The sequence below is a fragment of the Anabrus simplex genome, chromosome 7, assembly GCF_040414725.1.
Source record: "Anabrus simplex isolate iqAnaSimp1 chromosome 7, ASM4041472v1, whole genome shotgun sequence".
In the NCBI taxonomy this organism is placed as follows: domain Eukaryota; kingdom Metazoa; phylum Arthropoda; class Insecta; order Orthoptera; family Tettigoniidae; genus Anabrus; species Anabrus simplex.
This window is the reverse complement of record NC_090271.1, coordinates 286,323,180-287,476,612: the sequence shown is the minus strand read 5'-3', so window position 1 is coordinate 287,476,612 and position 1,153,433 is coordinate 286,323,180. Positions and strand designations below refer to the sequence as shown.

Genomic DNA, 1,153,433 nt, shown 5'->3' with positions numbered 1-1,153,433 from the left:
CAACTTACGATGAACGAACCTAGTTAAGACCAACATTAGGCTTATTACTTCGATTTTAATACTCACTTTTCAGGCAATGCTGGTGGTATGCGTTAAGGCACAAGATAAGGCAATTGTTTATACATGGGTACATTTTGTTTTATAGCAACTTAATGGTAAACGTGGAATTTCAATTAATTTTGATATTTGCATAGCACAGAGCTAACAGAAAAATAAAAATGAATAAAAATTATTTCCATTTTCAACTAATAATAATGTTCTTGTTTTTATGTCCCACGAACTACTTTTGACGTTTTTCGGAGACGCCAAGGTGCCGGAATTTTATCCCGCAGGAGTTATTTTACGTACCAGTAAATCTACCAACACGAAGCTGACGTATTTTATCACCTTCAAATACCACCGGATTGAGCCAGGATCGAACCCGCCAAGTTGGGATAAGAAGGCCAGCGTCTCAACCGTCTGAGCCGCTCAGCCTGGCTCCATTTTCAACTGATACAGGCTACAACAAAATAGAGTTGTTTAAATACTGATGTATAATCAGAATAATTAAAAGAACATATCCGTACATTAGTCATGTTCAAGAATCAGCGACCCCGTTGGAAGAAATCAGAACATACATACCTGAATATTTCACTCTGTCATTCACTAACAAACTGTATTTACCGAAATATCTTGCAGCGTCTCACCAATCTTGGTAGGACACCAAATACACTGCAAGGATAAACTTTGGGTATTTCAGCCTAAGAGCCAACAGCATTTACAGGCAGTTCAAGGGTGCACAAAATCCTCGAATTAAGCTTCCAGAACAAGAATAGAAGTTTCACTCGAAAAAATTATTGGTTTCGCATTTATATTCATTTTAGTATAAATTTCTCATTTCATCGCGTTCTCTAAAACATTACAAAGAGGTCTATATGTCGTGGAAAGTTAAAATACAAACAATTTTAAGTATTTCGCGTGATATCCCTATTGTAAAAAGTCAGGTTGTCTATCGAGAAGTCGCTCCGTGGAAAGGATTTAAATTACATGAGAAAGTCCATAGAGACTTAAAAATGGCAGCACGAGAAGAATAGACATGACGGCCATACAGTAGAACCCACAGTAAGATTTGAAACACACAAAGACCAACCAGACGAAGTAGAAAGAGGAAATAAATCCATCTACCTGCCTACAGTGCCGTATTATAAGAATAAATAGGCGCTGGACAACGAAGAAGTGAGGAGGCTCATGTTCGGAGGGAGAGGGACAAACCCCTAGAAGATGACTGAGTTAATAAAGACCTTCAATATCAATACAAAGCAGTTCATCGACTGGGGGCTGAAAGCGTTCAGGGATTCTCTACTGATCCTCAGACATCACTTGCATTCACTCGACATTTAATTAATTTTTAACGAAATTGTTTTAGTGATTCATGGTGTGGGTTACTGTAGTCACGTCCTAGTTCGTGAACCATTGACAACGGCTGAGTGGCCTAGTAAGTCGTCCTGAGAGTCGGGATACCAGTTGCTATGGAATGGGAGTGGGCATCTTGGACATATTCTGAATCATGGCCCTCCTTGTGCTCAGGGGGCTGGGACTATACAATTCACCGGTGGTCTATAACCCGTTAGAGGAGAGATCCTCACTTGGACTATGTGCAAGTAGGGTAGCATCCTGCTTCATGAATTTACCGAGCTCAGAACATTTTAAGCAAGCCTCGGACCTATGGGAGTAATGGAGTCCCACTCCCATTTGACAGGCGAGGGACTCCTTGGAAACAACTTGGCGAACGAAATGGAATTCGATGGGAAGCTATCAATATTAATGGAGCTTATGGAATAAAGAAAGTAGAACTGGCTGAGTCAGCAAAGAGGATGCATCTGGATGTACTAGGAGTAAGTGACATTCGGGTAAGGGGAGATAACGAGGAAGAGATAGGAGATTATAAAGTGTACTTAAGGGTGTTAGAAAGGGAAGGGCAGACTCTGGGGTAGGGCTCTTTATCAGGAATACCACTGCACGCAACATAGTTTCTGTTAGGCACGCTAATGACCGAATGATGTGGGTAGATTTGTCGTTGGGGGAATTAGGACTAGAATTGTCTCCGTGTATTCACCATGTGAGGGTGCAGATGAGGATGAAGTTGACCAGTTTTATGAAGCATTGAGGGACATCGTGGCCAGGGTCAACAGCAAGGATAGAATAGTGCTAATGGGTGATTTCAATGCGAGAGCTGGGAATAGAACTGAAGAATACGAAAGGGTGATTGGTAAATGTGGGGAAGATATGGAAGCTAAAGGGAATGGGAAGCGTTTGCTGGACTTCTGTGCTAGTATGAGTTTAGCAGTTACGAATACATTCTTCAAGCATAAGGCTATTCACCGCTACACATGGGAGGATAGGGGTACCAGATCCATAAATCTGTTAGGAATTAACGAGTTTTCCGGGCATTTTTCGATGATACAGACCACTATCTGATCTGTAGTGAACTATCTCTAGGCCTAGGGTAGAGAAAGTGAAATCTTTCTGCTAACGAATACGGGTAGAAAATCTCCAGGACGAGGAAATTAGACAGATGTACATCGATACGATTAGTGAGAAATTTCGAACAGTGGACAGTAAGCAGGTTCAGGAAATAGAAAGTAAATGGGTAGCATACAGGGATACTGTACTAGAAACAGCAAGGGAATGCCTAGGAACAACTGTGTGTAAAGATGGGAAAAGGCGAACATCTTGGTGGAATGATAAAGTGAGAGCAGCTTGTAAACATAAAAAGAAGGCTTATCAGAAATGGCTCCAAGCAAGGGCCGAGGCAGACAGGGATTTGTACTTAGATGAAAGAAACAGAGCGAAGCAAATAGTTATTGAATCCAAAAAGAAGTCGTGGGAAGATTTTGGTAATAACCTGGAAAGGCTAGGTCAAGCAGCAGGGAAAACTTTCTGGACAGTAATAAAGAATCTTAGGAAGGGAGGGAAAAAGGATATGAACAGTGTTTTGAGTAATTCAGGTGAACTCATAATAGATCTCAGGGAATCACTGGAGAAATGGAGGGAATATTTTGAGCATCTTCTCAATGTAAAAGGAAATGGTCCTGGTAGTGTTGCTAACAGCCAAGCTCATGGGAAGGAGGAAAATGATTTTGGTGAAATTATGCTTGAGGAAGTGGAAAGGATGGTAAATAAACTCCATTGTCATGAGGCAGCAGGAATATATTAAATTGGACTTGAAACGGTGAAATATAGTGGGAAGGCAGGGATGAAATGGCTTCATAGAGTAGTAAAATTAGCGTGGAGTGTTGGTGAGGTACCTTCAGATTGGACAAAGGCAGTAATTGCACCTATCTATAAGCAAGGGAACAGGAAGGATTGCAACAACTATCGAGGTATCTCATTGATTAGTATACCAGGCAAAGTATTCATTGGCATCTTGGAAGGGAGGGTGCGATCAGTCGTTGAGAGAAAGTTGGATGAAAACCAGTGTTGTTTCAGACCACAGAGAGGCTGTCAGGATCAGATATTCAGAATGCGCCAGGTAATTGAAAAATGCTACGAGAGGAATAGGCAGCTGTGTTTATGTTTCGTTTTTTTTTTTTTTTTTGCTAGGGACTTTACGTCGCACCGACACAGATAGGTCTTATGGCGACGATGGGATAGGAAAGGCCTAGGAGTTGGAAGGAAGCGACCGTGGCCTTAATTAAGGTACAGCCCCAGCATTTTTATGTTTCGTAGATCTAGAGAAAGCATATGACAGGGTACCGAGGGAAAAGATGTTCACTACTGGGGGACTATGGAATTAAAAGTAGATTATTAAAATCAGCCAAAGGCATTTATGTTGACAATTGGGATTCAGTGAGAACTGATGGTAGAATGAGTTCTTGGTTCAGGGTACTTACAGGGGTTAGACAAGGGTGTAATCTTTCACCTTTGCTGTTCGTAGTTTACATGGATCATCTGCTGAAAGGTATAAAATGGCAGGGAGGGGTTCAGTTAGGTGGAAATGTGGTAAGTAGTTTCGCCTATGCTGACGACTTGGTCTTAATGGCAGACTGTGTCAAAAGCCTGCAGTCTAATATCTTAGAACTTGAAAATAGGTGCAACGAGTTTGGTATGAAAATTAGCCTCTCGAAGACTAAACTGATGTCAGTAGGTAAGAAATTCAAAAGAATTGAATGTCAGATGGGTGATACAAAGCTAGAACAGGTCGATAATTTCAAGTATTTAGGTTGTGTGTTCTCCCAGGATGGTAATATAGTAAGTGAGATTGAATCAAGGTGTCGTAAAGCTAATGCAGTTAGCTCGCAGTTGCGATCAACAGTATTCTGTAAGAAGGAAGTCAGCTCCCAGACGAAACTATCTTTACATCGGTCAGTTTTCAGACCAACTTTGCTTTACGGGAGCGAAAGCTGGGTGGACTCAGGATATCTTATTCATACGTTAGGAGTAACAGACATGAAAGTAGCAAGAATGATTGCCGGTACAAACAGGTGGGAACAATGCCAGAAGGGTACTCGGAATGAGGAGATAAAGGCTAATTTAGAAATGAACTCGATGGATGAAGCTGTACGCATAAACCGGCTTCGGTGGTGGGGTTATGTGAGGCGAATGGAGGAGGATAGGTTACCTAGGAAAATAATGGACTCTGTCATGGAGGGTAAGAGAAGTAGAGGTAGACCAAGACGACGATGGTTAGACTCGGTTTCTAACGATTTAAAGATAAGAGGTATGGAACTAAATGAGGCCACAGCTCTAGTTGCAAATAGAGGATTGTGGCGACATTTAGTAAATTCACAGAAGCTTGCTGACTGAACGCTGAAAGGCATAACAGTCTATAAAGATAATGTATGTATGTTTTAGTGGGTTTTTGTCCCAGTCAGCCTCAAAGTGGAGGAAGATTTCGAAATTAAAAAATATAGCCCATTTATTGGAAACAGTAAATCAAATAAAACTGGGCACTTGTTGTTCATTAACATTATATAAGCACATAGTACTACCAAATGCTTGGATCAAATGTGGATTTATATTTGCTTCAGCTATTGTCCGGTTTTAAAAAAAAATCGGGAATCTGGTCACCGTACCCTTGAACGACAATCACAACTATCACTGTCAGATTAACGATGATCTCACATTAACACACGTTTTGAACCGCCTCGCTCTCTTGGCTACAATAAATAAACATACGATCTTTATAAATAACGTTGTAGTTAGCAAGTCAAAGAGCAGTTCGCTGCTTTAAAGAAACAAACTGCTGACTTGCATCCCACTGAGCTGAGGGGAGCATCCTCCCTCACTCCAAGAAACCACTCCTTTGGCGCAGGACAAAGGATACAGTCACGTTCGAACAAAACTTGCAAAGCGAACAGTAAAAAGCAAGTTCAAGCTTTCACTTCCTGAGGGGTCGAAAGATCCAGGCTGTCGCTGCTGAAAGAGCAGCAAGCTTCAAAGCACTGTCAAGTGCAGGAAGATTCTCAACATTATCATAAGTAATATTAATTTATTTGTTTCCTTGTGGCAATTGTTGAGGAACAAAGCTACGCAATTATCAGCCTGTTATGAAATTAATCATGAGAGAAATGGGAAGAGGTCTGCAATGGAGTAGTAACAACAAGAACAACAAGAAAACAGGAAGTGGGTAGCTTGGCCTTTGCGGATGATATAGTCATACTAACAGACCACGTGGGAATTAGCCTTGCAGGTTTTTGAAATGCCAATATGGGACAGGTCATGTCGACATGACGTAACGACATTTTTTCAAGAAAATACAGAGCTATAATTTACTATAGGAGGTATAATTAAATTGTAGGCAAACAACCTTAAACAACCTTATTACAGTATTTCACTCTATACTTGGGGACAAAACATGACTGCCTGAGTTCCTGGAAGCGAACTGGAAGCCAGCAGTCAATCAATCACACCCAGCACCCTGCTGAGTTCTAAGTGATCTTTGTTTGGTGGAGAGAGGTTGCCAGACCTCTTTCTTTCACAATCACTTTAGTTTTTACCCTTCCTTCGTGTCCAGTGCAGCAGACGATTTGGCAACTCTGGGTACAGTAGACATAGTAAATGCTATAAGTCACTATATGTCTTTTCACGAGAGTTTAATCCTGATGTAAACATGGTATGTCCACGCCTTCGCCGAAGAAAGAGTTTTGATTCGCTGAGCGTGTAGTACCGACCTCCACCCCGTCAACGTCCCGTGTTCGGACGTACAGGGCTGCGCATCGCATACGACAACAGTGCGAACATCTGAACTTCTGAATAAACGACTAAACCTGGATTCTGTTGTGCCTTCATTTCTCGTTCTTTAATCACTATTTTATAAAAGAGAAATATACGAGGGTCGAGTCGAGGCAACTATTTCTTTTCTCGCAAACGGGAGACAACACGGAAAATCTAAGATACGCATTTGGAAATATAGGACATGTACTTATGCATAGTGCCCGAAGTCATATTCGGACTTCAGGAGATTCTCGTAGGAAAGTGACAGAACACAGACCATTGGTAAATATTGTTTTATTATGGTATAGACAGCAAATACACAAGACTACGTACAAAGGACAGATCTCCACTGGTCACAACACTGATTGATCACCATTACCCGTAGGCCTATATCTTTGTCCATGAACACTGGACAGCCTGGGCGAGGCAAATCGGCAGTTGATACTCTACACCGTTTGAACGTCTCCATCCACCTCGCTACGGTTCTGTAGGGCGTAGCATGCACACCTAGTGCTTCCCGCAGCTCTGCATGGCATTGGCGTGCATTTCTGCCGCGGAGAACTGCTATTTTAATATCGTTGCTCCTGCTTGTTGACGTCCATTTCGTGACGCTCTCACTCACACACCGAACTTGGGGGCATGCTTAGACCCACACTGTTGTTTACATACACCATCTAGTGGCACCATACGCAAGCACATACCGTACGTTTCCAAATGCATATCTTAGATTTCCGTGTTGTCTCCTGTTCGCGAGAAAAAAAATAGCTGCCATGACTTATAACTCGACCTACAGTATGTATATAGGCTATACCTTTATACATGACAACCATATTTTAATTTGATTACGTATTCTTCCAAACTCTGTACATGTAATAAACTAAAATAAAATAAAATTAATGCGACGTACTACTTTTCTTGAAGCTCGTATACAGTCGAGTGAGTGCGACGGTTGCTTCTCCAATCAACTACGTCTATTGTCGACGTGCAAAGGCAAGGTCCTCTGCCTATTTGTTTACATCAGCCCCGCGGTGTAGAACGCAACGCGTCCGCCTGTCACCCGGCGTCCCCTTGTTCGATTCCCGGTCGGGTCAGGGGTTTTTACTTATAAATGATTAATATCCCGGAACTGTTTGTGTCGTCCTAGTTGCTCCTTTCCTCACATTCAACACTTTACATTTTCGCCATTTCCAAATACACGCAGGTTCACAACACATGATGCAAAGTAAGGGCAAAACATCTTCTTAGGTCGACGCCCCGAATAAATAGAATTTTGAAAAAACTCTCGTGAAAAGCGGTATAATAGACACCGGGCTGCCGTTGGAGAGTAGTAGTGTGAGGCGAGGTCAACAAGTTTTGTCCCCAAGTATATCATTTTGAACATACAAAGTTTAAAACCCGTATTTTACTTCAATTATAAACTTTTGCCATATTTTGTAATATCTGAAGCCATAGCTTTTCTGTTCGACTCAGTAAATTTATAACTGTTTTCCAGGTCTACCGAAACTAATTTGATTAATAAATGTTTAAACCACCTGAAAAAGAAAAACACGTGGTCACAGAAACAACTTAATTAAAATAGAATGACATGTTTCGTTCTGAAAAGAACATCATCAGATTCTATCAACTACTTACGAACTTGAAGTCTGGGACATACCTTCATGAAGTCCTGGAGAAAGAGCAGGACTTCATTAAGATATGTTCCAGATAAGTTTCAGAAGTGAGTTGTTAAATATGAGGGAAAAGGGCGTCCCGCATGCTGTTCTAACGGGACAGTAATTCAAATGTGGAAAATCCCCTATATTACAGAGCACCTGGCAATCCTAGTGCGAATAGTCAATGCATAGCCGCCAAGACTGACCTTCAGCTATCTTACGAGAAAACAGTCCTCATGACTAAAGACATATCAGCCTCATCAGGATCAGAATACACCTTACTCATTAACAAGATGTAAAAATGTTTAAGAGTTAAAATATCTAGCAGAGTAGATCCGTGAGGAACTGAAAAAAATATCAAAGAAGGACATCCGACCCAAGGATTATAACGGAGGAAAATGCCACAGATTCAAACAGGAACGATAAGTTAAATGGGCGCTAACCTGATATCAACCATAAAGTCTATAATTTACCAAAAAATCATAACAAATTAAGTTACGATTCAACCCAAGCAAATATTATAACATGGCTTAAGCAAACTAGCATCGTAAAGTATGTTGCTAAACCGAGTAGAATGGCGTGTTAACGCCTCACGAATGATTCTAGCTATAACACGTTTCTCTTTATAAATGACAGAAGTTTAATCAAAAATAATTTGATGGTCATTATGCATGGCATGTTCTGCCACAGCAGACTTCTCTGGCTGGCAAAGACGTTAAGTGCCTGCGATGTTCTTTAAATCTCCTTGCCACTTTCCCCACAGGTGAGGCGATAGAAATTGCTAAACACCCCAATAATTTCAACACAGGTGACGGCTATATACTGAGTAAATCATGGATGCCCGCCATAGTTAAGTCGTCAACATCCTTCTCGTTGACTCTGGAAGCATTGGAATGGTCTATATTTCTAATAGGGTCTCTCTCTATCTTCAGTCTGGTTACTATGGAGTGACAGTTGCCATGAAAGAAAAAATGAAATGGCGTATGGTCGTTTGATTTGACTCCCATAGGCGACCTGTGCGTCATGATGAGGATGAAATGATGATGAAGACGACACAAACACCCAGCCCCGTGCTAGCGAAATTAACCAATTATGGTTAAAATTCCCTACCCTGCCGGGAATCGAACCCGGGACCCCCGCGGCCAAAGACCAGCACGCTAACTATTTAGCCATGGAGCCAGACACAGTTGTCATTACATGCTTCGTTACTGCTCTGAAGACGATCCTGGTCGCAGGATCGAAACGCGTCAGAAGATTATTAACATTACGCGACCTAATATCCCCATTTAGCGGTATTGAAAGTCTACGTATTAAGATTACTTAGCTAATCATTCTCCCCCCTCCCCACTACCCCTAGCAAATTGCCGCTAAGTGGAGGAACAAAATACAGCAGCTCATGGCAGTACAAACACAGAAATTGGCCTTCTCACTTGCACAATGCAGAAGAACTTGAAGAGTTAAAAATTTCATCCCAAGATTTAGACTATTCAAGAAGCATTATCGGCTCAGACCGTAGCACTCAAATTTTAGAATGGTTCTAAAACTGCTCTATATTTCTTGGAGGGACGAGGCGAATTCTTCTGCAACCGAGTCGCATAATTTTACCAGAAATGGAGTCTTTATCTCCTACATGAGATCATTCGTAAATATCAACAGCCTCTATCGGTATTCAATCTCTTAATTCCGTCTCATAAGGAGCAATGCAGCCGGTCAACAGTCGCATTGTTCCAAAGGTGAAATGGTCGGCAGTAGAATGAAGCAAGAGAAAAATATGGAATATTAGGTTGCGGTATATTAGCTTATGACTCGTCTGAGGAGGAAAGATAAGGCGACACAAAATCAGCCGCACAGTACTACAGGAATGGAGAATGATGTGAATATAACAGAGATAAATGTGTCCAAGGAGGCGAGCCGCACGCTATACAGTGATGCATCAAGTCCGCCACAGAAAGTCGCATTTGGCTTAGAGCCCACCATCTGTCAGCGGTACAAACAAGGCCGAATTAATGCAAGGAGGAGGTCCGGTGCTGTGTTCATTCAATTGTAGTAGTATCATCAGCACACAAAACACGAAAAAAAAAAGGCTACCTCCATTACCATCAGCCTAACGACAAATTCCAGGCTGTCAACACAGAACATGTTACCTTAAAATCTTGTTTTCGAGTTAGGGGTGCCTGGACTTGAAACTTGCGTTTCTAAGGCTCACATTTCAGGTTCATATCAACTTGACTTACGATAAGTACCGGTAGCGCAAAGTGCATACTTAATATCAGTTACGTATAGAATAACTACTGTATGGTGCGATAGGCTTCGGCAGCCGTCATATTTCCTATGTTTTCCTGGCACGGTTGAAAACGGAAACGGGCTGTGGATTTTCATTTTCACAGAACAACTATGAACATGGTCTTGTACAGTAGCGTGCTACCCACTGTGCGCTGATGCTGCCGTACTACTGGTGACAGAAAGAGAGATTCGATACGGTTCTAAGCTCGCAATGTACACACGACGTTCTCCTTAAACACAATGCTCTCCGTGGTCCGAAAGCTCTGCACTCTAACCGGCCAACCGAGCAGAAGAGGTGGCCATGGCTCGACCGTGGCTCTACGCCTCTGTATTCGGGAGACGGAGAAAGGCTGGTCCCCACCGCCGGATGTCCTGAGAATGGTTCTCCGTGGTTTTCCATTCTCCTCCAATAAAGCGAATGCCGGGGCAGTTCCTAGTATAGGTCACGGTCACCTTCTCCGACACAAATCTCCTGGCCTGACAGACTACGTCATCGTCTAGGAGGCCCGCCTCCCCCATCAGGGTAGGAATTACAACATATTGTAGTAGTAGAAATGCATGCATATGAGATAGTAGCCCTAAACCTACGATAGTATTTCGCCGAAAGAGATTCTTCAGCGAACCTAAATTATCTTTTGACATAAATATGTCTTACAACCGGGATCAACCGAATATCTGTGTAACGAAATAGTATCATGTAACAAAATGTGTGACGCGACGTTACCTAGCAACAGTACCTTGAGAGCTGCACAGGCCATGGAACTGTATGAGTCACAGTGAAGCGAAAGAGCTAACACAGTTTGCAGAAAAGCGAGGGAGCACTGACGTTCGATTGTGATTCCGAAGCTCTCCTGCACTACTCAGCTAAGTGTTGACTGGGATACATTACTTAAAATAAACTTCTATAATCGCAACAATAAACCTGACCTTTTCAAGATATTCCGGTTTGATTTATACTGCGCTCGATATAATCAGTAAGTTTTATTTTCTTATATTTATTTATTTATTGAAAGAAAAACAACAGGTTATAATTTTTGTGTTACAATTTACAAAGGTATATGGTTCAAGCGTAAAAGCTACGATTTACAATTCCTCGGATGGGAATGAGTGTATTATCATTTTTTTTAAAAAAATCCTGTTATTCATTAAGCAAAAAGTAATATAATTACATAATGCAACAATGACTCTGCACAGTGTTGTAGTGTGACTTTCCCCGTTCACTGAATTTCTGAAAATAGCATTTAAAATTTAACGGGCCTTTGGTGGTAATAGCTAGTCTCTAACGGGCGAGAGCGAGTTTAATCACGAATGAGGACATAATATATTTGTTATCAAAGATTAAAGTACAAGGGCAATGTAAATGTATCTACCAGATATCTATCGGTATGTATCTATCGGTATGCCTTCAAATAAATTACCTCGCTCATTTTATTCCTGGTATGCATGATTGGATTGTTGGTGAGTTTATCACATAATTTAAACCCAAAAAACTATAAGCCACAGCTTATTCACCTTAACTCCGCATTATATTAGAACTGTTTCTAAAGCATCTCTTAAGATGTAATAGTGAAAATTGTCATACATTACGTACATTATAAAACCATCTGAAGTTAATGGCCTAACTCTCTATTTCATCCGGCCAAAATACATAAACTGTAATGAACATAAAAAACGTATTTCTTACAAGGTAAATTGAAAATGACGTGAATTTCTGCAGTTTTTCTTTCATTGCTTTCTGCCTCCATTTCAAACTCGGGTATCGCAGCAGTGATCGATAGTGACTGGGAGAACTTCGCCCAAGCTTCACGGCCTGTGACGTAGCCACAACGTCACTGTGGTTGAATAACATACGCTGCGTTCATCGCCTGCCAGTCCGCCCGCTTAGGCCGCGTGCACACCGTGCGCGCTTCCCATAGTGTGTCGCGTGTAGCGTGAAATGCTATGCACAGCGCAAGGCGTGCTTGCTGTTCACACCGAAAACTCGACGCCTTGCTCTCAGCTTAGTTCGGCGCGAGGCGTTTTAGGGTGGTAACAAACGAATGCCGTTATCCAAGTGCACTAGAAACAGTTAACTGATGGATAACAGTTACTTAAAATTGAAAATTAGAAAGAAGTATCGAAAGTGGGTTCATGAATTTAATGAAGAACGAATTACTTTCGGAGAATTCCATCGTTTGTACAGAGATGCAAGACTTTATCGCGATAAATTTTATGATTACTAAAGAATGACAAAAAATACTTTTGACCTTCCAAACCTTGCAACTGAAATATGGTGACAAGTAGTAGAGACGTATTGAGAAAAATTCAATTTTCCCAATTCTCTAAGAGCACCGGGCAGCAAAAACGTGGACATTAAATTTCCGGCTAAATCACGCTCTTTATAATAATAATTATAAATAGTATTTTGCAATATTGTTACAATTAGCATACACAATTTATCATCGTGACAAAAATGGAGTAAATGTGTGACAAATATAATTCATAAACAGAAATATTTACTTCCAAGCCCACTACTAGCCTGCAGAGTGACATTCTTCATTGGCAAAATTATAAACCGATATGACAGAGTCTGGGAGATTCTATGCACTTTGTCACAAAGTGTCCGGCTACATGGCTAAATGGCTAACGTAGTGGCCTTTGGTCACAGGAGTTCCCGGTTCGATTCCATGCAGAGTCGGGAATTGTAATCATAATTAGCAAATTCCATTGGCACGGGGGCTGGGTGTATGTGTGTATTCATAACCATTTCATTCTCATCACGACGCAGGTCACTTACGGGAGTCAATTCAATTGACCTGCACCTGGCAAGCCGAACTTCTACTCGGACACTTCCGACACTAAAATCCATACGCAATTTCATCCTGTCACAATGTTAAGCCTAGTAAAGTGTGACAGTAGAAGTAATATTACTGTATTTTTGTTCACTGTAGGAATGCTATAAAACTGTTGTAGATACTTATAGTCCACTTATTTTGCAAAACAGTTACATTTTTATAGTTTTTGTGTCTTGGGTTCCATATTTCTTCTCTTTGAAACACTGAATCTCCTTCTTCCAAAGCTTCAGAACCATCTAGGTAACGCTAAGCAATTAACCAACACTGCGCGTTGCCTGGCGCTTCGCTTAGCTGGAAGGTAGGCGTTCAGCGCAGCAGAGCGCGGACGGTGTGAACACCTGGCTTAGGAACAAAGCACTCGTTATGCTTAGCGTGACGCTTAGCGTCGAGCAACACGCGACACACTATGCGAAGCGCGCTCGGTGTGCTCGTGGCCCTACAGTGCTGAGCGCCCACGGGACGGAAAGCCCAGCGTGAGCTCCTCTGGTCTAGAAGGATATGTTTCCCGCCAAGCAAGTTGGCTGCGCCGTTCAATATCAAGGAAATGGACAATGCCATACAACTCAATTTTTAAGGCAAAATATTTTTCGATGTAGCTTTTGTACTGAGACTGATTGTTCTAGCTTCTATAGTTTCCGAAAAAAAGTGTACCTGATTATTTAAAATATGTCATTAATAATAACGTTATTTGCTTTACGCTCCACTAACTACTTCTTCACGGTTTACGGAATCGCCGAGGTGCCGGAATTTAGTCCCGCAGGAGTTCTTTTACGTGGCAGTAAATCTACCGACACGAGGCTGACGTATTTCAGCACCTTCAAATACCACCGAACTAAGCCAGGATCGGACCTGCCAAGTTGGGTCAAAAAGCCAGCGCCTCAATCGTCTGAGCTATTCAGCCCGTCAAAATAAAAGACTCCCTAGCTCTCGGAACCTGATAGCGTCGGGGTCGGAAAAGAACAAGAGTTGACCAAGGGTGGTCCTATAGAATATATGAAAGTGAGCAGTCTGGCACAGGTACGTGGAAGCAATGCCAGAACTCAGCTAAGGGCACCGTGGTCGCCAATGCACGCTTCAAAGTTAAGAGACCCTGGGGCCCCTTTTCACCTTTTACGACAGGCAGGGGATACCACTTCCCCCCTCCACAGGGGGTTAATATATTATAAGTCAGCGGAAAATTCACGCAGTTTCCTGTTACAGGTCACTCCGTGTCACCTTTGTTGTTTAGAAATGATTTCAGACTATAGTTTTGAAGGTTCGACGTTTGAATCCTGGATCTGATATAGATTAAAAATCAAGTGTGAGGGCTATAAAGGGCTGCAGTCAATCTTCTCTTTTTTTTTTTTTTGCTTTACGTCGCACCGACGATAGGAAAGGAAAGGCCTAGGAGTTGGAAGGAAGCGGCCGTGGCCTTACAGCCCCAGCATTTGTCTGGTGTGAAAATGGGAAAGCACGGAAACCCATCTTCTGGGCTGCCAACAGTGGAGTTCGAACTCACTATCTCCCGGATGCAAGCTCACAGCTGCGCGCCCCTAACCGCACGGGCAACTCGCCCGGTGCAGTCAATCCCGTGAGGGAACTGAGTACTGGTAGTTTGAATCCTCGTACCTCGGACATACTCGAACTGGGCTTCGTATTTTTTTTCCTTCATCTCAGGTAAATGCCAGAATGGTACGTTACCGCAATAAAAGTGAGTCAAGTTTCAATTAACTTTTAAATTTATCCCCCCACCCCCCTGATGTTTTATTGCTCTTCAGCAACGATCTAGCCCGTTACCCTGTAACTACGTTGACGACTTTGGTTAGACCTTTATCAGTGCGTACCTTCCCCATATCTGCCGAGAGCTGTCCTACTGAACAGTGCGCCTGCTGTGAGAATTTAATAAACATCAATATTTAATTAGAACAGAGAGGTCTGTCACATAGGAGGATCAGCTGATTGCTGTCAACAACATTGTTTGTCGAGTAATCAATGGGGACCTGCAAATTGACTGCAATGCTGTTAATGTTAAATCAATATTGATACACGGTCCACCAATCAGAGATACCTCCAATTAAAATAAAAATATAAACTCTTCTGTTGAATTAGCCTGTGTTTATATTTTGAGCCATGTCAATCTGCTGTCTCCGAAGGGATCACTAACGGATATGCCACAACTCTCCTGACAGGGCATTCAGGCAGAGTAAGTACAACTTAAGAAACAGGATTTTTATCTCTAACGGCTGCTGTTTCCTCTATGTATGAAGTCTGTGCCATTTTGATGGTTTTAGGTTTTGTAGGACCCCCATGGTGTAGGTGTAGCGTGCATGCCTCTTACCCGGAGGCCCCGGGCTCGATTCCCAGCCAGGTAAGGTATTTTTACCTGGATATAAAGGCTAGTTCGAGGTCCACTCAGCATGAGGAGCTATATGACGGTGAGATAAGGGCCCGAGTTGGCCGAGAGGATTCGTCGTGCCAATCACGTGACACCTTGTGCTATGCAGGCCTTCGGGCTGAGCAGTGGTCGCTTGGTAGGCCAAGGCCCTTCGGGGAAGTTGCGCCATGAGGTTTGTTTTCGTTTTTTAGGAAACCATTCCTCAGATGGGCGATACTTCTATTGTAAGTTCTTTTCTCGAAGCTAAGATACCACTGCAGTCTCACAAACTAGTCTTAAATTCCTCCGAGTATGTGACACCTGCACGGAGATGGAATTTAGTGACTCTTGGACGGAATAGTCACTGTCGCGGGGAATTCTTGGTTTGGACGATGAAGACAATAACACTTGCAGGAGAAAGATTGACGGGTGGATTTACTCTCGTTGGGGTTCGAAATAATGGGGAAATATTTTCGACTATAGAACTGTTAATTTTTTTTTTTTTTTTTTGCTAGGGGCTTTACGTCGCTCCGACACAGATAGGTCTTATGGCGACGATGGGATAGGAAAGGCCTAGGAGTTGGAAGGAAGCGGCCGTGGCCTAAATTAAGGTATAGCCCCAGCATTTGCCTGGTGTGAAAATGGGAAACCACGGAAAACCATCTTCAGGGCTGCCGATAGTGGGATTCGAACCTACTATCTCCCGGATGCAAGCTCACAGCCACGTGCCTCAACGCGCACGGCCAACTCGCCCGGTACTGTTAAATATAAGGGGAATGCTAACCTAATTAATGCAAACAGTAAAGATTCTACACAAGAAGGCATAGTTCAACGTACACGATAGAAAGATGACAGGCTGACACTTATAATGATTAGAACTATTACATGACTCGCTTCCTTTAAACAAAACATTCAAATATCTGGTATTTGCTCTGCCCACGTTTCATGTGGTATAGGCCTACTCCGACGTTCTGTTCCTGTGTGTTTCCCATGATGACTGTACTAAGAAGAGTTGCAGAAAATGAGTTCTAACACTGAAATAAAGTGTTTCCGGACCCAAGTCAAAATAACATATTTTCTTCTTCCACGTGTGAGGAATGTGACTTGAAAGTCTGGCCGTATCTTCCCGACACATTCCGTAAAACAGTTATTATAAGTAGAATTCGAATATTAGGTGCTAAAATTCTTATTTTATTTGCTTAAAATAGTCTCTCAAATATGAAAAAATATGTTCTAAAAATATTTTAGGCAGATTCAATTTTACGTACTTTAATAAGAATTTGTAATTTAAAATACCATTTTTATTTTGCTAAATTGATAATAACTTTTTAGGGGAAATATAAAACAAGTTTCATTCACATCTTTGCTACAAACGCCCTAGAATATAATTTATTTTTTTCGCTAGTGGCTTTACGATGCACCGACACAGATAGATCTTACGGCGACGAAGGGATAGGAAAGGCTTAGGAGTTGAAAGGAAGCGGCCATGGCCTTAATTAAGGTACAGTCCCAGAATTTGCCTGGTGTGAACATAGGGAACAACGGAACACCATCTTCAGGGCTGCCGACAGTAGGATTCGAAACCAAATCGCCCGGTTGAGAACAATATAATTTTACCATCCAATGTGAAATGGGGACACTCCTGTAATCCCTGGTTAATTTAGGGTGACTAGAAAGCTAACACTTTCGGCGTAATGCGTACAATGAATAAACGGAAAAGCTGAAATATTATCACAGAATGAAATGAAAAATTTAGTGTAAAGCAGATCAATGGACACTGACCTCCGCCTCGTGACAGACAAACTACTAGCATGCTTACCGCGGGAGTATAGTTCACTGCTTCCCACTTTTAAGATTTTGTCTAAAAACGACTTCAAGAATAAAGATACTGAAGAGGAGTCGACAAATATGTTAGTTCATCATCATCATCATCATCATCTGTTTACCCTCCAGGTTCGGCTTTTCCCTCGGACTCAGCGAGGGATCCCACCTCTACCGCCTCAAGGGCAGTGTCCTAGAGCTTCAGACTCTTGGTCGTGGGATACAAATGGGGAGAATGACCAGTACCTCGCCCAGGCGGCCTCACCTGCTATGCTGAACAGGGGCCTTGTGGAGGGATGGGAATATTGGAAGGGATAGACAAGGAAGAGGGAAGGAAGCGGCCGTGGCCTTAAGTTAGGTACCATCCCGGCACTCGCCTGGAGGAGAAGTGGGAAACCACGGAAAACCACTTCGAGGATGGCTGAGGTGGGAATCGAACCCACCTCTACTCAGTTGACTTCCCGAGGCTGAGTGGACCCCGTTCCAGCCCTCGTACCACTTTTCAAATTTTCGTGGCAGAGCCGGGAATCGAACCCGGACCTCCGGGGGTGGCAGCTAATCACGCTAACCACTACACCACAGAGGCGGACAAATATGTTAATTTCTAGGAATAAATCAAAGGCATTTTAAATCGATTAAGGGATAAAATATAGGGATTATAGGAATATAGGAAAATATAGGTTTCAATGACAATATAGTATTCTTAGGCACCATAGGACCACCTCTTTTAACTTATAAATACATGAAACGTGTAACTTCATTTTAAGTTATCTCTTCAGGAACAAAATAGGTTTTTGCCTAAAATCTGCGGTCTAATTATAACATAGCATCCACCCTCCCCCATGACGTCCACACTTCTCCTTTTAAATGTATCAAGTTCGAGTCCCTCAAAACACTGACATATTAAATGCAGCAAAGAAAAATATGTAATTTACTGATGTCTGAAATACTTAGTTCTACAATCGCTTTCAAAGTTCGGTAGATTTCCGTGATAAAAACTTTGGCAGATTTCCGTGATGGAAAGCTATAGGCCAGGTTCTGAAAAAAGAGCACGAGAACTAGTTACCAAATACAATATTTTCTACTCGGTACGGGAAACAAAGTGCAATTTGATAAGTAATGTAAACTTTCAGCTGATTGGACAACTCTATATACATGACATATTTCAGGATGGTAAAAGAATTAAATATAATCAATAAATACGTGCATATTCACTCAACTCGCCTTCCCTTGAGTCTTCAGAAGAAGCCAGGAAGATGCGAGGTCGTCAGCGAGTTTCCAAATGCGTTTCACGCACCCGAACACAATTCCTCTCAAATGCAGGAGGAAAAAAAAATGGCAGGCATTTCAGAAATAGCGCTCGACTGTCTCCCTCCCTAATCTTTGTCCCTCAACCCAACCCATCCTATCATCGTCGTGCCATCTGTTCGCACAACATCGATTTATCAACCCATGAAGGACGCAGAGGCGATGGAACGTTTCTAGATTGGGAAAGGGAGAAATATGAGATTGACAAATCTATGGTAGCTCCTGCCCAGTGCTGTCTGTCAGTTGCAGATAGTATCCTAAATTGGAAACCCATGTGTTTCCCAACAGTTTCAATACCTACGTACGAATAATCTCAAGCCCCTCTCCGATATGTCGGTCTTAATGACACGGGTGGCTTGGTCAATCGTACAAATGAATAGCGGGAGCAATATCAGGGAGTACTCCAGAAACAATGCCAATATAATAGTAGAACCCATTAATCTGGACTATAGCTGCAGTCGCTTAAGTGCGGCCAGTATCCAGTATGGTTTCCCATTTTCACACCAGGCAAATGCCGGGGCTGTACCCTAATTAAGGCCACGGCCGCTTCCTTCCTCTTCCTAGGCCTTTCCTCTCCCATCGTCGCCATAAGACCTATCTGTGTCGGTGCGACGTACAGCAAATAGCAAAATAATAATAATAATAATAATAATAATAATAATAATAATAATAATAATAATAATAATCTGGACTAACTGGGGTATAAAAAACGGATTAACGTAAATAATCTAAAGAACTGTAGAAAGTGCACTTAAACTCCCTTTACAGCCAAGTCACAGCATAGGCGCCGACAATATGGGACCAAGAGCATTGACTGCGACCAAAAATCTGAGCTTGAGAAAATTGTTTATTTATTGTAAGTTTGTTTGGCTACATAATTAAAGTTGTCCTATGTGAAAAGAGCGCCTTATAGGCTATCAAGGTACATCATTTCAAATTACAGTCTTATCCTGCAGTCAGGTTTGAAATCTTGCTTTTTCACAGGTTTTTCCTTATTTTTCAAAGTCCGACTTCCCAGAATCCAGATTTCTGAGGTTTTACTGTACTCTACAATGGCAATAGAACAGTGTTGTATCCTGGCTCAGTCCGGTGGTATTTGAAGGTGCTCAAATACGTCAGCCTCGTGTCGGTAGATTTACTGGCACGTAAAAGAACTCCTGCGGGATTAAATTCCGGCACCTCGGCGTCTCCGAAAACCGTAAAAGAGTAGTTAGTGGGACGTAAAGCAAATGACATTATTATTATTAGAACAGTGTTGTAAGCTGAAGAAAGGAATAACTCCACGACACATGCATAAGTTGGGAGTTTATGTGTCATAACAAGACAGAACGTAAATTTTAAATGGAATACCAACCACTGCAACGTATTCTTCTACTTGGAAAACTTCACGTGCATTGGCGAGGAAGCACACAATTACAGTCGCTTTAGCAAAAAGCTAGTGAACCGAGCGAGTTGGCCGTGCGATGTCGGCAGCCCTGAAGATGATTTGCCGTAGTTTCCCCATTTTCACATCAGGAAAATGATGGGAATGTACCTTAATTATGGTCATGGCCACTTCCCTCCCAATCGGAGCCGCTTCCCACCCTTCCGTCGCCGAAAACATTCGATGTGTTAATGCGACGTTAAACATGCAGCAAAAAAAGAAAAAGCTAGTGACAGTATCACTGGACGATGAAAGTTCGTCTAAGTAACATGTCTTGCTCAATTGCCTAGGATGATAAGTGCCCCTACTGATTCAGTGAACTGGTTTCGCAAATTACTGAAATTTATAAAATCCACTGGACAGAAGTGTTCCATTATTTTTAGGATTCCCATGAGTAAAACTGATAATATATTGACAGGGCGGACCAAACATCACCCGTAGTACATTATATGAACCTAGTCAATACGGACCAATTAAGGGACCAAAAATGGTCAAATTTGTCGAATATCCACTGGAGCCATAAGATGGTAAGGTGCTATTAAATCGGCAATAGTTTAATGTTAAGCAAATGTCTTCCAACACTGTCAGTGGAACCATTTCAGAAGTGGTAAGATGCCATTCAGATGACAGACCGATATTCAGTCAGCCAGCAAATAATTTTATTTTCCTTTTTTTCTTTCTTACTTTCCATATAAGTTTTACATACGTGTAAGGAGGTCACTGTCACAAGAAACTGTAATCTATATACGAGACAGGCAACCAAGGACAGCTATCACATCCATGGCGTGAGCGAGGTGCAGGTACTACTTGAGTTACGCTGAGCGCCTTTCAAAGCCTTCCCTTTCCTTTAGCCGATACCTTCATTCTTCTGAGACACTGACAATCCCTATATCTTCTCCCTTAAAACATTATCATCAACATCATCATCATCATTACATTCACGAGGCCTAAAATACATCTACTATATAAAATGAAGTGACATTTGAACGATTCCGTATAAGGCACGACTTCAATACTGTACTTTCGTCATCTAACACTGGAGATTTTTTTTTTTTTTTTTTTTTGGGCATAGATATGTTTTTAGACTGGGGTTGTACTTGGAATTAGCGTCATCAATTTCCGACACCACTATAACCATGGCAACACTAGGTCAGTAGCGTCATCTTCTCACTGTACACTTTCTTCCTGTAACTAGGAGCTTGAGAAAGTCTCGTTCTCCTCCTCAGTCTAGAATTAAAATCCTTCGTGTGGGCGGAAAACATTTTTTGCTATTTGCTTTACGTCGCACTGACACAGATAGGTCTTATGGCGACGATGGGATAGGAAAGGCCTAGGAGTTGGAAGGAAGCGGCCGTGGCCTTAATTATGGTACAGCCCCGGCATTTGCCTGGTGTGAAAATGGGAAACCACGGAAAACCATCTTCAAGGCTGCCGACAGTGGGACTCGAACGGGCGGAAAACAAACCGAGAGCCTTGGAATAAATGATAGGCAGGCTATCACTATTATTATTATTATTATTATTAAACGACAGGAAGACAATTAAATTTGTAATTGTAGGGTACGAACATAGACTAAAACGTTTTAAATAGGGATATTTCTAGGGTAAATGAGGACATGCAGCAAAATCAACTGCACGAGACGAAAGCATCTGAAACCGATACACTAAGAATTTAAGATAAGAGATTGCTCCATTGGCTGGTGTTTGATGGGCGACTGGAAATAAAATTACATTCCTATATAAGGAGAAGGCGGAGAAGAACGCATCCTTTCATAAATAAGATATGCTGTTCCTATAACTTGGCACTGAAAGAATGGACTGATGGGAGAGAGGAATAAGGAACAGCCAGCGATGTTCCCGCGGCCTGTACGGGTTCAGACATTCTTATGCTCAGGTTGTGAGGAGTTCAGCTCATGTATATTCTCAGGGTAAATACTACACTTCTTTACATGTAGACAAAATTCGATAATGATGATGACGATGATGGGTGTAGTTGTTTAATAGTTTTTTTGACCAAGTATTGAATTGTGTTAAATTTAACGTTCGCATAAGGTAACTGTAACATAACATAGCGTATAGTATTCTACTGAACTGCATTCGGGAGATGATGGGTTCGAATTCCACCGCCTCCAGCCTTGAAGAAGGTTTTCCGTTGTTTATCATTCTCACACCAGGCAAATGGTGGGGAAGTACCTTAATAAAGTCCACGGCCACTACCTTCCCAGTCCTAGCCCTTTCTCATCGTTTCGTCGTCGAAAACCTTCGAAGTGTTGGAGCAACGTTAAACCAATGGCAAAATTTACAAAATAAAAAAATAAAAAACGAAACACGTTTCCCTTTGCGAAAATCAAATGTCTCTCGGCCATGGTCATCCATCAACGGCTGCTAATTTCAGATGGGCCGGGCTGAGTGGCTCAGGCGGTTGAGACGCTGGACTTCTGACCCCAACACGGCAGGTTCAATCCTGGCTCAGTCCGATGGTATTTGAAGGTGCTCAATACGTCAGCCTCATGTCGGTAGATTTACTGGCACGTAAAAGAACTCCTGCGGGACTAAATTCCGGCACCTCGGCGTCTCCGAAAACCGTGAAAGTAGCTGGTGGGACGTAAAGTGAATAACATTATATTTCAGTATCAATTTCAGATGACCGCCATCCATAAGACATAGCCTGCACGGTTACTAGGCAACAATGTCTGGCCATCCATCTATTCCTTACATCACAGTCTGCATGGTTGCTAGGTAACAATGTCTGGCCATCCATCCATACCTTACATCACACCCTGCACGGTTACTAGGCAACAATGTATGCCCATCCATCCATCCATACCTTACATCACACCCTGCACGGTTACTACGCAACAATGTCTGTCCATCCATCTATTCCTTACATCACAGGCTGCACGGTTACTAGGCAACAATATCTGGCCATCCAGCCATACCTTACATCACAGTCTGCATGGTTGCTAGGCAACAATGTCTGCCCATCCATCTATTCCTTACATCACAGCCTGCACGGTTACTAGGCAACAATGTCTGCCCATCCATCCATCCATACATTACATCACAGCCTGCACGGTTACTAGGCAACAATGTCCGGCCATCCATCTATTCCTTACATCACAGTCTGCATGGTTGCTAGGTAACATTGTCTGGCCATCCATACATACCTTACATCACAGTCTGCATGGCTGCTAGATAACAATGTCTGGCCATCCATCTATTACTTTCATCACAGCCTGCACGGTTAAGGCAACAATGCCTGACCATCCATCTATTCCTTTCATCACAGCCTGCACGGTTGCTAGCGTTACACTTACGTCACACAAACATTCGTAACGCAAATTTTTAGGTGACCCCCAGCCATAAGACATAGTCATGTCCAACAAAATCTACTGAACATACACATATATAATAATGTATGGGACTCATGAGTCTCGCTGAGCATTAAACTGTCTTGCTGACACCATAATCACAACACAGCGCTCAAATAACTAGATATACAGGGTGTTCGTATTGGACCGAGCAAAATAGCACGATGTGAAAGGGAATATCATACGAAGGAGATTATAGATACAGACCAGATAGGTACACGCATGCATAGAAATGGCGTCCCGACATAAACCATCAACACTGCTCCACTCCAGTAATGAATAGGAGGGGACAGAATGAAGGGGTAGAGCTGAAGGCCACTCCACTACCGAAAAGGAGGAGAAGGGAGTGAACGGGTAGTACTGAAGGTACAGTGTGTGTATTGCTGCACATCCACCACTGTGCCCATTTCAATCACAACAGTCTTGAAGCGGGCTGTTTATTATCCGCGAAATTTTTACTGATACTTCATTTTACGGGGGTGAGGAATAAGGAGGGGGCTACCCCGGTTCCGGTAATACTGCCAACTGAATGGAAATGAAATATGAATTGAATCGCTAGTTGCTGTACGTCGCATCGACACAGATAGGTCTTACGGCGACGAAGGAACAGGGAAGGGCTAGGAATGGGAAGGAAGCGGCCGTGGCCTTAATTAAGGTACAGCCCCAGCATTTGCCTGGTGTGAAAATGGGAAACCACGGAAAACCATTTTCAGGGCTGCCGACAGTGGGGTTCGAACCTACTATCTCCCAAATACTGGATACTGGCCCGAATTGAATCGATAATATGATCGATTGATATGGATTTTCTAAACCTTTATTATCATAAGCCAACAACCGTGTCACACACACATTATATAACATTTCTCGATGCGAATCTTGTTCCTAGCATGAATTCTCAGAAATATCACTTTCACAATCGTCACTGCTATCTGCAATACTATTAATTACAATATCGTCCATGGTTATTTCCATGACACCGTCGTGCCTCCAGTATTCTAGTTCTTTCACCTTTCTCCAATACCCCTCCCAATCTGCAGCAGATACTGAATGGAATACCTCGATGGTCAGTCGTCGTAAGTTAGCTGTTGACATGTCTCCCGTGATATTTTCCTCACACATGTTCAATCCTAACCTATATTTTGGCTTCTCTGTGTTAACAACAACAGTACGTAAAGTGTTACAATTATACCGCCAGATGTCTCACGGCGATGCATCACTGACTCATACTTTTTGTGTCAAAGGTTGCCAATGCGAATCTCGAAGATAACCAAGGTCTATGGATTCAGCACTAGGGAGCCAAAGTATCACTAAAAGTTTCGCGGATAATACCTGTAGCAATACTGTACGTTAAGCGAGAAGGTGGGGCGACGCCATGCTTCGTTTATGCCGGGACGGGACACCATTTCTGTACATGCGTGTACAACCAACACATACTCCGGTAATGCGAAAAGTTGTCGGTAATACAATGCGGCATATATGAATGCCCAGAAACACGTGTCGCTCACTGGATCACTCTCTCCCCTCTTCGTGCCCGGCTGAGTAGCTCGGACTGTAGAACGCTGGCCTTCTGAGCCCAACTTAGTAGGTTCGATTCTGCCTTAGTCCGGTGGTATTTGGAGGTGCCTTGTGTCGGTAGATTTACTGCCACGTTAAAGAACACCAACGGGACAAAATTCCGGTACCTTGGCGCCTCCAAAAACCGTAAAAGTAGTTAGTGGGACGTAAAATCAATATAAATACTGTTGTATTTTTAAAAAAATGCTATTTGTTCGTGGCCTACTTGCACCATATGTGAGGAACCTACGTGTATTTTGTAAATGGCGGAAGTGTAAAGTGTTGAATGTTGAATGTGAGGAAAGGAACGTTAAGGTCGACACAAACACCCAGTCCCCAGACCAGGGATATTAATCATTTACAATGAAAAGCCCCTGACCCGGCTGGAAATCGAACCCGGGGCCGCCAGTAAGAGGCGGACGCTTTATCCCCTACACATTATTGTCGTATTACTACTCCCCTCTTCGTGATTCGTCACAGAGTCTGAATATTCTCATTAGTCACTGGGACCCTGGGTATAATGACAAAGGAGTGCGTATTTTGAATGTTGAAGTACTAACTGATGCTGACCTAGATAATTATAAAACCTTTCCGGGTGTCTGAACAATTTCAAATAACATTTGCCAAAATGCTAATTATATAATATTATTATCATAATATATTTTTGAGAATTTGATTTAGGGTCTATGCTTGTTAACATTATTTTGGGGGGATTATATTCAAGTTACTGGAGTTCGGATTTTAACATTTATTTTCAAATCCCTCCTTACTCACAAATCTATGGAAAATAACTACTTGGATATCTATAGATAGTTGATTATTATCACTGTTTGTGAAATAACATTATTATTTCTGATCCTTCCGTTGCGCGCCTTGGGATATCGAGCTCTCATGCTCTTTAGCAACTCTGCTTGATGATCCATTTGAATTTTTAAAAAAATACCTGTATAATTCCGTATCGTCACTAAAGCAGGCACCCATAAAATGTAATATTCTCGTTACTTACGGTTGCAACTAATATATCCTTAATGGTCCTCGTCTCTCTTCGTCCTCAAGGAGTACCTTTAGGGGTCATGTGCACATACAACAGTACCTTGAGACTACATTTATCTTCATATATATATTGTTTACAAGTTGTTCTACGTCGCACCGACACAGACAGGTCTTATGGCGACGATGGGAAAGGAAAGGGCTAGGAGTGGGAAGGAAGCGCCCGTGACCTTAATTAAGGTACAACTCCAGCATTTTGCCCGGAGTGAAAATGGGAAACCACGGAAAACCATTTAAGGGCTGCCGACAGTGGTGTTCGAACCCACTATCTCCCGAATACTGGATACTGGCCGCACTTAAGCGACTGCAGCTATCGAGCTCGGTACATATTTGATTACTTCCTTTGTTAGGTGGGCGTGAAATAAAATAAACCCCCGCTCCTCATCAGTGTGTAATCGCTTTCTATGTGGACCCCTACTTGGCTCATGATATAGTCCCTTATTTCTTTCTTTCTTTCTTTCTTTCTTTCTTTCTTTCTTTCTTTATTCGTATCAGTAGCAACAAAACAATTATGACAAGGAAAACAAATCAAACGTATTTACAACATGTCTCTCCAAAATTAGGCGACGTTTCTGGCGTTGGTGCTGGCTAGTTCCAGATAAAACGATGAACACTGATTGTTGCTGCGTCATCTGATGTTCACCCCAGCTGCATAGGCGTGTCCTTCTCGCAGAAAACCGCACTTCTTCAGTTGGCCCTTGTATCTCGTAACCGCAACTCGTAGCCTGTTTAACGGCTTCCATGTAGTCGAGGATTGCTTATGGCCAGAGGTCAGTTTTTTTTAATCAAGTGTCACTCGGTCTGGAAATGTGTATTTTCATAGTAATCCAACCCTGGTTTTGTTTGGGTCTTCAGCTAGAGACATTGAAGAGCGCAGGAAACTACTCCTGAACTAGGCCGAGTTGATAGCAGCTGATATCCATGTAACTTGAGGGTCAGCTGAGAAGATGGCGATCGCGCCTACTTCATAACGCGTGTCAGGTGAAGTTATACCCGCCAGGGTAGGAGTTGGTTTTAGACACCCTGTGATACTGTAAGTTGACAAGTTTCATTGACGATAGCACTACATCACGACCTACTGATGCTCTTACTTCATTCCTTCATTCTGTCTTCTGTTTCTTTATGCTACTAGAGATAAGAAAACTGTCTGCAGATTCCTTCCTGGTTTCTTCCATGCTTTGTTTAATAACTTAACATTGAAATTAAGATAAGAGCAGCACGATGATGCTCGAGATTGCCATTTGACATTGTTCCAACAGTTGGGAGTAATGAGGCCAGATGAACAGAACCCTAAGCATAATGTAACGTTCTGTCTTATTAAGACCAAACAGTGGACAGACATGTCACTGGTCTCTTTATAGCTTGCCATATTCGCCAGCTGGAACGTTACCAGCATAGGACAGCATCTTCAGCCCACTAACAAGTTAGTGTATGATAATGTACAGTTATTTACGTCTTCTTTAATCGACTCATTCTTCTTTTTATCTCCGTATCATCAGACACACCAGTATTAACTCCGTGACAAATTTTCTCCTGTTTTTAAGTAAGCTTAAGTAATATAGGACCGACAAACATCAACAGCTCGATGTTAAAATTGCCCCTCGTTTCGGTTAAATATTCTTTAATTTTTGATGCAAAACTGTGTCAGTGAGTTGCTACATATCGCGAAAATCCTACTTTACACAAATATATTGTGCGAAACGGGAGGAGTTTCGCCACTACACATTTAGAAACGTGGTGACTCCCTTGGTTCGGTCTGAGTGTTTTATCTCAGTGTTACAATTAACGCATGGTAATAGATTTCAAGTAAAACTTACTTTGAACACACCCTCACTTAAACAAAGAACATTCTCGAACCCACTATCTCCCGGATGCAAGCTCACAGCCACGCGACCCTAACCGCATGGGCAACTCGCCCGGTGTTATTATTATTATTATTATTATTATTATTATTATTATTAATATTATTATGCCAATCAAAGAAGCGAGTAGTTGCATCGACAAGGCAGTAGCCTTTAGAATATTGATTATTATTATTATTATTATTAGTCTATTATTATTATTATTATTATTATTATTATTATTATTATTATTATTATTATTATTATTATTATTATTAATACTATTATTTATTATTATTATTATTATTATTATTATTATTATTATTATTATTATTATTCAAAAGAATACATAAGAAGCGAAACAGTCAGTTTATTTGGAAACAAGTGGGTTTTTCTTACATGCTTTTAACTTTTTTTGTGTATTACCCAGTATTCCAATTGTGTGTACCAGAACTTGGTGTACCAACTGAGGGTTATTTCTGCAGTAGTGCTGAAGCTGTTGAGGAAAGTCGTAAATGTAGATTTGTAAATACTGAGTGTAAATATGTCATTTATTTTAGGTGACGGGATTGTTATATGTTGGGTTTAGAATGGCAAGGCATGACGGCCGCTTTCTGTATTGCTAGAGCTGGTTTGTGAATAAATTCAAATCTTCCTGGTAATAATTAAAGCGGCTTTCTAAAGAACTTCAGAAGACTGTAGGTGCCTCTAGTGATGCACACTCCCACAATCCACCTAGATAAGCAGTGTGACATATATAAAATGATATATTCTTGCTCATTATATTCTCGCTTAAGCGCCTCTACTTTATGCCTGGCCGCAATCTCGATTCATTAATGTGTGTCAAACCCAAACCATCCCCTTCAGGTACCCATTTGTTCGTAATATGGACTCATTGATGTGTGACAAACCCAAATCATCCCATTCAAGTACCCATTTGTTCGCAACCTGGACTGTTCGTAATCAGGACGACACCAGTAAGTCAGACCAGGGAGGACATGGTCGGTCATTCCGAGTATTGTTCCCTTCGTCTGGTTTTCACATGCACCTTCTGGAATACGAAACGTGAATGTTCCTCTCTAGACGAGTCCCGAATATCCTAGTACTCCATTAAGAGGATATAAAAAGGAAGTTAGCCGTTAACATTCAGTCAGTCAGTCTGTCTTGGAGTTCGGCAGTCGGATCGGGGTGGCAGTATAGTGTCGGCTGCCGTCAGTCTCTCAGCGATGTCAGAGTATCTGAGCGAAGTACGTGTGTGTACTGCCTTGGAGTACAGTGTGTGTACTACCTTGGAGTATGGTGTGTGTACTGCCTTGGAGTACGGTGTGTGTACTACCGTGGAGTACGGTGTGTGTACTACCTTGGAGTACGGTATGTGTACTACCGTGGAGTACGGTGTGTGTACTGCCTTGGAGTACGGTATGTGTACTACCGTGGAGTACGGTGTGTGTACTGCCTTGGAGTACAGTGTGTGTACTACCTTGGAGTATGGTGTGTGTACTGCCTTGGAGTACGGTATGTGTACTACCGTGGAGTACGGTGTGTGTACTACCGTGGAGTACGGTGTGTATACCACCGTGGAGTACGGTGTGTGTACTGCCTTGGAGTACGGTATGTGTACTACCGTGGAGTACGGTATGTGTACTACCGTGGAGTACGGTGTGTGTACTGCCTTGGAGTACTGTATGTGTACTACCGTGGAGTACGGTGTGTGTACTGCCTTGGAGTACGGTGTGTGTACTGCCTTGGAGTACGGTATGTGTACTACCGTGGAGTACGGTGTGTGTACTGCCTTGGAGTACGGTGTGTGTACTACCGTGGAGTACGGTATGTGTACTACCGTGGAGTACGGTATGTGTACTACCGTGGAGTACGGTGTGTGTACTACCGTGGAGTACGGTATGTGTACTACCGTGGAGTACGGTGTGTGTACTGCCTTGGAATACGGTGTGTGTACTACCTTGGAGTACGGTATGTGTACTACCTTGGAGTACGGTATGTGTACTACCGCGGAGTACGGTGTGTGTACTGCCCTTGGAGTACAGTGTGTGTACTACCTTGGAGTACGGTGTGTGTACTACCGTGGAGTACGGTGTGTGTACTACCGTGGAGTACGGTGTGTGTACTGCCTTGGAGTACGGTGAGTGTACTACCGTGGAGTCGGCGTGCGGAACAGCTGTCCTGAGTAGAATTGGAGCAATGTTTACTGTCGCTGTTATGAGGACCACTGTAGTGCTAGCCAGCACTGTTGAGTTGTTGCTGTTATGTACCCTCTGTTAAATTGGTGGGATACATATAAATAACCTTAGATATGCTGATGACACCACCCTGTTGGCAGAAAGTGAAGAACAACTTAAGTATCTACTAATGAAGGCGAAAGAAGAAAGTGCAAAAGCTGGACTAAGGTTGAATGTCAAGAAAACAAAGATCATGGCAACTAAACCTATCACCTCCTGGCATATAAATGGTGAAACGTCCGACTCGTTGGCTGAACGGTCAGCGTACTGGCCTTCGGTTCAGAGGGTCCTGGGTTCGATTCCCGGCCGGGTCGGGGATTTTAACCTCAGTTGGTTAATTCCAATGGCACGGGGGCTGGGTGTGTGTGCTGTCTTCATCATCATTTCATCCTCATCACGACGCGCAGGTCACCTACGGGTGTCAAATAGAAAGACCTGCACCTGGCGCGCCGAACCCGTCCTGGGATATCCCGGCACTAAAAGCCATACGACATTTCATTTCAATGGTGAAACAATGGAGGTTGTTCCTAGTTTCATCTACTTGGGCTCCAAAATAACTGCTGATGGCGATTGCAGCCATGAAATTAAGAGACGCTTGCTCCTTGGGAGGAAGGCAATGGCCAACCTTGATAACGTTTTCAGGAGTAGAGACGTAACTTTAAGAACGAAGATTCGTATAGTGAAGGCTATGGTCTTCCCAGTAGCAATGTACGGAAGCGAAACCGGGACAGTAAGAAAGGCTGAGCGCCGAAGAATAGATGCATTTGAACTATGGTGTTGGAGAAAACTCCTTAGAGTTCCGTGGACTGCGAAGAGATCTAATAAGTCCATATTACAGGAAATCAACCCAGGCTGTTCACTGGAAGGTCAAATACTCAGGCAAAAACTAAAGTACTTCGGTCATATCATGAGAAAACATGATTCACTGGAAAAGACCTTAATGCTGGGGAAGACTGATGGTAACAGGAGAAGAGGGCGACAACGGATGAGCTGGATTGATGACATCAAGGAAGCCACGGCTCTCAATTTAGAAAGACTTCGGAAAATAGTATACGACAGGAAGAAATGGCACACTTTGGTCTATGGGGTCACGGAGAGTCGAAAGCGACTAAACGACCAACAACAACAACAACCCTCTGTTTAGTTGTCATTGTTGAGTAGTTCGGGGTGTTTGAACAAGAGGGTGGTGGACTTTCTCTCGAGTCGAACCAAGAACAGCAATCGTGTGTTGTGGAGATAAGCAGCCCTGTGTTCAAACCGATCTACGTCCAGCTGTTGTACGTGAAGAGACTGAGCGTACGAGCAAAAGTTAAAGGTGGAGCTTGTTAATAAGGATTATCGCCCGTCCAGGTAAAGACTGCACAGCTGGGCTCCTGCTGTGAAAGACTCGTAAACAGACAGCATTGGGGAGTCTGGTCATTCATGGCTGAATATAATTGTCTGTGTGTGTACTTAACGAGACAATCTACTATTAAATTAGAGCGATAAAACAGTGTTTTATTCGTATTATTATATAGTGCAATACATATTTATAGGTAAAATGCACTGCACATAATATAGGCAAAGCCCGTTGCTTGCAGCTTGCCTTTCACGGAAGACTGGCTCTATGCAGATCTGATACCAGTTCAGTTGGAGGTCTTTACTTTGAAGTTGGAGTTGACTTTTTTCACTGATTTCACGGCTTTGAAATTTATCTTCCGTAGCTGGATTTGAGAAAAGCAGAGACTTCAGCGCTTTTCATTCTGCAGTTAAAATACATAATTACGAATAAATAACGTTCACGTCTTGTTTTTATACTTTTCTTCTTTGAATTGCGCGTGACAGTGGAAACAGTGCTCATATTACCAATCTCGTAGTTTTCAACATTACAGCAGTGCTCGTATCTATAAAAGCGTTCGGGATAAAGGATTTAAAATTGAGTTGAAATTGTGACCAACTGTAAAACACACTGGCGGGAAATCGCAACATAAAGCAGACGTTAGTTTAGAGGAATGGAATTCATGTGAAGAAACTGTGCACGTAACAAATTTATCTGATTAAATTTTCCAGGTCACAGGCTCAAGTATGCGCGATAAGAGATGATGGTACCACGATTTTGAAATGTAAGCACGCAAACGTACATGCATTGTGTCCTACAGGTGCCGTATGTCATTTTGTGGAATGGAGCTGCGACTCTTGCACCTGGTCAATCAAATCAGCAACGGTTAAGGCTGGTATTGGATGACGGTAGATTTGTCGTCCCATGATGTACCATATGTGCTCAATGGGCGAAAGGTCTGGTGATCTCGGAGGCCAAGGCAACTGGTCGGTACTCAGTAGAGCACTTTGGGTGACAACAGCGGTATGACGATGAGCGTTATTCTGTTGGGCCTTGAATACTGCGAAAGAATGCCAGTACAACCGGTTCAATCACCAGTCTAACGTATAAATCCGCTGTCAAATTTCTTGGAATAACGACGAGAGTGCTCCTCCTGTCAAAGGAAATCGCTCCCCTGACCATAACTCCTCGTGTTGGTGCAGCATGTGGACGCCGCAGACAGCTTGGTTGCAAGCGTTCACACGGCCTCCTTCTTACCTTCCTACGGCCATCACTGGCACCAAGACGGAAATGGCTATCATTTGAGAACACAAGAGACCTTCACTCCGCTTTCCAGTGATCTCTAGTTTGAGACCACTTGAGTCACAGATGGCAGTGATTCGGAGTTATTGGTATGAATGCTACAAGACGTCTGGCTTGGAGCTGTTCCTCAAATAATCGATTTGTTACAGTTCGCTGTGGCAGTCTGGTGCTAAATGAAGTTTTAATGGCTGCTGCAAATGCAGTACGATCCACCCCAGCCATGCGGCCGTAGTGGCCGTGTGCGGCCGGACCCCAGTCTTGAGACAGTCTTCCCGTGACTATTATTGCCAACACCAACGAACTGCTGACGCATCCCTGCCAAGTCTTTCTGAAATATAGCGGAAAGAACGTCCACCTTATCGTAGTCCTGTTAGACGGCCTCGTTCGAACTCAGTAAGCTGCTGATACTGCCTTATTGGTGTTGTATCCATAAAGACGCACACAAAATGCTGTCAATTGTGTACACTGTTTTATTTGCAGGTTATTTACACATATTCTACACACACGCACTAATAAACTGTCATCTAGAAACAAAACACTTCTACGAAGAAGAAGTAAAAGAAGAAGAAGAAGAAGAAGAAGAAGACTGCCACAACAGCATGTCAACGTACTACCAATCACAACATAAATTCACATGCTTGATTAACGACTTGGACTCACAACTCTTGTTAAACAACTCAACTCTACCCTCAAGACTGCCTCTTTATATACGTTGCCTGGCCAGGCTTCTAGAAGAATAATATGTCACAACATATTTTCTCGTAATTCCTGGAGTCCCCATTAGCCTATTTACAATGAATGGATTTTTCTGTAACTCTCTAGTTCCGAAGTAAGTTGTTCTGGACCATTACTGTGTGTTGCACAACATTGCGGTGGATATATACATAATATATACAGGTAATAATAAATATATACTATTAATTACGTGTTCTTACATTAAATAGCCGGCCCCGCGGTGTAGGGGTAGCGTGCATGCCTCTTACTCGGAGGCCCCGGGTTCTATCCCCGGCCAGGTCAGGGATTTTTACCTGCATCTGAGGGCAGGTTCGAGGTCCACTCAGCCTACGTGATTACAAATGAGGACCTATCTGACGGTGGGATGGCGATCCCGGTCAAGGAAGCAAAAAATAACGGCCGAGAGGATCCGTCGTGCTGACCACACGACACCTGGTAATCTGCAGGCCTTCGGGCTGAGCAGCGGTCGCTTGGTAGGCTATGGTCCTTCAGGGCTGTTGCGCCATGAGTTTGGATTGGTTTGGTTCTTACATTAAATAATGCCTTTGCTGGCGAGACCTAGTGTTTACAGTTCACTGTGTCTTCTAGTATGGGCTAGAGCAAATTTGTTACTTTCATTGATCTGTCTCTGTCTTATCCTTGGCTTTAACAATATGAAAGTAGTGCTAGTAATGCCGTTCCTTATGTAGCCAGTCCCTGCTATGAATGGTGTGAAAATGTTGCTCATAGGGTCAGTTGGTGCATGCATTTCAGTGGGCTCGGCAAACAAATATGTAACAGCAACTTCTGGCTCAGTGAGGAAAACAACGGGAAACTACTTCACTCCTCATTTCCCTAGTACGCCTCTTTAGTGACGCCTAGGCCATCTATGACAGCCGATGCCAGAGCTGTTGAGGATCCAACCAGCCTTAGGGCTGAGGACTGAACATACATTAAATAAACCCATATTAATATACATATAGCTGATGTTTCATGACATAACCTCACAAATAATACGACCATGATTTATACCAAACAAAGTTTGTACACAACTACGTAAATAAATACTAAGGGATGTAAACAACTTCATAGCCACACCTCACTAGTCTTAATAATAATAATAATAATAATAATAATAATAATAATAATAATAATAATAATAATAAATCGAGCTTGATATTTTCATTATTTACCCATGGGTTAGAGAATATTGTTTCCAAGTTATACTAGTCCATTACACTTGCGTCAAGTGTAGTCTCAAGTACACATAGGCTAATTGATAAAAGTTCTGTCTAATATTTTCTTGCACAAATCTTTTACTTCTCTGAACCTAACGACAATAATATTTTAAAAAATATATATAAAATGAAGGTAAAGTTGGAATTCAAGAGGACAAACTGGGACAAATACTTGTTTATAGACAGAGTTCTTAGGGAGATATGTTTGATAAATGTCCAACTTCTCTGAAACCATTTAAGAAAAGACTAAATAAATCATTGATGGGGAATGTACCACCTGGACGACATCATGATGAGTCAAAGAACAGTCTGATGATTAGCCCCTTGGTAACATGACAAAAAGTGAAAACAGATTGCCAATATCGTTAACGGTTTATAAGTTACTTGAAGTGAAGTTCTGAGCCGTCTCCCCCTCCACGGGAAAAATAATGTGGCCTTTAATGGGTTAAAGTTAGAAGCAAAGCCCTTTCAGCTCACACATCCTCCGCTCGACTAGAATCAACCTTTCGCTCGAGTCAGATGGAACTGCTGCCGTGCACTCGACAGCCCTGCTGTGAACATGAATCTAATTATAAGGTCAATGATAAAAGTAAACACCATTAACGAGATGTGCTGAATGAGCTGACCTGTAATGAACAATGAGGCGAGGAAATGTCACTGCAACTCGGAGAAGATCTAAAAGCAAACCGTCGCACATCAATCGCTTACATTCCAAATAGTCGCAGATTCGAATTTTTCAGCCGAAGCATAATAGGGTACTGGTATCAAGACTGTTAGCCCTCCAAGAGTTCTTAAAGGTGATGTAATGAAATACAACAACAACAACAACAACAACAACAGTGAAAAGCACAAATAGTGTCTGAATCGTAAGGTAATCACTTTCAACACGGGGGTTTATAGAGAGAAATGAAAGAGAGGAGCCTGATGTAAGGTGGAAAGATTATGTTGCTACAGATGGCGAAAGCTCATTGGCTGAATGGTGAGCGTTGAGGTCATCAGTTCAGAGGGTCCCGGCTTCGATTCTCGACCGGGTCGGGAATTTTAATCGCGTCTGATTAATTCTGATGGCTCGGGGACTGGGTTATTGTGTTTGTCCCAACACTTTCCTCTTCATATTCAGTCAACACAACATACTGCCAACCACCACAGAAACACGCAGTTAGTAATTACATACCTCCATATAGGGTTGGGTCAGGAAGGGCATCCGGCCGTAAAACAGGGCCAAAGCCCCCCCCCGTATGGCACAGTTCGCACCCGCGACCCCAGAAATTGGGGAAACGCGATAGTAGAAGAAGATATCGCGAAAATCATACATAACACAGATATGATATAGATGTTGATTGCCATAGGGAACCTGGAATATTTGCCCGAATGAGTAAATTTATAATACCAACTACAGTGGTAGCACAGATATGTTGTAGGAAATAGGTGGAGTTTCACGACTGAACATTTAGAAACGTCCCAATATTCTTGAACTAGGCTATATCACAATTAAATGAGAGGAATTTAGGTAACTTTGTGTTTTACAGTTGTGTCTGATGTCTAGATATTGGAATTTCAGACAATGAAATGGCGTATGGCTATTAGTGCCGGGAGTGTCCGATGACATGTTCGGCTCGCTAAGTGCAGGTCCTTAGGTTTGACACCCTTAGGCGATCTGCGCGTCCTGATGAGGATGAAATGATAGTGAGGCGACATATTACACCCAGCCCCCGTGCCAGCGATATTAACCTATGATGGTTAAAATTTCCGACCCTGCCGGGAATCGAACCCGGGACCCCTATGACCAAAGGCCAGCACACTAACCATTTAGCCATGGAGCCGAACTTTAGGCAATAACAGATAGGAATTCAAACTTACTGAAGCGAGTGACAAGTACACGTTTGCCCGTATAACGCTCGTGCTATGAGATTTGCATGAACATCAGGACTAATAGGACCCCTAGAATGTATGTTACTCTCGCAACATTACAGAGGAACGGGCGGGCTAAATGACACTTCCTACTAAGCAAATTACTTTGCATTCTAGCCTACTCCTGCCTAAAATCCGTGTAAACCCTCAAATACTTGAAACAGACTTTCAGATTATCATGTCGTGTTGAGTACATACACCACTAGCTGAAGAGAAGTTAAGAACAGAATAAAAATGGTCAATCTAACACCAATGAGCCCATAATTTTACGATTTGCTACGAAAGCCCCCCTTTCAACTGAGCTGTAGTAGCCTAGGCCGTATTTGTTCCGCTGGTCGCATATGGTATTGTATAGCTGGTTTACATCGCACCGACACAGATAGATCTTATGGCGACGATGAGATGGGAAAGGTCTAGGAGTGGGAAGAAAGCGGCCGTGGCCTCGTGTCCTCGTCCTGAGGTGGTGCAGCTCTTTTCAGGCACACCCCCATTGGAGGTGAGCTGCATTTACCATTTCAACCACATACCAGCCCTCCCACCATTCTTAAATTTCCGGCATGTTCCTGGTGTGAAAATGGGAAACAACGGAAAACTATCTACAGGGCTGCCGACAGTGGGGTATTATTCCTTTAAAGTCCGCCTCCGTAGCGTAACGGTCAGTGTTAATAGCTGCCGTCCTCGGGGGCCCGGATTCGATTCCCGGTACTGCCGGAAATTTAAGAATGGCGGGAGAGCTGGTAAGTGGTTGAAATGGTAAATGCAGCTCACCTCCAATGGGGATGTGCCTGAAAAGAGCTGCACCACCTCAGGACGAGGACACGAGTTTACTTGTCCGGCTCCATGGCTAAATAGATAGCGTGCTGTCCTTTGGTCCAGAGGGTCCCGGCTCCAATTCCCGACCGGGTCGGGGATTTTAACCTTAAGTGGTTAACTCCAATGGCTCGGGGGCTGGGTATATGTGCCGTCTGCAGCATTAGAATTCATCACAGGTAGGGCCCCATCCTCATGGAGGCTCAAGTCACCTATACGGCGTCAAATTGAAAGACCTGCACCAGGCCTCTCCGGAGACCACACGACATTTATGTTATTTCCTTAAAGAATATGATAAACCTCCAGATCCCCTAATAACGTTGTGCACCACTCGCCTACAATTTCTATCCAACCATGGGAAATTCCTTCAGTATCTTCACCGAATCGGCAAAGCCACATCTCCCAAGTTCCGATATGAAGAAGAAACTCGGAGAGCAGTTCATCTTCTCAGTCGGTCGTAAAGAGGCCCCCGTACCCCTGACAGCCAAGTGATCAGCTATGCAAAGTTCTATATATTGTTGCTATACTTTGAACAATGACTTATAAATAGAGGAAATATTTTAAAGGAGCAGATATTCTGGAATCAGAAAGTATAATAATTAATAACCTCACAGATATCAGCCGGAAAATAAATCCTTTGTAGCTTTGACACATTCTGACAGCTCGATATTTGCATGCACGTCACACATCATTATCTTTTGTTATACGTGATTTAAAAAGTTAGAATACGTTTCCATTCAAGTTGGGCTTATGACAAGTGTCTGATATACAGGATCCCTGATTGGAGGAACCCATTCCATTCTTAACTCAGAACCAAATTGCCAGGTTGCGAAGAAAAACAATCCGAATTTCCTTTCAATACCACTCGACTAAGCGCCTCAAACAAAGTCTAATTTACCCTGCACATTTCAAGTGATGATGTTTCTCTTACTGCCGACCCACACCAAATGACAGGTATGCAGATATACAGGATCACCTTGAAGGAAGGCGGGGCTGAGTCGATGGTAGAAAATACGACGATCTTAACTGCTTGCCGATCAATGTCTTACTAGAAAATTAAGAAAATATTTCGTATTTCATTCACTTAGAATAATGTGTTACAATATGTTTCCCTTCTCCCAACCCATAACCGTTACGGACAAGCAGTTATTATTCTGACTGACTGCAGAATGAGCTTAGGATTAAGGAAACAGCTGGCTAAATGTAATGTCAGCAGTGTACTATCGTATGGACTTCGACTTTGACTTGTAATTACGGAGAAAGTTAAGGCTATTTGTTTTCTTAATGTTGCACCGACTATGAAACGTCTTACGGCGACGATGGGACAGGAGAGGGCTATGATAGGGAAAGAAGCGACCGTGGTCTTAATGGTACCGGTACCGCCATGGTTACGATAGTGTTGGGAAGTTGAATACACTGACTGCAGATAGCCCACCAGTCCAAAAACACGCCTGTGCTAAAACAGGCCAATGTAAACATAGTTTCGTCGAAGATTTCACTCCTTCGCCCGTTATCTAGTCGCAGGAAAGTAGCTGACCTTAGATTCCTATATAACGCTGTTAACGGTTTATTTCGTTCTCCCGAACCTGCATCCTTCGTTTACCTACATGTTCCAACTCGAAAATCTAAGATCAGTCGACCCCTTCATATTCCGTATTCCCGCCTCTCTCTCGTTCAAAGAACTTTATTTATCCGCATACCAACCCTCCTTAACTATTTATCTTCTGACAGGAACTTGGACGTTTTTTCTTCGCATGCCTCCTTTAATCGATTCTTCCATAACTTTATATAAGTTCTTCTCTCCGTTTTACGTTCAATCTTTAATTTTCCTCGTTGTTTCTTTTGCCTGCGTGTTTTGTTGTTAATTGGTGTCTCTACAGTTATTTTGTTAGTTTTTTTATTTTTTTCCTCTATTTTTATCATTAGATGTTATTCCCTCAATGTTTTTCCATTTATTTTTTATGTTTGCTATGTGCTACTCCATCGATATTTTTTTATTGCGGGACTCTGCAATTCGGCTTCTCCCTGTTTTGGTTGCTCAAGCAAATAAATAAATAAATAAATAAATAAATAAATAAATAAATAAATAAATAAATAAATAAATAAATAAATAAATAAATAAATAAATAAATAAAACAAATAAATAAATAAAGAAAGAAATAAAGAATAATGCTGATCTTGAATGTCAGCTCACTGTGTTAGTTTTGTTGCACCTTGATTGAAATTTACTTAATACCTATTGCACCATTCTGAGAGAACACAGGGTGGTCGGAGACAAGGTGAACCGTGTATATGACCCTTGGAGCTTTGGTCATACCGATAAATAATTTGGAAAAAAATACGTCGATATCTCGCACCGTTGTCATTTTATCACCTGCTCAATTTAGCCAATCAGATCGCTTCGCGGGCGAATTTAAATGTGCTTTACGAGGCGGTGTTGCTAAATCTGCACGTGGCTCGGTCGGGTTTGAGAGCCAGTGAGAGAAATGAGTATCAAACAATAACACACCGTGAGTTTCAGCCAATGCCACCGTAGCGTGCTTGCTATAAGCAGAGCCTATCAACAGGGAGGTCCTTGTTCAAGCCCCACCCCTGGAGAAGTTCATTTCTTCTATTAACGCTCTGAAGCCGGTCATAAGCTACGTGCAGATTTTGCAACACCGCCTCGCAAAGCCCATCTGAAGTCGCCCGCGAAGCGAACTGATTGACTAATTTCAGCAGCTTATAAAATTACAACGGCACGAGATATCTATTCTTTGCCAATTAATTATCAGTATGACCAACTCTCTAACGCTCATATATCCGATCCACGTTGTTTCCGACCATCCTGTATAGGCTACGTCCTAAATACTGTACTTGAAGTAATCCAACTTGTTCCAGTTTCGTACTGGCATTCTGACATACGAATACATCATTACTTAAAGTATTCATGATTTTATTTCTCTGCAATTATGTTACAGTAGTCCAGAAAATTATTATGTCCAATGCTAAAGGAGAGCTAGAAACTCTCTCTCTCTCTCTCTCTCTCTCTCTCATATATTTACTCTATACTCATTTAACAAGTGTTTTGTTCTCTTTTGCTATGCAAATCGGTTTACCAATTGTTGATAGCTTTTTATTGAACATCTGAATGGACTCCGTAACTGTGGCACACATTTGACTCAATATGCATTTTTAATACTCACAATGACACAGAACGTGATGACATCATTTGAAAATTTATCGACAATAAACAGAATTTAAAAACAAAAAGCCGTGGTTTGTTTGTTAACGTTCGATTGCTTTGTCACCGCTCTCCTTTGATCGACTCAATGTTTATTATGTGATGTGCTATTCATTGTTACCTACCCCCTGGCTGAATGGCCAGCAGAGTGGCCTTCGGTTCAGAGGTCCTCGGGTTCGATTCCCGGCCTCGTCGGGGATTTTAACTTGGTCTGGTTAATTCCTCCAACTCGGGGGCTGGGTGTTTGTGTTCCCCGTAATAAACATACTTCATTTAGATGCAACACATCACACTACAAACAACCAAATAAACACGCAATAGAGAATACAGTCGAAACCTACTATAACGACTCCGGAGAGACCACCAATCAACGGTCGTTATAGGCGATAATCACACAAACCGGTTATAACTACTCCGAACGGACCGCCAATCAACGGTCGTTATAGGTGATAATCGCACAAACCGGTTTTAACGATTCCGAAGGGACCATCAGATAACGGTCGTTATAGGCGATAATCGCACAAACCGGTTATAACGACTCCGAGGGACCACCAATCAACGGTCGTAATAGGCGATAATCGCTCTATCCGGTTATAACGACTCCGAAGGGACAATCTGTTAACGGTCGTTATAGGCTTTAATCGCACAAACCCGTTATAAATACTCCGAAGGTACCGTCAAACAACGGTCGTTATAGGCGATAATCGCACTAACCGGTTATAATGACCCCAAAGGGATCGTCAATCAACGGTCGTTATAGGCGATAACCGCACAAACCGGTTATAACGACTCCGAAGGGACCGTCGGTTAACGGTCGTTATAGGCGACAATCGCACAAACCGGTTATAACGACTCCGAAGGGAGCATCCATCAACGGTCGTTACAGGCGATAATTGCTCAAACCGGTTATAACGACTCAGAAGGGACCGCCAAACAACGGCCGTTATAGGCGATAATCGCACAGACAGGTTATAACGACTCCAAAGGGATCGTCAATCAACGGTCGTTACAGGCGATAATTGCACAAACCGGTTATAACAACTTGGAAGGGACCGCCAATCAACCGTCCTTATAGGCGGTAATCGCACAAAACCGCTTATAACGACTGCGCAAGTAACAGTCGTTATAGCCGATAGTCGCACAAACCGGACTTTCTTTGTTGTTGCTATAAGTGACATATCTGTAAGTTTCGGGCTGTACACTTATGGTTAATCAACATAATAAAGTTAAAACTTCAAAACACATAGGCCTAAGTGAAATACAACATAACTACAGTATTTGTGCACTGAATTCGAGAGGATTTCTTCTTCTGATCTTTACACAGCACGTAAACCAATAATATGCCAGCAAAATATACAATAATAAGTAAAAAAAGAAGTAGTTACAATGTAAATTCCATAAATAATGTCGCATACGATCTTGGCTAATAAATGAGGTGCTCTCTTTGTCCTTCCAAATCGTAGAAATCGATGAGTTTTATACACCAAATTCCTTCGCGATGCTGACGTTTCTTCCAATTTATAAAATTTCCATTTTCTAATTACCATCTTATGTGTGACCCTGTAATAATTCAGAAGGGAATTTCTCAAGGTGGTATTAATGGACCTTTATGTTTTTCTATCAAATATACCAATGATATGAGTAAAGAAGTGGAATCAGAGATAAGGCTTTTTGCGGAAGATGTTATTCTGTACAGAGTAATAAATATGTTACAAGATTGTGAGCAACTGCAAAATGACCTCGATAATGTTGTGAGATGGACAGTAGGCAATGGTATGTTGATAAGCGGGGTTAAAAGTCAGGTTGTCAGTTTCACAAATAGGAAAAGTCCTCTCAGTTTTAATTACTGCGTTGATGGGATGAGAGTTCCTTTTGGGGATCATAATAAGTGCATAGGTGTTAATATAAGGAAAGATCTTCATTGGGGTAATCACATAGTTATGATGGTATTTAGGGGTTGTAGTAAGGATGTAAAGGAGATAGCGTACAAGTCTCTGGTAAGACCCCGACTAGGGTATGGTTCCAGTGTATGGGACCCTCACCAGGATTACTTGATTCAAGAACTGGAAAAAAATCCAAAGAAAAGCAGCTCGATTTGTTCTGGGCGATTTCCAACAAAAGAGTAGCGTTACAAAAATGTTGCAAAGTTTCGGCTGGGAAGACAGGGTAGAACGGCGACGAACTGCTCAACTAAGTAGTATATTCCGAGCTGTCAGTGGAGAGATGGCGTGGAATGACATTAGTAGACGAATAAGTTTGAGTGGTATCTTTACAAGTATGGAAGATCACAATATGTAGATAAAGTTGGAATGCAAGAGGACAAATTGGGGCAAATATTCGTTTATATAAAGGGGAGTTAATGATTGGAAAAACTTACCAAGGGAGATGTTCAATACATTTCCAATTTCTTTGTGATCATTTAAGAAAAGGCTAGGAAAATAACAGATAGGGAATTTACCACCTGGGCGACTGCCATAAATGCAGATAAATAGTAACTGTTTGATTAAGTGTGGTTGATTTTTCTTCAAAAACACTTTCCGTTTCTTTTGCGACATCTTAATAATAAATATTAATGTTCTTTGCTTTACGTCCCACTAACTACTTTTACGGTTTTCAGAGACGCCGAGGTGCCGGAATTCAGGCCCGCAGGAGTTCTTTTACGTGCCAGTAAATTTACCGACACGAGGCTGACGTATTTGAACACCTTCAAATACCACCGGACTGAGCCAGGATCGAACCTGACAGGTCGGGTTCAGAAGGCCTCAACCGTCTGACCCACTCAGCCCGGCTTGCGACATCTTCATAGCGATGTTTGCCTCGAATATGTAATAGACAGACTGGTTTGAAATCCACACTGTACTGAAAACGTTGTTGTCAGTTTTCCCCAAATACCTAACAAACAAAATCAAATTTGGACGTTATAGCTGATACATTCTCCTAAAATGTGATAAAATACATAGTTTTATACGATATATCATTATAAGCTATGTTGTACTCAGCGATTTTTAAATACAGTGTTTACATAGGATTTGGACGGGACCGTTAGATTTCGCCGTTATATCCAGTTCGTCGTTAAAAGCGATGACGCACTAAGCGATTTTTTTTAAATACAGTTTATATAGGATTTTAGACGGGACCGTTAGATTTCGCCGTTATATCCAGTTCGTCGTTAAAAGCGATGTCGCACTAAACGATTTTTTAAACACAGTGTTTACATAGGATTTCGGCGGGACCGTTAGATTTCGCCGTTACATCCAATACATCGTTGAAAGCAATGTCGCAAAAGCGATTTCGACTGTATATTGCTCCACATAGGGTTGGCGTCAGGAAAGGAATTCAGCCGTAAAATTGGACTAAATTCATACAAACCACCGACCCCAGAAAATTGGGAAAAGGTCAGGAAAGAGAAGAGGAAGACGCAGTATTAAGTATTAAGTATGTTTCACCCATCTCTAATGATGTATTTGAATCAATCAGTCACCACCGATCTGCATATAGGGCTATCGCCCAGGTGGCATATTCCCTACCGTTTGTGTACCTAATCCTGTCTTTAATAACATCAAAAAAGTTGGAAGTCGGCATGTAATGTCATTCCACGCCAGCTCTACAGTGGCAGCACGCAACTTACCGCTTAGTCGAGCAGCTCATCTCCATACTCCTAGCCACAAAGTTTGCAACAATTTCGTAACACTATTCTTCTGTCATGTCTTGGCTGGCGAGGTCTAGTGCTTACACTGCACTTTATCTTGTGGTGTGGGCTAAAACAAATTTCTTACTACCTTTTTTTCAATTTACAATTAGCTTTACGTTGCACCGACACAGATAGGTCTTATGGCGACGATGTGGCAGGAAAGGGCCAGGAATGGGAAGGAAGCGACCGTGGCCTTAATTAAGGTACAGCCCCAGCATTTTCCTGGTGCAAAAATGGGAAACCAAGGGAAATCGTCTTCAGGGCAGCCGACAGTGGTGTTCGAACCCACTATCTTCCAATGCAATCTCCCACTTGCTCGGTTTTCTTACTCTCACTGAGTAGTCTCAGCCTCATCCATTGGTTTGACTACCTGAACGAGACTGAGATATGAGCGATTCAAGTAATACCATTTCTTATGCAGCTAGTCCGTGTTACAAATGGTGTGAAAATGCTGCTCATGGGGTCGGAAAAAGTGCGTCAATTTCAGTGGGCTTGGAAGACTTACATGTAACAGCAAATTCAGGCTCAGTGAGAAAAGCAACTCCTCATTTCCCTAGATGCCTCATCACTAACGCCTAGGCAATCTATGACAGCTAATGGAGGAGCTGTTGAGGATCCAATTGTTCTTCAGGCCGAATTCTCAACATGGATACAAATCATACCGGCCCCGCGATGTAGGAATAGTGTGCCTGCCGGTCCCCGCTTCGATTCCCGGTCAGGACAGGGATGTTTATACCTGTATCTGAGGGTTGGTTCGAGGTCCACTCAGCCTACGTGATTACAACTGAGGAATTATCTGACAGTCAGATAGCAGCCCCGGCCTAGAAAACCAAGAATAACGGCCGAGAAGATTCGTCGTGCTGACCACACGATACCTCGTAATCTGCAGGCCTTCGGGCTGAGCAGCGGTCGCTTGGCGGGCCATGGCCCTTCGGGCCTGTTGTACCATGGGGTTTGGTTTGGCTCTTGCATACAAAACATACTCTTTTGTCGGAAAGAACCCATAAAATATCCAGCTGATTTCCTGTTGATATTTCCCAGTTCATCAATAAAATAATCCTGGGGCGGGTCCCATACACTGGAACCACGCTCTGATTGGGGTCTTACCAGTGACTTATACACCCTCTCTTTTACATCCTTACTTGGGGAAGTGTGAGGTAACATCCCCAATGCGACTGCCAGTTCTCTGTAGCTCTCTGCGGTTTTTCCCGGAAAAGGATTTGTGAGTCAGGCTAGGGACCTCTCTGATAACCTGAGGGCATGTGATGGCCTCTCGTTGTATGATGCTTTCCGTTCGGTGTACCCGTGGATTTTCTTGGAGGCGAAACTAGAACGTGCCTATTCTAGACGCACCACGAAGACTAGAACTTCATGAACGGGTATATAAAAGCAGGCTCGTCGCAAACAAGAGTGAATGTTGAGATAGTATCATCGTGATGGAATGTTAGAGCAGTTATTGCTGAGAAGCGTTGGAGTGTTGAGTACTAGCTGAGTTGGTGCTGTGTTATTGTATTGCCGAGTGATATGTGTAGAATAGTTCAGTGTGTGGAGCGGTCATGAGAGTTAATTGTGCAAATTATCGGTCTTGTCTTGAGTCGAGCCAAATTGAAAGCAGGCGTGCACTGTGATACTCAACAAACGTGTATTAAAACCTGTCTGTATGAAGTTGCTATACGTGCGAAGCGGAGTGATAGGTGAGACTTGTGAATCAAGATAACGAAAGGATCATCCGTTCTAAATACTACGTGCGTGTGTACTGATTGCGTCATCCTAGATTAAATTAATCCAATAAAACTGTCTGTGTTTTATACTTAACAGTAGGAACTACTTTAAAAAGTACAAGTCATGCACCAGTTGTTAGTTTCGGAATAACTACGTGAAACGCTTCTTCGTATTTCCTCCAGCATTAATAATAACTGTACAGGTTTGATGTCCAAGAAATTCCATCACTTCGAACATTGATATAGAAATTAAAAATATGTTTTAGACAACTTTAGTCTCGAGCATAGCATTGTGTGTAAGTGAAACATGGACGATAACTAGCTCAGAAAGGAAAAGAAGAGAAGCTTTTGAAATGTGGTGTTACAGAAGAATGCTGAAGGTGACATGGATAGATCGAATCAGGAATAAAGAGAAAAGAACGGTATGGGCTGACGGAGGCATGAATATTACAAACAGATCAGAGTAGATGTAGGATGTGGTAGTTGCGTAGAAATGAAAATGTTAGCACAGGATAGAGTGGCTTGGAGAGCTGCATCAAATCTATGCACTGATAACCCAAACAGCAACATTAACTTTTATACTCTGAATTTCTGTTCAATCGAATAAATTATATTCCGTATTACACAACCTACTTTTCTTGCGGATCTCCCCACTTCAGCCCACCTTTTTCATGACCCGAGTGGGTGCAACTCCCTCACGACGTCCACACCTGCAGATGATCACACTTCAGATGATCAAAATCAAGTGGCAGTACTTAAAACTTTATACAGTGTATATCAATTCTAAAACCTTTGGCTCAAGAAATATTTTAAAATAAATAAAAATATGTTTAAAGGGAAGCACTTAACTCGGAATGAAACAGTAATCGAAATGTTTTACGTCAGCTATCTTCCGTAAGATATCTCGCTAAAAATAGATAATGATGTTGAAAGAAGGCTATGTAAATTCTGGCATACGTGTGGTATACGTATACTGAAGAGAACACTGCGTGATAAATCAGAAAAAAATTGTTATCAAATCCTAGCTGTACTTCCTATGCTATATGGTTGTCTCAAACCGCAGAGATCATCGACCTACAATGACTGCAGAGGCGATATCTCTCCCAAAGGAACTTATTGGGTTGGACGAGACAGATTCTTTCCACTGGTTTTCGGCGGTTTTCAGCAACGCAAAGATGGGAAGGGAACAGGAAAAGTAGTGGCCGTGACCATAATTAAGGCAGAGCTCCAGTATTTTTGGTCTGAAAATGGGAAACCACGAAAAACCATCTTCAGGTTTGTCGGCGATGGGATTCGAACCCACTACCTCACGAATGCAAGCACTCAGCTACGCGATACCAACCTCATGGCCAACACGCTGAACTTACAATAAGACCATGCACTCATTCTGTTTTTGAGCGACTTTGCTTTGTTACTGTGCGATAAAATTCAATTTCTGTGCTGCTAGTTGCTACGAACGGCTTTTCAGTTTTATTCCCACATTTACCTAAAATACAATATTTCAAAAAGTAAAGCGAAAACGGGCCTTTTCTATTCCTCCTGAAAGCAAAGATTTCCCTCTTACAGTTTGATATTAAGAGATAGCCTACCGTACATTTATACAGATCTGAGAAAAATTCATATCTCAATGTTTGGAAGTGGAGAATTTCATTGGTTGATTTTCGCCTGTAAGCCTTTCAGTTTTTAATTAAATATGATATTTTTGGTTCATCCTTGAGAATAGCTACATTAAAGAATTCTGAAAAATTTTAAGTGAGTCCTCCAATTAAGTTATCCAATTTGAAGTCAAAGAATGCCTTAATTCCTTGTTTATTCATTGACCAAGATAGTAAATAATGGAATTCAAATATACCTAGAGGGAGGTACGGAGCAGTCATGTCAAAATACTGTATGCCACGCCCACTATTCTGACAAGAGCATGCACCTCTTCACTAAAATAGAAACATGTATTACAAAAGACTGGGGATTTTTTCATGAAAATTGGTATAGAAACGATGGAAGATGAAGCTATAGAAGCAAAATGTCAAGATATTTTCGTGTAAAAAAAAAAAAAAATTATTAGGGGCTGATGTCTGACTGTATTAGTTCTTAAGAGGGGAGGCTCACCTTTCGCTAGATGTAATTAAAATTCAACGTTTTTAAACATCTAAGTAACTAAAAAGAGTATCTAAACAAAATATTACATAAATTCATTACATTCATATTCGTATTTTCAAAAAGACTATCTATATATAAAATAAGAGTTTTGTCTGTACATTGCTCAGAATTTGAAAATAATGGTATTTCTGTATCGGTCATGTCCATAGTAACAAGAAAATGCACTTTTTGCATTTCCGTAATTTCTGTCTGTCTGTCTGTCTGTCTGTCTGTCTGTCTGTCTGTCTGTCTGTCTGTCTGTCTGTCTGTCTGTCTGTCTGTCTGTATGTATGTATGTACACGCATCACGAGAAAACGGCTGTAGAGAATTTAATGAAAATCGGTATGTGAAGTCGGGGGATGAGCCTCTACAATCTAGGCTATAAATCATTTTACTTACGCTGAGTGAAATGGTACTTTAGGGGAAGGACTAAAATTGAATTCTCAACTATTTATGTTATTAGTGGTCTAATGAAAATCGGTATGTGAAGTCGGGGGATGAGCCTCTACAACCTAGGCTATAAATCATTTTACTCACGCTGAGTGAAATGGTAGTTTAGGGGAAGGCCTAAAATTGAATTCTCAACTATTTATGTTATTAGTGGTCGTATTTTGAAGAAAATGGGTATGCAAAGTTGGGGAATAAGTTGCTACAATCTAGGCTATCAATAATTGTATTCACGCTGAGAGAAATGGTAGTTTAGGGGAAGGCCTAAAATGTAATTCTCAAATATTTCTTATTAGAAGTGTAATCGATGAATGCTACATAACTAAGGTTATATAGAATTAAATTTCCTATTATTCATGTCTTATACATTATTTCCGTACTGGCTATGATCACAAAGATATTCATGAATTTGGATTTTTGCTACTAAGTTCATATCAGCGCCGAGTAACGAGAAAATGGGTAAACAGTATTTAATGAAAATCGGTATGTAAAGTCGGAGAATAAGAAACTACAGTTTACGGTATAAAATATTTTACAAATCACAGAGTCGAAAGAAAACTAAATGTGAAGGCCTACAATATAGAAAGCTCATAACATTGATCAACAATACCATTACATTGACCATTGTTTGTCGTGATGTGCTTTGTGTCTTCTGTTGCCCCTCATCTCCCGTAGATAGGATTACTGCTGCGTACAGAGTATTTTTTTATTTGATTTACGTCGCACCGACATAGATAGGTTTTATGGCGACGATGGGATAGGAAAGGGCTAGGAGTGCCTTAATCTTCAGCACTGCCGACAATGGGGTTCGAATCCACTATCACTCGGATGCAAGCTCACAGCTGCGCACCGCTAACCACACGGTCAACTCGCCCAGTCGTACAGAGTGTAACAGCCTGCCTGAATATTGATGGGAAGTAGCTGGGGAGTTAGATAACTTTCTCCTTTAGCATGCCATTCCCCTGGTTTATAAATTTTCTGATACTACTGGTACGTAACACACTGGATATCATAGCATTCGGGCTATTCAATCCCTACTCTGAGGCACTGATTGGAATGAACAGTGTGCATATTTAGCAGAATAACGGCAGATAAGTGTTCATGGCAATCTGCAGCCTGGTCATCTCAGCTCTGGAACTTTGGACTATTAGATTGGCACCGCAATCTAACCGCAGCACTGTTCGTTAAAAGTGATAAAACGTGCGGCTTTCCATTTGATCGAGTATTTTATATGATAGCATTGCTTTTAATCGCTACATTCATACTTACGTTTTTGTAATGACCTATGTTGATTTCAGTTAGGAAAACCACAAAGTCAGTCTTTCTGAGAATCCCGTAGCGAAGCACGGGTACATCAGCTAGTTAATTATAATTACCTGTTAAAATTGTATGAATATGCATTTTTTTCAGCCGAATATAGTTTGCACTGTAAAGGCAACAATTCATTAAATATTTACATGACTTTCATGAGGAAATGATTCAAAGATTTATAACACAAATATACTCAAAGATATTCCACCAGAAAATATATTTATCTTAATCGTTATCCTTCAGATTAAAAATAAATTATTTGTGCACTACGAGTTACCTTTACGAGTTTTATTAGTTTAGTCAAACGTCCAGCTCTTAGACTGAAACTTCAGTATTGCAGCCTTCGTTTCAGAGGACCCTGGGTTCGATTACTGAAGCGATCTGGGATTTTAACCACATGTAATTAATTCATCTGACTTGAGGACTTGGTGTTTGTTCCAATACAACAAACCACAGAAACACGCAATAATTAACATCGTACACTCCTCCACATAGGGTTGGCGTCAGAAAGTGCATCTGGTCGTAATAAAGGACCAAAGCCACATGAACTACACAGCCTTTAGCCTGGAGGATGTAGGAGAAATGGCAGAAAGAGAAGAGAATGTACTTCCACTGTCGTAAGTCTGAGATATGTGAAGCTCGTGGACTGTCACTAGGCTTACCTACAAGTCCCCAGTCCAATAGCTTGCCAGTTACGAGGAGGCCGGCAGTGGGCCTGCCGCAAGACCCAGCTACAAAGGTCAACCATCTCTGCGTCAGTAGTAACGAATCTCGTGAGCTACGCAATAGCTGTTTCGATTTCTTTTGACCTCCTTTCACGTTCAGTTTCCTTCTCCACGCTAAGTGAAAGTGAAGGTCAGTAAAGAATTGGAAGCATATCTTCCGAATATATATCGAGCATGTAAAGAGCGACTGACAAACGGAACACGTCACGATCTTCCATGATCACTCGGGGCATCAAGAAGAGAGATGTTCGGATGGTTATTATTTGCAGCTTTCGTGTTCCTTACCTTGAAATAAAATTAAAGTTCAACCATCGTCTACTATATCTAGATCTCTTAACCTCAACAACAGAATTCGTTAGCCTCCTTCGTAAAGTATCTTTATAACACTAACTCTTGTACCAAACGACCCGATTACCTCAACTACGGTACTAAATAATTCCATCAAATCTCACTTGAAACTTAACTATTCCCACAGTTCCTATTCTTCATCTGGCATGTTACCAGCTGCAATTTCTTGATGGATAGACACCGAGGTCGATAGCCGCAGTCACGTAAGTGTGGCCAATATCCAGTATTTTGGAGATATTGCGTTCAAACCCCACTGTCGGCAGTCCTGAAGATAGTTTACCGTGGTTTCCCATTTCACAACAGGCCACGGCCACTTCCTTCCCATGTCCAGTCATTTCCTGCACTATCGTCGCCATAAGACCTATCTGTGTCGGTCCGACGTAAAACAACTTGTACAAAAAAGTTGGATAGGGGATAACATTTGTACCTCTTTCGCAGTAGCATCGATATTACTAGTATTGCTATTATAGTCGTGTTTGCCGCATGAGAAATTCGGGAGAGGACAGAAATGTTTCTATAAATGTCGTCTGCGAAGGAAACAATGCAAGTTATCGTCTCTGCTTTCATCTGTCTCTGATTTAAAGGCTATATATTCCTTTAGGAAAGGAAAAGATTGGGGAGGGTTGGAGTTGTGTAGCCCCGTACTCTACGCTTCCGCCGAATTGTTTTATTTTGTTAAGAAGGCAGCCAAACTTTCTAGTGACGACTCAGTTAATGTAACTTTAAAGTATTTCAATCTGTCGAAAACACTAATTATACATTACTGTATCTCATGTTCGATTTTTTTCCGCACCTTTCTTCCGATGCTCATAGCTCACTTACTTCATCAAGAGCAGCCTACACCATATAACAGTAATCTGCAGAATTCAGGTGTCTATCACAACCAGTCTGTAAAGCGAGTAATGTAAATCTACCCCTCTTTCACTTCAATATACTAGAATGTGTCGCATTATGTATTACTACCCGCTCAGACGGTTGAGGCGCTGGCCTTCTGACCTCAACTTGGCAGGTTCGATGCTAGCTCAGTCTGGTGGTATTTGAAGGTGCTCAAATACGTCAGGCTCGTGTCGGTAGATTTACTGGCACGTAAAAGAACTCATTCGGGAACAAATTCCGGCACCTCCGCGTCTCCGAAAACAATAAAAGTAGTTAGTGGGACTTAGAGCAAATAAACATTACTTATTTATTATTCCGATCATTGAGGCCACCCGAATTCTCATCAGTCAATATGGACTCCGGCCATGTAATCATTCAGCGCAAGAAAATAATTTTTAAAAACCCACCAGTTGAACGGAACAATCACCCAGGTGATTACGAGATATAACATGTTGAACGACTGCGTGTCGTCTCTGTGGAGTAGTGGTTAGTGTGATTAGCTGCAACCCCCGGAGGTCCGGGTTCGATTCCTGGCTCTGCCACGAAATTTGAAAAGTGGTACGAGGGCTGGAACGGGGTCCACTCGGCCTCGGGAGGTCAACTGAGTAGAGGTGGGTTCGATTCCCACCTTAACCATCCTGGAAGTGGTTTTCCGTGGTTTCCCACTTCTCCTCCAGGCAAATGCTGGGATGGTACCTAACTTAAGGCCATGGCCGGTTCCTTCCCAATGCCTTGTCTATTCCTTCCAAACTTCCCATCCCCTCACAAGGCCCCTGTTCAGCATAGCAGGTGAGGCGGCCTGGGCGAGGTACTGGTCATCCTCCCCAGTTGTATCCCCCGACCCAGAGTCTGAAGCTCCAGGACACTGCCATTGAGGCGGAGGAAAAAACCAACCCTGGAGGGTAAACAGATTAAGAAGAAGAAGAGGAACGACTGCGTACGTCTTACACGCCGGACACATTCGTAAGCACCAAACAGACCTTCAAGAAGGACCAACATAAACCGAAAGATAATTACACACTACTTTTACATTATTAGTATTCATATTACGAACGCTTAAGATAAATGGTGTTATAATCTTCCACGTTTGTTTTTATCCATTCATTTCAAAATATTCCATGAATTATCTTGTAAAATGAATACATTATATACTATTTCGCTTGAAATGTATATAGATCAAGAAACTTTCTATTTGGGAATATTACCGGGTGATATAACGCTCATGCAATCCATTTACTATGAAAACAGGCGATATCCGGCCATAACGTTCTCTAATACCCATCTCCAAAGCACCGTAAGCGTTCAGAACCTACATGTCACATTGGTTAGGTTAACTACCACCGAAAATTTAAATCTAGCTCAAACGCAGTCTGAAAGTTTATTCCACTTTTCTGTCAAGTGTTTGTTAATAAGTTGATTATCTACGCAAATTACAAACAACTTCCTATCTGAAAATCTATTCTTTAGCGAACTCTTTTATTTGTTTATTTATTTTGTAAACGATATCTGCCTTATCAGTAATTCCAAATGTCGATTTACATCCAATTAGTTCTGGTATATTTTCGCGACGGAGGCTTCATATTGCCACGCTTGTTTTTTCATAGCATGATTGCACAGTCACTCACGTGTTATTGCATACAGTAGTGCCAATAACATTTACCATTGTACCGGTCGACATAACAGTCCGTGCACCATTAAGATAGTGAGAGAATGCATATCAGTACCACACAGTACTAAAATAATGTCACCGTTCTCATGTGACGCAATGCGCTGACCCAAGAAGTGTACTGAAATAATAAGAATCAAATGTACACGTGTGTTTGTGCTCAGGTTAAGACATAGCGTAATACACGTTGTATTTGACCGTGAATGTTCGTATCTTTTTCTTGCTGTCTGAAATGCAATATTTCCTACATGCACGAACTTCATGACGCAGTGAATACCACCAGTATTCTGCCACGCTGCACGTTACCAGTATTACTGCGTGGTGTAGCGAAGAAGGAAGAAAATATATTATAAAAGTACGCTAAACATAAACAACAGCATATGTAACAACTGGGTAGTTAACGGAAGACAGGTGTCGATCGTCATAATCAGGAGACAGTATGAAATTGTAAAGAAATATTTACGGAGCTGTGATGACAGATCAACGATCCTTATTATACTGCCTTTGCAATAAGAAACACTCAACGACTCTAAAAGATTCTCAATTTTACTTTCAAGTGAGAAATCTACTGTGAGAAGATAAAATACTCCAGAAAGCAAAATTTACCATGTTTCATTCCCAGGTCATTACAATTTTCACACATGGACTCGAAATATGTACTCTACACAACAAAGCTAATAGTAAAACCCAGTCAACAGATCAGAACAATGAACCAAAAGAGCGGGAAAGACAAGATTAGAAATGAAATAATCAAAAAGGAGGGTGGAATACAAATACCTGTTACGGAGGTTTTAGGAAGATGCAAGTTATAATGGTTTGGACATGTAATGAGGACGGACAGAAGGAGAACAGCAAGTGAGTACTTTGACAGAAAAGCGAGTGTGAAGAGTCCAATAGGGAGGCCAAGGATTCGATGGACAGACAGTGAAATCGGAGGTCAGCAAGAAAAATGTCTGATGGGAGGACATAGAGGAACAGAAACTATATTCTAACAGTAAGAAGTGGCGAGCGCCTGTACACCACACTCGAGAAAGTGGAGCATGAAATGATGATGATGATGATGATGATGATGATGATGATGATGATGATGATGATGATGATGATGATGATGATGATGATAGGAGGAGGCTAAAATGAACAACAAACTATTGTCGTTCTACGATTACGGCAAGTTCACATTTATTCTGCAATAAAAAATGAAATGGCATAAACATTCTTGTTCAATAGTGTGTTTTGTTTTTACAGGTATGTTATAGTGTAATATTTGTATTTAACTTGTGTGTTCGACAGCCTGAAAAGCGTTTAAGTTACAATTAACTGAGTCGACACTGGGGAGAAAGAAAGAAAGAAAGAAAGAAAGAAAGACAGAAAGAAAGAATAGGCCTAACTCACTTTTTCCGACCCGAATGAAATAGCTCTACATTGCGGTCCTGGAGAGCAGTTTTATATACCTTCTGAGCTAATTAATAATTGGAAGTACTTTTCTTGCCAATGAGTAACCTTTTATATCGTAGTCGCTAGTCTATGTACAAGAACTTTGTTTGTTTTTGTGATTGTTGTAATGACGATCAAAGAAGTAAAAACTAGATATGGAAGTAAAAAAGAAAAAATGAAAAGTACTAATATACATTACTTCCATAGGTGACAAGAGGACAAATTGGGGCAAATAGTCGTTTATAGGAAGGGGAGTTAGGGATTGGAGCAACTTCCCAAAGGGGGATGTTCAATAAATATAAAATGTGTTTGAAATTGTTTAGGAAGAGGCTACGAAACAACAGACAGGGAATCTGCCACCTGGGCAACTGTCCTAAATGCAGATCAGTATTGATTGAATTGAATTCACACTCCCCCAGTTACAACGCCTGTATACTTCTTGGGAAAGGCAAAATGCCTTCCTAATCGTGCAGACTTGACTTGCAGCTGCTGCGTGGCTGGCATGGATGGTCCAGGAGTGGTGGGGTTGGACTGAGGTAGGAGGTGGAACAGCGATGCAACCATCACTTTTGGTTGTCCCTCCTGAACTTATTCATGAAGACTGGCTTCGGTCTGTGTATGCTAACAGTTTGCTTACCTGTTGGGTCATAATTTCAAAATGCTCGTCACTGCGAGACAAGACTTGATATGATCCACTGTACGTTGGCTGTAGTGGTTTTCTATGAGCATCATGTCAAACAATGTTATGATGTACCCAAACCGTTACAAATAGAGCTATTTTTTGGCCAATGATTACAATATTGGTCTTTTGCAATAGTTATTAGAATCGAAATAGGTAATATAATGATCTCAAGTCCCTACTTTAAACTAATACAATTCATCGCACATATTCACGAAATTTTAATAATAATATTGATTATCAATCAATCAATCAATCACTAATGATCTGCATTTAGGGCAGTCGCCCAGGTGGCATATTCCCTACCTGTTGTTTTCCTGGCCTTTTCGTAAATGATTGCAAAGAAATTGGAAATTTATTGAACATCTCTCTTGGTAAATTATTCCAATCCCTAACTCCCCTTCCCATAAACTAATATTTTCCCCAATTTGTCCTCTTGTATTCCAACTTTATCTTCATATTCTGATCTTTCTTACTTTTAAAAACACCACTCAAACTTATTCGTCTACTGATGTCATTCCACGCCATCTCTCCACTGACAACTCGGAACATACCGCTTAGTCGAGCAGCTCGTCTCCTTCTGCCAAGTCTTCCCAGCCCGAACTTTGCAACATTTTTGCAACGCTACTCTTTTGTCGGAAATCACCCAGAACAAATCGAGCTACTTTCCTTTGGATTTTTTCCAGTTCTCGAATCAAGTAATCCTGGTGAGGGTATCATACACCGGAACCATACTCTAGTTGGGGTCTTACCAGAGACTTATATGCACTCTCCTTTACATCTTTACTACAATCCCTAAATACCCTCATAACTATGTACAGAGATCTGTATCCTTTATTTACAATTCCACTTATGTGATTTGCCCCAATGAAGATATTTTCTTATATTAACACCTACGCAATTACAGTGATCCCCATAAGGAACGTTAACACCATCACCGCAGTAATTAAAACTGAGAGGACTTTTCCTATTTGTAAAACTCACAACTTGACTTTTAACCCCGTTTATCATCATACCATTGCGTCCTGTCCATCTAACATTATCGAGGTAATTTTGCAGTTGCTCACAAACAATAATTATATTATACATTTCTAGAGCCGTGATCTGTATGCAGTAATAGGTTACAACGTAAACTTATTATTTTGGTGACTAGCAACTGTCGACAAGCTCGCTCTACAGTTATGTAGGGAGAGTTGCATGAATTATAGGGACTGGAGTTAGCAGTACCCCTAATGTTTATGCAGCTCGCATCGCAGGACGGTCGTGCGGCCTGGAAGATATAATCCACTCGCTTAAGGACGTAATACTCTAACCTATCCCAGCATGAAAATCCTGACTCTGTATCTATTGTGCAATGTTGGGAATAATGTGCTCTCGGGCTGTTATGACAGATTCATACTTCAGATGACGATGTTCTCTGACACAGTCGAATATTATATCTGTGACAAGCTAATCTTCAATAGTCAAAACCCCTGTGGCTATTACGAAAGAAAGGATGACTCGCCCATTTGCTTCCGCAAAACCTGACAAGCAAGCTCCTGTTATGGTTGTTTTTATGAGTGGAACGCGTCCTTCACATTGGCCGTGGAGACCGGATCAATATGTCATTATTATCACCTGGCTGCCTGCGTGAAAAATTCATCTGAACTACACTGCACACCTCCAATTTCATCTTACCGAGCTCGATAGCTGCAGTCGCTTAAGTGCGGCCAGTATCCAGTATTCGGGAGATAGTAGGTTCGAACCCCACTGTCGGCAGCCCTGAAAATGGTTTTCCGTGGTTTCCCATTTTCACACCAGGTAAATGCTGGGGCTGTACCTTAATTAAGGCCACGGCCGCTTCCTTCCCACTCCTGGCCCTTCCAGTCCCATCGTCGCCATAAGACCTACCTGTGTCGGTGCGACGTAAAGCAACTAGCAAATTTCATCTTGAGTTCCAACTACTGTCCGTATACTAAAGTGACTTTCCTGATTTTCAAGACTGTTATCTGCAACATTAATATTATATGAAATCATACAATATGACTATTATTAAAATTACATGTAGCATTTTATAGATAATATTCATATTTACATATCAAAATACCTATTTCGTTTAGTGTTACATTTATGAAAACCGGCGAGTTGGCCGTGCGGTTTAGGGGCGAGCAACTCTGAACTTGCATCCGGGAGATAGTGGGTTCGAACCCCATTGTCGACAGCCCTGAAGGTGGTTTTCCGTGGTTTCCCATTTTCACACCAGGGAAATGCTGGGTTTGTACCTAAATTAAGGACATTGCCGTTTCCTTCCTACTCTTAACCCTTTCCTCCCCCATCGTCAGTCACCATAAGACCTATATGCGTCGGTGCGACGTAAAGCAAACTGTTTAAAAAGATATTTATGAAAGGTGAAACAACGCAGTGAGTGACATGACTAATTTTCTTGCTCTTTTTTCACAAGACAGTATAAAAGAGTACACAAAATCTCACGTGTTCATATCATATTTTTAATTTTACAATTTTGTTTACGTCGCAGCAATGTAGACCGGTTTAATGAATAGTCCGTGGTCGGAATTAAGACACAGTCCCAACAATTGCCTGGTGTGAAAATGGGAAACCACGGAAAATCATCTTCAGGGCTGCCGAGAGTGGGGCTCGAACTAAAGATCTGCATTCCCCGCTTGGGTTCGGTGGAGTGAAGATAGTCGTGTAGTTACGTTTTACTCCGCTAGTGTGCGTGAGCTGTCGGACCGCGTAGCGCTAGACAGTCTGAGCGAACGCACGACATTCCCTGATTTACATTCGCATTCCCTATGCCATACGTTGCGAATATGGAACGGACGTCCAAAAACACGGTGGAAGCAAAACCTGCTAGGTGGGAATATGGATTGCAGAAGAAAGATAGAATGAATAGTGAAGAATAACTTTTGCTAGTAACAACTGCGAATGGTCAACATACAGGATATGTGTCATTTATAAACGTTGTACTTCCTTGTTGACGTGTGCATCTACTGTACTACCGGTACCTCACATACGAAAACAGAGCGGGTCGGTAGATGCAGGGTGAATCTCGGCCCACAACTGGCCATGGCTGGTCCGTGGTCCAGCAGCTCTGTACTCTGACCGGCCAACCTAGCAGATGAGGGGTGCTACGCCTCTGCATTCGGGAGACGGGACAGGGCTGGACCTCACGGCTGGCCCCAACCATCGGCTGTCCTGAGAATGGTTTTCCGTCGTTTTCCATTCTCCTGCACTAAGGCGAATGCCGGCACAGTTCCTAGTACAGGCCACGGCCGCCAACCCCCTCACCTTCTTCGAGCACCTCCTTCACCGTAACAAATCCCCCGGCCTGAGAGACGGCGTCATCGTCAATCAAATACAGTACCACACGATGTGCGTCAAATTGTGTACAACAGATCTTCGCCTCCTTACGGTTGTTTCTTAACGTCGATTCAGACAACGAATGAATAAAACCTTTCGATATGTATCTAATAATACTCATACAACGCATGTGGATTAGCCGACCGAGTTTTTTTCTTCTTGGATGACAATGGCAATAGAACGAATGAGAAGCTTTGACTAATGAAGTTTGTGTATTTATTAAAACAGAACCTTTCTGATGACGATCCCTTTGCGTATGGTAGAACAATAACAGCTCAGACTATCCAAGACTTGCTTTGCTAGCGAAGAAAATACTGCCTATTCCTACCTCCAATAACAAACCAAACCAACGCGCATGGCGCAACAGACCCGAAGGGCCATTGCCTAACAAGCTACCGCTACTCAGACCGAAAGCCTGCAGATTATGAGGTGCCCCATGGTCAGCACGACGAATCCACAAGGCCGTTGTTCTTGGCTTCCCAGACCGGGGCCGCCATTTCACCGTCAGATAGCTCCTGAATTGTAATCACGTAGGCTGAGTAGATTTCGAACCAGCCCTCAGATTCAGGACAAAGATGCATGACCTGGCAGGGAATCGAACCCGGGGCCTCCGGTTAAGACAGGTACGCTACCCCTACATTCCTTCCTCCAATACGTCAAGTGAATTAAAAAATCAGTTCAACTGGTAACCTAATCAGTGACAAAAGGAGCTCACGTAACTCAGACAGAGTAAAAGGTGCTCTTTGGATTCAAACTGTATTAAAACAAAGAAAACAATAATGGTGCTTGTTTGTGACGAAGCGGAAAGACAGCGCAAGTTAAGGTTCCGTGTCTACTAACATGACAAGTTGATCTCACAGTGTTAGCAAGTTACTTCTAACTGTAGAGTTCGCTGCATACTTCGTTGTAATATGTTTACATGTCCAAAATTGTATAGGCAGCTACTACCATTTCCTCGCTCCTTTGATGTCTGTTCGCCGCAACGTCGTTGACACTGCCCGTTAGTGCATCAGCGACCTTACCTCAGACTACATGCTGCAAGCCAACTCGCTCAATGTCGACTGTAAGAGGGTCGAGTAGTAGGTGGTTTGCAGACCTCTAGTTCGAACCCACTATCTCCCAAATGCAAGCTGACATCTACGTGACCCAAAACCGCGTCACCTCTCCTTCGGTGCTAACCTTTTAATCTGAGCACATACAGTATGTGCTCACGGTGCTTCATAAATCACTGTGCATTTAAAAGAAATACAATTTGCTTTACATACACCGACACAGAGAAGTCTTATGGCGACGATGGGATAGGAAAGGCCTAGGAGTATTTTTGTTCTTGTTTTTCTTTGTTTTTTGCTTTACGTCGCACCGACACAGGTTTATGGCGACGATGGGACAGGAACGGCCTAGGAGTGGGAAGGAAGCGGCCGCGGCCTTAATTAATATACAGCCTCAGCATTTGCCTGGTGTGAAAATGGGAAACCACGGAAAACCATCTTCAGGGCTGCAGACAGTGGGATTCGAACCCACTATTTCCCGGATGCAAGCTCACAGCCGCACGCCCCTAATCGCAAGGCCAACTCGCCCGGTGGCTAGGAGTGGGAAGGAAGAGTCCGTGGCCTTAATTAAGGTACAGCTTTTGCCTGGTGTGAAAACGGGAAGCCACGGAAAACCATTATCAGGGCTGCCGATAGCGGAGTTCGAACCCACTATCTCCATGTTATACATGCTATAACCTTTTCCGGAATTGCTTTATTTCAGAGCAATGCAGCAAAAGCAAACAGAGAAGATTTTTTTCCGTGGTTTCTATTTTCACAGCAGGCAAATGCTGGGGGTGTACATTAATTTAGGCCACGGCCGCTTCCTTCCCACTATTAGCCCTTTCCTATCCCCATCATCGCCATGAGACCTTTCTGTTTTGGTGCGACGTAAAGCAGATCGTAAAAATACATCCGAACAGAGTTAAGAATCAACAATTTAACTTTGCACACAGTGTAAACTTACAGTAAATGCATTCTACCCATAGCAGGATTCCACCTAGTGCAACACAAACAACTAAACAAAAGGATCAAAACCCCAACATAAACCACGTACAGTGCAATACATTCAGGCTGCCCCAAGGCATAATGAAAGTGAAGCCCGTGAAAGTGCAGACAGTGATGTGCTCGTCGTCGTTCCTGTGATATGATGCAAAGCAAAGAAAAGTCATCTACGTACAGGCCATGAAGGCCCTTGGAGGGGTGGAAGGTAAAGGCTTCCACTATCCGTAACCTCGGCACTATGTGGGGTAGAGTGGTTAACTCAACGCCGGGCCTCCTTTGCTCCAGGAATTAACCTGGTAGTCATTTTTGGTGTAGGCTGAGTGGACCTCAGGTCCATGTGCAAGTGGAAATCTTGTTTCCTAAATTTTTCGACTTCCTGGCGGAGAATCGAACCCATGTCCTTCCTGGTGAACCGAACACACCTTTACTTTTTTATTTTTCAACTTACTGTAGGTTATATTTTCATCGAAGTTAAAGATTATATGGCTTTTTTGTTGTGTGTTCTTTATCAACGTTGTATACTTTTTAGCCCAGCGTTGTTGTCTTACGCGAGAATAAGATCAGTTAATTCATTTTGTTCAGAGTAGAGATATTTTTTATTGTTTATAATTTTCGTTAGATTTGTGCTGGACAAAGCGGAGGAAGGACAGACTTTTCTCCGGGTACTCCTGTTTTCCCTGGCATCTTTCATTCCAGCAACACTCTCCAATATCATTTCATTTCATTAACCATTCATTAATCACTGCCCCAGAGGAGTGCGACAGGCTTCAGCAGCCGGCATATTACCTATCCTCGCCGCTAAATGGGGCTTCATTCATTCCGTTCCTGACCCGGTCGAATGACTGGAAACAGGCTGTGGATTTTTTTAATTTTCGTTAGATTCAATTAAGTGTATCCTTAAACATGATTACACATGAATAATTTTTAAGTTCACGAATTTAATGTTTTTGTCATAGCCTATCGATATTATTGGACACTTTTCACATTTTCTTTCCTTCTTTCTTAATCTGTTTACCCTCGTACCACTTTTCAAATGTCGTGGCCTCCGGGGGTGGCAGCTAATCACACTAACCACTACGCCATAACACATTTTCTTTGATGGTTAAATTATATGACGTTTGTGAGGATGGTTGCCCGGGTGTACTGTACTTCCTCTTAAAACAATAATCACCACCACCACCTTCATGGGATTTGACAGATTCAATTTGAAGCTTTCTTTTCAATGAGCATTTTACGAATAAACCCGATTTTGTAACTGATTAGTATAAATTATTTATTAATGCATAACTTATCAGGGAATATTTTTGGATACCACACAATTTGTTTGCCGGCTTCATTTGTAATTTAACTTTTCTGAGTCGATTTTCTTTGTGAATTAAGAGAGGATTAAAGTAACAATCATTCCCACCATCACAGTTAGCTAGAATTACATTATTATGATTAATTAACTTATAATTTTTATTAATTAACCTGTGATTTCAAAGTTTATTTATTTGCATCGCGTGTTTCTTTATCTACCTTGCAAATCCCTTTCATACTTTTTTTTTTCTCTCATAATATTGATTTCTTATGACTTAGCATCTCTGGGCTGCCTGCTGTCATATCTTGATGGATACAGTACTTTTGCATCCATCTCTTGGCACAGGCCAGAGCAAAGTGTAGCTTCCACTGAAGTCCCAATCTCATCCATGGCTGTGACAATATGGAAGCTGCTGGGGTATGGGTGGTGCTGATTAATGACATTCAGAGCACAGCCAGTGTGTCTAAGTGTCATGAAAGGTGTTGCTCATAAGGTTAGTTGTGCTACAATAGCACTGTCTGGCCCAGTGAGGAAAGCAATGGCAAACTACCTCACTCCTCATCATGCCTAGTACGCCTCATTTTGGTACTGCCATTGGTTGTTGTGGTTTCCCTATAACTGCATAGCATTTGGTTGTGCTATTTGAGGATCCAACCAGCCTCTGGGCTGATGACCTAACAGACAGACAGACAGACAGACAGACAGACAGACAGACAGACAGACAGACAGACAGACAGACAGCATCTCTGGCTGGTATAGATTGAAGAGTGACAGGTTCGATCCTCGCTCAGTCCAGTGGTATTTGAAGGTGCTCAAATACGTCAGCCTCGTGTCGGTAGATTTACTGGCACGTAAAAGAACTCCTGCGGGACAAAATTCCGACACCTTGGCGTCTCCGAAAACAGTAAAAGTAGTAATTAGTAGAACGTAAAGCAAATAACATTATTATTACTACTTTCTTACCTCTTCGTGTCCCATCATCTGGGCACCCCGGCTCCATGGCTAAATGGTTAGCGTGCTGGCCTTTGGTCAGGGGGGTCCCGGGTTCGATTCCCGGCAGGGTCGGGAATTTTAACCATAATTGGTTAATTTCGCTGGCACTGGGGCTGGGTGTATGTGTCGTCTTCATCATCATTGCATCCTCATCACGACGCGCAGGTCGCCTACGGGAGTAAAATCAAAAGACCTGCACCTGGCGAGCCGAAGTTGTCCTCGGACACTCCCGGCACTAAAAGCCATACGCCATTTCATTTCATCTGGACATCTAAACATCTAAACTGTGCTGGGCTTAAATACGAAAAGAGCAGGTAGCCTATATTTGACGTTATTTATTCGTCTCAGGGACAATTAATACGTTTAATCATCAGCTCCTAATTCTGGAGAGCGTGAGTACCTGCGACGTCCTGTGACATTATCAGATCTGTAGATTGGGACTAAGCCCAAGTGTCCCATGACTGGAAATAAACACTATCCCAACATCTGGCTGGAAAAAAAAGAAAAAACCCGCAATCAGGATAGCTGCTGACAAGCCTGGAGGGAATCTCGAATTTCCAAATGTAGCCTAGAGAGTCCCATTCCTATCAGTGTCATAGCACCTTCCCGCCTGGGTGCCTCGAGTTAGATTCCCGCCTCTGACACGAACGTAATATTATTTTGAGAAATACGAACGGACAGCACCCAATTGAGATCTAGCCTCGACCAAAAAAATACACGTAGGCCACGGTCCTTTTTTTTTTCTCATCCCTGGCTCCCAATACACCAGATCGACAGAAAATTTCAATAGAGTAGCACCAGGGAAGACTTCGAGACTGAGTCTACATAAATAAATAAACTAGCATAGCTAAAAAAAAAAATTGTGACTACTACTACCCGCCTTGTGTTTAGGCAGCCTTGACGTTTGAGATGCGGTAATACAGTCGAGTTGAGATTGGAATGCTCGAGTCCAAAACAAGTGTGAGTTATGTAGGTTTTCCACAAACTGAATTTTGACCTGCTTTTTGAGCGAAGACAGGTTTATTCACATTGCAAAATGGGCATAAGTCTCAGCATCCGAGACTGGAATGGTTTAGTCGCATATGTCTGCTTCCTTGCAGAGAGCGCGAACTTGACGATAGGGAATGGGTAGATCAACATTCCTGTCACTTACTTGAATTTTATAATGCAATAGCGATCGCGTTCCAAGTGTTACATGGGAAGCGTAACACAGAATTGTCCAACCAAACGATCGCTATGCTGTTACGTTATCCCTCACTCTCCATTCGCAGTGCTCTACGAAAAATTTCACTTTGTTTAATATCACCTGAGCTAAGCCAAAATATGTTTGCTTTATAAAAGTAACCGTAACAGAAACAGCTTCCCATCTGACACAGACAATAAATGTTGTAATTGTTTGGGAAGTATGGAAGATTCTACTGATTTAGTATATTTTCTTAATTTCCTAATCCATTTGCCTTTCAGGGTTGGATATTCCCTCGGACTCAGCGAGGGATCCCACCTTTACCACCTCAAGGGTAGTGTCCTGGATCGTGAGACTTTGGGTCGGAGATACAAGTGGGGAGAAGGTCCAGTACCTCGCCCAGGCGGCCTCACTTGCTGTGCTGAACAGGGGCCTTGTGGGGGGGGGGATGGGAAGATCGGGAAGATAAGGAAGAGGGAAAGAAGCGGCCGTGGCCTTAAGTTAGGTACCATCCCGGCATTTGCCTGGAGGTGAAGTGGGAAACCACTCCGAGGATGGCTGAGGCAGGAATCGAACACCCCTCTACTCAGCTGACCTCCCGAGACTCAGTTGACCCCGTTCCAGTCCTCGTACCACTTTTCAAATGTCGTGGTAGAGCCCGGAATCGAACTCGGGTCTCCGGGCATGGCAGCTAATCACACTAACCACTACACCACACAGGCGGGCATGCATGTATTTATTATTGTCGTTATTATTTTGCTATTTGCTTTACGTCGCAGCGACACAGATAGGTCTTATGGCGACGATGGGACAGGAAAGGCCTAGGAGTTGGAAGGAAGCGGCCGTGGCCTTAATTAAGATACAGCCCCAGCATTTCCCTGGTGTGAAAATGGGAAACCACGGAAAACCATTTTCAGGGCTGCCGACAGTGGGAATCGAACCCACTATTTCCCGGATGCAAGCTCACAGCCGCACGCCCCAAACCGCATGGCCAATTCACCCGATATTATTATTATTATTATTATTATTATTATTATTATTATTATTACTATTATTATTATTATTATTAGTATTATTCAGTTACCTACAGATGTACGCTACTTAGTGGTAGATTAAGTCCAAATAAAGAACGGAAATATTATTCTCTGGCTAAATGGGTGGCGTGCTGGTACAGGGGTTCCCGAGTTCGATTTCCGACCAGGTTGGGGACGTTAACATTCATTAGTTAATTCCGACAGCTTGGTCGCTGGGGGTGTGTGTGTGCTGTCTTTAGCCCCATCCTCTCATATGCGCAAGTCACCTAAGTGGCATCAACTCGAAAGACCTTCACCAGGCCTCTTCGGAGGCCACACGCCACATATCATTTAGTAGCTTAATTCATCCCTGCTGAAGACAATGATGAGTTCTCCTCCAAAGAGCTAATCGATTTTAACAGACTTATGTAATTTATAAAAAGTAAGAAATTTTCAAAAATTATTACATGAAGACGTTTGAGAAAGAGTAACGAATGTTTTTGAAGTGCACCTTCGTATCTGGAGCTGTATTATCAGCTAGAATTATCTACGACTGGTAAACACTTTACGTAATACGAAATGTATTTCTTTTTCTCAGACTGTGTGCTGTCATCGCCTTCTGTGCTAGTATCTTATTTACTAGTCGTAAATATATTTTTAAATGTTACGACTTGTTTACACTGATATTTAACACTGCTGTAATGTATACTTCGTACAGCCTCTCCCCCGTTACGTATACAGAAACAAGCTGCCGTGGGACAAGACATTCGTCATTCACAGATGGTGAAGCAAGACGTGTTTTACTGCGTAAGACACGCGGAACACATTTTAGATGGTGAAGTATTACATGCTAGGTTTTAAGACAATTTTACATTTAAATATAATAGATCCAAAATGCTCGACTACCTTGATTGAAATGGTCCTCCCGCGCCTCTTGCGGCACCAACAAGATGACACTGGGTTAAGTCAAACAGCTTCCACTTCTTTCTTTTTTATAAATACACCTTTTAAAAATAATCACAAACACTCACTGGTAACGATTCCCACAAAGGGAATGTCACAGATTCCACAAATGTGATAAACAATCTGAGGTTATTTTCACAGAGCACGATTATGTACGCGACAAACACGACAGTGCTTTAGCGGCACCCACAGAACACCTACTCCACTAGCGTTCGGCTTGGAACTGACGCGAGCTGGCTCGCAGGAGGCTTAGGCCGCGCTCAGCGCTGCGTCATTATTGGCCAACGCGCAGTTGCCAAATCTTCCGCCTTAACGGAGTAAAACACATCCTCAATGCTGTGTATATCTCGGGTCTTACGAGAAGAACCGGTTTTTCGCGGATTTTCTTTCATATGGACACCGTTCCTCCCTGTATAAGAGCAACGACGTATCGAAATGACCTACTTTACAGTTTTTACCATGTTAGTTGTCCGACTCGTTGGCTGAATGGTCAGCGTACTGGCCTTCGGTTCAGAGCGCGCCGGGTTCGATTTCCGGCCGGATCGGGGATTTTAACCTTCACTAGTTAATTTCATTGGCTCGGGGGCTGGGTATTTGTGCTGTCCCCAACATCCCTGCAACTCACACACCACACATTACACTATCCTCCACCACAATAACACGCAGTTACCTACACATGACAGATGTCGCCCACCCTCATCGGAGGGTCTGCCTTACAAGGGCTGCACCCGGCTGGAGATAGCCACACGAAATTGTATATATACCATGAGGGTACAACCTTAGTTCGGTGGTGTCTCAGGGTGGTCAGCCTCGTGTCGGTAGATTTTTTGGCACGTAAAAGAACTCATGTGAGACTAAATTCTGGCACTCCGAAAACCGTAAAAGTTGTTAGTGGGACGTAAAGCTAATAACATTATTAAGATAAAGATCGGTTCAGATGAGAGGGAAGGAAATTTCGTTGTCAACCTAACCTAACCTAACCTAACCTGACCTAACCTAACCTAACCTAACCTTGTCCTGTCACGACTTTGGTACGGTTTGCAGACTTAGACTTTGTGTAGGCTTATTGACTTACGCCATATGCAAATTAATATTTAATATATTTTATTGTGTGTATTATTACAGCGTGATTTCACTTCAGTCTGACAAGGCAAATACCGAAGAATACGGTTATAGTAACACGTAGGCCCTATATCCGGTCCCGGGTTCGATTCCCGGCCGGGCCGGGGCGTTTTAATTGTAACGATTAATATCCCTGGCCTGGAGACTGGGTTTTTGTGACTTCCTTAATCATCCTTTCTTTACACAACATTCCACACTACCGTCATTCCAATTACACGCAGGTTCATAAAATCTGGTGCCAGTAGGGGCAAAAGATCCACATGGGTCGACGCCCCGAACAAATAGCAAAAAAAGGGCCCTATATCAAAATAAAGAAAGACATATATAACGTTAAACCAAGTGAGTGTGAAAAAGAGTGTTCATTCCCTTAATTCTTCACTGAACTTGAAAACCGATTTAATTATGAATATCTTGATTGATCATTTACTTGGGTAAGAAAACCTCCATTATTGATACTTACTTGTACTGAAGTCCGCCTCTGTGGTGAAGTGGTTAGCGTGATTAGCTGCCACCCCCGGAGGCCCGGGTTCGATTCCCGGCTCTGCCACGAAATTTGAAAAGTGGTACGAGGGCTGGAACGGGGTCCACTCAGCCTCGGGAGGTCAACTGACTAGAGGTGGGTTCGATTCCCACCTCAGACATCCTGGAAGTGGTTTTCCGTGGTTTCCCACTTCTCCTCCAGGCGAAGGCCACGGCCGCTTCCTTCCCTCTTCCTTGCCTATCCCTTCCAATCTTCCCATCCCTCCACAAGGCCCCTGTTCAGCATAGCAGGTGAGGCCGCCTGGGCGAGGTACTGGTCATACTCCCCAGTTGTATCCCCGACCAAGAGTCTGAAGCTCCAGGACACTGCCCTTGAGGCGGTAGAGGTGGGATCCCTCGCTAAGTCCGAGGGAAAAACCGAACCTGGAGGGTAAACAGATGATGATGATGACTTATACTGAAGTTAGTTTGCTGATGTATATGTGTCGTGATTTCAATACGTAACTCGTCAAGTTGGGCCGCAGTGATGAGCCATTAAAAACAAGAGAATAGGACAGCGATATTTTCTTCTTGTGCTGAGTACTACAGTATTCTAATCTCTTGTCGCGCAGCGTTCCGTGATATTGATGGAGTTAAATTTCCACTAAAAGTCCAACTCGTTGGCTGAACGGTCACCGCTCTGGCCTTCGGTTCAGAAGGTCCCGGGTTCGATTCCCGGCTCTGCCACGGAATTTGAAAAGTTGAACGGGGTCCATTCAGCCTCGGGAGGTCAACTGAATAGAAGGGGGTTCGATTCTTAACAAGTTGCTTTACGTCGCACCGACACAGATAGGTCTTATGGCGACGGCGGGACAGGAAAGGGCTAGGGGTGGGAAGGAAGAAGCCATGGCATTAAGGTACAGCCCCAGCATTTGCCTGCTGTGTAAATGGGAAACCACGGAAAACTATCTTCAGGGCTGCCGACAGTTGGGTTCGAACCCACTATCTCGCGAATACGGGATACAGGCCGCACTTAAGCGACTGCAGCTGTCGAGCTCGGTGGTTCGATTCTTATCTCAGCCATCCTCGAAATACTTTTCCATGATTTCCCACTTCTCCTCCAGGCAAATACCGAGATTGTACCTAACTTAAGGCGACGGCCGCCTCCTTCCCTCTTCCTTGTGCATCCCTTCCAACCTTTCCAACCCCCTACAAGGCGCCTGTTGAGCATAGCAGGTGAGGCCGCCTGGGCGAGTATCCCCCGACCCGAAGTCTCATGCTCCAGGACACTGCCCTTGAGGCGGTAGAAAGAATGTAATAATAATAATAATAATAATAATAATAATAATAATAATAATAATAATAATAATAATAATAATAATAATAATAATGGCACATAGGCTACCTTTCTCAGTTCTTTGTTGTACGATCCCGACGCATAGAAGCAAGTTTCTTTAACACCATTTCCCGGTTCGCTTCAGGATCTTTTGTTTTGAATAACTGCACGAATCGGTAAAGAGCGTTATCACATTTCACTTTGTCATGATAACTACATGACTTCCTCGCCAAATGCAAGGAAGATTACAGTGTGACTCAATCACCTGGAGCACGAAATCTCGCCCGCTAGCAGCAGCAGACATCTTATGGGAGACCCAGTGTCTCCTTGAATACTGACAGCAGTTTCGATGGCGGATTCAACACACACGGTGAGGCTAACAGAAGGCTTGAGTCTGATGGGCCCCGCAAAGTCCAATTGATGGCTCGGTAGCTCGGCGCGGCGGATTTTGAATAGGACGGAAATCCAGCTGTGGCTGCCGAGCCAAGCAGATCCATCAGGTTTTTGGATGGACACCTGACCAATTGGACGGATGGATCGCTCGTGTGTGGCCCGCTTAAGACTACGGATAACTTTTTTTTCTAGTTGTTTTACGTCGCACCGACACAGATAGGTTTTACGGCGACGATGGGACAGGAAAGGGCTAGGAGTGGGAAGGAAGCGGTCGTGGCCTTAATTAAGGTACAGCCCCAGCATTTGCCTGGTGTGAAAATGGGACACCACGGAAAACTATTTTCAGGGCTGCCGACAGTGGGGTTCGAACCTACTATCTCCGGAATACTGGATACTGGCCGCACTTAAGCGACTGCAGCGATCGAGCTCGATCTCTACGGATAATTAAAAGTGACTAGTGAGTGGTCTGTCGCAGCAATAGCTAAGAATGAAAGTGATGATAGAGGAAGCGTGAGAAAAGCTTCTTTTTTTTTTTTTTGCTTTACGTCGACGCACATAGGTCTTACGGCGACGATGGGATAGGATGGGGCTAGGAGTGGGAAGGAAGCGGCCATGGCCTTAATTAAGGTACAGCCCCAGCATTTGCCTAGTATGAAAATGGTAAACCACAGAAAACCATCTTCAGGTCTGCCGACAGTGGGATTCGAACCCACTATCGCCCGATTACTAGATACTGGCCGCACTTCGACTGCAGCTATCGAGCTCGGTTGTCAGAAAAGCAACGGAAATGAAATTGCGTATGGCTTTTACTGCCGGGAGTGTCCGAGTAACGGAGGATGTATTGAACTCTGGAAGACCATTTATTTGCCTTTAAATTTACGCTTCCTTTGTGGCTGTACGCATGGAATTTTTTAACCTTGGAAATGTATAGAATTTTTAGAACGAAATCTGTTCGCAAAACTTCAATATATCACATAAAGTTAGCCTCCGTATAATGCTCGACAATTTTCAGTAGACAGGAAATCTGAAATGTGCCTATGAATCATCCCCTGAATCTTAAAACAGGAAGGACCTAATCCTGGAATGTGGCTACCGTTAGCAGAGAAGGAGGCAAATGACATGATCTTATTTAAAATTCTCACGTCCCCATGGTTCGAATTCGCTGTAAAATGGGATAGGATCATGCTATCAGCAAATGCAGGAAACTACAAGCCTGCTTGAATTTGGAGGGGGAGGAGAGACGAAGATGAAGTAGAATTATTTTCCGCAATTGCGATAAATGTGAGTCCACCTCTGTAGCGTGATTATCTGCCACCCCGGAGACCCGAGTTCGATTCCCGACTCTACCAAGAAATTTGAAAAGTGGTACGAGAACTGAAACGGAGTTGACTCAGCCTCTGGAGGTAAACTGAGTAGAGAAGTGTTCGATTCTCACCCCAGCCATCCTCGAAGTGGTTTTCTGTGGTTTCCCAGTTCTCGCCGAGATGATACCTAATTTACGGCCACGGTCGCTTCTTTCTCTCTTCCTTGCCTATCCCTTCCTATCTTCGCATCCTCCACAAGGCATCTGTTCAGCATAGGAGATTAGGCCGCGTCGGCGAGGTGCTGGTCCTGCTACTCATTTCTATCCCCGACCCAAATCTTACGCTCCAGGCGGTAGAGGTGGGATCCCTCGCTGAGTCTGAAGGAAAAACCAACCCTGGAAGTTAAATGGATAGTGAAATTAATAATAATAATAATAATAATAATAATAATAATAATAATAATAATAATAATAATGTTGTTTGAGTCATCAGTCCATAGACTGGTTTGATGCAGCTCTCCATGCCACCCTATCCTGTGCTAAACTTTTCATTTCTATGTAACTATTGCATCCTACACCTGCTCTAATCTGCTTGTCATATTCATACCTTGGTCTACCCCTACCGTTCTTACCACCTACACTTCCTTCAAAAACCAACTGAAGAAGTCCTGGGTGTCTTAAGATGTGTCCTATCATTCTATCTCTTCTTCTCGTCAAATTTAGCCAAATCGATTTCCTCTCACCAATTCGATTCAGTATCTCTTCATTCGTGATTCGATCTATCCATCTCACCTTCAGCATTCTTCTGTAACACCACACGTCAAAAGCTTCTATTCTCTTTCTTTCTGAGCTAGTTATCGTCCATGTTTCACTTCCATACAATGCCACGCTCCACACAAAAGTCTTCAAAAACATCTTTCTAATTCCGATATCAATGTTTGAAGTGAGGAAATTTCTTTTCTTAAGAAAACTCTTCCTTGCTTGTGCTAGTCTGCATTTTATGTCCTCCTTACTTCTGCCATCGTTAGTTATTTTACTACCCAAGTAACAATATTCATCTACCTCCTTTAAGACTTCATTTCCTAATCTAATATTTCCTGCATCACCTGCCTTCGTTCGACTGCACTCCATTACTTTTGTTTTGGACTTATTTATTTTCATCTTGTACTCCTTACCCAAGACTTCATCCATACCATTTAGCAACTTCTTGTGATCTTCTGCAGTCTCAGATAAAATAACAATATCATCGGCAAATCTCAAGGTTTTGATTTCCTTTCCTTGGACTGTGATTCCCTTTCCAAATTTCTCTTTGATTTCCTTTACTGCCTGTTCTATGTAAACAATGAAAAGGAGAGGGGACAAACTGCAGCCTTGCCTCACTCCTTTCTGGATTGCTGCTTCTTTTTCAAAGCCCTCGATTCTTATCACTGCAGACTGATTTTTATACAGATTGTAGATAATTCTTCGTTCTCGGTATCTGATCCCTATCATCTTCAGAATCATAAATAGCCTGGTCCAATCAACATTATCGAATGCCTTTTCTAGATCTACGAATGCCATGTACGTGGGCTTGTCCTTCTTGATTCGATCCTCTAAGATCAGACGTAAAGTCAGGATTGCTTCACGTGTTCCTACATTTCTTCTGAAGCCAAACTGATCTTCTCCCAACTCAGCTTCAACTTGTTTTTCCATTCTTCTGTAAATAATACGTGTTAAAATTTTGCAGGCATGAGATACTAAACTAATGGTGCGGTAGTTTTCACACCTGTCAGCACCGGCTTTCTTGGGAATAGGTATAACAACATTCTTCCGAAAATCGGATGGGACTTCTCCTGTCTCATACATCTTGCACACTAAATGAAATAACCTTGCCATGCTGGTTTCTCCCAAGGCAGTCAGTATTTCAGAGGGAATGTCATCAATTCCAGGTGCCTTGTTCCTATTGAGGTCACTCACAGCTCTGTCAAACTCTGACCTCAAAATTGGGTCTCCCATTTCATCAGCATCAACAGCCTCTTCTTCTTCCAGAACCAAATTATCTCCATCTTTACCTTCATACAACTGTTGGATATGTTCCTGCCATCTTTCTGCTTTGTCTTCTTTCCCTAGAAGTGGCTTTCCATCTGAGCTCTTAATATTCATACACTTAGATTTCCTTTCTCCAAAGGTTTCCTTGATTTTCCTGTATGCAGCATCTACCTTTCCCAGGACCATACAGCCTTCGACATCCTTGCACTTCTCCTTCAGCCATTCTTCCTTAGCTACCTTGCACTTTCTATCCACTTCATTCTTTAATCGCCTGTATTCTTTTCTGCCCTCTTCATTTCTAGCATTCTTGTATTTTCGTCGTTCATCAATCAGGTCTAGTATCTCCTGAGTTATCCACTGATTCTTAGTTGATCTTTTCTTCCTTCCTAACATTTCTTCAGCAGCCCTACTGACTTCATTTTTCATGACTATCCACTCTTCCTCTATAGTGTTTTCTTCAGGCTTTTCATTTAGTCCTCGTGCAACATGTTCCTTGAAACAATCCCTCACACTATTTTCTTTCAACTTGTCTAGATCCCATCTTTTTGCATTCTTTCCTTTCTTCAATTTCTTCAACTTCAGATGGCATTTCATGACCAACAAGTTGTGGTCAGAGTCCACGTCTGCCCCTGGGAAATTTTTGCAATCCAACACCTGGTTTCTGAATCTCTGCCTAATCATAGTGAAGTCTATTTGATACCTTCCAGTGACTCCAGGTCTCGTCCACGTATACAGCCGTCGTTTGTGGTGTTTGAACCAAGTATTGGCAAGGACTAAATTATGATCAGTGCAGAATTCAACCAGCCGACTTCCTCTTTCGTTCCTTTGTCCCAGTCCAAATTCTCCTACTGTATTACCTTCTCTTCCTTGGCCTACCACTGCATTCCAGTCTCCCATCACAATTAGATTCTCGTCACCTTTTACATATTGTATTAAATCTTCTATCTCCTCATATATTCTTTCGATTTCTTCATCATCCGCTGAACTAGCAGGCATATAGACCTGCACTATTGTGGTGGGCATTGGTCTGGTGTCTATCTTGACGACAATAATTCTTTCACTATGCTGGTCGTAGTAGCTTACCCGCTGCCCTATTTTCTTATTCATTATTAAACCAACTCCTGCATTTCCCCTGTTTGATTTTGTGTTGATAATTCGGTAGTCGCCTGACCAAAAATCTTGTTCTTCCTGCCAACGTACTTCACTTATACCAACTACATCTAACGTTAGCCTATCCATCTCCCTTTTCAGATTCTCTAACCTACCACAACGATTCAAACTTCTAACATTCCACGCTCCGACTCGCAGAATGTCAGTATCCATCTTCCTGATGATCGCCCCCTCTCGTGTAGTCCCCACCCGGAGATCCGAATGGGGGACTAGTTTACCTCCGGAATATTTTACCCGGGAGGAAGCCATCATCAGTACATCATTCATACAGAGAGAGCTGCATGTCCTCGGGAGTTAGTGACGGCTGTAGTTTCCCATTGCTTTCAGCCGTGTAGCAGTATCAACACAGCTAAGCCATGCTGAGTATTATTACAAGGCCGTATCAGTCAATCATCTAGACTGCCGCCCTTGCAACTACCGAAAGGCTGCTACCCCCCTTTCGATGAACCATTCGTTAGTCTGGTCTCTCAACAGATACCCATCCGATATGGTTGCACCTGCGGCTCGGCTATCTGCATCATTGGGACACACAAGCCTCCCCACCGCGGCAAGGTCACATGGTTCGCAGAGGAGGATAATAATAATAATAATAATAATAATAATAATAATAATAATAATAATAATAATAATAATAATAATAATGCCGGGCTGAGTGGCTCAGACGGTTGAGGCGCTGGCCTTCTGACCCCAACTTGGCAGGTTCGATCCTGGCTCAGTCCGGTGGTATTTGAAGGTGCTCAAATACGTCAGCCTCGTGTCGGTAGATTTACTGGCACGTAAAAGAACTCCTGTGGAACTGCATTCCGGCACCTCGGCGTCTCCGAAAACCGTAAAAGAGTAGTTATTGGGACGTAAAGCAAATAACATTATTATTATTAAATAATAATAATATTTCTAGTGCTCTAAAAAGTGCAGTAATGATTCTAGAAGATCACAAATACGCAATTCATGAATAATTTTGCAGGAACCGGCAAAGTGTAACGAACAGTGGCATATCTGGTAATAATGTAACCTATCGGTTACAGTGGATCTTAGTTGATGTAATATTTTATACAATGTTTGTTTTTTCTCTGTTGTGTCCGATATTACAGACCTTTCTGACAACGACCGTTAACTTGATTAACTAACTACAAAAGTTTTCATTCCATACCCTGAAGGGGTACGGAGAGCCTCTTAGTGGGTAACGCCTACTCTCAGGCCAGAGAGATTTGGATCGGTGAAGGTGATGATGATGATGATGCTTGTTGTTTAAAGGGGCCTAACATCGAGGTAATCGGCCCCTAATGGCACGAAATGAAATAACAAAAAGTTCAAATTAATCCACTAACCAAAATAAAATAAAAAATGTCATGAAGAATGAATGGATAGACATAAACCCAATAAAAACAAAAAACAAACAAACAAAACAGTGGATCAGACTCAAAAAAAGATCGTAAACAAAGGTATTACTGACCAAGGGACCACTGATAAAGCACAATGATACTTGTTGCCTATAGGGGTGCAAAATCCATGACTAAGGCCCCACGGAATGGTACATGTCGCGAGTAAAGTAGAACCATGGTATTTGTCATGTTGGGGTACTAATCAAAAGTAGCGAAGACTCACGGTGTTCCACACAAGACGGTACTACTCACAAGTATTATACTTCGTACAGGTAACGAAGACCTATGGTGTTTCTCACACAATGGCGTCACTCATAGCCAACGCAAACCGACGAGTTTCTTCACCTAGGTGTACTAGTCACGGGTGCCGGTCCCACGAGCCCCGTGGTGTTCCTCACATAGTGGGTACTAATCACCGGCAACGCAGACCCACGGTGTCGCTCATATAGTGGTACAACTCACAGGCAACGCCCAGACCCGCGGTGTTGCTCACATGGGTACGACGCACGGGTACTGGAAAACCCCCAGGCCAGGCTCTATACTGCTACTAATCACAAACCTATTTCGTACCTAATATAGTGGTACTACTCGCAAGTACAGGCAACCCATGTTGTTCCCCGCATGATGGTACGAATCAAAAGTAGTTTCATGGTCCTAATTCAATCATCCCTTGGTCGCCCCTTTTAGTCGCCTCTTACGACAGGCAGGGGATACTGCGGGTGTATTCTACACGTGCGTCCCCCACCCGCAGGGGGTAAATCGGTGGAGAAGGTGAGGGGGTTGGCAGCGGTGGTCTATACTAGGAACTATCCCGGTATTCGCCTTAGTTCAGAAGACTGGAGAACCATGGAAAACCATTCCCAGCACAGTCCTCTTCGTCTCCCGGATACTGAGTCGTAGCTTCCCGCTCTGTACACTCACTAATTAACTAACAATCACAAGTTGAGACTGAAGAGGAAGGTGAGAATACAAACAAAACGACATTTTGGAACGGTGCCCCGAAAATAGAAGACAACAATACCTCTGCAATCCGACAGTCTCCGCAAAAAGAAGGCTGATCATCTGCCGAAAACCCCTGAAAAAGTGAAACCTTCCCCCTGCCACCTACATGCAGGGTCATTTGTTCCACTGGTAAGGTGTTTCTCTGTATGAAGGCAAATGAGAACAGGTACAAACTTTTCTATGAGTTATGATTTGTTGTATCTAGTTTGGGTACTTTCAGTGTGATGTTAACTCATTTAACCCAAATCTGTAAATACTTCGTATGAAAGTAATTTTTTAAAATCTTTATTTTGAAGTAACCAACAGTATTTCAAAGAAAATATCCCATACCTTTCCATCATAAACATCAAGACTCACTGTAATCTATAGGTTACGCAGGGTCAGTCACTAGTTTCAAACTCGATGTCATATTTATTTTCCTAAAACTGATATATCTTGCATCCTGAAAACCTAAACTTTGTATTCAAAACACTTTTAAATGAACCGTGGGCCCGTGGAGGTTAAAACGTCGGTAGATGTAGACTGGGTCTCGGCCCTCAAGTGGCCACGGCTGGTCCATGGTCCAACATCACTGCACTGTCACCGGCCAACCGAGCAGAGCAGGAGTGGCCACGGCTCTGCATTCGGGAGACGGGACAGGGCTGATCTCTCTTCATGGGAATTCTTTCTCTTTCCCAGAACGAAAGCAAGATTTAATTCAGCTGAGGAGATCATTACTGCCACAAGAGAAGTCGCACGGGACCTTCTTGCCAATATCATTCAGCGATGTTTCCAGCAGCTTTACGAACGTTGGCAGTCGTGCATAGCGGCCAACGGCGGCAAACTCTTATCAATAAGAAAACATAGTTAAACCATCAAATCAATACACATATTACAGTCTAAAAATGTTATTAATGGAAAAAAATTTGAACATAAATAACTTGAAGTAACACACAAATAAGATTAAAATCACAAAATAAATGCACTTGAAAGAAATGAAAGCAGTGTTGATACTTGAGACAGTTTATGTGTTTGCGCTGATGAATGCTTGACTGGTTGAAACATGTTCACATTTATTCCATTAATAATCGTTTAAGATGGTAATACGTGTATTGATTTGGGGGTTAACTAAATAGGCCTATGCATTTCTTCTTTCTTTCTTTATTTCTTTCTTTGTTTCTTAATCTGTTACCCTCCAGGATTGGTTTTTCCCTCGGACTCAGCGAGGGATCCCACCTCTACCGCCTCAAGGCCAGTGTCCTGGAGAGTCAGACATCGGGTCGGGGGATACAACTAGGGGGATGGCCAGTACCTCGCCCAGGCGGCCTCACCTGCTATGCTGAACAGGGGCCTTGTGGGGGGTTGGAAGATTGGATGTGATATACAAGGAAGAGGGAAGGAAGCGGCCGTGGCCTTAAGTTGATACCATCCCGGCATTTGCCTTGATGAGAAGTAGGAAACCGCGAAAAATCACTTCGAGGATGGCTGAGGTGGTAATCAAACCCATCTCTACTCAGTTGACCTCCTGAGGCCGCGTGGACCCCATTCCAGCCCTCGTACAACTTTTTAAAATTTTGTGGCAGAGCCGGGTATCGAACCCGAGCCTCCAGGGGTGGCAGCTAATCATGCTAACCACTACACCACAGAGGCGGACTATATATTTTTCCTCAAGTTAGTCAATACGGATCATGAGCATGAATACCACTTGTAGTAACTTACTGTTCATAAATTTGGCACTTTGCATCTTTCTACTGAAAGAAATATAACTATACTCCGGTCACTTCACACACTGCTTTATTTTCTCCCCGCATCTCTAGAATAGAGGGTATGTGTTGCCGAATTTCCTCGTTGTGAGCACATGAAAATAAGACTATCTACAGAGAAAGTAGTGTAACAAATTCAAAAAGAGAGCTTGCTTCTTCCTTTTTTCTGTTAACAACACCTGACCATGAATGAAATGTAAAGGAGAATTATTATTTAAAAGTGTTTATAAATTGTCCTGCCTTTCTTCAGTCTTACCCATGGGCACCCACATAGCTTTCGTGTTTCGCCTACATTCTGAGGCTGATGTTGCTTCCTCTTACGCGTAATCATCAAAAAGACAACTCAGAACTTTGTTTAGCTACTTCCTTTCTCTAAGGTCGCATTTCCCTTTCTTCATTCTTTATTCCTTGCTCAAGTAAGGTTATTACTGAATAGAGTTCTCTATTAGACCAATTATTTCACTGATCAACAAACAGTGACTTTCAGTGGATATCTTTATTTTTTTTAGAATTTGCTTTACGTCGTATCAACACAGAGAGGTCTTATGGCGACGATAAACGGTGGATATCTTGGTGTCCAATACGCGTTCTGAGACAACTCGAAGGTACTGATTCAAAATATGCAAACCATTTGTCTCTATCAGCCACTGTTCTTGTGATATACATCAACAATTGACATATTTTTAACATTGTATCAAGGAAAACGACTCACTGACGGAAGTTTCATTAGAGCACTGATTGGTACATGGAGTACTAATGAGCATGGCTTTAGCTAAGATCAGTGTAAATGCACTAGATGGCATATATTGGATTTGTTTGTTAGATAGTCTTACACGTAGCAGAACAGATCTGGCGAATTTATGCAACCTCTGGACCACATAGTGTCCACTGCCACTGACAATAAAATAGAAGCAAATGAAAAATAAACGTTAAACAATGAAAGCAATTCTCGATCAACGCTGTTCCATAAAAAATAAAACTTTGTCAACATCTTCAAAATCTGACGAGATAGAGCAAAACGGTTTTCAGATTTAAAATCAGCATGAAAAACTACACTAGAAACAGTAAACATCATGTCAGATATCTGCCTCTTGTAAATCAGTGTTTTCCTTCGTGCCATTGTTATTGTTGTTGGTTATTTTGTCGTTTAACTTTGCATCAACCCGGATAGGTTTTCGGCGATGATGAGATATGAAAGGGCTAGGACTGGGAAGGAAATGCAGCCCTGGACCTAATTAAGACACAGCCCTAGTATTTGTAATTTCTGAAAAAGGGAAAAGCACACAAAACATTTTAAGGCTTGTCGGTGGTGGGGTTCGAACAAGCCATCTCTTACCACTCACCCAACTCACTCAGTGACGCAATATTATTTCCTATCAAATAGTAATAATGCTATTGTTTCGAATGGTGGTACTGTTTCAAACTATCCTGCATCTATACAGTATTATCAAAATACGCACAAAGTAATACAAAAATGTGCGAAAACATTCATAGTTAGCATCAGCTGGGGCTGAGTGCCTTCTTCTAAAGAGGGTACCTCAGTCTTTAGGTGTGCTTGCCGTGTAGCCTCGCACAAATATACACGATAAAATACGACTCGCGGACGCCATTAGCCCACGCAGTGTTAGGACCAGTCCCATTTTCTTGAATGCAGCTATTGCTTTGTCAACCTTGATCATTTACCCATTTTATTATGAAAATATTTGCAATATTTTCGTCAGAATGTTGCCACAGGTTTCAGTCAATTTTGATGATGTAAGCAATTATTGTGTCCAGTTTGCTCGTGTTTAGCTATAGCCCTCTTGATTCCTTCGTCTAAAATGCAATAATTCCTCTTTTTTTTGTAAGGCAACTATTCGAGATTAAGATCCATCCTGACTAGTTGGAAATCAGATGTTCTAGCTTCTCTTTTCAAATAAGATACCAAATCCCTGAAGCGGAAATTCGGTCTTTTTATCAGTCGGTTGAACTTAGAATACCATCCTTCAACAACATTGTTTGTTCGGTGTCGGTTTCCATGACAATCTCAGAGCTCAGGTGGCATTTGTAGACTGTCCGGTCATTGGTCGTCATAGTAGAAAAATATTTCTCAAATAAAATGAATAATAATAATAATAATAATAATAAAATAAATCACCCTCAACGTAGTGAAGTACGGACCCAGCTAGTAAACTTAAGTGAAAATGAAAACCTACAACCTGTTTTCCAGTCATTGACCGGGTCAGGGATGTAATGAGGGTCGCCACTCCCAAAGTGATTTATTAATGAATGATAGATGCAATGAAATGAGAATGGAGAGTGTTACTGGAATGAAAGTTGACAGGGAAAATCGGAGTACCCGGAGAAAAACCTGTCCCGCCTCCGCTTTGTCCAGCACAAATCTCACATGGTGTGACCGGGATTTGAACCACGGTATCCAGCGGTGAGAGGCCGACGCGCTGCCGTCTGAGCCACGGAGGCTCAGTAAACTTAACTATTGTGTGTTTATTAAGTCCCTTGTCATCTATGCAGCTACATACTCTTCCCGAATATTTTGAGACTCATTACCTAATTTCTTGCAGATATTGTCATACTGTTTCCTGTCAATTTCATATTCGGCTATTTTGAGACTCGGTGGTGGTGTTGGTGGTAGTTTTTATTGTTTAAAAGAGAAGTACAAGCAGGCAACAATCCCCTAGTAATTCTAACCAGAAGTGAAAGAGGAAAAGTCCGACACTTCAAAAACTGAAGATATCGACAAAGAAGAGCATAAACATGGCAGATTCCCACTCTAGGCATGGAAAACCTGATACTGTTTGCGTCGGAAGACAACAAGAGTTGATGGGAGAGGTCGGTCAAGAAAGATGAAAGTGAGGATCATGACATAAGTAAGTGGAAGCAATGTCAGATTCAGCTATACATTCCATGGTCACCAACTCACGGTCAGGGATGTTTATTTGAATGTATGGTGTAAAGATACATGTTCAAAACTATAAGTCAATAATAACGTAATTGGCTTTACGTCCCACTAATTACGTTTTACGGTTTTCGGAGACGCCGAGGTGCCGGAATTAGTCCCACAGGATTTCTTTTACGTGCCAGTAAATCTATTGACACGAGGCTGACGTATTTGAGCACCTTTAAACACTACCGGACTGAGCCAGGATCGAGGTTAGTACCTCAGCCACTCAACCCAACATTTAAAAGTCATAACAGAACGTTAACTCTTCACGGAAGGCAAGGTGACAAGAGCCGTAAATCTCTTTGCGAGTCGCCGCCTTTAATATGCATGAAAGTATACCAGAGAAAAGAGAGAAGCCGTAATTCTTAAGTTTTTCAAATCATATTTGTATGAGCTGTTCACTTTGAAGGTATTGTTTCTATGCCTGAGGGTTCTTAAGAGTATTTGACACTACTTGTACAATTGTTACATGCTTTGGGTAAATATAGCCTACGTCTACATGAGAAGTTTTCAAACATTCTTTTTTTGTTTTTTTTTGTTTTGTTAGCGGCACATTGTTTGGCTTTGAGGAACATTGCGGTACATCCGAAACAGTAGTCCTGCATTGAGAATTACATAAATAATAGGGATATGAACAATCATAACCCCAAAAATTTATACACCTCAACTACATACCAGTAGAGTGGACTTGGATGATGGTACTTGCGATTTGTTCTAAAATATTACAGCATAAAAATAATTTCCCTACAGTTACTGACAGAACATTATTATATTTTCAATTCCCATTAATTTTATCCTTCAGTTTTCGTGATAAATAAACAACATTACTGAAATATCCAGTACACATGCCTGTTTTAACATACATACATACATACGTTATCATTATAGACTGTTATGCCTTTCAGCGTTCAGTCTGCAAGCCTCTGTGAATTTACTAAACGTTGCCACAATCCTCGATTTGCAACTAGTGTTGTGGCCTCATTTAGTTCTATTCCTCTTATCTTTAAATCGTTAGAAACCGAGTCTAACCATCGTCGTCTTGGTCTACCTCTACTTCTCTTACCCTCCATAGCAGAGACCATTATTCTCCTAGGTAACCTATCCTCCTCCATTCGCCTCACATGACCCCACCACCGAAGCCGGTTTATGCGTACAGCTTCATCCATCGAGTTCATTCCTAAATTAGCCTTTATCTCCTCATTCCGAGTACCCTCCTGCCATTGTTCCCACCTGTTTGTACCATCAATCATTCTTGCTACTTTCATGTCTGTTACTTCTAACTTATGAATAAGACATCCTAAGTCCACCCAGCTTTCGCTCCCGTAAAGCAAAGTTGGTCTGAAAACAGACCGATGTAACGATAGTTTCGTCTGGGAGCTGACTTCCTTCTTACAGAATACTGTTGATCGCAACTACGAGCTCACTGCATTAGCTTTACGACACCTTGATTCAATCTGACTTACTATATTACCATCCTGGGAGAACACACAACCTAAAGACTTGAAATTATCGACCTGTTCTAGCTTTGTATCACCCATCTGACATTCAATTCTGTTGAATTTCCTACCTACAGACATCAATTTAGTCTTCGAGAGGCTAATTTTCATATCATACTCATTGCACCTATTTTATAGTTCCCAGATATTAGACTGTAGGCTTTCGGCACAATCTGCCATTAGGACCAAATCGTAAGCATAGGCCAGACTGCTCAGTACATTTCCACCTAATTGAATCCCTCCCTGCCATTTTATACCTTTCAGCAGATGATCCATGTAAACTACGAACAGCAAAGGTGAAAGATTACAGCCTTGTCTAACCCCTGTAAGTACCCTGAACCAAGAACTCATTCTACCATCAATTCTCACGGAAGCCCAATTGTCAACATAAATGCCTTCGATTGCTTTTAATAATCTACCTTTAATTCCATAGTCCCCCTGTATGGCGAACATTTTTTCCCTCGGTACGCGTTCATATTTTCCCAACGAATTTCTTTTGGTGGGTCAGCCATGCACTTTCAGAGTACACCAGTGCACCGCGGCACTTTCTTTGAGAACCGCTGGTTAAAGAACGGTATCCTATAAAGTCGTTAAAATTACTAGTGCTAAGGACGTATCTCTCTTTGTTGATCAGTGGTAAAATGATTGCAGGATCCAGCTTGACAGGGGCCGTCAGATTTTTAAAGTGTGAGAAGAAGGGAACCCGAAACCTGAAAATGAAAAATATTTGTATTTTCAGTTTATTATGAAATAAAATACTACGGCTTTTCCGTTTTTAAATGGCATATTAATCTTCCCTGTAGCTCAATTCCAAGTATTTAAAATATTTTTTAATAATCTGCTGTAATGGGAGTGTCACCACATACAATTTCTATGGATACGCGTTGAGTGAAAATACCCTTATTCAAAATTTCCGATCTTTCCAAGGACATTTTATTAAGTATGTAGGGCATATCTCTTCTATTGGCTTCTTGATTTGATCTGGCAGGCTGTTTTTTGTCTGTATTTCTGTATTCCTTGGATATCGTTAGTTCTATTGGGACATTTGGAGGTTAGTTCAAGATTTGTATTTCATTACTTCTGTTGTGTAACTGGAACTCATAGAGCATGCCTAGATTTAGTAATAGTATTTTTAAGATGAAAAAGCCTACTGAGAGGTATACTAGTGGAACTGTGACAATTATTCTGAAAGTAGTGAGGTTATACAGTACATGAAGGGATATCTACTCCTGTCTCTAGCACAAGCAAGAAGTTGCATGGATCAACTGAAAAATACTCCAATTTATTGAAACAGTGTATTGATGATAATGTGAAAAAAATATTTTTTTAGAAAGGTGATAGATAATTCATTATTGTGTAATGAGTGTTGCAAAATGACCTACATGTCAAGCGATGCAAAGGACTACAAAATCAAAATGAGAAAGTGATTAATGTAATTTGAACCGGAATCTATACTCTTTATTTAGGAGTATATGATGCTGTTGCTACACACAACAAAGGTAACGTTATAATGTAAGATGTGCTCCAGAAAATGGGAGAGATGCCAAGAAAATACAGGGTTACTACTATGATGTCGATAGACAATGAAAGGAAATTTGAATGCTGAAAAGAAAGAAAAGGAATGTGAGAGGCAAGACACGCAAAGAATGATATTTTTTACAATTTGTTTTAAGTCACACCGACACAGGTAGGTCTTACGGTGACGTTAGGGTAGGAAAGGCATATGAGTGGGAAGAAGCGGCCGTGGCCTTAATTGAAGAACATCCCCAGCATTTGCCTGGAGTGAAAATGGGGAACCACGGAAAACCATCTTTAGGGATGCCGACAGTGGGGTTCGAACCCACTATCTCTTGGATGCCAATTCACAGCTGCGCGCACCTAACCGCACGGCCAACTCGCCCAACCACAAAGAATGAAAGGTGTAAAAAGAAGGCTAGGTGATGATATGTCTACTAACAGTGAAAACCCCTCTTATGGTGCTGGACAACTACAAAGTTAGTTAAACTTTGAAACTCATTCCTTTGAGAACAGCTGGTTTAAAATATATATATATATATATATATATATATATATATATATATATATTATAAAGCCGTTAAAATTACTAGTGCTAAGGTCATAACTCTCTTTGTTGATCAGTGGCAAAATGATTGCAGGTTCCAGCTTGACAGGGGCAGTCAGATTTGTGAAGGGCAGGAACAAGTCCCTTGGGCAATCCATGTCGGACGAGGTTGGCGTTAAAAGTAATTAAACTCAGCTTCGGGTTGTGGAATACAGTTCCAGTTTAATTGTCAGTTGGTGGAGTAAATTTTCACGTCGAAATTAAAACGTAGGCAGTTTAAATTTCATGGTCCGGTTCTTTGGCTGAATTGTCAGTGTACTGGCCTTCGGCTGAGAGGGAGCCGGTTTCGATTCTCGGCCGAATCAAAGATTTAAGATGCATATGGATAATTCCTGTGATTTTGAAACTAGATGTTTGTGTTTGGCTTAATAGTCTTCTCTACATCTGCACACAATCCACCCCACAACAAACAATAACAGAAACACACAATAGTGAATATATCCCTCCACATAGAGTTGGCGTCAGGAAGGACATCCGGCCGTTAAACTGGGCCAAATAAAAATCAAGTGCTGACCCCAATATACTGGAACAAAGGCCAGGATGAAGAAAAGCAGAAGTAAAAATGTCAAGGAATTAAAATGCTTGCATGTGGTAGCCGAGACCATACAGTTATTAAAACCAGAGTTGGGAAATATTTTTACCACTCCTATTCCATCGTCGGCATAAGATACATCTGTGTCTGTGCGACGTAAATAAACTTGTAAAAGAAAAAATAAAGAAGATAACTGAGCTTCTAAATGTTGTTCTATCTTGAATGATTTCTTCGGTAGTACCAATTTCTTCGTTTATTTCCACTAACAAATTGTTGCAATTTTTCATGGATAGTGCTAGGTTTATAAGTGTCTCTGTCAACCTGTTGTTATCCATTTTCTGTAGGTGTATGTAGAATTCGAATAGCCTTTTTTCTGATTGCATCTGTGATTCTTTCTGTGATTTGATATATTTCCTGTGATTTCTTTTCAATCAAAATGCTACGTTCATATTTTAGTCCTAGGATTTTTCTGAGAATTTTCCTCTCTTGCTTTTCGATGTTGATAATCTCGTGATATCCCATGAACTCCATAGTACGCCATTAAAAATATCTATAGAGATAACGGGCTGTATGTAAAAATATTGGCTAAATAAGATATTCGAGGACATGCAATCGTGTACCTGTAGCCTACTTACTGTATGTGTGAATTCTCTGAATTAATTTCTGTACTTCTATATTTGGAGAGTTTCATATTTTATCTTTTTTTTTTGCTGTTTATTTTACGAATGATGGTGATGTTCCACCAGGCTGCTACTTTGGAGTATGTGAGGGAGATAAGAAGACAGCCGAACATCTAGGAATAATACCTGCGATTGTGACTTGTCAGTAATTGTAAATTTGTCTTCCACCATGGGACTTAAAATCCTGTTTAGAGTAATGAATAAATGAATGAATAGATGATGATGATGATGATGATGATGATGATTTTGTTTTACTCGCATCGCCCATACACAGGCGCTGCCGTATTTAGGGGTTTTCAGGGCATGTGAAGTTTTGCCTCCGACAGTGAGCAATGCAATTTGGCTGAAAGCTTGGCTTTATTATTAATATATATATAGTGGCTTTAATCCAGTTCATTTATTTATTTATTTATTTATGTTAATACAATGAGCCACGAAAACTTACGTCCAATGAAATATTCTTTATTTGCGACCAATGAAACCTGTTGAACGTGAATGTTTATGATGTGGCGGTTAGAGAGCTCGATAGCTGCAGTCGTTTAAGTGCGGCCAGTATCCAGTAATCGGGAGATAGTGGGTTCGAGCCCCACTGTCGGCAGCTCTGAAGATGGTTTTCCGTGGTTTCCCATTTTCACGCCAAGCAAATGCTGGGGCTGTACCTTAATTAAGGCCACGGCCGCTTCCTTCCAATTCCTAGGCCTTTCCTATCCCATTGTCGCCATAAGACCTATCTGTGTCGATGCGACATAAAGCAAATAGCAAAAAAAAAAAAAAAAAAAAAAAAGTGGCGGTTAGACGTTGTATTGCGTAGATCAGGTTCTGTGTGGCTTACGCTAATGTGATCTTGTTCTCAGTTTAAAGTTTATTTTGTTTCGTTGGTATTTCGTGCGTTCACTGTTTTTACCTGAACATGATTATACACATTTTCATTACCTCTTTCCTGTATGTTCTTGCCTCACCTTTTTATTTCAGTGCCTGGTCTAAGTTCGAGACGGAATGATTTCGATATGCTCCAATAACCAGATTATTTACACAGTGGTTGCCGAAAGTGATTCCCAACATGTGGGATGGTGGTGGTGGTGGTGGTGTTTATTGTTTTAAGAGGAAGTACAACTGGGCAACCATCCTCTACATAACACTAATCAGAGAGAAAAGAAATTGAAGCGATCCGGCACTTCAAAAAATGAAGGTATCAACCAAAGAAAGAAAATGAGATTTAATTGAATACTCGGTCACGGAAGCCAAGAATGTCACCACGATCGCCACATGGGTGACTTCCGACAAAAGAGCAGTGTTACAAAAATGTTTCAAACTTTGGGCTGGGAAGACTTGAAAGTAAGGAGACGAGCTGCCCGACAAAGAGGAATGACATTAATGGGGGAATGAGCTTGAGTGGATATTTTAAAGATAGGAAAGATCATAAAACAAGTCAAAGTTGGAAGAAAAGGGGAAATTGGGGGGAAAATATTCATTTATAGGAAGAGGAGTTAGTCATTGGAATAATATATCCAGAGAGATGTTTGATTAATTTCCAACTTCTTTGAAATCATTAAAGAAGATACACCTAGACAACTGGTAGGGAATCTGCCACCTGGCCGACAGCCCTAAATGCAGATCAATGCTGATTGATTGATTGATTGATTGATTGATTGATTGATTGATTGATTGATTGATTGATTGATTGATTGATTGATTGATTGATTGATTGATTGATTGATTGATTGATTGATTGATTGATTGATTGATTGATTGATTGATTGATTGATTGATTGATTGATTGATTGATTGATTGATTGATTGATTGATTGATTGATTGATTGATTGATTGATTGATTGATTGATTGATTGATTGATTGATTGATTGATTGATTGATTGATTGATTGACAGTACCCGAGGGTCAACTGAGTGGGCAGTAGTCACGTTGGCAATCCGAAGCACTCAATGGGCTGTTGCGTCCTGGAAATGTTGTCTTTGATATTTAATTGAATATATAATGGATGTGGGAGTGCTGCGATATGTTATGCTTCAATAGTAAATCAATTCATAGAAGAATAATGTCATTTGGGAGCCTTCGATGTTAGGCCCCTTAAAACAACAAGCATCATCATCATCTGGGAGCCCATGTCGCTCCTAAATACGAACCGATCAAGATAAATGAAAAAGTCATTTTCCGATTCAGTGACGTTGAATTACTGCGTAAAGATGGTTTCACAACAGCAAAGTTTCGACTATTAGCCAGTGATGTTATTGTCCATTCCAATGCACGGATCTGCTGCATATTCTGGTTTCACCCAGAAGGTAGCGCCTACGTTTGCTGCAGCCTGCAACACGGTAGTGTATTAGGAATTCCATACCTTTAAGGCGACGCCATCGCTGTCTGAACATTCACACGCAATTCCAGAGAGACAGCAAGAATTGTCCAATTAAATTGTAACTCATATTCAGTTAATTGGTTAAGTTATATGCGTATTTTACAAAGCATACTAATTTCGTAACTGAAAATTTAAAATAAATACATGTTTCAAACACAAGATTTCCTTAACTGGTGGTTTACCGGCCCCAAAATATCATTTTCGAGCGAAAGTTCTGATGTTATGTTCCACATATCACCTTAGTAAGTTTTACTGAGGATCATAACAAGTATTTTCAAACTAATAATAATAAGAAGAAGAAGAAGGAGAAGAAGAAGAAGAAGAAGAAGAAGAAGTTAATGAGGGAATTAATGGGGGAATGAGCTTGAGTGGATATTTTAAAGATAGGAAAGATCATAAAACAAGTCAAAGTTGGAAGAAAAGGGGAAATTGGGGGGAAAATATTCATTTATAGGAAGAGGAGTTAGTCATTGGAATATTATATCCAGAGAGAGTACGAAAGCTGGTGCCGGCACATAGTCTACTTCAACCGAATAGTACTACTGAGTGTGCTCAAGGCTTTATGTCCCCATCCGACAACGAATCACCATCAACCGCGTCATATGCTCCCACTCCATCTGAGAAGTGCGAAGAGGTTTGGAAATGTTACAATTGTTACGCAATCTGCAGATGATAAATTGTATACCATCACCTCTCCTTACCCCGCCGGCCAACATTCTAATGGTGAAACATTTTTCTACCAGCGGGACTCGAACCGGTTAACCACGGTGTCAGACCGTATAGACCATGTAGACCTGATGCCTTAACGATCATGGACGCTAGGCGGGCTTATAATAATAATAATAATAATAATAATAATAATAATAATAATAATAATAATAATAATAATAATAATAATAATAATAATAAAACCTCTGGTAACTCAGTTTGGCAAAATACCCCAGGTAAATAATTTCATATACTTAGGGGAAATTATCCAACCATCCGGATTAAATCATGTAGCAAACAGAGAGCGGATTTATTAATTACAGAAAGCCTACCGGGTGAGTTGGCCGTGCGGTTAGAGCTTGCATCCGGGAGATATTGGGTTCAAATCCCACCGTTGGCAGCCCTGAAGGTGGTTTTCCGTGGTTTCCCATTTTCACACCAGGCAAATGCTGGGGCTGGGGCTGTACCTTAATTAAGGCCACGGCCGCTTCCTTCCAACTCCTAGGCCTTTCCTATCCCGTCGTCGCCATATGACCTATCTGTGTCTTTGCGACGTAAAGCCATAGAAAAAAAGCCTATAGAATCATACAGAGCAAGTGCAACAAAATAATCAATATTTCGGAACGCTAAATTAAAACACTATAACACTGAATTAAGCCTAAAGCATTATACGCATGAGAAACCTTGATCACTGGAGGTAGATCACTCACCAAAACATTATAAAAACGAGAAAAGAAAATCCTTAAGAAAATCTTTGGCCCAATATGCCCGGATTAGCAAAGAAAAAGATGGTTGGTTTGTAGGATGTGCTTTTGTAGTGTTACAGAATAACAGTGAGGTGTATGCTGAAAAATGTAGACTATCTCCCTCATGTTCAGTCCTTCAATCAGAATTTGCGCTATAAAACAGGCAGTTATGTGGATTTAAAAAAAACACAGTTGTGCTGCGCAAATATCGAGTGATTCTCAGACAGCTTTGAGAGCAATCCAAGAAAAATATAACTTTCATCCGGTAGCTGTTAATATAAGATCACACATATTAGGCTACAGTAACCATATCTGCATGAAATGGGTCCAAGATACTACTTCTTCTAACGCCTGTTGATATATGAAAAGTGTCCTATGTCTCACGTAAAAAAGGAACTGAGGGAGTATACACAAGATATGTGGAACAACCAATGAATCACCAGCACAAACGGCCGGATAACAATGGACTTGTTCTTTCCAAATATTCAAGACAGACTACAAAGTAGGTTATTGCAACATGAACATATTATAACTCAGTTTCTGACAGGACATGGAAAGTTTGGATCTTACTTCGAGAGGATTAGAATCAATATTCAGAATCCCTACAGTTGTACCTGTGAAATGCCACAAACTGTTCCTCATCTTTTATTTCATACATACATACATACATTATCATTATAGTCTACTATGCCTTTCAGCGTTAGGTCTGCAAGCCTCTGAGAATTTACTAAACGCCGCCACAATTCTCGATTTCTTTTATTTCAGTGCCAAATATTTTACAGGAGTAGATAAGAATTATTAATGCATTTATACATGTGTAATATAGAATACCAAGCACCTCTCACTATGGAATTTCAGAGAAGAAGCTGTTATAAAATGTTTGTTAAATTTCTACAACTAATTTATAAGTCATCTCTATTTTAATTTCAATTGTCATGTATTAACTTAGTCTCACTATCTACAGCCCTCATATACTACTTGTAAAATAGGGTTTGCAACGGGATATTCAATAATAATTATTTATTTATCGTATGATAAATGTATGTACATATATAACTAAATGTGCGTAGTCACAAGTCCGTACAATACTACAACTCTAGGTCTAGTATTTTGACTCAATCAACTGCTTCATCCGATGTGCGGTGAATGTCCATTAGCTTTCCTTTGAAAGCTCGAATTGGGCAGTCAGCAACAATGTGGTGGATTGACTGAGAAGAGGCACCACAGTCACAATCTGCAGAGCTAGTCTAACCCCATTTGCACAATAGATAACCACACCTGCATTGTCCAGTTCTTATCCAATTGATGATTCTCCACTGTCACCTTGGAAGTTCAAATCCTTGTACACGTTTAGAAGGATTCTCAACTAAATGTTTGTTGACTACTGAAAACTGACCCCACTGGACTTTCCATGAACTGTTAACATGAAAAGGGGTTCTTTCAAGATCTGTTGCTGTACGCCAGGGTGGTTTCCTTGATTTCAGTCGTTTATGTTCAGTGTTTGCAATATCTTGATGGATGGGCAGTTGGGCGTTCTGCTGAATGTTTTTGCAAACCTTTAGGAGAGGTTCTGATCGTCTTTGGGCTGGAGGTGGAATGTTGCTGGAAGCCATATCGTGTTCGTGCTCCGAATGCATCCCGTAGTTATGCGCATTGCCTGATTGAGTTGTACATCAAACTTCTTAGTGCGAACGCTATTGATCAAAGAGGGGCAGCAGTATTCAGCAACAGAAGATGATAAGGCTAATGCTGTTGATCTTAGAACATGAATATTGGCTCCCTATGATGTACCAGCAAGTTTCTGAAGAATATTATTTCTAATTTTAATATGCATAGAAGGAGTGTGGATGAAAAGGATGTCTCCCGAATTACAGTACGTCAGCATTTTGAGAAAATATCAGAGATTATTAGCAAAAGACGACTGAAATTTTATGGCCATATTCAAAGAATGGACAAAGAAAAATTTACTAAAATATATTTAATTATTCCTCCTCATTAAAGTAAAGAATAATTAGATAATCGAAATTGAGAAAGACCTTCAAGAAATCAGCATAACAGGTGAAAGTATATGGAACAGGCCTAGCTTTAGAACGTAGGTGTACAAACATCATTTTGCTGAAAAACTCAAGTTGAGAACCACCGCTGCAAGAACGGAAGAACGGAAGAAAGAACACAGCGATGGGATGAAGAGATTCTGGAAGAGAAGAAAGCAATTCATCTGCTAAATAAGTTCAAAAAATAATTAAAATCCGTTTCATAGACGGATTTTTCACACTTTGATATTATAATTACCTCAGTTTTATATTAACTATGACGACATCAGAGTACACACATGCTCCATACAGCTGTTGATGACGCTGATCGTATATTTCTTTTGACCAATAGACGCATTCTGGGTTAAAAATTCTGACTATTTTACTGCGAGTGACTGGTCATCGTGGAAACATTTACGTGACTCTGTTCCTCTGCAAAGTAATAAAGAAATATTTCTAGCTGGTAGGTAAGTTTCAGAGGTAGGCAGCGCAGAATATTCACGAGATTTTTGTCATCCTTGGAGTGTTGGGATATAATATTGAATTGTTCACATTCTTCTTCCGACAGGCCGTAATTTCAATGATATACGACGTACGTTCCTTCGACACGACGAAATGGACGGGGAATATACCCCATGCAGTGCTAACAAATCAGTATTTCTGTTAACAGCTGCGAGGGTTTCCTCTGACTCACTGATTGACAACTTGGAGTGGTGTAGGGTAGGCGTGGGGTATAATGCCTTCCCTAGTTCCACAGTCCCTTCATCTCGGTGTGCCAAGTGTAGATAAACTTCCTCGTTAAACCCAGCGGAGAACAGTGGCTTAGTGCGGCTTCAATTAAAGAGTCTTGGGCATCGTACTTAACAACTACGAATAGTTAATGCGTGTAAAACTTGTACGCCCTGTGGTATCTATAATGATGTTTATGTATTTAGAATTAACATAATATTTTTTGACAATTGTGCTTTACGTCGATAGGTCCTAAAACGACTATGGGCTAGGGAAGGGCTAGGAGTGGAAAGGAAACAACCTTGGTCTTAATTATTGTACATCCCCAGTATTTGCCTGGTGTGAAAATGGGAAACTACGGAAAAACATATCCAACGCTGCCGACAGTAGGGTTCGAACCTACTATCTCCCAAATACTGCAGACTGGCCGCACTTAAGCGACTGCAGTTATCGAGCTCGGTACAGTAGAGTTCGAACCCACTATCTCCCGAATGCAAGCTGATATCTACGTGACCCAAACGGCGCGTCCACTTGCTCGGTCATGCATATAACCATACATCATTGTAGCGAAGAGGTTACAAAGATAGTAGCGGAAATAGTCTAGGAAATGCGCAGCTTTCGGACGAGACAGCGCCACGGACACTATTCAGCGGCTCGCGGTTTTGACTACTGTACTTACAGCTGCCGACTGCTATGGCATAATACATGAACTACAGATCTTTAAATTTCACTTCTATACGAAAATTTAATGCTTTTAAGTGCTGAAGGAATTATGGAACATGTTGACAAGGACAAAATGTATATCGATATATTCCAAGCTAATGAACACGATACGATAGGCATTGAAGTACAATTCTAGAGATCGCCGGATTTCAACAGACAATGAAAATTATCGAGTGAACGTTTTCAAAGGACAAGTTTGAGAAAAACCCGATAAAATCCCCTCGCGAGAGACGTATTCATGCATAACATTTGCGGCTCTTGCTTTTTTTTATTTGCTTTACATCGCACCGATACATATCAGTCTTATGGCGACGATGGGGTAGGAAAGGCCTAACAGTGGGAAGAAAGCGACCGGGGCCTAAATTAAGGTACATCCCCAGCATTTGCCGGGTGCGAAAATGGAAAAACACGGATAAACGTATTCAGAGTTGCCGACTGTGGGGTTCAAATCCACTATCTCCCAAATGCAAGCAGATAACTACGTGACCCAAACCGAGCGGCCGCTTTATGTTTATATTTTGACGTATCGTCCTATTTAATTCTCTGGAAGGTTTTTAACAAGGATAACCATTGCTAAAAATTTCATATCCACAGTTTAAAGAGTGAAGATATTTCTTTTGTTATTATATACAGTATCTGTGCCCTGCAGGTATGCAGCACTGTGTTACAAAATGCAATTTTACAGAAGAGATAAAATTGGTAAATTTTTACGGTGTTTGTTTCACTTGTCCATTTTCTAACGAAAAGCTTCGTCAATGTAATACATAATAACTTAAATGTTTTTCAACTATTCAAACTATTCACTTCTCAAATTATTATTTATTTCATTTCGTTTGGAAGTATATCAGACTTGATGCCTTTAACGTCAAACTGGCTAGCTCGCTTGTTATTGTTTTGTACCCCGAAAAAGAACGCAGAAAATATAGGGTATAGTTATAATGTATGGCCAAACTACCAGGACACTTTCCTCACGTGTAGAAGAAGGAAATATGTTATATGCAGATGAGTCCGGAAAAGCTTTATTTTCATGTTAGAACACATTTTCTAAAATTCCACACAGTACATTAATCCTGGGAAACGCACAGGAACAGAACACACCAGTGTACCACATGAACCGCTCAAAACGCCCTCCGTCAGCACTGATACATGCATGAACCCGCCGTCACATTTAATCCCGGGTGCGCTAATGTCTCTAAGGACAGCCATGTTTAGATTTTCATTTCACTTGTGATTTTGACCTTTCTTGATTACAGATAATAATAATAATAATAATAATAATAATAATAATAATAATAATAATAATAATAATAATAATAATAATAATAATAATAATAATCATCATCATCATCATCACCATCATCATCATTATCACCATCAACAAGTTAACTAATTTGCATGCGCTGAACACGAAAATGACGATGAAAAGTTCGTAACACGTCACGGTTTTGTGTTTTAGTATTTCCTTTATACATTGAATAAATCAGGTTTTTTATCTATTAAAAATGACTTTGTTCAAATTTCTGTATGAAAATATTTTCAAGGGTATCTTAGATATGATAGAACTGGTATATTGATAACTTACAAGCTATGAAGGCTTACAAAACCTACTCTTCATGCAATAGAATAGAGGAAAAACCTTATTTCTTCTCTCCTGTGAACTGGAATCTTCCCTTTGTAAAAACGAGCAATAATCGCCCATCATCGGGGAATCCCATCTTTCTTGATACCGTTGCTCCATTGTAGCAATGTTTTGGTGAAATCACTCTCCCTGCTCATCACTTACAGCCCCCAAGTTCTCAGAAAAGAAGTCTAAATGTGAATGTAAGAAGTAGATCTTCAGTGACGTAAGGCAGCCCATTTCTTTGTAGATGTTTAGTAACGTCTCTATTAATTGGCGATAGTTTTCTTCGTTGCGATTCCCTAAAAATCCTTTGACAACAGATGCAAAAGATTTCCTTGTTCATAATTCCTTAGGGTTGAGTTTTCTCAAAAACGATGCTTTTCAGCAGTTTTCTTACTTGTGGTACGACAAATATGCCTCTTTTAATTTAGCATCACTGATTTTAGGGAACAGAGTCTTTAAGTATTGAAAGGCTTCTCCGCTCTTATCTAGAGCTTTCACAAAAGATTTAATTAGCCCTAGTTTTATATGCAGAGGCGGAAGAAGTACTTTTCCACGCTGCACTAGAGGAGGATATTTAATATTATGTTCACCAGGAATATAAGCTTTTCTAATAGGCCAGTCCTTCACCACATAATGCTGTGCTGTTGCTCGACTGTCCCAAAACATAAAAAAAAAAACAACATTTAGTAAACCCTCCTTGTAATCCAAGCAACAAAGCTATGACTTTCAAATCGCCACAAATTGCCCAGCGATGTTCATTATAATTTACTGCATTAAAATTAGTGACATGTTTTCATGAGTTTCTTTCATAGCGACTGAATGAGTCACTAGAATGGTAGTTTTTGTATTGTCATTGTGTAATAAAACTGCGTTTAAGCTTAGTTTTGATGAATCTATGAACAGTCTCCATTCTTCTGGATAGTATTCAATACCTAATTCATCCATCAGCCCGATCACATTGTTGCACGCACAAACAGAATTTTCCATTACAAAATAAGAAGTCAGCTTATCATTTCGTTCTGTGAACACCAAAATCTTGGTAGCTCTTATGAAATCTAGTTCAGCATGTTGCTTGGAAATACCTAAATCCCTAACTAGATCATAAGTTTGCCTGTCGTATCAGATGAGGTGTTTTATGATGTTCAGGAATGTAGGTAGGATCAGCGGAAGTTGAAGGGTAGTCTGAGGATTCTGATTTTTCGTATTCCTCTGGAATGACATGATCATCCCCGCTGAGGGGATGGGGAGGGATAGGGACGGGAACCCCGGACAATGTGGCACGGGTCTTGTCACTGATGGCAGGTTAGGATGCACAATGTTACCTTTAGTTTTCCATGAAAATCCCTTTGTTTTTGGTAATACAGAAGTAACAGTTTTCCAGATGAGCGGTAGGCTGTCGCCAAATCATTGGAACAGCGACAGATATATTGTTATTTTTCCCCGGCAACCACTCTGTTAACTTCGCGTAACACGTTACAGAGCACACGTGTGGTGCCCCATTTTCATCTTGGGACAGCTACAATCTGACTGGTTAATCCGACCGACCTTCATTTTGAGGCCATCTGAATTGAACAGTGCAGTATTACTGCTACTAGGGTGTTATGGGCACAACGTGTTACACACTAAATGTCCTGTAAGTGCAGAGAATATCTTCTCGGATATGAATGTCCGGATAAGGAAAGCTCTTACCTGTCCGAAGAAAAAGAAGTGGCCCGTGAAATATGCCAGTAAACTAGCTGGCCTATGTTAACCAAGTGCAAGTGCGGTTAAAAAATGAGTGCTCCAGTATTATAGTGTGAACGTGAAAAGTAAATGGAAGAAATTAAGAGTGATTCTATTAAATGTGCTTAATTTATTTGAATCTTTAAAGAAAGTTTTGATTTTTTCTGCTTGTACTAGCTATTGTTCAATTACCAATTTGTTGTTTGTCAGTTTAAAAGTACAAATAAATAATTCAAAAATGATGAAACTATGTTCAGGTATGGCTCAATGTAAATCTTGTGTTTTATCTCCAAATTCTTCAGATCAGTCTCGGAAAGTAGTAACAGGTTTTACAGGACCATTTAATCTAGAAACACTTATTAAAAACATAACAAATCTTTACAACACTACGTCACTACTACGATCTATTGCCTATGTTCTTCCACACTCTACAGCATCGTGTGAGAGATGATTTAGTCAGCTTAACTTTATACAAGACAGATTCAGATTGTCATTACAAAAAACATTTTAGAGGTTCTCTTACTGACGTACTGACGTACTGAAGATACTCAGCTATGTGGGAAACAACATGGAAAGGAATGTGATTGTAGCGGGAGATCTGAATTTACCAAACGTCAATTGGCAAGGAAATGCAAACGACAGGAAGCATGACCAACAAATGGCAAATACGCTAATATGGGAAGGACAGCTGATTCAGGAAGTAATGGAACCAACTAGAGGGAAAAATATCCTGGATGTGGTGCTGGTAAAACCACATGAGCTCTATAGAGAAACCGAAGTAATAGATGGCATTAGTGAACATGAAGATGTTTTTGTCGTAGTTCAAAATAATTGTGTTAGAAAGGAAGGTCGTAAAAGTAGGACTATTAAACAGTACCATATGGCTGATAAAGCAGGCATGAGGCAGTTTCTGAAAAGTAACTATGATCGTTGGAAAACGGTAAATAAAAATGTAAACATACTCTGGGATGGGTTTAAAGCAATTGTTGATGAATGTGAAAACAGGTTTTGTACCTTTAAAGCTGGTAAGGAATGGTAAAGACCCACCTTATTATAATAGAGAAATAAAGAGACTAAGAAGGAGGTGCAGAATGGAAAGAAATAGAGTTAGAAATGGCTGTGGAAGTAAGGAGAAATTGAAGGAACTTACTGGGAAATTTATTCTAGCAAAGAAGGCAGCTAAGGATAACATGATGGCAAGCATAATTGGCAGTCATACAAATTTTAGTGATAAATGGAAGGGTATGTAGAGGTATTTTAAGGCAGAAACAGGTTACAAGAAGGACATTCCAGGAATAATTAATGAACTTGGGGAGGGTGTATGTGAGGATCTTCAAAGGGCAGAAGTATTCAGTCAGCAGTATGTAAATATTGTTGGTTACAAGGATAATGTCCAGATAGAGGAGGAGACTAAGGCCAAAGAAGTATTAAAATTTACATATGATAACAATGACATTTACAATAAGATACAAAAGTTGAAAACTAGAAAAGCGGCTGGAATTGATAAGATTTCTGGGGATATACTAAAGACAATGGGTTGGGGTATAGTACCATATCTGAAATACTTATTTGATTATTGTTTGCTTGAAGGAGCTATACCAAATGAATGTAGAGTTGCTATAGTAGCCCCTGTGTATAAAGGAAAGGGTGATAGACATAAAGCTGAAAATTACAGTCCAGTTTGACATGCGTTGCATGTAACCTTTGGGAAAGCATTCTTTCTGATTATATTAGACATGTTTGTGAAATTAATAACTGGTTCGATAGAAGGCAGTTCGGTTTAAGGAAAGGTTATTCCACTGAAGCTCAACTTGTAGGATTCCAGCAAGATATAGCAGATGTCTTTGATTCAGGAGGTCGAATGGACTGAATTGCGATTGACCTATCTAAATCATTTGATAGGGTGGATCATGCGAGACTACTGGCAAAAATGAGTGAAATTGGACTAGACAAAAGAGTGACTGAATGGGTTGCTATATTTCTAGAAAATAGATCTCAGAGAATTAGAATAGGCGCAGCTTTATCTGACCCTGTAATAATTAAGAGGGGAATTCCTCAGGGCAGTATTATTGGACCTTTATGTTTTCTTAGATATGAGTAAAGAAGTGCAATTAGAGGTAAGGCTTTTTGCAGATGATGTTATTCTGTACAGAGTAATAAATACGTTACAAGATTGTGAGCAACTGAAACGGAACCTCGATAATGTTGTGAGATGGACAGCAGGCAATGTTACGTTGATAAATGGGGTTAAAAGTCAGGTTGTGAGTTTCACAAATAGGAAAAGTCCTCTCAGTTTTAGTTACTGCGTTGATGGGGTGGAGGCTCCTTTTGGGGATCACTGTATCTAGGTGTTAATATAAGGAAAGATCTTCATTGGGGTAATCACATAAATGGGATTGTAAATAAAGGGTACAGATCTCTGCACATGGTTATGAGCTGTTTACGGGTTGTAGTAAGGATGTAAAGGAGAGGGCATATAAGTCTCTGGTAAGACCCCAACTAGAGTATAGTTGCAGTGTATGGGACCCTCACCAGGATTACCTGATTCAAGAACTGGAAAAAATCCAAAGAAAAGCAGCTCGATTTGTTCTGGGTGATTTCCGACAAAAGAGTAGCGTTGCAAAAATGTTGCAAAATTTGGGCTGGGAAGAATTGGGAGAAAGAAGACGAGCTGCTCGACTAAGTGGTATGTTCCGAGCTGTCAGCGGAGAGATGGCGTGAAATGACGTTAGGAGAAGAATAAGTTTGAGTGGCGTCTTTAAAAGTAGGAAAGATCACAATATGAAGATAAAGTTGGAATTCAAGAGGACAAACTGGGGCAAATATTCATTTATAGGAAGGGGAGTTAGGGATTGGAATAACTTACCAAGGGAGATTTTCAATAAATTTCCAATTTCTTTGCAATCATTTAAGAAAAAGCTAGGAAAACAACAGATAGGGAATCTGCCACCTGGGCGACTACCCTAAATGCAGATCAGTATTGATTGATTGATTGATTGATTGATTGATTGATTGATTGATTGATTGATTGATTGATTACTGAAAGCCCAAAAACTCCTATGCTGATTATGGAAGAAGCAGTCGTATTTTCTGGGTCTTTGTTTTCTCCCAATACCCGCTTAAAACGTATAGGTTTTCATAATTTTTGTGTCAAATTATCCCGGTTTGATTGGCCATCCCACAGGGGTTTCTTATTGCGTCTCATGTTCGAAGGCTAGCAAAATACTAATTCCCACACAAACACAAAATTTATGATTTACAGGCCCAAGCCCTGCATTTATTAAAGCTTGAATCACAAAGGACACGCGCAGAACCACTAAAATGTAAACACAGTACCACAAATTTGTACTTTAGACTACATGTGACTATGAAGTAAATAGCTCTCAAATCTTCCACCAAAGGTTCTGCTGCTGTAACAGATAAGGACCAACTGCATTATGCACGTCGACTATCCACTATTGTTAGTGCAAGGTCTCTCGTTCGTGGATGGTTCTGTGCAGAGGGAAATATATATTCTGTTTGGTCTCGCAGTTATTCATTTATTTATTTATTGAGGTGTCTACCTCGGTGGCAAATGGTAAACAAAAACAAATCATTATCAAGCACTAAATTTTAAATTTAAAAGAGGAGAAGACATTTTCCTTCTTATTCTTCTTATTCTTCTTTTCCCGCTCATGCGGGGTCTACGTTTTTGACAAGTCTTTTCCATTTCCCTCGGTCCCAAATGTTGTTTTCAGTTAACTGCTTTTCTGCGAAGTCTTCCCGCACGCAGTCCATCTATCTTCTTCTAGGTCTGCCTCTCTCCCTCCTGCCGTTCACCACCAAGTCAAGCACTCTTCTTGCTACACAGTTATCATCCCTGCGCTTAATGTGACCACACCAGAGCAACCGCCTTTCTTGAACTTTCTGTGATGCTTGAGTTACCTTAACACTGCCTCATATGAAGCTGTTCCTGATGTGGTCTTTCCTAGTAACACCACACATCCATCGCAGCATTTTCATTTCGGCTACATCCAGCCGTTTATTTTGTGATTGTACTATTGGCCAAGTTTCTGCTCTGTATATCATGGCAGGTCTCACCACACTTTTGTTGGTTTCCCCCTTCACTTGGACATTTAGTTTTTTTTTGCTATGGGCTTTACGTCGCACCGACACAGAAAGGTCTTATGGCGACGATGGGATAGGAAAGGCCTATGAGTTGGAAGGAAGCGGCCGTGGCCTTAATTAAGGTACAGCCCCAGCATTTGCCTGGTGTGAAAATGGGAAACCACGGAAAACCATTTTCAGGGCTGCCGATAGTGGGATTCGAACCCACTATCTCCCGGATGCAAGCTCACAGCCGCGCGCCTCTACGCGCACGGCCAACTCGCCCGGTGGACATTTAGTCTCCTGTCACAGAGGACACCAGACAGCGTAGCTGCCAACTTTTCAAAATCAATAATAGGAAGATTTTTAAATTTTTGGATTTCATCACATATATTGCGCCACGGTGTAAGTGAAAAAAGGACAGGATAAAGGGCATACGTATTTACAATTACAATGTGAATTGATCATTAAATTTAAAATCTTAAAATAAAAAACATAAAGGTTACAAGAAAATGTGCCTAATCACTCCATTATGACACATAGGCTACATACAAATAATAATACAGTCGAACTTCGATATCTCGAACCTCCATTACTCGAATTTTCAATCTCGAAAAAACTTCAATTTCCCGACCGTCTGTCCTATTCTTCACGTGGATTTATTTCTCTATTACTCGAAATTCGGTTACACGAATTTCTCGAAGCGAACATTTTCTCCTTTGAAGCGAAAAATACCCTGTAACTCGAATATTTCTTTACTCGTTTTCATTCCCCACCCTGAAGGGGTGGGACGGGCCACATAGAGGGTGACGCCCTCGCTCTGGCCAAGAGTTGCGGGCGGGTTGGGGAGGTTTGATGGATGAGGGAGGTGGGTAGGAGGATGTGAGAAATAGAGGAGATGGTAGGGGGTTGGGCCTCTTTACTGAGATTTATTGAATGTGCATTTCCAAAAGTTACAGAGAAGAATTTATAAACATAAACAATATTTTCATTATTAGATAATTTTAAAGAGTATAAGGGGTGGGTTGTTTTTCATACTACGCCTGATGCTATACAAAATATTGTGCTATAAATACATCTAAGAATAAGGACATTTGCAATACAAGAAATCGGTGGTTCTAATAGCATGCCGTTCTGAAGCGATTCTGTATCCTGTGCATTACAATGCGTCATGAAGATGTGATGCTTGTGTCCATTTCTTGATGCTGAGAGGAGGTTGAGGGAATTTATACGAGATTTTCTAAAGGTGTGAAGTTAAAATGAGTATTTAAGCCTGAATGGGTAGTGAGAAAATGGAGATTGAGGGTCTGATTAGCTGCAGCCTGAAGGTGTGTGAGAACCAGGTGTCTATTGTATGGATGGATATTTAGCAAGGATATTGTAATAAATCTGACAAGATCTTCAATTGAAGGGTGGGGAAAAAGTGAACGGGTGGGCGTGGTTGGTGGGTCAATAGTGCGAATCGGGGCTATGAATTCTGGGTGATTTGAGGGAGGTGTCGGATGTCCTCGACAGCGGCGAGAATAGACTGGATGGCTGCCCCCGCAAGTGTTACAGCGGGCGGGGTGTAGGGTGTTGGGGCGCTTGGTGGTGACATGATGCTGAGTGCAATGACCACAGATTGGATGATTTGCTTTGCACTGGGCCGTTGTGTGATTGTTATAGAGGAGGCATCTTTCACATCTGATTGACTGTGGAGGTGGAGCACGAGAAGGTTCGACTTTGTGATGGTGTCGATGTATCGATACACCACTGGCAAGCAGTCTGTCCACATCGGCTGGTGTTGGCAGAAGAATCCGCACCAGGAATGTTGGACCCTCGGCATTCCGGATGCGAAAGGCCTTCCGAGCAGGCACTCCCTCCGCACGGAGCTCGGCGAGAATCGTCTCTTCTGAAAGTGACGGATCCACACCACGGATGAAGCAACTTAGGAGATTATAACGTGATGGTGGAGGTGGTGGTGGAGTGGGTGGTGGTGAGAGGGGTTGAAGAGGGATAGTTGATCCGAACGGAGTTGATCCTATCGTGGTGGCGAGTTGGTGTGCTGCTATTTCCCCGTTGATTTGAATGATGATTCCTTTTGAAGTCTTCCTGATATCAGCGATGTCCTCTCGGCGCATGTTGTAGCGAAGAAGCGTGCAGAAGATGGCTTGAGGTGTCCGAAATTCTGGAGAAGGGTTAAGGAGGAGAAATGCATGTATGCCGGAAGGGGTTTGCTGGAGAAATCGGAGATAGTTGACGGGTCGTCTAGTGCCAGACGTGGAATAATATTCAAGTCTTGAGGAGGGGGGTGTAGTGGTGGTAGTAGATGGGGATATATGCTGTATGGTGGTGTCCATTGGAAGACATGTAGCGGCTGCTGTAGGCGTTCGCGGTGCAGGTGCCGAGTCCACTGCCAGGTAATGCGGAGCACGCGCTCACTCGGGGGCCGGTTGATGCGTCATCCTCTGGTACTGAGTCCGCGGGTTGTCCGGATGCGTAGCTGGATTTGCTGGCAGAAAGCGTGCGTCGTGATTTGGAGTTGCATAGCTGGACGGGAGAGTCGTGTGGAAGGCTACGGCGGCGGTGTCTACGGCGGATTGTCGGAAGCTGGAGGTGGAAGTGGTGGTGCAGGTGGCAGCTGTGGTAGTAGCAGGAGAATATGGCATGTAGGGGTACATTGTTGTGATTTGCTTCAGACCCCGGAGAGGCGTAAATAAGCAAGACTTGGTAGACACAGATCAGGGCTAAGCTGCTGACGATTCTCCTATTATGCAGTGCTACCGATGGGCACGTCCTGAGGTGAGACCTCACTGGTTTGCGTTTGTCCACCTGGCTAGTCTACAATTTTTAAGAAGCAAGAAACGTCCGTGGTTACTTTCCGTGTTGCAAACAGTCGGACGGCGAAGGACGATGAACTAGAATTTTGTGCAACATTAACGGTACAATACGGCATTTGTGGTTTGTGAGGAACAGGTAACAAGTAAAGAAAGGGTTACAGTGATGCTGGGAACTAATATTACGGGAACCGATAAACTCGAACTTCTAGTGATCGGTAAATCGGCAAAGCCTCGCTGTTTCGCGGATGTCAACTACCGGCCACGTACGAAAGCAAGCAAGCGGATGACAAGCTCCATTTAAGAAACTCGGCTGCGTGGTATTGACGAGACGTTTCAACATGAAGGGAGAAAAAGTTAACAGCAACAAACAGAGGAGACTAACGGTTTTTTTCCAAAGGTGTTAACGCAGCTATGTTTCTTGTTTCACTGCTGTGTGTACTGTATCGTTTCTTCTAAAAAGTTACTATAATAAGTGTTATAATTAAAGTGACGCCGTAAAAGAGTTTCATTGTATATTTTAAAGTATTGTTAAGATAATGTATTCAGTAAAAGCCCGTAGATACATATGATACCATTATATGCTATACATGCTCAAAAACGGTATTCTCTATATCTTAAAATATCTCGAAATAAAATTTATCTCCCGAGGTGATTCGACATATCAAGGTTCCACTGTCTTTGTATCAAACCGACACATGCAACAAAACACATAATAGTTTCCTTTATTAAAATGTAAAATAAACGGAAATTTAATTTTATAGGTATCTCTGAACACTTGGAGATAGCATTTGTTATGTTTTTTTTTTTTTTGGCCATAACATGAAGAGAAAATACCAGAAACTGTCACCGACACAACTCCCTGAAATACATTCAACTAATTAAAATTATGAAGTGAAAATAAACAAAAATGCACTATAATACGCGAAACTGCCACATACAAAACAGATCGGTATGTCTCGTACATTATTAACATACGACTTTGACACGGGGAAAAGCACAGAACCGCTAGAAAAACACGTGGCCTACAACTCCAACGTAATTACGCATAGAAACGATGGTAATATGCGCGAACCACACGATAAGAAACTCATTCTTACGTCCCGATTAACTGAGTCGCTAGCACATGCTAGCTTCTCATGCTTGTAGGACGATTGCCGTCCCGAATCCCCAGTCGTAAAGCATACATGCTGCTGTAGCGAGCAGGAAACACGATACACGAGGTGACGGACGATCCACTCGCGAAATAAAGCATCAAATAAATACAATTGAAAATGAGGTTGGGTAGATTACACAAGCATATAAGAATTTATGCTAGGGGAAGAGTGTTGACCGTACTGGAGGTTATGTTGGTCAAAAATAGGAAGAATTAAAAATAAATCGGAAAACCGGAAAACGAGTTAAAAAAACGGAACGTTTCTGGGTAAATCGGAAGGGTTGGCAGGTATGAGACAGCCTTTTCCAATTTAACCAGGCAGCCTGAATTCGGTGTGTAATTTCCAGATTTAGATTGCCATCATCAGATACAATTGATCCAAGGTACTTGAAACTATTACTTGCGTGGAGTTGATTTCTATCGATTTTCACACTAGAATTTTCCTTTACCTCGAGGCAGAAGTATTCTGTCTTATTCCGACTGATTTTAAGGCCCCTATCCTCCAGTGATTTTCTCCAGTGTTCTAGTTTAAGTTCAAGTTGTTCCTAAAAATACAATATTATACAATTTACACTAACACTTTTTCTATTAAACACACAGCTCATCCTTAATAAACTGATATTATTTACAAAATTCTCCTCATAATATCTTCTGTACTTACAAACATAATCAACACATATACAGTATGTGGAATTACTTCAAATCATACTATACAAATGTTATAAGATTAAAATTTACATTGCATTTTTAAAACCCATTTTAGTACCTAACAAGCAGAACGACTTGCTGCGTCATAACAAATGCCCCTTTTCCCAACGCATTCCAGAGTTCATTCAGAAATTCAGAGTACCTTTGAAACAGACAACCATTCTGAAATGCGAACTTTTTCAAGTTGCTCAGCGAGTGTTTCCATGTACCCAGCTACATTTCCACTTTCTGAAGGTCTTACATCGAGGATTAGTTCGTCCACAGATCCACTGTCCGCTGATCCACCCAGCAGTAAACTAACACACCTTTCATCTTTCAGCTCAGAAATTAAGTCACTTCTTGGCACCTGAGCTATTTGTAACTAGTTCTATTGCCATACTCCTCTCTAAAACATTGCTCTCATTTTCTCATTCATTTCTATAATCCAGAAAAATCTGTGAATGGTTTATTATTCTTTGCAATATGCAATACTACAAAGCATCTTCAAATTGGCAAACACATTAGGATCCATTTTCTTTACACACATAGCTAGGAGTGCTGTTTCTGGAAACAATGTTGTATTACAAGCTGCCACACAGTTTTTCTAGATCGTAGTCAGATGTAGTGCAGATGTCTGACTGTTTAATGATGGTTTGTAATATCCCCTTAAATTTTCTCCATACCTGCTGGAAGATTTCACAATGAGCAAGTCTGTGATGTATGGTATCACTACAGTTCCAACAAACGTGCACAAATCGTTTTCTTTCATATGATGCGGTGTAGCTTACGGTTTGCGGATATTTTATCGTGTATTACCCTATAATAGAACGCTAGTCAAGGCAGTTTCTTAAACCACTCTTCCTTGAATTTTCTATAACCTGCTTGTAGGCCTACTACAACTGCTACATTTCTCAATTCAGGTTTAACTTAGTTTGTGTCATTTGGTGATGTGTAATATGAATGTACCTGCAGTAACTGAATTTGATCTTGCAAAGGCTGTAGGCCACAAGGCACATCCATAGTCACAAACGACTATGCACGAATTAGGTCATTATTTTGCAAGATTGTAAGTCTTATGTTCAGTGTCTTCTGAATGTTGTAAAACAAAGCTGACACTAGCGTTTACAACTAACAGTCCTACTATAGCTCTTACATTTAGTATTTCTGGGCGGTTTAAATGTTAAGATTAGAAAATAAGTAATACCGAGGTCAACTCTGAGTAGTGCAACTCGATTCTCGCTGAGAGATCACGGTTTTACAGTGCTCGAAGAGGTTTTTGGCATAGCTACCGACGGGAGAAACAGTCTTATTGACATGATAGCCTTTCAACCAGCCAGCAATCAAGGACTGATCATAGACCGCACAATACGCTTCGAGTCGCGCATTGGCCAGGCCGAACAGGTGGATACCGAGAAGAAGTCGATTTACCAGCCAACCGTAAACCATTATAAAAGCAAATATCACCTAGACAACATCTCCATCCATGAACTGGAGACACAATCCCTAAATTTCTTGTACAGCAATGAAATTCTCTCGGTCCCAACCGGACACGACTTCACGACATCGCTATCGCCACAATACGAGGTTCAGTAACCATACTTCGCAATCATCTATATAGCATCTGACGAAACGTACATCATGCCACATTCCAAATTCATTCCTGGGCCTTGTGAGTGTCGTTATTTCTATGCGAAACAGTAGCACATTCACCAATGACTTGGCAGACATAATACTGTGTAGTCGATATACTTTGTCCTTGTAGTAGCCTCCTCATCGGGGAATTTGTACTAATGTTACTATTATTATTATTATTAATAATAATAAATGATATCAGTTTGGCTCGATTCTTGATGGCTCCGCTCCTAAAATTTTGGACTGGCTCCTCAATTCAGAGACAATTTGTACACCTTTGGTATACAGTAGACAGATTTCTGCTTTCTTCAAAGAATAATTAGTGGCACTTCCCGTTACACCTTCATCCATCTAGGATCAGAAATAGACCACTATTCCATGTTCCCCGCGCGCACCTCCAGCAACGCTTCATATTTTATCGTCTTTCCACAATAGCAAATGCCCTGCATGAATCTTACATCGGGCCAATGACCTAGCTGTTAGGCCCCTTTAAACAACGAATATCATCATCATCATCATCAATCTGACATCTTCTTCTCTTCAAAACCAAACTGAAAACTAAACTAAAGGAGTAAGCTCTCCATTCTCTGTTGACAGAACATTACTAGTGACACAGATATTATTTTATATTATTTTCCTCTTAAATGATCTATAGTGATGATGTATGCATGTATTGTCCCTTTGCCGGGGTCACTCAGCCAGCTGCACGAGATTTCCAAGAGTGGAACGTTCGTAGATCCGAAATTGCTATATCAGGACATTTAAATAAAATTATATTATTATTATTATTATTATTATTATTATTATTATTATTATTATTATTATTCTGAGAAATTAAGCACCCTACTTACTCAATAGTTCATTAAACCGAGTATAGTTCCACATCTATCTCCTCGTGATTATTATTATTATTATTATTATTTATTACCTTCTTTAAGAATTAGAGTATTATTTTCAGTTCTCTGTCCTAATTTTTGCATATACTACTGCACATTTATACATAAAGTTTCGAGTTAAATCTGTAAGGATTTAATTTCTTTAGGCTTTATTTTAAGTTTCTAAGTTATGTCCCTTTTATGTCCTACGTTACCATTTCTACTTCTCAACTAATTATAGGCAACGTTTACTCCTATCGTCAATTTATGCTGCATTTTAATTTTATACTCATTAATTGTATTATTTATTTTTATTACGAGACTTTCATCTTACTCACATCACTAAATCAACTAGGACTGTAAATATTATATCACTATGGCTCAATTTCTTTACAATACATTTCCATTCTTTACTACCTTCATTTTTATCAACTTTTATTCTTATCAGATTCTTCGGTGTATTCCCTCCTTTCCGAGACCTCGCTCAACTGAATTCAATCAAGCTCATAAAACAAACAAAATTACATTTAGTGTACTAAACCATTTGTTGGAAATATAGAGCATAATCCAATCACAAATCATAGTCCTGGGTTCGACATGATCAGAATCTCTCGCCACGTGAATACGTACATAGTTCCAAAAATCCAAATGAATAAACACAAAATCATGTATACAAGATCCCAAAATACATCACAACCACACCATCATATCAGATAAGAGTTTAATTATGGAAATAAATCTATTGTTATCTAGGTTTATAATTATTATTATTTCTTTATTTTTAGATTAAGAGCCCTAAGATTGTGTAGATAACCCTACAATGACGACACATGCAACTCTTAGCAATGGATGAAAACAAAGAATGTGTCGATAAAAACTCACGATCAGACACAAATCAGTCCGCCATCACCATGTACAATTACGGATAAATTCAGATAACACATGCTCAATCGTCCGAAATCAATGCTAAATCACGGCATACAAATCTTTAATTGTTGTTGAGTTCAATTAAATTGTTATTATTATCATACTTGAGCAACGTGTCCCCTAGTAGTCACCACGTGGTTATAATTCAATCCACCATTGCAATTCGCCCACTCATGCACCACATACTTTGCATGGATTCAATTCCATATCATTACAATCAAATTGTGCATCTTACACATATCAACAATCACCTTACAACCAAATTTAATTCTCAACAACATGTGTTTAATTATCCCGTCCTACTTCACTTTGCTTTTATTTTTCTGATTATTTTTTCCCATGTCATGAGAAATATTCCAAAGAAATAAATATCACGTGACTACCAAGGAATGAAATTAATGTTACGATCTGATTTAAATATTTAGGTTACGTCTCAACTTCAATCAATATTCTAATTTCGGTCATTGCTTTAATGTTGACTTCTGAAAGTATTATTATTACTATTATAAATATTATTATTATTAAAATATTTCATTATTATTATTATTATTATTTGGGCATCACTATTCCAGTGATAATCTTTGAAGATCGTAATTCGAACACATACTCAACTAATGAACTATTAACACCCATGCTCTAATTAACTAATACCAAGATGAAAGTAAATATCAAAACTTTTCTAATAGTAGAGAAATTAATTAATATAGAATACAATCTGACGAAAATCTACAGAAAGGAAAAACTAATATTTATTTGGTACTCATGTTTCTCGATGCAGAGAGAATCAGCTGGGATGTGTAGACGTTAAGACAGGTCCCATCTCTCGATTAAGTTGGATCGTACAATTTCATTGTGCTGGTTCACACAATCACTGCTTAGAAGTACATGATGTCCACAAAGTCAGGCAATACGAAGTTGTGGCGATAATTCCATGAAATTCTTATGGAGATCCCCCCTCACCGATTCATGACTGATGATCTTGCTCTCGTAGTTAGGCTGAAACTAAGATTCAAATTAGAAATTTGATCCAGTTGCATTGCATCACTAAGTTGTGCACTGTTATACTTGTCTATTTCTTGACGCAAAGATGTTCACCATTTAACACTCAATTTATCCTCTGGCACTTTGGAATAGTGTCCAATACTTATCACTCCTAGCTAATATCTTGATTTAATGTCCTACAATTGCATAACACTCGCCTTAAACTGCTTGGAGTTGTCTCTAGCTGACTTACGCACCGTAAAAATCTTCTATGTTGATCCACTTCGTATTCAACAAGTTAACGAATTCTCTCGTGAAATACTAATTTCTTCCCGGAGACTTGAAATGTTCCAAGTTTACTTCAGAACGAAGTCATCCACACGAAATCGTAGAATGAAATTGAAACTCGCAGTTAGAATACGAAGTCATCCACACGAAATCGTAGAATGAAATTGAAACTCGCAGTTAGAATACGAACTCATAAGACACTTTCAAACCAAGTCCATAAGATTACGTAGACGTATGTGAAGTTTCCAGAGGTAGTATACAAGACGTTGTTTCATCTAGACTGTTTCAAAAAATAATGTTCGTCCCTTCACATCTTCTTACTTCTTCAGAGAAAGAAAAAAGAAGAATGTTCGTTCCTTCACACCGTCTTAACATTACACCTCTCGATCTATGAACTTGTAAAGTGACGTTATCTCTCGATTAGAGTGGTAAAGATTTCAGCTTAAATGTGATTTGTTCCCTCTTACGAGATTACGGATCTTTATCGAATTCTGACACCCCTTCTCCAAATTGCTCGCATGACGTTAGCATACCGCTGTGACGTAGCCCGCGTGTCCTTGACCGATTGACCCAGTTCCGGTCCACATTTTCTCAATGGGACGGCCTGACTATCAGCTGTTAACTCAACCGTGCGTATAGATGAATAAAATGTAAATTAAACCAAATATCCTATCGTTAACCATAAGGTATCATTTGGATGGGTACAGTATGTATGTATGTATGTATGTATGTATGTATGTATGTATGTATGTATGTATGTATGTATAAACTGGAGAGGAGGACCAGTACCTCGACAAGGCGGCCTCACCTGCTATGCTAAACAGGGGGCTTGTGGGAGGTGGAGGCGTTCAGAAGGGAAGGAAGAGGGAAGGAAGCGGCCGTGGCCTTAAGTTAGGTACCATCCCGGCATTTGCCTGAAAGAGAAGCAAAGAAACCACGGAAAACCACTTCGAGGATGGCTGAGGTGGGAATCGAACCCCCTTCTACTCGTTTGACCCGTCGAGGCTGAGTAGACCATCTTCCAGCCTTCGTACCACTTTTCAAATTTCGTGGCAGAGCCGGGAATTGAACCCGGGCCTCCGGGGTAACAGGTCATCACGCTAACCACTACTTCACAGAGGCGGACTTTTGTTTACTTACTCTCAATATTTTATATCGTTATACTTCCTATATGTATCTGATGCAAGAATAAGAAGAGGAGTGCGGCAAGGCTGTCCCTTATCACCTTATCTGTTTAATATCTTCATAGAATTCGCTATTAGAACAGTAAAAGAAAAACCAAAGGGATATATTTTAATGGTAAACAAATTCATAGTATTCGCTTTGATATTGCATTGATAGTTGATTCAGAGCACGAAATGACTAGGATGTTCGGTATACTAAACAACACATTGGAGAAGTTCAGGCTAAAAATAAACACAAAGAAAACGAAAATGATGGTCGTTCAAAAGAAGAAGACTGCATCGAAAACAAACATTAAATTAGGCTGTGAAAAAAATAGATCAGGTTAAAGAATTTTGTTATCTGGGTAGTGTTATTACCAATGATAATCAGTGCCTGACAGAAGTCAAAAGAAGAATTGCTATGGCAAAGCAAGTGTTTCAAAACAGGAAAATCTATTGTTAAATAAGCACATAGGAATTGAAACCAGGAAGAAATTTGTTAAAACCTTTGTTTGGAGTGTGCTAACTTACGGTTGTGAGACCTGGACTTTGGGAAAACAAGCGCAATCAACACTAGAAGCTGCTGAAATGTGATTCTGGAAAAGACTGACAGGGACGAGTTGGATTGAAAAAAGACTAATATCCAAATCTTGAATGAAGTTAATGAGAAACAGACCTTAAGTTATTCAAAAGGGCAAAGGAAGCTAAATTTCTTGGGCATGTCCTACGACACGACACCTTTCTCCAGAATGTCTTCGAAGGAAAGGTCCTAGGGAAGAAGTCGAGAGGAAGACCACGTCTCTCATACTTGAGGAACATAATCACTCAGCTGGGTTTTGCTTCCTATGTCACGATGAAAAGGACTGCTAAAGACCGTGGGATGTGACTGCAGCGACAAGGCTTAGCCTTTAGATAATGGATGGATGTATCTGATTGCAAATAAATAAATAAATAAATAAATAAATAAATAAATAAATAAATAAATAAATAAATAAATAAATAAATAAATAAATAAATAAATACATTTTATTCTTGAGTACTATTGAGGTCTGCTTCTGTGGTGTAGTGGTTAGTGTGATTAGCTGCCACCCTCGGAGGTCCATATTCGATTCCCGGCTCAGCCACGAAATTTGAAAAAGTGGTACGAGGGCTGGAAAGGGGTCCACTCAGCTTCGGGAGGTCAACTGAGTAGAGGAGGGTTCGATTTCCGTCTCAGCCATCCTCGAAGGAGTTTTCCGTGGTTTCCCACTTCTCCTCCAAGCAAATGCCGGGATGGTACCTAACTTAAGGCCACGGCCGCATCCTTCCCTCTTCCTTGTCTGTCCCTTCCAATCTTCCCCTCCCCTACAAGGCCACTGTTCAGCATAGCTGGTGAGGATGCCTGGACGAGGTACTGGTCCTCCATTTCAGTTGTATCCCCGACCCAAAGTCTCACGCTCCAGGATACCGTCCTTGAGGCGGTAGAGTTCGGATCCCTTGCTGAGTCCGAGGGAAATCCAACACTGGAGGGTAAACAGATTAAGAAAGAAAGAAAGAAAGAAAGAAAGAAAGAAAGAAAGAAAGAAAGAAAGAAAGAAAGAAATAATAATAATAATAATAATAATAATAATAATAATAATAATAATAATAATAATAATAATAATAATATCATCAGTTTGATGGTATTCTTGCTGGCTCCGCTCCTAAAACTTTAGGTGGTTCCTCAATTCAGAGACAATTTCTGCACCCATGGTCTACAGTACACAGATTTCTGCTTTCTTCACAGAATTATTAATGGTACTCCTAAATGCACTTCTTTGTTACTTCACTTCCCGTTACATGTTCATCCATGTAGGACCCGAAGTAGACCACTATTCCACGTTCCCCGTGTGTGCCTACAGCAACGCTTCAAATTTTATCACCTGTCCACAATAGCAAATACCCCGAAACTGATATATTCATCTCTTCAGAACCAAAATGAAATCTAAACTAAAGCAGTAAGCTCTCGATCCTCTGTTGAAAACCTGCCGGAACATTACTTGTGTCACAGACATTATTATATATGATTTTCTTCTTGAACGGTCTGAATGACGATGTATGTGTGTTATTTCTTCGTCTTCTTTCGTTTTGGCTGACTATGGGCCATCTTCAGCTTCATCCGTTTCTGAGCTTAAACCTCGTCCAGTTCTCCTTCATCCTTTCACTCTGCAATCTCCTACTTTCTTATGTCCATGCCGCCTGGGTACGGTAGCTAACTTTTCCTTGAAACCTTTTCGTGGCCTTGATCCTTGACTTGTAAGCATCCCTGCTGCTGATTTCCGCTCCTTGTATTCCCATTTCTTCCATATCCTTCTTCGCTTCCTGGCACCAGCACACTGTAGTTACCCTGATCTCAAAAAATCTTCTTATCTGATTGGTCAGTCTTCCCGGATTAATTCTGTAGATATGTCCGAAGAGCATGCCTCTACTCTTCCGGATGGTATCAGAGTTCTTTTCCATCTTGAGATATAATTCTTGGTTTCCTTACTTTCTGTATGGCCCATCCTCTGTTCTTTGGGGTCCCAGTATCTTCCACAGAATCTTTCTCTCCACTAGTTCCAACTTATTGAACAATCCTGTTTTTATCAGGTTCAACAAACTTTCATCTACATACAAAACCTCCGGGCAGATGTATGTTATTTATTTATTTTTCTTTCTTTCCTTCTTTCTTTCTTTCTTTCTTTATTTATTTATTTATTTATTTATTTATTTATTTATTTATTTATTTATTTATTTATTTATTTATTTAATTCTTAATCCGTTTACTTTCCAGGGTTGGTTTTTCCCTCGAACTCAGCGAAGGTTCCCACTTCTACCGCCTCAAGCGCAGTATCCTGGAGCGTGAGAATTTGGGTCGGGGGATAAAACTGGGGAGCACGAACAGTACCTCGCCCAGGTGGCCTCACCTGCTGTGCTGAAGAGGGGCCTTGTGGGGGAATGGATAGATCAGAAGGGATAGATAAGGAAGAGGGAAGAAAGCTACCGCTTGTCCTTATGTTAGGTACCAACCCCGCATTTTCCTGGAGGAGAAGTAGAAAAACCACGGAAAACCACTTCGAGGATGGCTAAGGTGGGAATCGAATCCCCCTCTACTTATTTGACCTCCCGAGGCTGAGTTGACCCCGTTCCAGCCTTTGTACCACTTTTTCAAATTTCGTGGCAGAGCCGGGAATCGAATCCGGGCCTCCGGGGGTGGCAGCTAATCACACTAACCACTAAACCACAGAGACGAACTTCTGTTTTCTTACTCTCAATATTTTATATCTTATACAGTCAGTGTAAACTGGAGTACTTCGTATCTGTATCTGATTAGAAATAAATAAATAAGGTCCTCCTCTGTGATGTAGTGGTTAGCCTGATTAGCTGGCATCCCCGGAGGCCCGGGTTCGATTCCCTGGTTTGCAACGATATTTATCAAGTGGTACGAGGGCTGGAACGGGGTCCACTCAGCCTCGGGAGGTCAGCTGAGTAGAGGTGGGTTCGATTCCCACCTCAGCCATCCTCGAAGTGGTTTTCCGTGGTTTGCCACTTCTCCTCCAGGCAACTGGCGTCATGGTACATAATTTAACGCCTCGGCCGCTTCCTTCTCTCTTCCTTGCCCCTCCCTTCCATTCTTCCCATCCCTCCACAATGCCCCTGTTCAGCATAGCAGATGAGGCTACCTGGGCGAGGTACTGGTCGTGCTCCCCAGTTTTATCCCCCGACCCAAATTCTCACGCTCCAGGATACTGCCCTTGAGGTGGTAGAGGTGGGATACCTTGCTGAGTCCGAGGGAAAACCGACGCTGGTTGGTAAACGGATTAAGTAAGAAAGAAAGAAGGAAAGAATAAAGTTTATTTTTATTCTAGAGTATTATAGAAATAAATGTTAATAAGAAATGCGTGACTTAATATCAGTTCTTATGAATTTAATCGGTAGATCTTGGAATTCCATCGGTTGTTACGCGGATCGCTTCTTCATTATTTTATGTTAACCGAAGGCTCCCGTTTATCGAACCGTTTAGTTACCAGGCGGGTGAGACAGATGTCGTGTGCACTCGGATGTCAAATGTGCATCTGTGCTGCTCTCTCTTCACCAGCGACTGAACTACTATAACTGCAACATCACGCCAGTATTGGTTTGTTGTTTTTTCTTTATCTTTCAGTAGCTTGCTGTTGGTTCCAGCTTCTTTACAGGAGATAGGAGCTCGCCTTTGTTCACCATTGCACTGGGTGGGTGTTCATCAACGGTCCTGAGAACATCGCGGCTCATTTCGCCTCTACCTCTCCGAAATCTGTACCCCACTTTTAACAACGTTTTTTCGTTCAATAGGTACCGCTAGGGCAGCCTCTGTGGCGTAGTGCTTAGTGTGATTAGCTGCCACCCCAGGAGGCCCTGGTTCGATTCCCGGCTCTGCCACGAACTTTGAAAAGTGGTACGAGTGCTGGAACGGGGTCCACTCAGCCTCTGGAGGTCAAATGAGTAGAGGGGGGTTAGATTCCCACCTCAGCCATCCTCAAAGCTGTTTCCATGGTTCCCCACTTCTCCTCCAGGCAAATGCCGGGATGACATCTAACTTCAGGCCAAGGCCGCTTCCTTCCCTCTTCCTTGGCTATACCTCCAGATCTTCCTATCCCCCTACTAGGTCCCTGTTCAGCATAGCAGGTGAGGCAGCCTGGGCGTGGTACTGGTCCTCCTGCCCAGTTTTATCCCGCCAACCCAAAGTCTCACGCTCCAGGACACTGCACTTGAGGCGGTAGAGGTGGGATCCCTCGCTGAGTCGGGCGGGGTGGGGGTGGGGGGGTACAACCCTGGACGGTGAATGGATTTAGAAAGAAGACAGAAATTTTAGGAAACGTTTCTGGTCTCTGTCTAATATTTCGATATCTTTATTGTTACATGTATTCCAAAAAGTCGCCCGGATGCAAAACATGCTAAACGACCTTTTTTGTTTCGAATTGGAGTTATTGGTACCAATGGGAAGCTCTCAGCACTCCCTACATGACTGAAAATTTCCATTTGCAAACACTGATAAAATAGTTCGAGATGGCAAAAAAAAAAAAAATTCCATCAACTTGCAAAACCTGCTAAAACTGAGATGGAAGCAGATGCAAAAACTGCTACCAAAATGCATTTGCAAAACCTGCTAAATTACATAAGCAGCACGAACGCTCGTTAGGATGCATATGAAAAACCTGCTGATATTTTCGTTTAACACAGGCATAACTCACGTAAATCAATCACTCAATCAATCAATAAATTAAATAATTAATTATTCAATCAGTTAATCAATCAGTCAGTCAGTCAATTAACATTGATCTGCATTTAGGGCAGTTGCCCAGGTGGAAGATTCCCAATCTGTTGTTTACCTGGCCTTTTCTTAAATATGGCAAGGAATTTGAAAATTTTTGAACATCTCCCTTGGTGAATTTTTCCTATCCCTAACTCCCCTTGCTATAAAAGAATATTTGCCCCAATTTGTCCTCTTGAATTCCAACTTTATATTCATGTTGTGATCTTTCCTACTTTTAAAACACCACCCAAACTTATTCGTCTACTGATGTCATTCCACGCCATCGCTCCACTGACAGCTCGGAACATACTAAGTTGGGCAAGTCGTCTCCTTTCTCCCAAGTCTTCGTAGCCCAAACTTTACAACAGTTTCTTAGCGCTACTCTTTCGCTGGAAATCACCCAGAACAAATCGAGCTGATTTTCTTTGAATTGTTTCCAGTTCTCTAATCAAGTAATTCTGGTGAGGGTCGTCCCGTACACTGGAACCATACTCCAGTTGGGGTCTTACCAGAGACTTATATGCCCTCTCCTTTACATCCATACTGCAACCCCTAAATACCCTCATAACCATGTGCAGATATCTGTATCCTTTATTTACAACCCCGTTTATGTGATTATCCCAAAGATGGTCTTTCCTTATATTAACACCTCGGCACTTACAGGGTTTCTCATAAGGAACACCATCAACGCAGTATCTACATAATATCATGAAGAACATGCTAAAGTTATAAATCTTGGACAATAATGTATTATTCGGGACTAGAAACACTGGTCAGACAGTACCTTGAAGAAAACCCGACATTGGCATTTCAATTTCGAAAAGCTAAGAAACTGTTGATAGCGAAGAATAAAAGTAACATTATTTTTCTCGTTTCAAGGAGAATCGTTGTATATTTCCAATACGAACAGCCGAAGACCTTAAACAAAGGAGGGAAGTCTGTTCGGAACAAACTTCTTCCTAATTCTATCCCCCCTTCCCCCAGGGTATCGTCCTGAAGAGCCAAAAATTGAATTACTTCAAAGTATTACTCAGAAAACACTAAGGAGACAACTGGGAGGAGCTGGAAAAACTCACCTACTAGGCAATGAAGATGACAACGAGGATGGACGCTGAAGACGTTGAGATTACTTGACGTTTAGAACATTTCATTAACTCTGGGACAGTACAGTGGGGCACTTAGTGCCGCGGAGAATTTTTGTTCCCTGATTAAGTTATGTTGGCACGCCTGATAAGCGCCCACCTCCTGTGACTTTTACTTGACCTCGACTGTCTCTCTGTCAATGTATGTACTTCTTAGCGGTGTAATATTATAACTTACAATGAATAATAATTGAAATAAAATTAATAATTAAAATAACTTAATAATCATAATTAATCGAAATGTCCGTAGTACGGGCGCCAGAGTTCACCAGAATGGATCTCTCAAATTTTAATAAAGCATGATAATTATCTCACCCAGGGCGTTTACATAAATCTGTCTACTGGTACATCTGCTTAAGCCTTACCTAATCTTTTGAAAACGACTAAATAGGTAGGAACTGCACCTAGGTTCAGCAATAACTCAACTGATTCTAAAATAACTAACTATATTCTAAATAATATCCGTGCATGAACACCTCATCAACACACCAAAATATACTTAAAATACACACACAAAATACTGCTGGAAGACTCCATATTTACAACAACAACAACAAAAAGAGTGGGAAACCAAAAGCGAGGACAAAACTACTATTTGCAGTCAGTCCATTGAACAAAGCACATATGTATGCGAATGAATACCATTCACTGTCTCTGTGTATCAACATAACTTGCCTATTATCATTATTGGCACTTGTTTTATCACACAGACACTGTACCTTTATAATTCTGTGTTCACTGATTCTAACACTCGGTTTAAAGATACATTCACTCGAGCAACACCCGCTTGTTGTTCCAGAACATAAATTATGGAAAGTCTGAAATACAGTACCCCATAGCTCTCACAAACATATAAGACACCAAGCCGCTACAAGTGATATAATATCAAGTGCACAAGCACTTCACAGTTTGTAGGTCAGTACCACACAACAAATTCCACAAAATTTCACGTCAACTACGTTCCACACAAGTTATAAGGCAAGTCATGTTTCACCAAAATTTGAAGTCAAGTCACATCTTCTCTCACGTTCCACCAAAGATTTTAAATCAACTCCTCCGCTGTTTTCATTTAAGTCCCCCGTCGTTTTCTCACATGCCTAAATAGACCTCAGCTTCCCTGCTCTCATGTGATACGTCGAGAGTGATCCTGGCCTTCCAATCATCAGTGGAAGATCACCTTGCCATACCAAGACCACGCCGCGAACCTCTTCCGGGTCCCAATAGAATAATAACCAGGCCGCGTCATCAGATTCTGGGCTGCCGTATGACTTACACAACTTTCCGAGTTGTAAATAGCACTGTTTTCCCATCCGCTTGCACAAAACAAATTACTCACATCACATATGGAGACCTTCCAGCTTAAAATATTAAGAATAAATATACGCGAATGAAATGATAATGACAATTATAATAAGAATAATGACAATAATATCTCTTCTTCTGAATACGGTGCGGGTGTGTGATATATATACTATCACAGTAGTGACAGGTATTATAGCCAAATTAGTGTCTCCAGGACATTCAGTACTCCACCACACGGTTAATGTAACCTTTTCTTATATCGCAAGTATTAATCTTGAATGTTTTCTCAAATATAATTGTGTATTTCCTAAAATGTCTTCAAAGTGATAAACGAATTTTACGGAGGTCAGAGTGCGATAATATCAATATTTTTGAGGATTATTTTGATAATAGCTACGTGCTTGAATGCATGCATAATCTATAGTGAGGACATTTTTCGAGTAAATCAAGAAGCAGATTCTAGAGAACGTTTTATCTTCAAATTGGGAAAAGAACTTATATGAGGCCTTGGATGATGCACAGACTTCAAATCCCTGCTCCAATCGATTGACCGGCAGGTGCTCCGTCTGCCCAAGATCCATGGACTCCAAGATCACGGTTGTGTGCTCATAATGAAAAACGTCTGTATGTATATTCCATAGCTCGGTGTTTCGTCGTGAAATTAATAAGTGAAAATGATGAATATGTTCAAAGATATTCAAAGAATGAATATATACAAAACTATTTAAATATATTTAACATTTTTGTCTTTTATAATATTTACACAGTTATTTTCATTTCATAACCTCAGTATCTGGACTATCCTGTGCCACAAGGTTTAATTTAGACATATGCATTTGCATCTTTTATAAATACGAATTGTAATATGTCAGAGTTGCGTTTCCCCTCTTCTGGGATACTCTTCCAGGGTTAACATTATTGCAGATTTCACGTGTTGGCGATAAGTTTACAATAAACCACGCATAACGGATCATTTTTACAAAGAACGTACCCTTGCACTTGATTATGAATGAATGCCTGGATTTTTATTGCAACGCGTCTATTCGTGATATCCCTTTGCTGTGCAATGAGTGTATAACAATTGATGTACATGAGTTGCAGGATTGTGAGCGACTGCAAAACAGACCTCGATAACGTTATGTTGCGAGATGAACAGCAAACGGGGTGAAAAGTCATGTTGTGAGTTTCACAAGAGGAACAGTTCTCTCAGTTTTAATTACTGTATTGATGGGGGTGATGGTACCTCATAGGGATCACTGTTAAGTACCTACTGTAGATGTTAACATAAGGATGATCTTCATTGGGGTAATAACACAAACAGGATTGTAAATGAAGGATAGAGATCTATTCATATGGTTATGAGGGTATGAGGTATTTAGTGGTTGCGTAAGGATCTAAAGGAGAGGGTATATAAGTCTCTGGTTAGATCATAATTAGCCTATGGTCCCAATGTATAGGACGCTCACAAGGATTAGTTGATTCAAGAACTTGAAAAATCCAAAGAAAAGCACATAAGCTCTAAACTCCTTAGGCTTTTTAATCGTGAAATTACCAGCGTTTCGACTCAGTCTAGCAGCGGGCTCATCAGTTGGAATGCTACACCTTTCCAAGACGCAGGCGCTAGTGTGCCGTTGAGACACCACTGCAAGCCTCTTATGTAGGACAATGTAGTGCCTCCACTTGTATAAATGCTTGCCTTTGGCCTATATCAAAAAATAAGGTTCCTAGAAGGAAACCATAATTTAATTTCATTGACTGCAAATGTTAAAAACATTTAAGCTCTAAAGTCTTTAGGCTTTTTAATCGTGAAATTACCATTGTTTCGTTTCAGTGTAGCAGCGGGCTCATCAGTTGGAATGCTACCCTTTCCAAGACGCTGGCGATAGTGTGCCGTTGAGACACCACTGCAAGCCTCTTATGTAGGACAATGTAGTGCCTCCACTTGTATAAATGCCTATCATTTTTTAAAGCAACACTATTTGTTTGGGGTGATTTCCGACAAAAGAGTAGTATTACGAATATGTTACAAACTTTGGGCTGGAAGACTTGGCGTAAGGAAACGACTAAGCTGTATGTTCCAAGCTGTCAGTGGAGAGATGGCGTGAAATGATTTTAGTAGACGAATAATGTTGAGTGGTGTTTTTTTAGAAGTAGGAAGGATCAAAATATGAAGATATAGTTGGAATTCAAGAGGACAAATTGGGGCAAATATTCGTTTATAGGAACGGGAGTTACGGATTGGAATAATTTACCAAGGGAGATGTTCAATAAATTTCCAAATTATTTACAATTGTATAAGAAAAGTCTAGGTAAACAACAGATAGGGAATCTGGTACCTAGACGACTGCCGTAAGTGCAGATCAGTGGTGATTGATTGATTGATTGATTGATTGATTGATTGATTGATTGATTGATTGATTGATTGATTGTGAAGATGAATTTGGAATTCAGGAGAATAAATTGGGGGAAAATGAAATCGCGTATGGCTTCTGGTGCCGGGAGTGTCCGAGGACACGTTCGGCTTTCCAGTCGCAGGTCTTTTGAATTGACTCCCGTAAGCGACCTGCGCGTCGTGATGATGATGGTGATGATGATTAAATGATGATGAAGACGAAACATACACACAGCCGCTGTGCCTGCGGAATTAACCAACTGTGGATAAAAATTCCCGACCCTGCTGGGAATCGAACCCGGGACCTCTGTGACCAAGGCCAGTACACTAACCATTTAGCCATGGAGCAGAAAAAATTGGGGTAGATATTCGTTTATAGGAAGAGGAGTTAGGGATTGGAATAATTTATCAAGTAGTATGTTCCAACCTCTAAAATTATTTAATAAAAAGGCTAGGTAAACAAGTGATAGGGAATCTGCCAACTATGCAGATCAGTGGTGATTGATGATGATGAATACAGAATGTAGGTTATTACAAGTCGGCTTCGTGGTGTCCCGGTAGTTGGTCTGGCGCGAGGTTCTGGGAACAAATTCTGCAAACTAGGATCGTTGGACTGTGTTTAAATGTGAGAGACTGGTGTCTGTAGACATAGTAGGCCTCAGCTACCTGTGTGTCATTTTCGTTCCTTATTACGCTACCAGATGGCAAAGAAACGGATCTCTGTTGGACGATCGATAGCTGACTTTAAATTGATTTTGTCAGATAAACACCAAATGAGACACCAGAGGCCTTTTGCGTACTGACATCGAACGACTGGAATCTACTTCATCCTTCAGAAATCCGATTACCTCTTCGGGGTATGAACCCATGATTGTTTGATCCGGTGACCGACACTCTGTCATTGATTCTCATTGAGAGCCTATAATAATAATAATAATAATAATAATAATAATAATAATAATAATAATAATAATAATAATAATAATAATAATAATAATAATAATAATAATAATAATAACGAGGAGATACGTTGTTTAGCGACATCATCTGTGCATATTTATTGTATAAATGTATATGTTATAATTATTTCTCTTGTAAATATTTGTAGATATATATGTACCTATAGTTTCATAATCAAGAGGGTGACTCCTTGCTTAGGCCGAGTCAGCCCATTATGTTACCGGCACAAGCCGAGCCTTCCTAAAATGATGTGATGTAATATTTGGCCTCTTCGGCGATTTAAATTACCCGCCAACGCTACTGGTGTTCATTCTTCAAAGTATTGGACTACCGTATCTGAAGGAAAAAAGTTTTATAATTATGCGGACAGGTGTCATTACTTGAAGTTTTCTGGTGTCATCTAGTGAAGTGAAACTGAACTCTTCGAAGAAATTTGTCAGTTCTAAGATTGTATTGGTATCTTCCTTGCCATGGATTGGCATTCTTGCTTGTAATATGTTAGCCAGTCATCGTATTATTATGTCTTCCCGTTTTTCTGCCACCCAATCAGGTCCTTCTCCTCCCTCTTTATTCCAGCATGTTCCGCCCGGTACCTACAGGGTGAGTCAGCCGCGCCTGACATTTTATGCTTTTAGGCATCCCACCGAACGTCACTGGTGTCGTTATGGTCTATTCTCCTTTGCCGAATACCAAGCAACAATCGCCCTTAATCATTCACTGCACCATTACCGTTCCAAAAACGTGTACCGAATGCGACAAGCACTTAACACAATGCATCAAACTGTCATACGGTTATGTAAAAAGTACATGCCATTTATAAGCTTTCGGTAGGGTATGAAATAAACGCAAAAGCGATGGCATACTGATAGCAAACGTGTGTACATTTGTGAAGCGGAAGTGGTAGCCCATCTAGTAGGCTTTCGGGAAACATACTTGCTGGAGTCGCCGTGTTGTCAAAGGTTAAGTGCGGTGCTTTAAATACAGCTGCGTTTGGTAGGTGGGTTCGAATCCCACTTGATCCTATACATTTTATTCGCATTCTGTACTTCGAGAATCATCCACAGGGCCAATATATCCGAATGCCCTCACGTCGTTAATTGTTTTATCTAGTTAGTTAGTTAGTTAGTTATTTTGGCACATTTCTAGGCCATTAGGGCTGCTTATGTGGATGTTTTACAAGCAGGGCTGGACGAGGATAGAATGGTTGGGGGTTTGAATCCGCTTGACTGAGCAACAGCCTATTAGCGAATAGATGGCCTTCTGCAGTAATGCACGTCTCAGCACGCCGTTAAACTGCCATTCGGGGTCTTTGTAGCATTGTAGGTATTACGGATTCACAGGCTTCCATAATAGGGTTTCGAAGGCTTTCAGGATTTTCCGGCTGCTGAGCGTACGCTATATCCTTCAAATAGCCCCATAGTAAGAAGAAGAAGAAGATGAAGAAGAAGAAGTCCATTGGCGTCAAGTCGGGCGATCTAGCAGGTCAGGTGACAGGTCCTCTCATTCCTATCTATCGACCGGGATGTGTAACATTCGGTTGGTTGCGAACATATGCTGACATGTGAGAGATAGCTCCGTCGTGTTGATACCACACGGTTACACGCTTACCCAGGGACACATCCTCTAGCAGCAATGGTAGTTGGTCTTAAATAAATTGTAGGTACCGGGCTCCTGTCAAATGATCCTCAAAGAAATATGGTTCAATTAGGTGATCACCCAGTATACCACACCAGACATTTACTCCCCATCGTGCCTGAAATGCTGCCTGCCTTACTCAGTGGGGATTTTAAACACTCCTGTAGTGCATGTTATGACGATTCACAGAGCTATTATTATGAAATCGTGCCTCGTATGAAAATAAAAATGTGAGATACAAACGCTGTATCATTTGCCACTTGCGTCAGTACCCACGCACAGAAATCAACACGAGTTTCGTCCGTGGAGTTCTTGATGTAGTTGCAGGTGATACGGACGAAAAAAACTGGAATGCAATATCCGTACAACAGACGACTGGCTGATGTTGGCCTGTTGTGCTACTGCCCGGGTACTCGTGTGAGGATTCTCCCGGAAAGTGCCCAAAACCATCTCAGAAGTTTCAACGGACGTAACTGGTGCCTCTTTAACAGGACCTGTTCGGGAAAGTGACGAATTTATAAGAAAACGTCGCTCCACCCTACTAAACGTATTTGCGTTTGGTTGTTGTCTGTGTGGAAATCTTTTCTGGTACAGGCGCTATGCTTCCTGTGCGTTCTGACTTGCTTCACCGGAGACGAGGCGCATGTCAACATAGCGAAGAAATTACCAGGACTGCTGATTATGACAACAAGATCTTGTCTTTGTTAGCTGATCCCATATACAGGATTAACAGTCGTGATCCCACAACTCGCTACTCAAATGCGACCCTCAAATTGGTCAAGCAATCTTCTATTCCAGAAGATACAGCGAATAGTCTCCTTCCAGGGGATGCTATTCCTCCGAGATTATATGGGCTTCCCAAAATACATAAGGAAGGTGTTCTTCTTAGGCCCATTGTGAGTACGATTGGTTCCCCGACATATGCCCTTTCTAAATATTTAGGTAGTCTACTTCAACCACACCTGGGTAACACCCCTTCCTATATTAAGGATTCCACACATTTCATTGAGAAGTTGAAAACTATATCACTTCAGCCAGGCGATATCTTGGTGAGTCTCGACGTGGTGTCTCTGTTTACGAGAGTACCTGTTGATGGTGTTATGTCTCTCATTAATGATATTTTCACTGAAGAGATCGCAAGGCTTTTCTACCACTGCATGACCTCCTCTTACTTTCTATGGAATGGGAAATATTATGAACAGAGAGATGGCGTGGCCATGGGAAGTCCTCTCTCTCCTGTTGTGGCTAATTTCTTCATGGAAAACTTCGAAGAGGAAGCTTTGTCGTCGGCACCTTGCAAACCGAAGATCTGGTGGCATTATGTGGATGATACGTTCGTCGTATAGACGGAAGGTGAAGATAATCTTAGTCACTTTCTGGATCACCTTAATCGCCAGCACCCTTCCATTTATTTCACCATGGAAATGGAATCTGTCGGCAAAATACCATTTTTTAGATGTTCTCGTCACCAAGAAAGAGGATGGATCTTTAGGACACAGCGTTTATCGTAAGCCTACACACACCAATAGATATCTCCACGCAGATTCTCACCATCACCCTGCCCAGAAACATGGTATCCTTAAAACTCTGACTACCAGGGCCAGGAGGGTTTGTGAAGTGTCAGCTCTAAAAGAGGAAATTAACACCTTGAGAACCACCTTTGAGAGCAACGGTTACAGCAGAGCTTTGATCTCAACAATTCTTAAATCGACACATAATCGGACGTCTGTTAAAAAAAAAAGAGATGTAAAAGGAACTGCTTACCTACCTTACATACATAACACGACGGATCGTATTGCTAAAATCTTACGTAGTTACCATGTACGAACTGTTTTTGGAACGTCAATTAAGATTAGGCAACTCCTGCGACCAACTAAGGATAGTTTGCCTAAATTGCAACAACCTGCTATCTACAGAGTTCCCTGTACTTGTGGCAAGGTTTATATTGGGCAGACTTCAAGAACGGTATGTACTCGCATCAAAGAACATACCAGATGTATCAGACTCAACCAACCTGATAAATCAGCTGTTGCTGATCATGCCTTAACACCTGGTCATGATGTTTTGTTCCAAGAAGTGGATGTTCTTGCCCGTATAAAGCAATATCGCCCAAGAATTATCAGGGAGACGGTTGAAATACGTAAACACCCAGATAATTTCAAACGCGATACAGGCTACAACCTCAGTGAATCATGGCTACCTATTATCAGAACCATTAGAGGGTAATGCTTTACTGTTGCCATTCGTTGTCTCTATCTGGGGCTAAAATGGCGTCCCGTTTACATCTTAAGGCACCATTTCAAGTTCCTTGTTGCTTTTTTCCTAGCAACCTGTCATGCGTCGTTTCATTTCTCTGTGTCTCCTGATGAAGAAAGGCAAGGTTCCTTTCGAAACGCGTTGAGTGTGCTTTTATAATTAATTACACGGCATAAGCCCAAAAATATACCTCATGACTAGCTACACGGGCCGTGAAAATCTAAATGATAATTATTAGGTGTTTGCTTTTAAATTCTTCATGTAGAATTTCCCTAGTAATTTTAACTTATGTCCGCCTCTGTGGTGTAGTGGTTAGTGTGATTAGCTGCCACCCCTGGAGGTCCGGGTTCGATTCCCGGCTCAGTCACGAAATTTGAAAAGTGGTACGAGGGCTGGAACGGGGTCCACTCAGCCTCGGGAGGTCATCTGAGTAGAGGTTGGTTCGATTCCCACCTCAGCCATCCTGGAAGTGGTTTTCCGTGGTTTCCCACTCCTCCTCCAGGCAAATGCCGGGATGGTACCTAACTTAAGGCCACGACCGCTTCCTTCCCTCTTCCTTGTCTATCCCTTCCAATCTTCCCATCCCCCCGCAAGGCCCCTGTTCAGCATAGCAGGTGAGGCCGCCTGGCGATGTACTGGTCATCCTCCCCAGTTGTATCCCCCGACCCAGAGTCTGAAGCTCCAGGACACTGCCCTTGAGGCGCTAGAGGTGGGATCCCTCGCTGAGTCCGAGGGAAAAACCAACCCTGGAGGGTAAGCAGATTAAGAAAGAAAATTTTAAATGTAAACCCTCGATCTCCATCTTCGTATTTTTGAAATTCTCTCACTGAAGGGGCATTGTAATTTTTTACAATTTCTTTTACGTCGCACCGGCACAGATAAGCCTTATGACGGCGATAGGATAGGAAAGGCTAGGAGCTGGAAGGAAGCGGCCGTGATCTTAATTAAGGAACAGCCCCAGCATTAGCCTAGTGTGAAAGTGGGAAAGCACGAAAAACCATCTCAGGGCTGCCGACAGTAGGGTTCAAACCCACTACCTCCCGGATGCAAGCTCACAGCTGCGCGGCCCTACCGCACGGCCAACTCACCCGGTACATTGTAAAATATATGGAAGCCCGAGTGCGGTACCCTCGTTATGCTTTCACTCAATTTAAATTTTGGTGACTAAGTTTTGAACCTTACTTACTTACTTACTTACTTACTTACTTACTTACTTACTTACTTACTTACTTACTTACTTACTTACTTACTTACTTACTTACTTACTTACTTACTTACTTACTTACTTACTTACTTACTTACTTACTTACTTACTTACTTACTTACTTACTTACTTACTTACTTACTTACTTACTTACTTACTTACTTACTTACTTACTTACTTACTTACTTACTTACTTACTTACTTACTTACTTACTTACTTACTTACTTACTTACTTACTTACTTACTTACTTACTTACTTACTTACTTACTTACTTACTTACTTACTTACTTACTTACTTACTTACTTACTTACTTACTTACTTACTTACTTACTTACTTACTTACTTACTTACTTACTTACTTACTTACTTACTTACTTACTTACTTACTTACTTACTTACTTACTTACTTACTTACTTACTTACTTACTTACTTACTTACTTACTTACTTACTTACTTACTTACTTACTTACTTACTTACTTACTTACTTACTTACTTACTTACTTACTTACTTACTTACTTACTTACTTACTTACTTACTTACTTACTTACTTACTTACTTACTTACTTACTTACTTACTTACTTACTTACTTACTTACTTACTTACTTACTTACTTACTTACTTACTTACTTACTTACTTACTTACTTACTTACTTACTTACTTACTTACTTACTTACTTACTTACTTACTTACTTACTTACTTACTTACTTACTTACTTACTTACTTACTTACTTACTTACTTACTTACTTACTTACTTACTTACTTACTTACTTACTTACTTACTTACTTACTTACTTACTTACTTACTTACTTACTTACTTACTTACTTACTTACTTACTTACTTACTTACTTACTTACTTACTTACTTACTTACTTACTTACTTACTTACTTACTTACTTACTTACTTACTTACTTACTTACTTACTTACTTACTTACTTACTTACTTACTTACTTACTTACTTACTTACTTACTTACTTACTTACTTACTTACTTACTTACTTACTTACTTACTTACTTACTTACTTACTTACTTACTTACTTACTTACTTACTTACTTACTTACTTACTTACTTACTTACTTACTTACTTACTTACTTACTTACTTACTTACTTACTTACTTACTTACTTACTTACTTACTTACTTACTTACTTACTTACTTACTTACTTACTTACTTACTTACTTACTTACTTACTTACTTACTTACTTACTTACTTACTTACTTACTTACTTACTTACTTACTTACTTACTTACTTACTTACTTACTTACTTACTTACTTACTTACTTACTTACTTACTTACTTACTTACTTACTTACTTACTTACTTACTTACTTACTTACTTACTTACTTACTTACTTACTTACTTACTTACTTACTTACTTACTTACTTACTTACTTACTTACTTACTTACTTACTTACTTACTTACTTACTTACTTACTTACTTACTTACTTACTTACTTACTTACTTACTTACTTACTTACTTACTTACTTACTTACTTACTTACTTACTTACTTACTTACTTACTTACTTACTTACTTACTTACTTACTTACTTACTTACTTACTTACTTACTTACTTACTTACTTACTTACTTACTTACTTACTTACTTACTTACTTACTTACTTACTTACTTACTTACTTACTTACTTACTTACTTACTTACTTACTTACTTACTTACTTACTTACTTACTTACTTACTTACTTACTTACTTACTTACTTACTTACTTACTTACTTACTTACTTACTTACTTACTTACTTACTTACTTACTTACTTACTTACTTACTTACTTACTTACTTACTTACTTACTTACTTACTTACTTACTTACTTACTTACTTACTTACTTACTTACTTACTTACTTACTTACTTACTTACTTACTTACTTACTTACTTACTTACTTACTTACTTACTTACTTACTTACTTACTTACTTACTTACTTACTTACTTACTTACTTACTTACTTACTTACTTACTTACTTACTTACTTACTTACTTACTTACTTACTTACTTACTTACTTACTTACTTACTTACTTACTTACTTACTTACTTACTTACTTACTTACTTACTTACTTACTTACTTACTTACTTACTTACTTACTTACTTACTTACTTACTTACTTACTTACTTACTTACTTACTTACTTACTTACTTACTTACTTACTTACTTACTTACTTACTTACTTACTTACTTACTTACTTACTTACTTACTTACTTACTTACTTACTTACTTACTTACTTACTTACTTACTTACTTACTTACTTACTTACTTACTTACTTACTTACTTACTTACTTACTTACTTACTTACTTACTTACTTACTTACTTACTTACTTACTTACTTACTTACTTACTTACTTACTTACTTACTTACTTACTTACTTACTTACTTACTTACTTACTTACTTACTTACTTACTTACTTACTTACTTACTTACTTACTTACTTACTTACTTACTTACTTACTTACTTACTTACTTACTTACTTACTTACTTACTTACTTACTTACTTACTTACTTACTTACTTACTTACTTACTTACTTACTTACTTACTTACTTACTTACTTACTTACTTACTTACTTACTTACTTACTTACTTACTTACTTACTTACTTACTTACTTACTTACTTACTTACTTACTTACTTACTTACTTACTTACTTACTTACTTACTTACTTACTTACTTACTTACTTACTTACTTACTTACTTACTTACTTACTTACTTACTTACTTACTTACTTACTTACTTACTTACTTACTTACTTACTTACTTACTTACTTACTTACTTACTTACTTACTTACTTACTTACTTACTTACTTACTTACTTACTTACTTACTTACTTACTTAGTTTACCCTTCATGGTTGGTATTTCCCTCGGACTCAGCGAGAGATTCCACCTCCCCATCTCTACCACCTCAAGGGCACTGTCCTGGAGCATGAGACTTTGGGTCGGGGATACAACTTAGGACAATGACCAATACCTCGCCCAATCGGCCTCACCCGCTATGCTGAACAGGGGCCTTGTCGGGGGATGGGAAGATTGGAAGGGATAGACAAGGAAGAGGGAAGGAAGCGGCCGTGGCCTTAAGTTTGGTACCATCCCGGCATTTGCCCGGAGAAGTGGGAAACCACACAGAAAACCACTCCAACTCTACTCAGTTGAAATCCCGAAGATGGGTGTACCCCGTTCCAACCCTCCCACCACTTTTCAAATTTCGTGGCAGAACCGGGAATCGAACCCGGGCATTTCGGGGGTGGCAGCTAATCACACTAAACACTACACCACAGAGGAGGACAGTTTTGAACCTTCTAAATTTAAATGTTTCCTTTCGGCGTTTCTCTTTTCCTTAATCACTTTTAGTATGGAGTAGCCTCGTGCCTTATATTTTTCTGGAGTTCCGAGTTTCGGACTCCCTGCTACCTTCTTTGGTCTATTGTAAGCTTTATCTAGGTCTTGATCCTTTTCTATATTTTGTGGGGCTTTCTGCTCCTTTTGCGTTCTCCTAATACTTTTGGAATATTATCTTCTCACGTTAGTAACGGGTGTACGCTATGTTATGCGCAAACTCGACAGTCTGTGTAAGTGTAAGTTAAACCTGTCAAATGGACAACTGGGTTTAGAGCCGTTTGCTACTGCATTGTAAGCTTCTGCTTCTTAAGTGTATTGTTCTTTGGACACAAAGACTGTAATACAACGGCCGGCCTAAATCTTGAACTACGTAATTCTGTAAACCATTAGTAAGTTCTGCTCCCTAGGGGAACAGGGTTCTGACTCCCTAAATCTTTTAAAACGTATCGAGCCTGGTGCTCACATTTTGTGTAGTATACTTTACCTCCATGAATGTAATTTTGCTACCTGAGGCCTCGGATTCACCTCTCTCTGTGTATTAGATTGGTTTTGATGTCACTATGTATTTATTATGTGGAGTCCGTCTCCATGGCTAAATGGTTAGCGTGCTGGCCTTTGGTCCAGAGGGTCCCAGGTTCGGTTCCCGGCCGGGTCGGAGATTTTAACCTTCATTGGTTAATTCCAATGGTTCGGGGACTGGGTTTTTGTGCTGTACCCAACATACCTGCAACTCACACACCACACACAACACTATCCTCCACCACAATAACACGCAGTTACCTACACATGACGGATGCCGCCCACACTCATCGGAGGGTCTGCCTTACATGCTGCACTCGGCTAGAAATAGCCACACGAAATATTATTATTATTATTATTATTATTATTATTATTTTACGTGGAATAGAAAGAACATTTTACTAATGTTTTGGGTATCCTTCGATTTCTTGTTGTCCACCCACGCTCCATTCACCTCTTAGCTCTACGATAACCCTAGTGCAATAATATTAACAATAATAATAATAATAATAATAACCACGACTGATAAGCAAAGTTATCCTAAGGCTGTAAAATAAATCAAGAAAGGAAACCCTAAGAACAATGATTATGAACGTGCCTGTTATAAACACACTTTTCCTTATCGAGCGTGTTGGTTACTTGGCTTGAATCATATAGCTGTTAGCCTGTATTCGGGAGAGAGTGGGAGCGAACTCCACAGTCTGCAGCGCTGAAGTTGGGATTCTGTGCTTTCCCATTTTCACACCAGGTAAATGCTGGAGTTGTACCTTAAGGCTACGGTTGTTTCCTTCCTTATCCTGATCTCATCGTATCCCATCGTCGCCATAATACCTGCCCGTGTCAATGCAACGGAAAACAAATATTAAAAATAGAAAACACTTTTTCCTTCCCTCATGTTCTTTATGCAGTTAAATCTTCGTACAACGATATCTATAACGATAAAACGTTCTAGTATGAGCATTAATTCCCTTAATTCAATGTAAAGTTCATCTCGATTTTAGGATACTCTGGATAACGATAAATCTCTCTATTACAGTTCCTTTTTCCAGATATCGCTGACGTGCTTCCCTCCCGGAACTATGATAATACGAACCTTGAAAGAGTCAGGAAAACTTGTGAGTGTAATTTGAAGAGCAGAATTATGAATGAACCATCGTTATTACCGGCAGTAGCTTTTACGTCTTTTAAAGTACTCAATCATTTTCTGTATAGAGTTTTGGTTGTGTTCTGGAAAATCATTTTGTGACTCTCGGTGCAATAAAATATTTGTGTATTTCCCTGTCTCTAAAGAATATGAAACAAACTGCCATTTCCGATGTTTACAGTAGTGATGATGATGATGATGATCGTATCCAAGTATCTTCAAATGTTGTCCGGCCCCGCGGTGTAGGGGACAACGCGTCCGCCTGTCACCCGATGGTCCCGGGTTTGATTCCCGACCAGGTCACGGTTTTTTAACTGTAATGATTAATATCCCTGTTCTGGGGACTAGGTGTTTGTGACGTTCTTAATCTACCTTTCCTCACACACATCATTCCACACTACCGCCATTCCAATTACACGCAGGTTCATACAATATGGTGCCAGTAGGGACAAAAGATCCACATGAGTCGACGCCCCGAACAAATAATATTTTAAATAAAAATCCTCAAATGTTGAGAGCTCTCCAGTATGAAGCGGCCACAATAGCTTTATCACTGACTAATGAAGTATTCAAGTTATGTATCCACAGGGCAGTTTGGACAGTGACATAGATGCTCAAGATCTTGAATTGCACCACAGTTGCAGTCAGCATTCCGCTTATAAACCCCTTCTTTTCAGTGTTCCCTTGGTTGTAGGCATCCCAGTTTTTATCCTATTCACAGGGTCTTCAGGACAGGAGTTAGCCAATTCCAGTCGCATAGTGTGGACTGTTGCTGCCAGTACTGATTCCTAATTAATGAAATGAAATGGCGTATGGCTTTTAGTGCCGAGATGTGTCCGAGTACTTCAGCTCGCCAGGTACAGGTCTTTTGATTTCACTCCTGCGCGTCGTGATGAGGATGAAATGTTGATAAAGACGACACATAAACCCAGTCCCCGTGCCAGGTGAATTAACCAATTATGGTTTAAAAAACCGATTCGTCCGGGAATCGAACCCGGGACCCCTGTGACCAAGGGCCAACCATGGATCCGTACACTGTTTCCTAGGAACACTCGGTATGGCTGGTGCTGGCCTGGTGTTATTAATGATAGGGCCCGGATGTTTACGCAGTAATAGGTTAGAATGCAAATTTACTGAAGCGAGTAACAAGTCAAGTCTACCTGCACGGCGGTAATGCCATGAGGTTTGCGTAACTATTAGGGGTTAGGCACATTAGCAACACCTAGAATTTATGTTACTCCCACTACATTACGTTAGAGCGGGCTAGTCGATTTTTCCTACTAACAAAGTTATTTAGTAACAAAATTATTTAGTAGGAAATGTCGAGTAACATAAATTTTAGGGGCTCTAATGGGCCTAACCCCTAATATTTATGCAAACCTCATAGCACTACCGTCGTACGGGTAGACTCTACTTATTACTCGCTTCAGTAAGTTTGGATTCTAACCTATTACTGCATAAACACCCCGGCCCTATTAATGAAACTCCTCCGTGATCTGAGACGCTGCTTTACTACTTCATGATCATAGAGAGGATCACGGTTGTCCACCTCCTGTTTGAGTTCCTAAGTTTCAGATGCTACATCCCGTCGGACTGAAGGTGGAGCTATAGCTTTTCGACGTTTGTTGGTATGAGGCAGCTAGAAGCTGCACGGCACGTGTCCTTCAAAGCAATGTTCACTTTCTTGGAATAGACAGAGTTGACACACACTCAGAGAACAAGCATACTCAGCTGTAGAAAAGTGCCAGGGCAGAGGTTCGTACAATTGCTGGATGTGCTCCCCAGCTAGACCCCGTTAACATCCGTAGCAGATTATTCCTGGCTATGATCTTCATAATGACAAAATGACAATGCAGTAACAAAAGTACGATGCTGTGAATATTGTAGTGTCCAACTCTGTGGTGTAGTGGTTAGTATGATTAGCTGCCACCCCTGGAGGACCGGGTTCGATTCCCGGCTCTGCCAAGAAATTTGAAAAGTGGTACAAGGGCAGGAACGGGGTATACTCAGCCTCAGGAGGTCAACTGAGTACAGAGGGGTTCGATCCCCACCTCAGCCATCCTCGAAGTGGTTTTCCGTTGTTTCCCACTTCTCCTCCAGGAAAATGCCGGGATGGTACCTAATTTAAGGCCACGGCCGCTTCCTACCCTCTCCCTTGTCTATTCCTTCCAATCTTCCCATCCACCCCGCAGCATAGCAGGTGAGGCCGCCTGGGCGAGGTAAAGGTCCTCCTTCCAGGTTGTATCCCCGACCCAAAGTCTCGAGCTCCAGGACACTGCCCTTGAGGCGGTAGAGGTGGGATCCCTCGATGATTCCGAGGGAAAAACCAATCCTGGAGGGTAAACAGATTAGGAAGAACAAGAACAAGAAGAAAAATATTGTAGTTCTTTGCTAATATAAAAAATGGTTTGATCAAACAGAACAACAATGGGTCAACGTGGCAAATAACACTGTATAGTACCCTGTTGCCAACTGAACATGAGGTAAGATATTCTAGTTTTAATTTTTATGTATTCTTTGTGGTTTGTGCTCTCAAATTGCGTCTCCATCGGAATGAAATGAAATGTCATGAATTGTGAGGTAACTAATATAGTTCAATTGTAGGATGTTTACGTCGAAATGAGAATGCATTACGGATAAATATTCGATATAACGATAATTCCCTCTAAAAAAGTACTTTTCACTGGTCCAGCCGTTATCGTTGTTTCGAGATTTCTCTGTACTTTATAGTAAGAAAATTTCACGTCATCAAATAAGACTCATCCTGTTCCGTTCTCAGAAATAATTAATATGATAACGCTTGGTAATAAATTAAATGAGCATGCAATGTCATAAATCTTTGTCTATCACGGCAATAAAGACGACATGAATATGCGGTAAATGCTTGCTCATAAATCAGTCAAGGTTGTCGGACCTCACGAGCATTCGAAACGTACTCTGGTAGAGGAAGGCAAAATATAGCAGATTTACAATCAAAGAAAGAATAATAATAATAATAATAATAATAATAATAATGGTATTGTTTTTACGTCCCATGAACTATTTTTGTCGGTTTTCGGAGACGTCGAGGTGCCGGAATTTAGTCCCGCAGGAGTTCTTTTACATGCCGGTAAATCTACCGACACGAGGCTGACGTATTTCAGCACCTTAAGATACCACCGAGCTGAGCCACGATCGAACCTGCCAATTTGGCGTCAGAAGGCCAGCGCCTCAACCGTCTGAGCCGAACTTTATTAGTTAATTCCAATGACTTGGGGACTGGATGTGTAGATTTCATCATAGGTAGGGCCCCATTCTCACAGACCCGCAGGTCGATTATACAGCGTCAACTAGAAAGACTTGCACCAGGCCTCTTTGGAGGCAACGCTCCATTATTATTATTATTATTATTATTATTATTATTATTATTATTATTATTATTATTATATAATTCGCTAGGACCATCAAGGATCACGTTAAGTCTTGTTGCATTTGACAGTGAACTTGGCCTTCTTTAGAGCCCAAATTTCCTTCATTCCTTGTGAATGGGCCTGCTTACGCTCCTCTGTCCAAGGGGCACCGTGTCTTCTCTTCGGTTGCTCGTCTCGTTTTAGCCCGTTCGTCAATACTTTCTTGCGGAAGAGATCTCTGTTAAGGGCGTCTTCAGCTGAGATATGTAGCATTTGCAGGTCTTCTTTGGTATTTCTAAACCAAGGAATTGTAGTTTTGGGGTTTGAATCAAAAAGTGAAAGATTTCTTTAACTTTTATTATTATTATTATTATTATTATTATTATTATTATTATTATTAGCCAGTCCTATGGTGTAGAGCGAGCATGCCTGTATCTTATTCCAAGGGCCTGTCGGTCAGTTCAAGGTTTTTAAATCTGCACTGAGGAGTAGAATGGGGTTCACTTGAAACTAGATTTTCTCAAGCTCTTTGTTACGCAAAAAAAGCGCTCAGTGAGAATTCCAAGGCCCTGTGTTCGTGAGAAGATGACGCTAGAATTAATCGTCACCATCGAGTAAGGACATCAATTGTTCGAGGCCTGAGGCAGCGTGCATGGCAGGTGTACGAAGAAGTTCACTGCGTCTCTAAAGACGACCCAACGAGAAGAGTGGACATCATAGCCATCAGTAAGGAAGAGAATAAAGCGATGGTGTTAGATCCTACCCTTCACTTCGAGAGGGACCTGCAACAAGTTCAGGATGTTAATCTGGTAAAACACCGAGCTCGATAGCTGCAGTCGCTTAATTGCGGCCAGTATCCAGTATTCGGGCGACAGTGGGTTCGAACTCCACTGTCGGCAGCCCTGAAGATTGTTTTCCGTGGTTTCCCATTTTCACACCAGGCAAATGCTGGGGCTGTACTTATTAAAGCCACGGCCTCTTCCTTCCCACTCCTAGCTCCTTCCTGTCCCATCGTCTCCATAAAACTTGTCTGTTTCAATGCGACGTAAAGCAACTTACAATATATATTGTACCAGGAAAAATTGTGGGCAAAGGGCATGAGTAGGACCTCAGGGAGTGGAACTGGGTTTTGGAGCCGATACAGAGAAGGATAGTCTCGCAGAGCGAATAATAGATGGTAAATAATTTTTTTTTCAAAACAATTTATTAATTTCTCACCCTGCGGTATGATTGTTGACTCAAAATTTATATTGAAATTAAATGTTGAAAATAATCTTCTTGAAAAAAAATGGCATAAATATCATTGGTTTCAAAGTCTTTCATATGTGTGAATTTCCACCTAAAGTCTTTTTAAACCTAAGCACACTTTTATAATGGTAAATGGATATGAGAAATTATTAAAAGTTTTCAGTTCTCAGTTCGTCAATCTCGTTATACAGCATACTTGAAATCCTACAGTCTTTCTACGAGAAATGAAATTGAAATTAAATTTATCACTTTTGAGAAATTATGGAAATTGTTCACACGCGACACTGAAGTTTCACTGTTCAAAATAAATGAAAAAGTTTAGTCAGTTTGTTACTCACTTATGACAAGAACTGTTGTTACCAAATGTCGAAAGATGGACATCTGGAATGTTCCATGTAGAATCAGGATCGGCGATGTTGACGTTCCCGATGAGGTGATGACAGCAGGAACTGTTGAGTTTCGCACACGAAAATTCATTTAGTGCGACTGGTTATCACTTACACTGTTGAACACTATTTATGGCGTATGAAGAATCACAGTCCTTTCTGTACTAAATACTATTTACAGTCGTTATTGAAACGTTCTTAATCACACAGTTCACACTTGAAGAAAAAAAAAAAAGCAAGTCGATAAGCACAGTCTGTGAACACAGTCATTAAGTTAGATTTTCTGCTAATCCTGTTATATTAACTCAGAAAAGTTCTTACTTTTTCATTCAAAATATTGATGTGACGTGAATAAAGAAATATAATGCAATACTCGAGAAAAAAAATAAGTTCTGGTGATTCTTAAGTATTAGGCTCTGTAGAAGTTTAATGTTACTTGACGTTGCCTAAGTCCACACGTAATGAAATAGTTAATATTTGTACTCCAATAAGTTCACTCGTGTTACAGTCTTAAATGTCTTTTTAGGATTATATTGTAATCGCGACGCGACATACTAACTGAAGTGCGACGTCCTTTATCGGCGATAGAATTTCGCGTTCTGGAGATACGACGAAAGTACTTCTACCGTGACTGCGCGAACATACTGTACGCGGGCCGGTCTCTTCACTATCTCACTCACACAGTTGTCTGCTTGTCCTTGTACGGTACTGTACTGTACTGCACTGGTTTGCGGGCTATCTGGCCTTGACATATATAGATACCAGCGCAGGGAGGGGTGGCAGCTCTCTCTCGGCCATGTGACCGTAATTACGTAATTTCGTTGAGACTTTAAATTGTTATAACTCAACAACCGTTTGATGAATTAATTTGAAATTTACAGGGATTAACTTTTATGATGTTTGCTATAATTCAGCGTTTGTCCCGTTGAAATTGGTTAAGGTGTTAAAAAGCTGTTAAAAGAAAAATTCTTTCGAGAAATATCTCTAGGGGAGGTGAGCTTCGAGCGACAGGTGACGTCACTTGACTCCGCCTAGCGTACTCGTAGGGTCTGGCACATACTGGAACATTCTTTACATGGATGTTCGTACGTCGGTCGGATCTTTAATGCTGGAAATAACATTTCTTTCAATTAATATGGACCAGGACCTAGGCCTTCCTGGTACATCTTCCCCTTGGTTGGACGAAAAGAAAATACGCAGGATTTTCTTTTCCAGGCTTTACTCTTCCTGTGGTACATATTGTTTTAAATTGGCTGAGTTATAAATACCCTCGAAAGTGCCGTCCAATCTTACAATTTCATAAGCCCCGTTTCTCAATACAGTGCGGATACGGTAAGGACCTACGAATAGTGGACAGAACTTAGCGTAAATCCTTCTCTCAGGGTTGGAAGTAGCTGGTCTCCGTATTAAAATAAGGTCTCCAGGATTCAATGGTCTTCTGAACTTCCTATTACGCTGGCGTCGTTCTCTGATGGCGGCTGCATGTCTTAACCTGGTCAGCGCGTCGTTGATCTTGACTTGCTGCGGCACAATAGCATTTGGTAGGGCTGGTAATATTCTGTCCCAAGGTCGCTCTGGTTTTGACCCGTGATGTAGGCTGAGAGGAATGTCATTAGTAGATTCATGCACAATAGAGTTCATAATTTTTTGCATTACTGGCAAGACCTCGATCCACTTCCAGTGATGTTCACTGCAATAAATCCGACAGAATTTCGCGAGTTCTCTCATTATTCTTTCAGCAGGGTTAGCTTCCGGATGCCTAATAGAATTCATGATATGTCGAATGTTGAGTTCTTCCAAAGCCTGTTGGAATTCTACGGAAGTGAATTGCGTTCCGTGATCCGTTAGTAGGTATTCAGGCTTTCCCATCTCAGGGATGATGTTCCTTTTCAGCCTCCTTAAGATGTTACCGGCGTTAGCTTTCTGGATAGGCAATAGCATAGTATATTTGGAAAAGACATCCACAACTACAATGACATGTCTGTTCCCCCTGGTCGCCTTTGGCAAAGGGCCGTACAGATCGATTGCCATTATTTCTCCGGGCTTTTCCGGGATCAGCGGTTTGGGAAATTCCTTGAGGAGATAATTATTCGGTTTGATCCGCTGGCATAAATCACAGGACCGTAAAATTCTCCTAATGTCTCGCCTAAGATACTCCCATGTAAACCTCTCTTTAATAAGGTTGAGAACTTTATCCGTACCAGCATGGCCTGAAATTGAGTGACAATGCCATATGATAGCCTTCCTGATTTTAACAGGTGCATAAATCCTGCATTGCGTCTTGGCTAAGTCAATGTATTTCATAAGAATTCCATCCCTTAAACAGAAGTTTGAAGAAAGTCGTTGGAGACGTGGGAATTCATCATCATCGGCGGGAATCGAACCTGATAAAAATCGAATTAATTCCCTACAATTGGCGTCTCTTCGTTGCATCTGGGTAAGGTAACGAAGTTTGCGAAGACATTCTTCGTCATCATCAGTCATGATGTTAACTTCGTGAACTTCGATAACTTCAGCAGGGTTGCGGCTGAGGGCATCTGCTAGAGCATTCTTCCGACCAGGCCTATGTATTACAGTGAGGTCAAACTGTTGAATAAAAAGAGCCCATCGGGAAACTCTCTCATTTGTCATGTCGGATGACAGTATGAATGTCAGAGCTTTATGGTCTGTGTAAATCGTAATGGGATAGCCGTAGATGATTTTTTTCCAATACTGGAGAGAAAAAACAACAGCCAAAGCTTCGAGTTCAGTTATAGTATAAGACTTTTCGTGAGGTCGTAGTTTTCTACTTAGAAACGAGATAAAAAGTCTGTAATCGGGATTTTCAGGTCTCGCTTGATATAGCACTGCGCCTATTCCTACAGAGCTGGCATCACACTCTATGAAGAATGGAAGAGAAAAATCCGGATAAACTAGTTTAACAGAGTTTTTCAACATGTCCTTGGTGGCAAGGAAAGCTCGCTCACATTCTTCAGTCCACTTCCATTTATTATTCTTAAGTAGTAGTTGTTGAAGAGGAGCTACCGTCTCAGTGTAGTCTGGACAGTGTTGAGAAAAGAACTGACAAAGTCCTAGGAACTGTCTCACGTTTCTAATGCGCTGAGGTCTAGGAAAGTCAATGATACTCTTAATCTTGGCAGGGTTGGGTTGAATTCCATCACCACTAATTACATGTCCTAAGAATAATACTGATGTTTGGAAAAGTTGACTTTTCTGGGCATTTATCCTGAAATTCTTCTTCTCCAATTCCTGCAGGACCAGATTGACATCTCTCACGTGCTCTTCGAAAGTTCTCGAGGCAATCAAAATGTCGTCAACATAAATCGTAGTTATGTCCTTTACATCATCTGATAAGTGTTTTTCCAAGGCTCTGATCAAAACAGCTCCCGAGTTCTTAATTCCAAAGGGCATTTTGTTAAAAACATAGGTCCTATTTTCAAATAAGAAGCCTGTGAATAGCCTACTTTCAGCATCCAATTTTATGTGATAGTATGAAGAAGTTCCGTCAAGGCAACTAAAGAAATTCATGCCGTGGAATCTTCTGATAATATCCTTAAGTAGTGGAGGACGGTCATATTCTAAGGTCAGTCGGTCATTTAGGACCCTTGCGTCGAGGCAAATTCTAATACTACCGTTAGGCTTACGTACTATGGCCAATGGATTCAAGTACTTAGTTACGCAAGGCGAAATTATCCCATCATCTGTCATTTTATGAATTAAGTTACGAACTTCTTCTCGATATTTCTCGGGTACGGGATATGGTTTCTTCTGATAAGGAGACAAGTCATTTACATCAAGATGATATTCATAGTCAGCTATCTCTCCAGGCTTATCATCGAATACACATGCAAATTTCTGTAGAACGTCATTTTTAGCCTCCTCCAATTTTAATTTAATTTCCGGGTCTTCAACCACACTGGCTATTGACATTATATAATCCGGACCTATAATGGAGTTCTCATAAAATATGGACTCTGCATCGTCCTCACTTTGGTCACCCTTTCTACTTTCTGCTACGGCTGGCGCAACCTCGCTCACAGCGGGCTTAATAATGTCACCACCGGCTGCTTCAAAACGGGCTCCCTTCTCTTGAACTTCCAGGTCACCTCGTCCTACCAGCTGTAGTTCTACGGAATTATTCTGTAATCTTACGAGGTTGGCATCATAGTCAATGGTTCCTTTGTATTTGATCATAAAATCTGATCCAAGTATTAAGTTGAAGTTAAGACGTGATACTACCAAAAATATGTGTTCGAACATCTGACTGTTAATTTCAAACTCTAAAAATGCCTGGGATTTACATTTAACAATCTTATCAGGAACTATCCCTCTTACTTTAATTTGAGCTGCAGGTAATAACAAAACATTGTTCTGATCTTTAAGCGAGTCTACAAGCTTATCAGAAATTAAAGAAGCTTGCGCTCCAGAATCGATGAGCGTAATCACCTGTAGGTTGCCTGTGCGTACTGTTATGACAGGTAATGAACGTGTAATAATTGGCCTTAGTGTTTGTGCGTCTTCGAATAGTAATTCGGAATCGTCAATATGCCAGTAATTGATAACAGCAGTACAATAATTTGACGTTTCGTCCTCACCGTGTTCTGTAGTCAATCTCCCTATTGCGAGATCGGCGTTTTTTTTTATAGCGCCTGTTGGGTCAGGATCAGGTGATCTTTGTTCTCTTGGTCCGAATTGACGTTGATATTCCAGGGATGTAGCTCCAGGCTCATCAGGATTACGGTTTCTCTCCCTGATGTATTCCCGTGTGTCCTTCCATCTACTTTCGAGTTCTCGTCGTCTGGCCTCACGGTTTCCTTCAGGAGTGCTTTCGCGCTGTCTCCATGTATTCCTAGGTTGGTAAGGGTGTCTATCCTGATTCCTCTGACGTCTAAAATTCCGGAATCTGGTTGGGTTAGTAGGGCTTAATCTGCCTTCTTCACGTGTCCTGGGTTCCTCTCTCTCCGGCGGTTTTATTTCCGCAGAATTCGTATTTACTTCTCGACTCCTGTTAGTTTTCGGACTAGATTGGGTATTAGCCGTATCTAACCTACGCAAAGTAGCGTCAAAATGCTCCAATGTTTTAATGTTGGCAGCGACTAGTATTTCTTGCACATGAGGTGGATATTGAAGTGTCAGGATCTGAATAAGTTCAATATCTGGCAAAGGTGGATCTAAAAACTGGAGCTTCTTTAATTGCATTAGGCAGTAGTCTGAATATCGGGAAGTATTGACTGAAGTATTGTATTTGCTAGAGTAAAGTTGCATTTTTACAAGGTGCTGTCTTTCTGAATCCCAAAAGCGTTTAAGAAGTGCCTGTTTAAAGTCGTCATAGTTTTTAAAGTTGCTCTTAAAAGCTATGAACCATGATAAGGCTCGTCCTTCTAGAAGTTTGGATACTACTCGAAGTTTCCTATCGTCCTCTACCCTATTTTCCTCCAGGTAATCGTCGACATTTAACAAAAATTCTCGAGCAGTGTATTCATCACGTCCTGAAAATTTGACTGGTTTGTCATCTGGTACTTTAATAAGGGTTGTTGTGTTGTGTATTTCCCTCGACGAACCAGGAATTGTGACGTCAGTTGTATGTTCTTTAAGTTTAATTTGATTCATTTCTTCGGACAAATTTTTAATTTTAGAATTAATTGAGGTGTCTAAACTTTTTATTTCATTTCTCAAGTCAGTTTTAATGACTTGTACGTCTTTACAGAAAGCAGCTATCTGGGTATGCGTGCTATCTAGCTGTCCTGTAATACGCTTGTCGAGTTCTCCTTGCGTGCTCTTAATTAATCCTATCTCGCTTCGTAATTTACCCACGTCGCTCTTTAATGCATCTCGCAAGGTTTCCTGCACCTGAGCTAACTTTGCTTGAGTTTGTGAGATGTTACCATGGGATTCTTGAAATTCAGTTCGTAAATCTTTGAGTTCAGTAGAAAATGCTTGAACGGAAGGAAGAACATTTCTAAGATCTTTGTCTAAAGACTTGACGACCTCTGTCTTTATTTCTTCCTTAATAGACTCTAAGTTTTCAACAAACTGATCCCGCATGTTTTTCAATGTAGCTTCGACTTGTGCACTAGAATCAGTAAGTTTCTTTTCGAGGCGAGTTCCAGCTTCACGGAATCGTTGCTCGATAAGGGCACTAGATTCAGTGAGTCTTTTGTTAATGACTTTATCCGCTTCAGCAAACTTAGTATCCAAGGTCCTGTCAATTTTAGAAGTTAAGTCTTCAACCTTACTATTTGACTCAGTTAACTGCGCTTGAAGTTGAGTATTTTGTGCCTGCATTTGTTGTTGAAGTTGAGTATTTTGAGTCTGCATTTGTTCTTGAAGTTGAGTATTTTGAGCCTGTAGTTGAGAATTAGACTCTACCATTTGCGTATTAATTCGATCTATTTGTGTGTTCATTTGTGCTATCTGGTTATTCTGATTACTAATGCTAAGCCTGAGAGCTTCGATAGTTGCAAGTAAGTTATCCATGTTTCCGGAATATTCGAATAAGTCAAATACAACAAGTTCTTTGCAGTCAAATCCTGTGCTCGAGATATAATGACTTGAATCGAACCCTGAATGTTGCGACTATTACAAGTGCATCATTTATTATTATAGCACGGCTTCAAAATCGAGTCCTTGAAATTGCGATGTCATCTATTATTATAGTATGGCTCCAAAATCGAGCCCCACGTTGGGCGCCATCTATTATTATACTATCCTCTCTGTACCAGGAAAAATTGTGGGCAAAGGGCATGAGTAGGACCTCAGGGAGTGGAACTGGGTTTTGGAGCCGATACAGAGAAGGATAGTCTCGCAGAGCGAATAATAGATGGTAAATAATTTTTTTTCAAAACAATTTATTAATTTCTCACCCTGCGGTATGATTGTTGACTCAAAATTTATATTGAAATTAAATGTTGAAAATAATCTTCTTGAAAAAACAAATGGCATAAATATCATTGGTTTCAAAGTCTTTCATATGTGTGAATTTCCACCTAAAGTCTTCTTAAACCTAAGCACACTTTTATAATGGTAAATGGATATGAGAAATTATTAAAAGTTTTCAGTTCTCAGTTCGTCAATCTCGTTATACAGCATACTTGAAATCCTACAGTCTTTCTACGAGAAATGAAATTGAAATTAAATTTATCACTTTTGAGAAATTATGGAAATTGTTCACACGCGACACTGAAGTTTCACTGTTCAAAATAAATGAAAAAGTTTAGTCAGTTTGTTACTCACTTATGACAAGAACTGTTGTTACCAAATGTCGAAAGATGGACATCTGGAATGTTCCATGTAGAATCAGGATCGGCGATGTTGACGTTCCCGATGAGGTGATGACAGCAGGAACTGTTGAGTTTCGCACACGAAAATTCATTTAGTGCGACTGGTTATCACTTACACTGTTGAACACTATTTATGGCGTATGAAGAATCACAGTCCTTTCTGTACTAAATACTATTTACAGTCGTTATTGAAACGTTCTTAATCACACAGTTCACACTTGAAGAAAAAAAAAAAGCAAGTCGATAAGCACAGTCTGTGAACACAGTCATTAAGTTAGATTTTCTGCTAATCCTGTTATATTAACTCAGAAAAGTTCTTACTTTTTCATTCAAAATATTGATGTGACGTGAATAAAGAAATATAATGCAATACTCGAGAAAAAAAAAATAAGTTCTGGTGATTCTTAAGTATTAGGCTCTGTAGAAGTTTAATGTTACTTGACGTTGCCTAAGTCCACACGTAATGAAATAGTTAATATTTGTACTCCAATAAGTTCACTCGTGTTACAGTCTTAAATGTCTTTTTAGGATTATATTGTAATCGCGACGCGACATACTAACTGCAGTGCGACGTCCTTTATCGGCGATAGAATTTCGCGTTCTGGAGATACGACGAAAGTACTTCTACCGTGACTGCGCGAACATACTGTACGCGGGCCGGTCTCTTCACTATCTCACTCACACAGTTGTCTGCTTGTCCTTGTACGGTACTGTACTGTACTGCACTGCACTGGTTTGCGGGCTATCTGGCCTTGACATATATAGATACCAGCGCAGGGAGGGGTGGCAGCTCTCTCTCGGCCATGTGACCGTAATTACGTAATTTCGTTGAGACTTTAAATTGTTATAACTCAACAACCGTTTGATGAATTAATTTGAAATTTACAGGGATTAACTTTTATGATGTTTGCTATAATTCAGCGTTTGTCCCGTTGAAATTGGTTAAGGTGTTAAAAAGCTGTTAAAAGAAAAATTCTTTCGAGAAATATCTCTAGGGGAGGTGAGCTTCGAGCGACAGGTGACGTCACTTGACTCCGCCTAGCGTACTCGTAGGGTCTGGCACATACTGGAACATTCTTTACATGGATGTTCGTACGTCGGTCGGATCTTTAATGCTGGAAATAACATTTCTTTCAATTAATATGGACCAGGACCTAGGCCTTCCTGGTACAATATATATATATATATATATCGTAAAATAAGCCGTTTATACACCACGTCTGCCATGTCCATCAGCCAAACATAATATTCCTCTTGGCCAAGGGGTTGTCAAAGGTCTTCTGTTTGGATCCAGAGGTACCCTGCCGGAGAACACAGACACTATCCTTCAAAATTTTAAAAATCCTACTTACGTCATAGAGAAAATCTTAATACAGATCATAAGAGATTCTCTGCAAATTATACAGTTACATTTATACCTGAAATGTAATCTCTTTACGATGAATTTTCTAGAAAAAATATTGTTTCATTATTATAATTACATGCTGTAAGTAATGTATTCCGGACATACAGTATACAGTATGGTCCCCCTCACTGGAGGACGGATGATTTATTTTTCAATAAATCTTACTGCTAGACGAAACTGGTTTCTGTGGTTACAATGGTGTTGGGAAATATATCCATATTAAAATCTGAAGTCGGAAAGAAAGTTTTATGCAGAACATTTCGGACATATAATAATATCGCTAAAATAATCAAAGGATAACGATTTTCTGTGCATTATGAGACACCAAACCCCTATTTGGGGGAGCCTCCTCTCATTTCCCTACAAATAGTCCTCTCTGCATCCACTGATATTGCAGCCATTTATAGCACGCTTGCACAAACATATCTTGTTGAGTCAGAGGTCGGTAAGGTGATACTGAGCAGACGAGTCGTGTTTCGGGCTCGGTTATCGTGGGTCAACTAAGATAAAACAGGTCCACTGCCTTAGGACGTCGACAACGATCACTTCTTGTTTTAATAATAATTAGAGGAACCATGATGCTCCGCGGCATTCCTTATCAATAGATCAGATAACATGTCCTGATTTGAAATTGCTCCATGCGCTGCCCGGGCATTATTTTGATGGTTTACTTTTAGGATTTGTATTATATGTTAATTATGAGTGTTTTTTTAAGAACCTGCTTTACGTCGCACCGACACAGATAGGTCCTATGGCGACGATGGGACAGGAAAGGGCTAGGAGTAGGAAGGAAGTGGCCATGACCTTAATTAAGGTACAGCCACAGCATTTGTCTGGTGTAAAATGGGAAACCATGGAAAAACATCTTCAGGGCTGTCGACAGCGGGGTTCGAAACCACTATCTCCCGGATGCAAGCTCACATCTACGCGCTCCTAACCGCACGGCCAACTCGCCCGGTATATGTGTGAAGGGTTCTTTTTGGTAGAATTGTTTACTTGCTTTTCCGGCTTGAAACGTGTTGTTTTCTGTACATCCCGTACAGTTTGAATACATTGCAGTATTCTTTGTCAAGGCCACTGAAATACCCCTACTCGATCCGACGTAATCAGCCTCCCAGGCAGCAATCACACTACGAGAGTAGGAACCGGCAAATTCTGGCGAAGTACCTTAATTAAGGCCACGGGCACTTCTTTTCCACTCCAAGGCCTTTCCTAGCCCACCGTCGCCATAAGACCTATCTGGGTCGGTGCGACGTAAACAAATTGTAAAAAATTGTTGCGTTTTTCCTTTCTTTACTGAAAGCGAGACACTGATATTAGCAGCATAAAATTAATATTTTAATAGGCCTACTTTGGTATCAATTTAAGTTAATATTTTAGGAGACCTATTTGTATGCAAAAATAGCTCCTTGTCGAGTTTATTTGCCAATTCCTTCTTCCTGTTTTTCGTTCTTTATTTATTTATTTATTTATTTATTTATTTATTTATTTATTTATTTATTTATTTATTCTTTCTTTCTTTCTTTCTTTCTTTCTTTCTTTCTTTCTTTCTTTCTTTCTTTATTCTAACATCTGCGACCACCGCACGTGTTAAGCACGAAACAAATTTTACTTCCTTATTGATGAGAATTTACAATATTGAAATGCAATGTAATTTTCTTAGCATTATTCGAGTCCAATGAATGAATGAATGAAAACCTACAACCTGTTTTCCAGACAATGATCGGGTTAGGGATGCAATGAATGTGGCTCCCATCTTGCGGCGAGGATAGGAATTGTGCCGGCTGCCGAGGCCTGTCGTCCTCCTCTAGGACAATGATTAATGACTGACAGACGAAATGAAATAATAGTGGAGAGTGTTACTGGAATGAAGGATGGGAGAGAAAACCGGAGTACCCGGAGAAAAATCTGCCCCGCCTCCGCTTTGTCCAGCACAAATCTCAGATGGGGTGACCGGGATTTGAACCACGAAACCCAATGGTGAGAGGCCGACGCGCTGCCGTCTGAATCACGGATTCGAGTCCAATACTTGACTTCAAATGTTGAGACAAAATAAAAACAAAAAACTTTTCGTTGTCTAGGAAGGACACCTTTCGGGAGTCCTTAAGGGCTGGCGGCTACTGGATTCTACACTAATATAGGTCATTTTCGATTCCACCCCTAGGGGTTCTAGATGCGTCTTATTTCCACGGTATTTCTCTTCGAGTAGTATAATGTCGCATGTGTACGAAGTTTGGTTGAAATTGCAGGTTTGTCAATAGTCAGCGCCATTTCCGTTTAGCTTTGCCTATATCTTTACGTAAAGATATTGCTCCTTAACTGTATGCGACCCGCCAAGTACAGAATGTATTGCGGGCTGGTGTAGGGCTTCGCCTGCTGTTATTTGAGTGATCATTTCATGACTTGATTTTATGATTACTCAAATTTGACTTAACTTAAAGACCTATCAATGATTCACCGGCAGGTAATTCCGAAGAGATTAAAACTACAATGAAGCAAATTGGTCCAGTAGAACGGAGGGACGGCCTGGACAAAGCTGTTTTTAGTAATCTTTTGTAATATATAGATAATAATAATAATAATAATAATAATAATAATAATAATAATAATAATAATAATAATAATAATAATAATTCAATTTAGCATAAGCCGGACTGAATTGCTCAGACGGTAGAGCGCTGGCCTTCTGAGTTTAGGTTGGCGTGTTCCATCCCAGTTCAATTAGGTAGTTTTTGAAGGTGTTCAAATACATGAACCTTGTCAAAGAATTCCCGCGGGACACAATTCCGGCTCATCGGCTTCTCCGAAATTCGTAAAAGTAGTCAGTGGAACGTGAAACGAATAATATTATTGATTTTGTGTGGCTATTGCAGCAGGTTGTGAGTTTTACCAACAGGAAAAGTCCTCCCAATTATTTTAATTACTGTGTTGTTGGAGTGAAAGTACCTCATAGATATCGCTGTAGGGACCTGGATTTTTTTATAAGAAAATATCTTCTTTGGGGTAATCACATAAACGGGATTGTAAATAGTGGTTACAGATTTCTTCATATCGTAATGGTATATAAAGATGTAAATGAGAGGGCATAAAAGTATCTGGTAAGACCGCAATTACAGTATGGTTCCAGTGTATGGGACTCTCACCAGGGTTACTTGATTCGAGAACTGGGGAAAAACTCCAAGGAAAAGCAGCTCGATTTGTTCTGGGTGATTTCCTATAAAAGAGCAGTGTTGCGAAGTTTGAGCTGGCAAGACTTGGGAGAAAGGAGATGCACTGGTCGACCAAAGTTGTGTGTTCCGAGCTGTTAATGGAGATATCGCGTGGATGGACATTAGCTGACGAATAAGTTTGAGTGGTGTTTTTCAAAGTAGGAAAGATCACAGTATAAAGTTAGAATTCAAGAGGACAGGAAGAGGTTTAAAGGATTGGAATCATTTATCAAGGGAGATGTTAAATAATTTCAAACTTCTTTGAAATTATTTTAGGAAAGGCTAGGCAAACAACTGATAGGGAATCTACCGCCAGGGCAGCTGCCCTAAATGGAGGTCAGTGGTGACTGATTGAGAACAGCAATGGCAAGCTACCTCACACCTCATCCTGCCTAACATACCTCATTATGGTACTGCCGTTGATTTGTGCAGTTTTCTTATAGCGTTTAGGTGTGCTGTTTGAGAATCCAACCAGCCTCCGGGCCGAAGACTTAAACCGCCACAATTAGACTAATCAATTAATTTACTGTGATCCTGGCAGGTACACGCCCAATAATAAGGAACACAAATTATAAATACACTAATACCGAATGAATGAAAACCTAACACCTGTTTTCCAATCAATGACAGCGACAGGGATGGGATAAATGAAGCCCGCAACTTGCGGCGAGGATAGAAATTGTGCCGGCCACCGAGGCCTGTCGCACTCCTCTGGGGCAATGACTAATGACTGACAGATGAAATGAAATGAAAGTGGAGAGTGTTACTGGAATGAAGGATAACAGGTAAAACCGGAGTACCCGGAGAAAAACCTGTACCGCCTCCGCTTTGTCCAGCACAAATCTTACATGGAGTGACCGGGATTTAAACTACGGTATCCAGTGGCGAGAGGCCGGCGCGCTGCCGCCTGAGCCACGTAGGCTCTAAATACACTAATACTATTGGACTTAATTGCTATATATGGTTTTTAAACTAAAACATTTCACACGTATCATTTTCAAATACAACTTATCTTATTAAAATACTAAATTTAAGACATTCTACACATATAATTTCAAAACATCAACTAAAGTTACATTAAAAAGCTAGGACACTATTATCAATCACAAACAAAAAGTGTGTGGTATACACACAGTTCAAAAACAATTAGGGGAGCGTGTTTTTGAACGTATGCCATGCTCTACAAAACAATACCATATATTACCAACTAAACCTTTATTCTTTACCGTTGAAGTATACAAAAGAACATCGATGGATTCGCATTCATTTTCAGAACACAAACGGAAATGTACAAATAGGGGCGAAAACAAAGTGATAACAGTCATCCAGGGTGGATTTTATCACAGTTGGAGAGCTTCAGTATGGTGTATGTCCTTTACTAGCATTTATCACAGCTTCGCACCTATGTGGAATGGTCCGTATCAGTCAACGGAGGTCACGTTGCGGTATCAGGTCTCATTCTTCAATGAGAGCCTGCTCGAGGTCTTGGAGAGTCTATGGTGGAACAGGACGCCCACGAACACTTCCGTCAAGCCTATCCCACACATGCTCAATGGGATTAAGGTCGGGACACACTGCTGGCCATTCCATCTCTTGAATGTCCAGTTCTCACAAGACAGCTCTGGTGATGAGCGCTACATGAGCCTTGGCATTGTCGTGCATGAGTACGAATTCAGGACCAACACCGTATGCAGCAACCAACACATGCTGTAGCAGTATTTGCTCGATGTGCCCAGCAGCGGTAAGATTGCCACGGATGATGACAAGATCCGTACAACCATAAATACTGATGCCACCCCACACCATCAGAGAACCTTTTCCAAATCGGTCGCCTTCCTGGACATCATTTGGCATATACTGCTCACCACGGCGTCTCCATACACGTTGACGTCCATCACGCTGTGTCAGGGGAAATCTGGACTCGTCTGTGAACAACACAGTTCTCCGTTGGCGAAGTTGCCAGCTGACGTGGGTTCGGGAAAACAGAAGGCGAGCTGCGCGATGTTGCTACGTTAAACGGGGCACTGGAACAGGACGTCTGGGTCGTAAAGGACACTTCTCTTAACCTGTTCCTTACTGTGTGGTCAGACACCTTGACTCCAGTGACCTTCCCGAGGTCTTGTTGCAGTTCTCTGGCAGTTGCTGAACGACGCCGCAACGCACAGATGGTCAGATATAGGTCATCCTGTAGGACTGTCATGCGTCCACGACCATATCCAATCCTCCTTGTGAACTGGCCTGTCTCATTGTAGCGATTCCATAAGTGTTGAAAACACGACGAAATGTCAATCCTTCCTGGATCAAAGTGACGGCCGTTGCGACTTGAACCTCGTTAAGATGTCTCATGGGATGTGCTGGTTGACGTACAACGAGCTCAGATAACCGCAGTAGTCTCTGTACCTCACAACGACACACGGACGCACCACTATTCACTTTGTTTTGAGGGGTCATCTGACATTTTAGGGCCTACAGATGGAGTATAACTTCGATATGACATACCCTGAGTAGCTAAGGTCTCAAGGTATGCTGTACGACCGTTGGAACGCCATCTACCAAATTAACTTTCACATACCAGACGTTACAAAATATGTTTCCCTATTGTTTTTATTCGTAAACTGTGTATAATGAGGTACTGGTATACAGTTAATTCAGCTAAGTTGTCCACCTCAAATATCTTCTGATTCTTCAAAGATATAGACATTCTGTTTTCAAATTCTTAAGATGTATTAAGGGGCTCATAAAAGACTGTCCTATTCCTTTCCATCACATACGTAACTACCGAGAAACCTGTAGCAACTTTGTTCTTTTAAATATGAATATACTAATTTCACCCCGTAGAACAATTACGGGCCGGGCTGAGTGGCTCAGACGGTTAAGGCGCTGGCCTTCTGACCCCAACTTGGCAGGTTCGATCCTGGCTCAGTCCGGTGGTCAGCCTTGTGTCGGTAGATTTACTGGCACGTAAAAGAACTCCTGCGGGACTAAATTTCGGCACCTCGGCGTCTCCGAAAACTGTAAAAGAGTAGTTAGTGGGACGTAAAACAAATAACATTATTATTATTATTAGAATAATTACGAATCGAGCGACAAATTCGATGATGTGCTTATTTCGCAAATCCGGCGAGTAGTTTTGAAGTTATTAAAGGGTTTCAAATGTGTAGGCATTAGACAGGCATAATGTTCATTGGATACTTCGTATAATAAGCTTTAGGGAAGAAGAATGTCTTCTTAATGCATCGTCCACAGAGTTATTACCTAAATATTAAACGATTAATGTTCAGTCTTAAAAATTTTAATGTTGATTCTACACAATTGTCTTGCAAAGATAGATAAAATACGTTAACATGCTGCAAAATATGTCCAAATTGAAAGTAATTGTGTATATATCCTCATGCATTTAATGACTGGGAAATGTTTGTAGTGCTCAGTTTTTGTTTTTTGGCGGTGGAAGAGATTCAGTTTTGGACGTGTTGTAGCCGGAGGGATACGAATGTTGAATTGTGATAATTAGAGGTCGGAAGTTGAAAAACTATGAATTGCATAAAAAAGAGCTGTATAAAGGACTAAAAGTACACAAAAAGACCTTAAAACTGGCAAAAAGGACGTAAAATGCGATCCAAATTAAGTCATAATTTTAGTTTTAATTACATTTAATTACGGAATATAATGTTTAAAAATGCAAAATTCTGGTGGTATGCAACATTGCAAAAATAAATGAGTGAAATATTTCTTCTTTCGGACATTATATATTTTTAGATTAACATAATTTAAAAAAGAAAAAATCCGAGTTTATTGAAAGAAGTACTTGCAGAATTTAAAATGAATTCACCCGGAATTAATTCAGTGAACCCGCAATAGACATCCTGGGGAAAGAAATTGAAATTAGTATAACTGGAATCATATTCGGCTTAATGACACTAGGGTTGCAAAAATTGGAATTCGGAAATCTTACCTCAGTTGGCTTTGCAGTATATCACAATAGGTTCTTAGGTGTAAAGTATCCTCGGTTTTCAGACAGCACGTTGCAAAACATCGAGAAACTTCTTTCCACATCAGCGGATGAAGCAAATGAGATCCTCCTCTACAAAAACACTCACATCAAAATGTTCTCCTTCCAATATTTCACTTATCGTGTCCATAATTTTATGGCCCTGTTTATTTCAAGTATTGGCTTCATTTCTTCACTTCTTTTCACTTCATTTTCGTTTCATTTTCTCTCTTTCTACGGAGAAGATGTTTAAGCTAACGATGATTTGAGCTGTGAATTGACAGTAAACATGTAATTGAAAGAAGTTGAAGTTGCGAAAGAAGCCGTTAAGACATAAAAATCTTAAAAAAGGAGCCATAAGCTAAAAACACCAAAAAAGAGAAATAAAACCCACCATTTTCTGGCCTACAATGACCCAGAATGAACACAAATTATGCTGGGCCTTGTCTTCGGACACTCCAGAAAACAAAATCCTCAACTTGCGAGCCGTAGTGATAATAAATATGGACTATATACAACCGTAGCGTTACAGAAACAATGTCTCATCTGAGAGGAAGGACCAATGTATCTAATAACCTCGGTGTACGTCATAGTGCCGCCATCTATGAAATCATCGTATGGCGCGGTAAAGTATAGCTCTGAACTCTGGCGTCATTGCACGTCTCAGTGAGTTCTACAAGTATACAAAGCAAAAATATACAAAATAGTGAACATTTGAGGAAACTGAAGACCTCCCCTGAATAAGGAAGTAGTCAAATTTTCGAAAAGTGAGATTTCAGGGTGTATCATCACGCCTCTATGCTGTGGTGTCATTTCATGTCCTACATTTGAACTTCAAGCTGGTTTACAAGCAGCAGAACTTTGTCCTCCGTGGTGTAAGGATGGAACATCAGTTAATGCTTGTGTTAGTTCATCACCAGGTGTAATAGATCCTTTAAACAAAGGCCATAGACGAAATCTCATCGATATCTTCTTGATATTTTTATGGTTATTGTTGTTACTTTTATTATTACACTAATTTTATAGACATGATATGGGCTTTTGGGCTTATGCCGTGTGAATAAAACCAGGTGAAACTCTTTACGTGTTGCAGAGAACGCTGCTCCGCATCTTCAGAAGAAAATCTCGGCTGTTCCTGAGGAAGACTTCTACAATAATGAGAGTTTGAATTTAAGAATGCTTTATCGTTGGAGCTGTAGTGGTACGCTCATTCGCCACCAGGTGACTCGCTGTATGCAGGCACAACGCTCCAAGCGGGAGCTGACGACAACATTATTGTAGTGGTATACTTGTTCGTCACCAGGTGGCTCGCTGTATGCTGGCACAGCGCTCCAAGCGGGAGCTGACGGCAACATTAAGCTCCAGTTAAGATGTTCCATCACACCGTGTGTGCGTGAGGAGTAGCAGAGAGGACATCACACGAATCAGGGACGAATTTGGTAGGAGAAATAAATAGAAACTAATAAAATGAAATGCAACGAAAGACACCAAGACAGAACAGAACGAAGCTGAAAAATGGAAAGAAAATGTGTGGAGAAAATCAGAAGATGATAATGATATTATTATTACATTATCTGGTATCATTTTTGTTCCAAGAGCACGCAAAGGATTTCTCTTCTGTTATATACAAACTTGCACATTATTTTCCATTATATCTCGCTTCCAATTCACACATTACTTTTTAAAACCTTAAGTTATAACAATAAAATATTGTTTAAAACAGATGAACTCATTTGTACACTTGCATATGCAATTAGTTGGAGTAGTGTATACTACGCAATATACCCTAAAAATAATTTTCCTCTCTCCTGAAAAATTACTGATTTATTGGTTGCATCCTTATTCCGGGAGGTCTTAAATTGTCGGGGCGAAAACATTCGAAAAATGTCTTTCATTTTGTGAAGTGCAGTTAGGTCACATGCGCAAGAAATAGTTTCAAGATGATCCGAAACGCATTCGAGACGATAGAACGGCTCATCAGATTTCCATAAGGTCCAAAATCCCCAAAGCCGAGCGCCGTGAAGCGAGTTCCCTGCATCTGGAGATCTTGCCCCGGTGTTGCAAAGTGATTTAGAAGTCATGATTGCCATCATCTCATTGATAATAATAATGACCACGCGGAATCAACATTTGTTGCCTTCTTCTTTTAGCCCAGTATTCCTTCATACGTAGTGAATGGGTGTGTTTTCGTAGCTGGGACCATTTATGTCGGTTAATATTTCTCTCATCATCCTCAACACCCCATGTGAGTGTGATTTTTCTGATTCCATCCCCGTCCAGTAGATTTGGTGATCCTAATTCCTTCAGATCTGTTTGTACCAGTTTGAACTAGTGGTTTGATTCTATTCTATTCTAGCCGGGCCGAGTGGCTCAGACGGTTGAGGCGCTGGCCTTCTGACCCCAACTTGGCATGTTCGATCCTGGCGCATTCCGGTGGTATTTGAAGGTGCTCAAATACGTCAGCGTCGTGTCGGTAGATTTACTGGCACATAAAAGAACTCCTGCGGGACTAAATCCCGGCACCTCGGCGTCTCCGAAGACCGAAAAAGTAGTTAGAGAGACGTAAAGCAATTAACATTATTATTATTATTATTATTATTATTATTATTATTATTATTATTATTATTATTATTGTTACGGAGATATCCGTGGTAGGTAGAGGTGAAAGAAGGTGCGGGTGTGAATGGGTTTCAAGCTACGGAATTAACGTGCAATGTAAAATTAATTTAAAATTTAACTAGGTTATATTTTCTTTTCCAAAAACAAGAGATAACAATCATAACAGGTACAGAGTAGCAAAAATGTAGGTACAATATTACTGGATTCGGGCTCAGTGCCCTTACTTCATGACTCTTGGGCAATCAGCCCCGCCTTACTCCAAAAAAAAAATTTTAGCCAAGGGGCAGAAAACCCCATTCATGCCCAGGAGCACTGGCTCCAAACATTACACATAAAGCCTGCACGAGGCATACAGAAACAAATTTCAAAGAGCGATCCGCTCTCAAAATTGTAAGCCTATCACAAGGCCACACCAAACTCTACCTTCAAGCTGTCCTCTAAGGACGTATTCACAGGGGTAAAATACCCAACCTACGGAGGTCTATTACATGAAAAGAAGGTTGATTACATGACCTCTAAAATAACAATTTGAGAGGAGGCGAACTTGCACTCCTAATACACTTTGTTTTTAAAACCTAATCTGGCTCTGGGCCACTAACGCAAGGGCTAATCCCATACTACAGAGGTGACTTAGAGAAGAACACTTTACATTACATAAACGAAGAATAGTTTGAGAAAATAAGTTCACCTCAAAACAAATGTGAGTGGGAGCTCGAGAGGGTTAGCACTCTCTATCCCAATATGTAGCTTTACAAGAAAAAGATGAAAAGAGTAATTACATTTTAGGAGAAGGTTACATGATGGAAATGCTTCGAACCCGCCGCGAGTATTAAACTGCCGACCTAGCAAGAAAGGAAGTTATTAATAGGCCATTACCTGGTGTTGAACGGCTGAAGAAGAAAGAGGCGCTTCCCGCCTCCTGCTATGTACTTAATACACTGAAAGATGGAACAGAAGTGGCCCGGAGACCCCAAAATCAGCAGTTTAAATACTCTCGCGGAAGTTTCTAGGCGTTAGGGGAATGAAAACACCCGCCCACAATGTTTTTATTGGATAGGACCCCGCAACAGATACAAGTTGGGGGAAGATACACCAGATTGGTCAGAAATTACTAAAAGAAATTCGGGATTGGATAAATCTAAAACAAGGGGAAAAAGAGGGGTATACAGCCAACTTAAACAATAACAGAAAGAAATTTAACAAGAAACAAACTTTTGAAATAAAAATTACTCCAACAAAATAGTTCTTTGACTCCGCACTAGGGTGCGCTATTGTTGATCTTCAGTAGTGTCCTCTAGAAGAGAAAGTTCACACTTCTTACTTCAAGCGAAACAAAAACACATCAAAAGTGACACAGTTCAAAAACTCAAAATTTTCCACGTGGTGACATCTTCTGAGAAAGTAGAGAATTAATAGAATAGATAAAGTTCAACCTTCCTCCAGAAGAGGAGTTTCAACTGGCGCAACTTTTAAATAAACGGTGTAGAGGTGTACCGCCCGGTACAGACCTCCCCCCCCCCCCCCCAAAAGTTCCTCCAGGGGTGACACATGAAATCAGTTTGAAACAAAGTCCAAGTAATGATGTTGATACGAAGATAGATAGCAGAAGCATTTACAAGATTTCTTAATTCAGTTTCAAAATGTTGTTGTTGCAGGTGAATGAAAGTCTTTATGTTTGTAGAATTTGAATTTCTGAAGATAAACTTTTAATACTTAAAGGTGAAGAAACATTTTGCAATGTCCACCAAATATTGTTGTTGAATTCCCAAGTGTAGTTATTGCTTATGGTGACTGTCCATGTAGTTGATGTAGATTGAGTCGGATGGCCAGACCGGCCGTTGCAGCTTGCGTCCAACGGAGGCCGCTCGGACCCCTCAAGTACCCTGAGATACCGCTCGCCCGCACTATGAGGGGAGCAGAGGTGTTGAAGTACGCCGCGCCCGCGGTGAACAGATACAGGCTGCGGGCATGTAGCAGGTCGTGCGCCGCACATCAGCCTTGGCCGGGAGGAGAGCTCCGGCTCGCCGTGCACATGTCGTCCTCGCTGGAGAGGAGGGGGCCCATCCCCCTCCCCAGTCGCTGCACGGCGCTGCGCGGCTGCGGGGGCGCTGAAACATTAAAGCTAGGCGGCAGAATTGTGTTGGACTATCATCTTCTTTGAGGGTACAGGCTTGTGGAGAGGTTGAGGGGCCAGCGGCGTGTAGATATCCATGGCATTTACTATTATGAAGCCACAGTGTAAGGTGGAGCAGGAGACGGGAGCGTGGTAATGGCCGTGGCAAGAACAGGATGGCAGTTTAACGGGTCGGGGCAGGTTTTACACAAGGCTTACATCTAAAACCAAAATATTACAGAAGGGGCAGAATGCCTTAAAAGTGAAACTCAAAAAAAAATATAACCTTCATATCCTTTCAAAATAATATGAAGCAAGTTAACACAGAAATTACACCGGTTTCACCTGGGACAGGTGAACTCTAAATATCCTCTCGGTGGCTGGATTACTTAGCAATAAGGTAACCGGCGTAAGAAAATCGAGAATGATACAAGGCCCATGAAATCTGGGGGCAAGCTTGCCCGCGGGAACAAAATTTTTGACCATAACCTGGTCACCTACCTTCAAAGTGGTGGGTCTCCGTCCACGATCATACCTTTCCCTAACCTTTTCATGAGACACTTTAAGATTGGCTTTAGCCTTCTTCCAAAGATCTTTAATGTTATCCGGATCTATTGTCTCGGGTAGAATGTCATTCAAAGACCAGAGGTTAGAGAGCGGCGAGTTGGGAACAAACTTGAACATCAAAGAAGCTGGCGTAAACTTGTGAGATTCATGAACCGCCGAATTCAAAGCAAAAGCTATCCAATGCAGGGACGTGTCCCACCTGGAAGGATCTTCATGATGATAGGCAATGAGTGCGGACCTGAGATTACGGTTAACCCGTTCAGCCAGAGATGGTTGAGGGTAATAAGCAGAAGTAGTTACATGAGAGATGGACAAGTCAAAACAGAATTTACGAAATAAATTTGATGTGAACGCCTTAGCATTATCAGATACAATATATTGACACGGACCAAAAGAAGCAAAAATAGAATTTAAGCAAGTAATGGTTGACTGAGCGGTAGCCAGCTTAGTCGGAAATAACCAGGAAAATCTTGTAAAACCATCTACACACACAAAGATGAACTTGTTGGCATTGCCCTTTGACTGGGGGAAGGGTCCCACATAATCAATATACAGGCGTTCCATGGGGCGCGACGCTTGATGAGAAGACAAAAGGCCTACTTTAGTGGACATGGTGGGTTTACTGATCAAACAAGATTTACAAGCTTTTACGAGTTCCCGAATTTCACCGTCCATACCTTTCCATATGAACATTTCGCGAATCTTTTCACGAGTTTTAAAGATTCCAAGATGCCCCCCCAATGGGGTCTCATGATAGTATTTGAAGATCATAGGTACAAGAACCGCTGGAACAACAACTTTCATCAACTTATCATGCCTCGAAGGGCAACATAGAACACCATTCCTCAGAACATAAGGGACAGTATGTTCCCCAGAAGAAAGGGTTTCCATTATCGGAGCCAGCGTAGGATCTTCACGTTGGTATTTCTCGATATCCCTAAAGAGCATGGGAGCATCGGTTAGGATGGCATTAACCTCGGATAGTATGGACTCGGAAGGTGATGAACTGTCGACCGGTTCATGGGTCTCGACCTCGTTTGAAAACATACGGCTGAGTCCATCAGCCACAACATTTTCGGTACCTCTGATATGCCTGACATCGAATTGGAAGGCGGAAATACGGATGGCCCAACGGGCTATACGACCAGTACGACGCGGTCTACCTAAGACCCAGCTTAAGGCTTGGTTATCTGTCTCCAGGTCGAATTTGACATGTTCCAGATAGAGACGGAACTTTTCTAAGGCGAATAAGACTGCCAACCCTTCGAGCTCATAGATGGAATACTTGGCTTCTTGAGCCGATAGAGTCCTAGATGCATAGGCGATGGGACGCCTCCCTAGTTCAGTCTCTTGAAGAAGGACTGCAGCTACAGCTGACGACGACGCGTCCGTTTGGACGATGAATTTCTTCGAGAAATCAGGCATAGCAAGTACAGGGGCATTACAGAGAGCTAATTTAAGATCTTCGAAAGCGGCTTGTTGAGAAGGTCCCCACTCGAATTTGATGCCTTTCCTACGAAGAAGGTTTAAGGGCGCCGCTCTATTAGCGAAGTTAGGAATAAACTTCCTGAAGAAATTCACCATACCAATGAATCTAGCGATACCTTTGATGTCCTTAGGAGGTTTAAAATCACGGATGGCCTGTGTTCTAGAATGATCGACAGCTACCCCATCGGGTGACACAATATGCCCTAGGAATGACATAGAGGGCTTAGCAAAGGCAACCTTGGACAACTTGACAGTTAACCCAGCCTTACGAAGGCGATTCAGAACTTCTCGCAGATGATCTAGATGTTCTTCAAAAGTCTCGGAAAATACGACGACATCATCCAAGTAGTGATATAAGTACTCAAATTTGATGTCGGAAAAGACCCTATCTAGTAGCCTAGTGAGCACAGCTGCCCCCGTGGGGAGCCCGAAAGGCACGCGGTTGTATTCGTATAAGTTCCAGTCCGTGGCAAACGCTGTAAGATGTTTAGACTCTTCGGCAAGGGGAATTTGATTATAGGCCTGATTCAAGTCCAAGATGGTGAAGAACTTGGCCTTACGAAACCATGAAAAGCAAGAATGAAGGTCGGGAAGGGGCACAGATTGCAACACCACCTTCCGATTGAGAGCCCTGTAATCAATGACAGGCCTGAAGCCTCCTTGGGGTTTCGGGACTAGAAAAATAGGCGAAGAATACGCTGACTTAGAGGGCCTAATAATACCATCCTTCAACATCTGATCGATGATTTCTTTCAGAGCCTTCATTTTAGGTGGAGATAGCCTATACGGTGGAAAACGGACAGGAATCGAATCCGTGACCTCAATTTTGTATTCAATAAGGTCAGTAACACCAAGAGTATCAGAGAACACCTCGGGAAACGACTGACACAGTTTCCGAATACTATCAGCCTGCTCCTCAGGTAGATGTCTAAGGTCTAACAACATCTCATCCTGGGTAGGCGAAATAGATGAACATGATACAGAATTACACTTTAACAAGGGAATTCTACAATTGGACGCAAATTTGAATGTGCACGACCTACTCTGGAGATCGAGCACAAGACCAGTGTGAGAAATGAAGTCCGCTCCCAATATGATGGGGCAAGACAAGTGCTTAGCCACAAACAGTTTGATTTTCCATGTAAATTTAAAAATACGAATTTTGACCAGTACGGAACCTAGAATTTCTAATGGCGATGAATTAGCCGAAACATATTGAATAAGAGCTGAGACATGGTCAGGTAGTTTACAAACAGATTTCAATTTAGAATACCATTCAGCCGAAATAATCGAACAAACACTGCCTGAATCTAAGAGAGCTGTTATAGGCTCGTTATTTAACTCAATCTTAAGAAAAGGAACAGGTGCGGGGGTATCCGCCGCAATCCTAAGACATTCTTTAGGGCATTCAAAAGATGAATTTGAAGGCTGATTGTTCTCTGCATTTACAACCTGTTTACTAGGGGCTGAGTCTCGGGAAGATGGATTAGTCGACTCAGCCGATGCCACTAGTCACTTTTTATTATTGGCATAGGTGGAATTTGCACCAGAAGTTGAGCAGGAGGGGGTGCTATTTGAGTTTGGGCAATTTTTGGCGATATGTGAGAAGGCCCCACACTTAAAACAGCCTTGTGATGAACCAGCTCCATTATTTGCCCTACTAGACTCGATCAGAGGACACTTATTGCGCAGATGGTCAGGCGACCCGCAAGCATAACATTTACGAGGGGTGACTGATCGGCGAGGTGGAAGCCGAGTATTACTAAAAGAAGGCGGGGGTTCTTTTGCCACACGCAAGGAATCGGCATACCTAACTCCTTCCGCAGAGACGGCTAATGCTTCCAGTTCAGAGAAGGTTTGCGGGCACGCCGCGAAACACAAATATGACCTGTAGGGTGGTGAAATCCCTTCGATAATAGCTTGCACGATCTGATCCTCAGGGAAGTGGAGAGCAAACACCCTAGTATAAAACTTAATATCTTGGATGAAGTCTGCCAGGTTTTCATCCAAGCGCTGTACCCGATAATAGTATTTCTGAATAAGAGATGACCTCGCGCGGGCAGGAATAAAATTTGCAAGCAGATGTGCATGGAAATCTTCGATAGATGACTGTTCAGCTATGGCTCTTACTATTTTATCTGAGAGAACCCCAATAGCTTAAGGATAGATAATTTGCAAAATTTGACATGGGGAAAGAGAAAACACAAGGGCATGATCCTGAAATTCCACTAGAAATCTTAAAAATGAAATTACATCACTGGTGGTATTAACGGAAAACTTGGATATACCTCTGAGCAACATTGCCAATGGATGAGGCAAGCTGCTAAACCCGGGCGACATAGTAGGTAAAGGTTTCAATGGCAAGGAAGTTAATTCAGCACGTACATTGTTCAACGATGTGCGGCGTTCAGACTCGTTGTCCAATGGGGCAGAGATAGTTTGAGCAGCAACGGTTATCCTATTGCCTTCTCCCTTAGCAGGTTCTTCCTCACTACTTACATTCACTATGGTGGGCTGATCAGATTTGGGAGGAACTTCCCCAGTTAACAATTGAGTGACTTTACTAGACAATTCAGAGATAGTTTCAAGGAGCGTATTAGCTTGCTTCCTCTGAACGTCATTCACCTTCAGAGACAACAGATCATTAACTCTATTTGAAAAGTGATATAATCTGCCTTGCACACGCTTAATTTGGTTAGGAGACGGATCATTTTCATCAAAAAAACTAACTACGGAAGCTAGCCCAGTAATATTCTCCGTGATCGTGGAAAGAGAGTCGTCAATTTCTTTCTCTCCCAAATTGGGGATGGAAATGGGCAAATCAAGGGACTCTCTAAGCTTGTTAGTGTCTATTGCAACCGTGCCTCCAGATTGAACGTTTCTGATAGTTAACTCGTATATCAACTCCTCTTTGCGCAAATAGTTAAGGAGGAGAACATCGCGAGGGCCGGACATGATGACAGAACAATTTTAAAAAAAACTCAAAAAATTCCAGCAACTGAGAAAATTGTTAGAGTTCGAATTAAAGCAATGTTTAGCCGTCAAAAGGGGCTAAATTGAGACCCATTCAACCACGCTCTGCTACCACTTGTTACGGAGATATCCGTGGTAGGTAGAGGTGAAAGAAGGTGCGGGTGTGAATGGGTTTCAAGCTACGGAATTAACGTGCAATGTAAAATTAATTTAAAATTTAACTAGGTTATATTTTCTTTTCCAAAAACAAGAGATAACAATCATAACAGGTACAGAGTAGCAAAAATGTAGGTACAATATTACTGGATTCGGGCTCAGTGCCCTTACTTCATGACTCTTGGGCAATCAGCCCCGCCTTACTCCAAAAAAAAAATTTTAGCCAAGGGGCAGAAAACCCCATTCATGCCCAGGAGCACTGGCTCCAAACATTACACATAAAGCCTGCACGAGGCATACAGAAACAAATTTCAAAGAGCGATCCGCTCTCAAAATTGTAAGCCTATCACAAGGCCACACCAAACTCTACCTTCAAGCTGTCCTCTAAGGACGTATTCACAGGGGTAAAATACCCAACCTACGGAGGTCTATTACATGAAAAGAAGGTTGATTACATGACCTCTAAAATAACAATTTGAGAGGAGGCGAACTTGCACTCCTAATACACTTTGTTTTTAAAACCTAATCTGGCTCTGGGCCACTAACGCAAGGGCTAATCCCATACTACAGAGGTGACTTAGAGAAGAACACTTTACATTACATAAACGAAGAATAGTTTGAGAAAATAAGTTCACCTCAAAACAAATGTGAGTGGGAGCTCGAGAGGGTTAGCACTCTCTATCCCAATATGTAGCTTTTCAAGAAAAAGATGAAAAGAGTAATTACATTTTAGGAGAAGGTTACATGATGGAAATGCTTCGAACCCGCCGCGAGTATTAAACTGCCGACCTAGCAAGAAAGGAAGTTATTAATAGGCCATTACCTGGTGTTGAACGGCTGAAGAAGAAAGAGGCGCTTCCCGCCTCCTGCTATGTACTTAATACACTGAAAGATGGAACAGAAGTGGCCCGGAGACCCCAAAATCAGCAGTTTAAATACTCTCGCGGAAGTTTCTAGGCGTTAGGGGAATGAAAACACCCGCCCACAATGTTTTTATTGGATAGGACCCCGCAACAGATACAAGTTGGGGGAAGATACACCAGATTGGTCAGAAATTACTAAAAGAAATTCGGGATTGGATAAATCTAAAACAAGGGGAAAAAGAGGGGTATACAGCCAACTTAAACAATAACAGAAAGAAATTTAACAAGAAACAAACTTTTGAAATAAAAATTACTCCAACAAAATAGTTCTTTGACTCCGCACTAGGGTGCGCTATTGTTGATCTTCAGTAGTGTCCTCTAGAAGAGAAAGTTCACACTTCTTACTTCAAGCGAAACAAAAACACATCAAAAGTGACACAGTTCAAAAACTCAAAATTTTCCACGTGGTGACATCTTCTGAGAAAGTAGAGAATTAATAGAATAGATAAAGTTCAACCTTCCTCCAGAAGAGGAGTTTCAACTGGCGCAACTTTTAAATAAACGGTGTAGAGGTGTACCGCCCGGTACAATTATTATTATATTCTTATTATTCTTTAGTTTTACCCTCTTTAGGGTACATTGAGTCCACCATTTCTTTGTGTATTGTTTCCTCCAGGCCGTAAAGAATAATATTTCTTCTTTTCTCCTCTTCCGTTCTTCTGCTATCCCGACGTTGAAGTACCTGAACTTGTTCTTCTGATTTAGAATCGCTCTTTCTTCTTTGTCTTCTCTTATTTTCTCCTCTATTTATGTTAGTTCTTTGGTTATGCTGTCCTTCTTATCGTTAATTTGTTGATACTGCAGCTCGAACATTTCTTTGGTCTGGTCAGTCTGAGAAGCATCATGCACAACTTCCCTGATTTTCTCCATGTCCTCCCATGTCAGTGGGCCTGGGTTCATCTCGACGCCTCCGATGACTAATAAAGTAGCCACATTAACAGTTCTGTCAGTCCTATTCTTTTATTAACTCCTAATTTACACACTCCGTCTTGATCAACTTGACCCGGCTGTGCCATCGCCCTATCGCAGCACTCCTATACTGCTGCACTGTTACGCTCATACCGATTTCCCTGCACTTCCGCATCGTTACCACACACGTCTGCTCACTAGCTCAGCTCAGCAAAGTGTGTGAAGAGTATTACTGGTAAATACAACCCTGCCCTTTGAAGCGTCTGACCTTGTGATTTATTAACGGTCATAGCGAAGGCTACTTTTATTGAGATGTGTTTTCTTATCATTTGGAAAGGCACGGTTGGATCAGAAGGTGTCAGGTTGGTGCGGAATATGAGCACAGTTTTATGGGAATGAATGAACTTGGCAATGAAAATGTACACGCCTGAGTGAGTTACCACTAAGCCGCTCCGTTAATTATTCCCTGATTTGCTTTAAGATTTCTAATTAACATAATAACAGCATGTTTCTATAAAAGCAATTTATGAGGTGGTAAACCGGATGGATTTAAGGAGTTGTGGAATTCCATAGGGTAAAATTGAACGTTGTTTATTTCTTCATGATGGACAGATTTAGAACTGAGGGAAACCTTTTCCGCTCCAGGTAACAAATTGGAAATGACATATTCGTCAATTGTTGTACACTCATCCTTTTTTGGATATAAAGTCGCCGTTGAATAGAACTGCGAAACGTTTTGTTCCTTGATTTCTCTGGCATTGAATACGGTGGTAATAATACTATCGCTGGGTACAATAACAATGTTTCAGAATTTTGATCGCTTCATTTAAGTATTCTGTTTGAACTTCTAAATCACCGCTCCCCAATTTAAGTAACCATTCAGTGAAAACGGGATCATCATTTGCCCTCATATTTTGAGTTAACTTACGAATTCTAACACGAGACCAAAAAGGCGATCGTTTAACTGTATTTTTAACGATGGCTGTTCTAAAGGCATGTCTTTTTATTTTTTATTTTTGCCATTTGCTTTACGTCGCACCGACACAGGTAGGTCTTATGGCGACGATGGGACAGGAGACCCAGGAATGGGAAGGAAGCGGCCGTTGCTTTAATTAAGGTAGAGTCCCAGCATTTGCCTGGTGTGGAAATGAGGAAATCACGGAAAACCATCTTCAAGGCTGCCGACAGTGGGGTTCGAACCCACTATCTCCCGGATGCAAGCTCACAGCTACGCGTCCCTAAACGCACGGCCAACTCGCCCGGTGCTGGCATGTCTAACAACGGGTAACACCTGGCGGAAATATCCACCAAACTATTTTGCCTCTATAAGGGAGATGATTATTCATGGTGTCTTTTAAAAGTCTATCGACAACGCTTAGCGCGCCTTTCGGAACCATTGAAATCTCGTCCCAAATGATGAGGTCTGAGTCACGAAGAAGTTGTGCATCCTTGGTGTGGGTGCGGATCGATGAGACCGATGTATTCCAGGTGGGTACAGGTAGTTTGAAAATCGAATGTGATGCCCGTCCCACTGGTAGGAGATTGGCAGCATTACCTGTCTACGCAACTGGTAAAACAACTTTGTTTTCACCTCGTAAAATGCTGCACAATGTTTTGGTAGACAAATATTTTACCGGAACACCCCAGTCCGTCAATGAATCAACAATTGGGAATTTTATTTCTTACTGCATGTGAGACTTTCTCAGCTATTACCTTCTTCTCTACGTTTAGCTCTTCCTAAGCTGTTTTGCCGTTCATACGTTCTTCTTCTATGTTGTATGTTGCGCGAAGGTCTCGACAGGGGTTGGTAGCTTGAATTGGTAAGATTTGCCATAATATTTAAAATGATTCTCCAATTCTTTCAGTATGAAGTTGTAGGCTTCATGTAGCGTGTGCTGTCTCTGAAATTCTTCTGAAAGTGCGTCCAGAAATGTTGTCCACAACTCAGGTATATTAGCAGAACAGAATATACAGATTATAGCGAAAAGCCATCTCAATTGTGGTTGTCATCATGTGTCTGCAACCTACTGTAAGCATTCTTTACGTTCGGCATCGAAAATGACTTAGAGTAATTTTTCTGCAGCTTGTTGAAGTGAGTTGCAAAGTCTTCCATCAACTGTGCGTATATCATCAAACGACTGCGGTCCTTTGACGTACAGAAGTACGGAGGTAATATCTTTCGATATTGGCCGGATTGAGAGTGTAGGTTCGTTCAAAGCATTTTTTTTAATTGCGAATATTCCATTGACCTCCTGGCCCCACAAAATGTTCTGGAATTTCGTCATAAAGGTACTTGCGGACGGTAATATTCTCACTGTACAATTAAAAAAAAATGCCTTGAGTTTGGAATTCCTATCAAGGTTAGCATTAGCTTCGTATCCGGCCTGAAAGTACACCATTTGTTCTTCCGGTAAGTGAAGAGGGAGTCGCTCAAGTGTATGTGATCGTTGGGAAAGTCGGCTTTCGTGTAATCGCCATTATAACCTCCGGTAGGCTCACATAACGACAGTTCAAATAAATGTTCAGTTCGTCAATGGTGAGTTGTTGTTGTTGACCTTTAGAATCTGTACGCAATCGTAAAGCTGCGCAATCATGTTCTTTATACACGTAGTTGTAAAATTATTTAACATATTTGATTAAAGAACAATGGTCGAGATTGAAATGATAACGGTATTTTCCACTGAAAAATCTACAAAATAGACGCCGATTGTCAATGATAAATGATCGAACTGACATTGTAACCCCGTTATAGCGTCGTCTATAAATAGGGTAACCATTAACATTTAAATTAGTTTCTTCTTAAAAATCTTTTGGATAATTTTTAATACATTTTTGTTCCTGCAAGCATGGACTGCTTGGATTGATAATACTGATAGCTCCATGCATTCCTGAATAACTTTACAAAGTTGAGGTTCTGTTTCTTTACCTGGAATTTCTGCACGAATTAAAGAGTCTACATCTTCAATTAAACTAATTTATCTACATTTGACAGACTAAACAGAATATGTGCATGAGGAAGACCTCTCTTTTGAAATTCAGTAACTCAGACATAACCAATGACCACGCCTAGCACGTGTTTGCAATTTTAAAAGAAACAAATCACGTAACTAAATCAGGTCTATGTTCACATATTTCATATATTTCAATTGAGAGGTTTTTTTTTTTTTTGCTGGTTGCTTTACGTCGCACCGACACAGATAAGTCTTATGGCGACGATGGAACAGGGAAGGGCTAGGAGTGGGAAGGAAGCGGCCGTGGCCTTAATTAAGGCATTTGCCTGGTGTGAAAATGGGAAACCACGGAAAACCATTTTCAGGGCTGCCGACAGTGGGGTTCGAACCTACTATCTCCCGAATACTGGATATTGGCCGCACTTAAGCGACTGCAGCTATCGAGCTCGGTAGAGGTAATTTCAGTCCACTTGGAGTTATAAGTCATTTGAGATATAGATCGGGCTTTCCTAAACGGCAACAATGGCCATCGCGTCTTGAAAATTTTGAAGCATATCTCGAAGGCTGCCAACAGAAGCTGAAGGAAAAATGACAGGAATTCCCCCAAATGCCCGTCTTTGTTCAGCATCAGTGCTAATAAAGCCCATCAGACCTTAGTAACTATCAGCTCTGAGTTCATGTTGATGCGATCGAACGGGCCCCAACCTGGAACCTCTACTTTGACATAACTGACAACAATATATTTTCGAAATAATGTACTTGAAGTATGGAGGATACTGAAAGCATCTCTAACTGCTGAACGATAATAATAATAATAATAATAATAATAATAATAATAATAATAATAATAATAATAATAATAATAATAATAATAATAAAAATAATAATAATAATAATAATTTCGTGTGGCTATTTCTAGCCGGGTGCAGCCCTTGTAAAGCAGACCCTCCGATGAGGGTGGGCGGCATCTGCCATGTATAAGTAACTGCATGTTATTGTGGTGGAGGATAGTGTTATGTGTGGTGTGTGAGTTGCAGGGATGTTGGGGACAGCACAAACACCCAGCCCTCGGGCCATTGGAATTAACCAATGAAGGCTAAACTCCTCGACCCGGCCGGGAATCGAACCCGAGACCCTCTGAACCGAAGGCCAGTACGCTGTCCATTCATCCAGCGAGTAGGATTGCTGAACGATAGCAATAGTACAGTAACTGAGATGTGACTGTTCACAACGCAGTAGTATGAACTTCAACATGTGGCTTACCTGAAGTCCATACGGAATTACCACATTGGAAAATCAGCGGATAGCACATTGGAGTATAATAGGGGTTCAAGTAAGATATTTTAGTAAGAACACCAGTTCTTTAAGAATAGATGACAAAATCAACATTTTTGGTGGTGTTCCGCCATCAGTGACAAAAACTGCAGCCACCTCACTGGCTGTAGGCGCACTGGATCTTCGAGGATGAAATGCATTGCTAGTAGTGAACTGTAATTTAAAATCAGGTATAGTGTCAGCTATATCTTTTAGGCCTATATATTTATACAAATGTGCATAAGAATTATGTGTATCAAGCATTACTTGCAATGTAACCATTATTTCTTTGCAACAGTTTCTATTGGTTTCATTCTCTGTATGACATTGTAATGCGCTATCAAAATCTACAATGAAAAGGCCAACGTACGAGGTTGCAAATTGTCTAATATTTTCTAGGTAGTTCTTAGTATAGTCATCTTTCTGCTCTATGATGTTTTGAAGTTTTTCACGAACTTTAATTGGCTCTTCTTCACGCCTTGTGGCGACACATGGTAGCTGAATTGTCAATGAACTCCCCTGCAAACAACCTTGCAGAGCAATGAATGCACTTTTTGTCCATATCACCAACACTATGTGTTTGTACTTCTTGAGCGAAAAGACGGACAGAACAGTACTGTATGTTTTTGGTCGTTTATAAAGTTGTCTTCTTGCACTGATGTTTTGATGGTGGTGAACGGTAACTTGATGACACAAAGTTGTTATCTTTCACAAACTGTTGTCGTTGAGTGTTAAATCTGTCTTGTCTGCGATTGCGCTGAGCTCCTCCACCTTTCTGAAATTGAAGTTGTCTTTATTCAATTTCTTCTTCTGGGATCTTTGACACATTCCAACGGTGTGGAACGCCCTCTGGTTGGAGGTCTCCCTCTCGATCTGCCCGTTGTGCCCCTTGGCATCGTGGAATGAATTGGCAGATCAATGTTACTGAGGTTAGGAGCAATAAAATTATAAGATACGTACTTGATTTACTGTACTTCATTTTATACGTTTTAATTCGGTTTATATGCGTGATAAATTACACTTGCGCAAAGAATGTAAACAACCCCAACCAACAGTTGTCATGCGAACGTAATCTTCAAAATGATGTCTAATAATTGTGCCACAGTACCGTTGCCTACGTTGTGATTCAATGCCTTGAAATAGAGGTCGTAAAGGGGCCCATTCACAGTCGAGCCGGTTGGCGAGCCCGTCCATGTATAAAATCCACACCCCGAACCCGACTGGCTCGACGGTGACCATACATTGGCGAACCCGTTGGCGGATCAGTCCGCCAGTCTGTATTGCAAATAGTATGTGCATTGCCTAGTTTTTGTTATAGAGATAGTGGGTTCGAATCCCACTGTCAGGCAGCCCTGAAGATGGTTTTCCATGGTTTACCATTTTAACACGAGGCAAATGCTGGAACTGTACCTTAATTAAGGCCACGGCCGCTTCCTTCCAACTCCTAGGCCTTTCCTATCCCATCGTCGCCATAAGACCTATCTGTGTCGGTGCGACGTAAAGCCACTAGCAAAAAAAGTTTTTGTCATGTCCCAACGAAAACATCCCAAAGTGGCTGTAGCTGTTGCAGAATTTGTGCATTGATGAAGTAAAGAAGAAGAAACGTCTGTGGATGAAGGAATGGTTGAGAGATAAACCACGATTTTCACACGTCAGCCTATTAAGAACTCTGTGCGCACAAGAACCTGCAGATTATAAGAACTTTCTGCGTATGGATAGCGACAGTTTTTGCGAATTGTTGGAGTTGATTCGGCCAAACATAGAGAAACAGGAGACACACATGAGAGATACCATCAGTGCTGAAGAGAGGTTAATTGTAACACTGCGATTTCTAGCGACAGGGAGAAGTTATGAAGACCTGAAATTTAGCAGTGTAATATCTCTTCAGCTACTTGGAAAATATCATTCCTGAGACGTGTTGGGCAATCTTCGATACGTTGCAGTCGGAATATTTGCTCGTAAGTGGGCCTACACAATTTTGATTGTGATGTACTATAAGATCGTTTTTATATAACAAACGTAATATTCTTTTGAAAGTGATTAGTTTGGGAAATGTTATTTCACTACTAATACAGAAAATTTCACTACTGTAGTAATGTATGATACATACTTACAGTATTAACAACTTAACTGCAGAGGCGCGAGAGGCATGTATGTCATAGCAGAATGGTCCATAGGCTAATAATATTTGAAGGAGAGTATCGGGAGACCATGGATTCTTCTTCATATTACTATTATTATTATTATTGTTGTTGTTATTGTTATTATTATTAGTGTTTGAATGTCGCACTAACAGATGGAAGACATTGCGTGACGCAAGGATAGGAAAGCTCCAGGACTCGTCCGGTACATTTCAATAAATTCTTCCTGGAACTGCTTATTCTCCTCAAAAGTTATTGTTATTTGAGGTAGGCCTAATTAACTCACACAGAAACCAAATTAAGCTACAGACGAAACCACAGTGAGCCGGTCAGGTAGTGGCCAAACACACACTGACGGGTTGGCGAACCGGTCGGGTTCGCTGGCTTAGCTGTCGAACCGCCAACACGGACCCAACCTCGAGCCCAACCCTCAACAACCCGCCATACGCCTTCGAGCCGGTCAGTGCGACCAAGGTCACGAACCGGCTCGCCAACCCGCTCGACTGTGAATCCCTTAAGGCGCTATCGAAGTGGTCACACTGAAGTTCAATGCCGGGCCGCTAGGATCGCTTTATTTCCCCCTGGTTCGGACCTTTAAACGTGTTTATTAAATGAGTGGTTTCTGAATGTGTGTATTTCTCTGATGTTAAGGATTCTCAGTTCCAGTCATGTTTTTTTTTTTTTTTTTTTTTTTTTTTTTTTTTTTTTTTGCTAGGGGCTTTACGTCGCACCGACACAGATAGGTCTTATGGCGACGATGGGATAGGAAAGACCTAGGAGTTGGAAGGAAGCGGCCGTGGCCTTAATTAAGGTACAGCCCCAGCATTTGCCTGGTGTGAAAATGGGAAACCACGGAAAACCATCTTCAGGGCTGCCGATAGTCGGATTCGAACCTACTATCTCCCGGATGCAAGCTCACAGCCGCGCGCCTCTACACGCACAGTCATGGTTTTTTGCTGTGCTCCTTATTGTCATTCACGAGAAATTAAAGGTGGTGGAATTCCATTTCACTAGTTTCCAATGAATGTTCAATGTTCGTAACATTATGCGGATGAAGCATTAAGCATAAGATAAGACATCCAGCTGATGAAACTAGGCCTATGTTCCCAAGTTTTGATCCTAGTCACGTCATAAAAACCGTGCGATCCCAATATTTGCCACTGGACTTTCTTTTAAACAATGATACGGTGACTGACGATCATTTGAGAGGCCTAAAACTTCAGAAACCTTCAATTATGAAGCTGGTAAGGAAACTAACCAGAAAATTAATTTGTCCGACAAGTTTGGATAAAATGAATGTAGCAAGAGCTAAAATTGCATTTTCCCCTGGAATAATCTCTGGTTTGAAAATTATCTAGGTGATTTGTCCCGAGAGCATTAAAGACAGAGACAGTTTAAAATAAAGTATTTGTTTTATGGAGCATTTTATGAAATTGTTCAATGGGCATGACGTCTGCAACACCTCACATGGGACATATTCCACGAATGAGAACAAACCGGATTTTTCAGCATTGATGATGAACGCCTCAGTTGGTTAATTAATGATTTCCTGTCATATGTTAAGAAAATTAAAATGCATCCAGAGAAAACGAAAAGATTTACAAGGGAAACGTATCAGGCATTGGTCTTGCCTATTCAATCCACTGTGGCCTCCGTAAATTACCTCATAAGTATATATTTGCACAATGTCTTGACGAGAAGTGATGCCATCGAGCTCTTCTTCAGCCACCTAAGACGCCAAGCGAAACACAATGATACGATGGACTCAAGGTCATACCTTAACGCAATCGAAACAACGCTCCATGCAGGGATTATTGCGGCATCAAAATATGGCATTGTTGAGCTGAGGGATGAAGAGAAGACCCACACTGTACGAACCAGTTTACTACAATCAAGAGAGTCCCAGATGGATGGAAAAGATAGAAGGCATGGAAGTCGCGAGTATGTGCAAATTGCTCAGCTTCCTGTGCACATAATGTCTATCATTACAAAACACTTGCAAGGTAAATTACATCAAATACATTGGATTAATTAGTTTCAGGATCAATAGCTACAATGCCTGGTATTCCTGTAGCTATTGTAGCAGGATAATTGGTGCGTGTGGCAGAAGAACAAAGAGACTGTGAAGGCTGTTTAGAACATATCTATTCTCTATCTTTCAAGATCGAGGAGCCCTCTGATATCCAAAATCATCGTTCGTGGCACTTCTGCAGTGCACGACGGAAATTTTCAACTCTTCTGTTCAGTACTTACCCCGAAGACTGTTGCTCAAAATGTGTACTTTTTCCTGAAAGACATGTTAATCGGTAAAATTAAGAGTAGAAAGTGTAAGGACGAACATTTCTGAGACCTCTAGTTGACAACATTGCTTCGAGCCACTCAAGTAGAAGAGAGTAAGTTTTGAAACTTGCTAAGAGCCCGTCAATAGAAAAGTTTTAAAACTTCAGTGACCTATCCAAACAAATTAAGCACCGCTCTATAAAGAAGATACTCTAAATACTCTTTTTATTTAAGATATAATTTCCTTATTGACGTATACGGTCATGAACACACAAGTCTGGTCACGCTCCCAGAATTATTTGCGGCAGCGGCCATATTGGGACCAAAGGCCTCCACTGTACTGTGTGTTGTACAGTGCAGTGAGATTATGTTGTCGTGGATTATTGTGTCGCTCCAAATTGTCGAAGTCATTCATGTAAAGGGACTAGGTTATTCAGATTACAGAAAGATAAGAACAGGACAGCAAAATGGGTTCAAAATTGCCGACGTGATAAGTGGCAGCCCGCAGAACATTCGCAGAAGCGTGAGGTTAGTATAACCTTTGCTAGATAAAAATAAATAATCACCAACTTTAATTGGGCTATATTTACTTTTGGTGTGTAGTGGTTAGTGTTATTAACTGCCATCCCTGGAGGCCCGGGTTCGAATCCCGACTCTGGCACGAAATTCGAAAAGTGGTACGAGGACTGCAACGGAGTCCATTCAGCCCCGGGAGGACCGAGCTCGGTAGCTGCAGTCGCTTAAGTGCGGCCATTATCCAGTATTCGGGAGATAGTGAGTTCGAACCCCACTCTCGGCAGCTCTGAAGATCGTTTCCCGTGGTTTCCCATTTTCACACCAAGCAAATGCTGGGGGCTATGCCTTAATTAAGGCCACATTCGTTTCCATCCCACCCCTAGCTCTTTCCTCTCCCATCGTCGCCATACGACCCATCTGTGTCGGTGCGGCGTAAAGAGAATTGCAATAAAATGTATTACATTATAACAGTAAACTCGTGTCGTCATCCCGTGGCGGTGCGGCTCTTTTCTTTAGGCACACCCGCAATAGATGTGAGCTGCAGGTACCATTTCGACCACATACCATTGTTAAATTTCCGGCAGTGCCGAGGACGGCATTTAATTACATCAACCGTTACACTACGAAGGCAGTTCTCTAATACACGCGATTATTCCTGTTACTAGTAATTGCTGGCTTTAATACTTATTATAATAGGCCTAATGTTGTGTTAGGCCTTAGCCTATATGCAATTATTTAATTTTAACCGTTCATACTTCTTTGATCATTATATTACCTTTCTCGTGCTTTGGTACCCTACATTAGGCCTACTGGCTGAAAAATTGATGATAATTTTGTCATATAGTCTGTTCTTAATGCCATTGCAACTGCTCACAATACATGAAAACCGAGTACTTATAGATGACAAAATATATAAATGAGCATTATTTCACAATTCGCAAGTTAAGGTAAAACTATTAATTACTCGTAGCCAAAGTCAAAAAACTAATTTTAACAGCTTTCTTGTTCTTAAATGCATGTTTAAACCCGAAACTTGCCTGCATCCAACACGGAAATACTGTGGAGAACGCATAGATTTAGTTCCAATATGGCGGCTCCATAAGAAATGCGTGTCCTGACCTGTGTATATAGACCTTGACCCAAGGGGCTGGGCGCAAGAACGCGATCCTAGTGGCTGTATTTATAGCATAGGCAACGCACTGTAGGCTACCCTTCCAAAATGAAATGGACTATAGTTAAACAGACTGTAAATAGATGGCTCCTTCTACATGCTTTAAACAACGGAAACAACTCCAATAGCGTTGCTTACGCTATTACACAAGGCTGGAAAATGAGCCATGAGAAGTGGGGTCACCGAATTTAGTTTTCAGTTTTCCCTCTAGGATCGCCTTTCTTAGACACAAGTTTTGAATGTCTTCCTATGTTCGGCATGGATTTTGTGACAAGTGCTTGTGGAAATTCGCTAATATATGGCCAGTTATGATACTTACGGAGAAATCACGTGTTTTGAATGTTGCTGGTGATCCATTTTTGTTGTAGTGCAAATAATCCCGCCAATATGATATTAACGTGTCCTGTTGGAAACTTATTTACATCAGTATCTTAGTATGGACCCACAGTCAACACGAATGTATACATATTTACAAAGGTGTTTTAAAGTGTTTAGGAAATATATAGTTAGTTTATACTCACGTAAAAGCTATTACTTAAAATGTTGTATGTGTAATGGGTCTCCAGTTTAGAGTCACCATTTGAATCTTACATCCCTGCCTAGCCCAACTTAACTTTAACACTTTTTAGTTCAAATGTTTTCGGTCCAGATTCGGAATATTTTGGCACTTTGATGAAATATTCCTTGCAATATTGTCCAACAAAGGCTTGAGTAATTTCTGCAGCAACAATAGTGGCAATGTTTCGTTATTGCAGGTCCTGCACATGAGTTCCCTTAAAAACCTGTCTTTCAGGTAGTGGGTACAGATCGGTAGATAGTGTTTTCTTGGGAGATAGTGTACTGCTTCAATAACAAAATCGTAACACATTTGTATCAAAGCCCTGAAGAAAGCGTTAGGGTACCTTAACCCTCCCCTGTCTTGAAAACAGATTAAGCATACTGCAGGACTATCAGTTGCATGTAAGGTTAATATCTGTAAACAACTGCCACAGCTAGTTTCTTCTTCTGCCACATGTATCAAATATCCAGCTATCATTGCTAATGAAATTGATGACAGAGTAACTATAGATTCTGAAAACAGAAAAAAGTAATTATCACTGCTGAGATAAGGAACAAATCATTTGTAAGCACTTTTAAAAATGTTTGCTAAATTAATAACATGAAATTTTATGACCCTATATTTTCCTACTCTACTGGCTTATGTAAATAGAAGTTCAGTAGGCCTACCTTGAACTGGTTTTTCCAGAATTTGTAGAACATGAGGGAACGGTTGGCTGTTGAGAGAGCTCTTGCATTATTGTAGTGATAAAGTAGTGAAAACCTATTGAAATAGCTTAATTTTGTGTATATCTGATTCATTTAGTGCTGTTTGGTAGTGGTGTTTAGTGCTTGTTGGTAGGGAGTAGTGATATTTATTTAAATTTTGTAACAAGTAATTCAGTTGGTCTTCAGTAAATTACGTTTTCTAGGTTAAGTAGGTTAGCTAGGTGTACCTTGTTTCGAATTTAGGTTTAGGAAATACTTTAGGTAATAATATTAACTGTAAAAATATTTGTAAATATCTGTAGGTTCGTTGGTTGTACTTACAAAGGCAGATTATCATAAGGAATTTGTACCGTAACTTCTGCAGCAACTTCTCCGGTATTTCGTATAGATATCCGTTCAAACTATCGCGAAGGTAATAATTTACTACATTAAAAAACACGATACGCCTGTAAACTTCCATTTAAAAAGAAGTTAAAGAGATTACACGGTAATAGTTAACAGTTGTTGTATTGTTATTGATTATTGTCGCTCCTCATATTCAAATATTCCATTGTTGGCTACAGTCGTGAACAAAGGGTGAAGTGTAGTCAAGTAAATATAAATAAAAATCAGCTGACCTTGTATTCCATTCATTTGTACTTCTGAGTAGGTAGTTAGTATCCGTAATTTATATTTCGCTCCCTCGATCTTTCAGTATTTATGAGCGGTTAGCTAATAATAATAAAGTTCATATATCCCGGTAATTGCAGTTAAAGTTCCTGGAGTAGTAGTAGTAGTTTTGATAGAAATATTTGAGAAATTATTGTAGACAACCTCGTATGTTTCAGTAGGCCTAATTAAGAACACTTTTATTCTCCGTCCCGTGGAGTAGGGAAAATAATAGTAATCCACCAGCTGTAATAATCACATAACCACATTTCAGTAGAATTGTAGTGAAGATAAGGTATAATATATTAGATAGTATCTTACCAGTTATATTCGTGTTTTTCTTCGTGTACGGCAATCCTTTCGATACTTAAGCATTTAACCAAACGCAGTGTAGTGTAAATACATTGTAGTATAGATACAGTACATTTAGATAGTGCCGTATCTTGCCTGCAATATTCGTGTTATCTTTCGTGTGTATCTATTAGACCGTAATACTAATAATAATTTGTCTAAGCATTTAGCTTCGTTGGTAATCTTTGAGTACAGTAGTTCTTGCAAATTTCATTTCTGTTGTGCTTAGTAGTGACATACGGTACGGTACCGGTATCGTAATTAGGATACGTCTGAAAGTAGTTTAAAAATTACTGTAGTGTACTGTACAGTAGTATACGAGTAATATCCTATTAGAATTTAGTGTGCTTATTTTATTATTGAAAAATATTTGTGTAGTACTGGTGTAGTAGAGGTATCCGTAGAAACTCTTACTAAAATACTGTTGTTGTAATTAGGATAGGCTTAATTGCAGTTTGGAATTGTGTAGTTCTTGTGTATTACTTTCGATATTCAGTAATTAACAGCAGTTTTTATCCTGTTAGGGGTTGTAGGATTAAAAAAATAGAGCATGACTAAGTAGTATTGTAGTGTAGTTGTATATTAATTACCTTATTGTTGTGTACTATCCCAGACAATATATCCCTCCGTTCATTTATTTTTTGCAAATAAGTTATTTTATTTTTAATTTAATTTCCCCCCCCCGTAAAGAATGGCTAAGGAGCGCGAGTGTACTTACTGTGAGTGTGGTGAGGCATTGAGGGGTATGAGGGAGGAGTTGGAAAGTTTGAGAGAGATAATTAGGATTCTCACAGAAGACAGGAAGGAAGATAGGACTCCCTCAAACAATGTACAGGTTACAGTAGGTGTACAAGAGGGAGAGGAAGGAAAGGGAGGACTTGTAGAAGACAGGTGGTCTAATGTTCTAAGGGGAAGGAGATTGCAGGCTAAGGGCTCTATTCAGGATCAGAATTCAGGACAGGTGTCTGTGCGAAATCGGTACGAGTCACTCCAGGTAGAACAACAGAGGGAAGATGAGGGACAGGGAACTGTTGCTGAGATGCGTGGAAGTAGGAGGAAGGGAAAAGGTAGGAAAGGGAAATGTAGAGTAGAGGATAGGAAGAGACAGGTGGAACAGGGTCATAGGAAGGAGAAAAGGGAGGAGGAAGTAGCTTCTGCAGCAGTGACAGAAGATAGGGCTGACCAGGAGGGGAGGGGATCAGATGAGGTGGGGAGGTTTGAGGCTCTGGTCATGGGGGATTCCATCGTTAGACACGTGGGGAAAGTGTGTGGAGGAAAAGAAACCAGGGTAGAATGTTATCCAGGAATTAGGTTGAGGCAGATGTTAAGGAAAGTAGAAGAGAGGGAGGAGGGGAAGGAGAAGGTGGTAGTGTTTCACGTTGGTACCAACAACGTAAGGCAAGCTGATATAAGTACCAACATAGTTGGAGATGTGTGGGATCTGGTAAATGCTTAAAAGTTTAAGAAAGCGGAGATTGTTATTAGTGGAATACTGTGTAGGAGGGATACTGACTGGAGGGTGATTGGGGATTTAAATGAGACTATGGAGTGGGTATGTGGGAAACTGGGAGTGAAATTTCTAGATCCTAATGGGTGGGTAGGAGATAGGGATCTGCGCTCGGATGGCCTTCATTTAAACCGCAGTGGTACGTATAAGTTAGGAAATTTGTTAGGAAGGGTGATAGGGAGGTACATTCAGGGAAACGGGATGGCCTAGGGAGCGGTGATAAGGGAACAGGGAACTGGAAATCAAGTAGGGATGACATAAAATTGTTAGTGTTGAACTGTAGAAATATTGTAAAGAAAGGAATAGAATTAAGTAATTTAATAGATATATATTTACCAGATATTGTAATAGGAGTTGAATCATGGCTGAGAAATGATATAATGGATGCAGAAATTTTCTCACAGCACTGGAGTGTGTATCGTAGAGATAGGAATGGTGGGAGGGGGATTGTTCATTCTGGTGAAAGAAGAATTTGTAGGCTACGAAAAAGTTAAAGATGAGACACATGAAATTCTAGGTGTAAGGCTCATTTCTAAAGATAATAGGCAACTTGATATATTTGGAGTGTACAGATCGGGAAAGAGTAGCAATGATGCGGATTAGGAATTATTTGATAGGATAGTCAGCTATGTGGGAAACGACGTGGAAAGAAATGTGATTGTAGCGGGAGATCTGAATTTGCCAGATGTCAATTGGGAAGGAAATGCAAACGACAGGAAGCATGACCAACAAATGGCAAATAAGTTAATATGGGAAGGACAGCTGATTCAGAAAGTGATGGAACCAACCAGAGGGAAAAATATCCTGGATGTCGTGCTGATAAAACCAGATGAGCTCTATAGGGAAACTGAAGTAATAGATGGTATTAGTGATCATGAAGCTGTTTTTGTGGTAGTTAAAAATAAATGTGATAGAAAGGAAGGTCTTAAAAGTAGGACTGTTAGGCAGTACCATATGGCTGATAAAGCAGGCATGAGGCAGTTTCTAAAAAGTAACTATGATCGGTGGAAAACGGTAAATAAAAATGTAAACAGACTCTGGGATGGGTTTAAAGAAATTATTGAGGAATGCGAAAACAGGTTTGTACCTTTAAGGGTGGTAAGGAATGGTAAAGACCCACCTTATTATAATAGAGAAATAAAGAGACTAAGAAGGAGGTGCAGACTGGAAAGAAATAGAGTTAGAAATGGCTGTGGAAGTAAGGAGAAATTGAAGGAACTTACTAGAAAATTGAATCTAACAAAGAAGGCAGCTAAGGATAACATGATGGCAAGCATAATTGGCAGTCATACAAATTTTAGTGAAAAATGGAAGGGTATGTATAGGTATTTTAAGGCAGAAACAAGTTCCAAGAAGGACATTCCAGGAATAATTAATGAACAAGGGGAGTGTGTATGTGAGGATCTTCAAAAGGCAGAAGTATTCAGTCAGCAGTATGTAAAGATTGTTGGTTACAAGGATAATGTCCAGGTAGAGGAGGAGACTAAGGCCAAAGAAGTAATAAAATTTACATATGATAACAATGACATTTACAATAAGATACAAAAGTTGAAAACTAGAAAAGCGGCTGGAATTGATCAGATTTCTGGGGATATACTAAAGACAATGGGTTGGGATATAGTACCATATCTGAAGTACTCATTTGATTATTGTTTGGTCGGAGGAGTTATACCAGATGAATGGAGAGTTGCTATAGTAGCCCCTGTGTATAAAGGAAAGGGTGATAGACATAAAGCTGAAAATTACAGGCCAGTAAGTTTGACATGCATTGTATGTAAGCTTTGGGAAGGCATTCTTTCTGATTATATTAGACATGTTTGTGAAATTAATAACTGGTTCGATAGAAGGCAATTCGGTTGTAGGAAAGATTATTCCACTGAAGCTCAACTTGTAGGATTCCAGCAAGATATAGCAGATATCTAGGATTCTGGAGGTCAAATGGACTGTATCGCGATTGACATGTCTAAAGCATTTGATAGGGTGGATCATGGGAGACTACTGGCAAAAATGAGTGCAATTGGACTAGACAAAAGAGTGACTGAATGGGTTGCTATATTTCTAGAAAATAGATCTCAGAGAGTTAGAGTAGGTGAAGCTTTGTCTGACCCTGTAATAGTTGAGAGGGGAGTTCCTCAGGGCAGTGTTATCGGACCTTTATGTTTTCTTATATATATATATATATACATATATATATATATATAAAAATGATATGAGTAAAGGAGTGGAATCGGAGGTAAGGCTTTTTGCGGATGATGTTATTCTCTATAGAGTGATAAATAAGTTACAAGATTGTGAGCAACTGCAATGTGACCTCGAAAATGTTGTGAGATGGACAGCAGGCAATGGTATGTTGATAAACGGGGTTAAAAGTCAGGTTGTGAGTTTCACAAATAGGAGAAGTCCTCTCAGTTTTAATTACTGCGTTGATGGGGTGAAAGTTCCTTTTGGGGATCATTGTAAGTATCTAGGTGTTAATATAAGGAAAGATCTTCATTGGGGTAATCACATAAATGGGATTGTAAATAAAGGGTACAGATCTCTGCACATGGTTATGAGGGTGTTTAGGGGTTGTAGTAAGGATGTAAAGGAGAGTGCATATAAGTCTCTGGAAAGACCCCAACTAGAGTATGGTTCCAGTGTATGGGACCCTCACCAGGATTACCTGATTCAAGAACTGGAAAAAATCCAAAGAAAAGCAGCTCGATTTGTTCTGAGTGATTTCCGACAAAAGAGTAGCGTTACAAAAATGTTGCAATGTTTGGGTTGGGAAGAACTGAGAGAAAGAAGAAGAGCTGCTCGACTAAGTGGTATGTTTCGAGCTGTCAGCGGAGAGATGGCGTGGAATGACATTAGTAGACGAATAAGTTTAAATGGCGTTTATAAAAGTAGGAAAGATCACAATATGAAGATAAAGTTGGAATTCAAGAGGACAAACTGGGGCAAATATTCATTTATAGGAAGGGGAGTTAGGGATTGGAATAACTTACCAAGGGAGATGTTTTTCAATAAATTTCCAATTTCTTTGAAATCATTTTGGAAAAGGCTAGGAAAGCAACAGATAGGGAATCTGCCACCTGGGCGACTGCCCTAAATGCAGATCAGTATTGATTGATTGATTGATTGATTGATTGAGTCTTTGGAATTTCAATGACTCCATTCACTTGCACTTCTGACTCTTTTTCGTTGTTTATTAATGGAGGCAAATCGGATTTGCTACCATTCCTAAGTCCACATTGCCATGATTAGAAGCTGCAATGATGCCAGTCTGTAGTGTTGCTTCCATAGCGTAAAGACATTATCTTGTGTCCAACACGTCATTGAATCCTCCCTTTTGCCTTAAATGGCTAAAAAAGTGTTCAATGTCATCACTTGTGAAGTTCTGGTTAAGACATACTGGTAATGGAAGTTTATGGATAACAGATACTTGATGCATGCAGCTGTTGATAGAGTTGTGAGCACTAAAGCTTCTTTTGTGAATCTGTTGGGTTTGTCTGAATTTGTTTGAATGGCTTCAACGTATGAAATAAAGTCATTGGTCAACCAGGAGAGTCTATCATCATCAAGACTGCTGAAAATAAATTTATTAGAACTTCTGGAAGTAATGGCATGTGTAGTTGCAGATATCATGAATATCATGCCATGTTTGAAACATTTCAAGAAATTGTATGGTATCATTGAAGCTGTTCCTGTCACCAATTTCTTCTGGGCGTACATTCTAAAAACTCCTTAGGCCAGCAATAGTATCTGTCGAGAATATTACTTTAGTCCTTGTAACATTCATCTTTTCCAGATTTGTGGAGTATACTGCTTTCCTAGTTAATTTCCACATCGTTTCTGAAGATGATACAGCTTTTTCACATGTTCTACACTTATCACATTACCATTTACTTTAAAATTCCTGCTCAGATGTTGTGATCTTACATTTCTTAATATATGGGTAGGATCAAAACTAAAAAATATAGGCCTGCTGGGATCTAATGGGTGCTGAATTTGATTTACAAGATCTGACTCCTTTCCACACAAGGAATGAAACATGGCAACATTCACTTGACAATTGTCTGTCACAATTCGGACGACTTGGAATCCACAGTCTTCAACAACCTGTAAGGCCTCGCGTGTTAATTTGGCTAGTTGATCTCCTGTAGGGCTGTGTGTAGAATAATATGATACAGGAATCCTGTAATGTGTGGAAAGACCTTTGAACAGAATGGAGAGCAATTTATTAGCAAGCTTATCTTCAATACCGAGAGCATCTCTCTCTACATCAGTCATTCCAAGATGCATATCCAAATTCCTGTCGTAGACCAGCTTTGATTTTATTGCCATCTCATCTATGATGAGAGAACCTACTTTTTCATTATCATGCTGTAACGATTTTTTCGCTGCAACAAGACGAATTCGTACCAAGGAAGTAATTCCTGTCTCTCCTCTGGAATGGCCAATGTAATTTTTTAAAGATTTTTGGTGTGGTAGGTGCAAAATTTAAGAGATCTTAGGAACCTGTAGCCTGTAGATGACCTGTTGTACAGTGATATGCAGATCTTTAGAGTGTTCTCTCTGAGTTTACACTTTGATTTACAAAAAGCCTGAATCTGCTCAATCAAGAAATTTGCTTTCAAATCACCTTGTTCAGCTAGTCCTGTAATTTTGTATAGTTGACTGTCAAGTCCATGTTTATTTTTCATTTCTGAGTTGACTCACCCTTTCTTTAAAAGTTGCAATAATATGTTTCTGCTTTGCTATAAATGCTCTTTGCGTCCTACATTTCCTAGCTATTCTTTTCAGTTTCAAACCTTAGTGCAGTGTAGAAATAGAACACTGTGTGGCTGTGGTTTTATATAATGGTTCAGTGATAAGAACAGGTGGAGGGTCATTTTCTTCACTGGCTTTAGATGTGCTTGGTTTCACATGGAGCTCAATTTTCGTATGGGGTTTAGCTTCATTTCCTACTTCTAAAGCCTTTCTCTCGAGTGGTCTTCCTGTATGTGATTGTGTTTGTTTGTGCCCGGGAAAGTCTTGAAATACAGATGGAATGACGTTCGGAAGTAGGATTTTTAGTGCTGTGCTCACATTGTAATCTGAGTCCTTAAAATGCCTACTGCAAACAGTGGAATGTATACTAGGTTTCCACAGAGATCCAAGTCGATTTCCCTGCCGAGAAATTACCAAACACCATTTAGTTTTAAGTTCCTCGTCTTTCGAAAATCTATGAAATGAAATACTATACCGTTTTGAGATCTTGGTTTGCAATAAGGAACACTAGAGTACACCATGTTTTTTAAGTTTATCCGATGTTCACATTACGTAAATACGGTCATTTATTTCAATCACACAATTATAATCACCTGCACTAGCACAAGAAAGCTCGGAAAAATACAAAAATACGTCTTGACACGCTCGTGAATGTTTGAATGAGTACCTCGCCCGCGCAATTTTATGTCTAAGAAGCGCGCACCTAGCGGCAAAACGATGCGTTTCGCAAGCCAGAGCGGGAACCAGCTTCACGACCAGCGAGGCGTTGTATTTTCCAGCCTTGTATAATAGCGTAAGCAACGTCCAACCGACAGCTGGCGTGCATATTACTTAAACAGATTGTCAACAGATGGCACCTTCGACATTCTTTAATACAAATTTTTACACTCCTGGAATTTCTTCTTGTGCGATCTGTGACACGTTCCAATGGTGTCGAACGCCCTCTGGTTGGAATTTTGGTTAAAAAGATTATCAACAGTTTCTTCTACGATCTGTGACGCGTTCCAACAGTGTGGAACGCCCTCTGGTTGGAGGTCCAGTTAAACAGATTGTCAATAGATGGCGTCTTCTACATTCTTGCACAAATACAGTTTTTACACTTCTGGAATTTCTTCTTATATGATCTGTGACACGTTCCAATGGTGTGGACTCTTTCTAGCTCGTTGTCTGGAACGCCCTTTGGTTGGAGGTCTCCCTCTCACTCTGCCTGTTGAGCCCCTTGGCATCGTGGAATGAATTGGCAGATCTATGTTATTGAGGCTAGGGCAATAAAAGTACGCGGTACTTACTTAATTTAAAAACAGATTGTAATTCAATGGCGCCTTCTAAATACTTTTAAAACAAAGTAAACGACTCTAACCGACAGCTGTCGTGCATGTTAATTAAACAGATTGCCAACAGATGGCGCCTTATACGTTCTTTATGCAAATGAGGTTTTTAAAATAATCTTTTAACGAAAACATTAATTTTAAACGATTTGTTTATTTTTCGCTATTAGCGGAGTACGCAATCTTTAAAATGATGTCTCAATCATTTTGTTAAAGTATTGAGGAAGTTAGGGAGTACAGAGAAAAACACCTTTGAGAAATAATATACTGGATGTCTGTTGCCTAAGAAATTTTACTGGCTTCTGTAATTGGTTCTGATTTGTCCAGCCCTGATTTAACTTACTAGCTTCATATCTCATTTCACTTCCGTTAGCTTCATTGAAGAATGTTCTACCTGCTTTAATCTCTTAGAGAGAAGTACATCTTTGCATTTACTGAAAAGAGCGTATACAAGGGGAACTTGAGATAATACCTCTTTGTAATTTTAAGATCATCCCCAGTAGTAATGGATACCGGTACTGATATCTTTGGGAACACCGGAGAAATAAGAAAGTACCTCATTCACCACAGATAAAGTGACTGGTTCGTTGTCAAACTCTCGATGCGATGTATATCGAATCAATCAATCAATCAATCAATCAATCAATCAATCAATCAATCAATCAATCACCTGAATTTATGGCTGCCGTTCGGGCCTCAGATTCTCTACCAATTATTGTTCACCCAGCCTTTTCTTAAACGTTTTCAAAGAACTTGGAAATTTGTACTACGACTACTACTACTAAATGTTTTCATTTTTACCGAGGGGCAGGCGGGCTCCTAAACGGCGACGCCGTCTCTCAGGCCAGGAGATTTTTATCGGAGAAGGAGGTGTGTGAAGAAAATGAGAGAGTTGGCGGCCGTGGCCTATACTAGGAACTGCCCCGGCATTCGTCTTAGTGTAGGAGACTGAAAAACGACGGAAAACCATTCTCAGGACTGCCGACGGTGTGGGACCAGCCACTCTCCGTCTTCCGAATACAGAGGTGTAGAGCCACGGTTCCCACCCCAACTCTGCTTGGTTGGCCAGTCGGAATGAAGAGCTGTCGGACTACGGACCAGCCGTGGTCACCACTAATCTGTTCGGTTGGCCGGTCGGAGTGCAGAGCTGTCGGAGCAAGGATCAGCCGTGGTCACTTGTAAGCCGAATGTTTTTAGTAAGTTTTCATTCCCCACCCTGACGAGGTGGGGCGGGCCTCCCAAAGGGCAACACCCTCTGTCCAAGAGATGCGCGCGGGTTTAACAGATGTGATGGTAAAAAGCAAGGCTGTTAAAGAATGTGAAAAATGAAGGAGATGGAGAGAGGCTTTGCTCCATGTCTAAGGTTTTTTACTAAGAAAGTAAAGCACCCACTTGATTTTCCTTGAATACGTAACGATTGTAATGATTACAGTTTATTTCAAGAAAAAAATAACGAGCAAAAGTCACATTTTGTGAAAAGCAACTATTAAAAGTAAAACATCACTAAATCCACTGGGCGAGTTTGCCGTGCGGTTAGGGGCGCGCAGCTGTGAGCTTGCATCCGGGAGACAGTGAGTTCGAACCCCACTGTCGGCAGCCCTGAAGATGGTCTTCCGTGGTTTCCCATTTTCACACCAGGTAAATGCTGGGGTTGTACCTTAAACGGCCACGGCCGCTTCCTTCCCATTCCTAGGCCTTTCCTATCCCATCGTCGCCGTAAGACCTATCTGTGTCGGTGCCACGTAAAAAAAAAAATAATAACCCACCGGGCGAGTTGGTCGTGCGCGTAGAGGCGTGCGGCTGTGAGCTTGCATCCGGGAGATAGTAGGTTCGAATCCCACTATCGGCAGCCCTGAAAATGGTTTTCCGTGGTTTCCCATTTTCACACCAGGCAAATGCTGGGGCTGTACCTTAATTAAGGCCACGGTCGCTTCCTTCCAACTCCTAGGCCTTTCCTATCCCATCGTCGCCATAAGACCTATCTGTGTCGGTGCGACGTAAGTCCCTAGCAAAAAAAAAAACTAAAAATATAGGTATTCGTTACAAGTAATTCGATTACAGTTACACGGTTACTTCCCAACTCTGTCTATAGGTAACAACTAGCTGTTTTGAATTCGTCGCTGAAGTTTTTTCTTTTTTTTTTTTGCAATTGCAGCAGTAATGCCATCTATTGGAGATATGTGGCAACAGAAGATACAGTGCACTGCAGAGCACACCTCAACTACCAACAGTCGGTGTAAAGTTACTGTTGATCAGTTTTATGAGTTAGTACATTGCAGGCCAACTCTTTTAATTTTCTTCCAGCTCAGCACTGAATAAATTGCGACATGGTGGTCTAATCATTGAAATACTTGTGGGCAAAGTACCTGAAAATACCTGGAAAAAGCCCTCGTGGGAGGACAAGGAACATAATTATGAAGACGTTCTTTAGTTGTACTGGTCTAAAAAATTATGAAGAAGCTAATGCAAATTTGCTTTAGGTCGCACCGACGTAGATAGGTCTTATGACGACGATGGAGTAGGAAAGGCCTAGGAGTGGGAAGGAAGCTGCCGTGGCCTTAATTAAGGTAGTGTCCCATCATTTTTCTGGGGAAACCACGGAAACCCATTTTCAGGGCTGCCGACAGTGGGGTTCGGACCCACTATCTTCCGGATGCAAACTCACAGCTACATGCACCTAGCCGCAAGCCAACTCGCTCGGCGATTATTGTTTTGAGAGGAAGTACAACTAGGCAGCCCTCTTTAATACTAATCAGAGGAGAAAAATGGAAGGGACCCGATACTTCGAAAAAAAAAAAAAAGGTATCGGCCAAAGAAAGACACGGGCTAGGAAGGGCGTGAGAATTAAAGACTTCCTAGGCCTCGCAAACCTAATAACATCGGGGTCTGAAAAGAACAAGAGTTGACCAAGAGAGGTCGATTGAGATAGATGAAAGTGAGTAACCTGGCAAAAGTAAGTGGAATCAATGCCGGGACATAACTAAGGGCTCCATGGTCGCCAAACCACGCTCCCAACTTGAGAGCCCCTGAGTTCACTTTTAGTCATCTCTTACGACAGGTAGGGGCTACAGTGGGTGCAGTTCTACCAGCCCCCACCCTACAAGGGGTCTTGCTGTAATCGAGACATGCTGCGAAACGTGTAAAAATGAAATGAACAACAAATATCTGACAGAGTGGGCCGTAGCAAACGATATTTATAATCTTATCTTTTGGAGTAGTTGAGAAAATTATTTGCTGTTAGATTAAAGAGGAGAGTATATTTTTGACCCATAAAGGTGTATACAGTAGACCAGGGCCTCTCAAACGCCCAAAATCTCACGCGTGAAAACAGCGGCGCAGAGTTGCTGTGCACAGTGCATCGATCCCGCTCGGCTCGGACCAACGCTTCGTCTCTGGGCTACTCGGCTAAGCTCGGATCAACTCGGCTCGGATTTGGAGCGCTAAGGGGCAAGTTAGGAAGAGGGAGACAGGGGGAGCGAGCGAGACAGACGTGGGGAAAGAGAGAGACAGCGCTATTGCTCCAAATCGAGGAGTGGGGGTCTGCACTCTGGTCAACCAAGTGAAGTCGTCTTTTCACCGTGCACAACGCATACACCAGGCGCATGCGCCCTGAGAGGCCCTGCAGTAGACTCACGGAATTTTAATATGGACGGGACTGAACTATAGAAAAACTCGGACTTACCAATTTACGCGTAACGAAAAAAGAAAGGCTTATGTTAAACATTACAGCAAACTAGTTACGAAACCAAAAATATACAGATTGCCTTACACTAAAGGAAATTTCCAAGTATTTTGAAAAAAATGTTAAACATAGTAGAGTCTATTTCAGTACTGATGAACATAAAAACACGCATATTTCATTCCATTTGAACAAAGGACCGATTGCACCGGGAAGAATAGCATTTTTGTTTGCATTTAAAAAATATGCGACAAAAGAAAATGAGAAAGAAATGCACTAACTAAAACAATGAAGAGGATGATAATGTTTGCCCTAGAATATGTAGAATTTCACTGCATCTAGAAAAAAAAGTAAAGTGAAAAGTAAAAAGGGAGGATAATTTGTGGACCGAGCAAGTTGGCCGTACGGTTAGGGTGCGCAGCTGTGAGCTTGCATTCAGGAGATAGTGGGTTCGAACCCCACTGTCGGCAGCGGTGAAGATAGTTTTCCGTGGTTTCCTATTTTCACACCAGGCAAATGCTGGGGCTGTACCTTAATTAAGGCCATGATTGCTTCCTTCCCACTCCTAGCCCTTTCCTCTCCCATCGTCACCATAAAAGCTATCTATGTCGGTGCGACGTAAAGCCAATTGTAAAAAAAGAAAGATAATTTGTGGAATGAATATGAACGTAATTAGCTTTAAGTATACTATTTAGTGTAGCAATAGTCAAATAATGGTAAAAAGGTTCATTTAATGCAAGTATCAAATAAATAAATTGCAATCAGTGAATGCTCTCTCCCCAGTTTCAGGCAATCCGGAACTAGGGGATGGGAGAGTTCTGTTCTATTCTATTATTAATTACACTTTAAAAGATAATGTCAAGTGCCTTCTGTGTTGAAGAACTGCCCCGTTTCCGTGCAGCAATATAACGCCACCGTCTAAACAGCAGGTTGTCCATCGGTCTGTTGTTCTTTACAACGCATAGCTGTCTTTAGCGCGAAGGGTAGATATAGGGCAGGGCCTCTCAAACGCCCAAAATATCACGCGTGCAAACCGAGGCGCAGAGGCTCCGTCCACTGTGCATCGATCCAACTCGGCTCAACTTGGCTTGACTCGGATGGTGTAGTGCGCTGATAGACGGCGTGTTTATCAGTTAAATAGATACTGTAGGCGCGAGACAACAACATAATAATGGAGCAACCTGTTTCAAAGAAAGCAACGACGTACGAAAGTGCACATAAATATTTCGCAGTGAGGGGAGAAACATCGGAGAAGGTGAAGAAGGCGGAGACAGGTCGAACGGGTGAGACAGGTTTAGGGAAAGAGAAGTGGGAGTTTGCACTCTGGTCAACTTAGTGAAGTCGTCTCCTGCACCTTGCGCCGTGCAATGCACCGCCGCATACACCCTGAGAGGCCCTGCTGTAGGGGAACTGCGAGACTGCGTTCAAGGTCAGCCTTCCGTGTGTTGAGTTCAGCTTTCGCCTCGTATAAGTCACTCACATATTGGAAACAGACAATTTATTATTTTTATTAATTCGAATTTGTCCGCCTCTGTGGTGTAGTGGTAGGGTGATTACCTGCCACCCCCTGGAGGCCTGGGTTCGATTCCCGGCTCTGCTAAGAAATTTGAAAAATGGTACGAGGGCTGGAACGGGATCCACTCAGCTCGGGAGCTCAACTGATTACAGGGGTGTTCGATTCCCACCTTGGCCATCCTAGACGTGGTTTTCCGTGGTTTTCAACTTCTCCTTCAGGCAAACGCCGGGATGGTACCTAAGTTAAGGCCACGGTCGCTTTCTTCTCTATTCCTTGTCTATGCATTTCGCTCTCCCCCCTCCCCCACCCCCCGACGAGGGTTATGTTTAGCATATCAGGTGAGGCCGTCTGGGCGAGGTACTGGTCCTCCTCTTCACCCACTTGTATCCCCCGACCCAAAGTCTCACGCTCCATGACACTGCCCTTGAGGCGGTAGAGGTGGAATCCCTCGCCGAGTCCGAGGAAAAAACCAACCCTGTACGGTAAACGGATTGAGAAAGAAAGAAAGGAAGGAAAAAAAATAAGTTGTTCCAAATTTTCCAGCTCGGATTTAGGGGAATGTCTAACTATCGAGGCTCGAAATACCGAGTAAGTAAACAACTATGCAAGAATAAACCTTTAAAGTATTAAGAATACGTTGTAAGTCATGGGTCAAATGGTCAAATGGATCGTGAGGATACTCCCATAGGGACTACAAATTAGGCAAACTTGCAGCACATTGGGTCACTGAATAGGCATGCCCGCCACACACGTGGCCCATGCCAGTCTGAAAACGTGGACGAAGAGAGGGAGAAAGGCGGTAAGAATGCATTCATCGGTGATCGATGCCTAGAACAGGCTTGAACATTGTTGTGTACGTGCATACTATGGCTAAAATCCTAGGCTGTTTGTGGTTTTAACACATACAACACAACACAACACAACACAAAACACTACCAATTACATACACAGAAATACGCAATAGTGAGTGAATACATCTCTCCACATAATGTTAGTGTGAGAAAGGTAACCCGAACGTACAACTGGACATAATCTACTTGTAGTGGCGACCCCAAGTGATCGGGAGAAGGGCCAAGAAACAAAGAAAAGATTATTTTCAGTAATTAAATCTACAATAAAGGCATTATCTACCATTAATGCTTTCACGGCCCGTACTGATAGACATGATACTGTATAGTCTAGGCTTTTGGGCTTTTGTCAAGAAAACAAGGTGAAACTCTTTACGTTTCGCAGAGAACTTCGCTCCGCGTCTTCAGAAGAAAATCTCGACTGTTCATGAGGGAGACTTCTCCAAAGCATTGTGAAGATTCTCAAATCTCCGTATTCATCTTCACTTAAAGATACTAAAATATCCAATACCACACGAGTAAATGCTTCAAAATCTTCAAACATGTAAGAAAATGAATTAGAAGGTATAAAGTAGTCTAATTAATTCCATAAAATGACCAAATAATGACGAATATTTTTGAAAATTACCTAAAAAGTACAAAATGGCAAAACATGACAAAAATGACTAACAAATCGGCATTTCTACAGTGTGGGGACTATGATAAGGATTTCTGAGCAATTTGGAAATGTCTATTGTAAGCCAATTAAAAGATGTCATGTCATCAAACTCCTAGCTCTGCTTCTTACAAGAACTCAGTTTATATACTGCAGGTCAGTAACATCACACGTAGGAAATATTCTGTTAACATCGCACAATTAAGGAGTACTCCTTGTTTTTATTACTTATTTTGTGGCATACTCTTGTGAAATCCGTGTGTAATAAAATGAAACTTGTTTGTTCTTGGATGAATTTTCGGCATAGTGACCTTTGGTTCATAGAGCTCTGAGTTCGATTCCCGTACGGTACAGGGTTTTAGCTGCGTTTGGTTAATTCCTCTAGCTCGGGAACTGGATGTTTTTGATCGTATTAATACACACCTTCATTTACAACATATCATACCAACAACCACACAAAAGCACGCAATAGTAAAAACATCCTGTCAGTGGGATTGGTGTCAGGAAAGGCATCCGGCCTCAAACTCGGCTGAATCCACATCAGTACCAACCCTAGGATAACTGGGAATAAGGCTAGGAAATCATAGTTCAATTATACTTGACATCCCTTCAATTGCTATACATGTTAGGAGCCTCCAGAATGTCTTGAACCGGCGCCGGTCTTTGGAGTGTCACTGAACTTACTGTTATGGATTTCTCGCATTTAATCTCTCTCAAACGCCAACTGACAGCTCCAGAATTCAATACTGCAACCTGGAGCGTAGATGGCAAGCATCTCAACTAAAAACTCTATACAGCCGGTCTGTGAATTCATGTAATAAATAGTGTAAAATGTTTTTTATTTGCTTCTTACTGATATCAATTAGTAAACCTCTTTCCTTGAAAGACTGATAATCCCGTTTGTTCGATTGCATGAAGTGGTCTCCTGATCAACTTCAGCATGATATTGTATAAATCTTTCTTGTTATGTCTCTAAAATTACGTAAGCGGATAGCATTTTTCCCCGTTGGCGAGACGTACATATCATATACTAATTAATAACTTTCATAAACATTTCGTCAGGTGACAGACAGCTAAGAAACTCCAGCTCCTCTCTTTGTTTCCATATATTCACTTTTTGTAAACAGAATTCTTCGCTCACCGGTATTGCAATGAATTCAGAATAAAGTGAGTAACAGAAGGATGACTGGGACGTCCATCCTTGGTATTAAACAAATATTGATTGATGTGACACAGGGAAAATGAAGGGTTTATTTATTGACCTTGTGCACAACAGAATATGTTCCACTATTCTAGAGCGTTAAAAGCCACTGAAGATCATCATCTCAGACTGGGGGATGCTACACTGAATATACTGTACTTGTGTTTTGAGTGTCGCAGATGGAGAGGATAAAGGCGTACAGAAATCGTGCGAGGGACGGCGTAACCAGGTGTTTCATGTTTGCGTATACAGGTTGGTAGGAAACAACGTGTGACTTGGTAGAGTCTGATGATGTTCTTTTAAGAAACATGCCATTCTTTGTTTAACAGAGTGTATTTTATTCCTTATCTAATAATGTTTTATTTTACAGGTATGTTATAGTGTAATATTTATATTAACTTCTGTGTTCGCCAGCCTGAAAAACATGTGGGAAGTTACTGTACATTAGAGTGAGTCGACACTGGCGAGTATGGTTTCCTTCTTAACAAATACTTACCATTTTGCAGCTATTTTTGTCAATTTTGATGTATACGCCTCTCACTCCCCCTCCCCCGGTAAATTTTGTTGTCTATAATTGTTTGTGCCTCCCCCACTTCTAATTACCAATCGCTGCTACTGACTTCAGATAACTTGAGCAGATTTTAGGAGAAAACCAGATGTTTTGGGTGGAGGGGTCATCATGCTATTGCTTGAATTTGACAGAAGTATGACATTTTAAGCGAAATATGTTGCTGGCGTCGGTAGCATGTGGACGTTAGCCAGTTTTCCCAAATTTTCAAGAGATCTCCCGATTTTTTGCAACACATCAGAAAACCCGGAAAAACAAAAAATCTCCCAATTTTTTTCTAATCCAAATTCAAGGAAAATAAACAATAATGATTAATGGTACATAATATATTTGTACCTAAAAACTCTTTCCACGTCTCACTGTGTGGCGTTTTATTGGTAACATCACTCGTTCGGTATTTCCCCGTATTCATTTTAGGCTCGAATTACGTAATCTCTCCTCTCTTTTTGAACTCAAAATTGACGCTTGACTGCATCATTCGAAGGGAAATCCCCGACCCGCACATAGATCTGTATCCTGCTACGACTTCAAAATTGGCGCACAATTTCTACGCCTGATGAATAACTTCATCTACAGGAAGAGTATGAAGAAGAAGAAGAAGAAGAAGAATAGAGTGGCCAGAGAGTACAGATGAGTGAAATTGTATATTTTTCTTATGATAACTTCACATGAATATTACATTATTTAATTTAGTTGTATTATAACATTTCAGTGTCCAAGGCACTGCCGAAATTTTCATTAAAACTCCCAAAATTTTTACGTACAATCTACCGATATTTTATTTGTAGATCTGGCAACACTGACGTTAGCTTTAACTGTATGAAGTAGGCCTGTCAAGTCGCGATGGGTCGCGTGATGCAAAGCTCTCGATGCATAACTGAACAACCGATGCAATACGTGCCTCATACCGTTATCTCGATATCGTGTAGTAACGTCAGGCGCATGCGGTCTTCGTCTCGAGGCGGTGCTGGGAAGCGTATTGATAGCTCTTGATGCATTCTGAGTAACCGATTCAGTCCATGCCTCGTAATCCTATCTCGAAGTTTGAATCGGGATATAATGCACATGCAGTGTGTCATTCCTCGATTATACTTTGTTGATGAAGTAACGACGTTACGCCTACTTCTTTATAATCTACTTCCAGTCAGCTTACGTACTTCCTGCATTTTGCTTGGGGAAATTGTTAGCATGCTGGCCTTTGGTCCAAGTGGCCTCCGGATTTGATTCCCGGCTGGGTCGATATATTTCTTATCCCATCGTCGCCAATAGACCAAACTAAATCGGTGCAACGTCAAAACATTAGCAAAAAATTTATATACCTAAATATTAAGAATTCAAAATTGTGTAACTATTTCCTGACCTCCTCTCCACGAATCTGATTTAAAACTTGAAGGTCTCGATACTTCTCATGTGACATTTTCAGTTTACCTGAAAAATTATTACTCTTTTAATAATATAATAGTCTGCCTCTGTGGTGTAGTGTGATTAGCTGCCACGCCCGGAGGACCGGCTTCGAATCTCGGCTCTGCCACGGAAATTGAAACGTGGTACGAGGACTGGAACTGGATTCACTCAACCTCGGGAGGTCAACTGAGTAGAGGGGACTCGATTCCCACCTTAGCCATCCTCGAAGTGCTTTTCCGTGATTTCCCCACTTCTCCCCCAGGCAAATGCCGAGGTGGTATCTAACTTAAAGCCATGACCACTTCCTTGTCTATCCCTTCCTATCTCCCCTTCCTCCACCAGCACAAGGCCCCCTGTTCAACATAGCAGGTGAGGCAGCCTGGGAGAGGTACTGGTCCTTCTCCCAGATGTATCCCGACCCAGGACACTGCCGTTGAGGCGGTAGATGTGGGATCCTTCGCAGAGTCAGAAGAAGAAACCGACCGTGAAAGTTACACGGATAATGAAATGAAATATAATAAACCCTTTGATATTAAAGTTCGTAACCTCCTTTTCCCTCCAGGGTCGGTTTTTCCCTCGGGCTCAGCGAGGGATCCCACCTCTACCGCCTCAAGGGCAGTGTCCTGGAGCTTCAGACTCTGGGTCTGGGGATACAGCTGGGGAGGATGACCAGTACCTCGCCCAGGCGGCCTCACCTGCTATGCTGAACAGGGACCTTGTGGAGGGATGGGAAGTGTGGACGGGATAGACAAGGAGGAGGGAAGGAAGCGGCCGTGGCCTTAAGTTAGGTACCATCCCGGCATTTGCCTGGAGGAGAAGTGGGAAACCACGGAAAACCACTTCCAGGATGGCTGAGGAGGGAATCGAACCCCCCTCTACTCAGCTGACCTCCCGAGGCTGAGTTAACCCCGTTCCAGCCATCATACTACTTTTCAAATTTCGTGGCAGAGCCGGGAATCGAACCCGGGACTCTGGGGGTGGCAGCTAATCACACTAACCACTACACTACAGAGGCGGACCCTTTGATATTACAGTAACGACGGTAAACACTCCCTTGTGGAACAATTCTTTTTTATATATAAATGTACATAGAATTTAATACAATAGATGAATATGAAGGCGGAAATGCCAGTGTAAGCTCTGTCAAGGAAGAGGAATTCAGGTGATTCATTAACTTGATGTAGGCCTTCAGTTAGCATTCTTGAGACTTGTAATCACAGATGTTATTCATGCTCCAGTGAATGTTGCTCGATGTGATATGAAACAGAGATTCTCTGTAGGCACTCTGGCTTCCTTTACTGGTCGTGTCACGGTCTTTTACACACTGATAGAGTTTCTGATATCAAATAATTTAAATGTGAAGACTGCTTGTTCCAATCTCCCTACAAATTAAACTGTCTTATATTCTTCGACCTTTTTGATGCAGTTGTCCCCTCAAAGCACTGAAAATGCTTACACTGATAATGTTCACCCAGTTAATTGGATTGTGCTTTTAACTTATTTAAAAACAGTGCCCTTTCTACCTGTCTTTCTTCTATTCTTGCAGTTTCTTGATGTAGAAGGCTGCACTTCTTTTTTCTGTGATCAATCTGCCATGACTGCTTAATTTGTCCAGAATTTAATATTACCGGTAATTATTAATTTTGCTAGTGGTTTAACATCGCACTAACACATCGAAAGTTCCAACCCACCACCTCCCGAATTCAAACTCACTGTTACGCGACTCTTACTGCGCGCCAACTCACTCGGCATCGGTAATGGATTATTAATCTTATTCTTCAACGAGTTACCTTAGCACTGCAATGACACAACCATTCTAGGCACTGAAACAATTTGACGGAGCAAAGACACATGAAGGGTAGATATTCTAAAATCATATTACAACAATGTAAAATATCATAACACACTGAAATTATTGTAAGAAATTACTAGTGTTGCCTGTGGCTAGAAGCATTGATAAATTCATTTTGTAGGACAGAACATGTTCTTTCCCTGAGTGCATGGTCATAAGCACAATATTTGCCTCCATACAAAATAAAAACGGCTTGTAACATATGGATAAAGCTACAAGCGACATTAATCTCAGTTCAAAGACCCTTCATGAAACTAGCTACAGTAATTTGGCCAAAATGGACAAACCACGTTCTTCCACTGTGGTTTTCAAATATTTTATTTAATGAACATTTACGAGACATTTCGATTTATTATTTTTTTCACAAGTTGCTTTACGTCGCACCGACACAGAACAGATAGGTCTTCTGGCGACTATAAGACAGCAAAGGGCTAGGAGAGGGAAGGAAGCGGCCGTGGACTTAGTTAAGGTACAGCCCCAGCATTTACCTGGTGTGAAAATGGGAAACCACGGAAAACCACCTTCAGGGCTGCCGTCAATGGGGTTCGAACCCACTATCTCCCGAATACTGGCCACACGTAAGCGACTGCAGCTATCGAGCTCGGTATACATTGTTTCTCATTTAAAGTCTGAGTTGGGGAGTTTTTCACTACAATGACAGGCCCCATTTCCTACTATATGTCTTTTCACGAGAGTTTAATCCTTATGTTCACGCCTCCGCCAAAGAAAGAATTGTGATTCGCTGAGCGTGTAGTATCGACCTCCACCTCGTCAACGTCTCGTGTTCGGACGTACAGGGTTGCGCATCGCATACGACAACAGTGCAAAGATCTGAACTTCTGAATAAATGACTAAACCTGGTTTCTGTTCACTTAGTTTATTGAACACATTCATAATGCACTGCCTATGGTTACTTCTGAGCGGTTTTGCTCTTTTGTGCCTCACTACACGAGGTGGTCCTACTTCCTGCTCCATTTCTCTCACTATGAATACTGACTGCTGCTCCAAGATGCAACACCTTATCTCCACACTGTACAGCTTGGGACTTTCCCCTACTACGAGAAGACTTCCTGTAGTACACCACGCCTTAAGCTTTCATTTCTCGTTATGTAATCACCATTTTATATATGACAACCATATTTTAATTTGATTACGTACTCTTCCAACTCTCTAAATGCCATAAACTAAAATTAATGCGACGTACTACTTTTCTTCGAGCTCGCATACAGTCGAGTGAGTGCAACAGTTGCTTCTCCAATCAACTACGTCTATGCCCACGTGCAAAGGCAAGGTGCTCCGCCTATTTGTTTACATCAGGATTAAACTCTCATGAAAAGCGGTATATCAGTCACTGTCTAGTTTGGGAGTGAAGATTATAATGGCAAGCCCCCTTGCCTACTGCCAGTCGCAATCGATATGGGGAGATTTAATTACAAAGGCTCCCTTTCCTGATTCCACTTGCATTCGATTTAGGGAGTTTTTATTATAACGGCAGTCCCTCATGTCTGCTGCCAGTCACAATCGATTCAGGGTATTTGCATTATAATGGTCGGCCCACTTGCTTGTCAGACTAGACTTTGGAAGTTCTCATTATAATGCCAGAGTCCCTTGCCCACAGCCAGTCACACTTGAGTTGCTTAGTTGTCATTGTGAATGCAGACCCCCTTGCCTACTGCCGTTCATATTATGTTGTTCAGGGTTGTTGTTAGAATCGCAGTCCAGCTGGTGAGATTTCATTAGATATTGATTAATAGACACGGAAATTATAGGCACTAGTATGTTAGAATGCAAACGTATTTAATCAAGGCGCAAGTGTCATGCAGAAGGTCGTTCGTGATCTCTGGGGACGATGCTTGAAGAGCAATTAGCTTATGAAAAGCCATGTGTCCATCAACGATCATGTTCAATTGGAAAGTCGGCGTTTCTAGCTATAGCCCGACAATATAATTTCCATTGCAGCACACTTTTTCGCAAAGCTAGAATGTCTATCTTATCCAACTCCTCCTGACAGGCTTTCCAGGAACTATTGATAGTGCGTGGACGTCCATTTCCTAAAGCCCTTTTTAGGAGTCCAAATGCATAGAAGTCCATGGGTGACTCATTGGGTGCCTACAGCGGAATGTCAGTAAAGGAATTGCACGGATTCCAGTTTCCATCTCCAGTCTCTCTACGAACAGAGGAGTCGAACGAAAGGTGTGGCTGGATGCTTTATCTTGATGTACCCATGCCTCACTTTTCGCTCTCCCGTACAGTGCTGGGATATTGTGTTGTAAATGGGTGTTAAAAACTCTTGCTGATAGTGTGTAGAGCTCACCTTCGCATTATTAGCGACACTGCGAATGGTTAACTTGCCATTGTAGCAGCGATGACTATGAAATCCCTTGGATTTTCCTGGCATTCTTTGTACAATGTTTGATAACTTTTTTGTATCTTGGGTGGGGGTGGGATAGTAAATGGAGCTGGCTTTGTTACATTAACTAAGTTACACATATGCTTCGTCAAATGTCACCATATTTTAACATCTGTCCCCTGCCAGACAGCCGTCATACAGCTTTTTTGCGTCAGTGCGACGTTCCGAAATGTGACGAGTCAACAGCTTGTGAACTCGGCGCGTATGCCGCTTTTCTAATTGCATGCCCTTGTTGATTTTGGTGTTAACTGTTGAAAAAGATATCTCCAACTTACGTGTGATAGTCCTTCGGGGAGCAGGGTTACCACCTGAGACGAGATCCTTCGCTTTCCTCACTACTTCTGGTGTACGGCTAGCGGCTGGTCGTGGATTTGCCTGTTTTCTCCCCTCTGAAATTAAGCCCAGCCGGCCTTTGCCTTTATTTATTCTGATCCCGTTCTTTGATATCATGAAATCACGCTTCTTGCACATTCCTTGGATTACGGAATAGCTATATTTAGCGCCGGAAAGGGCTGTTATGTAGCCCTCCCAGTAAGGGTCAATATGCTTCGGCGCCTTTGCAGCCAATGTCATGAAACTACACACACGTTCTCAGTACTAACGTGAATCATCAGTCCTCGTTTAGTCCGGCTCCATGGCTAAATGGTTAGCGTGCTGGCCTTTTGCCACATGGGTCCGGGTTCGATTCCCGGCAGGGTCGAGAATTTTAACCATCATTGGTTAATTTCGCTGGTATGGGGGCTGGGTGTATGTGTCGTCATCATCATCATTTCATCCTCATCACGACGCGCAGGTCACCTACGGAAGTCAAATCAAAAGCCCTGCACCCGGCGAGGTGAACATATCCTCGAACACTCCCGGCACTAAAAGCCATACGCCATTTCATTTTACTCCCCGTTTAGACGTGCTCAAGTTGATAACAGCGCCGCCAGCGGCCTTTACACTCGTCATCAGATATTCCGAACGACCTTCTGTATACCCGCACGACGAATCTGCAGTGAAATTTGCATAAATATTAGCGATCTGGACTATCAGAAACCTGAAATTTATGCAACTCACCGACGTAACTGTAGAGGGGCTAGATGACACTTGCGCCTTGATCAAATACGGTTACATTCTAACGTGTTCGTGCCTGTAATTCCCATCTCTACTGATTAAGGAAACTGCGATAGAGTAAGGTGTAGTTTTCTTGATCCTCTTTTTCCATGATTCAGTAAGAGTAATCAATCAATCAATCAATCAATCAATACTGATCTGCATTTAGGGCAGTCGCCCAGGTGGCAGATTCCCTATCTGTTGCTTTCCTAGCCTTTTCCGAAATGATTTCAAAGAAATTGGAAAATGTATTGAACATCTCCCTTGGTAAGTTATTCCAATCCCTAACTCCCCTTCCTATAAATGAATATTTGCCCCAGTTTGTCCTCTTGAATTCCAACTTTATCTTCATATTGTGATCTTTCCTACTTTTATAGACGCCATTCAAACCTATTCGTCTACTAATGTCATTCCACGCCATCTCTCCGCTGACAGCTCGGAACATACCACTTAGTCGAGCAGCTCTTCTTCTTTCTCTCAATTCTTCCCAACCCAAACATTGCAACATTTTTGTAACGCTACTCTTTTGTCGGAAATCACCCAGAACAAATCGAGCTGCTTTTCTTTGGATTTTTTCCAGTTCCAGAAACTGTTTTATTAAGAGAGGCTTTACAATTTGGATCAAGATGGGGGGTGGTAATGGAGCTTGCATCTTCTTCACACAGAGCATAAGAAGGTACCGAGGAGCGTCATGAGCACGGTGAGTTTCATTGAACAGCATCAACTTCGTATCTCTACTGTGAAGAATGAATTCCCGCTTTTCAAACTCCTGCCCCACAATCACCAAAGCCACCTCACTCGTTGTAGGTGCGTTATATCGACCCCTATTTTCAGCTGGTGGTTGTCGGTCCGCATGAATCACAACGTTAAACTCTTGACCTTCTGGGGCATTCTCCAACGCTATTTTAAAATCTCGTGTATAAGGACTGTGATTATGCATAAGTTGTTGAATTTGTAAAACAAACCAAGGCTGCAGACATCACGCTTATTAACATACAACCACGTCACATGTCTTCTTGCGCATTCTTGAACCAGTGACCCGGAAACTTTAATTAAAGAAATATGTTACCGAGACAATTGTTTAGCCTAAATTGCATTCCTACAATCTAACATCTTCTTGGTGTTGGGATTTCATTTTCCACCAATGTACAAATATTTTCAGCACCATCTTCCCACATTTACATGGTGTCAGTGGAGCAGCTGGCCTCTGTTTAGACCTTGGTTGAGGGTTTCAGGCCAGGTGCTCTCCTTTCACCACACGCTAGTTCTATTGAAAATCCCAACCGACGTCACTGAGAGTCAAACTCGAGAAGTTCGGATTGAGACCTGAGAGACTAGAACGCCTTCAGGTTTGATCATGAGATTAAAACAACGTATAGACAATGGCATAATAAGTGGCGGAAATATTATTTATGGGAAGGGAAGTAGAATGGAACAGCTTACCAAAGGACATGTTCAATTCTCTCCCAAAAGATGTAAGTTACATTCTTTCACAGTCAGAATGAGGCCATGGCATGAGAAAGTAAGAATTCAGCAGGAGACATTATTATGAGCAACCTAATTCTAGATTTGTTTTTCTTGTCATGGTATTGTAAAGGAAATTATGGGTAAAATGCTCCGTTCAGGGGCAGAATTTAGGACAGGTATCAGTGAAAAAACGGTATGAGTAGCTGCAGGTAGAACAACAGAGGGATGATAAGGAACATGGAATGGATGCAGAGGAGGGGAGAAGTAGGCAGAAAAGGAAATGTAGAGTAGAGAATAGAAAAAGGGAGGTAGATCAGGGTCATGGGAGAGACAAAAGGGAGGAGGAAATAGCTTCTGCAGCTGTGAGGAAAGATGGAAGACCAGGAGGGAAGGGGATCCAATGAGGTTGGTGGGGTTGAGACTCTGGACATTTTAGGCATGTGGGGAAAATGTGTGGAAGAAAAAGAACCACAGAGTAGAGTGTTCTCCAGGCATATGTTGAGGAAAGAAGAACGTACGGAGGTGGGTATTTTGGCGACATGTGGAATCTGGTTAATGCAGCATGGGAGAAGTTTAAGGAAGTTATTATCAGTAGAATAGTGACTGGAAGGTGATGAGGGATTTAAACAAGACTATTTAGTAGGTGTGTGGGGAACTGGGAGTGGATTTGTAGATCCTATTAGATGGGTAAGAGATTGGGATCTGTGCTAAGATGGCCTTCACTTCAACCACAATGGTACTTATATGTTAAGAGGTTTGTTTGAAAGGGTTATAGGGGGGGGGGTATATTCAGGCAACAGTGTGGGCTAGGGAGTGGCGGTTAGAGCACAGAGATCTCAAATTCAAGGAAGGATGACATAAAAATATGTGTTAAACGGTAGAAGCCTTCTAAAGAAAGGAATAGAATGAAGTAATTGAATAGATATACTGTACTGTATATTTAACAGATTGAATCATGGCTGAGAATTTTCTCATCGAACTGAATGTCTATCATAGGGGCAGGATAACAACAGTACGAGGAGGAGTATTTATATTGGTGAAGGAAACTATAAAAAAGTTGAGGATGAGAAACATGAAAGTCTAGGAGTAAGGATCATCTCTAAAGACAATAAGAAACTAGTTGTTTTTGGAGTGTACGAACCTGGAAAGATGGCGCCAAAAATTCATCTCTACGCAGGCAGTCAAGGGCGGGGTATGGCAGAAGGCATCAAGGATGAGCTGCAGAATGAAGAAACTGAGGTTTTAGGAGTAATAAAACCAGGTGCCAAAACTGAAGATGTCCTTTCAAGTTGTGATCCTGTGTTTGAGAAGGACAATTATGTGGTGATTGTGAGTGGTACAAATGACATTGCTGCAAATGAAGGTGAGGAACTAATTACGACCCTCAGAGGTAAGATTTCCAAACTATCTGACTCAAAAGTAATTGTAGTTGATGTGCCACCCAGGTATGACCTTTCCGAGGACTCGTGTGTGAACAAAGCTGTACATGATGTAAATATAAACATCAAGAGATTATGTAAGGGTTTTAGAAATGTCTATGTAGTAGATACTTTACGTCTTGGCAGGCAAATGTTCACTAGACATGGGTTACATCTGAATGGTAATGGAAAAGCAACTCTCTGTAGACAAATTGCTACAATTATCAACAGAGATTTGCAAACCAATCTGTACTTAAGAAAACCCATACCACTAAACTGGCACATACAGGGAAACTTGCCAGAAAACCCAGATCCAATCAAGATCTGTGTACTGTACCGGTTACGACCTGCACATGTGTATTTTTTGATAATTAATTGTATTCAATCATCACGCAAGATATTCAGAGCGAATTTGGTTTGTTTACGTTCGGAGGAACGAGCAGGCGAGCCGGGGACAGCTGTGTGTGTGTGACGTAGCTGCAGGGGCAGGATAGACTACCCGCCTGACGCGCCACGTGTAGCCTGCTTGACATGGTATGTTCTGGATATGAACGTCACACCTTCGCGGACATTCGATTGAAAAAATTCAGAACTTCTCTAATAATTATCGCAGCGACTTGAGCGTTACGTCATTTTGAAGAGGATAACATAAACGTCTCAAATTGTGAATCTGAAGTAAATCGTCGAGGGATTCGCGAGATAATCAACTTCAAAGGGATCACGTTATAGGATGACGTAGGAGCCCAAACTGAATATAAGGAGAGCTCACTTTACCCAGATCAGACAGTCATAGCTGAGTGTTCAGCCTGACTCTCCACGCTGCGGTGTTCGTCGAAGTACTGACAGAGGCTATCTTCGAATATTTAAAGTCTTCATGTGGGACTTAAACTCTGACAGTCGTGTTGAACTTATCAATTGTGCGCGTGTGAACTCTAATGTATAACGAAGTCTTTATAAAGGACATTGAGTCTATCAGTCAAGTTGAACTTGTAATTTTTGCGAGTGATGAAGAACAAATTTTTCAAATTCCTTATTTGAACTTACAAATTTTGTGTGTGTGGGAACTCTGATTATGACAAGTCATGTATTGGACTTAAGTGACAACAGTTCGGTTGAACTTATGTTCTGTGCGCTTGTAGAAATTTCTCGATATAACTTACTTTCGTTCTTGTGGAACTGAGTTCATTACCACGTTGCCTGTGTGAAACTTAATCTCCGAATCAATATTAATTTAAATGGGACACTATTGCGATATACTAGGAACTGTGATATTTCTCTTTAAATATCAGTCAGCAGAACTTAATCTTTGAACACATCATTAATTTCAGTGTGACACTACTACGTTATACTATTAACTGTGACATTTTTCTTCAAATCTCAGTCAGCATAATTTCTTTAATAGACACGAGTATTTATGAAAGTGTTCGAACTTTCCCATGAATATTACTGCAAATGATTACCATGATAAAAGTATAATCGTGTGCTGCGACACAAGTGTTTCACTGTGAATTCAAACTGTTTTTTTTTATTCAATTCAAATAGAACTGCGTATTATTCTTCTGAACAGTGTTGAAATTATTTGTGTGTGACTGACAGCAGTATCTTTGATAAACTCTCGAACAGTCACCTATTTTATTCAATGTCAAGTGCGCCTAACAACGAACTGTGCTTTCATTTCAACCTTATTTCTTCGTCAAAGTGTTTAGTATTATTGCATGACTGACAGCAGTGTCTTTGATAAACTCTAGAGCAGTCATACATTTCTTTCAATGTCAAGTGCTAATTTATTTAGTGGAAAATCACCACGAACTGTGCCAAGTGCGTGAACAATTACTATTACTATTACTATTCATGAACTGTGCTTTATTTTCTTCCAATTTCGATGCTAATCGCATCTACATCTTTAGTGAACTTTTAAATTCTATCTACAAGATTAAGAGTGAATTCGACGGCATATCCCAACCATATTAAATGAAACAGTGCTGTTAAACCAAAGTGTCGGGGGCTGTGTAATTCTGGACACCCGTATAAGTTATGTGACGAGTGATTACCCCGCAACATCGTCGGAAAACGTTGTAGAACGTCCGAGATAGTCCAGAACGTCGAAAGTTCGACACTCAACCCCATATCAAACCGACTTGGGTGTTCCGGCCTTATCTCAACGAAGTATTGCCAACTTCCAGAACGTGTTCCAGCCCCGTTCAGCCTGGTGAACTGGGAGCACGGATCATTAAAAGGCGATGTTCAAGACAGCGACTATCAACAGTAAGGTGATGTGCACTTTGAAATGCATTTCCTGAATAAAAAACTATTATTCAATCTAATTAAAATTTTTCTTGTAGATAGGACCCTGCCTCCTGAACCAAGCCCTAGCTAGTAACCACCCAGTATTGCCCTGAGGACTACTTCATGCTAACTTTAAAGTTAAATCATAAAGTCGGGCTCTTTTACTTGTACAGTACAAGGATCTGGGTTCCGGGGAAGTTCTCAAATCATGAGTCAAACGTTACCCAATTGCAACAGTCAAGTTTTAGGGAGGAAGGGGGTCTGAGATTGCTCTTGGTAAACTGTCAGAGTATAGTAAATAAACAATTAAATTCGGTACATTGATGGAATCTTGTGAGACTGATGTGGTGATAGGAGTGGAATCGTGGTTGAGAGAAGGGGTGGGTAATAGAGAAGTATTCCCAGAAGAATATACAGTCTATCGTAGAGACCGAGGAGATAAAACGAGGTGGGGGGGGGGGTGTTTATTCTGGTGAAGGAAACTTATTGTTCACATGAATGGTTTACTGATGAAAGGGATGAAATATTAGGGATAAAATTAGTTTGTGATAATATGAAGGAGGTGGGAGTTATAGGAACATATAGGCCTGGAAGAGAGGAAAGAGACATGGAAATATTTGAGAAAATAATAGATTATACTCATAAAAACAAAAATGATATGGTAATAATTGGCGGAGATCTAAACTTGTCTGAAGTTGAATGGAATGGACCTGCAAGTGAAACCCATGAACAGAAACTAGCAAATAAGTTAATTTGGGAGGGAGGATTTACACAAGTAGTACAAGAACTGACTCGTCTCAATAACTTGCTAGATGTATTCTTGGTTAAACCACGGGAAATTGTTGATAAAACTGAGGTAATTGAAGGAATAGGTGACCACAAGGCTGTAATAATAGATGTAGGACTCGTACCAAAAATGCGAATTTGGGACTTACCTTAAATCACAATTCAGTTGTTGGATAAGTGAAGGGAATAATGTGGATACACTTTGGGCTAAATTTAAAGGAATCACTTGGGAAGGAGAGAAGAGATTTGTACCTGTTAAGAAGGGTAAAATGACCTCAGACCATGTTTATTATACAAGGGAAATAAGAAAATTAAAAAGAAAATGTAGAATAGTAAACAGAAAAATCAAAGAGGGTAGGGAGAATAGAGAAACTAGAAAACAGCTAATGAGGGAACTGAATACAGTGAAAAAGGAAGCAAAAGAGAATTATATGAATGGCATACTTCAAAAGGGTAATGACCACAAATGGAAATGGAAAAAGCTGTATTCATATATTAGGAATCCAAATTCCTACAATGGTGGGAGAAGGGGGTGAACACTATTTAACAGATACTGAGAAAGCAAATCCATTTAGTAGGAAATTCAGAGATTCAGTAGAAGATTGTCAGGAGTTGGAAACCGTAACAGAAGGCAGAGAGGGAGAGACACATAGGGAAACAAGAAGCTTCTCATTCACAAATGAAGCTATTTTCAGAGAAATCCAACTGATTCAGCAAGGAAAAGCAGCAGGAAGTGATCAAATTACTGGGGAGGTATTAAAGACAATGGGGTGGTACATAGTGCCTTATTTAAAATTTCTCTTTGACTATGTCATAAATAATAGTGTAATACCAAAGGAATGGAAGGAATCTATAATAATACCAATTTATAAAGGAAAGGGTGAAAAAAGGAGATCAGAGAACTACAGACCAATCAGCCTGACCAGTATAGTTTGTAAAATACTGGAGAGTTTAATATCAAAGTACATCAGAGGGATATGCGATGATAAAAATTGGTTCATGATGATTTAGATGGATTTAGAAAGAAATTTTTTTTGTGAGGCACAACTGGTGGGATTTCAGCAGGACATTATCATATCAGTTGGATTCAGGAGGCCAGTTATATTGCATAGCCATAGATCTTTCCAAAGCCTTTGATAGAGTGGAACATGGAATATTATTAAAGGAATTGGAGGGAATAGGATTGGACGTAAGGGTTATACGTTGGATAAGAACATTTCTAAATTCAAGGGTTCAGAAAGTCAAAGTAGGAAATAATATATCCCAGGAAGAGAAAGTTTTGAAGGGAATTGCACAGGGTAGTATAATCGGTCTGTTACTTTTCTTAATATACGCAAATGATTTAGGGAATAATATAACATTGAAAATAAGATTGTATGCAGATGACATAATTGTTTATAGGAAAATAAATAACAATCACAATTTTTCAGAATTACAAAGGGAGAGAGTATCCAACAATGGGTTGAAGAAAATAATATGAAGGTTAATGGAGGCAAATCAACTGTTACAACATTTACAAACAGGAGCTTTAATACTGAATTTGAATATACTTTGGATGAGGTGGTTATCCCAAAAGATGGCAAGTGCAAATACTTAGGTGTGAGATTTGAAAGTAATTTGCACTGGAAGGGTCATGTTGATGACATGGTTGGGAAAGCATACAGATCGTTACATGTCATAATGAGGCTACTTAAAGGATGCACCAAAGAATTAAAAGAAAAAAGTTACTTAAGTATGGTTCGTACATTATTGGAATATGTAAACAGTGTTTGGGATCCTCACTAAGAATACCTAATAAAAGAACTAGATGGTGTGCAGAGGAAAGCAGCAAGATTTGTAACAGGGGATTTCAGGAGAAAGAGTAGTGTATCAGAAATGTTAAAGGAACTTGGGTGGGAAACTTTAAGTAAGAGAAGGGAGAAAACTAGACTTATAGGAATATATAGAGCCTATACAGGAGAAGAAACATGGAGAGAAATCCGTGAGAGGCTTTGGTTGGAAAATAATTATATTGGCAGAACTGACCACAAGTACAAAATTAGAAGGAATTTTAGCCGGCGATTGGGGTAAATTTTCATTCATTGGGAAGGGCGTGAAGGAGTGGAACAGTTTACCAGGGGTAGTGTTTGATCCTTTTCCAAAATCTGTATAGATATTCAAGAAGAGAATAAACAGCAACAGAGAAAATAAATGAAATGTTAGAGGGCATTTGACCAGTGCAGGATATTGTAAATAAAAAATGTGTGTGGTTAAATTAATTCCATCCCCTGGTCTATGGAGTTTGGACAGCCCAAGTAGGGGACTGCCTGTAGGGGTGAAGTACAGTGGGGACTTCGAGGGCCCTGGGACTGCTACGGTAGCTGTGAAGGCCCTTCAGGAACTCTGAAAAGTGGTGGCAAAAGTGGCTCTGGTTAAGATGCAGCAGGTCTTTATGCTACTTAGCTTCCAAAATGGGTAAAATATAAATATATACAATGTTAATTTTAATCTTATACCAGTTGTATAGTATTATTAGAAGTAATTTCACATACTGTATATGAGTTGATTATGTTTGTAAGTACAGGAGATATTATAAGTAGAATTTTTTAAACAATATAAATTTATTAAGGATGATGTGTGTGTTTAATAGAAAAAATTATTAGCGTAAATTGTATAATATTGTATTCTAGGAAAATTTTCTTCGTCTCTTGTTAATTTAAAATTTAGTGCCTGACAATAATGTATTTTAGTGTACCATTTGCCATCGAGGTAGACACCTCATTTGCAAATAAAGAGATTTTGATTTTTGATTTGATGTTTAATTATTTGACAAGATTATCAGCTATGTGGGAATCAACATGGAGAGGAATGTGATTGTAGCTGGTGATCTCAAATTACCAAATGCCAATTGGGAAGGTAATGCAAACTACACAAATCATGACCAACATAAGTTAATCTGGGAAGGACAGCTGAATCAGAAAATGATGGAACTGACTAGAGGGAGAAATATTCTGAATGTAATACTGGTAAAACCAGATGAGCTCTAAGGAGAATCTCGATAAATAGATGGCACAAGTAAAACAGGCATGAGGGTCTTTAAAGAGTAGTTATGATTGATATTTAGAAATTTCGTGATCCATATTGAAGCGGAATTACAATAATTGAAATTATGTGGGAGACTACTCTCACAAAAGAAAAACCTGGAACTACCATTTCATCTACTTTTACATTGAATGACGATGTCCATCAAATCACCAATCTCTTTCGAAAACATAAAGTAAAAATTTTCTTCAGAACTAATAATAGGACTTTAGAAATTATACACAATTCAGCATCTAACACCTCTAACAGATTTTCTAAATCCGGAATCTATAGATTCAAGTGTATTGACTGCAGCGCCTCTTACGTGGGACAAAAAGTACGCAGCTTCACAACCAGATATACGGAGCACGTCAACATATAACAAGTTTTCTGCTAAAAGCCAACACATTCACGATGCTAATCATAAGTTCACTGACATAGAACATGACTTCGAAATACTTCAAATAGCAAACAAAGGGCCAATTATGAATATTGTCAAAAATTGTTTCATTCATTGCGATCAATTTTTCAACCCTAACTATAATTTAAATGAAATTTCTGAGAAATCTAATATTCTTTTTGATCTCTTAATTAAATGGTTAAAAAAAATATTAGACCGCCTAAAAACAACTCGATCTTTCAAACCATACGTAATCCTCATCATTTATCCCCACTCCCACATCCTTCCGCTCCACCTTAGCTCCGTGATGGTTCCTCCGCCTCTACCCCTTAACCTCATGATTGCATCTATCCGTCCAGCGATCAAACAGGCTGCTCAAGGCGAGTTCGTTTCTAGTTGTTTCTCGTCATTTCTAGACATTTCTTTTTAATCTTTCCTTCCTATCTTTTGCCTAATTCAGTTTTCAATTTCTTCTCCAGGTTCCAACCCCACATTAAAGTGAGAATGAATTCTTTGGGTCTAACCAAGTTCATCACATGCACGTTTATTTTTTGGAACCAAACCACAGATCAAACAAAGTATTAACTTCACATGGCATTAAAATCTACAGCGTAATTTCAACAAGATCAAAGAACTAAAGACATATACAGTACAAGCTGGACAAACCGCCACGTGTATACAACAACGGAGTCATCGACATTTTAAAAGGATTTCATTCTGAAGTGCAATATCATCATGTACTATATTTTATTTAATATTCATCTATGCAGGTGTTAGAGTGAGTTTTAAAGATGTTTAAAAATGGTATTGTGTTTGCCTGATTTGACTCGTTGGCCGATGATTGCACAAGTTTAGTGCCAAAACTAGTACCTCATGTGAACGACATGTGATAAATTCACATTAATAAATGTCTCTGTATTGAATAGGAGCCAACGGCCATATTGAAACATCGGATCCCGTGAGATCTCCGAAGTTAAGCAACATTGGGCATGGTCAGGAGTTGGATGGGTTGCCACGTGCTGTTGGTTGGGGGTAAGGGAATGGAGGAGCGGAAAGGAACTGGCCACCCTACCGCGCGTAAACTCCGGCTCAGGAACACCTCTGCGGAGGTCCGGACCTGCCTTCGGGCAGAATAACCCTTACCTTACCTATTGAATAGGAGGACCCCTGTTAATTTCAATTACTGTATTGTACTTATGACTGGTAAAAAAATGGTAAATAAAAATGTAAACAGTCTATGGGATGGGTTTAAAGCAATTGTTGAAAAAGATGAAAACAGGTATGTGACTTTGAAGGTGGTTTAATGTAACACTAACACAATGAAGGTTTTGGCAGCACAATAATGGGAAAGCACTAAGATTGGGCAGGAAGTGGCCGTACAGTCCCAGCATTTGCCTGGTGTGAAAATGGGAAATCACAGAAAACAATCTTCAGGGCTGCCAATGGTGGGATTTGAACCCACCATCTGAATGAAAGCTCACAGGTAAGTGACCCTAACCACAAGGCCAACTTGCTACATTAACAGGGAAGCAGGGAGACTAGGGAGGAGACGCAGGTTGGAAAGAAATAGAGATAGAAATGGTTATGGAAGTGACAAGACATTGAAGGAACTTGTTAGGAAATTTAATCTAGAGAAGAAGTAAGTTAAGGATAAGATGATGGCAGGCATAACTGGCAGTTGTACAAATGTTGGTTAAAATTGGAAGGGTATGTATACATACTTTAAAGCAGAAACAGATAATTTACCAAGAAAGACATTCCAGGAATCATTACTGAACAAGAGGAGTGCATATGTGAGGATTTACAGAAAGCAGAAATATTCAGTCAGCAGTATGTAAAGATTGTTGCTTACAAGGATAATGTCCAGGTAGGATTAGGAATAGTTATTCCACTAAAGCTCCACTTGTAGGATTCCAGCAAATTATAGCACATATTATTTAGATTCACGGACTCAAATGGACTGTACTGCCATGAACCATCTAAGGTGTTTGATAGGGTAATCCTGGGAGACTACTGACAAAAATGAGTGCATTGGACTAGACATAAGAGTGACTGAATGGGAGGCTATGTTTCTACAAAAATAGAACTCAGATAGTTACAGTAGGTGAAGCATTATCTGATCCTGTGATCATTAACAGGGGAATTCCTCAAGGTAGTATTATTGAACCTTTACATTTTCAAATACATTGCTCAAAGGAATTTAGAGGGACAGCATTTTACACACCTGCATTCTTTTTTCAGGAATGGCTGGAGTGAAACGGACATTTTATCTGGAAAATGAAACCTTTATTTAACTGAAATGTAGTCCGGCTCCATGGCTAAATGGTTAGCGTGCTGGCCTTTGGTCACAGGGGTCCCGGGTTTCATTTCCGGCAGGGTCGGGAATTTTAACCACCACCATTGGTTAATTTCTCTCGCACGGGGGCTGGGTGTATGTGTCGTCTTCATCATCATTTCATCCTCATCATGACGCACGCAGGTCACCTACGGGTGTCAAGTCGAAAGACCTGCACCTAGCGAGCCGAACATGTCCTCGGACATTCCCGGCACTAAAAGTCATATGCCATTTCATTTTCATTGAAATGTACATATCCTGTTCACTTCTTCACTTCACTTATTGAGTCTTTATGTTTTTATATACATTGCTCAAAGGAATTAAGAGGGGCAGTATCTTAAACACCTGCATATTTTTTTTTTTTTTCAGGAATAGTTGGAGTGAAACAGATATTTTATCTGGAAAATGAAACCTTTATTTAACTGAAATGTACATATCCTGTTCACTTCTTATCACACGTTAGTTTTATAACCAGAAATTCAACACAATGTCATAAACCAAAGTGGAAAGTCCATCAATTAATTCACATTGAGCACAAAAAGAAACATTTCAATAACTGGCAGGCCATCCATGTGGCCGTATCACTGCCTCATATCTTCGAGGCATGCTCCTGACAAGTCTTCAAACAGTTTCTTGTGCAATTCTGTCCCATTCCTCAATAAGGACTTCTGTAAGTTGCTCAAGAGACTGAGGTGCTACAGGACTGGTCCGAAGTTGTCTGTCCAGCATGTCCCATAAATGCTCAATGGGACTGAGGTCAGGACTCAGAGCAAGCCAGTCTAATGTTTGAATCACAAAGTCCTGTAGAGTTTACATGGTGGCTGCAGTTGAATGTGCTCTCGCATTGCCATGTTGCAGGATAAACTGGGGACCCCATTACAACTGCAATGGGCATAACATGGTCCAGTAAATCTTGTTGATGTACCTCTGAGCATTAAGTTGGCCTCTGATTATTTGAAGGTTTGATTGGACATCAATTGTGATAACACCCCACACCATAACTGAGTCGTAACCAAATCTGTAAATTTCCTGGACTGCTGCTTCATTATAGCATTCACCTCGATGACGATATACATGTATACATGTATACGTCCGTCGCACTGCATCAGATGAAAGCGGGACTCGTCTGTAAACAATACATTGCACCAGTGATGTAGCTGCCAGTTCCTATGGTCCTCAGCAAATCAAAATCAAACTCTCTTGTGCTGAACAGTTAATCAAGGGACTTGTTGAGATCTTCTTGGTCTTAAACCTGCCTCTCGGAGTCGGTTGCATATTGTTTGGTCACTGACACTGCAGTTGCTGCTCTTAGATCATTTTTTAGGTCCCGGGCAGTCGCAGAGCCAGTGGAGAGTAAAATTCACCACATGTCTGTCTTCTCTGGCCGATGTTTTACGTTTTTTCCCTTGCCATGGTTTTCGTCTGTATGTACCAGTTTCACAAAATTGTTTCCAATCCCTCCCAACAACTGATGAAGCCACATTAAGCTCTGTAGACATTGCAGAAATAGTCTAACCTTGCAGTAATGTCACTTCCCAAACATGTTCTGCCTCATTCAGATACCTCATTTCGACTGATGAAATGTACACAAAGAGTATAGAGATGTACTCTTTACTTACATTCACTTGATGACAGCTCCATGGCTAAATAGTTAGTGTGCTGGCCTTTGGTCGCAGGGGTCCTGGGTTTGATTCCCGGCAGGACCGGGAATTTTAACCATCATCGGTTAATTTCGCTGCCACGGGGGCTGGGTGTATGTGCCGTCTTCATCGTCATTTCATCATCATCATCATCATCATCACGATGCGCAGGTCGCCTACGACCGTCAAATCAAAAGACCTGCACCTGGCGAGCCCAACATGTCCTCGGATACTCCCAGCACTAAAAGCCAGACGGCATTTCACTTTTTTAACTAGATGACAGACTGAGACATTGCTTGTCCATTTCACTCTGAGGCATAGCACGATATATTTCACTACTGTGACAAAGCCATGGCTTTCCAATGAATTGTGGAGGATTACTCTCATTCTTAAAACATGTTGGAAGAATAACAGCAACAGTATATATCTTAATCATGGATTACTTAAATGGTACCTGCGATTAAATCCTTGACCCTCTAATTTTTTGAGCAGTGTATATATAAATGATATGAGTATAGAACTGGAATCAGAGATAAGGCTTTTTGCAAGCAATGTTTTACTTCTATAGAGTAATAAATAAGTTACAAGATTGTGAGCGACTGCTAAAAGACCTTAACAATGTTGTGAAATGGACAGCACCCAATGGTATGATGGTAAATGGGATGAAAAGTCAGGTCACAAAGAGGAAAAGTCCTCTCAGTTTTAAATACCGTGTTGATGGGGTTAAACTTCTTCACATGGATCGTTTTAAACACCTGAGTATTTATATAAGGATTGATCTTTACATGATGGCATTTACGGGGTTATAGTAAAAAACTAAAATGAGAAGGTATATAAGTCTCTAGTAAGACTGCAATAAGAGTATGGTTCCAGTGTATAGTATCCCTAACCAGGATTACTTAATTTGGGAAATGGAAAAAAATTCAAAGAAAACAGCTGGTGATTTTTATTTACATGTTGCTTTACGTCGTACCAACACAGATAGGTCTCATGGGGATGACGGGACAGGAAAGTGCTAGGAGTGGGAAGGAGGCGACTGTGGCCTTAATTAAGGTACAGCCCCAGCATCTGCCTAGTGTGAAAATGGAAAACCACAGGCTGCTGATAGTGGGGTTCAAACCCACTCTCTCCCGAATACTGGATACTGGCCACAGTTAAGCATCTGCAGCTATCAAGCTCGGTGCTGTGTGATTTCTTACAAAAGAGTAGCAGTGTGAAAATGTTGCAAAGTTTGGGCTGGAAAGTCTTGCGGGAAAGGAGATGAGTTGCTTGACTAAGTGGTATGTTCTGAGCTGTCAATGGAGAGATGGTGTGGACTGTGGAATGAAATTAGTTGAAGAGTAAGTCTGAGCAGTGTTTTTAAAAGTAGGAAGGATCACAATATACAGTTCGAATTCAAGAGGACAAATGGGGCAAATATTCATTTATTGGATGGGGAGTTAGGGGGTTAGAATCACTCGGCTCATGGGTCGATGAAGAACGCAGCAAATTGCGCGTCGACATGTGAACTGCAGGATACATGAACATCGACATTTCAAAAACACATTGCGGTCCATGGATTCCGTTCTCAGACCACGCCTGGCTGAGGGTCGGTTGCTAAAACTGAACGCGACATTGCGTTCGAAGGGTGGGAGCGTCACGGTTCATGCGGCCACGGCCCCCGCTGCATCTCCTGAAAAGAGCTTCACCCTGGTGGAGCTGGACCGGTCGACACCACCACTGAGACGGGAGGGTTGGTCCACGCAGCGTCTTTGTGTCTGCTGGCACCGGTTCGCTGCCCTTGCCCCGCGACCAAGCTCAAAAGTGTGTGCTGTGTGTGCAGCGACAGAACATTTTGTGCGACACGTACAAACCAAACACGACCTCAGAGCAGGCGAGACTACCCGCTGAATTTAAGCATATTATTAAGCGGAGGAAAAGAAACTAACAAGGATTCCCTTAGTAGCGGCGAGCGAACAGGGAAGAGCCCAGCATCGAATCTCACAGGTTCACGCTGCCGAGAAATGTGGTGTTTGGGAGGGTCCACTTATCCCGGGAACCTGCGGCGAGTTCAAGTCCTTCTTGAATGGGGCCACGCTCCGCAGAAGGTGCCAGGCCCGTAGAGACTGCTATGGCTTCCGGGAGGATCTCTTCTTAGAGTCGGGTTGCTTGAGAGTGCAGCCGTAAGTGGGTGGTAAACTCCATCTAAGGCTAAATATGACCACGAGACCGATAGCGAACAAGTACCGTGAGGGATAGTTGAAAAGAACTGTGAAGAGAGAGTTCAAGAGTACATGAAACCGTTCGGGGGTAAACGTGAGAAACCCGAAAATACCTCAACCAGGGAGATTCAAGCCTTATCCGCGCCTCTTCCCCTGCTTTGGCCAGATGGGTCCACCTCCCTGCATGGAGCAATCCAGCGTCAGGGTGGTAACGAGTTTCTACTCGGGCGGGTAGTGGTGGGGAGGTCGGTGGGCCGTACTTCTCCCCTCGTTGGACGTCGCGACCTGTTGGGTGTCGGTCTAAGGCCTGGGTGTGTAGCCTGTTCGTCCACGTCGCAACACATTTTCCAAGGCAGATGTTCGATAAATTTCCAACTTCTTTCAAATCATTTGAGAAACTACTAGGTAAACAACCGACAGCGAATCTGCCACATGAGCGACTGCCCTAAACACAGATTGGTGGTGATTGATTTGACATGTACATGTGTAATTTGTTTTTGGTTTCTCCACCCACCTAATTTGAAAAATAAATGTTATGATTCCAATATTAATACCCCTCCCCAGCATATACCGGGTACTTGTCACCTATTCTCATAATGGAGCAGTGACAACGTTCTCAACGAGCTTTTCCGCTACATACTAGTCCACTGCTACTGTGACAATCTTGTTCATTACCTACCCTTTGGCACTGCGATTCAGTTTCCTGTACCAGGTAGTGTTTCTACAGCTACCCTCAAACCAGAGGCGTAATGAATGTGATTCAGGCCCACTTGCCAAAAGAAAAATTTGGGCCCCCCTCAGATGAAACGTAAAACCTATGAATAACTAATATAAATGTAATAACAGCAAGTAGAACTAATGCTATATATTGTCAAATTATACGAACAAAGGGATTATTCATTGTTGTAAAGTTATTAAAAAAATCATGTTTTAATAGGTTTTATTTTACTGCCTCCATGGTTTAACGACTAAGGTGGTGAACTGTGAACACAATTGTACACCACTCAAATATTCGTACTTAAAATTAGTTTCATTTCTTAGTAACTGCAGAACTATACACTGTAACCAATGCTGAAATCACAGTTATTTGTTTGATTACAATCCAGAAAAATATACAAACAAAATTAAAAAAAAAGGATTGAAATAAAGTTTTAAAATATCTAACCGCCCAACTGATAAGTCTATTATTACCCATAGTGTAAGTATACCATGTTATAACCTTTAAGCAAAGAGAGCTCGTTCGAAACTGAGTTGACTTAATGTTACTAGGCTACATCAAGTTATTGTTTGAATTATACATTTTGTAAAATTTTTTTTTTTTTTTTTTTTTTTTTTTTTTTTTTTTTTTTTTTGCTAGGGGCTTTACGTCGCACCGACACAGATAGGTCTTATGGCGACGATGGGATAGGAAAGGCCTAGGAGTTGGAAGGAAGCGGCCGTGGCCTTAGTTAAGGTACAGCCCCAGCATTTGCCTGGTGTGAAAATGGGAAACCACGACAACCATTTTCAGGGCTGCCGATAGTGGGATTCGAACCTACTATCTCCCGGATGCAAGCTCACAGCCGCGCGCCTCTACGCGCACGGCCAACTCGCCCGGTCATTTTTTTTTTTTTTGTAAAATAAATGTGAGAAAAAATTAAATGATAAGCAAAATGTGTGCACAATACAATCTCAGGTACACTACATGTCAAGAATATATAATTTTCTAACTGAAATATGATATTTTGGTATCAATTTTCATTGTTGTAATTCTTTTTGAATAATTTGGTGCAAGTCTTTTGTGAGGAGTGTGTTGATGTGGTAGGGCAAGCATTGTTTATAAATGTGCTGTGTTACACTCGACACAGTTATAAGCTAGTTGTAACCAAATGACAGTTCCTCTACTGTATGTACAAATTGTAAAAACAATTTCGTTGTTATCTGATCTTCTGACATTTCTTTGTAGTGACATTAGGCTATATATAATTTTTATTTATTTGCAAGGAGTCTGCGGGGCCTCTTGAAGGCCCGGGCCCACATGCATTGGAGGCCTTGTAGGCTTTAAGATTATGCCCCTGCCTCAAATGGTCCAGCGATATTGGAGTTGTTCGTGGTCGTGCTGTACCGTTAGGAAGGTTGTAACAAAAACGGGATGGGGACATATCGGTATAGTATTTACTATTTGATGTGAGCTAAAGAAAGCCACCGTAACCACAAATTCTTCTTGTTATTAATGGTTTTGTTAAGATATCAGTAGTTAAAATATAGTCTGACTTAAATGTCGCTTTTTTTTTTCTTCTTTTTTTTTTTAATGTTGCACTGACACAGATTGGTCTTATGGCGACGATGGGACAGGAAAGGCCTAGGAATGGGAAGGAAGCGGCCATGGCCTTAATTAAGGTACAGCCCCAGCATTTGCCTGGTGTAAAAATGGGAAATCACGGAAAACCATTTTCAGGGCTGGCGACAGTGGGGTTTGAACCCACTATCTCCCGGATACGCGCTCCTAACCGCACAGCCAACTCGCCCGGTAAATGCTGCTTTTGGTACTACAGTATAACAAAACATTTAATCTGACGAATATGATTAGTTAACATTTTATATTCATAACCCTGAATATTTTTTTTAAAAAAAGTCAGATGTTTCAGAATGTTGATCGGCGATCTCTAAACGATATTAGAAAAACTTGAACATAAAAGATTTCCAATCTCACAGGACTGCTATAAGACTATAAAAATAACTAGAGATCTAGAACACATGCTATGGGAATAAATAAAATATACACCACTGTTATAAAAGGAATCTCAATTATAGGTAATGCCGACTCTATCCTGGTTCAGCCCGGTGGTATTTGAAGGCGCTCAGAAATGACAGCCTCGTGTCGGTAGATTTACTGATATGTTAAGGAACTCCTGCGGGGTACATTTCTGCTACCGTACCTCGGCATCTCCGAAAACCGCAAAAGTAGTTAGTGGGACATACAACAAATAACATTAACATTATTATCATTTATTAATTAAAAATAAAAAAGATCTTCGAGGCTTTCAATAATGTTATTGGCTGTACGTCCCACTAACTACTTTTACGGTTTTCAGAGATGCCGAGGTGTCGGTATTTAGTCCAGCAGGATCAGTAGTGTTTGAACCTTCTCGTTTTTTTTTTTAAGTTCTTTTATGTGCCAGAAGGCCAGCGCCTCAACCGTCTGAGTCACACAGGTTGGAGAGGCTTTCAACCTACCACCAGTCTACCATTACGGTATCAGATAAGATCAGAGCAAATCATGCTTCCATGGCCAGCCAGCCAGGGGAGTAACATCCTCAGAGAGCCTAGTCCGAGCGTGCACCCTGCTCAGCCGCCAGCTCGCTTTCATCTACCATGAGGAGCTCTGTCCGCGGTACACCACAATACCGCACCCAGCTGCCAGGAGTGCTCCACCGTCCAGCCTGCCTTTGCGAGCCCCGGCTCGCCCCAGCCATCAACCGCCAGCCAACCTGTGAGTCGCCCCGCGAGGTTCTCAGCGCGGTCCATCCTCTTAGATACCCTCTGAGAGGCACCTTTCTGTGGTCTGTCATATTCCATCCAGTTCTTCGACCGGTTGCAAGTCCAGCCCAGCCAACAGTCAGCCTGCTAGCCTTCTAAGGCTGGTCAACTGAAGAAAAGCAATTTGTCTCGTGCTCAGTGTGTGCCTGTTCGTGCCTTGTCCTGGCGCGATCCGTTAAAACTATACCTGGTACGACTGGTGCCCCCTGAGTGCATCCAGCCTAGGTCCTCTCCGGAGTTTGACCAAACTAGTGCTAGCTCCTGACTCCCCGCCAAGTCTCCTCCACTCCCCCCCCCCCCTCTCTTTTTCTCATCTTTCATCTCTTTTTGCTTATTCCCTTCTTTCTCACTGAATATGGCCATCCCCGGTGGATTGAGTAGCTGGGGCCCATATTCTGATTTCAACCTCCCTTTCGGTATCAAGTTCAACCCTACCGCCCTCTGCCCCTCTAAAAAATATCTAGTCAACCCTCCCTCCTCTGACATCTCACCTGCCCGCCTCAAAACTCATCGTTATACCATTGCCTCTGCCCTCCTTACCTCTGACAAGTTCATCCACCTTGTTGAAGAAGAGGAGACTAATCACAGTGTTTTCATTCACCCTACTGACCCGCAAGCCGCATCTATTCTTTCCTACCGTCTATCTGCCAGAGGCATCTCTTCCTCCACATTAAATAAATCACCCCAACCATCTCAAGAGTCTCCTAATGCAGCGGAAGAGGACAGCAGAAACGTAGAGCCTGTGGAAGAAGAAGACAACTCTACCGCCGAACCCGAAGAAGACCACCACTTCAAACGTCCTCTCCACTACACTCACAGGAACTCCTACTTCCCCTCAATCCCCTAAAACAGCTTTCTCATCATCCCCCTCGCCAACCATGGTCCCATCACTTCCACCCGGAAATCCGTCATCAATTCCATCGAACCCATCACCACCAAGCATATCGCCGCAATAGAAGAAACCCATTACAACCATATGATTATCACGCCCCCTTAACAACAGTTTAATTCCCGTCATCCTAAATTGCCTCCGTCATGCAAACATCCCCACCCCGATTCAGATAAATCCAACTGAAAACCAAGATGATCAAACCAAATCCACCTCATCACCGCCAAGTCTCCTCCCCCCCCCCCTCTCTTTTTCTCATCTTTCATCTCTTTTTGCTTATTCCCTTCTTTCCCCCCTGCCCGCCCACCCATCATCTTCAGTCCCTGCCCTTAAGCTTGCCCAACCTCCTCCCAACTCCACCAACAAGAAGAAGAACTCGTCGCAAACTTGCATTGCAGCCCTCTTCACGCCCCAACCTACCCTCCACCCCCCGCCCCTCCCTGGTCGTCCAGTGTTATAATTGTCTACAGCTACATCACATCTCTGCGTCGTGCAAGAATTCTACCGCTGCAATAGGTGCGGTGGACCCCACCCCCACACCGTTTGTAAGGAGCCACATGACCAGGCGAGGTGTGTCAACTGTGGGAGGACACCATGCTGCCTCATTTCCTGGGTGCCCATTCATCAAGCGGGCCATCAGGGCCCACTACAGGCACGCCAGATATCTAACCTCACCAAGTCATCCACCACCACATTTCAACGACTCCACTTCCCCCCCAGATTTACCCACCCTCCCACCAACCCAGCCAAGATATCTCCCCCCCTCATTCAACTTCTGTTTAGCCTTCTGTCCCCCCACAAGTTCCCTCAAGTCCCAGCCACGCCCTCCCGACAATCAATAGCAAAGTAACCCATCCCGCCAAGTTTCATCGCCTGCCCCTTCTCCCTCCTCAAACTTGCCTTCCTCTTCTTGTATAAATACAAAAAGGTAACACTATTTCTCCCGCCCTTGCCTCCTAGCACTAGTTTACTAGACTTCTTAACAGCTTAGCGAAGAGGGGGTTTCCATCTCTGACGTGCCGAACTTGTTTCGTCACGACAGATCGCTTTTCCCCCGCTAGTGCATCGTCGTGCTGGTGCTGTTGCGAGTTTTCGCAGACTTCGAAGAAACAGGTGAGTAGAGAGGCTTCTGTTCGCCTCGGGGCTCCCAGCTACTAGAAAGAAAAAAAAGAAGCTTCCACGGTCTGCGCGCTGTGTTTGGCAGGCAACGGTATGGCATGTTCCTGTCTCTATCAATGGTTATAGCGGTTCGCCACTGTACCGGCACAACATGTCACAGCTCCAGTCATGTCGTTGGAGCAGTTAAATATTATATCCGGAGAGTAGTAACCACCCTTCCACCTCACTCCGGTCAAAACAAACATCCGGAGTGGCCAGGGTGCTGAATCATTTGGCGCAAACGATGAACGCTTTTCGAGGTTGATTACGCATGCTCAGTTGCCTGCAAACAGATAAATTAGTCCTGTAAACATTTCAGCAAGGGTTACACATTAGAGAATAAAATGAAAACATCACCCTTAATTAAGATGTTTCACTGGCAGTCGTTTTCCAATTTAAACTAGCGATTTACAATATTGGGCTTGGCAGAACTTGAGTGAAGCCTACCTTTTGCAATGAAATGATTTCGTAGCTTAGTCTACAGTATGCATAATATGGAGTCAATATTGCTGTTTAAAAAACTCGTACAAATTTGGACTTGGAAGTGATTTCCTGGACAATAATTTCAAGAAGTAGTGATGACATACCGGTACGGCACATTAAGTACTTTTGGATGACGTATGGCAACCTTTCATTCTAGGCCTACTGCCCAATTTGTAGTGCGACCGTCGGTACAGTTTCAGAGCTCAGTATCACCTGTTAAAATCTTCATAACCTTTTATCACGTGATCTTTCAGTCATTGATGCCTTAACTGTTATCAAATGCATACTGAATTCCTCGCAGGCCACCTGTCACAAGAAACAAAACAAACACATATTATGGCAAGCGTTCTCCTCTGCCCATGCAGTTCTGAGCGTGTTTCTGCCGGTTCCTGCATTATACCAGCTGGGTTTGCGACGTCACTGGAACCATTACAGTGATTGGTTGACTGCGGTGACCGGCATATCACGGGTTGGCTGAAATGTCCAATATGGCCTCGCTCCAAATGTCGTGAATTGAAGTTGTGCTGTTATAATATCAGTAATAATAATATTTTCGTTCTTATATCTTTGTTTTTGTTATGAAGTGAAATGTGAAAGAGGAGTTTTTATTTTGTTTTATTGGATTGCTTTGTTTGGAAGATAAGAATTAAGACGCGGCAAAGGCTCATTACTTCGTAGATAAACGTAGCTTTCGTCATAGGTGTACACTTCGTACCTTAATAGAATTTTGAACATTAACCATTAGTACTCAGCTCGATATTACGGGCTGTTACCGACACTGTCCATATGAAGGAATGCTGCGCGTTAGTGATGTGCTGACTAGAATGAGAGAAAAGGAAATTTTTGGTTGTGATTTTAATAGTGGGAGAAATAGCCTTAATATTCCAGGTAAGGAATTTTCAAATTAAAAAATAACCTCAGTATTTAAACCGGGCTCTATTCTAGAAGGCATTTTTTATTACAAGGTTAGGTGTTTCAGTTGTGTGTGTTATTGTAAATAGTAGTAAAATGCAGTGGTTATATGGGTGCATCATCCTATCAAGATTAGGAAGATACTGCTGTTTATAGAAATGTAATGATGATAGTTTGGTAATGGCATCAGAATAGTAAATAAGAACCAGTTTCAAGGTCCAAATTGTGCGTTAAGAATAAGAGCTCTTAGCATCAGTGTTGTAAAGAACCTAATGACAGCTACTTGCCTCTGTAGGATTACGAAGATATCTTCAGGACCATATTTGAAATTCTTCTACCAATGGATGGAAGAAGCAGTAAAGAATCAGATCCTGGAAAGCAATCCCCAGATATACCATTAGGATTTAATAAGAATGTTCCTATTGGGTTGTTACACCGAGAGCTGGGCTACAAGCAGAAGCAGAGAGCAGTGCCTGTAGAATTTCAAGCTGCAGCTGAGGATAAACTAGTTACTAAGGAGTATGAGGAGCTGGTAAGTTGCATTTTTCTTATAAACCTTGTGAGTCTTGTTATCCAAGTTGAACTGTGTTTCTTTGTCATATAATAATAATAATAATAATACATAATTTTGCACAATGTACTTGGAATAATTAATTTTCAAAGAACTTTCTTAGAGAGGAACCTTATCTGTTACACCGTAGTAACTTACGTGATACCTGTCACATGGCCGTCCGCATAGTTCACACAGACACTGTATACCCGGGGCGTGGAACTTCTTCACACTACACACTATGGTGAAACCCATGAACAGTAAAGCGGGTCACTACATGTCGCAGCTCGTAGTTTGAATCCAACCAGTCTTATGACATCATTGCCACGGTCGCATAGAAATCGTCCCATATTTCCTTCCATTTCTCTTGTAGTTCTTGCAGTAATTGTTGATAGGCTTCAGTAGATGGCAACTGCATGTGGAGTTCTTTGTCATATGCCTCAACTTTAATGGATGTAGGCAGTCATCTTATTCCACAATACCATGCTGGCAAGGTACTAGCCTGGAACAGTTGCATGGATGTTATGTCCGACCAGTCTCATTTTTGAACCATGAAGTCCACTTTCTCCCAGGTTCTCCTCTGCCTCAGTGGACTATCCTTCAATGAGCTGAAGGACACGGTACTTCTGGTACTTCTCATTCTGAATTATTATTATTATTATTATTATTATTATTAGGCCTATTATTATTATTATTAACAAATACATTGCAATTGGGAAGTATCTTGGTGGCAGTGATCACTTACAATAGTGTGATAATAAAGTTGAAACATAATTATCCAACAACAAGAGTACAACAAGCAGTTTCATGCAAATAAAATGTTACAAGAAATACTACTAGTTTAACATTCGAAATCCAGCATCATCATATACAAATTCACACACAACTTAAGTATTTCCAGTGCTTAACACTACGGCTTACAGTACTATGGGTTGAGCTTACCACCATTACAACACCATCATATACAAATTTACACATACCTTTCAAAATTTTACACTATGACTTACAGTAGATTGAGCGATCCAATTACTAACTATTGTCTTAGCATTGTAAATACAGCATATTCATATACAAATTCACACATACCTTAAATAATTCAGATGCCTTAATACTACACTTTACAGTGGGTTGAGCGTTGCATTAAAATATGACACCATCTCATAGACATTTACGGTAGGCCTACACACAATTTACAGAATGCTGGAGTGTATTCTTGAAGCATACAACTCAAAATAAAAATATGGCTTTCTTATGCTGCATTATGTACCCAGAATTCCTCATTTTTCTTTTCTACACTTTTTTCATGGTCTCCATTCCTTTATGCATTCTCCATAGCACAATTTCATGATGTCTGGAGCATACGTTGGTGATGCTGTAGCTCAAAGGCTTCTATTCCTCTACATTTGTCTCTTCAGTGAGAGTCCTTGCTTCTACTCTGTAATAGAGTATGAAAAACGCGTACTATCGCAGTATTCAAGTTCTTATAATAAGAATATAATGCAGCCAAACGGCCATTATGGTACATAAACAAAATTTTATGATTTACAATATCCCAGTACCGGTAATGATTTTGTTCTCATTGAACATTTGTTAAAATGGTAGGCCTACAGTTCACATTGTTTATTGCACCAAAAAAACAAAAAACACTCTCTCTGTGGAGTCGGGTCGTGAAAACCTCGGCGCGTACATAGTTGGTGGTGAAATCCATGTACCGGTAGTCTGTTCTACGCGCTTCTTAGGTCGTTGCTTGGTCCTGTCCAACTTCGATCCAACATGGCGTCTGTTGAGTAGAAGTCTAGGTCAGTCTCTCCCCTTTTCCTTTGCCTGGTTAGGAGCATTTCCTGTTCCTGCTGTGTGGATGGGAGTGGCAGTCTGATTCTCAAATCTTCTATTAAAAATGTTTCTTTGGCTAGCTCGTATGCCAGTCTTGAACGTGACATCTTGGAGATTTTAGAATCCTTTTAAGGAATCTAGTCCTAACATTTTCTATGGTCTTTAAGTCGGTTACTGTTAGATTCTCTAGATTAGTTCTAGCCATAGGTTAGTACTGGAAGCACCTTGGCATAGAACGGAGTCGTGGCTGTGGGTTAGTACTGGAAGCACCTTGGCATAGAACAGTCGTGGCTGTGGATATAGACAATCTAGTGGGTTCACTGATATCATATATACTTATTATTGCTGCCATAGACCTCTCCCTTATATGGTTTCTAAATGAGGTGGTACTGGGCAAGTTTTCCATGCGGTTAGGAGCGCGCAGCTGTGAGCTTGCATCCAGGATATAGTGGGTTCGAATCCCACTGTCGGCAGCCCTGAAGATGGTTTTCCGTGGTTTCCCATTTACACACCAGGCAAATGCTGGGGCTGTACCTTAATTGAGGCCATGGCCGCTTCCTTCCCTTTCCTAGGCCTTTCCTATCCCATCGTCGCCATAAGACCTATCAGTGTTGGTGCAACGTGAAGCAAAATAGCAAAAAAAAAAAAGGGTGGCTGAAGTTGAAGTGTTATTTCGAGGTATTTAAACGATTTTACGATTTCCGTGTATTTCCCACTGCATTGTATTCTGTCGTATTAAATTCTTCCTCTCTTTCAGAAAACCATCTGCACCGTCTTGCTAGTGTTGATTACGAGGTTGTTGTTTGTAGCATAGTCTTCAAGTTTAACCATTACATCTTGCGAGTTCGTCTCTGTTACTTGAACTATGTCGTCTGCATACATATTATAGTGCAACTGAAGTGTTGTGAGTGATGTTTATGATATCAGCAATGGCTATATTGAATAGCAGGGGGCTGTTGCTGTTGTTTTCAAGAGCAATGCCTCTGTAGGCGTCAAGAGTCCTTGCAGCACTCCGTTTGTTTGCATTATAGGGACCGAAGATGTCTTGCCATCTTGAACTGTGACTATGTTGTGTGCCAGGATGTTATTTATCGTTATGGTCAGTGGATTATCTGATCCAATTATGTTTCCCAGTTTACCAAGGAGCATTTCTTTGTTTTGTAGGTGTGCTAAGTACCGACTGATGAGCCCAACTTAGCACACGAGGGCGAAACGCAGGCAACCAAGAATGAGTTAGCTGGAAAATTTATAATGTCCAGTAACGGACCACTATATTGGTATTATAAATTTACTCATTCAGGACAAATATTTCATGTTGCCTATGGGAATCAACATCTATTTATCATCTGATGACCAGGCAGGCATCAATTTTTGGAAGTGAGATGTAGTCTCCCATATTGCATTGGCACTGCTGGTGGCTTCAAGTAGCCTTTGCAGTGGCCTCCACGGTATGCACTAGCCTTGTGTCTTGGTGGGTGTGCTAAGTACCAACTGATGAGCCCAACTTAGCACACAAGGGCGAAACGCAGGCAACCAAGAATGGGTTAGCTGGAAAATTTATAATGTCCAATAACGGACCATTATATTGGTATTATAAATTTACTCATTCACGACAAATATTTCATGTTCCCTATGGGAATCAATATCTGTATCATAGTAGGTCGACAAAGACAGCGTAAAATTTCCCTTTTGGACCTCTTGTTGCATTCTATATACTGTCGATGAGGTTTTGAATTGCATTGAGGGTTCCCCTGCCTTTCATGAAGCGAACTGCTGTTTGGGTATCGATCCTGCTGTTTCTAAAATGAGTCTGTTCTCTAGAATCTTGGTATATATCTTGAAGATGTTGTTTTCAAGAGCAATGCCTCTGTAGGCGTCAGGGTCCTCTCTGTTTCCCTTGCTTTTGTAGAGCATCCTTATATCAGCCCATTTCCATATTTCTAGTAGGATATTTCCCTTGTTGTCATGCATGTGTTGAATAGGGTGGTCCATGTGTGTATCAATAGTTGAATAAGTTTTTTGTATGTTTTCCTCTCTTCTCTACATACTCTGTAAATATGGAGTTCTTAGTCATTTGCCATGCTCTGCGGAGGAGTTCCAAAGTTTCTTGTCTGAGTTTGTAACATTCGTTATCAAACCACAGTTTGTTCTTGGTGTCGATCAGATTTGTGCTTTCTTGAGAGTGCTCTAGAACAATGCCTAGTGCCGAGTCCAGTAGACCTTTAATCAATTGTGGGATTCCATCTAAGTCACTCATTCTCCTCTCGAGTATTTCTGGGCAAATTTTTCTTCTAATGCACTGCTGTAGGCTCTTCTTGTGTATGAGGTTTTGTCCGCCATCTCGATTTGAATGGCAGCAGGTATTTGTTTCCTCAGGATAGCAACTGGGTTTCTGTACATTACCACATGGATACTGATTGAGAGGCAATCTTCTTTGATGAAAACTAGATCTATAATACTACTGCCATTACGAGCTATATAGGTTGCTTCATCCGCCTGAGTTATTAATTTACCCACTGCGGGTGGGGGACGCACATGTAGAATACACCCGCGGTATCCCCTGCCTGTCGTAAGAGGCGACTAACAGGGGCCCAAGGGTCTCTCAACTTGGGAGTGTGGATTGGCGACCACGGGGCCCTTAGCTGAGTCTTGGCATTCCTTCCACTTATTTGTGCCAGGCTCCTAACTTTCGTCTATCCTGTCCGACCTCCCTTCGTCAACTCTTGTTCTTTTCCGACCCCGACGGTATTAGAGCATTCAAGGCCTAGGGAGTATTTCATTTTCACGCCCTTCGTGGCCCTTGCCTTTCTTCGTCCGTTACTTCATTTTTCAAAGTGACGGATCCCTTCTTCTTATTTTCTCTCTTTCTTTACCCCCTGTGGGTGGGGGACGCAGACGAATAATACACTCACGGTATCCCCTGCCTGTCGTGAGAGGCGTCTAAAAGGGGCGACCAAGGGATAATTGTATGAGAACCATGACACTACTTTTGATTAGTACCATCATGCGGGGAAAACCATGGGTCGCCTTTACTTGCGACTAGTACCACTATGTTAGGTACACAATAGGTTTGTGCTTAGTAGCAGCTGTCAGAGGGTCACTGTGGGTTTCCAGTACCCGTGAATCGTACCCATGTGAGCAACACCGCGGGTCTGGGCGTTACCTGTGTTTAGTACCACTATATGAGCGACACCATGGGTCTGCGTTGCCTGTGATTAGTACCCACTATGTGAGGAACACCATGGGAATACCGGCGCCCGTGATTAGTACACCTAGGTGAGGAACCCCATTGGTTTGCGTTGGCTATGAGTGGCGCCATTGTGTGGGAACACCATAGGTCTGCGTTACCTGTACGGCGTACAATACTTGTGAGTAGTACCATCATGTGTGGAACACCATGAGTCTTCGCTAGTTTTGATCAGTACCCCAGCATGACAAATACCATGGTTCTACTTTACTAGCGATAAGTACAATTTTGAGGGGCCTTAGACCTGAATTTTGAACCCCTTTAGACATAAAGCATACTCGATTCAGAATTGTGCTTCATAAGTGGTCCCTTGGTCAGTAATACTACTATATATGATCTTTTTTTGAGTTGGATCCACTGGTTTTTTCTTTTTTTTTCTTTTTTTTTTGTTTCATGTCCATCCATTCATTTTTCATGACATTTTTTATTTTGGTCAGTGGATGATTTTGAACTTTGTTGTTGTAATTTCATTTCGTACCATTAGGGGCTGATGACCTCGATGTTAGGCCCCTTTAAACAACAAGCATCATCATCATCATCAGTTATTAATTTGTAGCCTCCATCCTGCAGTATATCTAAAATGAGTTCTGTCCTATAGTCTCAAGTTCTGAGACTGTGTAGATTTAGATGTACCTAAGTTGCAAAATATCTCAGTTCTGTAAATGCCTGCCTAACTTTCTCGATACAGATATCTTGATTTTTTTGGCAAGCCACTAATTTTCATACACATCGCAGATATGAAACAATTGAAACTTTTTTGGAGTAGGCCTACTCTCTGGTTGACTTTTTTCTGGATGATAAGCAGTGGCGTATCCTGAATTCCCAACGGAGGCATGCAACTAGTAACCATGCAGTAGCACAATATATTTAGTAAATTCCCATTCTACTCACCATAATTACATGAAGGTGAATTCGACCCTGCGATTCTTTTTTCAGAATTCCTTGGTGACGTAGAAGTCCTCACATGCTTTCAACTCAACAAGATGATCCTTCTCTATTATTATTATTATTATTATTATTATTATTATTATTATTATTATTATTATGCGTGAATGGTCCCTTTCGGAACACACAAAGCTTTGTTTATGATTTTGTTTGCGGAGGATCCAGGATGCTTTCATCTGTTCACTAAAGATCCTCTTCCTTTCTTCCGTCCACTTGGTATCTGCACTTTTTGGTACTTTCTTGGTCGTCCAGGTTCCCCAGAATCCGAAAGCCTGGTTGTTGTTGTTGTTGTTGTTATTATTTATTTATTTATTTATTTATTTATTTATTTATTTATTTATTTATTTATTTATTTATTTATTTATTTTCCACACATTGTAGATACAGTTCAGGAATGGTGAATGGAGAAAGGGCATAGCCCCACATGCACGAATGTGCCTCCATCCCCACTATAGACATCATTCGTAATGCAGGGAGATGACTTTCACTTCAAGAATTGCGGGCGGAAGGGCCAATGTACACAATTTATAAAGCTCACAAAGACCACTATGGAGACCACTGGTCAATAGGAACTTTTGGATTTGTGCCACAGTCTTATCTTTGAAGTGTTCAGAAGTGAACATTGCCCTCATTTTGGATTTAAGTTGTACTGTATCAAAATATTATCCATAGATTTTCATCAATTTACTGAATTGTTTTTTAGGAAAATCACCAAAATTGATCATTTCTTGCAATCATTATGTGGTGCCCAGAAAAATCGTGTGAAATATTTCAGCTTAGAACTCTGGCCTGTAAGGTTTAATTATCTAAGGTTCAATATTGTGTGAATTTCAATCAAATAATTATCATTCATAATTATATATGTACCGCGTGTCAGAACTTTGACAACATTGTCACATAGCAATATTTTCAGGCGCAATGGCTAAATAGCCTGGTACTTGCATATATTTTCAAATTGATTTTATTTGGCATGATTTATGCAATATGAAAAATGCCCTTTTTATCTGATGAAATGACATCCTGCATTATGTTTTTAAATTTTTTTAAAATTTTACAATTTGCTTTACATCGTACCGACACATATAGGCCTTATGGCAACGATGGGTTAGGAAAGGCCTAGGAGTTGGCTGTGACCTTAATTAAGGTACAGCCCCAGCATTTGCCTGGTGTGAAAATGGGAGACCACGGAAAACTAATCTTCAGGGCTGCCAACAGTGGGGTTTGAACCCACTATATCTGGATGCAAGCTCACAGCTGTGCGCCTCTAACCGCCCAGTCAGTCCAATGTTAATTGACTTCCATTAGGCCTACATGTTTTATTAAACACTCAGCCTGTATTAAAGGATGATATACCGCAGACAGAGATAACTATGGCAATGCAGCATACCTTGCGGTTACTGTTTTTGCCAGTCAAATGTCGGACCCCAACTCTCATGGGCTACACACTCATATTGAAGTATTGGTACCACTGCTTCCAAATATTTAAGTTACCACATATTAAATATATTCATAGCTCTATGAAACTTGACTATTTTTACAGAGAGGCTATTTATTACTTCACTGAATGAACATCTGCAATAGATGTCTGTAGTTGTAACTCATTTATTTCCAATATGTTTGATATTTTTTTTGTAACTGCTTTATATGTGATTTTCCGTTATCTTCTGTTGTGGGTCTTAATGACCTGTAAAGAGCTGTAAGTTATGACTCTGCTGATTAATTAAAATTTAATTAGCCTATGAAAATATTAAATTTTAAGAACATATACTAAGTTTGTTTCAGAAATAGCACAGTTTAATAGTAGTAATAATAATAATAATAATAATAATAATAATAATAATAGGCTAATAATAATAATATTAGTAATTGGTACAGGACAGACTGTCTCATTCGCTGTGGAGTTTTTTTTTTTTTTTTGAAATTGTTCTCGTTTTGCTTAAAAGTGCATGGTGTCTGACACAATGTATTTCACACACTTTGTACGCAGACTTAGTGGTGATAACCTTGGACTGCAAAGCATGTAACGGTATGCTGAAGTTTGTAACCTGTACCCTTCCATTCTGTAGATCTCATTGCTGCAGTGTAATACACATGTTGTAGGACGTGTCCAAAAAATTTAGCTTTCCTCTGCTCTATAGAATAAATTAAGGTCTGTTTCTCATTAAAGTCATTCAAGATTTGGATATTAGTCTTCTTTTCTGTAATAATAATAATAATCATAATAATAATCTGTCTATGCATTTAGCTTTGTTGTTAAATCCTTGAGTAGCTCTTCTGAATTTCAAATTTTAATTGCAATTTTCATTTCTATTTGTGCGTAATAATAACCTATTGTAATTAGGATACGTCTGAATGCAGTTTAAAATTATTGTAGTAAAGTTAAATTATTAGAAATTAGCATGTTTATTTTATTATTGCAAAATATTTGTGAAGTAGGAGAAATATCTCTTTATCAACTTGGCTCTTAATAGAATTCTATTGCCGGGCTGAGTGGCATACAGTTGAGGCACTGGCCTTCTGACCCCTACCTGGCAGGTTAGATCCTGGCTCAGTCCGGTGGTGTTTGAAGGAGCTCGAATACGTCAGCCTCGTGTCGGTAAATTTACTGGCATGTAAAAGAACTCCTGTGGGACAAAATTCTGGTTCCTCAGCATCTCCAAAAACTGTAAAAGTACTTAGTGGGACGGAAGGCAAATAATAATAATGCTATTATTATAATATTGTAATTAGGATAGGCTTAACTGCAGTTTAAAATTGTGTAAATTTAGTGTTTTCCTTTCGATATTCTATAATTCACGGCAGTTTTCCCTCTGTTAGGGTGTTGTAGAATAAAATATAAAATGCCTAAATAGTATTGTAGTGTAGTTAGTATATTAATTACCTTATTGTCGTGTGATCCTTTTGTACTATCCTAGGCAATATTTCTTTTCTTTGCTTTTTTTTTTCCCCCCCCATAGAATAACTTATTTTATCTTTGCTTATTTTCCATTATTCTGTAAAGTAGAGTAAAGAATGGCTTAGGAATACATGTGTAGGAGCTGTGGGTGTGGTCAGGCATTGAGGGGTATGAGGGAGGAGTTGTAGAGTTTGAGGAATTAGGCTTCTTGCGGAGGACAGGAAGGAAGGTACGCCTCCCTTAAACAATAAACAGGATATGGTAGGTGTACAAGAGGGATGAGAAGAGAAGGGGGGAGTTGTAGAAGACAGGTGAACCATTGTTTTAAGGGGAAGGAAATTGCAGGCTAAGGAGCAGAATTTAGGACGGGTGTTGGTGAGAAAATGGTATGAGTCACTGCAGGTAGAACAGCAGAGAGAAGATGAGGATAGGGAACTGTTGCAGTGGAGTGTGGAAGTGGGGGGGGGAAAGGAAAAGGCTTGAAGGGGAAATGCAGAGTTGAGGATAGGAAATTTATTTATTATTTTTCATATGGCTTTTAGTGCCGGGAGTGTCCGAGGACATGTTCGGCTCGCCTGGTGCAGGTCTTTCTATTTGATGCCCATAGGTGACCTGCATGTATGGATGTGGGATGATGATGATGAGGTAGGGAGAGGGTGAAACCCAGTGTCGGCATGTAGCGTACTCCTGTCGAATAACACCAAGAGGTCTGTTCAAGGCTCTACGTCACCATCCGACGGACGAATTACCATCAATAGTGTCATGCCCTCACTCCATATGAGCACTGCGGAGAGGTTTGGAATTTAATCCAGGCTTTTGGCATACAATCTAGTGATTAGAAATTGTGTACCACCACCTCTCGTACTCTGTCGGACAACATTGTGATGGTATTTTTTTTCAAGCAACGGGACTCGAAGCGGCTAACCACGGGTCAGATCGTAGACTTCAACACTTTCACGATCGTGGCCACCAGGCGGGCTGGGATAGGAAAATAAAGATGGGACCGGGTCGTAGGAGGGAGAAAAGGGAGGAGGAAGGGGCGTCTGCAGCCGTTAGTAAAGACAGAGGAGACTAGGACAGGAGGGGGAATCAAATGAGGTGAGATTCCATTGTTAAACAAGTGAGGAAAGTGTGTGTGTGGAGAAGAGGGAACCAGGGTAGAATGTTATCCAGGAATTAGGTTAAGGCAGATGTTGAGGATAATAGAAGAAGAGGAGGGAAAGGAGAAGATGGTAGTTTTTCACGTTGGTACCAACAATGTAAGGCAAGCCGTTACAAGTAGCCACATAGTTGAGGATGTGTGGGATCTGGTTAATGCAGCACGGGTGAAGTGTAAGGAAGCGGAGATTATCAGTGGAATACTCTCTAGGAGGGATACCGACTGGAAGGTGATCGGAGATTTAAATGAGACTATGGAGTGGGTATGTGGGAAATTGGGAGTGAAGTTTCTAGATGGGTAGAAGGTACGGACCTGCACTCAGATGACCTTCACTTGAACTGCAGTGGTACGTTTAAGTTAGGAAGCTTGTTTAGAAGGGTTATAGGAAGGTACATTCAGGAAAGTTGGGTGGACTAGAAAGCAGTGAAATGGGTACAGGGATCTGGGAGTAGGGATTATATAAAAATGTTAGTGTTAGTGTTGAACTGTAGAGGTATTGTAAAGAAAGGTTTGGAATTAAGTAACTTGATAGATATATGGTTATCAGATATTGTAATAGTTGAATCGTGGCTGAGAAATAATATAATGGATGCAGAAATTTTGTCATTGTGTTCGACAGGATGGGAATGGTAGGAGAGGGAGTATTCATTCTGGTGAAAAATAATTTGTAAGTTAAGGATGACCGGGCGAGTTGGCCGTGCGCGTAGAGGCGCGCGGCTGTGAGCTTGCATCCGGAAGATAGTAGGTTCGATTCCCACTATCGGCAGCCCTGAAAATGGTTTTCCGTGGTTTCCCATTTTCACACCAGGCAAATGCTGGGGCTGTACCTTAATTAAGGCCACGGCCGCTTCCTTCCAACTCCTAGGCCTTTCCTATCCCATCGTCGCCATAAGACCTATCTATGTTGGTGCGACGTAAAGCCCCTAGCAAAAAAAAAAGTTAAAGATGGCAAACATGAAATTCTGGGTGTAAGGCTCATCTCTAAATATAACAGGCAACTTGATGTTTTTTGGGGTGTACAGATTTGGAAAGGGTGGTACAGACTCTCTCCAAATGAATGGAGAGGTGCAATAGTAGCCCCTGTGTATAAAGGACAGGATGATAGACATAAAGCTGAAAATCACAGGCCAGACAGTTTGACATGCTTTGCATGTAATCTTTGGGAAGGCATTCTTTCTGATTATATTAGACATGTTAAATAAATCACTGGTTCAATAGAAAGCAGTTAGGGTGTAGGAAAGGTTATTCCACTGAAGCTCAACTTGTAGGATTACAGCAAGATATAGCAAATATCTTAGATTCAGGGGGTCAAATGGACTGTATCATGATTGACGTACCTAAGGCGTTTGATAGGGTAGATCCTGGGAGACTACTGGAAAAATGAGTGCAATTGGACTGCACCTACTCAATAACGAGATCAGTACCAAGGAAATGTAAATCATCCAACATTCTTAACTATATGAACTTACAAGATAAGCAATACACATCGTTGAACATTCTAGAATGCTTGGTACAAACATGCCTGTGAACATACATAATTATTTGCCAACATCAATATAACTACAAAGCATACCACAAGAATACAGTGAACATTTTATCGTATTTTAATGTATTAGGCCTATATGTTATTAGTTTTTATCACATCCATATCCTAGAATGTTCTAGAATGCTTAGTACAGGGATGGCGAACCTTTTCCAACTAGTGTGCCATTTGAAGACTGGTTTATTATTCTCAACTGTCTACTGTGCCACTTGTTATTTTTGTTTGTAATGACCACCTTCCCCCCCCACCCACACCACCACCCCCACCACCACCACCACCATCAACTTCCATCCCTAATTCAAAATTGTGTTTCATATTATTACTTGTACCTACATGTATACATTGTAACATAATACATTTTATTGCATGTTTCTTGGTCGTATTTTGCCAGTACCGCAGTACTTACAGTAGTAGCCATATCATTTATGTTAGATTCACTTCTTATTTTCAATAACATACGAGAAGCACTTAGATCTGAAGCAAAACGGGTTCTAACTCTTGACTTCACAACATTCATTGTAGAAAACAGCTGCTCGGAGGCATATGCTGGCCCAAACAAGATAACTAACAAGTTTCTTCATGGCCCAAAACATTTGTGGCAGGCTGTTCCACTGTTCAAGTATTATATTCTCCGGTTTCTGAGAGAATATTCACCATCAACAGCACACTTGAATTTTACCATTGCTTCACCAAGGTGTACGAATTTGTTTACCCATGCACTGCTTTCTTGAAATTAGTTTAACTCCATTTCTAAATTGTCAATATCTAACCACTCAAAAAAAAATTGACATTAGGCCTAATATCACTGTGCCACTGTGCCTGCTGCCATTTCATGATGGATACAGTACTTTTGTATCCATCTCTTGGCACAGGCCAAAGTAAAGTGTAGCTTCCACCGAAGTCCCAGTCTCATCCATGGCTGTGACAATATAGAAGCTGCTGGGGTATGGGTGGCGCTGAGTAATGACATTCAGAGCACGACTAGTGCATCTGAGTGTTATGAAAGGTCAGTCATGCTGCAATAGCACTTTCTGACCCAGTGAGGAAAGCAATGGCAAACTACCTCACTCCTCGTCTTGCCTAGTACGCCTCATTTTGGTGCTGCCATTGGTTTTTGCGGTTTCCTCATAACCGCATAACCTTTGTGGGTGCTATTTGAGGATCCAACCAGCCTCTGGGCTGATGTAATATGAGGTTTTGAAATAAAGTGCGACAGTTTCTCCAAATCTCTAAATTAGGATAATCTCTTGGCAACTATTTGTCTTACTAAATTGAAAACATAAATAGTTACTCACGAAGAATAATTACGCGATGCTGGCAACCACACACATGCCAAACTTCACTAATCGACCTATGCAGATCAGCGAATGGCTCGTTCGCCACGCCTGACGTTTATTTCACTTGGCTCTCGGACCTATTAATGTTGCAGTGTTGCCATAATACACGTCCGAATGGAAGTAGAATTTATATTTTCAGTATTTATTGCTTAAACCTGAAACACTATGACGATACGATGCACGAGATACATATAGTGTATAGTACAAGACGTACATAAAAATATCACGGTAATATGTGCATGTGGTGTGCCACCGAAATCGTGTTCGCGTGTCACTAGGTGACATGCGTGGCATAGGTTCGCCATCCCTGGCTTAGTACATACCAATGAACGTATGCAACGATTCACCAATATGAACTAAACTTTACAGTGTACCTCAAGAATGCCATAAACTTTTTAAGTGTAGAAATTGTATTTCACCAAATTATCTATTACTCACAAACAGTACACCAGAATTTTATGTAACATATACATGTCATAGAATATCGATGCTTGTTTTTTAAACCAGAAGACACATCATATCAGTGTATATTTTATATATTGTATATTTTAATATTATCACTCATATCATGTGACATTTTTCATTAGATTTAGTAATGTTTTTAAATTATATGTTAAGTTAGCTTTAGATCCCATGACGAGGTGAGGATGACCTCTGTGAAGGTCGAAACTGCATACTGCATAGTAACAAGACATGTTAAAGTATTGATTAGGTGGAAGGTACCCATTCTTTGTGATTGTGAATACCAAGTATCAATACGGACATGAAACTGATAGATTATAACAGTGTCCAGTATTCGGAAGATAGTGGGTTTGAATCTCACTGTCGGCAGCCCTGAAGATGGTTTTCCGTGGTTTCCCATTTTCACACCAGGCAAATGCTGGGGTTGTACCTTAATTAAGGCCACGGCCGCTTCCTTCCCAGACCTAGCCCTTTCCTGTCCCATCGTCGCCATAAGACCTATCTGTGTCGGTGCGATGTAAAGCCAATAGCACATAAAAACAAAAAATCCCCTAGTTAGACAGAACCTCTTCTTACTAGAAGAAACAAACATTCGTAATGGACTGAAGACTGTTACAACACAATAGCTCAAAGAAATGAAATAGCGTATGGCTTTTAGTGCCGGGAGTGTCCGAGGACATGTTCGGCTCACCAGGTGCAGGTCTCTTGATTTGACGCCCATAGGCGACCTGCGCGTCGTGGTGAAGATGAAGTGATGATGAAGACGACACATACACCCAGTCCCCGCGCCCAAGCGAAATTAACCAATGATGGTTAAAATTCCTGATACTGCTGGGAATCATACCCAGGACCCCTACGACCAAAGGCCAGCGTGCTAACCATTTAGCCATGGAGTCAGACAGCTTAAAGAAAAGCAGCCTGGATGAAATGGAACTCTAAAAAGACCAAGGACAATTGGGAGAACTTTCTGGAACAAAAGAAACTGACAACCAAGATAATCTGAGCAACTAAATGGGACTTCACACACAACCAATTAATCCAAATGGAAGAGAGCTATGTTAAAAATAAATCCAGATACTTCTACAAAACTTTCAAGCAGACACTTGGAAAATACATTCCACCAGATTTTCACTTCAGAGACTCACAGGGCAAACTGGCTATTAACATCAAGGACAGCTGCTGCCTCTTAGTCCAGTACTTTAAGAACTTACTCAATTGTGATCCACCCAGCAAAGATTTTGATTATAAACAAACCACATCAAACCCGGATTCGTTGCCTCCTTCATAGAAATAAGTTTGTGAAATCATTCAACTTCTTAAGAATAATAAGGCAGCTGGAGAGGACTCCATTGTTGGCGAATTCTGGAAATGTGCTGGAAGCAATGCTGTGGGCAAGCTCACAGTGGAGATCATAAAAAAAACATCTTGGAAACGGAGAAATTACCACCTCATTGGACCTCAGCTCTGATTCCTCCTCTTCACAAGAAAGGCGACTTTACTGACCTAAACAACAACCATGAGGTTTCTCTCCTTCCGGTAACATGTAAGATTTTTTCCAAGGCGTTACTAACACGGGCAGAAAGTCAACTGAACAGTCAACTCGGAGAATAACAGGGAGTCTTCAGGAAGGGCCGATCCTGTGCCGATCAGATCATCAACCTTAAAACTGTACTTGCATACTCCAAAATGAGAAACCGGAAGGTGGTCATCACCTTTGTTGTTTTTCGGAAATCCTATGACTCCGTTGATAGAGAAACACTTCATAAAATTCTCCAGGAACTGTGATTAGACAACAAAACCTGCAGACTCTATTCTAGAAACCTTGACTAACCCCCATTTCAAGGTTACGTTTAGAGGCAAGCTCTCAGAGAGCTTCAGGATACAATTAGGGGTGAGACAAGGGGGTGGACTTTTGCCACTTCTCTTCAACTGTCTCCTTGAAAAGGTTGTGAGAGAATAGCCTAAAGAACTGGCCAACATGGGTGTTCAGAGTTGGATATCACGGATTTGCTGGGTACAGCAACAGTGCAGGTCATTTGCTTCAGAAGACAGGCAGCCAAAGTGGGTATTCGAGTCTCTTCTTCACCTACATCAAAGATGCTAGCTGAGAGATAGTTACTGCTAGAATGGAAAAATCAAGAGGACTGAGAAATTTAAGTGTCTCGGCAAATGGATTGAATGCAACTTATCAGAAAGAATGTCATTATCCATGACAGTCAAAAAGTTGGAACTGGCCTATCGACTAATAAAGAATACTTATAACAAAAAATGCCTGTCACTCAACCTGAAACTGAAGCACTACATGCCAGTCATATGACTGCATGCAATGGGGTCTTTCATTGAACCGAAAAGGAAGAGGTCTGATGGGGAGACTGGAAGACTGAGAGAGGAGAATTCTTAGGAAGATATTAGGTCCGGTAAGGAAGATGAGACCGGGCGAGTTGGCCGTGCGCGTAGAGGCGCGCGGCTGTGAGCTTGCATCCGGGAGATAGTAGGTTCGAATCCCACTATCGGCAGCCCTGAAGATGGTTTTCTGTGGTTTCCCATTTTCACACCAGGCAAATGCTGGGGCTGTACCTTAATTAAGGCCACGGCCGCTTCCTTCCAACTCCTAGGCCTTTCCTATCCCATCGTCGCCATAAGACCTATCTGTGTCGGTGCGACGTAAAGCCCCTAGCAAAAAAAAAAAAAAAGGAAGATGAGGAATTCTGTAGACAGCACAATTCTGAGCTCTACGAACATATAGAGAGGCTCTCTGATTGTGCTAGGAAAAGGAGAGGAGCTTTCTATGGACATATAGTAAGACTGCCTCCCAAAAGATTGACCAATTGCCTGTTCATCTTCTGGCAGAACAAGATGATTTGTACCACTTGGCTAACAGAAACTGAGGAGGCCATTAAAGAACTGGGAATGTTAGATCTTCAAGATAGACGTTCTGTACAACATACCCTGAAAGAAGTCCATGGATTTCAGCTACTCCAGAAGAATGGTACCCCGTGGACAGTTGAAAGAAAGGAGTTACACCGGCAGAAAATGTGACAATACTGGGCAAAAATCAAAGTCCAACAGTTGAACAAGCCCATTCGAGCCAAGAAAAATTTGTTCTTACGTTATTCTTTGCTGTATTTAGTTATTGATTTTAGTCTGCTTTTGCACTTTGTTATGCGATATGTTTCACAACTTTTCGTGCACAGTATACAAACACAGTATTTATTGGGTTTGTGGTATCTTATGTTTACGCATATTTTATGGTGAAAACCACATATGGCCAGTCGGGTAGTCACATGTCTTTGTTCTTGGCACTTTCTGGTCCAGGTCCTCTGTAGCATAGCAGATGTGCTGTAGAATTCCAGCTCTGTCTCTTCCCTTTTTCCGTTTCTGATATTTACAAGCTCTTGGTATGGCCTTGTGGACAGTAGATGGTGATGTGCTCTGATATCCTCAACAAAGTAGGTTTTTCTCATAAACCTGTATACTAGTCGCGAGGGTGCTGTTTTTCCTTTGAACTTTGCTTTGACCTTTTCAATTTTGATAAAATTACAGATTGTAAGATTTTCACATATTATGTGAATTCCATAAGTTACGAGCGGGGCTATCGCTGTGTTGAATGGTGTTTAAGTTCCTTATGGGGATCACTTGAGGTACATAGGAAAGCTCTTCATTGGGGTAATCACATAAATGGGATTGTAAAAAAAGGATACAGATCTCAGCACATGGTTATGAGAGTATTTAGGGGGTGTAGTAAGAAATGAACATCATGTTATTTGCAGATGATATTGTGATTTGGGGAGAAGACGAGAGGAAGGTTCAAGAACAGTTGAATGTGGTGAATGGGAAGATCGAAGAATGTGGATTGAAAATAAGTGTAGAAAATAAAACTCTTGTTATGACTAGATGGGAGAAAGAAGGGAAAGGTCAGATTAGACTTGCAGACAAGCCCCTGGAAGTAGTGGAAACGTTTAAATACCTGGGGAGTGAATTAATGGAGAATGCTCGACTGGATGCTGAGATTAGTAAAAGGATTCAAGCTGGAAGTTGTTTCTATCATAGTGTAAGAAACATGTTATGGGACAAAGATGTGCCATCAGAAGCAAAGGATACTATGTACAAGATGTATTATGTACCCATAACAACTTACGGAGCAGAAACTTGGACAATGACAAAGAAGGATGAGAGTCGAATACAGGCAGCCGAAATGAAGTTCTTGAGGAGTATGATACAGAAGAGTAGAAGAGACAAAATAAGGAATGAGAAAATCCGGGAAGAAATTGGAGTGGAAAAATTGAATGATAGAATAGAGAAGAGCCGACTAAGATGGTTTGGACACGTAAAGCGAATGAGCGACGAAACAATGCCAAAAAAGGTGATGGAAATGCAAATCCAAGGAAGGAGAGGCCGTGGATGACCATGATTGAGATGGAAGGATACCATCCAACGCAGCATTATAGAAAGAAACCTGGACTGGGACACAGTGTTGGAGGAGGAGTGGTGGAAAGACCGAAGAAAGTGGAGAGGAACCATATTTGCCCCTACCCAGCTACAGCTGGATAAAGGGAAATGATGATGATGATGATGAGTAAGGATGTAAAGGAGAGGGCATATAAGTCTCTGGTAAGACCCCCAACTAGAGTATGATTCCAATGTATGGGACCCTCACTAGGATTACATGAGTCAAGAACTGGAAAATAACTAAAGGAAAGCAGTTTGATTGTTCCGAATGATTTCTGACAAAAGAGTAGCATTACGCAAATGTTACAAAGTTTAGGCTGGGAAGACATGGGAGAAAGGAGATGAACTGCTCAACTAAGTGGTATGTTCTGTGAGCTATCAGTGGAGAGATGGCATGGAATGAAATTATTAGACGAATACGTTTGAGTGATTTTTTAAAAAGTAGAGAAGATCACAATACGAAGATAAAGTTGGAATTCTAGAGGACAAATTGGGGCAAATATTTGTTTATAGAAAGAGGAGTTAGGGACTGGAATAGTTTACCAAGCGAGATGTTCAATAAATTTCCAAATTCTTTGTAATTATTTAAGAAAAGACTAGGTTAAGGACACATAGGGAATCTGCCATGTGGACAGCTGCCTTAATTGCAGATCCGTGGTGATTAATTGTATCTAAAAGTAAAAAAAAAAAAAAAAAAAAAAAAGGAAGAAATTGAGATTGCTGGAAACTGGAGTTAAAGTTTATGTTGTTCTCACCCGTCTCAGAACAAGGCTTCGTATTTTTTTAAATTTTTGTGAAATCACATAAAATGTATAATGTAACTATTTAAAATAGTTTATTTGAATCCGCCTTGATCAATACACTCATTAAATGAAAGAAAAACTATTTATTAAACCAAACATGTTTCGGGAAATCTCAACCATTCCCTTCCTCAGTGGTCAGATCAAAGAACAAAACATTATCACACAATCTTTTGTTTTACAATTTAAAGAAGTATTGTCCTAATACACCATATCAAAGAGTAAAAATAAATATAATAAAAATGAACAATACATAGAATTTTGGTTGAACTGAATGAGAATACTATATAAATTTAGGATCTTAAAGTTTTTCTTCTTTTTGCTCCTTAAATGATCATATGCTAGTCTGTACAGTGGGTTATCTTCTGCACTTCTCTAATTTAAATTTGATTTTGTGCAAGGTAAATTTCTAAATTTTCCAAAACATTCATTAATTTTCCCTTTTTGGCCGAATGTAATAATTTCATGTCATTGGAAATGTCCGTAAATTTATGATTAATTTCAATCATATGTTCTCCCATTGCTGAATATCTTTTATGTTTAACCGCATTAACATGTTCTTTGTACCTTATAGCCAAACTTCTACCAGACTGTCCTATGTATCCTTGTTTACATGTTTGGCACGTTAATTTGTAAATTCCTGATTTATTAAATATATATTTATTAACAGTTCACATAAAACTACATATAATTTTTTTTTTTTTTTTTTTTTTTTGTGCACTGATGTCTCCTTTTCAAAATTATTAATAAATCACTTTTGTGTCATTCACAACCATCTGCCTTTAGAAATCATAGTCTTTGCGTGGGCCTATTACATTAATTTTTGTGAGTGTTTTTGAGTGAAGCTCTCAGAAGGAGGGTATGATGATTAGCTGGGTAACGAATGCACTCTTAAAAACAAAGACTGTGAATTCATGTGGAATGTTAAATGATCTCTTATCAATATTTGTGCGGAGTGAAGCAGAGTATAAGGGGTTACACTCAGTTCATTTGTGTACTGGGTGGTCCACCAACCCCTTGCAATCCAGTTTTATGCATCCCTTCACATTTACTACAGTTCTGAAAGACATCCGTCCCTCTCCCTAAACTGGGGTAATATAACGAGATGTGTGTTTACGGGCTAGAAGGCAGCAGGAATCATGAGCACCACTATTAATTCATTATGGATACCTCAAACAAACCCGTAAACTGAGTACCGATACGTAGAACATGTACTTTAAAACAGGAGGTGGACGCACCGACCGTGAGCATGGTACTGTATTGGTTGGGAAGTGGGCGCCGTAGGTAGTGTCGCAGTAGCTCATGTGGCAAGCGGGTGGAGAGATATGTGATAGTGGACAGTACTTGAGATAGGAGGTTCGAATCCTACATAAGAATTTTTTTTAACAGCTAGTTGTGTGGGATGTGGTAAGGTTGCATACTTGATAGTTTCCAAGGACTGATTTGTTTATTTGACTCTGTAAAAGACTGTATGTATCGTTTCATTGGGTATGGTGCTGGGTTGGACGAGGCTGTGGAGATGATGGTTTGTGGCCGGTATAGGCTGGGAAGTGGGCGCCATAGGTCTAGTGTCACAGTAGCTCACTTGGCTAGCGTACGGTAAGATGTGTGATAGTTGACAGTGCTCGAGGGTTAGAAGGTTCAAGTCCCATGCAAGTATTTTTTTTTAAAGCCGGTTGCCTGGGATGTGGCAAGGTTGTATACTTAATACCGGTATTTTTCACAGACTAATTTGTTTATTTGGCTCTGAAAAGGGCCATTGGAATGGAGCTGGATTGATAGAGGCTAGAAAACATGTGACAGGATTTCACTTATCCACGTTGTTTAACGCAGCACATGCTCGAAGTGACGACCTCCATGGTCGATACAGAGTTGCGTGCAATGTAAGGATCATCTGGCCGTTGCAACATCTCTGCCAAAACGGATCAGCTTGTCTCGGTGATGAGCTGTCTAAGGTGACACAGAAGCCGGCCATACACCAGTTGTTTTACCTGGCTCCACAGAATAAAGTCCAGGGGCATAAGATCGGGTGATCTGGCGAGCCAGGGGACAGGTCCTCTCCTTCCTGTCCATTTATCAGGACACGTCACATGGAGATGGTTTTGGACAACCACCACCCTGTGCGGTGCAGCCCAGTCGTGTTGACACCACATCTTGCAGTGGTCAAGGAGTGGCACATGTTCCAAAAATGGTGGTAGTTCATCTTGGAGAAACCACAGATAGCGTTGGCTGATCAGATGTCCCTCAAAGAAATGGGGACTGATGAGGTGATCACCCATGACTCCACACCATACATTCACGCCCCTCTGTATGTGAAAAGCTATCTATCGCAGCCAATGGGTATTATCCACGCTCCAGTAATACATGTTATGGCAATTAACGGTTCCATTGTTGTGGAATCGTGCTTTGTCCATAAATTCGGAACAAATATTACAGATTCCCTATGGGAATCAACATTTGTATCAACGTAAATAAGAGAGTCACTAGAAAAGCAGGATCAGTGTCCACATGCTGCAGGATCCATTGACAGAACGCCACCCGGGCATCGAAATCATGACCCTGGAGCTCCTGGTGTAAGTGCAGATGGTGCGGGTGAAAAGGTGGTATGCAATATCCGCATTACAGACGCTCGGCTGATGTTAGTCTCCTGTGCAGTAGCCTGTGTGCTAGTATGAGGGTTACGCCAGATAGTGTCAAACACAGCCTCTTCATTGTCAGCAGATGTCACAGGATGATCTTGAACAGGCAGTATCCTTCCCAGGGATGCAGTATCCCGCAGGCATCTTTCCACACTCTGAAATGTCGTGCCCGTCGGTTGTCGTCTATCTGGATAGCATTCTTGGTACAGGCGTTGTGCCTGTTATGCATTCTGTCTAGCTTCTCCATAGATAAGTAACATATCCACATACTCATCGCTGGAATACATCTCGAGGCACTGAATAAACTTTGTGTTGTGAATTGCTTTGAAAGAGGGGAGTTCGCGCAGCTACATACTTGCCTGCCATTGCATGTTGTTATCATTCCAATGGGGCATACTGATGTTACCACGAAGACACACACACAAAATGCTGTCAGTTGTGTGCACTGTTTTATTTACAAATTATATACACGACATTACACACACACATTAATGAACCACCATCTTGACAAACATTTGACTGCTACAGCAGCATGTCAACAGAATCACAACATGAGTACACGAGTTTCACTGGCAACTCTCGTTAACTACTCCTCACCCCTCAAGATTGCCTCTTTATATACATTGCCTGGCCAGGCTTCTAGAAAAATATGACACAACATGTTTTCTTATAATTTTGAGAGTCTACAATAGCCTGTTTGCATTATACATCATATATACAGGTAATAATACATTATAAACTACAGTGAAACCTCGGAATGCGAGTAACTTGGTTTACAAGTGTTTTGCATGACGAGCAAAAATTTAAAATAAATTGTAACTTGATAAGCGAGTGAGGTTCCGCAATACGAGCGTCACATGTACCTACGTTTTCCCCTCCCCTGTGCCTTTGTTGAATGGATGAACGAGATCTTTGGTCCTGTAGTGAAGAAATACCTTTCAGAAAATAATCTGACGCTCGAAGTCTTGCTGGTTATGGACAAAGCTCCTGCTCATCCTCCAGACCTTGAGTTTTTGAGGACGATTTACTGGAAGAATTCAAGTTTGCTGAGGTTAAGTAGCTTCCTCCCAACACTATTCCACTACTCCAGCCTATCGATCAGCAAGTCATTTCGAACTTCAAGAAGCTATACACCAAAGCACTATTTCAGCGATGCGTTGAAGTGACCAAAGGAACAAACTTTACCATCCGAGAGTTTGGGAGAAAGCATTTCCCCATTGTGAACTGCCTGAAGATCATCGATAAAGCCTGGGATGGAGTCACCAAGAGAACTCTCACTTCAGCTTGTGAAAAGCTGTGGCCTGACTGTGTTCTTGGACGTGACTTTGAGGGGATTGTTGGTGAAAATGAGCCGCCGATTGTTGATGAAATTGTGTCTTTAGGGAAGACTATGGGGTTGGAGGTGAATGACGTGGACATTAGAGAGCTGCTGGAAGAACATAGGCAGGAACTGTCCACCAACAAACTGATGGACCTGCATCGCAAACAACAGGAGGAGGTTATGGAGGAGATCTCGCGTGGGGAAGAGGAGGAGGAAAGTCAATAGAATATCTCACTTCAACTGAGATCCGGTAGAAGTGCAAAATGTGGGAAACGGTCCAAAATTTTGTAGAAAAACACCACCCCAATAAGGCTATAGCAGTACGAACAATGAGTCAGTTCAAAGACAATGCAATGTCACATTTTCATGAAATCCTCAAAAAAAGGCAAAAGCAACAGTCATTGGACAGGTTCCTCATTAAAGTTGAATGGAAAGGAAACAATTCCAGTGAGCCAACAGATAGCAATGATTCCGTTAGTAAAATTCGTGCTACACAGTAACTCTTCTCATGTCATCTCTCGTCTCCCTCACACCAACAATGATTCTATTGTAAGGTTGAATTTGATTTAAGTTATATTTTGCTTCAGAAATGGTATGAAAATAAATATTTTTTTGTTGTGGATGAATCATTGCGTTTCAGTTGTTTCTTATGGGAAAACTTGCTTTGATATACGAGCGCTTTGGATTACAAGCATGTTGCCGGAACAAATTATGCTCGCAAACCAAGGTTCCACTGTATTAATTATGTGTTTTTACATTAATATATATACAGCAGATGTTTCATGACATAACCTCACAAATAATACGATCATTATACCAAATAAAGTCTGGACATAACTACGTAAATAATAATACTAATAGATGTAAACAACTTCGTAGCCACACCTCACAAGTCATAACAATAGTAATCGATATTTCCATTATTTACCCATTTGCCCCTACCTGTGGTCTACGAAGCTTGGAACATGTACGACATAGCTAACACGCCACAGACCATCATCTCCTCATGTCCAACCCAGCACCATACCCAACGCAACGATACATGCAGTCTTTTACAGGGTCAAATAAACAAATCAGTCCTTGGAAGCTATCAAGTATGCAACCTTACCACATCCCAGGCAACTGGCTGTTAAAAAAAATTTCTTATGTGGGATTTGAACCTCCTACCTTGAGCACTGTCAACTATCACATATCTCCCCGCCCGCTTTCAATGTGAGATACTGCGACACTTGACCTACAGCGCCCGCTTCCCAGCCTATACATTACCGTGCTCCTCATCTGTGTTTTAAAGTATGTGTTCTGCGTATCTGTACTGATTTTACAGGTTTGTTTGAGGTCCCCATAATGAATTAATAGTGGTGCTCACGATTCAGTCAATCAGTCAATACTGAGCTGCATTTAGGGCAGTTGCCCAGGTGGCAGATTCCCTATCTGTTGTTTTCCTAGCCTTTTCTTAAATGATTTCAATGACATTGGAAATTTATTGAACATCTCCCTTGGTAAGTTATTCCAATCCCTAACTCCCCTTCCTATAAATTAATATTTGCCCCAATTTGTCCTCTTGTATTCCAACTTTATCTTCATATTGTGATCTTTCCTACTTTTAAAGACGCCACTCAAACTTATTCGTCTACTTATGTCATTCCACACCATTTTTCTGCCGACAGCTCAGAACACACCACTCAGTCGAGCAGTTAATCTCCTTTCTCCCAGTTTTTCCCAGCCACTTTGCAACATTTTTGTAACACTACTCTTTTGTTGGAAATCACTCAGAACCCATCAAGCTGCTTTTCTTTGAATTTTTTCCAGTTCTTGAATCAAGTAATCCTGGTGAGGGTCCCATACAATGGAACCTTACTCTAGTTGGGGTCTTACCAGAGACTTATAAGCCCTCTACTTTACATCCTTGCTACAACCTCTAAACACCCTCATAACCATGTGCAGAGATCTGTATCCTTTATTTACAATCCCATTTATGTGATTACTCCAATGAAGATCTTTCCTTATATTAACACCCAGATACTTACAATGATCCCCAAAAGGAACTTTCACCCCATCAATGCAGTAATTAAAACTGAGAGGACTTTTCCTCAACATCTGCCTCAACCTAATTCCTGGATAACACTCTACCCTGGTTCCCCTTCCTCCACACACTTTCCCCACGTGTCTAACGATGGAATCCCCCATGACCAGAGCCTCAAACCTACCCACCTCCTTAGATCCCCTCCCCTCCTGGTGAGCCCTATCTTTCCTGATAGCTGCAGAAGCTACTTCCTCCTCCCTTTTCTCCCTCCCATGACCCTGTTCCACCTGTCTTTTCCTATCCTCTACTCTACATTTCCCTTTCCTACCTTTTCCCTTCCTCCAACTTCCACACATCTCAGGAACAGTTCCCTGTTCCTCATCTTCCCTCTGTTGCTCTACCTGGAGTGGCTCGTACCGATTTCTCACAGACTTCTGTCCTGAATTCTGATCCTGACTAGAGCTCTTGGCCTGCAGTCTCCTTCCCCTTTGAACATTAGACCACCTGTCTTCTACAATTCCCCCCTTTCCTTCCCATCCCTCTTTTACACATGCTGTAACCTGTATATTGTTTCAGGGAGGCTTACCTTCATTCCTGTCTTCTGTGAGAATCCTAATTATCTCCCTCAAACTCGCCAACTCCTCCCTCATACCCCTCAATGCCTCGCCACACCCACAGTTCCTACACTTGCACTCTTTAGCCATTCTTTATGGACGAAAAGAAAAGGAAAAGTAAAATAACTTGCTTTGTGCAAAAAAAAATGAACGAAAAGAAATATTGTCTAGGATAGTAGATAGTAATTAATGTACTACTACACTATAATACTCCTTAGACGTATTCTATTTTTATCCTACAACACCATAACAGATAAAAACTACTGTTAATTCTGAATACCGAAAGGAATACACAAAAATTACACTACTCTATACTGCAGTTAAGCCTCTCCTAATTACAACTGCAGAATTTTAGTAAGAGAGTTTCTACACATACCTCTGCTATACTACACAAAAAGTTTACAGTAATTTTACAATAATAAAATAAGCATGCTAATGTCTAATAAGATATTACTCGTATACTGCTGTACAGTACACTACAATCATTTTAAACTTCGTTCAGATGTATCCTAATTACAATACTGGTACCGTATGTCACTACTTAGCACAAACAGAAATTGAAATTGCAAGTTCGAAATTTGCGTGAACTACTGTAGTCAAAGATTACCAACAAAGCTAAATGCTTAGACAGATTATTATTAGTACTATGCTCCAATAGATACACACAAAGATACACACGAATATAGTAGGTAAGATACTGTACTATCTAAATATACCGTATCTGCACTACAATTCTAAATTGAAATGTGAAAACTGGATTGCAAGCGGCTGCTGGACCACCTGGTATATTACCTTATCACCATTGATCTGTTTATAGCATAAGGTGTTCAGTTTTGTTCAAGTGTGTGCGTGTTTTTGTTTTTTTAAGTTGTTTACTATTCCCTCAACAAAAGGCAGTAGACATCATTCAGGTGTGTGTGTACTTTAATATCACATGGTTGAATATAATTGTGTGTTTTAATTGGGTCATTCTGAAATAATTAATAATAATTATATTGATAAAATAAACAATATTTTAGATGCAAGTCTTTTCTTCAATATATTTAGAATACCATACTCAGACATCTATATATTGAAAACACAAGGGCACTTCTTTGGGCGGTCCACTTGCAGTTTCTGCTGAATCGATTTTGATAAATTTTTCTTTTTTGCCTGTAGCTCAATCAATCAGTCACTACTGATCTGCATTTCCCCTTGTCCAGACCTTGCCAGGTCGGGGTGTTGGTGGCACATCTCCAACGTTGCCTCTCCTTGCACCACTCCTCTTTAGTAATTGTATTCCAGTCCAGTCTTCTTTTTCTGGTACTGTTCTTGACAGTCTATCCATCTTGCTCTAGGCCTCTCTCTTGCCCTTTTTTCTTTCTATCTTAGCCTCCAACACTTGTTTTAGTATCCTTCCCTCCTCCATCCTTGTAACATGCCCAAACCATCTCAATTTATTCTTCTCCATCCTGTCACTCAGTTTTTCTACCCCTATCTCTTTTCTGACCTCAACATTTCTTACTCTGTCTCTCCTTGTCTTCCCTACCATAATCCACAGGAACTTCATCTCACTGGCCTGAAATCAGCATTCACTCTACAGGCCTCTTTGAATTACACTAGCACTGATGCCTTTTCTGCTTTTATGCCCAATAGCCTGAAGTTATTTGAAACTGAATTTATCTGTGGCTTCTTAGGTCTTCATCTGCTTCTCTTTTCTTCTGTAATCAAGTCTATAATTTTCCTAGGTTACCTATTATTCTTTGTTTGGCTCAGACAGTCTTAGGTCCTACAACCAAAGCTGGTTCCTGTACACAGCTCCATCCAGTGTGTTATTTCCTGACTTCACTGCAAATTATTTCCCACCATTGGTTCCACCTGTTCCTGTAGTCATTACTTCTTGTATACATATATTTTGTCTCACTCCTGTGCCAGTGAAATGCTGTCTGAAATCCTTGATGCTTTGAGGAGGTACTTGTCATACCACAATCTGTCACACAAGTATGTCACTGACATGCATGATAGCTTCCATTTAAGTTGGCCAATCCAAATTTCAATACAGTAAACCCTGTGGTTTCGGACACCTCTGTTAATGGTATAAAGTCCCTGACAAAAGGTATAGGGAACACCATCGTAAACTACTTCTATAAAACACACACACTGCTAAACAGACACTGACTGTACGTCCCCTGGTTATGAATTTACGTCTCAGTCATGGACATTTCCTTTCAAGAACATCTAAAATTCTATTACAAAAAAGTAAACTCATCAACTTAGTTCTCTTCACATTGTAATTATGTAGCCAGTAGCAGAATTTTGTGCGTCTGAGAATGATTTTGTTATATTCCATTTTATTTCTGAATTAAGGAAACATACAGAAATTTGTTTGTGTAGTGATAAGTGTAAAATTTTCACACCAGGGAAATGCTGGGGCTGTACCTTAATTAAGGCCACGGCCGCTTCCTTCCCATTCATAGGCCTTTCCTGTCCCATCGTCGCCATACGACCCATCTGTGTCATTGTGACGTAAATCAACTAGCAAAAAAAAATTAAACAACATATAAAATCATTGTTACTCATTGGAAATGTAAGATCAGTATGAGGAAAACTGCACTGAATTTCATAAGTACCGTGCTGTATTATTAATTTACCCAGGTAGGTGACACAAAGCACTAATATTGTACTTTAATACAAGCATGAAAGAAAAATAGTTCATCAAAATAATACTGCAGATGATTTTTATTTGGGATCATCAGTCAATAGACTAGTTTGATGCAGTTCTTCATGCCACCCTATCCTGTGGTAACCTTTTCATTTCTACATATCTACTACATCTTACATCTGCTCTAATCTGATTGTCATATTCATACCTTGGTCTACCCCTACCGTTCTTACTTCCTTCAAAAACCAACTGAATAATAATGTTATTAGCTTTACGTTCCACTAACTACTTTTCAGTTTTCGGAGACATCAAAGTGCCGGAATTTTGTTTCGCAGGAGTTCTTTTACGTGCCCGTAAATCTACCGACACGAGGCTGATGTATCTGAGCACCTTCAGATACTACCGGACTGAGCCAGGATCGAATCTGCGAAGTTGAAACCAACTGAAGAAGTTCTGGGGTGTCTTAAGATGTGTCCTACCAGGCGAGTTGGCAGTGCGGTTAGGGGCGCGGCTGTGAGCTTGCATCCAGGAGATAGTGGGTTCAAATCCCACTGTCGGCAGCCCTGAAGATGGTTTTCCATGGTTTCCCATTTTCAAGCCAGGCAAATGCTGGGGCTATACCTTAATTAAGGCCACGGCCGCTTCCTTCCTACTCCTAGGCCTTTCCTATCCCATCATTGCCATAAAATTATCTGTGTCGGTGCGACTTAAAGATACTAGCAAAGAAAAAAGATGTGTCCTATCATTCTATCTCTTCTTTTCATCAAATTTCACCAAATAAGTCTCCTCGCAACAAATCAGTTCAGTATCTCTTCATTCGGGAATGTATAGTTCCGAAATTTCAAGCCGTATGCTGTATGTGCATCTCCCTTCCATACTGAGACTTCTCCATTATGAAAAAAAATTTCACAAGTACTATATTATTAATTTACCTAGATAGGCTACATAAAGTTTTCAATACTATCATACTTTAATACAAGCATGAAAGAAAAATAGTTGTTTTTACAAAATAATGCATTACTGCACTGCAGATGTATAGAGTTAAACCTTACTTTTACGTGTATCAAGGTGAAAGAGCAGATTTTACGTATAACTAAGAATTAAAGATAAAAACTTCATTGTTCCGTATTGAAATTATTGATGTTAAAAATTAAATAGTTGAAAAGGAGGTTCAACCTATTCAATACTTAAAAGAAAGAAATGCAGTAATCACATTCCTATTTAAATGGGACCGGTTTCGACCTTAGTCCAGGTCATCATCAGCCGTAAAAACATGTACAATGTTTATGAATATTGGAGGTCAGTTTCACACTTTGATAGGCACAAAGACACGACACCACATTCTGTCATGCACAAAGTCACAACACTATCAACTAATATACGAAGATCAAAAATGACTTGAAGTCGCAGACGAATAGATTTGTAGTAGAAAGCCGCCAGCTCCTGGTGATCAGCGCGGCACATTCAAGGTCATGCGCTGCGGTCGAACGCCAAAGTAGAGTGGAGAATATTTTGAAGGTCTAGAATTTGTCACGGTTGCGGAAAGTTAAGTACGTATATAAAAATATACGACGCAAATCAGTATAATTGAGTGAGTACTTGTACTCCTGCTAAGTTCTTGGAAAACAGTTGACTTGAAAAAACAATTGTAGAGAGAAGAAAAAATGTAGTAAAAAGCGCAATATCGGAAAACAAATGAAAACTTATATGCACAGTGCGCTATTTTTTAAATGAAAAATTTTTAGGTTATGATTGAAGTAGTCGAAGTTGGCGCAAGACAAGAGTTAAAATTTGAAAGAGGAGAACCGAAATGAAGGTCGTGGGTTTTTATTTTTTTATTTTTTATTTTTTTTTATATAGAGAAGGAAGAATAAATTAAACGAGGAAGAGTGATAGTGAAATAAGAGAAAGAATAAAAGAAATTAAAGTTAGATGGTAATGAGGAAGGATAAGATAGGGAAATGAAGGAGGGGTAGTTTAGGGTGGGTTAGGAGGGTGGGTTATTGGAGGTAGAAAATGTGGGTGGGAACTATGTAAGGCATGGAAAATAGAATTGGGGTTTTGGAATTTGGAATTTTTGAGAAGAAGAATTAGGAAGTCAAAAAGGATATTGGGTTTTTCAGAAATGTCGTTTAAATTGAAATTAGGGTTGAAGTACTGGTCAAGGTGGATAAAGCAATTTTCAGTAATGTTTAAGAGGGGGCCTTTGTTAATGATTTTAAGTATATTTATGTCATTGTCAATACTGGTGAAACTATGCTTGGAGTCTTGTATGTGCTGTCCTCTGGCAGAGAATCTGTTGTATTTAATGGCGTTGACATGTTCAGAGTACCTGATATTGAAGTTGCGGCCAGTTTGTCCGACGTAGGAGGAATTGCAGTTGTTGCATTTAAATCTGTATACACCAGATTTAGAAAAAGCATAACTAAGAATTACTTACAAATCTGGTTTAGATATTATGTCGTAGACTTTATTAAAATAATTTTCTCTAAGATTAAAGACATTATTTCAGAGATATAAATTAACAACACCGAGTGAGTTGGCTGTGCGGTTGGGGGCGAGCAGCTGTGAGCTTGCATTCGAGATAGTAGGTTCAAACTCCACTGTCGGCAGCCCTGAAGATGGTTTTCCGTGACCTCCTATTTTCACATCAGGCAAATGCTGGGGCTGTACCTTAAGTAAGGCTATGGCCGCTTCCTTGATTTTAGAATCCAGTCCTGACCAGTTATTTTATTTTAATTTTTGTCTCCATTTCATTTATTCAGAGAGAATGATTATCTAGTTGTACTTCCTTCTAAAACAAAAATCACCACCATCATGTCCCGCAGCTTCCTCAGTCATGAATGTCTTCTTTGACCTTGATCTCATTGCCTATCAATTTTCCCTTGCAAGATCAGCTTTAGGAGATGAAATTTTTTATGTCTGATGATATGTCCCGAGTAGGCTGCCTTCATTTTCGTGTTTATACTGATTAGCTCTTAATTCTTCTTCACGTGCTAATACCTGTGCCACGAAATCCGCAACATCCTATGACTTCAACCCCCTTCCCCTCTCATTCTTCCTATGTTTTTTTCTTTTTCTTTTTTTTCAGCATTCAGAAGTTGCTGATCCCCTACCACTTCCTAAAAAAAAAAAAAAAGACCTAAGATGATGAAAGGGGGGAGTACTTTCCATTTTAAAAACTTGGAAAGAGCACGGTTTTTTAGTTGAAGTAAAGGGTGGAGACAAGAGAACGAATGTAAACGACTTGAGTAGTTAAGCAGAGTCGCATAATTTAGCGCATTTTACGCCGAAGCATGCACACGCACCCCTGTTAGTCCTACATCAAAATGTCATAGGACCTTTTTTACTGAAATTTTTGTCAATTTTTCATATTTCTAGGTATTCCTTCCCAAAATCACAAAGAAAATTGAAATGAAACACATTTCTTTTTCATATTTCAGGGGGTTGTGGGGAGCAGTGTTTGGTGGGAAGTTAAAAATTTGAATTCAGTGACCCAGGAAATAAAGTTAGCCTATTTCCAAAACTACCTTGAATTTTTCCAGGTAAGGTCCCCTATTTGGACTCTTGCCTGGGCTATATGTTCCTGTCTTAGATGCTCAGCATAGGTACTACTTTTCTTCTTCCACCAGACTTTGAAAGCAAATATTTTGCCCCTTAATATTTTTTGAATATCATCTAACAATCACCAAGTCTCCTTCTTGGTTCTCATATTTCCCTTTGCAATGTGTATGTGTTCCAAGTAGCTCAAGACCGAAGACGATGGAAGCATATGGAAGAGGCCTATATCCAGCAGTGGATTGAAATAGGCTAGAAAAGAAGAAGAAGAAGAAAGATGTGTTCAAAATCTCTCCCACATCTGGGTTGGACTCTGCTCATTACTTCTCTCCATATCCATAGCACTTTGAGATTTTCAGTCATTGGCTTAGTTAACTCTTCCTACTTCAGCATGAACTATTTGACCTTTTCCTTTGGAACAGTTGATCGTATTTGCAGAGGTTGTTTCAGCCATAATTCACTCAACAGAAACCTATGCTGTGTTGTGAGAGGGTCACTCTGGGATCCCTTTGCTGTCAGCAAATTGTTTGAACATGTCATGATTGCACAAATTTAGTCATTTTGGGTCTGAGTTGCACATTTCTCATCTCTACCAAACTTCCACTTTGTATATTAGGCTATGTGTTCATCAAAGTCAAATTATTTGTAAATATTAGTTGAAGGACCTGGTCTCCCTTGACATTTCTGATACTGTTACTAAATCCACTATGGCAGTTGGGATAGTTGATGATGATGATGCTTGTTGTTTAAAGGGGTCTAACATCTAGGTCATCAGCCCCTACTTCTAACATGGCCATAAAGCTCAACAAGGAGGGCTGTTTGCTCATTTAATGGCAGTTCTTGTGCAAGTGTGCTGCATCATCTCAGAACTTTTGTTTAGTTATTATATCCTGTCCAACTTGTGGATCATACGTGTAGATGATTGATGCGTTCACCACTGCTGACTAGTGCAAGTTTAACAGCCATCAAACAGTTGCTAGGTGGCTAGGCAGAATAATGCCCACACTATTTATCTGTGTTGTTGTTGTCTTTGCAGAATATTGTGAAGCCATGGCTGATGTTTCTTGCCTTGCCTCCGTTCTACTTTGTTTTCTAGATGCGTGCATTATCTGTTCTACATCTCTTGAGAACCTCTTCTAGTTCTGCATCTTTGCCTCTTAGTGTACCTAGTTTCCTTGATGTGACTTGTAACTTTGACTGTGTTTTCACTTTTCTGTCATTACTTCCAAGAACAGCTCTCCTATACAATTTGCTTCACTTTTATGGGGAGGTGACCTATTCATTGGGCTTGCTTTTGCGGGGAAGCAAACTTTTCTTACCCTGCTTTTGCGGGGTGGTGACCTGTCTTGTTCTGTTTGCAGACATCATGAATATTTAACGAAGTTGTAAGCCAAAATAACCTCGCTTATCAAGGTTGGCACTGCTAATGATCTCTTCTGCCAAATGACCTCCTGTTGGTACTGGCCACCAAGAGAGCAATTTTAGACTGTTTAAAAATGATTAAAGAATGCATAATCAAACTTTTGTGCAATATTTATTGTGTGAGTGTGTATGAATGTTATCTCTAAAAATACTGTTTGTTTGAAAGATCTCAAGTAAGAACTATCACTATACTCTGGTAAAGTTGCTTGATGGTTAGGATGTGTTTGTATTGTATGCTGGAGCAATAATCCTGTTGTAATATAAGAAATCATATGTGTTCTTTTTATTGGTATCAAGCAAATGTAACTGTGTAAACTTCTACTGTTTCATAAGTTAACTCTCTGTTATGTTTTTTTAATGTAATGTTTGAATTTTTTATGAACAGCGCTGTGAACTGCCAGGAATTTCAAGATCCACATTTCTTATGGTGTTTAGTCCTGATGGGTAAGTCATTTGCCACAAACAATCTATTCAATCATAAGTTTTAGTTCTCATGAGTGTTATGTCGAATAACCATTCTCATGTTTCCAAATTTTTTGTTAAATGTACATTACTTGCTAGTTCAGACAGAAACCTGTATTTCCTTCTTGAGGATAGAATGCTGATACCAAATAAAATTGTTTCCTAGGAAAAAGGTAGCTTCTACCCATGGAAACCATAATGTCTACGTAACTGACCTTACAACTGGAAAGAACGTAAACACGTTATCTGGGCATCCACGGACACCATGGTGTATTGCATTTCATCCGTCATCCAATCAGATCCTTGCCTCTGGGTGCCTTGGCGGACAAGTCAGAGTATGGGATCTTCATGTAAGTGATGCTATTGAATGGTTGTTGATATTTAAATAGTGGAGACAGTCGGGATATGGTTATTGCATGCCATTTTTAGGAATAAGAAAGTACAGTATATTGTTTAACTCAAGTTTGAATTATTGCCAGTATTGAAGTCAGACAGCAGGAAATCATCTCTAGAAATTTATAAGGAGTCATGAACAAGATGAGGAAAAGCATAATGAGCAATACTATTGATGTAGATGCACAAGAGAGATGGAAGGAATATTTTGGAAACATGCTCAAGATGAGAGGAAACCTTTTTTGGTGACATATTGGATTTCACAGTTAAATGAGATGAGAACAGAAATGTATATTAAGGCAAAAATATTTTTGTTGGCAAAATTCTGTAAATAAGCAGAAAACTATTTACACGTCTGAACACAGGGCGTAAGTCAGAATGTCAGATTGGTATCTCTAATATAATTAACACCGTTTTGAGTAGCCATCAGGAACTAGGCTGGATCTCCTGAGAAGGCTGTTCGAGGGCATTCTTGGATAATATGCTGAACAGTTTGTCTTTCAGCACCACAACTACACTCGGGAGATGGAATTTTCTTCCATTTATAAAGGGAGTCTGCACATCTGCCACAATTAGTTCTGATTCGGTTTAGAGTACACCAAATTTTTCTGGCGAGCTCAAAACCTGGTGGCTTAGATGTGATGCATGGCATAGCTTGCTGTTCCGGTGTTGCAGAGGTCTTCCATAATTGCTTCCAGCTGTCAATCATGTTGAAATTACTTTCAGCAAGCTTCCTTGCAGTATTCAATGGAGGGTGGCGAGAGCGAAGTATCTTCCTGTTAATAACAGGGAGGTCAAGATGTACAGGAAGAGAAGAATTGTTGCACATATTATTGTACACCTTGATAAGTGCTTGTTCTCTTCTCACGGATGGAGGTGGTATGTGACTTAATGATGGTAGCCAGTATGTTGGAGCACATCTGATTGTCTCTGATATTAAATGCATGGTTTGGTTGAGCTGAGTATCAACAAGCTTAACATGAGCGCTGTTTATCCAGATTGGTGCACAATATTCAGCCATGGTATAAACTAGTCCAAGGGCAGATGTCCGTAGTGTAGAAGCTGTTGATCCCCATGCAGTGCCGCACAGTTTCTGCAGGATATTATTTCTGGTTCTGAGCTTGGCGGCAGTTCTGGTAAGATGTTCTTTGAACCTTAGAGTCCTATCTAGAATGACTCCTAGAAATTTTGGATACTTAGTATGTGAGTGTAATCTGCCATCAAAGTGAACTTTCAGTTCTCTATTCGCTTGTTTATTGTTGAGATGGAACGAAGCAACTACTGTCTTTGCTGCGCTTGGCTGTAACCTCCAGTCACGAAAGTATCCCTCATAGTAGATAGGTCTCTGGTTAGAATGTCCTCGGTAACTTTAAAGTCTATGTGGCTAACAGCAAGGGCCCAGTCATCTACGTACCCAAACTTCCTAGATGTAGTCTCTGACATATCTGCTATATATAAACAGAACAGAAGAGGAGCCAGCACAGAACCTTGTGGGAGACCATTATTAAGATTCCTCAGTGAGCTCATACTATTACCAATTTGAACCAGGAAGTTTCTGTTACTGTGCGTGTTGTTAATAAGATTTCCAATGTGCAGGCATGGAATGATTCGTAGAAGTTTGAGAATCAATCCGTGTCTCCACACAGTATCATATGCTGCTGTTAGATCAATGAAGGCAATTGAAGTTTTCTGGTGTTTCTGAAAATTAGCCTCTATGAATGTTGTCATAGAAAGGACCTGATCTGTACAGCTTCGGTGCGGGCAGAAACCAGCTTGTTCAACAGGTAAGTTTTTGAAAATAATATGGCAAATACGGTTATAAATCATTCTTTCCAGAAGTTTAAGCAGAGCAATGGGTCTATAGCTTTGAGGTTCATTGTTAGGTTTGCCAGGCTTAAGAATAGCAATCATTTTTGCCCTCTTTTATTCATGGGGTATATTGCGTGATAGAAGAATGTCTGTGAAAAATTTAGCAAACCATATTCTTATATTTTTACCACAGTTGAGAAGGAACTCTGGATGAATACCATCGAAACCTGGAGCTTTTCTTGCTTTCATATCTTTCAGTGCTATTGTAACTTCTTCTGGAGCAAATGGAGTGGAATATTCAGAATTTGAGGTGCATATTGTCTTGAGCTCTCTTAATGCCTTCTTAACTTTAATATTGTGTTGTTTATTTTGAGGAGCTCTTGAAGTGATGACTATGTTGGACGCAATTTGATTGGGTGTAACAGCTCCGTTAGTACGGTGTGGTGGTTTGCCTCCACCAAGCTTCCTAAGGAGAGATGTGGTGGTGATGGTGGTGATTATTGTTTTAAGAGGAAGTACAACTGGGCAACCATCCTCTAACCTAAGGAGAGACCCGGCCTTTCTACTTGATTTTTGGAAGTCCATGGATTCAACAGTTTCTGTCCATTTAGCACGTCTTGCAGCGTCAAGTTGGTATAGCAGTTCATCAGCTATTTCTTGGTCGTTACTTACACAGAATTCCCCATAAAGTTTCTCACATTTCTCAGTCCAGCCAGGGACATATTCCCTATGGTAGCCTCTTGGGACACATTTCTTTGCTGTACTTTTGATAGCACCAACAAATCGCTTGTAATTGGACCTTATGGAAGGAATCCAACCGACGCATTTATCAAGGTTTTCCGAGAACAGTGTCCAGTTAACTTTCTGGAAGTTCCATCTGGGGTGTGGAAGGGACCTTATTATTGGGATACTGTGACCCATTTCCAGAAGAACTGGTCGATGTTAGCCGTGTGGAAAGTCTGCCATAACCTGTCTCGACATTGGCAAGGGTTGGAGATTATTATCGGATGAGACAAAACACAGGTCGGGATTATAGTCTGTCTTCCAGGCTGCAGACCGCAATGTACATAGATCTGTGGCATCAAAGACAAGGTTGAGGTTGTGTTGTTCAGTCCAATCAACAAAAGCTAGTCCATTATCATCATTGCGAGAATATTTCCACATTTCATGGTGGCTGTTGAAATCTCCCACATATATCGTAGGATGACTATGAGTATGGAGTTCATGCGCAGGCTAAGTTATCCCCGGAGGTTTATAAATATTATCCGCAGTAACTTCTCCTGTCTTGGAAATAATCTCATGAATATCAAAATCAGAAGTAATAGAAATAACATATGCATTTTCTATATTGGTTCGTACGTATGCTGCAATACCGTAGACCTTGTCATAGGTGGCACCTAGTAATTCAAATCCAGATATGAAGCCTCTTGAAAGAAGTTCAGTTACATCTCCTGCATGTGTTTCCTGAATCAGGGCTATGTCAATGTTGTTATCGACCAAGATATTGTGTAGTACTTGGCATTTAGATCGACTAATGCCTTCTATATTCAACTGACAAATCGTCAGGCAATGGCCTATCTTTCTAGACAGTGGGACCTCAGAAGAACCATTTGTCAAAGACTTACATTCCATTGTAAGATGTGATTTATGCCAGGAGATCCAAAGGATTATCTGGCAACCAGTGTTGTTGCTCAGTTAGCACCACCCGGAGGACACGTGTAGGGAAATTTCAGGTAAAACCTACGGATGTTGAGCAACGCTGTCCCCGCAATCAGAAGTGTAGACTCTGAGTGTCAGATATATCGGAGAGGCCATACATAGTCTATCTTCTTCATGACTACCGTGATATTGGTGGCAAGTCAAACAAAATGGCTGACACTTAAGGCAAAGAATGTAAATCTATACTGGTATATCAAGTTTCTCTCTTCGTAGTGTTAGGTGTTCTGTGGTGTTATCTATGGATCGAATGCACCCAAAAACACAACAGTAAGAAATGTTTATGCCTAAAATAGGTGATAAACGATCATAAACTCTCTAGATAAGACTAACACACACTAAACACTTAATGCAGTGTCAAAAAACTGCCTAGAAACCACAAACGGAGCATAGTTCTAACGTATAGATGGAGATAAGACGCACAGAAACTACACTTGATCTTAAGTCGTGGCCATACTTAGTAATTTACCAGATAAGAAAATGCCATAGAATATGCATAAATATAAGGAAACATCACACAAATCTGGAATTATTGGTTGAAATTTGTTAGTGGCAGATAGAGCAAGAATGGTAATGCCAGTTTTTACAACCTGGACCCTTCTACGGACTGGGCTGGGAGAAAAAGTACAATAAATGGACGATTACCATATTTCATCGCATAATCATTGCCACCGTAGAATCATTGCATTACTTATTTTCAATACAAATATCAGATTTTAAAATTTCATCACATAATCGTCGCACGTCCAAATTTTGTTCATCAATCTGTTTAAAAGGTAAATGGAACTGCAATGTAAGTTGCATATGAAAGCACAATTTGAATATGTATATGGCTTATCTGCCCTTTGGCAACACAGTCACATTTGCGAGATGTCATACAACCAATACTAGCATACATACGATGCATGGCTTATTGGTAGTTTGGCAACGTGGTTGCGAGGTAGTGAACAATTTATTATATATATTATGAGTTTTTGTTTGAAATACTTAGGGCCTGTACTACAACAGCCAGTTTGCAGATTTATCTGGAAGTTCAATTGAAAACTCGTAAGCTACTACGACTTTCGTTTATGTGCAATCTGGGAGAAAATTTTCGAGGTTAGCTATGCCGAAGTTGTAGAGGCAGTTAAAACTCTTATCTTGGACTTCGCTCTTATAGGGGACGCTACTGTAAGAATCAAGATGGCTACACATCAAGATGAATCTACATCTGCATGATGCTGTACAAAATTAAGCTGTTACAGTGTAATCTGTGTATATATTTATAAAGTACCGTATTATCTTGAGTACTACTCGCACCGTTTTTTTTTTTGAAAATATCTCTTCCAAAATTCGGTGTGGGTCTTATTTAAAATATTGGGAAATTTATCTTTCCGAATGCGCGTAAATCAGGCATCACCGCCGGCGTGGCTTGGCAACTGCTCTCTCCACTCTCAGTATACGCTACTTCCGCGCTTGGTGTCAGTCCCACGCACGTTCTCAGAGTATTAACATGAATTCCACAAAACGTTTGCGATCTTCTACTGCGAGTGAGAAACTGAAAGTACCAGTATTTCGGGAAGTCGAAATTATTGGAAATCGTGCCACCGGTAGGAAATACGATATTGACAAGTCGTGTATTCATGACTGGAGAAAGAAGAAAACTAGTAACATGTAGTGGTGATTGTAGAACTTTGAAATGCCAGTGGACAGGACTGTGAATGTTAGGGTGCGAAAAGTGTTACCATTAGAACAGGTGGTAATGAAAAACAACGGTGTACGGTATTGTTGTGTATTCTTGCCAACGGAACCAAATTGCCGCCGAATCTTGTTCTCAAGCGAAAGACACTTCCTAAAAAACTACCCGCTGGTGTTATCGTCAGATCTCAGAACTCCAGCTGGATGGACAGTCCACTTGTGGAAGACTGGGTAAAGTGTGTCTGGCAACATCACCCTTGTGCATTATTGGACAAAAGAGCTTGCTTGTTCTCAACAGTTAGTGCGGCCACACAACAGACACTGTGAAGAAACCTATCAAGGATGGGAAAATCGACCTAGCAGTCATTCGGGCGGGATGACGTCAATGCTACAGCCGCTGGATGTCTGCGTGAACCGTCCGTTTAAAGCAACCTTGAAACAGCTCTATACAGAATGGATGGCGGCTGATAATCCCACACTGACTCCAACTGGTCGTATTCAGTGCTCGGAAGTTCAGCTGCTGTGTTTGTGGATTTTGACGGCATGGAATCGTAAATAATCGTAAATAATTTTGACATCACTTTTTTAAAAATGTTGTTCTTTCAGAATAAGGGTGCAGGTCTTATTCAGTGGTGGGTGGTATTTGAGCTTATACAGTATGGAAAATTCTAAATTCCCATGGAGGGAATTAGATATTTTTCACCAATAAAGCATGTCAAAAACATATCAGATGTAAGGCTTTTCAGGCGTTTGCTCTATTAACCAGCGTTTTGTCTTAGGTCTGACACTAGACTCATCAGACCTAAGACGAAACGCTGGTTAATAGAGCAAATGCCTGAAAAGCTTTACATCTGATATGTTGTTAAACGGTATGTCATGCTTCCTGTCCAGTAAAAACAGAATTCTGAAAGATTTCCCATGCTAGCAAGTTGTTGCTACTGACTATATGAGTTGCACACAAGCAAGTGAGCAGCAAGCTTCATGTGTAGCCGTGATCGTTAGGGCAACATCGTGTGCTGCTATGCGGTTCTTCGTGGGTTCGAGTCCCAATAGTTTAACATTTTTTTTTACCTTCTAAGTGTTAGTCGGTAGGGTACTAGTGGTGATAGTACACATTTCCTAATCAGTAGAATGCGTGTCAAAAGCATAGGTTCTATTCCGAATCTACCCTCGATGCACGTGTGGAGTAAAGGTTTACGATGTCGTTCATGGCGATTCGTCCGTCGAATGGGGATGTTAAGGAGATTATATTTCTTTGACTTCATAACAACTTGTTACTAAGTACTGTATTTACACTAAAGTGAGATAAATGCTTGCCAGTTAGTATTCTCACATTGTATTGAAAAGAAAGAAAGTAACTACTTATTCAATGAGCAAACAATAAATTGAATTAATAATAAAATTTATGATCCTACGCTGCATCAGTGGCATTAATCACGAATATGAACTTTACTTTCGCCGTAATGCGCATCCTCGTAAATAGTACTAGACAAAAAAAATTACATAACCTGAATCTTAACTTTTGCGTCCAGATTACATTTTCAGCCTTTTTATTTTCCATAACAGTTTCAGTTTCGCTATATAGTTAATTAATTTTAACATTTCTTCGTATGTGTAGATTTCAGTCCTAATTCTGTTTTTGACCTGAACTTCCACATTATAGCTTAATAAGAGTCTGATATTGGATTCTGGTAATACCATTTCAAAAGGAATAGAGGTAAACAAACGAAAACACCAGGGAACACGTTTATCACCGCGCTAAATTTCACTATATTTTCAGTATCCTTATTACCAACCCAATAAAAATATTACTACATCTTCCGCAATACAATACCTTTGTTAAAATCTGTTGGTAGTACGCAAGAAAATACCGTATTTACTTGCGTATTGGACCTTTTTTTTTCCCCACTTTTACAGCCAAAAATAGTCAAGGGGGGTCCAATATGGGATAACCTCAAAATTTTGTGCAGCGAACACATGACTTCTAGGTTATAAAGAGCTATAAATTGTACGTGTAAACATTCTATAGTACTAATATTTAACAAACTTAGAATGTATTTAAGTTATACTGGCTATTTTCGTCGGAAGGCAGTATTTCTAAATGTAAAAAGACCATAAATGGTGAACATGACTTTTAGGCCTACGGTACATATAAAAGTCAATTTCAGATACTCATATCACGTCATTTGTTACGTCTCATTAATTCCTCTGGTGAGGTTGACGTCAGGAAGGGCATACAGCCGTAAAAACTCTCTACAAAGATTTGTCTCACTCTATACTCGATCCCGTAGAAGAAAGGGATAAGGGTATCGTGTTATCATATAATTAAATATTGATACAAAAGAAAATGGCCAGTAATTTGTCTCTGTCAGTTCAGCAGTAGGCCTAGCACACAGTAAACCTGATTAGTGCTTTCATTTGAATTATCGCCTTGCGCCGCCAACTTCCCTGCCTTGCTGCCATTGTCGCCATTCTAAGTGACGTCATCTTCACTGCTATCTCTCGCCAGTCGTGTCAGCCATGCTTCATTCTCTTCATTGAGCCATCACTGCCGACTTGATGCGTCGCTCTAGCTAGCTCCTTACCGGCATTGACAATCGGATCCACGCACTGTAATCGGAGTAGTTACACAGCTTGATAAGTGGCGCTGGCGGCCGACCTATTTGCGATAGAAATGCATATTGCTTTATGGAAAATATATTGACTTTGATTGCCGATTTATCGTAATTTAGAGTTATGGAGAATGTTACATAGGTTAATACTTTTAAAATGATTAATCCTAAAGGTTACTTTTCTTGATATTTGCCAAAATGATGTCGTGAAATGAAACTGCAGGAAGATGACTTAGTCCAGCTGACGTTCTGATATTGACTCTGATTGCCGATGTATCTTAATTTAGGGAATAAAATAGTATGTTACATTGACTAATATTGTTAAAATGATTAATCCTAAAGGCTACTTTCATTGATATGTGCCAAAACAACGTCGTGAAATGAAACTGCGGAGGATGGAGTAGTCCAACTGATGTTCCTTAATTGTGAGGAATAATAGTAATCGTTTTTATTATCATGGTATTTAGATACATAGCAGAACTTACCACAATGCTTTTGTCATCTGATGTTAATATTGAGATCAAGAATCATTGTTCAATTAGAGTTTTAAAATTCTTCAAGCGCTACTCTCAGGAAGGGGGCTGGACAAAACATAAAAGTCTTAATTTTTCCATATTCGTTGTATGCATAACATAAATATTTTGACTCAAACATATTTAAATTTTAATTTAAATATATGTAGTTTCAGATTACATTTCATTCATACCTTTCATTAGAATATTAAATACCGGGGAAGTTGGCCGTGCTAAATTCAGACAGTAATTTTTACTTGAAATGCAGTAGGGTGGAACAAGTTGGCCGCGCGGCGTGCAGCTGTGAGCTTGCATCTGGGAGATAGTGGGTTCGAACCCCACTGTCGGCAGCCCTGGAGATGGTTTTCCGTGGTTTTCAATTTTCACAACAGGCTGTACCTTAATTAAGGCCATGGCCGGTTCCTTCCCACTGCTAGCCCTTTGCTATTCCACTGGCTTCATAAGACCTATCTGTGTCAGTGCGACGTAAAACAAATAGCGAAAAAAGAAGAAGAATTTAAAATAAAATTTCAGTGAGAGAAAAGTATTTTGGGTAAATAAATTGTAAACTGTTCTCTGCTCGATGATGATAGCAGTAGTGATTCTTACTTGTCAATGTTTAAATGTTAAAGTTCAGATTATCTTGGATAAAAATGTGTTGTGTTGCTGTCATATGGCAAATAAAACACCGCCTAAAGGATTATTCTATGAAAGAAAATTCATGGGTAAAAATACCTGATTAGCGTAGTTAGCTGCCACTCCCGGAGGCCCGGGTTCAATTCCTGTCCCTGCCACGAAATTTCAAAAGTGCTACGAAGGCTGGAACGGGGTCCACTCAGCCTTGGGAGGTCAGCTGTGTAGAGGAGGGTATTGATTCCCTCCTCAGACATCCTCGAAGTGGTTTTCCATTATTTCCCATTCCTCCAAGCAAATGCTGGGATGGTAACTAACTTAAGGCCACGGCTGTTTCGTTCCGTCTTCCTTGTCTCTGCCTTCCAATCTTCCCATCCCCAACATAAGGCCCCTGTTCAGCATAGATGTTGCGGCCGCCTGGGCGAGGTACTGGTCATCCTTCCTAGTTGTATCCCCCGACCCGCAGTCTCACGCTCCAGGGCACTACCCTTGAGGTGGTAGAGGTGGGATCCCTCACTGAGTCTGAGAGAAAAGCCAACGCTGGAGGGGTAAACAGAGTAAGAAAGAAAGACAGAATGAAGGTAAATACCCGAAATAGAAATGGAAAACTAAGACGAGAGTGCTACCTGCTTTTAGCCACTTCATATTTTTGTCCTGGTCTACAGAGAATTTGTGAAATGATAACGTTCCTTTGATTTTTTTTTTCTGTTCGGAATACAAAAAAGGCACACAACAATATGTATTCGGATATTTCCCAACACAGTTAAAGAAAAGCAAATCACCACACCATTAAAAAACGAATTAGCGCATAAATTAAAATCCTTGTTCAGGACGAAGTTACAGCGAGAAATCACTTTGTTCTTGTTTCCATAAAATTTCTGCTCGAAGTCTGAAAAGGTGCAGAAGAATGTCATAAATTCCAAGATTTCTAAACACAATTTAAAAAATATAATCAGCACACTGCACAATAAAAAATAAACTCAGTAGCGCATAACTATCAGATCTCAATATCAAGCCAACAAGCACCTCATTGCGAACACATTGCCAACATTTATGACAGCAAAACCATATAAATAAAACTGGAAATGCGGCAATTTGCGGTATACAGCTTCCTGTCAGTGGGTAGTAGGCCAGCGCTCCAGCGGCATTACAGTGAAACTCTCCAATTACAGCTTTATGCTGGGCTTCACAAGCGATTGTCAAGGCCGGTATAAGGAGCGCAGCGAGGGATCCACTCGGCCATGGAGCCATGCACTGCAATCAAGAGTATACGAGGTCCCGTCTTTTTGAACCTTTTAAAAATAATTTTGTTCCCGACTATAGCGTCTAAACAGTGTAAATCTATTCCCAGATGGTCTCTGATATTCCCAGTTGGTGTATATGTAGCAGAAGCCACTCCTTCCGAATAAAGCCGAGCTGGAGAAGGCATGCCAAACCATCAGCTGATAACTAGCGTATGTTATGAGTTGTACTTCCGAATGTAATACATAGTAGCTGGAAACATTTTGATAACTGCGGCTGTTGAAACACAGACCCTTATTTTTAAGTACATTTCATGCTTGATCTCTACATCAGGATTTGCGTAAACAGCTGTCCGTGAGATAAGACAGACCACATTGTTTAGGTTAGGTATATTATCGCCCTGATAGTGCTAAAAGTTTGACGGAAAAAATTAAATAAAGAACAGGAAAATATACCGCATTTATGGATGTCTATAGGTGTGGCGTAATGCGTTTTATTATCATAATGTTTAATTTCGTACGTCGTTGTCTCTTTTTTGATTAACGCATACCCTATTATGTTTTGTTTGGCGTCTCCAAAAATCGTTTAAAGTACATAGGGACATAAAATATTATTATTTATTAGGTACGTTGGCGAGTAAAACAATTGTTTTCATTGGTCAGCTTTTATCACGTTTTAAACTTACTTCTCTCCAAATATATACCTATACTGGCCCGAGTTATGAGATATTAAACGACCACTTTGTTAATGATCTCGCCTGCTGTATAAATAGCAACAACCACGAATATTTCTCAACTAAAGTAAACTCGTTTCCTCATCCCGAGGTGGTACAGCTCTCTTTAGACTTCTCCGGTGGAGGGGAGTTGCATGTACCGCTTTTACCGCATATCAACCTTCCCGCCATTCGTAAATCTCTGGCAGTACAGTACCGGGAATCGAAGTCAGACCCCCAAAAGCAGCAACTAATTGTGCTAACCATTATGCTGGCGGACATTGTTAACTGCAAAACACAGACATATAGCATGACTGATGCATGCTTGCAATGCGCGGGTTGGACACGAAGCTAGGCCTATTCATCTATTTGTGCGACGTCATCAGGGCTGCAGTAGACCTACGCTACAGAGGCGGACAATTCTTAACTACAAAACACAGATGTACCGCATGGATTAGACACGTTTTTATTGCGTAGGTCGTACGGACGAAACTATTCACAAATTTGTGCGATGCCATCGGAGCTGCAATAAGACTTGTACCCGCTTCGAAGCGGAATTGTAATCATTCTCTGACGTTGGGGGGTCTTATAGGCGAGCTTAATTTTTTTCATTTTCTTCGTCTCGAAAAGCCAGGGGGCGGGGGTCTAATACATAAGCAAATACGGTATTTAACTTCTAGTTTGCAAAACTGCAGCCTACGTATCTGGCTGTTTATCTGTCAGTCATAGTACAGGCCTTTAAGGCTGTAAGTTATCGGTTATCGGCAACATCGCCAGGAAATACCAGCACTGCGCACACTAAATTATCAGTAGTTTGAAAATGTGATCACTAGAGCCCGGAAGTTAGGCATTTATTTTTGATTAAAATAGGCAGGCAAAAAGGCACTTGAAATGCTGAAAATGGGCAGTGCTGTAATTAAAATAGGCATTTATTAGGAGTGAAAGCAAAAAGGATTCTTACTCGTTATTAATGAAAATATGTATTTTAATTACTCATTCATTTCTTTATTATCAATTTATCACATAATTAGCGTATTTACTCTTACTTTCCTTGGTTACAAGCAACAACAAGGTGCTTTTTCAAAGTATCAACTATCATAGACAGACGCCTGTTGGAAAGAACAGTTTTCATCATGGAAAGGGAACGTTCTACTTCCACTGAAGTGATTGGCGCAAATTTGAAACAAGCTGTTTCGGAAGGATACATGCCAGTTAAAACAGAATTTTCACCTTTCAGAACATCACAAATATTCTTCATTTTTTCATTGCCCACATTAGCACTCAGAACACGTTTACACTTTTCACTAACACTGCTTCCTTTTTCTCCTGGTGCTTGTAGTATTTGATTTACTACATCTTCGAAGATCGCCGTAGATGATACCAGCGAATCATCTCTTTTCTCCAACTGCAAGATTACTTCCGGTATCACACTATAATGTGATGTTATAAATGCCAGATCATTGCTGTGCTCTTCATGGTCCAACAACGTTTTAACCTCGCGAACTAAAGCAACTTCGTCTACTGATACTGCATGAAGTACTTCACGTATCTTGCCCAAATTGTTGCTGTAATATATGACTGCTGAGATCCAGGTTCCCCATCTGGTGAGAACTGGCTGTGGAGATAAGGGGAGCTCTGGGGCCACGTCCTTGAAAACCCGGATTCGGGAGGGTGATTTTAGGAAGATTTTCTTGGTATTCGAAACTAACCTATCCACGTGAGGATACAAACTTCTTATCTCTTCATCAATTATGTCTAGTCCATGGGCTAGACAGGTGAGGTGGAGCATTTTAGAAAAGAGAACTTTCAAGGCTGTAGCTGCTTTTTTCATGTAAGGTGCCGCATATGTGACAAAAAGTAGGACATCATCATACCATAGTCCATCCGGCCAGAGTAACATTAATGAATTTGTGAACAACTTTGCCACTGTGGAACCATTTGCTCTCTCCATCTCTTCTGTCGTCAAAAGAAATACTGATGATTGGTCAGTTTGCTTTGCTTCCATAGTTCCAATGATGATGTTGGCTATCTAACGTCCCATTGCATCCGTAGTTTCAGATCTTCTTTTCTGCAACTCTGCTTCGAATCTTCTGCAGAGTCTCTTGAAAGGAGATATTCAAAAACGTTTTTCTTAATGTGGATTCTGACGGAACTTCTTCTTTAGTGTACTTCTGCAGAAACGTCCTGAGGACTGATTTTCCAGTTTCCCAAACGGAGTTCTGGAGTCGAAGAAAGCTTTACATAGATCCAGGGAAACTGAGATTGCCTGCTGGATGTTGTAACTGCTGTTGATATTAAATTGATCTTAGAGCAAACAATATTTGACCTAGACTTATGTTTCGTTGTTGCAAAATGTTGAGTTATAAAGTCCTTTCTTTCGTGATTAATAGATTTTTCACAGATTTTGAAAAAGAGTTTAGCTCCATCAGTAGAAAGTGTATCCGAACCGAATTCGCGAACATAGCCACGTAATTTACCACCCAACGATGAAAGTTCAGCAGTAGACTAACAGTTTCGTTTATGTTTGACCTGTTAAGACAGAAGTGATTTACTCCCTTCTTCTACATTATCTTATCATTTCAAAATCGGAAATACCATGTAATTACGCATTGTCACAGCAAAAGGGGTGTGAGGAAGGAGAAGAGAATTCCCTCATTCTCTCTTTTTCCTGGTATTCATTATGCTTGTGCATTTCTTTCACTAATGAAGGTTCTGTTATTTACAGAGGTTAAATTAATGGGTTGAGAAAATAAGCTTTCAAATGCCTGAAAACAAACGATTTACAGGGAACAATATTCTAAATAGATATTTGTGATGGCAATATGTAATTTCATTTGTGCAACCTTTTTATCTTCGATGTACGGAAATCCATTATGTGCTTTTTAAAATGTGTAAATCGCAGAAAGAAATTGCATAACGATCAAAAAAGGCAAAACGGCTTTAAATCTTAAAAATAGGTAACAAAAGCCAAAATAGGCAAAAAAAAAAAGGCAAAATAAAAATTGTCTCTACACTTCCTAAATGCACAAAAACATATTTATCTATATCTGATTCTTCAATATATCCAGTCAGATAAAAAAGGCATTTTGCCTAACTTCTGGGCTCTAGTGATCACAAAACGTGCACAATTTATTCACCAGTGACATATTACGAGTTTTCATTTGAAATTAAGAGAGAAGAATTTTCACTATTAAGTTCACTATTTGACCTACAACTTCTTTGTGATTTTTGGAACTATCGACACGCAGTGCTGATCTCTAAATTTAAATAGTGCTTTATGAACTGCAACTGAACTCTTCAAAAACTTGCTCCGTACTACATTTAAATTCTTATTTTATTCTAGACTTCTTAATGCACAGTGCTCTCTAACACAGGTCTTACTAACATATTTGATCTACGACTTCTTCATGATTTTTAGAACTATCGACACGTAGTGCTGATCCTTAAAATTATACTGTGTATCTTGAACTGAAACTGTAAAACACGTATTTGATTTTAGACTCCTTCTTAGCATTGAAAACTCAACTAACAGTGCTCCATAGTGTGTTATAGTGCTTCGTTAACTACATCTCACGGTTTCATCTTAACTTCAAAGCACAGTGCTCCCTAAAGATTTTAGTGCTTCACCAACAGCAACTAACAGAATTATACTAACTTCACATTTTATTTATCCATGCATTGTTTTACACTTGCTTGTGATCGGCTGATGATGACCAAGAATACTAGTTGAAACCGGTACCAATTTTAATTAAATAGGAATGCAAACTTACATTTCTTGTTTTAATAGTATTGAAAGGTTGAACCATTTTATATCTCCTTTTAACTTAATAGTTTCATTTGAAATACAATATGCGACCGCCCCTTCCACGGCATTGCCCCGTAGATTAGCATTGGGAGCACTCTACACCCAGGGTCTTGGCGGGTTCTTCTTATTGTTGTGGGGCTATTTCATAGGGTCGCAGGACTTTGTATGTGCCTCAGCTAGCTAATACGTTCCGGCGAATAAAAATCGCATCTACGGTGGAAAATTGGATTCGGAATCCTATCGGGCAGCTTATTATCAAATTTCTATATTAAAGTTTTTAAGTCAATCGCTGTTATGTTTGCATCACCTATTTTCATAATTTATGACATGCTTGTAACAATCGAGACCTTGTCTTGAATTAAAATTGATTATACTAAATATGATCTTGAAATTTGAATTAATTTCATAAGTAAGGCCATGTATATCTATTTTATAATGAAAAGATGGAGATATTCTGGATCGGATTATATTTATTAATTTAAATGATCCTACTAGTTAAGATGAAACCAAAGTATAACCCAGATTTTAAATATTATTGAAAAACAAATTGGTAATGACATAAAATGGCTGTTGCGGTTTAATTAATTTATACCCAGTTCAACATAATTCAGTAATTTCAAATTGATCAATCCTCATTTTATAAGAGCTATTTGGAATTCCGAACCTAAGTCTATATTTATTCATTAACGTACCTAAACCTGGAAAATTACCATTATGACCGTTGGGCGCCACATATATATGTACCGTACCCAGGGGAAAATACCCTCTAGGACGATGCCTCCATTCCTGTATGAACATCCGACTAACTCAGGGTTGGGCAGAGTGTGGGTTGGTTGTCGATTGGGTCAGGATAAAAAGTCGAAGTTCTACACTATAATAGCAATCAATGACAGGAAATGGAGGTATAACACGAATGAGAAACAAACATAGGGGGTAAGATGGATTTATTAACAAATATCCCCGATCAAATCACACGAAAATAATTGAATAAAAAAAATAATAACTTGTAAAAAATGAACTCAAAGTAATGAAATAAATCGAAATTAAAAACGTTAATGGAATGATTGTACAAATCTGACATTAAAAAGAACAAGTTCAACAAAGAACATTTATATAAATCAAGACTGAGTATCTTCTAATAGTCCAATGTTTATGTTATATGGCAACAAGTGTACGCAAACACTGCCACATGGTATTTCGATATGGAGTTTCACACTATCGCATCCCAACGATACGGTTTCAAAATTAAGTTACTCCCGAGAGTCATCAAACTATTTCCGTAAAATCAAAGTTACATCATATGAAAAATTACGACGGAAAGAAAAAATACTTAAGACGCACCGGACGCTATGTAAGGTATGCAAAATACTAGGGGCAAATCCTACACTATATTTACAATAATTCAAATAATCAAACTAAACATATATATACATCGGATACCGAGTAAAGTCTTAAATGCTACACTGCTTCTAATGTGAATCCCGGTTCACTACAAAAGATCTAGACAGAACTAGATAAACCAACGATACATCAGCACTCGGGCTGTTCCCTTTAAAAACAACGAGACAAGGTATGCAATCACAAAATAATAAGGTAAAACCATCCTGTAAGAGAAAAACATATAAATAATCCTTGATGTCATGAAGAAAGCAATGGGCAACATTGCCTCCTTCTGCTGCGTTTGAGCGCTCAATAGCGCGGTCATCCGTCATGTACTTCCGGGTAGATTACGAGCTGTAAAGAAATATAGAACTCCACTACGCTAAAGATTGAATTTTGTCTCCCGAGACCGCCACAAGGAAATACTGTCTCTTTCACACATGCCGATAACATAGGCCAGGACTCAGCTTGCCATAAGATAACGCCCATCATCAACTACACGGAAACTCCCGTATATTAATCGCTTCTTAGCATGCTTGGGCCATTTAACAACATCAGACTCAATAGTCTGGAATTAACACTGTCCATTCTGATCACAATATACTCAGAAGACGCTAGGCAGGCGCACACATCTGCACAATTTCTCTCTATCTTGTCAGGCATACAATCGGCCTGCACCAATACATTATAATTAAGCATGCAATTATTATCTCATCATTCCTCATGAATCCTACTGGCCTTTCCACATAACGAGACGCTGTTCGAGTCCTTGGCAGACCATCAGGCAAACAGAATCCAACTTAACTTCAAAGATCTTAATTTAACAACGACGTTCTGCAGCTCCTTCTGGCAGCTTCTGTAAAACCATGCATCATGCAAAATAACTATACCTGTCTCTCTGAATAACCGAAATAAAATGACTTGATACGTGTTTGACGTAAAATAAAATGAACCTGTCGATCTAGCCCTTCTAGCATATATTTAAGGAAAACTCGGAATATCCTACGCTAAGTACTATATTTACAACAATCACTGATCCTATCAGTCCCTCATTTTCCCAAACATCTAATCATAAAGCAAAATGAAGATAAAATAAACATGCATTAATCTCGTATCCGAATCTACCATAGTAACAAAGTTAAACCAATACATGCCGTCAGGCTTACTTTAAATGAAAATAAAAATTCTATCTACACTGCCCTAGTACCTTAACATAACTTACATATCATGCCATATATAATACGTGCGTCTTACTTTAGATGACTCCCGGGGAACCAGGATAGCAGCTTACATCCCCACTAATTTTGGGATCTACACCATGTTAATCACATCCTTAACATGTGGGAATGCACTTCCTTCCTCTGCAGGCGTATCCATCATCTTGCTGGAAAACAATTCACTGGAACACAGAAGACTATAGTTGATAATCTCTTCGCTGCTTAATGCTGCGAGCCGAAATACCCTTTCTTTTACCAGATCAGCTAACACACTGATTCACATATATATATCACACTTCACTTAAAGGGTAAAATTACAGTTTTAAAAGCAGCCCACGGTTCGGTACGGAAGTTCCACGCGAATACGCGCCCGTCGCGAAATAGTGAAACACTAGCTCGTTTCCACAACACTTGTTACTCAGCGGTCACTACACCGTCTTTATCGATTAAAAGTAAACTCTATCAAAGCACAGTAAATATTACGACTGCACAATTTGAAGTATCAATGAGAACCAGTTACAATTTCTGGAATATCGCCACGTTAATTACAATCACCAGTCACAGAGTTGGTACATCCGCACTGTTCAAATTTTTCCTACAGAGTGCCGAGTTAGTACATCCGTACTGCTCAAATTTCAACTACAGAGTGACGAGTTAGTACATCCGTACTGCTCAAATTTCAACTACAGAGTGACGCTCTCCAGAGCTTGGGTTACTGAGGAGGCTTCGGTGACGCTAATAATGTTGGGGTTCCCGGGTATCTGAACCAACCACCAATCAGAGAGTTCGTCATGTATGATGATACCATACTTATTGTGATATATTTATAAAACACAGCTCAAACACTAGCAAATCTCTTCCACCAATTTCTATAATACATTTCCAATATATCTAACTTCAGAAACTGTGGAAAACCGATTGTCTACAGAAACTGACTTTATCCACAGAGCATGTTGGTCATCCTGGAATTAATATTTGGCGCGGTGTAGCCTCCAGGTTTGCCAAATCCTTAAGTTCCCATTGGCTGAAATATCCTGCTTAGTCAGCATGTAATACACGTGTCGATCCTTGCCCGCGCGTGGGTACGCTTACTTTCTCACGGTCATACGGAAATATGAAGCAATATCCAGCGACTTACAGTCTTGCTCAACATCCGGTATTAACTATCTTGGGATACGATATTTTAACATATTGGACTGTAACTTTTTATGAATAAATTTCACATATTTGGTCAAATAATATTCCAATTATTATTATGGGCCGGTCGGATACGGCTCAATATAGACTTCATTATGATCAGGCAGAGATTCAGAAACCGGGTGTTGGATAATACCAATATAGGTGGTCCATTATTGGTATTATAAATTTACTCATTTGGAACAAATATTTCATGTTCCCTATGGGAATCAACATCTTTAATAAGTGTTGGATTGCAAAACTTACCCAGGAGCAGAGGGTAAGGGATTGTTTCAAGGAGCATGTTGCACAAGGGCTAAATGAAAAGGCTGAAGGAAACACAATAGAAGAAGAATGGACAGTCATGAAGAGTGAGGTCTCTAGGGCTGCTGAAGAAATGCTAGGAAGAAATGAAAGATCAACTATGGATGAGTGGATAACATAGGAGATACTGGACCTGATTGATGAATGACGAAAGTACAAGACTGCAAAAAATGAGGTGGGCAGAAAAGGATACAGACGATTAAAGAATGAAGTAGATAGAAATTGCAGGACAACTAAGGAAGAATGGCTGAAGGAGAAGTACAAGGATGTTGAAGGTTGTGTGGTTGTAGGAAAGGTAGATGCTGCATACAGGAAAATCAAGGAAACCTTTGGAGAAAGGGAAACTAGGTGTACGAATATTAAGAGCTCAGATGGCAAACCATTTCTAGGCAAAGAAGACAAGGCAGAAAGATGGCAGGAGCATATCATCCAACAGTTGTATCAAAGTAAAGATGTAGATGATATGGTTCTGGAACAAGAAGAGACTGTCGATGCTGATGAAATGGAAATCCAGTTTTGAGATCAGAATTCAACAGAGCATTGAGAGACCTAAATAGGAACAAGGCACTGGGAATTTGATGACATTCCCTCTGAATTACTGACTGCCTTAAGAAAAACCAGCATGGCAAGGTTATTCCATTTAGTGTGTAAGATGTATGAGACAGGAGAAGTGCCATATGATTTTTGGCAGAATGTAGTTTTGCCTATTCCCAAGAAAGCCAGAGCTGACAAGTGTTAAAAATACCGCACCATTAGTTTAGTATCTCATGCATGTAAAATTTTAACACATATTATTTACAGAAGAATGGAAAGACAAGTTGAAACTGAGTTGGGAGAAGATCAGTTTGGCTTCAGAAGAAATGTAGAAACACGTGAAGCAATCCTGACTTTACGTGTGATCTTAGAGGATCATATATAGAAGGCCAAGCCCACATACGTAGATCTGGAAAAGGCATTTGATAATGTTGATTGGACCTATTTGAGATTCTGACGGTGATCGGGATTAGACACAGAGAATGAAAAATTACCTACAATCTGTAAAAAATCATTCTGCAGTGATAAGAATCGAGGGTTTTGAAAAAGAAGCAGCAATCCAGAAAGGAGTGAGGGCAAGGTTTCAGTTTGTCCCCGCTCCTTTTAAATGTTAATATAGAACAGGCAGTAAAGGAAATCAAACAGGAATTTGGGGAGGGAATCACAATCCAAGGAGAGGAAATCAAGTCCCTGAGATTTGCTGATGATACTGTTGTTTTATCTGAGACTGCAGAATATCTGGAGAAAATGCTGAATGGTATGGGCAAAGTCTTGTGTAAAGAGTACAAGATGAAAATAAGTAAGTCCAAAACAAAAGTAATGGACTGCAGTCGAACGAAGTCAGGTGATGCAGGAAATATTAGATTAGGAAATGAAGTTTTAAAGGAAGTAAATGAATATTGTTACCTGGGTAGTAAAATAACTAGCAATGGTAGAAGTAAGGTGGTCATAAAATGTAGACTAAATCAAATCAAATCAAAATCTCTTTATTTGCAAATGAGGTGTCTACCTCGGTGGCAAATGGTACAATAAAATACATTATTGTCAAGCACTAAATTTTAAATTAACAAGAGACAAAGAAAATTTTCCTAGAATACAATATTATGTAATTTACGCTAATAATTTGTTCTATTAAACACATACATCATCCTTAATACATTTATATTGTTTACAAAATTCTACTTATAATATCTGACAAACATAGTCAACTCATATACAGTATGTGAAATTACTTCTTATAATAATATACAACTGGTATAAGATTAAAATTAACATTGAATTTATTTACATATTTATATTTTACCCATTTTGGAACATAAGTAGCATAACGACCTGCTGCGTCTTAACCAGAGCCCCTTTTGTTACCACTTTTCAGAGTTCCTGAAGGGCCTTCACACCTACCGTAGCGGTCCCAGGGCCCTCAAAGTCCCCACTGTACTTCACCCCTACAGGCAGTCCCCTACTTGGGCTGTCCAAACTCCATAGACCAGTGGATGGAATTAATTTAATCACACACATTTTTTATTTACAATATCCTGCACTGGTCGAATGCCCTCTAACATTTCATTTATTTTCTCTGTTGTTGTTTATTCTCTTCTCGAATATCTGTACAGATTTTGGAAAAGGATCAAACACTACCCCTGGTAAACTGTTCCACTCCTTCACGCCCTTCCCAATGAATGAAAATTTACCCCAATCGCTTCTGCTAAAATTCCTTCTAATTTTGTACTTGTGGTCAGTTCTACCAATATAATTATTTTCCAACTGAAGCCTCTCACGGATATCTCTCCATGCTTCTTCTCCTGTATAGGCTCTATATAATCCTATAAGTCTAGTTTTCTCCCTTCTCTTACTTAAAGGTTCCCAACCAAGTTCCTTTAACATTTCTGATACACTACTCTTTCTCCTGAAATTCCCTGTTACAAACCTTGCTGCTTTCCTCTGCACACCATCTAGTTCTTTTATTAGGTATTCTTGGTGAGGATCCCAAACACTGTTTGCATATTCCAATAATGGACGAACTAGCACAAGCAAGGAAGGCCTTTATTAAGAAAAGAAATTTGCTCACTTCGAACATTGATATAGGGATTAGAAAAATGTCTTTGAAGAATTTTGTCTGGAGTTTGGCATTGTATGGAAGTGAAAGGATGATAACTAGCTGAGAAAGAAAGAGAATAGAAGCTTTTGAAATGTAGTGTTACAGAAGAATGCTGAAGGTGAGATGAATAGATCGAATCGTGAATGAAGAGTACTGAATCGAATTGGTGAGAGGAGATTGATTAGGCTAACTGTGAGCAGAAAAAGAAATAGAATGATAGGACACATCCTAAGACACCCAGGACTTGTGCAGTTGGTTTTTGAGGTAAGTGTAGGTGGTAAGTACGGTAGGGGTAGACCAAGGTATGAATATGATAAGCAGATTACAGCAGATGTAATGTGCAGCAGTTACTTAGAAATGAACAGAATAGCACAGGATAGGCTTGCATGAAGAGCTGCATCAATCAGTCTATGGACTGATGACTCAAACAGCATCATGTTCTTGCGGTCTGCTATAATAGATAATCAAACGTTCCTGAACTGGAAAATTTACGAGTAGGTACATTCCTGCGTGCAACCCTTGTACTTCACCTCTAGTGGACCCCACCATGTTGTGGGGGCGTATGTAGGTTTTCTTCCGTTTTGTGTTTATTAGATACTCTCGCATAGCTATCGACTGCTCTGGAATGTTTAGATGCACGTGTGTGTGTGTAAGCGACTTGTGTGCGTGAGAATTATTATTTTGTTTTTGCGGTTTTTGTAGAAATATTTTGTTTTTGAATATAATAATAGTGAACCGTTATGTATAGCAATTTATATACCAACACATTAACGTGTGAAGCATACATTTGTAATTACAGATAATTATAGAAACTATCGCTCCCTGGCTTTTTTCCCGCACAGGTCTGCAAGATTTCAGTCTTGAGAGACGCTGTTCAGTGTCCTGGTGAATGGGGAGAGCCGTACTGCTACATACCCTGGATAATAAATGGACAAGGGCTTGTTACCTTCTAATGTGAGGTGGAGCGATACAAAAAGTAATATAAATTGCAAAAGGTCCACTTTTTCAATACAAAATAATTATATTGTTCAGTTTGAATTACAACATTTTAATTCGGTTACTCAATACTGGTTTCGATGTTGTTAGATGTCATCATCAGCCGATCTTAGAATAAGGGCAAATATACAGCACAAGACATATTCACAATATAAAATACAATACATAACCCTTTACATTTAAAAGATCAGTAATTAGATAAAATACAAGAAATGATTGTGCTTGAAGGCAAAGGCCCTCTATTTATAACAAGATGAGATCTTGATAGTCTTTGTAAAACAATGAAAATGAAAACACTTAAATGTTGATTTTTTAATTAAGTCTCCGCCATGTTTTAAAACTTGAGGTCATGTGTGACGTTACTAGTTACAATGTCAATTGACCTTTGTATGAAGGTTTTAGTTTAAAGCTTGAATACACGTTTTTATAAATTCCTCTGTGAAAAGATGAGTTAATTGTGGAAAAACATATCCGTGAGTAGCAACATGTTGAATCGTATCTTCTAGATCTATAGTGTATCGTAATTGATCAGGTAGAGCATGTTACAAGCAAGGTCGTTAAAGATATTGTATGACCTGAGTTTCCCAGTCCAATGCGGGACCTGAAGCATGAAAAGAGATAAGGAACCCATTACGAAATGAGAAAATTAAAGGAGGAAAATAAGAAGAAGAAAGTTGTCATTTAGTAAGAGACTCAACTCATTCGGCTTGCTATAAGGTATGGAGTATGAAGAGGAACTGAGGGCCGGGACATGGGTCAAGGGCAAGGTGTAAGCTTATGTAGGAGGGGGGAGGGGAGATGGGCCTGAGGGAGGGGAATGAGGAGCGAAGGTGTGAGTGGAGTTGGGAGGGTGTTGCGGTAGGGGAGCATACTGTGAAAAGGTGTTGCGTGCGACACGAAAGACCGAGCTATTATTTGGAAGTTTGATCTTTGTAAAAACTGTAATGCGAGCATCAAAAAGACCTTTAGGTTTTTCAGAAATGTCATTCAAAGTAAAAGTTGAAAACATACTAGGATCAGGTTTGTCTTTTTGTATTGTTGATTTAGGACCATTTCTGAATAAAGACATATACAGGATCACTAACACATTTAACAAACATAACAACAACATCTCCTTCCGCACCAACATCAGAAATATGGAGGTCTTGCATAATTCCATTTCAGTAAACAAAACTAACCCTTTTTATAAAATCAGGAGAGTACAGGTTGGTTGTAATGACTAATTGTTCATATATCGGTCAAACTGGACGGAGCATCAAAATAAGATATGTGAAGCATGTTAACGCAATTAAGTGCAACAGGTTTTCCGCAGTGGCCAAACATGTACATGATTCAAAACAAATATATTAGTATAGATCAAGACAGAGATATTGGAAACTTTAAGTAAAGGCCCTTTACTTGACACCACTGAAAATTGCCACATACATCTGGATCAATATTTCAATTCCAACCTAAGTTTGCGTTGTTCAGCTCGAGAGTACCCCAAAGCTAAAGCTGTTGTTTATAATGTATAAGCATCAGCTCCCCATGCAACTCCAGTTAGCCTTCTCAGTAAGTTATTGGACTTCTTAATTTGACAGATGTTTGCTCAAGGTGGTAGCAGTAGTTCAGTGGCATGTCTAGTGTCACACCTAGATATTTTGGAGTGCTGTTGTACCAAAGTATTTGATTCCTGAACAGAACTTTCAGCTGGTAATTGGACTGTTTATTACAAAATGCTGATATTTCTGTTTACAGTGGGTTTAGATGGAGACAGCATCTTCTGTAGTTATCATCTAGCTTCTTGAGATCCTGTGAGAAAATTACTGCTGCTTCACTGAAGTCTGTTCTTTGGATTATTAAATTGATATCATTTGCATAAATGAGTTTTCAGGGCACAGTTTCTGGTATGTCATAAATGTACAGGTTGAACAATGTAGGTGATCAAACTGACCCTTGTGGCAGCATGTTATTCACTTGATGAAATCTACTCCTGGTGTTTTTTGTTGTAAACCTGGAACAGCCAGTTGTTAACCCTCAAACACACGCGTATGGGGTGGAATCCGCCCTGGGCCATTTTTTTTTCCTTGTGAAATATACAAATTTTTCTGCGCTCTCTCCGCCCTTGTACCTCTTCAAGTGGTTCCCCACCATGTTTTCACTCAATATCAACCAGTTCCTGTGAAACAGTCGAACAGTGCACATCGTAAATCACTGACTGGGGTAGATTCCACCCCATGCGTGTTTGTGTTCGTAAAAGTAGCAGTCTTTTCACAATGTCAACACTCGTGAAGAGTGAAGAAATGTGGATAAACTATCTCCTATAAGAGATGTTTATGAAATGATCGTCAAGAATTTTCAGAATAGGAATCTCTCCTTCAGAATATGTAACGTGTATTGAAAAGTTAGAAATTTCCATTACACGATTACACGCCATCGGGTACCTTAAGAGAGTCCAGGCTACTCCCGCCTGCAAGATATGGTATCAAGATTTTTGGACTTGCAGACTCTTGGTGGTTCAACACTTGTAATATAGAAGTGCATATTGGCGTACAGCCAGAAGGACCATATCATGTATCAAATTTGCAACTGATGTAGTGAAACGGTTAATTGCCCCCATCAATGGCAGTGGATGTAACGTATTTTTAGATAACTGGTTTGCGAGTATTCCTCTCGCTAAGGACTTGCTGAAGGAACACAATCTCTCTTGCACTGGAACTATGTGCCTCAATAAGCAGGAACTGCCAAGGAACTAACAGAGAAAAAGCACAAGGAGAAATATTCAAGCCTCTTTGCTTTTTCTAAGGACATGTCCACAACTTCTTATGTTTCAAAGCCGGGAAAAGTAGTTGTGGTCGCCTCGACAATGCATCATGACGACAAAATCGATCCTGAAACTGGTGTTCAACAGAAACCTGTCGTGATCACCGATTACAATTTAAATAACGGTGGTAGTGATGTCGCTGACAAGCTCAGTGGGACATATACTGTATCTAGAAAGTGTAAACATAGCCCACTTACAGTATTTTTTGGAATGCTAAATTTTGCAGCCATAAATGCTTTTATTGTTTACAGGAACAATACTGGACTAGGGAATACTGTAGTCAGAAGATTGCTTCTCAAAAAGTTAGGTATGCAGCTCACGAAAGCGCATATAGCATCTCGGGCTACTATACCGACCCTACCTGTCCATCTAAAGGCAGCGGTGAAGTGCATCAGTCGTAGTGTTGAACTCTCCCGCAAGAAACAACTGAGAACTTCCGGTCACTTTGAAGTTTGCCCTAGGAAAAGGGACAGGAAAACTCGAACATCATGCTGCAGTTGCAACAAGCTTTTCTGCATGGAACACAGATTCGTGTACTGTGAAGTGTGCGCTTCTGAGTGATAGACACAACACCACCACCTCCTCCCCCCCCCCCCCCAAACCCCCTACCATATATTTAAAGCACAAGACATTTAAGAACTATACTATTGATTGTTAAGATATATGAATTGTCATTCAAAATTCAATAGTTAACTAATATGTGTTTTTGGTACATTTATTTCATGAGAAACATTCTTTCTTATTTTGAGTTAACTTATTGCCTTTGCGAAGTTCAGCCTCCATGATTTCAGAATTTTTTCAAATAAACATATATCTAAAGTGCATTATTTTGTTTAACTTATTATTCCGTTCACTGTATTTGAGACAAAAAGTGGGTTTCTAAAAATTTTACTAGGATCTAAAATGCATTTACTAGAAACATGCAAATCTATAAATCAAAAAACGAGGTGTGCATGATTCATTTTGTAAATACAGCGGAGAGGAGTTTTCAAAGGAAGTATGCTCCTACATGTCGCAGAAAGAGTCATTCTCGCATAATCTATCTTAAAATATCAAATTTATACAGTAATTCATATCTTACATTACAATGATATGTGGGGTGGAAAGCACCCCAAGCATGTGTCTGTGTCCTAAAATCTGGCGCGTGTGCTTGAGGGTTAAGATGATGATGATGATGATGATGCTTGTTGTTTTAAGGGGCCTAACATCGAAGGTCATCGGCCCCTTGAGGGTTAAGGATGTTGTCACTAGAGCCCTGCGCGGATATACAAAATAGCATCCACATCCACACTTCCTTCATCACGCCCGAATCCGCGAATGGTTACCCACATCCGGAATGGTTATCTGCGGATATTGTAAATATTTAACTACAGTATATTACACCCAAGAAAAAAGAAATCTTCCAGGCAAAAGAAGAGGGGAAAAATGATAGAAGAGGCAGAATAGCAGTGGTACAAGATAGGATCACCAAAACAACTAAATTTTTCAAGAGACATTCCGCTGGAAACGTGGGAGCGGCATTTTGAAAGCGTTCTACAAGCATACGAAATGCGACCCTATCTTAGGGAGGAAGATTACTTGTTGACAATTAGCTATGAACCTTTCATGGTGGAAGATGTAGAACAAGCGTTAAATGCAGCAAAAAACAAAAAAAGCATGTGGACTGGACTGAATATATTATGAAAATCTCAAAAGTACTGCAACTAACCTCAAGGAAGTATGGACAAAACTGTTTAATGAATGCTTGAAACAAGGAAATTTTCCTCAAAATTGGAGAACCACCACACTTAAAGTACTATGCAGTGGAAAGCGAGACACGGAAGATCCAAATTCATATCGTGGCATAGCCCTAGAATATACACCTTTCAAAATACTAACTAGCCTACTAACAGACCGTTTATACACCCTAGTAGAGGGAGCAATACCAGAAGAACAGTTTGGATTCACAAAGGGAAAGTCATCCTTACGGGCAGTAAAATGTCTATTAGAAGAGATAAAAGATGCATTAAGAATCCCTAAAGGAAAGCTACATGCAGTCGTTTTAGATTACAAGAAAGCTTTTGATTTATTAAACAGGGTTATGATCAATGAGAAACTAGAAGCAATTACTGATAAAAACATCACAAAAATTTTGAGCAGTATACTGAATAACAACATGATACAGATAGATGACAATGTGGACATGTCAGACTCACTAGAGCAGAAGATTGGAGTATACAAGGAGATTCAATCAGCCCGTTGCTCATCAGTATTGCAACTGCGGACATTCTCAGGATCGTTGTTTCAGGAAATGTGAAAATATATGCATACGCAGATGACATGTTACTGGTGTCTCGTGAAATTAAAAAACTTCACGAAGCGTTCAGTAAAATGACATCATGGGCTACATGCAGTGGATTACAACTAAATGAGAAGAAAACGGTGACAGTGACTTTCAGAAAAGGTGGCAAGCCAGCAGCCAGTGATATAATGTACTACAGACGAGAATCACTAACAGTTGTCTCACAGTTTAAGTATCTTGGATTAACAGTACAGACAAACGTAAACACGTTCAGCTACCACATCAAGGAAAAAGTGGCAGTTGCCATATCTGCCTTGAACAGCATCCAGAATATACAGAAAGATCTCACTGATATTAACCTATGGCCTGACACTAATCTGGGACCAACTGCAAAAGAAAGACATCAAAGAAATTGAAAAGGTAAAAGCTAGATTCCTGAAAAAGGCATTGGGAGTATCTAAGTTTACCCCATCACGCTTGGTTTACCTGCTCGCTAGAGAATCCTTCTGATAAGGGCTGGTTTGACCATCTGCTGGTAAAGTGGCTGCCAGCTGCCCTGGAGGTAAACTACCTGGGGGTGTAAATGAACTGGTACTGTGGCTTGCGTGCAACCATCTCCGTGCAAGCGCTAGGTAGCTACCCAGAGCTAGACAGCGATATACGGAGTTGGCTAGACTGATTTTCAGCGACGTCTCGCTTTCGAGTGTGGTGCTATGTATTGTCAGATGTATGAAGCTCATTTCGATTGTCTTATTTTCCAGTGCTTGCATCTGCTGATTATCACCAAAAAGCCTAATAAGGGGAGTCTTAAGTGTTATGGACACCGATTTATGTCAAGCTTTAATCTATGAGCTTCAAAATCAATGCCTAATTGGGATTAAAATCTCGAAATTACATTTTCTTATACCAGTTATAACCTGTCATGTAAGGCAGCATTTTCGGAAAGTATTCTCGTAGTAGATTGGTCAAGTCGCTCACTCCGTAGGCCTAATAGAAGGTATGCAGGTTTTCATCGTCTTTCTAATTTACATTAAAAAATTTATTTTATTCCCTGCCGTTGTTCTTAACTCTCTTTTACGCGCTTCCATGTACGTATATACACACACATCTTCATTACGGACTTATTGCCTTTGAGCATTCTATCTGCAGGCTTCTGTGAATTGATTAAGTATCCCCACGATGCTCTATTTGCAACTAGCTCTGTGTCCTCGTTTAGTTCCACATGCTTCCATTTATTGATAATGCATTTCATTCTAATGTTTAACTTTATGAAGATAAGTTGGAAGGTAGGCCTGCCATAAATGTAAATAACTAATCGAGGTAAATATCCATTCATAGGAAGAAGAATTCGGGAATGGAATAGTTTCCAATTTCTTCAAAATCATTTACAAGAAGACTATGTAAACAACTGATAGGGAATCTGCTACCTGGGCCACAGTCATATAGGCTATATTAATCATAACATCACTTTCTATAATTAGCACTCATATAAAGCATTTTCCTAGTAGACATAATATTGTGATTAAACATTTCAATGAGATATATTAACAAAAGAACGTATGGAAAGAGGCATACAGATTAATACAACACTAATAATGAAAATAAAAAAAGATTAGTCATAATGAAGATTCGAACCTGCATGCCTCATATTATGAAGCGAGCGTGTTAGCCATTGCGCTACGAGAACACTTCGAATAAGTAGGATACACACTCTAACTTCTACGTAGCGTCTGAAAACTGAAAAAGTAGAAATTTAAAGCCCATTTGAAATGATTTCCAAATAGATTTTGATATTATATCCTTTTAGAGTTTCTTTGCGAATGCTTGACGTATAAAATGTGTTCCCTACGCTACCGATGCGAGAGGCTGGTGTGACAGTTTCAATTCAAGGGAAGCATTAATGTTCAAAATCCTGCAATACAATATTGATCACTGTTACAGTATCATGCTTTTTTCAGTATACTAAGCTAATTTAAGTTGTATGTCATCAGAAATACAGCTAATAATGTTCAGCTCTCAAAATTTGCCTGGCAGGTAAAGTCTTATCGGGAGATAGTGGGTTCGAGCCCCACTGTCGGCAGCCCTGAAGATGGTTTTCCGTGGTTTCCCATTTTCACACCAGGCAAAAGCCGGGGCTGTACATTAATTAAGGCCACGGCCGCTTCCTTCCATTTCCTAGGCCTTTCCTATCCCATCGTCGCCGTATGACATATCTGTGTCGGTGCGACGTAAAGCGGATAGCAAAAAAATAAGTCTTATTGGGCCCTCGAAGTGGCTGATAAATTACACGCCGGATAACTATGATTTATGCTGCCGATGGCACTACTTGGGAGTGGTCGAATGGAAACATCCTTTTACGCGGAGGGTAAGTTACGCGCTACCTTACCAGTAGATGGTAGAACCCGGCCTATATTGAAGATCTAAGGCTTAAATTATCATTACCCGCGTCAGGAGCATACCAGGGCCTATTACAGGAACTTCAGGACAAAAGGGAAGATATATGGCTAAATTTCTTCTTCTCAGACGCGATGATCAACAGGGAATGGATAATGGCTAACTATGAACTGAGGCACACCATGACTCATTTTGCAGTCCATGGTTTCCACTATAAAATCTGCAAGAGAGATACCTACCATGATCCAAATGAACTGTGTCAGTGTAAACTTTGTGGCGACCAATGTGATAGATACCACGTGATAAAAAGCAAACACAGACAAATCTCGCTGACAAAATTCTGTGATAGTTAAGTGCTATATAAACTATAGAACTATACATTGACAATTATGACTGTAAGTGTATTATTGTATGGCCATTGGCTGCATTAAATATTACAGTATTATTATTGCACCTAAGGTATTGAAACAGATAGATCTGTTAATATAATACAACAGACCTCACACCTGGTACCAGAACCCCTACAGTCACAGGTTTATGAGGGTTTTTTTTTCTTGTGACAACTACCGACGTATTTGCCTTCCTTCCATTAATTGTGAGTAGAAGCCAGTTAGTTTTGGGTCAGATTTATGGAATTTATGGTCTCAATGCTCTTTATCTATCTTCATTTTTCCATACCACTGTCGAGGATCACCTAACCATAAGCAAAAATAAGAATATATCTGAGTGAAATTCAATAAACTACATTATTTAGAAACTAGCAAGATACCCGTGCTTCGCTACGGTATTATACTGAAATTTATAATTGAATGCTTATTGTTTTATATATAATCAGCCGAAATTCGCGATCTGACTGGTTTTCTGAGAGAATCCGCCAAATTTCGCGATCTGACTCGTTTTCTAATAGATTACGGCAAGTTTCCTCCCATTTTTCAATCTTTCTTTCCAGGAATCGATTTCGTACTTCCCGGGCTAGGTCCAGGTATTCCACCCGGTCAGTTGGGTCCCTAAATCTTTGCCATCTTTTCCTATAAGCATTTTTAATATGGATCAAATCCTTGAGGAGATGCGGCGTGGTTTCGTCTTGGGTGCCTTGGCGGTATTATTATTATTATTATTATTATTATTATTATTATTATTATTATTATTATTATTATTATTATTATACCTGTTCTGGACCCCATAGCAAGATGCAAGACCGCTACTTGGCGGTAAATTACATCTGCTGCCATTGTCATTGTTGACATTGTGACCAGCACCATTGTCGTGCGTAGGCAAGTGTGCAGGATTTCTGGCGATACGAATGACATACTTCCGTGTATTATTGACCTTATTACTAGTGATGGGACATTCGATTCATTTTACTGAATCGATTCATTTGATACCGTTCACCTTACTGAATCGATACAGTGATCCGATTCACGGCTCATTGGTCACCGCTCCTACTGCATCTGTGTAGTATGTGCTGGTAAGACAGCAGGAACAGCATTCAGTGCTCGCAGCTGCCATCTGGTCTTCATACTATGAACTCCTTTCTTAGAAAAAATGCTAGTTACTCTAATATATCGAAGGTTTCCGGTGACGCAGGGTGGGAAAGGTTAGGATTAGGAAGGTAGCAGCCATGACCTGAATTAAGGTACAGTCCCAGCATTTCCTGGTGTGAAAATGGGGGAACTACGGAAAAACCATCTTAACTGCTGCCGACGGTGGGATTCGAACCCACCTTCCCCAGAATGCAAGCGCATAGCCACGCGATATTAACCACACGAGAACTCGCTCAGTCATTTTTTAAAAGTATTTTTCTATCAGCTGAGGATTTTTTTTAATAGTCATATTTTGTATAGGCTACCCGAGATGTACAGTAGCCCGCTAGTTTTCTGATTCAACATACTGTTATTGCGTCTGTCCACATATGATTGAAGTCTTGTGCAACGATGTGACATATGAACTGAGAGAATACTGAGCCGTTCTTCCCAATATAAAACAGGTACTTTTGAGTGGTCATGAGCATGACTCATAGTCATAGGGCAGGCTAGAGTCGAGTTTAATTGTCAAATGTCAACTAAGTTATAATACTAAGATTCATTAAACTAATAAATAGTATAACCTAATAGCCTACCTACTTACTAGCTACTTCAGAATTATGTTGTGACTACCTTTTTAACACTGCAAATAAATCCATCTATTATTTAAACCTCCCTGTAAGAAGAGGACAGTGAATGCAAATGGGTATTATTTTCAAATGAGCTGAGCTCGAGAGTCCATTATAGCATACGATTCTTTCAGTGTAGCATGGCTCACTGTATGTCTCGCTGCAGTGAGCCGATAAGGAGCCGTGTGTATCTTGTGTCTTACTGAGCCGCGCTCGTTCACGATTCTTTCGATGTGCCACGGCTCACTGTATGTCTCGCTGCAGCGGAAGCTCGGCTCTCCGCGTGTCCAGTGAGCCGATAAGGAGCCGTGTGTATCATGTGTCTCACTGAGCCGCGCTCGTTCACGATTCTATCGATGTGCCATGATTCATGTCCCGCTGCAGCGGAAGCTCGGCTCCCCGTCAACGTCCAGTTAGCGCGCCACTCAGCACTGTCTCTGGGAGTAAGCTGAATCATGTGCCGTGAGCTCGCCGTTCCTGTGAATCGATTCACTCGGACACTTGAATGAATCGATACACTGCTTCGAATCATACATTCAGTAGCCAACACTACTTATTACAGAGGTGAACAATTGGACGGTCAATCTCATTCCTATCGTTTATTTCAAAGGTGTTTAAATTTTTATTTATATGCCAGGAGAATCTACTGTAATCTAAGAACATTCTCCGAAGAAATAGATGGCTCTTGAAAACGAACCCAGGAAAGATTAAAAATGATCGGTTTATGATCAGAATAAGTACATCGAAAATCTACAGCCTGTTTCCAGTCATTCGACAGGGTCAGGAATGGAATGAATAAAGCCCCCATCTAGCGGCGACAGTTGGAATTGTGCCGGCTGCCGAAGCCTGTCGCACTTCTCTGGGGCAATGGATAATGCATGACAAATGAAATGAAATGATATTGGACAGTGTACTGGAAAGAATGATGACAGGAAAAACCGGAGTATCCGGAGAAAATCTGTCTCGCCTCTGTTTTGTCCAGCACGAATGTCACGTGGAGTGACCAGGATTTGAACCACGGAACCAAGCTGTGAGAGGCCGGTGCGCTGCCACCTGAGCAACGGAGGCTCCTTATAAGTACATTATGAACAGTAAAATCAACTGGACTCGCCTCCTTTTACACCCCACTGCCGTCAAGTTTATTTACCCCCCCCCCCCCCCCACAAAAAATTAAAAGAAGGCATGTTTCTTTATGTTTAAAGGAGATTCCAAACACCAATGTTCATGTCTATTACCTTCAGCTTTGGGATATAAGTATCCCCATAAAAATAATTCACTTTATTTCACTCCTTTTCACACTCCTCTCCCCCCCCCCCCCCCGCCAAGTGAATTTTCCGGCAAAAAACTCGTTTCTTTAGTAGTAAAGGATCTTCTAAATACCAATTATCACGACTCTAACTTCTTCAGTTTTTGATTTCTGTGTCCTCATGAAAGGAATTCAACTCCATTTTACTCCCGCCCTCCAAGATGAGTTCCCCCCCCCCAAAAACGTGTTTTTCTTTGTTTTTAAAGGAGATACAAATACCAATTTTCACGTCTGTAACAACTTTAGTTTTTATTAGATGAAAGTATTCTCATACAATTAAGTCAATTAATTTTTCAATTCTTTCACCTCCCCCCCCCCCCCCCCCACTTCATTGGATTTTCCGAGAATACGTGTTTCTTTACTTTTAAAGCAGATTCCAAATACTAAATTTCACATCTGTAACATCTTCATTCTTGAGATATCAGTAGCCTAATTAAAATAATTCAACACCATTTTCAGACACTTTTAACCCCTTCCCCTTCCACACAAGTGGTATTTCGGAAAACTAAAAATACACGTTTCTTGATTTTTAATAGAGATAAAAAATACCATTTTTCACTTCTGTAACATGTTAAGTTTTTTGAGATATACTGTACAAATTCTCATTTTAAAATTTCACCCCCTTTTTTGTTCCCCTTAAGTGGAGTTTCCAAAAACAAATCACCAGTGTTTCTTTACATTTACAGGAGATTCCAAATACCACTTTTTATGTCTGTAATATTTTACGTTTCTCAGGTATTCTGTAGATATAATCTTTCAAAAAATTCACCCCAATTTGTCACTCCTGTTTAACCGCCATTAATTGGATTTTCCAAAAACAAAAAAACACGTGTTTCTTTATTTTTAAAGATGATCCCATATACAAATTTTCAGTTGTGTAATATCTTCAGTTTCTGAGATGTATGTATCCTCATTAAAGGCATTCAACCCATTATTCACCCTTTTACACCCCTCCTATTGGGATTTACAGAACACAAAAAAAATACGTGTTCCTTTATTTTTAAAGGAGATTCTAAATGTCAGTTTTTACATGTGCAGACTTTTAAAGTTTTGAGATATAGATACAGACATTTTAAAAATTCACCCCCTTTTCACCCCCATTAATTGGATTTTCCAAAAACAAAACAAAAATACGTATTTCTTTATTTTTAAAGGAGATCCCAAACATCAGTTTTCAGGTCTGTAATATCTTCAGTTTCTGAGATATATGTATCCTCATTAAAGGCATTCAACCCGTTTTTCACCCCTTTTGATCCCTCCTATTGGGATTTTCCGAAAACAAAAAAATACGTGTTTCTTTATTTTTAATGAAGATACTAAATACCAATTTTTACATCTGTAAACTTTCAAAATTTTGAGATATAGGTACACTCATTTTAAAACTTCACCCCCCTTTTCACCCTCCCATTAATTGGATTTTCCGAAAACAAAAAATTCGTGTTTCTTTATTTTTAAAAGAGATCAAAAGTACAAATTTTCAGGTCTGTAATATGTTCAGTTTCTGAGATATGAGTACCGGTATCCTGATTAAAGGCATTCAACCCCTTTTTCACCCCTCCTATTGGGATTTTCTGAAAACAAAAAAAATTAGTATTTCCTTATTTTTAAAGAAGATTCTAAATGCCAATTTTTACATCTGTAAACTTTCAAAATTTTGAGATATAGATACACTCATTTTAAAATTTCACGCCCCCCTTTTCACCCCCTTAGCGACGGATTATCCAGAAATCCTCTCTTAGCGAGCACCTACATGTTAATATGAATGTATCCCCAAAATTTCATTTCTGTATGTCCAGTAGTTTTGGCTCGGCAATGATGAATCAGTCAGGACAAGTTACTTTATATATATAGATTATCCGCAGTGCCATACAGTATGCATCCGCCAAGACATCCACATCCGTGCAGGGCTCTAGTTATCATTTAGGTTTCTGATCTTAAGGTGGGGTAGGATGTAGCTTCAATTCATTTCAGATGAAGTCCTTCCCTCCATACTGTATCATAGGCTACATAGAAGTCAAGGAAGACAGAGATATTGTTCTTTTTGGATTGAAATCCATTTTTTGAGATAAGACGTAAGTGCAAGGAATTGGTCGCTGCAGTCTCATTAGTGATTGAATCTAGCCTCTTCAACAGGGATGACAGTTTAATGCTGGAGTGTTCTGTTGAGTATTAGTTTTTCTAGGATTTTATAGGTGGTGCAGAGTATTGCTATCAGTCGGCAGCTGTGTGATTGATTTGGATCTTTCTGTGGTTTTAAAATTACAATGATTTTGATCTTTTTAAACAAGAGGCAGTCCTCCGAGATGTAAGAGAGATGAAGAAGGAAGACACTGGGACCACAGTTGTGTAGGTTTAGGTTAAGAAGCATGGGATTGGGTTTCCGTTTGAATTCAGCTCCAACCTTTTTTTTAATAATTTCTTCTCCCTAGCCATTCTGGAGATGGAAACTAAGTTGTTAGCGATAGCTTACACATTGATACAGGAGTGCTTTTTCATTGGTATTGATGTGAAGTTCAACTTACCGATGAGGAAACAGGGTCTGGATGGAATGTGTGAAATTTAAGTCTCCACGAACCTACTACGCTGGCGTGGCAGGGGGAGAGGTGATACTCCCAAGTGGCGGATTGTGGGGGGTCCTAACCTTCTTGCCGGCGGACTTGAGGGAAATAAAATACCTCTCGCGGACCAAACACCCCCCCTTTCCCATTGTGGGTGGGCGACGCAGACAAAGAATACACCCACGGTATCCCCTGCTTGTAGTAAGAGGCGACTAAAAGGAGCGACCAAGGGATGATCAAATTAGAACCACGAGACTACTTGTTGTGATTAGTACCCACCATGCGGGGAACACCATGGGTCACTTTTACTTGCGTGTAGTACCACTATGTTAGGTACCAAATAGGTTTGTGATTAGTAGCAATAGAGTGTGTTGCTGGCTTCTACAGTACCTGTGATTCGTACCCCTATATGAGAAACACCATGGTTCTGCCTTGCCTATGCCTAGTACCCACTATGTGAGGAACACTACGGGATAGTGCGGGTCTCTGTGGTTAGTCCAGTTATGTGAGGAACGCCATAGGTTCGCGTTGCCCGTATAGGTTTGCGTTGTCTGTAAATAGCGCCGCAGTGTGCAAAACACCATAGGTCTGTGTTACATGTGCGAATTTCATTACCTGTGAGTAGTACCATAATGTGTGGAATACTGCGAGTCTATGCTACTTTTGATTAGTACCGCAACATGACAAATAGCACAGTTCTATTTTCCTAGCAATAAGAATCATTATGAGCGCCCGATGAGCTGGATTTTGGACCTGTTTCGACTACAAGCATCATCGATTCAGTATTGTGCTTTAGAAGCAGTCCCTTGGTCAGTAATACTATTATTTAACCCTAGTTTCTGGGATTGTGGGGCATTGTGGGTCGGATCCACAGATTGTTCCATCCATTCATTCTTTGCCCTCATGTTTTAGAATCTAGTCGGTGGAGGATTCTGGATTTTTAAATTGTCATAACATTTCGTCTCATTTTGTACCATGACCTAGATGTTTGGCCCCTTTAAACAACAGTCATCATCATCATCATCATCAAATTTAGGTCTCTTTGAGCAGTATCTAGTGATTGTAACAGTTCTGTGATTTTATCGGAATTTCCATCGCCCTGAATTCGCCTGGTACATACTCCTTCCAACAGCCTCACAGAGAACACTTTTTTTGATAGCCTGTTTAATTTAGCAAACAAACCATTCGTAGGAGTGGCTTCAATCCATCTGATATTAGTGTGCTTAGTGTATGCAGACCAATTAGCTTTCTGAAAGTTCCAGCAATGTTTAGGTGTGCACTGGAACACAGGAATCTGAACTCAAATTCTGTAAATTATAGGCTTGCATTGACTGTGAGGGAAATAGTTTAACTCATCTCTGTATTTCGAAAGTTTGTACCATCAGACTCGAAGATGTGATGCAGAGTTCAGGTAAGTAGTCCTGTTTCCACGTAGTAGAATGAAATATAGCTTTGTCTTTAGGATTGTATACCAATTCCATTCATTCTTATAGCTTGTCACCATTATCAGAGTTGTGGTTGTATCCCCATGCAGTGTGGTGGCTGTTGAAGTATCCAAGGATTGCAGGGTACTAGCGGGATAGGGTCAGGCCAGCTTATTACTGGAGTTGTAGGTATTTAGGTTGGTCATATTTTGTATCTGTATGGCTCTGTAGAAGACATTTGTTCAACTGTTAATGATTGTTAAAGTCTTTAATGTAAGTGGCAATACTGTAGTCAGAGTAATTTAGCATCAGAGTTATCAAGAGTCTTTGCTGAATGCAGAAAGGTTTGATTAAGATAGACGGAGTGACAAATCACCTGTATATTCGTCATGCAATGATGCGTGTTGTCCAATTTACCGTTCAACCTATACTCCAATGCTATTTTCAGGAAAACACTAGTAGATGGAGCAGTGGGAGTATGTGTCAGTGGATGAAACAGTAATCCTTAGTGAGTGTAATAAAGGCTTACAGCTATTTCTAGACAAGCTGCATGACACCGGTGAAGAAATGTGCTTTCAGCAAGATATTCATATCCATCCATTCATTCTTCGTCCTCATGTTTTAGAATCTGGTCAGTGGAGGATTCTGGATTTTTAAATTGTCACAACATTTTGTCTCATTTCGTACCATTAGGGGCATTAGCATTCAGTCCAACAAGTAAGCAAGTTTAAATACCTTGGTTGCCAGATTACTGATGCCGTAGATCCCGATTTGGAAATCAAGGCCTGTATAGAAATAGCTTGAACTACATTTAACAGAATGAATTCTTTGTTATTTGATGATGCTCTCAATTTTAAACTCTGGCAGCATATGATCAAATGCCATGTGGTGTCAAGATATGGACCCTGAAACAGCAGGCAATTAAGAAATTAGAAGCCTTCGAAATGTTACTTTACAAAAGAATATTAAAATTTTCCTGATTACAACATATAAACAATGAACAGGTGTTACAATAGGTACACAGTAAAAGATAATTACAGTTTGCTATCAAATACAGAAAGATACCCTACTTGGGCCATATACTTTGAGGTGAGAAGTATGAGGTTCTGCAATTTATTTTAAAGGACAAAGGGAAAGAGGGAGATGGCAAACATCTTGCCTTGGCAATATTAATTACTGGACAGGTATGCAGAGTATTGAACAACTATACCATCAAGGTACCCCTGGGACACAAAAGAAGAAGAAGAATAGCCGCACAAAATAATCATAGATAGACATGCCAACTCACTCCCTGGTTCAAGCAGGACACTCCCAAGTTTTCATACTTCCTGATCGCAGATATTGATTTCCCATTTTTGAGAGCATATTTGGTATTCTTATATAATTTTTTAACAAATCTGCACTTCACTATCAGTACCTGGAAAGAATTAATGTTCAGTGGGTATTGGCAGGGCACATGCATCAGCTGATGGTGTTCCGGTTCTCAAATATGACATCTCTAAAGCAGTGCTTATTTTTTCATTCCAAATAGTAAAGCTGACTGAAACTATTTTTTTACGCATTTACAAGGACAAAATATCAGTTCAGATCACTGCTACCTGAAAAAGAATTTTGAAATTAAAATCTTTTCAGCAAACCAAGTGCTTTGAGCAAAACTTCAGTTCAGACTTTCTGAAGAGGACGGTGGGTAGTCATGTTCTAAAGCTTGGATACGTGGAATATTTTTCCTGTTTATAAATTTTAAAAAATAAAAAAGAAGGTAGTATATCAACTGACTGTTCCTTTCTTCTATGCCTCGTACAGTCTAAAGCAGATAGAAGTCACTGATCTCTTCTTTGTTGCAAGGGGCTATACCGTGGTTCTTTGTGATGTGGCAGCAGAAGTATAAATTGCCAAAGCTCATTCTAGATCAGATTGTCTCCTGCGAAACCAAATATTCGGTAGCAGTATTTTGGCATCATTTAAATTGTGTACATTGCACTTAGAAGTACGCTCTTCAGGGTTACTCATATGTGTAAAGATAACCATTTCCTGAACATATTTCTTTAATTTTATATCGAAATTTGTGTTCTGTTGTGCCATAGTGTGATATTTTAAATATTCTTAAATTGATTCATATCCCATTATCAATGATGCATCTATACAGATAATTTGAAGTTTAGAGAAAAAACTGTGTGCATTATTCTGTTCAAACACACTCTCTTGTTCATTGTGTATAACACTCTTTTGGTGTTTTGGAAAATTATTACAATGCTAGAAATAAAGCTCTTTCTGCTTCAGCATTAAAATTGTCACCAAGCATTTAGTTATAAATAGTTCTGTGGGAGTAACTGGAAGGGTTGAATTCGTAGTGGCAGGGGATTGTCCATAGAAATAAATGGTACTGCTGGGTGAAATTCTTGTCCAAGTATGGAACAAAGAGCATTGCAGAAATTTGAACAGCTGATTTTATATATAGATCTTTGATAGATTGAGCATGATGTATTCTGTCCTACAGCAGAGCAATAATAAAGAGCATTCAGCTATCAGATGGAAGATTGACCATAATACAGCTGAGAAGTAAGAATTTATTGTGGTAATAAGTGATATAGCCTCTCCTTTATGAAGAAGTCTGCAATGTTATGTTTTTCTTTCAGGGAGGAAGCGAGGTGTGGACAGCTGATGGTCAGACAGTTATTGCCTCACTTGCATTTCATCCTACTGATCGTTTACTAGTTATAGCTACATACAATGAGTTGCACTTCTGGGACTGGAGTCAGCCTGAGCCTTTTGCCAAGTGTTACACAAATAATGAAAAAGAAAAAGTCAGGTGGGATATTTATATATTTATCATATTGTTACAAATAAAACACTGCCTGTTTTATCTCTTTAATGTATTTCAGGATAACCCGATAAATGTGCGTGTGTGTGTGCGCACGCACACACACACACAAAATTCTATTAAACTAAGAATGACCTCACTAACTAATTGCTGGCCATTTACAAGTCTCTCTTCTTTTTAGACAGTGGACTTGTTAGTTTTTCCTGGAAGACTGTAATTCTGATCGACAGGCTTTCACTTGTGTTCACAGGTCAGTCACCCTGTACAGCAGCTGCGTGCAGACCGTTAGGTTTGAACACAAGCCTACGGACCACATAACACACGATGACTGTTCCTTGGTTTGACTCCAGAGACAGTCCAGTTCACACAGTAGAACACAATGAACAACTAAACAGCAACAGTTCAAACAGTGCTAAACAGCAGGATAGTACTCCGAAAACGACCATTAACAGTGTTCCAATTACACTCTCAATTGCTGCTCCATTTGCTTACTCTACGATGGTCCCCAATTCACAGAAGTGTCTGTACACACACCACTCCAAGGCAGTACCCACAGTATTCCGTTCCGTACCAAACATTATTCTAACTCTCGTGGGACACTTGACAGCAGTCAACAGCCGTCCCAGTCCAGCTGCTCACTCGATACTCTGAAACAACAGCAACAACAACAACCCCTCATTCAGATTCCAGTGGGACTCTAGTGACAGCCAATTCCACTGTCACCCTCCGCCCGGCCACCGTACTCCAACACACCAAGTCCAATTCCGACTCCAACAGTGACTGACTGTTCGCGGGTAGCCTCCTTTTTATAGCTCACATGATGTGTATTGAAATATTCGCTGAAATATGTTGCTAGAGACAGAACATTCTCGCTGCACATTCCAGAAACACGTGGAAAACCAGATGAAGAGAACAATACACAGATAGGCCATCCAAGCCCTCCAGGCCAGCTGGGTGCTCCTCGGTCGGCTGACTTACTAGTCCCTTCCAGGAAATACTGAAAGGGGCTACCACAAGGCTGGCACGTAACAGTATATGTAGGTGGATCAAAAGGTTAGTTACACTAACGCGCCGCAGTAGCGCGCTGTGTGTTGCAAATGTGGGCACAGCGAAGAAAGGGACGGACACTGCCCACACGTCTTTTAGGCAGGTCGCTGTGGTATCTCGTCTAGTATTGTGTGAATAGCGGCCAAATGCAATGGCGCGTCAACTGGACGTTCACTCCAAATATGAGGTGCGTGCGACAATCCGATTCCTATGGGCCAAAAGGAAGAATTGCACAGACATTCATCGTGAAATTAGTGCTGTGTATGGGGAGCGAGCCATTTCCCGGCAAGGTATCGTAAAGTGGTATCAGCAATTCGAAGCCAGACACATGGATATCACGGACAAACATCACGAAGGCAGGCCCGCAACGTTCTGGACCCGTGCAAAGGTCAACAGTGTGAATGTGATCATTAGACAGAACCGGCGCATTAAACTGAGAGAAATCGCGACGCAACTGAACATGTCGTATGGCAGTGTGTTCGCCGTTGTTCACGAGGACCTTGGATATCGTAAGCTGTGTCAAAGATGGGTCCTACGTCTTCTCACCGTTGAGCACAAGGGGCAACGTTTCCAATCCTCCCTGGCATTTTTGCAACGCTATGCTGCAGACGGCAACGGGTTTCTGCGGCGAATCGTCACAGGCGACGAAACGTGGGTCCACCACTTCACCCCCCAGACGAAGCGAACATTAATGGAATGGGTGCACCACTGATCACCACAACGAAAGAAGGCCAAGGTTCAACCTTCAGCCGGTAAGGTTATGGCAACAGTGTTCTTTGGCATGGAGGGCCGAAAGGAATGACGATCAATGCGGCATCGTGTTGTCAAACGTTGCACCGGTTGCGTAAAGCAATTACAGAGAAGTGCCGGGGGAAATTGAGTGCCGGTGTGATTTTGTTGCACGATAACACAACACCTCACAAGGCCCGCCAAACGAGAGAACTGCTGCAGCGTTTCAAGTGGGAGGTCTGGCAACATCCACCCTACAGTCCTGACCTTGTGCCATGTGATTTTCATCTGTTCGGTAAGCTCAAAATGGAGCTCGGTGGTCGACGTTGCCAGACCGATGAGGAGGTGAAGGCCGCTGTCTCCGAGCGGTTGCAGAACGCTGGAGGAAATTTCTATGCATCCGGCATCGACAAGTTTATTGTGCGTTCGCAGAAATGTTTGGAGTCTCTTGGAAACTATGTGGAAAAGTGACGTTACAGTGTATGTCGTTATAGTCGTGTTGCTGTTGTATAGGTGGTGTAATAAATGGCCATAACTGGGAAGTGCAACTTATTTTCTGATCTGCCCTCGTAGTTGACTGTTCTATATTTTAAAATGTAATGGATAAGAATCCTCAGGACCATTGAGTAAAAGGGCATTTATTTTATGTTTGTAATCACCTAGTTATGACATCAGAAGTTGCAGCATGGAATAGCTCAAAAGTGACTTGACACAACAGGCTTGATTTTGTAAAATGCCACCCGGAGAAATAACTTTATTTTCGGAAGTATGTAATTCCCCAGGGGATTGCACTTTGAGAAGTGTCTATCACAGAACTCTTGGAGAATCTTAGTTGTGTCAGACTCGTGTCATTTTTCCTATCCAGCCTCTCTAGGAAAGACTGATAATTGTTTTGTCTTGTTCCTAAAATTAATTACCACCGCTGGAAATCCCGTTCTTTTGTGACCTCGTGGTATAGGTATGCAATACTTACGAAGTATTTAATTTTGCCATGCATATTTAATCCTTTACTTTCTCTACGCCAATTTTGTAACTCTGGTATTGACATCCTTAAGAAGTGTTAGCTCAAAGTTTTGTTGATACAAGCTTAACAGTTATCCTTTACAGCACTTTCAGAAGAACACTCACTCTCAATGTTTTTAATGAGTTTGTAGGAAATAGCAGGGTTTCTTTATTTTTCATATGAAAATTGGCTGCTGAATGTATTGAATGATTATCTCTAGAAAAAGTGAACTAAGCCTTGTTATTTATGTTATCAGGTATGTGGCATTTGATCAGCTTGGTCATAAATTGATCACTGGAATTTCAAATGCTCCCCTGGTTCAAACCCAGTGGGATCGTGTGACTGCAACTGGCCCTCACCCAAGCACTAACAACACCCCTACATCACAGTCATCCTCTGGTCAGAATCATCATCATGGGAGTGCACCAGATAGGGAACGACGTATAACAATATGCTATCGCTCGCTTGTGGAACAGTATGAGCAGCTGGTTCAGCGGTACTTTGACTTGTCTCGCTCAAGAACGATATCTACGGTAAGAGAACCCTAAATTTCAGAATTTTATTTTATTTTATTTTTTCTTTTCAGAAAAGCATGTAATTATTTTTTAGTGTAGTCAGATTAGTGTTTTGTATTCTGATGAATAGGTATTTCAGTATCCCATAATATATAGAAACATGTAGATATGAATTGAAAGTTGCCACATAGCCAACAACTGATAAGCAACAATCAGAATGTCTGTGGTTATGGTTTGACTCTGATAACTGATAAACTTTCTGAATATTTCAGATGTTAAGCATGGGAAAATGTGGTTAAAAAATATTTGGAGGGATCTACTACCTTGAAAGTATATCTTTTGCTTTTTCCAGTATACTCCTTTTATCCTGCATCATTTGTGGGGTGATTTATTTTATTCTCCTTCAGATTTGTTTCAGGATTTTTTTAATAATGTGTTTTACATCACACTGACAGATAGGTCTTATGGTGACGATAGGATAGGAAAGGTTAGGACTGGGAAGGAAGCATCTGTGGCTTTAATTAAGATACAGCCCCAGCATTTGCCTGGTTTAAAAATGGGAAACCACAGAAAACCATCTTCAGGGCTACCGACAGTGGAATTCAAACCCACTAACTTCCGGATGCAAGCTCACAGCTGTGCGCTCCTTACCGCACAGCCAACCTCCCGGTAGATTTTTTTTTTAAGGTAATAAGATAATCTGGAAGGAAATGTACCATCTACTATATGCAAACTTTTTCTTGAGCCCGATTTTTACGGAGTATGGGGTAAGGAGGGAGCGCTGACGGTTCCGGTTATACTGCCAACTAGATGGAAATGAAATCTGAATTATACATATTTATCGTATGATGAATCTATGTACACACATGTATATAGTTCAGGGTAAATGTGCGTAGTCACAAGTCCGTACAATACTATAACTCTGGGTCTCGCATTTTGACCCAATCAACTCCTTCATCCGTAGAATTGGACCATCGCTGCGCATTTGTCAATTGAATATTGAAGGGATTAGTCGAGCGAAATGCGAGTATCTTTCCAGGATTGCACTGAAATATGCAGTTGATATCATCGTGCTTCAAGAAATCTGAATTGAATCGATAATATGATCGATCGATATGAATTTTCTAAACTTTTATTATCTTACGCCAACAACTCTGTCACACATACTTTTTTTAACATTATATAACATTTCTCGATGCAAATCTTGTTCCTAGCATGAATTATATAGTTTGACTTTGCTGTATAAACAACATCAGTACTAGTTCATAAAGTGTATGCCAGATGTCGCACAGCGATGCATGGTTTGTGTTTCAAAGGTTGCCAATATGGATGTCGAAGATAACCGAGGTCTACCAGTTCAGCACTAGGGAGCTCAGGGCTCAAGAAAAGGTTCGCGTATAGTAGATAAATCTGAAATCTTTGAGCTTTTTGAGAAGTCCTTCGACAACTGCAGAAGTATTCGTCCTCTCAGAATTGCAAATACTTTCAAGATGAATGATGATACATTTTCAGTCCTTAACCCGCGAGTGGTCGCTATATGAGTATTTTCTTGCACATTATTTTTTAATGTGATATTACTTCACAGTGATGAAAGGGAGGTGACTGTTGCCTCTTCTAGCTGAGTTTAAAACTGTCATGAGTAGAGCGATTCACATTTGAAGTGTAAGTACCCCCTACCCTGGTCAGAACAAAGGTTCCTATGTGTCTGTGCGCGCTGCGTGAGAGTTTCTCTCATCGCACGACTAATGACGTTGGTGTTATGGTGAAGTGGAGCGGGGAACTTACTTCTGTTGTACGCGTTAATATTTGTATTATGAGCACTTCTTGTATTTGAAAATGTTATTGTGTTCAGAGACCTTGCTTTGTACGTAAATATTACTAGATATAAGACGTGTGAGATTTTATTTTTACCAACTTCCGGACGGAAGTTATTTTTATGTACATTGCATATCTTATTTTAAGTATTAATTTGTGTCTTTAATAAACAGCTAATAATTTCATTTTTATCTAAAATATATAAGGTAGAACTTGCGTTTCATTTCAGTAGTAAATTTCAGTCTTACGCCCCACACAACTGTGAAAAATGTCATTTATTTTATGTGAGAGAAAGTCTCACGCGCGACCACTCACGTTACATTTCGGCTAACGACCACTCGCGGGTTAACTAAAGCAGTTATTGCATCAACTTTGCTGGCAACCCATCTCACATGATGAAGGTATTGGATTTTTAGAAGTTTCTGTGTGGAATTCTAGACACATTCCTTTGTTAAGGGTAATAAATTTCATTCTGGTTGCTCCATATTGAACTGAGATTACATATGATTTATTGAGGTAAAATTTTCCACCTATTCAATACAATAAGCTTTTTGCAATCCAGTTACTACGTTACATTATGAAGTTCGGTACTAGTTTCGACCCTACTTGGGATCATCATCAGCCATAAATATTCAATTACACAATTTAGTCAAAATATCCTAAAACAATACATTTTAGTTAAAATAAGCAATATTACATTACCCACCTTAAAAGTTAATGGTGAAGAAATACGAAGATAATAAAACAAATATAAACTAATTGTAAAATGGCTACACCTGGAACCAAGTGCTATGGTACTAACTGTATATCTCTCATGTGAGTTCTAAAAGTATCGTTTTTTCCGTAGCACTGAATAAAATGAGCGCAATTTTGATGAAGGTTCATAAAATAAATGCTTCAAACTATGCTTTATAAATATATTTCTAAGTACTAATAGTCTAAAAGTGAGTCTTTCTGGTAGATTCTAGGCCTATGTTGAATTATACACTGTTTCAAAATGTTGGCATATATATGTCATTAGAGTAAAATTTGACACTTTGGAACTGAGTTTTTCATTAGAATTATAATAATAAATGGCCTTGAAGTGAGGAAAATAATTCATGTGCTTAGAATAATTCATGCGCTTAATGTAAATGGATGAAACCATATCATTGATTAAACTTCCAGTAGAAATCTGACAGACTGAGTGCAAGCACTGCGCATGTTGGTTGAATAATTGTTTGTGAGAATATTGAAGTATCAGTTCATTGCGGGGTCTATAGGATCAAATGCAGACCTGTAATATTTTGTGTGTGGGGCAGACCGGGAGGAATTTTAGTATTAGATATTTAGAACATACCAATGCCATAAGATACAATAAATTCTTGGCAATCAGCCAGAATATGCATGATTACAATAATAATTTCACCAGTACTGAACAAGGTATGGTATCCTCGAAATAGTAAATAAAGGCCCTTTATTAACATAATGGAGAACTGTTTTATTCACTTAGATCAAAACTTTAATTCTAATTATAATCTTAATGATATCTCGGAGAAACCCAACATTTTATTTGACTTACTTATTACTGTTCTCAGAAACACTATTCTAACAAATCAGAATTTGATTTTAAAGTTTAATTAAAGGTGCTTTTCCGAAACAATTATCCTCGTTCACACACCCTTCAGCCCCGCCCTAAAGGTAATCCTTTCTCCTCCCTCCTTTCCCTTCCCATGTCACATCCATCCCGTCTAACCCGCCCTTCCCCACCCCTCCCCTACATTTCATACTTCCTCATTCACGTTCTTACGCACCAGTTATGCACTATTAGTCACGCTTCGCACATTTCCGCGCAGGGTGAGTAGCCTTCACTTTGTTTTTTTATCCTCTCCCTTTCTTCTTTGCGCTAACTTTGGCTTTTTCTTATTGTTTATTAGATCCAATTGCTCCACAATGAACTGAGACTTCAATCTTCTCACAAACAATTATTCAATCACCACGCACAGTGCTTGCACTCGGTTTCACAGAATTCTACTGGAAGTTTATTCAGCGATTTGGTTTTATCCGTTTACATTCATAATCATCATCCATCATCATCATTTTACAGTTTCAGTTTCCCGGGTACTGTTGGCAAGCCTCTTCCATTCTGTCTTATTGAGATACATTCGGTTGTTAATGACGTCCTCCAGTGTCCTTCCCCGATCTGTAATGTCCATCTTTACGATGTCCATCCAGTGGGTTCTTGGTCTTCCCACCATACGTTTCCCTTCCACATGTCACTCGAAGTTAACATATGCTATCCTTGTTGGCTCCATCCTCATTACATGCCCAAACCACCTCAGTCTGGACATGCTGATCCGATCTAACAATGATGTAACAATCCCAGCTTCCTTCCTAATCACATCATTCCTCAACTTGTCCAGTTTGGTTTTTTGGATTGTGGATCTAAGGAATTTCATCTCGGATGCCTGCAATCTTGATGAGTCTTTCTTAGCGAGGGTGCAGGTTTCAATACCATAGGTTAAGATTGGTATGAAGTACTGATTGAACATCACCAGCTTTGATTTTCTTGGTACTTTGGGATCCCAGAGGAGTGTTCGTACTTGCTGGTAAAAGTGAGAGCTCTTCTGCACTCTATTTGCCACCTCTTTTGTGGCTAGTGTATCGCGAGATATTACACTGCCAAGGTATGCAAAGCTTTCCACACTTTCTAGTGGATGGTTTCCTAGCATGAAGTTCGCTGGTCGTCCCTCTCTGTTTATTGTCGTCACTACTGTTTTGAGTTTGCTTATCTTGAGATTGAACTCCTAGAACTTAACCTTCCATTCATTGAGTCTTGACTGTACTTGTTCCTCAGTTTCTCCCCAGATCATAACATCATCAGCAAAGGTCATTTCATTTAGTTCATCAGAGGTTTTCTTGATGTTCTTCATTATGTCATGCATGATGGTGATAAACAATAATGGGGATAGTGCACTGCCTTGCTGGCCTCCACTTTCGGTCTTGAACCAGGATGAATGTCCATCACCCAATTGCACACAGCTGATAACAGTTCTCATACAGCATCTAATCTTTCCCCACCAGTCCCTCTAGTACATTCCCTTTTCTTAGGGATTCCCATATCTTCTCTCTTGCACTGCTGTCATATGCTTTCTCAGTGTCAAGGAAAACCATAAACATATCTTTGCCTTTTTCCCAATATTTTTCCATTAACTTACGGTAGGCCTGTTGTGGACCTGTTAGGCCTGAAGCCATACTGTTCCTCTTCAAACTGTGGCTCTAAGATGACTCGCAATCTGCTCTTAAGATTTTCTCAAGAATCTTAAGCCCATGAGAAAAGAGTGTTATTCCCTGGTAGTTCAAGCATTTTTGGCAATTTCCTTTCTTAAACAGGGTGATAATGACACCCTTGCTCCAATCAGTAGGTATCTTGCCATCTTTCCAAACTGCATTGAGCACTCTGTGTAGCCACTGTAAACCCTGGACTCCTGCTGCTTTAATCATCTCCGTGCTGACTTCAACGATTCCTGGGGATTTCCTTGCGGCATCTTCTTAAGGGCTGCTTCTGTTTCTGCCAATGTAATGGGAGGTACCTCTGTGCAGGTTTCAACAGCTGGTTCTTTTGTTCTCTGATCTGCTTCTGTCCTGTTCAATAGGTGATCAGAATGATTCCTCAGAACCTCTCTGATGTCCTCTTCTTTCCTGGCCAGGTTTCCATTAGGATTCTCGCTGGGGGGTCTCTTCCCGCATCGCGCTCACTTGTTTCTCTCCCTGGCCGCCTTCTGCGTGACGTCACGTATTACCACTACAGTCTAAAATGGTCATAACTTCTGAACCATTCATGCAAATAATGTCCTGATAAGGTTATTGTAATCCTTATAAAATACTGGAGGAGGTCAAACAATTTATTTTGATGAGGAATTCAAGGATAATATAGAAATATTTACTTAATTTTAAGGAGTTACATTTTTTACCACGGACTATAGCATAAAATCGCTTCTAGAGGGCAGCCGGTTGGAAAGAGGTATATACCATCGGGGACTTTTTTTTGTAGAGATTTCTATGCTCTACAATTCGTATGCTTACACTTGGGGTCTATCGTTGATTGTTCACGCAGCGTAAGCCAAAAAAGCAAGTGACCAACCGTCATTTTTTTTCTTTCTACGTATTTACTGAATGTTGGATCACAGATACATAATAATTTTATAGTGGTTCACTACGTGAACAGTGTTCGTGTTGTCAGTATCTGAAGTAAAACCACTGTATTGATTAAAATGCAGTCAACATATTATGGAATCGTGTGTGGCGCTATAAATTGTCGGCACGTAAAATAACTCCCGTGGGACAAAATTACGGCACCTCGAGTCTCAGAAAACCATAAATGTTGTTAGCGAGACGTAACACAAATAACATTATTATTATTATTATTATTATTATTATTATTTTGCATATTATAAAGACAATAACGAAAACAACCATCATAGCCAGTTAGTTAGTTAGTTTGCTGCTGTGATGGCATAGCAATGCTTGGTTGTTGAAACACTTTATAATAAACTCTTGAATATCTCCATTATTACAGCTCGTACGGTAAAAATGTGTCAGATATAAATGACTGAATAAAAATCATATTTTCTATAATTATTGTTATGTGCTAATAGCCGGGCTGAGTAGCAACTCAAATGGTACAGCGCTGGCCTTCTTAGCCCAACTTAGCAGGTTCGATCCTGTCTCAGTCCAGTGGTGAAGGTGCTCAAATACATAGTTGGTGGGACGTAAAATCCAATAACATTAACATTATTATGTGCTAATAACTTATATTTCTGAATATATTTCGAAGCTCGTGAAATAATACAGTATCCGTGATCCGATATACAGTAAATATGAAGAAAGATACAGAAATGTTGTGCGAGAAGGGACCTGTTACTGGATCTCGGTTATTTCAAATTTCCCAATCATGAGTGTTCAAAAAACGTAGCTCAGTTCGAAATTTCATTTGGTGTGTTTCACAGTAAGACAGTATCCAGATGCAAAAACGTAATGAAAACTCTTATTTCTATTCACTATCACTATCAGCCATATTCAATCATTTCTACAATGTGGCCTCTTTAAGTCCGAAGCAAGATAAGTTTTCATGAGGTCTCTCCATCTGGGATGGTCTTGAGCAATGTTCTGCCAATTGATCCCAGTAATCTTCCGGATGTCTTTATCCCATCTGTCCGGTGGTCTTCCCCTAGGTCTCAGATGATCTTTCGGACTCCACTCAAGCACAAGCTTTGTCCACCTACCATCAGTTCTCCGAGCAACATGGACTGCACGCTGCCATTTTAGGGTAAACACCCTTTCTAAAATGTCACTGACCTTTGTGACTGACCTGATGTAATCTGCTCTCTTCCTGTCTTTCTTCGTGAAGCCTAGCATGAACCGTTCCATAGCTCTTTCTATTATTAAGTCAAAATTTCCAGTATTCCATGACAAAATAATTTGTCTCTACGTAAGGACCAGGACATTTATTAGGATATGGCATTTTAATGCAAAGAGTAAGGAGTTAGCACGGAGAAAATATGCCAATAAGAAGGTAAGCTTTGGGCTGGTTCATCAAGTAATTAAGTCTCCTGACGTACATTTTAATAATTTAATATCATTCCATAATGATATCGATATGATGTATATTTTCCTATGCCATTTGATATAAATATTTACTTCATCAGGAAATAAATTAATTATTTTGAGTTACGTGGCAATATTTTATTTCTTATCGTATTATATGTCATGTATTTGATAGTTGATGTTCTACCTGCTCAGAATGTGACGAAATTGAACACATTTTCACATTTTTAAATCTATTGGAAGTGCCGTTACATATCGAATCGGTCTAAACCAGACTATTATTTGATGAAAGATTGAGATGATGTTTCACAGGCACGAGAACTCTCAGGCTTTCTGTACTGCGCTGTGTACCTTACTCGCTATCGTTCATATCGCGTGACGTCATAGCGCTCCAGCCAATGGAAGCTTCAATCGCCGGAGTAGCCTAACTTTTATTCTAGTTACCTTGGGATTCTTAATTGCTTCAATGGTTTCAACCGAATTCCTTTTGTTTTTGATCTCACTGAACAGTACAAGGTGCGTTCCATAAATAATGCGACCAAATTCATAAAAAATTATTTATTGAATATATTCGTACAAATAATCAAAAATCTTCAAAATATTACGACGGCGGTATACAAACTGATAACAAAATCAAGTCGATTATAACGTGTACTATCGATTACAGGACAGATTCCTCTGAAAAGACTAAAACACCGCCAAATTCTTTGAGTTTCAAGAACATAACTATTACTACTCAAGTAATGATATTTACAATTGAAATAATAGGGTATCTAATCCTAGTTTATAACCCAATTTTCAAAGCTTCGTATCTTGCATCGATACACTTCTGGAGGCAGTGTTTCCATGCCTGGAAGGCCTTTTCCGGAATGTCCTTTAGGGCCGATTTAACATGCGCCTGGATTCTTTCAATGTGTTCCAATGTTTTCCTTTCATGACTCCTTTTAACCAAGGAAACAAAAAAAAAGTCAGCGGGAGCCAGGTCAGGACTGTAGGGAGGCTGGGGAACCAATGGGGTGTTGATCCTGGCCAGGAAGTCGTTGACAATGAAGGCGCTCTGACTTGCCGCGTTGTCGTGATGAACTTTCCACGTGTCCTTGATGTTGCTTTGGCAGCGCGAGACCCTCCTTTTCAGTCACAATGCGGAAAACGGTTGTTTTTGCCATGTTTAGAGTTTGTGCTATCAATTGAAGGCTCAGCCGTCTGTCAGAGTTCAAACAGTCACGCACACGTGTCACATTTTCGTCGACTCATGAGGTTGATGGCTGTCCACTGCGAGGTTCGTCGGTGATCTCCTCTCGGCCCTCCATGAACGACTTGTGCCATCGGAAAACTTTTGATTTGGACAAGCAATCAGTCCCAAAGGCCTGCTGAAGTAATGGAAACGTTTCGGTGGCGGACTTCCCAAGTTTAATGCAAAATTTGATAGCGTACCGTTGCTCTACAGAACGATCCATTGTGCCGTGTTACATGAATTCAAAACGGGCTTGACGGAAATGCACATCCTGACTCTCCGGCAGCTCGCTGCCGAATGAGACAAAGAGCGTTTGAAGCTAACACCCCCTTCCACCTAGCCCAGCAGGTTAGAACTCGCTGCGGTGTACAGTTGCATCAGAAAAAAAATTGGTCGCATTACTTATGGAACGCACGTTGTACTTTCACATTGCCTCTGCTGTCTTCCTTCAGTTTTTGAGTAAATTTCTTCCAGCACTTTATCTCCTCTTCTACTACTCTTTTAACTCTCAATTTCTTGTCCCAGTAAACTTGCTCGAGGTCTCTGATCTTCCTCTCGTCCCTTATCTGTTCTGGTTTGAATTTCTATCTCGTTCTTTTTATGCCATGTTCCTTTCCTTTATTGAGGATCTTACTCTCTCATTCCACCAGGGTGTCTCTTTTTCCCTTACTCTCGCACTTGTCTTCCTGCAAACCTCTATTGCTTCTTTTATCAAGGTGTTTTTAAATCTTGTCCACTCTACCTCACCACTTCTTCCGTAGGCAGTTGTCCTCTTACACGGTCCTGATAGTCGGTCGTTTTTCCAATTTGTTGTAGTTCCCACACCTTAATCTCATATAATTTTGGTTGTTATCTTTGGTACATTAATGCCTTTCAGATCTGCTATTAATAACCGGTGGTCGCTATTGAGGTTCTCACTTGGAATCACCTTGACATCAGTCACAGATCTACTTCTTTCTTTATCTGAAATGACATAGTCAGTGACAGTCTTGCTCTTTCCATCCCAACTGTAACGGGTAGTCTTATGACCGACTCTTGTGTTGAACAACTGTTTTTTACTACCAAACAGTTTCTTATGCAGAAGTCTAGGAGATATTCACCTTCTGAATTCCTTCTCCCATAGCCATGTGGTCCCATCACCTTCTCATAGCCATTCCTGTCTGTCCTGAGCTGTGCGTTGAGGTCCTCCGATGATGATTGCCCTCTCTTCACTGATGATCTCTTCTAGGTCTTTGAGAAACTTATTCTTTTCATCTTGATTGCAACCTGTCTGAGGGGCATACACTTGCACAGTGTAACGGGGCCCATGGGAGTAATATACATATATTATGTATAATAGTGCTAAGGGAAAATCTAAGAATAGTTTCCCTCAAGTAGTAAGATTTATGCAATGAACTAACTATCAAATTAAGAATGGAGGCCGTGATCTTAGATCTCCAACATGCATTGCTGAGTAACAAGATATTGGGCAAAGGAAAGGATGCTACATAACCTGGAAAGTTAAAGAAAAATGTAAGGAGGAATAAGGGACATAAGTGAAAATAGATCAGAAACCAATATAAAATTTAGAAATAGATATATATATATATATATATATATATATATATTGAAATAATAAATCAAACCTCTGACAATTTACATGAAAGGAGGACTATACAAATATAAATTTTTCCCAACCACTTACACGGATTACAAATTCATTATATAAAAAAAGAGATAAGATATCCAAGAGAAAGAAAGGAAAAAGAGAGAATGCTGCAGGAAAGGAAAGGGACAAACAAGGAAAGGATGAATACTGCAATAAAAAGAGAAACCCAGAACGACAAGAAAGGGAAGATGTTCAGTTAGCAAATTCAAGTATACCAGCTGAAAAATTATCTGAGCAAAATGCAAATACTATATGCAGGTCACCACCACTTCCGTTATCACACAGATTAACACTAGGTAACGTAGTTCTACAGCCGAATAATCACAATGTAGTTCCATTAAACAAATTTCACAATATCCCGAAGCACTGAACGAATAGAAGTGTGTGTACAGTAGAAGTCGCACAGTTGCCAATACACCACACGCACACTTCAAAAGAAAGTTGTTACGAAGGTCGTCAATGAAAAGTTTTAAATACAAAAGGGGCAAGTGAAATTTCGGCCTGGAAATGCCATGCTCCCAGTTTAATTTTGCAGGGAAAGTCTGTCCCAATGCAATTAAAAATATTTACAGTAAAGAAATCAGTTTGTCATACCTCATCATGAAGCAAATTGAACTGCCCGCAAATGAAGACTTCTGGGCACATGTAATTAAGGACGAAGTTGTCGTAGGATGTTGCTCCCTCCACACAGGCCTAAGTCCATCTCAATATTTCCAGAGGAAGGCCAGGTATTTATAGTGTGGAGTAGAATGAGAAATATATCTGGAAGATTCCAGAGATTAGTGAAGCATGCGCGAATAAACCAGGCGGTCACGTGACGTCAGCCGGCAAAAAGGAAGTTAGTTTATCGAAGATGGTGAAGATGAATAGAGTTCATGCAAAGTATGAAGTATGCAAGTTCACAGAAGTATGCAAGTTCCAGTTGGAGAAAAATGCAGTTTATATCATGATGAGGGTAAGTCCATACTAATCGTAGAAAAGAGGTTATGTGCGTGGCGAATTTCATAACAGTAGTTGCCGATGAAGGGAAGAGTCCGTTACATTATCCGCCAGGCAGCAGAAAAAAATCCAAAGGATTTTTTTTTTTTTTTTTGTTAGGTAGTTGCTGTAGTTGAAGTTGAAGTAGTTGATATGATTGAAGAGTGAAGATTGCTGGTAGGAGACGAAAAGCCGAAGATACAGTTGAATGGCGACGGCGAGACGGCCCCAGGAACAGCAATGGAGGGCCCTTCCAAAAGCTGGAGTGGGGGTCGACGGCAGCCGCAACGGTATATCAAAGAGGAAAAGTACTGCAAAACAGAACAAAAGGCGGCAGAAAAAATATCCAAACACAAAGAACATGCCTAGTCAGAAAAATAGGAAAACACACAGAGGTAGGGGAAGAAGGAGAAAAAGGAAAGGGCTAACGCGTTAGCAAGGGGAGAAAGTAAGGAGAGGAGAGGAGTTATGAATAGAAACATATACATATATATATAAATGTAAATATCACAAACGACAATAAAAACGAAGAATAATTTTAAAAGAGAAAAAGAAAATGGTTGGGAAGCATATTTACACTCCCATTACAACCTGTGCCGACTGGGCTGGGAGGGAGACTGGAGAGACCTGTGTGGAGGGGGAGAAAGAAAAAAAATCCATAAAGGGAGAAAAAAAGCAAAAAAGGAAGTGATGAGGTAGACAAACAACAAAGAATAAGGAAAAAAACAAAGAAAAATAACACTGGAAGCAGTAGACATTTCCAGACTAGAAGCAGAAAAGAGAGAGAAAAAAAAAATTAGAAAGAAGAGGTAATAACAAGAGAAGGAAAACACAGGGCAAAGGAAAGCAAGATGTGAAAGTTCAAGAAGGATGAAATCGCTTGAGCTGACTCAGATGAAGTTTCTTAGTGTCTAACAAATCAGTAGTAGATTGCAAAAATACAGTGACAGGGGTAGGGAAAGACAAAATACGGTATGGGCCAAGCCATCGAAGAGCAAGTTTAGCAGAGGTGGCATTGATTGCCGAGCTGTGCGGATGATTAGCAACGAGGACTAAATCGCTAATTTTAAAGTTTGATGGCTTATGACGAGGATTATAAACTTTTTTGTGCACTTGTTGAGCTTTTAGCAATTGATTAAAGGCGTCTTTCCAGAGTGGTGAAGAGGATGGCTGATCAGAAGATTCAAAAAGTTTGTGTAAATCCCAATTTAGGGAAAGAGGAGATTGAAGATCACGACCAAGAAAGAGCTTAGCCGGAGTTTGAGCAGTAGAACTATTGATGCTGGAATTAAAGGCCAACGCCAAAGAGGAAAGATAAGAATCCCAGTCTTTCTGAAAAGAACTATGAAATATAGATAAAGCAACTTCGAGATTACCGTGGTACCTTTCCACGGTGTTGGACTGAGGATGGTAGGGAGAAGTCAAAATACGTTTGATACCCAGTTGAAAACACATATTAAAAAAGACACCGGAAGTGAAAATAGAAGCATTATCAGAAACAATATTAGCAGGCAAACCGGTAATAGGAAAAATGTGTTCAGTGAGTAAATTGATGATATCTTGGTAGAAATTTTGCATAAGGGTCGGAGGACTAGAAATTTTGAAAATGCATCCAACAGGGTGAAAATATACAAGTTGCCACGAGAAGACCGAACAATAGGTCCAACTAGATCAATGAAAAAGGTTTGGGCAGGGCGAGTAGGTGGAAGGGCAGAATGAAGACCAGCAGACTTTATGTTAAAGGTTTAGATTTTTGACACAATTCACAAGTTTGAACAAAGTTGCGAATAGACTTACGCATTTCAGGCCAAAAGAAAAGAGAGGCTATACGGTTGCACGTTTTAGTGATGCCTAGATGCCCACCGACAGGGGAGGAATGATAATATTGCAAAATCATGGGTTGAAGAGCCTGTGGTAGCACCACTTTAGGAGAAGCTTTCTTGGTGGGTTTGTAGACCAAGAGGTCTTTAAAAATAGTAAACGGACCCTGATAAGAGGGGTCAGATAAAGATTGTTTGAGTTGGATGCAGAACTGATCGGTGAGCTGATGCGACTGACAAGATTGAAATGAAAGGGGAAAATCTGTTAAGGAAAAAACAGCATTAACAGAGGAAGTTGAAGGCAACATAGAAATGTTCAGGGCTAAATCCTCAGTGGTACTAGGCTGAGGAGCAGAAGTGTCAAATAAACGACTAAGAGCGTCCGCTACAGAATTTTCAGTGCTAGAAATGAACTTAAGGGAGAACTTAAATCTGGACAATCGCATGAGCCATCGGCCAGTTCTACCAATCTTAGGTGCATTGTGCAACAACCATGAGAGAGCCTGATTATCAGTCTTTACAAGAAATTCTTTATGCTCCAAATATTCAGCAAAGTGTTCAATAGTATTTAATAAGGCCGGGGCTTCACGTTCAAAGATAGAATATTTCCTTTCAGTAGGAGAAAGAAGTCGACTGGAATAGGCGATAGGTAGAGGAACATTATTAACAACCTGAGTTAAAACACCAGCAACAGCAAGATTAGATGCATCAGTATGTATTTTGAGACAATAATTTACCATACCCTCATTTGTTGGACATATACTGTGACCGTTCGTGGACGCCGTGGTTTGTAGATAACCATGAACTATCAAATTATTTGCCGACTAGTATTCAGAAGGTTCGCATGATACTCCACTCAGGGCATGGCCCTTTGAAGAGTATTCGGTCACATTCAGATAACGACGACTGAGCTATAGATACTGCCAATCATAAAATGTAAATTCTACACTAAGGCAAAGTTTTCAAATAAATCGCAACAGAAATTGGAAGGATCACATTTTAATTAAAAAAAAATCAATTGATTGAATATGAACAACTGAAATGAACAACGTAAAATAAATCATATGCATTCATTAACATTAAATAAGGACCGAGTCCATTTTGCATTGTCCATCATAAACCGGAAATAATTATTTAACACAAATTCTCAGAAATGTAGAATTTTATGGATATACCAAAGTCTATCGGGTCATATTATATCATTCACTCGCCGTCGCAAATGTTAATTGTACCTGTCTACTCCGCCTTGCCTTTCATAGTTATCATTGTTCCTATCTGACTAACTAAATATCGGTTAACTTGAACCCCCCAACAGATTTCAGCATTTATAAATGATCACACATGGCAACACAATACACATAAATGAGTAAAATGCACGTCGTTTCCACCCATCGAGCTGCTGGGCTGCACCTGAAATGAATCTTTATCTATTGGCATGAAAATATAAGTTGGTGCCGTCTGGACTGCGTCGAGGTCTGCCTTCACCGTCAGCTGAAATGCTACTACAGCATGAATCTACTATAAGCATCTACTACATGTACATCGATCGCAATAGGTGACTCTGATCTTAAACATAACTATCACTGAATTGCATTTTAAGACCCTAATCGTGCGCATATTCCAACATTTCATTACTTGCAACTACGAATCTTAATTTATTAATTCATGTACTTGATGACTCTCTTCAATACCAATGCCTAACGCTGGACTAGCTTGTCAATCATCTCACAAAATATGCGGCGGAAATTCTATTAACAACACCATTAACAACTTAACACGTCTCGAAACTCAATATAATTCGACACGCAAACCATAAACATCAACCTAAATTATCTCGTGTCCGCCACGCTTTATGACGACCCTACGCTCGTCATCTCATTGTATACCGCACAAAATCATCACATCCTAACTGCACAAGCAATATTAAGGAAGAGTCTTATTAACATTATACATGAATATTACCTAATACACCTTAATGAACATCCATATCACATCATGGAATTATACCAAGATCACGCACCAATATTTCACACACACTGTCACACTGCAACTTACCTGTAGTAAATGATATTATTTTTGTTTCACAGCGATAAATAATACGGACACAACGCAGTAAAACGTCTCATCCACGGTAATTGACGGCATACAATATTTACCCACGTATGATCAATCGCAACCCGACAAATACAACCGAAAATCTGTTAGATCGTTCAAGTTAACACCCCCTTGTCACCTACGTGACATTGACAAAAGGACTAACGCTACTAAAGCATTCTAGGAAAGCAAAAGATAGACAAGTACAATAACTTATCTGGCTTCTTCATGGTAATTCCGCAGCGGTTTAATCATCATTTTTGTAATTCCGTCCATTCCGGCAGAGGCCTGAGTCCGCCAGGGCACTATATTGGTTTAGCACTTCATGTTGTTCATTTACATTCCCTGGTCAGATAGTGATTTAACATCTCCGGCCGCCACCTGAAACTTGTACAATATAATTAGGAATACAATTTCACACTAATTGTATCTTCACTATTCCAGTTTGATACTGGCCTGAGGAAACATATAATTCGAGGTTTGCAAATGATTTTGGCTATTATATAACTTATATCTGGGCTTATTCTTTATGTTTATCAATTACAGAACCAGATCTTTAAGCTTGCTTCAATTATCTTCCTTCATACAGTAATCAGTTTGTAAAACACGAACTCCTTCCATTATTATTTACAATAATAATAAGTTGCTTTCCATAAGCAGAGAAATCCTATGCTAGCTATACATGTGTTTTTGACATTTGAGGAACTGAATAACAACTCTAACCTTCATCATAGAAGTTGCTAAAGGAAAACACACACTATTGTTCTTCTTCTTACCATGAAACACGTCAGCATGGGCCCATTAGATGATTTGCCATATGAAGTTTCATGCTAATCCATGGCCCCCTTTACAACTTCAAACTAGATATCATGTCTAGCCACATTCTTCTCAGCTGATGCTGACATTGTACTGAGCTCTTGCTTGTAGATAAAGCTGATCTTGACGTAATTCGACATATACCACGGGGTCTTGAGTTCGATCCACCGGCTCTCATCCATTATGTCTATTCTACACTTACGAGTTGTATCGGTTCTTTTATAAATATGCGCGTAAGCCGCACATTGACACGTTACACCTTTTTCCAAGTCATTGATACACATTTCATTTCACTTATGACTTTCAATGACCGGCCGACATATTGCTACAGGTCATTGAAAGGTCATAATACATTTGTGTGTGGGGACTTTTATCTGCAATTCTCGGCCATTGTTTGCATTGCCGTTAAATTATGTGCCTGAAACTGTGGCGATTTAAAATGTATCTTCTTGCCATTGTTACGTGGGTTGCTTCGAAATTCTGATTGGCTCAATAACCAAATTTTTGACTTGAGCGTGCGCAGTGTCGATCTTCAACTGAGCGACCCGCGGCTTGACTGGCTGAACGCCAGTCTGTTCCTGGCAGATCGCCAAGATGGACGCGTTTGGAGAAGTTGTGTACAAAATGCAATTGAAAGTTGTTGTAGTGGAGTTTGATAAACCAGGCTAATAGCCTCGTTAATTAAGGCATTGCCTTAATTGAAGCGCGATAATGTTGTGTGTTTCATATTTACAGTTTTTTTAATATTAGTGTGACCGAACTATCTGAAGGAGGGTTCTTCATTACAAAATGAGCTAGAATGTAAGCTATTGGATTACAGTATATTAAATTGGACACCCAAAAATGTAAGTACAAGTATCTACTTAATTGTTTCGAAACTGTTCTGCTGCCGGATTATTTGGAGAAGAACGTGTGTATCAAGCTATCTGCGACAACTATTATATTAGAAGAAATGTTTTGGCAACGCTGTTAATATTACTTCGTCTCTACTCCGCTACTGTAATTGAAATTAGGCCTATAGTTTATGGACCTGGCGACCACCGTTTATTCATTAAATTAAGCTGGACTTTCTTCTTCATCGGACATTTTAATGATATAAATTGTATCTGCTAAATATTAAAATGTAACTTAACGTGATTTTGGTAATGTTCTATATCCAAATTATTCTTATGGAGTAATTCTGGAACATGGTATATGCGCGGGTGAGAGACCTATTATTCCATTACTTTAATTTAACTGAGATTATCGTTGTGCTGCCTTTTTCTGTTTCTTAAAGTTATTATTATTATTAATTTTGTTGGTGGATTACTTTTTACATTTCTTGGTTCATATTTGTGGCATCCGATGGACTGTTGACAACGTTTTGAAAGACGTTATGTACTAGTATTGTTTTCGTAATGGCTCATTGTTTAATTACTTAATGGGGTAGTTTATTTCCGGTCTTATTCGTCCATTACCGTTTTCCAAGGCCTCCTAAAATTAAAATTGTGTAACCGGCATTTAAATCCTTTATTAATATTTTGGTTGGAAGAAATGTTAAATTTAAAAGACTATACATAATTATTGTAATATTCTGGTTATAATAAACTGGAATTTGTTCCCTATTTCTTGATGATACTTTTGCCTCCTCAGATTATTCGCGTCCGTTTTTCTTTCCTTCTTCTTTCATTATTGCGTGCCATGTTTTTATCTTATCTCCGGTACGCTAATTTTGTGTGGGCTTTGCCTGTTGTCTCTTTAAGTCGGATGTTGGCTTCGGTTTTGGGAAGCTGTATGCTTCGTGTGTACCATTGTTTTGTTGTCTGTGAAATTTTAAGTGTTTCCCTTCGTAATTTGTAGTTTATTTGAGACATATTTTTATTCGGGTTCGTGCGATTTTCTCTTGTGTCCTTTCAATTATTTACGTGTGGAACCTTTTTTTTTGGGTCTGCTATCGTTGCCTTAAATATTGAGTGTGTTTCCGTGTTTCGGGGTGATTGAAATCCTTGTGTACTGGTTCCGGAAGCAAATTCCAGTTTATTGTGATTAATTGTAGTATACTTACAAAGAAAAGCTGGCCAGTTATGTAATTAATATTTAATGCACGGATCCGTTTTAACATTTGTCATTCATTGATTCTAAGGCAAAGTGTAGCTTGTAATCTGAGTGTGTTTTCACGATTTTATTTATCCTAAAAATAGACATTTGTCTCCTAATTTAATGAGTTGAATAATTACAATTTTTATCTTTCTTCTATTTACTTATTTATTACTACATAAAAATTATTTTACGTTGTTATCCGAGTGCGCACTCATAGTATATTTTGCTTTGAAAATTGATTTTTATCTATAATTTAAAGACATTATTTACAGATTTATTTTTTTTGCTCAGCAGTTTTCATTCCTAAATTCTGTTTATATTTTTCCTAATTTTAAGTAAAGTTCAAGTTATTTAAACATTAATCTTGCTTTCATTTAGCAATCTTGACCTGGCAACCCCTCAAGTAGTTAGCTCGATCCAGTCCTTTCCCTTATGTTCTGTGCCCTCCACGCTGGTTTTGTTAATACTGCTCCTGCTCGATGGTAAGTATTTTGCTTCTTGTGCACATTTGGTTATATTCATGGGGTTTTATTATCATTACTGTTTTTATCTTTGTCGGGTTGCATATTTCAAAAGGTAGGGAGAAATCAGGAAATGGAAGAATGGGAGCATGCATCAAAAGAGATTTAAGCTGAAGAAAGGCATCCTGTTGAGATTGAGTCCAAGTAAACGGAACATTTTTACGTTTCAGATAATTGAGAGGCTCAGCAATGTGGGAAAAGTTAGGGATGAACCGGTGATAGAAAGAAACCAGGCCTAAAAAGGTGCGTGTTTGTGTGAGATTTTTGGGAGGTGGAATATTAGAGATAGCAGAAGTACGTTCGGGATCGATGGCTACTCCCTGAGATGACACAATGTGACCTAAGAACTTTATAGAAGTTTGAGCTAGGGAAATTTTAGAGGGGTTAACTGTCAGACCAATAGAACGTAATCTGGAAAGAACTTGGTGTAGATGAGACATGTGGGAGTCAAAATCTGGGCTAAAGATTAAAAGGTCATCAATATAAGGATAGAGAAATTTGTACTTGAAATCTGAGAATAAAGAACCTACTAATCTCTGCATGATTTGTGACCCCAAGTTCAATCCAAAAGGAACTTTTGTGAACTGAAAAAGGCCATTTGGGGTGATGAAAGCAGTAAGCCGACTGCTCCGAGAGTCCAAGGGGATTTGGTAGTAAGCAGAATTGAGATCTAAAAGAGAAAAATATTTAGCTTTAGAAAAAAAGTGGAAAGCGTTTTGCATTTTAGGAATAGGATAGGAATCATAGAGGATTTTGGAGTTTAATTTACGGTAATCAACTACCAGGTGCGAAGAACCATCAGGCTTGTCGACAAGAAATGCCGGGGATGCGTAATTGGAAGAGGACGGAATGGTACCATCCTGAAGCATTTTGTGAATAATGTCATCAAATTTTGCCATCCGAGGAGGGCTGAGATGGTAAGGAGGTGAACGAACAGGAGTTTGATCAATTAAATCAATGTGAGTCTGGTAAGTAACCACAGAGCCTAGTTTATCAGTGATAACATCAGCAAATTGAGATTTTAAGGCATCAATTGCATCTAGTTGGGGAGCAGTGGCATAAATATACTGATGACTGAAGACGTGGTTCATAGGGAAATCGAGGGGGTCCACCAAAGGAATTTGAACGTGTGGATTGAAAAAAAATGAGATAGAAGCCATAGCAGTATTATAAATAAGGCCAGTATGAGCAAAAAAATCATAACCGAGTATGACAGGGAGTGGGCAATTGCTAACCACTTGAAATTCAAATGGCCAAGAAAATTTGGAAATTTTAACACAGAGTTTTAGTTGACCCATGATTTCAAGAGAGTGTTGAGATATGGAGAGACATTTGAGGGTAGAAGGGCATAATTGAAGATGCGGATGTGTTTGTAAAAGTTGCTGGAAAAAAGAGAAACTGATTAGGGAAATCGCAGAACCAGAATCTAATAAGGCTAAGGAGGGAGTGTTATGTAACTGTACAAGAGTATAGGACTGTGATTGAGTACCAGAAGAGAATGCTGAAGAAACATGAGGCAGATTTTGCCCATGAGGTCGTGAGCTGCCTACTGACAACGGGAAGTAAAGTTTCCCAAGGTAAAATTGGTACAATCGCGCGCTAAGTGCTCTATAGCCTGACACCGATAACAACGGAAACGAGAGATATTACCCTGAGAAGGTAGACGAGTGGTAGAAGGCGTGCGAATTGTTGAAATGTTGAACTGGGGAGGTGGAGTGGAAGAATAATAAGAAAAGTTACTATGGGTATTTAGAACATCTAGTTGAGCAATACCGTAAAGCTGAGGAACAGTAGTGGGTGGCGAAAAGGGATTAATGATTTGACGGAAGGCTGGAGAGGCATAAAATCGAATAAGAGAAATGATTTCCTGGGGATGTGGAGCAATAGCTAACACGTCAGAATAGCCGATGATGGAGTCAAGATAATCATAAGCCGATTCATTGGGACGTTGATGACGTCTGATATACTTGTTACCGAGTTGTTGTCGGATCTCATAAGGTAAAAAATAAGTGTGTAAAACTGAACGAAAATGAGCCCAATCGTGAGAGGACTTCATATATTGAAGCCAAAAGTTACTAAGATGACCAGATGTTTTTGGGTAAAGCAATGAAAGCAATTGGGAAAACGGAGCTAAGTGAGTTTGTAGAAATTTGCGAAGTGAAAAAAGTCATTATGTCAAAGTATCAGGATCAGTAGACTGAATGACGGGTACCTGGTCAAGACATTTAGTGAGAATATGGAAATTAAGTGGTTGATGTGAAGAGGGGTTGTGATGATATGGAGATTCATAAAAATATTGCTGAGAAGGAGATGGTGGTGGAGTTCGCAAATCAGGAGTGTAGTGCTGTGCTGATTGAGTATTGTCGACAGAAGGCGGAGGTCCTGGTTAAGTGGAGGTTTCGACTCAGCAGTAAAAAGAGAAAGATCAGGATAGAGAGGGGTGTTAGGTGGAAGTTGGGGTGGTAGAGATTCAGAGCCTGCACTGGAAGAAACTGTCGTAGTAAAAGTACAAGATGTAGAAGTAACAAAAGGGTTATAAGACAGATTAGTAAAAGGATTGGGATCAGAAAAATTGAAATGAGGATCAAACGAAATATCAGAAGTATCGGAAACGTAGGGAGAAAAATTGTTGGAGAAATAAGCCATGTTGAAAAAGAGGAGAAAAAGAAAGGCAAAGTCTAGCGAGGTGAAATACTAAACCACCCAAGAAAAAAATATTAAGCAACTAAGGCCGTAACAAAGTGGAGATTTAAAGTAGTAATGGACTACACAATTCGAGTTTATGCTGCGATATATACTCTGCTACCATGTGCTTCTCTTTCCTAAGGTGAACTGTTGCCTTTATTACCCTCTCATTGATGTACTGGATCTCTGTAATACTATCTAACTCGTTTGACAATATCAATCTTACTTCATTTCTCATCTCTCTGTTGTTACCATTCCACTAGGATATAGTTCTTCCTCAACTCTTCCTTCCCTTTACATTTCCATTTAGTTTCACTGAGTCCTAGGATTGATACTAGCTGATGTACCCGTGTTTTGCTATGGGATTCTACATTGTATCTATGCAGAATTCTAGGTTAGGTAGTGTACACATTGTGACCAAGACTGTATTAAAATGTATAGCTCTTAACGTTACCATAGAAATGTGACGGGGAAATCACCAAATGTCTTTTCTCATATCAAGACTGGGTTAGGGAATTTTCATTGTAATTGTAGGCCCGCTTGCCTACCATGTCACAATCACGTTGGGGAATTTCATTATAATGGCAGACACTCACTCTCCACCTGCCTGTTTACATCCTCAGAAAGACTGTCTTATTGTTTTTCCCAACTGAAATAAACAAATACGTCAGTAGGAATGGCGCAAGTAAAAGCAATGCTTTCATATGAACTATTGTAGGTTATGATCTTCATTTCCGTATTGACGTTTAACTAATAAGATAGATTTTGAGGGATGTTCCACCATTCAACACATTGTAATATATATTAAATTATAAGAATACTGGTTTCGTGGGAGGTGTGCTAAGTCCCAACTGACGAGCTTAACTTAGCACACAAGGGCGAAACGCAGGCAACCAAGAATGAGTTAGCTGAAAAATTTATAATGTCCAATAACGGACCATTATATTGGTATTATAAATTTACTCATTCAGGACAAATATTTTAAGTTCTCTATGGGAATCAACACCTATATCATCTGATTTTTGGAAATGAGACATAGCTATCATAGTGCATTGGCACTGCTGGTGGCTTCAAGTAATTTTGATATCCTTACTATGTATCTTTAAAGAATAGAAGAGATCGAGGCCACTATTACGCGAATAGTCCCCACCACTGAATAATCCCCACACCCTAACTTTAGGAACGCTCATTTTGAACCATTAACTTTTAAGCTGGGTAATGTAATATTGCTTATTTTAACTAAAATGTGTTGTTTTAGGATATTTTGACTAAATTGTGTAATTGAATATTTATGGCTGATGCCTACAAGACCTGCCTAACAACAGCTATACATAACTGCATATCACAAGTTCAATTTCATAACGAGTTATCCTCTAACAAGTCCTTTAACTCGTTATCGATTTCGAATACAGCATCTTCATACGTCTTCATATGTGAATGCGGCATAACAGAACTGTACTAGACCAGCTTATGAACTTCAACTGGATTTGCTTCGGCATGAAATAGTGGTGTTCTTTTTACTGTTTTGACTGTGATCATTGTCTTATGAACATCAACTGGAATTGCTTCGGGGCAAAATAGTGTTAATTTTTTTTCTGTGATCATTGTGTTAGTTGCTTTTAGAACTTTATGGCTTAATTTTTGCACTGCTTTGCTAATTGGCTGATGATGACACTTCAGATGTGTTGAAACCCCTTCCCAAATGAACAGGTTGTAGCTTCTATTTGGTTCAACTTAACAACGGAATATTGAAAGGTGGATCCTTACTTCTATTTAATATTGTATATTTCTCTATTGAATACGGAACAATCATGAAGTTTTTAACTTTAAATGTTTTTAACTTTAAATAAGCTTTATCTGTCGATGCATCAAACTAATTTAGTTTTGTTTTTGCAGTTCGCTAATAAATTCTTTTCTTAGCATCTGAGCAATGTGGGAGAGAAATTCAGTTTGTTGTTTCTTGCCTGCTAATGCTAACAAACCTTTAAAATACAAAACAGCATGCTATTCTTAACTATATAGTATGGCAAGATATACACATTCTTCAAGTGTTCTAAAGTCTAACATCTTCTCATTCATTTTCTTCGTACACACTGCCAAAGGAGTTAATTCTGGCAAAGTTACTGCCATGCTTGCAACAACACAATTTTGATGTTGAAACAATTTAACATTCAAGAAATAAATCTCTCATGGCTTCAAAAATATTTTAAGCAAGCCGCAGATCTCACTCGTTTAAAGTTTGAGAATAGGTTGAGGATGTTTCGGCCCCAAGGCTTCTAATCATTCGCTTGACCGGATGAGACTCGTTTGAGCACCAACTATCCTGAGGGAAACTTCGGAGGGAACCAGCTACTTGATGGTTCAATTAGTCTTTCGCCCCTGGAAAGAAACAAACCACACCCTTCACATCTTGCAACACCATCAGTTGAATCAAATTTAAGCCTCTTCAGATCGTTAGCCATTCTTCCTTAAATTTTCAACCTGTGCACATTGCTATTTTTGGAACAGAAACACCTAATTCTGAAATGTCACCCCTCGCTTCATATGGTTTCAACTCAATACTTGGACATGAGTTTCTCTTTCCCACCAGTCTGCTGAAATAATTCATCAGCAAAATTTGTTTCAAATCCTGTGTTTCAGTATTTGATGCCCCATGTATCTTATTTAATATGGAATAAACAAAATATTTCTAAATCAACAGCAAAAGCACAGACACCCAACATAGAATAAAGCAATCCAGACAAAGAACAAAGTACTGCAAAACGGGGCCGATGACCAGATGTTAGGCCCCTTTAAACAACGAGCATCAAAAGCTAAACACTACAATAACAGCTAACATGCTCATAAAAGTGCACAATTGCAATTCGCAAGTGCACTGCAGTTACTAAGTCAGTTGGCTATGCAGTTTGTGTCTTATAGCTGTCGGCTTGCAATCAGGAGATAGTTTTTGCTACTTGTTTATTGTTGCATTAACACATCAAAGGTTTTCGTGATGGGATGGATGGGAAAGTAGCGGCCATGGCATTAGTCAAGGTACAGCCCCAGCATTTGCCTGGTGTGAAAATGGGAAACCTCGGAAAACCATATTCAGGATTGCTAACGGTGGAATTCTTCCGAATGCAAGCTCACAGTTGTGCGATCCCAACCACATGACCAACTCGCCGAGTAGAAGGTAAATCAACAACACTTGTAACTCAGTCGAATTATATATTTTTGAGGTTTGAGATAAATTTGAAACCTTGAACATTATAACAAATGTTTCTAATCCATTCAATCACATAAAAATCAGATCTACTGGCAGGTAAAACTTAAAAAACACCATAGTGACCTTTCTCCTGTTATTCTGTAATCTCTACGATTTTTAAATCTTTGCTCATAAGTGTCTTACTGTATATCTGGTAGAATTCTGTATCTACTGAAGCAGATATTCAGATGTCTATTCCACAAGAATGACTAATTTTATGGACAGAGTTTTATGTAAACATTTTTGCAATAATGTGCAATAAGTACCTATACCTGTATAGAATTGGTGGAAATTTTTTACAGGCATGACCATAGTGTAAAGTAACTGTCTACTAGGTTTGCACAAATCTCATCCATCTGATGATGGGAAAATGCCCACCCTGGGTTCGATTCCCGGCCAGGTCAGGGATTTTTACCTGAATCTGATGGCTGATTCGAGTTCCACTCAGCCTGCGTGATTACAATTGAGGAGCTATCAGATGGTGAGATGGCGACTCCGGTTTAGAGAGCCAAAAATAATGGCAGACGGGATTCGTCATGCTGACCACATGACACCTCATAATCTGCAGGCTTTCGGGGTGAGCAGCATTCGCTTTGTAGGCCATGGTCCTTTGGGGCTATTGTACTATGGGGTTTGGTTTGCTTTGGTTTTTGACGGTTGGCCTTGTGGTTAGGGCCGCATAGCTGTGCACTTGCATTCGGGAAATGGTAGGTTTGAATCCTGCCGTTGGCAGCCCTGAAGATGGTATTCCTTGTCCCATTTTCACTTCAAACAAATGCTGGGGCTCTGTAACTTAATTAAGGCCATGGCCGCTACCTTCCCAATCCTAGCCCTTTGCCATCCTTGCGTCACTGAAAACATTCCATGTGTTAGTACTCCTGCAAGCCACTAGCAAAAAATAAATCACTTCTTTACACTTGCTGGTATGTCCTTCCAGATCTCCACACACTACAAGAATGCAATTCCCCATTATTTCTTTTATTGATCTCCATGCTCAGTCCTGCATTTTGCATCAGTTTGCTTCCCATGTACTTGAAGCTTACCACAGTTTCAAGATTTTGTCCTCCAATATTTACAGTTCATTTCCCTTCTCTTTCTCCTCTTGTCAGTACCATTCTGTCCCCCAATATTTACAGTTCATTTCCCTTCTCTTTCTCCTCTTGTCAGTACCATTCATTGCTTTTCTCCCGTATTTTCATACCATATTTTTTTTTTTTTTTTGCTAGTTGCTTTACGTCGCTCCGACACAGATAGGTCTTACTGCGACGATGGGACAGGAAAGGGCTAGGAGTGGGAAGGTAGCGGCTGTGGCCTTAATTAAGGTACAGCCCCAGCATTTGCCTGCTATCCATCTTCAGGGCTGCCGACAGTGGGGTTCGAACCCACTATCTCCCGAATACTGGATACTGGCCGCACTTCATACCATAATTACCAGTGTACTTGCTCAATATATGCAGTTGACCTTTTACATCATCTCAGTTAGCTGCCCACATCACAATGTCATCTGTAAATATGAACCTTGCTCCCTATCCCCCGTATTTTGCCTTTATGTCCTCCACATCTTCACCCATTATTATTACCATTATGAATAACAATGTTGGCAGCACACTTCCCTTTCTCAGCCCAGGTACATTTTGAAACCATTCCGTCCTAACCATGTGGTCTGGGTGTTGCTGCTAGCACTATTCATGAAATCTGACTTTACTACTGTCAGAAGAAATTGTTAATTCAGTGTGATTTATTATACTTACTTCCTTCTTTCCTTTTACAACATCTAGGCCATATTGATGGTCCGTGGTATTGTTCCGTGTTTTTCCTGAGCGCAAAATTTAGTATTAATTTGATCAACTTATCCTATATCATGTCCGAGAAGATTATGGTATTTTTTGGAATCACCATGTTTGTGTTATGTGATTATCGATAAACAAAATATTATCTGCATCTGCACTTCCTTCATCCGCATACGCGAATGGTTATCTGCAAATATTGTATATATTTAACCATATTACACCAAGTTATTGAAACGGATAGATCTGTTACTGTAATACAAAAGGTCTCTTAGGTCTACCTGGCACCAGCTGCCCCCCTTCAGTCACAGGTTTATGAGAGATTTCCTCTTGCGACAACTACCAACACTTTGAGCGGTCCTCTTACAGAATGTTTGTTCCTTCCTTCTTCTAATTGCGGGCAGGAGCCAGTTATGCTTAGGTCAGACTTAGGACTTTGTAGTCTCAAGGCTCTTTATACATCACCATTCTCCCGTAGCAATGTGAAGGGTCGCCTGACCACAAGCAAAAATTAGTATACATGAGTGAAAATCAATAAACATCATTAAATGCATACATTATCATTATAGACCGTTATGCCTTTCAGCGTTCAGTCTGCAAGCCTCTGTGAATTTACTAAACGTCGCCACGATCCTCTATTTGCAACTAGTGCTGTGGCCTCATTTAGTTCTATACCTCTAATCTTTAATGCGTTAGAAACTGAGTCTAACCATCATTGTCTTGTTCTCTCTCTACTCCTCTTACCCTCCATAACAGAGTCCATTATTCTCCTATGCTGGCCAGCTGCTGAGGTAAACAGAAATGGCAAGTGCAAAATGGAAGAGACGTTTGAAAACAAAATAAGGAACTACATCAAAGATGAATCTCTAAGTGACATTAATATTTCAGATAGTAGTGATAATGATTCTACTCCTATCCTCCTTCATTCGACTCACGTGACCCCACAACTGAAGCCGGTTTATGTGTACAGCTTCATCCATCAAGTTCATTCCTAACTTAGCCTTTATCTCCTCATTCTGAATACCCTCCTGCCATTGTTCCCAACTGTTTGTACCAGCAATCATTCTCGCTACTTTTATGTCTGTTACTTCTAACTTATGAATAAGATATCCCTAATCCACCCAGCTTTCGCTCCCGTAAAGCAAAGTTGGTCTGAAAATAGACCGATGTAAAGAGAGTTTCGTCAGGGAGCTGACTTCCTCACACCAGGCAAATGCTGGGGCTCTACCTTAATTAAGGCCACGGCCACTTCCTACCAAGTCCTAGCCCTTTCCTGTCCCATCGTCGCCATAAGACATATCTGTGTCGGTGCGACGTAAAGCCTATAGCAAAAAAAAAAAAAATAAAGGCTGACTTCCTTCTTACAGAATACTGTTGAATGCAACTGCGAGCTCACTGCATTAGCTTTACTGCACCTTGATTCAATCTCACTTACTATATTACCATCCTGGGAGAATATACAACCTAAATACTTGAAATTATCTACCTGTTCCAGCTTTGTATCACTAATCTGACATGCAGTTCTGTTGAATTTCTTACCTACTGATATCAGTTTAGTCTTTGAGAGGCTAATTATCATACCATACTCATTGCACCTATTTTCAGGTTCCAATATATTAGACTGCAGGCTTTCGGCACAATCTGCCATTGAGACCAAGTCGTCAGCATAGGCCAGACTGCTCGTTGCATTTCCACCTAACTGAATCCCTCCCTGCCATTTTATACCTTTCAGCAGATATCCATATAAACTTCCTGTTCCCTTGCTTATAGATCAGTGCAATTATTGCTTTTGTCCAGTCTGAAGGTAGATGACCAACACTCAATACTATCTTACTACTCCATGAAGCAATTTCATCTCTGCCTTCCTGTTATATTTCACCATTTCACGTCTAATTTCATTTGTTACTGCTGCTTTATGGCAGTGGAGTTTAATTACCATCCTTTCCATTTCCTTAAGCGTAATTTGGCCCCCACTAGAAAGATTTCCTTGTACGTTGAGAAGATTTTCAAAATATTCCCTCCACCCTTCCAGTGATTCCCTGGGATCTATTGTGATCTATTATGAGTTCACCTGAATAACCCAAAATACTGTTCATTTCCTTTTTCTCTCCCTTCCTAAGATTCTTTATTACTGTCCATAAAGATTTCCCTGCTGCTTGACCTAGCCTTTCCAGATTATTACCAAAATCTTCCCACGACATCTTTTTGGATTCAACAAATATTTGTTTCGCTTTGTTTCTTTCATCTATATACAGTTCCCTGTCTGCATCGGCCCTTGTTTGGAGCCATTTCTGATCAGCCTTCTTTTTTGAGTTTACAAGCTGCTCTTACTTCATCATTCCACCAAGATGTTCGCTTTTCCTCATCTTTACATACAGTCGTTCCTAGGCATTCCCTTGCTGTTTCTACTACAGCATCCCTGTATGCCACCCATTCTGTTTCTATATCCTGAACCTGCTTACTGTCCACTGTTCGAAACTTCTCACTAATCATACCCTTGTACTTCTGCCTAATTTCCTCGTGCTGGAGATTTTCTATTCTTATTCGTTTGCAGACAGAATTTACTTTCCCTATCCAGGCCTAGAGATACTTAGTTCACTACAAATGAGATAGTGGTCTGTATCATCGAAAAATCCCCGAAAAACCCGTACATTCCTAACAGACCTCCTGAACATCATTATTTAGAAATTATCATTAAAATTATCCTCACTGCCATACAGTTTGAATCCACTAAGGCACTAACTTCGCAGATATCCCTGGATAAATCAGCTAGCTATTTTAAGTTCCAAGTAATGCAAGCCAAACGAAGGTCTTCCCTTTTTATGTGGATCATGTGATATTTTCAAGGTCTGTAATTATATATACACTAATTGATCATGTTGCTTTTGCTTTACAGATGGACAGAGGTACAGACCCAATGGATCTTGAAGCTGAAACGTCAAGTTCTTCCACTCAAACTGGTCCTGGTCCTAGCAGGCGGCGGGAGATGGGAACAAGCACTGGCGATGGTGGCTGTGCCACCAGTGGGAGTGCTGTTAATACAAATCTAAGTGATGTGCCTCCGTTTGACTTTGCAAGAGCAAGGGCTATTGTTGAGAGAATGAATGTTCAGGGAGACACCCCTCCAGTTGGCAGTGAATTGGAACCAGGTAATTGAAGATAAATAAAAGACTAGTCATGAATGGTTCAAAGATAATCCTAAAAATATAAATTTGGAAGTTCTAAACAAATAATTAGTTTAAACTGTTTGAGATTTGCTGATGACCTTGCATTATTATTCAACAATATTCAGGAAACTGAGCATCAGATCAGATCTCTGCAGAAAATAGCACAGAAAATAGGTCTTGAAATTTCTTTTCAAAAAACTGAAATCATGTTAACTGATCCACCACTCGAAAATAAAATTATAATTGATGATCATGAATTCAAAATTGTTGATGAATTTTAGTATTTTATGTGAAATTATAACTTATAATCTAAACGAAAAACCAACCTGGCAAAATAGAATATGTAAATTAAACAAATCAAATTGTCACCAAAAACACACAACAAAAAAAGTTCATTGATTGCAGCAAAATTAAGACATTAAACAGTCACACAGCCAAAGGCGCCTTATGCAAGTGAAACTACAGTAGAAGTCTGCTATAGCGAGTACAGCATGTAACGAGAACTACATTATAATCACAGTTTTGTCTGCCCTTCAAAATTCCTACATTAAACTGTGTATTATCCTTCGGTTACAGCGATAGCCCTATTACGGACGCATCCATTATTACGAGCGATTAAGGTGCATGAATTTTTCCATTACCAATATTTTTGAATCCAGCGATTATATAGCATGCAATCAGTCGTCTTCCGTATCGTTTCCTTGCTTTGCCCACTAGAGAGCTCTCTCGTCGACATTTAAAGTCGATGTCGGTGTTGATTAGTAATACCCATCGACTGCTGTTCCGTAAAGAAAAACGGAAATGAAAGAGAACATGTTTTCATAATAAATGCTTAAATAACATATCCGATAGCAGTTGTAAACTCGTTAAAAATAAAGGCTGAAGCAAACGATCGCTTAATTTTAATGACTAAATACTATAATTAAGTAAGAATGGGATACACCTCAGGATATGGCAGAGTGCATCATTGATTTCAGTGGATGGTTTTATATTTTCTTGCGTCTGTTTAAATTTCGAGAAGGCTTTTATGTAAATTTATAGAGAGAAGGTTTTCATTTCTCTACTGGCGCTTGAAATATGTTTTCATCATACATGCTGTATAGTTAGGTGACGCTGTTTGAATAAGAAAACTGAATTGTTTGCCACAAAATGTGATTGATCATCTTCGGTACTGTATTGTTTTCTTGCTGTGTGCACTTGTGAGCTCTCTCGTCGACATTTTTTTATACCAATATAAATGGTCCGTTAATGGACATTATAAATTTTCCAGCTAACTCATTCTTGGTTGCCAGCGTTTCGCCCTCGTGTGCTAGGGTGGGCTCATCAGTTGGTACCTAGCACACCTACCAATACGCTGGCTAGTGCATACCGTGGAGGCCACTGCGTAGGCTAACTGGAGCCACCTGCAGTGCCAATGCACTAAGAGACTTTGTCTCATTATCAAAAATTGATGCCTGCTTGGCCATCAGATGATATAGATGTTGATTCCCATAGGGAATCTGAAATATTTGTCCTGAATGAGTAAATTTATAATACCAATATAAATGGTCCGTTATTGGACATTATAAAGCCAGCGTATTGGTAGGTGTGCTAGGTACCAACTGATGAGCCCATCCGAGCACACGAGGGCGAAACGCTGGCAACCAAGAATGAGTTAGCTGGAAAATTTATAATGTCCAATAACGAACCATTTATATTGGTATTATAAATTTACTCATTCAGGACAAATATTTCAGATTCCCTATGGGAATCAACATCTATATCATCTGATGGCCAAGCAGGCATCAATTGTTGATAATGAGACAAAGTTTCTTAGTGCATTGGCACTGCAGGTGGCTCCAGTTAGCCTACGCAGTGGCCTCAACGGTATGCACTAGCCAGCGTATTGGTAGTTGTGCTAGGTACCAACTGATGAGCCCACCCTAGCACACGAGGGCGAAACGCTGGCAACCAAGAACGAGTTAGCTGGAAAATTTATGTCCAATAACGGACCATTTATATTGGTATTATAAATTTACTCATTCAGGACAAATATTTCAGATTCCCTATGGGAATCAACATCTATATCAGACATTTTTTAATCCAGGTAAAAATCCCTGATCTGGCCGGGTATCGATCCCTGGGTCGGCATTTTCACATCATCAGGTGGATGAGATTTGTGCAAACTTAGTAGATGTGTGTTGTTACACAATGCACTTGTCTGTGTCTGTTAGGTCATCAGCCCAGAGCCTGGTTGGATCCTCAAATAGTACCACCAAAGGTTATGCGGTTAAAAGGAAACCGCAAAAACCAATGGCAGCACCAAAATGAGGCGTACTAGGCAAGACGAGGAGCGAGGTAGTTTGCCATTGCTTTCCTCACTGGGTCAGAAAGTGCTATTGCAGCACGACTAACCCTATGAGCAACACCTTTCATAACACGCAGATGCACTAGTCGTGCTCTGAATGCCATTACTCAGCACCACCCATACCCCAGCAGCTTCCATATTGTCACAGCCATGGATGAGACTGGGACTTCGGTGAAAGCTACACTTTACTCTGGCCTGTGCCAAGAGATGGATACAAAAGTACTGTATCCATCAAGAAATGGCAGCAGGCAAATAATGCACTTACGGTCGTCAAATTAAGCACCAACACGTCACATGAGCTCCTGTTGTGCGATCCAAACAAACACACGCCCACATCAAAGACTGGCTTGAGACAGACATGCTAGGGCTGTGAAATTAAGTTCTGTACCAAATCCTAACCCAGGCCAGTCACTGCTGGTACATTGTGTGTGCAACGTTTCCAGAAACTCTAATTTAAATTTCTTATCTTGGGAATATTACGAATATAAAAAGAGTGACGTAAATGTGCTATTCAGGTTTCTTTAACACATATTTAATACGACATGGACTGGGACTTAGGAATAATTACGTAATAACCAGGGAAGCACTAGAGAGGGACGTCTTAACCAGTTTCGACTGTAAATAATTAACAATTAGATCAATAACTGTTAAAGAAGTATATTCATATATCATACTGATTACAAGAGAATGACTTAAAAGTTGCACTACTGCTAGCAGGCTTCAGCTTGACGAGTATTACTAATCGACTCCAACATCTCCTTTGAAGCTCCTCCTTGAAATAGCACCAGGAAAAAGAAGGCATTGAATGATTTTCAAGAAGAAATTAAAAGTACTGTTTTTATTGCTGTCTGCTGCTTTGCTGTAAGTTGTTCTGTTTTGGCATCCCCAAGAGGAATTTGATTTGCTAGTAATTGAATTGGAGATGTAAACTAATTTAATAGAATAAGGCAGAAAACAGAAATTAAATCTAACTTTATTAATGCGATTTAATGATGATTGAGGTTTGCCTTTTTTCCTTTGCGTGCATGTATGTGCGTGTGTGTGTCTGTGGAGGGGTTTATTTTCGTAATATATACATAAGGCCACACAATGAAAATCTTTGAGCAGGTAATTGACACACGCCTACAAAGTATCATTATTCTCACATCAAACCAGTGTGGCTTTGTTAAAGGCCGTGGAACAACAGATTTTATCCATGCTGTCCGGTTGCTGGCAATGAGGCACAGAGAGAAGGGAAGAACAGTCCATATGGCCTTTCTAGATTTAAAAATGCATTTGACCAAGTCCCTCATGAACTCCTCTGATGTTCACTCCGTAGCCATGATGTCCCAGAGGAATATGTCCATTGGGTTCATCTCCTTTACCACAACTCTACAAGCTCTGTCCAGTGTACAGCTTGAGTCACAGCACCATTTAACATTCAAAAGGGAGTTCATCGAGGACCCACCTTGTCACCACTCCCGTTCATCCTCTTGCATGGATATAACCGCCGACCTGCAAACACCCCATCCACAGACCCTTCCCTATGCGGATGCTGTTATATTAGCTAGGGACTCATGAAGCAAGTGTAATGAATTGGTTTCCGAGTGGAAAAGAAGGCTGGAAAAATTTGGATTTGCACCTAAATCTTGCAGCAGCAACAACAACAACAACAAAAACCATCTGGAATGTGGCACCCAGACAGATGGCATAGTATTGGTTGACAGCACCCCACTACCAAAGACATCTGCATTTTGTTACCTTGGCTCCTGCGTGACAGCCTGACAGTGATAGTCTTGTAGACGCTTGAGTTGGCGCCACCTGGTTGAAGTGATGCCAGGTCACGGGCATCCTTCTTGACCGTGAGAGTGTGGTGGTGATTATTATAAGAGGAAGTACAACTGGGCCACCGTCCTCTATTAACACTAATCAGAGGGAAAAATTGGAAGGGGTCCTGCACTTCAAAATGTGAAGGTATCGGCCAAAGAAAGAAGAAAGGCCATGTAGTGCTTGCAATTGAAATACTCCCTAGGTCTTGCAAAGCTACTACCATTAGAGTTGAAAAAAACAAAACAAGATTTGACCAAGGGATATAGAATAGGATAGATGAAAGTGAGGAGTCTGGCACAAGTAAGTGGAAGCAATGCCAGGACTTGGCTAAAGGCCCGTTGGTCACCAACCCATGCTCCCAAGTTAAGAGCCTGGGGGTCCCATTTATATGCCTCTTATGGCAGGCAGGGGATACCATTGATGTTATTCTACTGCCTCCCCCGACAACAGGGGATGTGACTGCAAGATCCTGCTGTGTCTCTTATCAAAAATCTACAGTAGAGTCATTCTCCCATTGGTACTCCATGGGCTTGGGAATGTTGGCCTGCGACAAAGAGACACAAGCAGATCCTGCACCTAATGGACGCTGGGAGTCACGCAACTAGACATGCATAATCTACTATTATGTGAGCACTTACATTCACTCCAGATGTCAGTGGCCTCAAGGCTGACGTAAAAGCGGTGGATGAACTGCCTGAGGTAGAATGAGAGCTGCAAGTGTTCACGCTGCCGATGCTGAAGACTGGGCAAAATGGTGGGGGAAATGCAAGAAAGCAGACAGACAGGCGGCCAATCCTTTGTTTTATTAATACATAATATAATACGTATCAGTTTTAACGCAATATTAATAAAACTGAGAGGATTGGCTGTTTGTCTGTTTTAGATAGGATATGAGGGATACTTTTGATTTGCACAGAAAAGCCATTCTTACACCCTGATACATGCTGTGAAATGTATCACACAAGTGAAAGTTTCTAAACTGTCAGGGAAGACTCAGCATCATGTGTATAAAATTGTATCATAAATATTAGTTAGATTGTTTTTGTACATGTTTATTAGCAAATTTGCCAGTTCAATATTTATACAGTAGTCGTAGTGGATTATGAAGTAGGGTAGAAAGTGAATTACAGCTCAGTTGTTTAGTGATCTTTATCCAGACTACTTTGTGTTCAGCCTTGTGCCATTTTTGCACTATAACCATCAGTTAAAGATTTATTTTTTCAAGATTATATAGATACCTACAAGCTGACCTCCTGAAATCAGGTATGAATGATTTAATAAATTTTAGAGTACTTACATATTTGCATTTTCATGTGTGTTATGAATAAAAATAATTTTTACAAAACATAATTACAGTCATGCAGCGCGTCGGCCTCTCACAGCTGGATACCATGGTTCAAATCCCAGTCACTCCATGTGAGATTTGTGCTGGACAAAGCTGAGGCAGGACAGGTTTTTCTCTGGGTACTCAGGTTTTCCCTGTCATCTTTCATTCCAGCAACACTCTTCATTCTCATTTCATACCATTTATCAGTCATTAATAATCACCTTGGGAGTGGCGTCCCCATTGTAATAATAGCCTATAACTAGTTCATTCATTACATCCCTGACCCGGTCAAGGACTGGAAAACAGGTTGTAGGTTTTCATTTTCATAATTACAGTCATAAGCAAAAATTTATCTGCTTGGCAAGGGATAATATTTGTGTAGGTTTAGTAATCTTATTTAGTAGGTGTAGATTATTATTTTGCTGGTGTTTGAACGTTGCACGAATACATCAAAGGTTTTTGGCGATGGAGGGATGGTAAAGGGCTAGGATTGGGAAGGTAGTGGCTGTGGCCTTAATTAAGGTACATTTGCATTGTGTGAAAATGGGAAGCAATGGAAAACCACCTTCAGGTCTGTGGGCGGTGGTGTGATTACTTCACTGATTAAAAAATGTGGAACTGAATTAAAATGAAACACAATATTAAAATATTCATGAAATAAAATGCTCAATTGTCGGACTATGTACTCACACTTAGAACTCACCTGTTTACTTACACATACAATAGTTGATGGGCGCCAGCTACAAATAGATAACATATAAGTTCTGGGAAAAGGAGATTGGTGTTCAGTTTCCCCATTAAAATGTGAGGTTATCTGATCTACTATAGAAATGAAACAATCAATTATATTTGGTAATGAACAAAATATATTCTTTAAAAATCGACTTTAACGAGTGAGATTTACTGCAATAAATAAATATAAAATAAAATATAAAACTCTGACATTGTAACTGATGGAAACTGTAGGCATTAAATTTGAAATCTTCTTGACCGGACATTTAAAAGTTATAAAAAAAATTTATCCCTCACTGTTCACTTGACTGTACCTCAAACACTTTGAGTGTTATTACGATGTATTCCTTTGAGTATTCCACCCTCTGCGGGTGGGGGATGCACATGTAGAATACATCCGCAGTATCCCCTGCGTGTCGTAAGAGGCGACCTAGGCGCGGACATGGATTGCGGTTTGGTACAATGTGTTGGACCTCCTGTGGATGGGAGTGGTTGAATACATTCACAGGTAATCCCTGCCTGTTGTAGAAGGTGACTAAAAGGGTCATGTGGCCATGGTCCCCTCTTTGTATTTTTAAATTTTTTTTTAGGGTTAGTTGTAGACCAATTCAAAATTTTTGATGTGCGTGCTGCGCAGAGATGGGCCTCTTACGTGTGTGGTTACACCCAAAAGCCCATATTTGACCACCCAGGAATCTTGCGGGTGGGAGCGCCATGTACCCTGGCAGTAGTATCCACCTGACAACACAGGTCCCCACACAGCCGAATGCCAGAAGGGCATATTATTGTTAATAATTAATTCTTGTTTCTCTATATTTAGTGCTCTGTACATGCTGTGGGGTACATGCTGTTGCGGGTGACTGGAGGAAGGGAGTCCTAGTGCTCATTGCCTCAGTCATCCCGTATTAGGCATCTTCCAACATCGGACCCAGGCAGTACCGGCTATGACCCGGTGGGTATTGCCTTGGCAGCTTGGTTCGGCTACAGAGACCCCTGATCAGAGTGGGTGGCATTTGGGGAGGATGATTTCGGGCATGGCTTCGAAATAGTCACCCATCCCAATGTGGTCCCCCACCAAGTCTTTAACTTTTGCTTCACTGAGAGGTTCAACTCCCTGGGAACATGCGCAGCATGAAGGAATGGAATTCAGCTTCCCTAGGTTTCTGGTTGCTAACCAATGGACATGATTTTAAGCTGATAAAATTGATCCTTTTTAGTAGACACATTGAAGGTGTCTACGGTGAACTTGAGGATCTCAAGAAGATGTGCAAAGGTAGTTTGCTTTTGATGACTCGTACAGCACTGCAAACTGATCAGTTGCTTAAGTGCGACCACTTTGGCGAAATCCCCATCAAAGTCGAGGAGCACAAATCCTTGAATCTGGTTCATGGAGTCATCTTTCATTGCGACCTTATTTTGAACACTGACAAAGAGTTGATGAAAGACATGAAGAACTGTGGCGTCACACACATCCGGCACATTACGCGCAAGATCAACAGTGAAGACGTTGCCACTGGTGCCTTCATTGTCTTTTTCAAGTTGTCAGTGTTACCAGAGAAAGTCAAGGTAACAACTTATCGTTGCGATGTGAGACCGTACATCCCGCCTTCTATGCGATGCTATACATGTCAGAGATTCGGACATATGGTATCTGATTGTTCAAATCAGTCTGTGTATGGTACATGTGGAAGAGTAGCTCACGGTGCGGAGGAGTGCACAACACCGTATAAGTGCACTAACTGCTCTGGTCTTCATTCTCCTCGGGATCGGAACTGTCCGACGTATCTGAGTGAGAAGAAGATTGCCGGGCTGAGTGGCTCAGACGGTTAAGGTGCTGGCCTTCTAACCCCAGCTTGGCAGGTTCGATCCTGGCTCAGTCCAGTGGTATTTGAAGGTGCTCAAATACTACAGCCTCGTGTCGGTAGATTTACTGGCACGTAAAAGAACTCCTGCGGGACTAAATTCCGGCACCTCGTCGTCTCCGAAGACCGTAAAAGTAGTTAGTGGGACGTAAAGCAAATAGCATTATTATTATGAGAAGAAGATTCAGGAGATGAAGACCCTGGATGGTCTTTCCTACCAGGAAGCACGCCGTAAGTTTAATTCCATGAATTCACCTGCCCGTACACTCGAATACAGCATGATAGCTCAGAGTCTCCCAGGTTCATATTTCACGACATCGTTACCTGTGATGATCGCTGCGCCCAAGGTGACTCTTGCTCCTCAGAGCAACGTCACAAAGAGTAAAAGCTCAGTCGGACCACCCCACCTTCAACCAACCAGAAGTCTGTGCCAGCTGGCAGTTCTAAGCCGGCACAGCAAGGGGGAATTCTAAGTCTCCCTTCGCCCCCCCCCCCCCATAAGGGGTCGAGGAAAGCCGTGCCCCAGCCAACGGAGGCGACATCGTCGACCAGGGCTGGGAAATCATCTCCCAGTCCGTCTACACTAGAAAAGGCGGCGAAGAAGAACGTCCTTACCGGGCGCTCCCTCACTTCCCCTGCGAAAGAGAAATCATACCCTCCATCTGGAGGGTATGAGTCTGCGCCAGCAGGTACTCCTGCTCCAAAACCTGCGCGTTCCCCTCGTAGGGGAACTTCCCACCCCCGAAAAGTGTCGAAGTTCAGGGCATCATCCCCGCCATCTGTTGATGACGGGATGGACGTCTCGCTGTCATCTATGTTGATAGTGTTTAGGTTCACGAGCGTATTGTCGATCATAACCTAACACTCCTTTTATAGTCCATACTATGGCACTGTTACAGTGGAATTGTAACAGTTATGACAGGCATCTTGCTGAGCTACGTCTGCTCATTATTGAGTACGTGGTGAGTATAGTCTGTATTCAGGAGACAAACTTCAGACCAGGTCTTGAGAACTTTCAGACTATACTCGACAGAACGATATTATGCTCACCGGGCGTCTGGTTCGTTCTTATACCTATAGTGAAGAGGTTCCTCTAAGGACCCCACTGGAAGCAGTTGTGGTGCGGGTACCGCTGCCTGTCATAGCAACAGTGTGTAACGTTTTATTTTCCACCAGGCCAGCCCCTTAACATAAATGATGTCACTGATCTTATACAAAGGGCACTAGGACAGTTTTGCAATTTGAGTGAACACTTTAGACTTTTTCAAAATAATTTCCACCACACTCAATACACTTCTCCATACGTCGAAACCAGTCACTGAACCAACTCTGCCACTTTTCTTTTCACACTCTTCCCATGCTGCCAGAAGCTCCTCGTCGGATGAAAAACGCCGCCCTTTCAGCTTCATCTTCACTTCTGGGAAGAGTGCGAAGTCACATGGGGCAAGATCAGGACTGTATGGAGGGTGATCAGGCACAATCAACCCTTATCTGGCAAGAAAATCCATTGTTACATTAGCACGATGTGCTGGAGCATTGTCGTAATGCAAGAGCCAAGTGTTGAGCCGTGACCTTGGAAAGAGCTGCTTGAGAACCTGAATGACCTGAGGCAGACAAGTCTCACTGTACAACTTTGCAGTAACTGTCTTTGTGTTTCTAGCACAGCCCGAGTCAGGATGCCCCGTTTAGTGAAGAATCCTGCAATCATCCTTTTCTTCACTGACCTTGACTTTCGTACAGTCACAGGAGTACCCACATCTTCAAACAGCCACACCTTGTTCTGGGATTTTGTTGGGACATTGTAATAATAAAGCTAAGTTTCTTCACCTGTAACAATGTACCATTTTCAAACTGTTTTAGCATTTTTCGGCACCATTTCACTCGATGTGTCCTTTGTTCCTCTGAAAGTGAATGGGGCACCCAAAGGGAACAAACCTTTCTAACATGGAGATGGTCATGTAGAATTGAATGAATAACTGGTGCAGGGATGTGGAGGGTCTCTTCTACCTGCTGATATGTCAACTGCCTCTCTTGCTGCAACATTTTCCTCACAGCTTCAATGTTTTCCTCAGTCACTGATTCAGATGGTCGCAAGAACGAGGATCATCTTCAACCCCAAAATTTCCCCTCTGGAACTCTTTGTACCAGCGGAAAATTTTTTTCCGATGTGGACAGTCTTTCCCCAGCATAGGAGCCATTTACTCCAGGAACTGGTCAACAGTTAATCCATGAGCAAAATTGTAGTGGATAATTGCGCGATATTCACCTTTAGTTCACACTGACATTTTAACTTGCTTTCAGTCCCACTGTTTGGTAACAACTGGTGTGAAGGTCGCACCTTGCTGTCTTCTAGACCGGTTTTCACCCCTCTTTTCATCCCTCACCAAAACAGGTGTCCAGCCAACCATTTTTGCGTATTGCAAAACTTTTCTAGTGCCCTTTGTAGATCAGGTTCCACCTCCCTTCCTCTTGTTGGGCGATTTTAACACCCATCACCCCATATGAGGCTCTGAGACGCCTTGCTCCCGGGTAGGATAGCTGGAAACATTAGTAACAGAGCTGGATTTATGTATTTTGAACACAGGGGAACCAACTCACTTTTGTGTACGTTACAGCACATATTCTCGCATAGATGGAAGTCTATGCAGCCGAACGTTGGTTCTGCTGTTTCGGTGGTATACTCATGATGATCTCTGTGACAGTGACCATTTTCCCATCATCCTTATTTTGTTGAAACAAAAATCTGTCGAGGCTCCTCCTCGATGCATTCTTAAAGATGGTGACTGGCCAAAGTACACATCACTAGCTGTCTTTAACGACGATACCAGGCGGACCGTCGGCGAGGAAATAACATCACCCAAGTTATTCTTTCTGCTTCTGAGGAGTCCATTCCTTCTTTCTCTGGGACTCCTCGCCGAAAACTCGTTTCTTTGTGGAAGGCGAAAATTGCAGCAGCTATCAAAGAACGCCGTCATGCTCATAAACATTATCGTAGGTAGCCTACTGTAGTCAATTTGGTAACATTTAAAAAACTGCGCGCTAAGGTGTGAGTTCTTATTCGCCAAAGTAGGAAAGCTTCGTGGGAGAGATATGTGTCGTCTATGACGTCACATAGTCGATCATCTCAAGTGTGGACTCAACTTTCACGATTTCGGGTATCCACAGAACATCTTCTGTACCGGGATTTCCATTGCAAGTAGTGTCGTCACTGAACCTCTCTTGATTGCTTACCATCTAGCTAGTCATTTCGCGGATGTATCTGGCTCTGGGAATTAACCATCGTGATTTCCTCACTCTGAAGCAGGAGGCAGAACGTCATCACCTTAGTTTTGCCACTCAAGCTCCAGAGGACTACAACTTGCCCTTTAGAGTGGGAACTCCACAGTGCCTTAGCGCTTTGCAAGGACACGTCTCCTGGACCAGACAGTATCCATAACCAGATGTTGAAACACCTTAGTGAGGATAGTCTACTATATCTCCGTGTGTTCAACCGAATGAGGATAGAGGGTGATTTTCTGTCTCAGTGGCTAGAGGGTATAGTAATTCCTGTCCTCAAGCCTGACAAAGATCCTAAGTATGCAGGAAGTTACTGACTGATTTGTCTTACAAACTGTCTGTGTAAGCTGTTTGAGAGAATGGTAAATTGCCAACTTGTGTGGTGTCTGGAAAAACAAGGACTCTTGTCCGAGTACCCGCGTGTTTTTCGAGCCGCTCGCTTAACCACTGGAATGAAATGTCATATGGCTTTTAGTGCCGGGATATCCCAGGATGGGTTCAGCTCGCCAAGTGCAGGTCTTTCTATTTGACTCCCGTAGGCGACCTGCTTGTCATGATGGGGATGAAATGATGATGAAGACAACACATACACCCAGCCCCCGTGCTGTAGGAATTAACCAATTAAGGTTAAAATCCCCGACCCGGCCGGGAATCGAACCCGGGACCTCTGAACCAAAGGCCAGTACGCTGACCGTTCAGCCAACGAGTCGGACGCTCAACCACTGACCACTCGGTATGCCTGGAGAGCTCTATCCAGGATGCGTTTATCTGCAAAGAGCATTTGGTAGCTGTTTTCTTTGACTTAGAAAAGGCTATGACACCAAATGGCGATATGATATCCTTTCAGTCTTGAGTCAGTGGAGATTCCGAGGTCACTTGCCGGTATTTATTGCAATTTTTCTTGTCCCTCTGTCTATTCCGTGTCCGAGTAGGGAGTACATATTCACAATACCATGTTCAGGAAAATGGAGTCCCACAGGGATCGATTCTTATTGTCACTCTGTTCGCGATTGCTATAAACAGTATTTTTGCTGCTGCTGGTTCAGCAGTAATACCATCGCTATATGTGGACGATTTTGCTCTGCACTATAGCTCACGTAATATGGCAGTCACAGAGCGACAATTATAGCAAGCTATTAGGAGAGTGGAGCAGTGGACCTTAGAACATGGCTTTCGGTTTTCCACAGCAAAGACGTCTGTTGTCCACTTTTGTTGTCAACATAGTCGTCACCTTCATCCCGAACTTTATCTAGGAAATGTCTCTATTCCCTAGTTGACACTTACCGATTTCTTGGGCTCCTTTTCGATAGTAAATTATCGTGGGAGCCACATGTGCGGCAGCTAAAATTGCAATGCACCAAGAGCCTTAATCTCTTGAAGTTTCTTAACAGCACTAATTGAGGAGCTGATCGTACGGTGCTCCTACGATTCTATGAGGCACATATTTTATTCAGGTTAGACTACGGCAGTGCAGCATATGGCTCAGCAAGACCAAGCATTCTTGCAAGACTGAACAGCGTCCACAACAGCTGGGTTAGGTAGGCGATGGGAGCTTTTCGAACAAGCCCCTATACCTAGCCTGCTCACTGAATCTGGTGTGCCACCTTTACACCTGAGGCGCCAGCAGCTTCTTCTGTCGTATGCTGCAAATTTGCGACAGGTGCCACTTCACCCAAGCTATCCTTGCGTATTCAATAATGGACACCGTCTACTGCACGCTGCTTGTTCTCGAGCAGCACGGCCGGATGGTATACGCGTGGATAGCAAAACGCAGATTGTTTCACATACTTTCGGTTCCTTGCCTTGCCTACCTCTGTGGGTAGTACGACGATGTGAAATAATTCTGGATCTGCACACTGGCCCGAAGGAAAACACGGACCCTTTGATTTATCGGAGGTTCTTCCTGTCTGTTGTTGGCCGGTATCCAGGTTCAGTTGTCGTTTACATGGATGGTTCAAGGACAGAAAGAAAGGTGGGCTGTGCGTTCATTGTTGACGATAATAGGTTTCTTTTTGCTCTCTCGGAAACCTGTAGTGTGTACACAGAAGAGCTCTATGCTATCTGCGAAGCTCTGTGGTTCGCATTGTCCGATGAGCGCGACACTTTCTTGTGTGTGCTGACTCCTTGAGCTCGCTACAGTCTATTAGACACCTGTTTCCCTCGGTTCCCTCTGGTGCAACGGGTCGAGGACCTGCTGGCCGGGTATTCGGATGCCGGCACCAGAATCATGTTTCTATGGTTCCCAAGCCACATGGGTGTAGAAGGAAATGAATTAGAGATAAGGCCGCTAAGGAGGCAGTTACACTGCCCCTGTTGCCTTACAAGGTTCCAGCACGTGATATTCGCACTCAGCTGAGACATCTGGTTATGTCCCAATGGAAGATGGAGTGGCAGGCCATTCCACTTCCAAATAATCTGAGAGCGATAAAAGGAACAACGAAGGTATGGAGGACTTCCCTTCAGTCTTCTCGGTGGAAAACAGTGGTATTATGTTGTCTTCGAATCGGCTACGATATCCTGACGCACTCCTATCTATTGAAAGGAGAACCCTCTCCGGTGTGTACTTGCGGCGATCATCTTACCGTGGTACACATCCTTACGGAGTGTGTGGACCTGGTCGATCTGCGCCGTAGGCTTAACCTCCTGAGTACAATCTCTCTCATCCTGCGAGATGACGAGCAGTTAGCAGACCTCGTCATCCGTTTTATGAGGGATAGTGGTCTTTTTTATCGTGTGTATTGATGTCCTTTGTTCTAGTGTATTTGTTTTAACTACGCTTTTATCCCATTGACTTTATTTTTGTGTTGCGTATTTTAACGTGATATTTTAACTTCTAACTTGAATTATATATATATCTGTACTTCCAGGCAATGCCTTATTCTGTTGTCACCTGTATTTTCTATTATTTTATTAGAAATAAGGCATTGCATAATAGGTCCACTGATTGTTTTAATCTCATAATCATTTTTCTTTACTATCATATATTATATCATATATCATATCATATATATCATATCATATCATATCATATCATATCATATCATATCATATCATATCATATCATATCATATCATATCATATCATATCATATCATATATCATTATGGGCCTATGACCTTCAATGTTAGGCCCCATTAAACAACAAGCATCATCATCAACCTTTGAGTTGTTATCTGCTGTAGGTATCTCAAGCCTAATTTGGTGATGTATACTTTTAGTTTCACAAACAAGATATAGTATGGCTTGAAATTATATTTACACTTCACAGTCAACTTTACAAGTACTTCACTGATAACAGTCTGCATAACGACGACTCAGTATTCGGCTGTCACCGAACTGCCACAACAATTACAGACTGTCCACTTCATTACCGTTTCGATATTGTAATCCAATCAATAAATGAAAAAAAGTACCAAGAACACGTTAATGCAGAGAAACATAGAAGGTTCTCCACAATGGGAGTACATATGAGCGAAACGGGCCATGGATTTACAGATATTAAACAAGACCTGGTAATTCTTAATAGACTAAACAAGAGAAGACTAATGAACAGTCTAGAAAGTATTCACATATTTCTAGACAAGTCAATTAACAGGGACAAGAACTTAAATGAAATAAATGAACAGAGAAACCTCTTATTCGAACACATATTGAGATACACGGAGTTACTAGGAAGATATCAAATACGCCCAGTGAATGCACTAAACAATCACAAGGCCGCTACGTCACAGACAGAAGCCGCCCCCCCGCCCGAAACAGCAAATGACAACACGTCCTTGCTGCCCTCCGTCCCTCCGAACCAAGCTAGCTTACAGACCACAGCATACTGCTACAACACAAGGTCGAGAACAGCAGATACAAACCCACACCCGTAGCATGGGAAGTAAAGAAAACCAACTGGACAAGGGTAAGTTTATATTCCCACATCTGTCAATACTAAATAGCTTCCCTATGTAATACGTTTCTAGGCGACCACTACTAATTGACGCAATCTTTTTCTGCCGGTTACAGGTCATAATACAGACGATCTAACTTAACAAATTCTCAAACACCAAATAGTAGACTTCATTCAACAGCGGGCCACACTTTTCCACCTAATAAGAGACAAGTGAATGGGAAGAAAACCAGAAGCTGTTTTAAGAAGACATAAACATTCCAACAGGAACATTTTACCAAAAATCTCCAAGTTTTTAACAGCAAGTGATTTTATTGGAAAAGCTCTCAGGACTTATAATGAACCTAAGACATTTTAGTCCAATAAGTGTTTTTAATATTAAATTTAATGTTCAACTAACAACTGCCCTCAATGCACTCTCCCCCCCCCCCCCCCTCCCTCCTATACGCTTTCTACTAACACCTGTTTTTAATGTTTTAATGTAAATTAATTAATTAATTAATTAATTAATTTATGCTATTTTTACCTAAGCTACAACAGCTGATAATGATTGCTAAGCAATCGAAACATGTTCTGAGATTATTAATGTCTTTATAATTAGGCCAAGGCTAAATAAAAAAGAGAAAGTATCGATTAGGTGGAACCTTTTTTCATTTATTGATTGGCTGACACAACAACTTGACCGAACAGATGCACGAAACACACTCCGAACATATTATCCACGTGGTCACTGATGATTAAGTATCCATATCACTGTTCTCCATTCGTCTCCTTTCAATTGACTCCATGGCAAGTCTCTCCATTCATCTCCTTCCAACCACTTGCTTCCAACTAACTGAACTCTCCAACTGACTGACCGACTGAGGTCTCTCCATCCAAATGACTGATGCTATAAGACACAGCTCATATATAGGCATAAGTTGACACCCACACGTCATTTGCCAAAATAGCAATGATTTTACGCCCACCCAACTCAAAGTGTTACAGGTTGTGGTGAAATAGCCTGAAGCAAACTAGGAACTTCCTAAATATGAGCTTATCGCTAAATGCATACAATGACAGAGCTATGACTCAACAGTCACGGTAGCAGTATTGCACAATGTGGTGCAATGTTTTAAAAGGTAGTATCACAAATAATATATCCATATATGATATTAGGTAGTAAGTCGCACTTTACATGGTTAATGCTAATATTCACACACACACACATACAGTACAAAATAAGTTAAATACAATAAAGCAAGCAATAATTAATTAATACAAAGCGAAATCAGATTATAGAATTGAATCAAACAGTAATAATAGTTACAATAATAGTAATAATACTATAATACAGATATAATAATAATAATAATAATAATAATACATTTAATGGGATTTGGACCGTTACAGTGGGATGGGTATAGATTTCACATTTCATTTTGTGTAATCCTGGCTTATTAATCCATACGGAGAACAGGTCCTTAACCTAGTCCTGTATATTTTTGTTTAGGTTTCTCTGCAAATTATGCTTTTTATGCTTCTTAACTTCATTCCGTCTTGAATGGCTTCTTAGGTTATACAAATTTCTTGTAAGGCTTAGTTTATTTCTGTCAATCATTACTTACAGTTTTTCAGGGATAGTGCTAAGGTTAGAAGTTTGCCAGCTTGTTGTTGTCTATTCTGTATAGGTGGCCGTATAATTTTAATCCCCTTTTTCTGATTGTATCTGTGTTTTGTTGTGGTTTCTTTTTCACCCAATTTCCATTTTCACATTTTGGTTTTCTGATTTCTAGGAGAATTTTCTTCTCTTGATTTTCAGTGTATTTTATTTGTGACCTGCTGAGTAAAGTGCCTCTTAGTTTTACAACTGTGTTACATTGTAATTTCACATTTTTAAAATATAGATTTTTTGTTGTATTTGTTCCAGGTGGTTTTGTAAGCTCTTGCGATTTTGCATTTCTTTCTTTGCTTGCTGATGTACCCCTGCTGGTTGAATAATTTTTCCCAGATGCTTGAATTCTTTTACTTGGAAGATTTTTCAGAATTTGGTGATTAACACGTTGAGGTCATGCTCACTTTTACGCTTTTTGAACCTCTGGACTGGCCGTTTTTCACTAATTTCGGATTTTAATATGAAATACTGGTTTTGAACTTAAGTATTTTTTTTTCTTCACCAAACTGTATTTGATATCATACTTTCTACTTCATATATGTAAAAACTGTAATACACTGTAATTGACGTTAGGCCCACCATCATCATCATCTTTGGTCACAGGAGTCAATTCTAACCTGGGTAGATAATTTCGCCCTAATTATAGAGAATGTGATTCAGAATCAGATGATAGTTTCAAATAAATTATTGATAGAAGAATTTAAACTATCAGCAATGACAATGAACACCATAACCGTGAATGGGAACATAGTATTCCTGAATTGAAAGAACCTGATACTTGTCTGTATTGTGGTAAAACATTTTGTTGTGTCAATATTCATACAGTTCGTGCTCATCCTGATAACCACAGGCAGAACATTACCCAGCGATATGGGGTGCAGGATTGATCCTCTACCCCGTCCTGTCAAAACTTATAATTTGGACGCAAATTCCGATTATGATAATTTATGCTATGGGAACAACAGTTCTTAGAAATTTAAAATGCCGTTAAAGATGAAAAAAAATTGACAGTGTAATAGAGACATTCACTGAATTTTTGCGTAGGGAAATATCTAAATGCAAAGGTCCTGAACATCCAGCAGTATAATATTTAAGAGCTCGAAAAGCTAGGCAAATTACACGTGTACTTTCAAAATATTCTACTTGTAGCAATCCTCAACACCAAGATAAACGGTTTAGGGATAAGACACGAAATCAGTATAAATATGATCTTATTCAACATTATTACTGTTATAGAAGAAAGAAGATCGTTCAAAATATTATGACAAATACTGAAGGTAAACAGTGTAAACTTCGTGCTTTGAAAGTATATGACTTCTGTTCAAATTCTATAGGCATAGAAAATCCTTCTGTTCTAAGTAACTATACTTCTTCTGATGATGAGGATAATGAATATGACTGTTCGGTGACAGACGAGGAGATTCAATAAGCAATGAAGGGAATAAATGTTGATACTGCTCCTGACCCTGATCAAGTATTTCTAAAGGTCATTAAGGAAATCAAATGTTCGAAAATCACCAGTATTATAGGAAATATGATGATAACCTGGGATTATGTTCTGCGAAATTTTAGAAGAGGTCGTACTATCCTGTTATTTAAGTCAGGAGATCCAAATGTAATTAGTAACTGGCATCCAATAACAATTTGTTCTATTTTAAGAAGGATCATTGAAAGAAGTCTGAAAAGAAAAATGAGACCTTTCCTTAATTTGTCAACCCAGCAAAGAGGTTTTGTGTGTACACCAGGTACATTCATAAATTCATCTTTGGTCTACAGTTGTCTTCAAGACGCGAAACTTAAAAAAAACTGTTGAATCACTTTTCTAGGTGCATCCAAAGTGTTCAATAATATTCGTCATAATCATTTGGAATATCCACTAAATTCAACATCTACTTCCAAGAAGCTGAGGTGTTTAATAATATCTCTTTTCAGGAATAATTCGATTCACATGGAATTAGATGCGACCACTCAAACAAAGGAAATTCAAGTTCATAGCAGAGTAGCTCAAGGATCGCCTCTATCGCCTCTTCTGTTTAATTTGGCAATTGATTTCATATTATGGGAGTTAAACGACTTAGAACATGCTTTTTAATTTGTCTACAATCTTGTACAAGATATCGACAAGATGGCAGTGCCACGTTTTGCTGATGATATTGTGTTAATATCTAAAGATAAAAAATCTGCGGTGTTTATGATTGACACAGCAAGCTAATGGCTGTCCAAAGTAGGACTCACTCTAAATACTTATAAATCAAAAGCTATAGTTATTGAGAATGGGCAATTGGTGAACGTTATCAGGACTATGAGTGGACTGCAGGTGTCATCTATTGATAAGCAGGAAAACCTTATTGGGCATTATGAGAGCATCGTGGGAAGCTTTCCTTCAACACATTAACATTTGTAACAGCCTGGACTTGTTGTTGACCCCGTTCTGGTACAAACAAGAAATTTTCAACAAGAAATAAAGGGTAGTCTGATAAGCCTTGGCTTCATTCCCGATGAACAACCTAAGGTACAGACTCTTTGGAAGAAACTGAGTGATCTGCAGTTTGAAACATGGAAAAAACTACCACACTGTAGAAAAGGTGTCTTGCGTTTTTCAGAATGGACACAAACAAACACCTGGATTACAACAAGGAAAGGGTTTTCAACTTCCCAATGGACTAATGCCATTAAAATGAACTGCAATGTGATAGCAGTACGAAGCATTCCCAATAGAAGCCAAGAAAACCGTTGACATCACTGCAACAAGATAGAAACCCTTCTGTTCTTGGTTTCTGCTCAAATGGGGAACTATTGAGAAATACAAAGGGCACTAGGAAAGTTTTGCAATGTGAGTGACGCTTTAGACTTTTTCAAACTAATTTCCACCACACTCAGTACACTCTTCTCCATACGTCGAAACCAGTCACTGAACCAACTCTGCCACTTTTCTTCGGTTACATTTTCACACTCTTGATCCCGTGCTGCCAGAAGCTCCTTGTCGGATGCAAAACACCGCCTTTTCACTTCTGGGAAGAGTGCGAAGTTACATGGGGCAAGATCAGGACTGTATGGAGGGTGATCAAGCACAGTCAACCCTGATCTGGCAAGAAAATCCATTGTTAAATTAGCACGATGTGCTGGAGCATTGTTATGATGCAAGAGCCAAGTGTTGAGCCATGACCTTGGACGGAGCTGCTTGAGAACCTGGATGACCTGAGGCAGACAAGTCTCAGTGTACCACTTCGCAGTAACTGTCCTTTGTGTTTCTAGCACAACCCGAGTCAGGATGCCCCGTTTAGTGAAGAATACTGCAGTCATCCTTTTCTTCACTGAGCTTGACTTTAGCACAGTCACAGGAGTACCCACATCTTCAAACAGCCACACCTTGTTCTGGGATTTTGTTGGGACATCGTAATAATAAAGCCAAGTTTCGTCACCTGTAACAATGCTATTGACATTATGCGAAGTCCCATTTTCAAACTGTTTTAATATTTCTCGGCACCATTTCACTCGATGTGCCCTTTGTTACTCTGAAAGTGAAAGGGGCACCCAAAGGGAACAAGACTTTCTAACATGGAGATGGTCATGTAGAATTGAATGAATAGCTGGTGCATGGATGTGGAGGGTCTCTTCCATCTGCCGATATGTAAACCGCCAAATTTCCCCTCTGGAACTCTTTGTACCAATGGAAAATTGTTGTCCGATGTGGACAGTCTTTCCCCAGCAAAGGAGTCATTTCCTCCAGGCACTGGTCAACAGTTAATCCGCGAGCAAATTTGTAGCTTGTAATTGCGCGATATTCACCTTTAGACCACACTGACATCTTAACCCTCTACTGCATGAATTATTTTTAGTTTTCGTTTGGTGAAGAAAATTTCTATACGATTTTTCACGATTTTACGCTAAGCTTTTAACATTCAAAGACCGAACATTACTACCTACTGGCCATGGGCACGTACTGCAAGGCGCAAGTACAACTTGCAGAACCGTAGGTCGGTAATGTCTTTGAGGTTGAGCCAGAGGTACTCCGGAAGCCTGTGGTAATGTGATGGGGAGGGCCCACGTAAAATAACGGCTGTTTTGTCTTATGTTATGTAAAAAAAAACAAGGCATCACTGGGATATGTGTTTAATTGATTGTACAGTTGAAGGTGTGCCGTAAAACTACCTCTGTCTACAATATTTATCCATTTATACAGGTGAAAAGTTATTTGTTGCCTAAAGGCAACAGTATGCAGTAGAGGGTTAACTTGCTTTCAATACCACTGCTTGGTAATAACTGGTGTGAAGGTCATGCCTTGCTGTCTTCTAGATCGGTTTTCACCCCTCTTTTCATCCCTCACCATAACAGGGATGTCCAGCCAACTGTTTTTGCGTATTGCAAAGCTTTCCTGGTGCCCTTTATAACAGGCACCGTCAAGTCAGGAGCAGTATTGCAGAACTTCTCAAAAACTCTGACAGATTTGAAGTCTCCGAAGAAGTGCACTGTATTTCTAACGATGGATTCAGTAAACATGCAGACATTGTCGCAATTGACTGGAAGAGAAACATCGGTGTTGTTCTTGATCCAACTTTAAGGTTTGAGAATAACAATTCACACGCCAAAGAATTTGATTCTGAAAAGAAGAGACACTACGACCCCTGATTTAAGTACTTTGAAGAACAGTATTACACACCCGCTAGTTGCTGGGAGGTGATTGGGTTACTCTTCAGTGCATCAGGATCTGTCACTAAATTTTCAGGTAATTTCTTCCTTCATTTTGGTGTTCCTGTTTTGTTTCTAAAAGATATTTGTTTAGATGTTTTACACTATTCATTGTCGGTGGTAAATCATCATTTGTATTGTATGTGCAAAGAAAAAAATAAAGTTTTCCTGATCATGGATAGCTGGATATCCTAAGATATGATTTTCTCTCTCTCTCTCTCTCTCTCTCTCTCTCTCTCTCTCTCTCTCTCTGAGTTTATTTGGTTTTTAGGCCTTTCAGAATTGGTTTTGCAAGTGATACATAAATATTATGTGTAATTTGTTAGCTCTGTTCAGTTGGTGTAAATCACTAAATACCACTGAAAATCACCAGAAAATATTTATTTCTGCCTTGTCAATACTATTAAAAAATTACGTAATCTTCATTAACAATTTTGAACATGTTTTGAGAACCCCACCGTTATCTTCACCAGTGATGAACATGATATTTACTCGCCTCAACATACATTGTAAACAGTTTGTTAGGTAAAAACAAGAAAGGTCATCTGTATGAAAGGTTTAAAAGTACGCTATTCTAAATAAGTTATAATAGAAGCATAATACTTGTCAAATAAATCAAATATTTTATGTAAAAACCACAAAAATTTTACAAAAATAAGCATTTCTTCTTACAATTCTAACTCTAAATTTTTGCTCTCAGCTCCTTCTGTTAGAAACGTCCTCCAACTTGCTAATGTGTTTTTGGTCGGGTATAATTTGTCTTTTTGCACATGATGTGGTTGCTTGTATGCATTTCAAGGTGTTGACCTTGACTCGTGATTGTTTCATTTACAGAAACGTGCAAACCCGTTATTGCAAGTTATTCTTGTGCCTGTGCAGCTGTTATGCTGGAACAGTGGATAATCACAGCTGACCGTATTTTAAAACCTTAAATTTTGGTCTATAATATATATGCTAACTTTAAAAGATGATGATGATGATGATGATGGTATGGCCTCAGCTACCGTGTGCAGACATTTTAATGGCAGAATAAACCAAATTTCTCTTGGGTGCCTGTAGCTGAGTTTTAATTAATTTTCTCGGGTAAACTTCAAATATGTCACCAGAGATCTTTTACATGCCGACATCATATGACATGAAGTGTAGTATGGACCTTTTTGCGCCCTTCAAAAATCTGACAACCGTTGCTGGGTTTGAACCTGCTATCTTGGGATCTGGAGGTTGATACTCTACCACTGATCCACAGAGGCAGCTACTTAAAAGATTGATTGATTGATTGATTTATTTATTTATTGATTTATTTATTTATTTATTTATATATTTATATATTTATCTATTTATTTATTTATTTATTTATTTATTCATTCATTCATTCATTCATTCATTCATTCATTTATTTATTTATTTATTTATAGAAAAATCTGTGAAAGAATACAAACTACATTACTAGATGGAATTTGAGGACCAGAATTCAGCAGTCTTGATGGCCCTATATTAGATCGCTCATGCTGTAACATTCAGACAGGTTTCTGTAGATCACCAGATGTTGTGGGTCCTGTAAATCCCCGCACTCGCAACGCTTTTCTTCAGTGATGTATCCCCATTTCTTCACATTCACCTTACATCGGGGCACTCCTGTTCTCAGCATATTTAACATCTTCCATGTAACATACGGCAAATGATAGCCCGCCGGAGGTACCTCCTCAACATTCTCCCTGTGCTCTTCAGGTAACGAATCTCGCCACAGTTAGAGTCACTGTTTAGTAGGTGCTGATGTAATTGCCACCATTACTGCAAGAAGCCCTTTCTTGATCTTAGCCTTGGAAGCCGTGGTTGGTGTCTGTACAGGGGATGTCGCGGATTAGATTCCTGCTTCTTCTCCATTTCCACAGCTGTTCTTCTCCGAATATCTGGTGGTGCTATTCTGATGATTTAATATATTTTACGGACAGGAGTTGGCCTTAGACATCCTTATAATCTATTAACTTCATTTTCCGTAGTGATATTTCCAATGATCACAAGTATAAAGATTGGAACTTTCCACCTAATCAATACTATAGGGTCTTTCACGCAAAGTGGGAACAAGCACACTTAATAACGCATAATCAAAGTAAAATAATTTTTCACCTTGTCACAGAAGATGCTGAAAATGTCCTCCACCTGTATCTACACATTTCTTGCTTGATCTAAGGAAATTTTCATTCATATGTATTAGTTCATCTACCAAGATAGCCTCAATTTCTCTCATGATATTTTGAGTTCATCTACATTGTAAGGGTTTGTTGCATAAACCTTATTTTTCCATTTTTCCTATAATTAAAAATTGCAAACTGTAAGATCTGGGGATCTTGTGGGCCGCAATGGTTTACTAATTACTCTGTTGTCAAAAATTTCCTCAATTAAACTTAATTGACTCGTTAGCCGTATGCGCGGTTGCTGAGTCTTGCTGGTATTATTCAGACTGACATTCATTGTCCATCAATTGTTAAAATATGCTACAAGAATGTCATTCCTGCATCTCTGCCCAGTGATTGTGATTTCAAAAACTATAGGCCCTATTAATCCTGTCTGCAGTTACTGCTGCCAATACTCCCATTTTCACACTGCAGATGAACTCAAAATATCACGAGAGAAATTGAGACTATCTCGGTAGATGAACTAATGAGTATGAATGAACATTTCCTGAGATGAAGCCAGAAATGTGTACATGCAGGTGGAAGATATTTTCAACATATTCTGTGACAAGGTGAGAAATTATTTTATTTTGATTTTGCGGTATTATATGTGCTTGTTATTTATATGCGATTCATACGGGCACTTTCCTGGCTCCAAGCTAAGCGAGTTGCCATGTGCTTGTCTGACCAGCTCGTCCATTTACCCGCTGCGCTGTTCCGGCCGACCGGCCGGCCCCACTTCGAGTGAAAGACCCTGTATTATTTTTTTATTAATTTTTTTTGCTAGTTGTTTTATGTCGCGCCGACACAGATAGGTCTTACGGCGAGGATGGGACAGGAAGGGGGTAGGAGTGGGATGGAAGCGGCCGTGGCCTTAATTAAGGTACAGCCCCATTGAAAATGGGAAACCACGGAAAACTATTTTCAGGGCTGCCGACAGTGGGGTTCGAACCTACTATCTCCCGAATACTGGTTACTGGCCTCACTTAAGCGACTGCAGCTATCGAGCTCGTTGTATTATTTATTATAAAGTACTTAAAGCATTTTTACATCGCAGTACTGGTTTCGACCGTATGTGTGGGTCATCTTCAGCTGATGAAGAACCTTGATCTTATTAAAAATAGCATGTACAAAGGGCACTAGGAAAGTTTTGCAGTGTGAGTGAACGCTTTAGTCTTTTTTCAAAATAATTTCCACCACACTCAATACACTTCTCCATACACTTCTCCATACATTGAAACCAGTCACTGAACCAACTCTGACCGAGCTCGATAGCTGCAGTCGCTTAAGTGCGGCCAGTATCCAGTAATCGAGAGATAGTGGGTTCGAACCCCACTGTCGGCAGCCCTGAAGATGGTTTACCGTGGTTTCCCATTTTCACACCAGGCAGATGCTGGGGCTGTACCTTAATTAAGGCCATGGCCGCTTTCTTCCATTCCTAGGCCTTTCCTATCCCATTGTCACCACAAGACCTATCTGTGTTGGTGCGACGTAAAGCAAAAAAAAAAAAAAAAAAGAAGAACCAACTCTGCCCCTTTACTTCGGTTACATTTTCACACTCTTGATCCTTTGCTGCCAGAAGCTCATCGTCGGATGCAAAACACCGCCCGTTCAGCTTCATCTTCAGAGTGTGAAGTCACATGGGGCAAGATCAGGACTGTATGGAGGGTGATCAAGCACAGTCAACCCTGATCTGGCAAGAAAATCTGTTGCTACATTAGCACGATGTGCTGGAATATTGTCATGTTGCAAGAGCCAAGTTTTGAGTCGTGACCTTGGACGGAGCTGCTTGTGAGCCTGGATGACCTGAGGCAGACAAGTCTCACTGTACCACTTCGCAGTAACTGTCCTTTGTGTTTCTAGCACAAACCGAGTCAGGATGCCCCGTTTAGTGAAGAATACTGCAATCATCCTTTTCTTCACTGACCTTGACTTTCGCACAGTCACAGGAGTACCCTCATCTTCAAACAGCCACACCTTGTTCTGGGATTTTGTTGGGACATCGTAATAATAAAGCCAAGTTTCGTCACCTGTAACAATGTTATGTGAAGTCCCGTTTTCAAACTGTTTTGGCATTTGTCGGCATCATTTCACTCGATGTGCCCTTTGTTCCCCTGAAATTGAATGGGGCACTCAGAGGGAGCAAACCTTTCTAAAATGGAGATGGTCGTGTAGATTGGAATGAATAGCTGGTGCAGGGATGTGGAGGGTCTCTTCTACCTGCCGATATGTCAACCGCCTCTCTTGCTGCAACATTTCCCTCACAGCTTCAATGTTTTCCTCAATCACTGATTCAGACGATCGCCCAGAACGAGGATCGTTTTCAACCCCAAAATTTCCCCCTGGAACTCTTTGTACCAATGGAAAATTGTTGTCTGATGTGGACAGTCTTTCCCCAGCACAGGAGTCATTTCCTCCAGGCACTGGTCAACAGTTAATCCACGAGCAAAATTGTAGTGGGCAATTGTGCGATATTCACCTTTAGACCACACTAACATCTTAACTTGCTTTAATCCCACTGCTTGGTAACAACTGGTGTGAAGGTCGCGGCTTGCTGTCTTCTAGACCGGTTTTCACCCCTCTTTTCATCCCTCACCATAACAGGGGTTTCCAGCCAACTGTTTATGCTTATTGCGAAACTTTCCTAGTGCCCTTTGTAATATTAAAACACTACTTGTTCTAATTTTAAATGACTAATTCTAAATTACATTGATGCATTGTAGTATTAAAATATGCTTGAAAGAGGAATTTAAAAGTCTAAAATTGTGCACCAGTTCATTATAATGTCACTGATCTTGATGTTCATTCACATACTCATTCATTTTATTACCGTATTATAATGTTGAAACTCTTATTTTAAGTCTTAAAAAGCGTCTTATTACTAAGTTAAAAGGTACTGTGTTTTGTAAAACTTTCGTCAGTAGGAAGTTTAGTAATAAATTATCCTATATCTTAATGTACTTGTACAATGAAAATTTTTGAGCGAATAAATTTAAAATCTTCTTGTGGTTTGCTCAGGGTCATTTGTATGAGTTTGATGTCCCATTATCTAAAGTGAGAAGTTAGAATCTAAACCATGCTGGTAGTGAGCAGATTTTTACAATGAAAGCCAAAAATGTTAAACAAGAAATGTCACTTAGAAATTGGTATTGGGAAAGAATAATGAATAAACAACCCTTGCTTTATATGAGCTGTTGTTCCTTATTGCTAAACGTGGTGAGCTGTACACAGTTGTACAGGAATTGGTTTTACTGGCTGCTAAAAAATTTTTAGTCTCATACTGAATGAATCAGCTTCTGAGAGATAACTTAAAGCGGAATATTCAAGATGAAATATCTACCAATGATGAAGACCAGTTAATTAAGTTTTGTTAAGTACAACAGAAATATAACTGCTTATTATCATTAACCTCAAAATCGAACCTACCCATCATTTCACTGATGACTTTAAACGGGTCCTCAAAGATACTGACATACAAAGGGGGTCTACAGTGCTGTTAAGTTTGAGAACCACTGCTCTAGTGTGTTGAACAATGTCTGTCTATCAGAACTATGGCATTGTATGCCCTTTGTAGTCAACAAACGTGATTACTGCTTCTTCGGTTTTGCAAATTTGTAGGATTGTTTGTAGGTTTAGGATTTGTCCTTTACAATATCTGCTGTAGTTATGTATATACCAAGCGAGTTAGCCATGTGGTTAGGGTCGCATAGCTGTGAGCTTGCATTCGGGAGAGGGAGGGTTTAAATTTACTGTTGGTAGCTCTGAAGGTGGTTTTCCATGGTTTCCCATTTTCACACCAAGCTAATGCTTAGGTTGCACCTTAATTAGTCCTTTCCTTGCATCGCCGACAACCTTTGATGTATTAGAATGACAGAAAACCACTACAAAAATGGTTATTTATATCTCTTTTGTCCCCTGTCTTGTGAATTGGGTGATTTAATGTACATTTCTAATCCTTGGGAATTTTCTTGGCATGCCAGATGTGCAGAAATATATCTATCTTCGCCTGACGCTTTGTTGTCATTTAGTTCTTGGATTATTTGTTTGAGTTCTTATGTGGAGGGAGGGCTGTTCAGAGTATGGATTTGGTGTGGGTTTTTCAAACCTTATTTATAGGTTGTATCTGAATTATCATTTATCTGTGAATTTTAATATTTTTGCTGTCCAAATTTCTGTATTTTTCATACAATTATTATTATAATTATTACAGAGCCTCCGTGGCTCACACGACAGCGCGTCGGCCTCTCACCACTGGATACTGTGGTTCAAATCCCGGTCACTCCATGTGAGATTTGTGCTGGACAAGGACAGGTTTTTCTCCGGGTACTCCGGTTTTCCCTGTCACCTTTCATTCCAGCAACACTCTCCATTATCATTTCATAGCATTTATCACTCATTAATGAATCACCTTGGGAGTGGCGACCCCATTGTAATAACAGCCTATATGTTTCATTCATTACATCCCTGACCTGGTCAGTGACTAGAAAACAGGTTGTAGGTTTTTTATTATAATTATTACAATTATTATTATTATTATTATTATTATTATTATTATTATTATTATTATTATTATTATTATTATTATTATTATTATTATTATTATTATTATTATCATCATTGGGCCTCCCTGGCTCAGACGGCAGCGTGTCGGCCTCTCACCGCTGGATACCGTGGTTCAAATCCTGGTCACTCCATGTGAGATTTGTGCTGGACAATGCGGAGGCAGGACAGGTTTTTCTCTGGGTACTCCGGTTTTCCGTGTCATCTTTCATTCCAGCAACACTCTCCATTCTCATTTCATAGGATCTCTCAGTCATTCATAAATCATTTTGGGAGTGGCGACCCCGTCGTACTAATAGCCTATATATGATTCATTCATTACATCCCTGACCTGGTCAATGACTGGAAAACAGGTCATAGGTTTTCATTTTTCATTATTATCATTATTATTTTTTGCTATTTGCTTCATGTCGCACTGACACAGATTGGTGTTATGGCGACAATGGGACAGGAAAGGCCTAGGAATGGGAAGGAAGCGGCCGTGGCCTTAATTAAGGTACAGCCCCAGCATTTGCCTGGTGTAAAAATGAGAAACCACGGAAAACCATCTTCAGGGCTGCCGACAGTGGGGTTCGAACCCACTATCTTCCGGATGCGAGCTCACAGCTGCACGCTCCTAACTGCATGGCCAACTCGCCCGGTGTTATTATTATTGTGGCAGTATAAAGACAGCAGTGGGAATGGATTATTCTTCTTCTTTTTTTCTTCATGGGGCCTCTAAATATTAGTTCCTAATTAGCGTTGACCTCGTAAGATCTTTTGCTACCATGTTTTTCCTTCATTGCCACCTAGATATACTTGCTCCCTTCACAAAGCTACAGGTTGTTCTTATTGGGTCTTCTTGGATTTTTTCTCTCTCTTCACCTGGTATTCCTAGAGTGGAGAGGCTGATTCTACCCAGCGCTTCACATTCAAAAAGTATGTGTTCAGCTGATTCCTCTGCTTCATTGCATTTCCTGCATATGTTGTCTTTTATTACTCCAGTTCTATGTAGGTGTTTTTTCAAATGGCAGTGTCCTGTCAACAGTCCTACTACCCATCTGATATTTTCTCTGCTGGGTTTCAACAGTATTTAGTATGCTGCTTGTCTGGTCCTTTTATCAGTTCCTTTGCAAGCCTGCATCCTGGAGTACTCCAGTTTTCCGTTTGTTTCTTTTGTACTCATTTTCCTATGTAGTATCGGGCTTGTCCATAGAAAATCCCGCATACAGGTTTTGGGCCAACAAAATGTGTTTCTGCCCCTTTTCTGGCCAGTTGATCTGCCTTTTCATTTCCTTCTATACCTGCATGCCCTGGTACCCACATTATTTTGACAATGGTGTACTTCGAGAGCTTCAGAAGAAGTGAGTGGCAATACCAGACAATTCTGGATATTATCTGGACTGCCTCTAGTTTCTTAATAGCCGCTTGGCTGTCCATAAAAAATGAAAATGTTCTTATTCCTGTATATCATTTTCAGATTTTCTTCAAGACATGTTGTGATAGCTATCATTTCAGCCTGGAAGACTGTAGTGTGTCTGCCCAGGCTCATCTGGATTGATCTCTCAGGTCTTTCCCCGTTGATCCCTCCTCCTGTGCCATCCCCAGTTTTTGAGCCATCAGTCCACCACATTGTATTTCTTTTTCAGTATTCCATTTGTTGATATCCCAGTCTTCTTTTTTTATTATCTGGGTCTCAAACAGATTTTCAAAGTTGTCCTTTGGTATCATATGATCAGAAGGCATGTGTAGAACTTCCTCTGTTATTACTCAGTCAATTTTAGTGTCGTAGATTGAGTCTTTGTGCATTCCAGCACCCTGATTGTGCCTGTGTATATGAACTCATTCTATCCTGTCCTTTCATGAAATTGCATAGTGATGGGAGGAGGTCTAGTAAAGTATTCAAGGTTTCTCTCGGCGTAGTTCTCATAGCCCCAGTTATGGCTATGCACGCCATTCTCTGTACGCTATCCAATCTACTGCCAACTTTTCCTTGACTTACTTTTTGCCACCAGATGATTGCAGCATAGGCCATCAACAGTCTAGTGATCATTGTGTATATCCACATTACCATTGATGGTCTTAGGCCCCATGTCTTCCCAACAGCTCTTTTACATGTATACAGCAAGTTCTTGGCCCGGGTTATGTTCCTTTCTATATGTGGATTCGAGGTTAGATTTTCATTTATTTTAACTACACCTAGGTGCAGTGCTTGTTCTTCCATATTGTTTATGAAGAGACTTTTAATTTTTGCAAATGTATTTCATTAATTGAAGTTGGCACTTTCCAAGCCTATTACCGATTGGTCAGATGATTTTGTATTGTTGAAAATGGTTACGCATGCAACAGTCATGTCCGTCATCAAGTTGTGATATCGCATCATTAAGACATATCGAATTCAATAAAGTATAGAAGGCACCAGGTTCCTTTACTTCAAAATCAAAAACAAACATTGGCACCCAACGTGGGGCTCTCAATAACCTGAGATGTTCAATACAAGCAAGATCATGAAATGTGAAATGCAGAAGTGAAAACAATGCGTCGCGATTGAGGTTAAGCACCGGAGTAAAAATACAACACATCCTGAATTCGTGGAATCATTCACGGATATTGCATTCTCGTTCATAACGAAAATCAGACCGCTGAGGCCAACAACTTCAACGGAGTGCAGCATAAATCAGTAATCAGGCAAGTACGATTCGATATTACATACATACAAAGAAGTAAAGACAAGATTTCAAGTTTTACATTCTTCTCACCATTCATTGCAAGAATCTCCGTGAGAGCGTGAGTCTCTTTGACATATACACCATCCTTGCTATATGTACGGCACTCTACTCTTAGATTCTAGATTCTCTTGCGCACTTTTTTGTAACATGCACATGCACTGATCAACATAATAATAATAAAATGATAATCGAAGTCCTTTGATCCTTCTGTTGTCATAAATAAAAAAGATTCAAATTCCTTTGTCATATAACCTCAATTCAGCAACACGATTCCTTTGAACTTATACATAACCTTCACGCAATCCATTCGAGCTTTCACAGCATATGTCGCAACTAACGAAATTGAAACAATCGCGTAGTCGAGTAAAAGGCATGTTAACAAGAATAATAAAGTCGATTACAGCTGACACGTCAAAATCAGAGGCGAAGTTTAGAATTAAAAAATGTGAAGAGCTATGGAATTCTTTTGAAGAAGTACAAATTAAAATTGAGGAAACAGAGATCACTGATGAAACAGCTGCACTACAGTTTCAAGAGGAATGTGAGGGAGAGGGAGAGCTTTTTGAATCTATTTATTTCCGTGCAGTTACGCAACTGCGAACGATAATAGATGAAGCAGGGGATGTTCAAAATAATTTACTAGCTCAAATGAACACGGCAGTAAACAACGCCGTTCATCAACAGGAAGTTCCACAACATCATAACAGAAGAATACATAAATTACCAGAAATTAAATTACCGGAATTCAACGGCGAATTCACAAAATGGTTGCTTTTTAAGAACAGTTTTGAGTCAACCATTCATAATGATACTCAACTAACAAATATCCAAAAATATCAGGATCTGATCGGTCTTCTGCAGGGCGAGGCACGCAAAGTCATTCAAGGTTTTACCATTACAGAAGAAAACTACACAAGTGTGTGGAACTTGCTTGTAGATACATATGATAATCAAATGATGATAATCGAGACACATCTAGATGAACTTTCCAAGTTTCCTACAGTTTTTAAAGAGAACAAATCTGAATCACTCAGGCAATTACAATTTCATATCCAAACTCTCATGGCTTCATTAAAAGCAATGAAGCAACCGGTACAATATTGGGACACATTGGTTATTCATCTAGCTAAGAAGCAGCTGGATTTCATTGAGCAAAGAGACTGGCAGGAAAGGGTGAAAGGCAACACTCCAGAGAAGATGCCAACATTGGATGATTTCTTGAAATTTTTAACTGAGCGTTCCCAATCATATATGCTGTTAAATCACAACAAAACCAAGGCATTGAGCACGAAGGCAAATCCGAAGGACAAACAACCTAGCAAGAAAGTTGTTATGACGACGACTCAGGCAAGCTGTAATCTATGCGGTGGAAGTCACCCCATTTTTACATGTGAAGAATTAATTAAGCGATCAGTTGAAGACAGAAGAAAACTGCTCCGAGAAAAAGGACAGTGTCAGAACTGTTTGAAACCAGGACATATTGCAAAAAATTGCAGAGGATCAAACTGCAAGAAATGTGGACTTCTTCACAACACACTTTTACATGCTGAGGAAGATGACAAACAGAAACAAAATGTTAAAGAAAATCAAGTGCCCATAAACCTGTGTGTCGAATCTCAGCATTCACCTGCTTCACTCAAAGTGAGCTTGGCGAAAGGAATAACATCACAAATACTTTTGTCAACAGCTTTAATTGATGTGAAAGATGTTCACGGAAGAAGAATGACATGCCGAGCCTTATTGGATCCGGGATCTCAGTCGAATCTAATAAAGGAAGGTCTGTATAAGAAACTTGGTTTACCGAATGTCAAGACAAACACACAGATCATTGGAGTAGATTGTTCCAAAGTGGGGGAAAAAAAAAGGATCACGAGAGTACAGCTCGCTTCAAGGAATGACGGATTTGAGGTGGAAGCAGAATTTCTAGTTTTGCCAACTATAACGGGACGATTGCCACAGTTGGAGATCAAGAAGGACAAGATTATTATTCCAAAGGACATTCGCTTGGCAGATCCCACATTCAACAAGCCTGGAGACATAGACATGTTAATTGGTGCAGGACTTTATTGGAAAATTGTCATAGGTCCACCCAAGAATGAAGCTGAAGGACAACCAGCTCTGCAAAACACCCGATTAGGCTGGATTATAGGCGGTGAAGTTTTTGAGAACAAACAGGGATCAGCAACTTTTTTTTTTAAATTTATTTTCCGGGTTGAACCGTGTTGTACTTGTACGCATATCACGTACAGTTTGCCGACATTTCGAATACATTGCAGTATTCTTTGTCAAGGCGACTGAAATACCCCTACTCGATCCGAGGTAATCAGTCTCCCAGGCAGAAATTACACTACTAGAGTGGCCTTGATCTTGGCCTTTTATATCCTAGCCTATCTGGCTGACGTAAGCCCTGGCTGTCTCGCGAGGCTTCTGGAAAGTTTATGTCACAGCCAGGTAGTGGGGGCTTGCCCGCGCTGTTATGTAATGGGGTTGCGGCCCGTGTGTTTATGTTGTGGTCTGTATGTCTTAAACTATGAATGATGGGCATCCAAGAATTACTGATTTTGTATCCTTCTTCTAAATTTATGTTATTCGGATGTTTCTTGATTTCGATAGCCTCGCGGATTTTCCTTTCCAGGTTCCAAGGGATAGCTGCTAGGATCTTGGTCTTGTCAAATGATATTCCGTGCCTAGTTTCGTAGGAATGCTTGGCTACTGCTGAAATATCAGTGTTTTGGTTCTTGGTGTGACGGATATGTTCTTTTAAGCGGGTGGAGATCAGACGTTTTGTCTCACCTACATAACAAGCTCCGCAGCTACATTCAATGTGATACACTCCAGGGGCCTGTAATTCTATTGTGTCTTTTACTGGTGGTAGATAACGGGCTAGCTTACGGTGAGGTTTATAGATAGTTTTTATGTTGTGTTTGTCCAGTATCTTGCCGATCCTGTCTGTAGTGTTTTTAATGTATGGCAGTATCGCTGTTTTCTGGCGGGTCAGTTCTTCTTTCCCGTTGTTTTCTCCTGCGGTGCTCTTTTCTTTCTTCTCTTCTGATTTTTTTAGGATTCGTCGGATGTTATTGAGCGAGTAGCCATTTTTCCTAAGGGTTTCCGTGAGGTGTTCTTTTTCTTCCTCGAGGTGCTCTGCGTCAGATATCGCTATGGCCCTGTTCACTAGTGATGTTAGGACAGCCTGCTTTTGTGATGGGTGATGATGAGACGAGGCGTGTAGGTACCTGTCTGTGTGAGTGGGTTTCCTGTATACCGCGCGACTCAGCGTCCCATTGGGGTTACGTATTACTAGCACATCCAGGAACGGTAGTTTTCCGTCTACTTCTATTTCCATGGTTAACTGAATATTTACGTGTATGGAGTTGAGATGGTCGAGAAATAGCTGTAGGTTATTGCTCCCGTGAGGCCAGATTACAAAAGTGTCGTCCACAAAATGCAGAAAACATTTCGGTTTCAGGGCAGATGTAGCTAAGGCTTTCTGTTCGAAGTGTTCCATATACATGTTTGCTATTATTGGAGAGAGTGGCGACCCCATCACAGCCCCTTCTGTCTGTTCGTAGAACTCCCCGTTGAAATAGAAATAAGTGGCGCTAAGGCATTCTTTAGCTAGTGTTGACAGGTCTTCTGGAAGTTTCTGATCTAATAGCGGAAATACTTCTGTTAGCGGCACCTTGGTGAAAAGTGACGTGACGTCAAAGCTTACTAATAGGTCCGTACTTTCAATTGATTGGTCCTTAAGGAGCTGGATGAAATGTCGGGAGTCCTTCACGTAGGTTTCAGTGTTTCCTGTATGTGGCTGAAGTAGTCCAGCTAGGTAACGGGCGATCTCGTGCGTGGGAGAGCCTATGGCGCTCACGATAGGTCGCAGATGTATGCCTTCTTTGTGGATTTTAAGCAGGCCATACAATTTTGGAGGTATCGGGTCCGAGGATATCAGTTTCTTCTGTATTTCGGCTGGGATACTGGAATTTTTTACTAGTGTGTGGAGTTTGTTCTTAATGCGGTTGGTAGGGTTCCTAATTTTCCTGTATGTAGAATCGGTGAGTAATTGTTCTATTTTCTGAGTGTAGTCTGTGCGTGTCATTATCACCGTAGCGTTGCCTTTATCTGCGGGTAGAATAATTGTTTCCGTATCTTGACGTCGTGTTTTTAGGGTATGAATTTCTTCTTTAGTCAAATTGGATGGCGGCGGCTTTGCGGATCTAAGTAGACATGATATATCCTGTCTGATCTCCTCTGCAGATTCGGTAGGAAGGTGCCGGATTGCAATTTCTACTTTGCTAATTATTTCTTCTACCGGTATACTATTCGGAGCTACTGCGTAGTTGAGTCCTTTTCTCAAGACCGAGGTAGTGGGTTCACTGAGTGGCTTATCTGTGAGGTTTACTATTACATTCTTCTTCAGTGGAGCAGGTGGTTTCGGTTTCTGTTTTTGTAAGAGGCGGTTGATTTTCTTGTTTTGCTTGGCAGTGGCTAGTTCCAGTGTACGCTGGGATTGTGTGTTGCTAATGCTGTCTACCGTGGTCCAATCATTGAGCGACAGAGTGGTGGCAAGTTGCAGGTGGAGATGAAATAATTTATTGTTGAGGTAGTCCAGAGTCTGTCTTGTGTCACTGATCCGTTCTCTGAGGAGTTTTATGCTGGTTTCGTGAAGAATACGGTCAGTCCGTCGGTTCTTGGTGTGATATTTCAGTCTCACACATGCTGGTATAATGCTGTTGTCCCTGCAGCGTTTCAGAAAGGCGAGTCGAGCCAGGTAGTTACTCATTTTCTTCCGAAGGTTGTCGAACTGCCTAGTAGCTTTGAGAATATCCTCCCCGTAAAGGTTTCGTATCTTAGAAGTGAAGCTTCCACGGTGTGAAGAATTATTTAATTTATTTTCCGGGTTGTACCGTGTTGTACTTGTACGCGTATCACGTACAGTTTGCCGACGTTTCGAATACATTGCAGTATTCTTTGTCAAGGCGACTGAAATACCCCTACTCGATCCGAGGTAATCAGTCTCCCAGGCAGAAATTACACTACTAGAGTGGCCTTGATCTTGGCCTTTTATATCCTAGCCTATCTGGCTGACGTAAGCCCTGGCTGTCTCGCGAGGCTTCTGGAAAGTTTTATTCTTCACGAAACCAGCATAAAACTCCTCAGAGAACGGATCAGTGACACAAGACAGACTCTGGACTACCTCAACAATAAATTATTTCATCTCCACCTGCAACTTGCCAGCACTCTGTCGCTCAATGATTGGACCACGTTAGACAGCATTAGCAACACAAAATCCCAGCGTACACTGGAACTAGCCACTGCCAAGCAAAACAAGAAATTCAACCGCCTCTTACAAAAACAGAAACCGAAACCACCTGCTCCACTGAAGAAGATTGTAATAGTAAACCTCACAGATAAGCCACTCAGTGAACCCACTACCTCGGTCTTGAGAAAAGGACTCAACTACGCAGTAGCTCCGAATAGTATACCGGTAGAAGAAATAATTAGCAAAGTAGAAATTGCAATCCGGCACCTTCCTACCGAATCTGCAGAGGAGATCAGACAGGATATATCATGTCTACTTAGATCCGCAAAGCCGCCGCCATCCAATTTGACTAAAGAAGAAATTCATACCCTAAAAACACTACGTCAAGATACGGAAACAATTATTCTACCCGCAGATAAAGGCAACGCTACGGTGATAATGACACGCACAGACTACACTCGGAAAATAGAACAATTACTCACCGATTCTACATACAGGAAAATTAGGAACCCTACCAACCGCATTAAGAGCAAACTCCACACACTAGTAAAAAATTCCAGTATCCCAGCCGAAATACAGAAGAAACTGATATCCTCGGACCCGATACCTCCAAAATTGTATGGCCTGCCTAAAATCCACAAAGAAGGCATACCTCTGCGACCTATCGTGAGCGCCATAGGCTCTCCCACGCACGAGATCGCCCGTTACCTAGCTGGACTACTTCAGCCACATACAGGAAACACTGAAACCTACGTGAAGGACTCCCGACATTTCATCCAGCTCCTTAAGGACCAATCAATTGAAAGTACGGACCTATTAATAAGCTTTGACGTCACGTCACTTTTCACCAAGGTGCCGCTAACAGAAGTATTTCCGCTATTAGATCAGAAACTTCCAGAAGACCTGTCAACACTAGCTAAAGAATGCCTTAGCGCCACTTATTTCTATTTCAACGGGGAGTTCTACGAACAGACAGAAGGGGCCGCGATGGGGTCGCCACTCTCTCCAATAATAGCAAACATGTATATGGAACACTTCGAACAGAAAGCCTTAGCTACATCTGCCCTGAAACCGAAATGTTTTCTGCGTTTTGTGGACGACACTTTTGTAATCTGGCCTCACGGGAGCAATAACCTACAGCTATTTCTCGACCATCTCAACTCCATACACGTAAATATTCAGTTCACCATGGAAATAGAAGTAGACGGAAAACTACCGTTCCTGGATGTGCTAGTAATACGTAACCCCAATGGGACGCTGAGTCGCGCAGTATACAGGAAACCCACTCACACAGACAGGTACCTACACGCCTCGTCTCATCATCACCCATCACAAAAGCAGGCTGTCCTAACATCACTAGTGAACAGGGTCATAGCGATATCTGACGCAGAGCACCTCGAGGAAGAAAAAGAACACCTCACGGAAACCCTTAGGAAAAATGGCTACTCGCTCAATAACATCCGACGAGTCCTTAAAAAATCAGAAGAGAAGAAAGAAAAGACCACCACAGGAGAAAACAACGGGAAAGAAGAACTGACCCGCCGGAAAACAGCGATACTGCCATACATTAAAAACACTACAGACAGGATCGGCAAGATACTGGACAAACACAACATAAAAACTATCTATAAACCTCACCGTAAGCTAGCCCGTTATCTACCACCAGTAAAAGACACAATAGAATTACAGGCCCCTGGAGTGTATCACATTGAATGTAGCTGCGGAGCTTGTTATGTAGGTGAGACAAAACGTCTGATCTCCACCCGCTTAAAAGAACATATCCATCACACCAAGAACCAAAACACTGATATTTCAGCAGTAGCCAAGCATTCCTACGAAACTAGGCACGGAATATCATTTGACAAGACCAAGATCCTAGCAGCTATCCCTTGGAACCTGGAAAGGAAAATCCGCGAGGCTATCGAAATCAAGAAACATCCGAATAACATAAATTTAGAAGAAGGATACAAAATCAGTAATTCTTGGATGCCCATCATTCATAGTTTAAGACATACAGACCACAACATAAACACACGGGCCGCAACCCCATTACATAACAGCGCGGGCAAGCCCCCACTACCTGGCTGTGACATAAACTTTCCAGAAGCCTCGCGAGACAGCCAGGGCTTACGTCAGCCAGATAGGCTAGGATATAAAAGGCCAAGATCAAGGCTACTCTAGTAGTGTAATTTCTGCCTGGGAGACTGATTACCTCGGATCGAGTAGGGGTATTTCAGTCGCCTTGACAAAGAATACTGCAATGTATTCGAAACGTCGGCAAACTGTACGTGATATGCGTACAAGTACAACACGGTTCAACCCGGAAAATAAATTAAATAAGGGATCAACAACAATATGCATGAAAATTAGCAATCAACAATTATCAGATCAGATGGATAAATTTTGGAAACAAGAAGCAATTCCAGAGATTCAACATTACACATCAGAAGAAAGAATATGTGAAAGACAGTTCACGAACACCGTTTCGAGAGATACAACAGGTAGATTCATTGTAAGGCTCCCTATCAAGCCAGATGTCATCCTTGGAGAATCAAGAAAACACGCACTAAACAGACTAGAATCATTAGTCAAGAGATTAAGCAGACACCCTGAACTCAAGACAGCTTATGCAGATTTCATGAATGAATATGAAAAACTAGGACATATGAGCTTGATTGAAAGAAACCAAAATCAAGATGTACCAAATTCATACTTAATACCCCATCAACCAGTGGTACGTCCAGATAGTGACACCACAAAGGTCAGAGTGGTATTTGAAGCCTCGGAAAAAACATCACTCGGGACATCACTCAATGACAAGCTCATGACAGGACCTAATTTACAGCGAGATCTTTTTCACATTGTACTTAGATTTCGCAGCCATAAGTACGTCATGACGGCAGATGTGGAAAAGATGTTTCGGCAAATCCTTATCCGATTGAAATAATAACATTAAGTTATTTATTAGACCACCTAATCAATACAAAATCGTCTTGGATGATTTACATAAATTTGTTAGCTAATAATGGGACATGTTTCGCCTTCCCTGAAGGCATCATCAGCCATAGTCTTAACCTTAAATTAAAAATAAGCGTCTAAATAACATGTAGTAATGAAATGAATTTTAAAAATCTTGAAGAGATTTGAAGTAAAATAAAGTTAAAAATAACAATGATGGTTTGAAAATACAATGTGATGAGATACAATAGTGGAAGTATTAACAAAATTAACATTAGAAGGCTGCTAAAATAAGTACAATGGATAAAACAATAGATTGTTATACAACAAGTAGTAAGATTGCATAAAAGTAAAGTTGATAGTCATGGCGGTTATAATTGGACGATGGCGAAAAATCTTATATAATCAAAGTAAAGAGGAGAGAATAAAAGTCAAAGTTAGTCGAGAGATCCAAAGTTCATCATGATCTTGAAGATCTATTGTTTTATCCATTGTACTTATTTTAGCAGCCTTCTAATGTTAATTTTGTTAATACTTCCACTATTGTATCTCATCACATTGTATTTTCAAACCATCATTGTTATTTTTAACTTTATTTTACTTCAAATCTCTTCAAGATTTTTAAAATTCATTTCATTACTACATGTTATTTAGACGCTTATTTTTAATTTAAGGTTAAGACTATGGCTGATGATGCCTTCAGGGAAGGCGAAACATGTCCCATTATTAGCTAACAAATTTATGTAAATCATCCAAGACGATTTTGTATTGATTAGGTGGTCTAATAAATAACTTAATGTTATTATTTCAATCTAATATCATCAATACGGACCAAAAATGATATTTATTACATGTAAAATCCTTATCCATCCTGAAGATCGAGCATTCCAGCAGATTTTGTGGAAACAGGAATTTTCAGCCCCTGTGAGGATCTATCGGTTGAATACAGTAACGTATGGAACAGCATCAGCACCTTACCATGCCATGAGATGCCTAAATGAATTGGCTACTCTTCATGAAAATGAATTTCCAGCAGCAGCAAAGGCTATTCGTGATGATTTTTACATGGATGACTGCTTAAGGGGAGGAGACATTCTAGAAGACGTGATCGGGCAAATAAAAAATATATTCAAGAGTGGTGGAATGCATTTGAGGAAATGGAGGTCCAACAGCAAAGAGATCTTGCAGGATTTGGAGAGCAAAAGCGACGAAGTTGAAGCTAGTAAGACTCTTGGACTCCTCTGGGACTCAGCACAAGATTGCCTTAAGTTTCGAGTTGAGCTGGCAAAGCAGTCACCAAGATCCAAAAGAGAAGTCGCCTCCAAAATCGCACAGATTTTTGATCCACTAGGACTCGTGGGTCCAGTACTGATCAAAGGGAAGTTGTTGATGCAACACTTATGGGTAGATGGATTTGAATGGGATCAGCCATTGTCTCGAGAGCACCTTCAGATTTGGAATGAGTACTATACATCATTAGAAAGACTGAACAACATCAGAATTATGAGAAACATAAATCCTGGGAATTGCTCTGGATCTTTTGATTTGTTTGGATTTAGTGATGCTTCAGAGAAGGCGTTTGGAGCATGCATTTATGCAGTTTGTCAAACGCAAAGTGGTCTCTACATTTTCAATTTACGTTGTGCAAAGACTAAAGTAGCTCCTTTAAAAACCATTTCGTTGCCAAGACTCGAATTGGAGGCAGCCCTTCTTCTTGTACAACTTGTCAAAACAACAGTGAGTGCTTTGAAAGAAAGAATTGGTCAGATCAGATTATGGAGTGACAGTACAATTGAGGACCGTTTTTGCAAAACTTGCTTTGTGAAAAAGTGAAATTTTTCAGGAGAGACAAAAAAATGTTTTCCAAGAAGGGCTTTTTAGTTATAACCTTTCTTTTTTGTTGATCAACTTTATAATTAGTGCTTATTACAGGGTGATCTTTGGGTTTTATTTAATTTAATAATTGTACACTGCATGAGGGTTCAAAAGTCAACAGTTCTTTCAAAACTTGCATTCTACACAAAATATTAGTGAAGAAAGTGTTAGTAATTTTACTAAAACATGAGTTATCTTGGTTTTTCCATCAATTAAATGTATTTAATAACAGTGTAAGTTTTACAGTACACCATTCCTGCAATTTCTGATATGTACACTCTGATGAATATCGGTATCCCCTGCCTGTCGTAAGAGGTGACTAAAAGGGGTCCCAGGGGCTCTGAACTTTGGAGCGTGGGTTGACGACCACGGGGCCCTTAGCTGAGTCCTGGCATTATTTCCACTTAATTGTTCCAGGCTCCTCACTTTCATCTATCCTATTCTACCTCCCTTGGTCAACTCTTGTCCTTTTTGGACCCCGACGGTATTACGTATGGAGGCCTAGGGAGTCTCTCATTTTCATGCCCTTCGTGGCCTTTGTCTTCCTTTGGCCGATACCTTCATTTTTCAAAGTGTCAGATCCCTTCCAGTTTTCCCTCTGATTAGTGTTATATAGAGGATGGTTGCCTAGTTGTACTTCCTCTTAAAACAATAATCACCACCACCGTCAGTTAATTCAGAAGGGAATGTTATTCTTGTTCTATGAAATTTGTTTACATGGACATTTTATCCACCTTTCACTCAAAATTATTCGACATCATAGTCTTCAAAATAATTTAAACATTGTCTTTGGCATATACGCTTTATGAATATAAAAGAAACCACAAAAAGAAAGGAAAATAGTATCATTCTAATTTTATCAGATATTTATTAACACCAACAAGAGGACCATTGTCGTATTAATTTTAAACCAAATCCATGCAGTTATAAAGATTAACAGTTTCAATGACTTCAAAATGAAAATCATTCCTGTAGAAAGCAAGTTTTGCTGTAACTCTTAAGTAGTAGAAAGCTAGTTTTGCAAAAGCTCGCTAAATTTTATCGACTATTACTGCAGCAAGAAGCATGTTATACAAAAACAGGTTTCACCATCCTATAGAGGACTTCAATATGAATGTGAATCAATAAAAAAGTAAATTTCCCATTTTTTTGCAGAAAGCAAGTTTTGCAAAAACGGTCCTCAATTGTTTTGGGATGGATTAACACTGAGCCAAGGCTGCTAAAGACATTTGTGGCAAACAGGATTGCAAAGATTCAAGAAGCCACTGATGCAACCACCTGGAAGCATGTTCCTTCGACTGAAAATCCAGCTGATCTTCTCTCAAGAGGAGTTACTTCAGCAGCTCGAAGATAAAAAGCTGTGGTGGAGTGGACCTGCTTGGCTTCGCACACGTCGTCAACAACCAGAGCATTCAGAAGACTTTGAAACAGAACTACCAGAGCTGAAGGTCACAGCAGTTACGTTGACAGCAACATCAACCAGCATTCTACTGAATAAATTCTCGTCATTTCCGAAATTATGCCGTATAGTAGCATATTGTCAAAGATTCATTTATAATTGCAAACTCAAGCCGCCAGAAAGGAAAAAGGGTTCACTAGAAATACAAGAAACTTGTAAAGCAGAGAAATAGGTAGTCAAATGGACATAATTAGAAGCATTCCCTCAAGTACTACATTGCTTAATTAATAATCAAGACCTCCCAAAGAAGAGTTCTCTAAAGTCACTCAGTCCGTTTCTGGATAGTGACGGATTAAGGTTGGAGGAAGGCTTCGTTTTTCGGAGCTAACATCAGAACAGAGACATCCTGTGCTTCTACCAGCAAATCATCACATCACCAGAATGATCATGCAAAATGAACATCGTCGTCTGAAGCATTGTTCCCCAGAGCAACTGCTACATGCAACTCGACAACGATATTGGCCTATCAGCAGCAGAAAAGAAGCGAAAAGGATTGTCGAGGTGCCTGAAGTGCTTTTGTTACCATCCTACAGTTACAGAGGTACGCATGGCAGATTTACCAAAAGAAAGGGTTACGTTAGTTGTTCGACCGTTTGTTACCACAGGAGTGGACTATGCAGGTCCAATATCTGTAAGAGAAAGCCACAGAAGGGGCGCATTCATACTTACAAGAGTTACGTAGCTGTATTTACATGCTTCAGTACCAAGGCAGTGCATTTGGAGTTGGTGTCGGAGCTAACGACCGAAGCTTTCTTAGCTGCACTGCAATGCTTTACGGCGAGAAGAGGTTTGTGCAAGCAGCTTTTCTCTGATAATGGGAAGAATTTCATTGGAGCAGCCAACGCACTACAAGATCCAGTCCTTTTTGGAAAAGGGGTCAACGAACATTACCTCCTCACTCGTTCAGCAGCAGATACAGTGGAGTTTCATTCCTCCCTGGTCACCCCACTTTGGGGGATTGTGGGAAGCAGCTGTAAAGATGATGAAAAGACATTTGCTGACTGAAACACAGGGACGCGTGCTAACTTTCGAAGAAACTTGCACTATTCTTTGCGATATAGAGGCTGTATTAAATTCACGTCCCCTTACTCCCTTGCCAAATGATCCAAATGATTTAGAAGTCTTAACACCAGCACATTTTCTTGTAAGTGACTCGATCGTGCATCCCGTGCAAAGGGATTTGTTGAGAGAACCTGATAACCGCTTGTCACGTTGGCAGCACTTGCAGAAAATTCGGCAGCGGTTGTGGTAGAGATGGCAGCGAGAATACTTGCAGGAATTGCAAAAACGTGTCAAGTGGCATGATACCAATCGACGTATTGATGTCGATTCTTTGGTGCTATTAATTGAGGACAACATCCCTCCTCTAGAGTGGCCCAGAGGTAGGATAGTTCAAGTTCACCCTGGACGAGATGGTGAGGTGAGGGTTGTCACCGTTCGGACGGCTGGTGGAACTTTCACCCGAAGCATCAAGAAAATATGCCCTCTTCCCATTGAAGGGAATGGCAAGGAGAACTGAATTTAAGATTTCCTGTGATATCTTTAACTTTGTGTTATTTTTCATCAACAATATAATTTCAATATTATTTTCTTTTAATGAAAAAAATATGTACGTATAGAGTTTTGTATTAATGCATATGTTAAGAATAAGTATTTTTACAATAGGTAGAAGATTACAATAGTTAGTTGAAAGAACTCCTTTCAAGGGGGGCAAGATGTTATGAAGAGACTTAATTTTTGCAAATGTATTTCATTAATTGAAGTTGGCACTTTCCAAGCCTATTACCGATTGGTCAGATGATTTTGTATTGTTGAAAATGGTTACGCATGCAACAGTCATGTCCGTCATCAAGTTGTGATATCGCATCATTAAGACATATCGAATTCAATAAAGTGTAGAAGGCACCAAGTTCCTTCACTTCAAAAACAAACACACACATATATATATATATATATATATATATCTTGCCCAAAGAGCTTCAGTGATCTCTTTCCCTCTAATTTTCTCCTTCTTGTAAAAGGGATGAGAGTTATCTTGTTTGAGTTGACGGATAGTTGTTCTTCCCGACACCAGTTCTTCACAAGGTTGAGTGATCTTTACATGAGGTCCTGGATAACACTCATTACCTTACCTCGTTAGCAGGTAGGGACCCTTTTCGGAGGCAGCCCTACCCAGGGACTGGCGCCCCTGCCTATGTGAGTCCCAGAGCACACTGACCCGGTGTGTAACATCTGGTAAGGGTTCCAGCTCAGGGTTACGAGTGAAGACCTCAACGACTTCTACAGCGGAGAAGGTGGACTTTGGTATGGTGGAGATGGCAGAAGAGGCAGCCCTGTATTCAGGGATTAATATGAGTACAACCTGCTGCCTTGTATGTTGAGGTGACTAGACACCAAAAGCTAAGGGAGAAAACCCTAAAAGAAAATCTCTGTCTGTGTTAGGCTCAGTAGGTCAACAGAGGGATTACTGAAGAAGTTGCTTTCAAGAATAATACAAGCCTCGGATGTAGGAATTCACTTCGACGACATCAGTTTGATGCGAATGACGGTTTACAACCCGATGTTACACCAGCTACCCAAACCAAACGAAGACAAAGTATCAGAGTGGGAACATTAAATGTCCTGACATTGACAAACAAAACTGAAGGGCTGGTCGACCCCATGGAAAGGAGGAAGCTTTTGATCATGGGCCTGAGTGAAACAAAGTGGAAGAAAACTATGTATGTGGACGACAGAGTCAAATAAGAAAACCTAAAGAAACTGCCTGGTGGAATGATGATATTAAAAAGGCTATCAATGACAGAAACCGTGCAAAAAGATCCTTATATCAAGCAAAAACGCGGGGAGATCAACATGAAGTAGAGGAGAAGCTGTCACTTTACAGAAAGAAAAAATTACAGGTCAAGCAGTTGGCTATAGCTGAAAAGCAGAAATGCAAGGAAGATCTGGCTACCAAAATAATGCAGGATGGAAATAAAAAAATTGTTATACAGTATTGTTAAGAATAAAAGAACTCAAAATGAATCTATCCAATCTGTAGAACTTCCTAATGGTGAGGTGACTAGGGATAAGACCAAAATATTACAGGAGTTCCAAAGGCACTTTGAAACTTTGTTGAACTGTTATGAAAATGTCACCCCATTAGACGACGAACCTTATGATTTTAGCAGCACATATACCACTAATCTGACATGGTTGGAAGTAGAGACAGCAATATCTAAGCTGAAAAACAACACATCAACTGGATCAGATGATTAAGTGTTGAGATGATCAAAGCACTAGGAGAGGTAGGACAACAGTGGATGTACAGGGTACTAAATAGAATCTGGAAAGATAATGTAATATCCAATGACTGGAAGCAAGGAGTCATCATCCCATTGTTGAAAAACAGGGATAGAAAGAAATATACCAACTACAGAGGTATAACTCTGCTGTCACATGGCCTCAGAATCTACGAATCCATCCTTGAGAGCAGGATTAGAAAATATGTTGAACCTACACTTGAGGAGGAACAACATGGATTTAGACCTAATAGATCAACTATATGTCTTTGCTGGAGAGATGTAGTGTTTACAGTGCACTATGTCTTCTGGTATGGGCTAGAATAAATTTGTTACTTTCATTGAATTGTCTCAGTGTCATCCTTGGCTTTGACAGTATGAAAGTGACTGAGGTATGAGCGATGCTAGTAATACCATTCCTTATGCAGCCAGTCCCTGTTATGAATGGTATGAAAATATCACATATAGGGTTGGTTGGTGCGTGCATTTCAGTGGGCTTGGCAGACTGATATGTGAGCAACTTCTGGCTCAGTGAGGAAAGCAACGGGAAACTGCCTCACTCCTCATTTCCCTAGTACGCCTCTTCAGTGATGCCTAGGCCATCTATGACAGCTGTTGGCAAAGCTGTGGAGGATCAAACCAGCCTTCGGGCTGAATACCCAACATACAACAGATCAACTATAGACCTCATTTTTGCCACCAGAATGCTATATGAGAACTATTGGGAGAAAGGTAAAGCACTTATAACTGTTTTTCTGGACATCGAGAAAGCATATGACCATGTACCACGCAGGCATATATGGGAATGTTTCAGACATAAGAAAGTGTCCGATGACATCATAGCACGAGTACAACAATTATATTATGAAAGCAAGTGTTGTGTCCAGGTCCAGGATGGAAGGTCAGGTTGGTTTGAAACGAAGAGTGGAGTCCAGCAAGGAAGTTGTCTTTCACCACTTGTCTTCATAATCATAATGGATGAAGTTTTAAAAGCGGTTAAGAAAAAGGATCCAACAACTAATGTCCTGGTTTTTGCTGATGATGTAATGGTATGCGGTGAGACAGAAGTGGAAGTACAAACTAGACTAGATCTCTGGCATGAAGCTTTTACAACCTTAGATCTCAAAATCAGCAAAACTAAGACAGTTGGCTTGGTGATGAGTAGAAACTCTCCAACTGTTCATCTAAAAATTGGAGATGAGGAGATGGATATTGTAGACAACTTCCAGTATTTAGGTAGTGTTCTCTCATCAGACAATACCATACATCAAGAGATTAGTAACAGAATACAGAAAGCTTCCAAATTCTATCACTCTGTACGTCAAATACTTTGGGATGAAACCTTTCCGTTATTTTCCAAGATCAGCTTGTACAAAATATATCTAGTACCTATATTGACGTATGGCCTGGAAGCAGCAACACTTTCTGGACCAACAAAGAGTCGTCTTCAGGCAACAGAAATGAAGTTCCTTCGTTCTTGCCTACAAAAAAACAAAAATGGATAAAATAAGGAATGTGGATATCTGACAACAGCTTGGATTGGAAACAAGCTTGCTGGAGACTCTAGAAGTGAAAAGATTGCAATGGTATGGTCACATGAAAAGAATGAACCCTCACAGGACTCCTTGAACATACTTTGGTCACAATGTTCCTGGGAAGAGACCAAGAGGAAGACCTTGTGATGTTTGGGAAAAACAGATAATGAAGGACCTTGAAATTAGAGATGTGATCTGGTGTCGCATATATGAGCAGCATCTGTGTATAGATAGAACAAACTGGAGGAGTCTCGTACACAACCGCACCCGGCTTACTGGAGCGAAGGAATGATGATGATGATGATGATGATGACCTTACCTCTTACCACAATCACTAGGTCATCTGTGTATCTGTGTAGAGAAACTCTGTTCGTTGAGCATAGCTATGATTTTGTTCACCACGAGGTTCCACAGCAGAGCACAGCCTCGGGTGGCTCTAACCATCAGCATTTCTTCAAACAGGGTTGCTTTTATCTTCCTTCCGCCTAACATGGATTTAATCCATTTGACGACGGTTTTACTCACCTTGCTCTTTTTAAATGCTTTGATCATAGAGTCATAGGTCGTATTGCTGAAGGCTCCTTCTATATCTAGAAATGCCGCCACTGCAATTTCTTTATATTCTAGGCTTTCCTCTAGTTTACAAACCAACTGGTGAAGTGCTACTCTGCCAGGTCTATATGCAAAGTGATTTTCATGTAACATTGAATTAAGTTGTACCCTTCTTCCGTTACATTTATCCAGAATTTTCTCCATTGCCTTCAGCATGAAGGAGGTTAAACATAATGATCTGTATGCTTTGGCTTAGGTATGAATACTGCTTAATCTTCAGACCATGATTTCGGCACGTACCCTAAAGCTAGACTAGCCCTGAAGAGGTCTGTCAGGGCATTGACGAGTATCTCCCGTCCTTCATGTCAGAGTATCGGAAGTATCTCATCTGGCCCCAGAGGTTTTATAGGGTGAAACATGTCAATTGCCCATTTTACATGGTTGTATTTTATTATTCTGTTGGCACAGTTTGTCTGCTCTTCGAGCTCCGGTCTCTGTTCCAACTGTTTCTTCTTCTGTCATCTCCTCAGCCTCAAGAAAGTGACATGCCATTAGCATCTCCAGCGTGTCCTTCCCCACCTGAGTAAACGATCCGTCTGGTTTCTCCATTGTCCCCATCTGATTTATATGGGTTGCTTTAAGAACCTTCTGGAGCCTTGCTGTTTCAGTGTGTGATTCCACTTTCTCACAGAACAGTCTCCAAGGTTTTCTTTTTGCTTTCCGTATCTTTAGGTTATACTCAGTGAGTTTTCTATGATATAAGTCCCACATGCCATCGTAACCTATAGATGGTATTCTATACAACATCGTAACCTCTTTTTCCATTTTGGCTAGTTTGTTGTTCCACCACCTTATTTTTGGTGTTTTTCTTTACTTTGAGAGGACAGTTGTCATGGAATGAGTCTATAATGGCTTCTTCTAATAGTTCCACTGCCTCATCCAATTCTTTCTATCCTCTCACATTAGTTGGAATTTTCTGTACAGCCTTCCCTGTATCTATCCCAGTTGGTTCTTTTTGGGTCTCTGTACATCTCAATCCCACATAGTCTTGCATCTATTGCAAATTGGATGTGCTGGTGGTCTGCCAATGATGGTTCCTCCAGCACCTTCCAGTCTTTTATAAAGTTTGCAATATGTGTAGTGCTTAGTTTTATTTATAAATGTAGGCTTGTTTCCTAGGGTTAGTATCGTCAACTCGGTTCCAATAATAAACTCTAGTAAAGACTTACCTCTTGCATTGCAGTTCGTCCTGTCCCATGCCGTGGTGGTGTGAATTCACATCTGCTCCAAGGACTAGGTGTTCGCCTTTCCTCTTTGCATTGCAAATTAGGTTCTCAACTTCTGGTGATGGGGGCAGATTAGTTGAGCCATATGGGAGGTATGCGGAGCCTATGGTTATTTCTCTGGGACCTCCCCAGTTTCCAAGTTTTATCCTGGCCGCCACTAAGTCCTTTGAATAGAAGGCATTTTAGTTTCCTGCTCACAAGTAAATATGTTCTAGGCGTATTCGATGTAGTATCATACATTAGCTTACCTCCAGATTCTGCCAGTCCTGCTACTCTGCCCTTAACTACCCATGGCTCTTTTATAAAAGTCACATCGATAGCCTCGGACTTGAACTTCCTGACGAAATTGGCCACAGCTGAATTTTTTGATATTGTAGGTTGGCCTCTAAAACTTTCAATACCATCCTTGCCAACGCTAGGTTTTGTTTTTCCCTTAATTACTTGAAATTTGATCTGCCCAAGTCCAAGCTTGGCCTTGAGGCCTCTCTTCTTGAGCTCTTCAAAATCTCTTTCATTAAGGGCCAAAACAATTGTTCTTCCTGTGTCATCAGTAGGTGTTGCATTCAGCACTCTCCACTCTTTTGTCGAAAGTTTGGTGTCATGCGATGTATCCTGACAAGCACATCATCAACCTTCATCTTGTCAGATGGAGGAGGAAACTTGGTGATGACCTTTGTAGTCTTCAGCACCTTCTTGGATTTTGCCACCTCCAAATTCTCCCGTTTCCAGGGGTTGCAATTGGCCACTGTCTGTTCCAGCCATGTTTCAGTTTCTTGATTTGCACAGATCAGCACCATTGCTCCACTTTCCAGCCTTGGAGACTCGAGGAAGCCCGGAAGGCATCCGTCCAACAGCGGTTTCATTTGCGCTATCAGAGCAGATGAAAGTTCCTTCACGTTTTCCTTGGGAATGGATTGAAATTTCTTAATTGGACTTTGGACTTGGAAGAATTCTGTTTTAGAAACCCTTATTTATAGGTTGTATCTAAATTATCATTTATCTGTGTTTTTCAATATTTGTGTTTTTCTGTTGTCAAAATTTGTGAAATGACATGTACCTAATTACAACCACAAAAACCACAAAAAATTGATCCAGAACGTAAAAAAGAAAATAGACGACAACAACATTATTGTCACAAAAGCGGACAAAGGAGGATCCACAGTTCTCCTAGATCAAAACACATACATTCAAAAAACAGAAGCCTTTTTTAAGGACAAAATATACACAATAGTCAACAAAGATCCAACCACAAGAATTCAGCGAAATCTAAAATCTCTAATAAGAAGTTCCAACTTTCTTTTCAATGAACAAGAACAACAAAAACTTTTTAACATGAACCCTAGTATTCCGACAGCCAGAGCCTTACCAAAGATTCATAAGAAGGACATTCCAATACGCCCTATCATAAACTGTAGAAACAGCCCCACCTATAAAGTATCAAAATTCATTCACGGCTTCCTCAAAAAACCTTACGTATTCAATAATAAACATCCTTTAACAAGTTCATTCACTTTTTGCGAAATTTTAAACAAGTTTAAGCTGCGACCCAATCACTCAATGTGCTCCTATGACGTCGTAAATATGTACCCAAACATCCCTACCAAAGAAACTGTAAGAATCATCAGTGATAATATCAATAAACACAGCGGCCTTAGTAAGATGGAAATTGAAGAATTCATGAAGAAATTAAATTTTGTCTTAAGCAACAACTTTTTCTCTTTCAATGGAAAGTTTTACCAACAAACAGGCTTAGCGATGGGCGACCCTCTTTCCGGCATCTTAGCAGACATTTATATGGACACAATAGAACACACAAAAATTATAACACAAATAAAAGGCGTATGTTTATGGCTGAGATTTGTAGACGATACTTTCGTAATTTTCGACAAAAACGTCACTAATAGTGACGAGATCTTGGAGTCCCTAAACAAAATTGACCCCAATGTTAAGTTTACTAAAGAGGATGAGGTTAGGAACTCATTAAACTTTTTGGACTTAACTATTACACGCGGACATAATACCTTCGATTTTGGAATATACAGGAAACCTACACACTCTCCCTTAACTATTATGAATTCATCCCTACACCCCAAGTCCCAAAAACAAGCCTCTTTCTATAATTTAATTTATAGAGCTTTAAAAATTCCTCTTTCTCCCAACAATTTAAAAATTGAACTGAAGTACATAAGGAATCTTGCTCAACTCAATGGGTTTAAAATAGATATGGTCAACCGTTTGATTAATAAAATCAAAATTAAATTGTCCACTAACCTCGTCCCAGAAAAACCTAAAAAAACTAGTTTCGCCACATTTACATATAACAACCCAGCCGTCCATCAGATCGCAAATACTTTAAAGAAGCCCAATATCAATATAACCTTCAGGACAGTTAACACCAATCAAAACACATTTTTTAACCACAACAAGGTCAATCACAATAGCAACCATTATTCAAGGTCCGGCATATATAAACTAACATGTACACAATGTGATTTTTCTTATATCGGACAGACTGACCGGAGCTTTAACACAAGATATCTGGAACATTATAACGCTCAAAAACACAATAAGTACTCAGCGATGAGCCAACATATGAGAGAAACGGGCCATCACTTTACATCCATAGAGAAAGTTCTTACCATCATTAGAAGCATAGGTAAAGGGAAATTAATGAATGAACTGGAAAATCTACACATCCTTTTAGACCAAACCTACAATAAAAATAAAAATCTCAACGACGTCAATGAAATTAAAAATCCTTTGTACGAATTAACACCTAGATTAATTAATATCGTGAATTCAGATCAAAACAAAATCCCTCAATTATTTAAATCTCCACACTCAAATGCTTCATCCACCATGCCAAAAGTTAAACCCGCCCATATCGCTTCGAGAAACTCCCCTCCAGCAACATCACACACGCCCATAGACCAGCCTACCCCCACTCTCCCTCCATGCCCCGCCCCTCCATTACCGCACCAGTACAACACCAGGAGTAGAAATGGTGATAAGACAGGCGCTGCCGGAACAGACAGGTCCATCTAGTATTAATTGAACAAGAAGTCACTTTACAGTTAAGAGGTGTTAATTTAATACATTTTATCACAACGTGTGCTCTAAATTTTTAATTCAATATTATTTTTCTACTTCATTACAGATATTCTTAAGATCCCTCCCAAAGACCAAAATGAAATGGCGTATGGCTTTTAGTGCCGGGAGTGTCCGAAGACAAGTTCGGCTCGCCAGGTGCAGGTCTTTCTATTCGACACCCGTAGGTGACCTGCGCGTCGTGATGAGGATGAAATGATGATGAAGACAGCACATACACCCAGCCCCCGTGCCATTGGAATAAACCAATTAAGGTTAAAATCCCCGACCCGGCCGGGAATCGAACCCGGGACCCTCTGAACCGAAGGCCAGTACGCTGACCGTTCAGCCAAGGAGTCGGACCCAAAGACCAAGCAACACATCAACGGGAACAATTTCTCACACAAGCCTGTATCAAGTATCTAGGATGTTCCTTCTCAATTAAGCAGCAGCCTAAAACTATGAAACAGCTTAATATTGTACTCTTGTCAATTCCTTGACGTTACATGAGATCCAAAGTCAAGACGCTAACAGTTTCATTCACAACATTCTTGACCAATCTACCTACAACAATCGGCTTTTTAAATCTCCACTTGTGCATGACAACACATTTAAATATTAGTTACGTCAAGAACATGAAAATGAAAATCGTGGGTCAAATAAGCCCCAGTTTTAATATCACCCTTTCTCAAGACTTATGATTAAAAAAAAGAAGAAGATCCATTTCATTTTATTTTTATTTTTGAACATTTTAAATTAACCAGAATAGAACTGCCAAGTTAAAACACATTTAATTTAAATTTATATTTTCAATCTTGACCAACCTACAAGCAACAATCAGTTCAAATCTCCACTTATTGTTGACGACACATCCTGTCACCAGACACGGTACGTCAAGAACTTAATATGATATAGGGGTCACATAAACCCCGATATGTAATCCTCTTTACCGAAAAGAAGATCCATTTTAGTTTTGGACATTTTTCATATTAGATAGATTAGGACCAAAAAACTTAACTGTATTAACTTATGTTACCCATCTTAAGAGTTCATTATGTTTGTATATATTGTATATAATGTATATATTGTATATATTGGTATGTTTATATTGGTTAAATAAGGTCCCAAACCTTGACCTAAAGGTTGTTTACAGGCTGAAGATGCCCAAAATAATGGGTGAAACATGTACCTGACCAAATAAGTCTACATAAAATCATGTAGATAATAACCACATTAAACGTGGAAAGTATTGAATAGGTGGTTTTTTATTAAATTATCCTTGATATCTTTGCCTAACTGACATTTACCTACATGTGCAGTTCAGGAAGCGCGTTTCATGTTGCACAAACAAAGACTTTTCTCGAACATTTATCACTGTGTCAGCAAGTACGAAGAGACTTTTGATTGGAGAAAATAAGTGTTAATGTAATTGGTGAATGTGAAAGTCGAAGGCAAATACTATATTCTGATTGGTTACCATCTTAGTGAGCGGAGGTTTATTTCGGTTTTCAACGTCATTTAAATGTAATAATTTCTTTTTCTTACGCAGGAGTTTATCCTCGATTTTCACGTTCACCGCTAACTTTGTCGAAATGACTTAGCTTTTCAGCTAAGATCTTCTATCTCTTGTTTCGGAGCCAATACCTTTTTTCCTTAACATTGTAACTTATAATGTAATTATCCCTCGGGTTTGCCTGCCCGTATTTCTGTGTCACATAAGTCTTGAAAATCTATGCACATTTCCTGAAGTGTTTTAGATAGTGATGTAAGTTTTCTGTACCTCTTTGTTCAGTTTTATTTCTGCCTTGGTGGGGATTGGGATTAGCCCTCATTTTAATTGGCATGTATCGTTGAGTAGTATTTCTAGATTCAAATTCTGTGATTACATTTATGTTAGTGCACTACGCATGTCTGCAGGCGTGTTTAAATCCTAAATAACAATCAATCAATCAATCAATACTGATCTGCATTTAGGGCAGTCGCCCAGGTGGCAGATTCCCTATCTGTTGTTTTCCTAGCCTTTTCCTAAATGATTTCAAAGAAATTGGAAATTTATTAAACGTCTCCCCTGGTAAGTTATTCCAATCCCTAACTCCCCTTCCTATAAATGAATATTTGCCCCAGTTTGTCCTCTTGAATTCCAACTTTATCTTCATGTTGTGATCTTTCCTACTTTTATAAACGCCACTCAAACTTATTCGTCTGCTAATGTCATTCCACGCCATCTCTCCGCTGACAGCTCGGAACATACCACTTATTACAAGTTGTCCATTTCATACCACTTAGTCGAGCAGCTCTTCTTCTTTCTCTCAATTCTTCCCAACCCAAACTTTGCAACATTTTTGTAATGCTACTCTTTTGTCGGAAATCGCCCAGAACAAATCGAGCTGCTTTTCTTTGTATTTTTTACTATTCTTGAATCAAGTAATCCTGGTGAGGGTCCCATACACTGGAACCATACTCTAGTTGGGGTCTTATCAGAGACTTATATGCCCTCTCCTTTACATCCTTACTACAACCCCTAAACACCCTCATAACCATGTGCAGAGATCTGTACCCTTTATTTACAATCCCATTTATGTGATTACCCCAATGAAGGTCTTTCCTTATATTTACACCTAGATACTTACAATGATCCCCAACAGGAACTTTCACCCCATTAACGCAGTAATTAAAACTGAGAGGACTTTTTCTATTTGTGAAACTCACAACCTGACTTTTAACCCCGTTTATCAACATACCATTGCCTGCTGTCCATCTCACAACATTATCGAGGTCAAGTTGCAGTTGCTCAGAATCTTGTAAATTATTTATTACTCTATACAGAATAACATCATCCGCAAAAAGCCTTGTAAAGTTCTTTCTGTTTTTAGGTTTTGATTTGTTTCTTTCTATTATGAGTTTAATTTGTTTCCTTTTTCTTAAAATAAATGTGTGTAATCCAAGGGCAATTACCCTCTACCTTTTCTTTCTTCACAAAAGGCTATGGTCCATTACCTCACAGGGTTCCATGCCACTTTCCATGTCCATTCTGTAGCTGTCATGTTTCCTAACATTTTGTTTACGTTTTGTGCTCCGATGCTTTGTTTTGAACCTCAAGTTTTACTGTGTTTAAAATTTCATTCTTTATTATTATTATTATTATTATTATTATTATTATTATTATTATTATTTTGTTTCGTTTCGTTTCGGCCAACTAAGGACCACATCATTTCAACTGTTTCCCTTGAGCTTTAATGTTGGTCCAGTATTCCTTCATTCGTATACGGTGTTGCTCCTTTCGCTCTTTTGTCCATGCCTTTCCAGTTTTCATTTTCGGCTTTGGTAGAAAACTCTGATGTTCTTGGAGTTTTTTCTTAAGTCGGACACGCTCCTGGATATCTTCAAATGTATTATTATTATTATTATTATTATTATTATTATTATTATTATTATTATTATTATTATTCATAAGTTATTCAGTCATATGTTTGCCCCTGTGATGATTCTTTTCCATTTGACTCGGTCTTGAGAAGCACGTGTCACCTCTGCGTAGGTTCACAAGCTGTTGGGGAAGGTCTTCACATAGGTCTCCCTTGGTCTTCCTTGGGAGTGCTTACCTGGTATTTTGCCTTCAATCACTGTTATTTATTTCATTTATTTATCCAATTAATTATTGTATCGATTGATCATTTTGTTTGTTTGTTTGTTTGTTTGTTTGTTTGTTTGTTTGTTTGTTTGTTTGTTTGTACCACTGGCGCTGTAGTCTATGAGTAGTGTGCCTTTCTCTTACTTGGAGGACCTGGATTTTCTTCCTGGCCAGGTCAGGAATTTTTACCTGGATCTGAAGGCTGGTTTGAAGTCCACTCAGCCCACATGATAACAGTTGAGAAGCTGTGTGATGATGAGATTACAAAGTGATAAGCATGAAAAATCTTCTCAGCCGTTATTCTAGGCTTTCTAGACCACGGCTGTTATCTCATCATCACACAGCTTTGTTTAACCCTAGAACACAAACCCTCATAATTTTTATGACGCATACGTGGCAACACAGCTCTATCTGCTAGGCTTTTCGCGCCATGTTGCTGTCCTACTCAGTAGTTTCCTACAATACCGCAAGCTTCGTCAGTGTGCATGCATTGTTAGAGTGAGTCTGTTGATTTCAAATTAAAGACTGCTGTGTCGTAAAATTTACGACGATTTGTGACTACGTATGCTAAACTTAGCAAGGTAAGTTCTGTAATAAAAGTTACATTACAGCACTATTCTGAATGAAATAAGTATTTAGAACCACAGAACTTATCATACACATACTGGGAAGTAAAGTGTGCTGTTATTGTTATTGCAGATGAGTATTACACGAAGAGATGACCCGAATTTTGGAGAAAAAGTTGTATCATTGATATTTAAAAAAAGAGGAAGAGTGTGGTTCGTGTAATGATTCTAGTTCTGATGAAGAGGTTGATAATGTACAGACTGATAACATAACGCTGGCAGATACAGATGAAGAAAATATACCAGCACTGAATACGGAAATAATCCCAGGCAGTCATGATGACTCCCCTGTCAATGTGCAACGAGGCCGTAAGCGCAGAAGACTTGAATCTGAAAAGTCCACGTTTAACATCTGAAAATGAAGACTACCGAGATGTTTACTCCCCACCGAGAAATGCAAATATCGTTATTGCCTCTAGGAAGATTCTAAAAGGAAGGAATAATCATCAGTGGTCTGCAAAACCTGCCAGTCGGTTACAAAGTTGCACTCCAAGTAGAAACATAATACACTTTGTTCAGACCCCTATTGGAAACACTAAGGAAGCAACGACTCCTCAAAATTCATTTTCTTTGTTCTTCACAGATGGTATGATAAACACAATAGTAGTCCATACAAATGAAGAAATAATTAGAAAGAGGTTGTATACAAGTCATCAACACACACACACACACAAAACCATACTTGCATGGAAGAAGTAAAGGAACTCCTTGGAATCTTTGTACTAACTGCAGCTTTGAAAAATAATCACCTGTCAGACCGAGAAATGTTCAGTACAGATTTGTGTGGTACTAGGTACAAAGCCACCATGAGTTCAGAGAGGTTTGAATTCCTAGTATCGTGTTTGCGGTTTGACAACAAGGAAACTTGTCAGGTAAGGAGGGAAAGTAATTATTTTGCACCAATATGTGAAATTTGGGAACAGTTTGTTCACAATTGCAGAACGTGCTATAAAGCAGGCCCATTTGTAACAGTGGATGAGCAACTGTTGGCTTTTCATGGAAGATGCCCTTTCCGCATGTATATCCCGAGTAAGCCCAACAAATACGGCATCAAAATAGTAATGGCCTGTGACACAAAGACCAGTTACGTGATAGATGCTATGCTGTACCTAGGCAAATGTACAAAGACAGATGGAATGCCTCTCGGAGAATTCTTTGTCAAGAAACTGACCAAGACTCTAAGAGATCAAATAGAAATGTCACAGTAGATAACTGGTTTACCTCAGTAAAGCTTGCAGATGATCTTTTAAAGGACAAACTGATGTTAATTGGTACTATTCGCACCAATAAACCTGATATACCACCAGAACTACTGTCGACAAGAAACAGAAATGTTGGCACATCTATGTTTTGCTTTGACGGTGAAAAAACTCTGGTTTCATTCAAAGCAAAGCCAAGTAAGGTAGTTTTTTTTATTGTCCACTGCTCATGACCAACCAACTATCAGTGACACTAGTCATAAACCACACATTGTAGAGGATTACAATGCAACTAAGTATGGAGTGGATGCTCACGATCAAATGTGCAATTGCTATTGTTGTAGCCGGAAAACCAGGCGTTGGCCACTGTGTGTATTTTATGGAATGCTGAATAGCACATGTGTGAATTTGTGGGTTATCTATTGTAACAATAATGAGCGTCAAGGTGGCCGCAGGTTGCCGACGAATGGCTTTCTCATATGTCTAAGTGAATAACTCACCAAGCCATGGATGGCGAAGAGACTGGAAACAACAAGCTTACAAACACATCTACAAGAAATTATACAGGGTGTTCTAAGTCATAGTTCATCTACCCAACGTAAAGGTTTGGTTATTACTGGTAAGAGAACTATTTGTCACATCTGTCCTGCTCGGAAAAGGCGAATGACGACAACATACTGCAGCGAATGTCACCGCGCGTATTGCAAGGAACATAGAGCAAATCTTTGCACTAACTGCTGTAAATGAGACACCAGGGACTTGAAAAACTAGGAATTAACACACTATAAAATAACTTACATGTTAATACATGCTTCTTATATTACATTTTGTGTGCAGTTACATTTTATCATCATGGAAATAAATAGTCGTAAATTTTACGAGGGTTTGTGTTTATATACTACCAAATTAGGGTTTGTGTTCTATGGTTAAGTGATGTCTTGCCTGGTGCCCTATACACTAAGAAATTGGGGCTTTTAATCATAATATGCCAAACACATTACATGAGGCATTAATCATAACCGGTCATGATTTTGGATGGTACATAGTGCCTTATTTAAAATTTCTCTTTGACTATGTCATAAATAATAGTGTAATACCAAAGGAATGGAAGGAATCTATAATAATACCAATTTATAAAGGAAAGGGTGATAAAAGGAAACCAGAGAACTACAGACCAATCAGCCTGACCAGTATAGTTTGTAAAATACTGGAGAGTTTAATATCAAAGTACATCAGAGGGATATGTGATGATAAAAATTGGTTCATGAGGAGCCAGTATGGATTTAGAAAGAAATTTTCTTGTGAGGCACAACTGGTGGGATTTCAGCAGGACATACCAGACCAGTTGGATTCAGGAGGCCAGTTAGATTGCATAGCCATAGATCTTTCCAAAGCCTTTGATAGAGTGCAACATGGAATATTATTAAAGAAATTGGAGCGAATAGGATTGGACGTAAGGGTTACACGTTGGATAAAAACATTTCTAAATTCAAGGGTTCAGAAAGTCAAAGTAGGAAATAACGTATCGCAGGAAGAGAAAGTTTTGAAGGGAATTGCACAGGGTAGTATAATCGGTCCGTTACTTTTCTTAATATACGTAAATGATTTAGGGAATAATATAACATCAAAAATAAGATTGTATGCAGATGACATAATTGTTTATAGGGAAATAAATAACATTGAGAATTGTTCAGAATTACAAAGGGACCTTGAGAGTATCCAACAATGGGTTGAAGAGAATAATGTGAAGATTAATGGAGGCAAATCAACTGTTACAACATTTACAAACAGGAGTTTTAAAACTGAATTTGAATATACTTTGGATGGGGTAGTTATCCCAAAAGATGGCAAGTGCAAATACTTAGGTGTGAGATTTGAAAGTAATTTGCACTGGAAGGGTCATGTGGATGACATTGTTGGGAAAGCATACAGATCATTACATGTCATAATGAGGCTACTTAAAGGATGCAACAAAGAATTAAAAGAGAAAAGTTACCTAAGTATGGTTCGTCCATTATTGGAATATGCAAACAGTGTTTGGGATCCTCACCAAGAATACCTAATAAAAGAAATAGATAGTGTGCAGAGGAAAGCAGCAAGATTTGTAACAGGGGATTTCAGGAGAAAGAGTAATGTATCAGAAATGTTAAAGGAACTTGGGTGGGAAACTTTAAGTAAGAGAAGGAGAAAACTATATAGAGCCTATACAGGAGAAGAAGCATGGGGAGATATCCGTGAGAGGCTTCAGTTGGAAAATAATTATATCGGCAGGACTGACCACAAATATAAAATTAGAAGGAATTTTAGCAGAAGCGATTGGGGTAAATTTTCATTCATTGGGAAGGGTGTGAAGGAGTGGAACAATTTACCAGGGGTAGTGTTTGCTCCTTTTCCAAAATCTGTACAGATATTCAAGAAGAGAATAAACAGCAACAGAGAAAATAAATGAAATGTTAGAGGGCATTCGACCAGTGCTGGTTAATATAAATAAAAAATGTGTGTGAATAAATTATTTCCATCCCCTGGTCTAAGGAGTTGGACAGCCAAAGTAGGGGACTGCCTGTAGGGGTGAAGTACAGTGGGGACTTCGAGGGCCCTGGGACCACTACGGTAGCTGTGAAGGCCCTTCAGGAACTCTGAAAAGTGGTGGCAAAAGGGGCTCTGGTTAAGACGCAGCAGGTCGTTATGCTACTTAGGTTCCAAAATGGATAAAATATAAATATGTAAATAAATACAATGTTAATTTTAATCTTATACCAGTTGTATAGTATTATTAGAAGTAATTTCACATACTGTATATGAGTTGACTATGTTTGTAAGTAAAGGAGATATTATAAGTAGAATTTTTTAAACAATATAAATTTATTAAGGATGATGTGTGTGTTTAATAGAAAAAATTGTTAGCGTAAATTGTATAATATTGTATTATAGGAAAATTTTCTTAATTTAATATTTAGTGCTTGACAATAATGTATTTTAGTGTACCATTTGCCACCGAGGTAGACACCTCATTTGCAAATAAAGAGATTTTGATTTGATTTGATTTGATTTGATTTGATTTGATTTTTTGTTGTTGTTGTTGTATAATCCGTTTTGAATTATTCTTTTATAGGTGCTGGAAATACTGTGAATAATCCAACTAGTGAGATGACTGAAAACTCAGCAATATCTTCTGAGGAATCCATACCGAATGAAGAAAATCATGCTACAGACAGGAATAGAAACTTAATGCCAGATACAATCTCACTGAATGCAGCAGGCACAATAAACATTAGTCGAACTCAAAATAATGCAGCAAATCCAGGTGTCACATTGAATATTCCTGTAGTGGAGAATAATAGACTGGCTAACACCATTAACATGATAAATAGTGCCATGAATGATATGCATACTGTAATCATCGCTGATACTGGAAGACAAGAGTCTCAGAGTGTGGAAAGTGATGCATATAATTCAACTCGAGATGTGGGTGTTGGTCCTCCTGGAGACAATAGAGTCAGGGTTCACATCAGGACCTATGAAGTGACACAGTCTCCTAATCAACCCAGATTCTCTTACCCAAGGACAAGCACCCCAGTAGAACGAAGTTCGGAGGTATGTATCAATTAGCTTGTATGTGGAATTTTGTAGTGATATCCTTTAAGAGTCATGTTTCGATTAATTGTCTAGAACCCCTTTTTGCCTCTTGCTATTCATGTTTTTAACTACTCCTGTTATTCCAGAAACTCTTCTACTTCATATGTTATATGGAATAAGTTTTAAATATGAAGTATTTAATGGAACAGGAACAAACAAGTTCATAAATATACAAGATAAGAGGCTCGGAACAGACAAAATGAAAAAAACGCACAGTAACTGGTCAGTGTGGATAGATAGAGAAACAGAAAGGAGAGACAAGAACAAACTAAAGTCATAAAAGGAAAAGGTCTAATACCTCTCCAAACTCGGGTTTCTGCAGAAAGTAGCCTTCTCCTCAACAACTCTAGTTTTTTGAGATCCTTCTCTGCCACCAAGTACATTTTTGCTCCTCGTTGTTTAATTCTCTTTATAAAAACTGTATTTGGAAAATGAATTCTTCCAAATGTTAGAAAATTACACTGCTGTTCTTAAATACAGCAACACCTTGATGAATTGTTTTTCAAGGGGAAGGGGGAAAATGATGATGGTTGCTTGAAAACGATAAATGCAGGTAACAGAAACTAGGGTGAAAGTAAAATAATAAAATATGGGTAATGTATTTGGACGTTTTTTGTCATATTATTATTATTATTATTATTATTATTATTATTATTATTATAACAACAACAGTAATGGCGTGTGGCCTCTGGAGCAGGTGCAGATCTTTCAAGTTGTCGCGTGATAGGCGATCTTTGTACCTATGAAAAGGCGGCTCTGCCTGTAAGATGAATTCTGATGCTTAAGTTGGCACATACACAGCCCACAAACCTTCTGAATTAACCAAGGAAAGTTTAAAGGAAAGTTAAAAGTCGAGACCTCTTGAACCGAAGGCCAACACACACTAACTGTTTAGCCATGGAGCTGGACATGCTCGTAGACCATTATACATGCACTCACTCACTCACTCACTCATTCACTCCGTAAGCTTCTGAGGCACGTGAAGTTCCCATGCCGATCTCACAATCCTCTTCCATTCTTTTCGATCTTGAGACTGCTCTTCCCAGTTATCAATTTGGAGGGTCTGGCATACCTTGTTGATCTCCTTCTTCCAGGTGTTTTGGGGTCTTCCTGAAGTTTTTCCCACTAAGAGATCCCTTGTATAGACCTACTGGTGCTCTGTTACCCTTCATCCTCAGTACATGTCCAGCCCAGCACAGTCTGTTGGATTCTATCATACCGTTTATAGTGTGTTGTTGAGAGATTGTGTAAATCTCATAAGTAGATCTTTTCTGCCAGCTTTGAGAGATGGGATCGAACCATGGGTCAAATATTTTTCTATAAACTTTATTCTCAAAGACTTGCAACTGCTGCTGCTCTTTCTTGGTTATACTCCATGTCTCAGAACCATACAGAAGTACTGGTCGAATGATTGTATTGTAGATAATCATTTTTGCATTCTTTGTTAAAAACTTGGAGCCTTATATAGGGCTCATAGACTAAAATGCCTTATTTGCATTCTTAATTCTATCTTGGTGTTCCTGTTGCCTCCGGTTTTGCTCATCGATTAATACCAAGGAATTTAAACTCCTCTACTCTTTTAAATATATATTTCCCAATCTTCAAAGGCAATCTGTCAACCTCCTTATGATTCGGTCTCTGTACAACCATGTAATGTGTCTTTGTATCATTTACCTGTAAGGCAGTTTTTGCTGCCATTTCCTCTAGTTCCACGAATAACCTTCCTTTCTAATTCATTGCGGCGAATAAGAACAATATCATCCGCATATGCAAGGACTTTATGTTGTCTGCCAAAATGATGCCAGCAGATACAAGAGCTAATTTGCTGATAATCTTCTCCGGTGCAATGTTGAATAGAAGAGGAGATAATGCATCCCCTTGTCTCAGATCAGTTTTATTCTGGAAGAAACTTGATTTTCTGCCCTTTAGCAAAACACAGCTAACATTACCATCCATACACAGTTTGTACATGTTAATTAATTTTATGGGAAAGCCAAACTCCGTCATGATGTTCCACAGCCCTTCTCTATGGATTGAATCATATGCCTTGAAGAAATCTATAAAGAGATAATGAACCGACTCCTTGTGTTTCCACACCTTATCATTACTAGTCTTAATTGCAAATGTATTGTCTGTAGTGGATCTGTTGCTACGAAAACCGTTCTGATAGTCCCCAATGACATTTTCAGCAAATGGTTTTAAACACTGTAAAAGAATAAAAGACAGAATTTTCTAGGCTGTGTTTACAAGAGATATGCCACAATCATTTTGAAGTTCTTCCTTATCCCCTCCTTCATGAATTGGACAGTAAGTGATTCCTGCCATTCTTTTGGAATAACCTCATCATGCCATATCCTTAGAATGATCTTATATATGTATTTATGTAATCTTTCTCCACCGTATTTAATAACCTCGGCAGGAATGATGTCACTACCCGAAGCTTTATTGTTTTTTAAACATGTAATACTTTGTAATACCTCTTGATATGATGGCTCTGGTATTTGTTCTTCTGAGGGGGAATTAGATGGTTTAGCAATACAGGTTTCTGGATCATCACAATTCAGCAAGGAATCAAAGTATTGCTTACACTAATTTAATAATTTGTCCTGATCAACAATTAAATTTCCAGGTTTATCTCTCATAATACTCGCTTGGTTGAAATCCTTTTTTAATTGTGTTGACAGTTCCATACATCCTCTTGATGTCCCTGTTTCTGTAGTCATCTTGGATTGATTCTATCTATTTGTTGTCTCAGGTAGACTTTTTTCTTTCTACGAATTAATTTACTACATTCTTTCTGTTTTTCTCTGCATAGTTCCTCAACATCTACATTCTACTCGTTGGCTGAACGGTCAGCATACTGGCCTTCGGTTCAGAGGGTCCCGGTTCGATTCCCGGCCGGGTCGGGGATTTTAACCTTAATTGGTTAATTCCAATGGCATGGGGGCTGGGTGTATGTGTTGTCTTCATCATCATTTCATCCTCATCACGACACGCAGGTAGCCTACGGGAGCCAAATAGAAAGACCTGTCCTGGGATATCCCGGCACTAAAAGCCATACGACATTTCATTTTCATCTACATTCTTATCAGACTGCAGCCACCTTATTACGACATATTGCCACTTCATTAACTGCATCTTGACATGCCTCATCGAAACATTTCTTTTTCTTACTAACACCTTTTTGTATCACTTTCATTGCTACTGTTGACATAATTTGTTTCACGTTATTCCACATTCGTTTACAAACTTCGTCATTTGTTTCATCAATGTCTTCTGTAGGATCTTCTCCCAGAATATCAAATCTATTTGCAATTTTCACATTATACTTTAATCTTTCATACTCCTGCTTCAGTTCCTCAGTGTAAACTTTGCATCTTTCCTCAGTCTGTGACTTACAAGAGGTTTTCAATTTAATTTTAACAGAAGCAATTATCATATTGTGATCAGATCCTATCTCAGCTCCTCTGTAAGCAATGATATCAGTTATGGAGCTTGTATGCCTGTTATCAATTAGTACATGATCTATCTGATTGGCAGTCTTACCACCACATGAAAATCATGTTTCCTTTTGTATTCGTTTATGTGAGAAAGTGGTACTTCACACATTCATGTTTGTGGATGTACAGGAATTTATTTTACTCTAATGGCATTTTCATTGCTTTCGTCATGCAGACTTTCCCCTCCTATTGTTGGCACAAAAATTTCTTCTTTTCCACCTTTTGTATTGAAATCACCCAAAATCCTTTTGACATCATGTTTGGGTAATTTATTCCACAATTCTAACATATCCTCATAAAAGGAGTCTTTAACATGATCATCCTTGTCGTTTGTGGGGGCATGGCAGTTCACCAGTGATATGTTAAACCATTTAGAATGTACACTCAATTAGCATAGTCTTTCATTCAGATGTTCAAAGGACAGCACTGACGTTATTAGTGAATTTTGGACACAAAATGCACTACCAAATTCTTGGGGTCCAGTTTCTTTACCACTCTTAAAAAGTGTATACTTCTCCATGTTCTGTATACAATTACCTAATAATCTAGTCTCTTGAATTGCAGCAATTTCCACTCTGTACTTTGTGACGTACCCACTCGGCCCACGGATGTGTGACAAAATTATAACGTGTCGAGTTACTTTAATATTAATATAAATAAATGATATCTCATTGTTTCTCCATAAACAATTTCCCATGGGCGCCAGCCTTCAAGCTTATGGCTCAAAAATGAAAGTTGATAATTAATAATAATAATAATAATATTATTATTATTAATATTAATAATACGTAATGAGACTCAAAAAACTCCCAGGGGTAGGGTGACGGAACACAAATCATTAAGTACACTAACTTGGAATTTAAGGATCATTAATAATAATTTCAGAAAATACAAATTAAAACAGCTATTTATTAGGATGAAAAACGTGACGTAACGGCGTATTAACGAAATCTGAAAACAAAAATTGAATGAAATAAACTCTAAGAAAATCAACTGTTGCGCGAAGACTTGCAGTAAGTTATACCATTAGCTCACCATTTGTAGACTCTGTTATCTGGAAGCTGATGATTGTTGGATCTTTCGTACGAGCTGCGTCATCTGTTGTTAGATTCCAGTCCTACTTCTGCTTTTCCTGCCTTTAACACTTACTACTGTACTCCTTACATAAAGTTGTAATGAGTCCTAATTTTAAATGCAAAACCACCATGGGTTATGTTCATGGAGAGAATACACTTGTATTCTTCCGTATTACGGAACAGTAGCGTAACTAAATTCATAATAAAAGCTCTCCTCCCCTATACTAGTCAAAACGGGTCTCCCGTTGACTTTACCTCTCATCATTGAGGTAACAGGTCCCAATGAGAGTAACTTTTGAGTAGTATATACTCAGATGCGAAGTGAACTGAGTTAAAGTCTTTTCTGATGTCCAGACGTAGAATCGTAAGAGTGTCTTCCAAAAGTACGAGTACGAGTGTGAATCTGAATACGAGTAACAACGTCCTCTCCAGCTTTTGTCAGCTTTTTTCAGTTTCTTCATCCTGGATGTCCGGCTCTGTGCCTAAATGGTTAGTGTGCTGGTCTTTGATCACAGGGGTCGTGGGTTCGATTCCCGGCAGGGTTGGAAATTTTAACCATCATTCGTTAATTTCGCTGGCATGGGGGCTGGGTGTATGTGTTGTCTTCATCATAATTTCATGCTCATCATGATGCGCAGGTCGCCCATGGGCATCAAATCAAAAGACCTGCACCTGGCGAGCCAAAAATATCTTCGGACATTCCCGGCACTAAAAGCCATACACCATTTCATTTCATCCAGATTCTTCAACCCTTTTTTTTTTTCTGCCATTTTTTCTTAACTCCCAAACTCTCATATGCAGACTGCTTTAAAATTGAGCACAAATTAGACCACTCAATTTCCACGTTGTCACTAACTGGTGTCATCTGTGTAAGATTATTGAGTCTGTTTTGTTACAGCCATTTTATACTGGGGTCTCTTAATAGGTTAACCTTGTAAGAAGTTTTAATTTCTTGTGTTGTTAGTTTCTTTTATATCATCTAGGCCTCAGACGAATAGGTGCTACTAATAGATAGTGGTCAGTTTCCATTTCAGGGCCTCGGTAGACTCTTGTGTCCAAAACTAAATATGCCAATTTACCATTACAAATTATATAATCAATAGTTGATTTCTGATTTTGTGCAGATCCTGTGTACTTGTGCCTGTCCTTGTGTAGGAATATTGTGTTTATGATCTTTAACTGGTTGAAGACAATGAAATCTATTAATTTTGTTCCATTGTTATTACAGGTTGTTTTTCCATTAACTCCGATGTTATTCTGAATTTTCTCATGACCAATTCTAGCATTGAAATCTCCCAGTAATAGTAGCATATCTTGTTTGTTAATTGTATGGACGATCTTTTGCAGATCATTATAGAACCCATCACTTTCTGTTCAGTTGGCCACCACTGGAGCGAATATCCCTATAACTGTAGGATAACCCCCGGATAGTTTTAGTCTTAATTGGATAATCCTTTCATTCCAAAAAGTGTAGCTATCAATTGTTGATCTTAATCTTTTGTGTACCATGAGCAGTACACCCACCTGTGCTCTAGTATGTCTGTCAACCCCACTGTAAAACTGTAAATATTTTACCATCTCTTTTGATCCCTGAAGCTTCTTTTTTGTTTCTGAAACTGCCCCAATTAAAATGTATTTTTTTGCGAGAATGTCGTCCAGCTGGTCATCTTTGTGTGAGATACCTTGTACATTCCAGATAGCACATCTAAAAATGTTTTTCTTCTTCCACTCTTTGTCCTTTTCTTTGCCATGTTCGTCGTCTTTATAATCCGTCCAGTTTTTCCTTCTCGTGTAAAACATGAAAGCAACCAAATGTCCTTCCGACAGGTTACTAGCCTGAAGGAAGTAAGACCATTGATGGGGGTGCAATCTCTCGCCCATGGACTGATGTAGTACAGAATTTCCTCTGTACTCGATGTAACGGTTATCCCGCCGTGACTCGGTCGCCAGAGCCTTGCCTATGGAAACGGGTTAGTTCACTGTGTAAAGGAAAGGTTGTCATTTGAGTAGGATAGGTTATAGATTGCACATCACTACTCCTTGAACATAATTCAAATTACTTATACCCCACAACTTGATTTTGGGTTTCGAATTGAACTTCAAAAATGGATTTTCTCAAAACTAGTAAATTGAGACATAATGCACTTTACACACCCACCCATCAAGTATAATGTAATCAATCATCATCATGTGCATTACTTGTTATACTTAAATGATTATAGATGTTCTACACACTCCTTTAAGATGTGATTTAAAATGTTTTAGTTCATATTTTGTTCTTGTTTATAGGGCTCTTCACCTAACCAATCACAAAATGTTCAAGACAATCCTCCTCCTACAGAAGGGCCACAATGGCAGCAGCAAGGTTGTTTATTCTCTAGACTTCACCAGCAAGTGCAGCCTACATCTCCTTCAGCTTTAGTTTCAGAAAGACCACGGAGGTTTTTTGTTTCTCAGCGTTCTGCTTTCCAGCCTCGAACGCCACGTGCTGACCAAGATGGTGAACCTCAAGAAAGACGTTATCTTTTCCCGATACGATCAGCATCATCTAATCCAATTGCTGAGCCAGTGGATCCTCCTGAACCAGAATCAGAACGTTCTAGTTCAAGATCTCCTCCTATTCCTACGCAACGTGCCAGAGTGGATATGACTGATGTTGGTGTTAGATATGGTATCCAACTTCTCAGCAGACATATTGACAACATGCAAAGGCTTTGTAGGTAAGAGATTTTCCCTAATATTAAAAACACATTAGAAAGAAAGTTCTTTAGTTAATTTTCTAAAATCCAAGGTCTCTGTGTTGAACACTTACTTAGAAGTGTTTTCATTATAATGTCATGAAAAGATTATTGTATTGTTTACTGATCTTCTTTCTGTTTTGTATAGGCTGATTAAGGACCACAATATTCAACTATTGCGTTTGGGGTGGGTTTTGATGTTTGCCCAGTAATTGCACATTCTCTAGTTGTGTTGTTCCTTCCTCTCCTTTGTTCAGTAGGTACCTGTCTTCCTTCTTGGCGGCTTGTCCTGGAACCTCGTTTGTTTAAGCATCCTTCTGAGAAATGCCCAGTCGTTTAAGTCTCTTTCTTTTTCTTCCAATTCCTGCAGATCTTTGCTTACTTCCATCTACCAAGTTGACTTGGTCTTCCTCTTTTGCTAGTAAGCAAGAAGCTGGTTATTCAGCCTGCCATGATGCATCCCATAGATGTATCCATAAAATGGTAGGCGTCTCTTGCTGGCCACGTCCGTGATTTGCATTTGTTCCCTTCCTTGATTGGGCCAAATATATTCCTCAGTATTTTTCTCTTCTGGATTTCAAGCTTGACTCTTCCTGATGAATATTAGACATTCTGAAGCATATAAGGCTACTGGGCAGATGACTGTCTGGCAGCGCTTCACTTTAGTGTTATGTTAGACACACTTTTTATTCTGGGTGTTCTTGGTCAGTTGGTATGCCATTTCTGGCTTGTTAACTCGAGTTGATAATACTACTCCTTTGGAGAGATTGGGTTCTAGCCATTCTCCCAGTTACTTAAACCTGTTTGGTTTTCGTGATCCTTCCCTGCTCCAGATGCATCATACAAGGAGATTCACTGATGTTTGCAATGTACAGTATTGTGTTTTCTAAAGTGAAATATGTAGCTCTACCTTTGCTGCTTGTTGTCTGAGAACTTTATAGACAGTTAATGGTTTTTCAGAGGCTCTCATGCCACAGCTTACTGCTGTTAACTGCTTGCTCCTAAAGGCCTGCTGCTTTAGTCACCCATGGATTATGTAATTGTTTCATTCAAGAAAGACATTAACCCTTTGGAGTCCAATTGATTTTCTACCTGCATCCTGCACAGGTCCAATTTGACATTAGGCAAATATGGGAAGGAAGTACTCACATAAGTAAAAAGGTGAATTTTTACATTAATAATACGAACTTCAAATTTATTTATTATCAAGTCAAGTTAACCACATTATCAGCGATATTTTTTCAAAGTATGGTACTTCCGGAAGGATTTGTTCGGGTGTAGTCCTGGGTTCCCTGGACAGGTCTCACAAAAAAATGATGTCTCCTTTCTGCCCCCTTTCACTTTCCTATCGGAACACACGGCACAGTCCTTGGTTTTTTTGTCCTGACGAGCATCTATGATGTGTAGCTTCCCGTTCAGTCGAAGTTCTTCGTCACAGCTGCTCCGTCGGCCGCGCTTACGGGCATTTTTATTCCTAACGTCTCCAACCAGCCCCATAATAACTCGGTCCCTGAAAGTCTTGTGATTCACCTCGGGCTTATTTTCTGCCTTTTGTTGCAAGTTATATAGGTGAAAACTGTTCACCAAAGCTACCTCCAACACCCAGAAGTACAATTTCCTCCAGCACTTCAGACTTTTCACTGCAAGACCATAAGATGAGCAGTTGTGATCAGCACGATCGACTCCTCCCATTTTGCCTTTGTAATCTATAATGGACCGGGCGAGTTGGCCATGCGTGTAGAGGCGCGCGGCTGTGAGCTTGCATCCGGGAGATAGTAGGTTCGAATCCCACTATCGGCAGCCCTGAAAATGGTTTTCCGTGGTTTCCCATTTTCACATCAGGCAAATGCTGGGGCTGTACCTTAATTAAGGCCACGGCCGCTTCCTTCCAACTCCTAGGCCTTTCCTATCCCATCGTCGCCATAAGACCTATCTGTGTCGGTGCGACGTAAAGCCCCTAGCAAAAAAAAAAATCTATAATGGCAACAGGCTTTAAAATTCTTTCTTCTCCTTGCCCATTACGGTTGTGTCTGACTACCTCCACCATTGATGGGTTGTGCCATGTACTAAGAACTGACACAGTGCGCTTGATTTTCCACGAAAATACCATGAACTTTTCTTCCTTCCACAGAGCACGAATTTCATGCTTCTTCAGATTTAGTCTCCTATCTTTCAACTGAGGTGGTAGTCCCTTCCGATTCAATAGCACAGTCCCAGCTAGATGAATTTTCCTTTTCAACAGTTCTCTTGCCAGTTCCATACTAGTGTAAAATCGATCAGTAAACAAATGATAACCTACAGCTTGAGTAACTTGAAGTACGTCTGTCACCAGCTGCAAAACTATTCTACTGCCAAATGTCAAATCAGGGAATAGTAAATTTAGCATAGTAAACGAGCCAAAGTAAGGAATCATGGACAAAACATACCCATTCAATGCATCACAATAACATATATCCTAATCCCCCACTTTGTTGGCTTTTGTGGATTATACATTTTGAAAAGGACACGCCCCTTGAAGCTTACAGTCGATTCGTCAGCTGAAAGATACTGACTTGGCCTATAAAATTCCAAAAATGACTTCCCTACACATTCTAAGACACTTCTAACTTTACTCGTTCTTGTTACCATTGTTGATGCACTTGATTGTGGAGGGGGTGAAACATGAAAGCCCCAGAATATCTGAAGAAATCGTTTCCGAGAAAAAATGTCCTTACAGAAGGTAGATGAATAGAGCCACAAATCTGAAAAATGTTCTTTTAGAGTTTTCCTTTTTGCACGTGCCATATTCAGAAGAACACCATGAAATGCCATCATTTTATCGACGGTAACATCGACCCAGTTCCACCATATCGAATGTTGCTGCAACGGCATATGTTTGTTAATACATTCTCTTACATACCTGTTAGTTTCCTTACATATTTCGGAGAACAGTGAAACCGGGAACAGCAACAAAAAGAAATCCAAAGGAGTTACCGGCTTCTTTCCTGTAGTAGGAGGTTTGTATCCCATAGCACTGTTGTGAGAATACTTGGAAAAAATACGGTCACCTTCTTCATAAACTTTCCATTCGTCACCCACTACATCAGTGCTTTCGCCACTATCTTCCATGTCATTTTCCTCCTCACTCGAAATATCATACTCAGATTCAGGAATACTAATGTCACCATCAGAATCCATCAACAAATCATCGTCAATATCGCCACTATCACACAACTGTTCGTAAATATCATCAGGCTCCATGCCGCGGCTGGTGGACGCCATGTTGGTAACGAAAGTAAACACAGCTGTGACAGTGAGGAACTATCTCCAAAGAAATCACAATTCAGCTTAAAGGAATGAACAGCAGATAGCAGAAGGCAAGAGAGAAATGCCAAGGCTGTATACTGCGTAAAGCTCGGCGCCATTTCTGCTCCAGCATACGAAATATATAACCTTAAAGTTGTGTCGGACTAGGTCCGACATAGGACCGGAACTGAAAATTAACGATGTCGGACTGAGTCCGACATTGGACCCCAAAGGGTTAAGGCTTCTATTACACTAGGCCGCCAGGCAGTGCCACCAGCTGCGCCACCGGTGACTCAGTTGGCGGCACGTGCAGGGCAGCCGGTGCCGCCGCCAATAATTCATCCCGTCCTACCATGGCCGACTTGATGCATGGCTCTAGCTAGCTTCCTACTGTTGTAAACAAGATAAGGTTTACAAGAACACAACTTATTTATTTGCTTCACACAGAATTCCACAGTATGTACAGGAATAAAACATAAAATTGTCTTGAAGCAAAGTAGATGATTAATCTTGAGAGAGTTTCTGTTTCTATACACTATGTACACTCTGAATGTATTTACACTCACTGCTATCTTGAAAAGATAGTTCTTGTACACTCTGAATGTATTTACACACACTGCTATCTTGAAAAGATAGTTCTTGGGAAAGATATAGTTCGTGATAGTTGAAAACTATCATTTGCACTAGCATGGATTAGCTAAGAGAGTTCCTTCTAACTTGAAGCGTCTGAGTTCATAAGCTTGTACTAAATGAAAGCTGTGTTCACTATTAGAGAATCTAACGTGTGTGTTGGAGCTTGAATGAGCTTGGGGATGTGTGGCATACAATATCGGGGCTCGACATGGATGAAGGAACGGGAAAGTGGAGTAGTGACCTGAGGTGAAACCTCATACTACCAGAATTCCGTCCACCTGGTCGAGACATTTTTAAGAGGAGTATCCTCCGTGTTCGACGTTCAGTGTATTCTGGAGCAGGACACTGGGGAGAATCCTCCTGAGTGACAGACAGGGAGCTCCTTATATACTGCACACGGCGTAACAGACACGCGCACTGAAGACTGCGCGTCGAGTCTCGAATGATCCACGCTTGCGTGCGTGCGGCTGGCTGGCGCTGAGCGAAGAAAGCGGAGGACATACAACACCTACGATAGTTCGGTAGTTCTCGCAGGCAGAGAAGTCTGGTCTCTGTTTTTCTCGCACTTTTCTCTGCGCATTGTTTTATTTACTCGAGTCTGATGGAAAGCATCCTATGCAACAGCAATCAATACCTTCGCCAGGAATAGTGAATCAACAACCGCAGATTCATTTCTTCCAGACTCAGTTTCAGCAACGCCAAGATGCAAACATGCCCTTACAATCTCCATCTGCAGACCCTTCAGTCACATCAAATGAAGATTCTGATACTCAAATGAGTGAACCTTTGCTGTTCAGTGTGTAGTATATGTAACTTACTGTACATACAAACACTCAACATAAACATGTAAAACAACTGGTCTTTTTTTATTACATTTTGGAAATAAATATTATTACTTCTAGTCACACTTTGGATCAATATCCTTTCGACAGAATAGGATAAGTTTGATATTAACATACAAAATTGCATTCAGTAATATGATTGAAAGAGAATAGAAGTAAATCTTCAATAAGAAATATTGAACTAAAATATTGATATTCTGTTAATATTTACTGCTCAAACTAGTTAATATTTCCTAATGCAATAAAGTTAATAACTTAAAATACAATTTATCGTTTTACTTACCTCAAAGTGACTACAAGCTTTTCTTCTGGTGTGATGCATTTTCTCATTTTGGTATGTCCCCGGTAATATCAACCTTTACCAATGACAATAACTCAAAGAAAGACGATTTAGACATTCTTAAGTAATTAAAAAATGTATTGTCATCTGAACACAGTTTATCAAAAAGTGTATAGTACAACCGTTTAGATTCCCTTAACGATAACATAGGGTGTACATGCATCTTTCTCTCCCTTTGCCTTCTTCATCAAAAGTACAAGGAAGAACATACACGTATATTTGTCGTCTGACATGTTCTCTCATCACTATTGCACAGTAGACTGACCACGTGGTGGTTAAACCGAGTGGTGGCGCGACTGGTTGCACCACCTGGCTGCCCAGTGTAATAGGCTCGCTATGATACAATGACCCGCCACGACTCTCCGCCACCCGTGGCTGCCAACGCAGTCGCGGGGCATGGCAACCAGACAGCAGCCAGTTTGTGGTGACGCCACCTGCTGCCCTAATCTAATAAGCTCCATAACAATCAATGCCCAATGACGAGCAGCGCCACCGGTAGCGTGGCTGGCTGCGCCACCTGGTGGCCTAGTGTAATAAGGCCTTAACTCTTTTCACTCTGACAACAGGCAAGTGGCTGCAGCTCCGATTTCGACGATAGATGAAATCAAGTGTTTATTAGTAGTTGTTCTGATTAAGGAAGACATAAACTATTTCCACATTTTGCTGGTGCATGTATGTTGACAATAAGAGGACACCAGATGTTTCTATTATTATTCGTTGTTTCAGTTAAGGAAGACCACTCTGACATGTTGCTGCCATTCCAATGTTGTGTGCCACACACCCAGCTACCTAGATGGTTAGATAAAACAACTGCGGTTGTTGGTTCAGAACAGATGGAATATTCTCTGGATCCAGGCTCTTAGGACCTACATATATTAAGCTTTAACAGACTACTTGGTACATAAAACGATAAAGTGAGGCCACGTACATTTATTAAAGCGCGGGTGAATAAGCATACACATAAAATTAGGGGAGAAAAGGAAGCCCAATAATTCAATAACTGATTTATACATATATTTTACCCTTCCAGCCTATGATTTTGGGCGCCGGCTATAATCCCAGGGTGGTATACGTGTGATCCCTGGTGATATTTCAAAATACAATAAACTAATCTTAAATTAATAAGCAGGAAGGATAAAAGAGAAAAAAATAATAAAAATGTTATGAATGAGAACCTTTTTGCAAACTAATTTATTTAAAATCTTTGGCAAAGTGCTAACGAAAAATAAATGACAACACTGTAAGAAATAAAATTCATTACTAAACTCTCACCATAACTATTCATCAGTGTTATGAACTCGGCTATATCCTTTGAATATTATCTTCCAATAAGCACTAATGCTTCATTTGTTTAACTTAATAGATCGGCTTGTTTCAAATTTAATTCAATTCCACTCATTAAATTGCTAAATCCTAAAAATAAAATAAAAACTACTACATAGTGGTTGAAACTTCATTACATAATTCCATGGATCCATATTTACGGCTTCGTTACAACAAATTTTTGCCGACATCAATTATTATTAATTAATTTAATTTTAATTACCTCTTATTGGGTTTCATTAGTAACTTACTGAACATTATTTTGCTGCACTAATTATACTGTTCCTTTATAATTTAGAGTTTTTTTCAATTAATAGATCTGTACAGAAAATTTGATATGTTGTACCTTGTACTTAGTGGCAGCCTGTAAATACAGGAGCTGGTTCCTAAATAAATGGAAATGCAGCAAACTAAAGTTGACCTGTGCAACCATTACAAGTTAATTTGAGTTATGTCCTCTAAAACATTAAATTGCATTTATTGCATCAAAATCAAATTATTAAATCATTGAATTTCCAAATATCAGATTATTAAATTCATTAATTCACCATGTTTCATGGCTTACTACATCTTATCTACAATAACTATCACGAAACGAACGCGGACTGACGAGTTCATCCGATATAACCACAACATGAGAAAATCTGATTCAAATAAAAATTTTCAACTTCACACATACATAACCAACTGTCTCAATATTAAGTTTCACCAACATGGAAACTATAACATTAATAATCACACTGAATAGAACAGAATCTGTAGTGAAGGGCCCTACATAATATGAATGAACACAAATCCCCCAAAATCTTACATCTACACTGGCTTTACTGCAATGGGAATGGAACCCCTGCCTCAAACGTAGCAACCATTGGAACTGAATCCACAGTCAATAAAATCACAATAACCACAAAACAGAATTTGCATTGCCAAGTACACAATAAATATATAATTCACACATAACAACAAAATAAATCCAGCAGTGATGGTCATCAGTGAACCCCAAGTCCATTGACCTGGTCGAGAGTCAAAGAGATGTCCCTCAGGACATTCAACTACAGTAACCTGAAATTCCCTAATCTTTAGCTAAAGTGATACCCAAATGACGTTAATTATTTAAGCAACTTTGTGTTGTGGTCTACCTGATCAATTGGAATTATATATATTTTTTAAAACATCGTAAATCTTTGATGACCCTATCTTGACAGGTATAGTCTTTAACATTCGAACGCTGTGCCCTGGAGAGTCTTGACTTGAAAATAAACATATCTGTTTTCTTCGCTCCCTGGCTATGTATCCGTCAGCATTCCGCGCTGTCTCTGCTCAAGGCAATTTCATTCAGTCTCTTCCAAATACCTCATTTAATATAACCTCCTTCAGGCTCATAACAAAATATTCCTCGCAATCTACATTCAGGAATTCACAATATCTTGCCTTCAATTGTAACATCCACTGGTTCAAACCTCACCAGGATATAAATATTATTCCTCGAGAATACTTAATCTCTTGCATTCAAATATCAACCTCGTCATATTTCATTCCACATTATCATTGGTTCTCTTCCTCTCACTAGCATTCTGAATGTTAAAATATCCTATCTCACACAAGGCACAAAAATGAACTCCATAATGAAATATTGAAAAACATGAACTAACTCACAGCACATATCGTTAACCTGACAAAAATCAAATCACTTATCCATGAGCGAAGACTCTAAATATAAACTGTAATATTCACTGATGGTCACCGTTTCATATCCGTAATATCGGGCGAGTTTGCCGTGCGGTTAGGAGCATGCAGCTGTGAGCTTGCATCTGGGAGATAGTGGGTTCGAACCCCACTGTCGGCAGCCCTGAAGATGGTTTTCCGTGGTTTCCCATTTTCACACCAGGCAAATGCTGGGGCTGTACCTTAATTAAGGCCACGGCTGCTTCCTTCCCATTCCTAGGCCTTTCTGTGTCAGTGCGACGTTAAGCAAAAAAAAAAAAAAATCCGTAGCACAACATAGATGAATCTTTCTCGAAGAGCGGAAATAATCGTGCAACATGCCATAATCCGCTAACATGCTGCACGAACTACTTAAAATGTACTAAATGCCATCTAATCTTATAAATATTGCATTAACACACGCTGATATTATTTCAGAAGATTATTTAACATATGCTTACGAATAGATTCTGAAGATGAAATTAACACTATCAGATGAAGATTATATACACAACCGTAAAACCCTAAGGCCACAAAATTAACTAAATCTAGCTGACCCTTGCTACGTATTTAAATCAAACAAATCTTTAACATTACATGCAAGAAGTTATTATTTACAAATTTACACAAGTGGCTAGTCATGCATGGTATAAAATTAAATAAAATCGGATGTACTCATCCCTGTCCGGTCAGCTCAGTGATTCAGCAGTGGACCATCTCAGCCATTGGGTCGGCCCATCGATGCGATGCTCACTCCATCATGGCGGAAATACAACCGTCTTTAGGGCTCTCCTCCATAATGCTCCAATTGAGGTTCATATTCCCATCACAGTTTGACGTACGGCACAGTCGGTACACTGGTGTCCGCACAGTCTCGATATTCACTGAGCATTAAAAAAATACAAATTAATTATGATACAAATTACAAAACACAATAAATAACTTCTTCTAAAAAGCATTCCATTCATGTAACAGTTTGATCAATATCCTATTCCCACTGGAATCTGTTATTCAATGTTAATTCAACCTCCAGCTTGCCCCGCATCTTCATCATTAACCAAGTTTAATACTTCTTGAAGAACAAGTCTCTCGGCACTTTACATGTTATAATTTAATCTGTGACAATTTAATGTTGTTAATTCCCTTATGGGAATTAAGTCCAGGATTAGGAAAAGTTATTACTCGTTTACATTGAGAAGAGGTCAGTCTACATGTTTTTTGGCAATGATCACTGAACACATCCGAACCATTCAATCCCGAAGCTGAGTGTGTTCTCCTCCTCAGAGCTTGGCGTCATCCAGTCCGCGTGCCTTGTGAACCAAACGTCTCAGGGATTCCCTGGCCTCACGTCCTGTCTCTGGTAGTCACATATCTAATCAGAAAAGATTGCCAGGATATCTTAATTGCATTTTTATAAATATTTGAAAATCTTATTTGCCTTTAATAATAATTTCTTATGTATTTAGTTATTCCACAGTGCTTTCACATTGGTATCTCTGCTACTGCATCATTTCCTCCTTCGCGCGATACCACATGATTTGTAGGTCCTGCCAACATAACTCAGTATATCCGTCTCATTTCAATCTCACGTTTCTCTCTTTTCAGAGTGGAAAATTCCATGACCCTCTTTCTGATGACATTTCTGCTGTCCTTTACATGTGTGCCATTAAAGATATAATTCAGAAGGCCGGATTGCTACATGCATCCTGCTTCAAGTATGAACTCTACCTCATTTAATATTACTTTTGACATTATATTATATGCCAGTGATGTGAACCATTTGGGTTCAATATAATTGAAAGTTTGTGGCACATGGCCAATGAACACTTATCAATTATGTACACATGGACTGGATAGAGGATATGGAATAGAAGAGAGGAGTACATAAGCTGCCGGTACAATTCCCAGAGTGTTTTTATTCGGTGGAATTTCAGGATTATGAGAGAGAATTTCAGTTACATCAAGTTCTCCCTCTTGAAATCACCCTTGTGATCATGCCATGGAAAGAGTACTATTATAATTTAAAATCTTTCTCTATACTATTTGTTTTGTCCTCTCAAGAAAGTCCTGTTATTCTTCATTGCCATGACAATGTTCCTGTGTAAAACCTTTGGGGTGGGGCTGACATAGCATGACGTGGAGTTAAAATAGAAAAAGGGCAATGAATAAAGAAAAGGAGAAAAATGCTTACGTCTGTCTACCTTGGGTGTTTGACATCATGATGGCAGAATGTTCTCCCACAAAACGAAAAGGAAAAGCAACGTACTAGTACATAAGACTATCAGATTAAAATTAGAAAAGCAAATCTCAAGGAAAGCAAGATAATTACCACACAATTGTTCAGAACTCAGTCACACATTTTGAGAAACACTATAGGGGGTTGATAGAAAAGTAAGGAGACCAGAAAGTTACCAAACTCACTCAATACACAAATAGTCTGCATATAATTAAAGCACCATAATAAGTAGGCCTAGCTCCTCATAACATTGAATACGACGGTAGGATCTCATCACTACTTCCATAAAGATATACACATTTCTGCGGCGTGTAAATGAACACAGTCAGGCTTCACTATATATTAGCCCGGCAGAATGTGGTGACTGATATACATTGGAGCATGCATTACCAAACTGTCTATGCGTACAAGGAGAAAGGGTCTCCAGAAAGCCATGGCAAAGTAAAGGGAACTGACACACAGCCAAATATCACCAAAATATCTCGCATTGTTGGTATTCAAGGTACAATAAATGACACAGAAAAGGGATAAACAACAACAGTAACAACAATGATACTGCCACTCGGAATCAGCTGGATGTACAAGAAAAGGAAGAATAAAACAAAAATGACTAAAACTAATTACATAAATGAATACAAAAGGAAACAATATATCAGGTTTTCGTACCCGTCAAGACACCAGCATAGACGAAAAGGACAAACATTTCTCCCAGCTGGGGTTAAATTATGAACTTTCCACTATAACTGTACAAGTTAACTTTCCACCTAGAACCATGCATTACATACCATACAAATTCGGAAGTCATTTGAGCATTCTTCATAATTGAAATAAGAATAATTATGCTTATTTTAGGAAACATAATCCCCAATTGGGACATCGACAATCTGGTTACCAAAATCATAGACTAGTTCATTCATACAAGAGGTCATACTTGAAAGGGACAACGGAGATTACTAAAGCGATATCACTGCCATCCGTTGGGACCATCATATTGAAATATTACATTAGTTGATAATACAGAATAGATAGTGCTACAAACAGCAAAGGGAATGAATGAATGAATGAATGAATGGAGAACATGTGTATGTATGTATGTATACAGTAGAACCTCGATAATTCAAAATCGGTTAATTCAAAACCTCGCCTAATTCGAAGCAGCTCTCGTTCCTGCAAACATGAGGTACGGTTTTGTATGTTATTTAAATAGTTTAATTCAAAATATGGATAATTCGCTATTCGAAGAACAATGTCGGTCCTGTTACTAAAATTCAGACTTTTAATTCGAAACTGCCTTTACAGTTTGAATAGTATTTTACAGAGTATTTTAAATTCAAAATTTCTCCGCGCCATGAAAGAACACGTCTTCCGGAACATAAAGGAATAACTTTGCGCACTTTCACCTACTTCGGCATGTCTACAGTGTGCTTCATATCTGCTGTGCTCGAGCGGAATCGTAATTATTTTGTATTCGGCATTTTTAGGAACGTCACAATATCACCACAGTCATATCACGTAGCAGACAGTGTGCAGAGAGGTAGAATCCGCGAACACTGGCGATGCATGGCTTATATCAATTTGTACGCACCAAACAATGTTGTCAATGCCGATGAAACTGCATTGTTTGTTTTATTTTTTTTTAATGCTGAGGCCAAACGGACTTATAGTTTTAAAGGAGAGAATTGCCAGCCGGGAAATGTTCTGTGTTGCTATGCAGTGCAGTAATGCACACGGAAGCGAGAGACTTCCTTCCCCTGTCATAGGAAAGTTCGAAAAGCCACGATGTTTTAAGGACGTGGGGCACTTTCCATGCCAGTAGAAGGGATATAAAAATGCAGACATCTCCGAAAACCGTAAACGAGTAGTTAGTGGGACGTAAAACAAATAACATTATTATTAAAATGCAGACAGTACAGTAATCCAAAAGATAAAGCATTTGCACAGGGGAGCCAGCATAATTTTTCCTCATCTTTGAATCGTATTTTACCGAGCTCGATAGCTGCAGTCGCTTAAGTGCAGCCAGTATCCAGTATTCGGGAGATAGTAGGTTCGGACCCCACTGTCGGCAGCCCTGAAAATGGTTTTCTGTGGTTTCCCATTTTCACATCAGGCAAATGCTGGGGTTGTACCTTAATTAAGGCCACGGCCACTTCTTTCCCACTCCTAGCCCTTTCCTGTCCCATCGTCGCCATAAGACATATCTGTGTTGGTGCGACGTTAAGCAAAAAAAAAAAAATCGTATTTTTCTTCCTTTCATTGTGCGAGGTTATGTTTGTCATTGTTTTATACAAGTGTATTATTTGGATAATGTAAATGCACCTTGTTGGATACATTTCTGAAATATTTTTTTCCATGGCATTTGAAAAGTTAAAACTGAGAATCAAGGTGATTTCATGCATTAATGGGTCTTCTAAGAAGTGCCTTGGCGGGAAATTTTACAAGTATAGTCACTGTACTGTTGTAATGTGGACAGAAGTGAGAGACTTTCTCCCCTCGTCACAGGAAAGTTCGATAAACCGCGATGTTTTAAGGGCATCGAGTACATTCCGTGCAAGCACAAGGCATCTAAAATGCATACAGTACAGTAATCCAATGAATAAAGCACTTGCTCAGGGGAGCCAGTGTAGATTTCTCCTCATCTTTGAATCATGTTTTCTTTCTTTTGATTTCATTGCGTGAGGTAATGTTTGCGGGTGAGTTATCCAAGTGCATTATTTGACTACTGTAAATGGATACATTTTGGAAATTGTTTTTTCCATGGCTTTTGAGAGCTTTAAACTGTGAATCCAGGTTAATTGCATGCAGTAACGGATCTTGGAATATATTCTGACGCCGCAAGGGTTGGCATTTCCGAAGTACGCGTTGGCGGTTAATTCAAAATCATGTAATTCGAAGTCCGATTTTTGCGTCCCAATGACTTCGAATTATGAGGTTTTACTGTATGTATGTATATGTATATATACACTGACTGACAGAGCAAATGCAACACCAAGAAGGAGTGGTTCGAAAGGGATGAAAGTTGGGGAAAAAACAGAGACGGCACGGACGAATAATTCATGTTTATTTCAAACCGATATGCAGGTTACACAATGCGCATGGCATCGACTCAGTAGGATGTAGGACCACCGCGAGCGGCGATGCACGCAGAAACACGTCGAGGTACAGAGTCAATAAGAGTGCGGATGGTGTCCTGAGGGATGGTTCTCCATTCTCTGTCAACCATTTGCCACAGTTGGTCGTCCGTACGAGGCTGGGGCAGAGTTTGCAAACGGCGTCCAATGAGATCCCACACTTGTTCGATTGGTGAGAGATCCGGAGAGTACGCTGGCCACGGAAGCATCTGTACACCTCGTAGAGCCTGTAGGGAGATGCGAGCAGTGTGTGGGCGGGCATTATCCTGCTGAAACAGAGCATTGGGCAGCCCCTGAAGGTACGGGAGTGCCACCGGCCGCAGCACATGCTGCACGTAGCGGTGGGCATTTAACGTGCCTTGAATACGCACTAGAGGTGACGTGGAATCATACGCAATAGCGCCCCAAACCATGATGCCGCGTTGTCTAGCGGTAGGGCGCTCCACAGTTACTGCCGGATTTGACCTTTCTCCACGCCGACGCCACACTCGTCTGCGGTGACTATCACTGACAGAACAGAAGCGTGACTCATCGGAGAACACGACGTTCCGCCATTCCCTCATCCAAGTCGCTCTAGCCCGGCATCATGCCAGGCGTGCACGTCTATGCTGTGGAGTCAATGGTAGTCTTCTGAGCGGACGCCGGGAGTGCAGGCCTCCTTCAACCAATCGACGGGAAATTGTTTTGGTCGATATTGGAACAGCCAGGGTGTCTTGCACATGCTGAAGAATGGCGGATGATGTGGCGTGCGGGGCTGCCACCGCTTGGCGGCGGATGCGCCGATCCTCGCGTGCTGACGTCACTCGGGCTGCGCCTGGACCCCTCGCACGTGCCACATGTCCCTGCGCCAACCATCTTCGCCACAGGCGCTGCACCGTGGACACATCCCTATGGGTATCGGCTGCGATTTGACGAAGCGACCAACCTGCCCTTCTCAGCCCGATCACCATACCCCTCGTAAAGTCGTCTGTCTGCTGGAAATGCCTCCGTTGACGGCGGCCTGGCATTCTTAGCTATACACGTGTCCTGTGGCACACGACAACGCGTTCTACAATGACTGTCGGCTGAGAAATCACGGTACGAAGTGGGCCATTCGCCAACGCCGTGTCCCATTTATCGTTCGCTACGTGCGCAGCACAGCGGCGCATTTCACATCATGAGCATACCTCAGTGAAGTCAGTCTACCCTGCAATTGGCATAAAGTTCTGACCACTCCTTCTTGGTGTTGCATTTGCTCTGTCAGTCAGTGTATTATATGATACACGGAGAAGGTTTCTTTTTCAATTGACAATAAGACAATACCATATGTTTCTGATATTAGTAGTCCCACTTAAGGAAGACATTAATTCTTTCAACTCTAACATGTTGCTGCAGTTCTGATGTCAGCAATAATATAACACCAAAAGTTTCTGTTGTTATTAGTTCCACATAAGGAAGACAATAACTCTTGCCATTCTGACATATTGCTGAGGCTCCAACGTCGACCATAAGACGACACCAGATGTTTCTGTTACTTCCTGCTATCTGTTGGTTAGTTTGTGAATATTGGTTAGTTTGTGAATACTTTATTGTGAATGTTTCTCATTGTAGTTATTTCTATGGTTCCCAATAGAGCATATTCCTTTGTTCCAAACTTTTTGCGCTTTCTTCGTAGTACTTTTCCTGAAGGAACATACTCGTCGGATGGAAAAAGGAATGTGTTGGAAGATGCTCATATAAACATTGGCATGTTATATGGACTTCTGAGTAATTTTCTTGAAAATTATTTAGGTTTTATCATTTTTCATTGCAATATATATATATATTGCCTTTCAACATTAGTAAGAAAAAATTAGAAATTTACATTCTGGTGATGTAATATTAACTCAGACAACTTTGTTTATATTCTTGTAACTTGTGACAGAAAACAAGCCCAGCATGCTTGGAATGTTTCAAGAAAAATCACTAAACACACAAACCAACCCCATGGTGCTACAGCCTCGATGGGCCTTAATCTACCAAACAACTGCTACTTAGCCCAAGGGCTTGCAGATAATGAGGTAATGCGGGTGCGACAAATCGTTTTGGCCAATATTTCTTGACTTTCTAGAGTGGAGTCTCAGTCTCACTGTCGGATAGCTCCTCAATTGTTCTCACATAGGTTTAGTGGACCTCGAACCAGCCCTTAGAATTCTGGTCTGGGCGAGGATCATACCCGGATCCCTTGTATAAGAGGAAGGCTCGTTTTCCCTTCATTGTAAGGCTAGCAAGAAATATCATTCTTGTAAAATACACACCGTAGAGAACTTCAAAAAATCCAAAGAAGCATGTTTTCAAATATATACAAATATGTAAAGAGAGACTGTGAGTTTGTGTCTGTGTAATGGGTAACCTCAAAAACTACTGGACCGATTTTGAAATTTCTTTCACCATTTGAAAGGTACCATCATTCCATCAAAGAGTTCCCTGAGAACCATGATTTGGTCTGTTTGGCATATTCTTCATCTTCTCCTCCTCGCTTAATTGCAGGGTCTGCACTTCTGCACTTTCTGATGCTATCTTGTGCATCTTCAGGAGAGACTTTCGCCACATGCATGTCATTGATGGTTATGAATTTCATGTTTTTGGTCCGTATTGAACAATATATAAGTAATAATAATAATAACTTAAATGTTTCCACCTTTTCAATACAATATATTCACAAGATTACAAAATTATACGGTACTAGTTTCGACCCATCTAGGGGTCATCATCAGCCGTATTGGAGCAAAGATCATTTTCGCCACAAATGATCTTTGCTCCAATACGGCTGATGATGACCTCTAGATGGGTCGAAACTAGTACCGTATAATTTTGTAATCTTGTGAATATATTGTATTGAAAAGGTGGAAACATTTAAGTTATTATTATTATTACATGCATGTCCTCCCTCAGAGTGTCGAGCCAGCACTTTTTTGGTCGCCCTCGTGGTCTGCGGCCCTCAGGACTTAAAGTTTAATGCCCTTCTCGCAACTGAAGATCCGTTTTTGCGTAGCACGAGTCTATACCATCGCAAATGATTCTCTCGCATATTCTCAGGGATTGGGGCCACACCAAATGCCATCCGATCATCCTCATTTCTATGTGGTCCAGTCTAGCGAGTCCCATTGGCCAGCGAAGCATCCTCATCTCCATGACATGCAGCTGTTGTTTGCGTCTCCTTGTGACTGGCCTACACTCATTTCCGTTCATTGACACTGGTCTAATGCTGGTCCTGTAAATTTTGGATTTCAGATACATTCGCACGCTCTGATCAAAAAGGACTCCTGTGACTTGGTGCCATTTCATCCATGCAGCGTTTATTCTGCTTTGAACATCTGGAAGTGTGTCATCATCCAATTGGATAAGTGATCCCAGATATTTAAATTGAGACGTTTTGAGAATCTCAGTGCTGTCAATATTAATTGACCCATCACTTTGTACCTCACAACTCTAGGTAGTCAGTCTTCCTGATGTTAAGTCGCAGGCCCTATTTGTCTAATGAGTTCTTCCAGCGTTGGACTAGTTGTTACAAATCTTGACGGGTTCACAGGTGACCATAACACCATCAGCATAGAGTAGAATCCAGGGATGTGATGTTAACATTTCTGTGCTGATGGTGTCGAGACAGAGAATGAACAGAATAGGAGATAGAGCCAATCCCTGATGAATGCCAACTTGAATGCGAAATGGTGCAGACATTCCAGCAGCTCATCGGACAGATCTAGTTGCATTCTGGTACAGGAGCTGGATCCATCGAATATATACTTCTGGTACACCATGCAGCCCAGGTGCATGCCAAATAAGATCACGAGGCACCCTTTCGAGATCCAAGAAAGTGATGTGAAGTAGTTTCTTCTTTTCATTGTGACTTTCTATCAAAAGACGTGTTGCATGTATAGCGTCAATTGTACCTGTTCCTTTCATGAAGCCACATTGGTTTGGGGCAGTGTGAACAATGTCATGAAGGTGTGCGTCTAGAACATGCTCGAAGATCTTCATTGTATGACAAAGCAAACAAATTTGTCTCTGACATCTCCTTTACCTTTCCAGATGTGAATCACAACACTGGTAAGCCAACGGTAACCTTGTTGAATAGGTCCACCAGGAATGTAGCTGCTTGTGGTCCAAGAATCTTCCACACCTCTGACGGAAGATCGTCCGGTCTAGTTGCCTTTCCATTTTTCATTTTCTTAATGGTGATTACCTATTTCAGCAACCATGATGGGTGGGGCTGGACTATACACAGAATTTACTGTTGGTATTGGTGGATGTAGGATTTCTTCATTGAAGACTTTTTTGAAATGTTTCTTCCATCTGTCAAGGATATCAGCTGGTCTTTGCAGTAGTTTCTGGTGTTCATCCTTCATGGTCATGACATGTCAAATATCCTCTGTGGAGCGGTGACAATTTTTTGCTAGTTGGCAAATATATTATGCTTCCTCTGGGGTACTTAGTTTATCATACATGTCTCTGTAGTATTCTTATTTTGCTTTTGCCACTTTGTTTTGCTAGTGACTTTAGTCGTCTGCATTATTGATGATCAGCATCAACTTATGAATTGAGCCAGCTCTTACAGGCTAATTTCTTTGCTTTAATGGCCGCTTGTACATGTTCGCCCCACCACCAAGCTTGCTTGTTGTTGAAATGACATCCAGGTTTTGTATTTCCCACATTGGTCGCGGCACAAATGTTTGTGTTCGAGGATTATTGTACAGGTCTCATTGACATGTTGTCCGTATTGTATAACTAAAGGTCCGAGGGAGGTTTTCAGCTGGGTGTAATGCTGGTTTATTTTCCACCCCATAATTTTCTCAGGGATTTTCTACAGAGATCGAGGCACAGTCTAAACCTGAGGAGGTGCAAATGATGTTGGGTTGCAATATTGTCAGATGGAATAACCTTAGTGTCAGTGACTGATTCAGGTCACGCCTTCATAATAGCCAGTAATCAATCTGTGTACTTCTTCCACCATTGCTTAAAGTAATGAGGTGTGACGGACGCTTTCTAAAAAACACTGTTGGCCACCGCCAAGTCAAATGCCGCAGCACAATCCAAGATTCTATTTCCATCCTCATTTCTCTCTCCAAAGCCCTGACCTCCATGTAATCTGTCATATCCATCCATATCTTCCCCAATGTGTCCATTAAAGTTACCACTAAATGAAGATGAGCTCGTTTTCCTCAAGAGATTGTAGGTGAGTGTCAAGGCTGGTCCAGAATTAATCATTTTCATCGTCAGCACATCCAGTTTGTGGGGCATAGCAGGAGATTACATGCAACAGTTTCATTCCACTACTAATCTTGATGGACATCAGTCAGTCGGATAAACAGCTAATGTCAGTGACATGATTTTGGATGCTAGGGCTTACAGCAATAGCTACGCCATTCCGGTTAGGTGTTTTCTCATGGTAGAATAACGTGTATCCTTCGCCTTGGAACCAGTCCACTTTGTTTCTTGGATGCAGGCAATGTCTGTGGGTAGGTTATTCAGTACATCAGCAAGTTCTTGACTTCGACTCTTCAGAGTACCAGTGTTGATGGATGCCATCCGGATTTGTTGGATTTGCTTCTTTAGTCCACCCCATCCTTGACTGGGTAGCCCTTGCCCAATTCTCACACCATTTAGGCGATAACAATGCGTGTCGCCTATAGTGGGGAATGCCCTTGCAGTTTTTATCTCAATATTTTTCTAGCCAGTGCATTTAGATGCAACAGATGTTTTTACCAGTTGGCTTGTTGCTGTAAGCCTGACATCGAACCCTCCTCCTTTACCCAGACTTGAGACTAGCAACAGCAACTTCAGGTGAAATATCGAATTTGTCATATGACGATGAGATAAGTTCATTTTTAGCTTCATGATGTGAAGAACAAAACTCGGTATCACGTTTTAAGGCCCTAAAATTAAACCATTTTTGAGATATTGGCACCACACTCCTCTGCTGTAGGAATCTGATGAAGAAATGACCTGCCGTAACCATGGCAACATCAGTACAGGGTTCTAGAATACAGGCCTGGTGGTCGAAGTAGACACGTGCGTGAGTGTAGATGAGGCCAAGTAGAAATTCTGTTTAAATATTTTAAACTTATAACTAGTGTTAATCTGTGAGATACTTATATTGTTTCTGGATTGACATTTCCATACTCTTAATTAGCATAATGATTCTGAATACAGTAGCACCAGAGAGTTGTTTCACTATTTATAAGAGATTCTGCTTAAGTACTGTATTTTAAAACTCATATAGACATAGCTAATCTGCTGAGATACTCTTATGGTTCTCTTATCACGATAGTAATTAAATATGTTGCAATTTACAAACTTCATCAAACAGGTCCAAATTGATACAGCTTAATTAAGAACTAGTATGTTAAAATATGTTATACATTGAATGTGTTCTCACTTGTAAAGTGAAGTGCATTGATTGGGTGGACCATTAAACCTAATACTAGTACTTAATAATTGAATATGCTGCCTAAACAATGGAGCATACCAAGTGTACTACTTAAAATTCGATTTCCCAGATAAAAGAACAGCACACCCATCAAGAATCATGGCTAGTGCATACTATGAAGGCCACTGCGTAGGCTACTTGGAGCCTATGGCAGTCAACATCTGTATCATCTGTTGGCCAGGTAGGCATCAATTTATGAAAATGAGCCAGTCTCTGATAGTGCATTGGCACTACCGGTGGCTCCAAGTAGCCTACGCAGTGGCCTCCACGGTATGCACCAGCCATGCATCTTGGTAGGTGTGCTATTTACCAACTGATGAGCCCAACTTAGCACATTGGGGCTAAATGCTGGCAACCAGGAATGAGTTAGCTGGAAATTTTATAACGTCCAATAACGGACCAACTACACTAGTGTCCAAAAGTTAAGCATAAGTTACGAGCAAGCAGGGCAACAGGAAATACACCACAAATCACACGGCGTATGAATCTACCAACCTTACGTGTTCGCTCTGTATAGGAAAGGAGCGTAACAGCAAAGTAAACACAGCCGGTTAAGGGAACAAGTACAGTACTCAACAAAAGAAATGATCCTTCAACCTCCACTCAGATATGTAATGCAGATCACCTGTAAGAATCATACACTCTTTATATGCCAGTCTTTGAATATCTTACATCTGTTTGAATTGTATGTTGTTCATTGATTGGAAGTTAATAGGATCTCGGAAAAAAAAAAAAAAGAAGAATCTACGGCCGCCTAGTGGAATCCATCAATGAAGTTCCAATCTGAAATGGAAAAAAACGAGGTGGTGTGAGAAACTTGGGCTGATAAGTAAAAAGTGTAAAATGGGTGTGAAGAAAACTTTAAACTTACAGTACTTAAAAGGTAGTTGTCCTCTTGAAACGGCTTGGCCTTCTCAAAGTTAACGGTCCCGTTCGTACGATCGAGTCTATTGTTGGCTCAGCTGTGTTTCCGAGGATGGAAGGAGTAGAGTGGTAAGGGGGCTGCAGGGCTGGTGGGGAGGGGGGAGTGGTAGTGAGTTGGAGAGATGGAGACGGGGGGTTTTTTAATTATAGAAGTTCTGACAAATATAGGGAATGAATGTTTCAAGTAGAATGTTCTTCCCCCCCCCCCCCCGATTTCATTTAAATTGTGAAACTGATCTAAATCAATGTGGATGCTCTCGAGAGCGTTGAGTAAGGTGGCTTTTTGCTCATAATGCAAGATCTTAAGTTCTTTATCTGTCAATGGTATTCGTGGCTGGATGCTTTATGATGTTCACTCATAGCTGAAAAACAATTATATTTAAGAGCGTTGCAATGTTCGGGTATCTTGTAACAAAATTGCGGCCTATTTGACCAACATAGCTGGAATTACAGGATTGGCATTCTAATTTTTTAAACTCCAGAGTTCAAATACCTGTTATTAATGTTGTTATTGTTGACAGTGTGTGGATTGAAAATGAGTTTGGAGATGGTGTGGGAGGTTCTAAACGCTATTTTGGTGTTGGTGTTTTTTAAAAATATTAGAAATTTGGTCAATTTTGCTGTTATTGAAAGTGAATATGGAAAACTTTTCTTTAGGAGCAGAATCTATTTCTAGGGTGGTCTTGAGTCTGCTCTTATACCTATTGATGATTCTTCTTAGGAAGGTTCTACTGAGACCGCTGTGTTCTGCAGTATTGTAAATAGTATTAATTTCTTTTTTGTAATTCTTGCGAGATAAAAGAACAGTCAATGCTCTGAGTATCATGCTACTGTAAGCTGCTTTCTTATTTATGTCTGGGTGCACAGAAGTTTGTTGGATGGTATTGATGGTGTGGGTGGGTTTCCTGTATATATTAAAGGATAAAGTGTTGTCCTAATTGTGCATAATGGTTAAGTCCAGATAATTGAGGGCTTTATTATTTTCTGACTCTATAGTTAATTTTATATGTGGATCAGTGGAGTCAAGAGATTCAAGTACTGTGTTGCTGTTAGTAACACAGGAGTCTAAAATAACAAATGTATCATCTACAGAATGTGTCCAGTGTTGAATGCTACTGCTACTAAGCACTGTACTATGTACCTTTGTCACAACTGTAATCAACAACCGATAATCTTACCAATGATGTGAGAATGTTCTAAAGGATCCCTGAAGCTGGTGACCCCATGGGAAAGCCTATCTGTTGGTAAATGACATTATTGAAAGTGTAGAAATTGTTATTTAATGTAAACTTCTCTTTCTATTGTGCCTTTGGAGGATGCAAAAAGTGATGGCTAATTCCACTAGAGGAGGAAAACAGAGTTCCTTGGACACATGCAAACTATCGTTGGAAGCTTTAGAAACCTTGATTAAGGATAGGAGATAGCTTGCGTTTTACTTCATATCGGACCTCTAGCTAATTCAGCTATGGTGGAAATTAAATCATCAGTTATCGTATTTAATAAACACCAATCCTCTTTTTATAATAAAAGTTGTAATCTTGGTTCAATACGGACAACCAATGAAGTTTATTGATGAAGTTTATTTATTTAACTTTAAAACAGTCATTTGCTTTTTATCTGTCCAACTTGTAATTCTTCTCCAAAACCACATTTCAGCAGCCTCATGATTTTTTCCTTCCTTTTCCCTAATGGGTAGCAAGCACGTTAAATGCTTTGGATAGAGCAATAAAGTTCAAACATGTTTCGACTCATTTGAGCCATTAAGAACTTGATAAACGTTGATTACAGTTGTGACAAAGGTATATAGTACAGTCCGTAATAGCATTGATCTGTTTAAAAAATTTAAATATTACATTCTTAGAGGTGAAGCTACCACGGTGTGTAGAATTATTTATTTTATGTTAAGTACGTTAATATTAAATCTTAGAGTAATTATTTGACCTGCGCACGCAACTTCTGGAATAAATGACACCTCGTTTGTGACCTTCGGGTCATGTTGTAAGAATTTGCATTCGTCATTTAACTGATGCTGTTGCTCATATTGTTTGCCAAACCTGGCTGTGTCTGATTGTGTGCACGAGTATCAATCTGTTGAATTTGTATTTGGATCTTGTTTTATTATTTTATTTATGCTTTTTTCGTATGGTGCTATTTCTTTTGCCTTCGCACCTATCCCGGCCCCTCATTTACCTTTTGGGCCGCCATGTTTTATCTTTCGTTCATCTAGGCTATGCACATGCCTGGGATTTTCCCCTTTGTGACATATTATCTCCTTGGTCCAGAGTCATTTTTCTTTTATCCTGTACTGAAATACTACGAATTTTATTTTTTAAACTCTGGGTTTTCTCCTTGATGCGTGGGGGTTGGAGGATCTGGGGTCATTGTTATTAATGAGGGTGGTGTGTGGGCATTGTTGAGTGAAAATGATGTGGAATATACTCGTTGGAAAGAACAACCTCTCTTTTGATCTGTTGCGCCATTTCAGATATGTAAATACTGGCACCATTTGAAAGGTATTGTACTTAATTGAGTGATCCCACAGTATGTTTAAATATGGTTCTTTGTGACCTGATGCTCACGGAATAATGTCGTGCCAACAACTCGGCCTGGACCGATTATTTATGTATGTATGTATGTATGTATGTATGTATGTATGTATGTATGTATGTATGTATGTATGCATGTATGTATGTATGCATTCTTTATCGTTTTTATTTGAATTAATTTCCTTTCCCTCCGCTTTCTTTTCTTGATTTGAATAAACCCTTTTTTCTTGTACTCTGAATTTTATTGCTTATAAATCTAGTCTCTTACTATTATTGTCTAGAGGCTCATTTCCAGTTCAAGGCTGATTGCATTTAGGCCTTTCTAGTCGCGATCTACACCTCAACCTTTGTTTTGTATCTTATTGGTACTGGGATTGAGTCTGCGATGCAAGGGGGTGTGGCTCAGCGGTAACAGAAAAGAGCACTTCAAGCGACCAACAAATCTTGCAAAGCATTTCGCAGACCAAAAAGCGGCAAGTTTCCGCAAGTAGAGGAGGACCTGCTTAAATATATGATTTTGTTATGCAACGTTGGATAAGCTGTTCCTCACGAAATGTTGTATTTTAAAGAATGAGAAATAACCGCTGAACATAGAATCAGTGTCTCGGATTTGAAGATTAGCCGAGGCTTGATTAATTATATGAAGAGAAATGGACTTTCTCTTTGACGAAGAACAACATTATGCCAAAAAATCACGAATGATTTCAACTATTTTCATCGCTTTGTGATTGAGAAGCGTAAAGTGAAGGAATATTTGATCTCCCAAATAGGAACCGCAGGTCAGGCGCCAATCACTTTCCATATGCCACAAAGTCGAACAGTCTATAAGAAAGGAACATTGAGTGTTATCGTACGTGCTACCGGAAGCGAAAAACAGCGGTGTACTGCAATGCTTGCTGTAACAGCTGATGGTAGAAAGCTTTGCACCTTACATTGTTCTAAAACAAAAAACGTTGTTTAAAGCAAAATTTCCACGAGTGATCCACGTTCTTATTCAAGAAAAAGGGTGGATGGACATGTCACTTGTACAAGATTGGATATGTACGGTTTGGGGTAATCTAGCAGGGTCCCTCTTTTGATGCCCGGCCCTTCTCATGTTTGACAGTTTCCTTGTTTTGTCGGTGTGTCATTGTTATTACATTACATGAATTGTACTTTTATTACTTCATGTTTATTTCACTTCAGGTCGTATTGTCAGCTCGTAACGGGAAGAATATTTTCCAGTGTTGGTACTTCAAACCCACGTGTTAACTTACCTGATGTGCCCTTATTTGACTTTTGAGAAAAAAACTCACGCTGGAATTTTACGCCAAATTACGATAACCACAAATGAGTTGAACCAGTTGTGTTTATATTATATTATATTTTATTTGATGTATCTTTTAAATGTAAATGAATTGTAAATAATTTTTAAATATCTGAATTCCTTCAATAATTTACGCATCAAAAGTTTTCGCCTGTATTTTTCATCAAAAAAGTGCGTTAATTACGTGAGAAAATACGGTATTATGCATTTTGTTGCGTGTGTCGGTGTGACATACCTAAATATGATTATTCATATGTAAGTGTCATACATGACAATGACTAGGTACATTTTCTTGCAACCATTTTTATGTTTTCTTAGTTTAAGATTTTTAATTTAATGGTCAATTCACATTGTAACTGTTGATATGTATGCCTTTTATCCTGACCTTTTTTCACTTATGTATGCCTTTTATCCTGACCTTTTTTCACCTAGACCGTGGTGGAATATATGGGATGTAATCCAAGAATTGAAAAACTTCCTATTTTTGGTGTCTAAAAGTTGGCAGGTATGAATTCCTAAATCGACCTCATCATCTGAGTGAGGGTTCAGCACAATGGATATTATTAAACACAAACTGCGAACTAAGATTGCCCTGAAGAACTTAAGTGATCTCGTGATGATATCTTTGAATGGACCATCTATAAAGGACTTCGATGCAATAAAATGTATTAATCGTTGATATTTTGGTGGGAAATTAAACAGGCACATGTAGTGTAATTTCAAAAGACGCTGACTTTGAAGGCAAATGGTGTATATTTGGGTTATTATCTTCTTATAAATAAAGTTGTAGGGGGTCCGCTGTCTGTAATTCCTTTTGTTTTGCCAAATTTTCAAATATTTATCCGCTTTAGGTCAACTCAAAACCGAATCAGTGGTTTTTACTTTTCATGCCTGTCTGTTTGTCTGTTCCACCATCACGTCGAAACGGCCAGATAGATCTCAACCAAACTTCATATTTAGAGTATACTCATCCCGGGGAAAGTTTCGATATGCATATTATTTTAAAATCTTTGAAAAGACGGTGGGGGGGGGGGTTATAGGAAAACGACAACGGTTTTCCTCCATTTTCTCTTATACTATTGATTTTCTGTAAACTCTGTGGACCGTATGTGAAAGGTCTCTTCATTATAAACAACTTTCGTTATGTTCATAATTTACCTTACTCTTCAAATGACGGAGAAATTTACTATTTTCTGTCGATACCATGCTCTGCATTGAGTGACCGACAGACCGACAACGAATATATGGGTTACCATGGCAACGTCTCTGACTGCTTGCCAACAGGGAAGTAACGTATTGCCATTTTCCTCATCATTCCTTTAAATTCGTGGTTGTTCCTTGGGTAGAAAGCAAGAGAGTCGTCAATCGGCCATTCTGCAGGATATTGGCGGAATATCATTGGAGGTTATAACCGTCCTCGAATAGCTTAAGTAATAACACAAATATTCATCTTCTTATCTGATTACCTAAGAATCCCTACGCCTAAATTTCTCTCCGATTACCGCTTTCTTATATCCATAACTCACACCAGCATAATTTATTGAGGAGCATTTGATGTTCCAATACATTCACTTGGTATTTACGTATTTGTCGTCATCCGGATGTCCTCAGTTATAATCCATTTTCTATTAATTTCAACTTACTAAACTGTATTATTTTCTTCCTTAATTACCACGTATGTATGTGAGTGATAATCCCGAATGCTGGACACTCTTTTCTTTGAGGAAATATTCTAAGCTATGCAAATGTATAACTTTTGGCCCAGGAAAATTCTGAAATATGGATGCAATTTTAACGACGGTGCAGACCTTCATTTCGGGGTAATTGGTGGCTAATCAGTAAGACGTATCACAAGTCAGAAAGCAAATGACGTTTCATTTTGGAGAGATCTACAAATTTTGTCCTATGACTTTTCGTCGTATTTCTATCCCTAATACGTTAAATACAGCTGTATTTCTCGATTTCAAGTTGATTTTGTACTTTTACACGTATATGTTATCATTTGGCACACTTATAGGAATGATAGACTCATGACATTCGGTACGCACATTAACATGACCATTGGCCATGTTATAGCCAAATTTTATGATTCTAGCTGTCATATGATTATCAAAGATATAAAGTAGTATGTGAAAACTGAACAAAATTTCACCCCATTCAATGACTCTAACTCAATCTAACCCATAAATATAGAAGATACGAGAAGATGTCATAGGACCAACCATGTAGAGCACTGAAAGGGGCGTCTGATGGTGAAGTCCGTTTGTAGATACGTCGTACAGTTTCAAAGCAGTAACTATCGAAATAAAGGTCTGCACTTCTAGAGTGTGTCTGTATACTGACAATTTTGGCGAAATTTCCGTACAGTTATCCGTTTCATGTGTAATAATGACCCTCTGCATATATTCAGTTTTGGTGTCTGTTTGTTTGTTTGTTTGTTTGTTTGTTTGTTTGTTTGTTTGTTTGTTTGTTTGTTTGTTTGTTTGTCTATAACTTGGAAACTACCGGATATATTTCCACCAAACTTGATATTTAGAATCCACCTGTCCTTTGGTAGGTTTTAGGGCAAATATTGTTTTTAAATCCCTGAATTGACTGGGGGATTATACGAAACCGAAACCGTGATTTTTCATTCCCACAAAATATACACAATCAAACTTAATGTAAATTTACCTGCCTTAATGGAAATTAATTTCTAAGCCTTTTTCCTCATGTGCATCATTTCAATACGAGGAGTAATAAAGGAGATATAATTAACGGACCATTTTCCGGTACAAGTCCCACCGGACTTAACTCAAGAGCGGGTGCGTGTAAAGTGTATTTTTTACAACTTGAAAACTACTGAAGATATTTGAGTCAAACTTTACATTTAACATCACCTGTCCAACGGTAGGTGTTAATTGTCAATAACATTTCATATTCCCGGAATGGACTGGCGGTTTATAGGGAACTGAAATGGTGATTTTACTCTTACACAATATATACAGTACAAGACCAACCTGACTGGAAATCGACCAAACGTGATCGAATTCCATCTCTAAAACTTTTTTCATGTGCTTTTTTTTGACAGGAGGATTAATAAGGGAGATATCATAAACTGTCTGTTTTTCAGGTTAAGTCCAGCGGATATAGCCCAAAAGGTGTTGTACGTGGAGCAGGTTCCTTATCTATCTATGTGAATAAAATCGTAACGACTGTGTGCCTGTACATTGACTATTTTCGTACAGCTACACGTTGAAGGGGTAATAATGACCGTCTGCATATTTTTTGGTTTAGTTTCTTGAAAGTCCTAATTTTTACACTCCTCACCGAAAACCCAGATTGCGGCATAATCTGCCAGTCGAAGAAGGATATTGAAATTCGGCAAAATTATACGTTTTAGCCTGTAATGGACAGAAAACTTCCAAGATCTTTAAATTTTTCCCTTTTTATCCCGAAGAATATCGAAATATGGAGGCAATTTTAATGATGGTGCAGACCTTCGGGAAGTATTATCACATAACGGATGGCACAATCCCTGTTCAATTTGGAGTGATCTACAACCTTGGTCTTACGACTTTTTGTCGTGTTTCTGTCCCTTTTACGTTTGATTTTTCTCTATTTCTTGATGTTAAGTAAATTTGGACTTTTCACATACATAATTCATACCTTCCATCATTTATAGGAAAGATAGAATCATCAAACTCTACACGAAAATTGGTCCACCCAGTAGCCATATGTGAGCCAAATGCTATGTATGTAGCTGTCACTTAATTATCCGAAAAGCAATGCAATGTGAGGTAATCTTACACAAATTTTACCCTATTCCACGTTTCTAACTCAATCTGATCCATGAATAGATGAGATATCATAAGACCAGCAATTTAGGCCGCTAAATCCGGCGTCTTGTAGTACAATCCTTTCTCGATATGATGTACCGTTTATCAGCAGTTAATCTGTAAATAAAGGTCTGCAATATTGTAAACAAGCACATACTTTCGTATGTCGAACTATATATATTCACTGATGTTGATTTTGTAGCGATCAAGAAAGGGTATGTCTGCTATTGTAATCAGTACTCCCCACACCGACTTTGACTGGCAGTAGGTATGGTGTCCTTCTCCAATTCCTGTGTAACTGGCATTAATAAGGCAGGCCTACCATTGTAATGAATAATTCACTCTTCTCGATTTGACTTGCAGAAGGCAAGGGAGCGTGCAGTTTTGTTCAAAACTCCCCTTACCCGATTGTGTTATAAACAGATGTACCCATCTAGAATGTGAACTCACCAACTTGGTGTGACTGGCAGTAAGCTGGCTGGCAGTTGGGAAAGGGGCCTGTCATTATAATGATAACTGCACAACTCAATTTTGACTGGTTATAGGGAAGTTTCCTGCCATTATATTAAAAACTCCTCAATTTGTAATACGTCTGGAAGTAGGAAAGGGGGCTGCTATTGTAACGGAAACTCCCCAAATCAATTGTGACCGCGCAGTAGGCAATGGGGCCTGCAATTATAATGTAAACTTCCCAACTCGATTGTGAATGGCAGTAGGCAAGTGAGCCTGTCGTTATCATCACAAATCCGTAACAAGCACTTTACATTGGAAACAACGTATGGGGACCTCTGCATGCTGTTTCTCGGATAACGCTAAGAGAAATGCTATTTTAAAACAATCTTATTTACTGCATGTACAGTATTTACTTCAATATTCATATACAATGCAGAATACCGTAGCACGGGTATATTTGCTAGTCTATAATATGAATTGTTTCTATTCTATTCTTATATGAATTGATAGACTACACTACTTAAGGGCACATTTCACAAACAATATGTAGCTTTATCTTAGTCTAACCTGTGGTCTTCATAATATTTATTTGCTAGAAAAAAGTGCTGGCTCTGGATAAAATGGGGCTGGCTGGGCTCATCAGTTGGTAGGTGTGCTATTTACCAACTGATGAGCCCAACTTAGCACACTGGGGTGAAACGCTGGCAACCAGGAATGAGTTAGCTGGAAAACTTATAATGTCCAATAACGGACCAACTATAATGGTGTTATAAATTTACTCATTCAGAACAAATATTTCAGGTTCCCTATGGGAATCAACATCTTTACCATCTGATGGCCAGGCAGGCATTAATTTTTGAAAATGATACTAAGTCTCTGATAGTGCATTGGCACTGCCGGTGGCTCCAAGTAGTCTATGCAGTGGCCTCCATGGTATGCACTAGCCATGCATCTAGGTAGGTGTGCTATTTACCAACTGATGAGCCCAACTTAGCACACTGGGGTGAAACGCTGGCAACCAGGAATGAGTTAGCTGGAAAACTTATAATGTCCAATAACGGACCAACTATATTGCTATTATATCCTCTTATGTTGAGAGATCGGTGCGCTGAGTGCAAGAGGGTTAATGATCCAGATTTCTAATCATGAGACTTGTGGAGTTATGCTTTGTGAAATTAGATATACTGCAGAATTTGGTAGAGAAATGGGTGAGTATTTGGAAATATCGAAGAGTAATATTTTATTTTTGTTTTCCTGTTCTGAGTAAGTACCAGTTGTAGGAAAACACTTTTCAGCCCATCTTTTGTTGGATATTATTGATAATATTGATAATTCCATGTGACCTAATACTGTGTTACAGGGCACGGCTTGAGATTCTTCAACTCCAACAAATACGGCGGATGTGGGAGGATCTACAAAGGCAGATTCGGTCTTTGCACATGGCTGTTCGGGAAAGTACCCTTGCCCTCTCTGGAACATCGGATACATCAGCAAATGCTGAGCTGCGCAGGCAGTTTGAAGGTTCGTCCGCTTCCGGTGTTGAACAAGTAGAAGGGATGACAAGTGATGGGAATGCAAGTCATATTCCTAGTGTGAGTCAAATGATGGAATCAGCTCGTATCAGTGATGGGAGTCCTCGACATGATCGCCCATCGGATGGAACATCTGGACCAGTTCCTCATCCTCTTCCTTTAAATCTGGTGAGAAATCTATTGGGAATTCAGCATGGAGAACATGTGATAAATGGCCAAACAACATCACATAGAAACTCTGATGGTAATACAAGTAATGGAATAACAGGAGAGAGAACCAACAGGTTAGAAGGGGAACAGTCAGATAGTAATTCGGACTGTAGAACTACTGGAGACTCAAATTGTCAGTCGACTGGAGAATTAAACAAACAACCCGGTGGTGGGGCAACTCAAATGCCAGTTACAGCAAGTACTAGTAGAAATTCTCCAACTTGCACTGTACGAATTTTGAATTTACCTCAGCGTATGAAAATCTTGACGGGGGTAGATTTGGGGTTAAGGAAGGCATGTCATCCTGCTGGGAGACAGTGTGGTGGTAACAGCAGTCAGAAAGAGCAAGGCTGCTCACAGAGTGCTAAATCAAGTGATGTGCAAAGCAGTGGTTCAAGTACTTTCCAAACAGAAGCTGGACTGACAGCAAATCCTTCACGAACTAGTTCCAACAACCAAACTCCAAACAAAAGCAGTGAATCGTCTGATAGGTCTTCTGAATCAAACAGGGATAGTTCTGGAGGGTCAGTTGCCCCAGGTTCAGGAGGTGCTGGTAGTTTTACTGTTGATTCAGGACGTACACGGACTGGTTTTTGGTTGGTATCCACCATGAGTAATGTTCCTTCATCTTCGTCTGGTATTTCAACTACAAGCACTGCTGGTTCAACTGCTGTAACTGTCCCATCATCTATTGGTCAAGCTGGTTGCAGTTCTAATACAAATTCATCAGGTAATCAGAGATGCCACCAGATGTTGCAGCAACGCCTTTTGCGTATCAGCCGCAAGGTTTACCTACGCCGACCTCGCTTATTAGCTGTGGCTCCCCGATCTGTTAGGAGACAGTCTGGTATGAGTCATCTAAACCCTTCTAGAGCACAGCAAGGATTGTTTAGGTAAGTTGTTTTACATATTTCTTCATTGACCTGTTATTATGCCTATTTTATTACCTTTTCATATCTTGCTACATATTACATCTTGTTTGTTGGATTAACTCCTAGTTAATATGCACCCCATTATTGCTAGCTGAGTTGCCTTAACACTGAGTTGAAGTTTGAACCAGCTATATTACAGACATGTAGATGATTGGTAATTGGTCCAACTCTGATAAATACCATATAAGATACACAAATAATCTGCACATTTTTTCAAAACTTGGCTCCAAAAAATGCAGGTGCATGCGTTATTCAAGATATGGTTTTTATCGACCTTATAATACCTAAATCATGTTGTAATTGAGCCTTGTGCATGGCTTCAGTAACCTAGTTTGAAGAGAAGTGTGAATAATGTGTTAAGTATGGCTGCAAGTACAATAAGTTCTTGTTATTGCTCAGTCATGGCTTAAGAAAAGCTTCACGTTACTTAAGATGCAGAGAATATTGGAAATAGGACAGCAAGAAGAAACTATGATACTGATGGAAGTTTTTTCTCAACTACAAAGAAGGCAAACTCTACTTCAAGAAACAAATAGTAACCACAGGTTGTCACAGGGTGTCCATCAACTCTATCTAGAGACAAGGCACCTGAAACCACAACTTCCACTTTTACATTTAATAGCAACAATATATACTAGGTCAGGGCAGAACAGCCTACAAAACCAACAACAACTCTGTCATTTTTCATAATACACATTCAGTTAATCAACAAAATAAGTTTTCAAAAGCAGGAGTTTACAGGCTCATACATCGGCCAGACAGGCAGAAGCTTTTAGACTCACTCCTCAGAACATGTTAATGCTTAGGAAATACAATAGGTTTTCTGCCATGGGCCAGCATATGTATGACTTTAATCATGAATTCATATCTATTGAACAGAATTAGGAAATACTCAAAGTGGCTAACAAGGGTTCATTACTCAACCTCATTGAAAACTGTTTATTCATATGGAGCAATATGCAAACCCGAATTTTAATGAAATCTCAGAAAAATCCTACATCCTATATGATATAATATAATTATTATAGTCATAATAAACACAGTTCAAATAAAAAATCAAAACCCTCCCACTCCCCAACTCTAACCTTCCGCCACACTCGGCATCCTCCATTTCCCCCTCATCCATCTGCCTCGCCATAAGTGAAGCCACGCCTCCCCTCCCCTTGTAACATGCAAAGGGCTAATATGAATAAAACATAAACACAGTAACGTGCAGTTAATAAAAATAAAAACACTGAGACAAAGGAGGGAATAAAGGGACACAATAACTTGGTCAGGTAAAGAATAGCACCCGCGGTACACTTACACCCACAACATAAATTCCACAAGGGTGTTACACACCCCGAGTCAAATTAAAACAGAAATTATTAAACCAACATACAAGAACAACAAAGATAACATACCTCAAATGGGTTAATGAGTGAAGAGCGAGTGTAGAGTGGATTATGCAAGGGTGACCACTGTATCAGAACCTACCTACTAAATTTAGAGTTTAATTCCAAACGGTCATCATGAAAGGATAACACCAGTTTTAGGAAAGGTAAAATTTAATAAAGGTATATAAGGATTACAGAAGGACGAATAATCTGGTTTGGTATAAGGATTAATTGGCAAGAAAAAGGAACAAGTTATTAATTTAATAAACAGAGAAGGATAATAAGAGAAAAATTAAACTAATATCTTAGTATGGTGAAAATACATCAATGTTCCCCAGGACCAGAAATCAGGAAGGGAAAGCAGAGGAATCAAACCCCATCATAATTAAGTAAGGGGAAGGTTAAAACATGGTCAGTACAAATCACCACTGACACATCAATCCCAATAATACACAAGGAGAAACACTCCTTAATTCAATATTATACATTGATTGGTTAGTGGTGAAACTCAAGCATTGGCAGAGTAAGTCAACCATGAAGTGTTGGAAACAAATATGAAAACGGTAACTATCACCACAAAATCTTCTAGTCCGATGTTAACTCCTAAATTCAATAATTTGTATAAATTAAAACGGGGAGAATCGCAAGGGTTGACACAGTAAGTCAACCATGAAGTGGTGAAAACAAATATGAGAACAGTAACTATCACCACTAAATCTTTTAGGCCAATGATAACTCAAAGGAGAGAACACTCCTTAATTCAGTAGTAGTTATTATTGCAAGTTATGAATCTCATTCCGTATTGATGGTTATCACTTTACAAAAGAAAATATTTATAAAATCCTCCTATCAATACAAGTCAAGTCATCTGTTAGATGAAGCAAAGTCTATACATGTTTCAGCCTAATCTCAAGGCCATCTTCCTCAAACCATCACATGACTTCCTCAAACCATCACATGAAGTTTTTTCAGAGTCAGATATTCTGCCATTCCATAAACAAATTGCATTTTCATCAGCAGTCTTTATGTATAAGCTAGACAGGAAATTAACCCATTCTACTGTTAACTTCTCCCATTTTAGTGAAATTCATGGATATGAAACTAGAGGATCATTAAGGATATATCCCTCTCATTCTAATTCAGTAAAGTACGGAGTGAAAGGCATAGAATCATCAATGTTTAGGGAATATAATGTGTTGCCTCCTGTTATAAAGAACTCTAAATCGGTTATATGTTTTAAGAAAAAACTGAAGGAATATTACTCTTTTACAGATATCTTAATATAATCTCTATATAACTTGCTTTAATTAATACAATAATATATATATTGTCCATATTTAGTATATTACAGCCATGCAATATCTGAATATACTTCTGAAAAATTATGATCCTAACATGTAAAAAAAAAAAAAAAAAAAAAAGAAGTACTTGTCACTTTACAGAAAAGCCATTGTATATGAAATGTAATTATTGTGTTGCCTTAAAAAAAAAAGTATGTACTGTATTGTCCCTATCACGAGCCAGAGGCTCATGGGACCTTTTGTCACCAATAAATAAATAAATAAATAAATCTTCAGTAGTAAAACAATGATTACATAATATACAAACAAATTAAAAATCGTAATGATTTGAAGTGACAGTGGTCATGATTAGTGAGTTAAAAACACATTGAGGTACAAAGTTCTCTCGTCTAATAGATCTTGCGGACTGTTAAATAAAAACACTATGCTGAGGAGTGTAGTGAGACCGTCAATACTACGAATAAAACGTGTATAACATCTGTAATGAGAAAAAAAGGAATATATGAGTGGATGAAGAACAAGTTAAAATGATGTACAAAAAGAAAACTCATATGGCTTACTTGTAACTAAAAGTTGTCGTCTCGAATGGAGATGACCTTGTCGGTCTCAGGTCACATTGACAACGAAGCCTGTGTGTGGCTTACTGTGTATCTGTGTCGATGTGGTTGGGAGGGGTAATGGAGGGGGAGGGGCAGGGAGGGAGGGACGTTGTGATTCGCGGAAGGAGGGTGTTGATGGAAGGGCGGGTCTTGTTCTAGAATGTCGGTAGTGAAACTCTTTTTTATTAATGAACTGTTCACAGATGAGCGGGACAAAGGTTTCCAATAAAATATTTTTCTTTTCGTTGATTTTATTTAAGTTATAGACGGGATTGTTATATTGGTCGATATCTATATATATATTCTCTAGTATATTAAGTAAGGGACCTTTCTGTTCGTAATGCAGGATCTTTAAGTCTTGATCAATTGTTGTGTATTTATGATTTTTCTCTCTACAATGTTCGCTCATGGCTGAGTAGCGATTATACTTTAGGGCATTAAGATGTTCGGAGTATCTTACATTGAAACTGCGGCCTGTTTGCCCAATATACGTTGAAAGACATGATTGGCATTTTAATTTGTATATTCCAGAGTTAGAAATTTTTTTGCTGTTGACAGTATGAGAATTAAAAAACATTTTTGTATTGGTGTGAACGGTCTTGAAAGCTACTTTTAACTTGTGCTTTTTAAAGATGTTTGAAATAGGATATATATTATTATTATTATTATTATTATTAAAGGTAAATGTGGTGAACTTCTCTTTATGGGAAGATTGTTTTTCTAAGGTGGTCTTGTGTTTATTTCTAAATTTATTGAGAATTTTATTCACGAAAGCTTTACTGAAACCATTACCTTCGGCTATTGCATAAATGGTGTTGATTTCCTTTCTAAAATTCTTACGGGATAAAGGAACATTAAGAGCTCTGAAAATCATACTGTTGTAAGCCGTCTTCTTCTGTGTCCCTGGGTGTAGAGAAGTTTGGTGGATTGTGTTTATTGTGTGAGTAGGCTTCCTGTAAATATTAAAAGAAATGGTTTTATTCTTAGAAAAACAATCTTCCCATAAAGAGAAGTTCACCACATTTACCTTTAATAATAATAATAATAATAATAATAATAATAATAATATATATCCTATTTCAAACATCTTTAAAAAGCACAAGTTAAAAGTAGCTTTCAAGACCGTTCACACCAATACAAAAATGTTTTTTAATTCTCATACTGTCAACAGCAAAAAAATTTCTAACTCTGGAATATACAAATTAAAATGCCAATCATGTCTTTCAACGTATATTGGGCAAACAGGCCGCAGTTTCAATGTAAGATACTCCGAACATCTTAATGCCCTAAAGTATAATCGCTACTCAGCCATGAGCGAACATTGTAGAGAGAAAAATCATAAATACACAACAATTGATCAAGACTTAAAGATCCTGCATTACGAACAGAAAGGTCCCTTACTTAATATACTAGAGAATATATATATATAGATATCGACCAATATAACAATCCCGTCTATAACTTAAATAAAATCAACGAAAAGAAAAATATTTTATTGGAATCCTTTGTCCCGCTCATCTGTGAACAGTTCATTAATAAAAAAGAGTTTCACTACCGACATTCTAGAACAAGACCCGCCCTTCCATCAACACCCTCCTTCCGCGAATCACAACGTCCCTCCCTCCCTGCCCCTCCCCCTCCATTACCCCTCCCCCTCCATTACCCCTCCCAACCACATCGACACAGATACACAGTAAGCCACACACAGGCTTAGTTGTCAATGTGACCTGAGACCGACAAGGTCATCTCCATTCGAGACGACAACTTTTAGTTACAAGTAAGTCATATGAGTTTTCTTTTTGTACATCATTTTAACTTGTTCTTCATCCACTCATATATTCCTTTTTTTCTCATTACAGATGTTATACACGTTTTATTCGTAGTATTGACGGTCTCACTACACTCCTTAGCATAGTGTTTTTATTTAACAGTCAGCAAGATCTATTAGACGAGAGAACTTTGTACCTCAATGTGTTTTTAACTCACTAATCATGATCACTGTCACTTCAAATCATAACGATTTTTAATTTGTTTGTATATTATGTAATCATTGTTTTACTACTGAAGATGGCCTTGAGATTAGGCTGAAACATGTATAGACTTTGCTTCATCTAACAGATGACTTGACTTGTATTGATAGGAGGATTTTATAAATATTTTCTTTTGTAAAGTCAGTAATAGTTAATCATACGTAACAGAATAGAATAAGTGATGATATTGATGATCATCAAACAAGCCAAGGATTAAATGAGTAATCAATAAATATCAGCACAGACTAAACTAGCCTGAGCTCAACCGAAATCAACACCAATGTGTCACTGATTGCAATCAAATCAGACAGCAGATATCTTTCCGCAGAAACAAAACATCTCACAATAAACAGTCACAAAGACAATGAGAAAAGTAATCACATGCGATAAAACGTGTGACAAATCACCGCAATAATAGAGGAGATTTCATTCTTCTCATTACATACTTCATTATAAATAACGATTACCACCGCAAGGTGAATTACGTTAAAGGTTAGCTTACAGAACAGAAGGGTATGATAAGTGAAAGGCCAACAGAATTTAAAATCAAGGTGAAATAATACAATTTAAGAAATAGACCAAAAGTGTCCCGTTAAAATAATTTTATACGAATAGTATCTTGGCATTAAAAGAATTTAAAAAAGCTTAAATAAAGGATACGGAGTTGCCAGTGGAAAGGTACAAGTTTGAATGCTTTCAAAACAGGATGGAATGGAAATTACTGACCATGGAAAATACTTAAAGCCACAAACCAGCAGAATAATAAGTTTTAGGAAAAGGTCAGTAAATTAAGTTAACAGAAGCAGCAGTAATATAAAATATACTACGCCCTTCCTTCATCCAGGTAGGTCTACGTAAAAGAATTTCCCAACCAGCTTCTCAGGGGTTGTTGCATTGGCGATGTAATTTAATTTTTTTAATCGTGGTATCCAAAGAGAACTTTGATGCGTTGACACGGCTACTCATTTTCAACCTAGCACTTTATTCATTAACTTTCTTTTTTACCTCCTTGATGGGTATATCCATCCGATTCATCTGTGATGGCATTCACTCATCAAAAATCTTGGCTACAAACAATAACTTATTCTACTATGATACTTATAAATAATCATCAAGTGATATTTTCTTAAACTAATATTATTTATTAACAAATAAATATCTATAGAAATTAGTAAACATTAAAACCAGAAGAGAAAAATAATGCTGATACTGTATTTCCAAATGCTTATCCTACAAGTACGTATTGCTGATCAGCTGATCTTACATTAACCCAACAACGAAAAAAAAATCTTTCTTACTGTCATCTTCAGCATATGGTTATTCAAATTAAACTCTTTACTTTTCTTACATCTCATAAGTAATGTCTCAGCATAGCCTTCCCTTTTAAACATATCTCTTACTTGAAATTAGAAATATTTCCTATGATATTTACATCGACTTTGAGTCATACATGTTCCAACATAAGTGCCTTATAAATGATCTAACTTCAAATATAAAATCTTCCTGAACTGGGTTTCAACTAACATTCATTCTTAATTATCAATCTAATCTGAATATCATCATGGACTTTATTATTTATGCCTCGGAAAATGGAATGGGTTTCTTGTAACATGCAGCTCAAGTTACGCTGCTAAAAATCTGCTATATTTAATTTCAAAATTATATCTACATTTCATATTTTCAGTATATGCATAATATTAACAAACTCAGACATGTGACATTTAACTCATTTACTACCTGTGTGCCGTTAAGATGCATTAAAACTTTCAATAACCTAGGATATATTACATTACATCTCATATCCTCTCTTGTATGCCACTAGCCCAAGTCATTTCATAGCTTTCAACTCTGATTTGGTTCATCATGAAGATTACAGCTCCATACAAGGTGATTAACTATCATCATAACCTAGTATAACATCATTTATTTACAGTATTGAGGTTACCACTTAATTTTAAGGACACTTCCTCTAAAGCACTACTTTGTCAATTTATATATTTTTCATCTAAACAGTGTTATGTAGCTGAAGATGTTGATAATATATGAAACATGTACCACTTTTAACCATTAAATTGCCTTAAGCAATCATTGTATCGACTAGGTGGAAAATAAATAAATACTTAATTGTGAACATGCAATCACCTCGATTCACGGTTTAAACTTTTCAGATGCCATGGAAAAAACTATTTCCGACATATATCCAACAAGGTGCACTTACAATGTTCAAATAATGCACTTGGATAAATCACTGACAAACATAATCTCATGCAACGAAAGAAAAAACATCACGCAATTCAAAGATGAGGATCAATTATGCTGGTTCCCCTGTGCAAATGCATTATTTTTTGGATTTCTGTACTGTTTGCATTTTTAGATGCTTTGTACCAGCATGGAAAGTGCGCGGCACCCTTCAAACATTGTGGGATAAAGTTTCTTACTTCGATGTGCATTGCAACGCACTACGATGACCCCGATCCCCCACTCTTGTACGATTCTCTGGCTGGCACTTTCTCCTTTAAAACCATAAGACCGTTTGGGCTCACATTAAAATAAAGCCAAGCAGTTTCATAGGCAATGACATTATTGTTCGGTGCCTACGAATTTATTATATGAGCTACGTTTTTTCGTTAACTGTCGGCATCGCCAACGTTCGCGGATTCTGTTTTTCTGCACACTGCCTGTTGTGTGATACTACGGCGTTCCTTAAAAGATTGAATACAAAAGAATTCCGATTTCGTTCAACTTAGTAATCGTGAAGCGCACTGTAGACCTTCCGAAGGGAGTGTAAGTGCGGTAAGCTACAGTACCCCTCCACGTTCCGGAACGCGTTCTATTCTGGCGCGGGTAAATTTCGAGTTGAAATTACTCTGTAACATACTGTTGTTTTAAAATGTAAAGGCAGTTTCGAATTAAAAGTCTGAATTTCGGTAATGGGGCTGACATTGTACTTTGAATTATGATTTATCCATATTTCGAATTAAACAGTTTAAATAACATGCAGAACTGTATCTCATGTTTCCGGGAACAAGACCTTCTTTGAAGGCGGGATTTTGAATTAACCGATTTCAAATTATCAAGGTTCTACTGTATATCTACATTTCATATTTTCTATATATGCATAACGTTGACAAACTAAGACGTGTGACATCTCATTTATTGCCTGTGTGCCGTTAAGATGCATTAAAACTTTCAATAACCTATGATATATTACATTACAACATCTCATATTCTCTCTTGTATGCCACTAGCCTAAGCCATTTCTTAGCTCTCAACTCTGATTTGGTTCATCATGAAGATTACAGCTCCATACAAGGTGATTAACTATCATCATAACGTAGTATAACATCGTTTATTTACAGCATTGAGGTTACCAGGTGACTACAATCCAATATATTAACTCAATATTTCATCTTCATTATGCTGGAATTGTGATGGGATCCCTATTCTCTAAGACCATAACCTTTCTGATATATTCTTGGGTAAGTATGATCCTATTTAATCTGTATTACTCCTTAACATATTCCATTTCTTCTTAATTACGACGACGTATGCCTCTTGACATATTCCATATTTCTCTTCATTCAATTCTTCTACCTTAAAATATTGCACTTCATATCATATTTCTTCTTAACATCAACTCCACATTGCAAAAATATTTCCCTCGATGTATCATTTGCTTCTGTTTCCCTTCATAACAACATAGGATCCATCGCTTCTTAATAGCTTATAACCTTTACCCTATCTGATAACGTTACTCTTACATAACAGCCTTATGCTCTCCTTCCGTATCACATCTTTTATTTATACAACGGTCTCTTCTTAATTCATTATACATGGACTAACACATACGTTAATCGTGAGAGCTAGGCATGTCATAGGAGTTGATTTCGTTGATCACAACAGGCACATAGATTATTTCACACTTTCAAAAGAAACATAATTAACTCTACTAAACTACATAAATATCTTAAAATAACAAGAAACTTATCTCATTTCTTCACCGGTGTTGGGATGGACTAGACTGCATCACTACTGCCAGCGAATTTCGGGACTGGCGGCGGCTCGGCTGTTGTCATCTGGGCTCTCGGCTCGTCCTAGGTTACGGTATGTCAGGCGGCTCAGAGTAATCCATTTCCCCTTGCAGTTAGAACTTCTCCATGACTCTTGGCTCGTTCATGCAAATACAATAGATGATTTGGATCAGACAAGACATCGTAAAGAAATCTTCTCTATAGCAATCTTTCAATTGATAATAAATGTTGGCCCTGTATAATTTAATCTGGCCTCTAATTTCTTTAATACGATTATCTTCTCAACTAGCTTCGTAATTAACTAACGGCAGTATAGATTTATTTATTTTCTACGGGCTATTTTATAGTTGATCTTTAATTTGCTCTTTTGCTTCTCCGTGCGGCGATTGCGTAGGCGTAAAATGCTCTACTCTTCTCCCAGTTGTATTTTTCGACGGAAAGCGTTTTCTTACTTCTTTGTTGCTACTGGATATCGCTAATTTGGATAACTCCGCTTCTTAATACATTTCCAGATCCGTATTTTCTCTTTCTGCTGAATTATAAGATATTTTTATTATCTGGGCCGAGTAAGATGTGAACACTTGGATTGCTGAAAAAGTAGTAGTTCAGTTTTTTTTGTCCTTCTAAACAATCACCAATATTTTATATATTATGGTATTCTGCTAATCTGGATTTCTGTGACCTTGCATGCTTATTTACTCTGTTTGATGCCACCACTGGCCATTGCATTTAATGAGATCTGACTAATATTCATATGTAAGAGATAGCGTCATGGTACAATACTAACATGGATGCCAGTGGTCCAAGGGAGGTTGGTGTGGAAATGGAGATCGAAAGATAAGGTGATAGATTTACATACCAATCAGATGAACAGAAGAAAGGAGAAATAAATAAACCTTTTACAAAATTCCCACCCCAAAAGGAGGGTGAAAACCGGGATAAATCCCGGAAATATAATGCAGTCTACATAATATTTCTGTCTCGTAGAAAGAACAGAGATCAACTGCCAAATGGCTACCCTAAATACTTCCCAAGGCCATCTGCACATCGTTAGTATTACTAAGAAGGGCAAGAAGCAAGAAGGGGGGAGATATACCAATCACGTGCAGGGCACAATACAGGACTATACGGAGAATGATCCACCCAGTTTGCATACATATTAAGAGGGACATGATTGAAGAAATTCTAATGTTAAAATATCCTTATCACTCTCCCCTCCCCAAAACCCCCCACTGGGAATGCAAAAGAGTATACTACAGTAATAATAATATAACATGTGAAGCAGATCGCAGATTATACAAGCGTGAAGCAAATCACAGATTATACAAGCAGTAGGCATTCATTAATGAAAATAGAGTCCAAAGGCATTCGAAGGTGGTAGATAACGTGGCCAATCTCTCCAACACGCATAACCATTAAGATGAAGATAAGAAGATGATGTTAAATTCCACCAGAACTCAGGTATGGTGTAACATGTTCAAAGTCTCTCATATCCCAAACGTAGAGCTCCAGAGGAAACACTGAAACAAGAGTGTGAAGGCCACAGCACCACCAGGACTACAATAACGTAATCAGTACAGAGTTATCTTTAAAATACAATATGCCATTACAGAAGGTATCATGCCAATATATATATATATTTTTTTTTTTTTGCAAGCATAAATTTGGAAAAAAGAAAGGATAGATTTACATAGAACTAGCTAATATACCCGTGCTTCGCTACGGAATTCTAAATTTTATACAAAATTCTAGGTTAGGTAGTATAAACCTTGTGAGCAAGATTGTATTAAGTTGCATAGCTCTTAAAGTTGCCCTAGAAGCACGACGGGCAAGTCACCAACGTCTTTTCTCATATGAAGACTGGGTTAGGGAATTTTCATTGTAATGGTAGGTCAGCTTGCCTACCGTCAGTCACAATCAGGTTGGGGAGTTTTCATTATAATGGCAGACACTCACTTTCCGCCTGCCTTTATAGATTCTCAGAAAGACTCTTAGTGGTTTTCCCAACTGAAATGAACATGGGTCATTACAATGTCGTCAGTAGGAATGGCGCGATTAAAAACAATGCCTTCATATGAAATACTCGATCAAATGAAAAACCACACATTTTCTCACTTTTAACGAACAGTACTATGCTGCCGAACTAACAGTCCAAAGCTACAGTGCTGGAATGACCAAGACGCAGACATCCGTGATCCGTGAACAATCTTCGTCCTTTTTTCGGCGGGGGGGGGGGGCCTTCAAATAGTGGATAGTCCCAGGGAAAAAACTATGCCCGTTTACTTGTCTGTTTCCTGGGAGTACCCGATGAGTCGGAAAATCTCAATTCACTACACTGGCAGGGGAAAGAACTGTCTGATGTGGAGGCAATTTTTCCTCCAAGCCAGAGAAGAAACCACATCTTCGCTGCTAATTTGGAATAAAATTAATGCAGATTTAATGAACGTGAAGAGGAAGAAACTTTTCTTAAGAAACGGCTCTTTTCAGGGTTGAATTTTGAGTTATTTAGTGAATTGTGGTACTATAATTTGGAATAGGGCTAAATTGTAATTCCAGACCAGTTCATACAACTACTCCTACTACTACTAACTGAGCCTCTGACTCAAGTGCGCACACTGCTCTTTCAAAACATTGCGTCAGAGTAGGTATCGAATAGCTGGCATACTATGATGAACCAATGTGTTACGTACCAGCAGTATCAGAAAATGTATGAACCAGAGGATTGGCGTGCTAAAGAAGAAAGTTATCTAACTCCTCAGCTATTTCCCGCCATTATTCAGTTAGGCTGTTATACTCGGTACGCAGCAGTAATCCCATCATTCGGAGTTGAATGTCAGCATAAGAGACAAAGAACATTACAACAAACAACGATCAGTGTAATGTTATTGTTGATCTATGTTACGCGCTTTCGATATTGTAGGCCTTCACATTATAAATTGTCTTCCGGTTCTGAAATACCACTCTTTATCATAGTCGGTACGGTAAAACTGAATAAAACATAAATGATCGGAAATTATATTCTTTATAACTTTTGTTATGTAGTACTTTTCCATATGACCAAGAACATAGGTACGCTATTTAAAAATTAAATTTTAGGTGCCTTCCCCTAAACTACCATTTCACCCAGGGTGAATAACATTGTTTATAGCTTAAACTGTAGTTTCTTATTCCCCGACTCTATATAGTGATTTTCATTAAATTCTGTTCACCCATTTTGTCGGGGCTCGACGTTGATATGGACTTAGCAACAAAAATCCAAATTCATGAATATCTGTGTTATCATAGCCGGTACGGTAAAAATGCATAAGACGTAAATGATCAGAAATTTAATTCTATATAACTTTAGTTATGTAGTATTTATCGATATGACCACTAATAATATACATATTTGAGAATTGAATTTTAGGCCTTCCCCTAAACTACCGTTTCACTCAGCGTGAATAAAATAATTTATAGCCTAGATTGTAGCGGTTCACCCCCCAACTCTACATGCCGATTTTTATTAAATTCTCTTCAGCCGTTTTCTCGTGATGCGTGTACATACATACAGACAGACAGAAATTACGGAAAAGTAAAAACTGCATTTTCTTGTTGCTGTGGACATGATCGATACAGAAATACCATTCTTTTCAAATTCTGAGCAATGTACAGACAAAACTCTTATTTTATATATATAGATGTTACATGCCTACAAATGAGTAAAATTTTCATCATTCAGAAATAGAAACAAAGGTTATATGCTTGAGACATTAATTCTTTACATTCATTAAGAACCTCCTCTCGAGACCGAGTTATAAAAATGAAATTTTTCAAGGGATGAAAATAAATAATAACTTCAGTGTTACGATTTGACCATTACAACAAGACTTCTTATGTAACTCAAGGAAACGTAAACCCACATGAACTCCATCTCCTTGAACCAAGCAGTCTCAATAATAAAATATATAACAATTTAACCAGAGGTTTACTTACATTAAAACTCAGTCAAGTAAACAGGGCATTACCCTTAGAACGTGCATTCTATAATAATAATAATAATAATAATAACAGGAATCAAAGGTAACCCACAGATGAAATGAAATAAAGTTCACAACAGCATGAAGTAGGTTTGGCTGGCATAAATACAGAGCAAATAAATGCCCAAAATATTTAATCATGAACCAACAACTTTGCATGCCTGTGTGTTCACGATATAGCTTTATCCACAGGCTCAAAATGTTTTAAATACTTCACATGCAAGCACACACTGTATGGATCTCGCCAAGGGGATAATCGAACAAAACACGACTGAAGACCCCACAAGATTAAGGAGAATAGACCAAAACGCACACTACACCAATCAAGGATATGCGAGAAAGCAATAGGACTAGATTCCATAAGTGATGTCAGGAGGCATGCGCTCATACCAAAACTCGATGATTTTGAAAGTTTACATTTGTTAAATAGTCTGTTGACAGTGCACTACACCAATCAAGGATATGTAAGAAAGCAATAGGACTAGATTCCATAAGTGATGTCAGGAGGCATGCGCTCATACCAAAACTCGATGATTTTGAAAGTTTACATTTGTTAAATAGTCTGTTGACAGTGCAAGTGAAATTTGCTCAGTGTAGCTGTATGTTGTGCTTCGTGAATGAATGAATAAATAAATAAATAAATAAATAAATAAACATAACACAATTTGAGCCAAATGGTACATAATTTTAAGAAGAACAGAAAAAACCCACAATAACGATCAAATTATCCCCAAAACAATGGTCCAAATACACATCATGAACACAACCTTTTCTCAAACAACCCCAAACAGATCACCATTCCACATATAACATACTTAAGAACATATCACTAGAGCCCTGCACGGATGCGGATATCTGCGGATTTATCCGTGGTTATTCGCGAAGTTAGTGTCTTGGTGGATACAAATTGCATGGCAGTGCGGATAATTTTGCCGATAATTTCTAAATAATGACGTTTATTGATTTTGGCTCAGGTATATTCATGATTTTGCTCGTGTTTAGGTGACCCTTGACATTGGTATGGGAGAATAGTGATATATAAAGAGTCTTGAGACCAAAGCCTACTTGGCTCCTGCCTGCAATTAATGGAAGGAAGGAACAAAAGTCATTAAGTCAGTAGTTGTTGTAAGAGAAAATTTCCGATAAACCTGTGACTGTAGGTGTCCTGGTGTCAGGCCTATTGTATAATGTTAACAGATCTATTGGTTTCAATACCCTGTTTGTAATATACTGCAGTTAAATATTCACAATATCTGCGAATAACCATTTTGCGGATGTGGATAACCATTCGCGGATGCGGGTGCTGATGAAGGAAGTGCGGATGCGGATATTATTTTCTATATCCGCGCAGGGCTCTACATATCACTTCAGAAGTATATACCATGCCCTACTTCAAAACAATAAACAATCAGTAGAGAACATTGCACCAATTTTTAAAAAAGGACATCAAATCTTCAGCACAACTCCCCATAATACCATGAAATACTTACTAGGGCAAGGAATCCACCAAAACACCAATCTCACACAACACACAAGGAATAGGTGACGAACACAAAGATTGGGGCAGTAGAGAACAAATTAATGCAATCATGAAACAAGTTATACATCCAAGGAAATACAGCATGGAAAATTTGAAGAATAGCACCAAATGATGCATGCCCTCTAATCCCAGATATGAACATCAGCAGCAGTCGATGAGAAAACATCAGCTAATAAACTTCATCAGAACATGCCAGATCCCAGTATAGGATAAAAATACCAAATTTGTACAATAGTCTACAAGATCAAGATGCCAAAAATTTGATAAAAGTTACCAGTAATAATATCCAAAAGAAGATAATTTGCAAATACTAGGTTCAAAGAGCAAGATCAATAGTACAGAGTGAAAGAGATATTTCTTACATATTGGCATAGGTAAACCCACTTTACCATGACGCAGTCTCACACATAATAGTAAATGGTAGGCACCAGTGGTGGTTAGAAGGGTGCAAAAAGAAGGAAGAACATTAATAACAGTTAAATTAGTAGGAAAAGCAAGAAAGAAATAATATTAAGTCCATAGGTAAGCAATGTACATCCAATTATGTCCAGGAAGGAAAACAGAAGGAGATTAGGTGGGGATATTTGGAATTCCATAGGTGTACAAGAGCGCTCAAAGGTTAATCCGCACTAAATCTACTACAACTATTTACAATCCAACAATAAGGATGAAAATCAATTTCTTACTTGAATAAAATACCACAGAGTGGCAAGGTTAAGAAAATATAATTTAACTAACAAACCCACAGAGAAACAGGACAAGGAAAGACTATGGAAGGGTTATACATCAAAGGTTCAGATAGAAAATGAATGAAATGGGTAGGTGGATATCCTCTTGGCTTAATAAAATGAATAACTGACTGCATTAAAAATCAGATGATCCGATACAATTCGAAAAAGAACTTAACGTTCCACATCAGAATACACCAAATTCAGAATGATGTCGGAGGCCAATGCATACCCAAGAAACGACAAATGCCCTAAGAGGAATTACCTCACATACCGGACGTCCCATATCGTCCGTAATAACCTTGCCTAACACTAGGCATCTCAAAGTTAGATAAAATATACATGCTGAGGCATGGATATACGATGACAGTTGTCGGTTTGACAAGGAAAAATATCAGAGTCAGTCTCGAACACCCCATAATCAACCCTCCCCGCTGCCAATATGTACACCAGATAAACCCATACTTATCTGAGAAATACATCTTGAGCAACGATATAAAATGAAATGACAATAACCCAACACAAGGTTGGCTACATGCCAGAGCATGAATTCAGAGCAAGAGAAAAGCTAGACAGGTACAGAAAACATTTATCAGAACCAAAACATTAAAAGAAGAAAATTTGGAACACAATAAGCAATACTAACCACTACCCAACAGAATCATAGAATTAAGGATCCTCCAGAAGGTACGCAATAAGATGTTAGACAATGGAGATAGTGAGAATGAGGTACAATTTAGTATGGGTAATAAATTCAAGGCACCAAAGTACTCAGAAAAACAGATGTATGACTAGCTTAATAAAATTTTCACAGTTACCCACATAAAGCAAGGGACATCAAGCAAAACATCAATGGAATGTCAGAACTCATTAACATGTCCAGACAGAGACATCACTAAATTCAATACTGATTGAGGCTAGGGCTTATGCCTAAAACTATCCATCAAAATACCAGTAACACATAACAATAATAAATGTTTAAAATAATATTAGGGCAATATACCAATGATCGAAAATTAAACAGGTGATAGCACAAGGGCAAGAGCAAAATTTTCCACAAGAACCAAACCAAACAATAATATGTGAAATAGTTAACAAGAATAATTTAGAGTCGCTACGAGATAACACACATACATGCACACAATCATCCAAGGTCCCTTACCAACGTGACACAAACGGTAATTAGAAAGGTTATGTAACCCACCAGTGTCTTATGCATAACCCACTCTAATACCAATAACTACAAATAACATCAGTAACATTAGAAACCTGTACCAAACCAGTCACAGACAAAAGGAATAAGTATCCTCAGTACATCCCCCTAACAGGCCTAATTCAAACATAGAAGATAAGGGTATGTTAAAAACTCATACATATATAACGTAAGATGTAACTCGAAAGACATTGAAAATGGGCTAACTGGCATAACACATAAAGGTTTCAAGGCAATATTATAAGAGGAAATAATTTGAAATTCACAAAACCAGAATAAGCAGAACACCAAGGTGCTGAAATAAATGACATGGTATAAATATATTAAACTATTTTAGACATATCAGCATAAATTCAGGCAGCTGCTTAGAGAAACATAATATGAGGTTAGCCCTAGATGATCAAGATCTCCAAGATGTTCACCAAAACTGCATAGATGACACTTCACATGAAGCTGGGTAAATAGAGGCATAGGGTGGCATAGATCCACATAATGTTTCAGTAAGAAAACACCTAATAAGGTAGCTAAGAGAACAATCAGGTCAAAAAACAAGTTACATTTCCAATACCATTAATAAATTAAAATAAAGACCACAGACTTACTTGTTGTTGCTCCAGAAGACCAGGAAGAATCAAATTAAAATAGCAAACCCTTTAAACATGTTGATAACCACCAAACCAATTCCAGAATGATCAAATCAAAAGATAGTTCAAACAGATAAACATCCATACTCCATACAAATATGCGAGTAGAGGAGAAACCAGAACACAACATGAAAATAAAACAAATAGGATTAATAGGATGCACCAACCAAGATAACAAATAAGCTAAATACATTAACAGAATTAGCAGTTTTAAAATATAATACATCCATAAATGATAGGATTAATTAATTCAATTTCATCAATCAGATACTCGAGGTCACCATTGCAATGTTCTGCTACCACTGTAACGTGCCGAGGGCTAATATGACCAATTAAACATTAGAACTTAAAACTAAATACAATGGTCTTATGCTTAAAATTTGTTTACAAAAAGTTGAGCTTTAGGTGATATTTACATAGATTTAAAATGTGTACATTAATTAAAATCCAGAATTTGTGACAAGGACTTGGACCTTAAGATTATTATTAGGCTGAAGATGCCCAAAACTAGGGTGAAACTTGTACCTAATTAGTATATGTAATTCATGTAGGATTTAATCACTACAGAATATAATTGTATTGAATAGGTGGACAGTAAATTTATTCTTGAAAGAATTTTACTTATCAGTATCCAGTATTCGGGAGATAGAGGGTTCGAACCCCACTGTCGGCAGCCCTGAAGATGGTTTTCCGTGGGTTCCGATTTTTCACACCGGGCAAATGCTAGGGCTGTACCTTAATTAAGGTCACGGACACTTCCTTCCCACTCCTAGCCCTTTTTCATCCCATTGTCGCCATAAGACCTGTGTTGGTGAATCGTAAAGCAGCCTGGAAAAAAAAAAAAAGAAAAGAAAAGAAACACAAGGAGAAACACTCCTTAATTCAATAATATACATTAATTGGTTACTGGTGAAACTCAAGGGTTGACAGGGTAAGTCAACCATGAAGTGATGGAAACAAATATGAGAACAGTAACTATACCACAAAATCTTCTAGTCCGATGTTAACTCAAAGGAGAGAACACTCCTAAATTCAATAATTTGTATAAATTAAAACGAGGAGAATCCCAAGGGTCGACACAGTGTCCCATTAAGATAATATTATACAATTAGTATCCGACATTAAAAGAATTAAAAACAGCTTAAATAAAGGATACAGAGTTGCCAATGGAAAGGTGCACGTTTGAATGCCTTCAAAACAGGACGGAATGGAAATTACTGACCATGGAAAATACTTAAAACCACAAACCAGAAGAATAATAAGTTTTAGAAAAAGGTCAGTAAATGAAGTTAACAGAAACAACAGTAATATAATATAAAATGTACTAACGTGAATGTCGGTGATCCAAGGGAGGTTGGAGTGGAAATGGAGATCGAAACGATAAGACGATAGATTTACATACCGATCTGATCAACAGAAGAATGGAGATACAAATAAACCTTTTATAAAATTCCCACCCCAAAAGGGGGGTGAAAACCGGGAGAAACCCTGGAAATATAACGCAGCCTACATAACACGTCTGTCTCATAGAAAGAACAGAGATCAACTGCCAAATGGCTACCCTCAACACTCCCCAAGGCCATCTGCACACCGTTAGTAATAACAAGGAGGGGGGTGGGGGGAAATGGACCAATCACGTGCAGAGCACAATACAGGACTGTACGGAAAATGATCCGTCCAGTTCTGCGTACATATTAAGAGGGACATGATTAAAGAAATTCTAATGTTAAAATATCCTTACACCCTCCAACCACCGCCTCTGTCCCTCCTCTTGTTCCTTCTAACACACGTCTCCATTTCAACAGAATCAGTGTTATATGTATCTTGGGCATGTATGCACACTTTGGCAACACGACTTGAAGGACTGAGTCTCGTAGAGAGTCACACAATAAAAATATAAAAAATTGATTCTCTTTCAATATGTAAGATCATTTACCTTTCCTTCTCTTTCAGATGTACCGTACGCAGAATGATCTATATTGACAAATACCTAGTCCATCATTGAAATATTTTGGATCTAAGATTTCCTGTTTTACAAGGTCCTTTCAGCGAAACATATTTGTCACCATCTTAAGCACTTTAATCACATGAACATCCATTGGAGGCCAAGCCATGTAAGATAAGCCTTGTGAGATTAATGTTGTTGCCAACTGCAATGGACTTTCATCAGCTAAGTCTGTCAAGATCGTATTATATGCCGGATGCCAACACAATCGCTCATAGACCCAGTTTTTTCTTTTAACAATTTTAAGTATATGTGCGTTTCTAACATAGGACTGATTAATCTTAGTTAAGTATGTCACATTTGATATAAGCTGAACAAGTGGGCTTTAAAATCAACCAATTCTTGTAGTTAAGACTGAGTAAATCACATTTTTATTTTGTAATTTATAATACAGTTCATATTTTTTAAAGTGTTCATTTTAAGCATACAGATTAAATTCCTACTAGGCCTATATAAATTGTCAATTTTTGTTGCAATGGCTGAGGATGACCTTAAAGTGTTGAAACCAGTCCAGTGATGTATGTAAATATAACTTGCATCAAATATTAGTTTTGTATTGAATGAGACACACTGCAATTAATTGAAGAAGAATTCATTAAAACTCAATCAAGGAACTACTAGAAAACCTTCAGAAAACAGCTCCAAAAATATGAACCCCTGACCCTGCTGATGAAGGATGAAAATGGTAAGCTGGCTCATAACAATAAAGACAATGCAGAAATTCTGGCTAAATATTTCAACAAATTTCTAAATTGTGAAGAACCTACCGAACTCCTTCATTTGGACACCAACACCCAAATAAAAACACCACCAGAAAACATCAATCCCCCCACAATAAAGGAAGTCTACCAAGCACTGAATAAATTAAAAAACTACAAAGCGCCAGGAGAAGATCAGACCTTTGTGGAAATCTGGAAATATGCAGGAAGATCAGCAAAAGTTGCCCTCCATCAACAACTTGTCTCTATCTGGATTAAAGAAGAACTGCCAGAACACTGGACAACAGCCCTCATTCACCCACTGCACAAAAGAGGAGACAAAACCGACCCTAATAACTACAGGGGAATCTCGCTACTGGACATAACATACAAAATATTTTGAATAATCATCCTTAATAGGATAAGTTTACAACTTGAGAAAGAAATAGGAGAATATCAAGAAGGTTGCAGACCCTGGAGGAGCTGTCCTGATCAGATCATGGGTCTTAAGTTGATAATGGACTACAACAGGAGAGGAAACAGAGATATGCTGATAACATTTGTAGATTTCAAGAAAGCTTACGATTGCATCCATAGAGAATCTCTGTTTAAAATTTTAAGACACCTTGGACTACACCCCAAATTAATAAACATGATAAAATTGATTCTCACTAACACCAAATCAAAAGTGAAGTTTAGGGGCGAAACATCAGAGTCATTTGAAATTAAAACTGGACTGCGGCAGGGAGATGGGCTTTGCAAGTGACTCTGTAGTAGTACATTCTAATCTCTCCACTACGGTTTATACCATAAGCAACTCCATTCTATTTCACCAGGCCAGCAGCACAAAACAATAACTTCGTCCCGAGGTCTTTCATGTTTTCATTTATGGATAATATCAATTTAAAGTCTCACTAGCATCTCACACTGATGTTTTCACATAATATTCAAAGCTACATGAAGTTAACTAAACTAAAAAGCGAAAGATTCTAACCCGCAACATATTCCCAATAAATACAATAATTATCTACAAATAACTGCCGTCATTGTTGCCATTCAAATGCACCGTGTACTCCCCAATGAGTCTCCGTCTACGCCGACCAAATTCACCATACTGAATCCGGGACTTCAACCAGACAACTTTCAGTTTGACTACGCCTATAGAACCTCATTTGACATTCTAAAAAACAAAAAAAACAAAAAAAAAAAAAAAACAACAACTATGTAATATTTTTCCCTTCTCCCTGTGATTATAAACTAAGGTTGGACCGCTCTGCATATTGCTGATGTGTTAATGCTGCAATCATCATCCAACGACTAAAACAACGGGACGCACTTGATGCTAGACATTTTTATATCCTTTCTCACCAAGCTGCTCTCTTGTAAATATGTATATAAGCTGTAATTTCTCAACTGTTCAATTGGATATTGTAAATTTACTGTATAGTTACTCTGTCAACCTGTAATCGTTCAACCGACGGCAGTAATTAATGTTACGGACATTGACGCCAGATACTTTTTACCCTGTCTCCCCTGACTGTTTCTATGTAAATAGTTGTATAACGGTTATAATTTCCTATGCTTTTCTAATGAGTGCTTCAATTATTCTTCAGAGCACCACTGCTGGACTCTGCTAAAATACCCAGTGATTTTACGCATTGGTGCCGACTACTATGTCTGTAAACTTATATGGTTTAACTGTATCACCACTGAACAAGTTTTTCTTGGTTGCTTAATTTTCCCATTGTAATGTATCTTAATGTTTACAATTTATTTACTAATCAGATACCTGATTTTTGCCTTGAGGAGGTAATTTGACTGATGATGCCCTCAATGAAGGGCGAAGCATGTCTCAAATGGAATTAATAATAAATTCCTAAATGTTTAAAAATTTATATGTATTGAATAGGTGACACAATAAACCCCTTAGCATCCTACATACAGGCAGATGGGCTGTCACCACTATTATTTAATTGTGCTCTAGAAATGGTAATGAGGGAATGGTTTAGGAATTGTCCCCCAAAAATAAAGATTGGCCGAAAAATCAAAACAAATTGCCTGGGTTTTGCCAATGATTTAGCATTACTAGCAGTGGACATAAAAGAAGCAAACACGCCAGAACTTGAAAATATTTGCAAATAAAATTGGCCTCAAAATATCATTTGAAAAAACAGAAATTATGCCCCAAAAACCAACACAACTAAAAGAAGTTACTATAAATGTTCATAAAATCAAAATAGTAACTCAATTTAAATATCTTGGAGAAGTAATAACACATAACCTAAATGAAAAAATCTCAATCCACACACAAGAACAAATAGATTAGCTAAAGCACAAAAATTAACATGGGATATCTACAAAAAAGAAATGTTTATCAATAAATGCAGAAATAAAACACTACAACACAGTTATAAAACCAGAAGCTACATATGCAGCAGAAACACTTTTTCACCTGATTAAACAATCAAAGACTGACAGACTTCAAAAAATTGAAAGGAGGAGGTGAAGAACTTGTATCAACAAAAAATACCAGAATGATACAGTGGCGGATAATACCTAACAAAGTCGTGTACAAAGAGCTAGAACCCATCACAGATACTATGCGTAAGAGGAGACTAGGATTCTTTGGACATATAATGAGGATGCAGGATTCAAGACTTCTGAAACAATTAGGACAACACAATCTTGTCTCAAAAATACCACAACAGGATGTAAATGGATCAGAGAAGTAAGAGACGATCTGAATGAAATAGGCCTTACAACAGAAGATACCACAAATAAAATTGAATTCAAAACTCAAGAATACAAACGTCCACTTTACCCTTACACGAAACAAACCAACAACGCATATTTTCAACCAAAGAAAGGGCACGAAAATCGGAGCGTCTGAAGAAGTACTGGCAGGACCGCAAAGTCTGAACAATCCCTTCAAAGAAACCTGAACGATGGACTGACTAAAGTGATCCTATGCGGTCATAAAAACAGAATAATAAGAAGAACTAGAAGAATAATTCTTATAATTATGAATGTTTGTCAGTGCAGATCATAATAAAATTCTTATCCTACGAAAGCAAGGGTATTTCGAGGCCAAAAAGTGAAGCGTTCAGCCATTGAATATAGACTGCGTGATTATGTGAATGAAAAAGGCAATACAAATATGCCAGCTAAAATCTTTAGCCTCCCCTGTGAACCATGTGACTTTGTCACAGTGGGGAGGTTTGTGTTAAACAGATCTCTTAATCGCGGTTGGAGAAAAACTAGCATCGCTGTATGGTGTCCAAGTGATTACAAAGAAAAGGTGTTAAATTTTTGTCACTACATAATAAATTTCTGCCAGGAGTAGTTGTATATACTTCCTTTGTTTTTGTTCTTGTAGTTCTGCTTGTTGCTAAAAATGATAAGGCTGGAAATTAAATGACATTGATATTTTCTGTAGGATTCATTTCTTGTAAATAAAATGAAATTAAAGCTTTTAAATAAAAGAACCTCCTAAAATTTGGATGCTCATGTTATCTAATGGCATGGAGTATTTGTGTATGGGAGAGGAGACCAGCCAATTTGCAGTTAGGCCTTTGCCCATTGTGCATCTGTTGTCATATTCTGATGATTGAAATGTTACAGTCTGTAAGGCAACTCTTGAAACAATCATAATTGTTTTATACTCACCTGGTATGTTTTCTCATACGAAATAACAGCTGCAGTACCCGTCGTTGACGGGACAATCACTTACCATGTGCATGATTGCATGTTTGTGCATATTGTTCCCCATATTTTGAGACACATTAGCGAACATGCCTCTGTCAGTGGCTTGTTGTGACATACTTGCTTCCTTGCTTTCTTTTGGATAGGAAAGGGATAGGAGTGGAAAGGAAGCAGCCATGGCCTTAATGTATTGCCCCAGCATTTGTCTGGTGTGAAAATAGGAAACCACAGAAAATCATCTTCAGGGCTGCCGACTGTGTGGTTCGAACCCACTATCTCCTGAATACAAGCTCGCAACTACACGACCCTCACCGCTGGCCAACTCACTCTGTTTCCTTGCTCTCTGCGGCTCTTTGCACTTTTATATTCTTTTGCATTATTGCTGATCTTACTTCCTATATGAAAGAAAGCCATGCATCAGTTTAATATTAAAAGGTACTGACAGAAGTACAAAGCCTTTAAAACATTGCCGGAATGATCTCCATAGCAACTCCCTTTACAGTCTATAGAGTTAGTTACCTGCTTATGGGCTTCAACTTTCGCATGACTGCCACTCGTATTTCCCTTATATTTGGCTGTATCGGAAAAAGGTATAGAGAAAATTGCCATGAGTTATTTTTGTGTAAAACCAACCGTAAGAGAAATACATCTAGTTTTATACTTACGGCCTCTGCTGAAGCACATCCGGGTTTTTTTTTTTTTCGTGATGCCGTTAACAGACGCAGAAAAGTATTAAACTGAATTTGACAGAGGTACAGTTATGTCAGTATTCTTGTTAGAGTACAATATTAACCGACTGCAACGCCACATTTAAAAGCAATGTTATCATATGAAATGTTCTATCAAATGAAAAACTGCAGTTTCTCCCTTTTCACGGATATTTTTTATCTTCAATTTTTATAAAACACTTTTCTGTCTTGTTAATACTTTACATTTTATTATATTTATCTACCGTACATGTTTCGAGAGCTACTGCTCTCTTCTTCAGCGGTGCAAAAACATCAGACAAAATCCTTGGACTTCATACATTTGTACAATACAGTCATCAACAGAACAACTTATATGTAAATCTTGAAATTGTTAAAATATTTCATTTGTGTGTAAACTGTTCACTTACACTTACTGTGTCATTTAGTAAAAACTTTAAAAATAGAATAACTTTCAAATCTTAAAATGAATAAAACCTATTAAGTTAGTCACTATATACTAAAATTGAAAGTGCTTTCTGCTCTTTTCTTGAAATTTCTCCTTTCCTTAAATCCTTAATTACACCTAAAAAAGAAAAAAAAATCATGATATTTAAATTTCTAATCTGTAATTCAAATATCTTATTTGTATGTTGCCGTTGATGCTTTCAGGGCCCGTATCAGTATCATGTCTATCTTATTTGTATATTATATTCTAATAATTGTCAGTTAACTTACTGCTATAGTTTCAAAGACCTTTCATATAAGTCAGAATTTCTCCTCTTAATCCCGTCTGACCATGCGAGCCATTTTCTACGCTGGCATTATAACAGTGGCAAGTTCTAGAGCTGGAACAAGTAGGCCAGAGGCAGTGGTAAACACTGCTCTAACATTTTCCATTATGTGCTCACCCTGCCCATTCCTATCAGTGCCTCTTAGCAGGAATCGAATGGTTGGAATGCTATGATGAACCAGTGTGTCTCGTACCAGTAGTTATGAGAACATGTATGAACCAGGGGAATAGCATGCTAAAAAAAAATAAAAGAAAGTTATCTAACTGACCAGCTACTTCTCGCCAGTATTCAAGCAGGTTGTTACACTGAGCATGCAGCAGTAATGCCATCTATCAGAAATGAGTGGGAACAGAGGAGTTGAAGCACATTACAACAAACAATAGCCAGTGTCATGTTTAGTTTTCTTCAGACTCCTTTCATGATGTTCCTACACAATTTTTTCTCATTTTGCTAGTCATCTTTAAAATTTTCCTTGCCGATGTGGGTTGATGACCACTCAATTTTCACCTTAAGACTGTCACGACAAAAACCATTACCATCGCCAGTTAACACGATTGAACAATATTTCCATGTTAGCAATATTGGTATTGATATGGATTAAGCAACAAAAGTCTAAATTATGAATATCTCTGTTATTATAGCCAATATCGTAAAACTGTATAAGACAAAGAATCAGAAATTGTGTTATCTATAACTTACATAGTATTTATCAATTTGACCAGTGCGGTTTTTAATTTTCCGTCATCTGTCTGTGTGTGTGTGAATTAAATTGTAGGCCTTCCCCTAAACTACCATTTCACCCACCGTGAATAAAATTAATTATTGCCTGGATTGTAGTGCCTTATTCTACAACTTTATATATCGATTTTCATTGAATTTTGTCTGGCCATTTTCTCGTGGCTTGGTGTTGATATGGACTAAGCAAGAAAAGTCTAAATTAATGAATATCTCTATTATTGTAGCTGGTACGGTAAACCTGTATTAGACATAAATTATAAAAAATTGTATTCTATAACTATTGTTAATATAGATATTTGAGAATTAAAATTTAGGCCTTCCCTTAATCCTTCAGTCCTTCCTTCAATCAGCATAAACAAAATTATTTATAGCCTAGATCAGGGCCTCTCAAACGCTCAAAATCTCACGCGTGCAAATCGAGGCACAGAGACTCCGTGCACTGTGCATCGTTCCGACTCGCCTCAACTTGGCTTGACTCGGATGGTGTAGTGCGCTGAGAGCAAAGAAGCGTTCGTCGATAGACGGCTTGTTTATCAGTGAAATAGATAAGCGGAAGACAACAACAACATCATAATGGAGCAACCTGTTTCGAAGAAAGCAAAGACTTCGAAAGTCCATTTCAATCGAACTGGGAACTTTAGTATTTCTTTGTCAATCAAGACGATAAAGCCAAATGCTTAATCCGTGGGACAATAGTTATGTGATAAGTTAATCAAAAAGATCTATTTTCCAATATAACGGCTTTGCTCAAATTCTACGAAAATTTGTCGAAGGAAGATTTTCCTAAGCTGCATGTTTGGTTCCACATGCATATGTGAAAAGAATTTTTTCCTGCTTTGACTTGTACGAAAACTAGATTGCGTGCGAGTAGGCGTATTTCTGATTGTAATTTAAAGAAGGCTCTCAAATTGCTGTCAGCCGGTCCCTTGTTCCAGGCATAACTGGTATCATTGCAAAGATAAAGGAAAAGAAGAGTTAGAGAAGATAAATTGTCTGCTCAAACCAGATTGAAATAAGAGGGTTTTAACACCAATAACATTGTCCCATACAACAGTGTCACCGCTCACTGCACATAAACATTTCGCAATGAGGGGAGGATCACCGGGGAAGGTGGAGAAGGCGAAGACAGGCCGAACGGGTGAGACAGGTGTAGGGGAAATGGAGTGGGGGTTTGCACTCTGGTTAATCTAGTGAAGTCGTCTCCTGCACCTTGCGCCCATGCACTGCACGGCGCATACACCCTGAGAGGCCCTGGCCTAGATTGTAGTGACTTATTCCCTGATTTTACATACCGATTTTCATTACATTCTGTTTAGCATACAGACAGACAGACAGAGTTAAAGGAAAATTAAAAATTGCATTTCCTTATTACTATGGACATGGCCGATGCAGAAGTACCATACTTCTTAATTCTGACCAATGTACGGATAAACCTCTTTTTTATATACATACAAAATAATGTATAAACATAATTAAATTGGACATTATTTTTTCCTTGATTTTATCTTAATCTTTTCCTTATTATTTTTCTGTTGGTGTTCACTGTGCCATTGCATTTAATCACCTGATTCTTTAACAGGCATAATGAACCTGGGAGACGTCCATGGTTCATGCAGTCTGTAATGCGTTCCCAGCGTAGGAGTACCAATACTGCTTCCCAGGTATGTTATAGTCTTATTATTCAAAACTGGATCATTGGGTTTATAGGTTGTTTTAAATGATGGCATTAAACTTTTGTTATTCAACTTGGTATTGAGATAATGTCACATATGGACGACATTATAGCAGCAAACAAAATGTATTCATTGCCTGATTCAACCTTATTACCAGGGATTTGGTTTCTAAAATTATTGCATGCATCATGTTTAACAAGTGAGGGCTGCTAGCAAAAGATTTGCGCTATTCATGGTTTGAACTGTTGTTTCAAATGGTTGTGGTTGTTTCTGGGTTAGTTTCCAATAGCCTTTAGAACTGCAGCTTAGATGAGCCACCAGGATGACATTATTTGTAAATTTTGAATTTGTCCTTGATCTTTTGTTTTGATATTGTCATTTCTTTCCCTCTCCTTCCCACATTAGCTTATCATTGTAATTATCCTTTTGTGTATTTTTCTGCCTTTTCCTCTCGCCTTTATCTTTGATACATTATGTTCAAATACAGTATTTGTTTGCTCTGTTTCATCAGTCGACGTTTATAATCGTTTTTATTCATCATCATCATCATTTTACAATTCCAGTTTTCCGGGTACTGTTGGCGAGCCTCTTCCATTCTGTCTTATTGAGGTACGTTCTGTTGTTAATGATGTCCTCCAGTGTCCTTTCCCGATCTGCAATGTCCCACCTACCGGGCGAGTTGGCTGTGCGGTTAGGAGCGTGCAGCTGTGAGCTCGCATCCGGGAGACAGTGGGTTTGAACCCCACTGTCGGCAGCCCTGAAGATGGTTTTCTGAGGTTTCCCATTTTCACATCAGGCAAATGCTGGGGCTGTACCTTAATTAAGGCCACGGCCGCTTCCTTCCCATTTCTAGGCCTTTCCTGTCCCATCATCGCCATAAGACCTATCTGTGTTGGTGTAACGTAAAGCAAAAAAAAAAAAAAAGAAGTCCCACCTTTACAATGTCCATCCAGTGGGTTCTTGGTCTTTCCACTATCTGTTTCCCTGCCACATGTATCTCCAAGTAACATATGCTGTCCTTGTTGACTCCATCCTCATTACATGCCAAAACGACCTCAGTCTGGACATGCTGACCCAATCTAACAATGATGTAACAATTTCAGCTTCCTTCCTAACCACATCATTCCTTAATTTATCCAGTTTGGTTTTCTGAATTCAAAATCAAATTAAAAATCAAAATCTCTTTATTTGCAAATGAGGTGTCTACCTCGGTGGCTAACACAAGAAGAAAATTTTCCTAGAATACAATATTATACAATTTACGCTAACAATTTTTTCTATTAAACACACAGCTCATCCTTAATAAATTTATATTGTTTACAAAATTCTACTTATAATATCTCCTGTACTTACAAATATAGTCAACTTATATACAGTATATGGAATTACTTCAAATGATACTATACAACTGGTATAAGATTAAAATTTACATTGCATTTATTTATTTTTTTATTTTTTTTATTTATTTATTTTATTTACCCATTTTGAAACCTAAGTAGCATAACGACCTGCTGTGTCTTAACCAGGGCCCCTTTTGCCACCACTTTTCAGAGTTCCTGAAGGGCCTGCCCAGCTACCGTAGCGGTCCCAGGGCCCTCGAAGTCCCCACTGTACTTCACCCCTCCAGGCAGTCCCCTACTTTGGCTGTCCAAACTCCTTAGACCAGGGGATGGAATTAATTTAATTCACACACATTTTTTATTTACAATAACCTGCACTGGTCGATTGCCCTCTAACATTTCATTTATTTTCTCTGTTGCTGTTTATTCTCTTTTTGAATATCTGTACAGATTTTGGAAAAGGATCAAACACTACTCCTGGTAAATTGTTCCACTCCTTCACACCCTTCCCAATGAATGAAAATTTACCCCAATCGCTTCTGCTAAAATTCCTTCTAATTTTATATTTGTGGTCAGTCCTGCCGATATAATTATTTTCCAACTGAAGCCTCTCACGGATATCTCCCCATGCTTCTTCTCCTGTATAGGCTCTATATAGTTTTCTCCTTCTCTTACTTAAAGTTTCCCACCCAAGTTCCTTTAACATTTCTGATACATTACTCCTTCTCCTGAAATCCCCTGTTACAAATCTTGCTGCTTCCTCTGCACACTATCTATTTCTTTTATTAGGTATTCTTGGTGAGTATCCCAAACACTGTTTGCATATTCCAATAATGGACGAACCAAGTAACTTTTTTCTTTTAATTCTTTATCGCATCCTTTAAGTAGCCTCATTATGACATGTAACAATCTGTATGCTTTCCCAACAATGTCATCCACATGACCCTTCCAGTGCAAATTACTTTCAAATCTCACACCTAAGTATTTGCACTTGCCATCTTTTGGGATAAGTACCTCATCCAAAGTATATTCAAATTCAGTTTAAAAACTCCTGTTTGTAAATGTTGTAACAGTTGATTTGCCTCCATTAACCTTCATATTATTTTCTTCAACCCATTGTTGGATACTCACAAGGTCCCTTTGTAATTCTGAACAATCCTCAGTGTTATTTATTTTCCTATAAACAATTATGTCATCTGCATACAATCTGATTTTTGATGTTATATTATTCCCTAAATCATTTGCGTATATTAAGAAAAGTAACGGACCGATTATACTACCTTGTGCAATTTCCTTCCAAACTTTCTGTTCCTGCGATACATTATTTCCTACTTTGACTTTCTGAACCCTTAATTTTAGAAATGTTTTTATCCAACTTGTAACCCTTACGTCCAATCCTATTCCCTCCAATTTCTTTAATAATATTCCATGTTCCACTCTATCAAAGGCTTTGGCCTCCTGAATCCAAGTGATCTGATATGTCCTGCTGAAATCCCACCAGTTGTGCCTCACAAGAAAATTTCTTTCTAAATCCATACTGGCTCCTCATGAACCAATTTTTATCATCACATATCCCTCTGATGTACTTTGATATTAAACTCTCCAGTATTTTACAAACTATACTGGTCAGGCTGATTGGTCTGTAGTTCTCTGGTTTCCTTTTATCACCCTTTCCTTTATAAATTGGTATTATTATAGATTCATTCGATTCCTTTGGTATTACACTATTATTTATGACATAGTCAAAGAGAAATTTTAAATAAGGCACTATTTGCCACCCCATTGTCTTTAATACCTCCCCAATAATTTGGTCACTTCCTTCTGCTTTTCCTTGCTGAAGCAGCTGAATTTCTCTGAAAATATCTTCATTTGTGAATGAGAAGCTTCTTGTTTCCCTATGTGTCTCTCCCTCTCTATCTTCTGTTTCGGTTTCCAACTCCTGACAATCTTCTACTGAATCTCTGAATTCCTTACCAAATAGGTTTGCTTTCTCAGTATCTGTTAAATAGTGTTCACCCCCTTCTCCCACCACTGTAGGAATTTGGATTCCTTTTCCTTTTTGATTCACCGAGCTCGATAGCTGCAGTCGCTTAAGTGCGGCCAGCATCCAGTAATCGGGAGATAGTGAGTTCGAACCCCACTGTCGGCTGCCCTGAAGATGGTTTTCCATGGTTTCCCATTTTCACACCAGATAAATGCTGGGGCTGTACCTTAATTAAGGCCACGGCTGCATCGTTCCCATTCCTAGGCCTTTCCTATACCATCATCGCCATAAGACGTATCTGTGTCGATGCGACGTAAAGCAAATAGCAAAAAAAAACCAATAAAACCTTTTTGATTCCTATTTGATCAACTTTGATTTCCCTTTGCGGTCATTACTCTCTTGAAGTATGCCATTCATATAATTCTCTTTTGCTTCCTTTTTCACTCTATTCAGTTCCCTCATTAGCTGTTTTCTAGTTTCTCTACTCCCCCTACCCTCTTTGATTTTCCTGTTCACTATCCTACATTTTCTTTTTAATTTTCTTATTTCCCTTGTATAATAAACAAGGTCTGAGGTCATTTTACCCTTCTTAACAGGTACAAATCTCTTCTCTCCTTCCCAAGTGATTCCTTTAAATTTAGCCCCAAGTGTATCCACATTACTCCCTTCACTTATCCAACAGCTGAATTGTGATTTAAGGTAAGTCCCAAATTCATCAACTTTAGTTTTTCTGTACAATTTCTTGCCCTGTGTGACCCTCTTATTAAGCCTTTTTGGTACCAGTCCTACATCCATTATTACAGTCTTATGGTCACCTATTCCTTCAATTACCTCGGTTTTCCCATGGTTTAACCAAGAATACATCTAGTAAGTTATTGAGAAGAGTCAGTTCTTGTACTACTTGTGTATATCCTCCCTCCCAAAGTAGGTAACTTATTTGCCAGTTTCTTTTCATGGGCTTCACTTGCAGCTCCATTCCATTCAACTTCAGGTAAGTTTAGATCTCCCCCAATTATTACCATATCATTATTATTGTTTTTATGAGTATAATCTATTATTTTCTCAAATATTTCAATGTCTCTTTCCTCCCTTCCAGACCTTTAAAGTTCCTATAATTCCCACCTCCTTCATATTATCACAAACTAATTTTATCCCTAATATTTCATCCCTTTCATCGGTAAACCATTCATGTGAACAATAAGTTTCCTTCACCAGAATAAGCAGCCACCCCCCCTCCCATTTTATCTCCGCAGTCTCTACGATAGACTGTATACCCTTCTGGAAATACTTCTCTATTACCCACCCCTTCTCTCAACCACGATTCCACTCCTGTTACCACATCAGTCTCATAAGATTCTATCAATGTACTGAATTTTAATTGTTTATTTACTACACTCTGACAGTTTACCAAGAGCAATCTCAGACCCCCTTCCTCCCTAAAACTTGACTGTTGCACTTGGGTAACTTGAAATTCCTTACTTTCCTGAGTTTCATTTTCTAGTTGACTGAGCCAGCTTGAAGTACAGCTGGCTCTTTCTACTAGTTTTCTTGGTCAGTATTATAACTCAAGGGAGTTGTCTATTTTACAGTACATATCTTAAGATTAATAAAATCTAGAACAATATTTGCTATCTTTCGTTTACCTGAATTGTTTAGATGAAAGCCATGCTTTGTGTAACAGTGTCTCTCGAAACTGCTGCATTCAATTACCTGAGTATTACGAAAATGTTTACAAATTTTAACCATATCTGTATTAACTTTGTCCACTTCATTGTTCACACGCGAGCCTCTAATCAAATCATGCCTGTGGAGTACATTCATTACAAAGTTGTTAGTGTGAGTCAGCTTACCTAGTGTACATTTAAGTTCAGAAATGACATTCTTAGCGTAGTTGTGAGCTACGTCGTTCGTCCCGCCGATGATCACTACTGCATCACGACTTCCGAGATTTCTTGCTGCCTGCTCGGTGTTTTCCAATACCTTTTTGATTGAGGCCCCAGGATAGATGACGGCCGATACTGCAATATCTTCATTGTTCATTTTCTTCGCAATTCCCCTTGCCTGGCTATCACCAAATATAAGAATGTTCGACACTTCCGCTGGTGCACTGTGTGGGATTTTAGGCCTAACTTTGCCGCTTCTCGTAATGGAGTTTGCGCTATACGTTTGACTGCTTCCCATACGGATAAGTCCTTGTGTATCTCTTACTTCCCTCAGGGCTGAAAATCTATTTTTGGTATCAATTACAAAGTTGTCCTTATTTACCTGTACACTTTTCCTCCTAGAATCTGAAGCAACTTGACACCAAGCGCTACAATTCTCGGAGCCACCTGTGTTCTGGGTGTTTACTGGTACCAGTACTTTTGATTCCAGTAAACGTACCTTCTTTAAAATCTCATTCTCTGCTTTTAATGCTTGTAAATACTGTTGCAATTGTGGACCTAAGGAACTTCATCTGGGATGTCTGTAACCTTGATGATTCTTTCTTAGTGAGGGTGCAGGTTTCAATACCATAGGTTAAGATTGGTATGAAGTACTCCTTGAACATCACCAGCTTTGAGTTTGTTGATACTTCGCGATCCCAGAGGAGTGTTCGTACTTGCTGGTAAACGTGAGAGCTCTTCTGCACTCTATTTCTCACCTCCTTTGTGGCTAGTGTATCTCGAAATGTGACACTGCCATTTCATTTTCATTACTGAGCAAAAATATTACGCAGTATAGGTCGTGTAGCTGTGAGTTTGCAGTAGGGAAAGAGTGAATTTGTACCATCCTGTTGGCAGGACTGCAGGTTGTTTTCTGTAGTTACTTTCGCTCCAAGAGAATACTAGGGGTGGACCGCAATTGAAGCCCTGGCTACTAATTTTCTGTTAATACAGACAGTTTGCATGAGTTAGTACTACTTTAGATGACATTAAAGAAAGTCTTCTTTATTATAGGCTATAGGCTGATGACCTAGATGCTAGGCCCCTTTAAACAACAAGCATCAGTATAGGCCAGGGCCTCTCTAACTCCCAAAATCTCACGCGTGCAAACTGCGGCGCAGAGTTCCTGTGCGCAGTGCATCTGTCCCACTCGGCTCGAACCAACGCTTCATCTCTGGGCTAAGCTCGGCTCAACTCTTCTTGGATTTGGAGCGCTACGGAGCAAGTGAGGAAGAGGGAGACGGGGAGCGAGTGAGACCGGCGCGGGGAAAGAGAGAGACAACGCTATTGCTCCAACTCGAGGAGTGGGGGTCCGCACTCTGATCTACCAAGTGAAGTCGTCTTTTGCACAGTGCATGCACCCTGAGAGGCCCTGATATTGGCTATTGTTATATGGGGTCATTTATAATACAGATGTTGATTCCCATAGGGAATTTAAAATATTTGTCCCAAATGAGTAAATTTATAATACCAATATAATGGTCCGTTATTGGACATTATAAATTTTCCAGCTAACTCATTCTTGGTTGCCTGCGTTTCGCCCTCGTGTGCTAAGTTAGGCTCATCAGTTGGGACTTAGCACACCACCCAAGACACAAGGCTAGTGCATACCGTGGAGGCCACTGCATAGGCTATTTGAAGCCACCAACAGTGCCAATGCACTGTGAGAGCTACGTCTCATTTCCAAAAAATTGATGCCTGCCTGGCCTTCAGATAATACAGATGTTGATTCCCATAGGGAATTTAAAATATTTGTCCCGAATGAGTAAATTTATAATACCAATATAATGGTCCGTTATTGGACATTACAAATTTTCCAGCTAACTCATTCTTGGTTGCCTGCGTTTCGCCCCCGTGTGCTAAGTTAGGCTCATCAGTTGGGACTTAGCACACCACCCAAGACGCAAGGCTAGTGCATACCGTGGAGGCCACTGCATAGGCTACTTGAAGCCACCAGCAGTGCCAATGCACTATGAGAGCTATGTCTCATTTCCAAAAAATTGATGCCTGCCTGGCCTTCAGATAATACAGATGTTGATTCCCATAGGGAATGGTCCAATAACGGACCATTATATTGGGGGTCATTTATCCCAAGGATATTTTATATCTGTTACCAGGTTTTAATAAGGCCAATCCTTCCATGGAGACTAATGCCCTTTGCAGCTGTTCTAATGTGGAGAACAAATGCTGCTTGATAGATTTCTGTGTCGTTTCATACTGTCCCCTTTTTACCGGGCACACTCAGCCAGAGAGCGAGGGTCTCAAAGGTGGACCATTCACTGTCAAGCTTTACTTAATTTTGAGGATAGGGAAAGAAACAAGGACTGACGACAATAACACAAAAAGAATCAAACAACAGGTTTTGATATTTATTATCAGCTGGCACTAAGTGAAAAAAAGAAAATAACATCTTGTTATAAATCTTGATAGCAAGAAAAACCACCTTCTCAGCCGGTCCCTCTCTAGATACAGCTCTTAAATTTTTGATCCCATTTCGACGTTAAATAATTCTGTAAATTTACAAATTAATATTAGCCCACACCTGGCTTGACAAAATGCAAAAATAAAATTCTACATTGGGATAAAATGTATTTTTGGTCATACTTAAATTTTTTTACAAAATGAAATGAGCAGATCTCAATAAGCTATTTGCTCTGCAAATGATTTTAAACCTTTGAATTGTCAGATCTCTCCCTGATGACATTTATTACTTCAAAATAAAATAAAATAAATAATTGAATAAATTACGGCATCTAAATCCACTAGAAACAAATAATTGATCGCGTTGTTCTACTCATAGATAATTTTATGCCACATTATCTTGTTCGTAAAACATGAAATTATTCAACTTAAGTCAACAAATCTTATTCAGAAAATCATCATTTCAGAATACCTTTATCGGACTCATTTCCATTGAATTGTATTCAGACAATAATTATTCCTACAAAATTTCCTCTAATATTCAACTGAACAACACGTAAAGTTGACCTTAAACCTCTGACGCCTTGACAAAATTTAACATTTTAAGCTTTAGAACACAATGAACCTTTGTCCAAACGATTGAAATAACCCCTCCTTATTCATTGGCGTTTGAAATTGTAATCTTGTCTCAACTTAATTTTTAAATAAAATTTGCAAAGGTTAAACTCCAAATAAATTAAATCATCTCAAACAACGGTGTTAACAACCTGGGCCCAAACTGACCAAAACACAAGGCCAGGTCAAAACCACATTTCAAAAGAAGAAAATATATCGCCAGTCACAGAAATTAATACAACACACACATACCACATTCACACAAAGACACACGCGAATTATCTACAATGTTTACAACGAACTCTAATTCTTGATTTTTATGATTTTGATTTTTAACCCTGGACATGCGAATTCTCATGATGACAATATTGGCTAAAGAAAGATTTTATTTTCGACTCTCGGATATGTAATACCAATATAAATTTACTCATTCGGAACAAATATTTCAGATTCCCTATGGGAATCAACATCTATATCATCTCGGATATGTGACAAAACTTTAGTGGTCACTTGGTCAAAGATGATGTAGATTCCACAACGTTGGTTACAACAGCATTAGCAGTAAATATCTGGAAAATTGGTCGGCTACAGACACGCACATCATACAGGTCAAATATAGCATTCACGTTTATGCCTCATGAATGACGACTTTATTATTCCTCCATTCTACATTCTCAAATTAACGCGTGCTCAGCAACTGAAGAAAATACGTTTACCACTCATATATTCCTCAATAAAATTCAATAAATGGATTTCAACCATTCAACAACTACATTAATAGATCCGTCAGGATTCTGCCATATTCCAGGCCCATCTTCACTACAATTGAGCACACATGAACATCGACACAAAATCAAGCAATATTTACACTCATGACCCTTTATCCATTCATTTAACCCAAAATGAAATTCTTCTTCTTATCATTATTATTATTATATGCACAAGATATTACGTGAACCAAAGCTTGACAATAAGCCAGATGACTCTAACACATGTTAAATCCAACAAGAAGGAATTTACGTAGACATTCGGCATGCAAAGAAAATGCTGGAAATCTGCCCCATGTTGTTTCCTTATTGAAAATATTCCAAAATTCAAATTATTAGTTATCGTCGCGGACAATGATTTTTAATTAATGCTAGGCTATCAAATGGGACCTTTAGATTAGTCACAGGAGACACACACACATATCCTAGCTACACTAATAGGTTTTACCAGTCATTCACACTCAACCTGACAACACTACCAAATATCAATTACTACTGCAAATGTAGAAGAAATATCAACGCTAATGAATAAGCAAGCATTACTTCTACAAAGATGAACAGAGAAATTTTTTTTAAAAAGTACTTAAATGCATGATGGAACTGGATATCTGCCGGTGATCTTCCATCTTTTAGATGATGAACAACACTTAACTTAGCCTGTGGAGGTTCGTCAGAATCATAAAAGAATGACATTTCAAGTCCAACTATAGAATGCTCGTGTTCAGAATTTTCTGTACAATAATTGAGAGCGCCGATTCAGTCATTCAGCAGGAAAGCAGGAGAACAAGAGCGCAAGATAGCCAGACAGCACGAGAGTAAGAGCGCAAGAGAGTATCGCAAAACTAAGGTATTTATTAACTTCCTGAGGTAGGTGTGGCTCCACGTCGTCTTATAATTGGCTGCCGTCTTCCTCCTGATAGGTTATTATAATGCTGGAAAGTGCTCTCATTTGAAGACACTTGTCATGCGTATTCACCTCGCAGCGGCCTTGAGAGCCCTCACTGGGTCACGTGGCACAGCTGATCGCTCGATTGGAAAATCAATACTTCGCTCCTGGCTGGCTAAAACCGGTTTCCAACATGTGAACACATCTCTATAAGCCGGGCTGGAAGTATCTCGTCCATACGAAATAAATTATAGCCTGTTAGTTGACTGCACTACAAAATGTTCATTGTAGGCCAAATTTGATGGGCACAGTACATTGATGTCTATTGCTCTACATTGTCGGAATCCTCCATGAAAAGCCCTTGACCTCTCTAGAGAGTCAAATTATTCTCCTTCCTAGCAGTTTTCTTATAGGGCGTCGTCAAGTCTGACTTGTCTAAGATTGGCGCAACACCCATCCATTGATGTGGTCATTTCTGCCGTGGTCGAGTTTCATATATCCAAACGACCAGTGCAGCATTTTCATTACATTTCCATGGAGGGTTTGTATCTGGCCGTCTTCTACTCTGAACCGTAGAGTGCAATAACAGTTATAATAATGGATTTATACACTTTCCCCTTGAGAAGAATGGGTAGTTTTTTGTCGCAGAAAACTCTGATGACTTGCCGCCATTTCAGCCGTCCAGAGTTCATTTATGCTGGAACATCGTGAAGCGTTTTGCTGTCCTAGCTGATGCAAGAACCGAGGTATTAAATTGGTGTTTTTTTTAAAACAAGATCTAAGTCATTAACCTTCATGGTGCCATATGTTCGCTAGTCGCTTTCAAGGTAGTCGGTTGGTTTTCTTAACGTTTATCCGCAGACTGTTTTCATTCGAGCAGTCATTCCAACACATAATCCCTTTTTCTAAGCTCTGACAGGATTTATAAACAAGAAACACATCATCAGCATATGCGATTGTCCATGAATGAGGTCATTTTATTTTCAACATCATATGTCATTCAGCTTCTTCTTGCAAGAGGTTGCTAAGTAAAAGAAGTATTCCAGAAATACGGTATGTCGTATAATCAGGTGGTAAATGAGAGTTCTAAATGACATTCATAACTGTTATAAAAATGATTTCACCAGGCGAGTTGGCCGTGCGGTTAGGGGCGCGCAGCTGCGACCTCGCATCCGGGAGATAGTGGGTTCGAGCCCCACTGTCGGCAGCTCTGAGGATGGTTTTCCGTAGTTTCCCATTTTCACACCAGGCAAATGCTGGGGCTGTACCTTAATGAAGGCCACGGCCTCTTTCTTCCTATTCCGAGGCCTTTCCAGTTCCATCATCGCCATACGATCTATCTGTGTCGGCGCGACGTTAAGCCAATTGTAAAAGAAAAAAAAAATATTTCTCAAAAGAGCAACTGACTAAAGCCACCAAAGCCACAGTGTTCATAAATGTGTTTTCAAATCTGAACTGCTTACAGAACACTGCAAATATGTCTGTTACTGTGCCTTTAGCTTTAAACATACAGTAAGTCGTCCTACTTCTATAGATGTAAAGTTATAATTTTCTTTTTTGTATGGAATTGTGGCTTTGTAGGCATTGTATTGTATTGTATTTTTCTTAATAAGTGTCTGCTGGTTACATTTCAGAGGCCTCTGTTCTAATGGTAGAGGTCAATATAAAACAGCGAGTACACTTGATAGCAACGTACCGTCAATGCATCGTCATTTCTAAGAACTTCATTGTGTTTACAGGCACTACATGCAGCGCAGTCTGCTTCAGTAATGTGGAGAAGGATTTAGCAAGAAGTTCAGAAGCAGCTTGATGCAGTAAATCACAAGATTGAAGAAAACGAGATGGGAATTAGTGTGGAAAAAAGCAAGACAATGGTGACAAAAAGGAGTGAAGGGAAGGGAGCATTCAATTTTAGGCTAATATATTTGAAGTTGTTCCAAGTTCCAAGTTCTTTGGAAGGGAATCGATGGAGAATTCAAGGCTCGATATAGATATCAGCAGCAAGATACAACGTGGAAGTGATGTCTATCACTGAGTTTGCAAACTACTATGGAACTAACATAATATCAGTGAAGTCTGAATAAATGACTGTAAGAACATGCCTGTTATAACATAGACTGCCAAGACATGGTCAGTGGCAGAGGAGGATGAAAAATGAATATAGACAGCAGAAATTAGAAATAAAAATATAAAGGGGAAAAGTTGAATGTACAGTATATAAGCTGGGTTGAGTGGCTCAGACGGTTGAGGCGCTGGCCTTTTCACCCCAATTTGGCCGGTTTGATCCTGGCTCAGGCCGGTGGTGTTTGAAGGTGCTCAAATACGTCAGCCTCGTGTCAGAAGATTTACTGGCATGTAAAAGAACTCCTGCAGGACTACGTTATCTCCGAAAACCGGTAAAGTAGTTAGTGGAATGTAAAACAAATAACGTTATTGAATGTTTATAGGAGAGAGATGGTTTGGACATGTAAAATGGATGAAGAAGGAATGCTAAAGCATACTATAAAATTACAAACAAAATGAAAGAGGGATGAACGAGACTCTGATTACAATGGATATAGTGAAGAACAGTTCAAGGCTGCAAGACCTGGTCTTGGACACCTAGTATATTTCTGCAGGACAAAAGTCTGTCATCTCAGTGTTTCTGAAAACCGTAAAAATAGTTCATGGAACCTAAAACCAATAACATTAATATCTTCCTGGTTGAAATAATTTCTTCAACTTTTTACTGATATATCTGCTCTCTCTTGCTATTTAAGAAGATATTTGAACAAGATCTTGGCCATCAACCTTCATGATTCTGTCTGTTCGCTAGTTACTTTCATGGTAGTCGGTTGATTTTCTTAATGTTGTGGACAAATTGAATAAAAGGCAGAGACTAAATTTCTTAGTACCAAGTTTTAGTAACTCTTCTGAATGCCCATCCCAGGTTTCTCTGAATGGCTTGACAATGGCTGAAATAGGTTAAGTTTAGAAAAATAATTTTATGAAGTATGGTTCATTGTGTGGGTTACTGTAGTCGCGTCCTAGTTCGTGAACCATGGGCAACGGCTGAGCGTGAGCCATGGGCAACGGTTGAGTGGCCTAGTAAGTGGTCCTGAGAGTCGGGATACCAGTTGCTATGGAATGGGAGTGGGCATCTCGGACATATCCTGAGCCATGGCCCTCCGTGTGCTCAGGAGGCTAGGACTATACAATTCACTGTTGGTTCATAACCCACTCCCATTTGACAGGCGAGGGACTCCTTCGAAACAACTTGGCGAACAAAATGGAATTGGATGGGGAGCTATCAATATTAATGGGGCTTATGGAAGAAAGAAAGTAGAACTAGAGTGCCTAGAGTATGCATCTGGATGTGCTAGGAGTAAGTGATATTCGGGTAAGGGGAGATAACGAGGAAGAGATAGGAGATTATAAAGTGTACTTGATGGGTGTTAAAAAGGAAGGGCAGAGTCTGGGGTAGGGCTCTTTATCAGGAATACTTTTGCACGCAACATAGTTTCTGTAAGGCACGTAAATGAGCGAATGATGTGGATAGATTTGTCAATTGGAGAAATTAGGACTAGAATTGTCTCTATGTATTCATCATGTGAGGGTGCAGATGAGGATGAAGTTTTATGAAGCATTGAGTGACATCGTGATCAGGGTCAACAGCAAGGATAGAATAGTGCTAATGGGCAATTTCAATGCAAAAGTTGGGAATAGAAGTGAAGGATACGAAAGGGTGATTGGTAAATGTGGGAAAGATATGGAAGCTAATGGGAATGGGAAGCGTTTGCTGGACTTCTGTGCTAGTATGAGTTTAGCAGTTACGAATACATTCTTCAAGCATAAGGCAATTCACCACTACACACGGGAGGTTAGGGGTATCGGATCCATAATAGACTATATCTTAACAGACTTCGAATTCAGGAAATCTGTTAGGAATGTACGAGTTTTCCGGGGATTTTTCAATGATACAGACCGCTGTCTGATCTGTAGTGAACTAAGTATGTCTAGGCCTAGGGTAGAGAAAGTGAAATCTGTTTGTAAACGAATAAGGGTAGAAACTCTCCAGGACAAGGAAATTAGACAGAAGTACATGGATATGATTAGTGAGAAGTTTCGAACAGTAGACAGTAGGCAGGTTCAGGATATAGAAAGTGAATGGGTAGCATACAGGGATGCTGTAGTAGAAACAGCTAGGGAATGCCTAGGAACAACTGTGTGTAAAGATGGAAAAAGGCGAACATCTTGGTGGAATGATGAAGTTAGAGCAGCTTGTAAACGTAAAAAGAAGGCTTATCAGAAATGGCTCCAAACAAGGGCCGAGGCAGACAGGGATTTGTACGTAGATGAAAGAGACAGAGCGAAACAAATAGTTGTTGAATCCAAAAAGAAGTCGTGGGAAGATATTGGTAATAACTTGGAAAGGCTAGGTCAAGAAGCAGGAAAACCTTTCTGGACAGTAATAAAGAATCTTAGGAAGGGAGGGAAAAAGGAAATGAACAGTGTTTTTAGTAATTCAGGTGAACTCATAATAGATCCCAGGGAATCACTGGAGAGGTGGAGGGAATATTTTGAACATCTTCTCAATGTAAAAGGAAATCATCTTGGTGGTGTTGCGAACAGCCAAGCTCATGGGGTGGAGGAAAATGATGTTGGTGAAATTATGCTTGAGGAAGTGGAAAGGATGGTAAATAAACTCCATTTTCATAAAGCAGCAGGAATAGATGAAATTAGACCTGAAATGGTGAAGTATAGTGGGAAGGCACGGATGAAATGGCTTCATAGATTAGTAAGATATGCATGGAGTTTTGGTAAGGTACCTTCAGATTGGACAAAAGCAGTAATTGCACCTATCCATAAGCAAGGAAACAGGAAGGATTGTAACAACTATCAAGGTATCTCATTGATTAATATACCAGGCAAAGTATTCACTGGCAACTTGGAAGGGAGGGTGCGATCAGTGGTTGAGAGGAAATTGGATGAAAACAAGTGTGGTTTCAGACCACAGAGAGGCTGTCAGGATCAGATTTTCAGTATGCGCCAGGTAATTGAAAAATGCTACGAGAGGAGTGGGCAGTTGTGTTTGTTTCGTAGATCTATAGAAAACATATGACAGGGTATCGAGGGAAAAGATGTTCGCTATATTGGGGGACTATGGAATTAAAGGGAGATCATTAAAATCAATCGAAGGCATTTATGTTGACAATTGGGCTTCAGTGAGAATTGATGGTAGAATGAGTTCTTGGTTCAGGGTACTTACAGGGGTTAGACAAGGTTGTAATCTTTCACCTTTGCTGTTCGTAGTTTACATGGATCATCTGCTGAAAGGTATAAATTGGCAAGGAGGGATTCAACCAGTTAGGTGGAAATGTAGTAAGCAGTCTGACCTATGCTGACGACTTGGTCTTAATGGCAGAATATGCCAAAAGCCTGCAGTCTAATATCTTGGAACTTGAAAATAGGTGCAATGTGTATGGTATGAAAATTAGCCTCTCGAAGACTAAATTGATGTCAGTAGGTAAGAAATTCAACAGAATTGAATGTCAGATAGGTGATACAAAGCTAGAACAGGTCGATAATTTCAAGTATTTAGGTTGTGCGTTCTCCCAGGATGGTAATATAGTAAGTGAGATTGAATCAAGGTGTCGTAAAGCTAATGCAGTGAGCTCGCAGTTGCGATCAACAGTATTCTGTAAGAAGGAAGTCAGCTCCCAGACGAAACTATCTTTACATCGGTCTGTTTTCAGACCAACTTTGCTTTACGGGAGCAAAAGCTGGGTGGACTCAGGATATCTTATTCATAAGTTAGAAGTAACAGGCATGAGTAGCAAGAATGATTGCTGCTACAAACAGGTGGGAACAATGGCAAGTGGGTACTCGGAATGAGGAAATAAAGGCTAATTTAGGAATGAACTCTTTGGAGGAAGCTGTACGCATAAACCGGCGTCGGTGGTGAGGTCATGTGGGGCGAATGGTGGAGGGTAGGTTGCCTAGGAGAATAATGGACTCTGTTACGGAGGGTAAGAGAAGTAGAGGTAGACCAAGACGACAATGGGTAGACTCAGTTTCTAACGATTTAAAGATAAGAGGTATAGAACTAAATGAGGCCTCAACACTAGTTGCAAATCGAGGATTGTGGCGACGTTTAGTAAATTCACAGAGGCTTGCAGACTGAACACTGAAAGGCATAACATTCTATAATGATAATGTATTTGTATGTATGTATGTATGTATGTATGTATGTATGTATGTATGTATGTATGTATGTATGTATGTATGTATGTATGTATGTATGTATGTATGTATGTATGTATTGAACTTTCTTCAAAGGAAAAATTAACAATGGCGTCTCCAAAGACCGTAAAAGCAGTTAGTGGGACGTAAAACAAATAACGTTATTATTATTATTATTTTTTTTTGATTCGTTGTGCCCAGCTGTGGAGCGCGTTTGAACTTATTTTGCACAATGTTTCTTCTTCTTTTCTTCCCAATATCTCTTCATTTTTTCGCTGTGTTCCTTTCTGCGTGTTTCTGTCCAGCCTGTATTTTTTCTTGTTGGTTTCTCTGCAAATTTATGTTTGTTTACTAAGCTTCTAAATTTCATTCTTTCTTGAATGGTTTCGTCCTCGATACCCATTTCTTGTAGATTTTCATGTATTTCTGCTAACCAATTGTTGCGGATTTTCAGGGTTAGAGCTAGATTTAGAATTTTCTTTGTCAGCCTGTTGTTATCCATTCTGTGTAGGTGTCCGTAGAATTTTAGTCGTCTCTTTCTGATGGTATCTGTGATTTTTTCTGTGAATTGAAAAATTTCGTGTGGTTTCTTTTTCATCCAAATTCCATTTTCGAACTTTGGTCCTAGGATTTTTCTGAGAATTTTCCTCTCTTGTTTCTCAATGCTTTTCATTTGTGACCTGCCGCCAATGATCAGTGTTTCACCTAGATACTTGAATTTGTCTACTTGGGAAATTATTCCACAATTGGTGATTAATGGTTGATTGTCGAATCTTGATTTAGTTCCTTCCATAAACTGCGTCTTTTCAAATGAAATTTGAAGTCCGGTTTTTGCGGCTATTTCATTCAATTTTTCTATGGATTGGATTGCTTCTTGTCTGTTGTTCGAAAGGATCGCAAGGTCATCTGCGAAAGCTAAGCAGTCAAGGTGAATTTTGTCTTTAAGAAGTCTGCCAATGTTTATACCTTTAGTTTCTTTTCTCCATTCACGAATCACTTTTTCCAAAACTAAATTGAATAGTAGTGGGGATAGTCCATCTCCCTGTCGGACGCCAGTTCTGATTTCGAACGGTTCAGAAATTTCTCCCAAGAACTTAACTTTTGATGTTGTGTTGGTCAGAGTTTGTTTAATCAATTCCCTCGTTTTCCTGTCGACTTGAAATTCCTCTAGTATGTTGAACAGGGTCTGCCGATCTATGGAATCATACGCTTTTTTGAAGTCAACAAAGGTGATTACTGTTTGTTTGGTTTTGCGAATCTGTAGTATGGTTTTTAGGTTTAGGATTTGTTCTGCGCAGGATCTCCCTTTTCGGAATCCAGCCTGATAATCTCCGATCAGGTGGTCTGTTTGTTTCTCTAATCTATTAAGTAGAGCTTTAGAGAAGATTTTATATACGAGTGAGAGGAGAGAAATTCCTCTGTAGTTATTAATATCTGATTTGTCTCCTTTCTTGTGAAGTGGGTGAATCAATGCACATTTCCAATCCTCCGGAATTTCTTCAGAAAACCAAATGTCCTGTAAGATTTTTTGAATACTGTGGGCCAGTTTGTCACCACCAATTTTCAACATTTCAGCGATTATTCCATCTTCTCCTGGTGCTTTGTTGTCTTTTAAATCTCTGATTATTTGTTTGACTTCTTGTAATGTGGGGGGTTCTGAATCTGGATTAGGTGTTGGTTTTTCATAGGTGAATTGTTCCTTTGGAGATTCACAGTTTAAAAGGTCCATGAAATGGTTTGCTAGGAGTTCACAATTTCCCTTATTACTTGTTTCTAAAGTCCCATCTGTACGTTTGAAACAGAGACTAGGTGCCTGGTAATTGGATAATTCTTCTCTGAATGTTCTGTAGAAGTTCCGTGTATTGTTTTTCTTGAAATCTTCTTCTATTTCTACCAGTCTGTTTTGATCATATTTTCGTTTTTCAGATCTGATGATTTTTGAGGTTTGTTTCTGTGTTTTGAAGAATTCATCACGATTTTGATCAGTTTTATGGGAACTCCAGTTTAGCCAGGACCTAATTCTGACTTCTATGGCCTTGTCACAGGTGTCGTTCCACCACCTGTGTTTGCGTTTCCTTGGGGGATTGCTGATGTTTTGTGAAGCTTTCAAGAGTGTGTCCTTGAGTTCTAGCCAGTTTGAAGGAGCATCGTTGGAGATATTCGCAAGGAAATTGTCTGAGTTCTGTCTCAGAAATTCAGGGTCGATTCTTGGGTTTCTGATTGTTTTGGTTTTCTTCCTGTTGGGTTGAAACTTTACTTTAACATTATTATTATTATTATTATTATTATTATTATTATTATTATTATTATTATTATTAAAATTAACAATAGTTATCCCTCACCTCTTTTACGGGAACTAAGTAACTTTTAGGTGTGTTAGTGTAGTAGCTGCGTCTTATCGTCCTCCATCATTGTTTCATTACACCCGGGTGGAGACACATAGGAAGACAAAGGACAACTACCATGAACGCAAGTCATAGAATTATCGTAAGAATGCTGTAAAGTGATAAGCGCAATTGACTGTAGACTTCACAGGGTACTGTTCTATGATACCAACTCCTGTTGAGCAATGGAACTGCAGTTTCTAACTGAACTCAAAGCTGGGAGAGAGAGTGGTATTTGAAATCCATGTTAACTCCTGATTGTAAAAGTGGAAAATATGTTGACTTCCAAATTAACTTGGACTTGGGATGGAAAATGTTGAGGCACATATCATAAAATACCTTGAAGCTTTTCAAATGTGTGTATGTAGAAGAATTCTCCATATCTCTTGAGTGGAGATTACTAATACATAGCTGGTAATAAGATCCAGTACAAAGAATTGCTAACAATTATAAAACCCAGAAAAAAGTCTCATTTGAAGGAAAGATAGAAGGCCATTGTTTAGTCAGTAGGAAATTAACATCTTGGCTTTGCAACATACCTGTCTGGAGATGCACACACATTCATCCCATTGTTTTAAACTTCAATGCTTTGTGATTTGCTTATGTAAAAGTTTGATCCATATGGTTGAATTTCTTTCTGCTCCACTGCCATCTTGAAGTGGCTTGTAAATTTGATGATGAACGTGTTTTCAGACATGGAACCTAGTCTATTAATTTACGAAATAGAATTTTCATTGAGGCTGCTTTGTTCCTATCTGAACTGTTTATTGATTAGTAACATAAAAAGTCTAATTTTATCTCAATGTTATGTTTTACTGCATTTTTATCTACTAATGGAGGTTCTTGTGTTTCTCATAGGTTGGTTCAATAAATTCTGCTGACATCTCTGAAAATAAGAACAACCAGGCACCCAGGCAAGAAGCTAACAATGTTACAATGCAAGGAGCAGTTCAAGAGCAAACTGATAGCACCAGATCAAGACTTGGTCCACACATTCCTAAATCAGGTGAAGGCTCAAGTGGAAGTCATGGCTCAGGTGAAGGCTCAAGTGGAAGTCATGGCTCTGAAAGTGGTTCAGGGTATTTTATTTCTAGTCAAGACTGTGCTCAGCCTGGTCCAAGTGATCATAACAGTAGGACTAGTGCAGCTGCTATGGATAGCGATGGCAAAAGGTGTGATGCTGGTGGAACTGGAGTCCAGTCAAGTCACAGTTCAGCTATGTCTTCAAACAGTCAAGTATCAAGTGAAGGAGCAAGTACATCATCCGCACCAAAACAGCTTCCTCAATCAAATACAACTAGACAGGAAGGTGGTAGTTGCAATGGCAGCAGTGGACAGCAGGAGACTTCAACTTCAGAGGTTCGTGCAGTATAAGAGTGTATTCATTTTGTAGCATTGTTATTAAGATTACAAGTTTGGGATCATTCTTCATTTTACTACTTAGGTCCTGTGTTACATCAAATTATAAAATTTGTTTAGGGTAAGGGGTGATAATGAAGAAGAGACAGGTTATTATTAGGTGTTCTTAACAGGTGTTACAAGAAGGCAGCAACTAGACAACTTCACTGGAGGATCAACTCCAAATATTTATGTGATGTAAAAGATTATCCTGTTGTTACTTGTTTACTACTTCTATTTCTGGTTTTCTGATTATTAAATGGTAACATATTCCTTTCACTTTTAATATAGTGTTGTGATGTTTTCTATTTCTTCTACAGAAAGACTGGCTTTGTTGCTAAGGGATCTTTGGCATGTCAGGAATCTTGTGAATTCAAGATATTTTGTTGTTTATTATCATATTTTATTAATATTTTAAACTTATGTTTACACATTTCTCATTTTATATAAGAACTAGCTGATGTACTTGTGCTTCGCTACGGAATTCTACATTGTATACAGAATTGTAGGTTAGGTAGAGTACACGTTGTGAGCAAGTCTGTATTAAATTGCATAGCTCTTAACTTTACCCTAGAAACGGGACGGAGAAATCACCAAACATCTTTTCTCATATGAAGACTGTGTTAGGGAATTCTCATTGTAATGGTAGGCCCGCTGCCTACCATCAGTCACAATCATGTTGGGGAATTGCATTATAATGGCAGACACTCACTCTCCACCTGCCTTTTTACATCCTCAAAAAGACTGTCTTAATGGTTTTCCTAACTGAAATGAACATAGGTCATTACAATGACGTCAGTAGGAATGACGCGAGTAAAAGCAATGATTTCACATGAAATACTCAATAAAATGAAAAACCATACATTTTCTCACTTTTAACGAACAGTACTACGCTACCGATCTAACAGTCCAAAGTTCTAGAGCTGGAATGACCAGGCCGCAGACAGCTGTGATCCGTGAACACTCTTGGTCTTTTTTTCGGGGGTGCAGGCTCGAATAGTGGAGAGTCGCATGACAAAAACTATGCCCTTTTACTAATCTTTCCGATGAGTCGGAAAATCTCAATTCACTACACTGGCGGCGGAAAAATCTGACTTGGAGGCAGTTTTTTCCTCCAAGCCAGAGGAGAAACCTACTCACTGCTAATTTTGAATAAAATGAATGTAGAATTTAATAAAAGTTAAGAGGAAGAAGCTCTTTTTAAGAAATGGCTTTTTTCAGGGTTGAATTTTGAGTTATTTAGTGAATTGTGGCGCTATAATTTGGAATATGCCTAAATTGTAATTCTAGACCAGGTCATACTACTACTACTACTACTACTACTACTAAGTGAGTCTCTGCCTTAAGAGTGCACACTGCTCATTCAAAACAGCGTGTCAGAGTAGGGATCGAATAGCTGGAATACTATGATGAAGACCGATGACCCTGGATGTTAGGCCCCTTCAAAAACAACAAGCATCATACTATGATGAAGCAGTGAGTTACGTACCAGCAGTACGGTATCAGAAAATGTACGAACCAGGGGAATGACATGCTAAAGAAGAAAGTTTTCAAACTCCCCAGCTATTTCCCGCCAGTATTCAGTCAAGCTGTTATACTCGGTGCGCAGGAGTTGAGCGGCAACGTAAGAGACAAAGAACACCACAAACAATGGTCAATGTAATGTTATTGTTGATCAATGTTATACGCTTTCAATATTGTAGGCCTTCACATTTAGGTTTCTTCCGACTCTGAAATACCACTCTTATCATAGTAGGTACGGTAACATTGAATAAAACATAAATGGTCGAAAATTGTATTCTCTAAAACTTTTGTTATGTCGTACTTTTCGATGGGGCCAATAAAATAGATATTTAAAAATTAAATTTAAGGCACCTTCCCCTAAACTATAATGTAATCCAAGGAGAATAAAATTGTTTATAACTTAGACTGTAGTTTCTTATTCCCTGACTCTATACACTGACTTTCATTAAATTCTGTTAACTCGTTTTCTCATGCCTCGGCATTGATATGGACTTGGTAACAAAAATACAAATTCATGAATATGTGTGTTATCAAAGCCGGTACGGTAACAATGTATGACATACATGATCAGAAATTTAATTCTATATAACTTTAGTTATGTAGTATTTATCAAAAGGATCACTAATAATATAAATATTCGAGAATTAAATTTTAGGCCTTCCCTTAAACTACCATTTCACTCAGTGAAATGATTTTTAGCCTAGATTGTAGTAGCTCATCCCCTGACTTCACATACCGATTTTCATTAAATTCTCTTCAGCCGTTTTGTCGTGATGCGTGTACATACATACATACATACATACATACATACATACATACATACATACAGACAGACAGACAGACAGACAGAAATTACGGAAAAGTAAAAAGTGCATTTTCTTGTTACTATGGACATGGCCTATACAGAAATACCATTCTTTTCAAATTCTGAGCAGTGTACAGACAAAACTCTTATTTTATATATATAGATTTACAAATTTTGATAACAGTAGCTTATATCAAATGCTGTCTTCTTGGAGGTTATTTGTGTAACTTTAGCTTAACTGTATGGTATGTATGAAAGTCAGTGAGTGTATAACAGCAACAGAGATCTTAGAACACAGATTATTTTTCTCATATTTGCCATTTGTGTTTACAGTGGAACCTTGATTCTCAGTTTTTGGAGGGACTCTAGGGAAACAAATTACAATACAAGAAAACTGAAAATCCGGGAATGAATGAAAACCATCAACAATTTGGCTAAACATCACAATAATGAAAATCTTGATACTTAACATTCAGTTTTACTGGGGAAGCTTTGTCAGTTTTCCATGAAAACTTCTTTCAGGTCAGCAACTTTTATCAGCCAAGCTCATTGAAAAATATCTAACAGATAACTCTGAGCCAAACAACAATTGATCACGAGTAGTTTTTAATTCTCTAATCTAATTAAATAAACACATCCAATGCAAAAGTGTCCAACATGATATTGAAATCTGTTCTGTTTTTATTTTCCATTTTAATTTGGTCACCAGTAATAAACTGTGTGTAGTAAGTTTCTGGAAGTCTTTTATTGCATATATTAGGTCTACAATGACTTTTAAAGGTATGTTGAACTCGAGAATATAGTTTTGAATGTAAGTATCGATTCTCAGTATTTTGTGAATGCATTATATTCTATTCTACCCGTCACTAATCACAAGTAAATTGGAAAGGGAAAAATAATTCAAACTCCAGAAATTTTGGTTATTCATGGCCTTGAACTCAGCTGGAAAGCTCGTTGAGACACTTGCTCCACAAGCCAGTACGAGTAGGAAATGGTAAAAACTTCTAAAATATTATGCTGTGCATATAAAACAACTAGTTTTTATAAGAATATTTTAACATTTAAAAAAAAATAAACATAAAAATCAATTTTATATTAGGACCAAAACAGTAATAGGCAGTCCCAGAACCTCCCATGTTTTTATATATGCAAGGTGCAACATCTGTTCTGGTCTCAAGAGAACATAATTACATAATTGTGTCCGACCATATCAGAATACTAGATTTGTGATATTTTTATTCCTATTTGAAAGCCCATTGACTATATTGCACCCTGAAAGAAACACTGAAAATCTGCTTATTTAAAGATATGAACTTCATTAATGTTTCCGTATTGAACTGAGATCACCTGTGTGAATGGTCAGTTACAGATTATATATTTGTGACTCGCTTTCGCTCGTTGGGGGCTCTGCCCCCAAACCCCCCGTGTACTCCACATTACAATTGGACATTTCGAAATGGACTCTGGAGAAACGGTATGTGGCATCGACAAGCGGACTCTGCCAACGGACGGACCTTTTACCACCGGCTTCTTTGGTGCTATGTTTTATAGTACATTGGCCACTTATTGTATGGATAGGAGTAAACTTTTCGATCTGGCGCAACTTTCACAACTTGAAAAATTATTTTATTCACTTAATAGTCAGCTAGATTCTTGAAACTTTCATAGGACCAAATTTATACATCGCATAAATTCCCGGGACAGAAAGTGCTATCCAGTTTTGATTGGAATTACTGTTCAGGCAGAAGGTACTTCAAAACGAAGGTCTGCAACTGCATGAAATTTGCCTGAATATTTCGATACCTTCAGAGGTAAATGTAAAAGTTACAGAGTAACAACTATAATTTCACCACATTTCAATTTTCTGGTGCACCAGGAAACAGCATCCGCAATTTTGTTTGGCAGGGAGGGGTAAAAATTAAAAATTTTAACTTATTGGAATTTTTCACTGGGTTACAACCTAATATCAGATTGCCGATAGGGCCAGGGAATGTGCACGCTAAATAGTGCAGACTTTCATTTGGAAATTTATTGCGGCCAAACGGTAAGTTGTATCGAGATACGGATTGCGCCATTAGACTTCCCTTTTGGTCGCCTATATTACTGTCTGAGGCATTTTCTCATATCTCGCCTATTTATACCATAGAAAGGGGTAAACGTTTCGATCCATATGAAATTTCGTCCGCTTAACACCAGTTGAAAAATAATTTTGCCATTTTAGCAGACAGCTAGAGTCTTGGGGCTTGGCAGGCAGGTCGACGATGAAACGACCTAGAATTTTGGTTATTTGATGTTTTGCCGTATCTCCATGGAATTCACCATAAATTGCTTGGGAAACATTAATTATGCTGAAATTTGATTAGTGTTTCCATATATTCCTTCCGTCTTCCTGTACATTTAGGGCAGCTAGAATAATTAAAGCCATTCTGCGTATGGCCCATGGTTGTGCCAACGAGCGTGCTGAATTTCATGCATCTCTCTGTTTTATGAGTGTGTGAATCATTAAAATGATTTATGGGAATTTAACAAAATTTTCCAAAACCGGGAAAATGAAGCTCAATCTGAGGTGGAAGGGGTCGAGATACGACAAAAAGTCATAAGACCAAAGTTGTAGATTTCTTCATTTTAGGACCCGAAAGTGCAATCCATTTATTGATAGCAATTACCATTCAGCCACAAGATACCTCGAAACGAAAGTCTGCACCGTCATTAAATTTGGCTTAAGATTTCGAATTTTTTAGTGGGTGAAATGTTAAATATTAGATCTTCTAGCAACTTCTACGTCGGTTACAGGCCTGGATCTAGAGCATTGCTACTTTTTTAATTTTGTAGGGCACTGCATCATGGCGACCGCCATTTTGTTTGGGGGGATGGGGGCTGAAATTAAAATTTCAATTTTTTGGAATTTTTCCGTAGGTTACAGGCTAATAGCTATAATATTGCCAAATTTCAAGTTCCTAGCTCATCTGGAATGGTCTAACCCGAAATTAGAGTCCGATATTTTGATTGGGTGGTGGAGGGGGTAAATATTCAAAATTTGACCTTTTTGGAATTATATTTTGGGTTACAGCCTAATAGGTATCAGATTGCTGGCTGGAAGGGTCTAACACGAAATTTGAGTCCGGTAATTCGATTGAGCGGGGGGCCTAAATATAAAAAATTGGAACTTTCCGGGATTTTTCCTTTGGTTACAGTGTAATGGGTATCAGATTACCGGCTATAAGGGTCTAACACGAAATTTGAGTCCAATAATTTGATTGGGCGGAGGGGTGTAACACGAAATTTGAGTCCGATATTTTGATTTGTTGTGGGGGCTAAATACAAAAAATTGAACTTTTTGGAATTTTATCTTGGGTTACAGCCTAATAGCTATCATCGTCGAATTTCAAGTTCCTAGCTCATCTGGAAGGGTCTAACATGAAATTTCAGTCCGATAATTTGATTGGGGCGGAAGGGGGGTAACATGGAGAATTTCAACTTTTTGGAATTTTTCCTTGGGTTGCAGCCTAATAGCTATCAGATTGCCGAATTTCAAGTTCCTAGCTCCTCTGGAAAGGTCTAACATGAAATTTCAGTCTGATAATTTGATTGGGCAGAAGGGGGGCTAATTATGAAAAATGTCAACTTTTTGGAATTTTTCCTTAGGTTCCAGCCTAATAGCTATCAGATTGCCGAAAGTGGGGGCTAAATATAAAAAATTGAACTTTTTGGAATTTTATCTTGGGTTACAGCCTACTAGCTATCAGAACGTGGAATTTCAAGTTCCTAGCTCATCAGGAAGGGTCTAACACGAAATTTTAGCCCGATATTTTGATTGGGCGCAAGGGGGGCTAAATATGAAAAACTTCAACTTTATGGAATTTTCCCTTGGGTTGCAGCCTAATAGCTATCAGATTGCCGAATTTAAAGTTCCTAGCTCATCTGGAAGGATCTAACACGAAACTTCAGTCCGATAATTTGATTGGGCGGAAGGGGGGTAATATGGAGAATTTCAACTTTTTGGAATTTTTCCTTGGGTTGCAGCCTCATAGCTATCAGATTGCCGAATTTCAAGTTCCTAGCTCCTCTGGAAAGGTCTAACATGAAATTTCAGTCCGATAATTTGATTGGGCGGAAGGGGGGCTAATTATGAAAAATGTCAACTTTTTGGAATTTTTCCTTGGGTTCCAGCCTAATAGCTATCAGATCGTCGAATTTCAAGTTCCTAGCTCATCTAGAAGGGTCTAACACGAAATTTTAGCCCGATACTTTGATTGGGCGCAAGGGGGGCTAAATATGAAAAACTTCAACTTTATGGAATTTTCCCTTGGGTTGCAGCCTAATAGCTATCAGATTGCCGAATTTCAAGTTCCTAGCTCACTTAGAAGTCAGTAAGTCAGCCTTGTGGCTTTATATATATAGGATTTTATGGCTGATGATGACATTATATATGTCGAAACCAGTCCCCAAGTTGAATAAAAGGTATTTGTAACATAAACACGTACCTAATTAGTATTGAAAAGGTTGAACCTAATAGATATCTTATCGTTGAAAATTTACTTGGCGATACAATCGAAAAAAGTCATAAGGTATTTGTAACATAAACGCGTACCTAATTAGTATTGAAAAGGTTGAACCTAATAGATATCTTATCGTTGAAAATCTGCTTGGCGATACAATCGAAAAAAGTCATAAATAAACATCTAACTCTGGACATAATGCACATGTTTTACAAGCGTGAGCATTTGACAAAACTTGTTCAGTCTTCAAGTAGAGCTGTCGGAATGCGCTGTCTCCTTCCAATTACTGCAGCCACACTCTGCTTTATGATTTCTGAGGTTTCCCTAAATAATACCAACTGAATGCTATGCTAAGATGACTCCTCATGCATTTTCACCACTAGGTACTTTCCCAGTACAGTACGTGCTCTAATTATTGTCACAATGACAGGACGTTAATGCCAGATCCGTAGGTATGTCGTAGCTATCCTTTCGTGAGATGCTGTTTCTTGAAAAACGCTTGGTGGGACTTAAATTTCTGGACAGTTGATGCAAGAGATCATTTTTTCGAAGAACGGATAATGCAGGACTTTTAAAACCTGATTTAATTGATATCCTGGCGGGACCACATAATTTGAATGAATCATCAACATCATCAGTTTTCCACTCCAGTTGCCCGGGTGTGGTTTACGAAGCACTCTCCACTTCTGTCTGTCCATGTACCACTCTTCTCTGAAGACGACATTGCAGCTGACTCCTCTTGTTCCTATGTCCTCTTTCACTTGGTCCAGCCATCTCTTCCTAGGTCTTCCTACCGGTCGTTTTCCGGCCACGACTGTGTGTAGCCATTGTTTTGCTGTCCTTCCATCGTCCAGTCGTTCAACATGGCCAAACCATTTCAAACGGGCCCTTGTCACTTTTTCATTCAGGGATGGGTACACACAAGCTTCCTCCCTTATTCTTTCATTCCTTACCCTGCCCCTTTTTGTCTTCTGTACCATAGTACGTAGGAACTTCATTTCTGCGGCTTGTAGTTTGCTATCCACTTGTTGGGCTGTTCTGCAGGTTTCTAGACCATATGTTAGTATGGGGGTGAAGTATGATTGGAATAGAATCCACTCTGATCTTAAGGGAACTTGTTCGTTCCATAGGATGTTCCGGATAACGAGGAAATCGAAAAAATATATGAAGAGATAGAAGACTTAATACAATATGTAAAAGGTGACGAGAATCTAATTGTGATGGGAGACTGGAATGCAGTGGTAGGCCAAGGAAGAGAAAGTAATATAGTAGGAGAATTCAGATTTGGGCAAAGGTACAAAAGAGAAAGTTGGCTGGTTGAATTCTGCACTGATCATAATTTAGTCCTTGCCAATACTTGGTTCAAACACCACAAACAACGGCTTTATACGTGGACGAGACCTGGGGACACTGGAAGGTATCAAATGGACTTCATTATTATTAGGCAGAGATTCAGAAACCAGGTGTTGGATTGCAAAACTTTCCCAGGAGCAGACGTGGACTCGACCACAACTTGTTGGTCATGAAGTGCCATCTGAAGCTGAAGAAATTGAAGAAAGGAAAGAATGCGAAAAGATGGGATCTAGACAAGTTGAAAGAAAAGAATGTGAGGGATTGTTTCAAGGAACATGTTGCAAAAGGACTAAATGAAAAGGCTGAAGGAAACACAATAGAGGAAGAGTGGATAGTCATGAAAAATGAAGTCAGTAGGGCTGCTGAAGAAATGTTACATACATTATCATTATAGACTGTTATGCCTTTCAGCGTTCAGTCTGCAAGCCTCTGTGAATTTACTAAACGTCGCCACAATCCTCGATTTGCAACTAGTGTTGTGGCCTCATTTAGTTCTATTATACCTCTTATCTTTAAATCGTTAGAAACCGAGTCTAACCATCGTCTTCATGGTCTACCTCTACTTCTCTTACCCTCCATAGCAGAGTCCATTATTCTCCTAGGTAACCTATCCTCCACCATTCGCCCCACATGACCTCACCACCGACGCCGGTTTATGCGTACAGCTTCATCCATCGAGTTCATTCCTAAATTGGCCTTTATCTCCTCATTCCACATACCATCCTGCCATTGTTCCCACCTGTTTGTACCAGCAATCATTCTTGCTACTTTCATGTCTGTTACTTCTAACTTATGAATAAGATATCCTGAGTCCACCGAGCTTTTGCTCCCGTAAAGCAAAGTTGGTCTGAAAACAGACCGATGTAAAGATAGTTTTGTCTGGGAGCTGACTTCCTTCTTACAGAATACTGTTGATCGCAACTGCGAGCTCACTGCATTAGCTTTACTACAGCTTGATTCAATCTCACTTACTATATTACCATCCTGGGAGAACGCACAACCTAATTACTTGAAATTATCGACCTGTTCTAGCTTTGTATCACCTATCTGACATTCAATTCTGTTGAATTTCTTACCTACTGACATCAATTTAGTCTTCGAGAGGCTAATTTTCATACCATACACATTGCACCTATTTTCAAGTTCCAAGATATTAGACTGCAGGCTTTTGGCATATTCTGCCATTAAGACCAAGTCGTCAGCATAGGCCAGACTGCTTACTACATTTCCACCTAACTGGTTGAATCCCTCCTTGCCAATTTATACCTTTCAGCAGATGATCCATGTAAACTACGAACAGCAAAGGTGAAAGATTACAACCTTGTCTAACCCCTGTAAGTACCCTGAACCAAGAACTCATTCTACCATCAATTCTCACTGAAGCCCAATTGTCAACATAAATGCCTTTGATTGATTTTAATGATCTCCCTTTAATTCCATAGTCCCCCAATATGGCGAACATCTTTTCCCTCGGTACCCTGTCGTATGCTTCCTCTAGATCTACGAAACATAAACACAACTGCCTATTCCTCTCGTAGCATTTTTCAATTACCTGGCGCATACTGAAAATCTGATCCTGACAGCCTCTCTGTGGTCTGAAACCACACTGGTTTTCATCCAACTTCCTTTCAACGACTGATCGCACCCTCCCTTCCAAGATGCCAGTGAATACTTTGCTTGATATATTAATCAGTGAGATCCTCGATAGTTGTTGCAATCCTTCCTGTTCCCTTGCTTATAGATAGGGGCAATTACTGCTTTTGCCCAATCTGAAGGTACCTTACCAACACTCCACGCTAATTCTACTACTCTATGAAGCCATTTCATCCCTGCCTTCCCACTATACTTCACCATTTCAGGTCTAATTTCATCTATTCCTGCTGCCTATGACAATGGAGTTTATTTACCATCCTTTCCACTTCCTCAAGCATAATTTCACCAACATCATTTTCCTCCTCCCCATGAGCTTCACTGTTCACAACACCACCAGGATGATTTCCTTTTACATTGAGAAGATGTTCAAAATATTCCCTCCACCTCTCCAGTGATTCCCTGGGATCTATTATGAGTTCACCTGAATTACTCAAAACACTGTTCATTTCCTTTTTCCCTCCCTTCCTAAGATTCTTTATTACTGTCCAGAAAGGTTTCCCTGCTGCTTGAGCTAGCCTTTCCAGGTTGTTACCAAAATCATCCCATGACTTCTTTTTGGATTCAACAACTATTTGTTTCGCTCTGTTTCTTTCATCTACATACAATTCTCTGTCTGCCGCGGCCCTTGTTTGGAGCCATTTCTTATAAGCCTTCTTTCTACGTTTACAAGCTGCTCTCACTTCATCATTCCACCAAGATGTTCGCCTTTTCCCATCTTTACACACAGTTGTTCCTAGGCATTCCCTTGCTGTTTCTACTACAGCATCCCTATATGCTACCCATTCACTTTCTATATCCTGGACCTTCTTACTGTCTACTGTTCGAAACTTCTCACTAATCATATCCATGTACTTCCGTCTAATTTCCTCGTCCTGGAGATTTTCTACCCTTATTCGTTTGCAGAAAGATTTCACTTTCTCTACCTTAGGCCTAGAGATACTTAGTTCACTACAGATGAGATACTGGTCTGTATCATCGAAAAATCCCCGGAAATCTCATACATTCCTAACAGATTTCCTGAATCCGAAGTCTGTTAAGATATAGTCTATTATGGATCTGGTACCCCTAGCCTCCCATATGTAGCGGTGAATAGCCTTATGCTTGAAGAATGTATTCGTAACAGCTAAACCCATACTGGCACAAAAGTCCAGCAAACGCTTCCCATTCCTATTAGCTTCCATATCTTCCCCACATTTACCCATCACTCTTTCGTATCCTTCAGTTCTATTCCCAACTCTTGCATTGAAATCGCCCATTAGCACTATTCTATCCTGGCTGTTGACCCTGACTACGATGTCACTCAACGCTTCATAAAACTTGTCAACTTCATCCTCATCTGCACCCTCACCTGATGAATTCACTGACACAATTCTAGTCCTAATTCCTCCAACTGACAAATCTACCCACATCATTCGCTCATTTACGTGCCTAACAGAAACTATGTTCCGTGCAATGGTATTCCTGATATAGAGCCCTACCCCAGACTCTGCCCTTCCCTTTCTAACACCCGTCAAGTACACTTTATAATCTCCTATCTCTTCCTCGTTATCTCCCCTTACCCGGATATCACTTACTCCTAGCACATCCAGATGCATCCTCTTTGCTGACTCAGCCAGTTCTACCTTCTTTCTTCCATAAGCCCCAGTAATATTGATAGCTCCCCATCCAATTCCATTTTGTTCGCCAAGTTGTTTCCAAGGAATCCCTCGCCTGTCAAATGGGAGTGGGGCTCAATTACTCCCATAGGTCCGAGGCTTGCTTAAAATGTTCTGAGCTCGGTCGATTCATGAAGCAGGATGCTGCCCTACTTGCACATAGTCCAAGTGAGGATCTCTCCTCTAACGGGTTATGGACCACCGGTGGATTGTATAGTCCTAGCCGCCTGAGCACAAGGAGGGCCATGACTCAGAATATGTCCGAGATGCCCACTCCCATTCCATAGCAACTGGTATCCCCACTCTCAGGACCACTTACTAGGCCACCCAGCCGTTGCCCATGGTTCACGAACTAGGACGTGACTACAGTAATCCACAAACATGAACCATGAAGAAATGTTAGGAAGGAAGAAAAGATCAACTAAGAATCAGTGGATAACTCAGGACATAGTAGACCTGTTTAATGAATGTCGAAAATACAAGAATGCTAGAAATGAAGAGGGCAGAAAAGAAACAGGCGATTAAAGAATGAAGTGGATAGAAAGTGCAAGGTAGCTAAGGAAGACTGGCTGAAGGAGAAGTGCAAGGATGTCAAAGGTTGTATGGTCCTAGGAAAGATAGATGCTGCATACAGGTAAATCAAGGAAACCTTTGGAGAAAGAAAATCCAGGTGTATGAATATTAAGAGCTCAGATGGAAAGCCACTTCTAGGGAAAGAAGACAAAGCAGAAAGATGGCAGGAACATATCCAACAGTTGTATCAAGGTGCCAGAAAATAAACCTACTGGTCCAGATGGTCTCAGTTCTATCTTCCTTAAGAATACTGCTACGACTCTTGCCCATCCCATTGCTGTTATATTTAACTGTTGCTTCTTAGCCAGATACTTTCCTGACGACTGGAAAATCGCTAACATCACTCCGGTTTTTAAAAGTGGAAAGAGGTCTGATGTCAGAAACTATCGTCCGATTTCTATATTACCCACCCTGTCACTCATCTGTGAAAAGATTATCCACCAGCATCTTCTTTCTTTCACATTTCCTTATATATCATCCCAGCAGCATGGTTTTCTTCCTGGTAGCTCCTGCCTAACTAATCTGGCTGTTCTTCTCCATCATGCAACATCTGCTCTTAAAAATGGCGGTTCTCATCTGGGAGTGTGCTACATTGTTATTGCAAAGGCTTTTGATACCATAAACCACGTACTTCTTTCCTATAAACTCTTAGAACGTTTTAATATCCATGGTCGCTTCCTAACTCTCCTGCAGAGCTTCCTCAATACCAGAACTCAGTGTGTGGTTCTTGATGGGTTCGGTTCGACTCTTGTTATGGTACATTCTGGCGTCCCACAGGGCAGTGTCCTAGGTCCACTTCTTTTTGTCTTCTTTATTGATGATCTCATTAATACTATATCCTCCGTTTCTTGTGAAATTCTACTATTTGCAGATGACTGTAAAATATTCAAACAAATCGATTCATTATCAGAGTAAACTCCTTGCAGAGTGGGCTTGACTCGCTCTCTGAATGGTGCTCCACATGACGTCTTAAGCCTAATCCTACCGAGTGTTCCTCTATTTCGATCACGCTTCGTAAATCCCCTATTCTCAGTAAATACTCTCTCCTCGGTAACCAGTTCCCAACTCTAACAGAACAAAATGACATAATGTTGTTTGACAGCAAATTGTTGTTTGTCCCCCATATGCAAAAGATAACCTCATGAGCAATGTCACTTCTCGGTTTGTTGTATAGCTTTTCTGACGTCACCGATATCCACGCCCTCCAATCCTACTATGTATCTTGCATCCTACCGATTATTGAATTCGCGTCTCCTAGTTGGTCTACAACTTCACCCACTAATCTGAATCACATTGACCGCGTGCAGTCATTCTTCTGTGCCATTGTTAGAGTCAGAGTATCTGATTGTCGAAACTTGAGCAGTAATCAGATACTGGATAAGTTAAAGCTTCGCACATTATCTAGTCGCAGGAAAGTAGCTGACCTTAGATTCCTATATAACGCTGTTAACGGTTTATTTCGTTCTCCCGAACCTGCCTTACCTGTCCCAACTCGCAAAACCAGTACTAATTCGCCCCTTCATATTCCGTATTCCCGCCTCTCTCTCGTTCAAAGAAGTTTATTTATTTGCATACCAACCCTCCTTAACTCTTTATCTTCTGACAGGAACTTGGATGTTTTTTTCTTCTTATGCCTCCTTTAATCGATTCTTCCTTAACTTAACCTAGTTCATTTTCTTCATATTCCTTTTTTTCTCTTCTCATTGCTGTCCTCTCTCTTGTACATAATGCAATTTTTTTTTTTTTTTTTTTTTTTTTTTTTTTTACCATTACTTATGTGTTATATCTGTATTTATCTTACTGTGCCTAGCTATAAATTCTCTTCATTTGATGTTCAATCTTCACTTTTTCTCATTGTTTCTTTTGTCTTTATGTTTTGTTCTTAATTGTTGTGGCTCTGCAGTTATTTTGTTAGTTTTTAATTTTTTTCCTCTATTTTTATCATTAGATGTTTTTTCCTCATTGTTCTTCCACTTATTTTTTATGTTTGCCTTGTGCTACTCCACTGTAGATATATTTTTCTTTTGCAGAACTCTGTAATTCGGCTTCTCGCTGTTTTGGTTTCCCAAATAAATAAATAAATAAATAAATAAATAAATAACTAAATAACAGATGTAGATTATTTGGTTCTGGAACAAGAAGAGGCTGTTGATGGTAATGAAATAGGAGACCCAATTTTGAGGTCAGAGTTTGACAGAGCTGTGAGCGACCTAAATAGAAATAGAAACAAGGCACCTGGAATTGATGACATTCCCTCTGAATTACTGGACTGCCTTAGGAGAAACCAGCATGGCAAGGTTATTCCATTTAGTGTGTAAGAGGTATCAGACAGGAGAAGTCCCATCCGATTTTCGGCAGAATGTTGTTATACCTATTCCCAAGAAAGCTGGTGCTGACAGGTGTGAAAACTATCGCACCATTAGTTCAGTATCTCATGCCTGCAAAATTTTAACACGTATTATTTACAGAAGAATGGGAAAACAAGTTGAAGCTGAGTTAGGAGAAGATCAATTTTGCTTCAGAAGAAATGTAGGAACACGTGAAGCAATCCTGGCTTTACGCCTGATCTTAGAGGATCAAATCAAGAAGGACAAGCCTACGTACATGGCATTCTTAGATCTAGAAAAGGCAAAATTAGGAAAGAAAGTCTTAAGGGAAGTAGATGAATATTGTTATTTGGGTAGTAAAATAACTAATGATGGCAGAAGTAAGGAGGACATAAAATGCAGATTAACACAAGCAAGGAAGAGCTTTCTTAAGAAAATAAATTTGTTCACTTCAAACATTGATATAGGAATTAGAAAGATATTTTTGATGACTTTCGTGTGGAACGTGGCATTGTATGGAAGTGAAACATGGATGATAACTAACTCAGAAAGAAAGAAAGAAAGAAAGAGAATAGAAGCTTTTAAAATGTGGTGTTACAGAAGAATGCTGAAGGTGAGATGTATAGATTGAATCACAAATGAAGATATACTGAATCGAATTGGCGAGAGGAAATCAATTTGGCTAAATTTGACGAGAAGAAGAGATAGAATGATAGGACACATCTTAAGACACCCAGGACTTGTTCATTTGGTTTTAGAAGGAAGTGTAGGTGGTAAGAACGGTAGGGGTAGGCCAAGGTATGAATATGACAAGCAGATTAGAGCAGATGTAGGATGCAGTAGTTATGTAGAAATGAAAAGGTTAGCACAGGATAGGTTGGCATAGAGAGCTGGAGTGACATGGAGAGCTGCATCAAACCAGTCTATGGACTCAAACAACAACAACAGGATGGAGAAGAATAAATTGAGATGGTTTGGACATGTTATGAGATGGAGGAGGCAAGGATACCAAAACAAGTGTTTGAAGTTAAGATAGAAGGAAAGAGGGCAAGAGGGAGGCCGAGACAAAGATGGATGGACTCTGTCAAGAACAATATTTTTAAAAAGAAGGCTGGACTGGAATAAAATTACAGAAGAGGAGTGGTGGAAGGAGAGGCAATGGTGGAGAAATGCCATCAGCACTCCGACCTGGCAAGAGCTGGACAAGTAGAAATGAAAATGATGATGAGTAAATAAGTGTACCAAGTTTGGTTAAAATTGCTCCTGTGGTTTAGGAAGGGACGTGGAATATACATACATACTTCTTTCAACTTGAAACCCAAATTTTGAATCATAGTCTGAAATGTTTTCCTGTCTAACATCTGAAGTTCCTGGATGGACTTCTCTAGATCTCTATAATCTTCCTTAATCTATGCCATCATCGTCTTCTTGTTCCACAGGTAGTTGAATAACTTTTTGGTTAGTCTGGTTTTGTCCAATCTGAAGAAATATCTGAGGAATATTTTTCGTGGTCTCTGAAATTTTCTCTACATTTTTGTCGACTTCTAATATTGTTCCGAAGTTTCCAGCCGGTTTCGGTCTGGATTGGGCCCAAGATTTTTCATAGTATTCTTTTATCTAGGATCTCCAGCTTCTCCAACTTGTAATTCATCGAGAGGCATTTGCTGGCATGGAGACATTCTGTTTTTAAGACTGTTATAATGCCTTATTTTGACATTCCACGAGATGCATTTCTTGTAGATATTTATAGTTAGTCTATAAGCTCTCTCCATTTTTGAGATACGATTGTCTACTGCAGCTTTCTATAGTCCATTATTATTATTATTATTATTATTATTATTATTATTATTATTATTATTATTATTATTATTATTGTAGTGGTGGTGGTGGTGGTGGTGGTGGTAGTAGTAGTAGTAGTAGTAGTAGTAGTAGTAGTAGTAGTAGTAGTAGTAGTAGTAGTAGTAGTTCATAAGAAATGCTAGAAAAACACTGAAGGTTACAGAGAAACAGCAATAAATGAGGCACACACTATGTGGAAGCATGCTTAGGTATTAAAATCCATTTTTAAAATTAAGAGAATACAAAGAAAATGTTATGTAGTTAGTTTCCATGATTATTCTAAATGTCATTCTTGTGCTTCATTAGTCATTGCGAGCTATGATTGTTCGTCTGGAGAGGTTGGTGCAGCAGCAGAGAGAGCAGCGTGAGCAAACACGTAATGAACGGGAACGATCCTCTCAGGAGTCGCCCTGCCCAAGTCGGCGTACTAATGTTTGGGAACTGCGGGACGTCTCCAGCTCAGGTTCTCTTCGCAATTACAACAATTCCGGCAGTGATAGTGGTATGTCAACATTTTGATTTATCACTCACTTTGTATGAAAGGTGTTCATATTTGTATGGATTAAATTAACGGCATTTTGTGTGTGAAAGTATTTTATAATTTTAAAAATAACCTTTATACTAAGCATGAATTTTCCTTTTCTGTCTCTCCAGAGCATTGGTCATATCTTGTTTAACTTTGTTATAACTCTAATATAGGAAGTAGGGCCTAGTGCATATTTAAGGAGTGATATTTTTTCTCATCTGGTTCTTTTCAATATTTTAGTCCTATTACAAGATAGTGGTTCATGGTGTGGGTTACTGTAGTCACGTCCTAGTTCTTGAACTATGGGCAACGGCTGAGTGGCCTAGTAAGTGGTCCTGACAGTCAGGAAACCAGTTGCTATGGAATGGGAGTGGGCATCTCGGACATATTCTGAGTCCTTGTGCTCAGGCGGCTAGGACTATACAATCCACCGGTGGTCCATAACCCGTTAGAGGAGAGATTCTCACTTGGACTATGTGTAAGTAGGGTAGCATCCTGCTTCGTGAATTTACCAAGCTCGGAACATTTTAAGCAAGCCTCGGACCTATGGGAGTAAGGGAGTCCCACTCCCATTTGACAGGCGAGGGACTCCTTGGAAACAACTTGGTGAACAAAATGAAATTCGATGGGGAGCTATCAATATTAATGGGGCTTATGGAAGAAAGAAGGTAGAACTGGCTGAGTCAGCAAAGAGGATGCATCTGGATGTGCTAGGAGTAAGTGATATTCGGGTAAGGGGAGATAAGGAGGAAGAGATAGGAGATTATAAAGTGTACTTGACGGGTGTTAGAAAGGGAAGGGCAGAGTCTGGGGTAGGGCTCTATATCAGGAATACCATTGCACGGAACATAGTTTCTGTTAGGCACGTAAACGAGCGAATTATGTGGGTAGATTTGGCAATTGGAGGAATTAGGATGAGAATTGTCTCCGTGTATTCATCATGTGAGGGTGCAGATGAGGATGAAGTTGAAGTTGAAGTTTTATGAAGCATTGAGTTACATCGTGGTCAGGGTCAAGCAAGGATAGGATAGTGCTAAGGGGCGATTTCAATGCGTGAGTTGGAAATAGAAGTGAAGGATACGAAAGGGTGATTGGTAAATGTGGGGAAGATATGGAAGCTAATAGGAATGGGAAGCGTTTGCTGGACTTCTGTGCTAGTATGGGTGTAGCTATTACGAATACATTATTCAAGCATAAGTCTATTCACCGCTACACATGGGAGGCTAGAGGTACCATATCTGTAATAGACTATATCTTAATCGACTTCGAATTCAGGAAATCTGTTAAGAATGTGCAAGTTTTTCGGGGATTTTTCAATGATACAGACCACTATGATCTGTAGTGAACTAAGTATCTCTAGCCCTAGAGTAGAGAAAGTGAAATCTGTCTGTAAACGAATAAGGGTAGAAAATCTCCAGGACGAGGAAATTAGGCAGAAGTACAAAAAGAGAGATCAAATGAACACCAGATTTGTGAAGGAAGAAGGTGGCATAATGTTAACAAAGCCAGAAGAAATAAGAAATAGACAGAGTATTTTCAGAAGTTGCTGAACATAAGAACTGATGATAGTCATTCAGTGGATGACCAGGAAAGGCAGTTAGTTGATGAAGAAATGGATAAAGAAATTACAATGAATGAAATTGAAATGGCAGTAAGAAAGATGAAGAATGGAAAAACTGTTGGAATAGATGAAATTTCAGTGGAGATAAAGGCAGCTGGAGCTGTAGGCCTGCAGTGGACATATCAGGTTTTCAGGAATGTCTGGGAGAATAAGGAGGTCCCTGAGGATTGGCAAAAAGGAATAATCATCCCAATTTTCAAGAAAGACGATAAGAAAGTTTTGAAGAACTGCAGGGGAATTACTCTAATATCCCATGTTGCTAAGATAATGGAAAGGTTACTGGAAAGTAGAATAAGGTTGAGGGTTGAGAATCAGATACAGGAAAATCAGTTTGGTTTCAGAAGTGGAAGGTCAACAGTAGAGCCCATTTTCATTATGAGACAACTAATGGAAAAGCAATGGGAGTAGGGGAATGATATGGTAATGACACTCATTGACATTGAAAAGGGATATGGCAGTGTCCCCAGGACTAGAGTTTGGGACAGTCTAGTGCAAAAAGGTTTTGGACAGGGATTAATAAAAATGATCATAGCATTGTACAAGGTATGTTGTAGTTGCGTGCAAACAGAAATTGGCAGGACAAGTTGGTTCAAAATAATTAATAGGCTGAGACAGGGAAGTGTTCTATCACCAGTCCTGTTTACAATAGTAATGGATGACATCATGAGAACAGCAAAAGAAGCATATGGAGGAAGAGAAATGAACATGTTATTATTTGCAGATGATATTGTGATTTGGGGAGAAGACGACAGGAAGGTTCAAGAACAGTTGAATGTGGTGAATGGGAAGATCGAAGAATGTGGATTGAAAATAAGTGTAGAAGAGAATAAAACTCCTGTTATGACTAGAGGGGAGCAAGAAGGGAAAGGTCAGATTAGACTGGAAGTAGTGGAAACGTTCAAATACCTGGGGAGTGAATTAATGAACGCTCGACTGGATGCTGAGATTAGTAAGAGGATTCAAGCTGGAAGTTGTTTCTATCATAGTGTGAGAAACATGTTATGGGGCAAAGATGTGCCATTGGAAGCAAAGGATACTATGTACAAGATGTATTACGTACCCATAACAACTTACGGAGCAGAAATTTGGACAATGACAGAAATGGATGAGAGTCGAATACAGGCATCTGAAATTAAGTTCTTGAGAAGTATGATACAGAAGAGTAGAAGAGACAAAATAATGAATAAGAAAATCCGGGAAGAAGAAATTGGAGTGGAAAAAATGAATGATAGAATAGAGAGGATTATTATTTATAAGCTTCATTTTCCGTATTGATTGGATTCAATGCATAGGCAAGAAAAGTGTTGCACCAATCGATACTTATTTATTGTGAATGGATTTTTACACTAGTACCGGTTTCGGCCTTTCATGGCCATCATCAGCTAGTACATAACATTTATAGTCATTAGACAAAATTACAAAGATGTTACGTTAGATCATCTGGATGTCTAATGAAGAATGGAAGTAAAATATATTGCAGTATTGTTACGTTAATTGGTGTAGGGATGTGGCGACCCCATCGCCCAGTGGGAAACCACTGCAATCAGCTACCCGAGTATTGGCGGGAAAACCATAACGTTCGCGGGGTATGGAGGAAACGCCTACTCCCAGTCCTGAACAACTAGGATGAAATAAGGCAAAAAGCCTTCTTCACAATTCATCCTTCATCACCCATCATTCACCATTCATCACCTTGCCAGATCACATCTGGCATTGTAAGCCCTGACTTCGGTCAGAAATGTATTGATCATTGATCAGACAATCAGCCTATTATGATTAGTCTTCTAATGAAATATCCAGCGGTTTGGATACACACGATCATCAGATCCTAACAAAGACACCATTCGGATACGGTGGGGTGTCACATGGAAGACCAAGGTGAGTCGGAGCGCCTGCAACCCATTAAACAACATGCAGACCCATCCGATCAAGAGGAAACTTAAATTTAATAAATCAGGACAGTTCTCATATTTCGCTACAGTGAACATAAATTCATTAATGAAAGTGGGCAAATTAAAACATCTCACAGACGTCTTAGATCAACATAAGATACTGATAACTGCTCGTCAAGAATTGCGTAATACGGATCAAGATCCCCTTGAGTCAGGGATATCGCCTATACAAGGGTCCCCCAGGTGAAAGAGTTCTAAAGAGTGTTCCTCAGTTTGGAGTCGGCGTTTTGGTTCATACTAGTATCTTAGATTCAATTGAAGATTTTTCTTCCACCTCCCCCCCGAACGGCGTTGATGACAATCAAAGTAGAGAATAAAACGTACACATTGATAAACGTCCATGCTCCAACGAATGAAAAAAATAGGACCAACAGGGATGACACAGACAAATTTTGGGAAGAACTAGACCAACTATTATCATCCATTTCCGATAACCATATTAAAATCATGCTTGGCGATTTCAATGCTAAAATAGGCCGTGAGAAAATGTTTCGTAATGTTGTAGGTAAGTGGCCAGCTCATCATCTAACTAACAGGAATGTTCAGAGATTGATCGATCTTTGTATTGATCATGGGCTACTTTTGGAAACCACACGATTCAAACGACGACCACATAAACTGATGACTTGGAAGTGCCCTAATGTTAAATTAGGGGAGTTCCAAATTGATCATGTAGCTATGGATAAGAACTATCATAAGGAAATTTACAATGTGAGGGTCCTCCGTGGAGTGGACATAGATTCAGATCATTATTTGTCCAAAATTAAAATGAAATTAACTCCAAAAAAGAAACGCATTCTCTCCAAATGTAATAGGAAGAAAACATATGACCCTAGCTATCTCATTAATAAATTATATTATGAACAATCTAAAACCTATCTAAGTGATGATTTGGGAACAGTAATTAACAAGCTAAAAACCGTTGCTGAGGAAAACGCTCCCGTTAAAAAGAGGAAAAAACATGCTTGGTGGAATGAGGAGTGCGATGCAGCGATTCAACACCGACACAAGGCATGGTTGATTGATCAACAACGGAAAACAGAACAGTCACGCGAAGAACTTGTTACTGCTAGACGACATACGGCTAAAATCATCCGAAGGGTTAAGAGAAATTATCACACGGAGATGTTACACTCTTCTTCTTCTTCTTCTTCTTCTTTTATGACCACATAGGATCACTTTAGTCAGTCCGTCGTTCAGGTCTCTTTGAAGGGATTGTTCGGGCTTTGCGGTCCTCCCAGTACTTCTTCAGACGCTCCGATCTTCGTGCCCTTTCCTCAGTTGAAAATGTGCGTGTTGTTGGTTTGTTTTGTGTAAGGGTAAAGCGGAGGTTTGTATTCTTGAGTTTCGTATTCAATTTTATCTTATTTTTGGTGTCTTCTGTTGTAAGGCCTATTTCCTTCAGATCCTCTCTTACTTCTCTGATCCATTTACATCCTGTTGTGGTATTTTTTGAGACGAGATTGTGTTGTACTAGTTGTTTCAGAAGTCTCGAGTCCTGCATCCTCATGATATGTCCAAAGAATCCCAGTCTCCTCTTACGCATAGTATCTGTAATGGGTTCTAGCTCTTTGTACACGACTTTGTTAGGTATTAACCGCCACTGTCCATCTTTCTGATATTTTTTGTTGATACAGGTTCTTCCAATCCTCCTTTCAATTTTCTGAAGTCTGTCAGTCTTTGATTGTTTATTCAGGTAAAAGAGTGTTTCTGCTGCATATGTAGCTTCCGGTTTTATAACTGTGTTGTAGTGTTTTATTTTTGTATTTATTGATAGACATTTCTTTTTGTAGATATCCCATGTTAATTTTTGTGCTTTAGCTAATCTATTTGTTCTTACTTGGATTGAGATTTTTTCATTTAAGTTATGTGTTATTACTTCTCCAAGATATTTAAACTGAGTTACTATTTTGATTTTATTACCATTTATGGTGACTTCTTTTAGCTGTGTTGGTTTTTGGGGCATAATTTCTGTTTTTTCAAATGATATTTTGAGGCCAATTTTATTTGCAATGTTTTGAAGTTCTGATATCTGGGTTTTTGCTTCTTTTATGTCCACTGCTAGTAATGCTAAATCGTCAGCAAAACCCAGGCAATTTGTTTTGATTTTTCGGCCAATCTTTATTTTGGGGGGACATTTTCTAAACCATTCCCTCATTAGATGTTACACTCTATTGATGAAGAATTTACTCAACATAAGACAAGAGATTACTATAAAACATTTCGGCAATACCAAACTAATTATACTCCCCCAACACTCCTAATGAGAGATACTAATGGAAAACAGGCACATACTAATCAAGATAATGCGGAAATTTTAGCTAGATACTTTGAGAACTTACTTAACAGTGAGGAACCTTCAGAATATCTGCAATATGACACACATCCAAAAAATAGGATACCTTTAGAAAAGGTTACACCGCCCGTTTATAATGAAGTACGAGCAGCAATTGATTCTCTTAAAAATTATAAAGCATCGGGAGAGAACCAAATCGTCGCAGAGGTATGGAAGAATGCTAATGACCAAACCGTTCAGAATCTACATAAACATCTTATAGATATTTGGAATACTGCTACAATGCTTGAAGAGTGGAATATGGCAATAATTCAACCATTGCATAAAAAGGGTGATAGACCTGATCCAAATAATTATCGGGGAGTATCATTATTGGATATTACACATAAGATTTTATCTAAGATTATCTATAACAGAATACAGGGACATCTTGACTGTGAACTAAGGGAATATCAAGGTGGATTTTGTCCAGGAAGATGCTGCCCTGACCAAATCATCAGTTTAAAATGGATTATGAAACATCATAGATCTAAAAACAAAAATTTAGTTATTACGTTTGTTGATTTTCAAAAGGCGTATGATAGTATACATCGTGAATCACTGTTGAATGTCCTTCAGGAATTTGGTCTACATTCCAAACTTATTAGCCTGATTGGTATGACTCTTAAGAATACTCAATCTAAAGTTATGAGTTATCTAAATCATTTGCAATTACAACAGGCCTCTGCCAGGGAGATGGACTTTCGCCATTATTGTTCAATTGTGTATTGGAAAAGGTCATGCGAGAATGGACTAAGGTATGTCCTCCAAAAGTCAAAATTGGAAAAAATATCAAACTAAATTGCTTGGCATTCACGGATGATCTTGCGATACTGGCAAATGGTTTCGAAGAGGCTAAAGTCAATTGGAAGAACTTGCAAATGTAGCGAAAAAAGTTGGATTGCAAATTTCGTATGATAAAACAAAAATAATGCCTACTTTCAGAACTTTAAATTCAGAGCTATTATTAAATAATAATAATAAACGAATTGAAATTGTAAGTACATTTAAATATTTGGGTGAAAATCTCACTTGGAATTGCAATGAAAAACCATCAATAGAGAGCAGAATATATAAACTGAAGCAGGCACAATGGATAACTTAGCCTACATACAAAAAGAAATGTCTTTCGATTAATGCTAAATTTAGGCATTATAACTCTGTTATAAAACCAGAAGCAACTTATGCTTGTGAAACATTATTTAAACTCAATACTAGATCAACAACAGAACGCTTACAACGAGTTGATCGAAGGATACTCAGGACGATCATAAACAAGAAACGTCAGGTGGATGGACAGTGGAGATTGTTGTCGAATGAGGTTATCTATCGGGAAAGTGAGTCCATCACAGACACGATGAGAAAAAGAAGAATTGCCTTTTTTTGTCATATATTTCGACTAAGTGATAACAGAGTTTTAAAACAATTATTTAATTACTTTTGGAATAGTAAATCAAAAAACAATTGGTTTAAAGAAGTTCAAAGTGATTTGGAGGAGTTGAATATTACCATGCAAACCGTAGAAAACAGAGGCGAGAAAAGTATTTTGAAGAATAAATGCATCAGGCTTCCTCTGACCATATGTTATAACGGATGCAGAGAGGGCAGCCAGGTCAACCAGACTCAAAAGACTTTTTGGGAGAAGAAAAGGAAGACAAATTCGTTGTAGTCTGATTTAAGTGCTCCAATGTGGGCGTAAACTCTGTAAATAAATAAATTGTTATGTTAAAACATTTGTGATTAAAGGTTGTGGTGATGGTTACATTAAACTAAAACCTATTGAGTGTACATGGATATGAGTACATTAAACATATTAAAACATATAGGCCACAGCATAAAACACTTGACAAATTTTAACACATTAAAACATAGTATATATTTTAAAAACATCTATTAAAATTTAAGTTCATGTTGTGTAGCATTCACTCTTCAATCTTCTTGTGGTTCTTGTGCTGATTAGTTGTATTAGGTGATAGTCGAAAAATGTTCTATGGCTGATATACTTTATATTGATGTGTTGTAAGAACTCTTGTCATTAAAATTTTTTTGAAAATTGAGTACTGTGCAATTCAACTATTGATGTACTCCAGTAAGTTTTTTATACAGTAGAACCTCGATAATTCGAAATCGGTTAATTCAAAATCCCACCTAATTCGAAGAAGCTCTCGTTCCCGGAAACATGAGATACAGTTTTGCATGTTATTTAAATTGTTTAATTCGAAATACGGATAATTCGTAATTCGAAGTACAATGTCGGCCCCATTACCGAAATTCTGACTTTTAATTCGAAACAATAGTATGTTACAGAGCAATTTCAACTCGAAATTTATCTGCGTCATAATAGAACGCGTGTTCCGGAACGTGGAGGGGTAGCTTTACGCACTTACACTCACTTTGGTGCGTCTACATTGCGCTTCATGATTGCTAAGTTGAATGAAATTGGAATTATTTTGTATTCAACCTTTTAAGGAACGCCGTAATATCACGCAACAGGCAGTGTGCGGAAAAACAGAATCTGCGAACACTGGCAATGCCGACATTTGACGAAAAAAGCATGGCTCATAATATAATAAATTCGTAGGCACCGAACAAAATTGTCATTGCCGATGAAACTGCATTGCTTTCTTTTAATGCGAGCCCAAACGGTCTTATGGTATTAAAGGAGAAAGTGCCAGCCGGAGAATCGTACAAGGGTAGGGAGATGGGGGTCATTGTAGTGCGTTGCAATGCACATGGTAGCGAGAAACATTATCCCCTCGTCATAGGAAAGTTCCAAAATCCACAATGTTTTAAGGGCGTCGGCACTTTCCATGCCAGTACAAAGCATCTAAAAGTGCAAACAGTACAGAAATCCAAAAAATAATGCATTTACACAGGGGGAACCAGCATCATTTATCCTCGTCTTTGAATTGTGTGATTTTTTCTTTCGTTGCGCGAGGTTATGTTTCCAGTGATTTATCCAAGTGCATTATTTGAACATTGTAAATGCACCTTGTTGGACACATTTCGGAAATAGTTTTTTCCATGGCATTTGAAAGGTTTAAACTGTGAATCGAGGTGATTGCATGTATTAATGGGTCTTAGAATACTTAGTGACGCGGCAAATGTTTACATTTATGAAGAACGAGAGAAGTGCCATGGTGGGAAATCGTACAAGGATAGAGTCATAAGAAAGTTTGATTTTAAGGGCATCGGGTACTTTCTGTGTAAATACAAGGCATCTAAAATGCATAAAGTATAGTAATCCAATAAATAAAGCACTTGCACATGGGAGCCAGCATAGATTTCTGCTCGTCTTTGAATCGTGCTAATTCTTTCTTTCCTTCATTGCGTGAGGTTATGTTTGCCAGTGAGATATCCAAGTGCATAATTTGAATACTGTAAATGTACCTTCTTGGATACATTTTGGAAATAGTTCTTTTTTCGTAGCATTGGAAAGGCATAAACTGTGAATCAAGGTTAACTGCATGCAGTAACGGGCCTTAGAATATTTTGTAACGTGGCGAAGGTTGGTACTTCTAAATTGCGAATTAGCGGTTAATTCGAAATCACGTTATTCGAAGTCCGATTTTTGAGTCCCAACGACTTCGAATTAACGAGGTTTTACTGTATAGTATACTGCGAGACAGGGTTTGGTTTTGGAGCAGTTGGTGGCGACACCTCTCTCGTCTATGCACGTTATGTGGTTGTTATCTGTAAAGATAAGTTAATGTAAGTATAGTGTGCGTATGAAGGAATGCCTGGTGTATGTATGAAAATGAAAAGAGTACTTACTATTGTTGTTGTGGAGGTTGTGTACCAATATATTTTGAGACTTGCTGTGTTCTGCTACGAGTACGTCTGGGGCTCATGTTAGCTGTGGGGAGGGATGTAGGTGGAGGGGGAGGAGGAGTGGCTATTGTGGATGTAGGAGCAGGGTTAGGCTTGTGATTCGTCGGTTTGTTAGGACGTGTGTTTATTATTTTGAGATAGTCGTTCTTTATTGCAGGAATGGCTTTATCAAAGATGATGCTGGTTTTCTCTGTAATGTCGTTAATGTTATGATTGGGGTTAGCGTATTGGTCCAGAGAAATATAGAAATCTTTGGTTATGTTGAGCAGGGGGCCCTTAGCATGTATGTTTAATATCGTCATGTCATTATTGATGTCTGTGAAACTATTCTTAGATTCTTCTACATGTTGGCCTATTGATGAAAAATGGTTGTGTTTTACTGCATTTATGTGTTCATTGTAGCGAATGGTGAAGTTTCTGCCTGTACGTCCAATATAACTTGTCGCAGTTGTTACATTTGATACGGTAGACACCTGATTGGTCGTATTTATAATTATTATTGACTGTTTTGGTGTTGTGTATAGTGTTGGTGGTGTCGTGTGTGGTTTTGAATGCTATTTTCAGGTTGTGCTTCTTAAAACTATTAGTTATATTATATATATTGGTGTTGTTGAAGGTAAATAGGACATAATCTTTTTTGGGTTTTGCTGTTTTAATTAATTTAGTTTTAGGTTGGGATTTTATTTTGTGAATGATTTTGTTGACCATTTCTTTGCTGTATCCGTTATGTTTGGCTATATCGTGGATTAATTTTAATTCATTATTTTGATCTTCTATTGTCTTTGGGATATTAAAAGCTCTATATCTCATGCTATAATAGGCTGCTCTTTTGTGTGTGTTAGGATCAATGGAGTCATTTTTTATGGTATTTAAAGTGTGTGTGGGTTTCCTGTACATCTTGTAAGATAAGTGGTTGTCGTGTCTGGTTATTGTCAAGTCCAAGTAATTTAAGGTACGGTTATTTTCGGTTTCTTTAGTGAATTTAATTTGGGGGTCTAAAGTGTTAAGTTTGTCTAGTATAGTATCTGCACCAGTGGATCTATTTTCTATAATTACGATGATATCGTCGACAAATCTGCACCAAAAATATATATTATCTATTTTATTGATTGATGTGTGTTCTAGGTGGTCTATATATATTTCTGCTAATATTCCGGAAGCAGGAGATCCCATAGGTAGGCCTTGTTGCTGATATATGGTATCATGAAATCTGAAGTAGTTATTGTTTATGGCAAATTTGAGTAGATTAATGAATTCTTCTATTTCTAAGGTGCTCAAGTTGCTATGGTTTTTTAGGTTAGATTCTATTATTTTCATTGTTTGTTTGATAGGAATGTTAGAGTACATGTTTGTTATATCAAATGAAGCAAGGGTATGATGTTGTTCGATCTTTAGTTCTTTGGTTCTGTTGCAAAAATCTATCGAGTTTTGTATTGTTTTGTTCGCTAAAAAAGAATAATGCTTTTTCAAAAATTTTTGAATGAAGATAATTTATAGGTTGGACTGGCTCTATAGTTTATAATAGTCTCATGGGTACATTTTCTTTGTGTATTTTAGGGTAGGCTTTTGCGGATGGTAATTGGGGGTTCATAGTTATAAGTTTAGCAGATTCTGTTTCGGTGAGAAGAAAGTGTGTGTTTTTGAGTAGATTTTTTAAATTCCTTTGTTTGTTATTTGTTGGATCTCGGCGTTTAATTGAAAAAGTGTTGCTTGGAAACATTCTTTAGTCTTTGTTATGTATTCATTCTTATCCATAATGACCGTAGTGTTGCCTTTGTCGGCTTTTGTTATTAGTAGATTGTTCTGTTTTATTTTGTTTTTGAGTTTGTTTAGGTTCGATTTATTGGTGGTATTCATGTTTAGGTTATTATTGTGAATGTTATTGATGTATTGCGGGATCTTTCTACTGATTTTGTGTCTACTTCGTTTCGTATATCGTAAAACGAGTTCTGTTTCAGTAACGGCAGTTATAATATTCTGATACGATGATGCATTACCCCAGTTGTGTTTGGGTCCCTTGCTCAACATAGCCGTCTCTACATCGTCAAATGTGGTTAGTGTGAGATTTTTTATGGGTGGGTGGAATTTATGTTGGGAATTCTTGTTAAATCAATCAACTTATCTCCCTCGCTGTTTTTTTTCCCCTCCATATCCAAATGGACCAATCACTTTTTTACCGATTCTGTCATTTCCAACCTTTGCGTTGAGGTCTCCCATGACAATTGAGGTCTTCCACATCGGTGACTACTTCCTCAAGTGTACTGGGCTGCCTCTTCCGCAATCTCCACTATTCTAAAATCCATCTTCTCCACTGTAGATTCCGTTGCGGTCTTTGCTCGTAACCCTGAGCTGGGACCCTTACCAGATGTTACACACCGGGTCAGTGTGCTCTGGGACATAGACAGGAGCACCACTCCTTGGATAGGGTTGCCTCCGAAGAGGGGTCCCTACCTGTTACATTTTATTATTCCCACCAAACATATTCCAGCCGTTGTCTCATTATTATTTATTATTATTATTTACATATTTTACGCCCACATTGGAGCACTGAAATCAATACATTTGAGATAATTTCTTCTTCTTCTTCTCCCAGAACTTTTTCATCCTCTCCGACCTGGAAGCCCTTTGTGTGTCCGATATAGTATATTGTTTCCGTTCAACTGCTTTTAGTTTGAGACTTATGCTTTTGTTCTTCAAAATCCTCTTCTCTTTTCTGTCTTTGATTTGTTGCCGAGTTATACCCAATTCTTCCAAATCGTCCTGAACTTCTTTGAACCAATTATTATTGATTTTATTCTTCAAAAAGTAATCGAATAGTTGTTTCAATATCCTGGTGTCTGCTAATCTTGATATGTGACAGAAAAAGGAAATTCTTCTTTTACGCATTGTAGATATTATTGATTCACATTCACGATAGACAATGTTGTTAGGCAACAATCTCCACTGTCCATCAACTTGGTGTTTTTTATTAATAATTGTTCTAAGAATTCTTCTCTCAGTTTTCTGTAATTTGTCTGTTGTAGATTTTACATTTAATTTGAATAAAGTTTCACTAGCATAGGTTGCCTCTGGTTTAACTATGGAATTATAGTGTTTCAGCTTAGCGTTTATCGAAAGAGATTTTTTTTTATAGGTTGGCCAGGTAAGTCTTTGTGCTTGTTTAAATTTAGTTGTTCTGTGTTCTATTGCTTCTTTTTCATTTGTGTTCCATGTTATTATTTCCCCAAGATATTTGAATTTCTGAACAATTTTAATCTCTTTATTACTGTTCAGCTGAATAACTGGTAAATCAACTTTAAAAGTTGGCATCATTTCTGTTTTTTCAAATGAAATTTGTAATCCCATTTTTTTAGCTATAATTTCTAGTTGTTCAATTTGAAATTTAGCCTCTTCTATTGTATTTGCAAGTAATGCTAAATCGTCCGCAAAAGCAAGGCAGTTGAGTTTAATATTTCTACCGATCTTGATAGTTGTAGAGCCTGGCTGAATCGCTCAGATTGTTGAGGCACTGGCCTTCTGACCTCAACTTGGCAGCTTTGTTCCTGGCTCAGTTCGGTGGTATTTGAAGGTGCTCAAATAGATCAGCCTCATCTGGTAGATTTACTGGCACAGAAAAGAACTCCTGCAGGACTAAATTCCGGCACCTCGGGGTCTCCGAAAACCACAATAGTAGTTACTGGGACGTAAAGCAAAATATCAAGAAACAACCTTCAGTTGACAGAAAGTCTAGTGTATACTAATTGATAGTGGAATATCTCTTTCTGAATTGTGATATTTTATATTGTGACAATGAAGGCAGAGGGCTGGATGGTCAGTGATAATGCCAGCGAGAACCATATTTTATTTGTTATAGTGGAAACCATTTCTTTTCAGTTTTGACTGTAAGTGTTTAGCATCAACTTTCCTTTATGTCATACTCTGGTAACATCATTGGCTTTTGCAGAACTGTACCTGTAGTCTATCATCATCATCATCATCATCATCATCATCATCATCATCACAAGTATAACCTGTTATTTAATGTTTTCTTTCCCAGGTATTTTCTAAATTTATTTTTCCTGAATTAGTGAAGTTATATACTGTACATACATACATACATACATTATCATTATAGACTGTTATGCCTTTCAGCGTTCAGTCTGCAAGCCTCTGTGAATTTACTAAACGTCGCCACAATCCTCGATTTGCAACTAGTGTTGTGGCCTCATTTAGTTCTATACCTCTTATCTTTAAATCGTTAGAAACAGAGTCTAACCATCGTCGTCTTGGTCTCCCTCTACTTCTCTTACCCTCTATAACAGAGTCCATTATTCTCCTAGGTAACCTATCCTCCTCCATTCGCCTCACATGACCCCACCACCGAAGCCGGTTTATGCGTACAGCTTCATCCATCGAGTTCATTCCTAAATTAGCCTTTATCTCCTCATTCCGAGTTCCCTCCTGCCATTGTTCCCACCTGTTTGTACCAGCAATCATTCTTGCTACTTTCATGTCTGTTACTTCTAACTTATGAATAAGATATCCTGAGTCCACCGAGCTTTTGCTCCCATAAAGCAAAGTTGGTCTGAAAAGACACCGATGTAAAGATAGTTTCGTCTGGGAGCTGACTTCCTTCTTACAGAATACTGTTGATCGCAACTGCAAGCTCACTGCATTAGCTTTACTACACCTTGATTCAATCTCACTTACTATATTACCATCCTGGGAAAATACACAACCTAAATACTTGAAATTATCGACCTGTTCTAGCTTTGTATCACCAATCTGACATTCAATTCTGTTGGATTTCTTACCTACTGACATCAATTTAGTCTTCGAGAGGCTAATTTTCATACCATACTCATTGCACCTATTTTCAAGTTCCAAGATGTTAGACTGCAGGCTTTTGGCATATTCTGCCATTAAGACCAAGTCGTCAGCATAGGCCAGGCTGCTTACTACATTTCCACCTAACTGAATCCCTCCCTGCCATTTTATACCTTTCAGCATATGATCCATGTAAACTACAAACAGCAAAGGTGAAAGATTACAACCTTGTCTAACTCCTGTAAGTACCCTGAACCAAGAACTCATTCTACCATCAATTCTCACTGAAGCCCAATTGTCAACATAAATGCCTTTGATTGATTTTAATAATCTACCTTTAATTCCATAGCCCCCAGTATAGCGAACATCTTTTCCCTCGGTACCCTGTCATATGCTTTCTCTAGATCTACGAAACATAAACACAACTGCCTATTCCTCTCGTAGCATTTTTCAATTACCTGGCGCATACTGAAAATCTGATCCTGACAGCCTCTCTGTGGTCTGAAACCACACTGCTTTTCATCCAACTTCCTCTCAACGACTGATCGCACCCTCCCTTCCAAGATGCCTGTGAATACTTTGCCTGGTATACTAATCAATGAGATACCTCGATAGTTGTTGCAATCCTTCCTGTTCCCTTGCTTATAGATAGGTGCAATTACTGCTTTTGTCCAATCTGAAGGTACCTTACCAACACTCCACGCTAATTTTACTACTCTATGAAGCCATTTCATCCGTGCCTTCCCACTATACTTCACCATTTCAGGTCTAATTTCATCTATTCCTGCTGCCTTATGACAATGGAGTTTATTTACTATCCTTTCCACTTCCTCAAGCATAATTTCACCAACATCATTTTCCTCCTCCCCATGAGCTTGACTGTTTGCAACACCACCATGATGATTTCCTTTTACATTGAGAAGATGTTCAAAATATTCCCTCCACCTCTCCAGTGATTCCCTGGGATCTGTTATGAATTCACCTGAATTACTCAATTACTCAATTGTTCTTTCCCTTTTTCCCTCCCTTCCTAAGATTCTTTATTACTGTCCAGAAAGGTTTCCCTGCTGCTTGACCTAGCCTTTCCAGGTTATTACCAAAATCTTCCCATGACTTCTTTTTGGATTCAGCAACTATTTGTTTCGCTCTGTTTCTTTCATCTACGTACAAATCCCTGTCTGCCTCGGCCCTTGTTTGGAGCCATTTCTGATAAGCCTTCTTTTTACGTTTACAGGCTGCTCTCACTTCATCATTCCACCTAGATGTTCGCCTTTTCCCATCTTTACACACAGTTGTTCCTAGGCATTCCCTTGCTGTTTCTACTACAGCATCCCTGTATGCCACCCATTCACTTTCTATATCCTGAACCTGCTTACTGTCTACTGTTCGAAACTTCTCACTAATCATATCCATGTACTTCTGTCTAATTTCCTCGTCCTGGAGATTTTCTACCCTTATTCGTTTGCAGACAGATTTCACTTTCTCTACCCTAGGCCTAGAGATACTTAGTTCACTACAGATCAGATAATGGTCTGTATCATCGAAAAATCCCCGAAAAACTCGTACATTCCTAAAAGATTTCCTGAATTCAAAGTCTATTAAGATATAGTCTATTATGGATGTGGTACCCCTAGCCTCCCATGTGTAGCGGTGAATAGCCTTATGCTTGAAGAATGTATTCGTAACAGCTAAACCCATACTAGCACAGAAGTCCAGCAAAAGCTTCCCATTCCCATTAGCTTCCATATCTTCCCCACATTTACCAATCACCCTTTCGTATCCTTCAGTTCTATTCCCAACTCTCGCATTGAAATCGCCCATTAGCACTATTCTATCCTTGTTGTTGACCCTGACCATGATGTCACTCAATGATTCATAAAACTTGTCAACTTCATCCTCATCTGCACCCTCACATGGTGAATACACGGACACAATTCTTGTCCTAATTCCTCCCACTGACAAATCTACCCACATCATTCGCTCACTTACGTGCCTAACAGAAACTATGTTGCGTGCAATGGTATTTCTGATAAAGAGCCCTACCCCAGACTCTGCCCTTCCCTTTCTAACACCCGTCAAGTACACTTTATAATCTCCTATCTCTTCCTCGTTATCTCCCCCGAATATCACTTACTCCTAGCACATCCAGATGCATCCTCTTTGCTGACTCAGCAAGTTCTACCTTCTTTCTTCCATAAGCCCCATTAATATTAATAGCTCCCCATCGAATTCCATTTCGTTCGCCAAGTTGTTTCCAAGGAGTCCCTCGCCTGTCAAATGGGAGTGGGACTCCATTACTCCCATAGGTCCGAGGCTTGCTTAAAGTATTCTGAGCTTGGTAAATTCATGAAGCAGGATGCTGCCCTACTTGCACATAGTCCAAGTGAGGATCTCTCCTCTAACGGGTTATGGACCACCGTTGAATTGTGTAGTCCTAGCCGCCTGAGCACAAGGAGGGCCACGACTCAGAATATGTCCGAGATGCCCACTCCCGTTCCATAGCAACTGGTATCCCGACTCTCAGGACCACTTACTAGGCCACTCAGCCGTTGCCCATGGTTCACGAACTAGGACGTGACTACAGTAACCCACAAACATGAACCGTAACGTCTTTAAAATGAAAGCTATTATTTTTACATTTTGGAGAGTCCACTGTCAGCTGAGCCTGTAAAATATGTCCTCAGTTAGTACATCAAACAGTTTTTGGGGAAATGATTATTTATTTTTATAATCTGCCACTCACTTGAACTCTGTATGGAAGAATTTGAATGTTTTAAACCATATCTGATTTAATATCTAGGGCGTAAAAGTGACCAACCTGTGAAATTTTGATTTTGTACGTCGAACAGTAATGGAGGAATGGATTCTCTTTTAAGGGGTGAATGTTTTGAAATATTTATTAACATCTAGGATATAGAAGACAACACTTCATAAAAAAGTTACGTTCATGCCTGAAATAGTTTCAGAAGGATGGATATTGTGCATTTGAGAGACAACTACCATCTATACCTCTTAGGGGAGAAATGTTTCGAAGTATACGATATTTTATACCTAGGACATAAAAGGAAACCCTTCTTGTAAAATGACAACTTTGTACGCCAAACGGTTTTGGTGGGATGAATAATTTAGTTTACGGAGCTAACCTCATTTGGCACTTTAGCGGTGGAATGTTAAAAAATATTCTCTCTTTCACACCTAGGATTTAAAATATGTACTGCTTTTTAGAATTTTGTCTTCGTACATTGAACCATTTCGGAGGAAGTTTTTTAAAAAAAATCTTAACCCCCATTTAACTCTCTGAAGGGTTAAATTTGTTTCAAACCCTCTGCTATTTAACACTACAGTAAGATATCATTTGACATTTTAACTTCATAATTCAAACGGTTTCATATAAACGTATATTTTTGTCATCATTCCTCATCCCCCAGTCAAAACCCCTTAGGGGCGTATTGTTTTAAGTTCACTTCTTATTTGTATCCTCATAAAAAGAATTCAACTCCTTTTACACCCCCGTTAAGTTGATCCCCTCGTTGCTTGTAGGCTACAAGATCTGCCTAGCAACAACTAAACATAACTGCTTATCACACGTTCATTTTCATAACGAGTTATCCTTCAAGTTTGTGTATTAAAACAAGTCCTTTAACTCGTTATCGATCTCAAATACATCATCTTACGTCTTCATATATGAATGCGGCATAACAGGATTGTACTAGACCTGCTTATGAACTTCAACTGCATTTGTTTCGGCACGAAATAGTGGTGTTCTCTTTAATTGCTTTGGCACTCAATAGTGTTAATTTTTTGTCTGTGATCACTGTGTTAGTTGTTTTTAGACCATTATGACTTAATTTTTGCACTGCTTTGCTAATTGTCTGATGACACTTCAAATGTGTTGAAACCGGTCCCAAATGAACAGGTTGTAACCTCTATTTGGTTCAACTTAACAACGGAGTATTGAAAGGTGGATCCTTTCATCTATTTAATATTGTATATTTTCTCACCACTCCAAACAAATGAAAGAGCACGCACGGCACTGTTTCCGTCAAGCAGCAGACAGAATTGTGCAAGAAGAGGACTTGTCATTATACAAGTCCCCTTTTCCAACTTAACGCATGAATTTTCCTAGGTACCAAGTGTGCAGCAAGTCTTGTTGTTACGTTAAATAATGCTGAGTGCACTGGTATACACCACACAACTCTTAACTGAGCACTTCAATTCACAAAAGGGGTAGAACTATAAAAATGACTAGAAAATATTATACCACATATTAGGTAACAGAAGGAAGCAAAAAGAAAATATATCAAAAGTCATCAACAGAGATGGGAAACCCATGTGGGAAGAAAAAGAAGTTTTGAAAGTATGGAAAGAACACCAAAATCTATATGATGGACGAAATGAAACACATGAACCCAATGCAGTAGATGATGATAAAAGAAATATCACTATTACAGTGGAAGGGACGGATAAACGATCAGATAAAATAGGAAGAGAAAATCTACAAATATCGGATGTAGAAAAAACTGTATTAGGAATGAAAAATGGCAAAGCTCCTGGAAAAGATGACATCACAGAAGAAATAATTAAAGCTGTAGGACCCATTGGAATGCAGTGGTTGTATGGAATAATGAAGAGAGTATGGACTGATGGAGAGATTCCTGATGATTGGACATGGGCAATTATTGTACCTATTTTTAGAAAAAGTAATAAGGCACTTTGTGAGAACTACAAAGGAATAGCTTTACTGTCTGTGTCATTGCATGATGATTTATGAAATTATAATTTTAGTAAAAATCAAGAACAAGATAGATAAACAAGTAAGAGAAAAACAGCAAGGATTTAGACCTGGAAAATCAACTATTGATGCCATATTTACAGCTAGACAAGTAGTAGAAAATAAATGGGAATGTGGGAAAGACAACGCAGTTGCATTCATAGTTATACAAAAGGCTTGTGACACAGTTAGAACAGAAGAGATATGGCAGGGTCTGTATAGAATGGAATTGTCAGGAGAAATGCAATTCAGAAATAGAAACATGTATAACAAATGTCTAAAATGTGTTGGTGCAGATGGCAAAAAATCAGAATGGTTTAGAACAGACAGAGGAGTTTGACAAGGAAGTGTATTTTCACCAGTGCTCTTTAATATAGTGATGGACAACTGTATGAGGAAAGTTTACCTAAGGTCAACAACAAATGATATGAAAGTCATAGAGTATGCAGATGATGTGATGATATTGTGACGAGTTGGCGGGGTATTAAGGGAAATTAACACTAGACTGGTAGCTTCTGTACTAAAATTTATTAATTATTACTAATTATCACTTACACCTCAGTACACAGTCAGGATTCCCGACTATGCACTTCTCTAGATCTCTTTCTTGACGCAGTTTTTTTTACCATCCACGCTACAACACTTTGTACTGTTCTTTTTCTTCTCTCTCTGTTTTTCTGATCACAGAGTAAACAGGCGGACCAGATGGTGACCTTGCCAGACTCTCTCAAATTCCAACATGGCGGACACGGTAACCGTTACACTGCCCCCTCCTTAAGCCTGCTCGTCCCGAACTGCTCCACAATACGGTGCCAGATGATCCAGGTGAATAACCATCATGTTCCCTTGGGGAGGCCGCCGAATCCGGTAGACAACATCATTGATCCTGGTGATGATTGTATATGGGCCTTCCCATTCTGACTGGAGTTTCGGTGACTTCTCTTTTGTCTGCACCGGACAGTACAACCCCATATTGTCACCTTCCTGGAAACCCGCAGAGTTCGCCAGCATGTCGTAGCGGGCTTTCATCCGGTCACTGGCTACCCTTAGATGATGTCAGGCATAATCGTGGATGTCATTGAGCCGATCCACCAACTCCCATACATAGTCTGTCGCTGGCTGCTGCTGATCTGGTGCTGACCCGAACATTAGATCTCATGGCAGGCGGAGCTCCCTTCCGAAGACCATATTGGCAGGTGTCATGCCCGTTGTCTCATGAGTGAACGCTCGATAGGCCATCAAGAAGAATCGGACCCCCTCGTCCCAGTCCCTCTGGTACACTGAAACCACCTTCCTGAGATGCTCTTCGACGGTTTTCATAAAACGCTGCACCATGCCATCTGACTGAGGGTGGAGAGATCTCCGCACTCCTAAACGGTGCAGAACCTCTTGCATCAGCCGGGACTCAAAGTTTCTGTCTTGGTCGCTATGAAGCTCCCTCGGGACACCGAATCGGCAGAAGTTCTTGACCAAAACGTCGGCCATTGTCGTTGCCTGTTGGTTCGGGATGATGTAGACCTCTGGCCATTTTGTGAAGTAGTCCATGGCCAGGAGTAGGTAATGGTTCCCAGCATCAGATTTGGGGAATGGTCCCGCAACATCAATGGTGATCCCTTCAAAAGGTGCTCCAACGTTGTACTGCATCATCTGGCCCCTACTTCTGGTACGTGGGCCCTGAATCGCCACGCAGATGTCACACAGCTGACGCATCCTCTCAACATCATTCCTCAGATGCACCCAGTAGTTATGCTGTCGGGCATGATTTAGGGTCTTATTCACTCCCAAGTGGCCGGCAGTAGTGCCCGCATGCAACTCAGAACTTCTTTTCTCATGCTTCTGGGAATTATCAGCTGGACAATGTGCTTCTTTCCGTTGGTCGATGCCCACGCGCGGGTAAGTACCCCGTCACTAACCATGAGAGACAACCACTGGGCCCAGTACGCCTTATAGGTTGGACTGCATTCGGCGATGTTTTTCCATTCCGGTCTCTGCCCCGACTTCCCGTAACATCAGCCTGATGTCGTCATCCTTCACCTGCTCCCTCCTGAGGGCATCACGATCCCATCCTTCAGCAGTGGTGGCCCTCACGGCCCGGACGTCCACGATGTCCGCCTGTCTCTCCACTTTCTGGCAGAGTGCACAGTCTTCTGGATAGAGCGTCGGCGTTGCAGTGCTTCCTTTCTTCCTTGTCGGTGTTCGGTGGTGAAGTCGTACTCCAGGCGGCGTACCCAGCGAGCTGTCTGTCCTAGGTTTCTGAAGCTTAGGAGTCAGGTCAATGTGGAATGGTCAGTGCACAGATGGAAAGGCTACCCTTACAAATATTTGCTCCAAGGTCTTCACGATGGCCAGCAATTCCCGATGCATCACGCAGTAATTTCTCTCAGCTTTTGACAACGTCTTGCTGAAATAGGTGATCACCTTCTCCTGGCCGGCTTGCATTTGGAACAGCACCCCACCAATTCACACGTCGCTGGCGTCGGTGTCTACAATGAACTTCTCCCCAGGCTTGGGGTATCCTAGGATGAGTGTCGTACACGGGGACTCCTTCACCGTCCAGAAGGCATCCTCTGCCTCATTTGACAGTTGGAAAGATCTCCTCTCTTCGGTCAGCTGCGTATGGGGCTTTGAGATGTCTGCGTAGCCAGCTATAAATCTGTGGTAGTACGTGCAAAGGCCAAGGAAACTCCTTATTTCTTGCTTGTCCTTTGGCGCCGGCCAGTCCCTGACAGCTCTTGACTTCTCTGGATCCGTGGCTACTCCCTCTGATGACACGATGTGGCCCAGGTAGCGCACCTCCCTCTGGAACAGGTGGCATTTTCCAGGATTTAACTTTAGCTGAGCCCCACGCAGCCTCTTGAACACACACTGCAGGTTCTCAGCGTGCTCTCTGAATGTGCGTCCCACAATAATTATATCGTCCAGATAAACGAAGCAGGCGTCGTGAGTAGGCCCCTCAGTACTGACTCCATCAGTCGCTCGAAGGTCGCTGGCGCGTTGCAGAGGCCGAAGGGCATCACGGTGAACTCGTAGAGCCCTTGGCTGGTTGAGAACACCATCTTCTCTTTGTCTTCCGGATGGAGCTCCACTTGCCAGTACCCAGACTTCAGATCCAAAGTCGGAAACCACTGGGGTCCAGAAAATGTGTCCAGGGTGTCATCTATCCGAGGTAACGGGAAACAGTCCTTCTTCGTGATGTCATTCAACTTGCGGTAATCAACACAGAAGCAGAGCTCACCATTCGTTTTCTTCACCAGGACCACTGGCGATGACCATGGGCTGTTCGACTCCTCGATGTCTCCCTGCTGCTTCATGTCACCCAGCATCTGGTCGATTTCTACCCTTTTTGCCAGGGGTACCCTACCCTGCTGCCATTTCTTGATGGATATAGTACTTCTGTATCCATCTCTTACCAAAGGCCAGAGTAAAGTGTAGCTTCCACCGAAGTCCCAGTCTCATCCATGGCTGTGACAATATGGAAGGTGCTGGGGTATGGGTGTTGCTGAGTAATGACATTCAGAGCACGACTAGTGCATCTGAGTGTTATGAAAGGTGTTGCTCATAGGGTCAGTCGTGCTGCAATAGCACTTTCTGACCCAGTGAGGAAAGCAATGGCAAACTACCTCACTCCTCGTCTTGCCTAGTACGCCTCATTTTGGTGCTGCCATTGGTTTTTGCGGTTTCCTTATAACCACATAACCTTTGGTGGTGCTATTTGAGGATCCAACCAGCCTCTAGACTGATGACCTGACAGACAGACAGACAGACAGACAGACAGACAGACAGACAGACACCCTACGAGATGACTGTCGGATTGGAGTGGTATCGCCGGTGTTAATGCGATGGTACACTCTATCTCTCTTTCCGTAGTCGCCTTCGGTAGCAGTGAAGATGTCCCTAAACTCATGGATTAGTTCCTTAAGCTCCCTGAGCTGTCTCGCCTCCAAATGTTTCCAGGCATCAGGTATAATCATCCGGAGCTTATCCGATCCTTCGCCTGCTTCAAGGGCCTGTGCATCTTCGTCGTTCCTTGGCACGATGCGCATAACTGGTTCACAAGTCCCAAGCTCGGTCGCACTGGGTATCCTCTGCTCCCACGACGTCTAATTCAATATGCATACCGGCACGCAGCTTCATGCTGGAACAAGCGTCCTGGCCAGGTAGAGTCCTTGATCGGCGGTCTACTTACTTCCAAATATTTGAAAAAATGGAAGAACCCATGTCCGCTTACTTAAACAACATGGGTTCTTCCATTTTTTTTTAATTACTAGATAACAACAATGAGCTTTGTAATCTACTACGAGAGGTTATGGCTGATGAAGTCTCAAATGAGATGAAACGTTCCAGGATATGTTTTTATATTAAATAGTTTTCACTTGTAAAGTGAGGTGTATTAATTGGGTGGACCATTGAACCTAATATTGTTTCTTATTTTAAACTGTACCAGTACGGATCTATATGATGAAGTTCGTAAATTGTACTGTGTGGCCCTTGCCGATGCCTTCATTTTTCCAAGTGTCGGACTCCTTCCATTTTTTTCTCTCTGATTAGCATTAATAGAGTGTGAGGTGACGACTATGGTTCCGCCAGCGTAGTCTGACATTTTTTTCACTTACTTTTCTCAGGATCCTCACTTTAACCAGTTCTGTCAGATCGTCCTTGTTCTCTGGTATTAGGTTTGTGAGGCCTAGGTTGTCTTACATTTTCATGTCCTTTGTGGCCCTTCCCTTCCTCTTTTGTTTTCTAACTGATGTTAAGAGGAGATAGTTGCCCAGTTGTATTTCCCCTCAAAACAATAATCACTATCATCACAAATGAATGAGAGCTAACAGAAATGTTATGCCCCTGTAAAGAAAATTGATTTTGTAGAAGAGTGTTTTTATGTTGTGAATTTAATTTTATAACAGTGCTATTTTTTGTTGGAAAAATTGCAACTGGCAGCACACATTGTAGCCCATAAGTTTCAGTCAGCAGCATTTGCTCATTTGACCTGTTTTGAACATCTTTCCCAACCTTCTAAACATAGGAAGGAATGGTTCATTACATATTTAAAATATTTGACATTTACAGTTTGAGGAAATTAATGGGGATTTACTGGATATGAAAATGTGATTGCACACCTGTAGAAAGCATCTGTGGGAATTAAAACAGGAAGAAGTATCCAGGTACTACCGCAGACCAATAGGATGCATGTATTGTAATTATAATTTGAATTAATTCCTTATCTTTTACGTCTCACATACATATGCTGGTGCTGTTAGTGAAAGTATAATTTGTCTCAGAATTATTTTGGTACATAAGAAACTATATCAGAGAAGTCATCTGCAGTGACTGTTGACTATTCATAAACCTCATCATCATAAAAAGTGCCTGTTAAACGTACTTGAGATTATCTGGATCTTAAATGTGAGGTATTCATGCATTTCAAATCAAATCAAAATCTCTTTATTTGCAAATGAGGTGTCTACCTCGGTGGCAAATGATACACTAAAATACATTATTGTCAAGCACTAAATATTAAATTAACAAGAGAAGAAAATTTTCCTATAATACAATATTATACAATTTACGCTAACAATGTTTTCTATTAAACACACAGCTCATCCTTAATAAATTTATATTGTTTACAAAATTCTATTTATAATATCTCCTGTACTACTTACAAATATAGTCAACTGATATACAGTATGTGGAATTACTTCAAATGATACTATACAACTGGTATAAGATTAATATTTACATTGCATTTATTTATTTACTTTTTTTTTTTTTTTTTTTACCCGTTCTGGATCCTAAGTAGCATAACGACCTGCTGCGTCTTAACCAGAGCCCCTTTCGCTACCACTTTTCAGAGTTCCTGAAGGGCCTTCACAGCTACCGTAGCGGTCCCAGGGCCCTCGAAGTCCCCACTGTACTTCACCCCTACAGGCAGTCCCCTACTTTGGCTGTCCAAACTCCTTAGACCTTTCTCAGTCCAGTAGATCTAGAACAGTAGTACCATACTCATTGTTTGAAGTTCCCTCTGTCTCACTGACAGTATCACATGAATGAATACCTGTCCATGGCCCCTTGAAGACACTAAAATCAATCGTATTTCTTTGTTGTGTGTATCCCTATCCACTTTGCTTATGTTCTGTTTTTTATTATTTAATGCTCAGGAAGTGGGACTATAGGGTAGTCATTTAGTATACACACACATACATACATACATACATACATACATACATACATACATACATACATACATACATACATACATACATACAATGCTTCTTACAAACTGTTCATCGAATGCTCTCTCTTCAATTTCAGACAGCAGTCCTGAGTCAGAAAGACAGCAGCCTTGGGATCGTCTCTCAGCTGAAGAGAGATTATCGTAAGTATCCCCTTCTCCTACAGCCTGCTGGTATACTTTTGACATGCTTATCATTTTTGTTTTTAACACCTTCCCTATTGTTCTATTGATGGCAGGGTTGCGTTTTTTTTTTTTTTTTTCATTGCAAATATTGTGGTTCGAGTTGTGGGTTACTGTAGCTGCATCCTAGTTCGTGAACCATGGGCAACAGATGAGTGGCCTAGTAAGTGGTCCTGAGATTCAGGATACTACTTGCTAGGGAATGGAAGTGAGGATCTTGTACATATTCGGAGTCATGGCCCTCCTTGTGCTTAGATGGCTAGGACTATACAGTCCACCAGTGGTCCCTAACCAGTCGAAGGAGAGATCCTCTCTGGCACTATGTTTAAGTAGGGTAGCATCCTACATCACATAATTTACCGACCTCAAAACATTTTAAAGCAAACCTCGGACCTATGGGAGTACAGAGTTCCAATTCTATTTGACAGGCAAGGTTCTTCTGGAAACAACTTGGCTAAAAAAGCAAATGAAGTTGAATTCCATGGAATATGGGGCATATAGAAGAGAGAAAGTAGAACTGGCTGAGTCAGCAAGGGGGGATGCATCTGGAAATGTTAGGAGTTAGTGGTGTTCGTGTAAAGGGAGATAATTAGGAAGAAATAGGAGATTATAAAGTATTCTCAACAGTTGTTAAAAGACCTTGGAATGGTTAACTAATTTCTTCAAATTTTGTGTCCATTCTGAGATGATCCCCCAGAACTGGCTTAAGGCAAATACCAGGTAAGACACCAGATGGCCCCAAGAACTTCAGGTCTGTCTCTCTCCTTAGTCACCTTTTTAAACTATTTGAACGCCTTACTCTGAGTAGAATGACTGAAGCTGATTAATCAATAAACGGGCTTCAGACCAGAACGATCGTGCACAGACCAAGTGCTGAACCTTATTCAGTACATTCACGTTAGATTTCAGAATGGCCTTGTAACTGGTGTTGTTTTCATCAACCTGACAGCTGCTTATGATACTATCAACCACCGACTTCTCATATACAAGTTGTTATTTGACAGGCTCATACACAAGCCTTTAAAAATGACAGAAGACTTCAAACTTACAAAATTCATTCAACTCGTGTTACTGAACAGAAGATTGAAAGTACAACTTCAAGGTTAAAAAGAAAAAAGTCTGGAGGAAGCAGAAAAAGGTCTCCTATAGGGGAGTGTCTTTGCACCAATTCTCTTCAATACAGTGAAACCTCGTTAGTACGTTCCTCATTAACACGTTTTCCTGCTTAGCATGTCGTAAATTTGAAGTCTCGATGCCCATCGTATTAAATCTATATAAAAAATACCTCACTTAACACGTCACACTTATTTGCCTTTACTGCTTAGTATGATCATATATTCCCCAGACCTGAAAATGATTTTGTCATCCCTTGTGTACAGAATGTGATTTTCAACAGATATAAGAGCCCTCGCCAGGGGTTGGTCAGAGAAAGTTGCGCGATAGAGGAAATGATCTTGAATTCTCGAACACCGAATATATTGCACCTTGAGGGGCAAGCTGTTAGCTTCAGTCAAGTTGAGTTTTGCATCATTGATTGGCAGCAAAGACTTCACACTAGAACAAGACAGGACAGTGCTGAGTTAAAGCACAGTAATAGATTTCACTGTGTCTAGAGAGGCTGAAGTCAGTTTTCACTTGTTTTTTTCTTTGTTTTTTCAAAGCTGTCATGTTGACATACATGGCTTATGGCTGGGAGTCATCCAAAATTATGTGTCACGGAAGTTACCACCACAAAAATGTGTAAAGGAAGTATAACTCTAGCAACCGCCGCTGGTGGATGGTCATGACTGAGAGACATATGTATGATCATTTGATTTTCTGAAAGGGAACCAGGTGTTTATTTTTTGTTCCATGTTCTTTGTTCTATGGAAAGGTCTTTGTTGTAAGTGAGATTTTTTAATAACTCAGTGCACTTGATTGTGCTACTAGCCTATTTCACATTCCAATCAGAAGTTAGAAATTTATTTATTCAAAATCATTCTTTCCAACTTCGGAAACTTTTCTTCGCACACTTGTTTTCTTTTTCCGTTTCTATTTTGCTTGTACACATTTTCAATTTTGTCTCGGTTGCCCACAATAGTGTTCAAAGTAGAAGTTTAATGTTCGCGCCAACTCTACACGCTTAGGAGCTGGATTTCTATCTACTTCTTGAAGGATTTAAATTTTTTCTTCATTAGTGAGGGGTTTTACAACCCTTTCTTATCCATAGCTAGGCTTTCACAAGACAGATACCGTATGCACCACGCTACTGAACTTCTCACAATTATCCTAGTAGTCCATAAGTAGGCTGTCACGCGACAAATATACTCAACACAATAAATTGAAGGTAATTCCAATAATTGTTCTTGTGATAAGATGATTTAAATCAGTGTGGTACGACTGAAGTTAAAATAAGTCTATAGTGCAGCAATAGCAGATCTTCGACAGGTCATTTGTGGGTGCCGTTAAGTAATAAGGCTTCCATATACTGTAGGCCTCTCCCATTAAAAAGTTATGTAAAGATGCAGGCAATGGTAAAGCGGTGTACCATTCATACAAAAATACAAACTGCTAGTTTGACAGGTGAATCTGTCCGAACTAATGCCGAGTACTGCCGAAGTTTTGTGTTCAAGATGGCGGCCGAAGGCGCTTAATCACGTATGGCGAGTATAACCGTGTGAGAAATTCATGCTTGAACAAAGTGACCAGAAAACATTATTTAATTACCAACTGGTCAGAAACGTAAGGCTTCAACTAACAATTCAGTATACAATTGTTTTAGGAAGAAAATGATCTGCTATAATATGTAGGTACTGTAGCTACTTCTATGAGCCAAAGGGCAAAAGAATGTCATATCTGTTCTTCCGTATTTTTCACATCTTTTAATAATCTCTTGTTACTTTAACAGGCTCCAGTAGAGAATTATTGACATTTGTTCTCTCGACTTTTTCACACTTTTTAGTGATCTCCTTTATCTCTTGAAACACTGCACACATAATTTAACATGTACTAATATGTAAAATGATACCATCTCCCTGTTAAATAGTTTTTAATGGGATATATGATAATTTTTTTTTTTCCCCCCGCCGTCCCCTGCAGAAAGGTACTAACGAGGTTTCACTGTATTTACACTAATGATCAAGTTATTGGGCTGAATACCAGGCATTTCCTGTTTGCTGGTGATCTTGGTAATGGAGCTCAGTCCAGGACATTTTGGGAAGAAGAATCAAGGCTGCAGAACTGGCTCAGTGAATTGTTCCTGTGTTACAGGGACAACTGCGTTAAACTGAATACTAGGAAAACACAAGTTACACTCTTTCATCTATGTAATCGTGCTGCTAATCACAAACTTAACATCAGTTGGGAATAGGGTTACCAGATGTCCGTTATTTACCAGGACATGCCCTTCTTTTTAGCGTCTGTCCTGGCGTCCGTATTTATTTTTTAATTATTTGCTGATCGTCTGTATTTTAGTCTAATAATGTTAAAATGAACTTTTTCCAACTGGAAACCTATTTTCGTAAACTTAGACTCGCTTATTCCATAACCTTTGACTTCAGCTGTAGCTTGAACTTTTTAAATTCCTGTAGTCTTTGACTAGTATATTATCGCTGGTCGAAGTCGATAGTCGAAGTTGGCGATAGCATGTGGAAACGGAAGCTAAAGACAAATAATTTTCATCCATATTGCTGCTTAGTTGTGCCACAATCCTTGTGATCTACTCTACAATGTCTGTTGTGATCTGTTGGTAAGTTACGTTAAATATATCATGGGGAAAAGAAAGTGTAAGTTAACTGCTCAATTGGAGAAAAGATATAAATGCTTCAAAAAGGGCCGCACCGACGAAGAAGCCGTGTGTCTAATGTGTAAACCAGGAACGTACGTTTCTGTGGCTAATTGTGGAGCTATGGATTTAGAAAGACACATTACAACGGGCAAACATAAAGCCAATGTTCAAAGTGCATCAACTTCAACTTCAAATAATGTGTTGACATTTTACAAAAAGAACACATCACTAAACGAAAATGCGATTGCTGCAGAGGGAGTTCTTGTGTACCACAATGCTGTTCATCATGGGAGCTACAAAACGATGGATTGTATGTCTAAGCTTCCATCTAAATTATTTCCTGATTCCGAAATAGGGAAAAATATTCACTGTGCTCGTACAAAGTCTGAGGCCATTATCATAATGTACTTGGACCTCACTGTGTAGAAAGTGCCATTAAACAAGTCAAAGACGTATCATACATTGGTGTTTATACCGATGGCAGCAATCATATAAGTACATGTTAGGAAACTTGTTTAGAAGGGTTACAGGCACGTACATTCAGGGAAACGGGGTGGCCTAGGGAGCGGTGTGAAGCGAACAAGGAACTGGAAATCGAGTAGGGATGACATAAAAATGTTAGTGCTCAACTGTAGAAGCATTGTAAACAAAGGAATCGAATTAAGTAATTTAATAGATATATACTTACCAGATATTGTAATAGTTGATTCATGGCTGAGAAGTGATGTAATGGATGCAGAAATATTCTCACGGAACTGGAGTGTGTATCGTAGATATAGGCAACTTCATGTCTTTGGAGTATACAGACCGGGAAAGGGTAGTGCTGATGCTGATTCAGAATTATTTTATAAGATGATCAGCTATGTTGGAAATAATATGGAAAGGAATGTGATAGTAGCAGGTGATGTCAATTTACCAAATGTCAGTTGGGAAGGTAATGCGAACGACAGGAAGCATGAACAATAAATGGCAAATAAGTTAATATGGGAAGGGCAGCTGATTCAGAAAGTGATGGAACCAACTAGAGGGACGAATATTTTGGATGTGGTGCTGATAAAACCAGATGAGCTCTATAGAGAAACTGAAGTAATAGATGGTATTAGTGATCACAAAACTGTTTTTGTCGAAGTTAAAAGTAAATGTGAAAGAAAGGAAGGTATTAAAATTAGGACTATTAGGCAGTACCGTATGGCTGACAAAACAGGCATGAAAGAGTTTTTAAAAAGTAACTATGATTGCTGAAAAATGGCAAATAAAAATGTAAACAGACTCTGGGATGGGTTTAAAGCAATTGTTGAGGAATGTGAAGATAGATTTGTACCTTTAAAGGTGGTAAGGAATGGTAAAGATCCACTATATTATAACAGAGAAGTAAAGAGATTAAGAAGGAGGTGCAGGTTGGAATGAAATAGAGGTAGAAATGGTTGTGGAAGTAAGGAGAAATTGAAGGAACTTACTAGGAAATTGAATCTAGCAAAGAAGTCAGCTAAGGATAACATGATGACAAGCATAATTGGTGGTCATACAAATTTTAGTGAAAAATGGAAGGGTATGTATAGGTATTTTAAGGCAGAAACAGGTTCAAAGGACATACCAGAAATCATTAATGAACAAGGGGAGTGTGTATGCGAGAATCTTCAAAAGGCAGAAGTATTCAGTCAGCAGTATGTAAAGATTGTTGGTTACAAGGATAATGTCCAGATAGGGGAGGTGAGTAATACTAAATAAGTATTACAATTTACCTATGATGCCAATGACATTTACAGTAAAATACAAAAGTTGAAAACTAGAAAAGCATCTGGAATTGATAAGATTTCTGGAGATATACTAAAGGCAATGGGTTGGGATATAGTACCATATCTGAAATACGTATTTGATTATTGTTTGGTTGAAGGAGCTATACCAAATGAATGGAGAGTTGCTATAGTAGCCCGTGTGTATAAAGGAAAGGGTGATAGACATAAAGCTGAAAATTACAGGCCAGTCAGTTTGACATGCATTGTATGTAAGCTTTGGGAAAGCATTCTTTCTGATTATATTAGACATGTTTGCAAAATTAATAACTGGTTTGACAGAAGGCAGTTTGGATTTAGAAAAGGTTATTCGACTGAAGCTCAGCTTGTAGGATTTCAGCAAGATATAGCAGGTATCCTGGATTCAGGAGGCCAAATGGACTGTATTGCAATTGACCTATCTAAGGCATTTGATAGGGTAGATCATTGAAGACTACTGGCCAAAATTAGTGCTATTGGACTAGAAAAAAGAGTGACTGAATGGATGGCTATATTTCTAGAAAATAGAACTCAGAGAATTAGAGTAGGCGAAGCTTTATCTGACCCTGTAATAATTAAGAGGGGAATTCCTCAAGGCAGTATTATTGGACCTTTATATTTTCTTATATATATATCAATGATATGTGTAAAGAAGTGGAATCAGAGATAAGGTTGTTTGCAGATGATGTTATTCTGTACAGAGTAATAAATAAGTTACAAGATTGTGAGCGGCTGCAGGGTGACCTCGATAGGGTTATGAGATGGACAGTGGGCAGTGGTATGATGATAAACGGGGTTAAAAGTCAGGTTGTGAGTTTCACAAATAGGAAAAGTCCTCTCAGTTTTAATTACTGCATTGATGGGGTGAAAGTTCCCATTGGGGATCATTGTAAGTACCTAGGTGTTAATATAAGAAAAGACCTTCATGGGGTAATCACATAAATATGATTATTAATAAAGGGTACAGATCTCTGTACATGGTTATGAGGGTATTTAGGGATTGTAGTAAGGATGTAAAGGAGTGGGCATATAAGTCTCTGGTAAGACCCCAACTAGAGTATGGTTCCATTGTATGGACCCTCACCAGGATTACTTGATTCAAGAACTGGAAAAAATCGAAAGAAAAGCAGCTCGTTTTATTCTGGGTGATTTCCGACAAAAGAGTAGCGTTACAAATATGTTGCAAAGTTTGGGCTGGGAAGATTTGGGAGAAAGGAGACGAGCTGCTCGATTAAGTGGTATGTTACAAGTAATAAATCTAATTGTAGACCGTATTGGATATTTTTGGCTGATGATGCTTACTACTGTTAAGCGAAACATGTCCCATCTTACAACGCCTGTTGTAATGTTTATTTCCTAAATATAGGAAAGATAAGATAAACTATTATTCTTGTTTTAATGTTCATAAGTGGTATGTTCCGAGCTGTCAGTGGAGAGATGGCGTGGGAGGACATCAGTAGACGAATAAGTTTGAGTGGTGTCTTTAAAAGTAGGAAAGATCACAATATGAAGATAAAGTTGGAATTCAAGAGGACAAATTGAGGCAAGTATTCTTTTATAGGAAGGGGGGTTAGGGATTGGAATAACTTACCAAGGGAAATGTTCAATAATTTTCCAATCTCTTTGTGATCATTTAAGAAAAAGCTAGGAAAACAACAGATAGGGAATCTGTCACCCGGGCGACTGCCCTAAATGCAGATCAGTAGTGATTGATTGATAATCATGAGTATATAAAACTGTTTCCTGTGCTCCTGTATTATTTCGACTGCAGGAATGGAGGGCTGCAAGCAAAGTTACTTTACCTGCACAGTGTTAGTAATGAAAAAGTTGCAACAATCTCTTCAGTGGTGTTAGATGTCCTGCAATAAAATGGAATTTCGGAGAAGTGCATTGCTTTTGGAGGAGGTAACTGCAATACGAATTTTTGGTGGCCTGAAAAGAAGAGGAGATAATAATGTATTTTCTAACCCCAAATCTCAGCTTAATGAAACCTTGATTGGAGTAGGCTGCCCAGCACACATGTTGCAAAATTGTGTTCAACTTGGAGTTGATTTATTGTCTATTGACGTTGAAAGCATTGTGTTAAAAGTGCCCAACTACTTTTCTACATTCACCATAAGAAATGAAGAGCTAAAAAATTTTTGTGAATTTGTTGATGTGAATTACAAATCCCTATTGAAGCATACAAAGACTCGTTGATTGTCACTTTTTCCAGCTGTTGAAAGGATGCTTTAATTATATCCAGTACTTTGGTCTTATTTTCTGTCTGTGGATAACCTGCCAACAATTTTGAACAAGTTTTTCACCAATAAGTTAAGTGAAATGTATTTAATATTTAATATTTTGTCGTCGTGAAGGTCAGAGCTGGGAATATCAACTATGCATGTTAACAGGGTCGAGCTGTGGAACACATCCAGCAACTGTACAAACTACAGCCCTGGCACTTTCTTTCTCTAGCTGAGTATGCTTGTCCTGTGTGGATAAACTCTGTCCATTCCAAGAAAGTGAATATTGCTTTGAACATGTGCTGTGCCGTTTCTGGGTGCCTGAAACTAAAGTCAAAAAGCTGTACCACACTTGTGGCATAGCTCTACCTTCAATCCGATGGCAAGTAGCAGTTGAAACTGAGAAACAAAAGGAGGACAACAGCGTAAAACAGTGTATCAGATCATGGAGGAGTTTCATAAATAACATCAGCCACACAAAGTACTCTTAGGAATAATTACTGGCAGCAACAGTCCACACTATTTTATTGGAATCGACTAACTCCAGCACAAACTCCAAAATCTTGGCCTGACTGGATGTCTCCTTATAGGATAAGAACTGTAATGCCTAGAACCAAGGCTGCACTCAAAAGATGGGGTTATACACAGAATGTCAACTGCGACTGTGGTGCAATTCAAGATCCTGAGCATCTATTTCACTGTCCAAACTGCGCTGTGGAAATCCAAGACTTCATTACAGTCAGTGATCAAGCTATTGTGGCTGCTTCATACCAGAGTTCTTTCAACATTTGAGGATAATTGGATATAATCAGTATCGTCAGGAGTTAAAAAGGGAAGGGCATGGGGTAGGACTGTTCATCAGGAATACTTTTACATGCAACATAGTTTCTGTAAGGCATGTAAACAAGTGAATCATGTGGACAGATTTAGCTGTTGGAGGAAGTAGGACGAGAATTGTCTCAATCTACTCGTCATGTGAGGGTGCAGATGAGGATGAATTGGAGAAGTTTATGAAGCACTGAGTGACATCGTAGTCTAGGTCAGCAGCAAGGATAGGATAATGATAATGGGCGATTTGAATGTGAGAGTTGGAAATAGAACTGAAGGATATGAAAAGGTGGTAATCAGTATGGGGAAGAATTGGAAGGTAATAGGAATGGGAAGCATTTTTTGGACTTCTGTGCTAGTATGGGATTAGCAGTTCAAATACATTCTTCAAACATAAGGCTACTCACTGCTACACATGGGAGGGTAGTAGTATGAAATCCATAATAGATAAGGGGTGCAGAATTGTTCTCTGTATTGAGGAGCCAGCTCAAACATTCAGGAGCCAGCAAGGATCCCAACAATCTGATACCTATAAATAATAGAGTTGCACTACTTAGAGTTGACCTCACTATTATTTTTTCTAATGTAAACATTTAAACCGCCCAGAAATTAAAGAGTATAGTAGGACTATTATCGTAGTTGTCAGTGGTAGTGATAGCTTTATTTTACAAAATTCAAAATATTTTGAACTTAGACTTGGTAGGCCTATCTTACAGAATGATATATTTCTTGGTTGGTCATTTGTGACCATGGATGTGCCTTGCAGTCTTGCTAATAAAAAATATTTTAAAAACACAGGCCCACAGCCCCTGCAGGTTCAAATTCCTTTATTCCAAGTCCATTCATATTAGGCTACACATCATCAAATCACCCAAAATATTTGTTTCCAATAATGAACTGAATCTGTCTATTATAGCGTTCATCTGACTGTATCCTTGCTAACATGATGCTGAAGAGACTGGAAGAACACACACAATAGATAGTAGCTGCCCCATTGTAGGAAATCCATCACTGCTTCCCATCTCCAACTGTTCAGTTTTTTTCCTCTTCCAAAAAATGTGCACTCGCTCCACTCATTTTGTATACATAATGTAGTTCCCACCATTTTCACATTTTGCAAGTTGTTCCTTGAAATGTTCTGCCAACATTGAGAACTCACCCACACCATAATTTTTCAGATCAGTTCCAGTCAGTACTGCAAACGTATCACAAGGTTGTGCACTTCTCAACAGTTCCTCTGGCCAAAATCTCTCCAAATCAGTTTTTCTTTCTGCAAATTGACAGCAGAACTAGCAGTTGGCCTAGCTCCCTTGAGCTCTGGCTCTTGGAAAACTTCACCAGTGGAGGTGTTTGTAACAGATTTACTTTCATTTTGGCCTGGTGTATTTTTAAGTAATTTAAGTGGTGCTACTGTACGTTTTGCATGTAGTTCAGTAGTGCTGAGAATTAGCTGTTCCCTCCAATAAATAAATAAATAAATAAATAAATAAATAAATAAATAAATAAATAAATCCAGAGAAGAATGCATCATGCAAACAAATTGAAAGTCAGTGAGTTTTCTGGTAGACCTTATACCACAGGAGCTGCATTATCTTACAGAAAAATGATCTAATTCATGCTTGGTCATTTGTGACCATGGGTGTGCCTTGCAGTCTGGACAATAAAAATGGAAACACTGGTCCACAGCCCCTGCAGCATCAGATTCCTTTATTGCAGGTCCATTCACATCACACATTTTCCAAGTGCACAGTGACACATTTCCAATCAGTCACTAGAGCTGATAAACAGCCAACCATGCTAGCTACCTCAAAATCAAAATCTCTTTATTTGCAAATGAGGTGTCTACCTCGGTGGCAAATGATACACTAAAATACATTATTGTCAAGCACTAAATATTAAATTAACAAGAGAAGAAAATTTTCCTATAATACAATATTATACAATTTACGCTAACAATGTTTTCTATTAAACACACAGCTCATCCTTAATAAATTTATATTGTTTACAAAATTCTACTTATAATATCTCCTGTACTACTTACAAATATAGTCAACTGATATACAGTATGTGGAATTACTTCAAATGATACTATACAACTGGTATAAGATTAATATTTACATTGCATTTATTTATTTACTTTTTTTTTTTTTTTTTTACCCGTTCTGGATCCTAAGTAGCATAACGACCTGCTGCGTCTTAACCAGAGCCCCTTTCGCTACCACTTTTCAGAGTTCCTGAAGGGCCTTCACAGCTACCGTAGCGGTCCCAGGGCCCTCGAAGTCCCCACTGTACTTCACCCCTACAGGCAGTCCCCTACTTTGCCTGTCCAAACTCCTTAGACCAGGGGATGGAATTAATTTATTCACACACATTTTTTAAATTTTATTTACAATAAGCTGCACTGGTCGAATGCCCTCTAACACTTCATTTATTTTCTCTGTTGCTATTTATTCTCTTCTTGAATATCTGTACAGATTTTGGAAAAGGATCAAACACTACCCCTGGTAAACTGTTCCACTCCTTCACACCCTTCCCAAAGAATGAAAATTTACCCCAATCGCTTCTGCTAAAATTCCTTCTAATTTTATATTTGTGGTCAGTCCTGCCGATATAATTATTTTCCAACTGAAGCCTCTCACGGATATCTCCCCATGCTTCTTCTGTATAGGCTCTATATAATCCTATAAATCTAGTTTTCTCCCTTCTCTTACTTAAAGTTTCCCACCCAAGTTCCTTTAACATTTCTGATACACTACTCTTTCTCCTGAAATCCCCTGTTACAAATCTTGCTGCTTTCCTCTGCACACTATCTATTTCTTTTATTAGGTATTCTTGGTGAGTATCCCAAACACTGTTTGCATATTCCAATAATGGACGAACCAAGTAACTTTTTTCTTTTAATTCTTTATCGCATCCTTTAAGTAGCCTCATTATGACATGTAACGATCTGTATGCTTTCCCAACAATGTCATCAATATGACCCTTCCAGTGCAAATTACTTTCAAATCTCACACCTAAGTATTTGCACTTGCCAACTTTTGGGATAACTACCTCATCCAAAGTATATTCAAATTCAGTTTTAAAGCTCCTGTTTGTAAAAGTTGTAACAGTTGATTTGCCTCCATTAACCTTCATTATTTTCTTCAACCCATTGTTGGATACTTTCAAGGTCCCTTTGTAATTTTGAACAATCCTCAATGTTGTTTATTTCCCTATGAACAATTATGTCATCTGCATACAATCTTATTTTTGATGTTATATTGTTCCCTAAATCATTTGCGTATATTAAGAAAAGTAACGGACCGATTATACTACCCTGTGCAATTCCCTTCCAAACTTTCTCTTCCTGAGATACATTATTTCCTACTTTGACTTTCTGAACCCTTGAATTTAGAAATGTTTTTATCCAACGTGTAACCCTTATGTCCAGTCCTATTCCCTCCAATTTCTTTAATAATATTCCATGTTCCACTCTATCAAAGGCTTTGGAAAGATCTTTGGCTATGCAATCTAACTGACCTCCTGAATCCAATTGATCTGATATGTCCTGCTGAAATCCCACCAGTTGTGCCTCACAAGAAAATTTCTTTCTAAATCCATACTGGCTCCTCATGAACCAATTTTTATCATCACATATCCCTCTGATGTGCTTTGATATTAAACTCTCCAGTATTTTACAAACTATACTGGTCAGGCTGATTGGTCTGTAGTTCTCTGGTTTCCTTTTATCACCCTTTCCTTTATAAATTGGTATTATTATAGATTCCTTCCATTCCTTTGGTATTACACTATTATTTATGACATAGTCAAAGAGAAATTTTAAATAAGGCACTATGTACCACCCCATTGTCTTTAATACCTCCCCAGTAATTTGATCACTTCCTGCTGCTTTTCCTTGCTGAAGCAGTTGGATTTCTCTGAAAATATCTTCATTTGTGAATGAGAAGCTTCTTGTTTCCCTCTGACTCTCTCCCTCTCTATCTTCTGTTTCGGTTTCCAACTCTTGACAATCATCTACTGAATCTCTAAATTCCCTACTAAATAGGTTTGCTTTCTCAGTATCTGTTAAATAGTGTTCACCCCCTTCTCCCACCATTGTAGGAATTTGGATTCCTTTTCCTTTTTGATTCCTGATATATGAATACAGCTTTTTCCATTTCCCTTTGTGGTCATTACCCTCTTGAAGTATGCCATTTATATAATTCTCTTTTGCTTCCTTTTTCACTCTATTCAGTTCCCTCATTAGCTGTTTTGTAGTTTCTCTACTCTCCCTACCCTCTTTGATTTTCCTGTTTACTATTCTACATTTTCTTTTTAATTTTCTTATTTCCCTTGTATAATAAACAGGGTCTGAGGTCATTTTACCCTTCTTAACAGGTACAAATCTCTTCTCTCCTTCCCACATGATTCCTTTAAATTTAGCCCAAAGTGTATCCACGTTACTCCCTTCACTTATCCAACAACTGAATTGTGATTTAAGGTAAGTCCCAAATTCATCAACTTTAGTTTTTCTGTACATTTTCTTGTCTTGTGTAACCCTCTTATTAATCCTTTTTGGTACAAGTCCTACATCCATTATTACAGCCTTATGGTCTCCTATTCCTTCAATTACCTCAGTTTTATCAACAATTTCCCATGGTTTAACCAAGAATACATCTAGTAAGTTATTGAGACGAGTCGGTTCTTGTACTACTTGTGTAAATCCTCCCTCCCAAATTAACTTATTTGCCATTTTCTGTTCATGGGCTTCACTTGCAGCTCCATTCCATTCAACTTCTGGCAAATTTAGATCTTCCCCAATTATTACCATATCATTATTATTGTTTTTATGAGTATAATCTATTATTTTCTCAAAGATTTCCATGTCTCTTTCCTCTCTTCCAGGCCTGTATGTTCCTATAATTCCCACCTCCTTCATATTATCACAAACTAATTTTATCCCTAATATTTCATCCCTTTCATCGGTAAACCATTCATGTGAACAGTAAGTTTCCTTCACCAGAATAAACACCCCCCCTCTCCCTTTTTATCTCCTCGGTCTCTACGATAGACTGTGTACCCTTCTGGAAATACTTCTCTATTACCCACCCCTTCTCTCAACCACGATTCCACTCCTATCACCACATCAGTCTCATAAGATTCCATCAATGTACCGAATTTTAATTGTTTATTTACTACACTTTGACAGTTTACCAAGAGCAATCTCAGACCCCCTTCCTCCCTAGAACTTGACTGTTGCAATTGGGTAACTTGAAATTCCTTACTATCCTGAGTTTCTTTTTCTAGTTGACTGAGCCAGCTTGAAGTACAGCTGGCTCTTTCTACTAGTTTTCCTGGTCAGTATTATAATTCAAGGGAGTTGCCTGTTTTACAGTACATATCTTAAGATTAATAAAATCTAGAACAATATTTGCTATCTTTCGTTTACCTGAATTGTTTAGATGGAGGCCATGTTTTGTATAACAGTGTCTCTCAAAACTGCTGCATTCAATAACCTGAGTATTCCGAAAATGTTTACAAATTTTAACAATATCTGTATTGACCTTGTCCACTTCAATGTTCACACACGAGTCTCTACTCAAATCATGCCTGTGGGGCACGTTCACTACAAAGACGTTAGTGTGGGCTAGCTTCCCTAGTGTACCTCGGTGGCCTATCTTACACTTACAAATACTGAAATTTCTGAACTCATCTCAAGGCTTTCAGCAACCATTTTCAGTTTTCATAGCCTCTTGGATGATGATGGTGATGATGATTATTTTTAAAGGGGCTTAATAGATAGGTGTTAGGTAGAAGCTGCAACGAAATGACACGATAATTAACCCTTAATCGGGCGCGTAGCGGTCTAAACGACCGACCTCTAAAAGTTTTCGTCAGGAAATCCGTCTGAAGGTCAGCTCTATGTCCCCCCCTCCTCCAGACTACCTCCCCCAAGGGATCATCTGGCCACCTGATAGGGTAGCCCCTCGTCAGACACCCTGTAGACAGAAAGGTAGATGTTCGAGTCAGTTTGCGGTCTTTTACACCGATGCGCCCGTTAGTGTAACTTGTGTCTTGGTCATTGTGACCAGTGCGCGCCCGGCTGTGTTTAACTAGATTCGTTTAGTTTCGTGTCCATATACATCTCAATATGGATCCTGTTGAAGAGGAAAGGATCCGATTATTGATAGAGAGTGTTGAAAAGGAAGAAAGTGAAAGAATAACTGCATTTGTGAAAGACAGAGACAAAGCAGTAGGATGCCTATTGGAAGAAGTTGATGAGGTAGCAGAAGATACTTCCAGACAGCAGCTACAAAGTGATGATGAAGGTGAAACGGACAATCTTCAGGTTACTGACCATGATACAAATAGTGAGCTATCTGGTGATGATGGATGCGGTGCTGGTGTTTCTGAAGTGAATTTGACAGGCAAGGACGGTAAGACATAACGGCATGCGCACCCAACATTCGCAAGGACTGGTCGTGGACCAGGTCATAATGTTGTAACATGTCTTACAGGGCCTAAAGGTTTAGCCAGGAATGTTAAAACTCCAATTGAAACCTGGGAGCTATTTTTTCCAGACGATATTGTACAAAAGATTGTCGACTATACCAATATTTGGTTAAAACAATGACAATAATTCTTCAGTGTGTTCACATAAAGAAAATAGTGCAAAACTGAACTTGAATATGAACTCAAATATACGTAAAATATTGTATACTTCTCTCATATACATGTTTTTCACAAAGGTTGTAGTTATGCTGTAAGATTAGAAGTTTTTATCATTTGAAATACAAATATTTCTGAAAAAAATGGTGTTTTAATTTATGATTACTTATGCCAGAAATATTACAGTGACAATGGATGAAGGGGAGGATAAATATATATCTAGTTCAAACAGCTTCCATTTTACAAACCAGAAAAAATAAATAGAACGGAAAGTAATTTTTCAAAGCTTTCAAAATTTATTTGTAAATCAACTCAGTTTTCAACAAGTTTTTATTTTTCTAATGCGATCATTGAGTACGTAAAATGTTTTGAATATTATCTAAATAATAGTAAACTTACTTGCAACAGTATTAAACTTCAATATTTTTATCAGATTCCAAGGCCGTACAATAAATTATGAAAATAATCGCTGCGGTCTAAAAGACCGAGAGTGTTCGTCAGAAGAGCGCGCCCGATTGAGGGTTAAAACTTCAAAATGTATCCACTGACTAGAATCCAAATCGAATGATGAAAAAATGACCATGAATCCAAAACAGTCAGTGGGTCCAATTCACAATTCCTTATTTTCAGAGATGATGCTTGTTGTTCAAATGGGTCCAAAATCCAGGTCACTGCCCCTCATAATAGTAATCACTGGTAAACAGAACTGTGGCGATCCTCCTGTAGTGGTACCAATCACAGGAACGTAGACTCATGGTGTTTCTTGCATCGTGGTACTAATCACAGGTAATGTAGACCACCCATGGTATGTCACACACAATGGGACTACTCACAGGTAACACAAACCCATGGTGTTTCGCATGTAAGAGTACTAGTGATAAAAATCATTGTTATCCGTATTGAAGATACTGAATGTAGGATGCTAAAAGGTTTGTTTTTTCCACCTATTCAATACATATAAATTTTATAAATTAGGAATTTATTATTGATTCCACTTGAGACATGTTTCGCCCTTCATTGAGGGGATCATCAGTCAAAATATCACCTCAAGGTAAAAAAATCAGGTACCTGGTTAGTAGTTGACATGTACAAATTAATACATATTATTAATACACATACAAAAATTAAGTATGGGAAATAGTTGTACAATAGTTGGAAGACTGCTGATAATTTGTAGAGTACCGAGCTCGATAGCTGCAGTCGTTTAAGTGCGGCCAGTATCCAGTATTCGGAAGATAGTAGGTTTGAACCCCACTGTCGGCAGCCCTGAAAATGGTTTTCCGTGGTTTCCCATTTTCACACCAGGCAAATGCTGGGGCTGTACCTTAAGGCCACGGCCGCTTCCTTCCCACTCCTAGCCCTTTCCTATCCCATCGTCGCCATAAGACCTATCTGTGTCGGTGCGACGTAAAACAACTAGCAAAAAAAAAAAAAAAAAAAAAAAAATTGTAGAGTGACTTCAGCAATGATTCAAGTTCATCAACATAGTCCACATTACATTACATTACATTATATTACAGAAAAGTCCTACCGATACAATACAAGTTGTATTTAACAAGCCCATTAAGTTGACAGTACAGACCAAGTATGAAGTTTATAATTGGTAATAGTCCACATTGTTTACAGAATGTAAATTAGTGTGTTAACTAAAGCCTGTGTTTTATGCAGTGCACAGCAACAGTATGTTTGACCGTTTATCTACTGTTATGAATGAATCCATTTTGTGTACCAGGTAGAGAAGCAGCACCATCTGTTCCAATGTCAGCTACCTTTCACCGATAACTATTCTTAAATGTCAAGTTTTCCAAGTCCCATTTCAAGTCCATCCATGTACCCAGCTTCACTTCCACTTTCTGAAGGTGTGAGTAATAGGAAAATTTCTTTCATTTTGAATTTCCTTATGAATCTTACACAGAGAATTAGTTCTTTTAGATTGATGGGTAGGAGAAGGAAAAAGTATGAAAAAAACAGAAAAAGAGTTTTTTTGGGGGGGGGCTGAAACTTAAGCGCCAGTAGCAAAAACGCAGTCTCCGTCGCGACCAGGTACATGGGATTTCTGTACACCTGTAATAGACTACATAATCAGCTTTCAGTTCAGGAAATCTGTTAGGATTGTGTGGGTGTTCTGGGAATTTTTTTACTATACACACCACTGTTTGATAAGTAGTGAACTAAATATCTCTAGGCCTAGGATAGAGAAAGTTAAATTTGTCTGCTGACGAATAAGGGTAAAAATCTCCAGGATGAGGAAATTAGACAGTTGATTAGTGAAAAATTCCAAACAAGACAGTAAGCAGGTTCAGGATCTAGAAAGAGAATGGATGGCATACAGGGATACTGTAGTAGGAACAGCAAGGCAATACCTAGGATAAACTGTGTGTAAAGATTGGAAAAAGTTAAAATCTTTGTGGAATGATGAAGTGAGAGCAGCTTGTAAACTTAAAAAGAAGGTGTATCGGAATGGCTCCAAGCAAGGACTGATTCAGGTAGGGAATTGCACATAGATGAGTGAAATAGAGGGAAACAACTACAGTAGAATTCCGCTGTAACGAACACCAGTATAACGAAATTTTCAGAATAACGAATAATTTTTTGGTCCCTTCCTTTTTCCCTATTTGTTGTATGTTAAAATATTTCATTTTAACGAATTTCGTAGTTTCAGTTTAACGAATTAAAATTGAGCTCTTTTCATTACCAGCTTGACCATATTTTCTCAAATTAAAACCAAAATTCATCCTGTTTTATGACCAACATTTTTCTTGTTACATTATTTCGTTATTCAGACGATATGATCGCCATTTTCCATACATGCACCGTACGCGATCGAGAAGGCGCATTTTGTGTAACCAATACGCTTCACCCAGTTCTCACATATGGAACTTATTTGGGAAAGACTAACGGTGTCCGACCTTCGAACTATTGAAAATGTAAAGGCCCGATTTCGGAAACGAATACTGGGCATCTCCATGATGTCACCATCACGACTTCCGTATGAATTATCCAAAGAAACTTTTTTACGGGAAGATTTGAAAATAAGAATGCAGCTTTCACATACGCAGCGAGTAGTAGTTCTCCAAGAGAGAAAGAGAAAACAAGCAGAAATCAGCCTGGATTTTTATTCAGCTGATGCTATGATTGACCGCAGATGGACCGGTCCAAATAATGACGTGAGAAGTGCTTTGAATAGGCTGGCGGTACATGAGTTTCACCCAACGACATGAAAGATATAGACTGCTATCTGCCGACCATCTTTGAATCACTTTGAACTTCTGACAGCCATGACACTTGTAGGCAAAACAAACGACAAGTGTCATGGCAGAGTGACGGCAACGACATTAAAGATATATAGACTGCTAAACATACTCGTTACAGCGCCCCTGTCTGAAGCTCAGTGAACTACGACCGCCATGACAGTTGTAGGCAAGAGAACTGGACACTTTGAGACTGGCCAAGCCGCGTGTCACTTTAGCCTCAGTCGTATTATCAGTTCATGAGTAGATGTGGTTATTTTTGTTGCAAAAATCAAGTCCTATTTAAAAATAGCGAGTCCAGACGTTTTGAAGACACTGTTGACATTAATAATTAAAAGACTTTTAATGAAATAAGCCCACAAAATCTGGCGGCCGTTTGGTTGGAAGAAGATGAACAGTAGTATGTTGTAAAAATACGAGATTTTATTTTTCAAGATGCTCACGTCGTGCGCAGCATTTAACTGCACCAATAGCCATCAGAAAGGGATTAACGTTACATTTCACAAGTATGTAGGCCTATGAACAATTAGGTATTTGCGAATTATTTCAGTATAGGCCTAAACACAACTCCATATCCCATAGGCCATTCTAATCATGACACATTTTTTTCCTTCAAGGTTTCCTTTGAACAATACACCTTTGTTAAAGAAATGGTTGATTGCAGTAAGGAGAGACCATTGGGAGCCAACCAATTCAAGAAGATTATATTCAGATCACTTTATACCTTCAGATTTCAGGTAAAAATTATTATTAGCCTACAGCAATATAAACTCTTATTAGGGGAAAGATGCTTAGCTCCTCCAATATGTGGAGCCTAACATGTAAAGTAGATAAATTAAATCTAGAAGTTAAACTCTTCATTTATGAATTAATGAATTTAACTTTAAGCTCCTGCTGTAACTGCTAGGTCTTTCACAGGATTAAAGTCAGTGATAATGAGGTGAATGCCTTAATGGTGAAACAGTTTACCTATTACTTATCAGACACTTATCAAAAAGGGGCAGGGGAAAATCTCTGATAAAATCCTGAACCTGGTAACTAGGTTTGACAGCAGCTTTAACCTAAGCAGGCATTTTAGCAACTGAGCCACCACAGTGGCCACTTCAGTTATGATCAGAGAAACCAGTAAACTGAGATTCCAACAGGGATAGAACTGAAGTGCCATAGCATTTTTCTTTCATTACTGCTCTAACTGGCATCAAAGATTAGTAAAATACAGCATATAAACAATATTAATTCAAATCTATTTATGTTTTTCAGGTATGCTAATGACAGAAAATACCTGAAGGATAATGCTGTACCCTCAAAGTTTGACTTCCCTTCACATCTAAGGAAACTAATCAGTGGTAAAGCAGGACTATGTTGTTCCTCCTATAGTAGTACTAATCACAGGTAACGTAGGCTCATGGTACTATCATGGGCACTAAATTTCATATTGTCCGACTCGTTGGCTGAATGGTCAGCGTACTGGCCTTCGGTTCAGAGGGTCCCGGGTTCGATTCCCGGAAGGGTCGGGAATTTTAACCATCATTGGTTAATTTCTCTGGCACGGGGACTGGGTTTATGTGTTGTCTTCATCATCATTTCATCCTCATCACGACGCGCAGGTCGCCTACGGGAGCAGTAATGAAAGAAAAATGCTATGGCACTTCAGTTCTATCCCTGTTGGAATCTCAGTTTACTGGTTTCTCTGATCATAACTGAAGTGGCCACTGTGGTGGCTCAGTTGCTAAAATGCCTGCTTAGGTTAAAGCTGCTGTCAAACCTAGTTACCAGGTTCAGGATTTTATCAGAGATTTTCCCCTGCCCCTTTTTGATAAGTGTCTGATAAGTAATAGGTAAACTGTTTCACCATTAAGGCATTCACCTCATTATCACTGACTTTAATCCTGTGAAAGACCTAGCAGTTACAGCAGGAGCTTAAAGTTAAATTCATTAATTCATAAATGAAGAGTTTAACTTCTAGATTTAATTTATCTACTTTACATGTTAGGCTCCACATATTGGAGGAGCTAAGCATCTTTCCCCTAATAAGAGTTTATATTGCTGTAGGCTAATAATAATTTTTACCTGAAATCTGAAGGTATAAAGTGATCTGAATATAATCTTCTTGAATTGGTTGGCTCCCAATGGTCTCTCCTTACTGCAATCAACCATTTCTTTAACAAAGGTGTATTGTTCAAAGGAAACCTTGAAGGAAAAAAATGTGTCATGATTAGAATGGCCTATGGGATATGGAGTTGTGTTTAGGCCTATACTGAAATAATTCGCAAATACCTAATTGTTCATAGGCCTACATACTTGTGAAATGTAACGTTAATCCCTTTCTGATGGCTATTGGTGCAGTTAAATGCTGCGCACGACGTGAGCATCTTGAAAAATAAAATCTTGTATTTTTACAACATACTACTGTTCATCTTCTTCCAACCAAACGGCCGCCAGATTTTGTGGGCTTATTTCATTAAAAGTCTTTTAATTATTAATGTCAACAGTGTCTTCAAAACGTCTGGACTCGCTATTTTTAAATAAGACTTGATTTTTGCAACAAAAATAACCACATCTACTCATGAACTGATAATACGACTGAGGCTAAAGTGACACGCGGCTTGGCCAGTCTCAAAGTGTCCAGTTCTCTTGCCTACAACTGTCATGGCGGTCGTAGTTCACTGAGCTTCAGACAGGGGCGCTGTAACGAGTATGTTTAGCAGTCTATATATCTTTAATGTCGTTGGTTTCACCATAGTCTATGCCGGCGATCAGACTTTCATGAACCGTCCCTACATTGTGTGATAAACATTGCGATCGCTATCATTTCAGCAAGTGCAACAAGAGAACAAAATCTTCACTAGAATATGCTAAAGATTAATGTATTTTTTCTTTTAATGCACATTTGTACGCTATTAAATAAATAAATATGCTTCGCCCGTCATCCAATGTAAGACGTCACTCTATTAGCTGAGTAGGAGCGCCAAGTTTGCAATCCACCAATGAACGCTACGCTTTGCGCAACCAATAGGCTTGGCCCATCAACCAATGTAAGACGTCACACTATTGGCTGAGTAGGATCGCGATGTTTGTAATCCACCAATGAACGCGACGGATGCATTGCATGTTTCTTCTTCGTATTTAATTCGCAAAGCCTATTCAAAGCACTTCTCACATTCTCTTTAACTTCTCATGTCATTATTTGGACCGGTCCAGCTGCGGTCAATCAGATGAATAAAAATCCAGGCTGATTTCTGCTTGTTTTCTCTTTCCCTCTTGGAGAACTACTTCTTCTTGCTGTTAAGGTTATATCATTAAACCTGCAAAGTTCGTGTGCATTTCGTTAAATAAATAAGTACCGTACATATCATCGCAAATGGATAAGCAGAAGCGACAGCAGTTTTCGTTGAGTGAAAAACGTAAAATACTTGCGGAAGTAGAGAAAGGCGGAAAGAAAGGAGATGTAGCGAAGAAGTATGGCATTAGCCCGTCAACACTTTCTACGTTTTTAAAACAGAAAAGTAAGATAGAGGAAAACATTGATGCTGATGCCCTAGGTCCACAGCGTAAGAAGATCAGGACAGCCGACTACAAGGAGGTGGACCAAGCCGTCTGTACGTGGTTTGTCGAAATGCGGAGTAAAAACATTCCAATAAATGGCCCACTGTTATGTGAGCGTGCGCGATCTTTCGCACGTTCGCTTGGGTCACCTGAGTTTATGGGTAGTGCTGGTTGGCTTCATAGGTTCCGGGAAAGATATGGCATATCCCACAAAATTATAAATGGTGAAGCTAACGATGCCCCGAAAGAAGTTGCGTCTTCATGGCGGCTGGAGACTCTAAAGGATGCCTTGAAAGAATATTCGACGGCAGACATTTATAATGCAGACGAAACTGCTTTATTTTATAAACTAATGCCGAACAAAACCCTTGATTTTAAGGGAAATAAGTGTTTTGGGGGCAAACGGCTCTTTTGTGCACCAATTCCAATTGGGAAATTTGGGAAGCCAAGGTGCTTCAAGGGGGTGCCTCGCCATTTGGAGCATGTAAAAGTTTTATTTTTGCCTCCAAATACAACTTCAATTCTGCTGCCGCTGGATCAGGGTATAATTCATGCAGTAAAGCGGCATTACCGAGCTCGTGTAGTCCGTCGAATGCTGTGCAACGTTGCCACGAATAGAGCCATTAACATCAATATATTGGAAGCAATGCAGATGTTTAATGCTGCATGGAAATCCCTGAATGCAGACATCATCACAAACTGCTTTTTAAAAGCTGGAGTGGTTTTTACAGAAGACGTCGCAGAAAGTGAAGTGTTGGATGATGTGGAAACCGAGGAGAATTGGAAGCGTTTGTGTACAACATTGGATGTGCCATCTACAGTAAATCTTACCGACTACATCAATGTAGATAGTGATGTAATAGTCCACAAAGAAATCACAAATGAGAAAATTGTGGAGGACATTATGAATGATAGAGATCCATGCGATGAAGAGGAAGACAACCCCCAAAATGATTTGTGATCGACAGAGCTTGACTCTTCAGCAGGCAACGAACATGGCACGTAGCCTTCAAGATTTTCTCGTGTCACGAAGTGATGTGCCAGAATCTGAATTCATGTGCAGTGGTTGGTGACTATTTGGAACAAGCTTTTGTGTCTGGATCTGTTCAGAAGAAAATCACAGACTTTTTCAAAAAATGATGTTCTGGAAGAGTGTGTGTAGACTTGCTGGTACAATGTAAAAATAGATTTTCTGAAAACATCTGTCAGTACTGTAACTCTTATTATTATAATGGTATTTTGAAGTTATATAGATCCTGCAGCTGATATAACAGGGCAGATGACCTCGTAGTTCCGCCCCTAAAAACAACCATAACTAATGGAGATAATACTAGGTGAGTTCTTACGAATTGACTTATTTCAGTATAACAAAATTTCAGTATAACAAATTAATTTCAGAGGTCCCCAAAATTTTGTTATACTGGTATTTTACTGTAATTGTTGAATCCAAGAAGAAGTCGACCCCCTGCGGATGGGGGACGCACATGTAGAATACACCCGCGGTATCCCCTGCCTGTCGCAAGAGCCGACGTAGGCGCGCACATGGATTGCGGTTTGGTATAATGTGTTGGATCTCCTGTGGATGGGAGAGGCTGAATACATTCACAGGTAATCTCTGTCTGTCGTAGAGGGCGACTAAAAGGGTCATGTGGCCATGGTCCCCTCTTTATTATTTAACTTATTGTTTTCTTTTAGGGTTAGTTGTAGACCATTTCAAAAAAATTTTATGTGCGTGCTGCTCGGAGATGGGCCTCTTACGTGTGCGGTTACGCCTGAAAACCCGTGTTGGTATCCACCCAGGAAGCGGCGAGTGGGACCGCCATATACATTTGCAGTAGTATCCACCTGACAACACAGGACCCGCACAGCCGAATGCCAGAAGGACTTTTTTTTTTTTTGGTTCTGTATATTTAGTGCTCTGTACACGCTATAGGGTACATGCTATTGCGGGTGACTGGAGGAAGGGAGTCGTAGTGCTCATTGCCTCAGTCATGCCGTATTAGGCATTGTCCAACATCGGACCCCGGGCAGTACCAGCTATGACCAGGTGGGTATATCTTGGCAGCTTGGTTTGGCTACAGAGACCCGTGATCGGAGTGCGTGGCGTTTGGGGAGGATAATTTCGGGCATGGCTTCGAAACGCAGTCGCCCATCCCAAGGTGGTCCCCCACCGAAGTCTTAAACTTTTGCTTCCCTGAGAGGTTCAACTCCCTGGGAACATGTGCAACATGAAGGAATGGGATCCAGCTACCCTAGATTTCTGGTTGCTACCAGAACCGATGGACATGATTTTAAGCTGGTAAAATTAATCCTATTGAAGGCATCTACGGCAAATTTAGGATCTCAAGAAAATGCGCAACAGTAGTTTGCTTTTGAAGATTCGCACAGCACTGCAAGCTGATCATTTGCTAAGTGCAACCACTTTGGCGAAATCCCCATCAAAGTGGAGGAACACAAATCTTTGAATCTGGTTCGCGGAGTCATCTTTCACCGCATCCTTATTTTGAACACTGAAGAAGAGTTGATGGAAGACGTGAAGAACCGTGGCTTGACACGTCCGGCACATTACGCGCAAGGTCAACGGTGAAGACATTGCCACTGGTGCCTTTATTGTCTCTTTCAAGTTGTCAATGTTAGCAGAGAAAGTCAAGGTAACAACTTGTCGTTGCGATGTGAGGCTGTACATCCCGCCTCCTGTGCGATGCTATCAATGCCAGAGATTCGGACATATGGTATCTCGTTGTTCAAATCAGTCTGTGTATGGTACATGTGGAAGAGCAGCTCACTGCGTGGATGAGTGCACAACTCCCTACAAGTGCACTAACTGCTCTGGTCTTAATTCTCCTCGGGGTCGGAACTGTCCGACGTACCTGAGTGAGAAGAAGATCCAGGAGATCAAGTCCCTGGATGGTCTTTCCTACCAGGAAGCACGCCGTAAGTTTAATTCCATGAATTCACCTGCTCGTACACTCGACTACAGCATGATAGCTCAGTCTCTCCCAGTTTTGTCTTTCACGACATCGTTACCCATGATGATCGCTGCGCCCAAGGCGACTGTTGCTCCTCAGAGCAACATCGCAAAGAGTAAAAGCTCGAGGGGGGTGGGGGCTATCTCACCTTCGACCAACCAGAAGTCTGTGCCAGCTGGCAGTTCTAAGCCGGCACAGCAAGGGGGGAAGGCTAAGTCCCGCCCACTAAGAGGTCGGCGGGAGCCATGCCCTAGCCGGCGAAGGCGGCATCGTCGACCAGGGCTGGGAAATCATCTCCCAGCCCACCTAAACTAGAAAAGAAGGCGGCGAAGAAGAACGCCTTTACCGGGCGCTCCCGCACTTCCCCTACAAAAGGGAAATCATGCCCTCCATCTGGAGGGTATGAGTCTGTGCCAGCAGGTAGTCCTTCTCCAAAACCTGCACGATCCCCTCGTAGGGGAACTTCCCGCCCCTGAAAAGCGTCGAACTTCTGGGCATCAACCCCGCCGTCTGTTGATGACAGGATGGACGTCGCGCTGCAATCTACATCTACAGATGTTGATAGTGTTTAGGTTCACGTGCATCTTGTTGCTCATAACCTAACACTCCTTTTATAGTACACACTATGGCACTATTACAGTGGAATTGTAACGGTTATGACAGGCAACTTGCTGAGCTGTGTCAGCTCATTAGTGAGTACGTGGCGAGTATAGTCTGTATTCAGGAGACAAACTTCAGACCAGGTCATCATACGGTCTTGAGAAATTTAGGACTCTACTCAACAGAACGATATTATGCTCACTGGACGTCTAGTGGCGTGGGTATTTTTGTTCGTTCTGATACCTATAGCGAAGAGGTTCCTCTCAGGACCCCACTGGAAGCAGTTGTGGTGCGGGTACCGCTGCCTGTCATAGCAACAGTGTGTAACGTTTATTTTCCACCAGGCCAGGTTCTTAACATAAATAATGTCACTGATCTTATAGATCAGATTCCATGTCCCTTCCTCTTGTTGAGCAATTTTAATGCCCATCACCCCATATGGGGCTCTGAGACGCCTTGCACCTGGGGAAGAGAGTTGGAAACATGAGTAACAGAGCTGGATTTATGTATTTTGAACACAGGGGAACCAACTCACTTTATTGTACATTACGGCATATTATCGCATACACGTAAGTCTATGCCGCCGAACGTTGGTTCTGCTGTTCCGGTGGAATACACACAATGATCTGTGTGACAGTGACCATTTTCCCATCATCCTTACTTTGTTGAAACAAAAATCTGTCGAGACTCCTCCTCGATGGATTCTTAAACATGCTGATTGGCCAAAGTACACATCACTAGGTGTCTTTAATGACGATACCAGCTGGACCGTCGGCGAGGAAATAACTTATATCAGCCAAGTTATTCTTGCTGCTGCTGAGGAGTCCATTCCCTCCTTCTCAGGGACTCCTCGCCGAAAACTCATTCCTTGGTGGAACGCCAAAATTGCAGCAGCTATCAAATATCGCCATCAGGTGCATAAACATTACCGTAGGCAAACTAATGTGGTCAATTTGGTAACATTTAAAAAACTCCGCGCTAAGGCACGAGTTCTTTTTCACCAAAGTAAGAAAGTTTCGTGGGAGAGATATGTGTCATCTATGACGTCACGTACTCCATCATCTCAAGTGTGGACTAAACTTCGATGTATTTCGGGTACCCAAGGATAATCTTCTGTACTGGTAATTTCCATTGCAGGCAGTGTCGTCACTAAACCACTCTCGATTGCTAACCATCTAGCTAGTCATTTCACGGATGTATCTGGCTCCGGGAATTATCGTGATTTCCTCGCTCTGAAGCTGAAGGCAGAATGTCATCACCTTAGTTTTGCCACTCATGCTCCAGAGGACTACAACATGCCCTTTACGGAGTGGGAACTCCACAGTGCCTTAGCGCTTTGCAAGGTCACGTCTCCTGGACCAGACAATATCCATAACCAGATGTTGAAACATCTTAGTGAGGATAGTCTACTACATCTCCTTGGTGTGTCAACCGAATGTGGATAGAGGGTGATTTTCCGTCTCAGTGGCAAGAGGGCATAGTCATTCCTATCCTCAAGCCTGCAGTAAGTATGCTGGAAGTTACTGACTGATTTGTCTTACAAACTCCCTGTGTAAGCTGTTTGAGAGGATGGTAAATCACCAACTTGTGTTGTGTTTGGAGAAATAAGGATTCTTGTCCGAGTACCAGCCGCTCGCTCGACCACTGACCACTTGGTACGCCTGGAGAGCTCTATCCAGGATGCGTTTCTCTGCAAACAGCATTTGGTAGCTGTTTTATTTGACTTAGAAAAGGCCTGTGACACCGCATGGCGATATGGGATCCTTTCAGTCCTGCATCAGTGGAGATTCCAAGGTCACTTGCCAGTATTTATTGCAAATTTTTTGACCTTCCGTCTGTTCCGTGTCCGAGTAGGGAGTACATATTCGCAATACCATGTTCAGGAAAATGGAGTCCCACAGGGACCTCGGTTCTTAGTGCCACTCTGTTCACGATTGCCGTAAACGGTATTGCTGCTGCTGGTTCAGCAGTAATACCGTTGCTATATGTGGACAATTTTTCTCTGCACTATAGCTCGCGTATTATGGCAGTCGCAGAGCGACAATTACAGCAAGCTATTAGGAGAGTGGAGCAGTTCACCTTGGAACATGGCTTTCGGTTATCCACCACAAAGACCTCTGGTGTCCACTTTTGTCGCCAAAGTTTTCTTCACCCTCCTCCTGAACTTTATTTAGGAAATGTCACTATTCCTCAAGTTGACACTTTTGACCTTTTCGATAGTACATTATTGTGGGAGGCACCGTGGGGCAGCTGCAAGTGCAATGCACCAAGAGGCTCTTGAATTTTCTTAGCAGCATTAATTGGGGAGCTGACCGCACAGTGCTCCTACAATTCTATAGGACACATATTTTATCCAGATTAGACTGCGGTAGTGCAGCATATGGCTCAGCAAGACCAAACGTTCTTGCGAGACTGAACAGCGGGGTTAGGTTGGCGACAGGAGGTTTTTGAACAAACCCCATAGCTAGCCTGCTCACTGAATCCAGTGTGCCACCTTTACACCTGAGGCTCCAGGAGCTCCTTCTGTCGTATGCTGCAAATTTGCAACAGATGCCACTTCACCCAAGCTGTCCTTGCATATTCAACAACGGACACCGTCGGCTGTACGCTGCTTGTCCTCAAGCAACACGGCCGGTTGCAATACGCTTGGATAGCAGTCGCAGATTGTTTCACGTACCATCGGTTCCTTGCCTTGTCAGACAACCAAGTGGGGTACCTCTGTGGGTAGTACGACGTCCTGAAATAATCCTTGATCTGCACACTGGCCCGAAGGAAAACATGGACCCTTCGATTTATTGGAGACTCTTTCTGTCCATTGTTGGCCAGTATTCAGGTTCAGTCGTCATTTACACGGATGGTTCGAGAACAGACACTAAAGTGGTCTGTGTGTTCATTGTCGACACTGATAGGTTCTTTTTGCTCTCCCAGAAACCTGTAGTGTGTACATAGCAGAGCTCTATGCTATCTGTGAAGCTCTGTGGTATGCACTGTCCGATGAGCGCTGACACTTTCTTCTGTGTACTGACTCCTTGAGCTCGCTATAGTCTATGGATACCTGTTTCCCTCGTCACCTTCTGGTGCAGCAGATCCAGGACCTGCTGGCCGGGTATCCGGATGCCGGCACCAGAATCATGTTTCGCTGGCTCCCAAGTTACGTTGGTGTAGAGGGAAATGAGTTGGCAGATAAGTCTGCCAAGGAGGCAGTAACACTGTTCCCATTGCCTTACAAGGTTCCAGCAAGTGATATTCGCTCTCAGCTGAGATATCTGGTTATGTCCCATTGGGAGATGGAGTTGCAGGCCACTCCTCTTCCAAACAAGCGGAGAGCGATAAAAGGTACAACAAAGGTATGGAGGACTTCCCTTCGGGCTTCTCAGAGGGAAGCAGTGGCCGGTATACTAACGCACTCCCATTTATTGAAAGGTTAACCCCCTCCGGTGTGTACTTGCGGTGATCATCATACCATGGTACACATCCTTATGGAGTGCGTGGACTTGGTCGGTTGGCGCCATAGTCTAAAACTGCCGCATACCGTCTCCCTCATCCTGCGCAATGACGAGCAATCCGCAGACCTCGTCATCTGTTTTATGAGGGATAGTGGTCTTTTTTCTCGTGTGTAATGTTGTTCTTGTCTTGCAAGGAAACATCGGCAATGGTTAAGTTGCCAATTGCGATGAAATTTGGAAAACACATTGAGGTATACGTAAAAATGATGTCAGAATCAATTTTGGGTTCCGACATTCATTAGGGCCAACATAAATGGTCCGGCACACCATCATAGTGCATTGGCACTGCCGGCGGCTTCAGGTAGCCTACACAGCATGCTCCACGGTATGCTCTAGCCATGCGTCTTGGTAGGTGTGCTAGGTACCAACTGACGAGCCCAACCTAGCACACGGGGGCGAAACACTGGCAACCAGGAATGAGTTAGCTGGAAAATTTATAATGTCCAATAACGGACCATTTATATTGGTATTATAAATTTACTCATTTGGGACAAATATTTCAGATTCCCTGTGGGAATCAACATCTATATCATTCTTTAGGGCGTTAACTGAGGGGCCTAAAAGTTGCAACATTTCAAGTTCTGCGTGAACAGCGATGAATACCTGCTGGCCTATGCTTAGCTGGCACACTGTCTGCTTTGTGCCACACCTCTTCACCTCCTTCCCTAGACACCTCCACCCTTCCTTCTGGTTCGCCACCGCACGTTTCCCTTCTCCCCGCGCCTGCCCGTCTGCTTAGCTGTCGAAGAGAACCGGTGCTACACTTTGTGTACCCTGTGAGCCTTCCTCATATCTCTACTTTGTAATTTCCACATTGTATTAGTCAGTTTACGTTTTCTGAAATGTTTACAAAAACGTTTGCACCGGGCAAGTTGGCCTTGCTGTTAGAGGCGCTCAGCTGTGAGCTTGCTTCCGGGAGATAGTGGGTTCGAATCGCACTGTCGGCAGCCCTGAAGATGGTTTTCCGTGGTTTCCCATTTGTACACCAGGCAAATGCCTGGGGTTGTGCCTTAATTAAGGCCACGGCCGCTTCCTTCCAACTCTTAGGCCTTTCCTATCCCATCATCGCCATAAGACCTATCTATGTCGGTGCGACGTAAAGCAATTAGCAAAAAAAAAAAGTATGGTGCCTGTTGTTAATTGTGTTTTGTTTCGGTTTTCTTTTCACTATTGTTTAATGTTTCGAATAGACCAAAGATTGTTTTTGTTTACTGTCAGTTATTGACGGGGAGTTTGCCCGATGTAATGTATACAGAGTCATTTATTGTGTTGCCTTGTAATTGTTTGTTGTTGTGCCAGTTCGTACAATAGCCATTTAACTTTTGGCGTGTGTAACTGCCATTATACCCAGAAGACTGTAGTGTGATACTTGTTGAATACATAGACCTTCGTCAGCTATAACGGAAAAGTACTGGTAAAGTAAGACTACAGGTCTGCTTGTGATTACTGTATATTTTTGAAGGGCAGGAAAAGACCATTTGACACTCCATGTTATACGATTTTGGCATGTAAAAGATCTCTGGTGACACATTTGGTGTTCAATCAACAAAATTAATTAAAACTCAGCGATAGATGCCCAAGAGAGATTCTGTTTATTTTCCCATTTAGTAGGCCTACAGTAAAATGGAACATCAAAATTGACCGGGCAAGTTGGCCGTGCAATTAGAAGCGCACAGCTGTGAGCTTGCATCCGGGAGATAGTGGGTTCGGACTCCACTGTCGGCAGCCCTGACTATGGTTTTCCATGCTTTCCCATTTACACACCAGGCAAATGCTGGGGCTGTACCGTAATTAAGGCCATTCCCGCTTCCTTCCCACTCCCAGGTCTTTCCTATTCCATCATCGCCATAAGACCTGTCTGTGTCGGTGTGACGTAAAGCAAATGTTAAGAAGAAAAAAACACCACACATCAAAATTGATCAGTTGACAGTCAGATGGCGTCTTATTCTCGAAGATAGATGAAAGTGTAATGCAGCTAATGCAGCTGAGGGCACATCGTGCTTTCGTATTAAAGTGGAACCTAAATTCTCTACTTTTGGAGGGACACCGGAAAAAATAAACGTGGTACACAGAAAAACTGAAAATATGGGAACAAATTAAACCATCAACAATTTGGCTAAATCACAAAAATGAAATATGTATAATTATACAAACACTCCTAAACCAAACTACAGCCCCAATGAGCCTTCGCCTATTAAGCGACCGCTATTCAGCCCAAAGGCCTGCAGATTACAAGGTGACGCATAGTCAGTGTAACAAATCCTCTTGGCTAATATTCCTGGCTCTCTAGACAGAGGTCGCCATCTCACCAATAAATAACTCCTCAATTAAAGGTAATCACCAGGGCCCGGATTTCAATGACATGTCACCTTTTAATTGGTGCATCATAGAAGTTGCTAAGTTATATACAAATCCTGTAAGTATTTGATTTTAGGTCATTTTTTCACTTTTTGTGTCATTATTTTGTCATATTTAATTATTTTATTTTTCTTATTGGTTATTTTTAAATAAGAATCCAAGTTTTACGTCATCAAACAGTTCCTATATCTTGACGTACTTGAAGGTTTACATGAAGGTTCATCTTCGAAAATTTCTGCACTCAGTTGTGAGCTGAGTAAGTAGCTTTGTACATCCCTCACCTTTGTGTCTTAACAGGAGGTGAGAGCTAAGCTATTTTTGGGTGACCTTCAGACGAGGGCTAAGCCTTATCAGTTCACCAGGGAAGTGTGTTCACAGTGTGACATCAGCAGTGAGGTATTTTTGCCAGTGTACTCTATTTCCTTGTTCCTTCAGGTCAGTTTGTAGATGTCAGTTGTGTGTAACCATTTTTAGTGCGTGTTAAAATGCCAAAGATAAAACCACCCAAGGCAGGTTATTTGAGACAAATTGTCTCTGAATTCAGGGAAGATACCTTTTCTACAGATGGTGAAATACTATTCTGTAAAGTGTGTGAAGTGAAAATGCAGCAGCAAAAAGATTCACTGTTCAACAGCACGTCAGTTGCGACAAATATGTGCGTGGTATTCAAAATATCAGCGGAAAGGAAAGTACTCAACAGTTACTCATGCAAAACACATCATCAAGCAGAGGTACAACCTCAGCCTTTTTTTTTGAACTGTGTGAAGTTTTTGTCACAGCAAATATTCCTCTTCATAAACTAACTATTCGTAAATTAAGGCAGTTCGTAGCACAGTATACAGGTCATTCCATTCCGGATGAATCTACACTAAGGAAAAATTACATACCGCTCTGTTATGAAAAAAAACATTTCAAAGAATGTGGGAAAGAACAAGCGGAAAGTTTTTTGTCTCAGTAGATGAAACTACTGATGTTGAAGGTCGTTACGTAGCTAATGTTTATGTAGGAACCCTGGAAATAGATAATCCCGGAGAAATACTTTTGCTAACTTCTGAAGTCCTGGAATCTGTCAATGATTCTACAATATGTCGAATGTTTGACAGGGCCATGGTTCTGCTGTGGCCTGACGGTGTGAGGTACGATGACGTTTTACTTTTTGTGACCGATGCCGCGCCTTACATAGTTAAAGCTGGTAAAGCTATCGAAGCTTTTTATTCAAGAATGGTGCATGTAACTTATCTAGCTCATGCTTTCCACAGTGTGGCAGAAGACGTGAGGGAGAATTTTCTTGACATTGATAGACTTTTGTTGCAGGTAAAAAAGGTATTTATCAAGGCCCCATCGCTCAGGAAACTCTTTAAGTCACTAGCTCCTGTAGTCACACATTGGGGTACATGGATCAATGTGAAGGGTTATGAATTTCATGTTGTTGGTCCGTATTGAACTGAGAATAACATATGAATAGTAACACAGTAAAGGTTTTCACCTATTCAATACTAATATGTATTTACAATATTATAAATTACATGGAACTAGTTTCGACCCACCTAGGGGTCATCATCAGCCATATTAAAGCATAAACAAGTTTTGTCGAATCCTAAAACATGTTATTTTTAACTGTAATAATCTTATGGATTTATAATTTATAAAGTGAACTGTGTTACTATTCATATGGATCAATGTGTGCGAGTACTACAGCAACAATGTTTTAGCATTTAAAGTTAAAAACTTCGTGATCGTTTTAGCAGTGAAGCGAGTGATAAAATCTCTAGAAGCCCAAGACACCAGGGCTATCAAAATCACCCAAGAGATGTTTTCAGCTGACGATGTGCAGGGTAAGTTGGCATACATTAAGGCGAATTTTAGCTCCCTGCCGTCAGTATTACACGACTTCAGGAGAGAGGTGTGACAATCGAACAAGCGACAGCTTTGGTGAGAGCAACGCAGGAAGCTTTGGAAAATGTGCGTGGTGAAGTTGGCGAGTCGGCATTTTGGAAACTAAAATCTGTTTTTGATAAAAACACAGGATACAAGGTTTTGTGCTCAGTCGTCCAGGTGCTCACTGGGGAAGATTTCAGTGTAGTGGATATTGAAGAAGAACTGTCGCCAAGTGATTTAGCACATTTCAAGTGCACACCCCTCGTATCTGTGCATGTTGAAAGGAGCTTTTCGATATACAAGAACATTTTGGCCGACAATCAACATTCTTTTACCTTCGAGAATCTACGGATGGTCACACATATCTACTGCAACACGGTCTGAGGTAAATATTAAAACTTACATAATATGGCATTTTATATAGCTTTACAGTTAAATCTGCAACCGACGGCGATTACGATTATCTTTATAGGAACGTTGTTTTCCTCTTCAGATCATTTCTCTTTACGGAGTACCTGGTGTCAGAAGATCTTTGTACCAGTACATTTCGCTTCTAAGGAAAACCGAGATTCCAAAACAAAGAACTGACGTATTGCTATGTAAAACTTAGAGAAAATATATCAATTATCAATATTGTTCATATCTAGTAATGTATATAATTTAGTTTCAAACAACAATTTTTTGTTCGTTTTTAGGACATTATTTGATAATTTTAAGGTCATTTTAAAGGTAATTTTTTAGCATTTTTAGGTCAACAAAATCCAGGCCCTGGTAATCACATAGGCTAAGTGGACCTGGAACCAGCCCTCATATCTAGGTAAAAATACCTGACCTGATTGGGAATCGAACCCGGGCCCTCCAGGTGAGAGGCAGGCAAGTTAGACCCCGGAGCCAGGTTCAAACATCAATTACAGGTACGCAAGCTAAAAATCTTGATACTTTACATTCAGTTTTACTGGGGAAACATAGTCAGTTTTCGGTGAAAACTTCTTCGATCAGCCAAACTCATCGGAAAATCTAATAATGCCAAGTCAAACAACAATCGACCGCAAGCAGTTTTTAATTCCCTAATCCAATAAAACAAAGCAGATTAGATACAAAAAGCCCAACATGATGGTGAAATCCCTTATTTTTTTATTCGATTGTAATTTGGTCACGGGTACACTGTTCGGTTTCTAGAAATCTTGTACCACGTAAATTAGGCCTACTCGACTTTTAAAGGTTATGTTGAACTCTGAGAATATGGTTTCAAATGTAAGTATCGATTCTCAAAATTTCCCGAATGCATTATAGTCAATTTTGCCCATCACTAATCACACTCAAATTGGAAAGAGAAAAGATATAATCAAAACTTTAGAAATTATGTTAATCTGTGAAAATAATATATTTTTTGTTAGAAAGGAACAGTTTTGATTCCTGCCTAAAAGCTCAGTGACTATACAGTGCTGCGAGGGAAGTGCCGAAAACCTGTTTGGCAATACAATCGAAAAAAGTAAAAAAAAAAATAAGCATCTAACCCTGAACATAATGTACACGCTTTACACGTATGAACATTTGACGAAACTCGTTCCATCTTGAAGTACAGCTGTCAAAATGCGCTCTTGTCTCCCTCCGATTGTCGTGGTCACTCTCTGCCTTATAATTTCCGAGGATTCTTGAAATAATACCACCTGAATGTGATGCTAAGATGGTGGCTTATGCAAGTTCACCGCCGATCGCTTCTCCATTACAATAACAGTACTTGCTCTAATTATCGCATGACAGGACATTAACGCCGAGATCCATAGGTATGCTGTAGCTGGCCTTTGGTGAAATACAGTTTATTGAAAAACACTTGATCGAGAATGTAATGTTGTTGAGACTGAAATTGCTGGATGGTTGATCCGAGAAATCGTTTCTTCGAGGAACAGATAATGTGGGATTTTTACAACGTGATTTAATTAAGATGCTCCCCGGACCACGTAATTTGAACGAATAATCCGTATTGTAACCGTAAAAGTTTGTTTCGATGGCTAGCTGAACACAAGACTCAGCCCAGGGATGACCGGTCCTTATCTGAATGGTTACAGAGGAGAGGGAAGTAAGATAAGTATAATGAAACACTAATTTTAAAAAAAAGTTTATTCATGAAACAAAGTCAAAATTTAACATCACCTCAGCACAGCCGTTACAATGAGTACTTCTCCTTGGGGTTGAACTGGTCCCGATACATTGCGGGGTCGCAATGTCTGCTCATGATGCCACCATCTTCCGAGCCGGTCTCAAATATCTGGAAGGTCTCGAATATCTCGGGGGTCTGGATGGTCTAGGAGCATTCGTAGTCCTGGTTGTAACATGGCACTGGGGTATGAAATCGACTCAAATGAGATAATGGTTAGTAGCAATCTTTAACAAGTCACAGACTGCACTCAATTGTCTTCACAGTGGGATTTCACTGATTAGTTAGAAGAACACAGTCAAAATTGAACTCAAAATTAAACTTGTGATGTATTAATCACGTAAAACAAAAATCGCCTTTGTTCACATCTCATCTAAGACGCAGTTTCTGTCACCACACACACGACACTGAAAATATTCTAAGTCTTGCAGTGCATCGTAACACGCGGACTTAAACTTTCGCAGAGAGTCGAACTGACGACTTACATTGTGACCGCAGAATACCCAACAGCCGGCCGTCATCTTGGCTGTGGTACAAGGTGAACTGACTTGACAAGCGAAATGCCTGCCTATTTATTTAGTATCCCCAAGAAATTGTAATGGCTAATATCTTCCATAATTTTCAACAGATCTCCTTGAAACTTGGGAATCATGATTATAAAAATTTAGGCTACACAGTGATGTAATTCATTTCTTCATATCTTAATTCGTTTAGAAGAAATTAATGATGGAAAAGAATAGAACATTCCGTCGTCTGACGTAATACAACCTTGACCAAGTTCTCCAGTTGTGACGTCTCCCTTTCCCGCTGCTCGCAGCTGACATGCTCACAGGGGAAGCGTGTTCAGCAGGTAACATAACTCCACACACATCGGGGACTTTAACTGAGTATAGTATCACTAGTGATGAAGTGAATGCTTTGGTGTTTGCAGACGATGTGGTGATTTGGGAAAAGGGAGAAAAGGAAGTACAAAGGAGACTGGACATTTGGAATGAAAATCTGGAGTTCGGAATGGTAAATAGTAAAAACAAAACTGTAGTCATGCACTGTTGAAAAGAGAAAAAGAGAAGCCAAGTGAACATAGACGGAGAACGGTTAGAGAATGTAGAACAATTTACATATCTCGGTAGCATTATTAATGGAAGTAATGAAATCAACCCTGAAATTAATAACAGACTAAGTAAAGGTACATAATTTATCATCAAGTCAGAGAGCTTTTATGGGATGACAAAGTACCCAAGAGAACGAAATTAACATTATATAAACAGTATTTCATACCAATTGTAACATACGGACTAGAAACACTGGTAACTAATAAGAGACAAGATAGTAAGATCTAAAAATAGAAATGAAATTTTTAAGAACATTGGTTAAAAAGACAAGAAGAGATAAAATTCAAAATATTAAAATCAGAGAAGAGCTAAATATAGAACTGTTAATACAGAACATACAAAAAGCAAGATTGAGATGGTTTGGACATGTAAAAAGAATGGGAAAGGAACGGGTAGCAAGAAGGGAATTGAAAAGGGAAGTTAAGGGAAAGAGGCCAGTTGGAAGACCGAGAAGAAGCTGGATGGACATGATACTGTATAGGCTTTTAGGCTCATGCCGTGTCAAGAAAATAAGGTGAAATTCTTTACGTTTCGCAGAGAACTGTGCTCTGTGTCATCAGGAGAAAATCTCGACTATCCATGAGAAAGGCTTCTTAAACAATTGTAAAGAATTTCACCTTATTTTCTTGACATGGCATAAGCCCAAAAGCCTATACAGTATCATGTCTATAAGTACGAGCCATGAAAGCATCAATGGCAACAGGAAGGTGAATGGATCAGATTTGGAACGACAATAGAGAAGCTGGATCGGATGTAGCAGAAGTAATGGAGCAGGAAAAGTGGAAGGACTGAATGGAGTAGAGGAGGCTTGTTAACCACACTCGGGCGACCGGAGTGGGATATTGATAATAATGATGAATCCGGGAAATCATAGTTTCCAGAAACGGATAATTGAGGTTCCACTGTATTAGTAGAGATCTGTGAAATTCTCAAGACATGTCCCGCTAATTTTTTATCTGCAACTTTTCCTTGAATATTAAGCTCATTATTGATCTATTTGATCCCAAACGTACATTTTTTTGAGCTGTGAAGAATGCAAAATAAGCAAATAATGCAAAATCACACTAAATCGCTTTTTATGCAAATTCTGTATTTGAATTGGAATTTATTTTTTAATCACGTCAACACACACTGGCAGACATGTGGTTGTTTGTGTTCATAGCCTTCTTCATGGCACCCCAGTGCGTTTTTACCTACATTCATTGTGCTATGCAGTGTAGCAGTGTTTCCAGTATATGGGTTACATCTCTTGGTAAAACCTCATTAAAATATTTTTTCACCTACAACTTTTATACTATTTTTTAGTTTAAATTGGTATTTAGCAAAGTTTTTTATCACTGTAACAACAGAAATATGTCTTTCTCAAGGGATGATAATGAAATTCTGCAACATTTATTCTGATTTTTTAATGATTTTTGGTACACTTAACTTGGTAATGTTATCCGCGCCAACTGCTCAAACCATGCTTGAACCATTCCATGCTATGTACTCTCCAGATGTTTAAATGAGAAGAAAAAAAGAAAAAACGAAATGTGACTTTGCAAATGCCTACTACTGGTGTTAGGGTATATTCATGGGCAAGTGTATTTGGATCGTGGAGATTTTACATGAATGTTACCGAAAATATTGATATGTACATTTCGTGACAAAAGGCTGGAGTTTAAAAGATGGGACATGATAATGAAACACATCACTAGTGATAACCTTAAGCACGGCAAACAGAAGGGATCATTGAAGCAGCAGTTGTCCGTGGGAGAATCGCACATAGGCGAAGAAGGTGAAAGAAGATAAAAATGAATTTATTATTGACGTAACTGAGGCATTCTTGAATGCTGGAATTAGTGTTGAGAAGTTAGACAACCCCAAGACGTGGGAGTGGTACGTAAAAGGTAGCGGACCGAGCTCGATAGCTGCAGTCGCTTAAGTGCGGCCAGTATCCAGTATTTGGGAGATAGTAGGTTCTAACCCCACTGTCGGCAGCCCAAAAAATGGTTTTCCGTGGTTTCCCATTTTCACACCAGGCAAATGCTGGGGCTGTACCTTAATTAAGGCCACGGCCGCTTCCTTCCCACTCCTAGCCCTTTTCTGCCCCATCGTCGCCATAAGACCTATCTGTGTCGGTGCGACGTAAAGCAACTAGCAAAAAAAAAAAAAAAAAAAAAAAAGAGTAGCAAAGACTTGCCGTCTGCTGATTGCATATGAGAGCATTACCTTCCTATTCAGAGGATAAAAAGGGAACACGAGCTGAAGTTGAGCATTCAAGAAAAATAAACTTTTTTGTTTGCGAATAAACTATGGAGAAATCAGGGAACAGAATTTTTAATGTGTTGTTTTGCCTTTAGGTGTATAAACCGGACAACAAATATCAAAACATTTGCATTGGGACCCATAAAAGTATTAGCGCATTATTGCAGATCACACACTCTCTCTAAAACAAATGTCAGCTGAAGCCTTATATTTCATACATTGTTTTCTGGTCACACTCGTCAACCATGAAGTAAAATAATGTATAGTCGTTATGTAAGAAAATTTATTAGACATGAGAATAGCTATAAGAATTTTTAGATTATATGATAGCTAAACAGGTACCTGTTTTTGGTTTTGAAGTGATGATAAGGCTGATGATGCCCTTCAAAAGGGGCGAAACATGTCCCACGTTCATAGTTTAATGAGGAAAGAACATTAATCTTATGATTGATTGTATTGAATAGGTGGAAAATAACACACAATAAAATTTTACACATTTAAAAGAAGTTACTTTCAATTCGGATTAAAAAACAATGAATTTTACAACTTGCAATATCAAGGCCAACCAAGCTATTATTAATAAAAATAAATATCTGAACCTCAAAACCAAAGTTAGCAGAATCTTGAAGGACATCAAATTCTTTGTGTGAAACTTGGTTTAATTCCAAAATTCCTAAAAATTGTTCAAAGGAAAAACTTTCCAAACCAGAAGTCTAATGACATTCAAAATAAGATCAATAATATCTGGCTCTGAAATGAAATCAAATTGTTATGCTGTATAAGGGGAAAAAAAAAAAAAAAAATCATTTTTAAACTTACAACTTTATAGAGTGCATTTGACCATCTCACAACATCTATCACCTCTCGAATGGAATTCCTATCTTAGATACACTGATTTTAGATTACAGACTATACTTGAAAAACAAAAAAACTGTCTCAAGGAAGCCAAACTTAAGTCATTCAATCAGAACGGAAGTAAAAAGACACCCACCTTTTCTGCAATCAACACCCCAATGACAATCTTTCCAACACTACATTTTCAGATAGCAAAATGAGTCTGTTCAATAAGGGCCTAAAACACAACTGGCCTAACCCACATAAGGCAAATGATATTATCACTACAATAGCAGAAATTAAGTCGAATATAGACAAACAAGTTTCCTTTGAAAAACAAAACGATGTTAGATACAAAGTAAAAATAGATTACCCTCCCTTGTTAAAGAAATAGCTAAAAGTGATAATTCTACTATTTTAAAACAGACTCAAGATTTGAGAACCAAAATAAACAATATCATAGTAACAAAAACCGACAAAGGCAATACCATAGTTCTAATAAATAAACAAGATTATATTCTAAAAACAGAAGAATTCTTTGCAGACAAAACCCATACCACGATCGCTGAAGACCCCATAATAAAAACCCAATGCAGTTTAAAAACACTTCTTAAAAATTCAACTTTCTTATTTAATGAAGTAGAATGTCAGAAACTCATCAATATGAATCCCAAATTGTCTACTGCCAGATCTCTGCCAAAGATACATAAAAAATATGTCCCTATTCATCCTATTATAAAGAGCAGAAATAGTCAGACTTATAAAACATCACAATTTCTTCATAAATTTATTGAAAAACACTATAATATGTACAATGGTTACCCAATAAAAAACTTGATTGATGTCTGTGAAACCTTAAATAAATTCCATCTGAACCTCATCACAAAATGGTTTCCTTCGATTTTACCAGTATTTATTCGAACATACCAGTAAAAAAAATACTGTTGAAATTATAAAAAATAATCTGTCTAACCATAGCACCCTAAGTTCAGTAGAAATTGAGGAATTCATAAATTTACTAAATTTTGTTTTGTGCAACAACTATTTTACGTTCAATAACAAAATTTACAAACAAGAAGGTCTAGTTATGGGTGACCCTATATCAGGGATACTCGCCAACGTATGCATGGATAACCTTGAGCATAACAGAATAATCAATAATATTAACATTAGCAATAATCGATGAAAGATGTGGATGCCTGTCCGCTTCCTGGATTTTAATTTTGTCCTCATTAGTAAGCGACATCACAATTTTCCCAGTATACATAACTGAGCTTACACAAATATGCACCACGCTAGTCAGTTTCACACGATTATGTTCCTAATCCGTACGTAGGCTATCACGCGGAAAATATTTGCTACCCTTTACCTGCATCACTTAACACAGAATAAATTTCTAACTTCTGAGTGGAATGTCAAATACAAGCACAAATGGCTTTCTGGGTTATTCAGCAATGTCAATCCGCTTTACAGGCACAGTGTTGGTGCAGCTGGCATCCAAGGTTATGAAAGATATTGCAGGATATTTCAGAGAAAATCAACAACAGTGGAACTACGATATAAAAGTGAGCCGAATTCAGAATTTAGAAATTGTTGTTGAGATACAGAATCACCTGACGTAGATTTCAGAGAATTTTTACTTGTTTTGGCCTGTGTCCTTCAGCCTGATGAAATAACCATTTGAGGAAATACTTGCAAGTCATATATGCAGAGTGTCCCAAAAAAACACAGACAACGCTTAGTATGTTGTGCGGGAAGGCAAATTGATCCGTTTTCAAGAAGGAACCCATATCCAGAAACGCACGGCTTGGACGCTGTAGTGCTTCGAAGTGTGAGGTGGGTGTGCTTTCCACATGTCTTCAATAAACCCAACATGAGTAGCACATCGGGCTCATTACAAACGGCGTTCGAACTATATACCTGCTACGTCATTGCAGAGCCTACATCTGCAGTGCTGAGCTTCACGCACATGACCCAATACGTGCGGTTGTCTTTAAAGAATTTCAATCACTCCGTGGACGCGAGCAATAAGTTCCTCCGCTGACGTTTCAGGAGTGTCATACACCATACTCCTCATACTACCTACGTGTAACTGTCCGGCTACTCTTAGTCGTCTCTCGATGGCTACGAACATGGAATGATGTGAGGTATGTCTGTTTGGAAAACATTCCACATACAATCTTGCAGCCGCTCTACCATTGCAATCCGCTTTGCCATATGCAAGCACCACGTCGGTCATTTCTGCAGCTGTGTACTGGTACATGTCACACTGGTGTTAACAATGATACTGCACTGGCAGACTACAGTCCACAAGTAACGCAGTAGGATGCATGTCAACGACTGTGTGGAGGAATGTAGCGCATGCACAGGAATGTTATTAGGCTGAAGTCGTCCATCCGCAGTACACTGATGGCTAAAGGGCTGCATACCTTCCGTATTAAGACACCAAATCGGAACAAATTGTCACAACCGTCCTCAGATTTCAACGTTCTCCAGCACCCAAACCTTGCATTTCCGGACAGAGGCTCCTTCTTGAAAACTGATCAGCCTTGTCGGTGATTTTTGGGGACAGCCTGTAGACTATGTATCGCAAGACTACCCTAAGGAAGTTTGTTCAGCTCTTGTTGTCAACTACAGTAATGCAGTATAATGGAATCATTATGAGAAACCTATATGAATGAAAAACCCTATAAATATATACATACGTATGTATAAATGATATTAAATAGTGAGGATATACACACACTCAATTAATTACCCTTGGTACAAAAGTTGAGTGGTCTGTAACGAGCTAGGCGTTACAACATGACTAAGTGCTGCACCACAATCACCCAGTGACTTGCAGAGTTCAAGGCTACGCAGCATTGGAATGTCGTCACGCAGTAACTGCCTGAAATATGAAATATTTGGTTGTATTACTGACTGACTTTTATAAAATATTTTTATATAAGTATTGCGCCGTTCCCGCATCCAGGTTGAGTCACGTAAGATCCAGGCTAGCTCGAATACAATATCAATTCCTAAGTAAATCGGACTTCTGGGCTATGTGTTCCGCATCGAGAGGAAATCACTGGGTATGGTGTCAGAAAAAACCTAACCTTCGTGACGGATGACTCCTGTTCGATATCTGGTTAGTTTCCACATAACGTTCTATAATCCTTAACTAACAATCAAAAACTAAACACTTATCCTAAGAGGACTGACTGTAATGACTAGGGGGTGGATTTCTATGACAAGTCATATTTTTTCCCTTAACATTATATCTTATAGTCTTGTGTTTTCAACACGTTTCCAAGCATGATAATCAAAATTAAACAGGTTTTATTGGGCATATAAATGCATATTTAGGCTTTCTTAAGTTTTATGGCATATTTTGGTAATTTTCATTTGAATTTCGTTTTATAAAAATCAGAATAAGCTCTAGAAATTATTTTTCAGGATAAACTGGAATATACTACTGAAGAACCATTCTGAGGTAGTGTATGGAATGTATCTAACAGGTAGGAGCTATTGTTTGCTAGCTGAGTCAATTTCTGGAAACCGGGATATCGTTTACATGGAAGCAGAGGTAATTCTGCAGTTATTTGCCTTTGTTCTTATCTCTCTCTCCTTCGCCCTTCCCTCTCCCACATTCAACACACTGAATGACCTTGGTCATTAGGGAGATTCAGTCATTCAGTACCTTTCAATATGCCTAAAACGAAAGTCTCAATTTTTGGGAAGTTACGAAGTTTTGTTCGCGAGTTCGCTGAAAACATATTCAGTACGGATGGAGTGATATTATTCTGTAAATTGTGTGAGGTAAAAGTTACTGCCAAAAACGCTTCTCTGCAACAACACTGTAATACTGTAAAACATAAGAATTGTGTAACTAGATATTCTGCACTCGAAAATAGGCAACGTCTGCTATTCAAAACCCCGACATCAAGTTTACAGTGTTCACAATTTTCACAAGATCTCTGCAAGATGATGGTTTCGTCTAATATTCCTTTAAAGAAACTTAACAGCCGAAGCTTCAGACAGTTTCTTGAAAAATATACAAGCATCCTGTTCCCAACGAATCTACTCTCAGGAAGGACTATCTGACCCCTTATTATGAAGAGATGTTGGATATAATAAGGCGTGGCGTGGGAGACAGTAAGACATGGGTTTGAACAGACGAGACCACAGATGCGGATGGAAGATATGTAGCAAATGTGATCGTTGGCACGCTGAAAGAAGACCGGCCTGGATATACGTTCCTCCTGACATGTGAAGTGCTAGAGAAGACAAACCATTCCACCATTGCAGTCACACAACTGGAAGTTTCAGGTGCAGAATTAAGTGATTCAATGGATGTTGTAAAGTGCATTGAACAGGAATTAAAGCATGCGAAAGGAACAACAGCATCAAGGGTGTGTAGAAAATTAGAAAATGTACTGAAAAAATAGCGAACTTGTGTACCTGCGTCGAATAAGACACATTCTTTGTGGAAACCCTTCGTCTGCAGATTTCCAGGAGTTTTCTCCAAGTGATTTAACTCTCTTCAAGTACGCTCCCGTTACATCATGTGATGTCGAAAGAAGTTTTTCTCACTAAAAGACGATACTCAGCGACATCAGGAGGGAATTCTCATTCAACAACCTTAAGATGCATGTAGTCATAAATTGCAACGATTCTGATAATGGTGACTAGATCAGGTATGAAAGTTTCATTCAAATAACATATGTTTTGTGTATAAATTAAAACTGATTGAATATTGAACAGTGAAAGTGACTCTGGTGTTTGTCTTCCACAGAGTCCGTCCTTGCCTAGGAGTATGCAGTGTAACCTTAACAAGTTCATGAAATATTCATCATTTTAGTTGATTTTGGGTTAAAGATTTCAAAGAATTAAAACTTTGCAGCCTGTAGCAATCGTAATAAAAGTGTTTCTGTGTAACGTAGATGCTATTCATGAAGTCATATTTTGAATTTTATAGGTCATATTTTTATGTTTTTTAGGTCATAAATGCATACATATTTCGTACATTTTTAGGTCATAGAAATCCGTCCCCTAGTGATGACTTATCTTTCCTCTTGCTCCATCATTGTTGTCATATGTCCCACTGGCTAGGACATGCTGTGTTTGGGTTCATGGCATCCTCTTATCCTTTCGGAAACATCTTAGGTCATTGCCGGTCGTCATGGGCTGGATTTGTCAACTCGTGTCGCCATGGCCTAGCTAACTCCTGCCTCTGCTTCTTTAGCACATAATGTCTCTGGTTTCTTGCACAGTTGGAACAGAAAAGTACGTCAACATGGTCATTTTCATCATCTTACGGACACACAGCCTGCTATGATCTATTGCTAGTTAGTGACTTCCACTTCTTAAAATGATCTCTTATAGTGTTTTAGGGTTTTTCAAGATGTCTAGTAAGGCTTCAGTCTGACTGTAATATAACGCTTTCTATGTCTTGCATGCCCGTTATTATTATTATTATTATTATTATTATTATTATTATTTATTATCATCTAGCTTTTCAAGATTAAATTTTATCGTTTGATACGTCGCCTTGCTGGGATCTTGTGACGTAGTAGTGCAGAAGTTCTCCAGTCCGCCTGTACAATTTTATTCAACGGAGTTGAATAAATCCTTTATCGCCGATGTCTTGCAATGTTCCCGTGGACGATTATTATTATTATTATTTTATCTGTAATGTTAGTGTTCTCTCTTCAGGACTAGGCTGCTTCTTGAATTGATTTACGTGGCATTCTGCTAATATGTCTCCAGTGAAATCAAATGTTATTTTTCAATAATAAATTTTAACAATATTCTGACGTCTTTCTTTCCCACCACCTTCCATATTCCGTTCCCCTCAAGCACCTGATGAAGACATCATTATTTTTAACATTTAGGAATATTTTGAAGTTTTATTACTGACATTCTCATGGCTTAGACACCATTTGCGTTCCAAATAAACCGAGCTCGATAGCTGCAGTCGCTTAATTGCAGCCAGTATCCAGTAATTGAGAGATAGTGGGTTCGAGCCCCACTGCCGGCAGCCCTGAATATGGTTTTCCGTGGTTTCCCATTTTCACACCAGGCAAATGCCGGGGTTGTACCTTAATTAAGGCCACAGCCGCTTCCTTCCAATTCCTAGGCTTTTCCTATCCCATCGTCGCCGTAAGACATACCTGTCTCGGTGCGACGTAAAGCAAATAGCAGAAAAAAAGATGAAAAAAAAGCGTTCCAAATAAACTTCACTGCGAATAGTGAAATGGCACAGTATTAAAATTAATTTCTTCTTACCTTTTATACAAGTGTGCTTCAAATCACTCGGTGGGATCGTCTCTATCATTGCTGCTTTCATAGTCTGTGACTGGTTAGAATCCTTATTTTCACTTGCCCCTTTCTGGAGTAGATCATCTTCAGTTCCAACCAGAGCTGAATAAATTCCCGTTTTAAAAAATTGTTTTTGACGATATTGATTAGACCCACACACTTACAATCCACTCACAGATTATAGAATATGACGGCCGCTTGATTTTGCTACCTTTTGTCATCTCATGCTTTTTTTACCTACCATTCAACTTGCATAGAACCTCCTAAAATGATCTTTGAATGGCCTATTTATGGAGGCATCCAATGACTGTAAAATTTAAGACCTCCTGGGATGATGGCTGGACAGATCTGCATCATGTTTATTTGCTTTATCACAACATCCACGAAGTGGCTGCAGAAACCAATACCAGCATAGACTTCTTGTTCAATAGGGCTCCTGATATTAATTCAGCCTCCATCCTCCCTTTCTCTTGTACTTGGACAGGTTTGCCCATGAGGTAATCTTCTTTTATCAGCGTTCTCCTGTGAAATATGCTATACAGTGGAAGCATTCTGCCATGGGAGATCACTACTAACATAACAATACATCCTTTTTTTTTTTTTTTTTTTTTTTAATTTTCATTAGTTTTATGTAGAACGCTTTGATACATTTGGCATCAGTCGTCACTGCTAACATAATAGTGCATCATTTAATTTTTCATTTCTAGAGCATTTCTAGAGCATTGAGAAATTTAGGGTAGTGGGAGAGAGTAACCAAGACCAAAGCCAGTGTACAGGTGGAAATTCCTACCAAATGCTGGACAGAAGGCTGCAATGCAGGACATGTCCAGGGAAAAAAAAGTTTGGTCACTCTGGCATTGCACTAATATTGCTGCAGTTAACAAATGACCAAAGGTAACATTAACATTGACAATAGCAATAACATGTTATCTGGCAGCCAGTAGGAAATGTGGGTTTTACCATTAACTGAAATATTTCACTTGTTGCCTGAATACTTGAAAGTTCTTTTTACAGTTTTCTCCACTAACTCTCTTTTCCGATTATTCCCTCACCCCCTTGCAATAATAGTAAAAAATTAAGGTGGTACTCTCTGTTGCATTGTTTTATAAAAGTGTACTGTTTGAATCAAATGATTTAATAGACAGAGATTATCTTCTCTCAATCCATGACTAGTGTCATTCTGTAGCTTTAAATTATTTTCCTTTTGAAATTCCAAATTCTATGATGAGCAACACCTTGAATTTTGAAATAGCAAGGCCTATAACTTGGTGGTAGCTGAACATTTGCATCAAAGGTTACAAACAACATAACTTTATTATACTGACAAATATTTTCCTAAGAAGTGTTGAGTTTTGTTACTACTAATCGCTATTGCTTAAATTCAGGGAGTACATGGAGGAAGTTTCACTTTCCATCTACCAAGCAAGTTGGCAATGCAGTTAGGGTTGCGTAACTGTGAGTTTGCATTTGGGAAATAGTGGGTTCGAATCCCACTGTCAGCAGACCTGAAGTTGGCTTTTTGTGGTTTCCCATTGTCACACCAAGCAAAATACTGGGGCTATACATTAATTAAGGGCACGGCCACTACCTTCCCATCCTTCTGTCACCAAAAGCCTTCCATGTGTTTGTATAATTCCTAAACAAGCAAAAAAAAAAAAAAAAAAAAAAGTTCTTGATGGAGCCCAACCACTTTAGTCTGGTTCTTCCTTCAAGAGCCTCCATCATCCACTTCAGTATCCTTCCCTCTTCTGTTGTCTTAACTTGTCCAAACCATCTCAGTTTATTTCTCTTTATTCTGTGTGAAAACGTTTCTGCTCCAATTTCCCTCCTGATGTCCTCATTTCTTACCCTGTCCTTTCCTGTCTATCCTCGGCAGTGTGTTGTTGGAGGGCAAACTGAAGAAAAACAGAAAAAATCTAAACAATTTCATCTCACTGGCCTGGATTTTACTCTTCTCATAATTATACAGGCCTCGCTGTATATGTCAGTATAGGCATTATTAATACATTTTATGCATCACCTCTTTACATTTCCTCCAGATCAAATTCCTCACACTCTGATAAAATGCATTTCCCTGTCATATCCTTTTACTGATCTCCATGTCCAATTCTGCATCCTGCATGAATATTTCTAAATCAGCAAATTCTCATAATGAGACATTCCTTACATACCTGTTTTCTTACTGTTCCTGTACAGATCATCCCTGCAGAATGAAATGTATGTTGGGAATGAGCAGTATCGCCGTGGTTCGTCATCTGGGTCTCGACGTGGCCGGTCCAATCAGTTGGACCTAGATTGGGAATGGACTCGGGAATCAACTCGTCTGAGGGCAAGGTAATCAGGCGTATAATTTAATTGGAATGTGTGGAAATAATCTGGAATGAGTTACAATTTTTTAAGGTGGTAAGATTTTGAAGAACCTAAAAACATGAAGGCATCCATTATGTCTTATGCAAAACAATAGTGACCTAATTATAAAAAGAAAATCAAATAGAAGTACACATGTGCACCTTTGTGTGATATTTAGTTTTGAGTTGAAGTAAGAACTAATGACCTAGTGACCATGTATATTGTCATGAGCTTACCAGTGCAATGACTATAGAACACAAACAGGCATTTCAGATATTTGTTCATTCAAGTGTGTGCCCTGCTTGTGTTCAGGTGGATACCACTACCTCACAACAATTTTTTTCCCGAATAACAACAACTACTTAGGTTCTTTATTTAATGTGCACTAGAATAGAAACGCATTTATGAATTCATGTTTCGATCACCACCAGATTATGTACCTTGATTTTATTGCACATAAACCATTATCTGAAATGTTCATCCAAATATTTAGACTATTCACATATCACACAAAACCTTAGTTTTGGAAACATAATCTTCGCCTTTCATATCCCTGATTGAAACTCATCTTGATTAATGTAAATCATGTACTGGTTTTGTTGGAAGACTTTCATTTGTTTACAGTTTGTTCCTTCGCTGCTCCTCCTCATATTCTTGTAAGCTATTTGTTCTGTCTTTGTTCAGTTCTGATGCTGTGAGGTAACAATTTCAAAGTGTATAGTCCAACCACCGACTGTCCGTCCCTGACGTTTTTCAGACAGTGTTGCCGATGTTTAACCGTCCAATATGAACAAACGCAAACTCATAAAATATTTCATGCATACGTAAATCAGATTCTGTGTTAATGCGATGGAATGCGTACGGAAAAACTCGAAAATTACCTCTAATATATTGAAAGACAAGAATAGTGTAATCATAATAATAAAACGTTCCAATTAAAATTAACCACACTCGAAGAACAACGTAAATATAATAACAAAACATTCCAGTTAAAATTAAGCACATTCATAGAATAGAATAACCGTAGTTCAATAATAGTAGACTATAAACGTAATATAAAATAACATTAAAACCCAAACACTGTGAAGGGTATCACTGTAATTAAAATAAGTCAGAATAAAAAATAAAACCCTGAGAATAGTATCACCATGGTAATAAAATCATCGCTCTTACAAAAACACTTCAACGTGCTCATAGAACAGTAGTGCTGAAATAATAAAATATTGCAATAAAATAAAACAAATCATGACATATTAACTAATGCAATGGGGAATACGCTAAGTTCTGTCAGTATTTTACTTAAACTAGTCTTTCCTCCACTGAATAAGCGTGATTCTTCCAAAGAGGAAAGAAGTTTATCACGTGTGGGGAAATTCGCTCCTCATCTACTGTTATAACTATAAATATGTCATCTTATCGCATCCTTTTGAAATGCATCTAGTGATGTCTTGGTTTTTTCAGGAGTACACAGCACTTCAGAAGGTGTATTATTATGACAACTGATTTTTTTCTTAGTCGTTTCCGATAATCCACTGGTCATGTCACAATAACAACAACAACAACAACAACAAAAAGGCTTACACACTGTGAACACATGCACTTCATGCAGGCTAAAGAGCAACTGGGGCCATGTGTTTCTCTTCAAGCAAAACCAGGAGTACACGGTGCTCATGGCGACATGAACGGTGATTGGTGCTTGCTGTTAAAACTTAAATCTAGCGCACCAGTGACGCCAGGCATTGCAAACCGTGACAATTACTCTATCACCAGCAGAACTCTTAGTATTCTTTGCAGTAAAATAACTTTAATTAAAACAATAACATCAAATCTACAAAGGGTGTTGGTTTCAGTGATTTAATATTAAAAACATACAGCACAATGTGAATTTGTAATAGTGTTTTCAAGGTTATATCTATAGTTTCAAATCGCCACAGGTTGGCAGTGTTGTTCTCTCCTCTCTCTCTTCTTTACACCACAATCTGTCAAGGCCAAACAGCCAGCGGCTAGACTATAGTATAGAATATGGCTACAGTTGCACAGTGTGATGGTAATTCTGATGTTCGTGCAAATGTTAGATCAGAGAACAAAACCCGATTTGGAACAATAAATATTTTAACAATGAATGGGAAGGAAAATGAATTGATTGACCTAATGGAGAGATGAAAACTACATTATGGGATTAAATGAAGTAAAATGGAAAGGGAAAGGAAAGAAGAAACAAAGAAAGGGATACACCTTGTACTGGATGGGTAACAGTAAAGAGAAAGGAAATGGAGTGGGGTTTGTAGCGAATCAGAATAATCAGAATGTCGAACCAATAGCTGAAGTTATGTAAATGAAAGAATTATAATAATGCACATACATGTAAACAAGGAACTACTGAAGATAATACAGGTCTATGCTCCACAGACAGGATGTAGCGTGGAAGAAAAAGAAGAGATCCTCAATGATCTGGAAACACATATTGTTGGAAATGGGATCATGATAATGGGAGATCTGAATGCTCATGTGGGAACTGATAGAATGGGATGTGATAATGTTCTGGGCCCATGTGGGTATGGCGATAGAAATGAAGATGGAGAGAAACTGTTGGACTTTTTTTTATCAGAAATAACCTGACAATAAAGAACACAAGGTTTATGAAGAGGAATAGTCATAAGATCAGCTGATATAGTTAGAATGGACAGTATGGAACACTCATTGATTTTATACGAACATAATCCCCAGTGAAAGTATGTAAGGTGATCATAGATTATTGATTGTGGAATTAAAACAAGTAAAAATCCCTAAAACTGTATTGAAGAAGAAACCAAAGATCAGGATTTGGGAATTGGAGGAGGAGGAGGAGGAGGAGGATAAAAGAATGGCATTCCAAGATTGTATAAAAAGGAAGTTGTCTAACACGGAGATATGAAGTGCAGAAGAAGAGTGGGGCAATTCAAGACAGACATTTGTTGAAGCAGCAATTGAGGTATGCGGGAAAACAAAAGCAAAGGTTAAGGGAAAGGAGACATGGTGGTGGACAGACAAAATAAAAAAAGAAATAAAAGAAAGGAACAAGGTGAAGAAAGAAATGGATAAGGAAAAGCATAAAACGTATCAGAGGGAAGAAGAGAAGATAGAAAGGTTACATGTGGAATACAAAAGATTGGAACTACAAGTAAAGAGGAGTATCAAGGAAGAAAAGGAGAAATGTTGGGAGAGTTTACCAACAAAACTGAGCAAGGTAGTCGAGGAAATCAGAAACTATTATACAGAGTAATAAAATCAAAAAGAATAAATCAAGAAACAATCAAGGCATTAGAGAGAGAAGGTGGATCCATAGTACATGACGAAAAGGGTCTTCAGAAGGTGATGGCAAAGTATTTTGAAAAACTTTATAATGAGGATGACTGCTCAGAGGAAGAAGGAGATAAGAAAATGGAAATAATAGATGGAGAAAAAGGAGAGAACCAGATAACATGGTTGGAACTTCAAAGGGCAGTGAAAGCAATGACCAAAGGTAAAGCAAGTGGAAAAGATGAATTCAATGCTGATATGATTAAGGCAGTAGGAATCATTGGACTACAGTGGCTATATAGAGCCCTCAATGCCATATGGAAGGATGAAAGGATTCCTGAAGATTGGCAACAAGGAAGGAAATAGGAAGAAATGTGAAAATTATAGAGGTATAACCCTCTTATCACATGGAGTAAAAATAATGCAAAAAGTCTTAGACAAAAGATTGAGGGATATAATAGAAACATAAAGGAAGAACAATGTGGCTTTTGACCAAATATATCAACAATAGACTTGATATTTACACTGCAATTGATAATGGAAAAACATCTGGAAAGGAACATGGAAATCATATTCATATTTTCGGATTTGGAAAAAGCTTATGATACGGTTAAGAGAAAATATGTATGGGAATACCGACTGAAAAGGAATGTACCAAATTCATTAATTAACACGATAAAAATGTTGTATCATGAGAGTAAAAGCAGTGTACAAATGGGGAGTGGTGACTCTGAAACATTTTATACAAAAAAAAAATTTTAAAAAAAAGCTCTCAAGCAAGGAAGTGCACTGTCGCCATTATTGTTTATTATGGATGAAATCATGTCGTATCCTAAGGATTGGACAGGCTGGGGATTTGGGTTCGGATTTTTCCGGAGCTTAATCTTAGAAATAACAAGATCACCTTTACACATACGCACTTTTCCCTTCATCTGTATTGAACAGATAGACACACTTTATATATTTACAAATTATACAATTGAGAAACCTGAAAATCTTTGTACAGATACACTTATAGCTCTTCTTTAGATAGTCTCTCACATAGTCCTTGACTATCTAGTTCATTTACACTGTAATACTATAAGATCAAACCCTACGAAAACTTTGTAATTACTTAGCTTTTGATTGAAGATTTCTTCTTCCACCTGCGTTGTTTTTTATTCTTGACTTCTTCTCTGCGCCCACGATACCGTAGTCACGTTGAGTGATGCGATGTTAATTCAAGTGGATGTGTAACTCCGGGACTCGAACACAACACCCTCAAACTCCGTCGTTGATCAGAATAGTCTATCTCCCAACAGTTCTGACTAAAAGGTTATGTTCACTGATAGGATAGGCTTGCTGTGACACACAGCCTTCCTAACAAGCAGTTCCAAGTTCGTTTCCATTCTTTAGGCTCACAGCTACGACGAAGTGTCTTAGTCGTTGCAGCTCTAAGTCTTTGCACTAGCAACCCGCTAACTATGTTGTACACAGTGATTCCTTCACTGTCTCGCGTAACCCTTTACAATTTCTAGACCGTTTTGGCTAGCCACTTTTAACTAGTTCTCCGGCTCACTGTTATGTACATAACCTACAAATTCTGTACTATTCTGGCTCACAGCCACACACACGTTACTTCTACGGAAGCTAGACAGTTTCTCTCCCTTGGTGGTGTACAGCTACACACGTTGTTTGCCAGTGGCGTATACTGAGGGCTACGAAGGCTATCAGTGAAGCCCAAACCTCAAATGCGAGCGATGGAAATCTAAAGCACATTATATTGTAAGCATCTGACACTTTGTTCCATTCACAAACCTTGAAAGGAATGAGAAAACACGTCGCACGTATTTCTGAGAACAAGGCTTCGGAGACTGATATTGCAGCCCAGACTCTCGTCCCTTCCCATCGACTCGCCTCACGTGGCTTGCTCCTGTCCGGCTACAGGCACGGGGACCGGCGGAGGATAGCTGTGCTAGGCTTCGGTCCGTCAGATCGCCACTGCTATCACCATACGTTACTTATCGTATATACTTCCTCGCACCTCATCCTTCTGTCTTAAATATATAGATAACGGAGTGCTGGTATTTCACTCCCGTTTACTTCTACATCCTTGTAGGAAGACACTGCAGGGCTGCTGTTATAGGAGTAATATAGTTTTCTTTTTATTGGTAGATCTGCTAAAATAAAACGCAATCTTTCGGGTTTAGTGTTCTCTTTTGTTGGTTGGAATCGAACCCGTGATCATGGGCCTGACACCACCATTGATCTTCCGAGGAAGATAATTAACCATTGAACGATGGGTACGACTACTGTAAAATTCAACATTGATATTTAACGATAATTAATAATAATAATAATAATAATAATAATAATAATAATAATAATAATAATAATAATAATAATAAATAATAATGATAATAATAATAATGGTTTATGGCATCTAGATAGGCTTGGTGGTGACCTAATAAGGATAAAATGAATGGCGAAGACGTTATAAACACCCAGTTCCCAAGTCAGGGGAATTAACGGTATGAGGGGGTTGATTCTGAAAATTGAACCGGGGCCGTCGGGCCAAAGGCAAGCATTCTATCCATTTAGCCTCAAAGCTAGACTTCAATTTGCTAAACCTTAGGCTACCAACTCGATCGATCAGGTGTTGAGTATTGACGGTGGCAGAGGCCAGGGCAGTAGCTTGTGAAGCAGCCTTGACAACACAGCAGGCAGCTCTGTTGGCTGTTGGCTGCAGCTCAGAATGCTTAAGGCTTGATGTTCCCTAAACCAACTATCGAAAAGGGGTAGCCTAAGTCTAGTGGTAGTCCACGTCTTGATACCAGCATACGCCACTGTTGTTTGCACAGTATTCAGACAGATTCTTCTCGATCTGTGGTATCGTTCCCTATATCTTACGTTCGACGTTTCTCGAAGCTTTTCCCCTCTACTTCTGTAGAAGTAAGGCTATTTTAAGTCTGATTGGTTCACGAGTTCCTCCCACTAACTGATGGGGAGTGTCGTGGAATTCACTTGAACAATTTGCTTCTTACTGCGTCAACAATCTACGCAATATTTGCTTCTGTTCGCTTCTAGAAACACTTACAGAACTTTCTTTTGCGTTTTCTGTTTTACCCTGAAATTGAGTAGCTGACTATTGCACAACATTACACACACTGACTTGAGTTGCATCAGCTTCCTTCAAGTAAAACTTGTATGAAGTCTTATGCTTTGAATACTTATAACTCTCTTCCACTTAACAAAATTATCACTCAACGTTTGAAACACTATAACTTCTTGCTACTGTTACATGATCATATAAACTCTAGATCAATACTCAATATCCTTAGTCTCGGAGGTCGCGGATTCAAGGCTCACTCGAGTCCCTTTGCTCGGCACTGAGACATGAAAGGGGACGTGTCACAACACGCGGTCGTGACAATCATGAAACATGTAAAACAGAGTATCAGTAGTGTTAAGTGAATGCTTTGGTTTTTGCAGATGATGTGGTGATTTGGGGAAAGGGAGAAAAGGAAGTACAGAGGAGACTGGACATTTGGAACGAAAATCTGAAGGAGTTTGGAATGATAGTTACTGTAGTAAAAAGAAAACTGTAGTTATGCACTGTGGAAAAGAGAAAAAGAAAAGCCAAGTGAACATAGACAGAGAACGGTTAGAGAATGTAGAACAGTTTACATATCTGGGTAGCATTATTAATGGAAGTAATGAAATCAACCCTGAAATTAACAACAGACTAAGTAGAGGTACAACATTTTATCATCAAGTCAGAGTGTTTTTATGGGATGACAAAGTACCCAAGAGAACGAAATTAACATTATATAAACAGTATTTTATACCAATTGTAACATACAGACTAGAAACACTGGTAACTAATAAGAAAAAAGATAGTAAGATCCAAGCAGTTAGAAATGAAATTTGTAGGAGCATCGGTTAAAAAGACAAGAAGAGATAGAATCCAAAATATTAAAATCAGAGAAGAGCTAAATATAAAACCATTAATAGAGAACATCCAGAAACCAAAACTGAGATGGTTCGGACATGTAAAAAGAATGGGAAAGGAATGGGTAGCAAGAAGGGAATTGGAAAGAGAAGTTAAGGGAAAGAGACCCGTTGTAAGACCGAGAAGAAGGTGGATGGATCAGATTTGGAAGGACATTAGAGAAGCTGGATTGGATGTGGCAGAAGTAATGGAGCAGGAAAAGTGGAAGGACAGAAAGGAGTGAAGGAGGCTTGTTAACCACACCCAGGCGACTGGAGTGGGACGTTGATGATGTTGATGATGATGATGATGATGATGATTAGTATTGAATGTGCTGTAGAATTTTGATTATATCTTTCGTGCTGATATAAGAGTACATTTTGCTAACCATGTAGGAAATCCATTGTGATAGGATAGCTTTCTCAGGCCACTGCTACAATCACATCACTGCAGCTTCATGTTCCAAGAACATACAACTTCCGCATGGCGATTTAGTTTGCGGTTTTTCTCTATATAGTGAAACCTCATTAGTGCATTCCTCATTAAACGTTTTCCCACTTAACACGTCATAAATTTGAAGTCCGGATTCTCATCGTATTAAATCTATATAAAAATACCTCACTTATCGTGTCACGAATCTTCGCTATTATCGCTTAGTACGATCACATTTTTTCTAGCCCTGAAAATGTTACTTGTCATCCCTTGTCAAAGAAACGTGATTTCTCACGGAAGAGCAGTCGCCACAGTTACGTAATTACAGAAAAAGGCCTTGAATATCTGAACTTTACAGGTTAAGTAACTGCAACTGTTGCACCTTCGGGGAGCAAGTTGTTAGCCTCAGTAATGTTCAGTTTTGCTTGCCAGTTAGCAGCGAGATTGCTGAATAACATAGTGAGCCTATTTGTGCTTGTATTTCGGATTGCATTCGAAAGTTAGAAATTTATTTTGTGTTGAATGGTACAGTGAAGTGTAGCGAATATTTGTCACGTGATATGGTAGCCTACATCTGGATTAGGAAATCGACTAACGTGGTGCATATGTGTCTTGTGATAGCCTGGTTATGGATACAGAAAAAGTCGTGAAATTCCTTGCTAATGAAGACAAAATTAAAATCTGTCAGAAAATGGACTGGCGTCGCATCTAAAAGCATGCAGAGGTCGTGAATGTTGAACTCGCACCTTCGAGTTTCAACTCAATCTCTCAAGTTGATCAAAGTTTTGTTCTGTTCAAAATGGTGGCCAAAGTCATTCCTGCCAGTCACACATGATTAAGTGTAACCTCCAATTCATTGTCAAAGAGTGTGATCAGAGAATAATGTTAAGAACCCTCAGCTCCGAAATAAAAGGCTTCTACTAACACTTGTTTTAGAAAGAGTGTGATCTGCAATAATACTTTGACATTTTTATTGGCCCTGTTCATGTTTTTATATGTATTGTTTGATGTTTTTCATAATTTTCACTGCACTTGTTATTTTATAAGCTATCCCCCCTTATTCCAGCCCATTCCATTCCTCTCACAAATCTCAACTGGTTTTTTCTCCTTCATTCCTTTTCCCATATCCATACGGTCAGATTACTTCTTCCTTTCCTTGTCTTTCATTTCCCACCTGTGCATTTAAGTCTCCCATGATAATCACTTCCACATCAGTTACCTCGTTTCCTGGTTTCTTCAGGAAGTTCTCAATATTCTCCTCTTTGTTTCCTGCATACACTTGTATGAAGTCCTTCACTTCATTCCTCATTCCCTAAGTTTCATTATCCTGTTGCTGATGTACTCCCTTATCCACATACTCTTCCTACTACTTCATTCAACCCCATCATTTCTATACCCTTTTCCTCCATAAAATCTACCACTTCTTCTGCCTTTCCTGTCAGGGTCATAAGGTTGATTATGCCCTCCTTCATGATGTTGGCTACTGGTTGCCCAGTTTTTGCATTTCCCCCAGTGCCCAAGGAACTGCGCATCGCTTGCAGCAGGGGACACACTAACACATTCAGAGGAAAGTTCAGAAGTACCATATCATATATAGGCTATTATTATGGTGGAGTTGCCACTCCCAGAGGCATTTTATACCTACTGCTATGTGTAACTTTAGGCCGCTCCTCAGGTGTACAGATGCCTTTTGCAACTGCTTCACTGAAGTACAGATGCTGACAGGAAAAAGTTCTTCCGTTCTGTCTGCCGTTGGGATCGGGGTCCTCTTCCGCCATATAAACCGTTGACCATGTTCTCCTATCCAGTGAATATGTGTTATTTCCTTCACAAAAGCTTCACTTGGCCTCCAAAGGGAGGGCTCCTCAGTCCATAGTTGGTGTCAAGTTTGCTAATGGCCGGTTGATCCTTGGTCACACAGTCGCAAGTAGCCCTGTCTACTGTCACATACAGTAGCAGGATGATCCGAACCTGACAAATAAAATTGAAAAAAAAAAAAGTGAGTTAAATAAAATAAATCTGATTTTTAAAAACGTTGTCGATTTTTAAATAAAAATCATTATTTTTTTTTTACACCCTGGTAGGAAGAGGATTGAATGCCAGATCAGGAATACAAAAGTAGAAAAGTAGATCATTTTAAGTATTTAGGATGTATATTCTCCCAGGGTAGTAGTGTAGTAAGTGAAGTTGAATAAAGGTGCAGCAAAGCTAATGCGGTGAGCTCACACTTGCGATCAATGGAATTTTGAAAGTAAGAAGTCAGCTTCTGGATGAAACTATCTTTACGCTGGTCTGTTTTCAGACCAGCTGCTGTAAAAAAAAGTTAATTTGGGTGGACTCAGATTATGTAATTCATAAGTTGAAATTACTAGACATGAAAGCAGTGAGAATGATTGGTGGTACCAACTGTTGGGAACAATGGCAATTTCTTAAAAATAAAATATGTAACTATTATCAAAATCAGATTGACATTGTGAGTGGTCTCAGTTCCATAGACCATTGAAGAACTGTCCAGGAATTAAACTTTTAATTTAATGCAACATATTTAAGGAGCCTGAATTAATCGAAATTCTGTGTCAAACTTAACCAGAATTTTATGAATCTCTATCAAAAACAACTTTTTAACATAGTGCAACACATTTTTTGAGCCTTACTTTGATGCATGCATGGTATGTACATATCATTTTAATGTCATTGACACTACACTGTGTCTTAAATCGATTGAACTTTTAACAGAATGTACTTATGTAACCAGTCTTAACTTTGATTCTATGGATTGTGCATACATTTTTAAGACCATGGTGTCTGTACATTGTTTATTTTATTCGGTGTATTTGTTTGATTTGCTTTATGGCTGATGATGACCTACAGTTAAGTCGAAACTAGGCCCTGAACGAAGATGTAATGTAGACATTGCATAGTTTGTATTGAAAAGGTGGACCTTAAAAATAAAATATTTAACTATTATCAAGATCAGATTGACATCATGAGTGGTCTCATTTCCATAGACCTTTGAAGAACTGTCCAGGAATTATCCTTAGAGGTTGGTCTCAGTCATCAATCTGTGTGGCACATACTGACAAAATATCTTAACATGAGGAAAATTGTGTCCCATTGGGTTCCGCATCAGCTCACTGACGTACAGAAATGGCACAGGTATGCACTGGCTAGCATCCACCTAGACAGATACCGCAATGAAGAAAATGCATTTCTGCAGCATATTGTCGCCATTGATGAGACGTGGGCACGAGCCTCAATTAAAGTGTCAGTCGAACAAATGGCAACACCCAAGTTCGCCACATTCACAGAAATATCTACATGAACCCAGTTGGGTGAAGCTTATGCTAATTGTGGCATACGACTGCGAGGGTGTTATTCTAACGCATGCTGTGCCTGAGGGACAAGCCGTCAACGGTGGCTACTATTGCCGATTTCTTTAGCGGCATCTGTATCCGGCTATGCGGTGCAAACGTCCATGTTTACAGTGAGACGATTGCCCTATCATGTTACGTATCAAGCTCGTATTGCTGTGAACTGGACAAGTTGGCCGTGCGATTAGGGGTACGCAACTGTGAGCTTGCATCCAGGAGATAGTGGGTTTGAACTCTGCTGTCGGCAGCCCTGAAGATGGTTTTCCATGGTTTCCCATTTTCACACCAGGCAAATGCCGGGGCTGCACTTTAATTAAGGCCACGGCCTTCCCACTCCTAGACCTTTCCTGATCTATCATCGCCATAAAACCTGTCTGTGTCAGTGCGATGTAAAGCTTTTTTTTTAAAGACTATAAGGGTCCTATACTGCTCCATAACATTTGTTGTAAATAGGTCAGATAACTCGTCTTGATACGCATGCTGTAGTCATATTGTTTTGCATGCCCTTTTCAGTTGTTTTATGAAAATAGTATGCTGCAGTTCGTAGTCCGAATTCATCCATTTTAACATCGTCATGCCACCTGTTTGGTTAAAATCTATCTATTCTCCTTTGTAACCTGCAGTCATGATGTAAAGCTTGGTATTGTGTCGTAGAAGGCAATGGTATTTTTATTTGCAGTTCTTCTGTATAGAACGGTTGGCTTGTGAGCCCATAGTCTTGGAGCATTTTTTTGCCAGGCAGAGAACTTTTTTTAAGATACGTGGCCTTCCCTCTTTCTAGTGTAGCTAGGTTATCCTTCGATAGGTGTTCCCAGATAATGTCTAAGGCGTATGTCATGATGGGGTCTGTTTGTATGTAGACTCTTTTCCTCTCAACAGCATGTAGGTTATTATGAACGCTCTGCCATCTGTTGAATATATTTGGAAGCTGGGAGAGGTTAGAGAATCAAAGAGTATCTAGAAGGGAATAGTATTCTACCATGATCAGAGGAAGTGTATAATCTCTGGCTTGACAGGTAGTAATCAAACATGGCTGCATGCAGGCTAAAGATGAAAGTCACATATATCAGAATATTGCAGGCTAAAGATGAAAATCACATATATCAGAATATTAATGAAGGTGTTATACGCTTAGCAACCTGCTAAGTACAGAATGTATTGCAGGTTAAGCAGTGATGTAAAATAGCCAGGGGATATATTCGGGTAAATACCGGGTGTTTTAGATTTTTCATTAAAAAATCCTGTGTCGTGGTAAATTGAACCTTAAAAAAGGGTACTGGTATGCAAACTATTCTACATTAATATTTTAGAAATGTAACATCTTTAGATAGTTAATAAAATTTAATTTAATTAGAATTGGGATTTAAAACAGAATTAGAATTGGGAATTAGATCAGGAGATAAAATTCAATAGTTATAACCTGAAAGACTCAGAATTGAACTAGGCCTTTTGCAAGCATTGAGATAAAAGTTGGGGGAAATTTATTCAAAGCATTGGCCAAGTTCTACGAAAGGTGTAATATACAGTTTTCAACACACTGTATATGTTTTTCAAAACAGTTTGTAATATCATTCATATATAAAATAAATAGTCAAATAACAAAAAAAACCTAGTAAATAGAAAAGTAACAGTTACACTAAAAAAGTTCTAAAAAAATAGAGGCCTTACTTAATCTAGGTTTAATGAAGCTTAACAAATGTATTAGGCTATTAATAATCATACATAATGAATCTCTTTAGGCTTAGGCCTATATTCCAATTTACAATGAAAAATATCAGTTGAGCAGTACAACTAATCTGAGTTTTCGTCACTCTCAGTCTCAGAGATTTACTCTTCATCTGAGAGCGAAATGTGGCCATCATCACTGTCCTTGCTATTGTCGCTACAGGAAACTTGCATTTGATCATTATTGGTGTTCCCAACTTCTTTTTCACTGCACCCGCCTTGTTTCCTTGGACTCGTTTCTTTTCTTGGTTTTGGAGTTTTGTGTAGCTGATTCCAGTTGTGTGACAAGTAAGCTGTCTGTCCAGCCTTTTCAGTTGCAAGTCGGTTTCTTTTCTTAGAGTGGATCCAGCTGAATGTGCTAAACGTTCTTTCAATAGCAGCAGATGTTACTGGAGCGCCTAAAATTCTCACAGCAACATTAGCTAGCACACATGTTCCTTTCAAGCCCCTCCACCATAACATAGGGCTAATTGCTTTCTCTTTTTCAGTACCTTTTAATCCTTTCCAAAGAAAGAGCCGCTCCCACAGCCCCTCTTTGTCTCTGTAGTCCGCAATGTTTTGCCGAAGTTCAACTACTTTTGTGCCCATGCTATTGCCAACTTCACAGACAAACTCAGTAGCATCAAGCAGTTCAACAGGTTTCAAATTCCAACCTTGAGATGAAGGGTTCAGTAAGTCGGCAGCCAAGTGAATTTGGCCGACATCAAATTTCACACGTTTCTCCTGTTTGGCTAGCACAGTTTTCTCTTCAGATTTTTAAAGAGGGGATTCTGGAATTTCTTGCTTGAGAGTGCTGTGTAGTTTGTGAAACTTCATGAAAACATTGTGGATTATAGGGGTGTTGGACTCAGAGGCAGTAAATAAGTTCAGTGATTGGATCAAAAATGTTCACCAGCTTTTAAACTTGAACCCAAAACACTCCATCATCAAGTAGCTGCCTTTTCATTTCTGGTGTGATTTCAGCTTCCTCACTAACAGCAAGCTTTTGAAGCACAGATTTATTTGCTAGTAAACTTTGTAAACAAAACAAGTTGCTTCCCCACCTAGTCTGCCCAGGAAGTTTCTAAGATATTCTGTCTTCAAACATTTTGTCCAATTGAAGTCGGTCAAATAATGCTTTCAGGATGTGGCTATTCTTGATACTTTTCACTATGCTAATAACAGTTGCCATGAAAGATTTCACGGTGTTACATTTTAAAATATCTTCACATAAAAGATGCAAGAGGTGAGCAAGGCAACCAAGTGGTATGATTGACAGATATTTCTCCTTAACCAAGGCCAGAGCATCTCTCATGTTGGAAGCGTTATCTCCAATTACTACCAGAAACTTCTCAGAACCATATCTTTCATTTACATTGATCATCAACTCAGCTAAGTAAGGTGCATTGTGTCTGTTTTCCTTTGTTGCTACAAACTCCACAAAAAACGGTTCTGGTTTTGAGATGAAAAGTTTACTATTGACTCATTTCTGATATTACTCCAACTGTCACACTGTAAATGTAAGTGTTTTGAGTCATTTAGCTGGCTTGCAACTTCATTTTGTATTTCTGCATACTGAGCTTTGAGATATGAAGAAGTTAGACAATACCTGGATGGTGGTTTGTAAGGTGGACAAAGTTTTTTCAAGAATTCTAACCACAGCGGATGTTCAACCATAGATAACGGAGCTCCACTTATGGAGACTGCTTTCGCCAAACTTTGATTGAGGCTTTCCTTAAAAAAAAAAAAAAATAAAATTAGGCATGCCATATTGTTATTATAGCCTACAACAAAACTACTTTCTGATATAAAACGAGAAGCAAAAACAGCAAAATTAGGTGTCCAAGTCTGATAAGGAAGTCATTGTCCGCGAGCCTTTATTGCTGAACTGTCCAGCTCTAAACCGCTACAACGTCCTGTAGCGCTCGCAGAAGCAACTGCCTCCACAGGCAGTTAGCATCGTTTGTGACACCTAATTTTTCTGTTTTTTGTTTATATTTTCATTACAGAAAGTAAATATAAAAGTATGAAAAATCAAAGCCCATACAGTAATTGTAAACAATTACCCAAATTTGTTACTTAGGCAAATTGATTATGTTCAAGAAGATACTGCAGTTAAATGGGTACCGGTCACTAGACCTAATGTTTATGCTGTAACTGAACTTCTGTATATAGTATAAATAAAACAATTTATTTTACTTACATTTAATTGACTGTCCATGTGGTCCAAAAAGGTCAATAAGTCTCCTCCGCTAGCGCTTGATGATGGTTGAGGTCAACTAAAGGTGGAATGGTCACTCCTTCCAGATAGGCTACTCACATTGCCCGGGGATGTTATATAAAAAATTTGGCTGCTACTTGTACTCGGCCCTCGATTTGATTCTTTTGGTTCAAAAGACACATCTGCTTCCAATTCCTCTTGCTGTTGAAGATATTCAGGTGTTTTCTTTGTGCTGGATTTATGAATGGAATGGCCTACTTTTGTATTTACAGTGTTTGGCTGAACAAGAATTTTCTTCATTTCTTCAGGACATTTAAAGCATTTTCTGATATGATTGGTCATTTTATTAAAATTAGCATGATTGTATACAACATTACAATACTTGCAGAAAACACCGCCTTTGTTAATGTCTTTAAATAACTGCCAAGCTGGACTCTTTTTTTTTTTTTTTTTTTTTCTCACACTAATAGTTCACAAAAATGATGTTATGAAGTATTTTGATATAAAACACCAACTTAAGCTAAAGATCTCTTCATACAATTTCAGATAAAAGACTGAAATGAAAATCTGTTGCCAGTATAAACTAACAACTCCACTACACTGAAAAAGTTAGGTTAAGTACAGTAGGCATCAAACAAAGAATAGACAATGGGAGGGAAGTACAGTGTCAGTTTGGGGTAGGATGAGCTGAGCAGTGTTGCCAACCCACATGCTTGCTGGCATACATCTTCACCCATTATAGAGCCCACATACAGTAAAACCTCCCTATAACGGACACCTTCGGGACCAAAAAAAATGTCCGTTATGAAGGGGTGTCCGCCCGAGAGAGGTTATGAAACCGATACCGTTAAACATAAGTTGGAACACAATAACCCATGTATTGTATGTGTTAACAATTCTTGCAAATGTACCTTTAATTGTATACTGTATACAGTATTGTACAATATACTGCACTGTACTCACACGAGAAAGTTGCAGATGGGCTGCTGCAGCTGCGATGTGCTGTATTTAAGAGACAAAAACACTTCTATGGAAACCTCTATTGAGCACACTGTACACTATTACAGTTCACCATGTTAAAATTAAGAAGGTGTGATTTTTTCGAACTTTAAATCAGTATGTAGATGTAGCAATCTCTAGCACAGTACAGTAAAACATTAGCACTTGAAAAAATTGTTAATGTTTGTTTGTTTTGTCCATTTCGGTTTAGCAGTGATGTTTTTACTATGTGCAATTAAATCCTGGGTCAAATTTACACCTTTCTCATCGTTTTGTATAATAAAATTCTTTCAGTTGCTTACCAAAGCCGAGAGCCTCGCTGTATGAGGTTATTGGCAGCACATTAATTTCTATATTTTCTTCAAAGTCATCATTAGTGTTGTATGTCCGGCGCTCCCTTTCTCGCTCTGCCAGCCAGCTGCACGCGCGCCTGTGTATCATTCTGCTAGCTTCGACGCGCAGCCCTCAGTGCGCGTGCCTGACCATCGAGTGTACTATAAATAGGAGCTCCCTGCCTGCTCAATTGCCCACTCGCCCCGGTGTCCAGCTCCAGAATACACCCTACGTCGAGCACGGAGGCTACTCCTCTTGAAAATGTGCTTCGACCAGGTGGACTGAATTTCTGGCAGTACGAGGTCTCACCTCTGGTCACCGCTCCTTACCTGTTTCCGCTGCCTATGTTCCGTAATTCTTTTACAAGCCATTTTCATTCCCTAATTTATGCAAGCTCCCTTAGTTTCGCTAGGTGGAATTTCTTCAATCAATTGAACTTGCTTTTTAGGAATTCAGGCACTTCAACAAACAAGGACTCTCAAAGACATTTATGTTAGTGTGCCAGATAGTTCTCGACTATCAACGTGTCAATTCACAAAGACTATCTTTTCAAGATAGAAGTGTATATAAAGACTGTAAACCTGTACATATTGTATAAAGACAAACTTTTCTCAAGATTCAATTTTACTTTTTGCTTCAAAATAAATTTCAGTTATTTGTGTAAATATCATAAAGTGAAGCAATAAAAGTTGTGTTCTGTAAATTGCCACCTTGGTTACAACAATTAGCATCACATTCACTCCCGCTTTCGTCAGAATCTTCATTTTTTGTCCTTCTTCCCTTGGATTGACTGAAGAATTGTTTTCGTGTCTCCACTCTCACACTCTGTTGGAATATCTGAATCAATTTCGATATAGGTGTTCACTTGTATACAGTAACCTGCTGCATTAATCAACTCTTGTGTTGTTTCCATGCTAAAATTGAATAATTGAAAAAGAGGTTCAACGTATTCAATACATAAGAGAAAGAAATGTAGTGATTACATTCTTATTTAATAGTAATTAGAATTGGGACTGGTTTCGACCATAGACCAGGTCATCGTCAGCCAATCAAAACATAAAAACATGAAAAACAATGCATATGAAAAAGAAAAAGATTAAGTGAACTCTGGATCGGTATAAGAGGCAATATAAAATGATGATGGGGGTAGAAACTGTGAGTCACTTAAAAGAAAAAAGTGCGTAATTTTATGAATGGTAGTACTACACACACAATGATAGGTAAAGTCTCACAGTGTTTATGAACAGCAGAGAACGGTCAAATGGGTCAGCTTTTACACACCGTCAGGCACAAAGTCACAACACTATCGAAAAACATATGAAGATCTATCAATATGTTGAAGTCGAAGACGAATAGATTTATAGAAGCAAACTGCCAGTTCCCGGTGATCAGCGTGGCACACTCAAGGTCATGCGCTGTAGTTTCCATGCTGTCAAGAAGGGTATCCGATTCTATTTCAGGATGTCCACCACTAGTGGGAAACCCAGCTTTCAGAAAGCAGTTACGAATTGTTGGGGCCGTGACGTTTGTCCATGCATTGGTTATCCACAAAATTGCTTGGAGAACATTCAGCCCCTTTGTCAGTGTTTGAAGGGTTACTTCATTCCCGTTAAGCTCTGATACTATGTGGTTCATCACTAACTGTCTTTACATAACCTTGAAATTCTGGATCACTCCTTGGTCAAGCGGCTGTAAGCTCTGATACTATGTGGTTCATCACTAACTGTCTTTACATAACCTTGAAATTCTGGATCACTCCTTGGTCAAGCGGCTGAGAAACTGATGTTAACATTTGGTGGGAAAAAGACGATCTTCACATTTTGCAACTTAATTGTATCCGGATGTGATGCTGGATTATCGAGGAATAATAACGCTTTTCGCTCCTGGCGTATCATTTTTTCTGTCCAGTTGTCCTAGCCACTCTGTCATTAATTCTCTGGTCATCCATGCTTTCCTATTCGCTTTCCATTCAGTGCCAAACTTCGTAACGTCCATATTCTTAAAACACCTTGGTTTTGCAGCTTTTCCTATAACAAGGGGCTCATCCCGCTCTCCACTCATACTTGCACATATTAAGACTGTAAGACGTTCTTTCGTAATTTTTCCACCAGTACAACGATTTCCTTTGAAACACAAAGTTTTGTCAGGTAAAGCACGGAAAAATAATCCAGTTTCTTCGGCATTCAAAATATTTTTCGGAGCATACCTGTCATACCCGAGTATTTTTTCTTGCCAGTTTTCAGAAATCTCCATATTAACACTGGATGATTCTCCGTAAATCACTCTGAGGTTGATACCATGTTGCTTTCTGAATCTTTCTAGCCAGCCATTCGAGGCTTTGAAATCTCCAATACCTAATTCTGTCGCGAATTCTAACGCTTTTGCTTGTATCATTGGTCCTGACACAGGGACATTCTGACTTCTTATTTTAGCGAACCACTCTAGCGTTGCCTTCTCAATGAAAGCTCCACTACCACTTTGAAACAGTTTAATGCGCTGTTCGTTGCCATTTAAATGCCGTTCTTTCACTAGTTCCCCTTGCTTTTTCACAATTTTAGCTGCCTGTGTCTTTCCAATCTTAAACACTTCGGACAGTTTACGCACACCACACTTCTCACGTTTATGATAGTCAGTTATGCCTACCTTTTCTTTTAAAGTTAAAATCTTCTTCGGAGCCATGTTTACACCTAGTTACTAATGTAAAATTGAACGCATCAAAAACCCACGAGTCAATGAAAAGTAACCTGACAGTGAAGGTGCGAATTTCAGCGCTGTCGAGCATGTCAGATCACACAACTTCCGGAAGTGATAGCGTAGCTTAGTGCTGCCTTCCAAAAATGTGTACAGTCTAGATCAAAAGTTATGGTGTCTGCGATTCTTGGAAGTACCGGCTGTACAAAAAGTAAGCGAATACATACGTACAAGACACAAATACAGAATTTTTTGAAAAAGAAAGTGTCTGTTAGTAGAGGTTTAAATGGAGTTTCTCGTGGCTGTGGTGTGTCCGCGGCCGTATAAGAGGGGTAAATTAATCATACACAACACGACATTTAATTACGGACCTAGAAAATCGTCTGCCAATGAGGGGTGTCCGCCGGTGAGAGGTGTCCGTTAAGGCAGGTTTTACTGTACTACAAAAACTTCCTGACATGCATTTATATTAATTAGAGTATGATCTAAAAGATTAATATTTTTAAAAAATTGAATGAAAAATAACTTAAAGCACTTTTACCAAGCATTTAAAAAAAATCTCCTTTCTATTGAATATATTTTGTTACCTTTCGAGTTTTGGCATACACATATTTCAATTAATATGCATATAGCCTACTCGTATTACAAAAGTAACTTTTCCCTCCCACATCTTTGTTGCTCATCTCCAGTACAGTAATAAAACTCGACCTTCTCAATATCTTGGTTTTTATTAAAAATTTAAAACACAAAACAACCAAAAGGTTTTATCCAATATTTTATTTTAGTTTAAGGAAAAAATACACTTTCAGAACTAAGAAAGACAAGGTTACAGTGCCAAAACGTATAAATATCCAAAAATATCTGGACATCCATTTACCTTTTTTTTTTTAAGTTTTGAAGGATCATTATTGTTCCTGATTTCAATTTAAGGTATCAGATACCTGTGTTTCAGTCCTTGTTTGTCCAACACTTTATCAACACATCAAAAAGTGTTGTACAAAGCTCAAAAACTGAAAATACCCTCATTTCGGGTATTTAAATGATACTGGGTATATACCCAGGCAAATACCCTATTTATCTTTACTTTCCCACTGGGTATTTACCCAGCCCACATCGCTAGGGTTAAGGTGAGCCTTCGCCCGATCATTCAATGATTTGATTTTATGATTACTCAAAGTTGGCTGAACTTACAGACCTAGCAATGTCTCATGATTCACCGACAGGTAATTCCGGAGAGAATAAAACAAAAATGAAGAAAATCGGTCCAGTAGAACGGATGGATGGATTTGCCAAAGCTGTATTTAGTAAACTCTTTTAATATATAGATTATTGCAGCGGTGGCATTAGAAGGTCTTGGAACAACCTCCGCACTCACGAGACATGAGTCCTTGTGACTTTGACCCGTTTCCGAACTTGAAGGAACCCCACCGAGGCCACTGATTTCCTGACGTGGCATCTGTACTCCGCGCAGTAGGATGTTCCGTCGCTGTCATCAGCAGAGAACGGCTTCCCGACATTGAGCAAACAGTAATAGACTTTGTGGGTGACTATATTGAAGGAACATAATGCAGTTGTACTTGTTAGTTCATTAAATGTTGCATTTTGGGCTGTCATCAGCAGAGAACGCCTTCCAACGGTCCCTTACGGCTTCCCGACATTGAGCAAACAGTAATAGACTTTGTGGGTGACTACATTGAAGGAACATAATGCAGTTGTACTTGTTAGTTCATTAAATGTTGCATTTTATCAATATGGCCACTACTTTATTTACAGCCCTCATACTTATAGCGAAGTTAGAAACCTGCTTTACTGATATTCCATTCTGCTAACAATATTTTGATCACATTTGGCTATCATTTGAGAGAATCTTACCATATTAATTGGGACTGTGGAAGGAATAAAATTAAAATATGATCTCAATGTACAAGTAGGCATAGGATTGATTTTGTTAGGACTGGTAACAACCTGCTACAGGAGAAACAAAAAAAAGAAGGTATGAAATATCAAACCATCTGAATTCAGAAGTGGAGGAGTAGAATTTTTCATCAGGAAAGAATTGAGGAGTGCCTATTCAAAAGGCACTATTTTCACCCTAAGAAAGTTGTGGGAAAATGCAAAGAAATGCAATAAGAGGTACGTGGAATGTACTCGTGATCGGGTATGGTACAGCATTTAAGGAATTACATCTTTCTGGTTTGGATTGCTCATGGCATTCAATAGTATTCAACTACTGCAATACATGTGGATGAAATACTAAAGAAAATTGACCGGGCGAGTTGGCCGTGCAGTTAGAAGCGCTCAGCTGTGAGCTCGCATCCAGGAGATAGTGGGTTTGAACCCCACTGTCGGCAGTCCTGAAGATGGTTTTCCGTGGTTTCCCATTATCATACCCACCAAATGCTGGGGCTGTACCTTAATTAAGGCCACGGCCGCTTCCTTCCCATTCCTAGGCTTTTCCTGTCCCATCGTCGCCATAAGACCTATCTGTGTCAGTGCAATGTAAAACAAATAGCAAAAGTAAATAAAAAATTGAAGTGGGAATAGCACCTTTTGAACACACACTCCTCAATTATTTAAATTGCTGATTTGTATTGACCTAATGGACAGTTGCTAGAATTAAGACATACTGATATACTGGCCATTTGAAGGAATAAATGAGAATTATTCGGTGAGACTAATTAATATCCTAGAATAATTTAACAATAAAGATTCATAAAATGAATGAAATAGCAGTGTGAGTACTCACAGATGATTTTAAAGGTAACATCCGAGGGGGTAAAAGATAGGTGTAGGGGAAGATATGGAGGATTACAGGAATAGGAAATACTAAAATTAAGTAGGAAAGGATTATCAGTTGCAGATACAAATTTATTCTTAAAGCACAGGGTTATTCACTGCAATACTTAAAGGGGTAGGGATTTTAAATCAATAATATATCACAGCTGTGACACCAGGAATTCTGTAAGGCAAGTGTGTGTAAAAGCATTTTTCAATAAAACAATAACTACGTTCTGATCTATAATAAACTTTATATTGTTCATCCTGGTAGGAATACAATAGTGTATACAGTATCTGAATGGAATTGTCATCAAAGTAGCATCAAATATTCAAGAGTATATTCTGTTGCCAGGAAGCATACTGTTGCAGAATTGGAATGAGTAAAATCAAGCAGAAAAAGCATTAAATGTTTGTAGGAGTGTCTGGCTTTTTGGCTGAATGGTCAGCATAGTAGCCTTTGGTTCAGAGGGCTCTCAGCTCGAATCCTATCCGGAATGGGGATTTTTACTGTTTTGGTCATTCCTGTAGCTCAGGGACTAGATGTTCGTGTTCATCTTAATGCTCTTCTCTTCACCTACATTCAACACACTACCACTGCCGATCTCAACAGAAATACAGAATAGTAAATACATCTGTCCACATGAGGTTAGATTCAGGAAGGGCAGAAAGGCAATCTAGGCAAAAGCCACGTTAAGTGCTGCCTCAGTAAAATTGAGAAAAGATGATGATTTATGGGGATTTTATAAATATATAAGAAATATTTAGTTACACAATAGAGAAAAATTTTAGTGTGTTACAGAAGTGTACAAACTGCAGAAAAGGGGAAAATAAACACGAATTTGGATAAATCAAGTCCTGGTAGATCCAATTAAACACGGATGTGTTGAAAGAGATCCCGATGTAAACACAAATGAAAACCTTTCTTGAAATTTTCCAGATTTTAAAATTGAAAGATATGAGAAGGGCAAAATCAAATGGAATGGTGAAGTAAAATGGCATGGCAAGAATGAAATCATCCTTGTTATTGTGGCCTGGGTGTGATTTGTGAGCTTCCTCCATCTCTGTCGGTCTAGAAAGATCGTCTCATCTTTAACCTTCGTCCATTTTATTCCTCTGTTTATCATATTCCCTTTAACTTCAACCACCTTCTCCTAGGTCTTTCCCTTGGTGTGGTGCCCTCTACATCTCTGTCATGCTATTCTGTCACAGAATAATAGCTTGGAGTATGTGCAAGGAATCTTCTGACTGATTGAAAGCAGTAATCATGCGAGGAATAGAACATTTTGTGACATTATAGGTACTTCTTTGGCCAGTATTCTTAGCAAAGTGTTTGAACATTGTGGAAAAGGGAGTACAGTCATTCATCAGAACATCTTGGATAAGGGTAACTGGACCAAATTCCTTGTGGGTATCACGTTACTTTAGAAAATGTGTGAATTAAAGGACAGTTGCGCTTCTTTTAAATAATGAGTTGTAAAATGTTGGGAGTGGCTTATCCCAGAATACTCCTAACATAATTTTGGATGAACAAATTTATTATTTATTTTAATTTTTTAGCCAACATAGGACTTTTTTTGCTATTTGCTTTACGTCGCTTCGACACAGATAGGTCTTATGGCGACAATAGGACAGGAAGGGCCTAGGAGTGAGAAGGAAGCATCCGTAGCCTTGATTAAGGTACAACCCCAGCATTTGCCTGGTGTGAAAATGGGAAACCACAGAAAACCATTTTCAAGGCGCCGACAGTGGAGCTCGAACCCACTATCTTCCAAATACTGGATACTGGCCGCACTTAAGCGACTGCAGCTATCGAGCTCGGTCAACGTAGGACTACTTAGTCAGGTTTATGAAGTTTTTTCTTCTCTTTGTTAGTCATTAGTGTGCCTCCGTGGCTCAGGCAGCAGCGTGCCGGCCTCTCATCGCTGGGTTCCATGGTTCAAATCCTGGTCACTCCATGTGAGATTTTTGCTGGACAAAGCGGAGGTGGGACAAGTTTTTCTCCGGGTACTCCAGTTTTCCCCTGCCATAATTCATTCCAGCAACACTCTCCAATATCATTTCATTTCATCTGTCGTTCATTAATCATTGCCCCAGAGGAGTGCAACAGGCTTTGACAGCCGGCACAATTCCGAACCTCGCCACTAGATGGGGCTTCATTCATTTCATTCCTGACCCGGTCGAATGACTGGAAACAGGCTGATGATTTTCATTTTAATTCTTTGTTAGTCATTGACAATACCTCATCATAGCATGGATGAAACGTTGATATTTAAATATTACAAATAAGTTGAATCATTGTTCACCACGAATTCTGAAAATAAATTTGAAACACAACCTGAATGTTTATTTATTTAATTTATAGTGACCAGGGGAAAAGAGTCTCTAATATGAACTCCCTGAGGTCAAACAACAGAATAGGTCTGCAGTTTGGAAATATTGTTCATAAGAAATAGCATTTCTCTCTCTTTCCAGGCAGGTGTTAAGTTTAATGGTGGAGAGTTTAACACAGTTCTTTGAAGAAAATGGCTTATCCCATAATACCCCTCATGCTGTTCTGGATGAACAGATTTACAGTACGTATATTTTTCCATATTTATGTGGTATTAATCTAAACTGAACAAAAGATAACAGCATAGATAGATTGGATACATGAAATATGTTTCCTATTACTAAAAAGCATTCTCCGTGTCCTTTTCCAGATTTGTATGTTCTTCTTCAACTGGCTCTAGAGCTAACCGATCTCTTGCTGGCTCAGCTTGTCTCAACGAGGTAAATATATGCATGAGCCCATCAGGATAAAACAATGAAAGTTTGATTCTATTTTAATTGAATATATTCAGTATTTAGCCATGTTATTCACAAATTGTTGAGATGTACCATTATTTGATGTAAAGAATTATTAATTTTTCCCATACTATTCATTTTTACTGCTTCTGATAAGCTGCACTTCATATTCTTACGGCTTTTCTCCCTCATCTTGTCCCATAAGAACCCATATGCCATTGTTAAATGTTGTTATGCGTTATCTTTTTTCTTTTAGTTAGGGTTAGAGCATTCATTTTTATTTGGTATTTTGCCGTATTAGTCATAGGCTTGACATATGCCGAGATTATGTCTTGAATTAGCAATACATTAGTTAGAATATTTGCTATTGGACTTCGAATTCCACTGTCTAATTATCACAAACTACCAGGCAATTACCAGAACACTTGCCATGCTATATTCCAAGTGTGAATTAGGGAACCATTGTTAATCAGAAAAATGATCCAATTTTATTATTACCATAGTGTGATAGTTTCCATACAGTGATGTGTATTCATGAAGAATACTTCTTTCTTAAGCTTTCATTTTAAATTTTTAACACTGGGCCCATCTCCAATAAATTATGAAAAAGAAAATAGTTCCATCCTTCACATTCCCCTGAAACCCCAAATCCATTATACTGAATCAAAAACATTCCCACAGTCTTCCTCTCTTGTTATTTCATATGTAACTTAGCAGTTACAGTTAAGTAAAGTAGTAGAATATTGATAATAATTCATTAAAATTAGAAAGACATGTAGGAAGATCATGATAGGGTAGCTTGGGCAAAATGAGCAACAGAAAGGAAGGATGAGGGCAAACACATATACACAAAAGGACAAACTCTACATTTTCACATATTGCTGTCTTCATTGATGGGAAAGCTGTGTGAAAGCCAAGTTACATAGTTGCTGGTTTCTCACCATAGTGGCTGTGGTTTGAATCTCAATGCTCATGGGAGTTTTGAAATGAAAAGTCTCTCCCTGTAGTTCATTTAGGACCTAGGAAAGGATTTCTTTCCCCAACTAGAATGTGAATCCTCCTCTCTGGCCAGAAATATCAGCAGTACAGCCAAGTCAGTCATAAAACGTTACCTCGTGAAGTCATGGGCACAGATACCGTAAATGTTCAACAGGTTTTTCCAGGTTGAACTACAGTCTTGAACAGTTCTCTTTTCGGTTAACTCCATCAATTATTCATATGTCTTTTTCTCATCTGTCCAGTGGTCCTCCTTTTGGTTGCTGACACCACTTTACCACCAGCTTTGTCTATCTGTCCTCCTTTCGTCGGGCAACATGGCTGGTCCACTACCATTTTGAGGAGGGAGGCTGTTCTCTCCAGGTTGTCATAAATTTTTGTAACAGATATGACGACTGCCTCTTCCTGTCTTATGAAACCTAGCATGCCAAGATGAGTGGCTCAGACGGTTGAGGCACTGGCCTTCTGACCCCCAACTTGGCAGGTTCGATCCTGACTCAGTTCAGTGGTATTTGAAGGGGCTGAAATACGTCAGCCTCATGTCGGTAGATTTACTGGTTTGTAAAAGATCTCCTGTGGGACACAATTCCGGCACCTCAGCATCTCCGAAAACCATCAAAAAGTAGTTAGTGGGACGTAAAAATCATTAAAACTAGTATTGACATTTCCATACCTCTTTCGGCTCTTTTAGGTTTCTCTTTTGAAAATTCAATTTTTGTGTCCAGGTTTTATATTATTTATATATTTATATTATTATATTATTAATAGAAATGGAACAGATAAATGTATGAAAAGAATTAGGAAGTCAGATAAGAATACAGTGGAACCTCGATTCTCCATTTTTGAAGGGACCTCGGGAGAAAAAGTACAATATGCGAAACAGAAAATCCAGGAATGGATTAAAATCATCAACAGTTTGGCAAAACATCACAATAATGAAATATGTGGAATGATAGCCTTACAAATCCCTGCATAAATGAAATAAGTTATAAAGTCTCAAGACTTTAAATTCATTTTTATTGCAGCAACTATGTCAGTTTACCATGAACATTTCCTTTCAGGTCTGTAGCTTTGATCAGCCAAGTTGCCAAAAAATAAACTCCATAACACCAAGCAATATATTGATCACATGTAGTTTTTTTAGTTCTGTAATCTAATAAACTACAGCAGTTGTTAAGACAGAGGCACAGCTCAGAATGCCTGGTTCAGAGTAAGAAAATGGAAGTTGAGGAGCTAGAGAAGAAAGAAAGAAAGAAAAAGAAAAATTCTTAGGAAGATCCTAGGATCAGTTAAGGGAAAGACTGTACTTGCTGAAAGAGGGAAAGTGGTCTGCACAATCTTGCAGAGAAGACTAGACACAATGCGCAAGAAAAGATTGAAATTTTTAGAACAAAAAATAATTTTTCAACTAGCCTACATCACCAAAGTAAAGATGACCACAAAATTAGCTCAGGAAAGATATGGAAAAAGATGGGATCCGTACAGATGAGATCTGGAATCGAGTAGTGTTTCAAACTAAGGTTGGTGACTTCCAGTGGTTTCCAGGAACAACAATCAAAGGCCAAGACCAGCTGGTCAGAAGTAAGGAGGAGGAATCTCAGTGGGAGTATGAATCATTTCTGGGAGGAGGAGAAGAAAAGATGAACTGGTAAACCAGTTTCCCGTGGTCAAAAAGTAGAGCAAAATCGAAGGAAAAGGAGGAGAAGAAGAAGAAAATAAATCACATACGATACAAGAGCGCCCAACATGGTGGCAAAATCTATTGTTTTTTAAAAATCTTCCCTTTTTATTAGGTCACTGGTATATTATGTAAGTTTTTGTAAGTCTTGTACCGCATAAATTACCATTAGCCTATTCAACTATTAAAGGTTATGTTGTATTCGAGAATATAGTTTTGAATGCAAATATCGATTCTTACAAGTTCTCGAATGTATTATATTTGATTCTACCCATCACAAATTGGAAGGGGGAAAAAAAATTAAAAATCAAGAAACGTTGGTTTATTCATGACCTTCAGTGTCGGGCTGAGCAGCTTGGATGGTAGAGCACTGGTCTTCTGAGCTCAACGTGGTGGTTTCAATCTTAGCTCAATCCGGTGATATTTGAAGATGCTCTAATACATCAGCCTCATGTTAAGTGGAATTACCGGCACATAAAATAACTCCTGTGGGACAATATTCCGGCACCTCAACTTCTCTGAAAAAGTAGTTACTGGGATGTAAAAACCAATAACATTATTATGACCTTGAGCTCGGCTGTGAAGTGTGTTGGAATACTCGCTGTACAAGCCAGTAAAGGTGAGAAATGATACAAACTTAAGCCTGAAAGAAGTGCCGGAAACCTGCTTGGTGATACAGTCATAAAAGGTCTGGCAAAAATGAACTTTTAATTAACCTGGCACATAACGTAGATTTTTTACAGGTATGAATATTCGATGAAACTCGTTCTGTCTTCAAGTAGAGCTGTTGGAATACACTCTTTCTTCTTCCAACTGTCATGGCCACTATGCTTTATGACGTCCGTGGTTTCCCTAATCAATACCAGGCGAATATGATGTGCAAAGATGGCCCTGTAAGGAAGTTCACCGCCGATCGCTTTTCCGGTACTTACTCTATCTACCACAGCAGTGGGACATTGACTTGAAGATGCATAAGTATGACATCCGTTTCTTCACCCTTGTTATTTGATTATCAGTATAGGTAGTAAGTTTTTGTAAGTCTTGGACCGCATAAATTACCATTAGGCAGGCCTACTAAACTTTTCAAGATTATCTTGTACTCGAGAATATGGTTTTGAACGCAAGTATCAATTCTCAAAAGTTCTCAAATGCATTATATTATCTTCTGCAAGTCTTGAAAAATGCTTGATTAAGGATTTAACGTTTATGGGGCCAAAATTGCTGAGCGGTTGATGCGGGAAATCATTCCTTAATGAAACTGATAATGTGGGATTTTTAATGCATGATTCAATTAGGATGCATGCAGTACCACATAATATGAATTAATAATCTGAGAAAATGCTGTTTCTGTGAACAGATAATCAAGGTTCCGCTGTATGTGCAAAGAACACGATGACAGGCTAGTGTGCGTGGAAAGGAAGAGAAAAAGACTAACGTGAAAAGAAACGTACAAGGACAAACTCATATCTTGCACATACTGTCTTCTTCATACATAGCTTCTTCTTTCATTAATCCCAGTTCTGCCAGTTCCCTTTCTTCTTAACCCCTGACAAGCTCATTTCTATATTTCTCAACCTCTTCAGGAAGATGAGTCATGATAATTCTCTGTGGGAAGTGCAGGAATATGAAGTTTGTCTGTCCCCCTCCTTTGTGTTGCTCCCTTTATCCACAAGTAGCCTGTCATTATGTTCTTACCCAACCTTCCTAGCTTTCCTGCATTCGATCATGTGTATTTCTATGCTCATTTGTTGCATTCCTATTGTGTTGATGATGAACACAGAACGTATTAAAAATGTACATTTCTGGAAAAGAGGTTGCTAGAAGAACTGATATAAAAATCCTACATATTCATCATGCATTTGCTTATTTTTTTAAAACACCTATTTGAAGAAAATAAACCTATTAAACTAAATTTAAACAAGCACAAAGACTTACCTGGCCAACCTATAAAAAAAAATCTCTTTCGATAAACGCTAAGCTGAAACACTATAATTCCATAGTTAAACCAGAGGCAACGTATGCTAGTGAAACTCTATTCATTAAATGTAAAATCTACAACAGACAAATTACAGAAAACTGAGAGAAGAATTCTTAGAACAATTATTAATAAAAAACACCAAGTTGATGGACAGTGGAGATTGTTGCGTAACAACATTGTCTATCGTGAATGTGAATCAATAATATCTACAATGCGTAAAAGAAGAATTTCCTTTTTCTGTCACATATCAAGATTACCAGACACCAGGGTATTGAAACAACTATTCGATTAATTTTTGAAGAATAAAATCAATAATAATTGGTTCAAAGAATTTCAGGATGATTTGGAAGAATTGGGTATAACTCGGCAACAAATCAAAGACAGAAAAGAGAAAAGTATTTTGAAGAACAAAAGCATAAGTCTCAATCTAAAAACAGTTGGAATGGAAACAATATACTATATCGGACGCACAAAGGGCTTCCACGTCGGAGAGGATGAAAAAGTTCTGGGAGAAGAAAATGAAGAAATTAACTCAATTGCATTGATTATAGTGCTCCAATGTGGGCATAAAATATGTAAATAATAATATAATAAATAAAGTCATGAGCAATTTGCCATTGTTTGCTCATAGCATAATCAGGAAGCTAAAATGTCAGATGTCTGTAAAATGTTTTTTTCCACTCTATATACTGTATTTGACCAAAATTGCAGACTATTCAGAATTAAATCATCTGCAATTGAATGTTGACAGATCTGAGATAATGAAAAATTAAAATGTCAGATGTCTTAAAGAAAGAATCACTCTAATTCCACCCGTTTGTCAATTGCAAGTGACTGCTTAAGTTAGCAATTTCTGTTTCCCTGCCTCTGCTTGGCATAGGGTATCATCTTTTTTTTTTTTTTTTTTTTTTTTTTTGTCATAAAATTTCCATTGTCAACAACACCAGCACTCTTTGATTTATTTGTGCATATACACTGAGTGGCACAAAAATGCAACACCCAATAAATGATGTGTAATTATTGTGTAATTATCTATTTAATCAAAGTGAAGCACTTCAGCCAATTTTTTAAGACAGGGTATGTTATTCGCATTGCTTTGCGAGCAAACAATGAAGTGTTGATTGTTTATTGCACCAGCCTCATTTGTTTTTTCCCGTGCAACCTAGAAAACACATCACTGGATGTAAGCCAATAATGTTTTCCTGCTCTTGTAGCGCTTATTGTTGTACCTTTAATTGTTCCCCTTTCAATCATACATGTTTATAGGATCTTTTTGTGATTGTCTCAATCACCTTTCTGGAGTAAACATGCTGTTAAGCCCTGAACAAGCTGCGAAAACTGTTGCTTTGGTAGAAGATGGTCGCAGCATGCATTACGTTGCAGAAATGTTGAGGACTACACCTTTCACGATTTCCAGAACCATACGAAGGTACAGGGAAACTGGAGGCTTTGCAAGGAGACCGGGATCAGGCCCGAGAAGAGGAACATCGGAAAGAGATGACCGCTTCTTACAACTTCAAGTTCTCCGCAACTGTCACACCACCGCCGTTGAAGCATGAAATCGACTCCACGAAGTTCGATAGGCCAATGTTAGTGAAAGAACTGTTCGAAGAAGGCTGAAAGAAGCCAATATTAAGTCCAAAAGACCTGCTAATGGTCCGGAACTCACCAGATAGCATCGTACAGCTCGACTACGTTTCGCAAGGGAACATCTTGGCTGGATAGTACAGCAATGGGATCAAGTGTTGTCCACCGATGAGTTGCGATTTGGACTCTGATCACCTGACAGAAGAGAGAAATTCTGGAGAAGACCAGGGGAAAGGTATTCGAATTCTCATTCAGGACGTCTTTTCAGGGTGGTTCTGTGATGATGTGGGCAGGAATCAATACAGCTGCAAGGACGGATTTGGTCTTTGTTGTGGGCAGGAATCAATACAGCTGCAAGGACAGATTTGGTCTATGTGCAGAATGGGAGCCTTACTGCACATCGGTATTTGGAGGAAATCCTTCTGGAGCATGTTGTGCCTTTCGCTCCATTTATTGGTGATGATTTTACACTAATGCACAATAATGCACGCCCACATGTTGCGAGAATTGTGCAAGAGTTCTTGAATGAAACAGGGATTCATGCTGTGGCTTGGCCTGCTCGAAGCCCTGATTTGAATCCTACTGAGCACGTTTGGGACCAACTGAGGAGAAGAGCTCACCAGGACTCTTCAGAGGCCCTATAGGACCTACGGAACGCCCTCCTGGAAGAATGAGAGATGATTCCTCAACAGGACATGACCGCATTAATCAGGAGCATGCCTGAAAGGTGAATGCCGTCATTGGTTCAAGAGGTAGCAATACATGCTTTTGAAGATGCGAACAGAGGAGAGGACCCCGAGATCGTCTCCGAGGTCTGTAAAGTGAAAGTGTGAAGTGTATAACATCAAGACATAAGAGCATTACTTTTATGAGCTTACTTGAAATGTGCATCTCTGGCTTAATTTGTTCAATTTGTGTATAATCGTCTTTTCTTTTCATTGTTAGACACTTAGATGGGATCATACCACAATATTCTGTCATAAGATAGTGGATTAGTGTCATAAAAGTGTCATAAATTTAAAATAAATTTCAGTATTTAAAGAAATTGAAGTGTTGCGTTTTTTGTGCCATATTGCATGTAACTCTTCATTACAGTGCTTGTTGTACAAATCTGAATTTGAAAACTTGTTACTTCATAAGAAGCAATGCTATTCATTGCAGAAGATTTTTCAGCTTGTGGGAAATTGTTTGATACCTGTTCTGTAATTCCAAAACATTAATTCTAAATGCTTGGTCATGATTTCATTCCACCTTAAGTTTTCATTAATACCATTCATAAATGAAATGTAGCTTTTGATGATGAGCATAGTGGAATCCCGTTAGTACATTTTTGAAGTGAGCCAAGGATTTGAACATCTTAGATTTTAAAAATGTGATACTGAAAACACAAAATGTACAGTATATGAACTTTGAATCTAACAATCGTACCTCATAGTGAAATACAAATATTTACACTGTTTTGAAATACATATGCATGATTGCTTTGTTGGTTTCAATTTTAAAATTGTACTGTCCACCTTGTTTAGTAAAGTCATTACATCATCATCAGCTTCGAAACTACACATACCGAGCTTGATAGCTGCAGTCGCTTAAGTGCGGCCAGTATTCGGGAGATAGTAGGTTCGAACCCCACTGTCAGCAGCCCTGAAAATGGTTTTCCGTGGTTTCCCATTTTCACACCAGGCAAATGCTGGGGCTGTACCTTAATTAAGGCCATGACCGCTTCCTTCTCACTCCTAGCCCTTTCCTGTCCCATCGTTGCCATAAGACCTATCTGTGTCGGTGCGACTTATAGCAACTAGCAAAAAAAAAAAAAAAAAAAAAAAAAAAAACTACACATACATCATTTCACTATATCAGTTACCTCCATCACTTTTGACACCATGGGAATTGGTTCAGGATCTGGCTCATCATCACTTTCATCCTGCACTGATGCTTCTTCTGCCGTATGTTCAGGTATTTCATCTATTGTCGTCATTTCATACACTGGAAGATTGCTATTTTGTGCCAGTCTTCACTCTTGCAAAACTTGTCTAGTGTGACGTCATCCCCGAGAATACGACAAAAGCCAGCTGCATTGAAGCAGTTCCAAATGGTGTTTTGCTGCACAGAATCCTAGGTAGCCTTAATGAAATGTATGGCATGTAAGATTTACCTTCTTCAAAAGCAGTTTTAATCAGTTTATTTTTACTAACAGTCGTATTTAAGGATGATGGAGGAATGTAACTTCTGCTCTGAATTCACACGCTTCATATTCGGATGACAATCGACTTCTTGAAGAATTTTTTCACAGTTTGTTATTTGCTACACTTCATTTCTCTCCATTGCAAACATATAGATAATGCCAAGATACAGTGCACCAACAACACTGTAAGGCAAGCTATCATCACTGAATGATTGGAAATAGGTAATCTTTGATGACACTAACAAGACCACAAATGCTACTAAACTGATAATGACCGGCAGAGTTGGCCATGTGGTTAGGGGCGCACGGCTGTGAGCTTGCATCCGGGAGATAGTGGGTTCGAATCCCACTGTCGGCAGCCCTGAAGATGCTTTTCCGTGCTTTCCCATTTTCACACCAGGAAAATGCTGGGGCTGTACCTTAATTAAGGCCACAGCCGCTTCCTCCCAACTCCTAGGCCTTTCCTATCCCATCGTCGCCATAAGACCTATCTGTGTCGGTGCGATGTAAAGCCTCTAGCAAGAACAAAATAATTGATAATGAGCTCTCGACTGCATTACTATGCCTAGCTAAAGCAATCATTTAACCTCAGCTGAAGTGACACGATCTGAACCAGCAGCACTTGAACATAGTTCAGAGATCAGCTGTTAAAAGTTTTCATTGTTGTTTGCAGTAACAGGAAGACTCATACAGTCCAGGTGGAAAGTTTTAAGATTCGTAGAACGTTTTGAGTAGTGATCCTGTTGAAATTGTTAGGGCTTTAACGTATTTCCACAGCTTCCCATATAATCCTAGACCTGTAATGTTTAGTGTGGGTAAGAGCTCAAACATTGTGGAACACGACTTCATGACCCGACAATAAGACGTGCTCAGCTACTGCTGACTTGTCTGGCTGGTTGGGACGGATATTTCTTTGGTGTTCCTTGATGCGAATCCCAATGGACCGGCGTGTTTGGCCAATGTATACCTTGGCGTAAGTACAGGGAAATTTGTACACCCCAGTGTGTAATAGTGTATTAATATAATTTATATTACATGTTACCTGGTGATGAGTATTTGATAGAACAAAAGCTTTCTATGAAAAAATCTCAAATATAATATTTGAGATTTGTCTGCCCACTGACACACCACATTCACGTGTTTACACTGGTATCTATCATTAGATGGACGAGAATAAGTTTGTGATTTGTACAGCTTTTTAAGACCACAGTGTCCTTCTTCTTCTTCTTCTTCTTCTTCTTCTTCTTCTTCTTCTTCTTCTTCTTCTTCTTCTTCTTCTTCTTCTTCTTCTTGTTTTACGACTGCATAGGATCACTTTAGTCAGTCCATCGTTCAGGTCTCTTTGAAGGGATTGTTCGAGCTTTGCAGTCCTCCCAGTACTTCTTCAGACGCTCCGATCTTTGTGCCCTTTCTTCGGTTGAAAATGTGCATGTTATGGATTTGTTTCACGTAAAGGTAAAGCAGAGGTTTGTATTCTTTATTTTTGTATTCAATTTTATCTTATTTGTGGTGTCTTCTGTTGTAAGGCTTATTTCCTTCAGTGTCCTTAATTGTATGCTTTATATTGATTTATAAAATTTTGAGATGATAAACCATTCTGAGAACAGCTCCACAATTTCTATAATCACCATTGTTTTCTGCAATAACAATTTATCTTATCATTAGGGTTTTGATGAATTTATTAATGATGAAAGAATGCTCAGTGCTGTCCACGACGATTTCTTCATTGTTAATAATTTAGTTTGAGTTGTCTACAATGTTGAAACAACATGTTATTCGTAGTTGTTAAGACTCTGCAGCATATTTTATTTGGGAGAAAAGATTGTTGTTCGGTCAAATTAAAAACATCTTTAATTGCTTTTGCAGAAAAATGTCACTATCCCTAATATTGTACATCTTAGATTCATAAAATTTGGTACAGAACATTATGTTCCTACAAGTAACCCTGGATATGAACAATTCCTTCATTTGTTAGTATTTCTCAAATATTTAAAAATATATACAGGGTAATTCATTCCCAAAAATAGTGGGTTTAACTGAGCTGAGGTCAGTGACATCTGATGGTGTTAAAATGTGAAAACTCTTTGTTCTTGGCTTCCACCACATTAAAGAACTCCTGTAGGAGTTTCTTCTGTCTCTTAAAATCTTCAGTATTTGAAGAGACAATAAGTAAACATCATCACCAGCTCCTTCTGTGAATCAGTGGTAGTGTCAGCCTACGGATCCCAAAATAACAGGCTCAAACCCAGCCAAAGCAGTCTGATTTTTGAAGGACAGAAAGAAGTCCTATCTAGACTCCATGTCGTCCTAGGTAAGCATGTACCGAGTGAGTGGCTGTACGGTTTGGGTTACATAGCTGTCAGCTGGCATTTGGTAGATAGTGGGTTCGAACCCCAGTATTGGTAGCTCTGAAGATGGTTGTCCGTAGTTTCCTATTCTCACATAAATGCTTCACCTTAATCAAGGCCACAGTCGATTCTTTCCCAGTCCTAGCCCTTTCCTATCCCGTTGTTGCCATAAGACCTATCTGTGTCGGTGCAAAGTAAAGCAAATTGTAAAGGTAAGCCTGTAAAAGATCTCTGCTGACATATTTGGTGTTTACCTGATAAAATTAATTAAAAACTCTACCATAAATATCCCAACAGAGATTCAGTTTATTCTGCCATCTGATAGAGTAAAACAGAATGGTGAAATTGACTTGCAGGCTATTTCTGCATGTGTCAGCTGAGGCCATGCAATTATAATTATCATGTACAAGCCTGTATAAAGAGAAAGCTATAGCTTCTCGTTTTCATTTGCCACTTCCTTGTGGTTTATTTGAACATCTATTTACCAGTTTTGAAGCCTAAAAGTAATAATAATAATAATAATAATAATAATAATAATAATAATAATAATAATAATAATAATAATAATTTGATAGTTCTGAAAGGCTTGCCCTTCTAAAACTGGAAGCATTATCTCTTTTCCTTCGGTGTGAGAGTTTGAGATGAATTTCAAATTGGCAAATTTAATCGAACATATCAAAAATACACAGTAATACGTACTTCCATTTCTGTTTGCAGAAATATGCTGAATGTTTTATTTCCTGAAAAGCTTAATACTTATCTGCATTAAAGTGTTTGTTGTAGCCAGAAGACTCAATAATTAGAAGTTCTCATTTTTATAATAAAAAGAAATAGTGTTATTTAAGTTGTGGTTGTACTGCAAAACTAACATTCCAAGAATAGGTATCTAAAATCTACCTAATGAATGATATGATATCAAACAAATGCCATGCAGTGTTCCATTTATATGACTTTTGAAATATACATCAGTTGAAAAGTTTCTATTTTTAAGCACTCCTTTCTATAATTTCTTTTTGCGTATGGCTTGTAGTTCTGAGAGTGTCTGAGGACATGTTCGGCTCACATTTTTGTAGCTTCCTTACCCAGTATACCCCATGGGAGTGAGCTAAGTGTACAGTTTTCTGAGGGTGTTGTCTGTAGCCTCAAGGAAGGTACCATCCCATCATCCCCCTGTGGGTAGGGGCGGTAGAATAACACCCATGGTATCCCCTGCCTCTCGTAAGAGGCGACTAAAAGGGGCCCCAGGGGCTCTGTACTTTGGAGCGTGGGTTGGCAACCACGGGGTCCTCAGCTGAGTCCTGGCATTGCTTCCACTTACTTGTGCCAAGCTCCTCACTTTCATTTATCCTATCCGACCTCTCTTGGTCAACTCTTGTTCTTTTACGACCCCGACGCTATTAGGTTTGCGAGGGCTAGGGAGTGTTTCATTTTCACGCCCTTCGTGGCCCTTGTCTTCATTTGGCCGATATCTTCATTTTTCGAAGTGTCGGATCCCTTCCATTTTTCTCTCCGATTAGTGTTATATAGAGGATGGTTGCCTAGTTGTACTTCCTCTTAAAACAATAATCACCATCACCACCACCATCCCATCATTTGTCTGGAGTTGAAATAGGAAACCATGGAAAACCGTTTCGAGGATGACCAACGGGGGATTCAAACCCAGCTGTCTATAGAATATAGAACTGACCGTGCTGCAATGCGCTGAGCTAACTTGTTCAATATATACAGTTATATAAATGTATCTGTCTATTCATAAAGTTGTCTCACTACACCTCTGTAAATCAGTTATTCATTAATTTTTTTTTCTATTTGCTTTACGCCGCACCGACACAGATAGGTCTTATAGCGACGATGGGATAGGAAAGGCCTAGGAAGAGGAAGGAAGCGGCCGTGGCCTTAATTAAGGTACAGCCCCGGCATTTGCCTGGTGTGAAAATGGGAAACCACGGAAAACCATCTTCAGGGGTGCCAATAATGGGACTCAAACCCACTATCTCCCGATTACTGGATACTGGCTTTACTTAAGCGACTACAGCTGTCGAGCTTAGTAATTCATAATATTAAAAGCTGTCCTGATAACATGGACATCTCACTAAATATTATTACCATCAGTGGGGCGAATGAAACAGACTTATAATCCATTCCAGCCATTCGTCATTAGTTTACAGCTGTGAAATACCAATCATGCTTCTAGACTCTGTTTAATATGGTTAACCTTTCTCTGTATTTAAGTAAATGTTACTCCTGGCCATACACTTCCGAAATTGGTAGCCAAAATTTTGGATATTGTTTGGACTGCTAATCAAATTTGGCTGTTGATGTGTGTTTGGAACCAGAAGCATGTTATATTTGCATTGCAGTTGTGCTATTTAGGAAAAAAATACAGTGGAACCTCGATTATCCGATCCCGGAACCTACGTTTTCCCGGATCATACATTCAAATTACGTGGTCCCGCGAGCTTTGTAATTAAATCACATAAAAATCCTGCATTATCTGTTCCTCAAAAAAACGATTTCCTGTATCAACCGTCCAGAAATTTCAGTCCCATCAACGCTAAATCCTCAATTAAGCGTTTTTCAATAACCTGTATCTCACGAAAGGACAGCTATGGCTTTTTTATGGATATTGGCAAGTAGTGTACTGGAAAAGCAATTGGCAGTGAACTTGCATAAGCGACCATCTTAGCATTGAATTCGGGTGGTATTGTTTAGAGAATCTTTGGAATTATAAAGCGGAGAGTAGCTACAATAACTGTAAGGAGATACAGAGCATTTCGACAGCTCTACTTGAAGACGGAACAAGTTTCGTCTAATGTTCACACTTATAAAACATCCACATTATGTCCAGGATTAGATGTTTATATTTTTACTTTTTTTTATTGTATTGCCGAACAGGTTTTCGGCACTTTCCTCTGGGCACTGTATAGTAACTGGGCTTTCAGGCACGAATCAAAACTGTTCCTTCTTCCCACAAATCTTGCACAAACCTAGTATTTTAATATTATCGAGACCAGAACAGATGTTGCACCTTACATACAAAAAGCCATGGGAGGTCTTGGGATTGCCTGTTACTGTTTTGGTCCTAATATAAGACTGGGAATATTACGTTTTTGTGTTAAAAGTTAAAAAAACTGCAGTCATTTTATTTGTGCATGTTATATGTACAAAATAAATGGTTTGTATCATTTCCATCTCGTACTGACATGTGCAGCAAGCGCGCTTTCAAGCTGAGCCCAAGGTCACAAATAATCGTAATTTCTGAAGTTTTGATGATTTTTTTTTCTCTTTCCAATTTGATTGGATTAGTAACAGGCAGAATTGAATATAATGCATTTGAGAACTTCTGAGAATCGATACTTACCTTTGAAACCGTTCTAGAGTTCAGCCGTTGAAAGTCGATGTAGGCCTAATTTACGCAGTACAAGATTTCCAAAAACTGACTACGAACCAAATTACAATGGAAGATTAAGAAAAGAAGGGATTTTGCCATCATGCTGGGTGCTTTTGTATCTAATGTGCTTTATTTTATTAGATAAGAGAATTAAAAACTACTTGTCGTCGATTGTCGTTTGGCTTGACGTTATTAGATTTTTCGAAGAGTTGCCTAATCAAAGTTGCAAAAACTGAAAGAAGTTTTCAGGGAAACTGACGAAGTTACCCCTTTAAAACTGAATATAAGGTAGCGATATTTTGAACTCTTGTACCGGTAATTAATGCTTGATGCCGCTTTTGCGGTCTAACTTGCCTGCCTCTCATCCGGAGGGCCTGGGTTTGATACCCGGCCAGGCCAGGCACTTTTACCTGGATATAAGGGCTGGTTCCAGGTCCACTCAGCCTGCGTGATTACCTTTAATTGAGGAGCAATCTAATGGTGAGATGGCAACCCCGGTCTAGAGAGCCACCAGGAATAATGGCCGAGAGGATTCTTCATACTGACCATGCATCACCTCGTAATCTGCAGGCCTTCGAGCTGAGGAGCGGTCGCTTGGCAGGCAAAGGCCTATTGGGGCTGTGGTTTGGTTTGGTTTAGGAGTGTTCTAAGATTGTAATTATACATATTTCATTTTTGTTATGTTTAGCCAAATTGCTGCTGGCTTTCATTCATTCCCGGATTTTCTGTTTTCCTGTATTGTACGTATTATTTTAATGGTCCCTCCAAAAACGGAGAATCAAGGTTCCACTGTATAATGTATGGAATAATTTTGTTAATACTTTTTGTAGTTTTATGTACTGATGCTGACTGAAAAGAGAAATTTTAATACATACAATAAACATCAGAAATCCGGACTAATGTGAGGGCGCTGTGTGAAGAAGGCAATTCTCTTACTTTTGTTTTTTTACCCTTTCTTTCTTAGGAATGAAGATGATATTGTGATTTGGAGAGAAGATGGCATGAAGATTCAAGAACAGTTGGATGTGGTGAATGGGAAGATCGAAGAATATGGATTGAAAATAAGTGTAGAAAAAAATAAAACTCTTGTTATGACTAGAGAAGAGAAAGAAGGGAAAGGTCAGATTAGACTTGCAGACAAGACTAGGCAAATGCTGGGGCTGTACCTTAAGGCCACGGCCGCCTCCTTCCAACTCCTAGACCTTTCCTGTCCCACTGTCACCATAAGACCTATCTGTGTTGGTACGACGTAAAGCCAGTAGCAAAGAAAGAAAAAACTTGCAGACAAGCCCCTGGAAGTAGTGGAGATGTTCAAATACCTGGGGAGTGAATTAATGGAGAATGCTCGACTGGATGCTGAAATTAATAAGAGGATTCAAGCTGGAAGCTGTTTCTATGCTAGTGTAAGAAACATGTTATGGAACAAAGACGTGCCAGTGGAAGCAAAGGAAACTGTGTACAAGACGTATTACGTACCCATAACAACTTACGGAGCAGAAACTTAAACAATGACAAAGAAGGATGAGAGTCAAATACAGGCAGCCAAAATAAAGTTCTGGAGGAGTATGATACAGAAGAGTAGAAGAGACAAAATTAGGAATGAGAAAATCCGGGAAGAAATTGAAGTAGAAAAAATGAACGATAGAATAGAGAAGAGCCGATTAAGGTGGTTTGGGCACATAAAGCGAATGAGTGATGAAAGAATGCCAAAAAAGGTGATGGAAATGCAAATGCAAGGAAGGAGAGTCTGCGGAAGACCATGATTGAGATGGAAGGACACAATCCAACGCAAGAAACCTGGACTGGGACACATTGTTAGAGGAGGAGTGGTGGAAAGACCGAAGAAAGTGGAGAGGAACCGTATTTGCCCCTACCTGGCTACAGCTGGATATAATAATAATAATTTTGTGTGGCTATTTCTAGCTGGTTGCAGCCCTTGTAAGGCAGACCCTCCGATGAGGGTGGGCAGCATCTGCCATGTGTAGGTAACTGCGTGTTATTGTGGTGGAGGATAGTATTATGTGTGGTGTGTGAGTTGCAGGGATGTTGGGGGCAGCACAAACACCCAGGCTCCGGCCCATTGGAATTAACCGATGAAGGTTAAAATCCCCGACCTGGCCAGGAATCTAACCCGGGGCCCTCTGAACCGAAGGCCAGCGGACCATTCAGTCAACGAGTCGGACTACAGCTGGATAATGGGAAGCGATGATGATGATGATAGTAAAACGTCTGAAATGCGGACTAATGTGCACCGGATGGTCCGGAAAACACAAAATCCGGATTCATACAAAGACTCTATTAGCAGACCCGGCCAACAGCTCGAAACTGCAGATGACGATGATGATGATGATGATGATGATGATGATCACAAAGATTCTATAGAGTTTTATTTTACAGTAACAACATTACATACTAAATATACAATAATAACATTATACACTATGTAATATAATAATCCTGAATTCAGGAAACTGACCCTCAATAGGTTTGCCATAAGACAGAGTATTGTATTGTAAGATTTTTCCTTTTTTTTTTTTTTTTTTTTTTTTTTAGAGTATAAATGGTTTCTTAAAAGAAGCATGGATAATGCATGGAAGCCATCTTGGCAGTCATGGCTAGGCAGCTTTCCGTGAGGGCAAATCCCTTCCACAACTCAACCATCGTCCCCAGTATGGTACATCTTGCACACACTATCAATCCATAAACAGTGACAGAGTTTGTGGTTTTTTCTCCGTGATGTAATTGGATACTGGAAAATAAATTGCCTGTTTCTTGGAGTGCACACTGTGCAGCTGTTGTTCGCACCATTTTTTAACCCTTTCTTTCTTAGCCTTTCCCTGAAGGTTGTACTGTATTTAAGTACAGTATAAAACATTAGTCAAATATAAAAAGCAAACATATAAATAATGAATTAAAAATTAAGAGTTCTTAATTATCTTTTGTTATTAAGAAGGTTGTTATTGTAGCCTGTGTTTAACTTGCTGCATATGTTTCTTAGAAGAAATGTGCCTCTCCTTTCTAAAAAGTACAAGGTTGGTAGCTGTTGCTTCTTCCTGATGTTTCACATAGTGTATTACTTGTTAAATTGCCGTGAATGTCTTGTTGGATACCATGTCTATAATGTTGCTATCGATGAACTCGTGTTCTTCATTCCCTGTCATATGCTTGCTTAGTCCATTATTTACTATTTGTTCACATCCAAGAATTTTTTAAGAAATGTAATGATCTAAAAATCATCTTTGTCCTCTGTTTCTTTTGCACAAGGTTTATTGCTTTTTCCTACCAGCAATTTCCCATGCCATGTCTCACTGACCTTGTGGTCCAAGAATTTTCTCCATGACCGTGCTGATGTTAATGGCTTAACCCTTTCCCGCCCGCATTTTCACTCCGCTTATCCCCAGGTTTCAACCTATTATTTAGCAAAAACTGAAACGGTCCGTATTGTTTCAGATAAAGTTAAATACAGTAAAAACTATTGATCACAATGAATTCAAATTTTCAATAACATTAGAAAATATACCATCACATCCATTTCTCTGTTTATTGAGTCATAATGTGTTCTTCAACCCCCCCCCCCCTCCTGGTGATACTCGACACAGAGACAGACTGCATTTGTCACATTCCTATGTTGTCTGAATCCCTCAAAACCAATAATCACGTGCTTCTGGAAGTAGAATGATACCCATGTATATAAGATTTTATTTCATCTGGGCAAGTGTCTTCCCATTCTGTTTTTATTTTACCGGAATGCGACTGTTTGAATGCTACAATGTTATATGCGTAATAGGCTATGTCACTGAATAGTTTTTCTCCTCCTAACATACGTAAAAAACCAATCTTTCCCCTAATACTCTTTCCGAATTATTCGCAGGTTCAACATCATCCATTTAATCATTCGGAGTAACGAAACGTAATATTTGTGTTACCTGAATTGCCGTGGCATCGCCATCAGGTCCGAGTTATCGATATTCGTTTTCATTCATATCACTGTTATCGTTGATATATTATTCACTATTAAAAATTCACCTGCACCCCTAGTCAAGGATTCTGTGCCACATTTTTGGCCCATATTCAGCTCAGTTTCAATATACGCGATATTCAATCTCGCCATGTTCACGAACGAAACAGCTGACCCGCGCTCGCGGAAGTTCAAGACCGTTGCCTAGGCAACGTCAAGACAGATTATCACTCTTCCTTTATTTCCTAAGACTTGTAGATTGCACTGCGTGTTCATAAATGCCTTATAAACACTTCGCTGAAGAGAAAAATAAAAAAACTATCTCACAGATCGCAGACGAAAGCAGATAATGCAGCCGGGCGCTTTCGGGCGCTAAGGACCGGACGGCTAAATGAACAGTCGGGCGCTTTCGGGCGCTAAGGGCCGGAAAGGGTTAATTTCATCCCACATTTGAGAGACCCACATAAGATCATCTAACATATTCACATTTTAAATGCTTTCAGGAACAACTCATACCAACAGTCAATACTGTCTGTAGTTTTAGGTGATATGATCACTTGATTGATTCAAACTCTTTGATCCATTGGTTGACATAGTGATGTGACATTGGGAGGCCAAAAAAAAATCACTTTTGTTCAGTTCATCTGCAGCAGAATGCTTGGGCGCATTATTGAGCACTTTTCTTGGGAGATTGTTTGCTTCTAAAAAAAATATTCTACAAATGGAACAAACTGCTTATAATACCATTCCCAGAAAATTGCAGAGTTCATCCAAACACCTGGTTGATCTTTTCACCATACAGGCAATGAGTAGTTCTCCTGAATGTTTTTGAAATCTCTTGGCTTCTTCGCTTTCCCAATAACAGTGGAAGCTCGTGCATTCCCGTAACATTGCTACAGGCCAAAATAATTAGTCTTTCTTTTTTCTTGTACCCAGGGGCACTCTCTTACTGTTTTGAGGCCAGAGTTGTGCTCAGTAGCATTCTAAAATTCAACCCTCTTCCGTCACAATTATAAATCTCTTCTTCCGATACACCTGCATTGTCACACAGTCCATGTTAAAAAACTTTGACTTCTGTTACACCTTGTTTATTGGCCGATAGATTCTCTCCACTTATTTGTAACTTGCGCACACCATAGCAATATTTCCACTTTTCTGTCACTTGCTTTTAATTCATTAGAATCGTTTCCCAATGCCTTACAAAATCGAGGGCTTTTTCTTGTAGAATTGACTCTGAAATCAGCCATCTTTTTGATCTGTACTGAGTAAATCAAGCACTTCATTTACCTTATAGTTAATGGCTTTCTTCATCATCTTACGATGTATTTATTCCACTGGGTCGAGCACCGCTTCTCTCTGTCAGCACAAGCTTTCTTCTAAGCACTCGCTGTGCTCTTTCCTAATGCCATTTCAGCTGCTATCTTCTTTGCTGTGTCTCCAGCACCCAAACACGTTATTGTGTGATGCTTTTGTTTCATTATTACTACAGCCTTTTTTTCTTTTTACTGTGCTTCGATTGTGACGCTAATAAAAATGACACATACTGTGCATCTTCACTCTATCCACAGTGATAATAAATATTGTCCTGTAACATTCACGACTAACAAACTCTGAATGAAACGGGATGAAACGTGAGTTCAAGTAAACAACCTCCCCATCTCTCGCAATCCCAGTGTGCGCCTCATCCTTGTATTCCTTCTTATGCTACATTCCAACTCAGTAATGTAGTTTATTACACCCCGGCCCAAAAACATTAACTTGTCAAGTGCATTTAAAAAAATGAATCACCGTAAACCTAGCTGGATATGAGAGGTTGTACTGTATTTAACAAGGAATTGTATCTGATGGAGACTTTTTATTTCCTTTCTTTATTACAGACGAGAGTTGGAGCACCAGTGGGTTCATCGTCTACGAAGTCCAGTTGCTCTAGATGCTACTCTGGCTGGTGGAGACCATTCTACATCAAGTGACAGAAATCGTGATCGAGAGCACCGAGTTAGAGGGATGATGTACCGTAGGTATCATCGCCATAGGGTGCATGGTGATACAGGTTCCGAGCATCCGGATAGAGATCGTTCTTCAGATCGAGGATCAAGTCGTGGGCGAGGGGAATGTGGTAGAAGACTGAGCTCTCGTATGATGAATTGTCTTGCAAGGCATAATCATAATTTCACTCACCATTCAAACAACAATAATTGTAGCAACAACAGCAGTAACGGTAGTGGTAGTCATCAGACTCACAGTTCGCTAGGAATGCATCCTGGCCGATTGATACCATCTGGGAGAGGTGGAGGTCAGTCTCCTTCCTTCGATCGTGCTCCAGGTCGAGCATCACCAGCCCGTCGCACTGTGACAAATGACAGTAACGGCAGTCCTGGCGGGATCATGGTGAGGGTGCAGCAGTATGAAACACGAACTACAACAACGGCAGCTCAGAATACACATCCCACCTCAGTCACCAACACAACTGGTAACATGCCACAGCATCAGCAGCACGATGCATTCACGGTGCCCTTGGTGCGGGTAAATGACATCCTGATTCCTGACACAGCAGTTTTGAATCATCAGCCATGGTCTCGGGCACGTTCCCCGCCTCCTCGTCCAAGTTCACCATTTCGGAATCCATTTGCTTTGAACGTCCCACACGAACATCGTATGCTGGGTGCATGGCATGAACTTTTTCCCTATGGGTCTAGTAGCAACTGGCGTCCACGGTTTTTGCATCCTCGCTACATGGGTCATAGTCTGTATAGTGAGGAGCAGGAGGATGTGTATCATGGTCACCCTGGAGAAAACTTCAACTTCATCAGAGGTGTGTTATAATTTGTTATTATGAACAATTTGATTCGTGGTAAACTAGATTCACTGGTAAAAGCATGGGCCTCCTTTATTTTCTTTAAAATTGTTGTCATTTGTAGTTTTATGAAAATAATTTAAAGTTCATTGCAGTTCATTTAGTCATTCATTTATTTCATGATACATATGTAACATTGAATACGCACCAGCCAACAGTGATATGAAAAGATTTTTCTTTTTTCTTGCAACATTGTGTTTAAACTTCTGAGGCTCCTTTCAAATGAAACTGAAGAATTTTACAAACCAGTAAGCTCGTTTGTAACAGTATTTGAGTTACTGTACTTTACTGTGTAAAAATGTGTGTGCCGGGCTGAGTGGCTCAGATGGTTAAGGTGCTGGCCTTCTAACCCCAGCTTGGCAGGTTCGATCCTGGCTCAGTCCGATGGTATTTGAAGGTGCTCAAATGTGACAGTCTCATGTCGGTAGATTTATTGGTACGTAAAAGAACTCCTGCGGGACTAAATTCCGGCACCTCGGCGTCTCCGAAGACCGTAAAAGTAGTTAGTAGGACGTAAAGCAACTAACATTATTCATTATTAGTATTTCGTACAAGGCTTTCACAGAACTCATTTTCATCGATGAAAGATCTTTGACTCCTCGGAGGTATATTGACAAGATTCTAATTGAACATGTGGTACCATTTGTATTAATGCATGACAGTGCCCATTCTCAGGCTACCAGGATCATGGATGAATTTCTTCACTATGATGGATGAAATAGGAAGGCATGGCCAGTACGTTCCAGGCATCAACTCTATTTAACATGTGTAGGACATGCTAGGACAGAGTTAAGAGGTCGTGTGTATCCTCAAAAGCAACTTACATCAGCTCCAAAATACTCTCAACTCTCTACCGATCGTAGGTGTGCCTCCCACTACCTGGTGTTGGTATGTTTCAGCGCCCTGGTGGTCTCTCTCCTTCCTTGCAGCTTAGAAAAGTAGATAAACAAGGCACGTGTTCAGGAATCATTTTTGTGAGGCTCTGAGAGTCTGAGTTTGACAGTACACCTGTTGGAACTGCAGTTTAAAATTTATGTGCAATGTTTGATGTTTTAAAAGCTTTTTAATCATGTAACTGTTGGTTTTATCAATTGTATTGGTTGAAGAAGTCCCATAAAAGGGATGAAATTTGTACCTAAAAATGAGCTATTTATAAATGTTAAGAAGAAGAAGAAGAAGATGATGATTTTAAGAATCTGAAGTGATATTAAATAAGGTGGAACCAAAATCATTTCCTTTCGAGGTTATTGTATGTCAGTTAGAACCCATGAACAAGGGAGACACAAGTTAATATTTCGATTTCGCTTTCAGTTTAGTGCCACCATTGTTTCACGTAACAAGTGGTGACACATTCCAAATGATTAGCTCAAAAGAGTGGTAAATTATATGCTCAGATGATGAACTTGAATCTTATGTAAGGTACTGTGATGATGAAAAGTGGTCTTCATGATGGTGGTGGTGAAAGAGAAAATATTGTGACTACATCGATTGTACCTTCAGTTATGTTACATTAGATGTAATGTGGTCATACCTGGAAATTATATTACAATAGGAGTGGACTAAAGTCTCGATACTGAGGAATATTCCCATAAAACCCATCCTACAGACGACATATACGGACAAAAAAAAGTATTTACGGCTATTCCAGACAATATTTTAAAAACATTTCTCAGAATATCAAGTACAACTAGCTGAAAATCTACTGATCAGGTATGCAAATATGTTAAAATGCATGGAATATGGAGTAATGATTAATACTTCAGAATTTTGTATCAAAATACTGATTAGTACTGGAGATATTTAAAGAACAGTGTGTTTATACAGCTTGAGGATTGAGGAAGCTTGTTAGCATGCAGAAGACATATAAATACCCTTCACGCCAGGCATGGGGTAAAGTGAAGAATGGAACAGCATTGACGACTGTCATCCAGAATCTATTGAAGGGTTGAATTTGCATGTGATAGCAGTCACATAGTTGGAGGAGGACAATACCTGTTGTTATAAACACGTGGGTGGCCAAAAAACCAATGAATCATTTGGAAGAAAATTGATGCATTTTGCACATTTTAATGATACCCATTGTTTGGTGCTGAAAATAACAAGGAAAAACATAATGAAAAGAGTTTGTTTGCTGAAAAGCATTGTTTTCATCATTTCATAATTAGTTTACTGGTTTTTACGTGGTAAAACAAATTGAGAGACTATTGGTGGTACAGTTATTTTTTGCCAGTGATAGTAGTACTATATTTTCACTTGTATGCAAAAAATCTGGGCCATACTCGTAGATTCCAATGGTGTTTTTTCTTCTGTAAGGTTTTCACATTTATCTAACACCTGACTCCATCCAGCCCTTTCTGCTTCTCTCTATGACTGGCTTGATGTAAATCTGGAGAAACAAATAAGAACCAATGAATGATGTTACATTTGGTATAAAATGAAGAGCAGGGTCAGAAATAGCCTCCTTTAATGAAATTTGCTATGACTGGAGTAAATAAGTAGTGGTGGGTTTAACCCAGTGTAATACGGTTAGAAACTTGTATTGTAGAGAGGAGGGAGAGGGAGGGTTGGGTGTTGCTCTCCACTCATCTTTTAGGGAGAAGTACTAAAGTAACTTGTCAGTCATGTTGCTAGAAGTGTGCAAGTGGGAAAAAGTGTTTGACACTGGAGAAAACCTTTCATTACCTACCTAAATTTCCCCGTTCGTATATGGGCAAGATTGTAACTACAGGTAACTTGCTCACAAGTGTACGTAAGGCGAGACAGCCACATAATTCCAGCTGTGAGATTTGAAAGTTCCTACAGTCATCTTCTTCATCCATTCCCTTTTCCAGATTCTCTCTGGGTAGAGCAGTGTACCAAAGCCCTCCACCTTCCCCTCTTCTAGTACTTTATTGCTATCAACTCCTCAATTTGTCCACAACAGAGCTCCTCCATCTCATTCTCGGCCGTCCCCTAGGCCTCTTTGCAGACCCTATATCCATAAGTGTTCTCCTTGATATTCTCTCTCTTGGCATTCTCATCATGTGTCCAAACCATTTCAGTGTTGCTGTTCCTACAGTACATTGATTGATTGATTGATTGATTGATTGATTGATTCCTTATGCCTAGTCTTTTCTTAAATGATTTCAAATCGGTTGGAAATTCATTGAACATTTCCTTGGTAAATTATTCCAATCCCTAATTCTTCTTCTTGTAAACAAATATTTGCCCCAATATGTCCTCTTGAATTCCAATGTTATCTTCATCTTATGATCTTTTCTGCCTTTAAAAGCTACACTCATATTCTGTGCCATTTCTACCGACAGCTCGGAGAGTAACACTTAGTCTAGCAACTCGTCTCCTTAGTCCTAGTTCTTCCCATCCCAAATTGTACAATATTTTTGTAATGCTAATCTTTTTTTAGAAATCACTCAGAACAAATTGTGCTACTTCTGGATCTTTTTTTTTCAGTTCTTGAATAAATTAATTCTGGTTGGAGGCCTCATACACTGGAACCGTACTCTAATTGCAGTCTTACCAGTGACTTATACACCCTCTCCTTCACATCCTTACAATAACCCCTAAATGCCCTCATAACCATATGAAGAGACCTGTAACCTTTGTTTACAATACCGTTAAAGCGATTACCCGCAATGAAGATTTTCCCTTCTATTAACACCTGGGTACTTACAATGCCCCAACACTGTAAATAAAACTGAGAGGACTTTTCCTCGTGGTGAAACTTACAACCTGACTTTCACCCTGTTTACTATTATACCATTGTCTGCTGTCCATCTCACTGCATAGTTACTCTCTACTCGTGTCAGTTGTCAACTGTTTAAAGATGGCGGCTTTGTTAATATCCTACAAGTGAAGTGTTTTTGTTTTGCGATACGGTGATTAAGGTTATGTGTATATTAATTTGCGAATATTTGTAAATAAAAGTATTGTACCAACTGACAGCATCTTATGTGCATCTGTGTGGATACGTTAACTGGCGACCGTGGACAGGACTATTGAATCTATTGGACTCGAAAATGAAGAACCAGAGGACCGTTGTGCTGCTCAAACAGTTAACTTCCTTCATTCAGGCCCAGGCTAAGGACATCGGGGCCCAGTTGGGAAAATTCGAGAAGAAAATCGGGGCCCAGTTCAAGACCGGATTGACGTCAGAAGAGGGAGCTGAATACCCAATCGCTGGACAGGAGAAGAAAGTACGACGCAGCCCACAGTTATGTTTGACCTGCAAAGAAGCTGTGGGAGAGTTCGGCGGGCGCGGCGATGTTCACCAGCCGGGAGCCGACTGCAGAGGCGGCTGCGGGAGGGGACGCAGCACGCCGATGGAATGTCGCGGGTGTTCGACGCCGAGACCGAACACCCAAACGACACGACGGTGAATGGGCCGTACCAGCATGAAACCAAGGGCAAGGCGCTCGCCAACCACAGTAAGCTCCACGGCACCATAAACCGTCCAGGGAGGATGTTCAGCGTGGAGCAGAACCACGGGGAGGACCAGACGATGTCCCAGGAGATGGAGGCAGCGATGGCAAGGACACAGCCAGTGGGACCCCCTCTACGAGACGAAGAACCAGTGGGGTCGGAACCGACAACCAAACGAAGGTGACACCTGACAGAACACCAAGATATGAACGAGGGGAAAGCCAGCGGAGCTTCGAACGCCACGCGAGGACCTGCGGATCAACATCACCAAGAACTAAGACACTATTGACAGGACCCAGCAGACCCACCATGGGAAGGTGGTGGTCCCCGACGAGACCGCCGGGCTACGAACCATGGACTTTGACAATGCCAACAGGAGGGCTGTGTGAGTGAGGTAGCCTGTGTGTGGTTAAATAGTGAGGACAAAGGCAAAGTCGAAGAGTGTGACAGTGTGTGGAAATTGTTTCATGTTATAGGGGGGATATTGACGCAAGTGCGATAACAGGTATAACTTGAAAACAATATTCTCTCACCCATGGGTAACTAATGCAGATATCAAGCTCAAATTATTATTATTATTATTATTATTATTATTATTATTATTATTATTATTATTAGTAGTAGTAGTAGTAGTAGTAGTAGTAGTAGTAGTAGTAGTAGTAGTAGTAGTAGTATTTGTATGTATTTTATATGCATATAAATACACTAATACATCACATAGTGGTTATGCATTCATCATTGAGGTATTAAGAATTGTTTTCACTTCAGAGTTGGTGAAATATTTCAGGTAATCACAGAGGTAAATGTCACGCCTTAGTGTCAAACTTGAAGCCCTTCTTCGTCAAATCAGCCTTTGCTTGCTGTATATGCTCTTGCAATTCCTTAGCAGCATCTTCACAGTTGTTGAAAGTGTAGACTCTCCAAAGTACCACAAAAGCTGCATATACACCAAACATGACTAGAAGAATAACTGGCATGAATAATATGACATATCTTTATTCCTCAAAAACTGGCCATTGTCAAGTCACAAATGTGCCTCAGATATTTTCAAAAATACCAAGTCCAAACAACCATTCCATTAATTTGGTCATGTTTGTTCCAATGGCAGTACGGCGAGGGGATGTAAGACAGCCACTGTCAATATTTTCAAATAAAGGAGAACGGTTTACAGCATTTATGTGAAGAAGTAGTATGATAAACCTTCCGTAAACTTGAAGGACTGACATATGTGGCAGGAACCAATTTGGATTATCTGATTACTCCTAGCAACATCGTGTGATCATCGTGGCTACAAGATTGACGAAGGAAGTGAGTTACAGAGTGAATCGACGTGGTAATACAGATTTAATCAGGTAGACTAAGCTTCTGGGATATATTAAAGTCTCTACTTACTAATAGAATAGAGAATACTGAGAGAAAAATTGAAATTTTAGTGTTGAAATATTCTTGTTGTGAGAAGCCATCTTGTCAAAGATTTTAAACACACTAAGGTCGCACTCTACATTAGGAGTGTGTTGTGTGGCGGAGAATAAAGATAGTCAATCCACCATCTTGAGTCCTAAAGAGAAGAGAGAGACATGGAGACACAATCATATCAACCTCAATAACAAATCTCCCGGAGAAGATAATTGGAAGTTCAAAATCTGGTAATATTTTGAATTAACATTTTAAATTATATAGTATATAGTGAGTATCTTATATAGAGTGTACCATGCCTACCAACAACACTTCAGGAATGTCAAACAAAGAAATACTTCATAAATGTCCACAATACGATAATACCTTTGATGGTGATAGTGGTGCTGTCGGCTGTGATGGCAACTGCAAAAGATGGTTCCATAAAGACTGCACATCGTTGACAACTATGGAGTTCAATGCCCTCAAAAGCAAGAAAGGGAACTTGCTTTGGATGTGTAACAAATGCAGGAACCACCTAAAAACATATGGCATAAACACACCCTCGCAAGAAGAAAAAGAGGTTGGGAAAGATAAAGAAAGCCGTGGAAGAGAATAAAAAGACCTGCGACGAACTAAAGGACAAGATAAGAGGATATGGGAACACACTCTTGAAGAAGATGACCCTCATACGTGAGGCACAACTACAGCAAGCAGATTGCCTAGTAAATAATAAAACATCATACAGTTATGCCACAGTAACGTGCCAGAATATAGAAAAAGGTCACAAGTCGGACAGTACACAGATAAATCTTCCAACCGACAGCCTTCAACCTCGTGGAACAATAATCATGATGGGGAGAAGGGGAAGTACAAATGAACAAGTCAGACCTATTGTAATACAAACGAATAAGACCCAAGACCACCAGTTTGTAAACACTAGAGTACAAAGAAACGGAGTATAAGAGGAACAAAGACTGTCGGAAGTAAAGAACTCCAGTCTTAGTCAGCCTGGCTGTACGTTGGAGGCTTGTACCACAACACTGAAGCGGTGAAGCTAACGAAATACCTAAAGGACAACGGAATAATGGGTAACACACACGTAGAACAGCTGCCATCAAGAGGCACGAATAGCGCCCTCAAGGTTGGCATACCACTTGCAGAACTAGAAAAGGTGAAACAGTTAGATTTCTGGCCACAAGGGGTAACGGTTAGAAGATTCAATCTAAATTTTTATCGCCAGAGGAATACGGGCGTGGAACTGTAGGATCCTGATCACAAGAAACCCACTTGAAACCAAATTATCCGAACCAGACAACAAACAACCCATAAATAACAAGGTTAGAGTACTCCTATGGAATGTGGAAGGTCTAAGAGGTGTGATAAAATGATTTCCCAAACGATTTATTTAGAGATTTTGATATATGCCTCTTGACAGAGACATTTGCAACTCCAAAAAACAGAACCGATGTCCCAGGATACTATAACATACATGCTTTAGCAAAGAAAGATGTCAGAGGAAGACCATCTGGCAGGGTGGCCTGTCTGATTAAACCAAATCTGGCCCCATTCCAACTATTGATGACAGAAAACGACTTATTATTGGTCGATGCAAATATTGGTATAAGCATATGTGTATATTTCCGCCCTGACTGCAGTCCAATAGACATACTAGACTTTTTTTCAAAATGGCGCCCGGTAATGGCGACGTAGTGTTTTATCCTCCGAGTAAATTAACTGTAAAATGTGACGAAAAGTGCGGAAAATGTCGAAGATTAGTGAAAAATGGAATGTTGTGTGATTCATGTGATCGATGGTGGCATTATAAGTGCGGAAATTGCCCTAGAGACGTAAAAACTAATGAAAATGTTGACTGGATTTGTGAGCAGTGTGTTCGGAATATAGTTGGCGACGGCGTTGACGATGAAGCACAGAAAACAATCAATGAGGAATATAAAAGTGCATTAGTAATTATAAACATTCTACAAAAGGACAATGAGACTCTTAAAGTTGAAAATCAAGAATTAAAAGAAAGACTGCGATCGCTAGAATTTGGGACTGACCATTCTTCGAGTGATATACCGGTACCAGTAACAAACTCGAGCACGTGGTGTCAAGTAGTTAATGGATGGCCGGCTAAGAAGAAATCTACAACCGAATTTCCGGAAATAAACATCAGAAATAGGTTTTCTGCCCAAAATAATTCAATTCTGGAAGAAAGTGATCGCGCGCGTGATACCAAATCATCGCGATCTGTTGCCATGCCGACGTTAAAATTTAGGCCTAGATTTCAGATCCAAGACCCAGTTAGGCCTAAATCAGCAAAGGTAGCTGTGTTTGGTGATAGCCAAGGAAGGGGAATTGTGGGGGTGATAAAACGACGAGAATATAGCAGCAACCGGTGAAATATATCCAGGAGCTTCTATCAGCAGTGTCCTGGAAAACGTAGAAGAAGCAACAAGGAACTTCGGGAGCGGCGATGCAGTGCTTATCATCGGTGGGACGAACAACGTAGCTCACGGCGACGCCAAGAATGTAAGATCACAACTTAAACATACACTAGGGAAGCTGACCCACACTAACGTCTTTGTAGTGAACGTGCCCCACAGGCATGATTTGATTAGAGACTCGTGTGTGAACATTGATGTGGACAAGGTCAATACAGATATTGTTAAAATTTGTAAACATTTTGGGAATACTCAGGTTATTGAATGCAGCAGTTTTGAGAGATACTGTTATACAAAACATGGCCTCCATTTCAACAATTCAGGTAAACGAAAGATAGCAAATATTGTTCTAGATTTTATTAATCTTAAGATATGTACTGTAAAACAGGCAACTCCCTTGAGTTATAATACTGACCAGGAAAACTAGTAGAAAGAGCCACCTGTACTTCAAGCTGGCTCAGTCAACTAGAAAATGAAACTCAGGAAAGTAAAGAATTTCAACTTACCCAATTGCAACAGTCAAGTTTTAGGGAGGAAGGGGGTCTGAGATTGCTCTTGGTAAACTGTCAGAGTGTAGTAAATAAACAATTAAAATTCGGTACATTGATGGAATCTTATAAGACTGATGTGGTGATAGGAGTGGAATCGTGGTTGAGAGAAGGGGTGAGTAATAGAGAAGTATTTCCAGAAGGGTACACAGTCTATCGTAGAGACCGAGGAGATAAAAAGGGAGGGGGGGGTGTTTATTCTGGTGAAGGAAACTTATTGTTCACATGAATGGTTTACCGATGAAAGGGATGAAATATTAGGGATAAAATTAGTTTGTGATAATATGAAGGAGGTGGGAATTATAGGAACATACAGGCCTGGAAGAGAGGAAAGAGACATGGAAATCTTTGAGAAAATAATAGATTATACTCATAAAAACAATAATAATGATATGGTAATAATTGGGGGAGATCTAAATTTGCCTGAAGTTGAATGGAATGGAGCTGCAAGTGAAGCCCATGAACAGAAACTGGCAAATAAGTTAATTTGGGAGGGAGGATTTACACAAGTAGTACAAGAACCGACTCGTCTCAATAACTTACTAGATGTATTCTTGGTTAAACCATGGGAAATTGTTAATAAAACTGAAGTAATTGAAGGAATAGGAGATCATAAGGCTGTAATAATGGATGTAGGACTCGTACCAAAAAGGCTTAATAAGAGGGTCACACAAGACAAGAAAATGTACAAAAAAACTTAAGTTGATGAATTTGGGACTTACCTTAAATCACAATTCAGTTGTTGGATAAGTGAAGGGAGTAATGTGGATACACTTTGGGCTAAATTTAAAGGAAATATTTGGGAAGGACAGAAGAGATTTGTGCCCGTTAAGAAGGGTAAATTGACCTCGGACCCTGTTTATTATACAAGGGAAATAAGAAAATTAAAAAGAAAATGTAGAATAGTAAACAGGAAAATCAAAGAGGGTAGGGAGAGTAGAGAAACTAGAAAACAGCTAATGAGGGAACTGAATAGAGTGAAAAAGGAAGCAAAAGAGAATTATATGAATGGCATACTTCAAGAGGGTAATGATCACAAAGGGAAATGGAAAAAACTGTATTCATATATCAGGAATAAAAAAGGAAAGGGAATCCAAATTCCTACAATGGTGGGAGAAGGGGGTGAACATTATTTAACAGATACTGAGAAAGCAAACCTATTTAGTAGGGAATTCAGAGATTCAGTAGATGATTGTCAGGAGTTGGAAACTGTAACAAAAGATAGAGAGGGAGAGACACAGAGGGAAACAAGAAGCTTCTCATTCACAAATGAAGATATTTTCAGAGAAATCCAACTGCTTCAGCAAGGAAAAGCAGCAGGAAGTGATCAAATTACTGGGGAGGTATTAAAGACAATGAGGTGGTACATAGTCCCTTATTTAAAATTTCTCTTTGACTATGTCATAAATAATAATGTAGTACCAAAGGAATGGAAGGAATCTATAATAATACCAATTTATAAAGGAAAGGGTGATAAAAGGAAACCAGAGAACTACAGACCAATCAGCCTGACCAGTATAGTTTGTAAAATACTGGAGAGTTTAATATCAAAGTACATCAGAGGGATATGTGATGATAAAAATTGGTTCATGAGGAGCCAGTATGGATTTAGAAAGAAATTTTCTTGTGAGGCACAACTGGTGGGATTTCAGCAGGACATATCAGATCAGTTGGATTCAGGAGGTCAGTTAGATTGCATAGCCATAGATCTTTTCAAAGCCTTTGATAGAGTGGAACATGGAATATTATTAAAGAAATTGGAGGGAATAGGATTGGACATAAGGGTTACACGTTGGATAAAAACATTTCTAAATTCAAGGGTTCAGAAAGTCAAAGTAGGAAATAATGTATCTCAGGAAGAGAAAGTTTGGAAGGGAATTGCACAGGGTAGTATAATCGGTCCGTTACTTTTCTTAATATACGCAAATGATTTAGGGAACAATATAACATCAAAAATAAGATTGTATGCAGATGACATAATTGTTCATAGGGAAATAAACAACATTGAGGATTGTTCAAAATTACAAAGGGACCTTGAAAGTATCCAACAATGGGTTGAAGAAAATAATATGAAGGTTAATGGAGGCAAATCAACTGTTACAACTTTTACAAACAGGAGCTTTAAAACTGAATTTGAATATACTTTGGATGAGGTAGTTATCCCAAAAGTTGGCAAGTGCAAATACTTAGGTGTGAGATTTGAAAGTAATTTGCACTGGAAGGGTCATATTGATGACATTGTTGGGAAAGCATACAGATCGTTACATGTCATAATGAGGCTACTTAAAGGATGCGATAAAGAATTAAAAGAAAAAAGTTACTTGGTTCGTCCATTATTGGAATATGCAAACAGTGTTTGGGATACTCACCAAGAATACCTAATAAAAGAAATAGATAGTGTGCAGAGGAAAGCAGCAAAATTTGTAACAGGGGATTTCAGGAGAAAGAGTAGTGTATCAGAAATGTTAAAGGAACTTGGGTGGGAAACTTTAAGTAAGAGAAGGGAGAAAACTAGATTTATAGGATTATATAGAGCCTATACAGAAGAAGCATGGGGAGATATCCGTGAGAGGCTTCAGTTGGAAAATAATTATATCGGCAGGACTGACCACAAATATAAAATTAGAAGGAATTTTAGCAGAAGCGATTGGGGTAAATTTTCATTCTTTGGGAAGGGTGTGAAGGAGTGGAACAGTTTACCAGGGGTAGTGTTTGATCCTTTTCCAAAATCTGTACAGATATTCAAGAAGAGAATAAATAGCAACAGAGAAAATAAATGAAGTGTTAGAGGGCATTCGACCAGTGCAGCTTATTGTAAATAAAATTTAAAAAATGTGTGTGAATAAATTAATTCCATCCCCTGGTCTAAGGAGTTTGGACAGGCAAAGTAGGGGACTGCCTGTAGGGGTGAAGTACAGTGGGGACTTCGAGGGCCCTGGGACCGCTACGGTAGCTGTGAAGGCCCTTTAGGAACTCTGAAAATTGGTGGCAAAAGGGGCTCTGGTTAAGACGCAGCAGGTCGTTATGCTACTTAGGTTCCAGAATGGGTTTAAAAAAAAAAGTAAATAAATGCAATATAAAGTTTAATTTTATACCAGTTATATAGTATCATTTGAAGTAATTCCACATACTGTATATCAGTTGACTATATTTTTAAGTAGTACAGGAGGTGATATAAGTAGAATTTTGTAAGCAATATAAATTTATTAAGGATGAGCTGTGTGTTTAATAGAAAAAAATGTTAGTGTAAATTGTATTGTATTATAGGAAAATTTTCTTCTATTGTTAATTTAATATTTAGTGCTTGACAATAATATATTTTAGTGTATTATTTGCCACTGAGGTAGACACCTCATTTGCAAATAAAGAGATTTTGATTTGATTTTGACAGCCTGCAAAGTGCCTTCAACATAATCCTGCAAGGGGAAAGCATTATCTTTGCAGGAGATCTAAACTGCCCAATTGATAGAGCGAGTAGGCAAACAGAATTAATACTGAACTACCTAAATGAAGAGGGTATGATCCTAGTGAATGATTGAAATATGCAGACATACCTATGTCACAATGGTGGAAATGCAATTGATTTAGTGCTAATACAAGGATTTGAAGTAAAAACACAAAACTTACTAACGTATACAGGCAGCTCGGCAATGCGGAAACATGTATCATTGATTACAGAATTAAGACGCAAAAACTTAAAGATGATACAGAATGAACAAAAAGGGGCTAAGAGAAAACTAGACACCAATATCTTGGAGGATAATATAGGAGTAATGCAAGAAATACTGGGGGAAATCAGAAAAGGACAAATAGTTGTGGAATTATCCCAAATTTAGTACTATATCAAAGGAGCGACAGTGAATGCAACAATCACAGGTAGTGCGAAAAAATGGTTTGAGAGAGTTTGTTACCAAACAAGACAGCTAACTGTGGAGAAACTAAGAAAAGCAAGGCAGACTAGGGAGATAACTGACCTAGTAGACTATCAGAATATTAGAGAGGAATACAAATTTCTAATAAAACAAAAAAGAGTAGAATACGAGGAAAGGCAAAATCTTGAACTAATAAAGCAATTGAAGAAGATCCGTACAAAGCACTCCGCACAAGACAATAACGCTTTCCAACAGACATACTAATGGAGGTTTGGGAGGCACACTTGGAACAAACACTATGCTGCAATAACACAACACCTACAATCATTACAAATGATGGAATAGAACAGTGCACACCCTTCTCAGTAGCTGAAGTAAAGAAGGTTATTGAGGCCATGAAGAACTATAGAGCTGCAGGTCCGGATGGAATTTTTAATGAACATCTGAAAGCCTCAGAACCACACCTATTGCTAGTATGGACAGAGCTGCTGAACAGATGTTTAGAGACAGGGAAGATTCCATCATCTTGGAGGAAGTCAACCATAAAGATTCTCTCTATAAAGGAGAAGGAGAGGTGAATAGACCTGAGTCCTACAGAGGAATTGCACTGGAACAAGTAGGTTTCAAACTGCTTACAAAATTGCAAACCCAGTGCATAGGCACAGCAGTAGATCCGCTTTTACCAGAAGGGCAGTATGGCTTTAGATCAGGCAAATCAACTTTGATGGCAGCTGGAAATCTATATCAAGACATCCACCGAGCAATTGCCGAAGAATGAGGGAAGATGTATGTAGTTTTCATTTACTACACCAAGGCCTTTGACAGTGTAAACAGGACAAAAATGTTGAAGAAGCTGGAAGGTTTAATTGGCAGAACATGGCTAACAAGACTAGCAGTAAATATATTAACAGAAAATTTCGTACAAATAAGTGACAACCTTTGCACATCTAAATGGATCAGCCAAACTATTGGAGTGCTTCAGGACGACCCACTGAGTCCATTACTATTCAATGTTCTAACACATGATGTGACAGCCAAAATCAAGAGATACACTAAGAGTGTAAATGCATACATATATGCCAATGACATGGCATTGGCCTCAGAGAATAGAGATGAATTGAACTGCGATGGGTCTCATCACAGAATGGGCAGATGAGAATGAAATGGCGCTAAATAGAAACAAAACTGAGTCCGTAGTATTCAGGAAAGATGGTAAATTAGCAAAGCAGGACTTTATACAGTTCAAAGGTCAGAGGCTCAGGAATAACAATGCCTAAAAATACCTCCGAATCACAATTCAAGTAACTGGAACGTCTTTCTCGATACACGAGGGAAATAATAGTGAACCACACCCCACCCTTACCGACCAGACACCTACGCGTTAAAAAAATATTAAAAAATTTTTAAAAAAATTTTTTAAAAAAAACACAAGTTGGAGGAAGGCGTGGACCCCGACTAGGAGAGGCAGACAACAGCCCCGAACTGGAAACGGTGCTCTCAACCCTCAAAAATAAAAATAATAATAATAATATAAATAATATTATGACAGGGGCAGTACTACGGTTACTAGCAATAAACTCCAATTAAAATTAAAATGAGGGTTTATTGGCAAAGTAAAATTTAAAACAAGAAGCAGGAAAATGAGGTCAGTAATCAATACAAACCAATAGACATAAACGTGAACATACCTTCTCAAATGAACGTCTCAACATCGTGGCGTGAGCTCAACTTTACTGTTAATCGAACACACAAGATATTAAAACTGGCTCACTGTTTTAGTAATGACCTTGTTACATTAAGTATTAATACCTTTGCCGTGCAGACGGCCCAAAAGCTCGACCTTTTACGAGATTCACATTACTCATATCACACATCTTTATGCTGCATTATCCACTAAACAATACTTCTCACCTTCACAAAAGACGAAAGCCCACGCGTCCAAAGAGATCAAAAACAAGCGGGCCAGAGATTTAAAAAGGTATCAACATGGCTCAGAGAGCAGAATCTCTGGACCAAAGAAATAATAAACAAGGAGATTACAGGCAAGCGCGTAACTTAAATATAAGATAAACATGGCTGTCCAAGGCGGGGACACGACAAAACAAATAAAGCTGTACCGAGAACAAAATAGAAGGTACACAAGCAGGATTAAAAATGAAAATAAAACTAATCGACAGGTCATCTTTTCACTTCGCTCAGTCACTAACACTCATTCGAACATTCGCACTATGCCAGTGTCGGGAAGTAAAAATGCGAGCGGCCACTCGAGTTAAAGATCATACACCAATTCAAATAATATGACTCACCTTGTCACACTCATAGGTCTCGTATATTTCCACTAGTGTTGTGCACTACTCAAGCAATTAGCACAGGGAAAAGAGACAGAGAGAATCACGTACCAAAACCCATCAGGTCCGAGCTTCGTACGACCCAAATGAAACTTCTAGTTGTCACGAAAGTCGTACATTCATTGATGGCGAAGTACCATAAAACGCAGTGCACGAAAAATGCAATCAGTCGGAGACCAAAATTCCAAACGTATTATGATCATAATAACAAACATAGGCACTCACACACATCGCTTTCACGCAGCAAAGCACAAAGATGCACATCGATCAGCTATCAGTGACAGTAAAGAATGTCTTACAGACACCGCATTATCAAAGTTAAAAACTAAGACAGACATACCTGTTATATTCATACTTATCCTACGAAATGAATGCTAGTAAAGGCTGATTTTAAATATGTTAAATATCCATTTAAAACATAGGAAAGCTATACCGGATCACCTGGGCTCCATTCTTAATCAGTCTTATGTAAACAAGGCAAAGGTATTAATACTTAATGTAATGAGGTCATTACTAAAACAGTGAGCCAGTTTTAATATCTTGTGTGTTCAATTAACAGTAAAGTTGAGCTCACGCCACGATGTTGAGAAGATATGTTCATGTTTATGTCCATTGGTTCGTATTGATTATTGGCTTCATTTTCCTGCTTCTTGTTTTAAATTTTACTTTGCCAATAAACCCTCATTTTAATTTTAAATTGGAGTTTATTGCTAGTAACTGTAGTACTGCCCTTGTCATTATATTATTATTTTTTTTTTAGGGTTGAGAGCGCTGTTTCCAGTTCGGGGCTGTTGTCTGCCTCTCCTAGTTGGGGTCCATGTCTCGATTCCTCCGACTTGTGGTTTTTTTTAATGCGTAGGTGTCTGGTCGGTAAGGGTGGGGTGTGGTTCAAATGGTAGCAGATGCGTGCTCGACTAGGATATCTCCTTTCGAAATAGACTCGGACGAGATAGAACTGGAGATGGAGATTATGTTACATATATTAAGTGAAGCCCAAATTTCCCCTGACTTACCCTTATGAAGCCATTATATTTTAATTTTGAATGTTATCTGTAATTTATGTGTTGGGTGTTTACTAGCTTTGAGAATTAGTTTGCGTAATGGAAAATCAGAAAGGTTTAGAGATAAGTGACGATAGTGAGGTGTTCACGGGAGAATTGTCTAACCGTAAAAGAGATAAGAGGAAACGTATTGCTAAAACTGACGAATTGCCTGTGTCTGGTAGTAACAGTGATAGATGCACTGACAATAGGCATCCCATTGCATGTAGTAATCACGCCCTCGACGAGCGCCGTGTTGACCCTGTTTTCCCGAATTCTAGACCTGCTAGTGATTGTAAGGTAACGTGAACCCTGTGTTCAATGTAATAAGGAAATGGAAGTTGAATTTCTCTGGGGAAGGGAATGGCTCCAGTGTAATAGAGTTTCTGGAATGGGTTGAAGATATTGCTGAGTGTAACTCGATACCCTTTGACTTATTTATTCCTGTCATCCCCGGAATGCTGGAGGGCCCTGCATTAAAATCGTTCAGACTAATCAAAGGTAACGTTCGGTCGTGGGAGGATTTTGCCGTTCGTATTAAACAGCACTTTGGATTGTCCGACATGGACTACTGTTTGAGACAGGAAATTTTTAGGAGGACACAAGGAATAGGGGACGGCATCGACGATTATGCTACGGGCATTCTGACCTTGTTTAATCGGATGTGCGTAAAGGTGCCGGAATTTGAAGTGTTTGATCAGTTTTATAGGAATATAGCCCCCGATTACAAATTACATATAAAAAGATCTCAGGTTGAATGTGTAGATGACATCATCAATTTAGATCGCGAGTTTGAGTTCACACTCAGTCAAAATAAACTATACCGCCCACCCCCTTGTCCATCTGATTGTTCGTTCCCCGATGTTGCTTATCGTGCACCTGTGAAATCTGCCTCCTTTGGTACAACCCCTTCTCCACCTCGCCCTTTTAGTAGTCCCGATTGTAGGTCCAACCTTGTATCTCCACCTCAACGTTGTGTAAATGCTATTCAACCTTCAGGCCCGCCTGCTGTAAGAGACCCCACAGTGAGAAAGTGCTGGAATTGTGGGAAATTGGGGCACGTTTCAAGGAATTGTTGGTCGAAATCTCCTCTAAAATGTTTGAAGTGTGGTCTTGCTGGTGTCACTCAGCACGTGTGTCCTCGATTTAATTCTCAGCAGGGAAACTAGAGGCGCGCCGGCGTAGTGGCCCGTCGTTGGCGCCTGATGTTGGTGTTAATAAGAGGATCTGGGGCCTCCCCTCGTCTACACCCTGGGCCAAGATTTATATGGGATCACGCATATTCTATGCCTTGTTAGATACTGGTTCGTGTGTTTCCTTTGTCAACCAATCCCTTGTGTCTTCTAATGATTTAATGTATCTCCAAGCCTGTGAGAGCATAGGAAAGTTCAAGTCTGCTGATGGCCGTCAGGTATGCCCCATGGGTCGGGTCGAATGTCACATTAAAATTCATGATTTATCGTGGGATTGGACGTTCAATGTTGTTCCTGATCTGTCTGTACCGATTATATTAGGAACGGACTTCATGCTGGCTACTGGCCTGTCTATTGATTTTATCACTCGCACCTTTGCCTTCCGGTTTAAATCGGGCATAAGTTGCCCCTTTGAAGCCCCTTTCCAACATGCCACTGTATGCGCACTATCGAAATCTCAACTTCCCAATGCCTCATGTGATCTCACTGACAATCAAAGCCGTATGTTGAACGGACTGTTAGAAGAATTTTCTGATGTTTCAAGTGCTGAGTTAGGGTGTGCTAAAAATTTCTCCTACTCCATTGAACTCAAAGATGATACGCCTGTTAGGTCCCCTCCATTCAGTTGTTCGCCCCCAAAGTTATCCGCCATGCTTGAATGTGTTAACGACCTGATGGAAAAGAAGGTCATCAGTCCCTCCAAGTCACCTTATAGTAGTCCCGCCTTCCTAGTCCCCAAAAAAGAACGGTAGATTCATATTTATAGTTGATTATCGAAAGGTGAAGCGGAACATTGTCTTCGACAGCTTCCCTTTACCCACCATTGAAAGTGCAGTTCAGCGTTTTCATGGCGCTAAATTTTTCACCGTTTTTGACTTCAATTCGGCGTATTACCAAATTCCATTAGATCCTAAAAGTCGCCCTTGCACAGCCTTCGCCACTCCTTTTGGCCTGTTCGAATTCAATAAAGTGCCAATGGGCATCTCTATTGGTGGGCAAGCGCTCAGCCGTGTGATGGATTCGATCTTCGGAGATCTAAAATTTTCCTACGTCTTCAATTTTGTGGATGATCTTATTTTTTCTCCAAGCTTCGATAAGCACCTGGCTCATCTGCGTGAAGTTCTCACTCGCTTGCAGAAGAACGGTTTCACAATCATTCCGAAAAAGGTGTCTGGTCGGTAAGGGTGGGGTGCGGTTCAATAGCCGCAGCAATTGGGAACATAGACATCAAACAGCTACCACACTTGTCCCTGGAGACAGCCATGCGACTTTTCGTAATAAAGGTTGTGCCTATAGCCACATATGGTCAGGAGTTAATATGGGAGTTTCTTTTGAAGAAACAACTACAAGAATTGGAAAATCTGAAAGCGAGGTTCCTCAAGCGAGTTTTATGTGCCTCGAAATACACTCCATCTTGAATAGTTTGTGTATTGGTGAGGGAAACGTTTTTAGTGGAGGATGTAAGACTTCACCTACTGCTACCATCCACAAGTTATTGGGAACTCTTACAAGAACTGAAAGGAAAAAGAGCAGATATTGGGATGGATTTCTACGGGACAGACGCCATGATCAATCGTGAAAGGACACCCACAGGATACGACTTACTGCATACAGAGGTTTGCCATACATGGGTTTCATCATAAAGTATGCCAGACCTTGAATTACCATGAACCAGGCCCAGATCGCGTGTGCAGACTCTGTGACCAACACTGCGAGAAATATCATGCCTTACAGTGCAAGTTTAGGCAACAAACGATCACCCAGCTTGCCAATGAATAATGGACATGACAATTATCAAAAGTGCAAACAAACTTGGTGACAATAAGTGGAAGGATATTTTATTTACTTCTTATATGGCCATTGGCTGCAAAAAAATTCTTATTATATGCATATAAATATGTCTTGCTCTCTTTACAGATTGCTACCTGTAAATGTAAATACCAATGTAGAACACTGAGTTTGGAGGCCATTTTGCACAGACACTGAATATTTAAGTACTTTTTAAGAAAAAATGCAGAACAAATTCATGTATTACAAGTATTGAATAGGTGGTTTTTTATTTAATTATCCTTGATATCTATCCTAAATTCATGTATGCCAAAAAACCTTATGCACGATATATAGAATTACTGCTAGACATCTGCAAATGCTCCAAGAGAAAATCAAATGTGGCATTTCCTTTGAAGACGGAAGAGGTATGCATAAGAATCGTCCAAACGAACTTCAGAACATTGTGAAAGATTTGATAAGAAAACACATTGAGAAGCTACCAGGAGAAGAAAGCCACTACTTGAGACATAAGAATGAAAAGCTCTGCCTGAGTTCCAATTTGAATGTTCCTAAGCTGTACCAACTCTCTAAAGAAGAGAATCCTACAGTACAATGCAGTGAAAGAGCGTACAGAGATATTTTCAGGGGAGAATATAATTTACGCTTTGGAGTACCATGTTTGGACTCGTGTGGGTATTGTGATAGACTGTTCCTACAGACTGTTAACAGTGAAAATGAAACCGAAAGAAAGAAAATAGAAGAAGAGAGCAAACTGCACCATTTATGGGTGGGAGCAGCTTATTCAATGCTGCAGAAGGATACTGAAAAAGCTACAACAAACAAAACCTATGTTGTCACATGCACAGACCTCCAGCAGGTACTGTACTCTCCTACCCTTAAACATTCTGCAGTATTCTATCAACGTCAGCTGTCAGCTTACAATCAAGCAGTACATAATGATGGAGAAAATAAGGTGTGGATGTGTGTGTGGCCGGAAAATGTAGCCAGATGTGGATCAGAAGAAATAACCTCTTGCCTCCTGAAATACTGAATTTTCAATACTAAAATCGAGTGAAGAAAGAACTTAAGTGGTGTGGTTAGATCGATGTATAGGGCAGAATAATAACTGGAAAACTATTGTTTTGTATCAGTATCTGCTGAACTTGAAGTGCTTCACATCTGTGGAGCAAAAATTTCTAATCACGGGCCACAGCTTTTTGCCTTGTGATCAAGATTTTTGCATTAATTGAGAGAAACAAGAAGAACCACCTTGTGTACAAACCGTTTGAATGGGTCCAGGTAATAGCAACTGCAAGACCAAGCAACTCGTTTTTGGTTTGCTACATGCAGCAAGATGATTTCATTGATCTGAGTGCTATTGAAAAACAAATCCGCACAGATCCAAATTGCAAATTGACAGACTACGTTTGGATGAAGATATCCTCAGACTCTCCAACAGTACTTCAATGTCTCAAGAGCCATAACTACCTACAACCTTGGTACTACTCAAACTTAGCGTTACTTCTAGAGGTAAAACTAACTTCTCAGTTCCGCCTGTAGTAATCGGGAGATTGTGGGTTCAAGCCCCACTGTCGGCAGCCCTGAAGATGGTTTTCCGTGGTTTCCCATTTTCACACCAGGCAAATGCCGGGGCTGTACCTTAATTAAGACTACGGCCGCTTCCTTCCACTTCCTAGGCCTTTCCCATCCTATCGTCGCTAAAAGACCTATTTGTGTTGGTGCGATGTAAAGCAAATAGCAAAAAAAAAGTTCCGCCTGTTATAAGCTTGGATAGACTACCCAGACTGTGGAAAGACCCATTGCCTGTGTCTACGGAAAAGAAAGCTAATCTGCTAGGCATGTGTCGATACATTCCTGAAAAAATTCGAGGTTTTTATGAGAACCTAAAGACAAAGTGAAGTGACAGTGTAATGTTTATTCTTCATTGCAAAACATTCTCGCAACAATATTGCTAGTGTTCATTGAATTCCGTTCAACAATGAGAAGCTCTAATAATGGATAATGCAAATTAGAAGCATGGTTTCTGTTTCATTATTTTTAAACAGAATAAAAAAATAAATGATATTAAAAGCTATGAATATTTTCAGTAGTATAAACATTGTAACCTGCAAAACTGTGCTATTGTGTCTTTCTTTTCTTTTCTTTTCTTTTCTTTTCTTTTCTTTTCTTTTCTTTTCTTGGCTTAGTAATACATTAAAATTTACATCTCTAGTAAAATTATACCAATAGTTTACAAAATTATTCATATTAGGGCTAAAATGTTTATACAAACATGAACTGGTAGTCATATTACATTGGTGTATGTTTTATATGATGAAGTGTACACCATAATAATTATAATTGAGAGATATGCTAAAAATCTTTGTACAATACGCTTTGTAGTAAAGTGTATACAATTGTCAGTTTTTTAGTACTAAATAAGTGTAATATTTTTGTTTATACACAATTTAATACATTATTAAAAACAGATGGGTATTGTAATCAAGTTTCATGAGACTAAAAAACAGGTACTCAATTATAAGTTGTTCCACAAAACTATATACAATGATGGTGTTAGAACATTCTAATTGGAATACAGCTTTGTACTTACCAGAAATTATGATTAAATATAGTAATTGCCCATTTAAACAAAGTAGCCAGGTTGAGTTTATAGATCGCTGGTGTCTTGGCATTAAAAGCAAAGTACTAAAATAGAGTTTTTATATCAGCTTGCTTCACTTTTATGTCCATGATTGTCATAATAAATTATGATATGAGGTTGTAATAATGTTATTTGTTTTACGTCCCGCTAACTACTCTTTTACGGTTTTCGGAAGATATGAGGTTGATTAATATAACATGACCAAGGCTCTTGTTAAAACAGTGTGTCGAAAAAGGATCTTATATGAAAAATCCGTGGTTACGTAGGTGGGTCTAGAGCGGTCTCAAACCAAGACGGAACCTACAAGAAGAATAAGACGCGATTAGCATTACAAAAAGGAGGTGGGAAAAGATATATTAATGAAACATGACTCACCTCAGGTGCCAAGCTGATAGAAGTTAAAGAGGAACTGACAGACTAAACTGACCAGCAGTACATCTTGAGAACTACTTGTTGTCCTCATCCACACTCACTCATACAACACAAGAAGTGCAAACAGGACAACAAGTAGTTCTCAAGAGGCTAGGAGTAACACCAAACAATTACGCAGGGGAAAGGAAAGTAAGTGACAATTCTTCCAATAAGATGTTATACAGAAATACAATCAAAACCATAAACATATAATTTTTATCGTTCATTACAGATACACCAACGAGCCATTATGGAACGTTCGAGAACATTTTAAATCCAATATCACATCAAAAAGTGTTTCATCAACAAGTTTGTTCACAAACAATTTTACCCCATTGATAATATAAATTAATACCAATACATTTTATAAATGTTACTCCAGCAACGTGAACAAGTCTGTCGACCATAATGACAATTATCAACTGCAGAAAATATTCAATACTGTTATGAAGTTTTAATGACAATTATACAAGTTAAACAACGGGAATCAACACAACTAGCCAGATTTCAAAAGTTTTTTATTTTATTCTTATTTTAAAACATTTTTAAAAGATGTTCACTGGATGAGTTTCGGCGATAAAATGTTGGACTGAAGAAGATTTTAGACAAAAAGTGTTAGCTTAAGACATAATTTTATTGTTGAGTGACTTTTAAAATGTTATAAGATTGTCAATTAGTTTTATAGGAGTAATCTTGAACCAAAAGAATTGTTTTATGATCTTATACAATCTTAGATTAATGATAGTTTGGCTGATGATGCTCACGAAAAGGAGCGAAACATGTACCATGTAAACATCATATTAAATATGTAAGTTTGTAATATATTTTTATTGTATTGAAAAGGTGGCAATTGGCAAAACTAAAGGAATTGTATCACAAGTAGATCTTCAATACGGACAAGAAAAATGAAGTTTATAACCTGCAATAAATGGTATGTTCCGAGCTGTCAGAGGAGAGATGGTGTGGGAGGACATCAGTAGACGAATAAATTTGAGTGGTGTCTTTAAAAGTAGGAAAGATCACAATATGAGTATAAAGTTGGAATTCAAGAGGACAAATTGGGGCAAATATTTGTTTGTAGGAAGGGGAGTTAGGGATTGGAATAACTTACCAAGGGAAATGTTCAATAATTTTCCAATTTCTTTGCGATCATTTAATTAAAGGCTAAGAAAACAAGAGATAGGGAATCTGCCACCTGGGCGACTGCCCTAAAAGCAGATCAGTAGTGATTGATTGGACATTCTTCTTGGAGTTGCCACACACACTACTAGGTTTTAGTCAGGTTGTTCCTAACCTGGTGACAGACTCCATTTGCAGTCACCTTAATTGGGGAACAAACATTGTATGATGACTTTCATCATCATTTCTTCCATTGTGGCAGTGGGAGTGGGGGGCATCACCGCATCTATAGAGGCTCACTGACCCGTTTAGGGAATCAAGTTATTTATATCCACTCACAACTTAATGTAGAGTTACTGACTATATTGTCTACCCCATTGCAGTAGCATGTACCTCGCAAGTAAGTTGACAGCCCTAGAAAGGCACTTGTCAAAACGTCCACACAACTAAGTATGTTGATTCATAAGTCCTGGCAACTTTATTTTATCTTCCAAAAATGTGCCAACACTAGAAATCTAATATATACATTTGAAGGTGTGTAGTATGTACACTCAATTGCACAAAAATTGGCTATAAATTTGGCCATATTTATGGCCTATATTTGACCCTATTGACTACCGATAGTGAATCAAGGAATTTAATTTGAATCCACCTTGTCAGTATTAAATATACTGTAAATAAAATAATGTTTACTCATAATGTTATAGACATAAGAAATTTAAATGAACAATTATTATATTTATAATGTTTATTATTTTGTTATACCCTCTGTGGGTGGGGTCCGCAGACAAAGAATACACCCACGGTATCCCCTGCCTGTCGTAAGAGGTGACTAAAAGGGGCTACCAAGAGATAATCGAATTAGAACCATGAGACTACTTGTAATTAGTACCACCACGTGGGGAACACCACGGGTCACTTTTACTTGCACGTAGTACCACTATGTTAGGTACAAAATAGGTTTGTGGTTATTAGCAACAGAGTGCGTTGCCGGCTTTTACAGTACCTGTGATTAGTACCACTGTATGAGCGACACCATGGGTGAGCGACACCGTGGTTCTGGCTTGCCTCTGATTAGTACCCAGTATGTGAGGAACACCACGGGATAGTGTGGGGTCCCTGTGGTTAGTACATTATGTGATGAACACCATAGGTTTGCATTGCCTGTAACTGGCGCCGCAAGGTGTGAAACACCGTAGGTCTGTATTACGTGTGCGAATTTTATTACCTGTGAGTAATACCATAATGTGTGGAATACCGTGAGTCTATGCTACTTTTGATTAGTACAGCATCATGACAAATACCATGGTTCTACTTTCCGAGCGATAAGTACCATTATGAGGAGTGGATGACTTGGATTTTGGACCCCTTTAGACTACAAGCATCATCGCTTCAGTATTGTGCTATAGAATCAGTCCCTTGGTCAGTAGTACTATTGTTTTACGTCAGTTTCTGTGAATGTGAGGCATTGCAGGTCGGATCCACTGATTGTTTTAAATTCATATCCTTCCATTCAATCTTCGTCCTCACGTTTTGAATTCTGGTCAGTGGAGGATTTTGGACTTTCAATTTGTCATCACATTTCGTCTCATTTTGTATCATTAGGGGCCGATGACTTAGATGTTAAGCCCCTTCAAACAGCAAGCATCATCATCATCATCATCATCATCATCATCATATTTTATTATAGTATATTTAACATAAACAAGGCAGATTTAAATTAAATTCCTTAATTCACCATATACTGAGCTCGATAGATGCAGTCGCTTAAGTGCGGCCAGTATCCAGTATTCGGGAGATAGTGGGTTTGAACCCCACTGTCGGCAGCCCTGAAGATGGTTTTCCGTGGTTTCCCATTTTCACACTGGGCAAATGCTGGGGCTGTACCTTAATTAAGGCCACGTCCGCTTCCTTCCCAGTCCTAACCCTTTCCTGTCCCATCGTCGCCTTAAAACCTATCTGTGTCGGTGCGACGTAAAGCCAATAGCAAAAAAAAAATCACCTTCTTCTTCTTCCTCCTCCTCCTCCTCCTCCTCCTCCTCCTCCTCCTCCTGGTGTTTTGCCGCTAGTGCAGGGTCTGCTGTTTTAATCTTGACTAGCCTTTTGCATAATCTTGGGTATCGCGTGGGCTTAAGTTGAGAGTCTTCATATCAGCATTTACTGTGTCATGCCAGTGCTGCTTTGGACGTTGCCCATTAACTTCAAAGGAGTGGGTGAAATTGGCAACTGTTCCAGGTGCAGCATGTGACCATACCATTGGAGACATCTTTCCTGTGCCTTTTTAGTGATGGGTGCAATGTCATTTTGTTGGCAAATGGTGGCATTTTTGACATGATGAAGGAGTGTGATGCCTCAACAGAGTATTTATGCATCTCCTTGTTGTAGCTTTGTCAGCTGGTCGACATTCAACACCGTATAAAGCACAGAATGTATGTTTTCTTTTTCTACAGCTTTTCCCACACCTGTGTGGGGTTGCACATGTGGATTTGCCCCTGTTGTATGGCTGAGTGCCCTTCCTGATGCCAACCCTATATGGAGGGATATAATCACTATTGCATGTTTCTGTGGTGATTGGTAATGTGGTGTATTGTCTGAATATGAAGAGGAAAGTGTTGGGACATACACAAACACCCAGTCCCCAAGCCAGAAGAATTAATCAGAAATTATTAAAATCCCCAACCCGGCCGGAAATCTAACCCGGGACCCTCTGAACCAAAGGGTAGTACGCTGACCAGTCCAAGGGACACTCCTTTGCAGGTCCTATGTGATTGTGTCTATGACAAGAACGAAGAGTAATGGGGACAGCGCTGAGCCTTGGTGTACACCAACCTGCACTGGGAAGCTCTCCAAGATGCTGACAGCGCAATACATACACTTCCTGTTGGATGTACCATGGTAGATCAGTTGATAACCATTCCCACCCGATATCACAAGATTTCTGGCCTTTCCAACGCATTTCTTGCACACATGCAGTGTCCATTTTCCGTTCTTTTAGTTAGCATCGCTGCAAGTTTGCGCGAGAGTCCCAGTGTGGAGCGTGGCAATGCGTAAATGTTGTTAGCTTATGTAACTGGTTCCGCCCTTCAACTAGTAGCCCTTGTCCATTTGTCGCGGCGGTCATGCAAGGCTCAATTTTGGAAGACACCGTTGCATTATTAGACAAAACTGAAATAGGCATAATCCATGGATTGCGACGGAGTTACCGACCGGCTTATCACCACAGCTTGGCATCGGGCATTTTAAAGTTCCTACCCACAGGTATTTAGGCTGCTTCTAACACGGGGGAACAGATGCCTTTTTTAGGCGCTCTTAACATGTGGAACAGATCATAGGTTATGATTTTCATTTCCGTGTTGCTGTATAACTAATATAGTAGGGTTTGAGGGATCTTTTACCATTCAGCACAATGTAAAATATTAGAAATTTCTTAATTGAAGACCAGTTTCGACTCCCTTGGAGTCATCATCAGTTCTTGTAGAATAATTAAATGAAAGGGAATTTGATAACAATCATCATGAGGATTGCCTACATACATTTCAATAGGTTGCCATAAAACATAATGACATAATTATATACACAATGGCGATTGCCTAAATAGTGATCAGAAATAACATAAATAACAGACCTGAGAGAAGAACAGTGCTTGTCACCCATGAGCTTGGACGAATGAACATTGATATTGCTGCCTTAAGTGAAACCAGATCTGTTGAGCGAAGGTAAACTTACAGAGTTCAGCTCAGGCCACACAATCTTCTGGAAGGGAAAAGATGAGGGAGAACACCGCATTCATGGTGTGGGGTTCGCTGTGAAGACCACATTGGTGAATGATTATCAGCAAACTCCAACTGCTGTCAGTGAAAGAATCAGTGAAAGAATTATGACTCTCCGAATCCCACTCTCTGGAGCCAAATCTATGACACTCATCTCTGCATATGCTCCCACTCCCACCTTGGATGCTGATGTAGAAGCTAAAGACCAATTCTACAACCTGCTGAACACTACCATCACGAAAGTACCAACAAGAGACAAACTCTTACCTGGCGATTTCAATGCCAGAGTTAGTAAAGATCACCAGTTATGGGGCAATGTGACGGGAAAACATGGACTTGGCAACTGTAATGCCAATGGTCTACTGCTCCTTGGTTTATGTGCTGAACATGAACTCTTCATTACTAATACTCAGTTCCGCCTGTGTAATTGCTACAAGACCACTTGGATGCATCCTCGCTCAAAGCACTGGCACATCCTTGATTATGTCATCACCAGGCAATGTGATAAAAAAGATGTCCTTGTTACAAGGACCGCAAGAAACGTAGATGACTGCTGGACAGATCATAAGCTCCTTTTTTGCCGGTTCAGAATCTCAATCTGTCGCAAACCAAAAAGATCCATCCACAACCTGCCCAGAAGAAAATTTGATACTTCTAAATTTAATATTGAATCCACTGCTACAGATTACAGAAATGCAATTTCAAACAAACTGGCTAGTCGTCCAGTCAGCAGTGATAGTACAGATCGGGAATGGGCCACGCTTCAGAAGGTCATCACTGAGTGGCTGAGGAAAGAATTGGTTTTGTGAAGGGAAAAAAGACAGGACTGGTTAGATGAAAATAATCAAGAAATTAAATGTCTTATTAATGCCAAACGGGAAGCCCAACAATCCTATCTTCAAGATCCGTTTTCCAATATGAAGAAATCACATTTCTTGGAACTTAAAGAAAAATGTCAGGCACAAATTAGCGAAATTAAGAATAACTGCTGGCAACAAAAAGCTGAAGAACTGCTAAGACTATCTGGTGCCCGTGACCTGCAAAACTTCTATGCTGGCATAAAGGAGATATATATGGTCCAGTTCAATCTTCATCGGGGTCATTGAAGACTGCTGACAACTTCATTTTAACTGATAATGGAGAAATTTTAGAGCGTTGGAAGGAACATTTCTCTGCGCTTCTAAATCGTGTCTCCAATGTTGCTGAGGACTTTCTTCGTAATGTCCCTCAGCAGCCCCAACAACCATGGGATGGCAGTTCCACTCATCAAAGTACTCAATCAACTAAAACCAAGAAAGGCTCCTGGCCCTGATAACATCCCTCTGGAACTGATACAAAATGGAGGTATACCCTTGAAGACTAGACTTTTCACACTCATCCTCTTGATTTGGGTAACTCGAGAAGTACCTGACGACTTGAAGAATGCTACCATCATCACTGCCTTCAAGAAAGGCGATCGTAGTGTATGTGGGAACTACCATGGTATATCGCGTTTGTCGGTTGCAGGTAAAATTCTCGCAAGAATTCTATTAAACCGGCTCCGAGTTATCTCAGAGAGGATTTTGCCTGTGTCTCAATGTGGTTTCCGAACCTCCAGAGGTACAACAGATATGATCTTCTGTGCTAGACAACTTCAGGAAAAATGCAGAGAACAGCAGCAGCCTCTGTATTTAGTTTTCTGTGATCTGGAAAAAGTATTTGATTCAGTACCAAGATCTGCTATGTGAAAAGTATTCAGACATTTTGGATGTCCTGAACATTCTGTGGAATTGTTCAAGCTCTTCATGATGGCATGTCTGGACAGGTTCTTCGTGGGAACTCAGTATCAGATTCGTTCCCAATCACTCATGGATTGAAACATGGCTGTGTGCTTGCTCCTACACTCTTTGCACTGTACACAGCTGCTATGCTGCGTGAATCATCTGCAAACAACTTAGGCATGGAGATTAAATTTCGTTTTGATGGAGGCCTTTTCAATCTGGCAAGACTTTGCTCACAAAGACGTACTCTGGTTACCCGGGTGACAGAACTGCAGTAAGCCGATGACACCGCATCTCCTGCTCTAACACCTGTAGAACTACAACAATCAGTCAACTGCTTTAAAACTTCATGTGATCGCTTTGGTCTTGCCATTAATGCGAAAAAAATGAAGGTACTTGCACAACCTGCCCCAGGATTAACTCTTCCTGAGTTCAGTATCTCCATCTTAGACACAACTCTGGAACAGGTTGATCACTTTTCATATCTTGGAAGCATCTTGTCTAAACGGTGTACCTGTGAACAAGACGTTGATAAAAGAATTGGGGCTGTTCATGCAGCATTTGGACGGTTAATGCACAGTCTTCATAAATAACGACCTAAAACTGTATACCAAACTCGTGATGTACAAAACTGCTGTCATTTCCACGCTGCTGTATGGCAGTGAAACTTGGACATACTATCGCCGTGATACCAAAAACTTGAGTCTTTCCACCAACAGAAATGAGATTCATCTTGACTATTAAGTAGCGGGGCTATGTGACCAACACGGCAGTTCTCAACAAAGCGCAATTAAATAGCATTGAGGCAACAGTCATCGCTCATCAACTGAGGTGGTTAGGCCATGTTCACTGCATTTGTGATACCAAGCTTCCCTGCCAAATTTTTTATGGTGAATTTTGCTCCGGCAGTAGACCTCATGGAGCCCCTCGTAAGCGTTTTAAGGACCAGCTGAAATACATCATAAAGACAACTGGTATAGATATACAGACATGGAAAGAATGTGCTGTGGACCGCTCACTGTGGCTGAACACTACATCCACCACTGTCAACTTGTTTGAAAGAGAACGCCGCAGACATCAAGAGGCCAAGCGACAAGCAAGAAAACTCTGTCAATTACAACCCCGCCCTCCTCCATCCATTCAGTGTGATTTGTGTGGGTGTGTGTTTTATGCCAGAATTGGTGTGTGTAGTCATCATAAACACATCCATAAACTGAGTTGAACTGGTCAATGTATACAGGAAGAAGTTATCTATATTCGGGTCAATTTGCAGCCGACGATCAGAAATTGTATACCACCCGCTCTACTACCCTGCTGGCCAACATTCTGAGGGTGAAGCTTTCTTTCACCAACAGTACTAGAACTGCCGTAAACACAGTACCAGCCATATACACATGACACCTTAATGATCATAGGCTCCAAGTAGGTAGTGAATGAATGATGATGGTTATTGTTGTAACACGACTGACCAACATACCAACCGTGATCTTTCAACCTGTTGATATGTATTTAGGCAATTGCCATTGTGTATATAATTTTGTCATTATGTTTTATGTCAACCTATTGCCGATGTGTGTAGGCAATCCTCATGATGATTGTTATAAAATTCCCTTTGATTTAATTATTCTACAAGAACTGATGATGAGCTGCAGTCGCTTAAGTGCGGCCAGTATCCAGTAATCGGGAGATAGTGGGTTCGAGCCCCACTGTCGGCAGCCATGAAGATGGTTTTCCATGGTTTCCCATTTTCACACCAGGCAAATGCCGGGGCTGTACCTTAATTAAGGCCACGGCCGCTTCCTTCCAATTCCTAGGCCTTTCCTATCCCATCGTCGCCGTAAGACATACAGTATCTGTGTCGGTGCGATGTAAAGCAAATAGCAAAAAGAAAAGAACTGATGATGTCTCTAAGGAAGTCAAAACCAGTCTTCACTTAATAAATTTCTAATATTTTACATTGTGTTGAATGGTGGAACATCCCTCAAACCCTATTAATGTAGAACAGATGCTAAACCGCACTGGTTGAATGTTGTCAAAGGAGGTACTGGTATGGCAATTGCTGAATCAAAAAGAGCTGCCTGGAATAGAGATGAATGGGGACGCATGATTTGTAGCATGATCGGGAGCTGTACTAGACTGAATGTATGAAGAGAGAGATTTCTGAATAAAGGGCTCCTGGAATGATGTTTCAATAATACTACAGTATTACTATTGCTTTTGCACCGTTTCACAAGGCTAAGTAGAGAACTGTTATTCGAACAATGCCTTTTTTTTTTTTTTTTTTTTGCCAGTGGCTTTATGTCGCACTGACACAGATAGGTCTTATTGCGACAACAATGCCATCTAATTGGATTGACATAGAAATAAACTGTGCATATGGGCCCTTTTTTCTGGCTACTCTCTCAGTGCCTCATAAGGTAATGTAAATTCTGTACATGGAATCTGTGAGCTGACAGTGAGAAAACAGGCCATCTGCGCAGGCAGTGTCATAGATGACTCGGTCAGCGAATGGTCACTGCAAAAGAGAGTGGGTAAAAGAACACATCGACGCTACATATTTGATTATTGCTCTTAAAGCTGAGAACATGTCAAATCATAAGGTGGACTCATTGTTGCAATCGCTAGAACATAGGATAGTTCTAAATGTGTATGAGAATCTGTTTGCACATGGTGACAAAAGAGTTTGAGTGTGTTTTTATTATTAGCATGGTCAATAAGGAAAACTGATGCTAATAGAGTTACCTACCAATGAGAGGAAATACATGAGGAGGAGGAGGATTATGATGATAGAGAGAGGATGAAACCCAGTGTCAGTAAATAGTCAAATAACTCCTAAGTTGTCTGCTCAAGGCTTAATGCCTCCATCCAATGGATGAATCTAGGTCTTTGGCTCACAGTCTATTGATCAGAAATTGTATGCCACCCTCTCTTACCCTGCTGGCCAACATTCCGAGGGTGAAGCTTTCTTTCACCAACAGTACTAGAACTGGCTTAAACACAGTACCAGCCAAATACATATGACACCTTAATGATCATGGGCTCCAGGTGGTTATTGTTGTAACTCAGCTGACCAACATACCAACCGTGACTGTTGTTCAGTCAAGTTCTTTTTATTATTATTATTTTAATGTTTCATTATGGTGATATGATTAGAGGCTCCCATATATATCTTATTTTATGAGTTTTTTCCCACTTTGTGGATTTTTCGATTGTTTCTATGTTTGATCTTAATATGTTTTTGTTGTTCCTGAATGCTTTTGTTAAGTTGATTTTGATTTAGTACGTCCATTTGCTTGTGACACTAGCCTTGTTGTGTATTATATTGTTTATATTGGTTACTGTGGTTCGCTTTGATATAGATTATATTTAAAAATTGAAGTGGCTGGTTACTACTCGTATTGAATTTGCTTTTTTAAGGGTGTTTTGGTGTTGTATTTAAAAAATGATATTCGGTTTCTTTCTTCATATGACTTATCTTGCTCCATTGCTGCTATCAGAATGCTTTGAATGGAAAACAGACTTTCAGATTATGTGAAAAATCATATAAATAGATATATGTAGTTAGCAAGGCAGATCCAGAAGAGAGACCGATATTAACTAAAAATTACGCTAACAATTACCCACATAGAGGTTAATATGCAAACTGGTACAGCTACCATCACTATTGCTACTAATGCTACTGCCACGCAGTCGAATAGCTCCATTCATTTAATGAAACCATGGGAGGCTGGGATGCTTAAAGTAATAACTGACAAAACACCATAGCAAATAGACAATATTTTCTTGGAATTTTTTTTTTAAGAATGCACTACCCGGACCACAGCACCCAGCGATGGAATATTTTAACCTACATAAGAAAGGTATTGGTAATCGCTCAAAGTTCTAATACTGCACAAAGATCAAAAAGAAAGAAAGAGGAGAAAAGACAGCATAGTATGATTATTATAACAGGAAAAATGTAGTATGACATATCATGGAGTTGCATCCTAATTGCCTGGCACCTTTAAATGAAGTTTGAGGGGTATTTCTCAGAATTATTTGGTCCTGTTTAAGATATGACACCTCTAAACTCCTCTTTTCTGCCCAAATAAAATGTCAGTGAGAGTTTTAAAGCATTTGAAAAAAAAGTGAAATTCATCACATTGGTAGGGTCATTGATGATCTGTTTTGTAGTGGGGTTTTTGGTGCGTTTAAAAGGGGAAGAACCATTTTTATCTTCAAAAGTGGTGACCTACTCATTCTTAGAAATTGGTGAACTGTAACCATTTTTTAGTTTGTCGGCGGCAGCTGCTACTCATTTACGAGTATACAAATTCTCCTGCTTACAATCAACTAACACCCAGTGCTGTTTGTGCTTGTACTTTTCCTCCCATGTAGTATGAATTATAATCGTGTCCAAGTAGATTTTTATTCATATATTGCTCCCGTAATAAGGTCAACTGAAGCATAAGAAACACCTCAACCCTCTGCGGTGGGTGACACACATGTAGAATACACCCACGGTATCCCCTGCCTGTTGTAAGAGGCGACTAAAAGGGGCCCAAGGGGCTCTCAACTTGGGAGCGTGGGTTGGCGACCACGGGGCCTTTAGCTGAGTCTTGGCATTGCTTCCACTTACTTGTGCCAGGTTCCTCACTTTCGTCTATCCTGTCCGACCTCCCTTTGTCAACTCTTGTTCTTTTCCAACCCGACAGTATTAGAGCATTCGAGGCCTAGGGAGTCTTTCGTTTTCACGCCCTTCGTGGCCCTTGCCTTTCTTTGTCCGTTACTTCATTTTTCGAAGTGACGGATCCCTTCTTTCTTCTTTTTTTTTCTCTCTCTCTCTCTACCCCCTGTGGGTGGGGGACGCAGACGAAAAATACACCCTGCCTGTCATGAGAGGTGACTAAAAGGGGCAACCAACGGATGATTGTCTTAGAACCATGAAACTACTTTTGATAAGTACCATCATGCGGGGAACACCATGGGTCGCCTTTACTTGCAAGTTATGCCACTACATTAGATACACAATAGGTTTGTGATTCGTAGCAGCAGTGCGTGTGGACTGTGGGTTTCCAGTACCCGTGAGTCGTACCCACGTGAGCAGCAGCACGGATCTGGGTGTACCCTGTGAGTTGTACCACTATATGAGTGACACCGTGGATCTGCATTGCCTGTGATGGGTAGCCACTACGTGAGGAACACCACGGGAATACCAGCGCCTGTGATTAGTACACCTAGGTTAGGAACCTCATTGGTTTGCATTGGCTGTAAGTGGCGCCATTGTGTGAGAAACACCATAGATCTGCGTTACCTGAATGAGGTACAATACTTCTGAGTAATACCATAATGTTTGGAACACCATGAGTTTACGCTACCTTTGATTAGTACCGCAACTTGAGAAATACCATGGTTCTCCTTTACTAGCGATAAGTGCCATTATGCAGGATCGTTGACATAGATATTGGCCCATTTAGACAAGCATCATCGATTCAGGATTGGGCTTTGGAAGCAGTCCCTTTGTCAGTAATATTGTTTCTGGGAATGTGAGGCATTGCGCGTCTTATCCACTGATTGTTTTAGATTCATATACATCAGTTCATTCCTCATCATCACGTTTTGAATTCTGGTCAGTGGATGAATTTTTTATTATTTTTAAATTGTAATCACATTTCGTCTCATTTCGTACCGTAGGGGCCGATGACCCAGATGTTAGGCCCCTCCAAACAACGAGCATCATCATCAGAAACACCTCAGGAGTGTTCAGTAAGGATTTGGCCATAATATCTTGATCAAGCAATATATCAGGTAAAATATTTCAAGGGAAAATGACGTAGGTTTTGGCAATCAAAAAAATAATAATAATAACACTGCATTTCAAATTTTAAACACAGCATGATTTATTATTAAATAAAAATGAGAATTTGTGATCCTGACTAGCTATGATTATGAAATATGATCGTTACTGTGCTACTTAAATGATCTGTATGTCACATAAAAATGAACAAACAATATGATGTAGTACATTAGAATTCCGCTTTATCCACTCTAATGACATCATGAATACAATAAAATTTTCTTTCTTGCAGTTTTGATTTTAACAATTTAATTTTGCTTTAAGTATAAAAAAAGATCTGGGCTATTTATCCAACAAATCTGAAAAATATTGAAAAAATCGATGATAAAATATTACCATATGGAAGCCCAATTACAAAAACTATTAACAAGAATTAAATTTCCACCATAAAATAGGCTTAATAACCAAATTGTAACAATGTATCCTCATGCCATACGAAATATATATATATAGGCTTAAAATCATGCGCAAAAGACGATAAGAACACTACATTGAAAATTCTGAACATTTATAAATTTTAAGAACATAATTTGTGCTACTATTAAATATTTAAACTGAATCGACACGTGAACTACGTAACTATTCATGACTATTCCTAACCTCTAGTCTTATCAAATCACTAACTGAAATTTTTAACTGTGAAGTGAAAATTAAGTGGTCTATCAGCAAAACTCAAATATCCTTAGCTCTCGTGCATATAAATGAAAGAAGTCCACAATGCTGGAGTATGAGAACAGCGTTGAGAACTCCACAATTGAAACATATGAAATAACCTTGGCAATCACTCTTGACAAAATTTAATTTTGCTTTAACTATGGAAACAAATCTGGGCTATTTGTCGAACAAATCTGAAAAATATTGAAAAATTGATGATAAAATATCATCAATAGAAAGCCTAATTACAAAGACTATTAACAAGAATTAATTAAATTTCCACCATAAAATACCATAGATACCTATTCTACAATAACTGTTTACAAAGAAATCTACAAATATTCACAGTCATGGTAACACGTAAATCTGATGGTCACCTCAAATATAATTCAGCGCCAGGTAACTTGGTGAAGAATGTCAGTTTAACACATTGTTTCAAATGTGAAGGTACAGTGACGGTAGGAATTGCTTTTCTGGATATTTTAACTTGTGAAATCACCTTACAAAGATTCGAGAACAATCTGGATGAATTTAATAAACTATAATTATGAAATACTAGTGTGTCATTTAATATTAATAAATCTCAAACCAGTGATATTGCACACGTAATAACTCATATTCACAACATATGTTTCAACACACTGGCTTAATAAATCTTGAAGACACTCTGATATTACCACATAAATTCACACTGGGAAGATGCAACTGTCTTACTCAAATACTCGTCAAATGCCTCTTTGCTAATCCTACACCAATGGATAACACATTTCACATTGCGAAGACATTATTGAAATATCACACCAGCTATGACTCCAATAATTACATGTCAGCTGAAAGTCTATCACAAATATTCGTGATCCTACCAGGATGTCACGAAACACGTGGTTTGAAAATTCACAAGGTATAATTCACACACATATCCCCAATTTGACTTACTTTCAAACTGAAGATTCAACCTGTCGCAAAATATCACCATAATAAATGAGAAATTATCATATTTGAATCCGTCAGACATTAACATTAATTCACTGAGATGAAATTAACACTACATGCATATCTCACGTCGTTCCATCTTAAGCGATGGGTCGGCAAACGAGGCTTCTCCACCAGTTCCGGTCTCTAAACTTCTTTCTTTCTTTCTTCGATGCTTTCCAAAGTATGTCCTCGCTGTTCAATGTCAATCTTCACCATGTCCTTGTACCTGAGTCTTGGTCGCCCTCTGGGTGGCTCTGTTTCTAGAAAATAGAACTCGGAGAGTTAGGGTAGGTGCAGCTTTATTTGTCCCTGTAATAATTAAGAGGGGAATTTCTCAAGGCAGTATTATTGGACCTTTATATTTTCAATGATATGTGTAAAGAAGTGGAATCAGAGATGAGGCTTTTTACAGGTGATGTTATTCTGTACAGAAAAATAAGTTACAAGATTGTGAGTAACTGCAAAGTGACCTCGATAATGTTGTGAGATGGACAGTAGGCAATGGTATGATGATAAATGGGGATAAAAGTCAGGTTGTGAGTTTCACAAATAGGAAAAGTCCTCTCAGTTTTAATTACTGTGTTGATGGGATGAAAGTTCCCTTTGGGGATCATTGTAAATACCTAGGTATTAATATAAGGAAAGATCTTCATTGGGGTAATCATATAAATATGATTGGAAATAAAGGGTACAGATCTCTGCACATGGTTATGAGGGTATGTAGGGGTTGTAGTAAGGATGTAAAGGAGAGAACATATTTGTCTCTGGTGAGACCCCAACTACAGTATGGTTCCAGTGTATGGGACCCTCACCAGGATTATTTGATTCAGGAACTGGAAAAAATCCAAAGAAAAGCAGCTCGATTTGTTCTGGGCGATTTCCGACAAAAGAAGTAGCGTTAAAAAAATGTTGCAAAGTTTGGGCTGGGAAGACTTGGGAGAAAGGAGGCGAGCTGCTCGACTAAGTGGTATGTGTGGTTATAGTGATTGATGTCACCGAAGCGACAGTTTTATACGAGAACAAGGCACCGGACTCCCCTGGAGAGTCGGAAGTCGCCTTCAGAGTGGGTTCGATTTTTCCTCCTAATGAGACTGCATTGATGCGCTGGATATTTGAGGTTAGCTTTTGCTTGTATAATAGTTTGTGTGGTATAGTGGTATGTTCTGAGCTGTCAGTGGAGAGATGGCGTGGGAGGACATCGGTAGACGAATAAGTTTTGGTGGTGTCTTTAAAAGTAGGAAAGATCACAATATGAAGATAAAGTTGGAATTCAAGAGGACATATTGGGGCAAATATTTTGTTTATAGGAAGGGGAGTTAGGGATTGGAATAACTTACCAAGGGAGATGTTCAATAAATTTCCAATTTCTTTGCAGTCATTTAAGAAAAGTCTAGGAAAACAACAGATAGCGAATCTGCCACCAGGGCGACTGCCCTAAATGCAGATCAGTAGTGATTGATTGATTGATTGATTGATTGATTGATTGATTGATTGATTGATTGATTGATTGATTGATTGATTGATTGATTGATTGATTGTCTAAGTTTTACATCATACATTTGTTTTGGTAATCTGTTATCTCCCATGCGTTGCATATGTCCGTACCATCTCAGTCGCTGCGCTGTTATTCTGTCCTGCAGTCTTACAACTTGAGCCTGCTTGCGGATTTCCTCATTACGGACTCTCTCCCTCCGTGTTTTACCGATCATGCTACGGAAAAATCTCATTTCTGCTGCCTGGATTCTACTAACATCTTTATTTCTCATGGTCCATGTTTAACAACCATAGGTCAGGATTGGTACGTAATAGGTTTCATATATGACTCTTACATTTTGTTGGTATTTTCTTGTTCCATATTATGTCTTTAACTATTTTGTAGAAGTTGCTACCTGTCTGAATTCTGTGGGAAATTTCCTTGTCTATAGAACCAGTATCAGAGATTACACTTCCAAGATATTTGAATTGATGGTTCATCTGTAGCTGTTTCCCCTCCATTTCAATGTGTCCCACTGGTTGTCCGTTTCATGACCATAACCTCACTTTTCTCTTGGCTGAAGATGAGTCCATATTCTTTAGCAGCTACTGTCCAGGAGTTTATTTGTTCTTGAAAGTCTTCTTTAGAGTCTCCCCACAAGCATATATCATCAGCAAACAAAATAACTTCCATTTTCTTAACTCCAAAGGTTTGGTGAACTTGTGTCTGAATCTCGTTCAGCACAGTGATGAAAAGAAGAGGAGACAAAACACCACCCTGTCTTAACCCAGATTTTATATCAAATGTTTCAGTCATACTTACAGGTGTTTTGACTTTACTGCGGCTATCTTCATACAAATTCTTGACCCTGTGTATCACCTGTGTAATACTATCACTCGAAAATCTCAAAGTTCCTAAATATTACAAGTGATTATTTTCATTTTGACCATATTGAAAATCAATTATTAAATGTTGAACTTGAAACCACCTATTCAATACTGGTTAAGTCTTTATGACTATAACAATGTCATTACATTAACTTTGAGTATGGTACATGTTTCGCCTGGCATAGCAGGCATCATCAGCCATTAATTCTATCTCCAACTCAGAGCTCTGAGTGGGTGCTATTTTAGGATTAATCATAGTCAATATTATTTATATAACATTGCAAAGGAGTGATTAAGCCGTCCATGTTTTAAAGTTCTAAAGTGACATTCTATTCATGTTCACATTTAATAGAATATATTGACTGTTAACTTTCATAATGTCGGTAATGAGAACGGCTTGCTGCAAGTGGAATTAAATCATCTGTACATTTTTACAACTTATTGGAGATTAACATTAGCATATGACGTCTGTTGGTTATAAAGTAATATGTAACCATTATTATGCCCGATATGATTGTCCACAAGTCGACCCTGCCGTCTGAAAATTTTGAGAATGTCTCCATTCTGAAGTCGAAGCAAGTCTCCCAGTGAATGTTTCCAGAGTAAATAAACAAGTGAAGGCTAGATGATAATGACACTGTGCACACAGCCTGTCAAGGTACCATTCATACCACCAGAAATAATTGTTCAGTTGACATAATTAATACTACCGTATTTTCACATAACAGTAATGAATGCCTTCGAATATCGTCGATAAAATACACCACAACTTTCCAATTGGTTGCCTGTTATCGAAACATCCTCTTGCATAATTAGCATGGTGTTTATTAAGTATGAAGTTCACACAATTAGTTCAATATAGGTGGCATTGAAATATCACTTCCAGTGTTCTCCTAAATTAAAATGCACATTTCCTCTACTGTATAAGCAAAATATAGTTGTTCTGAATGTTGGTTTTTTTTTTGTCATTGATATCACTGGTATGAGTTCCAAAGTCTCCTAACGTGTCTAAAAATATTCACACAAAAAATACATACTGGCTCGCCAAGTAAAATCAACATATGTGCGCACAAAGCCAATTAAAGTAGAGATATTTTACTACACTCAAAATATTCAAAGCATTTCATTCGCACAGAAGAAAACTGTCACAGTATAGAAATAATTGATATTTTCCAATAGTAACTTTATATTTGTGGATGCTTCTGTAAAATTCAGGATTCTGTAGTCTCACACAGTACATGTTGTGATGTTCTTATGAAAATACATATGTTAAGCCCATGCAAAAATAAAACATTCTTCATCCTGAAAATAAAAAGCTACATACTAATATTTTTGAACAGCGGTTACCGACATGAAGTTAGGTGCATCACACCAGAGTTTTGTTATCTGTTATGCATAAAATGGCAGTGGGACTTTCTTAACTTGCCTGCTTCCTTCTTGAGACTAGCTGGGAGAAAATTAATATTCTGTTTGACTCCGCCCTCTCCTGAGTAACGTTATGCATGACAGTACTTCGTATATTTCGTGTGCAGACTATATATTGACTTGGATTCTTGTAAGCTTTCAAAGGGTCAAGACTGTTTTTGAGCCTTGTATGAGCTTAGTTGGAGTTACTTTTTCAGTGCTCCTTCATATGTGCACTATGCTGTTTCTTCTGTTCATCCATCCGGGCTCTTCCCGTCTTTGCACTGCAGTTCTTTCAACTTGAAACCCTTCCAAATTTTGAATCATGATCTGAAATATTTTCCTGTCTCACATCTGAACTTCCTGGATGTTGGACTTCTAGATCTTTACGAACATCCTTTATCGATACAGTCATCATCATCGTCGTCTTGTTCCACAGGTAGTCAAATAACTTTCTGGCTAGTCTGGTTTCCCATTTTGTACAAATGTCCGAGTAATGACAACCTCCTCTTTTTCATGGTCTCTGAAATTTTTTCCACATTTTTGGTAGACTTCATTGCTGTTCTGAAGTTTCCAGCTGGTTTCAGTCTGGATTGGTTTTTTGCTTTACGTCGCACCGACACAGATAGGTCTTATGGCGACGATGGGACAGGGAAAGGCTTGGAGTGGGAAGGAAGCAGCCGTGGCCTTGATTAAGGTACAGCCCCAGCATTTGCCTGGTGTGAAAATGGGAAACCACGGAAAACCATCTTCAGGGCTGCCGACAGTGGGGTTCGAACCTACTATCTCCCGAATACTGGATACTGGCTGCACTTAAGCGACTGCAGCTATCAAGCTCAATATCTGGATTGGGCACAAGATTTTCTGTAGTATTCTTTTTTCTAGGATCTCCAGCTTCTCCAACTTGTAATTCATCGAGAATCATTCACTGGCATACAGGCATTCTGTTTTTAATACAGTGTTGTAATGCCTTATTTTGGCATTCCATGAGATGCATTTCTTGTTGTAGATTTTTTTAGTTAGTCTATATGCTCTCTCCATTTTTGAGATACGATCGTCTACAATAGCCTTTTCCGTTCTCTTGTATGATTTCACCGAGGTATTTGAACTTTTAATCCCATGACTTCGTCCAATCTCTGTTTCAAGGAATTGTGGCCCATGTTTGTCATTCATCATGAACTTGTCTTCCCTTTCGAGATCGTAACTTCTGTCCTGCTAGCGATCTTTTCTAAGAGGTTGATCTGTATGGCCGCTTCCTCTAGGTTTTCTGAAAGTATTGCATTATCATCAGCGAAAGCCAGGCAGTTGACTTTAATTCCTCCTGATTTTCTTCCTAAGCAGTTAGGGTGAGCTTGCATCCGGGAGATAGTGGGTTGCAAAACATACATCTTGAATTGTAACGTACACATGGTATGCAATACCATTGATATGTTTTTAGGCAATCGCCTTTATGTGTATAATTTTTTATTATAAAGTCTTATGTCAACCAATCGAGTTGTATGTACTCAACCCTAATGATGATTGTTATCAGATTCCCTTTGATTTGATATTCAAGAAGAACTGGTGGAATTTTAGCTAACATATACCTCGACTATTTGGAACACACTCAGATAGTAGGCCACATTAAAGGACTTGATCTCTGGCTTCGATATGTTGATGATACCTATGCCATAATTAATAAGGAAATCAATGACAGTCACAGTATCCTAAATACTTTGAATAATTTAGACCCAAACATAAAATTTACAGCTGAAGAAGAAGAGAAAGGCATACTCAATTTTCTAGATATCCAAACAATTCGGAAAGACAACCATTTCCAATTTAAAATATACAGGAAACCCACTTTTACTCCGACCACAATCAGAAATGATTATTTACATCCCATCTCACAAATGAAATCTGCTTATTATAGTTTCGTCAACAGAGCATTTGAAATTCCGCTAACAGAAACAGACAGAAAGAAGGAACTATCTTTCATTCGTCAACAAGCTCTACATAACGGTTTCAGTTTGAAATTCATCAATAAAATAACTACTAAATGCAAATACCAACAACAAATTAAACTTAAACAGCATTCAGAAAAAGAAAAAAGATATGTCAAATTCACCTTTAATAACCCGAAGATTTATGAAATCACCAACTTATTCAAGAAACACAACACCAAAGTAGCCTTCTCAACAAACAACAACACGAAACATAGGTTCTTTAGTCACAATAAAGCTAATAAACTTAAAGATGATGAATTCCAGGAATCTGGTATTTATAAGCTAACTTGTACTCAGTGTAAAAAAAACTTATGTGGGACAATCTGGAAGGAACTTCTTAATTAGATATCAAGAACACGTCAGTGCTGAAAAATACAAAAGATTCTCTGCCATGGAATCCCATATGAAAGAGTCCAACCACAAATTCACCAATATCAGACAGGACCTTCAAATTATCTGTATGATAAATAAAGGAAATCTAATGAACAACCTAGAAAACATCCACATCGTTCTTGATAAATTAGAAAACGGTGAAGAAAATATTAACGAAAACGAGCAAAAAAAAAATCTTATACGAGAATATTAGTAAATACTTGGAATGGCTAAACATGAAACAGACTAGATGAACAAGGGATATAATGAAACACGACATCGCAGAAGCACAGCCCAATCTCCCTCCTCCCTCACATGTTATTTTAGATGACGACAAAACTCTACTTCCCTTCTCTCCAGAGCTTTGCATGAACTGTCAGACTGTGTCACATCGTTACTTCACCAGGTTATGCTCAAAGACAGACCCTCTAGACAGCGCAGAATAAACCTCTTTTCCAAACAAGAACAAGAGGCAAGATGTCCTGTTCTGATGACCTCCATTTTTTAACAAAGGAGTCTCCAAAGAACTTTTATTTGTGCTTATTGTCCTAATGTTTCTTCTTCTCAATTTTTTCTTTATACAGCTGAAGAGGACCACTAAGTGGTCGAAACATGTCCTGTAAGTGTTAATTTATATTCAATTTTGCCTGAGGCAATAATAAAGTATCGATTAGGTGGTTATTTATATTTACTTCTTGACGAAACGAAGACGAAACCAGTCTTCACCCAGTAAATTTAATATATTTTATAATGTGTTGAATGGTGGAACATCCCTCAAACTCTATTATATTAGTTATACGTCAACACGGAAATGAAAATCATAACCTACAATAGCCCTGGTTTTCCGTGGATTCCCATTTTCACACCAGGCAAATGCTGGGCTGTACCTTAATTAAGGCCATGGCCGCTTCCTTCCAACTGCTACGCCTTTCCTCTCCCATCGGACCTATCTGTGTCGGTGCGATGTAAAGCCACTTGCAAAAATCAAGAAAAAGATTTTCAAATTCGGAATTCTAAATTCTCACAATCTTCTCCAGGACACAAATAACAGACAATTCTCCCATGAATTTCACCTTAGAAGTTGTGCCTGTTAAGGTTTCTGTGATAATTTTATTTATTTGTTTTTCAATTTATAATTGTAACATTTCTCTGTAGCATTTTATGTTATTGCTTCTGACTCGAGTAAATAACTCTCAGATTGATCGTCAAAAATATACAATAAAGATCAGCGGAATATTGTGAACCAAGCCTATTGTTGGATCTTTTGTGCATCACAGCTCCTGTTTCCCATCATACCATTTGTAGGCTCTTTATTTCATTTTCCAATTCTTTTGTTATATAGTTGTTCTCTTCCCACTCCATCTTTCTGATTTATTTGCTTGAATGGGCTAGTATTACTGAGCGAGTTGGCTATGCAATTTAGGTCATGTAGCTCTCAGCTTACATTCGGGAGATAGTGGGTTTGAACCCCATTGTCGGTAGCCCTGAGAATGGTTTTCTGTGGTTTTCAATTTACACACCAGGCAAACGCTGGGACCGTAACTTAATTAAAGCCATCATCACTTCCGTCCCAGTCTTAGCCCTTTCCTATCCCACATTGCTAGCAGACGTATCTGTGTCCATGTGACATACAGCAAATAACCTCTCTGCTAAGGAAAAAATGGTTTTAGTCAGAAATTGCTTCACAAACTACTATTCTTTTTTTTAAAAGGTAGTGTACAGCATGCTTTCTTTTGGTGAGTGAGGGCAATAGTTAATTTTAGTATTCTTATAGGAGTCATTTGCTCTAATGGAACAATGTTGAGGTCTTTGTGAAACTTCAAGAATTGGAGTATGTCTCCTGCAGCATAAACCCCAAAAATTATCACATCTCTGCATAATAATAGTCATAATTTTCATCTGCTTAATTAGATTCCAGTCATGTGCTAGGTTTGAGGAATAAGCCTTCAGTTGTGTGGATGTATAAGAAAGTGCAGGCTGAAAGGACCTATCACACACTCATGTGTGATACAATGATAATGAAATATTTCTGGAATTAAATTGACAGGGAGAAACTGAAGATCTTGGAGAAAACTTGTTCTGTAAATTCTTTACCTTGCACAAATTTCACATGCAGTCACCTGGATGTGAACCATGGTACAGTGGTAAAACAGAAACTTATAGCAATCTGAATCTTAATAGGGAATGATGATGTATTGTCTTGATGGGCCAAGTGTTTGTAGGGTAGTGAGTGACATTTAGAACACTGCACCTTTCACAGGAAACCTGGATCTGGTTTTCCAAGGTCTGCAAGGGCCAGAAATGACTGATTTTTAATTCTACTGAAGCTTGTCACAGCCATGTAGGTTAGAAATGGCCTAGGAAGTGTGCGATATTAGTGAGTGGATAGAGAAAAGAAGACAGGGAGGCAAATATGGTTTCAGGGTCATATCAGCATTGGATGACCCATCTCCAATTTGCTCAAGAACAGAACTGGGCGCGGGAGTAATGGAGTAGTTCCTCTTCATTGATGAATTGAAATAGTCTCAGATCTCCTGATGGAAGGGGGAGGATGTGGAGAAGGCTTGGGGAGAGTTATGTTGCCTGTATCTTCTCAACAAGAATGCTCTATGGAGGATGATTGCCATGGTATGGGGTGGGGAGGCATTAGGTTAGCTGAGCTGAACTGAACTGGATTTTTTTTTTTTTTCAAACGAGCACTGAATGCACATCGGTTCATTGACGAGGTTCTTCTTGAACATGTCATCCGTTTTGACTCTCACGTCATGGAAAACTTTGTTTTGATGTGTGTTAATGTGCGTCTTCGTGTTGCTCGATGTATGTCATTGTTCCTGCAGGACAGTGGAATCGTCACGTTCCATAGACCAGCTCATAGCCCTGACCTCTACACGGAACATGCTCAGATGCGCTCAAACCCTGTATGAACTTAGGGCAGTTCTTCATACCGAATGACATACAATCACTCAAAATGACATCAACACCATAAATGGCAGCATGCTGGATAGGTTGAAAGATGTTATTGATGCCATAGGCAGTAATACCCATTACTGAATGTTGCAGGTCATGTTCAGAAGATTCTGTGGCTAGTATTTTGACCGTAGGGGCCTGTAGGAGGGCTGTACGGATGATGAAATGGATTATTCCAACAGACCCACGAGCGCGACTTCCGTCCAATCTATTTTTGACATGGCTTTTGTTCATAAAATTATTTTATGGTTATGGAAACTTTTAATAAGAAATGCCTGAAAGTTCATGACAATCATTGCACTTAGAATGAAATCGTGATTTATCAAATATACATTTCTGGTGGCGGTGGGGGGGAAGTGCTGTACTTTTCTTTTCCTGGCAGTGTATTTTAATTGTCAGTAATATGTATAGTTTACATGACAATCAGCAAATTTTTAATCAATGTAATTTGATTTGCATATTTTTTAATATATTTATCTGTTTATCTGCTGCTCATTTAGTCTGAATAAATAGCATTCCTCTGTAGGAATGAAGATATAGATTCCTACCTTGCATTTCTGCCCATGTAAGAAGGTTTCTTAAATAGCATTGACGTATAGTAACTGAAAAATTAAAATTATACTTTACATCATATGTTCTTTCCATCTTAGATTTCTCTTCCCCTGTTTGGTCCTCATCTGCCATACCTAACATTCTGAAATTGAAAAATGTTTTTAGTTTCTTTATTTTGATTGTTAAAGCTAGTATCCTCTAAGGCACTTGACCAAGTTCGACATCTTAAACCGATTCAATATACGTGACCTGAGAAATCGTTTACAGTTCTCCGTCCTGTATTAGTGTGTTATCTACACAAGATAATGAACATACATACTGTTATGTGTTGGTGGGGTAAATAAATAAATAAATAAATGCAACTACTGGTAGCGCTAAACTTCTAAAATTTATTATCTAACTACTTAATCTTACAAACTAGCACACACAAGTGTGCCAGGACAACTTACACAACACAGTACAGATCACACAATTACACAGTTTACGTTCTCTCTCACTTCCCAGTGTTCATTCAAGAACACTCACAGTCTTATTCAGTCCCACAGTTACTGTCGCAGTCCTCAGTTCACAGCCTACACATGACAGTCTCAGTGCAGTATGACATGTATAGTCTGATCACTCCAGTATAACTTCGTCCACTGTTCCATGCCGATACCTAGCACACAACGTTTGCTACACAGCAGCTGGCCCAAGAGACTCAACTCACAACGACAAACACACACAACAACCCTCGGTTCTGCTGACAGGACATTCCACAAACTGCCTCACCAATTTCAACTGTAACCGTCCACAGCAGCACTGACTCACACTTAGATTGACTGCACTCAACTCACCGAATGAACTCAACTAGACCCCACCGGCAAGTCTCGCCTATCTTATACACCTGGGCAGCCCTTCAAGATACATCGGGTACTAGAAGCCTGTGGGAGCCTTTAGAGTTGGAAAGCTCTCCGTTCAACAGTTCATGTTGTTCCTGGTCATCACAAGCGGCTAAGACACACACTAGATGGAGACCTGCACATCCCACTACAAGCTGCTCCTTCCTGAGTTAACACCCACGACTCACGATAAAATGACCTGGAGGCCTTCCGCTTTTGCAATACAGGCATAAATATGTAAATTAAAAGTCCACCTTAGTCAATACACAAATATCATTAATTGTGTTTCTACACAAGATTTGTCTATTGACTAAGGTGGACTTTTAGTTTACATACTTCTGTAAAGTCAATACGGATCAATTATGAGATTCTTACATTGCACGCACATACATACATACATACATACATACATACATACATACATACATACAGCTTCATTACAAACTGTTATGCTTTTCAAGCGTTCAGTCTGTTAGCCTCTGTGAATTTACAAAATGCTGCTAAAACCCTCTATTTATTACTAGTTCTGTGGTCTCATTTAATTCTATACCTCTTATCTTTAAATCATTAGAAATTGAGTCTAACCATCTTCGCATCGTCTTGGCCTCCCTCTACTTCTCTTACCCTCCATGGCCTAGTCCATTATTCTCCTAGGTAACCCATCACCCTTCATTCGTCTTGCATGACCCCACCACTGAAGCTGGTTAATGTGTACAGTTTCATCAGTAGAGTTCCTTTCTAACTTAGCCTTTTATCTCCTCATTCCGAATAACCTCGTGCCATTGTTCCCACCTGTTTACACCAGCAATCGTTCTCGCTAGTTTCATATCTTATTAATAAGATATCCCGAGTCCACCCAGTTTTCACTCCTGTACAATAAAGTTGGTCTAAAAACAGACTAATGTAAAGATAGTTTCTTTCAGAATATTGATGATCACAACTGTGAGCTCACCACATTAGCTTTGTTCCAACTTGATTCAATTTCACTTACTATACCACCATCCTGGGAGAACACTTCTTAAATACAAAATTTAGTTCTTGTAAAGATGGAAATTTTTTTAACCAAAAAGTACCATAACACTGTTAAGGTGACAGTATGGGCTTAAATATTAAAATTATTTCTTGCAATCCTGGTAGAACACACATCCTAATCATTTGAAATTATCTACCTGTTCCAGTTTTGTATTCCCAACCTGACATTCAATTCATTTAATAATGAACGGCAATACTAAATGCAACATGTTGCTGACCTACTTCCCAACCCACGTTCCCTCCCGCCCAACACATAACTACTATTTTTCATCATGTATCTTGCCCTTACCTCAAATTGCAGAAGCACTCCATCTTTCCCCGGCTATCAGTGCTCAGTACCTCTCTTCCAAACATTGATATATATTTTTTCTTATACCAGGGTTTCCCAAACCTTTTGCCTCTGAGGCCCCCTGAGCATATTGCATGCATGCCCAAGGACCCCTTAGTCACAGAACATAATACTGCATTCAGTAAACAAAAAACAGAGTTTTGTAATGATACCATGTTTGATTTTATTCGTACGAAGGTTATGCCGAAAGTTTCTAGCAGCGCGTAAACCGTAATTCTGAGGACAATGGGGTTATTTTCATTTGAAAGAACAATGTTTTTCGACCTTGGAACATGCGCGCGCAATCCCTCCTAGTGGTAGTTCCTCCACAGCGAGGGAAGAAAGCACAGGCAGTGCTGAGTCAGACACGGTGCAAGATGGATCTGTCGCGCCGCAATTTTCAAGCAATGATTTTTTATGATTATAAAAAGAAATTAAGTGCTGATTCTTCTCTGCTGCGCGTTTTTGGTGAGTCTTCCCCTTCTACAGCAACAGTTGGAAATTGGTTTCGCGAGTTTTCAAGTGGGGTCGGCAATCAATCGAAGATGAACCTCATCCCGGTCGCCCAGCAACAGCTGTGACTCAAGAAAACATTGATGCTGTGAGGGAAATGATCAAAGCAAATCGACATCTTACGTTTTGTGACATTGAAGGGACCTTAAATATTGGGTCAAGAGCAGTGCAGACCATCGTTCACGATTATTTAGGCCTTACCAGGAGATGTGCCCGTTGGGTGCCACATTCCCTGACAGAAAGCTAAAAGGAGGAGAGAGTGGACTGGTGTCATTTCATGCTAAAAAAATTCAATGGAGGGCAGTCCGAAGACACCTACAATATCATCCCAGGTGATGAAACATGGGTCTACCATTATGACCCTGAAATGAAGATACAGTCTTCTGTGTGGTGCTTTCCAGGGGAGGAACCACCCACAAAAGTTCGAAGTCGGAGCTCCGGAAAGAAGATGGTGGGAACCTTTTTGTACGAAAATGGGGCATCTCATCTCTGTGACCTTGGACACACGTCGTACAGTCAATGCTGAATGGTATGTGAATGACTCTTCCCAAAGTCCTCGCCACTTGGAGGTCACAGCACCCAAAGTCCAAGAGTGGGCACCTTCTGCTGCATCACGACAATGCATCTGCACACAGGGCTGTCAGAACAATGGACTTTTTGGAAAAGGTAAAAGTGCGAGTGTTACCTCATCCCCCCTGTTCACCTGACCTGGCCCCATGTGACTTCTTTCTGTTCCCTAAGACCAAGGAAAAAGTACGTGGGCAGCGGTTTTCGTCAGATGAAGAGGCCATTGCAGCATACGAGAGTGCACTAAGTGACATCCTGAAAGAAGCTTGGACTGAAACGTTTTCTAAGTGGTTTCAGAGAATGGAAAAATGTATACATGCTAATGGAGAGTAATTTGAAAAGTTGTCATTGTTTCGCAAATAAAAATTTTTTCTCACACTCTGCTAAAAACTTTCGGCATACCCCTCGTATAATTTTGGACTAATATTTACTTTCTTTGAAAGTTTCATTGAACTTCATTTAGATAAAGATACTTTAGCCTACAATTGCACAGAAATTATAAAACGGTGTGACACTTGGCTAATAATTACAACAGTGTGGATCTGGAAACTTACTTGAAAGAATTCACTTGTTGTACTTGTTGGATCAAAAAAACCAAGCATTTTACAATCGCAGTCACTCGAACCGAAGATCAACTTCTACATTAGCTCTGCTTCAGTACTTCATTTTCATTTGTGTGAGAGAAGAAAAGGTCACACAGGTATGTTGTCATGAAAGACATTCAACGCATTATTTTCTTTCTAGAAATTGTAGAGTATAGGGGATGTCATGGAACTTCCTGGAGCTAAACATGCCACTCCATCTGACTCTCCACCCATATCATACTTCAATTTATTTTTCAGTTTCTGTTTGCCAAGATACTTCGGCTAGTTGATCTTCCTTAAGGACAGTTCATGTTCAGTTATTGTGTATGTACAATAAAATTTTGCTCTTTAAGTACCAGTACTTACATCTTACATTGTTATTCCGGACCCCTTGGATTATCGTCGCGCCCACCCAGGAGTCTGCAGACCACAGTTTGGGAATGGCTGCCCTATACCATATTCAAGCAAGAAGTTAGAGATTCATTTAGTTTTGACCCTACCTGACCTTGCTATAGCAGTTTCCTCCTTCCTACTTCCATACCTACTTTTCTTGAAATATGATTCTTGCCTGTCGTTTATCATTACTGTTGTTTCTTGTTGATATTGTGGTTATTTTTGTTTTAAGATTTTGTTTATTTCATTTCTGTATTGTTAGTAATTAAATATGTTATACTATCAGTGTAAAATGGCCTCCACAGGCGGTAGCTAATAAATGGCAGAAAATTAATAAATACAAATTTAAAAAGATAACGGTTGTGAGGTTCAGTCTTAAGTTTTTTTTAATTTTTATTTTTATTTTTATGGATTACCATTTTTATTTTATAATTGATGGCAATATACTGGAACTGTGAAATACAACAGCTCTGATAGTTTCATATAATTTTCAGAATGATGTTAAAAATTGACAAAAACACACACAGTCCTATACCTTTCTGGAGAATAGTGTTCTCATTAAACATTCAGTATGGTATCTTTATTTATGAAAAAATGTATGCATGAGTCTTTGCACTTAACCCTCACTAGCCTCAGAATTTCTTTTTCTTTTTTTCCTTCATATTTGCATTATATTTGTGTTTTATCCTAGATATTGAAACCATGATCTTTTAATATTGTTTCTTAATGTTCTTTTCAAGGGAATTCGATTGTTCCTGACACAGTTATCATAACGGATGCTCCAATGTCACCTAATCACAGGATCCAAGTCTGGGATTTCTCCAGTCTTAATATACCTGACATCAGCAATGGTACGTATTGTTTTATGTAATTTTGCATATATTAGATATGATAATTGAAAACTATAATCAGAATTTTATCATGTAATATATTTCATTTTCTTATCTTGGGCTGGCAGTGTGTAATTTGTGAAGGACATTTGCATGATATGTTGAAAATAAGTTCTGTTTCTCAAATAAATAAGTTCTTCACATGTGAACTGAGTTTCTTTATCTGCAGATAAGCTAAAAGTGCTTTAGTTGCACACTTAACAGTTTACATGGGCACGCAAATAGTCTCACAAGTCTCTTGTGTGGTACTTTATACACAATCACACAGTAGTCTTCTATCAATGTCCCAAGTCACTCCACTGCACTGTTCTTCCTCGCTGCTCAGCTAGACTATTCGTATCCACTGCCAGTTCAGTCACAACAGCATGCAGTACTCCACAATGCTGTCACTCACATAACTGAACCATATCGTTCTCAGACTGAGCTCAAACTGAAACGACAACGTGAGTTTTATCACTGATTCACATTGTTTGTGGTCTTTTAACATGTTTTCCTTTTTCTTTTTTCAGCGGAAAAGAATATGATTGTTCCAGAATGTAAAATTCATAATGATGCCAGTGTGGATGTATCCAGAGATGGGCGTCTGTTGGTAACACTCTTACCTTCAGGGCGACTCAGCATCACTACTAAACTAGGTATGAATTTTAGCAATATTTGTTGAAAATACATACTTTATGCTATTGCATTACATTTCATCATCATCATAAAATGGCAAAACCTTGTAGCTGCAGCCATGTCCGACTGTTCACTACCATCATCTTCTTATCGCTGTACGAATCTCAACTAAGTTCGTTGACAGTGTTCTTAATATAGGACTTCCTAAGTATGTGAACTTCGTTTTCTCATGAACAGAAGGGTGAAGTAGAAAACCTCAGAGACTAGAAAAATTCAGGAAAAAATCTAGGATCCAATTAGACAGAAGAGAATATAGGCTGCAGAGTAGACAGGAAACTGAACAGATATTTTCAAAAAATACGACATGAAACATCGAGTGAAGAGAATGCCAGACACCTGATTAACAGATCTTGGAGTGCTCTGAAATTATCAAGGACATTAAGTTGATCGCCAAAGTTAGAGAAAACTTGAAGAAGGATGCTGGCATAACAGACAGGGAAACATTCAGACACAAAGTACACCATTAGAAAGTAAGCCAAGGTATCAACAAATTGAAGACTGAAATAACTTGGTTTGAAAAAGGAAGAAAGCGCACAGTGAAAATACAACAGATGTGTGGTGTGGCACCTTAAAAAATCTTACATCAAGTGGATGCTTCATGTGGTCCATATGTTTATATATTTAATAATAATAATAATAATAATAATAATAATAAAAGCATTAGGAAGTGTTCCAAAGTCTCACAGCAATGAATCTGTGACAAAACTATTTGTTGCAAGCTGCTGACAACAACATTTTTTATATAGCAGCATGGAAATATGATCAACGAAGTGCATGTAGATGTAAAATCAAAGAGTTCCAAAATGTGAACAGTCTTTTTTAATAGATCAAAGGGGTGAAAGAATGATGATGATAGGAACAGTAGATGGAGAAGGAAATAAAAGAATGTTCTTATATTTAAAATAAAACATAGATTATCAGAAATTGAGAAAAAAATCAATATCTGTTACTTCTTACAAAAAGGTGAACATTGAGATAGATAACGATGAAGGTGAGAATGACAATGACAACAGGGACAACTTTCCTTAGATCCATTCTACAGAAAAGCTTGCTATGTCAAAATCAAAACAAATATGGCTACAGTAACAAATCTAGCTACTGTTTGTGACAGAACTGGCGTGTCTGAGAGATCAGCTGCTATTATTGCTTTTGCCGTACTTCAGGATGTCGGAGTAATTTCTCAGGAAGACCAATCACAAGTTGTAGATAGAAGTAAATGAAGGGAGGGGAAGAGGGTTTGAGATGACTTACAGGATGCTCAGCTGAGGAGTAGGCATTTATTTTGATAGAGTAAAAGGTAGAGCACTAAATCAAGTGAAGAAAGAAACTCATTTGCATTGAAAAATTCCAGTGGAAAAGCATATTGTACTAGAAGAACCTGGTTCTGTGTATGCGGGGCATATGACACCACTTAAATAATTCAGCTAAAGATATTATAAATAGAATAGTAGATTTCATTACAACTATTGAAGTAGATTTTTCTCAACTTATAGCTGTTGACTGTGAATGCACCGATGTCAATACAGGAATGAAAATAAGCATCATTTTAAAGTTGAAGCAACATGTAGGTTGGCCTCTGCATTTGTTTATATGCTTACTTCATACAAACAAATTGCCACTTTATCACATATTTCAAAAATTGGATGGTCCTACTTCAGGTTCAGGCAGTCTTTCTGGGGTTATCGGTGCATATCTAAAAGTGTAAACAACTTAATGTGACTAGTTTTAATAGAATTACTATCATACTTTCTGATTTGCAATTCAAAAAAACTTGAGCTCTGATCAAAAATACCTGTATGAAATATGCATGGTTGTTTCAAAAGGTTAAGTATCAGTAATTCTAACAATAGAGAACCAGGGAAAGTAGCACACTCTAGATGACTTACAACATCAAACCACATACTCAAATAGTATGTATCATCTACAAATCCATCAGAAAAACTTTTCATTTTGGTAGCATACGAGATGAAAGTTCATGCTCCAACATGGTTCAAAATTAAGGCAACTCCTTTTGTGAAATATGACCCAAAACACTTGTTAGAGATAATAAATAAGTCATCTTACCTTCCTGAAGAACCGAGGAAAATCATTGAAGAAGTGTGTGTCCAACCCTTGTCCTGTTTCTCTGTGGGGTCGGGTATGAAGTGAGATGAATCTTGTATTCAGTTTTTACAACCTTTCTGATGTCAACTTCGTCAGAGAAGTTAATCAGATGAAATGAATTAAAGGATATATGATAGTAGAAAAAAAAGTGACAGGTGACAGACAAGTGTAATTCTAGGTGGTAAATTCGCAACGATTAAATAGTGTCTGAGGTTTCACATAATCCATACAGTGAATGATATACAGTAGAGTCTCGTTAATCCGAACTAATTGGGACCGGAGTCTGTTCGGATTACGATTTTCGAATTAATCGGAAAATATTTTGTAATAATAATGTTATTGTTTTTACATCCCACTAACTACTTTTACGGTTTCCGGAGACGCCTATGTGCCGGGATCGAACCTGCCAAGTTGGGGTCAGAAGGCCAGCGCCTCAACCGTCTGAGGAAAATAGTTTCTACAATACAGTATAGTACGTACTGTAATTTGAAATGTCCATTCTTTAGCAGTTAGATTAATAAAATACTGTATAAAATTACAGTAGGGTAATTAAGAACCCGTAAAGGAGAAAACTACAATGAAAATTACATTAGCGAGTGTATGGAAGCTGACTGTCATCAATTACAGACAGATCAAGAAATTGTAGCTATGGTGGAGAAAAAATCTGGAGTTGATGAAGAACAGAGTGACAACGAAGACGACCACATTGAACAACTTGTGTCACATTCAGATGCCGCGGCCGCCTTAGAACATGCCGTACTCTACGTCGATCAACACTCCGCTGCTACGCCCACTGATGTGATGTTTATTGAGACGCTGGTTTAACACTGCATCTTCAAGTAAGTTCCAATCACTACGGCAAAAAAAAAAAAATTAACAGACTGTGTAAAGATAAACGACCAGTCATTAATGGTTTACGATGTGGAATTATGTTTACATTAAGTTATTCTAGTAAAATATGACTAATAAAATGCAAGTAAATATTCATTCTATGATATGTTCTTTCATTTCAATAATGAGAATTTTTTTTTTAAATTGAATATTTCAGTTCAGATTTAACTGGACTTTCAGACTATCGGGACTCTAGTGTATATCTAAAAAGTATCCCTTCTTAGCAGACTGTGTTGTCTATATTGTATAGCAAGAAAGGAGTGAATTGTGAAGGAAAATGTAATCATTACTTGCTACGCTGAGAGACGCCATTTTAGTCAGGGCAGTTTTTTTACTAGCAAATAACAGCTCATTACAGAATAACAGCTTAACTGATCAAGTTGATAGTTGGCAGTTGGTTGAGTGAGGTTGCAGCAAGTCGGTATATTTTCAAGCGCGTAATAACACTCCAGCTTTTCGAAAATCGAGGCGATATATACTTTTATTATAAGCAACCTCAGCCTTGGTTTTCAGAGCTAAAATACGTTCTCTTATATTTTGATTAGTGCTAGCTGTTTACACAATTCGCCCACACATAAGGGAAACTTATAGCATTTAACAAGCAATACTGTCTGCAAATAACAAAAGTGAATAACAATATGTCAGATAAGAAACAGCCCAAGGACTTGGAAGAGTGCAAAACATGTCGTAAACCCTTTTCCGATAACGACAGTTCATTTAAATCTAAGAATCTATATGAAACAACAGTTCAGTTGAAGGGTTTGTGTGTTACCTATTCAATGCATATAAAATTTAAACATTTAAGAATTTATTATTGATTCCATTTGAGACATGTTTCACCCTTCATTGAGGGCATCATCAGTCAAATTACCTCCTCAAGCAAAAATCAGGTACCTGCTTAGTGATTAAATTATAAACATTAAGATACATTACAATGGGAAAAATTAAGCAACCAAGAAAAACTTGTTCACAGGTGATACAGTTAAACAATATAAGTTTATAGACATGTAGTCGGCACCAATGCGTAAAATCACTGGGTATTTTAGCAGAGTCCAGCAGTGGTATTCCGAAGAATAATTGACGCACTCATTAGAAAATCGTAGGAAATTATAAAGTTTATACAAAGATTTACATTAAAACAGTCAGGGGAGAAAGGGTATAAAGTATCTGGTGTCAATGTTCGTAACATTAATTACTGCCGTTGGTTGAACGATTACAGGTTGACAGGGTAACTGTACAGTAAATTTACAATATCCAATTGAACAGTTGAGAAATTACAGCTTATATACATATTTACAAGAGAGCAGCTTGGTGAGAGAGGGTATAAAGATGTCTAGCATCAAGCGCGTTCCGTTGTTTTAGTCGTTGGATGACGATTGCAGCATTAACACATCAGTAATATGCAGAGCAGCACAACCTTAGTTTATAATCACAGGGGGCAGGGAAAAATATTCCATAGTTTTATTTCTTATTTTTAGAATGTCAAATGAGGTTCTGGAGGCATAGTCAAACTGAAAGTTGTCTGGTTGAAGTCCTGGGTTCAGTGCGGTGAATTTGGTTGGCGTGGACAGAGACTCGTTGGGTGTCACCGAGTACACGGTGCAATTTGAATGGCAACAATGACGGCAGTTATTTGTTGATAATTGTATTATTGAGAATATGTTGCGGGTTAGAATCTTAAGCTTTTTAGTTTATTTAACTTCATGTAGCTTTGAATTTTATCTGAAAACATCAGTGTGAGATGCTAGAGAGATTTTAAATTGATATTATTCCGTAAATGAAAACATGAAGGACATCAGGACAAAGTTATTGTTTTTGTGCTGCTGGCCTGGTGAAATAGAATGGAGTTGCTTATGGTATAAACCGCAGTGGAGAGATTAGAATGTATTACTACAGAGTCAGAGCGTCGTAGCCGCTCCTCTCCACAGACAGAAAAAGAAGATACCTCGTCCCAGCTACGACGCTCTGACTCTGTAGTAATATATTCTAATCCCTCCACTGCAGTTTATACCATAAGCAACTCCATTCTATTTCACCTGGCCAGCAGCACAAAAACAATAACTTCGTCCCAATGTCCTTCATGTTTTCATTTACGGAATAATGTCAATTTAAAGTCTCACTAGCATCTCACACTGATGTTTTCACATAAAATTCAAAGCTACATGAAGTTAAATAAACTAAAAAGCGGAAGATTCTAACCCGCAACATATTCCCAATAATACAATTGAGGAGTTGGATGCAATAACAGCGTAAGTAGACTTACGTTATTTTGAAAAACAGAAGCTTGAAGTTTATAAATGTTCTGAGTTAAAAGTAATATTAGGAATCAACCTGAATATCATTTAAGGACATTTAAAAGAGCCAGGAAATGAATTTCCCAAAGAATTTTATTGATCTATTAGCTAATAAGAAAGACAGAGTTATTTAAAATTTCCTTTTATACACTGTTATTGCATGAAGAGCAGGAATATTGTATTTTGCCATACACCAGTATTGATCAGGGAGTTAGGAAAGCATGATCACCCACTATAGAGGAACAAAAGTGGCAGTTTATCCCACCTCAGTTCTCCAAAATATCTAAACTTACTAAAATTAAGAACAAATTCTTTAAAAACAATTGTCAGCTAAGAAAAGTAAAACCATTAAGTTTATTCTTTATTTAGCATTCACCCTTTTCGTTCTTTTTGGATCGAGAAAATTTTGTCTCAGTGCTCTCTCCAACTATGGTATTAAGTTACGGTAATTGACCCCCTCCCCACCAATTAGTTGAAATGTTATAAAATTAGTAACATTCCTTTCTGAATAACTTTTTTTCCTATTTTCATTTACAAAGTGATTCTCTAAACCTAAAATAAAAGAAAAGGAACAAAAACTGATCACAAAGTATATAATTGGGATTTAGACATTGTGTGTCTTACTTGTTTGAAATACTCAAATGCATCACTGATCAAAATCAGGATGATTCATCTTCACATGCTGCATTATCAGACTCTAGGGAATCATTACACACAGACATGACTTTCACATACCACTCAACATTTTCAGTTTTTAAGTATTTCATTAGTGAAATAACATCAACCCTTTTGTCTGCTTTTACGCCACACTGTCTTACTCATGTAGCCTCAAATCATTAAAAATGAGAAAGCTATCATTCCTTAAGAAGGTAAATGGCACATAGTTGAGTGTAGGACTGTGACTCTGATACAACACCATTATGGTAATAAAGTCACACAAACTTCTGTATCATGAATCTGTTGCTTTTTTAGCAGAGTGCATTCTTAGAAACATAGGTCAAAGTGCTGATACCCAGTCTTTTATTAAATGTGACGCCACAAAACCTTCTCTACCACTCAGTGACATCTTCTCCAGCCAGAGAGCTGGCGGCAACTGAACATGCCACTCGTGAAGCATGCATCATGCAATAACAGCGTAGCGCATGGTACCAGTTTTAGTGAGCTCCTGACATCTAGCGGCTTCCTAGCGAACTAAGACCTCGACTGGGTTGTAGTGAAGGGACCAGGAAATCTGAAAATAGTATTCATGCAATAACAGCGTATGCAGACTTACGCTATTATTGCATCTAGCTCCTCAATTATCAACAAATAACTGCCGTCATTGTTGCCATTCAAATTCCACCGTGTACTCAGTGACACCCAATGAGTCTCCGTCCACGCCAACCAAATTCACCGCACTGAACCCGGGACTTCAACCAGACAACTTTCAGTTTGACTATGCCTACAGAACCTCATTTGACATTGTAAAAATAAAAAATAAAACTATGGAATATTTTTCCCTGCCCCCTGTGATTATAAACTAAGGTTGTGCTGCTCTGCATATTACTGATGTGTTAATGCTGCAATCGTCATCCAACGACTAAAACAACGGAACGCACTTGATGCTAGACATCTTTATACCCTCTCTCACCAAGCTGCTCTCTTGTAAATATGTATATAAGCTGTAATTTCTCAACTGTTCAATTGGATATTGTAAATTTACTGTATAGTTACCCTGTCAACCTGTAATCGTTCAACCAACGGCACTAATTAATGTTATGAACATTGACGCCAGATACTTTATACCCTTTCTCCCCTGACTGTTTTAATGTAAATCTTTGTATAAACTTTATAATTTCCTACGATTTTCTAATGAGTGCGTCAATTATTCTTCGGAACACCACTGCTGGACTCTGCTAAAATACCCAGTGATTTTACGCATTGGTGCCGACTACATGTCTATAAACTTATATTGTTTAACTGTATCACCTGTGAACAAGTTTTTCTTGGTTGCTTAATTTTTCCCATTGTAATGTATCTTAATGTTTATAATTTAATCACTAAGCAGGTACCTGATTTTTGCCTTGAGGAGGTAATTTGACTGATGATGCCCTCAATGAAGGGCGAAACATGTCTCAAATGGAATTAATAATAAATTCCTAAATGTTTAAATTTTATATGTATTGAATAGGTAACACAAAAAACCCTTTAGCATCCTACATTCAGTATCTTCAATATGGATAACAATGATTTTTATCACTTGCAAGTTCAGTTGAATGCGAAAGTTGCAATTCTTGGTCTCACTGGAAATGCTGTATGACCAAAGGCGAGTTTGATCAGTTAGACACAAATGTAAACTCACCTGGTTATGTGACATATGCAAGCCCAAGATAAAAATAATAGGTGCCATGGAAAATACAATCCTACAACTAACTTAGAAAATGGACATTATATTAGAGCATGTGATGAAGAATGATTCTAATATTCAGGAAATAATTAGACGCACGATCCGAGGGGAACTGGAAAAATCCTCGCTAAAACCAAACCCAACTGTAATAGAAGACTCAAAATCGAACGCCGATTTTGGTGTCAAATGATCGTCTTAAACGACCCGAATGTTTGAGAAACACGAAAACTCCCTCGTGCAACAAAAATAATCGTTCATCTAAAATCAGACATCTTGAACCAATCATCATCTCTCATACCGATATTGACATGATAAATCCGGAAAAATCCCAAGAACTTCATGAACCTGACAATAATGCAATGGAAAGAGCCAATCAACTCTGGACCGTGGCCCATCCAAAAGAGGGGAAAAAGCACCGCAGATAGGCAGTAATTGGAATGAAGGAAGGTGAGGACATCTTACTCAGTCAAATGGTAACAGTCAAGTTTTGGTGATAAGCAAGTGATAACTTTATCAAATTTTACGTAAGTAAGTCTGTTGACATCTCCCTTCTACTCCTGCCTGCATTTACGCTAGTACACTCAGCTGTTTGACGACGAGTCCTTGCTTACGTCTGTAGGATTGCCCTACACTGGTAAAGTCTACAAGCAGTTCGTGTATTTGAAAAATTGGACATTAAATATTTAAAGTACAACAAAATTCATCATCATCATCATCATCATCATTTCCCTTTATCCAGCTGTAGCCGGGTAGGGGCAAATATGGTTCCTCTCCACTTTCTTCGGTCTTTCCACCACTCCTCCTCCAACACTGTGTCCCAGTCCAGGTTTCTTTCTTTAATGCTGCGTTGGATGGTATCCTTCCATCTCAATCGTGGTCGTCCACAGCCTCTCCTTCCTTGGATTTGCATTTCCATCACCTTTTTTTGGCATTCTTTCGTCGCTCATTCGCTTTATGTGCCCAAACCATCTTAGTCGGCTCTTCTCTATTCTATCATTCATTTTTTCCACTCCAATTTCTTCCCGGATTTTCTCATTCCTTATTTTGTCTCTTCTACTCTTCTGTATCATACTCCTCAAGAATTTCATTTCGGCTGCCTGTATTTGACTCTCATCCTTCTTTGTCATTGTCCAAGTTTCTGCTCCGTAAGTTGTTATGGGTACGTAATACATCTTGTACATAGTATCCTTTGCTTCCATTGGCACATCTTTGTCCCATAACATATTTCTTACACTATGATAGAAACAACTTCCAGCTTGAATCCTTTTACTAATCTCAGCATCCAGTCGAGCATTCTCCCTTAATTCACTCCCCTGGTATTTAAACGTTTCCACTACTTCCAGGGGCTTGTCTGCAAGTCTAATCTGACCTTTCCCTTCTTTCTCCCCTCTAGTCATAACAAGAGTTTTACTCTTTTCTACACTTATTTTCAATCCACATTCTTCAATCTTCCCATTCACCACATTCAACTGTTCTTGAACCTTCCTGTCGTCTTCTCCCCAAATCACAATATCATCTGCAAATAACATCATGTTCATTTCTCTTCCTCCATATGCTGCTTTTGCCGTTCTCATGATGTCATCCATTACTATTGTAAACAGGATTGGTGATAGAACACTTCCCTGTCTCAGCCCGCTAGTGATTTTGAACCAACTTGTCCTGCCAACTTGTGTTTGCACACAACTACAACATTCCTTATACAATGCCATGATCATTTTTATTAATCCCTGTCCAATTCCTTTTTGCACCAGACTGTCCCAAACTTTTGTCCTGGGGACACTGTCATATGCCTTTTCAATATCAATGAATGTCATCACCATATCATTCCCGTACTCCCAATGCTTTTCCATTAGTTGTCTCATAATGAAAATGGGCTCTACTGTTGACCTTCCACTTCTGAAACCAAACTGATTTTCCTGTATCTGCTTCTCAACCCTCAACCTTATTCTACTTTCCAGTATCCTTTCTATTATCTTAGCAACATGGGATATTAGAGTAATTTCCCTGTAGTTCTTCCAAACTTTCTTATCACCTTTCTTGAAAATTGGGATGATTATTCCTTTTTGCCAATCCTCAGGGACCTCCTTATTCTCCCAGACATTCCTGAGAACCCGATATGTCCACTGCAGGCCTACAGCTCCAGCTGCCTTTATCATCTCCACTGAAATTTCATCTATTCCAGCAGTTTTTCCATTCTTCATCTTTCTTACTGCCATTTCAATTTCATTCATTGTAATTTCTTTATCCATTTCTTCGTCAACTAATTGCCTTTCCTGGTCATCCATTGAATGACTGTCATCCGTTCTTATGTTCAGCAGCTTCTGAAAATATTCTCTCCATCTATTTCTTATTTCTTCTGCCTTTGTTAAAATTATCCCACCTTCATCCTTCACAAATCTGGTGTTTACTTGATCTCTCTTTTTGTTTCTTAAGATACCATACAGTAATTTCTTGCTGCCCTGCGTATCATCTCTCAATGTCTGTGAGAATAAGGCCCAGCTTTTCCTCTTTTCGTCCTCCACTACTTTCTTGGCCAAATTCTTTGCCTCCACATATTTTCTTCTACTTTCTTCAGTCTTAGATGTTTTCCATGCTTTCCATGCCATTTTCTTTTCCTTCACTTTAATCTTTACCCTATCATTCCACCAGTGTGTTTCTTTGTCTTTCACATTTCCTGATGTTCTACCACACACCTTTTCTGCACATCCAACCAGTGCTTCCTTAAATCTTTTCCATTCCTCTTCAACATTCCCCAACTCTGTCCTGGGTACCAAGGGTATTATTTCCCTTTGAAATTCTTCTTGTATGCTTTTCTCCTTCAACTTCCATACTTTAATTCTTTTCTCTCTTCTTAATTGGGGTTTTTCAATCTTTCCAACTTTCAATTTTCCTATCACAACTCTATGATCTCCACCAAAGGCTTCTTCAGGCATGGCTGTTACATCTACAAGGTTCTTCCGGTGTTCTTTCTCTATGATTATATAATCAATCATGGTCTTTGTCCGACTGTCTCCCCAGCCATACCTTGTAATCTTCTGACTGTTCTTCTTCCTAAACCAGGTGTTTCCAACAATCATTTGATTCCTCATGCAAAAATCCACCAACAACTCGCCTTCTGGATTTACATTTCTATATTCAAAGGGCCCTACAACATCTTCCTTTCCTTGTCTTTCCATTCCAACTTGTGCATTTAGATCTCCCATCAATAGTACTTCCTTATCTTCTATCTGTCTCTCCACTTCCTCTAAGAAGTCCTCTAGATGTTCATCTATGCAATCAGTTTGTGGGGCATACAACTGAAATAGATCTTTCACGCCATTTTCAAACTGGAGTCTCATCATCATCATCCTATCGCTGACGTACTTTGTACATTCCAGATATTCTTGGATTTCTCTTCTAAGTATGATGGCCACTCCATTTTTTGCTTCAGGTCCTCCGCTGTAATACAGCCTGTATCCTTCTCTCAGAGGGATCTCCCCTGTACCCCTCTTCTTGGTCTCGCACAGTCCAAGTATGGCTATATCTTTTTCTATCATGAAGTCAACCAGTTCTTCTGTCTTTCCCGTCAGTGTCAGTACATTAATTGTTGCAATTTTGATGTAGTTTGGTGCTGGTTGCCCATTTTTTACAGTTCCCCCAGCACCTGAAGAGCTGCGCGTCGCTTTTAGCAGGGGACGCCCTAACCTTTTCCGAGGCACCATATCTGCTTTGTCCATATAGGCTATTGTTGCGATGGGCTCGCCACACCCAAAGGCATTTTATACCTACTGCCAGGTTCAAAATTAGGCCGCCCCTAACATGGAGACAGACGCCTTTCGTAGCCGCTCCTCTGGAGTACAGACGCTACGGGTTTGCCCCTTTCGCCATCTCCGCCGTACCGAAGTCCACCTTCTCCGCCGTAGATGCCATTGAGGTCTTCACTCGTAACCCTGAGCTGGGACCCATACCAAATGTTACACACCGGGTCAGTGTGCTCTGGGACTCACATAGGCAGGGGCGCCACTCCCTGGGTAGGGCTGCCTCCGAAGAGGGTCCCTACCTGCTACCTGCTACAAAATTCATAACCTATAATTAACAGTGTGCATGATTTTTGTCATTTTACGGACAAAATGAATAATATTCATGCCTAAACTCAGCTGTTTTGAGAGTGTATTAAGATTTCGTTTCCATATGGTACAACGTGTGGAAAAGCTCACGCCAATTGTAACAAAATGTTGTAATGTGTATTTCAACAAATAATTTTAAAACATTCAGCAATTTTAACAGATTGTAAATGTATTTATACAGAGACTAACTAATGGCATTGTATTTTAAATATTAGAATAAGGTTTTAAAGTTTCAAACTCAACAAATAGTCATATTGTTTTTAGTAAGACTACGTAATATATAAACGCTTTATATTTAAGAGGTTTTTTAAAGTTTATTGTGGATAAGTTTGTTAACGGCAAACCATAAGTGTAAGAATGATGTTACCGGTTTTACCTTGTAAGAATATTTATAGCTGAAGGTGTTCAAAATATGAACGAAACATGTCCTATGTTTTAACAATTAAGCAATAAAATAAGGATTAGATCCTAATTTTATAATTACTTTCAATGTATTGAATAGGTGGAAATCAAAGTTTTATTGTTCTCCTTTAATGGACTTTCAGTACGAAAAAATGAGGATAGTCTCTTGCAAGAAGCACAATTCATGCTGTAAAATATCTGTTACAGGATATAGAAAAAGCATCAAGATTACCCAAAGGAAAGTACTATGCAGTTTTCGTGGATTTCACAAAGGCTTTGGACTCAGTAAATCGAGCAGTTCTAACGAAGATCAAAAACATGATCAGCGAAGCTCATCCACTTATTAAGTTGCTAAATAACATCTTGATAGTGAACTACATAGAGATAGAAGATGGAGTCGACACTTCAGACCCGATCAGACAAACAAATGGAGTACTGCAGGGTGACCCGATCACCACTGCCGACATTACGAATATAGTAAAATCTTCACCCGACACAACAGTTATTCTCTATGCAGATGACATGGTACTAGGGTCATCAAACAAAGTCAGCTTACAAGCCTCCTTATTACAGTTAGAAAAGTGAATTAACGAAAATCAGCTCACACGATCAACCTTCAGAAGACGGTCCAAACGACCTTCAGAAAAGGAGGGAGACCTTCTACAAAAGACACTCTTACTCTCTGTAACAACGATCTAACAACAGTCAGCAAATTTAAGTACTTAGGAATAACTCTTCAAACCACAGGACTTTCCTTTAGTTACCACACAGAAGAAAGAACTGCGGCAGCGATAAGGGCCATCTACAAGATAAAAGATCTTGCAGCACTATCTTTATCCTATTCAATACATTACAGGATGTTAACATTTTTAGTTAAACATCGTTAAAATGGAGACATGTTTCGCCCTCCGTGTGGGGCATCATCAGTCATATCAAAGCACCTCTTTTACCAGACGTCTGGTTGGAGTCCAATAAATTCTCTTATATTATTATTGAAACTCTTAGAAACGCCCACCACCACACCATCAGGTCATCTATTGCACATTTCCTTCAAGGTAAGGACTTTCAAGTACACGAGGAGGTTGATGGTCTTTGCAACAAATGGCAGCACAAGGAGAATTGATATGATCGTCATTAAGAGAAAAGCTGACTCTATTCTAGACCCGGCAATAAGATACAAGTCGGATCTAACTCAACCATGTCTCAAGTATTATTACAATATTATAAGTCCACCTGTTCAATACAATACAATCAGGTGGACTTATAATATTGTAATAATACTTGAGACATACGTCAACTTCAATACGGAACCAAAATGAGAATAGTCACTTCTAACTCAACCAGCCGAAGTTGACGACGAAAAGGAAATTCCGTGCCATATTACACAGACTAGCAGCTAGAGGATATTCAGGTGAAGGGTCTTATGATTGGTGCCAAGGACTGAGGGCTAAAACTCTCAGGTGTCCTATCCTCATTTTGAGACATCATCTCTAATCATCAGAAAAAGATCGAGTGGCATCAAGTCTGAATCATATTTTACGTTTTGTGGGAGTTAATTCTCAAGTTGTTAATGACGTTTTAAATATTATTACAGCTTTTAAATTTGCTAACTTGTTTTTTAGAATTGTTTAAAATTGTAGATCTAATTTCACAATTGTTTTTAATTTTTTCAAGTTCTTTACAAACTGTTCCTTTTTTAATCACTATTCACTTTATTGTGTATTCTTTGTCGTCAGGTAGCCTTTAGGTAGAGGAAAAATTTATAATAAAATACTAATATAATCCATGTTTGCTTTAACTTTAGTTGTGACGTGAAAAAAAATGTCGTCATTAAGTTGAATTAGTTGTATAGTTTAATCATGCTATTATGCTATGTGTGCCAGCTGTGCGGTCTAGGGGTAGCCTGCTTGCCTCGTTCTCAAAGGTCCCAGCCAGGTCAGGGATTTTTCCCTGAATCAGAAGGCTGTTTCAAGATCCATTGAACCTATACGACAACAGTATTTAATGGTTGAAGAGAGGCCGCACTTCAGAAAGCTAAGAATAACAGCTGAGAGGATTTGTTGCACTGATCACACATCACCTCATAATCTGTAGTCTGTCAGGCTGTAAAGCAGTTGTTTGGTAGGCCAAGACCATCAGGGCTAGAGCACTGTGGGGTTTGATTTAGTTTGGTTTTTCATAAAGGTCTGTTTTGTGTCCATTATCTATTGTGTGAAGGATAGATAGATTGTCAGTATTGGTAAGGGAATGCCCACTGTCGTTCATGTATTCTGTCAAAAGCTGAATATTTATTACAGTATATTTGATTTATGTTTTTAAATTGTTGCATGTTTGAACAATGTAGCTAGAACTACATTGAAGTTTATACATTCCTGTTTATTTAAATTTATCTGTTTTTTTGTCGGAGAAATCATCATAAATTTTATGTTGGTTTTTATTTCTTGTTCGGATTGAAACATTAAAATTATATTTCTTTAAAATGTTGGTTATATTGTACATATGTTTATCAAAATAACTAACGGTTTTTCATTTGCATGGATCCACCGTCATTATTGATCTTGGTACTGGCTGGAAACAATGCCATCAATGTAGCCAAATACTGGTCACAACTTGTGTAAATAATGTATATATAGTGTAGATATTTTCATGTAATACTTCCTTTCTCCTTTTTTTTATTTTTTACAATTAATTTGTTCATATGTCTTTCATTTTGAGTGATTAACATACTTCAAATTTTTATTATTTAATTTTTTGAACTGTATTTGAATTGATTTCTTATATATTGGTACCTCTGACACAAATAAATAATAATACCGTCATTATTTTATTCGCCAGTCCTACTAGCTTTAATGGTTATGAATTTCATGTTTTTGGTCCGTATTGAACTGAGAATAATATATAAGTAATAATAATAACAACGTAAACGTTTCCACCTTTTCAATACTAAAATATATTCACAAAATTATAAATTACACGGTACTAGTTTCGACCCATCTAGGGGTCATCATCAGCCGTATTGGAGCAAAGATTACTTTTGGCGAAATAACATTTTCTTAGGATTTCGCCAAAAGTAATCTTTGCTCCAATACGGCTGATGATGACCCCTAGATGGGTCGAAACTAGTACCGTGTAATTTATATTTTGTGAATATATTTTAGTATTGAAAAGGTGGAAACGTTTACGTTGTTATTATTATTATTACTTATATATTAGTCCTACTAGCTCACTAGAACATGTTTACACGCATGCCTCGCCAGTGTCATTTAGCCAGTGAAGGTTTATTCACAATGGTATTCGAGGATGTTGAGTAAAGTTGATCTTGCCATGACGCTTCTCAAGTAGTTACAAGGCTGTTAACAGATCATGATTAATGATCTGAAAAAAACAAAAATGTCATTAAAAATAAAAGGCCATATGTTGAAAAAGTAAATTGCACGAAGGGATGATTTAGGTAGATCTGGAAAACTTATTCAAAAAATTTCAAGAGAAGTTCCTGAATGCTGCAAAAATCATTTATGGTACAAAAGAAAATGTTGTGTGAGTCATCAGTCCATAGACTGTTTTGAAGCAAACCTCCATGCAACCCTATCCTGTGCTGACCCCTTCTATTCTACGTAACTAATGCATCATACATCTACTGTAATCTGTTTTTCATATCCATACCTTTGTCTACCCCTGCTGTTCTTACCACCTACACTCCCCTCAAAAACGAACTGTGTCTTATTGATCTATTTCTTCTTCTGTTCAGATTTAGCTGAATTATTCTCCTCTCGCAAATTCATTTCAGTATCTTATCATTCGTGATTTAATCTGCCCATCTTACCTTCAGCATTCTTCTGTAATGCTACATTTTAAAAGCTTCTACTCTCTCTTTCTGAGCTAATTATTGTCCACGTTTCACTTCTATACAAATCCACACTCCAGACAAAAGCCTTCAAAAACATATTTCTAATTCCTATATCAAGGTTCAAAGTGAGCTAATTTTGTTTCCTTAATCCCTTCCCTGCGTCAACCGCTTATAAGCATCAAGGTTATTATTCACAAGTTGTGTGAACTGCTTATAAGCGTCAGAAGTGGACAGGTACCTCTGATATATTGGCCTCATTTTGCAACAAAGTACTACATTTTATTCCATATAGAATTCATGTGGCCAAGCACACACATTTTCTGTGTGATCAGCAGTCAAAGCAATATGGTTTCTGCACTAAAACCCCCCGACTGTAAACAAAGTAATTCAGCAATGGTACTGAGCAAATAATGAAAGTGACAGTTATCCTTCCAAATCGAGTGATGAATTCCACGATGACAGACACGAATGTGAAGAAATGGAAGACGTTCAAACTGACTGGATTACGTTTGAAGGGCCGTGCAACAGATTTGATTTTACTGGAAGTAGTGGAATCATGCTAACTTTGGGGATAATCCAGAACCATTGACAATATTTGAATATTTTCTTCATGATGAAAAATTATCTGAAGTTTTTAAAAAACATATGCAACACGTGGACAATTAATGCTCAATTAAGTGGTTAAGAAAGACCTTGCTAGCCTGCATTTCATACCCTCCTTACTTATGCCATCATTAGTAATTATTCCTACTACCCAAGTAACAGTATTCATCTACTTCCTTTAACTCTTAGAAGGCGAAATTTAATATTTTAAATCCCATAATAGGTTGCCTGCGAGCGCAATTTAATATATTAAATGGTCAGAGATCCAGCACCACCGGCAGATGTAGTAATAAAAAAACTCTCAACAGATGGCAGTAAACTGTTGTCTGGCTTAAAGTGGAATCTTCAAATAGAGTTTGTTATCTCCTTGTTAGCCTTTTATAAGCTGTGAGAGGTTATCGTGTTCAGTCAAGTGTGTGTTGCGAGTTTTGAGACTGGCTTTTTGTCATTTATATAGCTATTTTGTGACATGGTTAGTAAGAAGAGAGTCAGTGAGCAATAGATTGCTTCAATTTTGTACTCTACAGATGTAGATGAAAGTGATTTTTAATTTGAAGACTCCAAGATGTAAATTCAATTAGTGAGTCCTCTAAGTGCAAGAGTGTTTCATGCCCCGGAGAACGAAACGACTGACAAAAGGTCTGACTGAGTAACTTAGACCCGGTACCTTCAAGTACCATTCCAATGTATAATATTAATCTTTCTTTCTTAATCTGTTTACCCTCCAGGTTTAGTTTTTCCCTCGGACTCGGTGAGGGATCCCTCCTCTACTGCCTCAAGGGCAGTGTCCTGGAACATGAGAATTTGGGTCAAGGGATAAAACTGGGGAGGAGGACCAGTACCTCACTCAGGTGGCCTCACCTGCTATGCTGAACAGGGGCCTTGTAGGGGGATTGGAAGATTGGAATGGATAGACAACGAAGAGGGAAGGAGGAAGCGGCCATGGCCTTAAGTTAGGTACTATCCTGGCATTTGCCTGGAGGAGAAGTGGGAAACCACTATGAGGATGGCTCAGGAGGGATTCGAAACCTGCCCCCCTCTCTACTAAGATGACCTCCTGAGGCTGAGTGGACCCTGTTCCAGCTCTCGTACCACTTTTCAAATTTTCGTGGCAGAGCCGGGAATCGAACCTGGGCAACCAGGTGTGGCAGCCAATCACACTAACCACTACACCACAGAGGCGGGCTGTGTTAATCAAGGACCAATTTTACATTCATATTTTGACATGGCACCCAAGCCTACAGAATACTTTTTACTATTTTTTGATACTGGAATTTTGACATAATTCACCCGGAAACAGTAATTCAGGAAAGCAAATACATACATACATTACATACATTATCATACATTATCATTATAGACTGTTATGCCTTTCAGCGTTCAGTCTGCAAGCCTCTGAGAATTTACCAAACGTCACCACAATCCTCGATTTGCAACTAGTGGAACTTGAATCAAAGACTTGTCATCTCCAACACTATATGATATAAGGGCTTTGATCAGCTTAACTTATTTGTGGAACGACTCTTATGCCATTTTTGCGCTAACGTCCTGCCGCGAGAAAATTCTATAATATCCTACTGATCTTTGTGATGGAGTATATACAGTATTCAAGTTAAGTAAAAATATTACATACATATGCATGTTTATAGCTAGTGACTATTAAGTTAAAAGAAGATATGAAATGGTTCCACCTTTCAATACTATTAAAATAAGAAATGTAAGTTTACATTCCTATTTAATTAAAATTGGTACTGGTTTCAACCAGTATTCTTGGTCATCATCAGCTGATCACAAGTAAGATTAGTGTAAAACAATACACAGATAAATAAAGTGCAAAGTTAAAATAATTCTGTTAGTTGCTTTTAGTGAAACACTAAAATCTTCAGGGAGCACTGTGCGTTGAAGTTTAGTCAATCACAAATAAGAAGCACAGGTAAAAAATGTGAAGTTAAGATGAAACCGTCAGATGCAGTTAACGAAGTACTGTAACACACTATGAAGCGTTGTTTGTTGAGTTTTCAGTGCTAAGAAGTAGTCTAAAATTAAATACGTATTTTACAGCTTCAGTTCAAGATATACAGTATAATTTTAAGGATCAGCATTGCGTGTCGATAGTTCCAAAAATCATAAAGAAATTGTAGATCAAATTTCATTTTTGGAACTAATATGGTATGGTGTGTTACAGTGATTTGTTAACTGCATCTAACGGTTTCATCTTAACTTCACATTTTTTACCTGTGCTTCTTATTTGTGATTGACTAAACTTCAATGCACAGTGCTCCCTGAAGATTTTAGTGCTTCACTAAAAGCAACTAACAGAATTATTTTAACTTCGCATTTCATTTATCTGTGCATTGTTTTACACTTACTTGTGATCGGCTGATGATGACCAAGAATACTGGTCGAAACCAGTACCAATTTTAACTAAACAGGAATGTAAACTTACATTTCTTATTTTAATAGTATTGAAAGGTTGAACCATTTCATATCTTCTTTTAACTTCAAAGTGAACTCACTTCAATACAGAACACTATGAAATTATCTCTTAATTATAGCTAACCAAGCGACCGCTGCTTAGCCCGAAGACCTGCACCACAAATCCTCTCAGCTGTTATTCTTGGGTTTCTAGACCGGGGCCGCCATCTCACCGTCAGATAGCTCCTCAATTGTAATCACGTAGGCTGAGTGCACCTCGAACCAGCCCCCAGATTCAGGTAAAAATCCCTGACCTGGCCGGGAATCGAACCCCGGGCCTCCGTGTAAGAGGCAGGTACGCTACCCCTACACCACAGGGCCGGCATTCTTAATTATAGCTAGTGTTCGATAATTCTGGATGAGTTTTAATTGTCATATTTTCAATCCGCATACAGACTTAAAACGCTTCCGTCCGCGAAGGGTTGACTTAATTTCATAATCATTACCTGACTTTGTTTGTCTGCACTCCATTACTTTTGTTTTGGATTTATTTAATTTCATCTTGTACTCCTTCTCCAAGACTGTGTGCATTCTATTTACCATTTTCTCCAGATCGTCTCCAGTCTCAGATAAGATAACAGTATCATTGGCAAATCTCAGAGTTTTAATTTCCTCTCCTGGGATTGTGATTCCCTTTCCAAATTCCACTGATTTTCTTTACCGCCTGTTCTGTGTAAACATTGAAAAGAAGAGGGGACAAAGTACATTCTTGCCTCACTCTTTTCTGGATTGCTACTTATTTTTCACAGCCCTCAGTTTTTATCACTGCAGACTTATTTTTATACAGATTGTAGATAATTCTTCATCAGTATCTGATTCCAATCACTTTCATAATCTCAAGTACTGTAGTTTGGGCCAATTAACATTATTGAATGCCTTTTGTATGACTATGAATGCCATGTACATGAGCTTGTCCTTCTTAATTCGATCCTCTAAGATCAGACGTTAAGTCAGGATTGCTTCACGTGATTCCTACGTTTCCTTTAAAGCCAAACTGATCTCCCAGCTCAGCTTCAAATTATCTTTCCATTCTTTTGTAAATAATTCATGTTGAAATTTTGTAAGTGTGAGATACTGAACTAATGGTGGTGTAGTTTTCACGCTTGTCAAAGCCTCCTTTTTTTGGGAATAGGTATAATAACTTTCTGCCTATAATTGGATGGTTCTTATCTTGCATCCTACATCTTATATACTAAATGGAATAACCTCGCCATGCTGGCTCTCCTAGTAAAATCATTTATGGTATGAATTGACAAACGTCAATTTCTTACATTAGAACGTATGACACCAGTTGTGCAAAAGCAGAATTCACATCTGTTCTTATAAAGACTACAGTGCAATCCCACAAACAGGGATACAGTAAAATCTCATTAATTTGAAGTCGTTGGGACGCAAAAATCAGACTTCGAATTACGTGATTTTGAATTAACCGCGAACACGTACTTCAGAAATGCCAACCCTTGCGGCGTCACAATATATTCTAAAGACCCGTTACTGCATGCAGTTAACCTTGATTCACAGTTTAAAGCTTTCAAATGCCATGGAAAAAAAACTATTTCCAAAATGTATCCAACAAGGTGCATTTACAGTATTCAAATGATGCACTTGAATAACTCACCGGCAAACATAACCTCACGCAATGAAATCAAAAGAAAGAAAACATGATTCAAAGACGAGGAGAAATCTATACTGGCTGCCCTGTGCAAGTGCTTTATTTATTAGATTACTGTACTGTATGCATTTTAGATGCCTTTTGCTTGCACAGAAAGTACCCGATGCCCTTAAGAGATCGCGGCTTATCGAACTTTCCTCTGACATGGGGAGAACGTTTCTCGCTTCCGTCCACATTACAACAGTACAGTGACTATACTTGTACGATTTCCCGCCATGGCACTTCTAAGACCCATTAATGCATGCAAACACCTTGATTCTCAGTTTAAACTTTTCAAATGCCATGGAAAACAATATTTCAGAAATTTATTCAACAAGGTGCATTTACATTATCCAAATAATGCACTTGTATAAAACAATGACAAACATAACCTCACGCAACAAAAAGAAGAAAAACACGAATTCAAAGACGAGGAAAAATTATGCTGGCTCTCCTGTGCAAATGCTTTATTTTTTGGATTACTGTACTATCTGCATTTTTAGATGCCTTATACTGGCATGGAAAGTGTCCGACGCCCTTAAAGCATCGTGCCTTTTCGAACTTTCCTATGACAGGGAAGGAAGTCTCTCGCTTCCGTGTGCTCTGCATAGCAACACAGTACATTTCCCGGCTGGCAATTCTCTCCTTTAAAACCATAAGTCCGTTTGGCTTCAGCATTTAAAAAAATAAAACAAACAAACAATGCAGTTTCATCGGCATTGACAATATTATACCAATATAAATGGTCCGTTATTGGACATCATTGACAATATTGTTTGGTGCATACGAAATGATTATAGGCTATAAGCCACGCTTTTCCGCCAACTGTCGGCATTGCCAGTGTTCATGGATTCTACCTCTCCGCACACTGCCTGCTACGTGATATTGTGGCGTTCCTTATCCCCTTCACGTTCCGGAAGACGCGTTCGTTCATGACGCAGAGAAATTTTGAATTTAAATCACTCTGTAAAATACTTTTTTTTTTTTTTCAAACTGTAAAGGCAGTTTCGAATTAGAAGTCTGAATTTTGGTTTCGGACCGACATTGTTCGAATTACAAAATATCCGTGTTTCGAATTAAACTATTTAAATAACATGCAAAACCGTACCTCATGTTTCCGGAAACGAGAGCTGCTTCGAATTAGGCGAGTTTTTGAATTATTGAGATTCTACTGTATTGTTTGTAAGTTTCCAGGAATTTTATCATTTTCTCTGAATTTGACTTTGCATTCATATTTTAATTAATTTTCTTTTGAGTCCACAACGTGCCACTTCACACAAAAGGAACTGCAGCGCATTAACCTACTGGTCAGGAATGTAGAACTTCCTATTTACACATGTGAATGGTATCTCCTCTGGCACAATGTGTCATCACTGCTGCAATGAAAATTGAATGCTGCCAACTTCAAAATTATTCATGCATTGTTTGAATTTCTATGCCATTGAAGTTTTATACATGCAAGTCTTTTTTTACTTGCATGCCAAAAGCTGCTGGCAACAGCAAAACCACGCATAATAAAGGAAATAAACTTCAAGTCATCTTTCTCTTTACTGTTTAAAATGACTTTCTTTTATTGTAATACATTATTAATGAGACTTGCTTCTTTTCATTTTAGGTGTGTACAGTTTACAATGGGAGTCACTTGGCCAATGCTTATATACAACCAGCTTTGATCAGAGTGCTGTGTCAGTTAGCCTGTCTCCGGCCAGCCGCCATTTGTTGGTAGGTCTTGCCTCCCGTCGTGTGGCTCTCCTTCCTAATGACCGGCACACCATGGCTCAAATTTTTCGTTTAGAAGGTGCCCGCTTGGGTCAAGGCAAGGACGGTCGTGGGCGAAACAGTGGAGCTCGTGGTCGCCTTTGTCACTTGCGAGACATAGAGCAAGGACGTGAGCAGGGGTATATGAGTCTAAATTGTATTCGTTGGGCTCCTGGACCTGGCCAGGGATTTGTATATGGGACCAATACAGGCCAATTGAAGGTGTTACGGTAGGATAAAATGACTATACATTGTATATAATAATGAGGTGCTACATAACAGCAAAGCTGAGCTTGTGTTTTGTATATATAGATCTGCATTTGTTTTTTGTACAAAGAAACTTTAACTCTGGACAAATATTAATGAGATAGCTAGAATATATTTCTAGTATTGCTTATTGATGTTGTTGTATCATAATTATTGTGATTGTGACAGACATATTTTATGGCCGATGTATAATTAATGGAAATGATAGATGTGCCCCAAGAGCCTTCTTTGTAATAGTCTTATTGTTGTTTTTGATCCGTCTTAATTTGTTAGCCAAGTTTCTATATATTTATGTATAGGCATATACTGTGAGATTGATAATCAAATTTGAGAGTATTTATTGCAGGTAATACCTCTGTGAAGAGTAAATATGCATGAACCATTATATTGCTGCATAGCAGTAGCTTAAACTGCTGTAAATACTCCTTTACCCTTCACTGTTTTATTACCATGTTCAAATATATTTGGAGTTCTGTGTCAGTTACTGAATAAATGGATTTAAATATTATAGAATGTGTTATTTTAACCATCAGTTCATACCTATTCTCCAAACTCTTCTCACTAAATTTTTCCCATTCCTCGTCAAAGTTTAATGTTAACAAGTGTCTCACATACCCCATATGTGCAGTCTTACAGATCAGTACTTGAAATTGCTCTGAGTCTGAAAGATCCTCACTTTTATATTTCAGTGACTTGTAAAATACTGAAATAGCGTACAGACCAACATCATTAATATCTTATAAAATTGATAAATTAAGCGGAATATTCTGATTGAAAGATCAGTTTTCAAAATTACAATCACCTGAAAAAAATATAGCAAAGGATGCATGAAAGTTGAAATTTGTTATGATATAATTTTGAATTAAATGTTTCACTTGTTTTGTTTGTGAACTTGCATTTTCTCAGATGAATATAACAAAGATATACAGTAGAACCTCGATAATTCAAAATCGGTTAATTCAAAGTCGCGCCTAATTCGAAGCAGCTCTCGTTCCCAGAAACATGAGATACAGTTTTGCATGTTATTTAAATTGTTTAATTCGAAATACGGATAATTCGTAATTTGAAGTACAATGTCGGCCCCATTACCGAAATTCGGACTTTTAATTCGAAACTGCCTTTACATTTTAAAACAGTATGTTACAGAGTAATTTCAACTCGAAATTTATCCGCGTCATAATAGAACGCGTGTTCCGGAACGTAGAGGGGTAGCTTTCTGCACTTACACTCACTTCGGTGGGTCTACAGTGCGCTTCATGCCTGCTAAGTTGAATGAAATCGGAATTATTTTGTATTCAACCTTTTAAGGAACGCTGTAATATCACGCAACATGCAGTGTGCAGAGAAACAGGATCCGCGAACATTGGCGATGCCGACAGTTGACGAAAAAATGTGGCTCATATAATAAATTCGAAGGTACCGAACAATATTGTCATTGCCGATGAAACTGCATTGCTTTATTTCAATGCAAGCCCAAACAGTCTTATGGTTTTAAAGGAGAAAGTGCCAGCCAGGGAATCGTGCAAGGGTGGGGGGTGGGGGTCATTGTAGTGCGTTGCAATGCACACGGAAGCGAAAAACTTGATCCCCTCATCATAGGAAAGTTTGATAAGCCACAATGTTTTAAGGGCGTTAGGCACTTCCCATGCCAGTACAAAGCATCTAAAAATGCACACAGTATAGAAATCCAAAAATAATGCATTTGCACAGGGGAACCAACATCATTTATCCTCGTCTTTGAATTGTGTGATTTTTTCCTTTCGTTGCGTGATGTTATGTTTGTCAGTGATTTATCCAAATGCATTATTTGAACACTGTAAATGCACCTTGTTGGATAGATTTCGAAAATAGTTTTGTCCATGGCATTTGAAAGGTTTAAACTGTGAATCGAGGTGATTGCATGTATTAATGGGTCTTAGAATACTGTGTGATGCGGCAAGTGTTTACATTTCTGAAGTACGAGAGAAGTGCCATGGCGGGAAATCGTACAAGGATAGAGTCATAGAAAAGTTCTATTTTAAGGGCATCGGGTACTTTCTGTGTAAATACAAGGCATCTAAAGTGCATACTGTATAGTAATCCAATGAATAAAACACTTGCACGTGGGAGCCAGCATAGATTTCTCCTCGCCCTTGAATCCTGCTTTTTTTAAATTTTTATTTTATTTTTTATTTTTTATTTTTTTTCGTTGCACGAGGTTATGTTTGCCAGGGCATTATTTGAATACTGTAAATGCACCTTCTTGGATACCTTTTAGAAATAGTTCTTTCTTCATGGCATTTGAAAGGTATAAACTGTGAATCAAGATAAACTGCATGCAGTAACGGGCCCTAGAATATTTTGTAACGCGGCAAGGGTTGGTACTTCTGAATTGCGAATTGGCAGTTAATTCGAAATCACGCAATTCGAAGTCTGATTTTTTAGTCCCAACGACTTTGAATTAACGAGGTTTTACTGTACCATGACAGTTATTCGTTCAAGAATTTAGCTCAGTTCTCTCAAAGAGGATTCTTTCCAAGTCTCAGCATAGTTTTCAAGCCTCCAAAGGTACAGTACACATGATCTTTTCAGTAAGGCAACTCCAGGGAAAATGTAGAGAACAAGAAAATTCCTTCAGTTTCATCCTGAGACCTGCTATGTGTATGGTGCTTAGATGCTACAGCTGTTCTGAGCCCTTTGCTGGCCTGGTCAAGGGACTCCATGACAGTATGTCTGGACAGGTTCTCCATCAAAATAACATCTCTGAATCATTCCTAATCACACTTGGATTGAAGCAGGGCTGTGCACTTACCCCAACTCTCTTTGGTCTGTACTTGTCTGCCATGGTCTATGAGACATCATCTACAAACAGCTTAGGCATAGAAATCAGGTATCATCTTGGTGGAGCACTTTTTAACTTGGCCAGACTTCACTCACAGCAATTGATCGATGTTACCAGGATAACCAAAATACAGTGTGCATATGATCATTTTGGCCTCGCCATCAACACTCAGAAGGCCAAAGTACTTGCACAACCTGTCCAAAGAGCAAAGTACCCAGAGCTAAATTTTGCCATCTCTAACACAAAACTAACATAAAAAGGGAACACCTAGTCTAAGTGATGTATGTCAAGTCAGGACAGGGAAAACAGATTGAACTGCCCATATGGCAATTGGATGACTATCTTATTAGGTCTTCAGAAATAAAGACGCAACAGTTCATATCAAACTTATGGTTTACCAAGCTGTTGTAATCTCAATGCTATGTACTGTATGTCAAGCATGGAGCCTGTACCTACACGGCAGAAAAACCCTGGAGTGCATTCACTAACAAAAACTTTGTTCAGTTACGGGCTTCAAGCGAAAGAACTAAGGTCTTCAGTTTTGCATTCTTGAGAAAGCATGTCTTCATAATGTGGAAGCCATCATAATTAGTCATCAGCAATGGATATGGCATGTATACCATATGAATAGGAGTGGTATTAGGCTTCTATTGCATATTGTTTATGATGAACTTTGCTGTGGCACAAGATCCTAAAGTGCCTGTTTGAGACATAAAGACCAGCTTAAACAAACCATGAAGGTGACAAAAATGAACCCTCAAATCTGAGATGTACTCGTGAAGAATTCCTTATTCTAGCGCTGAACCGTATCTGCTGGTGTCAAATTTTTTTAAACAAGAAAGTAGTGGACATGAAGAGACAGTTAGAGCTGTAGTATGGGGCCGCGCATTGTTGTGAAGGAGGATGACCTGTCGAATCGGTTGGTCTCGTCTCTTGCAGCAATATGCAACCCTCGCCTTGTTCAACAGCTCGCAGCAGTAAGCAGCGTTGACTGGCGTCACACATGCCCGTCGATCATTGTCAATAATGTCTTTAACCGCACAAATGTTTTCATCTGTATTGCTGGTCCGAGGACACATGCTCGTCCTTCCTTTTAACTTTTTATGCCAGGCAAACACACGCGTACTTGACAATGTTTGATCACCGAACTATGCAGTCAATCTCTGGCAAATTTCCGCCGCTGTAACTCCTTCACGAGCAAGAAATTTTATAATTATGCGTTGTGCAGTGGAGGGGTGCACCTGTTGCTCCAACATAATGAGCATTACTGACGAAACGGTGGGAAATATCTAACAGCATGCTCTCCCCACTCCTAACGGTCCCGCCTAAGCATAGCAGAAGCACGGGGCCAGCCCTACCAACTATTGATGTTCAGGAATAAAAATCCTGTTTATATTTGATCGACCTTTGTAGATCATTTTCCCTCTAGTTACTATCTTCCCAAATAAACCAGGGGTGACCTCAAAATATACCATATAAACCTTCAAAAATAGCCCTAAAACACAATTTAAATTTTATACCATAATTCTTGTAAGGTTGGGAACAGGGTATCAGAAGTTAATTTTGAAGATTTAAGTGGGTGCATTTCTGTAGGATAAGTTTTGGGCAAACTTTTTCAATAATTGCTTGAAGTTAGTGAGAGACCCTAGGAAAGGAAATTGATGATCACATAAATCTGTCAAGTAGGTTAATTTAAAATAAAAACATACACACACAAACTTCTTATTTCTTGTGAGTCTACACCAAGTACAAAGGTGTGCCCAAAAAAAAAAAAAAAAAAAAAAAAAAAAGCAAAACACTTGAATATTTTTTGGGAAATGCACATTTAATTATCATTTAGATTGCATCTGGCAGTCTTTGTACATATACTGCGAACTTTTAATTTAGTGTTTCATGAGGTTCTGTGAATGCAAGTTGCTTTCGAGATCAAAGTTTATCATTTTTCATGTTCCGTATTGATGACAATATAATTCTTCTTCTCTTATGACCACATAGGATCACTTTAGTCAGTCCGTTGTTCAGGTCTCTTTGAAGGGATTGTTCAGGCATTGCGGTCCTCCCAGTACTTCTTCAGGCGCTCCGATCTTCATGCCCTTTCCTCAGTTGAAAATATGCATGTTGTTGGTTTGTTTTGTGTAAGGGTAAAGTGGAGTTTTGTATTCAATTTTATCTTATTTGTGGTGTCTTCTGTTGTAAGGCCGTTTTCCTTCAGATCCTCTCTTACTTCTCTGATCCATTTACATCCTGTTGTGGTATTTTTTGAGACGAGATTGTGTTGTACTAGTTGTTTCAGAAGTCTCGAATCCTGCATCCTCATTGATATGTCCAAAGAAACCCAGTCTCCTCTTATGCATAGTATCTGTAATGGGTTCTAGCTCTTTGTACACGACTTTGTTAGGTATTAACCGCCACTGTCCATCTTTCTGGTATTTTTTGTTGATGCAGGTTCTTCCAATCCTCCTTTCAATTTTCTGAAGTCTGTCAGTCTTTGTTTGTTCAGGCGAAAAAGTGTTTCTGCTGCATATGTAGCTTCCGGTTTTATTTTTGCATTTATTGATAGACATTTCTTTTTGTAGATATCCCATGTTAATTTTTGTGCTTTAGCTAATCTATTTGTTCTTGTTTGGATTGAGATATTTTTATTCAGGTTATGTGTTATTATTTCTCCAAGATATTTAAATTGAGTTACTATTTTGATTTTATTACCATTTATGCTGCCTTTGCTGGCAAGATATAGTGTTTACAGTGCACTATGTCTTCTGGTATGGGCTAGAATAAATCTGTTACTTTCATTGACCTGTCTCAGTCTCTTCCTTGGCTTTGACAATATGAAAGTGGCTGAGGTATGAGTGACACTAGTAATGCCATTCCTTATGCAGCCAGTCCCTGCTATGAAGGGTGTGAAAATGTTGCTCATAGGATCGGTTGGTGCATGCATTTCAGTGGGCTTGGCAGATTGATGTGCAAGAGCAACTTCTGGCTCGGTGAGGAAAGCAACGGGAAACTACCTCACTCCTCATTTCCCTAGTACGCCTCTTCAGTGACACCTAGGCCATCTATGACAGCTAATGGTGAAGCTGTTGAGGATCCAACCAGCCTTCGGGCTGAATACCCAACAAACATACCATTTATGGTAACTTCTTTTATGTCCACTGCTAGTAATGCTAAAATCATCAGCGAAACCCAGGCAATTTGTTTTGATTTTTTGACCAATCTTTTCCCTCATTACAATTTCTAGAGCACAATTAAATAGTAGTTGTGAGAGCCCATCTCCTTGCCGTAGTCCAGTTTTAATCTCAAATGTCTCCGATGTTTCACCCCTAAACTTCACTTTTGATTTGGTGTTAGTGAGAGTCAATTTTATCATGTTTATTAATTTGGGGTGTAGTCTAAGGTGTCTTAAAATTTTGGACAGAGATTCTCTATGGATGCAATCATAAGCTTTCTTGAAATCTACAAATGTTATCAGCATATCTCTATTTCTTCTCCTGTTATAGTCCATTATCAACTTAAGACTCATGATCTGATCACGACAGCTCCTCCAGGGTCTGAAACCTCCTTGATATTCTCCTAGTTCTTTCTCAAGTTGTAAACTTATCCTATTAAGGATGATTATTGAAAATATTTTGTATGTTATGTCTAGCAGCGAGATTCCCCTGTAGTTATTAGGGTCGGTTTTGTCTCCTTTTTTGTGCAGTGGGTGAATGAGGGCTGTTGTCTAGTGTTCTGGTAGTTCTTCTTTAATCCAGATAGAAACAAGTTGTTGATGGAGGGCAACTTTTGCTGATGTTCCTGCATATTTCCAGATTTCCGCAAAGGTCTGATCTTCTCCTGGCGCTTTGTAGTTTTTTTAATTTATTCAGAGCTTGGTAGACTTCCTTTATTGTGGGGGGATTGATGTTCTCTGGTGGTGTTTTTATTGGGGTGTTGGTGTCCAAATGAAGGAGTTCTGTAGGTTCCTCACAATTTAAAAGCTTGTTGAAATATTTAGTCAGAATTTCTGCATTGTCTTTATTGTTATGAGCCAACTTACCATTTTCATCCTTCATCAGTAGGGTCAGGGGTTCATATTTTTGGAGCTGCTTTCTGAAGGTTTTGTAGTAGTCCCTTGATTGAGTTTTATTGAATTGTTCTTCAATTAACTGCAGTGTGTCCTTATGATGTCTTTTTATTCTTCTTAAGACTTGGGTAGTTTCTTTTCTCTGTTTTACTAGATTCTGATAGGATATTTCTGTTTTTTGGGACTGATGTAATAGCCATGCCTGATGTCTTTTCTCCACTGTTTCATCACATTCACAGTTCCACCATTGGTGTTTTTACGTGGTTTAATTGGAGCTAGGTCTTCTGCAATTTGTTTAAGGTTGTGTACTATGTCTTCAAGTTTATCTGTGATTTTTATTTTTTTCAGTTGCTTTCTGGTAATTTTTGTTGTTGATTAGCTGGGTAGGATCTATTTTTCTTTTAGTTTTAAGGGCTTATTTTTGCTGTCTCCTCTGGGGAATGAGTTTAAATTGAATTTTAACTATGTAGTGATCTGAACCTGTGTCTAATCCTCGGAGGACTTTGACGTTATAGATCTCTTTGTGATGGTATTTGTCCATGCAGATGTGATCCAGTTGCCATTCTCCTTTAGTGTAGTCAGGGTGTTTCCATGTTTTGAGGTTTCCTCTTAAAACATGTAGATTTTGAGACTAAATTATGGTTTCTGCACAGGTCAACTAGTCTCTCTCCATTTTTATTTGTTTTCTTGTGTGCTGGCCATTTTCCAATTATGTCACGGTATTTTCTTTCTCTGCCTAGTTGAGCGTTGAAGTCGCCTATTAATAATTTTACATGGTGTTTGGGAATGTTATCTATGATCTGGTCCAATAGGTCCCAAAATTCTTCTGTTTCCTCGTGGTCTTTTGAGGAGCTGTTTTTATCATTAGTGGGAGCATGGGCATTTATTATAGTATAGGTTTTATTAGATGCCTTTAAGGTGAGCATTGAGAGTCGTGGAGACTGTGATTTGAATTCTTGAACTGAGTTTATTATTTTAAGGCTGACCAAAAATCCTGTTCCAAATTGTGGGACATTCTTCATCACTCTCTTACGGGATATACCTTTATAAAGTCTGTACCCTTGAGATTCCAAGGCATCCTGGTCAGTGTTTATAATTTCCTGTAATCCCATGATAAGAATTTACAATTACAATAATTACAAATAAAATACAAAATTTTCCCTTGGTCTACGCATCCAACATGCATTTCTTTGCATTTGCAGTCTTTGCATTTGGTACACTGCACCCATTCTTCATCTAATGACTCACAACAAATAATGCATAATGTGTTTTCTTCCATTTCCTTAGTATTTACGTAATAATTATAATACAACTGCTTTCCGGCAATTTTGTTTTCTTTGTTGAACTGGTGAGGTACTTTTGAATGCTCAGCCAAAGCGAATGGTAATTGTAAAAAAATTTTCCTGCTCAGGGACATGAAGATCATCTAGATACTTCATATAAGTAATCAACTGATTTTACATATCGTAATCAAAGGATTTTTTAATTCTTCCCATCTGAGGTGTTACATCCACTTAACTCTTAAGTGCTCTCAGACAATCTCTTAACATACTTCTTGGCACACAAAAAGCCTCAGCAGCCTGCCTTGCAGTCATTTTGTTAGAAATAATTTAGTTTAGTACCATCTTCATCCAGTCCTCGGTCCACTTTCATTTTGTTTTACTCCTTTTCTCGGTCATTTCACTCTGGAAAGTGATAAGTAGTGGATATAATTTTATTTCTTTAAAAGACGTATTGGCCAGTACTGGAATACATATGGTTGGCCGGTACTGTACAAAACTCACGTGAAGGAACTTCCCCAACTGGATAAATAGACGATGTCGTGAAACTATTACCAGCTATAGCATCCTTAAAGAATGTATATAATATATAAGTAAAAACAAAATCAACAGCTTACCTGGTAATGGAGTACCTGGGGCTTGAAAATAACTTTTCACGCGTGATAGTAAGCCGGCCAACGTACAACACTCACATCTCACACAAGACTTAATGCTAAACAAAACCCCTAAAGTATGACATGCGGGAATGTAGCATCCTTCAGATGCCACCTGTAAGCAACTGCCATATAGCACCTAAAACAAGAACCAGCAATGGCCGGTACTGTAGGACTCTCCCCTACCATGATTAAAATAAATTGAAGTACTACTTTTATATTGTATTGTTTAGGTGGATTACCTCATTTGTCTACAATAACTGCTTTCAAGAGACAACTTTGAGTCCAGAAAATACCGCAAGAGCTGTAGCACTCATTGATGATGGATGCAACTTTTGTTTTTTTTTGCTAGGGGCTTTACGTCGCACCGACACAGATAGGTCTTATGGCAACGATGGGATAGGAAAGGCCTAGGAGTTGGAAGGAAGCGGCCGTGGCCTTAATTAAGGTACAGCCCCAGCATTTGCCTGGTGTGAAAATGGGAAACCACGGAAAACCATCTTCAGGGCTGCCGATAGTGGGATTCGAACCTACTATCTCCCGGATGCAAGCTCACAGCCGCGCGCCTCTACGCGCACGGCCAACTCGCCCGGTGCAACTTTTGTTACGGTATACTGCAAATGTACTGGAAACATCATCCACAACTGTACACCAAGCTGTAAGGCTTTACTGAGAACACAACACCTTTTGTAGACAGCCTGGATCAGGTCATCTGAGGTTTACATCAACTAAAGGTGACTGATTTTTAACTCTAGAAGTGTTAAGAAATTGAGGAGCGTTTTTTCAAAACTCGACATTTGCAGCAAACATCATTTTTCAAGAAATGTGTTTTTTTATTTCCACTTAGAAGCATATGCATGAAACATTTCAAATTTTCGTCTATGTTAGTTCTAATAGAGACAAGTACGATGTCTGAATAGAACTTGTTGAAACTTAAGGTGGATGAGGTAAGATTAGAAGATAATTTTCTCAAGTTTTTTCAAAAGTCGATATATGCAAATATTCTGGTAAAATGGAACTTCACATTAATACCCTAACTGAATGATATACTTTTGTTTATGGAATTATTTACTTATTTTTATTTTTGTTATTCTGTGAATAATATTTTTTGAAAATTTATTTATTTTTGAGCTCCATTGTCATACATGTTTTAATATAGGATACTTGGTATTGTAAGATTACATACTATTATTAGATTCTAATATACTGAGCATCAAGCAGTGTAACATAAAACAAAATAAGGTATTAATCTATAATATCAATCCTATTGTATTGAATGAACACATTAATATCACGCAGGTTAAATTCAAGTCTTACAAAATAAAGTCTGCTCCAAGAACTCATCAAAACACTTAGCCATCAGAAGGCTGTTACTTGTCTTCTAACACGACCCTGTAGAAATCCACAGCATCATCCGGTATTTCAAAAAACTTCAACAGAGCTTGAACATCTTTCTTCTTTTCTTTGCTCACCATATTTTTCTTTGGTAAAACAGAGGATTTTAGCAATACTTCATGGCTGGATTTCATTTTCAGAACTTCAACTTCCACTGGGTATGCGAAGTAGGTATCCTGTACTGATACGAAGACTCTTTTATGTCTCTTATTATATGTGATAACACGTTGACTATTCATTTTAAATGGCAACCTAGCTCGTAGTACCTTCTGTGAACTCTCTTTTAGATCTTTGATTTCCCAGTCCCCGCTCAGAATTTTAAGGGTGCCATGCTTCTCTAAGATATCATAGTATTGTTTGGGAGACAGTATGTTTTCCCGTCTTCTGTAAGATTTCTCAATTCTATCTAACACTCTGTCTGGAGCCATGTAGCTGTGTCCCCGAATAGGGAAGAAATGTAGAATATTACTGAATAATGTGCTTTTTTCCAAGAAAGCAGTAAGTGTGGCCAGGATGACACTGTTTTTGTTTTGGCTGCTACAAGAGTCTGAGAATAAATGTATCGTGGTAGGGCTATCTTTGTGCAGCTTCTTTTCCAGGTTAAAAGGAAAGTCCAATAAAGCCGAAGCAACTTGGTTGCAACCTCTTGAAGATTCTGTTTCTAGCCAAGTATAGAAAAATATGTCTTCCTGTCTCTGCTCCTCTGAGTGAATCATGATGCAGAGATTGTATAACCACACTTGTCTAGCATAGAAAACCTCACTCACTGATAACTTTGGAATTGGTTGATTCTGTTGCATGTCAAAACATATCTTGATGACACCTGGGTTTTCTTCTTTCATTATTTGATAAAACCGCTTTGCACGAAGTTTATGCAATATATAACTTGTCCTCAGTTCATTCTTCTTCTCTAGGCATGTTTCTGTCTTTATTTTCATTAGACTAATTTTACAAGTGGAGCAGGTATCAGTGTGAGGAGTTTTGAATGACAGATTGAAGCACTTATAGAATATATACTTGTATTTTGACAGCGAGCACAGTTTCAATCCAGAACGTTTCCTTTCTTCACAGAATGTCTTCCACATCTTATTGACTGAGAGATATGACGGTAAATATCCTCTCTTAGACTTTCCTCTGCCATGATGGCTCTCTCTGCATTTATACCTTTTGATGTGATTCTTAATGGCAACCGTAATGTCCTTGTGTTCCTTGCCTGTTCTGTCACTACCTCAATTTTCCTTAGGTAACTTCCCAGTGTGATGAAACCTACTAGCCAGGTAAGATAATCTGTCCTTTGACATCCCAGAAATTCCTTGAAAAGTTGCAGCACAGACAGGAAGCATTTCACCAGTTTTCTTCCTAATGCTGTACTTCACAGAAACAGTTTTCTTCTTCCTAGCACTTTCAATGTTCACTACCCTGCGCTGAGGTGTGGAAATGTGCATATACTTCAAAAGAAACTTGTCTTGATCGATCTTGTTTAAAGAAGTCACATGATGATGGAATTCTGTGATATCTTCATAGCAGAGTTCAGCAGCTTTGCATTGTTTCATCGTTTTAGCTTCTGTACTTGTGGACAAGTCTTTGAGTCCATGCATGCATTTAATATTAGGTTCGTTTTTAGTTCTAGTCAGCTTTCCAGCTACTCTCTTCTTGTATCTAGACTTTCTTCCACCGACACATTCCTGAACCGGCACGCCAGCTTCAGAATCTTCAGATTCATTATTCATACTGTTGTAGAGTGAAATAGTTCCTCACGCAGTAACTTGCTTAAAACTTCTCAAGAAGTGAGTTTTATTCTGTCGACGACAATGAGAGCTAATCGCGGGAACATGTGGCATGCAGTTCCAAGAATACATCCTTTCAATAATGGAGTCCGGCATTCCATTGTACCACAGAATAACACTTCCGATTATCCATGAGAATGCCACATGATTAATAGTTAACTGCACTTATCGAGTTTTGCTTTAACTTCCCGAGAGCATATATCGACTTTTGCAAAAACCTAGTGATTTCAACCACTTCTATACACGGCAAATATCGACTTATGCAAAGGATGATTGCACAGGATGGTGAGCAAGGTCAAACTGATAACATTAGCGTGCATAACTCAATTTCGAAAAATTTTGCATTTATCGAGTTTTGAAAAAACGCTCCTCAATTGCCACATTACAGCCTTGCAGGCCAAAGAAGACCTCCAACTGGTCTCCAGTTGACACAAGGATTTGTTAGCCCTTCAGTTTCCTTGAGAACATCATAAAATACACGTACGGAGGAGGTTCCATCATGGTATGTGATGGTGGCAATTCTCATGTCCGGACTGAGCTGGTGTCCATCGAAAATGGGGCACTAACGCATGGAGGAGATTCTTCTTGAACATGTCTCCCTTTCACTCCCTACATCGGAGAAACTTGTGTTGCAATACACGACAACGCCTGTCCTCGTGCTGATTGGTGTATGTTAACATTCCTACAGAAGAAAGAAATCATCACTTTGGACTGGCCAGCAAAAACTCCCAACCTAAACTACATCGAACATGTGTGGGACCAGTTCTGGTGCCGAGCAGAAGTTAGAACACCTATTACACATGCATCACTGCTGTTTTCCGGGATCTTTTTTCACCTTATGAATCGAGAAGTTGTGTACTTTCCTGCCATCTGTTTTGTAATTAGAACCAATACGAAACTGATAGACATGTGTTGCTTTTCACTCATATCTATCAGATATAGAACATGAAACACATGCTGTTGAGTCTCAAGGAAGTTGCTTTAGAAGGTATCATGTCCTTTCCTGCCATCTTGAGAAGGTTTTGTGAACTATAACTTGCAAATTCTAACCAGTTAATAAGGGAAAGGTGTAACGAAAGCAAATACCGGTACTTCATAAGCTAGAGGCTACTCAGTCACAGAGAATTGCTGGGCCATCTCATTCTCTTACGGGCGCAGAGATTATTCCTTTGATGGATGACAGTAGTGAATTAAATGTATTGGAAAGAGATTTTTTATTTTTCGCTTTACGTCGCACCGACACAGATAGGTCTTATGGCGACGATGGGATAGGAAAGGCCTAGGAGTGGGAAGGAAGCGGCCGTGGCCTTAATTAAGGTACAGCCCCAGCATTTGCCTGGTGTGAAAATGGGAGACCACGAAAAACCATCTTCAGGGCTGCCAAAATTGGGGTTCGAAACCACTATCTCCCAGATCCAAATACACAGCTGTGCGCCGCTAACCGCACGGCCAACTCACCCAGTAGATAGTTTTGGTAGTGATACGACAGTGACTATACAAAGCATGAGGTTACTGCACAAGTGGCAGACAGCACAGATGAAGAAGAAACAGCTTCAGCTGTAATAACTTTATCCGCAGTTCATTATTTGTGGCAAGGGTAGATTTCATCAAGAGCATACAAAAGATCACCCTCACGGGTGTGCCGGGTACTAAAAAACATTTAGAGTCCATTTTAGATGCTTTCCTGCTGTTTTTTGGTGACAGAGTGATTGATCTAACCTTCAAGACACAAACAGGTATGCGGCAGAATGTATACTTGGTGTCTCCTTGAAACCAAGGTCGCGCGCCGAGAAATAGGAGCCCGTGACAGGGCAAGAAGTTTGTGTATTCTTGGAGCTCGTAATGGTGATGGGGATAATGCAGGAACCCACACTTAAGAGCTATTTCACCAGGGATGGATTTTTAGAAGCCCCTGTATTCTCTCAAACAATGGCATGGGACAGGTTTGAACTTATCTTGCGATATTGTTACATGCCCGCCCTGTGGTAGGCCCTTTCAGTACTTCCTGAAATGGGCTAGTGAGTCAGATGACCAGTGATCTCCCAGCTGGCCTGGAGGATGGAGCCAGTCTTCTTGTGTATTGTTCTTGTCGACTGGTTTACCTGCAAGTTTCTGGGAGTTGCAACGAGTATGTTCCACCTCTAGCCACATTGCAAACATTCTGGTTCACATCACTCGAGCTATAAAAAGCGAGGCTAGCTGCGGAGAGTCAGTCAGTGTTGGGGTCAGTGTGAGACTCAAGTGTGTTGGAGATCGGTGACTGGGCTGAGGGCAACAGAGATGTTGGCGGTTGCTAGTGTCCCACTGAGGTCCCATTGCCCTGCCTTCTCCAAATGACATCCCTCCCAGGGCGAGCCTCGTATTTATAGATCCCGGAGGCTCGCATATACTGTAGAAAGCACTTCCCAGGAGGTAATGTCCGCCGGGTTATCGACAGAGGCAATGGGGCGCCATGAGAGGGCCATGGGGCTATCTGTGTACAATATCAAATGGTTTCATGGTACAAGAGGATAATCAGTTAGAAAATGGTGGACCCAGACAATGGTGGCGGCTGTTTCAGCAACACTGATGTGGGTTGGCTCCTTGAAGGCCTGTGCCCAGGCCTGGTTGACAGCTGGAACCACCGCTGCAATGGACCCGGGAGTAGCGTCGGTGAACACTGCAACCTCCTGGTTGCCAGGGAACATGGCACGTGGAGTCAAGACGAAATCAGGGGTGAGCAGGCATCGAACCCAGAAGAATTCGCCTGCGAGGATGTGCTTGGGCAGGAAACAGGGCCATCCCATGACCCAGCCTAGCCATGAGAAGTACCCTGCTGCCTGCTGGAGCTGATACAGGGAGAATGTTGGCAGCGCATGCACAAGGGAGAGGGCCTTAGAATACTCTGTGCATGCATGCGTGCGTGCAGTGTGAGGACCACCGTGAGTCAGCGATTGAAACAGTCATCGTGAGTGTGAGGATAACTTGTGAAAATTTAAATTTATAATTCCACCTTTACAATACTGTAATTGTCTTTATTGAAAAGACTACATTAGATTATATTTGTGATACATGTTTTGTCCCCTTATGGGACATCTTCAGTCACACATACAAACATTGAAAATAAGGTGAGGACACATTGAAATAAGTAAATGAAAAGTCTTTAAATCTTGTGATGCGGCGAGTTGGTGTCTTGTCAATCTTGATGTTAAAATGGTGCAGCGTGAACATAATATGAAGTATGAAATCCAGTTCAAAAACATGCATATGCATAGAATTGTCCAATTATAAAACAACATGAGTGGCTATGCAAATAAAATTACAGTATATGCATATTGTACATGAAATAGTGTGATGATAACGCCACATTTAAAATAGCTTCCCTGATTAGATGAAGAAGGTGGAGTTATGTTGACGACTCAAGTTGAACTTGATTGTTTGTTGACAATATGGGCCTAAAAAAGAAAAAAATATTGAAATGTAAACTGAGTGCCCATCTGGTCACTCACCTCCTTGCCCGTCCTACATCGACCACTCCACCTCAAGGTCGTTGAGGCCTGACAGGAGGGGAGGTTGAGGGGAGTTTGATGTAAGGGGAGAGGTGTAAGGTAAAGCATTACTCACGCGCCTTCGATAAAGAATTTAATGGTTATTCCTCGAAAAGTATATTGATTTCCTCCAATATTTCATTCAGATTATAAATCGGGTTACATTTTTGATCAATATTTATAAAAATGTTTCCCAAAATATTCAATAGATTTTCTTTCTTACTTAATTGGAGAATTTGAAGGTCTTGTTTTATGTCTGTGAATGTATGATTGGTATTGATACAATGCTAAAAAGAGAAAGATGTTCCACCTTTTCAATACAATAACACTGTTGCACGAATCAATGTAGCAACATATTTAATTTATTATGGGACCGGTTTCGACATCTGTCCATGTCATCATCAGCCTACACAAAAATGGCAAGAAGTCAACACAATTGTAACACTTTTGACACTTTTCTTGAATTAAAAATAGAAGTTCATGTAGAGGTTCTTGAGCACTCTTGCTGATCTTGAGGTTAAAAAAATGATACAGTATATTGTGTAGTAATAATAATAATAATAATAATAATAATAAATTAAATATGTTGCTACATTGCCGTGTTTTGACGCATTAACATGTTCATTATAACTTATGTTAAAATTGCAGCTTGTCTGTACAATATAAATAGCGGAACACTGCTGGCAATTTAATTTGTAAACTCCTGATTTCTGAAATTTGCTATTGCAGTTATTGATAATGTGATAATTATAGAAAAGATGACCGTTAATGTTGGTTGTCTTGATAGAAAATTTCATATTAAGTTTCTTGAAAACATTCGTGATTTGGTATATTTTTAGTATACTTGGTTAATGTCAAAAATGATTTCTTGATTTTGCTAATAATTTTGTCCACAAATTGCCTGTTTAACCCGTTACATTTAGCTATAAAATAAATAGTATCCAATTCATTTTTACGATCTACTTCTGACATGGGTATATTATAAGCTCTGTAAATCATACTATAAAAGGGGGCCCTCTTATGTTCTGCCGGGTGTATGGAATTTTGTCTCATTATATTCACTGTTTGAGTGGGTTTCCTGAATATTTTATACCCAAGTTTATTAGAGTCATTAATAATTGTAACGTCAAGAAAATTATTTTCACTTTCGAAAAAAAATTTAATCTGTGAATCCGTATGGTTTAATTGTTCTAATACCTCCTCTCCATTAGTAATGCTGTGATCAATTATTGTAAACGAGTCATGTACGTATCTCAACCAGCATATTATTCCTTTAATGTTGTTGATTGTATTATTTTCAAGAATCCATGTAAATTTCCGCCATAATTTCCGAAGCTGGGACCCCCATGGGAAGACCTTCCTGTTTATATATCTGGCCATTAAAGGTAAAGTAATTATTAGCGGTGATGAACTCCGAGATATTAATAAAATCGACTACCTCTTGCCTACTAAAATTACTGTATTTAAGTAGATTGTTCTTTACAAGATTTATCGTTTTTGATACTGGAATATTCGGGAACATATTTTTGACATCAAATGAATACATCTTCTGGTCTGGTTGCATGTTTAAATCTACGATCACAAAATTCTTTGGAATTCTTAATAGACTTGTTACCCTCGAATCTATATATTTTTTTTTTTTAAATTGTGTATAAATCTAGACATCTTGTATATAGGGTTATTTTTTAAATTAATGATGGGTCTTATAGGTATATTCTCTTTATGCACCTTCGGTAGTGCCCTAGCCTTCAGAATACCCAAGTTCATATTAATAAGTTTTTGAGGCGCCCTTTCATTGAGGATGAAAGAAGATTGTTTAAGAAGTTGCTTTAAGTTTCTCTGGATAATATTGGTCGGGTCTTTTTTTATAATTTTGAATGAATTCTCTGTGAAAAAGGTGTCAGTTTTCTGTATGCATGATTCTGTAACATTTCTGTTGTCCGCCTTAGTCACAATCAAACCATTCTCCTTAATTTTCTGTTTCAATGAAGCTATTATTTGATTATGATGTGAAGAAACTCCATCTTTGTTGTTATTTATTAAATTATAAAGTTTTTCTTAATATTAAATCTAGTCTCCGTTCGGTTCTCTATCAGTAAATTTTTATTGCATTTTCAGCTTCTGCCGTGATCGTGATTGCGTCTTTAAGTTTGAATTGAACGGATCAATTGAATTTGGGACCTTTCTCCATAACACTTTTTTCCGACCTATCAAATCGGGTCTTTGAATGGTTGAATGAGTCCGATTGTTATGATTTGTAGACGAGGGAGAATCAGCCTCAGTTCTCTTACTATTGCGCCTAAGTGTACTCGTATTAGTTTTGTTGACTAACTTGTTCTGTTTATCTACAAGTAGGTATGCAATTTTATCATTGACGTAATTTTGAAATTATTTCCATTCTAATGGGACAAAAGAGGAAGAAGCAACAAGATGGGCCTTGTTATAAATACTTATTTGTTTTTACTCTTTGAATTTGTTATCACTATGAACTGTTGATTCAAAGCTCCTTGGAGTAAGTAACTATCATGGCATAATATGCTAAAAATGTGGTGGTTGTTCTTGTTTTATTTTATAAAATTGCAGAAGGTGGATTTCAATATAGTTTGCACAAGAGAAAATAAAGCATGTTTCAATATAAATATGGAGTCAGATAAAGAATTTCTGACAACTGGTGACCCCCACATGATTGGAGACGTATATAAATTACTGTGAACATTCCTGTCCAAGGCATGAGAGGAATATATGTTGTGAGTAATCGTGAATAATTATTCCTACCCAAGAAGAGAAGAAGCAACATGGAATGGCTAAAGAGAGATAGGATGCCTATTAGGCAATGTATAACAAAGAAGTTTCAATGTATTAAAGGGTTTCTTGTAACAGACATTACCTCGCAGAATTGTAACTTGTTGCAATCAAATTTTAACCGTTTAGAAAGTTTAATGGAGGAACTTCATGAAATTGACGTGAAAATAATGGATCATATATTAGACAGTCATGCGGAGGATAATGTTATTTTAACTGGCAGAGAAAATACTGAGAAATATAGTGACGAATTTGAGGTTATTAAGTTTCAAGTAAACAATATACTTTTGCTTGCAGGAAAGATTAGTCCACCACCTAGCGAGATGTTCGGAAATGAGGTATGCAATCATAACAGTAAACGAAGGTCCTTTAAGTTACCCAAAATTGAACTGAAGACATTTAATGGAGATCTTAAGGAATGGTTAGGGTTTTGATCTCAGTTCCGAAAGATACACGAAGATGATACTTTGCACAACAGTGACAAGTTTCAGTTTTATTACAGGCAATGAAACCTGGCACAGGACCAGAAGCAATTGTTCTTAGTTACCCTCAAGCAGCAGAAAATTATCCAAAAGTCATTGAAATGTTAAAAGAATGATTCGGTAGGGATGACCTTCTGATGCAAGTCTATGTAAGAGAACTGTTGAAACTAGTAATTTCAAATGCTACTCAAAATTATAAACTTCCCCTTTCAACTTTATTAATTAAATTAGAATCGCATTTACAGTCACTTAGTACCTTAAACTTGACCAGCACGGATCCAGGTACATGGTTATTTCCCTTGGTTGAGTCGAGTCTGCCAGAAGAAACATTACGGGCATGGCAGAGGAGTCAATTTTCTAAACAGAGTGTAAATGAAATGGAACCTAGGATGTCTCGACTTGATTGTTTAATGGAGTTTGTCAAGACTGAAGTCCGAAAAGAGCAGCAAATCCTGTTAGCACAGTCAGGTTTTGATAGGGAAAAAAAAAAGAAGGGATCCTTTTCAAAAGTAGATAGGAAGCACATTAAAGATGAGTTCACCTACAGTGGCAACACTTAGCAATACTTCAGGCTTTCATGAAAAGGCCCATGAGAGCGAGAAGTGTTTCAAAACTACAAACATGACAGTTGAGGAAAGAAGATCGAAGGTTAGAGAGAAAAAAAAAACATTGTTTCACGTGCTTGTGACCTAATCATTTGTCAAAGAACTGTAAATCAAACATTAGGTGCTTGGTTTGTAGTAAAAAGCATGCAACTGTTGTGTGTCCTGATCTTTTGCAGAAAGATAAGGATGAATCGAAGAATATATCTGTCATATATCTGTTTGTCGAGTAATACTACAAACACTGATGGTTACTGTCCATGGAAACGGCAGAAGAAAAACAGTGAGAGCTTTCTTGGATTGTGGTTCTCAGCGATCCTACATCTTGAAGAAAATAGCTGAAGAACTCAGATTGAAATCACACGCTGAAGAATTGGTTTCCCATGTTCTGTTCGATGGAAGCAAGACCTCGGAAATAAATCACAAGAAGTACACAATCAAGCTCCAAAAACCAGGCTGTAACGTTGATTGTGAGGTCGAAGTCAGGGACCAGCCATGAATTTGCCAGTCAGTTCCACAAGTTTCAGCATGCTCTACATTGTTTCAAGAACTTAGAATGAAGAAAATATGGATCAGCGATGTGGGTGATAACTGTCCAGAAATTCAGGTCCTTATTGGAATGGATGTCTATGCTAAAATTCTAACTGGAAATACTGTTGGACTAAAGAATGGTCTTACAGCCATTGAAACAAAGCTAGGATGGACTTTGGGTGGAGAACTAAACAACTCTCCTGAAGTGAATATGGCAAATACAACAATCACGATGGCTTACACAGATAGTTCAATCACGGACTTGTGGAATCTTGAAATGGTTGGTATTCAGGATCCAGTAGAAATAAAATCAGCTGAAGAACAAAATCGAGAAGCGAAGCAATATTTACTTCATTCTTTAACCCAAAAGGAAGATGGACGTTATGTAGTTGGCCTTTCTTGGAAGGAGGGTCATCCGGAAATCCAGTCCAATAAGGAAATAGCAGAAAAAAGACTTCAGTCAACTATGCAGAAGTTGCAAAAAACAGGCCTCCTCTCACAATACGGCAAAATTTGAAAACTGGACAGCGGAAGGTTATATTGAAGAAGTGCCACAGGAAGAGGTTGAGAAATCTTGTCATTATCTTCCACACTGACCTGTAATCAAACCTGAAAATCTGACTACTCCAGTTTGATCAGTTTTCGATGCTTCATGTGAAACAAACAAAGGGTTTTCATTAAACAATTGCTTAATAAAAGGTCCTAATTACGTTCAAATTATCCCTGAAATTCTTTTAAGGTTTCGAGAGAAAGAGCTGGGTGTTATTGCAGACATAAGAAAAGCATTCCAAATGAGTGAGGTATGAGCTGAAGATTGTGACTATCTCCGATTTTTATGGTGGAAGGATTTCAGAAGTATGAAGACTTATAGACATTCAAGAGTTATTTTTGGAGCCACATGTAGTCCGTTTATATTGAGTGCTGTATTGGATCATCATCTTTTGACTGTTAATTATAATGATGAACTGATAGCAAGGAAACTGATGAAATATATGTACGTAGATAACTGTGTAACACCAGTTGCTTCTGTAGAAGAATACTGTATGTTTCGTTCTGAAAGTACAAGGATTCTAGCTGAAACCATGATGGAGCTGAGAAGCTGGGAATCTACAATAAGAAATTGTGAACTTTCAAAGATTGAGGGCAACAATGAACATATTAATAACAAAGGATATGGAAATTCTAAGTTCCCATGGAGGGAATTAGATATTTTCCCACCAATAGAGCATGTCAAAAAAAACAGATGTAAAGCTTTTCAGGTGTCAGCGTCAATGGGTAGGGTCTGACACAATCCGCTCTGATGAGTCTAGTGTCAGACCTAAGACGAATTGCTGGTTAATAGAGCAAACGCCTGAAAAGTCTTACATCTGATCTGCTTTTTAACAATTGATATGTCGCAACGGTTTTGGGCATGAAGTGGAACAAGAGATTGGATACATTGGGGGTTTATATTGTTGTTCACTTTCCATTCTCCAAAGAAATATTTACCAAGAGAATTCTACTCTTAGCGATACAGAAAATTTATGACGTCATTGGGTTTCTCACCCCTGCGCTTCTTCCATTCAAATTATTGCTACAGGAGTCATGGAAAATAGAAGCTTCAAAGAAATTAAGTAAAAAAGAATTTAAGTCAAATTGGGACTCCCCTCTACCCGATAAAATGTCGAAGGAGTTCAACCAGTGTTACCATGAAATTGGCCACGTAGAAGAAATAGAGGTTCAAAGACTGGTAACTGATGGAAAGATAGATAAAGTCTTGGTCAGACTGGTAACTGGTGGAAAGATAGATAAACAGTCTTGGTCACTGCATACTTTTGTTGATGCCAGTCAACATGCCTACGGAGCAGTAGTGTATCTCAGAACTGAGGATGAGAAGGGTGTATCAGTTCAGTTAGTACTAGCTAAAGCTCGAATAGCACCTCTCAAAAGTGTCACTATTCCTCGACTATAATTGTTGGTTGTCTTGTAGGAAGTCATCTTGCTTTGTTAGTCAGATCATTCCTTTCTTTAGAAAATGTTAAAGGTTACTTTTGGAGTGATTCCACGACTGCGCTTGCATGGATTAGAAATGAACCACGGTGTACGTTTGTCGGCAACTGAGTCAAGGAAATAAGACAACTTACTGACCCACAGCAATGGAGGCCTGTACCTGGAGTTTATAATCCTGCAGACCTACTATCAAGAGGGTGTTGTCCATCAGAATTGGCAAAATCCAACTGGTGTGAGGGACCCCTCTGGCTGAGAGGTCCTGAAGAGAAGTGGCATGTTTATCACCCTGATGAAAACAAATATGATGAGGATACCATTGTTTCAGGGAGAAAGAAAAACAGACGAGCCTGTAACAATGATGGGCATTGATCTAAAAAGTGATTTCACCCATTCTCAAAAAGTAAGAATAATGGCATGAGTTTTAAGGTTCTGCAACACTCGATGTAGTAGAGAGAGGCAAAATGGCCCACAAACATTTTCAGAATTAAGAGAAGCAGAATTAGTTACTATAAATTGTGTCCAACAGGAGTTATTTCCTCAAAAAAGTGACACAGTCAGTGGACTGAAAGTAATTCGAGATAGTAAAGGAATGGTCTGGGTGAAGACAAAGATCATAATGAGAAATGACCTCTTTAATTTCTGATTCCCCTTGTTATTATCCAGGAATCATGATGTAGTTGATGCCTTGCTTTACAAAGGTGAAAAATGCTTCTCTTCTAATATCTTTTAATGTTGATGCCTTGATCGAAGAACAACAAAGTTCACTGTCACACTGGCATACAATTTCTCCTTGTACATCTGAGGAAAAAGTTTTGGATCATTCAAAGTAGAGGAGCCATTACAGTAGAAATGTGATTTCCAAGTACATACAGTGCAAGCGACACAGAGCTAAGCACGCAGAATCAGAGAGTACTCAGCTACCACAAGATCGTATCAAGGATGCTGCAATATTTGAAGTTATTGGAATTGATCTACCTGGACCATTGATTTTAAAGAATGATTCAAAGGTGTGGATTGCATTGTATACATGCGCAATTTATCGGGCTATACACTTAGAACTTGTATCTTCACTCAGCACTAAAGCATTCCTTCTGTCATTAAGGAGATTCATTCCATCCATTGTATATTGTGACAACGGAACTAATTTTATTGGAGCTGAAAATATGCTAAAAGAAATGTCTGTCCGGAAAATCCTAAATGAATCTCAGCTACAAGAAATTGAGTGAAAGTTCAATCCTCCCACAGCTTGCAGGTGGGGAGGTTGGTGGGAGCGCCTGGTTCGTTCTGTCAAGAAGCTGCTGAAGAGGATGCTCGGGAAGTCTGTTCTGACTTATGAAGAACTGTCAACTTCACTGTGTGATATGGAGTCGGTGATTAATGGCCGACCACTAACATACGTATCAGAGGATCCCATTAACTCATTGGGCCCGAGCCACGGAACCGTTCCATCCTTCGCCTCGGTGGACCAAATGCCGACCACGGAACTGTTCCATTGTCTCATTTTACTACGTAATTCAACTTTTCCTCCAGAGATGGCAGAGTGAGTTGCATTTGTGATTTGTGTAGGGACTCTTTCTTTACAATGTTATATGCTCTTTTCTAATATACATCGATAGTAAGCTTGGTAATATTAGTTTGAAGTGGGCTATCTCTAGACTTTGAGATTCGCTTATAAACAAGATGGTTGCCAGTATAGAACTGATATTTACCAATATATAACCCCTTTTAGGAAGTAATGATGATTAGGAATGTCATTTTTTCAGTGAAATTAGTAGTAATATTAGTACTAGTGTGAGCAACGCTCCTGAAGAACAAATAGATATGGAAATCGAAGAGGAAGTGCAAAGAGAAGACTGTGTTACAGCTCAGCAGGCGGACTGAGTACGGTTCCGTGATGCTAATAAAATAAAATGTTTTACTGTATTCCTTGTTCTGCAGTTTGTGGTATGAAAGCCTTTTGTTTTCATGTACATTTAAATCTTTAATGGTCTTGTGAGTAAGAAATTTCTCATGATTTGAAGCAACACTATATTTCCTCCAAAATAATCCCAGCGCCAATGCAGTTTCAATCCAGCAAATATGCAGGGCTCAGTGGGTTAACTCCAAGTATGTTTCTACATGAGATCAATGCAAATCATGTATCAGATCTATATAAATTAGAGGGAGAAAAGTTCCGTTCTCGCTTACGTTTCAGACAGTACTCAATTCAAGAACTGAAACAGCGCTTCAGGAAAGAATATCTCTCACAGTTGGTCCAACGTCCCAAAGGAAGGAAGGCAACATCTCTCAAGGAAGGTGACATGGTATTACTTGGTTCTCAGAAAATGAACAGGTTAGAATGGCCTTTGGCAAGAATTTTAATGCTCTTCCCTGGTCGCGATGGTGCAGCACGTGTGGCTAAAGTGAAAACAAAAGATGGAGTTCTGATTCGCCCAATTGAAAGATTTTACCCGACAGTGACCAAAAGACTTTTAAAAGGAAACTGAAGTTTGGGGCAACATCAGGACAGAGTTGGTATGCGACAGAAAGTGGTCTGTAGTGATACGTAATAGCAAGTACTGTGACTGAAGTGGGGTGAGTTGGGGGACCCCATAGAAGAGAACAGTTTTGAAATTGTTCCCACAATTCCAAGGTGGGCGAGTGTTATAAATACCTCTTCGTATGTACTCTTTGAATTTGTTTTCTCTATGAACTGTTGACTCAGAACTCCTAGGAGTAAGTAACTATCATGGTGTAATATGCTAATAATGTGCTTGTTGTTCTTGCCTTATTTTATAAAATTGCAGAAGGTGGATTTGAATATAGTTTGCACGAGAAAAAATAAAGCATGATACAATATAAATATGGAGTCAGATAAAGAATATCTAACAGGCCTCATATAATTGAGTGTTAAGTAATGATTTTTTCCTATAGAGAAATTTAATTTTGTTCCTGATCCATAGAATGTTGGATTTTTCTTGTGTATTTCTATGCCAGTACGACAAGACATTCTTGTTTCGAACAGATTTCAAAAAATTAGGGATGAGTCCCTCTTCGAGACAGTTTTTTGAGAAAGGAATGTCTACCTATTTTTGCAATTTTTGTCTTAAGATTTAAATAATTGTAAGCTCTGCCTGCCTGGTTGGCATAAACATTGCACGTTATAAATTTCATATTAGAGCCTGTATTGTCAAAGTATCAACTTATGAAGATTTCAATTTATAATTCCACCTTTACAATATTGTAATTATCTTTGTTGAAAAGACTACATTAGATTATATTCATGATAAATGTTTCGTCCTCTTATGGGACATCTTCATAGCTTCATTGAAACAGAAAATTAAAGAGAATGGTTTGATTGTGACTAAGGCGGAAAACGGGAATGCTACGGTCATTATGAGTAAAGAATCATACATACAGAAAACTGAAAACTTTTTCACAGAGAATTCATTCAAAATTATTAAAAAAGACTCGACCAATATTATCCAGAGAAACTTAAAGCAACTTCCTAAATGATCTTTCATCCTCAATGAAAGGGCGTCTCAAAAACTTATTAATATGAACCTGGATGTTCCGACAGCTAGGGCACTACCGAAGGTGCTTAAAGAGAATATACCTATAAGACCCATCATTAATTTCAAAAATAGCCCTATACACAAGACGTCTAGATTTATACACAATTTCTTAAAAAAAACATTATAGATTTGAGGGTAACCAATCTATTAAGAATTCCAAAGAATTTTTTGATCGTAGATTTAAACATGCAATCAGACCAAAAGATGTATGCAATTGACGTCGAAAATATATTCCCGAATATTCCAGTATCAAAAACGATAAATCTTGTAAAGAACAATCTACTAAAATACAGTAATTTAAGTAGGCAAGAGGAAGCCGATTTTATTAATATCTCGGAGTTCATCACCACTAATAATTACTTTACCTTTAATGGCCAGATATATAAACAGGAAGGTCTTCCAATGGAGGCCCCAGCTTCGAAATTATGGCAGAAATTTACATGGATTTTCTTGAAAATAATACAATCAACAACATTAAAGGAATAATATGCTAGTTCAGATACGTACATGACTCGTTTACAATAATTGATCACAGCATTACTAATGGAGAGGAGGTGTTAGAACAATTAAACAATATGGATTCACAGATTAAATTTTCTTTCGAAAGTGAAAATAATAATTTTCTTGACATTACAATTATTAATGACTCTAATAAACTTAGGTATAAAATATTCAAGAAACCCACTCAAACGGTGAACGTAATTAAACAAAATTCCATACACCCGGCAGCACATAAGAGGGCTTCCTTTTATAGTATGATTTACAGAGCTTATAATATACCCATGTCAGAAGTAGATCGTAAAAATGAATTGGATACTATTTATTTTATAGCTAAAAGTAACAGGTTCAACAGGCAATTTGTGGACAAAATTATTACCTAATTGAGAAGAAATCATTTTTGACGTTAACCAAGGATACTAAAAAGAAAGAAGATACTTATGCCCTTTTCACCTACAGTCATAATAAAATACACAAAATCACAAATGTTTTCAAGAAACATATGAAAGTTTCTTTCAAGACAACCAACAATAACGCTCATCTTTTCTATAATTATCACATTATCAATAACTGCAATAGCAAATTTCAGAAATCAGGAGTTTACAAATTAAACTGCCAGCAATGTTCTGCCAGTTATATCGGACAGACAGGCCGCAATTTTAACATAAGGTATAATGAACATGTTATTGCGTCAAGATACGGCAGATTCTCAGCATTTGGTTCTCATACGGTCAATATCAATCATACATTCACGGACATAAAACAAGACCTTCAAAGTCTCCAATTAATTAAGAAAAGAAATCTATTGAATATTTTGGAAAACATTTTTATAAATATTGATCAAAAATGCAACCCGATTTATAATCTGTATGAAATATCAGAGGAAATCAATATACTTTTCGAGGAGATAATCATTAAATTCTTTACACGAAGGCGCGTGAGTAATGCTTTACCTTACACCTCTCCCCTTACATCAAACTCCCCCCCCAACCTCCCTCCTAGTCAGTCCTCAACGACCTTCAAGAACGTCACTCAGGCTTAACACTTGAGGTGGAGTGGTCGACGTAGGACGGGCAAGGTGGTGAGTGACCTGATGGGCACTCAGTTTACATTTCAATTGAATTTTTTCTTTAGTTCACTCATATTTTTTTCTCTTTAGACCCATACTGTCAACAAACAATCAAGTTCAACTTGCGTCAACAACATAACTCCACCTTCTTCATCTAATCAAGGAAGCTATTTTTAAATGTGGCATTATCATCACACTATTTTATATACAATATGCATATAATTTTATTCGCATAGCCACTCGTTTTTTTTATATAATTGGGCAATTCTGTGCATATAACAACATTTTATCTGTTTTTGCACTGGACTTCATGCTGCACCATTTTAACATTCAAGACTGACAAGACGCCAACACGCCGCGTCACAAGATTTAAAGACTTTCCATTTACTTATTTCAACATGTCCTCACCTTATTTTCAATGTTTGTATGTGTGACTGAAGATGTCCCATAACAGGACGATACAGGTATCACGAATATAATCTAATGTAGTATTTTCAATAAAGACAATTACAGTACTGTAAAGGTGGAATTATAAATTTAAATTTTTACAAGTTGATACTTAGACAATTTTGAAATTTATAACGTGCAGTGTGAGGGTAATTTGACCTGTGCTAATATTCGCTGTTGTATCAATCTGCTGTTGAATACTGTTTAGCTGTTGCTGTTTAGTTCACTGCATGTGATTGTGTGAATTACTTGACTCTCTCTGGAGTCGAACCAAGGAATAGTAATGGTGTGTTGTGTAGCCAGTAGCACTGTATTCAAACCCAGTGGTCTGCACACAGCTGTTGTATGAGGTGACTAGACTTGGAGAAGTGAAAGTAAGGATTATAGCCATCCCCAGTTAATACTTACAGGCTGGACCGCCTGCTGTGCCAAAAGAAGAGAGACTTGTAAATAGACAGCAATTAGTGAGTGTGATCATTCAGGAGTGTGTGCTTATGTATTAATATGTGTGTACATTTATTGCATCACCCTGAAATAAATTAAGAGTAATAAAACAGACTGTGTTTTATTCGTAACAATATTTACATTTTGCTGACAATTCTACACGGGATACATACATGGGGCCTAACATACGTTTTAAAATTCAGCCTTTCATGGAAATTTTCAGACTGCCTACATTTCCAACAAAAATACTTCTTGCTTATTTTGAAAATATGCCTGTAATAAACAGGTACCAAATGTGGAACTTATTCCAAATTTATATTTTTGCAAATATTGCGGGTGCTTATGGACAACCCTGAAATGCAGCCATCACATCTATTACTGAAAAACATTGATAACGATCTTGGTAAATAGTCCTAAAATTTTCATTACATTATGTTTTGTACATGATGAATTCTTTAAGCTTGATGGTATCTAAATCTCCGTTGAGCTTCATAGCGCCTGGGAAGTGAACAGCTCGGAATTACATTACCAGCTTGAGGAGTAAAATAAATATAAGGTAAAATATACTGTATACAAAAATAATTAAACTGGAATGTCCAGCTTCGGCAACCACTTCACTGCATTTAGTGTCGCTTCATGCAGAGCCTGTGATAATTCATTCTTAAAGACTGACAGTGGACAGCTTACTTAACAACCCAAAGCAATGCCTGCTCCTCGTCTCTCTGTCTTTTTTTTTTACTGTTCTATGTCGCACCGACACAGATAGGTCTTATGGCGACGATGGGACAGGAAAGGCCTAGGAGTGGGAAGGGCCGACAGTATCTACCGGATGTGAGCTCACAGCTGCGCGCCCCTAACCGCACGGCCAACTCGCCCGGTATGTCTGCTCCTCAGCACCACACTCACATGCAGCAAATTTCAAGATATCCCTATTTTTTCATCATATATTGGCACCTGCCATGGTCTGTTCTAATCTGGTTGAGTTTTAACTACTCACGTTGAGGAAGATGGAAACTAGGCATTTTCTTTGTTGGGTCCTCAATCAGAAAGCATTGCTCCCATCGCTGCCTCCATTCTGCTGTTACACTGGGTGTTTCAGGTATGTGTCGATCAGTCCAGAATGGATTCCGGTACTTTAACCGTGTTGCTGGTGAATCTCGTAAGGTGTTGCACAAGAATATATTCATGTGTGCTAGGGTCTTCATGGGCAACTGTACTTTCACTACTTTTCTCCTCAGATCTGGAGAAGCTATGTTTGTTAGAACAGGCAGCCACTGAGGAGTGGACCTCACTGTCCCAGTAACAACTCTCATGGCTGCACTTGAATCTTGGTTGAATGCATGCTGTTTTCCCACACAGGAACATAGTATTCATGAGCCAAGTATGCAAGAGAAAGTGAAGCAGAGCAAAGAGTGTTTGTATCTGTACCCCAGTTGCTTCTTGCTAGTTTACACAGCAGATTTACTCTTGTACTCAGCTTCTTTGATAGGTTCAGGCAATGCTGTTTGAATAGCAAGGATCAGTCCAGTATGACTCCCAGATATTTGAGGAAGAAGTTATAGGAGACTTCAGTTCTGTTAAAAACTACACGTAGCTTTTGATTAGCTTCTATATTATGCAGGTGGAATGCGGTTACTTCTGTTTTACTTGGATTTGGCTCAAGTCTCCATTTGTGGAAACAGTCGCACATGGTAACTAGGTCTTCTCTAAGTGTACCCTTACAGCGTGCCAAATCATACTCTAATTAGCCCATTAGTGCATAAAGTTTTTTGTGTGTTTTCTTTCAATTTATCTACACATTTCTACTCTTAATAATTACAGAAACATGTTCCAACAATCAGAATGGTCATACAAGTGATACTTTTATTTACACAGGCCATCCAACATATCGGACACTACGCACTCAGGTCAGTACAACAAAACTAGTTACTCGGGATTATAGGCTATTGTTCAAAAATGTTGTAAGCTAGGCAATGTTAACTTACCCAATTTACACTGTAAAGTAGATCTAGAACTTCCACTAAAGACTTACCACAATACTGTATATGCTATTTATGGTTATGTATTTACTGATTCTGATATCCACAGCCCACAGAAGCATTTCAGGTGAAGTCCAAACCGGTCAAGCTGATCCACTCTTCGGATGCCGCTATAGGATTTGATCAGCTTTCATTGCAGTGCAGACACTTTGCATACCTTCTCATGCTGGACCACCTTGATGCACCGCTTATCTCCATCTGTTTGTACCTGGTTTGTACCAGCAGTGACAACACTTGTTATCATTCCAGTGCACTAGCAACGCACCACCAAAACTCCAGCAGTCGTATGATATCTTTCTTCTTTTTCCTGCCCCACGTTTCATTGAAGAGGTCACTTCTCTGTCTGATTTTCTTGAAATGTCCCTGTTGCACTTATTCCCTTTGAAGCCAATTTCAGGAATGTTAAGTAGTTGTCCAAGAATATTGTATGTCCCCTGTTTTATTCAGTTCCACCTGCATCAGTGAGAGGTAGGACTACATTTCCTCCAAATCCAAATTCTTTTTGTCTTTCATTTTATATTGCTGTATACACTTGGAAAGGTATCCTACAGCCACTGGCAGAGAAAGAATCTTAGCGGAATTTCCCAATTTTGTGCATCATCTGCTTTGGGGGGAGGAGGAGGAGGAGGAGGAGACAGAAACACAGTCAGTCACTAAATGAGATGTAGATTGTGATCTTGTCCACTTTGGGGTTGCTTCTTTTGTGTTACAATTCGACCTACTAAAGCTTTGGAATTTTCTATCAGGGATATCGAAAACAGGAGTATTGGCCCGATCTTATGTATGACTATTTTCGTATGACCGCTTCCTTTTGAATAGTTTTCTTGTTTTTCAGTTCCATCCGTAGAACTTTCAATAATATTTTGACTGCCACAGAACCTAGCCTTCCCGTTTTCATATCCTGTTAAAGCAATTTGCCCTTCACATTTACTCAAAAGTAGGTTTTTACCAAGGTAGTTTAGATTACCCTCATACTCATCTGTCATTATCATCAACCATTTCACATCCGTCATTTGATTTGAGGTTTGATGTGCTGTTCTCCAAATGTCGGTTCTTCCTCCAAAACTTCAAATATTTTACTCACCATCAAACTAGTAAGGGAATATAAATGTTTGAAAACAGTAGGACTCCCTGTGCATAGTGTCCGATTTTCAGGACAGCTATACAGTAGAAGTCCGTTATAGCGAAAAATCTACTCGCTATAGCGGATTGTCGTTATATCAGATGTATGTCTAAAAATCGGAAAACCCCCCATATACATTAAAATCGGTGTGAAACGGCAATCAGTTTGTTCAAAACTTGCGTTTCCGCAGATGATATCCACACTACGGCTTACTTGTTTGTTATTTTTCGAAATCCGATATTATGTGAAAATGTATGCTTAATTTCATTCTGAAAAAATATAGCACAGCATTTCTCCGAATCCAAGATGAACCCCACTTTTTCCTTCAAAAAATTTAACTCAGGCTCAGAAAGTACTTTGTAAAATCATATGAATGCCTTTGTTGTACAGTAGGCCTACGCATTTTTAGACTACTTTTTGACGCCGAACATTAACTTTTGTCATGCCGTACTTTTTTTGCGGCTGCATAATTATTCTTTATTTCCGCGAGTTTAAGGATCATTAACTTAAAATTGGCATCATAATATCGATGAGAACCCGTTGAAAATTTGCCGGCAATACCTATTCCATGCGTCTCTACAATACGACAATCCATCAGTAAATTGTTCTTGCTGTCTATAAAACTGTTACTTTTTACTCAGCGTCAGATATAACCCGCTACCGCTACACGCACGTCTCGCTTGCCGGGTTCGGCCAAATTCAGCGACTAGCGATGAATAGGCCTAATCGTGGACGTTGAAAGTCAACGAACGAGTTTATTGCGCCACGGTGTGGCCATTCCGCCCTTGCGTTTTTCGTGCACATACCTCACAATTTCATCTTCGACTTCTTTAAAACGGCCTTGTTGCGGACCACTGAAAGCATTTTTGTGTACAGCACGCATTTTTTTAGCTCTTTGTCTTCACGCTAACGACAAATATTCGCTTTAGTTAGGCCTATGCCTTATTTTCTTGCGGCTGCACAATTATTCTACATTTACGAATGTTTAATAACCATTAACTTATAATTGGCATCATAATATCGACTAGAACCCGTTGAAAATTTGCCGGCAATACCTTTTCCACGTATCTTTACAATACGACTATCCATCACGAAAATATTCCTGCCGTCTATAAAACTTAATTTTACTAAGCGTCAAGTACAATAGACGCGTTATAACTCTGCCACTGAGTAGCCATGGCCCTTCTAAGAATTCGAAGACTCGCATATTTTGATGCCATTCTGCAGATTTGAGAAACGTTCTTGTAGAAGCTAGAAGCTAATAGAACGCCATGCTCTCTTCACTATTTCCTGAGATCCAGTGACGTTACACACAGACTAGCACAGACACTGTACAACCGGTTGTCGCGGCTAGCGATGTAGGCTGTGGTAAAGAGGCGGTCGTTTATTCTCAACGAGTTTTGTGCGCATGGGAAAAGAAGCAGAAGTAGTACCAGTGGTATCCATTAACTTACTGTTAGGCCGCGAATGCAAGACAACCCTTGAGTTTTCGCATGAGATTCTGAGAAGAAAAAAAGTCTTGGATTCGAAGAAATACGGTATCACTCCAGAGGTTTCTGTGGCAAAAACTTCAGTTTTCTTCTTCAAACGGCGTCATCATGAAAACATCCTTGAATCGCATGTAGAGAAGTGATAACCTACTCGCGAAAAATTTTCATGTAAATAGCCTTTCCGAAATTTAACTACACGCGAGAAGATATGAAATATCCTCTGAAATCAGTTATGTACTCTGCCATATCTTGAGGTGTATCACATTCTTATTTAATTTCCGTATATAACATTCAAATCAAGATATCGTTTACTTCAGTCATTATTTTTAACGAGTTAACAACTGCTATCGGCCATGTTATTTACGCATTTATTACGAAAACCGTGTTATCCTTTTCCATTTCGAATTTTCTTTAGAGAACAGCAGTTGACGAGTATTACTACGGTAATCATTTCCAACATTGCTTTTGAATGTCGACGAGAGAGCTCGCAAATGCACAAAGTGAGAAAACTATACCGCACCGAAGATGATCGATCGCATTTTGTTGCAAACGTTTCAGTTTTCTTATTCAAACGGCGTCACCTATCCAAACTTAACCGTACTACACATATGATGACAACACACTTCAAGCGCCAGTAGAGAAATGATAACCTTCTCGCTATAAATTTTCATAATAGCCTTTCCGTAATTTAACCAGACGCGAGAAAATATAAACTAACCTCTAAAATCAATTAAGCACTCTGCCATATCTCAAGGTGTATCCCATTCTTACTTAATTGCAGCATTTAGCCTCAAAATTAAGCTGTCGTTTAGTCAGCCTTAATTTTTAACGATTTAAGAACCGTTATCGGGCACATTATTTACACATTTATTACGAAAATATGATCTCTTTCATTTCGAATTTTCTTTACGGAACAGCAATCGACGGGTATTACTAATCGACGCCGACATCGCCTTCGAATGTCGACGAGAAAACTCGCTAGTGCACATAGCGAGGAAACGATGCCGAAGGTAATCGATCACATGCAATATCATCGCTCGGGTTCAAAATATCGGTAACGGAAAAAATCGTGCACTCTTAATCGCTCGTAATAACGGATTCGTCAGCAATAGGGCTTTCGCTGTAACCGAAGGACGATACACAGTTTAATGTAGGAATTTTGAAGGGACATAAAACAATCCTCGCTATAGCGGAGTTATCATTATTCCCTACTCGCTATAGCGGACTTCTACTGTATTTACAAGGTTGATAATTTCAAGTATTTAGGTTGTGTGTTCTCCCAAGATGGTAATATAGTAAGTGAGATTTAATCAAGGTGTCAAGCTAATGCAGTGAGCTCACAGCTGCGATCAACAGTATTCTGTAAGAAGGAAGTGAGCTCCCAGATGAAACTATCTTTACATCGGTCTGTTTTCAGACCAATAGACCAATAGTCCTAGCCGCCTGAGCACAAGGAGGGCCATGACTCAGAATATGTCCAAGATGCCCACTCCCATTCCATAGCAACTGGTATCCCGACTCTCAGGACCACTTACTAGGCCACTCAGCCGTTGCCCACGGTTCACGAACTAGGACGTGACTACAGTATACCCACACCAGAACCATGAATAAATACTACTAAAATTAAAATTAAACAAGAATGCCATTACAATAAACATGAATGCCACTATTCTAAAAAATACTTAACATTAAGATATATACATATGGTACAGTTTTGGGGGTTAGAGGGCTTTTACCCTAATAGATTATAGTAATACAGCAAGGTGGCTATTGGATGACATGTTTTTCAGTACTCATGGTAGCTTCTGTCAAGGGATACTTTAACAAAATTCAACATCAGTTTCTCTCTCCGAACTATGGCATAGGCTGACATAAGGTTGTCAAAAAGCTGTGGCGGTCATCAGTCTTCTCTGGAACCCTGCTTCATTCTCTATTGTCAGTGAAGGGGAGACCCTTCTGAGTTTTTCAGTCAAAAGTGGTCCAGGATCCGAAAATGAGATTTTTCCATCAGATGATATTTCATTCTTGCCACGCATTGTGATGTAATTTTTTTTGCCTGTACGGCCATTTTTTTAATGCTCTGCGGGGGCTTTAAAATGACGCGTGCACTTCAGTTTGAATGGACACACCCACTTCTCTGCAGATAAAGTGGCATAGCTCAAAGATTTTTTTGTGTTTCAACTTGATTCTTGAGCATGTTGTTTAGAAATGGCCTAGTGCTGCCATCTTTTATCTTATTTCAGAAATATCTTCAGACAGGAACAAGTGAAGTCAAGAGCAGTACTTTATATGAGATTTCAGTTCCACGTAAATCTACTTTTGATTGTCTTACATTCATTATTCACCGTAGAAACTGCATATTTATTGTCATCATCATCATCATCATCCTAAACCATCTCCAGTTTCCCGGGTGTGGTATATGAGCCTCCTCCATCTCATGCTGTCCTTGTACCGTTCCTCCTCCACCAACTTGTCCCAATCATGACCATATTTATTGTGTCTTGTATTATTTACACACAAACTTGGGAAATAATGTGTTTCTACGGTAACAAGTGGCAGTTCCTTTGATTACTTCCGTGCCGGATAACATGTGGTTTGTTTATATTTTGATGTGAGATTGTTGTGTTTTGCTAAGAGTAGTTTTTGTTGTATATTTTGTTTAGTTGATCAGCTTGTGTTCTGTTTTTTAATATAATGCATCCAGTGTTTAGTTGGTCACGTAAACACAGCAGCTAGTAGCTAAAATGATGCCCCATTACTTAAGACTGGCCAATGATGACTTGCAGAAGTGGTGTATTAGGGGAAAAACTCAAAATCCAAATGAGAGTTTACACTCTGTTATTTGGCATAAGCGCCCTAAACAGACCTTTGTTTCCAAATCAAGGGTGGACATGGCTGTTATAAATGCTGTGGGAGAGTTCAGTATGGGTTCCCTAGCCTGTCAAAAGGTCAAAATGGCAGTTGATGGCAGACAATTGAGTGAAACCACTTACAAAGTGGGTCATGAACGTGACGGAGACAGGAAGCAGAAAAGTGCGATGAACAGTAAAGAAGACAAAAAAACTGTTAGGAAGAAGCAGAAGCTGTCAAAAGCAGTTGCTGAAGAGAGAAAAAGGGCTAAAGAGAAACATATGATGCTGGGAAGTTCTGATGAAGGTATTATTACTTGACAGTTGTTTATTTATAACACTAGCTTTTTCTCAGAACTAACAATTTCAGATGTTTAAAACGTTCCTTGCGCAACAGTTTTTGTATGATTACCTTCAAACTTCATCCACATACACTACATTATAAGGTTCATGAAACTTGGAATCTGTTTTAAAATGTAATTATAATTTTCAAAGATACTGGGTGTGAAATCCAAAATTTTCATATGTTTTAACATGGTTATGAGGTGTAGCGAGAAAAATGGAAATAATTGGGTAACCAATGGATTGTTTTTGAAATGAATACCAATTTTTATTAAAATATGTGTTATGACTATTGTAAGAAAGTTTCAAGAAAATATTTCAAAAAATATTGTGCAAGGGTCATTTTGAAAATGATGTATTTTAAAAAAATTGTTATAAATTGAAAACTATCCATTAAAATTCATTCAAATTTTATAATTAGCTTAAATTTACTTATCTCAATGTACTACCAAAATTTGGTGAAAATCGGACAAGAATTGTAGAAAAATTAAAACTCAGGAGGGTCTCCCCTTTACCTGATCGCAACAACTGTGATTCTTTCTGAAACTCCTTGTTCGACACTGGAATGACTCTAGGAGGATTAAAAATAGTTTTGTACAATTCTGTAAAAAGTTCACCCGTCAATACGGATTTAACATGAGATTCATAGTCTGTAATAGAATGACTCTTTCAATTGCTTCCCAAATACGGTTCAGTATCATTCTTTCTAGCATTGTATAGATTACGCTAAGGAGTGAAATTGGTCAAGAATGTGAGGCATCAGTTCCTTCCTCTCCCAGTTTCAAGACTGCAATTACTTTGGCTTGTTTCAACAACTCAGGTAGAGGAAACCGAGGCAAAAAGACGATCGTGGCAAGATGACAGATCAACCATAATTTTTGTAGTATTCTGTTCACTAAGCTGGCTACCATGTGACCTTGGCTCGATATCTCACACGTATAACTTATACGTAGAAGAAAATTTCTTTTCATCTGAGACAACAGTGGTAGGGGGCTGTCTAGTGCTGTCACACTAAAATATCTGAGGTATGTGCAGGAAGCTTTTGCTACTAGTGTGCTCACAATGCAAAAACAGTTTTGTTTTCTTTAAATATCAATGTATTTCTAACTTACTTCAGTGTTAACTGAATCTTGATTGTAAGATGTCTGTTGATTTTAAGGGCAAACCGCTTCCTAAGCAGCCTGGGGCAAGATGACGGGGACAAATTGACGACTTCATCATCTTGCCTCAGGCCAGGTATAGGCTATACTTCGTCACCCAGACTCTTACGCTAATTACAGAAATGCCTAGAAATTATCAGCAGAAGACTGATAGACGGGACTGGGATGAAGTAAACATGATAGCCGCAATGCATGCTGTCAAAGAATCTCAGATGTCTTGTAATGCAACTATGAGCAATGCCATTAAAGAATTTGAATCATGTGGAATTGAACAAGTTAACCCACAATATTTGATGAGGGAGATTACTCTCCAGCAGTGACAACAGAAAGAGATAATGAAGAACAGCACCAACCTTCTACCACAGGAGTACGCAATGAGCATAACTGACATGCAGGTATGCCTTCGGTCCCCGATACTTCAATTTCAGAAGGAGATACGGTTATCAGTAATCAATGTGATAAAACACTAGAGGCTGAAGTTTCAAAATCACCACAGCCCAGAACGTCAATGATAATGACATGATATTCGACCACTACCTCGCGCTCAAAGGCCTGTCACAAGAAAAAGAGCTAGGGGATTGGCATCAATCATAAGCAGCACACCCATGAAGGATATGCTACATCAAAAAGAAATGCTGAGGAAAGAGCAGGAATGTAAAACCCAGAGAAGAAAACTAACTAGGCAGTTGTGCTTCATATACGAATCTGGCAATAATCAGCAACAAGAAAATTCTGCATGTCCTGTGTGTGTGAGGAAAAGTATGTTCACTCTCCAAATGAAGACTGGATTCAGTGAGATAATTGTGAAGTGTGGTGATATGAAGACTGCTTAAGTTATGAAGATAATGGACAGTTTCTCTGTGATACATGCTGAGTATATTCCAGTTTAACACCGTTTTCTTGACAGTTCTTGTATTCAATATGGTGTACAGTAGTTGTTAATTTTAGCGGGAACTTTTACAAATTATTTTTAATTTACATTTAAGTTAATAAATATGTCATCACAGATGTAATCTAAAACGCAATGTTCTGGATGAATGATGAAAGGAAGCTTTTCATCATCAACTTGCCCCGTTCTCCTGTAATTTACCAGTTTGTAAAATTTCATTGAAGTTGACCAGCCGTTGTTTTATTCCAGGCCCTATGGCCTTCAGAAACTCGGAACAGATTTTATCAAGACCAGCAGCTTTATTTATCTTTAACATTAGGAACATGGAAGGAGCCTCACCAAAGAGTTCTAGATAAGGCATTCAAGCATTCCTTGGCAACGGTGATACACCGGTTGATTCTTCCACCAAGGCATTGCTACACAGTAACAAGCAGATGATAGTGAATAAAGGTATAATAAGAAATGACCAAGAATTCAAGAAGATATTTTGCATTCCGAGAATCGCTTTAGTACATTAAATTTGTATTTCTCCAAAAAAGCCAGATGTTATGCTCCTCTTGCTCATCAGTGTATATTTACAAAGTGTGAACTTCATCATTGCTGCCAGTCCTTAAGGATTCAGGATTTGTCATAATCTAATGACCAGTGGAATCACACGCAATAAAATACAATAAAAGATATTTTATTTCATACTATGTCGAATTTCATAAGTTTATGATGTACAAAATAATGTGGAAAATGAACTTTACGATACTGAAGTTACTTATGCACTCCACTTCTACCGACATAAAAACATAAATTACTTAGATTCTTACCAGATGGCAACACTACATCATATGGGCGAGTTGATCAATACGAGGTGTGTTCAAAAAAAGACCGAACTGTGGCTAGAAAAACTTTATTATGTAGCTTACATCATTTCACAGACTGTCCCCTTCAAAATAGTCCCCTGCACTATCAACAGCGTGTTGCCAACGTTTCTTCCACTTTTGGAATGCTTCCTGGAATGCACTTTCTTTGATGGCGCGAAGTTGCCTCGACGCATTCTCCTTGATCTCTTCAATGTCTTGGAAATGATGTCCTTTCAAGGTGGTTTTCAATTTGGGGAATAAGAAAAAGTCTGCTGGAGCCAAGTCGGGAGAATAGGGCGGATGGGGCACAACAGGAATTTGGTGTTTTGCCAGATAACTGCGGACCGAGAGAGAGGCATGTGCTGGCGCACTGTCATGGTGCAACATCCAGGATTTGTTTTCCCACAGTTCAGGCCTCTTCCTGCGCACAGCATCTCTCAAATGCGTTAAAACATTCTGGTACAGTTCTTTGTTCACTGTCTGGCCTCGGGGTACAAACTCGTGATGGACAATGCCTTTCCAATCAAAAAACACAATCAGCATCACCTTGATGTTTGAACGACTCATTTGTGTTTTTTTCGGTCGAGGAGAACCTTTCCCCACCCACTGTGATGATTGCCTTTTGGTTTCGACATCGTTAACCGTACACCCACGTCTCATCTCCAGTGATGATGTTCTTCAGGAAGTTGTCATCAGCATCTGCGTTAGCAAGCATTTCCTGACTGATGCTGTCTCGGTTCTCTTTTTGATCGTCAGTCAGCAAACGAGGGACAAATTTAGCACTGAAGTTTTTCGGTTAAAATTGCATGACATGATCCTACGCTGATGCACACCTGATACTGTCAAACGACGATTTCCACGAATCACTTCACAAACTCTCTCGACATGGCGGTCGTCTGTTGATGTGGAAGGTCGCCCAGGCATAGGGTCTTCAGTGACAGACGTTCTACCGTCTTTGAAACGTTTAAACCACTCGTAGCATTGTGTACGACTCATGCATTCCTCCCCGTATGCTAGCTTCAACATTTCAAATGTTTCCACAAACGTTTTCCCAACTTTGAAGCAGAACTTCACGCACACGCGTTGTTCCTCAAGCTGTTTCATTATAGAATTCGACGAACATGTGACACACGCAATCACTTCAGAGGCTCTAACTCAAGTGATAATGCAGGCAATGGAATGCGGAAAGCAGTGGTCTGTTGTCAGAAGTTGCCGCTAGGCGCCGCCACAGTCACAACTAGCTCAATGTTGCGGTTTGCGCGCAATTTACAAAGTTCGGTCTTTTTCTTGAACACACTTCGTATATCGACTGATTCTTGAATGATATCAATTCTTTCATGGATGGCGTTGACATCTGAATGGTGGGCTCAAAACTCACCTTTTTTGCTAGTGGTTTTAACACTGCACTAGCACACCGAAGGTTTTCGGCAACTCAAGGCTGCGAAAGGTAGCGGCCGTGGCCTTAATTAAGGATACAGCCCCAGCATTTGCCTCGTGTGAAAATGGGAAACCATCTTCACCGCTGTCGACAATGGGATTTGAATCCATCATTTCTTGAATGCAAGCTCACAACCACGCCACCCTAACCGCAAGGTGAACTCATTCAGTAGTGCTCATCTTAATATAATTTCAATAAAAATACATTCAACATAATATAAAATAAAATTGGGTGAAAGTGTTTCATGTATTCATTTCAAAATTGCAACTTCTCAACTCATACAAAAAAAACCCCTCACTTTCGACCCTTGTAACATAAATAACTATTTCAATATAATTCAAATTCTAGGCATTAGACATCTGATGTGGATCAATAATTCCTTCTTATTTTTTTTGAGTTGGACCCTTTTAATCTATAATCAACTATCCTTCTCCTTTCTAAGGAAAATAGTGGGTTTACATATTCACTATAATAAATAAACTAATGAGTTAAATTTGATAAACTAACAGATGAAACTGGTTGTAGACTTGAAAATGTAGGCAATGAAACTCCTTCACTTGTGGAAGTGTCTTGCATATCTCCTGTCTGGTTCATGTATAGAAGACCTTCATGACCAAAATGCGTAAATAGTTCTGTGGGGGCTTTTTTAGTCCCTGTGCCATCAGCACCTAGAGAGAGATATTCTGGGGTTAAAGACACATATGGGGATGTATGATCTGAATCCTTTTCTCCTGACTGAAGCAGAACAGTATCAATTGTAGAGAGAGCATTTTCAGGATCACCAAGATCCCCACACTGTACCACTGGATGCTGAAGAATCGAATCAACCAAAAGAACAGGATCAGGCTGAGCAATAAACTGTTCGTTGGTGGGAGGTGTGTTATGCTGTTGAGTGACCAACAACTGAGTACTGTATTGTTCACTTTGAGCATCCTCTTCTTCATGCTTCTTACGGTGTAGCTTCAAATTACAAGACTGGGAGAACAAACGTCCACATCGGTTGCATTCGTAAGGACGCTCTCCTGTGTGACTTCGATAATGTCTTCGAAGTTTATAGACAGTAGCAAACTGTCTGTCACATTGATCACATTGATACACAGTCTGGTTGGTTCCAGAGTCTTGGATGGGCCAATGCAGACTCATGATGTGAGACCTGAGCGAACTCTTAAATCTAAACGACTGGCCACAATGCTCGCACTTATGAGGGTTCAGTCCTGCATGGCTCAAAACATGTAGCTTCAAGCTTGACTTCTGACCATAACCAGTGCCACAAACTTCACAAAGGAATGGCTTAGCACCACTGTGAACAATACAGTGACGTGCAAGATGAGCTTTAGACCTAAATACCTTGGAGCAAATCTCACAAGGATATAACTTTCGACCAACAAGTTTTGTTTTACTATCTTGTTTATTCTTTTCTGGAACTGGCATAAATCTGCAGGTTTCACACCAGACTGAGCTCTTATCACTACCAACATGTAGGAACTGGGCAAGTTCTGCTTGATGTCCACACAGCCGACAATTGCAAATGACGGTACCTATACCATGAGTGACCATGTGGAGTGTGGTATGCTCAACAGCTTCAAGATAACTCTGACACAATTTACATTCCACCTTTCCATCTGGTCCAATGCTTACGGTAGCTCGATTCTCCTCCAGAAGAGTGCAGCTAACATCAGGGACTTTCAACTGGATTCCAGCAAAAGTGTTTGTCATATCAGCTGAAGTCTTTTCATCTGCAGCTTTCTGAAAAATAAGAGTGTGTTTCTGTTCAAAATATCAAATAAGAAAATGGGCAATTTTCTCAGAATAGAACAGTATCCTAGATTTAAGATATAAACAAATGGTAAATGACACCTATCAAGGGCAAACTGTAAGAAACATGTGAGTCTTCTAGTTGTAAGGTTTATGCTAAACACTGAGGTGAAGTCAATGGAAATATTCTATGTCTTCAGTGGAAAAGAGGTACTGGTAACTATGAAATCTGATTCCTTTATAAGTTATTTTGAAGTAGTTTACTAAAAGACTTATTTTGATATATGAGTCGTGTAGTTTCAAAAACCCCTATCTCCAAAAAAATCAATTTTTCAGGAAGGGCAAAAAACTGCCATGACTGCATTTTACACTCCTTTTTAACATTTTCTTTACTTTTACTTTAATTAGCTCATATTGAACAAAATACACAAAATGTATGCAGTTTCATCTCTACATTTTTGTACTAGGGCAATATTTATCTTGAACATAGGGGGTTTTGAAAGTCACAGGTGGACATGGCGGGGTTTGAAAGTAAACATGGATATTGCAAACATACTCTTAGTGTCTAATGCTCAAAGATACTATGTTTACTTCACTTACTAACATCTGTGTAGCACAATGAGATGGAAAACGAATTGAAAACATGAAATACAGTATAAAATGTTTAAATGTTCATTGAGAATATGGAATGTTTTTGTCTCTGAAGAATAAAAACATAATCATATTATTGCAATCTAATAAAACAAGGATCCGGAATCATCTCTTGGTTCACAGTATTCTTCTTCTTCTTCTTCTTGCTCTTCTGTCATACTGCAACGATGTTCAGCCTGTCGTGTTTCCAGCGAAACATAAAACTGGAGATCTGCAAGCTCCCTCCATCTAGCCCCATAATGTTTCTCAACCAATCTGCACACATCCTTCACTTTTGCATTGTTTAATGGAACATTGCCTTTTTCGATTAACTGTGGAACCAGTCCAGAAAAGGTTTTGCCTCTCTTTAACACACTCTTTGGCTGGCCAAATGTACAACGGTAAGCAACTTCCCCTTGTACCAATATATTGCTTTTCTTCCGTTTTAGAAAAATTCTTTTCGCAGGACTGAACTGAAAATGCCACGAGCCGACAGGTTTCAACACATCTCGAACAGCAGTCTTCCAGTCAAATATTGGTACTTCACAACCAGGCTGGAGAAGCTTCCCATGTTCACTGAAAATATTGTTGTATACCTCTGGCTTAAGGATAACTTCTCTTTTTCGAACAACTTTCTCTATACGTGCAAACACCCTGTCGGGTGGTAAAAACGAATGACCAACTACAGGAAAGTAAATTTCAACTTCTTTCACAGTCACTGGTGCATATAGAAGCCACTTACTAACCATACCCACAAGAATACTGTTTTTATTTTGTCCACCGCATCCGTCTGCAAATAGGCGTACAGTTTTTTTTTGTGACAGATCAATGCTGTTAAGAGCATGAAACAAACAACTTGCAATTTCATTAGCACCTCTACGAAAGTCAGCTTCATTCCATGAATAGATCATCACATTTTCGTGCGTCAGTGACGTCTTAGAGCTTCCAAACACTACAGTGAAGTTGTACACATTTATTTGCCTGCTGAAGTAAGCACTTTGGTCATTTAGCTTGGGCAATAGCATGTTCTTCTGACAATCAAAGGAAACAGACTGAATAGACTCATCTTCTTCTCTTAAATACTCGTAGAATGCACTGTATTTTAACTTGTGGACTCGTTTCTTGGTCTGCAGGGCAACTTTTGCATGTTCTGATGTGCAATTTTTTAGTTCCTCGTCTAGTTGTGAGCAAGTTGAGCAAACATCAGTCTTCGGACTTCCGAAACCAATATTATAGTTACGATTCAAGATATTCCTAAAGAAGGCGTGCTTTGCCTGCAATTCAGGTTCAACAGTGGTATTGTATTGTCTCCACATTTCTTTGATATTTAGTTCACATGGCAGGTACATACGTGCCGCTGACTTGGTACGGCAGTAGTGCGGCTCTTTAGCACGAAACGATTCAATAAATTTACAGATGGCCTCACGTTTTGGTTTACTGGCATAGCTTCTTCTGTCTCCCCCTCTTCTCTCCACAGGCATTCCCCCAGATTCAAAATGACGCTTTAGTACCCCTTGAATTCTGTCCTTCTTCAATAGGAGAGCTCCCATAAATGCTTCTCGGCAAACTGGTACCATCGTTCCATCCCGTTTCCGAATAGTGTACTTGAATGTGTGAGCTTTTCCGGATCTGATATTGTTACCCGGCCTGCGTCTCGTCACTGGTATGCAAGAAACATGCTTAATAATGAAACTATCCTGCTGCAGTTTTGATGCTGTAGAGTAGAATACCGAATGAAACTTCTTCACATCCAACAAAGAAATATCTCCGCACTGGTAGGCCTTGGATTTGTGGCCGCACATTGGTGTGACAGGAGGTCCAGCCGACGAGTACCTGTGTAATAAACACCCTTTTCACTTACGAGAATGTGTATGTTTACTAAAATATCATAGGTATTTACGCATGGCCTGCATCGAAAAAGAAAGGGAAGTTTGCTTCTCAATGTGACCATAGAAGGTAATATCAGAAGCTGCACAAAGCCACAATGGTACGGGCTTTCGGGAATCGAACGTGCACTGGCCGAGATTCGAACTGCGGCCATTTTGTGAGAGGAGAACGACCGATCCGGCACAACACCGCGCGCCGACTTCATGCAGCAATACATGTTTTCTAAAGCTTATTCTAAAAGTGCAATTTCTGATACAGTTCTACAATTATGCTCACAAGAGAGGAACGTAATAACATAATGTTACTATAAGAAAACATACCTTGATATTTTTGCTTCCTTGCATTTCCACTGCTGTTCGTTACGTAATTTCTTTCTACCCTTGCCAGGGCTACACTTCTCAATACATTTATGAGGTGAATCCATTAGTAATAGACAATACACGACACTGTGTCAACACAAATGCTTCCTCACTGTCGCGCCAAGAGCTCCTCGCGCCCCTAACACATGGTTACGTATTGCCTTCCTATTGGCCGGCGGAGATGGCGGGTTATGTTATCTATCGCCGAGCGCAAGGCGTTGGAGATGGCGGAATATGAAAATAACCCCGTACTTTGACATTGAATTTCGAACTGTTAGAGCGGGATTTGATGCGTACTAATAGTATACAGCGGTGGACATGCCCACAGCAAAATCAAATCAATCTTTATCTCCATTTTCGTGAAAATTGGAGATAGGGGGTTTTGAAACTACACGATTCATATATATTTTGGGATGTTTGCTGAGACTGCAGTCTCGTTACAAAGACACGTTGTAATGCAATGTAATGCCACCTGTTAGGAGTCTGTGGAAGTACGACATGCAATCTCATGATACTCTTGAAGAGTGTACTATAAAACTGGAACCCTTGGGCCATAACCTGTTCAGTGTGCAAATATGCCTCAATGAGTCATCATAGCATTTGATCGTATGCACCTTGTAACATTCAGTCATTAAGGTCTCCCCATAAGGAAAATTGTCCACCCGGTTGATGTACACCATAGTGATATCATTAGGGCATAAAACCACTATCGTATGACAAAATATCTTCTTGCAGTGGTCTCCTGCAATCAAAAACAGAAGATGATGACAACTACTTGTGATTATTGACTTGCAGGAACTAAGATGACTTTGCAACAGGGCTGCATGATACTTTCCTAACAGCAACTGGGAGTGTTATATCTACTTAGACAAACTGAAATCCTTTCCCCAGGGCCCAGCTACATTCTAAAATTTCTTGGTGACCACCTGCATGTACAGTTGTATACCCAACACCATGCTGCAAGGTGCAGATGGGCAAGCAAACATCTCAACGGAATCTGGTATCATGTTGTCAGATCTTCTTCACTGGTGAGTGCTGAATTTGTCTGATACCTGGTAATCATCAAGCGGAGAATGTGGAGAGAGTGAATAATACCGGATGAGTCCCATACACCTACCACAGGTCCAGCAGGGAGATGGATTCATATTTTGGGCCAGCGGTATTTATAGATGCCGGACACCAGCCACAGTTGTTGAGAGCATTACAACAAGAATACAGTATTATATTGGGACTGAATCCTCTAGCTCATTGTTTGAGCATACTGACAACATATCAGTTCGTTCTGGAATACAACAATGTGCATACGCACAGCTTTTATCATAACATTTTTGTCAACTACAATCTATCTCCTGTTTTACAAGTTAACAACCTTGGTATCTATTCAATTATAATCTACTACTAGCTGATGTACCCGTGCTTCGCTATGGAATTCTACATTGTATACAGCATTTTAGGTTAGGTAGTGTACACGTTGTGAGCAAGACTGTATTAAATTGCATAGCTCTTAACGCTATCCTAGAAACACGACAGGGAAGTCACCAAACGTCTTTTCTCATATGAAGACTGGGTTAGGGAATTTTCATTGTAACTGTAGGCCTGCTTGTCTACCATCAGTCACAATCAGGTTGGGGAGTTTTCATTATAATGGCTGCCTTTATAGATTCTCAGAAAGAATCTCTTAGTGTTTTTCCCAACTGAAATGAACATGGGTCATTTCAATGATATCAGTACGAATGACACGATTAAAAGCAATGCTTTCATATGAAATAATCAATGAAAAACCACACATTTTCTCACTTTTAACGAACAGTACTACGCTGCCAATCTAACAGTCCAAAGTTCCAGAGCTGGAATGACCAAGCCGCAGACTGCCGTGATCTGTGAACACTCTTCGCTTTTTATCAGCTGTGGGGATCGAATAGTGGATAGTCCCAGGGCAAAAACTATGCCCATTTACTTATCTGTTTCCTAGGAGTACCTGATCAGTGAGAAAATCTCAATTCACTGCACTGGCAGGAGGGGGGGGGGGGGACTATCTGACTTGGAGGCAAACTTTTCCTCCAAGCCAGAAAAGAAACCACATCTTTGCTGCTAATTTTGAATAAAATGAATGTAGATTTAATGAAAGTGAAGAGGAAGAAGCTTTACTTAAGATTCGGCTCTTTTCAGGGTTGAATATTGAGTTATTGAGTGAATTGTGGTGCTATAATTTGGAATAGGCCCAAATTGTAATTCTAGAATAGTTCATACTATTACCACTAAGTGAGCTTCTGTTGTAAGTGTGCACACTGCTCATTCAAAACAGCACGTCACAGTAGGTATCGAATAACTGGAATACTATGATGAACTAGTGTGTTACGTACTAGCAGTATCAGAAAATGTATGAACCACAGTAATGGCACGCTAAAGAAGAAATTTATCTAATTCCCCAACTATTTCCTGCCAATATTCAGTCAGGCTGTTATACTCGGTACGCAGCAGTAATCCCATCTATCGGAGTTGAGTGTCAGCGTAAGAGACAAAGAACATCACAACAAACAATGGTCAATGTAATGTTATTGTTGATCAATGTTATGCGCTTTTGATATTGTTGGCCTTCACATTCAATTTTCTTCCGACTCTGAAATACCACTCTTTTACCGTAGTCGGTACGGTAAAACTGATTAAAACATAAATGATTGGAAATTATATTCTCTATAACTTTTGTTATGTAGTACTTTTCGATAGGACCAATAACATAGGCATTTAAAAATTAAATTTTAGGTGGAGTCCCCTAAACTACCATTTCATCCAGGGTGAATAAAATTGTTTATAGCTTAGACTATAGTTTCTTATTCCCCAACTCTGTATAAAAATTTTCAATAAATTCTGCTTACCCTTTTTCTCGTGGCTCGGCGTTGATATGGACTTAGGAACAAAAATACAAATTATGTATATCTGTGTTATCATAGCCAGTACAGTAAAAATGTATAAGGGATAAATGATTGGATATTTAATTCTATATAACTTTAGTTATGTAGTATTTATCAATACGAACACAAATAATATAAATATTTGAGAATTAAATTTTAGGCCCTCCCCTAAACTACCATTTCACTCAGCGTGAATAAAATGATGTATAGCCTAGATTGTAGTAGCTCATCCCCTGACTTTATATACCGATTTTCATTAAATTCTCTTCAGCCGTTTTCTTGTGATGCGTGTACATACATAGAGACAGATAGACAGAAATTACGGAAAAGTAAAAAGTGCATTTCCTTGTTGCTGTGAACATGACCGATACCAGAAATACCATTCTTTTCAAATTCGGAGTAATGTACAGACAAAACTCTTACTTTATATGTATAGATTTAGTGAACATATTGGACATATTTCTAAGAAATCATTACAAAGATTGTGTTATATTACAAGATATTTCACCACTTAGCTATATATCGCCTACTGTATGTATCCCTGATACGTCCTATTCTAGAATACTATCCACCTACATCAGACTTCTATCCACAGATTATATTCAGTAGAACATACATTTCTTTGTTTATAATTATCAGGGAATGAATTTCTATGTAAATACATACCTGTTTAGGAAACTAAAATTTATTATATTTTGATTATCTTGACAAATCGTGACATGTGGAGTTGAAAAATGCTGTGTTTATTTTCCATATTTTTCCATTTTTTGGAGTTTAGCTCATATGTTCTATATTTTTAGTCATTAAACTCAATGTAATCCATATTTTGGCTAAAAAACATTTAATTCTATTAAATTAAAACAATCCTTGCATGAATGGAGAAACAAATTAACAATTCCAATTAACAATTTATATTTAACCATTTAACTTGTGAGCACCTCAACAATCAGCAGTGTTACAGTGGTTTTCCTATTATTTTGTAATTTGGGCATTCCCTTTCACTGTTTCATGGGGCTGTATTAAGTACGATTAGCATGCCATGGACTCTACCATCCTCAACTAAAGCTGCAAAAACAGTAAGTAGTCTGAGGAATAATGTAAGTTACGTAGTTTGTTTTTTAAGTAAGTACCGTTTTGAAATAAATGAAAAACAATCAGAGATTTGTTAACAATTTTATTTTTATATGAAAGCCTGTATGTACATTACTCTACTTTTCAACATAATTCCCACTACTTTTCAACATAATTCCCACCAATACTGAGGCACCTGTCATATCGTACAACGAGCTTTTGCATACCATCATCATAGAAGTTGGCCTCCTGATTTGTCAGCCACTGCAACACGGCTATCTTACATCATCGTCGTCATCGTGGCGTTTGCCGGCCATATGTTTCTTCAAATGCAGAAACAAGTGGTAATCACTGGGCGCAAGATCGAGACTGTATGGAGGTTGATCGAGTTGTTCCCAGCGAAATGATGTGATGAGGTCTTGGGTTCGATGAGCCGCATGTGAGCGGGCGTTGTCATGAAGCAAAAGGACACCCTTACTGAGCATGCCACGCCTTTTGTTCTGAATTGAGCGCGCAATTTCTTTAAGGTCTCACAATACGTTGCTGAATTGATTGCCTCACCACGGGGCAAAAAGTCCACCAGTAACACCCCCTTTCTGTCCCAAAACACGGTACACATGATTTTCCGGGCTGACATTGTTTGCTTAACCTTCACTTTCTTGGGTAAAGTTGAATGTCGCCATTCCATAGACTGCTGTTTTGATTCAGGTGTAACGTAGGCCACCCAGGGTTAATCCCCCGTTACAATTTGACTCAAAAAAACATCACCTTCCTTGTGGTAACACTCCAGGAAAGTTAAAGGACTGCCCAAATGTTTGCTTTAGAGCTCCTCCGTCAACATTTTTGGTACCCAGGGTGAGCACACCTTTCGGTATTTTTTTTTTTTTTTTGCTAGGGGCTTTACGTCGCACCGACACAGATAGGTCTTATGGCGACGATGGGATAGGAAAGGCCTAGGAGTTGGAAGGAAGCGGCCGTGGCTTTAATTAAGGTACAGCCCCAGCATTTGCCTGGTGTGAAAATGGGAAACCACGGAAAACCATTTTCAGGGCTGCCGATAGTGGGATTCGAACCTACTATCTCCCAGATGCAAGCTCACAGCCGCGCACCTCTACATGCATGGCCAACTCGCCCGGTGGTAATTTAATCGATCACTCACAATTTCATAAGGAACACTTCAGGAAACTTGAGGAAACACGTCAGGTAACGATGTAATCGTAAAAGCGTCTGTTTTCTCTCACTGCTCGGTCAACTGCCAGCACCAAATCTTCACTAATGACTGAAGGTCGCCCACTCCATTCTTTATCATGCACATCTTTGCGGCCACCTTTAAATGCTCGAACCCATTTCCTAACTGTACCGGGAGGTACACCCCGAAGCCGTGCATTCAAATTCAGCGCCTAAAAGAACTCCTCTATTGGTAAAACAGTGAAACCAAAACTACACCAACTTAGAACTTTACTCAGAAGATGTCACCACAAAAATATTGAGTAATTTTGTTATTGTGCAGTTGCCTAACCTGAGTGAATTTCTACTTGTTTTGTTCGACATTTATCAAGAAGTTTGGACACTTTTTCACAGAGGACACCACTAAAACCTATGATTATGCACCCTGGTGCGAGTTGTAAGAAGTTTAATTTAAAGAAGTTTTGTATTTCTAGGTTTTTGTAACTGAATGGTGTTCATTTATTTTTGGGTTGGCAATATTGCCTGTTTCTTTCCGCCAGTTTTGAATCTAGCCAATCCCTAATTTCTGTATTTAATTTTCAACCTGTCACAGGCTTCTTGTTCGATTTTAAGTGTAACTTTTGAATGTATCTAATAAAATTGAGAGGAAGTGGCTAGTTTAATCTTGAATGATCTCAAACCTTCCCTGAGGGTTTATAAACTGCGGCTTTTCTCATTTCTTGGCCAACTGATTGTCATCTTACTGAGCATGTGTGTCAAAGCAGGAGGCGGGCGGCCTCTTTCATCAGTCAACAGAACATCTCCCAGGTAATGGCCACATAACTTCTTTCTTTCTTGCTTCCTCCGCAGTTTAACCCGAGGGAAAGGACCGAGTCTTTAGTTATGTAACCAGCTTTTCTAAAATGTAACTTCTTCCGGCTAATGTAAAAACTTCATAAAATCTTTAACTGTAAATCGGGGATAGAGAGTGAATTACCCTCTCAAGCTCCCCTTCATCTTGGTTTGAGGTGACTACGTTTTTATAACTGTTTTTCATTCTGTAATATGGTAAAGTAATTTCTATACGAGTCACCTCCGTAGTTTGGGAATAGCCCCTGTTTCATCAGCCTAGAGCCCCTTAGGTTGTTTTGGTGTTCATATCTAGGAGTGCAAGTATACGCCTCCATTCAGTTTGTGTCTCGGGCCATTTACTTAACCTGTTCTTTTCCGCAAAGGCCCTGTAGGTTGGGTACAAGATACCCCTGCTTCAAATTGTAAGTTGGGTCATGGAAGGCCAGAGAGTGTACGATTTTTTATATTGCCTCAAGGAGGCTAAAAGGAAACTGAGAGCTGGTTAGCTCTTTCTCAAATTTTGTAACTGTAAAGTGTGCCTCTGGGAGGCTAGATATTGCAAATTTAAGAGCAAGTGCTCTTTGAATTAGGGGATTTCTGCCCTTTACTAAAGTTGTACTTTTTTGGAATTGTAAATTTGAGCTGGGAGCTCAAGAATTGTAAAGCGAGGGGCTTGAAGCCCAGGACCTGTCAAATTCACTAATATTGTATTTTCCTTGACTTGTTCCAAAATTGCTAATTGTACCTGTTATATCCCATTCCAGTCTGGGCCTTAATATCCCTAACGAACGTTCTGGACTGGGCATTTTTAAGGATTTTTAAAACATTATATCTCTGTACCTGTAGGAGATATTTGCACGATTCTTTTTTCTTTCTGCTTGTTCAAGCATCTAATTTTGAAAAACGCTGTTTGTATCATGTCAACTATCACTTGAGATTTTAAAATTGTTTGTATATTATACCATGTTTTGCGAATGGAGGAAAGGTCTGACGGATAATTAAGCAAGTACAGTTTTCTGAAATACTGTTATATTTACCCTATTTTGCTAATATAATATGTAATAAATGTAATATAAAATGAGTACGATATAAAAATAATAATTTTTCAATAATAATAGTAATAATAAAATAATGAAAATGGGAGCTCTTATGAAATTTTATTTTAATTAATAAATTTTGTCAAAACTTACTCAAATGTAAAATTATTGTTCCATTTACCACAAAAGACTTCTGAGAAAGAGAAAATACAGTCTTCTAAACAGACAACTGTACTAATACGTAGAAAATCTTACGTATTCACGCAAAAATGAAATACGCGGGAACATGCACTAGGCCGTAAAACGAACTCCAATCATAATGAAATGTAAGAAGTTGTTTCGAATTCATATGTCAATAATATGTTCATTTGCGCATAAACTTGTAATATATCATAAAATATCGAAAATATCACTTTCGTCAAGCACATGTTTGCCACGATAAGCCATGTCTTAGAGCTCACTGAGTGACAACATCTACTGCATGCTGATCAAAAATATCATAAATTCTCTGACTTAGACATATAATAACTTCCATCTGCTTAAATACTCTCGTAACTAATACATGACGAGACACAACGTAATCTCCAGAATGCGTGCATAGCTCGTTCTCGATTTTTAGTGAATTGTCAAACCTTACTACGGGCTATGCTCGCAGTTAGACCGGAAAGAGATATTGTTATTGATTTTTTTTAATTCTAAAGAAATATAACCTTTGTTAAAGTTTTAAATTAATTTTGAGACTGTAGTTAGACCCATTCAAACCCGCACCTTCTTTAACCTTTTTCTGCTCCACGGGTATCCCCGTAACACTAACCATTCCATCGCTCATAATGTTTGGTCCGTAAACTGCACAGATCTCACTCACGATAAATATCGATAGCTTTCAAACCTTTTGCACTCAGAAAATGAATAACAGACCAGACTTCACAGTTGGCGGGACTCACGATCGGCGAGGCCATTTGAAATGCTTGCCAACAAATGTACACAAGGGCGACTATTGCTGCAATGGTATCTCAGCCTTGCCAGTAGATGCAGGTACACAGCAGGCATGCACGGAATGCCGACTGCAGCGCCGCATCGGTGGAATATCAAAACGGTACTTACTTAAAAAACATGTAAATATTTCAACATAATTTTTCATGTATCACAAAAGCACTCAAAAGGCTCCAAAACTTGCAACTGTCATTTTTGGAAAGTTTTGAAAATGTGAAAAGTACTGTAGAACAACTGAATAGTAGTGAAGGTAAAGCTGCAAATATAGCAAAAATAAAGATGGACAGTGTACTTTCAAAGAATCCTGTATATGAAGAAATCAGAAAGGTTGGTGCAATGTTATGTGGAAACATAAGTGCCAAGCTAATGTTGGACTTAAACCCCAGTAGACTTTGTGAAGTTCAAACATGCCCCGATTATGTCTTTTGTTAAACAAAGCTTCAGTCAATATACTGTAAATCTGTCCTCAGAGAAAACAGGAGGTTCACTTTTCAACAATTAAAAGAACATTTTAAATTCATTGTTTCAATAATAGAGAATAAAAGATTGTGTGTTCTTGGAATTTCACATTAACCCTCCACCGGGCACACTGAGGCACAGAGTGCGCCAACGTGCCTTTTTCACAGGGTATGTGGAGGGGATGAGAGCCATTTTCTTGTTAGCCCGCCTATTCCTCCAGTGGAATGTCTGCTGTCGTGTGCTGAAGGCATGTTTGTTGCACCTCCATTTGGTGCCACACTAGAGACACATTTCCTTTCCGCGCGCCTGATCATGTAAGTAAAACTATCCAAGTACCTTTGTTACTTTTTTTGTCTTTATGTTTATTTCTATCGCTGATAAATTGTGTGGCGATACTCTTTGATTCATATTTAATATTTCTATCTATTTAGCACGGCCTATTTGTCATACATTAAGCTCCAAATCTTGTCAATCAAACACATTTGAAATTCTTGCCATTTCTATGGACTTATTATAAATCTGTTCTGCTTTTCATTATGTAGATGAAAACACGTTTGAGCTATCTCTCTGTAACCTTCAACTCAGTGCTGAATTAGGAATATCATACTTATAGTAGTAATTTTTTCAGGTCGGTGCTGATTGATGACGAGGCTATTCGCGAAATTTTAAACAACTTGGAAGATGATCAGCTAGCTGATTCAAGCAAAGAAGACAGTGACAGTAAATTTTCTGATGCAGAGAATGAAGAAGTTCAATTTAGTGAGCACCAAACTGACTCAGAACAGAGTTGTGATGATAACGATGATGATGTTGGTGAGGCTGTATTAAGTTTATATTTTGAAGGAAAAGGCAAGAAAACGAAATGGAGGAAAACTGATTTCTCTACTGCATGCAAGACTAAATGCAAAAACATTTTAAAGAAGATATTGCCCATGCCAGCTGAAAGGTACACAGATATAAAAAAGGAAATTGAAGCGTTTTTACTCTTCATAGATTCTGATATGATAGATGAAATTGTTAGATGCACTAACTTATTCATAACTGGTCATCGGGATGAAATTAAGTACTCACGAGAAAGAGACGCAATGGACACAACGAGATGTGAAATGATGGCAGTCTTTGGTGTCCTGTACTTACTAGGCATGAAGAAACTAAGCCACACTAATGTCGACGAACTCTGGAATTCTCCATGCTTGCTCGAGTGCAAAGAGATTTCTCTTTATTCTTTGCTGTATTCGGTTTGATGACAAGGAGACCAGAGCTGAGAGATTGAAAACTGACAAGCTTGCTCCTATCAGGTATGTGCTTGACAAGTTTAACAAGCTACTGGTTGAGTGAGTACGTCACTGTAGATGAGAAACTGGAACCGTTTAGAGGACGATGTGGATTCATACAGTACATTCCGAATAAACCGGCAAAATACGGTTTGACGATCTTTGCACTCTGTGATGCTAAAACCTTTTACACCAGCAACATAGAAGTATACTGTGGCAAGCAGCCAGATGGCCCTTTCTCTGTGAAAAAATTTGCCATCTGCAATTGTCCACAGATTAGTAGACCCAATCAAAGGTACTAACCAAAACTTGACTATGGACAACTGGTATACAAGTGTGCCTTTAGCAAAGGAGTTACTTGAAAAGGGCATAACTTGTATTGGAACTCTTAGAAAAAACAAGAAAGAATTACCAGCTGAACTCCTGCCCCAAAAATGTAGAGAGGTAGGATCATCAGCATTCGGCTACCAAAAAGATTTGACTCTAGTATCTCAAGTTACTAAAAAGAACAAAGTTGTAATATTACTCTCTACCATCCATGACACAGGCACAATCGACGAAGCCTCAAGTAAGTCGCATATCATTCTGGACTAGAATGCCACTAAAGGGAGAGTGGATACCGTGGATCAGATGTGTGCGTCATACACAGTGGCAAGGATCACGAAAAGATGGCCTTTGGTGGTCTTTTATGCTTTGATGAATATGGCTGGTATAAATTCTCAAATTGTTTTTCAGTTCAATGACAGCAACCCTAAAGACAGGAGGAGGATTTACCTCAGGAATCAAGCTCTTCAGCTGATGAAAGAGCAACTGAGTGCCCGTGCAATGATGCCAAGTATACCTCTAGATATAAAGACATTTCTCATGAGGTACCATACAGAAGTTGTGGAGGAACCTGTGCAATATACCCAGAAAAAACGAGGCAGATGTCAAGCTTGTGGACGAGAAAAAATGTCAACACAACCATAGTGCAGGAAGTTTGTTTGCAAGAAGAATGCTAAGATTTACTATCTCTGTGAAAGTTGTGTTGTCGTGAGTAACGATATCTAAAGACTGAAACGTTGTCTTGGTAACATATTATTAATTCTGTAAATAATACGATGGCCAGGTTACTGTAACACTATCAGTAAATAAAAAAATAAAGGTTTTAAATTCAAATATGTGAATAAACCATTTAAAAACATCCCTAAATAAACATATTCAGGTATAAGTAAACAAAAAACCAATTTTCAAATGAAAAACTGCATGGCGCACGAAGTGCGTCGCGTGCCCTCTCATGTTACAAGAGAAGGCGCGCCGGGCGGAGGGTTGAAAATGAGAAGTGCAACACTATGTTCCATGTAGGCCTACTTTGTTTAGATTCATTACACTTTAATACTGAATAGAAATGATAGTTTTTTGTAATTTTAATTCCATATATAATTCCATATTTCAATAAAAATAACTAGATATATACGTACATATTTGAATAATTATTAGTACATATACTATACATCCATTCCCTGATAATCAATAAGAGCAAGGGCTCCCTCATGATAATCATTAAATGCACAGAGGCAATCACAATGCTGTGAATTTCTGGATATATTTACCTTCCATTTTTAAACTAATCTTCTCCTTGATGAACTGCTCACAACTCCTACTAGAAAAATTAAACTTTTATGTTCCAGATAGGTGCACAAGATTTAATCATACATAAATTAACCAGATGTCCCAGTTTCAGTGGGACAGTCCTGCTTTTAGGAATTTTGTCCCTCTGTCCCATCAAAAAATTTGTCCTGCTTTGGTGAAGTCAATTTGCTTCCTCGCAATAACAGAGCTCTTGTTTTCAACTTCACTGGGCTACACTGAAAAATGTAGCAAAAGGCATTCACATCCAACTTATTCCATAAATTCTGTTTTGACCTGTCTATATCACATGTAACTACATCAGCTTATTACCCTCTGTCCATCTCTCATGTAACTACGTCTGCATACTATCCTCAACCATCTCTAGCTGAACGGGTCAATCGTAATCTTAGATCTTCTCTAATTGCATTTCGTCATGAGGATCATTCCAGGTGGGATACGTCCCTGCACTGGTTGGCCTTTGCTTTAAATTCGGCGGTTCATGAGTCCCATAAGTTCACTCCAGCTTCTCTCATGTTGAAATTTGTTCCTAACACGCCGCTCTCTAATCTTTGGTCACTTAATGATATCTTACCAGAGACAATAGATCCCGATAATCTTAGAGATCTATGGAAGAAGGCTAAAAGCAAGTATATACAACACATCATATGAAAAACAACCACAGAAACACGCAATAGTGAGTACGTTATATATCCCTCCACATATGATTGCTGTTAGAAAAGGAATCCGGCCGGAAAACTAGGCTAAGTCCATACAAAATCCTGCGCTAGGTAATTGAGAAAAGGCTAGAAAGAAGAGGAGAGAGTAGTAGTTAAATATTTCCCCCAGAGGCTGGGTGGATCCTCAAACAAATTCTGCTTTATAATTTTTAAGACATAGCGAAAGGAACAGCTAACATAACTATTTTAAATATGTTTTTCATCATTTAAGTTTTTAAACACAATTGTAAATGATACTGTAATTTAAGTATCATTCACATAAATCTCCTTACCCCCCCCCCTCCCCCATCTTCCATTTCATTTAAAGCATTTAGTACAATAGTTTTTGGATTCCCATGGGATATAGTTTTAAGATCCAATGTGCTTGCTTTTAAATGTTATCATCTAAGATTTTTTTTATATACAGCTGAAGATGACCACTAAGTGGTCGAAACATGTACTGTGTTTGTTAATGTATTTTTAAGTTTGCCAAAGGCAAAAGAAATAAAGTATCGATTAGGTGGCTTTTTAGATTAATTTGTTGATTAGTTGTTTTTACGTCGCACCGACACAGATAGGTCTTACGGCGACGATGGGTCAGGAAAGGACTAGGAGTGGGAAGGAAGCGGCCGTGGCCTTAATTAAGGTACAGCCCCAGCATTTGCCTGGTGTGAAAATGGGAAACCACGGAAAACCATTTTCAGGGCTGCCGACAGTGGGGTTCGAACCTACTATCTCCCGAATACTGGATACTGGCCGCACTTAAGCGACTGCAGCTATCGAGCTCGGTAAAATCATTTTTTAGCTATGAGTGAACATCATAAAGCATCCAGCCACGAATACACATCAACAAATAAAGATCTTAAGATCTTGCATTATGAGCAAAAAGGCACCTTACTCAACATTCTCAAGAGCATCCACATCGATTTAGATCAGTTTATGAACCCCTCTCACAATTCAAATGAAATCAACGGAAAGAAAAGGAACATTCTACTTGAAACATTCATTCCATATATTTGTCAGAACTTCTCTAATAAAAACAAGCCTGGCCTCCATCTCTCCAACTCACTATCACTTCCCCTCCCCACTCCCACCAGCCTTGCAACCCCCTTCCCTCTCCGCTCCTCCCATCCTCGCAAATACAGCTGAGCCAACAATAGACTCGATCGTACGAACGGGACCGCTAACTTTGAGAAGGCCAGGCCGATTTGAGAGGACAACCACCTTTTAAGTACCGTAAGTTTAACGTCTTCTTCACACCCATTTTACACGTTTTACTTATCAGTCCAAGTTTCTCACACAACCTCGTTTTTTCCATTACAGAATGGAACTTCATTGACGGTTTCCACTATGGTCACTTACAGTTTACCATGCACCTGTTACTTCACTAACACAGCTTCTCAATTTTGTTGCTCCCCTCCCGACCATTTAAAATAAGGCAAACACACCTAGCCAGCATTGGAGATAATCTTCAAGAACTGAGAAGAAATTGAGAATGCTGTTCTTCTAAAAATTTTAATTCATCAGCGTTTTTATCATTTATCACGTACATTTCATCTGGCACGTTGTTTCCTCTCAAACTTGGTTTCTCAAGCTTTTTCGCTCTCCTCCTAGCCATTCGTGGGATGGTGTTTCTACAAACACAGACTGTCAGCCTGAATTTTCAACACAGTAATTTTGTCCTGTTTTTTGAATTGTTATCAAGCTAAAAAAAAATTTAGTCTAAGAGGTCCACAACCTCACTATTAGCATTTATGTTTCATTTCCGTCTGTTATCTTTTATTTTATTTTCTTCTTAGGTTTAGCACATTTATGGATTCAATTATGTTTTATATTAACCCTTTCTTCACTGAATTTGTCTCAGTGAGTTATTTATTGTTCCATCTAGTGATGTAAATATTGTTATTGCTTTTATTTCCGTCTGTCTCTTTTGTTAATGGTTATGAATTTCATGTTTTTGGTCCGTATTGAACTGAGAATAATATATAAGTAATAATAATAACAACGTAAACGTTTCCACCTTTTCAATACTAAAATATATTCACAAAATTATAAATTACACGGTACTAGTTTCGACCCATCTAGGGGTCATCATCAGCCGTATTGGAGCAAAGATCACTTTTGGCGAAATAACATAACATTTTCTTAGGATTTCGCCAAAAGTGATCTTTGCTCCAATACGGCTGATGATGACCCCTAGATGGGTCGAAACTAGTACCGTGTAATTTATAATTTTGTGAATATATTTTAGTATTGAAAAGGTGGAAACGTTTACGTTGTTATTATTACTTATATATTTGTCTCTTTTGTTTTTCATTTGTTCCTTCGTTATGTTTTTAGCACATTTTTAGCTTGAATTATGTAGATTGCTTTAACCCCACCCCCCTATTTCACTGAATGGCTCAAACGAGTCTAAACATGTTTGAATTTTTTTGCTCCATCTAATGATGGAATTATGTTTTGTACTGAATTAGGTGGATACATTTAATCCTTTCCTTTGTAAAGTGAAAACCGTCAATACGGAATGATTCTAATATCTTGTAAGGGAAAAGGCAGGCAAATCCATTTGCTGTCATGAGCTGATTCCTGGGATGATAATGAAGGTTAATGCCCTCGCTCTAAATAAAACACCTTCACCTAGAGATCTACTGCAAGTAAGTTCACACCAGTATATACTGTCAACACCATAATCAACCAGAGCCGTCGTGTTACAAGGGCCACTCTCTCTCTCTCTCTCTCTCTCTCTCTCTCTACTGTCTCACCACATCACGGAAAGAACATCCAACAGTAGGAAGCTGTTGGAACGGTATCTTGCAGGTGATAGATAGAAGTACATTGTCACACTAGATGAAGCATACATCTACTTTAAAGACTGCAATAAACCTGTGCAATTTTCTAAGGATGCAGGTTTTTTTTAAAAATACGGTATCACAAATACAGGGAAGTTTTCTCCAAAGGATTTATGGCAATTCTGGGTTTTGCTATCATGAAAAATTAGACATTTATTGAGCAGCTAAAAATGTGAAAATCAATTCTGACTATCAAACTAATGCCCTGAATACTATACAGCACAGCAGTAAACAATGTTTGGGTACATGAAGATATGGCATCCACTCACACCCTGCTTCACCCCACCAATTCCTGGTACAATTGGAAACAGTAACAGGAACACATGCTATTCCCTTCAATTAGATTCCAATCAAGTCACCGTATAGTTCCCCAATGAACTTCTGTGTGTCTGGACTCCTCAAAAGGGCAAGGGGAAGCAGATGACATCTTACTGTAGGCGAACTCTGAGAAGCCTGTCAAGTGGAGTGGCATAATCTGGACAGGACTATACTTTGCCAGAGTCTCATACAGTGAAAGGCGTGGTGTAGAGCAATAGGTGGGACGAATTGTGGACCAACAGAACATCACCGATGGTGGTAGAAAGAATTTTCAAGAGTTATATGGCTCTTAAATCGTCACCCGAGATCATTAACAACATATAAGATATACATGAATAAATATGGCATATGTACCAAGATTAAATGAAATAAGTTTCATAATGATAGATCCGTACTGAACTGTAATTACAATAGAGTAAATTAATGTATTATTTGGGTCCACCTTTTCAATACATTGTATTGCATGTACCAAGATCTCGATTTTAGAACTTTGGTTGTATTCCAAATATATTTATCATTCCACTTTGGTCATTCTAGAACAAAGATAAATAAATAATTCCTTTAGTTCCTACCTCAAAACTTTGCTTTTCACCTTCCAGTCTTTTCTGGACCTCATGAACCATTTTACAGAAGTCTGCAAAATCATTTACCACTATCTCACAATCACTACAAACAAATTTTGGAAGCCCATCACCAACTGCAATATGTATGACCTAAAAGAAACAAAAAAAGAGCATTATAATCTAGTAGTAGTTTGTGCCATACAATGTTATTCAATATGTATGACCTAAAGAAGCAAAGAGAGTAGTAGCAGCAGCAAAGCAAGTGAAATGATAAACATTATACTCTCATTAGTCCAGGTTTAGTGACTATAGACCTGATAAGATCTTACATGGATGATGATCCATAATCTCAGTTAAAATTGAAATAATAATCTGTAAAATATGTTGTGGCCTTAGGTCTGTCAGTACTTGCTTACCACAGGTAACCAAATCCATTAAGGATGTCACACTTAAGACAACTAGCAGTAGTCAAAGAAACTGTACTGTTGCCATGCATAATTATAGGAAAATTGCACAGTTGTCAGGTTCAGTGTTTCTGTTCTGCAAAGAACGGGCAGGTCACGCACGGTGCGTAATATCAGGAATCTGGCCGGCCAAAAATTGTATCTCGGAAACTAATAGACCGATTTACATAAAACTTAGTATGTAATTGCTATTATTGGGGATAATTAAGGGTGTGGTCAATCAAGTACAAGAAACAAATTACTATGCTAAGAAAAGCATTAGTAATTTTAGTAATTTTAATCATTTTTTGTTATAACTTTAAGAAATTAAATAGATGTTAATAGTGGGAAATGCTGTTTAGAATGTTTAAAAACAGATACAGGGATATATGTACTTACTAAACAATTTACTCATTAGATGCAGTTCCATCAGAATCGCTAACTTCACTGTCATTATCTCCTTCGGCAGAACCAGATACAGGAAGCTCAGACAGTAAGTTGAGCACTTCTCGTGAAAGCGGAATCAACTTCCTCTTCCTTGATTTCCCTAAGCTGGTAATCTTTTCTGGAGGTTTTCCTGGTGAATACTTCTCTGAAACGCTTATTATCTTAATTCCTGGTCTCTTGGGCTTCCTCGGAGAGTTGTCCAATAGGTATAATACAGTGCCTAACGATCTCCTCTCCATGAACCAAGAGTTTATGCAAAGTTACAGGCATGTAGTGCCATTTGTATTTTTGTAAGTACAATTGTATAGTTTACTCTGCATACATGCCAAATGCCACTTTATCAATGACATACCCATACAAAAGAGTTTCTAAGATGACAAGTAGATGGTTTATTATTTTTAGATCTATTCCAGTAATATCAGCAGAAGTGGAAGCCTATCTGAAGAATCTTCTAGCGGTGTTTCCATCATTAGTATTACCAGCACTTTGCTTCGCTATATCAACCAATAAACACGTTTTCTCCCTGAACCGAACCGGTATATTCTTCTTCCTTTCTTCAACCAGTTTCTTCTCCTCGGCATCTCTTATTTGCCACTTTCTTACGTCAAGTCTGTACGCTATATGTAAAAGGCATTCGAAACATCAAATCCATGCATAAAGTGGTGATAACCCAAAATTAAGTATTGTTGGGTTAATTACTCTCTCAGTCACTTCAGGAATAAATTCATCTCTTTAGGGGATGCGCCACATATATAACACCTTTGGGAAGACTGATAGGAAGACAATGTACCATAGTGAAATGTAGCTCATGTTCAACCACTACTGCTTTTCATCATTCACGACTACCATAGTAGGCAATAACTTCTCTTCCTGGACACTAATACATTGCACCTCGTCCCGGATTAAGTCGGTTGTTTCTTTCTGGAACTATAATTTAACAGGCCTGCAGTAACGAGATGATGATGGTCTAGGATTATGCCAAATTGTATCCTGGTTTCCGGTGCTTGGGTGGCTAAACAAAAGCTGAAGGGATACAAGTGAAATGCAATACAGACACTCATCACTTAATGGTCGACCCTGTGAAAATCTCTCTTTATCTGAGTGGCAGAAACCATCTCTTCTTGTGTTTTTTCTTCAAGAAGTGTTCTAGTTTTCCTTCTTTTAGACCGTTCGCTAAATTCTGCGAACAGTTTACGCGGACGTCCTCGAGTGCTAGTACTGGCAGGCTCATCTTGACATTGTGATGCACGTCCTTCTGCAAGGCTCACTTTCTTGTTCAACCAACTTTTCTTGTACTTCAAGAATTTGTCCCTTTTTCTACTATATGTTGCCCAACATGTCTGAATTTTAGCTCACAAAATACTGACTGATTCCCTTACTGACTAGGATATATCCTCGGAAAAATCCTCATGGCCTAAATGTTCAATTACAACATTCGCAATATAATTATTCCGCTTAAATTCCCTGCTGTTCCTCAACAGCTAGAAAACCGACCTCCAGGTTACAGAGTACATGGCTTCTGGAAAAATTAATTACTCTCATGGACGCGCCTGGTTGCAGCAAAAAGTCACATCTTTCTATTCATTAAAGTATAGACAACTCCTCCACAAACTTTCATTACAGAAATCAAAAACAATCCATTTTGAAAGTCAGCTCAAATTTGTATAATTAGATAGCGCTTGGACATCCTGTACCTGACATTTAAGCACACATCCCAGACAATAATATACAGTAGTAATTTTCAGAAAATGCTCCATACTGTATAAAATACATGCCTTCATCTAATATAACACGCTAAAGAAATATTTAGTTCTGACGCCCTTACCAAGCCCTCACATAAAAACAACTGTACGCTGCCTAGCTATAATATTATCCCCTAACGGAGAAGAGCCACTTTAGGTCTTCAGAGAGATAAGATAACCAGACAGCGCAACCTTTCAATACTTCATTACTGTACTCAAGAGTCTTGTAAACACGGCTCACAGAAAATGCGCATCAAATACAGGAGTGAAAAATATTATTTTTGACCGGCTGGATGCTAGAAATTACCCACTGTGTCACAGGTGAATGTTCTGGACATCAAATAGTGACAATGTTAGAGAGAATAGGCAACTGGTAAAGATATAGATTATTTTACTTCATCTAGTGTATTAGTAAAGTAACGGCAAATATGGTAATACATTATCTGATGTGTTCTATATCAAATAATTGACTTTTATACAGAGTAAGGCTTTGTGACCATTGTCCTTTCCAAACTACCATGAACAAAGCATCATAAAACTTCCAGGCTGCAATGGTACATAGAATGGAGTGATTAGAAAAGGGAGAGGTATTATATTGCATTTTTCAACGAATGGTGGAGGTGATCTGTTTTAAACAGAAATTCAACTGGGCTATCATCCTATCTTAACACAAGCAAAATATAGACGAGGACCATCCTTCAAAGAACGAAGGTACTGGTGACTTCCCAGGCCCCTAATACTGTTGGGTCAGAAGAGAACATAAATTTACCAAGGGAGGTCTCATAGGAAAGATGGAAGTGAGAACCTGGCACAAGTAGAAGCAACATTAAACACAGGGAACACCGAGCGAGTTGGCCATGCGGATAGGGTGCGCAGATGTGATTACACAACATAAACAATATTGTAGGCCTACATACATACACATGATATAAGAGTGATTTCAATAGAATCTGAGGATGTTCTTGTGCTGCAAAATACGTAATTCAGTTATTAATAAAATGGTTTTTATTTTTATAAATTTGTAATTTGTTCAACAGACTTAAGAAATTTTAAAGTTTATATTATCTAAAGTTAACAATGAAAAGAATGGCATTAATCTCAAATTTTCAAATAAGAAAGTTAAGCAAATATGTCCTCTCTTTGTACATATATTGTCAAGGCAAGTGAAAGAGAAATACATAAGGAAGATGCATTTTGAGATATCTATAAAGAAGGAAAGCTAAACTTCCAAACATTGTCTATAATGTAGCTCCTATTCAATCCTACAGGAAGAAATCACATATCTTATTCAAACCACAAGAATCATAAAAATCTGAGAACTTTGTAAGAAATTTTTAACACTCAACTCAGCTCCCGCTGTGGATCAGTGATAGTGCCTCCTGATCCCAAGATCGCAGGTACAAACCCGGCAGAGGTTGTGGGCTATTTGAAAGGCAGAAAAAAGTTAATTTGGTACTCCATGACGTACCATGTCGGCATGCCAAAGATCTTTGGTGACATGTTCAGTGTTTACCAAACAAAATTCAATAAAACTGGGCCATTGATCACCTGTGAGATATCCCTTTCTCTGCTATCTGGAAGAGTAAAATGGAAGGTCAAAATCAACACGCAGGCAACCGAGATGCCATCAAATCAAGCATGATTGTGGTAGACAAGGCCATACAATTATTTTAACAGTCAACTGAAGTAAACTGATCTTAGCATGCAATTTAAAACATGGAAGAAGAGAGAATTTCCGAGGATAAACATTATGAAGATCTCATTTTCATCAAGGGGTGTATTTTGTGTGTATGTAAAACACAAATAGTCATGTCACTTCTCAATATAGACCATATCTGGCTGATATTACTGTACATCTTATGTAATATTTTATGCATTATTGAATGTTATAGAGCTTTTATAATTATAAAAGTTAAACACAATTCTGCTTAAATTTGTATGTGTGCAAACTTTTTGAAATAATGATTCATGTATGCTTAAGTGTGGTGGTCATATTGTTATTAAAATTAAAATGTTAAAACAAACTGGCAATTATCCTGCTTTAAATTGTAATTGCATGGGACTTTATCTCCATTTACAAACCCATCAAATTTTTTATAACACCTGTTTATATTTAGCCAAGCGGCCTTATTCTTTTTTAAACAAAATGAAGAACAGCAGAGAAACTGATCTCACATAAAAAGATGACAGAAGTTGTAACACACTTTAAAAATACTACCTTAATTTAAAACTGATTACAACATAAATCAATACTGATATAATCTATATTGTTAACATTATAATTAGTGGGTCTTATGGCTGGATGCTCAATAACATCCATATTTCCACAGTTCTGCAAGTTGTTCAGACTGGACTATAAATTTATGAACACGGTGGCCTTGGTGGCTGTTAAGGGTACTATTTTAAGGAATCATTCATATACCTGTTACGTCCGACATAGACTACTAGGGTGGTTCAATAAATAATGCTCATCTTCTTTTGTCATCGTTGCTGTTGTGAAATGAGATGTTTGAGAAGGACCAAATTTTATGTCGCCCAGGTGGCAGATTCCCTATCTGTTGTTTTCCTATCCTTTTCTTAAATGATCGCAAAGAAATTGGAAAATTATTGAACATCTCCCTTGGTAAGTTATTCCAATCCCTAACTCCCCTTCCTATAATATTTGCCCCAATTTGTCCTCTTGAATTCCAACTTTATCTTCATATTGTGATCTTTCCTACTTTTAAAGACACCCACTCAAACTTATTCATCTACTGATGTCCTCCCATGCCATCTCTCCACTGACAGCTCGGAACATACCACTTAATCGAGCAGCTTGTCTCCTTTCTCCCAAGTCTTCCCAGCCCAAACTTTGCAACATTTTTGTAACGCTACTCTTTTGTCAGAAATCACCCAGATCAAATCGAGCTTCTTTTCTTTGGATTTTTTCCAGTTCTTGAATCAAGTAATCCTGGTGAGGGTCCCATACACTGGAACCATACTGTAGTTGGGGTCTTACCAGAGACTTATATGCCCTCTCCTTTACATCCCTACTACAACCCCTAATACACTCCTAACAATGTGCAGAGATCTGTACCCTTTATTTACAATCATATTTATGAGATTACCTCAATGAAGATCTTTCCTTATATTAATACCGAGGTATTTACAATGATCCCCAAAGGGAACTTTCACCCCATCAACGCAGGAATTAAAACTGAGAGGACTTTTCTTATTTGTGAAACTCACAACCTGACTTTTATCCCCGTTTATCATCATACCATTACCCACCGTCCATCTCACAACACTATTGAGGTCACCCTGCAGCCACTCACAATCTTGTAACAGATTTATTACTCTGCACACAATAACATCATCCACAAACAGCCTTATCTCTTATTCCACTTCTTTACACATATCATTGATATATATCAGAAAACATAAAGGTCCAATAATACTGCCTTGAGAAATTCCCCTCTTAATTATTACAGGGTCAGATAAAGCTTTGCCTAATCTAATTCTCTGAGTTCTATTTTCTAGAAATATAGCCACCCATTCAGTCACCCTTTTTTCTAGTCCAAAAGCACTCATTTTTTGCCAGTAGTCTTCCATGATCTACCCTATCAAATGCCTTAGATAGGTCAATCCCTATGCAGTCCATTTGGTCTCCTGAATCAGGATATCTGCTGTATCTTGCTGAAATCCTACAAGCTGAGCTTCAGTGGAATAACATTTCCTAAACACAGACTGCCTTCTATCAAACCAGTTATTAATTTTGCAAACATGTCTAATATAATTAGAAAGAATGCTTTCCCAAAGATTACATGCAATGCATGTCAAACTGACTGGCCTGTAATTTTCAGCTTTATGTCTATCACCCTTTCCTTTATACACAGGGGCTATTATAGCAACTCTCCATACATTTGGTATAGCTCCTTCAACCAAACAATAATCAAATAAGTATTTCAGATATGGTACTATATCCCAACCCACTGCCTTTAGTATATCCCCAGAAATCTTATCAACTCCAGCTGCTTTTCTAGTTTTCAACTTTTGTATCTCACTGTAAACGTCATTGTTATCATAGGTAAATTTTAATACCTTTAGTATTACTCACCTCCCATATCTGGACATTATCCTTGTAACCAACAATCTTTACATACTGCTGACTGAATACTTCTGCCTTTTGAAGATCCTCGCATAAACACTCCCCTTGTTCATTAATGATTCCTGGAATATCCTTCTTGGAACCGAACCTGTTCTGCCTTAAAGTACCTATATATACCCTTCCATTTTTCACTACAATTTGTATGATCACCAATTATGCTTGTCATCATGTTATCCTTAGCTGACTTCTTTGCTAGATTCAATTTCCTAGTAAGTTTCTTCAATTTCTCCTTACTTCCATAACCATTTCTAACTCTATTTCATTCCAACCTGCACCTCCTTCTTAGTCTCTTTACTTCCCTGTTATAATATAGTGGATCTTTACCATTCCTTACCACCTTTAAAGGTACAAATCTATTTTCACATTCCTCAACAATTACTTTAAACCCATCCCAGAGTCTGTTTACATTTTTATTTACCATTTTCCAGCGATCATAGTTACTTTTTAAAAACTCCCTCATGTCTGTTTTATCAGCCATATGGTACTGCCTAATAGTGATAATTTTAATACCTTCCTTTCTTTCACATTTATTTTTAACAACAACTAAAACAGCTCTGTGATCACTAATACCATCTATTACTTCGGTTTCTCTATAGAGCTCATCTGGTTTTATCAGCACCACATCCAAAATATTCTTCCCTCTAGTTGGTTCCATCACTTTCTGAATCAGCTGCCCTTCCCATATTAACTTATTTGCCATTTGTTGTTCATGCTTCCTGTCGTTCGCATTACCTTCCCAACTGACATTTGGTAAATTGAGATCACCTGCTACTATCACATTCCTTTCCATATCATTTCCAACATAGCTAATTATCTTATCAAATAATTCTGAATCAGCGTCAGTGCTACCCTTTCCCAGTCTGTACACTCCAAAGACATCAAGTTGCCTATTATCTTTATACAGATGAGCCTTACACCCAGAATTTCATGTTTTTCATCCTTAACTTTTTCGTAGCTTACAAATTCTTCTTTCACCAGAATGAATACTCCCCCTCCTACCATTCCTATCCTATCTCTATGATACACACTCCAGTATTACATGTTATAAATCTCATATTATGTTCCGTATTGAAATGTACTTAAAATCAAATAATAATATTAGATTTAAAATTCCACCTGTTCAATACATAAGTGTTTTTTATTTAAATGTGAGATATAGTTCTTAAGATATTACATACAGGGACATGTTTCACCCATGTTGAGGGCATCTTCAGCCTAAAAATCTCAAACCTAAAAGAAAGATAGATCAGGATCCTGATTGCTTTTATACTTAAGTAAGAGGTACAATTTGTATAGATTTTTGTGAATGTCTTGTTTTTAAAAATGTGATAACAAGTGGTTAGTTAGAAGTTTAAAAATAATACGTAAAACTGCTGCGCTGAATTAAAATTTGGTAAAATATGGTGCCTTATTCTGGAGATGGCATAAGTAGCTTATAATAGCTTAATAAATTAATAAATTAAATAAATAAATTAATTAATTATTCCTAATTTATTAAGCTATTATACGCTACTTATGCCACCTCCAGAATAAGGCATCATATTTTACCAAATTTTAATTCAGCGCAGCAATTTTACTTATTATTTTTAAACTTCTAACTAACCACTTGTTACCACATTTTAAAAAACAAGACATTCGCAAAAATCTATACAAATTGTAAGTATAAAAGCAATCAGGATCCTGATCTATCTTTCTTTTAGGTTTGAGATTTTTAGGCTGAAGATGCCCTCAACATGGGTGAAACATGTCTCTGTATGTAATATCTTAAGAATTATATCTTAAATTTAAATAAAAAAACACTTATGTATTGAACAGGTGGAATTTTTAATCTAATATTATTATTTGATTTTTTTTTTTTTTTTGCTATGGGCTTTACGTCGCACCGACACAGATAGGTCTTATGGCGACGATGGGATGGGAAAGGCCTAGGAGTTGGAAGGAAGCGGCCGTGGCCTTAATTAAGGAACAGCCCCAGCATTTGCCTGGTGTGAAAATGGGAAACCACGGAAAACCATCTTCAGGGCTGCCGATAGTGGGATTCGAACCTACTATCTCCCGGATGCAAGCTCACGGCCGCGCGCCTCTACGCGCACGGCCAACTCGCCCAGTATTTGATTTTTTTACACACTCCAGTTCCGTGAGAATATTTCTGCATCCATTATATCATTTCTCAGCCATGATTCAACTCCTATTACAATAATGCCCTCAACATGGGTGAAACATGTCTCTGTATGTAATATCTTAAGAACTATATCTTAAATTTAAATAAAAAAACACTTATGTATTGAACAGGTGGAATTTTTAATCTAATATTATTATTTGATTTTTTTACACACTCCAGTTCCGTGAGAATATTTCTGCATCCATTATATCATTTCTCAGCCATGATTCAACTCCTATTACAATATTTGGAAAGTATATATCTATTAAATTACTTAATTCGATTCCTTTGTTTACAATGCTACTACAGTTGAGCACTAACATTTTTATGTCATCCCTACTTGATTTCCAGTTCCCTGTTCACTTAACAGGGAACTCAATGGCAAGGCCACAAAGTTTTATCTTTGTCATCATCATGGTAACATAATAGGTTTGTTGTTAAATGGCTACTGCATAAGAAGTACATACAAAACAGAGAGCTGTGACTGAATTTCTTTTTATGGGACAGGAGACTGTTACAAAAATTCACAGGCCCTTAAAAAATGTCTATGGAGATCATGCAGTGAATAGGAGTACAGTCAATCATTGGACAAGCAGAGTATCAGTGTCGCAACAAGGTAAAGCAAGACCGTCAGATCTTCAACATTTGACACAGCCGCATGCAGCTGTAACACCAGTGACTGTTCAATGCGTAGACAGGCTTATTTGGAGCAATAGGCGAACAACAACCAAAGAAGTGGCTACTCAACTTAGCACCCCAGTGGGTAGTGCCAACACAATTATCAATCACTTAGGCTATTTAACCCTTTAAATGAGTATGACGTCTTTAGTCATTTTCACGCTGGGCTTCTTGGTGGGTTTTGACGGCATAAGTCGATCATAAAATTTATCACATATTTTCTCTTTGGGGATGATTGCATATGATGTCGCCATCAAGTCTACCATATTAGTTGATATGTTTTCCATGAGATCACACTGCATATTGTTTTGTACAGCTGCCACAGCCTCCTAAAATGTACATTTTTTTGGCACCTTGCATGATGCCCCCACGCAGCCATCAATGAGCATGTCTTCCAAACGTAAAGTAGACCAGCTTGATTGTGCGGATATTTCAACAGTTCTAGAAGGGGAGAGTGATGATGAGCAGATACACACCAAAGAAGAGGACAGTGAAGGTGATCCTGCAAGTGAAAGTAAAGTGGTTCCAGACAAACCAAATGAAGAGGACACCGTTCATAACGTGACTCAGCCGCCTCAGTTCGTTGCGAATGGTGTTCCCAGACCAAGATTTGCTTTTACAGGCGTAAATAGATAAATATAGACTTTAGTGATGTACATAGTGTTGAAGAATACTTCAGCATATTCATAGATGACCTTATTTCTATATCACACAGATACGAATCTACGAAATCTGTAATCACTTGGACGCATAATATAAATAATGTTAGTAACCCACTACTGAAGTATAATAATCACTATCATATTAGATTAAACTAATTGTGTACATGTTTATGTACGGAATATTTAAATAGCACAAAGTGGAGACCGGTGCCAGGTGACATATATGGAGAATTTAGTACCCAGTTAAGGGGTTAAAAGTTTGTTCCAAGAGGGTCCCTAGGTGCCTAACTGACAACAATAAGGAACAAAGAAGTACCATTTGTGCATAGTTGCTTGAACATCCTTATCCAAAATCAACATGGGATGAAACATGGATTCATCATTTTGAGCCCGATACCAAATGACAGTATATTGAGTGGCATCAGGTGAATTCTCCACAGAAGAAAACGTTCAGGTCAGGACCCTCATCCAGCAAGGTTATGGCCTCAGTTGTCTAGGATCCTGAAGGAGTGGTTATAATCGACACATGGCCTGCCGGTCACAGAACCACCTCAAACCCTGAGATATTTTGGGGTCTCATAATGTGCCAGCTTGATCCCTACCCATACGATGTTCAGGTATCTAGCAGCCTGTTTATTCTTCAAATGGAAAACACAAGTTTGAGTTTTTATGGGATTTGGTTTCAATTGATTATTCCTGTAGTACGTGGTAAGATATTTCAAAGTTCTAGTTAACATCATTTCAGTCTCTTCAAAACTGTCAGCTTGAGCAGTGAGAGCAAGGTCGTCAGCATAGAGAAACTCTAAGTTCCTTTGGGTAATGGCTGATCATTTGTGTTAATGTTAAAAAGGGCTGGTGCAAGTACACTACCTTGAGGTAATCCATTTTTCTGCATTCTCCAGCAGATTCCTTTTCCCTGGAATTCCACAAAGTACCTTCTGTTTTGTAGGAGGTTTCTAATCATACAAGCAAGCTGATATTCATGAGTGATTTTGTAGAGCTTTACCACATGGAGATTGTGTTTAACAGTATCATAGGCTGCCGACAGATCGACAAAAACAGCACCTGTTACCTTCTGCCTTTCAAAACTATCTTCAGTTTGTTGGATCAATTTGAGGACCTGTGATGTGCAACTCTTACCTTCCCTGAAACCTGCTAGTTGAGGAATGAAACAAGGTTCGATTTTGTCCATCATTCTTTGAAGGATGAGTCTTTCGAGTGGTTTATAGAGATGACATAGTAATAAAACGGGTCTATAACTCCTTGGGTCATTCTGGTTTTTACCAGGCCTAACTCTCTGAGAGCCAAGGGATGATTTATAATCATTACAAAATATCAAAGCCAAATTAATAACAAGTGCTGGTGATAGTCTTTATTATTATTATTATTATTATTATTATTATTATTATTATTATTATTATTATTATTATTATTAATCACAAACAGTTGTATCAGCATACTATTTTATTCCATAACCGATTTTTGGACTCTTAATGTCCATCCTCATTGTTAAAACTATTTACAACATTTAAGTCCACATGAGTGCATAATCAAAATGAATTTAAAATGAGTTAAAATGGAGCTCAGTTAAGATCAACTGTATGATAAGAAAAAGAAAGAACAAGTGTGAGAGTGTGAAAATAGTACGTATATACCTTACAATGTTGTTATATAAGATGCGACATACCATAGGCAGGGTGGGCTAGCTGGTCCTGTGCAAAGGCTGTTGGTCGAGTACGAAACAATGATCAACTTTAAGTCTGATCCGTTCATACATATTATTTTCACGCTCTCACACTTGTTCTTAGTACTTGTGAGTGTAGGAACATTGTTTCTCTTGCAGTCCAACACAGAAGTGCGCCGTGTGTGGACACACTGCTTCGAAGCAATTCACTGTGCCATATCAAATGTTTTGAAACAGTCAACAGTGTCACTTTGCCCACAAAAACGTGTTTCTGGTGCTAGCACTCCCACACCCGACCAGTGGGTCCTGGATCCGCTGCACCAGAGGGTGCTGTGGAAAACATGCATCAATAGATCGTAACACGCTCGAGGAGTCGGTACACAGCAGAAAGTGCTGATGTTCATTGGACAGTGCATACTGCAGAGCTTCAAGAATAGCATACAACTCTGCTGTGTACACACTACAGGTTTCCAGCAGAGGAAAAAGAAACAGCTCATTATCAACAACGAATGCACAACCTCCTTTCACTTCTGCCCTCAAACTATCAGCGTAAATAACTACTGAACGTGGATACTAGCCAACAACGGACAGGAAGAGCCTCTGATAAATGGAGGAGGTCTGTGTTCACCGTAGGCCCAGTATACAGATCTAGATGATTTCAGGTCATCATATTAACCATGGTGGTACCTTACTGGGCCATCTAACAAGACAAGAACTGAAGGTACATCAAATGATCTGTAAATGCTATCCAAGCATATACCAACCAGCTGTAGTGCTCGTGGATAAGCAACGTATAGCCGACAGTTTACATTGTCGAATACGCGGGGATAGTTTGGGTGAAGTGGCATCAGTCAAATTTGCAGCATAGGACAACAGTATTTGTTGGCGCCTCAGGTGTAAAGGTGGCACACCAGATTCAGCAAGCAGGCAAGCAACAGGGCTTGTACAAAATGCTCCTGTTGCCAACCCAATTAGAGTTGGGCAGACAGGAACAGTCAGTTGTTCCGGAACATTAGGAGCTTGAGGTGGTGTTTCAGTACAGTGTGCCGGCACACGGGACTGTAACTGCGTACTAGAGAGAACTTGTGAGGCAACATGACATGCTCCGTATCAGTGGAAATGTGCCTGTACCGAACGTGCTGTGTGGGCCAGCATAAAACTGCACGGAACGCGAAGGAACAGTCAGAAGGCTGAAATTCGCGCCCAATAATAATGTTTAAAGGCTGCTTTTGGGTTAATTTTTTTTTTTTTTTTGGTCAATATGAAATACACATAACTCTGTTACAATGGTAGTACAGGTGTTTAAAGGTAACTAATCCAAGGATTTTCACCTGTTGAATGTATCGGCCTATATTGTGAGTAATTAGGGCCAGGATAAAACTTCACGGCTCGTGAAAAAGCAGTCGGAACTCTGAAATACACACCCAGAAATTCATGTCTAAATGTTGTTTTTAGGATAAGAATGTTTTCATTCATTCTGAAATACACCTGTCACAATTACATTGGCAGTAGATGTGTTTACAAATGTCACAATGTTATTTTCACCAAATAAAAATATACTTGCACAGTTGAAGAAACATTCGTCAGTACTCTACTGTAATTACGTACACAATATACAGGCGGAACACGAAAATAAAAAAAAATAACCCATACAAACAAAATTAAGATAAAAGTTAAACACTATATACAAGCGGAACAGGAGATTAAAAATACGTAGGTCGAGTCATAAGTCATGACAACTATTTTTTTCTCGCGAACAGGAGATAACACGGAAAATCTAAGATATGCATTTGGAAACGTATGGTATGTACTTGCGTATGATGCCACTAGATGGTGTATGTAAACAACAGTGTGGGTCTAAGCATGCCCTCAAGTTCAGTGTGTGAGTGAGAGCGTCACAAAATAGAAGTCAACAAGCAGGAGCAACGATCGTATATTAAAATAGCAGTTCTCCGCAGCAGAAATGCACACCAATGCCATGCAGAGCTGCGGGAAGCATTAGGTGTGCATGCCATGCCCTATAGAACAGTGGTGAGGTGGGTGGAGACTTTCAAACGGGGTAGAGTATCAACTGCTGATTTGCCCCACTGCTGGCAACGCACAGTGGAAACCTTGGGTGATTATTTCAAAGGTCTGTAACCAGTGGAGACCTGTCCTTTGTACGTAATCGTGTGTATTTGCTGTCTATACCAAAATAAAACAATGTCTACCAATGGCCTGTGTTCTGTCACTTTCCTACAAGAATCTCCTGAAGTCAGAATTTGTCTTCAGGCACTATGCATAAGTACATGCCCTATATTTCCAAATGCATATCTTAGATTTTCTGTGTTGTCTCCTGTTCACGAGAAAAAAAACCAGTTGCCATGACTTACGGCTCCTGTCAGAAGTGCCATTATGCGCTGCCCTTCACCTACTAGCTGACTACATATAATATACAAAGTTTATTTCACCTAATCAATACTGTACAGTAATTGCAATGTTTATAAATACATTACAATATATTATCAAGGTACTAGTTTCGACCCTATATGGGTCATCATCAGCCTAACTAGGATACACTTATGGATTTGCCAAAGTTCTAAGACAGAATTACAATGTGGAAATAAGATTTAAAAGAATGAACTGTGTATGTGATGCGATAATGTACATATAAAATGGTGGATTGATGGATTATTTGACACTTGAAACTTAAACATTCTACAATTTTTATTTTTGTGTTCTGCTTGTATAGTATACTGAGGGTGGTTCAGTGAAGATACTGCCTGCAATGGAAATTCCCAGTACTAAGGATGATCCTTGTACTCCCGAAATGCGTCGAAGCTTAGTCCACACTTGAGAGGACGATGTATGTGACATCACATATCTTTCCCATGAAGTTTCCTTACTCTGTCAAATAAGAACTCAAACCTTAATTTAGTTACCAAGTTGGCCACAGTAGGCTGCCTATGATAGAGTTTATGAGCGCAACATCGTTCTCTTACAGCTGCTGCAATTTCTTTTTTCTGCCAAGGAATGATTTTTCATTGAGGAGTCCCAGAAAAAGATGGAATGGTCTCCTCGGCAGCAGCAAGTCTACACTCCAGCTATTCGTGTCGAAGACAGCTAGTGATGTGAACTTTAGCCAATCAGCACGTTTAAGAATCCACTGAAAAGGAGCCTCAATCAATTTCTGTTCCAACAAAGTAAGAATAATGAAGTGGTCACTGTCACATAGGTCATTGTGTACATCCCACCAAAGCAGGGGAACAAACACCCGGCTGCACAGACTAACGTCACTGCGGGAGAATGTACCGTGCACTGCACTGAAATTTGTTGCTTCCCCTGTATTCAAAATGCATAAATTCAGGTATCTTATTAACTGTTCCAATTTCCTTCCTCTGGGGCAAGGCATTTTAAGAGCCCCATACTGGGTGATAAGCATTAAAATCACCCAATAAGAGAAAGGAATGTGGGAGCTGATCTATAAGGTCAATTACATCATTGATGTTAAGAGGCTGGCCCGGTGGGAAATAAACATTACAAACTGTAATTATGACTGGCAAGGAAACATACTGCAACTGCCTCTAGCCGGGTTCTTAGTGGAACTGCTTCACTGTAGGTATCATCAGAACAAACAAAAATACCAATGTCACCTGAGGTCCAGTTAGCATAATTACGTTCTGTCGAGAATAGTCTAAAATTTCTCAAGACTGTATGATGACTTGGTCTGAGATTCGTTTCTTGTATACATACTAAACTTGCTGTGAACTGACCAATAAGCTGGCAGAGCTCAGTATGATGCCTATCATAACCATTACAATTCCGCTGTAACAGTGCTATAGTGTGGACTTTTAAAAAGAGTATTTAAGTTGTAAGTGGCAAGACGCTTTCTAACCTAAACACCAATATCATCTACATCCACAATGCTCGACATCTACCGCCTTACCAGTGGGTGAGCTGATTAACACCGAGTACTTCCTTGACGCTGTTTGGTAGCGAGATCTCCTCCTACGAGGGAAGCGTCTAGGTTTTAAAGCAGACAATCCTGCTGGCGCTGACACGTATCCTCCAGATGGAGGGCATGTTTTCCCATTCACAGGAGGGGTGGGGGAGTGCCTGGTAAAGGCATCCCTTTTCCCCACTTTTGTTCTTGTTTAGATGGGCTGGAAGGTGAATTTCCAGGCCCGGTCAACGATGGCACCTCCACTGGATTGGGCACACCTTTCACCGACCTCTTGGGGTTTCCCCTGCTGTACAGGCTCAAGTTTTCCCAGCCAGCACAGGTTTCTTTATGATCGAAGGCTGGGTGGTCACCACCTTTGAGCTTTATTCTTCATAGCAACAGCCGCCTTGGGTGCAGAGATCTTCACAAGTGTTGGTGACAAACAACGAAGTTGGCAGACTCTGTGCTATCATGCTGAAGTCTGATGTCTTCATAGGTGCATTCATAGAATTAAACTTACGGTGCACTTCCTGGTAGGAAAGACAATCCAGAGTCTTGATCTTCTGGATCTTGTTCTCACTGAGACAGACCAGACAGTTTCTATCTCGAGGAGAATAAGACCATGGCAGTTAGTGCACCTGTAAGGAGGTGAGCTCCTCTTCAACATGTACTACACAGAGACTGATTTGAACAAGATACCATATTCCGATCCTTTGGCATTAATAACATCGCATGGGAGGCAGGAGGTACAGCCTCACATCGCAACGATAGGTTGTTACATTCACTTTTTCTGGTAACATTGACAGCTTGAAGGAGACGATGAAGGCACCAGTGGCAACGTCTTCACCGCTGACTTTGCGCATAATGCAACGGACATGTTATGCCACGGTCCTTCATGTATTCCATCAGCTCATCATCAGTGCTCAAAATGAGGTCACGGTGGAAGATGACTCCGCGAATCAGATTCAAGGATTTGTGCTCTTCCACTTTGACAGGGATTTCACCAAAGGGTCATACTTATGCACCTGATCAGCCTGAATTGCAGTGCATGTTTTCAACAGCAAAACATCATTGTGCATTTCCTTCAATTCTTCAAGTGTCTAGCTCCATGGCTGAATGGTTAGCGTGCTGGCCTTTGGTCACAGGGGTCCCGGGTTTGATTCCCGGCAGGGTCAGGAATTTTAACGTTATCATTGGTTAATTTCCCTGGCACGGGGGCTGGGTGTATGCGTTGTCTTCATCATCATTTCATCCTCATCACGACACGCAGGTTGCCTACGGGTGTCAAATCAAAAGATCTGCACCTGGCGAGCCAAACCCGTCCTTGGATCTCCCGGCACTAAAAGCCATACGCCATTTCAAGTCTTCAAGTTCACCATAGACCTTTTCGATATGTCTACTGAATAAGATAGACTTCACCTGCTTGAAATCTTGCCATCAGTTCTGGAAACAATGAGGAACCTAGGGAAGCTGGATCACATGCTTTCACGATGCACTTGTTCCCAGGAGGTTGCTCCTCTGAGGGCAAAGGTTAAAGACTTGGATGGTGATCCACCCTGGGCAGAGTTGAGACGTTTCGAAGCCGTGCCTTAAATCATCCTCCCTGAATGCCACTCACTCTGATCGGGGGGCCTCTGTAGCCGAACCAAGCAGCGAAGGCAATACCCATCTAGTCACAGCGGGTACTGCCCGGGGTCCGATATTAGACTATGCCTAATATAGGCTGGCAGAGACAATGAGCACTAGGACTCCCTTTCTTCAGATCACCCACAATAGCATGTCCTCCATACCATATACAGAGTGGTAAGTATAGATAAAAGAATTAAAAGTAATTAATAATAATATTTTATTCTGGCATTTGGCTGTGCGGAGGGTACCTGCATTGTCAGGTGGATACTGCTTAGTACGACACTCCTGCCCGGCAGGCTGGGGATACCGTCTGGACTTTTGAGTATAATTGCACACGTGACAGGCCCTTCCTCACGCAACACGCACATCAAATTTGATTCTGTCTACAACCAACCCTGAAGAAAAAATAAATAGAAAATAAAGAGCGGACTGATAGCCACATGATCCTTTTTGTCGCCTTCTACAACAGGCAGTTATTACCTGCGGCTGTATTCAGACCCTCCCATCCAGAGAGGGTACAATTCATTCAACTAAGTCGCAATCCACTTCCGCTCCAAAGTCACTCCTTTTAGTCACCTCTTAAAACAGGCAGGGGATACTGTTAGTGTATTCTTCGTATGCATCCAAAATCTGCAGCAGCAGTAGTAGTAGTAGTAGTAGTAGTAGTAGCAGCAGCAGCAGCAGCAGCAGCAGTAGCAGTAGTATGTGAATAATAGAATGAGATGAACTGTTAGGTAGTGCACTTGAACAGATTTGGGGCCCTTAGTGAAACAGAAAGGAAACATCTCATTTCAGAGAAGAAGAAGAAGAGGAAAACTTGGACGAAGACTTCGACGACAAAAGGACAGAAATCAATGCCAACGGAAGCAAGTCCAAGGAAGATAAAGATCTTGCTGATCAACGACAGTCATGGCCTATTGTAATGGAATTTTTGTTCTAAATTAGGTCCAGGTAATAAAGTACAAATTATTATAAACCAAATGTTCCTTTTAGAGAATTGTGAAAAAACATTTAAAGTAAGACCGGAAACTTTGGAGAGAAGGATGTACTGGTGATAATCGGTGAGACACAAATGATGTAGGGTTAAATGAAAATGTAATCACTGAGGAATTGGACCATGCTGTAAGTTCTTTTTTTAAGCATTAATGTACAAAACCAATGTAATTTTGCATGCTCTACCACACAGACATATTATGCCTAACTTAAATCACTGCTATTCAGAGAGCAAAGAAACATATGATGTAATCAGTTATCATCATAGTCATTTTACAGTTCCAGTTTCCCGGGTACTGTTGGCATGCCTCTTCCATTCTGTCTTATTGAGATACGTTCTGTTGATGATGATGATGATGATGATGATGCTTGTTGTTTAGAAGGGCCTAACATCTAGGTGATCGGCCCCTAATGGTACGAAATGAGACGAAATGCAATGACAGTTTAAAAGTACAAAATTCATCCACTGACCAGAACTCAAAACGTGATGAAGAATGAATGGATGAGTATGAATTTAAAACAATCTGTGGATCCGACCCGCAATGCCTCACCTTCCCAGAAACAATATTACTGACCAAGGGACTGCTTCCAAAGCACAATCTTGAATCGTGATGATGCTTGTTGTCTAAAGGAGTTCAATATCCATGTCAACGGTCCCTCATAATGGCATTTATCGCTTGTAAAGTAGAACCATGGTATTTCTCAAGTTGCGGTCTAATCAAAGGTAGTGTAAACTCACGGTGTTCCAAACATAATAGTACAACTCACAAGTAATGTACGTCCTACACGTTACACAGACATCTGGTGTTTCTCACATAATGGCGAATATCATACGCAACGCAAACCCACAGTGTTGCTCACCTAGGTGTACTAATCACGGGCAGTGGTATTCCCGTGGTGTTCCGCATATAGTGGGTAATAATCATAGGCAACGAAGACCCACGGTGTCGCTCATATTGTGTTACTAACCACAGGCAATGCCCAGACCCGTGGTGTTTCTCACTTAATGGTACTAATTACGGACAACGTAAGCCCGCGGTGTTCCGCATTTAGTGGTACTAATCACAGGTACTGGAAACCCACAGTGAACCACTCTCTGCTGCTACTAATCACAAAACTATTGAGTACCAAACAGAGTGGTACTACTCGCAAGTAAAGGTGACCCATGGTGTTCCCTGCGTGATGGTACTCATCACAAATAGTTTCATGGTTCTGATTTAATCATCCCTTGGTTGCCCCTTTTAGTCTCTTCTTACGACAGGCAGGGGATACCGTGGGTGTATTCTTTGTTTGTGTCCCCCACCCACAGGGGGTAGTCAAAGAGAAATAAGAAAAAAAGAACAGCTTCGTCACTTCAAAAAATGAAGTAACGGACGAAGAAAGGCAAGAGCCACGAAGGGCGTGAAAATGAAAGACTCCCTAAGCCTTGAATGTTCTAATACCATCAGGGTTGCAAAAGAACCATAGTTGACCAAGGAAGGTCGGACAGAATAGATGAAAGTAAGGAGCCTGGCACAAGTAAGTGGAAGAAATGTCAGGACTCAGCTGAAGTCCCCGTGGTCGCCAACTCACGCTCCCAAGTTGAGAGCCCCTGGGGCACCTTTTAGTCGCCTCTTACGACAGGCAGGGGATAGCGATTGACTGATTGATTAATTGATTGATGTTTGTTGTTTAAAGGGGACTAACCTCGAAGTCATCGGCAATGGTACAAAATGAGACAAAATGAAATGACAACTTAAAATTCCAAAATCCTCCACTGACCAGAATTTAAAGCATGAGGACGAAGAATGAATGGATGGACGGATATGAATTTAAAACGATCAGTGGATCCCAACCCACAGTGCCTCACATGCACAGAAGCTGGAACAAAACAATCGTATTACCAACCAAGGGACTGCTTCTATAGCACGATGCTGAATCGATTATGCGTAGTCGAAACGGGTCCAAAATCCAGGTCGCCAGCCCCTCTTAATGGTATTTATCGCTAGGAAAGTAGAACCATGCTATGTGTAATGTTGCGGTACTAATCAAAAGTAGCGGAAACTCGCGGTATTCCGCACATTATGGTACCATTCACAGGTAGTGTAATGCGCACATGTAACACAGACCTAGGGTGTTTCGCACATTGTGGTGCTGTTTGCAGGCAATGCAAACCTATGAAGGCAACGCAAACCCATGGCGTTCCTCACATAAGTGGACTAATCACAGGAACCCGTACTATCCCGTGGAATTCCTCATATAGTGGGAACTGAGCATAGGTAAGGCAGAACCATGGTGTCACTGATATAGGGGTACGAATCGCAGGTACTGTAGGACCCACATCCTGATTCACAAACTGTCGCTACTAATCACAAACCTATTGCGTACCTAACATAATGGTACTACGCGCAAGTAAATGCAACCCATGGTGTTCCCTGCGTGATGGTACTAATTACAAGTAGTTTCATGGTTCTAATTGGATCATCCCTTGGTCGCCCCTTTTAGTCACCTCTTACGACAGGCAGGGGATATCGTGGGTGAATTTTTCATCTGCCTCCCCCACCCACAGAGGGGGGTGTTTGGTCCGCAAGAGGTATTTTATTTCCCTCAAGTCCGCCGGCAAGCCGGTTAGGATCCCCCTATCCGCCACCTGGGATTATCACCTCTCCCCCTGCTACGCCAGCGTAGTAGGTTCGTGGCAGGGGATAGCATGGGTGTATTCTTCATCTGCGTCCTCCACCCACAGGGGGCCGTTCTGTTGTTAATGACATCCTCCAGTGTCCTTCCTTGATCTGCAATGTACATCTTTACAATGTCCATCCAGTAGGTTCTTGGTTTTCCCACCATCCGTTTCCCTGCCACATGTCTCTCCAAGTTAACATATGCTGTCCTTGTTGGCTCCATCCTCATTACATGCCCAAACCACCTCCATCTGGACATGCTGACCTGATCTAACAATGATGTCTCAATCCCAGCTGCCTTCCTAACCACATCATTCTTTAACTTGTCTAGTTTGGTTTTTTTGAATTGTGGACCTAAGGAACTTCAACCTTGATGAGTCTTTCTTAGTGAGGGTGCAGGTTTCGATACCATAGGTTAAGATTGGTATGAAGTACTGATTGAACATCACCAGCTTTGATTTTGTTGGCAGTTTGGGATCCCAGAGGAGTGCAGTCAAATGAAGTCAGGTGATGCAGGAAATATTAGGTAGTAGACTAATATTATTACTTGGTTAGAATAACTAATGATAGGAGAAGTAAGGAGGACATAAAATGCAGACTAGCACAAGCAAGGAAGACCTTTCTTAAGAAAAGAAATTTGCTCACTTCGAACACTGATATAGGAATTAGAAAGATGTTTTTGAAGGCTTTTGTCTGGAAGTGAAACACAGATAATAACTAGGTGAGAAAGAAAGAGAATAGTTGGTTCTGAAATGTGGTCTTACAGAAGAATGCTGAAGGTGAGATAGATAGATCGAATTATGAAATAAGAGGTACTGAATCGAATTGGGTAGAGGAGAACAACTTGGCAAAATTTGACCAGAAGAAGAGAGATAGAATGATAGGACACATTTTAAGCCACCCAGAACTTGTTCAGCTGGTTTTCAATGGAAGTAAAGGCAGAAAAAGCAGCAGGGGTAGACCAAGGTATGAATACGACAAACAGATTAGAGTAGATATAGGATGTAGTAGTTACATAGAAATGAAAAGGTTAGCACAGGATAGGGTGGTGCAGAGAGCTGCATCAAACCAGTCTATGGACTGATGACTCAAATAACACCACTGCTCTTGTAGCTGTCTGAAGCCATATTGTTCTCTCAAGGCACCACCTACTTTACCTTGAATTCATCTCTTCAGAAATGTTTGCATAGTGGCATAGAGCGACTCCCTGATAGTTGGTTCAACTCCTGTCTTTAACGTAGTAACAATATTCCTTCCACTCTTCTTCTTATTCTTCCATACAACTCACCACCTGATATAGCCATTGATTTCCCCACCTCTCCAGCTGTTTTCACCATATCCACACTTGCCTCGTCCAAAGCCCGTGCCTTATCTCCTATCGTATTCCTCAGTGCTACTTCTGCTTCCTCTCATGTTAAATTAATTTCCATCTGTAGTTCATCTTCATCCTTCTCAATTATTTCCTCCACTGAAATTCTATTTGAATTTAGCAATTCTTCAAAGTACTCGCTCCACATCATCTTCAGTTCCTCCTTTCTCTCCTCTTCCTTGCCAACTTTATTTACTATTCTGACACACTCCATCATTATTATATAGATGCTGATTCGCATAGGGAACCTTAAATATTTGTCCCAAATAAGTCTCTCATAGTGCACTGGCACTGCCGGTGGCTCCAGGTAGCCTATGCAGTGGCCTCCACGGTATGCACTAGCCATGCGTCTTGGTGGGTGTGCTAGGTACCAACTGATGAGCCCAACTTAGCACACAGGGGTGAAACGCTGGCAACCAGGAATGAGTTAGCTGGAAAATTTATAATTTCCAATAACAGACCATTTATATTGGTATACTCCATCATACTGTTCTGTCTCTTACTTTTAACCATTCAATATAATGCTCTTTTTTTACTACCTTCACTACTTTCTTCCATCCACCTTCTACTCTCATGTTTTCCTTTACTATTTTCATATACTATTCCCTAATTTTCTCCTCTTTCAGCTTCCATACTTTTGTTCCTTCTCTTGATTTTCTGTAGCCTTCTCGTATTAAGTCCCTCTCAGGTTCATTACCAGCACTTGATGATCGACAGTTAAGTTCATTAATACTGATCTCTAATGCGCTTCTTTATTTTGCTGTCGAAGAACATAAAGAACAACCAAGTTTCTAGATCAATCTCTATTGCACAATTGCACCAGGTTATTTTAAGGCTTTCTTTCATTTTTTGATCTAATAGTTTCCAACCAACAACCATTCCTTTTGCAGAAATCTAGCAAGTTCTCTCCTTCCTCATTTTAGCTCCCCCCAACCTCTGTTTCAAGCACATTTTTGTACCCTTGCCGTTCTTTGCCAACATGTGCATTCAACCCCCCTATCACTCTCATGTTCTTTCTTTCCAGCTGCTTCTGCACTTCCTAATTTTATTTTTTCTCGTGATGTGCAGCCTGGTTGTGGTGCATTATTCTGTCACTTATTTTCTTTACTTCCTCCTTTAAAACATCCCTCACCACAATTCGCATTCCATTCCTTCTGCATTCATTTCCAACCCAGTTCTCTCCTACCTTCCCCTTTACATCTTGTTTCTGTCTATCAGAGCAAATCTAATTTCCTTTGTTCTATCACATCAATTCTCTCTTCTACCTTGCCAGTCAGTGCTTCTATATTTAGTGTTCTAATACATGGTTTTGAAACACACTTTATTTTTGTCTACTCGGAGTGTGATTTCTTCTATCATTCCCTGGATTAGTTTCAGCCCCAAGGAGTTGTCATTTGTTCAAAAGGTATTAGAAGAACTGATCACGGTCTGCATTTTTCTATTTTTCCAAGGCTCTATTTCCTTTTGAAAGCAATTTTTATTTTTTACTTCTGCTGACTCACTAGGCGTATCACAGCCGAGGGATTTTCCATTGGGGTGAGCTCTCTGTACCTTTTACAGTTCCCTACTTCATCTACAAGAAATCCGATGCATTTCAAACCTACTGCCACATGTTGAGCAAGGGCTGCTCTTCTAGAATACGCCTTTTGCAGCCACTTTACTGAAGTACAGACACTGGATGATGAAGACAGTTTTTCCGCTTTGTCTGCAGTTGGGATGGTAAGTCCCCTTCCACTGTCCAAACAGTTGACCATCTTCTCCTGTAACCCTGGAAAGCGGTCCTTACATGTACTACCAGCCACACCAGCTGGATTAAGGTGTTTTGGAGAGACGTTACTTCTCTATCACTTACCCATTGTCCTGAATTGAGACTATTGCATTTTGATTTAATGGTACTCCTTTACAAAAAAAAAATTCAAAGTCAATCTGTTGCTACAATACAAATTGTTCACCCTACCTCACTCTATCCGATTTTCATGTGCGAGGGCACTTAGAGATACTGAAGTATGACACTACAATTATACCAGAGGATAAACTTGTTGCTTGGGTACTGCAGCTGCTTTATAGCACATGCCTGGAGTGTTTGAACATGTACAACAGGTAGTGACATGTCACTGCAGAGCTTGTATTGCAGCAGAAGACTGCACTTTTTAGCAGTGTTTGTAAAGGGCTAAAATAAAGCAGAAACTTGCCCACTGCGGAATATTTTCTCGGTCCCGGCAAAGCTTACAGCATTATAATGTTCTTACCTTTGTTTAATGCGGAAACGGAAAAAGAAAGAATTCTTTAAAATCTACTTGTAAAATGTGGAAAATATTAGGAAATGATATAGCCCTACGTAAAATATTTGTTGTTTGGACTTTTTTTTTTTTTTTGCTAGTTGCTTTACATCGCACCGACACAGATAGGTCTTATTGTGACGATGGGACAGGAAAGGGCTAGGAGTAGGAAGGAAGTGGCCGTGGAATTAAGGTATAGCCCCAGCATTTGCCTGGTGTGAAAATGGGAAACCAAGGAAAACCATCTTCAGGGCTACCGACAGTGGGGTTCGAACCTACTATCTCCTGAATACTGGCCGCACTTAAGCGACTGCAGCTATCGAGCTCTGTGTTGTTGTTTAGACAAACTACGGACATGTTTGGAGAGAGTGATAATACGGATGGTGGAACGAATGAAGTGCTTGAAAACGCGTTGGCAATATCCAACTTGTGTCAAGCAGGAAACATTCCCTGTGAGGCAGAGAACTTCATTCAAAGTGATGAACAACTTAACAATACACCACATTTTCGAATTAGCTACAGCCCTTCAAGCAGTGAGAAAGGCTGAGAAGAAGGAGGAGATGGAAGGAGGAGACTAGCAAGAAGATCAAGATCTAAACAAGATTCAAACCCATTGACAGGCTCACAGTGCTTTTGTGATGTAAAGCAATTTGCTATTACATCTAACTCTTCCACTTTTCTTGAACTAATGTACTCAGCTCAGAACTGCATTCAGAAATACACAATTAGAAAGAAGAGAAAACAAGTCTGTTTGGTCTGTGTAAGAGAGCTTAGTGTTGTGAACTATTGTATACAATTTAATGAAGGAAATACGTTTAAGGAACATATATCCAGTCAGTTTACCAACCGAAGTGCGATTATAATAGCTTTTTTGAGATTGTTTAAGTCAATTCCACGCTCTGAAATAGTGTTATATAGTGTTTTTTGGTTTTTTTTTTTTTTTTTTTTTTTTTTTTTTACATTCTGCTTTATGTTGCACTGATAATGATAGGTCTTATGGCGATGATGGGATAGGAGAGGGGTAGGAATGGGAAGGAAACGACCATGGCCTTAATGAAGGTACAGTCCCAGAATTTGTCTGGTGTGAAAATGGGAAACCTAGTGGGACGTAAAGCCAATAACATTATTATTAAAATGGGAAACCACGGAAAACCATCTTCGGGCTGCCGAGAGTGGGGTTTGAACTCACTACCTGCCGAATGCAAGCTCACAGCTACGCGGTAATATAGTGTTGTGATAACGCGGTAATATAGTGTATCACGCTGCATGTAATAATAAAGTGCAGTATTATTAATAATAATAAACAAATCAGAGTACTACCAGTACTATGCACATCAATCTGGATAGTCAAGCATCATGCATAAGCTCTAAATTATATTTAAAAATTCTGTATACTGTATCATGTTTTGTGTTTCGATATTGGTGATTGGTGTTTTAAGGCAAAAAAACTGATGGTTTGTGTAATGTGGAAACTTGTCTAATTTGGAAAAAAACTTTTGGTCCCTTGCAATTCTGTTTTAAGCTAGTTTTATTGTAGTTTGTCAAACACATCACAAAATACCCCAATTATCAATTTCCGACCTGTAGTTATTTAATAAAAAATATTTGTTTTGGTATCTTCTTCAATTTTGTTACACCACCAGGTAGATTTGTGTGATTATTGGTTCCATCGAATCAAGAAGTGCTTTAACCAATCGTTAATGGAATTTTATTCCTTCCTTAGCTCCCTCAATGAGTCAGAGACTGTCTGTCGAGCTCATGATCCCAATTTACTGGCCAAGTAAGCAATCTTACAAGGGAAGTATCAAAACTTATCATGCCAGAACCCACCTCTCATTTTGATTGTTGATTCCACACGGTGGCAAAATATGAGCTCCTCCTTCCCACTGCAACATCCCAAAATAGAAGTTGGAATCCGTGATTTCACACAAACAACGTAGCATGGCTGGACAACCAAGCGGGAGAGCCGTGCGGTGAATGGGTACACAGCAATCAGCTGAGCCGGCGAAGTGGAATCTGCATGTGTTTTAAAGACTACTGCTTTCGACAGACAAAATAATACAAAAACAACTGGCAGTGATGGAATGTTTGAAACAAAAGTCTTTCTGAGACAATGCCCAATTGCTACATTATTCCTTGCATATTTTACTTTTAGTTTCCAGGCAGTATTTAACGGATATCATAAGCTCCGAATGCCTCCGTGGCTTAGGTAGCAACGCGCTGGCCTCTCACCGCTGAGTTCCATGGTTCAAATCCCAGTCACTCCATGTAAGATTTGTGCTGGACAAAGCGGAAGCAGAACAGGTTTTTCTCTGGGTACTCTGGTTTTCCCTGTCATCATTCATTTCAGCAACTCTCTCCAATATCATTTCATTTATCAGTCATTAATCATTGCTCCAGAGGAGTATGACAGACTTCAGCAGCCGGCACAATTCCAATCCTCACCGCTAGTTGGGGGCTTCATTCATTCTATTTCCTGACCCAATTGTATGACTGGAAACAGGCTGTGGATTTTCATAAGCTCCAACAATATGCAGTCAAATTATTTCTATTGTCGGAAGAAGGTGTCCAGGGGTTGGATTTTGCCAGTGATATGAGGAGGAATTTGAAGTAACTTGAGGGGTTTTCCCGTGGAATATCCTGAAGAAAAGCTGTATCTCAGTATATGTGGTCCCGGAGTCAACTGTCACCTGACTATAAGAAGGCTTCTCTAAACCCTTTTCCCATTTTCCACAATTTTGTAGTTGTGACAATAATCTTATTAGTCTTAAATATCTTTTCCAAAACTATTGGGTTGAAGCTTCCAGCAGGCTCCTGCAACACAATAATTAATTTAGACATCAGGCAACTGTCCATGCAGATTGTAAGCATTGTAGTATTTGAGCGGAATTAGTCCTGTAATAAATTGTACTACAGTGTGCTTATCTTTGACCAACAAAAGATAGGGTCCATTTAGGCTGCATTTCTCGCTAAAATCTACTCTGGTTCATGTTGTAAATTGAGGAGGGGGTATAACTGATAAATTGCCCTTTGGCTGTCTACACAAATTCCTCTGCTGCTTTGCAAATTTCTGCATCATATACATAGGATCATGAAACAAATTTAGTAATCTTCCTGCCCTAAATTCTGTGTCTTTTTCTCAAATCGATCAATCTATGCATAAGAAATGCAGAAATCACCCTGCATAGTTTGAAGTCCATGCAAAATTTCCAGAGCCCACAGTCGTTAAGTCATCACTAAATTTTTTTGTTGCTTTTCTAGCCTCCTGAAAGGGCGAATAATGCTACTCATATACATATTTTTTTCCTTCCAGTTTGATTTCCAACTGATTTTCCATCTGCTTTTGTGACATGTAAAGTGGATGTTCTGATGTAACCAAGCAAAAGTGCCTTCGAATGTTTGTAAATAACTGCTGTTTCTTGCTATCTTCATTAATTCAGAACTTTACAGCTTTTTCCTTATAAGTAGGGGCCGTATTTTTTGGTAATAACGATATGCACGAGTTTTTTTGATATCTTCTTTCTTGTCTATATATGACTTCCCAGGTACTAAAAATACCGTATTTTAGCAAAATGAACTCGCGAAATATCGCGAAATTTGATTTATTGCACGAATTGCGTAAATATCGCGAATTATATACCACTTAATGCGAAAAATGCGAAATGGCACCGGAAGAGCTCTCCAATAACGTTTAAATGCTTCTGAGAACTGGACTATCGTAGTTTCCTTCTCATTTGCCTGATAGCGCTGTATATTCTGCACACAAATGCACACAAAACGGTACGCACTTTGTATCGAAAGTATGTGTGATCAGTTCCGCGATCTCTAAGGCAGTCGATAAAAATCAATATCCTTCATCGATTACAGCACATACCGTTGTGGTCGTAACAAGATACAAGACCGGTCGTAGATACAGCAGTGCGCAATGAGAGTTTGTTACATACGAACATTTATCGGCAAATGTCGAACATTTAAGTATAAAAATGCCGAAAACTGAAGTCACAACAGGTTTTTCGAGGGTCGAAGAATACAACAGTGAGGGGTTCTATGTATTTGATGCTGCAAGAAATATTCTAATGTATCAGTAGTGTACCGGTAATATTCGTAAACTTCAAACGTGCGATATACACTGCAGAGAATCAGAATTAAGCAAATGAAAATAATTCTAAGCGGCAAATAACAATCAGCGATACTTTACAGATCGTAAAGGTGGGTTGAAAAATTATAGAGAGCAAGCGAACATGCCTCTAGAAAAATAGGATAATCCTGGCATAAGGAAGAGAATGAATATAAAAGAAAAGATAAATAATACTGTCTTTACTGTAAAATATGACGGTTTGGTAGGCCTATTGTAAATAAATCGCCTGTTTGAGTAGTAATAATGTTGTTGTTTTTATGTCCCACTAACCACTTTTACGTTTTCCGGAGACGCCGAGTTACCGGAATGTTGTCCCGCAGTTGTTCTTTTACGTGCCAGTAAACTAGTGACACGAGGCTGACGTATTTGAACTCCTTCAAATACCACTAGACTGAGCCTGGATCGAACCTGCCAAATTGGGGTCAGAAAGCTAGTGCTTTAACCATCCGACCTACTCATCCCCGACCGTCGAAAAAGAGTATATCCATGAAAATCTTCCAGAGCTATATGACTTTGTAAAATGCAATGAAAGCACATCTCGTTGAGGAAGTGAAAGAAGACAGTGTTAGCAAAGTTTTAGGAGGTTTTATAAAAGACCACAGTGAATTTGCATCCAAGTGTTTGCAAGCTTTATGGTTTCCGACGTCTAATGTGGTCAGCGAGAGGAGCTTCTCTGCTTACACAAAGACACTTTCTGACTGTTGCACAACTCTGCACCCTGATAATCTTGAAACCATGTTTAGTTTGTACTTTGGAGACAAGTAATTCAACGTCTAAAAATGTAGGCTATGTATAAATGTATATCACAGGGCAAATCACCTAACTTCATTTCGAAGTATCAGTGATTTATATATTTATTTCTATAACAATTTGCATATTTGGTTTTTCTAAGATTTAATAACTATGATACATTACAAGAGTTTACTTTAAAACCCCTTATCACAAAGTTAGTTACATTTACCCCATACGCTACTACAAGGAAGATTTTGCAGGAAACATCAATCAGTATAACAATTTATTTCACAAAATACCTACCGAAATAGTGTCAGTTTTAACACCGAAATCAACAGTTTTATTTCACCAAAAAATAAGGCCCCTACTTATAAGCATTGCTGATATTGGGTCTTCTAGGTTTACTTTCTGGACTAGCAATATAGCTGTCACTTGATGACTTACACGGAGACGGACTTGTGGCATCACTAAATTCAAGGGATTCATGTTGGAGTCTCAAACTCGATCCTTCCATCATCGCTTGCGGTCGGAGAATGAATTCCATGGTCAAAATCACTACAGCTGTCACTATCATTATTGTTCTTATTTATAAGTCTCTATAAAACAATGAATGTCTGTCTGATTACTGTCAATTAAACCAGTTACAAACTACTTATTTCTTCTTTTGAATTTATTTCTCCCAAGAAAGAAAAATCTTTATCGTGGGAATAACTAGATGTGAACTGAAACGTGTGAATAGAATTTAAGACCTCTCCTTGTAAGGAACACATGCAACTATTCTCTTTTTATTTTAAACTACCCGCAAAATAGCTACATTACTTTATCTAAAGCGACTTTCAACCTATTAGGTCGTGTTACGTACATTTAGTACGTGATGAAGAGATGTTAACTACAGAACAAAAATGGCCAACCAGACACCAGTGGGATCCGAACCCACAACCTCCTGCTACTTTGCACACACTTAAAATATTAGCAGGAATGCTGGCAGCTGGCCAGCAGCTTGGTTCATCCAATCCAACCAGCTGCCGTCACATCATTTTTACGTGTAGTTTGATTCTAGATTTCTCAGTCTTCCAGTTCAAAGCGGCAGCTCATTTTTTGAATATGGTCTTTTACACCATGTGGAATCAACCATCAAAATGAGAGATAGGTTCCAACACGATAAGTTTCGATACTTCAAATACTAGAAGGTGGTGGACAAAATTTTGACATACAGTGTCATAATTGTAGGCATGTTAGAGATCTCTGATGGTGCATTCTGTGTCCTCCCTACAAAATTAACTCAACCTTAGGAACCACCAAGCAGAGTTCTGCATGACTGCAAGATGGCATCAAAGCAGAGCATAAAAATTGGCATGGCAATACTTCAGAAGTCTTCCAAATCCATATCAACATGATCAGACCCGCCTTTTGATAATTCTGGAGAAATTTCATTCACTTTGGCTACTTTTTAACCTAAAGAGTTGAGAGTTAACCATGAAATTATTAACAATTAAAGTAAGTCCTTAAAACAATCAATAACTTTTAACTAACAAATTTAATTTTCTATCTGAATAACTTTTGCAATTAAATCATTTTAAAAAATGTAACAATTTTACATGTTAATTCTGTTCCTTTCCTCACAATCCTTCTACAGTTTGACACTAACAACTTTACAGTTTGACACTAACAACTTTGTCATACTTAACTTTCAGCACCCTATACTCCCATCATCGTTTTTCACTGAACAGACCTTACTATAATCCTTCTAAACCAACCTCCTTCTCATGGTACTGTTCCACCTCCCTTTGTCTACATGTACCGCTGCAGTTCACGCGAAGGCCATCTGAGCACAGATTCCTACCTCCTACCTATCCCTTAAAAACTGCAAAGCTCATTCTCAGTTTAATCAATCACTACTGATCTCCATTTAGGACAGTTAACCAGGTGGCAGATTCCCTATCTGTTATTCTCACTTTCCGTCACACATTGAAATCCCTGATCATCCTCCAGTCAGTATCCCTCGTACACATTATCCCACTGATAACTCTCTCTGCACACAAACTTCCCCCATGCTGCATAAACTAGATCCCACATATCCCCAACTATGTTGATGCTATTCTCACTTGCCTTACATTGTTGATAACATGAGAACTATCACCATCTCCTTACCCTCCTCCTTTCCTCAACCTAATTCTTGGCTAAAACTCAACCCTGTTCCCTTTCTTTCACACACATTCTCCACATGCCTAACAATGATGTCCCTCATGACCAGAGCCTAAATCCCACCCACCTCTGTACATTCCCTCCTCTCCTGGTCTCCCTTCTCTTCCCCAACAACTGGAAAACCTACTTCGTCCTCCCTTTATCCCTTCTCATGGTACTGTTCCACCTCCCTTTGTCTATCCTCTACTATATGTTTCCTTTTCTCACCTTTACCTTTTCTTTAACCTCCTCTCTCCTCTGTAACACTCCCCTATTCCTCATTTTTCCTCTGCTGTTCTACCTCTAGCGACTCATACCGATGGCTCTCCTGAATGCTGCTGACGGTGATGTCTATAAGGAAATTTTCAATAGCAAAATAACGACAAGACTAGAATTTATATCCTCAATCGCTGAAGCTCTTGAAGAAGAGAGGATGTTGGAAAAGAATTTTTCACCTCCAGCACATCGGACAGATCCAAATCCTCCAGGAGTGCTACTGGCAAAACTTCCAGGACGTAATCTAAAACGATGTGTTAGGTGTAGTAATGAGGGTGGACTGGTAAAGAGATCTAATTTATAGTGCGCAAAATGCACATGAGGGCTCCACCCATTATGTTTGGGGATCCACAAGTGTTGAGTGATAATGACTGATAAAAGTGTAAATATGTACAATTTTTCCTTATAGATTATAATTTCTGTTCCGTCTGTCTGTGGACCACATTAATTCCATTCAACTACTTCTGGGCTTTGATCAATGCCCAGTACTCCCTCATTCTTTCACTCTGCATTTTTCCTTCTTCTGTCCACGGTAACGAAGTCTGGGATCTAATCTTTTCTAGGAAACTCTTGTTGTATATCATTCATGATTCTAGACTTTCAGGTTTCCCTGTTGCTCATTTTATTGTATTCCTAATTCTTTTAAGTCTTTTCTCACCATCATACTGTAGTTCTCTTGGTTTCAAAGAACCTCACTATTTGGTTAGTTAATCTTCTCGAGTCCAGTCTGTAGATGTGTTGAAAGAACATAGCTCATCTCTTCCAGATAGTATTTGAGATTCTTTCCCCATCTGGAGATATAGGCTAATTCCTTGTAGACAGCCAGGCTGGGTAGCTCAGGCAGTAGAGCAATGGCCTTCTGACCTCAAGTTGGCGGGTTTGATCCCGGTTCAGAGTGGTGGTATTTGAAAGAGCTCAAATGCGTCAACCTTGTGACAGTATATTTACTGGCATGTTAAAGAACTCTTGCAGGACAAAATTCCAGAACCTCGGTGACTCTGAAAACAGTGAAAGTAGTAGTTAGAACAAAAAACCAATTACATTATTTTCTTTTAAATAGTGATCTTATCATTTTGCAACTACTGTACAGCTATTCTTGTTTTCCGATATAGAAAATCAGATGGTCCGTATTATTTAGATATCCTGTACAGATTATAAATCTTTGTTGTACATAAATTAACATAAATTTTGTTTGTACAGTAAAACCTTGATTATCCGTTCTAATGTCCAAGAAGGGGTGAACGGTTAATAAAAAATTTTAAAAAAATAAAAAACGGATAATCCATACTACTAATTTTAACGGACTTTAAAGTACATAAAATAAATACCGTATAACCTTAAAATGCAGTGCAATAAACCCTCTTTAAAACCAAAATGTAGTCAAAGCTACAACAATACATACTAAACATTCACCTAATTACCAGCAGACCATAAATAATTAATTTACCTGGTGTCATTTAAGCTGCTTTAAAAAATCCATTTTTTTTTTTTTTTTTTTTTTTGCACTCTCCTACAACTTATGGTATTTTCTTCTTTATGTCCATTCTGAGCTTTCTAATTCCAAGAATGTCTGAAAACTCCGTATCGTCCTCTTGCTCCAATAATTCCATTAACGTTTCAGCCGACTCCAGTGCGGTCTGAAGCGGTACACGATTGTTTGTGACGCACTCTTCTTCCCCCATCCCCCTCACTTTCACTCATCACTTCACAGCTGACTGCCGAGTTCCCATTTGCACTTTTATTTACTATTTCGTCATCAGTTAAAATGTGATGGCCAAGCAGTACATCCTCAGTATGAAGCCACTCCTCAATGTTACTTTCATCCACTCTCCAAAATGAATGTTATTTTCAATATTCTTCAGGATATCTTTGATCATCAATCCCTCATCTTCATCAGCGAAACCGTGACAATCGCCGGCGAGCTCTTCGACATCAACATACAATTTTCTCCATGAATAAGTGATGTTCTGAGCAGTTACTAGATTCCATGATTTCTGGGCAAGATAAAGCGCTTCTTTAAGACTGAGTTTTTTCCAGAACTCAACCATCGACGTTTCTTCGGAAAGTAAGAGGCCTAGCAATTCCTGCTTATCATGCACCTTAAAGGTTGCGATGACGCCTTGGTCCATCGGCTGAATTAATGAAGTTACATTAGGTGGCAAATAAGAAACAAAAATGTTTCCATCCTCTGATTTCAACTCTGTATCAACAGGGTGAGAGGGTGCATTATCAAGAGAAAGGACGGCCTTTAATGAACTCTAACCTTTAAAGTAAAATAGAATATTGCTACCTTTCTCTTTAGCAGAATACATCCATTTACTTCATACCCCTTCAGTAGACAATAAACCCAAGCTTGCTTCCTTGAAGTGGTTTTAAACACATCCTCCAGTAGCTTATGATAACCTTCAATTTTGGAGATAAACATTGTTTTCAGCTAAATTATTTCTCACTTGAAAGAACATAATAAAATCATGAAATCAGTCTAATCTTGAAAATGAGGGAAACAATGATCTGGTATGCAATATTAGTAAAGTGTGATTTATAGCAAGCTAAGGCAAAGTTTCAATATGGTTTGTTTTTTTTTTTTTTTTTTTTTTTTTTTGCAAAATTTTGCCTGCTATTTTGTGATTTTTAATAAAATGCTTAGGAAATGTATAATTTGTCATTCACATTTTCATTCAGAGCTTCATAATACCTGAGCATTCTATATAATGCTAATGTTCAAATAATCCAGGTAACATATAGCCTATTTACTTTTAAATATAGTGTCACCGAGCTTGATAGCTGCAGTTGCTTAAGTGCGGCCAGTATCCAGTATTCGGGAGATAGTAGGTTCGAACCTCACTGTCGGCAGCCCTGAAAATGGTTTTCTGTGGTTTCCCATTTTCACACCAGGCAAATGCTGGGGCTGTACCTTCATTAAGGCCATGGCTACTTCCTTCCCACTCCTAGTCCTTTCCTGTCCCATCGTCGCCATAAGACCTATCTGTGTTGGTGCGACGTAAGCAACTAGCAACAAAAAATTATATATATAGTGTCAAAGTTCCAAGTTCTTTGAAATCATTTGGAAAAGGCTAGGTAAACAATTGATAGTGAATCTGCCACCTGAGTGACAGTCCTAACTGAAGATGACTGATTGAATTATTTTCATAATATAAAACCGATTCGAATTACATGTAATCATAGATATCAACAGTAAAATCTGACCAATATTTCATAAACATTTTCATGAATTGCAAGCAGTAAATAATTTTCTACAAGTTGTACTAAACTAAGAAGAAAGTATTGGTGTAACTATTTATATGATCACCATATTGAAATGTAGTTAATGAAATTTCCTATAACATGACCGTCTAGCCTTCTATTAGACGAAAAGAATTACAAGAAGGGCTGAAGTTGCCACTGATGCTTTCACGGCTCATACTTATAGACATCATACTGTATAGGCTTATGGGCGTCTGTTGTGTCAAGAAAATAAGGTGAAATTCTTTAAGTTTCACAGAGCACAGTTCTCTGCGAAACGTCAAGAATTTGACCTTATTTTCTTGACATGGCATAAGCCCAAAAGGCTATACAGCATCATGTCTATAAGAAGGTAGTAAGTTCAATTTCAAGACTTTCGTAAACATCAAACAGCAGGTTTGAGGAAATGACTATTTGTTAAATGTGGAGCAGGTCACTTATCTCCACAAACAATAGGCACTGCAACTGGGTCGAGGTTATGGATAAATTATGGATAATATTAATATGGATAATATTAATAGTTAAGAAGTGCGCAAAATGTGCATTAAATAAAGAAAAATTACAGATACGTAGTGTCCAAGGGAACAGAAAATTGGAGAAAGAATAACTGTTCAAAAAATAAAGCATACCTCCTTAGACAAGCGCTTATTTATCCTCAATAGTATACCAGTACGTTTTGCAGAGATGCTACATAAATCAGTTCCTTGAGATTTAATAAGACCACACAAACGACACAGCGTCGGAGGAAAAGATTTTCGAATCATTTTGGAGTACATAGGATGAAGTCGATGTAGTCTATGAATTCGGAGCTGAAAAACAGCTCACACTTACGGTTTAAAAATATTCGTTACTTCTACGACCCAATTAACCAACTATCATTGTCAACGCACATAAAACGGAATTCCTCCCCTACAATCCAAAGTCATATTTATTTACCTATAACCATACGTTTAAACAGGAGCCATGATGTTCATATAAAATAAGTAGGAAAGATAAAAGTTACGACACAACTCGCCAAATAAGGAATGAAATGGATGTACTTCGAAAGTTGATGATCTTTGCTCTTGAAAGTTCTCCTTGCCTCATTTTGTTAATTCCATGACACTTGAATTATAAGTACCACCCACCGAGCACAGAATAACATAGAGATGGCAATGTGACGTCTGAGTTGAAGTCAGTGGACAAAAGCGGCCGCCATGTTGTTTGTACCAAAACATTGGAGACCAGTTAGTGTAACTAAGTGAACAGTGCACCACGTGTGAAGTAAATAAAGGAAGTTTGTGTTATGGTTTTAAAATGCCGACTTGTGTAGCGTATGGATGTGCAAACAGAGCTTCAAAGAAAATACCAGGGATAACTTTTCACAGGTAAGCAATATGTTTTTGCGAATATTCAGTGCCGAATTGTTTTCCCCTTGCACATACAGTATAGGTTAAGAAGCCCCTTTATCATTTACAGTTTTCCTAAAGATAATGAACGACGGAAGAAATGGATAAGAGCTATACGAAGGGAAAATTGGTCCCCCACACCTTTCAGTACTATATGTTCAGCTCACTTTACTGAACGTGATTTTGATAGTACTTCATTGTGTGTCGTAAGACTGAGGGAATGGGCTGTGCCATCTGTGTTTGCTGCTTTCCCAAAGTACCTACAAATACAATCAAAGGTTAGTTTCTCTTCATTTTAGCATTTGATTGAGAAATATGTCGAAATACATATTTATAGAGTAAGCCTACTATTTCTTAAATTTATTTTACAGGAGAGAAGGGTCCTTAAAATCATAAAGACTGTGGAAATGCCTTCATTAGACTCCTCTACAGCTGTCCAGGAAGTACCTGTTGTGGAAAAATCTATCTGTAATAAAAGTGCAGAAACGTGTTTTAGTGCTCAAATAGATCATATGAAAACCAAAGAAATTGCGTACAGAAAGAAAATAAAATTATTGCACCAGAAAAAGAGGCGAATGAAGAAAAAGGTGGCTGAATTAAGTACTGTTGTAGATAGTCTTAAAAAGAAGGCTCTGATAGATAATGAGTACTGTGAAATGTTAAGTGGTTTGTCAGATACCTCATTGTGTTTGTATAAACGAAAACAAGATAAGGCTTCATGTAACAAAGTGCAAAAGTTGTATGATGAGAAGTTAAAAGCATTTGCCATTACTCTTCACTTTCTTTCTCCAAAGGCATATTCATTTGTGAGAAACACTTTTGACACTTGTCTTCCACACCCTAGAACATTATCTCGATGGTATCAAAGTGTAGATGCTAATGCTGGGTTCTGTGCTGAAGCTTTTCAGGTACTTAAATCATACACAGGCACTAAGATTTGTGCCCTTTTATTTGATTCCATGGCTATAAGGAAACATTTGGAATGGGATGGCAATAAATTTCATGGGTCTGTAAATGTTGGGATTAATAATGAAGATGACACAGCACCATTAGCTTCAGAAGCCTTAGTTTTTCACTTAGTATTTGTGAACAATTCCTGGAAGATTCCTTTACGATACTTTTTTGTGCACGGCATAAAAGCTGCACAAATAAGTGCTCTTACAGAACAGTGTTTGACATTGCTGCATGATACTGGTGTGACAGTGACTTCATTAACTTGTGATGGTGCTGCAACAAATATTGCTTCAGCTGAAAACCTGGGTTGCAACTTAGATGTAAGTAACATGGTTACTCATTTCCTCCACCCAGTTATCAAACAGCCAGTTTATTTTTTTCTGGATGCTGCCACATGTTGAAATTGGTTAGGAATACTTTAGGTGACAGGAAATACATATGTAATGGGTCAGGTGAGGTAATAGAGTGGAATTTTATTGAGATGTAGGACGAGTTGCAACAAAAGGAAGGTATGCATCTAGAGAACAAAGTCAGGAATTCACACATACATTATAGGAAAATGAAAATGAAGGTCAAATTAGCTGCACAAGTTTTAAGTCAGTCTCTTAGTGATGCTGTACTGTATTGTTCAAGTAAACATATTGAAGGTTTCCAGGGTTGTGAGGCTACAGCAGAATTTATACCGATATTTAACATTCTCTTTGATGTTCTAAATTCTAGGAGTATAAGGGGTAAATACTTTAAGAAAGCTCTGAATTTACAGAATATTTCTGAAATCAAAGATTTCCTTTTGAGGGCCAAACAGTACATTATGCAGCTACAGGAGGGATTCAGTGACAAGCCCGTGTACTTATCTACCAGAAAGACAGGATTTTTGGGGTTTCTAATTGATATTGAGAGCACCATTTCAATGTATGATTTTTTGTAGGGTACTCATCAGAAAACTTTCCACTGGAGTATTTTCCTTTGTATAAAGTAAGTCAAGACCATCTTGAGAGACTGCTTAGTTTAGATCTCAGGGTGCACATAATAATAAACCCGCTGTTAGGCAATTCACTGCTGCATTGAAGAAAATATTAATTCGTTCTGAGTTACATGAATCCAGAAATGGCAACGCTCTCCCACTGGACAAAAATCAGTATTTTGACTGCTCAGAGCAAGTCACCTGAGGATGTGAAAAAAGCATCATTCCCTAAAGAAGGAATGCTAGAGTATTCATCTGAGGTATTGTCCCAAACATCTCTTCAACATTGCCTTCTGGATCATGACTATATTGTATTACCTGGAAAAACAAACTACAATGACATAAGATGGGACATCTCTGAGTACATTGAAGGGCTTGTAGTCAGGAGTTTAGAAAGTAAGATTCTATGTCCAGAATGTCTCAGCATCCTTATAGACACTAGTGACAAGTTAAATGGCCTTATTTCAGTCAAATTTAGGGGTGGTTTAGTGAAACCATCAAGAAAGTTTTACAAAATTTGTAAATTTTGTGAAATTGCATTCAGGCAAAGTATGAGTATTAGGGATGTTAAAGTTCCTTCTGCTCAGAGTTCATTTAAGGTTAAGCATCTGGTTTGTAAAGTGTTACAAGAGTGCATAGGAACTGACATTTTTGAGGATATTAAGAGCCATTTTCTTGACCAGGAACTTGAAACTAATCATTTCCCATTGCTAATTGAAGCAATTGCCAAGAAATATTTGACCATAAGGTTTCACCACTTTTGTAGAAACTACAATGATCAAATGCATCCCTCTCAAATTTGCCAACATTTTACCCAACTGGTATTGTTTTCTGGACAATAGGGAAAAATGAATTCTTTGTCTACTGGTATGCTACACACATAGTGAAATATATTTAATTAGAATGTATTTTGTGTGTTCTGACCAGTAAAATATTAGGCCTAGTCATGTGTACATTATTTTATATGATGTAAATGTCATTGAAAGTGTAATATTTGTGAGTGTTGTATGTACCTTATTTTATCACACTTGAAGTCCATATAGTTATATAGTTATTTAAGGTATGGTTATTTTATTTCATTACATCACAACAACTATCGAGGTATCTCATTGATTCGTATACCAGGCAAAGTATTCACTGGCATCTTGGAAGGGAGGGTGCGATCAGTTGTTGAGAGGAAGTTGGATGAAAACCAGTGTGGTTTCAGACCACAGATGGGCTGTCAGGATCAGTTTTTCAGTATGTGCCAGTTACTTGAAAAATGCTACGAGAGGAATAGGCAGTTTTGTTTATATTTCATAGATCTACAGAAAGCACATGACTGGGTACCGAGTGAAAAGACGTTCGCCATACTGGAGGACTATGGAATTAAAGGTAGATTATTCAAATCAATCAAAGGCATTTATGTTGACAATTGGGCTTCAGTGAGAATTGATGGTAGAATGAGTTCTTGGTTCAGGGTACATACAGGGGTTAGACAAGGCTGTAATCTTTCACCTTTGCTGTTCGTAGTTTACATGGATCATCTGCTGAAAGGTATAAAATTGCAGGGAGGGATTCAGTTAGGTGGAAATTTAGTAGGCCTAAGCAGTCTAGCCTATGCTGATGACTTGGTCTTAATGGCAGATAGTGCCGAAAGCCTGCAGTACGGTATGAAAATTATCCTTGCGAAGACTAAATTGATTTACAAGTCGTCCATTTTATGACCGTATCAATGAGTATAATCAAGAAGTGAATATCGATTAGGTGGTTCTTTATATTAACTTCTTGACTAAATTGATGTCAGTAGGTAAGAAATTCAACAGAATTGAATGTCAGACTGGTGATACAAAAGTAGAACAGGTCAATAATTTCAAATATTTAGGCTGTGTTTTCTCCCAGGATGGTAATATAGTGAGATTGAACCAAGGTGTAGTAAAACTAATGCAGTGAGCTCGCAGTTGTGATCGATAGTATTCTGTAAGAAGGAAGTCAGCTCCCAGATGAAACTATCTTTACATTGGTCTGTTTTTTTGAGACCAAATTTTCTTTACGGGAGCGAAAGCTGGGTGGACTCAGGATATCTTATTCATAATTTAGACGTAACAGACATGAAAGTAGAGAGATTGATGGCTGGTACTAACCGGTGGGAACAATGGCAGGAGGGTACTCGGAATGAGGAGATAAAGGTTAATTTAGGAATGAACTCGAAGCTGTACGTATAAACCGGCTTCGGTGTTGGGGTCATGCGAGGCGAATGGAGGAGGATAGGTTACCTAGGAGATTAATGGACTCTGGTATGGAGGGTAAGAGAAGTAGATGGAGACCAAGACGACGATGGTTAGACTCGGTTTCTAACGATTTAAAGATAAGAGGTATAGAACTAAACGAGGCCACAGTACTAGTTGCAAATAGAGGATTGTCGCGACGTTTAGTACATTCACAGAGGCTTGCAGACTGAACGCTGAAAGGCATAAGTCTATAATGATAATCCTTGAGATGATTGGCTCCATGGCTAAATGGTTAGCGTGTTGGCCTTTGGTCACAGGGGTCCCGGGTTCGATTCCCGGCAGGGTCGGGAATTTTAACCATAATTGGTTAATTCCGCTGGCACGGGAGATAGGTGTATCTGTCTTCATCATAATTTCATCCTCATCACGACGTGCAGGTCGCCTATAGGCGTCAATTCAAAAGACCTGCACCTGGCGAGCCGAACTTGTCCTCGGACACTCTTGGTACTAAAAGCCATACGCCAATTCCATTTCAATCCTTGAGATGAATGAATTAATTTCATCAAGTGTACTAATGAGAAATATTTCCCTGTTTTTGATATGATTTACTTGGCTCAGCAATTCTATAATGATTAGGCCTATTTACCTCATACTTCTGGTCTTCCAGGATATCTTTATTATTGGCCGTGTATTATTTTGTTTATAGGCCTACAGACTGTGTATATTTTTATTGGGTATGATATTATGTGTGGATGTATACTGTATATGGTATCTCTAAAATAGGTCTTTATGAAAATGTTCCATTATTTTTAGCTGCACCTTGCAAATCGGCGATTCGTTTGAGCTGAATACGATCTGATATAATAACAGGCTATTTGTGCTCATATTTCCGAATTTTTAACTACCATTACTGCGATTAAAACAGTGTTCTGGATTGTCCCGTGCTTATAATTATGACTAAGGCGTTTTCTACTGCGTTAGATATGTTAACCAATGAAATAATGTTACATAAATCTTTTAAAATGACAGACTCTGATAGGAATTAACGTGACTCGGATAAGAATTAACTAACACTGCGGGTAATACCAACATGGCGATGCGCGCAAAACTCGGCTTCAGCGAGCCAATGCGTTGCGGTAGGCATTGCCATCTCTATGTTATTCTGTGCTCGGTGGTACCAAATACTTTAATATGATAATACCGGACAGCTTGCTGTTTTCAGCGAGAAAGCCGATAGTGCTGCTACCTACATGGCTTGGTGTGACCAGCTCTTCAAAAACATATTGCCATCTGCATGATTCTTGGCGCACTGCCGTGTTGTTTATAATGTATCAGTGTTTGTCACTAAATAATCTTACATTGCAGTTATATTCCAAGAAAAGTGTTATACGCTGAACAAATTACCTAGCAAGATAATGGGCGTGGGAAATGATAAGAACCGCAAGTATTACAAAAAGTAATGACCTCGCATCTGTGTTGAGGTTACATTCTATGCCCCTTATATTAAGAAATGCAATCAAATACCCTACTCAAATGTTAGTAGGATGTAAAACCAATAATATTAACAAATATAGAACTGTAGTATACTCAAGCTTGAGGGTCCATATTGTTAAACAATGCCATAAATTTCACAATCGAAAACTTGTGGGTCTGTAGCGTAATGGTTATCGTGGTAGTCTTGAAATTGAAAATTCAAAGCCATGAGTTTCGAATCCAGTCACCTTTTCTTTTACTGTAAGAAAATAATAATAATTTTCTTTATGTCCCACTAAGTACTTTTACGGTTTTCGGAGACGCCGAGGTGCCGGAATATAATCCCGCAGGAATTCTTTTACATGCCAGTAAATCTACCTACACGAGGCTGACGTATTTGTGCACCTTCAAATACCACCAGACTGAGCCAGGATCGAACCTGCCAAATTGGATCAGAAGGCCATCGCATCAACCGTCTGAGCCACTCAGCCCGGCGTAAGAAAAATATTTCAGTGCATTATTGGCATAGGCATTGGCATAGGCTTGAGCACCAGTCCAATTAATTTAAAACGTGTGTATGGTAATTCTTCATGCATTAAGTTGTGAAAGAGACTTTAGGAAATTCTGGACCCTTCATCCTTGTCAGGAACATCGTAGTTCACTCACGTAACCCCAATATGTGTTATATATTATGTATTTTTGTCTTCAGAGGTAAAACAGAAAATTCAAAGAACGGCAAAAGCGTGAGGTTGAGTTGCTCTGTAGAGTTCGGGAAGATCGGCCGTACCGAATAAGAAGAAGAAAAAAAGAAGTCAACATAATGGACCAAACTACTGTTTCTTAATTTCCCAAAATTTAATAAATCGTGGATGTTGTTAGGTTATCTGCCCCCGTTGGCTCTTTGGCTGATTGGTTAGCTCTTCGTGACACCCCCCCCCATTTATTATACCTTCATTCTTTGGAGTGTTGGACTTCTTCCATTTCCCTTCTAAAACCAAACACCTTGGCACTACAGCCCTTGAAGGGCCTTGGCCTACCAAGCGACCGTTGCTCAGCCCGAAGGCCTGCAGATTACGAGGTGTCGTGTGGTCAGCACGACGAATCCTCTCGGCCATTATTCTTGGCTTTCTAGACCGGGGCCGCTATCTCACCGTCAGATAGCTCCTCAGTTCTAATAACGTAGGCTGAGTGGACCTCGAACCAGCCCTCAGGTCCAGGTAAAAATCCCTGACCTGGCCGGGAATCGAACCCGGGGCCTCCGGGTTAGAGGCAGGCACGCTACCCCTACACCACGGGGCCGGCCCATTTCCCTTCTGATTAGTGTTAATAGAGGATGGCTGGCCAGTTGTACCTCCACGGAATGGTCAACGTACTGACCTTCGGTCCGGAGGGCCCTGGTACGATTCCCGGCTAAGTCGGAGATTTTAATCGCGTCTGTTAATCCCTGTAGATCGAGGGCTACGGGTTCGAATTCGTATTCATACGCATCTTCAAGTATATACAACACATCATGCAAAAAACAACCACAAAAACACTACTGAGTACGGTATATATCCCTCCACATATGATTGCTGTTATGAAAGGCATCCGGCCGGAAAACTAGGCTAAGTCCATACAAAATCCTGCGCTAGGTAATTGAGTAAAGGTTAGAAAGAAGAGGAGAGTGTAGTTATTAAGTATTTCCCCAGAGGCTAGATGGATCCTCAAACAGATTCTGCTTTATAATTTTTAAGACACGGCTAACATAATGCTCGTTTGGAGGTTTATGAAGGAGAAATTTCATATTTTAAAATTTCATTCTTAATTATTGTGATTATTCAATTATTTTAACAAAAATATTTCCAATGAGTGTGGTGTATTCCTCTCAGCTGTAGCACAGACAAGTATGCAGTTCACACCAACACGCTAGATGTCACCACCGTCGCTGTTCGCACTTCACTCAATGCTGTTGAGATACAGCTGTCCGGTATTGGTGTATTAAAGTATTTGGTGGTACCACCGCCGTCTCAATCTCTATATACTGCCTGCTCTGTGCCGCGAGAATTGCGTTTACAGCGACATTGCAGATGGCAGCACTTACCGCACCCACAGCACATGTTGGTTAAATGAGAGTTAGTCCGTAACACCAATATAAAATGAAAAATAATCCTTAACATGTTACTAATTGAGAGGATAATGCACATACAGAAACTAATATTTCACATTTGAGCTTGGCTTAAGATACAGAAACGTAAAATATATAAAATCTTACCAGTTACAGTAGATATAGAAGGATCATCCTATGCTGCATGGTACTGTGGCGGCCTCTAGTATCAATATATGTGTATAAACTCATATATGTGTTTATAAACTCCTTGAACTTTGTTTATGTTTCGAAGACTTTTATATATTGATGTTCTGTGCTTCTTATATTATCTTTGTTCTCTCTGATTATTATTCATGTTTTTTTCTTTCGTCCCCACGATAGTTGGAGTGTTAATTAAACACATTAATACACCATCCCTGTTCTATTATTCAAGTACATAATCAGCATCACTTACTACATTGGTGACTCCCGACGTGATAGTAAAATACGGCGCGGAACACATTTTGTGGTTAGTCAAGTGTGAAAATGACCGATGCCAGAAACGAAACAAATCCACCGCCAACAACAGGTATGGAACGAAGCGGGTATTGCTCGCATTTCAGTGAAGATTCCGCCCATCTGGAAGAAAAACATACAGGTATGCTTTCTTCAAGTTGAAACGCAGTTTACTATGTTGGGTATCACTAACGAAACCACGAAATTTAATCATGTTGTTGCGTCATTAGAAGCGGATATTGTAGAATTAATTTCCGACTTTTTATCTCGACCACTATCTACCACTCCGTTCACAGAGCTTAAAGCACGACTAATTCAGGAATTTGAAGAGTCAGAGAATAGGAAAGTGACGAAATTATTAATAGAATTAGAATTAGGTGATAAGAAGCCAACTCAGCTCTTGCGTGAGATGCGAACTTTAGCCGGTACGCAAGTCAAGGACGATTTCTTCAAAACCATATTTATGCAGAGGCTTCCTGTTACCGCACGTTCTATATTAGCTACGAGTAAAGATGATCTGGACACCATAGCCACTATGGCTGACAAAATTGTTGAAATTTCACAACCGGGATTAAATGTTTGTGCTCAAACCGCGCAGGCACCACCCACCATTGCAGTCGATAAAATAAATGATGTCAGTAACGATCGTATCTCAAGACTAGAAATGCAGATCACTGAATTAACACTGAAAATCAATGAATTGAAAACGTTGTCACGTTCTTTAAGAAGTAGCTCACGATCATCTCGTTCCTTACCAAGCAGGTCACGAGACAGGTCCCGACCAGTCCATTCTTTTAATCTTAATAGAGCATTATGTTGGTATCACTTTAAATATCGCAGCAGGGCAAAGAAATGTCAGAGCCCATGCTCATATCAACCACCTTCCGCTCAGAATCCTAACATGCAGTCAAACTAAAACGCTCCACACTAGCGGCGGCAGGTGATCGGAGTCATTTTTCACGCCGCCTATTTCTCACAGACAGAAGTAGCGAAAGTCGTTTCCTGGTCGATACCGGAGCTGATATTTCTGTGATTCCACCTTCGGATAGTGATCGCCCAAAAAAGACAGATCGTAAACTTTATGCAGCAAACGGCACTGGTATTAACATTTACGGAGAGCGTCTACTAGTACTCAGTTTGGGTTTACGGCGCAATTTCACATGGAAATTCGTAATTGCAGATGTGCAATCACCGATTATTGGAGCCGAATTCATTCACCATTACAACCTTATCGTAGATCTAAAGAACAGGCGACTCATTGACCCATTAACATCAGCAGAGACACCTGGCACATTGATTAAAGTCTCGGGCATAGAAACAGTTTATCTAATGCCACCAGATCAAAAACATGCTGACATTCTAAAGAAATTTCCCAACTTGCTCCATGAAAACGTCCATTTCGACATCCCAGATACCTCTGTTTGTCATACCATTGTCACAGAAGGACATCCTGTAGCAGCAAAGGCACGACGACTACCACCAGATAAACTCAAATCAGCTAAAGCAGAGTTCCAACAAATGATCGATATGAAAATCTACCCAGCCATCAAAGAGCGCCTGGGCAAGTCCCCTCCACTTAGTTCCCAAGAAAGACGGATCCTGAAGACCTTGCGGAGACTACCGTGCTCTCAACAACATCACCAAGCCTGACAGGTATCCTATTCCTAACCTTCAAGATTTTAACAGCCAACTACATGGAAAACGAATATTTTCAAAAATAGATCTGATCAGAGCTTATCATCACATCCCTGTACATCCGGACGATGTACCTAAGACAGCAGTGATAACTCCATTTGGTTTGTTCGAATTTTTGCGCACCCCATTTGGACTCCGTAATGCGGCTCACACTTTTCAAAGATATATCGACAGTATACTCAGAGACCTCGATTTCGTGTACTGTTATATAGATGATATCCTAGTGGCATCACAAGATGAAGAAGAGCACAGGAAGCATCTTCAAATGCTTTTCGAACGACTCAGTACGTTCAACATCAGAATCAATCTGAACAAGTGCATTTTCAGTTCAACAGAAGTACCTTTCCTGGGATATGTGATATCTGGAGAAGGAATCAGACCACTACCAGAGCGAGTACAAACCATTGTTGACTATCCGCTACCCACAACAGTAAAAGAACTGCGCCGGTTTCTTGGCCTCATTAACTTTTACCGAAGAGCACTGCCAAATTCAGCCAGTAAACAAGCAGAGCTTTTGAACCTTCTCCACGGGACTAAGAAAAATGACAACAGAAAAATTAATTGGACAGAAAACCTTCGACAAGCCTTTAATAACCTAAAAAATAGCTTGGCAGATTCAGCACTTCTAGCTCATCCATCTTCAAATTTACCCTTAATTTTAATGGTGGATGCCACAGATTATGCTATTGGCGCATCATTGCAACAAATCAAAGACAATAATCTGCAACCATTAGCATTCTTCTCCAAGAAACTGACAAATGCAGAGAGGAATTACTCAACCTACGACAGAGAACTCCTCGCTGCCTACTCAGCTGTGAAGCACTTTCAGTACATGCTTGAAGGACGTGATTTTCCGATTTACACCGACTACAAGCCACTCCCCTTCATGTTCAAGCAACGTTCAGGCAAAGCTTCTCCACGTCAGATCCGACACATTAGTTTCATCGGACAGTTCACCACAGACATACGTTACACTACTGGAAAGGAGAACATCGCAGCTGATGCTTGTTCACGAATTGCTTCAATCACTATACCTCCAACTGTTACCATGGAAGAAATAGCAGAAAGCCAACAATGTGACGAAGAACTTCCACACATTAAGAATACGTCACTTGCACTTCGAACAATAAAGTTGCCCAATGGTAAAGCACTCGTTTGCGACATGACTGAAGATATGATTAGACATATGTACCTCGACAACTACGACAGGCAATTTTCAACTCGCTACACAATCTAGCTCACCCTGGTGTTCAAGCAACCATTAATTTAGTAAAAAAGCACTTCATTTGGCCATCACTAAAAAAGGACGTAAAGACCTGGACATCAGCATGTATTCCTTGCCAAAGAAGTAAAGTCTGGAGACACACCAACAGTGCAGTGGAACAGTATCCTCCAACGACAGCAAGATTCAGTCACATTAACGTGGACATAGTTGGACCATTACCTCCATCACAAGGATACCGCTATTTACTAACAATTATTGATCGTTTCTCGCGATGGCCAGAAGCAGTTCCATTATCTGACATCACAGCAGAAGCAGTTTCATTTGCCATAGTCTCAACATGGACATCTCGTTTTGGCGTGCCTCATATCATAACTACTGACCGCGGAAGGCAGTTTGAATGTCAACTTTTCAAATGCCTCACAAGCACACTGGGCATCGTCCACATTAAAACGACAGCATATCATCCGGCAGCAAATGGAAAAATTGAACGATGGCACCGTCAATTAAAATCTGCTTTGAAGGCACAGATGTCTGATGATTGGGTTTCGAAGCTTCCCTTGGTCTTGTTAGGACTTCGTTCCTACATAATTCCGCAAGTCAACACCTCGCCAGTGGAAATGACTTATGGCTCAACAATTAGGTTACCAGGAGCATTTCTCAACGAACAGAAACTAGTAACTGACATCCCAACCTTCGTTTTCACATTGAAGGAACAGTTGAGGAACCTAAGACCAGTCCCAACAGAACATCACGACCGCAAAAAGATCTTCATTCATCCACGGCTGATGACGAGCAAGTTCGTTTTCGTTCGACACGATGCGGTCAGAACACCTCTTCAATCACCATATGACGGGCCATATCCAGTCCTGTCTCGCAGTGACAAACACTTCAAGGTGGAGATGCCAACAGGGAAACAAACTATTAGCATTGACAGATTGAAACCTGCCTTCCTTCTGGCAGGCCAATCATCGGACAACAAGGAAGACATATCTGGAGAAACTACTCTGGACATTCCGTCGAGTTCCATTCCAAAGACTGTCAACCTTCAGAAGAAGACAGGCAGCACTCAATCCAATACACCCGCACCACCGATCACCAGATCAGGTCGAAGGGTCACCTTCCCTCGAAAATACATGGACGCTGTCACTGCGGAGGGAGTGTGTGGCGGCCTCTAGTATCAATATATGTGTATAAACTCATATATGTGCTTTATAAACTCCTTGAACTTTGTTTATGTTTCGAAGACTTTTATATATTGATGTTCTGTGCTTCTTATATTATCTTTATTCTCTCTGATTATTATTCATGTTTTTTTCTTTCGTCCCCACGATAGTTGGAGTGTTAATTAAACACATTAACACCATCCCTGTTCTATTATTCAAGTACATAATCATCATCAATTACTACAGTACATACATTTTTCGGAATTTTCTCGACACGAGTAACGGAGCACCTTCTCAGTCCTTTTCTTTCTGTTAGTTACCAGCAGTGGATGCAAAAAAAGTCTATCACTATTTCGTTGACCCCTTGTTCATGACCAGTTTTCAGGATACATTTTATAGCACATAATGCAGTGCGTGCGTTCGTCATGTCATTAAATCCACCACCCAATCTCACTGAACTAAATAGAGCTTCTATTCCGTCTCCAGAAAATCATCTAGTGAGAACATTAAATCACTGATTGTTTAATAGGTAAGACACACATTCCACTATAGATTTCACCGTTCGCGAGACAGCATCTGCCGTCTCATTAGTCAGACACTTCAGTTTTTCACGTTTTGATTCCAGCCGAATTATTTTAACGTACTCGATGAAATCATCATTCAACCATTGTAAGTATTTTATCTGCTTGCGAATAGAAATGCACACAGTCTGGACTGTTTTGCCGAAAGGCATTACAGTAATCATTTCTGAACTAAAAGGGATAGATCGTAGACTCTATGCCTTTAATGGAAGTAGGCAGCAGCGCTAGAGAACTTATTTGAAAGTCGGATTACAAGAAAACACAACAGTATATTCGCGAGAGCAGGAGATTTTACAATACCTGTGCCAAATACACCTTCAACATTGACTACGCAAAGGAACTTGTCACTGGTTCGGTCGTAGAGTAGCCGTACCTAATTAGCCATTTAATCTGCAATCACTGTTACACTCCTGTCTGTTGGTCTGAGAGTTTTACATTCAGCTCTAAGTGTCTCCTTCACTAATTGGGAAATCCCGACAAACACCGTCAACATTTTCCATTTAGGCTACCTGTCCAGAGTACTTTGTGACGGAGCTGACACTAGACCAGGAGTCCTTCCATATTCGTATCCGTTTGGGATACCATTCCCCACGCCACATAGTACCGCGTGATTTGTTCTGACTGCCCGGATTTTGTCTTGCGAAAATTATGGATTTGATTTTTAAAAACGGTCGTTTTTCATTTGTTTGGCTGCTTCCTTTTATTCAGACGATCAATTTCTGGGTTGTCTTCGAATTGTCTCTGTAGTCTTTTAACTTTATTATGATTAGTCATCAGCTGTTATCGCAGTCTCAGAATTCTTGATCGGAGCCTCTAATGTCTGATTTTCTGATCACTGCTGTCATTCTTACTCGCTGGAATCGTTCTTCAAATTAATTTCGTACTCGTCATCCAGTGTATTTCCTGCGGCTTGTTTCATCACAGATTTCTTCCGAAGAAATACCTTGTCACTGTCTGGTCTTTCGTGGAGCTATTTTTCTGGTTTGAAGGTAATGGGGATAATTCGAAGACCGACTATGCACTCTCTCTGGCTTCAATAATTTTTTTCTTTTAGTATTTATCTTTTATCTCCATCTCTAAAATTCAGGCTACAATTTTCTCGAAGTCTTTACTTGCAGGGATAACAGGAATCCTCACACCTGAAAAATTTGGATTTCCTGTTTTGATATACAGTGAGGAACACAACAATTAATCATTTTACAACCAGAGACACACAAATAAATGCTCGATGCAAACGCACTGGAACAGAAAAACGTGGGTACGGAGATAAGTTGGGTCCGTTAGCTGGCGCCCCTAGCGGAGGTTCGTGACATTAAGAGATCACGCTGAGAAGCATGTTAACCGCATAGCATACAGCAGGCAGTATATAGGATTGAGACGGCGGTGATAAGTACCAACCACTGCCTGCTCGATCTGCATCCGATCGCTGCTTATACTACCTGCTCATTCCATATTCAAACGTGTAAAACGACTAACAAACAATCTGCCGATGGATCGCAGCACCAGACGTACCCGGTTATCGCGTGAATACAGCTAGATAAGCATACAAGCAAAATTTAAAATCTGAAAGTAACAGAAAAATTAAAGAATTGTACGCATAAAGTGGTGCTCTAGAGACTGATAGCTTCAGGACTTTTCGAGAAAGAGATTTCGACGAACAAGAAAACCTGGAAACTTTGTCTGTATGGTACTTCCCTACATTAATAGGTAGAGGTTTCACGAATTTGGCCACCACAGTTTGTGACACAAGTTCCTGGTGCTTATTGTTACTAAAACACTTTAAAATCTTACAGTGGCACAAAGATGGTAGAACATAAGTAGTATAATACAAGGATTCGGGCGCCACCGCCACCGCAGGCTCCCAGATGCCACCTCCACCGCCACCACAGCCAGAGGCCTCCCAGATGTCTCCTCCACCACCACCACAGCCAGAGGCCTCCCAGAGGCCTCCTCCACCACCACCACCACAGCCAGAGGCCTCCCAGAGGTCTCCTCCACCACCCGCGGGAAATTTGAATTTGTAAACAAAGCCACGTGCTTTTTGACAGCTATCATCGACAACAACGCATCGCTAACCTCAGTACTGCCATCTTGACGGGCCTAAACCTCAGTAGTACCAACTTAACCTAACTAGCGCGAGATTTGAATTGGTAAACAAATCCACGTGTTTTTGACAGCCACGTGCTTTTTGACAGACAACAACGCATCGCTAACCTCAGTACTGCCATCTTGACAGGCCTAAACCTCAGTAGTACCAACTTAACCTAACTAGCGCGTGGTAAACAAAGCCACGTGCTTTTTTGACAGCTGTCATCCGCCATCTTTAAACTACAGAGCACCGTGCTGCCCTCTTTATCGCAGTAGCTGCATATTCGTCACCTGTCATCCGCAGTGCTGCCATCTTTGCGGGCCTAAAACTTAGTGCTACCTACTTAACCTCACTAGCGCGAGATTTGAATCGGTAAACAAATCCACGTGCTTATTTGACAGCTGTCATCCGCCATCTTTAATCTATAGAGCTCAGTGCTGCCCTCTTTAGCTACTTACCTTTGAAATGTGGTGGCGGATAATTTGAAAAATGCTTTTTGACAGCAGCCATTTTTAAACAATGGCGACTATACATAGGCTGTTAAGGCCTTATCATTCTCCTCCTCCTCCTCGTCCTCGTCCTCCTCCTCCTCCTCCTTCTCTACCTCCTCCTCCTCCTCCGCCTCTTATGTCAAGGCATAGCTTTATATCGAACAAGTTTAAACCTGCATCGCGAAGGTAAGAGTGTGCAGCGATAACATTATTGTGCATGTTTAGACTTTCGAAACATAAGAAGAGTGGAATCAAACGCTGTACTCGATACAACATGTGATCAGAACATTGATTGATGTGTTCAGAAAACAAAATAAGTGATCAAGACTAGAATCGAACACTGTACATGTGTTTAGAATATGTCAGGGGATACCCTTGTTCTAAGAAGATCAGAATGAAACATAACAAGACTAGAATCGAACACTGTAATCGATGTTGTTAACTTCAACATATGATCAGAACATTGTTTGATGTGTTCAGAGCAAAAGTACAATTTTGATGATTTGCTTAGTGTAAAATAAAAAACTATGGAAACACACTGTGCACATATCGCGTAGCTAACTCGCTCAGTAAGCAATATTGCAAAACTACAACTTCAATGATTTGACTAGTGTAAAAATAAAAACACACTGTACCCATACTGCGCAGCTAACTCGCTCGGTAAACGATATAGCAAATGTATAACTTCAAATTATTTACCTTCCAACATTCGTCTTGTGTGAAAATCAGTCGAACAAGTTATCGCATAAACATGTAACATGAAATATCAGTCAATCTGTTGGCATGGGTTACAAGCATGTAGCTTATGCGGGAAGTAAAATTAAACAGAACGCTAGTGCCATAAGAAATACTCTGCTTACATTTAAGCCCCTTTCTTCATAAGAGTAGCCGCCATCTTTTGCGAGCACCCCTAGGCTGTCTCATAAGGAGCTATGTATAGTCACAATTTTGTGTCCGCCATCTTGCGTAAGCATCCCTAGGACGTCTCAAGCCATCTTGTGTCTCATAAGAGCAGCCACCGTCTTGTAGAAATAGATAGCTGCCAATGTCAAAGGGCTTAAGTAGGAATCGAACCGTTGATCTCACCATTAGACTATGTTTTTTCTTGTTCCTGATACTACGAACCTACGTATTAGGCGGAAAAATTTTGTCCGTTTTGCTCTACGATGCACCGTTTTCGAGATATTTAACATTTTATATTGAAGCCTCCAAGTTTAATGAATCGAACCAGCACGGTACGTTATACTCTCTACCATAGCTAGACCTGATCATGTTACGAAGACTCGCTTCAATACAAGCTAAAACAGAGCAAATGCAATAGGGCCTAATTAGGAACCGAACCGTTGATCCCATCATTAGACTATGGTTTTCTTGTTCCTCATACTGCGAACCTCGGTATTAGGCGGAAAAATTTGGTCCGTTTTGCTCTACGGTGCACCGTTTTCGAGATATTTAACATTTTACATTTAAGCCTTAAATTTAATGAATCGAACCAGCACGACACGTTAGCCTCTAAGCTAGCTTTCTTCATAAGAGTGGCAGCCATCTTGCGCAAGCACCCATAAAGCGTCTCATAAGGAGTTGTGTATAGCCGCCATCTTGTGTCCGCCATCTTGCGCAAGCATCCTTAGGGTGTCTCAAGCCATCTTGTGCAAGGACCCTTAAGCCGTCCTATAAGAGCAGCCGCTATCTTGAGCAAGCATCCCTAGGGCATCTCATAAGGAGTCATGTATAACTGCCATCTTGTGCAAGCTTCCCAAGGACGTCTCATAAGAACCTATGTATAGCAGCCATCTTGCGTAAGCACCCTTAAGGAGTCATGAATAGCCACCATCTTATGCAATTAGCATCGAGAGATGGCTGCTGTAGAATTTTTCTTTTTAAATTATCCACCACCACATTTCAAAGGTATCTAGCTAAAGATGACAGCACGGTGCTCTCTTGATTAAAGATGGCGGATGACAGCTAACAGAACTTTTCAAATTGCCCGCTACTACAGAGGGCAGCACGGTGCTCTGTAGATTAAAGATGGCGTATGACAGCTGACGAAATTAATCGCATGATAGCAGCACGGTGCTCTGTTGATTAAAGATGGCAGATGACACCTGTCAAAGAAAGCACATGGCTTTGTTTCCAAACAAGAGCACGTGGAATTTGCCGCCACCACATTTCAACTAAAGAGGGCAGCACTATGCTCTCTTGATTAAAGATGGCGGATAGTAGCTGTCAAAAAAGCACGTGAGTTTGTTTCCAAACAAGAGCACGTGGAATGTTTCAATTTGTCGCCACCACATTTCAAAGGTATCTAGCTAAAGATGGCAGCACGGTGCTCTCTTGTTTAAAGATGGCGGATGATAGCTAACAGAACTTTTCAAATTGCCCGCTACTACGTGCTTAAGGTAGTAGCCATAAAGAGGGCAGCACGGTGTTCTGCGGATTAAAATTGGCGGATGACAGCTGACGAAATTGCCCGCATGATAGCAGCACGATGCTCTGTTGATTAAAGACGGCGGATGACACCTGTCAAAGAAAGCACATGGCTTTGTTTCCAAACAAGAGCACGTGGAATTTGCCGCCACCACATTTCGAAGGTATCTAGCTAAAGAGGGCAGCACTGTGCTCTGTTGATTAAAGATGGCGGATGACGGCTGTCAAAAAAGCGCGTGAGTTTGTTTCCAAACAAGAGCATGTAGAATTTTTCAAATTGCCGCCACCACATAGAGGGCAGCACGGTGCTCTCTTGATTAAAGATGGCTGCTATCATGTAGAATTGCCTGCCACCACATTTCAAAGGTATCTAGCTAAAGAGGGCAGCACGGTGCTCTCTAGATTAAAGATGGCTGCTGTCAAAACGCATTTTTCAAATTATCCGCCACCACATTTCAAAGGTAAGTAGCTAAAGAGGGCAGCACTGTGCTCTATAGATTAAAGATGGCGGATGACAGCAGTCAAAAAAGCACGTGGATTTGTTTATCTCGCGCTAGTGAGGTTAAGTTGGTAGCACTAAATTTTAGGCCCGTTAAGATAGCAGCACTGCGGATGACAGGTGACGAATTTGCAGCTACTGCGATAAAGAGGGCAGCACAGTGCTCTGTGGTTTAAAGATGGCGGATGAAGCTGTCAAAAAAGCACGTGGATTTGTTTATGTCGCGCTAGTTAGGTTAAGTTGGTACTACTGAGTTTTAGGCCTGTCAAGATGGCAGTACTGAGGTTAGCGATTCGTTGTTGTCCGTCAAAAAGCACGTGGCTGTCAAAAACACGTGGATTTGTTTATCTCGCGCTAGTTAGGTTAAGTTGGTACTACTGAGGTTTAGGCCCTTCAAGATGGCAGTACTGTGGTTAGGGATGCGTTGTTGTCGATGATAGCTGTCAAAAAGCACGTGGCTGTCAAAAACACGTGGATTTGTTTACCAATTCAAATCTCGCGCTAGTTAGGTTAAGTTGGTACTACTGAGGTTTAGGCCCGTCAAGATGGCAGTACTGAGGTTAGCGATGCGTTGTTGTCGATGATAGCTGTCAAAAAGCACGTGGCTTTGTTTACAAATTCAAATTTCCCGCGGGTGGTGGAGGAGACCTCTGGGAGGCCTCTGGCTGTGGTGGTGGTAGAGGAGGCCTCTGGGAGGCCTCTGGCTGTGGTGGTGGTGGAGGTGGCCTCTGGGAGCCTGCGGTGGCGTTGGCGCCCGAATCCTTGTATTATACTACTAACATAGTTTTTTTATAGTCTGGAGCAGACTTGTAGATTTCTTGCAGTACGGTAGAGCCGCCTCAACAAATTTTCGTAGCCCCATAATTAGGCCAATAAATTGATGCTGGGGATAGCGCAGGTCCCGTCTATCCGACTGTCTGATTAAGTAAATCAATGGGGATGCATTAACTGAAGTGGAAAGGTTACTCAAGCACGTGCTGCATTGTTTTTCTTCGATTACAAGCACTAAATAACCACACACTAATGCATGAGAAGCAGTTTCCAAAGTGACACACACTGACTCAGGGGGCTCACGAACATCCTCCAGTAAATCAATTACCGTACATACTCAGCGGGCATCACTGGTTCTGTTTCGTCAACTCCGGGAGAGGATACTGAGGCAGAAAATTATGAATGTTGCTTGTGGGTAACGTTAGCACCATCGCTGGACATTAAAATACCGCATTTCAGAATTCTCTTTATGGAATTCTGAGTAGCCCGGGAGTCAGTCATGTCATTGCACCCTCCTCCCATTCTTATGGAACTAAACATGGCTTCAACTGGATCTCCTGAAAAAGCCCGTGTCATGGAATGAAACACCACGGCATTCTGGTTTTCCTTTCTTTGATTTGCAGAAAGGCACACAGCAGTACACCATTTTCACTGTAAACAAATACAGTACTACCTTATTTCCCGCTATTTCATTACAACAGTTCAGGAGCCGGTTGGTGCTGCCACCTGCTGTGGGTATCTGTAAACGGAGTTTCATTTAGTGACATGTTAAAATGTTGTAATAAGCAGGCAGTATGACAGTTCGTGCTGGTTCCCGATGGCGAGTGGATGTGTGGTTATCGGAGCTAGCGTTCTATTCAGTGTTGTGTGCGAGTAGGCTCGGGTTCGGTGGTGTCCTTCACTTTTGTTTGTTTCTTGGGCGTGGTGTGAGAGTTTGTGAGTATTATGTGGGTTAGTTTCCCAACTCCCTCCGGACCTCATGGTGGAGTCGAGTGGGGGACAGGGTATGGACGAGGAGTCTATTGAATTTGATAGTCGTGAGTTCTCTATGGAGAACACACTGGTGTTAAATGACATCAACCCACGTAATCGTAACCGTGCTCCCTCTAATAATGTTTTAATTTAATTTGATGTGTCCATGTCAGGTAGTGCTGACAATTATCTGATGCGCTGATCCATTTCTACTGGTAACGTTTACCTTGCGGTATTCTCTTCTGGTGTTGCTTACCTTCCTGTTGTTTCTGGTACTTGGTGCATCTGGTCAAGTTGTAACTAGATGGGTTCTAAATTTATTGGTCATGTTTTCCTTCTTAACGCCTGTTGGTCCGTGGGACTGGTTAAGGGTAGTTACTGCTTGCTAGCTTCTTCCCCCTCACATTCATTTTTTCGGTCATCTGTGTATTGAATCTCCTCGTCTATTGTATTTTCTGCTACTCGCCTCGGATGACTAGTGTTGTGCATGTGGTGTATCTGCTAGTTCTGGTTGGTGAGTGTCAGTTTTAGCCTTGTGCTTGAATGTAAATTTTCATTCTTCCTGATATTTCATTTTCTGGTCCTGGTTGGTTACTGTATGTATTGGTGCTTACTTATTCCTACCTGTAAATGTAAAATCCGTACTCTGGTACTGGTGCTACTGGGTGGTTGTGTAGGTTCATTGCTGGAGTCTCGGTGTGGGTCATGGCTGGCTTATTGCTGAAGCGATCATTCTTTTTTTTTCATGTTTCATTCTGGGATTTTGGTTGTGGGTCTCGCAGTTGTCGAGTGGTTATTGGTATTCTATCATTTCCTGATAATTGAGGAATCTGCTCTTAAATTCATAATTGCTTCTTATTATATTCTTCCTGTTCATTTTTCTGAGGATTATGGGAGTGCATTATGTCATCGCAGTTAGTCTAGTGTGTATGCTGTTTATCTAGTTGAGTGAGGTGTCGTCGAAATTAATGTGAAGTCTTCTCTAGTGTAAACTTGAGCCTATCTGTTACCGTATGTCCATGTCTTGGCTGGTATATTTATTAATCCTTGAGTCCTCGTGTAGGCAAGGAGTTTGCGAGTCAATATGGGATGTCTTGCAGGTGATTCAGTTCACACTATTATTAGCCCAAGATATTTCTTGAGGCCCGTCTTGGCATTTGTTGTCATTTCAAGGATGTACACTGGCTTCGACCATGTTTAGGTGGATATTGTGTGATATGAGAACTTATGTTTCTTCAACATGATCTCTGTAGGTCAGATGTGAGAAGATATTGTGTACTTAGAAGTGTTTCCCTTGCACCCGAAGGCTGTTTATATGTAGTCTCATTCGATCAAGTTTATTTCCATAATCTGCTTCTTATTTTACACTGTGGTATGTCCATCATCTGGTTTGCTACTTCTTGTGATTTGGTTGCATCTAGCTCAAACCAGCATGTTTTTGCAATTTTATATTGTCGCTTGCTTGCCATCTGACTGTTCTGGGGTCTGTTTCTATGAGTATGAGGTCATGTGGAATAGTTCATGTGCTGTCGCTGAAATTCTTGGTCTGTCATTGGAGGTATGGGAACCAATTGACTGATTGAAGGTTCTTCTCCATCAACTCATGAGCTTTATCTTCGTGTCAACTATCAATTCTGCATCGTTTATGTATTATTATCTCCCGTGAACTCCGACTGGCTGGAAGGGTGTCTGTGGATTGGCATTATCTCACAGGGTGGACTGTCTTTACGCCACCATATTTTTAGTCCTGGGTTATCCAGAGGTTCTCTAAACACTTGATGGTCTTGGTAGTACACCTGTGCTCGTTGTATTCAAAGATGGTTTATATGGAGTGGAATTTCCTTGAATTTTGGCCCTTATTTATGCTGCTTTGAGTTGGTTCTGCCTGATACCCTAACACTATTTTCATTTCTTGTTGTGTGTTCCCTACCATCCTTTCTGTAATTGTTGGCCGTGATGTGGCGGTTTGCCTGGGTTACTGTTGCATGGTGATCTCTTGCGGACACGCTTATGAGCTCCCTTCCACCTATTATTATGTCGACGAAGTCTCCTGTTATCGCCATTGCCTTCTTATGCTGGGTCAATTGCCATGTGATCTCTACGTTATGGTTATGGATGGTTTGGGGTACTGTGTTTTCTAGGTCTTGATGGTGATCTTTCTGCCGTTCATTTTCTTCTGAATTATCTGATTATCATGTACCTTGTGTCATGTAAATGAGTTGATCGTTATGGATGAATTCTATCCGTCTCACTGTGTGATAATCCATCTTCGTATCTCCCCCTGTATCCTCCGTTGTTTATTTATTTCTGGTGTGTATCGTGCCTCCCTTCTGAACCGTTGCTCTCTTCTGTAAAATTATGTAAGGTGTGGAAGAATGCTATGTAGATTCTTGTAAAATGAATGTGGAAAACTATGTAATAATGGTCTTCGACCTGGTAGTTGGGAGTTTAATTGCCCTGGTTTGGGCCTTTTTCACATATATTTGGTCCTGTTGTGGGCAAAATTTACGTTTCTTACTCCGGTATTTCATGACCCAGCATCTGTATTCCAAATTATTGCTCTTGTTTCTGTTAATTTACTTCCCTTGAAAATTAAATTTTTGGGAACATTCAGTTAGGTTAGGCCCTCTTTCCTTGTATATATGGGTTGCTTTATTTTAATACTGTAAGATTATTTTGATTTATTAGTCATATCTAATTTCTTTAAAAATAGATTATAGTAATTTCCTTCCACAAATGTAATATTCAGTAGCGATAACTCTAAATAGTTAGCAAATATCAATGCCGGAAGTGGCAAATGAACTGTAGTCTAGCCATGGGTGTTACCCGTGTGTCCACACTTGAAGATAATATTGAAGATAATACTCGTGCCATTGTAAGTGTTTGTGCGTACTACTGTCCCATGAACTTTCAAAAACACTATTTCAAGTGGGTCATTGAAACCTGGTTCGGAACTAATGAAATCCCTAATGAGTGTGAGATGACCGAAGTGGTGACTAATTGTTTTTGAACTGTACTTGCTCCGTCGCTGCAGCTTTTTGTTCCTGTTGCAGCTATTCGTGTACACCTTGTAGCTGCCGTTTCAAGAAGCTAATCCCGACTAGTGCATCTAAAATCCTGTGTCATTGGAGCTCAATATTCGGTGCTGAAATCTTGCAAATCATGAGTCTGTTTACCACCTGGTGTGTTGTACGGTGTGCTGACTGGCCATTGGTACTCCGTCTTCCTGCACATTGTACAGTCCATGTGTGCCCTGTGTTGTTTCTTCGATGGCACCCATTACCAAGTAAGACTGTTCCTGAAGCTTGTTTTCTTGGCATGAAATGAGATGTACACGTCGTGATTCTATGGGGGTTATGTCTAACTGATTAATGAACTAAACTAGTGGACTTACGTCAAACTCTTTGAAGCTCTGGTACTCTGCGACTGAGTGGTACCTTTTCAAGTGCATATGACTGAACGCTATCTGCCCAATCTCGGCCCCCTGTGGTCCTCTTTCAGGCGGGGGTGACTGAAGCATTATTTTACTAAGTACGCTTGTTATGCGATCTACCTTGGAAAATCTACTGTCTATGCAACATTTGCTTAAATTGTGTCCTTTACCCGCACTCATAATTTTGGGTGAAATATTGCCTTCTGCTATGGATCTCGTGCTCTCGGCCTAGCGATTGTGCGGAACTGTAATATTACCACGATAATATGAGACTAGAATTCTACTCTATGTAAAGTATTCGATTGCTAAACTCTGTGTCTGGTAGAGCTCAGAAACTGTTAGCCTACTGGCGAATGTGACTTTCCCTCACGTAGTTGTTCTGTGTATTACTGCCGCTGAGGGTATAAGCACTGTGGTCTGCTGTCTAACTGATTAATGAACTAAACTAGTGGACTTACGTCAAACTCTTGAAGCGGACTTGTACGCCATCTATTAGTGAGCATAGCTACTGCAGTGTGGTTTTGGACGGCGCAACCAGGGCGTGTAACTGGACTAGCGAGTGTCGCTCCTACCGGCGAACGCTGAAGGTGATTTTCTGCGCGTGAAGGCGAGAGAGAGAGATGACCTTGGCGTTGTACTGATGGAGGGTTCGACCGTTGCTAAGACTATGTGTGGTATTTGGGTCAACTACGTGGTAAGTTATCTTGGCACTCGATCTACTGGTAAATATGTTTAAATTATTTCTGTTCCTATTATTTTAATGTGTATATACTATATTCAAGCTGAGGTATGGATGTGATGGATATTATGTTTGGTGACACTGAGTTCTGCTTTTCAAGTGTGTGCGTAGTACGTAAAGGATGATCATTATTGTGCCGAGATAATATTTGAAATTCTTCATTTCCTTGTTTCTTGAAGTTGTGCTTCTTTTCTTCTGCCCTTATATTGGTGTGTTTGCGAGTGATTTATTTCTGGGTGATACGATTTCATGCGTGTGCCGTTCCCTGTGGAAATTCCATTTATTAATTTTTTTCTCTTCTTTCGTCTGTGTTTGGTAGGTCTTTTTAGCCTACTCATGTTCATATATGATTTCTCTCTTAGTGCCTCTTGGCGTGGGTTTTGGCTTTCGTGTGCACGTAATTGACCGAATACTACACTACACTTGTCTCTATTATTTTCTTAAAATTCTATTAACGTTATTATTATTATTATTATTATTATTATTATTATTATTATTATTATTATTATTATTATTATTATTATTATTATTATTCTGGTGCAAATTCCACCAAGGCCAATAATAAAAAATGACTAGTGGCTTCGGCTGAGTCGACTTATCCCCCTTCCCGAGGCTCAGCCCCTGGTAAACTGGTCGAAAATTCAGAGAACGTTCAATCTGCAAATCCATCTTTTGAATGCCCCAAAGAGTGTCTTAGGATTGCGGCGGGTTCCCCCGCACCTGTTCCTTTTCTTAAGATTGAGTTAAATAACGAGCCTATAACCGCTCTATTAGATTCAGGCAGTGTTTGTTCAATTATTTCGGACCAATGGTATTCAAAATTGAAATCAGTTTGTAAACTACCTGACTATGGCTCAACTACTGTTCAATATGTTTCGGCTAATTCATCTCCATTAGAAATTCTAGGTTATGTACAGGTCAAAATTCGTATTTTTAAATTTACATAGAAAATCAAACTGTTTGTGGCTAAGCACTTGTCTTGCCCCATCATATTGGGAGCGGACTTCATTTCTCACACTGGTCTTGTGCTCGATCTTCAGAGTAAATCGTGCACATTCAAATTTGCTTCCAATTGTAAAATCCCCTTGTTAAAATGTAATCCTGCATCATGTTCATCTATTTCGCCTACCCAGGATGAGATGTTGTTAGACCTTAGACGTCTACATGAGGAGCAGGCTGATAGTATTCGTAAGTTGTGTCAGTCGTTTTCAGAGGTGTTCTCTGATACTCTTGGTGTTACTGACCTTATTGAATACAAAATTGAGGTCACGGATTCGATTCCTGTCCGTTTTCCACCTTATAGGCTATCTCCACCAAAAATGAAGGTTCTGAAAGAAATCATCGATCAGATGTTGAAGGATGGTATTATTAGGCCCTCTAAGTCGGCGTATTCTTCGCCTATTTTTCTAGTCCAGAAACCCCAAGGTGGCTTCAGGCCTGTCATTGATTATAGGGCTCTCAATCGGAAGGTGGTGTTACAATCTGTGCCCCTTCCTGACCTTCATTCTTGTTTTTCATGGTTTCGTAAGGCCAAGTTCTTTACTATCTTGGACCTGAATCAGGCCTACAATCAAATTCCCCTTGAGGAAGAGTCTAAACATCTTACAGCGTTTGCTACGGACTGGAATTTATACGAATACAACCGCGTGCCTTTCGGGCTCCCCACGGGAGCAGCTGTACTCACTAGACTGCTAGATAGGGTCTTCTCCGACATCAAATTTGAGTACTTGTATCACTACTTGGATGATGTCGTCGTATTTTCGGAGACCTTTGAAGAACATCTAGATCATCTGCGAGAAGTTCTCAATCGCCTTCGTAAAGCTGGGTTAACTGTCAAGTTGTCCAAGGTTGCCTTTGCTAAGCCCTCTATGTCATTCCTAGGGCATATTGTGACACCTGATGGTGTTGCCGTCGATCATTCTAGAACACAGGCCATCCGTGATTTTAAACCTCCCAAGGACATTAAAGGTATCACCAGGTTCATTGGTATGGTGAATTTCTTCAGGAAGTTTATTCCTAACTTTGCTAATAGAGCGGCGCCCTTGAACCTTCTTCGTAGGAAAGGCATCAAATTCGAGTGGGGACCTTCTCAACAAGCCGCTTTTGAAGATCTTAAATTAGCTCTCTGTAATGCCCCTGTCCTTGCTATGCCTGATTTCTCAAAGAAATTCATCGTCAAAACCGGCGCGTCGTCGTCAGCAGTAGCTGCAGTCCTTCTTCAAGAGACTGAACTAGGGAGGCGACCCATCGCCTATGCATCTAGGACCTTGTCGGCTCAAGAAGCCAAGTATTCCATATATGAGCTCGAAGGTTTGGCAGTCTTATTTGCCTTAGAAAAGTTCCGTCTCTATCTGGAACATGTCAAATTCGACTTGGAGACAGATAATCAAGCCATAACCTCTTCAGACCTGGGGTACACATATGTGCACCTTCGGTTATTACGTATTGACAGTGTAGGGATTTGATTTATCTGCATTCTTACCTCGCATACACATTTGTGTACCATTGGGTTCTTTAAATCTACACGAGATCGCAGCAGCGCGTAGAACAAGCTTCTGCTGCAGACGAAGAAAGAAAGTAGAGTTACCAAGATGGCGGCACGACCAACCTCGCTTACTGGTAAGTCCATTTTAATTAGTATATGCCTATTTTCAGCCAGGATAAAAATGTATAAACTTTACTACATGCCTAATTATCACATTCATGTTATAATTTCACAGAATTTTTGTTGATGTTTGCACTATTTGAGCAAAAATTACAAGGTACACATATGTGCACCTCAGGTTCAAGTTAACAGAAAATGTCTGTACCTCCCTATTTATTCTTACAGATTCCGGCTTAGGTGATGATGATATTAGTGCCCTTCTGAACAATAGTGATGGAGAATTTTCAGATTCTAGTGATGAAGGATACATAAATGAGCCCCTGGAAGTGCCAAATAACGAAGAAGTTCCATCAGAACCAGAAATATATCATGATACAGATAGAAATGACTCGGCTGATTCCAGTGTTACAACGTCTCATAGAGAATTGCCATGGGTTTCTAAAGAGTAAGTCTATTAAGTTTATTAATGTTTCTATAATATTGTTGCAGTATTGGAGTAAACTCATTAGGAAAATAGAAAAATTAGAAATTATAATTAGAAAAAAATCATTCTTCAATCATAAGTTCATTAACCTCACGGGTGTTACGCATGGTACTAAAATGACATAATGTTATGCTGATTCATGTGCAGAATTTTCAAGTTATAATAGGAAATTAATTAATTTGTTAGGAAGCAATTGTTTTTGTAACAGTAAACCAGCGCATTGTTGTTCCAGAATGACACCCAGTGGAGTGACTACTGATGAGGCGCTATCTCCAGATGCAGATTATTCAAAGGGAAAGCTGTATTCAATTTTAGAATATTTCAGTTTACAGTTCTGGCAACTAGTAGCAGATCAGACTAATCTAAATTCCGTGCAAAAGCGCAATCATAGATCTGTGAGTACTACAGTGAAGGAGATTGTGAGATTCACTGGAATCCAAGTGCTAATGGGAACACTGGCCTATTACAGAACTGATACAACCTGCAAATGGCCAGTAAGAGTATACAGCCACTTTATTGATCTAGTAATTGTAAACTGCTGGCTTATGTACAAGCGCTTTTGTGCACAAGAAGAAATTCCGAAGAAAGACGTACTTGGACTCCTTGCTTACCGTCTGGCTGTCGCAAGAGCTATGATTCAGTATGAAGGGTGAACTCCGCATCAATCTGGATCAGTACCTAAGCGAGGTCGACCAAGTGGAGAATCAGTATTGGAGATCAACACGAGTCAAGAGGCTGACCTAACACCAAGGAAGCAAAGAAGAGTTGTGTCACAGCCCGACGTTGACGTTCGAACAGACGGTTTTGGACACCTACCCCACTAGAATGACGACAATTTTGCCTCAAAATGCCGTTTTTCGGGATGCAAATCAAGATCACGAGTTACGTGCGTGAAATGCAAAGTGTATTTGTGCATAATGAAAAACAACTGTTTTGAGAACTATCACAGATGAAAGTTGAGTTGTGACCTGAGGTGCACATATGTGCACCTTCTGTATATTTTATGAATAAAATAAATATTTCTTTTTACCACCAAATATGACTTACTGAGGTCATTTTAAAGTCAAAAAAGCAAAGAAATAATTTTTATCCCAACTTCCTTGCTCTTGGGTCTGAAGAGGTTAAGCTGGGTCTTAGGTAGGCCGCGTCGTACTGGTCGTATAGCCCGTTGGGCCATCCGTATTTCTGCCTTCCAATTCGATGTCAGGCATATCCGAGGTACCGAAAATGTTGTCACTGATGGACTCAGCCGTATGTTTTCCAACGACGTGGAGACCCATGAACCGGTCGACAGTTCATCACCTCCCGAGTCCATACTATCTGATGTTAATGCCATCTTAACAGATGCTCCCATGCTCTTTAGGGATATCGAGAAATACCAACGTGAAGATCCGACGCTGGCTCCGATAATGGAAACCCTTTCTTCTGGGGAACATGTCGTCCCTTATGTTCTGAGGAATGGTGTTTTATGTTGCCCATCAAGGCAGGATAAGATGATGAAGGTTGTCGTTCCAGCGGTTCTTGTACCTATGATCTTCAAGTATTATCATGAAACCCCATTAGGAGGGCACCTAGGCATCTTTAAAACTCGTGAGAAAATTCGTGAAATGTTCATCTGGAAGGGTATGGACGGTGAAATCCGTGAACTAGTAAAGGCTTGTAAATCCTGTTTGCTTAGTAAACCAACCATGTCCACCAAGGTAGGCCTTCTGTCTTCGCATCAAGCGTCGCGCCCCATGGAACGCCTGTATATTGATTATGTAGGACCCTTCCCCCAGTCGAAGGGAAATGCCAACAAGTTCATCTTTGTATGCGTAGATGGTTTTACAAGATTTTCCTGGTTATTTCCGACTAAGCTGGCTACCGCTCAGTCCACCATTACTTGTCTAAATTCTATCTTTGCTTCTTTTGGCCCGTGTCAATATATTGTGTCTGATAATGCTAAGGAGTCTTTAAACCAAGATGACGACTACTGTGTGTGAGTCTGTGATATCCGTAGTAGATAATGGTGTAAGATGCAGTGAAAAATGTGGCAAATGCAGAAGAGTAGTTAAAAATGGGATTCTGTGTCGTAAGTGTGATGAATGGTACCATTTTCGTTGTGCAAATATTGTAAATAGGACTGATACTGAAGAAAGTGAGTGGCTGTGTTTCGAGTGTAAACAAACTGATAGTGAGGCAGAACAACAAGAAAGAGAGACTTACGAAACTATAATTAAGATTTTAGGAGTGCTACAAGAGGACTTATGCGCTCTGAAACATGAAAATGAATGCTTAAAGGGCAGAATAAAGAAACTGGAAGATAAAGAAGACATTGGAGAAGAAAGATCGCCGTGGAAGGAAGTGACGCGTGGCCATTTTAGGCCTAATGTTAAACATATGGGAGAAACTACGTACAACTTAAAACCGGGAAAAAACTCTTTGCAGTGCCAAAATAGATTTCAGTTATTGCAGCAAGTTCCAGAAGAAGACACACCAAGTTTTCCAAATAATTTTAAATCCAGTGGAGGTAAGAAAACCAACCGAAAGTCAAGATCGCCAAAGATTCATCTCTACGCAGACAGTCAAGGGCGGGGTATGGCAGAAGGCATCAAGGATGAGCTGCAGAATCCAGAAACTGAGTTTTTAGGACTAATAAAACCAGGTGCCAAAACTGAAGACGTCCTTTCAAGTTGTGATCCTGTGTCAGAGAAGGACAATTATGTGGTGATTGTGAGTGGTACAAATGACATTGCTGCAAATGAAGGTGAGGAACTAATTACGACTCTCAGAGGTAAGATTTCCAAACTACCTGACTCAAAAGTAATTGTAGTAAATGTGCCACCCAGGTATGACCTTTTAGAGGACTCATGTGTGAACAAAGCTGTACATGATGTAAATATAAAAATCAAGAGATTATGTAAGAGTTTTAGAAATGTCTATGTAGTAGATACTTTAGGTCTTGGCAGGCAAATGTTCACTAGACGTGGGTTACATCTAAATGGTAATGGAAAAGCAACTCTCTGTAGACAAATTGCTACAATTATCAACAGAGATTTGCAAACTAATCGGTACTTAAGAAAACCCATACCACTAAACTGGCACATACAGGGAAACTTGCCAGAAAACCCAGACCCTTAAATCAAGATCTATGTACAAGGATCTGGGTTCCAGGGAAGTTCTCAACTCATGAGTCAAACGTTACCCAATTGCAACAGTCAAGTTTTAGGGAGGAAGGAGGTCTGAGATTGCTCTTGGTAAACTGTCAGAGTGTAGTAAATAAACAATTAAAATTCGGTACATTGATGGAATCTTATGAGACGGATGTGGTGATAGGAGTGGAATCGTGGTTGAGAGAAGGGGTGGGTAATACAGAAGTATTTCCAGAAGGGTATACAGTCTATCGTAGAGACCGAGGAGATAAAAAAGGAGGAGGGGTATTTATTCTGGTGAAGGAAACTTATTGTTCGCATGAATGGTTTACTGATGAAAGGGATGAAATATTAGGGATAAAATTAGTTTGTGATAATATGAAGGAGGTGGGAATTATAGGAACATATAGGCCTGGAAGAGAGGAAAGAGATATGGAAATATTTGAGAAAATAATAGATTATACTCATAAAAACAATAATGATACGGTAATAATTGGGGGAGATCTAAACTTGCCTGAAGTTGAATGGAATGGAGCTGCAAGTGAAGCCCATGAACAGAAACTGACAAATAAGTTAATTTGGGAGGGACGATTTACACAGGTAGTACAAGAACCAACTCGTCTCAATAACTTGCTAGATGTATTCTTGGTTAAGCCATGGGAAATTGTTGATAAAACTGAGGTAATTGAAGGAATAGGTGACCATAAGGCTGTAATAATGGATGTAGGACTCGTACCAAAAATGCTTAATAAGAGGGTCACAAAAGACAAGAAATTATACAGAAAAACTAAAGTTGATGAATTTGGGACTTACCTTAAATCACAATTCAGTTGTTGGATAAGTGAAGGGAATAATGTGGATACACTTTGGGCTAAATTTAAAGGAATAATTTGGGAAGGAGAGAAGAGATTTGTACCTGTTAAGAAGGGTAAAATGACCTCAGACCCTGTTTATTACACAAGGGAAATAAGAAAATTAAAAAGAAAATGTAGAATAGTAAACAGGAAAATCAAAGAAGGTAGGGAGAATAGAGAAACTAGAAAACAACTAATGAGGGAACTGAATAGAGTGAAAAAGGAAGCAAAAGAGAATTATATGAATGACATTCTTCAAGAGGGTAATGACCACAAAGGGAAATGGAAAAAGCTGTATTCATATATTAGGAATCAAAAAGGAAAAGGAATCCAAATTCCTACAATGGTGGGAGAATGGGGGTGAACACTATTTAACAGATACTGAGAAAGCAAACCTCCTTAGTAGGGAATTCCGAGATTCAGTAGAAGATTGTCAGGACTTGGAAACCGTAACAGAAGATAGAGAGGGAGAGACACAGAGGGAAACAAGAAGCTTCTCATTCACAAATGAAGATATTTTCAGAGAAATCCAACTGCTTCAGCAAGGAAAAGCAGCAGGAAGTGATCAAATTACTGGGGAGGTATTAAAGACAATGGGGTGGTATATAGTGCCTTATTTAAAATTTCTCTTTGACTATGTCATAAATAATAGTGTGATACCAAAGGAATGGAAGGAATCTATAATAATACCAATTTATAAAGGAAAGGGTGATAAAAGGAAACCAGAGAACTACAGACCAATCAGCCTGACCAGTATAGTTTGTAAAATACTGGAGAGTTTAATAGCAAAGTACATCAGAGGGATATGTGATGATAAAAATTGGTTCATGAGGAGCCAGTATGGATTTAGAAAGAAATTTTCTTGCGAGGCACAACTGGTGGGATTTCAGCAGGACATATCAGATCAGTTAGATTCAGGAGGCCAGTTAGATTGCATAGCCATAGATCTTTCCAAAGCCTTTGATAGAGTGGAACATGGAATATTATTAAAGAAATTGGAGGGAATAGGATTGGACGTGTTGGATAAGAACATTTCTAAATTCAAGGGTTCAGAAAGTCAAAGTAGGAAATAATATATCACAGGAAGAGAAAGTCTGGAAGGGAATTGCACAGGGTAGTATAATCGGTCCGTTACTTTTCTTAATATACGCAAATGACTTAGGGAACAATATAACATCGAAAATAAGATTGTATGCAGATGACATAATTGTTTATAGGGAAATAAATAACATTGAGGATTGTTCAGAATTACAAAGGGACCTTGACAGTATCCAGGAATGGGTTGAAGAAAATAATATGAAGATTAATGGAGCCAAATCAACTGTTACAACTTTTACAAACAGGAGCTTTAAAACTGAATTTGAATATACTTTGGATGAGGTAGTTATCCCAAAAGATGGCAAATGCAAATACTTAGGTGTGAGATTTGAAAGTAATTTGCACTGGAAGGGTCATGTTGATGACGTTGTTGGGAAAGCATACAGATCGTTACATGTCGTAATGAGGCTACTTAAAGGATGCAACAAAGAATTAAAAGAAAAATGTTACTTAAGTATGGTTCGTCCATTATTGGAATATGCAAACAGTGTTTGGGATCCTCACCAAGAATACCTAATAAAAGAACTAGATGGTGTGCAGAGGAAAGCAGCAAGGTTTGTAACAGGGGATTTCAGGAGAAAGAGTAGCGTATCAGAAATGTTAAAGGAACTTGGGTGGGAAACTTTAAGTAAGAGAAGGGAGAAAACTAGACTTATAGGATTATATAGAGCCTATACAGGAGAAGAAGCATGGGGAGATATCCGTGAGAGGCTTCGGTTGGAAAATAATTATATTGGTAGAACTGACCACAAGTACAAAATTAGAAGGAATTTTAGCAGAAGCGATTGGGGTAAATTTTCTTTCATTGGGAAGGGCGTGAAGGAGTGGAACAGTTTACCAGGGGTAGTGTTTGATCCTTTTCCAAAATCTGTACAGATATTCAAGAAGAGAATAAACAACAACAGAGATAATAAATTAAATGTTAGAGGGCATTCGACCAGTGCAGGATATTGTAAATAATAAATGTGTGTGATTAAATTAATTCCATCCCCTGGTCTAAGGAGTATGGACAGCCCAAGTAGGGGACTGCCTGTAGGGGTGAAGTACAGTGGGGACTTCGAGGGCCCTGGGACCGCTACGGTAGCTGTGAAGGCCCTTCAGGAACTCTGAAAAGTGGTGGCAAAAGGGGCTGTGGTTAAGACGCAGCAGGTCGTTATGCTACTTAGGTTCCAAAATGGGTAAAATATAAATATGTAAATAAATTCAATGTTAATTTTAATCTTATACCAGTTGTATAGTATTATTAGAAGTAATTTCACATACCGTACTGTATATGAGTTGACTATGTTTGTAAGATATTATAAGTAGAATTTTGTAAACAATATAAATTTATTAAGGATGATGTGTGTGTTTAATAGAAAAAATTATTAGCGTAAATTGTATAATATTGTATTCTAGGAAAATTTTATTCGTCTCCTGTTAATTTAAAATTTAGTGCTTGGCAATAATGTATTTTAGTGTACCATTTGCCACCGAGGTAGACACCTCATTTGCAAATAAAGAGATTTTGATTTGATTTTGATTTGATCTAATCTATTTCGTAAATTCTGCTTTGACCTGTCCATCTCTCATGTGACTACTTCTGCTTATTACCCTCAACCATCTCTGGCTGAACGGGTTAATTGTAATCTCAGGTCCGCGCTTATTGCCTATCATCATGAAGATCATTCCAGGTGGGACACGTCCCTGCATTGGTTAGCTTTTGCTTTGAATTCGGCGGTTCATGAATCACATAAATTTACTCCAGCCTCTTTGATGTTCAAGTTTGTTCCCAACACACCGCTCTCTAACCTCTGGTCTCTGAGTGACATTCTGCCCGAGACAATAGATCCGGATAATATCAAAGATCTTTGGAAGAAGGCTAAAGCCAATCTTAAAGTGTCTCATGAAAAGGTTAGGGAAAGGTATGATCGTGGACGGAGACCCACCAATTTGAAGGTAGGCGACCAAGTGATGGTCAAGAATTTTGTTCCCGCGGGCAAGCTTGCCCCCAGATTTCATGAGCCGTGCATAATTCTCGATTTCCTTACTCCGGTTACGTTGTTATTAAGCAATCCAGCCACCGAGAGGATATTTAGGGTTCATCTGTCGCAGGTGAATCGTGTATAATTTCTGTGCTAACTTGCTTCATATAATCTTGAAAGGAATATGAAGGTTATATATTTTTTTTAGTTTCACTTTTAAGGCTTTCTGTCCCTTCTATAATATTTTGTTTTATATGTAAGCATTTTTGTAAAACCTGCCCCGAACCGTTAAACTGCCATCCTGTCCTTGCCACGGCCATTACCACGCTCCCGTCTCCTGCTACACTCTACACAGTGGCTTATTTAATGCCATGGATATCTGCACGCCGCTGGCCCCTCAACCTCTCCACAAAGCCTGTGCCCTCAAAAAATAAAGATGATGGTCCAACAAATTCTGCCGCCTAGCTTTAATGTTTCAGTGCCCCCGCAGCCGCGCGGCGCCGTGCCGCGACTGGGATAGAGGAAGGGCCCCCTCTCCTCCAGCGAGGACGACATGTGCACGGCGAGCCGGAGCACTCCTCCCGGCCAAGGCTGATGTGCGGCGCACGACCTGCTATTGGCCCGCGACCTGCATGTTCACCGCGGGCGCGGCGTGCTTCAACACCACTGCTCCCCTCACAGTGCGGGCGAGCGGTATCTCAGGGTACTTGAGGGGTCCGAGCGGCCTCCTCTGGACACAAGCTGCAGCGGCCGGTCTGGCCATCCAATTTAATCAACTACATGGACATTTACTATCAGCAATTACTACACTTGGGAATTCAACGGCAATATTTGGTGGACTTTGAAAATTTTTCTTCACTTTCAAGTATTAAAAAGTTTTTCTTCTGAATTCAATTCCTACAAACATAAAGACATTACTTCAACTGTTACAACAAGTATTTTGAAACTGGATCAAACCAAATTTAGAAAATGTTTATAAATGCTTCTGCAATTAATCTCTATATCAACATCATAACTTGGACCTTATTTTCAAACAAAAGTTTATGTTCTTCTGTGTTACCCCTTGGAGGAACTTTTGGAGGGGGAGGTCTGTACCGGGCGGTACACCTCCACGCCGCTTATTTAAAATTTGCGCCAATTGAAACTCCTCTGCTGGAGGAAGTCTGAACTTTATCTACGGTATTAATTTTCAAGTTTCTCAGAAGATGTCACTACTGGGAAATGTTGTAGTTTCTGAACTGGGTCGTTTTCGACGCATTTTTGTTTCCCTATTGTAAGAAGTGTGAACTTTCTCTTCTAGAGGACACTACTGAAGATCAACAATAGTGCACCCTAGTGCGAAGTGAAAGAACTGTTTTTTGGAGAAAGTTTTATTTCAAAAGTTTGTTTCTTGTTAAATTTCTTTCTGTTATTGTTTAAGTTGGCTGTATACCCCTTTCTTTCCCCTTGTTTTGTATTTAGCCAATCCCGAATTTTTAAAATTAATTTCTAACCAATCAGGTGTATCTTCTCCAAAGGGGATATGTTGCTGTACCCTAGCCAATAAAGTGATTGTGGGCGGGTGTTTTCTTCCCTGAAACGCCTCGAACTTTCCGCGAGAGTATATAAACTGCTGATTTTGTGGTCTCTGGGCCACTTCTGTTCCATCTTTCTGTGTGTAAAGTACATAGCAGGGGGCGGGAAGCGCCTCTTTCTTCGGGGAACAGTTCTACACCAAGGTAATGGCCTTTTAATAACTTCTTTTCTTGCTAGCTCAGCAGTTTAACTCTCGGGGCGGGTCCGAAGCGTTTCCACCATGTAACTTTCCCTAAAATGTAAAGATACCTTGTATTTATTCTATCCTTTAAGCTATATATTGGGATAGAGAGTGCTTAACCCTCTCGAGCTCCCACTCATATTGTGTTGAGGTGAACTTATTTCTCACAACCGATTCTTCCTTAATGTAATGTAAATTGTTCTTTTCTAAAGTCACCTCTGTAGTATGGGATTAGCCCTTGCATTAGTGGCCTAGAGCCAGGTTAGGGTTTTAAACAAATGCATGAGGAGTGCAGTTCGCCTCCTCTCAAATTGGTAGTTTAGAGGCAATGTAATTAATCTTTTCTCATTTAATAGGCCTCAGTAGGTTGGGTATCTTACTCCTGTGTTTATGTCCTTAGAGGACAGCTTGAAAGTCAAGTTTGGTGTGGTCTTTTATAGGCCAGAACATTGAGAGCGTATTGCTCTTTTGAAATTTGATTTCTGTGTGCCTCGAGCAGGCTTTACTGTGTAATTTTGGAGCAAGTGCTCCTGGGCATGATTGGGGTCTTCTGCCCCTTTGTTGAATTCCTGTATATTGTAAAATTGGGCTAATTGTTCAAGTATTGTGGGTTTGGCTCTCGGAGCCCATCCGGTAACTCTGTAATTGTACATTCTCGAATTGTGGCCTTGCTACTCTGTACCTGCCATGCTTGTTATTTTTTTTTATTTTATAAAGAAAATATAACCTTGTTAAATTTTACATGAACTCTAATGTCGTAGCTTGAGACCTGTTCACACCCGCACCTTCTTTCACCTCTAACTACCACGGAAACACCCCGTAACAATTATTATTATTATTATTATTATTATTATTATTATTATTATTATTATTATTATTATTATTATTATTAGTAACATTTTCGTAATATGGTATATGCTTTTATTTCCTAGTGAATATTTTATTTGAGTTTGGTTAGATTATTTTCTTTCCCTTTGGGGGACTTTTAAATATAATATGACTCTATTGTTGGTGTAATATCGCATTAACGTTATCTCACTTTCAACTATACAATTGTTAACGTTCTGTATGTCGAGCCCTGGAATGAAGGACATGGTGCCTGTATCTTATCTTATCTTAGGCTGGGGATTATTGTCTTTATCTATTCATGCTTGTCAGTTACGTAATATTATTATTGTAGTGAGTGTGAATTGTCTCTCCCTCTATGACGGTATCTTGTGTATTGTTCCGTGAATACTACTATGAATTAATTTTCTTCTGAAACCGTTGGTGTGGGCTTCTGTCTTGGTGATGTGAAGTGATCTGCTTGTGCTATTGTAGAGATGTTACTGTGGCTTAATTTTCGCGCTTGTTTATCATGGGTTTGTGATTGTGAATTATCTGTACCTTGGGCAAAATATTTTTTCATTCAAATGCAGTTGATAGTTTGGTGTTGTTACATTATGTTCGTAATTGTGAGCTGATTTAATTTGTCATGTACGGTGGTGTGTCCTTCGTGTCTGGGTATGTGGTGGCCCATTCACTTCGACTGGGTGCTGTCGGAGTCCTCGATTTACAATTTAAACTCTTCCTTTTTCTAGCTTAAATGTTAAAGTTTCATTTAATTTTAATATACTCCAAACGGGTATAGTGCGCATTGGTATCACCCAAATATCACTATAAAATTTGTCACAAATGGAACATAATTATTGCTTTTACACATATCAAGTGAAAAATCTTTGGCAAATTAAGAAATATTTGATTTTTGGAGAATATTATGTATACGTACTTAACCACTTTACAAGTACATTTGGTGTTGCGCTCACAGTGACACACGTATGTCTTTTGTCTTACACTTTCAACAATTTCGTGTGTGATATCTGTGTTCACTGAAGTTCTTTGCTTTCGTTTCATTGCTTCACTTGTCAATGACATCATTTCATGAATTGTATCGCGATATAAAATATTTAATAGGCGACAAAATGGTATGGCCAATGTACATAAGAAACATTCAGTGGACTGGTGATTTATTGGTCCAGGGATCGAGCTACTTTCGTTCGAACAGAAATAAAAATATTTATTGGTCCAGGGATCATGCTATTTTTCTGTTGACCTCCATTTTGCTGTTTGAACTGGCCACTCTAGTCATATGGACAAAGATAATGAGAATCTACAGACATACCACTCCCATTCCACGGTGCTAGCCCTGGACAAATACTTTAATATGATAATACCGGACAGCTTGCTGTTTTCAGCGAGAAAGTCGATAGTGCTGCTACCTACATGGCTTGGTGTGACCAAGTCTTCAAAAACATATTGCCATCTCTATGATTATTGGCACACTGCCGTGTTGTTTAGAACGTATCGGTGTTTGTCAGTAAATAATCTTACATTGCAGTTATATTCCAAGAAAAGTGTTATGCGCTGAACAAATTACCCAGCAAGATAATGGGCATGGGAACTGATAAGGACCGCACGTATTAAAAAAAGTAATGACCTCGCATCTGTGTTGAGGTTACATTCTATGCCCCTTGTATTAAGAAATTCAATCAAATACCCTACAGAAATGTTAGTGGGACGTATAACCAATAATATTAACAAATATGCAACTCTAGTATACACAAGCTTGAGGGTCCATATTGTTAAACAGTGCCATAAATTTCACAACCGAAAACCTGTGGGCCTGTAGCGTAATGGTTATCGCGGTCGTCTTGAAATTGAAAATTGAAGGCCATGAGTTTCGAATCCAGTCACCTTTTCTTTTACTGTAAGAAAATAATAATAATAATAATAATACTTTTCTTTACGTCCCACTAAGTTCTTTTACGGTTTTCGGAGCCGCCAAGGTGCCGGAATATAGTCCCGCAGGAATTCTTTTACATGCCACTAAATCTATCTACACGAGGCTGACGTATTTGAGCACCTTCAAATACCACGGGACTGAGCCAGGATAGCACCTGCTAAATTGGATCAGAAGGCCATCGTATCAACCGTCTGAACCACTCAGCCCTGCGTAAGAAGATTATTTCAGAGTATTATTGGCATAAGCTTGAGCACCAGTCCAACTAATTTAATACGTGTGTATGGTAATTCTTCATGCATAAATTTGTGAAAGAGACTTTAGGAAATTCTGAACGCTTCATCCTTGTCAGAAACATCGTAGTTCACTCACGTAACCCAAATATGTGTTATATATATTATGTATGTCTGTCTTCAGAAGTAAAACAGAAAATTCAAAGAACAGCAAAAGCGAGATAGCAGCGTGAGGTTGAGTTGCTCTGTACAGTTCGGGAAGATCGGCCGTACCGAAGAAAAATAATAAGAAGAAGAAGTCAACATAATGGACTAAACTACTGTTTCTTAATTACAGCTTCTTCTCTTTCCCAAAATCTTAATAAATCATGGATGTTGTTATCTGCCCCCTTTGGCTCTTTGGCTGAATGGTTAGCGCTTCGTGCCGCCCCCCCCCCACCTTTTCATTCTTTGGAGTGTTGGACCTCTTCAATTTCCCTTCTGATTAGTGTTAATAGAGGATGGCTGGCCAGTTGTACTTCCTCTTAAAATAATCACCACCACGGAAAGGTCGGCGTACTGGCCTTCGGTTCAGAGGGCCCTGGTACGATTCCCGGCTGAGTCGGAGATTTTAATCGCGTCTGTTAATTCCTGTAGATCGAGGGCTACGGGTTTATGTTCGTATTCATACTCATCTTGAAGTATATACAAAACATCATACGAAAAAAACCATAAAAACACGCAATAGTGAGTACGGTATATATCCCTCCACATATGATTGGTGTTATGAAAGGCATCCGGCCGGAGAACTAGGCTAAGTCCATACAAAATCCTGCGCTATGTAATTGAGAAAAGGCTAGAAAGAAGAGAAGAGTGTAGTTATTAAATATTTTCCCCAGAGGCTGGGTGGATCCTCAAACAGATTCTGCTTTATAATTTTTAAGACATAGCGAAAGGTACGGCTAACATAATGCTCGTTTGACGGTTTATGAAGGAGGAATTTCATATTTTAAAATTTCATTCTTAATTATTATGATTATTCAATTATTTTAACAAAATACTTACAATGAGTGTAGTGCATTCCTCTCAGCTGTAGCATAGACAAGTATGCAGTTCACACCAACACGCTAGATGTCACCACCGTCGATGTTCACACTCCACTCAATGCTGTTGAGATAGAGCTGTCCGGTATTGGTGTATTAAAGTATTTGCCCTGGACCTCAAGAAAGTAACAAAAGACGGCATCAGCAGCGGAATACGACATAAACCAGTCCTGTCTACAAGCCTTAAGTATGTTTTCATATTTCTCAAATACCGCCGGTATTTCTTAATTTGCCAGAGATTTTTCGCTTTATATGTGTAAAAGAAATTGTTATGTTCCGTTTGTGACAAATTTTATAGTGATATTTAGGTGATACCTATGCGCATCATACCCACTCCAAATATGTGCTTACCATGGCAATTATGAAATCTGACTGATGCATCAGTGAATAGTCCCTATATATTTTTGGGAAAAGAAAGGTACCTTTATATAGGAATGAATTTTTCTATTTTATCTAATTCATTTATTTACTGGATATCCATTTTTCCCCTTTATGTTGTGTTAATTCTTCTGAGTTTATTTAATTTTTATTTTGAAAGGTTTGAATTGTACAGTATAGAATGATTCATTTATTATATTTTATTTTAAATTTTTGAAAATCTTGGTTGTATTATCTTGGTGTGTCTGCTAAGCAATTTCCAGGATCCCCACCTCTATCCTTTTCATGGGTAGGCGTCAGCACCCTTCCTTGCTTCCTCTATTCCGTATCCTTGACGTGTTTTTCTGATTTATTTGCTCTTTTGAAATTTATCTTGTACGTGACCGTCCCTATGACCCTTGTCATTTACTTCTATTGTTTGGGGGGTTGCACAGGATTAGGGCAGATGTGGGGTGAGGTCTGGACGAAGACAAAAACCAGAGGGCTGAGGGTGATTTTGAGGAGGATTAGAGATATGCATAGGCAGAAATTGTTGGAGGAAAGTAGACTAAGAATTTCGCTGAATGTTTTATTAAAGTAGAGGAAGTAACAGGGATAAACATTAGATACTTTGCAGGTAAAATAGGGGTGGGTTGGTATGGTGGCTGATGGGATTACATAAGAATAAGGGTTGGTTAAAAGGGAGGGACAAAACAATTTGTATATTATGTGGGGCAGTGAATGACGATTTTCACTTATTAGGTGACTGTGAAGAAACAAGTAAGATAAGAAATAGATTATTGAGTGCCGAACATCGGAAAATATTGCGAAAAGGTTTAAGCAGTCTATTTTAAGGTGGATTATCAAGCAGTGGGAAGACGGGGGCGAGTTGAACAGGTATCTATGTGTAGTAAAAGAGTCCTTTGAGAGCAAGATGAAAAAGGGAGATTAATAGGGTGGATACGGGGGTATGTGTTTGGAATGGAGATGTGTGTTTATTGGAAGCTTGTTTAATAATTCGATGATGTGCAGTTGATGGAGATTGTATGATAATTTTTTATGGTAGGTGGAGTCCTGGTGATGGGTACATAGTTGAGTTGGTGAGTTTTTGGAATTGGGTAAATGATGTGTTATTTTGCAAAGCTATAGATAGGCCATATTGTTTGTGGTATGGCAGGATGGAATGTAATTGCTGACTATCGTTGTTTTAGAATTGAACGGGAGTAAGTCAGGTAACAATTAATGTGACGCAAGTTGCTGAGTGCATAAGGACACGTGATGAGTGTGCTGAGAAGAGAAGTCCGTGACTCCTGCAGCAAAAAGATCTTGTATCGGATATATCTAGTATGTTAGAAAGGGGAAGGGTTAGATTAGTCTTATTAATAGTAGTTATTGAGTATTTGACCTTGCCGCGGTGGGGAGGCTTGCGTGTCCCAATGATGCAGATCCCCAAGCCGCAGGTGCAACCATATCGGAAGGTATCTGTTGAGAGACCAGACTAACGAATGGTTCATCGAAAGGGGGTAGCAGCCTTTCGGTAGTTGCAAGGACGGCAGTCTAGATGATTGACTGATACGGCCTTGTAATAATACTCAACATAGCTTAGCTGTGTTGATTCTGCTACACGGCTGAAAGCAACGGGAAAATACGGCCGTAACTACCTCCCGAGGACATGCAGCTCTCTCTGTATGAATGATGTACTGATGATGGCTTCCTCCCGGGTAAAATATTCCGGAGGTAAACTAGTCCCCCATTCGGATCTCCGGGTGGGGACTACACGAGAGGGGGCGATCATCAGGAAGATGGATACTGACATTCTGCGAGTCGGAGCGTGGAATGTTAGAAGTTTGAATCGTTGTGGTAGGTTAGAGAATCTGAAAAGGGAGATGGATAGGCTAAAGTTAGATGTAGTTGGTATGAGTGAAGTACGTTGGCAGGAAGAACAAGATTTTTGGTCTGGCGACTACCGAATTATCAACACAAAATCAAACAGGGGAAATGCAGGAGTTGGTTTATAATGAATAAGAAAATAGGGCAGCGGGTAAGCTACTACGACCAGCATAGTGAAAGAATTATTGTTGTCAAGATAGACACCAAACCAATGCCCACCACAATAGTGCAGGTCTATATGCCTACTAGTTCAGTGGATGATGAAGAAATCGAAAGAATATATGAGGAGATAGAAGATTTAATACAATATGTAAAAGGTGACGAGAATCTAATTGTGCTGGAAGACTGGAATGCAGTGCTAGGCCAAGGAAGAGAAGGTAGTACAGTAGGAGAATTTGGATTGGGACAAAGGAACGAAAGAGGAAGTCGGCTGGTTGAATTCTGCACTGATCATAATTTAGTCCTTGCCAACACTTGGTTCAAACACCACAAACGACGGTGGTATACGTGGACGAGACCTGGAGATACTGGAAGGTATCAAATAGACTTCATTATGATTAGGCAGAGATTCAGAAACCAGGTGTTGGATTGCAAAACTATCCGAGGAGCAGACGTGGACTCTGACCCCAACTTATTGGTCATGAAATGCCATCTGAAGTTGAAGAAAGTGAAGAAAGGAAAGAATGCAAAAAGATGGGATCTAGACAAGTTGAAAGAAAAGAGTGTGAGGGATTGTTTCAAGGAACATGTTGCACAAGGACTAAATGAAAAGGCTGAAGGAAACACTATAGAGGAAGAGTGGAGAGTCATGAAAAATGAAGTCAGTAGAGCTGCTGAAGAAATGTTAGGAAGGAAGAAAAGATCAACTAAGAATCAGTGGATAACTCAGGAGATACTAAACCTGATTGATGAACGACCAAAATACAAGAATGCTAGAAATGAAGAGGGCAGAAAAGAATACAGGCGATTAAAGAATCAAGTGGATAGAAAGTGCAAGGTAGCTAAGGAAGAATGGCTGAAAGAGAAGTGCAAGGATGTCGAAGGCTGTATGATCCTGGGAAAGTTAGATGCTGCATACAGGAAAATCAATGAAACCTTTGGAGAAAAGAAATCTAGGTGTACGAATATTAAGAGCTCAGATGGAAAGCCACTTCTAGGGAAAGAAGACAAAGCAGAAAGATGGCAGGAGCATATCCAACAGTTGTATCAAGGTAAAGATGTAGATAATTTGGTTCTGGAACATGAAGAGGCTGTTGATGCTGATGAAATGGAAGACACAATTTTGAGGTCAGAGTTTGACAGAGCTGTGAGTGACCTAAATAGGAACAAGGCACCTGGAATTGATGACATTCCCTCTGAATTACTGACTGCCTTAGGAGAAACCAGCATGGCAAGGTTATTTCATTTAGTGTGCAAGATGTATGAGACAGGAGAAGTCTCATCCGATTTTCGGCAGAATGTTATACCTATTCCCAAGAAAGCCGGTGCTGACAGGTGTGAAAACTACCGCACCATTAGTTTAGTATCTCATGCCTGCAAAATTGTAACACGTATTATTTGCAGAAGAATGGAAAAACAAGTTGAAGCTGAGTTGGGAGAAGATCAATTTATCTTCAGAAGAAATGTAGGAACACGTGAAGCAATCCTGACTTTACGTCTGATCTTAGAGGATCGAATCAAGAGGACGAGCCCACGTACATGACATTCGTAGATCTAGAAAAGGCATTCGATAATATTGATTGGACCAAGCTATTTATGATTCTGAAGATGATAGGGATCAGATACCGAGAACGAAGAATTATCTACAATCTTTATAAAATTCAGTCTGCAGTGATAAGAATCGAGGGCTTTGAAAAAGAAGCAGCAATCCAGAAAGGAGTGAGGCAAGACTGCAGTTTGTTCCCTCTCCTTTTCAATGTTTACATAGAACAGGCAGTAAAGGAAATCAAAGAGAAATTTGGAAAGGGAATCACAGTCCAAGGAGAGGAAATCAAAATCTTGAGATTTGCCGATGATATTACTATTTTATCTGAGACTGCAGAAGATCTCGAGAAGTTGCTGAATGGTATGGATGAAGTCTTGGGTAAGGAGTACAAGATGAAAATAAATAAGTCCAAAACAAAAGTAATGGAGTGCAGTCGAATTAAACCAGGTGATGCAGGAAATATTAGATTAGGAAATGAAGTCTTAAAGGAAGTAGATGAATATTGTTACTTGGGTAGTAAAATAACTAACGATGGCAGAAGTAAGGAGGACATAAAATGCAGACTAGCACAAGCAAGGAAGAGCTTTCTTAAGAAAAGAAATTTGCTCACTTCAAATATTGATATCGGAATTAGAAACGAATCACGAATGAAGAGATACTGAATCGAATTTGTGAGAGGAGACCGATTTGGCAAAATTTGACGAGAAGAAGAGATAGAATGATAAGACACATCTTAAGACACCCAGGAGTTGTTCAGTTGGTTTTTGAAGGAAGTGTAGGTGGTAAGAACGGTAGGGGTAGACCAAGGTATGAATATGACAAGCAGATTAGAGCAGATGTAGGATGCAATAGTTACGTACAAAGGAAAAGGTTAGCACAGGATAGGATGGCATGGAGGGCTGTATCAAACCAGTCTATGGATTGATGACTCAAACAACAACAACAACATAATTCAGGTAGCCAATTAGTATATAGATCTTCAGTTTAGAATTATTACTAGATTATATTATTATTATTATTATTATTATTATTATTATTATTATTATTATTATTATTATTATTATTATTATTATTATTATTATTATTATTATTAATTTAGATTTGGACAGGTGCAGTTTTCTCACGATTGATGTACACAGTAAGTGATAGTAAGGAGTAGTTGGTAAGGGAGAGTAGGACATTCTTGGAAGAGGAAGGGGTAGGACGGGAATACCCGTTATAAATCAAAGAGGGATTTGTGCGGAACGAGGAGGAGGGAGGCGGGGTACAGTAGGAGAGTGGTTACAGCCTGACAAGGTCGACCACTAATGGAATGGTGAGAAAGCTGCACTGTCATCTGGTAGGGATGGTAATCATGTTAGGGCGGTCTTTTTCTAACCAGGGATGATGACATGGCCCGACAGCAGCAGTTTCTTATTTTATTTCATTTTATTTTATTTTATTTTAAATCTTGTGATATGGAATCGTACCTAATTTTGAGAAGTAGTGTCGAACTGAGTGTCATCTAAGCTTACTTACAATTCTTTAGGATCGCGTCATCTAATTTCACGACTATTTCAAGAGGACTGATAGACATAATAATCACTAATAATAATAATAATAATAATAATAATAATAATAATAATAATAATAATAATAATAATAATAATAATAATAATAATAATAATAATGGTAATAATTGTACCGGGTGGTACACCTCCACGCCGCTAATTCAAATATTGCGCCAGTTGAAACTTCTCTACAGGAGAAAGCCTGAACTTTAACAAACTGTACTAACTCAACGGTTTCTCGGAAGATGTCACTACTGTAAATTTGGTAATTTTGAAGTGTTCTGAACTGTGTCTATTTTGATTGGTGTTTGTTTGCTCCGTATCAAGAAGTTTGAACATTCTCTAACAGATGTCGCTAACCAAAACCATGGTAACACACTCTGGTGCAATGGAATGAACTTTCTTGAAGAAATATTGTATTCCTAAGTTTTATTTTTACTAAATTTTGTTCTGTGGTTTGTGGGTTGGCAATATAAATCCTTTCTTTCCGCCCGTTTTGAATGTAAGCAATCATGAATTTACGTAATTAATTTTCCACCAATAAGGTGTTTCTTCCTCGTTTTGTGTATTAGTTTTTGCTGTTGGCCAATAAAAGTTTGTGGGCGGGTTGTTATCATTCATGGAAGGTCTCGAATGTTCCACGAGGGTATATAAACTGCTGATTTTCTTGTCTCGGTGCCACTTCAGTAACGTCTTTCTTAGTGTGTGAATATGTAGCAGGGGGTGGGAAGCGCCTCTTTCTTCAAGCAGCAGTTCTCCTTCATGGTAATGGCCTGTTAACATATTCATTTCTTGCTAGCTCAGCAGTTTAACTCTCGGGGAGGGTTCGAAACCTTTGTATGTAACCTACCTTTTTAAAATGTAAATTCTTTTCTGTCTATGTAAAATCTATAAATTACTGTAAATCGGGGATGGGGAGTGCTTCACCCTCTCAAACTAACCTTCATTTTTGAAAAGTAGGTGACGACGTTTTCATTACCGTTCTTCTCTTCTTTATTGTAGTAAAAGTTTTCTCATACGTGTCACCTCCCTAGCTTGGGATTAGCTCCTGTATGATCGGCCTAGCGCCACATAGATTTTAGACAAAACTTGGTGTAGGAGTGCAAGTTATCGCCTCCATTCAATTTTGTATTTTAGGCCATTTACTTAACCCGTTTTGTTTTCCTTCCTGCGAAGGCCCAGTAGATTGGGTACGATATACCGCTGTTTCTTTATTATGCCTTGATGGCAGGTTGTGTAAGAGGCCGTTATTGCCTTTATAGGCTTGAAATATCGAGAGCGGGACAGCTCTTTATAGTGTTGTGGTAAAAGTGCCTTAGAGAGGCTTAAGATGTAAAGTAGGGAGCTAATGCTCCATGTAATTAAGGGTGTTCTGCCCTTTGGTATCTTGCTATTGTGAGCTGAGAGCTCAGAAATTACACTGACTGACAGAGCAAATGCAACACCAAGAAGGAGTGGTCAGAACTTTATGCCAATTGCAGGGTAGACTGACGTCACTGAGGTATGCTCATGTAGCGAACGATAAATGGGACACGGCGTTGGCGAATGGCCCACTTCGTACCGTGATTTCTCAGCCGACAGTCATTTTAGAACGTGTTGTCGTGTGCCACAGGACACGTGTATAGCTAAGAATGCCAGGCCGCCGTCAACGGAGGCATTTCCAGCAGACAGACGACTTTACGAGGGGTATGGTGATCGGGCTGAGAAGGGCAGGTTGGTCGCTTTGTCAAATCGCAGCCGATACCCATAGGGATGTGTCCACGCTGCAGCGCCTTTGGCGAAGATGGTTGGCGCAGGGACATGTGGCACGTGCGTGGGGTCCATGCGCAGCCCGAGTGACGTCAGCACGCGAGGATCGGCGCATCCGCCGCCAAGCGGTGGCAGCCCCGCACGCCACGTCAACCGCCATTCTTCAGCATGTGCAAGACACCCTGGCTGTTCCAATATCGACCAGAACAATTTCCCGTCGATTGGTTGAAGGAGGCCTGCACTCCCGGCGTCCGCTCAGAAGACTACCATTGACTCCACAGCATAGACGTGCACGCCTGGCATGGTGCCGGGCTAGAGCGACTTGGATGAGGGAATGGCGGAACGTCGTGTTCTCCGATGAGTCACGCTTCTGTTCTGTCAGTGATAGTCACCGCAGACGAGTGTGGCGTCGGCGTGGAGAAAGGTCAAATCCGGCAGTAACTGTGGAGCGCCCTACCGCTAGACAACGCGGCATCATGGTTTGGGGCGCTATTGCGTATGATTCCACGTCACCTCTAGTGCGTATTCAAGGCACGTTAAATGCCCACCGCTACGTGCAGCATGTGCTGCGGCCGGTGGCACTCCCGTACCTTTAGGGGCTGCCCAATGCTCTGTTTCAGCAGGATAATGCCCGCCCACACACTGTTCGCATCTCCCAACAGGCTCTACGAGGTGTACAGATGCTTCCGTGGCCAGCGTACTCTCCGGATCTCTCACCAATCGAACACGTGTGGGATCTCACTGGACGCCGTTTGCACGGACGCCCAACTGTGGCAAATGGTTGACAGAGAATGGAGAACCATCCCTCAGGACACCATCCGCACTCTTATTGACTCTGTACCTCGACGTGTTTCTGCGTGCATCGCCGCTCGCGGTGGTCCTACATCCTACTGAGTCGATGCCGTGCGCATTGTGTAACCTGCATATCGGTTTGAAATAAACATCAATTATTCGTCCGTGCCGTCTCTGCTTTTTCCCCAACTTTAATCCCTTTCGAACCACTCCTCCTTGGTGTTGCATTTGCTCTGTCAGTCAGTGTATATTTGGGGCTCGAAGCCCAGATCTTGTAATAACCCCCTAAATCTTGTGATTTCTTGGTACCTGATTTTGGCTTGTTGTTGACTTGTTAAGTTTACAAATTCTATGTCATCATTGTTAAGTTTTGAAAATGTAACCTTTGTTAAAGTTTTAAATTAACTTTAATTTTGTAGTTGAGACCTATTCCCGCCCGCACCTTCTTTCACCTCTAACTACCACGGATTTCTCCGTAACAACAACAACAACAATAATAATAATAATAATAATAGTAATAATAATAATAATACTTGTTACGGGGCTACCCGTGGACCACCAGAGGTGACAGAAGGTGCCGGGATGAATGGGTCAAACTTCAAAGTCAAAGTTAATTTAAAATTTTAACAAAGGTTAGATTTTCGAAAAACAACAAAACTTTAACAACTTTCACTTAGTGAGAAAACAACGGCATAGCAATTTAGAAACAAGACTTGGACAGATCCAAGATTTCAGAAATTTAACATTCTTGGGCTACAAGCCACTAATATTACAATTTTGAGCTCCTAGCTGAACTTTACAAAAGAACAAATTTTTATGCAAGGGCAGAATATACCCGATACATGGAGCACTAGCTCCAAAAATGACAATCCCAGGCCTCCCAGAGGCACTATTACAACACTAGAAGAGAGCTAACGTGCTCTAATTTCACAAGTTTACTCAAGGCAACACCAACGGTATCTTATAACCTTATGGCCATCCATGGCCCAACTCAAAATTGAAACAGGTTTATCTCGTACCCAACCTATAGGGCCTTCTTATTAAAAGAAATAACAGTTAAATAAATGGTCCGAATACAAAATGGGAGGAGGCGAATGCTTGCGATCCTATATATGAATTCTTAAAGCCTAAGGGGCACTAGGCCGATGACACAGGGGCTTTTCCCAAACTATAGGGGTGACTCGAAAAGTTACAAATTAAGACTTTACGGAAAGGAAGAAAACCAGTTACAAAACACAGTTACCTCAAACCAATATGAAGGGGAGCTCGAGAGGGTACGTCACTATCCCCGATTTACAGTCAAACATTGATCACATTTTACATGAGCCGAAAGGAGATCTACATTTTAGAGAAGCTGGTTACATAGTAAAGGATTCGAAACTTTCCCTCTGGTTAAACTGCAGAGCTAGGAAGAAATAAAAATGTTAATTGGCCATTACCTTGCTGAAGAACTGCTGCCTGATGAAAGAGGCGCCTCCCGCCCCCTGCTTGACACACACTCATAGATGACGATGAAATGGCTAAGAGCCGTGAAAATCCGCATTTTATAATTTCTTGGGGAAATATCGAGACTTTTCATGAATAATCAAGACACACCCACAGAGTTTTATTGGTTAAAATCAAAAGTTACACTCAAAATCGAATAAGAAATATGGGATTGGTTGAAAATTTATTACAGAAATTCTTGATTATTTGGATTCAAAACAGGCGGAAAGAAAAGATAAATATCGCCAACCCAAAAATGAATGAAAATGAAAGAAAAAACTTATGAATACCAAATTTCTTCAAAAATGTTCTTTCGCTTCGCACCAGGGTGCATGATCATAGTTTTTTTAGGAGTGACATCTGTGAGAGATTGTCCACACTTCTAGATCAATGGAAAGCCAAACAAGTAGAAATTCACACAGTACTGGAATCTTCACACTAACAAAATTCCGTCAAATTTCAGTAGTGACACCTTCTGAGTAAATATATGTTTGTTCAGTTTCAAGTTCATTTTTTCCTTCAAGAGAGGTGTTCTATTAGGCGCAAGGTTGAAATGTGCAGCGTAGAGGTGTACCTCCCGGTACAATAATAATAATAATAATAATAATAATAATAATAATAATAATAATAATAATAATAATAATAATAATAATAATAATAATAATAATTTCAAGTAGAATACCGGGCTAAAAATGTAATGTAATGGTCGTGAGCCATAAACTGACTTCGAATATTCCCCGAGTATGATATTTGGTATCCTCTGTTAATAATTGCGACTGGAAAATTTGTGATCCTGCGGGATTTTATTTGAATAATTTGTTGCTCGTGTCCTTGGAACAGAGTAAATTATAATATGTGGAGCACGTGTTGAATGCATTTCATGAGTGTAGGGAATAATAATAAAGTGATTGAGGCACACGAACGCTATATTTGGGACTTGTTACTCCATGTGATGATGATGATGATTAAATTCTATTGGAATCTTCGATTAGATTTCTGGAATTTAGATGGATCATCGTCATTTCCTCAAAGATTGTTTCAATTAATGTGATAACTCTATATTCGATCACTGGTCACTAATTAAGTTGGTAATGTTACCGGACATGAGTTCATCTAATGAATCTTTTTGACCTGTCCATGTTAAAAATAATTGAATAATTAATTAATTCAGGATTCGTTTGTAAATTGTGTACATATAATAGGTGTTACCCTTGTGTGAATGAGATGTGTGTGTGAAGTAGTTAGGAATATTTTCATGTGTCCAATTTTTCATTGTGATCTGATCTGGTCGTGAGTTCATCGTGACGTCGCAGATTATTTCAGCGTTGGTTTTCCACCGTAATAATTTATCTGATGTATACTTTAAGGAAAATTGGTTGAGATTAAGTTCGTGTAAGACTAGGTTTGAATTTATTTTCTTTTAATGCTGATTTAGACGAAAGATCGTTTAGTTAGCACATCAGCAAAGGCAAGCGATTTATTAGTGAACTTCAAATTAATTTACACGTGGTTATAATTAATTTATGATTGATTTATAAAACATTTTTCGATGGATTTCTAATTGATTTCTAAAACCTTAAATGCTGTGCAGATAGAAATTAAATGTCTACAAAGGACGTAGTTAACTTGTGAGCTTAAGGAGGTAGCAATAATTATAATAATTAAATGATTAATTGATTAATTTAGCCAGAGAGTCATGATTCAATTGAGAATTAATCTAATGGCATATATCAATTTTGTGAACACGATCGCGTGTTTACCAGAAGTAAATATTACCCAAACAACTTAATGATATTTAATAATAATAAATTAACTGTGACTTTGAAGTTGACTCATAGTTAATAGTAGGATTTCTACTGATTTCATTAGCGAGCGTCCTACCTTGAAGTAATGTTACTGAACATTAGCTAACATTGACCATGTGTTAAATCTCTAATGAATTTAGTTCAATTTTGTTTGTGAAATAACAGATGTAATAGCTGCCAGCTGATTCTGTAAATAGTGTTTTGAATTAGAGGAGGTCCAGGTTACATTTCCATTTTAAATTCTTGAAGACAGTAAAGGCCTAATCCAGTCTGATATTATTTGATTTCAGAGCCTAACCGTTGTCTGCAAGGAAGGAGATAATTTTTATTTTTGTAAATTTACTACTGGAGGTCAAGACACCACGAACGTGTAAATGTACTTAAATATAGCAAGGATATTTTGTTTTTAAACGAGTGCTTGTGTGAATAAATATCAGAAATGTTGTTTAAAAATATTTTTGTGCTTGGTAGTCACCCCTTTTCCCTTAAATGCCTCTAGGAAACAGCCATGAACGAACGGTCCCCCTTGGGATCTCATGCTCACTGGCTGGGCTTAGCTTGGCAATAAAGGGGGCGTTTAAGATGGCTTATTCAACGAGGGGCTCGATGATGGCTTAACCAAGCGCGGAACACCATTTTGAGACTCAGGAAGTTTTGAGATTGCTTTACCTAGCGTAGGGCTTATTTTGGAACTTTTCGTGTTTTAAAATGAATTTCCAAGCTTGGGATGTGATCTTGTGCTGTCCGGTGTTTATGACATTGATAAGATCAGACGACCAGTTAAGTTAGGCTGATTCTGATACATTTATTCACCCAAATTCTCGTGGTTAACATAAGTACATGTTAAATTTAATTTATGTCACTTTGGTTAAGATAGAATTCTTGCTGTTGATCAGGAATTTTGAATTAATTGCAATGATGATCTTAAATTAAGTAGATATTTGCAACCTATATTGGTGAACTAGGAATTTCGTTGTGTCAATAAATCATTGCCTTTGCTGTTAGATGGGTTCCATTCGTGACATTCCCGCGTCCCGATCGGAATCCTTCTCTTGCCAGTACAGCCATTTAATTAATTATTTTTATCATGGAGGATTTACAGCGCATGTTGTTACAGATGGAGGGGAGGTTGAATGATAACCGAAACGCCAATCAGGCTAACTTAGAGAAAAATGTAGCGATACTCAGGTGAACTTAGAGAAATCACTTAATGAGAATCAAGCAAACTTACAAAAATCACTTAAGGATAGCCAGGCAAATTTAGAGATAGGACTCTGTGATCTTAGTGTTAGCCAGGCTAACTTTGAGAAATCACTTAACGATAGCCAAGTGAACTTAGAGAAAAGGCTTAGTGATACTCTAGAGGAAAAACTTACTGATATTCAACACCAAACTGTGAAAATTTTGGAGAAAATCCGCTCGGACATTAAACTCTTTAATGGCAGGTAAGCTGCAGTACAGAGCAACCTCGTAGTGGTAAAAAATTACTTTGCGAACATGAAAAATGAGGTGTCAGAAAATATTACCAAATCGATGGCTGACATGTCTAACGAGTTCAGCTAACGATTAGCACACGTTCAAAAGGACATCCTGGCTGGGATAGATAAATACAAGGAATTAGTTGAACAGTCATTTTAGAATATTGGGAACAAGATTGATGATAATGCCGAAGACCTCAAAGCAACAAAATTAGCATGGGCGAGAAAGTTCTCGGGACTGAACCAAAATCTCAAACAATTCGAGAAGGGCATCCTGGACGAAATAAAGTCATCCCAGGCTAATAATCCCGAAAGGATAGACTACTTCTACGAATCGCTCGAGGATAGCCGAACTGAAATGAAGTTCATTAGAGAAATTTTAATCGCGGAGATTCAAAATGTCAAGGTTGACTCAATAAACCGATACCGATGGTATAAGGAAAGTGTACTCGGACGAAATCAAGGAGATGGTACACGAAATGCATCTGCTAAAAATTCAAAATGAAAATATTAGCACGATAACCAACTCACTTATGGAAATAAAGGCATTGTTGGAACAACGCATAACTGCGACATCTCAGGCGTCAACCCAATGCGGTGCATTAGGACGAAGTGCTGTTAACCCAATAAATGTAACTTCAGAACCGATGATAAACACATCGCTGTTGAATACGACTTGTCAGACGCAAATATTCAACATTATCAGACTCCACGAAGACCAGCCAAAGAAGTTCAATAATGTCCGAGGCATAACACCGAAAAGCTTCATTAATGAATTGCAGGACTATTTTTGCGACGCGAAAATTCTTACAGAAAGACAACTGCAAGTCACTGAAAGATTCCTGAAACATTCAGTGCACACCTTGTTCGTGGTATTCAGGTTCGCATTCGATGATTTCGACGGATTTATGAAGGTATTCCTGGAAAAATATTGGAATAGAGACCTACAGCACAACCTGAAGACAGAACTCTACACCAGGAAGTATGCGCCATCTATGCCCACAAAGTAAGCCGATTTCTTAGCGAGTCAATACGCAAGCTCAGAGAACTAGATTCCCCACCAGCTGAGCCGGAGTCGGTCAATTTTATAGTCCGACAACTACCTGCTGACGTGCAGCGAATTATGATCGCCTTCAAAACACAGCCGGCAATACAGTCTGAAGCGTTATTACGACAGCTGGACATGAAGTCCAAGGAACCAGCTCGCCAAACACGTAATCTAGAACTCAGGTACACCAGATGTCCACCACAAATAAAGAGGAGGAACAGAGACCAACCAACCAGGGGAGAACGTGGCAACGGAACCCCGAAGGTCGGAATTCGTCTTGAGATCACTCACCGATTCGACGAAACAAACCCATGAGAAACTGGGAATACTCACGCCGGAACGGAAGAAAACGACCGTACATGGACGACCGAAGGAACGGGAAAAGGAACCAAGACTGCCGCCAGTCGAGAGGAGGCAGAGATTGGAGAGAAGAAGATATATATATATACATATATATATCTCGAAGAACTCAAGAACTCGACACAGGAAAAATAAAGTTGGAGAAGAGCAATCCAGTACCAGGATACCAACCCTGATATCGTGGGAGCGGAGAGCTTTCAATACCAAGAGACAAAAGCTAGAGAGGACCAGCAGAAACAATCGAGGCAGGAGCACGGTCAAGGCCCTGTGTAGAAAAAACTCGATGTCCAATAAAAGGGGAATCCTGAAAACGTGGTCGGTAAGTTTCAAGAATGGATCATTGTACATGTCGACTCATGGACAACTAAGGCCGATGATTTGTTAGATGAAGTGGATCAACGGAACAGCGGAACGTCTTCTTCTTGTTTTTGAATTTGGCCGCCTGTGAACCGCATGGAACTTAAGGCTTCCTCTTCTTCTTCTCCCCAAACCACTTCATCCTTTAACGTTTGATCTTCCTTTCTTTCTCAGATATGACCAGATTGGGTCTACATTTTGGTGGTTTCTCCTGGAAAGTTTTGATGCTGTGCACTCGGCTTCTAAATTATTTTCTGTTGTGAACCATATCCATTGTAAGTCCACTTTCTATTGCATCTCTTTTTACCTCTTCCACCCACCGAAGCTTTCAGTCCAGTGATGTGCTGAATATTTTCTTAGTTAGCCGTTTCTCGCCCATTCTTTCTAGATGCCCATAGAATTTTAGCCTCCGCTTTCGCATGGTGACAGAAGCACAAAGCTTCTAAACATTTTGGCGCTCGACAATCAACTAAGTTCTCGCTACAATGCAAGTTGCAGCAGGAGCGGGCAGAACGGCGAACGACCCAAACATGAGGTTTGCTCTCAGGCTGGTCCGAGGCCGACCAATAGATAACAGGAAATAATCGTGAATTACATCATATATAAACATTTGAAGTTACTCTGCGGACGGATGGAAAACAGATACAGTATGCGACAAAAGTCGCACAGGAAATAAAATTAAAAGCGAGCTTGGAAAAAATTCCAAAATGATACACTTTTCAAAGGAGAGTCACCCGGGCCTAAAATGTTGAGAAGAAAGGTTAAAAAGGTGTCCCCACTGGGACAGACGTCGCGAGAGCAGAGGATACCCAGTGGGACCGAGCTTGGGGTTTGTGAACCAGACCAGTTGCGTGCGTCGTGCCAGTGGGCGACGAAGACGCACAGGCCCTGGAACCAGGCGAAGGATCGGATAAGCTCCGGAATATTATATCCGACGCCCGGAAACATTTAGAGGCGAGACAGCTCAGGGAGCTTAAGGAACTAATTCATGAGTTTAGGGACATCTTCATTGCTACCGGAGGCGAGTACGGAAAGACGGATAGAGTGTACCGTCGCATTAAAACCGCAACGCTGCTCCAATGCGACAGCCACCTCGTAGGGTACCCCTGGCAACAAGGGGGGAAGTCGACAAGAGGCTGGGTGACATGAAGCAGCGTGGAGTCATCGAGGAGTCGAACATCCCATGGTCGTCGCCAGTGGTCCTGGGGAAGAAAAAGAATGGTGAGCTCCGCTTCTGCGTCGATTACCGCGAGTTGAATGACGTAACGAAGAAGGACTGTTCCCCGTTACTCCGGATAGATGACACCCTGGACACGTTATCTGGAGTCCAGTGGTTTTCGACTTTGGTTCTGAAGTCTGGGTACTGGCAAGTGGCGCTCCATCCAGAATACCAAGAGAAGACGGCGTTCTCATCCGGCCAAGAGCTCTACCAGTTCACTGTGATGCCCTTCGGCCTCTGCAATACGCCGGCGACCCTCGAGCGACTGATGAATTCTGTATTGAGGGGGCTACCTCACGACACCTGCCTCGTGTATTTGGACGATATAATTATTGTGGGGCGCACGTTCAGAGAGCACGCTGAGAACGTGCTACTAATTTGTCGCTGAAAAAGCGGCCCGACCATGTTCACGGTTTGGCCGCTAGATGTCAGGTTTCCGTTCGGTTTTTGGCGGACTTTTAACATTGTGATATGCGGAGTTTGTAGTCTAATTCTATAGACGACTGTATTGGTCTCTGTGTTATACAATAATAAAATGGATGCATGGCTGAGTGCGCACATATTCTCTCTATGCATAATGCACAGTAGTAACTGTATATACTGAGCATTGCTGTCCTCTGTAGTAGCAGGTGGTGAGGATGGGAGTAGGATCGTGACTCATCGGCGCCGGCGAGTTTATATCAACATCCCTCCTCACTCACAGTGCGCGTCGGACACAGTTTACACTTGTCTTACTTACTTGGTTTTATAGTGACATTGTTATAGACTCGCCCTCTTTGTTTATGCAAATTGCTAATAGTTTATTCTTCCGTGCGTTACGAGCTTTATGAAAACTGAACGATGTTGTTGTAAAGTGCATAGTGATAGCAATTAGTGGAAAACTCAAGAATGATGTCGAAAAGTTTTCGGGGGCACAAATGAGAAAGTTGTACAAGGAAAGTGGGTAAGTGAATGAGGATTTATTAAGTGAAGTTCCAAAATTATTTCGTTAAACTAATAAGTTACAAAACAAAATGTTGCCGCGGCTGAGAACAGTACGTCTGCACCTAGCTGTAGTTCTTCCTCACAAAGTAGCAGTCAAGAGGCCAAAGACACTGAATTTGTACCTGTACCTTCCTCTACTGAGGATACCGTTACAAGCGATAGTGACCACAGTGATCATGATAGTAATAATGGCAATAAAAGAGTGATAGAACTGTCAACAGACACTGAAATTGAAATTGAATTTATTTTCAAGTCGGAGCAGGTGTCGGTGATTACTTTAGTTCCTGCGAATATTATGTATATTCAGCGTGATGAGTTTGTTTTGAAAGGGTCGACTGAATATTTTTTAAAGAAGCCCATGATTACCCAAAAAATTACGAAAATAGGTACTTTTGAAACCAATTTCGGTATTGGTTTTTGGAAAATGGAGAAAAAATATTAACGCGATTGTTGATTTATTCAAAAAATCAGATTCTGTCTATTCTTTCTGTTGTAGATTGTTTAATTCCTCACCAAGGTCACATTTTGGTCAAGCAATGGGTTTTAAGAACTGGAAAAAATAGGCAGACCGTTTAACATCCCATGAGTTGTCACCAGGCCATTTCCAAAATATGGCTACATGGTTTGAAACAGAAGAAAGAATTAAAGGAGACCTATCAATCAACCATCACAAAATGAAGCAAATTGAAACTGAGGGTCATTGTTCGGAAGAAGTATTGCGATGGTTAGTGGAAATTATTATATACCTTGCAGAGCACAATATGGATTTTTGTGGGTCAACTTCCAAAATTTTCACAAAAAATAATTGAAACTTTCTTGGACTTGTGCAACTTTTACGAAAATTTTGATAATGTAGTAATGGTACGCTTAAGACGTATAACTAACAAAGAAACACAATTTCATTTATTAAGTGTGTCAATACAAAATGAGCCAATAACAATAATAGGTGACTCAGTAATGCAAAGTATCTTGACGAAAATAAAGGAAGCCAGATATTTTTCCGTTATCCTTGACTGTACCCCACACATATGTCACAAGGTGCAAGTTCCATTAACGATTCGCAACGTCACTGAAGATGATGATGATGGGAGGATCAAAGTAGAAGAAAGCTTTATAGCCTATCGAGTTACCAAAGAAACCACTGGAGAACCTCTCGCTGACTTGCTGTTCAAACAAATTGAAGAATGAAGTTTGAACATGACAAACTGTCGTGGTTAAGATACGATAACGGCGGCAACACGGCATGTGTACATAAAGGAGTTCAGGCCGGTGTACTGGCCAACTTCCCTTTGGCTGTGTTCGTTCCTTGTGGGTGCCATAACCTAAACCTAGTAATTGCTGATGGAGCAAAATCATCAGTTAAGTCTACATATTTATTTGGTATTTTCTTCGCCATCTTCTCTAGTTCAACGAAAAGCTGGTGTGTAATAAGCGACCGTACTATAGCACTTATTTTTAGGCAAGTGTGTGAAGCCCGTTGGGAATCTCGCATAAGTGCTGTTCAGGCTGTTAGATACCAATACACCGAAGTTAGGGATGCATTGGTTGAGTTAGGCGACAAAACTGAAGACCCACAAACAGCCTCTGAAGCTCAATCCTTGACTAATCAGATGGAAGGCGTTTTCTTCATCGTAACTTTGATCTTGTGGAAAGGCATTCTTTTTGAAGTAAATTTGATCAGTAAAAGCATTTAAGGGAAAAAGGTAGACATCAGTGACTGTTCTGAAAAGTTCAATAAGTGTTTGGAGTTTTGATACAGATTTGGAGAGAATGGATATGCGGACGCAGTAATCCCCGCTAAAGGAATAGCTGCTGAACTTGGTATCGAACCTATTTTTCCGAGAAAATGATTCATAAACGAAAACGCGTTTTTGTATGAGTCTTCTGAGATAGTGCAGTCGTCACCTGAAGAAACTTTTATGAGATATTTTTTTTATCCATTAGTGGATAAAGTTTTGTACTCACTTAAGAGGATGTCAACTGTGATGAACGAACACAAATAAGTGTGGGGATTTTTGGTAATGTTGCTCAACTTCCGGGAAAATAAGATATAAAACTAAGTTGTTTCTACCTTGAAAGACATTTAACTGACAAAACAACCAAAGTGTCTGATATTAACGGCACTGAACTGAATTTTGAACTTTTACATGTAAGTTCGATTTTGGATCATGGATAGAACACAGTCACACCAAAAGAACTATTACGTTATGATCAAAAACACAAACAGTAAAGATTTGTTAACAAACTTGTGGGTCGCATTAAGAGTGTAACTAACAATACCCGTGACAGTTGCTAGTGCCGAACGAAGCTTTAGTAAGCTTAAGCTTATAAAAACTTATTTGCCCTCTACAATGGCAAAGGAATAGCCGAACTCTCTCGCCATTCTAGCAATAGAAAATGACACTGCAAAAACTTAAACTTTAGAGAAATTCTGACATCATTTGCTCATGTAAAGACCACGCGAATGCCTTTCAATATTTGAAGTTTCATACAGACGAAAAAAGAGCATCAAAGACAAGAACAATAATGAAAAAACAAAGACTGTATTTTGTATATAAATAAATCAAATCTTAGTATATGTATATCAAATATGTAGTGTACGGGGGGGGGGTCCGTGATGCAGTTATTTATAATAGCTGCCTGTTTTTCCACTCCGCAACACATCGGGTCCATAGGTGGTGGCTAATGGAGTGGCTCTAAAGGGCTAGGGCTAGGGTATCATCCCCCCGAACCAAAACTGGAACGAAAAAAATTACGGGCTTTTACGGGGGTGGGGGGCGCCAAATTAAGCCCTGCCTGGGGCGCCTATATACTACGCACGGCCCTGATCATGACAAGTCAATCACCTTATTAGTGGACTTGGTGCAAATTACTGCGTATATTAGACGCCCTACTGAGAAAGAACAGTGCAATATCACTCGAAGTGATGTGTGTAAACCAATGCCCCATGCATGTACCGACCGCCCGTATTGTCATGTGAACTCTTGCCGATGGAGACGTGGTAAGTCGAGGGATAAGTGGTAATGGTGTTCCTGATCTATCGTGGAAGTGGTAACTTCGAGGGGCGTGGTGATGGTGTTCCGGTCTTTGGTGGATATGGTAACTTAGAGGGTTACGTAGTGATGGTGTTCCTGATCCATGGCAGACACTGTACTACAGTCTGTGATGATATAGTCTAACGGAGCCAGTTTTTCAATAAGGTGATATGCATCTGTGTCGTTAAAAAATAGTGTGAACTGTGTCTTATCAAGTAACTTTTAATTCAACAAGTCACTTTAAAACTTTGCAGCAACTTTATTTCTCATTCAATATGATTTCGAACTCATACATTCCAATTTTTCAAATGCCTTGCTATTTCTTAAAGCCAATGTAGTATTAAGTCGTACCGAAGAACTTGCTAACGAGTGGGAACTTTGAAATTTTGCCACTTCTTCAGCATTTCCACGAATTAGAACTTTGTTTATCTCCATATTACGTTAGTTAGTTAGCTAACTGAAGAATGGACTTTAGCTCGAAATTTGATAGGCATATCAAGACTGAATTTTATTTGCTCGCACCAATTAATCATTTAAGAAAGAAACTCTAATGTATTTCGTTACTTCCATTCTCAAGAATTACCTTTTTTTCAAACTTAATGTCATTATTTATGAACTTCAAGAATGAACATTGTTCATTTAAAATAATTAATCATTTCATGGTGATCTTAATTAATGTTGTCATTTATAAACTTGGGGTGATGCTGATTCTTCCCCGTGGTGCCCCTGGATAGGTACAGGTAACTGTGTTGCCAGTACTGAACTGAACGTCAGCTTTTGGTTGCCAGACTATCACTTGAGAACTCCTGGCTAATGGTACACGAAACGAACGATACTAGCTCTTTTCAGAGCCAATCTGCAAAGCCCTTGGGAACTGTTCTGAGAGTCCTTCAAATCAACATCGAAGGAATCAGTAGATCTAAAAGTGACTACCTTTTCAAACTGGCCTTGGAAAATAATGTTGATGTAATATGCATTCCGGAAACTCATGCCTCTGATCAATCTCATCTTCGTTCAAGAGGAAACATTCCTGGATACAACTTACTGGGAGCTACTTATCATCAGTCTTATGGAACTGCAACCTTTGTTCGAAATTCCATCGCCTGCTCTTATTTAGTCTCAGCTAATTCTGACGCAGGCATTTTCAACATCACTACAGAAGTGAATGATGTATCAATCATAAATATTTATAAACCTCCAGGAATTCAGTGGCCTAACAGTATTCTTCAAACAATCTCCCACCCATCTATCTATGTGGGTAATTTTAATAGTCATCATACTCTTTGGGGTTATGGATATAGTGATCAGTGTGGAGAAAAACTTACAGAGTGGGCAGAGCTTTGTAACATGCAACTGATTTTCAATCCAAAAGACAATTGTACATTCAAGTGAGGAAGATGGGACTCAGAAACCAATCCTGACCTGTGCTTTGCTTCATGTGATCATCAGGGATTCAACTTACCTTTGTTTCGTAAAGTTCTTATGAACTTTCCAAATAGTCAACATCGACCTGTCCTATTGGAAATTGGAATGCATATTCCTATTATAAGATATTCTCCTCTCCCACGTTGGAACTTTAGTAAAGCTAATTGGGAGAGATATTCAGCTGATCTTGACAGTGCTATACGACGGATTCTTCCTGAGGTTAGTAACTACTCTAGGTTTGTGAAAGCTATTCTAACGTGTGCAAAATGACATATTCCCCGTGCAGTGATAAAGGACTTTATTCCAGCGTGGGATGAGGCTTGTGAAGTACTTTGTGAGGATTTCCAGAGGAGTGGTGGAAAAGATGTAGCTGATGAGCTCCTTCATAAACTAGATGAAGCTAGACGAAGCAGATGGAAGGAAACCATGGATACACTGGACTTCAGACACTGAAGTAGAAAAGCATGGAGGCTTCTAAAGAAGCTAGGAAGAATACCTCACACTCGCCAGCTGAAACCAGAGATTTTGCTTAATCATATTTGCAGTCGCATTGCCAGTTTGTCCAAATCCAAGCCAGACAAATTACACAAAAGCTTTATAAAAACTAATTGTTTCATTTGAGAAAGCAGTACACTACTTCTTCCAACATTTCTGCTCCTTTTACTGAGCAAGAGGTTTTGCTTGCCCTAAATGAATTGAAAATTGGAAAATCCCCGGATTTTGATGGTATACCCTCAGAATTTTTGAAGCACTGTGGAATAAATGTAAGGAACTGCCTAGTGCAGTTTTTCTCAAACATACTCCGAACAAGTCAACTCCCTTCAGAGTTTAAACGAAATAAGATACTAGCTATTTTAAAACCTGGTTAACCTACGGATTCTGTCGAAAGCTATAGACCAATTGCCTTAATGAGTGTCTGTTTTAAGCTCTTGGAACGGCTCATCTACAATAGAGTCCTCAAATTTTTGAAATCATTCCAATCGAACAGGCTGGTTTTAGACCTCAACGTAGTTGTGAAGATCAAGTGCTTGCTCTGACAACACATATTCAGACAGGTTTTGAAAAGCAATCAAAGAGTGGAGCAGTGTTTATTGATCTAACAGCTGCATACGATACAGTGTGGAGAGAAGGTATTGTGTACAAGTTCTTTAAACTGACAAAGTGTAGTCAAATGTCGCGTCTGATTAACAATATGCTCTCAAATAGAATTATCCAGGTAGTCATGCATACAAATCACGGCAAAATAAAGGTACTTAAAATGGACTACCTCAATGATCGTTCTCCCTCCATTACTGTTTAACCTGTATATTGCAGACATACTTGTCACGAGCTCTCGTCAATTTGCTTATGCCGACGATCTGGCGATAATTATTCAGCATGTGGATGCTAATGTGATAGAGAGAACTTTAAATGCAGATACTATATTCTGTGCACATACTTCAAAACGTGGTGCTTTGAACAAAGCCCTTGTAAAACAGAATCCTGCTTCTTCCATCTAAGTAACCGACAAGCGAATATCACCTTGAAAGTGTCACTTAATGGAAGTCTTCTCCCTCTCAATTAAAACCCCAAATATCTTGAAATTGCTCTCGACCGAATGCTATCATACAGGAAACATCTAAGCAACCTAGCAGCCAAATTAAGGTCATGCAACAACATCATCCACAAACTAGCTGGTTCGATATGGGGAGTTTCTGCATCTACTTTGCGTACTTCAACTATGGCGCTGGTACTTTCCACAGCTGAGTACTGTTCTTCAGTTTGGATCAACAGCTCTCATGCTAAAAAGGCGGACACGGTCCTGAATGAAACAATGCGTAACATAAGTGGCACAGTAAAATCAACTCCTCTTTTCTGGTTGCCAGTGCCACATAAAACGTCCTAGAATTAGAGGATTGAATAACTTGGTCAGAGAATACATTTATTCATGAACATAACAGGCGTTCAGTCCCAAATACATGTTCACAATAAAATAATCCAACCTAAGCCACCACACTCCACCATATAAACAAACACAAACAGAACAAACACCACATAATAACCTACCGTCCGGCCGAGTCATCACCCCTGGTGAGAAGAAGGCCGCCAACCCAATAACGACTCGACCGGCCCTCCCCATGGAGACCTCCTGAAGGCCCCAAGATCCAACCAGATTACAATGCTTTCCCTCTCACCATGCCACTCCTAATCGTAAGCCACCACGTTCACAACAATAAATAAAATAATCAAATCTCAATAATAATAATAATAATAATAATAATAATAATAATAATGGACAACTCCTATCACAAAAAGGGTAAGGAAAGAAATTAGCGTATCCCCTGGGCATGCCATGAGGTTCGTTGGATACTCCGGAAACGTACAAACCCCAAAATAGAGTCACCACAGCAGTCATCCTCAGAACCTCGTGCCATGCCCCTCATTCCGTTGAATTATAACCCCAGAATCAAGAGAGAAATAATGATAAAGATAATAATAATAATGTATATGATAGCATTATTGTTATCAGTCATTAGCTGTAGCAGTCACTTACTCAATGTTCAAACATGCTCATCAAATGTCCTAATTGCGCACTGCACTTGCGTCACATTATTGTTCCTGACCTACACCTAATCAACACTCCAAACAACAACACTCAGCATTTCAGCACTAGCACACCTAATCAGTACTCCAAACAACAACACTCAGCATTTCAGCACTTGCATTCCAACCAACTCTAACACAAACAGAAAGGCCTTGCCTTCATGCAATCCCAAATCATTACCCAACTCCACATACTTAACTAAGTACTCAACACAGTTTCCATTTCAGATACACCACCAAATCAAAATTTACAAACTCTAAAATTTGCAAAATAACACCCCTTCTCACCATATTTCAACAATAGTCCTCAATAACTTCAACCATTTTATACCACCACTTCTCCAACACCTCATTTCAGCAATATGACACATCATAACTTTAATCATAACACATGATCATAAATACCAAGCCCTCAATAACTCTACATATCACTTCTCCATCACCACATTCCAACCATCTTATACCACCCCTTCTCCAATACCACATTTCAGCAATAGCCCTCAATAACTTATCCATCTCCGCCCTTTCCAAGACCACATTTCAGCAATATAGCACCAGCTCCACCTCATATACCACCTCTCGATCCAAAAAAATTCAGTAATAAATATTCAGATTAAATACCAAACCGCCTTCACTTACAACTTACTCATGAGTACACCACCACGTCTCCATACTTCTCCAACACCACATTTCAACATATACCACCTCAACTTCTTCGACAATAACACTCACCTTCTACCATCCACCATCTTATATCACCACTTCTCCAACACCACATTTCAACAATATAACACCTCCTAACTTAATCATAACACATAATCATAAATATCAAGCCCTCAATAACTTCCAACACCACATTTCAGCAATATACCACAGTCCTCGATAACTTCAACCATTTTATACCACCACTTCTCCAACACCTCATTTCAGCAATATGACACATCATAACTTAATCATAACACATAATCATAAATACCAAGCCCTCAATAACTCTACATATCACTTCTCCATCACCACATTTCAACCATCTTATAGCACCACTTCTCCAATACCACATTTCAGCAATAGCCCTCAATAACTTATCCATCTCCGCCCTTTCCAAGACCACATTTATACCTCCTCTACTTCTTCGACAATAACACTCACCTTCTGCCATCCACCATCTTATATCACCACTTCTCCAACACCACATTTCAACAACATAACACATCCTAACTTAATCATAACACATAATCATAAATACCAAGCCCTCAATAACTTCCAACACCACATTTCAGCAATATAACACCAACTCCACCTCATATAACACATCATAACTTACATACCACTTCTCCATCACCACATTTCAGCCTCCACCAATAAATACCATCATAACTTCCAACTCCACAAACACCACCTCCATCTCTTAATTACTTACTTACTCACGTTATTATTGTTTTTGCTTCTTGTTACAATACCCTCATTACTTTTCGTAGCTCCCCACATGACCGTTAAGTCTCTATTTCTCCCTCTGCTCCAACTCTGTTCGTTTCCCATCCTTCTGCCCATGCCTCTATCCCAACTCAGATCGAGACACCCCCTGGTTGCCTCTGACGTCACCTTTTTATCCTGCGCTTCTCTTACTTCGCTGCCTTCACTCCCCTGCCTTTCTTCTTCACTGCTTATGGTTACCCTTTCACTTGGCACCTCTCCATGGGCTTCTTCACTGTTTATGATCACATTTTCCCTTGGCACCTCTCCCTGACCCTCTTCAGCCTGCACACTGTTACTGATATCTCGCCTCACTTCCCCACCTTTCGTTGCACTACTCACTTTTTCTTCGTCTTCTTTTATCCTCCTGTCTAAGTCAATCAATCTATTTACAGACCAGATTCTCTTCCAATTTCTGCCTGCTACCACTTGTTCTTGCCCTTTAATAGACGCTCTCAACCCTTGATTTATTGCACGAATCTTGTATTTTCTGAGTATTTTCTCGTTCCTAATCGCCTCCCATCCCACGTCTCTCTTGATCCATATTTTCTCTCTCTGCACATTACTCGCATTTCTTATCACAGCATTAGCCATCAACGTAGAAAACAGTTCTAGTTTGATAGGCCTGTTGCCCTTAATTTTTCCCACCCTTTGCACATCGTCTATATCTACTTCACTAAAGTTAAGTTTCAATTTCCCCTGTATTAAGTCCACTACTTTATAAGTTGTAAGTACTTTGTCTTCTCTCAACTCCTCAGGCACACCATATATAAATAAGCACTTCTTTCTTCGATATAAATTATTGGCTTCCACTTCTACTTTCAGCTTCAAGTACTCCTCGTCTAATCGTCCTATTTTTTCCCTTAATGTTACAACTTCTTCGGTGTTATGTCTCACTTGTGCTGTTATATCTTACGTTTTTTCTCTTAACCATACCTCCATTTTTCCAAACTCCCTGGTTTGTTCTTTAATCATGTTTTTAATTTGCTCAAAAGGGCCAACTTCTTCCACCACCTCTTTTACGGCTCTTTTGAATGCGTCCATATTTTCCCTTTCCTCATTTCTACTAGAGGTCGGGCCTGGATTCAGCTCGACCCCCCCAATGCATAGCAAAAGTATAATCACCGCCGCTGATGGCAATAGTTCACCTTTTCTCTCCAAATCCATTTTACACCCTCCTAATTTAATTATTTCTTCATTCTTCCCTGCCATCTTCCTACCGTCGCCCTGTACTGCTCTACACCAATCATTGTCGGCACACTTCTCCACAACCTTCCTGCACTCGGCACTTTCACCCACACCTCCCTCTCCCGGGACCCTCCACTCAATGCGACCTCACTCGTCCGTGGCTTAGGCAAGACTGACCGGTCAGAGAATACAACAAGATATTAACCAATCCTGATCTCCCCATCCATGAAGACGTTAACGTCAGATTCAGACGCCTCAAATCAAGATCTCCACCTATTCAAACAGCACAGGACCTTATTAATAGGGATTTCAATCCAAAAACTGATTGCCAACAAGAGTGGAACAGCGTAGCTCCGACTCAATGGCAGACACTGTTCAATTATAAGAATCTTCCAGCTGGCTCTGATTTGCCCCGCAAGACATGGGCAACCCTCAATATAGTCCGTACTAAGCACGGGAGATGTGGATCAGTGGTGTTTAAATGGGGTATGAGATTTTCTCCAGCCTGTGATTGTGGTGCAGTTAAGCAGACTATCGACCATATTGTCACCGAATGCAATGGAAGGGCATTTGCTGGATGCAGCCAGGACTTTGTGGTGGCTTCTGCTGAGGCCATACAGATAATTTAGATCTAACTCTTTGAACCCTGTTGCTTGCACGATTGTTTTCAATGTTGTAATGCGTATATCTTGTAATTTTGTATTTAATAGTTTGCGCACGTTACCATACGCTAATAATAATAATAATTTATAAACTTCAAGAATCTTTATCCAAGTTAATTATATCAAGAAGTGATTTTATTAATTTCGTTGGTGAACTTCATTCTAAATATGTATCGCTAATAAGATTTACACAATCTATTACCAGTTTATTGAGTTTTAAGTGTGGATGAGAGTCCACTTTGACAATTATTCAAGGAAATGATAGGCATTCGTTTACTTTGACTGATTTAAATAAATGTATGTGGCCAGTATATGGAATCTTTTACTTACTTCCCCTCTGCACAGTCTCCTAATATAAGACCACACATGCCCTGCGAAACCCTCATGCTCAATTACGTGCGTGTCAGTTACGGGTACAATATAATAGGTAAACAGTGTTTCAAAATAATAAGGTAATGGGACCAGTAGATGACACTTTAAGGGAAATTTCAGACACAAATATTCATACTGAATTTCATGCAGGGTGAACTATTAAATTTATTATTGATTTGTTTACTTCATTAATCCCTTTAGATAAAAATATAATGAAAGTAATAAATGGATTCTTTCCCAACTATAAAATCGAACAAGAAAAACAGGTATGACAAGTCACCGGTAGATGGCATCTGTCTTTAGCCATTGCGCCAATGTTGATACACCACGACACCAGTTGTTGACAGTTTGTTTATAAAAAGTTACTAACCCACAAACTTTTCATTATTCGTATATAGAAAACTTTAAATAAAGGGAATACAAAGCAATACTGAAACAAGGTTATATCCTTGTACCAGATATCTTAAAATGTGCGATATTTATTAATTTCTGATACTCGATATTTCCTCTGTTAGTGTACAATTTGGGGCTTGAAATCACTTCCTTTATATCTTCCTTATCATACCAACACACGTCGTCAGTTTTTGGCCACTTCCATGCACTAATTCCTGGCACGACCATTACTTTGATATATGTCCGATTTGTATCTAACTTAAAAATAATTCACCCTCATAATCACATATCACATAAACTCTCTTACGGAAATTCGTTGGGGCACTTGTCAAAACACGGTCTTCTGTTTCACTGTCATTTTCTGGAATTTCAGTCAACTTAAGCCTCTTCTTGACTTTATTCATTTCTAATTCAGCACATTTTTTCTTCATAGTTTCTTCTCTGAACCTTGCTCTTTTTTCTTTCAATCTCTCTGCTTCATATTTTGCTTTTTGCTTCCTTTCCTGGAGTAACTGCCAATCTTTTGATACCACAACACTTGGAATTTTTCCTTCTTTCTTTTTGGTGTTGTTGAAGGTAGTTCTTTAGGGTAAAATAACGCTCGTTTGAAGGGCGAAGGGACATTGCTTGTGGAACATTCTGCACCAGTAGCATTGGTATGATGACACCTATTGTCCACAAGTGAAGGTTGCATTGTTGGAGTGATTGATATATTTTCAGTTGGATTTAGATTCTGTGTTGATGTTGAGGGGATGGGCTGAAAATCTGATGATGATCCTTGAGTTGGTAACTGAGTTTTGGAAGGAGAAACCTCTGACAATGACAGTTCATTTTGAGGCATATGTGCTGTGTTTTCATTTGCAACTGCCAGAATAGTAACTTGATTCATGACAGTAGGTGTGGCATCAAGCACTGGTATGTCCTTATCGATTACTAATGGGCTGTTCATCATGGGAGGTGAGCGGACTTCAACAATTTCCACCAACTTCCTCCACAATAAAAATAAGTTTCTGTCCTCTTCTTCAATGTCTTCTATCCAGCTGCCACAGTTTTTTTTCTGCTTGAAGTATTCAATTTTACTTCCACCAATTTCTTTTTCCATTACTTCTATGGCTACTTGCTATTCATGCCACATGCTGCTGGGTTGCCGAAACACTGGGGCTTCTTCCCCTCAGTCGAAGGAATCTTTGAAAAATAAATGGCGTTTGGGTGCTTTCGATGCGTATGCTTAATTCCTGGTGTGTCTTCATGAATGATGTGTACCAGGATTTGCTAGGTTTACCATCAGTAAACGGATTATCACGCTTTAATTCGTGCACTAATCGTGGCACGCTCATTAACAGTTCGGTTTTTTGTTATTGGAAAACCAACTTTTCCCATTTTCACAATCCAGTCACACAGCATACATTCTTCTTCTTAATTTAGAACACTTGGCGGGCCCATTTTTCTTCTGAAGGCGTTTGTTCACTCTTGCATTTTTTGCAAATGTTCATCAATGTTGCACGTGGAACAACAAATCTTGTAGCTGCAGTGACATATGGTGTGTCCTTCTTAACTGCTTCGATGGCATTTTTCCATTGACTCCAAGGAGTATTTAAAAAGTGACCATTTCCCCCTGGCAGGCATGATAAGATAGATACAGGACTCTGAAATTAATAACAAAAGCAATGTTTAGCTCAGAGCATAACCTGCAAATTGAATATACCTTCAACAAACTGTAGTAACTGAGCTATATCATTACTTTATCAAAAATGTATATATGGAATGCACTTAAACACACATTTACCTAAATTCGATAATGTTTAACAAATTCTGTTAATTTTGACTGAAGTTAAATAGATCAAAACAGGCCATACCCTCTGTCCTAAGTGTGCTTATAACCGTGCCATGATTTATAGGCGTACATCGACTCCTAATTATCATTAATGTAATATTCCATCACCTTTAAGTTTTCCTTTCCTTCCTACAATACAATTTACCAATTAGAGATTGATATGAACTACTGTGTTCACCAGAATTTGCTATCACATTGAAGTATACACATTCAGGCTGTCATGTCAACTACTAGACCCATGAGGTCTTGTGGACGGGTTGAGAAGATGGCATACCCTGCCAACTACTAGTCCACTAGCTATATTAGGGACCAATAGATGACACTAACAATATATTTCTTCAGTCGAAGTTATAACTTCCGAATATACTAATATTATACTGCCCAAATAATGTATTTGGTAAAAATGAATCAAATGATCAAGGTACAACAAAACCCTGCCCAGCAACATACCTGTATTGTTACTTCCTCGTTAAAGGCCGGTCTCCACTGATTAACATTTAGCAAGAACATGTTAAATGTTAAAAGGGTTAGGCCTAAATGTTAACTGGAGACACCACAACATGTTAAATGTTGAATACTGTTTCACTTAACATCGTGTCCACACTTAATAAACATGTAAACTTGACTTTTTTTGTTTATATATAGGTAAGCTAGTTCATCATATCAATTTGCGGTAATACATTTAAGTGGTGTCTAGTATTTTCAAACAAGGATAATAGACTCAGATAAAGAGGATTTGGCCTGTGTTTTTGCCACTGTTGCTTCTTGTTATGATTTATAAATGAATTTTTATTAGACACATTTCCTCCCATCATCCTGCTCATTGCTTCAAAGTATAAACTACGTCCGCTCCCACCCCCGACTTCCGACTTTTCTGATTTTTTTGCAATACTCCGCTGTACTGGGAGCGGAGGTACGCTAGATTTTTTTTCGATGCACTCGCGGGAATAATTATAGATAATTTAGAGTTCCTGGAAACTGTCGGCTTTTTTCGCTTTATCTCTGTATTCCTTTGATGAGATATCCCACAAACAAGGTCTTTCTATTATGTCATTAATTAAGTCCAAAGTAATCTTGTTCCACTCCATTTCTGACCATAAATTTTAGTTTATTGCAGAGAGAACGACACGCGTGCACCTACCAGTACTGTATTTATAGCTTATAACAAAGAGAATGAGTTTGCGGAGTGTTGTAACTGTAATCCTACTTCACGAGAAGCACGTCGTTGTTGTTGTTGTTGTTGTAGGAGAGGTTATGGGCTCTATTATTTCACCCAGCCACTGCACTTATTATCGTGATATTACACTTATAATGCGAAATCACACGCAATTAGTCCACTACGAAGGTCACACGCAATGAATTTCACTACGAAGGTCTCAAGAACAGTTGAGCATCGGGTCTATGTACACACCTTAAGTAACGCGAAAACATAACAAAGGAAGTGCGTAGAAGCAAAAAACAGTGGAAGCAGGAGTATGTAACGGTGCGAACAATAAACAGACAGTAATTTACAAATGAAGATGAGAGTCATCCAAATATTGATTGATAGCATGTATTAGAGCAGGAGACATATCGGTAAGCAAGCAGGAGACATTGGTGGGGAGAGCTTTCTGAAGACTGAGAAGACGAGAAATAAAAGCCGGACGAAAAGAATCATACACAGGGCATTGGAATAATAAATGATTTACATCAGCACTCAGAGTACCACATATACAGGAGGAGTGGGGGGAGGGGAGAGGTTAAAACGATGTTTATACAGAGGAGTAAGAGCATGGTTAAAGCGAAGACGAATAATGTTGGTAATGTGACGGCGAGAATAGTTACCCTTCAAATACCAAGGATAGGGAGGAATACAAGGCTGAATATTGTAATAATAGCGACCTTTATAAGAAGCTGATCTAGTCCAATCTTCTTGCCACTGATCATAAGTATAATGTTTAAGAACTGGATAAAAATCGGGTAGAGGAACTGCAAGGTTAAGTAGGGATTTGCCATCACAAACAGCTCGCTTCGCGAATAAATCCGCCTGTTCATTCCCATAGATACCTATATGACTAGGGACCCAGACAAAAGTGAGAACCACCCCAGATTGATGCAAAGTATAAATGAGACTTTTAACATGATACAAATACCAGTTAAAAGAAAGATGAGATGACTTGAGCGACTGAACTGCACTGAGGGAATCCGTATAAATAGCTGCGTTAGGTATAGAATGATGCTTAATGTACATGAGAGCTTGACGAAATAAAAATTTCCGCAGTGTAGATAGAAAAGTCACTGGGTAAACGATAGAGTTCAGCAACATTGGTATTGACAATATAGAACGCTGCTCCAACGCCAGAAGAGTTTTTTGAGCCGTCTGTATATATCTGGACGCCAGAATCACTTAGAGCAAAACGTAGCTTCTTAAAAGGAGGGCCAGTCAACGAAGAACCAGGAAGAGAAGAGGAAAAAGAAGATGTAGGGGAGATAATGATAGAAGGGACAAAAAATAAACAATCAAAATTTACTGAATAAACGGGGGAAGAAGCAGTGCGTAAGATAGTGTTTTTATAGGAAAGAAGAAATTGATATGCATACAACAAAGCAGGCATCTTACGACGGCGGGCCTGTGAAAGAAGAGAATATTCATCTAATAACTGCAATTTAGGAAGCAATGTGTGTTGAGCCAGAGCAAATCTTTTAAGTAAATATTTAGATGTTATCATTTTACGGCGAATGGGAAGAGGGAACTCACCGGTCTCGACAAGGAGAGCATTAGTAGGGGTAGACAACAATGCTCCAACACAAGTTCTCAGGGCTTTAAATTGTAAAGTATTTAAGTGGTTAAGAACAGAATCCGACGCAGTATCTATAACATGCGCACAGTAGTCGAGTCTAGAGCGAATAGTAGCGGAATATAACAACTGAGCTGTGCCAGGGTCAGCACCCCATGATCGTCTAGTTACCACTTGGAGAATTTTAATATACATATCAGAAGAATTACGTAACTGAGTAATATGATGTTTCCAAGATAACGAGCGGTCTAGCATAACACCAAGGTATTTATGGGAGGAACAAAAAGGAATGACATGAGAATCGAAAACAAGTGGCTCAGAGTTAAACCTACGCTTAGAGGTAAAAAACATTGCACAGCATTTGGAGGTAGAAAGTTGAAGACCATGGAAAGTAAGCCATGTAATGACTTGCTCCATTAGCTGATATATATGGTGACGACACACATCGACATTACTATGAGAGTAATAAAGAACTATATCATCAGCATAAAAAAGAATGCGAGCTTTTTGGGTAACCAATTGTTCAAGATTACTCATATACAGGGCGAAAAGCAGACCACTTAAAATGTCTCCCTGAGGAACACCGACAGATGACAGACGACAAGGAAGAGAAGAATAAGCGGATTTAAGTGAAAGTTTCCGATACGTAAACAAATTACGCAAGATGTGGAGAAAATGAGCAGGAAAACCTTTCTGTGCAAGATTAGTCCAGAGAAGATGCAGTGGTATGGAGTCAAAAGCTCCTCGTATGTCCAAAAAAATAGCAATAAGACAATCCTTACGAATTTGCGCTAATAAAATATCGATAAGTAAAATGTTAATAGCATCTTGAGCACAACGACCTTTAAAGTAGGCGAATTGATATTTGGGAACCAAATTATAATATTCAAGAGACCACAGGAGTCGTTGAAGGAGAATTTTTAAAAACGTCTTGCGGATACACGAACCAAGGACAATCCCTCGAAAGCCATTAGCGTCAGTTTGAAGTTGACCAGGTTTGGGGATAGGTACTAAAAAAAATCATTCCAAGAGGTAGGAACAGAAGTAGTGAGAAGTATATTATTATAGAGAGCTAATAAAGCTTGTTTAGCACGGAGAGGGAGAATTCGGAGCATATCATATGATATATAATCAGGGCCTGGAGACGAACTCTTTGCATTACACAAGGTGGCCTCAAGTTCAGAAAGGTGTATAGGTTGGAGTAATACAGAAAAGCGGGAAGAGCATGGAGACAGGGGGATAGTAAAGTCGGGCACGACATAATCAGGAGTGAGGGAGTTGAGAAAGATAGATAGAATCTGTGGAGGGGTGACAGAGGGTGGAATGTATTGAGAAGCTCGGGTAAGGGAACGAATTGCACTCCATAAGTGAGAAGACGAAGAATGAGCGTTTAGGGAGGAAATAAAGGATCGCCATGCAGCACGGCGTTTAGAAAGAAAAACTCGTCTAGTATAAGCAATATGTTGTTTAAGACGGAAATAATGTTGGGGGGCTAATGTTTTCCTATATATCCGGAATAAACGGCGTCGTTTAAGAACCAGATTATGGCACTCTGAGTCCCACCATCGTAAAAAGGAAGAGGGGCGAGCAGAGTGGGAAGAAATAGGTTTATAGGGATGATAAAGATCGAGATAATCTTGTAATAAATTGAAAGAGAATAGAAAAGGACAAAATATTATCCGAAAGAAGCTCAATACGATGGGTAACATAAGTAATAAAAGATATTCTATCAAAGTGACGGAGGGAGCGAACATTACTGGTACATGTAGGAGCGGAAGAAGAACTAGGAAACCTACCAAGACCATACGTAAGAATAATAGGGAAATGGTCGCTAGAATGTGTATCAGTAAGACGGTGCCAAGTTACAATCGAAGCCATTGCAGGACGACATAATGATAAATCCACAGCACTGGGAGGAGAGCCGAGGGGAGTGAGGCGCTTGGGAGAACCATCGTTTAAAATGACAAAGTCATGCGATTGGGAGGCAGTGAGGAAATAAGAACCCAGGGAAGTATCACTACTGCTTCCCCACATAGAATGATGAAGATTAAAGTCCCCTAAGAGGAGAAGCTCGTTATGAGAAGAAAATTGCTGCAAGAATCGACACCATTGAATGTGAGAAATAGAAAGATCTGGAGGGCAATAAAGGTTAATAATGGAAAGGCGATTATATGAGATACCAAGAACAAATGTATGGGGTAGACAATACGAGATATCAAGACGTTGATAGGATAAACTATGGTGAATAAATAAAGCAACACCACCGTAACCAACACCATCACAGCGTTCAACATTAAAGCCATTTAAATAAAACTCAGAGGATGGGGAAAACCAAGTCTCCTGTAATGCTATAATGAATGGGGAAATTTCATTTATCAAAAATTGTAACTCATACCGTTTAGAAGGAATACTCCTAGCATTCCACTGCAGGATACGTAGCATCTAAAGAGAACATAGTGTGCACACATTCACGAAGCTTATAAAGTGTATGTGCGACATGTGGCTGGTCCCCTAATAATTGAATAAGTTGTAGAAATAGTTGATGAATACCACTTTGGAGATACGCCTTTTGGCGTAGTACAGGGGAACTAGATGAATGAGAAGGAGCTGAAGGTAAACACTGAGAATTACGGGACGTAGATGGAATCGGGGACGGGGAGGATGAAGATGAAGTGGATGGAAAGACCGAGGTATGTGAAGACACTGGAGGGGGTCGGATGAGATTAAGATACCCAGACTTATCGAAACCAGGTGTTGGAATGGGACGGGGCTCTTTCATAACCACCTGAGTAAATTTACGTTTCCTCGGGGTTTCCACAGGTGAAGTGGAACTAGTAGAAGGAAGAGGTGGAAAAAGATGGGTATTATTGGACATGTCAAATTGGGTCGAGGGTATTCTAGCAGACGCCTCGGAAAAGGATAGATTTTCTGTACACATAAGCTTTTTAAGGGCAGTTTGCTGTTGATGAGTAGGGCAGTTTGATGAGCCAGTATAATGTTCCTGATGACAGTGAACACAGCGGCGAATATTTTCCTGACACTCTGATGTAAGGTGATGTAACGCACAATGCCCACATCGGGGTGACTTAGCTTGACAGTTTTTAATCGTGTGTCCATATCGCTGACATTTTGAACAGATAATCGGGGAAAATATGAAAGGGGAAACCTCTAAATGCACTTGAAACAAAGAGACATATTGAGGAAGAGTTTGAGAGCGAAAAACAATCTTAACTGTTCCAGTTGGAACGTAGTTCACTCCACTGGGCTCCACAACCTTACGGTTAAGCCGCTTGACCGATTTGACCCGAACATCAGATTTAAGGTATTTAAGAATGTCAGAATCAGAAACATTCTTTTCCACACCGCGTATAAGACCAACACGAAAGATATTGGAACTGGGAATATATGCTTTCAATGAGTTAGTTGCAAGTATGGAATGACGTAGAAAGGAATTAGCTTGGATCGCGGAACTAAATTCCACCAATAATCTATTTCGTCCTTTGGGCGTTATACCTTTCACAAAAATATCATTATCGTAAAACAAGCGCCCAAGCGCCATGGGATGTAGCCCACCAATATTTTTCGACTTAGTTGATTCAACAAATACAATAAATGGACCAAAATGAGCCTGTTGATAAACCTCCAACTTTTCAGGAGGTGGGGGAGGTGGAGGAGGCGGCTGAGCGGCATTAGACTGTTGAGGTTGTAAAGGCTGCTGTAATGAATTCATATTTGAAGTGAGATTAATCAAATCGGTTTGCATCGGCACAGTTTCTTCACCACCAACATTGGCATTAGATGAGGGATCCGGTGCCTCATCTCCTCCACTATCAGTATCCATCACCAAAGCGTACACAGACACACACTCGCCAAACGGTCACACACTACTTGTCACCGCAGGCAAACACCAGACTGCAACCAAAGAACGATCCGCACCGTACGAGACACACGAACGGACTCCGAGAAGCACGTCGTTTGCGTCGTTTGGCTATTTGTTGACATGGAAACGACAAGGAATTTGCCGAAGCTGTGCCAACATCTCACGAACAACGAATTGACTTGACATGTTTTCCACGCCAACATGTTAAAAGTGTTAACCTCAACATTCTGAGTTAACATGCAAAGTCAATTGGAAGGCACAATCACAATATACATGTTAATTGTAACATGTTAAATATAACATGTTGGCGTTAAATGTTAATCAGTGGAGATCGGCCTTAACATTAACTTTAAGTAGACGCCATTTTTACATCTAATGCACATACGGCTCTTTATAGAACCTCGTTGGAAGTATGGAGAAGGTACTTCCCCTTTATTTCATATGCTGCACTCTGGAATCATAGAAGGGAACTATTGCTTGAAAACGATTGTAACTTCCCTTACAAGCTTAAGAATTGGTTTAACATCTGCAAGTGACAATCAATCCCAACCAATCTCCTCAAGAAAGAAGAAGAAGAACATCTGCAAGTGCCATCTACTGGTCCACTGTCATCTACTGGTCCTTTTACCTTAAAGGCCGGTCTCCACTGTTTAACATTTAACACCAACATGTTAAATTTAACATGTTACAATTAACATGTATATTGTGATTGTGCCTTCCAATTGACTTTGCATGTTAACTCAGAATGTTGAGGTTAACACTTTTAACAAGTTGACGTGTTTTCCACTCCAAGTGGAAAACATGTCAAGTCAATTCGTTGTTCCCTCGAAAGCCATTAGCGTCAGTTTGAAGTTGACCAGGTTTGGGGATAGGTACTAAAAAAAATCATTCCAAGAGGTAGGAACAGAAGTAGTGAGAAGTATATTATTATAGAGAGCTAATAAAGCTTGTTTAGCACGGAGAGGGAGAATTCGGAGCATATCATATGATATATAATCAGGGCCTGGAGACGAACTCTTTGCATTACACAAGGTGGCCTCAAGTTCAGAAAGGTGTATAGGTTGGAGTAATACAGAAAAGCGGGAAGAGCATGGAGACAGGGGGATAGTAAAGTCGGGCACGACATAATCAGGAGTGAGGGAGTTGAGAAAGATAGATAAAATCTGTGGAGGGGTGACAGAGGGTGGAATGTATTGAGAAGCTCGGGTAAGGGAACGAATTGCACTCCATAAGTGAGAAGACGAAGAATGAGCGTTTAGGGAGGAAATAAAGGATCGCCATGCAGCACGGCGTTTAGAAAGAAAAACTCGTCTAGTATAAGCAATATGTTGTTTAAGACGGAAATAATGTTGGGGGGCTAATGTTTTCCTATATATCCGGAATAAGTCTTCAAGAAAGTACCGGTGCAGGATGGAGGAAGAGCTTTTTGTCGAAGTCTCCTTTTAAGTCGACTGAGATATTCTCTCACATACGCTATATCTTTTTTGCGGCCGGGGTGACACCTTAACTATACATCTCACCTCGCCGGACTAAATAGCATAACTGGCTGTCTCTAAGTAGGTTGACGGCCTTCCCCAGCAATGTTATCTACTTGCATCATCCAAGACATTGATCCCGATATCCCGGAAGAGGACATCTGTGAAGCCCTTCTCTCGACCGGTTTCCACTTTGTTCACCGCCTCTACAACGGCACCGACCCAGCAGCAGAGGTCCTGCTCTACTACACATCTGCTGCTGCCTGTCTCTCAGTCCAGAAAACCGGCGCTCTCGTCCATCACCGCCTCTACTCCGTGGTTTCTACACCGGCTCACATCCAAGCTGAGATTGACGCAGACGAAGAACTGGCTGCTAGTGCTGACATTACGCCTCCCCAGTCCCCACCATCCCCATTACCAGTGTCTTCCTGCCCTTCCCCTCTTCCTACTACCACCACCGTATCTACTACTACCGCTACCCTTACTACTCCTTGTATCGTATCTGTCACCACCACTACTATGACTACTACTACTACTACCTCCACCACTACCACTAATGTCGCCCATACCTCTGCTTCTCTTACTACTCTGACTATGTTTCATCCTTTCCTCCTATCGCAAGCTTCTCTGCCCCTCCCTACCATCACTGTTCAAACGTCTCACCCTCCTTCTACGCAGCCATCTGCCGAGGGACATACCGTCGCTTCTCCGGAGTACATGCTACGCCTACCTCAGCACACACCACCATCCATCTACAGCTTCGTCATCCGAAGGATCGATCCCAGCATCGCGCCTGCCGCTCTTGCCCACGACCTCCGCCAGGCAGACATCCCTGTACAGCGCGCCTTCCGCATCTATAACTCAGACGGACCTACTTTCCTGGTGCGGATTCAACAACCCACCTCAGCCGCCGTCCAGCGCCTCATCGATTCCGGAATTCACATCTATGGTCGCCATCACCGTGTGGAACCTTCGCATTCTCCCCCACAACCCCTGCACCGTCCTAACACACCTCGCAGTCGTCCCCGGTCTGACCCTCATCCTATCTCACCTCGTCCACATCTTAGATCACCTACTGTCCCAACCCTGCCACCCTACTCATCCCCCACTCCACCATCCCCAGATCTACTCCGCCTACTTCTTACTTCCCTCACCAACTTCTCCTCATTCTACAATACCTTCGCATTACACCTTTTCCCTAGCCCACTCTCATAAATCATTAGGATATTTCAATGCTCTGTATCATTCATATTGCATCTCTGTATTTTAATTTAATGGAAACAATAAAAACTCATCCTAATACTAAAGCCCCCTTAGACACGAGGCCTTTCCTTTTCCAACCAGCATTCTTCACATCGCCTTTTCTCAACCCAATTTCCACACATCTCCTCCTCCCCGCCCAAGCTCTCGGCCAGAGGGAGGGCGTAACCCTTCAGGTGGCCCGCTCCACCCCTTCAGGGTAGGGAATGAAAACTTTATCAGACAGACAGACCGGCACAGCACTCGCGTGTCCACACTTTTTTCGGCTGGGTGGCCCTCTTCTCTGCGCATATTCAGTCGGCCCAAGAATAATTAAACGTGCAGACGCCTAGTTGGCTGTCGCCTTCCCCCACTCCACCATGTTTTACACCTGTCTTATTCAGGATGTGGACACCACTCTCCCCGACCTGTATATTCGCCGTGAAATCGGCCAGGCTGGTTACCCCATCTACGATGTCCAGCGGCTCCGGGATGACTTCACTGGTCAACTTTCGACGGAGGTTCTGACCTTCTTCCTCCTCGGACGCCCCTGCAGCCCTGATCTCCAACGGCGCACCCATCAACGGCAGGCTCCATGAATTGGTCTCTACTCCGGAGGAACTCATCGAGGCGCGGCGCCACCATCCTCATCCCATTTCCACTGTTCATGTCCGTAAGCCTCACACAACCTCACCGCTTCCCGAGCCCCCCTCCGTCATACCGACCACTCTCATCGCTACCACTACCCCTACCACTACCATCACCACTTCTGCCCTTACTACCCCGTCTACTTCTCTTCTTCTTACCACGACTAGCCACCTCACTCCTATCATGTCCACTCCCACCACCTCCCTCTCTACCACTCTCTCCAGTCCACACACACCGCCTGTCATCTACACGGATGCCGCCCTTCCAGCTCAGCACTTCTCTCGAGCCGAAGCCACTACAGCAACGCCCTCTCCCCAGCAATCTTTTTCTCCGAGCTGTGTCATCCGTGGCCTTGACCCCGCCATCGCCGACCGGGATATCCTGGAGGAACTACAACTGGCAGGCGTCTCCGCTCGTCGGGCGTTTCGTATTTTCAACGCCAACGGCCCGACCTTCATGGTACGCATCCAACTCTCCTCTGCAGCCGACGTAGACCATCTAGTCACCACCGGCGTCCGATTTGCGGACATATCGATTGGAGCCCTCTCGCTCCCACCCCGCCCCGACCGATCTCCTCCTCTCACCACTTCTCGTAGTCCGCCGCCCACCCCTACCCCGCAAGCTGTCCACTTAGCCGCTCCACAACCGAACTTCCTCATTTCGCCCTTCCAGACTCTAGACCTCCTTCGCCTACTAGCCACTTCCCTTACCAACATAAACACCACTCTTTCCCACTTTCTGTCTCAATTCTACCCTCCTCCTTACTTTCTCTCTGCACAATATATGTAATTTTTGTAATTCTCTGTAAATACTGTCACTTTCTGTAACGCGCGCCCGGGATACATCGGTATTAAATAAATCACTTGTCTCCTCTTCCCCCGGTGTTTGCGGGGGTGTGCCTGTGCGGGGTGCATTGTGGGTCTTCCCTGGGTCCCGGCTTCTTGTGACGGCACCTTTACGCTAGATTCTCTCACTCCTTTTCCCCCTCTGGTGTGTACGACACACACCCACTATTTTTTCTCTTTTTCGGTAAATACTTTCCTTTACATGGCCGAAGAGCTCCTTAGTTGAGCTGATGGCCCGCCCCTCCTCGTTTGAGGAGAGGGAGTGAAATAACTTGTTTTCGCTTCGCCCGGTACAGCTAATAGAGGCATTATAATTATTTATGAAGATATTATACATATCAAGCCCACCTGGTAGCCAGATTGTTAAGGCGTGAAGTTTATACTATAAATGGTCTGACAGAGTAGTCCGTAGGTTGAAAATATATTCACCGGGCGATTGGCCGTGCGCGTAGAGGCGCGCGGCTGTTAGCTTGCATCCGGGAGTTAGTAGGTTCGAATCCCACTATCGGCAGCCCTGAAGATGGTTTTCCGTTGTTTCCCATTTTCACACCAGGCAAATGCTGGGGCTGTACCTTAATTAAGGCCACGGCCGCTTCCTTCCAACTCCTAGGCCTTTCATATCCCATCGTCGCCATATGACCTATCTGTGTCGGTGCGACGTAAAGCCCCTAGCAAAATATATATATATATATATATATTCACCATCGGAATGTTGGCCAGCTGGGTAGCAGAGGTGGTGGTATACAATTTATAATCACTGGATTCGATTCCAAACCTCTCCCCAGTGTTGGAATGAGGGATATAACACTGTTGATGGTGATTCGTCCGCCGGATGGAGATACTAAGCATTGAGCAGACCCTATTCGACAGTAGGCTAAGTGCCGACAATGGGTTTCACCTCCCTTCCTCCTATTATATAGAAGGGATACAAAGTTTTTCATTTCATTTTATTTCATTAGGACGGGCATCCGGTCGTAAAATCCTGCTACGAAGATTCATCTCGCTTAACACTCTACCCGTATGAAATGAAATGGCGTATGGGGTATGGCTTTTTAGGGACATAATTATTCGAAGGTGGTTAACTCTATTTGGGTTTGACAAGTAAGTTTGGTCGCCATAGCAACCATTTGGCATGGGATATGGCGTCAAATAGGTGTAGTGTAGTGTATTAAAATCGTACACATTACTGTACATTCGAAGTTCGTTTGTCAGGTAGCCGTTTTCACGAAATGATTCCTTCGAGAATTTTTTCGTGCTTTCTAGGGCATTCTAAAACTTACTTCCCGGTTAAACGATCTCTCTCCCAAGGGTAAGCCAAAAAAAAAAAAGACCAGTTATGAAGATAAGCTCCTTTATGACTATATTGGCGATATGTGTTTAAAAATCAAAATGACGAGATCATCAAATCTAATTTTACTTCGTACAGTTATCATCCAACTTCCTTCTTTCGTACATTATTTTGGTTCATTAGTTTCATGATTCTTATTTCTAAAGTACGTATTCTAATGTAGAATATCTTCACAGTGTTTATTGAGAAGTGTTGAATAAGTGTCCTAACCAAATTGATGGTTCATTAATACCTTCACGTTAGGAGCAATACTTAACAGCAATAACAAATGTTTTATTTAGTAGCGATTTAGTGTATAAAGCTAATTTCTGGAGCTTTTTGGAATGTATAACCTTGAAGTTCCAAATTCTTCAGAGGTTATTGTGTCCAACATTGTCAAAGATGTTCCAAACCAAAGTTAGTCATGAATTAATGTGTTTTACTGGTGACAGGATGGAAATGAGTCTCTATTAATTATATAATTTATTTAATGCGCACAATGTGCAAAGAATTACTATATAAAACATTAATCTTCATTGCAAAATTTCACCAGTGATTCTGATCGCTGTTTACAATTTAAAACATGGTACCTAGTACAGTGTGCACCACATCTTAAACTCAGGAGGACCAGAGTGATAAAGCAATGCAACCATCTATTTGATAATACTGTACCTAAGTATTCTTCACAGAATGTTATATCTCTCCATTTGGATACATTGTCCGAATCGCTTATATAATGTAAGTATTGTCGTGGCCATAGTGAAACAAATAGGGATGACATATTGTAGGTGGCTATAAGGACTATAATTTCAATCAATCATTTACCACCGTCTGTCTGTCTGTTTTTTGTTCAGTGTGTTATTTCATGGTGAAGGTGTAAGGATCTAAAACATTTAAGTGAATGGTACTTTTTTAAAAACTCCATTCAAGCGTATTTGTCTACCAATGTCATTCCCTGTCATCTCTCCCCTGATAGCTTGAAACATACCGTTTTTTATTATTTTTTGTGTTTAAAAGAAACATATCGTTTAGTCAAACACTTCAGGCTGGGAAGACTTGGGAGTAAACAGGTATCATCTTTGATTGCCATCGCAAGTATTTTATTTGAACTAGAGTCTGTGTCAGTTTCTGTTCTGATTAACAGCAGCAGTCTAAAATTACATTACATGCTTGAATTCAGTAATATCCAATATACCTACTGTGTTTTTTTATTGCCTTTCATTGCACTGATATAGCAGGTCTTATAGCAATGATGGGATAGAGTTTGGAAAGAAGCGTCCGTGGCCTTAATTAATGTACAGCTTCAACATTTGCCTGGTGTGAAAAATAGTAAACCACATAAAACCATCTTCACGGCTGCTGACGTAGTGGGGTTCAAATCTACCTTCCCACTCCTAGCTGTTTCCTATTCCATCTTCACCATAAGACCTGTCTCTGTTGGTGTGAAGTAAAGGGGAAAAAAAGAAAAATTGGAGTTTAAGGCTTATTTAAGAAAATCGGTGAATGAAGCTGTACCTATAGAACACCTTCGGTGGTGGGGTCATGTGAGGCAAATGCAGAAGGATAGGTTACTTTGGAGAATAATGGACTAGGCCTTAGAGGTTAAGAGAAGTAGACACAAAACAAGGCAATGATAGAATTAGTTTCAAATTATTTTATTACAAAAGTTGTGGAGCTAAACGATGGGTACATTCTGATGTGTTTGTTTCGAGATATTGCAAGTTTATTTTAAATTTTTTATTGGTGTTGTCATTGTTGTTGTTTGAGTTATTAGTCCATAGACTGGTTTAATGCAGCACTCCATGCCAACCTATCCTGTGCTAATCTTTTCATTTCTGCACAACTTCTACATCCTATATCAGCTCTAACCTGCTTGTCATAGTCATACCTTGCATCCTTACCACATTCACTTCCCTTGGAAACCAATGGAACAAGTCCTGGGTGTCTTAAGTTGTGTCCTGTCCTTCTATCTCTTCTTCTTAAATGCTGACAATAATGAGAAGTGATTCGTATCTTCTTTTGCTGTATATATATTAGCCATAATATAGTTAATCTAATAGTGTTATGATTTTTTCTTTTGCTTCTAGGTGCAGCATTTCTTGTAACAGCTTACTCATTTTTCTTCATAATTGGTCACTTTCTATTATTTCGGTTAGTCAATTATACTTATAGTCTACTAGTATTTTAGTTATTGTTATTTTGTAATTTCTGAATGTTGTCATGTAAGGAACATGTGTTAAATAAAATAACATCTCACCTTCTTATCAAACTTAGCCAAATCAATCTCCTCTCACCAGTTTGATTCATTAGGTATCTCTTCATTTATGATTCGATCTATCCATCTCACCTTCAGCATTCTTCTGTAACATCACATTTCAAAAGCTTCTATTCTCTTTCTTTCTGTGCTAGTTATCGCCCATATTTCAAATTCCTATATCAATGTTTGAAGTGAGCAAATTTCTTTTCTTAAGAAAGGCCTTCCCTGCTTGTGCTAGTCCTCCTTACTTCTGCCATCATTAGTTATTTGACCACCCAAGTAACAGTATTGTTTGAACCCCACTATCAGCAGCCCTGAAGATGGTTTTCTGTAGTTTCCTATTTTCACACCAGGCAAATGCTGGGGCCGCTTCCTTCCCACTCCTAGGCCTTTCCTATCGCATCATCACCATAAGACCTATCTGTGTCGGTGTGACGTAAAGCAAATAGTCATAATAACGATAATAAAAGTAACAATATTCATTTACTTCTTTTATGACTTCATTTCCTATTCTAATATTTCCTGCGTCACTTGACTTTGTTTGACTGCACTCCATTACTTTTGTCCCAAGACTGTATCCATATGTTTCAGCAATTTCTCCAGATCTTCTGCAGACTTGGATAAAATAACAATATCATTGGCAAATCTCAGAGTTTTGATTTCATGTCCTTGGATTTTGATTCCCTTTCTAAATTCCTCTTTGATTTCCTTTACTGCCTGTTTTATATAAACATTGAAAAGAAGGGGGACAAACTGCAGCCTTTCCTCACTGCTTTTTGGATTGCTGGTTCTTTTTCAAAGTCCTCGATCCTTATCACTGCAGACTGTTTTTTATACAGATTGTAGATAATTCTTTTTTTCTCATTATCTGATACTGATCACCTTCAGAATCTCAGATAGCTTAGTCTAATCATTAGTGAATGCCTTTTGTAGATCTACAAATGCCATGTATGTGGGCTTGTCCTTAAGTCGATACTCTAAGATCAGATGTAAAGTCGAGATTGCTTCATGTGTTCCTACATTTCTTCTGAATCCAAATTGATCATCTCCCAACTTCCTTCAACTTGTGTTTCCATTCTTCTCTAAATAATACGTGTTAAAATTTGCAGGTGTGAGATACTAAAGTAATGGTACAGTAATTTTCACACTTGTCAGCACCTGCTTTCTTGGGAGTAGTTACAACAACATTCTTCTGAAAATCTGTGGACACTTCTCCTATATTATACATCTTACACACTAAATGGAATAACCTCACCATGCTAGTTTCCCCTCAGACAGTTCCCTGCCTGTCATATGAGGCGACTAAAAGAGGCCCCAGGGGCTCTGAACTTGGAAGTGTGGGTTGGCAACCAGTTAGCTGAGTCCTGGCATTGTTTCCACTTACCGTACTTGTGCTGGGATCCTTAACTTTCATTTATCTTATCCAACTCCTGTTTTTTTTTTTGACGCTGAGAGTATTAGAGTATTTGGTGCCTAGGGTGTCGTTCATTTTCACACTCTTCATGGCCCTTTTCTTTCTTTGGCTGATACCTTCATTTTTGAAGTGTTGGATCTCTTTCATTCTCTCTCTCTGATTAGTGTTATATGGATGGAACAACGCAACTCCCTAGGTGTTAATATAATTAATGATCTTCATTGGTGAAATCTTATTAACGAGGAAGCTAAGAAAGGTTACAGATCTCTTCACATGGTTATGAGAGTATTTAGCGGTTGTAGTAAGGAAGTAAAAGAGAGGGTGTCTAACTCTCTGGTAAGACCGCAGTTAGAATATGGCTCCAGTGTATGGGACCCTCACCAGGACTGCTTCATACGAGAACTGGAAAATATTCACAGGAAAGCAGCGCGATTTGTTCTGGATGATTTCCGACAAAGAAGTAGTGTTATAAAAAGGTTGCAAACTTTGGGCTGGGAAGACTTGGGAGAAAGGAGACAAGATGCTTGACTATGTGGTATGTTTTGAGCTGTCAGGGGTAAGTTAGCATGGAATGTCATAATTATAAGCTTGAGTGGAGTTTTTAAAAGTAGGATAGATCATAATATGAAGATAAAGTCAGATTTCAGGAGGCCAGATTAAGGTAAATATTCATTTATAGGACAAGGAATAAGGGATTGGAATAAATTATCAAAAGAATTGTTTGATAAATTTCCAAGTTCATTGAAAATATTTAAGAAAAAGCTGGTAAACAATTGATAGGAATCTGCCATCTGGGCGACTGCTCTAAATGCAGATCATTGATTGATTGATTGTTGCCTAGTTGTCTTCCTCTCAAAACAATTATCAAAACCACCACCTCAGGCAGTTGTCCATCTTGTAATTACAGTAGTTTAAAATGAGATGGTGTCTCTTCATTTCTCAGTTGATCACACCTGAACTACTGGATCATTTGAGTTGAAGTTTGGTATGATTATACCTAAAATATTCAGTTAAAATACAATACTAATTAATTCTTTTTACAAGTTAAGTTTTTCTAAATGGCAGGCTTTAATATGTTAGTATTTATTGAACGTGTGCATGTGTTATAAGCTAAAACCTAAAATAATTGGCAAATGGTTAATCCTATCTCCAAATAAAGCCAAGCAAGTGTTCTCAAAATTCAATTTTCTAAAAGAAAGGCCATATACATTTTTTTTGTAACTATTATGGTTCACTAGGAAATTCAGCTCTGACATGTTAAAGCTTGCATTCCAGAGCACCCTCTGGCCAAGTGCTGTTCATCTGTGTCTTGGCCAGTTCTTGATAACTCCTGCTAACTCAGACTGGACACCAGAATGTGTGAAGGTTGCTGCTTAAAAATTATACACATCAGCGAAGGTACAGACAGAAATGACTGGCAACTGTTGGTCCGTCAACGACGGGTACGTTCTGCTAATACTGTATATTCCTGTCTGACATTATTGTTTGATATTAAAAATAGCAAGGACTAGAGATGTTAAATTTCATTTACATCAGTTTTGCATTTATAGAATGTTATTCAAAGCAATGTCTGACTCCTTGGCTAAATGGTCTTTGTTCCAGAGGGGTCTCGGGTTTGATTCCTGTTTAGATTGGGGATTTCAACCTTCATTGATTAAATCATTTGGCACAGAGACTGGGTGTGCGCGCTGTCTTCAATGTTAGATTTCATCCTAGGTAGCATCCTATCTCCATAGATATGCAGATTTCCAGTGGACTTCAATTGGAAAGACCTTTTCAATTTTACAAGTTGCTTTTATGTTGCACCAGCATAGATAGGTCTTATGACAACGATGGGATAAGAAAGGCCTGGGAGTGGGAAGGAAGTGGCCGTGGCCGTAATTAAGGTACAGCCCCAGCATTTTCCTGGTGTGAAAATAGGAAACCACCCCCTGTGGGTGGGGGATGCAGATGAAGAATACATCCGCAGTATCCCCTGCCTGTCGTAAGAGGCGGCTAAAAGGGGCGATCTAGGCGCAGACATGGATTGCGGTTTGGTGCTATGTGTTGGACCCCCTGTGGATGGGAGGGGCTGAATACTTTAACAGGTAATCCCTGCCTGGTTACAAGGCGACTAAAAGGGTCATGTGGCCGTGGTCCCCTCTTTATTTTTTTTTGTTTTTGAGGGTTAGTTGTAAACCAATTCAAAATTCTCGATGTGCGTGCTGCTCGGAGATGGGCCTCCTACGTATGCAATTATGCTTGAAAGCCTGCGTGTGACCACCCAGGGATCAGCGGGTGGGACTGTCATGTACCCTTGCAGTAGTATCCACCTGACAACCAAGTCCCCACACAGCCGAATGTCAGAAGGACGTATTATTATTAATTGTTTTTTATTTTTTCTCATGGTTCATGTTTGTGGGTTACTGTAGTCACGTCCTAGTTCGTGAACCATGGGCAACAGCTGAGTGGCCTAGTAAGTGGTCCTGAGAGTCGGGATACCAGTTGGTATGGAATGGGAGTGGGCATCTCGGACATATTCTGAGTCGTGGTCCTCCTTGTGCTCAGGCGGCTAGGACTATACAATTCACCGGTGGTCCATAACCCGTTAGAGGAGAGATCCTCACTTGGACTATGTGCAAGTAGGGCAGCATCCTCCTTCATGAATTTACCGAGCTCAGAACACTTTAAGCAAGCCTCGGACCTATGGGAGTAATGGAGTCCCACTCCCATTTGACAGGCGAGGGACTCCTTGGAAACAACTTGGCGAACGAAATGGAATTCAATGGGGAGCTATCAATATTAATGGGGCTTATGGAAGAAAGAAGGTAGAGCTGGCTGAGTCAGCAAAGAGGATGCATCTGGATGTGCTTGGAGTAAGTGATATTCGGGTAAGGGGAGATAATGAGGAAGAGATAGGAGATTATAAAGTGTACTTGACGGGTGTTAGAAAGGGAAGGGCAGAGTCTGGGGTAGGGCTCTTTATCAGGAATACCATTGCACGCAACATAGTTTCTGTTAGGCACGTAAATGAGCGAATGATGTGGGTAGATTTGTCAGTGGGAGGAATAAGGACAAGAATTGTGTCCGTGTATTCACCATGTGAGGGTGCAGATGAGGATGAAGTTGGCAAGTTTTATGAAGCATTGAGTGACATCGTGGTCAGGGTCAACAACAAGGATAGAATAGTGCTAATGGGCGATTTCAATGCGAGAGTTGGGAATAGAACTGAAGGATACGAAAGGGTGATTGGTAAATGTGGGGAAGATATGGAAGCTAATGGGAATGGGAAGCATTTGCTGGACTTCTGTGCTAGTATGGGTTTAGCTGTTACGAATACATTCTTCAAGCATAAGGCTATTCACCGCTACACATGGGAGGCTAGGGGTACCAGATCCATACTAGACTATATCTTAACAGACTTTGAATTCAGGAAATCTTTTAGGAATGTACGAGTTTTTCGGGGATTTTTCGATGATACAGACTATTATCTGATCTGTAGCGAACTCAGTATCTCTAGGCCTAGGGTAGAGAAAGTGAAATCTGTCTGCAAACGAATAAGGGTAGAAAATCTCCAGGACGAGGAAATTAGACAGAAGTACATGGATATGATTAGTGAGAAGTTTCGAACAGTAGACAGTAAGCAGGTTCAGGGTAGGGAAAGTGAATGGGTGGCATACAGGGATGCTGTAGTAGAAACAGCAAGGGAATGCCTAGGAACAACTGTGTGTAAAGATGGGAAAAGGCGAACATCTTGGTGGAATGATGAAGTGAAAGCAACCTGTAAACGTAAAAAGAAGGCTTATCAGAAATGGCTCCAAACAAGGGCTGAGGCAAACAGGGATATGTACGTAGATGAAAGAGAGAGCGAAACAAATAGTTGTTGAATCCAAAAAGAAGTCATGGGAAGATTTTGGTAATAACCTGGAAAGGCTAGGTCAAGCAGCAGGTAAACCTTTCTGGACAGTAATAAAGAATCTTAGGAAGGGAGGGAAAAAGGAAATGAACAGTGTTTTGAGTAATTCAGGTGAACTCATAATAGATCCCAGGGAATCACTGGAGAGGTGGAGGGAATATTTTGAACATCTTCTCAATGTAAAAGGAAATCATCATGGTGGTGTTGCAAACAGCCAAGCTCATGGGGAGGAGGAAAATGATGTTGGTGAAATTATGCTTGAGGAAGTGGAAAGGATAGTACATAAACTCCATTGTCATAAGGCAGCAGGAATAGATGAAATTAGACCTGAAATGGTGAAGTATAGTGGGAAGGCAGGGATGAAATGGCTTCATAGAGTAGTAAAATTAGCGTGGAGTGTTGGTAAGGTACCTTCAGATTGGACAAAAGCAGTGATTGCACCTATCTATAAGCAAGGGAACAGGAAGGATTGCAACAACTATCGAGGTATCTCATTGATTAGTATACCAGGCAAATTATTCACTGTCATCTTGGAAGGGAGGGTGCGATCAGTCGTTGAGAGGAAGTTGGATGAAAACCAGTGTGGTTTCAGACCACAGAGAGGCTGTCAGGATCAGATTTTCAGTATGCGCCAGGTAATTGAAAAATGCTACGAAAGGAATAGGCAGTTGTGTTTGTTTCGTAGATCTAGAGAAAGCATATGACAGGGTACCGAGGGAAAAGATGTTCGCCATACTGGGGGACTATGGAATTAAAGGTAGATTATTAAAATCAATCAAAGGCATTTATGTTGACAATTGGGCTTCAGTGAGAATTGATGGTAGAATGAGTTCTTGGTTCAAGGTACTTACAGGGGTTAGACAAGGCTGCAATCTTTCGCCTTTGCTGTTCGTAGTTTACATGGATCATCTGCTAAAAGGTATAAAATGGCAGGGAGGGATTCAGTTAGGTGGAAATGTAGTAAGCAGTTTGGCCTATGCTGACGACTTGGTCTTAATGGCAGACTGTGCCAAAAACCTGCAGTCTAATATCTTGGAACTTGAAAATAGGTGCAATGAGTATGGTATGAAAATTAGCCTCTTGAAGACTAAATTGATGTCAGTAGGTAAGAAATTCAACAGAATTGAATGTCAGATTGGTGATACAAAGCTAGAACAGGTCGATAATTTCAAGTATTTAGGTTGTGTGTTCTCCCAGGATGGTAATATAGTAAGTGAGATCGAATCAAGGTGTAGTAAAGCGAATGCAGTGAGCTTGCTGTTGCGATTAGCAGTATTCTGTAAGAAGGAAGTCAGCTCCCAGACGAAACTATCTTTACATCGGTCTGTTTTCAGACCAACTTTGCTTTACGGGAGCGAAAGCTGGGTGGACTCAGGATATCTTATTCATAAGTTAGAAGTAACAGACATGAAAGTAGCAAGAATGATTGCTGGTACAAACAGGTGGGAACAATGGCAGGATGGTACTCGGAATGAGGAGATAAAGGCTAATTTAGGAATGAACTCGATGGATGAAGCTGTATGCATAAACCGGCTTCGGTGGTGGGGTCATGTGAGGCGAATGGAGGAGGATAGGTTACCTAGGAGAATAATGGACTCTGTTATGGAGGGTAAGAGAAGTAGAGGGAGACCAAGACGACGATGGTTAGACTCGGTTTCTAACGATTTAAAGATAAGAGGTATAGAACTAAATGAGGCCACAACACTAGTTGCAAATCGAGGATTGTGGCGACGTTTAGTAAATTCTCAGAGGCTTGCAGACTGAACGCTGAAAGGCATAACAGTCTATAATGATAATGTATGTATGTATGTATGTATGTATTTTTTCTCTATATTTAATGCTCTTTACACACTATGGGGTACATGCTATTGTGGGTGATTGGAGGAAGGGAGTCCTAGTGCTCAATGCCTCGGTCATCCCGTATTAGGCATCGTCCATCATCGGACCCTGGGCAATAGCGGCTACTACCGGGTGGGTATTGCTTTGGCTGCTTGGTTTGGCTACAGAGACCCCTGATCAGAGTGGGTGGCATTCGGGGAGGATGATTTCGGGCATGGCGTCGAAACCACTTCTGCCTGCCTCCTCAGGTAGTTTGCTACCCAAGTCTTTAATATTTGATTCCCTAAGGGGACAACTCCTTGGGAACAAGTGCAGCGTATTAGTCTGGGTTCCAGCTTCTCGAGGTTCCTAGTTGCTACCAGAACCGATGGGCAAGATTTCAAGCTGGTCAAATCGATTCTTTTCAGTCGACACATCAAAAGTGTATATGGCGAACATGAGGATTTTAAGAAAATGCGCAGTGGCGGTTTGCTTCTGAAGATGAGCACTGCACTCTAAGCAGATCGGTTGCTTAAGTGCGACCACTTTGGTGAATTCCCCGTCCAAGTGAAAGAGCAGAAAACCTTGAATCTGGTTCATGGAGTTATTTTTCACCGTGATCTCATTCTGAACACTGATGATGAATTGATGGAAGACATGAAGCACCGTGGCATGACACACGTCCGGCGCATCAACGGTGAAGACATTGCCTTGGGTGCATTCATAGTCTCCTTCAAATTGTCAGTGTTGCCAGAGAAAGTCAAGGTAACAACCTATCGTTGCATTGCGAGGCTGTTCATCTCGCCTCCTATGCGATACTATCAATGCCAGAGATTCGGACACATGGTATCTCGTTGTCCAACTAGGTGTGGTACATGTGAAAGAGAAGCTCATGGCGTGGAAGAGTGCGCAACTCCATATAGGTGGGCTGACAGCTCTGGTCTTCATTCTCCTCGAGATCGGAATTGTCCGGTATACCTGAGTGAGAAGAAGATCCAGGAGATTAAGACCCTGGCCAAGACATTAGACTTCAGCATAATAGCACAGTCTCTCCCAGGTTCATAATTTACAACTGGAGCACCTTCCCAGAATATCGCTGCGCCCAATGCGGCAGTTGCTCCTGTGAGCAATGCCGCAAAGAGAAAGAGCTATTGCAAGAGACAGTTCTCATGGTTGGTCCGTATTGAAGCTGACTATAAGCAAATTATCACAAAATAATTTATTCTATTGAACCACCTACCACAAGCCATGTGCTACGTGGGTGAAATTTACATATTAATCAATTCTACAAGTAAGGATATTCACACACAACTGTTCGTAATATCAAGGACACAATTCAACAATTAAGCACCAGCCTGAACTTGGATTTACGACACCGCTTTTCAAATGTTACAGCATTTTAATCACAACACTCAACTTACCTAAATTATTCTCAATCTCTAGCTGTTGTTTATAGCTATTGGACATTGTTTTTGTATCAAGTTCAGATACAGAATTCTTGGGATTAATATACCCAAAGCAGATTACAATCTTTATCACGACTGTTACTAGCCCAAGATCTGCAAGATCATGGTTTTCATAAAAATAAAAATAAAAATTTCTTTTAATTTTCATTTACATTCTTTTAAATTTATTTCCCATGAGTTCAGACGCTATTTATTCTCAATACTCTTAGTTTGTAATAGGCATTTTCCTTTATTATAATTGTAGCATCTTAAGATGTATTTTAAAGTGTAACATGTTTTCAGTGTATTCCTTGTATGATTGGTTAATGATTCTGACTTTTGATCTTAAGGTGACCTACAGGCTGATGATGCCCTTAACAAGGGGCGAAACATTTTCCTAAGAAGTGTACATAGTATTATGTAAATTTCACCCACGTAGCACATGGCTTGTATTGAATAGGTGGTACAACAGAATAAATTATTTTGTGTTAATTTGTTTAAGAAACCTATGCCGGCACAGCAGGGGAAGAGGACAACAGCGAAAGCCGCGCCTAAGCCGGTAGACAATTAGAAATAGGATTATGGGATTATTATTTATTTATTTATTTATTTATTTATTTATTTAGCTTATGGCTAGTACATAACTCTACATACAAATGTTCAAAAATATAACAAACAATATAAAACCTTAAACAATCAACCAATTTCTAAAAGAGTTCATAAACTTAAATCCAAGATGTCCAACCATTGTACAACCCCATCAGAAGCACACACAAACTCCTTCAGCTGACCGGAGTATGACCTCCTAGGACATTCGGTGACAGTATGACGGATGGTCTGTTTCTTCTCACCACAGTCGCACTCAGGGGAGGAGCGCATACCCCACATATGCAACAATGACCCACATCGTCCATGATTGGTACGGACTCTGTTCAGAAGAACCCAAGTTCTTCTGGGGAGATTAAAACCAGGTGGTGGGTGTTGGTGACTAAAGAGGGTCTACCATTCATCTGGAGTTGAGTTGGTCCACTCCAATTGCCATTCATCAGAACCGTTAAAGTTTCTATTGATGAGTTCCCTTGCAGTCTGAATGGGTGGAGATCTTGACTTCAGACATCCATACCTAACAACCACGTCATCATGAATGGGAAGACTTGGGTTCGTTGTTATCTTCCTGAACTCGCGAATTAGGTTGTTTTGTCTGCGAATCCTTGGAGGTGTTATGTGGCTCAAGACTGGCAACCAGAAAAGAGGAGTAGATCTGACTGCACCACTGACAATGCGCATCGTCTGATTCAGAACAACATCAATATTCTTAACATAAGGGCTATTCAGCCAAACAGAAGAACAATACTCGGCTGTAGAGTATACCAGTCCCAGTGCTGACGACCTAAGATTGGATGCTGATGCTCCCCATGTAGAACCTGCAAGTTTCTGAATGATATTGTTCCTAGTCTTCAGTTTAGCAGCGGTATTCATTAAATGTTTTCTGAAAGATAGTGTCCGATCAAGAGTTACTCCAAGGTACTTGGGGTTAGAATTGTGTGGTAGGGGAGAGTTGTCGAGGGAAACATTCAAAGTAATGTTTGCCTGCCTGTTATTAAGGTAAAAGAGACAGGTTTCCGTTTTGCTGGTGCTAGGTATCAAACACCACTTATCAAAGTACTCGCTCAAAATGACAAGGTCTCTGTTCAGAATTGCTTCTATATCATTCACATTGGATTGCTGAGTAACTATTGCTAGGTCATCAGCGTAAGCAAATTGGCGTGATGTAGTACGGGGTATATCGGCAATGTACATATTAAACAGCAATGGAGAGAGCACAGAACCTTGAGGGAGACCATTGTTAAGCTTTTTAACTTTACTATGTTTGTTATCCATAACTACCTGGATCAATCTATCTGATAGCGTGTTGTTTATGAGTTTTGACATTACTCTGCATCCAACAAGTTTAAAAACTTATACACAAGTCCCTCTCTCCAAACCGTATCATAAGCGGCTGTAAGGTCTATGAACACTGCACCACTCTTCAGTCGTTTTTCAAAACCTGCTTTAATGTGGGTTGTTAATGCAAGAATTTGGTCTTCACAACTACGGTTAGGTCTAAAACCGGCTTGTTCTGCTGGGAGCGATCATAAAATTAGAGGCCTTATTGTATTGTAGATGAGCTGTTCCAGAAGTTGTAACAAACACTCATTAGAGCAATTGGATGATAACTTTCAGGACAATCGGAAGGTTTACCTGGTTTCAGAATAGCCAGAATCTTGGTTCGTTTGAACTCTGGAGGAAGTTTGCCTGTAATCAGAATATTTGAGAAAAACCGTAACAACCATTTCCTTGTGTTCTTCCCACAATGCTTGAGGAATTCAGGATGAATGCCATCAAAACCAGGTGCTTTGCGGTTTTTTGTTGTCTTCAGAGCAGACAGGAGCTCTTCTTTGGTGAAAGGGTCAGAAATATTTGATGAACCAATATTATGTCTTTTCATGAAGGTTAGTTCTTTTCTTATTAACCGATTGAGTTCTTTCTTGGGTTTCACTTTAGACAATCCAGCAATCCGTTTGACAACTTGATCAGGTGATACAGCAGATTTGGGCTGTGGAATGTGAGGTGATCTCCCCAACTTCTTTAAGAGGCTCCAAGCCTTTCTGTTAGAATGTTTGAAATCCATAGTCTCCACAGTTTCTGTCCACTTGTTCCGTCTGGCTTCATCTAAGTTGTTCATGAGTTCATCAGCAACATCTGTTTCTCCATTCTCTTGAAAATCACTGTGGAGTTTTTCACATGTTTCATTCCATCCGGGTATGTACTCCTTTCTGACCCCTCTAGGAATGTGTCGTTTTGCAGCGGCAAGTATTGCTTTAACAAATCTACAGTAGTTGTTGACAACAGGAGGAATCCATCTTATGCTGCTATCAAGATCAGCAGAGAAACTGTCCCAGTTAGCTTTGACAAAATTGCATCTTGGAAGAGGAGACAATCTAATAATGGGGATCTGAGCACCTATTTCCAAAAGAACAGGACGGTGCTGACTGTGTGGGAAGTTTGTGAGCACTCCACGAATAGCAGGTAAACTGTATCCCTGGTGATCAGTGAACACAAAACATAAGTCAGGATTGGTTTCTGTATTCCACCTTGCTGATTTAAAGGACAAGGCAGGGAACCGAAGGTACATCAAACAATCTGTGACTGCTATCCAAGCGTATTCCAACCGGCCACGTTGCTCGAGGATGAGCATCGTATAGCGGACGGTTTCCATTCTGAAATACGGAAGGATAGCTTGGGTGAAGTGGCATCTGTAGCAAATTTGCAGCATAGAACAGAAGCATTTGCTGGCGCTTCAGGCATAAAGGCAGCACACCAGATTCAGCAAGCAGGCTAGCAATGGGGCTTGTACAAAAAGCTCCCGTCGCCAACCTAACCCCGCTGTGGTGGATGCTGTTCAGTTTTGCAAGGACGCTTTGCCCTGCTGATCCATATACTGCACTGCTATAGTCTAACCTGGATAATATATATGTGCCCTATAAAATCGTAGGAGCACCATGAATTCAGCCCCCCAATTAGTGCTGCTAAGAAACTTCAAGATATTTAACTGCTTGGTGTATTGCACTTCCATCTGCCGCACATGTGGCTCCCACGATAATTTGCTGTCGAAAACGAGCCCAAGAAATCGGTGTCTACTACGGGAAGAGCAACATTTCCTAAATAAAGCTCAGGATGCAAGTGAAGAGTGCGTTGCCGGGAAAAGTGGACAATAGAGGTCTTTGTGGTTGAAAACCGAAAACCATGTTTTAAAGTCCATTGTTCCACTCTCCTAATAGCTTGCTGTAATTGTCGCTCTGCGACTGCCATATTGTATGAGCTATAATGCAGAGCAAAATCGTCCACATATAGCGACGGTATTACTGCTGAACCAGCAGCAGCGACAATACCGTTTATGGCAATCGCAAACACTAAGAACCATCCCTGTGGGGCAAAATTTTCTTGAACGTGGTATTGCAAATATGCCCTGCCAACTCAGACACGGAATAGACGGAGAGACAAAAAATTTGCAATAAATACCAGCAATTTACCTCGGAATCTCCACTGATGCAGGACTGAAAGGATACCATATGGCCATGTGGTGTCATAGGCCTTTTCTGAGTCGGAGAAAACAGCCACCAAATGCTGTTTGCGGAGAAATGCATCCTGGATAGAACCCTCCAGGCGTACCAGGTGGTCAGTGGTCGAGCGATCGGCTTGAAAACCACACTGGTACTCGAACAAAAGTCCTCGTTTCTCCAGACACCACACAAGTCGGCGATTTACCATCCTCTCAAATGGCTTACACAAGCAGTTAGTGAGACAAATATGACTATAGCTTCTGACATACTTAGGATTTCTGTAAGGCTTGAGGACGGGAATGACTATGCCCTCTCGCCACTGAGATGGAAACTCACCCTCTATCCAGATTTGTGAACACTCAAAGGAGATATAATAGACTATCCTCACTACGGTGTTTCAACATCTGGTTATGGACATTATCTGGCCGAGGAGACATGTTCTTGCAAAGCGCCAAGGTGCTGCGGAGTTCCCACTCCGTAAAGGGCACGTTATAGTCCTCTGAAGCTTGAGTGGCAAAACTAAGGTGATGACGTTCTGCCTCTCGCTTCAGAGCGAGGAAATCACGATGGTAATTCCCAGTGCCAGACACATCCGTGAAATGACTTGCAAGATGGTTAGCGACCGAGAGTGGTTCAGTGACAATACTACCTGCAATGGAAATTCCCAGCACAGAAGATGATCCTTGGATACTTGAAATACATCGAAGTTTAGTCCACACTTGAGATGATGGAGTATGTGACGTCATAGATGACACATCTCTCCCACGAAGCTTTCTTACTTTGGCGAATAAGAACTCGCTCCTTAGCGCAGAGTCTTTAAATGTTACCAAGTTGGCCACAGTAGGCTGCCTATGATAACATTTATGAGCACAACAGCGTTCTTTGATAGCTGCTGCAATTTCTTCGTTCCACTGGAAGTTATTTCCCCATCTATGATCCGCCTGGTCTCGTCAAAGACAGCTAGGGATGTGAACTTTGGCCAATCAGCATGTTTAAGAATACATTGAGTAGGAGCCTTGATGGATTTTTGTTTCAACAAAGTAAGAATAATGGGAAAATGGTCACTATCACAGAGATTATTGTATTCCACCGAAACAGCAGAACCAACATTCGGCTCAATTAAGTCTATGCGAGAGTATGTGCCGTAACATACACTGAAATGAGTTGGTTCACCTGTGTTCCAGCTCTGTTACTAATGTTTCCAACTCCCTTCCACTGGGGCAAGGTGCTTCAGAGCCCCATATGGGGTAATGGACATTAAAATTGCCCAATAAGAAGAAGGAAGGTGGAAGCTGATCTGTAAGATCAGTGACATCATTTATATTAAGAGGCAGGCTTGGTGGAAAATAAACATTACACACTGTTGCTATGACAGGCAGCGGATCGCTAACTGCTACAGCCTCCAGCGGGGTTCTTAGTGGAATCTCTTCACTGTAGGTATCAGAACGGACAAAAATGCCAATGCTACTGGAAGCCCGGTCAGCGTAATGTCGTTCTGTCGAGTATAGTAAAAAAAATTTCAAGACCAATATGATGACCTGGTCTGAAATTTGTTTTCTGAATACAGACTATACTTGCCGAATACTCACTAATGAGATGGCACAGCTCAGCAAGATGCCTGTCATAACCATTACAATTCCACTGTAACAATGCCACAGTGTGGGTGTGGACTTCTGAGGTTTAGGTTAGAAGTAGCAAAATGATACCTAACCTACACTCACATCCCCATCCGAAGATGGAGATAAGTGCTCCACGTGCATGCCTTGAATTTCTTCTACAAAGTTCGGAGGTGGGATTTCTTTCTATGAGGGGGGCGTGGAAGTTTTCCAGGAGGAAAACTCCTTGTCGCAGACTCAGACGCTCTGGGTGGGGGGCGTGAGGCCCCATTTGTAGGAGAGGTGGAAGAACGCCTTGTAAGGGTGCTCTTCTTTCCCACTGTCTATTCTTGTTTATCATTATTTATAAGCTTCTCGTTTAGACAGACTGGGAGGAGATTTCCCAGCCCTGGTCGACGATGCTGTAATCTGATTCCTGCCCGTGATGCCCCTGCTAAGGTAGTTGGAATTAAATTTCCATTAATGAACTGAACATCAGCACTTGGCGGTCAGACTGTCTCTTGAGATCTCCTGACCAATGGTACACAAACAAATGACAGCTCATAGAAGCTCTTTTCAGAGCCAATCAATCAAACCCTTGGGTCCTGTATTAAGAGTCCTTCAAATTAATATAGAAGGCATGAATAAATCTAAGGCCGACTATTTGTATAAACTGTCATTAGAAAATAACATTGATTTAATCTGTGTTCAAGAAACTCATATCTCTAGTCACAAATGCACTCAAGAGGAAAGATCCATGGTTACAGATTATTAGGAGTTACGGTTCTGCGACCTATGTTTGCAACTCCATCATGGATGCTCATCTAGTCTCTACACACCATGAGAACAACATTTCTAACATTGTGGCTCAGGTTAACAGCTTGACAGTTGTGAACACTTATAAACCTCCAGGTATCCCATGCCCTGATAATGTCCTTCCAAACTTTGTACATCCTGCTGTCTATGTGGGTGACTTTAACAGCCATCACACCCAATGGGGATACAGATCAAATGACCTTTGTGGAGAAAAACTTACTGAATGGTCAAACTTGTCCAATATTCAGCTCATCTTCAACCCAAAGGAAAAAGGCTCCTTTAAATCCTTTGGTTCAGCAGTAATACCGTCGCTATATGTGGACGATTTTGCTCTGCATTATAGTTCATATAATATGGCAGTCGCAGAGCGACAATTACAGCAAGCTATTAGGAGAGAGGAACAATGGACTTTAAAACAAGGTTTTCGGTTTTCAACCACAAAGACCTCTATTGTCCACTTTTCCCGGCAACACACTCTTCACTTGCATCCTGAGCTTTATTTAGGAAATGTTGCTCTTCCCATAGTAGACACTGATTTCTTGGGCTCGTTTTCGACAGCAAATTATCGTGGGAGCCACATGTGCAGCAGATGAAAGTGCAATACACCAAGCAGTTAAATATCTTGAAGTTTCTTAGCAGCACTAATTGGGGGGCTGAATTCATGGTGCTCCTACGATTTTATAGGGCACATATATATTATCCAGGTTAGACTATAGCAGTGCAGCATATGGATCAGCAGGGCAAAGCGTCCTTGCGAAACTGAACACAGCGGGGTTAGGTTGGCGATGGGAGCTTTTTGTACAAGCCTCATTGCTAGCCTGCTCGTTGAATCTGGTGTGCTGCCTTTATGCCTGAGGCGCCAGCAAATGCTTCTGTCCTATGCTGCAAATTTGCTACAGATGCCACTTCACCCAAGCTATCCTTCCGTATTTCAGAATGGAAACCGTCCGCTGTACGATGCTCATCCTTGAGCAACGTGGCCGGTTGGAATACGCTTGGATAGCAGTCACAGATTGTTTGATGTACCTTCGGTTCCCTGCCTTGTCAGACAACCAAGTGGAGTACCACCGTGGACAATACAGCGACCTAAAATAATCCTGATCTGCACACTGGCCCGAATTTATCAGAGGCTCTTTCTGTCCGTTGTTGGCCGGTATCCAGGTTCAGTCGTCGTTTACACGGATGGTTTGAGGATAGAAATGAAGGTAGGCTGTGCATTCGTTGTTCACAATGATAGGTTTCTTTTTGCTCTCCCGGAAACCTGTAGTGTGTACACAGCAGAGCTCTATGCTATCTGTGAAGCTCTGCGGTACGCACTATCCGATGAACGCCGACACTTTCTTCTGTGTACTGACTCCTTAAGCTCGCTACAGTCTGTTGATACCTGTTTCCCTTTGCACCCTCTGGTTCAGCGGATCCAGGACCAGGTGTTCCGATGCCGGCACCAGAATCACGTTTATGTGCCTCCCAGTCCACATGGGTGTAAAGGGAAACAAGTTAGCACATAACGCTGCCAAGGAGGCAGTTACACTGCCCTCGTTGCCTTACAAGGTTCCAGCAAATGATATTTGCACTCAGCTGAGACATCTGGTTATGTCCCATTGGGAGATAGAGTGGCAGGCCACCCCCACTTCAAAATGAGCTGAGAGTGATTAAAGGAACAACGAACGTAAGGAGGGCTTCCCTTCGGGCTTCTCGGAAGGAAGCAGTGGTATTATGTTGTCTTCAGAGTGGCCACAGAATACTAACGCACTCCTACTTACAGAAAGGAGAACCCCCTCCAGGGTGTACTTGCGGCGATCATTTTACCGTGCGACCACATCCTTACGAAGTGTGTGGTCCTGGTCGATCTACGCCGTAGGCTAATACTCCCGAGTACTATCTCCCCCATCTTGCGAGATGACGAGCAGTCAGCAGACCTCGTCGTCCATTTTATGAGGGATAGTGGTCTTTTTTATTGTGTGTAATAATGTCCTTTGTCCTCGTGTATTTGTGTTAACTGTGCTTTTATCCCATTGACTCTATTTTAGTTTGTGTTTGCATATTTTAATGTGTTGTTTTAACTTCTAACTTGAATTATATATATCTGTACTTCCAGGCAATGCCTTATTCCATTGCCACCTGTATTTTCTATAATTTTATTAGAGATAAGGCACTGCGAATTAGATCCACTGATTGTTTTAATCTCATAATCATTTTTCATCACCATTTATTTTAATCTCCAGTCAGTGGATACATTTTAATCATTATATCATATCATGTCGTCCATCTTGTACCATTAGGGGCTGATGTCCTTAGATATTAGGCCCCTTTAAACAAGCATCATCATCAAAATGGGAAACAACAAAAAACCTACTTCAGAGCTGCTGACAGTGGGGTTCGAACCCACTGTCTCCCGAATGATAGCTGCACGGCCAACTCGCTCGATTTGGAAAGACCAACAGTAAGCCTCTTACAAGCCATACACCGATATTTTTATTTTATTTTTTTACTAGTGAATTGTCCACTTAGGATTACGCCACAACCTGATTTCTTTTTCTTACCCTTTGGGTGGAGTTTTATCTGTGTCCGATACTCCTTCATGCGTTCACTGGCCTGCTTCTTTTGTTCTTTTGTTCATACTCTTCTGGTCTTCCTAATTCTTCCTTTGCCTTTGAAACCTTCCAATTTTTTATCTGTGCTCCTGAATTTCTGTCTAACTACCATCTGGATCCCCATGATGTTTACCTTTCCTTAACTTTCTCTGTTTCCGTAATCCATACTGTACTGGTCTTCTTTTTCCAGAAGTAATAAAATATCTGCTTGGTAAGACTATTTCCCTTCATTCTGTACAAATGAGTCACCTAAAAGCAAAACGGATAAAGTCCACTTTTTACAAAAATGAGATAATGGTAGAAATATATCGGTAAAAGATGTGTCTACTGAAGCATGAAATAATATACTAGCAAAATCCATAACATCCTTAAGTATTTCCCCTTTAAAAACTCAGGTTAGATGCAAAACTGATAAAGTCCACTGCGTTTTTAAAAGCAAAATGAGTAAAGGACTCTTCAGCCAGCCAGAACCTGACTTCTATGGCACGTGACAACAACATATAACATGGCTACGATTATGCTAAAGCTGCGTGCTTTCTACTAGTGCTTTATTTGTAGTTTTATATCAGGGATTGCTTGCTTTCCATTAAAAAAAATGGAAGTATCACCTTCTGTAGTGTCTCCATCAAAGGCGAGAAAGAAAAGAGTCAGTCTCAGTGCGACTAAGAGAGCTGTTGCAAAAGAATTGAGGTAAGTAGCTAGCTTGCTTTCGTACAAGAGAACACACTAATGTTGACGATAGGACGATGATAACTATGCTCCGAAGGTGGCTCCTGCAAGCACCGAGAGACGTAGAGGAGGTACAGTTAATATTTCCAGTAAGAGGTCATTCCTTCATTCCCCCTGATCGGTTATTCGGCCTCTATGAAAAAGAATTCAAGAAGAGAGAAGTAATGGAAGATTCACAAACCTACATTAACATCATTGAATGATTTTCAACCATTCGTCAACCAGGGATTGACATGAATATATTTAACTGGAAACAAGAGGCAACGGAGCACACGAAACCTATTCAACAATGGCACTTTAAATTCGCGCCTTGCAAGCGCTACTTTTACAGACAATCAAAAATGTCTCATCTTATGGTCCTTGTGGATGGGGAGTCGTTTTACTATCATAGAACTGGAACCTACAGATCCCTGATGATAACTAAGAAGAATGTGTCGGCTATAAACCCTTCACCTGTTCTAAAGAACACTACTTCATTCAACAAGAATAAAGTGTCAGATGTGAAAAAGTTCCTTGAATTGCACTTTGGCTCTGACTAAAAGTTGAGACCATCACTGAAATTCTACGTTGACTTCTTCGACTCTTGGGAGAGTCATCAGTCATATGTCAACACAAATGTCGATAATGAACTTTCCGCAACAGAGGAAGCTCCTGAACTGTGTGTTTAAATATCTACCCAGGGCACTCTTAAACCATAGTGAAAGAAACATGGATATTATGTCTTCTTGTATTTTGTGCTTTTAATAAATAGTAGCAAAACGAGTAAAATCCATACTGCTAATATGCAAAATGAATGAAGTCCACTTTTAAAACAACATTAACAGTCTAAATAATAATACTATGAGTATTATTACTTGTCCTAATAATCAGTGAATTTTTTTGTGATTTTATGCTTATATTTCGTAAGCAACTGCCTTAATGGAAGGTGGTAGTGTTTTTTTTGCCATTTTCTCGAAATGTGCTGGAGTGGACTTTATCCGTTTTGCTTTTAGGTGATTCAAATGTCCCGGTGTTGCCAGCCTCCTCCTCTTCATGGTCTCCAAGATTCTTCGAGGACTGTGTCCATAAACATCCTCAATTTCAATCAATCAGTCAGTCAGTCAATTAGTCACTACTGATCTGCATTTAGGGCAGTTGCCCAGGTGGCAGATTCCCTATGTGTCGTTTTCCTAGCCTTTTCTTTAATGATTGCAAAGAAGTTGGAAATTTATTTAACATCTCCCTTGGTAAATTATTCCAATCCCTAACTCCCCTTCCTATAAATGAATATTTTCCCCAATTTGTCCTCGTGAATTCCAGCTTTATCTTCATATTGTGATCTTTCCTATTTTTAAAGACAACATTCAAACTTCTTTGTCTACTGATGTCATTCCATGCCATCTCTCCACTGACAGATCAGAACATACCACTTATGATACAAATTCTTATAATTTTGTTAATTACCACCTATTCAATGCAATAAAAACTTACATATTTATTAAGTTATTGATATGGTACATGTTTCACTCCTTTTTCATGAGCATCATCAGCCAATTATTATTTACTTAAGGTTATATAAGATCATGAATCTATTCTGTTGGATTAAGGTTATGCTTGTAAACCTGATTGACAAATCTTATAATATTTTACAAGTCATATAACAATAAAATTGTCTTTAAGTTAAAACATATTTGTCTAAAATCTATCTAAGTAACATTTTATTGACGAAACTCATCTGGTGAACATCCTTTAAAATTATTTTTAAAAACCTTTTGAGATCTGGCTAATTGTATTGATTCAATGTTGCTTGACTTGTATGATTGTTGTTGAAACTTCGTTAACTATATTAACAATTTTGTACAGTTGATAATTGCCTATGTTATGAACATTTTACTTGTTCTCGATGTTGCTGGAGTAACATTTGTACAAAATGTATTGGCATTAATTTTATGTTGTCAATACGAGAATATTGTTCACGAACAAACTTGTTGGTGAATAAACACTTTCTAATGTGATGTAGAATTTGAATTGTTCTTGTATGTTCCAAATTGGGCTTGTTGGTATATCTGTAATGAAAGATAAAAAATATATGTTTATGGTTTTGATTATAATTCTGTATAAACTTCTTATCAAAAGAACTGTCACTTACTTTTCTTTCTGCTGCATAATTGTCTAGTGTTACTTCTAGCCTCTTGAGAACTACTTGTTGTTCTGTTTGCACTCCTTGTATTATATGAGTGAGTGTGGATGAGTTTACATTTTGGCGAGGAGTGGGAATGGGAAGTGAAGGTAGGCAGTGCATTGATAGCTGCAATAGATTGTGGAGGGGACTGCCTAGGAGAAGTAAGGGGAGGAGTTGAGTTTGTTTGCGTCAATAAGCCATTAACTTTTGTCGGATTAAAATGTTTATAGAATTTATTCATATCAGATTTAAGCATTTGTATTAGTTCCGGTAATTGTACTAAGATGGGGTTCTTTATTTCAATTTCGTCATTTAGGTTTTTATCTTTGTTGTATTGCTGATCTAACAATTAATGAAATTATAAGAATTTGTATCACAAGTAGATCTTCAATACGGACAAAAAATGAAATTTATAACCTGCAATGTAATGGCCAACCAGGCTAATAATAAGATTAAGAACAGATTTATTAACCTTAAGGTTAAGATTAGTAAGATCGTGAAAGAAAGACATGGTTTTTAAAAGAATGCTTAAAATCCAAACTTGTACCAAAATTTTTGAAATCTGTACAAAGACGAAACTTATCTATGCCAAATTTAGTAGACACCAAAACAAAGTAAACGAAATTTGGCTAAAGAGTGAGATAAAAACACATTACAGAAAAAAGTTGTTTTTAAACTTACAACTTTATCGTACACACTTAGAAATTTCTGAGCTTTTAACCCTGTTAGAATGGCAATCAGTACAACATTTTACTAATGAGAAACTTGTTGATATATTAGAAAAGAAACAAAAAACTGTAGAAAACAAAATATCACATTTAAGAGAGAACAAAACAAAATCCAAAAAACGTAATACAAGAGTAAAACAGACTAACTCAGACCTTTAAAACATCCCAACCACTGTAAATTTGTCGGATATCGCCTTTACGGATAGTGAAATGAGCTTACTGAATAAAAGATCAAATTTAATTGGCCTAACCATCATCAAATAGAAGACGTAATAACCACTATAGCTGAAGTAGAATCTAATATAAGGAAATTGCCTTTGGAATCACAAAATGATACAAGATTCGAGGTTAAAAAGAAACTTCCAACTTTAGTAAAAGAAATAAATAATAACTTAAATCCCGACCTCACTAAACAAATCAAAGAATTAAAGACTACAATCAACGAAAGTGATATAATAGTAACCAAAGCTGATAAAGGGGAAACTACAGTTATTTTAAATAAGCATGATTACATTAAGAAAACAGAAGAATTTTTTTCGAATGGAGCCTATTCGATAATACAGAAAAATCCTACAATCAAAATTCAATGGAATCTAAAGAAATTACTTAAAAATTTGTCTTTCCTCTTTAATGAACTAGAGTGTCAGAAGTTGATAAATATGAATCCCAAGATACCAACAGCCAGAGCCATGCTCAAAGTCCATAAAGCTAATATACCCATGCGACCTACAATCAACTGCACGAATAGAACAACATATAAGACTTCTAAATTTATACATAATTTTTTTTAAAAGCACTATAAATGTTACAATAATTCTACAATCAATAACTCAATAGAATTCTGTGATAATCTTAATAAATTTGAACTGCAACTGCATCATAAAATGTGTTCATATGATATAACTAACATGTACCCTTGCATACCGATTAATGAAACCATTAATATAATCAAACTCAATTTATTCAGTCACAGCAAATTAAGTAGGTGTGAAATAGAAGAATTCATAAATGTATTGAGATTTGTTTTAAATAATAATTACTTCACATTTAATCAAAAGATATATCATCAAATGTGCTTGGGAATGGGTGACCCTGCATCTGGTATACTAGCAAACATTTATATGGATCATTTAGAACATGTTAAAATTTTGAATAACTTCGAAGGACTAAACCTTTGGCTGAGATACGTGGATGACACGTTTGTTATAATAGACAGTAAAGTGAATAATAGTGATAATATTTTGGATTTTTTAAATAAATTAGACAGTAACATAAAATTCACTTAAGAAGATGAAAGTAACAATTTGTTAAGTTTTCTAGATATAAATGTAAAGAGAGCAGGAAATAAATTTGATTTCCAGATTTATAGAAAACCGACGTTTACTCCAATAATGATTAAACACGAGTCACTCCACCCCAATTCTCACAAACAGGCGGCATTTTTGAGTTTGGTTTATAGAGCCCTAAAAATTCCATTAACAAGTAAGAGTTTAAAAAAAAGAACTTAATTTCATAAAGGACCTGACACTCAATAACGGTTATAAAATGGAGATGGTTAACAAGATCATTAATAAGGTGAAAATAAATCTGGTGTGAAAAAATAAAAAATCCAAATTTGCAACTTTTACATTTACTAACCCAGCTATATACCCCGTCACTAATACCATCAAAAATAGAGATATTAACATTGCCTTCAAAACCCAAAACACAAACCGAAATATTTTCTTCAACCACAATAAAGTTAATATAAATAGTAATCAATATCAAGGATCTGCGTGTGCAGAATGCAATTTTTCGTATGTTGGCCAAACTGGCTGAAGCTTTATGATAAGATATCTCGAACATGTAAATGCAGCCAAACACAAGAAACATTCTGCAATGGGAGTACACATGCTAGAAACTGACACAGTTTTACAACTATTGAAAGGGATTTAAGAAGAGTAGAAAAAGGAAAAGAAGTGACGGAATTGGAAAACATATACATTAATTTAGATCAGCAGTAAAATTAATGCCAATACATTTTGTACAAATGTTACTCCAGCAACATCGAGAACAAGTAAAATGTTCATAACATAGGCAATTATCAACTGTACAAAATCGTTAATATAGTTAACGAAGTTTCAACGACAATCATACAAGTCAAGCAACATTGAATCAATACAATTAGCCAGATCTCAAAAGGTTTTTAAAAATAATTTTAAAGGATGTTCACCAGATGAGTTTCGTCAATAAAATGTTAGACTTAGATAGATTTTAGACAAATATGTTTTAACTTAGACATAATTTTATTGTTATATGACTTGTAAAATATTATAAGATTTGTCAATCAGGTTTACAAGCATAACCTTAATCCAACAGAATAGATTCATGATCTTATATAACCTTAAGTAAATAATAATTGGCTGATGATGCTCACGAAAAAGGAGTGAAACATGTACCATATCAAAAACTTAATAAATATATAAGTTTTTATTACGTTTTTATTGTATTGAATAGGTTGTAACTAACAAAATTATAAGAATTTGTATCACAAGTAGGACTTCAATACGGACAAATAATGAAATTTATAACCTGCAACATACCACTTAGTCGAGTGGCTTGTCTCCTTTCTCCCAAGTCTTCCCAGCCCAAACGTTGCAACATTTACACCACCTGCTATTTCTTCCTCTATTTATTTTAACACTTGAAATAAAAGTTTGTAACATTTATTCATTTTTACTAAGTAACAATGACTTTGAATGGTGTAGTTCTTTTGCTAATTTTTACCATCTCAAGTCAGTACAGAGTAATTCAAATATGAGTGTGCATGAAGTAACCCTGTGTTGGTATTTGATGTAACAAATGACTTGTTTAGTATTGGCAGTCTTTTTCTTACAGTATTGTTGATCACATAGAGTAAAATTTAAATATTTATTTGTTGTGGAACTCACTGTTGATTGCTACAAGGCATTATTAACTGGATAGTTATGTGTATACTCCAAGAGCATTTACAATGAGTAATTTTCACCTGATGGATGCTGAAATCTTCTCCACCGAGATAGATAGCTGCAGTCGATTAAGTGCAGCCAGTATTCGGTATTCGGTAGATAGTGGGTTCGAATCCCACTGTCGGCAGCTTTGAAGATGATTTTCCGTGGTTTCCCATTTTCACACCAGGTAGATGCAGGGGTTGTACCTTCATTAAGGCCACGGCCGATTCCTTCTGACTCCTAACCTTTTCCTCTCCCATCATCGCCATAAGGCCTATCTGTGTCGGTGCAACGTAAAGCAACTTATTAAAAAAGTAAAAATCTTAAGATAGCTAATTCGTTTGAAGATAATGGCAGTGATATTACTGTTAGTGAAATGAAGACAGAGCTGAGAATATCACAGCTCTATCCCATTCGAAAAATGAAAAGTATAACAAAGTGAGTTAGACTACCATCATTATGTTAATCATGCAAGAGGTACACAGTGAACGTAATGATTCATCAGACTGAAAGAAGAACATTGAAAATATTTGAGCATTAACAATAGAGCAGCCATATGTTTGTAGGAAAGTCGCTGACAGGTTGACAGCTGAGACCAAGTCGAAATAAGCTGTTATTATTGAAAGATGTCTTTAGTTGATTTTAAGTAATGTAAAATAAGTTTTTAAATGCTATTGGTATAAATATATCCAAAAATAAACATCATAGGTGCCCAGAAACTTGACTTTAAGTGGTGGTCACAAAGCCCCCCCCCCCCGACCGTTGGTATACAATAATTTTTTTTTTTAAAAAGTTGACATTCCTAGTGTTAAATAAGGTTAGCTCCGAAAACAAATATACAGAGTGCATCTAAATTCCCATTACACAGTTTAGAGGCTTGTAGGGACAGGGGCTGAGTAGATGATATTTTGAATAGGAAGGCATGTCAGTAAAAGTGCTGTTTCCCCGCTACAAGCAAAATATCACTAATGTCCCACGCCTGCTGCGTCACTGAATGGAACGGAGCGCGTACGTTCCTGCTGCAGTGCTTCTGCTTCCACGAGAACGGCTCGTCTTGGTGATCGCCCACTTCAATATACATCATATTCCATTCCACTCACACACAAACACCTAGTAGTTGAACATTCGTTACTGCCATAACACGAGCAAGCAGATCTTCCTCTGACTCCACAGGCATCTCGTAAATCTGACTCTTACTGCAAGTTCTTTTAAATGGATGAAAAGCACTACAACAACAACGCACGCACCCCACACCATTCATTAACGCAGCAGACACGCAACATTTTCATGTATGGTTGTGTTTTACTTTTAGCAGGGAAACGGTATGTTTCTATTTAATTTATTATGTACAGGACATTATATTTAACACTGGATGGGTGTGTTTCCCTCTCTGCCACCAAGCGTGCCTGCAACCCACATCCTCAGATTCCCTGCCTCGAATACTGTCTATACAATACAATCTTACTTGAATAACAGATGCTGAAAGTGTCGTCCTACCTGTGCAGTTTAAGTTCAGATTTGTTGCTTTTTGTGCAGAAAAAAACGAAACCCCTTTTTCGTTGAATTTCTTCCAATTCTTGAATCAAGATATCTAGTGAGGGTTCCATACACTGGAACCATACTCAAATGGTGGTCTTACCAGTGACTTATATACCCTTTCCTTTACATCCTCACTACTTCTTCCTCCACGCCTCCCACATTTGTGGAGTCGCAGGTGCGAACCACGTCAAACATGTGGACCCGGCCATGCTCCACGGCCGGATGCCCCTCCTGACTCCAACCCTATTTGGAGGGATGTACTCACTATTGTGTGCTTCTGTGGTGATTGGTAATTTCATGTACATGTGCATATTTTCTATATTTTGTGTTCAACAGACCAGTGAAGTGATAGTGCTGTAATTCATATTAATAATTGTTCATCAAGATTGAAGATCCATATATAGATCACACATAGCACTGAATAATTCCACCGTATATGTGTTGCTTTTAACTTAGTGTGTTCATAGCTTTGAAGCTGGTTGACTTCTTAGTACCGGGCGAGTTGGCCGTGCGGTTAGAGGCGCGCGGCTGTGAGCTTGCATCCGGGAGATAGTTGGTTCGAATCCCACTGTCGGCAGCCCTGAAGATGGTTTTCTGTGGTTTCCCATTTTCACACCAGGCAAATGCTGGGGCTGTACCTTAATTAAGGCCACGGTCGCTTCCTTCCAACTCCTAGGCCTTTCCTATCCCATCGTTGCCATAAGACCTATCTGAGTCTCGGTGCGACGTAAAACCACTAGCAAAAAAAAAAAAGACTTTTTAGTAAGGCATTTTATTTAATTTTAAGATTGCTTAGATTGTGTCTTTGTTAAAAAGTAGCTGAACATGACCAATTCAGTGGTCAAAACTAGTCCTAAGTGAATTAATGACAATCAGTTTATTTCAGCGTATTGATTAGGTGGTTAATAAATCCCTTCAATAAGAAATAAGTCATATCCATGTATACGGACCTTAAATATGAATTTCATTTCTTATATTCGATCTGCACAGTGCCCATAACTTTTCTGAGGATTCTTCTTTCCTCCCCAACTTGCATTTCATGAACAGGCGTTCACAGGCATACAAGCATTGATTTAACCATGGTTTTGTAGTGTTTTATTTTGCCATTCCAGGATATTATTAGTATTATTCAAAGCAATATATCAATGAAATTCTTTTTTTTATTTAGGCCTATTGTTTTCTTTATCACAGATAGCATGATACAGATAAGTATTACTTTGCCTGTGTTCCAGGTCTGGTGTTAGTTTCCTTGGAAGAGACTTCATCAATCCCCAAGATTTTACTTGTAAAGAACTAAAGTCTCTTCTCTGGACAGCAACAGATCTGAAACATAATTTCAAGGAAAAAAAAATTAAGGTAAGTAACACCTATATTTATTCGCCATAGTATAATATGACTGTCAAAGTAACTCTTCCTGTTGCTTGATATTAGGTTGCAAATTCATTGGCAATGCAGAGAAAAAAATCATTATTTAATAACATGAATCAAAAGTTTTTCATAAAATTGTTACTTGAAAATAAAAACTTCTGAAATAATTAAACACAGTAGAAGTCCACTATAGCGAGTACGGCATATAACGAAAATCCTGTTATAATGACAGTTTTTGTCTCTCCCTTCAGAATTCCTATATTTAACTGTGCATTATTCTTCAGTTAAAGCGAGAGCACTATCACTGATGCATCTGTTATTACAAACGATTAAGCGTTCCCGTTACCGGTATTTATGCACCTAGTGATTATATTGCATGCGATCGATCATCTTTGATATCGTTTCCTTGCTATGTCCACTAGCAAGTCCCCTGGTCGACATTCGAAGACAATGTCAGAATTGATTAGTAATAAGCGTCAATTTTATTTTGTAAAGAAAAATGGAAATGAAAGAGAACATGTTTACATAATAAGTGCGTAAATAACGAGTCTGATAGCAGTTGTTAATTAGTAAAAAATGAAGGCTGAAATAAACTATCGCGTAATTTTAATGCTAAATAGCCTACTGCAATTAAGTAAGAATGGGATACACCTCAAGATATGGCAGAGTGCATCGCTGATTTCAGAGGTTAGTTTTATATTTTCTCATATCTGGTTAAATTTTGGAAAGGCTATTATCAAGTGATAAAAATCATTGTTTTCCGTATTGAAGATACTGAATGTAGGATGCTAAATGGTTTATTTTGTCACCTATTCAATACATATTCAATTCAATACATATTATGTATTGAATAGGTGACAAAATAAACCATTTAGCATCCTACAAACAGGCTATTATCATGTAAATATATAACGAGAAGGTTATCATTTCTCTACTGGCGCTTGAAATATGTTTTCTTGATATATATGTACAGTATATAGTATGGTTAAGTTCGGTTAGGTGACGCTGTTCGCATAAGAAAACTGAAACGTTTGTTACAAAATGCAATTGATCATCTTTGGTACGGTATGCTTTCTCGCTATGTGCACTTGCGAGCTCTCTTGTCAACATTTGAAGGCGATGTTGGAGTCAGTAATACCTGTCAACTGCTGTTCCATAAGGAAAGTCAGAATTGAAAGAGGAGAACATGTTTCGTAATAAATACGCAAATAATGCGGTCGATAGCAGTTATTAACTCGTTAGAAATAAAGGCTAAGTAAACGATCACTTGATTTTAATACTCTACACTGAAATTAAGTAAGAATGCGATACACCTCAAGATATAGCAGAGGGCTCCACTGATTTCTGAGGTTAATTATATTTTCTCGCATCTGGTTAAATTTCATTAAGGCTATTCCCATCTAAAATTACAGCGAGAAGGTTATCACTTTTCTGCTGGAGCTTGATATATGTTTTCATTGTATATACAGTACTTGGTTAAGTTAGGTTAGACGACACTGCTTGAATAAGAAAACTGAAGAATTTACCACAAAATGCAACCTTCGGTATTGTTTTTCCGATGTGTACACCTGCGAGCTCTCTCGTTGACATTAGAATGCGACGTCGGAGTCGATTAGTAATATCCGTCGACTGCTGTTCTGTAAAAGAAAATTCTAAATGAAATAGGATAACATGTTTTTGTAATAAATGTGTAAATAATGTGGTCGATAGCAGTTGTTAACTCGTTAGAAATAAAGGCTGGAGTAAACAGTCGCTTAAAAACGTGCTACACCTCAAGATATGGCAGAGTACATCACTGATACCAAAGGATAGGTTATATTTTCTTGCGTTTAATTAAATTTAGGAAGGGCTGTTCCCATGTAAATTTGTAGTGAAGAGGTTATCATTTCTCTACGTGCGCTTGAAATATGTTTTCAAGATACATATACAGTCAGGTTAGGGACGCTGTTTGAAGAAGAAAACTGGAACGTTTGCCACAGAGGCCTGTGGAGTGATACGTAAAATGTTACAAATAATGAAGTTAGAACCACCTAAATATGATTTAGTGATTGGATGTAAAGTACATTTAAGTGATATTTGGAATTATTTTAGGCGAAGTCAGGTGCAATAAATACGAGGGCTATTTTTTTCAAGGTCCGATCGGTCGCGACAGTCAAACGCCCGCGAATATATGATGAACCGCTGTGCAGATGTGTTGCGCAACGTCTCTGAAATGACCGTTATGCGCCTCACCTCAGTCCCGTCAGTAGTGAACGTGCAGCGCGCTCGTAAACATGGCTACAACGATCGCTTCGCCTGCCAAGTGTGAAGTGCGCGGTGTAATTCGATTTCTTCAGGCTGAGGGGTGCAGTGCAGCCGAAATTCATCGCCGAATAAGTCGTGTGTATGGTGAGACGTGCATGAGCGACAGCAAAGTGTGACAATGGTGCAGGAACTTTACAGCAGGGCGTACAGACGTCCATGATGCAGGCGGCCAGGGAAAGAAGCGTATGTCAACCGATGGTCTTGTTCAGCGTGTGGATCAGGCAATTCGAGAAAATCGTCGGTTCACAATTTCTGTGTTGAGTGCTTCGTTTCCTGAAATTTCCAGGTTAGCTCTCTACACAATTGTGAGTGAGACACTTCAGTACCGCAAACATCGTGCGAGATGGGTTCCGAAGATGCTGTCTGACCGTCATAAAACACAGCGAATGGGCGCCGCTTTAGCGTTTCTCCAGCGCTACCATGATGAAGGACCGGATTTTTTGAACAAAATTGTCACAGGGGATGAGACATGGGTTCATTTTGAAACGGAAGAAACAAAAGAGCAATCCAAACAGTGGATGCATTCGCACTCCTCGAGTAAGCCAAAGAAATTCAAGCAAACATTCTCCAACAGAAAGTGTATGGCTACTGTGTTCTGGGACCGGAAAGGAGTTCTGTTGGTGGAATTCATGGAACGTGGTTCCACCATCACTGCAGCCGCATACTGTGCGACTATTCATTGTCTACGACGGGCAATTCAGAATAAGCGGAGAGGGATGTCATCAGGCATTGTCCTCCTCCATGACAATGCTCGGCCGCACACTACAGCTGCCACCACGAACCTCCTGCAGCGTTTCCAGTGGGACGTTTTCGATCACCCAGCATACAGTCCGAAACCTGGCTCCATCAGATTTTCACCTCTTTGCTCACATGAAACACTGGCTAGGAGGACAGCGTTTTGACACCGACGAGGCGCTGCGGACCGGCGTACAAAGATGGTTACAGGCGCAGGCGGCGATGTTCTATCAAGAGGGCATTGACAAGTTGGTACCACGCTACGACAAATGTCTCAATCTGCGAGGCGACTATGTTGAAAAATAGCTGTGATGTATCAGTAAGTGTTACTAATAGAAAAGTGTCAAATTTGTACTGCTGTTTCATTTCGTGACCAATCGGACCTTGAAAAAAAAAATAGCCTCGTAATAAAAGTAATACATTAAAATGACTTACAGAGGCCTGTGGAGTGATACTGTATTTTTTTCAGAATGAAATTAAACATACTCTTTCACGTAGTAGTGGATATTGAAAAATAACAAACGAGTAAGCGATAGTGTGGATATCATCCGCGAAAACGCAAGTTTTGACCAAACTATTGCTGTTTCATACAGATTAACGTGTATGGGGATTTTCCGGACTTTAAAAAAATCGGATATAACGACAATCCAGAATAGCGAGTAAATTTTTTGCCGTTATGAATTCTCGCTATAATGGACTTCCACTGTAGTACATCTTTTTAGTACTGTAATTAAAAACTCTAAAAATACAGTTGTAGAGATGTTTATATGGATATAACATAATAGAGCATTAACCTTCTAATGTAATGAAAATGGTTTCCACACAATACATTGGTTTTATGATCGTGATACCAAAATAGCCCACCTACTAGCCATAATCTTTAAGGCATCAAGTCTCGATGGCCTGACAGGATGGTTAGCTGGTTCAAGTTCTGTTGGAAGAAAAAATATAACCATCAGCATGTTGGCTGGCAGGGAAGGAGAGTTGGTGGTATGCAATTTTTAATCACTAGATTGTGTGCCAAAGGCCTGGGTTTGGTTCGAAAACCTCTGTGCAGTGTCGTTGCCTATGTGATATACAAGACCAGGAAGTGGACCGATAGAAATGCGCGTTGCAAGTAGTTTTACAAACGTCCGCTAGAGGTCTGCACATTGTGCTATGCTGCTTGCACGAAATACATTAAATTAATAGTACTGTTGGTTTTTAAGGACGTAAAAATCTACAAATAATGAAGTTAGGACCACCTAAATGTGATTTAATGATTGGATGTAAAGTAAAGCACATTTAAGTGATATTTGGAATTATTTTATGCAAAGTCAGGTGCAATAAATAATAAAAGTAATACATTAAAATGACTTACCATGATCACTGTTCATGCAACTTTTAAAAGCTTTGTCCTGAAGTTCTTTTCCAAGTCATGAGCATCTGTAATGTTATGAGCTTCATTGTCGAGTATTGGTTTTAAACGTTTTGTAATGAGAGTTTCTCATCACATTTGAATGCCTCAATGAATTTGGAACAACAAAAACCTTAAGTTTTTAAAACTAAATTCGTATTGAGCAGGTAACGTAAGCAGTGATGCATAAAATTCAACATATTTTGCAGAAAGTAAACAAATTTTCTTAAGGGGTAGCGTAATGCACATCAATGGACTGTCATTAGTGGCCGAGGATATCTGTCCCAAATATTATTCACAATTGGAATTTTCTTCTGCAACTCGAACAAGATAACTATCATGGTCAAGGAAGACAACTCCAGAGTGACAGGTTTCTCTGAAAAGGCATGTTGTCATTCTTAATATCAATAGCATCTAAGATAATATAAAATTTGCAGATATTTAGGCCTATTAGAAATACTACATCTGCAAGAAAATACAATAATCGCGAATTGATTAGTTGGCTTACCTTCGAGCGTCTCATCAAGTAATTCCAAAACTGTTGTTGGTCAAGATTATGATTTTTGTGTACATGGGGCTTGATAGCCATTTTGTCTATGATAAGGGATCCTAACGTTTCCTCCACGCATGTCAAATTCATGGTTTCATAGTGGAGCCTTTCTTTATTGAGGGATGTTATTCCAGTTTCTCCATTTGAAAAGCCAACATAATTCTCAAGTGTCTTTTGATGTAGAAGTGGAGGCATTGAAGTAATCTAATGAACCTGTAGCCCATAAACTGAAGTCTCAGTATTAAAAATGTAAATTACAGACTCTAGATGATGTCTGGGGTGACCAAAGTGAACCTAAATTGTCCCCCTGTCTGGATATAGCAATTCTCCACTTCTCCTTTAAAACTGGATTGGCAGGAAATGATTGAAAACTCCAATGTTCTCCTTTCTTTGACGAATTGGACTTACAGTATGATATACCATATTTTATAGTGTATATGAAATTTACTTGGATTTCATTTGAACACTAACAATAAGTGAAATCCATTTGTAAACATATTAAAAACACTTTTCTCCATATGTTAATATACTACAGCACATGCAAGCTATAGCATGATATCGAGACATCTGGCAGCAGTACTGCGAACCTGGTTGGGGGAGGTTTTTATGCTCAGAACTAGCGCACACTTCCCAGCCTTGTTTATCTCGTAGGCAACGGCAGTGTTCATATGGAATGAAGGCATATGACGTATTGACGCATATTTTGACATGGTTCCTGGCAGCGAACTAGATCTTTTTCCTGAATTTTAATGCATTACTAGCTGATATACCCAGGCTTCATTACAGAATTCTACATTGTATTCAGAATTCTACGTTAGGTACTGTACACATTGTGAGCAAGATGTATTAAATTGCATAGCTCTTAACGTTACCCTAGAAACATGACGGGGAAGTCGCCAAACGTCTTCTCATATGAAGACTGGTTAGGGAATTTTCATTGTAATGGTAGGCCCGCTTGCCTACCATCAGTCACAATCTGGTTGGGGAGTTTTCATTATAATGACAGACACTCACTCTCCACCTGCCTTTTTACATCCTCAGAAAGACTGTCTTACTGGCTTCCCCAACTGAAATGAACATAGGTCATTACAATGACGTCAATAGGAATGGTGCAATTAAAAGCAAGGCTTTCATATAAAATTCTTGATCATAAGAAAAACAACACATTTTCTCACTTTTAATGAACAGTTACGCTAGATGTTATAATTCTCATCTTAAGTCCGTATTGAAATGTACGTAAATACAAAGTATGTTACAAGTGTTATTTTTAATATCCACCTATTCATATAAATATTTGAGAATTAAATTTTATGCCTTCCCCTAAACTACCATTTCACTCAGCGTGAATAAAATGAGTTATAGCCTAGATTGTAGTGGCTCATCCCCCGACTTTACATACCGATTTTCATTAAATTCTCTTTGTATTGAATAGGTGCATATTAAAAACAGTACTACACTGCCGATCCAATAGTCCAAAGTTCCAGAGCTGGAGTGACCAAGCCACAGACAGCTGTGATCTGCGAACACTCTTAGTCTTTTTTCGGCAGGGGAGAGGGGGGGTGAATAGTGGAAGAGTCTCGGGGCAAAAACTATGCCCTTTTTACTAATCTGTTTCCTAGGAGTACCCGATGAGTCTGAAAATCTCGATTCACTACACTGGTGACGGAAAAATCTATCTGACTTGGGGGCAAATGTTTCCTCCAAGCCACTGCTGTTAACCTATTTTCTCGTGGGTCGGCATTGATATGAGCTTTGCAACAAAAATACAAATTCATGAATATCTGTGTTATCATAGCCGGTACGGTAAAAATGTATAAGACATAAATGATCAGAAGTTTAATTCTATATAACTTCAGTTATGTAGTATTTATCGATAGGATCACTAATATAAATATTTGAGAATTAAATTTTAGGCCTTCCCCTAAACTACCATTTCACTCAGCGTGAATAAAATGTTATATAGCCTAGATTGTAGTGGCTCATCTCCCGACTTTACATACCGATTTTCATTAAATTCTCTTCAGCCGTTTTCTTGCGATGCGTGTACATACATACATACAGACATACATACAGACAGACAGACAGACAGACAGACAGACAGAAAATACGAAAAAGTAACAAGTTCATTTCCTTGTTACTGTGGACATGATCAATACAGAAATACTGTTCTTTTCAAAATCTGAGCAATGTGCAGACAAAACTCTTATTTTATATAAATAGAAAAACATAGTACATACCTGATTTTTGTATCATATGAAGGTGTCAGCCATACAAAACGAAGATGTTAATCAGGAAGTGCATATCTAAAGTATTTTAATTATACCAGTCTTTTGGAAAAACTTTTTTAAAAAGTAAAAGGAAAATCCTTTACATTAAAGTTTAACCAATAAGCCTGCTCAAACAATCAAAATGAATCATTTAATGTGGCTACTTGAGCCACAAATAAACACAATAACATTTGAAGTACACAATTTACCTATTTAGGAACAGTTTGTTTTGGTATAGTAGCCCTGAAATCATAAAACTATATACAGTCTAACTTTGCACTGCTTGGACCACCACCGTCTTTCTTTTCACAATACGGGTGAATCATCAGCCTTCATCTCTTTGTCTAAACGAAAAAATAAGCCCAAATTTCTGGAGAGGTGAAGTATTTCCGTCATTTGTATTTGGAGTAAAATAATGCAGCTAAAAAAGCTTGCACTCAAAAGTAACATAAAAAATAAAAATCTTGCCCGACGTATCACTTGATATGTAATCTTTTTCCTAAGCAGGGTATTCATCACGGTCATCTATTTCTGAACCCGCTTCTCTCGACAAAATATCCAAGATATCACTGTCATTGAGCCAGTGTGAGGACATGTTTGTACAGTAACACAGCTGACAGATTTGGCGCGATCAGCACTTGGCACATCGAGTGCTTCCATAGCGGTTGCAGCAAGGAGAAACTATCCTTTTTATCGTTTAGGTTTGAACTTGCCGATAACTGCGCTGCATTCTATTGGACACTGGATAAATTACTTACTACCTCCAAGCAAGGCACAGGAACTGTATGGTACCGGGCGAGTTGGTTTTGCGGTTAGAGGCGTGCGGCTGTGAGCTTGCATCCGGGAGATAATGGGTTTGAATCCCACTGTCGGCAGCCCTGAAAATGGTTTTCGTGGTTTCCCATTATCACATCAGGCAAATGCTGGGGCTGTATCTTAATTAAGGCCACGGCCGCTTCTTTCCAACTCCTAGGCCTTTCCCATCCCATCATCGCCATAAGACCTATCTGTGTCGGTGCGACGTAAAGCCACTAGCGAAAAAATAAAATAAAAAAGGAACCGCATGGGATATGTGCAGCTGCCTATAAAAACATGCAAATATCACACCTGTATGGTATAAGGGTGTCGTCCACAACCAGGAAAGCAGTGTGCCCGCATCCTGTATGGGCATAGTGTTGAAAGTGTCAAGCCTTGAGGAGATCCGTTGGTATTATTTGACAGGAGAAAGGTATGTGCCAACACTGGGTTTCACCCTCTCCCTACCTCATCATCATCACTCACCCAGACTGCAGGTCACTTATGGGCATCAGCTAGAAAGACCTGGACTACAGTTGATTTCTCTGGAGGCCACATGAAATCAGTCAGTCAATATCAATCAATCAATGAATGCCAAAAGGCATTCCTGAGTTGAAAGTGGGAATTTATAACAAGATACATGTCCTTCTCATTTGGATGTACTGTTAATTGTCAAGTGTTTCTATTCTTTTCTCATTAACTGGTGTAGGACCGCAGTATTTTCCATATTGTAACTCATTTCCTGTGCCTCATTGAATATATCTAATAACATTCTAGGGCACCTGGCAATGACCAGCTTCTTTTATTGATACCACTACAACACGCTGCGGGTGGGGGACGTACATGTAGAATACACTTGCGGTATCCCCTGCCTGTCATAAGAGGTGACTAAAAGGGGCCCAAGGGGATCTCAACTTGGGAATGTGGGTTGGCGACCACGGGGCCCTTAGCTGAGTCTTGGTATTGCTTCCCCTTACTTGTGCCAGGCTCCTCACTTACGTGTATCCTATCCGACCTCCCTTGGTCAACTCTTGTTCTTTTCCGACCCCGACGGTATTAGAGCATTCGAGGCCTAGGGAGTCTTTCATTTTCACGCCCTTCGTGGCCCTTGCCTTTCTTCGTCCGTTACTTCATTTTTTGAAGTGACGGATCCCTTCTTTCTTCTTTTTTCTCTCTGTCTACCCCCTGTGGGTGGTGGATGCAGACGAAAAATACACCCACGGTATCCCCTGCCTGTCGCGAGAGGCGACTAAAAGGGGCGACCAAGGGATGATTGTCTTAGAACCATGAAACTACTTTTGATTAGTACCATCACACGGGGAACACCATGGGTCACCTTTACTTGCGAGTAGTACCACTATATTAGGTACACAATAAGTTTGTGATTAGTAGCAGCAGTGTGTGTGTGGACTGTGGGTTTCCAGTACCCATGAGTCGTACCCATGTGAGCAACACCACGGGTCTGGGCGTACCCTGTGAGTTGTACCACTATATGAGCGACACCGTCGGTCTGGGTTGCCTGTGATTAGTACCCACTATGTGAGGAACACTACGGGAATACTGGCGCCCGTGATTATTACACCTAGGTGAGGAACCCATCGGTTTGCGTTGGCTATGAGTGGTGCCGTTGTGTGAGAAACAACATAGGTCTGCGTTACCTGTACGATGTACAATACTTGTGAGTAGTACCATAATGTTTGGAACACCGTGAGTTTACGCTACCTTTGATTAGTACCACAACTTGAGAAATACCATGGTTCTCCTTTACTAGCGATAAGTGCCATTAAGCGGGATCGTTGACATAGACATTGACCCATTTAGACAAGCATCATCGATTCAGGATTGGGCTTTGGAAGCAGTCTCTTGGTCAGTAATATTGTTTATGGGAATGTGAGGCATTTCACGTCTTATCCACTGATTGTTTTAAATTCATATTCATCAATTCATTCCTCATCATCACGTTTTGAATTCTGGTCAGTGGATGAATTTTGTACTTTTAAATTATAATCGCATTTTGTCTCATTTCATACCATAGGGGCCGATGACCTAGATGTTAGGCCCCTCTAAACAACAAGCATCATCATCATCGATACCACTACATTTACAATTTTTGGAAATGCCGAGGTGTGAGAATTTTGTCTCACTGGAGTTGCACCAACATACAAACTCAGACTAATATTTTCCAAATCTACTGACCTTTTGAAAAATGCATGAAAAATGGATGAAAAATGCAAATTAGATATTTATACAGTTAATGAGGCTTATCCCTTAAATGAACAATTTTTAAAATTTCAAAAATGTATTTATTTTCAATCACAAATATGATAAATAATCACCAAATAAAACACAAAAACTATATTTTCAAAATCAGTGTCAACATATAAGAGTTTTCCTTAGTTTTGCACATATGCAAAGCTATGCAATTAAGTACATAACCGTACAGGTTCAAGTTCATGAATGTCCTGAGTTAGATGATAGGAAAAACTTAAAACGGTCCACCTTTTCAATACAAAAAGTTATATTTTATTTATAACATGTATTTGTACTTGGAACTAGTTTCGACGCTGTGTTTGCGTCATCATCAGCCAAAATGGGAAACAGGCAAGCATGTAGGCATTTTGTTACACAAGGCGTTACATTAAACAATACACATCTTACAAGGAGATAAAAACAGGGACGAATATAGGAAACAAATGAATCGTTGAGAAAACAAAAGTTATACAAATTAAAAATAACCTTAACCACACATCTTGCAGTGTGAAAGTGTTCTTCTTGAATGATTCCTGAATGTAAAACATGCGCGCACACATTTCTGAGGAGCCAGCAGGCAGGACAAAGTAAAGTGAAACCTTAAGAGTTCTTCTGAGAAGAGTTCATCATTTTTCTATGTTCCGACTAACTAATGAAGTCTCCCTTGAGTTCCTGATAAACAACCACCTCATCATTACCAAGGCCGACAAAGGCAACACAACAGTCATTATGGATAAAACAGATTACATTCAAAAAACCAAAACTTTCTTAGATAATGAATCCTTTTCAATAGTTAAGAAGGACCCAACACAATCAATTCAAAGGCAACTGAAACAAATTCTAAAGAGCACATCTTTTCTCCTCACTGAACAAGAAAAACAAAAGTTAATTACTATGAACCCAGGCCTACCAACAGCTAAAGCACTACCCAAAATCCACAAAACCGGTGTCCCTATTCGACCCATAATAAACTACAGACCAAGCCCCTTGTATAAATTATCTCAATTTATCCAACAATTTCTTAATAAACATTATAAATTCTCATCAAATAAATCCATCAGGAACACTGTAGAATTAGTGAACAAACTAAACAGTTTCAAGCTTCCACCACATCATTCAATGCACTCCTTTGATATAGTCAACATGTATCCCAGTATAAACACCAACTCACTATTCCCGATCATCGAAAAGAACTTACTTGCTAACAATCAACTAAGTAAACTAGAAGTTCAAGACTTTATGACCATATTAAGATTACTAATTAACAATAACTACTTCACATTCGATAAGATCATTTACAAACAAGATGGTTTGGCTATGGGTTCACCAGCCTCAGGAATTTTAGCAGAGATCTACCTTGATTTCCTAGAGCACACCGCCATCGACAATAACATCAAATTTGCTAATATCCAATTTTGGGCTAGGTACGTCGATGACACATTTATAATCCTAGATGAACGCTCCATAGACGCGCCTTCCACCCTCAAAAACCTTAATAATATTGATCATGACATTAAATTTACCTTAGAATCAGAGACAAACAACTCCATCAACTTCCTAGACCTAACAATCAACAGGCACCCCTCTTCGTTCACATATAGTATCTATAGAAAGCCCACTCAAACGGCCACTACTATAAGAAATGACTCACTACACCCCCAAACACACAAAGCGGCTACATATAATAGCTTAGTAGACCGAGCATTCAAAATTCCAATGTCAAGAAAAAACTTAAATAAAGAATTGAACACCATTCGCTCTATAGCAAAATTCAATGGATATAATGAATCCTTTATTGAAAGAATAATCAATAAATTCAGACACCGCCCAAAAACCACCCTAATAAAAGACAATACTAGCACTGCCACGCTTTCCACATTTACCTTCAATAAAGAAATTTACAACGTCACTAACGTTTTTAAAAAACACAATGTTAAAATATCCTTTCGTACTAACAATAGAAGCACAGAGATCCTACACAACTCTTCATCAATAAATAAAAGTAGTCCTTTTTCTAAATCAGGTGTATATAGGTTTTCTTGCCAAGACTGCAAAAGTTCTTACCTAGGGCAAACAGGACGCAGCTTTAAAATCAGATATGCAGAACATGTCAATGCCATAAAACACAACCGTTTTTCCGCGGTCGGCCTACATATAAAAGAATTTAAGCACAACTTTACTGAAATAAATCAAGATCTTGAAGTATTAGATATTCTAAACAAAGGTTCTTTCCTAGACGTCACTGAAAACCTCTATATTCATTTAGACCAATATTTCAATCCCAACCTAAACTTAAATGATATCTCAGAGAAACCAAAGATCCTATTCGACTTTCTCATTGAATTTTTCAAAAACATGAATATCCCGAAAAACAGATCTGTCTTTCAAATCATGCATAATACTTTGTCTCGCCACACACTTTCACCACATCACCCTCCATACTTCCCCCCCTTCCACCCCTCCTCCCCTACCGCTCCTCCCCTCTCCCCTCCTAATCCAACAACGGCCGCTGCCCAGACCTAAACTATCCAACACGCTCTGTTCCTCTTCATCTCGCGCCATAGCTTTACCGCCTTATGTCCCGCAATAAACATCATAGAAACCTGCCCCCACCCTACACGTAACGCTGCAACAATACACCACCAATACTGGCACAGTCAACCTCCAAACTCTCAACAATGTATTCCTTAATACCTATTTTATATTCTTGTCAAGCTGAATACCGGACCTATGAAGATTACAAGATTAATTTGTGCATCTACAGAATGGTTGTTAATGAAGCTATGTAATATAGAGAGAAACTTTCAAAGGTGGTTAAATGAAGAAGTTATATCATGTTCAAGATCATGCTTCCACATCTCTGCACAGTATTTAAAATACAATTTACCGTTGCTCTTTTATAGCTATTGTTGAGAGTTAAAGAGAATTTCCTGTTGTGTATGTTTATCAGGAACTCAAGGGAGACTTCTTTAGTTAGTTGGAACATAGAAAGAATGATGAACTCTTCTCAGAAGAACTCTTAAGGTTTCATCTTACCTTTTCCTGCCTGCTGGCTCTTTAGAAAGTGTGTGCGTGCATCTTGTATTCAGGATTCATTCAAGGCAAATATTTTCGCACTGCAAGTTGTGTGGTTAAGCTTATTTTTAATATGTATAATTTTTGCTTTCTCAAAAATGCATTTGTTTCTACATTCGTCCCTGTTTTTATCTCCTCGTAAGATGTGTATTGTTTAATATAACACCTTGTGTAAAAAATTGGGTTAAATGAAGGAGTTATATTATATTCAAGATCATGCTTTCACGTCTCTACACATTATTTAAAATGAAATTTACCGTTGATCTTTATAGCTATTGTTGAGAGTGAAGAAGAATTTCCTGTTGTGTATGTTTATCAGGAACTCAAGGGAGACTTCATTAGTTAGTCGGAACATAGAAAAAATGATGAACTCTTCTCAGAAGAACTCTTAAGGTTTCACTTTACTTTTTCCTGCCTCCTGGCTCTTCAGAAATGTATGTGCGTGTGTTTTGTATTCAGGAATCATTCAAGACGAATATTTTCGCACTACAAGATATGTGGTTAAGGTTATTTTTAATATGTATAACTTTCCCTGTTTTTTATCTCCTTGTAAGATGTGTATTGTTTAATTTTCCTGTTGTGTATGTTTATCAGGAACTCAAGGGAGACTTCATTAGTTAGTCAGATCATAGAAAGAATGATGAACTCTTCTCAGAAGAACTCTCAAGGTTTCACCTTACTTTTTCCTGCCTGCTGGCTCTTTAGAAGTGTGTGCGCGTGCGTTTTGTATTCAGGAATCATTCAAGGCAAATATTTTCGCACTGCAAGTTGTGTGGTTAAGCTTATTTTTAATATGTATAACTTTGCTTTCTCAACGATGCATGTGTTTCCACATTCGTCCCTGTTTTTATCTCCTCGTAAGATGTGTATTAATTAATGTAACACCTTGTGTAAAAACTGGGTTATCTGAAGGAGTTATATCATGTTCAAAATCATGCTTTCACGTCTCTGCGCAATATTTAAAATTTTACCGTTGTTCTTTATAGCTAGTGTGGAGAGTGAAGGAGAATTTCCTGTTGTATATGTTTATCAGGAACTCAAGGGAGACTTCATTAGTTAGTCGGAACATAGAAAAATGATGAACTCTTCTCAGAAGAACTCTTAAGGTTTCACTTTACTTTGTCCTGCCTGCTGGCTCCTCAGAAATGTGTGCGCGCGTGTTTTACATTCAGGAATCATTCAAGAAGAACACTTTCGCACTGCAAGATGTGTGGTTAAGGTTATTTTTAATTTGTATAACTTTTGTTTTCTCAACGATTCATTTGTTTCCTATATTCGTCCCTGTTTTTATCTCCTTGTAAGATGTGTATTGTTTAATGTAACGCCTTGTGTAACAAAATGCCTACATGCTTGCCTGTTTCCCATTTTGGCTGATGATGACGCAAACACAGCGTCGAAACTAGTTCCAAGTACAAATACATGTTATAAATAAAATATAACTTTTTGTATTGAAAAGGTGGACCGTTTTAAGTTTTTCCTATCATCCTTCTCAGTTCAATACGGACAAAAAATGAAATTCTTAGGTTTAAATGTCCTGAGTTAAGCAACAGTTTCAGCGATTGGCTTTGGATTTGTTGGTCTCAATTCACACTATACTCCAGCTAGTTAGCATGGAAATCCTTGAAACAGTTCTTTTCTCTGTTCAAGCAGAGGCTGTCTTTGCATTTCTCACACGTGATGAAGGTGTAACCCTTACATAAAGGCATCTTACAAGTTGTACGTTTCTTATTCCACATGGGCCAATGATCGTTAGAATCCTTCCTTACGTCAGTCGATGGAATTGATGATACTCGAAATTTTTTTCTCTGTTCCTCAACGAAATCTTAAGTTGGTCGACCTCGCCTAGAATTATTTTTTCCAATTTTACACAGGGTTCGTATAAGATCAGTGCGAAACTGTTTCTGGTTGAGAAGCTTACCACTTGGCTTGCTTACATTCATTTACTTTCCTGTACAGAATCCAAGCATTTAAAACAGTTATGTCAACCAAGTGGAAAAACAGTCAAAAATACCATTTTCTCGACTTCATTTTGTTGTGATGTCTTCCTACGTTGCTGTCAAGCAAGTCCACATTACCCATGTATTTATATACACGGGAACAAAAGCTGCACAATCAATCTCAGCATGTTCCTTCTTCTTTCTGTCATTATCGCATGACTTTTCTCCTTGGAATTTCCCCTACAAATGTTGATAAAAATGTTACATTGCAGTTATCCTTGAATACAACACATGAAACATCAACGTAGTCAACACAAGTGGAATATTCTTCTGAAAATCCACAAGGTTTTTTTAAATTTCTTTATCACTTAGGAATTTACAGCTGGGTAGTCTGTTTCTTTGCACAGATCCAACAGGAAAAATACCTTGCTTGAAGAGATGGACTACTAGAGGTAGTGATGTGTAGTAGCTATCAAAATACAGTTTGTAGCCTACATGTCTTGGTATTTCACGAACCAAGTCCAACAACAACATTGCCACTTGCTCCTAAATCAGGTACACCATCAAGTCAAAATTTTTCATCATTCTCTTGCCCACTGTATATTTCAATTTTATGAGCAAAGCCCATGTCTCCACACAGACAAAGAGTTCATATCCCCATTTGTGGGGTTTGTCCTTTATGTATACTTTCATATGATGTCTTACTTTTGTTGCACACATTTGTTCATCAACTGCAAGCCTTTCAGTCATAGCAACAGATCAAAAATTATTGTTCAAATGATTAAGTACAGGCCTAATTTTATATAACTTGTCATGATTATCATCACTAGATTTGGGTTGCTTTGAGTTGTCATTGAATTGTAAGAAACGGCGTAGCTTTTCAAATGACTTTAGGAACATTGTCTCCTTTACAATATCCACACCTACTACTTCATTCCAGTAATCCCTCACATTAGTAAGTGAAGACACTGAACTGATAATGCAAATTCCCAGAAACTTCTGAATGTCATAATGTGTTGCATTTAGGGCTTTGTTGGGATCAACTTGGCAACTGTACAGGTTAGTGTTGTCAGCAATCTTTGCTAGGATGTCATCACTAAAAAAGTATTTGAAGAACTGATATGGTGACTGTAAATCCATTACATCATCTGGCAACACTGAATTTCCAATGAACTCCTGGTTTCTTTGTGAATAATCAACATTTTCTTTCTTTCACAGAACTGGCCTACGTTCCTTTTCATTTACAGTATTAGTTTTATGTATTTTACTTGATTTTTATTTTTTATTTATTCGAGGTACCAATATATAAAATATATAAAAATTCAATTCAAATTCAATTCAAAAATTAAATGATAAAAATATGAAGTATGTTAATCACTCAAAATGAAAGACACATGAACAAATTAATTGTAAAACTAAAAAATAAAAAAAGGAGAAAGGAAGTATTACATGAAAATATCTACACTATATACACATTTAGACAAGTTGTGACCAGTATTTGGCTACATTGATGGCATTGTTTCCAGCCAGTGCCAATTCCAACCCAGTACATGAATCTGGGCATAGACGACATTGCAAGAGGTGCGTAGAAGTCTGTTCCTCTCCACATTCGCATAATGAGTCCCCAACACGCACGATGCCCCATTTCACAAGATTGTTCTTAGATCTTGCAACACCACTCCGCAGTCTGTTTAACGACTTCCATATACACCATCCCTCTTCGTGACCAGGTGGCAACTTTTCTTCAATAAAAACACGTTCCGGATGATCTGGGTACCTTTGTTTCCATAGCTTAACCCTGGCCTTTTTTGGGTCAGAATCAAATGGAGCAGAAGACTGTAGGAAACTCTTCCTGGATTTCAGTCGAGCTGGTGGTGGCTGATGTTCATGAAGGGGATGGGCTGAGATGCTGCAAACCTTTTGTCTCTCGATATTAGCGGCCACCTCACATCTAATATCAGGTGGGGCTATACCTGCAAGTGAATACAACTTCTGTGTGGGTGTTGGATTTAAACAGCCTGTGATTAGCCTGCAAGTTTCATTCAAGGCAATGTCGACTTTCTTTGCGTGAGCTGATTTATACCACACGGGACTAGCATATTCAGCAGCAGCGTAGCAGAGTGCTAGGGCAGTTGTCCTTACTGTCTGGGGATGGGCACCCCATCCAGAACCAGTTACCTTACGCAGTAGGCAGTTTCGTGATGAAACTTTTGCCTTGAGTTTGGTGCAGTGTGTGGTGAAGGTCAGCGAACGATCCAGGGTAACACCAAGGTAAACTGGAATATTGCTATGTTCCAGCTCCATTCCTTTCCAATTCACACGCAGCTTCCGCAGGGCTTCTTTGTTCTTTAGATGAAAGGTGCACACATTAGTTTTCGATGGGTTTGGCTTGAGGTGATGTTCCTCATAATAATCTGAGAGCATCTTCAAAGCAGCAGTAAGATTTTGTTCCACTTGCTCGAAGTTTTTACTCTGAGTTGCCAGGGCCAGGTCATCTGCGTACAGAAAGCTCCTTGTGTGAGGAGGAAGAGGTTGGTCGTTGGTCCCTGGAGGGACGTTTGATGCTGCTTTACGTCTAGTACTAGACTAGGGTCACAGTAGAATTGGAGTCTAACAATAGCAAGAAATTGAGACGAAGCTCCAAAAACTTGATCAGCAATCAGCTTCAAAGTTCCACATTAGACTCAATCAAAGGCACTTTAAGCAAACTCATAATATATAACAACTTACCTGGAAGGAACGGAAGAAAAAACATTCAACAATTTGAACAGTGTCGTGAAGTCAAACATTTTTTAAACTTTTTAACTGCAAACAAACAGACATTTTCAAATGGAAAATTCTAAATTCCCATGAAGGGAATTAGATATTTTTCACCAATAGAGCATGTCAAAAATGTCAAAAACGTATCAGATGTAAGGCTTTTCAGGCATTTGCTCTATTAACCAGCGTTTTGTCTTAGGTCTGACACTAGACTCATCAGAGTGGGATGTGTCAGACCCTACCCACTGACGCTGGGGTGTATGCAGGTGAACTTATCAGAAGCCCTTATACGAGGCACAGTCTGATAACTGCATACGGGAGATAAATTCCGGGCGGGCAATAATTCCTTTGTGGAGATTTATCTCCCGTATGCAGTTATCAGACTGTGCCTTGTATAAGGGCTTCTGATAAGTTCACCTGCATACACCCCAGCGTCAGTGGGTAGGGTCTGACACATCCCACTCTGATGAGTCTAGTGTCAGACCTAAGACAAAACGCTGGTTAATAGAGCAAACGCCTGAAAAGCCTTACATCTGATACGTTTTTGACATTTTTGACATGCTCTATTGGTGATAAATATCTAATTCCCTTCATGGGAATTTAGAATTTTCCATTCGGAATTGCTAAGCGGGCAATAATTCCTTTGTGGAGATTTATCTCCTGTATGCAGTTATCAGACTGTGCGTCGCATAAGGGCTTCTGATAAGTTCACCTGCATACACCCCAGCGTCAGTGGTTAGGGTCTGACACATCCCACTCTGATGAGTCTAGTGTCAGACCTAAGACAAAACACTGGTTAATAGAGCAAACGCCTGAAAAGCCTTATATCTGATATGTTTTAGACATTTTTAATGTAACAAAATGAATTTTTTTTAACAACTATTCAAATGAATAGACATAGTTTTTAAGCTGACCAACTATGTAATCATCCGTTCTCATATCATTAACGCACTAACCCCTACACTGTTTTTGATATCATTTCATTCAATTGGTATTTTAGTAGTTTTTAAGATAATCAATGTACCTGCAAATTAATGTGTTTTAAATCTTAGCAATTCACTTAAGCTTTAATAACAGCTGAGGATGTTCCCAAGTAGGAACGAAACATGTACTGTTGACAAATAAAAAATTTGCTAAAAGGCAAATAAAAAAGTATCAAAACGGTGGAAGAATTTTAATATTGTAAATCTCAGTGATTAGATTTTGATACGGAAAATGAAGCTGATTACTTTCAAATCGATGAACACATCTATACCTCTGGAACAGGTTCGATGTCTGCTACCATTTCATCTAAGCGCTTTGTGTACTTAAACTAGTCAGCTTTCTTAAAGTTGTACCGCCTTCTGAATGACACAGATTGTGGATGAACTGCTGAAAAAACTTGGCACACAATGGGTTTGTGTTGTGTGTTGGGAATAGGTTCGCAGACAGATTTCACACACTGCTGTGATATAGCATCGCTGACAAAAATGAGATCTGGGTTGTATCCACGTCTCCATCAACGACTGTTGAAAGAAGCGGGAAGTTTAGTGTCATGTATTAAGGACAGTTGACTATATTCTGACCACGTAATCACAGCTTCACCGTCTTCATTGTCTTCTCTATATCCCCATAAGCAGCTATGGCTGTTGAAATTTCCCACGATGATATGAACCTTCTCCTCTTACCCTATAGCTGAATCAGTAAAGTGGAATGAAACGCTTGGTGGTTTATAGACAGATGTTATGATACAGTTCGATAGCTCCACTGTTAAGATTTCTATATCATTGTTGTCTGTAGATGAGGTAGATATTACGTTCAACTCTGGCCTAGTGAATATAGCACTACCATAGTTTTCATGTGGCCTCTCGGCTACCAAACGCATTCCTAATACTCTTGGTCGTCTTTGGTCACTACTTCTCTGTGTTCAAGAAACTCACAGAACGTCACACTTGTGTATTTGGCAAAGTTGTTGTAACAGGGTTTCCTTGTTTGATGTTATGCCTTCTATGTTAACTGATACAACTGTCAGCTTTGATCCTGAAAAGGACCATTTGTGGGGTTTATTAACCATTGAAATTGATATTGGTACTTCTGGAGTGAGAGAATCAGCCGTCTAGGAAAAGTCCTAGTCCGTTGCCCAGGAGACACCCGGATGTATAACAATATCACATGCAGATACACCCTACTAGGAGGTTTCTCTCATGTCCCCCATTTTACTTGATACATATCCTGAAGAACTTGCATTTATCCATCCTGAAGACTGTGCTATTACTTGGTTGTTTACATATACATCTGTCTGTGTATCACTTGAACTAGCATTTATTCCATTTGCATTCAAATCAACAGTCCTGTGTGTTTCACACATTTGTTTCCTATTCTCACCTTCCTCAGAATAATCTTCAGAATCTGGGAGAAGCTATCAACATGAATACTTGAGTCATTATCACTATCATCACTTTCCAATCCATCTTCACTTTCAAATGGACAAACTAATACAATAATATCCTCATCCAATACTAATTTTTTTACACCACCTTCAAGGGAACTCAGTCTGTTCATTTTTACTACTAATAGTAATAAACAACACACTAAAACTGCAAAAGTCACAGACTGGATATTGGTTCAGCACATCCTAACCTCTACAAAATTTGAGTTACGATAGGTGCAACTTTGCACATATGCACATATACAGCTCATCAGAACTAACGCAAACATTGCCTTGTCAAAGAAGATATAGAGTCCAGAGATGCATAACAAAGAGAGAGCATTACTGCTTCACTAGTGCCATCTAGCCACAATAAATCCATGGCACACGCAAATGCACATCTCTAAGAATATACAAAGGGGAAACAACATTACCATACTTTCAAAGAGAAAGCACAGCTAGCTTACAAAATTTCCTTTGCACATGTGCAATGCTGCGCATTTAAGAGTTAAATTTATGTGCTAAAACAAGTTTATGACACTAACACAATTTAATATTTTTAGTCTTATTCTGTCACTGGTATTACACAATTATTTTTAACAGCAAGTTTCATAGAACCAGATTTAATTCTTATAGCCTCCACTCGAATGAGAGAAACGTCGTCACAATGTAGTCCTTGTACATCTCCTCCACTGAAGAGATGAAAGGTTGTCATCCATTATGAGGACAAGATCTCCAGGTTTTAAATTAGGATGTTTCTTTGTCCATGTGTTGTGCTGTTGCAGTATGTGGAGATACTCCTTATATCACTTGTGCAAAAAGTCTTTTTTTTTCTTAAAATAGTTCTTGTGTGTTGCCTTCTTGACGAGAACAGGATCTCCAGGTTGTAAGTTAGAAATTTGTTGCACTGGTACAGTGTGTGAGAATACTGCTTAGACCATTTCTGCCAGAAGTCTTACAAGGGAACATCGGCAATGGTTAAGTCGCCGATTGCGATGAAACTTAGAAAACACATTGAGGTACACGTAAAAATTATGTCAGCATCAATTTTGGGTGCCGACATTCATTAGGGTGTTAACTAAGCGGCCTAAAAGTTGCGACATTTCAAGTTCCGCACGAACAGCGATGAATACCTGCTGGCCAATGCTTAGCTGGCACACTGTCTGCCTTGTGCCACACCTCTGCACCTCCTTCCCTCCACACCTCTGCCCCTCCTTCTGGTTCGCCACCGCACGTTTCCCTTCTCCCCGCACCTGCCCGTCTGCTTAGCTGTCGAAGAGAACCGTTGCTGCACTTTGCGTTCTCTATCAGCCTTCCTCATATCTCTCGTTTGTAATTTCCACATTGTATTAGTCAGTTTACATTTTCTGAAATGTTTATGTAAACGTTTGCGACGATTCCTTAAGCGCAATGTCGTTGAGCACATCAACAAAAATTATTTTTCATCTTCAAGCAAATCGCGGAAGTCACGGTGAAGGAGGTCCGCTGAACTTTCGGGAGCGGCAGCTTTATGATGCGATTGAGGGTGAGTGTTAAGCAGTCAACTGTTTTCAAATAGGTTTTGACGCTCACGGGGTGATGTCACACTGCGTGCTTAAGCTGTAATAACGTAGATTGAAGCGTGGTCTTTTGCATTGCATGTGACATTTTAGTTTTTAGTTTTTTTTTTTTTTGCTTTACGTCACACCGACACAGATAGGTCTTATTGCGACGATGGGATAGGAAAGGCCTTGGAAGTGGAAGGAAGCGGCCATGGCCTTAATTAAGGTACAGCCCCGGCATTTGCCTGGTGTGAAAATGGGAAACCACGGAAAACCATCTTCAGGGCTGCTGACAGTGGGGCTCGAACCCACTATCTTCCGATTACTGGATACTGACCGCAGTTAAGCTATCTTCCATTGCAGCTATCGAGCTCGGTGGTTTTAGTTTTCAGCACTGGACCATCTGATATGTTGATTCCAATAACTCTCTCTTTTTTTTTAAAAAACATTTGTGTTCTCCGTTGTTTCTGTCAATAAATATACATATAACAACCTGCATTTTTATTATTTTTATTTTGTTTTTCAGAGCTTGTAAGTTACTGTCTTGAAGGTGACAGTCTCTGTTTGGAGGACGTTACAAGTTTGACATACAGGTCTGATCAATCGGAGGAACATGAAAAGGATATTGAATATAGCAAGCCAGAACCGGGACAAAGCCAAGACAGTGCCAGTTTGACGGACACCGCAGATTTACAGTATAAAACAAGAGCAGTCAACTACTGGAGGAGTGGAAAATGGAAAAATCCAAAATTTGCAACTGTGCAAAAGAAATTCTGTCGTTTGCATAGTGAAGCACAGCTCTCTGCCTGGAAAAAAGTAGCGGATGAAGGAGGCTCTCTCCGAGACAAATTTTATCTGATTGCAATGGATTGCAAGGAAAAATTTGACGCGGAGTACCGTACGTCCACCATCCATGACGTCAGAATCAAACAGTGGGCAATGCAAAGTGCCCTGTCTCGAGGGATCCATGACTTTAAAGCTTCCTCGGGCTGGTTGTACGACTTCAAAAACAAATTTGGAATCACATCCCGAAAAATTACTGTCGTGACAACAACAAAAAAACTTGATAGGGAAACTGACGTTATGGTGGAAAACGTAAGAGAAAAAATACAGTTACACAGCCCATCACATGTTTTTAACAGCGACCAAAGCAGCTTTAATTTGGAAATGTACACTGGTAAAACGTTAGCGTGCCAATGGTGTTTTTGGTTCCCTTCTTAAGAAAATAATAGTTTCACACAAAAATATTAATGTCGTGTGCACCGCGTCTGGAAAGATGGGCAAAACAGAAGTTCACAGCTGGTATAATGACATCTTGAAACCAAGTTTACCCGATGGACAAAACATTTTATTGTTAGGTTCTGTCTCTGGCGACAATGAGCTTGTTCATGGCACGGAAGTAGAAGTTATGACAATTCCAGCCGGGGTGCTACAGCAGTTTGTCAGCCATTTAACATGTATGGGTTTTTGATTTGGAAAACGTATACAGGACGAATGTATTCCGGGCTGCAACTTATGAATACCGGTATCGTGCTGCACCACCTTAACACCGTCTTAAAGTTGCAATCACTGTTACATTTCCAGCTGACCCTCCCCCCCATGGCACTACAGCCCTTGAAGGGCCTTGGCCTACCAAGCGACCGCTGCTCAGACCGAAGGCCTGCAGATTACGAGGTGTCGTGTGGTCAGCACAACGAATCCTCTTGGCCGCTATTCTTGGCTTTCTAGACCGGGGCAGCTATCTCACCGTCTGATAGCTCCTCAATTGTAATCACGTAGGCTGAGTGGACCTCGAGCCAGCCCTCAGGTCCAGGTAAAAATCCCTGACCTGGACGGGAATCAAACCCGAGGCCTACTGGTAAGAGGCAGGCACGATACCTTTACATCACGGGGCCAGCTGACATCTCCTCGATTCAAACACATGTGGAAGTACTCGTGGTACCGCAGTGGATACCTTGATGATCATTATGGACAGTTTGAACACCCGAGTAACACCACTATTGTAAAGTGTACGTCCCATGATAAAAGTATGGTGCCTGTTGTTAATTGTGTTTTGTTTCCGTTTTCTTTTCGCTATTTTTTAATGTTTCGAATAGACCAAAGATTTTGTTTACTATCAGTTATTGACGGGGAGTTTGCCCGATGTAATGTATATGGAGTCATTTATTGTGATGCCTTGTAATTGTTTGTTGTACCAGTTCGTACAATAGCTATCAAAAGTTTTGCGTATGTAACTGCCATTGCACCCATAAGACTGTAGTGTGATACTTTAATCCAATCAATGAATGGAAAAAGGTTCCACCTAATCGATACTTTCTCTTTTTTTATTTAGCCTTGGGCTATTTATAAAGACATTAATAATCACAGAACATGTTTCGATTGCTTAGCAATCATCATCAGCTGTTTTACATGTAGCTTAGGTAAAAATAGCATAAAATCAATCTCATAATTTACATTAAAACATTAAAAACAGGTGTTAGTAGAAAGCGTATAGGTGGGAGGGGGGGGGGGGGGGGGAGTGCATTGAGAGTGGTTGTTAGTTGGACATTAAACTTAATATTAAAAACACTTATTGGAGATTTTTGGTAAAATGCTCATGTTGAAATGTTTATGAAGTGTTTATGTCTTCTTAAAACGGCTTCTGGTTTTCTTCCCCGTCACTTGTCTCTTATTAGGTGGAAAAGTGTGGCCTGCTGTTGAATGAAGTCTACTATTTGGTGTTCGAGACTCTCCCAGCCAAAGTACAGAATGACTTGAGATATGAGGCAAAGAAAAAATCCTGTCCCTTATAAATGGTTTTAAGAAAAACATTTACAACACTAGAGTAAATAATGAATTACACCAAAAAATCGGGCAAAGTGACGTAGTCGTAACTAAAGCGGATAAGGGAGAAACAATAGTTATTCTAAATAAAACTGATTATATTGAGAAAACCAAAACCTTTTTCAATAATAAGTTCAAAGTCGTAAGTAAAGATCCTACCCCACGGATTCAAAGAAATTTGAAAGGAATACTTAAACAAAATACTTTCCTTCTTAGTGAGCAGGAATCACAAAAGTTAGTATATATGAACCCAGGACTCGCTACGGCAAGAGCCATGCCCAAGTTGCATAAAAAAGATATACCTATCAGACCAGTAATCAATTTCCGTAAGAGCCCCACTTATAAAACATCACAATACATTCACAAGTTCTTAACACAAAACTATGTTTTCTATTCTAACACAACCGTAAAAAATTCTAGTGATTTCTGCAAGAAGATTAAGGGCTTTAAACTTAAATCCTCTCATGTAACATGCTCATTCGATATAAAAGATATGTATACTAATATCCCCATTGAGAAGACGATTAAAATCATAAAAACTAATTTATTAGAACACAAACGAAAAAGCATACCCGAAATAGAAGAGTTTATGACAATCCTTAAATTCGTACTTAGCCAGAACTACTTTTTATTTAACAACAAGATATATCAACAAGATGGCTCTCCATAGGTGCTCCAGCCTCAGGCATACTGGCTGATATATATTTGGATCACGTGGAACATTCTTATATCATAGACCACATCAAAGGGCTTGATTTGTAGGTACGCTATGTGGATGACACATATGCTATAATTGACAAGGATCTCAATGATAGTCTTAGTATTTTGCAAACTTTGAACACCTTAGATCCTAATATACAGTTTACTATTGAAGAAGAAAAAAATGGTTTGATCAGTTTTTTAGACGTTACTACAACTAAAAAAGACAACCAATTTCACTTTGGAATTTATAGAAAACCTACATTCACTCCAACTACGATTCATAACAAATCTCTACACCCCGACTTACAGAAAAGGTACCTATATCTTTTTTATGCAACTTGGGCATGGCTCTTGCCGTAGCGAGTCCTGGGTTCATATTTACTAACTTCTATGATTCCTGCTCACTAAGAAGGAAAGTATTTTGTTTAAAAAAAGCCTTCGAAATCCCGTTAACCAATAAAGAGAGGAACAAAGAACTAGCTTTTATCCGACAACAGGCCTCATTAACGGTTTTAGTTTAAAAACTATTAACAAGTTAATTACCAAACGTAAATGCAAACTACAAACAAATTTATTAAAACAGTCAGAGCAAACAAAAAAGTACGCGAGGCTCACCTGCAACAACCCTAATATTTATGCAGTTACTAATTTATTTAAGAAACGTGACATCAAGGTAGCGTTCTCAACAAACAACAACACGAGACATAAGTTTTTCAACCATAATATGGTTAATAAGAACAGTGAAGAGTGTTTCCAGGATTCAGGTGTTTATAAATTGATATGCAACCAGTGCAGGGCCACATACATCGGGCAATCAGGACGCAGTTTCACAATAAGGTACCAAGAACACGTCAATGCAGAGAAACATAGAAGGTTCTCCGCAATGGGAGTACATATGAGCGAGACGGCTATAGATTTACAGATATTAAACAAGACCTGGTAATTCTTAATAGACTGAACAAGGGAAGACTAATGAACAGTCTAGAAAGTATTCACATATTTCTAGACAAGTCAGTTAGTAGGGACAAGAACTTAAATGAAATAAATGAGCAGAGAAACCCCTTATTCGAACACATATTGAGATACACGGAGTTACTAGGAAGGAATCAAATACGCCTAGCAAAAGCACTAACCAATCACGAGGCCGCTACGTCACAGACAGAAGCCACCTCCCCGCCCAAAACAGCAAATGACGACACTCCCTCGCTGCCCCCCTCCCTCCAAACCAAGCTAGCTTACAGACCACAGCACACCGCTACAACACAAGGTTTTTTTTACAATTTGCTTAATGTCAAACCTACACAGATAGGTCTTATGATGACAGTGTGATAGGAAAGGGCTGGGAGTGGGTAGGAGGTGACTGTGGCCTTAATTAAGGTACAGCTCCAGCATTTGCCTGGTGTGAAAATGGGAAACCACAGAAAACCATCTTCAGGGCTGCCAACAGTGGGGTTCAAACACACTATCTGCTGAATGTAAGCTCACAGCTGTGCACCCCTAACCACATGGCCAACTCGCTCGGTCCAAGAAATTCTTGAAGTTCTGGATGCTCCAACAAAATTAGTATTCTTCTTCTTCTTCTTCTCTTCTTCTTCTTCTTCTTCTTCTTCTTCTTCTTCTTCTTCTTCTTCTTCTTCTTCTTCTTCTTCTTCTTCATTCCCCTTGTCAAGTTTCATCTTGGATTGGGTTGTTGATCATTGATCTCCATCTCTGCTGTTTTTCCATTCTTTATCAAAGGCATCTGGAAAGTTTGCCACTCTCTTCCTTAGGTCTTGTTCAGTTTATTTTCTCCATTTCCTGGGTCTACCTCTATCACTATCTATGTTCATTGGATAACTTCTGTGAGAGGTTAATGGATGCAGAGCTACTACTAGAGCAGGAGATGTGAGATTGGACACTGCTTCTAAGTGTGCAGCTCTGGTGGCAAGACAAGTTATACTGGGCGAGTTGGCCGTGCACGTAGAGGCGCGCGGCTGTGAGCTTGCATCCGGGAGATAGGGGGTTCGAATCCCACTGTCGGCAGCCCTGAAAATGGTTTTCCGTGGTTTCCCATTTTCACACCAGGCAAATGCTGGGGCTGTACCTTAATTAAGGCCACGGCCGCTTCCTTCCAACTCCTAGGCCATTCCTATCCCATCGTCGCCATAAGACCTATCTGTGTCGGTGCGACGTAAAGCCCCTAGCAAAAAAAAAAAAAGACAAGTTATGATATAGATGTTGATTCCCATAGGGAACCTGATTATTTATCCCGAAAGAGTATCCGTTATTAGCTGGAAAATTTATAATGTCCAATAATGGACCATTTATATTGGGAAGACGAGTTATTACAGTGACATAAGCCTTTCCTGTTTGTTTGCTTCTTCTTGTGGTAACCGTTCTCAACAGTGGACCAGTGTAGTCTATACCAACATTTTTAAATGTTCTTGCAGGTTTGACTAGTTCCTTTGTAAGGTTCCCCATCATTATTTTGTTCTGCTGTTATTATCTTGAGTGTAAAGCAAATGAGACAGAAGTGACCTCATCTTGTAATTACTTGGCAAATCCTTATTAATCCTTGATGTAATGATGATATTAGTAATTACTGAGGTCTGGCATGAAGCAATTTTTTATGCTTGTGTTGAACATTAAGTTGGGTGAAATGGAGTTCAGGAGGTAGAATGAGTTGGTGTTTTGCCTTGTATGTGATTGGAGCCTTGGATAATCTTCTGTCATCACAGTGATATCCATTTTATCTAAAACTGGATTCTAAATATTCAGTTTACTTGTTGCTGGAATAGTTTTTCTGTGGTAAGATACTGGTTTTCACTCTGATAGGAATTCTGTTGTGTAATTTTGATGCATGAATTGAAGGCCTTTTTCAAAATTATTATTATTATTATTATTATTTTGGTTTCAGTGAAGGTGTATTTCATTCAGTTCCTTTCTTGCAATAGAAAACTAGTTTGAAGCAGTAACCTACTATTCTGATTGGTTAGTTTAATGTGTTGAAATGGTGCAAGAATGAATCATCCTACTGAGTGCTGAGTAGCAAAGTTGATATTCTTTGAACAGGTATTTTGCTGGAATTTTGCCCTTCTTCCTGTATGGGCCAAAGTGAAGAATCTAGACGTAGCCAACTGGGGTCATGCCACCACAATTAATTTTCCTTGAGAAGTTTGGGTTTGACACCTCAAGATATGAGTTCGGCTGGATTAGTTCGGCTGGATTATCTCAAGAACTGAAACAACACCAACAGTTTACAGGTGCAATTTCTTGTATTTCTATGATCGTATTTGCCACCAAGGTTTTACACCTTCTGCGACATGCCTGAGGCCATACCACTATAATGGATGATTCAGTCCAGAGTTGAATTTTGTCTAATGATAGATGTAGAGAAGTAATTATCTTCCTAAGAAAATGGGTTAGTGGTAGAGCACTGCATAATTCAAGACATGGAATTTATACTTGTTTCAGAGGTACTACTTTTGATTTTGAGCACAGAAGTCTTGTGCAGACCTCGTCCATTTCATCAATGGATCACATGGAGATGCACCTTGTGCAACATCACAAAAACCGTGTAATTCAATGGCTGTAACAAAAGCCCTGCAATTCACTGGTGGTGGGCATAGGTGTAAATGTGCCTGCCCAGACTACAAGAAAAAAATTGCAGGATACCGGTCTTCCCTCTCGATGGTCATGGGCAAGGCCCAATTTGTACACCTCGTCATGATGGAGGCATGTTACAGAAAGTGAGGACAACACGCAGAATGGACTATTCAGCATTCACTAAGGTAATGCTTGCAAGTACTAGTGAATATCACATATGTTGTGTTCTTGTTAAACATTCACAATGTGTTTGGAGGAAATCTGGTTATGATTTACTCTCAGACATATTGGAACTGAAGATTATGTAATATTTTGAGATGGCATTACATGGGTTCACTGTATACCATTCCTGGCCCTTCAGGGCAACTCAAGCCTTTTCAGAACTGCCATAGAATCCTCCAGCCTATTGTGGAACCATATCACTGGCATTTCAGAGAAGAATTCATCTTCCTGCACAACAAGTTATGCATCCATTTTATGGGTTTTGTCAATTTCTTTACAATGCCAAATACCTCTTGAATAGAGTGGCCACACCCACCAAGCGTGGACCTTATCAAACATGTCAGGAGTCAATAAAAACAAGCTGTTTTCATACTCTTATAGAACACACAATCTGCAAGTTTTGCCGAGAATAACAGTTGGAGAGTGTGATTATTTGGACCAATATTGGCGTGACAGGTTCTTAAGTTGGTATACTAAGACGACTACAAGTATATTATATATATCAAAGCATAGGAACAGGTTACTAGATGTTGAAGGTATTAAGATTATTGTACATAATGCAGACTGAGAAACTAATGTTCTGTACTTGAACAGATATTCCATTATTTATCTACTACAGTACATATTGGGAACTAATTTTTCTATGCGGATTCCATTAATCATCATTAAGACCCTTGCCATAACAGGTCACCAGTTTCTTTTATATCTGCCAAACAAGGATGTGATGAAAACCATGTGTACTTTGCTTCTTGTACATTTACAGAAATTTGCAGATGTAAAACAACGTGAAGATTACTCGTCAAATGTCTTGTTGAGCTCTTGTGTTGCAATGACAGAGTATGTTCTGGATACCTGGTTATTTTCGTGAATAACCCTCTTTCCTGAAAGGCATTGTTTCTATAAACTAATTTTCGGAATCCAAGGTTTCAGAGTTTCGTGCATTTCATCAATTCTTAATACATATTTTGTGCAAACTAAAGTTAAATTATTGTTTAATTTATAATTTTTTTGTTACAGGCGATTTGTAATGTAATTGTGTCCAAAATAATACAGGTTATTCAACATACATACATACATACATACATACATACATACATACATACATACATACATTATCATTATAGACTGTTATGCCTTTCAGCATTCAGTCTGCAAGCCCCTGTGAATTTACTTCACCACAATCCTCGATTTGCAGCTAGTGTTGTGGCCTCATTTAGTTCTATACCTCTTATCTTTACATTGTTAGAAACTGATTCTAACCATCGTCTTCTTGGTCTACCTCTACTTCTCTTACCCTCCATAGCAGAGTCCATTATTCTCCTAGGTAACCTCCTCCATTCGCCTTACATGACCCCACCACCAAAGCTGGTTTATGCGTACAGCTTCATCCATCGAGTTCATTCCTAAATTAGCCTTTATCTCCTCATTCTGAGTACCCTCCTGCCATTGTTCCTATCTGTTTGTACCAGCAATCATTCTTGCTACTTTCATGTCTGTTACTTCTAACTTATGAACAAGATATCTTGAGTCCACCCAGCTTATGCTCCCGTAAAGCAAAGTTGGTCTAAAAAGAGACCGATGTAAAGATAGTTTCGTCTGGGAGCTCACTTCCTTCTTACAGAATACTGTTGATCGCAACTGCGAGCTCACTGCATTAGCTTTACTACACCTTGATTCAATTTAAAGTTAAAAATTTCATTTTTCCATATTGAAGAATATCACAATTAAAATTGAAATAATTGATAAGGAGATTCCACCTATTCAATACCAAAGAATAAGAAATGTAGTGAATTACATTCTCATTTAATAATAATTGGAAATGGTACCAGTTTCGATCCTAGTCCAGGTCATCATCAGCCAATTAAGAAATGGAAAACAATGCATAGGATCAGTAGAAGAGGCAATATGAAAAGGAAATGAACAGGGGTAGACACTGTAAAAATTTAGAAGAAGTAAAATACAAGTCATTCAAAAGAAAAACAGTGCGCAAGGCACAAGGCAGCGCTAGGCAAAGTCCTACAATGATTACGAATAGCGGAGAACTGTTCAAAGCCAGTTATTTAAACACTGTCAGGCCCGAAAAAACTAAGCAGTCCAAATTCGCAACATTTACATTCACCAATCCAGCCATTTTTCAAATAAGTAATCCTATCAGAAAATGAGATGTTAATATAGCATTCAAGACACAAAATACAAACAGAAACATTTTTTCCAACTACAATAGTATAAATTCTAACAATAACCCTTATCTAAGTTCTGGCATCTATAGATTAACATGTGTAGAATTTAAATGCTCATATGTTGGCCAAACTGGCCGTAGCTTTCTCACAAGATACCTAGAATACGTTAATGCTACAAAGCACAACAAACATTCTGCGATGAGTGCTCACATGAGAGAGTCAAGGCCACCAATTTACAACTATAGAGAAAGACCTAAAAATTATAAAGAAAATAGAAAAAGGCAAACTAATGACAGAATTAGAAAATATTTATATCCTCTTAGACCAATATTTCAATAAAGAAAGAAGTTTAAATGACGAAATTGAAATAAGAAATCCGTTACACGAACAGTTACCTAAACTATTAAAGACGCTTAATCTAGAAAAAAGTAACTTTAACAAAGTTTTCATTCCCAAAACAACTAATAATCATGCAGCATTAAAGAACTCAACCCCTCCCTGCGCTCCTACTACATGTTCCCCTTCCAAAACCACACCCACAAACAATTCTCCTCTTACTCCTACTCCTCCCCTCAACCCCTTCCACCTCACTCTTACAACACAAGGAGTAGACACAGAACTGGCAGTCACCACATAACCTCGGATAACACCAAACTGACAAACAGCAATTGGAGGGCTAAGTGAAGTTTCTAAGCACACTCTTAACTAGCAACACAACTTCTGATTACTTACAAGATTCCTTTTCTTGTTACAGACATTCAACATGATAAACCAAGCAACAATTTTTACATTTACGTCCCTTTCAATCATGCCTTATCAAATCCATTAGTTCAACGTACGGTCACTGACATCTATAAGAACATATCTATTCAACAGCATTCGCCGAGGTCAACAAGCATCTAAATTTCTTAAAGACCAACATTCATCCTGTTACAAGTTCAATCATCAAACTGACGATAAATTAGAATCTTTATAGACTCTTATCCACAAGGGATAAATAATTTTTTTACCAGATCTCATTACCAAGAAAATCTTCAAATTTAGCTCCTAAGATTGATTTTCACGTCTTTCTAAGATTTTAGACATGATATATATATATTTTTATTTAATTTAATATTTTAGTACTCTTTCTTCCATAATTTTAATGTATCTTCCTATTAAGCACATGTAATTAAGGCATGTTTACAAAGATTTTGTATTTAAAGTTAAAAACTTTAATATTGTACATCTTAAGATTTTGTATTTTATGATATTCTGATAGAGTAAGTTTTAAGTTTGTGAAAAATGGTCTAATAGTTCTTAAGTCATTATTTATGTACATAACAATTATTTGAGATTCCGATTTGGCTGATGATGCTCTGTAATGGAGCGAAACATGTCCCATATATAACTTTTTAATTAATGAAGATATTTTAAATGTGACAACATTATAATGTATTGAACAGATGGATTCATAATAAAACTTGGTTATTGTATATCAGCAGATTTCAATACGGATTAAAACATGAGATTAATCACTTGCGATGCCTTCCTGATACCATGTGATTTTTTAGATGAAAATCTTAAACCAGGATTGACTGGTAGGAAGTCAACAGATAACCCACTGAACTAATCATGCCCCCACCATTTACCATATTGTACCTGGCGACAATTATATTTTTAATGCATAATATTGACTAAGCTAGAAAGCCATCAGTATCATATTATGATGTATAGCATTGTATAGATAACCACTCAACGACTTGTTTTTCTAAACTGTCTCTTTCCAAATATCTCATCACTATCACCTTCCAGAGCAGTCTAGGGAACTTGGAAGTTTTAAACTGAGGGTCTCAAATTGAACATTTATTTAATTTTGGAGACCTTAATCGATAGCAATCCTAATTCTACACATTAATACACTGAGCGGCATGAAAAACGCAACACTTTAATTTCTTTCAAAACTGAAATTTATGACACTAATCCACTATCTTATGTTAAAATATTGTGGTACGGTCCCATCTAAGTGTCTAAGAATGAAAAGAAAAGAGGATCATAAACAAATTGAACAAATTAAGCCAGAAATAATGAGTAAGCTCATAAAAGTAATGCACTTCTGGTTTGATGTTATACACTTCACACTTTCACTTCACAGACCTTGAAGACGATCTTGGGGACCTCTGTTCGCATCTTCAAAAGCGTGTATTGCCACCTCTTGCACCAATGACAGCATTCAACCTTTCAGGCATGCTCCTGATTAATGCTGTAATGTCCTGTGAGGAATCACCTCCCATTCTTCCAGGAGGGTGTTCCGTAGGTCCTGTAGGGTCTCTGGATAGTGCTGACGGGCTCTTCTCCCCAATAGGATTCAAATCAGGGCTTTGAGTAGGCTAAGCCATAGCACGAATCCCTGTTTCATCCAAGAACTCTTGCACAATTCTTGCAAAATGTGAGCATGCATTGTCGTGCATTAATGTAAAATCATCACCAACAAACGGAGCAAAAGGCACAACATGCTCCAGAAGGATTTCTTCCACATACCGATGTGCGGTAAGACTCCCATTCTCCATGAAGACCAAATCCGTCCTTGCAGCTGTATTGATTCCTGCCCACATCATCACAGAACCACCTTGAAATGGCGTTCTGAATTAGAATATGCAAGGGAAATACGTTTCCTCTGGCCTTCTCCAGACTCTCTCTCTCTTCTGTCAGGTGATCGGAGGTTAAATCATGACTCATCGGTGAACAATACTTGATCCCATTATTATACTATCCAGCCAAGATGTTCCCTTGCGAAACATAGTCGAACTGTGCGATGCTCTATCGTGAGTTCCAGACCTGTAGCAGGTCTTTTGAACTTAAGATTGGCTTCTTCTAGTCTTCTTCGAACGGTTCTCTCACTAATATTGAACCCTCCAACTTGGTGGAGTCTATTTTGTGCTTCAACGGCGGTGGTGTGACGGTTGCGGAGAACTTGAAGTTGTAAGAAGCGGTCATCTCTCTCCGATGTTGCTCTTCTAGGGCCTGATTCTGGTCTCCTTGCAAAGCCTCCAGTTTCCCTGTACCTTCGTTCGGTTCTGGAAATCGTGGAAGGTGTAGTCCTCAACACTTCTCCAACGCAGTGCATGCTGCGACCATCTTCTACAAAAGCAACAGCTTTTACAACTTGTTCAGAGCTTAACGGCATGTTTACTTCAGAAAGCTGATTAAGACAATCATAGAAAGATCCTGCAAACACGTGTGATTGAAAGGGGAACAATTAAAGGCACAACCATAAGCGCTACAAGAGTGGGATATCATTATTGGCTCACATCCAGCGATGTGTTTTCCAGATTGCACAGGGAAAAAACAATTGAGGCTAGTGCAATAAACAATCAACACTTCATTGTTTGCTCGCATAGCAATGACAGTAACATACCCCGTCTTAAAAAATTGGTTGAAGTGCTTCACTTTGATTAGATAGATAATTGCTCATCATTTATTGGGTGTTGTGTTTTTTGTTCTGCTCAGTGTATGATGTTTACTACAGCATATTGATAGTTTTTTGATGCAAGTTGGATAATGTGACAGTGCTTCACACTTTTTGCCTTGCATTTTTTGGTCTGGAATATAAATAGTGTTTCATAACATTTAATAGTTCCTTACAAGCTGCTCGTCTCAGTTTTTCGAATGAATGTGGAACACATTCTACACATACAAAGTTCGGGCCTATGAGCATATAAGTTTTGAGCTCAACAATGGATTTCAGTGCTTGTTGTAGTCTTCTTATGAGTTAGTATTCCCTGTGTACTGCTTGACCCAAAGCAAGAGGACTGTGCACAATGGGTTGTGTTGCTATTAGCTTGCATTTCAGGGTTGATGGATCTAAGCTCACTGACCAAAGAAATTATTCGAGTTTTACTTTCCCTGCCATTACGTGGAGTAAAATACAATGTCAGAATTGATATGCATGTAAATGGAGCCTATGGTTATAGGCCTACATAGCTTTAATCATATCATAGTAGCAGATGATGCTGCTTTGTTAGTTGCAGATAAATGATAACAGAGATATTTAATTCATTTGTAGAGGCTTTGTTAAAGTCGGAACCAAAAGAACTGGATGGTTTAAGTTAACAAATGGTGTAAAGCAAAGAAGTGCCCTCTCACCTCTTCTATTTATAGTGGTGATGGATGATATAATACAGAAGATAGCGCAGACCATTGGGGAGAGAAGAATGAAAGGAGTATTGTTTGCAGATGATCTACTAATATGGGGAAACAGTGAGAGTGAAGTGCGGGAACAGCTAAATGTAAGGGAGGGAGTTGTGTCATCTTATGGAATGAAGTTTTCAACACAAAAAAGTGAAGTGCTGGTAACGACACAGAATAAGAACCGAGCGTATAATGGCATGACATTAGGGGGAGATCGGTTGAAAAGAGCTGAAAGCTTTAAATATGTACCTAGGAAGTGTAATTGAAGAAAATGGAGGAAACAGGATGGAAATTGATGAAAGAGGAAGGTGAGCAAATGGATTCCTTAAGAGTGTGGGAGGATTGATATGGAACAGGGATGTACCACAGAGATAGAAAGGAATTAAGTACAAGACTTATTTTGTGCCAATTTTGACACATGGATCAGAAATATGGGTGATGGAGAGGAATAAAAGTAGAATACAAGCAGTGGAAATGAAGTTTAGAAGTGCTGAACAAGAATAGATAGTCAGAAATAAGAGAGTTTGGGAAATGGAAAATGAGGTACCCCTACAGGAAAAGATAGAAAAGTCAAGGCTGCAGTGGTATGGACATGTTAAGAGAATGGGAGAGGAGGGGATACCAAGAAAGATGTTAGAAATGGAGTTGAAGAAAAGGAGACCTAGAGGAAGACATAGGGACAGACAGCTGAAAGGTGTAAAGAAGAGCATCGAGGCAAAAGGAGGGAACTGGACGACAGTGAGAGAAGACAAGTGGTGGATGGACAAAAAACCTGTGGTTGGAAACTGCTCCAGATGATGATGATGATGATGATGATGATGATGATGGTGAAGAGGCTTCAGACTGAATGTTAAAAGGCATAACAGTCGGTAATTAAAATGCATGTAAATTTTCCCCCATGTTTCCATATAGCATAGTAGTTCATTTACTCAGAAAATACACATTGACAGAATTTTTCCTTCGCATTTGATATACCATTTAAACATTATTTGCCAAATATATCATCATTAAAAGCTCTCGGGGGAGCCTGCTAACCCCTAGAATGTGCGTCCCCCGGTGGCGGATAGGGGGACCCTACAATTAAGTAGGGCTGGTTGAAATACCCAATACAACCTGTGGACCAACAGGCAGCCCAGTTTCTGGAGGCTTTAAAATACTGGGACACCCTCTCTCCAGGGGTTACAAATATGGAGGGCCCAAGCCCAGGGTATGGGTGATGACCCCAACGGCATCAGTGGCGGAGAAGGTGGACTTCGGTGCGGCGTCGGTGGCGGAAGAGGGAACTTGTAGCGTCTGTACTCCAGAGGAGCAGCACAGAAGGTGTCTGTATTCCAGTGGAGCGGCCAAAAACAACACCTGGCAGTAGGTATAAAATGCCTTTGGGAGTGGTGACCCCATCGTAATAATAGCCTGTATATGGTATGGTACTAGGAAATAAACCTCCAGAAAGGCTAGGGTGTCCCGTGCTTCAGCGACATGCAAAAATGAAATGGCATATGGCTTTTAGTGCTGGGAGATCCCAGGACGGGTTTGGCTCACCAGGTGCAGTTCTTTTGATTTGACGCCCGTAGGCTACCTGCGCGTCGTGATGAGGATGAAATGATGATGAAGGCAGCACATACACCCAGCCCCCGTGCCAGAGAAATTAACCAATGATGGTTAAAATTCCCGACCCTGCCGAGAATCGAACCCAGGACCCTTGTGACCAAAGGCCAACACGCTAACTATTTAGCCATGGAGCCGGACAGTGGTGTGCAGTTCTCAGGGTACTGGGGGAACTGTGAAAAATGGGCGACTAGTAACTAACATTAAGATAGCAACAGTAAATCTTATGACCCTGACAGGAAAGGTGGAGGAAGTAGTAGATTTCATGGAGAAAGAGAAGGTGGAAATGATGGGGCTGAGTGAAGTGGGATGGAAAGGCAACAGAAGGAAGAAATTGAGGAAAAGATACACATTATACTGGAGTGGTGGCCAAGAGGCAATAAATGGAGTGGGACTAATCATTTCGAAGCAATTGGAGGAGTACAGTATATTGAATGTGTGAGTGACAGAATAATGAAGATTAGACTAAAGATGGAGAATTAAGTGATGGACTTCATTCAAGTGTATGCACTACAGATGGCAAACAGGGAAGAACATATTGAAGGATTCTTGGAGAAAGTAGAAAGAGAAATTTCAGGTATGGAAATAGTTATTGTGGGAGATATGAATGCACTGGTCGGAAACGAGAGACAAGGAAAGGAAGAAGTCATTGGACCATATTGATATGGGAAAAAGAATCATGAAGGAGAGGAACTAGTGGACTTCTGTGAAAGGAATGGACTTATAGTGGGAAATACATGGGTTCAAAAGAAAAACAGCAGGAAAATTATGAGATATGGGTGGGGTGACAAAAGAACAAAAAACAAATCACAGGAATTTGATGGATGTGACAGCTTTACCATTTGGGGACCATAGAGTTGTGATGGTGAAATTACAGTTGGGAAAAATGGAAAAGCTAAAAGAGATAAGAGAAAGAAAAATAATATAGAAATTGAAAGACAAAAGTGTACAGGAAAATTTTCAGGAGAGATTGAAGCAACAAATTCCAGTTACTGAAATGGAAAATGTAGAAGAGGAGTAGGCCAATTTTAAAAATAAATTTTTATTTAGCAGAGAGTGCTTGTGGCAAGACATCTACAAGAGTGAAAGAAAAGGAGACACCGTGGAGAATGAGGAAGGGAGGAAAGTGGTGAAAGAAAAGAAGACAGCCTGGTGAGAATGGAACCGAGATCAAACAGAAAAAAGCAAAAGGAAGTATCTCAACAGTAAACAGAGATGTAAGAAGCTGGTAGGAGCAGAAATAAAGAAGAGTTGGGAAGAATTTACACAAAAAATGGAAGCGGATGTAAGTAGCAGTGGACTTATAAGAAGTAAGAGGACAGAAAGAGTTACCACAAAGCTAGTGAAGAGGGAAGATGGGGAACTGTTAACACACCCAGAAGAGATAAAGAGAAGATGGAAGGAGTATTTTGATAAGCTATTGAATGTGAACAATTGTATGGGAAAGATTTGAGTAGAAGCAATACAGTGTGAGGACTCAACAACAGAGGATGATATAACAATGCGGGAGGTGGAGTTAGCGATGCAAAAGATGAAGATGGGAAAAGCAACAGGGATGGATGAAATCAGTGTGGAAGTTGATAAAGGCTGCTGGACCTGTTGGTAATGCAATGGTTGTACCGACTACTAAATTGTATGTGGAAACGCAAATGTGTACCAGAAGACTGGAAAAAAGGGATAATAATGCCAGTGTGTAAGAAAGGGGACAAGAAAGTTTGTGGTAACTATAGAGGAATCACGTTTATATGTTGTTGTTGGGTATTCAGCCCGAAGGCTGGTTTGAGCCTAGGAGTTACTGAAGAGGCACACTAGGGAAATGAGGAGTGAGGTAGTTCCCCGTTGCTTAAAATACTGGAAAGGATATTAGAAAGAAGAATGAGAAGAAAGATTGAAGGAGAGTTACAAGAGGAACAATATGGCTTCAGGAGTGGAAGATCTACAGTGGACCCAATCTTTAGTATGAGACATTTGGTGGATAAGAACTGGGAATATGAAAAGGATCTGGTCATGACTTTCATAGATATAGAAAAGGCATATGATAGAGTACCCAGAGAGAAGGTTTGGGAAACCATGGTTAAAAAGAGACTTGGAAGAGAAATGTTAGAAATGGTGCAAGCAATGTACAACTGTGTTAGCAGATTACTGACCCCAGTTGGATATACAGAATGGTTTAGGAATAAGACTGGACTAAGACAGGCGAGTGTGCTGTCACCTCTTTTGTTTATTATGGTCATGGACGAAATTGTAAAGGAAACAAAGGAAGCCTATGAAGATAAAGAGATGAAGATACTGCTATTTGCAGATGATGTTGTGATCTGCAGAAAGGACTGCAAAGAAGTGGAACATCAACTAGATGTACTGAACGGAAAATTGAGAAGTATGGCACGAAAATCAGTACAGAGAAAAGCAAGACTATGATGTTGTCGAGAGGGGAAAGGCAAGGAAAGGGCACTGTGAAAATTGGAAGTCAGTCTGGAAATTGTGGACAGCTTTAAATACCTAGAAAGTAAATTAACGCAAAATGCTAGGGTGGACATGGAGATTAGCAGGAGGGAACAGCAGGGTAATGCATTCTACCAAAGACTAAGAAAACTTGTTTGGAGCAAAGAGGTACCAAGGAAAAGTAAAGAGATAATGTACAAAATGTACTATGTACCCACGCTGACTTGTGCAGCTGAGACTTGGACTTTGACTAGCAGGTAAGAGAGTAGAATTCAAGCCAGTGAGATGAAATTCCTAAGAAGTATGATAAGAAAGACAAGGAAAGACAGAGTGAGAAATTAAGATATTAGAAAGGAAATTGGGATAGGAAATCTAAATGAGAGAGTTGAAAAGAATAAACTAAGGTGGTTTGGACATGTAAAGAGGATGGAGGAGAATAGAATTCCAAAACAGATGCTGGAGGCAAAGTGTGAGGACAAGAGAGCAAGAGGAAGCCCTAGAACAAGGTGGATTGAATCAGTGAAGAGCAGCATAAGAAGATGAAATTTAGACTGGGACAAGATCGTGGAAGAGGAATGGTGGAAGGAAAGAGGAAGATGGAGAAGTACCACAAATACCCCGACCCGGCAGGAGCTGGATAAGAGGAAATGATCATGATCATTATCATCATCATTGAAAAGTCTTAAAATAAATACTCAGTCATCTTATTAAACACTTCATGAAGAGGTCTCTTAATGAGGTATCTCAATTTCAATTGTATTTTACCTATAAACACTTTTTAGAAGAATAGTTGAAGGTAGAATGCATTTTGTTTGGTGTGTTCATGATACAACCTGCATGATGTGTTTTCTTTCATTTGTGTGATTTTCGGCATCACCAGCATCTTTATTGTGCCCACAGTGGCGTTGCATGGGAATTTCCTGGGTGTTGCTGGTGTAAACTGATACAGTTGAGGAGAGGACGAAGTTCTTTTGAGCATTCTGCTAATATTTTATGGGGGGCGGGGGGGAATCATTTTGAAAAATACAGTAATATGAAGAGTAATAGAATTATAAGAAGAGTAATAATTAATGTAGAAAAAATTACTGGAAAGTAATGTAGTTGAAGATCCGCCAGAAGTTGTGTTGCGTTCGTCGATCCTTTTCAAGAATACCATACTTAAAAGTCTTGATCATTTTTCATTACCGCACAGCCATGGTTATTCTGTATATCATGGTACGTTAAAATGTCTTTCAAAACCTGCATATGATTTAGTTTTCAAGTATTTTATTCAGGAGTTTGTCTGTCATTCAATATATTACTACTTACATTACATATATACATACATTATCATTATAGACTGTTATGCCTTTCAGTGTTCAGTCTGGAAGCCTGTGTGAATTTACTAAACGTCGCCACAATCCTCGATTTGCAACTAGTGTTGTGGCCTCATTTAGTTCTATACCTCTTATCTTTAAATCGTTAGAAACCGAGTCTAATCATGGTCGTCTTGGTCTACCTCTACTTCTCTTACCCTCCATAACAGAGTCCATTATTCTCCTAGGTAACCTATCCTCCTCCATTCGCCTCACATGACCCCACCACCAAAGCCGGTTTATGCATACAGCTTCATCCATCGAGTTCATTCCTAAATTAGCCTTGATCTCCTCATTCTGAGTACCCTCCTACCATTGATCCCACCTGTTTGTACCAGCAATCATTCTTGCTATGTTCATGTCTGTTACTTCTAACTTATGAATAAGATATCCTGAGTCCACCCAGCTTTCGCTCCCGTAAAGCAAAGTTGGTCTTAAAACAGACCGATGTAAAGATAGTTTCATCTGGGAGCTGACTTCCTTCTTACAGAATACTGTTGATCGCAACTGCAAGCTCACTGCATTAGCTTTACTACACCTTGATTCAATCTCACTTACTATATTACCATCCTGGGACAACACACAACCTAAATACTTGAAACTATCGACCTGTTCTAGCTTTGTATCACCAATCTGACATTCAGTTCTGTTGAATTTCTTACATACTGACATCAATGTAGTCTTCGAGAGGCTAGTTTTCATACCATACTCATTGCACCTATTTTCAAGTTCCAAGATATTAGACTGCAGGCTTTCGGCACAATTTGCCATTAAGACCAAGTCGTCAGCATAGGCCAGACTGCTTACTATATATCCACCTAACTGAATCCCTCCCTGCCATTTTATACCCTTCAGCAGATGATCCATATAAACTACGAATAACAAAGGTGAAAAATTACAGCCTTGTCTAACCCCGGAAATTACCCTGAACCAAGAACTCATTCTACCATCAATTCTCACTCAAGCCCAATTGTCAACATAAATGCCTTTGATTGATTTTAATAATCTACCTTTAATTCCATAGTCCTCCAATATAGCGAACATCTTTTCCCTCGGTACCCTGTTGTATGCTTTCTCTAGATCTACGAAACATAAACACAACTGCCTATTCCTCTCGTAGCATTTTTCAATTACCTGGCGCATTCTGAAAATCTGATCCTCACAGCCTCTCTGTGGTCTGAAACCACACTGGTTTTCATCTAACTTCCTCTCAACGACTGATCGCACCCTCCCTTCCGAGATGCCAGTGAATACTTTGCCTGATATACTAATCAGTGAGATACATCGATAGTTGTTGCAATCCTTCCTGTTCCCTTACTTATAGATAGGTGCAGTTACTGCTTTTGTCCAATCTGAAAGTACCTTACCAACAGTCCATGCTAATTTTACTACTCTATGAAGCCATTTCATCCCTGCCTTCCCACTATACTTCACCATTTCAGGTCTGATTTCATATATTCCTGCTGCTTTATGACAATGGAGTTTATTTACCATCCTTTCCACTTCCTCAAGCGTAATTTCAGCAACATCATTTTCCTCCTCCCCATGAGCTTGGCTGTTTGCAACACCACCAGGATGATTTCCTTTTACATTGAGATGTTCAAAATATTTCCTCCACCTCTCCAGTGATTCCCTGGGATCTATTATGATTTCACCTGAATTACTCAAAACACTGTTCATTTCCTTTTTCCTCTCCCTTCCTAAGATTCTTTATTACTGTCTAGAAAGGTTTCCCTGCTGCTTGACCTAGCTTTTCTAGGTTATTACTAAAATCTTCCCACGACTTATTTTTGGATTCAACAACTATTTGTTTTGCTCTGTTTCTTTCATCTACGTACAAATCCCTGTCTCCCTCGGTCCTTGTTGGGAGCCATTTCTGATAAGCCTTCTTTTTGTGTTTACAAGCTGCTCTAACTTCATCATTCCACCAAAATATTCGCCTTTTCCCATCTTTACACACAGTTGTTCCTAGGCATTCCCTTGCTGTTTCTACTACAGCATCCCTGTATGCCACCCATTCACTTTCTATATCCTGAACCTGCTTACTGCTACTGTTCGAAACTTTTCACTAATCATATCCATGTACTTCTGTCTAATTTCCTCGTCCTGGACATTTTCTACCCTTATTCGTTTGCAGACAGATTTCACTTTCTCTACCCTAGGCCTAGAGATACTTAGTTCACTACAGATCAGATAGTGGTCTGTATCATCAAAAAATCCCCGGAAAACTCGTACATTCCTAACAGATTTCCTGAATTCAAAGTCGGTTAAGATATAGTCTATTATGGATCTGGTACCCCTAGCCTCCCATATGCAGCAGTGAATAGCCTTATGCTTGAAGAATGTATTTGTAACTGCTAACCCCATATTAGCACAGAAGTCCAGCAAACGCTTCCCATTCCCATTAGCTTCCATATCTTCCCCACATTTACCAATCACCCTTTCGTATCCTTCAGTTCTATTCCCAACTCTCGCATTGAAATCGCCCATTAGCACTATTCTATCCTTGCTGTTGACCCTGACCACGATGTCACTCAATGCTTCATAAAACTTGTCAACTTCATCCTCATCTGCACCCTCACATGATGAATACACGGAGACAATTCTAGTCCTAATTCCTCCAACTGACAAATCTACCCACATGCCCTTCCCTTTCTAACACCCGTCAAGTACACTTTATAATCTCTTATTACTTCCTCGTTATCTCCCCTTACCCGAATATCACTTACTCCTAGCACATCCAGATGCATCCTCTTTGCTGACTCAGCCAGTTCTTTCTTTTTTCCATAAGCCCCATTAATATTTATAGCTCCCCATCGAATTCCATTTCGTTCGCCAAGTTGTTTCCAAGGAATCCCTCGCCTGTCAAATGGGAGTGGGACTCCGTTACTCCCATAGGTCCGAGGCCTGCTTAAAACGTTCTGAGCTTGGTAAATTCATGAAGCAGGATGCTACCCTACTTGCACATAGTCCAAGTGAGGATCTTTCCTCTAACGGGTTATGGACCACCAGTGAATTGTATAGTCCTAGCCGGCTGAGCACAAGGAGGGCCATGATGCAGAATATGTCCGAGATGCCCACTCCTATTCCATAGCAACTGGTATCCCGACACTCAGGACCACTTACTAGGCCTCTCAGCCGTTGCCCATGGTTCACGAACTAGGACGTGACTACAGTAACCTACAACCATGAACTACTTACTACTTTTCTTACTAAATGGTCATGATCCTAAGGAATAGTTTAAAAGGCTCTCTGTACCAGTCACAATCATAGGAGAATACTTCACCAGTCAATTTAGAAACCATGCTTGGAGAGTATAGGAGAAGGAAGAAAAAACATAATAATTATTTGCCTTTGTGTCTAACCACCAAATAATTCATGACACCAAGTATGGCACACTGTCAGTGTGGCACTGAAGGTCACTGACACCCAACCTGGGTGAGTTTGCCATAGAAGCTCTGCAGGCAACATGTGGCGTAAATCAGAAACATTGAAGATGTTTTGTGTATGTACTATGTATCTGTTCAGTTCTTCGGTGCTAAATGCCAATCATATCTTTCCCGTCATGTGTTAAGGAAATCTGGTGTATTTCAATTGTTGATAGAAAATATAAATGGTTTAAATGGAATATACCTAATTTCTGTGTTTATTTATGTTGCCAGTGGCAACACTGGCAACATAGACGCCACGTGCCTGATTGCTCATTTTGTTTCATTTGTATGAATATGAGGCTTGCCTCTGTGGTGTAATGTTTAGTGTTATTAGCTGCCTGCCCTGGAGGCCCGGGTTCGATTCCCGGCTCTGCCACGAAATTTGAAAAGTGGTACGAGAAGTTGAATGGGGTCCACTGAGCCTTGGGAGTAGGCGGCGGGGGGGAGGGGGTTTGATTCCCACCTCGCCATCCTCGAAGTGGTTTTCTATGGTTTCCCACTTCTCCTCCAGGCAAATGCCGAGATGGTACCTAACTTAAAGCCATGGCCGCTTCCTTCCCTCTTCCTTGTCTATCCCTCCCAATCTTCCCATCCCCCAATAAGGCCCCTGTTCAGCATAACAGGTGAGGCCTCCTGGAAGGGGTACTGGTCCTCCTCCTCCTCCTCCTCCTCCTCCTCCTCCTCAGGTGTATCCCTGAGCCAATGTCTCACACTCCAAGACACTGCCTTTGAGGCTGTAGAGGTGGGATCCCTTGTGGAGTTCGAGGGACAAACCAACCCTGGAATTAAACAGATAATGATGATTGTATAAATATGAGACTATCAACACAGTAAAGTACTTTATTACATGTTGTGACATCAGTTACATCACCAATATTCTATCTGGCTCGATGAAGGAGTTACATGTTGTGACATCAGTTACATCACCAATATTCTATCTGGCTCGATGAAGCAGTGGTAGCTTACTATCCTTTGTTCCGAAAGGTCCCAGGTTTGATTCCCGATGGTTAACTCGTAGGTCTGTGTTTCTCTGCAACTTGCATACAATACACCTACTGGGACTTCTTTTCAACAATTGGAGACTCCATCTAAGTGCCATGCTTTCATTCTGCCTAATATGGTCAGCATTCAGGCTATGATAGCCACACAAATTATTATGACAGTTTTGTTGAGTGTTACCTTTTTTGTTTCATAGGCAATGGATCTCCTGCAAAACCATAATGCCACCATCCTGCTGAATGCTCCCCATCTGAAGGTCCAGGTTGCAGTAACAAATGCTATAAGACTCCTTGGTGCCACTGTCAATGTTATTGTTGACAAACGCTGGGAGACATTAGCCAGTGTGTGTGATGGTGGAAGGTTGGTTAGTATGTGTTTGTGTGTGGTTTTACAAATATCTTTCTATCTGTTGAAGATTAAAGTCAGTTTATTTGAATTGTGGATGCCATCATGTTAACATGATTATAATGTAATTTTAATGCACAGGTAGGCAAAGAAAAAGTTTTCAGCAAAACAGTAGGGGCATATCCGGCACACAAAAGAACAAACAAAAATGGCATGAGACTACTTCATCTCTGTAAATCCTTTCACCTAAAATTAATGTCGACCTTCTTTAAGAAACTTCCAAGAAAGGCTAAAACATGGGTGTCGCCAAATCCGATGTTAGGTGAGTTTCAGTTGGACCCTGTAGCTATTTCTCAAGAAAGTATTAAGGAAATTATGAATGTTAAAGTAATAAGAAGTGGGGAGTTTGACTCCGATCATTACCTCTCTAAAATTAAGCTAAAGCTTCTACCTCGCAGGAATCAAAGAAGGCTGAGAAAATTAATGAAATACAACATAGATAGGCTCAACATTACACAAGCAACTATAGAAAACTTTCAGGAAGAAATTAAAATAACTCAGTATGGCAAATGGCCAGAATTATCTAAACAGATTAATAGTGCAGCGAAGAAAGTATTTGGATCAGTTAAAACTAAAAAAAAACTATTGTGGAATAACATATATGAGGAAGCACTTATGAAAAGAGTGAAAAAGTGGAAAAAATGGAAATGTTCTGGAAAGAATGAACACTGAGCTATTTAAACAACAAAGAAAGGAAACAACAAGAATAATAAGGCAGGTTAAAAGATCTTTTGAAAAATCGCAGCTAGTAGAAATTGAGAATAATTTTGTAAGAAATAACTCCCGAAATTTCTATCAGACCTTTAAGAATAACCTGAAAGGTTATCAGTCCCGGAGCATTTGCTTCAGAGATGCAAATGGTAATATTGGCCTTAACAATGCCGAGAATTGTGAGATTCTGGCAAAACACTTCGAACACCTGCTGAACTGCCCTGAGCCAAATCATAAATTAGAATTTTCAGAAATTCAGGAAAATCTAGAAGTTGATTCACCTCCAACAGCGGAAGAAATAAAGGAAGCAATAAAAAATCTTAAAAATAACAAAGCTAGTGGGGAAGACTCCATAACAGCTGAACTTTTAAAATGGGCTGAACCAAAAATTATAGAAGATTTACAAATAATCTTTGAAGAAATTTGGGAAACAGAAAAGATCCCAGAGGATTGGAAAGTGGCTCTAATACACCCATTACACAAGAAGGGTAACAAGCAGGATGTCAACAACTACAGAGGTATATCTCTCTTGCCAGTTGCTTACAAGATATTCTCAACAATACTACTAAATAGAGTAAAATCGACACTGGACAGTCAATTGGGTGAATATCAAGCTGGATTTAGAGAAGGAAGATCTTGCTCCGAACAGATTTTCAACCTGAAATCTATAATTCGACACAGATTAATAAACTCCAAAGACATAGTTGTAACATTTATTGACTTTAAAAAAAGCCTTTGACTCTGTTGATAGGGAAACCCTAGATAAAGTAATCCGTGAATTTGGAGTTAAAACTAAATTGGCAAACCTAATTCGTGAAACACTTACAGACACTATCTCGAAAGTAAAATTTATGGGTGAAGTATCTCGACCTTTCAAAATAAATACAGGTGTCAGGCAGGGCGATGGTCTATCTCCCCTCCTTTTCAATTGTGTCATGGAGAAAATTGTAAGAATTTGGAATGAAAAACTGAAAGAATCTAAAATATTGCCACTCATGCTGGGGAAGAAGAACAAAGGTGTTGCAATAAATTGCCTAGCATTTGCAGATGACTTTGCCATACTTTCAGAAAGCCTTACAGATGCAGCAATGCAAGTCAATCTTCTTGAAAAGACAGCCAACATGACAGGCTTGAGAATCTCTGCCGAGAAAACAAAATTTTTGACGAATATAAAAAGTGCCCCAAAGTTTTTAGCAACAGATATTGGTCGAATAGAAAAGGTAAAGAAATTCAAATATTTGGGTGAGACAATTCAAGAAAATGGTTTAGAAAAATCTGCTATAGAGGAGAGGATACAAAAGATGGAAAGAGCGTACGGTATAACTAAGAATACCTACAACAAAAAGTGCTTATCAAGAAAACTTAAAATAAAGCACTACAACACAGTAGTGAAACCAGAATGCCTTTATGACAACGAATGTCTAGCACTGAACTACAAGCTTGATAAATTAGAAATATTAGAAAGAAGAATTATAAGGAAAATATTAGGTCCTCCAAGAATTACAGAGTTTTGGAAATTAAGAAGTAACAATGAAATTTACCAGAACGTAGAAAACATATCAGAAACAATAAGAAAAAGGAGATTGCTATCTCTTGGACACATTTACAGAATGGATGACAATAGACAAACTAAACGAATCTTCAAGTACCTTTGGGAAAAGAAATCAACTACCACCTGGATTCAAGAAGTCAAGAAAGACCTGGAAAGGAACAACATACAAGAAGAAGATTTATTGGAAAGAAAGATTTTTAGGAAGAAAGTCTTACAAATGGAAGGATTCCAAGGGAGGAAGGAAAAGAAAACAGGCACAAAGTGGACTGAAGACAGGAAAAAGAAACACAGTGAAACAATGAAAGAATACTGGAAGAAAAGGAAAGAACAACTAAGGAGGAACAATTGAAATTGTAACGTGGTCCTTAGAAGGCCGGAACGCAAGAAGAAGAAGAAGAAGAAGAAAATGTTTTTAAAATCACAAAGTGCTGGGAAATATTTTGTTTGAATTAATTGTCTAGTTTGAAGTATTTTTCATTGTCACAATTACCTATGGATTCTGGAAATGTATTGGTTCATATCTCACTGTCAGTAAACCTCGATGTGGTTTTCCGTTGCCTCTCACTTCTACTTCAGGAAAACTCGGGGATGGTTTGTTTCTTAAGGCCATGAGAACTTACATCTCAACCTTAGTTGTAATTAATTACAAATATCTATACCTCACCTCCGTGGCTCAGACGGCAGCGCATCGGCCTCTCACCGCTGGATACCGTGGTTCAAATCCCGGTCACTCCATGTGAGATTTGTGCTGGACAAAGCGGAGGCGGGACAGGTTTTTCTCTGGGTACTCCAGTTTTCCCTGTCATCTTTCATTCCAGCAACACTCCATTATCATTTCATAGCATTTATCACTCATTAATAAATCACCTTGGGAGTGGCGACCCCATTGTAATAACAGCCTATATATGTTTCATTCATTACATCCCTGACCCGGTCAATGACTGGAAACCAGGCTGTAGGTTTTCATTTTTCATCTATACCTCAATAACACTAATTGAACAGAAGGAATTAAAACTTCGAAAAAGTAAGTGGGACTGTTGACTACAGTGACTTAAACTCTAAAAGGAAGTAGAAACCACAACAATAGTATCATTTGAAAAAATTTATTAAATCAAAATGCCCTCTACACCATAAGATATAGGCTATATATATATTTTTTTTTTAACTTGTGGACCATACAGCCCATTAAGGGTGTTGGCTCAACAAGATGTCTGCAGTCCAGTCAGATGACCTGTAGATATTGTAAAGATTTCCTTCATTGTATTGCTTGGCTTTTATGACAATGTCTGCTGTCTCTCATATTAGACAGTTTGAACTCGCTGAGCTAGCTTGAACTGGCTGGGAAGCATACCACATGTACAGCTCAGGGCTGGGTATGATGAAATAATAATGCTCTATTTTTATTTATTTTTTATAGTTTTTATGGATATAGAAAGGGAAATTAACCCTCTGAAATGCTCTCCTGTATACAGCCAAACTTTGATATCTCAAAGTGCTTGCGGAGGTTGAAAATATTTTGAGTAATTGAAAATTCGAGGTACCAGTATAGAAAAACTGGATATTACTTCCACTCTACAAAAAACAGTATCAACTTTACTTCATAATTTTGTCACCAAGACCACAATTTTTTTCTACATTTACATTAGTTTGGGTTTCTACTACTAATAATATTATTTTGATATTTTAATTATATTTTTAATATTATTCCTTCCTTATCCCATCTTTTCCACTTGCACTTCTCAGCACATGTTTTTCCTCCATGGCACCGATATTACTGTTCTGTAAGGGCTTGCTTGAGTAATTAAAGAAGTGAGAAACTTCCAACTTACTTTTTTTTTTTTTTTTGCATTATGTCTCACTGACACAGACAGGTCTTATAGCGACGATGGGATAGGAAAGGCCTAGGAATGGGAAGGACGCAGCAGTGGCCTTAATTAAGGTACAGCCCCAGCATTTGCCTGGTGTGAAAATGGGAAACCACAGAAAACCATCTTCGGGGCTGCCGACAGTGGGGTTCGAACCCACTATCTCCCGGGTGCAAGCTCACAGCTGCGCGCCCCTAACCGCGCAGTCATTTCGCCCAGTAACTTACATATCACCCTGTAAAGTGAACAACTTGCTGAGGGATACGAAGTAGCTAAAGTAGGGTGTTAAGCTGCTATGATACGCGGTTACTCAAGGTTGCAAGGTGCTGTATCATTAAGTTGCTATAGCATGCATCTAGTCAAAGAGTAAACTCTTCTGATGAAAATGAAGAGAATGCTTATTCTTGTATAGGGAAATGACTTTAGTTCAGGTTTCTGTTAATGAACTACAGTAGTTATAACTTATGTGAAGATAAGCGTAAACTTCTGCATAACTTCGAGTTAGAGAAAAATATTTTATTTAGGCTTGATATATCCTTTTGGATATCGAAAAACTCAGGTTACAGAACTCTGAATTATAGACAATATTTAACACATAACAAAATTCCGTTCTGAAACAGGAAACAACAATTCCTCCAAGGAATAGAGATTCGAGTTATAGAAGTTTTATTGTATTTGCATTTAGTTCTGCACCATAGTGGGTTAGGTGTTCACCTCGTATGATCAAGGATGCAGGATTGAATCCCACTGGTGTTGGTTGACCTTCATTTTTATGCTTAATTATTTAATATGCTCTCCTATCATTCTCAGAACAGTCAACGGTGGGGTTCGAATCTGCTCATCTCCTGCAGGCAGAGCTTGGTTCCATAGCTGTAGCGTGTTAACATGCACGACCACTCCACTTGGTTATTATTTAAATTGTTTATTTTAATCATGGTGGTTCCATCTTGTCCGTATTGACTTACATTCAATTTCTATGAAGCACTTTTCCGCCTTGTCAATACTTTACATTTTATTATAATTTTCTACCGTACATGTTTCGAGAGCTCAACTGCTTTCTTCCTCAGTGGTGCAAAAACATCAGACAAAATTCTTGGACTTGATGCATTTATACAATAGAGTCATCAACAAAACAAATTGTACATAAATCTTGAAATCGTTAAAATATCTCTTTTGTGTCTAAACTGTTCATGTACACTTACTATGTCATTTAGTAAAACTTAATAGGTTTTATTTATTTTATGACTTAAAAATTATTCTATTTTTAAAGTTTTACTAAATGACATAGTAAGTGTAAGTGAACAGTTTAGACACAAAAGAGATATTTTAACGATTTCAAGATTTATGTATAATTTGTTTGGTTGATGACTGTATTGTACAAATGTGTCAAGTCCAAGGATTTTGATGGTTGTTTTTGTACCACTGAGGAAAAGAGCAGTTGAGCTCTCGAAACATGTACAGTAGATAATTATAATAAAGTATTGACAAGACGGAAAAGTGTTCCATCATCGAAAATCGTCAGGGCTGCCGACAGTGGGGTTCGAACCCACTATCTCCCAGATCCAAGCTCACAGCTGCTCACCCCTAACTGCACAGCCAACTTGCCCAGTTTTAATTCCTTTTGTCATGTGGATGGAATTACTCTAACTGCTTAATGCCTATGACATGTTTGAGCCAATGTCGTCTTCTCCACCATCTAGGAGAAATTGTAAGATTCTTTCCTCTCCTCCTTACGATATCTCACTTATTAGCATTTATTATTACTATTAATGTAGTTATTATCATCATCACCCTAGTATCATGAAACAAAGGGTAAAGGGCTTGAATGCACTAATGCTCAATTTCATAAAGCAGTGTACGTTGGAGGAATGACCTTCAGATAATACTACACTATTGTCGCGGCCACGAAATTAGGCGGGTGAGGAAAACTGTGCTGTCGTCAGATATGGGAATGGCGAAGCGACAGATGGTCGAGAGTCGCTTACCCCCGGACACGGATTGGCAACGCTGATCGTGCAGTGCTGTCAAACTGAAGCCCATCCGCTCCAGGCCATCTTACCCGAGTCATTCCCTGTCAAGCAGCTGTTGAGCTCGCACCGTAAGGGCAGTTAAAGATGGATAGTGTGTGTGAATTGATTTGGGCTCAAGTCAAGAGAGAAGTGGCAGAGAGGAACAAGACATTCAAAATAAAGGGCGTAGAAAAACTCACGTCAGAAGCCATCGACCGTGTGACTGCTGCAGACTGGGGAAAAGTGCTTTGATCGCGTGGAAAATGTTAAAACAGACAATTGGGCCAAGGAAATAGTAAGGGGCGAAAGAATGGAGCCATTCATCATCAGTGTAAAAGACGAATCGACAGATAGTGAGATGAGTGATGACAGTGACTAAGGCTGCCTTGAAGCCAGAAACCGATTCTTTCTTCATTGTAAATTAATGTAAACCTATTCCTTAAAGTAGTTCTTTTTCTATATTACTCGGTACAATATACAGTATTAAAATATTTAAAGTTATAATGTATTCAAACTGATACGGATTAATATGTAATCCGAAAGTATTTACTGGGTCATGCAGCCTGTGCTGGTGCGCACGCCCCGAACTGCCTCAGCTTGCGACATTTACACGATTGCTTTCCGGGCCATTTTCCAGGAAAATTACAAGACTCACGGAAATATGTTTCAGATAAAAAATATAAGTCAGGCGATTTTTTACATTTTACCCGCAGACAAAATTTGATTGGCTGAAGAAATAAAAACTTGGCCGCTTACTGAAATTTTCAATACATGATTCTACGAATTTAAACTTACTCGTTCAAGATTTTATTTTTCATAATTATTTTAAGTGGTTTATATGGAAAATAGTTATACCATTGAAATCAGCAGTCTTTTCTGAAGCTTGTAGTATAATTTGTTTTGAAACATTGTATGAAATAACATCAGGAGCTTGAGAGAGAACAACTTGCCTCGCGCTCCAAAATGATGTGTTCAGTTAGACATTTCTTCGCCAGTTGCTACATAACCTTGGCAACAGTGTAATTTCTCTGACCCGCCTAATTTCGTAGCCGCGACAATAGTGCAGCCTATGAACATAACATTAATTTGGAAAATTCACAGATTTAATAAACACACACACACACATACACACACACACACACACACAGTACAGCATTTGTGTGGAAAAGGGCAAATGTCCACTTTCCCTTTAAAAGTATTTTTTACTATATGTGTGTAATTTATGTATGGACTCTTTGATCAACGTGATTAACATACCGTACATTTCTTGCTGCTGAGTGCAGGATGTGGAAAATTGTACATTCCTTTCGAGAAGAACATGTATACCACAGCTAGAAATTTAACAATGTGTAAGAGGATTGACAACCTCTCAGGAGTATCAGACAAATTCATTTTGTCCAAACCTTACTCATGTTCATATGGCAGTGACATTAGGCAGTGCTCTGCAACCTTTTTCTAATTTCAGAATGTCATAATTTATCCATGACTCATCATGGCACACCAAACTAGTGATTCCCTTTAAAAACATATGATATGATTTTCTTAAGATAATAATTACGGCCTGTGTTTCAGTTTTCTACTCGTGGGAGAGTTGAAACTGAAATACTAGAAGACTGCCACATGTCAGTTAGGGTAGCTTTTATTGGAACCATGGTATGAAAGACTTATGTTCAACTTTCAAAGGTAGGTTGGTAGGTAGGTTTGTTTGTTTGTTTGTTAGTTTGTTTAACATCGCACTAACTCATTAAAGGTTTCAGTGACGGCAAGGATTGGGAAGGTAGCCGCTGTGGCCTTAATTAAGGTAAACCCCCAGCATTTGTCTGGTGTGAAAATGGGAAACCACAGAAAATCATTTTCTGTGTTCAAACCCACTATCTCCCAAATACAAACTCACAGCTCCGCGACCCTAACATCATGGCCAGTTCACTTCGTGGTCTCTATTGTCCCCTCTACTTGGCCGAATGATCAGTGTACTGGTCTTCAGTTCAGAGGGCCCCAGGATTGAATTCCTTGTCGGACCAAAAATTTTAACTGTGTATAGTTACTACTGTATTAGTTTTGGGATTGCCGGGCTAAGTGGCTCAGACGGTTAAGGCGCTGGCCTTCTGACCCCAACTTGGCAGGTTCGAACCTGGCTCAGTCCGGTGGTATTTGAAGGTGCTCAAATACGTCAGCCTCGTGTCGGTAGATTTACTGGCACGTAAAAGAACTCCTGCGGGACTAAATTCCGGCACCTCGGCGTCTCCGAAAACCATAAAAGAGTAGTTAGTGGGACGGAAAACAAATAACATTATTAGTTTTGGGATTGAGTGCTTGTGTTCTTCCTAATACATGAAACATATCACATTATCTATCATCACAGTAATGCACAATGGTGAATACACATAGAGTTAGCAACAGGAAGGGCATTGAGCCATAAAACTGCCTAGATCTACGTAGATGCTTTGAAAAGTTCTCGGAATGTACTAGAATTAAGTGGTGGAACTGCTTTTATTTTTCAACATAGTCTCCCTGTAGACTAATGCATTTGATCCAGCGATGTTCCAATGCCTTGATCCCATCTCGAAAATGAGATTCCTTCAGGCCTGCAAAATACCTCTCCAATTCGGCTGTCAGTTCTTCCCTTGTAGAAAATCTCCGTCCACCAAGGAAAATTTTCAGCTTGGGGAATAGATGAAAGTCTGATGGTGCCAAATCAGGTGAATAAGGTGGATGTGGCAAGAATTCGTATCTCAGTTCATGAAGTTTTGCCATGGCAGTAACACTTGTGTGCGGCGGAGCGTTGTTCTGATGAAAGATGACCTTTTTCCTTGCCAAACCACGCCTTGTTTCGCGTATCTTTTCCTGTAGTTGGTCTAGGAGGTTTGCATAGTATTGCCCCGTAATTGTTTGGCCAGTAGGAAGATAATCTATCAGCAGAATGCCTTTTGCATCCCAAAAAACTGAGACCATGACCTTTCCGGCTGAACGCACTGCCTTTGCTTTCTTTGGTGGTGGTGAATCAGCATGTTTCCACTCCTTTGACTGCTGTTTTGTCTCTGGGGTATAGTAGTGGACCCAAGTTTCATCTGTAGTCACAAACCGGCGCAAAAAATCTTGTTGGTTGCACTGAAAACGGGCCAGACTTTGTTCGGACATTTCCAATCTGGTGCGTTTATTGTCCAATGTCAAGAGCCGCGGCACCCATCTTGCGGATAATTTTTTCATACCCAATTCTTCGGTTAAAATATAATATACCCGTTCAGAAGACATCCCTACAGCTTCAGCAATCTCCCGCACTTTCAGTCGACGATCCTCCATGACCATTTTATGCACTTTTGCGATAAATTCTGGGGTTACATAAAATCATCTTCATGGTCCATATTGCACTTCAATAGATTCACAATTAAGTATTTATTTATTTTCCACCTAGTCTATACAATGATTGCTTAATGCAATTCAATGGTTAAAAGTGGTACATGTTTCGTATATTATCAACATCTTCAGCCACATAACACTGTTTAGATGAAAAATATATAAATTGACAAAGTAATGCTTTAGAGGAAGTGTCCTTAAAATTGCTCTTGCACCTGAGGAGGTGGAGGAGTGGGGGATATAGGTGTGTCAAGAACCTCCTTGCTGTCACCTATTATTTTATCAAATTCTAGTATATTTGAAAATGCTTGAGAAAGGTAACAAAAAAAGAATTGGAATTTCTCCACCTACAGATAGCCCTACAACTTATTCCTCCTCAGTTGAAGCCATAGGTGACAGCAAGGAGGTTCTTGGCACACCTATATCCGCCACTCCTCCACCTCCTCAGGTGCAAGAACAAGGAAGAACACATCATCAATATTACACCAGACACAAAACTGTGAAAGAATGACAGGAGTTACTTTTCCTAAGGAAAGCAGGCTTAATAAGAATTGAGAACTAGGAATTAGTTATATTTTCATCTGCATTAATAATGAGCCACACTGTGATATCTGGATTTCTTCATTTCGACTATTACTTATAAATTGTATAATTTTTAATTTATGTATTTACCTTTTTTCATGAATTATTAAAAAAAGAATATTCATTAGGACATATTCTCTATGGAATATTGTACAAGTGTTTCCTTGACGACTGCTTTCAATTGTAGAAATAATTTATATATTTTCTCTTGAGTTATTTGTTTGTTTTAATGTTGTCAATCTTATGTTAATTTTAAGGACACTTCCTCTAAAGCATTACTTTGTCAATTTATATATTTTTCATCTAAACAGTGTTATGTGGCTGAAGATGTTGATGATATATGAAATATGTACCACTTTTAACCATTGAATTGCATTAAGCAATCATTGTATCGACTAGGTGGAAAATAAATAAATACTTAATTGTGAATAAATTCTGGGGTCGTAACACTTTTTGGCCGTCCACTTGGCAACAGTTGAAAACGAAGGAGCAGAGTCCTCCAGTGTGTTCTGAAAGTCGGCATGAATTTCCTTTGCTTTCATACCTTTCTTTATAAAGTATTTAATCACTGCTCGAATCTCCATTTTTTTCCATTGTCACAAATCACTATGCGGGAACAACAACAAAGAGTCGTCACTACCACACTCCTGCAGCTAGAGCACTGACGCGCCACCTGTTTGCTCACAAAGGATGTGTGATTATTGCGCGGGAACCTCGTTGCTCCAGCACTGACATCTAGCGGTGATTCCGAGAACTTTTCAAACCACCCTCGTACATTAAGTGCTGATCCTAATAAACTGGGCTATAGGCAAGGAAGAAGTAGAATTCGAGAAGAATTCAAGGGTCTCACTTTTGTATGGCCTCCTACATTTGTGAGTCAGTTCTTTATTTTCAAGTGACTCAGATGATTGAAGCCCTGGTCTTCTCACCCAAACTTAGCAGGTTCGATCCTGGCTCAGTCCGATGGTATATGAAGGTGCTAAAATACATCGGCCTCGTGCCTATAGATTTATTGGCACATCAAAGAACTCCTGTGCGACTAAATTCTGGCACCTCGGCATCTCCAAAAACTGTAAGAATAGTTAGTGGGACGTAAACACAAATAACATTATCTTTATTTTCAAATAAACAAAATAGAATTAATGTTTTCAAGAGAACATTAACATTACAGCTGTGTCAGATACAGTAAAAGGTATTTTCAAATATTATTCTGTGTACAAGAGAATGGTATAGAGCTGTGGAAAAGTTAGTTAAAATACAAATTTAATTTAATTATTGATTAACACTGTGGGCATAAACAGTAGTATTCACACGACCAATTAATAGAAATCTGCCGTAAAACTAATTTTCCATGTATGATGTAAAATTTATGAACTTCTATCATAATATGTTCATAACTCATTTTACCATTGTAATGCAAAATATCAAAAGTAATACCAATATAAATGGTCCATTATTGGACATTATAAATTTTCCAGCCAACTCATTCCTGGTTGCCAGCATTTTGCCCCCGTGTGCTAAGTTGGGCTCATCAGTTGGCAAATAGCACACCCACCAAGATGCAAGGCTAGTGCATACTGTGGAGGCAACTGCATAGGCTATTTGGAGCCACCAGCAGTGCCAGTGCACTATGAGAGAGTTTGTCTCATTACCAAAAATTGATACCTGCCTGGCCATCAGATGATATAGATGTTGATTCCCATAGGGAACTTGAAATATTTGTCCCAAATGAGCCAATTTATAATACCAATATAAATCGTCCATTGTTGGACATTATAAATTTTCCAGCTAACTCATTCCTGGTTGCCAGCGTTTCGCCCCAGTGTGCTTAGGAAAATTTATAATGTCCAATAATGGACCATTTATATTGGTATTGTAAATTTAACTCATTCGAGACAAACATTTCAGTTCCCTATGGGAATCAACATCTATATCATCTGATGGCCAGGCAGGCATCAATTTTTGGTAATGAGACAAATTCTCTCATAGTGCATTGGCACTGCCGGTGGCTCCAAATAGCCTACGCAGTGGCCTCCACGGTATGCACTAGCCATGCGTCTTGGTGGGTGTGCTATTTACCAACAGACGCCGGCAACCAGGAATGAGTTAGCTGGAAAATTTATACTGTCCAATAATGGACCATTTATATTGTTATTATAAATTTACTCATTCGGGACAAATGTTCCAGGTTCCCTATGGGAATCAACATCTATATCAAATATCGAAAGACCATAGTATACAAGTATCATTATCCTAAAGTAGTATTTACTATTTTTCCCCATTGATTCAAACCTTTAACATCTTCTGAAAAATTATTATTTATGACTTTGTGGCAGTCTTCTTCCAGGAGTGCACTATTAGTGTTAAAATAATAACTCCACTCACACCTTGATTGTGATACTTGTGCCTGCTTAGCTGTCCAGTTTGGTTTTTTGAATCGTGGACCTAAGGAACTTCATCTCGGATGCCTGTAACCTTGATGAGTCTTTCTTAGTGAGGGTGCAGGTTTTTGATTTTGTTGGTACTTTGGGATTCCAGAGGAGTGTTCGTACTTGCTCGTAAAAGTGAGAGCTCTTCTGCACTCTATGTGCAACCTCCTTTGTGGCTAGTGTATCTTGAGATATTACACTGCCGAGGTATGTAAAACTTTCCACACTTTCTAGTGGTTGGTTTCCTAGCATGATGTTCGCTGGTCATCCCTCTCTGTTTATTGCCATCACTGTTGTTTTGAGTTTGCTTATCTTGAGATTGAACTCCTGGAACTTAACCTTCCATTCATTGAGTCTCGACTGTACTTGTTCCGCAGCTTCTCCCCAGATCATTACATCATCAGTAAATGCCATTGCATTTAGTTCACCAGAGGTTTTCTTGATGTTCTTCATTATGTCATCCATGATGGTGATAAACAATAATGGGGATAGTGCACTGCCTTGCTGGACTCCACTTTCGGTCTTGAAACAGGATGAATGTCCGTCACCCAATCGCACACAGCTGGTACAGTTCTCATACAGCATCTGAACTTTCCTCACCAGTCCCTCTGCCACATTCCTTTTTTCTCAGGCATTCCCATATCTTCTCTCTTGCAATGCTGTCATATGCCTTCTCACTGTCAATGTCAATGTTCTTTAAATGGTGATAGTGCACTGCCTTGCTGGACTCCACTTTCGGTATTGAAACAGGATGAATGTCTGTCACCCAATCGCACACAGCTGGTACAGTTCTCATACAGCATCTGAACTTTCCTCACCAGTCCCTCTGCCACATTCCTTTTTTCTCAGGCATTCCCATATCTTCTCTCTTGCAATGCTGTCATATGCCTTCTCAATGTCAGTGTCAATGTTCTTTAATTATTTATTACCATCAGTAAGTGGACAAACGGTTGGGAACATCTCAAACAACCCATTTTTTATTCTTTGTATCAACAAATTGAGCTTATTCACAAATCTTTCAATCTTATCCATACTAGTTAGGATAATTTTTTTCTTACCTTGCAGTTTTCTTTGTTTAACTTATTTAAGTGTACAAAAGTATCAGAAAGATATGCCTACCATTCATTTCATCATATGCAAATAAATCTGTGCATTTATGCCCTTCAAAATATCTCCTCTTCAAGTTTAGATATTCATGTAAACATTTTTCCGTGTGATATACTTATGTATATAGCAGGATTGTAGTATGTTTTGATCCCATTTCCCGACACAAAACAGAAAAATGTCACATACTTAGGAGCCATGAATTGATAAGGTACACGACTTTTACTACATTGTCCAGCACAATTTTCAGAGGAGATCAGTGGCGGTTTCTGGTATAGCGCAATGGAGCAATGCACCTCCAGTTTTTATCAGATTGTACTCAGCCACTTAATTTTTACGATTCCCTTGTCATTCTCAAAGCTCGTGCTAAGCCCATCTGTCCATAATATACTTGTACTGGCTTTTAATTCATGTGAGCTGCGCATAGTCTGTGGCTGGAGACTCGTCTGGAATGAACCCCAATACAAGGCGACATCTCCGTCCGTACCTAGGCGAAGGGACCAGTGAGGTGCGGGGGGGAAGTCTGTCAGCATTAAGGCAAGACCCGGATATCGCAGAAAAGAGTATCCGTGATGTAGGCATGCGCAGTATGCCACTCTCTCAAGTCTGTCGCAAGTCGTGTTGTTGGGGTAAGAAAACTGTAATAGTATGTGCCTGCCATCTGTTGCCCTTACAGGAATTTAACCAGGCAGCAGAAAATAGTGCACATAATTAGCGCTAGTGTTGAACAGCATCATTACTACCAAAAGTCATATTAAATTGCCAAATTCCAATTGATACCTTGTCCCAAATATATCAATACTTACTAAACATCTATTCATTTGCCTTCTTTGGAATAATTACTTTTTTTGGAGAGAAACATAGCTTCAAAATCATTGAGGCAAAGAGTAGCGGGAAGGTAATACCAATGAAAACGATAATTGACCGGCTCACACTAGTTCTTAAAATTAAGTTACCAACATTCCGAAAAGTGCGAACATTCATTCCTATAGTTTTCTCGTGTTTTTCAAGTGTGAAACTAGTGTTTGTAAACGTTTGTACTTAGTAATTATCATAATTCGTAATATTATTGTACGCTGTGCAAGCGTGTGAGTGTTTTTCTGCACCGTTGTGCTGTTCTGAAACTTAATTTTTAGCATATAAAGAAGTTACAATCTTTTGTCCGTGTGCATGTGTGTTTTTGTGCGTTGTAGTTGCGACCACAATCTTTGTGCCCTGGAAAGGTAAGGAGTTACATAATGAGTTTGAACAGTGTCCAGATACTTAAGAAGACAAACTTTTCTTGTCTCTCTTTTGAGTGAAAACTTGCCGGGCGTCCAATGCCTGATCTTGTTATAACGAGGCAGACTAAAAGTAAAAGTAACGAAATCGTGCGTAAATTCAGAATGGATATATACAAAAGAACCGAGTGGATCTGTGGGTGCGAAGTTACTAACAGGTTGTTTTGTTTTCCGTGTTTATGCTTCGTGAGTGATGAAAGCGAAGGGACTTGGACCAAAGTCGGAGTGGTAAGACATTTGTCCCAAAAAATAAAGAAACACGAAAGTTCTAAATCTCAAATGCTTGCCCAGTTAGAATTCGATCTTCTGGGAAAACACGATAACCAGCAGCAACTTGATTGTGCTTACAGGCAGTCTGTCGAAAGACACAACGATCAAGTACGGAAAAATCGTTATGTGCTGTCAAAAATTATCGACTGTGTAAAGTTTTATGGCGTGTTTGAGTTGGCATTGCGCGGGCATGACGAAACAAGTGAATCGTCGAATCCTGGCATATTTTGAGGCCTCGTTAATTTTAGTTCTGAAATTGACGTTGCATTAAAGGACCATCTGTCCAAAGCTACTGTTTTCAAAGGCACCTCGAAAAACATTCAGAATGAATTGCTTTCGTGCATGTTTGAAATCTGTCGTGAGAAAATAAAGAAAGAAATCACAACTGCGCACTTCATTTCGGTAATCGCAGACGAGACCACCGATATATCAACTACAGCACAATTAGTTATTGTACTGCGCTACGTTCTTCCCAACGGTAAGCCAGTTGAAAGATTTTGGGGTTTCCTCTCACCCGCTGGTCATGATGCTAAGACAATAGCAGAGTGTTTAAAATCTTCTTTGAGCGATGTTGTTGATAGCCCAGATAAGTTCATTTCACAAAGTTACGATAGGGCGAATGTAATGAGTGGTCGCCATTCAGGAGTGCAAGCTCTCATCAGGGAAGATTTTAAGCATGCACATTATGTTCACTGCCCATGCTTTGAACTTAGTTATGGCACAAGCTACAAACCAGAATACGGATGTCCGTATATTTTTTGCAGATTTAAGTGAAATCCCCAGCTTCTTTCATAACTCTCCGCAGCAATCAGGTGTATTGACCAAAGTAGTTGGTACAAGAGTACCTCATGCTTCAAACACAAGGTGGAATTTTAAATCAAGGACCGTTGAAGTAGTTTATGAGAACAGAGATGCCCTCATCGAATGCCTGGATCAACTGGAAACTACAGTACCTCTCGACAGCCTAACACCATATCGCAAGCAAGAGGTTTGCGTTTAAAATTGGAGCACCCGTTATTTCAGTTCTGGTTGGCTGTTTTCCATCAGATAGGTAATGCCTCATGTGGACATTTTATACAGTCACCTACAAAAGCGAAATTCAGATCCGTTGGAAGTCAAAGGCGCACTTTCAGGTTTCAAGGCTGCTATAAAAATGGTTCGGGAGAATAAAATTGACCACATCGCTGACGAACATGATATACTGCCCCCGCCAGTGAAGGTATCACGAGGGCCGCTGCATACTTCAAAACGAGTTGCGGCAAAAGAAGTTTGTGACACGGTCATTCTTCAAGCAAAGGAACGGTTTCAATTCACAAACCACCTTCTTGCAGCATACTTGTTTCAAGCTGAAAATTTTGGCAGCTTTGAGAAGCAGTTTCCCCACTCACTTCTGTACAAAGCATGTTAGGCCTACCCATTTCTCGACAAACCGAAACTGAGAACCGAACTTGAAATATTATACATGAGAAATGATTTTCGAACTGTTTCTGGGGCTACGACTTTGTTGCAGTTTCTTTTAGAAAATAAGTTGCAGAGTGTCTTTGGTGAAAGCATAAAACTTTTAAATATAGTTATTACTATTCCCATGACGACATCTGAAGCAGAAAGGTGCTTCTCAACCCTGAAGAGAATAAAGACTTTCTTGCGCAGCACAATGACCGAGGATAGACTTAATGCTCTTGCTATGCTGTCAATTGAAAAGAACTTGGTTCGAGACTCTGTGGACTTCAACGAAGCAGTTATAGATAAATTTGCATCCCTCAAGGAGCGCAGGATGGATTTTTTGTATAAGCTGTCTGCATAGGGTAAGTCGATTGTGAAACATTTCTAATTTTGCATGTGGTAAATATCGGCATGTACTGTCTGCTTCTCTCGTATTCGATCACATTTTCAAAACTTCTATCATCTTATTTTGGGAGGTTACGGCCCACGACGGGAGAGGTGGAAGGGGTGGAGGATTGCAATTTTTTTCTTCTGTTGAACCCCCAGTGACGAAAGTCACGCACCACCACTGGAGGAGATGGCAAAGGCTTAACAAAAATAGCTTCTTAGTGAATAAGACAATGACTACTTCATAAATTAATGTTTATTTTGCATACTTAAGCTACAAATACTTTCGCTCTTTCTGTACACTCTGAACGAAGCATGTCGACTTATTACTAGCTGCCTAAAAACCAACTTCATATGATAAAGTAAAGAAATGTAAGGCAGCTGTAACAGTATACAAGCCTACCAACAGTTAAGGTCCAGGAGAATGTTCCTTCATCCAGCAGAAAGTGTGAGTGAATAACCTCAGGCATCAAGATCGAGATTATGGAGGACCAGAAACATCATCTCGCAGGTTGGATGTTTTCCTCTGAAACTCGTCCTCCAGTCCATGAGGACATGGAACTACTTGGCAGAGGCTATATGCTGTGCTGTTCCTTTCCTTCCTTTGTTTGTGCCACATAGGTTTATTGTATTGAAATTATTTTATTATCAATCTTAATGCTTTTTGTTGTTGTTGAATTATTGTTCTTTGAGTCATGTGTTTTATTATTTATAGATAGATCTTATGGCGGTGATGGGGGAAGGCTAGGAGTGGGAAGGAAGCGACCGTGGCCTTAACTAAGGTACAGTCCTAGCATTGCCTTGTGGAAATGGGAAACCACGGGAAAACAATCTTCAGGGTTGCCGACAGCTCACTGCTGCATGCCCGTAACCACATGGCCAACTCGCTCGGTGTTTTATTATGTTAACCAGTACCAGCATGTAATATTTTTGTTTCCCTTCTGGTTCCTCTTTAAAATATTATTATTGTTGTATAGTGTTGCTGTGTTTGTACACATTTTGATATACATCTCTTCATCTACACACAACACAACACACCACATTACAAACCACCACAGAAAGATGCAACACTGAATACATCCCTTCACATAGGGTTGGCGTCAAGAGAGGAGCTGGCAATAAAACTAGGCCAGTTCACGTGAACTGCCAACCTCAAATAATTGGGAAAAAGGCTGTGAATAATAATAATAATAATAATAATAATAATAATAATAATAATAATAATAATAATAATAATAATGTAGTTTTGCTTCTGACAGTTCAGTTGGCTGAATGGTCAACGTAGTGGTCATTGGTAGTATTTACTATTTTTCCCCATTGATTCAAACCTTTGACATCATCTCCTGAAAAATTATTTTGACACTAATAGTATCAGTTTTGAGCTTATAGGTTGTGACAGGTGACATGTTATAGACCTCCCTCTTGAGGCTCATTGGGATTTTTGAATCTAGCAATCATTCCGGGCGGATTGACGTCTATGTTACAGCCGTTGGATGTCTGTGTAAACCATCCGTTCAGAGCAGCTTTGAAATAGTTGTATACTGAGTGGTGGTGGCTGACAATCCTGCACTGACGCCAACTGGTCATATTAAGCGTCCGGAAATTCAACTGCTTTGTTCGTGGGTAAAGGCGGTGTATCTCTGGTGACCTCATCCAGAAAAGTTTCCAGAAGTGCAGTATTTCTAATGCATTAGATAGCAGCGAAGATAACGACGTGTAGGAAAGTAACTAATTCTTCAGCATGTAGAGGTCTACTGCTAAACATAAGCTTCTTCCAATTTCTCCATGCCATCCTGGGCAGTCTGTACCCAGTTTCTCCCAGTACGTTTGATGTCATAATGCCATCTTGCTTGTGGTCAGTCGATGCTTCTCATTGACTCTTGGATATCCACTATACTAGACCTTTGGACGACTTGAAGTTACTTCTCGCCACATGATCCACCCATTGCCACTTAAGCCTTGCCACTCACTCCACCACATCTATGATTCCTGGCCTCAGCCTGAGCTCCTCGTTCCAGATTTGGTCAAATAAACTGATCACCAGTATTGCTCGCTGGCAGAACATGAATATGTAATTTTGAGCTTATAGGTTGTGACAGGTAGGGTGCACATGTTATAGACCTCCCTCTTAAGGCTCATTGGGATTTTTGAATCTCGAAGAATGTAACTTGAGTTTGCCAAAGATTTCCCAGGTCAAGCTTGTGCTTGTGATGATCTCAGTTGTCTGGTTGTCCTGCTCAAGTTAATGTTGTGCCCCAGGTACACATACTTATCAACAAACAAGGATGTCATTAAGAAGATGTACAATATTAGAAGGATCCACCTTTCAATACTTCGTTGTAAGTTGAACTAAAAAGAAGTCACAACTTGTTTATTGGGACCGGTTTTGACACATTACAAGTGTCATCATCAGCCAAATAGTAAAGTAGGGCAAGATATAAAGATCTTAAAACAACTAATACATTGAACACAGGCAAAAAATTAACATTGATTCATATCGTAGCAACGATATGAATCAATCCCAATAAACAAGTTGTGACTTCTTTTTAGTTCAACTTACAATGAAGTATTGAAAGGTGGATCCTTCTAATATTGTACATCTTCTTATTTCTCTATTCAATGCGGAACGATCATGAAGTTTTTAACTTTAAAAGGATGTCATTGTCGATGGAAACCAGAAAGTTGTTTTGACTCATAATTTTAGTTTTCTGCAAGATCGTTTTCAGTCATGCAGCTTGGGAAGCTTTTTGAAGTTTTTGCAGAATTGTTTTGAGTTCTCCAGCATCATTGGTGAAGAGAGTATGATCATCAGCAAAGTAAAGGTCATTGATATATTTTCTGTTGTTGCTCATTACTTATTGGACCCAATGTAGACATCCGGATACTTCGTCTAGCACCAAGGTGAAAAGTTTTGGTGAGTTCGTATTACCCTCCCTGATGCCTGTCTTGATTGGAACTTCACCCATGACCCAGTTTTAACATACTGAGCAAGTTGGCTGTGTGGTTAGGGTTGCGCAGCTGTAAGCTTGCATTCAGGAGATGCTGGATTCAAATCCCACCATCAGCAGCCCTCAAGATGGTTTTCTGTGGCTTCCCCATTTTCACATCAAGCAAATGCTGGGGTTGTACCTGTCACTTCCTTCCCAGTCCTAGCCCTGCCCTATCCTGTTTCGCTATAAACCTCTCTGAGAGCGTGCAATATAAAACCTTTTTTTTTTTTTTTTTTTTTTTGTGATATTTGAAGCCATTTCTTTTCATTTTTTTCTCAGTTAATTTATAACTGTTAGGTTCTTATTTTTTTTCTTATTATTATTATTCACACATACATACATACATACATACATACATTATCATTATAGACTGTTATGCCTTTTAGCGTTCAGTCTGCAAGCCTCTGTGAATTTACTAAACGTTGCCACAATCCTTGATTTGCAACTAGTGTTGTGGCCTTACCTCTTATCTTTAAATTGTTAGAAACCAAGTCTAACCATCGTCGTCTTGGTCTACCTCTAGTTCTCTTATCCTCCTTAGCAGAGTCCATTATTCTCCTAGGTAACCTATCCTCCTCCATTCGTCTCACATGATCCCACCACCAAAGCCGGTTTATGCGTACACATACCTGCCAACCCTTCCGATTTACCCGGATACTTTCCGGTTTTTAACTCGTCTTCCGATTTTCCGATTTATTTTTACTTCTTCCGATTTTTGACTAATATAACCTCTAGTACGGCCAATACTCTTCCCCTAGAATAAAGGATAAATTCTTATGTGCTTGTGTAATTTACGAAACCTAATTTTCAAGCGTATTTGATGCTTTATTTCGTGAGTGTTTCGTCCGTCGCCTTCGCTCACTACAGCAGAGTGTGCGCTTTATATATATATACAGCTGGGGATTCGGGGCGGCAATCGTCCTGCAAGCAAGAGGCTAGCGCACGCTAACGACTCAGTTAATCGGGACGTAATAACGAGTTTGTTATTGTGTTGTTCGCGCGCTGTTAACATCGTTTCTGTGCGTAGTTTCGTCGGAGTTGTAGGCCACGTGTTTTTTCTTGCATTTCTACGACATTTTCTGGTATTTTCTTTTCTCGTTATGCCAAAAAATAATGGCAAACGTTATCTCCAAGTGCTCAGAGATGCCTATAAATTTCTGTACATTTTACCGGATATTGAAGGAAACTACCGTAGTTTCTCGCGTACCGTAATCGACGCCCTTGCATAATTTACACATCCCAATATTTTTGGGTCCAAAGTGGAATTTGACACACCCACAACTTCGAAGACCCATCACTCAGCTCCGGATGCGTTTCGAAATAAAGATGCCAACTACTCAGGTAGCAGGCTTCCTATTGCGAAAGCGGGCATTCCAAATACAGGCAACGTGCTGTATTAGCCGGCAGGAAATTCCACTGCACTAGTTTTACGAGTGTTTCGCGTACGGGACATTATGTGATCTCAAAATTGTTTGTCAGTCCACAGTACCGTACTCGATTAATACTGCATCATACGAACTTGCGGTGATCAGTTACGCCGGAACATACGGGAATAGAGCAGCGGGCAGCAAGTTTTCGGTGTCCAAATGAAACATGCGCTACCGCGGTAACAGAAGTGCACTTCAAGCGGCCAAGAAGTCTCGCAAAGCATTTCGCGGATCAAAAAGCGGCAAGTTTCCGCAAGTAGAGGATTATCTGCTTAACTATATGATTTTGTTACGCAATGTTGGTTAAGCCGTTTCTCACAAAATGCTGCATTTTAATGAATGAGAAATAGCCGCGGCACGTGGAATCATTGTCTCGTATTTGAAGGTTAGCCGAGGCTGAATTAATTTTATGAAGAGAAATGGACTTTCTCTTCGACAAAGAACAACATTATGCCTAAAAGTGACGAATGATTTAAACCATTTTCAGCGCTTTGTGATTGAGAAGCGTAAAGTGAAGGAATATTTTATCTCCCTTATTAGGAACGGCAGGTTTGATGCCAATCAGTTTCCATATACCATAAGTCGAACAATAGATAAGAAAGGAACATACAGTGTTATTGCACGCGCTACCGGAAGCAAAAAAACAACGATGTACTGCATTGCTTGCTGTAACAGCTGATGGCAGAAAGCTTGGACCTTACATTGTTCTAAAACGAAAAACAATGCCTAAAGCAAAATTTCCGCCAGTGATCCACGTTCGTATTCAAGAAAAAGGGTGGATGGACACGTCACTCGTACAAGATTGGATACAAATGGTTTGGGGTAATGTAGCAGGGTCCCTCCTTCGATGCCCGGCCGTTCTCGTGTTGGACAGTTTTTTTGTTTTCGCCTGTATTTTTCGTCAAAAGTGTGCCTTAATTACGCGAGAAAATACGGTATTATGCATTTTGTTGCGCGTGTCGGTGTGACAAATATTATTCGTATGTAAATGTCATAAATGAGAGTGATTAGGTACATGTTCTTGTAACTATTTTTATGTTTTCTTAGTTTAAGATTTTAAATTTAATGGTCAATTCGCATTGTAACTGTAGATAAGTATGCCTTTTATCCTGACCTTTCTTCATGTAGACTGTGGTGGAATATATGTGATGAAATCCAAGAATTAAAAAATCTTCCTATTTTTGGTTTCTAAAAGTTGGCAGGTATGCGTACAGCTTCATCCATCGAGTTCATTCCTAAATTAGCCTTGATCTCCTCATTCCGAGTACCCTCCTGCCATTGTTCCCTCCTTTTTGTACCAGCAATCATTCTTGCTACTTTCATGTCTGTTACTTCTAACTTATGAATAAGATATCCTGAGTCCACCCAGCTTTCGCTCCTGTAAAGCAAAGTTGGTCTGAAAACAGACCGATGTAAAGATAGATTCGTCTTGGAGCTGACTTCTTTCTTACAGAATATTGTTGATCGCAATTGCGAGCTCACTGCATTAGCTTTACGACACCTTGATTCAATCTCACTTACTATATTATTACCATTATGGGAGAACACACAACCTAAATACTTGAAATTATCGACCTGTTCTAGTTTTGTATCACCAATCTGACATTCAGTTGTGTTGAATTTCTTACCTACTGACATCAGTTTAGTCTTCGAGAGGCTAATTTTCATACCATACTGATTGCACCTATTTTCAAGTTCCAAGATATTAGACTGCAGGCTTTCGGCACAATCTGCCATTAAGACCAAGTCGTCAGCATAGGCCAGACTGCTTACTACATTTCCACCTAACTGAATCCCTCCCTGCCATTTTATACCTTTCAGCAGATGATCCATGTAAACTACGAACAGCAAAGGTGAAAGATTACAGCCTTGTCTAACCCCTGTAAGTACCCTGAACCAAGAACTCATTCTACCATCAATTCTCACTGAAGCCCAATTGTCAACATAAATGCCTTTGATTGCTTTTAATAATCTACCATTAATTCCATAGTCCCCCAGCATGGCAAACATCTTTTCCCTCGGTACCCTGTCATATGCTTTCTCTAGATGTACGAAACATAAACACAACTGCCTATTCCTCTCTTAGCATTTTTCAATTATCTGACGCATACTGAAAATTTGATCCTGACAGCCTCTCTGTGGTCTGAAACCATACTGGTTTTCATCCAACTTCCTCTCAACGACTGATTGCACCCTCCCTTCCAAGATGCCAGTGAATACTTTGCCTGGTATAATAATCAATGAGATACCTCTATAGTTGTTGCATTCCTTCCTGTTCCCTTGCTTATAGATAGGTGCAGTTACTGCTTTTGTCCAATCTGAAGGTACCTTACCAACACTCCATGCTAATCTTACTACTCTATGAAGCCATTTTATTCCTGCCTTCCCACTATACTTCACCATTTCAGGTCTAATTTCATCTATTCCTGCTGCCTTATGACAATGGAGTTTATTTACCATCCTTTCCACTTCCTCAAGCATAATTTCACCAACATCATTTTCCTCCTCCCCATGAGCTTGGCTGTTCGCAACACCACCAGGATGATTGAGAAGATGTTCAAAATATTCCCTCCACCTCTCCAGTGATTCCCTGGGATCTATTATGAGTTCACCTGAATTACTCAAAACACTGTTCATTTCCTTTTTCCCTCCCTTCCTAAGATTCTTTATTACTGTCCAGCAAGGTTTCCCTGCTGCTTGACCTAGCCTTTCCAGGTTGTTACCAAAATCTTCCCATGACGTCTTTTTGGATTCAACAACTATTTGTTTCGCTCTGTTTCTTTCATCTACATACAAATCCCTGTCTACCTCGGCCCTTGTTTGGAGCAATTTCTGATAAGCCTTCTTTTTACGTTTACAAGCTGCTCTCACTTCATCATTCCACCAAGATGTTTGCCTTTTCCCATCTTTGCACACAGTTGTTCCTAGGCATTCCCTTGCTGTTTCTACTACAGCATCCCTGTATGCCACTCATTCACTTTCTATATCGTGAACCTGCTTACTAATCATATCCATTTACTTATGTCTAATTTCTTCATCCTGGAGATTTTCTACCCTTATTCGTTTGCAGTCAGATTTCACTTTCTCTACCCTAGGCCTAGAGATACTTAGTTCACTACAGATCAGATAGTGGTCTGTATCATCGAAAAATGCCCAGAAAACTCGTACATTCCTAACAGATTTCCTGAATTCGAAGTCTGTTAAGATATAGTCTATTATGGATCTGGTACTCCTAGCCTCCCATGTGTAGCGGTGAATAGCCTTATGCTTGAAGAATGTATTCGTAACAGCTAAACCCACACTAGCACAGAAGTCCAACAAACGCTTCCCATTCCCATTAGCTTCCATATCTTCCCCACATTTACCAATCACCCTTTTGTGTCCTTCAGTTCTATTCCCAACTTTCGCATTGAAATCACCCGTTAGCACTATTCTATCCTGCAGTTGACCCTGACCATGATGTCACTCAATGCTTCAGAAAACTTTTCAACTTCATCCTCATCTGCAGCCTCACATGGTGAATACACAGACATGGGGTTTATATGATGATGTAGAACAACAATACAATCAGTAACAATAGTTCTGTTTTTCTGTTGTAGATGCCTGTCGGGAATGACTGATATTATAATTGCAAAGTCAGAACAACATGAAAGCATGCAGCATTTACGAGATGGATCATCAGTACCTGTCATCAATTATGGTTGTGGCACTTTCAAACCTCTACAAGTATTGGCTGATCTGCTCACATTGCAGGAGCGCTACGGCCACCTGAAGGGACTCAAATTGGGCTGGGTTGGCCCTCCAGAGGGGCTGTTTAATACGTATGTTGTCATGTGTCCTCGAATGGGGATGAACATTCAGTTCACCTGTTCCTGTGTGCCAGTAAGTATTGTGAAAAATTCATTTTGAATTGACTGTGGTTAACTCTCTCGTTCGCACAAACCTCACACAGGGTCCCCCAATTTGTTTCTTATTAAAAGCGCTCTTTGGTATTTAAAGTACCATATAATCATGAATACCACCAGCACTTTAAAAAAAATACTGCTTCTAAAATTTCATTTTGCGACGCGATACGTCACGCATCTTAGGGAATGTTATGTTTTTAATTTATTTTAGCTTTAAGGGTTGGCACTGGATTCAAGCACATCATCCGACAGCGTTTGTTTGAAAATCACAAGTGGACATGTGTGTACTGTATTGTTCTCTCTTATGTATTTCATGTGATAATGGAGATTTGTTCTATAATATAAATGTATGTAAAACTTTCCTATATGTTGGCTGTAGTTTATAAGCTCAGTAAAATTATTTCTAAGTATGGAACAACCCTGAAATCAAACATCGGCACACTCATAGTCGCCGTGACTTGGCAATCAAGCTTCTCAGCGTGCGCTCCCCCAACCCCAAACACACTTTCACTTTTCTTTTACTGTAAGCTCTCGGCAGCAGTTGGTCTACAGTTTTATGTTCATAGAGTACCACGTATAAACATGAATTCAACAAAGCATTTGCGGTCTTTTACTGTAAGTGAAAAACTGAAAGTTATAAAGGACGCTGAAATTATTTGGTAATTGTGCCGCCGGTAGGAAATACGATATAGATTAATCTTGTACTCGAGATTGGAGAAAGAAGAAAGATTTTCTTTTAAACAGTAGTGATGATCATAGAACTTTCTGTGGGAAGAGTGCACATTTTTATGAAATTGAAAGGATTCTGTACAAATACGTAATAGAAAGGCGAGAATTAGGATACGGCATGTCTACCGAAATGTGCCAATAAAAAGCATTAGAAATCACAAAAGAACTTTTTATGCTAGAGTTTAAAGCAAGCCAAGGGTGGATCAGAAATTTCTATAAGAGGAATGGACTGAGCATTAGAAGGCGTACCACAATTTACAGTTAAAATTGAAAATCACAAGTGGACATGTGTGTACCGTATTGTTCTCTCTTATGTATTTCATGTGATAATGGAGGTTTGTTCTATAATATAAATGTATGTAAAACTTTCCTATACGTTGGCTGTAGTTCATAAGCTCAGTAAAATTATTTCCAAGTATGGAACAACCTACTGCATATGAAAAAAAAAAAAACTATTTTCCTTCGGGCGCATATAATTTGTTTGCAAAAGAAAAAATTGTATCTGCTTTCCCAAATTGAAAATGCAGATCAGACGGCCGTCTATTTTGTATTGCCATTGGACAGTACTGAGACTGTTAAGGGGTCAAAAAGTGTTACCATCAGAATGGGTGGTAATGAAAAGCAGAGGTGTACAGTAATGTTATGTATACTTGCTGATGGAACTAAACTTCCACCGTACATTGTCTTAAAGAGAAAGACGCTTCTGAAAGAAAATTTACTTGCTGATGTTATCAGAACTCAGGACTCCAGTTGAATGGACAGTCTACTAGTGGAAGACGAGCTGAAATTTTTTTGGCAACGTTGCCCTGGTACATCGCTTGGACAGAAGCTGTGAAGAAGCAAACCAAGGACGCAAAACTGATCTAGCAGTCATTCCAGGCGGATTGACGTCTGTTATGTCTGTGTAAACCATCCGTTCAAAACAGCTTTGAAATAGCTGTATACTGAGTGGGTGGCGGCTGACAATCTTGCACTGACGCCAACTGGTCGTATTAAGCTCCTAGAAGTTCAACTGCTTTGTTCGTGGGTAAAGAGGGTGTAGGATTGTATCTATGGTGACCTCATCCAGGAAAGTTTCCAGAAGTGCAGTATTTCTAATGCTGTGGATGGCAGCGAAGACGACGACGTGTGGAAAAGTGCAAGCTCTGAAGTTGGTACTTCTGATGATGAAATGTTGACTATCGTTCTATGATGGATAACTTTTTCTCTGTGTGTTTTAAATAATTTATTGGGTATTATTTCAAGGACATTTAAAAACTGTCTGAAACTATTTTAAATTCATGAAACATACGTAGTGAAATGACGTTCTTGTTTTGTAGCAAATATTGCAAATATATTTGAGTGAAACTTCTTTTTTTTTTTAATTTTCAGGGGCAAGTGGTATTTGGAATTATACGGTACATACTCACCTTTTCTGTATCTATCTATCTAAGCAAGATTGGTAGATAAAAGCATGCATTTCATTGTATATTTCCATCATAGCTTAAACTGCTAAATTTGTATGGGCAAGGGCCGTTGCTCTCAGACATTCTTGGCTGAGTTAACTTTAGCTGATTTATAAACATGCACTGAGAAATAACTTGACTCTTTAAAGACCCAGATGGACTGGCTATGAAGATGAAACTCAGTAATATTTTTAAATTTACAACAGTCTCATTTCATGTGCCAGAGAATATGATACCGACAGTGGTGAGTTGCTTCCTGGCAAGTTGAGATCTAGATGAAACAAAGTCACCAGTGGCACTTTTTCTATTGTATTTGTGATACCAAGTTTTCCTGTTAAATCCTTTTATAGTGAAGACCACAGTCTAATATACACAGTCGCGAAGCTCGGCTTATTTTTTTCATCCATGCGACTGCAGCGCTCCACGTGGCCAGCAAGCTGCCGATCTTCTGGGATGTGTAAGTTGTATACGTTTTGCGAGGTAAGCGTGAGGTAATTACATTATAGATGATCGGTTTACTATTAAATTGACATGGTGTGGCGCAATAAATTGCTCAGTTACAAAAAGACACCAGAGCTATCATTCTTTAGGCTTTCTAAAGATCCTGAACATTAAAGCCTTAATTACTGTTTACATTTTCGGATAAGAGAACAATATTGTGAAGATTCAGAAATTTAACTTCAGATAAGTAGGCATTTCGTTCATCACTGATTCAGGAATGTAACTCATAGTGAAATCCATCCAATTATATGAACTTAAATAACGTTTTAACACAACCGTAACCTCTAACACGTAGCGGTGTTTTGATTTTCAATGTGTAGAAAACTGCTTGCCGCCATGTGTAGTGGTTAGTGTGATTAGCTACCACCACCCGGAGGCACGGGTTTGATTCCCGGCTCTACCACGAAATTTGAAGAAGTGGTACGAGGGCTGGAACGGGGTCCATTCATCCTCGAGAAGTTAACTGAGTAGAAGGGAGTTCGATTCCCACCTCAACCATCTTCGAAGTCATTTTCTGTGGTTTCCCACTTGTCCAGACAAATGCCGGGATGGTACGTAAGTTAAGGCCACGGTCGCTTTCTTCCATCTCCCTTGTCTATCCCTTCCAATCTTTCCATTCCCCACAAGGCCCCTCTTCAGCATTATTGGTGAGGCCGCCTAGGCGAGCTACTGGCCTTCCTCCCCAGTTGTATCCCCCAAACCAAAGTCTCACGCTCCAGGACACTGCCCTAGAGGCGGTACAGGTGGGATCCCTCACTCAGTCCGAAGGAAAAACCAACCCTGGAGGGTAAACGGATTAAGGAAGGAAAAAAGGCAAGAAAATTGCTTGTAAATAGTAGGGGGGATGATTTATTGAAGAAAAATGTGAACTATTTGTACAATAACATCACGTTATGTTTCAATCATTTTGGAGACAGCCAGTTTATGTCAGCAGAGAAGAAGAAATTAGTATGGAATCTCCGCAGATTTCTTCGAACCGAAAGCCCGTCTCAAAGGAGCACAACACACAGAGTCATACGTTGCACCGACTCAGATAGGTCTTTTGGCAACAGTGGGATAGGAAAGGGCTTGGAGCGAGAAGGAAGAAACCATGGCCTTAATTAAGGTACAGACTGTTTTGACGATAGGAAACCACGAAAACCCATCTTTAGGGCTGGCGACAGTGAAGTTCGAACCCACTATCTCCGAAATGTAAGCTGATAAGCCGCCCAGCCACTTGCACGTTTGTCAGAGGAGCCGAGAGAACGTGGGCTGTATGCTCACTAACTTCGATGTAGTATCCTATTAATTCCGTAATGTTAATACCTGATTTTCCACATTAATGCTGTGAAGGTACTAAGTCATTAGTGTTGAAATTATTTGTGAAACTAAGATTAGATTACCTTGTGATATTTTGCAATGAAAGTTTTCCGTGTCATAAAACAAAAAAGCTCAAAATCCAGCCATTTAGGTTCCTGAGATGTTTGAATATTGTTTGAATTGTTTTATAGTTCATTACTATTTTTATGATTTATGTGAAATTACCAAATTCAGTTCAATAATAGGATTTCGAAAATGGCTAAGACCTTAACTACAGTGGTATGATCAGCTGTACATTCGAAAATAAACTATTGCTGTTCTCCTTCGGTATTATTACCACGCTGTAATCTAGTGTATCAACGTAATTAAAATGTACGATTAATATAGTTGTCGAGGTGGTTACAGTTTTTAACTTACGTGAAAAGAAATAACATTTACTTTTTACCAGCTCTGTAAAAAGCTTTCTTACCCCATATTCAGAAATTCGAGAATGTTCTGTGAATTGTATACTGTACTGGAAAATTGATAATTGTGCATTTGATGAATCTGTTCTAGCTGGTTTTCATAATTCAACTTTTTTTTCTCCTTTTCTTTCCATCTTGTCCTCCATTGCACTTCTTAGATAATATTAACAGATGATCTTTCACTGTGACCTTTGATTGGCCATGATGACTCGTTCCAGTAGTTGTGAAAATAATATTACCAGGCGAGTTGGCCATGTGGTTAGGAGCGCACATCTGTGAGCTCGCATCCGGGAGATAGTAGGTTCGAACCCCACTGTTGGCAGCCCTGAAGATGGTTTTCCATGGTTTCCCATTTTCACACCAGGCAAATGCTAGGGCTGTACCTTAATTAAGGCCACGGCCTATTCCTTCCCATTCCTCGGCCTTTCCTGTCCCATCGTCGCCATAAGACCTATCTGTGTCGGTGCGACGTAAAGCAGCTAGCAAAAAAAAAAAAATATATATATTTGTACTGAAATAAGGAAGTAAAAGATACAGAACAGATTTAGTTTAATGAATTAGGTGAGTGGAGAGTAAGTTACAACTGTTGTTTTTTTGTTATTTTGTTTTAGGAACTAGGGAGAGCTTTGGTCATGTCTGTAAACTGATATGTTTCTGTAGAGTCTTTGGAATTACAGTATATGCAATGGTAATTTCATCCTGGCATTGGGATGGACTTGAAATAAAATACTATCCCAAAAATATTGCCTGGAATACAGTGTGGAACAAACTGCAAAATCCATACTCAGTATATCACTGTGGCCTGGAAGCAAACCACACTACTCTGGTTTCCAGGACTATCTAAAACAAGCCTTACCAAGTTCAGATATAAAGGCAGGTGGTAACAGCTACATTTGGTGTAAAAAATTATTAAGTTCCTGGAAGGGAACATTAATTTAATTTCACAGATTGCAAAAATTAAAGTAGTCAACCTCCTTTAAGCCTTTTCAGTCACAAAATTGCCAGCATTTCGCTCCAGTCTGGCAGAGGGATCATTAGTTGGATTGCCACACCTTTCCAATACGCTGGTGGTGAGTGCGCCATTGAGATATCTCCACAAGCCTCTTCTGTTGGACAATATAGTGACAGTGCAGTAGGGAAGTTATGTACACTCAGCCGCACAAAAATTGGGCTGGCAAAGAAGTATTTAATTTTACACATTCTCCAAATGTGAGGATATTTGTAAAATGTGGATGGTCAGTTGGCAGAGGCATGATACTTCGAATCTTACCACTTCTACAATATGTTCATACCTGCCAACCTTCCCGATTTAGGCAGGAGACTCCTGATTTTCGACAGTTTTTCCTGCCTTCTGATAATTCAATTATTTCTCTTGATTTTAGCTTATTATTTGGTTAACTTAAAACATTTGTTTACAAATCTCGCCATTTTAGCATTGGTACAATTTACGAACTTCATCGTGTAGATCTGTATTGATACAGTTAAAACTAAGAAACAATGTTTGGTTTTGGTCCACCCAATCAATACACATCACTTTACTATGTACACATCACTTTACAAGTGAACTATTTAAATAAAGACATATTTAAAAATATTTAGGTACATGTTTCGTCTCTATTTGAGACTTCTCTATTTGAGCCATTTTATGGCTGATGAAGTCTCAAATAGAGACGAAACATGTACCTAAATATTTTTAAATATGTCTTTATTTAAATAGTTCACTTGTAAAGTGATGTGTACATAGTAAAGTGATGTGTATTGATTGGGTGGACCAAAACCTAACATTGTTTCTTAACTTCAGCATTGTACGCCAGTGACCGGAAGTCTTTCGCTCATTGGCCACTTTCAAATGAAATATAGACATTTATTAATACAAGAAATGCGCGCGAATGTGCGATATTTGTTGAAACCTGTATATCACGACGCGTATATCGATTGTAAATCTCTCATTCTCGTGTGCTATGTTAGTGTTCGTTCTTGTCACAGCATCAGTCTAGTCGATTCTAGAGACTAGTCGCTAGATTTGGAGTCGTTTTTAGTAATTTAGTGACAGAATTTCAAAGATAGTGACTAGTGACTTTTCCAGAGAATTTTAATTTATTACTTGATAAAAATAGCATTGCGCTTTGCATAATCGTGCGGGCACATGATGCAATATATTAAGCGATGCATTTGCTAAGTAATGGCATCTAAGTACAGGACTGATTCACACATGTGGAACATAAGTTCATACTATTTTCGGAAGGTTTATCAGAGGCTGATCATCTCACTCACATACTTCCTGTGAGGGAATAGAGATGTGTAATTTTTAACCTAGTAGCCTCGTATAGCAACAGTCGGATTTTGAGACTATAAGTGGTATAATATATACCATAGTACTCCTGTATTGTGCAAGACATGTAGAATAAGCAGTTGACAAGTTGCTTAACACCGCACCGACACAGATACAGTAGGTCTTATGGCGACGATGAGACCGAAGAGGACTAGGAGTAGGAAGGAAGCGGCCGTGGCCTTAATTGAGGTACAGCCCCAGCATTGAATAAGCAGTTTTCACCAATTGTATCTCCTGATTTTTTCTGATTTTCACATCAAAATCTCCTAATTTTTGGTTTTGTAAAGTTGGCAGGTATGTATGTTCATCCTATTTCAAACAAGAGAATTTTGAAAGAAAGTCATCTTCTACGACAGCCAATTTTTGTGTTGAGTGTACCTCCACTTATATAAACACTGGTAATTTCACGATTGAAGAGCTGGAATACTTTAACTACTAAAAAGACCTGTATATCTCAAACTCTTATTTCATTTCAAAGATTATGATATGAATCACCACAGCATACAGTATTAGAACAGCCTCCAATTCATTCTCTGTTATAGGACTTCCCGACATCTCCTGCCATGTTTGATGTGGCTGCCAAGAATTGCATACAACATAACACTGAGATAGCAGAATTTACTACTGCAGAAGAAGCAATTTACAGAGTAGATGTCATAGCAACAACTTTGCACGAAAAAAGCAACATGCATATTAATAGAGAGGTAAAGTATAATATGTTTGCTAATATAATATATAACAAGTAGTAACTTTTCAGTCACCTATTCACTAACGTAATATGTTCCATTAACAGACTGTGTTGTTCTTTAGCGACATCATCTTATGAAAGTTTGCATTAAAACTACTACTGACATTTCAATGTCAGATGATGTGGAGCATTTTGAATATTCATGTCTGTGAATATCCTTAACCACATTTTTTTTGCTTTCGTGAGGATTAAACTAAGGTACCAAAAAACACGGCATTACTGGAACCATAGTATGGAAAACCTACAGGAATGCAGGTGTGGGTAGTACACAGGTGTAACTGTTGATCCCATTCACACACTTATTTCAACTGGGTAATGGTTTAGCAGAATTTTAAACAAGTTGTTTCTTCTGCAGGTGTGTTATTGTTACCATATGTTTTCTCTTTCAGGTAGTTCATAAATGTATGTACTCAAAGTTAGTTTCGGCAGACTGAAGAGCCTAACAGTTATAAATTAAATGAACCCTGTGTGTCTATTGGTAGTCGTGTTGCAAAGAGCTATGGAAGGAAACTGTTTTGCAATATATCCATGTAATGCATATTGCTGACTGTGTCATTAGAAACAGATTGGCCCAATAATTTCACGACTGGAAATTGCAGCCTTCACACACACATTCACACTATGACTTTCAACCTTGTGCGCAATATCAGGCAGTTCTTTCACCCAAAGCCAGACATTCTGTTTGTTCACAGCACCATTGAGATAAACGTATGCCTGAACTGTGTGTTGTGCAATACGGGATCACTTTCTGCAGTAGCCCATACAGCAAACTGTACTCGCCGTTCCTTGTCATGTGCCACTAGCTCATGAGCTGTTGTTATTTTGTATGGCAAAAGGTCAAACTCAGACTGCAGTATTCTCTGCAGCTGAACACAGGCAGTTATGGTGAATTTGGAGGGTGTTCCGAGCCACAGCTGCTCTCACAGCAGCAATATTCTCTAGTGAACAGATCAGGTTGAGGCGGGGACGTTTTCTCTCCATGATATTGCCTTTGGTTTCAAAATGGTTAGCCAGTATGTACATTGTCTGCTGGCGGGAAGCCCACCAGGTACTGAAATTATCACGAAACCTTTCCTGAGTCCGAGCACCACTCTTTGTTTTCACCTTCTGCTCATGCGTTAACCGCCCTTTGTCCGCCATGCTGTATAACTGGAAGACAGTACAAATGCACAACATGTGCTGCCATCTGTCGAATCATGCCTGAAATAAGATTTCTGTTTATAAAAGAACATGTTTCTGAGCCAAGATTTACAAGTTTCATAAATCATTTTCTATGTATGATAATTTGTGTGCCACCCTGAATACAATCCCTATTCTGTCTTTCACAGCAATATTAAGAAAACGAGAATGTTTCAGCTGAAATTGATGTTATTGTTGTTTGAGTCACCAGTCCATAGACTGGTTTGATGCAGCTTCCATACACCCTATCCTGTGCTAACCTTTTCATTTCTACGTAGCTATTGCATCCTACATCTGCTCTAATCTGCTTGTCATATTCATACCTTGGTCTATCCCTACCGTTCTTACCACCTGCACTTCCTTCAAAAACCAACTGAACAAGTCCTGGGTGTCTTAAGATGTGTCCCATCATTCTATCTCTTCTTCTCGTCAAATTTAGCCAAATCGATCTCCTCTCACCAATTCAATTCAGTATCTCTTCATTCGTGATTCGATCTATCCATCTCACCTTCTTCTGTAACACCACATTTCAAAAGCTTCTATTCTCTTTCTTTCTGAGCTAGTTATCGTCCATGTTTCACTTCCATACAATGCCACGCTCCACACGAAAGTCTTCAAAAACATCTTTCTAATTCCGATATCAATGTTTGAAGTGAGCAAATTTCTTTTCGTAAGAAAGCTCTTCCTTGCTTGTGCTAGTCTGCATTCTATGTCCGCCTTACTTCTGCCATCGTTAGTTATTTTACTACCCAAGTAACAATATTCATCTACTTCCTTTAAGACTTCATTTCCTACATCACCTGCCTTCGTTCGACTGCACTCCATTACTTTTGTTTTGGACTTATTTATTTTCATCTTGTACTCCTTACCCAAGACTTCATCCATACCATTCAGCAACTTCTCGAGATCTTCTGCAGTCTCAGATAAAATAACAATATCATTGGCAAATCTCAAGGTTTTGATTTCCTCTCCTTGGACTGTGATTCCCTTTCCAAATTTCTCTTTGATTTCCTTTACTGCCTGTTCTATGTAAACATTGAAAAGGAGAGGGGACAAACTGCAGCCTTGCCTCACTCCTTTCTGGATTGCCGCTTCTTTTTCAAAGCCCTCGATTCTTATCACTGCAGACTGATTTTTATACAGATTGTAGATAATTCTCCGTTCTCGGTATCTGATCCCTATCATCTTCAGAATCCTAAATAGCTTGGTCCAATCAACATTATCGAATGCCTTTTCTAGATCTACGAATGTCATGTACGTGGGCTTGTCCTCTTGATTCGATCCTCTAAGATCAGACGTAAAGTCAGGATTGCTTCACGTGTTCCTACATTTCTTCTGAAGCAAATTGATCTTCTCCCAACTCAGCTTCAACTTGTTTTTCCATTCTTCTGTAAATAATACGTGTTAAAATTTTGCAGGCATGAGATACTAAACTAATGGTGCGGAAGTTTTCACACCTGTCAGCACCGGCTTTCTTGGGAATAGGTATAACAACATTCTTCGGAAAATCGGATGGGACTTCTCCTGTCTCATACATCTTGCACACTAAATGAAATAACCTTGCCATGCTGGTTTCTCCTAAGGCAGTCAGTAATTCAGAGGGAATGTCATCAGTTCCAGGTGCCTTGTTCCTATTGAGGTCACTCACAGCTCTGTCAAACTCTGGCCCCAAAATTGGGTCTCCCATTTCATCAGCATCAACAGCCTCTTCATGTTCCAGAAGCAAATTATGTACATCTTTACCTTAATACAACTGTTGGATATGCTCCTGCCATCTTCTGCTTTGTCTTCTTTCCCCTAGAAGTGGCTTTCCATCTGAGCTCTTAATATTCATATACCTAGATTTCCTTTCTCCAAAGGTTTCCTTGATTTTCCTGTATGCAGCATCTACCTTTCCTACAACCATACAACCTTCGACATTCTTGCACTTCTCGTTCAGCCATTCTTCCTTAGCTACCTTGCACTTTCTATCCACTTGATTCTTTAATCGCCTGTATTCTTTTCTGCCCACTTCATTTCTAGCATTCTTGTATTTTCGTCGTTCATCAATCAGGTCTAGTATCTCCTGAGTTATCCACTGATTCTTAGTTGATCTTTTCTTCCTTCCTGACATTTCTTCAGCAGCCCAACTGCCTTCATTTTTTATGACTCTCCACTCTTCCTCTATAGTGTTTCCTTCAGCCTTTTCATTTAGTCCTTGTGCAACGTGTTCCTTGAAACAATCCCTCACACTCTTTTCTTTCAACTTGCCTAGATCCCATCTTTTTGCATTCTTTCCTTTCTTCAATTTCTTCAACTTCAGCTGGCATTTCATGACCAACAAGTTGTGGTCAGAGTCCACGTCTGCTCTTGGGAAAGTTTTGCAATCCAACACCTGGTTCCTGAATCTCTGCCTAATCATAATGAAGTCTATTTGATACCTTCCAGTGTCTCCAGGTCTCGTCCACGTATACAGCCATCGTTTGTGGTGTTTGAACCAAGTATCGGCAAGGACTAAATTATGATCAGTGCAGAATTCAACCAGCCGACTTCCTCTTTCGTTCCTTTGTCCCAATCCAAATTCTCCTACTGTACTACCTTCTCTTCCTTGGCCTACCACTGCATTCCAGTCTCCCATCACAGTTAGATTCTCATCACCTTTTACATATTGTATTAAATCTTCTATCTCCTCATATATTCTTTTGATTTTCTTCATCATCCACTGAACTAGTAGGCATATAGACCTGCACTATTGTGGTGGGCATTGGTTTGGTGTCTATCTTGACAACAATAATTCTTTCACTATGCTGGTCGTAGTAGCTTACCCGCTGCCTTATTTTCTTATTCATTCTCCTGCATTTCCCCTGTTTGATTTTGTGTTGATAATTCGGTAGTCGCCAGACCAAAAATCGCTTTCTTCCTGCCAACGTACTTCACTTATACCAACTACATCTAACTTTAGCTTATCCATCTCTCTTTTCAGATTTTCTAACCTACCACAACGATTCAAACTTCTAACATTCCACGCTCCGACTCGCAGAATGTCAGTATCCATCTTCCTGATGATCGCCCCCTCTCGTGTAGTCCCCACCCGGAGATCCGAATGGGGGACTAGTTTACCTCTGGAATATTTTACCCGGGAGGAAGCCATCATCAGTATATCATTCATACAGAGTGAGCTGTATGTCCTCGGGAGTTAGTTGCGGCTGTAGTTTCCTGTTGCTTTCAGCCGTGTAGCAGTATCAACACAGCTAAACTATGTTGAGTATTATTACAAGTAATACCAATATAAATGGTCCGTTATTGGACATTATAAATTTTCCAGCTAACTCATTCTTGGTTGCCAGCATTTCGCCCTCGTGTGCTAGGGTGGGCTCATCAGTTGGTACCTAGCACACCTACCAATACGCTGGCTAGTGCATACCATGGAGGCCACTGCGTAGGCTAACTGGAGCCACCGGCAGTGCCAATGCACCAAGAGACTTTGTCTCATTATCAAAAATTGATGCCTGCTTGGCCATCAGATGATATAGATGTTGATTCCCATAGGGAATCTGAAATATTTGTCCTGAATGAGTAAATTTATAATACCAATATAAATGGTCCATTATTGGACATTATAAATTTTCCAGCTAACTCATTCTTGGTTTCCAGCGTTTCGCCCTCGTGTGCTAGGGTGGGCTCATCAGTTGGTACCTAGCACACCTACCAATACGCTGGCTAGTGCATACCGTGGAGGCCACTGCGTATGCTAACTGGAGCCACCGGCAGTGCCAATGCACCAAGAGACTTTGTCTCATTATCAAAAATAGATGCCTGCTTGGCCATCAGATGATATAGATGTTGATTCCCATAGGGAATCTGAAATATTTGTCCTGAATGAGTAAATTTATAATACCATATTTCAGATTCCCTATGGGAATCAACATCTATATCATCTGATGGCCAAGCAGGCATCAATTTTTGATAATGAGACAAAGTCTCTTGGTGCATTGGCACTGCCGGTGGCTCCAGTTAGCCTACGCAGTGGCCTCCACGGTATGCACTAGCCAGCGTATTGGTAGGTGTGCTAGGTACCAACTGATGACCCCACCCTAGCACACGAGGGCGAAACGCTGGCAACCAAGAATGAGTTAGCTGGAAAATTTATAATGTCCAATAACGGACCATTTATATTGGTATTATAAATTTACTCATTCAGGACAAATATTTCAGATTCCCTATGGGAATCAACATCTATATCATCATATTATTACAAGGCCGTATCAGTCACTCATCTAGACTGCCACCCTTCCAACTACCGAAAGGCTGCTACCCCCCTTTTGATGAACCATTCGTTAGTCTGGTCCCTCAACAGATACCCATCCGATATGGTTGCACCTGCAGTTCGGCTATCTGCATCATTGGGACACACAAGCCTCCCCACTGCGGCAAGGTCACATGGTTCGCATAGGAGGCTGAAATTGATACCAGCTCTTTATGAGAAAATTACAATGAACCTCTCATGACCACGACTTTTGTACTAAAAAACAAAAAACAAAAAAAAACATATTTCTTTCAGTGAAGTGTTTGTCTCATATTCTCCACGACGATGTACATAGCCATATCTATTAGCATCAGTTTGAACTATGTACAGCCTGACTTCTGTCTCTTCCACAAATATAGGGAGAAAACTGGAATGTTTGAGAGAGACACTGGTACTAGATATAGGTTACAAGAACAATTCAATGATGACCATCATACTTGAACTTTTTAGTGAAAAATACTGTCTTTCAGTGAAGTAAGTGAATATTCTTTCTTTTTTCCATTCTGGTATAGGAAAAAACACTATCTCTGTAGATAGAACACCTGCTGATTTTGAGGAATTGCATCTTAACAAATGCTGATTGTGGATGCTTCATTGTAGTTTTTTTCCATGGTAAGGATATGATTTGGGTGAGATGGAATTTCATATGCTTGCTTCTTCCTTGATAAAAGGGCTCTCTTTCAACGGTGTGGGATTGTCGTTTTATTGTACGTAATAACATTAGTGTTGTCTTTTAGAATAAGTCTGAACCAAGTCCTACTGTCTGCTTTGAAATTTTTGCATATTGAAAGCAATGACTGACAAATCGTAAAGGCTTCTCATTTAGTGCAGTGAGGTTGTCATTTTGGAGCAAGTAGCAACATTATCATCATCTATTGGCATCAAACTGAACCAAGTCCTGCTACCTGCTTTGATGTGTTCGAATTACAGAGAGCAATATTAGCAAATAAGAATAATTCAATATATTTGTGTTCTGTACATTTAAGTGTCTGGGTAATAGACATTGCCTCCATTTGCTTGCACTGTAATGGCATATTTAATGAATGAATTAGAATCTGGTGATTACTTATTGGGAGATTATGTTAATAATTTGCTTCATGAAATTGTCTCCTGGGAAACAAATTTTAGGCCACAAACTGCTTTTCTTTGTATTGGAGCTTGGAGCTCTAGACTTTGTTTAACTGGCTATATGTCCACACATAATTAGAGGAAATATCAAAACTTTTGATTATGTCATGCACTGTATATATATTTATCATTATGGCTTCAACATTCATGTTTACGATACTGAAATGTAATGTCGTATGGCTTTTAGTGCCGGGATATCCCAGGAAGGGTTCGGCTCGCCAGGTGCAGGTCTTTCTATTTGACACCCGTAGGTGACCTGCGCGTCGTGATGAGGATGAAATGATGATGAAGACAACACATACACCCAGCCCCCGTGCCATTGGAATTAACCAATTAAGGTTAAAATCCCTGACCCGGCCGGGAATCGAACCCGGGACCCTCTGAACCGAAGGCCAGTACGCTGACCGTTCAGCCAACGAGTCGGACTTTACGATACTGATACTAATACTTTGTTGCCAGGGCTCTTCTCAACTCTTGTTGTCCCAAAGTTCATCACTGTGTATATCATTAGCATAACATGATCAGTTGTGGAGTTTATACCATCGCTTTTGCCATATCTGTCATGCTCAGCAGAAATCTGTAGGGAGAACATTACATCCGTGAAGGCATGAGGTCCCACTTGGAGAGAATCTTAGATTGTCAATGATTGTATGAATTTCCTGTGTTAAATCAACAAATGGTAAATGAAATGACCATCCAATGTACAACAACTCCATGAGGAAGACAAAAAAGAGTAAACGAAGGCAAAAGTGGCAAAGATAAAATATGCAGTTACAGAGACAAACAACTGAAGCTAAAATGATACGTTTGAAAAAAGATGAAGCGAGTGAAGTTAAGTAACAGGAAAGAAAGCGTAATGACTAAATTTTCAGACCTGTATATCTAAAATAATGCCTGTTGCTCACAGTAAAATTTTCTGTCAAATTTATTGTACAATAATTTAATTTTATAAAATTTCTGTTTCTCACAGTCAAATTCAAGTTTTATGAAACCTTTCATAAAAGTTTACATAAAATAGGACATGTTCTATTCCATAAAATAAATTTTACGAAACGAACCAATCAGCGAAGCTGACATCACGATGATGCTGGCGCTACATCGTGAGAAGATTGTCAAGCTCGATTGTAAATAAACACTTCCTTCTAAAATGGCAGGATCCGGGTGGACTAAGGAAGCTGTTAGTGTTTTACTGGACGAATACCAGAAATATCCTTGTTTGTACAAAGTTAAAACGCCACTTTTACAAGAGAAATGCAAGAAGAGAGGCAGAAAAAACAATCGCCGAATTCCCATATGAATGCTGGTCTTCTAACCTCAACTATTTTTCGACCAAGGACAGCAATCCTCTACCTTCTTCTCTTCTTTTGATCCAATCCTGAGTCCAGCATTTCCTGGCATTTCTTTTCTTCCTTTTTTACCACTGTACAATATATAATTGCAGCTAAAGCAGCAAGTTTTGCTTTGTTTGTTGGAGCCATACTCTCAAACACACTAAGTTGAAGAGCTGATTCTTGGTTTAAAAGATTATCGATAGATGGCAGCACATACACATCTTAGTGCAGAAGTGATTTCATAGATGGCCATCGTGATGCTTCCACGGATTTTATAAAATAATTTTACCATGAGCAACACAACTTGTTTTCACCAAATTTTTATAAAATTAATTGTACAACAAATTTTACAAAACATTTTACTGTGAGCAAAAGGCATAAGAATGATATCAGAAGATATAGAGGAAATGAGACAGGCTAAGTTAATCATATGGAATGAGGCAACCATGGCTCCCCATTGCGCTCTTTCAGCAGATCAGCTACTAATAATGAACAAGAAATCACCTATACTAGAAAAGTGATATTGCTTTATACAAACTTCTGACAGTGCTTGTCAGTAATTCCTTATTGTCACAGGGCATCATGTTGTCCATTCAAGTTTGAAATATTCTGCTCTATGGCCCATTATTAAGATTTAACTTCAGTGTCACTTCTAAATCTTGGCAAAGGAGAACTAGACCAAATGGCATAATCGAGATTCAACAAAACCGGATTTTACAAAATATTGTATGAGATTAACATGGTTCATCTTTTCATACAAGTGAGGGTACAATTTTTCCCAAAGTAGCAATTTTGTGCCCAAGAAACAAACAGGTTAATGTCATCAACCAACAGGTTCTGAATTGTTTGATAGATGATCAAATACTGCATGTTAGCATTTACTCTGTAGAATGTGATTATGTTAACGAAGTTAATAAAGCTTGTTTGTGGAAAGGAACGAGGTTGACTGTATTGAAGCTAGACAAAAATATCCTTCATGCAGAAATTCTGACAGACTCAGCTTCAGGAAGAGTGTTTTAATTCCAAGGTATCTGTTTATCCTGATATACAGTACCATTCATTCTTAAGTGGAGGTAATTTCCTATAAATTTAGCCTTCTTTGTCATAATGAATAAGTCAGCAGGTCAAAATTTAACATAATATACATTATTATTATTATTATTATTATTATTATTATTATTATTATTATTATTATTATTATTATTATTATCATAGACTGTTACGCCTTTCAGCCATCAGTCTTGCAAGCCTCTGTGAATTTACTAAACATCGCCACAATCCTCTATTTGCAACTAGTGCTGTGGCCTCATTTAGTTCAATACCTCTTATCTTTAAATCGCTAGAAACTGAGTTGTCATCTTGGTCTCCCTCTACTTCTCTTATCCTCCATAACAGAGTCCATTATTCTCCTAGGTTACCTATTCTCCTCCATTCGCCTCACATGACCCCACCACCAAAGCCGGTTTATGCGTACAGCTTCATCCATCGAGTTAATTCCTAACTTCGCCTTTAACTCCTCATTCTGAATACCCTCCTGCCATTGTTCCCCCCTGTTTGTACCAGCAATTATTCTCGCAACTTTCATGTCTGTTATTTCTTACTTGTGAATAAGATATCCTGAGTCCAGCCAGCTTTCACTCCTGAAAAGCAAAGTTGGTCTGAAAATAGACCGATGTAGAGATAGTTTCGTCTGGGAGCTGACTTCCTTCTTATAGAACATTGTTGATCGCAACTGCGAGCTCACTGCATTATTCATGCTTACTATATTACCATCCTGGAAGAACACACATCCTAAATACTTGAAATTATCTACCTATTCCAGCTTTGTATCACCGATCTGACATTCAGTTATATTGGATTTCTTACCTGCTGACATCAATTTCATCTTCGAAAGGCTAATTTTCATGCCATACTCATTGCATCTATTTTCAAGTTCCAAGATATTAGACTGCAGGCTTTCAGCACAATCTGCCATTTAGACCAAATCATCAGTATAGGCCGTCTGGCTCCATGGCTAAATGGTTAGCGTGCTGGCCTTTGGTCACAGGGGTCCCGGGTTCGATTCCCGGCAGGGCCAGGAATTTTAACCATCATTGGTTAATTTCACTGGCACGGGGGCTGGGTGTATGTGTTGTCTTCATCATCATTTCATCCTCATCATGACGCGCTGGTCGCCTACGGGTGTCAGATCAAAAGACCTGCACCTGGCGAGCCGAACATGTCCTCCAACACTCCCGGCACTAAAAGCCATACGACATTTCATTTTATCAGTATAGGCCAGACTGCTTACTACATTTCCACCTAACTCAATCCCTCCCTGCCACTTTATACCTTTCAGCAGATGATCCATGTAAACAATGAACGACAAAGGTGAAAGATTATAGCCTTGTCTAACCCCTGTAAGTACCCTGAGCCAAGAACTCATTCTACCCTCGATTCCTACTGCAGCCCAATTATCAACATAAATGCCTTTGATTGATTTTAATAATCTACCCTTAATCCCATAATCCCTGAATATGGTGAACATCTTTTCCCTTGGTAACCTGTCATATATCTATGAAACATAAACGTAACTGTCTGTTCCTCTCATAGCAATTTTCAGTTACCTGGCGTATACTGAAAATCAGACCCTGAGAGCCCCTTTGTGGTCTGAAACACTGTAGTTTTCATCCAACTTCCTCTCAACCACTGATCGCACCCTCCCTTCCAAGATGCCAGTGAATGCCTGGTATACTAATCAATGAGATACCTCGATAGTTGTTGCAATCCTTCCTGCTCCCTTGATTATAGATAAGAGCAATTACAGCTTTTGTCCAATCTGAAGGTACATTCCATGCTAATCGTATTACTCTGTGAAGGCATTTCATCCCTGCCTTCCCACCACTATACTTCACCATTTCAGATCTAATTTCATCTATTCCTGCTGCTTTATGACAATGGATTTTATTTTCCACCTTTTCCACTTCCTCAAGCATAATTTCACCATCATCATTTTCCTTCTCTCCATGAGCTTAGTTGTTCGCGACACCACCAGGAAGATTTCCTTTTATGTCGAGAAGATTTTCAAAATATTCCCTCCACCCACCCAGTGATTCCCTGGGATCTACCGTATTATTATGATTTCACCTGAATTACCCAAAACACTGTTCATTTCCTTTTTTTCCCTCCCTTCCTAAGATTCTTTACTACTATCCAGAAAGGTTTCCCTGCTGCTTGACTTAGCCTTTAAAATCTTTCGACGACTTCTTTTTGGATTCAGTAACTACTTGTTCCACACTGTTTCTTTCATCTACGTACAATGTCCTGTCTGCATCGGCCCTTGTTTGAAGGCATTTCTGATAAGCCTTTTTTTTTTTTACGTTCACAAGCTTCTCTCAAAGCTACTGTCAAAGCTTCATTTACAACGGCAGCAGATGAAGTGCTAGGAAAAAAGACGCTTGAACCCAGGAAGAACTGGATGACTGAAGAAATACTAAATCTCATTCAGGAATGAAACAAAGAACACCGGAAAAATACTCCAGAAGGAATGATAAACTATAAGAAACTAAAAAACTTAGTTACACAGAAGTGCCGAGAGGCGAAAGAAAGATGGATGGATGACATTTGTAAAAGCATAGAATATGATATGAAAATCGGAAATGTTGACAGAGCATACAATCAAGTAAAAAGAACACAATTCAAGACTAAAATGAAATCCAGTGTAATAAAAGATACGGAAGGAAGTCTGTTAATAGAAGATGAGGAAATAATGAAGAGATGGAAAGAGTATTTGGAGGATCTATATAATGGAGAAGAAATTGACAATGTAGATGAGTACATCATAAAACAAGACCAGGTTTCACAAGATGAACTAGGTCCTCCTATAGTGAGAAGTGAATTCGAAACAGCACTGCAACAGCTGAAAAAGAACAAGGCCCCTGGACCAGACAAACTGCCTGCTGAACTGTGGAAAAACTCTGGAAAAAGGATGAAGGATGAACTCTTCAAAATCACCAGGTACTGCTATGAAAACGGAGATATGCCAGAGGATTTTGTAGAAAACAAAGCAGTACTTCTGCACAAAAAAAGGAGATTCAGCAGAATGCTCCAATTACAGAATACTAAGTCTCGTTTCACATGCAGCAAAAATATTCACATGCATATTAAAAAACAGAATCAAAATGAAAATTGAGCAGAATCTAGATGATCTGTTTGGGTTCAGGAAAGGAGTAGGAACGAGAGAAGCTATTATAGCACTTAAAACCATCTTGGAGAGAAGACTGGAGCTTAAGAGAAATACATATATAGCTTTTGTAGACCTGTAAAAAGCTTTTGACAATGTTCAGTGGAAAAGACTGTTCAAAATTATGAAGGACATTCATTTGGACTGGAAAGACAGAAAAGCAATACTTAACCTCTACATCAATCAAAGAATAAACATCGAAAGTAATGATAAAGTATGCAAGGTGAGAATCAGGAAAGGAGTAAGACAGGGGTGTTCCTTATCACCATTTCTATTTAATCTTTACATTGAAGAGGCCATGAAAATTTTTAAATCCAAAACACCTGGCATTAAAATAAATGGAATAACTGTACACTGTATTAGATTTGCCGACGATATTGCACTTCTGGCTGACAATGAGAAGAACATGCAGATCATGCTCAACAAATTAACATCCATCTTAAAAGATTTCCAACTTAACATTAAAAATAAAACTAATGTTATGGTTGTAAGCAAATCTAAAATGAAGCCAGAGGCACAGCTCAGAATTGGAAATATTTTAATAAAACAGGTGCACAAGTTCTGCTACTTGGGATCAGTTATTACCGATGACAACAGATGCACTGTGGAAATAAAAAGAAGGATTTCCCTGTGTAAGAAAGCCTTTGAGGAGAAGAAGCAGCTCTTAACTAATAAATCCTTAAATACTGAACAAAAGAAATTATTTATCAAAACGTTCATTTGGAGTGTGCTGCTATACGGCTGTGAAGGATGGACTCTCTTGAAGGAGGAAGTGAAACGACTAGAGGCAGTGGAAATGTGGCTATGGAGGAAGATGACAAGAACTAGCTGGATTGAGAAGAAAACTAATGAAGCAGTGTTTAGAGAAATAAACACCCAGAGACATTTAATAACAACGATAAAAAGGAGAAAAGCGTCAGTTTTCGGTCACATTCTCCGGCATAATAACTTCATAAAGAACTTATTCGAAGGCAAGGTGATGGGAAAGAAAGGCAGAGGGAAACCACGGAAGAATATTATTGAAGAGGTAGTTGAGATGATGGGATGCCAAGGTTATGGAGAGATGAAAAAGGATCGCAGAGAGAAGAGATCAATGGTTGCAGCGACAAGGCGAAGCCTTTAGATAATGATGATGAAGCTACTCTCACTTCATCATTCCACCAAGATGTTCACTTTTTCTCATCTTTACACACAGTTGTTCCTAGGCATTCACTTGCTGTTTCTACTACAGCATCCCTGTGTGTCACCAATTCTTTTTCTATATCCTGAACCATGCTACTTTTGATTAGTACCGCAACATGACAAATACCATGGTTCTACTTTCCTAGCATCCCCTGTGGGTGGGGGACGCAGACGAATACACGCACCATATTCTCTGCCTGTCGTAAGAGGCGACTAAAAGGGGCGACCAAGGGATGATCAAATTAGAACCATGAAACTATTTGTAATTAGTACCACCACGCGGGGAACACAATGGGTCGCCTTTACTTGCGCGTAGTACCACTGTTGGGTACCAAATAGGTTTGTGATTAGTAGCAAACGTGGGCACGACGGCTTTTACAGTACCTGTGATTAGTAGCACTATATGAGCGATACCATGGAATGAAGGAACTCATGGTTCTGGCTTGTCTGTGATTAGTACCCACTCTATAAGGAACACCACGGGATAGTATGAGTCCCTTTGGTTAGTACACTTAGGTGATGAATACCATAGGTTTGCGTTGCCTGTCAAGGGCGCCGCAATATGCGAAATATATTAGGTCTGTAATACATGTGCGAATTTCATTACCCGTGAGTCGTACCATAATGTATGGAATACCGCGAGTCTACGCTACTCTTGATTAGTACCGCAACATGGGAAATACCATGGTTCTACTTTTCCAGCATTAAATACCATTATGAGGGCCGATGACCTGGATTTTGGACCCGTTTCGAGAACGAGCTTATTCTAATTGTTTCAGCATCGTGCTATAGAAGCAGTCCCTTGGTCCTTACTACTATTGTTTTGTGCCAGCTTCTGTGCATGTGAGGCACTGTGGGTCGGATCCACTGATCGTTTTCATATCAGTTCATCCATCCATTCTTCGTCCTCACACATTGAATTCTGGTCAGTGGAGGATTTTGTACTTTTAATTTGTCATCTCATTTCATACCATTAGGGGCCGATGACCTCGATGTTAGGCCCCTTTAAACAACAAACATCAGTCAGTCATCAATCAACTTTCCTAGTGATAAGTACCATTATGAGGTACCGATGGCTTGGATTTTGGACCCCTTTAGACTAAATGCATGATTAATTCAGTATTATGCTATAGACGCAGTCTCTTGGTCAGTAATACTATTGTTTCACGTCAGTTTCTGTGAATGTGAGGCATTGCGGGTCGGGTCCACTGATTGTTTTAAATTCATATCCATCCATTCATTCTTCGTCCTCACGTTTTGAATTTTAGTCAGTGGAGGATTTTGGACTTTTAATTTGTCATTCCATTTTGTCTCATTTTGTACCATTAGGAGCTGATGACTTAGATGTTAGGCCCCTTTAAACAACAAGCATCATCATCATCATCATCATCATCAACTATATCCTGAACCTGCTTACTGTCCACTGTTCAGAACTTCTCACTAATCATATCCATATACTTCTGTCTAATTTCCTCGTCCTGGAGATTTTCTACCCTTATTCGTTTGCAGTCAAATTTCACTATCCTAGGCCTAGAGATACTTAGTTCAGTACAGATCAAATAGTAGTCTGTATCATCGAAAAATCCCCAGAAAACCCATACATTCCTAACAGATTTAATGTTGGGCTAAATCTATCCACTACAGTGTTTTGGACAGTTATATGTAGCTTTCTCAAGAGTATGCAGATCCATAGATGTCAAATTGCAACTCCAGTCTTAAGTCCATTTAAAATTTCCAGTTACTTCTTGGATAGTAATTTTGACTGTCAAAGACAAGCTTACATACTAATTTATAATATTTTTGCCACTGAAATTTTATATGCGACAACTTCTTACCTTCAAGAGATCTTCGCTAAGCAAAAGTCATTTTCTAATTCCTTTCTATGTTCACGTTAGTGTTCATTGAAATCTCTGACACTTATTGTTTCATAACAACCTTTGTTAGTTTACAGTCTTTTATACTTCTTTACAATTCCATTTCTCCTCAATAATTTTGATTTGTATTGCATATAAACCCTACATTCTCATGGTTCTTATGTGAATTTGGCTAATTGGTTTAAAAAGTAATTGTTCTTGTCAGTGTTTGCAAACATTAAAATATTCACAAACAGCTACTTTCACTATTTTTGTAGTCTCGGCTAACTACCAGATCTTTTAATTTCACACTGGCTAATATGATCAATGTCCTGTGCTAAAGGTCTTCCAGAGTAGCCCACGTCTTTTGAAATGAGTCTGGTTTACATTTACCTAACCACCTCCAAACTGTTGATTCACCAATGGCACTCACTCTATACATTTCTCTAATATTTTTACACTTCGATGTAGCAATTTCCAGCACCCCTCCCCAAGATGAACAGTATCATGTCCAAAACTGAAACTTTCATACATCCTTAATTGAAAGGGCTAAGAGTGGGAAGGAAACAGCCATGGCCTTAATTAAGGTACAGCCTCTGCATTTGCCCAGTGTGAAAATGGGAAACCACGGAAAACGTCGGTACCTCGTAATCTGCAGGCCTTCAGGATGAGCAGCGGTTACTTTGCAAGCCAAGGCCCGTCCGGGCTGTTGTGCCATGGGTTTCTTTTAAATGTTTGTATGTAGAAAAAGTTTATATGCATTATATCTGTGATACTAAGGCAAAACCCAATGTTTAAAAAAACAAATAAAATTTTCTGTTTTAATGCCAGTATGGCAAACTTTACAGCAAAGAGTATGTTGGTAAAGCTTGGTATGACTCTGGCGCCCATAGAATACGCTGTTCCCAAAACAAATATTCCGATATGTTCAGTACATTGATAGAGGACACCAAGTGATTTGTTCCCGGAACTTTATTACATAGACCGATATATGCTAACAGCAAAGTATGGGAATCGGATAGTAACATGACTTGGCTTACTTTGGTAATTTCTTTCTCAATTTTCTTTTATCTTCTCAATATACCTTGTAAAATTGCTATACAACCTTTTAAAAATAATGTCTGTTCTTTTCCTGGCTGTGGTTTTGCACTTATTGAAATTGAATTTTAGCGAGCTCACCAACTTTTAAAAGTGCTTCAAGAAAAATAAAGTTCATTTCATTGACATATCGGGTTCTGCCTTACTACCATAGGAAGGAGCTGTGAGACCAATGTTTATATCACGTGCATTTCTAAAAACAGAGTCAATATCCTATTAATACTTTTGTCTCCAATGATGCAAGGGACCATCAGATGACACTTTATCTCTTTCTTAATAGGAATATTATACTTCAGAACCATTGTAACATTACCATAAATACGCATATTGTTTTATCAACTAATAATTCTAGTATAGTATCTTTTATTAGAATTGATTTGATGTAATATTTTTTCTTGCTGCATGAGGAAAATTAAACTCAAGATTCATAAACAAAAACTTTGTATGTAATTGACAGATGGTACGTGAAGCTGCAGTTAACTGGACATTTCTGCATGATCTTCCTCGATCCAAGGTTGAAGTTTCAGATGATGTATTCTATTCTCCTAACAGCAAAGTGTGGGAATCCTCTAGTAACATGACTTGGGTTACTATGGTAATTTCATTCTCAATTTTCTTTTTTCTTTTCAATATACCTTATAAAATTGCTGTACAAACTTTGAAAAATAATTTCTGTTCTTTTCCAGGCTGTGGTTTTGCACTTATTGAAAGACTACCAACAATCTATAGAGATGCCAAATTTTGATGGTGAATAAGCAAGTGAATTCTAATCAGGACTATGAAATTGTCTTTTTTGTTCTCTAATTTTTGGAGAAATAAATTGTACATAATTGACTATCTATTATGTACAGTAATTTATTGAGAAAATTTTCTTGATCCTTCCAGACATCCTTTAAATTTGTCACTTTTGTGTTGCTAACAAATTGCAGCATATTTTGTTTAGATTTTACTAAATTCCTGTCTTATGTCAGCTGTACTACTTTTTTTTTTGCTTTACGTCACACCGACACAGATAGGTCTCATGGCGACGACGGGACAGGATAGGCCTGGGACTGGGAAGGAAGCGGCCGTGGCCTTAATTAAGGTACAGCCCCGGCATTTGCCTGGTGTGAAAATGGAAAACCATCTTCAGGGCTGCCGACAGTGGGATTCGAACCTACTATCTCCCAGATGCGAGCTCACAGCTGTGTGCCCCTAACCACATGGCCAACTCGCCCGGTGATGTACTATTTACGGCAAGATTATGTAACATTGAATTGCAATTATGAAGTACATGAAAAGCTTTCAGGCAGGAAATGTATGTTCATAGGCTTATTTTGGAATGTATTATCAATGAGAAATGAGCAGAGTAATATTTAGTAAGTGCTGAGGTTAATAGAAGGGAGGCACTGGAGTTGACAAGAGCATTTTGAAATTTCAGTGACTGAATATGAGACAAGTTTGGGCTTGTGTAAAAGCATTATGTTGTTCATGCCAGAAGATTAATGGAACAAATCCAAAATATGCCATTAGGAAACAACAACGATAATGGCACTTTCAATATACAGGTTGTGACTAGGAATAAACAGGACTGATATAAATATGATTAATTGCAAGAATATTACAGTTTCAGTTATGAATGAAAATTGAAGTATTCCCCTTATCTGTCTATACACCACTAGGAATAAACAGGACTGATATACATACTATTAATTGCAAGAATATTACAGTTTCACTTAATCATCTTGAAAGTATGTATTCCCCTTATCTATCTATACACCACTGCATACGGATCTTCTACTGTTCATAACAATACTGAAAGTCATTACTTGTCAACCTGTGCAGTACCTTTTTTGCCATTATTCCATTGACTAAAAATGAGTTCCCTTCAAAACACTTTTCACTTTGGGGAAGGGAAAAATGTTACAGGGGCCAGATCTGGCTTGCATGGGGTATGTTCAAGAACCATAATTGTTTATCAGCCAAAATGTGTTCCAGAAAGGGCATTGTGAGCAGGTGTGTTGACCTGATGCAGGGACCAGCTTCAAACACATTTTTGCCTTGTTCAATATTTGTCACACAAAATTTCCTTAGTCTTTGTATCAATGTTCACCATATCTGTTATCATCCAAATACTCACTGATCTGCATGCACAATTTCACTAATTTTCTGATTTGATGTGAATGGACAATCCAGTTGCTTATTACCTTGCCCCTCCTTTAGACTCTCACTGAACCCTTTTTGCCCCTCAAAAACTCATGTACATGACATAGGAAAATCCCTGTACACTTCCTTCATTAATTTAAAGCACCCTGTGGGCATTTTTCAATTTCATAAGGAATTTCTAATTCACACGCTGCTCGATCTTTAAACTAGGCATGATTTCTGGTAATCAGACAAGAGAACATTCACTTTGAACTGAGCTCAAAAGCAGACTAACAAAGATGGCAAGATGAAATGACCAGCACTGCGTTCCTGTAGCTTCAACTTCCTCTATCAATCCCCTCTCCCACTACACCCATAAAAGGGAGAAGAGCAGTCCCGTTATTAAGTCATACCTTGTATGTAACTTTGAAAAAAGGAAATGTTTCAAGTCGTAACAAATAGTGATGAGAATCAAGCCAAAGTGAAGAGTATGTGCTCTCTGGTCATGTGTGTGTAAATCACAGTGTGTTCAAACTGAATTTTAAAAGTGTGATCCCCCTTTGCCCTAGAAATATTTGAAGTCTTTATTCTCGTGTCTTGCACCGACAAAAACTTGAGAGTATTTAGGTGTGGAAAATCCTGAATAGGCCCTGTAATTTAACCTTCGGTCTGGCAAGCAGGAGGAATTTCTTAAAATTCCTGAATGTTCTCCTTAACTAGAAATTCAGAACACTCAGTGATGGAAAAAAAAAAAAGAATAAATTTGTAAGTATCTTTACCACATAGTTTGTTTTTGGAAGTGAAATAAAGTTTTCTAGGTGGTTATTGTGGTGGTAGGTGGTAAATTTTAGTCAGCATGAGCAACAGTTGTCAAGTATGGTGTGATCTTATTATCATTGTTGGCAAACAGGGCGAGACTCAGAACTGAGAGGAAGGAACATTATTTTAATTCCACTTGATGCTCACAGAGATTCATCAATTGGAATAATAATAATGATAATTGTACCGGGCGGTACACCTCCACGCCGCTAATTTAAAAATTGCGCCAGGTGAAACTCCTCTGCTGGAGGAAGTCTGAACTTTATCTACGCTGTTAATTCTTTACCTTCTCAGAAGATGTCACCACGTGGAAAATTTTGAGTTTTTGAACTGTGTCATTTTTGATGTGTTTTTGTTTCGCTTGAAGTAAGAAGTGTAAACTTTCTCTCCTAGAGGACACTACTGAAGATCAACAATAGTGCAACCTAGTGCGGAGTCAAAGAACTATTTTGTTGGAGAAAATTTAATTTCAAGAGTTTGTTCTTTGTTAAATTTCTTTCAGTCATTGTTTAAGTTGGCAATATTCACCCCTTCTTTCCCCTTGTGTTGAACCTAACCAATCCCGAATTTCTTAAATTAATTTCTATCCAATCAGATGTATCTTCCCCCAACTTGAATAGGTTGCTGTGTCCTACCCAATAAAGTGTTTGTGGGAGGGTGTTTTCATTCCCCTAACGCCTAGAAACTTCCGCGAGAGTATTTAAACTGCTGATTTTTGGGTCTCTCGGCCACTTCTGTTCCATCTTTCAGTGTATTAAGTACATTGCAGGAGGCGGGAAGCGCCTCTTTCCTCGGCAGCGGTCAGCAACAAGGTAATGGCCGATTAATAAATTCTTTCTTTGCTAGCTCAGCAGTTTAACTTTCGGGGCGGGTACTAAGCGTTCCACTATGTAACCTTTTCCTAAAATGTAACTTCTCTTTTCATCTATTCTCTTGTAAAGCTACATACTGGGATAGAGAGTGCTAACCCTCTCGAGCTCCCACTCACATTGTCTGGAGGTGAACTTATTTTCTCAACCAATTCTTCCGTAATGTAATGTAAATTGTTATTTTCTTAAGTCACCTCTGTAGTATGGGATTAGCCCTTGCACTAACGGCCTAAGGCCAAGTAGGTCTTAAACAAAGTGTATTAGGAGTGCAAGTTCGCCTCCCCTCAAATTGTATTTTAGAGGTCATGTATTAACCTTCTTGTCATTTAATAGACCTCAGTAGGTTGGGTATTTTACCCCTGTGTATATGTCCTTTGAGGACAGCTTAAAGGTGGAGTTTGGTGTGGCCTGGGAGAGGCTTAAAATTGAGAGCGAGTGGCTCTTTTGAAAATGGTATATTGTATGCCTCGAGGAGGCTTTTCAGTGTAATTTGGAGCAAGGGCTCCTAGGTATGAATGGGGTTTTCTGCCCCTCTGTTAAAATTGTGTTTGGGGTAAAACTGAGCTGATTGCCCAAAAATTATGTTTCTGACTTTTGAAGCCCCAAATGGGGTACCTATGTAAATGTACTTTTCAATTGTGTTTCGGCTACTAAGTACCTGTTCTATTTGTTGTTACCTAATTTTGAAAAGAAAATATAACCTTGTTAAATTTTAAAATTAATTTCACTTTAGTAGCTTGAGACCTATTCACCACCCAGCACCTTCTTTCATACATAACTACCACCAAAACACGGTAACAAGTGGTAGCAGAGCGTGGTTGAATGGGTCTCAATTTAGCCCCTTTTGACGGCTAAATATTGTTTGTTCCGAACTCTAACTATTTTCCCAGTTGCTGGAATTTTTTGAGTTTTTCAAAATTGTTCTGTCACCATGCCCGGCCCTCGCGATGTTCTCCTTCTTAACTATTTGCGCAAGGAGGAGTTGATCTATGAATTAACTATCAGAAATGTGCAATCTGGAGGCACGGTTGCAATAGACACTAACAAGCTTAGAGAGTCCCTTGATTTGCCCATTTCCATCCCCAATTTGGGAGAGAAAGAAATTGACGACTCTCTTTCCACGATCACGGAGAATATTACTGGGCTAGCTTCTGTAGTTAGTTTTTTTGATGAAAATGATCCGTCTCCTAATCAAATTAAGCGTGTGCAAGGTAGGCTATATCATTTTTCGAATAGGGTTAAAGATCTGTTGTCTCTAAAACTGAATGATGTTCAGAGGAAGGAAGCTAGTACGCTCCTGGAAAATATTTCCGAATTATCTAGTAAGGTCACTCAATTGTTAACTGGGGAAGTTCCTCCCAAATCTGATCAACCCACCATAGTAAATGCAGGTAGTGAGGAAGCGCCTCCCAAGGGAGAAGTTAATAGAATAACCGTTGCTGCTCAAACTATCCCTGCCCCATTGGACAACGAATCTGAACGTCGTGCATCATTGAGTAACATCCGTTCTGAAGTAACTTCATTACCATTGAAACCTTTACCTACTATGTCACCCGGGTTTAGCAGCTTGCCTCATCCATTGGCAATGTTGCTCAGAGGTATCTCTAAGTTTTCCGTTAATACCACCAGTGATGTAATTTCATTTTTAAGATTTCTAGTGGAATTTCAGGATCATGCCCTTGTTTTTTCTCTTTCTCCATGTCAAATCTTGCAAATTATCTATCCGTATGCTATTGGTATTCTCTCTGATAAAATCGTAAGAGCCATTGCCGAGCAATCATCTATTGAGGATTTCCATGCCCACTTGCTAGCTAACTTCATCCCTGCTAGGGCCAGGTCCTCCCTTATTCAGAAGTACTATTATCGTGTACAGCGCTTGGATGAAAACTTGGCTGATTTCATACAGGACATTAAGTTTTATACTAGGGTGTTTGCCCTTCATTTTCCTGAAGATCAGATTGTACAGGCTATTGTAGAGGGAATTTCACCTCCCTATAGGTCATATTTGTGTTTCGCGGCGTGTCCGCAAACCTTCTCTGAACTTGAAGCATTGGCCGTCTCAGCGGAAGGAGTTAGATACGCCGATTCTTTGCGTGTCGCGAAAGAACCCCCGCCTTCCTTTAGTAACACTCGGCCTCCACCTCGCCGACCAGTCAATCCCCGTAAATGTTATGCTTGCGGGTCGCCTGACCATCTGCGCAACAAGTGTCCTCTGATCAAGTCTAGTAGGGCAAATAATGGAGCGGGTTCATCACAAGGCTGTTTTAAATGTGGGGCTTTCTCACATATCGCAAAGAATTGTCCCAATTCGAATAGCACCCCCTCCTGCTCAACTTCTGGTGTAACTTCCAACAACAATCAAAAGTGACTAGTGGCTGCGGCTGAGTCAACTAATTCTGCTTCCCAAGGCTCAGCCCCTGGCAAAAAGGTCGAGAATTCAGGGAACGATAAGTCTTCGAACACATCTTTTGAATGCCCCAAAGAGTGTCTTAGGATTGCGGCGGATACCCCCGCACCTGTTCCTTTTCTTAAGATTGAGTTAAATAACGAGCCTATAACAGCTCTCTTAGATTCAGGCAGTGTTTGTTCGATTATTTCGGCTGAATGGTATTCTAAATTGAAAGCTGTTTGTAAACTACCTGACTACGTCTCATCTCCTATTCAATATGTTTCGGCTAATTCATCTCCATTAGAAATTCTAGGTTCCGTACTGGTCAAAATTCGTATTTTTAAATTTACATGGAAAATTAAATTGTTTGTGGCTAAGCACTTGTCTTGCCCCATCATACTGGGAGCGGACTTTATTTCTCACACTGGTCTTGTGCTCGATCTTCAGAGTAAGTCGTGCACATTCAAATTTGCGTCCAATTGTAAAATTCCCTTGTTTAAGTGTAATTCTGTGTCATGTTCATCTATTTCGCCTACCCAGGATGAGATGTTGTTAGACCTTAGACATCTACCTGAGGAGCAGGCTGATAGTATTCGTAAATTATGTCAGTCATTTCCAGAGGTGTTCTCGGATACTCTTGGTGTTACTGACCTTATTGAATACAAAATTGAGGTCACGGATTCGATTCCTGTCCGTTTTCCACCTTATAGGCTATCTCCACCTAAAATGAAGGCTCTGAAAGAAATTATCGACCAGATGTTGAAGGATGGTATTATTAGGCCCTCTAAGTCGGCGTATTCATCGCCTATTTTTCTAGTCCCGAAACCCCAAGGAGGCTTCAGGCCTGTCATTGATTACAGGGCTCTCAATCGGAAGGTGGTGTTGCAATCTGTGCCCCTTCCTGACCTTCATTCTTGTTTTTCATGGTTTCGTAAGGCCAAGTTCTTCACTATCTTGGACTTGAATCAGGCCTATAATCAAATTCCCCTTGCCGAAGAGTCTAAACACCTTACAGCGTTTGCCACGGACTGGAATTTATACGAATACAACCGCGTGCCTTTCGGGCTCCCCACGGGGGCAGCTGTGCTCACTAGGCTACTAGATAGGGTCTTCTCCGATATCAAATTCGAGTACTTATATCACTACTTAGATGATGTCGTCGTATTTTCAGAGACTTTTGAAGAACATCTAGATCATCTGCGAGAAGTTCTCGATCGCCTTCGTAAGGCTGGGTTAACTGTTAAGTTGTCCAAGGTTGCCTTTGCTAAGCCCTCTATGTCATTCCTAGGGCATATTGTGTCACCCGATGGTGTAGCAGTCGATCATTCTAGAACACAGGCCATCCGTGATTTTAAACCTCCCAAGGACATTAAAGGTATCGCCAGGTTCATTGGTATGGTGAATTTCTTCAGGAAGTTCATTCCTAACTTTGCTAATAGAGCGGCGCCCTTAAACCTTCTTCGTAGGAAAGGCATCAAATTCGAGTGGGGACCTTCTCAACAAGCCGCTTTTGAAGACCTTAAATTAGCACTTTGTAATGCCCCTGTACTTGCTATGCCTGATTTCTCGAAGAAATTCATCGTCCAAACCGACGCGTCGTCGTCAGTGGTAGCTGCAGTCCTTCTTCAAGAGACTGAACTAGGGAGGCGCCCCATCGCCTATGCATCTAGGACTTTGTCGGCTCAAGAAGCCAAGTATTCCATCTATGAGCTCGAAGGTTTGGCAGTATTATTCGCCTTAGAGAAGTTCCGTCTCTATCTGGAACATGTTAAATTCGACCTGGAGACAGATAATCAAGCCTTAAGCTGGGTCTTAGGTAGGCCGCGTCGTACTGGTCGTATAGCCCGTTGGGCCATCCGTATTTCTGCCTTCCAATTTGACGTCAGGCATATCAGAGGTACCGAAAATGTTGTCGCTGATGGACTCAGCCGTATGTTTTCAGACGACGTTGAGAACCATGAACAGGTCGACAGTTCATCACCTCCCGAGTCCATGCTATCTGAGGTTAATGCCATTCTAACAGATGCTCCCATGCTTTTTAGGGATATCGAGAAATACCAATGTGAAGATCCGACGCTGGCTCCGATAATGGAAGCCCTTTCTTCTGGGGAACATGCTGTCCCTTATGTCCTGAGGAATGGTGTTCTATGTTGCCCTTCGAGGCATGATAAGTTGATGAAAGTTGTTGTTCCAGCGGTTCTTGTACCTATGATCTTCAAGTATTATCATGAGACCCCATTAGGAGGGCATCTTGGAATCTTTAAAACCCGTGAAAAGATTCGTGAAATGTTCATCTGGAAAGGTATGGACGGCGAAATTCGTGAACTTGTAAAAGCTTGTAAATCTTGTTTGCTCAGTAAACCCACCATGTCCACCAAGGTAGGCCTTTTGTCTTCGCATCAAGCGTCGCGCCCCATGGAACGCCTGTATATCGATTATGTAGGACCCTTCCCCCAGTCAAAGGGGAATGCCAACAAGTTCATCTTTGTATGCGTAGATGGTTTTACAAGATTTTCGTGGTTATTTCCGACTAAGCTGGCTACCGCTCAGTCTACAATTACTTGCTTAAATTCTATTTTTGCTTCTTTTGGTCCGTGCCAATATATTGTATCTGATAATGCTAAGGCGTTTACATCTAATCTTTTTCGTAAATTCTGTTTTGACTTGTCCATCTCTCATGTAACTACTTCTGCTTATTACCCTCAACCATCCCTGGCTGAACGGGTTAACCGTAATCTCAGGTCCGCACTTATTGCCTATCATCATGAAGATCATTCCAGGTGGGACACGTCCCTGCATTGGATAGCTTTTGCTTTGAATTCGGCGGTTCATGAATCTCACAGGTTTACTCCAGCTTCTTTGATGTTCAAGTTTGTTCCCAACTCGCCGCTCTCTAACCTCTGGTCTCTGAATGACATTCTACCCGAGACAATAGATCCGGATAACATTAAAGATCTTTGGAAGAAGGCTAAAGCCAATCTTAAAGTGTCTCATGAAAAGGTTAGGGAAAAGTATGATCGTGGACGGAGACCCACCACTTTGAAGGTAGGTGACCAGTTGATGGTCAAGAATTTTGTTCCCGCGGGCAAGCTTGCCCCCAGATTTCATGGGCCTTGTATAATTCTCGATTTTCTTACGCCAGTTACGTTGTTAGTAAGCAATCCAGCCACCGAGAGGATATTTAGGGTTCACCTGTCACAGGTGAAACCAGTGTAAATTTGGTGTCAACTTGCTTCATATAATTTGAAAGGAATATGAAGGTTATATATTTATTTTTTTGAGTTCAACTTTTAAGGCTTTCTGCCCCTTCTATAATATTTTGGTCTTATATGTAAGCCTCGTGTAAAACCTTCCCCGATCCGTTAAACTGCCATTCTGTCCTTGCCTCGGCCATTACCACGCTCCCGTCTCCTGCTTCAATACACACTGTGGCTTGATTTGAGTAAATGCCATGGATATCCGCACGCCGCTGGCCCCTCAACCTCTCCACAAGCCTGTACCCTCAAAGAAGATGATGGTCCAACACAATTCTGCCGCCAAGCTTTAATGTTTCAGTGCCCCCGCAGCCGCGCGGCGCCGTGCAGCAACTGGAGCAGAGGACGGGCCCCCTCGGCCCCAGCGAGAACGACGTGTGCACGGCGAGCCGGAGCTCTCCTCCCGGCCAAGGCTGATGTGCGGCGCACGACCTGCTACTTGCCCGCAGCCTGTATATGTTCACCGCGGGCACGGCGTGCTTCAACACCTCTGCTCCCCTCATTGTGCGGGCGAGCGGTATCTCAGGGTACTTGAGGGGTCCGAGCGGCCTCCTTTGGACGCAAGCCGCAACGGCCGGTCTGGCCATCCCACTTCATCACCATCTACTACATGAACAGTTACTATAAGTAATGACTACACTTGGGAATTCAACTGCAATATTTGGTGGACTTTGAAAATTTTTTGTTTCCTTCACTTTCAAGTATAAAAAGTTATCTTCAGAAATTCAACTTCTACAAATATAAAGACTTTACTTCATCTGCAACAACAAAATTTTGAAACTCAATCAAACCAAATTAAGAAATCTTATAAATGCTTCTGCAATCAATCTTCATATCCACAGCATAACTTGGACCTTGTTTCAAACAGATTTCATGTGTCACCCCTGGAGGAACTTTTGGGGGGGAGGTCTGTACCGGGCGGTACACCTCCACGCCGCTAATTTAAAAATTGCGCCAGGTGAAACTCCTCTGCTGGAGGAAGTCTGAACTTTATCTACGCTGTTAATTCTTTACCTTCTCAGAAGATGTCACCACGTGGAAAATTTTGAGTTTTTGAACTGTGTCATTTTTGATGTGTTTTTGTTTCGCTTGAAGTAAGAAGTGTAAACTTTCTCTCCTAGAGGACACTACTGAAGATCAACAATAGTGCAACCTAGTGCAGAGTCAAAGAACTATTTTGTTGGAGAAAATTTAATTTCAAGAGTTTGTTCTTTGTTAAATTTCTTTCAGTCATTGTTTAAGTTGGCAATATTCACCCCTTCTTTCCCCTTGTGTTGAACCTAACCAATCCCGAATTTCTTAAATTAATTTCTATCCAATCAGATGTATCTTCCCCCAACTTGAATAGGTTGCTGTGTCCTACCCAATAAAGTGTTTGTGGGAGGGTGTTTTCATTCCCTTAACGCCTAGAAACTTCCGCGAGAGTATTTAAACTGCTGATTTTTGGGTCTCTCGGCCACTTCTGTTCCATCTTTCAGTGTATTAAGTACATTGCAGGAGGCGGGAAGCGCCTCTTTCCTCGGCAGCGGTCAGCAACAAGGTAATGGCCGATTAATAAATTCTTTCTTTGCTAGCTCAGCAGTTTAACTTTCGGGGCGGGTTCTAAGCGTTCCACTATGTAACCTTTTCCTAAAATGTAACTTCTCTTTTCATCTATTCTCTTGTAAAGCTACATACTGGGATAGAGAGTGCTAACCCTCTCGAGCTCCCACTCACATTGTCTGGAGGTGAACTTATTTTCTCAACCAATTCTTCCGTAATGTAATGTAAATTGTTATTTTCTTAAGTCACCTCTGTAGTATGGGATTAGCCCTTGCACTAACGGCCTAAGGCTAAGTAGGTCTTAAACAAAGTGTATTAGGAGTGCAAGTTCGCCTCCCCTCAAATTGTATTTTAGAGGTCATGTATTAACCTTCTTGTCATTTAATAGACCTCAGTAGGTTGGGTATTTTACCCCTGTGTATATGTCCTTTGAGGACAGCTTAAAGGTGGAGTTTGGTGTGGCCTGGGAGAGGCTTAAAATTGAGAGCGAGTGGCTCTTTTGAAAATGTATATTGTATGCCTCGAGGAGGCTTTTCAGTGTAATTTGGAGCAAGGGCTCCTAGGTATGAATGGGGTTTTCTGCCCCTCTGTTAAAATTGTGTTTGGGGTAAAACTGAGCTGATTGCCCAAGAATTATGTTTCTGACTTTTGAAGCCCCAAATGGGGTACCTATGTAAATGTACTTTTCAATTGTGTTTCGGCTACTAAGTACCTGTTCTATTTGTTGTTACCTAATTTTGAAAAGAAAATATAACCTTGTTAAATTTTAAAATTAATTTCACTTTAGTAGCTTGAGACCTATTCACCACCCAGCACCTTCTTTCATGCATAACTACCACCAAAACACGGTAACAATAATAATAATAATTTCATTGATATTATGTCCCATTAACTACTTGTACTGCTTTTTCAAAGATGCCAAGTGCCAGAATTGTGTCCCACAAGTGTTCTTTTGCAAGCTGGTAAATCTGTTGACATGAGATTTACATATTTGAGCATTTTCAAATACTACTGGACTGAGGCAGGTCAAATCTACGAACTTGAGTTTGGAAGGCCAGCGCTCTAACATCTGAGCTACACAGCCTGGCCAACTGGAAGTGTGTGTAAATTTAACATGTTTTAGCAATAAATAGTATAAAACCTTTAAAATGGGAAGAAATGAACATGAACCTCAGTGCCTAATTTGTCCTCAAGGAATGTTCGTTTCTGTAGCATATAGGCCTAAAAGTAAGCTAATGAAATAATTATTATAATTTTGTTTCCATTACAAAACAGATTAAGCCTTGAAATGATGTCATCTAATAAGTGGGAAAGATATTTTAGTGCTGATAAACATGAAACCTGCCGGCTGTTGAAAATGGCAGAATATTTCTTCTCTATTCCTGCTCGTCAAGGAAATGTAGAGCAGATTTCTTCATTGATTTTCATTTAATGGACAAATGAGAGAAACACATTATTGACAGACTCTATGAAGATATACTTTTAGTTAATTATATCTTCAAACACTTAAACTGCTCTGAGTTTTATGATTATTTTTTTTAGACATGCCAGATGTTTTGAACAAATGTGTCTTAAATACGAATGATGTGATGTTTTACAGGAAAAGGAGGACTGATTTTGTTCTTGGTATTTTTATGTGAGAACAACATGCATTAAATATTGCTTATTTCTATATATTTTTGCTCTCAGTGTTCAGTCTAATTTCCCAATGTCATACATTCCTCTTAAAGCATCTAGTAATCCTAACTGTATTGCCATCCGGGCAAGGCAGTCTGAATCTTCTATACCCTGTCCTTTGAAAGAATTATGAAGTAAGTGTGGTCATATACCATGCTCTTTGCTCTTTATCAGCTAGTGCTAGAAGCTTATTAATTTTGGTAATTCTCTGTCAGAGTTCTGTGCCTCCACAAATTAATTTAATATTCTTAGATAGTTATTCTGCATTAGAGTTAAGATGGCAGAACCACCACTTGTCCTTTTGGAGGAAAAGAGACCTTGCTTGATGATGGGCATCATTTCTGCTCAGACTTCAAGATTGGATTCTGACCCTAAAGGTCTTGACTGAGATGGGTTGTGAGCAGGTCCTGAAGAGAGAGGATCAGGGGCAGTGTTACATGCCCCAACTTTCTATCTTTACTCCAGCTTGGGAGATACAGTATTTCATCCCTTGTAAACTTAAATTTTCATAAGTTTAGTGTGTGCTTTTTTTTTTTTTTTTTTTTTTTTTTTTTTTTTTTTTTTTTTTTTTTTTTTTTCCATTACTGTATTTTCTCGCGTATTAGACCCCCATTTTCTATTTTTACAGCCAAAAAAGTGAAGTGGGATCCATTATGCAATAACCTCAAATTCTGTGCAGTGAACAAGACTTCTAGGCTATAATTAAAGAGCTATAAATTATACATGTAAAAATTTTACACTATTCTTTAACGAAGTTATGAAAGGCAGTATTTCTAAATGTAAAAAGACAATAAATGATGAACACGACTTGTAGGCCTACATATAAAGTAAATATAGTCAGTTTTAGTTACTCATATCACGTCACTCGTTTCATCTCATTAATTCCTCTGATGAGGTTGACGTCAGGAACGGAGTACGATCGTAAAAACTCCTACGAAAATTTGTCTCCCTTTATGCTCGACCCCGTAGAGAAAAGGGATAAGAGTATTGTATTATCATATCATGAAATCATCATCAACATCAGTCCGGCTCCATGGCTAAATGATTAGCATGCTGGCCTTTGGTCACAGGGGTCCCGGGTTCAATTCCCGGCAGGGTTGGGAATTTTAACCATCATCAGTTAATTTCTCTGACACGGGGGCTGGGTGTGTGTGTGTCGTCTTCATCATCATTTCATCCTCATCCTGATGTGCAGGTCGCCTAAGGGTGTCAAATCGAAAGACCTGCACCCGGCGAGCCGAACATGTCCTTGGACGCTCCCGGCACTAAAACCCATACGCCATTTCATTTTCATCATCATCATCATCATCATCATCATCATCATCATCATTTCCCTTTATCCAGCTGTAACCGGGTAGGGGCAAATATGGTTCCTCTCCACTTTCTTCGGTCTTTCCACCACTCCTCCTCCAACACTGTGTCCCAGTCCAGGTTTCTTTCTATAATACTGCATTGGATTGTGTCCTTCCATCTCAATCGTTGTCGTTCACGGCCTCTCCTTCCTCGCATTTGCATTTCCATCACCTTTTTTGGCATTATTTTGTCACTCATTTGCTTTATGTGCCCAAACCATCCTAGTCGGCTCTTCTCTATTCTATCATTCATTTTTTCCACTCCAATTTCTTCTCGGATTTTCTCATTCCTTATTTTATCTCTTCTACTCTCCTGTTTCATACTCCTCAAGAACATTTCGGCTGCCTGTGTTCGACTCTCATCATTCTTTGTCACTGTCCAAGTTTCTGCTCCGTAAGTTGTTATGGGTACGTAATACATCCTGTACATAGTTTCCTTTACTTCCATTGGCACATCTTTGTCCCATAACATGTTTCTTACACTGTGATAGAAACAGCTTCCAGCTTGAATCCTCTAACTAATCTCAGCATCCAGTCGAGCATTCTCCATTAATTCACTCCCCAGGTATTTGAATGTCTCCACTACTTCCAGGGGCTTGTCTGCAAGTCTAATCTGACTCTCCCTTCTTTCTCCCCTCTAGTCATAACAAGAGTTTTACTCTTTTCTACACTTATTTTCAATCCACATTCTTTGATCTTCCCACTCGCTACATCCAATTGTTCTTGAACCTTCATGTCCTCTTCTCCCCAAATCACAATATCATCTGCAAATAACATGATGTTCATTTCTCTTCCTCCATATATTGCTTTTGCTGTTCTCATGATGTCATTCATTACTACTGTAAACAGGATTAGCGATAGAACACTTCCCTGTCTCAGTCCACTAGTTATTTTGAACCAACTTGTCCTGCCAATTTGTGTTTGCACGCAACTACAACATTCCTTGTACATCACCATGATCATTTTCATTAATTCCTGTCCAATTCCTTTTTGCACCAGACTGTCCCAAACTTTAGTCCTGACGACACTGTCATATGCCTTTTCAATGTCGATGAATGTCATCACCATATCATTCCCGTACTCCCATTGCTTTTCCATTAGTTGTCTCATCATGAAAATGATCTCTATTGTTGACCTTCCACTTCTGAAACCAAATTGATACAAAATAACTTAATGGCCAGTCATTTGTCTCTGTCAGCTGAGCAGTAGGCCTACCACACAGTAAACCTGATCACTGCTGTGATTTGAATTGTCGTCTTGTGCCGCAAACTTCCCTGCTACTGGCATGTCGTGAGTCCATGTGACATCATCTTCACTGCCATCACATCAGCCATGCACTGCCATCGAGAGTATTTGAGATCCCGTCTTTATTAAACTTTTAAAACTAGTTTCATTCCAGACTATAAAGTAGAATCTAAACAGTGAGAATCTATTCCCAAATGGTTTCTGGAGATGGTCTCTGATATTCCCAGTTGATATGTGTGTTGCAGAACCCACTCCTGAATAAAGCCTTACAGTAGAAAGCGTGCCAAACCACCAGCTGATAAGTAGCGTATGTTACGATTTGTACTTCGCAAAAGTAATACATAGCAATTGGAAGCAGTCTTTGGATAACTGCGGCTGTTGAAAGCCAAATCCTTATTTTTAAGTATATTTCATCCTTGTTCTCTACATTTACATCAGGATTTACCTAAAACAGCTGTAAATGGGATAAGAGAGACTGCATTGTTTAGGTTAGCTATGCTATCAAGTGCCCAGATAATGTCAGAAGTTCCACACCGGAAAGAATAAAAATAAATAACAGGAAAGTTTGCCACATTTATGGATATCTACAAGTTTGGCAGTAATGCGTTTTATTATCATAATGCTGAATTTTGTGAGATCGTTATCTGCATTTTTTTATTAACGCATTGTATATTTTGTTTGGCATCGCCGAAAATCGTTAAAAGTAAGTGGGGACGCAAAATCAATAGTATTATTATTTTTATTTGTTAGGTATATTGGCAAATAAAACAGTCGCTATGACTGGATTGTTTTTTATCACGTTTTAAAACTACTGCTCTCCAAAAAATACCTATATTGGCTCAGTTACGAGATATTAAATGATCACATTGTTAATGATCTTGCCTGCATATTTCTTTACTAAATTAAACTCGTTTCCTCATCCGGAGGTGGTGCAGCTCTTTGAACACACCCCCAGTGGAAGGGGAGTAGCATGTACCATTTTTATCGCATATCAATCTTCCTGCCATTCGTAAATCTCTGGCCGCACAATACCGGAAATCGAACTCGGGCTCCCACGAACGGCAGCTAATTGTGCTAATCATTACACTGGTGGACATTCTTAACTACAAAACACAGATATATAGTATGACTGATGTGTGCTTGCAATGTGCGGGTCGGACACGAAACTATTCACCTGTTTGTACGGTGTCATCAGAGCTGCAGTAGGCCTATGCTACGGAGGTGGACTATTCTTAACTATGAAACAGATATGTACCGCAAGACTTCGATGCGTGTTTTCATTGCGTGGGTCGTACGGCTGATTCTGTTCAATAATCTGTGTAATGTCATCAGAGCTGCAGTAAGGCCTGTACCCGCTTCGAAGCGGAATCCTCGTTCTTCTCTGACGTTGCGGGGTCTTGTGTCTATTTCGTTCATTTTTTCATCTCTCAAACCCAGGGGGGTGTCTAATACATAAGTAAATACAGTAGTTAAATTAATCACACAATGTGGTTCGTGGTGTTGGTTACTGTAGTCATGTCCTAGTTCGTGAACCATGGGCAATGGATGATTGGCCTAGAAAGTGGTCCTGAGAGTCGGGATATACCAGTTGCTATGGAATGGGACTGGGCATCTTGGACATATTCTGAGTCATGGCCCTTCTTGTGCTCAGGCGGCTAAGACTATACAATCCACTGATGGTCCCTAACCCATTAGAGGAGAGATCTTCACTTGGGATATATGTAAGTAAGGGTATCATCCTGCTTAACAGAATTTTCACCGAGCATGCTCAGAATATTTTAAGCAATGCCTCGGACCTATGGGAGTAATGGAGTCCCACTCCCACTTGACTGCCAAGGGACTCCTTGGAAACAACTTGGTGAACGAAACAGAATTTGATGGGGAGCTGTCAACATTAATGGGGCTTATGGAAGAAAGAAAGTAGAACTGGCTGAGTCTGCAAAGAGGATGCATCTGGATGTGTTAGGAGTTAATGATATTTGGGTAAGGGGAGATAATGAAGAAGAGATTATAAAATGTACTTTATGGGTGTTAAAAAGGGAAGGGCAGAGTATGGGGTAGGACTGTTCATCAGGAATACTATTGCATGCAACATAGTTTCTGTTAGGCATGTAAATGAGTGAACGATGTGGGTGGATTTGGCAGTTAGATGAATTAGGACGAGAATAGTCTTGGTGTATTCACCATGTGAGGGTGCAGATGAGGATGAATTCGACAAGTTTTACGAAGCATTGAGCGACATCGTAGTATGGCTCAATAGCAAGTGTAGGATACTGCTAATGGGCTATTTCAATGCATGAGTTGGAAACAGAACTGAAGGATATGAAAGGGTGATTAGAAAATGTAGGGAAGCTAATAGGAATGGGAAACCTTTGCTGGACTTTTATGCTGGTGTGGGATTAGCAGTTACAAATACATTCTTCGAGCATAAGGCTATTCACAATGAATCAATAACAGTAAATTTCCACCTTTTTGTAATAACCTGGAAAGGCTAGGTCAAGCAGTAGGACTACCATTCTGGGCAGTAGAGTGGAAACTCGATTCTCTGTTTTTGGAGGGACCACGGAATTAAAAAAAGTACTACATGGGAAAACGGAAAATCCAGGAAGGAATGAACCATCAACAATTTGGCTAAACATCACAAAAATGAAACATGTATAATTATAATCTTATAAACACTCCTAAACCAAACCAAACTACAGCCCCAAAGGGCCTTCGTCTACCAAGCGAGCGCTGTTCCGAAGGCCCGCAGATTACAAAGTGATGCATGGCCAACGTAACAAATCCTCTCGACCATTATTCCTGGCTCTCTTAGACCGAGGTTGCCATCTCACCATTTGATAACTTCTTAATTAAAGGTAATCGTGGGCTGAGTGGACCTGGAGCCAGCCCTCATATCTAGGTAAAAAGGCCTAACCTGGCTGGGAATCAAACCCGGGCCCTCTGGATGAGAGGCAAGCAAGTTAGACCACAGGACTGGCTTCGAACATTAAATACCGGTATGCAAATCTTGAAATTTTACATTCAGTTTTATCAGGGAAACTTCTTTCAGTTCAGCAACCTTGATCAGTCAAACTGTTCGAAAAACCTAATAACACTAAGCCAAGCAACAATCGACAACAAGTAGTTTTTAATTCTCTAATCTAATAAAATAAGGCACATTGGATACAAAAACACCTAACATGATAGGGAAAGCCTTTTTTTTTTTAATCTTCCATTGTAATTTGGTCACCGGTATACTGTTCGTAGGCAGTTTCTGGAAATCTTGTATCAAGTAAATTCAGCCTACATGGACTTTTAAAGGTTATATTGAACTAGAGAATATGGTTTCGAATGTAAGTATCGATTCTCAAAAGTTCTTGAATGCATTATATTCAATTCTGCCCGTCACTATTCACATTCAAATTGGAAACAGAAAAAAATATGATCAAAACTGCAGAAATTACGGATATTCATGACCTTGAGCTCAGCTGGAAAGCGCGCTCACTGTACAAGTCAGTACGAGTGGGAAATGATACAAACTTTTTAAATGTAATGTGCGCAAATAAAACAACTGTGGTTTTTATAACATTTTAACACAAAAACATAAAATTCCCGGCCTTATAATAGGACCAAAACAGTAATATGCAATCCCAAAACCTCCCATGGCTTTATGAATGTGCAATATCTGTTCTGGTCTCGATATCATAATCGTACACAATAACATTAAAAATACTAAATTTGTGTTGAGAAGGAGCAGTTTCGATTTCTGCCTAAAATCCCAGTGGCTATACAGTGCCCTGAGGGAAGTGCCGAAAACCTGTTCGGCGATACAATCGAAAAAAGTACAAAAATATACATCTAACCCTGGACCATAATGTAGACGTTTTACAAGTACGAACATTTGACGAAACTCGTTCCGTCTTCCTATCTTACGTTCAGGTAGACCTGTCGAAATGCGCTCCGTCTCCTTCCAATTGTTGTGGCCACTCTCTGTTTTATGATTTCCGAGAGGATTCTCTACACAATACCACCCAAATCCGATGCTAAGATGGTCCCTTATGCAAGTTCACCTGCGAATGCTTTTCCAGTACAGTACTTGCTCTAATTATCGCAATGATGGGATGTTAACACAAGATCCATAAGTATGCCGTAGCCGTCTTTTCATGAGATACAGTTTCTTGAAAAATACTTGATCGAGGATTTAGCAGTGATGGGACTGGGATGTCTGGATGGTTGATCCGGGAAATCGTTTCATTGAGGAACAGAAAATGCGGGATTTTTATGGCGGGATTTAATTAAAATGTTCATGGGACCATGTAATTTGAACGAATAATATGGGAAAACTTAGTTTCTGAGAACGTATAATCGAAGTTCTACTTTAATAAAGAATCTTAGAAAGAGAGGAAAGAAGGAAATGAATAGTGTTTTGGGTAAATCAGGTGAACTCATAATAGATCCCAGGGAATCACTAGACAGATGAAAGGAATATTTTGAAAATCTTCCCAACGTAAAAGGAAATCTTGCTAGTGACGTCGCGAATAACCAGGCTCTCGGGGAGGACAATAATGTTGGTTAAATTACACTTGAGGAAGTGGAGAGGATGCTAAATAAATTCCATTGTCATAAAGCAGCAGGAATAGATTAAATTAGACCAGAAACGGTGAAATATAGTGGGAAGGCCCCAAGGATGAAACGGCTTCGTAGAGTAATAAGATTGACATGGAAAGTTAGTAAGATACCTTCTGACTGCACAAAAGCAGTAATTGCACCTATCTACAAGCAAGGCAACAGGAAAGATTGCAACAACTATTGAAGTATCTCATTGATCAGTATACCAGTCAAGATTGGATTTTGGAAGGGAGGGTGCAATCAGTGGTTGAGAGTAAGTTGGATAAAAACCAGAGTGGATTCAGACCACAGAAGGGCTGTCAGGATCAGATTTTCAATATGTGCTGCCAGGTAACTGAAAAACGCTACCAGAGGAATAGACAGTTATATTTATGTTTTGTAGATCTAGAGAAGACATATAACCGAGTACCAAAGGAAGAAATGTTTGCCGTACTGGGGATCTATTGGATTAAGGATAGATTATTAAAATCAATCAAAGGCATTTGTGTGGACAATTAGGCTGCAGTGAGAATTGATGATAAAATGAGTTCTTGTTTCAAGGTATTTGCAGGGGTTACATAAGGCTGTAATCTTTCACCTCTGTTGTTCATAGTTTACATGTATCATCTACTGAAAGGTAATACGTGGGAGAGAGGAATTTAGTTAGGTGAAAATGTAATTAGTAGTTTGGCCTATAATGACGACTTGGTCCTAATGGCAGATTGTGCCAAAAGCCTGCAGTCTTGGAAATTGATAACAAGTGCAATGACAATGGTATGAAAATTAGCCTTTCCAAGACTAAACTGATGTCAGCAGGTAAGAAATCCAAGAGAACTGAATGTCAGATTGTGGTACAAAGCTGGAACAGGTAGATAATTTCAAGCATTTAGGATGTGTGTTCTCCCAGGATAGTAGTATACTGTATATATATTTCATGTAGAACAAATGATCTACATGATTTACAAACAAATATGTACATAATTAAAAATTAACATAAAGACTCTTCAACCAGGAAAGCACTGGAGCTGATGCTTTCATGAACTCTTCCCAAACACATGTGAAGCTACGCTGTGGACACTCCCGAATGATGTGGTCCATCATCTGTTCTTGAGCTCCGCAGTCGCAAGCAGGTAAATGTAACCATCCCCATTTGTGCAGCGTTGCTTTGCACCTACCATGACCAGTTCGTACGCAGTTTAGTTGGCACCACGTAGCTCTTGGTAGATAAGTTCCTGGAACATACTGGGAAGGATCATCTAAATGGATTTGACGAGGTGATGAGAAATCCCTCCACTCTTCCTTCCAGACTTTGTTGATGTTGAAAGACCCTGGCTGCTTAATAATGTTTTCATCCCAAATAGGCTTCCTGGATTTCAGACGCTGTGGTTGGTGGATTACTCAGAACTGAGTGAATCGGAAGGTGTTTGAAGTCAGGACAGTTGTAAGTTTTCCAAGTTTGAGCAACAGCTTGTTGTCTTCTCAGTTGTGGAGGAGGTATACTTGCCAGTACGTGCAACCGTGGCATAGGGGTTGATCTTAATGTGCCCGTTATGATTCTTAATGTCTCATCGAGCTGAGTATCCACTCTGCAGACATAAGTACTTCTATACCATACCAGTGCACAGTAGACTAGTGCAAGGCTTGCCATACGAAGAGTACTTGCATCAGCACCCCAAGTTGTGCCGGCCAGTTTGTGAATGATGTTATTCCTGGATTTAAGTTTTCCTGAAACATTCTCGAGGTGTTTTCTGTAAGTCAGAGAGCGATCTAGAGTAACTCCTAGGTACTTGGGGTTAGGATTGTTTCTCACCCTTTTTCTGCAGAATGTAATATTCAGCTCTTGTTTGGAGATTCTGTTGTTAAAGTGAAAAGCTGTGACCTCCATTTTTGACGGGTTTGGGCAAAGCCTCCATTGTTTGAAATAGTTTTCAAGTTTTTGTAGATCCTGTGTCAGGATTTCTTCTCCTTCTTCAAGATGGTTAGTTTGAATTACTATGGCAGAGTCATCAGTATATCAGAACTTATTGGACATTGTTTCTGGTACATCACTTGTATACAGGTTGATGAACAATGGGGCTAAGACAGATCCTTGAGGGAGGCCATTCTTGATGGTGTACAACTTGCTCGTCTTGTCACCTGCACACACACTGAAATAATGATTCCTTAACATGGTATATAACAGGGCAGTGAGTCTTCTACATGGTAGTGCTTGTTTTATCTTCAGCATTAATCCATCAATCCACACTGTATCATATGCAGCAGTGAAGTCTATGAAAGCCACGGATGTTTTCAATCCTCTTTGGAAACCTGATTCGTTTTTACCTGAATCCAGCCTGTTCTGGTGGTATTCTGCTGTCTAATGTGCAGTATATTCTGTTGTAAATTAGGCGTTCCAGAATTTTATAGCAAACGCTGAGGAGTGAAATTGGACGATAGCTTGTTGGGTCATCCGCTGGTTTCCCAGGCTTAAGGATTGCGATGATTTTTGCTGTTTTGAACTCTGGTGGTGTTTGTCCTTTGGCGAGGATATCTGAGAAGAAATTCCTGAGCCACTTCCTAGGTGAGTTATAATTCTGGAAATATACTACCCAGACCTTTTCCAGATTTCAAAGATCAAATTGCTTGATTGAGTTCAGTACTCGTAAAAGGAGAGGAATAAAATGGGTTATCATCCAGCTGAACATTGATTGCATTAAGACTCTCTTATATAATTTTGTATTGGCAGGCATCTATTGGAACATCTTCTGATCTTTTTTTTAATGTGTTGTGCGATGGAAGATGGATTAAGTTCAGTTCTGGAAATTGGCAGTGGAGTTACTGCTCCAAGTTTTCTAAGTAACCAACCTTTGTGACTGGAGTGAGCAAAATCAAGACCTTTTGTAGTGCTTTGCCAGTGTTCCCTTCTTTGAGTGTTCAAAGATTGTAGAATCTGAATGCCCGAGGCAGGATCTCCGTTTTCTTTGTATGCTTTAGCAAGCTCTTCAGTCTTTTCATTCCAGGAGGGAATGTATTTCCTTCTATACCCACGAGGTATGCTACGTTTTGCTTCTCCAATAATTGTTCCAACAAAGTGCTTATGATTCTCTAGTTTAGGTGGAATCCAGCGAAGATGAGAATCAACCTCATGAGAATACTTCATCCATTGCGCTTTCTTGAAGTTCCATCTGGGTTTCTGTTGTGTTCTAATTAATGGGACTTGTAAACCAATGGTTAAAATAATTGGACGATGATGGCTGCATGGAAAACCTGATAATAAATATCTTGTGTGAGGTAAAGGAATATGGTTGGCATCCGCTGTTATTAGACAGAGATCAGGATCAGTCTTTATACCATCTAGCAGATGGAAAGATTTTTTGTCTTTTGCATTGTAGTACAGGTGAAGTTGGATCTTGTCCATCCAATCTGATAGCTTTTCTCCATATTCATGATTTTTGTCATACCCCCATGAAGTGCGATGATTGCTGAAATCGTCAAGGTAAACACCTGGATGACTTATGGCTGGAAGAGGGGGATCTGGCCAACGTTCCTATGGTAGTTTGTATACTGCAGATATTGTTATTCCCATCACGTTGACAGAGATGATTTCAATATTACTTTGAAGAAAGTAAGAAGTAACACTGTAGTCGGATATGTACTGGCGAATGTACATGATAGAACCATACATCTTTGAACCAAGCATGCCTACAATTTTATAACCGGGTATTCTTGCTCTAGAGTCTACATGATCGTCCTTTAGATGGGTTTCTTGTAGGGCGATGAGATCAATTTTATGTTTTTTAGATAATTTACTCAGGTATTCACATTTATCTTTGGATATGCCTTCAATATTCAGTTGTAAGACATGGGCATAAGGTCCAATGCATTTTGAGTTCTGTGCGTATTGGCTCTTAAAGGAGCCGTTGGGATAAGTTTGTAGATCATAAAAACCGGGAGAGATACGGAATCTAGTTTGGTTACCGTTTGTGTAGACTTTCAGCCTCCTGCTCTTGCAGTCCGTTGTCCAGGGTACACCATCTTGGAGGTTGTCTACACGTCGTACCAGATATTGCCCTCTTAAGATGGCTGACAATATGGGCAGGCTTTGAGACCTTGGCAACCACGTGAGAAGAGTGGAGTGCACATCTTCTTTGTGGTTTCCATGGTAGTGATGGCAAACGAAACAAAAAGGGTGATAGTTCGGGCAAAATTTTTAAAATAAATATAATGAGTTACCCTCTAAGTAGCGATATCTGTGGAACGATTGTAGCAATTAACAAGATGGCAGATATTTAGGGCGCGAAATTGATAATAAATATGACCCTAAAACACTATTAAACGAACGAGGACTCACTAAATAACACTAATACAAACTTAGCACCCAAAATAAAATCACTAATACCCCCTGGAGACCACAAACGAAGCGTAGTTCTTCTTTACAGATGAGTATAAGATGCACTACCACTACACATCTTGTTCACTGGTGGTGCTGACAATAAAGTAAGTGAGATTGAATCAAGGTGCAGGAAAGATAATGCAGTGAGCTCGCAGTGACAATCAACAGTATTCCGTAATAAGGAAGTCAGCTCCTGGACAAAACTGTCTCTGCATCGGTCTGTTTCTAGACCAACTTTGCTTTACGGGAGTGAATGCTGGGTGGCCTCAGGATATCTTATTCACAAGTTAGAAGTAACAGACATGAAAGTAGCAAGAATGATTGCTGGTACAAACAGGTGGGAATAATGAGAGGAAGGTACTTGGAATGACAAGATAATGGCTATATTAGGAATAAACTCGATGGATGAAGCTGTACGCATAAACCGGTTTCAGTGGTGGAGCCATGTGAGGCAAATGGACGAGAATAATCGACTGTATTATGGAGGGTACGACAGGTAGAGGGGGACGAAGACGATGATGGACAGACTCAGTTCTAATGATTTAAAAATAAGAGGTTTAGAAATAAATGTGGCCACAGAACTAGTTACAAATAGAGGAATGTGGCAGCAGTTAGTAAATTCACAGAGGCTTGCAGACTAAACGCTGAAAGCATAAAAGTCTATAATGAATATAAGAATATGGAGGGAGAAATAGAAAAGCATTCTCAAAAGAGACCTGCGCCAACTCTTTATGCTCCACAGGGATACTCAGACTGTCGAGGGAATATTCTCTAGAAAGCTTTACCTGAGGAGAAGAGGTAGACCCAGGTAACGGTGGATTGACGACATGGAAGAAGACCTGAAAATTAGGCATGAAAGCCTGGAAGAGATAGGTGACTAAGGATGGCAAGATTCTACATGGACTGTAGCGCCAACTAATAAATGAGTACAGGTTTTTTGTAAGTGGAGCGCATCTTGCTGTTGGGAAACCTAATCTTAAATACAGAAGTGTGAATTTTGTCTGATCTAATGTACACTTAAGAAAATGGAAATTACCGGGCGAGTTGGCCGTGCGTGTAGAGGCGCGCGGCTGTGAGCTTGCATCCGGGAGATAGTAGGTTCGAATCCCACTATCGGCAGCCCTGAAAATGGTTTTCCGTGGTTTCCCATTTTCACACCAGGCAAATGCTGGGGCTGTACCTTAATTAAGGCCACGGCCGCTTCCTTCCAACTCCTAGGCCTTTCCTATCCCATCATCGCCATAAGACCTATCTGTGTCGGTGCGACGTAAAGCCCATAGCAAAAAAAAAAAAAAAAGGAAATTGCAACACCATGAAGACATTGGTCGTTTGTGTTGATTTTCAAGATATGGAACGATGCCATGTAGGTATGTAAACGATCAAAGTTTCAGACCCATTGGATTGTTAGTACAGGTCTCCCCACGTGGTTGGTCGCGGAGGAATCTACTCCAGTATACGAACTCTGGTGTAGCGTAGTTGACTTGCCGTCTGTGCAGTGAAGTGTTCCCCATCAAACATGCCTCGACGACAGAGAAGAGCACGCTATCAACAACTGTCGCTCTCGCCGTTTGAGAGGGCTTGGATAATTGGGCTGTGTGAGGCTGGATTATCGCTAAGGACTGTCGCTGCACATGTTGGCTGACAGGTGTCTACGGTACAACGTGTATGGCAGCAGTGGTCAAATGAAGGTACCCACACTCGTAGACCTGGCACAGGCCCAGCGCAACAGACAAATGTGAGAGAGGATCGCCGCATCATTCGGATGGCCCGGATGGAACCCCATGCAACAGCAGCACAAATTCGAGCAGCTGTGGCACCCCACGTTACACAATAAACAGTTGGTAATCGCCTGCGTGCAGCTGGCTTACGAGTCCGTGTCCCTGCAGAAGGTGTTCCATTGACCCCACAACAGCGACGTGTAAGGCTGGCGTGGTGTAGAGAAAGATCGATGTGGGTCGACGAATGGCATAGGATCGTCTTTAGTGATGAATCGTGCTTCTGTCTTGCCCTCAGTGATCGCTGGAATCGTGTGTGTGGACGTACTGGGGAGAGAGGCCGCCCAGATCTTATTGTCGAGAGGCATACAGGGCCAACACCAAGCATTATGGTCTGGGGAGCTATTGGCTTTAATGTGAAATCACAATTAGTGCTTGCTGAGGGCACTATGACTGCTCGACAGTACGTTGATAGGGTACTGATGGCGAACATTGCTAATGGTATGTTTCAGCAGGACAATGCCCGGGTTTTACACTGCATGCATCTCCAGAGAAGCTCTCCACGACATCACAACCTTAGAATGGCCTGCCAGATCCCCGGACCTCAGTCCTATTGAGCATGTGTGGGACATGATGGGTCGACAACTGGCCAACCGTCCTCAGCCATCCACAACTCTGGAACAACTGACCCGTGCAGTGCAGCAAGCATGGGCCACAATTCCTCAGGAAGCGATCCAGGGCCTTATTGACTCCATGCCTCGATGAATTCATCAATGTATTGCAGCTCGTGGTGGGCACATCCTGTATTGATTGTTGTCCAAACTTGCGGTCAGAGGGACCTGAAAGTGTAATCATCAAAGCACAACCGAACACTCGTCCTGCATGTTCAATTGCAGCAATGTAGCACCACTCCTTCTGGGTGTTGCAATTTCCATTTTCTTCAGTGTAGTGTCTCTTAACCTGAATTCCAGTCCTTCAACAACAAATTTCAATAAACAAAATCTCAGTTTGTCCATTTCAATTATTGAATTGCTTCTGTACAGAAAGATATGAGGAGCTCATCATAAAAGCAATAAAAGCAATATAAAAAATTAGAATAATCTGATGGCCCTACAAAATATATATATTAAAAAAATGGTTTTGTTTTGTAAACTTTAAATTCATAAAATCAGTAATTATTGAAGTAATTAAGTACAGTAATAACATTGTGAAATCGTATTCACACAACTTCACTTATCTTTATCAATTATCTTTAGCCATACCTTAAGTACTGATGATGATGATGATGATGATGATGATGATGATGATGATGATGATGCTTGTTGTTTAAAGGGGCCTAACATCGAAGGTCATCGGCCCACCTTAAGTACTAACACTGAAGATATTTGTAACTCACTTCAATAATAAGGTATTTTATACATTTAAAATACAAAGAAACTCTTCTTCAAGGCTTCAGGCCTAGTTTAGTGTTTAATATGAATGATATGGATCTGGGTTCAAGGAGATTAACACGTTGGGTGTCACGTGGCGCCATATGATGCCACACTAGTCTTCAAGTCTGAGATAGCGTGACACCATAAGGTGGCAGAATTTTGGGTGATGTGCTCTTGAAGGTCAACTATGCACAACACATTGGTACTACATGAAGAGCGAAATACATGTCGATATTTAAAGAATTTCACTACTTGAAGAGGTTTATTTCCTATATTTATCACTCCCCTGGATTTTCTGTTACCTCTCGTCATGTATTTTTACTGTGTCACCACACTGTTCCATGGTATTCTCCTCAAGTTCGACTAGCTAATGGTGAATTTATAGCATTTATAGCAAATTTCAGTACAGGTCTAATCATAAGATGAACCTCGCAATTGCGCCTAACGTTGCAGATTCCGTGTTCACGTATAAATTAATATGTTACACATATAAATATACAACAATGTAAAGAAATGGAAGACATAGATGATGCAGTGGGTGAAAACAGTACGATGAATCAAAAATTCTCTGAAAGGACCACCTATATCCAGTGACAATTTAAGCTTCCTACAGCCACAGAAATAGTGCGAGAGAATTTAAGCCTTGCAATGAAATGCTACAGCTATAAAATGAAAGTATACGATATTAAGGGCACTTTCAACATTTAGCTTCCACAAAAGTAATTTAATATAATAGAATCCACCTTTTCAATACACAACTGTTGCACATAGGTTATGTTTCATTTTAATTATAATGGTACCGGTTTCGACACACATACAATGTCATCATCAGCCATAGATAAAATCAAGCAAGTGAATAGATTTGCATATAGCAACAAGACACACAGACTAGATAAAATTTGTAAATTGTCTCATTTAAAATAGTTCATGTAAAATGTCTACAGATAGCTACGCGTTAGGGGCGTATTAGTCTTGTACATTAGCTGGAGCACTTTCTGTGAATTTATGCTTTGATATAATAATAATAATAATTTTTTTTTTTTGAACACGTTAAAATCTTGTTCATAATACGGTACTGAGGAATAGTCCGGTCACTGCTGGTGGCATAGTCTTCTTAATTTGAAGTTGTGCTGTGGGTATTAGAATGTACATGTAGGTCCTATTGTATTGTGTAGGACCGAGGTTCCTCGGTTCAATTGGAACGTAAGACCTAAAGAAAACAGAGAGCTGACTTGAGTGTGGAGTTCTGTAGAGGGTAAGTCAAATGAAGCATGTATATAGAGAATCAAAGGATGGAGACTCACCTTGCTACAACGTGCCGGGAAGCTTATAGTGTTGAGAGGAGTTGGCGACTGAAGCAGGTTTGCGAGTAAAGGTGGTTAGGGGAGGGGAGGACAGGAAGGGAGGGGCTTGGAGAGGAAATGGCTACGGGGAAGGTGTTGGGGGTGGGTCTGGAGGGCTATGTGGTGGGAACATGTGGCAAGATAAGGTGTTATGTAATCCGTGGAAGATTGAACGCTTTTTCGTGAACTTAACATGTTTAAGAACCGTAATAAGGAAGTCGTAAAGAATATTGGATTCCTCAGAAATTTCATTTACGTTTAAATTAGGGTTAAAAAACTGATCAAGGTGAATAAAGCAATTTTCAGTGACGTCCAGGAGAGGGCCTTTTCCTAATGTTCTAAGGATCTCCAAGTCTTGGTCTATTGCAGTAAAAGTATGTTTTGCGTCATGCATATGTTGGCCCACTGCCGAAAACCTATTATGTCTAATGGCATTGATTTGCTCCATGTACCTGATTTTGAAGTTTCGTCCGGTCTGTCCTATGTACGTGGAATTGCAATTATTACAACTAAACCTGTATACCCCTGACCTCAAAAAGGTGTTATTTTTGTTTATTGTGTTAGAGTTGTGAATTATTTCAACATTCCTATTGTTGGTACGAAAGGATATCTTGATATTGTGCTTTTTAAAGATGTTGGTGACACTAAACATTTTCATTGAAGGTGAAAGTGGAATATGCGGTAGGGTTGTGTTTTTCTTTTTCTAGCGTTGTGTTAGGTCGGTACTTGAATTTATTTATTATTCTATCTATGAAATAGTCATTATATCCATTGAATTTGGCAATGGAACGGATGGTGTTTAGTTCTTTCTTTAGGTTTGCTTTTGACATTGGTATTTTAAATGCGCGGTTGTCCATGCTGTTATACGTAGCGCATTTGTGTGTATATGGATGTGTGGAGTCCTATCTTATGGTTATTGCAGTTTGTGTGGGTTTTCTATAAATACTGTATGTTAGAGAAAATGGGAGCCTGTTTATTGTAAGGTCTAGAAAGTTAATTTGTTTGTTGGATTCCGACTCAAGGGTGAATTTTATATCTGGATCTGGATAACATCACTCTTTTGACAACCTCAATAAAATAAAATTCCGTAGCCTGTTCGTTTTTGCAGCAAGATATCGTGGTCGACAGTGTCAAAAGCTTTTGAGAAGTCTGTATAAATGCAGTCCACTTGAGAGTGGTCCTCTATTGCATCCAAGAGGAACTGATAGAATAAAAGAAGATTGCTACAGATTGACCATCCTGAAAGAATCCATGTTGTTCATCAATGATGATGTTTCTAAAGAAAGGTGTGATTTTGTCAAGAATTGAGTCAAAAATTTTGGAAATATGAGAAGAAATTATAACTGGTCTATATTGTTTTATGTCAGTTTTATCACCATTTTTGAAAACTGGACTAACAAATCCTTTCTTCCATTCCACTGGAAAAACGCCCTGGTTTAATGATAAGTTGAACAGATAAAAGAGTGCTTCACATAAAATAAATGAGCCGTACTTGAGCAGGTACGTTGAAACACCATCAGGTCCTACAGTTTTCTTTAATTCCAGAGATATCAGTTTGTTGTAAATTTTTGCCTTACTAATGTTTATAACTGATAGATTGACAGAGAAAGGATAATCATATGACATACTACTACTATTCTGATAACAAGAATAAACAGATGAAAAGTGGTTAGCAAAAAGATTGACAATATTTTCTCCAGTATCTGCTCTAATTTCATCAAGATGCATTGTTGAAGGAAGATTATTACATGACCTTTTAGAACTTAGATATTGCCAGAATTTCTGTGGATTGGAAGTAATACTTCGTTCACAGTTGGAGACATACATTGTATAGCAAGATTTAGATTCAGACTTGCATTCATTTCTTAATTTTGAGAAATGCTGATAATCACTATTGAGACCTGATATTTTGTATTGCTTGTGTGCTTTCTTCTTTTCAATAATCAGGGACTTCAATTTATGATTAAACCACTTTGGGAATTTGGGAGTCTTAAAATTCCATATAGGGATGTAAAGTTCCATGCCATAATGTAGTACTGAATAGAAGATTTCTACTGCTTTATCAATTGATACATTTTGAAACATCTCCTTCCAGCTGAACTATGACAGATAATAATTTAGTCCATTATAGTCACCATTTAAAAAGTCAAAATAAAAACTATCAGCAGGCAAGGAATTGTATAGCTCATTTATAGGTAAAGAAATCTCTAATGCTGGGTGGTGTCTATTGAGGGGGACAGCGCTTTCATTACTAGATTTTACCTCAATGGAACTGGAGTTACTGAAAACCAAATCAAGAAAGTGATTTAGAAAATTTGGGATAGCATTAAACTGATTTAAACAGAGATAAGAAAAAGTGTTTGTAACTAAACTGGACTGCATAGTGTGATTACCTACTGACATAAGGCCAGAAGATGTTTCTTCATTTACTATCCAATTAAGATGTGGTAGACTGTAGTCACCAACAATGAGTAATAAATGGTTGTCAAGATTTGGTATAATTTTTTCAACAGCACTGCAGTGTTCGAAATATTTTTGGACAGGAGACTTGGCTGGAATGTACACAGCACCAATAATTAATTTTGTGGTGTTAAAAGTCAGGGACACAAACAACTGTTCAACTGTGTTAATGCACGGTATCAGAGTAGCTTTAAACCTCTTGTTAATACAGATCATTACCCCCCCATGGGATGCCTTCGTACTCGTTAAAGAAGACCTATCACATCTGAAAATTGAATATGTTTTGAGTCCGAGTTCCACATCACTAATTTCATCATTTAAGTTTGTTTCGGTTAATACCATGAAGTCATAGTCAGCTAAACATGAAGAAATGTTAAGTTCAGTTAGTTTGCTTCGAAGTCCATTTACATTTTGATAGTATACTCTAAAGTGTTCAATTAACCTTTTTATTGATGTCTTTGGTGCTTTCTTAGTATAGTGTATCTGATCTCTGTGAAATGATTCTCTATCTACATTTTGTATTGTATTCCTGATATAAGTTATACTTTCTAAATAATTTTCTGTATCACTAAAGTTTTTGCCATTAGAATTAGCATCACCCTCATTTTCTTAATTAGTTTCCTGAGAGCATTCTACTAGATATTCTATTGAGAAGTTTACCAAACTTAGAGGTTCCTTTTCTGTTAAGGTGTAGCCCATCTTTTCTAAAATCACTACCTCTAAGCCAACTATTAACATCGACAAAAAGGACATCTCCTTTTCGGCATAACCAGTCAAGAGTGGAGTTTACAGCATCTACATAGCGATAATCAACATCGTGCCGATATAAAACGCCACTGAGACAAAGCTTTGCCGCTGGAAACCTCCTTTTTATCGCAGTAATAAGCCTATCAGTTTCGGCCATTATGTCACTAGGTGTTGAGAAATTATGGTCATTTGTGCCAATATGAACTATCAGGGCTTCAGGATTTTCCTTAATACTGTCACTGTTTACATGTTCAGCAAGTTGACCCACTCGTATGCCTGGATAGCAGTACGCAATTCCCTCTTCAACTTCGGGTCCAACATTTCTTATCATCGAGTCCCCCACTATTACTGTACAGGCTTGTTTATGTACCGGTCGCTGACAGGATTTTTTTGTCTTTTCGACACTACAGCTGAGTCATGTTCTATGATTGCCTCATGATCATTACATTCTAACACTTGAAAACTGTTTTGTGTCACTATATTACTATTTACAGAATCTTTAAATGCAACATGTTTCCGGTTAGGCCTAACATTCTTCGACTTAACCTCTTTAAAATCATTTTCGTATTGTCTCGGCATTTGAACATTATTTTGTTTAAAGTTCTTCAATTCCAGCAGAGCATTTTCTAGATCCATTGATAACATTTTAATTATTTCATCTTTGGATGAGAGTTCAAGTTCCAGATCTCTTATTCTAAACCTCAAATGCGAGGAGTCCAAAGTGAGGTTATCGGAAACGAGATAGTCTACCGGATCCGACACTTCCCTACCAAACGTATTCTTAAATACGCATTCACAAGAAGCATTAAGACTATTAAGACTAGCATTACTTCCATGAATAGATCCATTGCACTTCATACACATATTATTACCAAACATATCACCACTCGGAGAAAAAACTAAATCACTGTTTACCGCCATGTTGCTGTCAAGATGGTTCAGAGTTGAGACAGGCTTAAGACAGGTAAGTGTATTGTCTCCCTTACTCTTCATTATCATCATGGATAGAATTCTACATAATATCAAGGAGAAGATGATGGGTGAGTAAGTAAAGGTTTCTTTTTTGCTTAACGTCGCACCGACACAGATATGCTTATGGCAACAATGGAATAGGGAAGGCCTAGGAGTGGGAAGAAAGCGGTCATAGCCTTAAATAAGGTACAGCCCCAGCATTTGCTGATGACATTGTAGTTTGGAGAGATAATGAAGAGGAAGTACAGACACAAGTTGATTTATGGCATGACTATATCATTACATATATGAGAAGTTCTGTATTAGTACTATTATAATTCTATCGAGGCCCTGAATTGGAAACTGATCACTATCTATTAGTAGCACCTATTCGTCTGAGGCCTAGATGGTATAAAATAAACAAACACAGATGACACCAGTCAGTGACAACGTGGAAATGGAGTGGTCTAATTTGTGGTCAATTTTAAAGCAGTCTGCTTTTGAGAGTTTGGGAGGTAGGAAAAAATGGCAGAGGAAAAAGAAATTGAAAAAGTTATTTCAGACAAAAGAAATGTTTATAAATTTTTTGTGTCAACTAGTAAATTAGAAGATAAAATAGAGTAACACCACAAGAGAGCAATAGCAAAAAGGGAAGTGCAGAAAAAGCACAGAAAGAGTTGGGAAAACTTTGTTTCACACCTGGAGACTGATATTATAAGACCACAGAACTATAAAGTACTAAAGAAACTGAATAATGATGTAAAAGAAGACATACGCATTAATGCAATACCTCTAACGGAGTGGCTCATTTATTTTCGAAACCTTTGGAGAGGTTCAAATATTAAGCCATTTCTTCTGCCAACATCTCTTAACAATCTTCGGAAACCATTACTCTCGAAGAACTGGAGCTAGTACTCAGAAAACGTAGAAATGGAAAAGCATCTGGAGAAGACTCAATAAATGCAGAACTATTCAAGAACTCCAGTGACATCTTCAAGCGAAGATTTCTCAAATTCATCAGTTTAATTTGGAATGGCAACAGACCACCAGAGAATTGGCAAAAAGCTATAGTTATGCCTCTTCATAAGAAGGGCAGTGTGAAAGATTGTGGAAATTACAGAGGGATAAGTATACTCCACTCAGGTTACAAAATTTACTCTAATATTGTCAAAGAAAAATTATTCAGGTATTATGAAAATGTGATTGGAAATGAACAACATGGATTTCAAAAGGAACGCTCATGTACTGATGCTTACTTTACCTTGAAAATCTTAGTAGAAAAATGCAGGGAATTTAACTTGGAAACTCACATAGCATTTGTTGATTTTAAGAAAGCCATTGACCGAATTAACAGGAACAGACTTCTTAATATCTTAGCAGAAAATAATGTCCCACAACAGTTAATAGATAACATATAGAACATGTACAGTGACAACCTTATTGCAATAAAGTTTGGTAATCATCAGACTGAATGGGAACCGATCAGCAGAGGTGTGAGACAAGGTTGTGGACTCTCTCCTTTGTTGTTCATAATCTATACGAACAACATAATATAGGAATGGAGGCATGAAAGGCATGGATCAATCCGTCAGCAGATATCTCACACATCTAGATGCCATATTCTTTACTGAAGATGTTGCATTGGTAGCATCATCAGAAGATGATCTTCATGGTCAGTATTTAATCTCCAGAAAATCTCTTCAAAATTCGTTTTGATCATTTCACCACAAAAGAGCAAAATAATGGCCTTTAAGGGGAAGGACCCTATTCCCAGTAAAATCTGTTTAGATATACAATTTTGGAAAGAGCCTTTTTTTTTTTTTTTTTTTTTTTTTTTTTGCTATTTGCTTTACGTCGCACTGACACAAATAGGTCTTATGGCGACGATGGGGCAGGAGAGGCCTAGGAGTGGGAAGGAAGTGCCCGTGGCCTTAATTAAGGTACAGTCCCAGCATTTGCCTGGTGTGAAAATGGGAAACCACAGAACTGGAAAGAGTCAACAAATTCAATTATCTGGGATACAATTTATCTTACCAAGGGGAAATTCATATCTCTGCAAAAATAACCAAATTTACCAGAACAACAGGAATCATAAAACATATCATGAAGCCATCTCTTGTCCAAAAACACACTCGTTTACGTCTTTATAACACTTTAGCCACAGAAACCCTTTGCTACGGCAGTGAGGCATGGACAATTAGAACTCAAGACATTTCCAGAATTACAGCACGTGAAATGACGTTCATGCGCAAAACAGCAAGCTGTACGAAATGGGATCGTATAAGAAATGATGTGCTTAAGGGACTGAATGTGAAACCAGTAATCAATTACATCTATGATTACCAAGAAAACTGGGAACTCGTTCAAAGGATGGAATCTGGAAGACTACCAAAGGAGATCCTACGCTATCAACCAAGAGGACAGAGATCTATAGGACGTCCAATGAAGTGATGGAAAGAAAATACAAGACCGTAACGGGCCACATGGCCCAATACGGAAGGATGATGATGATGATGATGATGATGATAATAACATAACCTCTCCTGCCTAAATGCCAACCTCACCTTCCTGGGATGAACAAACCTGTTCCCACAGATGAGGCCCTGTCGACCGAGTCACGGCGGTGTAACCGTTACATCAATTACAGAGGAAATGCTGTAATTTCAGCTAGTCCATTAGCTGAGAGGTGGCAGCTCCACCAATGGTCTTGCTTTCTTCAGGCTAGCAACCCGTTGGAAGGACATTTGATTGCTTTCAAGTCTTGCAAAAAGAAAAATGCAAGACCGTAACGGGTCACATGGCCCAACACTTGGAAGGAAGATGATGATGATGATGATGAGGAGATAAGAAATTTTGGAATAAAGATTAGTACTGCAAAAAGCAAGACTTTGATCATGGCGAAAGGTAACAGAAAATCCTGGGGAGTGATAAAAATAGTGGATTGGTGACCACGGGGCTCTTAGCTGAGTTCTGGCATTGCTTCCACTTACTTGTGTCAGGCTTCCTCACTTTCATCTATCCTATCCGACCTCCCTTGGTCAACTCTTGTTCTTTTCCGACCCAAACGGTATACGTACGGAGGTCTAGGGAGTCTTTCATTTTCTTCCTTGTCTTCCTTTGGCGATATCTTCATTTCTCAAAGTGTTGGATCCCTTCCATTTTTCCCTCTGATTAGTGTTATATAGAGGATGGTTGCCTAGTTGTACTTCCTCTTAAAACAATAATCACCACCACCACCACTGATAAAAATAGGAAATATACCTCCTGAAGTAGTGAATTTTTTTTTTAATATTTGGGCAGCATGATGTCACAAGATGAAAATTTGGATGGAGAAATTGATTTAAGAATACAGCAGTCTGCAAGTTTCTACTAGTGTGTGAGAGACATTGTATGGAACAAAGATGTGCCAATGAAGTGCAAGGTTTTATACTCGTCCTATTATAAACCTATACTGACCTATGCTTCAGCAGCCTGGACGTTGACTAAGCAGAACCAATGTAAGATACAAGCAGATACAGAGGTTCTTGAGGAGCATACAGGGAAAGACAAGACGAGATAGAATACGAAATGAGGAAATAAGGAGAAGTGGGGGAGTGTGTGAACTGCAAGAAAATATTGATAGTCTTCTTCTTCTGGTCCCTATCCGTTCTGGATGTCGGCAGCCATCTTGGCTGTGTCTTCTATGTTGTGAGTTGCCTGGAGTAATTCTGCCAATATTTTGAGAGTCCAGTCTCTGAAGTTTTTTAGCCAGGAGATTTGTCTCCTGCCAACACCTCTCTTTCCAGGTATCTTTCTTTGCAGGATTTCTTGCAGTAGATGGTACCTGTTTCTGTTTCTCATGATGTGACCGAGAGCTTTCTCATTTCTACAGTGGTCGGTACTTCCTTATCTTTTCTCATTCTTCAAAGGATCTCTGCATTTGTAACATGATCTGTCCATGACACTCTTAGCATCCTTCGGTATAGCCACATCTCAAAGGCCTCTAATATTTTACTGAGCGACTTCGTTAAAGTCCATGTTTCAACACCGTTATAGAGAACAGTAAATATATAGCAGCGAAGGAGTCTCATTTTTGTAGCTAGTGTTAAGTCACGACTTTTAAATAGTTTTCCCATTTAGTTGAACACAGTCCTAGCTTTTCCAATGCAGGACTTCACTTCAACCGAATTATCCCATTTATCATTAACTATGGTGGCGAGATAAGTGTATTTCCGGACTCGTTCAACAGATTTATGGTCAATTACTAGATGACATGTGGGAATAAAGTTTTTACTTATAACCATAACTTTGATTTTCTTTATATTAATGTCAAGACCATAATCATGGCTAGTAAATGCTACTCTTTCACTGAGATATATTGTAAACTTTCTAAACTATCTGCAAAAATTACAGTGTTATCTGAATATTGAATGTTGTTTATTCATTGTCCATTTAAAAGCACTCCCATTTGTATATCATCCAGTGCTTTCCTGAAGATATATTCTGAACAGATGTTAAATAGCAATGGAGACATTATACAACCCTGTCGTACACCCCGTTGGATATGTACGTCTTCCGTATTTTCCTCTCCCAGTCTAACAGAAGCAGTCTGATTCCAGTATAAGTTGGCAATGATTCTTTGATCATTATCATCTAGACCAATACTTAATATTTCAGTCATCTTGTGATGTTGCACTCTATCAAAGGCCTTCTGATAGTCAACAAAACAGGCATAAATATCACAATTTGTGTCTCTACATTGCTGAAATAGTACCTGAATGTTAAATAGAGCTTCCTGTGTGCAGCATTTCAGGAACCAAACTGCGTAGGTGAAATTTGATCTTCGCAGAGTTTGTACATTCGTCTGTGAATGAATAATAATGTTATTTGCTTTGCGTCCCACCTACTACTTTTATGGTTTTCGGAGATGCTAAGGTACCGGAATTTAGTCCCGCAGGAGTTCTTTTACGTGCCAGTAAATCTACCGACCCGAGGCTGTCGTATTTGAACGCTTTCAAATACCACAGGACTGAGCCAGGATCGAACCCGCCAAGTTGGTGTGAGAAGGCCAGCGCCTCAACCGTCTGAGCCACTCAGCCCGGCTGTCTGTGAATGACCTTCAGAAAAAGTTTCAACAAATGGCTCATAAGGCTTATCATTCTGAAATTGCCACATAATTTAGCTCTGGATGTTTTAGGTAATGCAATAAATTCTGATTTTAACCACTCATGAGGAATTTTGCCAGAACTGTAGATGACATTGAACATTACAGTCAGCCACTTCGCATTGTCCTCATTAAAAAGTTTTTAAAATTCTGCATTGATGTTATCTGGACCTAAGGGCTTGCCTTTTTTAATTACGTTTATTGCTGTTCGTACTTCCTCTACTAGAATACTTGGTCCTGTTTCACAGTTTAGCTGTGGAAGCTATGGTCGGTTGTCCAGAAACAGTTGTTCTATATATCCCTTCCATGTACGTTTGATTTCTTCTACGTCAACTATGACTTTTCCAACACTGTCTACCAGCTTGTTTGCTGTCCTGGTTTTGAATTTTCCTGTCAGCTCCCTAACTTTACGATGAATGTTGAAACCATCATGTTTTAGTTGTAACACTTCTATTTCAGCACATTTTTCCTGCATTTCATGTTCTTTAGCTTCTCTTATTTAATTCCTGATCTCTTTATTAATGTTTTTATATTCATCAGTGTTACGATTTGCTATCCTCCTCCTCTCCATTAATTTAAGGATCTCATTAGTCATTCAGGTCGTCTTTTTGACAAAATTTGTTCGCAGATGTTTATCTTTCATTAATTCCATTCCATATTCCAATATTCACTTCAGTGCACAAATTATTAGGTACACTGTTTATTACGTTATTTAGTTGTTCAACTTGATCTCTTGTGGAGGGTTGTTAAGTTTCCGTTAAATCATATTTCATAATCACGTTCTTTGAAGTTTTCTTCAACCTAATTTTAAAAACACCAACTAAAGGGTTATGGTCTGAGTAAATATCAGCACCAGGGTATGTTTTCACTGAAGTACAACTGTTTCTGTATCCTTGGTTTACCAGGATATAGTCAATCTGGTTTCTAACAATGTGTTCGGGTGAGTCTCTCGGTGACTTCCAAGTATACAGACGTCTGGGTGGAAGGGTAAATAATGTATTTATCACAAATCCATGTTCTCCAACAAATGTACTAAGCTGTTCCCCTCTTATGGGCCTATGAAGTCACTTTCAGAACCTCTCCCAAGTTTGGGATTGAAATCCCCCATTATGATTGTGAGATCACGTTTTGATAATTTTTTCAAGACATCCGCAATCTGGGAGTATAGTTCTGCTACTTCGTCACTCTCATCTGTAGAGCATATACCTGGATGATATTCACTTGTGCAAGTCTGGCATTTATTTGAACTAACATGAGTCTCTCTGAAATTGCAACAAAATTAGTAACACACAGTGCAACTGATTTAGATACTATAAGCCCCATGCCAAAGTGGAACTGTCCATCAGATGTTCCGGAATAATACACTCGGTGTTCATCAAGGTTACAATAACCTGATCTCGGCCATCGCATTTCACTCACTACCATGATCTTAATCCCCATTCTTTTCATTTCCTGAATTGCATTGTTAACTTTTCCTGCTTGTGCCAGTGGCCGTACATTCCATGTACATATCTTAATACTCTCGCTGAAAGAAATCTTCTCAACCACACCTTTGTTCAAAACTGCCCCCCCTCACCCCGGAGGTCCAAATGGGGGCCTATCTCCAGAAACATCTGGTTTGAACACAGCCATGATGTGTTACTAGAGGATATCCGAAGATCTTTAATGCAGTAGTTCCTCGTTGCTTTCTGCATCTTCATGCCGTTGGCTAACCTGTAGCTCATCTGCTTTTGGAACAATTTCTCAACCCACGGGCAAGAGAGTGCCCTTCCTTCTACCCACTCATCCAAACTCTGAGGAGGTTGTTGATTCTTGGTAAAAGGGGATCTCCTTATCCCGAGAGATTCTCGGTCCCTGCATCTGTTAGCTGCTTGCTGCTCCAGCAAACGTTGCCCCCTCTCTACCATAGGGAGGTGAATGTCAGGATTTTCCCTTCTACGAGTCTAGGATCATTAGGCATTTTCTAGACTCTCCAGTACTTTTAGCAAAGCTTAAATGGTTTGGACACATGATGAGAATGCCAGGAGAAAGAATACCAAAGGGAACATTCATGGATACAGAGACTGCAGAGGCCTAGGGGACAGCCTAGAAGAGATGGAGGAGCTCTGTTGTGGACTGTATTGCAAATAGAGGAGTCGACAGCAATAAAGTACTAGAAGAGGAGTGGTGGAAAGATCGAGTAAGGTGGAGGGGCTTTGGTACACTACCGTACCCAGACTGAATCTGGAAAAGGGAATGGATGAAGAAGATGATTCAGAATTCCTTGGGTGAATGGTCAGCATTGAGGCCTTTGGCTCAGTGTGTCCTGGGTTTGATTTTTGGTTGGCTCAAGTCTGAGGATTTTAATCCCGTGTGGTTAATTTGTCCAACTCGCAGACTGAGTGTCAGTGTTTGTTCCGACACTGTTATCATCATAAAAAAAAATACATCACGCTATCATCAACCACAGTAGCACACAATAGTGAATACAACCCTCCACATAGACTTGGCATCAGGCAGTGCATCCGACCGTAAAACAGGACCAAGTCCACATATACAACACAAATTGCACCTGAGACTCCACCAGGGTGTGGGAAAAGCAGTAGAAGAAAAATATAAGCAGTAGAAGAAAAATATATTCAAATTTCTGAAGTTCATTCCATCCCTTTACCACTGCAACAAAAATAAATTTGCGTCATGTATAATTGCTTTGGCACCAGTGGAATATTATTAAAATTATTGGCACTGGTAAAATAGCGTGCTATAAAAAAGGCTTGGCAATCAGAACGTTAACCAAGAAAAATCTAGCAGTCAAACCTGAACTTAGATCAAAAAGTAATCTTGGATGAGTGTTTATAAATGGAAAATCAAAGTTCAGTTTGACTGGCAACCATTTTTCCTCGTTAATCTCAGATCAAATATTTTATACAACTGGCCGCAAATCTACCAAGGCTCCTTGTTGTTGTAGAAACTAGTGGTCATTTCTCCTCTGATTTCCTTGCTCTTTTCCATGATCTCTTTTCAAACTAATGCCTTTCAGCATCAACAAGATGCTGTGGACCTTCATGGACAACACCACCTCAGCCAATCAGCTACTGCATTCTTCCAGTTGCCAGTACTACTATATATTAGACCAAAAGCCTTCGTATTGCTTTTGCTATCTTTCCCAGTTAAGCTGTTCATTCTTCATTTGACAATACATCACCTGCTTCGGAAGCTGTGTGTGAGGCATGCAGGTGATGTGGTTGGCTTATCAAAGTTGATGTTTGATAATCATTCCCTCAGTGTTTGCAGTACTGGCCACTTCCAGAACACTGATGTTCATCTGACGGTCCTGCCATTTTACTCTTAGAATTTTACGACTGCTGGTGATTGTTTTCCAAGATCTCCATAACCCATATTGGCCCAAATATAAGATGATAACTTTTTCCTTAAAGTCTTCAGTTGCCTTATGTGCACAAGATGACATTTACAAACAAAAAATCAAACAGGACTGTGCCAGGGTCACGACGACGAGTTTTATACGTACAGTAAGAGATAGACATCAATACTCTGGTCAACATTGCTGATTTGGGAATTCTGACAAGCTGCTCCATTATTTTGAATGTGTTTTCAATCATTCTGAAGTCACTTATTGTCCATATGCCATAACATTTTGCAAAAGAATAAATTTTATACTTGTTTGTACCACAGTTTTCTCAAATATTTACCAACGGATATATATATATATATATTTTTTTTTTTTTTTTTTGCTGTATACTTGGTAGAACTCACTGAAGCAAATTAAACACCATCTCACACAACATGTTATCACACTGGAGTCCAGAGCTACATTAATTGTTAGCCGTGTGGCACAGTAATTTCAATACCTCAAGATAGTGGCGCAATGGCATGATACCAAGGTCATACTCTTGCCACTAGGTACACTGATCTTTCTTCTTTACAGTGAGATACTAAACACAGGGGCCGAATGTATCTAGAAATGATTTTGATTTTAAAACTTTCACGTTTTTGTAACGTTTACTGGTCCAAGTATGGTTCCAAAGCTAGAGGCGTATTCTACATCAAAAACTGATTTTATTACAGAATCCAGGTTCTAAAAATAACCCTTTTCATTATACAAGTTTGAATCAAAAAGTTCCTGAAATAGCCCTGTAGTGCACCAATGTTGCCACAGGGTTGTGCTAGCAGCTAGCACCTTGATGAGGTTGAAACATCGATGTGTTAACATCAGGAATTGTTACAGAGAGTGAAAGTGTGTGTGTGTGGGGGGGGGGGCAATTTGCCCAGTTTAATGCAAAATTTCATGTTGTTTCATTGTTCCACCTTTCTGTTCATAATGTAATCATAGATTACCACCTGTTTACAAAAGCATCACTGATTTTGTTACAGAATCCAGGTTCTACTGTCCCAGTGTCTCGTGGCACACTGCCTTATCAAGGATGAAGGTCATTATAGCTGCTGGTACAATAGTACAACCCTGTGCTGCCATCTGTTGGTTCACAACAGAGCAAGTCCAGAAACTTTTTGATCCAACCTTGTACTCCCAGACTGTTCCAGCTTGCACAGCATATTCAACTGGAATCTTCTTATAATGCCATCCATTTCTGTCTTGGGCTGTTCAATTAAGCTGCCTTTTCCTCTTCTTCCCTTCCATTATAAGCTAAGGAAATTTGTATCTTTCATGCCTACAGATATGACCAAGATAAGTTTTTTCTTTTTCTTATTTTAATGCTGTGCAGGTCCTCTCTCTTTTATCCTACTTTGCATAGGATTTCTTGATTAGTCATCCATGCTGTCCAAGGTATTTTCAGCATACGTCGATATACCCACATCTCAAAAGTTTTGAGTTTATTCTCCATAACTGCTTTGAGAGTCCACGATAGGACAGATTAAACATAGCACTTAACAATTCTTATTTGTAGATTCAAAGCAAGTTGAATTTAAATTTCTGGAATCTGCTTTGGAAACTGGCACAAGTTTAACACATTGCATGAAAGTTGACTGCTCCCTTCACATTTTGAAATTATGGTAAATATATTTACAATCTATACATAAGGTACTGGTAATGTTATTTGAATATAACTGCACACACTGTTCTTCAAAAACACTTTTGCAGCCACATGTAGAGCATTCTATCATCACAATAAGATAAAATATATTAAAAGCTTGCTTTTAAAACATCAAAATTCCAAGCAGTTAATCATAATAGTACTTTCTTCAATCTGGGAAAGTGAGAGAGCTAGCAAGAAATGCAGTTTATAAAAAACAATTGTTGCATGTTTTACATTAATGTCTTGAGACTTTCGTTCACAGGTATGATTATATTTTTCATGCATTTTTTCTTTCTTTTGGATGAAATTTTCTATTTGAATATTCTCTCAGCTATAATGTACTGAAAACAGTTTGCTCCAAAGTGCAATCAATGTATGAAGATGTGGAGATTGTCTTTGACCTTTTGTGTTTCCATGTTTGTCCTCATCTCCTATTTATGTTGTTCCCTCTTCCCACACTGCCCTGCCATTGTGTTCGTCCTATTATGTGTGTTCCTTTCTTATCCCCCCTCCTCTCTCTCAATCTGACTTGTTGATCAGGTTAGTTCAAGTCCTGCTGTACTGTACTCCTAATAAACCTCACCACTTTAAGCAGGACAAATCACAGCTACAGTACATCAGCAAGAACAACATAATATTGTCGAAGACAAATGCTGTACATTATCAAATAAGAGTTGCTCAAATCTTTTTTTTAAAATTTGTTTTTGTGTTATGCTACTGAAGATGGCCTTGAGAATAGGCTGAAACGTGTATAGACTTTGTTCCATCTAACAGATGATTTGATTTGTATTGATAAGGAGGATTTTATAAATACTTTTATTTATAAAGTGATAATATGGAATGAGATAACTTGCAAATTTACCATCTGACCGCACATGCTACCAGGATCAAAGTAGTATTTTAAACACACTACCAAGAAACAAAAGTGCATCAAACCTGTGTAACAGCAGATGCTAACAGGGTAGAAAGTCCACAGAATTCTCATCAAGGCCACTACTTTCACCTGCCATAATAAATGACAGGGTCAAACTCTATAGTGGTGGTCATTATTGAGCCATAATCCCCAGGTTTAATTCTGTTGGTTAAAAATGTTGACTAGCTCAGTTTTCTTCAATGGCAACAGAACACGGCGTGCTTGAGGGTTGTCAGTACGGGCCAGAGAGCAAATATCCTTGGCAGGTTTCTTATGAAATGAAACTTTCATCTAGTCTAGGTGTAAAATAGAATTACAGTAATAGGAACCTTAAAATAAGAATAGTAATTCACCTTGAAAATATACATAATTACACTTTTGTAGAGAAAATAAATGGTAATCAAAATTTATTAGAGCACATATACAGTGTATCAACAACCTATCAATGATCAGCTTGCACAACTAATAATATCAGAAACAGGACGTGAAATAATATTTCTGTAGAATGTAGAATCTCCTCTTCAGAGGAACATTTAATAAGTCTATCGCATACTTGCTATCCAGTTTCTCACATTGTTATATAGGGTGGAACACAATTCACTTAACCACTGAACATTAGTGTTGATGGTCAAATTTAAAGTAATTAAGTAACAGTGGAACCTGTTCACAGTAAAGGAAATTTGTTTAAAGAGTAGTGGCAGGACTGGCTTGTTAGTAACAAGTGACAAAATGACAAGCTGGCTTCATTTGTGCATTCGTTGTTAGCATGAGAAGTTCACATTACGAACAGAAAATTGTCCACAGAACGGCGTGTGTTTGTTTTACAAAAGTGGTGGCAACTTGATCAAAATTATCAGGAAGTATGGACAATCTTTCATTGGAAAGTTCCCACTCAGCCACCATGCAGGCAAACAATCTACAAATTAATCAAAGGTTTGAGGAGAAGTTTCTATAGATGGCTTACCATGCAGTAACTGCCCAAAATCAGCATTACAGAAGAAAATGTGCAGAACACTGGACAGGTATTAATTGAATCACCCATGAAATAAGCAAGAAGAGCTTCTATGCAACTGCAACTTTCTGACAGAAGTGTAAGGAGAATGCTAAAAATGTTACATCTGAAGCCTTAATAAGTCTGTGTGTGGGACAGTAGAATAACACCCACGGTATCTCCTGCCTGTTGTAAGAGGCAACTAAAAGGGGCTCTTAACCTGAGAGCATGGGTTGGCAACCATAAGGCCCTTAGCTGAGTCATGGCATTGCTTCCACTTACTTGTGCCAGGCTCCTCGATTTCATCTATCCTACCCGACCTCTCTTTGTCAATTCTTGTTCTTTTCTGACCCTGAAGTTATTAGAGCGTTCGAAGCCTAGCGATTTTTTTCATTTTCACGGTCTTTATGACCCTTGACTTTGGCCGATACCTTCATTCTTCAAAGTGTTGGACCCCTTCCATTTTTTTTCTCTGATTTGTGTTAACAGAGGATGGTTGCTCAGTTGTACTTCCTCTTAACACATTGAAGACCGGCCCTGGATATCTCCGTATTATTGCAGCCAGCGGTTGTGGACGGATCCTAGAAATCTCCATTTTTACGTATTGGCTTAGTTTTCAGCTTGTTGCACTGTCTGTTAGCTAGAGTTTGAACTATTTGCCATCACATCATGGAGTAGTAGGCTCACTGATGTTAGTACCAATATTTTTTTCCACGTTAACCATCACTGTAACCATGAAAACAACAACCTATACATAGATGATCTCACACACGCGCCTAGAAACAGTTGTCAAGATGGCATGCCCATGGCAACATGCCTTGCATGACAACAAAGTATTTCAATATTTATACGCAGATTCATTATCTGATGTGCCACATGGTTGACAAGCCCGGAGAATTCTCATAGTTTCTCAGCTAACAGCAGGTAACAACCGACAGTAGGTGACAACACTATGAGAATTCTCGCTTTTATTCACCTCGTATTTCCTTGATCATTGATAAAACTGCGGGTGAGATTCTGAGTTTCAAACGGTGTGGTCATGAAATATAAACTATCCCTGCATCTTTCTTTCTTTAACAAAATAATATCAGATATATAGAGCTATTCCCTGGAACTTAAGTGTGGACGTCAACATGGCGCAGCGCATTCAGTTGCTGATTGATACCTATATTTACAACTAATTATATGCAGACCGGTTATCATAGGTAATGACTGACAGTGAATTGGCTATTTCTATTGATTCACAGCTAACACTAACAGGGGGGAGACCATAAAGAGTAATTCTTGCATACTTGAATATGATAAGTACACAAAAGGCACAAACAAGTCATTCCCCTAGTACACTGTGCTTAGAAAGACTATTAAATGGAGCCATAACTGGTACTGCTTTGAAAGGTATTACACTGCACAGACTACTAAGCAACCTAGTGAGTACATGTTCCAAGTTTGAGGCCGATATCTTGAATAGTTTTTGAGTTACAGTAGTTAGCATGCAGCAATGTAATTTCTTTCTTGGAGGCTTGAATTATCCGGTCTATGTGGGGTAGCAGCCTCCATTCAGGGCCCATTCTCAATGTGTAAAACAATAATCACCACCACCTTCTAAGCTTACACTGCTACACAGTCTAGTTGATCCTGATAGAAGATGTGAATTATCTGAGTGGTGCGTGACCCAAAGTGAAATAATTATGTGATATGATCAAGTATGTTTTAAGGTAAATGGAAGAGTTAACAAACATAATTGCATGTATCAGGCTTCTGAAAATTCACAGTTTGTAATTAACGAGGTATTAAATGTTCCCGAAGTTACGGTTTGGGCAGGTATATGCAGTGAAGGAGTGATAGACCCTTATTTTTTTCTATGGGACTGTGTCTGCGAACAGGCACCTTCGAATATTAAGAGAAGTTATGATAGAATTAAACAATAGCCCTGTATTTGAAGCAGTAAGAAACAATTCCTTTTTTGTTTGTTATAGTGGAAGCTATTTCTTTTCAGTTTCAATTTAGTTAATCTATGTTTGTCGACGGACTGAAGAACAATGTTGTTTACAAAATGTTCGTGAAGAGAAAATATATGTTTACCACCTATTTAAATAGAACTATTATAAAATTCATTAAACTGAAGAACCTAGCAGTTATCAAACAACCTTATTTGGCAGCAATGTAGTACAGATTAAACATCCATGAATTTTTTAATGACTCTCTTGAACGGCGGATAGGAAGGAAGGAAAAATATGATTGGCCGCTGAGATCACGGATCTTTCAATGTAGGGGATACTGAAGGACAAAGTTTTCACTACAAAACGAATAGACCTACAGCATTTAAAGGATATGATTGAATAAGAACTTGAAAACATATTTGGGGACTTGTGTCTTGTGTGATAACATATGTAAATCAGTGTTTGAATGATTTCCTAAATGTTTAGATACCAATGGAGGCCACTTTGAACAATTTTAGCAGGATAGCAACTGTTTTGATATAAATCAGCTACACTACACAGAGCATTTTCTGATAAGTGATTTATACTGCACCCTGTATATTGGAGAACTTTCCAAGATAGTGCTGGAAAGTTTTAATGAGTATGTTCTTTATGTTCTGTAAGTCGTCTGCAAGTTAAGTAATATTATAAACATCTAGTGAAGGAAGTATCTACACTAAGAAATGTATAATTTAAATAGAAATATTAATTTGAAATACCAGCCTACTTTATTCTTCAAATGCCCATTTTGAGTGAAAATTGTAATCTTTCCCTTCTTTTGCACCAAAACTCATAAAAAACACTCTGAAAATAGAATCTTTCATCTATCATGTGTATCAACCTCAACAATATCACTTCATTTGTCTGAAAATTGTAACTATATACATTCCTTTATACAAAAGTTAAGGTAGAAAATTATACATACAATTGCTGAGATCATACAATGATCATAATTATTACTTCATGAAAATACATGTGTGGTAATTACACCACAGAATGAAACACCTAAAGATTTGTCTAGAGAAGAAGAAATATATTCTCTCCAAGTGTAACACATGTAATAGAGAAACTGCACAAAAAAAACTCCACTTTTCCCCCCATTTATCATAATCAGTTCAGTTCTGATAAAAGAGTAACAAATGTTAACACTGTCTGTACTCATTTAAATAAATACTGTTTCCACTTTTTCACTATTATGAAACCATTCCCTGATCACTTAGTTATTTTACATTAATCCTTCCTTCTTGGCTTTTCCTAATTCAATTTTTGCCATCATTACATCTGCTTTGGCAGTTCTCTTCTTGGCAGTAGCAAGGAGGTATGTGGCTTCAGCAAGTTCCTTAATGGCTGCTGCTACCTCTCTGTTTGTGGAAACAACTTCTTGAAACACTTCCTGTTGGACAAGAAAACTGGTCTCACTGTTGTTATGATGCTGCTGCTGTTGCTGCTGTGGTTCCTCCAGAGGTCCACTTCCGTATGCCAACTTCAGTCCTTCCGTTCCACTACTACTGTTGGCCTGAGCTGCAATTAGTGGAAATAAATTAATTAAAATCTGTATCACAGTTAGAAGAAATTAACTAGGCAATCAAGACAAAAAGTTGCTGAGAATATTATAGATGAACTTAGCACAAATTATGCCAAAATATACAGGCTAGCCTGGATAAAGAGTTGCAAGCAAATACCTTTGGGCTGAATAGAGATTTTATCTATAACATCGCCATTACTACACTCAAGAAATCCATCATGATCTTCAAGAACTATGCTTACAGACCATGCTTGACGTACCTCACTCTTCTGCCTACACTTAACCTCATAGATCTCATGTATCCTGTATCTATATCCATTATTGTTGTTAAGGTACTCTTTGTCCTTGGGCAACCAGCAGTTGTTGCAGGAAGATTGTATAATAATAATAACTCTCAAATTATTGCCAGATTTGTCTTCCAAATGCTATTGGTTAAAGGGGCCTGTGATATGAGCAATATTTTCCCAGGTCGACTAATGGGGTGCTAACTTCAGAATTTTAAGTGGAACCATGATAAAACATTTTGATATTCTGCCCCCCCCCCCGTGAATAAACCAATAACTATTAACAAACTTATTTTCTAAAATGAATTATTGAGCAGTTATACAGTGCTGAATTAGGTTAGTACCTTCATGAACTTCAGGAAAGATAAATTATCAAATGAAAGAGCATTAGTATTCTGGTTTCAAAGCCAACTAAACACTCAAGATAAGTACTTGGCCATGTTGATTATTTACTGTGGCTCTTCTTCTTGTATCCACATCGGATGTCTGCTGTCATCAGGTGATCTGATTCTTGTTCTCAGCAAGTCAGAAAAGAGTAGGGGTACTGAGTTCATACCATTCTCATTGATTCTGTAGCTAAGACATTCTCCTTCTTCCTCTACTTCTCCTTGTGGCTCTTTCAAATTAAAAAATATGGCAGTTTAGGATGTAGGGGTAAATATGATTTTAGTACTAGCCTCCCATAACCTTGCCACAGTGGGAAGGCTTGTGTGTTCCAATGTAGGAGGCAGCCAAGCCGTAGCTGCAACCATATTGGATGGGTAACCTATCTGTCAAGAGACCAGACTAACAAATGGTTCATCGAAAGGGGTGTAGCAGCCTCTTTGAAGCTGCAAGGGTGGTAGTCTGTATGACTGACTGATATGGCCTTGTAATAATATTTAAGATGGATTAGCTATGTTGATATTGCTACGCAGCTGAAAGTAAAGGGAAACTACAACCGTAACTAACTCCCACAGACATGCAGCTCTCTCTGTTTGAATGAATGATCTACTGAGGATCGATTCCTACCAAGTAACGAAGTCCTCCATTCGGATCTCCAAGTGGGGATTACACAAGAGGATTACACCGATCATTAAGTTTGACATTATGCAAGTTGAACTGTGGAATGTAAGTAGTATGAATCGTGGTAAATTAGAGAATCTGAAAAGGGAAGTGGATAGAAGTTCTGTCAGTAAAATCTAAATGTGCTGTGGTATGGTAATGGTGAATGAAGAAGCGTGGCAAAGCTGTATGTCGTCTACCACAAGGTCACCTTCATGACTCCAACAGTAACCAGCTTGCAGTATGCGAACAGCAGGCAGCAGTGAAAGATGGAGTGGGGAGTGTATGAGAATCATATCGGTGTTTTGGCATTATTTTGTTGCAGAAAGCGAGCTGAGGAAATTTTTTCTATGCTGAAACATCTCCGTATCAATGAACAATTTGTGTTTCGGACAATAGCATGTTTTAACAAATGGGTGAAACTGTTAATCACGTCAGATCAGGCCATCCAAGGTGTGTATATAGAAAAGAAGTTGTGAATGTTGTTCGTGCAATGATTCAACACAATCTTTTGCGCAAACAGACAATTTTGTCTGGTGAAATGAATTTATCTCTATGAACTACATCACACATTTTAAAGGATGATTTACGTGTTGGTGCATTTACAAGATACACATGGCATTTAATAACTGAAAAATTACAGGAGATATGCTGGGTTCGATCCCAGGCTTTATTAACGGCGTATGGGGAGAGCCAGTATCTGTTCATCGCTGCTGCTGACTGGCCTAGTGGAAGTCCGGACCTCAATCCATTTGATTATTCTCAGTGGCAGAAGCTTGAGGCAATAGCATGTCAAAAACGGCACTTTGCCGCTGTAACATTTGTTTGTGGATTTTCAGAATATATGTATGTTAATGGGTTTGTGTCATTTTATTTAGTACTTATATGCATTGAAACTACTGACAGAACATACGGCAGTACTGTGTAGTTATAAATGAAATATGCTCGCAGGAAGAGCAGAGTTTTAATTCAGGTGACTAGAGACTTATCTATAACTGAAAAGCTTTTCAGCCCGTCGAAGACATAATGTAAATATTACACTGAAACATACCTGTAAAAAAAACAAAACAAAAAAACACATTATTAAAAAAGGAATTAAAAATCACACACTAATGGATAAGAAAACAGGACACCAGGCAAGCTTACAATAACTAGCATAGTGAAAGTAGTATTATTGTCAAGATAGACACCATGCCAATATCCATCACAATAGTGCACGTTTATAGGATTATAAAATAATGTTTTTGTTTTTTACAGGTATGTTGTAGTGTAATATTTGTACTGAAATTGTGTGTTCGACAGACTGAAAAGCTTTTGAGTTACATTTAACTGAGTCGACACTGAAAAGTATGGCTTCCTTCTTAACAAATAGAGAATTACCACCACAAAATCAAACAGGGGAAATGCAGGAGGGGTTGGTTTAATAATGGATAAGAAAACAGAACATGGGGTAAGCTACTATGACCAGCATGGTGAAAGTATTATTGTTGTCAAAATACTTGTTGCTTGCTTGCTTGTTTAAAGGGGCCTAACATCTAAGGTCATCGGCCCGACCAAGCCAATGCCTACCACAACAGTGCCCGTCTATAGGCCTATTAGTTCAGCGGACGAATATATGAAGAGAGAGAAAATTTAATGCAACATGTAAAAGGAGAAGAGAGAACTTATTTGTGATAGACTGGAATGTAGTGGTAGACCAAGAAAGAGAAGATAATGAGTAGGAGAATTCAAACTTGGAAAAGGAATGAAAGCTGGGCTGAGTGGCTCAGACGATTGAGGCGCTGGTTTTCTGACCCCAACTTGGCAGGTTCGATCCTGGCTCAGTCCGGTAGTATTTGAAGGTGCTCAAATACGTCAGCCTTGTGTTGGTAGATTTACTGGAACGTAAAAAAACTCCTGCGGGACTAAATTCTGGCACCTCGGCCTCTCCGAAAACCGTAAACTTAGTTAGTGAGACGTAAAGCTAATATTATTATTATTATTATTATAGGAATAAAATAGGAAGTTGGCTGGTACAATGCTGCACTGAATGTGGCTTTATAATATTTGTGAGATTTTTTTTTTTTTTTTTTTACAGCATTATACCCATCTGTGGAGTGTGATAGAACTTAAATAGCTGATGTTGATTTTTTCTTCTCCCAAAATCTCTTCATCTGGGCACTGAGCCTTTTCTTCCGTTCTTCAGGCCATGATTTATTGGTCCTGGTACTCATTTTCTCAGCAAAATGATGGTTGCAGACTGCTTTTTTGAACTGGAGTTGATCTTGAACAACTTCCTGTGGGATGTCAATTTCCAGAAGGTCTTTTTCTATTCACTAAGCCAGGTGTTCTTGACTTTCACTGAGAGAGCAAGGTTGAGAATCTTTTCGGCGATCCTGACATTGTTCATTCTAAGAATGTGGCCATAGAACTTTAATCGACTTTTACTGATGGTGTTGGTGTTCTTTTCAGAATGCTGATAAAGCTCCCGAGACTTCTGTTTCATCCAGATTCCCTCTGAGCAGACTGGACCAAAGATTTTCCTCAATATTTTCCTATCCTTGAATATTGAATTTTCATGACCGCATTGTAATTGAAACCGACTTTCACCCTAGTTAACATCTCTTCAGCACGTACGAAACGTACAGAACACAACCTAATAGGTTGAAAGTCGGTTTCAATTTTCCTATCCTGTTTCTCTATGTCTTTAATATGTGATCTGCCTTTAATGATCAAGGTTTCTGAGGTGTTTAGTGCTTCAGGTTTGATAAGCGAGTTGTAATTACTATTATTCTTTTCGTTTCAGCAATCTAGCGGCTGTGATTACGCAACTTCCATTGCTTTCTCAAGTTCTTTCTCCTTCCTCTTTCGCCAGTATTTCTTCAGCCGCTGGCTTCCTCGTGCTCGTTCTTCTGCTGAGAATACTCTATTCTTCCTCGTTTTCTCATCAGCTAGGTCCTTCACCTCCGCAGATCTCTGCCCGAAGATATTTCTGTTTGTTATATCTTCTGGCGTGATCTCACATTTTTCTAAATCTCGGTGGACTTCTTTTACCCATGGGACTTGTGTCTTTCTGTTCTCCTGGAAGGTGAGGATTCCTGTTGGCAAGTCTCTCTGATCCCATCCTTTTAATATGTCCGTAGAATGTCAATCTCCTCTTATCCATTGTGGTGGTGAGGTTTTCAAATTGTTGGTATAGTTCTCGGTTTGGTCTCATGAGAAACATAAAATTGTCCAATGATTTTCTGGGTCCAAGAATCTTTCTAAGGAACCTCCTTTCTTTCTTTCTTTCTTTTTTTTTTCCAAATCTGAGAGTCTCTTTGTGGCTATTGTCTCAGCTGCGTACAAACATTCAGGTTTGAACATCGTGCTGTAGTGCTTGAATTTGGCCTGGTAGGAGAGTGACTTAGATTTGTAGGTGTTTTGACATAATCTAAATACAGTTTCCATCTTTCTTTCACGTTCTTGAATTGCTAGGTACTTAAATTTTGTAGCATTTTGATGTCGCCATACTTGGTCCTCACTGTCCAGGTTGGGTCAGTGGTATTTATGTTCATGTACTCCGTCTTCTCAAAAGATATTTGCAATCCTGTTTTGTCTGCTGTTTCTTTGAAGACTTCAATCTGCTTAGTTAATAATAATAATTGTATGGCCTCAGTTACCGTGTGCAGACATTTCAGAGTTTATGATCTGCTTACTTGCAATTTGCTAATTCTCTTCAAAAAATACTATACCATCTGCAAATGTGAGGCATTCAAATTTAAGCTCAGATCTCTTGTGAACTAATCTAATTCCATTTGGGAAGTTGAACTTGGTCATTTCTTTTCACCATTCCCTGATAACTTTCTCTAAAACACAGTTGAACAAAATTGGAGAGAGGCCATCTCATTATTATTATTATTATTATTATTATTATTATTATTATTATTATTATTATTATTATTATTTATTTATTTATGGTTCATGGTGTGGGTTACTGTAGTCACGTCCTAGTTCGTGAACCATGGGCAATGGCTGAGTGGCCTAGTAAGTGGTCCTGAGAGTCGGGATACCAGTTGCTATGGAATAGGAGTGAGCATCTCGGACATATCCTGAGTCATAGCCCTCCTATTGCTCAGGCGGCTAGTACTATACAATCCAACGGTGGTCCATAACCCGTTAGAGGAGAGATCCTTACTTGGACTATGTGTAAGTAGGGTAGCATCCTGCTTCATGAATTTACCAAGCTCAGAACATTTTAAACAAGCCTCGGACCTATGGGAGTAATAGAGTCCCACTCCCATTTGACAGGCGAGGGACTCCTTAGAAACAACTTGGCGAAATGAACAGTGTTTTGAGTAATTCAGGTGAACTCATAATAGATCCCACGGAATCACTGGAGAGGTGGAGGGAATATTTTGAACATCTTCTCAATCATCCTGGTGGTGTTGCGAACAGCCAAGCTCATGGGGAGGAGGAAAATGATGTTGGTGAAATTATGCTTGAGGAAGTGGAAAGGATGGTAAATAAACTCCATTGTCATAAGGCAGCAGGAATAGATGAAATTAGACCTGAAATGGTGAAGTATAGTGGGAAGGCAGGGATGAAATGGCTTCATAGAGTAGTAAGATTAGCATGGAGTGTTGGTAAGGTACCTTCAGATTGGACAAAAGCAGTAATTGCACCTATCTATAAGCAAGGGAAAAGGAAGGATTGCAACAACTATAGAGGTATCTCATTGATTGGTATACCAGCAAAGTATTCACTAGCATCTTGGAAGGGAGGGTGCGATCAGTCGTTGAGAGGAAGTTGGAGGTAAACCAGTATGGTTTCAGACCACAGAGAGGCTGTCAGGATCAAATTTTCAATATGAGCCAGATAATTGAAAAATGCTACGAGAGGAATAGGCAGTTGTGTTTATGTTTTGTAGATCTAGAGAAAGCATATGATAGGGTACCGAGGGAAAAGATGTTCGCCATACTGGGGGACTATGGAATTAAAGGTAGATTATTAAAATTAATCAAAGGCATTTATGTTGACAATTGGGCTTCAGTGAGAATTGATGGTAGAATGAGTTCTTCGTTCAGGGTACTTATAGGGGTTAGACAAGGCTGTAATCTTTCACCTTAATGGCAGATTGTGCCGAAAGCCTGCAGTCAAATATCTTGGAACCTGAAAATATGTGTAATGAGTATGATATGAAAATTAGCCTTTCAAAGACTAAACTGATGTCAGTAGGTAAGAAATTCAACAAAATTGAATGTCAGATTGGTGATACAAAGCTAGAACAGTTCAATAATTTCAAGTATTTAGGTTGCGTGCTCTCCCAGGATGGTAATATAGTAAGTGAGATTGAATCAAGGTGTAGTAAAACTAATGTAGTGAGCTCGCAGTTGCGATCAACAGTATTCTATAAGAAGGAATTCAACTCCCAGACGAAACTATCTCTACATCGGTCTGTTTTCAGACCAACTTTGCTTTCCTGGAGCGAAAGCCGGGTGGACTCAGGATATCTTATTCATGAGTTAGAAGCAACAGACATAAAAGTAGCGAGAATGATTGCTGGTACAAACAGGTGGGAACAATGGCAGGAGGGTACTCGGAATGAGGAGATAAAGACTACTTTAGGAATGAACTCAATGGATGAAGCTATACGCATAAACCAGCTTCGGAGGTGGGGTCATGTGAGGCGAATGGAGGAGGATAGGTTACCTAGGAGAATAATGGACTCTGTTATGGAGTGTAAGAGAAGTAGAGGGAGACCAAGACGACGATGGTTAGACTCAGTTTCTAACGATTTAAAGATAAGAGGTATAGAACTAAATGAGGCCACAGCACTATTTGCAAATAGAGGATTGTGGCGACGTTTAGTAAATTCACAGAGGCTTGCAGACTGAATGCTGAAAGGCATAACAGTCTATAATGATAATGTATGTATGTATTGTATTATTATTATTACTATTATTACCACGTCATCATAACTGTTCTGACCCAGTCCTGTTCATGTGTACCACACAATAATATACCATGAACTGTTGATCAGCGATTGGTTAACATTAACAATTTATTGCGTATGCCATTATCCGACAATTGGACCATTTGACTGTGCATAATTTACTGGAATGTAATGATCGGATATCTGCAGTTATATATTCAACTGTTTTGTGTTGCGTGCTCTGGTGTTTGCTGTGTAAACCCCAAGAGTCCCAACCGGACTGCCTGCCAAGATGGACATGTTCCTGCTCACCTCTCTTCTGGTCGTTATGGGCCAGAAGCAAGATTTAAAACCACCATAACTGCATAATGCAATATGCTTTGAAAGTTATTTATGTAATATTTTACGATGGGTGTTAATTACTTTGAATTTATAACTGGTTTTTTGGTATGGTAACTGCTTTACTCAACGGTCTTCTGTTATTTGTGATTCTATCGATGTAATTTATTGTGTACTTCAAACTGTGAGTATTTACAATGTGGATACCAGCTCAGCATTGGTAAGTGAGCTTATGGAATATTAAGCGACTCCCAAGTCACAGATTTTACCTATTTTTGGAACAACAGTGTTCTACAACAAATTCATATTCAACATGTTGACCGTTTATTTGGTCTGGTATCCAACTTATTTAATGTGACATCTCGACCAACTTGCTTCAGACAAAAACTGTTAAACAATACAAGGTTTATCCACAAATATTTATAACACAATGATTGGTATGAATTCGAAGTAATTAACACCCTCAAAAACCAAATTTAAGAATTTGTGATAACAACAACAACAACAACTGGTTAACATTGATGCTTTCGAGGTCCATACTTGTAAACATGATATGGGTTTTTGGGCTTATGCCATGTCAAGAAATCAAGGTGAAACTCTAGGTTTCGCAGAGTATGTTGCTCCGTGTCTTCAGAAGAAAATCTTGACTGTTCACGAGGAAGTCTTCTACAAAAATGAGGGTTTGAATTTAAGAATATTTTACCGTTGGAGAATTGTAGTGGTATGTTCGCGCGTCACCAGGTGGCTCCTTGTATGCTGGCAAGGTGCTCCAAGCGGGAGCTGATGACATCATGAGACGAATGTGGTAGAAGAAAATAGAACAGATCTAAAGAATGGAAAGAAAGTATGTGGAGAAAACAAGCGGATGATGATGATGATGATGATGATGATGATGATGATGTGAGACGGTGTGAGAGGGGGTGGGGTGCATACCCGGTGTACACGTATAAAAGTATGACATTAACACATAGCTTGGAATGAACCAACTGGTGATGATGAACGTACGAATTTGGAAAACACCGAAACAAAATTACAATATAGAAAGGACAGGAAAGAGAACTATCGACGTAAATCGTTAATGGCTGGCAACCCTGTATTACCTAATTGACCTGTTGAAATTGTTAGGATTTTTATGTATTTCCACAGCTTTCCGTATAATCCTAAACCTGTAGTGTTGAGCATGGATAAGAGCTCGAACATCTTGCAACACGACATCATGACCCGACGATAGGGCGTGCTCAGCTACTGCTGACTTGTCTGGCCGGTTGAGATGGATATTCCTTTGGCGTTCCTTGATGTGAGTCCCAATGGACTGGCATGTTTGGCCAATGTATACCTTGCTGCAAGTACAGGGAATTTTGTACACCCTAGGGTGTAATAGTGGTGATAATTTGTCCTTGCATTTACGTAAACTATGAGCAATTTTTGTGATGGTGCCAAACACGGTTTTTATATTATGTTTATGAAGGACCTTGGCAATTCTGTCTGTGGTGTTGTAAATGTAAGGCAGGTGGGCTGTTCCCTTCACTTCTTCTTTCTATGAGCTTTGATTAGCCGTCCATCTGGGATGCAGAGCTCTATGAATCTGTACATCGTTGTAACCATTACCCTTGAACATGACTTTGAGTGTGTCCATCTCCTCCTGGATATTTGATGGCTCACAAATTTGTGTCGCTCTCGTGGTGAGTGTCGTGAGAAATCTGGAACTCTTAAAGACGTCCTCCTTTGTCTCTACTCCAGCATAGATCAGTATATGGAACTTACCTTAAAGATTTCTAGTTCTTAAGTATTTAAACAAATAAACATAAATATTTATTTCTAAATATCTGAGTGTGATTTGACAGCAACTGGTGATGTTCTTTCAAGAACGAAACATGTCATTCTATTTTAATTAAGTTGATTCTTTTTCAGGAGTAATACTGTTACCATAGTTTTCTCTTTCAGGTAGTTTATAAATTTGTTTACTCAAAGTTAGTTTTGCAGACTGAAGAGCTTAACAGTTATAAATTAACTGAGTCAAAAATGAATAGCATAGGCTTGTGAATTATTAAGACAATAGTTTAGCTGGTGTCACTTTACCTGATGATGGCGATGGAGCATTCATGACACATGAGAGAACTGGAGAAAATGCCTAAAAAGATAGAGAACACATTCTTAAAAATTCAGCTGAATATAAATATTCTAAATAGTCACAGATGAAAATATTTCTTCCATCACCCACAACTTTAACACATTATATTACCAAGCCAACATAAACATAACTACACATATGCTGTATTTAGAATACAAGGTCCTCTCTTTCCATAGATCAATCGAGGTAGTTCATCATGTTAAATAACTAGCCACTGATGCGAGTACTCAGGCACTCGAGAGACAGGTAGGTTTGTAACCTGTGTTGGCTATCCTCGAAATCCCTTCAGCAGTTTTCCACTTTGAGCTGTAAGGAAATAATGTGCATGCTTATAGTGAATGAGAATGTCATCATTAACAGGTCTATGAACTTGGCAGGTGTGAGGTCAGTTGGATAATCAAAGTCAATCTGATGTCTGTACTAATGTGCAGAAATAAAGGGAGAAAGATATAATGGATGCATGAGAAATACTTGTTCAAAATACGATTGCACTTGGGTGAGGCAGCACTAATGTTTGTTTATTGCTGTGGGTACAGGACAGTGAGGAGAGCAGGTGTCACGTCAATGGACCGAGTACAGTCATCACAAGAGTCTTGCCTTACCGACAGGACAAGATGAATTTTAGAGAAGAATTTGTCACTTGCTCTAAACCAGGGATGCCACTATGTGACACACAAACACGACTTCTGTGGCACGCCGCACAACATACTAACAAATTTTAATGTTTTTAACATTTAATAAATAGGTAAAAAATCTACCAACACAGCATACTTTAAGCTTTTACAAATTTTATTAGGTTAAAGCAAAAGTATGCCTTATTCTTAAAATTTACCTGATTTAAAAAATGTAATTTTCAGTGATGTTTGCAAAATAAAATCATGAAACATTCAGTTGAATGGATTTATCTGTAATGCAATCTAATACCTAAATGAAGTCAAATGAGGGGTTTCATGGTGATTTTCAAGGAAACTAGCGATGACACACCAGATAGTAAAAAGTAATAAAAAAGACCTCAACTTTCCATCCGTGCTCTAAACACTACACTATACTAAAATGAACTACATAAAAATGAACACACAAATAATGCAATAAAGATAAATCCACGGAATGTTACAGCTAAAGGAACCACTGTATGATCAATGACCGACCAACTGATGATGCACTACTGTACCTGACGACAGAGCAGCAGATGTAAACAAGCCGTATTTCCTGACGGTGCCAAGTGCAATCGTATTATAAACGCATGATACAACAATGAATTTTTTACTAGTTTTATCTCTAGTTATCGCAGTACTGAAAACTAACAATCCCAATTGACAAACTCCAGCCTGTCCTCAAGGCAGAATTTCTGCTCATTTTGCAAAAGCAGTAGGTAGTTTCTCCTCGATAATGATTTGTCATCCATAACAGAGTTGAAATTGTATTCTGTACAGTACTTAATACAGCTCTCATTCTGCACATCTGTACATTTTCTGTTAGAAAAAGTTTCAAGTTCAGCTGCCATGAACGTCATACAGAAAGGAACATAAAATAACTAATCAGCGAGTTATTAATTGCCTGCAAAAAAAACATAACTGTATCACAAAAAGAAATAATAAAAAGCATTGAAGCCTAAAAATAATTAAGAGACAGAATTTCCTTAAAAAGAACCTAATTTTAAAACTCAAAATTAAATATCATTAGGAACAAAACATAAAAGGAAAATGTTTTCTTTTTTACAATTGGCTCCGCGTTGCACCAACACAGATACGTCTTATGGCGATATTGGAGTAGGAAGGGGTTAGGAGTGGGAAGGAAGTGGCTGTGGCTTTAATTAAGGTGTGCATGGCCAACTTGCTTCATAAAAGAAAATCTAATCAACACAAAAGCAGATAAAGGAACACAACAGTCATACTGAATAAAGATAAGTATATATACGAAACAAAAGAATTAATAATAACAGTACGGTATATAAGAGATCCAGCACGACACAACAAATAAATTTCGAAATGAGATAAAACAACCAATCAAAAAAGCAGACCTCACAATCACGATAGAGAAAAAAGAAAGGTTTACCATAAAAAATCTCAAGCATCCCACATTCAGAGCCCTCCATAAAATTTATAAAGAATGATATCCAGTCAGACGAATAGTAAATTTCAAAGATGCGCCAAGCTACAATGTAAGCAAACTAATAAACCAAATGCTAAAATAAAGTAAAATTTCAATCAAAGATGACAGGTCGATTTAAAACACAGAACTAATTATAGAATTAATAAGCTTAGCATAACAGAGATAGATCACAAGAATGATATCCTTTGACACAACCAACATGAACTATTAAACAATTAAAATTATAGAAAACCATCAAGAAAACAATTTACCTCAAGAAACAAACAATATCCTTGCACTGGAAACAGATGATGGGAACCTGGTGAAGACAGATCCAGGAATTGGAGGAGAAATGAACACCTATTTCAATACTTTATTAAATGGAGAAAGTTTGAAATGATATCACTGAAGATTGCAGTTTGAGTGTGATGATGGAGCACATGAGCTAACATGGCTAAAAGTGGAGTCTGAGCTGAAGAATATGAGAAACAGTAAGTCCCCAGAGTTTGATGACCTCACTGTTGACATGATACAAGGCAACTGGTTAGCTCTATGCCCAGCCGCTTTTGCCCCCAGGAATTAACACAGTACATTAGAGACCTGTTTAACTGAATTTGATGGAACCAACGGTGTTTCAGTTGAACAAAAATTTGCTTGAACCAGAATAATTGGATTTCAAAACAACTATAAGGCATTCATTTACTTACAACAAGATATCAGCTACCCACCAGAAATGAATACAAATTTCAACTGGCAGGTGTCTCTTGATCTTGACGAGGTCCAATACGATACGCGTGCTAAAAATAGGAGTAGTATACACTGTACATTACAGCATCATCTGGATGCATTGTGTGCAGCCAACGCATCGTACCATTAGCACTGCTGTAAACAACTGGCCTTCCCAACAATGAACTTACTCTCTGATAAATAAAAATTAGACCAAAATACTGTACTGTCCATTTTACTCTTTTACAATTTGTTTTACGTTGCATTGACATAAATATGTCTTATGACAACGAGGGGATAGGAGAGGGCTAAGTGTTGGAAGGAATCAACCATGGCCTTAATTAAGGTACAATCCCAACATTTGCCTGGTGTGAAAATGGAAAACCATCTTCAGGGCTGCCAACAGTGGGTTTAAACCCACCATCTCCCAAATGCAAGCTGATATCTACATGCCCCAAACCGTGCAGCCACTCGCTACTATTGCTTATACACACTAGTTCCACAGTTTGCACACTCTTTTAATTATGTACTAACACAATCACACTAGTTTCATAGCCACACAATTCAGTTTCAAAATTATGCACCGTCTGTCACAAATCACTAGCACTCATTACATCGGTCATACACTCCAACAGTCTTCACAAGACTCTGCGCTGACATTACACAATAACTCGAGGCACTTGCACGACTTCACTGCAGGCAGACTCAACTCTACAACAAAACAGAATTGAATTCAACTTCACAGCAGGAACTCAACTGCGGAACTCAACATAGTACAAACAACAGTACTCCACTACAGTACACACACAGTACTCAATTGAACTAACTCGACTCCAAGTGGCTGCCTGTCTGCCTTATATAATCAGCTGTAGATTCTCAAGATATTTCCAGGAAGGGGAGGTCTCCAGAATTTTCTCAATCCAAACATTCTGGGCTTAGATACCTAGAGCCTTCCAGGGAAATGTTAAAGAGGGGGCCGGCCTTCCACTTCTCACTCATTCTTAACTGATGGACCGTGCGGCTAAAGATGGTGCTAATAACTTAGCAGTGACATTGATCGCTCGCGTTGGGAGGCACACTAACTCGCTCCTCTTGCATGTTTACAAACAAAATGGTGGATATCCCATTACAATACATGTGCATGTTTAAAAACTGATCAGATAGAATCTGAGGATGTTCTTGTAAAACAAATCAAGCCATTCTGTTATTAATGTATTCCTAAACAGGTACGTTATAGTGTTACAAATTTTGTATTACCTGCATTGACAGACTGAAAAACGTTGAAGTTATATTATGAGTAACTCCTCGCTGAATGATACCTTGATGGCTGGATCTACTGTTCAAGATGACTTTTATTCTAGCATCTTGCAATTCAGCACACACAAGTATGCCTTCACTGCAGACATCATAAAAAAGTACAGACAGTACGGATGGGACAAATGGTTACTTTCCAGTATCATGTTCCTGTGTATCTGTTACACTGTAGTATTAGGTTGGAGTATTAGAATATAAAAGTAAATACAAGTTGCAAGTCAACTTTTGGAAGGAACATTCCTTATACCTGTTGTCTCTTTTACCCCCTAACCGCACCTCAGTAAGTACTTACAAATAGCAATACTATATCTTCATCTCGCTTCCTTCTCTCCTACTGGCCCTTTCACCAGTTCGTTATTCACATTCTTAAATATTCCTAGGAAATGTTTGCAATGACCCATTTACATTCCGAGAACCAATACCTCAAAACCTTCATGTATAAAAAGCGCCGTGACTGCCATGTGCATTCGTAGATGTCCAAGGACCTGTAGTTAAACAGGCATTAGGACCAGACTTTATAAAATATGTTGATGAACGAGTGCCATACATACTTCAGATGCCGTCGGAATGGGCCATGATGAAATAGCCCTACCAGGCAAGACGTAAGCAGAGTTTAATCCAGTAATTTTTTGTTATTTGTTTGTTTACATTGCACCGACACAGAATGATCTTACAGTGGCGATGGGATAGGAGAGGACAGTACTAGGACGGAAGCAACTGTGGCCTTAACTGAGGAACAGTTCCAGCATTTGCTTGATGTGGAAATGGGAAACCACCAAAAACCATCTTGAGGACTGCCGGCAGTGGGGTTCGAATCCACCATCTCCGAATACAGGCCAACAGCTAAGTAACACAAACCATATAGCCAACTCGCTCTGTAAATCCAGTGTAAAACGCTCCAAAATCGCCTTTCGTCATATAGAGAAGGTTTTGGATATGTGGTAAACAACAGCGTAAGTGGCTTGCCCAGCGTTGTTTTTTCTCTATATATGTCACTCCTCTTATGTTCTGGTAAAAATTATGATAGCAGCCTTTGCTGCACTGCCTCACAGATTGCACAATTGAATTAAAATCTAGCAGGTTCCACCTTTTCAATGCAAAATACAATGTTGTTGAATGGTATTTACAACATTATTTTATTACAGAACATGTTTCGGTGTTTCATTTTGACACCATCATCAGCTGTATAGTAAGTGAAAAAAACTTGGTGATATAAACAATGAAAAACAACATATTGCTAAACTTAACTCCTTAAGATCTAAATTATGCTAGGTTTGGAAACTCTAATTTACAGCAAGAAAACTCTTGTGATGTCATAAATATAAAATCTCATCTGGGTGATGAGTTGTCTTCAAATACCATCCAACAACATTGTATTTTGTATTGAAAAGGTGGAACCTGCTAGATTTTAATTCAATTGTGATCTCAGTTCAATATGGATAAGAAATATTAAGTTCCTTACGTCCTCACAGGGTGCAGTCGATGACGAAAGTTCAGGACGCACAGATTCACGTGACGGGACTTGCGATAGCTTTTTAGGACCTAATATTTGAGTACCGCGTACATTATCAGAACTATATGAACCGGTTGAATTTTTAATTTTAAAAAATATTATTATTATTATTATTATTATTATTATTATTATTGGGTGCCTTATTTCAACGCATTGCTAAGAAACTGGTTTCCTGTAATTGAGTTTCTGTCCACATAAATCATATTGGATTTAATATTACATCCACTCACTCATTGTCCAGAACACTGAGTGAAACTCGAGATGCAAGGTGGAAAGACCACAATTAACTGTTCCGAGGAACTAAGCGACTGTATGTATTACCACCAATAAGCCTAATACAAAGCACTTCAAATAACTAAAGAATATCTGTAACCGACCAGCAAGTAACAGGATAGAAATATCAGTATTGCCACTAAACTGTTACAAAAGTATCGCTCGTGCCTGCGGAGGAGTGCACGCTTAAAGCGAGCTGCTATGCTCCCTAATACCCGTTAGCCAATCAGAAACTCCCTACCCTTCCCCTGGTTTCGCTGAGACAGTTACTTTAGTATTAGGGTCTCGGGAGGAACATAATATTTCTGGAACAGCTTACTGTTATGGATTAGGATACAGTATCATGTTACGATATGTAACTCCCATCTCTAACAGACAGATTCTAGTGACCAGGATCTGCAATGTTCTGTACGGCGTTCATCTCCCGATTAACCAATTCAGATTAATCTTTGTTCTACTGACAGGAATGGTACCTCAGCACCACCATTCTTAGCTACAAGATGCCTGGTACAACTCGCCAATGATGGTGCAGTGAAATATCCAACTTCTATGTTGATGTTCTAAGTGGAACAGATACCATTGGAGATGCACTCAGTTAGCAAAAAGAGCTGAAGTTACTCAGCAGTGAAGGATTTTCACTTTGTAAATGCTGTTTCAATCGTCCCCCTGCTCTAAAGCGTACCTTTCAAGTGCTGGGAATTACGACAGCCTTGGAGTCTGGATGACAAGGAAAAGGATACCATCAAGGCAGAGGGACTATTGCGGCATCTTCTGAGGGATACCTTTCAGTTTGTAGTTAGCAGTCACCTCAAGAAGAACATATCCTTTTTTGATCCTTTGGGACTCTTAGGTCTTGTAATCATAAAATGTCAGATTTTCTTGCAGCACCTCTGGCAAGTCATGGTAGATAGGGATCAGAGTTTGCCCTCTGAGCTACTAATTACATGGGAAGAGCCTCAGGCATTTTTGTTGATACTTAATAACATCCATACCTCATGAAGAGTGACAGGAGGTGAGGTTAAACATTATGCATTACATGGGTTCTCCAATGCTTCAGAAAAGGCATTTGCATTTCAAAAGTCGAAAATCAGGAGATTTTTGCAGCAGATCTCGACATGTTATGGATCAAATATTTCAGGTTCCCTATGGGAATCAACATCTTTATCATGTTATGACACATCGTTTATGACATAACTTTGAAGAATATATAACACATTATACTACTCAATTATGTAATTTCTCTTATTAATTAATTAATAATTTTATCAATATTGAAATACTGCATGTATCTGAGCTTTAGAACACATGACTCGTCATTGTAACTGCCTTAGGCCTCTTCATAAATTTCTGAACTAGATTTGTGCTCAAAGCACTGACCTTGTTGAACGGGTTTTAAGGCTTAATTTTTTCCAAACTTCTTTTTGGGGAAGTTTTGATCTGAACTGAGTTGTTGCCCTTGTAAATATGCTAAAAATAGTCTCAGAGTCAGCACTGCTATGTGGAAATGATAAAATACAAAGCATTACGTTAGAGATTCTGTCATATTTAAGAACACCACCAGCTGATTCCATCTGTGTTTCCAGTGCCCACTAAACATCAGTTCTCTTCAGCTACTTAAAGAACAAGGAATTTTCAAAAAAATACAAGAATACTAAATCTGTTTTCAAAATTGGGAGATAAGTCTCTGCGATCAGGAGAGAGGGAGGAAGGACCAAAAATCGGGAGTCTCCGGCTTAAATCGGGGGTGTTGGCACATCTACATTTAGATCTTATGTCTACCTAGTTTAGTTTAGTTTAATTTAGTAATGTTTTATTTTACTTGGCAAGATTAAGGCCTTCGGGCCTTCTCTTCCATCTAACCAGGAACTGAAATATACATATATTGCACTGTATTACTTACAATAACTAGATCTAATACAAATTAAATGAATAATAATACAAGAATGGTGAGATTACATTAAGATGAAATAAATTAAGATTAAATTAAGATGAAATAAATCAGATATAAAAAGGGATAAATTCTTAAAACTAATATCCTACATGTAAAAAAAAAGGACAGTACAGTAAAACCTCGTTAATTCAAAGTCGTTGGGACTAAAAAATCGGACTTCGAATTATGTGATTTCGAATTAACCGCCAATTTGCAATTCCGAAGTACCAACCCTTGCCGCATTACAAAATATTCTATGGCCTGTTACTGCATGGAGTTAACCTTGATTCACAGTTTATACTCTTCAAATGCCATGAAAAAAGAACTATTCCCAAAATGTATCCAAGAAGGTGCATTTACAGTATTCAAGTAATTCACTCGGATATCTCACTGGCAAACATAACCTCACGCAACGAAAGAAAAAAAAAAAAGAAAAAAGAAAAAAAAAGCATGATTCAAAGATGAGGAGAAATCTATGCTGGCTCCCATGTGCAAGTGCTTTATTAATTGGATTACTATACTTTATGCATTTTAGATGCCTTGTATTTACAAAGGAAGTACCCGATGCCCTTAAAACCGAACTTTTCTATGACTCTAGCCTTGTACGATTTCCCGCCAACTTCTTTCGTACTTCAGAAATGTAAACACTTGCCGCGTCACAAAGTATTCTAAGACCCATTAATACATGCAATCACCTCGATTCACAGTTTAAACCTTTCAAATGCCATGGAAAAAACTATTTCCGAAATGTATCCAACAAGGTGCATTTACAATGTTCAAATAATGCACTTGGATAAATCACACAATCAAAGACGAGGATAAATTATGCCGGTCCCCCTGTGCAAATGCATTATTTTTTGGATTTCTGTACTGTTCGCATTTTTATATGCTTTGTACTGGCATGGAAAGTGCCCGACGCCCTTGAAACATTGTGGTTTCGAACTTTCCTATGACGAGGGGATAAAGTTTCTCGCTTCCATCCCATGTGCATTGCAACGTACTACTATGACCCATTTAAAACCATAAGACCGTTTGGGCTTGCATTAAAATAAAGCAATGCAGTTTCACCGGCAATGACAATATTGTTCGGTGCCTACGCTCTTTCGTCAACTGTCGGCATCGCCAGTGTTCGCGGATCCTGTTTTTCCACACACTGCCTGTTGAGTGATATTACGGCGTTCCTTAAAAGGTTGAATACAAAAGAATTCCGATTTAATTCAATTTAGCAATCATGAAGCGCACTGTAGACCCACCGAAGTGAGTGTAAGCGCGGAAAGCTACCCTTCCACGTTCCGGAACGCGCGTTCTATTATGACAAGAAGCGGATAAATTTCGAGTAGAAATTACTCTGTAACATACTATTGTTTTAAAATGTAAAGGCAGATTCGAATTAAAAGTCTGAATTTCGGTAATGGGGCCGACATTGTACTTCGAATTACGAATTATCCGTATTTCGAATTAAACAATTTAAATAACATGCAAAACTGTACCTCATGTTTCCGGGAACGAGAGCTTCTTCGAATTAGGCGGGATTTTGAATTAACCGATTTCGAATTATCGAGGTTCTACTGTACATAAAATTTGATTTTAAAAACAAATCGGATAAGAATTTTAGACTCTCTACCAGGACATCCATAACAATAGAATGGTTGTAAGTAGCAACATCAAGTTTACAGATGATCCTTACTGGTGCATAAAATGTCTCCAAAGTGCTTCCTTGAAAGTGCAAATAGCCGGGAAGAAGGTTCCACTCACGGCAGGCAATTACTGTGAATGATTTATCACAGATGGCAGTTCTGTGGGCAGGTAAAGCAAGGATGGAATTATCAGTAGATCTGGTGTTAAGACTGATAAGAGGATAGGTATTTGAAATATGAAGTAAGGTAAAATGGTTGTGAAGAATGAAGAATTTTATGGAGATGGCATAGGGTATGCACAGTGCGACGGATTTCTAGTCGGGGCCAAGATAGGTGGTTATATGAGGGAGTTACGTGGTCATAGTACCGTAGGTTACAGACATATCTCACACACGCATTTTGACCACGTTGTAATCTGCTCAATAACTTGCCTTGAGCGTCTCTATAAATCGCGTCACAATAGTCGAAATGAGGGAAAAGCAGACTTTCTACCAGCATTTTTTTTAGTTTTTCAGGAAATAAGTATTTATACCCCCGTAGCATGTGCAATGCAGAGAATGTTTTCTGGGTGATGTTTGTGATATGCGTTTTCCATGACATGTCATCATCGAAAGTAATGCCTAGGACTTTTACTGATGACATGAATGGTATGTTAGTATTACACAACCTTGTAGATGGAATCTCTGGTCGATTGACCTTCGCGAGTAGTTTTGGGTATCCAAGGATGATGGCTTGCGTTTTTGCTGAGTTTAACCTAAGACCACATCTCAAAGACCAAGAAGAAAACGATGTTAGATCCTGATTGATTTTGTCTATGGCCGAAAGTATTAGATTGGGAGATGTATGGAGGTACATTTGTACATCATCAGCATAAATATGGTATTTGCAGTACGTTAGGTTTTGGGAGACATCATTAATGTAAATAGAAAAAAGAAGGGGTCCTAACACTGACCCTTGAGGCATACCACACTGCACAGACCGCCAAGTTGATTTGTTTATTCTATCTGTAACACACTGCCGACGGCCATACAGGTAGGAATGCAACCAAAGGAGGGCGCTGTCCGAGAAATGGAGGGAATAAATTTCGAGAGCAAAATGTCAATGTCAACAGAGTCAAAAACTTTGCTCAAATCTAGGAGTATTAAAACTGTCACTTCCTTGTTGTCCATACCTTCTCGGATGTCTTCTGTGATCTTCAGTAGTGCCGTTATAGTACTGTGTGCTTGACGAAAACCAGATTGTAATGGGTCAAATAAGTTGTAAGTCGTCATATAGTCTGTTATTTGTCTATGAGCGATGAACTCTAGCGCTTTGGATAAAGCACAAAGTATGCAGATGGCTCTGTAGTCAGATGGTTCAGAAGGGTAAGCTACTTTTTTTAGAGGACATATAATGCCCGCTTTCCATATTTCGGGAAATGTGCTGTCTACGGGGGGGGGGGGGGGGGAGAGTTAAATATGTTAATTAGTGCAGGTAATATCAAATCCAGAATAATTTTTATCATCTCTATTCCTATACTGTCATTTCCTTTTGCCGTTGATGTTATCCGATTTATAGCAAACCTGACTTGTGAGTGGGTTGCTGGACGGAAGTAGAAGTTTTCTCTATCTGTTCGTGTCTTTGCATAATTCCCGTCTAGAACTTCCTGTTTCAGGGCTGCATTTAATGTGCAGTTAGATGAAAAATAATCGTTCAGTTTTTCCAAGGGTATATTTATTTCGTCGTCGTCTCGTCCTTTGGTAATTCCAAAGTTCTTTATAGATTTCCACAACACAGATGTTAAAACATTTGGTTGAATTAAACTGTGAGCGTGCCGTAGTTTCGTGTTTCTAATCTGTTGGGTCGTAGCGTTTCTCAGTCTCTTATAGCTTAGGAGAATGTCAGGAGTGCAATATTTCTTAACTCGTCTATAAATAGCACCGCGTTCAGCCATTAGTGCTCTAATCTCATCTGATTGCCAGGGAGCTGGCTTCCGCGTAACTCGAGCCTTCTTTTCAGGGGCATGTCTATCGTACAGTTCAGTCATATGTTGATTGAAGAGATTCATTTTGTCATTTATGTCTTTTAGTTTAAATATGTCATGCCATGGCACTGCAACTGCGTCTTGTAAAAGTTTAATCTTATCAATTCTTCGTCGATCTCTATATGAAATTATTTTCGGTTTGAACTTGGGACTTTTAATAGAATAGGCCATAAAAATAGCATCATGTCGCGATATAACTGGGACACTAATTTGAGCGTGATGAAGAACTAATTCAGGTTGGTTAGTGGCAATGAGATCAATTAAGGTGTGTGACGTGTCTGTGTGATGTGTAGCGTTGAAAGGGAGAAACGTTAAATTGCAAGCTTTAAATGAAGTTAAAAGTTGGGTTGTCTGAGGAGAGTTAGGTTCAAGAAGGTTTATGTTGAAGTTGCCCATTATAATTATATTTCAGTAATCAGTGACTAAATCTTGTATTTGAGTCTCTAGATCGCATAAAAAAGCCGCTTTCGGTGGCTTATATACTACATCCAGAAGACATTTTACTTCACTCACAGTTATTTCCAGGAACATGAACTCAGGTTTTCGCTCGTACGGACCTGGAGACCTACAATTATTTTAGGGCGTAAGCTGGTCATAACATATGCAACGGTACCCCCGGAGGGCTTATTTAATCTGTCGGATCTAAGAATAATGTATAACCCACCAGCTGCAGTCTTTCTATTGCGTGATGTGGTTTTAACCAAGATTCAGAGATTAATATTGCGTGGAAACTGGGAGGCATAAATAGGGCTTTTATTTCATCCATTCGCGCCTCCGCAAGAGGCTTTGAGTGTTTATATGGCAAATCTTTAAAGCATTACTGTACAGAGAAAGCTGGTGGTTAATGATGTCCCTTGTCGACTGGGAATGGCAAGAAAGCTCAGATGACAATAGGTGGGTGTTGCCTGCACAGCTGGTTCCAGGGACATTGGGGGAGGGTGGAGTAAGTGAAAGGTTTTGAGGAATGTTTGCAAGGAAGAGGGGAGCCTGTTCGTTTGTCTCAAGTTCTTATCAGGGGGACTGTAAATTACGTTGTTTTCAGTTATGTTGGAAATGATTATGTCAATATTGGGAACGGAAATAACAATTTACAGCGATCAATACGATAATGGCAATGTGTCAGTAATGTAAGTGGAAATAAACACGACAAAAATAAGGCACTGAACCCAGTCTACTGCTACTAACACCAATCTTACCACTACAGCAAGCAAAAGTAAACTATATTACTAATTACGTGAGAGTTAAAGTTAAAAATTATGATATACTACATGGATAACTCTAAAATTAAACTACAATAGAAAGTAACAAAATGTTGTGACCATTTCCCCCGCATATCACTTTAGTTCATTTAACTGTTCCATAGTGCACACTTTATACTTATTTGATCCTATTTTTATATTAATTACTCCATCAATGCTCCATACCTGGCATACACCAAACCTCGAAATTACCTCCTTAAGGACTGTGAGCCTTGTTGCAGTCAGATCCTCTCTTATTGTGACCGCCGTTCCCTTAAGGACTCTTCTCTTCTGGAAGATTTCACTCCGCTTACGGTAGGAAACAAATTTCACTATCAGAGGTTGTGGCTTCGCACCCAGTCGTCTTCCAATGCGATGGCTCCTGTCAATGTCCTGAAGGTCAAGGTCGACACCAAGATCTCTTGCGATGCTTATTGTGATGACATCGAGATCTTCCCCTTCCTTTTCCGGAATGCCGAAAATACAGATACTTTGCCGCCAATGGTATTGCTCCAGTTCATCTTGCTTGTTTTTAAAGTCACTTTTGATTTTCACAAGTTCCCTGTCCTTAGCCTGAAGCTGATCTTGTAATAGTTTGGCACTTTCCTTGTATTCCGCTCTTAGTTCCTGGAGCTGCAACATTAGGGGCTGTAACTGTTCGGCTACGGCTACGGCCTGCTTAACGAGCTCTTGTATGCTGGCGCAATGCGGCAGGCTGACTTGAGGAAGCTTCTTAGGAGCCATTATGACAACTTAGTAGTAGAACACTGATAGTTTACTGTAGTTAACTGCACACGTTGAACTTCAGCACGAATGTAATAACGTCTATAAAGGCTAAGAAGAACATTTCTGTGAAGTTATTGAGTTATAAATCTTAGAGTAGAACCACTGAAGCAAATTCTATCTTCTCACACCTTAACTGTGTGGTGTATAACTCCTTGTACAATTACCAGATATGGTTAAGACAGCACTTACCTAATAATTGCACAAAACTGCTATTGGATAGATTCTACAATAGTGCTAATTTAGATTGCAGGAGATACAACTCCATGGGAAATATTTGTTGGTAACTTGGTGTCTGATATAACAGTAATCACTTACTCCACATTCAGGATGTTCAACAATATGTAAGGAAGTTACCTGAAGAACAAGATATGGCACTCCACAGATCTGACATACATAAAGAAAGTTTTCCCCCAAAGCTTGACCGAAGAAAACTACAGGAGATTATGAGAAATCGATCCTTTCAGTCGTGGAGCCAGTTACTACAAAAAGGAAAGGGAGTGGTTTTATATTCAGACAGCCTGAAAGCAAACTCGTGGATGACTCATAAATCACCTTTGTCCTCTTCTGCATACATAAATGCAGTGAAGATGTCATGCAACCTTACTGCAGATTGGTTCCTGGTAGGTTATTCAGCACAATGTGTTGCCACCAAAATGGCTGAAATAAGATAGAAACCCTTGGACATGTGCTGGGATTCTCCTAGAATACTAAGCTAATGAGCAACAATTACCACCATCGTGTAAGAACATCAACTACTCAAGCCTTGAGACAGTGTGGATGGGAGATGCACGAATAAGTTCACTGCACCTCTACCGATGACTCTAATTGAAGGACTGTTATCATAGCCATCGGTTGAAAGGAGAGTTAAACAATGGTTTGCATGCTACAGCATGGATTTGCTTTCAAAGAGACTCATATCAGGCTCAGGATGTGGAACTAGAAAAACAAGTAATTTATATACCATTCCTGCCTTACCTATCAGCAAAGTACAAAATACCTCTCGATCGATGGATTGTCAGAGGCATGCTATTCCGAGCAAGAGGCACCCTCCCTAGTCAGATATCAACCTTACATCAAAATCTGAAAGTTCCATTCTGCAAAATAGAAAAAATAGTAATACAGATTCTGAGGGACTCTCTACAGATCATACATTTCCATCTGTACTTCAGAACATATTAACACTCCTCCCCTAAAACAGAAGACAATAACAGAATTAACAATTATAAATTTCCACTTTTTGATGTTTGTAAATTCTATTGAAATTGTAACCTGATTGTATTCCAGATCCAAACGGTCACCCTCATTGGAGGACAGATTATTTCTTTATTTCTTTAATTATCTCTCTCCCTTTCTCTGTGGAAGACTAGAACCATGTGATGTTACACAACACTCCTGTTGACCTCATTTCGAGGGGAGCTGAACCACATCTTCTTCAAGACAACCAGTTATGATGGGCGAAACCATTCTAGCTCTACCAGGTAAGGTAAGGTGGTCCACCCTGAACTTGTCTGTGACCTGTATACTGATGTGTTCCTAGCTGCTCTATGTAGATCTCATCAGAGTATCTGCTGGAACATATTCAGGACAATAGAACTATACCTATGGGATAAAGAAATGGGCTATGGGAGCTTCACATCCTCTCCAGATCTCAACATCACCACATGAAAGCTTATGACTTTATATCATGAAGTGGTATACAGTGGCATTTTATTCCCTTCCCCGCCCCCATGCCCCTTACTTTGGAGGGTTTTGGGAGGCAGGCATAAAGTCTACCAAGGCCAATTTAAGGAAGGTTGCAGGAAATCTTGTACTGACCCCTAAAGAACTATCAATATTACTGATTCAAATCGAGGCATGCCTAAATTCAAGACCTCCAGTATAATCAAACTTTCTGATAGTCGCAATGAATTTTCATTCCTGATTCCTGGCCATTACTTAATTGGAGAACCTCCCACAACTATCCCAGAACCAGACCTACTTACAGTTTGCTCTTGCCTGTCCAGATGGCAGTTACTTCAGCATTGCAGCCAGTACATCTGGAAGTGGTGGTCAAGGGATTACCTGTCTCAACTCCAGTAATGGACCAAGTGGTCATCAGGAAAGGTCAAACTTCAAACTGGAACTCCCATTCTCCCTCATGTGGTGGACACTCAAGGTGGGACTGACGGCTTAGTGCTTGCTGCTACCATTTGCACTTCCAAGGGGACCTTCAAGTGCCCTATCACTAAAATTTGTCTCTTTCCTGTGGATGTTCAAATAGTAAACAGTGAAAACATGCAACCATTCAATGTGCTACTCTTTCTTTTATGACTGACATTTTTCATCTTCACTGTTACATACTGTTGTTTAATTTATTTTGTGTTTGTAATGTATGTATAAATCAGGTGGGTGATAAGTTTGTCCACGAGAGGGCAGCACCCACTAGGACACTTATCAAACTGCATCCTCTCAGGAAAGGGGTGCCAAGGTCACGCTACCTGGTACGGTGTGTCTTGGTCACTGGTCAGTACTAGTGTGGACAATGCATGGGTTGAGGTTGGTCATGCAGTATGCTACAGCATAGATCACAGCATTCCATTTATATGTTTTGTTTAGTGTAGTTGATAAATTTATCTTGTAATTTACGTTCCTTTGGCCTTCCCTTTGCACTCAAAGTAGTTCATTTTTGTAGACTGCAAAAGAACTAGGCCTTGTGCATGATGTACAACCAGATTGACCACGAGACCAAACAAAAAGATAAAGATGAATACAGGTGGTTAATGACTAGGAACACAGGACAAACAAAAAAGGAGGAAAAGAACGCAACAGGTCAATGTAAGCAACAGAAAGTAACAATCAACTGCAAATCAAGTCATACATAGATCAAGTCATACATAGAAGAGCTATAAACTGACTGGGGAACAGTTATAAATTGACAGTCAAAACTGAAGAGAGATGGCTTCAGATATCACTAACAAACAAAACATTGAATATTCGAGCTTGTTGGGGGCTGAGAAGAAATGGATGGAGAACTGGGATTGATGAGGAAAGAGCCCATCTATGTTTGCAGAGATTGACTCTTCTATCAATCCCTCTTCACACACAGACCTGTCATCATCTCTATCCTAACATTAGGTTCCTATTCTTCTATGTATGACCTTCACACCAAAATTTCTCATTTCATACACAATAAAAATAATAACAGTGCCACATTACTGTAATGTGACACTATAGCAGTTATGACATTACATGATAATGTGACAAAGCTCTCACAGAATAAACATTCAACCCTGATTACTAACCTGCTGTGTGCCATCTTCAGCGAGAACTCCATACATCCAGACCTGAAGAAAAACAAAACATAAGTATTTTTGACAGTACAACCGCAGAGGTAAATATTTACAGACTATTATTTGAAAAGCCTACGATCTGATGAGTTAGACATAGTGGACACAAAGGGGTTCCTTAGCTCTAATGCATAGCTGTGCAGCTATGTCAACAGAACAACTGTCTGCTCATTAATAAAAATATTTCCTAAAACAAGGTAATGGGCACCAAAGGTCACTACAGGATTCCTTAACTTTTAATAGTAATAACAACAATAGAGCATCGAGTTCTCCTTTCAGGTTGGGTACATCAAATGGAAATCTGGTGCCCTGTTGTTGAGCCTTTCCTAATATTCCTTGAAAATTATGAAATGTGGTACGCAGCAAAACAAACGATACTGAAATTACTGCTCATCTGATGTCCACATTTCTCTAGCTACTAAGTATTTACTTACTGTAGACAATAGTTTGATATATTGTTAATTCAGTGTTGTGTAGATGTCTGAAATTATAGTTCAATCAATCAATCAAGCACTACTGATCTGCATTTAGGGCAGTCGCCCAGGTGGCAGATTCCGTATCTGTTGTTTTCCTAGCCTTTTCTTAAATGATTGCAAAGAAATTGGAAATTTATTGAACATTTCCCTTCGTAAGTTATTCCAATCCCTAACTCCCCTTCCTATAAACGAATATTTGCCCCAATTTGTTCTCTTGAATTCCAACTTTATCTTCATATTGTGATCTTTCCTACTTTTAAAGACACCATCCAAACTTATTCGTCTACTAATGTCCTCCCACGCCATCTCTCCACTGAGAGCTCGGAACATACCACTTAGTCGTGCAGCTCATCTCCTTCCCAAGTATTCCCAGCCCAAACTTTGCAACATTTTTGTAACGCTACTCTTTTGTCGGAAATCGCCCAGAACAAATCGAGCTACTTTTCTTTGGATTTTTTCCAGTTCCTGAATCAAGTAATCCTGGTGAGGGTCCCATACACTGGAACCATACTCTAGTTGGGGTCTTACCAGAGACAAATATGCTCTCTCCTTTACATCCTTACTACAACCCCTAAACACCCTCATAACCATGTGCAGAGATCTGTACCCTTTATTTACAATCATATTTATGTGATTACCCCAATGAAGATCTTACCTTATATTAATACCTAGGTATTCACAATGATCCCCAAAGGGAACTTTCACCCCATCAATGCAGTAATTAAAACAGAGAGGACTTTTCCTATTTGTGAAACTCACAACCTGACTTTTATCCCCGTTTATCACCATACCATTGCTTACTGTCCATCTCACAACATTATTGAGGTCATTTTGCAGTTGCTCACAATCTTGTAACTTATTTATTACTCTATACAGGATAACATCATCGGTGAAAAGCCTTATCTCTGATTCCACTTCTTTTACACATATCACTGATATATATATATAAGAAAACATAAAGGTCTAATAAAACTGCCTTGAGGAAATCCCCTCTTAATTTTTACAGGGACAGATAAAGCTTCACCTACTCTAATTCTCTGAGTTCTATTTTCTAGAAATATAGCCACCCATTCAGTCACTCTTTTGTCAAGTCCAGTTGCACTCATTTTTGCCAGTAGTCTCCCATGGTCTACCCTATCAAATGCCTTAGATAAGTCAATCGCAATACAGTCCAATTGACCTCCTGAATCCAGGATATCTGCTGGAATCCTACAAGTTGGGCTTCAGTGGAATAACCCTTCCTGAACCCAAACTGCCTTCTATCAAACCAGTCATTAATTTTGCAAACATGTCTTATATAATCAGAAAGAATGCTTTCCCAAAGCTTACATACAATGCATGTCAAACTGACTGGCCTGTAATTTTCAGCTTTACGTCTATCCCCCTTTCCTTTATACACAGGGGCTACTACAGCAATTCTCCATTCATTTGGTAAAGTTCCTTCATGCAAACAATAATCAAACAAGTACTTCAGATATGGTACTATATCCCAACCCATTGTCTTTATTATATCCCCCGAAACCTTATCAATTTCAGCTGCTTTTCTAGTTTTCAACTTTTGTATCTTACTGTAAATGCCATTGCTGTCATAGGTAAATTTTAATACTTCTCTAGTATTATTCACCTCCTCTATCTGGATATTATCCTTGTAACCAACAATCTTTACATACTGCTTACTGAATACTTTTGCCTTTTGAAGATCCTCGCATGCACACTCCCCTTGTTCATTAATTATTCCTGGAATGTCCTTCTTTGAACCTGTTTCTGCCAAGTACCTATACATACTCTTCCATTTTTCACTGAAATTAGTGTGGCCACCAATTATGCTTGCCATCATGTTATCCTTAGCTGACTTCTTTGCTAGATTCAATTTTCTAGTAAGTTCCTTCAATTTCTCCTTACTTCCACAGCCATTTCTAACTCTATTTCTTTCCAACCTGCACCTCCTTCTTAGTCTCGTTACTTCCCTGTTATAATATAGTGGATCTTTACCATTCCTTACCACCTTTAAAGGTACAAACCTATTTTCACATTCCTCAACAATTGCTTTAAACCCAACCCAAGAGTCTGTTTACATTTTTATTTACCGTTTTCCACCGATCATAGTTACTTATTAAAAACTCCCTCATGCCTGTTTTATCAACCATATGGTACTGCCCTGCCTGCTGTCATTTCTTGATGGATACAGTACTTTTGCATCCATTTCTTGTTGGCACAGGCCAGAGTAAAGTGTAGCTTCCACCGAAGTCCCAGTCAACATCCATGGCTGTGACAATATGGAAGCTGCTGGGGTGTGAGTAGTGCTGAGTAATGACATTCAGAGCACGACTGGTGCGTCTGAGTGTTACGAAAGGTGCTGCTCATAGGGTCAGTCGTGCTGCAATAGTACTTTCTGACCCAGTGAGGAAAGCAATGGCAAACTACCTCACTCCTCATCTTGCCTAGTATGCCTCATTTTGGTGCTGTCATTGGTTTTTGGGGTTTCCTTATAACCGCATAACCTTTAGTGGTGCTATTTGAGGATCCAACCAGCCTCTGGGCTGATGACCTAACAGACAGACAGATGGTACTGCCTAACAGTTCTAATTTTAACCTCTTCCTTTCTTTCACATTTATTTTTAATTACCACAAAAACAGCTTCGTGATCACTAATACCATCTATTACTTCGGTTTCTCTATAGAGCTTATCTGGTTTCACCAGCACCACATCCAGAATATTCTTCCCTCTAGATGGTTCCATCACTTTCTGAATCAGGTGCCCTTCCCATATTAACTTATTTGCCATTTGTTGGTCATGCTTCCTGTCGTTCGCATTACCTTCCCAATTGACATTTGGTAAATTGAGATCACCCGCTACGATCACGTTCATTTCCTTATCGTTTCCCACATAGCTGAATATCTTATCAAATCATTCTGTATCAGCATCTGCGCTACCCTTTCCTGGTCTGTACACTCCAAAGACATCAAGTTGCCTATTATCCTTAGAAATGAGCCTTACCCCTAGAATTTCGTGCTTGCATCTTTAACTTTTTCGTAGCTTACAAATTCTTCTTTCACCAGAATGAATATTCCCCCTCCTACCATTCCTATCCTATCTCTACGATACACCCTCCAGTTCCGTGAGAAAATTTCTGCATCCATTATATCATTTCTCAGCCATGATTCAACTCCTATCACAATATCTGGTAAGTATATATCTATTAAATTACTTAATTCTATTCCTTTCTTTACAATACTTCTACAGTTGAGCACTAACAGTTTTATGTCATCTCTACTTGATTTCCAGTTCCCCGTTCCCTTAACACTGCTCCCTAGTGCACCCTGTTTCCCTGAATGTACCTCCCCATAACCCTTCTAAACAACTTCCCTAACTTATATGTACCACTGCGGTTTAAGTGAAGGCCATCTGGGCGCAGATCCCTGTCTTCTACCTACCCATTGGGATCTAGAAATTTCACTCCCAGTGTCCCACATACTCATTCCATAGTCTCATTTAAATCCCCAATCACCTTCCAGTCAGTATCCCTCCTTCACAGCATTCCACTGATAACAATCTCCGCTTCCTTAAACTACACCCGTGCTGTATTAACCAGATCCCACATATCCCCAACTATGTTGGTACTTATACCTGCTTGTCTTACATTGTTAGGGGGCCTACGTGAAACACTACCACCTTCTCCTTTCCCTCCTCCTTCTCTTCTACTTTCCTCAACATCTGTCTTAACCTAATTCCTGGATAACACTCTACCCTGGTAGCCTACCCTTTCCTCCACACTTTCCCGACATGTCTAACGATAGAATCCCCCATGACCAGAGCCTCAACCCTACCCACCTCATTTGATCCCCTCCCCTCCTGGTCAGTCCTATCTTTCCTGACAGCTCCAGAAGCTACTTCCTCCTCCCTTTTCTCCATCCCATGACCCTGTTCCACCTGTCTTTTCCTATCCACTACTCCACATTTCCCTTTCCTACCTCTTCCCTTTCTCCTACTTCCAAACTTCTCGGCAACAGTTCCCTGTTCCTCATCTTCCCTAGGTTGTTCTACCTGCAGTGACTCGTACCGATTTCTCACCGACACCTGACCTGAATTTTGAACCTGAATGGAGCCCTTAGCCTGTAATCTCCTTCCCCTTAAAACATTAGACCACTTGTCTTCCACAATTCCCACATTTCCTTCCAATCCCTCTATTATACCTACTGTATCCTGTACATTGTTTGGAAGCCTACTTTCCTTCCTGTCCTCTGAGAGTATCCTAATTCTCACAACACACGAGATGGTGTTTATCGTGTAACATTATTTCTGGTCATATGGAGTGGGACATGAGAATGGGCCAAGTTTGCTTCACATTAAAGTTAGTTGTCACTGGCAAGTCCCTCATACAGGATCACACTCATGTCAATGAAAGGGGACAACAGGGCACCCAAGAACAATGAGAATCATGGATGACTTCTCCAGTAGGTGTTACAGTCCCAAAAGCAAAGTCTATGACAAACATCACTAAAACTCGGTTTGAGCGACGGGTCTGTTCAGTGCATGTTTAAAGAGCTGGATGGATTTGCATAGCGCATTTAAGTTGCTCAACGTCTAACAGAAAAGTATGACTCTGCCGACTTGTGTTTATTCAGTGATCGGCAATTTCTTTATTCCAAAATACATATTTCAAATTAACATTATTTACAATATATTTGCATTACAATACCTGTCTAAACCTAGTTGTTATTATCATTTAAACATATTATTTTATAAAATTCACATATCCACAGTTTACCGCTGAATGATAGAACATACATAACCATAATTCATTGTGGCTTGTATTATCACTTTTACCAATGTTACATACACTGCTGAGCAAAACTTAAGGACGAAATAGATAAAGCAACATAACAAATCAACTACTCAGTAGAAATGAATGAAAGTGCAGAAACATGTTGCCAGAGTCTTCCACATGTGCATCGAAACCTGGCGTGAGGTCAGCACGACAATAATGCCAAATGGGTCTGGCCCCACAATACGAGGCGGTTGAAGGAACGGGACAAGACAGTATGAGTCAATCAGTGAGCTGTTACGGTGCACTGTGGTGGTGTTATTCATTACAACATGGCCCGGAGAAAACATCTGGATGACTTCACATGGGGAAGAATGATTGGGAAACTGGAAGGAGGACGAAATGTGGCGAGTGTAGCCTAGGAGTTTGGTATTGCTCACAGCATTGCTTCACGTGCATGAAGAGCATTCCAAACCACAGGCACTGCTACCCGAAGGAGAGGAGGGGGTCGACCATGGTCAACTACAGCAGCATGACCACTACACTGTTTTGACAGGTAAGAAGAGACTCACGAAAAATAGCGGGTGCAATTGCAACCACATTTAACAGGACTGTAAGGCACCCAATCTCTCACTCCACAGTGGCATGGCAACTGCATAGGGGTGTTCTGTTTAACCAACGACGGCGGCACCGTTTGTGATGGTGCCAAGAGCATCAGGTCTGAACAGACAAGAAGTGTGGTGGCATGCTCTTCTCAGACGAGAGCAGATTCAGTCTGAGTAGTGATTCTAGATGCACCCTTATCTGGCAAAAGGTGGAAATACATATTGCACCCAGGAAAATTGTCGAACATGATCGTTTTGTTGGTCCAAGTGTTATGATGTGGGGAAGCATAGTGTTGCATGGGGGTACCGACCTCCAAATCTTTGAACAGGTTACACTAACCGGTCAACATTATTGTGACAATGTACTCCTTCTCCACGTATGTATTTTAAGGGGTGCATTCGGCCCTGACTTCATTTTTATGGATGGCAAAGCATGAACGCATCAAACAGAGTAAGTGGAGGAGCTCTGGAAATGCGAAGATATTGGGTGATGGACGGCCTGCCCGTTCCTCCGACTTAAATTCCATCGAGCACGTGTGGGACATGTCGGGCAGATGTATTGTAGCACATCCACATGCACCAACGAACAACCAGCACTTGTTAACCACGCTGGTAGAGGAGTGGAATGCCCTACCGCAAGAACCCATTACCCAGCCATTTTGACTGACTGCCCGGTTATCATAACCTAGATATCTGCTAGTTATATAATATTTCAAGTTGCTTTACGTCGCACCGACACAGATAGATCTTATGGTGACGATGGGATAGGAAAGTGCTAGTAATTGGGAAGAAAACTGCCGTGGCCTTAATTAAAGTACAGCCCCATCATTTACCTGGTGTGAAAATGGGAAACCACGGAAATCTTCAGTACTGCCGACAGTGGGGTTCGAACCCACAATTTTGCGAATGCAAGCTCACAATTGCGCGCTCCTAACTCACTTGGTTTATGTAATATTAATACATATTTCAATTGCTGAAAACCCACAACCTGTTTTTCCAGTCAGCTACCGGGTCAGGGTTGGAATGAATGAAGCCCCATCTTGCAGCGAGGATAGGAATTGTGCTGGCTGCCGAAGCCTGTCACACTCCTCTGGGGCAATGATTAATGACTGATAGATGAAATGAAACGATAGTGGAGAGTGTTGCTGGAATAAAAGATGACAGGGAAAACCGGAGTACTCGAAGAAAAACCTGTCCCGCCTCCGCTTTGTCCAGCACACATCTCGACCGGGATTTGAACCACGGAACCTAACGGTGAGAGGCAGCGCACTGCCGCCTGAGCTACAGAGGCTACACATATTTCAGTCATTATGTGTTCCAAATTAAAACGTAAACACTGTAAAACTGTTAATTTAAATGAAAAATCTTCATTATTGTCAGCATAATTGCGTGAGTTACATCAGAGTTCAGCTTATCACATAGTGTCGTGCGTGAGCGGTGTTCTGATTAACGTGGAATCACATGCGAGCACTTGATTCCGCAGGACGTAACAAACCCGCCTGGCTCTCCAAAGCAACCAAGTGATTATGAACGAGCAGTAGACTACTCTATTACGTCTTCATGATAACACTAAAATAATTTATTTTTGCAGTTTATGTTCACCTGTCTAATATTATTGTTAATGGCCTGAGGGGAATAAGTTGAAATTTTATCATATTTATTTTTTATGTAGTATTCCCTGCCCGGCTACTCATTCCTGCCACCCAACTAACGAAAATTTCTGGGGAGAACACTGAACTTTCATAATTAATATTCAAAATGTAATTGATTACATTACAAAGTTTGAGTATCTATCTGTATTGGATATACCTATAATAAGATACATACATCAATGTATAGAGCTTGCTCTTCCATTAGCAAAGAAATGCCCGTAATACCCTGCCTACTGAGAGAGAGAGAGAGAGAGAGTGTGTGTGTGTGTTTCATACAACCTGACTATAACTAGTGCACTGCCCATACAGTAAGAGCTTGGTCCCAAGTCACACAACACCTGATTTTAAAAGCAAATTTTGGACCTATCACAGTGATAAGAGTCCCACTTCTAATTTTCCAACAAGAGTAAGTTTTATGCAAAATTGATATCTTGATCACAGCCACAGGACTTCCAGTTTTACGTGAATATTGGTATCATGGTCTTAGCCACAGGACCTCCAGCTGTGTGTGACTGTTGATATAGCGATTATAGCCACAGGACCTCCAGTTTTCCACGGCTGTTGATATTGTGATCATAACTATAGGATCCTCAGTTTTACGTGACTGTCAATATCATGATCATAGCCACACGGCGTCCAATTTTATGTGACTGTTGATATCGTGATTATAGCTACACGACCTCCAGTTTTATGTCACTGTTGATTTCATTACCATAGCCACAGGACCTCCAATTTTATGTGAATGTTGATATTGTGATTTAATGTTGCTTGGAGAAGGGGATGAGACATGCAAACCTCTTGAATAGGGGAACAATTTTCTATAGATCAGTGCAGATACTTGCCTATGCTGATGATACAGATATAGTGGCAAGAACTTGAAAGGCAATGGAAGAGACATTCATCACCCTTTAACAGGCCAGTAGGAAAATGAGAGTGAACATCAACCAGCAGAAAACTAAATATATTGTTGCCGGGAAAGCATGCAAGGAGAACATGCCAGACTCAGTAACTGTGGTCAATTACACCTTTGAGAGAGTTCAGCAGTTTAAATATTTGGGTTCGACCATCACCTACTCAAAGTTACATCATATGAATTTAAACAGAGATTAATAGCAGCCAACAGAGACTATTTTGCTCTAACAAGGCTTTTCTCCTCAAGGCTCTTGACTCGTACTACCAAATTAACCATCTACAAAACATTTACAAAACTTGTGCTTACATATGCCTCAGAAACTCGGCCATGAATTGTACACCATTACAAAGATCCACCTATTAAGCGACCCTTATACGATCAATATCGTCATACCCTACACGGTCAATATTATTGTCAATAATTGTATCAATAAATGTGCTCAGTTTGTTTGTTTCCACCATTCGGACTACTGGAATTGTGTCTTTTCAAGTGAATTTTTATGGCGTTGTGTGTTTTGAAAACATGGATGATCGAAAAAAAAAATTGTGTAGCCATAAATATGGCTATGGCAAGTATTTGTCAAATTCAGCGAAATCAGTGGATGAAAGAGTGGTTGAAGAAACGTGAAGAATATTCTCATTTGAGGCTGCTGATGGAAATCAGATTGACAGATGCAGAAGATTTTCACAATTATTTCAGAATGAAAGAAACGATGTTCATAAAATTATTACAGATGGCAGAACCACTAATAATAATAATAATAATAATAATAATAATAATAATAATAATAATAATAATAATAATAATAATAATAATAATAATAATAGTTTGCCCTCAGCTACAGTGTGCAGACATTTAAATTTGACGCCATCTGGCTGTCTGCCTGTCAATTTCAATGTTCTGTTTTACTCTAGGACTACTAGATTGCAGATTGAGTAAACCAAAACTCTCTTGGATGTCTACGGTATGTCTGAAATTTAATGAATTTTGTCGGGTAAACACCAAATGTGTCACCAGAGATCTTTTACATGCCGACATCGTATGACATAGAGCAGGGATGGCGAACCTGTGCCAGACACACGAACAAGATTTCGGTGGCATGCCACTTGAAGTTTTTATATACATCTGTTACTACAGACTATACATATCTCGTGCATCGTATAGTCATAGTGTTTTACGTGTAAGAAATAAATATAGAAAATCTGGCCGTCAGTCAGTGAGTGAGTGAAGTTTGACTTGTGTGAAGTAGCCAGTAGTGGGTAATTATTCTTTGTGTATAACTGTGCATTGAATGTCATTTCTATACGGACCACACAAACGTGTTTTCGCTGCTGAAAAACAACAACAGAAACTTAACAATGATAGTGACCGGATTCTTCAAGAATACTGTAGTGGACAAGTGAATTCGGAGTGATAGAAAGAAGCAATAAAGCTTTGTGTTCCCTATGTTCGAAAATAGTTGTATATCCCGCACATTTAATGTAAAGCGCCATTTTGAGACGAATCATTCAAATGTTCGTTACATGCCAAATGAAGAAAAAAGGGAGCTCATTTCACACAAAAATTGGACAATACACAAAACAAACTAGTTGTTTTGTATCATGTTGCAGGCCAAGGAATAAAATCAGTGCGACTGTTTCCATCTGTCTCGCTGCACAGTACAGCATAGGAAACCGCTTTCTGACTGAGTTCTTGAAAGAGACTTTCTTACTGATGTCCGGCACATTATTTGAAGACTTTCCTAACAAACAACAAATAATTAACAGGGTTAAAGAAATGTCAGGAGCAATTGAAAGCAAGGATAGTTGTTTTTGTCCAATTTCCTTGTTGAAATGTGGTAAGGGAGGAATTACTTACAAAGAAAGATATGGTGAACGAAGTGAAGCAAGAACTTGTATTAAAAATGGGGTTTGACTTAAAGAATACTGTGTCTGGGATAACTGATACAGCCCAAAGTATGGTGGGTATTCATAATGGGTTTGTGAGATTTCTTAAAGAAAAAATTAAACATCCTATTTTACAATTTCTGGTATGTTACACCAGGAAGCCCTATGTGCGAAAGAGGTATGCAGTAATGTGAAAGAGTACTCTCGGGGAATAGCCAAAATTGTGAACTTCATACATACACGTGCTCTAAATAATTGCCAGTTCTCCAAAATGTACACGAAGTGGAATCTCACTATGGCGCACTTGTAATGTACAATAATATTTGCTTGCTAAGTCATGGGCAAGTACTCCAGAGGAGGTAGAAATATGACGCAGTGGCGGAGAATTCATATAAACCAAAACAGGGAACACTTACCGGCTTAAAAATGACAACTAAGACAGGATGTGGAAGCTGCGGGAAGCCCTTATCGAGGTACATGGAACGTATGACGTTATGGGGGAGAAAAGACTTACAAGAAACACCCTCTAGCTCAACTATATTAAAAATGACAAGAAAGTTTTACAAAATACAGTTCCACGACACGGAAACAAGACATACTTAAGTAACCTAACATAAAACTTGATTTAACAATGAAGGTGATGCTACATTAAAGGTATAGTTTAAAGCGAAAGTATTTAATGGATGAAAGAATTGAAAGTACGGCAATTGGAACCTAGGGTAAACTCGGACTCATCAAATTAAACTTTTAAGATGACATTAAGCAAAGAAATAATGAAACACAAAAGGAATTAAACTAAATGAAACGAAACCGGAAAACATTGAGAATAACATTGCAAAAACACTGAAATAACACTTACTTCGGAAAGGCAGGAGTTCCCGAGGGTAGCCCTCGAGCGCGAACGCTCGCGAGGGCGGTCGAATGGAAAATGACGCCGAGCTCACGCATCATAATTCGAAGCCGGCCACAAGGCTGGAAATGGCCCGATTACAATCAACCAATAAGATCAAACTTACCCTAGATTCCTGGACCTTTTTGCCAATAGGAAATCTTGTGACATTATATGGTCATTTTAACATCGTTAGCAATTGCACAAGTTCTGGAACATTACGATTACAACACCAAAATTTCATCATAGGAAACCACACGTGTGGTACAGGTACAGGATGGTCCAAAATAAATCACCTTACAAATTTTACATCAGAATACATAAAAACTACATTTTAAAAAAATCACTTCAAAACACTTTTGCATGTTGAAATGTTCATACAGTTCAATATTTCTTGCGGTTACATAAAATTCCAGTAGAGTCCAGAGTTTCAAAAAAAATTAAATCCACAAATAAAAAAATTAACATTTCCAAACACACTGTAGTTTCAGTTCTCCGTCCCACCAACCGGGACAAACAGAAAGAAAAAAAGGCAATCAAAATCAATCCTCAATCTGCGAAGGTGTTGAAAAGAGTCACCACTGATAAATCATGATGTTGTTTGCTGTTGATTAGTGGGTTATCACTGTGAGTAGAATAATTAAATGTGGAGAAGGAGGAAGTGCTGCCACTACTTGTACCCGGTTGTGTGGTAATTTGAGGGCTTAGACATTGACATACTTCATTTATTTTTACGGAGTTGCGATGGAGAGTGCCCAAGCTTGCTTCAAAAAGCACGTCATTTATTGCTTTATCAGCAAACTATCCCTGTTTGGCATCCAAAGTGAGCAGTTTTTCTCCCCAAGTTTTGCGATAGTCGGTATGTTGCTGTCAGGGTTCACCAAGTCTACCGCTTCAGTGTCTTCAGACATCGTCTTAAGGTCACTCGTATAATCCATAATACTCCGCACGAAGATCACTTCCGTTCCCTATTAAAGCGCGGCAACAAATGAGTACTGACAATATTATTAACGTCCTCTCATAGACGATCAATAATATTGAAAATATCCCCTCCTCTTTTAAATATTGACACCCCGAGATCAGAAAATCTGGATTTCATCAATATCGCTTCAATATCTACCGTCAATACTCTTTATTTCACCTTACACGATCAATATTATTGTCAATATCATACTGTATTGTCAATATTATTGATCGTGTAAGGGCCGCTTTAGAAGAATGGTGAAATCAGGCAGAAAGAGGTGGGCCGGGCGCATAGCATGGGTGAGTGATATGGGCGTACCTAAATAGATATTAATTGAAGATCATAGCTGCAGGACCTCCAAATTTATGTGACTAATCATATTGTGATCATAGCTGTAGGACCTCCAGTTTCATGTGACGGGTGATATCATGATTATAGCCATAGGACCTCCAATTTTGATGATGATGATGATGCTTGTTGTTTAAAGAGGCCTAACATCTAGGTCATCAGCCCCTAATGGTACAAAATGAAATGACAAATTAAAAGTTCAAAATCATCCACTGACCAAAATAAAAAATAAAAAAGTCATGAAGAATGAATGGATGGATATGAATTTAAAACAATCAGTGGATCCGACCCAAAAACTATCATAAAAAATAGTATTACTGACCAAGGGACCACTTCTACAGCACAATCCTGATGATGATGATGCTTGTTGTCTAAAGGGGTCCAAAATCCAGGTCAATAGCCCCTCATAATGGTACATGTCGCTAGTAAAGTAGAACCATGGTATTTGTCATGTTAGGGTACTAAGCAAAAGTAGCGTAGACTCACAGTGTTCCACACATGATGGTACTACTCACGAGTATTGTACGTCGTACAGGTAACGCAGACCTATAGTGTTTCTCACATAATGGCGCCACTCATAGGCAACGCAAACTGATGGTGTTCCACACCTTCGTATACTAATCACGGGTGCCGAAATTCCCGTGGTGTTCCTCATATAGTGGGTACTAATCACAGGCAATGCAGACCCACAGTGCCGCTCATATAGTGGTACTAATCACAGGCAACGCCCAGACCCGCGATTTTTTCCGACAATGGTACTATTCATGGGTACTGGAAACCTACAGTAAACCCCTCTCTGCTTCTACTAATCACAAACCTGTTGTGTACCTAATATAGTAGGTACTACTCGCAAGTAAAGGCGACCCATGGTGTTTCCCGCGTAATGGTACTAATCAAAAGTAGTTTCATGGTTCTAAACTATCATCCCTTGGTCGCCCCTTTTAGTCGCCTCTCACGACAGTCAGGGAATACCATGGGTGTATTCTTCGTCTGCATCCCCCACCCACAGGGGGTAGACAGAGAGAAAAAAGAAAAAAGAAGGGATCCGTCACTTCGAAAAATGAAGTAACGGACAAAGAAAGGCAAGGGCCACGAAGGGCGTGAAAATGAAAGACTCCCTAGGCCTTGAATGCTCTAATACCGTCAGGGTCAGAAAAGAACAAGAGTTTACTAAGGGAGGTCAGACAGGATAGACAAAAGTGAGGAGCCTGGCACAAGTAAGTGGAAGCAATGCCTGGACTCAGCTAAGGGCCCCGTGGTCACCAACCCACACTCCCAAGTTGAGAGCCCCTTGGGCCCCTTTCAGTTGCCTCTTACGACAGGCAGGGGATACTGTGGGTGTATTCTTTATCTGCGTCCCCCACCCACAGGGGATACCTCCAATTTTATGTGCCTTAATATTGTGATAATAGCCACAGGATCTCTCACACGACTTAATATAATGATCATAGTCACAGGACCGTAAGTTCTACTTAGAATCTGAACCACAGAGAAATGACTGCAGTTCAAATGCTAAGATCTAAACTACAGCTGACTTAGTGGCAAGCCAGTGACAATACCATTCGTTTATTACATCCCTTCCAAGAACAAACTCCTCAGAACTGATAAAGTAAATTTCCTTCAGCTTATCCCAAGTCATTGCTGAAGTTGCTGAAGCCACCCTGACTCATTCCCTCTCTCTCTCTCTTTTTTTTTTAAATGCCTGGATCTAGTCAACAAATTCCTATACGGAATATTTGTTTCCTAATGGAATACCATTTTATCCACGTTCCAATTTGAACTAATTTTACTGTAGGATGATGACAGTACAGTACCCTAAATTCCTGAACATCATTGACAATAGCTATTACAGCCACAGAAATTTAGCTTCCATGATTATGACATCCCCTTTAATTGCAAAGTTTAATTATCTGGCAATACCCAAAAGCTATTTGAGAAATTACCTGAACAACCTGCAAGAACACCTCATCATCATGCCCTTCATCTGGTCTGTATTACAAGGAGTGAAAGCATGTGAAGAACACATTTGGAGTACTTAAGAGAGATAAAACACCTGATAGCCACCCCTATTAGGGAATTAGAATGGTCAGCCTTCTTATCAGTTCATACGAACAATATTTCTTTTATCTGTTGAATGGGTGTAAGCGGGGTTTGAGTTAAAAATCAAATTAAAACTGTCAACCATCAGGCAGATTTTCTCTTTCGAATTTTAATGCAAAAAGAAAAGAAAATCCAACACATGGTGTTTTAGGTTAGGGAGTATAAATGGTGTCTAACCATCACCAACAAATTTTTCAACACTTTAACACTTGTTTAGACAAAACTTTTAGGAGAAGTTATTCATTCTCCCTCTTATCATACTTAAACCAAGGAAAACCATCTTCAGGGCTGCCGACAGTGGGATTCGAACCCACTATCTCCCAGATGCAAGCTCACAGCTGCGTGCCCCTAACCGCATGGCCAACTTGCCCGGTAAAGTAAATGCTAGGAAGCTTGTTAATGTAAATATAACTGTAACGTAAATGTGAACCATATGCATAAGATCACAGCTTGCTTGCTTTCCATTTTATGCAGATTGTTAGCTGAGTGGTTAGCGTCATTTCTTTTACGAGTCAGTTTCTTATTTCAGCCTCATTTATTCTGATTTGTTTTGCTTTGATGTTTGAGACGCAGTGTACGTTTTGGGGCTTAAATGTAAATGAGAACTTAAATTAAAGTCAGGAAGGACTAGATTAAAGTATCAAGGGAAGCTCAAAGATTACGGAAATATGCCGTCATGTTTTCTGGGATTTATTGCATAATGTGTGAATGAGAATGTGTGAGACGGTGGAGTTTGGATCCATAAATTTTGATAGAATCATCTTCACAACTATTGTGAATATCAAGATGAGTGTAAATTAGTAATTGATTCATGAGTTCCTCGAACCCAGTTTCGGAATTTCAAGTTCCAAATAGTTAGAATCAAATTTTTCTGTAAAATTTTATTATTATTATTATTATTATTATTATTATTATTAATGCAAGTTTCTCAAGTTGTACGATTGAGATATTACAGTAACTTTCCGATGTTCAGATATGATCGACTGTCTATGTGGCCATTTTCCTAGTTTCAGATTATGATATTTATTACAGTGTTGGCTAATTTATTATTTCTGTTTAACTTTACGAGCACGAGTGCTTTGATTTGTGACCAGAGCGGTCTTGTTTCTTTTCATGCGAGCGAATGTTAGACGACTTCATTTTCATATATTTATTCAGTTTTGGCAACTATAGGGCAAGTGATATGGCTTAGTGTGATTTTGAGTAAGAGGACGCGTTCCTCATTTGAAAGGCATGCATCTTAGTGTTTTTGTGACTTGCCTCGGATAACAGCGTGTGTAAAGGGTTGGACCCTGTGTTTTTTTGATGACTGATGCATTATTTTATTTGACTGAAACTCCGTTTTGAGTCATTCCGCCGTGTGTTGGCGAGGGTGATACGCGAGTCTACCGAGGAGAGTTTATTTTAGCGGCCTATACTTCGTGATGATTTTGTTGGTTTCTGCCCATGTCGCTAAGTGTTGCAGTAGACGAGATGTTTTATATCATGACGTTTCGTTTGGTTTTCCTTTCATGATATTACCGCACTGAGAAATATTTTTGTCTCATGTAATCTAGTTCAGGAACCAGCGCTGAATTATGTGTCGAAAGTTAACACCTACTCTGTTATTTTCATGAATTTGTGTCATGTAATTTATTTCAAGAATCCATGTTGATTTGTGTGTGTCGTTATAAAGTTCACCAGTTGATTGATTTTGTGTCGTGTTATTTACTTCAGGAACCTATGTTGAATAGGATGTGTTGTTTAAAGTGTAAAATTATGTTTCTTTATATTTTCCTCAGAGGCTTTGAGTGAATGAGAGTTGCGTGAATGCCGCATGCTTTCTTGGTGAGCCCTGGAAAATATGACGTTTTTGTTTCTTTGAATGTGTATATTTGCGTTTTATGTGATTTTATTGTGTGTGGTTCCAACCCACAGTGTTTTGTTGTGCTCATGAGGTTGCTCATGATTCAGGGTGTATATATTTGTAGGATATTTTACCACTCAGCATGTTACATATTGTACAGTTAGATTAGTTTTTCATCTCCCCTTTGCGCATTAAATCACATCTTTTCTTAAGGTTAGGGATCTCCACAGCAATGTCAAGTGTGCAGTTGAAGGTGTTAACAAAAATTAAAGCCAGGTGCGTGGTGTGAGCACGAAAGCCAATGTGTTAAAAATTAATCAACTTCAAGGATTTGATTTTATATGTTAAGTATGTGTGTCGGCATACAATTGTATATTTGTATGATTTCTATTTTGATTCTCAAGATGGACTTTATCAAGGTGAAAGAAAAATTCTGAGTCATGTAAAAATTTGGATCATTTTCACTATTTTTGTAAATATTTGTCTTGTTTATTTTAATAAACAGATTTTCCTCCAAAGCTGACGTCATGCTTTGCCTTGCTTTATTTATAGCTTTTAGTTGACCTTACAATGTCCATATTATTATATGTTCCCCATCAAATCCAGGGTGTATGTAATTTTAAGGCAAGTTTTTTAATCATAGTTCAAACTGAGCACCCCTGGGAGCGGCTGACTAGTCTGGGGCAAATTACCTTGATGGTAGAAATGGGGACACAGGGTTCTTGCGCAAGTTGCCCCTATGAGCATACCATATACCTAGAAATGCATCAAGTTCATCCATAGTCACAGACCAGTTCTTACATTGTAGCTGCCTTTCAGCCTCTGTTTCCATACATTTCTGTGTTTTTGAGGATAAATTCATCCATGAAGAGTCTCTACGCACTTGTGATGCAGCCATCAACAATACTTCGTTTCCATTTGGTGTTGGACCGGACTCGTCCCCAGAGTCATCTTCACTTAGTTCCTGGAGAGAAACTATACCGTCCGGTTTCAAATACCTTCTGTGCTCCATATTTGAGGAATCATTTGTAAAACAACCACAACAAATAGCAGAACAAACAAACTACAACAAACTATTTATAATACAAGTTTCACAAGCTCCTTACTGAGAATGATGGGATGGCGGGTTTGTTCTGACTTTGACTCACGTTGGTGGAGTGGGGAGGGGGTAAATAGGTAAACGTAGCAGATGGAGTGGAGTGGGGGAAGAACTAACAGTCTGCATCATGCATAGGAAACAAATTGGAAGCAAAGTTATGGAAATACGATTCAAGTTTTTGTAAAATCTAATATGGTTCAAAAATGACGTCCTTCTAGGGTAATTGTATTATAGGGGCCAAGCTTTTAGGGCTGGGGCATCCAAATTTTAACGACAGCAAATAAAGTGTAAGTGATGAAAAGTCACTCAGTCTGAATGAAATCCAAGATAAATTATGGCAACAACAGTGTTGAATTCATAAAAGGGTCAAAAATGATCTCTCCATCTTTCTAGTGTTAAAGCCCTTGCAGAAGCAGGAGTAGTTTACAAACCTCCAAATACAGGCCACTTAGAAGATTCTGAAGCTGACTTAACTAGACTACTGCCAGACTAACCTTACACAATAATTATGGGAGACTTTAACATGGACTTAATTGACGCAACTTCTTCCGAAACCATGCAACTCAAAACATTGTTTCAAGCATATAATATGGACGTCTTGTCTTTCTCTCTCCAACTCACCACACATCTCATTCGCACACACTATTAGATCTTATAGTTACAAGCAACTCAGAGTTCTCAATGTTGGTCAAACCTCTGCACCTGGTATCTCTGCACATGATGCAATATACATCTCGTATAACTCCAGCCAACAAAACCCTCCCAGAAATGTATTACCTACTAACCACTTAAAATATAAATAGAGGCTCTTTGAAGATGCAGGCAAAATACCCTGGCATGACATAATGAACTATAACAACCTAGACAACAAAGTCATCTTCTTTAACAGCAAAGTAACTGAACTATTTGACAAGCATATCCCAAAGTGGCAAGCGAGAATATCCAAAGGACCCTCCCTGTGGTTAAATGACAAAATTAGACAACTAATGAAACAAAGAGACTGTGCCCACAGACAATACAAAAAGGGCCCTACCGTACAAAAGTTTGACGACTATAGGAAGTTACAAAACATAACAAAACAAACAAATACAAAATGCCAAGTCCAGCTCCATGGCTAAATGGTTAGCGTGCTGGCCTTTGGTCACAGGAGTCCCAGGTTCGATTCTCGGCGGGGTCGGGAATTTAAACCATAATTGGTTAATTTCGCTGACAAGGAGGCTGGGTGTATGTGTCATCTTCATCATCATTTCATCCTCATCACAACGCACCTGGCAGCTGAACATGTCCTCAGACACTCCCGGCACTAAACAAAAAAAACCATACGCCATTTCATTTCATTAGGACATGATGACAAACAGACTTGTGAACCATTACGATACATACCCCACTCGAGAAATTCTATTTCAGTCTCATGACATCCTCAGGATAAGCACGAAAGCAAAAGAAATTGATGACATTGGGACTGACATGGTCAAACTAATTCTTGATTTTATATTACCAACCTTAACTCATATAATCAATTTCTCTCTTCTATATCTCCACATATCCATCTTTGGAAGAAGGCTATTGCGCTACCTCTTCCAAAAAGTTAAACGCCTTTGGACGAGAGAGACTATTGTCCAATCTGCATTTTACCAGCTTTATCTAAAATCTTAGAATACTGTAAATAGTCATCAGTGTCTGAATACCTTCAAATGAATAATCTCCAGTACGGTCTCTGACAAGGATATAGTACAACTACAGCCTTACTCAAAGTGACTGAGAACGTTCGACAAGTAACTAGCAGAGAACAATTCATAGTTCTGGTATTACTAGCTTACAGGAAAGTTTTTGACAGCATAGACATTGACATATTACTTGTAAAACTGAAGGTCTACTTTTTTCTCACAGTACGAGTGCTTGGATGCATTTCTATCTTCACAGATGTCAAATAATAATGTTATTTGTTTCACGTCCCACTAACTACTTTTTAAGGTCTTCGGAGACGCCGAGGTGCCGGAATTTAGTCCCGCAGTAATTCTTTTACGTGCCAGTAAATCTACCGACACGGGGCTGTCGTATTTGAGCACCTTCAAATACCACCGGACTGAGCCAGGATCGAACCTGCCAAGTTGGGGTTAGAAGGCCAACGCCTTAACCGTCTGAGCCACTCAGCCCGGCTTCACAGATGTCAACAATGTGTGAAAGGTAATAATGAAATCATTTGCTTGTGGTGTCACATGAACTGAGGAGTCCCTCAAGGCTCTGTACTTGGACCTCTTGTTTTCACACTCTTTATGTATGACATATCATTGAATTTAACCCAAATATACCTAACTTTTAAAGGGACAGTTGACACTCTCTTATTACTTATTGGTCAGGGTTGCTTTTGTCAGTCATTGCTGCTGGCTATAGTGAGAGTGGTTTAACAATGTTGCACTATTGGAGAGAAAGGTATGAGCTTGTACTCTACCCATTTCAGTTTAACTGAATGAGTGTGTGTATGTGGTATGGCATGTCTAAACAATTATAATCATGGAAGACAACATGCGCCGATGAATTCAAGAGCAGTATGATTATTGTTACAAGTACCTCACTGATTTGTTATTCATACCTTGTATTTTCTTAGCATGGAAGTATTATATTTTAATATCATGTAATGGTTTACTTTTATGTTTGCCACACCAATGACAGGAGAATATAGGTGTCATATAAAAAGGACAGTAGGCAAATATGGGTCTACAATATCCTTCGTTTTCGCTTTCAGGTTTATGATTCTTGATGAAACAGTGAGTGCATTGGAGGGAGAAGATTACAATTTTAGTAAAACTGAGATATCTGCCGCCATGCTACCACCTGACAATGCGAGTAAAGACATCAGCAAAGCGAATGTACAGAAAATAGAGGGGAAGAATTGGAAAGTAACATACTGATCAGTGACACAAAGAAAATACAACTCAATCGTAATATTTCTTCGAGGAAACAATACACTTGGATGGATGGTGACCTGGCTGACAAATGTTCTATGCACAGATATAGCCTTTATAGAATTTCCATTCATGGAAAGAAATTGTATTTTCAGTTTGTAGCTCACTGTAATGATGTGTGTGAATATAATGCATGGCAACTGCACAGACTGAACAAAAGAGAATTAGACCACCTGACTTTCAACAGATGCGTTGTAACTGCCCTTCTAGAAACAAGGCAGTGGACTGCTGCAAAGAAAAGGTGTCACCCTTGTAGTCTTGAGAATGCAGATTCCAGGTATGATCAAACAAACTATATCATCATACCACAAGGCAAGCAGACGCAGTGCAGAATTTGTCACAAGAAGGCATCCGTGAAATGTGAGAAGTGCGATTTTGCATTGTACATCAAATGCTTGCACAATACCATACAGAAAAATACTAAGATGTGTGATGTTGTTGTTCATCACTGAAGTGTTGGGGTACACTACAAATCAAATGTTTTGTGCAGTACCACAATGAACGATAACTTTCATGTGAATAATTTTGAAAATTACTTCAAAAGAGAGAGAGAGAGAGAGAGAGAGAGTGTGTGTGTGTGCGTGCGTGCGTGTGCGTGTGTGTGTGCGTGCGTGCGTGTGCGTGTGTGTGTGTGTGTGTGTGTGTGTGTGTGTGTGTGTGTGTGTGTGTGTGAAGACTCTGATAGTCTTAGAGAATATTTCTTTCACTATTGTGTACAATAACATACAATAAACATCTGACAATTGCATATGTTACTTTATTCACCATATGTGCATATGACCAACATACCCTTTATATGCCTACTGTCCTTGTAAAAGGACACCTATTTCTGCCTAAATTAATATATTTTTTTCTTCCTAGTTGACGTTTACTTGTACTAACTCGTGCTTTACGTTAATTATGTAAGATAAGATCATGAACACACTCAAAAAAAAATATTTTAGGCATATCTGGGTTAAGACATTACAAATACCATATGTTCGCTGATGACCTGACGGCACAGACACAGACTCTACAGCACGAGACCTTCAGGAAAATACTGACTTACTAAACATTGACTTACAGGCTGTTAGTGACTGGTCTGCTGGGCATGGCCAGAAATTGAACCCTATAAAGTCACAAGTAATCCTCCTCGGCCATCAAAATCAAATGATGAGTAAACGCCCGTTGCCCAGAGTAATCCATTAGGATGTTCCAATTCCTTTCATATCACAAGGAATAATCTGAGAGTTATCATGGATGAACATATGATTTGGTCTGCACACGTCTCACATATCAGCCAAAATGTTTTATTTCTTTCATTTAAATATAAAAATATATTTCCAATAAAAGTTAAAAAGAAATTAATCAAAGCCCTTGTTATGCCACATTTTAACTATTGTGATGTTGTTTTCAATGATATGAGGTCAGAATTGTCCCCAAGGCTACAGCCTGCTCAAAATGCATGTGTGAGATACATATGTAATTTAAGAAAATATGACTATGTGTCATCATCTTTCCTAGTACTACAGTGATCGCGACTCGATGTTTGTCGTAACCATCATACTTTGTTTCTCCTCCACAGAGTTCTTATGACATCTTCGAATTTCCAAATGTTAATAATAGAGATACAAGGGTTCGGCCGCACAAGACTGGAACCATTTAATGTCAGAGGAATACCAACCATAGTGTTATTTAAAAGAGCGTTAAGAGGTACAAAAGGCTACAGGTAAATTGTGCATTTCTGGCCTTACAATTATTATTATTATTATTATTATTATTATTATTATTATTGGAGATTGTTGCGTGATGGAAAGATGGGTGAATATGTGTGTGTACTTCTAATGTTGAATTCATAAGTAATTAATGATACGCGTCACTGGAAGTTGAGCTAGAATATTCTTCTAGTACCTGTAGTATTGTTTTACAACTTCATCAAATTATATCATTGGCTTGTAGACAAATTAATTGTAGATAAGTGTTTCATCATTCAGGATTTAGGTTATAAGTTGCTTTCAAGGAATATACGACATCAAAGAAAGGATCCTTCGCCGCCGCGGCTCAGTCACGGCCAGTTAGATTACTTTCTTGCATGATGACGGAGGTAGAAGTTCAGAGAGATTCGGTAGAGCTCTCTCTTTCGTGTCAGAATAGGAGTGCAAACGTACTTGAATGTGCCAGTATTGGGACACAGGATATGACGCAAGTACCTAATGGGAGGAGTGAGGAAATAATAATGGAGGAACAGCGTAAAGAAGAGGAACATCTTGAGATCGCTAGGGCACTGGTGAAAAGCATTCTAGCTATTCCGCTTAAGAACCTTAAGTTGGAAATTCAGAATGGATTGTGAAAATTGGAGGAAGCTCTCGATGCTGGAGCAGCATGCAGGACATCCTGGAAGAGAGCTAGGGAAAATCTAAAACGGGAACAAACAACCGTAGAGATAAATGAATTGCCTACGACACCGTTAGTGACAAATGGGGAGGAGAAAGATAAGGAGAAATGGGTCGAGATTTTCTATTAAAAAAAAAAACAAGAAGAAGGAAATGAAGGAGGATAAAGATATCCAACCTTTAACAGATAAGGTAGATTCTGGCAGAATGGAGGTCATTGATAGTGGGAAAAAACAAGATAAACGGACCCATGTAAAATCAAGGGATCGTTCTGATGCTGTCCTTATCAAACCAACGAACGGCAAGACTTTTGCAGATGTTTTGAAGGGTATTCGGAGTAAAATAAAACCGGAAGACAGCGGTGTGAGTATTCGATCTATTCGTAAAACTCAGACCGGGGCGATTCTTCTCGCTTTTAATAGACACACAAAACGAGAACAGGGACAATTTTAATAAATCTTTAAGGGATGTCCTTGGAACGGATGGCGATGTGAAGACTTTAACTCCCCGCACTACCTTGGAAATTCGGGACATGGACAGTATCACCACTGCTTTAGATGTAGAGGAAGCTGTAAGACAGGATCTTCAGAATTTCGAAGGAGAACTGAAAGTCTCAATTAATAATCTGAACAGCAGAGGGCAAAAACTTGCTATCATTGAGATAGAAGATAAGGAGGCCCAGAAACTTTTAGATATGGGTAAAATTAAAATAGGATGGTTGGATTGTAGAATCCGAAAAAGGAATGTGGTATCTCGCTGCTTTCGATGTCTTTCGTATGGACACCATGCACGAAACTGCAAAGGTGCAGATAGAAGCAAAATTTGTTTTAAGTGCGGAGAAGCCAGGCATAGGGCGGTAGGTTGCAAAGCAAATTCGAGATGCATAATTTGCACAGACATTAACGTCGACGAAGCTAATCGAAGTCATGTACTTGGCTCAAAAGCGTGCACAGCGTTTCGTGAAGCTCTCGAAAAGGCTAAAACTAGCAGTAAATGATGAAGGTTATTCAGGCAAATATGCACAGGAGTAGAACTGCCAATGATCTTTTGACGCAGATGACCTTTGAGATAGGAGTAGACGTATTTCTTCTCAGTGAACCTTATCAAGACAGAGATCACCCAGGATGGTTCGTGGATAATTGTGGGACAGCTGCAATTTGGATACCAGATTTGGGTAGATGCCCAGTATCACACCAAGGATGCGGAGACGGTTTTGTTTGGGTCCGCACTGGTAGATATACTTTAGTGAGCTGTTACTTTACGCCAAATGAGTCAGTATTTGAATTTTAGGCTAAACTGGACGGCCTAGAGGACGTATTACAAGGTTTTGACAACGGTTTAATTGTGGCTGGTGATTTCAATGCCCAAGCACTAGAATGGGGTATGCCACAGTATGACTCTAGAGGGATAGATAGATAGATAAGAAATGGGTGAGCCTTGTTTTCGCAGAGCTCCACACGTAGGTCTATGAAGACCCTTTGTGCCCCTTGAACGGGTTTGCCTACTCCAGCCCTAGTGCTCCTGTAAAGGATACCAGTGTCCGGATTTTGGCATTCCTGATGTCCTCCAGGCTCACAAAATGTGAGCCCAGGTATCGATGTCTAGTGCTTGCAAAAGCCTCGCACTGACATAACACATGCGCGGAGGTCTCCTCCTCCTTACCGCATCTTCTACACATCGGATCCTGGGTGATTTTCATGATGTGTAGGTGTCTCTGTAAGGTATTGTGGCCTGTTAACAGTCCAACTACCATTCTCATTCTGGTCCTATTCAAATTCATTAGGACCTTTTTATAGCTTTGACTAGGCCCTTTGATAAGTTCACGTGCCTGTCTTGCTATGGTTAACCTCTTCCAAATATCTAGGTGAGACTGGTTTATCCATTGGGATATTGCCAGTCTCACACTTCGGAGTGACACTCCCGGGAAGGGCTCTGGTCCTATGAAGGAACCCATTGAGCCCTGTTTCGCTAGTTTGTCAGCTTCTTCATTTCCACTGATACCTGTGTGCCCAGGAACCCATAATAGGGTAACTGAGCTAAGCTACTCTAGAGGGCACCGAACTATGGAGATGGCCGCTAGGCTGGGTTTGACGGTCACTAATATTGGAAATGTGCCAACTTTTCGACGACCGGGCTGTAAAGGAACCATACCGGACATGACTTTTGTATCTGAGGACATCGTGTCGAATATCAATGACTGGCGGGTGATTGAAGAATACACGGGAAGTGATCACCAGTACATTACTTTTTGTATTCTTCCTGAAACTTCACAGATTAATATTACATCGTATGAACCAATGCGGTGGAATACAGAAAGTATGGACAAAGAAAAATTTCTTGCTATCCTAAGAAATGAAATGGATAGTATAACAGAACAATATGTTGTTCTAAAAGGAAAGAAGCCGCTGAGAAATGTGTTGAGCTCACTATGGAGCTTATTCGGAGAGCATGTGATCTTTCCATGACTCGTAAAATATCACGAAACAAGAAGCGTTCAGCGTACTGGTGGACCAAAGATATTGCTGATCAGAGAAGATGTTGTCTGCAACTTAGACGGAAGGCACAGAGAGCACGAGTCAGCCAAGAAGACACCTCACTCACAGCTGAGCATAAGTCGGCGAAGAAAGAATTGAGAAATGCTATCAAAAAGAGTAAAGTCGACAAATGGTGGAAAATGGCTAAAGAAGTGGATGACGATCCATGGGGTTTAGGATACAAAATCGTTATGAAGAAACTTGGAAGTTTCTCGAACCCGATCATGGACTCAAATGCAATGAAGGATATTGTGGATACATTATTCCCAGATCACCCTGAGAGGTCTGCTGATGATGATGATGATGACTTCATAGATGATGTGCCACTTTTTACACGAGAAGAATTGATGAGAGGGATTAGGTCCCTTAGAAATAAAAAGGCCCCTGGACCAGATAGTATTCCAGCAGAGATATTAAAGTTGATAGCAGATTTCTGTCCACAACTACTGCTGAAAATGTACAATAGCTGCCTGCTATCGGGGGTGTTCAGTGTTCGCTGGAAAACAGCTCGGCTAGTTTTAATAAGCAAAGGAAAATCTGGGGGCTATAGGCCTTTATGTATGCTGGATACTGCTGGTAAAGGATTAGAGAAACTTTTTCAGCCAAGAATACTTTCAGCAGTTCAACTAGCTGGGGACCTCTCTGATCGTCAACATGGTTTTCGAGGAGGGCATTCGACAATCGATGCAGTATGGGAAGTGTTGAATACAGCTAAAAGGGCACAAATGGGTAATCATCACTCTCGAAAAGTGACACTCCTTGTGACCCTTGTTGTTAAGAACGCTTTCAACTCGATCAGTTGGAATGACATATTGGAAGCGCTTCAAAATACTTTCAAACTACCGGAGTATCTCATGCGCATAATGAGAAATTATTTGAAAGATCGTACTCTAGTATATCACACAGAAGATGGGCAGAGAGTGAAACGGCTCACAGCTGGTGCAGCACAAGGGTCCATCCTTGGCCCAAATCTGTGGAACATAGTGTATGATGGATTGTTGAGGTTAGAGATGCCGGAAGACACAACGCTAGTGGGCTATGCTGATGATATAGCTGTTTTGATAGTTGCTCGAAATTTGGAGTTGGCTCAGTTTAAGCTAAATCAAGTAATGCGACGGGTGAAAGATTGGATGGCGAATCACAGATTACAGCTTGCAGATCATAAAACAGAGATTGTTCTCTTGACAAGAAAAAGGATCACGACCGTCATTCCAATGTATATTGGACAAACAGAAATCGAAACATCTAGAAGTATAAAGTATCTCGGAGTGACACTTGATACCAAACTTACCTTTTGGGATCATATCAAACGAGTGACAGAGAAGGCGGTGAAAACAACGATTGCGCTGAGTAGATTAATGAGCAACGTTAAAGGTCCGAAGTCTAGCAAACGACGACTTCTGATGTCGATAGTTCACTCGACACTTCTATATGGTGCCGAAGTCTGGGCTGAATCTCTGAAGTTTGAAAAATACCGGCGAAGGATAACTGCGGTACAGCGGAGATCAGCTTTGCGTATTACAAGCGCATATCGCACAGTATCCGAACCTGCGGTCCTTACGATAGCAGCGGTAGCACCGATTGATTTACTTGCCTTAGAGAGACAGGCAGTCTGGCGAACTAAAGGAGAGCTCAGAAAGAAGCGCGCTAAGGAGCTAGCGTATAGGCAACGAATGGAGCGGTGGCAGCAAAGATGGGAGGAAGATCCTCGAGGAAAATGGACTAAGCAGCTGATACCAAGCCTAGCTGATTGGGTTGCCCGAGCTCATGGCGATGTTAACTTTTACATTACGCAACTATTGACGGGTCATGGATACTTCCGGAAATTTCTACATAGAGTAGGTAGAGCGAGCGACTCGGCGTATATTTATTCCAATGATATAGACGATGCATTTCACACATTTTTCGTATGCTGTAATTGGTCAAGTCAGAGAAGATGTTTATATACTGAGAAAGGAGAGTTGACGCCAGAAACTATTGTGAAGGCGATGCTACGAAACCAAGAATCTTGGGATCAGACAGCAGTATATGTAGAAGGCATCCTGCGTCAGAAAAAGAGAGATATGAATGCTCATGAATGGCAGTAAGGAGAAATAAGGAAGAAGTAACCTAAGAAATTAGCACGACACCGCCCTGAAGTAATGCGAGAGCGGTTCCGGGGCGGAGATATACGTTGTGGGAAAAGGGTGTGTGGGTTTTAGTGAGTAGGAATCTCACACGCTTGTGGAGTGCGGACCCTCACAAGTGTCTAATGAAAGATTTCCCACACTTCCCTCGTAAAAAAAAAAAATAATAATAATAATAATTATTATTATTATTATTATTATTATTATGTCCCACTGGAGTGAAATTTTATTTTAGTTATGAAATATTTTGTGTTGAACTGTATTTTATCTAGTATTAATTACGGTAGTATTAATTATGATTCTAATGTACAATAATTGGTTTGGTGTCAGAGAAGGACTAATGGCCTTAACTATGCCAATAAAGATATCTATCTATCTATCTATCTATCTATCTATCTATCTATCTACAGCCCCAGCATTTGCCTGGTGTGGTGGAAATTCTACTGCTGGCACTGGTACATCTAAATCTCCAAACAAAACAGACTTCTATTATGGAGCAACTGGAGAGCTGCAAATGCCAGAAAACTTCCAAAGACCACTTTTCAAAGAGAACAGTTTAAGTTGCAAAAGCAAACATCCCATTGGAAAAGCTCAAAAACCAGGAGTTACAAGCATGGATTACTGAATTTTCGAATGGAGATCTGCCATATGTGGAAACTCTGTACAAGAAATATTCACCAAGTAAGAAAGATATAACTGAACTAATTATTCCAGATTCTTTTGTTGTAATGATAAGTATATGAAGTTCTAAACAAAAAAAATCTTTACTTTTTCTAGAAGTTGTCTCTGATCACCGTAAGCTGACAACAGAAGCTGTAGCTGGAAAGAAAATAAACATTGTGTAACAAAACAACAGATAGAATGGGGCATTCTGTTTCTGCAATTATTTTCCAAGTTCCAGCCAAATCCAAAAGGAAGCTATTTGTTGCTAAAGTGAATTATCTCAAAGCAGAAAATGTGACTTGTTTCTGTGCTGTTCTGGATGCACTATGAACCTGCCGTGAAAGTGTCTGTCAGTGAATCCATATCTGGCTCTCTCCTCTTATGAAACATTACAAATGGTTATGCATGCGCAGTGCTGGTCATATAAATTTAGCTTAGTTGGTAATTAATTGTTCGCAGTGATGTCAGATGTGAATTATGTGGTAACAACGGTGAATACAAGAAAGTATAAATATAAGAACTTAACAATTCTTAAAGTCTGGGTATGGGAATTCAAAGGAAGCAAAGCCTTTTCCTTCACCTGTCCTTAGTTGGTGGAACAGCTGGTTTCTTGCTGTCTTCTATTGAAATAGGCATACTCAAGACATTGTCACATTTTTTCAAGTCATCTTCAATGAAAGATATTAACAACTGTGGCATTAAGTACCTAAAAGATCTGACTGACCAGAAAGTGAACACACTTCACATAATTATGGTCTTTGTCAAAGATCAAGCAGTTGAGATGGTTGAGCTTCTTACGGAACTTGAGGGGTCTCAGTTTCCAACATCTCATTTGCTGTTACCCCAAACTTCATAACCTTGAGGTAACTTTTTCTGTAATTTGAGAGGGGAATAATAATAATAATAATAATAATAATAATAATAATAATAATAATAATAATAATAATAATAATGTTATTACTTATTTATTTCAGATGAAGTGTTGGCTATTGGGAACTACAGAATACTGAAAGGACGGCCAGCTGTCAAAGTTAAGAAGTCAGAGAAAACCAAGAATCCAGTGTTAATACTAAGGACAGCCTTCTTTATTCACAACTCTATAACAAAATCTATAGCAGACTTCAGATCTCCATCTCCCAGACTGTCTGTACTAACTCTCAAAGTGGAAACAAATTGTACTCCATCTTCAATGCTCATGCTCCAATTAATGAAGATAACAGAAAGAATCCACAGAACGTAGAAGAATTTTGGTCACAACTTGAAGAAGAACTGTTCAGAACCCCAGAAAAACATGTCAAGATCTTGATGGGAGATTTTGCTAGGATTGGAAAAGAGAAAATTTCGAAACATCGTTGGAACATACATGGCTCACAAAAGGACAAACAGAAATGGTGAAAGACTGATAGATGTTTGTGAATCATTTGGCATGAAAATAATGTCCACTCAATTCAAGAGAGCTCTCAAGCGGAGCGATCACCTAACTCCATGTTAGGAGAATTCCAAATTGACCATGTAGCGAGCACCAGCCTGAAGGAAATAATGAATGTCAGAGTGCAGAAAGGTGCTAATTTTGATTCCCACCACTATCTAACAAGGATAAAAGTGCAGCCCACACCTTGTTACCATAGAAAGAAACCCCTCAGAATACAGAAGTACAGAATTGAAGAACTCGAAGTCAGCGAAGAAATAGTAGTGATGTATCAGAAAGAACTTGACACGTTGGAGTCCTATGAGTGAGACAAAATGGCTCGAAAGATTCAGGAAGCAGTGAAACAAACAATTTTTCTTGCTAAGAAGAAGAAACATCCATGGTGGAATGATGAGTGTGAAGATGCTCTACAAAGATGATGGAGCAAGTGAACTGCAACAAACAGAACTTCAAAGAATTTAAGATCCAAAGGAAAAGGACAGCAAAAGTGTTCAAGAATGCCAAAAGAAGGTTTGAAAGAGACCAGCTGAGAGAGATAGAAGTGAATTTCAAAAAAAAAAACACCAGGAACTTCTATCAGATGTTTAAGAGAAAACTTCGAGGTTACTCGTCACCCAACATTTGTATCAAAAATGATCAAGGTAAGCTGATTATAAACAACAAACAGAACCGTGGACACTTGGCTAAATATTTCAAAGAACTGCTCAACTGTGATCCAACTCAAGAAAAACTGACGTTCCAGAAACCAGAAAGCACACTGCAAGAATCAACCCCACCAGATAAGAACGAAATAAAGGAAATCATCAAGAGCTTGAAAAATAACAAAGCATCTGGCAAGGACTCAATTGTTGCTGAACTTCTGAAATATGCAGGGGATAACTTCCTGGAACAACTTGAAACACTCTTTCAACAGATCTGGTCCACAGGAGAGATTCCAGAAGAATAGAGGGAGGCTATCATCCACCCCTGCACAAGAAAGGAGACAAAACAAATGTCAATAACTATAGAGGGATATCACTTTTGCCAGTAGCCTACAAGATACTTTCTATAGCACTCAAGCGTAGGATAGAAGGACATATAGATAAACAATTAGGAAAATATCAAACTGGCTTCCGAAAGGGGCGGTCAAGTGCAGAAAAGATTTTTACCATCAAAACCTTAATCAAAACTGAGACATCAGCAGCAGATAAGAAAGTGATAATGACATGCGTGGATTTCAAAAAAGGATACGACTCCATAGACAGGGACACACTAATGGAAGTGCTTAAGGAATCTGGAATAGACAATAAGACAACAACCGTGATTCATCAAACACTAAATAACACTCGATCGCAGGTAAAATTTTTAGAACTGTCAGAGCCCTTTGAAATCTAAACAGGTTTGAGACAAGGAGATGGCCTCTCTCCAATTTTGTTCAACTGTGTTTTAGAGAAAGTTATCAGGGAATGGCGAAAAAAAATGAGCACGTTCAACTTTCCAAATGGAATTGGATTAGGTCAAAAGAGAACTGGGCTTAAATTTGAATGCCTCGCATCTGCAAATGATATAGTCTTTTTTGCAGAGAATTTGCAAATTGCAACTAAGCAGACTGAAGTCTTCAAAGAAACAGCAGACAAAACAGGATTGCAAATATCTTTTGAGAAGACTGAGTACAAGAACATAAATACCACTGACCCAACCTGGACAATGAGGACCAAGTATGGTGACATCAAAAGAGCTACAATATTTAAGTACCTAGGAGAGATTTTGACTCCAAACATGAATGAGAAAGCAGCAATTCAAGAACGTACAAGAAAGATAGAAACTGCATTTAGATTATGTCAGAACATCTACAAATCTAAGTCACTCTCCTACCACGCCAAATTCAAGCACTACACCACGATAGTCAAACCTGAATGTTTATAAGCAGCTGAGACAATAGCCACGAAAGTACTCTCAGATTTGGAAAAGAAAGAAAGGAGGTTCCTTAGAAAGATTCTTGGACCCAGAAAATTATCAGACAAGTTTACGTTTCACATGAGACCAAACCAAGAACTATCCCAACAATTTGAAACCACCACCACCACAATGGAAAAAAGGAGATTGACGTTCTACGGACATATTAAAAGGATGGGATCAGAGAGACTCACCAACAGGATCCTCACCTTCCATTGCAGGAGAACAGGAAGACACAAGTCCCATGGGTAAAAGAAGTCCACCGAGATTTAGAAAAATGTGGGATCACGGCAGAAGATATAACAAACAGAAAAATCTTCAGGCAGAGAGTTGCGGAGGTGAAGGACCTAGCTGATGAAAAAACGAGGAAGAATAGAGTATTCTGGGCAGAAGAACGAGCACGAACAAGCCAACAGATGAAGGAATACTGGCGAAAGAGGAAGGAGAAAGAACTTGAGAAAGCAATGGAAGTTGCGTAATCGCAACCCATAGATGGCTGAAACGAAAATAATAATATAATGATGTTATATATGCTATACATCGCACTAACTACTTTTCGGAGACACCGAGGTGCCAGAATTTTGTCCTGCAGGAGTTCCTTTACTTGCCAATAAATCTACCGACACGAGGCCGACGTATTTGAGCACCTTCAAATACCATCGGACTGAGCCAGGATCGAACCTGCCACGTTGGGGTGAGCCACTCAACCCGGCAATAGCCATAAAAAGAGAGGTAGAATACACTAAAATTGCGCACCTGCACCTTGTTTTGCACAATCTGTGATTGATTTTGTTCTTTTGCTGCAGAGTTCAAAGTGGTAGCATTCACACACATATGTCCACACAGTTTACATTCATGTCTGTTGGTTCAGGGTCAGAGTGTTGGTACAAACAGTATGGTGAAAACCATGTACTGCCAATCTTGTAAACACGTGCCTCATCTCACAATTCCCTGTTGTCTATGTCCGATCTATCATGGCCTCACTTCCAAAGAATTCTGGAGGTGTTATCTTCTGTCATTTTGTTGAGTGATGTTAGTAGTAGTTCTGAGTCTCTTGTGTTAGGTAGAGGAAAAAGTGTTCTGAGGTCTTCAATGAGGAATGATTCTCATGCAAGGAGGTAGTAGACAAGTGCAGTGCTGGTCACATAAGCTTACCTTAATTGGTAATAGTTCGTTCACAGTGATGTCTGATGCGAATTGTGGTATGAATGGCCTTTGATACTCCGATTGCTCCTTTGATGTATAGCGCTTTTTCGCTTTCTAGTGCTGATAGGTTCTTTTCTGTGAAGTATGACCATATGATTCGTACCCCTTATGTTAATACAGAGACACCAGAAAAATGTATACACTCTTTGTTAGACGATATCGGGATATGGACATTGTCAACTGTTATCATTGTTTTTAAATGTTGTAGTATAGTCTTTAGCTCAACATATGTCGGTACTTGCATCATGATAGTGACAAACAAAATAGCTGGAGCACGCTTGACGTTCGAGCAACGAAAGTACATCCTGAAGTGGTTTATCAGGTTTGATAATGCCGTTGAAGTGCAATGTCAGTGGAGGAGGGAGATTGAAACAGAACCCCCAACACGCCTAACAATTAAACACATTACTGGGAAGTTTGAGACCCATGGAACGATTCGTGGTATTCACAAAGGAAGATTGAGAAGAACGCGCAGAGATATGGTTTTTTTTTGCAAGTTGCTTTACGTCGCACCGTCACACGTGCACAGCTACCAGTAATGCTTCGTCGGCTTTTCCTTTTTCTTTGTTAGTACTGTCACTGGAGCAGTGTACTTGAAATGTTACGCACATTAATTTTACCAGCTGTATGTGTGCTTTATGGAGCCGATGATGAAGTCTTCTATCAACAGGACCGGGCGCCGCACACTACCATGTAGCAGTACGAGCTTTCCTGGATGACAATCTGCCGGAACATTGGATTGGACAACGAGGGCCCATTGAGTTCCCCCCACAGTCGCCAGATCTTAACCCTACGGACTTTTACTTGTGGGGAGCTGTGAAAAATCAAGTCTATCGACGTAAGCCACGCACGCTGGAGGCTTTTCGCCAAGAGATTACAGCGGCATGTGCAGAGATCCCCATTCAAACATTGATGGACGTAGTTGCAGCGACCGCTTGTCGTTCTCCTGTCTGACAGCCAACGGTGAACATTTTGAACATCTCCTGTAACCATATGTTTAACTGAAGACAGTACTACATGTGTAATCAAAATTTAAATGTAAAAGAATCACACAATAAATAGTTTTTGTTCCGTAAAGAGTGTATACATTTTTCTGGCGGACCCTGTATAAGCATAATTTTAGTTCTGCATAGTGCCATTGCTGTCTCAAAGCTGAGGGTTCTGATGTATCGTATTTCATGCATTGCTCATACCGCTTGCATTGTTTTCTCTGTCACATGCTTTGTGAAGCATTTGGCACTTGTTGATAGCATGATACCTAGGTATTTAAAATCTTTTACGATGGTATTTTAGTCTTGAGGAAGATATCTGTTGAAGCTGGAGCCTTCCTTCTTTGTGTAAACTAGGGTTGGGCAGCCCGGAACAGTCCATTGTTCCAGAACATTAGGAGCTTGAGGTGGAGTGTTTTGGTACCACAGTAACTGCGTGGTAGAGAGGACTTTGTGAGGCAACATGACATGCTCCGCGTCAGCAGGAATGTGCTGCTGTACCGGACATGCTGTGTGTAGTTACGGCCAGTGTAAAGCTGCAGTCGGAACACTGAAATTCGCACCCAATAATAATGTTTAAAGGCTGCTTTCAGGAGAAGATTTTTCGGTCGATATGAAATACACATAACACGGTTACAATGGCAGTACAGATATTTAAAAGTAATAATCCAGGGGTATTTTCACCAGCTGAATGTATCAACCTATATTGTGAGTAATTAGGGCCAGGATAAAACTTCATGGCACGGTGAAAAATATCTAATTCCCTCCATGGGAATTTAGAATTTTCCATTCGGAATAGCTTGGCGGGTAATAATTCCATTGTGGAGATTTATCTCCTGTATGCAGTTATCAGACTGTGCCTCTTATAAGGGCTTCTGATAAGTTCACCTGCACATACCCCAGCGTCAGTGGGTAGGGTCTGACACATCCCACTCTGATGAGTCTAGTGTCAGACCTAAGACGAAACGCTGGTTAATAGAGCAAACGCCTGAAAAGCCTTACATCTGATATGTTTTTGACATTTTTGACGTGAAAAGGCAATCGAAACTCTGAAATAGGCACCCAGAAAATCATGTCTAAATGTTGTTTTTAGGATAAGAATGTTTTCATATATTCTGAAATACACCTGTCACAATCACACTGGCAGTAGATGTGTTTACAAATGTCACAATGTTATTTTCACCAATTATACGCACACAGTTGAAGAAACATTCGTCAGTACTCTATTTATGTACACAATATACAAGTGGGACAAGAAAATTTTAAAAAAACCCATAAAAGCAAAACAAGAAGATAAAAATTAAATACTATAATTATACAAGCAGAACAGGAGATTAAAAATAAAATTAAGCCTATAAAAGCAGAACACGAAAATAAAAATTGTGGGATGTTTAACTTTCAAATGTCTCGTCACTGTGCCGGTTGAAGATCCCTTTGCAGACAAAATAGAAGAACATAAATTGCATTTCACTCTGTCCGGTTTTATTCTAGTAAAAAAGTTGGGGCGACATTATTCAAAGTTTACCGTCTTTCGTACGGTATATATTACTAGGCTTCGATGAAAACACTCTTACAAAACAGAACGCATAAAGTTATCTGCATGTACCAAAGGCCAGTTGCCGGTGCAACGGAACTCACAGAACAAAGAGGATACAACGGAACACGGAACACTCCAGCACATGGCGGTACACTGTCGGTATCAACAGTCAGCTAGTGGTTGAAGGGCAGTGCATAGTCATGCTTCTGACGGGACAGCGAGTCACTGTCTCGGTCTCGCTTGAGAATGTTTCGGAACATAACTGTGCACCGGCACAGTGTGCCGAAACAGGGACATAGTGCCCAACCCTAGTGTAAACACAATAATTTCCATATTTGAAATGATAATTTCGAACTTGTGCTTGGAGCACCATTCTTCCAGTTGTTTATTCTGTTTTAGAGTTTTATGATGTCTTTCGATTCAATCACTACATATTTGACGTACACATCTGATACTATGTCCTTCTTTTGGGCTTTTCTCATAATTTCCTCTGCTACTAGGATGAAAGATAAAGGAATAATGTAAAACAAAGGCTAAAGGTTTCCACCTATTCAATACTATTATTGTAACCTTAAAAAAGTTATATATATTTGATGAAACTACTTTTGGTCTTGCTAGAGACCATCATCAGTAAAAATCAATATAAGTTAAGGCAAGACATGAATTATATAGATAAAATTTATGAAGCAAACGTGTATTGTTGATATTCATTGCAATACAAGTAAAGATTTGGATGTTGAGAACATCTGAACACTTTCCCATCAACATTATTCTGTTCACACTTGCTTCAGCTGATCTGAATTCAAGAAGATTCTTCAAGTGCTAGTATTTTAAGTGTTTCACCTGGTCTTCTGTGAAGTGCATTCTTCAAATTGGAATGAGAGAGAGAGAACTCATGCACATACCTCACAATTTAATCTTCAACTTCTTTAAAGCGTCCTTGTTGCGAGCCACTGAATGCATTTTTGGTACATTATGAATTTTTAAGCTATCTTTGTCTTCACGTGGAACATTTGGCTCTAGTTATGCCGTATTTTCTTGCGGCTAAAAAAAACGATTCTTCATTTCTGCTTGTTTATTAACCATTAACTAAAAATTGGCATCATAATATTGACGAGAACCCGTTTGTCCACGTATCTTTACAATACGACGACCCATCATAAAATTATTCCTTCTGTCTGTAAAACCGTTGATTTTACTAAGTGTCAGGTACCTACGGTAGACATGTTATAACTCTGCCACTGACTAGCCTTGGTCTTTCTAAGAATTCGAAGGCTGGCGTGTTTTGATGCCATTCTACGGATTTGAGAAACATTTTTGTAGAGGCCAATACAGGGACATTTTAAATTCTATTCATGGGATTGTTGCTCACCCGGTCGCCCGCGCTGCAAGCCTGTCTCCCGACAAGTAGAAAGTAATTCTCTCTTCACTATTTCCTGAGAACCAGTGATGTTACGCAGAGACACTGTACAACCCGTTGCCGTGACTAGCAATGTAGCCTATAGACCTAATAAAGACATGGACATTGAAGGTCAAGTTTTATGCGCGCTTGGGGGATGAAGGAAAGCAACATGGTTACAGTGGTAGCTGCCAGTGGTGTTCATTACAGTTAGGTCGCGAATGCAAGACGACCCTTGAATTTTCACGAGATTCTGAGAAGAAGAGAAAAAAAAAAAAAAACGCTGTCTTGGATTAGGAGAAATACAGTATATAATAACAACCAACAACATAAGACAATATGGAAATAATCCTTGTAAGTATGACAGTCAAACCAAATTTAGCAGAATTTACAAAAATTCAATGAACTATCTCTAAGTCAATGCTTGTAAAAAATATTTGTTTACTGCTTACTTGAGGTTCTTGCTGATTGCAAGTTACAAACTGCATAGGTAGATCAACAGCTTGAGGAGGTGGTGATTGTTGTTGCTGGTGTTGTTGTTCACCCATGGGGTCACTGAAGCTTTCAGAAATATCCGCATCATTCCCTTGAATTTCATCTTCATCTACAGTAACAAATTCAAAATTATCAGAGTGATGAGCAGATTCTTCTGAATTCCCCTCAGATAGTGCAGACTCTTCATTTTCTTTGTGAACTAACGATAGATAAGACTTATGGCTTTCACTTTTCCGTGTAACACTCCTGTTTTGGCAGTCAAAAAATCTAGGAATGACACCTCTTTTAAGCAGTAGTTGTCCACCGTTTACTTTGAATTTGGCTTCTTTGTCCAAATCCTCTACCAGCTGAAACAAATGTAAATTATAATTACTTTTGTGCACATTACTAAATTACTTTAGTTACATGCTGCATGAAGAGCAACACACAGGGTATCTAGTAAATGGTAGAGCAAACCAAAAGGGACATGAAACTTCTTTGAAAAGGAAACATAACAAAGTTCAATTCAAAATATTATTATTATTGTATGCATCATTATACAACTAAAAAAATAATTGATGGCTGTTACTCATATCAAAGTACTATATTTTTCAGACCATAAGACACACCCTGATATTGTGAAGAAAATTTAAGGAAAAATATAATTTCACTGTATTTTCAAGCAAAATTTTACAGAAATAATTTAATGTATATAGGCTACTGACACAATTTACTGGTAGGTAGTGCAATACTGTCACTGTTACAAATCACAAATAGGTAGGTATTCACAATTCTCACTCTCATTCATCACCTGAATACGTTTGTTTACTGAGGCATCCAATGGCTGCAACTGGCTTGTGAAGCCCCCTGGAATAACTGCAAATTGAGTGTTCAAGTCCTTCATTCTCTGCTTTGTTGCATCCATTGTGTGGGATATGAACTGGTCCAATACAAGAAGGGGTTTCTTTTTCAGGAGACCATTGAGACGTTTAGCCCACACTTTTTCCAACCACACCTTAATTCCATTTTTGTCCATCCATCCCTTCTCTTCAACATAAAGGAATTTTATCTTAAGGTACAGTTTTTCTCTTACAAATTACCATTGGAACCAATTTTGTACCATCTGCACAGCAAGACAACATGGCAGTGTAATACGACTTTTCATGGCCAGGTGTTTTTATTGTGGTGGTCTTAGCTTCCTTACAGTCAACAGTTCTGTTTGATGGAACATGAAAGGTTAGAGTTATTTCGTACTTATTACCAACTTGACCAAGTTTGAACCAAGTTCGTTTTCATGCATCAACCACAAATGTGTGAAATTTCACTATTTTGGTTTCATATTCTGCTGGCATCTTTTGCAAAATCCTAGTGCGAGTGCACATTTGATAGTCCATGTCTCTTCATAAACCGGTAACACTAAGCAGGTGTTTCCGCAAAATCCTCAATGTTATGTGCGGCCGCCCGTCTCCTCGCTTCACAGATGATAATTTTGATGGACAAAGAGGTGCCATTATTTCTGTGGTTTGTCACCCATTACTTCATTTCTGATTCTAGAAGATGCCATTTATTAACATGTATACTAAAGGAGTGGTTATTTTTTCCCAGGTTCAAGAAGTGATTTTCTTGTTTTCGCCACCACGTATCATTTTCTCAGTTGGTGGAGATCTGAATTGTCTTTCTGCTGCCCTATTACCATTTAATTTTGTGTATTCCACAACTCTTAATTTAAATGCTATGTTGAAGAAAACATCTGTTCAACTGACATTGTGTACGGTAAACTGTCACTACCAGAACTTGCCATTACTGGAACTTGCTACCGATTACAAAGCGAAAGATTTTCTTTCTACCCTTCCTTGAAAGTTACCTATAATGGTAATCAAGGTCGCAGCTCTTTGCGTTTGCCTGGTACGATAAGGAAAAGGGCGGGAAAGGGGTTGCGAACCATATTGTTAGGAATTCCGTGGCAACTCGCATTCCTGTCAGACAAATGCAGGTATACCATAGCTGGCGTTTCTCAACTGCAGTAATAAAAAGGGTCAGCTGCTGAGAGTACGGTGAGGAATGTTTTGAGTACTGGTGCAGCAAATCATATATGCGTAATGTCTAAATAGGATAGAACATCGGACCATAAGACGCAGCCATATTTTCGGCTGTATTTTTTGTAACAAAAAATGTATCTTATGGTACAAAAAAATACAGTAATTTTCCTGTTTAACAAACTACTTCACTGTTAACACTGATGCTTTCACGGCCCGTACTTGCAGACTTTATGTAGGCTTTTGTAATTATGCCGTGTCAAGAAAACAAGGTGAAATTCTTTACGTTTTGCAGAGAACTTTGATTCTCAACTGTTCATGAGGAAGACTTCTCAAGACACGTAGAAGCCTATATTACGTCTAAAACCACTTCACTTTCGGTGAGGAGACATCTTTTCACTGCTCAATTCCCAACAACCATGGAGGCATAAGAGGCCATGTCAGATGGATTCGTTGTGCGTGTTTGCAAATGTTTTTACATTGGAATCCACATTTGTTGGGGACAACAGTTTTAGGAACTAAATTTATTAGGAAGAATGGATTGAGAAAAGTGTCTGTTAATCAGAGTTATCCTGTCATTGTTAAAATAATTGTGCGAGAGCTAGGACAACTTCACCAAGAGCTGGATTATACATTTCACCGTTTAAACATCAGGTAGAACATCTATGGTGAACTGCAGAAGACAGTGGTTTTTGAAACCTGCTGTATTTTGAGGAAAATGCTAAACAGTGATTTGAAGGATCCATACTGGGCATTGATATGGATCAATGCTTGGATATTAATCCCGCCTAATATAACTGCACTGAGGAAACATGAGAATGCCTGGATGATGATGATGATGATGATAATATTATCATAATCATGACCAGCATCTATATATAATCGTCTCAGGAGTCTGTACATTATATATATATATATATATACACATACCCGTGTGGGGATTTACCGGTTACCTCCATCGGGCGCATCCCATTGGAATTGGGGAAGCTCGCTGGCTCTGCCGCCAGCAGAGTCAGAGGGTAGTAGGGAAATAAAATACCACCGTGAAAAAAAACTGGTCCCTCGCCAGGGTTACGGCGAAGATTGGTAAATGACCAGAAGCCAGAAAACATCTTGAGGCAACCTCTAGGGCTAACAACCCTAGTTGTAAAAGGATGAGTACCCGTCCAAAGCAAAGTCATGTCAAAAAGCATGATGGCACAACATTTCAAGAAACATACCCCAGGGGGTAAATCTTAGGATAAATCCCTCGCCGTGAACGTCACGGTGCACGAGTCTCGTTCGGATTCTGGGGGAGACTCAACATCATGCAAGAGACGAGTCGGAGCGTCTCGGTGTACCCCGAAGAGTCAAAAACTCAGGCCAAAATCTAAAACCTTTCTAGCAACTTTCAACATAAATTCACTTACACAAACTGGCAAGCTGAAAACCCTCACCAAAGCTCTTCACGAAAATCAGATATCCATAATAGCCCTACAGGAAACAAGGTACCCAGATGAAGAGATTTTTAAATCCGAAGGCTACCGGTTTTTCAAGAGCAAAGTGCAAAGAGGAATCCTCAATGGAGCTGTGATGCTTGAAACCGCATTTGCTGTTAGAACCAAGATCCTTAAATCGGTTGCAAATTTCGAACCTGTGAATGACAGATTGTCTATAATCACAATTAAATGCGCGAACAAAACCTACGCCCTAGTTAACGCACATGCTCCTACAAACGATAAGAACAAGTCTGATCCAGACGAAGTTGATAATTTCTGGGACCTACTGGATGAAAAATTAAACAAAATCCCCAAACACCATGTCAAGCTTCTTTTGGGTGACTTCAATGGCCAACTAGGTCGTGAACAGAAGTACAAGAAAGTTATAGGAAATTACCCTGTTCACAAAAGAACCAATCCCAACGGCAAAAGACTGGTGTCCATTTGCGAAAATCACAACCTGCAGGTCATGTCGACCCACTTTCGCCATCTACCCAGAAAGCAAATGACTTGGCGTTCTCCCGTCCAAGCTCTCGGAGAGATCCAAATTGATCATGTTGCAATCTCCAGGAGAAACAGCCCTGAGATTATGAATGTCAAGGTAAAGAAAGGCATCAATGTGGCCTCAGATCATTATATGTCTCTTATCAAATTCAAACCAATTCCCGCAAACACAAGGAAGACAACCAAACAGATCACACGCTTCGACAATGATAAACTTCGGCAAAGGGTCGAGGAGTTCCAGGAGAAGGCTAGACCAAATGACTGTGACTTTAACAACACCAAAAGTCTCCTTGTTGAGGCCGCCAAAGACGTTGCAGAAATCAAGAGAAGCAAAAAGCATGCCTGGTGGAATGGTACCTGTGAATCAGTCCTCCAAGAAAGACTCAATGCGTGGAAACAGTACTACTCTACGAAATCAGAAAATGATTGGGAAACCTACAAAACCCAACGTGCCCAAGCAGCTAGGGTGTTCAGAACCGAGAAACGTAAATACGAAAAATCTCTCATTGAAAAGATAGAACAAAACTTTAGGAAGAATGAAAGTAGAGTACTACAGAGCCTTCAAACGCAAACTCACTGCTATAAACCACCATCTTTATGCTTTGAGCAAAAGGACGGCACACTGGCGACGTCTAATGAAGAAAATTGCAGCATTCTGGCAGATTACTTCAAGAATTTACTTAATTGCTCTAAACCGCAAAGCGCTATTGAGACCAAGGAACCCTTACTCAGGTACCCAGATTCCAGACCACCCGACAGAGATGAAATCAAGCGCCACATTGCCCGTCTCAAAAATAACAAAGCGCCGGGGGGAGACTCAGTATTAGCAGAACTATGGAAATATGCCCCAGAGGAATCACTTAATATCTTGCAAAAGCAAACAGAAGAAATTTGGAACAAGGAGACCCTACCCGAAGATTGGAAAATAGCTTTGATCCATCCATTACACAAAAAAGGCAGCATGAAGAACATCAACAACTACAAATAGGTGAATACCAAGGAGGGTTCAGAAAAGGTCACTCAACAGCTGAACAGATCCAAAAATCTCAAAACGATCATCAGATATTGTACACTAAGGTCCAAGCAGTATGTGTCTGTCTTTGTGGACTTTAAGAAAGCGTACGACTCCATTGACTGGGAAGTCCTGCTAAACATCTTAAGTGAATTTGGAGTTGATTTGAAACTGCTGGCATTAATTAGAGCCACCCTGACCGATACAAAATCCAAAGTGAAGTTCCACGGATGTCTCTCGCATTCCTTTGACATCAAAACAGGAGTCCGACAAGGTGATGGGCTATCCCCGATACTCTTCAACTGTGTTCTTGAAAAGATCATCAGAACCTGGTGGGTGAGATTACAGGAAACCAACTACAGTCCATTGAGAATAGGAACCAAATCCAAGGGGATCGCAACAGACTGCATAGCATTTGCCGATGATATTGCTGTTCTCTCAAACGACATAGAAACCGCTAGAGCTCAAGTTGAAATTTTAAAGGAAATTGCCGAACAAACTGGTTTGCAGATATCGTTTGAGAAAACAGAAGTAATGACTAACATCAAAGAGGCTCCACCACAACTCCATACAAAATACGGGGACATCACCCGAGTAGACAAATTCAAATACCTGGGTGAGATCATCATGAAAAATGGTCTGGACGAAGAAGCACTTCAGGAGTGAGTACACAAACTGGAAATAGCCTACCAAACATCCCGCACAATCTACAACAAAAAATGCCTTTCCCAAAACACCAATATACGTCACTATGAAACAGTTCTGAAGCCAGTAGTTCTATATGCAGCCGAAACCCTGTCTCTAAATGCCAACAAAGGACTCCTTGAAGAACTGGAGAAAAAAGAACGCAAAATTGTGAGAGGAATCTTGGGATCAAAGTACAGAAATGGAATCCATCAAAAGAGATCCAACAAGGAAGTCTACAGAAAAATAGAGAAAATTACTGACACAATCAGAAAAAGTCGGGCACGATTTTACGGTCATCTGAAAAGAATGGACGGAAGAAAGTTAACTAAAGAAATCTTTCTTTTTTTTTATTCAAACCCCAAAACCACAATTCCGTGGTTTAAAAATACCAAAGAAGACCTGCAAATGCTACATATCTCAGCTGAAGACACCCTTAACAGAGATCTCTTCCGCAAGAAAATATCGACGAACGGGCTAAACCGAGACGAGCAACCGAAGAGAAGACATGGTGCCCCTTGGACAGAGGAGCGTAAGCAGGCCCACTCACAAAGAATGACAGAAATTTGGGCTCTAAAGAAGGCCAAGTTCAGTGTCAGATGCAACAAGACTTAACGTGGTCCTTGATGGCACCAGCGAATTATATACACACACACACACACACACACACACACACATTCGTTTAGCCCCTTAAGGAGCACGTGGAACCATTAAATAGCACTGGTATTTTTTATCTTATCTTCCCAAAACTTCCTCATCTTTTGACTATGGATCTGCCATGTTTCTTGTGTCCATGAGTTTTTGAGTTTCAAGCTTTTCTCAGATGGATTCTTGGGTGCAAATTTATGGGTGTTGATCTTTTGTCTGTATGTATTCCTTGTGGTTGCCATTGGATCAACGTTGACTTCTGCGAGGTCCTTTTGTGTATCCACTAACCAGCGAACTTTGGTTTGTCGATTTCCATTGATAATAAGAAATATTTTCTTAGTCAGTCGTGAGTCGTCTATTTGTGCTACATGTCCATAAAATTTCATACGCCGTTTGTGTGCAACTGAAGTGAATCACTCAGTTAATGCATAGAGTTCTTCCGAGCTATTTTGCATCCATATACCCTCTTGAAACTTGGGCCCAAATATCTTCCTCAGTATCTGTCGTTCAATTTTCTCAATGTCCTTGATGTTAATGGTGAGTGATGATGTCTCAGTTGCATAGAGTGCCTCAGGAAGGACAACAGTGTGGTAGTGTCAGAGTTTGGCTTTTGTGGATATTGATTTCTTATAGTAGAAGTTCCAGGTGATTAGGTATGCTTTACGTAGTTTTTCTGCGCGCATTTTGTTGGCTGCTTTTTCATTGCCTGAATTACCAATAATTTCACCCAAGTACTGGAATTGTTTGACTTGTAAAACGTTGCCATATTTGGTCGCTAGTGATGACAGGTGTGTGCACTTGGAGTCCATGTATTGCGTTTTCTCACAGGAGATGTGTAAACCAGTTTTGATTGCAATATCGTGAAGCTTCTCGATGGCGTGCCTGGCTTCCTTGGGAGTCCAGGTAATTATTGCTAGATCGTCAGCAAAGGCAAGGCATTTAATGTTAATCCGTTTACTTTTTGTTCCCATGTTTATTCCGGGTACTTCTTTCTTCCATGTTTTAATGACCTTATCCAGTACTAGGTTGAACAGAAATGGGGACAATCCATCACCTTGTCTAACGCCTGTTTTTATTTCAAAGGGTGCAGAGATTTCACCCATGAACTTCACCTTAGAGGTTGTATCTGTTAAGGTTTGTTGGATTAACGTGACTGTTTTGTTATCAACACCGTATTCTCGAAGGGCAATGAACAGGGTACCATGGTCTATTGAGTTGTATGCTTTTTAAAATCTACTAAAGTGACCACTGTACGGTTTGACTGGCAGTGTTGGAGTATCATCTTAAGGTTCCAGATCTGTTCCACGCAAGATCGATGTGAATGGAAGCCCGCCTGATATTTGCCGATCTTATGTTCTGTCTGTTATTCGAATCTGGTAAGCAGAGCACATGAAAGAATTTTGTACGCTATTGGCAGAGAGTGAACGAACTATGATGGCGATGCTAACATATCTAAATGCTGTCTGTGAAGAATTTGGAATGAGAATGAATAAGAAAAAGACAAAATGTATGGTGATAAGCACAAGAAAAGCGAAGACAACCATAATGTTAGGGCAGGAAATAACAGAACAGGTGGATACTTTCAAATACTTGGGAAGTGTAATAACAGAGGACATAAGGTGCAGTCGAGAGGTGAAAACTCGTATTGCGATTGCGAAGGAAGCATTTAATAAGAAGAGCAGACTTTTTTGTGGGGGCATGGATAGAGACTTGAGGAAGCGTTTCGTGAAATGCTTTGTATGGAGCGTGGCACTGTATGGAGCTGAGACTTGGGGACATTGAGAAAAGAAGACGAAAGAAGACTGGAAGCATTTGAGATGTGGATTTGGAGGAGAATGGAAAGTATACAATGGATAGAAAAAGTAAAGAATGAAGAAGTCTTGAGAAGAGTTGGGGAAGAGAGAAATATATTAAAAGTAATCAAGAAGAGAAATCACAATTGGATTGGTTATTGGATGAGGAGAGATTGCTTGCTTATAGATGCTATAGAAGGAACGGTAAATGGAAAAAGACAAAGAGGACGGAGAAGATATCAGATGCTGGACAGTATCAGGATAGAATACAAGTATGAGGAAACAAAGAGGGTGGCAAGAGACAGGATTGCATGGAGAGCTGCCATGTGAAGACCTGCCATATGGCAGAACACTGATGATGATGATGATGATGATGATGGCAGAAGCGAAATACCTCAGTAGTTGTTTGGATCCATCTTGTCGCCTTTCTTATGCAGTGGATGGATCAGGGCAGTTTTCCAATCTACAGGTATGACTCCTCTTTTCCATATGTTCGCAATGATGATTTGTAATTGGTCGATCATTTGATCCCCCCAATCTCGGTGATTACACCATCTTCTCCTGGTGCTTTATTGTTTTCAAGATGTAATATGATGCTCCTTATCTCCTCATGAGTCGGTGGAAGTGAATCTGGGTTTGGAGTGGGTATGTGGAATTGGAGTTTCTCAGTTGGTGGTTTGCAGTTGTGTAACTTTTTGAAGTGTTGTTTCAGGATGTCACAGTTAGCCTTTGTGTTGGTCTCGAGAGTTCCGTCAGGGCGCCAAAAACAAAGAGTGGGTGGCTTGTAGCTGGTCAGCTCTTTGTGAAAGGTTTTGTAGAAATTTCTTGTGTTATTCCGTTTGAAGTCATTATCAATCTTCTCTAATCTTTTGTTATGGTATTCATGTTTAATTCGTCTCAGTCTTTTGGAAGTTTGCTTCTGAGTTTCTGAAAAGATCTGCCAATTCTCTGGTGTTTGATGGCTGTGCCAATTCTCCCAGACTCGCATACATATTTCCAGTGCTCTGTCACAATCCGAAGTCCACCATCTATGTTTCCGTTTACGGGGTGGTTGGCCAAGTTTCCTAGACGATTCTTGGATAGTCTCAAGAAGTGCATCCCATGTTTTTGCATTCACCCACAATGACTGTGCAAACTCATGTGCATGTTCTTGCAGATAATCTGGGTCAATGTGTGGGAATGTCGGTTTTTGGTATTTCCTTCGATTGGGTCTGAAACAGATTTTGTTTTGTGAGAAGTGGTGGTCAGATTCTACATAACCTTTGCGTACCCTGACGTTCATAATTTCTGGGGAAAACTTCCTGGTAATTGCTACAGGGTCGATCTGGTATTCGCCTAGGTGACTGAAAGGCGATTTCCATGTGGTCATTTTTCATGGAGGTTTCTTAAAGTGTGTGGACTTCAGCTGGAGGTTTGCCATTCCACATATGTTGATTAAAAGGTATCCATTTGTGTTAGTCTTCTCGTGTGCTGAGAAACATCCAGTGATATGCCTGTGTTCCCTTCCTCTACCGATTTGCGCTTTAAAATCTCCAAGAAGGATTTTTCATTATGCTGAGGGATCTTGGCAAGTGCCCATTCGAGTTGTGACCAAAATTTCTCAACCTTGGTTTTGTCAGGTTCACTGTTGACTGGAGTGTGTGCATTAATTAGTGTATAGGCATTATTGGTGCATTTAACTGTGAGCAGGGAGAGGCATTCTGAAGGTGACGTGAAGTCTATCACAGAGTTCTGGATACTGTTCTGTACTAGGCATCCAGTCCCCAACACATATAGGTTGCTATTGGCACTTTTGTTGCTAGCTTCCCCTTGTAGAAGTGGTAACCATCAGAGTCAAAATGATTGGAGTCGCGAAATTGTGTTTCTTGTATTGCAAGTATGAGAATCCGAAATCTGTCACAAGTATCCGTGACTGCCTTGAGTTTCCCTATTTTGGTCAGCGTCTGTGAGTTAAGTGTACCAATGAATTTGGTTTCCTTAGGTTTGAGGAGTTTTAGAAAGCTCCGACTCTTCCCAGCATGATGTCCTGGTCTCCTAGAATCTGAATGACCAAGTTTACCTTTGCTGTTGTCAGCTCGGGCCTGAGGTTGTTGCTTTGCTGCTGTTGTTTCCATCATGCTACATTCATGGTTGATTTTAACTGGGGGGCATGAGCCCAGGGTGCGTGAATCACTGATGTCTGATTCACTCTCATTGTAAGGGTTGTTAATCTGTGTGGGTAACTGGTGTTCTGCTGTAGCCGCTGAGGTCTTCACTCTTACCCTGAGCCTGGGCCCTCCATATTTATAACCCCTGGAGAGGGGGTAATAGAACCGAGGTTGTAAGCCCTGGAGCTGAATAATAGGCCGCTCCTCTGGAGTACAGACGCCTTTTGCAGCCACTTCACTGAAGAACAGACGCTGCTCTCTGAAGATGGTTCCTCCGCTCAATCCACCGCTGGGACATTGATGTCCTCATCCGCTTTCATAACCGTTGACTATCTTCACCTCTCAACCGTCATGCCCTTTATTGCCTCAAAATGTTTTCTGGCTGTAATTTTACGGCTTTAAGCCAACCCTCCTCCTTTCTCCGGGCTTGGGACCGGCAACAGCAACTACTGAGCTACTCAATCCACCCAGTAGGTATTATTATTCTGCTTTTACGGCCTCACTGAACCACTTCAGTCATTCATTTTCTGGTCATCTGCTTCAATACGTTTTCTTTCCGAATTGCCCAGTAGCTTTTCATTCATTCTGATCTTTTCTGTCATTCCTCATCTGTAAATACCCTTTTCATTGTATACTGTTTGTTATTTTTGGTTTAAATCTTATTTTCATGTTTTTTGGTTTCTTTAAATTTTTTGCAGATCGTCCAGAGTTAATCTTATTTCTTCAATCCTCTCTAATGGCCTTAATCCATCCTACATGTTGCTTCAGATTCCAGAGTTTCTCTATAATTATTTTTGGTAATCTGGTTTCTGGTGTCCTCATAATGTGACAAAAAAAATCCCCTTCTTCCGTGTATCTGTGATGGGCTCTGGTTCTCTGTACACCACTTCATTTGGCACTACCCACCATTGTCCACTTTAAAAAAATATATATATTTTTTATACCGAGCTCGATAGCTGCAGTCGCTTAAGTGTGGCCAGTATACAGTATTCGGGAGATAGTGGGTTCGAATCCCACTGTCTGCAGCCCTGAAGATGGTTTTCCATGGTTTCTCATTTTTACACCAGGCAAATTCTGGGGCTGCACCTTAATTAAGGCCACGGATGCTTCCTTCCCACTCCTAACCACTTCCTATCCCCATCGTCGCCATAAGATCTATCTGTGTCAGTGTGACATAAACCAACTTGCAAAAAAAAAAAGATATTTTTTATTTATGCATGTCCTTGCTATTCTTCTTTCTACATTTATGATTTTTTGATTCCGTTTCTCTGAGTGACTTTAAAAAGAGTTTCGCTCCCATATGTCACCTCTGGTTGAACCACCGTCTTGTAATGTTTTAATTTTGTTTTAATAGACAGTTTTTGTTGTATGTAGACCATGTTATTTTTTTAGCTTTTATCGTTTTATCAGTTCTTCCTTGCCATGCAGGTTTCTCATCTAAGTTTTAGGTTTTAATTTCTCCTAGGCAGTCAAATTGTTTCACTATTTTTACTTTCCTCTTATTTAATGTTATGTGGTTTATTACCAGTGGAGCTGCTACCATTTATCTCAGTCTTTTCGAATGATACCTGGAGTCCTATTTTTTGTGCTATATTTTGCAGACTTGTTATTTGATTTCTGACTTTCTCAATGTTATTGGCTAGTGACATTAAGTCATCTGTGAATCCAAAGCAATTTAAGTTGTTTTAATTTTTCTTAGTACCAGTTTTTATGTTCTTAGAATTTTCCTTGTACCATTGCCTCATCACGTATTCTAAAGCACAGTTGAACAGTAATGGTGATAAACCATCTCCCTGTCTTAACCCTGTTTTAATCGTAAATGGCTCAGATATTATTCCTCTGAATTTTATTGTGGGTATGTTACGGTTAATTTGATTATTTATATTAATTTGGGATGAAGTCTGAAATTCCTTAGTATCTTCATCGTTGAAGATCTGTGGATATAATCATAACCTTTTTTGAAGTCTCCAAAGGTTACAACTCTCTTTTGCCTTCTTTTGTAGACATCCATTACTAATTTTAAATTGATTATCTGTTTTGGGGCAGCTTCTCCATAGCCTAAATCCTCCTTGGTACTCTCCTAGTTTCAGTTCAAGTTGATTGTGTAGAATTCTTGACATGACTTTAAATGCGCAATCCCAAACGGAAATTCTTCTATAGTTGTCTGGATTTGATTTTTCTACTTTTTTGTGTAATGGATGTACCGTATTATAGCTGTAGTACAATGTTCTGGTAGTTCTTATTTGTTCCAGATTTTCACTATGCATTGGTGTAATGATATTTTCACTGGTTCTGCTATTTATTTCCAAAGTTCTGCAAATGTTTGATCTTCTCCACTTGCATTGTAGTTTTTGAGCTCTTTCAAAGCTTTGTAGACTTCAAGGATAGTGGGTGGGTTTATATTTTCTGCTGGTGTTTTAATTGGGGTTTCTGTGTTTATTTGAAGAAGTTTTGGGGGATCTTCACAATTTAGTAATTTGTTAAATATTTCTGCTGAAATTTCTTTATTTTTTCCTATTGCTATGGGCCAACTTTTTTAACATTAATGTTGGAGGATCATATCTTTATAGTTGTCTGCTAAATGTTTGGTAGTAATCTCGTGAGTTTTTCTCGTTATTTGTTTCTATCATTAGAAGTAAATCTTTTTGGTAGTGCCACTGAAATGAAATGGCATATGGATTTTAGTGATGGGAGTGTCCGAGGACATGTTGGCTAGCCAGGTGCAGGTCTTTTGATTTGACGCCAGTAAGCGACCTGCACATCATGATGATGATGAAGACAATACATACACCCAGCCCCCATGCCAGCAAAATTAAGCAATGATGGTTAAAATTCCGGACCCTGCCGGGAATCGAACCTGGGACCACAGTGACTAAAAGCCAGCATGCTAACCACTTAGCCATGGAGCCGGTATGGGCATTTAAAGCTCCTTATTATTTTTTTTGTTATATTTCTTTGTTTTGTGAGTTCCAAGTGTGATTCTTCCATTATTATTTTTTTTTTTGTCTCTGATATCTTCCCCTGTTTTATCACTAACAATCGGATGTTCATGCCCTGAAAACTGTAAAAATGTATATGCATTTATTTATGCCCTAAATTTGAGCTTATTTCCATAAAATAAAATAATCTGTAAATTATGTCATTATTCCGTGAATTCTGAAGTGCCAGCCTCATCTTTACTATTCTTTACTATTGCAGTTAACAATTAGGGAGTGACGGATGCTTTCCATGGTCAATCTTTGTCTGCTTCGGTAAATGTTCAGAGTAATACAGCACAGCCTCAAACCATGATCCTCAGAGCATTAAAATAGGTTGTAGTGGTAAGGGAGTATCAGGTGCTGTGCTATTGTTCTGAATATCTGAACCCATGATGAAGCTTTTACAAATATTTTCTTAACTGATGACACTAACTCGTCCGCTAATGGATAGCATGAACTAATAGTCTCTGTGATGAGACGGAGTCCATGTGCGAGATAAGTGAATTAAATGGGAGAAAACATCTTTTACCTATTCAAGTTATGAATGTTCCCCTTCGACAAACCATTACTCATATTACTGTTGTACAAAACATAATTTATAAACCAAGTGGCTCGTCTATGCAGACGGGGAATGCCAACTCCCAGATCAACTCAGGAACGTTTGGTTGCTGTAGGAGCGACGACATAGCTTGGCACCATCAGCAGTAGTTTTGAAGTGTCATTTAATTTGATGAGATAGTAGCAGGTGATCTCAATTTACCAAATGTCAATTGGGAAGGTAATGCGAATGACAGGAAGTATGAACAACAAATGGCAAATAAGTTAATATGGAAAGGGCACCTGATTCAGAAAGTGATGGAACCAACTAGAGGGAAGAATATTTTGGATGTGGTGCTGGTCAAACCAGACAAGCTCTATAGAGAAACCCAGGTAATAGATGGTATTAGTGATCACGAAGCTGTTTTTGTCGTAGTTAAAAAATTAATGTGAAAGAAAGGAAGGTATCAAAATTAGGACTATTAGGCAGTACCATATGGCTGATAACACATGCATGAGGGAGTTTTTTAAAAGTAACTGTAAATAAAAATGTAAACAGACACTCGGTTGGGTTTAAAGCAAATGTTGAGGAATGTGCAAACAGGTTTGTACCTTTAAATGTGGTAAAGATCTACTATATTATAACAGAGAAGTAAAGAGACTAAGAAGGAGATGCAGATTGGAAAGAAATAGAGTTAGAAATGTCTGTGGAAGTAAACAGAAATTGAAGGAACTTACTAGGAAATTGAATCTAGCAAGGAAATCAGCTAAGGATAACATGATGGCAAGCATATCGGTGGTCATACAAAAAATTTTGTGAAAAATGGAAGGGTATGTATAGGTACTTTAAGGCAGAAACAGGTTCCAAGAAGGACATTCCAGCAATCATTAATGAACAAGGGGAGTGTGTATGTGAGGATTTTCAGAAGGCAGAAGAAATCAGTTAAAAATATGTAAAGACTGTTGGTTACAAGGATAATGTCCAGATAGAGGAGGTGACTAATACTAAAGAAGTATTAAATTTTACCTATGACAACAATGACATTTACAGTAGGGCTAAGATTCAAAAGTTGATAACTAGAAAAGCAGCTGGAATTGATAAGGTTTCATGCAGTGGCGGCTCGTCTGGGAGGCGCTAAGGCGCGCGCCCCCCACGGGGTTCCATTAAAAGGGGGAATTTTAATCTTAAATGTTAACGAGGGAAATATTTTACTACTATAAGATTATTATCAAGGGCGCGAGTTGTAAATGTACTGTACTGCGGCCCGATACACTGCTGGCCCTACGCAGGAGGGCGCTCTCTCATAGCGGACCAAAAGCTCCGAGTCTCGCTTGACTGGCCTTGAGGGAGCCAATCAGAGGCACAGTAGAGATGTGCTGTTCTAACGGAGAATCCGGCGCGTTTCTGCCGCGGCCCATCATTGCAGCCAACCTACCCGAACATTGGTGATTTGATTTATATTTAACAGGGGTCAGTTTGTGTCATTTCTCTCCTAAAACTAGGAACTATTTTACTGAAGCACTTACCTGAGTTAAATATGCCGGTATATATTTAAAATAGTCTTGTAATTTTTAGGATTATTAAATAATGAAACGAGTAACGACTGTAACTACTGTCTCTTCGCACTTGACTCATGTTGGCCATACTCACTGGAGAGCGCGATGTTTAGCTTTGTGTTGATGATTGATCTCGTGAGGTGACTGTGACGAGGTGAAATTAGGAGAAAGGTTGTTATTTATATGTAGGCGTAGTGTTATGTTTGCACTTCGTACAGTATGATTACCGTCGAACATATTAAAGAACTAACGTTTTCTTCTCTTTCTATCGAGAAGAAAGTCGAACTCAAGGAGTGTAGTAGGCCGACACCAGACTTCTCGTTGAAAAAATCGGAGACCAAGAAAAATGAAAATAGGGCTTTCCAAAGACAAATTAATTCTCCTGATGTATATAACAAGAACCCGTGGATATGTGGAAGTGATATCTCAGAAACCTTTTACTGCTTTCCTTGCCTGCTATTCTCCCGCTCTAGGAAAGGAGATAAATGGATCACCACAGGGGTAAGTGATATCATGCATATTAATGAGAAAATCAAAAAGCATGAAAGATCCCAAGAACATATCACTAGTACTATGGACTTTGAAATGCTTGGTAAAGTCAATGTCGTGTCTTGTTTAAGTGATCACTACAGTGAAACTATTCGTAAACATAATTCGATCGCGGACAAGAACAGGCAAATATTAAAGAGACTCATCACTTGCGTACGTTTTTGTGCGGAATTTGAATTGCCGCTCCGAGGCCACAATGAAGAAGATAATTCTTTAAATCCAGGTGTATTTAAGGAATTAGTTAACTTCACGGCTGATCTGGATAGCGTAATGAAGCAACACTTAGAAACAGCTAGTGTATTTAAAGGAACGTCAAAGGTGATTCAAAATGACATTTTATGTTGCATGCTGGCAGTGTGTAGGGAGGAAATATTTCAACAGATTAGAGGCTGAATTTCTTGGTATACAGTGTGATGAAACAACTGACATCTCGAACCATTGTCGGTTTTAAGATACCTTCACGACGGCTCGGTACATGAAAGATTCTGGGGATTCTTTTATCCATCTGACAAATCGGCGAATGGAATAACAGAAACCTTATTGGAACAGATTAATCCCCTGGTAGGCCATTCTCGCGATAAGTTGATTGCACAGAGCTATGATGGAGCCCATGGTTTTAGCGGCTCTCTTGGTGGAGTTCAGGCAAAGGTTCGTGAGCACTATCCGTACGCATATTACGTACACTGCTATGCCCATAAGCTTAATCTTATCATGGAACAATCAACAAATCATATTCCTAAAGTGAGGATTTTCTTTTCAAATTTATCAGCGATACCTGCATTCTTTATGAATTCGTCTCAGAGATCGGATTTCCTCGAAAATATCGTTAAGAAGAAAATGCCGAAAGTTGTACCCACGCGCTGGAATTATAACATAAGAACTGTGAACGTGGCGTAGGAAAACAGAGAAAATCTAATAGATTGCCTTGAAGAAATTGAAGAGAAATGTACAAACAAGATCACATTAAATGAAGCAAGTGGCTTAAGACGTATTCTTTGTGATCCTGAATTTGTTTTCTGGCTATATGTGTTCCATAGTCTATTTCCACACATTGATCATCTATATAATCAAATTCAGTCCCGAAACAAAGACAGTGTTCAAATAAGAAATTGCATTGATTCTTTCGAAAAACACGTAACGAGAGAAAGAGCACAAGTTGATGTAATTCACAGGGAAATTGAACAAAACTTTCCAGAACCGGATCGAAAGAGGAAAAAGGATGATATTTCTCCACATAGTAGACGAATAGTGTCGGCCAAAGAAATATGCGACGTGGTTTCTATGCAAGTAAGAGAGAGATTTTCATTTACTGGCCATTTGGAAGTTTCTGTTTTATTGAATGATGTTCACTTCGAGGCACACTCTACCAAGTTCCCACAGGAATCTTTTAACCATGTCTGTTCATTTTATCCCATGCTTGAAAGAGAAAAACTCAAAACAGAACTTCAAGTTATGTACCGAAGAGAAAATTTCCGGAGTATTAGAGGAGCAATTAATTTGTTTAATTTTCTGAGGAAGAATAGATTGCCAATTGTTTTTAGTGAAGTTCATAAACTTCTCAATATTATCATTACCATCCCCATGACAACGGCTGAATCAGAAAGATGTTTCTCCATGTTGAAATGCACAAAATCGTTTCTTAGGAACACAATGAAAAGCGAGAGGTTGAACGCTTTGGCAATGATGTCTATAAGCAAAGATATGATACAATCAACTCGAGACTTTGACAAGAAAGTGTTGGACAAATTTGTGAAATTGAAAGAGCGGCGAATGGATTTTGCCTATAGAAATTAGGGTTAGTGAATTAGGTCTGTGTAAATAAATTAAATATCAAACCATCTGTTCACGTTAATTATGTTAGGAAAAAGTGTCGTGATTTTATTGTGAAATTGTGAAATAGAAATAACCTCTTCGCGAGACGTTGGAAATTTCTCAGCAAGTATCTTCATACTGAGCGCCAGAAATCGGAACAAGAGACATGCAGAGAACAGGCATCCTGTGCAGGACTTTATTTGCGGCAGGGTGGTCAGTTCTTCTACGCTCTTCCACCCACAGCATTAGGTGATTTTCTACTTCTTATGTCGAGGATGGGGTAGCAGGAACCAAATGCTATCAATGCTTCATATTTTTCTGGCTGAGTTGGGCATCAAACCCGGGACCTCCTGTAGAGCAACCAAAAACGGTAACCGCTGGATCAGAACGTGATCAGAGGATGAAGGTATGCACTATATTGTACTAAATTGCATTAATAATAATAATAATAATAATAATAATAATAATAATAATAATAATAATAATAATAATAATAATAATAATAATGCCTTTGCCAGCAGGACCTAGTGTTTACAGTGCACTATGTTTTCTGGTATGGGCTAGAGTAATTTTGTTACTTTCATTGATCTGTGTCGGTCTTGTCCTTGGCTTTGACAATATGAAAGTGACTGAGGTATGAGCGATGCTAGTAATGCCATTCCTTCTGCAGCCAGTTCCTGCTATGAATGGTGTGAAAATGTTGCTCATAGGGTCGGTTGGTGCATGCATTTCAGTGGGCTTGGCAGACTGACATGTAATGGCAAATTCTGGCTCGGTGAGGAAAGCAACGGGAAACTACCTCACTCCTCATTTCCCTAGTACGCCTCTTCAGTGATGCCTAGGCCATCTGTGACAGCTGATGGCGGAGCTGTTGAGGATCCAACCAGCCTTAGGGCTGAAGACTGAACGTACATACAATAATAATAATAATAATAATAATAATAATAATCATCATCATCATCATCATCATCATCATAATCATAATTGCATATGCATTGCACCGTATAGTGTTCGAAGTATGTATCTTGATAAAATAGTTTGAAGAACTTGAGATATTTGTGGAATTATGAAACTAAGGCACGCCCCCCACTGCTGATATCCACGAGCCGCCACTGGTTTCATGGGATATACTAAATACAATGGGTTGGGATACAATACCATATCTGAAATACTTATTTGATTGTTGTTCACAAGAAGGAGCTATACCAAATGAATGGAGAGTTGCTATAGTAGCCCCTGTATATAAAGGAAAGGGTGATAGACATAAAGCTGAAAATGACAGGCCAGTCTGTTTGACATGCATTGCATGTTAAGCTTTGGGAAAGCATTCTTTCTGATTATATTAGACATGTTTGCAAAATTAATAACTGGTTTGACAGAAGGCAGTTTGGGTTTAGGAAAGGTTATTCCACTGAAGCTCAACTTGTAGGATTCCAGCAAGATATAGCAGATATACTACATACAGGAGGTCAAATGGACTGTATTGCAATTGACCTATCTAAGGCATTTAATAGGGTAGATCTTGGGAGACTACTGGCAAAAATGAGTGCTACTGGACTAGAAAAAAGAGTGACTGAATGGGTGGCTATATTTCTAGAAAATAGAACTCAAGAGAATTAGAGTAGGCGAAGCTTTACCTGACCCTGTAATAATTAAGAGGGGAATTCCTCAAGGCAGTATTATTGGACCTTTATGTTTTCTTATATATATTTATCAATGATATGTGTAAAGAAGTGGAATCAGAGATAAGGCTGTTTGCAGATGATGCTATTCTGTACAGAGTAATAAATAAGTTACAAGATTGTGAGCAACTGCAAAATGACATCGATAATGTTGTGAGATGGACAGTAGGAAATGGTATGATGATAAACAGGGCTAGTACCTAGGTGTTAATATAAGGAAAGATCTTCATTGGGGTGATCAGATAAATATGATTGTTAATAAAGGGTACAGATCTCTGCACATGGTTATGAGGGTATGTAGGGATTGTAGTAAGGATGTAAAGGAGAGGGCATGTAAGTCTCTGGTAAGATCCCAACTAGAGTATGGTTCCAGTGTATGGGACCCTCAACAGGATGACTTGATTCAAGAACTGGAAAAAATCCCATGAAAAGCAGCTCGATTTGTTATGGGTGATTTCCGACAAAAGAGTAGTGTTACAAAAATGTTGCAAATTTTGGGATGGGAAGACGTGGGAGAAAGGAGACGAGCTGCTCGACTAAGTGGTATGTTATAATTTGCATACAAGCACCTATGTTCACGTATTTTACCACTTAGTTTTTAGAATCATAATTAAGTACAAATTAGTAAGCAAATTAACAATGACAGGTCTTAACCTTGAGATAAGTTTCAAAGGCTGAGGAAGCTTGTAAACCAAGCGAAACATGTTCCTTTTAATGTACAGTAGTGTTGTAATAAATTGAATTTCTAACAACACAAACCAAACCAAACCCCATGGCACTACAGCCTTTGAAGGACCTTGGCCTACCAAGCGACTGCTGCTCAGCCCGAAGGCCTGCAGATTACGAGGTGTCGTGTGGTCAGCACGACGAATCCTCTCGGCCGTTATTCTTGGCTTCCTAGACCGGGGCCGCTATCTCACCGTCAGATTTCTAACAACACAAAATCAATTGTATTGAATAGGTGGAATAGAAAAATAAAAAAAGTGTATGCAAATTTCAATATGGGTCTAAACATGAGAATAGTTATATGTAATAAGTGGTATATTCCGAGCTGTCAGTGGAGAGATGGCGTGAAATGACATCAGTAGACGAATATGTTTGAGTGATCTTTAAAAGTAGGAAAGATCACAATATGAAGATAAAGCTGGAATTCAAGAGGACAAATTGGGGCAAATATTCGTTTATAGGTAGGGGAGTTAGGGACTGGAATAACTTACCAAGGAATATGTTCAATAAATTTCCAATTTCTTTGCGATAATTTAAGAAAAGGCTAGGAGAACAACAGATAGGGAATCTGCCACCTGGGCTACTGCCCTAAATGCAGATCAGTAGTGATTGACTGAAATGAAATTAATTCAATTTTGGATGTGTTGTTTGGACTTCATCAATGTTTTAAGATTTGGGTTGTAAACTGAGACATACCATATTGTTTAATTTATTATGTGTTGTATGTGAGCATACTTTTTTCCACTTGGATCGTGGCTGAAGATGACCCAGTGTATATGGGGTTGAAACTAGTCCCAATTATATAAGACAGTATACAAGCTAATGGTATTGAATAGGTGGACCCTTCTCTACCCTTTGATAGTCCCCGATTTAATCATGTAGCTAGCTGCGTCTGTTACCATGAGGAATACATTGTTGTATTTAATACGATCAGGCCACAATAATTACACTAAATCAATGACAAACTGAGTTACTGTTGTGTTCTTAGTGACCTCCTGCTGTCCTATATTAAGAAGATAGGGGGTAGTTGACTGTTCTTTACTAAGGTCCCCAACTACTATATTCCTTACGAAGCAACCTTCAGAGTCCATTGTTTCATCAAAACTAACCCATACATATTGATTTCTTAAAGATTTCTGAATACTGGACATTACTTTCTCGTAACACCGGCTGACATAAGTTTACATGTTATTATAGTTCAAAAACAATGAAGGTATTTATTAAACCACTTGTTCAATACTTTACATCCACTTGTAAGTGGTTACATAAATATATTAATACTGAATATTTTCGGGACATGTTTCGCCCCTAATTTAGTGCATCTTCAGCCTAAAATACAATCTTAAAAAGTTACACATAATATTTAAAAAGAAGCTAAAAGATTAGCCTTGTAGCCTAATTACTAAAAATTGATACCGGTACACTTAATGTGAATAATACATTGCTGCATTAATAAAACATGTTATTGGAGCATAGTGGTATGTTAATTCTCAAATTAATGAGTCCAATTTCATTACAACCACATAATTTTAAAGAAGTTTTAGTCTTGGACTCATTTATTTCAGAATTACCATAGACTATGCTCCAATAACAAAGCAATACATTTTTACCTCCGAGTAAGACAGCTACTATGGGATAAACAAGTACCACTCAAAACCAAGATGACACTGTATAAATCATACTACACCCCTATCCTCACATACAGCCTGGAAACCGCTACATTAACAAGAAAGGACAACTCGAAACTCCAAGCTGCAGAAATGAAGTTCCTATGCACAATGATCCAGAAAACCAGGAGGGATAAAATCAGGAATGAAAAAGTCAGAAAAGACTTAGGACTAGAAGACTCCTTACTCCAGAAGATCCAGAAGGCAAGACTGAAGTGGTTTGGTCATGTGAAAAGAATGAGTGCCAACAGGTCTGCAAGAAAGGAGTATGAAACAGAAATTAGGGGAAAGAGACCAGTGGGCAGACCTAGAGAAAAATGGACAGACTTAGTGAAGAAGGAGGTATACGAGAGAGGTCAGGATTGGGAACGAAGAATGGTTCATGGACAGAACAAAATGGAAGGGGCTCGTATACCAAACCTGGGAAACTGGAGTTGGTCAACGATGATGATAATTCACATTAAGTGTACCAATTTTTAGTAATTAGGCTACAAGGCTAATCTCTTAGCTTCTCTTTTAATATTGTGTGTAACTTTTTAAGGTTGTATTTTAGGCTGAAGATGCCCTAAATTAGGGACAAAACATGGCCCAAAAATATTGAGTATTAATATATTTATGTAACCATTTATAAGTGGATGTAAAGTATTGAACAGGTGGTTTAATAAATACCTTCATTGTTTTTGAACTATGACATAAGTTTTGCATAAAGTACTTTCACATGTTATATATCCATTGGTGTATTTGTGAAGGAAGGCAAGGCAAGGCCAGTGCATACCGTATATACACGGTGCGTCTTGGGTGGTGTGCTAAGTCCCAACTGACGAGCCTAACTTAGCACACGAGGGCGAAACGCAGGCAACCAAGAATGAGTTAGCTGGAAAATTTATAATGTCCAATAACGGACTATTATATTGGTATTATAAATTTACTCATTCGGGACAAATATTTTAGGTTCCCTATGGGAATCAATATCTACATCATTTGATGACCAGGCAGGCATCAATTTTCGAAAATGAGACATAGCTCTCATAGTGCATTGGCACTGCTGGTGGCTTCAAGTAGCCTATGCAGTGGCCTCCACGGTATGCACTGGCCTTGCGTCTTGGGTGGTGTGCTAAGTCCAAACTGACGAGCCTAACTTAGCACACGAGGGCGAAACGCAGGCAACCAAGAATGAGTTAGCTGGAAAATTTATAATGTCCAATAACGGACCATTATATTGGTATTATAAATTTACTCATTCGGGACAAATATTTTAGGTTCCCTATGGGAATCAATATCTACATCATTTGATGGCCAGGCAGGCATCAATTTTCGAAAATGAGACATAGCTCTCATAGTGCATTGGCACTGCTGGTGGCTTCAAGTAGCCTATGCAGTGGCCTCCACGGTATGCACTGGCCTTGCGTCTTGGGTGATGTGCTAAGTCCCAACTGACGAGCCTAACTTAGCACACGATGGCGAAACGCAGGCAACCAAGAATGAGTTAGCTGGAAAATTTATAATGTCCAATAACGGACCATTATATTGGTATTATAAATTTACTCATTCGGGACAAATATTTTAGGTTCCCTATGGGAATCAATATCTACATCATTTCCTGTGTAATGCCGCCGTGAGAGGCGATGAAGATGAATTTTTGAGACAGGCTATATTTTCACAATTAAGTATTTATTATTTTCCACCTAGTCGATACAATGATTGCTTAAGGCAATTTAATGGTTAAAAGTGGTACATGTTTCGTATTTTATCAACATCTTCAGCCACATAACACTGTTTAGATGAAAAATATATAAAATTGACAAAGTAATGCTTAAGAGGATGTGTCCTTAAAATTAATTTTGTTAATTAATTAATGCTTAAGAGGAAGTGTCCTTAAAATTAATTTTGTTAATTAATTAAATTACTTTGTCAATTTTATATATTTTTCATCTAAACAGTGTTATGTGGCTGAAGATGTTGATAAAATACGAAACATGTACCACTTTTAACCATTAAATTGCCTTAAGCAATCATTGTATCAACTAGGTGGAAAATAATAAGTACTTAATTGTGAATCTATTGAAGTGCGATACGGACCATGAAACTGATTTTATGTAACAGGCTATATTTGTCGATGGCGAAGAATTTTTGAGACAGGCTGTGTATTAAATGTGATATTTCTGAGGCAGGCTGTAGCGAGATTCCGTTAGCAATCCGGAACAGCTGACCGGGTGAAGGTTGGTTTGAAATGAGTGCTTTGTGATGCACATTATGATTTCAAGTCAAGATCTCCCAGTGAAGAACAATTTCTGTAGAAGATTGTAGCTCTTGGCAGTTAAGTCCAAATGACGATTTATGTAAAGTCAGCATAATGAATATTAAAGTACACGATCTCAAAAATAAAAGGGCATTCTCAATACACGGTTGGTGTTATTTAACTGTTATAACAAATTTCCATTCAGTAAATTTCAGATTTTACAAAACGATAAATTATCATTAATTTGGAAACATGGTGGGATGAGATATTGGACGTTATTAAAGTGATGGTTTGGCTGTGTAGATTCACTGAATTTCGCTTCACTGGATAGTTTATGGATATGAATGTTTGGAATAGTGAGACGATAGGCGATTTTGGGCCTCACCCTAAAATTACAGTGTGGATTTTTGTGGTGGTGATGATTACTGTTTTGGCGATATTCACGTAATGTTAGACGTGTGCTGAAATTCATTATTATTTTTCCAAACTTCATTGTGCATATCGAGATCGTGTTTGAGTTGTGGATTGTTTGCCACGCGGTATTTATTTTCAATTTCACGTTTTATTGGCAAGATAGGGACTGAGTTGCATTTTCAAACTTGCGTTCATTCAGTAGCAAGATTTGTTTCATTGTGTGTTATGGTTTCAACAAGGTTTCCAGCTAAATATCAAAGAGTGTGTATAAAGTTACGATTTTGCCTGACATTCTAGAGGATGGGTAGATGTCCCAGTTTCCCTTCGACGATAGATTTAGGATGTCACATGTTATCATAGGAGTGTACTGATGATGAGACGTCCCAGTTTACGCTCGACGATAGGTTTAGGAAGGTGTGTGTACATAGATGTTAGTGTTAGGGTGTGTAGACACTAGGTAGGCTCGACTATAGGTTTAGGGTGTCGTCTGTATATATTCAAGTCTTAGGTGTTTTTGCGAAGTGACTTGAACGATGGTAGTGTCTGCAGTAGTGTATGCAATGCGAAGAGTGTTAGCAAAGTAATATTGAGGCCATGTTTCGGCACAGCCCTTACCAGCTGGAAGGTGTTTACATAAGATTACGGAACCACTAGTGGCATGAACGTGAGGGTTGTCCAACATTGGATACTGAGCTAATGGTGATTGAGTATTTACTGCTGTTTGCCACACGCGTTTGAGTTCATTGAACTTTGGCATTTTAATTTATTTACAGACTTAATTGTTTTGTCATTTGGATGTCCGATTGCTTTGTTAGTGTGCGTGTTGACACTTAGCTTATTTACGTGAGACTTGAGTTACGAATGTGGGTTCGATTCGTCAGCTGGGAATATATTTTATTTTCAATTTTTTCGTTCTTTCATTTTTATAATAGTTTACTGTTGTCGATCAATAACTTTGTAGTTAGTTTGTTGGGACAAACAATAAGTAGATGGATCTGTAATGGTAGGCATCAGTTGTAATATGGAAAGACGTCCGTAGATTGTTTTGGTATTTTGAATTTTATTTTACCATGTGGACTTATAATTTTATTCAACTTAACGTAACCGTTTATAACCTGAAAGTTGGTTTCATAAGAATATTTTTCAAGTGATTTACCACTTTTTCTTTAACTTCAGTGTTTGGCATTTCTTCTAAATGCATGATGAATAAGTGTTTCCTGCATTTCGCAGTTTTGTTCCTTCAGAACAACATAACGTAAGATCCTCTCGGATCGAGTTGTTGTTGGTTCCTTCTGAACAGCTGTTTCACGTTTCAGCATCGGGATTATTCTATAACTTAACGGTGTCACGAGATGACAATACATGGTGGAATTTTATTTTTAATTATGACTGCTGCTGTTAACTTGTAGTGAACACCATGCTTTCCAGTAGTACGTCGCAACCTATCCAAAGCAACTGATAGTCAATTTGGTTCGATTAAGGGTCCATTCGGTGGGTGTTCCCATATCCGACAGGGTATATGACTGGTGGATAACCTTAATTGAATGTAAATCTGGAATTCTACTTGTTGAAGGTCAGATTTTTAACGGATCGTGTGGATTAATTCTCAGTTATCGTTTGGATCAATAGGTGCCCGATTTTCAGGTTTTATTTTCGTTTTTGGAGCTTTCGCTGTCCACTAAGTTGTGATATTTTCTAATTTCCTCCGAAGAAAGTTCTTCGATAAAACGTAACTGATAAAAATCACGCAATGCAATGACTGCATAAAAATATTAAATGACTAAAATTTCTGGATGAATGATTTTATAACATTTTTTTTTTTTTTTTTTTTTTGGCATTTTGATAACTCAATAAAAATCAGTAAGCACATATTTGCTGCTCATTTCAAGTAATTAGGCTCTCTTCTGAACCCCATAGTTTGGTTAAGATAGTGACCAAAATATTCCTGCTACGACCCCAAGATTTAAGAGTTCGATACTGCCCTACTGCAGCAGCTGTGGCCAACCAACGATGGAATGGTAAGTTGAAGGGTTCAGTAAGAATAAAAAAATACCTACATAAATTAATTCTTGCATTAATATTATTCAAGAAAATCCCTGTAGAGTATATCAATATGTTGCGTAAGTCATTCAAATTAATGACTTAAAATGTGATCTCAATTTAATGCCACCCTCTCTATTGTGCCAACTAAGCTCGAAACAAACAATGGTGTTATAACGAGGGATAACTGTATTTCTAATCTACTCATTCAGGATTGTTTTATCAGTGCATATGACTTCAAGGTCATCATATCGAGTTAGATTTATAGGAAGATTATTCTCAAATATCCTTGTTAACATTAGGTCTAACAAAAGACTATATAACAAACGTTTAAGAATGTTATTTCTGTTTGTTTATGATATAGGTATTTATTGTTTGGTGTATAATAATGGAAATGCTTACAAAAGATTGTAAATTAGTCCAAGTCCCGTGGAATACTTGGTGCATATCACTTCAAGGTGGGTTAACAGGAAGTACTAAAGAGCCATTTTACTCTTTTCGATAGAGCAGATAATAAGAAAGATATCATCAACAATGGGTTTCATGAGTCTTTAACCTTTAGAATGCCAAATACGATCTGTCAGAAAAATGGCCAAAATTGCCAGATATGATCGATCTATTTGTTTTACGTTGCATCGACACAGATAGGTCTTATGGCGATGATGGGACAGGAAAGTCCTAGGAATGGGAAGGAAGCAGCCGTGGCCTTAATTAAGGTACAGCCCCAGCATTTGCCTGGTGTGAAAATGGGAAACCACGGAAAACCATTTTCAGGGCTGCCAACAGTGGGGTTCGAACCCCCTATCTCCCGGATGCGAGCTCACAGCTGCACGCTCCTAACCGCATGGCCAACTCGCCCGGTCAGATACGATCTAATCATATCGTCGGATTTCTTAACTTAGCATTCTATTTAGAAGGCAGATGAGATTGTATCTGTGTCACGACCAACTAGATAGTTCAAGCTAACTTTTCTTTGACCGTATCGGTTCTTCTTAAGGCCATGGATATAAACAAATGACCTACTCTTTGACTCTCTGCACACATCGAATGTAAACTAACAATGGCATCCACAAGAACTGAAAGTGACGAAGAAATTCTAAGTTATTTGCTGGAATCTGATAAAGAAAATTATAGTGAGCTCTCACAATTGAATGGTATTAAGTCCAATGTATATCCAAGTGAAAATAGTGACACTGGCAACAATAGTGATAAAAATGTATTTAATCCATACTTAATTATGCTCAAAATAATTAAACATGAGAAGACAACTTAAAAAATTTTGAAAATTTAGGATTTTGTAAAAAAGGTTTTCCATTTCCTAAATGTTCAAAGGCACATACTTTTGGTAGAACAAACCTTCTGCTTCAAAACAAAAACAAAAAAAAGAACAGGCAGATACATCAAATATATCTCAAGTTAAAAAAAAAAAGACCCTGCATTTTCGGGCAAAATAGATTTTCAGTTTATGTATAGGAATCTACAAGAGAGCCTGGCACTCTAAGAATCAATCACAGCACCACGCCAGTGCTCAAACAACAATATATAACTAAAAGTACGCTTGTGTCCTCATCCGGAGGCGGTACAGCTATTTTCAGGCACACATCCGATGGAGGTGAGCTGCATGTACCATTTCAACCATATATCAGTACCGGGAATCGAAACCAGGCCCCCAAGGATGGCAGCTAATAGTGCTAACCATTATGCACAGAGACGGAAAATATGTAACTGAGAAGATGGGAGAATTTTGCACAACTTCGGACCAGAACTGTACCATATTATAAATTCGGAAATGGTCCTCGTTCTGTCTCGACTTTCTTCAGTTTTATTGTACTTCACATTACTGCCCCATCCTTTCAGAGAAAAATATCAGTTTAACATGTCCTATTAAACGTGTGAATAGAGCCATGTAACTTCTCATAAATTCCTGAAGGAAAGGTGTAATCCATTGCAAATTCCTGTGCAAAGAACGGGTACAAACGCCAGCTTTGAAATAATTGCACTATAACACAGGAAGGACTCTGAAACTGAATCTAGCAAAGAAGTCAGCTAAGGATAACATGATGGCAAGCATAACTGGCAATAAAACAAATTTTAGTGAAAAATGGAAGGGTATGTATAGGTACTTTAAGGCAGAAACAAGTTCCAAGAAGGACATTCCAGGAATCACTAACAAACAAGGGCAGTGTGTATGTGAGAATCTACAGAAGGCAGAAGTATTCAGTAAGCAGTATGTAAAGATTGTTGGTTACAAGAATAATGTCCACATAGAGGAGGTGACTAATACTAAAGAAGTATTAAAATTTACCTATGATAACAACATCATTTACAATAAGACCAAAAGTTGAAAACTAGAAAGGCAGCTGGAATTGATATGATTTCTGGGGATATACCAAAGACAATGGGTTGGAATATAGTACCATACCAGAAGTACTTACAGTATTTGATTATTGTTTGCATGAAGGAGCTATGCCTTTGCTGGCGAGATGTAGTGTTTACAATACACTATGTCTTCTGGTATGGGCTATATCAAATTTGTTACTTTCATTGACCTGTCTCAGTCTCATCCTTGGCTTTGACAATATGAAAGTGACTGAGGTATGAGTGATGCTAGTAATACCATTGCTTATGCAGCCAGTCCCTGTTATGAATGGTGTGAAAATATCGCTCATAGGGTCGGTTGGTGCATGCATTTCAGTGGGCTTGGCAGACTGATATGTAATAGAAGCGGCTGGCTCGGTGAGGAAAGCAACGGGAAACTACCTCACTCCTCATTTCCCTAGTACGCCTCTTCAGTGACACCTAGGCTATTTTAGACAACTGTTGGTGGAGCTGCAGAGGATCAAACCAGCCTTCGGGCTGAATACCCAACATACATACATACATACATACATACATACATACATACATACATGAAGGAGCTATACCAAATGAATGTAGAGTTGCTATAGTAGCCCCTGTGTATAACGGAAAGCGTGACAGACACAAAGCTGAAATATATAGGCCAGTCAGTTTGACATACATTTCATGTAAGCATTCTTTCTGATTATATTAGACATGTTTGCAAAATTAATAACTGGTTCAAAAGCAGGCAGTTCAAATTTAGGAAAGGTTATTTCACTGAAGCTCAACTTGTAGGATTACAGCAGAATATAGCACATAATTTGGATTCAGGAGGTCAAATGGACTGTATTGCTATTGATCTATCTAAGGCATTTGATAGCATACATCATCGGAGACTACTGGCAAAAATGAGTGCAATTGGACTAGACAAAAGAGTGACTGAATGGGTGACTATATTTCTAAAAAATAGGTCTCAGAGAATTAGAGTGGGCGAAGCTTTATGTTTGTTTGTTTGTCCAACCCTTGTCCCGTTTCTCTACGGGCCAGTATGAGGTGAGATGAATCTGTTGTGGCGGGTTTTTATGACCGGATTCCCTTCCTGATGTCAACCTCATTAGAGGAGTTAATGAGATGAAATAAATGACATGATATATGATAGGAAGGAAGAGGGTGAAACCCAGTGTCGGCACATAGGCCACTTCTGTCAAATAGCACCAAGGGGTCTGCTCAAGGCTTAACGTTCCCATCTGATGGACGAATCGCCATCAACAGCGTCATATGCCCTCACTCCATATGAGCACTGCAGAAATGTTTGGAATTTAATCCAGGCTTTAGGCATGCAATCTAGTGATTAGAAATTGTATACCACCACCTCTCCTACCCTGCCAGCCAACATTATGATGGCGAACAACGGAACTGGAACCGGCCAACCACGGTGTCAGACTCTTTAGACTTCATGATCATGGCCACCAGGCGGGACCTTTATGTTTTCTTATATATATCAATGATATGAGTAAAGAAGTGAAATTAGAGATACAGCTTTTTGCAGATGATATTCTGAAAAGAGTAATAAATAAGTTACAAGATTGTGAGCAACTGCAAAATGACCTCGATAATGTTGTGAGATGGACAGCAGGCAATGGTATGATGATAAACGGGGTTAAAAGTCAGGTTGTGAGTTTCATGAATAGGAAAAGTCCTCTTAGTTTTAATTACTGCATTGATGGGGTGAAAGTTCTTTTTGGGAATCACTGTAAGTACCTAGGTGTATAAGGAAAGATCTTCATTAGTGTAATCACATAAATAGGACTGTAAATAAAGGCTACACATCTTGGCACATGGTTATGAGGGTATTTAGGGGTTATAGTAAGGATGTAAAAGAGAGAGCATATAAGTCTCTGGCGAGACCCCAACTAGAGTGTGGTTCCACCCTCACCAGGATTACTTGATTTGAGAACTGGAAAAAATACAAAGAAAAGCAGCTTGATTTGTTCTGGGTGATTTCCGACAAAAGAGTAGCATTACAAAATGTTGTAAAGTTTGGGCTGGGAAGACTTGGGAGAAAGGAGACAAGCTGCTCGACTAAGTGGTATGTTGCAAGTGACAAATATAATTATGGATCCGTACTGAAGATACTATATGTAGGATGCTAATTGTAATGTATTGAATAGGTGATATTATAAACCAATTAGCATCCTACATAAATGGTATGTTCCGAGCTGTCAGTATAGAGATGACGTGGAATGACTTTAGTAGAAAAATAAGTCTGGATGGTGTCTTTAAAAGTGGGAAAGATCAAATCTATATATATAAAATAAGAGTTTTGTCTGTACATTGCTCAGAATTTGAAAATAATGGTATTTCTGTATTGGTCATGTCCACAGTAACAAAGAAATGCATTTTTTACTTTTCCGTAATTTCTGTCTGTCTGTCTGTATGTATGTACAGGCATCACGAGAAAACGGCTGAAGAGAATTTAATGAAAATCGGAATGTAAAGTCGGGTGATGAACAACTACAATCTAGATTATAAATTATTTTATTCACGCTGAGTGAAATGGTAGTTTAGGGGAAGGCGTGAAATTTAATTCTCAAATATTTATGTTATTAATGGTCGTGTCTTAATGAAAATCGGTATGCAAAGTCGGGGTAATAAGTCGATATAATCTAGGCCATAAATATTAGTATTCGCGCTGAGTAAAATGGCAGTTTAGGGGAATGCCTAGAATTTAATTTTACCGGGCGAGTTGGCCATGCGCATAGAGGCGCGCGGCTGTGAGCTTGCATCCGGGAGATAGTAGGTTCGAATCCCACTATCGGCAGCCCTGAAGATGGTTTTCCGTGGTTTCCCATTTTCACACCAGGCAAATGCTGGGGCTGTACCTTAATTAAGGTCACGGCCGCTTCCTTCCAACTCCTAGGCCTTTCCTATTCCATCGTCGCCACAAGACCTATCTGTGTCGGTGCGACGTAAAGCCCCTAGCAAAAAAAAAAATTTAATTTTCACATGTTTATATTATTAGTGGTCGTATCTTAATAGAAATCGGTAGACAAAGATGGGAAATTAGTCGCTACAATATAGGCTGTACATAATTGTATTCACGGTGAGAAAAATGGTAGTTTATGGAAAGGCCTAAAATTTAATTCTCAAATATTTATTATATTAGGAGTTGTATCTTCACGACAATTGGTATGCAAAGTTGGGGAATAAGTCGCTATAATCTATGCCATCAATAATTTTATTCACACTGAGTGAAATGGTAGTTCAGGGGAAGGCCTGAAATGTAATTCTCAAATAAGTTATTTATTTTATTAGTGATCGTATCGATAAATACTACATAACTAACATAACTTTAGTTATGTCGTAAGTTAGTAGTAGTTATGTAAGAAGTTATTAAATTTCCGATCACTTATGTCTTATACATTGTTACCGTACCGCATATAATCACAGAGATATTCATGAATTTGGACCTTTGTTACTAAGTCCATATCAGCGCCGAGTCACGAGAAAATGGGTAAACAGAATTTAGTGAAAATAGGTATGCAAAGTCTGACAATAAGGAACTACAGTCTACGATATAAACAATTTTGTAAGACGCCCTAATATCACAGAGTCGAAAGAAAACTAATGTAAAGGCCTGCAATATAGAAAGCTCATAAACTTTATCAACAATAACATTACATTGACCATTATTTGTTGTGATGAGCTTTTTGTCTTCTGTTTCCACTCATCTCCGATAGATAGGATTACTGCAGCGTACCGATGTTTTTTTAAATTTGCTTTACGTCGCACCGACAAAAGTAGGTTTTATGGTGACGATGGGATAGGAAAGGAATAGGGGTGTGAAGGAAGCGACCTTGGCTTTAATTAAGGTACAGCCTGGTGTGACAGGTGTGAAAATGGGAAACCACGGAATACCATCTTCGGGGATACCGCCAGTGGGTTTCGAATCCACTATCTTCTGGATGCAAGCTCACAGCTGCGCGCCTCTAACCACACGGCCAACACGTCTGGTCGTACGGAGTAAAACAGCCTGCCTGTATATTGGCAGGAAGTAGCTGGGGAGTTAGATAACTTTCTTCTTTAGCATGCCATTCCTCTGGTTCATACATTTTCTGATATTTCTGGTACGTAACATACTGGTTCATCATAACATTCGAGCTATTCAATCCCTACTTTGAGGCACTGATTGAAATGAGTAGTGTGAATATTTAACAGAATAATGACAGAGGAGTGTTCACGGCAGTCTGCGACCTGGTTATTCCAGCTCTGGAACTTTGGACTGTTAGATCGGCACCGTAGTACTGTTCGCTGAAAGTGAGAAAGTGTGCAGTTTTTCATTTGATGGAGTATTTTATTTGATAAAATTGCTTTCAATCGCTACATTCCTACTGACTTTTTTGTAATGACCTATGTTGAATTCAGTTAGTAAAACCACCAAATCAGTATTTCTGAGATTCCCGTAGTGAAGCACGGGTACATCAGCTAGTTATGAATATAAAGTTGGAATTCAAGAGGACAAATTGGGGCAAACATTCATTTGTAGCAATGAAAATGAAATGGCGTATGGCTTTTAGTGCTGGGAGTGTCCAAGGACAAGTTCAACTCGCCAGGCGCAGGTCTTTTGATTTGACTCCCGTAGGCGACCTGCGCATCATGATGAGGATGAAATGATGATGAAGACGACACAAACACCCAGCCCCTGTGCCAGAGAAATCAACCAATGATGGTTAAAATTCCCGACCCTGCCGGGAATCGAACCCAGGACCCCTGTGACCAAAGGCCAGCACGCTAATCATTTAGCCATGGACCCGGACATTTGTAGCAATGGGAGTTAAGGACTGGAATAACTTACCAAGAGAGATGTTCAATAAATTTCCAATTTCTTTGCAATCATCTAAGAAAAGGCTAGGAAAACAAGGCCCTAAATGCAAATCCAGCAAAAGACCAAATCAAATGCCCCCCCACCCCCTTTTTTTTTTTTTTTTTTTTTTTTTTTTTACAGTCAGTCATCACTTCTGTTGCTTTCAGCATCTTTCCTGGAACACAGTTGCAAAATTTGTTTCCTGGTTCAAACATTTGTAACGGAAGCATGGAGGCCCCACATGATAATTCCATCATTTCCTAAAATGAATGGAATACAGCCTTCGAACTTGCAGACACCCTGTGTCTGAGTTATGATCACTTTTGTAAACCTCATCTGTTTCATTAGTTCATTACCATCACTTTCAGTGTTCAAATCCACTTACTCCCCAGTTTCACCCAACTACGAAGGTATCTGATCAGTGGATGGCACTAAAAAACTTACAGTATAAAAATTTAACACAAGCATACGACAAACCTTGACTTATTACAGTGCGTGAAATGTGTGGCCCTGTTACTCGCTAATGAGGGCACAGCTCACCAGACGTGCCCTGTCGCGCTAATAATGGATCGAGGGTTTTGGTTTTCAAAGATAATGGAAATGACTGACACATCCCCTTTCTAACAATCTCTGTGAAAGATATAGGGTGTTTCAAAAGTAGAAGTCTTGCAATATTCCAACAATAAGCAGTGTACTAAGGAGATCAGCGCCGCAAGTAACCATGGGTTAATATAGGACTTCTTCAGCCATAACACTTGATAAAAAAAAATATAGATACACGATTAAGAAAAGATTTTTAAAAACATCGGACAGTACACACAAAAAAATTCCATACCATTTGCTCATCACCTTTAAAATATCAAATGTTCGCTTAGAAAAATGTCATACATAAAACAGTCTTCTTAGTAAACTGTCATAAATAAAATACTGACTAAATGAATGAACATAACATATACTATTAGTGTGCACTAAAGCTGATGTGATTCATTGGAATGGACATTGTCTTACCGTGCTCCCGTGTTAAAGCCCACCAGAAAATAACTTAGAAAATCATTACTCCAAAGTTCTTTCTAGAAGCTCCTTCTGAAAAACCTTGGATGATGCCCCAAAGACGATGGACTTCAAAAACTGGGCTTTGTGTGAATCATCCAACTTCCTGGAAAAATCTAACAATCATTGAAAAATGCCTTGATTTGATGAATGAGCAGTCTCGTCATGGCCTTGGAGTGGAAATTCAAATTTACCACAGAAATGTACACAGTCAATTCATTTTTAGATTATTTCTTGGTATACTTTCTCACTGTATCTGTGTATTTCTTGACTATAAGCTACACTTAATTGTGAAGCAATGTTCCCTGTTCCTAGAATTGCTACAACCACCTCTTTCTAAGGTGTTCAACTGTTTGTTCATGTTTTATAGCTTTTCCACCTAAATGCTTTAAATCCTCACTCCAGTTTTCATCCAAGTTATGTCATCTCCAAGGTGCTAATGATTCCTTTTCCTTCTCTTTTGCCGATAATCACCACTGTTCAGAACTTCTCCACACTGATTTTCATACCATATATCTCAATACTGTCATTTAAAGCCTCTAGTTGGATTTGCACTTCTGTATTGTTGACTCTCCAGATCACTATGTCATCTACAAACAATAATAATTTCATATTCCCTCCATATCTTGCCTTTGTTTCCTTTAGAATTTCATCCATAACCATTATAAACATAAATGGAACCAATATATTGTATTTCTCCCCACAAGTCTGGACACAACTGAAACAATTCTTATACATTGCTTTCACTAGTTCTCTTGATTGCCTTCCATACTGTTTTCTTTCCAGCGTTTCTCACGCCTTTTCTCTATTAACACTATCGTACACCTTCCCTAGATCAAGCAATACCATCACCAGATCATCTTCCATATTTCCACTGTTTTTCCATCAGTAATCTCATGGTAAATATAGGTCTATCGTTGACCTAACTTGTCAAAATCCATTCTGCTCTTCTTCTAAATTTCTTTCCACCCTTCCTCTCATCCTCCTTTCCACTAGTCTCTCCAATATTTTGGTTACTTGTAACAACAGTGTAATTCCTCAATAACTGTCACATACCTTCCTGTCACCTTCCTTAAATACTGGTATTATTACACCTTTACACCAATCATCAGGTACTTACTTTTTCCTCCATATACACTTTAGCAGCCTATATAATCAATGTAGACCAATAGGTCCTGCTGCCTTCGTCATTTCCACACGTATTTCATCCATCCCTGCTGCTTTTCCTGTTTTCATTTGTTTAACAGTCAATTACACCTCTGCCATTGCAGTATCACTCTCCATTTTTGGATCATCCTCATTTAGCACTATTCTCTCTTCTGCATCATTTCTCACATTCAGGAGTTTATCGAAATAATCTTTCCACCTATTCTTTATCTTTTGTGGGTCTGTTATTATATTTCCACTTCCTTCCATCACTTGTTTTGTCTAGATTTTTTCTTTTCTCTTATTTTTTATCAATCCATACAACATCCTTTCCCCACCATTTACATACTTTTTCAACTCCTGTGTGAATCTCTCCAACTTTTTTACTTTCCTCATTTACTACTTATTTACACTTGCTTTTAATAGCCTGATACTAACTCTTATTTATTTATTTCCTATCTCTATTCCATTCTGGCCATGCTTTCTTCTTTTGTTTTAACAGCCTCCTTTACCTTTTCACTGCTTCACTCTCACTGAAGTTCTGCCACAAATCTTCTCTGCAAAGCTTACAAATGTGTTTTTAAATTTAGTCCATTCTTCTACATTTTCTATTTTTGTTAACGGGATGTACTCTTTTAATTCCTCCTGAAATTTCTCCAGAGTTCTTTTAATTTCCATACTTTTATTTTCTTCTGTCTTATTTCTTTTACTCTCACAATTTTCAATTTTGCTACCACTACTTCTACAATAATACAATACAATAATACAGTAATTCAAAGCATGTAAACATTTTGGATATGCAATTTATTTTTCTTCTCCTCCTCCAAGCACTGGGAAGAAAAACCGCACCTGGACTACACATTTCTGGTAATTAGCTTCCCATCCTGACACATGGATAGGAAGTATCCCATAATGAGTGTTCTTATATTATATGCAATAGTATGTCCGATAATTTATGCTGAAGAGCTGGTTAGGTGACCTCAACTTGAAACGGCTTCTATTTTTGTCTGGTAGTGCTTTACTAATGCAGTGCATGTTTAAAAAATATTGTGAAAAGACATCAGTTCCTTCCTTCAGGCTTGTGAGGGACCCACGAACCTGCCCCTAGAAGTATTTTTACTTATATAGAAAAATTAAAACTGAGAATGTGTCATTCTAGAAAAAGCAAACATTTTCTATGTTCCTATTGGCTGGAGTAGTCTGCTATTGTAGCTGATAGAGCTCACTTCATGTGTGGCTACAGGGTTGCTACATTCTGTAAAAATAATGAAACCACAAAGTTTGAAAGTGCCATGACATGCGACAATGTATCTGCAACGTAAAAAACATTAAGTACAAAAGGAGCAAAATTCACCGATGTTTTAGCCAGACCAATCGTCTTGTCACTACCCAATACTCTCACAAGGGGATACCAGAAGCCTGTGACTCTAAACATAGGGGCTTAAGCCTCCAGACCTATCCTGACTAATGGACTTGTCATTAGCCAACAAGATCAATGGTCTTTCCAGTATCCACACCTAAATTGGCAGCCTTTTGTAGTGTATTAATCATTAAAAATTTCAGTGTGATATGTACTGACAGTTATCAGTTACAAAAACTTTGTATGATGATGTGCAAGCCACACCATGTTGGATTTCTAACCTTTCTCTTGCATCCCTGTCAGTAAAGTTTTATCTTTTTGTCACCCACGTGCTTAACACACACCTTCCTAATCAAGTGATATATTCTCAATTCAAGGATGCACAACACGATTAAAGAGAACAGCAAGAATATCCTAAAGTCGAATATGAAAAAGTCATAAACTAGCATTGTCAACTCGGAGCATGCAGCATCTGATCAACCGATGTGGCAACATATTGTCCACCAAGGCCCAAAGCATTCTGAATAACAGTAAGTCCCAAAAAAGAGATTGTACAAAAGAACATAATAATCAGACAAGAAATGACCACTAGGCTCTAGAACAGTATGGAGCTTTGGTAATTTGATATGCTGGTATTGTAGCAGAGCATATGGTCCTAGAATTAGTCTTTTCAGCTCTTCAGACATCTAAGAACCCATACCAGTAACTGAAAACGCTGATCCAATCAGCAAGCAAATGTCTATCATGATGATGTCAGCATTTCCTGGAAGCAAGGTGGAAGGAAATATCATTTAGATCCAGAATTTGGACCACCGATCTCCAGTCGGTGCAGTCTAACGTGGGGTGGATACAACTCCTCGACTAACAGAAAGCAGGTTTAACATTCAGGAAAAACTTTTGCACTGTCCCGCAGGTTGAAATCAGTGTTATGAACCATAGCAGAACTGTGCTGTATATAGCAGAATTGAGGTAAAATGTAGCAGTTTTTTTAATAAAACTAACAAAATCATTGCAAAACATTTATTCAACAGATTGAGGAAAAGTAACAGATGTTGAATTTATTTCCATCCTAGATTTAAAAGAAAAATATTTACTGTATTCTGTCTTCTGATCCAAAACAGTTTTGCTCATACGTGTATTGAGCATTTCATTCAAAAGTTTGTGTCGTTTGTTTAGTTTTAATTTTCTTGTTTCCGTTTTCATTTTTTAGTTTAGCGACATTTTAACTGTGTTTTTGTGTGACTGTCTGGAGATAAAAACATAAAAAATCCAAAGAGAGAGAATTTTCTGGATTCAAAAATAATTGTTTAAATATTATGTTTTTTAAAAGTAACTGCTCTGATTAGTTTTCTGGCATAGTGACTAACCATGTTTGCAGTGGGTTGGGTCCTGAACTTTACTAGTGAAATTTTTGGAGCTGGAATTATCCCTAGGACTTTTATTCATCTTTCTTTCCTTTCATATTCCAAAACTTGTGGTGTGGTGCGAGTACTGTATATTTGATCCCTATAACAATCATCATTATTCTGCATTTAGGGCTGTCGTGCAGGTGGCAGATTCCCTATCAGTTGTTTACCTTATCCTTTCTTAAGTGATTTCAAAGAACCTGGAAATTAATGGAACATCTCCCTTAATAAATTATTCTAATTTGTAACTCCTCTTATAAATGAATATCTGTCTCAATTTTTCCCCTTGAATTCCAAATTAATAATAATGGCCTCAGTCTCCATGAACAAGCATTTAAATTTGATGCAATCTGGTTACTTGTTCATCAATTTAGACATTCCATTTTACCCTAGATAGCAGAATAAACCGAATCTCTCTTGAACGTCTATGACTGAGATTAATGATTTTTGTTGGGTAAACACCTAATGCTTCACCAGAAATTTTTTACATGTTCACATCATACAGCATGGAGTGTCGAATGGACATTTTTTCCGCCCTTCAAAAACTGACTACTTATGCAAGATTTGAGCCCCCTATCTTGGGATCCGGATGCCAACACTCTACCAATGATCTACAAAGGAGCTAATTTCAAATATATCTACATATTATGATCTTTCTACCTTTGAAAACTCCACTGAAGCTTATTTGTCAATTAATTTCATTCCACGTGATCACTCCGTTGAAAGCTCGGAACATACCGAAGTTTCCAATTTTTACATTTCACAAATAGGAAAAGTCCTCTCAGTTTTAATTACTGCGTTGATGAGGTGAAAGTTCCCTTTGGAGATCATTGTAAGTACCTAGGTCTTAATATAAAGAAAGATCTTCATTGGGGTAATCTCATAAATATGATTGTAAATAAAGGGTACAGATCTCAGCACATGGTTATCAGGGTAGTTAGGGGTTGTAGTAAGGATGTAAAGGAGAGGGCATATAAGTCTCTGGTAAGACCCCAACTAGAGTATGGTTCCAGTGTATGGGACCCTCACCAGGATTACTTGATTTAAGAACTGGGAAAAAATCCAAAGAAAAGCAGCTCAATTTGTTCTGGGTGATTTCCGACAAAAGAGTAGCGTTACAAAAATGTTGCAAAGTTTGGGCTGGGAAGACTTGGAAGGAAGGAGACAAACTGCTCGACTAAGTGGTATGTACAATGCTTATAAAGTTAAAGGTTTCCACCTATTCAATACATTAACATAATAATTCAATTAAGACATCACATGTTTATTTAAAATATCATGGTATACATTATGGGACCAGTTTCGGCATCCATCGTGCCATCATCAGCCATTGAGATATTGATTGCAAGGTATATTAGAAAAATAAAATATAATACTATTAGTGCAGTGTAAAATGTATGCTTAGCATACTATACTAACCGAGATTTGAACCACAGCCACCTTTGTGAGAAGGCGGTGACACTGCCACTCTGCTTTCATGTCCAGCATCATTCATACATGCTAAGCATACATTTTACACTGCACTAATAGTATTATATTTTATTTTTCTAATATACCTTGCAATCAATATCTCAATGGCTGATGATGGCACGATGGATGCCGAAACCGGTCCCATAATGGATACCATGATATTTTAAATAAACATGTGATGTCTTAATTGAATTATTATGTTAATGTATTGAATAGGTGGAAACCTTTGACTTTATAAGCATTGTAAATCTCGAATCAATACAGACAAAAAATGAAATTCTTAATACTAAATAAGTGGTATGTCTCACTTAGTTTACAAAAGGAGTATGTTCTGAGCTGTCAGTGAAGAGATGGCGTGGAATAACATCAGTAGACGAATAAGTTTGAGTGGTGTCTTTAAAAGTAGGAAAGATCAAAATATGAAGATATGAAGGAGTTCAAGAGGACAAATTGGGGCAAATATTTTGCTAGGGGCTTTACGTCGCACCGACACAGATAGGTCTTATGGCGACGATGGGATAGGAAAGGCCTAGGAGTTGGAAGGAAGCGGCCATGGCCTTTATTAAGGTACAGCCCCAGCATTTGCCTGGTGTGAAAATGGGAAACCATGGAAAACCATCTTCAGGGCTGCCGATAGTGGGATTCGAACCTACTATCTCCCGGATGCAAGCTCACAGCCACGCGCCTCTACGCGCACGGCCAACTCGCCCGGTAGGGGCAAATATTTGTTTATGGGAAGGGGAGTTAGGGATTGGAATAACTTACCAAGGGAGATATTCAATAAATTTCCAATTTCTTTGCAATCATTTAAGAAAAGGCTAGGAAAACAACAGATAGGGAATATGCCACCTGGATGACTGCCCTAAATGCAGATCAGTAGTGACTGATTGACTGAACATGCACAGTTTCCTTACATAACAATTCAGAACATTCAAAGAGTTTTCAAGTACTCGGTAAGAATCAGACAACTGAAATGAAATGGCGTATGGCTTTTAGTGCCGGGACTGTCCAAGGATATGTTCGGCTCGTCAGGTGCAGGTCTTTTGATTTAACACCCGTAGGCAACCTGCGCGTCGTGATGAGGATGAAATGATGATGAAAACGACACATACACTCAGTCCCCGTGCCAGCGAAATTAACCAATGATGGTTAAAATTTCCGACCCTGCTGGGAATCGAACCCGGGACCCCTGCGACCAAAGGCCAGCACGCTAACCATTTAGCCATGGTGCTGGACACTTACAACTGAAGTTATACTAGACATGGTCCTTCTTCTTCTTTTTACGATATGCTTCACGTCGCACCAACACAGATAGGTCTTATGGCAACAATGGGATAGGAAAGGGCTAGGAGTGGGAAGAAAGTGCCTGTGACATTAATTAAGGTACAGCCCCAGCATTTGCCTGGTGTGAAATTGGGAAACCACGGAAAACCATATTCAGGGCTGCCGACAGTGGAGTTCGAAAGCACTATCTCCGGAATACTGGATACTGGCCGCACTGAAGCAACTGCATCTATCGAGCTCGGTGGTCCTTCTTTAAGTACTTCATATTGCAGTCAGAACCCCTGAGATGTACAGGATCATGTTCTGGCTGTGGAACGTACCAGTATATTCATTACAACCCAATTCAAACAATGCAGTATTCAATATTTCAAAGCAACTTCATGGATTTTAGTGACTGTTGGTATCTAGTTTTATACGGATTCCAAACCACAGGATGCGACTTTTCATATACAAAATCTCACCTGTACTGACCGAGATTTGAACCAAAGCCACCTTTGTGAGAAGGCGGTGACACTGCCACTCGGTTTTCATGTCCAGCATCATTCAATATTTCAACTGCAAGAGAACTAGGTACGGTACAAGCCTAGGATGGGAGCACAGGAGAGTAGAGATGGAGGCTCGCTGCGGAGTGGTGCTCCTTAATTGTTAGTTCAATAGGAGCATTGTTAGTCACCACAGTGCCAACAAGAGCATCATTTCATGCTATCAACTGCTGATGGAAATGTATATACGGTATGTATGTATGTATGTATGTATGTATGTATGTATGTATGTATGTATGTTGTATGGAGATTTACTCAGCACTGCATTCGTGCATAAGGAATAAGGAATTAGATTTTTTTACAGCTTTCCTTTAATGGTTTACACATGTCCTGGACAGTGACCAAAAGAAAGGTATTGGTCGAACACATCATGGGTGTTTGGCAGAAAGCCTCTCGAAGGGAGTGAACTCCCGCATACAGTAGTGTGGGTTATTTTGTGTCATCCATTAACCCACGCTGCACATTTTGGAAATGTACTGTACGGTCATTTTAGTGATTTGCCCAAGTCCTGGCTAGTGACAAAAATCCATTTGTCTAACATGTCAGTGGTGTTTAGCAGAAAGCTTCTCAAAGGGAGTGAGCCCCCGCATTGGCCCATATTGTTGGTGACCATGACTGTTTTCTTAGGATCCATTAGCAGCATAAATCTGGCTATTACATGTAACTGTGTTGAATTATGGGAGCAGTGCCATGTTCATAAAATGAATCCAATGGTGGAAAGTGTTTAGTGGACGTTTGTGGGAAATGGTAAATCATTCTTCTGTATAGTAATTGAGTTGTCAATATGGTACCATAAATTGTGTCACATTCTTCTGTGTTTGGTTATAAAAGTAAATTTCTTCCGAGGGTGGGATGGTAGGATTCTAACATTGGCGATGAACACATCTCTCGTCTCCAAGCATTTTGAGGTAACATTCAAATATCTCATCTCGCCAAGTAATATTTTACATGGCCATGCCCCCCTCCTAGAGTGCTACCAAGAACTAATTTAAAACACTGAAAATAAAATAACATTCAAACTAAGTTGCTGTATAAATCCCTGTCTGATATTTCAATCATAGAAAACTTTCCCTCCTGAGACATTAAGTTAGCTGGTGAGACATGAGAGGTAACGATTGGGCAGAGTTGGGGGTGGGGACCTGGCATTACACCTGCTTCTACTGCATCAAACTGCTTCACCTATCCTTTCCAAAATCTCTTGATCAACTCATTCCTTCCGATCCTATAGTAATAATAATAATGTGTTCTTTAAGATTATCCAAGCTAAAGCAGATACACATAAATTGGATGAGGAAACCATAAAGTATAGCACCCAAAGATTTGACTACAGAGTCCAAACTCAACCATCTGGAATAAGAATCTTAAAACAACTCAAAGAGCAATACAGTAGTGACTGAAGAATTCAACCATGTTGAAATGAAGGCTATATAAAATTAACTCCAGTGATAACATCCTTTATGTTACTGCATCCAAGTTCTACTTCTATACGTAGACCTTAAAACAGCCAAATACCCAGTTTTGCATTGGCTGCTGATGACTAATGTGTCCTTAAAGAACAACCTATAGTTAACTATTATGCTACTGTCCCTGCAGAAAAGTAGAATTATCTTGGTAATTTCCACCAAAGATAGATTAAATAAAATTTCCAGTACATTCCACTAATCAATCATCAATCAAATCAATCAATCACTACTGATCTGCAATCAGGGCAGTCACCCAGGTGGCAGATTCCCTATCTGTTGTTTTCCTACCTTTTCTTAAATGACTGCAAAGAAAATGGAAATTTATTGAACATCTCCCTTGGTAAGTTATTCCAATCCCTAACTCCCCTTCCTATAAACGAGTATTTGCCCTAATTTGTCCTCTTGAATTCCAACTTCATCTTCATATTGTGATCTTTTCCACTTCTAAAGACACCACTCAAATGTATTCGTCTACTAATGTCATTCCACGCCATTTCTCCACTGACAACTTGGAACATACCACTTAGTCGAGAAGCTCGTCTCCTTTCTCCCAAGTCTTCCCAGCCCAAACTTTGCAACATTTTTGTAACCCTACTCTATTGTCGAAAATCACCCAGAACAAATCCAGCTGCTTTTCTTTGGATTTTTTCCAGTTCTTGAATCAAGTAATCCTGGTGAGGGTCCCATACACTGGAACCATGCTCTAGTTGGGGTCTTACCAGAGACTTATATGCTCTCTCCTTTACAACCTGTAAATACCCTCATAAACATGTGCAGAGATCTGTACCCTTTATTCATAATCCCATTTATGCGATTACCCCAATGAAGACCTTTCCTTATATTAACACCTAGGTAGGCATACTTTCAATGTTCCCCAAAAGGAACTTTCACCCCATCAACGCATGCCAGTGACAGGCTCATAAATCATTCATTAATAGCAGGATCCCCTTGGTGAACCCTTCAATGTATTATCAGCTCTATTTGATAACTATATCATACGGTAAGTTAAGCAAGAACTGGTGTTCGCTGCAATAGTATAAGAACAATAATTAGTAATTAACTACTACCTCAGAGATACATTTATTAACCTTTTTCCGAAATAGGCCCTTTGATAACCGAACTGCCAATAGGAAGACATGGGTAGCCTAAATGAACAACAGAATTTCGGTCATTTTGGCACGGGCCTTAGAGCTAATTTTTAGTCGTGAACTTGCCTCGAAGTGATCTTCACAAAAATGCATTTTCGCCAATCTCCTCCAGCGAGTTACCCTAGCAGCTTTCATCCACATATACCGCATTCGTAAACTTTTAGGGACATTGATAAACAGTTTATTAGGCGTAGTTATACTAGTACTTGTACACATTGGTACAATACAACTTTTTACTACATCTTTAGCTCCCATTATAGAGAAGTTTTGCGCTGTACACCACTTTATACACCAACTATATACTTGAGAATGAGAACGTCAACTACATCAACCGACGTCAACAGCGCTGTTGACTCATTCGCGTGAGTGACGTCATCAAGCCTCCATTCATACTGCGGGCAATTCAAAATTAGTGTATTTTATAGCAAAGGCTACGACGCAAATTTGAAGGAAATTACAGCGGTGAATTCCAGAGTAATGTGAATATTGAGGAAACAATTATACCTCAAAACAGTTGTGGGAACAATCTAGCGAAGCGGAGAGAAATAATATTACAAATGTTACATTTGCTTCGTAAAGCAACTTTCTTTTCTTAATATTTTAATAATACGAATCGAGAAAGAGAGAATTCGAGTCAAATTTCGAGAATGTCTGCATTTTTATTTTTTCATTGTTCGAAAATATAACAAAAGAAACCATTTAAAGCTACGTAGTCTTTATTGACGTACGGTAGTTAGGATTTCGACAGACAGGTCTAAAGAGCGCCCTGACAGAGACAAGAAAATCACAGAATTTTACCTAAGTCGGTTACCCAAAACTGTTTATGCTCTACGATATCTATCAACATTATTTGACATGAGCTGGAAGAGTGTGACCCCAGGGTGACCGAGCTTACTGAACAGTATTGCGCTCGCTAGGAAAACTGGAAAATTTTATATTCTATTCGAGGGATGTCCATAGTTTATGATATCTTGTTTAGACAGGTATTATACTGTTACTGTAGCCTCGTCGCAGGCCACCAGCATAGCCGCAATTTCATACGAGTCAGAGAATTCAGTTTGTCCGCCTCTGTGGTGTAGTGCTTAGTGAAATTAGCTGCCACCCCCGGAGGTCCGGGTTCGTTTCCCGGCTCTGCCACGAAATTTGAAAAGTGGTACGAGGGTTGGAACAGGGTCCACTCAGCCTCGAGAGGTCAAATGAATAGAGGGGTGTTCGATTCCCACCTCAGCCATCCTGGAAGTACTTTTCCGTGGTTTCCCACTTCTCCTCCAGGAAAATGTTGGGATGGTACCTCACTTAAAGTCACGGTCGCTTCCTTCCCTCTTCCTTCACTATCCCTTCCTATCTTCCCATCCCCCCACAAGGCCCCTGCTCTGCATAGCAGGTGAGGAAGCCTGGGCGGGGTACTGGTCGTTCTCCCCAGTTGTATCCCCGACCCAATGTCTCACGCTTCAGGGCACTGCCCTTGAGGCGTTAGAGGTGGGATCCCTTGCTGAGTCTGAGGGAAAAACCAACCCTGTAGGGTAAACAGATTAAGAAGAATAAGAAGAGAATTCAGTTTTCATTAAGGTTTCTCCACTTCTAAAAAAAACTCCTATCTGAAGTCAACATAGGTCATTACAAAAACGTCAGTACAGTCGGCCAGTAACCAGTTCAGGAGATAGTGGGTTCGAACCCCACTGTCGGCAGCCCTGAAGATGCTTTTCCGTGGTTTTCCATTTTCACTGTACCTTAATTAAAGCCACGGACACTTCCTTACCACTCTTAGACCTTTCTTGTCCCATCGTCCCCATAAGACATATCTGGGTCTGTGCGACGTAAAGCAACTTCAAAAAAAAACTCCAGGAGATCATTTCTCAAAAATTCACTACATTTTAAAAATGAAATATATAAAATACTAGCTGGTGTGCCCAAGCTTCGCTACGGGATTCTCAGAAACACTGACTTTGCGGTTTTCCTAACTGAAGTCAACATAGGTCATTACAAAAACGTCAGTAGGAATGTAGCGATTAAAAGCAATGTTACATTAAATACTCGATCAAATGTAAAACTGCACATTTTCTCACTTTTAACGAACAGTACTACGGTGCCGATCTAACAGTCCAAAGTTCCAGAGCTGGAATGACCAGGCCGCAGACAGCCGTGAACACTCCTCTGCCATTATTTCGTTAAACATGCACACTGCTCATTCCAGTCAGTGCCTCAGAATAGGAACTGAATAGCTCGAATGCTATGATGAACCAGTGTGTTACAGTCAGGGGCGTATTCTCCTTGCATGCAAGGCATTCATTGCATGCGTTATGATAGGGCGAAGAACTCTCTGAAGTACGATTTGAGGTTGTTTCAACTCAATTATTGACAATTTCATCTCTCAGAAGTTCAAAATTTACGCGCAACTGCATTAGTTCCATTGCTTGACTACGTGTGGTGCTGGTATAGTCTCGCCATCTAATCCACTGTCGGTAGAAAGAGAAAGCAAATGGAGAAGTTAAGGACGTGACGCATTCAATCTTTAAATTACATTGCATTCGGTGGCAGACATAGTTCTGAAACCCCCCGAATGATCTCGCTGCAATTAAAATTTGGTCACCATCCATGTGCTAACCTCTGCCATCCGTTAACAACTTGGAGAAAGTGTGCATGTCCAAGCTTAGAGCGAGCGGGAACCACTGATTACCCACTAGCGAGAACCCAACGTAACGAAAGTGACCACTGTCACTGGGGTGATTTACTTCCAGTGCTTGAGAAGTGGCTGACCAGGGGGTTCATTCAGTGTGTGTTTTGTTGACTAGTGAATTCATTAATTGTGTGTTGTTTCTGTGCTATTCCTCGAGTTCGATGTTTTATGTATTAACGATGGATGAGTCTAAAAGCACCTGCCTCTGTGGTGTAGTGGTTAGTGTGATTAGCTGCCAGCACCGAAGGCCCGGGGGGTTCAATTCCCGGCTCTGCCACGAAATTTAAAAAGTGGTACGAGCACTGGAGCGGGATCTAGTCAGCCTCGGGACGTCAACTGAGTTTGATTTCCATCTCAGCCATCCTTGAAGAAGCTTTCCGTGTTTTCCCACTTCTCCTCCAAGCAAATGCCGGGATGGAACCTAACTTAAGGCCACGGCCGTTTCCTTCCCCCCACAAGGGCCCTGTTCAGCATACCAGGTGAGGCCGCCCGGTCAAGGTACTACTCCTCCTTCCCAGTTGTATCCCCGATTAAATGTCTCACGCTCCAGAGCGCTGCCCTTGAGGCGGTAGAGGTGGGATCCTTCACT

General features: G+C 39.6%; 5 protein-coding genes across 15 annotated transcripts; 2 read left to right on the top strand and 3 right to left on the bottom strand.

Annotated features, from left to right (window-relative positions):
- The first annotated feature begins 222,767 nt into the window (after window positions 1–222,767).
- On the top strand, window positions 222,768–689,893 carry LOC136877569 (serine-rich adhesin for platelets). 4 transcript variants are annotated; one of them, XM_067151715.2, is made up of 21 exons: window positions 222,768–223,157; window positions 223,477–223,713; window positions 257,006–257,064; window positions 257,249–257,432; window positions 297,473–297,645; window positions 300,693–300,969; window positions 330,155–330,407; window positions 391,313–391,794; window positions 398,702–399,132; window positions 429,497–430,771; window positions 458,491–458,572; window positions 477,984–478,484; window positions 495,058–495,253; window positions 520,903–520,966; window positions 569,203–569,340; window positions 593,606–593,706; window positions 593,833–593,902; window positions 613,916–614,850; window positions 665,788–665,898; window positions 666,447–666,572; window positions 688,986–689,893. In XM_067151715.2, exons 2-21 carry the CDS (start codon window positions 223,522–223,524, stop codon window positions 689,360–689,362), a joined length of 6,027 nt encoding a protein of 2,008 aa, XP_067007816.2. In that variant the 5' UTR covers window positions 222,768–223,157; window positions 223,477–223,521; the 3' UTR covers window positions 689,363–689,893. The 4 variants fall into 4 exon arrangements, with proteins under 4 accessions (XP_067007816.2, XP_067007818.2, XP_067007820.2 ...); XM_067151717.2 differs by lacking the exon at window positions 569,203–569,340; XM_067151716.2 differs by lacking the exon at window positions 222,768–223,157 and having other exon boundaries at window positions 223,345–223,713.
- On the bottom strand, window positions 620,039–620,342 carry LOC136877572 (dolichol-phosphate mannosyltransferase subunit 3-like). The gene has a single exon (XM_067151724.2). The coding sequence runs from the start codon at window positions 620,286–620,288 to the stop codon at window positions 620,118–620,120; it is 171 nt and encodes a 56-aa protein (XP_067007825.1). The 5' UTR covers window positions 620,289–620,342; the 3' UTR covers window positions 620,039–620,117.
- A 38,039-nt stretch (window positions 689,894–727,932) lies between the features above and the next one.
- On the bottom strand, window positions 727,933–786,417 carry LOC136877571 (zinc finger protein 124). 4 transcript variants are annotated; one of them, XM_067151722.2, is made up of 3 exons: window positions 786,296–786,417; window positions 749,980–750,120; window positions 727,933–731,263 (listed from the first exon to the last, which is right to left on the bottom strand). In XM_067151722.2, the coding sequence occupies exons 2-3, from the start codon at window positions 750,028–750,030 to the stop codon at window positions 729,998–730,000; spliced, it is 1,317 nt and encodes a 438-aa protein (XP_067007823.2). In that variant the 5' UTR covers window positions 750,031–750,120; window positions 786,296–786,417; the 3' UTR covers window positions 727,933–729,997. The 4 variants fall into 4 exon arrangements, with proteins under 4 accessions (XP_067007823.2, XP_067007821.2, XP_067007824.2 ...); XM_067151720.2 differs by having other exon boundaries at window positions 785,989–786,318; XM_067151723.2 differs by lacking the exon at window positions 786,296–786,417 and adding an exon at window positions 750,813–750,921.
- A 24,532-nt stretch (window positions 786,418–810,949) lies between these two features.
- Window positions 810,950–994,283, top strand: LOC136877567 (ornithine transcarbamylase, mitochondrial). Of its 5 annotated transcripts, XM_067151714.2 has the most exons (9): window positions 868,794–868,914; window positions 871,020–871,083; window positions 898,228–898,351; window positions 927,359–927,675; window positions 944,091–944,254; window positions 969,302–969,584; window positions 976,920–977,081; window positions 993,861–993,998; window positions 994,090–994,272. In XM_067151714.2, the coding sequence occupies exons 4-9, from the start codon at window positions 927,520–927,522 to the stop codon at window positions 994,156–994,158; spliced, it is 972 nt and encodes a 323-aa protein (XP_067007815.2). In that variant the 5' UTR covers window positions 868,794–868,914; window positions 871,020–871,083; window positions 898,228–898,351; window positions 927,359–927,519; the 3' UTR covers window positions 994,159–994,272. The 5 variants fall into 5 exon arrangements, with proteins under 5 accessions (XP_068084784.1, XP_067007812.2, XP_067007815.2 ...); XM_068228683.1 differs by lacking the exons at window positions 868,794–868,914; window positions 871,020–871,083 and adding an exon at window positions 810,950–810,969; XM_067151713.2 differs by lacking the exons at window positions 868,794–868,914; window positions 871,020–871,083 and adding an exon at window positions 868,952–869,098.
- A 43,482-nt stretch (window positions 994,284–1,037,765) lies between these two features.
- LOC136877566 (uncharacterized) lies at window positions 1,037,766–1,150,477 on the bottom strand. Its single transcript, XM_067151709.2, has 5 exons — window positions 1,150,234–1,150,477; window positions 1,105,570–1,105,959; window positions 1,068,373–1,068,414; window positions 1,051,509–1,051,560; window positions 1,037,766–1,041,865 (listed from the first exon to the last, which is right to left on the bottom strand). The coding sequence occupies exons 1-5, from the start codon at window positions 1,150,420–1,150,422 to the stop codon at window positions 1,041,570–1,041,572; spliced, it is 969 nt and encodes a 322-aa protein (XP_067007810.2). The 5' UTR covers window positions 1,150,423–1,150,477; the 3' UTR covers window positions 1,037,766–1,041,569.
- Between the last annotated feature and the right edge of the window lie 2,956 nt (window positions 1,150,478–1,153,433).

Excerpts from the sequence above, each read along its gene's own strand:
- LOC136877569 (XM_067151715.2), top strand. The coding sequence starts at position 223,522 with ATGGATGGAAGAAGCAGTAAAGAATCAGATCCTGGAAAGCAATCCCCA. Across the intron at positions 330,408-391,312 it reads TGGCAGTGAATTGGAACCAG|GTGCTGGAAATACTGTGAAT; the intron begins GTAATTGAAGAT and ends ATTCTTTTATAG. Across the intron at positions 520,967-569,202 it reads TCAGCTGAAGAGAGATTATC|ATCATCCCTGCAGAATGAAA; the intron begins GTAAGTATCCCC and ends GTTCCTGTACAG.
- LOC136877567 (XM_067151710.2), top strand. The coding sequence starts at position 869,277 with ATGTATAACCTTGAAGTTCCAAATTCTTCAGAGGTTATTGTGTCCAAC. Across the intron at positions 944,255-969,301 it reads AGTGTGTGTGATGGTGGAAG|ATGCCTGTCGGGAATGACTG; the intron begins GTTGGTTAGTAT and ends TTTCTGTTGTAG. Across the intron at positions 993,999-994,089 it reads ACATGACTTGGGTTACTATG|GCTGTGGTTTTGCACTTATT; the intron begins GTAATTTCATTC and ends GTTCTTTTCCAG.
- LOC136877571 (XM_067151720.2), bottom strand. The coding sequence starts at position 786,135 with ATGTACTCCAAAATGATTCGAAAATCTTTTCCTCCGACGCTGTGTCGT. Across the intron at positions 750,121-785,988 it reads ATAAGCGCTTGTCTAAGGAG|GTCATACATATTGCAGTTGG; the intron begins GTATGCTTTATT and ends TGTTTCTTTTAG. Across the intron at positions 731,264-749,979 it reads GTGAAAAGCAAAGTTTTGAG|AAAGCTGCAGATGAAAAGAC; the intron begins GTAGGAACTAAA and ends CTTATTTTTCAG.
- LOC136877566 (XM_067151709.2), bottom strand. The coding sequence starts at position 1,150,422 with ATGGGAGCTAAAGATGTAGTAAAAAGTTGTATTGTACCAATGTGTACA. Across the intron at positions 1,105,960-1,150,233 it reads TTTGTGAAGATCACTTCGAG|CTGGTAGAGGATTTGGACAA; the intron begins GCAAGTTCACGA and ends CATTTGTTTCAG. Across the intron at positions 1,041,866-1,051,508 it reads TGCTCCATCGCCATCATCAG|CTCAGGCCAACAGTAGTAGT; the intron begins GTAAAGTGACAC and ends CACTAATTGCAG.
- LOC136877572 (XM_067151724.2), bottom strand. The coding sequence starts at position 620,288 with ATGCCAGTTATTCTTCTAGTCATGTTTGGTGTATATGCAGCTTTTGTG.